General features: G+C 42.8%; 1 protein-coding gene across 2 annotated transcripts; it reads left to right on the top strand.

Annotated features, from left to right (window-relative positions):
• The first annotated feature begins 339,379 nt into the window (after window positions 1-339,379).
• LOC126281695 (acetylcholine receptor subunit alpha-L1) lies at window positions 339,380-941,038 on the top strand. Of its 2 annotated transcripts, none has more exons than XM_049980867.1 (8): window positions 339,380-339,806; window positions 668,547-668,591; window positions 738,211-738,320; window positions 810,902-811,082; window positions 840,824-840,980; window positions 875,378-875,721; window positions 892,986-893,432; window positions 940,071-941,038. In XM_049980867.1, the coding sequence occupies exons 1-8, from the start codon at window positions 339,615-339,617 to the stop codon at window positions 940,260-940,262; spliced, it is 1,668 nt and encodes a 555-aa protein (XP_049836824.1). In that variant the 5' UTR covers window positions 339,380-339,614; the 3' UTR covers window positions 940,263-941,038. The 2 variants fall into 2 exon arrangements, with proteins under 2 accessions (XP_049836824.1, XP_049836825.1); XM_049980868.1 differs by having other exon boundaries at window positions 339,424-340,068.
• Window positions 941,039-1,153,433: the final 212,395 nt, after the last annotated feature.

Genomic DNA, 1,153,433 nt, shown 5'->3' with positions numbered 1-1,153,433 from the left:
AAAAACGAATGCTATGATTGGTCAGAAGCCGTAGCACACGTCTACTGGTGTTGTTATGCTCTTGGAAGTAGGTCCTAATTGTGTGTTAGAAATCTTATTACGAAGTTACGTAAGATGAAACTTCAGTGTATTCCAACGTGTTATCAGCTTTCAAAGTTCATCTTAATTACTCTTTAGCTATGTACTTTTTATTTCAAGTAATGTGTACAGTCACAGTCTCTGAACTATTGCACTCCGATTGTTACGCGTTTAATACGCAATATGAAACTAGCTGAGGCTGCGTCCTGCTCTGTAGTGTAATGAGGATGTGGAAAACGGTTGGAAAGTGCGAAGAAATAGGTTATTCTCAATGTCTATCACAATTTTAAAGAAAATCGGATTTTAAGTTTTTCGAGGGACTGTATTTCATACAGTCGATAGATAAATGTAAATTGGATGTAGCGGCATCGTTAGCGTAGTGGATTGATAGAATGGTGCTGTTCATGGATCGCTGGTTCGAGTTTCGCCTTCGTCATCCTTTCGTTTCGTTCACTTTGAAAATCGTAGATCTCTTAATTGTAAAATCCATCATCTTTTTTTCATTAATAATGCACGTCTTCTAGTTTTTAACTGCATATTCCACGCGAAATTCCTGTTTTCATTTTATATATAAATTCTTAATCACGGAATTTTTTGGAAAAATTGTTAAGAAAAGTTGCTTAAATTAAGAAAAAAAACTATATAATTTTTAGGACAAAAATAAAAGACTAAATACTCTTTATTGGACTATGTCCGTTGTTGTATACCTCCTGTGTAGTCTCACACGAACCAGTAATAAGAGTAGTAGTAACATGAAAACCAATCATTTTCACAACATAGTAAACACCACACAAATGCAGCATTTTTACATTTTCCACTGTACCATTACAATACGAAACCAACATCTGGAGCCAAGTTAAGGGATTTGTCGCTAGAAATAACAGAACTGATAGTCTGCTAGACGCACTACAACTAACGCAAGCAGCTTTTTCACATGTGACTGCCAAACGCTGCTGGCATACACAGAGGCACGTCATAAAAGAAGAGGAGAAAATGCGGCGCCTGGTTGGCTTCGTGGGTTCTGCTGTTGATCGACTAGTTATCAACGTAGCAGGTTCCACAAATGGAATGTATGTTTCGGAGTCTTAAAAGGAAGGACCTAAGAGATTACCAGATGACTGACTATAGTTAATACATAGAGTGGCTTCAGTATTCAACAACAAGGTGAAATCTCTGAAATTACGCTTTTGCGTCACACATAGCTCGCACAGAAAAATATAGCCAGTGTTTCACTTAGAAATTTTCATCACTCTTGTTTGTAATTAGAATACTATGTCTGGTGAGAGCAAGAGCATTTTATGCTTTTCTTCTGGTCACCTATGAGCTGTGCGATAGAGTTACAGTTTTGCCAATATTATTTCATTGTCATTTAAAATTATTTGACGTTCGAAGCTATGTTGTTTCTTCTTTCATGTCTTTTTGCGTCTGAGCTCCAACTGGTCACATCATTGCAGGTTAGTTGTATCAGCTAGCTGGCCAGTGCCGTCCAAGTTAAATGCGCCGGTAAGGCTGTTGACCAGCATTATCACTCAGTCATGTACGCAATGTAACACAGCATAAACGTATCCTTTTGATCGTACTTGACTGTGCTGGACACAATTTGGCTTCCGCTGCACATGAAACAAAATCCAATGAGATTCAAGCTAGCGCGGGAGACTACATACTGAAATGTTTATATGACGTTTATTCTTATGATGAACGCAGTAAAGTATGCTCCATTTCACAATACACGCTACTCACGAAACAATGTAATAATAACGCAAGGAGAAAGAACAACTCATCCATTGTTAGTAAGTTGGCAAACCATTTCTGTCAAACACTTCGAACGCATTAAGTAAACAAAATTTCGCCAGATTAGACTAGATTAATACTAGTTCCATGGATCATGAATATGATATTTCGTAATGATGTGGAACGAGTCAAATTTTCCAATACATGACATAATTAAGTTAATTTAACAACATAATTAAGTTAATATAACAACCTTTTTATTTTTTTATTATAATTTTTTTGTTTGGTTTTTTTCTTAATTTATATCTAAAAATTCCTCTAAGGAGTAGAAGGAGTTGTCATTCAGAAATTCTTTTAATTTATCCTTGATGGTTATCTGTCAGACTTGATACTGTTTGGTAAGTGACCAAAGACTTTAGTGACAGTATAATTCACCCTTTTCTGTGCCAAAGTTAGATTTAATCACGTCGAATTCAGAGGTGTGTTGACCACAAATTGTACTAACAGTTACGTACGCAAGACGGTAGCTTTAATGGATCTGCAGATGGGATTAATTAAGAGCCAGGTCTCAGAAAAAATGAAATAACATTACTAAATGGAATGATGAGTTTGACGGCTGGCGAGGAAAACATAAAGTTTGTTGAGATACTATGACATAACCTGCGCAATATTTGGCAGTGAAAAAAATTGTGTGTCGGACAGACTTTAGGTAAGTTATTTACAATATTTGAAGCACACCAGTAGATTAAAGTTATTAGTAGCTGTATGAACGGAAAAGTCATAAAGTGACGTCCTATCAGCAACCCACTTTCTTCTCATATAATCCGACAGGATTCAAATATACAGACACATCTCGTAAAGCAGCAAACGTGACATTTTGTATAAATCAAGGAGAAATTACGCTTATTTTAAAAACATTGTCTAAATTCAATAAACGTGCGTACGTAAAAGTATAAATGCTTGCCAAATGCTTGGCACTCTTTTCTCGTCTGTGAGGGAAAGATCGCTTCCGTAAATACATCAAAGTAACTGGAATTTTGGAAAATATCTAAAAAGACTGTATTTTGCAACTCTCCTCCTACACCTCGAGTATGAAATATGACCTATCGTGCGTAGGGTAGATGCCTTTTGAATGTACTTTGGGATTGATCCGTTTGATTATAAAGAAAAATCATGCTGCCGGCTTACAGCTGAACTACGAAGCTGTTATTACAGTTTCAAGTCAGGGGAAACAGTGAAGAAGTCGGAATAACAACTATTACAAACTCAGGTGGTAACTGATATAAACGTAAAAACTAAATGAAATGTTTCGTAGATACAGGGTGTTTCAAAAATGACCAGTATATTTGAAACGGCAATACAAACTAAACGAGCAGCGATAGAAATACACCGTTTGTTGCAATATGCTTGGGACAACAGTACATTTTCAGGCAGACAAACTTTCGAAATTACAGTAGTTACAATTGTCAACAACAGATGGCGCTGCGGTCTGGGAAACTCTGTAGTACGATATTTTCCACATATCCACCATACGTAGCAATAATATGGCGTAGTCTCTGAATGAAATTACCCGAAACCTTTGACAACGTGTCTGGCGGAATGGCTTTCTTCCAAAGGAATCATTGGCCACATTTTCAGATCCGAAAATTCTTCGTGAATTTGTGGCGGTACAAACTGCCTTAGACGACACTGCGAACACCTCGTGGTTTATGCAAGATGGTGCCCGGCCACATCGCACGACCGACGTCTTTAATTTCCTGAATGAATATTTTGATGATCGTGTGATTGCTTTGGGCTATCCGAAATATACAGGAGGCGGCGTGAATTGGCCTCCCTATTCGCCAGACATGAACCCCTGTGACTTCTTTCTGTGGGGACACTTGAAAGACCAGGTGTACCGCCAGAATCCAGAAACAATTGAACAGCTGAAGCAGTACATCTCATCTTCATGTGTTAGCTGTCTTCAAACAGTAGAGAAGAAGACGCAGTTTGTCTTTCCTGCGTAAAAATAATCCATCATTAACCTATCTATCGCTTGCATCAAACCGTTTTTCGTTAATTCCCTTGCACACCCATTATGTGTGCATCATGTTCGTGAGATTTCAGACACTTAGCTCTTCCAGTCGTTGATGAAATTCCCTCCTAAAACTTGTGAATATGCTCACAAGCTCTTCAGAATTTGCAGCACATTCTCCTCTACGACTGCTAACTCGCTACTAACAGAATGGTGCTACCAGGTACCAGCAAGTATGAAAACGAAAAGTGCGTCTTCTCCCCAACCACGTCAAGTCTACTAGCTTCACCATATGTCACTGGAGAATTCATCATGGGTTTCATGGTTCGGTAACACTGGTAAATTCATTTTGCCCCTACAGAGCAGAAATGGGCACTAGTGGTAATTAAAAATGCAACACCATGAAGATGGCGTGCTATAAATATCACATTAACGTCAGGTGTACTACGTGACTGAATATGGAAATGATAACCATTGTCGCGCAACAGCACCAAGTACGAAGCGGTGACACCGTCTACATTCTGTGCTTAAGGGAAGAGTGCACGGTCGACCACATTTGGAATTCGCATTTAAATGTTGTTTACTAATTTCTGAGAAAACAGTTTTATGCCTAGTATAAGAATGGGAAATGAACTACTACGTTTCGTATTCTGACAGCGGTAGTGTTGATTGCCTATCGCGACTGTAATTTTTCCGTTGCTCAGGATCCAACGACTGTCCTGCCAACATGGAATCGATGTTTTTCTTTAGGAAGAGGGATGGATCGTGGAATATAGGCATCTTGTTAGTCGGGAAGGAAACTTCATTTGTCATTCTGGAAGATATAAAAGAATATGGAGCCATTTTCACCCTTGTTGTTGTTGTTGTGGTCTTCAGTCCTGAGACTGGTTTGACGCAGCTCTCCATGCTACTCTATCCGATGCAAGCTTCTTCATCTCCCAGTACCTACTGCAACCTACATCCTTCTGAATCTGCTTCGTGTATTCATCTCTTGGTCTCCCTCTACGATTTTTACCCTTCACGCTACCCTTAAATACTAAATTGGGATCCCTTGATGCATCTGAACATGTCCTATCAACAGCCCCTTCTTCTGGTCAAGTTGTGCCACAAACTTCTGTTCTCCCCAATCCTATTCAATACTTCCTCATTAGTTATGTGATCTACCCATCTAATCTTCAGCATTCTTCTCTACCACCACATTTCGATAGCTCCTATTGTCTTCTTGTCGAAACTATTTACCGTCCATGTTTCACTTCCACACATGGCTACAATCCATACAAATACTTTCAGAAACGACTTCCTGACACTTAAACCTATACTCGATGTTAACAAATTTCACTTCTTCAGAAACGCTTTCCTTGCCATTGCCAGTCTACATTCTATATCCTCCCTACTTCGACTATCATCAGTTATTTTGCTCCCCAAATAGCAGAACTTGTTTACTACTTTAAGTGTCTCATTTCCTAATGTAATTCCCTCAGCATCACCCGACTTCATTCTACTACATTCCATTATCCTCGTTTTGCTTTTGCTGATGTTCATCCTATATCCTCCTTTCAAGACACTATCCATTCCGTTGAACTGCTCTTCCAAGTCCTTTACTGTCTCTGACAGAATTACAATGTCATCAGCGAACCCTAAAGTTTTTATTTCTTATCCATGGATTTTAATACCTACTCCGAATTTTTCTTTTATTTGCTTTACTGCTTGCTCAGTATACAGAATGAACAACATCGGGGAGAGGCTACAACCCTATCTCTCTCCCTTCCCAACCACTGCTTCCCTTTGATGTCCCTGGACTCTTATAACTGCCATATGGTTTCTGTACAAATTGGAAATAGCTTTTCGCTCCCTGTATTTTACCCCTGCCACCTTCAGAATTTGAAAGAGAGTATTCCAGACAACATTGTCAAAAGCTTTTTTTAAGTCTACAAATGCTAGGAACGTAGGTTTGCCTTTCCTTAATGTAGCTTCTAAGATAAGTCGTAAGGTCAGTATTACCTCACGTGTTCCAATATTTCTACAGAATCCAAACTGATCTTCCCTGGTGCGCTAGGTTTCGTGGTTGAGTATCTGTTGTGCGAACAGCCCGATCATTGTGGTCCAACAGATTCTCGATTGGGTTTAAATCCGGGGAGTCTAGTGGCCAGGAGAGTGCACTGAACTCATCCTGGCGCTATGTGAACCATGCACGTACACTGCAAACTATGGACACACTGAATTTACCTGATGCTAGATGCCACTGTGTCAAAGAAAAAATAGACTGCATTTAGGTGTAGACATGGTCTCCAGAGATAGTTGCATGGTTGCGTTCATTCACTGTTTGTTCCAGAATGACAAGATAACCCTGGGAATGTCACGAAAACATCCGATAGACCATAATACTCCACCCTCCAACCTGGACCTTTCCGACGACTGTTACAGGGCCATAAACGCTAATGGTCTCCTGTCTGATGGAGCATAAAACGTGATTCATCTGAAAAGGCCAACTGTTGCCACTTAGTTGACGTCCAGTTGAGGTAATGGCATGGAAATTCCAGCCTTCATCTCTGATGAAGAGAAGTCAACATGGGTGCGTGAAGCAGCCCCCTGCTGTGGAGCCTCATACATTCACTGAACTTTCATTGAGGAGACACTGCTGGTGGCCTCTTGATTCATCTGGGCAGTGAATCACTCAACAGCTACGTAGCTGTTTTTCTACACACATCTTAATACCCATTGTTCACCCCCATGGTCTGTGGTGCACTATAGATGCTCAGCGCTGATTTTGAATAGCATCATTTTGCCTCGAAAGGTATACTTTAGCCATAGTGGCATTTTAACAGTTTACAAACATGCCGTTTCGGAAGTGCTTCCACACTTGGCCCAGAAGCCAATGAGCATACCCTTTTGGGGTCAGATAAAATTCTCCTTTTTCCGCATTACGACAGCGACTGCACTGTTTCCGCATCCTTACTGACAAGTCATAAATGCCCTCCACTGCTACTGCTGACAAATGCCAGCTATGTCTCGTTACTGTACATTTACTTCGAACATAGGTGGTGGTCACATTAATGTGACTGGACAACGTATTCACGCAAAAAAACTCTTTACTGGTGTTGTCCTGACCTGCCTTCATACAGAGGTTGGGTGGCCAGCACATTCTCTAGATCGACAAGCAATGACGACATAGGGAAGCAGTAACTGGGCAGGTTGGGTGCACTCAGGGATAATTTAGTGAGCAAAACCTACCCACCCAGAGAAATTATATAAGTTATAAAAGATTAAATCAATAAGAAATAATTCAGACAGTGAACTCTAGTTCATGAAAAATGTAATAATTATTTTTAGCTCTCTTCAATCTGTTATACTTCAGTTTAAATACACCAATTTCAAAACATTCAAAGTCTGATTGATTTTTTTCTGTATTCAACCTGTCCAGCAAAATAATTTTACATTTACTAATCAAGCTCCATACAAATTTCCCTTCCATAACTAGTATTTAAATGTTCACATCGCATTATGTAACACAATTCACTTTTCGCTAGCTCACTGATCACTATAAACCAAACAGAATTCCTTGCATTATTTATCCTCTTTAGTAAATAATCTATTTATACAGAATAAAAAAATAACAATATTAAACATTTTCACTCAAAATTCGATGCTGAGCATCAAATGTTACATGTTTCTTACCATACATGACTATGTAGGCTCTGTATCTCTCGGAATTCTATCGTTAAAAGTGCAAATAATTTCACTGAAGTTTTCTGTATGACGAACACATTCATTCTCCTAGATATATTTATAACAAAAATTGGATAATTCTCTATAAAGCTGGAGGGATTCATACTGAAATCCTCATTCAATTGAGTGACTCCTTAAAATCGAGTCAAGCATCACATAGTTTCAGGTAATGATTTTGTGCATCAAGATTCCAAATTTCTTGAAGAAATAATTAATTTCTTCCATTTTTACACAGATATTTTGTAATTTAACATAGTCGAATAAAGAAGAATGAATTAGTTGATTATTTTTTCGACTGGTTTGGAAAACAACGCAAATAAAGTAAGTCATGTTAAATTCTGAGACCTAAAATAATTCTACTACAATTTTACCTTCTTTAGGAAGTGTATCTTTTATTTCAATCCCAGTATCGTTTTTTATCAGCCCATCTAAGAGTAGCATCACCATCAGTTGAACTCCAATTAAAAATTACTGTTAAATCTCCTTCCCACATCACTTCTTTATAATCATTGAGAAATCCACCAAACAAATCTAGTGGAGAAAGCACTTCATTTTTCTTTTTTTATCTTAACATTATTAAGGATATGACCTTCCATAGTTAACTCTTGCCCAATAGTTTTTTCCATGACATGATGGGTAATCTGTACTGTCAGCTCGAATAATACTGTCAGCTCGAATAATACCTAAACTCATATATAATGGAGCATGATTTTGATGAACTCCTCCATCCTCAATGTTTATATTAATCCTTGTGTTCTTATTGGGGGCATTGAGATTATTTTTAGTCTTCCCCTTTCATAGGGAATGGGTGAAACCCATAACTCTCGAACTTGTTCTTGATTAAATAAGAATAAAATTTAATAATACATTTCTAAAACTAGAGTTACAGTAGCTCTACGGAAGGCAGTTAGATTATCATTTTCATCAGTTATAAATACATATAAATTTAGAATTGGATCAAAAATAGGAATATTTATGGGACTGTGGTAAGGGCAATTATTGGACCACCAAATTCAACATTAGGCATGCATGAGGCAACAATATTGTAGTTTTTGTTGTGGTCTTCAGTCCTGAGACTGGTTTGATGCAACTCTCCATGCTACTCTGTCCTGTGCAAACTTCTTCATCCCCAGTACCTACTGCAACCTACATCCTTCTGAATCTGCTTAGTGTAGTCATCTCTTGGTCTCACTCTACGATTTCTACTCTCCACGCTACCCTGCCCTGCCTCAGAACATGTCCTACCAACCAATCGCTTCTTCTAGGCAAGTTGTGCCACAAACTTCTGTTCTCCCCAATGCTATTCAATACTTCCTCATTAGTTATGTGATCTACCCATCTAACCTTCAGCATTCTTCTGTAGCACCACATTTCGAAAGCTTCTATTCTATTCTTGTCCAAAGTAGCTATCACCCATGTTTCACTTCCATAAATGGCTACACTCCATACAAATACTTTCAGAGACGACTTCCTCACACTTAAATCTATACTCGATGTTAACAAATTTCTCTTCTTCAGAAACGCTTTCCTTGCCATTGCCAGTCTACATTTTGTATCATCTCTACTTCTAGCATCATCAGTTATTTTGCTTCCCAAATAGCAGAACTCGTTTACTACTTTAAGTGTCTCATTTCCTAATCTAATTCTCTCAGCATCTCCAGACTTAATTCGACTATATTCCATTATCCTCGTTTTAATTTTGTTGTGTTCATCTTATATCCTCCTTTCAAGACACTGTCCATTCCGTTCAACTGCTCTTGCAAGTCCTTCAGATAGTGAAGGGAGACGAAAGTTTGATAGTCATGTGTGACTAGAATTTGGTAGTAGGAAAAGGGAGAGAAGGAAACGTTGTAGGTGAATATTAATTGGGGGTAAGAAATGAAAGAGGAAGCCGCCTGGTGGAATTTTGCAAAGAGCACAACTTAATCATAGCTAAAACTTGGTTCAAGGATCATAAAAGAAAGTTGTATATATAGAAGAACCCTGCAGATACTGACAGGTTTCAGATAAATTGTATAATGGTAAGACAGAGATTTAGGAACCAGGTTTGAAATTGTAAGACATTTCCAGGGGCAGTTTTGGACTCTGACCACAATCTGTTGGTTATGAACTGCAGATTAAAACTGAAGAAACTGCAAAAAAGGGCCAATTTAAGGAGATGGGGCCTGGACAAACTGAGAGAACCAGAGGTTGTACAGAGTTTGAGAGATGGCATAAACGAACAATTGACAAGAATGGAGGAAAGATTTACAGTAGAAGAAAATGGGTAGCTTTGAGGGATAAAGTAGTGAAGGCAGCAGAGGATCAAGTAGGTAAAAAGACGAGGGCTAGTAGAAATCCTTGGGTAACAGAAGAAATATTGAATTTAATTGATGAAAGAAGAAAACATAAAAATGCAGTAAATGAAGCAGGCAAAAAGGAATACAAACGTCTCAAAAATGAAATCCACAGGAAGTGCAAAATTTCTAAGCCAGAATGGCTAGAGGACAAATATAAGGATGTAGAAGCTTATCTCACTAGAGGTAAGATAGATACTCCCTACAGGAAAATTAAAGAGACCTTTAGAGGAAAGAGAACGACTTGTATGAATATCAAGAGGTCAGATGGAAACCCAGTTCCGAGAAAAGAAGGGAAAGCAGAAAGGTGGAAGGAGTATACAGAGGGTCTATACAAGGGCGATGTACTTGAGGACAATATTATGGAAATGGAAGAGGATGTAGATGAAGATGAAATGGGAGATACCAAACTGCGTGAGGAATTTGACAGAGCATTGAAATACCTGAGTCGAAACAAGGCCTCGGGAGTAGAGAATATTCCATTAGAACTACTGATGGCCTATGGAGAGCCAGTCCTGACAAAACTCTGCCATCTGGTGAGCAAGATGTATGAGACAGGCGAAATACCCTCAGACTTCAAGAATAATGTAATAATTCCAATCCCAAAGACAGCAGGTGTTGACAGATGTGAAAATTACTGAACTATCAGTTTAATAAGTCACAGCTGAAAAATACTAACGTGAATTCTTTACAGACGAATGGAAAAAATGGTTGAAGCCGACCTTTGGGGAAGATCAGTTTCGATTCCGTAGAAATGCTGGAACACGTGAGGCAATACTGACCTTACGACTTATCTTAGAAGAAAGATTAAGGCAAGCATCTCAAGTTCTGCTGCTCGGCCGGCCCCAATGCAACTGCCACACTCACCACATGCTGACGTGACTTCTACGATCTTCCGGCATCGCTCCGCCCAGCACACTAATCTCTCTCCCAAAACTCACTTTCAGCTTCCACGCAGAATCCCAGAGGGCGCACCTTCCCTCATACCCCAAAGTGAGTTGCAAGAGATTGAATACACGACACCAAAACATTCATATCGCAGGAGCACATGACATAGAGACTAATAATCCTCCCAGACTTGCCACTAAAAATGGAAGTCAAAGAACTAAAGGTCTTTTTATACCCCTAATATTCGTGAAAAACTCATTAATGAATTACATAAACCGATGAGAAGACATTTTATACAAAGAAATGTAATATCTCTCTGTATTGATGATGAATGAGAAGCCTATCTACTCGAAATTGATTCTGGTATATTGAAAGGAATATTTTTTGACTTTTATCGACATCTTTTCTAAATTTGATTGGACTATCCCAGTTAAAGGTAAAATAGGTAAGAATGTAGTTGATGCTTTGGAAAAATATCCATTGCTAGAAAACCAAAAAATGAAATGAAATGATTGAATGGCATTTATTGGCTGGCATATCCCCTTTTGGGGCTGGGCCACCTAGTGGAAGACTTTTTAGTTGAGGCCACTTTGTCGACTTGCGTGTCAATGCTTATGAAGGACAAACACCCAGTCCTCTGCCAACAATCGAACGTAGGCCCCTTTGTGTGGTAGGTGGTAAGCTACCCTTATTCCTAAGGAGGTGGATGCTAGAAAGCAAAAAAAAAGTATAAATAAATAATGGCAAAGAACTCTACAAAAAGAATTTAAAGAAGTGATGAAGAAATATAACATTAATCATTATTCAACTTTTAGTGAATTCAAAGCATCATTTGTTGAAAGGAATACCAGAACACTTAAATAAAAGGTGTGGAAAAGATTTGCTTTTCAAGATAAGTGGGTTGACATGATTAAAAATTTAGTTCATGTACACAATAACAAAAAACATTCAACTATAAAAATGAGACTTATAGAAATTAATGAGAAAAACTTTACCTCAGTCTGGGAGGTGGGTATTGCATCGCCAAAATGGAGATAAAGTAAGGATCAGCAAACTTTTGAAAGAATATACTGCCAATTGGTGAACAAAACTTTCGAAATTGAAGATGTTATTCGTTCTGAGCCAGTCACATACAAAATGAAAGATATTAATGGAAACTTTTATGAACAAGAACTAATGAAAACAGATAAAGTTTATGTTAAATAGTTGGGATTTGATAAGTCACACAACAGTTGGATTGTTAAAAGTTAAGTAATTATTTAATGCTCAATTTTAATATAAATTATTCTCTTATAAGAATATCTTTTTTTAAACTTGTATCAAAATTATATCCTTGAGAAATTAATGGTAAACTTTCTTTCTTTAAATTATATAAATTAATTGAGATTGCATTCCTGATTCTCAAAGTTGTTTAACATTCTGAATGATCTGCTCATCCTTCATTCAATCTAGAATTTACAGAACAATTGTCAGTTCTTATAACATAATATGTATGCATATTCCCCCATATGATTTTTTATCAAAATAAAATTACTGTCTTTATTTCAGTTGACAGTTGGAGTAGTTGCATGATCATCAGTAACTTCATTTTTCTCTTGAATTATATCTCTGGCAACATTTAACATATTTCTCTTTATATTTCCTAAACATTTAATTTTATTTTGTGGTTCATATTGGCCATATTTTCTAATTGATGGTACAACTTCATGAGTAACTCAGTGTTTAAATTTTTATGCTTCTTCTTTCCTAGAAGAGAAAATTAGAGAGTAAAGATCTGATCCACTAACAAATAATGTATTTGGTTGCATATATAAATGTGTGCTAATGAATCCCACTGCTCGTTTTAAATATTTTCTAATAAAATACGATCACCTTCATCAACATTTATTCTGATGGTTTGTTGTGGTTTGCCATATTCTAAAATTTCAGCAACATGTCTTGCTTTAAACCATGGATTATTATTTTCAACAATAATCACTGTTGTAAGCAAACATGTTCTTAATCAGGTCTACATTCGACTCCATTTATACAGAGTAAAAATATGGTGGATAAATTATAACTTTATAGCAGGAAAATTCAAAATTTCATTATAAATATGTTTTCTCTTCTCATTTATTTCATCAACAGCATCACTGGACTGGCCGCATGATTTCCCAACAAAATGAGACAGACTTTTGAAGTGCATATTACATATTTTTGTCTTTTATCTATTCTGTGTACACCAAAGTAAATGTTAAACATATGCTCTACTAATTTGTAATTGTACATTTGTATTTTTTGACATAAAATATTTTATTGTCCTTAGGTCTTCCTCTATTATAACTGGATAATCTTCATCCTGAAAGATGATTTTCGGATAATATGCAAGTGACTTTGAAATAGTTTTTTGACATATTGCTTGGATGTGACAATATAAATAATTTGTTCTTTCTTCATCTCTGCTACATTAGATATTACATCTTTTATGTGAATTCATTCTTTCTTCATACTTTAGACTGTTGTTCCATAATTTTTTTAACATTGAATGGCTAACTGCTTAGCTCAAAATATTTTCTATTCTCATTTATGTTTTCAAATAATATAAAAATATTTTTTCTAGAGCTAATTAATATTTTATTACTTGTTTTTACTGTTTTATATTGAATGTGATCACATATTGTTTAAAACTTTCAACTGTTACTAAATACCATTTCTTTTGTACAGCATTACTATGTCTTAAGATTATAGTTTTATTTTGAATATATTCATATTGTAAAGCAATTGGATCATTATGCTTGATTTCTGTATATGGAAGTTCATTAACTTTCAAAATTTTTTTCATATTGTTTTTTCTTTTGCCCTAAATTAGTCACAGTGAAATAACTGACTATGGGAATATCATATAAAAATAACAAAAGTGTTTTCAGTAATTAATACACTTTTTTCTTGAAACAAAGGAAACCAAATATCTATAATCCAAGTTGCTACACTTAAAGCATACTTTTTCTCTTGAATGAATTCAAAAATATTCAACATGGCTAATGTTGATGTAGATAGCATTGTCTCAATTCATATAGAATAAATATTTAATATTCTTTTAAATTTTTAACCTTTTAAAAATAACTAATGCGAGGTATGAATTTAAATTTGATATTTTTGTCGATAGAAATAATAAGCTGTGAACGAGGGATTTTGTATGTAATATTTGTAATGAATATTTTAAACCATCTTCATCTATAGAACATTTGGGAAGGTGGAACCATGATGTGAAAATAAGTGATATAGAAATAAGGGAGGAAATGGATAGCTCATGTTCTTTCTTTTTTATCATTGTAAAAGTAATAGCAAACAATAATTTATCTATTAATCATTTACCAAAATTTACTAAAGTTACAAAATTACATTAAAACCTACTTATTATTTTTAAATGTTCTGCACTCTAAAACCAAAAAGTTAGAGAAAAGAGAATACAGCAGAAGGCATTAAATAATTTATGCTATTTGTATAAGTATGTGGTATGAATTTTATTGTCCATAAGGCACAGTATCATAAATTTTCTAGAACTACTCTTATCACATTGAAATGAGAATTCTTCCTTGACCTGTTTGTTGACTAAATTTTTACTATCAACATCTCTAGTTATCTGACTGTATTCTAACTGTATTTCTTTCACTCTCTATTAGCCTTATCATAGATTTGCCATTCAACTTTTGAAATTCTGGTAATTTTATATGAATCCTTTTACTTTCAACACAGGACTTTCATAGTTTTTCTATTAATAATAGCTCTTTGGTTCAGTCAAAGCCGAATTCGTAATCTATTTATTATCTCTTAACCCATCTGACCACTTGCCCAATGTACAGCCTTCCTCTAAATTGTACTATCATCAACAGACACTACAGAATCAGTGTCAAAATATATAACATTTCTTCCTAGTTTATTTAACATATCATACAATTTAAGTCTTGCATCTGATGTAGTGAGTGCAGCTATGAAGATGTTTGTAGCTGTTTTGTTTTCCATATAATAATCCTTGAAATTGTAGCTAATCTGTACCATCTGCTCAGTAATAAAATTTACATCTAAATTATCTAGTCGATCATTCAGTAGTATCTCATAAAATTGCTGTAAATTTGATACATACTCAGTTTTTCTCATATTTTGTATTTGCCCAAATTTTCCCTATAACAAGTTAAGACATATCTTAGCAACAGCTCGTTTTCCAGGGTTTTCCTATATTCTGTCAGGATCCAAGTAAATATCCCATTTCTCTTTAATTATTTCGATATACTCTTCATCACTGTCAACATCATGTAGACTGGTTTCGAGTTTTACTTTCAGAATGCCTTTCACACAATTTTTAAACAACATGTTACTTTTATCTCTGAAATCCCATACTTCACATACATCTAAAACCTTATACCACATTTACATGGGCAACTTTACTTCATATGTTAGCCAAGTTCCAATAGAACGTCTTCCTTCATCACTGTGATTGCAGTTTCTTATTTTTCTTCAGCACATTTAACACACAAAGGAAATAAATATTTCTCATTTTTATCAATTTGAATACCTACAGGCAAAGCATGATGATACAGTCCTCTAGGGGCTAATACTTTACATTTTATAAATCCATACCATTTTATTTATATATTTTATTTATATATTTTATTTCTTTCATGTGACTCAAAATAATAGTCATAACATTGCACATTGGATGAAGACTGCAGATACATCATGTCTTGTTTTTGTGCTAACACTATCAACTTTTGCTCTTCATTTTGTTGCATTTGGGTTTGACAAGCATAGAAGCATCTTGTGGATTCAATGGTTCAACAACTTCTGGTAACTCTTTAAATTTTTTAAGATTTAAGCCAATCACATTCACACATCTCCACTAAATTGTGTCCAGCATTTCATATTTCTGCACTTCTAGTTAAGATCTTTGGATAAAGCTCATCGATTGTTTACTTACTTTTATTGTTAATTATCTCACTTTTGAAACATTTTTTACAACCATGCCAGAAGCAACCATGATACTGATAAACAGTATTAGCTTCTTTATCAAATCCATCTACTTCTGCATAGCTATTCTTACGTCTGTGCAGTTAAGAGCATGCTGAATGCTATTATAGTATAAGCTGTTTAACCAAGCTATAGATTCTTTACTGTAATTATCTTTCTGTACTTATCTAGAATTGCAACTGTATTTTCAGGTAAATATTTAGATCTGCAAAAAGCCATGCAAACTCCAGGGATTGTTAAAGAACAGAATGGGTCGATATTAGTTATCTCTAGAAATTATTTTCTTAGCTCCAAACAGCCTCTACTGAAAATACGTACATGAGAATTGCAGTACTCGATAATTTCTTTCTTCATATTGAACATGTAGTCTTAACACTTGAGATCTACATCTACTACATCTACATTTATACTTTGCAAGCCACCTAACGGTGTGTGGCGGATGGCACTTTACATGCCACTGTCATTATCTCTCTTTCCTGTTCCAGTCTCGTATGGTTCGCAGGAAGAAAGACTGTCTGAAAGCCTCCGTGCGCGCTCTAATCTCTCTAATTTTACATTCGTGATCTCCGCGGGAGGTATAAGTAGGGGGGAGCAATATATTCTATACCTCATCCAGAAACACACCCTCTGGAAACCTGGCGGGCAAGCTACACCGCGATGCAGAGCGTCTCTCTTGCAGAGTTTGCCACTTGAGTTTGTTAAACATCTCCGTAACGCTATCATGGTTACCAAATAACCCTGTGACGAAACGCGCCGCTCTTCTTTGGATCTTCTCTGTCAACCTGATCTGCTACGGATCCCACACTGATGAGCAATACTCAAGTATAGATCGAATGAGTGTTTTGTAAGCCACCTCCTTTGTTGATGGACTACATTTTCTAAGCACTCTTCCAATGAACCTCAACCTGGTACCCGCCTTACCAACAATTAATTTTATATGATCATTCCACTTCAAATCGTTCCGCACGCATACTCCCAGATATTTTACAGCAGTAACTGCTACAAGTGTTTGTTCCGCTATCATATAATCATACAATAAAGGATCCTTCTTTCTATGTATTCGCAATACATTACATTTGTCTATGTTAAGGGTCAGTTGCCACTCCCTGCACCAAGTGCCTATCTTCCTGCATTTCGCTACAATGTTCTAATGCTTCAACTTTTCTGTATACTACAGCATCATCCGCAAAAAGCCGCATGCAACTTCCGACACTATCTACTAGGTCATTTTTATATATTGGTAAAAGCAATGATCCCATAACACTCCTCTGTGGCACACCAGAGGTTACTTTAACGTCTGTAGACGTCTCTCCATTGATAACAACATGCTGTGTTCCATTTGAGGAATACTATCTTTTGGCTTCATAGTGTCAACACAATGATATTGAGTATCTCGAATAGGTCCTATGTAATTCTCAATTTCTAGTGTATTCAATAAATGTGGGAAGTATCCCTTCTTCAATTGTTTGAAATAAAATGTTTTTAGAAAACTTCTAAGAGGGCTTTGGACAATGTTACTGCAACCTACAATTTTAAGGCCTAACTGTTTGATCTCCTGTGACATCAGTTTGTGTCCTATGTAGATGGTATATGACCTTATTGTATTTTCAACACAGTACTTCAAAATTAAATGGGAATTGTAACCTTTTGCATTGTGAGCTATGAATGTGTGAAAACTGTTATTCTTCCAGATATCATCTAACGACAGAAGTCATCGTATGTCTTAAATTTGTAAACAGTTTCTCGGTTAAAATTATGAACAATTATGTGATGTGGAATATGTGCTCCATTTTCTTCAGATGCTTCATAGTCATGTATCTCTCAGTATAGGTACAGTTCACTCTCCTAGCAAAGCCGTCATCATGGCATTTAAACTGTTTGCCAGTGTCTATTTTATTGCATTCAAAGCACTGGTAAACATAAAAATCTTTGAATCCTTTATTTAGCAATCTTCTTTATTACAATTTGGACGACCTTCACTATAACATCCTCACCAAATTTTCTTTCACAGATACCTCCTTCTTGCAATTTATGATTTGCAATTTTAACTGATTGTTTACAGTTTCTGCAAAATTCAAAGCCACATTAATGTTCTTTAGATCTCCAACTTATCTTTTTGCATCCTTCACATTTGTAAGCTGTATAAAAATCTTCTTGGTGATTTTTTAAGCATTCTTCATTATAACAGTATCTGTTTCACGTTTCAAATTGAATAATTTTCTTCACTTTTTTGTTCTTCCCTTTTGCATAATATCCAAACCTTTCTCTCTGTTTTACATCTGTATTAGTCCTTGTTGTTATACGGCTTATTAAATTTACCATAGAAATGTGATGATCCTAAGAAAGCATTCATACTGTTAATTACATCAAAATGGTTGTGATCTTTATACAGATAAATCTTCATTTCTTTCTTGACACCACTATAGATAATTGAATGGAAATTCTCTGCACATACAACATTTATTTGGATATCAAACAATTCTTCAATTATTTTCATTGTATTCGCCCTACTTATTGTATAATATGTCAGTTAAACCATTTTGTATTTACCTCCTACTCTAATTTTCTTTATTTCATTTGTAGTTAGTTCTCTGCCCAAAATGTTATTTGTATATTATGTTAATGCCATAATTAACTGCTCTAGGACAACACAAATTTCCACTTTCATTAATTCTTTTGATACATCTTTTAGTCTTTTTGTCTTCTGCTGGATTTATTAAAGATAAATAACTGAGACTTTCAATCTTTTAAAGACGATAATATTAAACTAAAGTATAAAGGAATGAAGAGAACTAAAGATAATGATGAATTTCATTATCTGGAGTTCATTGCTTGACTAAATTTTTTTAAATTTAATTTTTACGTCTTCTTTTATTTTTGTAGGTGGGTACGGTTTGTTCAGTAAATTATCCTCGAGTGCACCCAACCTGTTCAGTTACTACTTATGGACAGTGGTTGCTGAAAGACTGGCATGGTACCACTGTGCACCTACTGCAGTTGATGGACTTTGGCTTAGATATGAAGCACCACAATACTACACATTAACGTGACCACCGCCCATGTTCGACGTCAACGTGCAGTAACCACTGACAGATGGCAACTGGTGGTACTAAGAGAGGAGGGTACATAAAGAGTATCGGGGGAGATGGACAGCACTCAAGTCATTGTCGTAATGCAAAAATATAGCAATTTAACTGTAGAGATGTATACAGGAGAATAAACTTGCAAGTGTTGAGCAGTAGACCATGCAGATGAACCAAGGTGCTACCGACAATGTATCTTCAACGACCGTTCAGCGAATGTTGCTGGGTATAGGCCTCCTCAGTAGGGACCTGGTTCATGCAGCTATGCTAACTGCTATTCATCGGTGACGAAGTTTGCAATTTCCATACCAACAGTGCAACTGGATGTCCACTGACTGGCGTGGTCTTTCCAGATGAATTACATTCTGTGCTCTATCCGGAAGACGGCCGTTGGCGCGTGTGGCTAGAAATGTCTGAAAGGAAATACCGTGCAAAAACTGTCAGAAGGGAGCGATCCAGAGAAGGGAGCGTTATGGTCTGGGCTACATTTTCGTCATTGTGGAAGGTACAGTGGATCAACAAGCATTTATCTGTCTCTTGGGACCATCTCGAACCATAGATGCAGTTTTTTTTTCATCGGCACGATGGCGTCTGCCAGCAGGACAATAAAAGATGCCACACAGCTTGCAATGCACGTGCGCAGTTCGAAGAGTACCAGGATTGGTTCACCATATTTCTCTGGCCACAAAACACAGTGGATTTAATCCCCACCTCCAGCAGGCTGTTCGCACCCTATGTCTTGAACTGAGAAACATAACGCAGCTGGTCACGGTACTCTTGCCGGTAGCGCTCCACATCCCTATTGGTACCTTCCACAGCCTCATCAACTATCTTACTGAGTCTCTTGCAACTGTTTGCATTGCAAAAGGTAGATTCGTACGAGCAGCTGTTCTTCCTGGGAACAAACTTTCTGTGGCGAGCAGTCTGCACGGATCGCCATGATGTTGTCAGTGAATTAATAAGCTGCTATCGATGGCGCGAGAGCGGAAGGTAATGTCACCTGTCTACATGGATGGGTCTGGTTACCAGTTTGTTGCCAGTATACCTCATTCAGGATGGTGAGGTGGCTGAAAGTTGAGGCTAGTTTTCAGTGCGACATTAAGTTGCGAAACACGTTTCATGAAACAAGTTTCGTCAAAATGGCTTCATATATGACTGCAAGCTCAGCGACACTAATTCATTCTTTTGTGTGTGGCAGAGTCGTATCTCAGATAAATGTTTCCGCAGTTCCACGACTAGTGAGTTACTGTAATGGCTCTTTGCATCGAATCCATGCATAGTAAAGGAAACCATTCTTGTTTGATAAATAAAACATCAGCTCCATTGCTAGGTGACCTCGATGAAAGGAATTCTTATGGAAGACTGGAGAAGTTATTTCAACCACAACAGACCTAATACGTTTCTGTTAATACAGTTGATAGCTCCATAAAGAAGAAAGCTACTGTAAAGTGTGATTCGAAATAAATTTTCTGAATGTGAGTAACTTGCCGTGAACTGTGTCAGATACTGATGTACCGCCTGTTGGTGACATATGAAAATATGTGTAGTACTAGGACCTGAGTCCGGACTTCCCACTTGTAGTGAGCGGTCGCCTTAACAATTAGGCCTTCCGTATATCACACTGTCTACATCCCTACACCATAGTCTCCTATATTCGTCACTAAATTCTCGCACCTTTACGCTGGATTCTCGCATCAGTGAGAATGCGACATGCAACGAAATATTTAGTGCCGAGACGGCACAGGACTATAACATTATAGACCTAGGCTCCTCACACTCTCTCATACACTGGATTCCTCACAGTATCTTATAGACTGCTCTTCCTGTTCCTTCGACTTAAATTTCTTCAAGCCATTCTGCCATGTGCTGGAGTGACGTGTCGCAACACCTCTACATTCACCAACGACCATCCCATCAGCTGTCAACAACACTGCTACAGGAATACATCTCGTTGCCAGAAGAACTCCTTTATAAGACCCGTGGCCTGTATGAGCGCACGTTGCAGAGCACGCATTGGTGACCTCGTGTTCACAGACCCGTTTAAGGACAATGTCCCGCCTTTGGTAATGTCCAGCGGGTCATCATGAATCAGTTTAATTATTGTGTTGGAATACAAGTGCCATTTCTGTTCAAAGTATTACGTATTTCTTTCAGTTATCTTCTCTACTACACTGTAACAATTCCTTCTACATTTGGGACATCATGGGATACTTACTTTCGTGCCTAAGTTTTGGTCACCAAAGTACAGTCAAACCTCGGTATATAGAACCCTGATATGTCGAAGGCCTGTCTATATCGAATTTTTTCTTTTCCTTCCCTTTCTAAGGAAAGCCGCCGTTATGTCGAAGTTCTTGGAAGGCTCGAGAAGGGCGGATCTTTCCTCTAGATATCAGACTTCAGTGAACAAAAACTCTTCATATCGAAATCCCCTCTTTATATCGATGTCTTTCATATGATACCACTGTATGTCAAAGTGCGTACAAATAGGGAAATACCAGGACCTCAGCCGGTCGCTGTGACAGAGCGGTTCTAGGCGCTTCAGTACGGAACCGCGCGACTGCTACGGTCGTAGGTTCGATTCCTGCCTCGGGCATGGATGTGTTTGATGTCCTTAGGTTAGTTAGGTTTAAGTAGTTTTAAGTCTAGGGGCCTGATGACCTCAGATAGTAAGTCTCATAGTGCTCAGAGATATTTGAACCATTTGAACGCAGGCCCTCCCCGCCATGCGTCGATGTGTTCGTGAGATCTGTGGCGCAGTTCCCCGCCCTCCGTGCAGGTGCAATTTTAGGCTGTGTTTGTTTTGATTGAGTGTGAACTGTAGGTGTCAACCGTGGACTCTAAGCAGAAATGTATGACAACCGCTAAAAAGCAAAAGTTATTTGACGAAGTGAAAGCAGGAGTGAAGAAGAAGAAAGACATAGCTGGAGAGTTGGTAATGCCGGCAAACACACTGCTGGCAATAACCAAGGATGAAGACGCCGTGATTACCGCACATGAAGGGACAGATCGGAACCGACAACGAAAGGCTGAGTTTTAGGATTTAGAAGAGTGTCTAGTGCAGTTGTTCCGAAGACAGAGGAACATTAATGTGAACTCTGGTACCGGGCGCCGGGGAATTTGAATCCTCGCCAGACGTTATGGACGTCGAAGTCCCATAGAGGTCGCTGTACCGTAAGCTGTGGCGGCGCGCGAGTCCTGGCTCGCTTTTAATGTGGGGGCGCCACGCTGGAACCGGCCAATAGCGGCGCCCCCGAGAGCGTACATAAGCGCCGGCCACTCGCTCAGCCCGTCCACCCTGTTTATTACTTGATTGTCTTCATTTGTATCTTTCGTATTCTCTGTGGGCTAAGTGCGGCGTACTGTGCCGCTGATGGCCTATCTGTACCAGGTATCAAAATAACAATAAAGAAAAAAAAATGCTCAGCCTGGCAGTCTAATATCGCTTACGTCGGTTGACACATCGCTTGCGCTAGACTGCTTTCTTCCTGGTTTGTGTACGAGTTTGATTCCCTGTGGCTCTGTTGTTCGGTCTTGTATTCGTTCTGTCCTACGTTGGTCGTGTCCGTGCTTTTCTGTTGTGTTGTCGTTGGCGGGGCTCTCCACGGGTCCCGCCGCGACTTCCGTCAGTGCTACCCCGCGACCGTCCTGGTCACAGTTACAACAAGGGTAGCGCTGGTGGATTTATTTTGAAAGAAAATGCAAAATATTTTGCAGCAGCGTTTGGATACGGTCCGTGATGTGCGAGTAACGGGTGGTTAAAAAATTTCAGAAAATAACACGGTGCTATTTTCCATAAAGTGGGTCGGGGAAGGGCCAGTGTAGATAACAAAATGTGTGATGACTTGGAGTTAGAACTGTAGATGACCCTTCATGATTACAAAACGGATGGCGGTTTAATGCAGACAAAGTTTTGGCATGGATGACTTTAGCTGGTTAAAGGATTTTGACAGGAAAATGAGTTACGAAAATCGGAAATTTGTGATGCTTGTGGACAACTGCAGTGCGCAAAATGCTCTCCTTAAATTAAAATCGGTGGCAGTACAATTTTTACCATCTAACACTACGTAGTAACTGCAGCCCTTAGATCAAGAAAAAATCAGGATCGCCTGACGATGACCAACCTTCAACTATCAACATTTTAGATGCTATGAGAATGCTGGATAAAGCGTGGAGAAACGTGAAGGATCAAACATTTCTCAGTTGTTTGAGAACATACGGATTTTCGATGACAAATGAAATTGAGAAACTGGTGGGTTTAATACTGAGGCTTGTAAAATCTTACTTTGATTCTGACAGTGGTTTATGGGAAATTTAATTGAAGTTTTCATTTTATACAGTACATACAGGGGTCACCCTCTGCCAATTCCCTCTACATCTACATCTACATCCATACTCCGCAAGCCACCTGACGGTGTGTGGCGGAGGGTCATTGAGTACCTCTATCGGTTCTCCCTTCTATTCCAGTCTCGTATTGTACGTGGAAAGAAGGATTGTCGGTATGCTTCTGTGTGGGCTCTAATCTCTCTGATTTTATCCTCATGGTCTCTTCGCGAGATATACGTAGGAGGGAGCAATATACTGCTTGACTCTTCGGTGAAGGTATGTTCTCGAAACTTTACCAAAAGCCCGTACCGAGCTACTGAGCGTCTCTCCTGCAGAGTCTTCCACTGGAGTTTATCTATCATCTCCGTAACGCTTTCGCGAGTACTAAATGATCCTGTAAGGAAGCGCGCTGCTCTCCGTTGGATCTTCTCTATCTCTTCTATCAACCCTATCTGGTGCGGATCCCACACTGCTGAGCAGTATTCAAGCAGTGGGCGAACAAGCGTACTGTAACCTACTTCCTTTGTTGTCGGATTCCATTTCCTTAGGATTCTTCGAATGAATCTCAGTCTGGCATCTGCTTTACCGACGATCAACTTTATATGATCATTCCATTTTAAATCACTCCTAATGCGTACTCCCAAATAATTTATGGAATTAACTGCTTCCAGTTGCTGACTTGCTATTTTGTAGCTAAATGATAAGGGACCTATCTTTCTATGTATTCGCATCACATTACACTTGTCTACATTGAGATTCAATTGCCATTCCGTGCACCATGCGTCAATTCGCTTTAGATCCTCCTGCATTTCAGTACAATTTTGCATTGTTGCAACCTCTCGATACACCAGAGCATCATCTGCAAAAAGCCTCAGTGAACTTCCGATGTCATCCACCAGGTCATTTATGTATATTGTGAATAGCAACGGTCCTATGACACTCCCCTGCGGCACACCTGAAATCACTCTTATTTCGGAAGACTTCTCTCCATTGAGAATGACATGCTGCGTTCTGTTATCTAGGAACTCCTCAATCCAATCACACAATTGATCTGATAGTCCGTATGCTCTTACTTTGTTCCCTCAAGTCCAAATGGAAGAAAGTGGTGGCTCACTTTAACATCGCTCACGTTCCTTTTGAAGATCTCGTGGATACGGACTACGATGTAGCAAGTTGACTAACGGAAGCCGAGATTGGTGACTGCTAGAAGACAGCGAACGGAGAACAAGGCGTCAACAATGACGAAGAGGAAGGGGAAGATGGGGAGGGGTAGTGATGGACAGTTAGGCCGAAGCGGCTATCAACAAAATCAGAGCGTACATGGAGAAGTGTGAGGAGGTAAGGGATAATGAGTTCTCAGCCACCCTAATCATAGACAACGAAATAGTCTCACACGTGATCAAAAGTTTAAGGAAACAAAAATTAAGGTTTTTATTTGCAGCCAATAACTTCTGGAAATATTTCTGTATGTAATGTGTATTCTCTTCCTAAATATTTTTTTTACGATGAAAGTATTTTATATATATATTACCAAATCTAAGCATAGGCCTATATCACACACAAAAGCGAGAAAATCAAAGTACAGTAATAAAAAATTGTCAGATGTAAAATACACTACTGCCCATTAAAATTGCTACACCAAGAAGAAATGAAGATGATAAACGCGTATTCATTGGACCAATATATTATACTAGAACTGACATGTGATTACATTTTCACGCAATTTGGGTGCATAGATCCTGAGAAAACAGTACCCAGACCAACCACCTCTGGCCGTAATAACGGTCTTGATACGCCTGGGCATGGAGTCAAACACAGCTTGGATGGCGTATACCGGTACAGCTGCCCATGTAGCTTCAACACGGTATCACATTTCGTCAAGAGTAGTGACTGGCATATTGTGACGATCCAGTTACTCGGCCAACGTTGACCAGACGTTTTCAATTGGTGAGAGATCTGGAGAATGTACTGGCCACGGCAGCAGTCGAACATTTTCTTCATACAGAAAGGCCCGTACGGGACCTGCAACATGAGGTCATGCATTATCATGCTGAAATGTAGGGTTTCGCAGGGATCGAATGAAGGGTAGAGCCACGGGTCGTAACTCATCTGAAATGTAACGCCCACTGTTCAAAATGCCGTCAAGCGAACAAGAGGTGGCACAGACGTGTAACCAGTGGCACCACATACCATCACGCCGGGTGATTTGCAAGTATGGCGATGACGAGTACACGCTTCCAGTGTGCGTTCATCGCGATGTCGCCAAACACGCATGCGATCATCATGATGCTGTAAACAGAATATGGATTCATTCGAAAAAATGATGTTTTGCCATTCGTGCACCCATGTCGACGCTGAGTACACCATCGCAGGCGCTCCTGTCTGTGATGCAGCGTCATGGGTAACCGTAGACATGCTCTCCGAGCTGATAGTCCATGCTGCTGCAAACGTCGTCGAACTGTTCGTGCACATGGTTGTTGTCTTGCAAACGTTCCCATCTGTTGACTCAGGGATCGAGACGTGGCTGCACGATCCGTTACTACCATGTGGATAACATGCCTATCATCTCGACTGCTGGTGATACGAGGCCGTTGGGGTCCAGCACGGCGTTCCGTTTTAGCCTCCTGAACCCAGCGATTCCATATTCTGCCAAGAGTCATTGTGTCTCGACCAACGCATTAGCAATGTCGCGATACGATGAAAAGCAATTGCGATAGGCTACAATCCGACCTTTATTGAAGTCGGAAAGGTGATGGTACGCATTACTCCTCCTTATACGAGGCATCACAACAACGTTTCACCAGGCAACGCCGGTGAACTGCTGTTTGTGTATGAGAAATCGGTTGGAAACTTTCCTCATGTCAGCACGTAGTAGGTGTGGCCACCGGAGCCAACCTTGTGTGAATGCTCTGAAAAGCTAATCACTTGCATATCGCAGCATCGTCTTCCTGTCGCTTAAATTTCGCGTCTGTAGCACATCTTCGTGGTGTAGCAATTTTGATGGCCAGTAGTGTATTTGTTTTCGGAAACCTGTAATGTCGAACTCTTGATACACAGGATATTGCGGTTCTACCTGCTTTATTCTCATCGTTTATTGTCCGCGGTGTCGACGTACTACGTTGCTACCTTGGCTGAAAAATGGGTTGTGGATTCCGAGACTGACTGCTGTAAATATTGTAGCCGACAGGTGCACAGTTCCGTTTCAGAGTAAATTTCACTTTTCACAATCCCGCAATAATACACAGTTATATGGTCAGTGCACTATTGTTTAACTTTCGGTAAGCCTCATTATTAGTTTTCAGTTTCCTGTTGAACATCTGCGAGCAGTAAAACCTAACAACAAAGTTCACAGTTCTCGAAGAATAATCAAGTACATATGGAGCAGGCACTGTCATTCTTTTTACACAAGGTCTAATTGTTTAACACGTATTCCACGGTTAAGTTGAAGCATTGATGTAGTTCTAATCAACACAGGTTTCTCATCTGAAACTCGGCAGAACACAGGTTTCTCGCCTGAAACTCGGCCGTGGACTGACTGTCTCGTTCCCAAAAATCGGGACCTTATATATCATCACAATAATAGGTGCTGAAATTACATGTTGTTCGAAGTTAAATTTACAGAAATTACTATTACTATTTAACTCATTAAATTAACTGAATACATCGAAAAATTGCGTCTTTATAACAGTTTCTTCTACTGCCAGAGCAAGGCCAATTATTTGTTCAAACCATGAAATTAACAAATATCAATACACAAACAATACTTTTGACAAAAATGTTAATTACTTTGGAATTAATTGAGGACTGGTTTTGCTAACATGTTTTCGAATAGAGCCAAACAGATCCTTTAAGAATATGGTAAATTGTTAAAAGTGAATCATCCCAGCTTGCTTCGTCACAAGGGTGATTACAATTGAAGTTAAACTTTCAAAACGCTGTAGAAATACTATTGATTCATCTCTCAAATGTTTATAATTAGTACAGAATTTATATTTCTTTATAAGCCAACAATAGAATTTAAGTTACGAAACAATCACTGATTTCGCCCTATAACAAAAGATACTAGCAAGGAATAGTCAAAATGAATTAGAAAATCAATTACATACCTAAAACTAAGCACAAAATTAGATCTGATATTATACTCTTTAAAACTGAGGGCCAGCCTTTCTCTTTTATGGAGATGCAGATAATATTCACGTATTTTAATGGTAATTTGTTAAAAGGGAAAAAAACGAATTTAAGGAGACAGATGAGAAAACAAGAGGGGAATTAAAATTAACCCAGCTTGCTTCGTCACAAGTGTGACTACAATTCAAGTTAAACTTTCAAAACGCTGTAGAAATAACACCATTGGTCAGAGTGAAGTCAAATTGCAACGGAATATTATCGGTGAAGCGGGAAATCGCATGGAAGAAGAAAAAATAGTGTGAAAATTAATCAATAGATGGCACTGTATGTGTCAGAATACGTAAGTGAAAACAGCTGCCTTGCGCGCGACCCATTGAAGTTGGCATAAACAGGCCGGTTAGATGGCTTTTCCACCTTTCGCGTTTGCGACGTACGCCATGGCTGTCTCAATGCTGGGTCGCGCTCTGCTTCTAAAGCTTTTTTAAAAAGATTGATGACTGCGCACACATCGCTCTGCAGAAGTTCCGGACACTGAAAGGTTTGAAAAAAGGCGTTGGTCCTATGACTGCCGTGGGTCTGGAGAAAATGATTCCGAAATTCGTAAAGACTGGTTCATTTGGTGTGCAACCTGGTAGAGGGAGGAAATGGAAGCAGTGGCCACAGCAACACAGGAGGAGACGGTGGTGTGCAAACGTGTAGTGTACGAGAATCGCCCGAACGTTGGACATAACTGTAAGCACGGCGCGTAAAATCCTACGAAACATCCTTCTTTGCTATCCATTCAGAATTGTCCATGTGCACGAGTTGCTTCCTGTTCACCTGCTAGCAGACCTGTCATGGAAGTGGACAATGATGGGCCGTGGAATATTTTGTGAACAGACGAAGCCCACCATCATCTGACAGGATACGTCACTACACAGAACTGTCGAATATGGGCAACGAAAGTCAACACGTAAATTAACCAGTACCACTTCATCATGAAAATGTCACCATCATTTATCATAGGGTCATATTTTTTCGAAGATAGGTGCTTCCGGTCCTGTTTCCTGTACCGTCGTTTGTCAGCGCTATAAATATGTTTTGCACAACCACGTGACTCCATCTCTCCAACAGCGCGGATGTGTGGATGGGATAATTTTTACGCAAGATGGCGCATCTCCACACATTGCAAATTCAGCTAGGTAGCTGCTGAAGCGCTGTTTAGTAAATGCTATAATTATCAGCCGTCACTTCCCTATAGCTCGACCATCCCTGTCACCTAATATTAATCCGTGTGACTTCTGACTGTGGGACTATATGAAAAATGTTGTGTTTAGACATACGATTGCAAACTTAGCTGCACTGAAGGCACGCATTGCGCAACACATTCTGAAAGTGACCCCAGGAGCACTTCGATCAGTTGTGGAACGCGCTGTTTCTCGATTTCAACTTATTGTGGAGAGCGGTGGACATGTTTTGCGCCAGTCACACGGAAATTAATAAACCGATTTGATTTTGATTGATGATTTTTATGCGGTTTTTCACCTCAGTACAATCAAACATCGATGTGAGTGATGCTTTGTATGCGATTTTTGGCCTCAGTACAATTACAATCCCATTTCTCCCATCCGATGTGACATGACGTTTGCTTGGTGAATGGGCTTACACAACTGACAGTATCACACCTGTACACCGATGCAAACTGAGTTGTGCAGTTTGTTTAGCGTCAAACGTACACGTTAGGTATTGTCGTATTATGCATTTGGCATTTGTAGTCGACCAATGTTAAATTATGATGCTTACAACGACATCTATTGGTACACTTTGTAACTATTTATTTTTCTTCTGCCATTCAATTCGTTTTTGTCCTTCTCCGATGATATTCCGTTGCAATTTGACGTCATTCTGACCAGTGGTGGTATTTCTACAGCGGTTTGAAAGTTTAACTTTAATTTTGATCACCCTGTATCTAATGAATTTTGCCTTCCCTAGAGATTAGATACATCGAGGTTTGACTGTATTTTGTAATTAAGCCACAAAAATTGAAACGTCCCCTTAGAAAAATTATACATGACTGTGCTTAAACTGACACAATATTTTTAGCGCAACGCAATCTGACTTTCAATAATCCCTACAAAAGAATGGCCCTGACTGACATTAACCTACAACAATGCCAACCAGCCACTGACTGCACACGGCACAGCCAGTGATTTTCATACAGAGCGCTACGTGGCGGCGGCGTTACCAATAAAAAAACCTAAACAGCCTACTTACAAAATGTACTGTTTTTATCATTTTGTAACATAATTGTTTCTGCTGAAATTGGCTGTGTTCGAAACCAATAAAACAAGAGAAAGAGCAACAGTCTTGGGCGAGTCACAATCAGGAAACAGCGGGATGTGTTGTTATGCGTGAATATCGGCCCAAACGGGCGGGAAAAATCTGTTTGTGTGGCCGCAGCCGCAACGGAGGTGCAGTTCAATATTGAATCCGTTGACACGTTTCCTGCCGGCCGAAGTGGCCGAGCGGTTCTAGGATCTACAGTCTGGAACCGCGAGACCGCTACGATCGCAGGTACGAATCCTGCCTCGGGCATAGATGTGTGTGATGTCCTTAGGTTTGTTAGGTTTAAGTAGTTCTAAGTTCTAGGGGACTGATGACCTCAGAAGTTATGTCCCATAGTGCTCAGAGCGATTTGAACCAATTTTTATCACGCGCTTTGTACTCACATTCAGATAGGCCTTCCAACACTTAAATTGCCGATCATGAATGAAGACTCAAATATCGCGGATATCTTGATGAAGTCAGTTCATGTACTCTTTCAGTGCTGACAACGCCTCGTACCGATAAGCAGCCATGATAGAAATAGGCCTAAAACCACGACGAGTTTTAAAAAATATAAGGAATATAAATTACTGAAAGTCGCATAAGGCCTCGTACTGCAGTATCGGGATACTACGTTTACGAAACGTTCACTTGCACAATTGGCTTGCTGCACACACAACCGTGTAGCCGATGGGGCGGTGGCGCGGCACATTCGACCGTCAACTGTCAGCGGCTGCTCATGTATCTCAACACAGAAGTACAGGTAATGTGCGTATACGAAATGTATAAATGTGTTCGCCCCTCGTTTTTTCACACAAAACGAAGGAAGCTACATTAGCACCAGTCCTCATTTAATGACTTTTAACTAAGATTTATTAAAATCTATTTACCTCCAATCAATCGAAATTATCCTGACACAAAAAGGTCCGGCTTTACCCCAGGCAGCTTTATAACATCGGACGTCGTCCCGTCCATATTATGTACGGACGCCCTTAGAACCAGGACAAATCCAGGGACTGACGTAGGGTAGCTCCATTTTGAGGTAAAGAGATCGGTACATGGGATGTAGTCGTAGCCGTTTCCATCAAACCAATAATAAGAGATGGGTGCCGCATGTAGATGTCGACATACGATTTGCAGGATCGTTATCGTCTTCCCAACTTTCTGCTAACCTACACTGATCAGACATACTGCTGCGTAAAATTTAAAAAAATAAATAAATAAAATAAACCAATGCAGAATAACATAGCACAATACGGAAAGAAATTACACCAGTCGCTTCATTGGTGACAAGTGCTGCCTTACGCTGTCTGTGTTAGACGCGGCGTGAGGTACAGAGCGATATCACAAACACCAACAGAAGGTGGTATCAAGCCCATTGTCGTTATCGCTATGGTAATTACCACGTGAACGTCTAGCAATCACTTCGTCATTAAGATACACTATGTGAACAAAAGTGCCGGCCGCGGTGGCCGTGCGGTTCTGGCGCTGCAGTCCGGAACCGCGGGACTGCTACGGTCGCAGGTTCGAATCCTGCTTCGGGCATGGGTGTGTGTGATGTCTTTAGGTTAGTTAGGTTTAAGTAGTTCTAAGTTCTAGGGGACTTATGACACAAGATGTTGAGTCCCATAGTGCTCAGAGCCATTTGAACCATTTTTTGTGAACAAAAGTATCCGAACACCACCATAAACATACGTTTCCATATTAGGTGCATTGTGCTGCCACCTTCTGCGAGGTACTCGATTTCAACGACCTCAGTAGTCATTAGAGTTAAGGAGAGAACAGAATGGGGCGTTCCGTGAAATTCAAAGACTCTGAACGTGGTCAATGTCATACGTCTGTACGCGAGATTTTCACACTCCTAAACATCCCTAGGTCCACTGTTTCCGATGTGATACTGAAGTGGAAACGTGAAGGGACACGTGCAGCACAAAATCGTAGAGGCCGACCTCGTCTGTTGAGTGACAGAGACGGCCGACATTTGACGAGGGTCGTAACGTGTAATAGGCAGACATCTATCCAGACCACCACAGTGCAATTCCAAACTGCATCAGCATCCACTGCAACTACTATGATAGTTTGGAAGGAGGTGAGAAAATTAGGATTTCATGGTCGAGCTGCTGCTCATAAGCCACACATTACGCCGATAAATGCCAAACGATGCTCCGCTTGGTGCAAAGAGCGTAAACACTGGACGATTGAACAGTGGAAAAACGTTTTGTGGAGAGACGAATCACAGTACACTATGTGGCGATCCGATGGCAGGGTGTGGACATGGCGAATGCCCGGTGAACGTCATCTCCCAGAGTGTGTAGTGCCAACAGTAAAATTCAGAGGCTGTCATGAAGGCTAAGGGCGGACCAACACCATGTTGAATTTCAGCATTATCGATGGAGGGCGGCACGAATTTGCAAGCAATTTTCAGCCAGGTATTCGGATACATTTGATCACATAGTGTATGTGTGCGGTTCTGTTGATGGGATCATTGTTGCTCTCCTTAAAGAACATTCAATAACGACGATCTCTCAAAGTTAATTGTTAAGCGAACCAACTACTTCTTATTTAAAGAAAGCCGTGTTAGAATACCGAAACTGTTGATATGAGTATTTTACGCTTCTACTATTTTCTCTAATAACCGATGATCTTCAGGCAAAGAAACCACCGATTCCCTAAGCTTAAACTGTGATGTCGTCTGAAATCTTCATTCGTTGTCCGCTTTATTTTGTGGTGAAGTGCCTACAACTCATGGTGTAGCACTTAACGTCACCGCCTGTAGATCGCTAGGCCCCGAATTTGATTCCCGGCCGGGTCGGATATTTTCTTTGCTTGGTGACTCGACTTTTTACCGTCTTAACCATTTCACCCCATCTTCATTACGAAAACGTGTAAATCGCCGAAGTGACAACGTATAGAAAGGCTTGAACCAACTGGCCGAGAAAACACAGCCGCTGATTATACCACTGAAACAACAACATAAAACCACACAGCAACTGGGCAGTACCGGATCAAGAGTAACGCAATCCTTAAAAAAAGATGGTTCAAATGGCTCTGAGCACTATGGGACTCAACTGCTGTGGTCATCAGTCCCCTAGAACTTAGAACTACTTAAACCTAACTAACCTAAGGACATCACACACACCCATGCCCGAGGCAGGATTCGAACCTGCGACCGTAGCAGTCGCGCGGTTCCTGACTGCGCGCCTAGAACCGCTGGACCACCGCGGCCGGCACGCAATCCTTAAAACATTAGAAAAATTTGAATGTACGCTTTCCTGGCGTATACAGCTGGCGAAGAGTTGTCGGGCTTCCATCCGGCTTCGCCATTAGAAAAATTGCAAAACATGAATATAATTAGTGTTTGCAGCCAAATTAAACCTCCTGCAATGATTTTCTACAACCGATCACACTCCCTTTGCACAAGAGATACTGGCAAGGAGTATATACCTAAGTGCGTGTCTGTGCCCACCGAAATAAGCACAGGTTTGATTTTATGGCACTCTTTCTGTCTTCTGCTATTAAGTGTAATCCACCTATAGTGGCATTCTTTTGTAAAATCAAGAAATTTAAGACATTTTTTAATCTTGTATGTAATTAATATTCAGCACCGGGTATCTATTCTGGTATCTATACATTCTGCAGTATTTTCATGGTGAATTTCCTGTGCAAAGGTTGTGTGAACTGTAGTTGTAGAAAATCATTGCAGGAGATTTAATTTGGCTGCAATGACCAATTGTATTCATGTTTTGCAATTTTTCTAACGTTTTAAGGACTGCGTTACTCTTGATCCGGTACTGCCCAGTTGTTGTGTTTTTTATGTTGTTGCTTCAGCGGTGAGCGTCGTCCGTTGTAGTTGTCGTTTAACTTGGGGACGACGCCTTGACGGCGGCCCGTTTGAACTGTAATCGACAGCGCGGCCGCTGTGTGCATCAGTACACTCCTGTTCTTCGGCAGATTTAAGTTGAGTATTGTGTTATTTGTTCCTGGTGACACCGAGGTGTCCATCTTTCCTTCTTCGCCGTTCCTTTCAGCTTTGATTCAGGCTCGAACTGGGTTGCCATTACTTCTCACTGAAATTCTGTTGTACCTGAAAGATCCCATTCATTGTACTGGGTTTTTAATATCTTATTCAGAAAGAGAAATTGTAAATTGTTTCTATTGTTGTATACTAAAAGGTGTCCTGCTTTTGTGGGTATTGTTCTCAGGAAACCATTTATTGTGTATATGGTTCTTAAGGAGGTTTTCAAAATTATTTATTGTTTGGGGTGGGCTTTGACGCCCAAAGACAATTTCTCTGTTTAGTTAAGTTTCATATTATAGGGCAGTTATGTATATAATTCTGGGTTAACAGCAGTTTGGTATTGTCATGTAATTGTTAAATAAAATCTGTTGGAAATTGCAAGCTAGAGTTTGTGTTTGATTGGTAATTATTGCCCTGTCTTTATTGAGTTGAAGTATCCTTAAGCGTGTGTCCCAAGTCTCAAGAACATGTCAGAGAAAATTTGCAAAAGAAATACGTAAAACATTTATTGCTATTTAAACGATTTTTTCATGTAACGTGACGACAGTAGGCAATGAAAATCACGTAACTCCACCTTTCTGTGAAGACCTAGTAATCCCAGTAACCAGCAACTCCATTATCAATGAGAGATCCGAAAGCGTATGGATATCTCGAGTCTGTCAATAAGTAGGCTTCTACTACATAGTTACACAGGTAGGAACAATATCTGATCACTTCAAAGAAATCGTTTCTGATTTTCCCGTAAAATTTAACAAAATGATGTTACGACGTTTCCATTTGCTTACCATCTGTATAAATGTTTAATACCTGGAGGTGGATATGATTAATATTAGGATGTTTTAATACCCATGTCTTATAAAAAAGAAAATTTAATAAACTTAAGACTTGTTTACAAACATCGCATTACTCCAATAAATTTTATAGACGTCAAACTGTAATAATACTCCCAATATTTGACATTACTGGTAATATGTGCGCGCGCGCGCACGCGCGCTCGCGCGCGTGTGTGTGTGTGTGTGTGTGTGTGTGTGTGTGTTTGTTTGTTTTACTAAGAAATTCATCAGTGAAGCAGAAGCGTTTTCCCACCAATAGATTTCATTGGCTCGTCTTCAACTTATCTCTGTTATGAATTAATCTGTTCATGGCTGCTTGCAGGTTTTTAAAATACGTGTTCCTCACTAATGGACACCTTTCTGGCCCAAAGTACGAGTAAGTGGACGAAAATAATTGTGAATATTGTTCATATTTCTACTATTGAGTACATGAAGTTGGACATGGGTTCGAAAAAGAGTTATAATTGTTATAGTAGATTTCATTTGGGAATAAATACGGGGATGGGGGCATAAGTTATTTGTCACGAGCAATGCTTGGAATTTGCTTTGCCTAGCTTAGTGGTAGTTGTGAACCTGATTAGTGTACAGTGCCCATAGGAGAGTTGACACTACAATCTTATGGTAACGTTGTTTCTTGTCATGTGAGAAACAATGAACAGTGTGTATTTGTGTTGTAAATATGGTGGAAACGTATCTATAATTGCAGTAATGTCTGTGATTTGTCTGTGGAACTCTTCCCAAGCACAGAACATATATCTCCACAAGGTACTAGCAAATGACATTTAAGGTTTGAAACGATTGGGTCCGCAGCATAGCTTCCTCGTGCACGTAGGTCAAACTATGTTTACTACAGACGAGAGTCTTAACGTTGTCACACAGTCACCGACTAAATTCAAACAGAAGCATCCTAGAAGTATGGAATAGCAGGAAGAAGCCTATGAAGGAGCGAGAAAAACTGAGCTTATACAATCCTGCGTTACTTCAAAGCGCATATGAAAATGATTCCAACAGGCGTATGAGGTTCTGCTACCTGTACACGGTACAACAAGAATGTGATGCCAAAGTTTGCAAAAGCATTCTTTGGAGCGACAATGCAGCTTTTAAGGTGAATCACAGAGTAAATAGATGCAACTGAATCTACTGCGATGCTACAAATTCCTCTGAGGCAATGGAGACACAGTGGAGCTCACCTGACATGAGTGAATTGGCAGGGATTCGCACTGGTGGGCTAATCGTCCATTGCTTTCTTAACGCTTCAATCAGTTCCGTAAATTACCTAGATATGTTAAGAGGTGTCGTTAGAAATAAAAAATAACCCACTTTTTGTAACTCTGCAGCCGGTTAAAGGAAAGTTGGTGTGGCAGCAAGATGGAGAGTCCCTGCATCTAAATGAAAACTTTAAGATGAATAGACTGGCAGACAGGATATCACTGAATGGCGCTCACGATCTCCAGATACCTCCGCCCATATCTGTGGGCTACACTAATAAGTGTTTACAACGTCAAGATTGGTGATGTTGAGCATCTGGAAGAACGAAGCCATTCAGAATTTGAACACCTCAACCTGGAAGATTTGCGAAAATAGTTCTTAATCTCTGTTTAAAACAATCAACAGCTTGGAATTCGCGTTGAGCATCTTTTTTTTGTTTAATTACTGTGAAGATTATAGATTTGTATTGCAATTTTTTTAGCACTACGGCCTCAAACACATTTTTTACAATTGACTTATGGCTCACGTCGGATGTCGTAAGCGGAAGATCGTTTCCTTAGTTACCTACAAAGGTCACAGCAGGATGTCCTTCAATTCAAATCACAAATAATTCTTGCTGCACTGGAAAAATAGCAACTGGAAATATCACTCGTGAGAAAATACACTAGTTACGTTGATTTATTCACTGCATGCTGTCACACCGGTTTTAGTTACTGAATTATAAAGTACGTTTGAAGCATCCCATAAATGTTTAATTAACCGCATCGACAGAGGACAAATTCTACTGTGAGTATAATCTATTATGATGCACTCTGTAGTTAAAAAGGATTCCAAAAAATAAGACTAGAACGACATGAAACTTTGTAATGAGAGTTCAACTGGAAATGACAGTGTTAGGATATGTAAGTGGTTTTAAGTCAAAATTTATCATTTTCGACGACTTCAAACTCTTTGTCGAACTAGGAAACGGTACGGAGACACGTATTCCCCGAGAGCGGCGAGGTTCCGGTGCAGTGATACTAGACTGAGGAGTCACAGGCAGTTGCAAGTATGACATTTAACTTGTGGCTCAAATGGTCGAAATGCATGTAAGTCGACGTGAATCAAAAATACGGTTTACGCTTTTCATACAAAGCCAGCGGAAATTAACGTGGCCAACAATAGATGCTAACACAATGTCGAGAAAAATAAAGGACTCCGAATTTTAAACACTCTTCTTTTCTCAAAGCACCCTCTTTACAGCAAATGCTAGGAATTCCTGGCTCCAGCAAAGCTATAATGTTGCGACTAAATGCTGGTGAAGTTAATGCTGACAGTAAGACTACTATTGTCTCTTCTGCTAGCAGTATAATAACGGTAGTAGTAATAATAGTAGCCGGCCGTTGTGGCCGTGCGGTTGTATGCGCGTCAGTTTGGCACCGCGTCACCGCTACTGTCGCAGGTTCGAATCCTGCGTCGGGCATGGATGTGTGTGGTGTCCTTAGGTTAGTTACGTTTAAGTAGTTCTAAGTTCTAGGGGACTGATGACCAAAGATGTTGAGTCCCATAGTGCTCAGAGCCATTTGCAGCATTAATAATAGTGATTGCGATGTGGGCAGTTAGAAATGTATTTGCAGATGTAAAAATATGATATATTTTGACGTGGTGAGCTGTGAGGGACAGAAATTTAGGTAGACTGCTCCAGCTAATAGCACTGGAAACTGAGGAAGGCCTTGTGCAGATAAAATTCTAATGGAATAACAAGTGCGTACAGGATCAAATGTAGACATTAATAATGCTTTCCTAGATATATCATTAACTATATTTGGGAGTTGTAGATATTATTCATTTCTCCGATATAGTGAGGAATGTCGTAATGTGGCAGAAAGGATTGCCGGCTGATGTGGCCGAGCGGTTGTAGATGCTTCAGTCCGGAACCACGAGGCTGCTACTGTCGCAGGATCCGCTCCTGCCTCGGGTATGGATATGTGTGATGTCTTTAGTTTAGTTAGGTTTAAATAGTTCTAAGTTTAGGGGACTGATGACCTCAGATGTTAAGACCCATAGTGCTTAGAGCCATTTGAGCAGAAAGGATTTTGCTCTGACGGCAGGGAGTGTTTCTGCCACGTTGTTGAAACAAGAGCGTTAAGGTCGACGAGAAATGTGAGGGGCAGTGATACTAGAAAAGACAGAGTGTATGGAAATTTCTGCACTTGTGTGCACGTAGCCAGAATAGCTGTGCACGCGAAGGTGAAATGTGATCAAACAGTCCAAGAAGACGAAGTAAATATTCCAAAATTCGAATCGAGAACAGCTGCCAACATGAGTAACGTAGAAGTAAATATCCTCGGAGAAGTTCAAAAAAATGGTTCAAATGGCTCTGAGCACTATGGGACTTAACATCTATGATCATCAGTCCCCTAGAACTTAGAACTACCTAAACCTAACTAACCTATGGACATCACACAACACTTAGCCTTCACTAGGCAGAGAAAATTCCTGACCCCGCCGGGAATCGAACCCGGGAACCCGTGCGTGAGAAGCGAGAACGCTACCGCACGACCACGAGATGCGTGCCCTCGGAGTACTGAAGCAACTTAAATCACTTAATAAAAGCAAGTCTTCTGGTTCAGACTGTATAACAACTAGGTTCCTTTCGGAGTATGCTGATGCATAGTTTAGGTAGTTCTAAGTTCTAGGGGACTGATGATCATAGATGTTAAGTCCCATAGTGCTCAGAGCCATTTGCACCATTTTTTGAACTTCTCCGAGGATATTTACTTCTACGTTACTCATGTTGGCAGCTGTTCTCGATTCGAATTTTGGAATATTTACTTCGTCTTCTTATACTGTTTGATCACATTTCACCTTCGCGTGCACAGCTATTCTGGCTACGTGCACACATGCTGATGCTGATGCATTAACAATCATATCCAACCGCTCGCTCGGCAAAAGATCCATACCCAAAGACTGAAAAGTTGCACAGGTCACACCAATATTCAAGAAAGGTAGTAGGAGTAATCCACTAAATTACAGGCCCATACCGTTAACGTCGATATGCAGCAGGATTTTAGAACATATATTTGTCTTCGAACATTATGAATTACCTCGACGAAAACGGTCGATTGACACACAGTCTACATGGGTTTAGAAACCATCGTTCCAGTGAAAAACAAATATCTCTTTATTCACACGAAGTGTTGAGTGGTATTCACAAGGGATTTCAGATCAATTCCGTATTTATGGATTTCCGGAAAGCTTTTGACACTGTACCACACAAGCGGCTTGTAGTGAAATTGCGTGCTTATGGAATATCGTCTCTGTTATGTGACTGGATTCATGATTTCCTGTCAGAGAGGTCACAGTTCGTAGTAATTGACGGAAAATCATCGAGTAAAACAGAAGTGATTTAATGGCGTTCCCCAAGGTAGTGTTATAGGCCCTTTTCTGCTCCTTATCTATATAAACATTTGGAGACAATCTGTTCAGCCGTCCTCGGTTGTTAGCAGATAACGCTGTCGTTTATCGACTAACAAGGTCATCAGAACACCAAAGAAACTCCAAAACGATTTAGAAAAGATATCTGAATGGTGCGAAAGGTGGCAGTTGGCCCTAAATAACAAAAAGTGTGAGGTCATCAACAAGAGTGCTAAAAGAAATCCGTTAAACTTCGGTTACACGATAAATCAGTCTAATCTAAAAGCCGTAAATTGAACTAAATATCTAGGTATTACAATAACGAACAACTTATCTTGGAAGGAACACACAGAAAATATTGTGGGGAAGGCTAACCAAAGACTGCGTTTTACTGACAGGACACTTAGAAAATGTAACAGACCTATTAAGGAGACTGTTTACAGTACGCTTCTCCGTTCTCTTTTAGAATACTGCTGCGTGGTGTGGGATCCTTACCAGACAAGACTGACAGAGTACATCGAAACAGTTGAATGGAAAGCAGCACGTTTTGTATTATCGCGAAATATGTGAAAGAGGGTCACAGAAATGATACAGGATTTGGGCTGGACATCATTAAAAGAAAGGCGTTTTTCGTTGCGACGGAATCTTCTCACGAAATTCCAGTCACCAACTTTCTCCTCCGAATGCGAAAATATTTTGTTGACGACGACCTACATAGGGAACGGTCACCACGATAAAGTAAGGGAAATCAGAGACTCGCACGGAAAGATACAGTTGTTCATTCTTTCCGCGCGCTATACGATATTGGAATAATAGAGAATTGTGAAGATGGTTCGATGAACCCCCTGCCAGGTACTTAAATGTGATTTGCAGAGTATCCATGTAGATGTAGATGAACATCACAGCTACAACGAACACAGGCTTTCATAACTAGTCCCGGCACCGTGAACATGGTAGGATAACATTGCTGTAGCCAGCAACTGGAGGTAAAAGCGTCTGTATGAGTTTTTTCTTTTTCCTTTTTCTCCAGGCCGAAAGTGAGGCATGTAGAGGTAATAATGGTTTCTTGCACTTGCAGCACTGTAATCAGTGCAGTTCAGATTTACATCTGTCAGAATTTCTAGACCCTTTGCTGAGGGAAGTGTAAGATTAAAGATGATAGTGATTCCCTGTCTTTTCGGTTAAGGAGGCTACAATGACCCACCAGAACCGCTCTGGTTTCAGAAGGGTTTAGCTTTCCCCCTTATATTCTACGGCCATTTTGTCAGTGCACAAGGTAGAAATGAAATTGTTAATAGCTGTGTCCAAGTTTATTGATTATGCACTTAGATACAACTCTAGGTCTTCAAAGTACATAGGGTATTTAATCGGTGCTGAAGCGGAAGTTGATGGATTTATCACGCTGCTCTTATAGACTCGTACTTCGTGCTGTACATGAGAGACAGCATCAGTGGAGTGATGAAGAACCGACGCAGCGTTGGTATTGACACAGCGAAGACGGAGGAAACGCATTTCGCGAGCGGCAGAGGTGGGGTCTGTGGGCAAAGGGCCCGCGTCTTCTCGGCTGGAGCCCTGCTTCCTGGCAGCCAGATGAAAAATGACGTCAGAGGCCTTTTTCTGCCAGTATAAGGTCCCCGCCGATCGTGGAAGTTCCGCGCGGAGCCAGCTGCTGTCGGATCGCGTATGCCAGATGGTCCTTTCGGCGCAGGCCGAAGTGGGAACGGAAGGGTGGAGTGTAAGGCAGCAGCTGGTGCAGCAAGCGCTGCCGATCAATGCGCCGCCGGGCGGAGTGTGAAGGGCAGTCACAGGTGGCTGGCGTCCCGCGGGGACCACTTTGTGCCGACTCCGCTCTCTGCACACAGTTTAGTACTCCCTGCCAGGCGGGGATCTACGAGGGGTGGAGGGAGGGGGGGGGAGAGGGGGAAAACCGGGGTATCTGCCCAGGGCGGATATTTCACGGGGCACCAAATTCATGTTCTTGAAGAAAAGAATCCCTTGTTTGACAAAGTGGCTGGCATACAGACGATTATTCATATGACTTTGAAACGCATCCCTGTTGGCTTTTAAACATTTTGGAACGCATTCAAGTTGATTTCTAAACGAACCATAAGTTGATTTTTGAATGCCTGCATTAAGGCAACGAATCCCCGCTGCACCTAGAAACAAAAATGTGCTGGCATACACTAACGCCAGCACATCTTGCGGCATAGAAGTTACGAAAGTATCGACGCAGGCCAACGACAAGACTCGCTGGAAACACGCCAAATGTTCAAATGTGTGTGAAATCTTATGGGACTTAACTGCTAAGGTCATCAGTCCCTAAGCTTACACACTACTTAACCAAAATTATCCTAAGGACAAACACAAACACGCCACTAACGCCCTCTCAGTAGCCAGTATTTAGGATTGCCGCAGTGCACTGGAGGGCCAAAATAAATAAATAAATAAAAATAGTTCAAGTGGCTCTGAGCACTATGGGACTTAACATCTGAGGTCATCAGTCCCCTAGAATTTAGAACTACTAAAACCTAGCTAACCTAAGGACGACACACACATCCATGCCCGAGGCAGGATTCGAACCTGCGACCATAGAAATCGCGCGGTTCCAGACTGAAGTGTGTAGAACCGCTTGGCCACTTCGGCATGGCCAATTTAGCCATTTAGTTCGAGCCTGTTACATCAGTTCGTTCAGTTAGTTCGAGTGTGTATGCCATGTAAGTTAGAGCGTGTCTCCGAGACAGAGTCGCAGACTTAGCCTCAAGAACAGAGACAGGCAGCGCAGGGCATAGCGTACTTCTACTCCCACAGCATCGAGGCTACGTGGACTACACAGAAGAGAGGTTGTAACACAACACATGGAAATTGAAAGTTTACCCTGCTGACCACGCCACCAGGCTCCAACGTCTTGCCCACACCATATGCCTGAGAGACCCATACGATGTATTTTATAACAATTAAAAACAGTTAAATAATTTCAATTTCATGACAGAGGTTAGGGTATAATAAGTTAAATAACCTTGAATAAAAAAACCAATATATATTTCCACAAAAAAACAGTAAAACAAAAAACTAAACTCTCAAAAACTAAACAACAGTAGTGAAAACTTCATATAACTAACAAAAATTCACCATTTTAGAAAATCATGTACAATTAATAATGTTTCTTTAGAACTGAAACCAGTATCACAAAAATCAGTTGAAGTTTCTCATTTTGTACCGGTACAATTTTCACAAAATGTTTTGTTGTGCTCACGAAATACTGCCAACTTACATAAATCAGACTTCATTTTGTACTTGCTTTTTTTTGTAGTCACAAAATTTACAGTAAGTTCTTTTGCGAATAGCTCCTTGCTCAATTTATTCACGAGTTGCCTCTGCACGTGGAATCATGTTCAGGCATATACAAATACTACCCCGTAGGTCGGGGCTGGAATCTGTGGTGCCTTATCGTCGATCAGATAAGCGAGCCAGCTCTAGTTCAAATTGCTCCACTGCTCAAAGGCGGTTCTGCGTAAATTGTGCAGAGTATGTGGTCATTGTCGACTTCGAAAAACAGCTCGTTTCAATAGATCCCTCACATCTTCAATTGGGTTCATGTCCGGCCACTCTATTCTAGTGATCCTAGCAAGGTGAAGGAGAACAGCATAACTGATAAAGGTACAATTATCACCTAAATGTTGGAGATACGGTCGCACTGTCGGCTGCAGAATCACGTCCCTGTATCATAGAGGAATGAGACTGCCCACAACAACCACGAGAAGTGTATTATGGTCCCATGTAGTGTCACTCCAGAACAATACTCCGTCACTGCCGTGTTGAACATATATGTTATTGTGTTGCGGGCGTTCTATATTACCGGTTTGTCTCCAAACACGTTGTCTGCGATTATCAGGGAACAAATAGATCCGATTTCCATCCTTAAATAATACAAGATGGCAATCTTGGGCCGTGCATTCTGCATGATTTCTTGCCAACCTGAAAATGGTGTTATTGTGTTCGACATATTGCTTCCGCTTTCGTCGGGAATGGAGATTCGCATCATGCAGTCGTTTACTAAGAGTCTGATGATGTGATACATGACAAGCAGTACCCTTTTCGATCTTGTAAATCAGTTGTGGAGCACTCAGCCTGTAGTTCCTTTGACTCAGACGTTACAGATATCGATCACCCTGTGCACCTGTCGAACGTGGATAGCCTGCGCTGTGTGAGTCTTCAGAACTACCTGTCAGCTGCAACCAATTCCATATCCGCACCACATCACATTGACTCCGGCGCAAGCTCCGTGTAGCTTTCCTGATTTACAAGCTTTCTACGTGTAACAGGATACGTGACCCCGATTACTGGTTCGATTGTCTGTGTTCCACATAGGTCTAATGCGTTCCAACTGTTACGCTGCAATCCATTCACATACGGCGTTCTAACCGTAGGTAGCGCTCATAGCAGCCGTGTGTGTATTTACAAATGACAGTGGTAGCCTTGCGCTCGCTAGGAGAACAGACACAATACCAACACACCTGCACGACACATCGGGGTGACGCAACAATTTTGTTGATATGTGTTTATGAACCTATTTCCAGTATTCATAGCTTCCAGTTACCTGTATGATTTATTACCCCCACCGACCAAATCACGCTTATCTCCATTACCAAACTGACTGTGCCCAATCAATCGATCCCTTCCGCGAGTCAGGCAAAGGTATTTCATTTTTACCTATTTAGGTTCTGTACGTCCTCATTAGCGCCACATTTCGACCGTTTCTATTTTCTACCTATCCGAAACATTTGTAGTCCACGTCTCCTGGACTCCTTATAAATACCCTCAGGAAACACTTCCAACATTTAATTAACATTTGATCTTTAAAAAGAGTTCTTTTTCTCGTGTAAATTTACTGTAACTCCTGCTCTGCATTTTATATCCTCTCTTCCTTGACCAACATCAGTCATCAACTACTTGTATTACGTCATTTGTCAGCTTAATTCCCTCAGAATCAACGGATTTAATTCGAATTCATTAGTTACACTTATTTTACTTTTGTACACGATTCAGGGCGCTATTCACTCCGTTCAACTGCTCATCCAAATCCTTTGCCATCTCTAACTGAATTACCGTCATTAACAAGCCTTAAAGTTTTTATATCCTGATACTGACATGTAATACCCTATATAAATTCACTGCTTGCACGTAACGTTACGAATAGGCTACGAAACGTTCTCACTACCTTCCCAGCCACTGCTTCTTTTCAACTGATTCGCCTCTAACACCAGCAGTGTCGTTTCTGCACAAGTTGTAGAAAGCCTTTCGCACTCTGTAATCCATGTTACCTATTGAATTTCGAATACTGTATTCCAGGAAACATTGTCAAAATCGTCCTCTAAATCTATAATTTCTATAGACGTAGACTTGTCTGGCTTTAATACGCCCCTTCTCTTTAAACCTCAACTGTAGTCCTCGGAGCGGCACAGGCTGCCTGAACTCGCTACCACTACCTTACTGCTGAACGTTTCACGGAACCAAAGGCAGGACTATTTCACGAAAGCTGTCGATAGCAGCCGAAGCGCTCAGTAACCCGTGTGCTTCCAAGAAGTAACAGTGATTGTAGGCGTGCGGTACGCAGCTCCACGGGCGTGCCGAGACAATCGTTTCGAGAAATAAGAAGTAGCCTCGCGCAAAGAACAGACGATTGTTTGAACTGAACGACTGAGCTGATGCTGTGTATTTTTGACGTCAGGAGTGTAGAATACAGCAACTGTGCTGTTAATCGAAATATGACCAGTAAGATGATGAGTGTGATACTCGTCGAAAGGTCAAGGTATTTCTAAATCTGCAATCTCGCTGAAGACTTGAGAGTTTTTCACCAATTACAGTTGTGCCTCTAACTATGTGCTAAAAGCAAAATGTCTGTCACAGTTAAGGACATGGAGGAATTCTAAGTTCCATGCCTATAGAAAATCTTGAAATTTTACCTAACACTGATCGAAAAGTTTCTAGTTCCACGGAAACAAACAATCATAGAAATGTTCTGTCACGAAGTCTAGACCACGTGACCGTATCGGCACTAAAAGCTAAGACACATTTCATCACATGCTTCGATTTTTTAAAACCTGTGATAACATTTACAATCAAAAATATTGTTTAAAAATTGACTGTTCTGATATTCAGTTTTAAAACATAGTTTCTTATAATCAAAACAATAGAACCACAAGATTTAGTATAAACAATATGTACTACCGCCAGACCCAGAAGTAGTATCACTTTGCCCCCTAGCTCTGCTGAAGTTACTGGCAGCCGTAAGCATCTACATCTACATCTACATCTACATGACTACTCTGCAATTCACATTTAAGTGCTTGGCAGAGGGTTCATCGAACCACAATCATATAATCTCTCTACTATTCCACTCCCGAACAGCGACCGCGAAAAACGAAAACCTAAACCTTTCTGTTCGAGCTCTGATTTCTCTTATTTTATTTTGATGATTCCTACCTATGTAGGTTGGGCTCAACAAAATATTTTCGCATTCCGAAGAGAACGTTGGTGACTGAAATTTCGTAAAAAGGTCTCGCCGCGACGAAAAACGTCTAAGCTGTAATGACTTCCATCCCAACTCGTGTATCATATCTGCCACACTCTCTCCCCTATTACGTGATAATACAAAACGAGCTGCCCTTTTTTGCACCCTTTCGATGTCCTCCGTCAATCCCACCTGGTAAGGATCCCACACCGCGCAGCAATATTCTAACAGAGGACGAACGAGTGTAGTGTAAGCTGTCTCTTTAGTGGACTTGTTGCATCTTCTAAGTGTCCTGCCAATGAAACGCAACCTCTGGCTCGCCTTCCCGACAATATTATCTATGTGGTCCTTCCAACTGAAGTTGTTCGTAATTTTAACACCCAGGTACTTAGTTGAATTGACACCCTTGAGAATTGTACTATTTATCGAGTAATCGAATTCCAACGGATTTCTTTTGGAACTCATGTGGATCATCTCACACTTTTCGTTATTTAGCGTCAACTGCCACCTGACACACCATACAGCAATCTTTTCTAAATCGCTTTGCAACTGATACTAGTCTTCGGATGACCTTACTAGACGGTAAATTACAGCATCATCTGCGAACAATCTAAGAGAACTGCTCAGATTGTCACCCAGGTCATTTATATATATATGTCACCCAGGTCATTTTTCCATCAGGAACAGCAGAGGTCCCAGGACGCTTCCCTGGGGAACACCTGATATCACTTCAGTTTTACTCGATGATTTGCCGTCTATTACTACGAACTGCGACCTTCCTGACAGGAAATCACGAATCCAGTCGCACAACTGAGACGATACCCCATAGCTCCGCAGCTTGATTAGAAGTCGCTTGTGAGGAACGGTGTCAAAAGCTTTCCGGAAATCTAGAAATACGGAATCAACTTGATATCCCTTGTCGATAGCGGCCATTACTTCGTGCGAATAAAGAGCTAGCTGCGTTGCACAAGAGCGATAATTTCTGAAGCCATCCTGATTACGTGTCAATAGATCGTTCCCTTCGAGGTGATTCATAATGTTTGAGTACAGTATATGCTCCAAAACCCTACTGCAAACCGACGTCAATGATATAGGTCTGTAGTTAAATGGATTACTCCTACTACCCTTCTTGAACACTGGTGCGACCTGCGCAATTTTCCAATCTGTAGGTACAGATCTATCGGTGAGTGAGCTGTTGTATATGAGTGCTAAGTAGGGAGCTATAGTATCAGCGTAATCTGAAAGGAACCTAATCGGTATACAATCTGGACCTGAAGACTTGCCCGTATCAAGCGATTTGAGTTGCTTCACAACCCCTAAGGTATCTACTTCTAAGAAACTCATGCTAGCAGATGTTCGTGTTTCAAATTCTGGAATATTCCATTCGTCTTCCCTGGTGAAGGAATTTCGGAAAACTACGTTCAATAACTCCGCTTTAGCGGCACAGTCGTCGGCAACAGTACCATCGGCACTGCGCAGCGAAGGTATTGACTGCGTCTTGCCGCTTGTGTACTTTACATACGACCAGAATTTCTTCGGATTTTCTACCAAATTTCGAGACAATGTTTCGTTGTGGAACCTATTAAAGGCATCTCGCATCGAAGTACCTGCCAAATTTCGCGCGTCTGTAAATTGTAGCCCATCTTCGGGATTTCGCGTTCTTCTGAACTTCGCATGCTTTTTCCGTTGCCTCTGCAACAGCGTTCGGACCTTTTTTGTGTACCACGGGGGATCCGTTCCATCTCTTACCAATTTATGAGGTATGAATATCTCAATTGCTGTTGCTACTATATCTTTGAATTTGAGCCACATCTCGTCTACATTCGCATAGTCAGTTCGGAAGGAATGGAAATTGTCTTTTAGGAAATCTTCTAGTGACACTTTATCCGCTTTTTTAAATAAAATTATTTTGCGTTTGTTTCTGATGGATTTGGAAGAAATGGTATTGAGCCTAGCTACAACGACGTTGTGATCACTAATCTCTGTATCAGTCATGATGCTCTCCATCAGCTCTGGATTGTTTGTGGCTAAGAGGTCAAGTGGGTTTTCGCAAACATTTACAATTCGCGTGGGTTTGTGGACTAACTGCTCGAAATAATTTTCGGAGAAAGCATTTAGGACAATCTCGGAAGACGTTTTCTGCCTACCACCGGTTTTGAACAAGTATTTTTGCCAACATACCGAGGGTAGGTTGAAGTCCCCACCAACTATAACCGTATGAGTGGGGTATTTATTTGTTACGAGACTCAAACTTTCTCTGAACTGTTCCGCAACTGTATCACCGGAGTCTGGGGTCGGTAGAAGGAGCCAATTATTAACTTAATTCGGCTGTTAGTATAACCTCCACCCATACCAATTCGCACAGAGTATCTACTTCGACTTCACTACAAGATAAACCACTACTGACTGACACAAACATCCACCACCAATTGTGCCTAATCTATCTTTCCTGAACACCGTCTGAGACTTCGTAAAAATTTCTGCAGAACTTATTTCTGGCTTTAGCCAGCTTTCTGTACCTATAACGATATCAGCTTCTGTGCTTTCTATTAGCGCTTGAAGCTCAGGGACTTTTCCAGCGCAACTACAACAATTTACAACTATAATTCCGACTGTTCCTTGATCCAAGCACGTCCTGTAATTGCCATGCACCCTTTGACATTGCAGCCCACCCCGTACTTTCCCGAGGCCTTGTAACCTAAAAAACCGCCCAGTCCACGCCACACAGCCTCCGCTACCCGTGTAGCCGCCAGCTGAGTGTAGTGAAGCATAAAGAAAGTCGGCACGGAGGTATCGACATGCATCTATCGCAACATCGGAACAAAGCTCAGTAGATCTGGTCTATACTGCGCATACACACACACGCACACACACACACACACACACACACACACACACACACACACATTGTCTCACCCGACGACTCTGTCTATTGCACCACGGTGACTACCCATCATCGGCATACCAAAAAAAATTTCCATGAATGATGGGAGATGACAAGAGTCTAAAACTGCCAGTTATTGTTATAGGTAGATTACCTTGATACTTTAATAGTATGGTTTCATGATTACCTTCAAAGTAAACATTACTGTATTATTAAAATGATTACGGATGTGATCAATGATCTAAAACTATTGCCTTTCACGATTAAATTTGACATATTACATACAACAATATGATAAATAAGTTAGGAAGTAAAGCAGTAAAATATTTAGAAAAAATATATTTATAAATATACCACTGTACTACCACATTCCCATGGTAGAGGTATACTTCCTTCTTTCCCTAAGTGCGAATTATTTAGTAATGGAGTCAGCTGACGACTTGTGAAAAACTGTTCCCTATTTAGAAAATCAGTTACTGATTCCCACCAGGCCATGCCAGCGCTGTAAAATTCGAATGAGCGTTGTTTCGAGCTTTTGCCTAGTGAAGTCACTGCATTCGTCTTATTTCGGTTATGAATGGCTGCACCTGGCAGAAGCGTTCCCTTGTTGTTAAATGGACATGACACACTGAACTAGTTCACCAAGCTTCCTTCTTCAGTTTTGAAGGTCCCCACGGGTGAAGGCCACGAAGTTCATTTTTAATAGATCTTTCAGCCTCAGCACAGGGCACACGGTACCGTTCTTGGCATTCTGTGAAACGAAACAATGCTCCAGAAAGTGCTGTGTTCAGTCATTGTTGATTGCCTTGACAAGAGTGCGATGGGGAATTCCGCACCGTGTACGCTCCGCAGCTGACTTACAAAAGTTTTTTGGAGTAGCCAATGAAGAATGTCGGTATGGCTCAAAACAGCGGCTCTTCTTCCCCTTCATTTTCTTCGTTGTTCACCAACAGCGTGGTCATTGCTATGGAATGGAGGACGACTCACGAACGAATGAAGCCCGCGCTCCGCTAACGGGTGTATGGCGTTCATTTTGCAAAGAAAAGATAGTAATTGCAATTGTATTGTTTCACTGCAGTCAGCCACGTAATGTTATAGATGGGTAAACGCAGAACCATGGGAAAATTTTGAAATTTGTGGTAGTTACTATGGGATGCTGAGGTCATCGGTCCTTAAGCTTACACACTACTTAATCTAACTTAAAGTAACTTACGCTAAGGACAACACACACACCCATGCCGGAGAGGGGACTTGAACCTCCGACGGGGGAGGGGGGCGAACCGTGACAAGCCACCCCCACCCTATAGACTTTGCGGCGAAATTAAGCCCGGCCTCCTTTCTCTGTCTGCTCTCCAACCTTTGAGAAAACATCGCAACCGATTTTATTACTGTTGAGAGACAATTCATAAAATTAATGGTGTCTCTGTTAATGTTACATGGAAACAAGCATATTTTGTGCATTTTGTAATTCTGTGTCCACTGATAGCTCAAGGTATCTTGTAGTGTTTATATTCTTCAGTTAAACATAATTACAAAATTGCCAAATTACGCAAATTGCGTATACCAAAGAGGTTGTCCTCAAAATATTATTCCATCACAGTGTGCACCATACTACACTACATTGCAATGGTCATATTCCAGACGGTTTCAAAATGAAGCAATCTTTTCTGACGTTCAAATTACTGCATTAAATGCGTTCGTTAACACCACAACGCTCTGTAACTATTAGTTGTAGGTAATACAATAGTACAGTTTCAAAAGACAAAAGAGCTTCAGACTGACACATGCTGTTGCAAAACCGTACGTTTAGTTAATTATTCACAAACTGAGTAATTAGTGCAACTTATAGTCTTATACTCGTGGTGTCCTCTTCGTTCCTTCCTCTCTGCTTCATCGTCTTGTCTGTGGAGATGCGTCAACAAAATCACTTGCTATCATAATAACGGTTTTTACTACATTTCACCATTAGTCATCGTCAGTATCTCATGCTGTCAAAATTACACGAAATAGATCAAACGAACTACGTGACTCCTCACGGTACCCAAAAAAATATGTTGAGATTGGTCGTCGCTAAGACTGCTGATATTTTTACAGTAATCCGATATATCGATATCTAAAACAGTATCATTTTAGGCTCTCGATATGTCTGAACAAGTACCGATATACAAAAGGAAGAAAATGGCGACGTGCCTGCCTACAGAAATATTGTAAATATACTGCCGGATTCAGAGATTTATATTTAAGTATTGACTTATTATCATATATTCTGTAATCGACAAGCTAGCATTTCGCCTATCCCTTTAGAGAAAGAGTTTATAGGAAAACGATGCAAGTTAACGCTAGGCGACAATCTCTTTGCTAACAATGGCAACTGGATGTAAGAGGCACAATAAAAGGCGTCCGATGGGTTCATCGTTCGGTTTCATCATACATCAGATTTATCCTTAACACTCCATGTTGACTCCTCTCTTTTTTTTTTATAATTGTTATATCTGCCAATGCCAGCGAGTTAGCAGATATAGTGACAACATTGCGTGGTGAAGCTAAACGTTACAGTTTCTGTTGGTAACGCCGAACGCCGATTACGTCAGCATTTCCCCTCCACACGTCTCCGCCCACCGTAAAGACCAATCTTTTCATTTAGATTTTTACTGATCATTTTCGGCAATTTTTTCTTTTTAAGAATTACGATGTGAAGAATGGTAAAATTATTAAAATTCTAATTGAGAGAAATAGTGCAATAACACCTCCCAATAAATTGGGAATTTACCATAGAATTTCATAAGCAAATAGGAAATGTCATTCTGGTTGAATATGAACTGGCGTTGCGTTAACAATCGCTTTTCAACGCACCTAGGGTGCTGTTTCTTCACATCGAGAATATTGTTATTCCAGTCTCACCGCCAGCCCCTAATGCAATCGGTCTTCTACTTTTGTGAAACATATCACTGCTTCACCCAGATAAAGAGAGAGATTTTACGTGATGAAAGCTCAAAAAATATTAACACTCCTTCACACAGTGGAAGTAAAATTAGATTCTCCTAGAGTTCCCAAAGAACAACTTCAAATATTTACCGAAGTTTTTGATAAAAGTAATATAAAATTTTAAAAAATCGGCACCGATGTTGTCATTTCGATACTGATATATCTAGGGAAAAGATATTACCAATACATATCGATATTTATTGGAACAATATCGATATATCGATATTTTAGCAACGGCTTTACTTGAAAGCCAGCTTCTGTTGTGATAGGCTTAGTCGTGTTCCGTCAAAGTGTAATCCTAGGCCAGAACCGAACGTTCGCCCTGTACTAGACACCTCGTAGCGCCGCCGATTCCGGAAATATGTGCCGACACAATTTCGCCTTAGACTGCGACTTGCCTGCCAGCCCCCCATGCACAGCCGGCTACAGTGCTCCGTCAGACACTGTTGCTGACGCGTCGCAGCTGAATCTTAGCCAAGGCTGGGTGTCCTTTCCCGAACTATTAATTTAACAGCCTGCAAATTCGACTGCCCACACATAGGTTTATGCTGCTTAGCAATGCGTTCCTGCAGAGAACTGCAAATGACACTGCGGTTAAGTGCACTGTTCGTGCGATAACGTCAACTTAACTATCAACGAAATCGTAGTGAATACAGGCATATCACACGTAAGGCGTGAAGTGTCAGATACAAACACACACACACACACACACACACACACACACACACACACACACACACACACACACATACGCACGCACAAGAGCGTCCGCGCTCGCGATAGCTTTTAGACTTTCCTAAGGAAACGCAAAGACTACGAAAGTTACATGTGAAGAACCTTTAATTTTCTTGCAGGAGAACTGTAACACCAAATTCTTAGATTGCCATTCTTCTGTTACCATTTCACTGGCGTCGCTAACTTCACTGCTTTTCACATCGCCTGAGGAAGAAAATAATATATTTGGTATTGAGTCTTGTTATGCCTCTCCTCTGTTTAATTTTATTTCATGTCGGCCGGAGTGGTCGAGCGGTTCTAAGCGCTACAGTCTGGAACAGCGCGACCGCTACGGTCGCAGGTTCGAATCCTGCTTCGGGCATGGATGTGTGTGATGTCCTTAGGTTATTTGGGTTTAAGTAGCTCTACGTTCTAGGGGGCTGATGACCTCATACCCATTTTTGACTAAATAGATACAGTGTGTCGCATGAAGCATGTTGTAAGCTGTGATAGTATGGTCCCACCCCAGCAAAGCGTTGCAAAAACGAACCTGCTCGTACCCCAGTAAAGACCAGAGAAAATATTCCTACATATACCCTGTGTATGAGTTCAAATGATAAGACTCGGAACGTCGTAACAACTAAACTTGTTTAAGTTTGCGTGTGCCGTTTTGGGAAATGTCGTGAGCCCTCTAGGTGCATCTTGCGATAGAAGCAAAAGTCGTTACCTCCCCCTGAAGTATTCAAAGTTGACCCTCAGCAGGCCAGGTGACACTCACCATCTTTTTCGATGTCTGATGGCCGATATTCGTCGGGTTCCTCACTACGGAAAAATCCTTGTCTTGGGCTGCTCACGGACAGATAACGCGCGGCCACATATTTCCAAGATGACTCATAGTGAAACGACGAAGTCCAATTGGGCAGCCACCCTACAACCTGAACTTGTCATCCGACGATTTCCACGTGTTTGGTACATTAAACATCTTGGTGGACTGGCTCAGGGGTGACACCCATAGACTTTCCGAAGACAGGGACTCCTCCTGCTCGTAAAAGGTTAGGGTAGTTTTACTCAGACCGCTGATAATTACTTCTGAATAAAGACTTCATTTATAGCCACTCTATCGTTTCGGACTTCTTTCTTTTGAACACCCCTAGTACATTACAGCAGGAAAGATAACCTACCCTACACGTAAATCAGCGTCAGTATCTTCTGTCATCATAATTATACGAAATTAATCAAACGAACTACGGCAAAGACTCTTCAGGACCAGTGGAAAATTGTGTTTAAATGGGTTTTAGCATTACGGGGCAGACAACCTCTTTTATGATATGCATGTTTTGTCACAGCCTAATTCAACACTGCCGGAAAGCGGTTTGTTTACAGGCAGTGCGACAATCTCAACCATTGTTTTAAGAAAACTTGGCAGCAAGTGGAAAAGTTTCTCGGGCTAAAAAGTATTAAAGGAACGCGGAGACACTGTGGCGTGGAGATGTCTTTTCTTCCGGGATGTGCTTGCCAGAATCCAGAGAATATATAATGCAGAATGCTGAAATGTGGGTCAACGAGCGTTAAGCAAAATCAGCCACGTGAATAAACGATACATGTCACGGAACAATGAGATGGGCGGGCGACATAGTCTGTCTCATGATAGCTCTATTAACTGTTTTGTGCCTGGTGCAATGCTTTTCTTTTTTTTTGTGAAAACAAATGCCGGCCTGGTTTGACCGAGCGGTTCTAGGCGCTTTATTCTGGAACCACGCGACCTCTACGGTCGCAGTTTCGAATCCTGCCTCGGGCATGGATGTATGTGATGTCCTTAGGTTAGTTAAGTTTACGTAGTTCTAAGTTATAGGGAACTGATGACCTCAGCTGTTAAGTCCCATAGTGCTCAGAGCCATTTGAGCCAAAACAAATGCAGAACCAGCCTGTGGACTACTACGAAGAAATTAGCGCTGAAACTTTTCAAGACTGATTAGTACCCGCTTGCTACCAATTGTCAGTTCCCGTAGACAATGCGCATTGCCATTCTTCTAAGTTAAATTAGCCACCAGTTTCGATCACAAGGCAGGATAAAAACTGGTCTCATTGAATAGAGATCGTTAACCAGGTATGGAATGAAAAATGGTTCAAATGGGTCTGAGCACTATGGAACATAACTTCTGAGGTCATCAGTCCCCTAGAACTTAGAACTACTTAAACCTAACTTAGCTAAGGACATCAGAAACATCCACGCCCGAGGCAGGATACGAACCTGCGACTGTAGCGGTCGCGCGGTTTCAGACTGTAGCGCCTAGAACGGCCCGACCTCCCCGGCCGGCTGTCTATTTTGTCGATTTGTTTTCCATTACAAAACAAAATATTTTTATAGGGGAATTTTACGTGCCAATTCGATAAAGCGGGCCCACATTAGTCTAGTGCGATATTCGTTTTACCTATATGGTTTAACTAGGACACTGCAAAAAGAAGAATGAGTGGTACTCCACTGGTGACAGCAACATCGTGGTCCGTGCTGACTGCTACAACTATGCAACAGCGCTATTCAGTCGCTGGTGGCGTTCTGGTTACTCTTCGTGTTTTAATGTCGCTGTTAATGCATATCGATAAACGAATATTACTCTAGACTAAACTGGGATCGTTTTATTGAATTGGCACGTAAAATTCCAATTTAACAATCGTTTTGTTGGTGGTGGGGAACAAACCGATGCTTTCTGCGATAATGGTTATCGCATGGAAAATTTGATGGGTTAACTCTAGCTACACATTACAAAACACAAATTGCTGATCTCTTCCGAAACGCCAGACAAAATACGAGAGTTGGCCAGAAAGTAATGTACCGCATCTTTTTCGACAATTCTTTATTGAACATAATAAGAATACACACTCGAAAGAATGGTGTTTTATTTACACAAGTAGTTTTTCCACGTAATCTCCAGGGCGTGTATGCCCTGTCGGTACCAATCCTTGTCCTGATGGCGGAGCCAATGCTTCGCTGTGTGACTGACCTCCTCATCATCCTCAAAATGTCTTCCACGAATGGCATCCTTTAATGGGTGATAGATCACGGCCGTAGGTTGGATGGGGTAACACGGTCCAATCCTGTTTTGCGACGTATTGAGCTGTTCAATTGGTTCAAATGGCTCTGAGCACTATCGGACTTAACTGCTGAGGTCATCAGTCCCCTAGAACTTTGAACTACTTAAACGTAACTAACCTAAGGACATCACACACATCCATGCCCGAGGCAGCATTCTAACCTGCGATCGTAGCAATCGCGCGGTTCCAGGCTATAGCGCAGAGAACCGCTCGGCCACTCCAGCCGGCTATTTAGCAGTCCTCAGACTTGTGTGGGGCTGAGCGTTATCGTGTTGCAGCAAAACATCTACTGGGTTGCTGTGGCCCGAAGTCACTAGAAGCGCATCTTGAGTTTTGGTAATGTGTTAACATTTGCTAGTGAGTTAACGGTACCGCCTCTTGGCATCACGTCAATGACAATCACACATTCACAGTCCCAGGACACGATCGCCATGACCTTTACAGCGGAAGCAGTTGAGTTGGATTTTTTTCTTCTGCGGGGAGTGCGAATGGCGCCATTCCATCGGCTGTCATTTTGTTTCGGGCTCAAAATGGTGAATCGAGGTTTCATCATCCGTCACAATCTGGGACAAGAAGGCCTCCGCCTCAGCTTCCAAATGTTGCAAACGAATCAAATGTTTTTTCAGTGCTATTTGTGACCCAACGCTAGACACCATGGGACCGGTTTTGCACACACATTTGAATATCCAAGATTGCAAATAATTGCAGCCTCACTTCCTTTGCTGATTGACAGATGCAGCGCCAACTTTCGAGACCTAATGTGTCTGGTCTCGCGAATGAAAACATTAGTTCGTTGCAACATGTCAGGTGCGAGAGCCTGTCCCAGCGACTGACTGTACTTCTGTCGACAGCAGATCCTCCACAGATTTTGCTCAAACGTTTGTGAATATTCCCCACTGTTTCTTTCTCTGCAGTGAGAAATTCAATGACGGCACGTTGCTTGTAACGTACATCACCTACAGACGCCGTTTTGGAACTGTCCTGCAGCTATGCTATCTGTAGGAAGTGACGGAAACTTGGCGCGCTCACTCAGGAGACTTCAAATAATACATACGTAACGTTACGCATTCGTAGCGCTATTTTCGGCTGAGAAAAAAAAATGCTTTGCTTTCTGGGCAACACTCGTGCATCTGGCGACTCTTAGGAGGGACACTCTGTACATGCCGACTGTTGCCTTTCCTTAAAAGTCGCCAACATTTCTCACTTGCTACATCATTCCCCCTTGTCTTTCTTAAGGCCACAAGAACAGAGTTCCCAGCTGAGTTCCAACTCTTCTTCACCATTGTCAGTGTCATCCCTGAAAAAGTAAATATTCTGAAAGTTTTTACCACTCTGTCCATTACGTCATAGGCCGGTATCAAAGTATCACCACTGCCTCTTCCCTCTTCAAAGTAACCACATAGTCGGAACACAAGACCACGTGCTTGACCCTTCACAGATCATCTTCCCCAGACTTTTTCTTTCCTGTGAAACAAAAAGCCATTACCTTAATAATCAAGAAACTCACTGACAGAGTCCGTGGAAAACGCCGGTGCAAACTCGAACTTTATGCGCAGAAACCACCTAATGAGAACTCCGGAAACACTGAGGCTTTGCCTTAGATACTTTGAGTAAGTCGTGTTACGTGATTAGTTGAGGCACGTGCGCAAAGCTGCTGCATTCAGCCATCTGCAGTTGTCTGGGAGCTTCTTACGCTGAGGCGGCTGTAGTACCATTTGGTTTACAGCATCGCTTATCCTCTGTCACAACGCCTAAGCAAAAGCCACGCCATCATTTTAGAAACAATATAATTAAGGTGCAGTCACTAATACGTAATCAATTCTTTTCGCCACAAGTATCGAATGTACTGAAATAAGACTGATATAAATTAGGATACGTAGGCGATCACCCACGACAATTTGAAATCATACTGAATTTTGTTTTATATTGTGTCCTCCGTCAGGTATATAGTTTGAAGAAATTATGTTAATAAAATGTGTATAGCATAATAAAGTATTTATTTACAGATTATCATTATTGTAATGCTTTTGTATCTTAATAATAATAATTTATTATTTTCAAGTAAAGAAATTCATGTATGTGGAAATGTAAGCTAGAAAACAAGAAAAGTAGAAAAAAGAATGTAAAACGTAAAATAACTTAAAACAATGAACAAATATAAGTAAAATAAATAACTAGACTAACAATGAATGTTTAGGTATCTTAATTACTTATACCGAAAATACTCTGATAGCACATTGCGTACAGATTATTTTCAGAAGTGGTATTTCAGAAATCAGCTTTATGATGCATGGATGTATGTGTCCTGAAGGCGTTGTAATTTATGTTGTAACAACTATTTCTTTTCTTCATCATTAATGAACTGGGGTGGGTTATTCTGCAAAATTTCAGATTAATTCATTTATGTTTGCAAGAAAGGTAATTACATACCGACTTTAATAGAAGAAACCTTTTTTTACATATCATTTCCGTGCGGGAGTAGCCGAGCTGTCTTAGGTGCTGCAGTCATGGAGTGTGCGGCTGGTCCCGGCGGAGGTTCGAGTCCTCCCTCTTGCATGAATGTGTGTGTTTGTCCTTAGGATAATTTAGGCTAAGTAGTGTGTAAGCTTAGGGACTGACGACCTTGGTAGTTATGTCCCATAAGATTTCACACACTTTCTTTTTACTTATCATGGTGTTTTACCCCCTCCAAGTGGAATTGGGTGCAATGAAATAAAATACCTATTACATCATTTTGCCTTCTCTACACACACTGGTCATCAAGTTAGTTTGTTGACACTTCGGAGTGTTTCGTTGTGAGAATACTATTCTTCCACTCCATGACAGCACTACCTTTGTCGCCTGCACCACTTTTTCGTTCTCTATCTCAAATTTGTTTCAGGGTCCTCTTCTCCTCTCGCCAGCCCTTCCATTCCACATCTTTTCTGAAACACCCTCCCTCCAGCAATCCTTCCCCTTCCCTCCTCCCCCCGACCCCCTCGCCACACATACTGCTCATTTACAGTTCCCCAGTCCTACAAAGTTACATACTCCATTTAAAGCGACAACAATATTTTAATTTAAATCTCCAAGATACAAACTACCTCCAGTTTTAATAACTGTTAAATTACCTGCTGTGTACATTTTATATTTCAATATGTGTTTGTAATATCTGGTTTGTATGTAGGCTGCGTATAAAATGATTCCCTGATTAAGACAATTTATTTATGATGAACTACTCTTCATACAGCTATGCGGTTTGTTGCAGTGCTAACACATAACTTTTTTATAGATACATTTTTACATGTCTGTCCGCTATTTGCAAATGGTAGCTTTTCACTGAACATTTGACATGGTAACAGAGGCAACGCGTTGTTGCATGGAAGCGATGAGGCCTTGATAGGTCGCTGGAAGGAGTTGGCACTACATCTGCACACACAAGTCACTTAATTCCCCTAAATTTCGGGTAGGAGGCCGATGATCTCTGACGCCACGTTCAATCTCATCCCAGATGTATTCGATAGGGTTCAGATCTCGAGAGTTGGCGGGCCAGCATGTCAACTGGAACTCGTTACTACGTTCCTCGAACCACCCCATCACACTCCTGGCCTGGCAACACGGCGCATTATCTTGCTGAAAAATTCTCCTGCTATAGACAAACACGATCGTCATGAAAAGGTGTACGTGGTCTGCAACCAGTGTACGATACCCCTTGGCCGTTATGGTCCCCGGCTCCACTGGACCCATGGACAGCCACGTCAATGTTTAGCAGCCCGGTAGGTTGTCTCTGTCCCGCAGTACAGGTGTCATGGAGCTGCTCCCCTTGAAGACCTCGGATTCGCGTCCGCCCATTAGCATGATGAAGAAGGTATCGGAGTTTATCAAACCATGTGACACTCTGCCACTACGCCAACGTCCAGTTTCGATGGTCACGTGTCAGTTTCGTTCGTAGTTGCCAGTGTGGTGGTGTTAACATCGGCACATGCTTGGGTCGTCGGCCGCGGAGGCCCATCGTTAGGAGTGTTCGGTGCACTGTGGGTTCAGACACACTTGTACTCTGTCCAACAGGTTAGTTCTGTCACAGTTCGCCGCCTGTCCTGCCCAGCTTACGACGTTCAACGTCTGTAATGAGGGGTGGCAGCCCAACCCCACGACGCTGGACATGGTTTCACCGTGGTTTTGCACGTCTTGAAGACACCGTCCACAGCATTCCTCTAACACCCGACAAGTCTTCCGGTTCCCGAAATGCCTGTGCTTATCCTCCGGACCATCAATATCTGCCCTCAGTTGAACTCAGATCGCCCGCCTTCCCCCTTGTACACACGGGCAACACGTTCCCTGATACTAAATTCACCTCGAGTATTTCTGATTAGCAGGAGTTATTCGCCATGTACCGCTGCTATTGCGTGGACGGGCTTAATATCGATAGTATGTAGGTGGTCATTATGTTCTGGCTCATTAGGGTTCATTCATATTCAACAATTTTTCTGGCCTCATTCGATTCTTTCCTCTCTGTTGTTACAGGCAGCGTAACGTAATAACGTTGCTAGCCAAGTGGGGTCTGTGTAGGAAAAAAAAAGCGCAGAGAGTTTTGTGGATTCATGGAACACAGTCGCATATCACAGTTCAAATACCGGCCTGTGTTCAGTGTCAGGCAGATGCTAAGAACACCAAATGATGGTACCAAGAGCATAAAGAGACTGGCAGTATTGATGACAAGGCAAAGGGCGGCACACCTGGAGTGAGTGACGATGTTGTTCATACTGTGCGTACAGCATTTCAGTGCAGTCCACGAAAATCAACGGGACGTGTTTCAAGAGATACAGGCGTACCTCTGAGCAGGACGATATTTTCTAAAATATCTGGAATCCAACATACCGATATTTAAAAAAAATATTATCGGCGCACAATATAACGAAGAAAAGTGTCGATATATCAATATATCAACGAAAGAAATATTGACGTACCGGCTTACAAAAACAACGACTGCAAATTGTAAATATATTGCCGGTTTTAGAGGTGTATTTTTTAAGGGGACCACACCCTGCCTATCTAACCCATGTTAATTTAGACAAGTATTTGACCCATTTCTGAAACAACTATTTGATGCAGGAACCTAATATTTTTACTGTATGTTGCATGATGCTAGTAGAGTAAACTGCACTAAAATCTGCTTTATCCATTTTATAGTTTTTAAGAAATAATTTTTTTAATTTATTGACAAAAAATATCAAGTTTTTCTGCAGAAAATATTTTTTTTGTGAACTTCCTAATCGGGGAATATTAATGAATGTAGTACCAGAGGTGGCTTTTAATGTTTGCAGAGTCTCTGAAAATTTCATTCATTTATGTATGATAGTCTCTGATATAATGGGGCATATGTACTGAAAATTTTAGTTTGCCGGAAATTAACTTCTTTTGAAATTTGTTACTTACAGTTAATTAAAACTGTCCTGCTGCATATGATGGCCCTTCTTTGGCCTCTAGCAGGTCTTCCAGCTTCTTTTTCGGCTTCCTGGATGTTTGTCTTGCTTTCTTGGCCATATTAGATGCAGACCTGTCTGCATCGGCTATCCTCCTTTTATCGCAATGTTGCAGCGCAGTGATCATATTTTCACTAGCATTAAATCCCAGCTTTTTCAGTATCCAACACTTTCCAGTATTACCACAAATGAATGTAATAACAGCATCATGAGCGCCTAGTTTCATTGTATGCATGCCTACAAATACAGTTTTAGGAAGGCGGTTCCAAATTATGCTGTTAAAACATTCTGTGTCTGCCCATGCAGACATATCCTTAGAAGGTCAGGATAAGCTAAGTCTCTGAAAATAGGTTTAATTGCTGTAATAACAGTAGCAGGAAGAGAATGCTGATGAGAATACGATTCTCCAGTTGCCTGAGCCCTATTGTATTTGCGCCACGAATTTTCTTCCATGACATGGCTTATCATCAGTAGAGGTCTTAAGGAAGAATATGGCCAAACATCTCTCTTCATTGCATCTAGATTTTCTTTATTTCTTCTAATTGTCTGCCCGTAGTATACCTGCAAGTTTTGTATAACAACTAGTCCCAATCACACTTGAGAAAAACTAACCGCATGTTTGAAAGCGTGTTGTTTACAAACAGCAGAAACAAAAGAATGCTGACAATTGCATTCCAAGGATAGCCATCACACTCTGGAGTAAAAGAAAAATCCAACGTGCAAGATCTAAAGTATAAGCAGAAAAATGGGTGACAGAAAAGTGGACGTGGCACATAAACAGACGTGGTAGGAAAATACTCTTTAAATGCTCGAAAAAAGTTTTTTTAGCAAAATCTTTAAATAAAACCTTAATCTATCGAAATATGATGAAAACCGAAAATTGATTTTTTCGACCTGAACCACGGTGTGGTCCCCTTACGTATTGATTTATACACTCCTGGAAATGGAAAAAAGAACACATTGACACCGGTGTGTCAGACCCACCATACTTGCTCCGGACACTGCGAGAGGGCTGTACAAGCAATGATCACACGCACGGCACAGCGGACACACCAGGAAACGCGGTGTTGGCCGTCGAATGGCGCTAGCTGCGCAGCATTTGTGCACCGCTGCCATCAGTGTCAGCCAGTTTGCCGTGGCATACGGAGCTCCATCGCAGTCTTTAACACTGGTAGCATGCCGCGACAGCGTGGACGTGAACCGTATGTGCTGTGACGGACTTTGAGCGAGGGCGTATAGTGGGCATGCGGGAGGCCGGGTGGACGTACCGCCGAATTGCTCAACACGTAGGGCGTGAGGTCTCCACAGTACATCGATGTTGTCGCCAGTGGTAGGCGGAAGGCGCACGTGCCCGTCGACCTGGGACCGGACCGCAGCGACGCACGGATGCACGCCAAGACCGTAGCATCCTACGCAGTGCCGGAGGGGACCGCACCGCCACTTCCCAGCAAATTAGGGACACTGTTGCTCCTGGGGTATCGGCGAGGACCATTCGCAACCGTCTCCATGAAGCTGGGCTACGGTCCCTCACACCGTTAGGCCGTCTTCCGCTCACGCCCCAACATCGTGCAGCCCACTTCCAGTGGTGTCGCGACAGGCGTGAATGGAGGGACGAATGGAGACGTGTCGTCTTCAGCGATGAGAATCGCTTCTGCCTTGGTGCCAATGATGGTCGTATGCGTGTTTGGCGCCTTGCAGGTGAGCGCCACAATTAGGACTGCATACGACCAAGGCACACAGGGCCAACACCCGGCATCATGGTGTGGGGTGCGATCTCCTACACTGGCCGTACACCTCTGGTGATCGTCGAGAGGACACAGAATAGTGCACGGTACATCCAATCCGTCATCGAACCCATCGTTCTACCATTCCTATACCGGCAAGGGAACTTGCTGTTCCAACAGGACAATGCACGTCCGCATGTATCCCGTGCCACCCAACGTGCTCTACAAGGTGTAAGTCAACTACCCTGGCCAGCAAGATCTCCGGATCTGTCCCCCAGCATCTCTACGATCGTCTCCATGGGAGAATAGCAGCCTGCATTGCTGCGAAAGATGGATATACACTGTACTAGTGCTGACATTGTGCATGCTCTGTTGCCTGTGTCTATGTGCCTGTGGTTCTGTCAGTGTGATCATGTGATGTACCTGACCCCAGAAATGTGTCAATAAAGTTTCTTCTTCCTGGGACAATGAATTCACGGTGTTCTTATTTCAATTTCCAGGAGTGTAGTAACATATTCTGTGCATCAACAAGCTAACAGGCTACCGATCCCCCTTAGAGCAAGAACTGAAAAGAAAACGATACACGTTCACGCTTGGTGATAACCACTATGCTAACGATGGTAAATGCATGTAAGTGACACAACAAAAGGTGTCCAATGAGACCGTCGTTCTGTTTCGTCTTACATCATGTTTGTTGTAAAGCTTCATGCCGACTTCTCTCTTTTCTCATTTCCGCCAACGCCAGCGACTCACCAGCTGTAGTGTCAAAATTGCATGGTAAAGCTAAAGGTTGCAGTTTCTGTTGGTAGCGCCGATTAGGTCAGCATTCCACATCACACGTCTCCGTCCACCTTAAAGGGCAATCTTGTTCTTTATATTTTCGTTCATCGTTTTCAGCAACAGTTTCTGAAGGTGAAGAAGTATCACACTAGCTGCGTTAAAAAATTCTATTTCTTCACATGGGCAGTCAAAGATAAAGAATGGACTTGATGGAAGCTTAAAAAAATAGTAAGACTCGTTCAGAAAGTGAAAGTGAAATTATGTTCTACTACAGTTAAAAAAAAATCAAATGTTTACCGAAAATTATGAGGAAAATATAATGCAAAATAAAAATAGCGGCACTCGATACTGCAGTTTTTATACAGATATGTCGATAAATCTAGGGAGAAAATATCACCGATACATATCGTTCGTTTGAGAAATAGGCGATAAATCGGTGACTGATATTTTATGAACAGCACTACCTCAGAGCACTGTGGTGAAGATTTTGCACAAATGGCTGCAGTTCCATGCATATAAAATAAAACTGCTGCAAGCTTTCAAAACGGGTAACAGATCAAAACGTGCTCGGCCACTCCGGCCATCTAAAACTCCTCCCGATCAGGCCATGAAGGTCCAGTGGTACTGACCGACCGCCGTGTCATCCTCAGCCCACAGGCGTCACGGGATGCGGATATGGAGGGGCATGTGGCCAGCACACCGCTCTACCGTCCGCATGTCAGTTTGTGAGACCGATCAAAACGTGCTATGTTGGAAAAACGCTTTAACGACCTGATACAGACAATGGCTGTCTTCTAATTTTTCAGATTATGCGATTTTTCGCATCTCTGAGCAAGTAAACAGGCATAACTTGCGGATCTGTGGGTTGGAGAACCTAAATACCGTGTTACAGCAGGCAAAAAGACAGCCTGAAAGTGAATGTGTGGTGACGAACAGCACTATTCTTGGACTGGTCTTTTTCACTGAACCTGATGTTATGTTAACTACTGTTTATTTACACATAATAGAACATTACGTTACACTGCAGTAGTAATGTAGTAGTAGTTGAGTACCGCCAAGCTTGGGGTTAATCGTTCAGCAGTTCTTGGATGAAGCCATTCCCGACAGATGGATCGGTAGTAAATCGTGCTGGTGCTCTTCGAATCGCGCACATACACTGCGAGCTGACGCGTTGCATTGTCATGCTGGCAGAAGCGATCGTGCCGAGGGAAAATTTGTTGCAAGACCTTATGGGACAAAACTGTTGAGTTGATCGGTCTCTAAGCTTGCACACTACTTGAGAGGGGCGTTTGAAAAGTCCGTGCAAAGTCCGAGCTAGTATCGAGGTAATGTTTGTTAGTAGCATCTTTGGAAAGAACACACACCAAGTTTCCGCCATATTGCTCTGTTTCTTTGTGTTTGGCATTCATGTGAATCAAGGAAGTCGAATGATTGTCAAAAAATGGACGAAGAACAATTTCGTGTGGTGATAAAACTTTGCTGTATGAAAGATGAAACGCCTCAGGAGACTAAAGAGAAGCTTGATAAACAATACGGTGACGCTGCACCTTTTTATTAGAACAGTTTATAAGCGGTTTCAGAATTTTCGGAGTGGCCATATGGGCACAAGTGATGCTGAACTTTCTGGACGCACTGTGGAGGTTACGACTCCAGAAATAATTGATGAAATCCATGATATGGCGATGGACGACAGAGGAGTTAAGGTGCGTGAGATTGCTAGTGCATCTCGAAAGAACGGGTTCATAATATTTTGCATAAACTATCCGCAAATGGATTCAGCGATTGATCATGCTTGACCAAAAACGGAATCGTGCGAAGTGTTGCAAAGATGGTCTGCAGCTATTTAGGAAAAATCCGCACGACTTTAGGTGTCGTTTCGTCACTGTGAACGAAACATGGATACATTACTATACTCCTGAGACTAAACAAGAATCTAAGCAATGGGTTGCCAAGGGAGAATTCGGAACATAATAAAGGGGAAGACCAGTACTTCGGCCGGAAAGGTTATGGCGAATGTCTTTTGGGATTCGCAAGGGATAATCCTCATCGACTATTTGGAAAAGGATAAATTTATTAGAGGTGCATATTATTCATCGTTATTGGACAGTTTGGACGCCGAGTTGCAAGAAAAACGCCGGCGATTGGACCGCAAAAAAATCCTTTTCCATCATGACAATGCACCAGCACACACCTCAGCAGTTATTGTCGCAAAATTAATGGAAATAGGAATCCAACTCGTTTCAAATCCTTCCTATTCTGCAGACTTGGCTCCCTCGGACTACTATTTGTTCCGCAGTTGGAAGAAATGGCTGACGGGACAAAGATTTTATTCAAACGAGGAGGTGATTGCAGCAACTAATAGATATTTTGCAGACTTGGACAGTTCCTGTTATTCGGAAGGGATCAACAACTTAGAACAGAAGTGTGTAGGTCTAAATCGAGATTATGTCGCAAATATAAAAAAAGGTTTATCACAAACACGTAAGTAGTTTTTATTTTTGGACGGACTTCTCAAATGGCCCTCGTAATGTAACTTAAATTCGCCGCGCGGACCGTGAGAAGGCGCCATAAACTCTATGTAGGGGTGGACATGGTCTCCCAAGGGTGGCTGCATACTTTTGATGCTTCGTTGTGCCTTTCTGAACGACAAGATCACAGAGCGAATCCCACGACAACATTCCCCAGGCCATAAAATGCAGGACATTTGCGTTCAGACGTTACACGCCGTACACGCCAACAGCCAGCTGTCCGGTGGGTCATTAAACGTGAAAGGGCCACCTCTCATCTGTCAATGGAAGTCCAGATCCGCATCTGGCTTGAGAATTCCAGCCTTTGTCGCCGATGAACTGCAGTCAGCACGGGTTCTTCAACCAGGCGCCTGCTGTCTGCCACCTGCTACATCTACGCAGCCCTCGTTCGCCCTCGTCCTCGGTGGATCAGATGGCTCTGAGTGCTATGGGATTTAACTTCTCAGGTCATCAGTCCCCTAGAACTCAGAACTACTTAAACCTAACTAACCTAAGGACATCACACACATCCACACCGAGACAGGATTCGAACCGGCGACCGTAGCGGTCACGCGGGTCCAGATTGCAGCGTCTACAACTGCTTGGCCACTCCGGCCGGCGTCCTCGGTGGTTCGTTGTGCACCACCGTTGGTTTCGCGCCGGTTTTTGGATAGCTCTGTTTTCAGAATAAGATTCTCACTCTGCAGCGGAGTGTGCGCTGATATGAAATTTCGTGACAGATTAAAACTGTGTGCCGGACCGAGACTCGAAGTCGGAACCTTTGCCTTTTGCGGGCAAGTGCTCTACCACTTGCCCGCGAAAGGCAAAGGCAAGTTTGAGTCTCGGTCCGGTATATTGTTTTGATCTGCCAGAAAGTTTCAGCTGCGTTTTGCTATGCGCTGTTTACTTCAAGGACTTCGGCACGCGAACAGTTTACGAACTTCCCCGCTTCGTAATTGCTTACAACCTCGGCCCGAAAGCCAATAATCATCCCCTTTTGGACATCAGATACTCGTAAATCGCTACGTTTCCGCATTACGACACCTACCGCACTGTTTTCCGCGACTTCCGACGCCCTTTGTTTTCCCTCTACTACCAATACTGCCGCCTGCGAGTGATTATTGCACATTGATGTCGTAGGCGGTGATTAGATTAATGTGACTGCTCCGTGTAATGTAGGTTATGCTTACACGATCAACAAGCGGAGATGGAGAGGCACACAGCAGTCAGTTCCAACCCTATTAGTTTTTATTATGCTTGCAAATTTAGATTTCGGCTGTGGACAGTGGACAGTGTATTTTCGTTACGATTCAATAGTCTCGCAGCATTTCATGTCACTACATGTTCTTGCAGGTGTACAGGCATACGGAACTCAACTTCTAAGGCAAGCGAACGCACGCTGACACACTTGTGCCCCTCCACACACACACAGGCACACAACCGAGCGAAGTGGCGAAGTGGTTAGCACACAGGACTCGCTTTCGGGAGGACCACGCTTCTAGCTCGCATCTGGCCATCCCGATCTAGATTTTCCGCGAGTTCCCTAAATCGCTTCAGGCAAATGCTGGGATGTTTCCTTTGAAAGGGCACGGTCAACTTCCTTCCCCAACCTTCCCTAATCCGATGGGGCCCATTACATCGCTTTTTGGTCCTCTTCCCCCACATCAAACACCCATCCAACAACTGCTACACCCTCCCCCCCCCCCTCCACCCACACCCACACACACACACACAAAGTAGCGCATAGCACTGCGTAACACCAGCTTACTTTTTCATGTTCATTCATGTTCGTGTTGAACTATAAAGAAAATGCACAGAAGATGGCTATTTACAGCCGAAATCAAGATTTGCAAGCATATAAAATTGAGATATTCTGCTGTATACCTCTGTTCCCTTACAATCGGCGGTCGCTGTGTACCACAGTTCCTGATGGAATCAAAATTAGTCAACAAACGGAGTACAAGAGTGGAAAGCGTGTTCTTACAGGACAACTATCCAAGGATTTCCAGCCAATAATATCCAAACAGCAGACTCTCTACCCAATTTATTAAATTGCCAATACTAAACTCTTTTAAGTAACAACAAATTCATATAACCTTCAGGACTTAACGAATGGTAAAAGAATGTACTTTAAAAACAATAACGGTGGCTTGCCACCGTAAAATCAAAGAACCTTTTACAATAGCGCTTTTAGAGTTTACCCAAGAGACGAAACCCGATAATAAGTTGACTTGGCAATACAACTTAAGATCATTTACAAAAACCTTTAAGAATGATAATGACACTTGGCAGCATAAAATCGGAAAACATTAAGAGCAGTAATAAACTAAAAATAATAATGGCAACTTGGCACCATAAAATAAGAGACATTTCTTCTGCAAGAACAAATTACAATGCTGCTTTAAAAGATTTTACTCCACAGACCAAGATCCATTAATAAGTTAACTTGGCATTAGAATTTAAAATCATTTATATAAAAAACCTTGAGAAAGATAATGGCACTTGGCACCATAAAATCAATGGAGCCCAACACGCAACCAATAAATATAACAACAAAATAATAATTTGGTACAACCAAAGGGCAAGGGCAACACCCAACGCAATCCCCAACGAGCGATCTCTCAACACTTCGGAGCCTTCCCACTAGAAACAATCCCCCAAATAAACCGCTGAGAGCTCCCCGACATGCCTCCCTCAATTGCCCATCACTTACACAATCTTGGTTATTTTCTGTAATACACGACGTATAATATCAACACAAGATAAAGTTCAAAAATCAAATAACAATGTAACATCTCGACAACACATGATAACCACGGTGCCATTAACTCGGGCGCTCTTAACAAGTGCCGGAAGCCAACACAAACAAATCTTAATAAACAATTCGCGCTTCTTAAACAAAGCAATAAAAGGCAAGCGCACATGAATAGTCAAACCAGAGTCTTAGAAGTGCCTTAACGGCACCAAACGCGACTGTTCCATCGAGTTAATAATAACACAGTGAGATAAAAATACAGAATATACCACTAAATGCTGTTACACAAAGCAAATTGACGAGATCGTGTTGTTCAGGTTCCAGAAGACCACATATACCAAGCAGCAGTAGTAATTCACTATGCATATACTGTCCAAAACCGCCGTTCTTAGGCAGACTTTACCTTACACATCAAATGCCAAATATACCGTACATGGACGCAACTCCGGGCAGGTAACAGGAACCACCTACGCGAATTCATTCATAAAGGAACAAACAGGCTCCACCACAGGTAAGGCTGAGCAGACCGGGTGGGCAACGACCCACTTAGCGGGATAACCAAAAGATGCTCCAGTTGAGCAAATAAATTAGTACCAACAAATATCGTAACGTTCCACACACACACACACACACAGCAAAAACTTCCAACAACGCCGTCCTACATCACAATGGAAACCGCTGCTGTAGCTTCCAGCTGAAACTCTGGCGAGCCAACTGGGCCCACACCCTAACCTGGAAGCAACTAGTTGTCTCCGGGCCAGAGTATCACAGGACCCCACCGGGCCTCCACATCAGACAGGAAGGCAGAACAAGTGCGCTGACTGCAATTAAGTACCACCGCATGGCCAGCACAGCGGCGAGTCGCCTCCGCCACAGACCACTCTGTTCACACTGCGCTGCGCAACAACCTTAGAGCTAGTCACCAGCAGGTCAGGCGGAGCGAACTTAACGTTCCGTGCAATACCCGGAAACCGACTACCCTGCCACTTTCCGCCGGCCACCGCAAACACACGCCAGCGACGTCGTAGGAAATCGCCACCGGAGCGCCACACGCACCAGGACAGCGAACTGTAATCGATTATAGGGCGCGCTCTAAACAAGATCACAGGATAGCGGCGCGCGCCATATCAAAGAGGACGTGTGCCATTTGCAGAAAAAAGCATAGTTGCATCTGGCAAAATACTTTAGAAATAAATTTTGTAGTCAAGGAAAGACTTTCATCCACAACTTGTATTTTATTAATAGCGTTTGAATAGCTTCAAGGTACCAGTCTGAGCTCATCCTTGGCCTGCAGCGCGGTGCAATGAAACTACAATAAAGGGAAACAAAAGGTGGGACATCCACTGCCAACTCGCAGCAAAACATCGGCAATTTCACACCCTGCTGTTCTTGTGTATCAGCATTTTGTTGTATGAGTATAAATACACTACTTGGCATTAAAATTGCTTCACCACGAAGATGACGTGCTACAGACGCGAAATTTAACTGACAGGAAGAAGATGCTGTGATATGCAAAAGATTAGCTTTTCAGAGCATTCACACAAGTTTGGCGCTGATGGTGACACCTACAACGTGCTGACATGAGGAAAGTTTCCAACCGATATACAAACAGCAGTTGACCGAAGTTGCCTGGTGAAGCGCTGTTGTGATGCCTCGTTTAAGGAGGAGAAATGCGTACCATCACGTTTCTGACTTTGATAAAGGTCAATCGCGATTGCGGCTTATCGCATCGCGACATTGCTGCTCGCGTATTCGAGGTCCAATGACAGTTAGCGGAATATGGAATCGGTGGGTTCAGGAGGGTAATACGTAACGCTGTGCTGGATCCCTACGGCCTCGTATCACTAGCAGTCGAGATGACAGGCATCTTATCCGCATGGCCGTAACACATTGTGCAGCCACGCCTCGATCCCTGAGTCAGATGGGGACGTTTGCAAGAGAACAACCATCTGCACGAACAGTTGGACGACGTTTGCAGTAGCATGAACTATCAGCTCGGAGACCATGGCTGCGGTTACACTTGACGCTGCATCAGAGACAGGAGCGCCTGCGATGGTGTACTCAACGACGAACATGAGTGCACCAGTGGCAAAATTGTCATTTTTTCGGATGAATCCAAGTTCTGTTAACAGCATCATGATGGTCGCATCCGTGTTTGGCGACATCGCGGTGAACGCACATTGGAAGCGTGTATTCGTCATCGCCATACTGGTGTATCACCCGGCGTGATGGTATGGGGTGCCACTGTTTTGTGTACATAGTTCCGCGTAGTCAGCGCGCACACAACTTTCCCACTAGAGCGCGCCCCGCTAAGCACAACAGCGCAGGCGCAGCGCTTGTCCGTCTCCGCACTGCGAGATGGCGCTGTCTTAGAGACGGACCAAATACTGCTTCCGCCGATCTGCGTATTAATATGTAACGCAGCCAATGAGACTGCTCCTAACGTAGAAACTTTTCTCCTCGCGGATCACACTCGCGCAGTGATACCTGAACGCGCGAGGTATTATAACGAGTGTACGGACCTCCGATTAGTCAGTCTGCATTAGTCTATAGTCAAGTTTCAGTCTGCGCCGAATAACATTACCATATTCCTGTACATAGTCATAAAGATAAATGAATAGACCTTTGTCAAGTATCAGAGATATGTGAGAATAAGATTAACGTACCAAGACCAAATGAAACTTCAGATTGTCAATTGCAAGCAGCATCCAGAATCGACTTACGTAAGGTCTATGCCTTTTTATTATTTTAATAAATGTGTGTGAAAATTAATCAAGTTCTGTTTAAAGTTGGTCACCGTCAATCTGCTACTCTAAGCGTGCAAGTGGCATTTCTGACGTCTGACCAAACGGCAGAAGATAAACACGCCACGATAAGACCACGAGACATATTGCCTACTTCGTTAGAGCGACAAGTCAAATTATCTGATGGTGTGTGTACTCAGGGTCTTACAGTACGTACACCACACACTGGTTACACGTCTCGGTCACTTCTTGTTCGCATTGACGGCTCTTTGAACAGTGGACGTTACATTTCAGATGTTTTACGACCTGTGGCTGTACCCTTCATTCGATCCCTGCGAAACTACATTTCAGCAGGATAATACACGACCGCATGTTGTAGGTCCTGTACGGGCCTTTCTGGATACAGAAACTGTGCGACAACTGTCCTGTCCAACACATTCTCCAGATCTCTCACAAATTGAAAACGTCTGGTCAATGGTGACCGAGCAACTGGCTCCTCACAATACGCCAGTCACCACTCTTGGTGAACTGTGGTATCGTGTTGAAGCTGCATGGGCAGCTGTACCTGTACACGCCATCTAAGCTCTGTTTGATTCAATGACCAGGCGTATCAAGGCCGTAATTAGGTCAGAGGTGGTTGTTCTGGGTACTGATTTATCAGGATCTATGCACCCAAATTGGTTGGAAATGCAATCACATGTCAGTTCTAATATAAGATATTTGTCCAACGCATAGACCCGTTTGTCATCTGCGTTTCTTCTTGGCGTAGCAGTTTTTATGGCCAGTAGTGTACAACTGATTATTGCGCGCGCTCTAAACAAAATCACAGGATTGCGGCGCGTGCTATATCAAAGAGGAAGCGTGCCATTTTCAACAAACCGCATAACTGCCTCTGGCAAAATACTTTAGATAAAAGTTTTGTAGTCAGGGAAAGCCTTTCATCCACACCTTGTATTTATTAATAGCTTTTGAATAGCTTGAAGTTACCAGTCCTAGCCCATCCTCTGCCTGTAGCACGGCGCATTCAAACTACAATAAAGGGGAACAAAAGGTGATACATCGACTGCCAACTCGCAGCAAAACATCGCCAATTTGACTCCCTGCTGTTCTTGTGTAACAGCATTTTGTTGTATGGGTATAAATAATATGTATGGGCGATGTGGAATTTACTAAGTTAGGAAACGTTCATTGCGGACTCCATTTGCTGAACAAATGAAAGTTAGGAGGCGGTCGCCGATAACCCTAGCGAGGTAAACGGCTGGCCGGGCAGCAGTTGTACTGTGCTACAGGCGCAGTAAAAGCTAATGGCCAGGTCGCCGGCATCTCACAGCGGCCCCTGGCCGGACCGGCCCGGCTCTGTGGGGCAAATAGCGAATTAATTAAACAAGGAACCGGGCCCTCATCAAATTAAGCCTGCGCGCGCCCTACAGAGGCGGAGGGAGAAAGCGGGCGGTGACTGCAGTCGAGGGAAGCGACGCCGCCTCACCCTATTGAAGCAGAGCCTCCGGCGAAAACCGGACAGGGGCGCGGCACAAAGTCGCGCGGGCTGCCCCCGCCCGCCTGTCTAAACCTCGTAATATGTATGCATGAGTTCTCGGGGTCACACCGGCCTGTGACCGCTGCACGCGCCGCGTGCCGGCGCGGAGGTAAAGAGAACCGCTGCGCTGTCGGCAAAAGAAAAAGGGACGGGGGGATTTATTTAAAAATTAATACCTGTGCTGCGTCCATTACGCGTTCTCATTAAATTTTCTCGTTCCGCTGTTCTGTACTTCTTCATCCCCTTGCGCTCTCCGCTGTTGTACTTTGCTCAACACTTTGGTTTGTCGTTGGAAAATCCACTGCGCCACGATTTTCACTGTACGATTATTTCGTAGAGCGCGGTATTTGCTTTTTTTTCCTTTTTACCGTTAACCCGAAGCTCTCCGTGCTTACTTTCTTTACAGTTCCGCCCGGAACTGCACTTTGGTGCGCGGCCCCCACTGGGTTTTCTGCAGTAAAGACAGCAGAGAACAACAATGAAATTAACGAACTAATAAAAGTACTATACAGCGTACCATTTACTGTACTTGTAACGTCTGGCAGCGAGAGCACAGCACGTTCTACTTCATTAACTTAACTTTCTTGGCAAGCAAGCGAGCTGTCTCTCTCTCTCACACACACGCACACAGACAAACACATACACACACACACACACACACACACACACGAATGGTTCAAATGGCTCTAACACTATGTGACTTGACATCTGGGGTCGTCAGTCCCGTAGAACTTAGAACTCCTGGAACCTAAATAACTTACGGACATCACACACATCTATGTCCGAGGCAGGATTCCAACCTGTGACCGTACCGGTCGCGCGGTTTCAGACTGAAGCGCCTAGAACCGCACGGCCACTCCGGCAGGCTGTCTATTACTCAACCATGCTGCACTGCTGGCCAGCCGTGACTTACTCTTAGTAAGGAAGACAAGTACACGAGTTCCAGTTCTAAAGGAGCACAGACAGGGCGAAATGACCGATTATGGGGATCGCACGCCGTTAACAAAACTCTGTTTTGCGGAACTGTCAAAACAACGTACTGGAATGAAAACTCGTCGGAGTTATGGTGAGTCATTTGTAATTCAGCACCTTGTTTGACCATTGGCTCACGGCCTCGATATATTTTTCAGAGCAAAACATCGACCATTGGGCACTGTACAATTTTCAATTTATCTGCTGTTGGCCAATTGCGATTTTTTATTTACTACCAAACAACTTTCCTCTATCCATCACTTCATAAGAATTGTAACATTCGCCACACCACATGTGGAAGCACGTGTAAGCTGATTTCCGGCCGTGGTGGCCGAGCGGTTCTAGGTGCTACAGTCTGGAACCGCATGATCGCTACGATCGCAGGTTCGAATCCTGCCTCAGGCATGGATGTGTGTGATGTCCTTCGGTTAGTTAGGTTTAAGTAGTTATAAGTTCTAGGGGACTGATGACCTCAGAAGTTAAATACCATGGCGCTCAGAGAACCATTTTTGTAAGCTGATTGGCTGGTTGATTTTTGTGGATCGAGGGGGAGGGATGGCGGGGGGAGGGGATGGACCACACATTGAGGTCATTGGTCCCATCGGATTTGGTAAGGATAGGGAAGCAAGTCGGCCGTGCCATCACAGCATTTGCCCGAAACGATGACCAGATGTCGATTTGAACCACTGTTCTCTCTAGTGCGAGTCCAGTGTGCTAAACACTGGGCCACACATGACTTGTACGGAATAGGAACAGAAGTTTACAAGAAATTTGGAAGAACCACATACAACATAACTTAAATACGTGTTTATCATTCAACCACTGGGAATACGCGTCATTTCACGCTTTAACATCAACTTATTGTCTCGATAAAAGAAAACTGCATATGGACATATCGACACAATAATGTGATTTTAGAGCACGAAATGATGAATATTCTCAGTGGTTCGATGTTAAGCACATAGTATTCTGTGTGGTTATCTCACATCTCTCATAAACATTTTTTTGCTATTTGATACAGGTCATGTTACTGCTTTTAAGTTGACCCACATGAGATCTGATGGATTTGTATGTTACATACGCTGCGAGTAGAGGTTTTGTTGATGCTGGTAACATCCAAACAGTTGAATTTGGGCAACAGCAAATAAACTGAAAGTTGCACAGTACATAATGTACAGAATTTTCGTTTGGAAACATTGTAACTCAGTTGGGGTGATGTATGACAAGCCAGTTTGGAGTGTCACTTTAAGACTCAGTTTTCTAACTTTATTTCCATCCTTGTTTTGCTAGCATTCTCTAGAAAATAATGACGAATTCTAAAATGGAAAATCGTGAAGTACGAGTATTATTTTCCCACTAAAGTACGCCCTTGCAGAAACAAATGAGTAGGGATGAAAGTGAATGAAATAGAATGCTATGTAAAAGGAATGTACTATATAAAAATTCTAATCCAGTGCTGAATTGAAGTAAAATTTGTAATAGTACCTGCTGACTCATTAGAAAAACAACTTATAATCTATTTCAAAATGGTTCAAATGGCTCTGAGCACTATGGAACTTAACATCTTAGGTCATCACTCCCCTAGAACGTAGAACTACTTAAACCTATCGACATCACATAACACCCAGCGATCACGAGGCAGAGAAAATCCCTGACCCCGCCGGGAATCGTACCCGGGGACCCCGGCGCGGGAAGCGAGAACGCTACCTCACGACAACAAGATGTTGGCTATAATCTATTTAACCCTTGCAGTGTACCAGCTCTGGGAAAACATATTATTTATCTGGGATCTTTTTTACCCCAAGTGATTCTAGAAACTTCAAGGCGGTAAAATGTAAGATTTCTTCATAAAAATAATAGTGATTAATTGTGAGACACACACATACACAATGTTCTATTTCCAACTCCACAATTGTTAACTACAATTAAACTGAGTTGTAATAATGTAGTAGCTAACTTAAAATTTGAAAATATATAGATTGTTTAGTTTGTCTGGTTCCAGTAATTATTTTAACACAAAATATTCATATCCCACACAATATGTAACAATACTGTAATTAATTAAAATAATGTGCAACGCCACTCGCAAGGAATTGTGTTAGAAATAAACTTCTGCTCACTCTCCACATCAGATGAGTAACTCTCATTATACAACACTCTTACTCTGACATGTTCTTTACAGATAAACTAGTGAGTCTAGTTATATTACCTTAGGTAGCAAGCACAACATTTTCGTTTCAGATCAGGAACATATGCACCCTTGTTATCATATTCCTTGTCCTGCAGCAGATCCTTGAAACCTGAAAAAATTATTGCTGAACAGTTGCTTTCTGTTTTCCACGGGTGGTGGAGGGGGGGACCGGCGGGGGGATGGTTCAAATGGCTCGGAGCACTACGGGACTCAACATCTTAGGTCATAAGTCCCCTAGAACTTAGAACTACTTAAACCTAACTAACCTCTGGACATCACACACACCCATGCCCGAGGCAGGATTCGAACCTGCGACCGTAGCAGTCCCGCGGTTCCGGACTGCAGCGCCAGAACCGTACGGCCACCGCGGCCGGCAGGCGGCGGGGGGAAGGGGGGGGGGGGGGGGCGGGATTAGTCTTACAGTGTGGGATGACTAATCTCTTCCAGTTCCCAGTGCTGCCAGGAACTTTCTTCTTGCATTTTTCTTTCCATGTCATAGAAAAATTTATGGACACCTTCTCGTTTCAAGATTCACTGAACAACATCTAGCCATCTTACCATCCGTACCAGCTCCTGACTTCATTGAGTGATAGAACATTATTCTTCCAGGATTTTTATGTTCATGCTCACTTACATCAAATGTTTGGTGAACAGTGGACAGCAAAATAACTGAACTGTTTTGTGTAGCAACGTAAGAGCTAAAACAGTATTCTATGTATACCCAAAAGTGGCCAATAATGGGGGCCTTTGTTTTGATGGAAACATTTCTTTCGGTATTTCTTTTCAGTACGCCGAAGAGTTCCCACATGTGTCAGTTTGTTAGAAAGAAGTTTCTGTCCCAAATAAAAAAATGATAAAAAAGTTGTCAGTGCTGATGTTCCTACCACTTCCCCTCAGGTGAGCAACTAAATCATGTACCACTCGTTACCCTTGATTTATTTTCCTTCCTTCAGCAGATTTAACCTGTACAAACTTGTGCATTTATGAAATAAGTGGTTCAAAAAAGTTCAAATGTGTGTGAAATCTTATGGGACTTATGACTGCTAAGATCATCAGTCCCTAAACTTACACGCTACTTAACCTAAATTATCCTAAGGACAAACCCACACACCCATGACCGAGAGAGGACTCGAACCTCCGCCGGGACCAGCCGCACAGTCCATGACTGCAGCGGCTGAGACCGCTCGACTAATCCCGCGCGGCAAATAGGTGGTCCCACAATCTAAAGCAATCCATACTTTTAACCCCTACTTTCAAGATTTCGATGGAATGTACACCTGAAGGTATACAGATGATCAACTTCAATAAAGGCCCAGAGACATACGACAAAACGCTTGCAACAATAATGAGCATTTCAGAACGCCCTTATAGGTTCGACTTTTGATCCCGAGACAGCTTTTCTGTCCTCTCCTGTAATTTTATTATCGAACAGGAGGCACATCACAATATCGCTAAATCTTGGAAAGCTCACGTGGTTCGAAAAACAGGTACGCCATACTGACCACAGTTCACTGAAAGGTTTCCCACATGACCTGCGTAAGGTAGCTTTCATTAGTAGACCAAATAATGCCTGCTGTTCTGTAGAGTCAAGTTTAATCCAGCGTTCAAGAGAAGGGTGTAGAATTTTACTGCATTATTACTGAATTATGCGTATGACTGATGATAAAAAGTCTTAGAAAATCTTTATTTGTCTGTAATTGTGATCCAAGGTGATTTAGAATACGTGCAGTTTCACATATTACATTTCTTGAAACCTGCTTGCAAACATCATTTGTTTATCAGTTCACTTATAGCTACAAGAGTAGGCACACTAGTTTTCTGAATAGTGTTATCGTTTTCTTCACATTCACTCACATCCATTTCACCTCCGAAGTGTAGGCCTATATCTTCATTTATCATACATATATATTAGCGTTGCTCTCACTCTCATTTCTCAAGAATGATTCGTTATCACTATCACTGTACCGTAAATCTGCTAAAGGCTACTCGAGACGATAGAAAGTGTATCATCACCCACGACCAATTACATACAGCAACACACTTTATTTCAACAAATCGCTATTCCAAACTGTGAATTTATCATAACAGTACATGTGAAGGTATTTTCTACTATTTGTTTACAGCGATGGACATACACACGTCAATATAGAAGCTAAATTGCTGCTAAGTTTTTATTTTTGTAATGAAGTTGGAATTTAACATTTAAAATCACATACTGTATACCTGACATATTTTATGACTTCACTCCAAAAATTTAAAATTATTCTACTACGAACCAAGATATGAACATAAGTATTTTATCCACTTACAATAGAAACCCCATGAACAGCATATCTGGATGATGAGACGTCCACAAAGAAATTAAAACTGTTTCCTTGTAGTTAGAAAATCTTTGGAGTCTGAAGAGGCCACAGACGCTTTGTGAGGGTTATATGAGTATAGCAAACGAATCTAATCCTGAAACTAAGTTATCATTTGATGTGCTTAACTCTTCTACTGCGGTGGATATAGGTACACGTCCTGTTACGCCATGGCTAGCTCCTGTGGACGTGTGTATACCCGTCACTTTGGTCTTCCTACGGCGCTATCAAGATCTGTGTGCACCCTGAGTCGCCGACTCTGACTGCAGCAGAAGAGTTACTTTCGTATCTCATTGAATAAAAAGTTTTCGAGTATTTATCACACAACTTATATGCCTCATTGCGTCCTACATTTTTTTTAAAAAAAGCCTTGTTTCCATATTTTGAATCATTTATGGGTATAGACTGGGATGTCTATGGATTCATTGTTGGCGGTACAGACAGACAGTCATGCGCAATACTTCTGAACACATTTTCTGAAACTTGTCTTGAGCAGCTAGCTCGGCAGCCCATACGCAATGTAAATATTTGTGGTGGTGGTAAGTTTCTGTGGGATCAAACTGCTGAGGCCATCGGTCTCTAGACTTACACACTACTTAATATAACTTAAACTAACTTGCACCAAGGACAACACGACAACACATACACCCATGCTCGAGGGAGGACTCGAACCTCCGATTGGGAAAGCCGCGTGAACCGTGGCAAGGCGCCTAAGACCACGCGGCTACACCACGAGGCCAATGGAAATATCTTACCCCTCGTAGCTACAAATAGGCCGGACCTTATCAGCAATGTCAGTGTAGAAACGGGGATTAACGAACATGATGACATTATAGCACCTATGATCACGAAAGTTAATAAATCAGTCAAGAAGGCTAGGAGAGTGTTTCTGCCACATAGAGCAGATAAGCAGTTATTAACATCTCTCTTAGGCGCAGTGAACTGACATCACTTAGTTCCAGTGAGATAGATGCAGAGGAATGATGGGTAAAATTTAAGCAATTGTAAATCGTGGTTTGGAGAGTTACATGCCTAGTAAATGGATAAAGGATGGAAAAGACCCACCATGCTTTAATTGCGAAATTCGGCTGATGCTGAGGAAGCAGATTCTGTTCTACTCTAGGTTCCAAAGAGGACGCACAAATGACGACAAGCGAAGGTTAGTAGAGATTCGTGCGTCTGTTAAAAGATCTATGGGCGAAGCATACAACGATTACCACCATCATGCTTTAGCAGAAGATCTGGCAAAGAACCAGAGAAAATTCTGGACGTATGTAAAATCGCTATGCAGGTCTAAGGCTTTCATTCATTCTCTTGTTGACCAGTCTAGAGTAAGAGTTGAAGATAGCAAAACGAAAGTCGAAGTTTTAAATTTCACGTTCAAGAAATCGTTCAGACAGTGAAACAGTGCAAACATACCGTCAATTGACCAACAGACAGACTCCCACATGAATGACGTAGAAATAAACATACTTGGCGTAGAGAAACAACTGAAAGATTTGGAAGCAAATAAATCACCAGGACCGGATGGAATAACACTTCAAATTATACAAAGAGTACTCTGCAGCATTGGCCCCTTACCTAACTTCCATTTGTCGTGAATCTCTCACCAGCACAAAGTCCCAAACGACTGGGAAAAAGCACTTGTAACTCCAATATGTGAGAAGGGTAAAAGAACGGACCCGCAAAATTACAGACCAAAATCCCTAAGTTGTGTTTGCTGCAGAATCGTTGAACATATCTTCCGTTCGAATATACTAAACTCTCTTGAGGCTAAGAAGCTTATGTCCACGAATCAGCATGGTTTTAGAAAGCATCGCTTGTGCGAAACTCAGCTTGCCCTTTTCTCACATGATATACTGAGAACTATGGATTAAGGGCAACAGGGTGATTCCATATTTCTAGATTTCCGGAAAGTATTCGACAATGTGTCGCATTGCAGACTGTTAACGAAGGTACGAGCATCTGGAATAAGTTCACAGATATGTGAGTGGCTCGAAGACTTCTAATAGAACCGAGCATGTTGTCCTCGACGGCGAGTGTTCGCCAGAAACAAGGGTATCGTCAGGAGTGTCGCAGGGAAGTGTGACAGGACTGCTGTTGTCCTATATATACATAAATGATTTGGCGGACAGCGTGGACAGGAAACGTCGGTTATCTACTGATGATGCCGTGGTGTACGGTAAGGTGTAGAACTTGAGTGACTGTAGAAAGGTACAAGACAACTTTGACAAAATTTCCAGTTGGTGTGATGAATGGCAGTTAGCCCTAAATATGGAAAAATGTAAATTAATGCGGATAAATAGGAAGAACAAACCTGTAACTCTTGGGTACATACTAGTGTCCTGTTTGACACAGTCAATTCGTTTAAATATCTGGACGTGACGTTGCAAAGCGATATGAGGTGGAAGGAGCATTTGAGAACTGTGGTAGGGAGGGCAAAGTGTCGACTTTGGTTGGGAGAATTTTAGGAAAGAGTGGTTTACCTGTAAAAAAGACAAGATTTGGGAAGCTGGTGCGACTTATTCTTGAGTACTGCTTGAGTATTTGGGGTCCGTTCCAGGTCGGACTGAAGGAAGACATCAGAGGTGGGCTGCTGGATTTGTTACCGGTGGGTTCGAACAACACGTAAGTGTTAGAGGGATGCTTCGGGAACTCAAATGAGACTCCCTGGAGGGAAGACGACGTTCTGTTCGATAAACGCTACTGAGAAAATTTAGAGAACAGGCTTCTGGGGCTGACTGTCGAACGATTCTGCGAATATAAGATACGAGAAATTAGGGTTCATAGGGAGGCGCACAGTGAGGCGTTTTTCCCCCGCGCTATCTGCTAGTGGAACAGGAGGGAAAATGACAAAAATGGCTCTGAGCACTATGGGACTTAACTTCTGAGGTCATCAGTCCCCTTGAACTTAGAACTACTCAAACCTAACTAACCTAAGGACATCACACACATCCGTGCCCGAGGCAGGATTCGAACCTGCGGCCGTAGCGGTCGCGCGGTTCCAGACTGCGGCGCCTAGAAATGACAAGCGGTGGTACAGGGTAGCCTCCGGTATGCATGGTCGGTGGCTTGCGCAATATCTATGTAGATGTCATGACCACATAATTTACTGTGCACAAGGACGTGAATGGCCGCATTGTGCTCGACCGTCTGTCGGGTATAAAACCCAAAAACTCAATAACGAAATGGGTTATAATTGTGCTCTCAAATTTAAATAAAATTTTGGTATGTTATCTACATTTCATTCACTGCAATGTGCGAGCTAAACCCAACTTTACCCAAAGTTCTTACCTCATCAAAATCCTTAAAACTTCGTGCAATGTTTTACTTATTTTGATGCAGGGAAGTAAGTATGATGGATAATGGAAAGAATTTCAGTTCCTTATCGATGAAGATAACAGACTATAAGATGTGCAAAAACAAATTTTTTCGCCTAATGGTTTACGGAAAATCGAGTGATATGTATCTGATATCGGCCGGAACGTCATCTCACAGCACAGACTCCGGCACGTAACGAGCAGTACAGTCATGACAAAAGACATCCTCAGTGCGGAATGCAGAGAGCACGTCTGCAGCAACGAAAGGGTGTCGCATGGTTTTCTGTATGTTGCTTGACAAAATTTAAAAAGCCGAAATTGGCCAATAACAAATAAATTGAAAATTTTGCAGTGAATAACCCAGACATCTAATTTCATTCCCGTACTTGTTTTTACGAATACCGCAGAAAATAATAACACATTGTAATTTCGCAAATTGTTAAGTACGAGAATCAGAAACATAATTACATCCGACAAAGTAGTAAGAGCTATGGAGCCATAAGCATAGAAAAATGGTGCTAAAGTGTGTTACACAATTTTGAAATAACCGACATAAGCCAGCGAATATGTGATGGTTCAGGATGCGGGACGTACATTAATTGGAGTTTAATCACATAGGATTAATATTGGATGTACTGTAACAATAATAGGGTTTGAAATGTTAACTGTGATAACAATAAAACACTTGTCATCAGATTCATCTTTTTCATTGTTATCTCCATGTAACGAATGTCAGATGGCTCAACACTACTGCATGTTTTGTGAAGGTATCTTGCAATTCAATGTGATGGGCGCTAATTAATTTGCAAAATCCTAACAACACTCATTTTATTTCTTCGACGTAAAAAATTGAACATCTCTGCTGTCGTTGACATTCGATGATCCAGAATGAGATTTCCACTCTGCAGCGGAGTGTGCGCTGATATGAAACTTCCTGGAAGATTAAAACTGTGTGGCGGACGAAGACTCGAACTCGGGACCTTGGTTCGGCACACAGTTTTAATCTGCCAGGAAGTTTCACATTCGATGATGTTAACAAACACGGGAGCAGTGCTAGAAAGCTGACTGTCAGAAAGGTTACAGTTCGTAGTAATAGACGAAAAGTCATCGAGTAAAACCAAAGTAGTATCCGGCGTTCCTCAAGGAAGTGTTATAGGCTCTTATTGTTCCTGATCTATATTAACGAAATAGGAGACAATCTCAGTAGCCGTCTTAGATTTTGCAGAAGATGCTGTCATTTACCCTCTTGTAAAGTCATCAGATGACGAAAACAAATTGCAAAATGACTTGGACAAGATATCTGTGTGGTGCGCAAAGTCGCAATTGACCCTGAATAAAGTAAAGTGTGAAGTTATTCACATGAGTACCAAAAGAAATCAGCTAAATTTAGATTACGCGATAAGTCACACAAATCTTAAGGCTGTAAATTCAACTAAATACTTAGGGATTAAAATTACAAATAACCTAAGTTGCATAGATAATGTTGTGGGGCCTTGATTGTGAATAGCAAAGTAAACACGTAGGTGTAGATGTAACGCTCTTCATGGCTGGCTGTATGAAAGTGTCTATAAGCCACAGGTGGACCAGTGCCTATTCTTGCTGTTTGCACCCGACACGATCTGCAGTGCTGGGACAAACAATGTGACCATTTGCTCAATAGCGTGTTGTCCACCATAGCAACGCAATACGTCACAGAGGTTCTTTAAATTTTCTGATGGTATGTGGCGACATGTTGACGACGGGATTAAATGTGTAATTACATGGGAGTGTGAACTAAATGCAACCGGATTAGAAAGTATTTCACACACCTAGAGAAATACAACCGAACTGATTTTGTGCACATCCAGGTTCTGTGTGTCAAAGTAAATGAGATTTTTTTTCTCTGGGACAGATTCATTTTGCTCACTCCATATAACAACGCGCTAGAACTGACCTAACAGAAACAGTGCTGCCAGAGAGAAATGTTTGTAGCTTAGAGCTCGGAACAGGCCATATCTAGAGTGCCCGCGCCCGGTGACGATGTGCTTCAGCAGCTTACACAATGGCTTACACAACCCACTGAGCGCCCTGAAGGGACATCATAGGACTTTATATGTGTTGAGCACCCACGTTGCCTACAAAACAATAAATCGCGTCTCGGTTTTTGACAAAACCAGTACCTTTTAATTCTTAAACAGATGTATACTTAAGTGTTGTATACACGAGGTGCGACAATAAAGGAATGAGATTGGTGTGAAAAAAAATTTGCCTACCGTTTTAGTCAAGTTTAGTATAGTCTCCTTCAAACTAGTTCCCTTCTGATCGCACACACATTTTCCACCGCTTCTCCCATTAATGGTAACATTTCTGGAACTCATCTTCTGTAATATCCTCCAAGACCCTCATCACAGCTTTTTGGACATCTTGTGTTTTTTGACAATGGTGTCCCTTGACCGACGTTCTCACTCTTGGAAATAGAAAAAAGTCCCCCTGAGCGATATCTGACGAATAAGGTGGCTGTGATAGCACTGAAATTTGTAAATTTGTTTTGTGGTTAAAGTTGCTGTGCTGACAGAGCAGTGTGGGATGGCGCATTATCGTGATGCAGAATCCAATTATCAGCAATGTTGGCATGGGCACGAAGAGCTCTTTTATGAAGTCTTCCTAAAATTACTTTGTAGTAATATTGGTTAAGTGTTCGTCCAGGAGGCACCTACTGTTTATGAACAATTCCCTTGGAGTCAATTTCCCTTTTGACTGTGACATGCGAGCTGTTTTTGGTCTGGGTGATCCCTTTGAGCACCATTGCGAACTTTGGCATTTTGTCTCTGGATCGTACCGAAAAAAACAACTTTCATCACCAGTGATAACACGGCTCAACAATTCTGGATTGATTTTCGTTTGCTCTAACAGATCGGCTACCACATGTTTCCGTGACTAGAGACACAAACACGTGTTAACTTATTACAGCATAACTCACGACTGAGCAGTTTCATTGATGTGCCGCTTGGACTAGAAGAAGCTTATAGACCAAGGTCAAAGATATTCTACCTATACAAGCCTGCAGAGTTGCCACATTCTAGTTGTAAAATATACTTATACATCATACATCAAATTACGAGGATGTATAAAGAATAAACTTAAAGTGTGTCATCAGAACAAAGTAATTACCGTAATACTTTGTGAATTTCTGTTCTGCTTTATTTGTAAAATACTTTATGTTATCAAAATGAAAAAAAAACTTCGAGGCCAAAGACTGTTGCAACCAGGACAAGCTTCTAGATCTGAAAAAACCTCCGAGAAGCTTCCTGTTGGAAACATATGAAACATTGTACTTCAGTTTTTCTCGCCATACATAGGCCCCTTTTCTCCTTCAGCTGTTGTATCGAAAGCATCTACACTGGTCACCCACAACGTTATCATCACTGCCCACCTCGAAATTTTATGTCACCTGGTGGGGTTGCGGGCACCTGACGCGGTAACAGCGGAGCAGACACGGACGGGGATCACCCTACTGAAAATATGGGCTGCAAATGAGAAAATCCATTGAGATAAGCGACTTTAACAAAGGGCAGACTATTATTACGCGGTGCCTGATAACGAGTGTCTCAAAAACAGCGAAGCTGGTCGAATGTCCACGTGCTACTCTCGTGAGCATCTACGGAAAGAGGCAGAAGGTCAGCGAAATTTCCGCTAGGCGCTAAATGGTTAACGTCCAAGTGTCTTCACAGATTGAGGGGCTCAGACGTTTATCTGCTATGTAAATTAGTATAGACGGTGAGATGTGGCATCTCTGCCGAAAGAGCACAATGCTGGTGCAGTCACAACCGTTTAGAAGCATACCGTTCATCGTACGTTCTTGAACACGGAGCTGTGCCGCAAACCACCCCTATCGTTCACATGTTAACCCAACTACTTTGTCAGTGATAGCAGTAGGCACGACACCATCGTGATTCGACCGTCGATCAACGGAAACGTGTCGGCTTTTCGGGTGAGTCACACTTTCAGTACACATGTCGCTCGCTGGTCGTCTCCACAAGTGCCGTTATCGAGGAGAACGGCAGCTTGAACCGTCAGCACGTTGCGAAACCAGGCTGGTGGGAGCAGTAATATGCTATGGGACACATTCTGCTGCGTTTGCGTGGGACGAAGGCGCCCTGTCAGCTACGGACCACCTGCACCCCTTCTTGCTTGATTTATTCCCCGACAGCGATGCCATCTTTAAGGGGAGCCAGAACCATGCTACAATGGTTTGAGGAACATTACAGTGAGGTGAAATCACGTGGATGTGGCACCGATCAAATTCGCCTAATGTAAATCCTATCGAAGCCGTTTTGGTCGCTATTGGAAGCCATCACCCGTACGCACACCAGCGCTCCGTTTCAGAGCAAATTACATCAGCAGTGAGTAATCATATAACGCCACTTATCTCCACAAACCTACCCACACACTGTGGCTTTCCTGTATATATTTCATTTGAAAGAAGAACAAACAAGCTGTTAAGCAGTGTATGTTCCTGTTTGGCCTTGTTTTGGCTTAAAAAGGGCATATTCTAATAACTGTCTATATAAAATTCATTTCGTAGTACTTGCCCTAATGTTGGTAAAGAGAATTTTCTGTCCATGTGTATTTTCAGAGGCCGTAAAGAAATTGTTGGTAACGTACTGTCTGGTGCTGTATCAAGCAAAAACCTTAAGTGTTCTTTCGTTACCTGTGCATTACCGCTTAGCAAAACCTCCCTGAAAGCGATCTGCCTATAATCTCTTTCGGTTCCTCCATATATTTTTTTACGTAAAGACTTCGTTAGTGTGATCGATCAGCTACCATCAAACGATGACGTCGATGACTTCACTGGCTCCATTTCTCCAGCCTCACAAAAAGAAACAGACGGCGAACTAAAATATTACACTAGTGCAAAATTACCTGATATTGTTAGTAATTATTATCTTTTTGTCTAAAATTTTGGATCAGTTCTGCATCGTTGGAAGTTTCTCTCCCTTGTCGCGATATTTTATTGTAAAAACAGTGTTGATAATCATATCTTATTATTGACGTGACTTACTGAGAAAACAGCTATTTAAAATATCTCAGATTTTATACAGAGACAAACAGAGAGAGAGAGAGATATTAATCGTCTCAATTGGCACACAAACTTAATCCTAATAGTTGAAAAATTTCGTAGTATATGTCTACAAAACGTATTTTTCTGTCTCATGTAACATCAGTAATGTACGAGCATGTAATCAGAACAGATTAATTTGAATTCACATTTTGACAAAAATCAGAAAATGCAGAAACTCTTCGCGACAAATTTTTTTGTCATAAATTAGTTATCTTCATTACTGAATAAAATGTGAAGACGCAACGTATCATGATCTGGTAAGTGGACGAGTGTAATACGCTTGCTTTTTAATTTGCTGCGAGTTTCAAACAGTACCATAGCAGCTTCTGGTTCACTTCTGCACCTCTAAATATTTCACATTTATTCTCAGTTAAAAATAATTCACTATTTGTAAAATCTATTATTGTAAATTGGGAATCCATATGCAACACTGCTGCTACTAAGCTGCATGCTGACAAGAAGGATGGAAGTTGTCCGCCTTATGTTTAAATCAGAGGTGTCCTGCTTGGCTGTTACAGATGTTCTGTGTTGAGAATCGAGTTCTGGCCGTTATGAAATACTTATCGTCCGATTTTTCGAAAAATGTTACGCGAAAAAACTGATTTTCGCATGTATTACTGTCCGGTATCTTCACTCGATAAAGAACTGAATTTCTTTTCGTTATCCATGAGACTCACAGCGCTGCATCAAATTAAATAAAACAGTGACGAAGTATTAGAGTTCCCAGAGATAAAAGCACATTACGTAAACTCTGTGTATGGTTGATTTTAGTTCATACATTGACATAAAGGAAATGTGGATACGATACCGAAATTTTATTTAAAACTGACAGCAGAAGGATATCTGACTTCGTTCTCGAGTTTTGTATTCGAAGGACGGTCGTGTGCGCGAAGCACCCATTCACGTCTTAGCGCATCGGGGATTATGTGGCCATACCAGTCGTCATATCTCGTAAACGATGCAAGGTATGGAAAGAGGTTTTCTGCAAATGATAGTACGCTATTAGTCAAGTATGTTGTATGATAGACACTCGAATCTCTGTTTTTTTTTTTTTATTCACCGAGGTATGGAACTAGTCCGCAGCAGTCAGAGATCGGCGTCTCAGGACACATTCAGAATTCCGTATAACTGTAGCGAATGGCGTAGTGGAACGTGAGTGCCTGCCTTCAGTAGCGAAAGTTTTTAATTAGCTTTGCTGCACGTCATTACTTTAACTAATTTGTATATTTCTATATTCTTTGTGACAACATATTTTAGAACGTTTTAATTTATTTTACTTTATTTTATTTTATTTTTGACATGTAAGAGCTTGAATCCGTTATACATATCAGCCAAACACTTGCAAACTATGGGTTTGTTAGACCTTGACCACGGTTCCGTTGATTTTAAAACTGTCTTCTTCAGAACATGTAGGACGAAAATCGCATTATCTGTAGTGAAAGTGGAAGTCGTTGATGCTAAATACCATATAAATATGTTCTTTAAAATTGGTAGCCATCTGCTGTAGGGCTTTGCCCCAAAACTTTTAAATTTTTTAAAGTATCCCTTATTTGACGCAGGATACAACAATATATATCATACCACTTGGAAGATTTGTATAAAACTGACGTTTCAATATAAAATGTGGCACCAGATGGAGTCGGCGGATGTCACTAGCTCTAACCGTTGTATATTTACGCTCTGTAGGATCTGATGCCACGTTTTATATCTAAAGGTCACTTTTATAAGATCTTCCAAGTGGCATTGTATGTATTGTTGTGTCTTGCGTCAAAAATGTGATATTTCAAAAAAAATTTAAATGCTAATACATTGAAGCTATTTTAGAAGTGTTAATTATTCTACAAAATGACAAAAACAAGAAAAATGTTAAACATGGTCACAGAAAATAATGAAAGTCGTTCAAATGTCAGTAACGACGATGTGGTCGATCTGATAATGCATGGTGTAGTTTAAGATAAGGGAGATACTGAAATAAATATGCAACTTGAATTAACTGATGAAATTCCTGACCAATGTTGCTCATTATCCATTCAGCGCATTATGTAATAAATTAGCTAATAAGATGAGCAAAAGTTTGCAACATTTGGTACGAAAACAATCAAAGCAATTGGAAACGGACATTCAACAACTCTCTCAGCAGCATGCAGTACAGTTTAACGCAACACTTGAACGGGTCTCTAGTGAGCAGTCATTTAGCTAAGAACTGGCTTTGACCAGATTGTACAAAAATGTTTGAAAGCATACTCTGAATAGCTTTCCCAACACAAGCCTTACAAATAAGTACGAGGCTTGGTCGAATTTCTAAAGAACAAGCATCAACGATTTATGTTCTTTTTTGGAACACAACCTACGACCAGCTTAAAGACAGAAGTGATGACACTTTCTGCAGCATCTAACCATCATTTTGCAGGACAATGCTCAAGCTCGCGCAGTGCAAGCAGTCAGTGATTTGTTTGACTGATGGCGCCACTAATTGCTATACCACCTACTGCACTCCCCTGTCTTAAGCCCTCGTGAGTTCAACTCGATTTCTAAATTGAAAGAAACACTTCACGGCATTCGCTTCAGAACTGCTACAAATTCGTCGGGCAATAGACCGCGCCGCTCAAATTGTCAACACAACTGGCACTGCTAAAAGTATCCCTCGACTTCCACATCTCTGGCAATGGGTTATATAGAATGCTGGTGACTACTTTGAAGTACAGTAAAACTTTGAAACATATATCTATTTTGTGCGAGCTGTAAATAAATAGTTGCCACTATTAAAGTTCCAACCCTAGTGTTAAACACTAATGGGCTGTACACTGATGGTGAATAGTACTATGCACACAATGCATCAGAATTTCAATATATATAAGATGTTTTCATGATCTTTGTACACATCAGATGAAAACGGGTGAATCAGAATGTTTATCAGATAAACAATTACTGCACTAGCTCCCTTGTAATCAAAATATGTAAATGTCTTCTCAAATAAGCCTGATATTATTAATGGGTTCCAATATGAGAGTGAGGTAGTCTCAAATCAAACATATTGCCATTAACTTATTCCATTCCTTTGATCCAAAGGGAGGCAGTAAGGAATGAACTATCAAAGATTTGACCGGGAAATAATATATGAAGGAAGGAATTTGTTTTATAGCGAGGCGTAAAATGCGATCTGCAGCTGGAAGTAAAAAACGAACTACCAAAGAAACAGTAAGAAAATATGAAATATGTGAAGTGCTCTAGTATTGTATGAAGTTTCACAATCCATGGGAAATGAATGATTAAATACCCTATATTCTCATTTGTGGAGGTACATAGAAACATACAAAAAATAGACTAAATGATTCTATGTAAATCAGAGCGCAAATGAAGTGCAGAAGTGAGAGCACTTACTGAAATCACACTGAATGATTAAGCAAAGTAAAACAGGTGAGTCATTTGAAAATGCGCCGTATTCAACTCTGCTACAAAGGGATTTGGAAGTAATCATATGTTAGATACATGAACACATTCAGTCCTGTGTATCTTTGATAACTGACGTTGGACAAAAAACACGATTAAAACGGGAGATGATCGTAGTTCTGCTACGAAAATCTGTTTTGGGAAGTAATAGTAGCTTCTAACAGTGATTAAAACCACCACTACAGTCGCTGCATACGGCTGTGCTGTGTAATGTGCAAAAATTTTAAGGAATATACAATCTACAGATCACTTGAACAGTGTTTGTCGTCGTCACACCTATAAACATCGTTAAAAAAGAGCTGAAATATGCACACCATGCTGGTAGAAACTATTTAGTTGAAGCTATCTTTAGAATACAGCAGCAACAATATTATCAATGCTAAGTTAGTGAGAAACATAAGTTCCTGCTACTTATGGATCAGTTGTGGTGGTTATTGTTTAACGTCCCGTCGACAACGAGGTCATTAGAGACGGAGCGAAAGCTCGGGTTAGGGAAGGATTGGGAAGGAAATCGGCCGTGCCCTTTTCAAAGGAACCATCCCGGGATTTGTCCAAAACGATTTAGGGAAATCACGGAAAAAATTAAATCAGGATGGCTGGAGACAGGATTTAACCGTCGTTCTCCCGAATGTGAGTCCAGTGTACTAACCACTGCGCCACCTCGCTCGGTGCTTATGGATTAGATGAATGATAATGACACACAAATTCTATGAAATTTCTATCAAGACTAATGTATTAAACAAAATTCCTATTACGACCACATAGCACATAACAAATATTCTTTTGTATCTACACACATCAAAAAAGTTTTGCATCACCTCGGTTTCGAGAGTTCCCGAACCTGTACAGAAAATTGGAATAGAGATCAACATAAACATAATTTCCACCCTTTTTGTTGCTCATGTTGTACCACCAGTTCAGAGGGGATAGTTCAGATTGCTGTACATATCGTTACCTCTTTCCCAGTAGCTCGTCCTCTTGCAGTGATGAATGCCTGTATTCTTTGTGACATACTATCCACAAGTTCATCAAGGCACTGTTGGTCCAGTTTGACCCACTCTTCAACGGCGATTCGCCGTAGACCCATCAAAGTAGTTGGTCGGTCATGTCTTCCATAAACAGCCCTTTGCAATCTACCTCATAGCGTTCGAATCTGAGAACAAACTGACAAGTCGAAGGGTCACTCACAAGATTGTGGGCGCAAATTGTCGTCCGTGAGGACGAATATCACACCAATATGCTTCCGATATAGTTGCACTGTCGGTCAGAGGATGGCATTCACGTACCGTATAGCCGTTATGGAACCTTCCATGACCACTAGCGGCCTGGGTCGGTCCCACATAACACCACCGCAAAACAGCAGGGAACCTCCATCTTGCTGCACTCGCTGGACTGTGTGTCCAAGGCCTTCAGCCTGACCAGGTTGCCTCCAAACACGTCTCCGACGGTTGTCTGGTTGAAGGCGTATGAGACATTCATCGGTGAAGAGAACGTGATGCCAATCCTGAGCGGTACATTCAGCAAGTTGTTGGGCCCACCTCTACCGCACTGCATGGTGTCGTGGTTGCAAAGATGGACCTCGCCATGGACTTCGGTAGTGAAGTTGCGCATAATGCAACCCATTGCGGACAATTTGAGGCGTAAGATGACGTCCTGTGGCTGCACGAAAAGCATTACTCAGAGTGGTGGCGTTGCTGTCAGGATTCTTCCTAGCCATTATCCGTAGGTAGCGGTCATCCACATCAGAAATCTATGTAAAATCAACGTCTATCGTCAGGAGTTCTGGGAACCAGGGTGATGCAAAACTTTTTTTGATGTGTGTATGATGCTGCCCTCTAACTTGATACATAGAAAACAGTGATGAGCTACAAGGAGACGTACGACTGAGAATCACCATGACAATTCTGCTATGGTGGCAGAAATCTGTCTTTATTTAAACAAACACCAGGAGAGGGGAAGGGCTGCCCACACGGCCTTGTGCTGCCTCTGAAAGCATTCTCTGTGAACTGGCAGCCTCAGGAGGGTTCGGTCTGGTAGCAAACAGCCACCACATCACACTGCACTGCAGCGTCTGGAAAGAGACGTCTGCCCTGTAGGAACAATGCACAGATATGGTGCGTGCAGAATGCCTTGGCCGCTAGATGTGGAGACATTGGGGCACATGTAGGGAGAGCGGTTGTGGTGAAGCTACAGACAGGCTCTGCAGGGGAAGTGCCGAACGCTGAAGGGGAAGTCCCATTCTAAGCTGAAGCCTTCGCTCACATTTTCTGTAAATATCAAGTGAGGCCCTCCACGCCCACACTTGCAGGTTGGCCCTTTAAAAAGATCTACTGTCACCTCTGCTGTGGTTATTATCTAAAAAGAATTTCGCCAAAAATTCAGCAATTTGTTTTCGCCTGGTATCTTAACCATTAGTAACTTCCAGAGAAGCATCATGGGTAGCGAAATTTGAGTAAAACCTACACATTTCTCTGGTTGCCATGTTAAAATTTGCTTCTTTTGGAAAACCACAGCTGTGTTTACATAGTCTCACGTCACTAACATGTTGTGCAGATGCAGTTGCAAAGGAACTCTTAAAATTTTTTTAAAAAAGACAGGTTTATTAAAGTCAGTAACTCAGGAAAAGCGAGGTCAGTAGCTTCTGAAAAATAAACTTGTATTGTGTTCACTTATGTTGTTCCGAAACCAACAGCATTTCTTGTTTCACCAGCTATAGGTGGCCCTTAAAAATTGCATTCTTTCGTCTAAAAAGTCTTTCATTAATGGAATAACACAGTAGATAATGAAGTTTTGCGTAATAATCATACTGCATAATATTATTTGCCGAAATCTCATTTTGATGTCTCAAAACAGTTTATGAAATTTGAGGAATTATGTCAGTATTTCACTCAGGCTTTATTGCTGGTGCGGCGCGATCGCAAATTAGTGTGCTACATCAGATCAATGTTCTCGAGGCTGGTGTCAGTCTAAGGAAAAATTCAGTAACTTATCGAAATTTCATATGCTGCAACATATTATGTAATATGCATCAAACGCAAAATCATACCGACGTCTATGTTTCATTACAAACTTTCTCGAATTCTGCGCAGTGTCTTCCTTCCACGTATATATCACAGTAACAATGAGCATTAACGAAATGATACGTGCGCCTTAATGAACCTAACATATAAAGCTATAAGTAAAACAAAAATAAATTTTTTTGCCAAATAGTTTCAGTAAAATCGTTTAAGAAAAATTGCAGGGCGTGCGCCTCGATTGTCTCATCGGCGACCGGCCGAAAGGTTTCAGACATTGTCGGTCTCCACTTCTGAATAAAAGAATGAACTCGCCGAGCGGTTTGGACGACAACTGGTCACTGCGCGTAGGCCGCCGTACCCTGCATGGGCCATGAACAATGCTGAGTCATGACCCCACACGCCAGCATGTTGTCTACTGCAAGCTACAGCTGCAAGACATGAAGTGCGCACTTGAAGAGGAGTTCAGAAATTCCTATTCCAAACGCCAGCATGCTGTTGTGACAGCAGTGCAGCCATAGCCCACATGACCTGAGTTAAAATAGCATGGAACTAGAAATAAGCAGGAAACACACTTGTACTTTAAACCAGGTGACAGGGAGTCAAAAATCTCATAATCTGAATATGTCTATGACCTACACAAATGTTCTGCATTGACAATGAAAAATCAAAGTTTATATTCTCTGCTACGGCTTCTAACAGTTGTGTACAAGCTGTCAGGAAGGTCTATGGTGAGGTTTGTAGTTGATATGAACATAACTAAATCTATGTTGGCGGCAGTAGAATCCTCATATTGTCAGCTTCAAATGTCATTTACCTAAATTTTCTCAACAGTATTCCTTGAAATGAACACTGCATTCCCACCAGGGTTCCCATCTGAGTTCTTGAATCACACGTCCTTTGATTTGGTTGGTACCATTAGGACTTCTACAGGACTGTATTCCGAGGGAAACACATATATAGTAGGCTCATATACGTTTGGGATGGGGTGGTCGGAAGACTGGTATTTTGCTGTTATTCACTGGTTCAGCACTTCCAGCATATCTAGGAAACACGACTCAGAAGATTTTGGTTTGCAGATGGGAGGAGCAGAAGAACATTGTTCAGCATTCTAGTATGTACCACAGCAAGATTTACGCGCTCAGTCCCTCTGAGAAGGATAGGACAGCTTTCGTGAGTGGAATCATTAACAGCTGTCTCGCTCGACGAGTGGCCCTTACCCAGGGAGCGATGGCCATTGTAATAAAATCAAGACCATTATCTAATTTATAAAGTGATAGGTAGTATTAGCCTCATATTTACAACTGTGTTGCTATACTTCATAGGTGACGAGGCAGTTGAGTACCTTAAGAGAGAAAGTGAGGAAGCATGCTCTGACAGAGGAAGAGCATGCTGATAGCATTCGTTCTTGATCCCAAAATGAGTTTATATTTTGGTTCTGTGATGCACGATGTTACAGATATTAAACTAATAAGGGCAGACTTTTTCACCTGATGAGAGAACTCAGAGGAAATGTAGCCTGTTGTCTGGGTTTTTCACAGTTAGAATCAACAATGCTTTAGCAATGGGAAAATGTGTGCATGCTCAAATTACATCTGTTTTCGAAAATAAAGTGCATAAAAGGGATGAATCTACATTTTGGGTGAGAAATTTGAGATCTATAGACAACAACATACTCATCTCAGATTGGCCTAAGTCAATTATTTAACTGGGGATTCTATGCTGAGGATGGAACTGTAGTTACAACTTTACATCGAAGCCGTGCAGGCATGTCTTGCAGTGTGCTAGAAGGTACTGAAGCTGTTCCACGTCCAGTGGCAGGCATGGTCATCAGAGCTTGATAAACTAGCAGTCACAGCTTAGCCTATAGCGACTGGGCAGGGACAAAGAAAGACTCCACTGCGTTGGCTATTCTGTTACACAATACACTCCCTAGCGTTGGACTAGACTGTAGGTGACTGGCCAGTATTTTCGTCTTCAGATGCAGTGTTCAATTAATATAATGAGCACACTTGCAAAAAATATGTTATGATGTATTCCAAACCTTTCTGTGGGCTGGAATGTGACTTGTAACTCAGAAATAGGTATAATTGTGCTCGAACAGTCCATGCTTGTACTGCTGGTCCATAGTGTCCAACGGGCACAGTATTTCGGCGGTCAGACATGTAGCCATCATGAGGTGTGCTGACGAACTGAGCTCCTGAGGGCGGGCGGCCGTATTAAATCCCCTCCCCTCGCGAAGAGTTCTCACCGCGGTCCGCGCCCGCGCGTCAACGATCGCTGAGACGCTGGCGTCAGCGTGGTGGCGTCGGAGTAAGTGCCTAGTCCGCCCTAATCGGCCGTTCGTTTCCTTTGCTAAGCGTCTTTTTAATTAGACTTAGTGCTGGTTCCCATGCCCTGCTGAGGTTGTAGACGCAGTATCGGTTGATGAGTCCGTCCCTGGTACAAATATCGATAGCCTCTCTAACGACGCCGTCCTAGTATTTAGACGTCTGTGCCAAGACCCTGGTATGTTCGTAGTCCATTTCGTGATTTTTGGACAAACAGTGTTCTGCGACCGCCGACTTGTTGGGGTACCCAACTCGAGTGTGTCTCTGATGTTCTCAGCAACGATCGATGCAGCGCACTGTCTGTCCAATATAAGTCTTCCCACATTGACACGGAATCTGGTGTATGCCGACCATCCGCAATCCGAGATCGTCTTTGACACTTTCCAATAATGCTCGTGTTTTATTTGGTGCGCAATAGACAGTTCCTACTTGGTGTTTCCTCAATATTCGTCCTATTTTCCCCAATAGTGCGCCAGTATACGATATATAGGCGGTGGGTATCTCTTCCTCCGTGACTTCTTCCGTCTTCACACCCTGTGCTGTAGAGGTGGGGCGGAGAGCGCGTCTGATCTGCCATTCCGAATACCCGTGTTTCCGGAATACAGTTTTGAGGTGTTTCAGCTCTTGGTAGAGACCTTCTTCGTCAGAGATAGTGCGCACCCTGTGCACCAGTGTTCTTAGCACCCCATTCCTCTGCGCAGGATGGTGGCAGCTATCCGCATGAAAATACAGATCGGTGTGCGTTTTCTTCCTGTATACTCCGTGGGCCAGTGTGCCATCTGCTCTTCTTCTGACCATGATGTCCAGGAATGGTAATCTTCCTTCTGCTTCGGTCTCCATAGTGATTTGACCTTCGGATGTATTGATTTCAGGTATGTAAGGAAGTCTAGGAACTTTTTCATGGGACCAGATCACGAACATGTCATCCACATAAAGTAGAAAAGAAGTAGGTTTCCATTCGGATAACGCCAAAGATTCCTCCTCGATATACTCCACATAGAAATTCGCGACCACAAGTGAGAGAGGGCTCCCAAATGCGACTGTTTTTTCATAGTAATCTTCATGAAAGAGAAAATTCGTGGATATCAGAACGTGCTTGAAAAGGTCGGTCGTCTTCTCGTCAAATTTCTGTGCAATAGAGGCTATCGAAATTAGTACCAGAACGGGCTCATCAACCGAGATTGAAGCTACAACCTCTGCAGGGCATGGGAACCAGCACCGAGTCTAATTAAAAAGGCGCTCAGCAAAGGAAACGAACGAGCGAGTAGGGCGGACGAGGCAATTACACCGACGCCACCACAGACGCCGATGCCAGCGTCTCAGCGAGCGCTGACACGCGGGCGTGGACCGTGGAGAGAACGAATCGCGAGGGGAGGGGATTTAATACGGCTGCCCACCCTCAGGAGCTCAGTTCGTCAGCGCACCTGACGATGGTGACATGTCTGATCTTCGAAATATTGTGCCCGTTGGACACTATGGATCAGCAGTACACCTGTTGACTGTTCGAGCAATAAATACGCAAGGAGAAACTGAAGAATCACAGCGTAAGTGTGTTTCATACCCCAATACTGTTGCTACATGACTCCCATGTATAGGGACAGTGGGTTTGTAGCAGTACTCATCCACCTTCATCGATTCGCTTGCCAGAAGAGCCCTCTGAAGCAATCAACGAGTCTTCAAGTGTCTTTGTTGCTAGTCTTCGTCGCTGCTGTCTGTTGCTGCAACCGTCATGTCTGCCGCCGCCCGTCGCTGCCCAGTGCTGCCAGCGTAAGCTGCCTGCTACCCACCCTCGCCGCTGCCGTTTCTTCCCTGCTGCCTCTTCGCCATCACCACCACCAGCTGCCTGCTGCTGCAGCCGCCGCTGCCGTCGCCATTGCTGGGGGTTCTTGCTGCCGCGGTCGCCATCGCTGTCTTCGCCATTGTCGTCCCAGTCTCTGTCCTCGTTCTTGCGTCTGTGTTCGTCATCCTTATCTACCTTTCCTGCATCACCATTCATCGCCCCCTCCCTACGCAGGGATACCCATCGCCAGTATGCTCCCTCTCCTCTTCCCTAGTCCTGACGCCACAATGGATACTCCCACCGCCACCATTATTTACACCTCCATTTCCCAAGTCCCCACCATTATAATCTGGAGCTTTTCTTTAGCTCCCCACACTTTCTCCAACCCCTCTCTTTACAGTCCCTCCCCTTTCTTCTCCTCCTTCTCCTTCTCCACTGTTCATCCTCATCATTCCCAGACCACCTTCGCCAGTCACTCTCACTGCCCCAAACTCACGTTTCATCTGCCTGGGTCATCACCTGCTGGGCCACCATCGCCATTCCCAATGATTCACCGCCACCATCACCTTCCGGCGCTGTCACTACCCAAAAACGATCTGCCCCATGTCACCTCCCACTCAACTCCAGTTCTCAACCTCCTTCCCAGTCCCACTCACCACAAAGCTCCCCAAACATCCAAGTGCAGACCCCGCTGCCCCCTCCAACAAGAAGCTGCAGACCAGACCCAATCCATTTGACTCCATGAACACTTCTTCTGCTCCAGGCAAATTTGTACGAAAATCAGCAACTGGGGGAAAAATGTATAAAGTTTGGGAAGATACTCATATGGCGCGTAGTAATAAGAAACAGAAAAGTTCACCTTTGTACAGGGGGGTTCCCTCTTTTTATCCCTCTCCAAAAGTCAATTTGTACCATATTTTAAATTTATACGCAATACGGCTCATATTTCGAACAGAGCTCTTATTAGTAAATGTATTCCTCGCAAAATTGTACACGAAAAAGACCTTGCGCTACTTTTCATTAGTATGAATGGTATTTGAAGTAAAAATATGGGAATAGTTTGCAATTTTTCTTATTTAGCAAAGTATTTAAATGAAAAGCGTAATGAAGTGTACAGAAAAATATCGTAGCCTATATATTCTACTGGATGATATTTCTTTTCTGACCAGTATTATTGAAAGCCGCATGGGATTAGCCGAGTGGTCTGAGCAGCTGCAGTCATGGACTGTGCGGCTGGTCCCGGCGGAGGTTCGAGTCCTCCCTCGAACATGGATGTGTGTGTTGGTCCTTAGGATAATTTAGGTTAAGGAGTATGTAAGCTTAGTGACTGATGACCCTAGCAGTGAAGTCCCATAAGAAAAAATGGTTCCCCTAGAACTTAGAACTACTTAAACCTAACTAACCTAAGGACATCATACACACATCCATGCCCGAGGCAGGATTCGAACCTGCGACCGTAGCGGCCTTGCGATTCCAGACTGAAGCGCCTAGAACCGCACAGGCTCACACATTTGAACAGAATTGTTGAAATCAGGAGTACGTGCCCAACAATGAAAATGTTAAGTTCCCCTTCCCACACACTCAGCGCTCCTTTACCGCTGTTGTTGCTCCCGTTTCTTCCCACACAGTGTCCTGTTCAGTTGAGTTAATGGTGTGAACTATCAAAGTAGTGCCAGAGAGTTCTGTGTTTGTGACAGTATTTATCAGTTTGTGGTGTTATGAAGTGCTTCTTGTTAGTCTTATTTCTTTCGTCTGGAATGGGAAAACAATAATAGTCGTCGCTACTACCTGCTTAATTTGTGGTAAATTTATTTCGTAAGGAGAGACATCAGTACTGACGAAGGGCTTGGAACTTCTGATATGCGACAGCTTTTACAGAATCTGCACTGATTGAAGTGCATAAGGAATGTCGACGTGAATGTATTAAGGAAGGTAAAATAAGGAAATTAATTTATCCGAATGTAGCAGAAGCTGATGATAAAAGTTTGAGGTCATCTTCCTGTTATCCATTCAATTTCAGAAAAGACTGTTTCATATGTGCTGAGAAGTGTGACACAGAGGCGGAAACAAAAAGAAACAAGAAACCACTTCAAAAATGCCATGGAGTGTTTGAAGTTCGTTCTTGGACTGTGAAACGCAGGCTGCTTGAGAAAGCAGAGAAACGCGATGATGATTTTGGGTGAAAAGATTGCCGACCGCATCGACAGTGTTTTCTGTTTAGTAGCTGCAGACGCCCGCTGTGATCAAGATTGCTATGCTAAATTAGTGTCGAACCCTCCTCTATTCGAAAAAGAGGCTGCACTCAAGATACAAACTTTGATGCTGCTTTTCAAGGATCATGCAAATTTGCAGACAGTTCAGAGGAATGTCAATTTTCACTGCTCGATTTATTGCAGAAAGTTAATGAATGTCTCCCAGCAGGAGATACAATGACTATAAAACCTCTGAAAAAGAAAGTGACTGAACACTTCAGTGATAGGGTCTTGTTTGCCTCAATGTCAAGAAATTCCCCAGTGGTATGTTTTCGTGGCAGTGGCCACAATCTTTTGAATCAATGGTGCAATGAACGAACTGTTAATGAAAAAGATGAGAGAAAGAAAATAGTAGAAGCAGCAGCAGCTATCATCCGTGAAGATATAAGAATGTGTCCTTACAGTATTGCCGATTATCCTGATATCAATGACTTGGCTGAGAGTGCTGACGTTACGGCTCCTGACACTTTACAAGAATTTTTGAATGGTGTAGTTTCGTCAAAAAACATAGGTAGTGAACAGTTCCCTTCAAAAAATGTACATCAATGTGCCATACGACTGCGTCAGCTGCCAAGTCTCGTTCATTTATCTTCCCACTGCAACTTGGTCTTACAGTGTGCTTGTTTTATGAAGTGGGATCAAAAAACGTTGTTGAAATTGTTTCGATTATGGTTTTCTGCTCTTCATATAGCATTGTGGATTTATTTGAGGCTTCTGCCGGCCGCTCAGCTCTGGGAACCAAATGTTTCAAAAGATTCATTCTCGCAGTTCGTTTTAGATAATGCTGTCTTCAATATTGCAACAATGATGGGCAAAGGTAAAATCCATGCAATGGGTGGAATCATGTGTGCGACTCCTGCATGAGCGACAGAACATCAGAGAGTCACGAAGCTCTGTGTCATGCAGACCTCTACTGAAACACCAAGTGGCCCAAAAATTTGTCTGTTAACATTCCGAAGGCAGAATAGAGCTGGAATTGAAGAAATTGTTCTGCAAAATGTCTATTCGGAAAAGTCATTCAGTAAAGCAACAATGCCTAGCAATCACGATTTTACTTGAATGATGGGAAAGCTTTTACAGCTTTCTATTCCTGCATGCCAACGTTTTATGGAGAAAATCACAACTAGGGAAACTTATACGCGATCAGATGTATTAGCGCCTCAAATGATCAACAACTCACCCACAGATTATAGTACTATTATAACTGCTTCAACTTATGCCATCACGGAGAGTAAGAAGACCATACACCATACATGTATCGTGACGTTTGATCAGCCACTCTACATCAAACCTAAAGATATACTTGCAGTGGAGGGAATGAGCTATTTACTGAGGTAGTTTTTCGATTATGTGGCTTTCACTTGACAGTGTCCAGTATGGCGATGACGAATACACGCTTCCAATGTGCGTTCACCGCGATGTCGCCAAACATGGATACGACCATCACGATGCTATAAACCTTACGTGGATTCATCCGAAAAAACGACGTTTTGCCATTCGTGCATCCAAGTTCGTCGTTGAGTACACCATCGCAGGCGCTCCTGTCTGTGATGCAGCATCAAGGGTAACCACAGCCATGGTCTCCGAGCTGATAGTCCATGCTCCGGCAAACGTCGCCGAACTGTCGTGCAGATGGTTGCTGTCTAGCAAACGTCCCCATCTGTTCACTCAGGGATCGAGACGTGGCTGCACGATCCATTACATCTCGACTGCTAGTGATACGAGGCCGTTGCCATCCAGCACGGCGTTCCGTATTAGCCTCGTGAACCCACCGATTCCATATTCTCCTAACAGTCATTGGATCTCGACAAACGCGAGCAGCAATGTCGCGATACGATAAACCGCAATCGCGATAGGCTACAATCCGACCTTTATCAAAGTCGTAAACGTGATGGTACGCATTTCTCCTCTTAGACGAGGTATCACAACAACGTTTCACAAGGCAACGCCGGTCAACTGCTGTTTGTGTATGAGAAATCGGTTGGAAACTTTCCTCGTGTCAGCACGTTGAATGTGTCGCCACCGGCGCCAACCTTGTGTGAATGCTCTGAAAATCTAATCATTTGCATATCACAGCATCTTCTTCCTGTCCGTTAAATTTCGCGCCTGTGTACATCATCTTCGTGGTGTAGCAATTTTAATGGCCAGTATTGTACTATCCGATCGTGCATACATGATGGCAATTCAGGCTCACTTTGCAGTCATGTGTGCTTTTTCCATCATAATAAAGACTGCATTTAAGATATGAGTGGAAATGGTGCATATTTTGGCGATCTGGAAAAAAGATCAAGTGATTGGAAAGCTGAAAAATAAATTTGCCAACACAGTGGAAGATTTTAAGCAAAGAAGCTTTTTGTTATAGATGAGGGGTTTCTTATCCACCATGTCTTGTGGTCCGAGAATGGAACTGTCGGTAACATTTATAAAATCTTAGTAGCCTATATTCAGAGACATCACAGAGATGAAGTTGCTGTTGTATTTGACGGATGTTCGAAAAGTTCTCTGAACATAAAAACTATTGAACGCAAAGGAGAACGATGAAGCGGACCTCACGAGAAATTTTCTTTAATTACGAAATGTTATGTGTTCAATCACAGTCCGCCTTTCTTGGTAATCTCAGCAATAAGAAAGTGTTTATTACACAGCTTGTGCAAAAACTAGACAGTTATGGTAATGAAATCAGGATTGCGGATGATGATGCAGATGTTGAAATTGTTGCAAAAGCAAAACTTTACCAACAAGTGATTATAGTAGGTCAAGAACGTCCTTGCTCCAGACGACACAGACATAATCCTGATGAAGGAAAGTAAAGGTAGCATCTGAACAAGGCGTTACAGTTCTAAAGATATACGTAACTCCTCACTCATTCATGAATGCAAGAATTCAATGCTGTTTCTTCACGCAGTAAGCCGTTGTGACAGCACTTCAGCTAGTATCCCCAGCTTCGTAATATTCCAAGGATATTCACTTCCACTCCTGATACCATTGCAAAGGCAGGAGAGAAATTTATTCTCTCTCTCTCCCTACACTAAAACAACAGAGAGTCCTGATGATGATAACTTAAATTCCATTCGACTTAAATGTTTTAATGTAATCGTGTTATACTCTCTCGTTTGCCACCAACTACTGAAACAGGATGCCTCCTCTCTTGCCGAGTTTACCTACAAGTCCAGCTATGACTGGGGAACAACTTGGATCCCAGAAACGGTGGCTGGAGGGTCTCAAAGTCATCCCTCTCCCCGATTCACATGAAACGACCACCTGCTCGAGAGTAAATACTGCTACTAATTTCATGCGGCTACACTCAAGGCTGCAGAAGAAAGTGCGGATGTGTGAACAACAATGTCCAAAAACTGTCGTGGACAAAGATGCACTAATGTACCTCGCAGTGATTTGACAGAAGGTTTGGATGATGGTTTCATGTAAAGAAGATATTTACAAGAATTTATTTGTTTGATAGATATTGTGGTATATTCACTATCTACATGCTGTGCATATGAGTGTAAATACATCAGTTTTACAGTAATCCTTACTTTTCATGAAAAATGATTTTCATTACAATGATTTAAGTTACATAAATCGAAAGTAAAAGACTGTAAAGCAATATTGGTCTGTATAAATAAGAGTCTGTTTTAAAAGAAATTTCCCTTCTCTTAACATCAAATTTTAGCACTCATAAACTAAATACCTTGCTTGAACATGCATTTGTTGTACTCTGAGTAGAATTTCACCGGAAGTATTTTCTGTCACTTATATAACTTAGTTAATTGAACCGTTTTTCACAAAGTTTGAGAAAAGGAAAGTAAACTACATTAATTCTATCTTAACACTTACGACACCTATTCCTACAAACAAGCGAACTTCGTCTTTATCCACCTCAGAAACCTCATCTAAGCCTCTCTCCCGCTTTTTCCCATCCGTCGTCCTCCTTCATGGCGTCGCAGCAGTATACCACCTTTCATGCTCACCCTGTCCCACCGCAACATAGACAATCCTCAAGGAAACTTTCCTTCAACCTTACCACACTGTCTGCACCTATCACTATGTCCTCTGCTGTACCAACAATGACTTAGGGCTAAGTGGGGTTTCTTTTGGCCACATCGCACATATCCCTGTCCCACTACAATCCTTACTTAATGACAGTACCGAACTGCTTGTCCTCGTTGACTTCCTCCCAACCATGACCATCACCTGTGCTACAATCTGTGTTCATCCTGCTACCACCATTCCATATGACTTCCAGGCTCTTACTGATCACACCTTATCTGCCTGTACAGTTGCTGCAGACCTCGACGTCCATAGCCATGATCCCACAGACCTCCAGTGGTGGCATCAGTTTATTGTCTCCATCCAAGGCGATATTGTCCACTTTCCCCAGCACTCTTGTCGCTAAAGTAGTACCACCCCCAGTGTCATCTTCATCTTGCTCAATCTCTTTGTATACAATGCGATGGAAGTCCTCAGCTGCATTGGCCGTGATCACATCCCAGTCCTCCTCAACGTCCTCTGCGCCCATCGCCCTTCTATCGCTCTCTGTTCAGATATCCTTCCCAAACTCGTTCCTGATTACCTCCTGGCCGACTGGAATGCTTAAAGGGGATCCATCGACATCCAGGTCGGAAGTCACCCACTCACTTTCCAGTACCCTCATAACATCACCTAAGCTTTGTCCTTCATCCAGAAGATCCTGCCTGTCGCTGTAGCAGTCCACTTTGCTACCAAAGCTATCTGTCAAAATTGCCTTACCCTTCCTCCACAGGTGATACTTCCGCTCCATGAATCTTGCCAGCTCTACAATTCCTTCCTCCACACTCGTGACTGGGCGCATTCATTCATCACTGGCAAGTGCACACACGTCCATAAACTTTTGACAGCAGAGAAACGCCGAGACTGACCTCAGACATTTACATGGCTCAAAGCCACCGACCTTATCAGCTCCTCCAAGTACTGGTCCACCTTCCATCACTTTACTGGCAGCAATACTGCCTGCATTGCTACTCCTCCACAGCAATCGTCACTTCCCTCGTAACCTCAGAAGGGCCAATCATTTTATATTCTATCTCTTTGACGTCTTCTCTATCCCCAACGATACTCACATTCACTACTCCGTCTTCCCCACCGTCCATGAATGTGCTGATACCACCGTCCTGCCACTTACTACTAGCTTCCAGCAGTTGGACCATATTCTTCAGACAGAATTAAACACTCCCCTTACGGCACACAACATTCAACTCATCCTCTGCACCAAATGCAACATCACCACTGGTCACAATTGCAGCACCTACCACTACCTAAAGGAATGTCCTCCCTCCATTCTCTCCGCCTTTGCCACTCTGTACAACACTATCCTCTCCAGCGGCTTTTACCCCGATCAGTGGAAGACCTCCCACATCCTGCAGTTCCCTAAACCAGAGAAACCCCCTTCTGATACCTCCTTTGGATGTCTCATCTTAGTGCTCAGAAAGGTTTTAGAATCCATCCTCTCCTGCTGTATCCATCACCACTAGATCAACACCACCTCCCCTGTTTACCTAGAGTGGCTTCTGGCTCTCCTTCTCTGCCAATGACCAGCTCTTTAAACTCACCTATCTCCTCTCCCTCCGATTTAATCCCCATCGCTCTGCCAATTTTGTTTCCCTAGAACATCAGAGCTTCTACGATCGTGTATGGCATTCCGGTGTCTTTCTCAAACTTCAGACATATGCCCTTCCTATCAACTACATGCATCACATCACATCATTCCTTTCGCACCTCTTTCCTATGTCGCCATCCATAACACCAAGTCCCGTACCTTCTACCCCAGTGCATGTGTGCCCCAAGTCTCCACCCTTTCTTCTCTCATTAATCTCTTGTACACTGCCAATATGCCCATTCAATATGCCAGTGACACTGCCTGTCTTGCCCTCTGCCTTACCCGTCGAGAGTCCCATCATTCTCTTCACACTAACGTTAACCAGTTCACCACTTGGTGTAGCCAGTGGCTCCTTATGATAAACGCTTCAAAAACCCAGGCACCCGTCATAAGCCACACCACCCTTTCCTTCCAGCTGCTTGATTTCTTCCTTACCATTTATGACACTCCTATCAACCTTACTCCCGCCTTAAAATACCTTGGCCTCACAGATAACTGTCTCTCAGCTGGACTCCCCGTCTCCTTACCATCCAATACAAAGCTCTGTCTTCTGAAACACCTATCCAGCCGGACTTCGGGGTTGCATCCTACCACCATCATGCATACCTGCAAATCCTTGATCTATCCAGTCCTCTGTTATGCCACAGACCTGGATCTCTGCCCCTCCTTAGTTCTATAAATCTCTCCAAATCCTTCAACGCTATGCTGTCTACCTCACCCTCTGTGTCCATCTTCTGCCCCCATGAGGGTCCCCTATGACCTGATAACCATCCACCACCGACTTACTTACCTGAACACATGTGCATCACCTATACCATCCACAAATTCGATCCCTCTCAACTCCTGGTGTGTCCTCTCCTCTGAAACCCTCTTACATTGCGGCACCCAAACCACTGCATCCCATACACTGTGCACCTCCACATCCTTCATATTGTAGCCCAAAGGCACTTCACTATCTTCCTATCCCAAATGACGAGCTTCGTTCCAACGTGTATCAATCCTTACAAATCTGATCCCAAGCCTCCTCTCCCGTCCCTCCTTAGGGCTCCCTCTCCTTGCCTTCCCTTTGCTGCATCATACCTTCTACCTTCTCCTACCCCCTGTTCTTCTCTTGCTCCTACCCCTACTTTCCCTCTCTTTACCCTTCTTACCAGATTGCATCCTCTCCCATCCCCATCTCTCTCTTGGTGTGCTCCCAGATCCCGCCGCCCCTTCCTGCCTCCCCTTCCTCAAACACTCCTCCCTCCTTATCTCCTCTTTTCCCTTCCCCTGTCCTCCGCTCTTTTGGCATGTTCTTCCTGTTTTAACTTGTAAAGTCCTTGTGTTGTGCGGCAAGTACAGTGTTTCAAAATGTTTTTGTGCCATATGAATAAATGCTATGTCTCACATTTTTATTATGTTATAAATGCCATCAGTGTTCCATCAATGTCTTCATTCAGTGTGGTTTCTGCTTATGTTCTCTGTGGCTTTAACTTGTGACAATGTCTCCCATTTATGTTCTCCTTGTTCTGTGTACCTCATTCATGTTATATCTCCTTAAAATTTTCATAATATCTCTGTTTTACATTTGTGTGTTTCGCTCAGCTGACGAGTGGCATCAATGTGCGTTTGCCAGCCCAACCCTGACCACGTGGGGCAGGGGGACGAAATTACCATGAAGGAAAAAAGACAGCAGTACTGGGGCAGTGGGTCACTGTCCTAAGAACACTAATACCCATCCTTATATACCTCCCCGCAGCTACTCGCTTGTAAATCGGCAGGAGGGTACTTCCTGCACTTCAGTGGTAGGTTGCTACCCTATTATTATTACACGTCCTTCCGAGATAGGGTTGTTGGCTGAACTGGATGGAACACCTCTTATGTGCTAGACTAATAGTGCTAAATTCCAGCAGCTATCGACAAGACTGACTAAAGCTACTTTCTAGCACTTGAACAATAGCATCTACGTAACTCCCATGCTTCATAGCCACAGGAAACAAATATAATTTTTCCCATTAATTTTTTAATTTCCCATGAATAAGAGGAGTTAGACTACGCCAGTATTCTTTGTTGGCTATCATGGATAGGTACATTATAGTTAGACTGCTCCATATTGGAAAGAGTACACTACATCCTTCCACACCAGCAATACGACAACTGAATTTTTATCAGTAAGGAATATTTTGTACCTGCCTACTCGTGCAATGTAGGGTGCCTAGCAAGCTGTTTTCTCGGATCGCTAGACAACAGTTCAAGCAGATCATATTAATGGAGTTTATTGCGTATTCACAAAGATGTGTTGCAAGCAAATGGGGACATGCAAATAATCAGTGTCCTTCAATATATACAATATCAACACAAGCAAAGCGATGCAGTTCATAAGTCACTGCTGTAGCGTTTGTATGACGGCTCTTTTTCAATTCGCCGTGGCTATGGGGCGCGGCGCGTTAAGTTCTCTTCACGTAGATGCCGCTCCTGTCTTAGTGTCGTCCTAGAGTACGGTTCGACAGGAGTACTATTGGCTGACGTCGTCTCACAGACCTCTGCTTTCTTCTGTTCTTGATAACCTTGCTGGAGCTTCTCGTTACGCCGGAACAGAATATATTATTATTATTATTATTATTATTATTATTATTATTATTATGTCCTCTGCAATGCAATATAAGTATCATTTCAATTAACGCAATTTAAATTTACTACGAAAATATGAATTTCTCGCCATTTTTACCAATGGGAAGGGAATGGATAGGGGTGGTTAATTAATTAATTACTTAATTAATTACATGATTTGATATCAGAATTGCTTTTGTTGATGTTCATCTTAAAAGAAAGTCGGGTGATGCTAAGGGAATTAGATTAGGAAATGAGACACTTAAAGTAGTAAAGGAGTTATGCAATTTCGGGATGCGAAATTACTGATGATGGTCGAAGTTGAGAGAATATAAAATGTAGACTGGCAATGGCAAGTCCAGCTTTTCTGAAGAATAGAAATTTGTTAACATGGAGTACAGATTTAAGTGTTAGGAAGTCGCTTCTGAAAGTATTTGTATGAAGTGTAGCCATGTATGGAAGTGAAACATGGACGATAAATAGTTTGGACAAGAATAGAATAGAAGCTTTCGAAATGTGGTGCTACAGAAGAATGATGAAGATTAGGTGAGTAATGAGGAGGTACTGAATAGAATTGGGGAGAAGAGGAGTTTGTGGCACAACTTGGCTAGAAAAAGGAATCGGTTGGTAGGACATGTTCTGAGGCATCAAAGGATCAGCAATTTAGTACTGGAGGGCAGCGTGGAGGGTAAAAATCGTATAGGGAGACAAAGAGATGAATACACTAAGCAGATTCAGAGGGATGTATGTTGCAGTAGGTACTGGGAGATGAAGAAGCTTGCACAGGATAGAGTAGCATGCAGAGCTGCATCAAACCAGTCTCAGGACTGAAGACCACAACAATAACAACATCAGAATTGCATCATAACCTCTTCTTTTACTTCCAAAATTTGAAATGCAACGGTCGCAGGTTCGAGTCCTGGTCCGTCATACAGATTTGATCTGCCAGAAGAGAGGTCTCATGTTCCCCAAAGAGGGAAAAGGTGAGGAGGGACCCCTCGGGGATTTTCCAGTGAGAAAGGAGTAATTAATTGATCATCTTAATTAATTACTACATTAATTTGATATGAGTTTCATATTTAAGGTGCACTCATTGCCACATCTATACCAGGGGGTAGGGTCAAAGTTGGAGGGAGGTTACGCCATTTTGAATAAATTATCTCCTTCACTGTTACCCACTACTGATATATCTCCCGACCTGTGTCATACAATGACATAATTTTGCCAGAATATTCAGCTTTATGTGAAATATATTGGAAATAGTTTAAGTAATAAAGGAGTAATAAACTAAAACTGAGGTTTTGCTGCATGAACAGCAGTCATGTACAAATTTTCCTTTTATTTCGTTGCAGGTGCAATGACAAAAAGTTTCCAGACGTTTGAAATAATGTATAATTATTAATGGAAGTCGTTAAGTGTTCTCATTCTAAAATACTGTGTGAATGCAATCTGGATAACTGTGGACACTGATTATGGTACCCCGTGACATGCACGCAATCATTGTCACCAGTACTTGTCTTATATCGTTAATCAACGTAAGACAGTAAGTACTAATGACTATACAGGGTGAGTCACCTAACATTACCGCTGAATATATTTCGTAACTCACATCAAATATTGACGAATCGATTCCACAGACCGAACGTGAGGAGAGGGGCTAGTGTAATTGGTAAATACAAACCATAAAAAAAATGCACGGAAGTATGTTTTTAACACAAACCTTCGTTTTTTAATGGAATCCCGTTAATTTTGTTAGCACATCTGACCATGTAAACAAATACGTAATCAGTGCCGTTTGTTGCATTGTAAAATGTTAATTACATCCGGATATATTGTAGCCTAAAGTTGACGCTTGAGTACCACTCCTCCGCTGTTCGATCGTGTGTATCGGAGAGCACCGAATTACGTAGGGATCCAAAGGGGACGGTGATGGACCTTAGGTACAGAAGAGACTGGAACAGCACATTACGTCCACATGGTAACACCTTTTTATTGGTCTTTTTCACTGACGCACATGTACATTACCATGAGGGGTGAGGTACACGTACACACGTGGTTTCCGTTTTCAATTACAGAGGGGAATAGAGTGTGTCCCGACATGTCAGGCCAATATACGTTCAATGTGGTGGCCATCATTTGCTGCACACAATTGAAATCTCCTGGCGTAGTGAATGTCATACACGCCGCAGAGCATATAGTGTAATGACGCCGCAGGCTGCCACAATACGTTGTTTCATATCCGCTGGGGCTGTAGGCACATCACGGTACCCCACAGAAAGAAGTCCAGAAGTGTAAGATCAGGAGAACGGGCTGGCCAATTTATGCGGTCGCTGTCGCTCTACCTGTCTGAGCCAGCGAGGATTGCCCACGGACCAGTAATGCATGAGAACTGCCACGCATTCTCTGTTAATGCCCATTGACAGAATTGCACTCGATGATTAAAGTCATCACCATGTAATTGCTGATGTAGCGACACATGAAACGGGTGAAAGCGGTGAAAATGCAGTATGTGCATGACACTACTTTGACTCAGTTCACCCGCTCTCGCAATGTCCCATGTACTCATGTGTGGGTTCATGGCAACAGCAACTAACACACCAACTGCACCCGCTTCTCCTGTGACGGGCCTGTTACGGACCCGTTTGCGTGCAACGGCCATATTGTTGCATACAGTTGGCGGTAGATGTTTTGCAATGTGCGGCACGTTGGATGCTCTCTGTCAGGGTACCTTTCTGCATACACCCTGCAGGCTTCAGCTGCATTTCGTCGACACTCGCCATAGATGAGTATCATCTCCGCCTTTTCAGAGTTCGAATACACCATGGTCACAGTTCCTACAACACTACACTATCACAGACGTGTGGTAACACGGTGTACTACAGTTGGTCTGCGTGCGGAGACGAATACAGAATACCAATAGCAGCAAGAGCTACATGCGGACACTGCGACAGCTAGACCAAACCACAACAGTGCACTACGGCCACACTCGTAAACACGGTCGTCATCGTAAACATGTCCCTGCAGATGCTGCTCGCCGACCGTGGCCCGTGTTTGTTACAACACGCAACTGAACGTCGGAGGTTTCAAGCGTCAACTTTAGGTTACAATATCTCCGGATGTAATTAACATTTTACAACGCAACAAATGTCAATGATTACGTATTTGTGTATATGTTCAGATGTGCTAAGAAAACTAACGTGGTTCCATTTAAAAAAAGTAGGTTTTTGTTAAAAAACATACTTCCTTGCATTTTTGTATGGTTTGTATTAAACAATTACAGCCCCTTTCGTCACGTTCGATCTGTGAAATCGGTTCGTCAGTATTAGATGTGGTTTACGAAATATACCCAGCGGTAACGTTAGGTGACTCACCCCGTATTACGATAACATTTGAAATTTTAAAATTTGTTCAGTTATTATATGACACACTGAGACCAAGTTTTGATGTTGCTGGTAGTTGTTACACAGTCAATCTGCCACTGCGACTGGGCCACTTTAGCCATTTAAGTCTATAGATTAGATTACATTAGATTAATACTTGTTCCATAGATCATGAATACGACACTTCGTAATGTTGTGGAACGTGTCAGGTTAATAAAAGATGTCTGTACAAGATATTACATTACACAAAATATTGCATGACACTAATGTTTAAGGTTTTTGTTTTTTGTTTTCCCCTCAATCTATATCTAAAAATTCAGCCAATTAGAAGGAGTTGTCATCTAGAAATTGTTTTAATTTATTTTTAAATGTTAGCTGGCTATCTTTCTGGCTTTCATGCTGTTTGGTAGGTGACCAAAGACTTTTGTGGAAGCATAATTTACCCCTTTCTGTGCCAAAGTCAGATTTAACCCTGCATAGTGAAGATCATCCTTTCTCCTGGTGTTATAGCTATGCTCACTGCTATTACTTCTGAACTGGGTTGGATTATTAACAACAAAGTTCATAAGTGAATATATATACTGTGAGGTTACTGTGAGGATCCCTAGATCCTTAAATAGATGCCTGCAGGATGACCGTAGGTGGGCTCCAGCAATTATTCTGATTATACGTGTTTGAGCAATGAATACTTTTCTACTCAACTATGAATTACTCCAGAATATGATACCATACGAAAGCAGTGAATGAAAGTAGGCATAGTAAGCTAATTTACTGAGATTCTTATCACCAAAATTTGCAATAACCCTAATAGCATACGTAGCTGAACTCAGACGTTTCAGCAGGCCATCAATGTGTTGCTTCCAGTTTAACCTCTCATCAATGGACACACCTAAAAATGTTGGAAATTCTACCTTAGCTACAGACTTCTATTCAAAGGCTATATTTATTACCGGAGTTGTGCCATTTACTATACAGAACTGTAGATATTGTGTTTTATCAAAATTTAAAGAGAGTCCGTTTGCTGAGACCCACTTAATAATTTTGTGAAAAACATCATTTACAACTACATCACTTAGTTCTTGGTTTTTAGATGTTATTACTATACTCGTATCATCAGCAAAAAGAACTACCTTTGCATCTTCATTAATGTGGAATGGTAAGTCATTATTGTATATCAAGAACAGTAAAGGACCTAAGACCGAACCCTGTGGGACCCCGTACTTGACAGCCCCCCCCCCCCCCCCCAGTTTGAGGAATCAGCTGTTGTTTTAACATTACATGAACCACTTATTTCAACTTTCTTCATTCTTCCAGTTAAGTATGAATTAAACCATTTGTGCACTGTCCCACTCAAACCACAATGATTTAGCTTATCTAAAAGAATTCCATGATTTACACAATCAAAGGCCTTTGAGAGATCACGAAAAATACCAAGGGTGATTTCCAGTTATTCAGAGCATTTATAGATAATTTAAGATGTATATTAGATGGGAAAATAGAAGAAAAGTTAGGTTAAACACAGAGTAAATCTGTCAGTCTGTCATGATTAATGAGGTGACAAATTTTACTCCCCTCGAAACCATGAATAAAACATTAACAGCTGTAAAGTAATTCTTAGTAACAAACGCTACAGGCCGTGCGATTTTTACTTTTCCTAGTTCTCTTCTCTAAATTGACACTTTTGAGCAGAATTCATGGTGAGATGAACGTAATAACATCCGTCAGGTCACTGTATCGCAGCGTATTGTGATTTACATTTCAAATATTTCTTGTCCGAATAGGAATCTATTTCAGCAATCACTTCTTAATACCTAAAGGAGCTGACATTTTGATCCAAATCGATTAACTGCGCAACGTTGCTTCTGATACAATAATTAGCATTGCTTCTGTTGCAGGCTTGGTGTAATTTAGCGGAAACACGAAATGCCCTAGAATATCTGGCGAAGGTGGGCTTCCGCTCCGGAGCACAGTGTAGTCTTCAGTGGTAGTTGAACAGGACTGCTGACGTAATGAAAGGCTTCGCCCTAGGGTGGAACTAATTTGCCGCCGCTGATTGGGCGGTTGGCTCCCCGGTCACGAGCCTCTAATGCTTCCCGTTTCTCCCTTTCTGCCTCCACCGGCAGAGTAAACACAGTTACAGATGCAGGCAACCACCCGACCTCCGGGACCCAGTTAAAACCAGTCGAGTCTCGTTGTCTGTGGTCTTACGTGCTTTTATTGTTCTACCTCTGTCGAGGTCAGTTAAACAATTCTCTGATTTATGTTCTCTCTCCACCTCTCTCTTTGTCCTCAGCACCGCAACCCCCCCTCCCCAAATCCGTGGTTCAGTTAGTCTCCGTGTTTCTCTCGCACGTGTTCCCTCTTTTGCCACCTCCACCTCTGCCTTCCTTGAACCGCCATCCCCCATTACGTTGCGTCATCACTCCGTGTCGTTCTTATAGTTACGGGCATGAGAAATGGAGGTACCTAGATAAAATATACGTATGGCTGTTTAACTATATGTTTAAATGCCGAATAGTCGCTTTTACTATTTCCAACTTTTAAATACTGCACGCTTTTATCCGCTTAATCTAACTTCCTTGAAATGGCCCACAGTCGCAATTAATAAAATATTCTGTCTGTTAGTCCTAGCTAATATTCAGTCAGTATACGAAAGCAAAGCTGTCAAACACAGTTTATTGCATGTTAAATGTTAGTTTATCGTTATTCTGTAGATGAATAACGGAAAAGTAGAAAACCGAATATAATCAGTGTTTTTTGTTCTCAACCATCAAGATTTTACATGCTCAATGTCAAATATAAGGGACTGTCAAATGAAAAGGAGACGGATGGAAAAAATAAGTAAGCTGTTTATGATTTAAAAGGTGATCGCCATAGTTGTTAATAGATTCATCCCCCTGTGAGAGAAGACAGTCACTGCCTTCTTGTAAAACTGTTTGCGCTTGCCTATGGAACCACGACTGTACCCAGACGTGCAACTGCTATTCCGAGGAAAATCGACAACCTCCAACTTATTCCTTCAAAGCTCCAAATATATGGACATATGGTGGGGGGGGGGGGGGTGTATCGAGAATGTATAGGGAACGTGTAAGACCTTCTCAGCGACAGTTTTGGGCAGTCACAACAACATTGGCAACATTTGGGCCATCATTAAACTGCAACTGAATGACACCGTCGGTGAACATTAGTGGCCGTTCCATAGCGCGCTTCAATTTTTGCAAAGTGTCCGTACTGCTGTGGATCAATTGTGACGCCGTGTTCTAGAAAGTTAATGAGGAGTCGGCAGTCACAGAAGAAATTATTCACGACTTTTCTGTAGCTGACACGCCTGTTTTTTCAACTACGCTGCACGATTTTCGCTGAGAATCCTTTATACTTCCTTCACACAGTCCCGGTTTCTTCGCATGCGATTCCCATATTTTTGTAGCCCTGAAGACAGGCATTCGTTACCATTGACTCGCTTCGGACGAAGGGGTGCACACTTGGGCGGAATCCTGTTTCCGTAGGCGATCGCAAACCTTTCTCCATAAAGGCACTAGCCGTCTTGTCTCACAGTCAGTTAAATACAGGGTGTATCAAAAATAATCATCCGATTTGGCTCGTCAGTATTTCTGAAACTAATAAACACATACAGCGAATTTAGTTTTTTGATGAACGGGAAAATGAAAAAGCTCTTTTTAATATATTTTCATAGGTGTTCAATATTTCCCCTAAAGATGCACGGCATATGTCAATTCGGTATTCAAATTATTCCCACACTGCAACGAGCATGTCTTGAGTTACAGCTTCCACAGCTGCTGTTATGCGATGTCTCAGTTCATTCATTGTTGTTGGTAACGGAGGCACGTAAACAATTTTTTATATACCCCCACAGGAAATAATCACATACAGTCAGGTCCGGTGACCTTGGAGGCCAGTACTGTAAGGCTGAATCACTTGGTCCAGTGCGACTGATCCATCGTTCAGTAATCCTTCGATTTAATAATTCCACCACTTCCAGACGCCAGTGTGGCGGTGCCAAATCCTGTTGGTAAATGAACGAAGCAGACGTCACGGGCATGTCAACCTGTGGAGCTGCACGGCGAACGAGTTATGAAACTGTGGAGGATGCGTTTTAGACGTCTGTGTCAGACACCTGGGGACAGGTCGGCGATTTGCCTTTACACAACCAACTGTTTCTCGGAATTGTTCATGTCATCGTCTAATGTTGTGTGATGTAGGAAGGCCATGTCTAGTATGAGAGTCACACTGAACAGTTATTACTTACCCGCACTGCGCAAAAGGTAGAACAGAAAACGCGTTTTGTAGTCCCGACACCATATTTGCTAGAACTGAAGTGGCCGCACACTGATGCTACCTAGCGGGAACCATGAAAAACTCGAGAGTTTGCTCTTTCCAACAGTATATCTCAAATTACCTAACAGTTATGATTTATTTTTACATTGGATGATTCTTTTTGATACACCCTGTATATTAAGAGTTACGCCGATTACTTTTGAAATAATAAACAGTCTGCTTTTTTCCCCTTGCGTCTTATTTTTTTTTTTTTTTGACTGCCCCTTTTACAGGCGATTCAGCTGGCCTTACCGATGTCTTTGTATGCTAACTACAATGTCAAACTATCTGTCTTTTAAAATCCATTGGCGAGATTTTTATATTCCCTCGCTCGGTATAGAAAAATTGTTGATCCTACATAAAAATTGAGCAGGACCTTTTCCGTAGGAAAAGTAATGTTATTAAATTTCGTAGTGGCATACATTTCCGATAGAGACCGTAGCTTTCGAGTTGTTCGAGTAAAATATGCAAAAGTATCCGTCAAACGCACCCCCACTCCCATACTCAGCTCCCATCAAGCTGGATTCCTAGTAGGTTGCTCAAGGCACTCTCTCCTACCAATGCACAAATATTTTGCTACTGCACAAATTATTTCCTTCATTCGACTTTTCTTGGTCCTCACTGACTGCCATTATTAGCCCGCCGTCTTAGTCGAGGGCTTACAGCTTGTAAAACTTGAGTTTGTGTAAATTTTACCTAAAATGATTGTGAATTTTACGGGGATAAAGTAAAAAATTACGTTGTTGTATTGGTCAGGCATTCTGACTAGGAACTGTCTTGTAAGGGTTAAGTTTGGAGCGAACTGTCGACGTCATTAGTTCAAGCCTAACCTTTAAGTAACATTTCTTTCATTATCCTCACGGGCACATGTAAATTAATAATGATAAGGAAATAGCGAGTGTGCTGGTGGCGTAATATTCCAATCACGCTGTTGTTGTTGTGGTCTTCAGTCCTGAGACTGGTTTGATGAAGCTGTCCATGCTACTCTATCCTGTGCAAACTTCTTCATCTCTGAGTGACTATTGCAACCTACATCCTTCTGAATCTGCTTAATGTATTCATCTCTTGGTCTCCCTATACGATTTTTACCCTTCACGCTACCCTCCAATACTAAATTGGTGATCCCTTGATGCCTCAGAACTTGTCCTACCAATCGATCCCTCTTCTTGTCAAGTTGTGCCACGAACTCCTCTTCTCCCCAATTTTACTCAATACTTCCTTATTAGTTATGTGGTCTGCCCATCTAATCTTCAGAATTCTTTTGTAGCACCACATTTCGAAAGCTTCTATTCTCTTTCGGTCTAAACTATTTATCGTCCATGTTTCACTACCATACATGGCTACACTCCACACAAATACTTTCAGAAACGACTCCCTGACCTTTAAATCTATACTCGATGTTAACAAATTTCTCTTCTTCAGAAACGCTGCCTTGCCATTGCCAGTCTACATTTTATATCCTCTCTACTTCGATCATCATCGGTAATTTTGCTCCCCGAATAGCAAAACTCATTTACTACTTTAAGCGTCTCATTTCCTAGTCTAATTCCCTCTGCATCACCTGATTAAATTCGACTACATTCACTTATCCTCTTTTTGCTTTTGTTGATGTTCCTCTTATATCCTCGTTTCAAGACACTGTCGATTCCGTTCAACTGCTCTTCCAGGTCCTTTGCTGTCTCTGACAGAATTACAATGGAGGTATGTTTGATGGACAGTTTCCTACGCGTTTCTTGTCAGTTCGAAAACCGTAGGCACCAGCAAAGACGTATCGCAGAAGAAAATGTTACTACTTTAAGTTTCCGACAAAAACGTCGTGTTCATTTTTCTGTAGGGTTGATAGCGAACGCTTATCGAACAAGAGAATATGGAAACTCGGCGCGTAGTATTTGAAGGCCAGATAATCACTGCGGGTTGCATAAAACGACATCGGTAGGGGCAGCTGAAGCACTCTATGTTTAACACCTGAAGTAATTTGTAAAGTAATGAGATGTTAACTGTTTTATATATGAAAGTTCAATTATTTACAGTATCGGTGTGGGGTTTACTCGTAGTTCATGAAGAAACAAGTGGAATGTAACAGACGCAGCTTTTTGTGTGGACAATATGCACAAGTGTCTACCGTATAGCATCTAGTGAACAAAGCAAGACGATATGTCCCTGTATCTGCAGGCTCGCCGCTGTTGAAAGTAAAATACCAGCTTTTGTCAGCGGAGCTCTTAATCTCTTTACGGGCGACCGCGTCCCGGGCCAGTGCAGTCTGTTGCATCCACAGCTTACCACTAGAGCCGCACGCGGCGATACACTGCGACCGCGCAGACCTGCCACTGGTCGGTTACAGAGTTTGTGTGGAGTTCTTTGTACGCTGCACGCGGAAAGCCGCGGCGATCTCTGCGGCAATAACCGCATTATATAGCCATTGTACCTCAAGCTCTTTACGCTGCGGGATTTCGTTTCATGTTTGTGGATTTGAAATTCGCTCTGCAAGCCGCAAAGTTTCCATAGCTAAACCGATATGCGCCAGTCGCGTATTGCTCCATCGTTTCAGGCTCTATTCAAAAGAAAAAATCTTTACCGCGCATGCAATACACTTTCGTAACTGCATTCCGGCTGATGAGCTCTGCTAACTTCGAAAGTCTTCTTCTGTCCATCAGTTATAGCACTTCAACAATGTGATTCATGTACCGAGAAAGGTAGTTTAGGAAACTGAATACAAATCCCCTTATGCTCACCAGATTTACACTTTTCGTGGTTTCTTAAATCGCTTAGCTCTTATACCATATTGGATCTTTCCATGAAAAATATGTGAGCCTGTGAGTGCTATTCTGTCATTCTACGCAACAGGTTAATCTGAGATGTACCCTTTACCCTTTGGCTCCTGCAAGATGCAATTTTCCCCCTACACTACTACAGAAGTCAGACCGACGCCCCTAACGTTCTAAAGAGAAATGCCTGAAAAACTTTCAGCAATAAATATCTTCTGGAGTCGTCCGCTGTAAGGAAATGACACAAAATTTCACAAAATTTCTTACGTAACCAGTGGGATACTTGGGTATTGGAGTAGTGCTAGTTAGTGTAAGAAAAACATGAAACTACGGAAAATTATTATTAATTTTGCAAAAATTCTGAGAAATCACAATGAAACCTTTAGTTAAAAACTGAACAAGTTATTTCCCGGTTCTTTTCGGAATGTGACCTCTCAAGGATAGGATTCGCTAATGAAATTTCTGTACAAAGTTTAAGATTGTTATTGACTTGGCAGAATGGCTGAGAGCTGCACATACTGAACTTCAGTTGTGGAGGAAATATGGGGATCGCAAGAGCTGTAGCGCACAATATCGTGAGCTGCGATGACTGATATCTGCGCTGCTCGATGCTGACACATAAGATAACTCTCACTCTATCTGGATTGACCTTCGCCAATCAAACTCTCCCTACGCTTTGATGAAGTCAAGGACTCCTGTTCTCCCCTAGTCTAACTACTGGCGTGGTAAACCAGTCAGATAACCAGTCCACCGCGATGCCACTCAAAAATTCGCTTGTAGGCGCTTAACTATAACTCTGTCTGTTCACACAGCACAATAAGAGTGTCGGCCAACACAGTGAACAAAACTTAATCGAAAGGACTCAATACAGATTCGCACTCCGATTCGCTCTCGACAGAGGTGCTCTCCCAGTGAAATACTGAGGAGAGACTTGTTCCTCACTCTTTGAGTACACGTACGAGCGTGCACGCTCCCGTTACGTGTTCTCGCTCCAAGACCGACAGCGGAACGGCCCCTCTCCATGCCAGACGTGAAGGGGTATATCTTTCGGTCTCTTCCAGTACTCCTTCAGCTCAAGGCATCAGAAATAACGTCTGCCAATCAGCATTGCTCCTCTAAAATGGGAGAATGACGTTTCGTTTAAGGCGACCAATTACGAAATCTGTAGCACCGGCATTTGGCGTTTGCTGTCTCCCTGTGAAAATCTCTGAAACGGCATGCTATGTTGTAAAGAATGTGTAGGCTGGGCGCTCCCATACAATGTAGCGGAATTTGCTTTTAAGCCGAACACGGGATAGTTCGCCGGCCGTGGTGACCGAGCGGTTCTACGCGCTTCAGTCCGGAACCGCGCGACTGCTACGGTCGCATGTTCGAATCCTGCCTCAGACATGGATGTGTGTGAAGTCTTTAGGTTAGTAGGGTTTCAGTAGTTCAGTAGTTCAGTAGTTCAAATACCGGCCTTAATTTGAGGAAGAAATTTCTGAGGATGTACGTCTGGAGTACATCACTGTATGGTAGTGAAACATGTACTGCGGGAAAACCTGAACAGAAGAGAATCGAAGCATTTGAGATGTGGTGCTATAGACGAATGTTGAAAATTAGGTGGACTGATAAGGTAAGGAATGACGAAGTTCTATGAAGAATCGGAGAGGAAAAGAATATGTGGAAAACACTGATAAGGAGAAGGGACAGGATGATAGGACATCTGCTAAGACATGAGGGAATGACTTACATGGTACTAGAGGGAGCTGTAGAGGGCAAAAACTGTAGAGGAAGACAGAGATTGGAATACGTGAAGCAAATAATTGAGGACGTAGGTTGCAAGTGCTACTTTGAGATGAAGAGGTTAGCACAGGAAAGGAATTCGTGGCGGGCCGCATCAAACCAGGCAGTAGACTGATGATAAAAAAAAAAGTTCTAGAGGACTGACGACCTCAGCTGTGAAGTCTCATAGTGCTCAGAGCCAGAGCCACGGGGGGAGGGGGGGGGGGGGGTCGTGCTTCCCTTCATTCGGGCAAACGCTGTCTGCTCCATGGGCAGTCACCGGCCGATATAAATAGGCTGAGTTCTCCTCTTAAGGGACCGGCCCCCCGGCGTGCGGTTTGCGTCTCCCGAACTAAAAACCCCTGAGACTGTCGTGTCTTGAATGACTGTGTGTTTGCCAGCCTCGAGTATTTCAGTCTCGGAGCGCATTTCGATTTATTAGTTATTTTCACATCGTTTACATGAATTCATACAACATACACTTTATCTTATCGAGTTTGGGTTCGAATGAAGCGTCTTGATGTTCGGAATATGATTGTGAGGGCGGAATACGTAAGCAATGAAGGTCAGGAGACCACGACATCTTACAAATAAAAGAAACGGGTGATTCCTTCGCCTATCCTCATCTGTCCCTAACGACCGCGCCGTCGACAGGATGTTTATTTCCAACTTTCGATGTGTGTTCCACGAAACCAAGTTGCAGTGTACACGAAAATACTCTAGTCCAAAGGGCAAAATATCTAAACACTTTGCCTCTGCAAAAAGATGTTTATTTCCTCTGATGTTATGTGTTGTTCTGGTCATATGTTTCACCTGACACTAGTTACAGCCAACGATGATGACTCCTTACTAGTAAAGGTGTCGTAAATGAAAGGTTCAATTTAGCCAATAATTCACTTTAGTCCGCTTGTGGTGGTGCAGTGGGTAGCACAATGGTCTCGCATTCGGGAGGACGATAGTTCAAACCCGCGTGGGGCCATCCTGATTTAGATTTTCCATGATTTCCTTTAGCTAGTTCAGTCAAATCATGGGATGGTTCCTTTGAAAGGGCACTAGCGATTTCCGTCCTCATCCTTCCTTAATACGATGGGACCGACGGCCCCGCCGTTTGGTCTCTTCTAGAGATGGCAAAGTCGTTCATCCTTGGGAACTAGTTCATGGGTGATCCCTCTTTCTTGGGAACGGTTCATTTTTACACGTTCACCGTTTATTGTGGTACATGGTTCTTATGAAATGTTGAAAATTAGTAGCATAGGTGACTGAAGATGGAAGGCGCCAACAGGGGGACTTGCCTCCACCTTGGAGTACAAAGTTATTATTCATAACAGAATTCCTATACACTTGTAATTTTCGTGATTCTGCAGACATCTCGTTTAGCCAACTGTAGCGTTATGTGGCTGATCGCAGTGAAATAATATAAGGTGGCGCGTGAAAAACCGGCCCCGAGAACAGACTGCTCGCCAATGACGCACGACTTGTTGACCGCTACGACCGGAATAGATAAACATGTAATAATTAGGCAGTGAAGATGTTCAAATGTGTGTGAAATCTTATGGGATTCAACTGCTAAGGTCATCAGTCCCTAAGCTTTCATATTGCTTAACCTAAGTTTCCTAAGGACATACACACACACTCATGCCCGAGGGAGGACTCGAACCTCCGCCGGAGCAGTGAAGAAATAAGAAATAAGCTAATGCAAGTAACTTCGAAACAATTGTTGACGATTTGTAAGTGACAATGAGGAGTCTAGTACTTGGGATCGATTTTTCGTGCGACGCCCTATGCCACTGAAATAGTATTATAGGATTTCTCATATTATCTTTACAAAATGTGACACCGAACACTTGATTACGAAGCACAGGTTTCATTCGGTTGTAAGTCGGTCTGCCTTCCATAACAATGAATATGCTCTTTTCCTTGTATAAAAAAAAAGACCGAATATGGCCACTCGTGTGTGCCGTGCCGACATCCCTTACATGTGTAATAACAAAAAATCTTTCCTTTTTACAACTACACTCCTGGAAATTGAAATAAGAACACCGTGAATTAATTGTGCCAGGAATGGGAAACTTTATTGACACATTCCTGGGGTCAGATACATCACATGATCACACTGACAGAACCACAGGCACATAGACATAGGCAACAGAGCATGCACAACGTCGGCACTAGTACAGTGTATATCCACCTTTCGCACCAATGCAGGCTGCTATTCTCCCATGGAGACGATCGTAGAGACGCTCGATGTAGTCCTGTGGAACGGCTTGCCATGCCAATTCCACCTGGCGCCTCAGCTGGACCAGCGTTCGTGCTGGACGAGCAGACCGCGTGAGACGACGCTTCATCCAGTCCCAAACATGCTCAATGGGGGACAGATCCGGAGATCTTGCTGGCCAGGGTAGTTGACTTACACCTTGTAGAGCACGTTGGGTGGCACGGGATACATGCGGACGTGCATTGTCCTGTTGGAATAGCAAGTTCCCTTGCCGGTCTAGGAATGGTAGAACGATGGGTTCGATGACAGTTTGGATGTACCGTGCACTAATCAGTGTCCCCTCGACGATCACCAGAGGTGTACGGCCAGTGTAGGAGATCGCTCCCCACACCATGATGCCGGGTGTTGGCCCTGTGTGCCTCGGTCGTATGCAGTCCTGAATGTGGCGCTCACCTGCACGGCGCCAAATACGCATACGACCATCATTGGCACCAAGGCAGAAGCGACTCTCATCGCTGAAGACGACACGTCTCCATTCGTCCCTCCATTCACGCCTGTCGCGACACCACTGGAGGCAGGCTGCGCGATGTTGGGGCGTGAGCGGAAGACGGCCTAACGGCGTGCGGGACCGTAGCCCAGCTTCATGGAGACGGTTGCGAATGGTCCTCGCCGATACCCCAGGAGCAACAGTGTCCCTAATTTGCTGGGAAGTGGCGGTGCGGTCCCCTACGGCACTGCGTAGGATCCTACGGTGTTGGCGTGCATCCGTGCGTCGCTGCGGTCCGGTCCCAGGTCGACGGGCACGTGCACCTTCCGCCGACCACTGGCGACAACATCGATGTACTGTGGAGACCTCACGCCCCACGTGTTGAGCAATTCGGCGGTACGTCCACCCGGCCTCCCGCATGCCCACTATACGCCCTCGCTCAAAGTCCGTCAACTGCACATACGGTTCACGTCCACGCTGTCGCGGCATGCTACCAGTGTTAAAGACTGCGATGGAGCTCCGTATGGCACGGCAAACTGGCTGACACTGACGGCGGCGGTGCAGAAATGCTGCGCAGCTAGCGCCATTCGACGGCCAACACCGCGGTTCCTGGTGTGTCCGCTGTGCCGTGCGTGTGATCATTGCTTGTACAGCCCTCTCGCAGTGTCCGGAGCAAGTATGGTGGGTATGACACACCGGTGTCAATGTGTTCTTTTTTCCATTTCCAGGAGTGTATTTCTTCAGCTTTTTATCGAAAGAGTGAAGTAAGCTAATACGCCGTTTTGTTCCCTGAAAAGATGTATGTATTATGTACCACGTAATTTTCATGTAGTTCACGTAATTATAAAATACATTTTAATTACCGTTCGTGGATGCAGAATAGAATAAGAAAAGAACCAGAAGTTCAGAGTTCAGCAAAGGTTTCAAACAGATCTAGAATAGGCTAGCGAAGCGAACGAAACGAACAACAACAACGCGAAACTGAACCAACTATGAGCAGTCGGCAGTGGAACTGCCACCAGTGGCCACTCGAAGAAGGACGAGTCCGGCCGACCGAGACCGAGACCGAGACAGACGGGAACGAGACCGACCTTTTCCCGTTCCCGGGAACTGTAAGTAGAAAGCCGCGACCGTTCCTTAGAATTCGTTCCTCGCTCGTTCCGTTCATCTTGGTGAAGCGTTCCTTTTGACCCGTTAGTTCGAGAACGACCCATCTCTAGTCCCTTCCCCCAAACAAACCAACCAATGATTTCATCCTAGCTAAGTACTCGGCGTTGCTGCGATATGTATTTATTCCACTCTTCTGTTAGTGAATCTCATATTAGCCCCTCTATCCATCTCCTCGTCGTCCCACTCACTCTCTGTACATCTGCGGTTGGTTTCTGTTGACCGATGATATCTCATTCGATGCACGTCATATTCGTTTGCATTTTCTCTTTATCTTGTGTACGTGCTGAACACGTTTGTGATAATCGATCCAGTTAAATTTCATTTCGCTCTTTGCGTTGCACTGCAGTTGGGTTGAATCGGAAATTCGTTAGGTTTCTAGCACAGTGACTTCTGCGACCTAAATTGCTGCGTCTTATTGGAGTCATTGCCATAAGATTAAACTGTGTGATTTCACTTTATTTGTGTCGATTTTGACCCAAGAGCTATCTGAAATTCACAGTTCAACTCAAAATGGACAATTGATTCGATTCTTGCTACTGTTCGTTACTTCAAAACTCACAGTATTTTTAAATAGATCCGTAAATTTGTTTGGAAGAATACAACGAAACTTAATTCATTTCATAAAATGAATGCGATAAAAGTACAACAAACAGAATTCAACCAAACGTAACACCCCAGGCAGTTTTTCGTCACAGTGTAAACGATTAACTTCATTCACATTTTGACAGTCAGCTATGAAACGACATTTGCGCACATATAAGCGAAATAAATTAAAATAGAAAAAAATAGCTGTATTTATTGGAGGGATTGCGAAACAATACCAAAGTAACAACAAATGTAATTTTACTTAAATTTAGGTCAGAGTGCGTTTTTCCAGATTTTTCTTCATATCTGGACTCGATTCATTTCATTCCACTGACTTACATCCATTCCGGGGGCACGACGAAAAAACAAAAAAGAGTTATGCAAATATATCATTCTAACCGTGTGTTATACTCTTAAGTTCATCCAGAAATCCCGTAGGTAATAGCACTTTTACGTTTTCGCTTTTGGTCATTTCCTTTATATCTCCATTTCACGTATCTTCTAGGAATACTTTCATCTCCCACTCTGTTTAAGTGGCGATGCCACCTAAACCTTGATGTTCGTATTCTGTCCTGGAAGCGTTCCTCTTTAGCTGTTTCCCTTACCTAGTCATTACTCATCCTATCTCTCCTTGCTACCCTCACCCTAATTCTGAGGAACTTCATTTCACTTGCCTCTGATCTGCTTACATCTCTTTTCTTCATTACGTACATTTCAGATATATTTCAGTGTATCAAGATGCAGTATCTTCTATATATTACTTCCTTGCTTCTTTGAAGGATGTCTTTATTCTTAAAACTTCGCAGGAATGCTTCTTCCTGTCTGCTACGTTCATTGATGTCATTCTGATTGCTTCCATTTTCCTGTATCACACTTTCCAAGTACTTGACACTTTCCACCTTCTTCAATTTTTCATCTTCAACCCTTTTTCCGCAAGTTTGTTCCATCTTTCTTTCTAGTTGTAGTCAGGATCTACGAAATTGTGGTCAAAAATATCAGATATTTATTTAATTCATACAGGATGGTTTACAGCGCCAGAGAAGATGTTTGGTCCGAAGTCCTTGACGTCATTCGAGAAATTGAAGCAGAATTGTATGGCGCACACACCCTCTTATGTGACTGTATGTGGTCATAAGGCGTATGTTGTGTATGACATCCGATTCCGTACATGCTTTACACGCAATTCAACTGAATAACTGAATGATGACTATAGCCACAGACGCTCTGCACAATTGACTATTGAAAAAGTCATCCAACACTAACGACATACGCAACTGTTCTGTTAGGGCGGACTGACCTTACTATGTATACACCACAGCCTGGGAGTGGGAGAAATCTGAATGAAGTGTTTGCAGAAAGTATCGGCCAAGAGAAGGGGAACGAAATGGAGTGAACGAAACTTCCAATATTCCATCTATCATTGAGGATACTACCAGCATCACTAATAACAACCGAGCGAGATGGCGCAGTGGTTAGGACACTGGACTCACATTCGGAAGGTCGGCGGTTCAAATCCGCGTCTGCCCATCCTGATTTAGGTTTCCCGTGACTTCCCGAAATCGCTTCAGGCAAATACCTGGATGGTTCCTTTGAAAGGTCATGGCCAACTTCCTTCTCCAGCCTTTCCTAATCCCTTGTGACTGATGACCTTGCTGTTTGGTCCTCCCTCCCTCGCCCCTCCTCCCAGATCAACTAACCAATCAACAAGCCTATCAGTGCTAACACACCTGATAAGGAACCTAATAAAGCGCCAATTAAAGTGGAAGAGTAAAATGAGGTTGAAGAATGTGTCAATGAAACTACCGCCGAGGTACAAGGGAAAGGAATGCGGAGTGGCCTTGCATATAATGAAAGCAAATCAATCAGCTAGGACGCCATCAGCGTCATTGTGAACGTACCAGACGAGGAACTTCAGAATGCGGCTGTTCAAGAAGAGGAGGATGTGGGCATGGCAGCAAGAGGTGCGTATGCAGTGGATGCAAGGTGAGCATTGCTTATTCTGTATAAACTGGAAACAAGGGCGTAATTAATGGAAACATTAAACTTTCCTAGTATCTTTCACATGAGTCGACAAAAGTGATATTACACAAATTTTCAGATTGGCCCTGCTGATTTTTCTTGATTCTCAGATAAATTCCTAAGTTCGTGCTCAACTGGCCCCACAATTTGGTGGCTGCGTGCCTTGATGTGTGGTTGGGTAGTTTACTTTCTGGCAGTACTGAAAACACCGTCGTGGTAAAGATAAATGAGTAATTCCATCTGAAGCGCGTATTTTACGTTAACTCAGCACCACAAATAGCGCTAACAGTTTACCTTTCAAAGACTGAAGAAAAACGACGCACCAAAAGGAATTATCCGAATGGCATAGAATTCTGTAGAAGTGATGTACATTTACAGGCCAAAAAATAATTTTAAATTTTTTTTAAAAAAAATTGGATGATGTACTCAAGAGAAAGAGCTTGAAAAATTGAGCAGGTTGGACCATCTCTGACCCCATGTGAAAGCATTTATTCGACTTAACATTGATTGATACACTGTAGGATGCCCTCCTGAGAGATTGGTTGTTCACTGAACCCTCTGCCAAGCACTTTACTGTGAATAGAGAGTAGTCACGTAGATGTACATCGTACCAAACTTTTTCCCAGTTGTCACATCAGATTGTCTAAAATTCCGTGCTGCTTGGAGGGCTCTGCCCATAATGCTACAAGTGCTTCCAGTTAGCAGAGATACGGCGACCTTGCTGGCCAAGGTAGGGGTCGGCAAACAAGAAAACAAGCAGTGTAAATCCTCGCTGTGTACAGGGAGACATTATGTTGCTGAAATATAAGGTCAGGATGACTTGCAACGCTGGGCAACAAATGGGGCGTAGAATACCATCGTCTACATACCGCTGTGCTCGAAGGGTGCCGCGGATGACAACAGAATGGATCCTGCGATGCAAAGAAATTGGCAAAACAGACTGCCACTCCTGGGTGTGGAGCCGTATGGCGGCCAACAGCGAGGTCGGCATCCCACTACTGTCTGGGGCGTCTCTACACACGTCATCGCAAGTCATCGGGGCTCATTTCGAAGCGGGTTTCATCACTGCAGACAGTTCTGTTCTAGCTAATGAGCTTCCACGTCAAAGAAGCAATTTTTTTCGTGCTTTCCATTGCATACACTGGCCAGTAATGTCGCCAGATCTCTTCCTGCTCAGAACGTTTGGGGTGTTGTGGGCAGGGCCTGCAACCAACTCGAGCCCACCAGTTGGACAGAATTTGGCACGATGTCTCTCTGTGGGAAATCTAACAACCTTATCAATCAACACGAAGTCTTGTTTAATTCAAGCCCTTTCTCGAGAACAAATCATCCAATTTTTCGAAATTATAATCATTTGTCTGTCTGTACACGCATTTCACGTCTACCGATTTCCTTTCCATTCGGATAATTCCTTCGTAGTGCGTCGCTTTTTCTGTTTTAGATTGTAATAACCATCGCATAGGCACGCAGCTGTTTTTGTGAAGATAACCAACTGCAATCATTGCCTATTGTATCGCTGAGCGGCGAAATCCTGGAAATGGAAACAGGACAGCGCCTTCGTGAGTGTGGGGCACAGTGGAATAACTTTACTGCCTGCCGTTTCGAAGAGGAGAAGAAAACACAAAAAACTGTAGACCTATAACTGAATCACTCATCGGAACTAGAAATGGTTCACATGGCTCTCAGCACTATGGGACTTAACTCCTAAGGTCATCAGCCAAACTTAGAACTACTTAAACCTAACTAACCTAAGGACATCACAGACACATCCACGCCCGAGGCAGGTTTCGGACCTGCGACCGTAGCGGTCGCGCAGTTCCAAACTGTAGCGCCTAGAACCGCTCGGCCTCCCCGGCTGGCCGTAACTAGGAATCTTGCTTATAACGTTTTGATACGCTTCTGTACAATAGCAATGTCTTGGCTGTCAGTATACAATAATAAACAAATCTCCTCGGTGAATGTTACAAGAAACTGCAACGTGTGATCTGAAGTTTCCCCGACCTATTTCCAATTTCAACAGCTCTCGGGTATCCGACCGTGTAGCGTCGTAATTTCTTTACAATATTTCGGCAGATGTACACGTTGCCATCTTCAGATGGTTCCTGACAAATGCCGTGCTGCTCCTCTCGGCGCCTTATATATACTAGCCGTTACCCCCCTCCACCGTTCCTCTTCTGGTGTCTTCGTTGCTACTGGAGGCGGTGGGGGAAGCAGCGCCTGGGTCTGAACTGGGGTCTGCAGTCTCCCTGCTGCCGCCGTCGGGGCGGTCCTCAATCTCTGGGACCGCATCTTTCTCTCCAGGCTGAGTGCAGGGTTCCAAGCCTGACTAAGTTGAAGGCCGCTGTCTTTATTAATTAGATCGTCCTGTAGTCGGATTTCGATGGCCTCTTTAGTAATACAGTCCCAGAAGTAGGAGGATTTACAGACTATTTTTGTTTTTTCATAGTCCATTGTACGGTCAGTCTTTATGCAATGGTGAGCCACGGCTGGTTTAGTGGCCTGGCGTAATTCGGTGTGGCGCTTGTGTTCGCGGCACCTCTCTTCTACAGTGCGGACTGTCTCCCCAGTGTATGATTTTACGCACTGACAGGGAATTTGATAAACGTTTGGTTTTCGAAAGCCTAGGTCATCTTTCACTGAACCCAGTAGAGTCAAAAGAAAGCGGCCTACAACTTAGTCAGGCTTGGAACCATGCAGTCAGCCTGGAGAGAAAGATGCGGCCCCAGAGAACGAGGACCGCCCCCGACGGCGGCAGCAGGGAGACTGCAGACCCCAGTTAGGACCCAGGCGCTGCTTCCCCCACCACCTCCAGTAGCAACGAGGACACCAGGAGAGGAACGGTGGAGGGGGGTAACGGCTAGTATATATAGGGCGCCGAGAGGAACAGCACAGCATTCGTCAGAAACCACCAGGAGATGGCAGCGAGTACGTCTGCCGAAACATTGTGGAGAAATTACGACGCTACCCGGTGGGATACCCGAGAGCTGTTCAAACTGAAACGTGATTTCGAATATTCTTCTCTGTTTACTGGAGAGTAAAAGCTAATGCACAATAAACTGACTTCTTCTGTTTCGAGCACTTTAATTAAGAGATAACTGAGCCGAATTTTGTATCATTCATTCTGGATGAAGTTACTGATGTACTAGGTGATTATAATTAAACTTTGTCCACATGGAAAACAAGTGAGCGTGGAAAATTCTGTAAGGGCATGCGGCAGAGAAATAAAGGAGAAACTATTGAAAGAAATGTGCTTTAATTTCCACATGAGAGGTTAACATCTGTTAATTGCTTATCGTGTTTACCTTCCAGGTTACAAATGTTGCTCAATGTGGCAACCATCTATGCTGTCGAGCTCAGAAGCGCGGTAGAGATTGATCTATTACTGCCCGAAACATCTCGCGTGGGACGTTGGCTACCTCCGGCGCTACGTTCACCTTAAGTCTCCAGCCTGTGTTAGTGTCCCCTTGATAAAGCCTATGCATCAGGTAAACCACAACGAGAAATCGCACTGGTTCAAATCTAGTGATATTGATTGCTACGCCGTTTCGAACAACGGTCCAGTGATTCGGTTAACTGCATATGTGTTACGGAAGAACCGTGTGACTTGACCAGCAATGTGACGTCGTGCTCCGTCGTGTATTGAACATTTGAGTCCAAAGAACGTCTCTCCCTTAGTCCAGGGATCACATTTCGGGAAAACAGATCACACTTTTCGAACGGTTGACCATGGAATTTTCGATTCATGTTCTTCAACCCCATTGCGGAAACAGGACTGTTCCGTATTCGTTTAATGCGCAGATACTCGAGAAAAGCAACAGCAGTACTGCTGTTGTTTGGATAAAACAGCTTAACGGGTAAAGCGCTGCTCAATTTTTCGGGCCCATGTTGACTGTCTGCAACTGTTATGCAAACTGGTGCATGTGTTTCAAATCTACGTCGCCGGCGCGTAACGGCAGTTCATGACATTATCACTACGAGCAAAGGTAATCCTGCAGCGTACTGTCTGAACATCAGTCCTACATACGGTAAATAGTTTTCCGTCTTCACTGGCTCACCTAGTGAATCTTTTATTATAACCAACGTGATTGTACTTTCTCGGAGGTTTCCACAGTGGTTCGCAATGGCACACCTATTGGTCAACTCGATGGATGATTTTTACAGTATATGAACATGCCATGAGTTACGACAGAGCTGCAGTTATGGTTGCTCATTTGAACTGATTGCAATCAAGAGCGATAAACACGTTTTGTACTGCAATGTCAGTTCACCGTTTACTTGTCGACTGAAATCAGTGCTACCAAAAGTAATGTCAAAAGATCAAAGAATGTAATAATTTCTGTCACAGTCAATACTCTTACTACTTTTTTCCGAAGCCACCCGAAAGAATTGTGGCTGTAGATGAGGAAGTAAAGAAATGACTGCCTAAAGGTGCCATGTGGTGTTCTTCATATGCTCTGGTGATAATGTATCATAGCCAACTTCTTTCATCGTTCATCTACTGCTGCATGCTAATTTTGAAATAATGATGCTACTCTAATCCATTCCCATTAAACTGACGCTAGAGCTCACGACATTGTCTCTTGTGTAGCAAGTACTCCAAGGAACGTTGAAAATCACGCTTGACGTATTCCAAACAGCATGGGAAAGAATACCTAATGACTGACACATGGATTACATAATAACTGAATGTGCTAGCTATTATGCTGCTGTCAATTTGGAAATAAACGTTGTAAGAATCTTCTGTAAAAATTAGGACACAATGATCGGGTGTTTATAGTATAAATTCAGTAACTTGGACGCCGTTATTTTTTAAATTTAAATGTGCATAATGTAAATCAATATTAGCAGTGTTTTCCAGAAGTTGTACACAATTAGTAATAGACTTCTGCGAATGATTTATTGTCCTTTTTTTCGGAGAAATGCGTCACAAAATTGTTGGTGGTTTATCGAATTTTATTGTTATTGTTATTGTTAAATAGAAGCCAGACTGTGTACAGTGAAACTGTAGTACACTTTCAACTCCTTTTAACTATCCGTTCATCCAATGCCTCAGTTGTAAAATGCTTTTCAGCCATAAAAAGGATAACAAACTATGTATGTGGTTCACAAACTCCAGAATGGCTTACATATGTTGCTGAAGAATCAATTGAAAAGATTATCCTGTGGTGGGTACGGTGTGAGTTCTGGTAATGAACAAATTCACCAAGAAAATTGTTCAAATGGCTCTGAGCACTATGGTCATCAGTCCCCTAGAACTTAGAACTACTTAAATCTAACTAACCTAAGGACATCACACAACACCCAGCCATCACGAGGCAGAGAAAATCCCTGACCCCGCCGGGAATCGAACCCGGGAACCCGATCATGGGAAGCGAGAACGCTACCGCACGACCACGAGATGCGTGCAAAAATTCACCAAGAAGTTAATTTCATATATAAAAACCGAACAACTATGAGTAGCACTCTCGTTCTGAGAGTGTGCTACCAACTTAATTATGTATGTAGTCAATAATATTGTAAGGCTCATAGGTCTGTTGCAACACTTCCTATTGGAGGCTCCTTTGGCGACTTTGGGGGCCCTAACTTACCCCAGTTATTCAACCATGCAAAGCGAACCAACCGTTTGACGTGGTATCCTAACTACGTGTTGTTTCTGGTGATAACTCACACCGGTGAAAGGTGAGGCTATGTTAAAAAGAAGATCTCAGAATCGGTTGTGTGACAGAGACGCTATCCCGTTTACGGCTAAACGACCAGGCCCGATGTGTCCGTTGACGTCTCATCTATAGGTTCTGAAGGATGCGTTTAAAAGTATCAAAATATGTGAGCTATTTAGCCGCATATTTTAATTACACTGACTTACTTAGACAGGCAGACAGAAAGACAAACAAAAAAGTGACCTCACTAGGGATCCGTTTTTTCTTCTGAGGCACGAAACCCTAAGGACGGCATTATGCACTCTTGTAGCCGTCTGCTTGAATGAAAAGTTCTGTCCACTCCACTCCAGCAAATCTTAGTGAAAGCAAAAGAGCAAGTGAGAAATGGTGAACCGCGTTGTTCTGAAACTGCACAAAACAAATACGACGGTGGATCTTGGAGCGGCGATAGCACGATGCTGACAAAATCCGTGGAATACGGGTGCGATAATACATCCAGACGTCTGTGCTGGTTATCGTCGTCAGTTGGAAGCGGTAGTCATTTTTTTTCCACTCAGATCGAAAACGTGTCTGGAGAGGTTCCGTACGGCGATGGAACACCAACATGGATGTTGCCAGCCATACGGCGCTACATCCAGGAGTGATGGTCTGGGACACTAATTTCATGTCAAAGCAAAATCCCATTGGTTGTCATATGCGGCACCTTTACAGTACAGCGGTAAATTGCCAAGCCACACAGGACCATTCAACCAGCTCGGTCCGGCTGAGGTGGTCGAGCGGTTCTAGGCGCTACAGTCTGGAACCGCGCAACCGCTACGGTCGCAGGTTCGAATCGTGCCTCAGGCAAGGGTGTGTGTGATGTCCGTAGCTTAGTTAGGTTTAAGTAGTTCAAAGTTCTAGGGGACTGCTGACCTCAGATGTTAAGTCCCATAGTGCTCAGACCGATTTTTGAACCAGCTCGCGACACAGTCCAACGGGTGCATGCCGTCACAAAATATTAGACAAAGAACACAATCGCATGAAGGGAGACTCTCATCCGTCATTTTGGATGTATGAAGGACAACGCCAGAGAAATATTAGTGCCGTGATATACAGTATCATCTCGAGTCTTTGAAAGAAATGAGACAGAAAATACAAGCACAGATTAAGAAGACATGCAGTACGAACAGAAATTAATAAGACACAAGAACAAATAGAGAATGTAGGAGATGGGTAGGAAGAACAACAGAGGAACTCGAAAACCAGGTGTTGGTGTTCTGACCAGGATTCAAATGAGATGAATCAAACGCAAAAAAGTAAAAGATACGAGAAGCATCTTGCGAAGGGCAAAGCGTATCGCTCAAGAAACTCGATAGGGAATCAGCACTACAGCGAAAGCAGACAAACTTGTTCTTAGTAAGATTGGCAACACGATAAAGAAAATCGATCTTCACACTTACTAATGGCTGAAGATCATGACGCAGAGTACTGACAGACTGAGAAAGCTTTAGGCTACTCCAACGTCTTGGAAAGAAGGTATCCTCTGTCGGTTCAGGATTCACGCACACGCAGGTGCGATGATGCAAATACTGAGACGACGAGCATCGCCCTGCTAACAAGCAATAGCGTCACAGCAGCGGTGAGACAGCAGCCCGAGACAGAATATGCGAAGCACAGCTCCACCTGTAATCTATAGACAAGAAACAAAACCGGTGTGTGAGCACACCAATAGTCAGGAATTACAACAAATACCAGATTGCATTCAGCTGAGGAGATGTGACACACATGTGAGCGCGTCACAACAAGCAGTAGAAAGGGCACGAACGGAAAACAACCGTCCCTGTGACAGAAATATAATAGCATATCGGAATAGAAGAGAACAGGAACAGGTATTCGACCACGAAAAATATTTGACCATACAGAAATTTCAACATCATAAAGAGAACGGCAACACACTTCAAATCAAAAAGTTTACTGAAAAATTTGACGAGGCGACACCGCCGTACTGGCAGTAATAAAAGAATTATTTTCCTTTGTGCTCAATTCGAAGGCGTCGTGTCAGTGACAATGACAAAGACAACACACTCTTGCGGAACGCATGAAGAATCCAAAAATGCTTTTCTTAGTCATTATTCTACATCTACATCTACATCCATACTCCTCAAGGCATATGACGGTGTGTGGCGGAGGGTACCCTGAGTACCTCTATCGGTTCTCCCTTCTATTCCAGTCTCGTATTGTTCGTGGAAAGAAAGATTTTGTCGGTATGCTTCTGTGTGGGCTCTAATCTCTCTGATTTTATCCTCATGGTCTCTTCGCGAGATATACGTAGGAGGGAGCAATATACTGCTTGACTCTTCGGCGAAGGTATGTTCTCGATACTTTAACAAAAGCCCAAACCAAGCAACTGAGCGTCTCTCGTGCAGAGTCTTCCACTGGAGTTTATCTATCATCTCCGTAACGCTTTCGCGATTACTAAATGATCCTGTAACGAAGCGCGCTGCTCTGCGTTGGATCTTCTCTATCTCTTCTATCAACCCTATCTGGTACGGATCCCACACTGCTCAGCAGTATTCAAGCAGTGGGCGAACAAGCATACTGTAACCTACTTCCTTTGCTTTCGGATTGCATTTCCTTAGGATTCTTCCAATGAATCTCAGTCTGGCATCTGCTTTACCGACGATCAACTGTATATGATTATTCCGTTTTAAATCACTCCTAATGCGTACTCCCAGATAATTTATGGAATTAACTGCTTCCATTTGCTGACCTGCTATTTTGTAGGTAAATGATAAGGGATATATCTTTCTATGTATTCGCGGCACATTACACTTGTCTACATTGAGATTCAGTTGCCATTACCTGCACCATGCGTCAATTCGGGGCAGATCCTCCTGCATTTCAGTACAATTTTCCATTGTTACAACCTCTCGATACACCACAGCATCATCTGCAAAAAGCCTCAGTGAACTTCCGATGTGATCCACTAGGTCATTATTGGCGAGGAAAGGCGCAAGAGAGAATCAAACACGAGTTGATGATGTATCGAGACACTGAGTCATCTCCTTTCAAACGTGCTATAAAATTCTTTGATCAAATTGCCAAGAAAAGCCGGTTTCTAAACACACCGTGTTCTGATAGCGAAAATATATGGCTGTGATTCACGAAACTGCCGCTTTCATACTAGCAAAATCTGTTAGGAGAGGGTGGCGTAAGGATGGAAACGTTACAAAAACTTTACGAGAGGTCGAGTTCGTCATTACTGAAGAACAAACCAAAAATAAATCAAGACAAGGCGAGGATTCTCCCAATCAGCCAGGCAACAATAATAACATTCATAGATAACACGAAGGAAACATAAAAAAAAAACAAGCATACGGGAAGCGATGTTGGGGAAAAGCACCAAAGCAGGTTTAAATTTATATCTCAAGAAGACAAACTTATCGGAGATCGGTTCGTGATGCCTAGCTTGGCGATCGGCAACATTCTTGGAATGGATTTTCTGAACGAACAAAAGGGTACAACGAACACAGGACGAGGCATAGTGATTTTAGTTGAAAACGGAACAACTGATATCAGGTTTGATGAAGAAGCTACGGAGAGGCGGATAGCTTCTAGTTGCCTAATGCGGGTGATGATTCAGCAGAACATCATCCACCGTTGAATGGAGAGAGCGGCAATGGCAGAAATCAATGTGCCTACTGGCGTGAAATTAGCGGAATTAACAGACTGATGATGTAGGTAAAGCAAAACTACAAGAGGTACATGGATCAGTAAAAGAATTCCAGTATCAGTTCAAAATCAAAGCACGTAAACCATTCCGTGTTTCACCCAATGACATCCCTCTGGCTTATCGTAAGAAATTCACTCTTGAGTTGCAAAAGACGATGGACGGTGGGGTGACTGAACAAGCATCCTCCACTTACAACAGTCCGTTACAAGTCGAAGACAAATGGGACGGGAGTATATGCCTGCCCCTCGAGTCTAGGTAGATCAACATGATCATTGTAGAAGAGAGGAACAAATAAGAAACTGTAAACATAGTGTTTTTCTTTTTTTTTTTTCATCGGTCTACTGACTGGTTTGATGCGGCCCGCCACGAATTCCTTTCCTGTGCTAACCTCTTCATCTCAGAGTAGCACTTGCAACCTACGTCCTCAATTATTTGCTTGACTTATTCCAATCTCTGTCTTCCTCTACAGTTTTTGCCCACTACAGCTCCCTCTAGTACCATGGAAGTCATTCCCTCATGTCTTAGCACGTGTCCTATCATCCTGTCCCTTCTCCTTATCAGTGTTTTCCACATATTCCTTTCCTCTCCGATTCTGCGTAGAACCTCCTCATTCCTTACCTTATCAGTCCACCTAATTTTCAACATTCGTCTATAGCACCACATCTCAAATGCTTGGACTCTCTTCTGTTCCGGTTTTCCCACAGTCCATGTTTCACTACCGTACATGCTGTACTCCAGACGTACATCCTCAGAAATTTCTTCCTCAAATTAAGGCCGGTATTTGATATAAGTAGACTTCTCTTGGCCAGAAATGCCCTCTTTGCCATAGCAAGTCTGCTTTTGATGTCCTCCTTGCTCCGTCCGTCATTGGTTATTTTACTGCCTAGCAGAATTCCTTAACTTCATTGACTTCGTGACCATCAATCTATTACTTTTCATTACCTTCGTCTTTCTCCGATTTACTCTCAAACCATACTGTGTACTCATTAGACTGTTCATTCCGTTCAACAGATCATTTTATTCTTCTTCACTTTCACTCAGGATAGCAATGTCATCAGCGAATCGTATCATTAATATCCTTTCACCTTGTATTTTAACTCCACTCCTGAACCTTTCTTTTATTTCCATCATTACTTCCTCGATGTACAGATTGGAGAGTAGGGGCGAAAGGTTACAGCCTTGTCTTACTCCCTTCTTAATACGAGCACTTCGTTCTTGATCGACCACTCTTATTATTCCCTCTTGGTTGTTGTACATATTGTATATGACCCGTCTCTCCCTATAGCTTACTCCTACTTTTATCAGAATCTTGAACAGCTTGCACCATTTTATATTGTCGAACGCTTTTTCCAGGTCGACAAATCCTATGAACGTGTCTTGATTTTCTTTAGCCTTGCTTCCATTATTAGTAGTAACATCAGAATTGCCTCTCTCGTGCCTTTACTTTTCCTAAAGCCAAACTGATCGTCACTTAGCGCATTCTCAATTTTCTTTTCCATTCTTCTGTATATTATTCTTGTAAGCAGCTTCGATGCATGAGCTGTTAAGCTGATTGTGCGATAATTCTCGCACTTGTCACCTCTTGCCGTCTTCAGAATTGTGTGGATGATGCTTTTCCGAAAGTCAGATGGTATGTCACCAGACTCATATATTCGACACACCAACGTGAATAGCCGTTTGTTTTTTTTGCCACTTCCCCTAATGATTTTAGAAATTCTGATGGAATGTTATCTATCCCTTCTGTCTTATTTGACCGTAAGTCCTCTAAAGTTCTTTTAAATTCCGATTCTAATACTGTATCCCCTATCTCTTCTAAATCGACTCCTGTTTCTTCTTCTATCACATCAGACAATTCTTCACCCTCATAGAGGCTTTGAATGTATTCTTTCCACCTATCTGCTCTCTCCTCTGCATTCAACAGTGGAATTCCCGTTGCACTCTTAATGTTACCACCGTTGCTTTTAATGTCACCAAAGGTTGTTTTGACTTTCCTGTATGCTGAGTCTGTCCTTCAGACAATCATATCTTTTTCGATGTCTTCACATTTTTCCTGCAGCCATTTCGTCTTAGCTTCCCTCCACCTCCTATTTATTTCATTCCTCAGCGACTTGTATTTCTGCATTCCTGATTTTCCCGGAACATGTTTGTACTTCCTCCTTTCATCAATCAACTGAAGTATTTCTTCTGTTACCCATGGTTTCTTCGCAGCTACCTTCTTTGTACCTATGTTTTCCTTCCCAACTTCTGTGATGGCCCTTTATAGAGACGTCCATTTCTCTTCAACTGTGCTGCCTACTGCGCTATTTCTTACTGCTGTATCTATAGCGTTAGAGAACTTCAAACGTATCTCGTCATTCCTTAGAACTTCCGTATCCCACTTCTTAGCGTATTGATTCTTCCTGACTAATGTCTTGAACTTCAACCTACTCTTCATCACTACTATATTGTGATCTGAGTCTACATCTGCTCCTGGGTACGCCTTACAATCCAGTATCTGATTTCGGAATCTCTGTCTGACCATGATGTAATCTAATTGAAGTCTTCCCGTATCTCCCTGCCTTTTTCAAGTGTACCTCCTCCTCTTGTGATTCTTGAACAGGGTATTCGCTATTACTAGCTGAAACTTGTTACAGAACTCAATTAGTCTTTCTTCTCTTTCATTCCTTGTTCCAAGCCCATATTCTCCTGTAACCTTTTCCTCTACTCCTTCGCCTACAACTGCATTCCAGTCGCCCATGACTATTAGATTTTCGTCCCCCTTTACATATTGCATTACTCTTTCAATATCCTCATACACTTTCTCTATCTGTTCATCTTCAGCTTGCGACGTCGGCATGTATACCTGAACTATCGTTGTCGGTGTTGGTCTGCTGTCGATTCTGATTAGAACAACCCGGTCACTGAACTGTTCACAGTAACAGAATCTCCGCCCTACCTTCCTATTCATAAAGCATACCACTTTCTGCTGCTGTTGATATTACCCGATACTCATCTGAGCAGAAATCCTTGTCTTCCTTCCACTTCACGTCACTAACCTCTACTATATCTAGATTGAGCCTTTGCATTTCCGTTTTCAGATTTTCTAGTTTCCCTACCACATTCAAGCTTCTGACATTCCACGCCCCGACTCGTAGAACATTATCCTTTCGTTGATTACAATCTTTTTCTCATGGTAACCTCCCCCTTGTCAGTCCCCTCCTGGACATCCGAATGGGGGACTATTCCGGAATCTTTTGCCAATGGAGAGATGATGATGACACTTCTTCAACTACAGGCCACATGTCCTGTGGATACACGTTACGTGTCCTTAATGCAGTGGTTTCCATTGTCTTCTGCATCCTCATGTCGTTGATAATTGCTGATTCTTCCGCCTTTAGGGGCAATTTCCCACCCCTAGGACAAGAGAGTGCCCTGAACCTCTATCCGCCCCTCCGCCCTCTTTCACAAGGCCGTTGGCAGAATGAGGCTGACTTCTTACGCCGGAAGTCTTCGGCCGCCAATGCTGATTATTTATCAAATTGTAGACAGTGGCAGGGATAGAACCCGGGACCGAAAACGTTTTGATTAAGAATCAAAGACGCTACCTCTACACCACGGGTTCATACTGTAGAGATTTGTAAATATTGGAATAGAGTGGTATAATTTACACCATCACGAAGAGAGAACAAACGGAAAGGTTAGTGTCACACTAATTGTTCAAATGGTTCAAATGGCTGTGAGCACTATGGGACTTAACTGCGGAGGTCATCAGTCCCGTAGAACGTAGAACTACTTAAACCTAACTACCGCCGGCCGGTGTGGCCGTGTGGTTCTAGGCGCTTCAGTCCGGAACCGTGCGACCGTTACTGTCGCAGGTTAGAATCCTGCCTCTGGCATGGATGTGTGTGATGTCCTTAGGTTAGTTAGGTTTAAGTAGTTCTAAGTTCTAGGGGACTGATGACCACAGATGTTAAGTCCCATAGAGCTCAGGGCCACTTGAATCATTTGAACCTAACTACCCTAAGGGCATCACAAAGAAATTGTTCAACCAATCTTTTTCAAGCTGTAATGAGCGATTTGTTTATTTTTTGGGTTCCTTCTGCCTGTCAGACCGACATAGAAAACCAATTTGTATAGGACTCATCGCAACTGTGAGATCGATATTCTGTACTGTCTATAGAGGGACTCGACTAATCTTGCGAGCGGAGGTTATTCAAGGAAACCAGGACGATCGCCAGATGAGGCTGGGGAATGTTGGTCGAAGCTGCAATGTGGAAAGGTGTACTGAACAGAGAAGTTGCAGTAGGGTTTCTTTGCAGCTGGTTTATGATTAAAAAAACCAGCCAGACACTATGAGATATACAAAACTAAAATACAAAATGTCACAGAGGACGAAGAACTGAAAATGGAAGTGAGATGATGGCGGCAGCCGATTGGGGACTTCTTCGAAACTGGTGGGGGATATTAACAAAAGAGAGTTAAATAATGTGTGATAGTAGTTTCAACTAACTATAATGTATGGATAGTAGAATGCATACACTACGAAACTAGTAAAATCCATACTACCTGTACACTTGCGTGCTCACGAACCGAGCTCTGTAAACACTAAACCACGCTGACATTAACGCGTGTTAAAATAATGGTGCAAAAAAAAACTAGTTGAAGATTTTCGAGAACTATGACTGAAACATTTTAAGAATATTAACGTTTTTTTTTTTCCTTTTATTGCAAAACACTTTTTTCAAATTGGTAAACCCAAAATAATATCTAATGATAAAATTTAGGTCGTTATTCCTAATTCAAGGAATTTTACTTCTCATTCAAAATTAGAACTCATTTTTCTATTGTAAAAGACAGGTAAATGTAGAGAAGGTGTATCAATAGTCATAAGCAGCGTACTATGACTCGATGTACAGTTTGTGCAGATACCTGTCGTGCGAAAGCTAAGTGCCGGCGACACAGGAGAGCTGAAATGGATTCGCGACAGCGTGGACTTACGGAGAGGCAATGGCGAGAACCGATGGCATGCCGTCGTTGACAGGAAACCGGGCTAGCATCTGGCCCAAACTCAAACGCAAGTGAAGATGGGGGGCGGGCGGGGGGGGGGGGGGTGTGGCCTAGAAGCAGCCTTCGATGGGTAGTGTGGGACCGGCTAACAGTAATGGTAGGGCACCGCATGCCATAAGCAGAGGCTGAGGTCGTCAAACCGGCTGGACAAGATGCCTCGCCAGGCGGGCGATCGAACCTGGCGACAGTAGAGGGAGAGACGTGTCATCCTGGGTGCCTCAAGAAGAGCTAATCTGCAAGTAAAGTGGCACGGCAGAGATCTTATTTGTCCTCCAAACAAATTAGCCTGGGCAGCAACCCACTTGTCGTCCGGAGCAGCCAGAACCGCACCAGCTGCAACGAATGTGCGGTGTACTTGCATCGCACAGTGCAATAGCTCCGCATGAGTTCGAGAAACTGCCACACCGGCACCTGTTACAATTGCAGGGCAGAGCTTCGAACGTTTGGTGTACTTGCGTCGTGCACTACATCAGCCCTGCCTGCGGTTCATCAACCAACGTACCTGGACCATCGCAAAGCAGCACGTACTCTTTCGGTAGTTCATAAGCTCCTTGCAGAATCCGGCGAATCCACGGAGTTATGCTACAGAGCAGAGCAGCATGGAGAAACAAGCAGCATGGAAAAAGGAAGAGGCGTCAGACATGGGTGTTGTCTACCGCCGAATCTCTTCAAACTGTATGGTTATCGAAAGAAACTTTGACAGGATGTGGAAACTTCACGATAGGAGGACACCTCATCAGTACCATCAAGTATGCAGATGACCTGCTTTCTAAAAATCAAGTGCAACACATGATGAACCAGTTGGTGGAAACTGGAAGGAAATAAGGCATGGAAGCCAATATCGAAAAATAAAAAGTGATGGAGATATCAGAAAGGAATAAATCTTTGACGATAACCATCGACAGTCGAGAAATGGAGGATGTGAAACAGTTAAAGTACTTGGGAAATTTGGTAACAAGGGATGCCCAGAGCACCAGTGAAATTTGAGAAAGAATCGCTATGGCCAAAATTGCATTCAATAAAAAGAGGAATCTGCTGACCGGCAAGTTAAGCTAGGAGTCAAGGAAGAAACTGGTGAAGTGCTACATTTGGAGCATTGCACTGTACGGAGCAGATACTTGGATCATGAGAAAAAAGGAAAATAAATGCCTTGAAAGTTTTGAAATATGAGGCTGCAGGAGAATTGAGAAGATGAAATGGACCGATCGGGTGACGAATAACGATGCACTGAGAAGAGAAGAAGAGGAGAGAGGGATCCTGAATATAATTCATCAGAGGAAGGCCATCTGGATAGGACATAGACACGAAGGGCACATACACGAAGTCACGGAAGGGAAAATTACAGGAACGGCAGAACGAGGAAGAAGAATTCAACTTTTGGATGACATGAAAGATGAAAACGGATATAGCAAACTGAAGGAACAAGCTGAAGACTGGGAACATTGACATCAGAAATTCTCCGTACTAAGACACAGACCTGCCACTAGGAAAAATACTTCGTAGTAGTAACAAGAGCAGTACAATGCTGCGAGTGAAAGCCCTTCTTAAAAGACAGTGAAATAAATAGTAATACTGTAGAAAACAAAAGGCAGTTAATCGGTTTAAATAGTCTTGAACTTAGAAACTATACTTCTCGTTACAGAAAAGTTTTAATTTTATACCAGGTTCCAGTACACATCTATGCTATGCCAGGGGTTCTCAGTAGCAAAGAAATTACTGTTGTTCACGACTCACAAATTTTGGCACAGAATATGTTATTTGAAATGAAAAAAACAATTGTCTTACGACATTTCTGTTACATGGTAAAGCTACACTGTTAGTAATCGAATAAAGAATGAGAAGGTAAAAATCGTAACATTTTATATCTATGCATGGAGCTTTATTAACATAATTTGTCACCAGTTGTAGCTAGTACTCATTATAAAAGTCACGAAACTGTTGGTATGTATGGCTCCGATTTCTTTACGTCACTGCATAAGCAGGAGCACATGGCAACAATCGACACTCGGTTTTAGAAAGCAACAGTTTAAACTTACGAACAGCCAGTGCATGACTGAACGTCTTTCATCTGATGCGATCCTCTTCATATTAAAAATTACCTTACATGGAATGTTACTATTTCATCTTTTTGCTCTCTTCTTCCCGTTGACTTCACTGAGAGTACTTATTTTCTGAAGTATTTCGGCAACCAATCACGAAAATAAAAAATATCAACTATCTGTACCATTTTAACAGTAAATCGGTGGTTCCAATTCATAGCTGATATTAATTCTACATATTCACTCAGTGAATAGATTTCGGCTGATCTGATAATCTTCCTCTTTATAACACCAAAATCATCATCATATGGCATAAGAGAATGTCCACATACGGGGAAATAATGGAGCTCACGTTGTTATCTTCCAGTAATAACAAGGATTTAGAGAAATATAACAACACTGCTATATTTTTTATGACCGGCAGACCCGTCAGAAGACACGTATAGGCACTACGTAGAACTTAGTAACTTACTACTAATGTCATCTATGATCAGAGAGTAAACTTCATCCAGACCTTTATTAGCCTCCCTCGCATGTTATATGTAAACTTTTGCGTTACTGCCCCTCATGTTGTGAATAATAACTGCATTTTTGGTTAGTTACCTGTAGTAGAACGCTTCCTGTATTGATATGAAACATTTAGAGCAGAAACAGGATTTCTCCAAGAGAGGTGTCGTTTCTGCACTAAACTGAAATTTTACATCTTGTCTGTAGACCAGTTATTTCTACATAAAAGTGTAGGTACTGCCTCTATAATCACGAAAATGTGGATAACTTAGATGGTGTCACAAAGTGGAGAACAGGCGTTTCCGCAATAAACGATTCAATTGTAATGCCTACAAACAAAAAATAATTTCTGGGCAACTTTAAACATATCGAATTTTTAACATATTCTATGTTCATAGTTTTATACTCATGTAGTATTTACACACACACACACACACACACACACACACACACACACACACACACACACACACAACACACACACGCACACTCACTATGTACATTTTTTGTTACGCTTTAATTGTGATCCTGGCTGACTTAGTATTGAATTAACATAAAAATAAATGTTGATTACTGTTAATTTATATTTATTCACGTTGGTGATTCTGCTTGATCCTTATCTTCTTAAATCCAAAGTAACATCAAAAACATTAATGCAGATAAAACTTCCTGGACAATTAAAACTGTGTGCCGGGAAGTTTCATATCAGCGCACATTCCGCTGCAGAGTGAAAATATCATTCTGGAAACATCCTATAGGCTGTGGCTAAGCCATGCCATGCCTCCGCGATATCCTTTTCTTTCAGGAATGCTAGTTCTTCAAGGTTCGCAGGAGAGCGTCTGTCAAGTTTGGAAGGTAGGAGACGAGGTGCTGGCAGAAGTAAAGTTGCGAGGACGGGACGTGATTCTTGCTTGGGTAGCTCATTTGGGTGTATGTCAAGCTTAAAAACACGGAATTGTGTGACAAAATCTAGTGGCGGAACATTTAAGTTCGAACATCACGATGGCAATATCAGTGAAGTTCTTGTTACGCATGCTGGCTTTGGGTTAAGCACTGTCCGTATCTTTGAGCTACCATTTGAAATCACCGCTGAGCAGATCGATTCGGTGATAGCTCCTTATGGGAGAATAATTAGCAATTTTGCAGAAACGTGGCCTCCTGCTCACAGGTTCCCCGCCTTGAATGGTATCAGGCAACTGCGAGTTGATTTACACAAGCACATACCCTCGTATATAAATGTTTGTGGTTATCGGGCTATAGTAATATATGATGGGCAGCCAAGAACCTGCGCGTCTTGCGGGGGTACAGGCCATGTCCGCTCGCAGTGTATACAACGCCGAGTGGCCCAGCTACCTGCGGGCGAAGCAGTGAGACCCCCAGCCATGTCAGCATTGCCTTTAACTTACGTAGCGGCAGCCGCTGGACAACTCCATACGCGTGACACTCCTGCCGCTACTCGGAACGCGACTCAGGATGATGCAGCTCGCGACAATGACGTCATAATGGATGTTATTGGCTCGACGGTGATAAAACAAACAAAGAATCAAGAAAAGGAACCAAATATCTCTGTTAAAATAGAACAAACCCCTGAACCGATTATAGACCTCCAGAACGAGCAGTCTCCAGAAAACCACAAGGAAACCAACCCATCACTTGTCAGCGAACTGGAACAAGTGCAAGAAACCCAAGAGGCAATGGAAAACGTTGAAACCTTCTCAAGAGTCAGTCCTCAAAGGAAACATAAAAAGAGATGACTAGCTCACAGGGCGCTGAACAACTGGCACCGCCTTTGCGAGAAAAAGCAAAGCAGATTAGCAACAAATTGCATGAAGAACAACATAGAAATTCGGTTCTGAGTATGCAGGCACCTGACCCCTTGCAAGCGAAAACAAATACACCATGCCCCATGTCAACGGACCATTCGTCACACGAGAGATTGAAGCTGCTAGCAAATTACGAAGCAGACAATGTGTAAGCAGGCTGTTTAGGTTTTTTTATTGGTAACGCCGCCGCCACATAGCGCTCTGTATGAAAATCACTGGCTGTGCCGTGTGCAGTCTGTGGCTGGTTTTGCATTGTCTGCCATTGTAGTGTTGGGCAGCGGCACCTGGATGCTAACAGCGCGTAGCGTTGCGCAGTTGGAGGTGAGCCGCCAGCTGTGGTGGACGTGGGGAGAGAGATGGCGGAGTTTTGAAATTTGTAAGAATTGGTGTCATGAACTGATATATATATTATGACTATTAATGTAAATACATTGTTTGTTCTCTATTAAAATCTTTCATTTGCTAACTGTGCCTATCAGTAGTTAGTGACTTCCGTAGTTTGAATCTTTTAGTTAGCTGGCAGTAGTGGCGCTCGCTGTATTGCAGTAGTTCGAGTAACGAAGATTTTTGTGAGGTAAGTGATTTGTGAAACATATAGGTTAATGTTAGTCAGGGCCATTCTTTCGTAGGGATTTTTGGAAGTCAGATTGCGTTGCGCTAAAGATATTGTGTGTCAGTTTCAGCACAGTCGTGTATAATTGTTCAAAGAGGACGTTTCACATAGACCAGTCTTATATAATTGTTCTAAGGGGACGTTTCAAATGTTTTCCCTGATACTAGAAATGCAGAAAAAGAGACATCGAAAGCTAACCAACAGGAAACCTGGGCTGATGAATCGGACGAATTGAATCAAGATGGAGAATTGAATGAAACTGGAGGAACGGAACAGACTCCTGCCCCAAGAGATCAACTGAACACGATGGATACATCATTGCCGGAACATACATGCGAAAAAGGATTTTCCTCCGACAGCACTTCGTATGACGAGTATTGACTTCGGTAATGAATAGGACAATATGAACGCAGCACAAGCCTACAAAATCGCCACGTTGAAAATTAATAAGGTACGCTCCTCTTGCACTTACAACATCTGCAATACTTTCTATACGCAGCTGACGTTCATGTACTACTGTTACAGGAAGTAACAGATATTAAATTAGAAAAGATACGTTTATACAACGCCATAATAAATCCTGGTATCGGTGCAGAGCTGGGAACCACAGTTCTCATGGAAGAAAGCATCCGGGCCACACAAATAGCAAAAATTGAAAACAGTAGAGGAGATGCAGTGACTGTAGATAACGCCCGCATCATCAACGTTTATGCACCGTCAGGCAACAATAACAGACGGATGTTTTTAAAAGTGAAATCGTTCATCTCTTCGGTACACGTCAAGATTATATAATCTTAGCCGCCGATTTTAATTCTATACTTAGCCCGAAAGACCAGACAGTTAACCGATACCTGGGAACATACCCATGGCGCACAGCCCGGTTTCACATATTTTACCAGTCACTCAGCAAGCAAACAAGACAGAATTTACGTCTCGTCCAATCTTAAGAACCATGTACTCCAGTCTGAGATCTGGCCCACTATGTTTTCCGACCACGCCGCGTACGTCACCACAGTAAATTTGGAAAAACAAGAGACTTACCGACCGAGAGGCATATGGAACCTCGACATTATACGTCTACAAGATCAGGAATGTCGCGTAGCATTTACTAATGTGCCATCGCTTGGTGGTTACAATGTGCTAAGCCTAAAATAAGAAGAATGCTGATCGATTACTCACGACAGAAAAGTTTCTGTATTAAAAAGACGATTGAATTTTATTTTAGCTGCCTTAGAGACCTGTACAGCCTGGAAACACGATGAATGGAGAACTTTGGCAGGATTCAGAAAGTTAAAGCAAAACTTTTACCACTGAAGCGGCGACAGTCAGGTTTTAAAGTCAAAGCGAGAATACAAAACATTGTAGGAGGGGAAGAAAGATCTATGTACCATGTAATGTGTGAGAATAAGAGAGTAAACAGAAAAATACTGACAGAAGTTAAGTTACCGGATGGGACCAGTCACACAAAACAGAATGAAATTCATATGCTGTTCATAAATATATCTCGGATATGGTGTCCACCAAACCTACCGTCACCGAGGCGCGGCGAGATCTTGTTAGAAACGTAACAGGACGATTTAGTACAGAGCAAGTAGAAAATCTCACGACTGAAAGAGAAGAGGACGAATTGAAAGACACAATAGCACAGAGTCCTAAAAATAAGTCTCCAGGACCTGATGGTATCCCCGTGGAATTCTACCAAGTGTTACGGCCACAAATGAAAAGCAAGTTGCTATGCATGTACAACGAACTCATGAATGGAAATGTTGACACTCCTAAAGAATTTCCTGAAAGGATCATAGTTCTAATTCCTAAAAACTCACTTAGCAAAGCAATTGAAAGCTTTCCCCCAGTAACATTACTCAACAGTGATTACAAAATTAGCAAGAAGAATTAAAATGGTTATTAACTCTGTAACTGGCTCGCACCAAATATGTGTAGGCAAAGACAGAAACATCTATCAGAATTTATGCGATTATAGGAATATAATATCGATCTCAAATGTATGCCGAATAAAATGTGCTTTAGTGTCATTAGACTTCGGGAAGGCGTTTGGTAGAGTAGATCATAAGTATCTCCTAGGAATCATGGAAGTAATGGGATTCCCACCACGATTCGTGAGGATTATTCAACAAATTTTGAAAAACAGTGGAGCACGAATAATGATAAACGGACAACTAAGGAGAGAGATAGAATTGACTGGATCCGTACGTCAAGGTTGCCCAATGTCAATGGCCCTTTTCGCAATAGCAATAGAACCTCTCCTCGTGACACTCACGCATCACCTGCAAGGGTTGTGTATAAACGGCAAGAAAATACTGTGCAACGCCTATGCAGATGATGTGTGCGTCCTGGTCATAAATGAAGATTAAGTGGCGAAACTCTTCAGATTGTACACACATATGAACTTACTTCTGGTGCCAAACTAAATAAAAGGAACCTAGGCAGAGGAATATGCCTGCAAAATCGGGGACAAAGTTGACGGAAGTATCCACATTGAAATGTTTGGGTATTCAATTTAGGAGCAACATCCAGCACACTATTGCCATCAATTATAAAAAACTACTTGCAAGCAAGTATCTGTACGAGGAAACAGTATGAGGCAACTGGACGAGATGCAGTAAACCACACTAGTAAATGTGTATATAACATCCAAACTTAATTATGTTGTCCACGCTTTCTCAATGCCATTAGAAACAGCCAGAAGAATTTTGTACGTGATAGGAAGCTTTGTAAGTCAAGGCAACATTTTCAAAGTAAAGTTCAATACACAAACACTCACAACAAGGAAAGGATGTTTAAACCTCGTTGATGTCAGTTACAGGTCACGAGCGTTATATGTGTGTCGAATGTGCAAGCAATAGAAACCGAAGCCCGACATCTTAGGGGCCCACTTGCTGAATGAAATTGCTCCAGCAAGCATGCAGCCGCCAATAGATGTGCAGCATATACCAGCAGGTCTTTGTCACCTAAAAACTTTTCTCGTTGACCACAGTTATATCTCATCGAGACTCTCAGAACAGCAGTTGACGAAAGTAAATGACATCTATACATATTTGATGGAAGCTAAGGAAGGAAATATTATTGAAAGAAAATACCCAAACAAGGACTGGTCTGCAATTTGTAAAAACATCCACGATCGGAACTTACCCTCTAAGGTGAAAGCAACGTGGTATAATGCAGTCGACAGTTAAATATCAACTAATTCCAAATTGCATGCTATCCATCTTACAAATTCGCATTTGTGCGCGTCATGTCACCATCTTGACACTGAAGAACAACGATTCACGTGTGAAAGAGTAAGAGACATATGGCACATAGTTAAGCAGAAATTAGCGACCGTTAACAGAACATCTCCAACCGTTTTCACCACCGCAGATTTTCTGACTCCAGACGCAGTGCCATATCCTAATGCGAAAAGAAATGCTGTTAACTGGCTAAAAGGGCACACAGTGCACTATATATTGAAGGCAAAAAATTAAAGCAAAGAAGATTACTGGGTGTATCTAACGACTCAGCACCATCATCTCATGCGGACAAAAGACTACAAAAGAAATTACGCATGCTTCCTCAATAGAATCATGGAATAAAATTATACAGAGAACAATAATAGATTAAGATTGGTGCGAAATTCAGATATGTCAGCCTTACACGATTACAGATAACTGGAACCGGAATGTCTTCGATCCTTTCACGAGACACTACAGAAAAGAAATCAAGTCCGTGGCAAGACGCACCGGACTACATCCTCATGAAGAAATTAGACATCAAATTTTATGTATTTTATTTTCTTTTAATCATCTTGCGCCATACGCAGAGAAGCTTTAAGTTCTAAAAAACGTTTTTCAAGAGGATACAAGATTTTATGTTTTCCTTATGAAGATGAGAGACTTCACGTTTCAGTTTATTTTAATATACTTGTCTTTCCATTAGCAAGAGGAAGATTCATTTCCTTTAATTAATATTAAGAAGAAATATTTATTCTCGTTTATGTTGGAAAAGGTAATTTAGGCATCCAACTTACAAAAAAGAATAGGAAGTCGACAAAAAAAGTGGCGGAGCACTCGCAAAAAAGTAAGAAAAATAAGAATTTGGCATCAACCACATAAAAAAGTATATAAAATAAAAAAAAATAAAAAACTTGGTGAAAGGATGGACTCTTAATAATAATGATAATAATAAAAATGACAAAAGCATAGAAAAAAGAAAGTTGGTAGAGCACTTGCACGCGAAAGGCAAATGTCCCGAGTTCTAGACTCCGTCCGACACACAGTTTTAAAAATGGTTCAAATGGCTCTGAGCACTATGGGACTCAACTGCTGTGGTCATCAGTCCCCTATAACTTAGAACTACTTAAACCTAACTAACCTAAGGACATCACACACATCCATTCCCGAGGCAGGCTTCGAACCTGCGACCGTAGCAGTCGCACTGTTCCGGACTGCGCGCCTAGAATCGCGAGACCACCGCGGCCGGATACAGTTTTAATCTGCCAGGAAGTTTCATATCAGCGCACACTCCGCTGCAGAGTGAAAATCTCATTCTGGATAAATGTAGATCACAATAATGCTAGATGTATTACCAGATTTAGGAGATGGTCATGAGAGTTTTTGCAGTTAAAAAAATTATTCTGATAGAGTGTCTTGTATTTCAGTTGCAGCTTGACAATCAAAAGAATTATGAGGATGGACAGCCACAGACATTAAGATTTGATTTTTTTCAACAGATTTAGAGTGTATTTATATTTTAACGAGATATAATCTGTGGTTGTTGGCACCGCGATGAATGTTCTAGTAAACGTAATGCTACAAAATTCTGTTGACCTGCAAAGTGTTTCTTGTAAACATTGGTCAGTAGGATAAGGTGTCAAGCCCCTTGAAATTAAACAAGTTATTATCTGAATTAATTATTTACTCAGCTAATGAAATTACACTAGTGAATGAAATCAGATACTTACATGCTTGGCTCAAGGGAAGAGAACAAAAGTCGGTAGTCGCTTTCTATCGTCCATCAAAGATATTAAAGAGTTATACCAGATAAGTCACATCCTTCCTTTGATTTTAATAGCATTACAGTTCGTGTTTGGAAAAAATGATAAAACTAATAATTAACATTGTCCAATGCAGCACTGAAAAACCATGATTTTGTAGAGAAATTTATATCTGGGGGCGTTATGCGGTCTCCATGTTTATACTCTCCATCTTCAGTTATGTTGCTGTCCTGATATCAAAACTCAGATATCTCTTAGGTGTCTCTTAACCTAATTCCCTCAGCATTGCCTGATTTCATCGAGTACACTCCATTACCCTTGTTTTACTTTTATGGATGTTCATCTTATAACCACTTTTGAAGGTACTTTCCATTCCGATACATTGCCATTTCAAGTGCTTTTCTGGGTCTGACGAAATTGCAAAATCATCGGCAAACCTCAAAGATTTATATCTTCTGCTTTTATATCTTACTAAACGGTGTAATCACCTCAACCATGTAGCAGGCACCCTCCACTTTAATTGCCAACTTCTTCTTAGTCATTGCACATCTTGTACAGACTGAATAACAACTAGCATATGCTACAGCACTGTCTCACCCCGTTCGTAGCTGCTGCTCCCCTGTACTGTCCTACTCTTTTATCCAGAGTCTGCATTCTGTACAAGTTGTAGATAAAATAAAGGGAGCGAAAAATTATCAATGCTTCCATCAGAATTGCAAACAGTGTAGACTTCTACATCTACATACATACTCTGCAATCCACCATACGGTGCGTGGCGGAGGGTACCTCAATACTATCATCTTCTCTCCCTGTTCCACTCCCAAACAGAACGAGGGATAAATGAGTGCCCATAAGCCTCTTTACGAGCCCTAAGCTCTCTTATCTTATCTTTGTGGTCTTTCCGCGAAATGTCAGTGGGCGGCAGTAAAACTGTAGTGCAGTCAGCCTCAAATACCGGTTCTCTAAATTTCTTAAGTAGCGATTCAAGAAAAGAACGCCTCCTTTCCTCTAGAAACTCCCACCCGATTTCCTGAAGCATTTCCGTAACACTCGCTTGATGACCAAACCTACCAGTAACAAATCTAGCAGCCAGCCTCTCAATTGCTTCTATGTCCTTCCTCAATCCGACCTGATAGGGATCCCCAAGGCTCGAGCGTCGTATTAGTGTTTTATAAGCGGTCTCCTTTACAGATGAACCACATCTTCCCAAAATTCTACCAATGAACCGAAAACGACTATCCGTCTTCTTCATATCGCTCTGCAATGTTACGCCCAAATATTTAATCTTCGTGACTGTGTCAAGCGCTACACTGCTAATGGAGTGTTCAAACATTACAGGATTATTTTTCATATTCATCTGCATTAATTTACATTTATCTATATTAAGAACTAGCTGCCATTATTTACACCAATCACAAATCCTGTCCAAGTAATCTTGTATCCTCCTACAGTCACTCAACGTCGACACCTTCCCATGCACTACAACATCATCAGCAAACAGCCGCACATTGCTATCCACCCTATCTAAAAGATCATTTATGTAGATAGAAAACAACAGCAGACCTACCACACTTCCCTGGGGCACCCCAGATGATATCCTCACATCTGATGAACACTAACCATCGAGGACAACGTACTGGGTTCTATTACTTAAGAAGTCTTCGAGCCACTCACATACTTGGGAACCAATCCCATATACTCGTACCTTAGGAGTCTACAGTCGGGCACCGAGTCAAACGCTTTCAGGAAGTCAAGGAATATGGCACCCGTCTGATACCCTTCATCCATTGTGCGCAAGATATCATGAAAAAAATGGGCGAGTTGCGTTTCGCAGGAGCGATGCTTTCTAAAGCCGTGCTGATGCATGGGCAGCAATTTCTCTGTCTCAAGGAAATTCATTATATTTGAGAATGCTGCAACAAACCGATGTTAAGGATATTGGTATTTAATTTTGAGGATCCGTTCTTCTACCCTTCTTATATACAGGCGTCACCTGCGCCTTTTCCAGTCACTCGGGACTTTACGCTGGGCAAGAGAGTCGCGATAAAGGCAAGCTAAGTAAGGAGCCAATGCAGTAGAGTACTCTCTGTAAAACCGAATTGGAATTTCATTAGGACCTGATTTATTTATTTTCAACCCATTCAGCTGCTTCACAACCCCAGGGATGTCTATTACTATGTCCTCCATACGGGAATCTGTACGAGACTCAAACGGCGGTATATTAGTACGATCCTCCTGCGTGAAAGATTTCTCAAATGCTAAATTTAAATTTTCAGCTTTCGTTTTGCTGTGGTTGCCAGACTAATCAGTGAATGACCGGATGGAAGCCTTCGACCCACTTACCGATTTTACTTTTACTAACTTTTGCTTGTCCTCATTCTCCCGATCTTTCTTGTACCGCGAGTGCAACTGCCTTTGCTTCCTGAGCATTCTCTGAACTGCGCTGTTAAACCACGGTGGATCTTTTCCGTCTGTAACCCACTTTTTCGGCATATACTTGTCCAATGCATGATTTACAATGTGATTAAAATTTGCCCATAATTCTTCCACGTCCATCGTACCGGAAGTAAATGAAGTCGACTCATTTACTAAGTGGGATGCTAACATCTGACTATCTTCTCTTTCTAGTAAGAATACTCCCCTAGCCTTCTTGACCGACTTTTTAACTTCCGTAGCCATAGTCGTAATGGCAACATCATGCATGATCACTAATCCCTTTCTCAACACTGACACCGTCGATGAGGTCTGGTCTGGTCGTAGCCGCCAGATCCAAAATATTTCCATTACGCGTTGGTTGTCGATTTTGCTGCTCAAGACAGTTTTCGTTTAATGTGTTAAAAAGTAATTCACACGACGGCTTGTCTGTACCACCTGTAATGAATTCATAGACATCCCAGTCCATACTAGGTAGGTTGAAGTCGCCTAGGACTAATATAGTATGATCCGGGTACTTCTGCGATACAGAATGTAGACTCCCTTTGAATGATTCTAGAACTGTCACGGTGGAACCTTGTGGCCGGTAATACCACCCCACAATTTACTTTATTTCCCCTAGCCCTGTTAAACCTGTCCAGATAACTTCACAATCACACTCTACTTCGACCTCAGTAGACACAATATTTTTGTCAACTGCAGTGAAGTCACCACCTCCTACTGTGTCTAATCTGCCTTTTCGATACACGTTCCAACCCTCTCTAAATATTTCAGAACTTCCTATCTCAGGGTTCAGCCAAGTCTCAGTCACGAGAACAATTTGCGCGCCACACGCTTCCTGGAGGGCAGTAAATACAGGAACTTTATTCCGGACACACTGAAAATTTACTGCTAATATATTGATAGCTGAAGTGCCTTTGCGCTGAGCGCGTCCTGATTTCCCTGCCTGCACGTCGACTGGTGAGTGTTCATCAGGACACCTCGCACTACCGCCTAGCCTAAAAAAAAAACCATGTGCACGCCACAAGTACTCTGCTACCCGAGTAGCTGCTTCCTTTGTGTAGTGCAACATCGTCAAAAGCTTTCTGAAAATCTTAGCCTTTCTTCAACGTATCCTCTGAGGTAAGTCGTACAATCAGTTTTGCCTCGAATTTTCCTCTGAAATTATCTTTCACGATATCACCCTCTGCGTTTTTCTCCTGTGAGACTATCGAATCAGGATGAAATTTTGATTAACCTATCCCACGGGCGTGGAAATTCTGTAGTATAGAGAGTGAGAATTAAAAAAAAAAGACTAACTGCAAGGATGGATCCCTGACTGGAAATGGAGGGAAAAGGTACTATTTACATGTTTTCAGAAATGCTCTGTTCCGATGGTAGACGGCGCTGAAGACTGCAACTTTCTCTGACAACGTGTCATACGTTCCTTGTTCGTTGCAGAGTACTGCAAGCAGCAGACTGGTCCGATGTTCATGTCGGAACAAGCCGAGATGACGTCTGTGTACGTCCAAGAAAATGGAAACGATCGAGAGGTAGCACAGCTATACCAAAACAAGTCCCCTCATAGACACCAATCACAACACACAACCTTCCAAACACCTTTTTGGGCAGTTGTGTGATCATGGGTCCCTACAGACTGACGAACGTGCACCAGACTGTGCGTATACCAGGTTTGGAGGACTGGGTTCTATAGGATATTGAGATGAACACTACTACGGTCTCCAGGCAAATGACCCGCCAATAAGGAGTAAGCTAAAGTGCGTTTATGAGTATGCTGCAACAGAACTGCTTCTAACCCTGTCACCTGCAACGAATACAAGAGTTTTCAATGACAGATTTCCCTCTACGGGAAGGAAATTGTCGATAGGTTTTCCAGCAGATCGTCACAATTATAGTATTTCTGTCATCAGTCCTCTTTACCGACGAAGCAGCCTTTACCAGAACTGGCATCATCAATCCGCAAAATCGTCATCTGTGGGCAATAGACACGCCGGCGCCATCCATCGTGGCAACGATGCATTTCCGTACACATGTCAAATGAAACTTTTTTTCTCTATTTCCAGTCAGGAATCAGTCCCCGCAGTTTCTCGGTTTTATTAATGGTCACCCTGTACATTTACTAGGATACTGCGGAGTTGATGATGGAGTAACACCGAGCCGTGGCGGGGTTGCTGGCGTAGCCTTTCGATTCCTGACACTACTAGTTCTATCTGTCGTGTGCTACCCCGTGGTTTGAGGCCACAAATATCTTTGCTCAAGGCGTGTTGTGGCGTGGTGGTTTGGGGAGTGGTAACGAAGCGACGTCGACGATGTGGCTGGTCCGGCCGGCGACTGAGGCGAGCACTTGTGCAAGAGACTTGGGCACGGTGTCAGGCGAGTGGTCGCTGGGCATATCTGGGGGCAGATTTGAATCCGTGGCTGACTTCCGTGCTGTCTTCGTGCGTGGCCTGGCCAGCCAGCTCTGTGTAACGTCATCTTGGATCTTCGGTCTTGGCTAACACTCAGCGGTAGAGCAATGACATTGTTATTTCTTTTGTGTAGGTATCGACGTTACAAAAAGAACATTGATGAACTGAACTCGCGACTTGTGCGAGATATTTACTTCACCAAATGTCGTTATTAAATCGTTTATAAGCGATGGTTTATCAGTTGCTATTTAAATATTATTGATAAGTTCAAAATAATTCCAGTGACACAAAATTCTGTATAGACTAGTTGTAATCTCAAATCTATAATCAGTCGTAACAGTGTTATTAATTCCTAACGTGAAAGAGTTTCTTTATAAACGCCGAGCCCTTCAGTCAAATCATATTGGAGCACGTAATCTCTATAAACAATATTGTAAAACTTGAATGCTAAGCGAGCGAGTTGACACGAGATGCTGGTTTATCACACAATATTAGTCACTTCCTAACAGAGCCGTGAGGAAAAACCTTTGCCAGGTGTTGGGGGGAAATATAAATTGTATACCTCGTAACTATCGCCAATTTCCATAGTCCATTAGTTATTACGAATGAAATTGTCTATCTGTGTTCACGTGCTAAATAGTGTTAACTTCAAATTATCTAATTAAAAGTCACTTCTGTCTAATATATGCAAGTCCTCTGTCTGAATTCTAAATAACGTAATATTTGAAGTCAAAGTATCGTTTCATTGCGTCATAGTAGATCGCTATAATAAATTCTGAAAAAAACAATCTAATTGCGCTTACACATACGAGCATTCAAAAGTATTACCTGCTGCGGCTAACTCTCGTAACGTAGTGACAATGGATTGAATTATCCTTAGCCGTTACTCACAAATCTCAAAGAGTACTCACACGGAGTATTGTTTGGGAACGTTGGTCCTACTTTGCGAATTTTAATTATAATGATTTTGCGATTTACTATAATTCTGAATTTTGAGTTTGAAAGCTCTGTTAACTGTATTAGTTTAGGAAGTGGTTGTGTCTCAAAATTTGCAATTGCTGGCGATGTATAACTGAGTGTGGCAGCACAGATTTCTTTCGGGCGTTTAGCCATCGTTGTACAGACGGTGTCTTGCAGTGAGGCGGTTAAACCGTTCGGCAAGTTATTGTTGTTTCGGATAGTTAACCTCACCGTGTTAATATTTCTTTTCCCGGTTTGTACCCAACCGAAAGGGCCTTGGTAGGCCGGTCTTACCGTCTTAATCTTTCTTGGCCTTCCTATTTGGTGTAGTCTTGTGTTCCTAGCGTATAAGCCTTCTGGTGCACCCCTTGTGAAAAGGCAATTTAAACTCTTGGTTCCTTAGCGGAAAGTATGGTGTCACCGCCAGACACAACACTTGCTAGGTGGGTGGTAGCCTTTAAATCGGCCGCGGGCCGGTAGTATATGTCGGACCCGCGTGTCGCCACTATCAGTAATTGCAGACCGAGCGCCGCCACACGGCAGGTCTAGAGAGACTTCCTAGCACTCGCCCCAGTTGTACAGCCGACTTTGCTAGCGATGGTTCACAGACTTCTACGCTCTGATTTGCTGAGACGATAGTTAGCATAGCCTTCAGCTACGTTATTTGCTACGACCTAGCAAGGCGCCGTTATCTGTTAACATTGATATTGTGAATCGTGTACTGTCAAGAACGACGTTCTTCATTAATGGATTAAAGTTAAGTATTCCACCAGATACGTCCGTTTTTCTCAAATCTAATTCCCTTGTCATGTTCCAGACCTCACTAGTTATACGGGTTGGCTCTCCTGCCAACCACAACATTGGCGACGAGAGTAAAAGTGTTCTTATCTAAATTGCCCTGATTTACTTGTGTAATGGCTTCGCCACCATCTCCAGATGTACTGTCCGAAATTTATCACTTACAGAATCAGCAGACGCAGGCCTTACTGGATGCCCTTGGACAGCTCGTCCAGGGTCAACGTGCGATGCGAAACGATGCGGCAGCAGAAGCTTCACCGCTAACGCAGCCACAAGACGCTGTTGCACCAACTTTTCGACCTTTTGATGCTGCACTGGAAAGCTGGACGGAGTGGTCACGCCAATTTGGATTCCATCTCGCCGCCTACAGAATTCAAGGTAACGAGCGGCAGCCTTTTTTGTTGTCCTCATTAGGCGTGACCACGTACCGTGTGATAGTCAAATTATTTCCCCGACGCGACGTAGCAACTCTGTCCTACGAAGAAATTTTGTCTGCATTAGATGCATATTTCAAAGACTCAGTCAATGTCGTTGTCAAACGGTATACCTTCTTTCGTACAAAACGTACGGCAGGTCAGACTAATCGGGAGTGGGTTGCAAACTTGCAAGGCCTTACTAGGGATCGTACTTTTGAGTGTCAATGTGGACTCCCTTATTCAGATACTATGGTACGTGATGCAATTGCACAGAACGTTTCTGATGTTCATATACTAGTAAATCCCTCCCTTCAAAAAGTGATGGACATATTGGATCGGCAAGACACACTTGATTTTGCTCAGGAATCATTTGAAACTTCGCCAGCAGTGTGTCAGGTTAACTGGCCCGCCGGGCGAGCTGCACGGAGCAGTAACCAGGCATCGCGCCCGGCCGCGCCGCTGCCGCCAGGCTCTGAGCCACGTGTGCCGCGTCGGCAAGCAAATAGTGATCAAATCATGCCCGCGATGTGCTACTAAACATTCGCGTGAGAACTGCCCGTCACGCCAGGCTATTTGCTTTTATTGTAATTACAAAGTGCATGTTCAGAGTGTTTGCCAGAAAAAGCTCAGATCGGAAGCTCAAAACCGTTCCAGGCCCTTTGTTTCGAGCCGGACTCGGAATCGAACCAAGGCTACTCAGGCTCACGAAACTTCGGCCATGGAAATTCATGTAGTTCATTCCTCTCCGCCCAGTGCCACTCTCTCTAACAGTGACTGTGTTCGTCCCAAAAATTGAGTGCGTCGACATCGCCGGAACTCCCGTCAAGATGCAAGTGATTATGTCCCACTGTCAGTTCACGTTGCACGAGACAGTCGCTCTTGTCGTCAGCAGGACAATAAACTTTTTGTCGATTTGGACATTAACGGCAAAGTGATACCATGCCAGCTCGATACCGGAGCTGCAGTTTCACTGATCAATCAAGACACTTACAAACTGCTGGGCACACCTCCGTTCGTGCCGCCAATGTTAAGTAGTTATTCAGGTCAAGGTATCCCTGTGTTAGGACAGTGCAGCTTTCTTGCAACATACAGAGGACAAACAAAACTTGTCATTTTACGTCCTTCGTTCTTCTTCTGCAGTGAACTTGTTTGGTTTCGGTTTATTTCAGTTGTTTAACTTGTCTATAGTAAATCAGGTCCTATCAGTGAACCAGACGGTGCCTTCAGACAGTTTTTCTCGTCTATGTGAAGAAGTTGCAGACATTTTTGCACCGGGCCTCGGTTTCGCTAAGAACTATAAAGCACATTTGGAACTGAATGTAAACGCGCAACCGAAATGTTTCAGAGCGCGCAATGTTCCCCACGGATTGCGTGATGAGGTCGCAAAAACATTACACGATTTGGAATCACAAGGTGTGATTGAACGTGTGCAGGCTTCTCTATGGACATCACCCTTAGTAATCTTGCCAAAACCTTCCGGAAAGTTGAGACTTTGTGTGGGCTTCAAGGCAACAGTGAATCCACAACTAGTGATAGCAGCTTTTCCGTTACCCCGCCCGGAAGTTCTTTTTGACAAACTGTACCCGGGTAAATATTTTTCGAAGTTGTACCTAGCAGATGCGTACTAGCAAATACCGGTGGAAGAAGAATCCCAGCGCATTTGGTGGTTAACACGCATATTGGTTTGTATCAATTCTAACGACTGCCGTTCGGGTGTGCAGCCCCCCCTGCATTGTTTCAGCAATATCTACAAACAGTTTGCGTGTCGGTCCCTACTGCAGCAAATTATCTGGACGATATTGTAATCTCTGGAAAGACGGAAGAAGAACATTTGGCCAGTCTCCGAACATTATTTCAGGTCTTGCGACAAAATGATCTTCGCTTACGGAAGGACAAATGTGTGTTTTTTTGCTCGGGACTTGCCATACTTGGGACATGTACTCAATGCCCAAAGCATACATCCCAGTCCCACGCACCTTCGTGCCAAACAAGACTTGCCGTCGCCGCAGAATTTGAAGCAGCTACAGAGTGTGCTTGGGAAAATCAACTATTATCATAAATGTGTTCCACAGGCCCCTTCCATTTCAGCTCCGCTTCATCGCTTACGCCGTAAGGGTATTCCATTCGTCTGGATGACGGAATGCGAACACGTCTTTCACCAGTAGAACTCGCCGTTGCTTTCCAATACTTGCCTTACGCCATTCGATCCCCAGAAGCCCATTTTGTTGATGGTGGATGCATCGGATTTCGTGATCGGTGCTGTGCTTGCGCACAAAGATGGATCGCACGATCGCCCTATTGCCTTTGCTTCCAAATTGCTCTCGTCTGCGCAAATAAATTATTCACAGATCGAGAAAGAAGCATTGGCTCTCGTATTTGGTGTTACAAAGTTTCATGATTTCTTGTATGGTCGTCACTTTCCCATAATCACAGACCACAAACCTTTGACATCGCTTTTTCATCCGACCAAGCCTGTACCTCCACGTACAGCGCAGAAATTCGTTCGCTAGTCTATTTTCCTCTCGCAGTACCGCTACGATATCTTGTATCGGTCCACTGCTAAGCACGGAAACGCCGATGCGTTGTCCCCCTTGCCTGTTGCTGAGGATAGGGCATTCGATTCCTCCGAACTTGCTTGCATGTTCATTGATGCGGAAACCGATGACGTGGTCCACATCGTTTCCGATTGATTTACGTCGTGTAGCTACAGCCACAGGGTCTGTCCTTGCCCCCGTTCTGCATTTTGTTGCTACGCAATGGTCCTTTTCAAAGTCTCGGATCGGGGACCCGTTGGTTCGCCGATTTTTGCTCTCAAGGAGAGACTTTTTCTACGACGTGGTGATTTGCTATTGCGTTCTGATAATGATCAGTCCAGGGTCGTGGTACCACGTTCCTTACAGTCATCTGTCTTTCAGATTCTCCGCCAAGGACATTGAGGTATAGTGAGAACGAAACAACTAGCTCGTCAGCACTGTACCTCGTTCGGAATGTGTGCCGCGATTACGAATATGTGCTATTCTTGCATGGTGTGTGCCGAACAACAATCTTGCATGGCCAAAAGCCACTTCCCCTTGGCAACGCTTACACATCGATTTTCCATTCCATTCTGGAATGCTCGATGGTTGGTTGTGGTAGATTCATACAGTAATTTTCCTTATGTTGTCCGGATGTCTTCACGACATCTGCCACCATCCAAGCGTTATCTGCTATCTTTTGCATTGAAGGTTTTCCACAGACTATTGTTTCCGACAATGGCCCACAATTCATGTCCGCAGAATTTGTCATTCTGCCGGGCCAATGGTATTCAACATCTGACGTCCGCGCGGTTTTCGCCTCAGTCAAACGGCGCCACTGAACGATTGCTCACTACTTTCAAGTCACAGATGTTGAAGTTGAAAGAGTCGTATTCTCGGGAGGACGCGTTATTGCTCTTTTTGTCCTCGTATCGCTCTGTCCCGAGATGGTCGCTCGCCGGCTGAGTTGCTCCAAGGTCATCATGGAACCTTGATGTCTTTGCTACATCCGCCGCATCAGGTTCCTGTGCATCGGCAGACACCTGCTTTTGCTAGAGGCGACGTTGTCTACTATCGCCACTATCGAGGTTCACGGCGGTGGCTCGAAGGGCGCATGCTTCCCTGCCTCGGCAGCGCTATGTATCTGGTTTTGGGGGCCTCTGGAGAGGTGCGTCGGCATCTCAATCAGCTGCGCCTCTGTCGTCGCACGGGATCTGCCGCTCGCCGTCTGCTTCCAGCAACTGTGCTGTCCGGTCAGCGCCCCGGGGACCAATCTACTGGCTCGCCTCAGCCCCAGGTGTTACCGACGCTGCCTTCCATTTTGCCCCATGGCGGCGCGCCGCCCCCACCTCCTGTTCTCCCGCCGGCGACGCCCGCAGTGGACGCGTCGCTGCAACCGCCGGGCGCCTCCCTGGGTCACGCGCCGCCGATCGCTTCCTGTGACCAGTTGTCCTCCGACATGAAACTCTTGCCCGCTCCGGACTATATATGTCGTCTTCGCCCGTCGGGTGCCCTGGCCCGATGGAGGTCGATCCTTCGGCCCCTCCTGTCTCTCTACGGGCGCATACACCGCATTTTGGCGTGCACCCTGGAGCAGGTTTTCAGGCGTTTCCTCGCTCCCCGCGGTCCGAATGGCAGGCTGCGGGTGGCACAGATTCGCCTGTTGTTAGGCTCCCCACCTCGTCGCATACGTCAACATGCGGTCCTCCCCACGGCGGGCGGAAGCCTTATGCCACAACCGGACGCCGATTTGCGGGGGAGGAATGTGGTGTCACCGCCAGACACCACGCTTGCTAGGTGGTAGCCTTTAAATCGGCCGCGGTCCGGTAGTATATGTCGGACCCGCGTGTCGCCATTATCAGTTATTGCAGACCGAGCGCCGCCACACGGCAGGTCTATAGACTTCCTAGTAGTCGCCCAGTGGTACAGCCGACTTTGCTAGCGATGGTTCACTGACTTCTACGATCTCATTTGCCGAGACGATAGTTAGCATTCCCTTCAGCTACGTCATTTGCTACGACGTAGCAAGGCGTCAGTATCGGTACTGTTCATATTGTGATTCATGTACCATAAAGAGCGACCTTCTTCATTAATGGATTAAAGTTAAGTATTCCACCAGTTCTTCTCAGTTCTAATTACCTTGTCATGTTCCAGACCTCACGTCAGCCTGCGTGAGCTAAAACACGTGTATTTCGGCCTCCTTTAGTTATATGGGTTGGGTCTCCTGCCAACTACAACAGAAAGAGTTTTTCATGAAAGCCTAATCGTTTTTTATTTGGTATTCACTTAACTGAAGTTATCATTGTTGAAGGCCTGCTTGTTTCCTATTTCGTAATATTACTTAAATGCTGTTATTATTGAAGGTTTGACTGACTTCTGTTTGGCAATTCTACTTCGTTGAATCTGTTATCATTGTAGGAGTGCCTGTTTTCTGTTTTGAAATTTTACTTAACTGAAGCTTTCATTATTGATGACCTGCCTGTTCTCCTCCAATTAAATTAAGAGCTATTTCATAATTTTGATTAGCTGAAACTCATATCAAGACCTAGATGTTTATATTGTCATATTATTGAAATCTGTTATATTACGCAATCTGTGTCGTAATCAACTGAAATTGTGATTGCCAAAGGCCTACCTGTTTCTGACGTATTTGTGTTAATAAGGTACTAACAGGAAAAGACACATGATAGTACCTTTCGCCTTACATCCGTCTATCCATAATTGTAGGTTTCAACCGGCACTCTTCGCTCGGTTACCACTACCCAACACACCACACCGCATTACGCCCCGTCCCCTATTAACAACGTCGAGGAAAGAGCTTAGGGGCCACAAAGAGAGGGACATTACAAGACAGATCGAATTCGTGGCAGCAGGAATTCTAAAGGCGATGCCAGCAACTCCGCCATGGCTCAACATTTACATTTTCGTCAGAGTATTGTGTTGTATCCACGGACCCAACCAACGAACCAACTCGCGCGCGCCCTGACCGTGACATGGCTGGCTACAGTTCCTGTCGCGGCCGTCGGCGTCTCAGGGCGTCACCGCCGACGGAAGAGGTCGCGCCAAAGCTGAGCTCGGGTCCGCAGCGCCCTCTGCCTTTAGCATAAGAGGAGGAGCGCTGGCCCCGAGACAGACGGTCTATTGCCGGTTGTCTATTGCTAGCCTTTCGTGGAGTTTATAGCGGAGCCATTGCAGTGTGATATTTGCTATTGTATTCGACTAGGCTCAGCACACGGATTACTCTTGGATATTACTTGGACTTGTATTGCTGGTGCAAGTTTCGTGAGATATAAAGATAAGTTATCTCTTCATTCCAGCTGGCGCAATTCTTGTCATTATTTTTCGGCCAACAGACAAAGCTACATCCTGGTCACTGCCCGTGCTTTATACAATTTGTGGTGGCTGCCCCAAAAGTTCCGCCGAGAACCTTGAGTTTGGGAGCCGTCACAAAATATTGTTCAGTTTCCTGGAACGTACACTTTGTTTTTGCTTCGCGTCGTTTGTGGTATCCCGGAAATCTTCAGTGTAGCCGGACGGAAAAGTGGGAAGTATTCCCCTGCCGGGGTCAGACTTCTTCAGAGCAGTGCTCGCTTGCTTTAGGGCTCCGCTTCTCATCGTCTGTTGGCTTAAAATGACAGGCTCTTGCTCGCGGGTAGGAAACTGCGCTGGTCTTTTCCCGGCTGGTCGACCGGCGTTGCCAGCGGCCGGGTCGCGGGCGGGATGCGCACCGGAAACCCGTGGCCGACGCCGGCAGATGTTAATAGGGCCGGTCGCGGCACGGCCGGCTGACGCTAATTGCATTTACAAGTCTAATGGGGCCCCGCGGCCAGGTGGGCCGCCCCACGCGCCGTCCCCTCGCCCTGGGGGTGGCACGAACTGCCGCCCCCGGGGGCGGCCGATCTGTTTCCACTGTCCGAGGCGCGGTGCCCACCCGCACTCGTCATTCTGCTCACATCCATTTTAGCAGATATTAGTTTACCTATTTCCAGATTAATCAGCTAATTTCCGGAGTATAACCAAACAGGAATATTACGAATATCGGTAACGACAAATAAATAAACAGACATAGGCACCCATACCGAGGAACGCTGTGGCAGGAGTTCCGCAGGCGGTTGAGTTCTTGGCCCCATATTATACTCGCTACACACAAACGACGTACCCATGTCGGCAGCAGGTGAGATAGCGTTGTATGCCGATGACACGGCGGTTTACAGGATTAGCAGGAGCACTTGGACGAAATCGTAAAATGGTGCAATATTTGAAAAATCCAGATAAATCCTGAAAAGTCCGTAGCAGTCATGTTTACGAGGAAACTGACCCCCCCCCCCCCCCCCCAAACAGACGTATTTTTGTAACTGAAAAGGAAATACAATGGAGTGGCTCAGCTACATACATAGCCCTTGAACTGGACAAACGCTTAGCCTTCGCATAGCAGATAAACAAATCCAGAGGTAGAGGCTACACTGCTTTCATCCAGCTGTACCCACTCTTAAAACGTGGATGACTCACCATAGAAATGAAACTTAGCTTATACAGGGCAGTTATCCTGCGAAGTATTCTACGTGGATCGGAAGTTTGGTCCCTGGCAGCAGACGGACATTTGCAAAAAATTCAGAGACTCCATAACAGAATCCTCCGCGTCATCGCCGACGCAGACCGCATACACACCAAAACGCACACATTAAGGACCTCTTAGAGGATCCATCCATCTATACCTATATTAAAAGAAAATCAAAAAAGCTCTATGAAAAGGCACCTACCTCGACCAACCAACTAATAAATCAGTTAGGATCCCATTATCCTGATGCTACACACAAGCGTCCAATGTCAACATTAACCAGAGAATTCCGGGCATAACAGTTACAGACAAAAGACAGACATGGAAACATGATTTAGATAAACTACAAAAGCTATTCCTATAAATACCATACAGCCATATTGGAAGTCAGACGGGCAAAGCCCTGTGGTGCTTCGGTGGAACATTAATAGATAAGCTATTCACCGAGGTAGGGATCATACAGCTATCGCGAAAAGGAAAAAACTATTGCGTAGTCAGGTGCTTTTGTTTTAAGAAAATGATTTAAAAGTGGGTGTCACGCAGTTTTGTAAGTTGCCGCTCGTATTTCAAAATATTAAAATACTCCATACCCCAGGGTTTAAGTCCCAACACCCTGTAAACTGTCATGTGAGAGCTCTTGTCTACAAACTAGACATGCTATTCCTCACCTATTGATATACTATTCTGGTTTTTATGCTGTTCCTCAGATTTGATGTACCCGTACGGCTTATCCCTCTAATTGGATTACATTTGACCCTACTTTCATTTTGTAACGTCTTTCCTTAACAGATCTTAGCAAGTTGAACAAGGATTGATTGCAATTTTTTTTAGCAGCTGAAACTACTTATTAAAGTTACTTAAAATCTTTTCGCACTGAAAGACAATACGGTTTTTTCAAACTTTACATTTCATTAATTTCGACCATTCTATCAAATCGCAATTATATGTTATATTGTGCACATGAGGGAATGGAGGTAAGCGCACTTTTTTTTACGTGGTATCTTAATATGTGCACTCACCGGTGTGCTTGTTGTTTTTCCTCTTTGTCGAACAGTGACCCACAGACATGTCACAAACTTTACATGATGTATTCTGCACCTCTAAGACTCGTCCTCAGTTCAACACCCCTGACCTGCTACGCAGGGGAAAATAAGCATTAATGTCTTGCTCTTGCAGCAGGTAGTTGGAGGTACTGCGCAACGTAAAAAGAAACAAGTCTGTTTGCGTGACCATCCACCGCAGCATGCATAAATATTTGTTCTGTAAATAAAAACGCGTTTACTCGATGCAGCTTCATTTTTCCAGACGGGTTTCGCGTTTTTCTTACTCTAAGGTATCTTCAGTTTGATCTAGAACGGCATAGTTTTGTTATTTTTAGATTAGCAAAATTCACATCGAGTTGTTACGAATTTATAGACATAACGCGATATGAACTGTTTGATAATATGAAAATGACAAATCTGTATCGTTCTGAATCTCACTGGAGATGCCTTAGAGCAAGAAAAAGGCGGGAAAAATAAATTACGTCGCAGAAAGAAAAGGCGATTTTATTTACAAAACATGTATAAAAACGTACAACTTGCAGTAGCTGTAATTATTACTCTGCAAATGACGTAAATATTGATGTAATGTTGTTCAGTTTACATTCCTCAGTCACCAGCAGAAGTACCTGTCCTTGTACCTATTACGCCCTGTGTAATTACTTCACAATCATTTTGTGTTAACATGCACTTACCATCTATCTGTTAAATGACGATAGAACACTGTGTATGTAATGGCATTTCATTATCTTTTATTGTACATAATCGTAACAAGTCTAACAGATCTCGCTTTTAATTTCCTTAACAGCATACGGCTGGAATGCGTTTCTTGTAATCACTTTCAACCATAAGTCGCGATTATTTGCATGATTTTTTCTGACATATTGAATATAAATAGCTTATAATTCTCTTGTTTAATCAGTTACTTACTACTGTATTATCAATGTAACGCCGATTCAGCTTTGTGTAGGCTTTGACACTTGTTTCTTTCATTGTGCTTATTTTTAATTTTTTATTTGATAGCTGCTCCGTCGACTGTGTTGTACATTATACGCTTGAATATTTTTTCGGCAATTGAGGTTGCTATCTTTATTTGAAACGACTGTAACACCTCACAGTCGATAAATCGCACCCTGTAGAGGCCACCCAGTATGTTGTACTCAGTCACCCGGAGTTCCCGGTGCTTGTGACAGGCAGTCGACGGAGGGTCTACACAATCGCCATTATTTTCTAGAATTAGCCGTCAACATCACATAATACGATTAGGCTTCTCAAGTCACAATTATGGCATAATTTTGTTTGCATATCATATGAAGAACGTTGGCAATGCGAGTTGCATATTACTTATCCACTTAAGATACTACAGCTTCTGTCCTAATTTTTGTTATTTTCGTTGTCAGGTAACATGATGATATTCTTTTGAACGAAATTGGTGCTTACCAATTAAATGTGTGTCAACACAGCTTGGGTAGTTTTTTATTCATATACAGGGTATCTGCTTGAACCTAGGACAAATAAATATCTGGAAAGCGATGCATCGCACGAAAACAGTGTACTCGGTGAAAAAAGTTAATATTACACTTCTGGCCATTAAAATGGCTACACCACGAAGATGGCGTGCTACAGACGCGAAATTTAACCGACAGGAAGATGATGCTGTGATATGCAAATGATAAGCTTTTACAGTATTCACACAAAGATGGCGCCAGTGGCGACACCTACAACTTGCTGACATCAGGAACGTTTCCAAACGATTTCTCATAAACAAACAGCAGTTGACCGGCATTTCCTGGTGAAACGTTGTTGTGATGCCTCGTGTAAGGAGGAGAAATGCGTACCATCAATACAAAAGACAAAAGAATTTAATCTGGAAACTCACCTATATTTTCGGGCTATGAAAACGCACTTCACAGATATTACAAATAAGGGGCAATTATGGCTAAAAACAGAAATCCCTGCAAGCCTGTATACGAACACCAAAATTAGAACTCACACGGGAAAACAGATAACACTTTAAATACAGACAAATCAAAGAGTAAAATAAGGGTGCAGTTTGTCACCCACATTATTCCGTATCTGTATAGATGACATAATCAGAGAATGGAAAAGAGATAGAACACCATGAGTCACAAATATTGCGAGCAATCAGCTTATCAACATGATGTTATTCCCGGATGACTAAGTTACTATACAAAACAGCGAAGATACATTAAAAATAACATTGTCGTTGTCTTCAGCTGGAAGATAGTTTGTTGCAACTCTCTTCGCTATTCAGTCCTGTGTAAGCCTCTTCGTCTCTGAATATGTACTACGACCTACGTCCTTACGTATTTACCTACTGTGTTCATCTCTTGGCCACCCTCTACGATTTTTACCCACTCCTAATTTCACTTGATGGTTCCTTGATGTCTCAGAATATGTTCTATCAACCGATAGCTTCTTCCAGTCAGGTTGTGTCACAAATTTTTTTCCTCGTTAATTCTATTCAGTACCTCCTCATTAGTAACGTGATCTACCCATCAATTATTCAACATCCTTCATTAGTGCAACATTTCGAAAGCTTCCATTCTTTTCTTGTTTAGACCGTCAATTGTCCATATTTCACTTAATTACATGGCTACACCCCATACAAACGTTTTCGGAAAAGACGTCTTAACAATTAAATCCATATTCGATGTTAGCAGATTTCTGTTCTTCAGAAAGGCTTTTATTGCCATTGCCAGTCTACATCTTATATCTTGTCCACTTCGGCCATCATCCGCTATTTTACTGCCAGAATAGCAAAACTCATCTGCTACTTCAAGTGTCTCGTACCCTAATCTAATTCCCTCAGATTCACATTACTTAACTCGACTACATTTCATTACCCTTGTTCTGTTTTTGTTGATGTTCATCATCTATCCACCTTTCAAGACACAAATGGTAGTACAAAACCTAAATAAACGTAAGCTACATTACGACTACCTGTGTATCTATAAATGAAACAAAAACCATGCCCATTTGAGGTAATTACAATCTATGAACAAAAAAGTCCTCATTAATAAACCATTAGAACTGTAACACATTTCCAGCACTTAGCATGTGACATATGAACAAGGTACAATTACATAGAACAAAACGAATAGTCAGCAACGTATATGTGGAAAAATAAGGAGAACACTGAAGTGTTAGCCGGCCCGTGTGACCGAGCGGTTCTAGGCGCTACAGTCGGGAACCGCGCAACCACTACGGTCGCAGGTTCGAATTCTGCCTCGGGCATGGATGTGTGTGATGTCCTTAGGTTAGTTAGGTTTCAGTAGTTCTAAGTTCTAGGGGACTGATGACCTCAGAAGTTAGGTCCCATAGTACTCAGAGCCATTTTTGAACTGTAGTGTTATACAATGGAAGAAATACAACTGAAATTCTCTAATGTCATGACAGTCCCCACTTTATTATACGGGACAGAAAGTTGCACGCTGAGAAACAAAGATTTACAATAATTAGATTAATCACAAATGAAATTTGTAAGATCTGTGAAAGGCTGTTTTAGGACAGACAAAAGTATAAATAAGGAAAGAATTAGGAATGCAAGCAATTAATCCGAAAATCAGTCAAATAGAAAGAGAAGAGGATAACATGTATTTATTATGTCACCACAACGACTTCCAAAACTAGTGATGGAGTACAAACTATGGTTCGAGAGCCGTTCGCAAAGACCGAGGAAGCGACTGAGAGACCGGTGCTATCGCTGGAGCGGCAACAGAACAGGAAGAACGCTTGCATGACTTGAGGCTGAAATAATACGATTTTTTCGTGGATGACACGACAAAAATTTCATACTTAGGCAAATCGACTTTAGACTGCCCGTTATTACGCGCTGGAAATGAATTTTTTTCCTGGATACATTGTGAATCTCTTTTATGAACCGACACTTGCAACTCCGTCACTGTATCGGTAACTATTTTATATTTCAAGTTAAATGATTTTTCGGTTGCTTTATCATTTTATCATGTAGCTACATGTCAAACCTTGATCGATTTACTGGTGATTTTTTCGTCATCCATCGTGAATTACTATGTTTGAATTGTATTACGTATCAGACATTTCGTATTTTTTAAAATTAGAATCAAAGAGACATTTCCGTCGACGCTGAGCACCAGATGTAGCTCTTTCTCTGTTTCGGCTTATTACACACACACACACACACACACACACACACACACACACACACACACACACACACACACACACACACACACACACACACACACGCGCACGCACACACAATTACCGGCTGAAAGCCACTTTAATTTAAAAATTGCTGAAGGTCACTAACTTAAAACACAAGCATAATCAGAAATTTAATAGGGAAGCCTTATCTTAAAACAGTTCTTTAGTTAGGCTGAAGTAAACAATTTAAATTCAGATCGGCTGAATGCCTAACACTTAAAGGCCTTACGTGAAACAGTTCTTTATTTAGGTTGAAGGCCTTAAGAGCAAACAACTCTGATTTAAAACAAAAATCGGCTAGAAGCCATACAAGTACAAACAACAAGAAAAATTTTAAAAAAAATAGGGCAGTACACCCAAGGGCGCTCAGATGTTTGAGGGTCGGCCTGGAATTCAAACACTAAAGCTCGCTTAGGTGATGCAGGCAGTCGGCCTAACCATTTTTCGTCCGTTGGGAACCCAACCAACAGACAGTCAACAGATCAATGACCAAGATCATTTCCACGCTACACTTGCTCCAAAACTCAGACGATGCTAACAGCGGAGACTGGAACAACAACCAGAACGGGTCACAGACAACCCATAAGCGGTGGACGACCCAAATACACGACATCTAATCAGACATCCGACCAAACGGCCAAGCAAGGTCGTTTGCCACTCAGACGTGTGTGTCGGCAATCGTCGGACCAGTGATGTCTATTCTGCCCTTTCTCGCTACTCCACCCCAACCGACCAATTCAGAGCCAGTACGCCGACAACCTTTAAATAACTTGTCAGTGAAACCACATAAACTACACACAGTTTCACGAACACTTGCACGAATAACTAGACAATTCTAACGGTAGTGACTGAGCAAAACAAGGACGAATCACGAGTTGGCACACACTGCCAACCCATAAGCGATCGCCGGCCAAATATACGTCTTCCGACAAGACGGCCGACCGACGATCAACCAAAGCCGTCCCCCACTCAAATCATGTGCTTCGGCAATCATAGGGGAGTGATGGACATCCGTGCCTCCCTGGCCCTGCATGACCCACTGGTGCTACGACGCGACTGCGAAAACCGACCAGCTCATACACATCAGTACGGAGTCAGCACTAAAATAACTTGGCAGTCGACATCACAGGCTACCCACAATTTCACAAACAGTTGGACGAAGAACGCGACCAATGCCAAAGCAGTGACTGTGCAATCAGAAGGACGAACCGCAAGTTGAGACACACACCGCCAACCCATAAGCGATGCGCGAGCAAATACACGTCGTCCGGTAAGACGACCAACCGCCGATCAACCAAGACCGTCCCCATCCATGTGTGCTGGCAGCGGCCCGGTGAGTCATGGCTATCCGAAGCTCACTGGCACTCCAACCCGACCGAACTTCTGCCGCGTCCCAACTGTCCGACTGTGAGGTCCCAACTTCATTGCTGGCGCATTTCAACTCTCTGGACGACACACGACGGCCAGGAAGTAATAGCAGTCCAGCAAAGATAATACGGCGGGGCCTATATCGACAAGCGCTGCTGCTGCCGCACACGGGCAGGCAAGACAGCAACTCAGTGACACGAGTAATTGAAAATTAACATAACGAGGCGGCAGTTCGTTAAAAATAGGGTGTTAAATAAGATATGGCACGAACATGGGCCACGCACGGCTCAACGTTGGTAATACAATACTGGCCATTAAAATTGCTAGACCACGGAGAAATGCAGATGATAAACTGCTATTCATGGAGAAATATATCATACTAGAACTGACATGTGATTACATTTTCACGCAATTTGGGCACATAGGTGCTGATAAATCAGTACCCTGAACAACCACCTCTGGCCGTAATTACGGCCTTGATACGGCTGGACATTGAGTCAAACAGAGCTTGGATGGTGTGTACAGGTACAGCTGCCCATGCAGCTTCAACACGATACTACAGTTCATCAAGAGTAGTGACTGGCGTATTGTCATGAGCCAGTTGCTCTGCCACCATTGACCAGCTTGGATGGTGTGTACAGGTACAGCTGCCCATGCAGCTTCAACACGATACTACAGTTCATCAAGAGTAGTGACTGGCGTATTGTCATGAGCCAGTTGCTCGGCCACCATTGAACAGACGTTTTCAATTGGTGAGAGAATTGAAGAATGTGCTGGCCAGATCGGCAGTCGAACATTTTCTGTATTCAGAAAGGCCCGTACAGGAACTGCAACAACCGGTTATGCATTATCCTGCTGAAATGTAGCGTTTCGCAGGGAGCGAATGAAAGGTAGAACCACGGGTCGTAACACATCTGAAATGTAACGTCCACTATTCAAAGTGCCGCCAATGCGAACAAGAGGTGACCGAGACGTGTAACCAATGACACCCCATACCATCACGCCAAGGTGATACGCAAGTATTGCTTCCAATGTGCGTTTAACCTGATGTCGCCAAACACGGATGCTACCATCATGATGCTGTAAACAGAACCTGGATTCATCCGAAAAAATGACGTTTTGCCATTCGTGCACCCAGGTTCGTCGTTGAGTACACTGTCGCAGGCGCTCCTGTCTGTGATGCAGCGTCAAGGGTAACCGCAGGCATGGTCTCCGAGCTGATAGTCCATGCAGCTGCAAACGTCGTCGAACTATTCGAGAAAATGGTTGTTGTCTTGCACACGTCCATGTGTTGACTCAGGGATCGAGACGTGGCTGCACGATCCGTTACAGCCGTGCGGATAAGATGCCTGTCATCTTAACTGCTAGTGATACGAGGCTGTTGGGATACAGCACAGTGTTCCGTATTACCCTCCTGAACCCACCGATTCCATATTCTGCTAACAGTCATTGGATCTCGACCAATGCGAGCAGCAATGTCGCGATACGATAAACCACAATCGCGATAGCCTAGAATCCGACCTTAATCAAAATCGGAAACGTGATGCTACGCATTTCTCCTCGTTACACTAGGCATCACAACAACGTTTCACCAGGCAGCGCCGGTCAATTGCTGTTTGTGTATGAGAAATCGGTTGGAAACTCACGTTGTAGGTGTCACCACCGGCACCAACCTTGTGTGAATGCTCTGAAGAGCTGTAGCACGTCATGTTCGAAGTGAAGCAATTTTAATGGGCAGTAGCGTATATTCGGAAATGACAGAACAAGAGGGAGTGACTATGGCAGAAGACGATAGGAACGAAAAGAAAGGTGAAACAGACCAGATTTTCTTCTGAATGTCACATTGTAAGTTTTGTTAATGCCAAATTGTGGCTCACTACGTTTCTGTTAAATACAGACGAGTTCATAGAATGGAACAATTTTCCTCGGTAACTTAAGTAATGACGTAGAGAAGAGTGGATGTCGCAAAATAAAATTTTGCAGCAGCAAAAAGAAGAAAAAAAGAGTTGTTCACCGTAATCCATTAATGGCAGGCACGGGGTTTCCAAATGAGTAGTATTACGGTGATGAAAAAACTGAAATTCAGTGGCCGCTATAGCAGAAATGGGACGCGAACATGTACCAACTGCTACCGGCTAACACAGAGCGCCAGTAAAAACGACCCGCAGGGTTAAAAGCTTTTTAATTTAGAAATAATGCCGTATGTGCAGCGCACAGTACACAGTCGCTTCATTAGTAAGTACGCTTCATTATTTTAAAAGGAGGGCACGCGTGTATTTTTTCCATCATAGGATCCAGATGTTAAGCAAAGGAATACTTTCATGAAATTAGTACCGGGTTGTAATTGAATAAAGTGCTACCATATGTTCTTTGCACAGGTCCCGTCTGCAGTATCTGCCCCGATACGCCGTCGGCAGACGTACAGACACACACAGACACATTTTGCGAAGCGAGTAATGTATCAAGTTACACAAAAAAGACGACGCGGTGGAAGCGGGGCGCCACGGCGTACAGGGACAGCGTGCTCGGTGCCTCGCACAGCACGCCATCCCACCTTTAATTAACTCGGATTTGCAGCGCCGCAGAACTCGCCGCGCTGCTAGCTGGCGACAGCAGCCGCTGGCGCCGAGCCGCTGGCGCGGACCGCTGGCGCCGTTCCTCCGGTAATAAATGAACGATCAAATATGCGTTACGGTCCGCAGCGGCGCAACATTTCCGGCCCGCTAAATCGCTGCTGTCCCTGGCGATAGCAGCTTATCCCAGTCCGCTGGCTACTCGGCCAGGAGCGAGCTAATACACGATATTGGTCAGGGGAAGGGAGAGGGGGGGGGGGGGGAGGAGGGGTGCTGGTGGTGTGGGAATGCAGAGGGCGATTTTTTGGGGGGAAGGGGGCGATGTCTGGCAGAATTATCGCGTCGTGCAGTTTGTTTTACAGAGCGCCAGCGCTCCGATACGTTAAAGTGGATCGAAGAGCTACCGCGCAACCCGACTGTAGCGTTTTTCTGCCGTAGCGCTAGTGATGCGTCGTTGTCAGGGGAAGTTTATACGAACAGGAGACATAGACTCACATCGCATCCAGTAATCATTTGTGGCTGCTGTGAATACAGACACTTAGTTTGACGAAAGGCAAGACCGTACCACGCTAGGTATACAACTAACAGCCTCTCGATACAACTCCTGATGCGTAGTAGCCTCCATGTTACAGCATGGACAGTAACTCTGTCCTAATTTCCCGCACAGTAAGACATTTTCTTATGGCAGTAGTGGGATAGCAGTCTACCTACTATCCTGTAATTCAGCAGTGACCGCAGTATTGAGCGCTCCATGCCGCAGCAACAAAAAAATTACAACATTTTCCTCAAGGCAAACGTACGTTTCTAGCATTTGTAGATTTAGAGAAAGCTTTTGAGAACACTCTCTTTCAAATTCTGAAGGTAGCATGGGTAAAACACAGGGAGCGAAAAGCTATTTACAATTTGTACAGAAACCAGATGGCAGTTATAAGGGTCGAGGGGCATGAAAGGGAAGCAGTGGTTGGGAATTGAGTGAGACAGGGTTGTGACCTGTCCCCGATGTTATTCAATCTGTATATTGAGCATGCAGGAAAGGAAACAAAAGAAAAATTTGGAGTAGGAATTGAAATCCATGGAGAAGAAATAAAAACTTTGAGGTTCGGTGATGATATTGTAATTATGTCAGAGACAGAAAATGACCTGGAAGAGCAGTTGAACGGAATGGGCAGTGTCTTGAAAGGAGGATATAAGACGAACATCAACAAAAGCAAAACGAGGATAATGGATTGTAGTCGAATTAAGTCGGGCAGTGCTGAGGGAATTAGATTAGGAATTGACACCCTTAAAGTAGTAAAGGAGTTTTGCTATCTAGGGAGCAAAATAACTGATGACGGTCGAAGTAGAGAGGATATAAAATGTAGACTGGCAATGCCAAGGAAAGCGTTTCTGAAGAAGAGAAATTAGTTTACATCGAGTATAGATTGAAGTGTCAGGAAGTCGTTTCTGAGAGTATCTGTATGGAGTGTAGCCATGTGTGGAAGTGAAATCCAGACGATAAATAGTTTAGACAAAAAGAGAATAGAAGCTTTCGAAATTTGGTGCTACAGAAGAATGCTGAGGATTAGGTGGGTAAATCACATAACTAATGAGGAGGTACTGAATAGAATTGGGGAGGAGTTTGTGGCACAACTTGACTAGAAGAAGAGCTGAATCAAACCAGTCTCAGGACTGAAGACCACAACAACAACTACATTTTCCTCCTCCATAGGGTACTAACGTATCACATGTTGTCAAAAGATACTCTGCAGTTCACAACAAGTGCATGACAGAAGGTTCATTGAATAGTCTTGAAGCTATTTTTTTTATTTTTTTTTTATTGTTTCGCTCTAACATCACGCAGAAAAAACGAACCCTTAAATCCTTCCGTGAATGTTCGGATTTCTCTTTTCTTTTTACTACAGTGACCATTTCTCCCTCTGTACGTCGGCGTCAACAAAATATTTTCGCATGCGGGGAATAAAGTTGGAGATCTCACCGCAATGAAAACGCCATTGTTTTAATGACTGCCACCCAACTCACAGCTTCATATCCGTGAAATTTTCCCCTGTTTTGTTGTGATAATACAAATTCTGCTGTCCTTCTTTGAACTTTTTCGACGTCTTCCGTTAATCCGGGTTCTTGTGGGACCCACACTGCGCAGCAGTACTCCAGCAGAGCGCGGACGAGAGTATTGTAAGCAGTCTCTTTAGTAGACTTGTTGCCTTCTCTAAGAGTTCTGCAAATACATGGCGTGTTTTTTAAGTAAGCACCGTTTTGAAATTTAAAAAAGACGTGCTAAGATATGTCAATAGTTTTATTTCTACATGAAAACCTGTACAATCATCTACTTTTCTACATAATTTCCATCAATATTGAGGCACGTGTCATAACGTTGACCAGGTTTTAATTACCCTCCTCATAGAAGTCTACTTTTTCATTTTTTTAAAAATGTTCAAATGTGTGTGAAATCTTGTGGGACTTAACTGCTAAGGTCATCAGTCCCTAAGCTTACACACTACTTAACCTAAATTATCCTAAGGACAAACACACACACCCATGCCCGAGGGAGGACTCGAACCTCCGCTGGGACCAGCCGCACAGTCCATGACTGCTCGGCTGTAGAAGTCTGCCGCCTGACTTGTTAACCACTGCATCACCATTGTTTTGACTTCGTCATCGTCTTGCAGACCCTGACCGACCAGGTGTTTCTTCGAGTGCATGAACAGATGGTAGTCACTGGGCGCAAGATCAGGGCTGTACGGAGGTTGATTTCGAGTTTCCCATCGAAAAGATGTGATGAGATCTTTGGTCACATGCGAACGGACATTGTCTTGGAGCAAAACGATGCCCTTGCTCAACTTGCCACGTCTTTTGTGCCGAATTGACCGGAACAGGTTGTCCATTAGCTTACAGTAAGCTGCTGCATTGATTGTCTCATTATGAAGCAGATATTCCACAAGCAACACTCCTTTTCTGTCCCAAAAAACTATGCACATGTTTTCCGTTCAGAAATTATTTGCTTAAACTTCACTTTTTTGGGTGAATCTGAATGCCGCCATTCCATGGTCTGTTGCTTTGATTCTGGTGTGATGTAGGCCACCAATGTTTCATCACCCATAACAGTTTGGCTTAAGAAATCATCACCGTCATTGTGGTACCGCTCAAGGGAACATAATGCACTATCTAAACGTTTGGTTTTGTGCACATCCGTCAACATTTTCGGTGCCCAATGTGCGCACATTTATCGGTAATTCAAGTGCTGGGTCACAATGCCATACAAAACACTACTAGGAACGTCATCCCACAAGGAGGAATGTCAAACGCCTGTTTTCTCTCACTTTATTGTCCACTTCCTGCACCAAACTTTCATTAACGACCGAAGGACGTCCACTCTGTTGTTCATCATGCACATTTGGGCGGCCATCTTTAACTGCTCTCACCAATTGTCTTACCATTCCTTCACTCACAATGTGGGTTGGGGGGGGCCTTGTTTGGGGGAAGAGACCAAACTGCGAGGTCATCGGTCTCATTGGATTAGGGAACGAAGTCGGCCGTGCCCTTTCAAAGGAACCATCCCGGCATTTGCCTGGAGCGATTTAGGGAAATCACGGAAAACCTAAATCTGGATGGCCGGACGCGGGATTGAACAGTCGTCCTCCACTCATAATGTTTTCTGCGTAAGAAGCACAGATCTCACAATGAATACCGATCGCTTTTAGGCCTTTAACACTAAGAAATCTTATAACAGCCTGTACTTCAGAGTTGGCGGGACTCACGATTATTGGAGGCATCTTACACACTCACTACACAACGTAAGCAAGGAAGAATCAGACTGTAATGGCGTCAGTGCGTAGACAACAGATGTAGGTACCCAGTGCGCATGCGCAGAATACCGACTGCAGCGCTGCGGCCGCAGTGTGGCAATACGGTACTTATTTAAAAAACACGCCTAGTAAATCGCAGTCTTTGGTTTGCTTTCCTCACAACGTTATCTATGTCATCGTTCCAATTTAACTTATTTGTAATTGTAATCCGTAAACATTTAGTTGAATTTACAGCTTTTTAAAGTTGTGATCTATCGTGTAACCGAAATTTAGCGGACTCTTTTTAGTACTCATTTGGGCAGCTTCACACTTTCCACTATTTAGAGCCAGTTGCCATTTTTCACATCACACAGATTCTTTTCTAAATCATTTTGCTGTTGGTTTTGATCATCTGATGACTTTACAAGACTGTATATGGCAACATTATCTGGAAATTAAATGAGACAGCTGCTAAGTTGAAGAGCGCCAGATGTGACTTCTGTTTGACTCGAATTTCCATTGATTACAGTGACCTTCACTGTCAGGAGGTAACAAATCCACAACTGAGACCATACTCCGTAGGCGCGCAGATTGATTTGAAATCGCTTGTGACGATAGATGTCAAAAGCTTTCCGTATATTTAGAGATATGGAATCAGTTTGAGATCCTCTGTCCACATCACTCATGACATCATATGAATAGAGAGCGATAGTTCCTGAACGAGTGCTGTCTATTTCTCAATAAATCGTTACCTTCGAGGTGAATTCATAAAGTTCGAACACAGCAAGTGTTCCAAAATCCTACAGCAAATCGACGTGAGTGACATGGGTGAGTAATTCTACGGATTACTCCAATATCTTTTCTTGAGAATTGTTATGATCTGTGCAACTTTACAGTCTTTAGGCAGGGATCTTTCATCCAGTGAGCGGTTGTATACGAATGCTGACTACTGTGTGAGCATGCATGTATGTCCTAAGGAAGATTGCATCCCATTTCCTAACAACACAGACACTGCATTATCATATTTATCCGCTGATACTAGGCAGTGACTTTCAGTGAAGATGTCCTCCCCTGGGCGGGAATTATGTAATGTGTGCAACAGGTTTTGAGGCAGAATCGTCGAGATATGGATACTGCGGTCTTGCTGTCAGTTATGCACGGATGGCCAAAGCGATTAAGGCGACCGCACGCCTAAAGCGGAAAATGCAGGTTGGGATCTGTTCCAGCACAAATTTTCATTGTCCTCACTCCACTACACTGATGATAGTTGTTCGTTTTCGCAACTTCAAATGCATCTCCTGTTGTTATTGTTATTGTGGTCTTCAGCTGGAAGACTGGTTTGATGCGGCTTCCCATGCCACTCTATCCAATGCCAGCCTCTTCGTCTCCGAATGCCTACTGCAAACGACATACTTCTGAATCTGCTTATTGTATTCATCTCTTGGTCTCACTCTGTGATTTTCACCCACCACACTTCCCCCTCCACAATAGTAATTTGGTGATCCCTTGATGTCTCAGATTGTGTCCTTTCAACCGATCCCTTCTTTTGATCAAGTTATCCGCTCAAATTCCTTTCTCTCAATTGTATTCAGTAGCTTCTCATTAGTAACTTAATCTACCCAGCAAATCTTAGGCATTCTTATGTACTACATCATTTCAAAAGCTTCTATTTTTTGTCTAAACTATTTATCACCCATATTTCGCTTCCATATATGGCACTCTAGGCAAATACTTTGAGAAAAAATCTTCATAACACTTAAATCTATGTTCGATGCTGACATCTTTATCCGTCTTCAGATATACTTTCTTGCCATTTATAGTCTGCATGTTATATCCTCCCTACTTTAGCCATCAGTCATTTTGCTGCCCAGCTATGGAAACTTATTTACTGCTTGAAGTGTCTCGCTGCTTTTATTTGTTCTTCGTACTGTAACCTCCATCTCACTTATCAACCTTAATGACAGTGAAAAATTAAACCGCGTGTACCTAATGGGAATTTGGGAAAACCAAACGTCACCGAAGTTAATCTGTCGGTAAAAAGGGAGGAAAGGTTTACATCTAAATGAAAGGAAAAATGCAAATGAAGCTGGTGGAAACTAATTTTGAAAAGGGCTAAAGTTAATAAAGAAAGTAAATGTGCGGCTGTTACGTTAACAGTTAACTAGCGGTAATTAGATATTTGAGATTTGGGGAAAATTACGGTAGCCAGTCCTATGGACAATTACTATAGTAACTGAAAAAGAAACGTAATTGCACATATAATTAGCATTAGAAGTGTGGCAACTGAAGGTTGACACGTGTAGTGTGAAAACTGAAAGTTTGTCAGAAGTAATAAATTTCGCTACACTCTGATTTAATTTAGCAAAAGAATTAATAAAACCGGAAAACTGAAAGTTAATTTAGTGACTGAAATTAATAGTGAGCTTTGTTTCTGAAGCGCATCGAAATTCAGTAAAATACGGTCAGTCTTGAGCTACCTCAACAATTATTTCAAAAGCTTCTTGAATCTACGCAATTTAGATATAAGAGATTTAACTTTGAACTTGAATTAAATGATTCTGAACAATTAACAATAGTAAAATTTAGGACGTACCAAGCTGAGCTGCAGTCACAGGTAAGCTAAAATATGGTAACAAAACTCGCACTCTTAATTTGTGCTTATGGAATCTAAATATTGTAGCCAGCTATGAATACTTTAACTGAACTTTGAAATTAAAGCAGTGAAATGGAATGATATTACTTTAATGCTGGCGTATGAATTTCAACGACACTCGGGTTCATTCCGGAAAAGGAAGAACCCTGCTCGGTAATGCAATTGAGACAATGAGCAACAAAGGTTCATGCTACGTTGCTGTAATTTTGTGATTTGAACAGTTTGAAAAGCTGAGGTCTGCCGTACAGTTCTAAAACTTTACGTGCTTCCAGTCTTCCCTTGTTGGTTGATGGAAGGTTTGAAGTCGTAGGTCGAGGAGGTGGCAACAGTCACTCATTGTCGGCCGTCGCTGATGCAGAAGCTGGATGTTAGCGCGCTTTCTTCTCGACACGGTCACCAGGCGAAACGGGCCCTTGATGTGCGCCAGCTAATGCTTGCCGTCCGCGACACCGTGTCAGAAACTATCATAGCAAGTCGAGCGCAATTACATGCAGCCAAACACCGAAAGCGCGGCAACTCACGGGAGCGTCACACAACACACCTGCTTCATTGCCCTACTCCCGCCAGACTCTGCTTTGCCCGCGCTCCACGCGGCAGAGTTAACACTACCAAAGATCCTACACACTTTGGTTCTCCACACGACCTATCAATGTATTCGTTCGATAGCATAGTTTTCCCTAGCGTAAAAATACAAATAGTATTTACAAAACAAACCAATTATACATCGACATAAATGCATATATATATATATATATATATATATATATATATATATATATATATATATATATATATATATATATATATATATATATTAAAACAATTACAGTATATAAAGACACAGAAATGTCACATATTCAGGTAACAAAAAAAGGAAAAATAATTATAGTACAATAGACGGAAATAGGAGGATATGCATTTCCGGCGTTACAGTACTCCAATTTCTTTTTGTTTCATTTACTGCGTCTTCAGTGTACAGGTTGAATAACATCGGAGATAGGCTACAATCCTGTCTCACTCCCTTCTCTACCACTGCTTCCCTATCATACCTCTCAACATTTATAACTCACGTCTGGTTTCTGTCCAAGTTGCAAATAGCTCTTTTTCTCAATGTATTTTACTCCTGCCACCTTCAGGATTTCAAAGAGAGTACTCCAGCCAACATCGTCATTCATCTAAGTCCACAGATGTTGTAAACATAGGTTTGCCTTTCATTAACTTATCTCCTAACACAAAACGGAACACAGATTAAGCATTAAGTGTACTGAAATATGCAAAAAAAAAAAGAGAAATAGAAACTGAATGGTCCAACCTTAAAAAGCGTAACACCGCGTAGCGTGTTACATCCATGGGAGTCGTGATTAAGAGATCACGATGTCGGACTGTGAAGTGGACGAGAGAAGTTCTGTACCATCTAGTGCCATTTATTTTCATCATTCTGCCCAACTTTATGAACTGTCCGTCTGACCTGTGAAATGTATTGACAGTTGTCATACTATACAATGATTGTAAAAGATATGTCCATGTGGTAAGAATATATTACAGTCACAAATAAATGTCATGAATAGTGAGAGCAGGCGAGATACCATGTACACGTCTCACAGAAAAGAAAATAATAGATAAACCGATGTGAACTATGTTATAACAGAGTAATTCAAGAGTCAAATCTTCCTGAACAGATCGCAGCTTCAAAAACGCTAAAACATGTGTGTTCACAGAGCCCAGAAAAAACTGTGTGACTCTGAAACAGTTGCGTTCATTTGGTACAGATTATGTGACAAACTATTATGTTTAAATAATTTCCTTCGGACTGATCACATTCACATTTATACGGACACCTAAATAAGTCAAGGAGGCATATCTCACTCACTCACCAGACGAACAGATAAATTGGATCCCATAATATGACACATGTACTGTTACTGATGCTACTGTGTGACACACCAGACGTGCTTTCTGGTGAGAATTCGTCTTTTCATCAAAGATTTGCAGTTCGAATTCGAGCCGGCCGCTGTGGACGATCGGTTCTAGGCGCTTCAGTCCGGAACCGCGCTGCTGCTGCGGTCGCAGGTTCGAATCCTGCCTCGGGCATGGATGTGTGTGATGTCTTTAGATTAGTTAGGTTTAAGTAGTTCTAAGTCTAGGTGACTGATGACGCCCATAGTTCTTATAGCCGTTTGAACCATTTTTGTTTCCATTTGAAAGCCACTTTCTTTTGGCAGTTAAGGGGGGGTAGGACGTCAAACGGGCCGACTTGGAGCAGGAGAGGCATCACAGGACACTTTAATTTCCAGTGTCTATACTTTTACAAATAAATTCATAAAACTTTGTCAGCACCACCAGGAAGGATTCAGGATTCACACCCATTGCAGTGAAAGTTCGAAAACATAACAAAATAAATTTTCTCATGTCCGAAATTTCATCATTTTTTCACTTACTAATGGCTGCATTTGTTGCTATAGGTACACTTTTCTTCATAAGTTAAAGAGATTCTTCGATGAATTTTGCAGAGCATACATACCATACACACAGGTGTATGAAACTCTAGAATTTATTTAATTTGTGAGAAAACGAATAAACTGTTATATTTTAAACCTCATGTATAGAAAAAAACACAAAATTTGTAGTCAATTACCTCTATTTTTACCACAATTTTTAATACATTTGGAAAATTCTAGTGTTTCATACAACTTTAAGTATGGTTTGTATGCTGCGCAAAATTCAACGAAGAAACACTCTTACTTATGAAGAAAAGTGTACATACAGCAACAAATGCTGCCATTAGTCAGTGAAAAAAATGAAGAAATTTCACATGTAAGAAAAAAAATTATTTCGTATGTTTTCGAACTATTTACAGGAAAACGCGCAACAGAAAAGGGCTAGAAACTTAAAAATTTATATTTGAATTCCTTTTGCATGAAAATTTAGTAGAAACAGTATTCTGGATCTCATAATTTAAAATTTTAGCTAAAATTCATGATTTTCAGGTTTTTGTCTTAAAAATTAAGGAAGCAAAATAGATTAAGTAGGTGAATAAATAAAGCTAGGATGTTTAAATTTAAGTAGAAGGGAGAAACGCTACAATCATAAAGATGTGAAAAGGATCAACAGTACAACTATAAAACTATAGCGGTAGCGTATCTCCAAAGGGCAAGTTCAGAGCTCGTCTACTGTGTGTAGTGTAATTAAATTAATTCTCTCGCCCAAAATATTGGACTTAGCCACGTCAGACTTTTATTATGATTACTTACCTGTGTGCTGATTGCACATTTAAATTGAGAGCTTCATTGACCATCACCAAAGGAAGTAATGATTTATTTAATAACTTAAAGTGGTGCATTACTAGCCCAGCGGCTAGTCGGGACAGCGAATTTAATCAAGCGTTCCCTTAGCCGTCCGCACCCCGGCTTTATATATAAGAACGCTGCGCGAGGAAAATAAGGCCCCAGTTCTCTCCAGACGCTGATCAGCGCACCATCTGTGCCGGGATGGCGTCGCGTCGGTATCATTGCTTAAACAGCCTGGGATGCCGTAATAAGTTACTCGGGATACGCGTAACCATTAAATCGTTTTCGAGTTAAGTGTTAATTCTGGGATGACTTTGATCTATCTTCAGTTCGCGTATGTTGTATTTTCACGTGCCGCCGCGGGACAGACATTCTACCATTATTTAGCGTGGCGTTTGATGAACATTATCATCAAATTATGGCGAGCATTCAGTTAAGCATTTAATTTGAACAGTTAAAGTTGCATCAGCGCATTAGACTCTCAACTGCTCTTGTAGTTGGATTGTGTGGATTCTTTTGGTCTGTGAATTTCAGAATATAGTGAACATTTTAGAAAGAACCGTTTTTAATTATGAATCCCAAACAATTTCCTAATTCCTCAGAGCTATAAGCTGTAACTATATTTGCGTTACAATAGGGAATTCTATCATATCTGCAATCACATTGTACGGTTCTTGACCAAACATCAATTCGCAAGGCAGAAAACCAGTTGCATCATGCCTTAAGTTGTTAATTACATTCTCAAAATGCTTCGTGTGCTCTGCCCAACTTGAGTGTTTCCAAGCACAATAAGTCCTGCAAAGCCTATTCAATTCTCTCATAATACGTTCATTCATATTTCCTTGGGAGAAATACGCAGATATTTTCACATGTTTCACTCCGGCCTTATCCAGACATTCTTTAAATCTATCAGAAGTAAATTGAGGCCCATTGTCGGGCAGCAAATTCTTCGGAACGCCAACGTTCGCGAAGAAATCTTTTTCTAACTTTTCTACCAACGTTTATGCATTTGCTCTTTTAATTTGGTATAACTTAACATATTTACTAAATCCATCCACAAAAACAAAAACATGGGTGCACCCACCTCTCGAGGCAGGAAGAGGGCCAAACAAATCACAAGCCAGTAATTCTAGCGTTTCAGTTGGCTCTACTGAGTGCATATCCCCTTGTATTCTGGTGTTAGCAGCACGGACTTTCTAGCACACTACACAAGATGCTAGACGCTTGGCAACATGACGGTACATTTTGTCAAACACAACTTTCTCTTTTAATTTTGCTATGCACTTATTGGCACCGTAGTGCCCATACCTCAGGTGAACATAGGTATTTCTGAGTGGAAGCTATGTAGACTTACTAATCGACTATCTTTTTCCTCCTAAACAGAATACCTTTACGCAGACAGTAGTATTCCGAAACCTTATGACAGTTCGAATCTCCGAAATAGCTCTTTACTAATTTCAGCTGGTCATCTGCATTCTACTCACGTCTCAAGTTCTTAATCACCCTCTTTAATGCATTTTCTTCCTTTACTTCGTGCAACGAAAACATTCGTACTTCACTTAGGTCTGTAGCTAAAATTCCCGCGTCATCACAGAGTTCCGCACTTGTAGATAAACCATCAGCTGCCAAATTATCTTCCCCTTGAATATATCTAACCTCAAGGTCAAACTGCTGGAGATACAATGACCATCTTACCAATTGAGCATTCCTCAACTTACAGGTCTTTAAAAAGGTCAACGCCTTATGGTCACCGTATACAATTATCTTGTGACCTAATAGATACTGCTCAAATTTCTGTACCCCAAAAACAATTGCCAATGCTTCCAGTTCTAAGACGCCATAATTTCTCTCTGCTGCCTGTAAAGATCGACTTGCGAAAGCTATAGTCTTGTGCACTTCTTGTTCGTTCTCTATTTCTACTTGGAATACCTCCACAGCTATACCATAGCCACTAGCATCAACAGACATACAGAATGGTTTTTCAAAATCAGTATGATGCAAAATAGGACTATTAATTAAAGATTGTTAAGCACCTCAAACGCCTGTTGGAATTCTGCTGTCCAAACCCAAGGGGTATTCTTTTTCGGCAGGAGGTGAAGACAGGGCACATTAAAAGCCTGATCACTAACAAAACGCCTATAGAAGCCGAAAAGACCGAACATCGATCTCAACCACTTCTTATTTCTGGGAGCCTCAAAATGACTGCTAACTTGCCTGGGTCAGGCAAAATTCCTTTTCCACTTATCATATATCCCAAGAAACCTATTTGCTCTTTAACGCACTCTGTCCTTTCAATTTTTAGTTTCATGCCACCTCTCTCAGTAGCCTCTAACACTTCCTCTAATAAAACTATGTGTTCTCCCCAGGTAGGAGTTGCTATTAACAGATCATCTACGTAGACTGTGATTTTATTAGTTAAGGCTGGTCCTAAAACATGGCACATCACACGTACGAAGGCACAAACAGAAATATTAAGTCCGAAAGGTACCACACGGTATTGGTAACAAACTCCTTCGTACAAGAAAAGTGTGTACTTCCTTGAACTTTCCGCCATTGGCAAAATCCAATATCCACACGTAATGTCCATAGAGGTTAAGAATTTTACTCCCCGGAACTTTTGCAATAACTCGTCTATGTTCTGCGGTCTATCACTTTCCCTGACCATTATTTCATTCAACCAACGAGCGTCCAAGACCAATCTGACACTCCAGTCTCTTTTTGGTACAACAACAAGAGGATTATTGTACTTACTGACCGCTTTTTCAATCACACCCCACTCTAGCATTCTTTGTATCTTCTTTCGAACCGCCTCCTTCCTAGCTACATGTATTTGGTATGGCTTCCTGAAAAAAGCTTGGCCAGGTTTCACCTTTAATTGACATTCATAACCATTGACCACGCCAGGTCGATTTGAAAATACCTTATAATGCCTTTTTAAAACCTGTCTCAGGTCTTCCTTCTGAGTAGCTGAATTTTATCGATTTCCTGCAATTTAGCTTATATTTTGTCCAAAATAATTGCTTCTTCTTCTGTGTTTAGCTTACTTTTACCGAGATTAACATCTTCGTCCCAATATCTCCTATTTTTCAGAACTCGTATAGGCAGCTCCCAAGTCTCATCATTAGTTACTACATGTTTATCAACAAAAGGTACCGTAATTATTCCGGTTATCGGTAAGACCATTGTTAACTGGCTTATTTCAAAGTCAACAACACTCTGATATTTCGACAAGAAATCTATGCCAATTGAAACCTCAATACTGAGATTGTTTACTATTAAGCATGGATGATCAATTAAATTACCAGTAATGTTAAAGGGCAGTAAAGCTTCTTGCTTTACCGTTTTTGACACCTTGCCAGTAGCACCAATTATTCTTAGTCCTGATACCCTCATTACTGTAAGCTTGTCTTTACCAGTTAATGCATCAAAGGAGGACTGAGATATCGCACTCACCTCACTTCCACTGTCTAAGAGACAAAAAAATGGCTCTGAGCACTATGGGACTCAACTGCTGTGGTCATTAGTCCCCTAGAACTTAGAACTACTTAAACCTAACTAACCTAATGACATCACACACATACATGCCTGAGGCAGGATTCGAACCCGCGACCGTAGCAGTCGCACGGTTCCGGACTGCGCACCTAGAACCGCGAGGCCACCGCGGCCGGCGTCTAAGAGACAACGTACATTGATACTCAACCTATTCACTATTATTATAGGGTGGCTTATTCTAGTTTGTACAGGTGGGTTCCTCAAACTCATCCAATAGTTGCTTTTGTATTTGTCTCCAACTAAAGTGATCGACATCTGTCTTCATTACATTTAGGTCAAAGTGTGTAGGGCTTTCCTGAATTACTTTTTCTGCTGCCTTTTCCAGTCGGTCTATTAATTTCAAATCGAAACACCGCACGACTTCATTACATTTAGTTTGCTGAAGATGGCCCAAATTACTGTAGTTTGAGCGATTCTGCGTCTCCAGACCGGGCATAACACTAGTTACGGCTAAACCACTTCACCATTATCGTCTGGTTCCTTCTCAAGTGCCAACTGGTCACAGCTACTGGGCTCATCGACCCCCAACAGGCTATCCTCTACATTCTCACTTACCTCCTGTCCTAAATCTATTAGTATAGTATCAACATCCTGCACAGACACTTTAGATAAGAGTACATCATCCTCATCGTAAATATAAGCATGAATTTCTTCTGCTTCTTCACCTGACAATGCAGTATTTTGTAGCTCTTCCCTACCATTACACTGCTGCGCCTTCTCTTTCTCTTCCCACTTAGAAAGCGTCTCTAACACTGTATCTATCAAATACTGTGAGTGACCTAATATTTCTGCTGTATCCTTACATGCTACCGACCCCTCAGCCACAAGTTCAGTCTGAGTATTCTGATCTGTTTTACCAATTACTGTAATTACTGGCTCAGGAAAAGTAACCGCCTGGTGAGCGCCAGTGTCCTCATAGACGGGAACTAGTTTTCCTGCCTCGGCCTACTATAGTTTCCTTCATTCCCGTCATAGTTAACTGGCATAGCATTGCTTTCCGCACTGTTGTTTACATGCATAATTTTGTTCGGAACAAAATTACTATCATTTGGATGCCATTGTTGGTTCTGATAATTATTTTTCCCATTCCTACCTCTCTTAGAATGGCGAACACCTACTGTTCTGATGTTTACATTGCCATTCTGCTCGTTCTTAAAATTACTACTAGTGTTACTACCATTTCTGTTATTACGTGCTTGCTCCTCATTGGCAGCCACACGCTCTACACGTTCCAAATATTCGACGAAACGATCCAGATTGTCTCTAGGGGCAGATATAATTCTAGTTTGCCAATACCATGGCAGTTTGGCTTCAAGACCTAGTATTATCATTTCAGGTTTTAGCTTTTCGGCCAAATGTGACAAACGTGAGATCCATGAAGTGGCAAATTCTTTAGATTCCTTGCCTACATTGAAGCGTTTTCCACTCCAAAATTCTCTCAATACTTCATTTTGCTTATTACTGGACCAATACTCATTAATGAAAGCTGTTTTAAATTCCGCTAATGTTTTACACTTCAATATAACATCAGCGACCAACGCATGGCGTCACCTGCTAATGGCTTCTAATAAATGAGATTTTCTCTCGTTCAGACCAAGTTGGTGGAATCACATCTTCAAAATCATTCCAGAAATCTAGCGGGTGGATATTTTTATGTGGATCGAACCGCAAGAACTGCCGACACCCGATAAAAGCGGCGTTCGCAGCTACAACTTGTTGCATACCACCATTACCAGAAATTACTGAAGCTACTTTACTCTCAATGTTAGCAATGTTAGTATTTATATTTTCTACTCTCATTTCAACATTATCTACTCTTTGCACAATATGAGTAGTATCAGTTTTGATTGCGTCTACTTCTGCTTGACATATGTTTACCTTTATATTAACTTCTTTAAACCTATCTGAGATTCCGCCTCGATCTTTCCTGTTAACTTGTGCTCCAGCTTCGCATCTTCCATTTGGAATTCTTTGCGAACCTCAGCAACTTCGGATTTTACTGTTTTGTACATTTCAGAAAATTGTTGCGCAACCTTTTTCTTAATGTCCTCATGGTTGTAATCAATTTTATAATTCAAACTGTCCAGATCTTCTTTCAACTTACTGCAACCAACCTGGAAGGTATTGTCCATTATCTCAAATCGTTTATTAAAGTTAGTTTGGCTGGCCACAATTTCAGACTTTAGTTCAGCTGTCATTCTAGCATTACTGGCTGACATTTTTGCATTACTGGCAGCTATTGCTTGTAATATTACATTTAAATCAATAGCCCCAGTGTCTTTGGGTTGCTCACTAGCTGGCTTTTTATCAACTAGCTCCAACACTAGAATAATCAAAACTAAATGAAACTTCTGTTTGATCAGTCATATCTAACTTCTCTTGTTTAAACTCTACCACCTCTGATGACTGTTTCATTTTTAATTCATCAGAGAAACTATCATCCAATAAATTAACAATTTCTGATTTCTGCTTTACTACAGGGGTCTCTATTATTGAATCGTTGCCACTTTTCACACTACTGTCAGGATACAATACTTAATATTTAACCTTAACATTACTATTTTCATACATATTTACACCTGAACCGTTGTCTGGATTTACAGTTCCCTCAACAGACATAGGTTCTGATTTAATTTGAACGTCGGTTTCCTTTGGCGGTTCCATCGCCGACAGTCTTTTAGTGCAGGTTAGTAAAATTTTTAACAGCTTTTCACGTAACTTAGTTCCTTCTCCACGACGTATGGCGTTGCCGGCGCGGCGTACCAGGATTACTGATGCGACGTGGCGCGTTGAACTGCAGGCGGCACTTAGACGGCTGCTGTGTGTCTGCGTGGCCCGCAACTGCAGGCGCGGCTCCTGTTGCTGCGGTGACGACTGCGGTGAGGCGAAACTGGCTTCTCGCGATGCCGGCTGCGCCGCTGGACTCAGTGCCAGCTCCGTCAATCTAGATGCGTTGTTAATCCAGTTACGTCGTCCACATGCACTCCCGAATCCGAACATTTAAAAATCACTTTCACTTTTACTCAGTTTGCTTCTTTTTTTCTATTTCCCGGCCGATGCACCATATGTGGGGCGGCGAGTGGAAATATTTTGTGATTATTGAAATGGATTGATCTATATGTCTTTCCCAACGATGCACCATATGTGGGGCTGCAGGTGCAATTTTGTTGTTATTAAAATGTTCCTATGATTCATTTAATGCTGTTGTTTGCCGTACTCAACACTGGCTCTCTAACTACTAAATTGGCAACCAGAAACTTGAAGCCTGTAATTAGAATTTCTAGTGCCCACATCATCTGAGAAATACACTTATAGTTACAGCTTATAGCTCTGAGGAATTAGGAGATTGTTTGGGATTCATAATTAAAAACGGTTCTTTCTAAAATGTTCACTATATTCTGAAATTCACAGACCAAAAGAATCCACACAATCCAACTACAAGAGCAGTTAAGAGTCTAATGCGCTGATGCAACTATAACTGTTCAAATTAAATGCTTAAGTGAATGCTCGCCATAATTTGATGATAATGTTCATCAAACGCCACGCTAAATAATGGTAGAATGTCTGTCCCGCGGTGGCACGTGAAAATACGACGTACGCGAACTGAAGATAGATCATCAAAGTCATCCCAGAATTAACACTTAACTCGAAAACGATTTCATGGTTACGCGTATCCCGAGTAACTAATTACGGCATCCCAGGCAGTTTACAGCAATGATACCGACGCGACGCGACTCCCGGCACAGATGGTGCGCTGATCAGCGTCTGGAGAGAACTGGGGCCTTATTTTCCTCGCGCAGCGTTCTTATATATAAAGCCGCGGTGCGGACGGCTAAGAGAACGCTTGATTAAATTCTCTGTCCGAACTAGCCGCTGGGCTAGTAATGCACCACTTTAAGTTATTAAATAAGTTATTACTTCCTTTGGTGATGGCCAATGAAGCTCTCAATTTAAATGTGCAATCAGCACACAGGTAAGTAATCATAATAAAAGTCTGACGTGGCTAAGCTCAATATTTTGGCCGAGAGAATTAATTTAATTACACTACACACCCTTTGGAGATACGCTATCGCTATAGTTTTATAGTTGTTCTGTTGAAACTTTTCACATCTTTGATTGTAGCGTATCTCCCTTGTACTTAAATTTAAACATCCTAGCTATATTTATTCACCTACTTAATCTATCTTGCTTCCTTAATTTTTAAGACAAAAACCAGAAAATCATGAATTTTAACTAAAATTTTAATTTATGAGATCCAGAATACTGTTTCTACTAAATTGTTATGCAAAGGAATCCAAATATAAATTTTTAAGTTTCTACCTCTTTTCTGTTGCGCCAATGTTTTTACAGAAAATTTCAAAATCTCGATAATGGTTAAAGCTATTGAACTGACATTGAACACATACTGATTTAGTATTACTCCTGACATACTAGTAACGTTTCAGGTTATTTACTTCATTTTTAAAATATTGCGCAACATTTATGACGTCAGAGCTAGTTACGGCGGACTGGCTGGCACACAATGGAAAGACTGATGTGAATTTTATACGGCGTGAGTAGGCTGCTTCCCTACACACTGCTAAGAGTGTGAACTCTGAATCGTTCCTGGTCATCCTGACAAAGTTTTATGAATTTATCTGTAAAAGTATAGACAGAGGAAATTAAAATGTTCAGTGTGCCTCTCCTGCTCCAAGTCGGCCCGTTTGACGTCCTACCCCCCCCCCCCCCCCCCCCCCTTTAACAGTTGTGCTGAATCAACTTCCATTTGGGTCCCTTCCTTACAGTTCGCTGTTGCAAACGGACTTTGCACCACGACACAGACAAAAATTTGAAAATAGAGAACAGCGAAAGAAAAATGAAATAAAAAAGGACAGGAGGGGGCTTTAAACATGGCCCGCCCACTTAGCTGTCCAATACCGTGACCACTTTTTTTTCTTTTCTTTGTGCGAGGGATCAAGTCATGTTTTGGCGGAGGCAGGGTGGGCAAGGATCGCAACCTGAGGCCAGGCCACAATGTCTCCTGCATCCCTTTCCTGGGATGTGGTCCAAGGGATGAAATATATTTTTTTTTATAATAGTTTTATTTTATGGAGTTTTTGTTATTGCTTTTTTTGCATTTTGTAGGTACAGAAACTAAGGGTGCCATTTAACACAGCCAAACAAGAAACAGCTCCCAAAGCCATCTACATTTAAAGAATTCGCTAATAAAGGAAAGAGGAACCCTTCAACGGTCCAATTGGCGGGTATCCACGTGAAATTCCCGCTATTTTAAAAATGATATATAGTCCCCTGAGTACATCACTCATGACCGTAAGGTCCTGAACGTTGAGCTATCTTATTTCATTTGTCAGTGCCAGATCATTCAAGCTAGCCGGAGGGAATAACAAACCAAAGTAACTGGAGAAACATTTTATGTATTTCACGTGTCGCCGAAAGATATCTTGTTGCTCTTGTAGTACGTACTAGAACACTATGACGTATCGCTCCGATACAGATAATTTGTCGCCGTCTCCTTTACCCGGTTTACGACGTTTGCCCTGGCGGTGTGAAAGTATATTTTGTCAGGGAACAGTATGTCGTCAACTTTGATCGCCGTGTGCGCCGTGTGCAAGAAAAGGGCCTCCATTTTCCTCATTAGAAGCCAATTGTCGATTGCCTTGTATCGGAGTCGATGTCTGCGCAGTGGGCGCATATTGGCGTGTCGATCAGGTGAATAGAGTGCAGTCGTTAACGGTTTGAGAATTTGCCGTTCAACACTACATACCTCAATGCACGTACCTCTGTAGGAAAAGAGGGAAGATGAACCGCTCTCCTTATTCTCTGCCACTGCATCGATGGTACTTCTGTTCGAACAAATTGTGTGATTGTTGCTGAACGAAGCTTCGACATACGTCTTCCTTTGTGGGCAGTCTGTCTCCAGAGAACTGTCCTGAATGTAAATATAAACGACCAAGAAGTCCCGAAGGTACGCGAACTGTGCCGTGATGGACGGAGTGAATGGAAAGCCACTTCGCTGATGTGCTCGGTTCGCCAATAACTTTGAAACGTTCAAAGGAATAACGAACAAGTCCTGTTCCTCACGGTTACAAGTTGGAAATCGCCTCCTCTCTGTAGCAGTGTCAAGTTATCGTAGCGAATTTTAAAAAGGAAGTCAGCACTCACGAAATGTCTGAAGGCTGACTGTAGTTGTGACGCGATCGTGGCGGGCAACGGCAATGTTTATGCCGGATAACTTATTTTTGGTACCAAGTAGACACTGACATAATGCGCTCGCTGGAACATGTCTGTGGAGCGCAGCGCATATTGTCGTACTAATGCGTGAATCTGTCACCGTAGCCGTCGATAATTATCCGCCGCTGTACGTCGTATGTTTCCATGAAACACCAGTCCCAAGCACTTGAGAATGGAGACCTTGGTGGCATCCCTCTGCCCACTTTCATACATCGGGTCCTTCCTAGGTTAATTAATGATACTATCCGCTGCCGCTCCATACTGCTGCTGCCATCCAAGCGCCGCCTGGATTTTTTCTCCTCACTTCACCATCGGAAAGAGGCGGTCCGTGGTTGGACGCCGTCAAGTTACGGTCGGAGGCCGTATAGTGCAGGTTCAAGAACGATTGCAAATAAGGTGGCCGAAAGGGGGCAAACTTGACGCACTGACCACTGCATCGTATAGGTTCTAAGCTATCACCGTCACCAAGACTCTAGAGTGCGCGCTATGAATCAACCTCAAGGTCGTGTCCCCGAACGTAAGGGGGATTCCCATCCGCTCCATGACCGCACATAGGAATGCACTGACACTATGGCTCCTCTTAACCTGAAGACGGGTACGAAGGAAACGTGTAAAGATTTTGTAGCCTCCGTTTAATAATGTGAAAGGCTGGTAGTTTCGTAGTCTACGACCGTCACTTGGTTTTGGAACTGCTGTCATGATTTGTTTAGCGCCCCACACTTTAGGGCAGGGTCCAGATCATCTATGGTGATTTTACCCAGAAGGCCGTCCATTTCAGTGGGAGGCTCGGCCGCTGGCATTTGGCAAAGCACATCTGCTCTGTCCAGCTGGTATTCCGCATAAAATCTGCGATAGTGGTGAGCGAAAGCACAAGCAATATCCTTCTGTTATCGTGGTACGCGATCCGTCGGCCATTTAGACATCCTGTATAAGTGTACGTAGCCGCTGCCTCCTTTCTCTCACTATATACGCACATACGAGAGTTCCGGAACCCGTACAGAAAATTGGAATAGAGATCAACCAACATAAACATAATTTCCGCTATTTTTATTGCTCACACAGAGCGAGACTTTCACAAAGTGGTCATGATTGCTGTACACCCCGGCACCTCTAATACCCAGTAGCACGTCCACTTGCATAGATGCATGCCTGCATTAGTCGCGGCATACTATCCACATCAAGGCACTGTTGGTCCAGATTGTCCTATTCCTCAACGGCGAATCGCCGTATATCCCTTAGAGTGGTTGGCGCGTCACGTCGTACATAAACAGCATGTTTCAATCTATTCCAGGCATGTTCGATACGGTTCATGTCTGGAGAACATGCTGACGACTCTAGTCGAGCGATGTCGTTACCCTGAAGGAAGTTATTCAGAAGATATGCACAATGGGGACGCGAATTCTCGTCCATGAAGACGAATGACTCGCCAATATGATGCCGATACGGTTGCACTGTCGGTCAGTGGATGGCATTCATGTATGGTACAGCCGTTACCGCGCCTCCCATGACCACCAGTGGCGTACGTTAGCCCTACATAATGCCACCCCAAAACAGCAGCGAACCTCCACTTTGCTGCACTCGCTGCACATTGTGTCTAAGCCGTTCATCCTGAAGGGGTTGCCTCCAAACACGTCTCCGTCGATTGTCTGGTTGAAGGCATATGCGGCACTCATCAGTGAAGACAACCTGATGCCACTCCTCAGCGGACAATTCGGCTTGTTGTTGGGCCCATCTGTACCGCGCTGCAAGGTGTCGTAATTGCAAAGATGGACCTCGAAATGAAGTTGGGCATCATGCAGCCTATTGCACACAGTTTGAGTCGTAACACGACGTCCTGTGGCTGCACGAAAGCATTATACAACATGGTGGCGTTGCTCTCAGGGTTCCTCCGAGCCATAATCCGTAGGTAGCGGGTATCCACTGCAGTAGTAGCCCTTGCGCGGCCTGAGCAAGGCATGCCATCGACTGTTCATGTCTCTCTGTATCTCCTCCATGTCCGAACATCTCTTTGGTTCACTTCGAGCTGCCTGGACACATCCCTTGTTGAGAACTCTTCCTGGCAGGAAGTAACAATGCGGACATGATCGAACCGCAATATTGACAGTCTCGGCATTGTTGAACTACAGACAACACGAGCCGTGTACCTCCTTCCTGGTCGAGTGACTGGAACTGATCGGTTGTCGGACCCCCCTCCGGCTGATAGGCGCTGCTCACGCTTGGTTGCTTACATCTTTGGGCGGGTTTAGTGACATTTCTGAGGAGTCAAAGGACTCTGTGATATAATATCCACAGTCAACGTCCATCATCAGGATTTCTGGAAACCGGGTTGATGCCAAACTTATCTTTGATGTGTATAGTTAATGACGGCCATTCCTTGTTTCATTCATCGATCATCCTCGCGCGTACTAACTCCGTGCATCTTCACTGCCGAAGACGCAGCAGTTGTGCTCTGATACATTGGACAGGCTGCTGACGGTCGAGAAACATTGGCTACGTCGCCAGTTCGGGTAGGCCTTTGACACAAAATTCGGAAGTCGCCCGTTGCCAGTGTGACTTGTCTTGGCCTTGTCGTGTGAACTTTCTGCGTAAAATCGGTTTGTCTCAGCGGAGTCATCATTTAAGCGTTGAATCATATGAACGTTGATGCCGTGGACACTGACGCCACGTGTCTTCAATCTCCCGTTCCGCATCTAAATCTACATGGATACTCTGCAAATCACATTTAAGTGCCTGGCGGAGGATTCATCGAACCACCTTCACAATTGTCTATTATTCCAATATTGTATAGCACGTGGAAAGTGTGGTGTCACCGCCAGACACCACACTTGATAGGTGGTAGCCTTTAAATCGGCCGCGGTCCAGTAGTATATGTCGGACCCGCGTGTCGCCACTATCAGTGATGGCAGACCGAGCGCCGCCACACGGCAGGTCTAGAGAGACTTCCTAGCACTCGCCCAGTTGTACAGCCGACTTTGCTAGCGATGGTTCACTGACTTCTACGCTCCCATTTGCCAAGACGATAGTTAGCATAGCCTTCAGCTACGTTATTTGCTACGACCTAGCAAGGCGCCATTAGCAGTTACTATTGATACTGTGAATCATGTAATGTCAAGAGCGACGTTCGTCATTAATGGATTAAAGTTAAGTATTCCACCAGCTATGTCCGTTGTTTCTAAATTCTAATTTCCTTGTCCTGTTCCAGACCTCACGCCAGCCTGCGTGACCTAAATCGCGTGCATTTCGGCATCCTCTAGTAACACGGTGTTGGCTCTCCTGCCAACCACAACATTGGCGACGAGAGTAAAAGTGTTCTTATCTAAATTGCCCTGATTTACTTGTGTAATGGCTTCGCCACAATCTCCAGATGTACTGTCCGAATTTTATCGCTTACAGAATCAGCAGACGCAGGCTTTACTGGATGCCCTTGGACAGCCCGTCCAGGGTCAACGTGCGATGCAAAACGATGCGGCAGCAGCCGTTTCACCGCTAACGCAGCCACAACACGCTGTTCACCAACTTTTCGACCTTTTGATGCTGCACTGGAAAGTTGGACGGAGTGGTCACGCCAGTTTGGATTCTATCTCGCCGCGTACAGAATTCAAGGTAACGACCGACAGCCTTTTTTGTTGTCCTCATTAGGCGTGATCACGTACCGTCTGACAGTCAAATTATTTCCCCGACGCGACGTAGCAACTCTGTCCTACGAAGAAATTTTGTCCGCATTAGGTGCATATTTCAAGGAATCAGTCAATGTAGTTGCCAAACGATATACCTTCTTTCGTACAAAACGTACGACAGGTCAGACTAATCGGGAGTGGGTTGCAACCTTGCGAGGCCTTACTAGGGACTGTGCTTTTGAGTGTCAATGTAGCCTCCATTATTCAGATACTATGGTAAGTGATGCAATTGCACAGAACGTTTCTGATGTTCGTATAAGGGAACAGATTTTGAAACTTGAAAAACCCTCCCTTCAACAAGTGATGGACATATTGGATCGGCAAGACACACTTGACTTTGCTCAGGAATCATTTGAAACTTCGCCAGCAGTGTGTCAGGTGGACCGGCCCGTCGGGCCAGCTGCACGGAGCAGTAAACAGCCCTCGCGCCCGGCCGCGCCGCTGCCGCCAGGCTCTGAGCCACGTGTGCCGCACCGGCAAGCAAATGGAGTGATAAAATCATGCACGAATTGTGCTACTAAACACTCGCGTGGGAATTGCCCGTCACGCCAAACTATTTGCTTTTATTGTAATAAAAGACATGTTCAGAGTGTTTGCCAGAAAAAGCTCAGCTCGGAAGCTCAAAACCGTTTCAGGCTCTTTGCTTCGCTCCGGAATCGGAATCAGACCAAGGATAAGGAGGCTCGCGGAACTTCGCCCATGGAAATTCATGTAGTTCATTCCGCTCCGCGCAGCGCCACTCTAACAGTGACTGTGTTCGTCCCACAAATAGTGAGCGTCGACATCGCCGGAACTCCCGTCAAGTCGCAAGTCATTATGTGCCAGTGTCAGTTCACGTTGCACGAGACAGTCGCTCTTGTCGTCAGCAGGACAATAAACTTTTTGTAGACTCGGACGTTAACGGCAAAGTGATACTATTCCAGCTCGATGCCGGAGCTGCAGTTTCACTGATCAATCAAGATACTTACAAACTGCTGGGCACACCCCCGTTGCGTGGCGCAAATGTTAAGTTCAGTAGGTATTCTGGTCAAGGTATCCCTGTGCTAGGACAGTGGAGCCTTCTTGCAACGTACAGAGGACAAACAAAACTTGTGTCATTTTACGTCCTTCGTTCTTATTCTGCAGTGAACTTGTTTGGTTTCGATTTATTTCAGTTCTTTAACTTGTCTATAGTAAATGAGGTCCTATCAGTGAAACAGACGGTGCCTTCAGACAGTGTTGCGCGTCTATGTGAAGAAATTGCAGACATTTTTACACCGGGCCGCGGTTGCGCTAAAAACTATAAGGCACATTTGGAACTCAAAGTAAACGCCAACGAAATCTTTCAGAGCGCGCAATGTTCCCCACGCATTGCGTGATGAGGTCGCAAAAACATTACACGATTTGGAATCACAAGGTGTGATAGAACGTGTGCAGGCTTCTCTCTGGGCATCGCTCTTAGTAATTTTGCCAAAACCTTCCGGCAAATTGAAATTTGTGTGGACTTCAAGACAATAGTGAATCCACAACTAGTGATTGCAACTTTTCCTTTGCCCCTTCCGGAAGATCGTTTTGAGAATCAATGCCTGGGTAAATATTTTTCGAAGTTGGACCTAGCAGATGCGTACTTGCAAATACCGGTGGAAGAAGAATCCCAGCGCGTTTTGGTGGTTAACACGCATCTTGGGTTGTATCAATTCTAACGACTGCCGTTCGGGTGTGCATCCGCCCCTGCATTGTTTCAGCAATATCTACAAACTGTTTGTGCGTCGGTCCCTACTGCAGCAAATTATCTGGACGATATTGTGATCTCCGGAAAGACCGAAGAAGAACACTTGGCCAATCTCAGAGCAGTATTTCAGGTCTTGCGACAAAGTGGTCTTCGCTTGCGAAAGGACAAAAGTGTGTTTTTTGCTCCGGACTTGCCATACTTGGGACATATACTCAATGCCCAAGGCATACATCCCAGTCCCAAGCACCTTCGTGCCACACAAGACATGCAGTCGCCGCAGACTTTGAAGCAGCTACAGAGTGTGCTGGGAAAAATTACGTATTATAACAGATACATTCCGCATGCCTCTTCCATTTCAGCTCCGCTTCATCGCTTACGCCGTAAGGGTGTTCCGTTCGTCTGGACGACGGAATGCGAACGCGCCTTTCGCCAGTAGAAATCGGCGTTGCTTTCCAATGCTTGCCTTATGCCATTCGATCCCCAGAAGCCCCTTTTGTTGATGGTGGATGCATCGGATTTAGGGATCGGTGCTGTGCTTGCGCACAAAGATGGATCGCAGGATCGCCCAATTGCATTTGCGTGCAAATTGCTCCGTCTGCTCAAAGAAATTATTCACAGATCGAGAAAGAAGCATTGTCTCTCGTATTTGGTGTTACAAAGTTTCATGATTTCTTATATGGTCGTCACTTTACCATAATCACAGACCACAAACCTTTGACATCGCTTTTTCATCCGAGCAAGCCTGTACCTCCACGTACAGAGCAGAAATTCATTCGCTGGTCTATTTTCCTCTCGCAGTACCGCTACGATATCTTGTATCGGTCCACTGCTAAGCACGGAAACGCCGATGCGTTGTCCCGCTTGCCTGTTGCTGAGGATAGGGCATTCGATTCCTTCGAACTTGCTTGCATGTTCATTGATGCGGAAACCGATGACGTGGTCGAATCGTTTCCGATTGATTTTCGTCGTATGGCTACAGCCACAGCTGCCGACCCTATCCTTGCTCCGTTCTGCTTTTTGTTGCAACGCAATGGCCCTTGTCAAAGTCATGGATCGGGGACCCGTTGGTTCGCCGATTTTTTTGCTTACAAGGAGAGACTTTTTGTACGACTTGGTGCTTTGCTGTTGCGTTCTGATAATGATCAGTCCAGGGTCGTGGTACCACGTTCGTTACAGTCCTCTGTCTTACAGCTTCTCCACCAAGGACATTGGGGTATAGTGAGAACGAAACAACTTGCTCGTCAGCACTGTACTTGGTTCGGAATCGATGCCGCGATTACGAATATGTGCTCTACTTGCATGGTGTGTGCCGAACAACAATCAGCACCACCGCGGAAATCCTTTGCATGGCCAAAAGCCACTTCCCCTTGGCAAGGCTTACACAACGATTTTGCTGGTCCATTCTGGAATGCTCGATGGTTGGTTGTGATAGATTCATACAGTAATTTTCCTTTTGTAGTCCGGATGTCTTCCACGACGTCATCTGCCACCATCCAAGCATTATCCACTATCTTTTGCATTGAAGGTCTTACACAGACTATTCTTTCCGACAATGGCCCACAATTCATGTCCGCAGAATTTCAGTCATTCTGCAAGGCCAATGGTATTCAACATCTGACGTCCGCGCCGTTTTCGCCACAGTCAAACGGTGCCGCTGAACGATTGGTCAGCACTTTCAAGCCACAGATGTCGACGTTGAAAGAGTCGCATTCGCGGGAGGACGCGTTATTGCCCTTTTCGTCCTCGTATCGCTCTCAGCCCCGAGATGGTCGCTCGACGGCTGAGTTGCTCCACGGCCGTCATCATCGAACCTTGATGATTTTGATACATCCGCCGCATCAGGTTCCTGTGCAGCGGCAGACACCTGATTTTGCTCCACGCGACGTTGTCTACTATCGCCACTATCGAGGTTCACGGCGTTGGCTCGAAGGGCGCATTCTTCGCTGCCTCGGCAGCGCTATGTATCTGGGTTTGGGGGCCTCTGGTGAGGTGCGTTGGCATCTCAATCAGCTCCGCTTCTGTCGTCGCACGGGATCTGCCGCTCGCCGTCTGCTTTCAGCGACGGTGCTGTCCGGTCAGCGCCCCGGGGACCCATCTACTGGCTCGCCTCAGCCCCAGGTGTTACCGACGCTGCCTTCCACTTTGCCCCGTGGCGACGCGCCACCGCCACCGCCGCCGCCGCCGCCGCCTGTTCTTCCGCCGGCGACGCCCGCAGTGGACGCGTCGCTGCAACCGCAGGGCGCCTCCCTGGGTCACGCGCCGCCGATCGCTTCCCGTGACCAGTTGTCCTCCGACATGGAACTCTTGCCCGCTCCGGACCATATGACATCTTCGCCCGTCGGGTGCCCGGCCCTATGGAGGTCGACCCTTCGGCCCCTCCTGTCTCTCTACGGGGGCATACACCGCACGTTGGCGTGCACCCTGGAGCAGGTTTTCAGGCGTTTCCTCGCTCCCCGCGGTCCGAATGGCAGGGTGCGGGTTGCACAGCCTCGCCTGTTGTTAGGCTCCCCACCTCGTCGCATACGTCAAATGGGGTCCTCCCACGGCGGGCGGAAGCCTTATGCCACAACCGTATGCCGATTTGCGAGGGAGGAATGTGGTGTCACTTGCTAGGTTGTAGCCTTTAAATCGGCCGCGGTCCTGTAGTATACGTCGGACCCGCGTGTCGCCACTATCAGTGATTGCAGACCGAGCGCCGCCACACGGTAGGTCTAGAGAGACTCCCTAGCACTCGCCCAGTTGTACAGCCGACTTTGCTAGCGATGGTTCACTAACTTCTACGCTCTCATTTGCCGAGACGATGATTAGCATAGCCTTCAGCTACGTTATTTGCTACGACCTAGCAAGGCGCCGTTATCAGTTACTATTGATACTGTGAATCATGTAATGTCAAGAGCGACGTTCGTCATTCATGGATTAAATTTAAGTACTCCACCAGCTAGGTCCGTTGTTTCTAAATTCTAATTTCCTTGCCCTGTTCCCAGACCTCACGCCAGCCTGCGTGAGCTAAATCGCGTGAATTTCGGCCTCCTCTAGTAACACGGTGTTGGGTCTCCTGCCAACCACAACAGAAAGAACACCTATATCTTTCCGAACGAGCTCTGGTTTCACTTATTTTATCTTGGCGATCGTTTCTCCCTATGTAGGTCGGTGTCAACAAAATACTTTTGCATTCGAAGAAAGCTGGTGATTGAAATTTCGTGAGAAGATTCCGTCTCAACGAAAAACGCCTTTCTTTTAATGATGTCGAGCACAAATCCTGTATCATCTCTGTGTTAGTGCCTTCCATATCTCGCTACCCTTCTTTGAACTTTTTCGATGTACTCCGTCAGTCCTATCTGGCAAGGATTCACACCGTGCAGCAGTATTCTAAAAGATGGACAAGCGTAGTGTAGATAGTCTCGTTAGTAGGTCTGTTACATTTTCTAAGTGTCCTGCCAATGAAACGCAGTCTTTGGTTATCCTTCCCCACAACATTTTCTATGTTTTCCTTCCGATTTAAGTTCTTCGTAATTGTAATACCTACGTATTTAGTTGAATTTACGGCCCTTAGATTAGACTGATTTATCTTGTAGCCAAAGTTTAACGGATTCCTTTTAGCACTCATGTGGATGACCTCACACTTTTAGTTATTTAGGGTTAACTGTCAATTTTCGCACCACTCAGATACTCTTTTTTCTAAATCGTTTTGTAATTTGTTTTGATCTTCTGGTGACTTTATTAGTCGATAAACGATGGCATTATCTGCAGACAACCTAACACGGCTATTGTTTCCCAAATCGTTTATATAGATAAGGAAAAACAAAGGGCCTATAACACTACCTTAGGGGAACGCCAGAAATCACGTCTGTTTTACTCGATGACTGTCCGTCAGTTACTACGAACTGTGACCTCTTTGACCGGAAATCACAAATCCAATGACATAACTGAGACGATATTCCATAAGCACGCAATTTCACTACAAGCCTCTTGTGTGGTACAGTGTCAAAAGCCTTCCGAAAATCCAGAAATATGGAATCTATCTGAAATCCGTAATCAATAGAACTCAACACTTCATGTGAATAAAGACCTTGTTGTGTTTCACAAGAACGAGGTTTTCTAAACCGATGTTGACTGTGTCAATAGACAGTTTTCTTCGAGGTTAAGTTCTCATCCCTCAAATGGGTAACGTTGAGCTTCCATGGCACCCATCTTCGTAATGTCTTTTGACCGGGCCGAGCGACCGTGCAGATGTACGCCTGGTGGTCAGTAAAGGCTGTAGGCCACACCTTGACAGTCGGCGTCAAACCTCGCCGTGCGTAGCACACGTGACACGTACACCATGTGTAGTCGACTGGATAAATGGCTTGGAAAGTACGTATATCCTCCGCTGTCGCCTTACGTCGTTTCCGGAGTGTCATGCAGTGCGTCTATAGCCCCGGGCAAGGGAGGAAGTGTGGACGTTGCTCCTCCGGCCACAGTCTTCGCCGAGAATGTAATTCTCCTGACATCGTTGAGAGAGCGGTGACACTTCCTCTGTGTGGAAGGTTATGCGTTCGTGTCTTCATCGAGCCAGACGGCGCGTAAACATTCTCCAAGCGGGGATCCAGTACAGTCAGGGCAATACCACAAGTCGATGGTTAGTGTTCCACCTCTTCCGCCACTATTCCTTTTCGTAACAGTACAGTTGTGCCACCGCTAGCGTCGTAAGCTGTTAAACGAACTGAGATGTCAGGTCAGAGGGGTGTTCTGAACAGAATCTCGACACAAAGCAGCTCAATAGGCTGTAAAGTGGAAGGGGTAGGCTAGCAATAGAACAGCGCATCATCACTGACTAGACACTCATTTATTGAACACATAAGTCAGGTATTACCCAAAAGGAACAATCAGTACAAATTACAAAATAATATTCTTTTCCTTTAAGTCACTCAAACATTTAAACAGGCAAATAGCAATCATTTAAATGAAAGCCTTTTAAGAAAGCAAGACTAGAAAATTTGAATGAGTTCAAATCATATTTAAATTGGCTCTGACCGAGCACATATTTTAAAACGAAATACTTCCTTTAAGGAACCAGCGATCAGAATTAATTACATAATCTACAACAACCATATTATATCGAAGACATTTAAGATTGAACAGTAAAATATAACATCAGAGAGCTACAGTCACAAGTTTTAAGCAGCACGTTTCAGATGGACTCCACTGCAACAGTACAATACAAGTCCCTCAGAGGATCTCCCCACACAGGAAGTTATTGCTGCAATCGACAATATATCAACATCATTCCATGTACAGACCTAAAACAAACTAAAAGCTCTCTTAAGTTTGCTACAGTTAATTCCCTTTCAACATAACATACATCACAAATCGAGCCCTCGACGGCTGCGACACCCCGCAATTTAGCACGCGAAAAACTACAGCGATGCACTCATCACGTATCATTACAAAATCCAAGAACAGAGAGCCGGCTCACCAATAGCGGAACATTTAACCACGCGCAGCGTGCGGGTTTGGTTCAAATGGTTCAAATGGCTCTGAGCACTATGGGACTTAACATCTGAGATCATCAGTCCCCTAGAACTTAGAACTACTTAAATGTAACTAACCTAAAGACATCACACACATCCATACCCGAGGCAGGATTCGAACCTGCGACCGTAGCGGTCACGCGGTACCAAGCTGAAGCGCCTAGAACCGCACGGTCACACAGGCCGGCCGTGCGAGTTTGTGGGATGCTGATCTCGCCCTTGACCTCAACACCAGTTCAAATACTAGTCAGCCTACAATTCTGAACCACTATACACATTCCTTCAGTTACTGCATAGAAAGCCAATGTGATAGGCAAACAGACCAGCATATGATAAAAGCTTAAGCAATTTCCTTACTAGACAACCCTTATCAATAGTAGCCGTAATTTTTTTTAAACGTGAGAACACCCACAATCGAAAGACAAACAACGCCCATCATAGTGACAGTAGCAAATAAGAAAGTAGCAATGGTAACTTCTGCTTACATTGGCTACAAATCGGCTTGTGATTTAACACACCAGAGAACAGTCTTTACAACATAACCATCATATAATAGCAAATTACTCACGCGTGTACTCCCGTACGATATCGATTCGCAAAGCCATAGACAAAACGTATCACTTAGACCAACACAATGGTGCTCCTTCAGTTAGCCCAAATAACTGACTCCCTTAGTTGCACAGCAAAGAACCAGAACTAATGAAACCACCACTGTTTTCGCCTCTAAATTATCACAGTACAAGTGAGACTCAATCACAAATGTAATTTTACATCACAAGTTCCCATATAGTCAATACAAGCTCCTGATTTTCACCCGTTTATAACGGCAGGCAGCAACATCGCACGGAAGAGAAGGTAGACACAAGCTCTTAACAAATCTCTTCTCCGACAGCAGCCACCGCAGCTCTCGGGAACCACTGGGACATCCAATGCAAAAATCGTTAGCTGCTTGCTACGGCGCCTTCCGTCCAGAGCCAACTTGTATATCTCCATGCGATAGGTCCGGTCCCACACTCGCTCCGTCAACCCTACAACCGTCTTCCACCACACCCCGGAGCCCCTCCCCCCCCCCCCCCCTCAGGACCACGCCTCGTTATTCCTCGCGCAGGCCCCAGAGGGCGCTGCGTACCGCCCTGAGCGTGACAGGAAAGGTAAACCACCAGAGTGGCACTATCTATATGAGCCGCCACGGCTCACGAACCTGTTAAAACTCAATTGGGGCATCGTTTCGTACCTCCTGCATAAAAACTATGATCACGTCTGCTCGCGGCGTATCTTGCAGCGTTTCCATCTTTACTGGGGCACCAATACCATTAATGTTAACAGTAGCAATACGGTAGACGTGTGGCATCGTATCAGTTGTGCACTGCTAGAACGTCACTCACGAGCGAGTCGGTTGTCTACGGAGCATTCTGCGGCCACACGACGCTGCCGTAGACAACGTTCTCTCCCGACTCGTTGTCGGTGGGAGCCAATGACGGAGCGTGGACCTCCTTCATCTCACCAGTTTGGCCCATTTATTGTGCCGAGTCTCCTAGTGGGCCGAGCGGTTCTACGCGCTTCAGTCCGGAACCGCGCTGCTGCTACCGTCGCAGGTTCGAATCCTGCCTCGGGCATGGATGTGTGTGATATCCCTAGGTTACTTGGGTATAAGTAGTTCTAAGTCTACAGGACTGATGACCTCAGATGTTAAGTCCCATAATGCTTTGAGCCATTTCAAGCATTTGACCTCCTAATGACTTGACGAGGACTGTCCATGCTGACGGACGTTCATGTCCAGGTGGGCCTGTTGCATAGCTGTATCAACTGCATCTGTTTGGTATTATGGCTCCTCCACGGTAGACGTTATGGGTGTGACGTCGTCCTGGCCAGTCGTTGGAAACGAATCATGAACAGTCCCACTGTCTTGTTCGTCTTCTCGTTGGTGCTGTTGGTCTTCTGCGGACAGCCGCTGCTTCTTTCGCTTCTTCGGCGACCGCTGTTTTCGTGGTCGTGCCTCAACGATGCTGAGGTATGCTGTTCTTTGCGATTCTCTGGCGAATCCGCTGGATGTGAGTTCGACTGGAGCGTGGAAGGACTGTGGCACCGCAGCTGTAGTGGGGCGTCTCGCTGACGGCGTGGCATCATCTGCGCCGTCAGTGAAGTGGGATCGTGGGAGGTACTCTTAAATTCGATGGGCGCGTCGCCCTCGTGCCCACGTCGTTCCGTAGCGCTTCCTCGTACGTAAGAGCCACCAATGTCATCTGCTGTGGTGGGTGCTGGGTGTTCCGAGGTCAGTGCGGCTTGGCCCTCTTGAACGAAGCCAGAGCAGGTTTTCGATAGACCATCGCTTGTAACGATGTCTCGACGTCCACTTATTGAAAAGTAAGGTAGTACGTGCTTCCGTAGTTCAGTTCTTATTTGGCGCATTCCGTTGAGTACGAGATACGGATTACGTCTCGAAGCTGGTCCACTTCTCTGCAGTATGATTAAGGACCGTGCCATATGGGCGAAGTGTTGTGATAACCGTGTCCGCATAAACTTCGAACTGTAGCCGTCGGTGGACCGAAGAATGAGACTGTCGTACGCTGCGGCGGCCGCTGTGGCCGAGCTGTTTTAGGCACTTCCGTCCGGAACCGCGCTGCTGCTACGGTCGCAGGTTCGAATCCTGCCTTGGGCATGGATGTGTGTGATGTCCTTAGGTTAGTTAGGTTTCCACTAATTCTGACGGGGTACTGGGGGGAGGGTTTCCATTATATCATAAATCGTAGGGTATTGCCTGATCTTTCTCAGGTAAGCTTCTAACAGTCTTTTCACTATTCTGTAAAGAATTCCTGTTAGTATTTTGCAACTATGATATGTTAAATTGTTAGTTAGGCCGTTTTCACCCCTGGTAGCAACTGCTTTCTTCGGAACTGGAATTACTACATTCTTCTTTAAGTCTGAGGCTATTTTGCCTGTCTCATGGAGCTTGCACACCAGATGGAAGAGTTTCCCCATGGCTGGCTTTCCAGAGGCTATCAGTACTTCTGAGAAAATCGTCCACTCCCGGCGCCTTTTTTCGAGTTAGACCTTTCGAAATTCTGTCAAATTCTTCTCACATATCACATATCACATCTTCCATCTCATCTTCATCTACGTCCACTTCCTTTTCTATAGTATTGCTTCGAGTTCGTCTTGTAAAGACCCTCTAGATACCTCTTCTGCCTTTCAGTTTTCCCTTTCTTGCTTACGAGTAGTTTTCCATCTGAGCTCTTGATACTCATACAGCTGCTTCTCTTTTCCCCAAAGGCCTCTTTAATTTTCCTATCGGCAGTATCTATCTTTCGCCTGGTAAAATATGATTCTATATACTTACATTTGTCCTCTAGTCATCCTTGCTTAGCCATTTTGTACTTCCTATGAAACAGATTTTTTAAACGTTTGCATTCTCTTTCGCCTGCTTCATCTGATACATTTTTATATTTTCGTCTTTCATCAGTTGAATTCAATATCTCTTGTTACCCAAGGTTTCTACTAGACCTTGTCTTTTTAAGTATTTCATCTTCTGCAGTCTTTACTATTTCATCACTTATAGCTACCCATTCATCTTTTACTGTATTAGTTTTCTCTGTTCTAGACAAGCGTTGCCTAATGCTCCTCTTAAACTCTCAACCATTTCTAGTTCTGTCAGTTTATCCAGGTCCCATCTTCTTTACTTTCTTTCAGTTTCTTCACTTTTAATCAAGTCTGGTGCTTAAATCTCTGTCTAACAATTATATAATAAATCTGAAACTATCTGGTGTCTTCATGCAGCTTCCAGACATACAACTTTCTTTTACAGTTCTTAAACCAAGTTGTTAGCGATGATTAAATTATGATCTTTGTAAAATTCTGCCAGGCGGCTTCCTGTATCATTCTTTTCCTCAAGTCCATATTTATCTACTATTTTTCATTCTCTTGCCTTTCTACTATTGAATACCAGTCCCCCATCACGAATCTTCTTCTTCTTTAACTATCTGAATAATTTCCTTTATCTCATCATTAATTTCTTCAATCTGGTCGTCAGCAGTGGAGCTAGCTGGGATAAAAATTTGTAGAAATAATTCAGAAGCCAAGATCATTTAAATACTGTTTCATCACACTAAAGGTGTCGTCATCGGATCTGATGTGGTGATGCCGACCGTTATTAGTCGAGCAGCGGTCATGTACGAAATAATTTTATCTTGTAACTTCGGTTTTACATATCTTATGGAAAAGATTTTATTTCTAGGACAATTACTTTATATCAGCTGGTCTGCCTCATGTATCGTTATATCCAAATGGTTTATAAATTCAGATCCCATGGTGGCACCTTTAGAGTGTTGAAACCGATTATCTAGTAAACACTATTTAAGCGATTTGGCTTTTGAATTATTTCTACAACAGAGTGATCGCCCCCCTACGCACTGTGTGTTCACTGCAAAATATAAATTTGTACTACTGTGGTATACATGAGCTCCGTGTCTGTCTTGGTCACGATAATGCATCCACTACTAGTAGTAGCTTACATTCATTCCTGTTTTGTGATTCAGTATTAAACCCACTCTCGCATTAGGCATATTTGACATGTATTTAATAACTTGTGTTCACACGACCAGAAGTCCTGTTCCTCCTGCCATTGAAGTTCACTTAGTTCCACTGCATATAATTCGCTTTTCAAATTTTCTAAACCGCCTGCCCGATTAATGGATCTAACATTTCACGTTCCGATCCGTAGAACAGCAGTTATATTTCTCCTGATGACGACGTCCTCATGAGTAGTCCTCGCCAGGAGACTGAAATGGGGATCAAATTTACTACCGGAATATTTTATCCAAGAAGACGCCCTCACCATTTAACCACAAAATAGAGCCGTATACACTCGGGAAAAAATTAAGGTTGCAGTTTCCCTCTGATTTTAGCCTTTCGCAGTGCCAACACAGCAAGACCGTTTTGGTAGATCTTCCAAGGCCATATCAGTCAAATATCCAGACTGTTACCCCTGCAGCTACTGAAAAGGCTGCTGCCCCTCTTCATGAACCACACGTTTGTCTGGCCGCTCAACAGATACCCCTCCGTCGTTGTTGCATCTAAGGTACGGCTATCTGTATCTATGAGGCACGCAAGTCGCTCCACCGACGGCAATGTACTGGGTCATGTAATCAAACATTAACTGCAGCCTGACCAAGACAGACTGTTGTTGTTGTTGTCTTCAGTCCTGAGACTGGTTTGATGCAGCTCTCCCTGCTACTCTATCCTGTGCAAGCTGCTTCATCTCCCAGTACCTACTACAACCTACATCCTTCTGAATCTGCTTCGTGTAATCATCTCTCGGTCTCCCTCTACGACTTTTACCCTCCACACTACCCTCCAATGCTAAATTTGTGATCCCTTGATGCCTCAAAACATGTTCTACCAACCGATCCCTTCTTCTAGTCAAGTTGTGCCACAAGCTTCTCTTCTCCCCAATCCTATTCAATACCTCCTCATTAGTTACGTGATCTATCCACCTTATCTTCAGTATTCTTCTGTAGCACCACATTTCGAAAGCTTCTATTCTCTTCTTGTCCAAACTAGTTATCGTCCATGTTTCATTTCCATACATCGCTACACTCCAAACAAATATTTTCAGAAATGATTTCCTGACACTTAAATCTATATTCGATGTTAACAAATTTCTCTTCTTCAGAAACGCTTTCCTTGCCATTGCCAGTCTACATTTTATATCCTCTCTACTTCGACCATCATCAGTTATTTTGCTTCCTAAATAGCAAAACTCCTTTACTACTTTAAGTGTCTCATTTCCTAATCTAATTCCCTCAGCATCGCCCGATTTAATTTGACTACATTCCATTATCCTCGTTTTGCTTTTGTTGATGTTCATCTTATATCCTCCTTTCAAGACACTGTCCATTCCGTTCAACTGCTCTTCCAAGTCCTTTGCCGTCTCTGACAGAATTACAATGTCATCGGCGAACCTCAAAGTTTTTACATCGTCTCCATGAATTTTAATACCTACTCCAAATTTTTCTTTTGTTTCCTTTACTGCTTGCTCAATATACAGATTGAATAACATCGGGGAGAGGCTACAATCCTGTCTCACTCCTTTCCCAACCACTGCTTCCCTTTCATGCCCCTCGACTCTTATGACTGCCATCTGGTTTCTGTACAAATTGTAAATAGCCTTTCGCTCCCTGTATTTTACCCCTGCCACCTTTAGAATTTGAAAAAGAGTATTCCAGTCAACATTGTCAAAAGCTTTCTCTAAGTCTACAAATGCTAGAAACGTAGGTTTGCCTTTTCTTAATCTTTCTTCTAAGATAAGTCGTAAGGTCAGTATTGCCTCACGTGTTCCAACATTTCGACGGAATCCAAACTGATCATCCCCGAGGTCCGCATCTGCCAGTTTTTCCATTCGTCTGTAAAGAATTCGCGTTAGTATTTTACAGTTGTGACTTATTAAACTGATAGTTCGGTGATTTTCACATCCGTCAGCACCTGCTTTCTTTGGGATTGGAATTATTATATTCTTCTTGAAGTCTGAGGGTATTTCGCCTGTCTCATACATCTTGCTCACCAGCTGGTAGAGTTTTGTCATGACTGGCTCTCCCAAGGCCGTCAGTAGTTCTAATGGAATGTTGTCTACTCCGGGGGCCTTGTTTCGACTCAGGTCTTTCAGTGCTCTGTCAAACTCTTTACGCAGTATCGTATCTCCCATTTCGTCTTCATCTACATCCTCTTCCATTTCCATAATATTGTCCTCAAGTACATCACCCTTGTATAAACCTTCTATATACTCCTTCCACCTTTCTGCCTTCCCTTCTTTGCTTAGAACTGGGTTGCCATCTGAGCTCTTGATATTCATACACGTGGTTCTCTTCTCTCCAAAGGTCTCTTTAATTTTCCTGTAGGCAGTATCTATCTTACCCCTAGTGAGATAAGCTTCTACATCCTTACATTTGTCCTCTACCCATCCCTGTTTAGCCATTTTGCACTTCCTGTCGATCTCATTTTTGAGACGTTTGTATTCCTTTTTGCCTGCATCATTTACTGCATTTTTAAATTTTCTCCTTTCATCAATTAAATTAAATATTTCTTCTGTTACCCAAGGATTTCTAGCAGCCCTCGTCTTTTTACCTACTTTATCCTCTGCTGCCTTCACTACTTCATCCCTCAGAGCTACACATTCTTCTTCTACTGTATTTCTTTCCCCTATTCCTGTCAATTGTTCCCCTATGCTCTCCCTGAAACTCGGTACAACCTCTGGTTTTTTCAGTTTATTCAGGTCCCATCTCCTTAATTTCCCACATTTTTGCAGTTTCTTCAGTTTTAATCTACAGGTCATAACCAATAGATTGTGGTCCGAGTCCACATCTGCCCCTGGAAATGTCTTACAACTTAAAACCTGGTTCCTAAATCTCTGTCTTACCATTATATAATCTGATACCTTTTAGTATCTCCAGGGTTCTTCCACGTATACAACCTTCTTTCATGATTCTTAAACCAAGTGTTACCTATGATTAAGTTGTGCTCTGTGCAAAATTCTACTAGGCGGCTTCCTCTTTCATTTCTTAGCCCCAATCCATATTCACCTACTATGTTTCCTTCTCTCCCTTTTTCTACACTCGAATTCCAGTCACCCATTACTATTAAATTTTCGTCTCCCTTCACTATCTGAATAATTTCTTTTATTTCATCGTACATTTCTTCAATTTCTTCGTCATCTGCAGAGCTAGTTGGCATATAAACTTGTACCACTGTAGTAGGTGTGGGCTTCGTATCTATCTTGGCCACAATAATGCGTTCACTATGCTGTTTGTAGTAGCTTACCCGCATTCCTATTTTCCTATTCATTATTAAACATACTCCTGCATTACCCCTATTTGATTTTGTGTTTATAACCCTGTAGTCACCTGACCAGAAGTCTTGTTCCTCCTGCCACCGAACTTCACTAATTCCCACTATATCTAACTTTAACCTATCCATTTCCCTTTTTAAATTTTCTAACCTACCTGCCCGATTAAGGGATCTGACATTCCACGCTCTGATCCGTAGAACGCCAGTTTTCTTTCTCCTGATAACGACATCCTCCTCAGTAGTCCCCGCCCGGAGATCCGAATGGGGGACTATTTTACCTCCGGAATATTTTACCCAAGAGGATGCCATCATCATTTAATCATACAGTAAAGCTGCATGTCCTCGGAAAAAATTACGGCTGTAGTTTCCCCTTGCTTTCAGCCGTTCGCAGTACCAGCACAGCAAGGCCGTTTCGGTTAAAGTTGCAAGGCTAAATCAGTCAATCATCCAGACTGTTGCCCCTGCAACTACTGAAAAGGCTGCTGCCCCTCTTCAGGAACCACACGTTTGTCTGGCCTCTCAACAGATACCCATCCGTTGTGGTTGCACCTACGGTACGGCCATCTGTATCGCTGAGGCACTCAAGCCTCCCCACCAACGGCAAGGTCCATGGTTCATGGGGGGTAAGACAGACTAGCTTTCAGTATCTCAAAAGGTCACTCGCAACGGGTGGCAAACGGACTTCATTCTTCACCGACAGCATACCCATCCCTGTGCTTAAATGCACCTTCTTGCAACATTAAATTTCCAGTAACTCTTCCAATTAGTATTACATCTACTTCTTGATTGTTTTTCCTACAATAGACAAAGTTTTAAAGACAATAGTAGTTATATTTTGTGTATCTCCCAGTAATTTTTTTCTTACATATCCCTTTGAGCAATTCATTTTCCTTTCAACTGCAGCTTTCGTAGTGGCTGTACAATTCTAAAACACCTTAATTCCCTTGAAATTTGGTACACCATAATCAATTTACGTTCATTTGGGCACCGACCTCTGAAACATTTTTAGAGCTTCATCAGACTCCCTACCTCCATTGTGACCATCATAATTCCTAAAACACGGATGTTCAATTGTTCAATATGTCCTTCAGTGTTACCATGGCACATGCGTCAGTACTTTTAGATATGCACTCAACATCAACAACTTTTCCATTCTCGAGAGAAGCAGCACTTACAACACCATTCAAGGAACGATGTCCTCGACGTTGCCATGTCGGATCAAGTGCAACAGCAATGTCGCTCGTTCCACTAATATTTACAGTTGATTCTACTGCACGTTCAGAGATGCTTTAGACACAACCGCCAAGGCACCTAAAAGTATTTTCATGTACTTGCTGAACCTAATGGGAGGAGGAGGATGGTCCATCAAACTACAAAACGTTTGAACATCCTTTTTTCCTTTTCCTATTGCACGGATTGCATACACTTAACTTCAAATTCACATCATATGAACTATACACAGTGCTCGAAGACATTTTAAAGGTAGATTTATTGCACGATCTACACAGAACAACTAATTTTGACGCTAAACTCTTCCTGCTACGTTGTTGTTCAGATATATCCAGACAGCCTACACTATCACACTGTTTACATTTCGCCACTTTCTTTATTAAAGAAGATAAGATGCCCACAATCAACAACAACAAATCCACTACAAACAGCGTCATTGTAAACACAAAAATTTGAATCACCAGGAAGCGTGCCATATGTGAGTTTCCTCCCTGATGAACTGATATATAGCGTACTTTCAACAGTGTGGCTTGCTTTCTTTGTGAACTGGTTACCACGGAATATCCTTTTACTGAATTTCTTAATGCGTGACATAGTTGGTAGTTAATGCATTCTAAAGAATATGTACTTCCACAAATATACCTGGTGATCAAAAAGCCAGTATAAATTTGAAAACTGAGTAAATCACGGAATAATGTAGATAGAGAGGTACAAATTAACACACATGCTTGGAATGACATGGGGTTTTATTAGAACCAAAAAATACAATGGTTCAAAAAATGTCGGACAGATGGTGCTTCATCTGATCAGAATAGCAATAATTAGCATAACAAAGTAAGACAAAGCAACGATTATGTTCTTTACAGGAAATATTCAATATATCCACCATCATTCCTCAGCAAAAGCTGTAGTCGAGGAATAATGTTGTGAACAGCACTGTAGAGCATGTCCGGAGTTATGGTAAGGCGTTGGCGTCGGATGTTGTCTTTCAGTATCCTCAGAGATGTCAGTCGATCACGATACACTTGTGATTTCAGGTAACCCCAAAGCCAATAATCGCACGGACTGATGCCTGGGGACCTGGGAGGCCAAGCATGACGAAATTGGCGGCTGAGCACGCTATCATCACCAAACGACGCGCGCAAAAGGTATTTCACGCGTCTAGCAATAGGGGATGGAGCGCCATCCTTCATAAACATCGTATGTTCCAGCAGATGTTTATGAGCCAGGCTGGGGATGATGCGATTCTGTAACATATAGGTGTACATCTTACCCGTCATGGTAGCAATTACAAAACCAGAATCACACATTTCCTCCAAGGAAAAAGGCCCGATAACGGTAGGTGTGGTAAATCGAACCCATACCGTGACTTTCTCGTCGGGCAATGGAGTTTCCATGACAGTTCTGGGATTTTCGGTAGCCCAAATTCTTCAGTTGTGGGCGTTGACAGCCTCTCAGAGCGTGAAATGAGCTTCGTCCACAACACGTTACTCAACCAATCATTTTCCGCCATCTTTTGAAACGCCCACACCGCAAATGCACTCTGCTTCACTAAATCACCAGTTAACAAACAGTTCATGATGCCGATGAATTTTGTACGGATAGAATCGGAGAGTACGCCTCAGTGCCAACCAAACAGCAGTGTATGGAATGCCGGTGTGACGTGCGACTGCACGAGCGCTGACTTCTCCGTGCATAGACGAACCCGCTACAGTCTCCATTTCTTCCCGAACTGTCTCAGCAGCATTACGCCTTGTGCTCGGTCGGCCACTACGGGGTCTATCGTGTAAACAACCCGTGGCTTCGAACTTCGAAATCATTCTCGCCGCAGCTGCATTTGACAGCGGACCTTTAGCCGTTCGAATCCCATTCCTATGGCGATAGGATCGTAACTCTGAACTAGCACATTCCCCATTCTGATAACACAGCTTCACTAAAAGCGCCTTTTCAGGTAGCGTCAGCATGCTGCGACTGCTGGCGCATCTGATTCTCTGTCATTACAGCTCCTTTTATACACGATTGTCATGCGCAGTCACTGACGTTTTGCAGTCCAGCGCCATCTGTCGGGCATTTTGTGAATTTCTTTTTGTTCCAATAAAACCCCATGTCATTGCAAGCATGTGTGTCAATTTTTACCTCTCTATCTACATTATTTCGTGGTTTGTTAAGTTTTCAAATTTATACTGACTTTTTGACACCCAGTATGTAGCACTTGGGCAACAAACATTCACTAACACGTGAACAAACTGCTTCAACGGAACAAAAGTAAATACTAGCAAAGGTAATTATTTACAGACACTAGAAACGAGCACTGTTACCAACATATACAATGTGTCATACGTATAATCGCTGGAAACAGAAAGTTTACAGCTCTTTTCGAAATAATACTGGTTTCTGTAACAGAAACAAAGGTAGCGTGGTGGCATACATCACCGTAACTATAAAATTTGGTTTATATAGGTCATTTTTCATTTGAAGCCCTATAATGTATGCATCAATGTAATCAGGAAAGACTACAGAATTTAATAAATTCATAAAAAATTTAGATTTTTCCACCATTTATAAGTACCCTATGCGTATCGCATGGCTGCAGCACCACCAGGTATAGTTCATTCACCTGGTTGGCAGAGTCCCTAAAGCTTGAGATTGTCGGTCTGTCAACTTGTGCTGGGTTTGCTTTTACTGTCTAGGCTGCAATTTAGAAATTCACCTACCTGCCTGATGTCCCTTCACTCTGCAACATAGATACTTACAAGATGATGTAAAAGCTGCCTTACTGAAAACACCATCTAATATCTACAATTACTGAGACTACCCAACTCTAGTAATGAAATAAATTTCTGTAGAAAACATTTCAATAAAAAAAATTTTCGAACCGTAAGATAATAGATTGGCTTCTGGAAAATAATGTCCGAAATTTCCCCACAACATTTTTTATTTATTCTTATAACCAAAGAAACGGTACTATTCAGTCCACATTTAAACTATTGGTTATTTTCGTAAAGTTCGTAATTCATACACTCATTTCGCACGCTCAGCATCCAGAAATATGTCCAACTATAACCCAAGTTAAACAACGTTTCCAGTCATTAATTCTACCACTAACATGAGTTAATACATTAGGTCCTTATGGTGGGTTTCAAAAAGAGAAACTGCTCGCCAAAAATGCTCAGTGGTTGAATACTTAAACATCCCACACGGATACAACGAAGGCCAAATTTTCAGACACAAATACCATTCCAACAATATTTCCAAACTTTACAAAAGTGTCTGTAACTACATTAGCGTTAGTCACGACATGTATAAAATGTGATGAACTCAATATTCCTTCATTTTATACATTATTATGACTCGCACTAGTAACATGACCGTCCGCATTCAAAGCTAACGAGAGACTCCTTCTTGTGGCCTTAGTCCCAGTATAACTATCAGATAACGAGTGGGAACCGTCTCAATTCTGATTGGCTAACCATACTAGCTGCCAATCAGAGTGCTCGCTCATGATCATACTCGCGCCAAAACTGGCCTGCACCAATCCTTACATGCAGACGTATCTAAGTCATTCTAATATACAAATATTAAAGTAATGTTTAACAAACGAAAACGAAAAGGCAATAAATCTGGTAATATCCTTTACATACAGTTTTTACTCCAGCTGACTTTCTGGCTGCTCTGTTACAATAGCAATCACACCTAGACATATGTCATCAACAAAGTGGGTAAATTCCCTATGAAGATTTTCCCACGACAGGCTTGGGTAACTCTTGCAGGTTACTTAAGACAGTATATAATGCAACATTAAAATTTGACGAATGTCCTATGTAAACACTCTCATTCACTTACATATATTCAGACAACGATCTTAGACACCAATAATAATTTTATCTGATTTTTACATTTCGAAAACGAAAAATAATTAAACTTTTAACTTGGAAATCTCAGATAATTAATACTACACTCTGCGCGATCTGTTTGTGTTTTTAGATCATACCAAATTATAAACTATAATATTTCCTAACTTAATTTAGTTCCCTATTTGTCGACTTTTTACTTTTTTTAGCAATTTTTGTCTCTGAAACTATGATAGGTATAAAGTTGCAATTTGGATACAATCTTCTTCTGAATGTGAAAAGGTAGTGTACCGATTTTGAAAATGATTGAATAATATTTAATATCATTTATTTAGGTTCTAATAGGCGGTGAATGTACGCTTCCAGTGAGAGACATTGCATAGCTTTCCCACGGCAGGTAGTGGCAGTCGCGCGTGTGTCTCCCGGTTAGAAAGGCAGATGTCAGCCTCCGAAATTACGGGCATCTAGCTACCCTAAAACAAACGTTCGCTCGGAACAAACTTGTGACGCTACATACTCAATACAGATTTCGTTCTCCTGCACCTCTGCAATGCCGCTGAATATTACGCCATAGCTTAAGTAATAAAAAGAAAATCTATATTCACGAGGGGCGTTTTATATGTAGTCCAACATATTTTTTTAAAAACCGTTTTGTGTCATTGAGAATTGCAATACACCATATTATTCCCCACCCTTATGTCTACAAAACCATATTTTTCAATATAATCTCCGTTCAGTGGGACGGCCTTAAGCCAACGTACTGGCAGGGCCTGTATGCCCACGTGGTATGTACCACTCTACTGGTCAACGTTGCAGCCAACGTCTTACTGCAGTCATAATCTCTTCACCATCCATGTTCTGCTTCCCGTGGAGTGCATCCTTAATTCAGACAGACAGATGGAATCCGGGATGTGGGAGATCCGGGGAGTAGGATCGATAATGTAGAACAGTCCTGTGAAGTTCTGCGAGCTCCTCTCGGGTGCGCTGAGTTGTGTGAGGACTTGCTTGGTCATGGAGAAGGAGAAGTTCGTTTGCATTTCTGAGGTGGAGAACACGCTGAAGTCGTTTCTTTTATTTCTTGGTGTAGCACAATGCACTTCAGAGATGATCGCTGCACTATGAGAGAGGACATCAAACAAAATAACCCTTTCAGAATGCCAGAACACCGTGGCCGAGACATTACTGGCTGAGAGTGCAGTTTGAACTTCTTTTTCGGAAGATAGGCAGCGTGGTGCCATTCCATAAAATTCTCTTTCGTTCGAAGTGGTGAACCCGTATTTATTACCTGCAACGATAATCTACAAAAAATGTCACGAGCACCCTCTAACGCGCAAGCAATTTCTCACAGATGGTCCATCGTTGCTTTCTGTGAGGTTCCGTTAGGCGGTGAGGAAGCCAGAGAGCACACACCTGGTGGAAGACTGTATCAGCACTACCAACAGTGACGTCCAGCTGTGCAGCGACGTTTGTAACCGCGATCTGTCGATCACCTGGAATGAGAGTGTCCGTTCGTTCTAATATAACAGCAGTCACAGCTGTGTCCGGCCGGCACGCGTGCGATCGTGCAAGTTCGCGCTACTTGTTGTGATGTTGCCAGCCACCTCGCTCAACGACTCACCGTGCTTTTGTTCACTGCCAGCTCTCCGTAGCCTTTCTGCAAGCGCCTATGAATATATGGGATGCTATAGTTTTCCACCAAAAGGAACTCAATGAAAGCTCTTTGCTTCGGTCTTGCTTCCATTACAGATTCCGTTTTGAGAGCTACCTATAGCGCTGCGACCAAACTACCGGATATTCATGAAACTCTAGAGGCTGAAGAGAGAATGTCCCACGCTGTCCCACAACAAATTTTTTCAACCGACATTGACCGAGAAAAAGAATGTGTTGCATTACTTATTGAAGCGCCTTGTATATCACTATTTTAGTGGGTATCAAAAGTTAAGAGAATGAACCATACAACAAGCTACTCTTTTCTTCTCGTACTACTATTGTGGACAGTCATCTTCTGGCATCCAAAACTGTTGGCGGGCCGCAAGATGAGACGCAGGCTCGTGAGGTGACGCAGGGGGGCTCACGCCATATTCCTCACGGCAGCGTGAGTCACGGCGACAATGATCGCAAAAGTTGGATCGCAGTTTCAATACGCAGTTTGCCGCGGAACTTTGGCTCTGGCTGCGATGGCGACTACTTCTGCTATGTTTATATATATGTACTCGGACAAGAGTTTCGATTCTATTTTGATATCAAAGACGTCGGTAAATCCATCTATTCCGTTTTCACTGGTAGATGCAGAGGGCTACGCGCTAGTAAGGAATGATATTGTAAGGAACCTAGGCATCTTTTTTGATAAACATTTAACCAGGACAGAGCACATCACGAAAATTTGCTACAGAGTTTTAACATTGTCAATGTAGAATGTTAACAACGAATTACAATGCGACTTACCATTTCGTATGTCCGTTTCCTTGGCCACTTCCTCCCACTTCTCAGCTTTCAGCTTCGTTTTCAAGTAATCACCATGGCTTGTATTACACAGAACTTTGCAAACACGTACGGATTCAATTAGCTTTTCCTCCATTTCGAACTACCCACAGCCAAAACCACCGTATGCCTCGCAGTATACTGTGAACAGGAGACTGCGGTCCGCAGAGTCACCAAGCGCAGGAACTGCGTCACGTCACGCTGAGCTCTAACGTGCGCAGGACCATTCAGTTGTGTGGTTCGCAAAAATTCACCTTGAGCCACCCTGCGTCATCTCACGGACTTGTGTCTCATCTTGCGGCCAGCCTTAAGGGATTAAAATTTTTCATCGCTAAGAGACATCACGCTAATACCGTATGATGCTTAGTAAAGGCAGTTCGGCGGGAATAGAGGCAACATGTTTCTTCAGGTGTGCCATTTCTGTCAGAAGCCACTCATTAAGGATTAGATCCCGTAGAGCCCTTAAACTGCGGGGATGTTGATTGTTACGTCCCACCAGCTGTTTCAAATAGTCTCAGACGTATTATTACTGTCATTATGACAGTAAACACAGCTGATTAGCGCACTTTGCTGGATTTAGTGTTTTATCACTAGTCGGACACTTCCTAAGTGTGTGAGGTTTCACCCGTTCTTTTTTCTGAACCCTACATTTTATTCGGACTGTGCAGATAGCAGACGTAATTCGCTGCCTTACGCAGCTCTGCAGAATGCGTACACATCGAAGCAGAATCTGTTTCCCACGGCAGCATTGGTAACAGGTGGGCCATATGGCGTGGTAGTGAGTCATTGGACTGGGGAGCGGTACCGCTTGAGGAAGAATCTTGCTTGCCAATCGATACGTTGGTAAAGCACAAGTGTTCCGTCGCGAAAATCAGAAATTTATTAATTACATAAAAGTTACTAAAGTCGTCTTCCGGCATAGCAATTACCAGCAGGAGCCTACAACTCATCAGAGCTTTATTACCGTAACAACGCTTTGCAATAAACCAGTTATCTCAGTAGACAAAAGACTATAGTTAAATTACCGAAAATGTACGAACGGCTGCGAGATTTTAATATATAAGCAAGAGATTTCGGCTGTACTCCAGTCTCGCCAGTCTTCGATGAGATGTACTCGGAGCCTTTTCTTATGGGTTAAACAATTTTACCATGTTCTCGATTTTTGTTAAAATTTTGAGAGGAATCATTTCAACCTATTAAATTGTTATTGTTTTATGATGTTTGTTAGTAAATGCATCGTAGTGGCATCTTGGGACTTATTTCAAGTAAATTAGCCATCCGCGCTCCCACTTATATTCACAGGTAACCTGCTTGTAGTTTCTGAAGAGTCCAGTGCACTACAAGAACTGTTTCGAGGGCAAAATCCACGAGAGACACAATATACAGCGAAAGGGTTAGCTTGCGTAGCGCAGCCTCGAGTGAGAAGGTATGACCAGTACGTCACATACACCATTTGCTATGGAATCACGGCTAAACTAATAACCTTTTACGAACGTTTAGCACCTGGAGGAAACCTTTAAGGTGCCAAGTCCCATGTGATGTATCGGCAGACACTTCATGCAAATGCCTGTGTTTAGCACTGCTCCCCGTGTGCCGAGAACTCCTGGGGCTACATTCACAGGTTAACGCCAAATCGAGTCCTCGTATCTGGCAAGTATGTCAAATTGTTTCTTCTCGATTCTACTACCATCTGGAATGGCAATGTCACTGATCCAACTTATATTCTTCCCGAGAAATGCCATGTGTGGTGCACTGTGCTTCAGCATTCGACGTGCCTGAAGTCGGATGTCTCACGGTAAATCGGCATTTTCGTTGTCAACAGCTTTTCCTCTGTCGTGGTCCCACAAGTCCTAGTTACTGGCGTGTGGTACTTTCACCATTGCGCCCTAGAGGATCACTCGTTCCACATCATTGTGCCTCGGCTTGTAATCATTCTGAGAGATCGCTCTGCGACACCTCTCGATGTATACGTTCTTTCAACAGTTCCTTTGCAGTGATTGCTTTTTGGGACTCTTGCTGACTTCGGAATTATGGCTTTAATGGAATTGGTTTTCATGACTTTCTCCCTTGCAGAAAAATCAGTTTTTCAGTCTCCATCTTCAGGTTTCCCCTGATAAGGTTCAAATGGCTCTGAGCAGTATGAGACTAAACTTCTGAGGTCATCAGTCCCCTAGAACGTAGAACTACTTAAACCTAACTAACCTAAGGACATCAGACACATCCATGCCCGAGGCAGGATTCGAACCTGCGACCGTAGCGGTCTTGCAGTTCCAGACTGTAGCGCTTAGAACCCTCGGCCACCCCGGCCGGCCTCCCCTAATAATACCAGGTCTTTTTTTTTGTCTGTTGTGCTGCCAGTCTTCCCATTTCCTTCAATGTGCAGGCTGTCAGACCTTCACTATAGTACAGCTTTTCGGTACTGATTCTTTGCTCGCTCTACCTTCAGAAGTTTTCTGTTTTGACTTGAATCACAACTGATTCTCTGCTGTGTTCCACACAATGTGCTAATGCATGCCTCATTTCTTCTACTGTCTGCATACGTGATAACCAGTATGGCTCAGCTAATGAACCCGTGGTCTAGGGGTAGCGTGTCCGATTCATAATCAAAACGTCTTCGGTACCGCGTTCGATCCCAGCCACTGCCTAAATTTTGATAAATAATCAGCATTGGTGACCGAAGACTTCCGGCATAAGAAGTCAGCCTCATTCTGCCAACGGCCTTGTCAAAAAGGGCGGAGGAGCGGATAGAGGTTCAGGGCACTCTCTTGTCCTAGGGGTGGGAAATTGCCCCTAAAGGCGGAAGAATCAGCAATGATCAACGACATGGGGATGCAGAAGGCAATGGAAACCACTGCATTAAAGACACGTAACGTGTATCCACAGAACATGTGGCCTGTAGTTGAAGAAGTGTCATGATGATCTCTCCATTGGCAAAAGATTCCGGAATAGTCCCCCATTCGGATCTCCGGGAGGGGACTGCCAAGGGGGAGGTTACCATGAGAAAAAGATTGAATAATCAACGAAAGGATAATGTTCTACGAGTCGGGGCGTGTAATGTCAGAAGCTTGCACGTCGTAGGGAAACTAGAAAAACTGAAAAGGGAAATGCAAAGGCTCAATCTGGATAGAGTAGGGGTCAGTGAAGTGAAGTGGAAGGAAGACAAGGATTTCTGATCAGATGAGTATCAGGTAATATCAACAGCAGCAGAAAATGGTATAACAGGTGTAGGATTCGTTATGAATAGGAAGGTAGGGCAGAGGGTGTGTTACTGTGAACAGTTCAGTGACCGGGCTGTTCTAATCAGAGTCGACAGCAGACCAACACCGACAACGATAGTTCAGGTATACATGCCGACGTCGCAAGCTGAAGATGAACAGATAGTGAAAGTGTATGAGGATATTGAAAGGGTAATGCAATATGTAAAGGGGGACGAAAATCTGATAGTCATGGGCGACTGGAATGCAGTTGTAGGGGAAGGAGTAGAAGAAAAGGTTACGGAAGAATATGGGCTTGGGACAAGGAATGAAAGAGGAGAAAGACAAATTGAGTTCTGTAACAAGTTTCAGCTAGTAATAGCTAATACTCTGTTCAAGAAACACAAGAAGAGGAGGTATACTTGGAAAAGGCAGGGAGATACGGGAAGATTTCAATTAGATTACATCATGGTCAGACAGAGATTCCGAAATCAGATACTGGATTGTAAGGCGTACCCAGGAGCAGATATAGACTCAGATCACAATATAGTAGTAATGAAGAGTAGGTCAATACGCTAAGAAGTGGGATACGGAAGTTCTAAGGAATGACGAGATACGTTTGAAGTTCTCTAACGCTATAGATACAGCAATAAGGAATAGCGCAGTAGGCAACACAGTTAAAGAGGAATCGACGTCTCTAAAAAGAGCCATCACAGAAGTTGGGAAGGAAAACATAGGTAAAAAGAAGGTAGCTGCGAAGAAACCATGGGTAACAGAAGAAATACTTCAGTTGATTGATGAAAGGAGGAAGTACAAACATGTTCCGGGAAAATTAGGAATACAGAAATACAAGTCGCTGAGGAATGAAATAAATAGGAAGTGCAGGGAAGCTAAGACGAAATGGCTGCAAGAAAAATGTGAAGACATCGAAAAAGATATGATCGTCGGAAGGACAGACTCAGCATACAGGAAAGTCAAAACAACCTTTGGTGACATTAAAAGCAACGGTGGTAACATTAAGAGTGCAACGGGAATTCCACTGTTAAATGCAGAGGAGAGAGCAGATAGGTCGAAAGAATACATTGAAAGCCTCTATGAGGGCGAAGATTTGTCTGATGTGATAGAAGAAGAAACAGGAGTCGATTTAGAAGAGATAGGGGACCCAGTATTAGAATCGGAATTTAAGAGCTTTGGAGGACTTACGGTCAAATAAGGCAGAAGGGATAGGCAACATTCCATCAGAATTTCTAAAATCATTAAGGCAAGTGGCAACAAAACGGCTATTCACGTTGGTGTGTAGAATATATGAGTCTGGCGACATACCATCTGACTTTCGGAAAAGCATCATCCACACAATTCCGAAGCCTGCAAGAGCTGACAAGTGCGAGAATTATCGCACAATCAGCTTAACAGCTCATGCATCGAAGCTGCTTACAAGAATAATATACAGAACAATGGAAAAGAAAATTGAGAATGCGCTAGGTGACGATCAGTTTGGCTTTAGGAAAAGTAAAGGCACGAGAGAGGCAATTCTGACGTTACGGCTAATAATGGAAGCAAGGCTAAAGAAAAATCAAGACACGTTCATAGGATTTGTCGACCTGGAAAAAGCGTTCGACAATATAACATGGTGCAAGCTGTTCAATATTCTGAAAAAAGTAGGGGTAAGCTATAGGGAGAGACGAGTCATATACAATATGTACAACAACCAAGAGGGAATAATAAGAGTGGACGATCAAGAACGAAGTGCTCGTATTAAGAAGGGAGTAAGACAAGGCTGTAGCCTTTCGCCCCTACTATTCAATCTGTATATCGAGGAAGCATTGATGGAAATAAAAGGAAGGTTCAGGAGTGGGATTAAAATACAAGGTGAAAGGATATCAATGATACGATTCGCTGATTACATTGCTATCCTGAGTGAAAGTGAAGAAGAATTAAATGATCTGCTGAACGGAATGAACAGTCTAATGAGTACACAGTTTGGTTTGAGAGGAAATCGGAGAAAGGCGAAGGTAATGAGAAGTAGTAGAAATAAGAACAGCGAGAAACTTAACATCAGGATTGATGGTCACGAAGTCAATGAAGTTAAGGAATTCTGCTACCTAGGCAGTAAAATAACCAATGACGGATGGAGCAAAGAGGACATCAAAAGCAGACTCGCTATGGCAAAAAAAGGCATTTCTGGCCAAGAAAAGTCTACTAATATCAAATACCGGCCTTAATTTGAGGAAGAAATTTCTGAGGATGTACGTGTCGAGTACAGCATTGTATGGTAGTGAAACAAGGACTGTGGGAATACCGGAACAGAAGAGAATCGAAGCATTTGAGATGTGGTGCTATAGACGAATGTTGAAAATTAAGTGGGCTGATAAGGTAAGGAATGAGGAGATTCTACGCAGAATCGGAGAGGAAAGGAATATGTGGAAAACACTGATACAGAGAAGGGACAGGATGACAGGACATGAGAGAGTGCCTTCAATGGTATTCTAGGAAGCTGTAGAGGGCAAAACCTGTAGAGGAAGACAGAGATTGGAATACGTCAAGCAAATAATTGAGGACGTAGGTTGCAAGTGCTACTCTGAGATGAAGAGGTTAGCACAGGAAAGAATTCGTGGCGGGCCGCATCAAACCAGTCAGCAGACTGATGAAAAAAAAAAAAATTCTGAATCTTAATGCTATTGCCGCCGCTCAGTTTGATTTTCAAAATTATTCTGACACGAAGCCCATGCCTATCACAGTAGTACAAGTTTATATGCCAACTAGCTTCTCAGATAACGAAGAGATTGATGAAATATATGATGAGATAAAAGAAATTATTCAGATAGTGAAGGGAGACGAAAATTTAATAATATGGTTGACTGGAATTCGATAGTAGGAAAAGGAAGAGAAGGAAACGTAGTAGATGAATATGGAAGGGGGTTAAGGAATGAAAGAGGAAGCCGCCTGGTAGCATTTTGCACAGAGCATAACTTAATCATAGCTAACACTTGATTCAAGAATCATAAAAGAAGATTGTATACGTGGAAGAAGCCTGGATATACCGGAAGGTTTCAGATACATTATATAATGGTAAGACAGAGATTTAGGAATTAGGTTTTACATTTTAAGACATTTCCAGGGGCAGATGTGGACTCTGACCACAATCTATTGGTTATGAACTGTAGGTTAAAACTGAAGAAACTGCGAAAAGGTGGAATTCAAGGAGATGGACCTGAATAAATTGAAAGAACCAGAGGTTGTAGCGGGTTTCAGGGAGAGCATTAGGGAACGATTGACAAGAATAGGGGAAAGAAATACAGTAGTAAGAGGATCAAGATGCTAAAAAGACGAGGGCTATTAGAAATCCTTGGGTAACAGAAGAGATATTGAATTTAATTGATTAAAGGAGAAAATACAAAAATGCAGCAAATGAAATAGGCAAAAAGGAATACAAACGTCTCAAAAATGAGATCGAAGTGCAAATGGTTAAGTAGGGTTGGCTGGAGAACTATGTAGGAGCATATATCACCAGGAGTACGATAGATACTGCCTACAGGAAAATTAAATAGACCTTTGGAGGAAAAAGAACCACTTGCATGAATATCAAGAGCTCAGAATATAATAATTTTAATCCCAAAGAAAGCAGGTGCTGACAGATGTGAAAATTACCGAACTACCAGTTTAATAAGCCACCGCTGCATAATACTAACACGAATTCTCTACAGACGAATGGAAAAACTGGTAGAAACCGATCTCGGGGAAGATCAGTTTGGATTCCGTAGAAATGTTGGAACACGTGAGGCACTACTGACCCTATGATTTATCTTAGACGAAAGATTAAGGAAAGGCAAACCTACGGTTCTAGTATTTGTAGCCTTAGAGAAAGCTTTTCACAATGTTGATTGGAATACTGTCGTTCAGATTCTGAAGGTGGCAGTGGTAAAATACAGAGAGCGAAAGGCTATTTACAATTTATGCAGAAACCAGATTGCAGTTATAAAAGGTGAGAGGCATGAAAGGGAGCAGTTGTTGGGGAGGGAATTAGGCAGGGTTGTAGATTATCCACGATATTATTCAGTCTGTATATTGAGCAAGTAGTAAAGAAAACAAATGTAAAATTCGGATTAAGAATAATAATCCATGGAGAAGAAATAAAAACTTTTAGGTTTGCCGATGACGTAATTCTGTCAGACAGCAAAGGACTTGGAAGTGCTGTTGAACGGCATGGCCAGTGTTTTGAAAGGAGGATATAAGATGAACATCAACAAAAGCAAAACGAGGATAATGGAATGTAGTCGAATAAAATCGCGTGATGCTGCGGGAATTAGATTAGGAAATGAGACGCTTAAAGTAGTAAGTGAGTTTTGCTATTTGGGGAGCAAAATAACTCACGATGGTCGAAGTAGAGAGGATATAAAACGTAGTCTGGGAATGGCAAGGAAAGCATTTCTGAAGAAGAAAAATTGGTTAATATCGAGTATAGATTTAAGTGCTAGGAAATCGTTTCTGAAAGTATTTGTACGGAGTGTAGCCATGTATAGAAGTAAAACGTGGACGATAAATAGTTTAGACAAGAAGAGAATAGAAGCTTTCGTAATGTGATGCTACAGAAGAATGCTGAAGATTAAATGGGCAGATCACACGACCAATGAGGAGGTATTGAACAGAATTGGCGAGAAGAGAAATTTGTGGCACAACTTGTCTAGAAGAAGGAATCGGTTGGTAGGACATATTCTGAGGCATCAAGGGATAACCAATTTAGTATTGGAGGGCAGCGTGCAGGGTAAAAATCGTAGCGGGAGACCAAGAGATGAATACACTAAACAGATTCAGAAGGATGTAGGTTGCAGTAGGTTCTGGGAGATGAAGCTTGCACAGGACAGAGTAGCATGGAGAGCTGCATCAAACTACTCTCTGGACTGAAGACCACAACAGCAACAGCAACAACAACAGCAACATTCCAAGTGTGCTCCATTTATTTAATCCGAGTTCCATGCTGATGTCACTGATGAAGATTCGGACTGTTGTCATCAGAGACTGGATTTTGGTTTCAGATTTTCCATTGAACTTCAGGTCATCCATGAATATTAGGTGTAATATATTTAGAAAATTTATTCCTTTTTAGTAGCCCTGATTTGTCCTCTGTAAGAAAGTCTACTGTCTTGTATTCGATGTAAATGTAGAAAAATACGACTCTTCTCCTTCTCATGGTTTCTGATATGATTTCTATGTTTAGATAAATTGCATCATTTCGTCATTTCCTACCTTCTATATTTTCCGTACGCCTAATATTTTCCTAAGATTTTTCTTTCTAGTATTTCTAATTTATTGAAATATAAAAATAAATATACTCGCTTGCATGTATATATTCCCCTTTCGCTTGAGTTATTAATGCCTTATGTTTGTCTTATCTCCCTAAGGTATTTAAATTTTGCAACCATTTCAATTTGTATAGGCTTTTCTCAGGCAATTTTTAGCTGTAGATATATGTTTCAAAAATCTTATGGCACCGAACTGCATTAACTGAATTTTATTAGTTCTACCGGTTTTGGCCGCAAGCCATCATCTGGTAGGAAATTTGTCGTGAATACTGGAGCACAAAGCACTGAATATTTTAATCCACATGAAACACGTAATAAGAAAATCATTCATAGCTGCACTTTGATTTTTCTCATTACGTGTTTGATGTGGATCAAAATATTCGATGCTTTGTGTTTCAATATGCATGACAAATGAAATGTTTTAACTGATTTTCGTAACACAAGATAGCTTACAGCCGAAACCGGCGGAACTAATGGAATCCAATTAATGCAGTTCAGTGTCAAGAGTTTTTTGAAAAATTTTAATTAGGGTATAGCTGTTTCTAAGAAACTGAGGTGCTTTTCTAATGTTCATAACAATTGTTTCGTTTTCAGGTGACGTTTATTCCAATACTTTTATTTCCTCTTCCCCACTCCATCTGTGAAGTCTTATACTCATACATCTTTTTATTCATAATGGTCACTGCTTTTCCTAGAAGAAGGGTAAGAAGAACTTTTCGTACACATGTCTGTTTCGACTGGCTGAGATATTTCTCCTGTGAATTTCTCCTTAGATTCTGTCTTTGTATTTCATACATTAGATTTGCTAATAAGGATTCTACAACCAATTCTCACATTATTTTATCTATAATTTGTCTGTCAACGAAAAATAAGGCCTTTATGAAACCAACAAACGTTATTACAATATTTTTTGAATTCAGTAATATGAGATGAATGATGGACTTCATACTAAATATTTTTAGTATATGATCTTCCCTTCCTAAAACCACCTTAATATTCATCTAAATGATTGTACAGTGTAGTTGCTGCACCGTTCACTTAAATCATGGATAATACTTTATATACAACTGATAGCAAAAAAGTTTCTCTGTAGTTATTAAAGCCCCTTTAATTGCCTTTTTTATGTAGTGGACATACGAAGTTTGCCTCCCAGTATCGTGCGATTTTTCCGTGTTTCAGATTTCCCCAAATATTAATTGAAGCAAATTTTTTTTCCTCAACTTCGGTAGAGACAGTTTAAAAAGCCCCGCTGTAATATATAGCCTTCTCCACTAGCTTCATTGTTGTTTACGATTTTAATTACTTCTTCAATTTCTTACATAGTCGGAGGTAAATCGTCTAGGTTTTCCTGAGAGTATGGAAATTCCAGATTGGAGGTTGGACTATTAACAAGCTGATCAAAATATTTTGCAAATGTTTTGCAATATTCAGTGTAGCTTATGCCAAGCCCTCCATTTTCATGAAGCACACACTTGGGGTTTGTTATTCATTCAGTCTGACTTTAAATCTCTGCTTTCAATAATAGGTATTATTGTTGGAGAAGTTGTCCTCAGTTTGTGCAGGATTATTCTTTTCAAAACCTATTTTAGTTCATTTAATTGGCCTTGCTTTGCCAATTCTTTGCTGTTTAAGTTGAACATGGTGTTTAATTTTTCGTGATTAGTTCCAATTTTTTCTATTTCTTGACTTTTTCACACACACACACACACACACACACACACACACACACACACACACACACACACACACACATATATATATATATATATATATATATATATTCCGCCATGCACTGTAATCTGGTTTACAGACTACACACACACACACACACATATATATATATATATATATATATATATATATATATATATATATATATATATGTGTGTGTGTGTGAAAAAGTCAAGAAATAGAAAAAATTGGAACTAATCACGAAAAATTAAACACCATGTTCAACTTAAACAGCAAAGAATTGGCAAAGCAAGGCCAATTAAATGAACTAAAATAGGTTTTGAAAAGAATAATCCTGCACAAACTGAGGACAACTTCTCCAACAATAATACCTACTATTGAAAGCAGAGATTTAAAGTCAGACTGAATGAATAACAAACCCCAAGTGTGTGCTTCATGAAAATGGAGGGCTTGGCATAAGCTACACTGAATATTGCAAAACATTTGCAAAATATTTTGATCAGCTTGTTAATAGTCCAACCTCCAATCTGGAATTTCCATACTCTCAGGGAAGCCTAGACGATTTACCTCCGACTATGTAAGAAATTGAAGAAGTAATTAAAATCGTAAACAAATATGTGTGTGTGTGTGTGTGTGTGTGTGTGTGTGTGTGTAGTCTGTAAACCAGAGTACAGTGCATGGCGGAGGGTAAATCTTACCAACATTAGGGAATCCATTTTCTATTTTATTCGCAAATCCATGGTGACAGGAGTGGAGAGGAAAGTGAGTGTCTCCATGCCTCATGACGCATCTTGAGCTATCGTATCTTGTGCTCATGCTCCCTACATGAGATGCGCACAATTGTCAATTTAATGATTGAACAATTTTCTTCACGTACAGCTTATCCAAATTCACGCAGCTGGTTTCGCGAGAACTGCGCCGTCTTTCCTCCAGCAGCTGTCATTAAAGTTCCACGCTAATTTCTGATAGACATTCGCGGAGGACGTACCTGGGTCTCTTTCCAATGGTCTTGAGGGCATATGTAACATAGTATCCTCGATCTACTGCCTCCATTTCATTGATACAGTTCTCAGCCAGTGTGATAAAGATCGGGAATACATTATCCCCGTCCTGTGTTCACGTCTGCATCAAGTTCCCGTAGTGAAAAATATCTGGCGACCTAGCGGACTTCACCAGTAAGCCCACATTCCGCTCACAAACGACACCCTTCCCAAACGAATCAGTACATGCTGACTGGCCCGAGAGTGTGCAACGTTATACTGCCCACTTCTTTGCAAATTTGACTCAATATTTTTGGTTCCATTATGTTTCCACCTCCCCTTCTGTGTGGTTCCTGCTTCTCTTGTTAGGCAGTGCATGAGGCCCTTAGAATTCATTACTAATATAACTGCACCTTAAAGTACCACGGGTCGAATGTCTTCTGTAATGCAGTGTCTCCAGCACACCTTCTGATATTTACAAATTAATGGCATTACAGTGCTTAAGCATGGTTTGCGCAAGAGTAAAGTTTTACCCAGAATATATCACAGAAAACTCCTGTCTCGTGATACCAGCCGCAGACAGGAATTTAAAGTTACCTAGCTTTGACTATTCAGCTGAAACCATTGCCTGCAGCTAATTTGGTCGGTGAAAGCGCTTTTTATTTAATGAGCTACGTAGTGCCGTTACCATATTACGAGAAGGTAAGTGAGAATATGTGAACAGCATCGCGAAAGCCGCTGGCAGCTGGTTGGTGCAGGGTGTTGTCATTTCGGTGATAGCAACTGAGCTGTCGAATTATTGCGAGATGGGCCATTGTCGCTGTGTTGTCTAGGAAGCCTGCATACTCGGTTCGCTACACAAATATTCGAAAGAGTCGTATTCATGTGTTTCATTACAATACGAAAAGGTACAGTACTTAACTTTTGCAATTTCACAGATGTGTCACAAGCAAAGGGTGACATACAAAATAAGCAGTCTTCTTCAGTATAGACAATCCTAAGTCTCTGCTACATAGGCAGTACAAGGGAAGTCACTAGTGTTGACACTGCTGTCCAAATGGGTCGTCACCAATCGGTCGCGCCGCATATGCCCTCTCCACATAGGGGCCACTGCTGTAGCGTTGTCGTCCTGGAGGGAGGCCCAGTCAGCGACTGACTGCTTCTCACAGGCTTCTCTTCTCTGCCGTCCCCGACTGGCATGCCGAGGCTTGAGTTTACGCCGTAACAGTCGCTGTGTGAGCCGGCCGCGGTGGTCTAGCGGTTCAGGCGCTCAGTCCGGAACCGCAGGTTCGAATCCTGCCTCGGGCATGGATGTGTGTGATGTCCTTAGGTTAGTTAGGTTTAATTATTTCTAAGTTCTAGGAGACTGATGACCACAGATGTTAAGTCCCATAGTGCTCAGAGCCATTTGAACCTTTTTTTTTTATTCGTTTGTGTTTTCTGCTTAAAATTGCAAATAGCTTGTCAGCTGCAGAAAATTTTCAAATATGGACGAAGTATTAACCGCTGCAGGAAGATTTTCAGCTACCGACGAGAGTATTCATCATTTGTTTTGATCTCGACTGTGTAATTAATACCGCTCAAACAGGCTGCCAGAACCAGTCGGTCGCTTGAGGAAGAAGAAGCTGAATAAGATTACTCAAACCTTGACACTGTACAGTATACCATAACAGCATCAGGAAAGATACTCCGTTACGTATTCTCAACTATGAAAGGACCATACGTTATATACATCCATCTTGTTCAAACAAGAGTTGACAAAATGATTCATAAATTAAAAAATCTAATTGTGACTTGCAGAATATCGCGAAGTTCACGAAAGTGCAGCACGAAGAATTTTCAAATCTGTCGTTCTTCCGTGCATGAGACAAGAAAAGTGACTTTACATTATTGATTCGTGGGGAAGGTAGACTGATAAGACAGTTAAAATCCTTGTATATAAAGAGAAGCATGAACCTGCACCATGAAAATTAACACACTCTGCCAACTGTAGGACGTTTATTTTTACAGGCCGGTAAAAACTGTCATAAAAAACAGCAACTGCTCACTGGCTTGCTAAAGGCTAATATAAAAATCGCTTCAAGCGAAGATTCCATAAAAATACATTTTTTCTAAATCTTATGGGACTTAACTGCTACGGTCATTAGTCCCTAAGCTTACACACTACTTAACCTAAATTATCCTAAGGACAAACACACACATACACACCCATGCCCGATGGAGGACTGGAACCTCCGCCTTACATGACTTTTTTTTAGTCTCATTTTGTTCGATATTGTTCGTTGCATTTGTTCGGTGCGGATTTACCATGACACGTGTTGGAGTTCAATGTTCAGCGGTTGACAGTTTTTTTATTACAGAGGGCAGCTAACCCTATGACCGAACTGACCGTTCGGCTAATCCCGCGCGGCGACAATACATTCTTCAACCCAGCATCAGTTTAGTGTACCTTTCTTCATAGGAACGATCAAATACGCGTGGTTCTCATCGAAATTGATCAAAGACAGAATGTCCGTTTAGAATTTAAGAGAACTGTCTTTCCCAGGTTTGCTTCTGCAAAATCCGTGGGTCTGCGAGGCAGTAGCTTCCGTGAAATGAGAGTGGTGTATTAGGAATATGTGTTTCGGTTGCTTCTGCGACAAATACTGGTTTGGCACAGAAAGCGATGCAAGTGATAGCGAGTAAGACTATTCAGTAACCTACACTGAAGACCCTAAGAAACTGATACTCGTGAGAGATACCGTGCAGGGCCCTCATGAGCACGCAGAAGTGGCGCAACACGACGTGGCATGGACTCGACTAATGTTCGAAGTAATGCTGGAGGCAACTGACACCATTAATCCTGCAGGGCTGTCCACAAATCCGTAAGAGTACAAGGGGGGGGGGGGGTGGAGATCTCTTCTGAGCAGCATGTTGCAAGGCACCCCAGATATGCTCACTAATGTTCATCTCTGGGGAGATTGGTGGCCAGCGGATGTGTTTAAAATCAGAAAAGTGTTCCTGGAGCCACTCTGTAGCAATTCTGGACGTGTGGGAAGTCGCATTGTCCAGCTGGAATTGCCTAAGTCCGTCACAATGCACAATGGACATGAATGGATGCAGGTGATCAGACAGGGTGCTTGCGTACATGTCGCTTGTTAGAGTCGTACCTAGACGTACCAGGGGTTCCATGTCACTTCAACTGCACACGCCCCACACCATTACAGAGCCTCCAGCAGTTTCAAGAGTCTCCTACTGCCACGCAGGGTCCATGGATCCATGAGGTTGTCTCCGTACCCGTACACGTCCATTCGCTGGATGCAATTTGACCAGGCAACATGTTTCCAGTCATCAGCAGCCCAATTTCAGTGTCGACGGACCCGGCCGAGGTGTGAAGCTTTGTGTCGTGGCGTCCTCAAGGGTGGGCCTTTAACTCCGAAAGCCCATATCGATTATATTTCGCTGAATTGTTCGCGCGCTAACACTTACTGATGCCCCAGCATTGGAATCTGCAGCAATTTGGGTAAGGGTTGCAGTAATGTCGCTTTGAACGCCTCTCCCCAGTAGTCGTTGGTACCGTTCTTGCAGGATTTGTTTTCCGCTCGCAGCGATGTCGGATATTTGATGTTTTACCGGCTTCCTGATGCTCACGGTATACTCGTGAAGTGGTTGCACGGGAAAATCCCCACTCCATCGCTACCTCAGAGATGCTATTTGCCAGCGCTCGTGCGCCAGACCATTACATCAAACTTGCTTATATTTTGATAACCTGCCCTTGTAGCAGAAGTAACGGATCTAACAACTGCACCAGACACTTGTTGTCTTATGTAGGCGTTGCCGACCGCAGAGCCGTATTCTGCCTGTTTATATATCTCTGTATTTGAATACGCACGCCTATACCAGTTTCCTTGTCTCTTCAGTGAATTTTGTAACAAACGAAGTACACATTTGAATAAAGTGTGCTGTAATGGTTGAATAGTAAACGAGATTACAACAACTACTAGCAGGTGTACCGGTATGAAATGAACGTTAAGATACAAATGTGTCAATAGGGAACTACCAAAAGACTTCGAAGACGCCGAATTGCAAGGAATATTGGATGAAGATTATACTTTGTGCAGAAGCAAATGGTTAAGTGTTGCACAACAAACAATTTCTGACCGTTTGAAAGCTATGGGAAAGATCCAAAAGCGTGGAAAATGGGTGCCACATGAATTGAATGAACGACAGATGAAAAACCTAAAAACCATTTGTCAAATTTTGCTTCAAAGACATGAAAGAAAATCCACTTTGCATCGAATTGTTACTGACGATGGAAAATGGATTTATTTTAATAATCCTAAACGGGAAAAATCATGTCTTAATCCGGGACAACCATCAACATCGACTGCAAAAGCAGATCGATTCGGCAAGAAGACAATGTGTTTGGTGGGATCAGAGAGGTGTGGTGTATCATGAGCTTCTAAAACTGTGAAACTGTGTATACTAATCGCTACAGACAACAAATGATCAATTTGAACTATGCATTAATCGAAAGAAAGACCACAATGGACCAGAAGACATAGCAAAGTAATTTTTTTACACGACAATGCACCTGCACACAAAGCAAAACTGGTTCAGGATACAATCAAAACACTTGGCTTGGAGCTGCTGCCCCACCCGCCCTATTCACCAGACTTGGCCCCTTCCGACTACCATTTGTTTTCATCAATGGGACACGCATTGGCTGAGAAACACTTCGATTACTACGAAGAAGTCGAAAATTGAGTGTCTGATTGGATTGCTTCAAAAGACGAACATCTGTGTTGGCGTGGTGTCCACAAATTGCCAGAAAGGTGGTCAAAATGTATAGAAAGCAACGGTTAGTACTTTGAATAAAATGTTTTTACTTTTCAATTCAAAATTTGTTTCATTTTCACAAAAAAACGCTCATTTCATACCGGTACACCTGGTATTTTTCAATAATTTTGCAAGATATGTTTTGTTTAATGTTATTCTGTACAATCAAACTGAAAAAATTGAAGAAGTAATAGTCAGAGCTAGCGTTTAAAACCAGACTGCTAGTTTGGTAGTTTTAAACCTTAGCCCCCAGCACAACCTTAGCCCCGGCACAACCTTAGCCCCCCCCCCCCCCCCCACATTTGATGGTGGCGATACAGTAGGTACACATTCAAATTCAACATCCATTTCCTCAGAAACTTGAGGCTGTCGCATGAATACCAACACGGCAGTGCCCTCCTGGACACGGTCGTCCATCGTTGAATTGGATATCGCAGCAAGATGCCTGTCTGCCTTCACCTGTCACCGATGTCTAGCGTTTGCTGCACTACTCACTTGTTAGAGTGGGACGCTAGGAGTAGGCGGTGCTGGATGCCCACGTGTCACAGCCGGTTGGTGGGAACGCTGAGTGACCTCTTGCCGTGGAGTGGGGGTGTTGTCGCTTCCCTGTACCGACCCAGCGCTGATGTACGAGTGGAAAAAAAAAATAGCCTCTTCTCCCTGGTGCTTCACTGGCCTGTTACACAGCCTGAATCTGCTGACACTTGCCATCCTGACGACGTAGCAACCACTGCACCCCTAGGGTCGGCTGCACCTCGTTATATTAAATGCAACACTTCTGTGGCTCGCCGCTGATTGGTTGTCACCTTATGGCAGTAGCTTCAGAACGGTGTATTTCCGTCCTATCATTATCTGGAATTTCTTCTCCGTCCACTTCACTATCAGGCTGCTTATCTCCCTCCTCTTTACATGTAACTGAGGCCGCTGGTGCAGATGACACCGTCATAAGAAGAGAATGGAACAAGGTAGGCTGGATGGCCTCATGAAACCAGTCACTGTTCTGGCGAATGGAGAACATTCGCTCAAAAAGAAAATCTGTCGGGAATCATTCAAGATTCAACGGCGAAAATGGCATTTCGTACCAACCTCTGCCTGGTAAGTATCACACTCCAAAAGCGAAACTCTACTGTTGGAGGGGACGACAGGTTCGTTTGTTTCTCTAGCACTGATCCTGGAGAGAAAGGTGGTTTTATAGCCCAACGTGGCACCGTGAATCATTTTTAACGCTAGTGTCACCGGCTGCTATAAAGTGCCAAGTCTGTTCCCCAATGCCTGTGAAATGTAGTAAGGCACCGTTATTTGTCTGTTCATAAATTTACAGCATCTTCTTTTTCGTACCCACTAAATATGTATTAGCTGTTTACGGTGAAGTGGAGGAGCCAAAATTACATTTCCGGACGAGTCGTAAGAGGGGCTTTATTGCTGCGTGGCAGAATATTCTACGAAACTACCTGGCCGATGTCCTGCTGCAGTACTACAGAAAATTGCTCGGCATCCGAATAAGACCACAGGCCTACTAAGAATGAATGAATAAACCTGTAAAACCAATAACTTCAGTGATTGTTCTGCCCAGTACGACCCTGATGGTAGCTGTAGGGCGTAATGTGCAAGGAAGAGGATCACAGGTCAATTTTGAACGCAGACAAAATATGATATCGCAGACAAACAGCGAACTTCGTAAATGGTACCCCTGACATTGCTCTGACGCTTCTCCTTTGTTTACTAACCCGGTTCAGTTTCCGCCCCAGCAGAAATGTCTCTCAGCAAGTGAAGTACAGATGTCAAGTGCGAAGTTAATACCTGACAGTTCTTTCCTATAGCGTTAAGAGCATGGAGTAGAGAAGCACAGCCTTCGCATGCCAATATAGGAGCCACAGGCGTGAATCTTCTTGACGTAACGTCTTTCGAATTTTTCGTTTTCAATATTCCACTTTAGTAAGATCACAATGCTAGAATGGATATCTACTTTTACATATAAACTTGACAAGCTACGTTATGGTGTCTGGTGGAGACTACTTCGTGTACCATTGTAACTTCTGCGTTTCCTGTTCCAGTCGTGAATGGTCTGTGGCAAGAACGGTTGCTGACATCGAATCATTCCGATGTTACCTTCATGGTCTCTTCGGGAGACAACATAAGAGGAAGCATCAATACATCGGCTGACTCTGCTAGGACTGTACGGTCTCGGGATTTTAACAGTAAACCACACCACAGAACGCATCTCTAGTGGAGTCTGCGACTGGAATGGATGAGCATTTCCGTGACGATACATGAACCTGTGACAAAACGCGTTACTCTTCTTTGGATCTTGTCTACTTTCTCCATCAGTCCTACCTTATAAGGATGCCAGAGTAACGAGCAGGATTCAACTGTTGGTTTTCTAAGCTACCTTCTACGTGTGTGGACTACACATCCTGAGGAACATTCCAGTGAATCTCTCTAGCATCTTCCTGACTTCTTGCAATTACTTTCATAACGTCGTTTCACTGTAAAGATCTCCTCACCCATACTGCAGGTATTTAGTGGATCTGAATCCTTCCTGTAGCTCTTTTTAGAATCGTGTAGTAGGGTTTTGTGCTATTAATGCGCAATACTTAAATTTGCTTATCTTGAGGTTCAAGAGCTAATCCATGTACCAAGCGTCGATATTTTGCAGCTTTTCCTTCACTTCGCTACAATTTTCTAGAGTCGCGCCATTCCTCTATACTTGTAGAATAAAAATCCGCTTGAGTTGCCAGCAATTTCTTAATTTATTCAAAAACCAGTTTTGAAGAGTCGCTTTCGACAACGCTGTAAGCTGGCTTCTGAGTCGTCTTCCGTGTCGTGGCTGCTGGTCCTACGCTCCCATTAATATTTTGGACGTGTATGATCCCCCATGACTGTGTCGCCAAACCGTCACACATTTATTTTCCCAAAATTATTTGGTGGCACCTGAAGTTTAAGCTTTATGTTTCGAAACCGGTCGTTAATAAATTAAGAAGCTACTGGCAACTGACTCAGATTTTATTCTATAAATACGTTCCTCAGTTGCGGACAGTGGCGGATCGTAATTATACAGTCTGGGTGTTCACAAGTTTTTAGATCGTAATAAAATTGAGAGTGTGAAATTAATAACACCTACTCTACATCAGTTTAGCTTATCAACAAGTTTGTACGTCTACAGCCACTGCCAATAATAATAATAATAATAATAAGCAACCGTCTGAGGTTGTTGGGTCCTTCATCGGGCGCCTACCCTGGTGGTGGATAGGGGAAAGCCTCACAGATATCGGTGGTACCGAGGAAATCAAATACTCGAGGCAGGCCAGATACCAACGCAATTCAAAATCCAGACACCTCTGAGTGAAAATCGCCGGTACTCTGGTCTGCATCTGTTAGCTCAGTGAGCTCGGCTCAAAGCGTTATATTCAAAGGGCCTCAACAACCTTTGATCCTACACGGTCCTTGTATTGACCAGGTCAGACCAGTAAAACACAGCAGTCATGAAGTTTACCGCAGGTAGTACACAATCTACTCGTAGACAGACGGCAACTGGATCTTCGGAGTCTGGGGAGTCCAGGCAAGGACAGCAGATAAAATATGGTAAACTTCCATACAAGCAGAAAACATTTATTCGGGCACTAAACATCAATACACTGATTCTGACAGGAAAATTACATAAAATCACTCAATAAACCAACCGATAAAAAATTCTCATACTTGATCTTCGAGAAACATGAATGACTGACAATGAAACCATGTGCTACGGAAACTACCGCACCTTCAAGAGCAAAGCACAACAGAAGATCGCGAAAGTCAAATCAGTATTCGGAATGGCCTTTCTTGTACTCAAATCCATCATCAACTCTGTTACAGAAATCACACCTATCAACAATCGACTCATGATCATGCGCATTCAGAGTGCCAATACAATATACACGATCCTCAATGCGCATGCGCCCACCAATATCGAAAACACGAATAATCCAGAATCCGACGAAAAATTTTGCAACAAGCTCGAAAAATCTATGAGCAAGATTCAACAACATGACGTGAAAATCCTAGTGGGAGACTTCAACGCACAACTTGTGAAAGAAAAAACTTATCTCAAAATAATCGGCAAAAATTCTGTACACCAAAATACTAACAATAATGGCACACGCCTGATTGACATATGCAAACAATTCAACCTCAAAGTTATATCCACCCACTTCAAAAAATTCCGTATAAAAACAGAAAACATGGCGATCCCCGCTCTAACATCTTGGTGAGTATCAGATCGACCATGTTGCCATATCCTACGCCCACTACAGGATCATCCACGACATTCAAGTCCGAAGAGGTGTTCGGACATTCACTCGGACCACTACCTCACCCGAATTAAAGTAAAATTCTCTCCGAAGATATTACAATACAAAAAACCGCATAACCATAGGTTCGACACATCTAGAATTCAGGAAACAAAGATCACAGAAGAATGAAAAAAAAACTGGATTGACTTTTGTAGTAAAATAGAATTAATCCAACTTCAGAAAAAGGCAAAACATCCATGCTGGGATTCCAGCTGTGACCAAGCCGTCATTAGTCGCCGAATCGCCTTTCAAAAATACAACAGCAACAAATCGTCGGAAACCCTACAATACTTCCTCGATATCCGCAAACAGACAAACAGAACCAGTAGGAAAACCAAACGCAGATACATCCCCCAATGGAGGAAAACTTCAGAAATTACATCTGAAGTTTCTATAGAAGCTTTCGCTGAAAGAATTAAAGGTTACTCACCACTAAATGTGACCTTGAAGAAAAAAGATGGGAAACTTGCACTCACCAACCAAGAAGACTGCAAAGAACTGGCACACTACTTTTCCGACCTTCTTAATTGCCCTGAACCACCCGACCGATTCCTACACACATCCCCAAGTCACACGAAATCCGACGCCGATCCACTGACACAAGACGAAATCCGGCACCACATCACAAAACTGAAGAACGGAATGACACCAGGAGAAGATGGAATCACCGCAGAATTACTGAAAAATCTTGTAACACGATTATTACAGGAAATCACGCACGTCATTCAGGATATAATGCGAAGCGAAGAACTCTCAGACGACTGGAAATGCGCACTGATCCAAATCTGATTTGAATAACTACAAAGGATTCTCCATCCTTTCAGTTCCTTACAAAGTCCTCTCCGCTTACCTTTTACAACGCGCACAAGAATAACTCGAATCCCTAATAGGTGAATATCAAGCAAAGTTCAGACCACACGTATCAGGCACCGAACAAATTTTCAACCTGAAGTCTACACTAAAAATTCGAGGTACACGAAATCTCCTACCGTCTGCACATTTGTCGACTTCAAGAAAGCTTACGACTCCATCGATCGACAATCCCTCTTTAATATACTCAAAGAAAACAGTCTGGATCCAAACACACAACGCATCATCCAACACACGCTTACAGACACAACTTCCAAGGTCAAATTCACCGGAAAAGTCCCCCAACCTTTTCCAATAAGACTGGCGTCAAGCAACATCTCGAGTCCCATCATGCTAGGAAAGAAAAGGATAACATCGACGTCACTAGCGTCGCCTTTGCTGATGACCTCGTGATCCTTTCTGGTGATGAACAAACAGCAATTCGTCAGACTTAAGTCCTCAAATGATGTACCGGTAAAGTTGGACCCGCAAATTTCTTTTTCTAAAACAGAATTCATGGCTGCAAAATACGTCAAAACACAAAATTTAATCACAAAATATGACACAGCTAACAAGGTTAACCAAGTACCTAGGAGAAACTATTGAGGCTACTGGTGCAGCAAGATTAGCACAAAAAACACGGGAACTCAAAATGCAGAAAGCATACTGGAAAGTTGAAAGCATATACAATAAAAAATGCATAAACATCAACACGAAAGTTCGAAACTACACGACTGTTATCAAACCTGAAATACTCTGCGCCAGTGAGAGACGCTATATTTTAATTACAAAGGCGACCTCTAAAATATCAAAAAGGCTGAAAGCAAAATCATTAGAAAAATCCTTGGCTCAAAATTTACAGAAGAAGTGTACCGTCTACAGTCACACACAGAAAAATGGCTTATTTCAATAGTGGTACAAGTCCATTACTTCCACTTTACTGTCTATAGTGCTTTCGAAATTAATGAGCCAAACTAACAGAAAGAAACGTTCATCTCTAGCAAGGATCCATATGCTTGAATATTTCTGGTATATCCTGATTTTTCAGCCCTCATTTAACTTTAGAACTATGAACAAAAATGGACATGTACCACTATCGAAATAAGCCCTTCAAATATTCCAGCATCGAGCGGTTCTAGGAACTACAGTCTGGAACAGCGCGACCGCTACGGTCGCAGGTTCGAATCCTGCCTCGGGCATAGATGTCTGTGATGTCCTTAGGTTAGTTAGGTTTAAGTAGTTCTGAGTTCTAGAGGACTGATGACCTCCGAAGTTAAGTTCCATAGTGCTCAGAGCCATTTGAAATATTTTTTATTCCAGCATCGAAACCGATTTCCGCAGACGACGACTGAAATTCTACGGATATGAGACTAGATAACAACCGACTAACACAGAAAATTTTGACGTACTTATATAAACTGGAAACGACAACTGTCTGGATAAAACAGGTCAAATTGATCTAAAAACGCCAACATCACACCGACAGGCATCGAAAATCGAAACGTCTTCGGACATAAGGTCTACATCTGGCTAATTTTCTCAGAAGGCAAACCCAAGGTACCTAGAAGAAACTAGTCAGTTGAACGTCGAGCAAAGCATAGCGGGATGATGAAACAATTCTGGAAGAACAAGAAAAATAACAGCCACTGGTCATAATTTGCTTTATGTGATCCTCTATGAATATAATAACTAAATAATGAAATAATAATAATAGTATGCATAACTTGTCTGAAAAAGGAAGAACTATTATGTGGAATTTTGTAGTTTTGTACATAAATAAATACATTTTAAGAAAACAAAGAAACAATGTGTAAAGTTTCACTACTCCCCGTTCCAAATTTATGTAGAAGAGGAGTCTTCGTGCTTTTCTTAGTTTTTCGGACAAATCCACAAGATCCGTAACATATGGATTAGTCCGCGAATTAACTTCCGGGACATTCTGACTTTGCACCTACATAACATATTACGCTTATTAAACACTTCTTCGTTAAATGTTCGCTTGTACACTCGCTTATGTGATTTCATCGCTGTCTGAGTCACTGGATCTTATCTGGGGGGATTTACATCCTTTGAGACTAACTTATCCTGGTAATTTTCTTCTCTGTTAGCACAAACATATTCAACAGAGTTCATGTTCACACTGCACACGAAAGCCGATTCCTGCACAGTTTACAAGCAACTCCGAATTGACGTTTGTGGAAATGGTTAAATTCAGGCAGTAATGTCTAACAGCACTGTCACTTGACTTGAATGCAAATGTGGGGCTGAGAAGCATAAGGACAAAAAGCACACCGTCGTCAAACTCACATTTAAGTGAATGTCAGGCAAACAAGTGAGACAGCTTTTCGTGAATGTTTATACGTACAGGGGGCCTGCAGGACAGATGAACTTCACCCACAATAAGTTCATCAGATGTCAGAATCATGAACAAACGCCACAATTTCAGAACCGACTACGATGTGCTTTATGAATCTCGGCGCCTCAAATGGCTTACAGTACAATAAAATTCGAAACTCAATATACTGTATCTCATTTGGAAACTGACAAAATATTTTTTCTGTCAGTGTAACTATAACATATACTGACATGCGATCTAATTTTACTATATAGTGAGTGGATTGGTGTATCTGAAGAGTGTGCTACCGTCTAGCGAACCAGAATAAAAGTCTGCTGCAATGTGGTACCACCTCGTGGCATTGATGTAAAACTGTAGCTAAATGGTGAAGGCTAGCTGTGCACGCCATGAATTGTGCACGATGTTTATCAGATTCGTATGTATTTGATCGACAAGGCGACTACGTCACGACAGTTGCGCATGCGCAAAAGCTCATTGAAACTTGCACAACTGGTGTGGTCACGACCCTGGTGCCAAGATTTACAAAATCTAGAGTAACAATGTAGCATAGCGCAAAACATTTATTGCCTTGTATTTCAGATTACTGCATCTGCGTTACGTTTAACATCATTCAAAGAAAAATAACCAAAAAATCATCAAGATGTCAAACATTATGGTGTTCACCTGCTTTTGCGGTCTCACAGAACAGCCGCCACTGGTTAAGTATGTTCACGTGATCAAATATTTTGTTTATTTTTTTTCATTCAGGAGCATCATCCACAAAAACCCACAAGCAGCTTCTTCCCATGCCATCCGCTACATCACTTATACACTGAATTGCCAAAAAAACTGGTATAGGGATGCGTATTCAAATGAAGAGATAAGTTAGCAAGCAGAATACGACGATGTGGTCGGCAACGCCTGTATGAGACAACAACTGTCTGGCGCATATGTTAGATCGGTTACTGCTGGTACAGTGGCACGTTATCAAGATTTATGTGAGTTTGAATGTCGTGTTATAGTCGGCGAACGAGCAGTGGGAACAGCATCTCCACGGTAGCGATGAAACGGCGATTTTCCCGTAGGAACATTTCACGAGTGTACCGTGAGTGCCAGGAATCCGATAAAACATCGCTGCAACCAGAAAAGTATCATGTAAGAACGAGACCAACTACGACGGAAGAGAATAATTCAACGTGACACAAGTGCAACCCTTCCGTAAATTGTTGCTTATTTCAGTGCTGGGCCATCAACAAGTCTCAGCGTGCGAGTCATTCAACGAGACATCGTCGATATGGGCTTTAGGAGCCGAAGGCCCACTCGTGTACTCTTTATGATTGCATGACACAAAGCTTTACGACTCGCCTGGACTCGTGAACACCGACGTTGGACGGTTTGGAAAATTTCGGATGAATCTTTCTTCAAATGGTATTGAGCGGATCGGCATGTATGGGTATGGAGACAACCTAATAAATCCATGGACCTTGCATGTAATCAGGAGACTGTTCAAGTAGGTGGAGGCTCTATAATGGTGTGGGCCGGCCGCGGTGATCTCGCGGTTCTAGGCGCGCAGTGTGGAACCATGCGACTGCTACGGTCGCAGGTTCGAATCCTGCCTCGGGCATGGATGTGTGTGATGTCCTTAGGTTAGTTAGGTTTAAGTAGTTCTAAGTTCTAGGGGACTGATGACCACAGCAGTTGAGTCCCATAGTGCTCAGAGCCATTTATAATGGTGTGGGGCGCGTGCAGTTGGAGTTATATGGGACCCCTGATACGTCTAGATACGACTCTCACAGGGGACACGTACGTAAGCATCCTGTCTGATCACCTGCACCCATTCATATCCATTGTGCATTCCGACGGACTCGAGCAATTCCAGCAGGACAATGCGACATCCCACACGTCTAGAATTGCTACAGAGTAGCTCCAGGAACACTCTTCTGAGTTGTACCACATAGGTACCCACCAAACACCCCAGACATTAACATTATTGAGCATATCTTGGATGCCTTGCAAATTGCTGTTTAGAAGAGATCACCACCCCCTCGTACTCTTACGGATTTGTGGAGGCGCTGTACGATTGATGGTGTCCACTCCCCCCAGCAGACATTGGTCGCGTCCATGGCATGTCGTGTTGCGACACTTCTGCGTGCTCGCGGGGACCCTATACGATATTAAGCAGGTATACCAGTTTCTTTGTCGCTTCCGTGTGTATAATGTGAATAGTATTGGTCCTATAACAATCCCGCGTGGTACTCCCGAAGGTACTTTTCAGAAGACTTTTACAAGAGCGACATAATGCGTTATGCTTGCTAGAAACACAGGTACGCTCATATTGTGTTCATTAGGTGTCAGTGCGCAACTGTATCCAATGCCTTCTGGAAGCCGAGGAATACAGAATGAACGTGGAGGCTTTACCTGCTGCTTTCTGTGTATCGTGGCCAAACGGACCTATCTGGGTTCCACAAGATCCTCCTCTGCAAACAACATGTTGATTTCCGCGGAGGAGGTTTTGCAGTGATATAACAGGCGAGCATAAACCATGTTCCAAATTCTACAACACACTAATGTCACAGATGATGGCTGTTAGTTTTGTGGATCTGTTCGACATTCCTTCTTGAGAAAGGGAACCATCTACACATTATTCTGGTCACTGAGAACGCATCGCTACTGTAGTGACCTCTGGTACACGCCTGCTGGAGGAGAAGTGGCCCACCCTAGTCCCCAGCATGTTGACTGCTATGCGAGGGATCCGAGTTGATTATCATTACGGTCATCGATTTTTCCTTAGTGGGAGGACTGGAACGGTGTACACTCCAGCCATCTGATGCCAACTGAAGAGCTTCCTGACAGCGATGGAGCGGCTCGACGTCTGCTAAACTGCCAATGGCCCGAAGAGTAGTGTACTGACCACACGCCATTCCACTGGCAGAGGACTACTCTGGAAGGCTGTAGACGTAGCTTTAACTAGAAGAGCAACTTCTCTCCACTTCTACAGTGACGAAGCTTCGACAGAAACTGACAGACCGACGTATGTACCCAAATAAATGTATAGCACACACAAAACCCCATCGCCAGACTCACGCCTTCTGAAAGGAATAGACATGGGGTGCAGTGATCGGCAGGGCTTTGCTGCCCAGAGCTTTCCACGCGCAGCCTAGAGAAATGAATACCCTGAGCGTACCTTTTCCAACACGTCAATAGCCATATTTTTTCGTAGAAGAGTCTAAAAATCAGCATGTCGTAGGAAATACGGAATCTAGATGCATCAGCATGTGAATCTTTCTCATTCGTGAGGATATCCAAAACAGCCTCAGATGAGGTACATTTTCTTAGAACTCACAGGTGAGTTCTCTAAGATGTTTTCTTATGCTTTCAGCAAGCACGGATTTCCTCTGCTTATCCATTTTTTCACAGTGACCCTCGTTAACAATGAAATGTACAATCTGTACATATTACAAATTGAAGTCACCCGCGGCCTGTATGTGAAGACTAATCTTAGGCACTACTGTAAGATTTTTACACTGCTTTCACTAATAGAAAACCGATTCATAAGGAAAGTTAGTGTGTATGTATAAATAATGGAGACTGAAGTGCCTGGTCTCGTTTTCCTGGCTGTATGTGAAGGCTAATCTCAGAAACTGCTGTAGAAGATTCACCCGTTTTTCACTAATACGTAGAGTAATTCACAGAGACGTTCTTGTATGTCAGTATGTATTATAAGCACGTTTTGCGGGCCTATATACTTAGTACTACCAGTGCGGGGACGGGATGGCTCGCTAGTTTAGTATAAATATCATTGGAAAGAGTTCAATTTGGAAACCAGTGAGACATTCTTTACCTGAAATACAAAGTAAACCCACCGGACATAAAATTCGTCCACTACCACCGCCCCCCACCCTTCCAGCAGACATCACGCTAAAACAGCGAAACACCGCTCGTATCTTTCACAGTCGCCTCATTTCGCCCAGGAATGGAGTCTGGAAGCTACTTCAACTATTAAATGTGTGACTCAAGCTACGCAATGAGGCTACATAATCGCGGCGATCTTGATTTTTATGCCTTACTCGGGGTTCCAAACGGTGCCAGACGTTTTCGAAGAAGACAAGAACAATTTATTTGGAAAGCTAACCGTGTTCTACAGTATGTCAGACCAGAAATGTATGTAAGAGGCGTAAGAATGTGGCTGTTATGATCTTGGAAGACGGGAATGCCTACGGCACACTCATGAAAATTTAGGAGAATAGGCAACCCTTGGTTAACCAGGTTGGCTACCAAGTATTAATTTTCGAAGTCAAGTTTTTTTTAGGTTTTCCAGGTTAAAATAATCATTTTCCAGGTTGCCACGTCACTTATTTTTACCGAAATGAGGTTAGAAAAAATACGGTGCTGGAAACAATCAGTAACATATTTTTTAAATGCAAGGTGAACATTAAGTCCAGGAACACTTTCAGTTATTTATTGCACAAGAACCAGACTTTGTACAGATATTATACCTATGTCCTTTTGAAGAGAAACACTGGAATTTTTTTTTTCATGCGTACCGTCACAGCGTAGTTTGGTAATTTGCCGATAGTCAGCGCTGCTCGCAAACAAGGCGAGTTCACGTGCGGAGCGAGCTTTCTGTGTGTGAAATGGCCTTCCCAATCACCAGATCTCAAACCATGTGACTTTATTCTGTGGGGAAACATTAAGGATATGGTTTATGTACCGCTCCTACCAGGTGATGTAGCAGAGCTCCGGGAGAGAGTACGGGAAGCGACTGCTACAGTCAAAGATGCCATGCTGGGATGGGTATTGCAAGAATTCGATTACTGTATTAACGTCTGCCGGGTCACTCATGGTTCGCATATCGAATGTTTGTAAAGAAAACTTTCAATGTTTCTCTGCACAATGTTTAGATTTTGTGCAATAAATAATTCAAAATGTTCCTGAACTTTATGTACACCCTGTATATGTTTCACAAGATGAAGCATGTCATAGTATGACGTACAACACGTTGCCTACAGTGTAATCGACTAAGCGATTTTGAGCAGTTACAGAATACTGCACAATATAGTGTGACACGGTAGTATTCGAACTGCATTCATCACTGTCTGTTCGTTTAAGATAAACTTGTTATGATTATCGGAAGATCTTATAATTAAATGTGTCCTTTGATCATTATCGTGAGATTATCGGAAGGTTTAAACAGGCAGTGCATGACAGAAACAATAAAGGGCAGACACTAAAATACGGAATCATTTCTCATGAGCTACTAGCTGTAGAAAGTTGCATTTCATCCTGAAAGAATACTTGTTGAAGTTTCATCTAGAACTGTCTCATTGACGGTTTTCGAGGCAACAATATCCTAAAATTGGTTTCTTTACCAAAATAATGTCATTGTGTGATTCGGCAACCAGTACGTCGCAAGAAATCGTATATTACACATACTGCTTTTCTCAGTTGGTCTACTCGCCTACACTATGCAACATGAAGTGACAGTTCAGTGCAAGGAAACTTTGTGGTGAGCCACCAACTATTACGTGAGATACAGCAGTCTGAATACTCATCAAGAAAGCAGGATTCTCACCCCTTAAAGTGTGACAAGATATGCGTTCAAGTGGTGTTCGGTGCAGTCAACACACTCAGCTTATTCCCGGTTCTCTGCGTAGCTAACCTGCTCGTTTGACTTTGAATAGCCATACTATAAAATACATATTAAGGTAACACACACACAGAGAGAGAGAGAGCGGGAGAGAGAGAGAGAAGACTGACAATTTATTTTCCAAATAATATTTGAAAACCTACTGCATTTCGTATGATATACTGTACTTTCAGGAGATAAACAGCTAATATTTCTGTTTCAGATTTTCATTTATATTTTTCCCAATGATGTTTTTAAAAAAATCCATGTAGTCAAACAAGTTTTGTCCTGCAAACTTCTAGCACCACACCAACGAATTTTAATGCCTAGTGTGCGTAATAACACGTAGGCCTGATGGGGAATGCGAAAAGTTTAGATTTGTGGAATTAAGAGGAGATGAAATGGGAAGTGCAAAATAATATTTCAGGAACCACGTGCGTGTAGGAGTCGGCCTCATAGAGTGCCCGGCAGTAACATATGCGTTCCCGGTACAATGGCGCATTTTAAATGGAAACATTATTTTGTTCTAATTAAGATGCTAATTTTTTTATTTTTGCGGTTCTGAAAAGCTCAGAAATGTACACAGATCGTCTGAAAACTATAGAATTGCGAGTTTGTTATATTTGTGTAATTTTATTTATGTTGTTTTAACAATTAATCACTTAATATCTTTACCCATCTACGTATATTTCACAAAGGTAAACAAATACTTGTGTAATTATATTTATATTGTTATATTTTTAAGAGTATTTTATAAAATCACTTCACATCTTTACCCATCTACATACACTCCTGGAAATTGAAATAAGAACACCGTGAATTCATTGTCCCAGGAAGGGGAAACTTTATTGACACATTCCTGGGGTCAGATACATCACATGATCACACTGACAGAACCACAGGCACATACACACAGACAACAGAGCATGCACAATGTCGGCACTAGTACAGTGTATATCCACCTTTCGCAGCAATGCAGGCTGCTATTCTCCCATGGAGACGATCGTAGAGATGCTGGATGTAGTCCTGTGGAACGGCTTGCCATGCCATTTCCACCTGGTGCCTCAGTTGGACCAGCGTTCGTGCTGGACGTGCAGACCGCGTGAGACGACGCTTCATTCAGTCGCAAACATGCTCAATGGGGGACAGATCCGGAGATCTTGCTGGCCAGGGTAGTTGACTTACACCTTCTAAAGCACGTTGGTTGGCACGGGATACATGCTGTCGTGCATTGTCCTGTTGGAACAGCAAGTTCCCTTGCCGGTCTAGGAATGGTAGAACGATGGGTTCGATGACGGTTTGGATGTACCATGCACTATTCAGTGTCCTCTCGACGATCACCAGAGGTGTACGGCCAGTGTAGGAGATAGCTCCCCACACCATGATGCCGGGTGTTGGCCCTGTGTGCCTCGGTCGTATGCAGTCCTGATTGTGACGCTCACATGCACGGCGCCAAACACGCATACGACCATCATTGGCACCATGGCAGAAGCGACTCCCATCGCTGAAGACGACACGTCTCCATTCGTCCCTCCATTCACGCCTTTCGCGACACCACTGGAGGCGGGCTGCACGATGTTGGGGCGTGAGTGGAAGACGGCCTAACGGTGTTCGGGACGTAGCCCAGCTTCATTGAGACGGTTGCGAATGGTGCTCGCCGATACCCCAGGAGCAACAGTGTCCCTAATTTGCTGGAAAGTGGCGGTGCGGTCCCCTACGGCACTGCGTAGGATCCTACGGTCTTGGCGTGTATCCGTGCGTCGCTGCGGTCTGGTCCCAGGTCGACGGGCACGTGCACCTTCCGCCGACCACTGGCGACAACATAGATGTACTGTGGAGAACTCACGGCCCACGTGTTGAGCAATTCGACGGTACGTCCACCCGGCCTCTCGCATGCCCACTATACGCCCTCGCTCAAAGTCCGTCAACTGCACATACGGTTCACGTCCACGCTGTCGCGGCATGCTACCAGTGTTAAAGACTGCGATGGAGCTCCGTTTGCCACGGCAAACTGGCTGACACTGACGGCGTCGGTGCACAAATGCTGCGCAGCTAGCGCCATTCGACGGCCAACACCGCGGTTCCTGGTGTGTCCGCTGTGGCGTGCGTGTGATCATTGCTTGTACAGCCCTATATTTCACGAAGGTAAACAAATTCTGACTTCGATTCTACACTCCTGGAAATGGAAAAAAGGACACATTGACACCGGTGTGTCAGACCCACCATACTTGCTCCGGACACTGCGAGAGGGCTGGGGTATCGGCGAGGACAGTCTCCATGAAGCTGGGCTACGGTCCCGCACACCGTTAGGCCGTCTTCCGCTCACGCCCCAACATCGTGCAGCCTGCCTCCAGTGGTGTCGCGACAGGCGTGAATGGAGGGACGAATGGAGACGTGTCGTCTTCAGCGATGAGAGTCGCTTCTGCCTTGGTGCCAATGATAGTGGTATGCGTGTTTGGCGCCGCGCAGGTGAGCGCCACAATCAGGACTGCATACGACCGAGGCACACAGGGCCAACACCCGGCATTGCTGCGAAAGGTGGATATACACTGTACTAGTGCCGACATTGTGCATGCTCTGTTGCCTGTGTCTATGTGCCTGTGGTTCTGTCAGTGTGATCATGTGATGTATCTGACCCCAGGAATGTGTCAATAAAGTTTCCCCTTTCCTGGGACAATGAATTCACGGTGTTCTTATTTCAATTTCCAGGAGTGTATATATGACAAGTTCGCCAAACAAGTAACTTGGAACATTTATAAACTATTATAATTTATACTGCATTACTAAAAATATGATCAAATACCAACCAAAAAATCTATATGAAACCTAGTTTCTCAAATATTTTATTTTTTTAGCAATTTTGGCTGCTTTACCCAACATTTTTGTTTTCTTAAATTCTAACATTTTAATTTCAGACTGCATTCTTTCTCTGGCAAATTCTTGTTCTTGTTGGTTTTCAATTTTATTTAGTTCTTTTTTTCCTTTTTATAATATAAACTTGCTTACTCATAGCAGAATCAAACTTCTGTCGATTTTAAAATTGTGAACACCGTCAACAATATGGATCGCAGCATAAATGTGTCTTTGAACGACGAAACTTTTCTCTTTCACATTCAGAATTTATTGGAAAGCCTCGTTCCACAACAACATTTCCATGCGAAAGTATAAAAATGATTTTGAGAAATTCTGCAAAGTTATAAGATTCTTTTTGTGACAATTTAACCACGTTCATCCAAAATTCATGCAAACGAGTTTCACTTCTTTTGGACAATCTGATTTCATTTTTAATATGAGCATTGCTACAAATATTGACAAATTCTTGTTTAACACGAACTGTTTTACGCCAGGTAACCTTTCACCAAAGACAAGAATTTCAAGGCACAGTGTCAACATTTTTACAGCCATTTCTTGATTTATCGCTAATGAAGGGTCCAAACATGCAATGGCACTTGTAAGTTTATTTTTTTGTGGTGATAGCACAAGTAGCTTTCATATCATAGCAATGACACAAAAACTTATTTCTTCTTTAAGCCTAAAGATATCAGTCGGGTCGTTAACTTCCTTTAGGGCGTCTTATATACTAAAATCCAATACAAAGCATTTTGCAGAGAATAGTCTTCTTATACTTCATGTCGACCTTCATGAGGGGTTTTTCGTTTACCAAATTGTCCGATCTGAAACCCGAGGTGGTAAAAGTGAACAATTCGTCGTACAAAAAAGGAAGCAATAGGTACATCACTTTGGCAATCATGTAAACAATCGTCGAAGGCACGTGTAGTCGCAATAAAAAAAGCCAATTTTGGATCAAAGAATTTGTCTTTAACTGCTTCAGATAGAGTTGTAAACTCACTGAAATACAGAGGCTGTATATTCTGTATATTGACCCCTTCGTGCAGGCGAATCGTGAAACAAATAATATAAGTATCTTAAAAATTGTACCAGTTCGGGATCTGTTTGTGACATGCTAGTTTTGATAGCACCATGAACTACATGCAAGATGCAATTATCTTACTATAAACAGTTCTGTATTATCAGAAATTTCTTAAAAATTATGCAAATCCGCAATCTGTGTGTGACATGCCAGTTTTGAAAGCACCATGAACTACATGCAAACTGCAGCTATCTAATTGTAAACAGTTCTGTATTTTCAGAAATTTCTTTTAGCTCATTATTCAGATCCTTCCAAACTTTAAAATTCATGTTTCGTCCATACATCGGAAATTGTAAAATTTTTGGATGATTCAGTAAGCCACAAGATACTTTGAAAGCATCACTGGCCCTTGTGCGTTGAATAAAAGCAGAGTGAAAATATCGGGTTGAATCCTGAGGCTACTTCGCTCCCAAATGTTGATTTGTGATTTTCGAGACACAGTGTTTAAACTCTCGTCAAAGTTAATAACAACATTGTCACGCTGTTTAATCGTGTCAGTGGTTGTCATGAGCGTACGGAGCAATACCATAAACAATACTGTATTCTATTTTTGTTATTTAGAGTTGCATCTTTGCCGCAATTTGATTAGCTGGAAACATTTCTGAAAACGATGGTACGCAAGCAGCAAAACTTCAGATTAACAATTGATTGTAAATTGTATGTAAACACCACAAAATTTTAGCTTTTGTTACCTTTTCTGATAATAAGACTGACTGCAGTGAAGACTGTTCAGACAGCCAGTGTTTTGAAGCTGAAGTTGTCACACCTGCCTTGAAAGAACTGCTAGATGCTGAAATTCTTGTAAAATTTAAGTAGTGTTTAACTTATCCTACTCCATAAGACCAGTTACGTGCTTGAATGTATAAGTAAAATTAGATTTTTTCGTCAGTTAATAAGAAAATATTGGAGTGTTACCACTCACGACGTCCACACACGACAATAATAATTCAATCAGTGATTTCTTTCTTAGACCGTATTCTTTTGGGTCGATGTAAATCGCTGTAGGGATGGAAAATATCAAAAAGAATTCTTCTATTAAAAATGGTATTCTGAAACTCGTAACTGCACATCATAATAAGTCAAATGCTAAGGCCATCTGACATGCACCTGTAAAAACTGTGAAACACAGCAGAAATGCAACGATTTCGTAAATCAACAAAAAAAGATCAAAGATAATATAAAGAACAGATTAATTTAATTTAAAAGAAGACTCCAAGTACAATTTGGACGATTGAAAGAAGATAAAAAAGTTATGATCGAAATAGATCACTGAACTCTAAGGAAAAACTGTTGTTTTGTAATGGATCACGTTAACAAAGGTTGACGCACTCGCGCATAAATTTTTCAGAGTATCATTCTTAACCCAAGGATTGATGTAATGAACATCTTCCTCCCCTACATCGGCTTAGAGTCTCAAGGAATACAGTTCAGGAAAGACCCCTACATATCAATTGTTCATCTATTTATAGTAGGGCCACATTGAGGAGAAATCGTCAAGGTCATGGAACGTGTCAGTACATGAAATTTCAACGTAAAAGTAGTAACAGATAAAAAAAATGTTAAGGAACCCAAAAAAATCATAAGCTTAAGTAAACGCAATAAATAATACAACAAGAATCAGCATAATTTTTCAACAAACTCCTCGACAGAACAGAGAGACTGACCCATGAGGAAACTCTTGTGCTAATTTTAAAGCGCGTCCATTGCTGCTAAGATTTTTCAATTCCTGTGGCAGCTTACTGAAAATGGTTGCAGCAGTATACTGCACAACTGTCTGCACTACAGTTAAGGAAGTCCGATCCAAATGCAGGTTTGATTTCTGCCGAGTATTAACAGTGTGAAAGCTGCTTATTCTAGGGAATAAGTTGATGTTGTTAACAAGAAATTGCCGTAAAGAATGTATATATTGAGAGACGAACGTCAAAATGCCCAGACTTGGGAACAAGGATCGTCAAGAGGATCGCGAACTTACATCACTTATTGCCCGAACCGTCCGTTTCTGAATCAAAAATATCCTTTTAGAATGGGAAGAGTTACCCAGAAATAAAATACCATACGACATAAGCGAAAGAAAATAAGCAAAGTAGACTACTTTTCATGTCGAAAGATGATTTACTTCAGATACCATTCGAACAGTAAAAATGGCAGCATTAACTCTTTGAACAAGATCCCGAACATGGGCTTTCCACGAGAGTCTACTGTCTATCTGAACACCTAGAAATTTGAACTGTTCAGTTTCCTTAATGAAATGCCGATTGTGTGAAATTAAAACGTCGGGTTTTGTTAAATTGTGTTAGAAACTGTCAAAACTGAATCTTACTGTGATTTAGAATTAGTTAATTTTCTACAAGCCATAAAGCAATGCCATGAACTGCACGATTTGAAACCGAGCCAATGTTTCACACAATATCCTTTACCATTAACCTAATGTCATCAGCAAACAGAAATATTTTAGAGTTACCCATTTATATAAATAAGCAACAGGAATTGCCCCAACATTGGTCCCTGGGGCATTCCCATATTTGACTGTACCCCACTCAGACCCCACATCACAGCCGTTCTCAAATAATGTGAATAATGATCCTTTGCTGTCTGTTGGTAAAGTGAGAGGTGAAACAGTTGTGAGCTATTCCCCTCCCCCCCCCCCCTCCCCACCGTATTCCGTAATGGTCCAACGTCTGGAGCAATATTTTGTCATCAACACAATCGATCGCCTTAGAGTTAAATCTAAAAATATACCTAGCGTTCGAAACCTTTTGTTTAAACCATCCAGTACCTCACAGAGAAAATAGAATATAGAATTTTCAATTTGTAACGATTTCTAAGGCTGAAGTGCGCATTTGACGGCAAGTTGTGTGGTATAAAATGATCAGTTATCGTTACACACAAAACCTTTTCAGTAACTTTAGCAAACACTGATAGCATAGAAATAGTCTACATTATCCCTTTCTCCCCTTTACTACTGAGTACTTAAGTCGTTCAGGAAACGTACCATTCCTAAAGGAAAAAAATACGAATATGGCTAAATACAGTGCTAACATATTCAGCACAGCAGTTTAATATTCCGCTACGCACTCCATCATATCCATGAGAGTCCTTAGTCTTCAGTGATTAAATTGTTGACTCAATCTCCCCTTGTCTGTCTCACAGAGGAGTATCTCAGCAAGTCTTGGAAAGGCATTCGCCAAGAGAGTTATATGGTTCCCTGAAGAGACTAAATTTTTATTTAATTCACCAGCAATGCTCAGAAAAAGATTGTTAAATACTGTACATATATCTGATTTATCAGTAACAGAAATATTTATATTACGATCTGACTTTATCGTCAACCTTGTGCTCCGTCACAACTGACCATATGGTTTTAATTTTATCCTGTGAATTATCTATTCTATTTGCGTATCACACACTCTTTGCCTTCCTAATAACATTTTAAGCAGCTTACAGTACTGTTTGCAATGGGCTACTGTAGCTTGGATTTGAACACTTCTTACATTTTAATATAATTCCCGCTTTGTTCTACATGTTAAAATTTGCGCGTGATGGTCTGAATGTCTAACACAATGCCCATATAGTAAGGACAAATGAATAAATATATTGTCTATGTCTGTGTTACTGTTCCCCCCAGTTGGAACTAAAGACAGTTTGTATCAGATCACATGAATTGAGGAGATCTACCAACATCCTTTATCCTGCACCATCACATGCAAAATTAATATTGAAGTCACCCCACATAACTAATTTCTGGTACTTCCTGCAAAGTGAATCACGAACGCTCTCTAGCTTGAGCAGAAATGCTCTGAAGTCAAGTTCTGGGACCTATAAACAACAACAATTAGACGTTTAGTTTCATTAAAGACGATGATATCGTTGCAACAACCAAATCTGATAAAAAAAATAGCTTCCTTGTTCGCTGCGTAGGGGCTGAATTTCCATTGTATCAGGTTCTTGGCGTTGCATACATACATGCATTTATCAGAAAACACTTCCATTTGTTTGTGTGAAGTTTATGTTTTTTGCTGTCAGCGTGACTGTCCATAGCACTTTTCTCCATTGTCGAAATATTTGTAGTCGCGCTGGACCAAGAGCATAATGCATTCGTTCGTAATTTGGTGTTACGCGTAACCCATGGATAAACTGACTCGTGCGTACTCTGGTATGTTATACTCTGTTTAGGCGTGACTGAAAAACAATGTACTTTGAAAATGTCACGAACTTGTTCAAATACGCGTTCGATGCCCACTATCCGTCTCCGTTGTTAAAGGTTTCCGTTGCATTCTTCCATCTCAGAAAGATGTAGATGGCGCTAGTCTAGCAAGAGGTGTAACCATGGGTTCGTTTAAGCAGCTGCCAGACAGCTACTTTGAAGCACTAAAGTTTTAGTTGTCATGCGCAGATGCGATGACGTAGAAACGCTTGGTCTTTGCACTGCTTAAACCCTTCTCGTCCCATTTCTGGTTTAGATTCCCGCGCCTAGTGATGGATAAACATCTGATATGCTTATCGTACTATTAACAATGAAGTGTAAAAGTGAAATAGCATAACTCGGGAACTGCAACAGCATCGAAACGGCTGAGAACGCGGCATAAACAAAACGCGAGTCACGTGAAGTGTGCACCCAGTGTATCCGAGACAGCAATGCGTTTAGGTGAATCTGGCAACTTGGCAGCACCAGAAAAATTTTTCCGGGTACATTCCGGCTGCTAGCTCTCACTGCTTGTACACCATCAGGCATACTACAAGTAGCCAGAAGCGTGAGAAGGTGCTGCATATATAAGATTACAGCTCTGTTTATGCGCGACATGCTGTATAGCAGCACGTACTGTTAAAAAACTTGCTGTTGAAGGAATAAATCAGATCTGAAGAAAACCTGCCTTCCCGCTGAATTCGTGTGTTTCCATGGTCATGCTCACATCTGTTTTGGCAGATAATCAACATGTTAAAAACGTGCTACCAAGACAACACGAAATTGAGTTTACATTTAACACTGCCAATGTAAAGTCATCCACGGGAACTATCTATCATTATTACTAACAAAAGATCAATGTCAACCTCTACGATGTTTTAATTTCGAATTATCAGAATGCTTGCAAGTGTGTGTTTCCTGGAAGATATTTCAGAACAGAATCAAGAAAAAGAAAACTTACCTGTGAAGAACAGATCTCACACTGGGGCGGTGTCTAATGGAGCTGAAATGTGAGAATTTAGTGTAGTTCCTTTCTTTCAGGCTTCGATTTCGCACAAACAGACGCTCCGATAACAATGCGTCTCCTGAACAGAGAGCCACGTCGGGAGAAAAATTACGTTGAGTCGCATTGATCAAGACACCATCACCATAATCATCAGTGTTCTGCCTAAAGGCAGATTTTCACATGGTAGTTCTCCAGGCTGTCCGGTCTTTTGCCATCCTCTTCAGGTCTGCATAATTCCATCTTCCCTTTATGTCGTTATCACCTTGTATTTCCTTCTTCCTCTCAGTCATCTCCCACAAACCAATCCTTCCAAAGCATCTACTAGCAAGCACTCCCTTCTCAATGAATGTCCCAACCAGTTCTTTTTCCTTTCTCTTACAACCTTCAGAATACATCTTCTCTCACCAACCCTTACCAATACTCTTTCATTACTCACTCTTTTCATCCAGCTTATTCTCTCCATTCTCCTCCACAACCACATCTGAAATGCTTCTAACCTTTTTCGTCCTCTCGTCTCAGAGTCCATGTTTTTGCCCCATAAAGTGCCACACTCCACAGAAAACATTCGGCATGACTTTTCCTCAGTCCTTTATCTAATTTTCCACATAAGAGTCTCCTCTTTCTGTTGAATGCCTCCTTCGCTATGGCAATTGGAGTTTTCACTTCTTGGTGACATCTCCTCAGTTATTGTGCTTCCGAGATATTTAAATTCACTTAATTGGCTAACGGTAGAGTGTCCTATTTTAATATTGGAATGTCTGCGTCTTGTACTGATGATCATTTTGTTTTTTCTTTGTTTATTTGGATCCCATATTCCACGCAAGCTTCATTCAGATCTTTGAGCATGTTATTCACTGTCCGCTCACTTTCTGCCACTAATACCATGTCATCAACAAATCTTATACATTGTATTCACTTTCCACCAATACATATTCCTCTTTTCCCATTTAAACTTTTCGTAGTAATCTCTTCAAGGTATACGTTAAACAAGAGTGGAGAAAAGCAACAACCTTGTCTAACACCTCGTCCAATGCTGCTTCCTTCTGACATTTCGTTTCCAATCCTTATCCTTACTTTCTGGTTAAATATCGATTCTGTATCAGTCGTCTCTCTTTCCAATCTACTGCTTTCCTCTTCAAGATATCCATCAGCTTGTTCCACTGAACTATGTCAAAAGCCTTTTCCAAATCTACAAAAACAGGAAAGATTTTTCTACTCTTTTCCATATATCTTTCCTCTATAGTTCTTAGCAGTCCAATAGCATCTCTTGTTCCTTGTCCTCTTCTAAATCCGAACTGCTCCTCTGCAATCCCTCTATCCAGCTTGCCATATAACCTTCTATTCAACACTCTCAGCAAGACTTTAGCTGCATGAGAAATTAGACTGATGGCCCGGTGCTCTTCCCATTTTTTAGTATTTCTCTTTTTCTCTATTGGTATCATAACTGTTGCAGCGAAGTCCTCAAGCCATTCTCCTTTGTCATATATCTCGTTACAGAGGTAGACTATTTCTTTTCTTGCCCTGTTTCCCAGACTCTTCAACAGTTCTGCTGGCAAATCATCTATTCCACATGGCTTCCTGTTCTTCATCTCCTTCAGCGCCTTTTCTACTTCTGCTTCCAAGATGGTAAATCCATTTCCATCTTCCGGCACATATTGCTCCTCTTTAACCTTAATTTCGCTTTGCATTTCATCGCCCTTATACAGACATTCAATATATTCTTGCCATCTGTTCAAAACCTCCTGTGGTTTTTCTGCTAGAGTACCATCAGCTCTTTCTATGTTATTCCTCTTTCTTTTACGTTCGAAAACTATCTCACTAGCCAGTCTGTACATCATTTCATACTTTCCCTCTCTCTCCATTTTCTCTATTTCGTCGTATTTCTGTTTCATCCATTTTTCTCTTGCTTCTTCAGTTTCTCTTCTTAATTCATTGTTCAGTTTCCTGTACCTCTTTTTGCCTTCTTCAGTTTCTACACTTTTCCCCTTTCTGCGCTCTTCCATCTTTTTCAACGTGTTTTCTGTTATTCATTCTTTCCTGGTGCTTTGGGATGCTCTAATTTCTAGTACTTCTTTGGTCCTTCCCTGATTTTTATCCACTTGTCATTAACACTTTCATCAACACTACCTCTTTGACATTTTTCCATAAATCTGTTCTCGAAATCTGTTGCCTTTCCTACCTCTTTGAGTCTTTCTATGTTTAGTCTTTCCTTTGCTTTACCTCTCCAGACTTTTTTTCAACTTCACTTGCATTTCTCCCATCACTAGGTTGTGGTCTAAATTTATATCCGCTTCTGGGTAAGCTTTAGCATTCTTCAAACAGTTCCTAAACCTTTTTTTGTATCACGATGTAGTCCAACTGATATCGTTCCCTATTCAAATTTGATATCCATGTGTAACGTCTCCATTTGTGGTGTGTTACCCACTGCTAATGAATTTTCTTTACAGAAACTAATTAGTCGTTCACCTCTCTCATTTCTTATTCCTAATCCAAATTTTCCTACTATATGTTCATCTATTCCTTCACCCACCACTGCATTCCAGTCCCCCATTTCTATTTTCTTTCTCAATGAGTTCTTGTATTTTCTCATAATATTCTTCCACTTCCTGATCTCTGTGCTGGCTGGGTGGCATATATACCTGTATTAATGCCAAATATTTTGAACTACTCTTAAGTCATATCATAATCAGTATTTCATCAATATATTGTACCTCCATTATCTTATTTTTCAACTTTTTTCCTATCAATATTCCTACTCCGTTTTCACCGATCTTGATTTCCCCTGAGTAAAAGAGTTTATAATCTCCACTTTCTATCTCCCCATTCTCTCCCCATCTCATTTCACACAAACCGAGGGCACCTAATCTGTTCCTTTTCATCTCCTGCTTTGCATTCTCTAGCTTTCCTGCTTGCAGAAGGGTCTTCGCATTCCATGTTCCAGTCCATATCTTTCCTCCCTTCACTGTCCCTTTCTTCCTTTCTAATATGTCTACTCTCAATGTGTTCCCCTCCCGGAGATCCGAATGACGGGAAGTTTTAACTCCAGAATCTTTCACATGGAGAGACATGCCATGTACTGCTTGGGAATGTAGTGTGGTAGTTTCCCATTACTTTCCACATAGGCCGTAGGATGCCCAGCCTAAAGTCACCCGCTCACCATGAGTCAGACGCTGTCTGTAACCGCCCATCTGGGGTGCAGTCGCTACTTGTACTTTTTTTTATACCGAAAGAGAAGAGGTGTCTCTTCCGCCCGCTCCGCCGTACCAAAGCCCATCTTCTCCGCCTTCGCTTCCGTTGAGGTCTTCACCGTATCCTTGGCAAGTGGCCCTCACGAGGTACTATTACCCGGGACAGATGAACCAAGGTTTTTTTAAAGAGGTGTTACTCCTCCCCCTCCTCCTTTCACAACCGGGCTTGGGACCGGCTATGGCGGAGTTGATCAAGACACTGAGATGGAAATACTCAGATAATGTCGAAATACGTAGTGTATTATTCCAGTGCTTCTTAAAACGACCATAAATTGATATCAATTTTTTTTGTATACAAAAATGGAGAGATTAACATTTTTTTTAAAAATCCACATTTTTCAAATCAAGGAATTTTCGCGGTTTTCAATCTGTCAAGGATTGGTGGCCACCCTGTTACCGAAAATGTTGAAATGAACATCCAAGGTTTATGTTCGAGGTTGCATCATCTAGTAGGCTCAAGTATTGGCACAAACACCCCCAAAAGATCACAGCACTCCCACCTGCCGGGACTGCAGTATCTACGCACTTCACCTTCTAGAAACGGTAAATAAGTAAATAAAATCGTTCTTTTTAATAATTTGGTATAAAAGTTGCAATTAGTTTATTGTGTCATATTGTTTCCTTCTTTAATTCTACTGTAATATATGTTTCTCTGCAGTGATTGAATCATGGGCCTTTGGAATTGGAAGTATAGTGTGGGTCCTATCGTATGAAGAAGTCACAAAATTTTTCAGTGATCCTCTGCAGACACCTCCTCAATACTTTTTGAAGCTTGTAGTACTGTTATTCCGGCTTCAATTACATCGCATGAAACACTCATACGTTCTCGATCTATCAAATAGCATTGTGTACCTTGTGGTACACTATCGTCAGTGAAAGTCGATAAAACCATGCAGTTATTTGAGTTAATCGACATGAAACACTTTTTGCAGAGAATGGATTCCGAAAGTTTGATAATTAGTGAATGCACAAATTTGAATATTAATTTTACGTAAGATTCTTGTGTGGCCATGATACAGGTGCATGCAGACATTTTCCTTTATGTCTTGAGTCTATACTACGATGGATGAAGACGGTACTAAGTACCGTCAAAAGGGCGGTTTTCTGTTAAAGTCAATGCTCTGGCGGGAACTTGAACGCTTCCACACGCTTTGACACTCGGGTGAAGATAGCCGTTAGAAGGCTACACTGCTTTGATTGGGGAAGGTACCAAACAACGAGATTGTCAGTTCCACCGGTTTTGTGAAGGATGTGGAAGGAAGTCCTTCTTCAAAGGAACCATCCCAGAGTTCGCATGAAGCAATTTAGGGAAATCACGGGAAACATAAATCGGATGGCCGGACTCGGGTTTGAACCGTCGTCTTTCCGAATGATAGTCCAGTATTCTATCTACTGCGCCACCATGCTTCGTCCTGCACTGCGTGGCAACTTAACTTCCCGGATTGAATTCACCGGTAATGCAGCATAAAACAAGTTTTGGTGGCCACTGAAAGTAATGCCACTTTAGTCCGTCGCCTGCTTTATTCAGAGGCAGAAGTATTTAATAGCAACCAAGGCGTGAAATGTCTCTTAGTTTTTGGACCGCCGTAAAGAAATGAATATCGACTTCCGCGAGAAAAATTTTAGACGAAGGTCACTTGGAGCAGCGGCTTAGCTCCAACCTGTGATAGTGTTCGTGAATACTGGATCCTCAGATGACTTTTTACTAGCCACCCGTTTAAGCACCTCATTTCTCGCTAATATCGTGAGAGCTGAATTAATGGATATTGAGAAGATAGTTCTAAATTACGACCGTAGAAGGACTAGGAAACATCGGTGCTGCCGCTACGGCAATACTTTGTGTGCGTGTCTTCATTTTACCGTGTAACTGAACGATACCCGTGTTGGAATCTCTTTTTTTCCCCGAATGGTGAGGGCCGCTCTAGTAACCAGTGAGGCTGGAGAATTTTCAGAATACTTTGCGCTGATGGCACTGCTATTATTTTTACTAAGTGATTTCATAGCAAGCTTAGCCACCACTGTTCGCACGTATACACTGTATGGTCTGCAGAGAAATTTTTGATTTATTTAATGGAATTTTTATGTTGTTCACAAAATGCAAAACGTTCAAAGCATTTCACGCTAATTGAGGCCATGTACGCATGATCTTTCCCCACTGCAGTTCTGACCAAAAAGCGGAGTCCAAAGATTTTGTTAATCACGTCTTTTGCGTTCTTGTGAAAATATTTCCGTTGCAGCATTCATCCCCTAGCAAATATTTCTTTTTACATAACGGAGAAGTGAAACACCAATTTTAATAAATGTAGCTTTAAAATTTTTTAATGTAACGAAATATTTTCTTACAAACTCCTGTAGGGCTTGAATTCCGAGAAACTACTAAATCACGATTTTTTTAAATTTCTAACCAAAAAGTCAAGTATTAGTTATTACAGATATAGGCACAAAAACCCTTTAGTAGTTTTCTAGTAACTACTTATTTTTAAAAAAATTCATCCACTTTCTTACCCCCTTAGTGGGTGATTTCCCAAAATGCTGAAACACGTATTATTTATGTTCTGGCTGAGAAACCAAATACGAGATTTCGTAGTCCATACTTCAAAATTCCCGTAATAACGAAATTTTTCAAAAAAGCCTTTCATCCCCTATTTTAAAATTGTTATATAATTTAAACTCTAATGAAACTTTCATTATATCTTCACACTTCCTCTGGAATGTGTTTCTAAATAGATTTCTAAATAATCATAATTAATTATGTATATTATGTCATTTTCCCCATGTCATTTGCCTGACAGTCCCACTGTCCCCAAAATAATTGACTAGATGGATTTGATATTGGCCTTCTTCATATCTTAAACATCATGAGCTGTCCTAAGTACCTCCTCTGTTATATACATTGCCGGTCATTAAAATCTCTACTCTGGCAAGACCTCTCGCCTGTTTTAGGACACTAAGCAACAGCTTATTTTAAACAGTAAATCAAATTATTTTTTCATCTGCCTCTCACATGAATCATAATGCAACGTTTACGAACATTGACGAAGTTAGTGGCTTGCAATCAGCCGGCGATATATGTTGTCTGTTGTACACGCTCCCATGCAGTCTCCTGACGTAAAAATATTTTTTAATGATCCACATATGCACATACGTTTATTGTACTTAGCTATGTTTTACTTTCATTTTACTGGTAAAATATCTAATTCCTTTTTTTATTCTGATTGACAGTACCAATTGTGTTTGGCTCCTTTTTGTTAGTTGGAAATAATATATTAAGAAAGTGAATTGTCGTAAGAGATTGCTTTATTAACAGCTTGGTGTAGGGATATTAGCTAACTTTGGAATCGCAGCAGCTAGCTTTTGGGGTGATGTATCGTATAAGAATAGTGAAGCCTGTTACGGAAACAAAACGATGTGAAGTATTTCTGTAGCAATGTAACGCAGAAATATAGTGTAATCATGATGATTAGTCTTATATTCATAATATTTACCCAATTCTGGCCAACGCTAAACTGGCAGTAAAGACAATTTAAAACATTTATTGATGTAAGAATTATGAAACACACAGAATAGGTATTACCTTTACGTAACAAAGCTAGATTTAAAAAATGACATATCCAGTGTACCAATAACAATCGCACAACTAGCTTTTGTATATTACTTAATTGTAAGGCAGTTGGGACTTTCAGACGCAAATACTTGCTTCGTGTTTGTGACAGATGACAACACTGTCTCAGAAATAAACTATGAATAATTCTAATCCCATTGTTCTCATCCAGATTTTCACTAGGTTCCCGTGACTGTAAGGCAAACACCGGAACTGGAAATCGCTACTAAATATTCCGAATTGGTACTCCCTCGTGTTCCACTGCTAGTTCTATTGCTATCTGAGAGACAGAGAGAGAGAGAAGAGAAAACACTCTGTGCCTACAGTGCGACGCACATCACACAGCTCGCTCCAACCCATGGAATAGACAACAAAGAGAACTACGCTGGTTGACGAATTATGTCTGACGAATTGTTCTGAGATTGAGAACTGGGTCGTCTCACTATCAGGTAGGGATCAGCACGATCGTGTCGGCATGCTCCATATGGAAAGCAGTAGTGTCTGGAACCAGCAGAGTTGAGTGTTTGTGCCACCTGTGTCATGCCTGGACAACACCAGGCCTCCACCAGTACTCACTGATAACAGATCTCTTACGGTGGCCGCTTGGCCTATTCGTACACTTCTCGTCGAGTGGACGCCGGGGGGCAGCCAACATGGCTCATTTTGTCAACTGCAGACGCGTCTGTGCTGTGTACTGCGCAGGTGCTCACTTCTCAGCTGCAATATTTAGGACTTTGTAGTGAACAGTGCCTGCTGGTGGTGCTTTAGCGCAATATTCTGTAAAATGGTTTTTGACTCTGTTGATGAGTTTTCCTTTTTAGCCAAGGTTAAATATTTTTGTCCCGATGGAAGCTTTGTTTCATATCGGTGTTTCATAAGTCATCCCTGGATGTAGGATATGGATCACGTCACTTTCCCAATTCTTGAAAATTGCAGTGAGGGTCTGAAATTATATTGGGTTCCATGTTATTCTGTTTTTGATAATATGTGGCACTGTATTACCACGTGCTACCTTGGAGGAAGCAGGTACTCGTGTTGCTTAGTTCTTATAATAACCAAGAATTCTTCTAGACTCTATTTGCCCATTTTTCATTCATATTCAGTTCATTGAATATTTCTTGCCTTCAACAGAACAGCTGTTCTCACAAACTGCCTACGGCGGACAAATTACTTGCTTCTTTGCATGCGTGCTACATTCAACATAAGGTAGGTCTAAGAGACATGCTGCCACCCTGAATATGTTGAGAATGCATTTTGTACGCGGTGTCTCTGTAAGAGAGCATAGTGTTGCATTCCTTAAACACCCATTAAAACCGCCCTTATAATTACCGTTGTACTTTGAAAGTTGTTGTTCAGTTATGAGTCAAAATCTTGTTCAGAGTTAATAAAGACAACTTGCCACGATAGATAATGCTTTACATTATGATTTCGATCCACCTATCCATTGTGTCACGTATCTGCGAATGCGAATCTCCCTCATTCCTTGCCCTGGGTACATCGCTGTGACATAATGTTTGAGTGAGGGAGAGGAACAGACGTGTTCAGTGATCAACTAAATGCAGCATAGAATGGTCCTCACGAGAAAACAGGGCGTGTTTGTTATCGAGTCTTATGCAAAGCACACTTCGTGGATAATGTATACGGAATTGTTTCCGTCAGAAATTAAGAATGGAAGTTTTTTTGAAAAATCTACGCAAAATTCTCCAATTTAAAGCTCAGTGGAAAAATTGTGCGAAAAGGGCTATGAAGCGAATAAAATCCTTAACTACTCGAAAAGCGTTCGAACACCCGAAAACATATTTACTCGGTTGAAGGAAAGCCTGGAACCAAGTCCGACGAAATATGAACGCCGTTTATCTGTGCAAATGGGAAATAAGAGATCGTCGCGTAGAAACATCATGAAAAAGGATCTGCACCTGTATGCAACACGTCTACTTAGGAGACTGCTTCCACTACGCTTGTCCGCCCTCTTTTAGAGTGTCACTGTGCGGTGTGGGATAGGCATCAGATCTGACAGACGGAGGACATTGAAATGTTCGGTGAAGAGGAGCTCGTTTTGTATTATAGTGAAATAGGGGAGAGATTGCCATATAGACATGCTACATGAATTGGGGCGGCGTTCATTAAAACAATGGCGTGTTTCGTTGTGGCAGGATTTTCTCGTGAACTATCGATCACCAAATATCTTCTCCGATTGCGAAATCCTTGCGTTGGCGCCCATCTATATAGGGAGAAATGGTCATCATGATAAAATAAATCACAGTTCGGACAGTAAGGTTTAAGTTCTTGTTTTCCCCGAGCGGTGTTCGGAAGCAGAACGGTACAGAAATGGCTTGAAGGTGGTTCGATAAAAACTCTGCCAGACAATTAACTGTGAACTGCAGAGTAATCATTTAGATGTAGATGTGGATGTATCCTTACCAGGTTACTGTCTTATATGATTTAATTATTCCAGACACACTTCATCATATTTGGTCTTGCCAGTGGCATACGAGTGGAATAGTTCAAATGGCTCTGAGCACTATGGGACTTACCTTCTAAGGTCATCAGTCCCCTAGAAGTTTGAACTACTTCAACCTAACTAACCTAAGGACGTCACACACATCCATGCCCGAGGCAGGATTCGAACCTGCGACCGTAGCGTATGTGAAGTCACAGAACGATCGACATTATGCATCAGTAAATCCACATTGATATTTTGAAGAGAAGTTGTACAATCCCAAAATTAGTGATTGGTGCCCAGTGTCCGCTATGAGCGTCATAACAAGTGGCTTTCACCAGTCTCTTAATCATAACCGGTACGTAGAAGAACTGTTTAATTCATATATGGATCAACCACTGTGTAGATATTTTCAGCAGGAAGGGGCAACAGCACACACCAACTTGACAATCTTGTGTGTTCTATGAGGAGAACCAGCAGAGGTAGCGCAGCCTCCTGATCACCCCTATCACCCGACTTGTCTCCCTGTAGGTTTCACCTGTGAGGCAAATCCAAAGCTCAGGTGTACTCAAATAATTCTCACACGCTGAAAGAGCGACGTCAGAACATTTTAAAACGCTTTTGCTGCTGTCCCTCAGTCAGAACTACGTCTTTCCCATAGTCTGATAAATTGAATGCAGCCCTGCATCTTCTATGATGTTCCTTAAGAAGGGTTAATCTCGAGTCAGTTTATATTTTAAATATTTTCTAGGCTACTATTATTTTGCTGACCATGTATTATGTAAGAGAAGAGTTATTGTGAATATCGCTTCTCCAAGGAAACTAACGGCTCCTCCCTGGATTTGGAGGTTATTCATTACCACCAAAATGACCACCATCGTAGGGAGTTGAAGATTCAGTTGCATACTCCTTATAACGATTCGCAGTTCGTCGATGTAGGTGACGGGAAACAAATCTCACGAGCAAATTTTGTTTCTCATACATCGTGTTTTTTTATTTGCACACATAGTAATTTATATCTCCTTTTTCCACCGTTACCCTCTTACTTCACTTATTAAGTTATACAGACATTTGGGATGTCTGTTTAATTTATATAGAGTAGTCTACGTAGGCGATATGTATATATCATTGTGATAAAACAAGTGACGTCCAATGAATGATTATCATTTGCTTTCTGTAGATCCCAGTGAGACGACCTGTACTTTCCATTTGTAATTCAGTCTTATCTATACAGATATTTAATTGCTTCATGTTGTGTAGACAATCATTCGTCTCGAAGTCCATATATGCTATATATAAACTTTTTTTGTTTCTCAATTCATTAGAACCTACATGTCACGTCCAGTTAATGAAGCATGAATACCCGCTGTTTCTCTCACGTCTTATTCTATGTTTTAATGTTTTATAAGGCGTATCATTAACGTAATTGCTTATTTCCGTTTTGTTTCCTCTCTTCACCTCTTCTTGAAAGACATTGTACGGCCTAGGAAGTTGAATGAATTTCACTTTTTCCTGTTAGTTTATATTTTCACGCACTGTTGTACATCATAGTGCGTATCAGCCACAATGTTTTTTCAAACTGAATGGGTTTCAATATGACGTAACAAGTAACTCAAGAAAAGATGTCTTCTCCTTGGGTAGCATACCCTGATCTCGCTTTTTTTCCCCATTCACCCTCGGGATGAAGTATTAATCCGGGATGTGCTCAAGCATGCCCTACGGGTTTTAATTTGAGAACGAGTAGTGGCTGCGGGAATGAAGAGCCCCTGAACGCATGGCGTCGTGCGAGCGCTGAATGAATTTGCCGAGGAGGCGAAACTCTTTTTCGTATCCGCTGGCTTGTGGTCCTCCTTCTATAAGACTTAATTAAGAATCTAATTTGTGTTTTTAATCAGGCCTTGACGGAAGGATCAACGTCTGTGTAGTATGAAAGAATCTCAGCACAGCTGCCGTCATATACAGTTTGTCCGCCCTTTATTCGGGAAATTACTTGGTATTCATATTTCCAAAAATGTATATTATTCTGATTCTTGTGAAAGTGGGTGTTTTCAGATGGAAGTGATACGTGTTACAAACCGGACACAGTGTGAAGGACTAGGCCCCTTTGCTTTTTTTCTTTTATCATTCGTTTATTACACCAGAGAAATACACATTTTAAGCCAAAATTTAACTACATGAAATATTGCTCCCAGTAAAGGTTAACATAAGCAGTGACAAAACTTAGTTATCTTAAGGCTTTCTGCTGGCAACAAATTTTAAGGAGGCAGTGTAAGGTTTATATCAATTTAGCTCAAACACGTAGCTAGTGATTGAATCACGACACAGACACTTCAACAATTTCGGTAACAGATAAATAACGCGAATTTGTACTTACAGTAACCAACTAATCAACAGCCTTGCAATTGAATAAGTAGTAGGCCATTTGAAACGAATTAGCAACACCCCGCAACTAGGGGAGTTAATACCAACAGTCTTTAAATGTCTTGCTCCCCATTAAAGAAACAAACTTACAATAGTTAAATGAATAACAAATCAAACACACTACGCTCCCCTCAAACTCTTCAGTGGAAGCCAAGCCAAAATGAAGATTCCATTAACTGACTAGCACTGAAGTCACACTAAAGCTCATCTCTGTGTTCCCAGATACACATGGGGCAAACTTACAGAAGACAAGATTTTGAATGGAACACATCAGTAAAACCAATAGTGGAGCTGACTCGTGCCACTGAAAATTAAGGTACTAGACGGGGGCACAAGGTGGTATACAATGAGGTTGCCTTAGTGCTATACTGCGGTCCAAAATATTAATTCAAATGGCCAATTCAAAATTAAGTACACATAATCCAGCGTTAATTAACGAGGAGTGACACCAGGTCGCTCGAAGGGATGACAATACTTAATTGAAAAGACAAATGCAGGAAGCGGCAGTAACATCAAACACCATGTCCGAGCTTTAACCAAGAGTCCCTTCCAGCTATAGAAGTAAACATTTAACCACGCACAATGAAGGAACCCCAACTATTTAAATGTAAAAGAATTAGCTCTCCCCAAAGGCACTGTAAACGCAAAGGCCACACTTAAGAGGCCACCAAAATTGGTTACAAAAGGTCTTATCCATTTGCTCCTTTTCTTTAAAGAAACACAAGGCTGCTTAACTTCTGCTGGCTTCTGCTGGACGTTCGGTATGACACGTGTAGGATACACCAGGCAACAACCCAAGCTAGGCGGTCGCAAGGCACGGCGAGCAAAATCAGGAAAGAAGACAGGCAGGCAGCCAACACATATCCTCCATGCTGAACCGACAGACCGCGTACAACCAACTCCACATATACGTGGTTGCTTCCCACTTCGTACCTCGCGGCCTCTCAGCAGGCAGCCCGAGCAAACGTCAACTGCCCTTCGCCCCGCGAATGAGGAAAACAACGAGGCAAGGAAAGATAAGAAACATCGAAGGATCGATAATGGACATCCAAGAGACTGGCGCGCCAGTAACGAGCGCCACGGCTCAGGAAGCTTGTTATTCCACAACGCATGAGATTCCGTAGTTATCCGCGTTCTCAAGGCTCCGTGCATTCCACACGAAACGTGAAGATATCGTATACTATATTACCTAAGAACTTCCTCCAGACGACAAACTACTTAATGAATATGGAATTAACCCGATTTACTGCTTCGCGTAAGGAAATCAGTTATGTATCTTGTCCGATATTTCAGGCGAGTACATTTACATAGGGATGTAACGTTTCGATATTCACAACACTTACCAGGGTGGCTAGTTGAGAAGTGTGTTTCAAGCCAATTGTATGAGCACTATGATGTAAAATTTATGTTGTTCATAACTGTCAACTACAAAATTTTTGATATTCTTCTTGGCTCTAAAGTCAAATTGGCTTAATATTTAGTGGATCTGGTCTGCCTATATCTACAAATGCATTCGTGCTGATTCTGGCTTGATAATTCTGGTGTAGTAGATGAAATAGATTTTGAAATTCAGTAGTGAATCTGAGAAGAATAGTACAATTTATTATGCTGAAAAACTCTGCTTCTCCTCATTTGGAAAGGGTGGGTGCAGTTCCCTTTCACATCCATGTGCATTTGTGTCTTAAATCTATTTGTGATGACCTAATAGTACGCGGGATGTTCCTCCGTCTTCTTTTCCCTTTTCTTTGAGACAGTCACTTTATACTGCTACCAATAAACCACCCACTCCTTATTCTTTAATGAATCGAACGCCGATGTACGAAGCAGTTTTAAACGTCAAGTTACTTTATATTTGAGTTACTATGTTAAATGTTTGACGTTAAGCATGTAAATGAAAGAACTTAGGATGAAGTGCCACCCTTGCTTGTATAGATGTATGTATGTACGTATTGTATGTGACATTTAATAGTTGAGTGAAGTAATTAAACTTTGTAAATATAATAATGTCTAATTATAATGTCTTGTGGCTTCATTCATATAAATTAATCTCTAAACTAAGTAAAATTATTCTCGTTAATTATCCAAAGCCCAAAATAACAAAGCAAGCCCTAATAGCCTCGCAGAACACAAACATTAATCGTTATATTTTCGACGAAACTGAGTGATATAAAGTACTGAAGTAAAACTGTGATCTGCCAATAAAAGTAAAACTGCAGTTATGGAAGCTCGTCACCTTCGTAGTACAGAAGTAGACACCGATGGTCTCCGATCGCTTGTGAATTTACTTTCCATAAGTAGGAACATACGTAGAATCTACGGATATTGATTTGCTGCTGTTCAGTTCGTATTTGGTTATATGATGCGAAAGCCGTGAAGCAGATTTCTCTTACCTGCAGGAAAACACTTCCAGAATTTCCTTGACTGTGATTGCTGATTCACCAGGAAACATCACTAACGAAATTTCCGACGTTTGGCACGAATTCATTTTCTACAAATTAAACATCAGGAAATAATTCCAGCTGCTACAATTTCCTTTTAATATAACAGTATATTCTTTCTGAAAGTTACACCAACGGCTTGTTTATCTCTTTCTCTACTCGTCAAATAACACAGTTCCAAACTATTTTACAAATGGCATCTAACAATAGATCCTCATTAGCCGCAGAATCACGTACATATTCACGCTAGCGTCTCTCGTAACAGATTCCCCGTGGCAAACGAATTGGGAAACTCCCAGAGGTTCTCTGCAACTTCGCTACTGCAGCGCTACCAAGCGACTGGCCTTTATAAACACAATATACTGTGAAACGATTTTGTAACAGTGACGTACATATGGAAGGGGGAAGCACCTTCAAATGCAGTCGTATTTCGGTGCTTATTGAGGCGCTATAAAATGTAACACCAATCATAAATATAATCGGGAGTATCTATATTTCGTTTTCAGTAAGATAATAATATTACAAATAAAAAATTCTCATTTTAGAGACTTGTAGTTAGAGTTTTTGGCACACGAGGCAATCTTTATTTCCACTCACTCGTAGTGTCTTCAGAACTTCGCCTCTTAATGTGAATCGCAAAATCTTAACCACCAATCCAGAATGTTACTACGTACTGTATAAAAACGTATGGACGTTTCCCAGTTACAGATAAACAGTTGCCTACTTTTTCAATGGAGCCTACTTAGTTTTACTCCGAAAGTCCACAAAAATACAGTTACCAGTATATTTTTGGAGTTATCTTATGTCTACACTCTGGGGTGAATAGCATATTAACGTTGTTTTGTTCACGGAGTTTTAAATATTGAAGACCCTGTCGTGAGTGATCACAGCTTCGCACAACAACAATTTATGACGTCAGCCACGAGCTGCCCCATCCCACGATAGTGGATAGAGAGTAATCTCTCCATGTAGAAAGTGCAGATCATAAAATACGCTTTTATGTGGGTAACGAGTGCAACACTGTTTCGAATAAAACGAAAGGAGAAATATGCTTATCCATGAATGACCAATGCGGTAATGTAACCTGGGTATCACTTTATTTTCTACTGTTGCATATATATGTAGCGGCTTAGGTAACTATCAAAGGTTTTCGAGATTTCCATTATGTATAAATATAACGCAGGGTGATCAAAATGGAACTCGCGTCGATGATATTTCATTCACCTTAAGACTGGCAATCGAGCCTTGCATCATCTGCTGTGGGACATTGTAATGTAGGTGAGCGGCCTAGTTTAAAGGGTATGAAGTACTTTCCGGGGCAGTTTTGTTTCAATAGCTATGATAATAAAAGTTTTTATATGTGAACTGAGAGCCTGTGCTTATCTGACTGGATTCTCGAAACGGAAAGTAGTCGTCAGATAACAATAGTTATAGCAGAGATGGGAGCTACCTACCACACATAATTCTGTAACAAAATGAGAAAGCCTTGAAAGGAAAAAAAAGACAGATTGTATTAGAGGTGGCTCTTGTGAGAGAGTTATACGTATTGTGGAGATACCGGATAGAATGTAAACTGTCGAGTAAAGCTTACGGACGAAACTAAATTCCGCATGACGTGTCGTTCCAAAGTTACATAACTTCGTGAAACTCGGACCATACATACAAATAGCTGCTCCGGTATAGCTTTTTTTTTATTTACATCAGTCTGCTGACTGGTTCGATGCGGCTAACCACGAATTCCCCTCCTGTGCCAACCTCTTCATCTCAGAGTAGCACTTGCAACATACGTCCCCAATTATTTGCTGAATCAATTCCAAACCCCGTCTTCCTCTACAGTTTTTGCCCTCTACAGCTCCCTCTAGTACCACGGAAGTCATTCCCTAATTTCTTAACCGATGTCCTATCATCCTGTCCCTTCTCCTTATCAGTGTTTTCCATATATTACATTCCTTTCCTCATTCCTTATCTTATCAGTCCACCTAATTTTCAACATTCGTCTGTAGCAGCTCATCTCAAAAGCTTCGATTCTGTTATGGTCCGGTTTTCCCACAGTCCATGTTTCACTACCATACAACGCTGAACTCCAGACGTACATTCTCAGAAATTTCTTCCTCAAATTAAGGCCGATATTTGATATTAGCAGAATCTTATTGGCTTGGAATGCCCGTTTTTGCAATAGCTAGTCTGCATTTGATGTTCTCCTAGCTCCGTCCGTCACTGGTTATTTAACTGCCTATGTAGCAGAATTCCTTAACTTCATCTACTTCGTGACCATCAAACCTTATATTAAGTTTCTCGCTGTTCTCATTTCTACTACTTCTCATTAGCTTCGTCTTTCTTCGATTTACTCTCAATCTATTGTGTACTCATTAGACTGTTCATTGATTTCAGCAGATCGTGTAATTCTTCTTCACTTCCACTCAGGATAGCAATGTCATCAGCGAATCGTATCATTGATATCCTTTCACCTTAAATTTTAATCCCACTCCTGAGCCTTTTTTTATTGCCATCATTGCTTCCTCGATGTACAGATCGAACAGTAGGGGCGAAAGGATACATCCTTGTCTTATACACCCTTTTTAGCACGAGCACTTCATTCTTGGTCGTCCACTCTTATTATTCCATCTTGGTTGTTGTACAGATTGTATATGACCCGTCTCTCCCCATAGCTTTCCCCTACTTTTTTCAGAATTTAGAAGGTTTTGCAGCATTTTATATTGTCGAACGCTTTCTCCAGGTCGACAAATCCCATGAACATGTCTTGATTTTTCTTGCTTCCATTGTTAACCTCAATGCCAAAATTGCCTCTCCCGTGCCCTTATTTTTCCTAAAGCGATACTGATCGTCATCCAGCGCATCCTCAATTTTCTTTTCCATTCTTCTGTGTATTATTCTTGTAAGCAACTTGGACACATGAGCTGTTATCAGATTGTGCGATCATTCTCGCACTCGTCAGCTCTTGCCGTCTGCGGAATTGTGTGGATGATGGTTTTCCGAAAGTCAGATGATATGTCGGCAGACTACACTTCCCCCAATGATTTTAGAAACTCTGAAAGAATTTTATATATATATATATATATCTTCTGCCTTATTTGACCTTAAGTCCGCCAAAGCTCTTTTAAAGCCCGATTCTAATTCTAGATCCCCTGTCTCTTCTAAACTGATACTTCTTCTATTACATCAGACAAATCGTCCCCCTCAGAGAGGCTTTCAATGTATTCTATCCACCTATCTGCTCTCTACTCTGCATTTAGAAATAGAATTCCCGTTGCACTCTTAATGTTACCACCCTTACTTTTACTGTCACCGAAGTTTGTTATAACTTTCTTGTATGCTGAGACTGTCCTTTCGACAATCATTTCTTTTTCGATGTCTTCACATTTTTCCTGCAGCCATTTCTTCTTAGCTTTCCTGCACTTCCTATTGATTTCGTTGTTCGGTGACTTGTATTTCTGTATTCCTGTGTTTTCCGGAACAATTTTCTACTTCCTCCTTTCATCAATCAAATGAACTATTTTTTCTGTTACCCATGGTTTCTTCGCAGTTACCTTCCTTGTACCTAAGTTTTCCTTCCTAATTTCTATGATGGACCTTTTTAGAGCTGTTCATTCCTCTCCAACTGTAGTGCCTACTGAGCTAATCCTTATTGGTGTATCTATAAAACTGGCGTTCTACGGATCGGAGCGTGGAATGCCAGCTCCCTTAATCGGGCAGGTAGGTTAGAAAATTTAAAAAGGGAAATGGATAGGTTAAAGTTAGATATAGTGGGAATTAGTGAAGTTCGGTGGCAGGAGGAACAAGACTTCTGGTCAGGTGACTACAGGGTTGTAAACACAAAATCAAATAGGGGTAATGCAGGAGTAGGTTTAATAACGAATAGGAAAATAGGAATGCGGGTAAGCTACTACAAACAGCATAGTGAACGCATTATTGTGGCCAAGATAGATACGAAGCCCACACCTACTACAGTAGTAGAAATTTATATGCCAACTAGCTCTGCAGATGACGAAAAAATGTACGAAGAAATAAACGAAATTATTCAGATAGTGAAGGGAGACGAAAATTTAATAGTAATGGGTGACTGAAATTCGGGTGTAGGAAAAGGGAGAGAAGGAAACATAGTAGGTGAATATAGATTGGGGCAAAGAAATGAAAGAGAAAGACGCCTAGTAGAATTTTGCGCAGAGCACAACTTAATCATAGCTAACACTTGGTTTAAGAATCATGAAAGAAGGTTGTATACATGGAAGAACCCTGCAGATACTAAAAGGTATCAGATAGATTATATAATGGTAAGACAGAGATATAGGAACCAGGTTTTAAGATGTAAGACATTTCCAGGGGCAGATGTGGACTCTGACCACAATCAATTGGTTATGACCTGTAGATTAAAACTGAAGAAACTGCAAAAAGGTGGGAATTTAAGGATATGGGACTTGGATAAACTAAAAGAACCAGAGGTTGTACGGAGTTTCAAGGAGAGCATAAGGCAGCAATTGACAGGAATGGGGGAAAGAAATACAATAGAAGAAGAATGGGTAGCTTTGAGGGATGAAGTAGTGAAGGCAGCAGAGTATCAAGTAGGTAAAAAGACGAGGGCTAGTACAAATCCTTGGGTAACAGAACAAATATTGAATTTAATTGATGAAAGGAGAAAATATCAAAATGCAGTAAATGAAGCAGGCTAAAAGGAATACAAACGTCTCAAAAATGAGATCGACAGGAAGTGCAAAATGGCTAAGCAGGGATGGCTAGAGGACAAATGTAAGGATGTAGAGGCTTATGTCACTAGGGGTAAGATAGATACTGCCTACAGGAAAATTAAAGAGACCTTTGGAGAGAAGAGAACCACGTGTATGAATATCAAAAGCTCAGATGGCAACCCAGTTCTAAGCAAAGAAGGGAAGGCAGAAAGGTGGAAGGAGTATATAGAAGGTTTATACAAGGGCGATGTACAATATTATGGAAATGGAAGAGGATGTGGATGAAGACGAAATGGGAGATACGATACTGCGTGAAGAGTTTGACAGAGCACTGAAAGACCTGAGTCGAAACAAGGCCCCCGGAGTAGACAACATTCCATTAGAACTACTGACGGCCTTGGGAGAGCCAGTCATGACAAAACTCTACCAGCTGGTGAGCAAGATGTATGAGACAGGAGAAATACCCTCAGACTTACAGAAGAATATAATAATTCCCATCCCAAAGAAAGCAGGTGCTGACAGATGTGAAAATTACCGAACTATCAGTTTAATAAGTCACAGCTGCAAAATACTAACGGGAATTCCTTACAGACGAATGGAAAAACTGGTAGATGCGGAGCTCAGGGAAGATCAGTTTGGATTCCGTAGAAATGTTGGAACACGTGAGGCAATACTGACCTTACGACTTACCTTAGAAGAAAGATTAAGAAAAGGCAAACCTACATTTCTAGCATTTATAGGCTTAGAGAAAGCTTTTGACAATGTTGACTGGAATACCCTCTTTCAAGTTCTAAAGGTGGCAGGGGTAAAATACAGGGAGCGAAAGGCTATTTACAATTTGTACAGAAACCAAATTGCGGTCATAAGAGTCGAGGGGCATGAAAGGGAAGCAGTGGTTAGGAAAGGAGTGAGACAGGGTTGTAGCCTGTCCCCGATGTTATTCAATCTGTATATTGAGCAAGCAGGAAAGGAAACAAAAGAAAAATTTGGAGTAGGTACTAAAATTCATGGTGAAGAAGTAAAAACGTTGAGGTTCGCCGATGACATTGTAATTCTGTCAGACACGGCAAAGAACTTGGAAGAGCAGTTGAACGGAATGGACAGTGTCTTGAAAGGAGGATATCAGGTGAACATCAACAAAAGCAAAACGAGGATAATGGAATGTAGTCTAATTAAATCGGGTGATGCTGAGGGAATTAGATTAGGAAATGAGACACTTAAAGTAGTAAAGGAGTTTTGCTATTTAGGAAGTAAAATAACTGATGATGGTCGAAGTAGAGCGGATATAAAATGTAGACTGGCAATGGCAAGGAAAGCGTTTCTGAAGAAGAAAAATTTGTTAACATCGAATATAGATTTATGTATCTGGAAGTCGTTTCTGAAAGTATTTGTTTGGAGTGTAGCCATGCATGGAAGTGAAACATTGAGAATAACTAGTTTGGACAAGAAGAGAATAGAAGCTTTCGAAATGTGGTGCTACAGAAGAATACTCAAGATAAGGTGGATAGATCACATAACTAATGAGGAGGTATTGAATAGGATTGGGGAGAAGAGAAGTTTGAGGCACAACTTGACTAGAAGAAGGCATCGGTTGGTAGAACATGTTTTGAGGCATCAAGGGATCACAAATTTAGCATTGGAGGGCAGCGTGGAGGGTAAAAATCGTAGAGGGAGACCGAGAGATGAGTACACTAAGCAGATTCAGAAGGATGTAGGTTGCAGTAGGTACTAGGAGATGAAGAAGGTTGCACAGGATAGAGTAGCATGGAGAGCTGCATCAAACCAGTTTCAGGACTGAAGACAACAACAACAACATAAACTTGGAGAACTTCAAGCATACCTCGTCGTTCTTTAGTACTTCCGTAACCCAGTTATTTGCGTATTTATCCTTTCTGACTAATGTTGTTGCAGAACTCAATTAGTCTTTCTCCCCTCTCAGTCCTTGTCCCAAGCCCATATTCTCCTGTAACATTTTCTTCAACTCCTTCCCCTGCAACTGCAGTCCAGTCTCCCATGACCATTAGATTTTCATCCCCCCTTTATTTTCGTCCCCCCTTACATACTATATTACCCCTCCAACATCCCCATACACTTTCTCTATCTCTTATTCTTCAGCTTCTGACGTTGGCATGTATACTTCAAATATCGTTGACCGGTGAGTGTACTGTATTCAAATACTTGGAGGTCACTGACTGAGCCCCCTGCAACAGTATGCCTCTCCACATCATAACACCAGGACCGCCAGATTATGTTCGAGAATGTTTCTGGGAGCATTATGTGTTCCCCTAATTCATCTTATTGGGATACGTAATACACCAAGAAACTTTGCTATGACAATTAATGATGTAAAAGGGAATTTCTAATAGTTTCCCAAATTTATAAAAGAAAAAATCAATATTAATATGGTTTAGGACACAAGGAAAGTAAAACTATATGTGAGTAGAAGATTAGGTTCACTAATTGAGATATGGTATCCTGAGAACACTGGTGTAATAAAAAGAAGTTTATTTCACTTATAGACAAAATAGCCAATGTTTCTGCAAGATTGTTCGTCTTTGTAACCACACCCAATTTGAAAAATTCTGTACCGGTCTCATATCTTATGCATTAAGGATTTTTGTAAATGCTTACATGCGTACAGTAGCCTTTCTGTGCTGTTCCACTCTCAATGGGAGCAATAGCGTTTTGTGTACACACAAACATTTCATTCATATTGTGTGTGTGTGTGTGTGTGTGTGTGTGTGTGTGTGTGTGTGTGGGTGGGTGGGTGGGTCACAATGACAAGATTTACAAATGCAAAGAGAAGACAAATCTGCTGAAGAAATTGAATCGCAGAAATGAGTGACATAACAGAAAACACACAAAGGTAAGGTACGACACCTAAAAGTAGAGCCGGTGGTAGACAGACAACGTTTCTGTAGCCCATTTTCCGTGATAACGGTATTGACAAATGTCCTGGTGAAATTGATCTCCATGTTTGTCACTAACGGCCTCAAAGTTTTCCGCAAAGAAGTGAAATGAAAGAAATGTACTTACGTGGCTCGTTAGATATACAGTACAAGGCAGTATGGTGTCAGTAGTTCTCTAGCCCATGGCTGCACAAACATTTCTCTCAGGTACTTGTTGTGAGAGACAGCTATACCATTTTGCGTGATTTCCCCAGTTTACGGTCCTGCAAATACCGTATTCCTTCCTTCATTTTACGTCTCTTATCCTTGGAAAATTCTCTCGCAAGGATATGAATTACGGTGAAGATATGCAGACGGTTTTTACAAACTTTTTGAGAAGACTTAGTTTTTCTCACTATAGATGTTTCTTTCTGTACCTACGGTTACTCTAGAAATGACATCAGTGTTTTTTTATACCCATTAATATACAAAATTCAATTGAAATTACCTTGAGATTTCCACAGGTGTCAAAATTGTGTTTTTCGTTCTGGATAAGGTGAACAGCAGTAGAAAGTTGTCGTATGTCTCGTTCAGATTAACCACAAATGCATTCACACCAGAAGGAAATTGTTGTCCTATTATGGAGAAAAGCGGCTTTCAGACTAAGTTTGGTGGCACTCATTTATATTCCAATTTTTGGTAGGTCTCCATAATGTACTCGATGTCATTGCAAAAATCATGTCAGCTTCCTTACAAAAAACACACAAAGAAACAACAGGCCGTTACGACAAACACGCACTTTTCGCATCGTGAAGAACGAGATTCCATCCTTTTTAATCGCAGAAGTTCTGCCCGTTCGTAAGTAAAATTGTAACTGCGAAAACGATCGTTGAGATACCTTTGAGACAAAAATTGTTTCTTATTTAATTCATAGTGGCCTTGAAACGTTGGATCGGCGCGCACATTTGTTTCAACGTCTTACGCATTTTTGTGACTTTACTTGTCGTGCCTGTCTCACTTTCTAAGGAGGCATTGGTAAGGGCGATTCTCCTCTGTAAACTGATGAAGCAGGATACAGAACATTTTTGCTTATTTTCGATGTGTTTGTAACTATTTTTGTTGTGGTGTCACCGCCAGACACCACACTTGCTAGGTGGTAGCCTTTAAATCGGCCGCGGTCCGTTTGTATACGTCGGACCCGCGAGTCGACACTATCAGTGATTGCAGACCGAGCGCCGCCACACGGCAGGTCTAGAGAGACTTCCTAGCACTCGCCCCAGTTGTACAGCCGACTTTGCTAGCGATGGTTCACTGACTTCTACGCTCTCAAGTGCCGAGATGATAGTTAGCATAGCCTTCAGCTACGTTATTTGCTACGACCTAGCAAGGCGCCAGTATCCGTACTATTGATATTGTGAATCATGTACCATAAAGAGCGACGTTCTCCATTAATGGATTAAAGTTAAGTATTCCACCAGCGACGTCCGTTTTTCCCAATTCTAATTCCCTTGTCATGTTCCAGACCTCACGCCAGCCTGCGTAAGCTGAGACGCGTGCATTTCGGTCTCCTTTAGAAAAACACGGTTGGTTCTCCTGCCAACCACAACATTTGTCTCACAAATCTAATCTGTAAGGAGTGTAGAAGTTGACGAACAGCATATACGTGGGTGGCCCAATTTGTGTCCTAGCCGGCACCATTACAACCGATGTAGAACTAGTAACACTTATTCACTAGAGGACTAAGTTTCCGTTCTACGATTTCGGAGTAAGTTCCACACACATGTAATAAAAAGAATTTACTCTATTCACACTAGTACGAAAAATTTTTGTCTTCTGAATTAACGCAATACGCAAACTATAAAACTTCATGAACATAGGACAACAATCAGTCACTTCCAAAAACTGTCAGAACTCTCAACGCTGAGATGCAAGTGGCAATAAACGTAACGCAATTCTACGTATTCAAGTGTGTTGTCAAACCACCCTCATTTCCTGGAAGTGATTCCTGACGTGAGGATTACTTGTGGTGATTCATTGTACGTATTTACATTATTTGTCAACGGTTAAATCTGCAGACGCTTTATCTTAAACCACAGAGACTCAAAAATCAAGCAGCGTTTCCAAACATTTGGATACATAGAACACAGTATGTTATAGTAAATGTTATACAGCACGAACGAGTGCTGAAAAGTTTGTGGCTTTGTTGCGTTATAGTTGAAATAAAAAAAATAAAAAAGCGGTTGGGGGGCTCATTAGAAAGTTCAAAATTTTAATATGTAACTGGATAAACATCGTGTGTTCACTATTCGCTTAATCTGTTGTGTTGCAGGTAATGGCCGGTAAGGCAGAACCAGAAGCAAGTTCCTTGTCATTGGAGTGGCAGGCCGTCATGAAACTTTTATTTCCCCAGGGATGGTCCGTAAAGGATATTCACACTGAGGTATTAGTAACACTGGGAGAGAACTGTGTATCCTGCAGTACTGTGGAATCTTAAATATACCGTTTCAAAACGGGCCATTTCATTATTAACGACGAGTCTCGCAGTGTTCAACCTCAAATCGCAACAGACATTGCAGCATTCGATGCTATCCATGTGCTGATTGCTCAGTACCGACGAATATCTGGTGAAAAGATGGCTGAACATCTTCTGGAGGAGAGTGTTGTTTTCATTATCACAACCCAAGACGTGTACAAGCTTTCAGCAAAATGGGTACCGAAATGTTTGAACAGTGATCACGGAAAAACACGCGTTTAAACATCGAAAGCCATTGGACTATTTTGAATTTCCAGAGACCTTTTTATCTAGGTTCGTAAAGAAAGAGGAAAACTGACTTCACATTTTTGAACCAGAGACTAAGGAAACTCAAAGAAATGGCGCCATAGCGTGTCCCCATGACCGAACAAGTTCCGCGCCCAGAAAACGGCCGAAACAAGGATGGCGTCAGTTTTGTGCAACAAAGACGGCATTGTTTCTATAGACTATTTACACCAGGGATCTACTACAAATGGACAATAGTATGCTAACTCGCTAGACCAGTTGAAGGAATCAGCTAAGAATTAACGCCGAGCAAAGTTGAGGAAACCGATTCTTTTGCCCAAGCGAGGTGGCGCAGTGATTAGCACACTGGACTCGCATTCGGGTGGACTATGGTTCAAATCCTCGTCCGGCCATCCTGATTCAGGTTTTCCGTGATTTCCTAAGGCGCTTCAGGCAAACGCTGGGAAGGTTCCTTTGACAGGGCACGGCAGATTTCCTTCCCCATACTTTCCTAATCCGATTGGACCGATGACCTCGCTGTTTCCCCCTCCTCGAAATCGACCAAGCAACCAACGGGTTCTTTTGCTGTATGACAAAGCTCCTGTGCACACGTCCAACGTTGTGGCTGCCAACTACTCAGTTATCCTCTATTCTCACTATACCTATCTCCCTCGGGCTATTACCTGTTTCCGAACGTGAAGAAACACCTGCTGGGTAACCGTTTTCAGGATAACGAAGTGACAGAGAGGCTTCGAAGAGCTGGTTTCAGATGGTTCAAATGGCTCTGAGCACTATGGGACTTAACATCTGAGGTCATCAGTCCCCTATACTTAGAATTACTGAAACCTAACTAAGCTAAGGACATCACACACATCCATGCCCGAGGCAGGATTCGAACCTGAGACCGTAGCAGCAGCGCAGTTCTGGACTGAAGCGCCTAGAACCGCTCAGCCACAGCGCCAGGCCCAGAGCTGGTGTCACCACCGATCACGTGACTATTACCTGCATGAGCTAGAAAAGCTACAACAATTGTATCAGTCTCACTGGAGAGTATATTGAAGATATAGCTACTTTAAGAACACTACCTTCAGTGTTAATTAGGTGCAGCTGCTACAAACTTTCCACCACCCCACCATCTTAACAAGATTTTCCTGAAACAATGAGGTTGTATTCTTCCTTATAGGCTTAAAGTTTCACCCGAACATCAGTGAAATGTTTCACATCAATTGCGTTTGTGTTCTTTGTTATGGTCTTCAGACCGAACACTGGTTTGATGCAGCTTTCCACGATATTCTGTTCAAGCCTCTCCATCTCCGCACAAGTACTACAACCTATATCTACTTGGACTCGCGTTCTGTAGACGAGCCTTGTGGCTTCAGCATTCTCTTGTAGAACGAAATTGCGGAAGGTTGTCCTGTCTTTTAGTCTGAACTGTTTATCACATACGTTTCACTTCTGTGTAGGGTTGCGAATTTCGCAGACAGTCCGCGATTTTAAACTCGTATACGGGTGTCCTGGACAAAGAAGAAAATCCGCGAAAAAAGTGGCTAGTAAGTAAAACAAAAAAATTTATCTGTTTTGCCACTGGCCACCGATTAAGTGTTGCATAACTCGTGCAAACTTGACGATAGCTGTTGAAACCTGTGCTGATATTCCATATCACTTCAGAACCGCTCGGCTTTTTTCAGAACAGACTGTGGAATCAGTGCAATAATCGATTCTTTGCGATTGTTTCAGTTTCCTGTTGTCGGTTTACAACATCTCTGCAGTCGGTATCTGATATTGTTTGGTCGTGTAAAGTTAACATTCAGCTGTGCGAAGTGTTCTTCTGGTGTTGTTATTGCACAGAATTTGAAATGTCGAAACGAAAAGTACATTTTCGAGAAGAATATATTGACGCGCTTCCAAGTATTAAACATGGATGGAACGAACTTGAGGCTTTTTACAAAGTGTGTGGGTAAGTACAATGCGTTGTAGTTACGTAACAGTAAACAGTGCCTATCATTTGTAGAAAGCATACACATGAGTATTATAATTGATCAAATTACTCAACTGTACGTGTTTAAAACCAAGTCTCCCGAAATTTTATTTTCTGGCGATAGTTTTCAGTTATTGAAAAAATATTTTCATCGTGGCATCAAATTTATTTTCAGGGTGACAATAGAATGTAAGAGCTGTCATAAATGTGTATTTTGAGGCGTAAAAATTTAGTAGTTGTGACATTTCGATACATAACGCAAAAGATTGTGCACGTTTACGCGATACCGTACATAAAGTAAAATGTTAATACGCGTGCTTTTGGTTAAATGGCACCTAATCCTAAATTATTTCACTACAGTTGCTACATTTCAGTCACCAGTGGAGGAAAACGAGCTCTCAATGACCATATAACGAGCAAGAAACACTCAAAAGCTGTAAATTCTGCTTCAACTTCCAAACAGTTGAACAGTTTTTTTGGTGCAAATCAGACAGAATCTAAAGAGGTTGCTGCAGCAGAAGCAACATTCGCGTTTCATGCTGCAAAACACAACCATCCATACAATTCTTCGACTTGTACATCAAAACTCATTTGTGAAATTTTTTGTGATTCAAAGGTAGCAATTCAGTTTTCAAGTGCAAAACTAAAACTGAAGCAATTGTTAATAATGTTATAGCACCTTTCATAAAAGACCATGTTAAAAATAATCTATCGAAAGTTAACTACACTCCAGGAAATTGAAATAAGAACACCGTGAATTCATTGTCCCAGGAAGGGGAAACTTTATTGACACATTCCTGGGGTCAGATACATCACATGATCACACTGACAGAACCACAGGCACATAGACACAGGCAACAGAGCATGCACAATGTCGGCACTAGTACAGTGTATATCCACCTTTCGCAGCAATGCAGGCTGCTATTCTCCCATGGAGACGATCGTAGAGATGCTGGATGTAGTCCTGTGGAACAGCTTGCCATGCCATTTCCACCTGGCGCCTCAGTTGGACCAGTGTTCGTGCTGGACGTGCAGACCGCGTGAGACGACGCTTCATCCAGTCCCAAACATGCTCAATGGGGGACAGATCCGGAGATCTTGCTGGCCAGGGTAGTTGACTTACACCGTCTAGAGCACGTTGGGTGGCACGGGATACATGCGGACGTGCATTAACCTGTTGGAACAGCAAGTTCCCTTGCCGGTCTAGGAATGGTAGAACGATGGGTTCGATGACGGTTTGGATGTACCGTGCACTATTCAGTGTCCCCTCGACGATCACCAGAGGTGTACGGCCAGTGTAGGAGATCGCTCCCCACACCATGATGCCGGGTGTTGGCCCTGTGTGCCTCGGTCGTATGCAGTCCTGATTGTGGCGCTCACCTGCACAGCGCCAAACACGCATACGACCATCATTGGCACCAAGGCAGAAGCGACTCTCATCGCTGAAGACGACACGTCTCCATTCGTGCCTCCATTCACGCCTGTCGCGACACCACTGGAGGCGGGCTGCACGATGTTGTGGCGTGAGCGGAAGATGGCCTAACAGTGTGCGGGACCGTAGCCCAGCTTCATGGAGACGGTTGCGAATGGTCCTCGCCGATACCCCAGGAGCAACAGTGTCCCTAATTTGCTGGGAAGTGGCGGTGCCATCCACTACCGCACTGCGTAGGATCCTACGGTCTTGGCGTGCATCCGTGCGTCGCTGCGGTCCGGTCCCAGGTCGACGGGCACGTGCACCTTCCGCCGACCACTGGCGACAACATGGATGTACTGTGGAGACCTCACGCCCCACGTGTTGAGCAATTCGGCGGTACGTCCAGCCGGCCTCCCGCATGCCCACTATACGCCCTCGCTCAAAGTCCGTCAACTGCACATACGGTTCACGTCCACGCTGTCGCGGCATGCTACCAGTGTTAAAGACTGCGATTGAGCTCCGTATGCCACGGCAAACTGGCTGACACTGACGGCGGCGGTGCACAAATGCTGCGCAGCTAGCGCCATTCGACGGCCAACACCGCGGTTCCTGGTGTGTCCGCTGTGCCGTGCATGTGATCATTGCTTGTACAGCCCTCTAGCAGTGTCCGGAGCAAGTATAGTGGGTCTGACACAGCGGTGTCAATGTGTTCTTTTTTCCATTTCCAAGAGTGTATGTTGGGATCAGTACAGATGTGTTACGACAGATGGCCGTTTGTTACGACTTATGCAGTACTTGTTAGCTGCAGACACAGTGGCTGCGCCAAAGACTGTGACGGTGTGGAGTTTTACAGTTATTTATTGCACTTTCTCTACAATTTCTCCCTCGTCGTCGCTGCCCAGCCCTGCGGATCCTTCCGCCTGGCTGCTGCTGTGTAGATTCTCCAACAGTGCGCTCAACGTGCGCCAACAGTGATCCGTTGATGTCAAGATGCCCTGTGGTTGAGATGAACTCGTCGCCGATCTGCAGCCAAGTATGGCACCCCCACGGAGCCGCGTCGCCGTGAGGTCAGCTGCCTCCGCCTGCGATGTCTGCAAGGTCCCGTCATGGACGGACCAAGGGCCGTGGGACTGGGTTGCCGTGGAGTCCGGGCGTCAGTCCCCGGCGGCGCCTGTGACCGAGACCGCGCTGCGGCCGGTCCTTCTGGAAGTTCTCGATGTAGTTAGTCAGCCATGGTGCCGACCAAACTCGGGCCGACCTCCAGAGTTGAAGTTGACATCTGGCGGCGAACGGTCGACTCCTGCGTGCTGGAACCGACTTCCGAAATCGTCACCTACGAATATTGAACATCCAGACACGGACCACGTCCGTCCTCAGATCCGAACTGCCTCCTAATGGCTTCCGTCCGTTGCTGCCTGCGCTTCGCTATTTATATCCGGCAGGAGGACGTTTTTTACACTCGGTGGCAGCTTCTTGTCATTGCTCCCACAGTAATTTGCAGCGTAACTTGGAGTGTTGGCCTCGCTTCCCTTACTCAGAACTCTCCAGGCTTCGCTCGGCGCTCGGTCTGTTTGCGTCCTTGTGTCAGCTTGTTAGTAGACTGCTGTTGCCAGCAAGGCTATCTGTGCTGCGCCTACTTCGTAATGCTTATTACTTGTGGCCACAACACTGCCCCCTCCTAAAATTTAAATTCGTCCCCGAATTTAGCCTATGCGTTAACTCCAGTTCTATCATACACTCCTGGAAATGGAAAAAAGAACACATTGACACCAGTGTGTCAGACCCACCATACTTGCTCCGGACGCTGCGAGAGGGCTGTACAAGCAATGATCACACGCACGGCACAGCGGACACACCAGGAACCGCGGTGTTGGCCGTCGAATGGCGCTAGCTGCGCAGCATTTGTGCGCCGCTGCCGTCAGTGTCAGCCAGTTTGCCGTGGCATACGGAGCTCCATCGCAGTCTTTAACACTGGTAGCATGCCGCGACAGCGTGGACGTGAACCGTATGTGCAGTTGACGGACTTTGAGCGAGGGCGTATACTGGGCGTGCGGGAGGCCGGGTGGACGTACCGCTGAATTGCTCAACACGTGGGGCGTGAGGTCTCCACAGTACATCGATGTTGTCGCCAGTGGTCGGCGGAAGGTGCACGTGCCCGTCGACCTGGGACCGGACCGCAGCGACGCACGGATGCACGCCAAGACCGTAGGATCCTACGCAGTGCCGTAGGGGACCGCACTGCCACTTCCCAGCAAATTAGGGACACTGCTGCGCCTGGGGTATCGGCGAGGACCATTCGCAACCGTCTCCATGAAGCTGGGCTACGGTCCCGCACACCATTAGGCCGTCTTCCTCTCACGCCCCAACATCGTGCAGCCCGCCTCCAGTGGTGTCGCGACAGGAGTGAATGGAGGGACGAATGGAGACGTGTCGTCTTCAGCGATGAGAGTCGCTTCTGCCTTGGTGCCAATGATGGTCGTATGCGTGTTTGGCGCCGTGCAGGTGAGCGCCACAATCAGGACTGCATACGACCAAGGCACACAGGGCCAACACCCGGCATCATGGTGTGGGGAGCGATCTCCTACACTGGCCGTACACCTTTGGTGATCGTCGAGGGGACACTGAATAGTGCACGGTACATCCAAACCGTCATCGAACCCATCGTTCTACCATTCCTAGACCGGCAAGGGAACTTGCTGTTCCAACAGGTTAATGCACGTCCGCATGTATCCCGTGCCACCCAACGTGCTCTAGACGGTGTAAGTCAACTACCCTGGCCAGCAAGATCTCCGGATCTGTCCCCCATTGAGCATGTTTGGGACTGGATGAAGCGTCGTCTCACGCGGTCTGCACGTCCAGCACGAACGCTGGTCCAACTGAGGCGCCAGGTGGAAATGGCATGGCAAGCCGTTCCACAGGACTACATCCAGCGTCTCTACGATCGTCTCCATGGGGGAATAGCAGCCTGCATTGCTGCGAAAGGTGGATATACACTGTACTAGTGCCGACATTGTGCATGCTCTGTTGCCTGTGTCTATGTGCCTGTGGTTCTGTCAGTGTGATCATGTGATGTATCTGACCCCAGGAATGCGTCAATAAAGTTTCCCCTTCCTGGGACAATGAATTCACAGTGTTCTTATTTCAATTTCCAGGAGTGTATTTTCTACTTCTTCCCTCTATACATCCAGGTTGCCCTGACTCATGCCCTAGTGGTAAGCGATTCTACAGGAATCTCATGGAGCGGTCTTGCATTAACATGCTGAATCCTCCGTTTTAATAAGACGCATACCACACCGATAAATACAATCAACATGGTAATAGTACTGGCTGACATACCAAGGGTCGCTATGCTACGTTTCCTCCTGGTATCGTACTCCTCCACATGCATTAATAATTGCTGCAATGAAATTTGACCTTTCTCCAAATCTACTAGTTTATCTATCGTTTGCAATAGTGTAGCATCCAAGGTGAGGCTAACATAAGTCAAATTTTCTCCTGGAGCGATGCTGGATAACACATCTGGCCAGTACAACGTCAGAAGAGTACCTGTAACCTGGGTGACTCCCGTGACTGCCGCTGGTAAGCTGAAACGATCCCCTACTATTTCACAATTCGTCCTGTTGATTAGCAAACCACTGTCTCGTAATTCCATCTCTGTGGTTGCTGTCCAATTCCCATTGTCATAACACTTGGCTGATATCATCTCCGTAGCGAATGCAGAATACAACCAATGCCTCCCAACTTGCTGAAAATGTTCCGTAGGCTTCACTATTATTCTCCGACACTCTGAAGCTTCTGCTTCTGCCCCAAATTACTTTATCTCACACGAACCCTTGTCCGTGAAAACAACCCGTGATGGACAAATGGAAACTGACTCCGTTAGACATCTACTCAACACTAAACTCGACATAATAGCATGAGTATCTCTGCTCCTTGGAAATAAATAAGACCTCCTGTGTCCTGAACCCTACGCCCTTCCACATGTGCTCACATCTGACCGGATAAGGATGCCTTGTGTGACAGTGATATTGTCTCCTCACACAGGTTACTGGAAATCTAATCCCTATATATATGTCGACTATATCCGTTGTTACCTTAATCCTAGACATATGATAAAAAAAGTGACATACTCGCCTTAATTATCGGCACTACGTGCTCTACCCCCTCTGGAAACTATCCCTCTGTCTGCTTCAGACTCCATCTGATTTTTTCTGGTGACATCAAGGTCACACTCACTTGCCTGTGCACAAATATAAAACACACATGATAATTACTGCTAACTACACATCCTTCGAACGCAAATTAATACCCAGTTTACTGTCTGCTTCTGGCGCTTCTTTTCGGTTTCTGGCAGAAGGAGTAGTACATATACAAGGATCTACTACCCTCTGGAACGGCTTAACTCTATTAACGTGAACAACCGTTGTCTTGGTAGTAGGCAATTGTAATTTTACATTGACAAGTGATGTCATTTCCACTACCTGGTACGGTCCCTGAAACTTGTTTGTGAACTTCTTGGATCTCCCATTTGGAACATACGGATTAGGTAGTAGCACCCATTGGCCTACTCTGTTCTGTGGCAACTTCCTCGTTGTACCTCCCATCCGTTCTTGTCGTTCCAGCGCTTTCATGTTAGCTCTCTGCCATACTTCCTTAATGGTTTTCGCAAGTTGCCTTACATGCTCGCCCTCTGCTCCCAGCCTTGGACGAAGCATGACAAAAGGCGATGGCATCTTCCGCCGATACACCACTTCGTACGGTTACAATCCTGTCGACGTATGTACCTTACTATTATATGTACTCGTTACAAAATGCAAGTACACATCCCAGTCGGTGTGTTGACTATTTACATAGTGACTCAACATCTTAGCGATCGTGCGATACACTCTCTCCGTTCGTCCGTTTCCTTGTGGATGGAATGGACTAGTCCGTAATTTCTTTACCTTCAGTAACTTACACAGTTACTTCATCAGATCAGACGAGAAATTAGTACCTTGATCCGAGATTAAGGACTGAGGTATCCCACACCTGAGTAACCAATTATTAACTAAAGCTTGTGCCACACTACTTGATTTCTGATCTGATAATGCGACCATGACTAAATACCTAGAAAAGTGGTCAATCACTGTCAACACATACTTATTCCCTGCAGCACTCCTATTTAATGGACCTAATATATCAATTCCGATTTGCTGGAAAGGCCAGTCTGCCTCTGGTAATCTTTGAAGCTGAATCTTTTGATGGCTCAAGTCCACACACTGTATGCATGACACACAATTCCTGACGTACTCGTCCACATCTTGACCTCTTGTCCTCCACCAAAACTTCTCCGCTATCCGCCTTTCCGTGGCTCTTCTCCCGCCATGTCCTGGAAGAAAATGGCAATGCGCCTCAGATCTTAACGCTCCTGGTATGACAATGCGCGGGCCACATTTCGTCGACCTGCAAAGTAACCTGTCCTGTACTAGGAACTACGGTTGCTTTCGGAACAATTGGCAATCAGTATCCACGGCTTGTGCCCTTTTCCACTCACCTTCAGTCACCCCTGTTGCTTGTAATACTGCCACTTTCCTGCTCAATACGTCAGCATTGGCATGTTTAACACCTGGCTTGTGTACCACCTCATAATCGAACGCACTGAGTTTCATCGCCCATCTCACCAGCCTACTCGCTGGGTCTTTTAGACCTAATAACCATTTCAGAGCTGAATGATCCGTCACAACCTAAAACATTTAAAGTACGAAATCCCGTACATTACCGCTAACAATTCCTTCTCCGTCGTATACTAATTTTGTTCCGCCTTGTTAAGTTGATGAGACACGAACGCAATCGGATGTTCTTTGTCATCAATTTCTTGCCCAAGTACAATCCCAAGAGCGTGATTAGACACGTCACATTGTAGTATAAACTCCTTCGAAAAGTCTGGAAACTTCAAAACTGGATCTGATGTCATTATCCGTTTCAACTCTTGAAATGCTTTCTTGGACTCTGACTTCCACTGGAAGGCAACACCTTTTTTTAGCAACTTAGTAAGTGGCCTCGCTATTTCTACGAACCCCTGTACGAATTTTAGATAATAGCTCACAAAACCAATATACGATTGCAGTTGTTTAACCATTTGCAGAACCGGAAAAACTCCTACTGCAAAAGTGAGATGAGGATCTTTCCGTACCCCATCCTGACTGATAACATGCCCGAAATAATTTAATTGTGCTTTCGCAAAATGGTCTAAACATTCATGGTGGTGTCTGTTTGTTCTATATCATGTCTCCCTATCACTTTCGCGCAACAACGCTCTGAGAGTATGTTTTAGGGAATTGACTAGTTTGAACCTGGGACCTGTTGCTGGTAAGGAGACGCCAGACCACACATGACATGTAGAATTCAGAAGAGTTCAGTGAGACTAGCGATGATATAACCAAGTACTTAATGATTTCAGCGTCAGCTCCCCTGCACTCCCTGTAAAAGATTCTTAATACTAACTAAATTTAGTGGAAGGGGTTCCAGGCTTACCTATTTTTAGTTAGCTGGTAAAATAACGTCGAAAAAGCAGTTAGGTTTACCATCGGAAATTTTATTCTACTCACAAAACATTGTTTATAAATTGCACTATTGATAAAATGAAATGTTTTAATACACAATGGTAAAAACCGACTGTGTTCAAAAAAAAAAATGTGAACCAATATTCCCTGAATGGGTTTCCAAGTTCTACAATGGATCGAAGGATAACCTATGCCATATCACATCTATAATAAGGTTTAAATTAAGTTTCACAAAAGAGAAAACTATCAAAATGGTCTACAGTGACCCTCAATTATCTTTAATTACTTATCTAACTTGTAGTAAATTACAGTGGCTAATGTGGCTTCTCAATAACTATATAACAGAAACATCATCACGTTTCAGATTTTTACTTCATGTGGCAAATGTGAACACCATGAGCTTCAATTGACGATCGACACTAGTATTAAGCAAAAAGCAGGTGTAACAGATGAGACTTCTGCAGTTCTGAGTGAAGCCTTATACCCTGTTATGCGGCATCGCGTGCGTTGCAACGTAACAGAGACGCGAAAAAGTCTCACGGTAAAACTTGCAGGTGGTTGTGGCCCTTTTTGTCTTATCGTAAGATCTATACTGTTTTTCTGGAGGGCTCTAGCTTTTAACATGGGCTAGTGGGTGGTCCTTGACGTAACAGAGACGCGAAAAAGTCTCATGCTAAAACTTGCGGGTTGTGTGGCCCTAGTGGTTAGCTAGTGACGTGGGTGTCCAGTACGTCCCTTATCGTAGGGCCTTATAGCTTAACACGGTTCTGCTCTCGGCATCTGTTCTCGTTTCTCCCCTTGGAACTGCGTCTGTTTCATGATGGGAAGGTATGACATGCATTTAGACATTCTTGTGTTAGTCTGTGGTATTCCATTTGCTCACCCGTTACTCGTATTACTCTGGTTAATTTAATGTCACGATTTATTTGGAGCTATGTGACATACTACTGGATTTGCTTATCATGTCAGGGTTTTCATGGAAGGTGTTGGATTTGCCTGGCACCTCACATATCAAAACCCTTCGAACTTAATTTTTACACTGAATTTAGACAATGATTGAATCGTTGTTTAAGTCAGTCAAATATTTTCTAATTTATCTAAATTTTGTTGCGTACTGTTCAGCCACATTATTCTATTCTATGCTAGTTTGTATTACTAATTTATATTTTTATATTCTTCCACATTATAATTAAAAATTACAAGAGAAAAATATTTTTATGCTATTATTAATTTTTTATTATTTTCTTTCTTTATTTAAGTGTGACTATTGTGTTTTTAGAAGTGTGCTATCGAAAGTGAGGAGTCTTTCACATCGATTTTCTTAGAAATAATGTTTTTATAAATGTAGTAATTAAGTATCTATTCCAAACACATTTTCTAAATATCATGTACAAGTAAAATGTTTTTGTTTCTAGACATTCATTTTAACATTTTTACACTAACAAATAAGAATTATTTCCAAGAATTGCTTAGACAAAATAATATACATACACAAGTATTGAGATCTTATCCTAACAAATGGTACAAATGTTAAACAAAAGGGAAAACCAGAATGAGATTTTCACTCTGCAGCGGAGTGTGCGCTGATATGAAACTTTCCTGGCAGATTAAAATTGTGTGCCCGACCGAGACTCGAACTCAGGACCTTTGCCTTTCGCGGGCAAGTGCTCTACCAACTGAGCTACCGAAGCACGACTCACGTCCGGTACTCACAGCTTTACTTCTGCCAGTATCCGTCTCCTACCTTCCCAACTTTACAGAAGCTCTTCTGCGAAACTTGCAGAACTAGCACTCCTGAAAGAAAGGATACTGCGGAGACATGGCTTAGCCACAGCCTGGGGGATGTTTCCAGAATGAGATATTCACTCTGCAGCGGAGTGTGCGCTGATATGAAACTTTCCTGGCAGATTAAAACTGTGTGCCCGACCGAGACTCGAACTCGAGACCTTTGCCTTTCGCGGGCAAGTGCTCTACCAACTGAGCTACCGAAGCACGACTCACGTCCGGTACTCACAGCTTTACTTCTGCCAGTATCCGTCTCCTACCTTCCCAACTTTACAGAAGCACTTCTGCAAAACTTGCAGAACTAGCACTCCTGAAAGAAAGGATACTGCGGAGACATGGCTTAGCCACAGCCTGGGGGATGTTTCCAGAATGAGATTTTCACTCTGCAGCGGAGTGTGCGCTGATATGAAACTTTCCTGGCAGATTAAAACTGTGTGCCCGACCGAGACTCGAACTCGGGACCTTTGCCTTTCGCGGGCAAGTGCTCTACCAACTGAGCTACCGAAGCACGACTCACGTCCGGTACTCACAGCTTTACTTCTGCCAGTATCCGTCTCCTACCTTCCCAACTTTACAGAAGCTCTTCTGCGAAACTTGCAGAACTAGCACTCCTGAAAGAAAGGATACTGCGGAGACATGGCTTAGCCACAGCCTGGGGGATGTTTCCAGAATGAGATTTTCACTCTGCAGCGGAGTGTGCGCTGATATGAAACTTTCCTGGCAGATTAAAACTGTGTGCCCGACCGAGACTCGAACTCGGGACCTTTGCCTTTCGCGGGCAAGTGCTCTACCAACTGGTAGGAGACGGAGACGGATACTGGCAGAAGTAAAGCTGTGAGTACCGGACGTGAGTCGTGCTTCGGTAGCTCAGTTGGTAGAGCACTTGCCCGCGAAAGGCAAAGGTCCCGAGTTCGAGTCTCGGTCGGGCACACAGTTTTAATCTGCCAGGAAAGTTTCAAAAGGGAAAACATCCAACAAGAACTATTGTTCTTTATATACTGTCCATTTCAGAACTAATGACTTATTTTTATCGACAGTATATTTTTTACTTAAGTCCATATTCAATGACTGTTAGTTTTTAGTTTATTAGATGTCTGGTGTGCTTAACTTATTTTGTTTTTCACACGTTTCTTTTGCACAATTCCTACATCACATAATTTGATTTCACACGTTCACACAATCTTATGAATTTTGAAGCATGAGGTTGGCGAATGTTTTTGCACGAAGGTGATGGACTTACGCGAGATGGATGTGGGCAAGTATTTGATGTACAGCTTCGTTCGTTGTTTCTTGTTGGCTTTGCAAGTGTGTGTTGCTGTTGTGGAGGTCCCATAATGGAATGGAGCTGTGAGTGCAGAATCTCTTGGTTTACTGGCTTTTTATACATGAAAGTCATCGTTATGTGTCACTGAAATCGGTCGTTTTTTTGTTGTAATACTTCACAGACGACTAGTTTCCAATAGACAGAGATTTGGGAAGGTATGTTCTTTCTTAGTCTCATTCTTGCGAATCTTCAACTTCTGTTCTTCCTGCTTTTTCTCTGCTTCTTACTTGCTTCTTGGTTCTTCTCTGGGCAGGATGTGGAAATATTTATTGATAATTAGTCGCTTTGAAGTTCTCCTCCTAGTAACAGTTTGATAAATTGTTTGGGTGCATCATTTTTTACTTTGTGGAAGTTTTCTTCAGTTTCGTGCATCAGCGTGCTGTTTAATAGCAGTAGTGTGACTTTTACGCATTTTTTTTTTTTTTTTTTTTTTTTTTTTTTTTTTTTTTTTTTTGACAGTGGTGGCTTGCCCAAGCGGTCTTCTCGTCGGGCGGTTTTTTGCTCGCTCCGCTGAGTGGGGGGCGCCCCGGGATTACGATGGGCGAAAGTCGAGGGGCGAAAGTCGGGTGTCTGCTTGTCTGTCCGTACACCTGTCCCTTCAGTAATAGATTTATAAGCGCCCTTTGTTGGTCTCACTGTCCTTGTGGCTTGTTAATTGCGTCATTTTCTTTCTTGATACTTCTCGCGTTGCAACTTGTGGGTCTTTGCATCTGGTCTTTGTCGGAGTTTTTACAATGGTCCTTACAAAAAGTTTTACTTATAATCATCTAACATATGTCTAGTACCTACATTGTTTTGCGCCTTTTTTAAAAAAGCTTTACAAATTTCGGCGCCCTTTCCATGTTACAATTCTAAGATATTTGGAGTCTTAACGTCTACTCAAGAATCCTCAAATTCGTTTTTTATTTCTGAGTAGTGTCATGGTGTATAGCATTTTAGTATTTCATGCTGTTGGACTATCTACACTTTATCCCTTCACCTTAACCTATGGTACTATTGGTGTTATTATTGAAACTACTTTCTTTTTCCCACCTTCCTCTCTTTTCATTTTTCTTTCTCCTCACGATCTTATCTGCAACATAATCTTGAAATATTGTGCTGATTATTTATGAGTAATAAAATTAATCTTCAAACTTGTACTGAAAGTTTTTAATACTGCCAGCATTAGGTAAAAATACCTCTGCTTTATCTCATAAAGTAACCTCTAATTCTCTTTTACTGTGTTTCGAAATACCTTGAACTTCTTGCAATTTTTCGTCGATTTCTTTATGGACTTCTAACATGAGTTGAGGCGATTCCCCCTTTTTGTGCATACCATTCTAATTCTTCATCCTCTTTATCCCGCGTCATTCATAATTGTTTGTTTATAACTGGAATTTCTTCTAATTTTAGCTTTTGCTCAAAGAGAAGTGTGACATTCCCGATATGTTACGCTACCTTTCCCCAAATCTATTATCGCTTGTCTCTCATTTAAAAAATCTGCACCTATAATCAAATCTACAGTTAGGTATAATCACCAAGTTGGCTTCGATCTTTTGACCTTGGCACCAAAGAGTTAACCTTGTTTGTCTCAGTTTTCAGAACTGGCAATTCCTCATTGGCATTACACTGCATGAATAAATTTCCTGAGATAGCAGTCAGTTCACTTCCGCTATCAATTACAATATTGACTGGGATATGCTTTACCATGGCCATCACAATTGGTTGAATGTGTAAGGGTTGGTTCTGTTCTTATTCCTCTTGCATCAACGAATCCTCCACTGAATCATACATGAGTCTTTTTAGGAATTTCCCTTGTGAATTCGAATTTTCTCTAGGGTAAGCTTCGACTGGTACTTCTCTCTCTTTTATTTCCTCTTCTCTATTTCTTCCTTCATTTACACTTTCTTATACATCCTCTACTTTTTCCTCATCCTCGTCTATCTTCTCCTTCTTCATCGTTACTTCCACATAATCGCATCTAAATGCTCTAATTATCACTTCATAACTTCCCTTATTATATACATTGGGTTGTGTGCCCACTCGTAACTTATTTTCAACTTCTGTCGACTGTGTATTATCCTCACTGAATTCGCTTTCCCTGGTTTCCATCTCAAACAGCTCTGCAATACTCATAACTTCGTCCTTTCCTCCTACATTCGTTGTGCATGCCTCTGGTAATTCATCTTCCTCATCAGTATTCTCCCAATTAATTTCGTCCCAACACGATATTGTTATTTTCTTGTCTTCGTTTTCATCTGGTCCCTGCGGATTTGTTTCTTCCTTCTTCTCTTTTCGTGATAAGATTTTTACTTCTCTGTTCAAGGTGCTGCAATTGTCCTGGGTCGGTGCGTCATTCTCTTTGGCATGGGCACTTAGCTGTCAATTCGAACGTTTATCGGGGTTTGGTGGACTTACTTCCACCTCTTCTATATGTATTCTCTTTTCTTGTTCAGCTTCTTGATAGTGGTTTCTTTGTTGATAATTTGTCGGTCTATTGGTTCTCCAGTACCCGTTCTGGTTGTTATTATTCCCTCTGTACTAGTTGTTGCTGTTCGTGGGTGAATTATAGTTATTCCCATATTCTCTTTTAAATCCATAACCGGTTCTTTGTTGAAATGTATTGTGGTTCGTAATTATTGTTTCTTCGTACTGTGTCTTGTGGATTCCACTGCTTTTTGCTTTCGTTTTCATGTGCGCTTCGTCTTTTTCTTCCGTCATCTTCCGAAAATATGAACTCTAGTTCCCTTAGAATACCTTTAAATGCTTCATCATCATTGCCTCCGCAACCTACTAATAATAGCTGGTATTTCAATGGTAGCTTCATCGCGCATAATTTAATCAACTCTCCGCCACTGTATGGTACATCTAAGCATTGATTTTTCTTTGCCATTAATTCGAAAAATTTCACGGGACTCTTCTCTCCTGAATTTTCTAAATATGGGTTCTGTAATAATTCGTACTTCACTCTGTTCTGTGCTTCGCTGGACCAATGTCGTGTGAGAAACTTCTCTCTGAAATCTTCGTACGATCGGCATGTCGCTGCAACATTCTGCATGGTTTCTGCGACTGTTCCTGACATGCGTGCACATATAAAGTCTAATTTGCGTGCTAGCGTCCAGTGTTCTGGTAATCCTACTCGGAATTGCTCAATAAAAGTTCGTGGATGTAATGAGTTTCCTTCTCGAAAGTGTTGAAATTTTCTGACTGTGAGGAAATGATCGTTGTCGTACTTCGTCATAGTTCATATGAAATTCGAGATTCTTCGCCACTTTTGTTTCTGATCATTTCTTCCGTCGTTCTTTCCGGTTGTGGTAGATCCATTGGATACTGTCCACTGTAACTTTCGCCTACCCTTGCGTAGTATCGTTGAAGTGGTAGGCAATAATTTTCTTCCATCGGTTGTGAACGTGTAGCTGAATGCATTGCACTGTACTCTTCGCGACCTGGCTTTCCATTGTCACGTACTGGTTGGGTATCTTGTCTGGCTAACCTTGCTGCTTCATTGCACGATCCAAACTGTCTTGAAACATACATTTGTGGTTCCGCATGTGTTTGTGATGACGTTTGTTCATCAAGAATTTCGAAACGTGTTTGTTGCTGTGCAGGCTGTCTGATTTCACGTATGTTACTTTCCGCTTGTGATTGGAAATGCAAATGCGTAATATCTCCGTTAATTGCTTGCTTTTCCGGTGCTGTTACAGATACGGATGTGGTTGTAGACTCTGTGCTTGTTCGATCCTGTTCACTAAGCTCTTCAATGGTTTGCAACAACTCTGTTCGCAAATTAATGAAATTGTCGCTGCGTCTGCGTTTCTATTTTGACTATGCGGTTATCATATCTTTTCAGCGCTGCTTTTGTGATACGTTTGTGACACACACTGTTTTCAACAATTTCACGCGCTGTACCTGGTGCTTGTCTAGTAATTTCGTTTATCTGTTTCTCTAGTTTCTTGTCTTCTCCCTGGGTGTTGTTACATAATGTTTTGATCTCGTCCTGAGTGTCATTACGCAATGTTTGTACGTCCGCTTGTACCTTGTCAATGTCTGTTCTCAATTGATTGTGACCTGTTATTTAGTTTCCTATCACTTCACGAGATTCTTTTGCCTCGTCTTCAATATGACTTAGTTGTAACTGAATTTTTTTGGTTTGTTCTTTAATCTCACGCATTTGTCTCGTGGTTTCTGCTATTTGTTTCGTCGTTTCTGCATTTTGAATTTTAATTTGGGTTGCAATTTCTTTACTTTGCCTTGTGATGGTTTCCGTAATTAATTGTAATAATTCTCCCAGATTGGTGAGTGCTATTGCGTTTTTTTTCCGACGTCCTACGTTCTGTGTTTTCGCCCTAGTGTTAATTCCCAACCGATGACATTGAACTATGCTGTGACACGTTTCTGCTCGCATTCCTTGTACCCTGTGGTGAGGGAGCTCTGATTACTTGTACTATGGGTTCTACGTATTCAAGACGCAAGTTATAATCCTCATCGACTGTCTCACTACTTTCCTGCTCCTCTGTCGTATGCTGACCTAGGTTTTCTGTGCCTTGGCGTACATTATCCTCGTTATGGTGCGTTATCTGTCCTATTTCTCGCGATACTGCATCGACGGCTGTACTGTCCTCTGTTCTCTGTCCATTTTCATGCTGGGTCTCTACCTCAGTTCGGTCAAGGTCTCGATCTGCCATTGCTGTTGTTGTTGTTGTGGTCTTCAGTCCTGAGACTTGTTTGATGCAGCTCTCCATGCTACCCTATCCTGTGCAAGCTTCTTCATCTCCCAGTACCTACTGCAACCTACATCCTTCTGAATCGGCTTAGTGTATTCATCTCTTGGTCTCCCTCTACGATTTTTACCCTCCACACTGCCCTCCAATACTAAATCGGTGATACCTTGATGCCTCAGAACATGTCCTACCAACCAATCTCTTCTTCTGGTCAAGTTGTGCCACAAACTTCTCTTCTCCCCCATCCTATTCAATACTTATTCATTGTTATATGATCTACCCATCTAATCTTCAGCATTTTTCTGTAGCACCACATTTCGAAAGCTTCTATTCTCTTCTTGTCCAAACTATTTATCGTCCATGTTTCACTTCCATACATGGCTACATTCCATACAAATACTTTCAGAAATGACTTCCTGACACTTAAATCTATACTCGATGTTAACAAATTTCTCTTCTTCAGAAACGCTTTCCTTCCCATTGCCAGTCTACATTTTATATCCTCTCTACTTCGACCATCATCAGTTATTTTGCCCCCCAAATAGTAAAACTCCTTTACTGCTTTAAGTGTCTCATTTCCTAATCTAATTCCCTCAGCAGCAGCCGACTTAATTCGACTCCATTATATTATCCTCGTTTTGCTTTTGTTGATGTTCATCTAATATACTCCTTTCAAGACACTATCCATTCCATTCAACTGCTCTTCCAAGTCCTTTGCTGTCTCTGACAGAAGTAGGATGTCATCGACGAACCTCAAAGTTTTTATTTCTTCTCCATGGATTTTAATACCTACCCCGAATTTTTCTTTTCCTTCCTTTACTGCTTGCTCAATATACAGATTGAATAACATCGTGGAGAGGCTACAACACTGTCTTACTCTATTCCCAATAACTGCTTCCCTTTCATGTCCCTCGACTCTTATAACTGCCATCTGGTTTCTGTACAAATTGCAAATAGCCTTTCGCTCTCTGTATTTTACCCCTGCCACCTTTAGAATTTGAAAGAGAGTATTCCAGTCAACATTGTCAAAAGCTTTCTCTAAGTCTACAAATGCTAGAAACGTAGGTTTGCCTTTACTTAATCTTTCTTCTAAGATAAGTCGTAAGGTCAGTATTGCCTCACGTGTTCCAGTTTTTCTACGGAATCCAAACTGATCTTCCCCGAGGTCGACTTCTACTAGTTTTTCCATTCGTCTGTTAAGAATTCGTGTTAGTATTTTGCAGCTGTGGCTTATTAAACTGATTGTTCGGTAATTTTCACATCTGTCAACACCTGCTTTCTTTGGGATTGGAATTATTATATTCTTCTTGAAGTCTGCGGGTATTTCGCCTGTTTCATACATCTTGTTCACCAGATGGTAGAGTTTTCTCAGGACTGGCTCTCCCAAGGCCGTCAGTAGTTCCAATGGAATGTTGTCTACTCCGGGGGCCTTGTTTTGACTCAGGTCTTTCAGTGCTCTGTCAAACTCTTCACGCAATATCGTATCTCCCATTTCATTTTCATCCACATCCTCTTCCATTTCCATAATATTGTCCTGAAGTACATCGCCCTTGTATAAACCCTCTATATACTCCTTCCACCTTTCTGCTTTTCCTTCTTTGCTTAGAACTGGGTTTGTATCTGAGCTCTTGATGTTCATACAATTGGTTCTCTTATCTCCAAAGGTCTCTTTAATTTTCCTGTAGGCAGTATCTATCTTACTATCTTACTAGCCTAGTGAGATAAGCCTCTACATCCTTACATTTGTCCTCTAGCCATCCCTGCTTAGCCATTTTCCACTTCCCGTCGATCTCATTTTTGAGACGTTTGTATTCCTTTTTGCCTGCTTCATTTACTGCATTTATATATTTTCTCCTTTCATCAATTAAATTCACCATTTCTTCTGTTACCCAAGGATTCCTACTAGCCCTCGTCTTTTTACCTACTTTATCCTCTGCTGCCTTCACTACTTCATCCCTCAAAGCTATCCATTCTTCTTCTACTGTATTTCTCTCCCCCATTCCTGTCAATGTTTCCCTTATGCTCTCCCTGAAACTCTGTACAACTTCTGGTTCTTTCAGTTTATCCAGGTGCCATCTCCTTAAATTTCCACCTTTTTGCAGTTTCTTCAGTTTTAATCTACAGGTCATAACCAATAGATTATGATCAGAGTCCACATCTGCCCCTGGGAATGTCTTACAATTTAAAACCTGGTTCCTAAATCTCTGTCTTACCATTATGTAATCTATCTGATACCTTTTAGTATCTCCAGGGTTCTTCCATGTATACAAGCTTTCCGAATCCCTTATTTTCTGTTTTGAAAGCAATTAACGCGCCCTACTCGCGTCAACATGCGCTCATACGATCTCACGCGTGTCACAAACTTTTTGTTCACACGACTTGACAATCAATTCACTTACTTGTTGGGTCAGAAGCAACGTGTCAACGATGTATCCGCCACCTGTGTGCTTGCATTGGAGAGAAAACTTAATTCTAACAACATTAAAATTCATAACTTAATTATGCTATTGTCTCTGCTACAATGTCTCTATTTAATACTTTCTTACTATCTATCGCTGCAGCTACTATTTCCGACTACGTATAACTTTAAAAAAATTTTTTTACTACGAAAATTTTTCAGCAGGTATTTTTCTGACCTAGTTAGGCATGTGGTCGACCTTCAATCATGGTATCTTACCATCCAGGCAGGGTCGCCATTTTCTAAACATTCATGGTGGTGTCTGTTTGTTCTATATCGTGTCTCCCTACCACTTTCGCGCAACGACGCTCTGAGCGTGTTGTTTAGGGAACTGACTAGTTTGAACCTGGGACCTGTTGCTGGTAAGGAGACGCCAGACCACACATGACATATAGAATTCAGAAGAGTTCAGTGAGGCTAGCGATGATATAACCAAGTACTTAATGTTTTCAGCGTCACCTCCACTGCACTCTCTATAAAAGAATCTTAATAGTAACTAAATTTAGTGGAAGGTTCAAATTGGTTCAAATGGCACTGAGCACTATGGGACTTAACAACTGTGGTCACCAGTCCCCTACAACATAGATCTACTTAAACCTAACTAACCAAAGGACATCACACGCACCCATGCCCGAGGCAGGATTCGAACCTGCGACCGTAGCAGTCGCCCGGTTCCCGACTGAGTGCCTAGAACCGCTAGACCACCGCGGCGGGCAATTTAGTGGAAGAGGTTCAAAGCTTTCCTATTTTTCGTTAGAGGGTAAAATAACATCAAAAAAGCAGTTAAGTTTACCATTGGAAATTTTATTCTACTCACAAAACATTGTTTATAAATTGAACCATTGGTAAAAGGAAATGTTTTAATACACAATGGTAAAAACCGACTGCGTTCAACAAAAATGTGAACGAATATTCCCTGAATGGGTTTCCAAGTTCTACAGTGTATCGAAGGATGGCCTATGCCATATCACATCGATAATAAGGTTTAAATTAAGTTTCACAAAAGAGAAAACTATCAAAATAGTCTACAGTGACCCTCAATTATCTTTAATTACTTATCTAACTTGTCGTAAATTACAGTGGCTAATGTGGCTTCTCAATAACTATATAACAGAAACATCATCACGTTTCAGATTTTTACTTCAAGTGGCAAATGTGAAAACCATGAGCTTTAATTGACGATCGACACTAGTATTACGCAAAAAGCAGGTGTAACAGATGAGACTTCTGCAGTTCTGACTGAAGCTTTATGCGCTGTTTTGCGGCATCGCGTGCGTTCATTACCTTGTCGGTGTTCGTTAGGGGGCTGCGGGCAGCACAGCTCCGCTCACCTCGCCATCTCGGAAGCAACTCCTCTCCTAACTTCTCCTTACTACCATTTACCGAAGTCGGTTAAAAAAAAAATCTGGCTGTGTTTTCATCTGACCAATCAGGGTCTCAATGTTAACCGTAAGCTCCGCCTACAAAAATTCTGTCCACCCAATGAGAAACGTTATACTTTTCATGGTGGGGCAATGTTTTTAAAGTTTGCAACGTAACAGAGACGCGAAGATGTCTCACACTAAAACTTGCAGCTGGTGTGGTCCTTTTAGCGTTGTCGTACGATCTATACTGTTCTTCTGGAGGGCTCTATCTTTTAACAAGGGCTGGGGGTGGTCCTAACGTAACAGAGACGCGAAAAAGTCTCACGCTAAAACTTGCATGTGGTCGTGTCCCATTTTGTCTTATCGTAAGATCTATATTGTTTTTCTGGAGGGCTCTAGCTTTTAACATGGGCTAGTGGGTGGTCCTTGACGTAACAGAGACGCGAAAAAGTCTCACGCTAAAACTTGCGGGTTGTGTGGCCCTAGTGGTTAGCTGGCGACGTGGGTGTCCAGTCCGTCTCTTATCGTAGGGCCTTCTAGCTTAACACGGTTCTGCTCTCGGCTTCTGTTCTCGTTTCTCCCCTCGGAACTGAGTCTGTTTCATGGTGGGAAGGTATGACATACCTTTAGGCATTCTTGTGTTAGTCTGTGGTATTCCATTTGCTCACTCGTTACTCGTTTTACTTTGGTTAATTTAGTGTCACAATTTATTCGGAACTATGTGACATACTACTGGATTTCCTTATCATGTCAGGGTTTCCATGGAAGGTGTTGGATTTGCCTGACACCTTACAATGGCATTTGTCCAAACTTAATGTTAGCCGTGCTGCCTCTAATCTTTTAAACACCTCCTCTAACCGGTCCACATGCTGCCCTATATCTCTTGAAAAATCTGTATTGTGATCCAGATACATCATGCATTTTTTCGGTTTCAACCAGCGAAGGACTCCATCCAACAACCTCTGAAATGTTTCTGGAGCGTTTTTTAGTCCATACGGCATTCTTTTATACTCGAAGTGACCATAATACTTCACTCTGGTGATAACCGTTTCGCAAATCCATTGTGGAGAAAAATTTACCCTGCCCTAGGTTGTCTAATGTTACTGTGATATTCGGAATCGGATATACGTCTGCCACTGCCCGTTCATTCAAATGTCTGTAATCTCAACAAAAGCGAAATTTTTTCAACCCGTCTGGTGTCTTCTTCGGAGCTAGGACCACGCTACTAGACCAAGGACTATTACTGTGCTGGATTATCCCATCTTCCAGTTGTTGCTCTACTAATTTATCTACTACTGGTTGTAATTGTTTCGGTAGTCTGTATGGCTTGCGATACAGCGGAGCGTGATTCCCTGACGGAATACGATGCTGTGTTATCGATGTAGCGGGTAACGGACCCTGTTCATCAAGCAATGCTTTATACTTTAATAATAATGCTTCCATACCCGAACGATCATTTCCTTTCAAATGATTTACCTTGTCACGAAGTGCGAACGTGCTGACAGTTTGCTTTACGTCATAGTCTAGAATCGAACTATCGATGTCCTCTTCATCCATTAAGTCTACTTTGGCTATTACTAATCCCTTCCGCAGATCGACATCATCCCGCCCGAAGTTATCTAAACTCACCGGAACAATAAACTGCCCGTTTATATCCGCTATCCGGGATACAGTCCTACGAATAAAGCAATGCCTTTCGTCTCAAACCTCATTACTCGGTAGTGGTTCTACCAAGAATAACCCCTGCTGTGGCACATCGACATGCACCGGTACCAAGATCAACTTCCCTGTATCTGTTCGTACTTTGTCACACGAAATCACCTTTAATCCAGTTGTATGCAGTTCAGTTGGTATCAACTTAGCTATCGGTGCACCTTGCGACTCTGAAGCATTTGCAACGGCTGTACCCATTGAGAACAAGTTCCCATGGAGTTCCAGCGTATGTTGCGAAAGGTCAATTTTGGTGTGATGTTTAATAAAAATGTCCAACCCAAGTATCGCTTAAAATCCCTGTCCCACATTCGACAACACCTCCATTTGCTCCCGGAACCACACGTTCCCTATATTAAACTTGAGCTTTGCTGTCCATAGTGTATCCATTGTGTATCTCGGAGATTCCAATTCTGTCTTGCCCAGGAGGTCCACACTGACAGCTGATACATGCGCTCCAGTATCCACTAAAACTCTTCGCCACTTATCTTTTATCCAAACCATCAAACTACAATCAACCTTTTCGTGCACTCTCTGAGTATTTCGTTTTACTGGGAATGTCTCCCGACGGCAGGAACACTCCCTTTTTCGTTTAAAACTTTTTTACCTGCTGTATCATTAAACCGTTTCTTGGTTTTACACCGCCGTACCTTATTCGCTATTTTCTGACAATTGAAACACTGCGGCTCCCGACATTGCCCCTTAAAATGACCTTGCTTCCCACAAAGGTAACACTCTTTGGAAAGCGAAAAAATTTTATTGTCATTGTGACTTCTAGTGGCACCATCCACTTCCTGCAAATTTATAGCTACGCGCAATGCTTGGATTTTCCATCCGTATCCGGTGTGAAAATTCCGGCGAGACCCCTCGCAAAATGCGTCTAAAGCTCTATTGTCTGCTTCTTTCAATAGGACTTCGTTTGCACTCGGATCTTGTGTTAACTCATACGTGAGCGCATTCGTTCTCCTAATTCTATCTGAAAATTCTTCTACCGTTTCACCCGTTTTTTGCATCATCCTCCCCAATTTTCCCGTAAAAAATCTGGCACTGTTTTGTTTCCTAAACCTTTGCAACAATCCCTCAGCCAACTCTGTGAACGTAGTAGCGTCCTTCAACACTGTTGTGATTGGCAGGAGAGCCAACCGTGTTGGTAAAGGAGGCCGAAATGCACGCGTTTTAGCTCACGCCGGCTGGCGTGAGGTCTGGAACATGACAAGGGAATTAGAATTGAGAAAAACGGACGTAGCTGTTGGAATACTTAACTTTAATTCATTCATGGAGAACGTCGATCTTTATGGTACATGATTCACAATATCAATAGTACGGATACTGGCGCCTTGCTAGGTCGTAGCAAATAACGTAGCTGAAGGGTATGCTAACTATCGTCTCGGCAAATGAGAGCGTAGAAGTCAGTGAACCAAGGCTACCAAAGTCGGCTGTACAACTGGGGCGAGTGCTAGGAAGTCTCTGTAGACCTGCCGTGTGGCGGCGCTCGGTCTGAAATCACTGATAGTGTCGACACGCGGGGCCGACGTATACTACCGGACCGCGGCCGATTTAAAGGATACCACCTAGCAAGTGTGGTGCCTGGCGGTGACACCACAAACACTTCGTGGTATGCCACATTAATCTTTGCGTCACCTACTAACCGTAACCTCGCTACTTGCAAACACATTTCATCCGAATAGCCACACAGTCTAGCCGTACTACGTACGTCACCAATGAAAACATTCACATCCTCTGATGTTTTACCCAAGAAAGAAGGTATCAAATTAGCCGCTGAACAATCTGCCATACCGGGAGAGACAGTACCCTTGCATTCTAGACCATCGCTTCCAGAGCCTTATTGAGTATTTTGCAACAATTGTTGCTCAAACATCTGCATGAGCTGCCTTTGCAGCTTATTTTCTTCAATCAGTTTCTTAACTTGCTCTGTCAATGTGACTACGGCGTCACTTGTCCCGGTTGCACGTGTGACTGGCATTTTCCGTGTGGTATACCTCACCTCACAAAAATAAAACTGTATTACCCAGAAACAAGTTAATTCCTAGCACGTCTATTGGCAAGCCATCTAGACTTACCACACTGCCCTGTTACATCACCATAAAAGCCATACACATCACAAGTGCTTGGTACAAATTTATCGCAAGGAGCTACGTGACTTAATCCACACACTACACATTTAGATGGCACAAAGGTGACGTGACTATCATTCCCACGAAACTGCGACAAGTCTACCGGGGTGCTAGGTCTTTCAAATGACACTCTCACATCCCTTAACGTTACCCTCGACATGTCTAGCTACACAGAAAACATAGAGAGGAGGCAGTTGCTGGACTCACCCTATTCGGTGTTTCTCGGTTGCTCCGCACGGTGCTACTCAAAGACGTGGCCTGAGTGCGCCTCACACCACTTGTTACGTCAGATGGCCGTTTGTGTCATCCTGTTAGTAGACTGCTGCAGTCAGCAAGGCTATCTGTGCCGCGCCTACTTCGCAATGCCGGGATCGCCGGCTGCCTCTGTTTTGCCATTTTCCACTGCGTGAAGCAACGCTTACTACATGTGGCCGCAACAGATGCTAGTAGTCACAAGCATGTAAAAATGTTTCCTGTTCTGGTCCAATAATTTGACATTACACAAGGTGTTCATAGTAATTTATTACATTTGAATGAGTGTGACAATGAAACCTCCAGTCCAGTGTCTGAGTGTGTGTATAAAACAATTTTAGAATTCAACCTTAGTGACAAAGTTTGTGCTTTTGGTACGGATAGAACAAACAATAACTTTGGAGGTGTTGACAGAAAAGGGGAAAACAAAGTATTCTAGAAACTTGAAAACAAACTAAACAGGTCCGTAGTAGGGGTAGGTTGCCCATTTCATGCACTGCATAATGCTATTCAAAGTGGAACCCACATACTTTCACAAGATCTGCAAAGTATAAGTATTGAGGTCTATAACCACTTTTCAATTTATACTGTTCGTATACCAGCATTGAGGGTTTTTTGTGATTTCCTCCATATGACTCACTAAGATTTACTTAGGCATGTGTAAACTAGGTGGATGAGCTTGATTCCTGCTTTTGAAATATTCATACACATGTTTCAGCTCTTATATCATATTTCCTGTCTTTCGGTAAGTGTCCAAGTCTTCTGAAGACTTTTTTTTCTGATGCTTGTGGAGAGATGTATTTACACTTTGTGCTTGCTCAGATGAGTCCATTGCAAAAGGCTATCGCCAACATTGAGAAAGAGCAGTATTCAGACTGCTTGCTATTGCGAAGTATTATTTTTCCATTTCAGGGCATAATGCCAATGTGGAGAGAGTGTTTTCCCTAGTGAAGGCACAATGGACAGAAGAAAGAAACAGGCTAGCTTTAACATCAGTCAATGCAATGCTCCAAATCCAATACAACATGAAAAATACAAATTGCACAGATTTTCATAGACTCAGAATCGGAGCGAGTTTCTTCTTCTGTCGAGGGCTCAGAGAATTATAACTGGTTTAATGCATAAAGTAAAAGATAGACATCAATTGTACCAGCATGAATGTGCACATATTAGTAATTTGTGCTCAGTGCTTTAATTAAAGTTACTTAATGTCTATTGCAATTAATTTCTGTCTCATTGACCACTCCTTTACAGACACCGTTAATGCTTGGATTTATTTTCCTTGTTAATTACAACTTCTTTGCTGACAGAATTACTGTTTAATTTATGGTAATTATGAAGATTAGGCTGACGTGCAGAAAGGTGAAAGGACATTGTATGATTCCAGGTTTCAACCCCATATCCATAATTACCACTGTAATGTAATGAAGATTCAACTGAAATGCAAAGCAATGGTCACTTGCACAACATATCGGTCACAGTTTCAGCCACATCTTTATAATTTTGTCCTTGATTTTCGTCCTTGGATTATGGCAACCCTACCCCTGTAAGAGGTAACACTCCATCCGAATACCTCCAAAAAAGACTATATAACATTTGATATTCCATCTTAACAAGCCTTTTGTTCAGAAACGCCTTTCTTGCTGCTGCCAGCAACCATGTCATACGTTCTCTCCTTCGCCGATAGTACAAAACATTCATTTACTATTTTAATGCCTTTTTTCCTAATCTAATCAGTCGAATAGCACCCGAACTAAGAACCATTTACGAAGCAAAAAAGATGTTTGGAAACCACGGAAATAAAAGAGGTAGCTGTGAATATGTGCCAATTCGTTTGTATGTATCGTGGAAGTGAACCCTGTAATACGAGGCCAGGTGACGTAATCGAACAAAATGTTTTAGGACAGGAAGCTATTAAACTTACGTAGGTTCTAGGTACTGGACCGAGCATATCACCTGATGAAGAATAACAAGAAGCCGCTGAGCGTAAGAGCCAGGTTAAGACTCTACACCACGAATGCTAAACCAGAAGGCATACACACGTGGGCCACTGTCAATAATGGGGGACTACTCGATATGCACCGACGAAAAAAAAATCGCAGCACCAAGAAGCAGTTGTGCGACATAAATGAATGTTGGTAGACGTGTTTCTACATTTGAAAGATGGTGTCTATTAAAATTTTGCGCCAGATGCATAAGAGTGGCGTTGGCAGCGTTCCTATGAGGATGCAAATGAAGTTTGCTTTAAGTACACGCTGTAATGGTCGTCGGCGTTAGTTACCTTTGAGACTGGAGGGAGTGATCTGATGTTATTCAAGAATGCGTTAAATGCGGCAAAGACGCCATTATCAACATCTCACTGAGTTTGAACGAGGTCGTGTAATAGAACTGCGAGAAACTGGAAGTTCCTTCTCCGATACTACAGAAAGGCTTGACAGAAATGTAGCCACTGTACATGGTTTCTGGTAGCAGTGGCAACGAGAATGTACGGCCGCAAAAGACCGGGCTCGGGCCAGCCGCACTTTGGCGCATCGTACTGTATCTGCAGCAGCAGTTGGCACCTCAGTGACGCAACGAACTACTCGAATCGGTTGCTGCAAGCCAAGCCTCTACCACCGCCTTAGCGGGGAAGAGAGGCAACTGTTCCCCAATTGAAGCAGCTGATCGCCGCCATTTGCAGGGATGAATCCTAGTACTGGGGTTGTGATTTGACGTATATGAGACGCAACAAGAGCAAATTGAAGCACAAATTAAACACATGTTCGTTTAAAAAATTACTGAGTATTCGAGTATATTTTAAAAGTACACTTAAATGAATGAAGTTTCCTAATTTCCGAAATACGTCTGCATAGAGACTCGAAATTTAAGAATGTAAGGCTCTTTCCGGACAAGGTGGAGCGAATTTACATCGAGTTATTTGCATTAGATAATTACATGAAACTTTTAAAGTAGCAGACAGAACGATTATTATTTAATTCACATAATTTTCCTGACAGGTACTGTTTGCTTTTTGCCGACACCTGTGTACATTTTGCACGCTTACTTTTGTTTAGCACAGTTTTGTCTACACTCAAATTTTGGTATGATTATTTGTAATAACCTATATCACTTTAAATACGGTAGGAATTTCATTAGCATATTAGTTTTTAACACTGATAGTACCTCTAAAAGTGGTTGAGTTTGCAACATTTGATCAAATATTTGACCATTTAGGAAGTATAATCACCACCTCACAACACATGTTAAGTATCTAAACGCAATTATTCTGCCCACCTCTGATTCATACTTAGGAAATATTGGATTGCCTTGGTAACCTGGAAAAGGAACGTTAAAAATTATACACACAGTATTTCCACACCATTTAACCTAGGCCTATATTGCACGATGTCCAGGACACTATAACGTTTTCAAATGAGTTGGAAATCCAAATACTGTCGGTACAGCATCGTCCTTCAGTTGACGTCTATTTACACAATTTTCCATGTAATAATTCTCTTCAAAATGAAGAGAGCACAGCAAATGATTTGCTGTCGGTTGGAAGTTCTCTCTCCGAGTAGCAACTATGCATTTCCGATTTACAAAATCGTTTGTAAGGGGAAACCTAAACAAAAACAAACGCTCATGATGTATTATTTCTCCATGAAAATACTATATACAAGTAATATAAAGTAACAAACAACCAGAAAAGATGACCTGTGAAATGTAACATTGTTTCCGTCTTCGTCTTTGCTTCCATTATACAGCGCAGTGGTTCGACACTGGACTCGCATTCGGGAGGACGACGGTTCAATCCCGCGTCCGGCCATCCTGATTTAGGTTTCCGTGATTTCCCTAAATCACTCCAGGCAAATGCCGGGATGGTTTCTCTGAAAGGGCAAGGCTGACTTTATTCCCCATCCTTCCCTAATTCGATGAGACCGACGACCACGCTGTCTGGTCTCCTTCTCCAAACCAACCAACCAAGCAGCCATTATACTGTTACAATTAAAAGCAGCACACGAACGAACCCTGTTTACGCATTGTTCCCCTGCAAATGGCGGCTTCTGTCACGTTCACTATGGGGACGCGACACTATCGCCGATGCGCGGTCTCGTTTGTACACTCCTGGAAATGGAAAAAAGAACACATTGACACCGGTGCGTCAGACCCACCATACTTGCTCCGGACACTGCGAGAGGGCTGTACAAGCAATGATCACACGCACGGCACAGCGGACACACCAGGAACCGCGGTGTTGGCCGTCGAATGGCGCTAGCTGCGCAGCGTTTGTGCACCGCCGCCGTCAGTGTCAGCCAGTTTGCCATGGCATACGCAGCTCCATAGCAGTCTTTAACACTGGTAGCATGCCGCGACAGCGTGGACGTGAACCGTATGTGCAGTTGACGGACTTTGAGCGAGGGCGTATAGTGGGCATGCGGGAGGCCGGGTGGACGTACCGCCGAATTGCTCAACACGTGGGGCGTGAGGTCTCCACAGTACATCGATGTTGTCGCCAGTGGTCGGCGGAAGGTGCACGTGCCCGTCGACCTGGGACCGTACCGCAGCGACGCACGGATGCACGCCAAGACCGTAGGATCCTACGCAGTGCCGAAGGGGACCGCACCGCCACTTCCCAGCAAATTAGGGACACTGTTGCTCCTGGGATATCGGCGAGGACCATTCGCAACCGTCTCCATGAAGCTGGGCTACGGTCCCGCACACCGTTAGGCCGTCTTCATCTCACGCCCCAACATCGTGCAACCCGCCTCCAGTGGTGTCGCGACAGGCGTGAATGGAGGGACGAATGGAGACGTGTCGTCTTCAGCGAGGAGAGTCGCTTCTGCCTTGGTGCCAATGATGGTCATATGCGTGTTTGGCTCAGTGCAGGTGAGCGCCACAATCAGGACTGCATACGACCGAGGCACACAGGGCCAACACCTGGCATCATGGTGTGGGGAGCGATCTCCTACACTGGCTGTACACCACTGGTGATCGTCGAGGGGACACTGAATAGTGCACGGTACATCCAAACCGTCATCTAACCCATCGTTCTACCACTCCTAGACCGGCAAGGGAACTTGCTGTTCCAACAGGACAATGCACGTCCGCATGTATCCCGTGCCACCCAACGTGCTCTAGAAGGTGTAAGCCAACTACCCTGGCCAGCAAGATCTCCGGATCTGTCCCCCATTGAGCATGTTTTGCTCTGGATGAAGCGTTGTCTCACGCGGTCTGCACGTCCAGCACGAACGCTGGTCCAACTGAGGCGCCAGGTGGAAATGGCATGGAAAGCCGTTCCACAGGACTACATCCAGTATCTCTACGATCGTCTCCATGGGAGAATAGCAGCCTGCATTGCTGCGAAAGGTGGATATACACTGTACTAGTGCCGACATTGTGCATTCTCTGTTGCCTTTGTCTCTGTGCATGTGGTTCTGTCAGTGTGATCATGTGATGTATCTGACCCCAGGAATGTGTCAATAAAGTTTCTCCTTCCTGGGACGATGAATTCACAGTGTTCTTATTTCAATTTCCAGGAGTGTATATAGTAAGTCTATGCTTCAAGCACAGCCCAGTGGCGCGCTTTCCACTGACCTCAAAACATGCCATTTTTGACGTCGGTGGTTACCACAGATGTCTTATTGAAGGGCAGAGTGGAGATCTGTTGTGTTTTCCGATGAAACCTGGACCTATCTCGGTGTCAGTGATAGCCATTTGTGGGCCTGTAACAAACCTGTCTGCGTGCTAGACACACTGCACCAAAACCTGGAGTTATGGTGCGTGGTTGGCCTGCGTACCATGACTACAAATTCCTACGTCGGTCTGGTGATCCTACCTGATATGCTGCCAATAATAAACAGCATTCCACGCAGTGTTTTTCAACAGGATAACGCTTTCGCACATACCGCTGTTGTAGCCAGTCATGCTCTCCAGAGTGACGATATGTTGCCTTGCCCTTCTCGATCACTAGATATGTCTCCAGTCGAGCACATATGGGACATCAACTCCAGCGTCCATGATTGCCCGAACAAGTGCAACATGTGTGGAACTCCATACCATAAATGACATCCGGCTCTTGTACCACACAATGCATACACGTTTACCTGCTTGTATACAACTTGCACCAGTTATTAATTGACCACCATTTCACAAGCAGTGGTTTATCTCGAGCTTGCATCAACTTATGATTTTGCAATGTTAATCACTTCAGTATGTTACCTAGACAGATGTATTCAAGTAATTTTATTACGCTACATTTATTATTTTTTGGTTCAAATGGCTCTGAGCACTATGGGACTCAACTGCTGTGGTCATTAGTCCCCTAGAACTTAGAACTACTTAAACCTAACTAACCTAAGGACATCACACACATCCATGCCCGAGGCAGGATTCGAACCTGCGACCGTAGCAGTAGCACGGTTCCTGACTGCGCGCCTAGAACCGCAAGACCACCGCGGCCGGCATTATTTTTTTTGTGTTGCGATTTTGTTCCGCCAGTTTATTAGTCCCTCAGTGTATTAGTGAAAAGGAATGCGGAAAAAGGTTTTAGGCAGCAGTGGAGTAATGGGACCACATGTTTAAGATCAAATGAGGAACTTTACAGAAAGTAGAACTAGTACCGTTATGAACTACAAATAAAAGGCTGCTGTCCTATGGCCACATCTTGAGAATGCTCGATTTTGTATACCATGAATACCTGGAATTTCATAAGGGCAAATGCAAAAATGTTGGCATAGTTCCAAGAATGTGACAAAGACCTGTTAGAAATCGGTAGCCCATAGCACAGAATCACGGATACAATGAGTTCATACAAACTGTGGTAAAAATACAGATATTTTAAGCCGGGAGAGAGACTCAAAAGACAGAACGGTTCTTCGTCAGCTGACTAGCACTGAGTGATGGACTCAAGAGGCAGTTGTAGGGCATCAAAGCTGGCAGGCGTACAAGAGATAAAAAAGGAAAAGGATACCGATTGTTATGCAGTAATCCATATCGGCTCAATTTGAATGCAAAAAGGATGGAAGACATTCAGCAAAAGTGTTACGGTGAGATGTAAAGACTGATGATGGCGACTTGGCGGGCCTCATGAAATGAATCGTAAGAAGAAAAATTCCCCCCCCCCCCCCCCCTTCTCGAAGAAAAAGAACAATAGCGTACTTCAGTGTTTCTTGCCCATGCTCTTCCGTGATGCCAAAGCTCATTCTATTAAAGAGAGTCCATTTTCAGGTTACCTTCCTTGTCGTTTAGTTGTAAGCGTTCGACTGTGGTTCCTCCAAAGTGAGAGCGCACAGCTATTTCTCATTGCACAGAGATGTGTTCTTACTCAATGCCAGTTTAAGGCCCAAGTGACACATGCGGTCGCTTGGTGCGCCAAACGAGAACTAATAGGAAATTTTTACAAAAGGCGAAAATTAATCAGTAGCGGAAACTGAGACGGATAAGTTACCAAAAATTCTCGTTAAAGTAGAAAAGTGTCACTAAAAACTGTGCGTAAACTTGCCGTTGTCGAGGCTCTTGTGAATGTGTGGTTGCGATCCGGCAATGACTTCAATATGAAATATTGTCCTGGTTGGTTCTAACATATTTGAAATGCAAATTTTTCCATTAAGATTCCATCTAACTGGGCTGAAATTGCACTTAAAGCCTTTCTTAAAACGAAATACGATACCACAGTCCCTCATAACGGGACATATTAGAAACAATTTACACACTCGTATTTCGTAATATTCGTTTTCCAAGTATCGTCTTCACATCTGAAGAAAGCTTCACTCTCGTATCTACAGTGAAATGTGAATTATTTCATGCACTCCTGAGTCCTCTGGTAAATCTTAACAAGACTGTACATATGCTGCCGCTGTTTTTTAATCGTATGAAAGAGAGTGCTGTACAATTCACTTATGAGGTGACGGCAGATAGAAGAATCCAAAGATCGAGGTGAAGTTACCCTCTAGACTATGCTCGACGTATACATCACGGTCCAATCAGGCGGGTTACGTGTCGTCTTGCTTTCAGGAGCTAGCAAATTTTGCGCCCCATTATGCAGGTACAACGTTCCTCGACGTTGCGCAAGGTAATTTAGACAATGATGGAGATGTGGACCCAGTTAGACGGAAACAAATCCGAAAAGGTCGCATTTCATATTCATTTGTACTCACATTCGAATCGTCACATACTCGAAACTCTGTCGCAGACAGCTCGTTTGCTAACACATGTTTACTGTAGCGTTCTTGTTTATGTTATAACATACTTCCACGCTATCTCTTTCCGCTATTGTCATCAATCCATCACATACAGTGTGAACCAGAACCCTCTCTGGCTCTGAGAACTATGGCACTTAACATCTGTGGTCATCAGTCCCCTAGAACTTAGAACAACTGAAACCTAACTAACGTAAGGACATCGCACACATCCATGCCCGAGGCAGGGTTCGAACCATCGGCCGCAGCAGCAGTGCGGTTCTAGACTGAAGCGCCTAGAACCGCTCGGCCACCACGGCCGGCTCGAGAACCCTGTCGACAAATTTTCGGAGGTTACAGCACAGACGAATGTCAGAAAAAAATTCTAACAAACATGACCTTGTAAGTAGGCTGTTTAGGTTTTTATGTTGGTAACGTCATGTAGCGCTCTATATGAAAATCACTGACTGTGCTTCGTGAAGTCTGGGGCTGGTTAGCATTGTTGGAATTTGCTGTTGTAGTGTTGGGCAGTTGGCTGTTAACAGCGCGTAGCGTTGCGCAGTTGGAGGTGAGCCGCCAGCAGTGGGAGAGAGATGGCGGAGTTTTGAGAGCGGATGATCTGGACGTGTGTCCATCAGAGACAGTAAATTTTTAAGACTGGATGTCGTGAATTGACATATATATTATGACTTTTGAACACTATTAAGGTAAATACATTGTTTGTTCTCTACCAAAATCTCTCGTTTGCTTACTATGCCTATCAGTAGTTAGTGCCTTCAAGTAGTTAGAATCCTTTATTTAGCTGGAAGTATTGGCGCTCGCTGTACTGCAGTAGTTCGAGTAACGAAGATTTTTGTAAGTGATTCATGAAAGGTATAGGTTATTGTTAGCGAGGGCCATTCTTTTGTAGGGATTATTGAAAGTCAGATCGTGTTGCGCTAAAAATATGAATCAGTTTAGTGATGATGAGAATAAGTAAAGAGAGAAATGTCTGAGTACATTCAGTTTTGCTCAGCTGTTTGAAAATCAAATAACGTAAGGGATTTACCAGCACAGTAATTCACTGATTTTTCTAAGGGGACGTTTCAACCTCTAAAACACATACTTTAAGAAGTACGAGAATTTGTGCATCTTCGATACTGGAAACACATCTATTATACGAGAATTTGTGCCTCTTCGATACTGGAAACACATCTATTATACTGCAAGCTCTTTGCTTTCCATATTCTGCGAGGCTGTAGGTTTGACCGAAACAAGAAACGTAATGTAGACATTGGCTCTAAAATTCATACCTTAAGATATGTGATGACGTGGTCAGTAGAAGGGATGTGTGTCAGAGCAGGGAAGATGAACAAATGGTCATAGCTCTTTAAGTACGTACTTCAGAGCCCTTGTTTGCAGGATATTTCTTGTTTTGTTCCAAACGACCGTCTATCCAAACAAGGAAAACAAAGGCGTACAGTAGGAGAGATATGTCTGAGAGCAGTGAAGACGAACCAGCGGCCATAGCTCTTAAGGTATGCATTTTGGGGCCCACGTATACTGCCCGTTTTTTCCTTGTTTTCGTACGTACTGTCTGATAGTTTGTGTAGTTCTGGTTCTCACTGTATAACATTTCCTTTAAATGAATAGGTCTCACGAAAACCGTAAGGTGCAAATGAATTCCTCCTTGTCTTAAAACTTCTCACTGGAATAAGATTTAGAAACTAAATTTCAGTTATGATACGCAGTACTTGTTTCAAAGGAAAGTAAATTTACTTCCATCTGTCGCGGAGTTCGGACGCTTTAGCCGGTGGGCTCCAGGCGGTCGCGAGTTGTTTACATTTAGTAGATAAGTATGGTGCTTCGAATACTCTCTCTTGTCTTTAGTCGTATTATAAAAACATAGTGCAAAGGACCGGTGGCAGATTACTTCTCTTGCCATGAGTAATCCCCTGGACACTGGGCATATCGTCAGTATTACCCTTCACGAGTGGTATTCAGATTCGACGAAGACGGACAAAGTGCTTCAACACCAGCTGCAAAATACATCACTAGCGGAGGCTGCACGTGTGGCAGAAGGAACTAACCAGGACGGTTGTCGTGCAAGAGACCCAGTCGCCAATTCAAAAATGGTACAAATGGCTCTGAGAACTATGGGACTTAACATCTATGGTCAGCAGTCCCCTAGAACTTAGAACTACTTAAACCTAATTAGCCTAAGGACATCACACAACATCCAGTCATCACGAGGCAGAGAAAATCCCTGACCCCGCCGGGAATCGAACCCGGGATCCCGGGCGTGAGAAGAGTCGTCAATTCCACCGCGTACTGCCGTGCTGTAGTTTCCCTCATGTATCGCTGGTAGCAACTAACCAGAACTTTGGAATGAGATTTGCTACTGAAAATTATTCCTGTTGCCACTACTCCCAACATTACGTGTATACCTGAGGGAGTTACCTACACTTCACATAATCGTGTAGCTCCAAAGGCAGAAGCATCCTAGTCACGCGAAATCATTGATCAGAAAAGTGGACCAAGATTTACTTTTTCTATTAAGAATAATATAGTGAATAGCACAGATAACGGACCGTTCATAATTATCGTGGTAAGTACCGAAAGATGAATTGTGTGGCGTTCGCTGTGTTATTCGGTGGTTTGGTATTTCACTATTGTAAATGAAAATGATAATCTTATTTCATTACATTGACTAATTACTAAATAATGTTTTCTTTTCTCCCGGTTAATTTGGTCAAGTTGCTAAAGAAATCCAAGTTAACGTTGTGTTAAAGTGTTGTCTGTAAGCTGTGTAAGTGTCACTAAATCACAGTTCATACAATAGATTCTATACAACTATTGATTATGATGGAAACAGTTATCCTCAGTAAAATGATGATTAAAACCACCGAATATCAGCCGCGTACTACACTGACGTATGTTACTTGAAACAATATTCTTCGCAGCTCGTGCGTAATTAATTTCGGCTCCAAACATCATCAATAAAAGTTTGTTCTATGGATCGTGCTATGAGCACTGTTTTTAATGAATCAATCTGATTCGAATTATTTTCATTAAAATGAGTTCCGGACCACTGGTGCACATTTATTTTTGCACAGTTTTATTACCTTCGGCATCTTTGTCTGCAGAGTTGCGTAATTTGAATTTGCCGCTGAGATAATGGTTAAGATGGTGGCAGACAATTCATAGAGGCTTTCTATTGTTAGAGTAAATTTTATTTTTAATAGGATAAGTATTTGAATTGCTTATGAAAATTTGTTTTCATATTATGCACTATTAAGACTAATTTTCATCAAGCAAACCTTTCATTTTTCCCTAAAGAAAACACAGATAAAAACGCGATAGAAATCGCTATCATCAATGGCTGCGCTTCTTGCAGAAAGAAATAATTAACACAGATAATGCTTATTGAGAGAGGAATTAAATTTACTAATAATTATTCACTCTAGAGGACTGCTGACGTCAGATTTTAAGACCCATGGTTCTCAGAGCCATTTCCAGTTCTGCAGCCGGACGGGGTGGCCGAGCGGTTCTAGGCGCTACAGTCTGGAACCGCGCGACCACTACGGTCGCATGTCCGATTCCTGCCTCGGGCATGGATGTGTGTGATGTCCTTAGGTTAGTTAAGTTTCAGTAGTTCTAAGTTCTAGGGGACTGTTGACCTTAGAAGTTAAATCCCATGGTGCTCAGAGCCACTTGAACCATTATTTTTTTTTTCAGTTCTGCAGCGCTGTCGGTGTTTAAACTACAACCATACAGGTGGTCAACGCCGTGGAACACAACGTTGTCTAAAATATGGCGGTGTAAATAAAGTGTTAATCGGCGAGAGTATTATTTAAAGATGCGTTCATTGTCCTCAGAACCACGGTTAAACCGACAGGACTTGCCCTAAATTTAGGAAATGCGCAGACATTAAATAGGTACATAATGACATTGAATGATATTGCAGTGCATGCGGCCATCAGTCAGTACCAGAACAGCGGCTGCTACCAGGCCGTGCGTCTCCTGGTCGTAATAAGAGAAACCAGCAACATTTCCCAGCCATTGCGACAACAACTGCCACGTGTTCAAAATGCAGGCAATGCTATTGCCGTTTCCGCCTGAGGAAGCGACGTGCGTGACAGCTGCCCCATCAGACACCTGCAGAACACCAGCTGCAACTGCGTCACCGCCGCGCTACGCCACGCAGCTACCACTACAGCCAGCATCGCGGGAGCAACTCTCTCCATAGTATAGAAACCGCTGCATGCCAAACCATCAGTGGCGGTTGATCAGAGGAGGTAAGCGCGTCCGGGCTCCCTCACTTTTCTGTGCTCGAAGTGATAGTACTAGTAGCAATAATTACTTACGAAATAAACCTTTACGCACATTTGTCAGCGAGCGCGAAACACGTTAGCTTGTCTTTATTGCTTCTAAACAGCCAGAACTAGATTACAGGAGGAAGCGCAAAGGCATAAACGTAAGCTAACGCAAACAGAGGCGTAACGCATATGGCAAGAAGGCCTGGCACATGCCAGGCCGCCTGTAACCGCTCGGTTGCCGTGGTAACCGTTACATCATTACTACGAACAGTAAAGGGGTACAGGCTGTCGTAGTGTCAATCCAAACATGGCGTATTCTCCACGTCGTATACATGAGAATAATATGCATCACTATTTACAAACCAACACGTAGCGTATCTTTTGTTATTGTTGTGGTCTTCAGTCCTGAGACTGGTTTGTTGCAGCTCTCCATGACAACCTATCCTGTGCAAGCTCCTTCATCTCCCAGTACCTACTGCAACCTACATCCTTCTGAATCTGCTTAGTGTATTCATCTCTTGGTCTCCCTCTACGATTTTTACCCTCCACGCTGCCCTCCAACGCTAAATTTGTGGTACCTTGATGCCTCAGGACATGTCCTACCAACCGATCCCTTCTTCTAGTCAAGTTGTGCCACAAACTTCTCATCTCCCCAACCCTATACAACACTTACTCATTAGTTATGTGATCTACCCATCTAATCTTCAGCATTCTTCTGTAGCACCACATTTCGAAAGCTTCTATTCTCTTCTTGTCCAAACTATTTATCGTCCATGTTTCACATCCATACATGGCTACACACTCCATACAAATACTTTCAGAAACGACTTCCTGACACTTAAATCTATACTCGATGTTAACAAATTTATTTTCTTCAGAAACGCTTTCCTTGCCATTGTCAGTCTACATTTTATATCCTCTCTACTTCGACCATCATGAGTTATTTTGCTCCCCAAATAGCAAAACTCTTTTACTACTCTAAGTGTCTCATTTCCTAATCTATAGCGTATCTTATCAAAGTTTTATTTCTACTACTCTTTTCTTCCAGAGCTAGATCGTTCAGTTCATATATGGTGTTGTGGAAATAAGTCACGTCCCACGAAATAACTACGTCCGCTGCGCTGGTGCAGCAGAAGCTTGCGGTTGGTTTCATGAAATTAAGTCTCCGAGGTTTTGGGGTCGTCTATTTCACTATGATCGCAAAAGGGAAGAAAACTTAAAAAAATTGATAGAAGAAATACGAAAGTATGACATTTTTCGTACTTTCGTGTGTGATTACAATCCTTGACGTCATACTCGAGAGATTGCGCCCTCACATCTCAAAGAAGCACACACACTGGAGGAACGATATAACTGATGAAGACAGGCTAAAAGTGACACTAAGTGATTGCGAAATTTTAAAAAAATAAAATATTTAATCTGTGAAACAGAAATATAAATTAACAAGGATAAGTAACAAGTCGACAGATATCATCGACATTGCTTTCATAGTAAACGATGAAAACATTTTCCAACGAAAAATAGGTTTGTACTTACTCGTATCTACCTAAACTTTTTGTAAATAATAGAAGAATATTCCATTCTTATTTTAAGCATACATTTGTAGGTACACTTATAAAAGTATACATTTGTAGATATAGCACTGCACTGAAGTTACATCAATGTACTCATACTTATCCCTACACATACTGAAATTTGAAAATTCCAAAATATGTACTATCAGTTATAATACTTTGCAGTACAGAAATTCAAATCAGAACATGCCAATATAGATACGTACTACCGGGTATCTACTTTTAAACAGATAAATAATTTTCGGAACAAATCAATATAACCCCCCTCCCCTCCCCCCCCCCCCCCCCCCATGAACCATGGACCTTGCCATTGGTGGGGAGGCTTGCGTGCCTCAGCGATAAAGATAAACCGTACAGTAGGTGCAACCACAACGGAGGGGTATCTATTGAGAGCCCAGACAAACGTGTGGTTCCTGAAGAGGGGCAGCAGCCTTTTCATTAGTTGCAGGGGCAACAGTCTGGACGATTGACTGATCTGGCGTTGTAACACTAACCCAAACGACCTTGCTGTGCTGGTACTGCAAACGGCTGAAAGCAAGGGGAAACTACAGCCATAATTTTTCCCGAGGGCATGCAGCTTTACTCTATGGTTAAATGATGATGGCGTCCTCTTGGGTAATATACTCCGGATCTCCGGGCCAGGACTACTCAAGAGGACGTCGGCATCAGGGGAAAGAAAAATTGCTTTCTACGGATCGGAGCGTGGAATGTCAGATCCCTTAATCGGGCAAGTAGGTTAGAAAACTGAAAAAGGGAAATGGAAATGTTAAAGTTAGAGTTAGTGGAAATTAGCGAAGTTCGATGGCAGGAGGCACAATACTTTTGGTCAGGTGAATACAGGGTTATAAATACACAATCAAATAGCGGTAATGCAGGTGTAGGTTTAATAATGAATCAATAAATAGGAGTGCGGGTAAGCTACTACAAACAGCATAGTGAACCCATTATTGTGGCCAAGATAGACACGAGGCCCACGCCTCCTACAGTAGTACAATTTTATTTGCCAACTAGCTCAGCAGATGACGAAGAAATTGAAGAAATGTATGATGAGATAAAAGAAATTATTTACATAGTGAAGGGACACGAACATTTAATAGTCATGTGTGACTGGTATTCGATAGTAGGAAAAGGAAGAGAAGGAAACGTAGTAGGTGAAATATGGATTGGGGGTAAGAAATGAAAGAGGAAGCCACTTGGTAGAATTTTGCACAGTGCATAATTTAATCATAGCTAACACTTGGTTCAGGAATCATAAAAGAAGGTTATATACATGGAAGAAGCCTGGAGATACTAGAAGGTATCAGATAGATCATATGACGGTAAGGCAGAGTTTTAGGAACCAGGATTAAAATTGTAAGACATTTCCAGGGGCAGATGGGGACCCTGACCACAATCTATTGGTTATTAACTGTAGATTAAAACTGAAGAAACTGCAAAAAGGTGGGAATTTAAGGAGACGGGACCTGGATAAACTGAAGGAACCAGAGGTTGTAGAGAGTTTCAGGGAGAGCTTAAGGGAACAATTGACAAGAATGGGGGAAATAAATACAGTAGAAGAAGAATGGGTAGCTCTGAGGGATGATGTAGGGAAGGCAGCAGAGGATCAAGTAGGTAAAAAGACGAGGGCTAGTAGAAATGCTTGGATAACAGAAGAAATATTGAAATTAATTGATGAAAGGACAAAATATAAAAATGGAATAAATGAAGCAGGCAAACAGGAATACAAACCTCTCAATAATGAGATCGACTGGAAGTGCAAAATGGCTAAGCAGGATGGCTAGAGGATATAGAGACTTATCTCACTAGGGGTAAGATAGATACTTCCTAAAGGAAAATTAAAGAGACATTTGGAGAAAAGAGAACCACTTGTATGAATATCAAGAACTCAGATGGAAACCCAGTTCTGAGCAAAGAAGGTAAAGCAGAAAAGTGGAAGGAGTATATAGAGGATCTATACAAGGGCGATGTACTTGAGTATAATATTATGGAAATGGAGGAGGATGTAGATGAAGATGAAATGGGAGATATGATACTGCACGAAGAGTTTGACAGGGCACAATGAAGATGAAATGGGAGATATGATTCTGCACGAAGAGTTTGACAGGGCACAAAGACCTAAGTCCAATCAAGGCCCAGGTTTAGACAACATTCCATTAGAACTACTGACAGCCTTCGGAGAGCCAGTCCTGAGAAAACTTTACCATCTCGTGAGCAAAATGTATGAGACAGACGAAATACCCTCACACTTCAAGAAGAATATAATAATTCCAATCCCAAAGGAAGTAGGTGTTGACAGATGTGAAAATTACCAAACTATCAGTTTAATAAGTCACAGTTGCAAAATACTAACGCGAATTCTTTACAGACGAATGGAAAATCTTGTAAAAGCCGACCTCGGGGAAGATCAGTTTGGATTCCGTAGAAATATTGGAACACGTGAGGCAATACTGACCTTACGACTTATCTTAAAGGCTAGATTAAGAAAAGGCAAACCTACGTTTCTAGCATTTGTAGACTTAGAGTAAGCATTCGACAATGTTGACTGTAATACTCTTTTTCAAATTCTGAAGGTGGCAGCGGTAAAATACAGGGAGCGAAAGGCTATTTACAGTTTGTACAGAAACCGGATGGCAGTTATAAGAGTCTTGGGACATGAAAGGGAAGCACAGGAATGTAGTCTCTACCTGATGTTATTCAATCTGTATATTGAGCAAGCAGTAAAGGAAACAAAATAAATAAAAACTTTAAGGTTCGCCGATGACATTATAATTCTATCAGAGACACCAAAGGATTTGGTAGAGCACTTGAACGGAATGGACAGTGTCTTGAAAAGGGGATATAAGATGAACATCAACAATAGCAAAATGAGGATATTGGAATGTAGTCGAGTTAAATCGGGTGACGGTGAGAGAATTAGATTACGCAATGAGACACTTAAAGTAGTAAAGGAGTTTTGCAATTTGGGGAGCAAAGTAACTGTTGATGGTCGAAGTAGAGAGGATATAAAATGTAGACTGGCAATGGCAAGGAAAGCGTTTCTGAAGAAGAGAAATTTGTTAACATCGAGTATAGAGTTAAGTGTCAGGAAGTCGTTTCTGAAAGTATTTGTATGGAGTGTAGCCATGTATGGAAGTGAAACATGGACAATAAATAGTTTGGACAAGAAGAGAATAGAAGCTTTCGAAATGTGGTGCTACAGAAGAATGTTGAAGATTATGTGGGTAGATCATTTAACTAATGAGGAGGTATAGAATGGGATTGGGGAGAAGAGACGTTTGTGGCATAATTTGACTAGAAGAAGGGATCGGTTGGTAGGACATGTCGTGAGGCATCAAGGGATCACAAATTTAGCATTGGAGGGTAGCGTGGAGGGTAAAAATCGTTGAGGGAGACCAAGACCTGAATACACTAAGCAGATTCTGTAGGATGGAGGTTGAAGTATGTACAGGGAGATGAAGAAGGATAGTGTAGCATGGAAACATGCATCAAACCAGTCTCAGGACTGAAAACCACAACAACAACAGCATCAAAATATAGCGTGATTTTTTTCCACCTTGTACAGACTCTAGGAATTGATCAATGGGAGGATACGAATCAAAAAAGTCTGATGAACTTATGTCCGGAAATGGATGGTTTCCATGCTAGAGGCAGTTTATTCAGCCATACTATATTACGGAGACTGCGGCCTAATACGCACTGTAGTATGCAGCCATAGTTATAGTGTGCACAGTTTCTCGTAGAGAGTGGTACTGTTCTTATCGTCACGTCCTAGCGCCCTTTCCTGCCATAGTAATTGGTAATGTTGTGTCCGATGCACTTCTCTTGCTGAGTCATCTTGTAGTGGATGCGATACAGCTTTGCACACAATGGTTCCGAATGGTTCGACAATCGATAGTTTGCCGATATGATGTTTACTTACAGAAAGGAAAATGGCAATGAGCGGCGGACAGCAAGTTTGTTTCAGGAGACCTATCACCTCTGACAAAATCACAGAATGCAGTGTTTGCAACAGTGTTTCACCCTTTATCTGGGGCAGAGTAATTTCAGGAAATCGTGAAGGTCGTACTCGAAATTTTCGGACGCCAGACTTGGAGGAAAATGTGATTAACGCTGTGGAAAGCTACCGCCATCTCAGTACCAGGTAGTTGGCCCGCCAATAGAAGGTATACCAGACGACGGTGTGGAACATTCTCCATAACAGTAGTTGCTGCCCTTATGACTTATAGCGTGTGCAGGACTTACTAGCAACAGACTTTCGACATCGGGAGCCATTTTGTCAGTGGTTTCTGCACTACGCAACGACGTTTCCGGGATTTATGTCATCCATCCTTCTCACAGATGAGACCACCTTTAAACGGAGTGGTATCTTCAGCTTTCATAGCAGCCTCCTGTGGAATAGTATGAAGAGCCACCATGGTACGGTGACAGCGAATCGTCAGCATCGGTGTAGCCGGAATGTTTGGGGCAGGATAATAGGTGACCGTATTTTGGTTCAAATGGTTCAAATAGCTCTGAGCACTATGGACATAACATCTGAGGTCATCACTCGCCTAGAACTTAGAACTACTTAAACCTAATTAACCTAAGGACATCACAAACATCCATGGCACAGGCAGGATTCGAACCTGCGACCGTAGCGCCGTATTTTGGGACCAGTCTTCCTCCCACGTCACCTAAAAGGACGGAACTATTGGCTTTTTTTGCGGATGATTTTGCTTCCTGCCTGGAAGAAGTGCCATTGATGATTCGAAGGGTTATGTGGCTGCTACGTGATGGTGCTCCAGCCTGCTTCGCTGTTAACGTCCAGACGCATCTCAATCGTATCTTCCCTGGTCAATGGATCAGCTGAGGGAGTCCAGTTGCTTTGTCTGCAAGTTCACCGGATCTCAACCCGTGCGATTTCTGGTTATTAGGCCATCTCAAATGTATCTTGTACGCAGAACCCATCCCAGATGTGGAGACACTGAAGCTGCACGCTGCCTTTGACACTGGTCGCATTCAGCCTGGACGATGTGAACGTGTGAGGCGCTATCGCTATGGTGCATACACACATGCGCAAGGCACATTTTCAACACACACTATAACTGTGGCTGCATGGTGCAGCGCATATTAGGCTGCAGCCTCTGTAACATCTACATCTACATCTACATGACTACTCTGCAATTCACATTTAAGTGCTTGGCAGAGGGTTCATCGAACCACAATCATACTATCTCTCTACTATCCCACTCCCGAACAGCGAGCGGGAAAATCGAACACCCAAACCTTTCTGTTCGAGCTCTGATTTCTCTTATTTTATTTTGATGATCATTCCTACCTATGTAGGTTGGGCTCAACAAAATATTTTCGCATTCGGAAGAGAAAGTTGGTGACTGAAATTTCGTAAAAAGGTCTCGCCGCGACGAAAAACGTCTATGCTGTAATGACTTCCATCCCAACTCGTGTATCATATCTGCCACACTCTCTCCCCTATAACGTGATAATACAAAACGAGCTGCCCTTTTTATGCACCCTTTCGATGTCCTCCGTCAATCCCACCTGGTAAGGATCCCACACCGCGCAGCAATATTCTAACAGAGGACGAACGAGTGTAGTGTAAGCTGTCTCTTTAGTGGATTAGTTGCATCTTCTAAGTGTCCTCTCAATGAAACGCAACCTTTGGCTCGCCTTCCCGACAATATTATCTATGTGGTCCTTCCAACTGAAGTTGTTCGTAATTTTAACACCCAGGTACTTAGTTGAATTGACAGTCTTGAGAATTGTACTATTTATCGAGTAATCGAATTCCAACGGATTTCTTTTGGTACTCATGTGGATCATCTCACATTTTCGTTATTTAGCGTCAACTGGCACCTGACACACTATACAGCAATCTTTTCTAAATCGCTTTGCAACTGATACTGGTCTTTGGATGACCTTACTAGACGGTAAATTACAGCATCATCTGCGAACAGTCTAAGAGAACTGCTCAGATTGTCACCCAGGTCATTTATATAGATCAGGAACAGTAGAGGTCCCAGAACGCTTCCCTGGGGAACACCTGATATCACTTCAGTTTTACTCGATGATTTGCCGTCTATTACTACGAACTGCGACCTTCCTGACAGGAAATCACGAATCCAGTCGCACAACTGAGACGATACCCCATAGCTACGCAGCTTGATTACAAGTCGCTTGTGAGGAACGGTGTCAAAAGCTTTCCGGAAATCTAGAAATACGGAACCAACTTGAGATCCCCTGTCGATAGCGGTCATTACTTCGTGCGAATAAAGAGCTAGCTGCGTTGCACAAGAGCGATGTTTTCTGAAGCCATGCTGATTACGTGTCAATAGATCGTTCCCTTCGAGGTGATTCATAATGTTTGAATACAGTATATGCTCCAAAACCCTACTGCAAACCGACGTCAATGATATAGGTCTGTAGTTAAATGGATTACTCCTACTACCCTTCTTGAACATCGGTGCGACCTGCGCAATTTTCCAATCTGTAGGTACGTATCTATCGGTGAGCGAGCGGTTGTATATGAGTGCTAAGTAGGGAGCTATAGTATCAGCGTAATCTGAAAGGAACCTAATCGGTATACAATCTGGACCTGAAGACTTGCCCGTATCAAGCGATTTGAGTTGCTTCGCAACCCCTAAGGTATCTACTTCTAAGAAACTCATGCTAGCAGTTGTTCGTGTTTCAAATTCTGGAATATTCCATTCGTCTTCCCTGGTGAAGGAATTTCGGAAAACGATGTATGATTGGATAAATGGCCTAGCATTCATTTTCGAACGTAAGTTTATTAGACCTGTTCTGTTCTGTATCCTCTCATCGATCAATCCGTGGAGCTTGTACATGCCCGCATATAGATAAATTACTGTGACATTTGTATGAGTGGTTGGAAGGCCAAACCATGTGAGAAAATTATCCCGTAGAGGATAAACTGCATCTGGTAAGCTGCAGAAGAGTACAGGCCCATAATCAGCATTCGGATCATCAGTTGCGGCAGCGTATAGTTTCATAAGTCCTCGTACATCCATATTTAAACTGGATGAAGGTGGGACACAGCTGGTCTAATTTGTATTAAAAATGAAATTCCTCCAGATTTATTTAAGATTTTTTATTTACTTCGCTACTAGTTTCGACGTTGCGTCAGTGCCATTTTCAGGTCCTCACACTTTGATGAAATCAGTTGTGTGTGGCTCAGTCTAGAAATCCGCAGTGAGACAAGCACGTGCTCCACATGGATGGCGGGCAGTTTCGTAAGTAGTTGGAGCTGTTGGGTTTCATAATTACTTGGAAGTTTTGGGTTGGAGGTGTAGAGTTTCATAATTAGTTGTAGCTCGCGGTTTTGGGGGAAATGGTGGCGTGAGAGGAGGTGGTTTGTACTGGCTTCGGTAAAGAGCAAAGAAAGGCAGAGAACCTGATAAATGGAGTTGTGACTAATCACCAGGGTTTTGAGGAGGAGTGTCAGATGGTGGATCCTGCACGCCTCGTTTTGTAAGCTTGCTCCGTTTGAAGAAGTTGAGGACATACTTGTTGAAAGTCTAATTTTTCTTCGATGTCCAGTTTTTTCGTATGTGGAAGGAGTGACGTCAAAATGGAACGATTGTCATCTTTTTTATGTTGTGAACTCTCATCGAGGTGATCCAGGAACACTTTCTGAAATGTTGTGATATTTCCTGTTGCTGTAATCCTGCCAGAACTTCATGGGAGACTGGCGGGTTATGATGATACGCTTCTTGTTGATCCACTTCGAGAAGATAAAGCTGAGATGTGAGGGGGCTGCGCGGGATTAGCCGAGCGGTCATGGGCGCTGCAGTCATGAACTGTGCGGATGATCACGGCGGAGGTTCGAGTCCTCCCTCCGGCACGGGTGTGTGTGTTTGTCCTTAGGATAATTTAGGTTAAGTAGTGTGTAAGCTTAGGGACTGATGACCTTAGCAGTTAAGTCCCATAAGATTTCACGCACATTTGAACATCTGAGATGCGAGGGACTTCATCGCTGTTGATGACGTTGTCCCCACTACCCTCTGTTACAGCTGGTGATTGTGAGGTCCTATCCTCACTCTCTCCCTCGTCTTCGTCGTCAATTAAGCCCGATGTGCTCTCAAACGGAATCAACATTAATCGTATCTTGATTTTTCTTTAGTCTTGGTTCCATTATTAACGGCAACGTCAGAATTGTCTCTCTCGTGCCTTTAATTTACCTAAAGCTAAACTGATCGTCATTTAGCGTACCCTCAATTTTCTTTCCCATTCTTCTGTGTATTATTCTTGTACGCAACTTGGATGCATGAGCTGTTAAGCTGATTCTGCGATAATTCTCGCACTTCTCCAAAGCACACTCATGGTGACCCCATATGCGAGAGACCTCTGGGCAACTCACGTGTCTTACCATTACTGATGGTGATACCTGGGGAAACTGAAGTCACCAAATAGCACAGGGTGCAATGTTCCTAGAGCGACATGCGAGATACATCTATCTGTGCTTAATTGCCCTGAGTGACTGATGCAACACAGCAAAGTGTTCACACGTACCTACAGACCATTGAAAGACCATCTAACAGGGTTATACTGATGTCACATGGGCATGTAGAATAAGAATCGGACCGACCTCTCGGAAATTGTATAGTGCCCCAGGAAGAGTTAACGCTGACTTTCTTGTATCTCAGCTTGTATGCTCGTAAATTCTTGCCCAAAAATAACCTCTCGCAGAATAACATCGAATGTAGTGGTCCTAACATTCCCACACTATGCAGAGACTCCTATATCTCAGCACAAAAGAATGCCTTGTAAATGCATCGAGCATTATGATTGGCTCTTATCGAATTAACCCACAGAATTGCTCATGCAGCTGGTATCAAAGCACTGTCCACCTTTTCTTTCTTTCTGCAGACGATCCTTTATGTGTGAAAAAAACTATTTTAAACAGATCGCCGTATTGCACCAACAATTAAACCCACCAAAGTGCCCCTATTCATGGTCAAATAAGGGAAGACTCTTTCTCAATTACACTACTTTACAATTCCCATCATGCGCCATACAAAATCATCCCTTTTGCATCATTTGTACATATACCGCGAAGATAGTTAGCATCCTATATACTCCTCGCAGCACTAGATATTTCCCTGCGAGGTCGGCAGTCATCCATGCCCGACGGGTGAGCAGAGCCCCCTCAGTGGACCGAAGTCACTCTCATAACTGTTCTGAAAATTCGGGCTTGCTTCCCCATGTCACAGACGCGTTACTGTTTGTGCTGCGGACCTGCTTCCTTGCTTGCTTTTCCACACTCATCTCTAGACTCTGGGATTAGAAGTATTTTCGCATGGTTTGCCACAATATTATACCATTTTCGCGGTACATCTCGATATCAAGCACATTTCAGTAGCCTAACGATAACTCGAGCAACCTAATTATTTCTCTACAACAAACCCGAAACTTTAGCGCTTATCCTGCCTGCGATGACCTATACATGAGAACTGCAAACATATAGAGGAAGCTGATATTTCGAGTCACGAACACCGACGTCCATGATGTAACAGATTACCAATCATCCCTATAATTTACTAAGTCAACTAATGTGTTTCTCATGTCAAGAGAACCAGAAAATGCTTTCACCTGCCATATGCACATACCACAATACATGTTCCCTCAACTAAATAAAGGCGCAAAATTTCAGGAACTAAAGAATTTACATGGGGAGGAGTAATGGTCCAACACTAACACACCTCGATTTTCAATCTTCTCAATTTTCCATGCTATCATGAAAGTTATCCAACATATCTAAGTATTAGTTCGCCATTCGGTCGTCTAGAGGACGATACGGTTGAGTAATCTACATTCCCACACTCCAACAGTCCTCCCCATTCAGGCAGACCCTACCGTTAGCTGGAAACGTGAATCATTCCCGCCAAAGGCCACGCATAGACGGAGTCATCCTACGAAATCAGTCACATATATATTTGATTACTGTACTTAAAATTTCAGTTGAATGACATATGACTTCATACCATACGCTAATCTGTCCACATATGAACAATGGTTGTCTTTGCTGTGGTTCGGCCATTGATTCTGCCCTACAGACACTTGATAGATGCCAGTATAAAGTGATCAGATACTGCTTGGATGCACTGCGGTCATTTACCACGAATACTCTTCTTGTCGAAGCTAACGAGCCCCCTCTCTAATTCATAAGACAGTATATTGGATCTAAATATAAACTCAAACGCGCATAATTTGTGCAAGATCCTTTCTTTTCTGTAATTCTGATTTTGGCAAAGAAGTGCTTTACTAGTAAATACTGATTTATAAAGAAACTTCCGCCACTAGCATATATCTTTTACGGTATTGGACCACTGTGTCACCCAATCGCAACAGTTTCACAATATCAATGTTTCATAATAGATTAAAAGAATCCGATAAGCACATATGAGACCTAACATGAGCCAGCAACCGTTAAAGTACTTTTTATGTTGTTGGGAACATTCGACGATCTCTCCAAGGATGGATCACGTAATGCAGATTACGGTGGAAGCGCATATCATGATGAGCAGACACATTAAAGCGTCCAATTCCAGCTCACTCCGGAAGCTTCGGTACTTACACCGAACCTCACCGCAATTCTAGATGGTCTTAAATATGCTGAGGGCTTCGATACAGATACAGTCAGTACTCTGTCGGCTCGCAATCAGCATTACTGCTCATTCGTCAATAATACAGATAATTACTTGGTGTACTATATTTTAGACAGTATTGCAGCAATGGCTTCGTCACCAAAACTGCAGCCGGCCGGAGTGGCCAAGCGATTCTAGGCGCTACAGTCTGGAACCGAGCGACCACTACGGTCGCAGGTTCGAATCCTGCCTCGGGCATGGAAGTGTGTGATGTCCTTAGGTTAGTTAGGTTTAAGTAGTTCCAAGTTCTGGGGGACTGATGACCCCAGAAGTTTGTCCCATAGTGCTCAGTGCCATTTGAACCATTTGAACAAGAAATTCAACAAGCTGTGAATAAAGGAGCGCCATAGTATCAGGGGCAATGAAATTGTCCACGCTTTCGTAAGAATTCTATCCACCAAGATCCAAGGGGGTACAGACATGCTCTCAACACAGACCTACTCCAAGACTTGCGGCAGCGTATCAGAACCTTGTAAAACAATAAGTGATGCCTATCGTAGCAACAAAGAGGAAGGTATTATGCAGCTGTATTGCCATATATCCCGTACTACCGTGGTTCTCCCGTGGTGTCTACCATAGGATGTTACCAGCTACCATGTCCTCCTCCCTCTGCTTCAACCATGGACAGCTGCACCCTTATCGGCTACAAATGACTGATTCTCGTCTACATGACTGTGGCGTGGAGGAGGGCACATCATTTTCGGCTGACCACAGCTATACCATGTGACAACCGAACTGCTGCAGTGCTTGGTACTTCGTGGACGACAACGTCCTACCAGTGTGATGTCACAAATCGCAACGCATGGTGTATCATTGCATAGACATTTATATTACTTTTTAGCAGCTGAACACACGACGATTATAATTATTCTCAACAAATCAATGTCAATATTCTACATTAGTCTTGGCTATATTGGTGTGAAAAATGTGATTGGTTGTGCCTTTGAAATTATAACTTATCATGCAATGGAGGCTGGTTGGGTGGATAATGTCCGAAGGTCTCTTTAAAAACAAAATAAAAATTACATGAAAGGACAAACAATTTCCACATTCTACAGATTCATCTTCAGTAATAAAGGTATAATTAATATCCTTAGACAGGCAGGTAGATAAGGTATTTGTTGGTTTCTGGTGCATTTGACTCACTATCACATTTACGCTTATTATCAAAAGTACGATGGTATGAGGTATCAAGAGAAATTTGTGACTCTATTGAGGATTTCTTGGTAGGGAGAGTGCAACATGTTATCTTGGATAGAGAGCTACTGAAAGGTGTAGAAGCCAATTCCTGTGTGCCACAGAGAAGTTTGTTTGTTCCCTCGTGATTTAAGTTGTGTCTTACTGATATTGTGGACAATATTAGTGGTAACCTCAAACTGTCTGCAGGTGATGCGATTATCAGTAACAAAGTATTGTCTGAAAGGAGCTGCATAAATGTTCAGTGATATTTCGGTGTGATCTCAAAGTGCTGCAAAGATTTGCAAATTACTTTAAACTTCCAGGAATGCAAAATTGTGGACTTGGAAAACGTAATATCCTATTATTATAATACCAGTGGATGACACGTGGAAGCAGGCAACTGGTATAAATACCTGGATGTAACCGTTTGTAGCAATATGAAATAGAACGATCACATAGGCTCAATAGTAGGTGTTTTGAAGCAGGTGGTAGACTTTGGTTTATAAGTACAGTACTGGGGAAATGCAATCAGTCTACAATGAAGATCACTTAAAGAATCACTCATGAGAACCATACTAGAATATTGCTCATATCTGTAGGACCCGTACAACATACGACTACCAGGAGTTATTGAACCTATTCCGGGACTCACACAGGCATTTAAACAATCGTTCTTCCCGCGGTCCATATAAGGATGGAACGGAAGAAACCATAAGAGCTGGTGCAGTCGGACATATCGTCTCCTAGACATTCCATAGTTGATTGAAGAGTATAGAAGCAGGGTGTAGATGTAGAGGGGCACATTATACCGGCTGATGCCAAGTAATATGTTATTTAAGTGGAAAGATACGAGGGGTCTAATAAATAATGCACAGGTTGGTATTACAGTGGATTGTTTGACGCAACAACAATGAAAATTACGCTCAATGTAGTGGAGAGTTTGAGGAAGAAGCATGTGTTCTTTTTTTTCTCTGTGTACTCTAAAGTAAAATTAACGAGATGTCGAAATGGACCCTGCAGGGGACTCTGGTACTGTGGCTATTGAAGATCAGAGGTCGAACTTCAAGATGAAAAAAATCGGAAGAAATCGACAGTGTGTTAAGGTTTTGGTGAGTTTACAGTGGATCTTAGTACACTTTCACTTTGGGTTAATCATTTTCGTGACGGTCGTATGAGCAAAGACGATGCTGCAAGACCCGGAAGATCAAAACCAATAGATGAACGAAGTGTGAAATTTGTGGCGGATGCTCATGACGAAGATCGCAGTACGGCTTGTGAGAGCCAATGGAATTCCCCACCTTCAGTATTCCGTTTTTTGATAAGTGATTTGAAGACGAGAATCCCTCACAGTTTGACTGTTGAAGAGAAATAGAAACACCTGGACATAGCATCCTTGCTCAAACAACGATTCGACCATGAGGGTCAAGGATTTTTGCGTCAAATCGTCGCTATTGATAAAACGTGGAGTAAAAATTTTGAACGGGAGTTGAAATCATAGTCCGGTGATAGGAGGGACTTCAGATTCTCCACGCCCATAAAAGTACGATGAGCCCAATTATAACTCAAGCAAATCATGACTTTTGCTTGGGATCACCAAGGCATTATTATGGCAGAGTCGCGTGTGGAACAAGTGCCACTGTAATGTATTGTCGTAACTTCATGCAAAACCTGCGCAGAAAAATGCACAAACCACGATCTCAGTTGATGGATGCTGGGCCACTCACTCTTCAAAACAATGCTAGCCCGCACATCGGCAGTGTTGTAGCCCGAAAACTACGCGAATACGGATGGGACGTATTGCCGCGTCCTCCCTACAACCTGGACATCTGTCCACCAGACATATTCCAGAAGCTGCAAAAACCTATACGTCGACGTCGTTATCTACACTGCTGACCATTAAAATTGCTACACCACGAAGATGACGTGTTATAGACGCGATATTTAACCGACAGGAAGAAGATGCTGTGATATGCAAGTGATTAGCTTTTCAGAGCATTCCCACAAGGTTGGCGCCGGTGGCGACACCTACAACGTGGTGACATGAGGAACGTTTCCAACCGATTTCTCATACACAAACAGCAGTTGACCGGCGTTGCCTGTTGAAACGTTGTTATGATGCCTCGTGTAAGGAGGAGAAATGCGTACCATCATGTTTCCGACTTTGATAAAGGTCGGATTGTATCCTATTGCGATTGCGGTTTATCGTGCCGCGACATTTCTGCTCGCATTAGTCGAGATCCAATGACTGTTGGCAGAATATGGAATCGGTGGGTGCAGGAGGATAATACGGAACGCCGTGCTGGATCCCAACGGCCTCGTATCAGTAGCAGTCGAGATGACGGGCATCTTATCCGCATGGCTGAAACGGATCGTGCAACCACGTCTCGATCCCTGATTCAACAGATGGGGACATTTGCAAGACAACAACCATCTGCACGAACAGTTCGACGACGTTTGCAGCAGCATGGACTATCAGCTCGGAGACCATGGCTGCGGTTACCCTTGACGCTGCATCCCAGTAGGGAGCGCCTGCGATGGTGTACTCAACGACGAACCTGGGTGCACGAATGGCAAAACGTCATTTTTTCGGGTGAATCCAGGTTCTGTTTGCAGCATTATGATGGTCGCATCCGTGTTTGGCGACATCGCGGTGAACGTACATTGCAAGCTTGTATTCGTCATCGCCATACTGGCGTATTAGCCGGTGTGGTGGTATGGGGTGCCATTTGTTACAAGTCTCGGTCATCTCTTGTTCGCATTGACGGCACTTTGAACAGTGGACGTTACATTTCAGATGTGTTACGACCCGGGGCTCCTACCCTTCATTCGATCCCTGCGAAACCCTACATTTGAGCAGGATAGTGCACGAGCGCATGTTGCAGGTCCTGTACGGGCCTTTCTGGATACAGAAAATGTTCGACTGCTGCCCTGGCCAACAAATTCTCCAGATCTCTCACCAACTGAAAACCTCTGGTCAGTGGTCGCAGAGCAATAGGCTCGTCACAGTACGCCAGTCACTACTCTTGATGAACTGTGGTATCGTGTTGAAGCTGTATGGGCAGCTGTACCTATACACGCCATCCAAGCTCTGACTCAATGCCCAGGCGTATCAAGGCTGTTATTACGGCCAGAGGTGGTGGTTCTGGGTAGTGATTTCTGAGGATCTACGAACCCAAATTGGGTGAAAATGTAATCACGTGTCAGTTCTAGTATATTTCTCCAATGAATACCCGTTTCCTATCTGCATTTATTCTTGGTGTAACAACTTTAATGACCAGTAGTGTATGTCTGGAAGCGTTTTCAGAGACCATTCGAGAGATGAAGAGCAGTGTTCTCCTGAATGAGTAATACAGATTTAGAGACGGGATTCTGTTCTAAAGAAGTTGGGAAACTGTATTAAACGAATGTAAAGAGATATTGCAGAGGAAAAGCGTAAGTAGAAAGGAAAATATATTAAAACACTAAAAACCCGCCTCGATTGCAAAAAAAGCACCTAGTGTTAACCCAGGTTTCAGAGTAGATAACTACACCTTACTTCAGAGCAATAAAACCCACAAGTGCCTAAGAAGACCTTTGTCAATGATTAAAAGAACTCCATAGCTATACATTTGTAAACGAAAAGGAAAACACAAACAGTAGATAAGTACAAAGTCAAAACCACTACTTAACTTATAACATTTAGCTGCAGTTTATGGCGGGTCATGGCCCATCGAACATAGGCCAGCGTGAGGTGGAGCGTACACTATTAAGTTAAGTACATCTACATCCATACTCCGCAAGCCACCTGACGGTGTGTGGCGCAAGGTACCCTGAGTACCTCTATCGTTTCTCCCTTCTATTCCTGTCTCGTATTGTACGTGGAAAGAAGGATTGTCCGTATGCTTCTGTGTGGGCTCTAATCTCTCTGATTTTATCCTCATGGTCTCTTCGCGAGATATACGTAGGAGGGAGCAATATACTGCTTGACTCTTCGGTGAAGGTATGTTCTCGAAACTTCAACAAAAGCCCGTACAGAGCTACTGAGCGTCTCTCCTGTAGAGTCTTCCACAGGAGTTAATCTATCATCTACGTAACGCTTTCGCGATTATTAAATGATCCTGTAACGAAGCGCGCTGCTCTCCGTTGGATCTTCTCTATCTCTTCTATCAACCCTATCTGGTACGGATCCCACACTGCTGAGCAGTATTCAAGCAGTGGGTGAACTAGCGTACTGTAACCTACTTCCTTTGTTTTCGGATTGCATTTCCTTAGGATTCTTCCAATGAATCTCAGTCTGGCATCTGCTTTACCGACGATCAACTTTATATGATTATTCCATTTTAAATCACTCCTAATGGCTACTCCCAGATAATTTATGGAATTAACTGCTTCCAGTTGCTGACCTGCTATTTTGTAGCTAAATGATAAGGGGTCTATCTTTTTATGTATTCGCAACACATTACACTTGTCTACATTGAGATTGAATTGCCAATCCCTGCACCATGCGTTAATTCGCTGCAGATACTCCTGCATTTCAGTACAATTTTCCATTGTTACAACCTCTCGATACACTACACCATCATGTGCAAAAAGCCTCAGTGAACTTCCGATGTCACCCACCAGGTCATTTATGTATATTGTGAATAGCAACGGTCCTATGACACTCCCCTGCGGCAAACCTGAAATCACTCTTACTTCGGATGACTTCTCTCCATTGAGAATGACATGCTGCGTTCTGTTATCTAGTGGTTTTGACTTTGTACATATGTACTGTTTGTGTTTTACTTTTGTTTTTCGTTTATAATTGTATAGCTATGGTGTTCTTTTAATCATTGACAAAGGTTTTCTTAGACACTTGTAGGTTTCATTGTTCTGAAGAAGGTGTAGTTATATACGCCGAAACCTGGGTTAACAATAGGTGCCTTTTTCGCAATCGAGGGGGGTTTTTAGATTTTTAATATATTAACGAACGATTGCTCACTCGCTGCGATGTTGAAGGTTCTTAAAAAGGAAGATGGTGCGAGTTTTATATGCAGTGTTCATCGTATTCTCGAACCGGCCGTGTGTGGACCAGAGGAATCTTTTTCTGAACGGCGCGGGCACCCGCTACGCGCCCCCTCGGACATGCGTGCGCATGCGCAGAGCGACGCCATCCGCGGCCCCGCCACACCAGCTGGGCCGCAGTGCTGCCGCCGGGCGGCGGTGGCGGCCCGGGGAACCATCGCAGGCCGCCGGGTCCGGTCGGCCGCCCGAGCTGCACGCGTCGGTGCGCCCCGCCGTAGCCGCAGCGCCTTGCGAGCACGCACCGAGCCGCCGCCGCCGCCACCGCCGACGCCTCAGCGACGCCGGGGGCGCTGGTCGCAGCGCGACGAGACGGGGGCATGGGCGAGCGCCGCCCCCAGTAGCGAGAGCCGAGCCGGCATGGCGGCCGCGCTGCCGCCGATGCTGCTGCTGCTGCTGCTGCTGCACCATCCGGCCGCGGCGAACCCGGACGCCAAGCGTCTGTACGACGACCTGCTGTCCAACTACAACCGGCTCATCCGGCCCGTCAGCAACAACACGGACACGGTGCTCGTCAAGCTGGGCCTGCGCCTGTCGCAGCTCATCGACCTGGTAGGTACCCGGCGCCCGCCAGCCTGCCCGCCGCGGCGTCGCATCTGCCCGCCACACGAGCTGCTGCGTCAGCCCAGTCTCCAGCGGGGGCGGGGTGAGGCCGCAGGGCCGCCGCCAGCCCTTCAGCGCGGCCCTTTGTCGGCCCTGCATGCCAAATTAGCCGCCCAAACCCGCGGGCGGGAACACCTGTTAAACTCCGCTATTGTCGGTCAACTCCCCCGTGCAAATCCGTACACACACAGCGGCGGCGCCTAAGATGAAGGTAGTGTTGCCACTCTGTTCATAATGCACGCAGCTATACGGCGTCTTGCCAGTCTCACGCTTCATCTTCACCATCGGTCATTCCATTTCCTTATATTCCCATATTGTGTAGGCACTGTCTGTACAGCTCTTTCTCCAAATCAGTGACGTGTCTTCTGTTGTTAGATCGAAATAAACCTTCTATCACGACACGTAAAAACAGATTAAATGTAATTTTTCCCGTTTAGCCCAAACTGAAATTTTGTGTACAAATTTAGATACGTATAGTTCCGCGGTCTAAATTAGTTTCAGTATAATCGTTGTTGCAAGACATCTGGCCGCATTTAAAAAATATTAATTGCCAAGCCACTATTTGGGCATATAGCCCATCACCAGTGGCATCTGATAAAGAGGACATTCAAATTTATGTACACATATCAGATCTAGAACATAATTTTGCTTACATTGTCGAAGAAATACAAAAGACGACTTACATAAGGCGTACGTGTGCGTCAGATGTCGTGTGCGCTAATGCTTATGATGCTAACATTTATGTATGTCAGGAAATATGAGACAAATGCAGTGCACGTTCTACAGCAACATGCACTTTAACAAATGCTTTCAAGCTGCAGAGCACCCACCGTACAACACTTGCACAAATATAATTATTACACAGTTGTTACTGAGTTATATTGCATACACCGTCATTCTGATAAAAACTACATGAAACTCTTAGCACCGTCACGGTATCACACAGAACACTTCAAAGAAAGACGTATGTCTCAGAATTTTCAGAATATCCTCCAATGCCACTCCGTATTCTTGTCGGAGTGGCCAATACCTCATTACGTTTATAGAGGCACTAAAATGTTTATCCATTACAAAGAGCATTTTCCGCGGGATGTACAATACCGCTATACATCGGAATCTCACCCGTCAGTGTACCTGATCTGCTCTTGACGGACCTGAACAGACACGGACATTCCACGGCGATTTATGACAACATAATTGTTCAGAACAAAACTTATGCTAGGACATGTAGTAAATACCGATAAAGGCCGTGACTTAATAAGCCTCCGAAGTCTTCTTTTTATGTTCACATTTTTCTTTAATGAAACTAAACTACAAGAGTTTGTCTACCTCTGCAGAATAGTACTTTCCAGTTCTTGGAAGTTTACTGTACTCAGCAGATGCTGCCCTGCAGTAGCAACATATTTACCCATCTATATGTCACCGTTATTTCTTCAACATCGTTTGTGTTTTGTACTGCATTGTTGCCAACTTTTGAACTTCATGTCTCTCGTTTTCTGTCACCAAGTTTACTGAAATTATTTCAGACTACTTACGATGTGCTTGTACAACCATAAGATACTTAAAATGTATAAAAGTAAAGAAGAAACTGTTAACCAATTTCTCGTATCTCAGTAGCAGGTTTAAGTATGTTTCCTTACGTTGGGAACACAAGGAACCAATTACAAAATGTTTTTCTCTCAAGCCAGAAGTTCGTCTTCCATACACTGTTTTTTTCTGTCATTTCCTGAGTCTCCGCTAACATGCCATACTGTAAACAAAGACTGAGCACATTTTTCTGTAAAAAGACGCTCTGTCGAATTATTTTAAAAACGAAAAACACATCTGCGTAACACTCATAAAAAGCCAAATTCTAAGTTCTAAAATGTTTTTCGTTGGCTGTGTTCCACAGCTTTCATAAATTGTAGAAATTACATTATGTGATATGTAAAATACTGACTGACGAATCATCGTTAAGATTCATACTAATACACACTACCACAAATATATCTCGTTAACAAATGTGAGATGTTTGTCTTCATTCTCCATACACAAACAACAATGCATTTAGTAAAAATTTTAAACAAGTAAAAACAGACGAACTGAAAAAGAGATGAAATATAATATTAAAATAATGCAGCGTACTGGACGTGGGATAGTAGAAATAACACACTTTTGAAAGTGCTCATTATCATGGTAAAATGCAAGTTTCTGCTCACAATATTTATGCTGGAAAGAAACATTTAATTATGCACTGTCGAAAAGGACATGAGAGGACAACCGCAACAGAACAGAAACATGGATCCGTATAAAAACTTTTGAAATGACCTCAAAAAATGACTAAAAAGTTTCTTTATAAAATAAAAAACGGTCAAATTTTTTGTGAAATGAAATTAAGAAATGAAATATATTAGTGAAACCTTTGTCGCGCCTATGAATGATGCTCTAAATCATGTACAGCAAACTATGCATCGATCGAAAATTTCATGTTCAATGTTTCTCTTAGAATCTCAGAATTCAGATGAGTGCTAGACCATATTGTCTGGTAAATTATGTCTACTGGGCGGTAAGCTGCAGTGTGGAGGACTTGACATATTTATATCATTTATACCAAAAGCTTTGTCAAATTTATAATATTTTTTCAGTCTCAAAAATTTTCGAATAGAAAATCCTTGAGATATAGGGAAAGAAAATGTGCGGTCTGAATCGGAAACTAATTAGCTGGAGAGCATCATTCACGCACGAGCCAGGTATTATCCCAATATATTTTATTTCTTAGGTTTAAACAAATCATTTCCCAAAAACTTGACCGTTCCTTTTTTATTTATTTTTTGTATTTCATGTCGTGTACACGAAACTGTTCTCGAAATTTTTCTATGTACATCCTTGCGACTGACGAGCTGCGAGACTTCGGTTGTTCGCTTGCGTAATAAAATGAAACACCTGCAGCCCTCGTTTTGATGTTTTTTTTTTATTATATTATCATATTCGAGGCTGTTACAGTAGCTCTGTACACCATCTTCAGGCCTGCACTGACGTTAAAGGGTTGAATTCCAATCGTATATATGATCCCATCAGTGGTCAACATCTATGAACTGGCTTCCGTAGAATACTGTAAAAGCGATGTTCCGTCTGCAACCATCAACTACCTACTGAGTTCAACCAATCAGCGTCAGTTAAGGCCCGAAGCCGGTATGTAGAGTCGCTGAATGTGGTTACAGTGTAAAAAAATAACATCCAAACGACGGTGGCATATGTCGCATTTGTATTATGTGTTTTCTAAATGCGCTAAATGTAGTACTTGATACGAACGAAGCCATTTTAGAAATCAAACAACACGCAACGCAACACCTTATACGTAAAGTAACTGCACCTGTAAGACACGAACTTTCTGACTCCTCAATTGCTTTCTTGGCGTCTTCAGTTCTCTAAATGTTGTCAGCTTATTTCTTCGTTCAAAGGATGTCATTTTGGGGAACAAATATCACAGCAATGCAACTTTTTATGCGCAGAACCGGTAGACCTTAAAGGGAAAAAATTTTTGACACATCATTTAAATGGGCTAATGTGTTTCAGTTTTCCTTAGTTGGATTACTGTCAAACATTTAAACCCTTTTATGCAAAACTAGATCTCCCGACCGTCAATTTTGTAAACCATTTATCAGTTTTCCAGCCTTCGTTTGGCTATGAAAATTTGGACAGTTACTCATAGTGTAATTTTGCCTGAAATCACTAAGTTTTTCTTAATACACCGGATAATTTTCAAATAAGTAAATAGACCTCACATGGTTCAATTAGATTCCCCATTTGTCCACTCCACTCTTAGTTTGTCAATGAAAATTCGGATAGATGTCCTTTGTGTAATTTATAGGGAGTCATGTTTTCGGGTTAGTCAAACATTTGACCAACAGCTCTTAAAAATTGGAAAGCTTTGCGTTTAGATGTGTTTTTTTTATGTTGTAAGTGTGGCAGCCTTGCTCCAGTCTTCCCGCTTCGAGATATGGCAGAAAAATGTGTGAAGAAGTTTTTATGTTGTTTCATATTTCATATATCTAATTATGATGTCTGATCTATCCTGCACGTCAGTGAATTTTGACTTAAAAGCATCAAATAACATGCATCATAATTGCGAACTGATATAGAATTCTTTTGATAAGTGTCCGTAATAGAAAAGAAAGTAATTCAAAAATACTAACGTCAAAAAAGTAAAAGAACGTTTAAATTCATCGGTAAAAAGCCTATAATTTGATAGTTTCCTATACTAACTTTCTGAAGTCATTTTGTTTCAGTTCTGACCTACTGAAATAAAACTGTTTGTCTGCTACAGGATAGGCTCGACTTTTTCTATTGTTACCTCAGAGTCATTTCGTAAGCTGTATGTGGGAGAAAGTAGTATGCTTTCTAATACTCTGTAGAAGATACCTCTCACAATATTGACAGTAATACTTGCCGTGATGGATAACGCCTTTCTTGTGGCAGCGTGAGACATTCTCACACTGAGAACAGTTCATATTTCAGTTTTTTTTTTCTGTCTCGTCTTTTAATCATGCTTACTAAAAGGCCAATATTGACGTTTTTGTCACTTTTATTGTTGCAATTAGCCTGCGCTTGGCATCATAGTCTCCTACAACCATTTTACTGTTGTCTTTCCAGTTTAAATCGCTCCACATGTATATTCCGTCGTTGTTGCTGTTTCTTGTGATGATGGCAAAGGGATAATCAAGTAAGTAACGTCCCCCCCCCCCCACAATCCCCCAAAATCCCCAACCCAATCGTCCATTTCTGCGCAATACGTTTCACTTGTTTGAGTTCAGTGTGACTGCCTATTCGTGCATCAGGGGTCGATCCTCGTTACACTTTTAGGCATTTAGACTTCCTTATATACGAGACCATTTGCTCTAACGACGCCGTGGGCATTCCAAAATTATGTGCCTCAATGTGTTTAGAGTATGATCCAAAGGTTGAGCAAAAACTGAAGGAGCTGATAGACGAGTCGAAATACAGCGTCTTTGGAATATGAACTAATGGTCGAAGTAGTATTGAGCTACAGTAAAATTTTTAGAATATAAGGAACAACCAGGCGCACGCACCTTAATTTCAAACAAGACAATGTGCTCTTTACTTAACAATGATGTTCTTTGCTGAAGGTGCTCAAAATGGCGAACACCACGTGTAATACAATCATAATATATTCGTAGAAAGCGTTGGGGCTCTCTACCAAGTAGACGAGACATCAGGCGCTTCGTTCCCGATCCAACGCTTGCGATATGTGGCACTGAGTACATGACGTACTTGCACACCAGCCTGAGCAGTTCCTCCGTCAGGCTACATCCAGTTATAATGACGCATATCGGGTAGTGCTTCCTTCAACAGTTGCTGAACTTAAATCGCGAGTGCATTGTTTCGTTATTGTTTCTGCCGTTCTTAGACTTTCATTGACTCAGGATGACTTGCAGCACCATACGTTCCTGTTCCCATGTTGTCGCATTATGGTTCGTCTATCAGCTCTTGCAATTTTTCTGCAGTATTTGGAATCTCGTTGTATATATACGTGACAGTGACAGTGGTTAAGAGTTCCTTAAAGACGTGTACGAAGCTGCTGCACCATCAGAAGATTTCTCACTATTCGAAACATCACGTACTTCTCTATTTGCTAGGATGTTTGCTGTTTACCCAGAGAGCAATTCCAGTTTTCTGCTTGATTGTGTTTTGTTCACTAGCCGACAGTGGACAGAAGACTCAAATAAATACCGGATACCTACGAATACGGCATCAAGGATGGCGCTCGTGAATAAAAACTACAAATTCATGTTACCTTCCATTCAGAAGGCTGTTGCATGCAGCGACTGTTATATTGACTTGCAAACAATAGATTTCATTTATCAGTTGTTCTTTTATAAATTTTATTGGCAGGTCTAGATTTCAGCTAGAAACCAGCCATTCTCAATGCACTATCATTTTTGATCAATGCATGTAATGCCTTTTGGTCTGGCTTCATCCACAATTCATTGAACACTCAATGAATATACTCAATGACTACTTCATTGAATACTCAATGAACTGTGGATGGAACCCAACCAACATCCATTACATGCATTGATCAAAAATGATAGTGCATTGAGAATGGCTAGTTTCTAGCTAAATGCCAATAAAATTTTAAAGAAAGGACGACTTATAGCTGAAATCTATTATTTACAAGACGAAATTACAAATTACTGCTAGACAGGTGCAACTTGGTTTCGTTTTATGTTCGGACTCAAACAGTTATAACATCAGGTTCAAATATTATTTCTCTATTGGGCGGAGATTTTTATTTCAAATCCTGGAAAAATTCTCGGTTATGTCTAAACTACTCAGCTGACTACCTGCATATCTGCCAGAGTGTGTGTGTGCTTAGCTTTCGAGGGTAGCAGTTAATGAAATGCCATATCTATATCTATAATCCAAGCACAGCTGAGGAAAACTTACGGAAGAAAGTAACTTCCACTTGATGTTTCACTACCAACATAAGACTATACAACTTGGACCACACTTAAAATAACTGTTACTTTATGGCGCAGAAGGTAACTGAAAGAAGTAAACGCTAAGACGAACAGAAATGACACTTTTGCAAAGACAATAATCACGCTGAAGTCGCCGCCATTTCTGATGATCCCCTGGCCATTAGGGAAGATGCGACATGATTCTTCATAGATCGTGTAATCACCACGCACGGCATTACATGCTCTCCAATGTGTTCCCACGCCGCCCACAACGTTGCTAAGGAGTTCCTGTTGTACGTCGCTCTGGTACTCCATCAGCGTTGCTGACAAAAAGAACCCTCAATTGTTGAAACTAAATTAGTGATTTTTCAATTCAATAAACTTTACCAACAGCCGTACACTTTAAGATGTTTTATTTTATTTTAAAGGCTACCAGTTTCGGCAGTTCAACTGTTCACAACGACTGGGGTTCACGATATCGAGTTTTATGGCGCTGTACGATAAGTTCGTTGATTCGAAAAAGTGTACAGCTGCTGGTAAAGTTTATTGAATTGAAAAGTACGTACCAGCCGATTTCCCCTGGTCGTAATGGACCAACAGAGAAATAAGTCATTGCTTTACACTTTCGAGGAGAAACAAAAAACTGAATACTGTCATTTGTATTACTGCTACATTGCTGGAATTTTTCAGTAATGAAAGTGACTTCATTCCGCTTTTATTGAGAGAGAAATAATTGGAATATAATATTTCAATATTTAATGATTTCAACGTTTTTTGACTAATTTGGTTTGAACAGTTTACAAACATATTTTTTGCTTTTTTAGGATTTAATTGTATGAAAACTTCATAATACATTAGCAAGGTCTCACAAAATAGTACAAACTGTATTATTTTAATAGCGATAATGATGAACTGTTCTTCAGCTATAACTTCTGTCGATTACTGGCCAAGAAAGCACGTCTTCATACAATGATCTCTTTGTAGCAGGCACATATCCAATGACTTTATTCACATCTTGCATCCTCATCCTGGAAATAGGTATTTGGTATGTTGGGTAGGCCGTTGGAATGCCGTCCATTGATCCTGGAATTATGGGCTCATGTCTTTTTCTTAAATGGAAAGTGTGTCTTACTAATCCATCTATATACAGATTCGAAACACGCGCCCATTCGTCCCTGCATGTGTATTCAGGAAAACGTTCTTGCAAACCAGTTTCCTTTCACTTATAAGCATAATATGGTAAATAAACTTTGCATCCCTACAGTTTTCTCAACATTCTGGATCAGACTTCCGAGGACGCCTCTGCTTTACTTCCTTTGCTTCAATAAGGCACTGCAGATTTAAGTCCTGGGCAGGAAGATCAAGAAATCTTGCCAAAATTTTATTACGTTGCATTACGACAATGGAGTCATAACATTTCATTCAGCAGCTGAAAGGGAGTTAATAACATGAGACTGTCATTGCTGGTGATATTAGGATTACTTACGTCTATACAGTTTCCTACAGTTGTTCCAAGAAAGGCTGATATTCACCTGCAAGATTCTCTTACTGCTTTCCCTGGAACATAATCTCCTCTGTAATTTCGATAAGGCAGTCCTTTGGTACGAGCTATCTTTACCTTATTCCTTTCATAAATCTGCTCTACTGTTCTTCCTTTTTGGAGCCATAAAAATACAATCAACTGCCGCTCAGTCAACATAAAAAGTGACTGTTAGTGCCACAACAAAGGAGATGGATAATTTCATCAACAATGTGTAGTACTGGACGAAAACAGATTCTACGCGGGAACGAGCAGCATCTGTTAAAAATAAATAAGTCAGTAACTTATTATTTGGTTTCAACAACAAACAGCGCAGAGTGAACCATCTTTTCCCCCATTTGTTGGACCGTGACGTGTTTTATTTCAACACCAAACGATAGGCTGTACTCTAAAATGTACTATTCAGTGAAAAAACTAAAAATGAAAATTTTGACTTATTTGGTTTCAAGAATTTGCGATTCGCTGGATGTCCATTGTGCATATGGACATGCTGCAGTACGTCTCTCCAACAAACTCCATAAGTTCGTGACGGGATTTAAGTCAGGGGAAAGGACAGCTCCTCCACCCACGCTGTTCGAGGCTGTCGTGCTTTGGCACCCAAAAAACTGAGGGCAAGACCGAACGCACCACCAAAAAGAAAGCACAAGGGTACAGTGTACAGTATCACAGTGACGTAGATGGGTGAGTGTCCCGTGTTCGAAGATTTGGAAGTCAGTACTCCCATGCAGCTCTACGCCTACCCCAATCGTAGTATCTTGACCACCAAAACTGTCATCTTCGACAATGTTCCTGTTTCCGTTACATAACCCCATACGGCGAGATGTGGGAAAGCTTGTCAGTTCCGAAGCACTTTGCAATGCATACACTGTAGTCCGCGGTGATCAGACACCCTGTTAAAAGCCACATCCCATCTTTTGTAATGTGCAGGGGACCATATTGAATCTCAGTGACGTCAATTTAATTATTGTGTTGAATAAAAGTGTCATTTCTGTTCTTCTCACTGCGTATTTGTTTCAGGTACGGTGTACACTCAACAGTAGCTTTTCTTTCTACGTATGGTGGTGGTGGTTGTTGGGATGTTTAAGGGGGACTAAACAGCTAAGGTCATCAGTCCCCCTTTCTACGTATGGTCCGATAATCGCCGAACCCTGTTACTTGACATATGCGAAATTTACTTTCGTCTATACGGATATGTGCATGAATTACAGAACCCACCGCGTTTTTCCTGTCTATACGTTACGCCTAGTCTCGGGAACTACAGTAGTAACTGTAGGTATTTTGATAAGGTTTTCACTAATAGAGCTGTTTGTCAATAAAGTTTGTGTACGTAATTCATTGATAAGTTGTAAGATTGCGTTTATTTTGCCACAGAACTGTGTAAATTATTGATAGTAAAGTAAAAACAATATAAAGAATACAGATCGTAAACGACTGCAACGTGCGTAACGGCAGACAAAAATATTGTTTGAAACTTCCTGGCAGATGAAAGCTGTGTGCCGGACCGAGGCTCGAACTCGGAATCTTTGCCTTTCGTGGGCAAGTACTCTACCAACTGAGCTACCCAAGCACGACTCACGCCTCCTACCTTCCAAACTTTACAGAAGCTCTCCTGCGAACCTTGTAGAACTGGCAGAAGTAAAGCTGTGAGGAGGAGGCGTAAGTCGTGCTTGGGTAGCTCAGTTGGTAGAACACTTGCCCGCGAAAGGCAAAGGTCCCGAGTTCGAGTCTCGGTCCGGCACACAGTTTTAATCTGCCAGGAAGTTTCATATCAGAGCACACTCCTCCGCACAGTGAAAATCTCATTCTAAAAATATTGTTTGTTTTTTCCCAGCTTAGTGTATTGCCACACACATTCCGACAACTGATTAATGTGCTCAGTATTGGGTGTGACCACCTCTGGTAGCAATACAGGTCTCACGATGACGCGACATGCTGTGAATGTGTCATCAATCTCATGCTGAGGCAATAGCGCCCATTCTCCCGGCAGAACTGTTCGCAAGTCTTGAAGAGTGGCTGGTGGATGCTGGCATGACGCAATTTGTCTCCCTAGCGTCCTAAACGTGCTCCATGGGGTTCAAATCGGGAGAGCGGGCAGGCGACTCTATGCGTGTAATATCTTACAAGGAAACACCCGTTCTCTATGAGGTCGAGCATTATCGACCATCAACACGAATTCTGGGCACACAGCACCGCGCAACAACCGCAAAAGATGTCCCAAGAAGCTCCTCCCACACCGCTAGAGATCGTCGTCAGTATCGGTGTCTGTCCTCGAGAATCACTCTCCAGACCAAACTGAGGCTCATCTGTGAAAATAACATTGGTCCACTACTCGACTGTCCAGGTCACCTGTTGATGACTCCACTTCCGGCGTTCCCTTCTGCGAAGCCCCGCCAGAGGTACATATACATCAGGCCTCCGACAATAAAGGCCATTCTGTGGAAGCCTTCTGTACACTTTGCCGCGATACAGCACATCCAGTACTCCACTTGATGCTGTGAGTTCAGACGCCAGTTTCCTTGCAGTACAAAGGCGGTACCGTCGTGCCCTTGCAGCTAAATAACCGTCCTCTGTTTCTGATGCCACACGTAGTCCGTCCTGCCCTGGTCTTTGGGACACAGATTCGGTCTCTATAATATGTTGCCTCATCCAAGAAAGAAAAGAGCGGTTCACATTATGCCACCGAGCCACATTAGTTTGCGACTGCCCTGCTTCCTTTCTTTCTATGACACTGAACCGCAGAGGGTTCGGCAGGTATCTTCTCTGTGCCATACTGCACCTCCTGTGACAGCGATTGTGGTTGTGAAATTACCTGGCGAGCACTACCCGTTTGTTAGGTGCCTGACATCATTGTTGGCGTGGTTGTGCGTTGACCGGAACACCGTCTTCCGTTCAGATCACAATCGTACGAACATCCGTTGACAGTTTGTATGACTATATCGTGAATTAGACACAGGGCGGGGAAATAGTGACATATTGCTTTAATTTTGAACACCAGGGTGTTTTTCTCTGTTCGATATTTAATTGGCGTTTCTGGTGTAAATTCAAGAATATCAAGTGGAAACATGTTCAAGGAAATATGTGTTTTCATGGTGGTTCACAGTGTATTTAGCCCTTGATGAAATTTGTTGCAAGTAATATGTCTGTGCTTCCAACCAATAGCTCAATACGTAGTACAAATTCTACGAATAAGAACTTACTTAGGTCTAAAAAGGGATCTAGTATTCAGGGACACACATTTTAAATAAATTTCCAGCAAGCATCATGAATTTGGCTTCAGATGAAGCACTGTTCATACAAATTTGAAAGACTTTTTAGTAACTTCTTCTACTTTGTAGATGAATATACCAAGTTCAGTAAAAATGTCTGTTAAATTTGAGTTTTGACAGCACTTGCCCACAGCAGTCAAGATTACGTAGTTTAAATTTATTATAAGTGCGTAGCTATAGTTCACTCTGATAGTCTATTAATTCTGTAGAATTCAGTTTCAGTTTACTGAGCACGTTGTTGTTATGTATTCACGTATCTCGACAATCTTCTGCCAAATGGTTAGGGAAACGAGTATTATATTCAGACGTTCCAGGTTTTTTGTGTTACACTCTCTGATACGTTCCACGCGCAAGAATATCATCTCATTTCTGGGTTTATAGAAAAAAACTGAATGTACCAGGTGATAAAAAAGGCAGTATAAATTTCAAAACTGAATAAATCACGGAATAATGCAGATGGAGAGGTACACATGGCCACACATGCTTGAAATGACATGGGGTTTTATTAGAACAAAAAAAAAAAAAAAAAATACAAAACTTCAAAAAATGTCCGACAGATGGCGCTTCATCTGATCAGAATAGAAATAATTAGCATAACAAAGTAAGACAAAGCAAAAATGATGTTCTTTATTGGAAACGTCCACCATCATTCCTCAACAATAGCTGTAGTCGAGGAATAACGTTGTGAACAGCACTATAAAGCCTGTCGGGAGTTATGGTGAGGCATTAGCGTCTGATGTTGTCTATCAACACTCCTAGAGACGTCGGTCGATCACGATACACTTGTGACTTCAGGTAACCCTAAAGCCAATAAAATGGTTCAAATGGCTCTGACCACTATGGGACAACAGCTGTGGTCATCAGTCCCCTAGAACTTAGAACTACTTAAACCTAACTAACCTAAGGACATCACGCACATCCATGACCGAGGCAGGATTCGAACCTGCGGCCGTAGCAGTCGCGCGGTTCCGGACTGCGCGCCTAGAACCGCGAGGCCACTGCGGCCGGCCCCAAAGCTAATAATCGCACGTACTGAGGTCTGGGGACCTGGGAGGCCAAGGATGACGAAAGTGACGGCTGAGCACACGATCATCACCAAACGATAAACATCTGTCTAACATTTTGAGAACTTTGATTTTTTTTTTTGTTCTAATAAAACCCCCGTGTCACTCCCAGCATGTGTGTCAGTTTTTACGTCTCTATCGACATTATTCCGTGATTTTTTCAGTTTTCAAATTTACACTGAGTTTTTGATCACCCGGTAATCCTTGGAGTGGGATTTCGAGCAATAATGGGAATTATGTGGTGGTCAGCTGCGGATGAGAAAGTAAGTGGCGGAAAAAGGAGTAAACAATTGCCGAAAACCAGTGAGCAGTTGAGAATGACCCTAGTGTATGTTGGTGCTGCTAGGCTAGTGGTAAAACGGCGACATGGAAATTCGAAATGTCGATGGATCGAATCCCAGTCGGATGACCGAATTTTTAGTCTGCCTTACAACGTATCATTCACCTCTAAGTGATACGGTGATCCACCAGAAAGGTGTGGATCGAATTCCACGTCAAACTCTTGGTCTCCTTTGTCCTGTTGGATAACTGCATTAGGCATACGTAAGGTGCCGAGGAGGCGTCCTGTTGAATAACTTGCACGAGGCTATTTACCCATACCAAATTATTGTTACAGAAGTCTATACATATCATCCACTTATATCACAAACAAAATTCTTCCGCCGCGTTTTCCTGGCTGTACTTGAAGACTGACCTCAAAAACTGTGGTGCAGATTTTGATCCAACTTTTACGTATAGATGTACAGATACACGAGGAAGGTATGTGTACACTTTGTGATCAAAAGTATCGGGACACCCGTAAAAACATAAGTTATTCATGTTCGGTGCATTGTGCTGCCACCTACTGCCAGGTACTCCATATCAGCGACCTCAGTAGTCATTAGACATAGTGAGAAAGCAGAACGGGGCGCACCGCGGAACTCACGGACTTCGAATGTAGTCAGTTGGTAGGGTGTCACTTGTGTCATACATCTGTACTCGAGATTTCCACAGTCCTAAACGTCCGTAGGTCCAATGTTTCCGTTGTGATAGTGAAGTGGAAACGTGAAGGGACACGTACAGTACAAAAGCGTACAGGCCGACCACTTCTGCTTATTGACAGAGACCGCCGACAGCTGATGAGGGTCGTAATGTGTAATAGGCAGACATCTATCCACACCATCACATAGGAATTCCAAACTGCGTCAGGATCCACTGCAAGTACTAAGACAGTTAGGCAGGTGGTGAGAAAACTTGGATTTCATGGTCGAGCGGCTGCTCATAAGCCACACATCACCCCGTTACTTGCCAAACGATGCCTTGTTTGGTGTAAGGAGCGTAAACATTGGACGATTGAACCATGGAAAAATGTTGTGTGGAGTGACGAATCACGGTACACAATGTGGCGATCTGATGGCGAATTCCCGGCGAACGTCATCTGTCAGCGTGTGCAGTGCCAACATCAAATTTCGGAGGCGGTCGTGTGATGGTATGGTCGTATTTTTCATGGAGGGGGCTTCCAGCCGTTGTTGCGTGGCACTATCACAGCGCAGGCCTACATTGATGTTTTAAACACCTTGGTTCCCAATGTTGAAGAGGAATTTGGGGATGGTGGTTGCATCTTCCAACACGATCGACCACCTGTTCATAATGCATGGCATGTGGCGTCTTGGTTACACGACAATAACATCCCTGTAATTGACTGGCCTGCAGAGAGTCATGACCTGAATCCCATACGACACCTTTGGGATATTTTGGAACGCCAGGCCTCACCTCTCCTCAGTGCAGCACTCTGTGAAGAATGGGCTGCCATTCCCCAAGAAACGTTCCAGTACCTGACTGAACGTATACCTGCGAGAGTGGAAGCTGCCATCAAAGATAAGGGTGGGCCAACACCATATTGAATCCCAGCATTACGAACTCGTAAGTTATTTTCAGCCAGGTGTCCGGATACTTCTGATCACATAGTGTATATATTTTACCACCGCTACGTCAGAATTGTTGTCCAAACAAGCTGAGGCGAGTCGCCAGTGAACAATAAAAATATCTTTATTGCGAAATGAAAACAAAACATGATAATGCTTCTGGGTAATTTTATACACCGGACTGCTGTCTGGCTCTGCTTTCTACCTTGCTTGACCTATCCTTGACAAACTGCCTAGAAGGCAGCGGAGATGTTTACTGCGCAACCACCCGCCATTCTTCTACAGGGATCCTCCAGGACTGGTCCAGATCAGGTCTAATCTGTTTCGTGTGAGCATGTACTGTGTGACATTGTATTAGTCTGATTCCCGCGTCCTGGAGGGAAGTGGTCACTAGCTAGACGCGGTGTGCTCGTGCATTATCGTTTTGGAAAATGAAACAACAGCAAAATCTTTTACTACATGGCACGACAATCGTTTGGAGGGTCCTCTCCCAAATACTGCGGAGCCCGCAAACTACCGTCGACTGTGACATGTGGCGCCCGACCAAATAGCACCGTGCCGGCCCGAGACATGACTGATCCCCTCCCTGTTGCGTGGGAACAACAGCAATATTGTGGACTACACTCCACTGCGAATACCGCCACACAAATGGTGCGCTTGGCGGTAAAGAGAATGCGACGCCACGGTTTGCCCCGCAAACTTACCGAGTGCAGTTCGCTGTCCATGGTCTGTGACGACACAGCCTTACCAGGTACTTCCAAAAAGTCAGCGCGCAGTTCATTTAAACTCTTCTCTGGGCACATACCTACAGTTTTTAGGTAGAGGTCATTAGCTGGTTGTGTTAACCGTCAGCAATCAGTAAAGCCAAGTGTGACCTTTTTAAACGTAACTAGTCAAACAAACAAAAATATACAAGTTACAACAATTGAAGGGCTTATTTCAATAGTGGTGCAAGTCTATTTTTGTTGATTTTGAGGTATTGAGTCCTAAAGTTAAATGACGGCTGAAAAAATAAAAGTTCAAATGTGTGTCAAATCTTATTGGTCTTAAGCGTACACACTACTTAACCTAAATTATCCTAAGGACAAACACACACGCCCATGCCCGAGGCAGGACTCGGACCTCCGCCGGGACCAGCCTCATAGTCCACGACTGCAGCGTCTTAGGCCGCTCAGCTGAGTGCTGAAAAATCTGCAGTTGGGATACCAGATATATTCAAGCATATGGCTTCTTGCTAGAGATGAACCTTTCTTTCTGTTTGTTTGTACCATTAACGTCAGAAACATTATAGGCAGAAAAGTAGAGGTAATGGACTTGCACCACTACAGAAATAAGCCCTTCAATTAATCTTCGCAAGCATAACAAAAAACGAGCTCAAGTGTCTCAGACAGAAATAATTAGACAATACAGCAAGGGGAATAAGAGGAACTAATGTGGGAACAAAAAATATGCAGTTATTACTGTAATGGAATTCGCCTCATATACGTTCTTACATGCAATGCACATGTTTATGCAGTTTGCATAATCTAAAATAATCCTGAACGTTATTTCAACGGAAAAATCTGACCTCTGAACACAGACATAGAATATAGCATTTGTTCGAATATTTAATGAGAGTTCGTTAACATGCAGTGCGTTCTGCATTTGTCATCAGTCAGCTGTACGAGCACTTACCGAGAAATGCTAAAATATCACATTACGTATGTAAATATATGTAATATTAGTGGTGTAGTGAAAAGTTTCAGATATTTGCCAGTGATGGTGCAGTTAAACGGGGTATGTAATAATTTTGTGGTCTGTAGAAGAGTGTGAGTTTAAATAACCACTAAGTACACAAGGGATACAACACTGAATTCGCATTCGGGGGAAGGACGGTTCAATTCCGTGCCCGAACATCCTGATTTAAGTTTACCGTGATTTCCCTAAATCGTTTCAGGTAAATACCGGGATGGTTCCTGTGAAAGGGCACAACCGACTTCCTTCCTCATTCTTGCCTAATCCGTATAGGCCCGATTACCTCGCTATTTGGTGGCCTTTCCCGGATCAACGTAAGGGACAACGAAGAATTAAAAATATTGAAACCAGAGTTATTAATAATATGTCCTATTAGAAAAGAACTCCGTTTACAGAATATTCAGACTTATACTGAACCTCTACAATCAACATTGAAATTGAAACGGAGTGTGAAAGATCAAATTACGTTACTGTATCTACAAATATTGACATCAACGAGTCCAACTAACTTCTGCAGAATGTGAGGCGCTTTAGTAACTAGAATTATTATATTCAGCTGCATAGATGTTTCGATCCAACCAGGACACCCTAGTTGCACCGGTCCACAAAGAAACTAAGCTCCGCTTTCGACTACAATGCCAAATAATGGTACACGACTTACCGTGCCTGTGTGAAATTTGGAAACAACCTCGTCCTGCATAAATGCACCCAGTAGCATGTAACGACTGCAGTAGCAGATTTGTAGTAGCGTGATGTAGAACAGCAACCTACGACACTATGACGAAGCGTACTCAGAACCAGAACGAGCACCAGAAGTAAACGGAGCTCACGAGCAAATAGGGCATGCTCTATGCAGAGATCAGTACAAAAATCTCATTGCAAACCACCTGACTGGTCGCTGTAAACAAAGAAACCCCTTGAGACGCATTATGCATCCATCCAGGGATGCGTGCCTCTTTGGATAAGAGAGGACATCGTCAAGTTAACGCGCCAGTGAACGAGTTGTGGTGAAATAGGTCTCTGTTGAAGGTCATGGTGTGTTCTGTCAGGACAGCAGCTTTAAAGTGTAATGGGGTGTGTATGGGGTATGCAATTCGACAGGTCACATTTGGGTCCAACGCTTCGAGGTGTGTCAACAGACATAAGTATACAGAAGTCAGCCCTAAAGATTGACAAACATGTGCAATGCCCTACAGTATGAGTTACGTGAAGTGATCTACCAGTTGGAACAAACCTCTACATACACAAGAACACATAGATACGTGTAAAGTACATAAAAAGAAAACCACTGGAGATGTTTAGTATGGATATCCGAAATATGAGTGGCACACATAAATAAAACAATGAGGGTACATTCATATCTATATGACAGGCCTAAGGCATAAGATAATTAAAAAATAGGGTAAATGTATAGCTAATTTACTTACAGTAAAAATGGGTCCTATGTATTACCTAAAACTGGCATTAGCGAATAATACAGAGTTCATACAGTAATCGCAGTACTTGTTACTTTTGTCGTAACAATAATGAATGTGCGTCATTCAATTTTTGTGTGGATCACCAACAACAAAATTTCACAATGAGAACAAATGGGTCAAATGGCTCTGAGCACAATCGGACTTAACATCTGAGGTCATTAGTCCCCTAGGCTTAGAACTACCTAAACCTACGTAACCTAAGGACATCACACACATCCATGCCCGAGGCAGGATTCGAACCTGCAACCTTAGCAGCAGCGCGGTTCCAGACTGAGTATAACGAGTACATAGATCACTTAGTTAACATGTCGTTTTCAATTTAGCTTACCCTTGGTTTTATTTCTGTTTCTAATGTTCTCATTTTAAATTTGTTTGTTACTGCGGAGTGGCATGTCGCTGCAAACACAGAGCACCTGATTAATAGATCGTCCTGTAAAAATATGTATGCCCCCTAGGATTGACAACCAAACTTACGTTATCCGTGAGTACTAATCAGATCTCCGTCCGGTCAAATTGCTTTACAATTTCCGTGACTGCCAAAAATCACTTAAGATTGCCAGGACGGTTCCTTTATCTTCCCTGTCTCCATTAATCCGAGCTTCTGCTCCGTCTCTAATAACTACATTGACGATAGGGCGTTAAATAGTAATCTTTCTTTCTCTGGTGTAAGCTTACATGATGTAAGTTGGGTTGTCTCTCTATAAGGTGTGTGAAATATTTTCAGAGCCAGTTTTCTTTTGCCTACTGGTACTTTCCGAAAACCGTAGCCACCATGTAAAATGCTTCACGTACCTCTGCGAGACGATTCCTCATGTATAAGACGCGGAATTGAATGAAGGTATGTTTCTACATCTACATCTACATTGTTACTCTGAAATTCACACTTAAGTGCCTGTCATATGCTTCATCGAACCATTTTCATACTACTTCTCTACCATTCCGCTGTCGAATGGCGTGTGCGAAAACTGAACAGCTAAAGCTTTCTGTTCGAGCTCTGATTTCTCATATTTTATTATGATGATCATTTCTCCCTACGTAAGTGGGTGTCAACAAAATATTCGGAAGAGAAAGTTGGTGATTGAAATTTCGTAAATAGATCTCGCCGCAAAGAAAACCGTCTTTGTTTCAGTGACTGCCACCCCCACTTGCGTATCATGACAGCGACACTCTCACCCCTATTGCGCGATGACACGAAACGAGCTGTCCTTCTTTGCACTTTTTCGATGTCCTCCGTCAATCCTACCTGATAGTGATCCCACACTGCGCAGCAATATTCCATCGAGGACGGACAAGTGAAATGTAGGCTGCCTCTTGAGTGGGTTTGTTGCATCTTCTAAGTGTTCTGCCAACGAAGCGCGGTCTTTTCGCTTTCAAAATGGTTCAAATGGTTCTGAGAACCAGTCCGTAGAACTTAGAACTACTTAAACCTTGCTAACCTAAGGACATCACACTCATCCATGCCCGAGGCAAGATTCGAACCTGCGACCGTAGCGGTCGCGTGGTTCCAGACTGAAGTTTCGCCTTCCCCACAATATTATCTATGTGGTATTTTCAATTTAAGTCGCTCGTAATTGTAATTCCTAGGTATTTAGTCGAAATTACAGCCATCAGATGTGTGCGATTTATCGTACACCCAAAATTTATCGGATTTCTTTTACTACCTATGTGGATGACCTCGTACTTTGTATGTTTAGTGGCAATTGCCACTTTTCGCACCATACAGAAATTATCTCAACATCATTTTATAGTTGGAATTGATCGTCTGATAATTTTACTAGACGGCAAATTACAGCGTCATCTGCAAACAATCTAAGGGGACTGCTCATAATATCACCTAGATCATTTATGTAAATCAGGAACAGCAGAAGGCGTATGACACTACCTTGTGAAAAGCCAGCTATCACTTCTGTTCTACTCCATGATTTACCGTCCATCATTACGAACTGTGACCTCTCTGAGAGGGAATCACGAATCCAGTCACACAAATGAGACAATACTCTATATGCACGCAATTTGATGAATAGTCGCACGTTTTTGGACCTGTTATTCTAAATAGGATATTCAGTTCTAATTTTCAATCAAAATGAATACAAGGGACGCTCGAATATCAACTTGGGAATTGATTAATATAAGCGGTTCTCAAATGAAAACTAGACAGACGGAAAAAAGTAAATAAATTCTTTGTTATTTGAAATGTTATACCCGTAAGTGTGAATGCAATTATACCACTGTGAGACAAGACGGTCAATGCCTTTATGGGAAAATGTTTGCGGTTTTCTGTTGTATCTAGGTGACTGGGAAGTCCTTACATACCTTCCATCAGTCCCGACCTGTCCCCATGCTATTTCCATATTTTTGAAGCTGTGAAGGAGGACTTTCATCGCCGTCGATTTGCTTCGGACAAGGAGATGCACAGCTGGGTACCGTCATGGTTCCGTGGGAATCAGCAAACGTTTTTCCATGAAGGCATTGCCTCACAGTGGAATAAATACAAAAAACTGTTATGACGATGACTTTTGAAATAATATATGGGTTACTCGCTTCTTTGCCAACTGTCTCGCTTTTATATGACTGTCGCTATATGTACATTAAGAAAATCGTTGTTTGTACTGAAAAAAATTATTTTCTCTGCAGTTACATGATTTTCAGAGTTCCGTACCTCAACCTGTGAAAACGGAACTCTTACAGGATCTCTTTGTTGTCCGTCTGTCCGACTGTTGAAAACACTTTTTCTCAGGAATACGTAGACATATCAAGTTGAAATTTAGACCACGTGCTAAGGGCCACGGGTCCTTGGCAGTGCAAGATACTGAAGCTTCTAGGCCAATCTCATGAAACGATACGGTCGTTTACGTCACAAATTTTCTTACTCTCAAAATAACTGATCAAAACCTTTAGGGTACTTTCTGTTGGTTTGGAATCATTAAATTATGTAAGAAGCAGCCTCTCATTGATCAACTACAACAAAAAATCCTAAAATAGTTAATTTGTAAATAGTATATAACACGAATCTGACGTCAGTCTTATGTGTTTTAAGCCCCCCTTTCTCTTAGGAATAGATAAACGCATTAAATTGAAATTTATGTCAGAGTCTAAGGTCTATAGTACCTTGGCGGTGTAATAAATGGAAGTTTGTGGGTCAAAAGTACGGTCTTTTATGTTACATGTTTTGATGCTCGATAACTCCCTGATCAGAATCTATAGGGTACTTCTCGTTGAAGTAGAATCATCAGATTAGGTAATGAGCGCGGTTTGGGAAAACAAGTAAAGGAAACAAAATCAGAAAAGTGTTAATTTGTAAGTATATCCCACGAAAAAATATTTCTGTTGACATTTGTTTTGTAACGTTAACCTTGAAATTAAAACGTTCTCGAAAGTTTGGGAACTCCTGGGGCCGATATATTGTCAATATCAATTCCGATAACAGGCAAAAATGGTCTAGATTCTCGATTCCCAGAATGGATGAACTGTCTCCATACGTTATCAAGTGTGTAGGGAAACCTCAGGACTCGAGTCCTACCCACACCTTACCAATTCTACATCTACATCTACATGGATACTCTGCAAATCACATTCAAGTGCCTGGCAGGGGCTTCATCGAATCAACTTCACAATTCCCTGTTATTCCAATCTCGTATAGCGCGCGGAAAGAATGAACACCTATATCTTTCCGTACGAGCTCTGATTTCCCTTATTTTATAGTGGTGATCGTTCCCCACTATGTAGGTCGGTGTCCACAAAATATTTTCGCATTCGAAGAAGTAAGTTGGTGACTGGAATTTCGTGAGAAGATTCCGCCTCAACGAAAAACGCCTGTCTTTTAATGATGTCCAGCCAGAATCCTGTATCATTTCTGTGACACTCTCTCCCATATTTCGCCATAATACAAAACGTGCTGGCTTTCTTTGAACTTTTTCGATATACTCCATCAGTCCTATCTGGTAAGTATCTCACACCGCGCAGCAGTATTCTAAAAGAAGACGCACAAGCGTAGTGTAGGCAGTGTCCTTAGTAGGTCTGTTACATTTTCTAAGCGTCCTGCCAATTAAACGCTGTCTTTTTGCTTGTGTTTCTGGTTTGTAACAGGACCATAACGTGTTAAAACAGTACACGACAAAAAGTGTAGTCTGATGTGAACAACGTTCCCAAAAAGCCATGAAACAATAGTGTCCAAAATTTAAGCAACAAACCCCCATTTCCGCGTTCTATGTCTAATTCGCGATATAATCGTACAAACTGTTAACGGATGTCCGTACGATCGTGTTCTGCACGTAAGGTGGCATTATGGTCAACGGACAACCACGCTAACGAGGACGTCAGGGCAACGATCAAACGAAGATTTTTTTGCCAGGTAGCTACACATCCACAATCACGGAGCACATAGTCACAGGCGGTGCAGTACGGCTCAGAGAAGACGCCTACCAGGTCTGTTGCGGTGGATGACCATGGAAAGAATGGAAGCAGGAGAGTTGCAAACTGATGTGGCCCGATGGCTTATTGACAATCGTTCTGTTGTTTTCCGGATGTGGCGACACTTTATACAGATCAGAACTGTAGACCGAAGACTAAGGGTGGGACCGACAAGCAGGACACCAGAAAGAGAGAACCGTTATCTGGCTGTAAGGGCAGGACGCTTCCGCCTTAGTATTGCACGGCAACTGTCATCTCACCTCACAGCATACACCAGACGTGCTGTAGCGAGGCAAACGGTGTACTGAAAGCTTCGGCAAAGAGGCCTTGGTAGTCGGAGACCTTCTGTATGCGTACCTCTGACGCGTCTTCACAGAGGGAAATGTCTGGAGTGGAGCCGTCAACATGCCACCTGGAAGATCAAACATTGGGCCAGTGTTCTTTTCACAGATGAGTAACAATCTGGTCTTGACAGACGGTTTTGCATCTGGAGGGAACGTGGAACACGATTTTGGGACGCAACCATTGCAGAGAGAGACTGATATATAGGAAGATCCCCAGTGGTGTGGGCAGGTATTATATTGACCACTCGAAAATCTCTTCACGAAATTGTACCGTTAAATCGGCAAGGTTTAACTGTTATCAGATATCGTGACGAGATCTTGGGACCTCATGAGCAGTTGTTGCAAGGTGGTGTGGTACAAGAGTTGATACTGCTGGACGATAATGCTCGACCTCGTAGAGCACGAGTGATTGATGTTTTATTGGAAACAGAAGATATTACACGCATGGCGCGGCCTGCTCGCTCTCCCTATTTGAATCCCTTAGAGCACGTGTGGGGTGCACTAGGGACACGGGTTTCATCACGTCAGCATCCTGTAACCACTCTCAAAGACTTCTGAACAGCGCCGCAGGAAACATGGGTTCTATTGCCTCGACATGAGATTGATGATATCATCCACAGTGTGCCCGTCGTTTTACAGGCCTGCATTCCTGCAGAAGTTGTACGTAGGCTGTTTAGGTTTGGCTTGGTTCAAAGGTCTCTGAGCATTATGGTCATCAGTCCCCTAGCACTTAGAACTAATTAAACCTAACTAACCTAAGGACATCACACAACACCCAGTGATCACGAGGCAGAGAAACTCCCTGACCCCGCCGGGAATTGAACCCTGGAACCCGGGCGTGGGAAGCGAGAACGCCACCGCACGACCACGAGCAGCGGACAGTTCGGGTTTCTTTATTGGTAACGCCGCCGCCACGTAGAGCTCTGTATGAAAATCACTGGCTGTCCTGTGTGCAGTCTGTGGCTGGTTTGCATTGTTGTTGGCTATTGTAGTGTTGGGCAGCTGGATGTTAACAGCGCGTAGCGTTGCGCAGTTGGAGGTGAGCCGCCAGCAGTGGTGGATGTGAGGAGTTTTGAGAGCAGATGATCTGGACAGAGACAGTAAATTTGTAAGATTGGATGTCATGAACTGATATATATATATATATATATATATATATATATATATATATATATATATATATATATATTATGGCTGTTGAGCACTATTAAGATAAATACATTGTTTGTTCTCTATCAAAATCTTTCATTTTGCTAACTACGCCTGTCAGTAGTTAGTGCCTTCAGTAGTTTGAATATTTTATTTAGCTGGCAGTAGTGGCGCTCGCTGTATTGCAGTAGTTCGAGTAACGAAGATCTCTGTGAGGTAAGTGATTCATGAAAGGTATAGGTTATTGTTAGTAAGGGCCATTCTTTTGTAGGGATTACTGAAAGTCAGATTGCGTTGCGCTAAAAATATTGTGTGTCAGTTAAAGCACAGTCATGTATAATTTTTCTAAGGGGACGTTTCAAGGTGTTAACATCCCATACTGAGCGCATTAACCAAGTGTTGGAATGTGTATGTAAATCCGTTGAGTTGGAGAAGAACATTTTTGTCTACCGTTATGCGTGGTGCATTTGTTTACCTTCTGTAATCTTTATACTGTTTCTGGTTTACTATCACTTCATTATACTGTTTTGTGGTAAAATAAACGCAACCTTGCAAAATTTCGGTTTGTTGCTCTAATTTTTGACAGCAGAGTACGTGATAAAACACCTTAAAATATTGTTGTTCTCGGTATATGTAATTATTGCATCCCTTTCATGTACAATCTATACATATGTTGCACGTTCAAATCAAAGAATATTTTACAGATCTCTGCTGAGGCTACATTTACCAGAAATGGTATTTCCAGTCACCATCCTCACCACATCCGAGCTGACGCAAATACTTGGGCAGTAGTCAAGGTTCGGTCTCAGTATCAGTTCCACTTCATCACTCGGGCAGGAATCATTGACGTTTGCGTACTGGGACCATATAAACTGCAAGTAGCGCTACGGAGTGGCAACTACTTGCAGTATCTCCCAACTTTCCTTGATAAATTGCTGTTGGATGTACAGCTACCAATGCGACACAACATGCGGTCTCTTCGTAATGCCGGCCCTGCACGTTATGACCTTGCGGTATCTCGCTGAACATAATCCATAGTCATTGCATCGGACGTAACGAACCTACTGTATGGTGAGTGCAATCTCCTGCTCTCACTCTATTCGACGTCTGGTTGTGGGGCAACATGAAAGGGATTCCGGACTGCCGACGACATGGCACCACAGACTATCAGTGCATTGCAGTAGTGGCTGCTGCAAATGCGATTAGAGACTTACCACTGATTTTCCGAGGGTGAAATAGTGTTGCTGTGAAATGGCTTATCAGTTAGTGAATGAAAGTGCAGGAACTTTGAATACTTACTTTAAATGCTAAGTGCTTATTCGGCATGTTAAGTAAGAATCTCTACAGTGTAATGGTATTTATTGCCTGACTTTTTTATGTGATTAAAACCACTTTTTTACGTAATTAAAAAGCTGGCACAGAAAATTGCTCCAGTGTGACTCTTACATTCTTACGGAGTGCACATCCCAGTGTACGTCTTTGAAGTCATCAATTTTGCCTCGTCTGTAAATGTTTCAGCGGTGGATAAATTCCGCCTCGCTACAGTAATCTGTTATTCCGTTGCTTTCTAACTAGCAATGAATGTAATGATAATAAACATTCTTCAGTGAGAAGCAAGATCTGACAGGGAATGTATTTTGTGTTAGTCACTGCCTTAGTATGAAAACGCCATAAACAGTTTATTACAAGTAACTACGCAACGTTTGGATTACTAGAAGTTTTACTCATTGGTCACTTCCTTCGAGCTAGCACTTTGTTGTGAGTCACCACCATTAAGACAACAGAATTTGTCATTTGTTGGCGTTCTGGCTTCCGTCTTTAATCTATCAATGGTGAATTGGGAATTATCCGGGACCGAATACCTTGTAGCCCGAGAGAAAATATCTTTAAAAAGGCGTGATTGAAACAGATGCATGTGGAAAAAAAGTTCTAGTTGATGCGGCAGTTGAACAGGGGCGTGGATCTGCCGGTGCTTGTTTCACTTTCTTCTTCGGACAGAGAAATTTTTCAGAGGTGGGTTTATGCTCAGTGGCAGATGTGGACGCCGCCTGGTTGTAACATTCGATGGCAGCTGTTAACGAAAGCAGTGTGCAGAACAGCAACTTCACTCGCTGCGAGAACATTTGGGCCTGGGACCGTATCGACATCGATCTGATAAAGCAATTTGTCCAGAAAGTGAGATCGAGTCTCCTCGATTTTAATGAAATAGTTGCTTTTGATGGAGTAGAGTGCTGAAATCTTGTGACTAAGCAGAACATCGGCAAGAACTGTGCAGCATTATTGCAGATGAATGGAAAGAATCCGTCTTCCTGCATATTAGACCTTAAAGGCAAAGTAGCTTCGCTGATCGAAGTATTTACTAGTGACGATGCCAACTATTTCATACCTCGAGTGTCCTGTTATAATTGTATCATCCACTAAGTCGGACCGTAACCGCCTAAGAACGATAGCCGAGGGCACTTTAAAAGTTACCGCAGAAGCTTCTACTTCCAGATAGCTGCGTGACTGGTGCCTGTTAAATTATCCGCTGTGAATGTCCAGAGACGTTGAGCTACATAATGTATTACACTAGTTTGCTAACTACGGAATTTTCATATCAAGAATGTCAAATCAAATACCTTTCAGAAGTCTCAATTGTTTTTGTATTTGGCTAGGAGTCTCGTTTATGTATTACTCGATCTTCGGGCCCCCTGACCGGCATGTAGGAGGATTCCCACCTTTGGCGGCTGGAGTGGCCGAGCGGTTCTAGGCGCTACAGTCTGGAACCGCGTGATCGCTACGGTCCCAGGTTCGAATGCTGCCTCGGGCATGGATGTGTGTGATGTCCTTAGGTTAGTTAGGTTTAAGTAGTTTTAAGTTCTAGGGGACTGAGTTCCATAGCGCTCAGAGCAGCAACCACGCATTTATTTGTCAACACCGGAGAAGCGTCTTTCAATTAAAATGTGTCCCTTATACGGGAATACAGGGTGGTCCATTGATCGTGACAGGGCCAAATTTCTCACCAAACAAGCGTCAAACAAAAAAACTACAAAGAACGAAACTTGTCTAGCTTGAAGGGGGAAACCAGATGGCGCTATGGTTGGCCCGCTAGATGGCGCTCCCATAGGTCAACTGCGTTTTTAAAAATAAGAATCCCAATTTTATTACATAGTCGTGAAGTACGTAAAGAAATAGTTGGATATTTTTTTCGCTTTGTGATAGATAGCGCTGTAATAGTCACAAACATATGGCTCACAATTTTAGACGAACAGTTGGTAACAGGTAGGTTCTTTAAATTAAAATACAGAACTTGGGTACGTTTGAATATTTTATTTCGGTTGTTCCAATGTGATACATGCTTCGACGACCAATCCACCTGCCATGAAATACGCTATTCAATACCGCTTCAACCGCACGCGAGCTATGTGCCGGAAACCCATCATGTTAGAAGTACATCGCCATTCTGTCATGCAGTGAAACACCTTCTACTAACATCGGTAGAACATTACATAGGAAATCAGCATACAATACACCATTTAGACGGCCATCGATAAAATGGGGGCCAATTATCCTTCCTCCCATAATTTACCCACCAAGGTCGCTGATGTTCCACTTGTCGCAGCCATCCTGGCTATTCCGCTGCCCAATAGTGCATATTATGCCGGTTTACGTTACCGCTGATGGTGAAAGACGCTTCGTCACTAAATGGAATGCGAGCAAAAAAACTGTCATCGTCCCGTAATTTCTCTTGTACCCAGTGGCAGAATTGTAAACGACGTTGAATGTCGTCACCATGCAATTCCTGGTGCACAGAAATATGGTACGGGTGCAATCGATGTTGTAGCATTCTCAACATCGACGTTTTTGAGATTCCAGATTCTCGCGCAATTTGTCAGCTACTGATATGCGGATTAGCCGCGGCAGCAGCTAAAACACCTACTTGGGCATCATCATTTGTTGCAGGTCGTGGGTGAACGTTTCACGCGTGGCTGAACACTTCCTGTTTCCTTAAATAACGTAACTATCCGGCGAACGGTCCGGACACGCCTGTTGGGCATTTTGTTCACAATAGCCATACATCAACACGATATCGATCTTGTACGCAATTGGTAAACGGTCCATTTTAACACGGGTAATGTATCAAGAATCAAATACCGTCCGCACTGGCGGAATGTTACGTGATACCACGTACTTATCCGTTTGTGACTATTACAGCGCCATCTATCACAAAGCGAAGAAAGTGGTCCAACTAAAACATTCATATTCCTTTACGTATTACACTATATGTAATAAAAATGAGGATTGCTATTAAAAAAACCGCAGTTGATATCCGTTTGACTTATGGCAGCGCCATCTAGCGGGCCAACCATTGCCCCATCGGGTTTCCCCCTTCAGGGTAGTTTCGTTCTTTGTAGTTTTTTCGTTTGATGCTTATTTGGTGAGATATTTGGCCCGGTCACTATCAATGGACCACCCTGTATACATAACGGATGTGGTAGAAGCGTTGTTGATGGCATGTGGAAGTTTGGATCTAGCCGTGAGGCGTCCTCGGATTGCGTCATAGTAAGGCGACCAATCGCGATAAGCGGGGATTTCGGGTTCGAGCGCCAGTTCGGTACAAATTGTCACTATCGTCATTGCATTTGTTAGCTGATGGTTGTTCATATCTCGTATATTTCATGACGGCTGTAGTCGCCAAATGTAAAGATGGCGCACACTGCCGTGCACGCAATTTAATGCCAATGACGTCCGTCTCCGTAGCGCAGCGGTACCGTTACCGCCTACCATGCAAGGGGACACCGATTCGATTCCCGGCACGAGGCTGTGTGTTGTGTGACCTTCATCATTTCTATCATCATTGACAAGTAAGTCGCCGAAGTGGCGTCAACTAAAAAGTCTTGCAAATATGGCGACCGAACCCCGAAGGGGATATCCCGGCCAATACATGCCATACGATCATTCCATTTCAATGCGAAAGGCAGCGCAGTAGCGGCTGGCTACTCTATAAAGGTCACCACCCTTTCCGCCTTCAGTTCTTGAATGAAAGCTCCCTTCTGTGCAACTTTCTGTGTCATTACTGTTCCGTAACAGAGAATGAAAACATCACTTTCCAGTACCTTTACAAGAGGTGTTCTCTTTTAGGACGCACTGTAACTTGTTTTTTTTTTCGCCAGAGCAGGAATTCGCCGGCCAATAATGACAAAGTTTGAGACATCTGTCCAGTCAAAACCAAGAAAAGATTTCAAACAATCTCCAAACTTGCAGATTCTTTTTCTATTTTCAACCAATAGTGCTCTGAGGTGGGGAGGAAGGCAGGAAACCTCTCCCACTATATGATACAATTTTAGAAGGGAGTTACCAAAAGCCCGACTCATACGCACAGCCCAGAAATCGTGTGCACTACGAAAATATACAGTAACAACCATCTAGAATGCTAAATTCTGAGAGTTTAAACTGAACGTTGTTTTGAAGCATTGTAACCAAAATTTACGCGGTCCTCTGGGAAGCGACAATTGGCAAGAGATCTATTATCTTGCTAAAAGGCTTCCACGAAGAATTTTATGTTCGCTTAGCACAGGGTACCGTCCCAAATTACGCTGGGCGAGCTTGGATTGAGGGGACAGAATACTTGTTCGTCTGCCTGCCCCTGCCACTTCGCCTCAGTTTTGGAACATTTTTATAATAGCATACGCCTCTTAAAAGGGTCCTTATTTATCGCTAGCCTGTCCGTATGCTCCGAATTGAACAGTCTCTAGGCCGGGTGGTGTGGCCGTGTGGTTCTAGACGCTTCAGTCTGGAATCGCGTGACCGCTACGGTCGCAGGTTCGAATGCTGCCTCGGGCATGTGTGTGAAGTCCTTAGGTTAGTTAGGTTTAAGTAGTTCTGAGTTCTAGGGGACTGATGACCTCAAGTTCCATAACGCTCAGAGCCATTTGAACTATTTGATCAGTCTCTACACTGTCCTAAAATTGAGGAGTGAAAAGAAGGTAATAAAAGGAACAGTCACTAGAAGCTGGAGAACACATTCAGAGAAGACTGACGACGTAACATTATCCAACATGTCAGGTAAAGTTCTTAACTATAGTTCAAGTGATTTTGACAATGTGCTAAGACGATATCGAATACAGTAAACAAATAGTATTCTTTTTACGAGAATGATTAATTCCACGTGTTCGTAACACCATTACACACTGCTTAATATGAGCATTACAGCTCTTATAATGTATTCCATGGACCCACGAACTAACACACCGGTCCCGTCAACATCAAGGTCATTAGAGATATAGTAAACGCTCAGATTTGGTAAGTAACCGGCTGTGCCCTTTCGGGGAAAGAAATCCCGCTATCGGTCTGAAAAGCTTTATGAAAATCACGGAGAACCTAAATCTGTATGGCTGGGCGGGGATTTGAACCGTCGGTCTCCCATATGCGAATACAGGGGGCCGGCCACTGAGCCACGTCGCGCTTCGCACACGTGTTTCCGTAGTTAACATGAATGGCCGGTTCACTCAACAATCAATTTAACTCCGTTTTCCAAAATTCATGAAATTGCACGTACATCCTCGATAACGCAATTAACTGAATAAATCTGTCCCGTCTGTTTTGGTCTAGGAGTCACGTAGTCACGCAATTGTAACTGTGATAACGCAATACATTTACACACATTTTCGTACAAAAATTCAGTTTTCCTTATTGCGTACTGTGACACGTGATTCTAACAAACAACGTTTTATCATCCACCATTTACGTGTTTCGTAGTAATTAGGCTACTGTCTATCCTCTTGAGTGCAAACGCGAAATTTACTAATATTATAGTTCCTGCTGCGATACATTAGTTCATTAGTATCTTTTCGTCGGCTGGAAAAATATTTGCAAAGACAATTATTGAAATATTTATCGACCAGAATAAATACTAAACGGTATCAGATAGATTGTATAATGGTAAGACAGAGATTTAGGAACCAGGTTTTAAATTGTAAGACATTTCCAGGGGCAGATGTGGATTCTGACCACAATCTATTGGTTATGACCTGGAGATTAAAACTGAAGAAACTGCAAAAAGGTAGGAATTTAAGGAGATGGGACCTGGACAAACTGACTAAACCACAGGTTGTACAGAGTTTCAGGGAGAGCATAAGGGAACAATTGACAGGAATGGGGGAAAGAAATACAGTAAAAGAAGAATGGGTAGCTTTAAGGGATGAAGTAGTGAAGGCAGCAGAGGATCAAGTAGGTAAAAAGACGAGGGCTAGTAGAAATCCTTGCGTGACAGAAGAAATACTGAATTTAATTGATGAAAGGAGAATATATTAAAATGCAATAAATGAAGCAAGCAAAAAGGAATATAAAACGTCTCAATAATGAGATCGACAGCAAGTGCAAAATGGGTAAGCAGGGACGGCTAGAGGACAAATGTAAGGATGTAGAGGCTTATCTCACTAGGGGTAAGATAGATACAGCCTATAGGAAAATTAAGGAGACCTTTGGAGATCAGAGAACCACTTGTATGAATATCAAGACCTCAGATGGACACCCAGTTCTAAGCAAAGAAGGGATAGCAGAAAGGTGGAAGGAGTATATAGAGGGTCTATACAAGTGCGATGTACTTGAGGACAATATTATGGAAATGGAAGAGGATGTAGATGAAGATGAAATGGGAGATACGATACTGCGTGAACAGTTTGACAGAGCACTGAAAGACCTGAGTCGAAACAAGGCCCCCGGAGTAGACATTCCATTGGAACTACTGACGGCTTTGGGAGAGCCAGTCCTGAAAGAACTCTACCATCTGGTGACCAAGATGTATGAGACAGGTGAAATACCCTCAGACTTCAAGAAGAATATAATAATTCCAATCCCAAAGAAAGCAGGTGTTGACAGATGTGAAAATTACCGAACAATCAGTTTAATAAGCCAAAGCAGCAAAATACTAACACGAATTATTTACTGACGAATGGAAAAACTAGTAGAAGCTGACCTCGGGGAAGACCAGTTTGGAGTTCGTAAAAGTTGCTGGAACACGTGAGGCAATACTGACCTTACGACTTATCTTACAAGGAAGATTAAGGAAAGGCAAACCTACGTTCCTAGATTTGTAGACTTAGAGAAAGCTATTGACAATGGTGACTGGAAAACTCTCTTTCCAATTCTAAATGTGGCAGGGGTAAAATATAGGGAGCGAAAGGCTATTTACAATATGTACAGAAACCAGATTGCAGTTATAAGAGTCGAGGAACTTGAAAGGGAAGCAGTGGTTGGGAAGGGAGTAAGAAATGGTTGTAGCCTCTCCCCGATGTTATTCAATGTGTATATTGAATAAGCAGTACAGGAAACAAAAGAAAGAGTCTGAGTAGGTATTAAAATCCATGGAGAAAAAATAAAAACTTTGAGGTTTGCCGATGACATTGTCATTCTGTCAGAGACAGCAAAGGACTTGGAAGAGCAGTTGAATGGAATAGACAGTGTCTTGAGAGGAGTATATAAGATGAACATCAACGAAAGTAAAACGAGGATAATGGAATATAGTCGAATTAAGTCGTGTGGTGCTGAGGGAATTTGATTAGGAAATGAGACACTTAAAGTAGTAAAGGAGTTTTGCTATTTGGGGAGCAAAAAACTGATGATGGTCGAAGTAGAGAGGATATAAAATGTAGACTGGCAATGGCAAGGAAAGTGTTTCTGAAGAAGAGAAATTTGTTAACATCGAGTATAGATTTAAGTGTCAGGAAGTCTTTTCTGAAAGTATTTGTATGGAGTGTAGCCATGTATGGAAGTGAAACATGGACGATAAATAGTTTGGACAAGAGGAGAATAGAAGCTTTCGAAATGTGGTGCTACAGATGAATGCTGAGGATTAGATGGGTAGATCACATAACTAATGAGGAAGTATTGAATAGGATGGGGGAGAAGAGACGTTTGTGGCACAACTTGACGAGAAGAAGGGATCTGTTGGTAGGACATGTTCTGAGGCATCAAGGAATCACCAATTTAGTATTGGAGGGCAGTGTGGAGGGTAAAAATCGTAGAGGGAGACCAAGAAATGAATGCACTAAGCAGATTCAGAATGATGTAGGTTGCAGTAGGTACTGGGAGATGAAGAAGCTTGCACAGGATAGAGTAGCATGGAGAGCTGCATCAAACCAGTTTCAGGACTGAAGACCACAACAACAACAACAGAATAAATAATTAATCTGGTAACGGCAACCATTTAAATGAATCAAGAGGCGTACGACGTCTTCTTGCAGAGATGAATCAGGTCTCATAGGCCGACACTAACACTACACTCGTACTTCGGCATTTAAATAGAAGAGAGAATAACTTAATCGTCGCACTATATTGCTGATCCACAGCTACACACAATGCATCAAACACAGTCTGGATATAGATTTTAATCTTTTCTCGCTAACACTTTCTTTTCACATCCTTTCTTTCTCAGTTACATTATTGATAACGACTTTTATTTTTTCCATGGCTATAACAATAGGAATTCTTAAGAGGGTAACTTACATAACCTGTCTGTTACTTTGCACTCTATTTGTAACTGGTTACGATAAAGGTCTCCCACATCCTACGATATCATACTGATAATTTATAATGAAATACAAAGAAAGAAATTTACGGATTCCTACCTTCCCAACAACGTTGTGTACGTTTCACTAGTGCCTTCATAATAAAGGCTGATTTCTCAGTGCAAGACATGTGAAAGGATTGGTATACTCTGTAGTCTTCTCCAGTAATAACGGTATTTTACGCTTGAGTGTACATTAAGAGAATTTTTATCTACTTTTTAAAAGAGGCAGTTTTGTGTTTACTTTGGGGGATTTCAGGGTGGCGGTATTCAGTCTCTCAACAACGACCTGTGACCACTAATTACTGTATACCTCGAGACGCTGCATATTTGCTTAGGACTGTTTGTATTCCTACTACTTTCAGAATAATTTATTACGCACATAAATTATTTACAGAAGAATGGAGAGATTGATAGAACAAGACCTCTGTGAGATGAAGTTCTACACCGGAGAAATGTACGACCTCGAGAGGCAAAGATCCTACGACTTATCGTGGTAGATAGACGAAAGAAGGCAAAGTTATGTACATAGCATTTATATAAGTAGGGGTCGAAAAGTTTCCATCTGAGTGTGTTGCTGCAGCGTACATATAGTGTAGCGCAACTCCCACGCGGGATCATAATCACCGACATGTAGACTAGGTGTTAGTGTGCCACATTTGAGTTTCCGACGCGCGTGCCGCAAATGTGGAAACGTAAACTACGGCGAAGTTATTACCAAATTGGCCCAAATGGGGCTAACGTGTTTCTAGGCTCTGAGAAGCTCATCTGCAGAAAGCAGAACGGTTTTAGGAAAAGCGGTCATGCGAGACACAGCTGGCCTTCTTTGTTCATGATGTACAATAGGCTCTAGATTTCGGCTCCCAGGTTCAAGCCATATTTCTCGACTTTCGAAAGGCGTTCGATTCAGTTCCGCACTGTCGCTTGCTACAAAAAATGGGCGCTTGCTGTCTGTCCGATGACATATAGCGCTAGGACAGAAAGTTTTCTTACAGATAGGGAACAGTATGTCGTCCTAAACGGGGAGACTTCAACAGAAACAAGCGTAACTTCAGGTTCCCCCAGGGCAGCGTAATAGTCCTCTACTTTTTGCGATTTAGATAAACGATCTGGTTGATAGGACTGACAGCGGTCTGAGGCTGTTTACCGATGATGCTGTAGTCTACAGAAAAGTAGTATCACACGAAAGTTGGGAACAAGTCAGTACAGATTTGCAGAAAACAAATATGTGGTGTAATGACTAGCAATTATGTCTCAATATTAGTAAGTGTAACCCCCTGCGTGTTGTTGTTGTTGTTGTGGTCTTCAGTCCTGAGACTGGTTTGATGCAGCTCTCCATGCTAATCTATCCTGTGCAAGCTCCTTCATCTCCAAGGAACTACTGCAACCTACATCCTTCTGAATCTGCTTAGTGTATTTATCTCTTGGTCTCCCTTTACGATATTTACCCTCCACGCTACCCTCCAGAGCTAAATTTGTGATCCCTTGATGTCTCACGACATGTCCTACCAACCGATCCCTTCTTCTAGTCAAGTTATGCCACAAACGTCTTTTCTCCCCAATCCCATTCTATACCTCCTCATTAGTTACGTGATCTACACACCTAATCTTCAACATTATTCTGTAGCACCACATTTCGAAAGCTTCTATTCTCTTCTTGACCAAACAATTTATTGTCCATGTTTCACTTCCATACATGGCTACACTCCATACAAATACTTTCAGAAACGACTTCCTGACACTTAACTCTATACTCGATGTTAACAAATTTCTTTTCTTCAGAAACGCTTTCCTTGCCATTGCCAGTCTACATTTTATATCCTCTCTACTTCGAACATCATCAGTTATTTTACTTCCTAAATAGCAAAACTCCTTTACTACTTTAAGTGTCTCATTTCCTAATCTAATTCCCTCAGCATCACAAGACTTAACTCGACTACATTCCATTACCCTCGTTTTGCTTTTGTTGATGTTCATCTTATATCCTCCTTTCAAGACATTGTCCATTCCATTCAACTGCTCTTCCAAGTCCTTTGCTGCCTCTGACAGAATTTCAATGTCTACGGCAAACCTCAAAGTTTTTATTTCTTCTCCCTGGATTTTAATACGTACTCCAAATTTTTCTTTGGTTTCCTTTACTGTTTGCTCAATATACAGATTGAATAACATCGGGGAGAGGCTACAACCCTGTCTCACTCCCTACACGACCACTGCTTCCCCTCGACTCTTGTAACTGCAATCTGATTTCTGTACAAATTGTAAATAGCCTTTCGCTCCTTTTATTTTACCCCAGCCACCTCTGGAATTTGAAAAAGTCAACATTGTCAAAAGCTTTCTCTAAGTCTACAAATGCCAGAAACGTAGGTGTGCCTTTCCTCAATCTAACTTCTAAAATAAGTCGTAAGGTCAGTATTGCCTCACGTGTTCCAACATTTCTACGGAATCCAAAGTGATCTTCCCCGATGCTGGGATAGTCGAATTAAGTCGTGTGGTGCAGAGGGAATTTGATTAGGAAATGAGACACTTAAAGTAGTAAAGGAGTTTTGCTATTTGGGGAGCTTCTACTAGTTTTTCCATTCGTCTGTAAATAATTCGTGTTAGTACTTTGCAGCTGTGAATTATTAAACTGATAGTTCGGTAATTTTCACATCTGTCAACACCGGTTTTCTTTGGGATTGGAATTATTATATTCTTCTTAAAGTCAGAGGCTATTTCGCCTGTCTCGTACATCGTGCTCACCAGATGGTAGAGTTTTGTCAGGACTGGCTCTCCCAAGGCGGTCAGTAGTTCTAATGGAATGTTGTCTACTCCCGGGGCCTTATTTCGACTCAGGTCTTTCAGTGCTCTGTCAAACTCCCTACCTAGTATCGTATCTCCCATTTCATCTTCATCTACATCCTATCTAATTTCCATTATATTGGCCTCAAGTACATCGCCCTTGTATAGACCCTCTATCTACTCCTTCCACCTTTCTTCTTTCCTCCCTTTGCTTAGAACTGGGTTTCCATCTGAGGTCATGATATTCATACAGGTCTCTTTAATTTTCCTGTAGCCTGTATCTATCTTACCCCTAGTGAGATAAGCCTCCACATCCTTACATTTGTCCTCTAGCCATGCCTGCTTAGCCATTTTGCACTTCCTGTCGATCTCATTTTTGAGACGTTTGTATTCCTTTTTGCCTGCTTCATTTATTGCATTTTTATATTTTCTCCTTTCATCAATTAAATTCAATATTACTTCTGTTACCCAAGGATTTCTACTAGCTCTCGTCTTTTTACCTACTCGATCCTCCGCTGCTTTCACTACTTCATCCCTTAAAGCTACCCATTCTTCTTTTACTGTATTTCTTTCCCCCATTCCTGTCAATTGTTCCTTTATGCTCTCCCTGAAACCCTGTACAACCTCTGGTTTAGTCAGTTTATCCAGGTCCCATCTCCTTAAATTCCCACCTTTTTGCAATTTATTCAGTTTTAATCTACAGTTAATAACCTATAGATTGTGGTCCACATCTGCCTCTGGAAAAGTCCTAGAATATAAAACCTGTTTCCTAAATCTCTGTCTTACCATTATATAATCTATCTAATCCTTTTTTGTATCTCCAGGATTCTTCCATGTATACAACCTGCTTTTATGATTCTTGAACCAAGTGTTAGCTATGATTAAGTTATGCTGTGTGCAAAATTCTAACAGACGGCTTCCTCTTTCATTTCTTAGCCCCAATCCATATTCAACTACTATGTTTCCTTCCTTTTCCTACTGTCGAATTCCAGTCACCCATGACATTTAAATTTTCGTCTCCCTTCACTACCTGAATAATTTCTTTTTTCTCATCATACATTTGTTCAATTTATTCGTCATCTGCAGAGCTAGTTGGCATATAAGCTTGTACTACTGTGGTAGGCATGGGCTTCGTGTCTATCTTGGCCACTATAATACGTGCACTATGCTGTTTGTAGTAGCTTACCCGCACTCCTATTTTTTTATTCATTATTAAACCTACTCCTGCATTACCCCTATTTCATTTTGTATTTATAATCCTGTATTCTCCTGACCAGAAGTCTTGTTCCTCCGGCCACCGAACTTCACTAATTCCCACTATATCTAACTTTAACCTATCCATTTTCCTTTTTAAATTTTCTAACCTACCTGCCCGATTAAGGGATCTGACATTCCACGCTCCGATCCGTAGAATGCCAGTTTTCTTTCCCCTGATAATGACATCCTCTTGAGTAGTCCCCGCCCGGAGATCCAAATGGGGGACTATTTTACCTCCGGAATATTTTACCCAAGAGGACGCCATCATCATTTAACCATACAGTAAAGCTGCATGCCCTCGGGAAAAATTACTGTTGTAGTTTCCCCTTACTTTCAGCCGTTTGCAGTACCAGCACAGCAAGGCCGTTTTGGATAGTGTTACAAGGCCAGGTCAGTCAATCATCCAGACTGTTGCCCCTGCAACTACTGAAAAGGCTGCTGCCCCTCTTCAGGAACCACACGTTTGTCTGGCCTCTCAACAGATACTCCTCCGTTGTGGTTGCACCTACGGTATGGCAATCTGTATCGTTGAGGCACGCAAGCCTCCCCACCAACGGCAAGGTCCATGGTTCACGGGGGGAGGCTCCTGCGTATAACAAGGCAATTTTAGTGAGCTGCCCGTTTTGGGATTTACTTTGTACTCGTGTATTAATGGGGATTTTCGCCCTCCTGCGTGTAACAAGGCGAAAATCCCCATTAATGTACGAGTACAAAGCAAATGCCAAATCTTTGGACGCGGTAACGTCCGTCAAGAATATGGGTGTGACTATTCGAAATGATCTAAAATGGAATGATCAGATTACACAAGTAACGGGTAAGGCGAACTCTAGATTGCGGTTTTTTGGTAGATTCCTGAAGCGATGCAGTCCTTCAACAAAGGATACGTTAGTTCGTTCAATCTTGGAGTATTGTTCGTCTGTATGGGACCTTTACCAGTTGGGTCTGATTCAAGAGATTCAGAAGGTCCAAAGGAGAGCGGCAAGATTTGTGACTCGTACACGGTACAAATCACATAGAAAGTTGGAAGTGGGACGGAATTGCAGATAGACAGCGCGCTAAACAGGACGGGCTGCTCACTAAATTCCGAAATCCTATCTTCACCGAGAATGTAGAGCATATATTATTACCATCAACTTTGAAATCGCGCAATAATCGGCATTCAAAAATAAGGGAAGTCAGGGCTTGTACTGAGGCGTTCAGACAGTCGTTTTTCCCTCACGCGGTGCGAAGGGGGGGGGGGGGATGACTTTGGCGCGAATTGTGCCCTCTGCTAGCGGAGTATATATATATATATAGATGTAGAAGTAGATACTCTTTTCGTGGCTACCAAACACCGTGGACATTCATCAGAGAATCAAGAATGTGTATGGGCCACCATGTCTGGCGAAAACCGGAAAAACTACGACAAGGAAGCTGCTGGTTCATGAAAACGCACGTCTACATATCGCAAATTCCGTAACACAGGTGTTACGCTAACTCGGTTGGGAGGCTATCGAGCATCCGCCCTATAGTTTTGATCTCTCCTCAAGCGACTATCGCGCCTTCGGTCCAGTAAGAATGGCTTCGAAGGGTGGAAGATCCAAATCGGACGAGGATGTACAGCGGGCAGTTGTAGACTTCTTCACGCAGCAGGACACAATGTTTTACCAGACGATAATCTCCAACTTCATCCAATGAATTCACAATTGCGACTAAGAACAACAATCAGCTGTAGAATGGAATGACGACAATGAAAATTTCTGCCTGACCCGAACATCCATATGTCGTCAACCATGCGTCTACGACCTGTACTCGTATTTTCATTGTTGTCATTCCACGGTGTCGCTGATGGTAGTCCTTAAACGCAACTGCGAATTTATTTGATGTGTTTCGAAACGGCTGCGGTCGCCGCAGTGCCTGTTATTTCGGCCATGCGTGCGTGTCCAAACGAACTTTGCATCGTAACCAGAATAACACGTCCAATATCGAATCTTCAACTGGTGCATCCATGCGTTGGTTACCTCATTGCTCAAGGTGATTTTCCCCGACTGGCATACCGATTCTCGACTGTGTGGTCTTCGAACGGAAAGGTTTTGATCGCCCCTTATGAATTTAGATTAAGCATTTGACTGTTTTAAATAGAGTACACTCCTTGAATTTCTGAACGTAGCCGAACTATAATACAGGGAGTTATTTAGAACTTGCACAGAGGGTAGACGGGAGTTCTAATAGCCGAAGGAGATGCAAGAGAATCAGTGGTGGAGAAGGAGTGAGAAAGTGTTGTAGCTTATCCCCGATGTTATACAATCCGTAGAGAGAGCAAATTTTATGGGGAGACAGGGAGCAGTTTGGAAAGGACATTAAAATTCATGAAGGAGACACAAACATTTTGATCTTCGTCGATCCATTATGGACCATGGAACAACGGCTGGCAAGTATTTCTTGATGCAATAATTTACCAACAGCCGTATGTATTGTAGAAATTTATTTTATCAACTACTTATGTGCTACCAGTTTCGGCATTACATTGATGCCATCCTCAGGCCCCCGATTTGATTCACGGATCCAGTTATACGGCTCGTTCCGTGTATAGCGACTATGACGAGTGGGGCCTGAAGATGGCATCAATGTAATGCCGAAACTGGTAGTATATAAGAAATTCATAAAATAAATTTCTACAATACATACAGCTGTTGGTAAATTATTGTATAACCAAACATTTTGAGGTTTTCCGACGCAATTGTAGTTCTGTCAGAGATATGAAAGCACTTTGAAGCTGTTGGACGGAATGGATAATGACTTCAATATCAACAGCAGTAAAACAAGGTTAATCTAATCTAATAAAATTAAATGAGTTGTTGTAGACGTAATGAAGAGATCAGACGCTGAAAGTAGTGGATGCGTTTTGTTATTTGGGCAACAAAATAACTGATGAAGCCTGAAATACAAAGGAAGAAGAAGATTTATTGGTATCCAATATGAAATGAATTTGATGAATTGTTTTCTGACGATATTTTTATGAAATGTATCCTTGAACGTAACTGAAACTTCGATGATAAACATCTAGGACAAGTAGAGAATAGAAGTTCTTTTATGAAATTTCGGACTTGCAGGCGGTCGTCGTTAATATACTTCATGGTATTTGGAGTGCGCCGCTGCCCCTCATCCTCAGGTGAGCCATCGAAGTCTGACGAAGACGTTCTCCGTCCCGCAGTATATGGCGTGCTGCTGAGTATTGCGCTCATGCGCCAAAGCCATGTTGGCAGACGGACGACACTTCCCGACTGCAGCGCCCTGTTTTCGCGCCTTGTTTATAACACTGGTACCTTTAACAATGCGGTGCGAAAATGATATGACTGCAGCCAGAAATTTTGTTTTGACATACACCATTCAATGTACTGTGGAGATGCAGTGTCCAGCAAAAGTAGACTTTCTTTGTTGCTAAAGGCGCGTGTAGGGTTCACGTTCGTTGCAGCGATCTTGCACTCTGACCATGGTGTGGCTTATACAAGTGACATCACACTGGAAAGGTATTTTGTAAATTACAGCCTCCCTGCGATAGCGACTGTCCTTAACTAACCCCAGCAGGTCTGTGGTCTTCGATTGTGGGCGAAAAACCACTTTCCACCTACAAATTCCGGAGGATTCTTGCTATTTCGTGCGAAATATATCGAACGAAGCGAAGAAAAGCTAGAGATTTGGCCGGCATACTCTCCTCTTTGCCCTCTTACTTGTTCCTTGGTTTTAGCTGACAGTACCCTTTTAGTCTGGCGAGTAGAATGTCCAATTTTCCTGTCCACTGTCTTTAGGGGGGCAAGCAATTTATGCGAACTATCTACATCTCAGAACGTGTGAATTCTGTGTACGAAAGTTTTAAACGCGCTCATATAATTAAGTCGGCTGTAGACAACTTGTTGACCGTAAATATCAGTGCTCCAGAGACCCATCATTTTTTCTTCTAACCAAACATAGAACAAAGGCAGACAATGATCTTTCTCTCATTCCATTGAACCGAACGTTCTTATGAACGGAGCTGAAGTGATGGAAGAGCTCCATTAATTTGTCTTCCCCAGGAGGGCTACTTTGAATGTATCATTCTCATACCTTCAAAATACGTTGGTTTAGGGACCACTGATCCAACTGCTCTCTCCTCTAAATTTTCCTTAAGAAGATTGGCCGCCAGAGGAAGAAAAGGTCTACCCATGACGCTGCCGTCAGTCTGCACAAATTAATCATTGTTGAACACAAAATAGGCGGAGAAATAGCGAGCCAAAATAAAGCAGTGATGTTCACCTGAAACGTATTACCAATCAGTGTCAAAGAATCTTCGAGAGGAATTACAGCAGAGCTGACTAAATGGCCCGGACTACTTGGAAGGAGGGCTCTCAGTGCACTTATAATAAACACGTTGTGTATAAACGCACAGTCCGGGATACAAATGATTTCTAGTGACTACCCATAAGCGTCATTTCGATGCCACGCTCTCCTTGCGACGCGTTAAAGAAAACGAGTGAGTTTGTTGAAGGTTACAATGGTCTCTTGTATGGAAATGGTGCTGTCGTTCCGCTTTTGCTTAAGCTACATCTCATATGTGTTCAGTTTCATTTTGTATAGAGTTACGTTTAAAACGCCAAGCGACGTAATCGGAGCCACAATATTGCGTTTCACAAGCAGGCATGCTATTTGTGTGTTCGGTCAAATACCACTTTAGTAAAGAGTACGAGAATGATGAGATCCTGTTCCTGTTGATAGTACTGCAAAAGGGACTTCAACACAGTGAGAAGTAGATAGGGACATTATTATAACTATTAGATGAAAACATGTTAATGTTACTATTTTTTTGAGACCAGCAATGTTGCTGAAGAAGAAGAATAAATTTGTGTGTTGCACGCTGGTAAATGGGATGTTCATCAGCCAAACTCAGTTTCTTGAAAAAAAAAAAAAAAAAACAAACACCGATGGTTTGGTAATAAGGTGACGAATAGGTTTTTTCACGAAATTGTTAAGTTGATCTCTCATAACATTTTTCACACTGTGAACGGTTACCATTGACTTCAAACTTCCCAGTCACATAACGTTATATAAGTTCACACCTGTGTTTCTCCACTGGAATCTACACCGCGTACGACATTTGGCCTTAAGAAAATCACAACTCTCTCTTGTAAGTGAAATTCACCAATTTAAGGTACTTTGAAATGATTCGCAGCTACTTTGTTATAGCTATGGTAGACGTTTCCGAAGTAAGCCGAAGTCGAAGAAAGATAATACTGAGTGTGCAAAATCCACTGAAATGCCAAAGAAACTGGTAGATACATGCGTATTCAAATTCAGAGATATGTAAACGGGCAGAATACAGCACTGCGGTCGCCAACACCTGTATAAGAGAAGTTGTGGCGCAGTTGTTAGATCGGTTAGTGCTGCTAAAATGGCAGGTTATCAGTAGTTCATTGAGTTTGAACGATATGGGCCTTCGGTGCCGAAGGCTCACTAGTGTACCGTTGATGACTGCACGACACAAAATTTTACACCTCTACTGGGTCCATCAACACCGAGATTGGACTGTTGATGACTGAAAACTGTTGCCTGGTCGGACGGGTCTCGTTTCAAATTGTATCGAGCGGATGGACGCACACACGTATGGAGACAGCCTTATGAATCCATGGACCCTGCATATCAGGGGACTGTTTAAGCTGCTGGAGGCTCTGTAATGGTTCAGGGCGTATGGAATTGGAGTGATACGGGACCCCTGATACCCTGACACGGCTCTGACAGGTGACACGCACGGAAGCATCCTGCCTGATCACCTGCTCCCATTCAAGATCATTGTGCATTCCGACGGACTTGGTAAGTTCCAGCAGGACAATGCGACATCCCACATGTCCAGAATTGCTACAGAGTGGCTCCGGGAACACTCTTGTGACTTTAAACACTTCCCCTGGCCACCAGTCTCCCCAGACATGAAAATTATTGAGCATATCTGGGATGCCTTGCATGGAACGTTCAGAAGAGATCTGCAACCCGTCGTACTCTTACGGATTTATGGAGAACCCCTGCAGGATTCATGGTGTCAGTTCTCTTCAGAACTAAGTCAGTCATTAGACTAGTCCATGCCGCATCGTGTGGCAGCACTTCTGCGTGCTCCCGGGGGCCCCACATTATTTTAGGCAGGTGTACCAGTTTCTTAAGCTCTTCAGTGTAAAAAAGGACCGGAACTTTCTTACAAGACTGACGTCGAAGTGACCATAGATAATGAACAGGGGAAAGGCTCATCGCAGAAATACTTGAATCTATGATCCAGGTACAAAAATCGTTTACTGTCACGTGTCTGTGCATATGTATCTCTTCCATGCTCCGTCTTGAGTACTTTATTCTGTCATTACTTCCGAGTTGCTTGTTTAGTGACGAACTGAATGAAACGTAAAATGGCGCTCACGTTAAAATAGCGAGTATTCGTTGTAAGGTGTTATGCAAAGCACAATACGCGGAAAACATGGCCAGGAACTTACTCTTGGAAATGTTGTGGCATAACCTCCGCGAAGGTCTGTAATGCAAAGCGTAGCAACAGAATGGCGTGAAACGGACCACGTAGCGAGTGGATTCCGTAGTGCTCCGAACAGAGATCGAACATCAGATTACCTTGCTGGAGTGAGTGGCTGAGGACAGTTTTATGTTTATCATCTTTCATACTGACGTAATGCCTTCTCCCTGGATTAAATATCAATATTCTCCACAGTATCTCATGGAGGATGGGGATGTGGCTCCCTTGATATCCATTCCGCGGGGCGGAGACGGCCAACACGGTGTGCCATTTGGCGCTGTTTACCGGAAGCGTCCACGTCGCGGCCTGTGCTGAGTCTGCTGCCACCAAGCCATCACAAGAAAGAACAAAATGCATGACGACTCTCATAATCGGTCCTTCTTAAGACCACGTTTGGCTATCATCTCAATTAATGTGGAGGGACTATCACCTGCCAAACACGATATACTGGCTGATTTGTGCAGATCGAACGAATGTCACGTCCCATGCCTACAGGAAACGCACCGAGGCCCAAACAGCAATAGACCTAAAACTGAGGGCATGAAACTGGCAATCGAACGGCCTGACGATCAATACGGAACCGCAATTTTCATACGAGAAGGAGTAGCCTACGACGGGTTTCAACTTTCAGACAAAAACAACATTGAACTTCTCAGAGTTGAGACTAATCATACGACAATAACATCAATATATAAGCCTCCAAATACGCCATTCGAATATGCCCTGCCGCGCAATAATCCCCTTCCCAAGGGCAGTGTTGTAATGGGTGACTTCAATAGTCACCATACACGCTGGGGATACAATGAATCTAATGAAGACGGACTCAAGGTGGAGACATGGGCAGATGCTGAATCACTGTCTCATACACGACGCCAAACTCCCCCCATCTTTTAACAGCGGCAGGTGGCAAAGGGGATACGACCCTGACCTCGTCTTCGTCAGCCAGAACTTGGTAACTGAGTGCGTGAACGATGTCCTGGGTCCTATTCCAGACTCCCAACATAGACCCATCAAACTCACAGTTACTTCAGCAGTGGTGCCAATGCGGATACCATTTCGACGAAGATTTAATTTCAAGAGGGCAAACTGGGAAGGTTTCGCAATTGGAATCGACGAAAAGCTGCAAACTCTAGAACCAACACCAGCAACTACGATAAGTTCATAGAAGTCGTCCAGAAGTATCCAGAAAGTCTATCCCTAGGGGCTGCAGAACGGAGCTTGTACCAAGCCTAAAGAAAGACAGCCGGCAACTATACGATGCATATAAGGAAAAGTATGAGGAGAACCCATTCTCTGAAGAAACTCTTGAACTTGCAAATGCACTTAGCAACCAGCTAATCGAGAAGCGCCGAGAAGAACGGAAACATCTAATTGAAAGTGTAGACATGAAACATTCTACCCGGATTGCCTGGAAGACAATTAAGAAGCTAAATAATGACCCTAAGCAACAAACGGAAGCACCAAGAGTAACAGCCAACCAAATAGCGCACCAACTCGTTCTTAATGGGAGAACGAAGACTCCAGCAAAAACCATTCCAATAAGAAGTGTCGAAAGTGACACGAACTACTACGGCCGTCCATTTACCATCGAAGAGCTAAAGTCCGCACTTAAATATCTGAAACCTGGCAAAGCAGCAGGGCTAGACGACCTTAAGAATGAACAGATTCTTAAATTTGGTTACTCCTACTTTTCAATACCTGTATCCGGCTAAACAACATCGCGAAAATCTGGAGAAAGGGCAAGGTCATAGCCATTCCAAAACCCGGCAAACCATCGGACGAGCCAAAAAAGTTCAGACCGGTAACATTACTTTGCTGCTTGTACAAGGTGTTCGAGCGCATGCTGCTGAATCGACTTGTGCCTAATATTGATCATCAGATAATTCCGGAACAGGCAGGGTTTCGCCCTAAGAAAACTTGCACTGCACAGGTCTCGAACCTTACCCAGTTCATAGAGCATGGGTACGAGAACCGTCTGATTACTGGAGCCTTACTTGTCGACCTCTCATCCGCATTCGACACTGTAAATCACAAACTGCTGCTCACTAAAATATACGCTATGACTAATGATTTCGGGCTGATGCAAATTATATCAACTCTTCTCAGCAACAGACGGTTCATCGTAAACCTAGGAGGGAAGCGAAGCCGATGGCGTATCCATAAAAATGGACTGCCCCAAGGCAGTGTCCTCTCACCCACTCTTTTCAACATATATGTGAATTATCAACCAGTAGCAGCAGGGACTAGGAGCTTTGCTTACGCGGACGGTGTTGCAATAGCAGTGCAGAGTCGGAACTTTAACGACATAGAAATTAGCCTTACGAATGCCCTCAACGGTCTAACGTGATACTACGAAACCAACTGCCTACGCCTGATCGCAGCAAAAACATTATCCTGCCTATTCCATCTCCGAAACCGAGACGCCAAACATACCCTAAACATCACGTGAAACAACCAACGGATCGCGTTCTGCAGCACACCTCGTTATTCAGGCGTCACCCTTGATCGCACACTTACTCACAGACATCATGTAGGCAAGGTCAGGGGCAAACTATCAACAAGAAACAACCTCCTGAGTAAGCTCACTTCCACAAAATGTTGTGCCGACCCACATACTTCACGTACGTCGGCACTTGCACTCTGCTACTCGGTTGCTGAATACGCTGCCCTAGTTTGGGAAAGATCAGCGCATGCGAAACGAGTGGATCCTCTGCTGAACGATGCCTGTCGCTTAATCACGGGATGCCTAAGACCCACCCCGGTTAGCCAATTTTATTTACTTAGTGGCATAGCTCCACCCAACATCAGACGAGCTATATATACCAAGCGAAGCAGAGCGCCTCAAGCAGCTGCACGACTGGCGCCATTCCCTCTTCAGACACCCCCCCCCCCCTCCACCCCCCCCCCCCCCCCACACACACGTCTAAAATCGAGACGGAGTTTCCTCACCTCAGTTCAACCGCTAGAAACCTCAAAACAAAAGGCCAGATTGTCAAAATGGCACGCAACGCTGCCTACGGGGGACCAGGCACCTCTAATCTCACCCAACGAACAATTGGCCTCTGGAATTGAACTAAAATGGCCATTATGTAGAACCCTCAACCGCCCACGAACTGGGGTGGGCAGATGCAATGTAAACACGTGTACATGGGGACACCGAGACGGGACGGACACGTGCCAGTGCGGACAGACCCAAACAATGGATCACCTCCTGGAGTGCAGCAACATGGAGGAAGTGTGCAGGAAAGAAGGTCTGGCAAACGCTTCGGCAGTGGTAGTTAAATGCGCTGAATTTTGGCGGGACGTGATATGAGATATATACTACGTTTGTCTTTATATTGTAATGTGACTCCCCATTTGGGGTTTCTTTTATTTATGTGTATTGTATTTGTATTTGTGTGTATATGTAATATGTGGGTTGCCTACGGCTTGGACACGATTAAATAAATAAAATAAACCGGATGTCGTGTATATGGCGTCACTGGTTGTCGACGCAGCGCTACTTGGCGTTTTGCACTCCCTTGCAACTGTAAAACCACAGCACTATACACTAATATCGCTCATCGCAGTCATAGACACTACACATATGCTATTGCCCCACAACAGCAGCCTGATGATCCTCGGAGGGAGAGGGGAGGGGGAGGGAGAAGGGGGGGGGAGTGACAGTAATAGCCCCTACCGAAACATTAGTAATTTAGTGGTCCCATAGTTCTTCAGCGCCATCAAAGGTGTGCAGGGAAATGGCGAATTTTTAGAAAGAGCTTTATTGTTTGGCAGCAGTGATTCAGAGTCTCGTACAAACATTAGCTTCATAACACAACACATCAAATAGAGTCACCAAAAGAACGCACGGTAAATAGTAGGTACTGTAGTAAAGGCTGACAATTATTGAACTATATAAAATAAGATCGTCATAACTACTGAACGGATTGTGTTAGGATGTTAAAACTGCGCTGTTGACCGCGGGGAATGATGGGAATTAGTATGCGCATGTCTGGTTTGGTTTAACGACGAAGTCCGCTTTCAATTGGATAGGTTCGTCAATAAGCAAAATTGGCGTATTTGGTGGACTGAGAATCAGTACTTCGCGATAGAGAGAGGTCTCTTTACCCTCAACTGGTGATTATTTGGTGTCCAACGTCCAGTCACGGAAAATCAGTTGATAACACTTGATGGCACAGTGATTACCAAACGGTACGTGAAGGTTTTGGGATCTCATTTCATCGCCATTATCCAAAGTGACCCTTATTTCGACAGGATGTCGTTCATGCAACATGGATCTCAACCCAATAGAAGCAGGAGAGTGTTGGATGTCCTCGAGGAGCACTTTGTCGACCGCATTCTGCTCTTGGGTACGCAGAGGGCACTGGTATGGGCCTCGATTCTCCGGATCTGAACACATGCGATTCCTTTTTGTGGGGCTGTATTAAAGACAAGGTGTACATCAATAACCCCATAACTGAAAACAGCCATTCATGCGGTCATCTACAGCATCATGCGGTTTCTTGCTATTCGTCTGTGACACATAACCGAATATCTGTAGTGACGTTTTCATGTTGAATAAAGTACGAGCATGCTGTATTTTGTAACTATTTTATGTTCTATTTTTCATATACACTCATGCTCATAAATTATGGATAATGCTGATACGTGGTGAAACAACGCTCTGGTGGGCAGTGTGTGGGTTTAAATCACCTCGGGGTATGACCAAACGGTGCATTTGACCTGCGGTTGTCGCATGGAGGCGCTGGCAGCAGTCGACATATGCAGAGGTGTGTTGGTGCATGTTAGAGTTCGGTACTTCTAGTTAAGTGTGCAGACGTTTTACAGACGTGCTAATGGTGACTTTGTGTCCAGATATAGTTTGAACAATGATTCTTCCCGGGTTTTCATCTGGCGTGAACCAGGAAACAGATGTCCTTGAAAGGGATCTGTATGGAGGTCGTCGTTTGATGGTGTGGGGTGGGATTATGATTGGTGCACGTCTTTGACCGAGGAACTGTAACAGGTCAGGTGTATCGGGGCGCCATTTTGCAGCAGTATGTCCGCCTTTTCAGGGGTGCAGTAGGTCCCACCTGATGTATGGTAACGCATGGCCCCTCCGGGCTGCCATCGTTGAAACAGAAGATATCAGGCGAATAGAGTAGCCTGCCTGTTCTCCAGATCTAAGTCCCATCGAGCACGTATGGGATGCTCTAGGTCAACGTGTCGCTGCACGTCTTCATATCGCTACAACACTTCAGGAGCTGCGACAGGCACTGGTGCAAGAATGGGAGGCCATACCCCAGCAGCTGTTCGACCACCTGACCCAGAGTACGCCAACCCGTCGTGCGTCCTGTGTACGTGTATATGGTGATGATATGCCATATTGATGTCGGGGTACATGCGCAGGAAACAGTGGCTTTTTGTAGCACATGTGTTTCAGGACGGTTTTCTCAATTTATCACAAATACCGTGGACTTACAGATCTTTGTTGTGTGTGTTCCCTATTGTGTCTATGATATTAGCGCCAGTTTTGTGTAGTGACACGTTGTGTGCCGCCACATTCTGCAATTATCCTTAATTTATGAGCATGAGTGTAGTTGAATAATTGTCACTTTTTATCTGCTCTCCGGAAAGAAGAGTCTTCTTTCACAGCACAATTTTACTTTCTTATGACAACAACTAGTTTGTCTCCTGAGATTTGGTACAAAAAGAGCCTCCCTTACTGGATAGTGTATGGACTGGCGTTCCTGTACACTTAAATGGCACTGCAACGTAGGTAACAAGGGCTGTCGGTGCAGTAAGTTTCTTAGCACAGCTGACATTGGCTGAAAAATAACGTTTCACAAAGCATGGTTCTAAATTACTACCATAAATATTAATACATCTTATAACCAAACAATATACTCCTCATTCTTCCACAGAACCAATAGTTAGTGTGAATAATGGCGTCCGTTGCAACTCGTGTGGCAAATTACACTTGCCTTTAAAGAATATCAGCTTCGTATACATTTTCACCACATTGCAAAATGCGTGAGATATAAATTTTCAGCGGCAAATCATGAAGTGGAAATCATCTGGAAATTAGAGAGGCACTTCAGAAATAATAGCCATGGATAAAGTGACCACCTACTTGGGCACTTGCCCGCGAAAGGCAAGGGCCTCGAGTTCGAATCTCGGTCCGACATACAGTTTTAATCTGTCCGGAAGTTTCACCTATTTGATATTTTTCTTTAATGCAGTTATTACCAACTTCGGAAAAATTCTTCGTCATGAGATAAGAAAGGAAATACAAGGATTCAAAACAAGTAGGACACATTTTTTCTTTGCACATGTTCTACACGTTTATGAACCAGTTTCAGACTCGCTTTTATCCTATACTTTCATTACCTTTTCGAATAGTTATTAGTTTGAAATATTTTCATTATAGGGCACCATGGTATTCATAACATTCAGCAGCTGACGACTTTGGTCCGCCAAATGCAGTATAATCATCTGATGATAAACAAGATATTCGAAAGCTGTAATGGCAAGAAACGAAAAACGAAATATGACACCAAGTTAGTGGTTTATGGTCATTCTATAACACATATTATAAAATAACTACGAAACTATCGTACTGTCATCTACTGACAAAATAGCCTTAAATTACTTTGTGTACAACTGCATAGTAAAAAATATGTGAAGGCAATAATTACTATAAGAGATAGCAGCAAAGGGTGGCTATGCTTTTGCGGCCCTACTGTTTTGCACCCTCCTGTGGTTTGATCACAGTGAGTGCAAGGGGGGGGGGGGGGGGGGGGTAGGGGGTGCGGAGAGATAGGCATGTGTGAAAATAAAATGGCTGAGGGTCCCTCTACGCTCCCTCGCCGGCATAACAGGCATATCTTACAATTAGATACTGCGTATGGCCAGCAGGCACCAAACCAGGGACGTAGCGCCACTTAGCTCATGGGTGTCCAAATTGTTGCCTTTCACAATGGAACCTAGGAATCAGTGACTGGCTGTCTCCGTACAGCAGCCTTTTTAAATGAGGCAGCAATCATGTACGAATGGCACCGATGGTGTTACCGGCCTAGGGGGCCTTAGAGGTACCCATTGCCGCGTAATTGACACTTGCGTCACTGTCACACCCGCCGTCGTCGCGTCACAGTAGGGCGTGAGCCTCGAGGGCTGGAAAAGCATAAGCACTGTTGGTGGCTTCGAATCACGTTCAAATTCCGTCGAAAGGCATTCCACGGGGCCTAATGGTTCCAACCTGTACAAAAGAGCAAATATTGCGGTCGCACCACATTCGAAAGCGGTTCGGTCACGTTCAGTGTTGCTGCTGTGGCATGATATCGTTGGAGGAGTTTTGAATCGTCCAGCGTCAAAAGATGTCAAGAACGTCTTGCTGTTCCTCATCGCACAGCAAACGGTCGCTATCGACAGTGAAATGTGTAGGAACCGACGCCCCAAGGTAAAGGATGGGAAGTGAAGGGAAGGTAAGGGAAGGGGTAATCTCATTGACGCACTTTGTGCCACACCCTGCCGCCTATCCCTGTTGATATTGGGCGGTCGTGTGTCTGGAATGTTTTCCTCGGCCGCTCATAGAAAACTGTGTGATTTCAACGCTGTGATTTCAAACCTGTGTCGCAGAGGGTTCAAAGGACGGCGTGAAATGTGGGTGAGAAGTGATGTGAGGGACTTCCCATCGTCTGACACAACGACAGTGACGTTAGAAATAATTGGAGTGTAATTTTATGCCAATGTGACGTCCATAATCCACCTTAAACGTCAGTCGAAACACTTGCTTCTTTTCGCATTTGTCAATATCTTGCTGATTAAAGCATTCACGAGCCCGAGGGGGAAATCACAGGACACCACGGGCGTCAACCTTTACAGGGGAAGGTTGTAGGCACCATTCAGCCAAATTTCATGCTCCTGCGTTGCGACGGGACACAATTATGGGGTTTCAAAAAGGTGACTATGTACGGTTACCGTCTGCGAGGTAGAATGGAAATATGGTACATGAATTGCTATTACTCTCTTATTCCGTCCTGTTTTGCTCCATTTTCATAACTCTACAACTTGGGCTTATACCTTCAAATACTGTCTGGTAATTTCTATGCGATTCTCAACGTAATACTGTATGCTTCGTTTCTTGGTACAGTGATTTTAACGTACAGTAACGGACCGACGTTAACTGTTTATTGGTTCTACATAGTGCCTGAAATCTAGCCGGTTAACAAAACAACGGATAACGGTAACCATACCTCGAAACGACACATTCAGCAGAGATGGCGTTTGCTTTTTAAGGATCATAGGTACGCTACTAGTGATTTCTGTTCCATTACAGTTTTAATGGTTCCTCCTGCAATGTTTTACTTTATCCTTCAAGTTATCCTTTGCGAGGGGTCACACACAATCTTTATTTAATGAGGAAAGATAGCACGGTTATTTGGTTATATCGCCAGCAGAATGTCATTCTTTACACTTATCCATTTTTATTAGTCTAATATATGGTTATATAACACTGATTCTCGGTACGGGAACTACATATCAAATAATGACAACTGTTAAGAATTTTCCCTTATCTGGTCTCCGAAGGTACAAAAGTAGTTTCAGTCACACTGTAGGGTATAGGAATGGATTAACTTCAGTGTCATTCGATGAAGCAACATACAATGTAACATTCACACATGAACATGCAAAAACAATAGAACAGCGGGTGTGCGTTTGTTCGATATTTCGTCTAATGGCGCCAGCTTATACTGTCGGAAAGCGTAGCAAAACGGTTATTCCTGAAGCGTTTGGAGCAATTGCACGTTGACGAATACATAAATTATGCTTTACTCTATCATGAATGCCGCAGTAACCGATATCGTTCTCGTCAAGAAAAATAGGATGTATTGGGTCCTCAAATAAAATCTAAAGCAAAGTTTAAAATTTGAGATATGTTAATGCATTTGGATTTGATGGGCTACTATTCGATACTAAATGATTGAAACAAATTGTTTCGACGATCTTGGGTTAATGAATACCCAATGGCAGGAACATATTGAGTCAGTTAGCGTTCACAAAGTCAAACTCAAGGAAAGTTACCGAATTAATCCGTAAGACGTGGCTGAGGGCCGTCAAATTCATTATATCATGCTGCAAGAAATTAAACATGACATGGATCAGGTGCTCACATTGTCAGACGTCACTAACAAAGAATTAGTTTCAATGCTAACTAAAAGGGGTATCAAATTTCTCAGAAACACTCTTAGAATACATTAAGACACTCTAACCATCTTATAACACTTTCCTGACCACATACTTCAAATATTATACATGAAGATATAACTCGTTTCTATAGATTTTATCCACCATACTAGCAAGAGCTTTATAGGAGAGTCCGCACATCAGGTCATCTCGTCTACCAGTCATCTATACGAACGGCTTTCGTTCACAGTGCACCTATAACGATCGTCAGGCGCTGTCTCCAAAGGTTTCCCAATACCATCGGCCGGCAGCTTGGTCACAGTACATCCGATCTCTTTTTTTGGGAGGTCGAGAAGGTTAATGTAGGTAAGAATCTATTTTCTGTATGAAGCAGGTTATATTTCAACCTTAAAGGACGGAATGAATCTCACGATGCCTCCGAGCTTGTAGACGGGTGCTGCAGTACAGATTTGATATTAAAAAGCATGTAAATGAACTGTATCTGTCTCGAAAAGAACATGGCGAATGCTGTACATTCTGTTCTCAGTTACTGGAATTGCGATACAAGCCTTAAGAATATACCAGACGAAGGGAAAAGCACCATGCCACAAAAGATAAAAACTCTTTAACTTTGTAACGCCACTTTCCTTCTCTCACCGGCGATTGGTGTCCTAAGAGACCACAACCTTAGAAAGTAACAGGTTGTAGATGATAGTTCTCATATTTATACGCGTATATTGCGAAAATAATTAGTTTCAGTGGTACACTGCACTAATGATCTCTCCAGAACGCCATGTTCAGAGTGTGGTTCACTATGCTACGATGGTAGTATGTGCGACTTCGGTGTGAAAGTCTTTGCCAATGAGGCTATGAGCACATAATGGTTAATTTACATGGTGGAAGTACATGTTTCTGTTATATGATGCATGGATAAAAAACGTGTGTAAGTAAGCAAATATTATCCAATTAACGAAAACTAGATTTGTTCTTTCACAGCTGCTCGTTTTATTCTAAAAATGGTAAAATTTATGCAGTACTGGCTGGATAATCAGATAACCAGATTCTGGTACACTTCACTGCTCTCTAAACATTTACCAAGTGGGCTTGAGAAAGGAAGTAACAATATTCTTGGAGGCAGTATTATTTGAGATTGAGCGTTGCGTTTGAAAAGAAAATCAACCATATCACAGTGCGCAACTCCAGAATTCGGTATAGAATAAATTAAAGTTTTCGTAGTACCTTTATTTGTCGTGCAAGAGTGAAAATGTTAGATTTTAAATCAGTGTTTATAGCATCGTAGATAACGTCCAACCTATCACACAAAAACATTGAAACTGTACTTTTCAGAACGTGGTGTGGGCCTAATTACCAGAAAAATGTACTTGACAGATGACAAAGTGTCACTTTTGGTTTTACTTGGACCAGAAGTGCATCTTTAATGTGACTTTTTATCCGGCATCGAATGACACTTCTACAAGTAGAAGCCTACTCGAAATCTGTTTTGCTCAATTTATTTATCGTTGTGCAGGCATACGTCAATTAAATGTCAGTGAGTGTCATACAGCATACGTGTCAAAGACAAACATAAGGTTCAGTGCGAGACACCCTGAGCACCTAAAGCACTGACTGCCTCGTGATGAATGGGTGTTTTGTGATGTCCTTAGGTTAGTTAGGTTTACGTAGTTCTAAGTTCTAGGGGACTGATGACCATAGATGTTAAGTCCCATAGTGCTCCGAGCGTTTGAACCATTTTGAACCTAAAGCACTGAATGTCGATGCACATACGTACACCATATTTGCAAACCACTTAGTATAACAGAGTCACCAGCATACTGCCATAAAAACAACGACAGTATAATACTAATAGTTGTAGACAGCTGATGTGCACCAACCACAACCCAAAACGAAACAGTATAGTAACTGTAAGCAAAAGATAAGCCATCCTCGTCACTTGAACAAATTATTTTTCCAGGTTATAATCCACACCTAAAATTTCCGTTAAAGACTTAGTCAACTTGTGGTTTCCAATAAACCTGCCACTTTCGAACTGTATCCCGGTTATGATATTTTTTGTTCTCTCTTTGACTACACTTACCAGTATGTCACAGTTCATGTTTCGTCTCGTGTCGGCCGTTATGATCGAAAGAAAAACAGATTTTAATTTCACCGGTTGTCGTCCGAAATATGTAGGTTAGGACGATGAGGTCGCTCCATTGTGACAGCACAGGTAGTGTCGTACTGATACGAAACGATCGGCCTTTTCCGGCCGACGTCGGTCGTCGGCGGAATCCAGCGATATCTGTGCCACAGTGACCACAGCCTTACACAGGCGCGGTATAAGGCGCTGCATCTCAACGTCTTTATCAGTTTCAGTCCACGTGTCCGTACAAACTGCCGCTTCAGCCAATCCTTTTCTGTCTTCGGACTTCAGGTTTTTCCTCCATATTCATACCTTTAAAACTTCTCACTCGAGTAGACCTCCATCCTCTTCCGGGTAACATCTTCCTCACGCATATCGGACATACCACAGGAGGACAATTTTCCTCTGCGAATTTTAAACCCTCAGGAGAGAATAAGATTTTAAAAAAGTCGTGTGACTCCCAGCCTGTGAGACGTGGTGTTGCTTTCAGGCTGGTACAACTCATTCGCTGTGACGCCACATCTGCGACTTGCTTGCCAGTTGCATTGCAAATCCTGTACAGGTAAGTTTTGTATCACTTACTCTGTGGATTCCTTTTCTTTGTACCTTTATCACTGTTGATGCTACCACAATGAGCAGAAGTTCTCTTCCCAATGACAAGAGGAAGATATAAAACCGTAATTTCGGATACCGCTCTTTATTATGATATGTATAATACTGCCAATCGGTTGCAATGAGATTTAAATTGACCTGGTTTCAGCACCGACTATGGGTGCCCACATCAGAAAACCCAAAACTGTTGCATATATTGACAGATGAAACGATTTACGAGCAAAGTTTTCTCATCGCACGTCTTCATCTTCACCTACATCTACATATGCATAGATATTCCGCAACTCACCATCTGGTGCGTGGCAGAATGTATCCCGTACCACTACTAATCATTTTCTTTCCTGTTCCAGTCGCAAATATGGCGAGGAAAAAACGACTGTCTATATGCTTCTGAAAGTCCCAATTTCTCGATCCTTATCTTCATGGCCCGCGCGCACAATTTATGTTGGCAGCAGTAGAAGTAAAATAACTTATTAACTTCTTAACTATAATAATTTCTTAAAATAATATATAAAACTTTATAAAAATTACAGGAATTGGAGCTGACACAACAGTGGTACCTGCCAGTAAAAATTATCACTACATGACGTAGACCACTGTACGCCCCTTAGGGCTGTAAGAGGATTTGCTCGTAAATATGTTCATCTGTCACTAAATGTAATTGTCTTGGATTTTATGATAAAGGCACCCATCTCCGGTGTCGAAACCACGTCAAGTTAAATCTTGATGCAACCAGATGGGCTACATTACACAAATTATATTCTTGTGCAAGTGAAGCCCCAGAGTTTTTTTTAAAAAAAAAAAAAAAAAAACTCTGGCCAGGAACATTAAACTGTCGGTCCCCTTTCCCGGTTAATACTACTGGCTAAGTTATGGACGCGCAAATCACAGAGGTGGCGGCCAGTTGAAAGACCTGCAATAGGCTGTGGAGTCACACGCAGTTATTGTCCTCCTGGAAGTTTTCAGTCTTTACTGTAGACCTGCTTCCTTCAATGTTGTCACAGTAGCTGGCAAATCTGTGTTACTATTTTAAGGTGCTTACCTTAGAGAATGATGCACACCTAATGTCGCTACATATTCCGAACAACAACCTATGAATAACAGTCATTCGAGGAATAATAATTTTTCATTAAATGATCATGGCACTTTAAAAAATGAGTCATCTTTCGTTACCTATATTGATAAAGCACAACTTCAAGCCAAATATACACTTAATGCTTAGTTAATCTAAAAATCTCCTCACTTTGTTCTGTTGAAGATGTCATTTCCAAGCAAAGAGTTTCCAATCAGACTACAACCATTCAAATTTAGATTTTCCGTTATATCCCTGGACCACCTTACGAAAGAAATATCTTCGGAAAAATCTGTAACCGATTTTTGTCCAATCTTGTCCATTCCAAATTTCTGTTTAGTGGCCAGTATGCTAGCCGCCAGCGGGACATTACAGCATAGTCTCCTCGCTGACGTGACACCCATTATATACCTGATTCTGTCCTGTAGTACGGCACAGTTGTGTGTTTTGCTTCAACGTTTGCACGTATTGTCACATTTTCAAAGCGAGACATCAGGTTATTTGTGTTAGTATTGCTTGGCTGGGCTTTCGACCCCCCCCCCCCCCCCCCCCCCCCGCCCCCTATCGACAAAAGGCCTCGTGAGAAAAACAGCTGCTTATATCGTTTGTGGGTTTTTCACTTTTCTCCTTCTTGATCCTTATAACTCTTGACAGTCTTCAACGTTATTCACTCAGATTGGAAATGTCTTTATAGGAGGGCTATCCACAAAGTACATTACGTTTTGGAATTAAAAATAAATAAAGTATTGGAATTTTTTTTATTATATACAGATGAAATCCACACTTAAATACAACTTTTCTACATAGTTGCCATTTAAATTAAGGCACTTATCGTAGCGATGGACGAGCTTGGAAATTCCTTCATCGTAAAATTCGGCCGCCTGCGCCTTCAGCCACGTGGTTACCTCTTTTGGGACAGAAAAGGTGTGATTTTTGTGGATTTCCTGGAAAGAGGCACTACAATAAACTCTCAAAGGTATTGCCAAACTCTGCACAACCTCAAAAGAGCAATACAAAACAAGCGCAGGGGAAAGTTGGGCTCAAAGATCTTGCTGATTCACGACAACGCCCGGGCCCACATGGCAAATGCCACTCGTGAAGTTCTCGGATCTTCTAAGTGGGAGTTGTTTCTTCATCCGCCGTACAGTCCCGACCTGGCACCGAGCGACTTCCACTTATTCCCAGCAATGAAGAAGTGGTTGGCTATGCAGCGTTTTGATGACCACGCACTGCTTCAAGACGAAGGAATTTCCAAGCTCGCCCATCGCTACGATAAGTGCCTTAATTTAAATGGCAACTATGTAGAAAAGTAGTATTTAAGTGTGGCTTTCATCTGTATATAATTAAAAAATTACAATACTTTATTTATTTTTAATTCCAAAACGTAATGTACTTTGTGGATAGCCGTCGTATTCCTCGCACACAAAATAAGCGGACAGGACTCTCCACTTCACCTTCAGTTTTGCGGGGCTTTCGAGTGTAAGATGCCACAGAACGTGTGACGAATCCACTTAAAATCCTCTTTTATGTTTACAAATAGGCATTTCAATTAATCGTCTGTAATTACTTTTGTAATGACATTTTGAACACACCTATTCCATTATTGCCAACTAACCACCCCTTATTGACGTTGTAATCGAAAACTAAATTGTTGGGTTTGATTTAAGCCAAACAATCATCAGTTATTAATTTTGAAATCACCTGTTAAATATTATATTCCCTTACGGCTGAAAAATCACGAAATTAGACTGGATGTCGCCGCCGCTTGTCACGTTGGCGCTAATCGATATTGTCTGCACCTAATGCTCGTCGCAGCGGCGGTCAGCTGGTGGCAGACAACAGTTAGCCAATGGTTCAGACTTCCAACTTCAGTTAATTTCTTTCTCATTTCCTAACTTGGGTAGTGGCACTAGTAGATGTGGTTTATCGAAGGATATTTGATATGCGGTGGGATCACCAATAATTTCTTTTGATCTAGAAATGGTACCATTCATCATAGCACATACAGTTCATGGTTAGTTCGCTCTCTTACGGAATAAAAAGTACGTCTAGTCCTACTGCACCACTCTCATAAGAAGCAAAAATATTGTAATATACAACTTAGTCTTTGTCCTGTAACAAGAGATGCAAGTTTCAGATTTCCACATACATATAAACTGAGTATGCTGTAACCTAGTTAATGTAGCAAAAGTTATGCGCTGTCTAAAGTTCCTTTCATTTGACTGCATGAAGCTGGCAAACATCGAAGCTCATTTCCTACATCTGTGTCTACATCAATGCTCCACAAACTACCTTACGTTGTGTGTGGCTCAGGGTGTTTCTAACGTACTAGCTGTACCTTTCCATCCTCTCCCTGTTCCATCCACGAATGACCTTCTCTAAAGCTTGTATAAAATCTAATTTCTCTAATTTTCTCGTTGCGTTCATTTAACAAGAGATATGCAGGAGGAATTAATATGTTGCCCGTTTCTTCCCAGAAAGTGAGTTCTCGGAATTGCAACAGCAGATCTCTCCCTGATGTGCAATGTCTCTCTAGTACTGTCTGCCGTCTGAGCTTGCTGAGTATTTTCGGTAGCGCGCTCCTGCCGACTAAACGATACAGCGACACATTGCGCGACTCCAAGTTACGGAGTGACGTGGCGCGGTGGTTAGCACTCTGGGCTCGCATTCGGTTGGACGACGGTTTAAACTCGGGTCCGGCCATCCTGATTTAGGTTTTATTTGATTTCCCTGAAATCGTTTCAGGCAAATGCCGGGACGGCTCCTTTGGAAGGGAATGGCCAACTTCCTTCCCAATCCTACCGATGGGACCAATGATCTCGATGTTCGGTCCCCTTCCCCAAATCAACCAATCAACCACTCCTCATTGGATCTTCTCTTATAGCTTCTAGTAATCTAACTTGGTAAAGTTTCCCATACTGAAGAATCTGTGTAGCGTGTGTGTTGTCTGCCGCTGCTTTTGTTGACGAGTGTTTTCCTAAGATTCTCCAAATGAATATCAGTATAGGATCTGCGTTTCCTACTGTTTGCTTGATGTAGAAATTCAGAAATTTTAGTTCACTTCGTGTTCGATGATAGCTTATTTCAATATCTGCCATATCAAAATGCATACGACGACTGGAAAGAGGAATGCTATTATGATCTCTCGTTTGTAGCAGTTTCGAATTACCGAATTCTGGATGACGGTCTTCTCTCTGTCATCTCTTGTTGCGGCCTCACTACGATCAGTGAGTGACGTAATACATGATTTCATTTCGCTTACTTTTACAAAGGGCCATAACTTTTATGGATTTTTGGTCAGACTGACTGAATTCATCTGGGATTGCTTTCCTAATATTCGTTTTGGCTTCATTAAAAACCTGTTTGACTAACAAGCTTTGGCCGGCCGGGGTGGCCGAGCGGTTCTAGGCGCTACAGTCTGGAACCGCGCGACCGCTACGGTCGCAGGGTCGAATCCTGCCTCGGGCATGGATGTCTGTGATGTCCTTAGGTTAGTTAGGTTTAAGTAGTTCTAAGTTCTAGGGGACTGATGACCTTAGATGTTAAGTCCCATAGTGCTCCGAGCCATTTGAACCATTTGAACTAACAGGCTTTCACTTCACTTACATCGGAGCTGATACTTTATTTCTGCAGCTGCATCTGACACGGCCATCGAAGCACCGTGGTTCCGTCCCTCACGACCTTGTTCTATGCCACATTCTACAATGCTTTGAGGTTTACTCCTTTGTGATCCACATCTTCTTCCTCAGAGTTGAATATTTGATATTGCCTATTTAGATACTCTAGAGTTAGTTTCCTGTCGCTCTTGCTGATCACAAATTATTTTTCTACCTCTTTTTAATATTCCTTAGTCGTTGATGCTGTCGTAGACTTGTCGTCACTGATTCCCTCCTCGACGTTAACTTGTTGGAAACGTTCGGGTCTTTTACTTACCAAGACACCTGTCACATTGCCCTCCTGTGTAGGTTCCTTAACTATCTTTGAAAAAAAAAATTTGACAAAACATTTGTCGAGACCTTCTTGTTCTGCGACAACACTTTCTCGAACAGATACTTAGGAGAAGTATCCTTAAAAGCTGCGGTTCCCACATTAACATCTTTGTGGTCTTGAAGACCTCAACCGCTTTCTGTGTAGCCGCGCGGTCAGAGGCAGATTGCCACGGTTCACGCGACTTACCCCGTCGGAGGTTCAAGTCCTTCCTCGGACATGGGTGTGTGTGTTGTCCTTAGTTACATTAAGTAATATATAAGCCTAGGGACCGATGACCTCAGCAGTTTGGTCTCATAGGAACTCACCACAAATGAAAAAAAAGTCGCTTTCCTGACCAGCAGTTTCGCCTCCTTCTACAGACATATCTTGGGCACCCACCCACCCTCCTGAAATTGAGGCCTACACTTGCATCCGCCCCAATCTCCTTAAAGAGAGCCTTATGAACGAGCTCCACCTGCCACGACGTTTGTTGACCAATTGATGTCTTTGTTGGACAAGCGCCAGCCTGAAAACCGACACTATAGCCCTGTAGTTCTGATTCCCTATTTCTTGCGTCGGCTTTTCTGGATATATTTACCTTCAGGAGAGGTAGTATTAGACTCCTCCCTTGTTCTCTTGTTCTCTTATAGAAGAAGTCTGGCTACCCCCTTCACATGACAGTCTTTTTTTGAAGCTCGTAAGTTCAATGCGTTTCATCTACATCTACATCTACATGACTACTCTGCAATTCACATTTAAGTGCTTGGCAGAGGGTTCATCGAACCACAATCATACTATCTCTCTACTATTCCACTCCCGAACAGCGAGCGGGAAAAACGAACACCTAAACCTTTCTGTTCGAGCTCTGATTTCTCTAGGGATCCCTCCATTCTTTACCTTCCTTCTCTTTATGTTCTTTTCATCTCAGTCCCAGACAACTATCAGTCTTGAGCAAATCCAACTTGGACCGGTTTGTCAATCTATCCAACTGCAGAACCACTTTCCATCCTTTCCAACACCGGTGCTTGGGCCTTTGAGATCTCACCAAGCCCCTCAGTGTTGTCCGTGTTCCCCATTTTGGTCACACGAGGAATACGGATCTGCTCGGTGGACGCCATGCAACCCCAAGCGGTGCAAAGCTAATTACTCAGGGTGGTCGCCCAGTATTCATGATGCGTCGTTAATGACGCATATTACCATGCGCTACGCACCCATCGCATGGCATCGCGTAGTATCTGGGGAATCAGAGAAGCAAATTGGCGAGGGTAAGGGAATTTCTTATTCATAGGCTGAGGCCTGTTGAACATGCGAGACTGCCAGTAACAGCTGTGCTACAGCTGGTATAGAGCTCAGCTTCTCGCGAACACGCAAACCTCTCCGCCTGCACAGTAAGTACCTCTTCAAAAACTGTGTTCCCCAAAGAGATTCTTGTTAATGCTGCTGTTGTAGTTGTTGTCTTCTGTCCCAAGACTGGTCTGATGCAGCTCTTCATGCTATTCCCTCCTGTCCGAGCCTCTTCATCTCCAAACGACTGCTGCGACCTACATCCTTCTGAATTTGCTTACTGCATTCATCTCTTGATCTCCCTGTACGATTTTTACCGCCCAAAATTCCCTCCAATACTAAACTGGTGAACCCTTGATGTCTCAGACTGTGTCCTATGTACCGACCCCTTCTTTTGGTCAAGTTTTGGGACATATTTCTCGACCCCAATGTTATATTCAGTACCTCCTCATTAGAAATGCGATCTGCCACTCTAATCTTCAACATCGTTTTGTAGCACCACAATTCGAAAGCTTCTATTCTCTTTGTGTTTAAACGTTTTATCGTCCATGTTTCAGTTAAATACAATGCCTCGCTCCTATCATATACTTTCAGAGACGACTTCCTAACACTTAAATCTGTTGTGGTTGGCAGGAGAGCCAACACCGTGATAATAGAGGAGGCCGAAAGGCACGCGTTTACCTCACGCAGGCTGGCGTGAGGTCTGGAACAGGACAAGGAAATTAGAATTTAGAAAAACGGACGTAGCTGGTGGAATACTTAACTTTAATCCATTAATGACGAACGTCGGTCTTGACGGCACATGATTCAATATCAATAATAACTGATAATGGAGCCTTGGTAGGTAGTAGAAAATGGCGTAGCTGAAGGCTATGCTAAACTATGCTCTCGGCAAATGAGAGCGTATTTTGTCAGTGAACCATCGCTAGCAAAGTCGGTTGTACAACTGGGGCGAGTTCTAGGAAGTCTCTCTCGACCTGCCGTGTGGCGGCGCTCTGTCTGCAATCACTGATAGTGGCGACACGCGGGTCCGACGTATACTACTGGACAGCGGCCGATTTTAAGGCTACCAACTAGCAAGTGTGTTGTCATATGGTGACACCACAAAATCTATCCTCGATTTTTAAAAAAATGCAGTGGAAATGCTTTTCATGTCATTGTCAGTCTACATTTTATATCATCTCTACTTCAGCCGTCATCATTTATTTTGTTTTCAAAATAGCAAAACTCATCTACTACTATATGTTTCTCGTTTCCTAATCTAATTCGCTTAGCATCGCCTGACTTAGCTCCACGACATTTCAGTACATTTAGTTTGCTTTAGTTGATGTAGCCTACAGGAAAATTAAAGAGACCTTTGCAGATAAGAAAACCACTTGTATGAACATCAATAGCTCAGATGGAAACCCAGTTCTAAGCAAAGAAGGGAAAGCAGAAAGGTGGAAGGAGTATATAGAGAGTCTATACAAGGGCGATGCACTTGAGGACAATATTATAGAAATGAATGAGGATGTAGATGAAGATGAAATGGGAGATACGATACTGCGTGAAGAGTTTGACAGATCACTGAAATACCTGAGTCGAAACAAGGCCCCCGGAGTAGACAACATTCCATTGGAACTGCTGAAGGCCTTGGGAGAGCCAGTCCTGACAAAACTCTACCATCTGGTGAGCAAGATGTATGAGACAGACGAAATACCCTCAGACTTCAAGAAGAATATAATAATTCCAACCCCAAAGAAAGCAGGTGTTGACAGATGTGAAAATTACCGAACAATCAGTTTCATAAGCCACAGCTGCAAAATACTAACACGAATTATTTACAGACGAATGGAAAAACTGGTAGAACCCAACCTCGGGGAAGATCAGTTTGGATTCCGCAGAAATGTTGGAACACGTGAGGCAATACTGGCCTTACGACTTATATTAGAAGAAAGATTAAGGAAAGGCAAACCTACGTTTCTAGCATTTGTAGACTTAGAGAAAGCTTTTGACAATGTTCACTGGAATACTCTTTTTCAAATTCTAAAGGTGGCTGGGGTAAAATAAAGGCAGCGAAAGGCTATTTACAATTTGTACAGAAACCAGATAGCAGTTATAAGAGTCGAGGGGCATGAAAGGGAAGCAGTGATTGAGAAGGGAGTAAGACAGGGTTGTAGCCTCTCCCCAATGTTATACAATCTGTATATTGAGCAAGCAGCATAAGAAGCAAAAGGAAAATTCGGAGTACGTATTAAAATCCAGGGAGAAGAAATAAAAACTTTGAGGTTCGCCGATGACATTGACATTCTGTCAGAGACAGCAAAGGACTTGGAAGAGCAGTTGAACGGAATGGACACTGTCTTGAAAGGAGGATATAAGATGAACATTAACAAAAGCAAAACGAGGATCATGGAATGTAATCGAATTAAGTCGGGTGATGTGAGGGAATTAGATTAGGAAATGAGACACTTGAAGTAGTAAAGGAGTTTTGCTATTTGGGGAGCAAAATAACTGAAGAAGTAGAGAGGATATAAAATGTAGACTGGCAATGGCAAAGAAAGCGTTTCTGAAGAAGAGAAATTTGTTAACATCGAGTATAGATTTAAGGGTCAGGAAGTCATTTGTGAAAGTATTTGTATGGAGTGTAGCCATGTATGGATGTGAAACATGGACGATGAATAGTTTGGACAAGAAGAGAATAGAAGCTTTCGAAATGTGGTGCTACAGAAGAATGTTGAAGATTAGATGGGTAGATCACATAACTATTGAATAGGATTGGGGAGAAGAGAAGTTTGTGGCACAACTTGACCAGAAGAAGGGATCGTTGGTAGGACATGTTCTGAGGCATCAAGGGATCAGCAATTTAGTATTGGAGGGCAGCGTGGAGGGTAAAAATCGTAGAGGGAGACCAAGAATGAATGCACTAAGCAGATTCAGAAGGATGTAGGTTGCAGTAGGTACTGGGAGATGAAGAAGCTTGCACAGGATAGAGTAGCATGGAGAGCTGCATCAAACCAGTCTCAGGACTGAAGACCACAACAACAACAACGATGTTAATCTTGTATCCTTCTTTCAAGACACTATCCATTTCGTTCAACTGCCTTTCCAAGTCCTTTGCTATCTCTGACAGAACTACAATGTCATCGGCAAACCTTTAATTTTATTTCTTTTACGTGAACTTTAATTCCTACTCCAAATTTTTCTTTGCCTCCCTTTACTGCTTGTTTAGTGTTGAATAACATTAGGGATAGACTATAATCGTGACTTGCCCCTAGACTCATAACTGCCGTCTGGCTTCTGTACAATTAGAAATTGCCTCTCGTTCCCTGTATTTCACCACTGCTACCTTTAGAATTTCGTAGAAAGTATTCCAGTCAACATTGTCATAAGTTTTTTCTCCGACTCGGGGTGGATCAATATAGATTCCGGAAAAATATAGAAACAGCGAGGCAATACTGACTTATGTACTAAGATAAGTCGTAGTGTCAGTGTTGCTTCACGTGTTTCTATATTTTTCCGGAATCCAAACTTATCTTCCCCGAAACTGGTTCCTGTCAGGTTTTCCATTCTTCTGTAAAGAATTTGTGTTAGTTTCTTGCAACCATGAAGTATTAAACTGATAGTGAAGTAATTTTCACACCTGTCAGCAACTGCTGTCTTTATAACTGGAAGTACTACATTCTTCTTGAAGTCTGAGAGTATTTCCCCTCTCACATACCTCTTGCACACCAGATGGAAGGGTTTTGTCACGGCTAGCTTTCCCGAGGCTATTAGTAGTTCGGTCGGAACACTCCCGAGGCCTTGTTTCGACTTGATCCTTGCTCCGTGAAACTGTTCTCGAAGTATTATACCTCCCGCCTCATTTTCATCTAAGTCCACTGCCCTTTCAAGAATATTGCCTTCAATTTTATCACCCTTGTATAGATCCTTTACGTGCTCCTTCCACCTTTCAGCTGTCCTTTCTTGGCATAGGACCAGTTTCCCACCTGAGCGCTTGATATTCATACAGGTGCTTTTCTTTTCCCAAAGGCCTCTTTAATTTTTCTGAAGAAGGTATCTATCTTTCCCCTAGCGAAATTTAGATGATTACATTTATAGCCATTCCTGCTAAGCCATTTTGTACTTCCTGTCAATCTGATTTTTTTACGTTTGTATCACCTTTCGCCTATTTCATTTGCTGCGTTTTTATAATGTACTTTCTCCTATCCTCAATTAAATTCATATCTCGTATGTCACCAAAGCATTTATACTTGGACATGTCATCCTCTGCTGCCTACACTATTTCATCTTTTAAAGCTAACCATTCATCTTCTACTGTATTCCTTTCCCCGGTTCTAGTCAGCCGTTACTTAACACTTCCTCTGGTTCTTTCAACTTATATAGGTCCCATCTCCTTAATTTCCTACCAGTTGCAAGTTTCTTCAGTTTTAATCTACAGATCATAATCAATAAATTATGTTCAGAGTTCACATCTGCCCCTATAAGTGTCTTACAGTTTAAAATCTGGTTCCAAAATCTCAGTCTTACCATTGCATAATCAGTCTGAAACACCAGGAGCCTCCAGATATCTTCCATTACAGAATCTTATTTTACGATTCTTAAACTAAATGATAGCAATGATTAAATCATGCTCTGGGCAAAAGTCCATCAGACGGCTTTCCCCCCAGTCTGTATTCACCTACTATTTTTCCTTCTCTTCCTTTTTCTACTATCGGATTCCAGTCCTCCATCACGATCATTTTCGTCTCCCTTAACTATCTGCATAATTTGTTTTATCTCGCCATACATTTCTCCAATCTCTTCACCATCTGTGGATCCAGTTGGAATATAAACTTGCACTACTGTGGTGGGTGCGGGCTTCGTGTCTGTTTTGCCTACCATAACGCTATGCTGTTCGTTGTAGCTTACTCGCGCTCCTATCTTCTTGTTCATTGTTAAACCTACTCCTGCATTAGACCTGTTTGCTTTTGTATTTTTAACCCAGTATTCACCTGAGCGGAAGTCCTTTTCCTCACTTCACTAATTAGCACTATATCTAACACAAATCTATTTCCCTTTCTAGATTTTCTAACCTACTTGTCCGATTAAGGAATGTAACACTGAACGCTCCGATTCGTAAAATGGCTGTTTTGTTTCTCCTGAAGACGCCACCCTCCTGAGTAGCCCCTACCCGGAGATCCGAATGGAGGACTATTTTACCTCCAGAATATTTTAGCTAAAAGGAAAGCATCATCATTTAACCACACAGCAGGGCTGGATGTCCTTAGGAAAAACTGCGCCTGTAGTTTCCCCATACTTTCAGCCGTTCAGAGATGGAGCACAGCAATACCGTTTCAGTTGATGTTAGAAGGCCAGATGAGTCAGTCATCCAGACTGTCGTGCTTTCCGGTACTGAAAAGGCTGCTGCGCCTTTTCAGGAACCACACGTTTGTCTGGCAACTCAACAGATACCCCTCCATTGTGGTTGCTCCTATGGTACGGCAATGTTTATCGCTGAGGGGCACAAGCCAGCCCACTGATGGCAAGGCCCATGTTTCATGGAGAAGAGAGGGTTATTACCTGCAATAATAGAGAATAGTTCCAAGACCTTACCCTGTATGCTTCTGCTCCTATATGTAGAACACACGTTATACTAGTCGTTGACGAGCGCTTTTTTCTGCACTGTGGATGTGTCCATAATACCTCATTAGTCAATTCATATGAATACAAAAAGCCATGTTCCAATGTGAGAAAAAGAATGGCAACTATTGCTTTTCACAATAATATCCTTTTGTAGAAAATTCCACTTTTGAATCCATGAAGCAAGTAGTTATGCACTCTTTTTTGATAAATTTTGGTTACAAACAAGAGATCACTAATTTCTTGTTTTTTTTTTTTTTCACCCTTTGTGACTTCCCTAGTCCACCGTGGTGATCAAGATGGAAAATTGTTGCTGTCTCAGGTACAGGCAAGTTGTCACTGGTAGGCTCGAAGCTGGTGGCAAATTCGGGTAAGCAGAAGGGTGTTTAGTTGTAGATGTGTGGTCAGAAGCCTTCATTAAACAAAAATAGTAGTCGGAAATGTGGTTCTGTGGTTCCTTCCTAATCACTGATAGAACAAGGGGCATAGTAGTTCTAGAATGATTCCACAGACTTATGAAGTCAACAGCATATGCCGAGCAGAAGATATGTGGTGCCTATGATTTGTCTTGGTCTCCTGCTGGGCAACCCAAGTAAAGATTAAAGCTCCTCTGACTATTGTAGCTTTGAGAATTGAGTATAAAATTCCCCAAAATATAAAGAAATACACTGCTCGAATTTGTACACTTGCAAGTAAAGGATAAGTTGAAAGTAATAAATTATTTTGTAGTTTATTCGTTATGATTCTTCAGTTAATCTCATCAATAGATTTCACTACACGCCTGAAGAAGAAAAAAGTTGAAATGGCTCTGAGAACTATGGGACTCAACTTCTGAGGTCGTTAGTCCCCTAAAACGTAGAACTAGTTAAACCTAACTAACCTAAGGATATGACACACATCCATGCTCGAAGCAGGATTCGAACCTGCGATCGTAGCGGTCTCGCGGTTCCAGACTGCAGCGGCTAGAACCGCACGGCCACTTCGGCCGGCAAGAAAAAAGTCCCAGTTGTTTTATTCACAGGTGGAATTACGATATTTTAAAAGAATTGTAATTCCCAAATATTGTAAAATCAGCAATGAATGCTACATGACACATGTCACATATAATCTGCCAAAGGTAACCAAAAAGTGGGAACATACGAACAGAAAAAAAGTTGCATTAGCCACGGCGCTGCTGTAGGTGATATATGGACTATATTTAAAATCCTTGAACGGTGCATCTCCAAAACTGTGGATAATTGACATGAATGAATTGATTACTAAATAAATGGATTATCAGCTGTATACTGTAAACTTCAGTAACAAATTCTCAGAAACAAAACTCGTGTGTCTTCAGTGTGTGACCCAAATTTGGATGTTCACCACGTAATTGGTATTAAAATATTAAACTGTGGCTGCATTCGGAAAAACGTCGATCACCAACATCAGCGTGGGTTACCACCCCACGTGCACGAATACACTCGTCCATTCATTGTGACGTGCAGGTGAGAAGGCCTCTGAATGGCATGCTGAGGAATTCTGCCCATACCTGGAGTACATCACGTGTCACGTTATGTGGATTACTGGTATTAGACTGTTTGTTGTAACTTAGAATCAGTTGTTCTTGGTGTAGCGACACTGCTTAAATAGCTTAATAAAGACGAGGTCTTCGGTCCAGACTGTATACCACTCATGTTCGTTTCAGAGTATGCTGATAAAATCGTTCCATACTTAGCAACGAAATACATCTGCTCCCTCGTCGAATGATATGCACGTCAAGAATGTAGCGTCGCACAAGTCACACGAATACCAAAGAAAGTAAATAGGAGTGGTCCGCTGAATTACGACCCATGTCACTTATGTTCATTTGCAGAAGGATTCTGGAACGTAAACTGTGTCCGAACATTAAGAATTACCTCGAAGGAAACGATTTATTGACAAACAAACAACTCGGATTCAGAAATTATCATTCTTGTGAAACACTACTAGCTCTTTATTCTCACGGAGTAGGCAGGGGACGTGAAACTGATTCAGTATTTTTATATTTCCAATAGACACCGTTCCTCACAATTCTTATCGTATTGCGTACCTATGGAGTGTAGTCTCAGTTATGCTAAATATGGTGATTCCTATCAGAAAGGTCACATTCGTAGCAATGGAAAAACATCTGGTGCTCCTAAAGGAAGTGTCATAGGCCCTCTGTTGGTCCTGGTCTACACGCATAAAAAACGTTTTGCACCACCCCGTTTCCCAGAACTCCTGAAGACAGACTTCGGATATTGTATCACAGACACTGTCCCTTTGACTGTTCAGAGATGTCTCTAAACCCACCCATAGATGTAAACAATAGCACATGAGCAGTGCCAACGGATCCGACAGCTGATCAGTTCAAGTCATTCGACCAGGAAGGAGGTAGACGGCTCGTGATGTCTCTATTTAAACCATGCGTAGACGGTCAATACCGCTGTTCGACCGCGCCCGCATTGTTACTTTGTGCCAGAAAAGGCCCTCAACAAGGGAAGTGTCCAGGAGTCTCGGAGTGAGCCATGCGATCTTGTTCGGACGTGGAGGAGATACAGAGAGACAGAACTGTAGATGACTGCCCCGCTCAGGCCGCGCAAGGGCTACTACTGCAGTGGATCACCGCTGCCTACGGATTATGGCTCGGAGGAACCCTGACAACAACGCCACCAAGTTGAATAACGCTTTTCGTGCAGCCACAGGAAGTCGTGTTACGTCTAAGACTGAGCGCAGTAGGCTGCATGATGCGCAAATTCACTGCCAACATCCATGGCATGTCTATTTTCGCAACGACGACACCATGCAGCGCGGTACAGATGGGTCCAATAACATTCCGAATGGACCGCTCAGGATTGGCATCACGTTCTCTTCACCAATGAGTGTCACATATGCCTTCAATCAGAAAATCGTCGGAGACGTCTTTGGAGGCAACCTCGTCAGGCTGAACGCCTTAGGTGCATTGTCCAGCTAGTGCAGCGAGGTGGAGGTTTCCTGCTGTTTTGAGGTGGCATTATGTGGGGCCGACGTACGCCGCTGGTGGTCATGGAAGGCCCCATAACAGCTGTGCTTTTTGCGCAGCCATGGAAATGGAAATGTCGTGTGGCTAGGGCCTCCCGTCGGGTAGACCGGTCGCCCGGTGCAAGTCTTTCGAGTTGACGCCACTTCGGCGACTTGCGTGTCGATGAGGATGAAATGATGATGCTAAGGACAACCCAGTCCCTGGGCGGAGAAAATCTGCGACCCAGCCGGGAATCGAACCCGCGCCGTTAGGAATGACATTCCGTCGCGCTTCATGGACGACAGTCGCGCCTCCATCGTGCACATCTTGTGAATGGCTTCCTTCGGGATAACGACATCAGTCGACTAAAGTGGCCAGTCTGTTCTCCAGATATGAACCCTATCGAACATGCCTGGGATGGACTGAAAAGGGCTGTTTATGGACGACGTGACCTACCAACCTTTCCCAGGAATCCGTGCCGAATCGCCATTGAAGAGTGGGACAATTTGGACCAACAGTACCTTGATGTAGATAGTATGCCACGACCAATACAGGCATGCATCATTACAAGAGGACGTGCTACTGGGTGCCAGAGGTACCGGTGTGTACAGCAGTCTGGACCACCACCTCTGAAGGTCTCGCTGTATGGTGGTACAACATGATATGTGTGATTTTCATGCGCAAAAAAGGGCGTAAATGATGTTTATGTTGATGTCTATTCCAATTTTCTGTGCAAGTTCCGGAACTCTCGGAACCGAGTTGATGCGAAACGTTTTTTGGTATATGTACGTGAACGACGTAGAAGACAATCTGAGTAGCCATCTTAGATAGTTTGCAGGTGATGCCGACATTTGCCGCTTTGTAAAGTTATCAAATTGTCAAAACCAATTGCCGAATGATTTAGACAAGCTATCTGTATGTCCGAAAGAACAGATACCATCTTCATATAGTTAAGGCTAACAGGCCATTGACCTTTTTCTTCTGTGCGGATGCACACACATTGCCCGAACTCTTAGGGGACTCGGCAAGATTGTCAGCCGCAAGTAATGAGTGTATTAGGAGCGGCACTTCGAATGTGGACATGCAGTTGGGAATGTGGGGCCCACGGGGAGCGTGCAACGGATAAATCCCTGGAGTCGCACTCTACTCTGTGCCCTCGGCGGCCCAGATGGATAGAGCGTGTGCCATGTAAACAGGAGATCTAGGGTTCGAGCCCCGATCGGGGCACACATGTTTGTTGTCCCTGTTGATGTATATCAACTCATGTCTTGAGTTATTTATCATTTCATTCTAGAGCGCTGCATGGTCACCGATGGTATTTGTTCTTTCGGAAATAACAGGTACCATCTGATATATTTCATCAGATACTGTATATGGTGGATTAAAATATGACTGACAGCTGGCAAAACTCGGTTTTGACTGGCCACACTATAGGATTCACGGCTTATAGCTTCATATTCAGCAGCAACCTGCATATTTAAGAACTGAAATATAAACTGTATTGTAAATTTGTGCTATTACACAGGGTTTTCGGAAATTCCCGTTGCATACGGGAGTGAGTACATAACAATCTGAATGGGAAGCCATGTCCGGAATCGTAGCATTTCCCTTCCACGGAGGTTTCGATTCACATGTCTATCGTGTACATGTGAGCTAAAAGAAAGAGTAACGTCTCAGAGTTGCTTGTCCTGGTATGCAGTAGGGTAGACAGTATGAGGTGTAGTACGTCACTCAACGTCTGCCTTTCCTCTCTACTGTTCTGTGAATGCTCTCAGCTTTTTGGCTAAAGAATGGTAAATGGCTCTGAGCACTATGGGACTTAACATCTGAGGTCATCAGTCCCCTAGACATAGAAATACTTAAATCTGACTAACCAAAGGACATCACACACATCCATGCCCGAGGCAGGATTCGAACCTGCGATCGTAGCAGTCGCGAGGTTCCGAACTGAAGCGCCTAAAACATCTCGTCCACAGCGGCCGGCCAGCTTCCTGGTTTTGGAATAATGTGAAGACGTAATTGTTATGTATTAATACAAACAAATGTACTTTGCTTTAGAACCGTTACCTAATAACAATACTGAATCACGCCTTCTTCAGTTCCTCAAGCACAAGTGCATGAGTTAAAAATCTGAACTGAAACCGTCGTAGACCAGAAACGGTTCTTTTCCGGACATGGGTTCCTGTTCAGAATATTATGCACTCACTCTTCTGTATGAGTCGTACAAGTCTGTAACGGGAATTTCCGACCATTCTGTTTAAAGTCATTTGGAAACTTATATTAACAAAAATTACTACATTACTACATCAGAGATGAATCCAACGTTCTTAGTCAGGGTACTATCATTCAGAGAATATTGTCAACGTAGTTAGCGGTGGAAATAGTGCCGGATCGTAGGCACCAAGTAGAATAAACTAGGCAGGCTGCTTTCTTAGCTTCTCAAACTTGAAGGCGCAGCTTGCGAGACTGGGCACCGTGTTCACCGGCCATCAGGAATCATAGACTAACTAGGTAAGTAGTAACTATCAAATTGTGTCGCTATGTACAGGCAACTAAGAGCGCTGGGTCGCTCCTCTAAAATAGCTGAGAAAGCAATCAAATTTTTCCAAAATATTGTGATGCTTTAAGTCAAGGCAAAGATTTGACATGTGTATACTATCTTTTTCATAGCTAAAACATTCCACTACCTCCAATAGATTTAAAACCTGATTGCTCTATGAAATGCAATGATTGCCCCATGAAAACTATCGGGCTTACTCGTACGACCTTCAGTAAAAGGTCCCAGCAACATTTGAATTTTAAAAAATTACAAATCTTGATGAACCTAGCTCGTACGCGATGAACAGCATTGTACTACAGGAATTCCTGAAATCCTTGCAATCCTCCAAAAGAAAATAAAAAGGCCAGGTTTTGAATCTGTTAGGGGAAGTGGAAATTTTTAGACCCAAGGAAGGCAGTATACAGAACACTTGTATTTGAAGCACTGGGAGACCTTGCTGCTTGTAGGGATCGACCCAGCGCTCTTGCTCACTTGTTCATCGCGACACAGAGTCCACGTGAGGGTTCCTTTTTACCTGGGCAGTCAGCGTTTCCTAGTGGCCGGTGAAAGTCGGGCGTGCTCGCGCAAGCTGAGCCTTCCGGGGCTGGTCTGAGATGGGAAGAAAGCGTCCTGCCTATTTTATTCTACTTGGTACCGACGGCTGTCCACTGTTAACTACGTTTGAGCTCTATCCTCGATATCGGCTTTAGCCTTCAGCACAGTTTCATTTCCTTATACACTGAAGCGCTAAAGAATCTGGTATAGGGGGGAGTAACAGACATATGTAAACAGGCAGAATACGGCACAACTGAGAGATCGGTTACTGCTGCTACAATGTCAGGTTATCAAGATTTAAGTGAGTTTGAACGTAGTTTTATAGTCGGCGCACGAGCGATGGGACATTCCCGAGGAAACGAAGAAGCGGGGATTTTCCAGTACGACCATTTAAAAGTGTACCGTGAAGATGAGGAATCCGGTAAGACATCAAATCTCTGACATCGCTGCGGTCGGAAAAAGATCCTGCAAGAATGGGACCAACGACGACTGAAGAGAGTCGTTCAACGTGTAGTGCAACCCTTCCGCAAATTCCCCAAAATTTCAGTGCTGGGCCATCAACAAGTGTCAGCGTGCGAACCATTCAACGAAACATCATCGCTATCAGTTTTCGGAGCCGAAGGACCACTCGTGTACACTTGATCACTGCACGACACAAGGCTTTACGCCTCACCTAGGCCAAGACCGACGTTGGACTGTTGATGATTGGAAACATGTTACCTAGTCGGACGAGTCTCGTTTCAAATTGTATCGAACAGTTGGACGTGTATAGGTATGCAGACAACCTAATGAAAACATGGGCCCTGAATGTCAGCACGGGACTGTTGATGCTGGTGGCGGCTCTGTAATGGTCTGGGACACGTGAAGTTGGAGTGATATGGGACACCAGATACGTCTAGATACGACTCTCACAGGTGACGAGTAAGTGAGCATCCTTTCTGATCACAAGCATTAAGTCATGTGCATTGTGCATTCAGACGGACTTGGGCAATTCCAGCAGGACAATGCGACATCCCACACGTCCACAGTTGCTACATATTGTACCAGGAATAATCTTGCGTGTTTAAACACTTACGCTGACCAATAAACTCCCCGGACCTGAACATTATTGAGCATATCTGGGATGTCCTTCAATGTGCTGTTCAGAAGAGATCTCGACACCCTCGTACTTTTACGGATTTACAGAGAGCCCTGCAGGATTCATGGCGTCGGTTCCCTCCAGAGAAGTCCATGCGACGTCGTGTTGTGCCACTTCTCCGTGGTCGCTGAGGTCTACACAATATTAAGCAGGTATACTAGTTTCTTTGGCTCTTCAGTGAGGATACCTTTACAAGCAGTTGATGGTCAATGTGTCGGTTATATCTAGTCGGAAACATTAGCAGAGCATATCACGCGGACCACCTTCCCAAGTAGCCGTAGTTTATATAGTTTTCCTTAAAACATTGACAAGAGTTTCTGAATTGCAATATCTTGATTAAAAACGCTCGGTTGTCTTATGATGGATTAATGTTATTTTTTGTGAGTTACTGTGTAAGTCTTCAAATAACTTTATATAAAAGCACAAATTTGCAATACAGTTTATAATTATATTTCAGTCCTTGGACAGTAAATGACACGTGAAGATTGCATGTAAGCCGTCAAAGTCGTACCGTAGTTAACTGAAAACAAGTTTCAGCAGGTGGCACCTACACTACTGGCCATTAAAATTGCTACACCACGAATATGACGTGCTACAAACGCGAAATCTAACCGACAGGAAGAAGATGCTGTGATATTCAAATGATTAGCTTTACAGAGCATTCACACATGGTTAGCGCCGGTGGCGACACCTACAACATGCTGACATGAGAAACGTTTCCAACCGATTTCCCATACACGAACAGCAGTTGACAGGCGTTGCGTGGTGAAACGTTGTTGTGATGCATCTTGTAAGGAGGAGAAATGCGCACTTTCATAAAAGACGGATTGTAGCCTATTGCGATTGCGGTTTATCGTATCGCGACATTGCTGCTCGCATTGTTCTAGATCCAATGACTGTTAGCAGAATATGGAATCGTGGGTTCAGGAGGGTAATACGGAACGCCGAAGTGGATCCCAACGGCCTCGTATCACTAGCAGTCGAGATGACAGGCATCTTATCCCTATAGCTGTAACGGATCGTGCAGCCACGTCTCGATCCCTGAGTCAACAACTGGGGACGTTTGCAAGATAACAACCATCTGCACGAACAGTTCGACGACGTTTGCAACAGCATGGACTATCAGCTCGGAGACCATGGCTGCGGTTACCCTGGACGCAGCATCACAGACAGGAGCGCCTGTGATGGTGTACTCAACGACGAACCTGCGAGCACGACTGGCGAAACGTCATTTTTTCGGATGAATCCAGGTTCTGATTACAGCATCATGATGGTCGCATCCGTGTTTGGTGACGTCGCGGTGAACGCACATTGGAAGCGTGTATTCGTCACCGCCATACTGACGTATCACCCGCCGTGATGGTATGGAGTGCCATTGTTTACACGTCTCGGTCACCTCTTGTTCCCATTTATGAACAGTGGAGATTACCCGTTCCTCGTGGCTCAACCCTGCATTCGATCCCTGCGAAACCCTACATTTCAGCAGGATAATGCACGACCACATGTTGCAGGTCCTGTACAGGTCTTTCTGGATACAGAAAATGTTCGAGTGTTGCCCTCGCCAGCATATTCTCCAGATCTCTCACCAGTTGAAAACGTCTGGTCAATGGTGGCCGAGCAACAGGCTCGTCACAATATGCCAGTCACTACTCTTGATGAATTGTGGTGTCGTGTTGGAGCTGCATGGGCAGCTGTACCTGCACACGCCATCCAAGCTGTGTTTGACTCAATGCCGAGGCGTATAAAGGCCGTTATTACAACCGGAGGTCGTTTTTCTGGGTACTGATTTCTCAGGATCTATGCACCCAAGTTGCGTGAAAAGTAATCACATGTAAGTTCTAGTATAATATATTTGTCCAGTGAATACCCGTTTATCATCTGCATTTCTTCTGGGTGTAGCAATTCTAATGGCCACTAGTGTTGTTAACTCGTGAAGATCGGGTGTAACCGTAAAAGTGGTACCGTAGTTAATTGAAACCAAGTTTCACCAGGTATATTTTCATTCATTATGACCTTCAGCAGCTGCACATGCCGTGCATATGAAACTATTTGAGATAGTGCGTAGCCTTCGGTCGTTAGTGAAACACTTCCGATTGCTATCAGCGTACGTCTGATTGCAGTACGCTGATGGTGTTAACGCAATGAATTGAATCGCTTGTATTGTGCAGAATATACAAACCTTCAGTAGTTGCTCAGACGGATCCCGAGTACTTGAAGTACTCGCAATTCTACGGCCGCTACGGGCAGCACGGCGGACGACTGGAGAGGTCGCGACTGCCTCCCGGCTGGCGGCGGTGGCAGCGCGCTTGCTGCCTGGCGGAATGCCGCCCCCGCCCGCCTCCCCCGCACCGCGACGCCGCCGGCCCCCTGCACCCTGCTCCCCCCCCCCCCCTCCCGCCCCCCGTGCCGTGCCGGATGATATCGACCTGGCGCCTGCCTTTGAGCCAGACGGCTTCCGCCGAGCCGCCGACGGCACACCCGTACCGTCGCTTCGCGGGACGGACGTTTTTGCCGACTGCGGCGCGTGCTGCTGACGTGGACGTAGACGGAGCGGCCCGTAATCTACCTGCTGGCCACCTGTCAGGTGGCCGGGCCTTATCACCGACGGCGCCCTTGCGTGCAGGGGTATATCCGGGAATGGCTTCGGCTGACACCTGTCACGGCGCGGCGAAGGAACGGCCCCAGTACAACAGAGGGGGCACGCCAGCCAGGGCGCTCTCGAAAAGCGGCACGAACGGCTGGCAAACGTCAACCACTCGCTACCTGCACCGAAAAGGAATTTTTTGCCGAACGTGTTGCTCCTAGTGAACGGTGCTGAATATAGGGTTCGAGTAAGGCTGGCCGCAAGATGAGACACAGGTCCGTGAGGTGACGCAGGGTGACCACACAACTGAATGGTCCTGTGCGCGTTAGAGCGCAGCGCGACGCGAAGCATTTCCTGCGCTTGGTGACCCTGCGGCCCGCAGATTCCTGTACGCAGTTTACTGCAAGCCTCACGGTGGTTCTGGTTGTTGGTAGACCGTAATGGAGGAAAAGCTAATTGAAGCCGTACGTGTTCGCAAAGTTCTGTACGATACAAGCCATGAAGATTACTTGAAAACGAAGCTGAAAGCTGAGAAGTGTGGCAGGAAGTGGCCAACGAAACAGATTGCATTGTAATTCGTTGTTAACATTCTACGGTGACATTGTTAAAACTCTGTAGCAAATTTTCGTGATTTGCTCTACCCTGGTTAAATGTTTACCATTCCTTACTAGCGTGTAGCCCTCCATATCTGCCAGTGAAAACGGAATAGACGGATTTAACCACGTCTTTGATGTCAATGTAGAATCGAAACTGTCGTCCGGGTACGTAAGAGAATGACACAAAGTTCTATGAGCGCTGTTTAAATCGATTTGTTGTTGGATAGTCCTGATGACTGATAGGATTCTGTTTCTCCTAATGTCTGTATGCGAAAATACGGTTCCTGTTAATTGATAATAATGAAATTTGCCCACTTCTCGCTATATATAGAGGTATATGTTAATCATAATAGCTTACTTTAAAAACACAGCTAGTTTCTCATTGGTTACAATCGGCCTTGTAGCGCTGCATCCCTGTCCGTCAATTTCATTCTTTATGAGACCATTCACTTCTTGGAATAGATCACGCTTTAATCTAATTTCGTGAATTTTTCATCATTAAAGCGAATTCCCCATGACTTAGTCTTCTTTACATGTACGCACTTTTTTCTGCTTTTTGTTTCATCAAAGCGATGTAACACACCGTTTCGAACTCAAACTCCGTCCCTAGTACTATGTGGGCGTTGTGACCATTTATTGATGAGAGCACTTCTGGGACCTTTCTGTAGATGCTCCTGCAGTTTACTATTACTACATTAATTTTGTCATTCCCTGTTGCGTTTTGCCTACTGCTACCTTGTCGCGTCTCAGGAGGCGTCTTGTCGGGTCTAGGAAGGGAATTCTCTAACTTAAATAGCTTCATGTACACTCCACACGTACTCCGCTACCCTTGTAGCCGCTTCCTGCGTGTAGTGCACGCCTGACCTATTCAGGGGGACCCTACATTTCTCCACCCGATAGCGGAGGTCGAGAAATTTGCACTCCAGATCGCCGCAGAATCGTCTGAGCTTCTAGTTTAAGCCTTCCACTCGGCTCCAAACCAGAGGACGGGGATCGGTTATGGGAACGACACTACAAATAGTTATCTCAGATTCCACCCCGCGAGCGAGGCTTTCCGCCTTCACCAACTCAGCCAACCGCCTGTATGAACTGAGGATGACGTCTGAGCCAAGACGGCAGGAGTCATTGGTGCCGACATGAGCGACAATTTGCAGTCAGGAGCAACCAGTGCTCTCTTTCGCCAACGGCGGGGCCTCTTCCACGTCACGGATGAGACCTCCCGTCAGGCACACAGAGGGAACATTAGCCTTCTTCCGTTACCTTTCCGCTATTTCCCTAAGGGGCTCCATCATCCGCCAAACATTGGAGCTCCCAATCACTAATAAACCCCTCCCCCTTTGTGCCTGCTCGGACCTTGCTGAAGGAGTAGCCGCATGTCCACTCACAGGCAGACCGGGCAATGCCACACGGCCAGCCTCCACATTGACTCTCCGCCTCGTGCGCCGCGAACGCTGCTGAACTCGCCACTCCCATTAGGGAGAGGTTGGCCCAAAAGCGCCCGGTACCCGCGAAGATGTCCCAACAGCAGGGACGTGGGTGAAGCGTGTAACACCTAGGGTGTACCAAGCGACGCACCTGACTCCCCACTGCCGCTACACTCTGATGCAGCAGCCTGAAGATGGCTGACCGCTGCCATCATCACGTTGGCGAACAGTGGGCAGCGCCTCCTGCGTCCGTACACAACAGTCACACATCCTATCCATCCTAAGAAGTCAACAAATTACTGTAGAGAGTTAAATTAACAACTTTTAACTAGACTGCTAATTCACTAAAGGCGGCTGATAGCTGACTAAACTGTGGTTACTAGACACTTCTTGTCGGAAACAATGAAAATAAAGACTAAGTGTCTCTGGGCTGCATTCAGAACAAACAAAAAATCTATGGAACACTATTACTAGAACTCGAAAATTAAAGCTTCCTAAAAGCAAAAACATGGGGAAAAATAAGTCACAAGTCAGACAACAAAGTTAATACTTAAATTTACTCAGCGTGCTGCACCTCTGGCCGTAATAACGGTCTTGATACGCCTGGTCATTGAGTCAAACAGACCTTGGATGGCGTGTACTGGTACAGCTGCCCATGCAGCTTCAACACGATACCACAATTCATCCCGAGTAGTGACTGGAGTATTGTGACGAGCCGGTTGCTCGGCCACCATTGACCAGACGTTTTCAACTGGCGAGAGACCTGGAGAACGTGCTGGCCAGGGCAGCAGTTGAACATTTTCTGTATCCAGAAAGGCCAGTACAGGACCTGCAACATGCGGTCGTGCATTATCCTGTCGACAAACACGGATGCGACCATCATGATGCTGTAAACAGAACCTGGATTCATCTGAAAAATTGACGATTTGCCATTCTTGCTCCCAGGCTCGTCATTGAGTACACCATCGCAGGCGCTCCTGTCTGTGATGCAGCGTCAAGGGCAACCGCAGCCATGGTCTCCGAGCTGATAGTCCATGCTGCTGCAAACGTCGTCGAACTGTTCGTGCAAAAGGTTGTTGTCTTGTAAACGTCCCCATCTGTTGACGCAGGGATCGAGACGTGGCTGCACGATCCGTTAAAGCCATGTGGATAAGATGCCAGTGATCTCGACTGCTAGTGATACTAGACCGTTGGGATCCAGCACGGCGTACCGTATTACCCTCCTGAACCCACCGATTCCAAATTCTGCTAACAATCATTGGATCTCGACCAACGCGAGCAGCAATATCGCGATACGATGAACCGGAATAGTGGTTGCCTACAATCAAACCTTTATCAAAGTCGGAAACGCGATGGTACGCATTTCTCCTCCTCCGTAGACACACGTTAACATTTATCCGTGAAGACACTGACTGTCTTGTGTCTCAGTGGGATAAACGTGTTGTGGCGATTACTTTTGAACTAATGAAAAGTTTACTTTTTCCCATTTGTCCCGTTTTTATTTGACAGGCCCTTACAAACTCATACACACTCAGGTAGGCAACCCGACTTACTTTATATGCATCTGGAGCAGATGAGGTGAGTTGTGTTGCCTACCTTGATGTGCACGAAATACTCGTATTTTGTGGCTCAGTTACATTCCGCATACCCAGCAGGGAAGAGGCAGATAGTAGAGAAGGGTTAATGGAGTCGAGACGTAGCAAAGGAAATCTTTCTTCCCATGTCTGGAAGCAGACAGTTATAAAAGGATTTTCACGATTGAGACCTGTGTTCCTAGTCGGCAGTACTTCGGTATGTCTCAGGCATTTTTGTGGGAGCTGTTATGTCGAAAAATTTGTATCTTGCGGCAGCTTTGAAGCGCTGACAGCTACGTACTCGGATTGCTTTGTGTCCGACTGGCTGGGCGCCGCATGACGCGCGCCAGTTGGCTTGTCGGACGCGGTCCACAGCACGCCGCTCTGGTCGCCTTCGGCTGTCCGGACAGCAGTGCGTAGTCAAAGGGCTGCCGCCGCAAAGGGACGCAGGGCCGGCGCCCGCATGCGTGCACCTATTGGGAGCGGGCATTCAGCCCGGCAGCGACCCGCCACTAAATTCCCTGTAATTTGAGCTCGCGGTGCGCCGTGCACGCTAGCGAGTTGAATGGAAACAATGGAACACAGTTCTGCAATATTCATAAAGACGCATTCATGCCGCGGTCTGTTGGAGGTGCGCCGCTGTTACCGCACGCGTGTCCGTCAATACAGAGAGTAATTGTGACGTTCTCGGATTTGTCATATGTGTAAGCGTCGCAAGAGTTATTAACATTCAGAATGTTGCACTAATTGCCATCTCACCTACAAGTCCAGATGGAAAAAACTGTTGCAAACAGTCTAAACACGTTAACTTTTTTTTTTACATATATAGTTAACTGGTAGAAAACGAAAACTGGACACGGTGAAACAATTGTTCCACATGGCTGAATCAAGCTATACAACGTGTGCAAACACGGCTCACGCCCCGTCCTCACAGCTTCATTTCTGCCAGTACCTCGCCTAATACCTTCCAAACTTTACAGAAGCTCTCCTGCGAACCCTGCAGAACCCTGCAGAACTAGCACACAGTTTTAATCTGCCAGGAAGTTTCATATCAGCGCACAGTCCGCTGCAGAGTGAAAATCTCATTCTGGAAACAACCCACAGGCTGTGGCTAAGCCATGTCTCCGCAATATCCTTTCTTTCAGGAGTGCTAGTTCTGCAGGGTTCGCAGGAGAGCTTCTGTAAAGTTTGGAAGGTAGGAGGCGAGGTACTGACAGAAGTGAAGCTTTGAGGACGGTGCATGAGTCGTGCTTGGGTAGCTCAGTTAGTAGAGCACTTGCCCGCGAAAGGCAAAGGTCCCGAATTCGAGTCTAGGTCCGGCACACAGTTTTTAGCTGCCAGGACGTTTCATATCAGCGCACACTCCGCTGCAGAGTGAAAATCTCATTCTGGAAACGTCCCCCAGGCTGTGGCTAAGCCATGTCTCCGCATTATCCTTTCTTTCAGGTGTGCTAGTTCTGCAGGGTTCGCAGGAGAGCTTCTGTAAAGTTAGGATGGTAGGAGGCGAGGTACTGGCAGAAGTGAAGCTGTGAGGACGGGGCGTGAGTCGTGCTTGGGCAGCTCAGTTGGTAGAGCACTTGCCCGTGAAAGGCAAAGGTCCCGAGTTCGAGTCTACGTTCGGCACACAGTTTTAATCTGTCAGGAAGTTTCATATCAGCGCACACTGCGCTGCAGAGTGAAAATCTCATTCTGTATACAAGGTGTGCATTGTATGTCATAATAGTCGTGGATTCCACTTATATGTACAAGTTGTTTTTAACAGTAACCTCCATGCAGTGTATAGCCACTTCTAATTATATGGAATATTATACTTCAGTGAGTCAGACAACTGTCTGATATTGTCTTGGCGGATAGAATTCCAGCTTAACTGCCGTCAGTAGCCAACGAATGATATCCGACATGTAAATAGAAACACAACTCATTCCACCACGTCTCACATGACTCGAAATACACTGAGACGGAAAAATATCACAAGTCCGAGAAGGAGTTGTGCGAGATTAACGAAGGTTGGTAGGCGTGCTTCTCCATCTGAGTGACGACGTTTGTTCCAATTTCGTAAGACTGCCACTATGTGTAAAACAATGAGGATGCAAGTCAGGTTTGCTTTAAACACGTGCCGTGACGGTCGTGGGCGTTAGGCGTTTTCAGACCGGACGTAGTGGGTTGTTGTTAGTCAAGAACGTCTTTAGGACGACGAAGACATCACTATCAACCGCTCACTCAGTCTGAACCAAGTCGTGTAATACTGCTACGAGGCGCTGGACGTTCCTTCTGCGATACTGCATAGAAACTTGACAGGAATACGGTACGTAACAGCTGGTAGCGTTGGTGAACAGAACCTACTTTTGTCTTATGGTTCTGGCGTGTAGCACTGCAGCTGCAGCAAAAATTGGAGAAGCCGTTGGCAGAACAACGATCTGTTACAAACTGGTTACTTCAAGAACACTTCCGATCTAGACGTCCAGTGGCGTGCATTGCACTGCTCCCAAAATGCCGCCGTTTGTAACTTCAGCGGTGCCAAACGAGAGCTCATCGAAAGGCGGAGTAGAAGTGTGTTGCGTTTCCTGATGAATGCCGATTCTGCCGCTGTGTCAATGATGACCGTGTGTTGGTTGGACGGAGGCCTGCAACGAGCCTGTCTGCTTGCTTGACACACAGGACACACACCTGGAGTTATGGTCTGGGATGCGATTGCGTATAACAGCACGAGTACTCTCTTAGTTATTCTACGCACATCCACTGCAAATTTTGATTCGGCCTCTTGTGCCGCTATTCGTGAACAGAATTCCAAACGGTGTCTTTCAACAAGGTAACGCTCGCCGAAATGTCGCTATTGTATGTTGCTACAGATTGTCAACATGCTGCGCTGACCTGAGCGGTCACCAGAGCTGTCTCCAATCGAACTCACATGGAACATCATCGGAAGACAACTCCAGTACCGTTTTCCACATCCAGCGTTAACCGCCCCTGTATTGGCCGACCAAATCCAACAGGCATGGAACGCCATTCACCTGTACGACACGATTCATGCACGTTAGCAACCTTGCGCTCAAATTTCTGGCGGAGTCTCCCGCTCTTTATGTACCAACACTGACTGTAGCTTTTTTTCTCCTTACGCTAACCAGTGATCTTAGAACGATAATCACTCAAATATGTTACCCAGTCACATGTATTCCCGAAATCACATTACTCTGCATCAATTATTTCTTGGTGTTTGGATTTTTTCCGACTGTGTATTATGAGCATCTGTTTCAAACCGTGGTGTTACACTTTTGGAACATAATATAACAGCACTCATGCTGTCCAGATATTTGATGTGTGTGCAGTGGTATGTTATACCAGCTGCCTACGCACAGTCCACGCAGTTCTCTTAAACTACTCGCCGCTGGATTCTGGGCGCAGAGCTGGCTCACGGTTCCAGACTGTAGCGCCTAGAACCGCTCGGCTACCCTAGCCGGCTCACATCAGAGGCAAGCTTACGACTCTCACACTCTGTGAAAATAACAAATTCCAGAGGGTTACAATTTTTATTAACAAATGAATTTCTACTAGTTTCCGTTACATTGAAAGCGTACAGTACCCCTGACATTGAAAATAGGTACAACATTCTTCGTTATTGTTGTCAGAACAACATTTTTTTGTAATAATAACTGAATTTCACTTAATACACCGAAGCCGGATACCAGTGTAGGAAAGAAGGACAATTTACTTATTTAATTGATCACATGTGCACTCCCACAAAATAAATCCCTACATCCAATTTCGTGAGATCTGCGAAATGAATGAATGTATGGTCGCTACTAACTGTAGATAGTGAATGTGCAATATACTATCATCTTTGAGACTGGCCTTTGGTCATCTTTGGTGGAGCCAAAGATATGAAATTTACCTGAGCTTTGAGCACCTGAAATGTGGCTGACCAATGGGTAGCATTGTCTTCCCCCATCTCGACAGAGGTGCGAGATGACCTGAAGACTGGCCATGTTTCAGCACTCTGCCGCTGGATCTTGTGTTGGTAAGACCTGTCTTAGGTGTGCTCCGTAAAGACAAAAGAGTGGAGAGAAAGGTATGCATGTGGAATACTTAAGAGTAGTTTAGAATAATAATTTCCTTATTTCAGGAACTTTTGTGGGGAGAATTTAATGTCAGACAGGTAATATTAAGGCGTTCGTAGTAGTCTTCGGAAGTGACCAACGGTCACAATGAAAGCACGTGTAGAAATAAGTTGAAATACTTCCGAGTGCTAAAGTTAAGCTGAATTACTGGCGTGTGTACTGTAAGTTGGAAGTATTTAAGAAATGGTGTGTGCAGGACTTGAAATTAGAGACGAGTACTTCCACGTGGTGAGTACTGTGTGAGTCTCAATCTGTGTATGAGCCAAAGGATAAGGAGAAATACTCGTCCATGGTATCAGTTGAGGACTCGCGTGTGTGATGAATATATTCTTGATATTACTTTGCGTGTTATGTTTCCGTGTGACGCTTGATTCAAACTCTAATACTCTGAGAGTGAAGCAAGGTGAGTCAGTCGTCTATCCAGCAACGCAACTTGGCTTGCATTGCACAGGAAGATGTGCATATATCCTCCAGAGTTCGTAGTAGGCAATAATAGTTACGTAGTGGGGCAGTGTCGTGTGATACTGGGATGAATACTAATTGAAGTGGGAAAGCTCAAAGTGAAGTGAATCTATCGTCGTGACTAACATTGTGATGTATTCTGTGTTGTCAGTGTGATGTATTTCATGTAATTTAAGTATGTGTGGTTTTGCATGGGAGAGTAGCAAGATGGGTTCAGAGACATTGGGTTACGCATGTTCCTTTTTGTACCGCTCAGTCTAGAGGAAATTTTCGTTCTCTTGGGTGAGAGTCGAAGTGTGAGATATAGCAAAAGATCCACCATCCTTTCCAGAAAATGCACTGTAGCGTTAGATAATTACGAGACCACAAGAATCATCAATGTATAGCCATACCCACTGGGCGAAGTTTCTCATGTGTAATTGTTGTATAAAATGTAATTGTGTGTTTAGGTTATCTTTGAAACATGAAAAATATATCGGAATAAAAAACATAGTGAAAAGAAAATGATAGGTGGCCTTGTTCTTCGAATAGTGTGTAGTCATGATACCCAGAATTTATAATGTGTGCGCCATTCACATTCAGTGCGACGGCCACGTGTTGGTCAAAGCCGTTGGGTAAGAAAGAAAATGTGGTATTGCCAGAGCGTAGTGAACAATCAGGGTTGTGTAAATTACTAATAGTAGATGTGCGTTATCCCGTTTCCGTTGCGTAATATTCAAACAGGAGAACAATTTGTAGCTTAATTGTTAGTACTAGAGCTCATGTTACTCGATAGATAAGAATGAGTCGACTCGCTTGGCAGACCACTCACCTTGCAGGCCTGACTGCTTGATGCCACAGTATGAGCAAGGCATGTGGGTGCCTCTCAGCATTATCAATTTCGATTATTATTTCGTAAATGAGTCCAGAAATAAACATAGTAAACAGTACATGATTGCGTAATTAATAATAGAAATTTTAAGTTTGCCAATAATTTATAATTTCAAATCTTTCTAAAAAAAATAATTCTAACCTTACATTCAGAACTAGTGTTCATCGATTATAACATCGAGACTAAAATATTTTATAAAATAATCACTTTTCATTTTTTTAGCTAGAAATATAACACACATATATATATATATATATAACATACTTATATGAAAGTTTTCCGAAAAGCAACTGAGATGAAACTGACCTGTCCAAAATTCGAAAAATAATACTGATATCAACAACTACTGTTGAGCAAAAGTAATGGTAGAGGAGGATGTCCCGTGTGAGTGTTGACGTTGGACACACGTCTAAAGCCGCCCTTCTCTCTTCTGACATGTGAAGAGAAGCTGCAACAATAGTCGCCGTTCTGAACGTACGCGCTTCTACAGAAGTCTTCGCATTGTCAACGTGGTTACTTTTCTTCCCGGAAACAAAATCATTTATTTACTCAAGTCGGCCACTGTGGCCGATCGGTTCTAGGGGCTTCAGTCCGGAACCGTGCTGCTGCTACGGTCGCAATTTCGAATCCTGCCTCAACATGGATGTGTGTGATGTCCTTAGGTTAGTTAGGCTTAAGTAGTTCTGTGTCGAGGGGACTGATGACATCAGATGTTAAGTCCCATAGTGCTCAGAGCCATTTGAACCATCTTTACTCAAGGTACGTGACGTCGATGTACATTAGAGCGGGGCCGAGCGTACTTTATGACTGTCCTCTCGGGCACTAGTCGCATGGGGTCATTGACATCCTGCATGGCGTCTAGTACAATGCTCCTGAATCGATCGATTCCGTACTGAAATGGACTCGCGAAAAACGCGGAATGTTAAACAACAGCTTCCATAGTCCAGTATCGTGTTCCTGTCGAATTACGACCCGTGCTGGGAGAGGTTTTTGTTTCCAACGCGGGGCGTGATACGGTCTCCTAAAAACCAACCAACGTGCGCAAACGCGACTTCTCATTGAGAAATCAGCAGCGAAATCTTTCCTTATATGCAGAACATAGATGGCATTTTGCGACCTACGTTGTGCTGTTGCACTGTAATGTTACCCATTTGCAAATATAAACATTTAGTATGGTTTATACCAACTTTTACGTTTTTGCGTGCCCCCGGTCATGGTTTCGCAATTTTACTAGCCATCTCTGTACGTCATATAGAGGCGAAAACTTGGAAGAACTCTAGGCCATTCACAATACAGCACTAATTGCGTGCCCAGAAGTGCAGGTATGCGGCTGTTCCTGCCCCGTCAGATGTAGCCTCTGTAAGTCATGTACTATTAGGTCTGAAACTCTACTTCCGCTGTTTTGCAGTAGCAGTAGCGGCACGTGGTTGGGGTGTGGAGGTGGTAGGTTGAAGTGTCACACAATAATCTTAGGCATTTGTAAACATAATGACATCAAAATATTGGTCGAATTGTGATTGCATCATAAAGTTACTCTACATCTACAGTAATACACTGCAAATCACATTTAAGTGCCAGGCAGAGGGTTCATCGAACCACCTTCACATTTCTCTATTATTCCAATCTCGCCGTCCGGAGTGGCCGAGCGGTTCTAGGCGTTACAATCGGGAACCGCGCGACCGCTACAGTCGCAGGTTCGAATCCTGCCTCGGGCATGGATGTGTGTGATGTCCTTAGGTTAGTTAGATTTAAGTAGTTGTAAGTTATAGGGGACTGATGACCTCAAATGTTAAGTCCCATAGTGCTCAGAGCTATTTGAACAATTGTTTATTCCAGTCCGGTATAGCGCGCGGGAAGAATGAACCCCTATATCTTTCCGTGAATGAATATGTCAACACACGATTCCAGTTCTACTCATTTCCATGAAGTTTTAATTTTCTGGTTTAACATGCAGAAATATGCGCTGTGGCTCATAAAATGTCAGGTATCACCTGTGGTGAAGCACCTGTTAGTGACAGAATGTGCTAAGAACGGTTTAAGCGCTTCGAGAACGGTGATTTTGACGTCGAAGGCCAGCATGGCGATGGAAGAGGTTTTAGGAGCTATTGGAACAGACAGAAACAATCGCAGGAGATCGTTATCGAAAGCAATTTGTGCGTTTTAGCCGAGCACTGGAAGATACAACGACAGACATGGAAAGATGGTTTTGCAGCATGACACTGCTCGATCCCACGCCACAAAACGAGTCGAAACATAAATGGAAGCGTTGAAATGAGAACTCCTACTCCACCCGCCGCAATATCCAGACATTGCTCCCTCTGACTAACACCTTCCTATATCAATTGTAAATGGCTTGCGTGAGCGGTACTGCTGGTCATATGAACAAGTGCAAAATTGATTCGATTCATGGATCTATTCAAAAGACGTCCAGTTCTTCCGCAGCGGAATTCATTTGCTGCTCGAAAGGCGGGAGAATGTAGTGGGGCCAGAGGTGGCCAGTTCTTTGAATCGTAAATATTTTGTAAATTTTTCACAGTAAAGCCTCGAACTTAGAGATAAAACGGTGAAGGTAAGGTTGTACATCTAATAATTTCTTGAAAGTTCACGCACTCGTGTCGTTCTCGGGTACTCATATTAGATGTTTTCATCCCAATGGCATGGTAGGCTTTCCACCTATCTCGAGTTCCGCTTCAGGACTGTTTCCGACCACATTTCATCATTCGCTTTGCAAGAGCCACTGCTTATTTCCTTCTCAGAGCATAACCCACTATATTTGCCTACTTTGGGCGCTACCAGAAAAAAAGTCAGCCCTTATTCTACCTTTTCCTGTTAATATAAGCTTGGTTCTGTCCAATTCTCCCTATGCAGCTCTCAATTTATCTTTAGCATTTTCATTTAATGTCCATATTCCACAGCCCTAAGTTAAAAGGGGAAGGATACAGTAGTCGAAAACTCTTCAAGTCCACTGATATTTTTAACTTGAAGACAACACAGCTTATTTCATCCTAGTCTTATGCGGCAAACGATGTCGGGTTTAATTTCGTTTCTGTCCCCCAATAGCTGACAAAGGCAGATACGTGTACTCTTCATCTGCCTCTAGAACTTGTTGACCAGAATGTTTCAATTAGTCGCCGACTTACTATAAATAGTTTTCGAGAGCTTTACCAGTACTAGGTTTTTCAACAACTTTCTATTAATTCTGGTCTCTCTTTCCTTTCAGCTGACCTTCGATATTGCTGCTTCCATTACAGCTCTCTGAGCAACTGTTTTTCCTGTTCAAGACTCTTTGTATCTTATGAAATGCGTTTGTAAGGTAAAGCAACTTGCATCACCACGTGAAAACTGTTCTCTTGTGCCAATCATTTTTTTCATTGTCGGCTATCAGAAAGTCTCTTTGACCAAGTGTACTGCTGATTTTTTTTCTTCTGACATTCTATTTCTTAATATCTCTGTTACTCGATAGATTAAAGACAAAACATTTCATCATTGAACAAATATATCATAAGACTGTAATAAACAGAAACTTCTAAAACCTGTTCTTTGCCGGGACGTGAGCATTACTTTGGAAGCACAATCTGTTGTTGAAGATTGGTTGATTAGCCAGTCCAGAAATTATGTAGAATCACCCTTTAATATCACACACACTACACAAAGACACATAAAACAGATTAACAAAAACTTCAGACTAAAATTTTTTTAATATACATTTTGATACTGATTTCAGTTAAAGTACATGGTGTTTCAAAAATGACCGGTATATTTGAAACGGCAAAAAAAAAACTAAACGAGCGGCGATAGAAATACACCGTTTGTTGCAATATGCTTGGGACAACAGTACATTTTCAGGCGGACAAACTTTCGAAATTACAGTAGTTACAATTTTCAACAACAGATGGCGCTGCAAGTGATGTGAAAGATATAGAAGACAACGCAGTCTGTGGGTGCGCCATTGTGTACGTCGTCTTTCTGCTGTAAGCGTGTGCTGTTCACAACGTGCAAGTGTGCTGTGGACAACATGGTTTATTCCTTAGAAAAGAGGATTTTTCTGGTGTTGGAATTCCACCGCCTACAACACAGTGTTGTTGCAACAAGACGAAGTTTTCAACGGAGGTTTAATGTAACCAAAGGGCCGAAAAGCGATACAATAAAGGATCTGTTTGAAAAATTTCAACGGACTGGGAACGTGACGGATGAACGTGCTGGAAAGGTAGGGCGACCGCGTACGGCAACCACAGAGGGCAAAGCGCAGCTAGTGCAGCAGGTGATCCAACAGCGGCCTCGGGTTTCCGTTCGCCGTGTTGCAGCTGCGGTCCAAATGACGCCAACGTCCACTTATCGTCTCATGCGCCAGAGTTTACACCTCTATCCATACAAAATTCAAACGCGGCAACCCCTCAGCGCCGCTACCATTGCTGCACGAGAGACATTCGCTAACGATATAGTGCACAGGATTGATGACGGCGATATGCATGTGGGCAGCATTTGGTTTACTGACGAAGCTTATTTTTACCTGGACGGCTTCGTCAATAAACAGAAGTGGCGCATATGGGGAACCGAAAAGCCCCATGCTGCAGTCCCATCGTCCCTGCATCCTCAAAAAGTACTGGTCGGGGCTGCCATTTCTTCCAAAGGAATCATTGGCCCATTTTTCAGATCCGAAACGATTACTGCATCACGCTGTCTGGACATTCTTCGTGAATTTGTGGCGGTACAAACTGCCTTAGACGACACTGCGAACACCTCGTGGTTTATGCAAGGTGGTGCCCGGCCACATCGCACGGCCGACGTCTTTAATTTCCTGAATGAATATTTCGATGATCGTGTGATTGCTTTGGGCTATCCGAAACATACAGGAGGCGGCGTGGTTTGGCCTCCCTATTCGCCAGACATGAACCCCTGTGACTTCCTTCTGTGGGGACACTTGAAAGACCAGGTGTACCGCCAGAATCCAGAAACAATTGAACAGCTGAAGCAGTACATCTCATCTGCATGTGAAGCCATTCCGCCAGACACGTTGTCAAAGGTTTCGGTTAATTTCATTCAGAGACTACGCCATATTATTGCTACGCATGGTGGATATGTGGAAAATATCGTACTATAGAGTTTCCCAGACCGCAGCGCCATCTGTTGCTGACAATTGTAACTACTGTAATTTCGAAAGTTTGTCTGCCTGAAAATGTACTGTTGTCCCAAGCATATTGCAACAAACGGTGTATTTCTATCACTGCTCGTTTAGTTTGTATTGCCGTTTCAAATATATCGGTCATTTTTGAAACACCCTGTACGTATCCACGTGCGGGTTTGACATAAATCTTTAAGGTATGCAAGATGTAGCTATACAATCATCGTAACAATGCCGGTATTGTTTCCCGACGTTTTGCAGTGATACCTGCTACAAAAGAATTGTTTTAGTTCATACTTTGTAATACAGCTTACTTGGTATTGCGGCAGTCGTTCGAGAGACGAGCACTGCACCCATAAAATGTGGCCGAGTGGAGCTCCTAAAGTAGGAAAGGAGAACGTGATATGCGAATCTTTGACGCAGCTCACCAAACCTGCTCCCCCTCCCGCCTCCCCGAGCACCCCCTCCCCCCGCCACCACTCCCCCACGAATTAAGATCTCCTGCCACAGCTCTACATAACATCTGAAGTTATGAATGAGCTAGTTCAAGTCCTATCAAAAAACGACGAAGTTTCCCAGAATGTATCGATTAGGCATCCGAAGCTGTAAGAAGACAATGGAGTTTCCGTCTGCCCTGTCATTCGGAGACTAATGAAACATAATAAAATAAAAATCAGCTTGGATATCATCTAAATAAATTATCAACAAGTTTCCCGGCAGCAAACTTGCTGTATAACTTCACACTATTAGGTACCTTCATGAACTCGATGTTGCGTATCCTCGACTCCCACGTCAGCTATTCTTCAGAAAATGAAGGTGCTCTGAGAGTGTAACAGGGAGGAAGACTCCATCAGGAGATTAAAGAAGTGGGACAAAGGTATCAGGGACGATGGGATATCAGCATGATTGCTGAGTTTTGATGGATACTACACAGGGATTGCCCTGAGGAAGAACATGAAACAAATTTTTGAAACAGAGTTTTCAGGGATAAAAGAAGACATGTTATAATATACTTCTGAAGAAAAAAATATCTCAGGAATGACGTATTTCACCATGATTTTTGGACAAAATGTTTTCGAATATGTGGATTACTATGAATTTCCTTATTCTACATAACTACATTGTGAAAAAAACTTACGTGGTAGAGAAAGAGTGAGTCTTGGCATTTCTCGAAGTAGCAAATCAAAAAAACAATCGGATCATGTAAAATTATTTTTAAGAATTTGCTGAGCGTACATTTACAGGCCTATGTAATTACTAATTCAGTTTTTGAAGTGCCAACAAATTTTGAATATTTGGCGATTACATTTAGTACATTCCACATAATTATTTTTATTTTTATTTTCACCCGAATGACAAGCCAGTAACAACTATTCCTTGATTATTACAGATTTTATTCTCCGTGGTACTTTAGCCATTTCTCAGAAATAATGGGGGCCGTTGGTATTCGTTCCTCTGCTAACTTCACGACTGTCACTCCCTGTGGAGTCAACAAACGACAAACTAAACGAATTTTGTAGCTAACTTTGTCTGAAATGACATTTAATAACTACCGCCTTCGCCGTTACTGAATTAACTAATTCGTCGCAGTTCCGTTGTGTGCTTGTTCTTATTCGAGGAAGTAAAGACGCACGTGACCCACTTACGTCAGATTAACCTGGAGCATGATAAGTAAAAGGTTCTGAAACAATTTTACGCTAATGAGGCGACCTGAGTAGTTTAGCATTTAACAGTCCGTCCACGCGGAAGGTACGTGAACTGAATATGTATGAAGCTTGCTTTAAAGCATTTGGATTCTGCTACGTTATAATATTACCGTAACAAACTACCGAGATGAATATTTTTTTATCCAGAAAGGAATGGCAACTAAAAGTTTCCTTCCTGCGTTTGTCATTGCTTCATGAATATCAGCAAGGCCCTTGCTGCTCCTGTTTCTTGCGCGCAGAAACTTTCACTGGCGCTTGAAGGGAATCTTTTGCTATTGGTGAAACACGTGACGTGCCTTGCTATACACATTTGTCGTACTATAAAGAGGAACAGCTCCACATAAAACGTAGGATCAATGTGAGTCTCACCTAGAAAGCATGGTAGTTCGCTTCCAAACATGGGGTGCCTGGAATCATTATCCTGTTCTTTCTTCTCAACCTCTGTCGTTGGTTTTCGTCTGATATCCGTGGGTGCTATGCCTGTAAGTTGGCAACTGGTAGTAGGCAAAAGAAGAAGAAACAGAAAAATGATTGCATGCATCCATGCATCATGTCCTAGGCTGAAATCAAGAAAGAGCTTTCTCCGAACAACTGAAGCCATTACATCATCACCTACCACTAGCCTAATAGAACTGTGTCGAAACAGGGCACTGGAAGTAACAAACAAAACCTAAAGGAAGAAACCGCTGCTGGTTTCCAACTACGCTACCAGACGTGAAAGACTTTGAACAGACTGTGAAGTGGAGTGACGCGGTACAAACAACACTTGAAGCTGTGGGGCTACATTACTGGTGATGCAACCGGCAAATGTAGAGAACTTCAAGACAGTGAACACCTCTTGGTCTGACCGAAGTTGCCTGAAGCCTGCACTCTGGAGGACCTTGTTTCAGCAATCAAAATGGCTGAATTTTACGCCACAAAATCAGTTTGATATATGCAACGTCTAATGTCGGTGTTGTAAATATTGTATTGTATTATTTTGAATTTATAAACAACCGTATTGTATTCTCGTGGACAGCAAGATAACAATAAGTTGTTCTGTTGCCATTGAACTTGCCGTGCTGAAAAATTTCTGACCACACTTCCTCCCTGTTACCACACATTACCTCATATAAACTATTTCTCTGATCTTTTCAGACGGCACTTCGAACGATAAATTACAGACCCTCACAGATCGAAAGCCAAGACCTGCAAAATAACTGATACTGTGCAAACAGATCTATCATTTCCTTAAATCTTACGCTGCCATTGGTGCCCTGACTGTTCATTCACAAACATCGTTATATTTTACTTTTTGTATATACACTATCTATAGTATTGTCAGTTTGAATAGCTGACTTTTCTACGTAAAGCAACTTTACACTTCATCCACTTCCGAGTAGCGAGAGAGGTAAACTTCTCGGTGTTCCATCCAAAACGAAATGCTTCTCTCCTCGAGGAGACGTGACACCGGTTGGTTATTATTAAAATAACGGTGTTCCAAGTGCTGCACGACACTTGAACGTCATGGGAATCTTCATTAGTCGGTTCGCTCGCGAAGTACGCTGAAAAAATAATAGTTCAATTTCTACCATCAGATGAAGTTATGGCGCTATAAGCAGTCAGAATGTGATATGAGTGCAGGAAAATAATTATCAAACATATAATAACGTTGGTTCTGGCACGTTTATTAGGATGTGGTCAGAAGTTGGGTAATGCGTTCATTATGGTCTGCCGACTCAGCAACATGTTGCAGCATCCGTAATACGGCATGGTCGTCAGTTGCTCGCGTAATCAGAGCGATACGCCGTCGTATGCTTTCCTCCAGATCAGGAAGAGTCAGGATAAACCACTGATAGACAAGATCTTTCAGATATCCCCACAACAAAGTGGTCGGGAATAGACCAGACGTCATGAATCTGCCTTGAGATATTCTGGTCAAGTTTCCCGAAGCAGACCTTTCACCTAGCAAGCAGCATGTGGTGTTGCCTCACCTTGCACGAAATTAGTTGCTTGGACACAGCTCCGTTCTTAAAAAGCAGGAATTATTTGTTGCACAAGGCAGTCTTTACATCCTGCAGATGTCATTTCACACCTACTAGGCTTACGAGGTATCACCTCCGACAAGAGGAACGGACCGAGAACGATGGAGCTTGTGAAACCACATGTGCAGTGGATGTTCCTGCACTGTGTGTGGCGGAATAGAACCTCATATGCACGTTATTTGCATTCATGGGTCACCATGCAGAGTAAAATGCGCCCCCTTCTGCCGATGAATATTCTCCGAACGCATGTCATCCATTTCCACGCGTGAAAAAAATAATAATAATAGGAGCATATTGCTGACTAGGAGAGACACAATTCCTGTGACACAGCTCGAGCCCTGGTTACAGAATTTGAGGCAACTTCATCAGCAACTGCCATGGGAATGGGTTGCCTCTCTCTCTCTCTCTCTCTCTCTCTCTCTCTCTCTCTCTCTCTCTCTCTCTGCCGCACCGTCTAATTCACCTGTTTCTTCAAATTTCTTGATCTTAGCACATTTTTTGACATGGTGCCTCTTTGCAGCTGTTTCTGTCGGTGATATTTCTGCAATGCAGCGCTCCTATTGCTACTTCTCATAAAACAACTTTACCAGCAGTGCACCGTCTTTCTTCTCAATATCCATTTGTACGTAATACTTCCTTCTACGTAATACACAAAAATAAAAAATTGTTCAAATGGCTCTGAGCACTATGGGACTTAATATCTATGAGCATCAGTCCCCTAGAACTTAGCACTACTTAAACCTAACTAACCTAAGGACATCACACATCACACAACACAAATAATCTTCCGTCAATTTCTCTTAGATCGGCTGCCTTTAGTATTTACTTTTCTTGTCTTAACGCCAGATATTTTCCGAATGAACTCAGTACAAAGGTACGGAAACCCTTGCATGAAATTAACGGAAAAGTCTCACACAACTTCAAGCATGAAGCGGCAACAAGTAACTAAATTGTTCACCCCGTTGTCCAAATCGGCACATTTCGCAAGTAGTCGGCACCCCTCAGGCTTTTGTCGGATACTACCAATATTTACGTCGACTTCTGATAGCTGAGTGGTCAGCGCGAAGGAATGTCATACCTAACGGCCCAGGTTCGATTTCCGGATGGGTGGGAGATTTTCTGCGCTCAGGGACTGGTTGTTGTGTTGTCCTTATCATCATCATTTCATCCCCATCGACACGCAAGTCCCTGAAGTGGGGTCAACTCGAAATCCTTGCACAGAGCTAACGGTCTACCCGATGGGAGGCCCTAGCAACATGGCATTTTAAAAATATTTACGATGTATCATTGTGTATCAGAGACGTAGACAATAAGCAGTAAATAATTTGTGTTTAGTTTCTGCACTCACCCACAGACGAATTTACGTCTCTCCGCACCCTTTCAAGGCTGTGAGCAGTTTTCCCCACTCTTCTTGTGCTCATGAACACATGGGCCTTAACTTCTCTCTCTTAGTGGAAAATATCTCTCTTTGTATGTAAATCCAGCAGCTGTGAGATGGCCCTACACCACTACAGAAGCGCTGAGTAAAAAAGCGAGACTCTTATTTTCTTAAGCATACTCCATGAACGCACCAGTGACTGAACATGTCCACGATGATTCAGCGTTCTGCGATGTATACAGCTGGCACTGTAGTACTCGTAACACCGTGAGTTTAATTACACCGAAACGCCAAAGAAACTGGTTCAGGAGTGGGTATTCAGATACAGAGATATGTAAACAGCCAGAATACAGCGCTCCGGTGGCAACGCCTATATGAGACAACATGTCTGGCACAGTTGTTAGATCGGCTACTGCTGCTACAATGACAGGCTGTCTAGATTTAAGTCAATTTGAACTCGGCGCTATAGTCGGCACACGAGCGATGGGACACACCATCTCCGAGACAGGGATGAAGTGGGAATTTTCCCGTACGACATTTCACGAGTTTACCGCGAATATCAGTAATCCGATAAAATATCAAATCTCCGATGTCGCTGCTGCCGAAAAAAGAATAGGACCAACGACGACTGAAGAGAATCGTTCAACGTGACAGAAGTGCAGCCCTTCCGCAAATTGCTGCAGATTTCCCTGCTGGGCCGTCAACAAATGTCAGCGTGCGAAACATTCAACGAAACATTATCGATGTGGACCTTCGGAGCTGAATGCCCACTGGTGTACCCTTCATGACTGCATGACACAATGCTTTACGCCTCGCCTGGGCTCGTCAACACTGACATTGGACTGTGGATGATTTAAAACATATAACCTGGTCGACCTAGTTTCTTTTCAAATTGTATCGAGTGGATGGACGTGTACGGGTATGGAGACAACCTCCTGAATCTATGGACGCTGCATGTCAGCAGCGGACAGTTCAAGGCGGTTGAAGCTCTGTAATGGCGTGGGGTGTGTGCAGCTGGAGTGATATGGGACTCTTGATTCGTCTAGATACGACTCTGACAGGTGAGATGTACGTAAGCATCCTGTCCTACCACCTGCATTATGCATTCCGACGGACTTGGGAAATTCCAGCAGGACAATGTGACACCGTACACGCCCAGAAGTACTGCAGAGTGGCTCCAGAGTGGCCACTCTGAGTGGCTTCTGAACTTCTTCCGCCGGCTACCAAACTCCCGAGACATGGAAATTATTGAGCATCTGTGGGATGCCTTGCAGCGTGGTGTTCTGAAGAGATCTCCAACCTATTGTACTCTCACGGATTTCTGGAAAGTCCTGCAGGATTCATGGTGTCAGTTCCCTCGAGCACCACTTCAGACATTAGTCGAGTTCATGCCATGTTGTGTTGAGGCACTTCTGCGTGCTCTTGGGTGTCCTACAATATATTAGGCAGGTGTACCAGTTTCTTTGGCTCTTCAGTGTATAACCACTTGCAGTTCGATTGAGACTTCCCTACAGCAAAAATGAAACTCTGCATCAAACAAACGCTCTGCTGCGCACAGCAGTAGCAGACATCTGCACGCCAAGACTGCCAAACACTGTCTACCATTAAGCCAGCAAAACCACAGCTATGTACCGTTCTGAGATACAACAAATGGTGAGCATCAGACAGTGATTATATTAATCAATAATATTGTCTTTAGCCAAAACTCAGAGAGAGTTCCCTGGGTTCCAACCAAGTACTCAGCGTCATATATTAAAAAATTAATTAATCCAAATGAAGTTGTACAGACTGTTTTTTTCACATTCCTCATGTCCAATAATTTTATCGGCCATTTCTTCACATTACAAATTATGAACAAATAGTCGATAAACTTGTTGGTCCTCGGACTCTGTCATACAGTTGTTGCATGGCTAATATCTGAACTGAGAACATGCAAAAAAACGTCAATCCACTCGTACCCACACAGACGTGAAGCGTGTAGTATCAGTCGGGTTTCCTGACCCCAGTACAAAACGTCAGAGAAGTACATTTGATAATTAGGAAAAATTGTGGCATACATAGAGAACTTCAAGCATTATTAAGTCACTAGACAACGCTAGGATTCACCGTTATTGCCGGGAAATCAAAGCGGCGCAAAACACTTGATAGGCGAAGGATCATAATGGCTGATCTACGAGATTTTCATATGGTATTATGTATTATGCGGTGAACTTAATTAATAGTCTGTTGACAAGAAAATAATCTTTACTGTGAGTTTTACCTAAAGTTGCAAGTTGTCGTCGCCATGATAAATTCCTCCCTCTTGACAATACGTGGTTGAGTAGAGGCCCTTTTATTATAATACAGCCCCGCATCTTATACACTTTGAAATAAAATTTACTCTACTGCACTAGCATCTGGTAAATTCGATGAAATAATGGCCTGCACTGGCAATTTTTCTGAGAGCGGCAGTTTTATGTTATGCATCGAACAGTGGGTAAGTATACTAGATACTGTGACGAATAATAGAAAATCAACGTATTACTTTGCTGCTCGACCTTCTCTGTGGAAGTAACTAGCTTCGGTAGGACCTTAAATTAAAGGGCTAGTAGATAGGTACCGTCGTATATGAAAGTGGACATATCAGAACTAAACGGATCGTTTAACACAATCGGCATCGTAATTTGTCGTGATACTCTGAAACGTATTATTGCAGGTGTGTAGCAGGACATTACTTGCTTCGGAGTTTTTCGCTGTGTGCGCCAACAGGGCTACTTGTCGAACGAGAGACTGTGAGTGGTCAAAAGACCACCATACAGTCATGGAGTCGCACGCGTTTACGTTGCGTAGTTATTCATTCAGACAGTCCATAAAGCTGTACCGTAGTGCTTGTTGCTGGGAATGAGATTTGTGTCATCCACATAATGGTACGCTGGCCCAAGATGGTGCAAACAGATACACCTTTACATAGTATCGTCATCCCTAAAAGTCAGACATTGTCTGTTACATCGCTCAGCAAATTGTAGCGGCCACTGGTATGCTTTCCTCAGGCGATTCCCACGACTTGCTACGAAGACTGCCGAGGACCAATGAACGCCTATCGTAATACGGTTGCCATGCGGCTGAGCGATGCACCGCGTGCCGTGTCATTCCATCAGTTCTGTGTTGGTATCGCACAGGCCATGTTTCGCTGACGACGAGTGTTTTTACTTGTTTGACGACGTAAATATACTCTCCCGCGGCCAGGTTGAGACACTGTCGTGCTGTGACGCTCTCCTCGGTCGTAGCAGGGTGTAACACGGCGAGATCAGTGCTAGCTTCGATGATATCGTCTACACTTCTGCTTATAAACCTTAACTGGCAATCTGACAATAACGAACAATGCGTGGCTGTGAGCAGTTTTCTCTTGACTACCTCAGATTCCGGTTTAGTTAAGTGCCACCACAATAACACAAGTATTTTGAGCGATCAAATCTTCTTCCTGTAATCACAGAGCTATTTGGAACTTGCTTATTAACTCTTTTTTATGTTCCGTGTGCTGTAGGTGTTTCCAGAAAAAGTATTTGGCTGTGAGCTGTAGATCGGACGTAATACACAACCAATACCAGTTCTCCCATTTTAATACAGTAAGGTACATAAAATAAAATAAAACAGCGTGTGCGACTGGATAGTTCAGTGTCCACGTCTAACGTTCCACAAAATACGCCTTTTAAAGTAACAACTGTTGAATTCAGGCTGAATTTTAAAGTTGAGAAATATCTTTACTACCAGAAGGTGAACGCTCTGCAGCTAAAGGCAGTGTAAATGAACCCTGTTTTCTAAAACTATTTTTTTCTCTTGACCCTTTCGTGACCAGTGGGACTTATGTGCCACATAGGAATTTATTTCCTTGAATTCCCAGGTATATGAAAGTCCCACATCCGTGTGGTGCTGCGATCTAGCGTTGTATGTATGAACTGTTTGGAGGCAACAAGCCCATTGTTTGTCAGCTAACGGGGGACGTGAGGGGTGGGGGAGATAGCGATTAATTGTTTCAGTTGTGCATTGTGTGCCTAGTCTTTTGACGGTTTCAAGTAGTTAATTTGACTTTTCTGCAATTGCCTTTTTTTACACAGTTTGGTAGAAATATACAGATCTGTGCACACATTTATTTGCAAAACACACCTAAATTCATATACCTTGGTTTTTCCTTATGGCCAGTGGGCATAGGGAACGTCTGCCTGTGCATTTCTTCACATTTGTGTCTAAGTTTCTACATTTCTACGAGGGTCACTCCAAAAGAAATCTACACGATTTTTTTAAAATTCGTCTTTTATTCTACATGTTTGAAAGTTTTACATTGTGTAGATACGCCCTTAAGGAACAATAGTTTCATTTCTTCACATAATTTCCATCGTTCGCAACTGCCTTACGCCATCTTGGAACCAAAGCCTGTATATCCGCACGGTAAAATTCTGGCCCGACCTGTTGGAGCCACTGTTAGACAGCGTGCAGAAGGGAGTCATCATCTTCAAACCTTGTTCCACGAGGAGAGTCTTTCGTTTCCAAAAGAGGTAATAGTCACATAGAGCCAGATTTTTTGACTGACGTTTGGCCGTGCATTGTCGTGCAACAGCAAAACATCCTGCTTTTGCCGATGTGGTCGAACACGACTCAGTCGAGCTTGAAGATTCTTCAGTGCCGTCACATGTGCATCAGAATTTATGGTGGGTCCACTAGCCATGATGTCCACAAGCAAGAGTCCTTCGGAATCGAAAACCACAGTAGCCAGAACTTTTCCAGCAGAAGGTGTGGTTTTCAATTTTTTTTCTTGGGTGAATTTGCATGATGCCACTCCGTTGATTACCTCTTCGCCTCTGGTGAAAGATGATTGAGCCATGTTTCATCACCTGTCACAATTCTTCCAAGAAATTCATCTCCCCCATTCACGTACTGTTCCAAAAGTTCGCTGCATACCGCTCTTCTTGTTTCTTTGTAGGACACTGTCAACATCCTGGAAACCCACCTGGCACAAACCTTTTCTAAGGCCAACGCTTTCATTATTCTTCCTTCCCCTATCCCAACGTAGCGTGGCAATTGGTTCACTGTGATGCGTTTGTCAGCAGTCACCAATTCTTTAGCTCTCTGCACACTGTCTAGAGTGCGTGCAGTACGAGGCCTGCCGCTGCGAGGACAATCCTCAATATTGCCGTACCCGTTTTCATCACGTAACCTGCTTGCCTACCGACTAACTGTACTGCGATCGACAGCCGCATCTACATACACCTTTTTCATCCTCTTGTGGATGTTTCCCAGTGCCTCGTTTTCACATCACAAGAATTCTATGACAGCACGTTGCTTCTGACGAACGTCAAGTGTAGAAGCCACCTTGAAGACATGCTGTAACGGCACCACTCACGGGAACCGGTTGAACTAAGTTTGAAAACAAGCGGGAAAGATGTATCTACGCACTGTAAAACTTTCACACATGCAGAATGAAAACTGTATTTTTACAAAAATAGTGTGCAATTCTTTTGAAGTGATCCTTGTACATTTTATTTGACAATGTAATCTTATATTATTGCCCGTGATTTCAAATGTTCAAATATGTGTGAATTTCTAGTAGCCAAGCTGCTGAGGCCAACGGTCCCTAGACTTACACACCAATTAAACTAACTTATACTAAGAACAACGCACACACACAGCTGGTATATACGTTTTTCATGATGGCTGACCGCAGGTGATTCAGTTCATCTTGTAAGTAAGCCGGCTCGCTGATTTTGTTGGCTGTGTCCACCAAGGTTTTTCAAGGCGAGGAGAATGTTTCATCGGCATGGAACAAGCTTTTCTACGGGAACGAATTCTCCAGACGCGTCGAGAACTCGCGGAAACTAGCATTAAGCTGTTATATCTCCATTATATATCAGTAACTTAATGCAGTGTTGTGACTGGAATAAGGTGGACTGTCTAACGTTCAGGACCATGGAGCTCGGTGCAGAAATGGCAACTAATAGGCAGAAGAGGAAATTCGATGGCCTACAGAAAGGTAGAGGTGAAACATCAGTCGCTGGCAAGTCTCGAACTGTGATTAACATGTCTGGGAGAGAATTAACAAAATAGGAACATTCAGCTCTATCGAAAGCAGGCAACTTTGCAGTCACGCCACTAAAGGTACCTACAGATAATACTATAGCGAATTTGGAGGCAAGAATCTCTTTGTTATCATCGCATTCCGCGGATCAAATCAGGACTGAAACAGCCAGAATATTACGCCAAGCGCAACCACCTACCAGCAATTTATCTCGAGCGGGAAGGAGGGCACTGAGGGATATAAATGCGGTTAAGAGCATTATTCTACTTTCTGATGATAAAGGAAATGCTACGGTTTTGCTAAACACCGAAGATTATCACAAGAAGATTAGTGCCCTTTTTGATACCACCACGTACAAAAAGCTTCAGAAAGACCCTACAACCAAAATTTTGGGAAATACCAACCAACTGGTGAAACAATCTTCTCTTTCTTCGGATGATAAAAAACAACTCTGCAAAACGGAAGATTATCCACCCAGACTTTATGGACTCCCAAAGCTACATAAACCACAGGTCCCGTTGAGACCGATCTTGAGTGCAATAGGATCTCCAACACAAGAGGTGGCCAGATATCTCGCCTGCTTACTGCAACTACACATCGCAGAACGGACAGTTACATTAAAAACTCTGCGCATTTTATTCAAAAACTAAGGGGGATTAACGTCAGCCCAAGTGATATTCTTGTGAGCCTCGATGTAGTGTCATTGTTTACCATAGTGCCTGTAAACGTAGCTTTTTCATATATAGCAGATATTTTTACGACTGACATAGTGGCTTTATTTAAACACTGCCTGACGAAAACTTATTTCCAGTATAACAACGAATTTTACGAACAGATCGACGGGGCGGCGATGGGAAAACCTCTCAGCCCAGCTGTTGCCAATTTATTTATGGAGATCTTCGGACAGCGAGCGCTGCAGACTGCCAGTAAAAAGCCTGCTAAATGGTACCGCTATGTTGATGACACATTTGTAGTGTGGACTCATGGTGAAGAAGAGTTGGATGTGTTCTTGGAGCATCTGAACAGTATTAACCCGAAGACACAGTTTACGATGGAGAAAGAGAGCAACGGTCAACTCAGTTTCCTGGATGTGTTGGTAATTAAACGGGTGAAGGGGACGCTGGGCCACAAGGTATATAGAAAGAACACTCACACGGATCGATACCTCCACAAGGAATCAAACCATCACCCTAGGCAAAAAAGAGGTGTCATGAAAACCTTGGTGGACAGAGCCAACAAAATCTTCAAGCCGGCTTACTCACAAGATGAACTAAATCACCTAGGGTCAGCCTTCATGAAAAACGGATGTACCACCAAGGAAATTGATCGAGCCCTCGATCAAAGAAGAAAAGAAGCTAGAAGTCCAGACCAACAACGGTCATCTACTGGAAAAGTTTTCCTACTGTTCATTAACGAGGTCACGAACCGTATCGGTAAGATTCTGGCCAAGTATGGGATCGAAACAATCTTCAGACCCACCAAGAAGATTAAGGGATACTTAAGAACTGCAAAAGACGCCCGACATTCCCTAGCAGCACCTGTGGTATACTAAATTCCATGGAGTTGTGGACAAGTATACATCGGAACAACGAAAAGAAGTGTAAACACCCGCTTAGCCGAACATAAAAGAAACTGTCGCTTAGGACACATCGAAAAATCGGCCGTTGCTGAGCATGTTTTTCGAGATGGGAATCACGAAATTAAATTTAATGAGACAAGCGATCTAGTACGAACATCCCACTATCATGCGCGCACTTATAGAGAAGCAATAGATATTCACAAACACCATGACAATTTTAATAGAAAAGAGGAAGTTTTAAAGTCGGACAAAATATGCATGTCGACGTTGCGCCAGCAGAATGGCAATCGACCACTCTTAATCGAGAATGATGACGCCTTCCAAAGATAGGCATACCGTCGGCATCACGTGACGAATGACGGTGCCCTCTATGCGCTCTATAAATGCGAGAGTACCTGGGGCCTCAGTGGCAGTAGCCGGACGACCTCAGAAGATGTCTCCCTCAGATGGAGACGAAACGTTAGGCAGAAATTTTGTACATCGACCACGGCCTCTCAGCACGGGTGTTTGAACTGATGACCTATCGTTGATGTTATTCTACTCGTAATTTAATCCGACTCTTCCATGTCTCTTTTATTTCCCTCACTATTTCTTCGACGGATAGATTGACCAGCTAGTGTGCAAGACTGCATCCCTGTCTTACACCCTTTTTAATACGAGCGCATCGTTCTTGGTCTTCCACTCTTATTGCTCTGTCTTGGTTCTGGTTCATATTACGTTTTTCCCTATAACTTACTCCTTTTTTTCTCTACATATTGCGTATTACCCTCTTTCCCTAAAGTTACTCCTTTTTTTTCTCATAATTTCGTACATCTTACCATATTTTATAACGTCGAACGCTTATTCCATGTCGACGGATAGTATGAAAGGGGAATTTTTCGAACAGCCAAAAAATCATGTAAGTTCAACAGCGTCTTTGTATGGCGATTGCGTTATTTCCTCCATCTGACTTACACCGTGTTAGATACATTATGCGTTGAATTAAGAAAGATGGTGCAATGCGCTTGCGGTTCGTCTCCGCATCCGTCCATCCAGATAACAGCTTTCGTGGTCTCCCTGAACTGTTTCAGGCTAATAGTAGGGTGGCACTTTTGAAAAAGAGACTGTCTGGTTCTGTTCCCGTGCACCTATTCGAGCCTTACTGCGTCTCTTATCACCTCGTCGCTGATGGGAACTCGAACTATAATCTTTCTTCCCTGTTTTCTCTGCTCACAGTGAGCAGTCTTTCACTTTAGCTAGGCCAGTTTTCAGTTATATAAATAATGCTGTCTTAGTAAGACATTGTTCAGTTAAAGTCGTTCATTCTTTTATTTCGAGTGTGCTACAGCCAAAGCGCCCGTTTTTCGTGATCTCTTTTGCAAGCATCCAGTTTCCTTGGATGCGTCTTCCTTCCATTACAAAGGTCTCTTCTTTCGACAGGCCTAATCTTGATCGTGGTCTCTCTCATGGCTGCGACCCACATTCTATTCTTGTTCCGTTTCCTTCACGAAGCCATACCGTTTCACATAGGCTCCTCGAATACTTCAGCGCATCTTTTCTAAAGTCAGTACAGATTTTTACTTCTTCATTTGTCATAATTGTATGAGGGTCATTCAAAAGTCCTGCACATCGTGCGTGGTCGACCGTCGCGGTAGCTTAACAAGTTCATGTCAGTTGTGAGCGGGACTTTCGGCGTGACGGCAGTGTATGTGTTTGCTCGCTCGCGTGGCTATGTCGTGAGTAAATGAGTTTCAAAATGGAAACTAAAACCGAGTCAGGTTCGATTACACAAAGTGACCAGCCTTCCTACGATAAAATTAAATCTATACGCGGAAAGAAACTAACGGAAATTTACAACAGTTTGAGAAAGGTCTGTCGAAAAAGTGTGGTGGATCGTAGCACAGTATCACGGAGGCCTGCTTATTTCCGAGAAGGTCGCGTAAGCCCTGAGCATAATCCAAGGACTGGAACGGACTGAACCTCTCGGATTACATTTTGAGAGGGAGAGCCCGCATCTCGTGGTCGTGCGGTAGCGTTCTCGCTTCCGGCGCCCGGGTTCCCGGGTTCGGTTCCCGGCGGGGTCACGGATTTTCTGTGCCTCGTGATGGCTGGGTATTGTGTGTTGTCCTTAGGTTAGTTACGTTTAAGTAGTTCTAAGTTATAGCGGACTGATGACCATAGATGTTAAGTCCTATAGTGCCCAGAGCCTTTTTTTTTTTTTTTTTTTTTTTTTTGAGAAGGAGAAACAAAAACATTGAAGAATTAGCAAATGGGGCCGGAATGACTGTCACATCAGTTTATAAAATCATAACCGAGAAGTTACAGGTGAGAAGTTGCTGCCAGATGGGTTCTGCATAATCTGAGTGACGAGCAGAAAGCAGGTTGCAAAAAAATCGAAAAAGAATTTCTTCGACGCTAGCGAACAGAAGAAAAAGAACTGTTGCCATAACTTAAGTCTCAGTCGTCACATTAGGAAACTTCTGACTCTCCACGCCAGAAAAAATTTCTCCGCTAACCATCAAAGATGAAACTGACGATAATTTTTACGTATGATGTGAATGGAGTCATAGCAACAGCTAGTCCCCCAGCGGACGTCTGCAACAGGCGCCTACTACAAGCTGTTTCTGCAAAACGTTGTGGACCATAAATTCGTCAAGGATGGCCTAGCATGCATGTAGCTGATGTCCTCACTTTTCACGATAATGCATGACCCCATAATGCCCTACCACTGAGGGAAAGGCTCGACAAATAAGGATCGGAAATAAGTCTGAGCCCATCAGACTTTAATTTATTTCCCGAATAGAAGGGACACCCTCATGGTAGCGTTGTGATACAGTTGACAAAGATTCCAGTGAGATGATCAGCGTAATCACACAGCCTAACAACGAAGGTGTTCTATCCGGATTACAGAAGTTGCCGAGACGTTGGATGGCTGTCAAAAGTAAGAATGGAAATCATGCAAAGTTATTTTGTAAAATAAATTTTTTTAACTCTACCTTTCTGTGCGCAGGACTGTTGAATTGACCCTTGTAATGTCGATATTCTGCGACTACTAATAAAACAATTTTACTTGGCATCTACTCTTGTCAAACTCCGTGTCACTGTCTGTGTTTCTGTCCCGTGGAGTAATGTATCTTTAATAATTCACAATAATTCACAATTATTTCTTCGTCGCCTCCATAAGTTACCCGAAATATTAAGGACGAGAATCCATCTTTAGAGATTAACACATGTAAACAGCTCGTAACCACTTTTTTTTTTTTACTTCAGTATCTTTCTTCCGCTTCCATACTGCTTTTGTACAATAATCATCATCTGTGTTCCAGTCCCATTTTCCAATGCTTCTTGTTCCATTTCAGATTTTCTATTTACTTTTGTTTCTTCAGTTGTGCTCTGTCTTTTGATTTCTGTGTAAGCGTATATGTTACATAATTGCCCCTTCGTCGATATTCATATAACAACCATTTTCCAAGACTCTGAAGTTTCTACCTAGTTGTACCTGGGGTAACCACCTAATGACCCCATTTGTTTCCAGCTCTCTAGATACGGACATATTTTATAAAACGAGAAACAGTGCAATAGACACTCATGTAATGATTTTCTCTTCATGTTTCACATCCTCTTTGTGGTACTGAAATTCCGTCGGTGGTGTCAGTCCAATGCAGAGAGAAAAAGTAGGGAGAAGAGTCAACAGAGTATAGTTCATAACCACATGACAAAGTGCCAGAGTCCTGAAGTAAATTTCAAACCAGACAGAGTGTCCACAGGGCAAGGTATGCTTTATCAAGGCGTGCAGCCCATACAGTTAAAAATGTTATGTATCCACGTAGTGCCACGCAGTTATGGTCATTATATTAACCGTTGCTGGCTTCGTGCGTTACTGTACTTCGTTGCAGGATATTGAAGCAGCTGCGTAATTTAGCTCTTTGAGTACCGGTAGTTTCAGTCCGAAACCATCGTTTTATTGAACATCTTCCTTAGACGATGGTCAACAGCATGAATAAATTTTAAAAATGCATAAGACTGCATTTTAATTTCATTTAATGACTGTGTAGTCATTCGGACGAAATATTTCCTCATACAAAATGGTTGGTTAGTTTTTCTGAGCCGCGATAGGCACAATAAAAAGATTCAGACAATCATAGCTTTCGGCCACTTGCACACACATATGCAGTTTCAGAGAGCTGAAACTACACTGCAAGTTGCGCTTGCGTGAGTGTGTGTGTGCGCGTGTGTATGTGTGTCTACTGCTGACAAAGGCCTTAATGGCCGAAAGCTATGATATTGTGAATCTTTTTATTGTGCTTATCGCTGCTCAGCATCTCCGCTACATGGTGAGTAGGAGCTTTCCTTCTCTCGTATTGTTACATTCCACTCTGGATTTTTCATTGTTTGGTTAGTTTTGTCATATGTATGAAATGTTAGATGTTTTGCATCTACATACTCTACATTCTTTTTATATTTTCCTTCACTTTCAAAAATGGCACTTTCTTCTTATTACTTTAATTTAATGTGTATTTTCATCTGATAAGGCTTGAACGACTTTAATTTCACGGATTGATCTGCAGCTCGTTTTTCCCATGCTTACGTTTCTTGGATGAATTGTAAAGTATTTTCTATTTTTACATTAATCAATCTTGCGTATCTGTTACTTAATATTCTATTTTTGTGGAATTTTCATGTTATCTTATCAAAGCGGAGAACTGTTAATGCTTTAGTTTTGTAATCTGATCATCACATAATTATTTAATGGCAGTTCTATGGAATCGGTCAAGCGTGTCATCTTTGACCTTGATGTTCTTTGATTTGTTTTGCTGCATATCACTTGTTGTCCTCTTGTCAATATGCCAGCATGTCCATATCTTGTCATAATTTTCGATTTTATATTATCTTGGCAGTTATGATTTTCTATGATAATTTATTTTAAAGCACGTATAAGATGTGACACAGATGTGATAATTTTCTTCAGTATTTTGATCGATTTTACACTTCTATTTTTATTATTTCGTGTGGCACATTGTCCAATTTTGTATGTTTAACATTTGCCGTTGATGATGGTTCTGAACCGGAACAGGTAGCAAAATAAAATCACATTATTAGAGACAGCACAGTGTTACGCATTTTTTTAAAATCGACGCTTTATTAATATTTTTTGAAGTTCCAGTGCCGTCAGCATGAAACCACCGATGCTGTCACAAGACAGAGACCTGTAGTGGTACACTGAGCTACTTCTAGAAATGTAATGCATTCTACAGTCACTTACAGCGTGCAAAGCAATGGACGACACGGAAATTGTGCCACGTGATTGTAGGCGATTGCGATATATCGCTTTTTATAGTCGACATATTGCGGAAAACTTTGACAGTGTATGTAGGTATATAATTTAAATTTGAGTTTGTACTATTGCTTTTATGAGTCACGTCGAGATGAAACATTGGTGGCAGTATGCAGTTTTGATAAAAAATTTATTAAATTTTACGCCGTTTTTGCTCGTTGTTTAGGACTATAATTTGTTTCAGACATTATGAGTTCATGCACGTTTCGAGATGTGTGACTGTGTCTAGGAAAAATGCTAATTTGCTTTCTGATATATCAAATGAAATGATGGGTGGTTGAAAACTATATATCATAGAGGTTCTGAAGTGTACCCACCTCCTAAAGGGAATTGATTGTTTACTTTTCGCCAGTTTGTCGTGTATTTGTTACTCACTGTGATAGGTTACTTTTGTGAGAAATATAAAGTTATATTCGTTTTCATATTATTGAGACTCAAAGGTTTTTATATACATTCTATCCATGTTTTAAATTTTATATATTTTCTGTTGACATATATACGAAGAATATAATACACTGAATACTAGACACCAAAGTTTAAAACATTCAGCAAGATTAATTACATTTTTCTAAACTGTTGATACTGTTGCAAGCAACTAAGACAATAGTTCAAAAACTTCTCTAGGTTTTATCCTGTAGTTACGAGAGATGTCAGTCCGGTTAGTAAGAGTTAACTTTTGATAGACATTTATTGCGTCGGATCCCACGTTTCCCGTCTCCATAACCATAAACGACGAGACTTAATGGCATAATAAACCTTTCTACAGCTGCCGTTTGTCCGAACTGCTTCTAGAGAGCCAGGGATACTACCTGAGGAATGTACGCTGCAGGATCCCAAATGTGCATTCTTGGCATTGCTTTAGACAACGCTAAGTAGATACATTGTGGATGTACTGGAGGAATTGGATGTTTCATCAGTATGCAAATAGCACGATACCTGTTTGTGTGGAAATATCACCAAACGTCTACACTGATTTCTCACAATGTTTTCGTCCAGTTTACTCTTTTCCCGGTTATTCGTAACTTCGTGGCATTAGAGCACCTGTAAAATAATCTTTGTAAAAATAAAATTTCAACAGCCGTTATTTTTATAGCTTTTTATTAAGACTACCAATTTCGATTCCTCAATAGAGCGTTCTTCGTGCACTGTGCCATGAACAGAAAAATACTCGTACATCCAGCTGTACATGTATGTAAAAGGGAAACAATAATTGGGTCACGAGCTGTGTGTGCTCTTCACAACTGTTGTAATTGGAAGCTGGAGTTATATTTTCTGAAATAATCGAATAGTGTGATAGTTTTGTTTTTGACAAAATGTGTATGTTGCTTAGAGTCGGTTCGGTGTAGTGCTGTCATCGAGAAATTTTATGGTGAAGGACAAATCTTCAAAAGTTACATTATTTGGGAAGACAAAGCCTGATAGTTTAAGGTAATTAAAATTCTTGTGGTTGTTAAACCGTGTCATTGTATTAATTATTTCAAATATGGGCTATACGCTTTTTATATTTTAAAGAATATATAAAATGACGCGTTACAACACTACGAATAATTTTGATTAGGTTTGACATCAGCCGCAGAGGCCTACTTAGTTATGCCTGATATTTCACTTCTTCAAGAAAATAACTACACTTCTGTGTCACTAAGAGAGGTATACATTTTACGAATGTGTAAAGGACGAAGATAACACAAATTAATTAAAGAAAATTTGTGTAAATGGTGGTTCAGTTACAATAATGAAGATCTCGGAATCCACAAACGTTATTTAAAGGTAAGTGGCGAAAAATGTTAATCACTTAGTTATTGGCCCTGTACTGAAATGAAAGGTGGACGATCAACAGTTCACGTGAAGAAAACAGAAGCATTTGAAATGTGTTTCTCCGGGAAGTCATGGAAATTATGTTAGAAGAACTAATGAACAGGTACTGAATCGAACTTCAGAGAAAAGAAATTCACCTCACAATTGACAGGATGGATTGACTGAACACATCATACACAGAGAAGAACAGGCTAATGTAGCGTAAATCTACGTGGACAGATGCGTACAATCAGGCTTCGCACTAAAGAGCAAAAGACAAGTTCTTGGAACCACTACTCAGGTTCACAAGCTGCGACATGTTCGCGAATCGAACAGTGATCCAGGAAGGGTAGAATAAATTTCTCTATTTCTGTCTACGATCACAAATTTGTGAGGGCCTCAGACTACCAGTTCCGGTCAGTAATAACCATTCCTTAGATCTGCAGCAAAACGTTGGAAAAAGCTAATAAAACTGGTGGATTGTCTACAACTGAAGACAATGAAACAGGTTATGAAGAAAAGTACTACTGACATTATGTGAAAGTTATGCGCTTTAAATATGATATAGAGTAGCTAACTAAAAAAACATGTCATAATATAATGGAGCCATGGTGACATCGTGAAAACATAAATACCAAATCACCTCAGCATCGTCACACATAAATGAAATATCATATACACTAAGAGTCATTTTGTCAACAGCGATACTGCTCAAAACAAATTGCGGTACAGTAGTCAAAAAATGTTTGTGCCGCAGGGAATCCGGTACTACAGGCGTACACATTGAGACTCCTTGCTGAAGCCGCAGGACGGGACAGGTAGTTTAAATTGTGGAAAGGGACCAAAATAAGCGGATGTCAGTTACACTCGAACATACAACTTTATTTATTCGACCAAACATTACAAAATGGCTCTGAGCACTATGGGACTTAACATCTGAGGTCATTAGTCCCCTAGAACTTAGAACTACTTAAACCCAATTAACCTAAGGATATCACACACATCTATGCCCGAGACAGGATTCGAAACTTCGACTGTAGCGGTCGCGCGGTTCCAGACTGAAGCGCCTAGAACCGCTAGACCACACCGGCCAGCCAAACATTACAAGAGCCAAGAAAATTTAAAATGATAAGTGACGAAAAATGTTAGTCATGTAGTTCCTGTCCTTGTACTGAAGTGAAAGGTGGACGATAAACAGTTCACAAGTAAATAAAACAGAAGCATTTGAAATGTGTTGCTACAGCAAAATTTTAAAAAATTAAAAAACTCACAACATTAATTTTTGGAACTTAATAACCGGCTGAATACGCCATAGAATGTCATGCCTAAAGGGCAAGACCATTTTAATTTAAAATCAGCTCAAAGCCCATTTCTTAAAACTCAAATAAAAATAAGAAATTTTCAAGCCAGAAGGCCCTACATTAAAACAGTTCTTCAATTAGGCTTAAGGCCCAAACAAAATTCAATTTTTAAAAAGGCCAATAGCCTTACGTGAAACAATTCTTTAAATTTGGATAAACACCCGAACAATCTGACGCCTTAAGGGCAAAACAACCTTAGTTAAAAAATCGGATAGAAGACAAACAAATACAGACAACAAGAAAAAATAAGAAAAGGCAGTACACCCAACAGCGCTCAGAAGTTTCCGAGGGTCGGCTTGGAACATTAAAACACTAACGCTTGCTTAGGTGAGACAGGCAGTCGGCCCAACCATTCTCGATTCGACGACAACACAACTGACAGACAGTCAACGGACTCACCGACAAGATAACCTCTGCTTCACCCTACCAGCGTACAACAGGGAGTTCAATGGAACAACGCATAAAGTATTGCCGCCCATAACCAATTATACATTAAGCTGTCCAAGTACACATCGTGCTGGTCAGCGACAACACGATGAGGAAAATACACTGCTTGAATTTACGTCAACGGCCAGGGCAGGTAACCGGAACGTTAACTGTCACAAGGCAGAAGATTCTGCTGGTGCACTTCAATTCAAAATGACCAAGTACAGCTAAACTCCACCGAAAGGTGGCTAAGATTTTCCAACTTGAAAACACACGTTGTTGCTCGTGGGAATGTCCCAACAGCCAACAACGAAATCCAAACGACACAGTGTGAACAGCCGTGACTTGTTGGTAGATAAGTCAAAACTCAACTTTCGTGTCCAGGATCGGTGAGCCAGGGACCTCGTAGCAATGCGAACAGCACCACACACTTCGTCCACGCGTAGACGCCGCCAGAAGCTCCAGGCAAAGAACGCGCCGCGGAGGTTTCCTCACTGTTACACGCCAACCGACCAACTGCAGGTCCGGAAATGGTGAAAGAACCTAATATACGTCGGCCGATGTGATGACAACCGAACGACCAACCAACGGTGGTCCCGCTCCAGTCTCCCTCTGTCGGACAGTTCATGTATGTCGCCAGCGGTCGGCGAGCACTGGCTGTGGACGCCTCACCGGCTACACTGCTGGTCCGTCTCCAACCGACTAGTCAGACACACAACGACCCGGAAATACTATCGATCGCTCCAGAGATGGTACGACAGTGCGCATATCGATGTGCACTGCTGCTGCCGGCCACGGGCGAGTAAGGCAGGAAGTTAGTGACAACAGTAAATCGAATAACAAAACAAGGCGGCAGTGCAGTAATAGAAGAAGAAAAACAATAAAATTCATGAACATGAGCCGTGCAGGCTCACACATGTTCTTCATTCATATAGTTGTGCGATATGCAGTAAAATGAAAAATACAGTCTGTAAAGCCTGTAGTAGGCTTACCACGTTGCAAGATACCTCGTGTGTGTGTGGGGGGGGGGGGGAGGGGGGGGAGGAAGAGATGTGATATTTATTTAGATTCTATAAATGAAATGCAAGGACGCTGTTCAACATATAAGTGATTTATTCAGTGAAACTGCATTAAATTGGATATCCAATAATTACTGAAATTTTATCAAATTCATTAAACATTCAGTCACAAATTATTCAAATAATGATCAACAAAAATTTAAAAAATTGGGTCGCCATATACTGTGGAAAGTATCAAAGAAGCCAACAAATAGAATTGAATTGGCACTAAGGGCTCACAAGTGAATTATATAAAGTGCCTGCCCTGGTATTTGTCTTTTAACATGAGCATTGTATGACTTCCTTCTAATTTAACATATAAATAAATTATACGAGACGGGTTGACCTTGTGTGATAAATGAGGAAGGAGTAAAAAGAAAAAACAGCTGAACATATGACTCTCTTAGCAGACAAACGGTGAATACTGTGCCTTGCGCCTTTTTTGAGCACCTAACACATTGCACGTAATTGAAGAAAGCGAAAGAAGAATGCGCAGCTAGAAATGCGGGCGTTTTCTGTGTTACCATATTCGTAGGGTGGACGGCGTGGCGGGTGGAGTCGGCTGATTGCGTGCGGATGCATCAAGAATCTGCCGGCGACGCAGTTGATAGCGTCCAACAGGCCCTACGCTGAAAATAGTGACCAAAACCTGCTACTGGAAGTTATAATTACTGGACGACGGTATGCGTGCATTTGCACGTCCAAACCTACGTGAAACGGCATTAAAGAAATCTCAAAACTGTTCTAACAGCACTACCGTCATCGGACATGTAGTAAATCAAAATGTGATCCTGAGTTAAGCTCTTGATAACGCGCACAGTGTGAGTGAAGGTCGCCTACTTGGATCTAACAAACTTTGCTCTCTATGCTCTTTGCGACGAATACAAAGTGCATTGTCTCATAACAAGCGATAAGAGAATCCTTGAGACTTATCGGAAGCAGTCAGGAGTGAAGTCCTGCCTCCTCAGAAGCAATATTCGGAATGCCCAATACTAGTGCGCTCCTCGCATCTGGAGAGAGAGAGCCGCTCCCCTCCAGCGTCTTGTCTCCGCCCTTCAGCAAATTACGTATATCGTACTATTTTTCAAAGCGAAGACTAGATTCTTGGCAATGAAGATGTCCCTTTCAAAATTTCCTTCCTCCTTGCCGTCGCATTCCGCGAGGAAAAGAGAGATACTGCGTTTGAGACAGAGTATTCAAATAAACCAAGACTTCTCCCTTTGAGTATTGCCGCTACGTTCCCAGGTGTTCTGCTCGCGGGAAACGGCCAAAATTCACCGGGCCACTTGAGATTCTTGGACGCTCAAGTCGTGCTGTTGCTATTCAACTCGTCGCTCTGTCCGCGTTCCCTAGAATCGTGACATAACGATTTTTCGCTCTAAGTTTGTAGTTTCCGCTGCCTCGGGCAGACGTGCGAATGTCCACGGCCTCCCTTGGCAGCGTGTTGATGTATGCACCGTCTTCGCCTGTCGCTAATCCTCTGGGGGCCTGCCCTCTGTGAAGCGTGCCGACACAGGCGCGCGACCGCCGATCGCCCGTGGGCGCACTACCTGTGTCCAGCTGGTCGCCGGGCTTCCCAGCTCGGAACACGTAAGAAGAATTCCTTTCATGCTCAAAGTGCACCAAGTTTGCAAAGAGAAGAATCATAGCCCTATACCGATGCTTAATGACACAATAATTCGTCTCCATCACACTTCATATATTGCAATAGACTAATGACTGATTTTAAAAGCAATTATCTCCTTTAATGATAAACATGAAAATCTCTGACTTTTTCATGGTATAGTAATAAAATGCAATAAATTAAAGCATGACGGAAGTCAGATTGTTAAAGAGAAACCGCAGTGAGCACCCATCTTCAAGCAAGTATTTATAAATAGCTTAACGCGATGTACATGTAATTTGTGAATACACCTGGGACTTCAGAAAAGGACTGCGTGGAATCTACAAGACATACAGAAGAATGACACACATTAGTGGATAGAGCATTTTTCCATTGGTTGGCTGACCTGTGGCGTAATTCCAAGTAGGAGACAGGGGCGTTACAATATGTAAACAAATCACATTTCCTCATTCGCATCGGGTTAGTTGACACCCGTAAGCCGACAGTGAAATGAAAAGATCTTCAAAGGAGGCTCTTTGATACCTTCTCGGGCTGACATTCACCCGACCTTCCATAGGATCTGTGATGTAATCGAATGCACTTTGACAGCTGTGGACTGTGTCAACATTAATGAGGACCACCTGCACTTCTTCATGCTTCATGTCTTCTACGACGGCGATGATACCTCTCAGCAGTGAACCTGTCTGTGTCACAAGGTGAGAATCGTTTTACAGTGCTTTTAGGGGCATAATGGTGAACTCAGTATGTCTGTGTTCCAAATTCACCCGATCTGAACCCGCTGGTACCCAGCTGGGACACTATCGGGCAGTAACTGCGGGGCAAAATGCGTAGGTTCCTAATTTACGTGAGCTGTGTGTAGACATCTGGAACTACATACTTGCGGAAACCTACCAACGACTTGCAGGATCGACGCCACGAGAAACCGCTGCAGTAATGCATTGCAAAGATGGACCAACACACTGCTAAGCAGGCAGTTAAATTGATTTGACTCACTGGAGAAAGTCTTAGGAACTTTTCTCTGGCAGTGTTCTTGTATTCTCGTCGGCTGATACTCGAATCTAAGTTTTCATTTCTCTCCTGAGATTTTTTTTTGTCACGGTTCAGGCGTAGAAGTGTCGTTGATGGCTTAGCAGTCCAATCCTAGCGTCGAACAAGCGGCCACAGGCATTACAGTTGATGGAAGATGAAGGACGTGGCTGAGCCTGGAGAAGTTTTAGTCTCCGGTGTTTGTCATTCGCCGTTCTTCGACGTTCCAGCTAAAAGTTTTGAAGAGCATTTGAAGTAACTGAGTGCCAGCGACTTCGATCTTCTGCTGTAGTGGACTACTTACTTGGATCGATGTTCAAGTTTTTTAAGGTTTTTCTTGTACTGATCCTTATAACGCTTGAGAGGGGCACCTCGTGGCCTTTTAGCTGTGCTCACTTCGCTGTACAGAATTTGGCGTGTAAGTTTGTCATTTTTCATCCGCTGGGCATGTCCGACCCATCTGAGTTGATGCTCAATGATAAGAGTTTCCATGCTACACATTTTTGCTTTCTCAAGAACAACCGTGCTGGATATGAAGTCATCCCATTTCAGGTTCATGATATATCTTAGCGCTGTTGGTTGAAGCGTTCTAGTTTCTTCAAATCACAGCAATATAACGTCCAAGTTTCGCAACCATATAGCAGGGTGGAAATGACTACAGCTTTGTACACCATCAGTTTGGTGCAGAGTGTTAGGTCTTTATTCAGGAAGACACGCTTTGTGAGACGTCCATATGCTGCATGGGCAGCACGTAATCTATTTTCCACATCTTTTCCAGATGAGCAGTTAGATGACAGTATGCTTCCTAGGTAGAGGAAATGGTCCACTTGTTCCAATGGTGTATCATAAATGGATATGCTGATATCGGCAACGGAGGAGCTAGGAGTTGGCTGCGCCATCACCTTTGTCTTTGGAATATTGACGGAGAGACCAAATCGTTCGTACGCCCGGCTGAAGGTATTAACTGAATCTTTTTGAATGGAGTCTGCACTGGTTGAATAATCCTCCCTCGAACTTGTACTTTAGTTCTATTCCTGCATTGTTTACGGATGTCTCGTAAAACATAGCTGCCAGATACAATGCAAATAATGTTGGTGCAAGAATGCATCCCTGTTTAAGCCCACTTATTATTGGGAATTAACCAGTTCTTTCATTCTGACAGAGGACCTGTCCAGTCATATCATCGTGGAGAGCTTCGATCAAGTCAACAAAATGCTCAGGGCAGCCGAAGCGTTTTAAGACCATCCACATAGCTCCTCTGGGAAATGTATCAAAAGCCTTTTCTAGATCTTAGAAAACAAGTAGTAAAGGCTTTTGCTGTTCTCTGGACTTCTCCTGTAGTTGTCGTGCACAGAAATCATATCAGTTGTCCCTCTTGAATTTCGAAACCCTTATTGAGACTCAGGTAGTATAGTCTCTGAAAGTGTCTGGAGGCGATTAAAAAGGATTCCTGCAAAAATTTTGCCAGTGACAGAGAGTAGAGATATTCCCCGGTAGTTACCACAGACGCTTCTGTCGCCCTTCTTGAAGATGGTGACAATTGTGGAGTTCTTCAAGTCAGATGGTACCTTTGCGGGTTTCCCACATTAATAGAATGAGTGACAAGAGTAGGTTTTAGAGGCAAGCAGCCACCCTCAATAAGCTCCATCGGGATGCTGTCAGGTTCAGGAGCTTTCCCAGGTTTCACACTCTTGAGTGCCTTACAAAATTCTTGAAAAGTTGGAGGATCATCCATCTACGGTTGTGGAAGGTGCTGTGGGACATTTTTGAGACAATCTCCAGTGGCAGCTTGTATAGCGTAGCCCTGTACGGTAGTGGAACATGGACGATTAATGGTTCAGATATGCTGAGAATAGCATCTTTTGAAATAGGGTGCTACAGAGGAACAGCGTAAAAGATAAAGTGCTATTTTCTAGTCACGAAGCTTCGCACAGTGGAACTACCCTGACAATCTCATCAATATGAGCACCTGTCAAAAGCCTGTATAGTCTCCTTTTGCATTGCGAGACGTGCCGCAAGAGAGTCAATAAGACTCTGGAAGGTCGATGAGGAGGCATACCAACTCCAGTGGCGTGACCACCTGCGCCACGTTTCTCGGTGTGGTGCAAAGAGCTCGATGGAGGTGGTCCCACGAGTTTGGTGGCCAGGGGAGAACTGTAAACGCGTATTAGTGTTCTGCGAACGAAACATTTGCAGTGCGCGCTGTGTGACACGTTGTATTCTCCTATTATAGACGACATGGTGCTGACGGAAAGCGAACTTCCTGTTTGGGTGGATATGCTTCTCAAGGATGGAGGCATACTTATGGTGATCCATTGTGCCATAAAATGGCGAAATAACGTAGTAAAGCCAAGAAAAAATTTCCCAGACTATAAATCTCCAACCTGGTTGCAAGGTGTTTCCTTTTACACGCCTCGCGCCGTACAGTCCATCGGTCATATGTCCGATGGAATATAAAATGTGAGTTACCTGAAAAGGCTAGCCGGCCGCGGTGGCCTAGCGGTTCTAGGTACTATAGTCTGGAACCGCGAGACCGCTACGGTCGAAGGTTCGAATCCTGCTTCGGGCATGGATGTGTGTGATAGGTTAGTGAGGTTTAAGTGGTTCTAAGTTCTAGGAGAGTGATGACATTAGACGTTAAGTCCCATAGCGCTCAGAGCCAGTTTTTGAAAAGGCTAGCTGTCGCCACACAGTGCAAGTCTAGTTGCATTACAGACGTGCGAATTCCAGCGTTCGTCGCCGATTAACAACAGTCAGTACGGGTGCATGAACCTGGCACACGTTTCGGAGGTCCATATATGGCAATGTGGACTGAGCAGTCATTGAGGGGTGCTACTGGTAACCTCTCGGTTCACCAGTTGCCCAACAATTACAAGTCTCCATGACCGTCCTTCACACCTGTCATCTATGGCACGTGTTGTACCACTAGGCGCGGGTTGTGGATAGTGACACTATGCCAGGCAAAGTAGAATCATGGGGACATGCGAACAGTTTACGAACTTTGCCGTTTCGGACATCTTCCACCCTCGATCCGAAAGACAACGACGTTGTCCAGTCCGACTTTAGATAAATCGCTGCATTTCCGCTTTACAATAAGGAGTGTACTGTTTCCAGTATCTATCCGACGCAATTTATACGCCGTACACTGCTAGTGCTGCCACCAGCCTTCTGTGAGTGTTTATGGAATGTTGACGTCCAACATAGTCGGTGGTCACCATAGATATCGGATTGGATTGAAGGGCAGAAATTCATGGCGCTATGCGACAAAGAGAAGTAATGACTTGGCACATCCTTAGGCATTCACGAGTAGCCCGGTCGGTAATGGAGAGAAGTGTGTGTGTGTGTGGACGGGGGGGGGGGGGGGGGGGGGGAGAAATTGTGGAGGGACTACAGCGCTGCACTGCTGTAAGCAGGTTCAAATGGTTCTAAGTTGCAGAGATATTCCGAGATGAACAGATTTCCACAGAGTAGGCTAGCATGGGGAACTAAACATTCTTTGGTCAGAAGAGCACTGCAACAACAAGTGTAGTCATGAGTACTGAATCGATTTTTTTAATCCAGAAATATAGTTGTGTACATAGTTCCGCGTAGTCAGCGCGTACACAACTTTCCCACTAGAGCGCGGCCTGCTAAGCACAACAGTGCAGGCGGAGCGCTCATCCATCTCTGCACCACTAGATGGCGCTGCCATAGAGACGGACCAAATTCTGCTTCGCCCGATCCGCGTATTAATATGTAACATGCAGTGATACATGAATGCGCGAGGTATTATAACAAGTGTACAGACCTCCGATTAGGCAGGCTGCATTTGTCTGCACCAGTCTGTACGAGTTCTACATTTGTCTGTACCAGTCAATAGTCAAGTTTCAGTCTGTGCCTAATACGATTACCATATTCCTGCACATAGCCATGAAGAAATCTATAGACACTTTTGTCAAGTATGAGATACATCTACATGTCTACATGACTACTCTGCAATTCACATTTAGGTGCTTGGCAGAGGGTTCATCGAACCACACTCATACTATCTCTCTACTATTCCACTCCCGAACAGCGAGCGGGAAAAACGAACACCTAAACCTTTCTGTTCGAGCTCTGATTTCTCTTATTTTATTTTGATGATCATTCCTACCTATGTAGGTTGGGCTCAACAAAATATTTTCTAATTCGGAAGAGATAGTTGGTGACTGAAATTTCGTAAAAAGGTCTCGCCGCGACGAAAAACGTCTATGCTGTAATGACTTCCATTACAACTCGTGTATCATATCTGCCACACTCTCTCCCCTATAACGTGATAATACAAAACGAGCTGCCCTTTTTTGCACCCTTTCGATGTCCTCCGTCAATCCCACCTGGTAAGGATCCCACACCGCGCAGCAATATTCTAACAGAGGACGAACGAGTGTAGTGTAAGCTGTCTCTTTAGTGGACTTGTTGCATCTTCTAAGTGTCCTGCCAATGAAACGCAACCTTTGGCTCGCCTTCCCCACAATATTATCTATGTGGTCCTTCCAACTGAAGTTGTTCGTAATTTTAACACCCAGGTACTTAGTTGAATTGACAGCCTTGAGAATTGTACTATTTATCGAGTAATCGAATTCCAACGGATTTCTTTTCTAACTCATGTGGATCACCTCACACTTTTCGTTATTTAGCATCAACTGCCACCTGCCACACCATACAACAATCTTTTCTAAATCGCTTTGCAACTGATACTGGTCTTCGGATGACCTTACTAGACGGTAAATTACAGCATCATCTGCGAACAGTCTAAGAGAACTGCTCAGATTGTCACCCAGGTCATTTATATAGATCAGGAACAGCAGAGATCCCAGGACGCTTCCCTGGGGAACACCTGATATCACTTCAGTTTTACTCGACGATTTGCCGTCTACTACTACGAACTGCGACCTTCCTGACAGGAAATCACGAATCCAGTCGCACAACTGAGACGATACCCCATAGCTCCGCAGCTTGATTAGAAGTCGCTTGTGAGGAACGGTGAATATATGTGAGAATAAGATTAACGTACCAATACCAAAGGAACTCCAGACTGTCGACTGTAAATAGCATCCAGAACCAAGTTAAGTAATTTTTATGCTTGTTATTATTTTAATAATTGTGTGTGAAAATTAATCAAGTTCTGTTTAAAGTTGGTCACCGTCAATCTGCTACTCTAAGCGTGCAAGTGGCATTTCTATCGTCTGACCTAACGGCAAAAGATAAACACGCCACGATAAGACCACGAGACATATTGCTGACACTCGCTTCTTCGTTAGAGCGACAAGTCAAATAATCTGATAGTGTGTGTAGTGAAGGTCTTACAGTACACAAACCACACGGGGTTAAAAAAATTACTTTTATGAAATAATTTTGTGGTGACAAGGAATTAAATCGGATAACACGTGCGAAGGTGCCGGACACATGCTACGCAGTGAATCCCGGGCCCCGCGGTAAACGCGTGGCGGGCTAGCAGCACGGCAGGGGCTGGCTAACGAGGCGCTGCAAATGCGGGCTGACGGCATCTCCCCAGGGGCCAAACTTGGCCGGATTACGTGACGCGGCGCCATCTTCCCCGCCGCCAGTCAGCTGCTGCCGCGCCTCCTCTGCCGGGGCCGTTCTCTTTGCTTGCCTGCGACGGCCAAGTTGAGCGGAAACTTTGCAGCTGCTGTGAGGTGCTGCCTTCAACTGGCGCGACTAACGACTCGCCTTCTCCGAACAGCAAAGCCGTCACAACTAGCCACATCTGGGATCTTAAGTTCATTCAGGGTCGGTGAAACGAAACTGGCCCGGAAAGTATTCCACGCGTCTTAGGCAACCCAAATTACGTCGTCACCTCCCGAGACACGTGATGTAAGACGGGTAGCCTATCTTAGGGTGTATGAAGTATTTCCCAGGACAGTCTTATTTTGTCAATCTAGTGTAAGGAAGTTCAGGTGGAACGAAATAAAGACTTAGTGACAGTATTTCAGGAACAGACAGGCCATCTGACGATGAAGGCCGGGGTGTTAACGAGATATCAATACGGCATGGCGCATTGGAACCGTTTACGTACGTAAAATGTCAGGAAACGTTGGACGTATGTCTTTGGATTACGTTTTGACATACGATTTTGTCATTCATAATGTGTAAGAAGCTTAAAATTTTCAACTCTGATGGGACAGGAAGTCATCGAAACCCTGTTTCATGAAGCCATCCAACCTCACTTTTACCTGTACTCGCTGTGGGAAAGAGGGAAAAATCTTTTACTGAGTTTAACGAAGGCTATTTTGGCCTGATATATTCGACGACGCCTTTTGGATACACTAACTAAAGGCTTCTTCTAAGAAATACCAAATTAAGACAACCTGAAGATGCCTAAATAAGGCGAAACGCTTAGTTGAAAAATAAAAAACTAAACTTGCAACCAAGACTGTTTTTAACTAATATGGAAATCTAAATTAGGGATCAGAATTCCTGTCTTGCAGAAACTGCACCAACTTTTTCATCAGGAAACTTACCGCAGTTGCATTAGTTTATATCTTCAACCCAAGGTTTTTTCTGCACTTCATCGTCACTTACTGTGGCGAACAAAATAAGGTTTTTCAGTTACAAAAGTTACATACATTGCTTCTGGCGGACAATTTACCCCTAAATGCAGATCTAATTTCGTAATTCTATACTGGCCTTAGTTGACATGCAGTTATGATTTGTGAAAATGCTTACAGCAGATTGTGAAATTAACGTGTGTTTCAAAACGACACACCAAAGATTTACAAATGCAAAAAGGAAAAATTGCCAGAACACAAATGAATCAGGCAGTAGGTAACGTAAGAGTGAAGAAAAGTAGATGATTTTACCTAAAAATATTTCCTTTCTCGGTTTCCTGCGGCACATTGCTCTTGGATGTAGCTTCGTAAGAACCAACAATAGCTGGACCACGGGCGATGCTATATTTGACTTGATCACACTTTTCCGTTTGATAAATTCCCTGGAAGAACTCGGGTCCCCGCCGAATGAGAACTGTTTCTTTGGTTCTGCTGTTGAGGAAATGACATCAGCAAATGCTTTGATATCAGCTGCTTTTACTAGGCGTCCTTTATGGAACCAACGAAACACTTATCATCACAAATGATTCATTTTAACAAGTTATCTGGTGAGGTGGGAGCAGTTTTAAAAACAACAAATCCAGAATACATATCCTTAATATCTTATTTCTCTTATTGTCTTAAAACGATACTTGATACTGAATTTGAAATAGCATAACTGATATATCTATGAAAATCTTGTTTTATTATATGAAAAATGTTTTCAAAACTGTCTCATTTGAACAATGTTTCGTCCGGTCTGATCGACGCCTTGTGTAGAACACTCGATTTTTATGTTGTTCTTTGACGCTCAGGAATGCTTATATGTCAACTTGTACAGTTCACAATACTCTGACTTGTAAGTGGTTCATAAGAACCAAAATTTGGTGGATAACACCAACAAGAAGATAATTATTGACAACTTTGGATCGCTTCAAAACGAATGTTGTTAAATGCAAGAGACCGTACGATATTGTTGGTCGCGAGGCGTCATCTGGGGTTGATCGGCTGCTCCATGCAAATCTTTGTACTTGACACCACGTGGGCAACTCGCTGATCTTTGTGAAGAAGACAATATGAGGTAATCAGTACAACATAAACAGCCAGTCCTCGAGTGAACAAACTCTCAGAATCGGCTGGAAATCGAAATCGGGAGCAAGCATTCTAGACGCAGCGTCGGCAAGCACTACACCACAAGCAATCAATGAACAAAGGAGGCATGTCCGATAGACCTCGACGTGAACGTGGTGAAATCTAATCGGTATAACATTTACTTGCGTGTGTGAAGTAAATGGCTATGAAAATGCCTTGGACGGCACACACCGACTCTTTAACTCAACCACAGATGGATTAAAAAATATCTGTAACATAATACCGGATTATAAGAACATTTGTAAAAAAATATTGTAATTCAATACAGAGACGAAAGAATTTTGTGAGTAATAAATTGAGCTAGGAATTTAGTATGAAAGTAGCACTGTAAATAAACGAGTAAGTGAGTAAGCCAGCACTCCACGGAGGTGTTCGGTCTTGGCTTCGGTCTTGGTAGTTCCTCGTTTCCCGAACTTGATGCGAGACAATAGTGCTACTCTTCTGCCAACGTGCGCTCTGAACCACCTAATGCGACTGTTCTGAGAGCGACATTCGAACACTGTGCGTTACATAGAACAGGGATACCGGCTACACAGCCTAGATCGCGAGAATGGTACCAATCCCTCTCAAACAGAATAAATGTCTTACTGTTAGCATCAATAGAAATCCCGTATAGATTATGGTAAAATCTTTTGTGGTAAGACGGTTGTTAGAGTTCTGGGGCACAGTGACTGTGAGTGTTTCTGTTTCCATTATTACACACAAAATCAGACTGAATTCTTTTACAGTTTCGCTGGGTACGTTTCACCTCTGAGGAACTGAAATTTCAGATGACGCCAACATGAATGGGTCTTCCTGCAATGAACTTTCATCGACACAGAGAACTACAAAAGGTAACGGTTCAATCGCTACGTTGTCTCTGAAAGCGTTTAGAGGATGACTTCTACGCCTTCACCGCTGAGTCCGTGGATAAAATGTTGTCAATTAACGTGTTACCTCAAATAAGGGATTAAATCATATGCTTCCGATGATTGCCTTCATCATCGTCGCCGGGTGCTCATTAAGACGAGAGGTTGGTAGACCTGACAGTCGTGGAGGCGGTGTGACTATCAGTTTTATGCTCAGAGCGCGGCATCTGATTGATGCAGTCCAACGAGAAAGAGAGGCCGCTGTGCGTACGTCATGAGGGTTGGCCTGAGCTCGCTTGCTCGTTCGTTCCAGAAGTGGACTGCATTTCTAAGCCTGTTAACTCGTAAATGGGTATTTATGTACAAACGACAATTGCATCTTCTACCCGAATCCACTACTATGTAGTCTTACTCCGACTAATACTGCAATGACCGGATGTCCATAGGCCTACTACCAATTTAGTACAACATAACTAAGATCATGCCAGAATGATTATCGATCGTATGAGACTCTACGTCTTCAATGAAATGAGGACTAGTAAGCAGAAGCTCTTGCAGCATTTATGTCGAGCATATTTATTAAATTAAGGCATACTGCAAAGTTCTGTGTTTGTAGTACTTATACTCAGTAAGACTCCGTAATGACGGATTGCAGTATCTGGTGTAATTTTCGTTTGTTCATTGATACCCATTTACGAGTTACCAGATCTAGAAGCGGGTTTCGTCCTCTGAGCTGAGAGAGCGACCGCTGGGAGAGCGACCTCATGTCAACTCTCGTTACGTGCGCGCAGCGGCCTGGATTTCTCGTGGACCTCGCTAAGTGGCAATATTACGTCATAATGACATCACAGAAGTGGTGATGCTAAGATGGCGCAATTTCCAGGGAGAGTTGTATTTGTGATTGCTCATTGGTGTAGGAGTAGGCTAAAAGGGAGGTTGTCATCCCTAATTTAGACTTGGTTCATAGTGTAGCAGTGCGCGGCATTAATCCAGGCCTGCTAGTTAATGTTTCCGAGTAAATCGCCCAATATTTTGCATAATTTGTCTCGCGCTCTGCACATCACCAAGGAGGAGAACACAGCAAGAAGCATAACCCAATTTCCCGGACACATCTCCCAGTGGAAGAGGGGTCACAATAAGAGAAAACGTATGCTGGTGTATCCGTAGATATTCGGTCTTTTTTGAATAAGCGACGGTCAAAGTTTTAGATGTTATTCAAATGCCTTTTATCTCATTATCATTTCGGCCGAATGGTTGTACTGTGCAAAGTTGACGCTGTTTTGCCCTGTGTTCGCAATCTCATTATCGATTATATTTTTTATATTTTTTATTTATATACCCATGTCAGTGGAAGGTTAGTACACGAATGTTTCTTATCAAGTTAGGAGATAGAAGGGCCTTGTATAATTCGTGAAATTTCAACATTGTCTCAGGTAAGTGTCAGAGACGGATGTGACAAAAAGTAGCCGGGTAGCGACATGTACATATATAGTTGTCAGTGGTATGGCGTACACAAGACATAAAACGGCAGTGTACAGGCGGAGCTGTCATCTGTACTCAGGTGATTCATGTGAAAAAGCGTCCGACGTGATTATGGCCGCACGACGTAAGTAAACAGAATTTCAACGTGGAATCATAATTGAGGACAGACGCGTGACAGTTTCCATTTCGGAACTCGTTAGCGAATTCAGTATTCTGAGATACACAGTGTCAAGAGTGAGCCGAGAACCCCAAATTTCAGGCATTACATGGAGGACGCCGTGGCCGACGGACTTCACTTAACGATCGTGAGCAGCGGCGTTTGGGTAGAGTTGTCAGTGCTAACAGATAAGCAACCCTGCCTGAAATAATCACAGAAATCAACGAGGCACGTAGGACGAAGGTATCCCTTAGGACGCCGTGGCGAAACGTGGCGTTAATTTGCAATGGCATCAGACAACAGACGCCAGTGCCTTTGTTAACAGCAAGACATCGCCTGCAGCGTCTCTCCTGGGCATACCGGCTGGAACCAAAGACGACTGCTAAACTGTGTTCTCGTCAGACGAGTCCCGATTTCGGTTCGTAGAACCTAATTATAGAGCTCGAGTGTGGCGCAGATCCCACGAAGCTATGGAGGCTAGTTGTCAAAAATACAGTGTGCAACTGGTTAGTGGCTGCATAACGACTGTATTTACATGGAGCAGACTGCGCCCTCTTGTCCAATTGATCCAATCATTTACTGGCCATATTCGTCTACTTGGAGACCATTTGCTGCCAAAAGGACGGAATTTTTATGGATGGAAACGCGCCATGTCACCGACCCACTGTTGTGTGGACTATTTCGTGACGAATTGCTTCTGCCGATAGAATACAAAGCAGTCGAAAGACAAAGAAAGTAGTGACAAGTGATTGCAAAGAAATCTTCACATCAACTGAAACATTACTTTCATATTTTCCAAAATGCCTTCGTGGAGATGTGCAAAGTCTCAGAATCCACTCACTCTTAAGAGGAGAACACGACAAGTGCCATAACCTGAATTCCCAAGACGTGGCTGAACGATGGAGAGGGACAGAAAGAATTTTGCGCCAATAGGAGCGGGTGTTTCTGCCATGTTGTTCAGACAAGAGCGTTAAGGTCTAGGAGAGATATGAGGGACACTGTTGATTGATAAGACAGTAGAGAAGACAGAGTGTATGGAAATATCTGTGCTTGTCCTCAGTCGGCCAGAATAACTGTGCATATCATAGTGAAATGTGATTAAAGATTCGAACAACACAAATATAACAAGCACAGGCATTCATAACTACTTTTAAGTGCCGTGCGCGTTCATGAGAAAAATCTTGCAGGATAACATTGCTGCAACCAATGATTGGAAATATAAGTGCTGTACAAGTTTCTTTTTCAGGTTAAGAGGAACAGCATTGTATATTTTTGTGGGGCATGGTGAGATTCTGATGCCTTCTTGCACAATGAAGTTCTGTTCTCTATCCAATTTAGAATTTCATCTAGTATTACTCCTAGACTCTTTGCTAAAAGAGAGAAATTGATATTTGTCCCATTTAGGAGTAGAGGTGGAAGGGATTCACGATATTTCGGACTAATGATCCAAGAATGATAAACCAATACCGCTTGGGATTTCGGTGGGTATAACTTTAACCTAATACCTGAGTGGATTTTCGTTCGGTTGTTAGAACTACAACAAACTGCGTGATTTTTGACCAGGTGCGTTTCGCTTTATTGAAGTAAAGCATCATCAGTGGAGGTAATTTCTGCTTGGTTTCTCGCCTACATTAGGAAATGACGTCTGCTAGCGTGTCTTTGGTTTGTTTCTTCATTAGGCGGACATATCGTACTCTGTATCGGAAGTTGGACGCAAAAGTTACAGTACAATTAAGAAGCTATGACGAGCGTTGTAAAATGAGGGAATATTTAAATAATAATCAAACAGGATACATTAATGAGAAGAGTCGCCTACCAAAATTGTTAGTACTACAGATCTTGCCCTTGTAGATACAGAGACTAACCTGGTTCGAGATGACAGCATAGCAGCCTCCACTGAAGAAGATCCCACGGCCGACCAGCTTTCTTCTGTCCTGGGGACAAAACTTTAGAAGACGATAAGTTGGTCGAAAGAACTGTTAGAGACTTTTATTCAATCTCTCCAGATCTCTCCAGTTTCAAGATCTGGCTGCGAAACCACATATAACTAGTACCTGTTACAGACTATTTGGGCCATATTGCCTCAGGAGAGGCTGAAACAGCTTTCGGGTGCGCTTCCCAGTCATATCGGTGCATTCATCCAGGTCAGAGATGAGTCAGTGTCATATTGATAAGTGGGTGCATGTTGTCAGATTCTTCATAAGTTTCACTCCAGTTAGTAAACACTGAAATACACTCTAAGACAAAAAAAAAAAAAAAAAAACGATGCACAAAGAAGGAGTAATGCAAAATGGTCACAAATTTATATTCTTTCAGGTACCGACGGAAAAAGCAAAATTGTAAACTTTGGTTCAAACGGTTCAAATGGCTCTGAGCACTATGGGGCTTAACATCTGAGGTCATCAGTCCCCTAGAATGTAGAATTACTTAAACATAACTACCCTATGGACATCACACACATCCATGCCCGAGTCAGGATTGGAACCTGCATCCGTAGCGGTCGCACGGTTCCAGACTGAAGCGCCTTGAACCGCTCGGCACCACCGGCCGGCTGTAAACTTTGGCTGCTGATGGATGGCGAGGATAGTAAATAGAGACATGTCGATACCTGCGCATAAAGTCTTTGCGAGTTTCATTCCATGAACCCAGTTGGACAACAATAAGAGACGCTTGGAAAATGTACGCAGATATCTGATCAGCATTTGAGAGAAAATGTGTAGTTGGTTTCAAAGAAATCGGTTGGAATAATCGACGAATCACTCGACATTTGAATAGGAGCGATGCCACTATTCGACAATGTTGCTAGGAATGGGTGAATCATGTTCCAACAAAGTGTCAGAAAGGAAGTGGTCGACCTAGAAAGACGACAGAACGTGAAGACCGAACAGTCGTCATTCATCCGACGTGCAGCTCGTGCTTCAGTGGCGGCGCACAGGACGGTGGCTGAGCTCACGGCTACTATTGACCTCAGTACACCGTCAAGTCCGTTTGCAATGGGGTCGGGCACATTCCGCCTGGAATCTCATTGCTGGTATTGTCTTCGGTAATGAGTCGCGCTTCGAATTGAGACCCGAGGAACAGCGACGGTGTCTGGAGACGGAATGACGGACGCCATGCAGCCCGAAAATCAAGAGTGAGTGTCTGGGATGCCATTTCATTTCATTGTAAAGACACCTTTACTGTCATCTGCATCACCCTTACAGCTCAGCGGTTCGCGGAAGATTTTCGCCCACTCCTCCCCACCCCCTTCGCTGACGATATTCTTCCCGTTTTCTTTCTTTTTCTTTTCTCGCCAGTAATGGCAAGGCACTGCGGGCTTACATTTTGGCAAGACAGTGTCCGCTCCCACACGGTGAAAGTATCTACTGCTTGTCTTCGTTCTTTCCAAAAACTCCCTTGATCAAAAATGATCGACGGGTCTCTCCCCCACCAAGAACGTTTGGAACATGGTGGACAAACCCTCCAACTAGCTCTGGATTTTGGCAGTCTATGATATTGATCCGACAGAATGTGGCATGATATGGCCCAGGACATCCAACAATTCTCTCGATTAGTACCACGAAGAATAACTGCTTGCATAAGGACCAGAGGCTGGATCAACGCATTGTTACCTGCTCAGTTTCTGAGGCTCTTTCTGTTGAATAAACTTCCAGTTTTTTCTGGAATTGTCATAATTTGTTTGTCTGTACACGCGTACCACACCTTTAAATTTCCTTCCAGTTGGGATAATCCATTCGTGTAGCGTCGGTTTTCTTTTGTCTTGCAGTGTAATGTCATGTACCCTCTCAAGCCGTAAAGTTTCATTATGTATCGTGTTACCCGCCTTGGTGCTTAACTTCTTATACCAAGAGGTGTATTTAGAGCTCTACTGGTTGGCGATATTGACTAAATGGATCATTCGTATTAGTTGTCTGTATTACTAATGATATAAAAAAAGTCTGGCGATTCGCTGCAACCAGTACAGCCGCCAATGTTCCACTTCGTTGCTCTGACACTGTGTACACTGGTGGTTTTAGGCCGAGAATGAAATTGACAGATTAGGAGCGGATCTGGAAAGAAATTAGAGAAAATCGCAGTTTCATTCTGCTTCTCAGACTGATTAGCAGCATCTGCTGACAGGTTAGTGCAAAAACTTAAGCTGATAAGTAAAGCTGGCCGAAATGGCGGTTCTAGGGCAACGGTCGGGAATAGCGTGACTCGGGCATGGATGTGTGTCACGTCCTTAGCTTAGTTAGGTTTAAGTAGCTCTAAGTTCTAGGGGACTGATGACCTCAGACGTTAAGTTCCCTAGTGCTCAGAGCCATTTCAACCTTTTTTTTTTTAATAGAAGTAACGCAGCCGCATAAAATCTCCAGTTTAGAAACATTTTCGCGACTATAGTAAATGACCTGGCTGTTGCCGTCTTTGTATGATGGAGAATCTGACATGAAACACTCCATATTTTCGAAGAAGCATGGCTGCTTTTATCGCGGTACGTGAATACGAAGAACAATCGATGTCCCCGTAATGAAGTGCACACTACGGTGGTTATCGACCATTCACTTATGCTAGAAAACGCCGGAATTCGGTTCGCGCTGCGAGCATTCAGCTGTGAGAACTTTTCTCTCCGCATCTACTAACGAGCGCCGGAGGCAGTGAAATGCCGCACCGCTGCTCCAGACCGGCCATATTGCAACCCGCCTCCCACTAAACGCATTGAGACGGTCCAGCGGTTTCCTACACCAGCCCAGGCGAGATATTTAACGCACCCTTCCCTCAAATTCTGTTGCTTCACCGACCGCCGTTTCAAATATTTTACTTTTTGTCGACCGTGAAAGACAGAGGGAATATGGCAAGGTCCCGTCAACTGTTCCTAGTGACTTTTTCATTTCCATTGTTTCTTTAAGTTATTTTCTGGAGGGAGGGGGAATACAATGCTTACGATTAAAGGGAAAGATCCTATTACAGAAAGTTTACAGATGCCTTGAATTTTTTTAAAGTGAAAATCTTTTCTGTCAATTACTTTCATTAGTTGTCTTGTTTATCAAGATCTGTCCATTGCGATAAAGCTTTAACACTTCGTGCAATATTATCAGCGGCCACGGTGCCACCGAAAGATCTTATCCGAACATCACAGCTTGATTGCACACCTATACAAAACATGTCACGTCTCGTAGCTAAACAAGAAACCACGTCAACAGTGTCTCTAAAATGCGTGTCACACTTTTTCACTACTACACTTGAGAAAATCAACCAGCGTATTCGATATAAAATAATCACTCATGCAGTGTTCGTATGATGTGACTGTAGGCACTTCGCAACAGCATACATTATATCCTAGTAAATGACCAAAACGGTCACCTGGTCACAGAAACCTAGTTGCTGTTCGCTATCTAATACCTTCCACGAGGAACAAAAAATTCTTTTGCAATATTTCGTATTGACCTGGCCAAATATCTCACGAAATAAGCGTCAAACGGAAAAACTACAAAGAACGAAACTTGTCTAGCTTGAAGGGGGAAACCAGATGGCGCTACGGTTGGTCCTCTAGATGGCCCTGCGAAAGGTCAAACGGATATCAAATGCGGATTTTTAAATAGGAACCCCCATTTTTTATTACATATTCGTGTACATGTAAAGAAATATGAATGTTTCAGTTGGACCATGTTTTTCTCTTTGTGATAGATGGTGCTGTAATAGTCACAAACATATGGCTCTCAATTTTAGACGAACACATGGTAACAGGTAGGTTTTTTAAATTAAAATACAGAACGCAGGTACGTTTGAACATTTTATTTCGGTTGTTTCAATGTGATACATGTACCTTTGTGAACTTAGCATTTCTGAGAACGCATGCTGTTACAGCGTGATTACCTGTAAATACCACATTAACGCAATAAATACTGAAGATGATGTCCGCCAACCTCAATGCATTTGGCAATACGTGTAACGACATTCCTCTGAACAGCGAGTAGTACGCCTTCCGTAATGTTCGCACATGCATTGACATTGCGCTGACGGATGTTGTTAGGCGTTGTCGGTGGATCACGATAGCAAATATCCTTCAACTTTCCCCACAGAAAGAAATCGAGGGACGTCAGATCCGGTGAACATGCGGGCCGGTACTTCGACGATCAATCCACCTGTCATGAAATATGCTATTCAATACCACTTCAACAGCACGCGAGCTATGTGCCGGACATCTATCATAATGGAAGTACATTGCCATCCCGTCATGCAGCGAAACGTCTTGTAGTAACATCGGTAGAATATTACGTAGGAAATCAGCGTACCTTGCACCACTTAGATTGCCATCGATAAAATGGGGGCCAATTTTCCTTCCACCTGTAATGCCGCACCATACATTAACCCGTCAAGGACGCTGATGTTCCACTTGTTTTAGCCATCGTGGATTTTCCGTTGCTCAATAGTGCATATTAAGTCGGTTTACGTTACCGCTGTTGGTGAATGGCGCTTCGTCGTTAAATAGAACGCGTGCAAAAAATCTGTCATCGTCCCGTAATTTCTCTTGTGCCCAGTGGCACAACTGTACACGACGTTCCAAGTCGTTGCCATGCAATTCGTGGTGCATAGAACTATGGTACGGGTGCATCCGATGTTGATGTAGCATGTTGATGTAGCAACACCGACGTTTTTCAGATTCCCGATTCTCGCGCAGTTTGTCTGCTGCTGATGTGAGGATTAACAACGACAGCAGCTAAAACACCTACTTGGGCATCATCATTTGTTGCAGGTACTGGTTAACGTTTCACATGTGGCTGAACACTTCCTGTTTCCTTAAATAACGTAACTATCCGGCGAACGGGGCGGACACTTGGATGATGTCGTCCAGGATACCGAGCAGCATACATTGCACACTTCCCACAAAATGAGAAAATTTTTTGTTATTATCTACCACCATTAAAGTGATATAAAATTTGTTACGAATTCGACCAACGAGTGCAGAAAAAATTAATTAGTTAATGAAAGATTCTGAAAAGAAGTCACGAAGAAACACCAGTACTGTCGTATAAGGGCGTGGTGAGCGCGGTTAAGTAGCTGTGTTAATTGGATCACCAAAATGAGATGAAAGATACATGACTTCGAAATCGCTCCGGCTGAGAATATGCAACGATAGCCCATGCTTACCACCCGACTGATGCATATTAGCAGCTGATAGCTGCAGTAGTGTCTCACGATTTTGGATTTAGCCCCGGCATCTTAATCCTGCGTGACGTTGGACACATTTTGCTCTGCACCTCTGTGCGATGACCTTCGGGAAAGTGTCTTCTATGGTTCTATGGCATACTGAGAACAAGTGTGTCACTCTCTTCTACAAAACTTAGCTGGTTATGCCAGCGTTGGTAACATTACGTGAGTTTTGACCAACGATAATTTAATAATTAGGCTAACAGTTTCCATGCTCTTACGGATTTTGCCGTGGTTGATCACTGAAATATATCTCTCTATAGGCATTGGAAAGAAGGCAGTAACTCTGCCACACTATGTAACAAATTTCTCTTTGTGACCAATGAGAAGACGTCCATGTACACAAGCCTGGGAAGTTTCCCCCACTTCGAAAACAATTAGTGTGAGCCAATCACAGATATCCTCAGTGCATGCTGAACACACATTCCAGCTGGCGTTCTCCGCGCGTAGGAGCTGATCCCACGCTCCTGGCCTCATGTTCTCTCCTGTTCTTCAGATCTCTACCTTTGCTACAAGAGATTCTTTTCACTCCGCGCAGAATGAAGCTTTATGGCGGTCTGGCGGCCCTCGTTCACCGCTCCTGCTTTGCTCGGTTAGTAGAGGCCTCTCTTCAGTGTTACTTTTGCAAGACTCAATATTTCAGCAGAAACACCTCTACGACCAGTGCACCGCCAAGTGACTCTTCCTGTTCACCAGAACACTAAAACCATCAAAGCTGCCGTAATTATAAGATTCTTTCACCGCAACAAAAGAAAAGATTTATGATATACTTAGAATTGCAATCATTGACATTTGTTATTATTGCTAGCTGATTTAATGTACAGCTAGTAATATGAACAGATTTACTAGACGGATATGCATAAGGGGTTATTAATACGATTACGTGACAGCTTTTGGGAAAAGCTGCCATTTGATATAATTCCATTCACAAAACATTTTCCAGGCAGTATACACATGTATTACTAAAGGTACCTGAAAATTATATCATTGTACGATACGTAGTAGAGCAGATATAATGTCATAAATAGTGACATGCGTGAAAGTAGCTAAGCCGTTTGAGTCTGTTATATAGAACGGAGTTCGATTCCTGAAAGAATCGCGAGTGGAGCGGCTATTGATTACACGTATAAGTAAATAACTAAAACAGCTCAGGGCAACAGCCGCAGTAAATTAAAAAAAAATGTAATACTTTTTGTCTACTTTCCTCTACTCTAGTAATTGCAAAGGTGCAATGAGGTCAGTACCGTTAAATAGTTAAATGTCGAGCTAACTGTCGCATGTCCGATCTCAAATGTACAATGTGGTGGATACAATTGGAACACATTACAGACAGCCAAGCACGCAGTCTCAATTACTAGCTATCGTTTGGCATACAGATATTTCATTTATCAGATTTCGAATTTAATTGCTTTTTTACGTCACATTAATTTTCTTCCTTGTTCTTTGTTTGGCCGGCAGGTGTGGCCGAGCGGTTCTAGGTGCTTCAGTCTGGAACCGCGCGACCGCTGCGGTCGCTGGTTCGAATCCTGCCTCGGGCATGGATGTGTGTGATGTCCTTAGATTAGTTAGGTTGAAGAAGTTCAAACTTCTAGGGGATTGATGACCTCAGATGTTAAGTCCCATAGTGCTCAGAGCCATGTTTCCCTCTTCGTTTCACTAGCGTTTATACGTTTCTAATTGGGCCGGTTTTTACATGTTTTTTGTTTTTTAACTGTGTAGCGGGATGCCCTTCGTTGGGCTGTAGCAGTAAAGGTAACCTGACAGAAAGAAGTCGTCTGTGACACCTGTCTGTGAACTGTGTAACCTTTTTTTCTGTGTGTTAACGTATTTTATCTGTTTGTCTCTGAGGTTGAATTTTGGGCCGTCCCAGCTATCGTCTAAACGAGAGTGGGAAACCGGCTAAAAAAGACTCTGAGTCGCCTGTGTACCAGCCCACGATTGTTAATCTTTCTCTCAGATTCAGTCCGGGGGCTGGCTCACGTTTACGTGTTACAAGCTAGAGGGCTCCGCAACAGGTAGGGCAATGTGTTATTTGGCTCATGAAAACTGAGTCAATTACAACAGTGCAATGTAATTTTAGACGTCGGTATGGTGGTGAACCACATACAGCAAAAACTATCTGTCACTGGCTAGTGTCTTTCAAGGAAGCCGGTTGTGTTTTAACAGCAAAGTCACCAGGTAGAGCGAGAACTTCTGAAGATGTTGTTGAACAGATACGTGTTTCGTATGTTCGGAGCCCGAAGAAGTCATTGGCCAAACGCAGTCTACAACAAGGAGTGCCTAAAGGTACTGTGTATGATATGTGTAAAAGACGTTACTTAGCCAGGACTGGTCCATTACCTAGCCCACCACGAAGCCCAGATTTAATCCCACTCGACTTTTTCTTTTGGGGCCACATAAAAAATATTGTGTCCAGTGAAAAGATCAGAGACACCAGTCATATACGGGAAAGAATCTTGGTGGTGTTTGGGACAGTTACACCTGAAATGTTTGTGAATACGTGGCGGGAAGTGGAATATCGTCTCGACGTGTGCAGGGCAACAAATGGATCCCACGCTGAAGTCTGCTAACATTAAACCAAACTTGAATTCTCATTCATGATATGTACACTTTGATGTAATTTTTCATTAATTTCCACATTAAACTTAAAACTATGGAGTTCTTTTCCAAACACACTGTGTGTAACACACAGAAGTTAGCCACTAAATACGGCAACATAAACAGAGTTGCAGATTTCAGATACGAGAATTTAGGTGAAATTCTCGAGCTTACTGGAGGAGAAAACATCTCACAGGTGACTCGACTACAAAATATGAAGAGAGCTTATGGCAGGATACAAGCCACATAAAGTAAGAAACGTATATACATTCAACAAAAAAAAAGTTCAGACACAAGCCTGCGTTGTGGTCGTGAGGTTCTAGGCGCTTCAGTCCGGAACCGCGCTGCTGCGACGGTCGCAGGTTCGAATCGTGCCTCGGGCATAGATCTGTGTGATGTTCTTAGGTTAGTTAGGTTTAAGTAGTTCTGAGTTCTAGGGGGCTGATGACCTAAGATGTTAAGTCCCATAGTGCTCAGGGCCATTTAGACACAAGCCTGAAATCCTGTATGCTAGTGAGATACTAACACTCTATACGAAAAGCGAAATCGAAAGCATAGTGAACGAAGAACGCAAAATCATGGAAAATATTCGCCGCCAAAAGCTGACGGTAGACGAATAGAAATGTCAGTCTAGAAAAACCACAGAGAAGATGGCAAAACTATCAGTAGATATCAGAAAAAGAAGGTTAATGTCCTATGGCCACATCAACAGGTTACCACCAACGGGACCCACCAACAGAATTCTGACATACAAGCAAGGGGCCATGTCAACATTACCATGGATCATAGAAGTCACACATGACCTAGAAAAAGTACAAGTCGAGCCAATAGCAATTCAAGACAGAAATATGCACAGTAAAAAGAAATACAAGTGAAATGTAAGGTCAGAGAATGGAGCGCCAAAGAAATCAGGGACATAATGCGCTGAGGAAACAAAGAGGCTCCACGGAGAAAAAATCAGAGTTTTGTGGAAGATCAGAAAAAATGTTTGAAGGAAGCAGAATGCTTTGAGTGATCCTAGGAGATCACGAGTATGTCAGTCTCAACTACATTTCACGTTTAAAACTATTTCAAGTTATCTCTTACATAAACTTTGTTCATATAAGTTATTATTTTGCGCGTTCTATACGTATATATCCATCAGACGTTTCTCAGACAGATTTTAAAACAGAAGTCAGTTAAATTATTGTATCAGTAATAGCCTAATTATTAAGAACAACACAACAGGTGCTCATAATTACGGTATTTACGGATACGGTGGTTGGTAAAATATTGCATTATAATTGGGAGCTAAATTTTTTTATCATTTCCGCGCTAAAAGTCGTAGTGTGTCAGTGACACAGAGGTGCTGCTGTCCGTAGATATAGTAGTAGTTACTGTCCGCCCATAAGTTTGCTTACAATGTTAGCATATCATGCTTCCTTTTACTCATAGTAATCAGTTCGTTTTCTTAAACCTTTTGCAATTGTTGTTCCAAACAAGTTCACTTTTATAATGTTTCAGTACTTAAAATTAGTAAATTATTTCCAAAATGCATTCGAAGGTTACTTCTGTAAACATAGGAAATTACTGTAGCACCTCAGAACAAAATGGTCCTGAAAAGGTGTGATATTTTGTGTTTTGGGGCGCAACCCTTGCATGAATGCAAGTAGGATGGTGAAAAACTATGTAGGTTGTGATAAGTTGTTTATTCGTGAAATACGAGTACTCTTTTCCACAAGATAGGCAGGAGACCGTCTGTGATGCCTGGAACGCAGAAAAGAGCTACCGGCGATAGTTATGCTGTGAAGGCGGGTCGCCAGTCGTATCTGGACACAGACGATATCATCACTGACCACAAAGCCAAGGTTTCATGTTTGAGCCCCGGAGCGGTAAACAGTCGTGATCTTCTCGGAACTCGAAAAACACAGACTTTCTTCTGCAGACTGAGAGGTTTGTTTTGGATGTTTAAAGTTACTCCGAACAAGCGTTGATATTCTTATTGTAACAAAAGCTTTAAAAGTAAAATTAAGATTAATGTATGATAAAAGAATATTTGTTAACACACGAAATTAAGAGGTTTTTCTGTATAAAGCCGATTCCTTTGAAACTGTATTCACTACGCGCGTGTTGTTATATACTACGAGAGCGCCATATGGTATATAAATACATTGACGGAAAAAATTAGTAGACCCTCTTAGAGGTTTCCAATTCACCCAATATTTATTGTCACAGTGCTTATGGAGTACAAGAAAAAAGTTCATTTGTAGATCAATAGCAACAAGAGGTTTTGAGGTACGAGGTATCGACCCATGCTGAAACACCAATATTAGCACGTGGTCTACCCTTCACAGGTGACAATATAGACGCTGACTCTGGCATCCAGTTCATCGAACAGATAGTGAATACTCTTCTCGGATTCGTTACGCCGCGCATGCTCTACCTTTTCACGTAGTTCTGCTAAGAGTTGTTGCTTGATGAGTTGCACGAGTAGCTACTCGTCGCGTCATATCTCAGACGTGCTAGATTGGATGCAAAGATTCTGCTACTTAGGGGTGTTTCTGCACATTCTACAGAAAAGTTTGACTTTCATGGTTGGTGCATGCGCCATTATTATTTTGTTGGAGCAACACCTCATCATCCTCTTGCAAGAATGACAAAAATACATAAAGCCAACATTCTGCATGTACCAAGCGCTGGCTAGCGTCCCCTACAGAAACCGCTAAAATAAACTACACTCATGCTCATAAATTAAGGATAATTGCAGAATGTGGTGCCATACAACGTGACACTACACAAACCTGGCGCTGATAGCATAGGCACATAGGGAACACACACGACACAGATCTGTATGGGCACGGAAATTGCGATAAGTGGTGAGAACCGTCCCGAAACAGATGTGCTACCAAACGCCACTGTTTCCTGCACATGTAAACCGACATCAGTATGGGATGTGATCAGCGTGCACACGTACACAGGCCGCACAACGGGTTGGCATACTCTGGATCAGATGGTCGAGCAGCTGCTGGGGTATAGCCTCCGATTCATGCGCCAGTGCTTGTCGGAGCTCCTGAAGTATCGTAAGAGTTTGAAAATGTGCAGCGATACTTCCACCGAGAGCGTCCCCGACGTGCTCGATGTCTTTTAGGACTGGAGAACAGGCAGGCCACTGCATTCGCCTGCTATCTTCTGTTTCAAGGTACTCCTCCAAGATGGCCGCTCGGTGGGGCCGTGCGTTATCATCCATCAGGAGGAAGGTGGGACCCACTGCACTCCTGAACAGGTGGACATACTAGTGCAAAATGACGTCCCGATACACCTCACCTGTTACAGTTTCTCTGTCAAAGACTTGCATGGGTGTACGAGCATAAATCATAATCCTACCCCCACACCATCAAACAACACCCTCCATACCGGTACCTTTCAAGGACATTAAGGGGTTGGTTCCTGGTTAAAACCAGATGAAAACCTGGCGATAATCACTGTTCAGACAATACATGGACTCGTCTGTGAACATAACCTGGGACCACTGTTCCGATGACCATGTACTGGGTTCTTGACACCAGGCTTTACGGGCTCTCCTGTTTTCAGGGGTTAGTGGAATGTACCTTGCAAGTCTCGGCTGAATAATTCATGTCTGTTCAGTCGTCTGTAGACTGTATGTCTGGAGACAACTGTTCCAGTGGCTGCGGTAATGTCCCGAGCAAGGCTACGTGCAGTACTCCGTCGCCGTGTGCGGGCGCTGATGGTGAGATATCGGTCTTCTTGTGGTGTTGTACACTGTGGACGTCCCGTACTGTAGCGCCTGGACACGTTTCCTACCTGCTGGAATCGTTGCCATAATCTTAAGATCACGCTTTGTGGCACACGGAGGGTCCGTGCTACGACCTGCTGTGTTTCACCAGCCTCTAGTCGCCCTAGTATTCTACCCCTCATAACGTCATCAGTATGTGTTCTCTGAGCCATTTTCAACACACAGTCTACATTATCACGTCTGAAAACGTCTGCACACTTACTCGCTGCACCGTACTCTGACGTCCATCAACACACCTCTGCGTATGTGGAGTGCTGCCAGTGCCTCCTCGCGGTGACCGCAGCTTAAATGCACCGCATGGTTATACCCCGAGGTGATTAAACCCCGCAAATCGCCCACCAGAGCGTTGTTTCACCATGAATCAGCATTATTCTTCATTTGAGCATGAGTGTGTAGGGTAAGTTATCGACCCATCTTCTGCTATGCAATGGTGGCATGTATCTCCTCCCCATAAATATTCTCTAAGTCCCTCCAAATCTTGGAACGCCTTGCACTCCATCTCGCTCTCAGCATCCGTTTACCTTTCCCCATCCGGATCTTCTGCCATGTCATCAACTTCCCACCCCGTGTCACCCTCATCGAATACCTCTGCACCTCCTATACTGTTCGCAAATTAGATTTCGTTGTCTTCCTTCTGATCACCAACCCTGGCATGCTGCACCTACACACACTCCATATCGAATCCCAACGCAACCTCAACGAACTCCCTCTCCAACACAATAAGATCCACCCCGATATTTAATTCTCCTCCCAACTTCATCTCTTCCCCGCTATCCCAGTCGACATCAAGTCTCCTCTCTTCTTTCCCTCTCCACCTATTCCTTTTCTCTCGCAACCACTGCCCTACCCAAACAACACATTATTCCACGTCCTCCGTCTTTCCCACCGACTGTAATTGCACTATCCACCTCAGCTGCTATCACCAGTCTCCATAGTTTTTCCTGTCTAACAGACCCCTGTGTTTCTACCCACACCCGTCAACCCTATGGAACATACTCTCTCCTCCGGCAATACCTCTCACCCCGTGCATGTTTTTCTGATACGGAGTGAAGGAGCAGTGCTTTCATGTTTTTATCAGAAGAATTTCACCTTCCTGCGATGTATTTTTAAAATGTATATAGTCCCGCTTTTAATTTTCCGACTTTGATTTTTGATTCAAAATAGAAAAAGCTCCAAATGTTTTGTTTCTCATTGGATTTTTTTAATTCATTTGGCTGACTCTAGCAGCTCTCTTACTCTCTCTCATATATATATATATATATATATATATATATATATATATATATATATATATATATATGGCGCTCCAGTGCGTATATGAAAACATTCTTGTATTCAAATGCAACTTTGTGACAGAATTTCAAAACATCAGTGAAGACTTCTGGAGATATACGAGTTTGAACGAGCTAAGATTAACATTTTTATTTATATAGTTGGAATTAAGCATGATGTGTTAACGAACACATAAAGTCGTTAGCATGACTAGACGATTGCAGAGATAGCGTAGATACTTATAGCATGGAATTATTAGTATTTCCCAGGTGGCTCTGCAAAGGATGGGAGGTAACGTTTTCCAGGCATTAGCCAACCCAGAGCCTTCCGTTGGATTGCCGCAGGGTACAGCGTGATTCATCACCCCAAATCAGTCGTTTCCAATTATCGACTTAAAGTCAGTCACTGCTTAGTTTAAAAAAAGTGATGCATAAGTGCAATACAACGCCCGTGTCTTATCGTGTTATTAGTAAATGCTCAGTCTCTGTGGTGGACAATACTACGGTCATGGCTATCAGACTAAATCAGAAAAAATTAAGTGCAGGTTCTAACTATGTCGCTTATTACTAGTAACACTATAGTTAATTACGTGAATTCACATTTATCAAGACAGTATACAGTCTACTTTAATGTTTATCCACCACACATACAGTAGTGAAGAGTCCTATTTGGCATAAGTAATTCATTAATTATCGAGCCAAGAAAGGTTGACGGTCTACTCAAACGAAATCAGAAATCACGTAGTAATCGATTTAACACAGAGGTGACATTGCATTATACCTTTCTAACCGATCATCATAAGCAAAGTACTGCTACGGTCGCAGGTTCGAATCCTGCCTCTGGCATGGATGTGTGTGATGTTCTTAGGTTAGTTAGGTTTAAGTAGTTCTAAGTTCTAGGGGACTAATGACCACAGCAGTTGAGTCCCATAGTGCTCAGAGCCATAAGCAAAGTAAGTATTTTATAATGCATATAAGTACGTTATATCTCAGTAGTTTCAACCAAAATCTTTTTCATTACAGGGAGTTAATGGAGGGTCACCGATGCAGTATATCTTCCATGGCTCGTGTACGGCGAAGATTACAGTTGCTGCACCGAATGCCTCATTATAGGAAAGAGATGCAATTTTCTTACCGTTTTCTTACAGTATGACAAGAGTCACTACAGACTGCTCAGACGCATCATCCTTGATAACATCTCAAGCATCGCTTAGTTTTAACTACAGAACTCTGTGGCTTATGAGCAGATGTTCAAACTTTGCACCCCATTCTTTTTATCACTGATACGGGGTGGTCAGAAAATGCCTAAAACGCTTGTAGCAATGATGCATTGCAGGTTATACTGACACATAAAAGTTAAGAAAAAAATTCGATACGTTGAGCCGTTTCTGAGTTATTTTGCATTATAATTAGCCAATCGGGACGTTTCGCTCTCACATTCAAGCGGCCTGCCAGGGACGGTGTTGCACAGCGAGTGCTTTCTTTGGTCAGCTGAAACTCGAATTTGCGGGCACGACGACGTGATAGGATAAATCCAATGCTGAATAACGGCGCAACGTATCGAATTTCGTTCTTAATTTTCACAACAACCTGCCCTGTAACGTCGCTACAAGCGTTTTAGGCATTTTCTGAAGACCCTGTATAACAGCCAATGTGCTAGCTGAACTTCTTGTAGTACTTTGGGACTCAAAAACAATATCTTTGCCCTGACGTAATGCGATTTTGGTTACAGTCGCCCTCAGCAATGCTTGCTGGTCTGTTTCCATCTATCCCTCGTCTTTTGGGTGGTTGCTCCTTTGTGCTCCACTCCACAACCAAATCACGATTCGAATGGATGACTTCAGAATTGCAGTTACTCACGGACGTCCAATGCGGGCTGTAATCATAGTGTGGTCGATATGCTAAAGCGTCAATCCGGAACCGATTTACGCTGGATAAAATTGGTTTCAGTATTGGCCGCCAGGTATACATTTGGCGCTGTACACTATTTGTATGAAGGTATGACGTTCACATTGTCATCTGTCAAGACATAACAAGAGTGAACGGTGTAACTATCGAGAAGAGGGTTCGTGCATTGTCGGTGAAACTGTTTTCTGTGAATGACAGCAATTCTAGTGCTTCATTGAGACAGTATCCTCGGCTCAAGAGAAGCCGGATGTAATAAAATGATTTAAAGAAGTTGTTTTGTGGTCGTCAGTCCTGAGACTGGTTTGATGCAGCTCTCCATGCTGGTTTAAAGAAGATGATAATAAAATCCGAAAACCTGGGTGAGGTTAGTGTGACACCTGGAACAGAAAGGCGTTCTATGCCAGTGGAAGTTACTGTCGACGTTGCTCTTGTTGTAGGCGACCATGCAGCACCTGACCCAGGTAGTGCTGTGCCACTAGGGTTGTCCATCCCATGGCCAATAGTACGAAAAGTTTGGCGGTCTGTTTTAAACTGGTGCTCGTACAAGTTTTCTAAACAGTAGACCAACTGAAACCCCATGAACCGCAGCAACGTCCTGCAATTAATCTTCGGATTCTTGCTCTTATCGAAATTGATAACATGCAACTCAGCAATATTATACAGAGCGACGAAGCACATTGTACACTGCAAGATGCAGTGAAGCGACAGAACTGCCGAAACAGATATTCTGTTAAGCTCTGTGTTGTGCACGAGCAGCCGTTGCTTCCGCCGTATATGACTGTGTGGTGTGGATGAACGAGCACCTTTACTCCGCCGGCCGGTGTGCGGTGTGGCCGAGCGGTTCTAGGCGCTTCACTTTGTAACCGCTACGGTCTGTGGATCTAATCCTGCCTCGGGCACAAATGTGTGTGATGTCCTTAGGTTAGTTAGGTTTAAGTAGTCCTAAGTTCTAGGGGACTGATGACCTGAGATGTTAAATCCCATAGAGCTCAGAGCTACATGAACCATTTTTGAACCTTTATCCTAGGTCCATTCTTCGTTGAAGAGTACACACACAGAGGGCGTGTCAGGATTATCATGACGTCTGCACGTTTTGGGCACATTCTTGTCCAGCATGACATTCCTACTTTGGAAGAGCGCAACTATGTGGAAACCACAGTTTTCATGTAAGTTGGGCAACACGCAATGCCCTCGCCCAGTGAAAGACACTACCTTCCACGAACGTACTATCTCCAGAGATTTTCCAGATGCACTGCCGGCAAGATCACCTGATCTGAATAGGTTGAGTTTTGGCTCTCGGAATATCTAACTTATTTACCAGAGCGATATTCGGTCTGTGTCTGATCAGAAGTCCGATATACAAAAACACGTTGCTCAGATTCCACCGGAAATGCTGCGAGGAGCTGTTGATCATGTCGTTTTACGGATGGAGCATCTCGTCGAAATCTTTGGTGCTCATATTGAAGAAACTATGTAAGGGACGGTTTATAATAATTTATATATTACACATCTTCTGCCCACGTTCCCAGTCCAATACATATGGAAAGATTTCTATATGTCTTTCTTGGCCGGCCGGTGTGGCCGAGCAGTTCTAAGCGCTTCAGTCTGGAGCCGCGCGACCTCTCTGGACGCAGGTTCGAATCCTGCCTCGGGCCTGGATGTGTGTGATGTCCTTAACTTAGTTTGGTTTAAGTAATTCTAAGTCTAGGGTACTGATGACCTCAAATGTTAAGTCCCATAGTTCAAATGGCTCTGAGCACTATGGGACTCACAGTCTGGAACTACGCCACCGCTACGGTCGCAGGTTCGAATCCTGCCTCGGGCATGGGTGTGTATGACGTCCTTAGGTTACTTACGTTTAAGTAGTTCTAAGTTCTAGGGGACTGATGACGTCAGATGTTAAGTCCCATAGTGGAACTATGGGACTTAACAACTGAGGTCGTCAGTCCCCTCAAGTCCCAAGTGGAACTATGGGACTTAACAACTGAGGTCGTCAGTACCCTAGAACTTAGAACTACTTAAACGTAACTAACCTAAGGACATCACAAACATCCATGCCCAAGGCAGGATTCGAACCTGCGATCATAGCGGTCGTGTGGTTCTAGACTGAAGCACCTAGAACTGCTCGGCCACACTGGCCGGCTAAGCCCCATAGTGTTCAGAGCCATTTGAACCAATCTTTCTTGAATTAAAAGCGCCGGATTAGTACCTGGTGGCCAAAACTGGATCTAAATTTTTTCAAGTGTAAACCGGTTTCGCATACTGCATTAGAATGTCTGTAGAGTTTCCCTGCCGTTCGATAGTTATCGGTCAAATTGGGCCACTGGGTAGCTGCACCTTAATTACTTAATTATCTTAATTATAACGAGCTGGTAACAGTCGTACCGAAACGTCTACGTTCGAAGACAGTCTAGCCTGTTACGGGGGGGGGGGGGGGGCAGGTGGCAAATAATTTCTCCACTGAGGTTAGTTCCAGGTAAACCGCTACACGTAAATCTTGTCTCTTAATCAGGAATCAACTGTGGTGAGGTACAGTTCATTTGCATTAATTCTGCCACTTGCTTCCAAGTTTCATCCCCAAATACACTGTCAGACTTCGTGCTCTCCGACTTTTGCCCGCTCCCTCCCCCCGCCAAGCAACTCAGTACTTCCGTCCACGAGCCAGCACAAACTCGGAAACAATTAGACTGGAGTCCGAACCCAGGGAGCAGGAGGCGTTTAGTTCCGTAACAAGCAGCGCTCCAGCAGCGGTAACTAGACCATTAAGGAAGCGGCCCGCCTGCCGCATTCTGGCGGGGCAGGTCCGGTGTCGACGGCGCGCTGCGGCTTCTCCCACCTGCGGTATCCGCGCGGCACACCGACCGTAATCTCGTTAGCGTGCGCCGCAGACGAAATTAGCGCCGAATTAATCGCTTTGAGGCCGCAAGACGGCGGGCATTGACGTGCGCTATGAATCGTTAATTAGCAGCGGCTCCTCGCGTAACGACTTAATGTTTAAGCAACGCGGCTGCAGGGCGCGGTGCGCTACGCAGCCGCGGCGTCGTCCGCCATTAAAGTTGGAGGCGTCGCCGGCGCTGGTGAAAGGCGGCAGGCGGCCCGTGTTGACGCAGCAACAGCGCGTGGCCCCCGGCGGCGGGCCTGCCGGCGGCGGAGGCGCTAAATGCCGTAATCCGCTGTGAATACGCCATGAGCGGCGGCGGAGGCCAATGGCGGCCAAGCGCGGCTGTAGCGGCACACCGGCAGACTTTGCAGCCGCCCTACGTAATACAGCGAAGTTTTTGTGCAGTGGCTGGTAGTCACGTGGCTGACAAAGCGGTAGAAGGAGGGACTCATGTACCAGAGTCGCAGTTTCTACAGAGCTTTGGATGACTTGCGGTGAAATATGACGAAGGCACAGATATTGTCGTATTCACAAAATTTTTATGCCGTCAGACACATATGCGTAGCAGGAAGAGAACTACCTGCCATCGAAAGTGCTTGCTCTCATGTGTTGATTTCCTCGCACACAGCAGGTATGAGCGCAAAACATGGTTTGGCAAAAGCTGTGGCAATTAAACGAGGGTATTTTGGTATTTCGGAAAGTAAAGATACACCGTACGCGAGAGGAGCAGAAGAGTTTTGGCGAGCAAGTTGGCAACACTGGTGGTAATCTTGAACCGTTAGCTTTTTCCTCGCGGTCGTTCGGCAGTTGAACGTTGTGAAACGTCCCCTTAGAAAAATTATTGAATTACTGTGCTGATAAATCTCTCACATTATTTAATTTTCAAACAGCTGAGCAAAACTGAACGTACTCAGACATTTCGCTCTTTACCTATTCTGATCAACACTACACTGACACACAATATTTTTTAGCGCAACGCAATCGGACTTTCAATAATCCCTACAAAAGAATGGCCGTCACTAACATTAACCTATGCCTTTCACAAATCACTGACCTCACAAAAATCTTCGTTACTCAAGCTACTGCAATACAGCGAGCGCCACTACTGCCACCTAAATAAAAGACTCAAACTACTGAAGGCACTAACTACTGATAGGCATAGTTAGCAAATGAAAGATTTTGATAGAGAAAAAACAATGTATTCACCTTAATAGTGTTCAAAAATCATCATATATAACATTTCATGATATCCAGTCTTACAAATTTACTGTCTCTGTCCAGATCATCTGCTCTCTCCTCACATCCATCACTGCTGGCGGCTCACCTCCAACTGCGCAACGCTACGCGCTGTTAACAGCCAACTGCCCAACACTACAATAGCGAACAACAATGCAAAACAGCCACAGACTGCACACAGCACAGCCAGTGATTTTCATACAGAGCGCTACGTGGTGTTACCAATAAAAAGATCTAAACAGCCTACTTACAGTTGCTTCTGGTTGGAGTAGGTCGTGTTTAAAATGGCTGCGCCGATTCCGAATCCCGCCAAATGCGAAGTGTGCTCTACTTTTTCTTCATGCAAAAGGTCAGCGACCAGCGGATATTCACAAAGAAATTGTTTATGTTTATGGGAACATTATGAATCGACAAAATGTAAACGAAATGGTGTCGTCGTTTCTCTGGTCGAAGTAGAGAGGATATAAACTGTAGACTGGCAATGGCAAGGAAAGCGTTTCTGAAGAAGAGAAATTTGTTAATATCGAATATAGATTTATGTATCAGGAAGTCGTTTCTGAAAGTATTTGTTTGGAGTGTAGCCATGTATGGAAGTGAAACATGGACGATAACTAGTTTGGACAAGAAGAGAATAGAAGCTTTCGAAATGTGGTGCTACAGAAGAATGCTGAAGATTAGATGGGTAGATCACATAACTAATGAGGAGGTATTGAATAGTATTGGGGAGAAGAGAAGTTTGTGGCACAACTTGACTAGAAGAAGGGATTGGTTGGTAGGACATGTTTTGAGTCATCAAGGGATCACAAATTTAGCATTGGAGGGCAGCGTGGAGGGTAAAAATCGTAGAGGAAGACCAAGAGATGAATACACTAAGCAGGTTCAGAAGGATGTAGGTTGCAGTAGGTACTGGGAGATGAAGTGGCTTGCACAGGATAGAGTAGCATGGAGAGCTGCATCAAATCAGTCTCAGGAGTGAAGACAACAACAACAACAATTGGATAAATGCAGTTGGTGCATAAATACAGACGCTTTCGCTATTTATAGTAAAATTCCTATTAGCTCTGTAACAGAATACAATTAGAACTTTGTTCCAGTACATGGTGGGATGATACAGCAACAAGTAATAAAGGTTTTGAAGGGAAACAGTCTTCGCTGCAAAACAGGTACAAGTACCCAATATTATCTGCGCGCCAGGACATATAGAACGACATTTCTTACATGTTTATATTTTGTGATGTATTTCTGTAGGTCTGAACACGTTTCTCGCGTCTCTTGGACTGCGCTAACACTCTACAAGGGGCAGACCCAATTTTCTTAAAATACTGACAACGGTGGTTGCTTGCTAAGGACATTTGCGTCAGATTATACCGTATGTGTCAATGACAACTCTTTATAACGTTGTGACTGTCAAGTTAGGCTACAGGAAATTGTACGGGTGCTGGGTTCCAAAACTGATAACGGAAGAACACAGAAAGAAAAGGATGGGCTTTGCACTCGACTTCCTCACACGCTGTGCTGAAGCAGGTGATGAGTTCCTCGATCACATTGTGACAGGTGAAGAGACGTGGGTTTATCTCCATACACCTGAATCCAAGCAACAATCGATATAGTGGCGCCATTCGAATTCACCAAAAGCCAAGAAATGCAAAACGTCGATTTCAGCTAAGACAATTGTGGCTTCTGTTTTTTGGGACAGACAAGGCATTCTTCTGTTGGAATTTATGCCTCCTGGAACGACAATTAATTCTGCTGCATATTGCCAGCATATTGCCAGACTTTGAAACGTCTTCGAAGGGCAGTTCAAAACAAACGCAGGGGATTGCTGACAAGCGGAGTCCGCTTGCTTCGTGACAACGCTCGGCCTCAAACAGCGCTCGTAACCACAGCACTACTCAAACAATTCATATGGGACGTACTGGACCAGCCGCCATACAGCCCGGACGTTGTGCCCACCGACTCCCATGTCTTCCGTTACCTGAAGTCACATCTTGGTGGAAAATCGTTCAACAACGATGAAGCGATCAAAGGTGAAGTTGACATGTGGTTCCGACAACAGATGGCTAACTTCTGTGACTGGGATACAAAAGCTTGTGTGCCGACTTAACAAATGTTTGGATAATGGGTGTGATTATGTCGAAAAATAACAAATGATCCTGTTAATAAGATGTAACTGACGTTTTCTAAATAAATGTTCTATATAAGGACAGCGATTCATTGTATGTTCACTTTTCGAAATGCAGGCGTACCACGTGTGGCGGATATAAGTACATATACTTCTGCATCTTTACTGTTGTGTGCTACTTTGTACACAAGGAGAGGTAAGCTTCAGACTCGTGCAGCAGCTGTCTTTGTAGGTGAAGCATATTGTACGAAGGAAGCTAGGGAGAGGGAATAGTTATGGGTGACCAGTATCCTCTTCCTACGACACAGATGCACACGTGGATTATTATGCTTCTTTATTTACATAAACCTCCCCCCCATGAACCATGGACCTTGCCGTTGGTGGGGAGGCTTGCGTGCCTCAGCGATACAGATGGCCGTACCGTAGGTGCAACCACAACGTAGGGGTATCTGTTGAGAGGCCAGACAAACGTGTGGTTCCTGAAGAGGGGCAGCAGCCTTTTCAGTAGTTGCAGGGGCAACAGTCTGGATGATTGACTGATCTGGCCTTGCAACATTAACCAAAACGGCCTTGCTGTGCTGGTACTGCGAACGGCTGAAAGCAAGGGGAAACTACAGCTGTAATTTTTCCCGAGGACATGCAGCTTTACTGTATGATTAAATGATGATGGCATCCTCTTGGGTAAAATATTTCGGAGGTAAAATAGTCCCCCATTCGGATCTCCGGGCGGGGACTACTCAGGAGGATGTCGCTATCAGGAGAAAGAAAACGGGCGTTCTACGGATCGGAGCGTGGAATGTCAGATCCCTTAATCGGGCAGGTAGGTTAGAAAATTTAAAAAGGGAAATGAATAGGTTAAAGTTAGATATAGTGGGAATTAGTAAAGTTCGGTGGCAGGAGGAACAAGACTTCTGGTCAGGTGACTACAGGGTTATAAACACAAAATCAAATAGGGGTAATGCACAAGTAGGTTTAATAATGAATAGGAAAATAGGAATGCGGGTAAGCTACTACAAACAGCATAGTGAACGCATTATTGTGGCCAAGATAGATACGAAGCCCACACCTACTACAGTAGTACAAGTTTATATGCCAACTAGCTCTGCAGATGATGAAGAAATTGAAGAAATATACGATGAAATAAAAGAAATTGTTCAGATAGTGAAGGGAGACGAAAATTTAATAGTAATGGGTGACTGGAATTCGAGTGTAGGAAAAGGGAGAGAAGGAAACATAGTAGGTGAATATGGATTGGGGCTAAGAAATGAAAGAGGAAGCCGCCTAGTAGAATTTTGCACAGAGCACAACTTAATCATAGCTAACACTTGGTTTAAGAATCATGAAAGAAGGTTGTATACGTGGAAGAACCCTGGAGATACTAAAAGGTATCAAATAGATTATATAATGGTAAGACAGAGATTTAGGAACCAGGTTTTAAGTTCCAGGACATTTCCAGGGGCAGATGTGGACTCGGACCACAATCTATTGGTTATGACCTGTAGATTAAAACTGAAGAAACTGCAAAAATGTGGGAAATTAAGGAGATGGGACCTGGATAAACTGAAAGAACCAGAGGTTGTACAGAGTTTCAGGGAGAGCATAAGGGGACAATTGACAGGAATAGGGGAAAGAAATACAGTAGAAGAAGAATGGGTAGCTCTGAGGGATGAAGTAGTGAAGGCAGCAGAAGATAAAGTAGGTAAAAAGACCAGGGCTGCTAGAAATCCTTGGGTTACAGAAGAAATATTGAATTTAATTTATGAAAGGAGAAAATATAAAAATGCAGTAAATGAAGCAGGCAAAAAGAAATACAGACGTCTCAAAAATGAGATCGACAGGAAGTGCAAAATGGCTAAACAGGGATGGCTAGAGGACAAATGTAAGGATGTAGCAGCTTATCTCACTAGGGGTAAGATAGATACTGCCTACAGGAAAATTAAAGAGACCTTTGGAGAGAAGAGAACCACGTGTATGAATATCAAGAGCTCAGATGGCAACCCAGTTCTAAGCAAAGAAGGGAAGGCAGAAAGGTGGAGGGAGTATATAGAAGGTTTATACAAGGGTGATTTACTTGAGGACAATATTATGGAAATGGAAGAGGATGTAGATGAAGACGAAATGGGACATACGATACTGCGTGAAGAGTTTGACAGAGCACTGAAAGACCTGAGTCGAAACAAGGTCCCCGGAGTAGACAACATTCCATTAGAACTACTGACAGCCTTGGGAGAGCCAGTCATGACAAAACTCTACCAGCTGGTGAGCAAGATGTATGAGACAGGCGAAATACCCTCAGACTTCAAGAAGAATATAATAATTCTAATCCCAAAGAAAGCAGGTGCTGACAGGTGTGAAAATTACCGAACTATCAGTTTAATAAGTCTCAGCTGCAAAATACTAACGCGAATTCTTTACAGACGAATGGAAAAACTGGTAGATGCAGACCTCGGGGAGGATCAGTTTGGATTCCGTCGAAATGTTGGAACACGTGAGGCAATACTGACCTTACGACTTATCTTAGAAGAAAGATTAAGAAAAGGCAAACCTACGTTTCTAGCATTTGTAGACTTAGAGAAAGCTTTTGACAATGTTGACTGGAATACTCTGTTTGAAATTCTAAAGGTGGCAGGGGTAAAATACAGGGAGCGAAAGGCTATTTACAATTTGTACAGAAACCAGATGGCAGTCATAAAAGTCGAGGGGCATGAAAGGGAAGCAGTGGTTGGGAAAGGAGTGAGACAGGGTTGTAGCCTCTCCCCGATGGTATTCAATCTGTATATTGAGCAAGCAGTAAAGGAAACAAAAGAAAAATTTGGAGTAGGTATTAAAATTCATGGAGACGAAGTAAAAACTTTGAGGTTCGCCGATGACATTGTAATTCTGTCAGAGACGGCAAAGGACTTGGAAGAGCAGTTGAACGGAATGGACAGTGTCTTGAAAGGAGGATATAAGATGAACATCAACAAAAGCAATACCAGGATAATGGAATGTAGTCAAATTAAATCGGGTGATGCTGAGGGAATTAGATTAGGAAATGAGACACTTAAAGTAGAAAAGGAGTTTTGCTATTTAGGAAGTAAAATAATGGTCGAAGTAGAGAGGATATAAAATGTTGACTGGCAATGGCAAGGAAAGCGTTTCTGAAGAAGAGAAATTTGTTAACATCGAATATAGATTTATGTATCAGGAAGTCGTTTCTGAAAGTATTTGTTTGGAGTGTAGCCATGTATGGAAGTGAAACATGGACGATAACTAGTTTGGACAAGAAGAGAATAGAAGCTTTCGAAATGTGGTGCTACAGAAGAATACTGAAGATAAGGTGGATAGATCACGTAACTAATGAGGAGGTATTGAATAGGATTGGGGAGAAGAGAAGTTTGTGGCACAATTTGACTAGAAGAAGGGATCTGTTGGTAGGACATGTTTTGAGGCATCAAGGGATCACAAATTTAGCGTTGGAGGGCAGCGTGGAGGGTAAAAATCGTAGAGGGAGACCGAGAGATGAGTACACTAAGCAGATTCAGAAGGATGTAGGTTGCAGTAGGTACTGGGAGATGAAGCAGCTTGCACAGGATAGAGTAGCATGGAGAGTTGCATCAAACCAGTCTCAGGACTGAAGACAACAACAACAACAACATTTACATGAAGTATTTACTTATCTCGAATAGAGTCGATGTGTTGTGCTACAAGCTCGTCTGTAAGAGTCGTTTGCATACGACGTCGGTAGTCTTGTTACTGCAAACCTTCGTCTCGCTGCTAGTCACTACAGTTACTATGTACCGTCGTAGCTGGTGACGAGAACTCAGCGCGCTGTGCGAATGAATTACAGTCGCCAAATTACACTACTGGCATTAAAATTGCTACAGCACGAAGATGACGTGCTACAGACGCGAAATTTACTCGACCGGAATAAGATAATGTGATATGCAAATGATTAGCTTTTCAGAGCATTCACAGGAGGTTGGCGCCGGTGGTGACACCTACACCGTGCTGACATAAGGAAAGTTTCCAACCGATTTCTCATACACAGACAGCAGTTGACCGGCGTTGCCTGGTGAATCTTTGTTGTGATTCCTCGTGTAAGGAGGAGAAATGCGTACCATAATGTTTCCGAGTTTTATGAAGGTCGCACTGTAGTCTATAGCGATTGCGGTTTATCGTATCCCGACATCGCTGCTCGCTTTGGTCGAGATCCAATGACTGTTAGAAGAATATGAAATCGGTGGGTTCAGGAGGGTACTACGGAACGCCGTGCTGGATCCCAACGGCCTCGTATCACTAGCAGTCGAGATGACAGGCACCTTAGCCGCATGGCTGTAACAGATCGTGTAGCCACGTCTCGATCCCTGAGTCAACAGATGGGGACGTTTGCAAGAGAACAACCATCTGCACATACAGTTCGAAGACGTTTGCAGCAGCATGGACTATCAGCTCGGAGGCCATGGCTGCGGTTACCCTGCATCACAGACAGGAGCGTCTGCGATGGTGTACTCAACGACGAACCTGGGTGCTCGAATGGCAAAACGACATTTTTCCGGGTGAATCCAGGTTCTGTTTACAGCATCATGATGGTCGCTTCCGTGTTTAGCGACATCGCGGTGACTGCACATTGGAAGCGTGTATTCGTCATCGCAATACTGGCATATCAACCGATGTGATGGTATGAGGTGTCATTGGTTCCACGTCTCGGTCACCTCTTGTTCACATTGACGGCACATTGAACAGTTGACGTTACATTTCAGATGTGTTACGACCCGTAGCTCTACCCTCAATTAGATCCCTGCAAAACCCTACATTTCAGCAGGATAATGCACGACCGCATGTTGCAGGTCGTGTACAGGCCTTTCTGGATACAGAAAGTGTTCGACTCTTGCCCTGTCCAGTACATTCTCCAGATCTCTCACCAATTGAAAACGTCTGGTTAACTGTGTCTGAGCAACTTTCTCGTCACAATACGCCAGTCACTTCCCTTGATGAACTCTGGTATCGTGTTGAAGCCGCATGGCAGCTGTACCTGTAGACGCCATCCAAGCTCTGTTCGACTCGATGCCCAGGCGTATCAAGGCCGTTATTACGGCCAGAGGTGGTTGTTCTGGGTAATGTTTTCTCAGGATATATGCACCCAAATTGCGTGAAAATGTAATCACATGTCAGTTCTAGTATAAATATTTGTCCAATGAATGCCAATTTATCATCTGCATTTCTTCTTGGTGTAGCAATTTTAGTGGCAAGTAGTGTGCAATTTATAACGGGTACATATACTTTCGTATCTGTTACTTTTGGGTGCTATTTCATACACAGGGAGAGGTGAGCTTCAGACTGGTGCAGCAGCTGTCTTTGTAGGTGTAGTATCTTGTATCAAGGAAGCTAAGGAGAGGAAATTCTTATGGGTGACCAGGATACTCTTCCTACAACACAGATACACTCATGGATTACAGAGGGGTCCAAAAAATGTATCCACTGTTTAAACTGACGGAGTTGTCTCATCTTTGGTAGTGTAATACTTTGTAGTTCCGGCAATCGCCACAAAAGCGTTGTATTGCGTTGTTGTGTTTTGTCAGATGACAGTCGCCAAATAGTTAGTGTTTTGTTCTTAGTTGCACCTAGTTACTCGACTAAACATGGCTGGCGCAAGGGTTACATTCGATGAAAGGAAGTCAGTTTTCAAGTGGTATTTTGTGTACGTAAACATTAATGAGGTTCAAAGGCAATGGCGAAATGAGTATCAAACTGAGCCACCAACACGTTTAACGATATGCCGCATTCGAGACAAATTTGTAGCCGAAGGCTGTGTTAAAGATGTTCACAAAGAACGATCTGGACGACCTGTAACCGTAACAAGTCCAGCTAACTCCCGTCGTGTGTTACAACAATTCACTCGCTCACCACAGAAGTCTGTGAGACAGGATGCCCGTGAAAGTGGAGTGAGTCATTCAAGTATTTGGCGAATTTTGAAGACAGCGAAGTGGAAGTGCTACATCCCCCAATGAACGAGGACGATCCAGGTCGTAGGACGAAGTACTGCGAGTGGTTTACTAACATGGTGCGCAACCATGAAGAGTTTGCAGAGATGATTGTGTGGTCTGAGGAGGCACGGTTCAAACTCAATAGTACAGTGCATCTACTGGGCCGTCGAAAATCCAAACCTCCGTGAATTTACCAGGAGTCAATGTGAGGTGTGGGTTGTCTTCCCGGTTCTTGATCGGGCCATTCTTCTTTGACTGCAAAGTTACCGGTGAGGTGTACCTTCAGAAGCTTCAAACATCCATTTTACCTGCCATACGAGACTTTTATGGAGACGGAAGAGTTTACTTTCAAGAAGACGGGGCTCCAGCCCACTAACAGAATCGTGTTAGGGCGTATCTCGACGAAATCTACCAGGGAGTTGGATAGGCCATAGAGGTGTTGTGGAGTATCCACCCCGTTCCCCAGACCTAACTCATCTAGACTTTTACCTGTGGGGAACACTAAAGGCCGCCGTTTATCGACAAAAGCCACGCACATTGGATGAACTTCGAGAATCCATCGTACATTCATGTGCAAATATCCAACTGAACACGTTACAGTCAGTAGTTCGTGCTGCACTTCGGCGGCATCGTTTGTGTGTGGATGTAAATAGCGACCATTTCGAACACCTACAGTGATATCTTTAAGTTGGACTTTAGGCTAAACTTTGGCCAAAAATGAGACAACTCTGTCACTTAGTTTGCAAGTTAGGAACTTTTAAACAGGGGATACATTTTCTTTGAACCCCTCTGTATTATGGTTCTTTATTTACATGAAGTATTTACTTATCTTGAGTCGATGTGTTGTGATACAAGCTCATCAATGAGAGTCGTTTGCAGGAGATGTCGGTAATCTTGCTATTACAAACCATAGTCTTGCTACTATCTGCTATGATTACTTTGTACTGTTGTAGCTAATGATGTGAACTGTGCCCGCTGTACGAATGAATAACAGAAGCCAAACTATAATGAGTCAGTGGGGCCCTCTGGTCAGCGGTTGCGGCCTAAATGCATGTGTCGAGAGGGCGTTGGCGGATTGTTGCTTGCCAGTGTGTCTCTGGCCTCTCTCGTGGTAGGCACACTTGATCCAGCGCCTACTATCGATTTTCGCGCTACGTCTTGGCCGACTGGTGTGCTGGCAACAGCTGCGTCAGCACAGTAACGAAGCTGGATATCATCAGGAATGACTAGTGAACAAAAATACACTAAACTGTTTACTTAACTAGTAGATTTCTTCGAACAATGCAAAGGAACTTAACAGAAGAACAAATAGCAATAAAAAGTTCAGCAACTAAAGAGCGTCTTGCAGTGTCAGCCTCCCACTACTAAAGCATGAGCAAACTGTCGATGGTTGACTAAGACTGAAGACTGCCAAAGATTGTGACTAAGACTAGGCTGTGTAGCTGCTGCTGGCTATCCTATATCACAGCTTATAATCGGAGCTGCTGAAGATGTAGTTCAGCAGGCATGCATCATTGGATCTTCTTGGTCCCCATGTATTTGCTGTCAGCTTCTGTCAGAAACTTGTGTTTACGTTGTGTGCTATGAGATGCCAATGATTGTGACATTGATGTATGATACCACAGGTACCTTAAATGCACACACACGGCTGTGTTGGTTGCTTTATTTACTTGGTCTCAAATAGTCTTCCCATAAACACATCAAAAACTATAAGGCTGGGCGCTTTCTGCATAGCTATAATGCCTCTCAATACAGACTAACCATCTTGCCTCCAAGTGTCCAGACTTAAGCACTTGACCTGCTGCCTAGGGCATAATAAGCTTTAATAGATTGCTCTTGCCATTTGTGCATGGAGGTAGCACCAAACCTACAAACATATCACTCGTAAAAGCTGTAATTATAAAATCTCCAAATGATGTAGATAGTGGCGTAGTTTTGTTCAGTACAATGCACTCGGTCATCAGTAGTAGTATCTGCACTGCAGAAATATCACCAATGGCTTACAGGATCTGTTAACAGATACTTGTCAATACTTAAACGAGGTACAAAGATTGTATGTGGCAATACATAGAGTCATGTTCAATTGCACTTGCCTGCCTTTAAACGTGATACACCTCAAGACCCAAAAATGTTTTCAGGCTGGATTAACAAAAATACACAAGTTAAGATGGTGAAGTTGTTTCTTTTGGTGTTATACATCGTCTTCCCCCAATTGATTACAACGCTCATATCATGCATGTAACCAAGTGAAATTGCCAGAAAAGTACTTTTGGATGGGGATCAGCTCACAAGTAATTCTAGAAGGTTGGCTAAAGGCTGCTTTCCCAACACCATTGGAAGATAATACACCAGCTGCATTTTTGAGGCTCTTGGATGGAGTACTTCAGAGACTGACACCTATTTTCAAGGGATGTGGTAAAACACATGAAATGACTAGAAGGCATTGTTAAATAACTACAGGCAGCATGTTTAACATGTAGTGCTAATAAGTGCGATTTTACTGAAACTGAAGTTAACTATTTTGGCACATGATTAGCCAGAAAGGAGTACAAACTGATTCATGACTTATATTAGCAGTTCATGGTTTTGTACCACGACAGATTGCAAAGAAGTTACCGTTATTTTTCTGCTTCTGTAATTGTTCTGGGAAGGTCATGGGCGATTTTTCACAAATAGCCAAGCCCTTGAATAGCCTGTTAAGAAAATGGGTGAAATGTGATGCATCTGTACAGTGTCAAGCTGCATTTGAGAATTTAAAACCATGGTTTGGCATCGAGTCCTGTGTTTGTATTTCCTAACTTCAGCCACGAGTTCATCCTATCATGCAAGCAATATAACGGTTGTATTTTGAGCAAGTCGTGGGTAACAGGGAATATGCACTGAGACAACTGAACAAGGCAGATCATAACTAGTGAATGACTTATATGGAGAACAACTTAAGTTAGTTAGTGATCATGCTTCACTTAAGTGGTTACTGGAATTGAAAGATGCTTCCAGTATATTAAAATGGTGAGCATTGATGCTAAGTGAGTTTGATTGTGAAGTGCTGCATAAACTTGGGAAACTAACACTAATGCAAACAAGCTCAGCAGGAAAATTGTAGCACTAGGCAAAAATTTGTCAGTGTCAAAATGTGGAATGCAGACAGACTTTTGGGCTTTTCAGTGAGAACCACAGTCTGTGACACATGACAGCATGCTATGAAGAAGTACAGAGTGCAGGCACTATGCATGGTAGATCCCACATCATTCAGAAATGAAATAATCCAACAGACACATGAACGCCGATTAACTGGGCATGGAGAATGTATAGGAGCATAAATAGAAATCTTCTGTGGGGAAACAAAATGCATTACGTTGACTAGTCTGTGAGAGACTGTGTGTGCCATGTGCACAAAGATCAGATCTTAATCTTTAGTATATACCATTGAAAATACTGCCAGAAGTGACAAAACCATTCGAAATGTTTGGTTTACATATTCTCGAACCATTTTATACGACGACAGTTGGAAATATCTACATTCTTAAAATAATAAATCACTTTTCCCAGTTTGTGGCAGTCATAGCGATTCCAGATCAGAAGGCAAGCTTGGTCACAAATGCGATGATTAATAATTGGAAACCAATATTTTGCTTTCCTGATGCTATAATTATCAATCGGTGTACAAATTTTATGTCAAGTCTCTTAAAATAGTTGTGGCAGCTGTATTTCACCTGAAAACATTGCACTAGTCCATTCACATGGAATGGAAGTATCAAAATGGTTCATCAAACAATTTCAAAAATGTTAATCATTAGGTGAATAGTCGGGATAATAATTGAGGCACATGTCTTCAATACACTGTCACAGCATATAATTCAAAAGTCTACAGAAGTGCACGTCTTTCACCATGGGAGGTGGTGTATGGAGGAAAGATGCCATATCTTTCAGGTTTCTGAAATCTAAGTTAGGTGCTAATGCGGAATCAGTGAAACAGTTCACATAGCGATTAAGAGGAGTCTGGTAGAACGTCAAACAAATGAATACAAAGGTACTCAAATGTCTGGAAATGATGGGGCGAGCCATAGGGAAACAGATGCAATATCAAGTGGTTCAGTGGGTTTTGGTAACAAACCCATGTCCACCAAAATGACGAATAAAACAGTTTCCAACTAAGTACCAGAGTCCATACCAAGTGATAGAGAGCACATCACTTGTAAATGTGAAGTTGCAGATTCGAACAAAATAACTGGTTATTCATATAACGAGAGTCAAACCCTTTTGTTGGGCTGTAGAACCTTTGTCCCAAATTCTGACACTGCAGTTGATATGCAATAGTGCAACTAAGAAGGTGCAAAAAATCTGTAGTTACAAATTATCGTACCATCACCATATGATCACATGTTTAGTTGTCTTTTGCTTGTTGTGTATATTTTGACTTGCTATTCCTGATGGGGCGTTTTTTTTTTTTTTTTTTTTTTTTTTTGGCTACAGCAGGAAGGTTAACACGTTCGTTTTAAACTTCCTGGCTGATTAAAACTGACTGCCAGACCGAGACTCGAACTCAGTACCTTTGCCTTTCGCGGGCAAGAGCTCTACCATCTGAGCTACCCAAGCACAAGTCACGCCCTGTCCTCACAGCTTCACTTCTGCCAGTACCTCGTCTTCTACCTCCCAAACATTACAGAAGCTCTCCTGCGAGACTACATGTGTCAGTGCATTTACCAGTTGTAGATTTGGATTCCTGATATAAATGTTTTATTGTACACCCTTACCTGGTGAAAGTGGGTACAGTTGGGTGATTGGCACATGTATGCATGCTGAAGTACTAATATAAGGGGCCTTCAAAAAGGAACTAGCCAGAGGCATAACTACAGAAACCAGTACCTATATGTTAGAATTGCTGATTCTGGCCATACACACTAGTGCAGGAAAGGTTATGCTGAGGTTCTTCTTTGACCAAGATGGCCCCTTCTGATTCACTTCCTGCAGCACGGGACAACAGTGAATTCCCACCGTTGTTCGCAAATTTTGACAACCCTTTGCCAAGCGATCAAATCAAAACGACCAGGCAGTCTCCGCCGAGGGGTCATTCTGCTCCACGAAAATGGGAAGACTCGTTCGACCAACACAGTCGCGGCACCCCTGCAGAAATTCAAATGAAAGGTTCTCTGCCACCCTCCATACAATCCGGACCTCTCTCCCTGTGATTATGCCATTTTTGGTCCTCTTAAAGAGACTCTGAGGGGCAAACGATTTACCACGGGCGACGACGTCCAGCGGTACGTGCGGAACTGGTTAATATCGCAGCCCTGGGAATTTTATGAGGCAGCCATTGACCGCCTTGTCTCACAATGAGACAAGTGTCTCAAGAGCCATGGTCAATACTTCTAACATATAGGTATTGGTTTCTGTAATAATGCCTCCGGCTCTTTTCTTTTTGAACGCCCCTTATAATTTCACAAAATAGGGAGACTTTTGAGCAGATGTTCTACGAAGAGTTGTGGAATTGCCAACAGGAGGTTACCTCACTCTGTCCAGAGTGGTCCAGAGTTACAAACGACCATGTGAGGTATCGTCGTTCCTGTGGAAATTTAAAGCAACAGAGGAAGGGAGTATAAACCCTTTGAACATTTTCAAAGAATAGGTGCGCACTAGATATTTTCAATATACACTCCAAATATTATAGTTTTGAATTGTTAGAAACAAGGAAAACCATATCACCGAGATGGTGCTAGAAGGCTGTGAATCCTAATAAATAGCACAATGTTTGATATATCCAGGACAATATGTCACCTGCCATTCATAATTAAGAGTACATCACTGATTGATATGACAGACCACTTGCTCTTCAGGTCAGTGAGGAATTCAGAGATACTGCCAGGCGAAAACCTAACACTTCTAAACAGTGATTTGACATCGTATATCCCTCACTCGTTTGATGAACTAATAGTATCACAGAAGGGGCGGATTTTCGCGGAAGAGATGTTGAAACACGTCCAACAGTACTGTGAGAAGCAGCGTGATCAAGTAATGGATATAAGCACTTCTGCTACCATTACTGTACCGATTGTTGTCGTAATTTGCATTATTTTCTTTTATTATAGTCGAAGAACTACCTTACGTTAACTTCTAATGAAGTCACCCTTAGAGGTGACAAAACCTGGTCAAGGTATATAGAAAATCTATGCAACCGGTTGGCAGATTTTTACATATTTTTCAAATTTGTGTATACGGTTGGTGCAAACGGCAGCCATGTTCAAAGTTGTGTATCAGTTATATGTAGCTTGGCTTGTACAACAGGAAATGCTAGGGAGTAATTAAAGCTGAAAAGTAGCGGTAAGCTCTAAGAGACAAAATTGGTGTAATTGTTAAGGGATAAGGATTAGTGAAATTAACTTCGATTTAAAAACGGGGATATCCCGTGAATGGTTAATTAATAAAACATGTATACTAGCTAGTACAGTGAAAAAATTCGGGATGAATTTTATAAAGGACAGAGGCAAAGCTGCACACAGGGTGGTAGTTAACTGCATAAATAAAATTTTGTTGTAACCAACTGGGACGATGCTAAGTGGAGCACGCCTGTCGTGTAAACATTAATGGAGTAACCAATTTCAACACTCGGAATAAGTGAAGTGCAAATAAGTAGTGAAATTATTACCTCAGAGTGTGAGACAAAGAACGTCAGGAACAGCTGTTTCAACACTTACGTTAGATGGCAGTCCAGAGCAGACGGAACTCTGTTCTGTAACGTGTAATGTGTAGTAGCTTCACCTACGGGTAAGACAACAACGCCTTTCAGGCTGCAAACTTTGGATAAGTGACGCTCTGAATCCCCCGAAGCTAAACAGCGCTGACAGGCTTAGTAAACAAGAGCATGTTCTGCAAGCGGTTATCGACGCTTCCGTCCGGAACCGCGCTGTTTCTAATGTCGCAGGTTCGAATCCTGCCTCGGGCATGGATGTGTTTGATGTCCTTAGGTTCGTTAGGTTTAACTAGCCCTAAGTCTAGGGGACTGATGACCTCAGATGTTAAATCCCATAGTGCTCAGAGCCACTTGAACCATTTTTGGTTTGGAGCATGTTCTGTTCCCCATTTGGCGAATCACGCTATCGATTGCTATAAAATCCTCGCCTTCTTTTAGATCACTCTCCGAGTCTGGTCTCTCCATCTGCATCATTGATGGCTAGCTGCAGAATAACCTGGAGAAATACTATGAAGTGTTACCGACTGCTGCCAGCTTGGCGTCTGCAGCTGCCAGATTTGACGAGAAATCTGTAAGGTACATTTCTGCCTGTCACAGCTGTGACTACCAGAAGATGAGTGCGAGGCCGATCTCCTGTAGATGAAGAGCCGGTTTGTCCTTATACGATTCCGCAGCGCGTGGCCCTGCGGTAGCGTTGTCTCTTTCCGCGCCCGGGTTCCCGGGTTCGATTCTACATGTACATCTACATCCATACTCCGCAAGCCATCTGATCGGAATGTCGTTAATTGTCAAGGGCTTCCTACGAAGACTTAACTATAGTCAAGTCTTCGCAGGAAGCACTTCAGAATTCAAGACATTGAGAACAGATGACTCCAGTATGTCAATATCGATAGTTTTTCTGAGATATATATGGGGCCTGAAGATAGCATACTGAATTATCAAAACTCATATGTTGTTGGTGTGGTCTTCAGTCCCGAGACTGGTTTTATGCAGCTCTCCACGCTACTCTATCCCGTGCAAGCGTCGTCGTCTCCTAGTACTTACTGCAACCTACATCCTTTTGAATCTGCTTAGTGTATTCACCTCTCGGTCTCCCTCTACGACTTATACCCTTCACTCTGCCCTCCAATGCTAAATTTGTGATCCCTTGATGCCTCACAACTTGTCCTACCAACCGGTCCCTTCTTCTAGTCAAGTTGTGCCACAAACTCCCCTTCTCCCAAATTCTGTTCAATACCTCCTCATTAGTTATGTGATCTACCCATCTAATCTTCAGCATTCTTCTGTAGCACCACATTTCGAAAGCTTCTATTCTCTTCTTGTCCAAACTATTAATCTCCCATGTTTCACTTCCATACATGGCTACACTCCATACAAATACTTTCAGAAACGACTTCCTGAAGCTTAAATCTATGCTCGATGTTAACAAATTTCTCTTCTTCAGAAACGCTTTCCTTGCCGTTGCCAGTCTATATTTTATAACCTCTCTACTTCGAGCATCATCAGTTATTTTGCTCGCCAAATAGCAAAACTCCTTTACTGATTTAAGTGTCTCATTTCCTAATCTGATTCCCGCAGCATCACCCGATTTAATTCGACTACATTTCATTATCCTCGTCTTGCTTTGTTGATAATGATCTTCTATCCTTCTCTCAAGACACTGTCTATTCCGTTCAACTGCTCTTCCAAGTCCTTTGCTGTCTCTGACAGAATTAAAATGTCATCAGCGAACCTCAAAGATTTTATTTCTTCTCCATGGATTTTAATACCTACTCCGAAATTTTCTTTTGGGTCCATTACTGCTTGCTGAATATACAGATTGAATAACATCGGGGAGAGGCTACAACCCTATCTCACTCCATTCCCAACCACTGCTTCCCTTTCATGCCCCTCCACTCTTATAACTGTCATCTGGTTTCTGTACAAATTGTAAATAGTCTTTCGCTCCCTGTATTTTACCCCTGCCACCTTTAGAATTTGAAAGAGAGTATTCCAGTCAATGTTGTCAATAGCTTTCTCTAAGTCCTCAAGTGCTAGGAACGTAGTTTTGAGTTTCCTTAATCTTTTTTCTAAGATAAGTCATAAGGTCAGTATTGCCTCATGTGTTCCAACATTTCTACGGAATCCAAACTGATCTTCTCCGAGGTCGGCTTCTACCAGTTTATCTATTCATCTGTAAAGAATTTGCGTTAGTATTTTACAGATGTCACTTATTAAACTGATAGTTCGGTAATTTATACATCTGTCAACACCTGCTTCCTTTGGGATTGAAATTATTATATTCTTCTTGAAGTCCGATGGTATTTCGCCTGTCTCATGCATCTTACTCACTAGATGGTAGAGTTTTGTCAGGACTGGCTCTCCCAATGCCGTCAGTAGTTCCAATGGAATGTTGTCTACTCCAGGGGCTTTGTTTCGACTCAGGTCTTTCAGTGCTCTGTCGAACTCTTCACGCAGCATCGTATCTCCCATTTCGTCTTCATCTATATCCTCTTCCATTTCCATAATATTGTCCTCAAGTACATCGCCCTTGTATAGACCCTCTATATACTCCTTCCACCTTTCTGCTTTCCCTTCTTTGCTCAGAACTGGGTTTCCATCTGTACTCTTGATATTCATACAAGTGGCTCTCTTTTCTCCAGAGGTCTCTTTAATTTTCCTGTAGGCAGTATCTATCTTACCCCTAGTGAGATAAGCCTCTACATCCTTACATTTGTCCTCTAGCCATCCCTGCGTAGCCATTTTGCACTTCCTGTCGATCTCATTTTTGAAACGTTTGTATTCCTTTTTGCCTGTTTCATTTACTGCGTTTTTATATTTTCTCCTGTCATCAAATAAATTCAATATTTCTTCTGTTACCCAAGGATTTCTACTATCTCCCGTCTTTTTACCTACTTGAGCCTTTGCTGCCTTCACTATTTCATCTCTCAAAGCTACCCATTCTTCTTCTACTGTATTTCTTTTCCCCATTCCTGTTAATTGTTCCAATATGCTCTCCTTGAAACTCTGTACAACCTCTGATTTAGTCAGTTTATCCAGGTCCCGTCTCCTTAAATTCCCAGCTTTTTGCAGTTTCTTCAGTTTTAATGTACAGTTCATAACCAATAGATTGTGGTCCGAGTCCACATCTGCGCGTGGAACTGTCTTACAATTTAAAACCTGATTCCTAAATCTCTGTCTTACCATTATATAATCTAATATCTCCAGGATTCTTCCATGTATACAACCTTCTTTCATGATTCTTGAACCAAGTGTTAGCTATGATTAAGATGTGCTCTGTGCAAAATTCTACCAGACGTCTTCCTCTTTCATTTCTTACCCCAAGTCCATATTCACCTATTATGTTTCCGTCTCTCCCTTTTCCTACTCTCGAATTCCAGTCACCCATGGCTATTTAAATTTTCATCTCCCTTGACTACCTGAATAATTTCTTTTATCTCATCATACATTTCATCAGTGTCTTCATCATCTGCAGAACTAGTTGGTATATAAACTTGTACAACTTTAGTAGGCAAAAGCGAAAATGAAACAAAATAACTTCTCGGTATGGACGGCTATTTAACCAATTTCTTGGTTAAATATTTGATCAGCTGCTTTCCTACGTGTACAATAGATTAGCAGAGAGCCAGAAGGCATAATATGTAGTATAATTCGACCCATCCTCTGTCAAGTACCAAATAGGGGGTTTGCAGAGTAATATACACATACAGACTCAAACCACCAAACTTGTCAACATTCCCTCCGGATCCACCGCAAGAGATTCACTCGCCAATGTTACCGGTGATAGCTCAAAATCAGTCTTCGCACATCCCAGGCCATAATCTCACCATGTTCCTCTGTCTCCATGACTTCGGCTATGCCATCAGTTTCCATCTCGTCCATCTCAGAAATACCATACAATTCCTGAGACTAATGTTCGACCGCTAACGTATCTGGTGAAACATCTAACAACCATCCTTACTGAAACTACTAACAATCGTACTTCGGGATTACCTCCACCAGTCTGTACACCTACAAATGTCATTCCGCCCCATCCTCACAGGGCAGTTTCCTTGGATCGATCTTTTACAACTGTGTAGTGTTGTGCTGCTGTTACCTACTACACTCTCGGCAGAACTGTCATTAATTCACCTTTCAGAGTGTTAACAATTTCTCAGATTCGTTCTAAACAAGAGGTAATTGTTTTGCGTGGTAATTCTCCAACCGTAGATGAAACAGCAGCAATGCCTTGTTGGCATGACGGATTTTGTTCACTGACCAGTCATCATTTGTCTATTGAACGGTGCATTAAGGAGTAAACCGAATGTAATCAGCGTCCTTGCAGAACTGCAGCCTCTGAATTTTATTACAACGTTCAAACGTACTACCAGCGGATTCAGCACCTGCGTTAAACGCCACAAGGCCTTACGAATGAATGCGAAAAGATATGCCAGGATCGTGTGATTGGTCTGATCAATCAGAGTTTATTCTCAAACAGTTCTAGTCACTCAGTGCCTATAACTTTATGAACTCGGCTGTGGATATTAACGTTATGGAATTAATGACTTTCGCACATTCAGTAACACCAATTTTCTCAGAATATTTAAGCTGCTGCATCAGCTGCCTCGTCACAGAGGATTCCGTCGTACCGTGATACAGCAGAGAGGTACCGCTAGCTTTTGGATGAAGGTATTTGTGACGGGGACAGGCTTTTTGCTAGTGTCCACTTGTTGGGTAGTCCTTAAATTGTTGGTGCTTACATCACGTTCAATTTTCCCTATCTCTCTTTCGTACGTTTTCGTCTGTTACAAATGAGTCTGCTACTGTCATAATAAGAAGGGAAACTTTTCAAGGGTCTTCTATGCTGAGTACAGTGGCAAATTTATTAATTTATGGTGATAAATTCTTTATAACGAGTAGAGCCTTATTAGGCAAATATTGTTCCTTATTCGTGTTCCTTGGATATATTCAAGGTCTCTAAGAGAAAGGAAATGCCACTATACCCAAAGATTCTGGTGCTGGTTGGTGACGTGATTTGTGTCCAAAATACTCTTTCAACCCTGGTAAGTAGTTAGTGTCACAGAAGGCGCACATGATGGGCGACATTTCTTTTGAAATTCTACGTTACGTCGGAAAATTATAACGACAGTTTCGTTGTCCACGGTCGGGTACATTTCATTTATAAAACAACAACTTCAGACTAAACGGTGTTAATTTTTATCTAAAGACCATCATCACGTCTCCTGAGGCAATACAAAGGTAATAGGAGATACGGGTGGCACATAAACACGCATCACATGTGCAAAGACGTAACACCTGTCAGCTTTTCTTCTCTCTGTTATACCCGAATCGTGGCATCAGATAGAGTACATTGATTCGCCTACGAATTGCAAGTAATTGTTTGACCTCACTACAGTTGAGAAGGATACAAGTGTTGTTGACAGAAATGTTCTCTTATGTGATGGGCAGTAATAGCCACCAAAGAGCAGCGACTTACCCATCTGCTAGAGACCCTTCGACTTCGTATGTATTTAGAGGCAGTATAGCGGCCTCATTGTTCTGTGGATTTAACCGTGTTGATGTAGTTCCATATCCCAAGATGATTTTTAACTGAAAATTAATACTACGGTCGCAGGTTCGAATCCTGACTCGGGCATGGATGTGTGTGATGTCCTTAGGTTAGTTACGTTTAGTAGTTATAAGTTCTAGGGGACTGATGACCTCAGAAGTTAAGTCCCATAGTGCTCAGAAACATTTGGACCATTTTTGAAAATTAATAAACATGGTTGAGAGATTCAATCATCACTTTATCTGTAACCTTGAAATCAAATCTTCCGCAGAATAACACAGCCTAGTGTCTTCTCTCCAAGCCACCCAAGCCCTCATGACATCCGCTACGTGCCCCACTGGACTGTATTTCTGCCACCAGACAATGACCAGTGGTCATTGCAGAGCGTGATTGGCCTTAGTCCTCTATCTTGTCACGTAACTAATGCACCTGCCGTGATATCTTCTCAGTGCCTGTTTTTAGCCAAAGGCAACTATACTGACCATTACACTCACTTGCATTTGTGTGAGGCTAACACAGGGAATTGTCCTTACCAACAAAGTGTTCATGGATTTAATTTAAAGTTGTATGGTGAAATACTGACTGAGTGTGTTGGTGGACGTAATATGAATCACTTATCCGAAGTAATTTTGAGAGGGCTTCTGTAAAGTTTGGAAGGTATTAGACGGATACTGGCAGAAGTAAAGCTGTGGGTACCGGGCGTAAGTCGTGCTTCGGTAGCTCAGATGGTAGAGCACTTGCCCGCGAAAGGCAAAGGTCCCGAGTTCGAGTCGCGGTCGGGCACACAGTTTTAATCTGCCAGGAAGTTTCATATCAGCGCACACTCCGTTGCAGAGTGAAAATCTCATTCAAGACTGATTGAGTTCTCTAATAAATTGCACTTAGTAATAGCGAATATTCGGTTCAAGAATAACAAGAGGAGGAGGTATACCAAGAAAAGACCGGGTGATACGGGAAGAAACCAGTTAGATTACATCGTGGCCACACAGAGCTTCTGAAAACAGTTACTGGATTGTAAGGCACATGCAGGAGCAGATACAGATTCCGATCACAATGTAGTAGTGATGAAGATTAGGCTGAAGAGATTAATCAGAAGAAATGCATACGCAAGCACTAAGGAATGATGAGACACACTTAAAGTTATCTAATGCTATAGATACAGCGTTAAGGAATGGCTCAGTAGGCATTATAGTGGAAGAGAAATGGAGATCTCTAAACGGGGCAGTAACAGAAGCAGGAAAGAAAACCATAGGTACAAAAATGGTAACTGCGAAGAAACCATGGTTAACAGAAGAAATACTTCAGTTGATTGATGAAAGGAGGAAGTGCAAACATGTTCCGGGAAAATCAGGAATACAGAAATACAAGTCACTGAGGAATGAAATAAATAGGAAGTGCAGGGAAGCTAGGACGAAATGGCTGCATGAAAAATGTGAAGAAGTCGAAAAAGAACAGATTGTCGGAAGAACTGACTTAGCATAAAGGACAGTCAAAACAACATTCGGTGAAATTGAAAGGATGGTCGTAACACTTAAGGGGAAAAGGGAATTCCACTGTTAAATAAAGAGAAGAGAGCGGATAGGTGGAAAAAGTACACTGAAGGCCTCTATGAAGGGGAAGATCTGTCTGATGTAATAGAAGAAAAAACAGAACTCGATTTAAAAGAGATAGGGAATCCAGTGTTATAATCAGAATTTAAAAGAGCTTTGGACGACTTAAGATCCAATAAGGCAGAAGGAGTAGATAATATTCAATTAGATTTCTAAAATCATTTGGGGAAGTGGCAACAAAACCAATATAAGGCAGAAGGAATGGATAACATTCTATTAGATTTCTAAAATTATTTGGGAAAGTGGCAACAAAACTACTACACATGTTAGTGTGTAGAATGAATTAGTCCAGTGACATACCAACCGACTTTCGAAAAGATATCATCGACACAATTCCTAAACTGTAAGAGCTGACGAGTGCCAGAATTATCGCAGTTTAACAGACTATGCATCCAAGTTGCTGACAAGAATAATATACAGTATAATGAAAAAGAAAGTTGAGGATGTGTTGGATGGCGATCAGTTTGGGTTTAGGAAAGGTAAAATCAGCAGAGAGGCACTTCTGACGTTGCGGTTGATAATGGAAGAAAGACAGAAGAAAAATTAAGACAGGTTTATAGGATTTGTCGACCTGGGTAAAGCGTTCGACAATGTCAAGTGGTGCAGTTCTGAGAAAAATAGGGGTAAGCTATAGGAGAGACGGGTAATATATAATATGTACTAGATCCAAGACGGAATAATACGAGTGGACGACCGAGAACGAAGTGCTCGGATGTAAAAGTGTGTAAGACAGGGAGGTAGTCCTTAGCGCCTACTGTTCAATCTGATCATCGAAGAAGCAGTGAGGCAAATAACAGAAAGATTAAGGAGTGGGATTTAAATTCCAGGGGAAGAATATAAATGATGCGATTCGCCGATGCCATTGCTTTCTGAGTGAAAGTGGAGAAGAGTTACTTGATCTGCTGAACTGAATGATCAGTCTAATAAGTACAGAATATGGATTGAATGTATATAGAAGAAAGACGAAAGTAATGAGGCGTAGCAGAAATGAGAACAGTGCGAAATTTAAAATCAGGATTGATAGTCACGAAGTAGACGAAGTTAAGGAATCATGTTACCAAGGCAGCAGAACAGATAATGACGGACCGAGCAAGGAGGACACCAACAGCAGACTAACACCTGGCAAAAGAGCGTTTCTGGGCAAGAGAAGATTCCTGTTATCAAACATAGGCCTAATATCGTGTAGGATCCCCAGAGCACGCACAAGTGCCGCAACACGACTTGAGATGGACTCGACTAATGTCAGAAGTAGTGCTACAGCGAACTGGCACCATGAGTCCTGCACGGCTCTCCAGTACGAGGGGTTTGAGATCTCTTCTGAACAGCTCGTTGCAAGGCATCCCAGATATGCTCAATAGTGTTCATGTCTGGGGCGTTCAGTGGCCAGCGGAAGTGTTTAAACTCAGAAGAGTGTTCCTGGAGCCACTCTGTAAAAATTCTGGTCATGTGCGGTGTCGCATTGTCCTGCTGGAATTGTCCGTCGGAATGCACAATCGACATCAATGGATGCAGGTGATCAGACAGGATGCTTCCGTACGTATCACCTGTGACAGTCGTATCTAGACACATCAGTCCAAATATCCACTCCACACACCATTACAAGTCCTGTAATCCCCTGCTGGCATGCGGAATCCATTGACTGTCTCCGTACCCGTACACGTCCATCCGCTCGATACAATTTGAAACGAGACTCGTCGGACCAGGCAACTTGTTTTCATTCATCAACAGTCCAGTATCGGTGTTGAGGGGCCCAAGCGAGCCGTAAAGGTTTGTATCGTTCAGTTATCAAAAGTACACGAGTGGGCCTTCGGCTCCGAAAGACTGTATCGATTATGTTTGGTAGAATGGTTCGCACGCTGACACTTGTTGGCCCAGCATTGAAATCTGCAGCTGTTTGCGGAACGGTTGCACTTCTCTCACGTTGAACGATTCTTTCAGTCATCGTTGGCTCCGTTCTTGCTGGATTTTTTTCCGGCCGCAGCCGTGTCATAAATTTGCTGTTTTGCGAGATTCCTAATATTCACGGTACAGTCCAGTCATGAAATGGTCGTACACGAAAACCGCACTTCATCGCTACCTCGGAGATGCTGTGTCCCATCGCTTATGCGCCAACTGTAACACCACGTTCAAATTCACTTAAATCTTGATAACCTGCAATAGTAACAGCTGGAACCGATCTGACAACTCCGCCATACACTTGTTGTCACATATAGGCGTTGTCGACCGCAGCACCGTATTCTGCCTGTTTACGTATCTCTGTATTTGAATACTTATGCCTATACCAGTTTCTTTGGCGCTCCAGTGTACAACAATACAACACCCCACACATAGCAGACAACGCAAGCTTTGCTTCATCGTTTTAGATAGAAGGTCAGGAAGCATCCACCATTCAGTCCAGATCCTGCACCATACAATTTCCATGTTTCGAGCATCTTTAAGAAAAAATCGTGAGAAGGGAACGGATTTCTGTCGTTTACGAACTGAAGTATTGGTAGAACTTGTCGACCGTCGTTTTCATTGACTTGAGGACTGAAATACAGCGTCATGTACCTATAATACGTTGAAGTGTAGCGCAGCATTCAATGAAATTTATGTGTCCCGCCACAATAATGTGTAACTTAATTTCTGAAATCTGCTCGTACCAGTTACCTTGGTTAATATGAGACGCTCAAATATTTCAGACCCACAAAATTTTCTTTTCAAAAGAAAATGAGTCTAAAGTAGTTAGTTTGGCTATTTATATAATATCTTAGCAATGCACTACAATGTTAACACAGTGGGTATTTATGAGTTAAAGTAAAGTGAATTCCGTCGTTGCTCTGCCGGTTTCCCAGGACGTACCACCTAAATTTTTTGTTTACTACCCTGTACGCTGAAGGCACTGGAGAAACAGATGGCTAATCAAAGGTGGGAAGATCGTGGTCTGGCACCTCATCGACGGCGAAGTACATACGGGCGAAGTTCCAGTTCCGGTTGTAGAACGCTGGAGAAGGAACTCCGCTGTTTCCTTTACAACTGAACCACCCTGGTACAAGTACATTTCCTCCTACTAAATACGCCCTCTGAGCGAAAGAACAAGTGTCTCCATCAGAGAAATACTCAATTGTCCTGGGAGTTCAGCTGTGTACCAGTGTCAGCTGTTATCCATAATAACAAGGAAGCTGACGTTTACATCTACATCTAAATGACTGCACTGCAGTTCTGTTAGTTTTTTGGCAGAGTATTCATATGGCCACTTTAAGATTATTTCTGTGCCATTACACCATCGAACAGAACATGGGAAAACGCACACCTAAATCGTTTAGTGCAAATTATAATTCCTCTTGTTTTGTTTAGATTTCGCCCTATGTGGCGTAAGTGGGTGGCAGCCAGTAAAGTGTTTTCGCATTGGGACGAGAAAGTTCTTTTTTGAAATTCAGTGAAAAGATCAAGCCGCAATTAAAGACGTGCATGTTTTAATGATTGGCATCTATGCTCGCATATCATATTCGAGACGCTCTTTCCCCTGTTTCCCGATAACACAAAACAAGCTGCCCTCCTTCGAACTTTTTCAATGCCCTCCAGCAATACTATCTGGTATAGGTCCCACACAGTCTACCAGCAGCCGGCAAGAGGAAGGGAAAGCGTCATGTTGGAAGCCTCTTTGTAGATTTGTCACATGTTCTCCGACGGCCTGCGTGGCCGAACGGTTCTAGGCGCATCAGTCAGGAACCGCGCGACCGCTACGGTCGCAGGTTCCAATCCTGCCTCATGGAAGTGAGTGATGTCTTTAGGTCAGTTAGGTTTAAGTAGTCCTACGTTCTAGGGGACTGATGACCTCAGATGTTAAGTCTCATAATTACCAGAGCCATTTTCACATGTTCTCCATGTTACGCCAGTAAAAAGTAATGTTTGGCTCACTTTCATCACAATATTCTCTATATTGAACGATAGCAAGCCGTTTGGCTAGACTCTTTCAATTGAGCATCATTATTACCTTCAGTGAAAGGATAATGACGATACGTGATCGAACAACAATAGCTTTAGTGACTATTATGAGTGAATAATTTTTTGTTTTAATTAGCTTTTCCCAATTGGACATGCTGTGTGTTGGTTCTTTGCTCTCCTGGTACAGTTAGACATTTGTACCGCTTACGGACTCTGGTCAGTCACTGTGGAAACCGGCAGAAAAACAGGTGTTGGTACGCAGCGGGTACTCCAATATTCGTGCGAACAGTGCGAGGACCTGGCCACAGGTAGATAAGAAGTGTTATCCGCGTGAAAGTTGCGTGTCCGAACGGGACCCAGCCGATGCAAGCTTTTGTGCATATTTACACTTCGAGTCACCATTCTTGTGTGGGAAGCATAGCAGGGGGATGTGAGAATAACCTGTATCAGCAGATCGGCGGCGTTCTGCAAGGTTCAGAATACTGCTTTCAGAAGATGAACATCTGTAACTTTCTTAAAAGACGAAGAGACTGCAGAGTTAACATACCCTTTTTCGGTTTTGATGATTCGCGAGAAGGTATAGTAATTAAATTATTTTGCAATTTTTGTAACAGGGTAATCAGCCTTTCCTCCAATTTTAGGAACCCAAGTGGCTGCTCTCTGGATCACATCCAAAGGTGTCAAACCGTTTCCTGTTTTACGATTGTAATGACACATTTTGTTTATCTGAGAGCAAAAACTTAGACTGAGTGGACGTAAAATACAACAAAAAGGAAAATAAGAGCATTACATTATCCAACAGGCATAAAAAGTCTACCTGAGGAAGAGCGTGGTACACTGCAACACTGCGTTGCAACATACCCACTTCGCACTTCCGTGAACTTCGCGACAATCATTTTAAACTAAATCAGTTATTACATTGTTAAACTACAAAATGGAGCTGATTATCAGTTCCGAAAATTAGTTTATGACATTGAATGTATTAATGTATCTACAAAGTTTTCAAAACTATAACGAGTTACGAACCAATGACGATTTCGATCACAGAAAGAGAACATAAAGAAAAAAGGCTTCTAGCGGCAACTCCGACCGTCACAGTGAAGATACCGCGCAGTTTAAAGCGCCTCCACACGATGGCAGCACCTGAAAAAATACTTCATGAAAAAAATCAGAGGTCAGAATGTACCCATGTTGCAACGTGCAGATATCTCGCCTACGCCATTGGCGGACAGAGATAGCTTAGGGATTGATTGTTGTCATGGCGCGAAGAAACGAGCTTGGACTTACAGCATCTCTGCTCCCTCTGGTCCCACAGCAACAGCCGAGAGGAAGTCCAGTGTACGCGTTGACAGTATCGTGTTCCTAGTGTCCACTCAAGAGCGCCAGAGACGGACTCAACACGCTGTTCGTTTTCCACAGTTAATTTTTGGTGAGCATGAGAGGAGCACGAGCACGTTAGGACAGTTCCTGATCGTAATTCAGTGTGAACATTGCAAACATCTCTTCTACGTCCATTGGTGCACGAATGCGTCTACTTCAGTTTAACATTCATCCAAGCAGTCTCTGTAACCGATCAGTATGAAATCGTGAGACTTTTCAATAACGCCAGTTATACTTCTCACTGCCCTCACAACGTTTGAAGTGATTCCGCCAACTGGAGGGATTTATTCTATTTGTAGTTGTTACTACATTCCATGTTGTTTTACTACATTTATTGTCAGATTAGTCAGATGCGTAAACTTATTTGTGCTTTGCTTGAGTAAATTAATGTTGATAGAAGTTTTGTTTTTGTCTTCACCTTACGTACACTCCTGGAAATGGAAAAAGAACACATTGACACCGGTGTGTCAGACCCACCATACCTGCTCCGCACACTGCGAGAGGGCTCTACAAACGATGATCACACGCACGGCACAGGGGACACACCAAGAACCGCGGTGTTGGCCGTCGAATGGCGCTAGCTGCGCAGCATTTGTGCACCGCCGCCGTCAGTGTCAGCCAGTTTGCCGTGGCATACGGAGCTCCATCGCAGTCTTTAACACTGGTAGCATGCCGCGACAGCGTGGACGTGAACCGTATGTGAAGTTGACGGACTTTGAGCGAGGGCGTATAGTGGGCATGCGGGAGGCCGGGTGGACGTACCGCCGAATTGCTCAACACGTGGGGCGTGAGGTCTCCACAGTACATCGATGTTGTCGCCAGTGGTCGGCGGAAGGTGCACGTGCCCGTCGACCTGGGACCGGATCGCAGCGACGCACGGATGCACGCCAAGACCGTAGGATCCTACGCAGTGCCGTAGGGGACCGCACCGCCACTTCCCAGCAAATTAGGGACACTGTTGCTCCTGGGGTATCGGCGAGGACCATTCGCAGCCGTCTCCATGAAGCTGGGCTACGGTCCCGCACACCGTTAGGCCGTCTTCCGCTCACGCCCCAACATCGCGCAGCCCGTCTCCAGTGGTGTCGCGACTGGCGTGAATGGAGGGATGAATGGAGATGTGTCGTGTTCAGCGATGAGAGTCGCTTCTGCCTTGGTGCCAATGATGGTCGTATGCGTGTTTGGCGCCGTGCAGGTGAGCGCCACAATCAGGACTGCATACGACCGAGGCACACAGGGCCAACACCCGGCATCATGGTGTGGGGAGCGATCTCCTACACTGGTCGTACACCTCTGGTGATCGTCGAGGGGACACTGAATAGTGCACGGTACATCCAAACCATCATCGAACCCATCGTTCTACCATTCCTAGACCGGCAAGGGAACTTGCTGTTCCAACAGGACAATGCACACCCACATGTATCCCGTGCCACCCAACGTGCTCTAGAAGGTGTAAGTCAACTACCCTGGCCAGCAAGATCTCCGGATCTGTCCGCCATTGAGCATGTTTGGGACTGGATGAAGCATCGTCTCACGCGGTCTGCACGTCCAGCACGAACGCTGGTCCAACTGAGGCGCCAGGTGGAAATGGCATGGCAAGCCGTTCCACAGGACTACATCCAGCATCTCTACGATCGTCTCCATGGGAGAATAGCAGCCTGCATTGCTGCGAAAGGTGGATACACACTGTACTAGTGCCGACATTGTGCATGCTCTGTTGCCTGTGTCTATGTGCCTGTGGTTCTGTCAGTGTGATCATGTGATGTATCTGACCTCAGGAATGTGTCAATAAAGTTTCCCCTTCCTGGGACAATGAATTCACGGTGTTCTTATTTCAATTTCCAGGAGTGTATTTTCATTGCGATATTGGGAAATCCCCTGCTTTAGGGTCCATAGCTAGGACCTTTAATTCTATTTTCTTTTGAATTCGTCCACATACAGTAATTAGCGTGGTTCTTAAGGGTTTGTGTCTGTTGTAACTACGACCGAGACGGTCGCGGGGTTGAAATGACGGAAAGCGCGGCGGGACCCGCGGAGAGGCCCGTGGACAACAACACAACAGGCGAGGACGGAGACGACCAACAAAGGACAGAACGAACAACAACAAGATCGAACAACGGAGTCACAAGGAAACCTACCAAACACGTTAACTCGTACACAGAACAAGTACGTAAGCTGTCTAAAGGGAGGCGATGTGTCAACAGACATACGCGAGATTAGCCTGGCTGGCTGAACTTTTCCTTTTTCCTTTATTGATTTTCAATTTCCCCGAAGGGGGCCGGCTGGCAGCAGCTTAGTACGCTGCTCTACAGCCTACAGACTTTTATTTAAAAGAAAACGGAAGAAGACAATAAACAAGAAAAACAGGCGATAAAATGGTGACGTCAAGTGTAAAATGGCGGAAAAATGCGGAAAGTTAAAACAGAAAGCAAAAGGGGGTTGACAACGTTAATAAAAGACGCAGGAATCAGACAAGTAACATAGTACACAATTAAAAAACACGGCGACAGTCTGGTTTCTGTTCGCAAGAGATAAAAAGCACGCCCAGCGACAGTATGATAGCCATTCGCAACACTTAAAAAAAAAAACACACAACACGGAACACTCACTGTAATACACTCACTGTAGAACACTGCACGAAAGTTGCGGCACAAATATGACACTTCCGAGCCAGAGGCAGATGGGGGAAGGGGGGGACCTGGAGGAGGGGGAAGAACAAGGAGGGAGGGAGGGAAAGAAAAGAAAAAGGGGGGAAACCAAGGAGGGAGAGGACTAATAAAGGAGGAGAAGGGCAGACGCGAGAGGGATGAGAGGGGGCAGAGGAGGGAAATGCAAAAGGACTCGGGGGAGAGAAGGGGGCAAAGAGAGGGGAGGTGGGGAAGAAAGAGGATGGAAGGGGGGAAAGGGAGCCTGGGAAAAGGACAGAGGAAAGGGGGGGAGTGAGGATCAGAGTTGATAGGAGGGATAAATGGAGCGAGAGAGGGCATCATTCGGGAGAGGGAGTTGATGGAAGCCACCTTGAGAAAGGAGATTTAGGGTGTAGAGATGGAGGGTAGGGGGCACACAACAGTGAAGACGTGGCAGGGGGCGGGGATGGGAGAGGAGAGGAGCAACCACAGGGTGAGGGGGTTCAAGGCAGCGGGAGGTGTAGAGGATGCGGATATGTTCGAGGAATAGGAGCAGATCTGGGAAAGGAATGAGATCATAGAGAATCTGTGTGGGGGAGGGGAGGCATATACTGAAGGCGAGGTGGAGTGCATGACGCTCAAGGATCTGGAGGGACTTATAGAATTTGGGGGGGGGGGCAGATATCCAGGCGGGACTGGCATAACAGAGGATGGTACGGATTTGTAGGTGTGGAGTATGTTAGAGGGTTGCAACCCCATGTCCGGCCAGAGAGGAGTTTGAAAAGTTGGATGCAGTTGTGGGCTTCGGATTAGATGGAGCGGAGATGAGGGATCCAGGTGAGGTGGCGGTCAATGGTGAGGCCAAGGTAAGTGAGGGTGGGGGAGAGGCGGACAGGACGGGTGCAGACAGTAAGGGAGAAATCCAGGAGCCGGAAGGAGCAAGTGGTACGACCTATTATGATTGCCTGGGTCTTGGAAGGATTGATTTTCAGGAGCCACTGGTTACACCATGCAGCAAAAAGGTCAAGGTGATTCTGGAGAAGGCGTTGTGACCGTTGGATGGTAGGAGCGAGGGCGAGTAATGCGGTGTCATCAGCATATTGCAAGAGGTGTACTGGAGGAGGGGTTGGGGCATATCTGCTGTGCACAGGAGGTAGAAGAGAGGGGAGAGGACAGAGCCCTGGGGCACACCTGCCGAGGGGTAGAAGGTGTGGGAATTGGCATTATGGATGGTAACATAGGAGGGGCGGTGGGAGAGGAAGGAGGCCATAAGACGGATATGGTTGATAGGAAGGACATAGGTTTGGAGTTTAAACAGGAGGCCGGGATGCCAGACACGGTCGTAGGCCTTTTCGAGGTCAAGGGAGACGAAAGTGGCGGAATGACAGGACTTAAGCTGGAGGAAGAGGAGATGAGTGAGGTGGAGAAGTTGGTCATCAGCAGAGAAGGAAGGTCGAAAGCCACATTGGTTGTTGGGGAGGAGGTGGATTTGGCGGAGGTGGTGATGGATGCGCCGGGAAAGGATGGATTCTAAAAGCTTGCTGAACACCGATGTGAGACAGATAGGACGATAGGAAGAGGCATCAGATGGAGGCTTGTTAAGTTTGGAGAACATCAGGATATGGGAGATTTTCCACAGGTCTGGGTAGAAGCCAGTGGCACTGGCTGAAAGAGAGACAGGCGCTTAAATACACTATCGGGGGCGCCGCTATTGCCTCCACTGTGGAGCCCTCACACTAAAATCGGGCCAGGAGGCGCGCGCAGCCACAGCTAACGGCGCGATGGTGCAGAGAACTCTATAGGTCTTCGATGTCCATGACGTCTGGCGCGGATTGAAATTCCGCAGAACGCTGTACCAGAGTGTCCGTTTAATGCCTAAACTTTTGATTCAGTTTTTACCATGAACACACATGAGGTTCTCCATATATGATTGTTCTAATTTAAGTTGTTCATTATTGTAATCCCTATGTGTTTAGCTGAATGTGCACCGTTTAAGTTTGGGTGATTTGTTATGTAATCGAAGTTTAACTGATTTATTTGGTACTCATGAGGTGACAGCACATTTTTTAAGGTTTTGAATCAGTTGACATTTTATGTAACATACGGTTATTTTGTCTAAGTCTTAATAAAATCTTCTGATGACTTTACTCTTCGCTAAACGATAACATTGTTTGCAATAAATTTGAAAGGGATGCTGGGATGATATCCTAAATCTATTGCAAATATTGAGAACAGCAGATAGCCTACACAGTTCCTTGAAGAACTCTATACATCACGTTTCACTTTATGATTTCCGTGAGGTACCACTAAGTGTTATTTTCCCAACTGGAAATCCCGAAACTAGTCGTGGAACCGCATCGATACTCGTTTGCCTCTTAATGTAATCAAAATCTGCTTGTAGGGAATGGTGACCAAAGCCCTCTGCAAATGTAGAAATATAAAATTATCAGGCGTGTTTTTTAAGTAAGTACCGTCTTGAAATTTAAAAGAGAGGTGCTAAGATATCTCAATAATTTAATTTTTACATGAAAGCCTGTACCTTAATCTACTTTTCTGCATAATTTCCGTCGATATAGAGGCACTTGTCATAACGTTGTACCAGTTTTTGAATACCCTCCCCACAGAAGTCTGCGCCAGACAAGTAGAGATGGGCAAAACTGTTCTTTTCAGAGATTGGATCAGAACTGTTCACTCCCTGAAATGAACTGGCTCTTTTTTATGACTCACCACTCATTCACAATAGAAAATAAATGGAAGGCTCATTGCCCTTTGAACTTGGTTTATTCCAGTACTATACTTGTATTTTGATCTTATTTCATCCTATTTTGAAGTAACACAGATAATGAGTAAGAATGTATTGTTTATTGAAATTTCCTCGATATGACAAAGTTTTTAATTATTGATTTACTTTGCACTATCGTGATTTTTTGGATGACTGGAAAATGTTGTAACTTCAGATTAACATTAACAATATATTTGTCTATAATGTACTAAAATTTCATTAACCTCGTACAAATACATCGGAAGTCATATATTTTTAAAGTGAACGTTTCCTTCCGAAGACGCCTAAAATCGCAAAATCCGTTTCAGAATAAGAAAAAAAATATAAATTTGAATGTAAGACTAAAGTGCTGCTTATAGCCTTACGCAGAATAAAACAAGGAAAATATTGGTGTATCACATTTTGCGATACGTTTATCGGTTTGCTCCTAATTAAATCGTAAATTCGAGTGTCCATAATAAATATCCTATAGTAAGAGGAGTCGTCAGGAACCTAATCTGATCAGTTTAAACAAATAAAAATAAAATAAAAACAAATGATGTATACATAACATAATAATGCAATATACATAGCGGTATTACTACGAAGAACAATATCCAGTTGAGACGAACTCCGATGCAGAGGCGCTGACTCAAAGCAGGTCGAGCCGCGAGCTGTATTACTGCATGAGCTGAGACCATTGAGAGCAGAGTGACACCTGAGTTGCTTTGCTCAACGCTCTGGCTAGAGTCGAGAACGGTGGGATGAGCGTTGAGCGGGCGAGTTCCGAGGGTGGGGAGAGCGGTGTACGGCCACCAGACACCTGCTCCAAGACAAATCGTCCGTTCTCTTGCGAGCAGGTTGTTGCAAGTAGTTCTTATCTTCTCTGCTAGGAGGCTCTCTGTCCTGCTGCTCGCATCAACTGCCCAGAGGGCAGGACGTGCGACTGAAACGATCGCCGACAGAGTGCGATGCTAAGTTAAGGTGCGCGAGACACTGCACGTGTCAGAGGAAGCACAGAGACGGCACGGCATATGTGAAACACAAAATCCAATGTGGCACTGCACAATGCAGGCAGCCAAGATAGAAGCAGGGCAGAGGCCGGCACGGCATATGTGAAACACAAAATCCAATGGAGCACTGCACAATGCAGGCAGCCAAGATAGAAGCAGGGCAGAGGCCGGCACTGGCTGTGTTGTGTGGCATGTAGTGTGCTCTGACCAGCAGAGGCCCCGCTGATATGCTCCATCTCTCTCTCTCTCTCTCTCTCTCTCTCTCTCTCTCTCTTTCTCTTCTCTCTCTGCTGGGGGAAACGTTTGGAACTACTGTTCTTTTTTTCTGAATCACTGATTGTTCACTCCTTTGAAAGATTTAACTCTATGAATCAGTTCAGGAGTGGATCCCCCATCTCTACTGACAAGTCAACCACTGCATCACCACTGTTTTGACTTCGTCATCGTCTTCTATGGTAGTCACTGGGCGCCAGATCGGGGCTGTATGGAGGATGATCTAGAGTTTCCCATCGAAAATATGTGATGAGATCTTTGGTCTGATTCGCCAAATGCGGACGGGCATTGTCTTGCAGCAAACCGATGCCCTTGCTCAACTTCCATGGACTTTTGCTTTGATTCTGGTGTGATGTAGGCCACCCATGTTTCATGGCGTGTAACAATTTGGCTTAAGAAATCATCACCGCCGTTATGGTACCGCTCAAGGGAAGTCGGTGCACTGTCTAAACGTTTGGTTTGTGCACAGTCGTCAACATTTTCGGTACCCAACGTGAACACAGTTTTCGTAATTCAAGTGCTCGGTCGCGATGCTATACAAATCACTACGAGAAACATTAGGAAAGTCATCCTGCAAGGAGGAAATCGTAAAGCGTCTGTTTTCTCTCAGCTCATTGTCCACTTTCTGCACCAAACTTTCATTAATGTACTGAAGGACGCCCACTCCATTGTTCATCACCCACATTTGTGCGGCCCTCTTTAAATGATCTCACCCACTTTCATTCCGTCACTCATAATGTATTATCCATAAACTGCACAGATCTCACGGTGAGTCTTATAACAGCCTGCACTTAACTGTCGGCGGGACTCACGATTATCGGAGGCATCTTAAACACTCTGTACACAACGTTAACAAGGAAGAATCAGACTGTAATGGCGTCAGTGCGTAGATTAAGGTAGAAGCTTTCATGTAAAAATAAAATTATTGAGATATCTTAGCACGTATTTTTTAAATTTCAGAATGGTGCTTACTTAGGAAACACGCCTCGTAACTTCATATCCTGTGTCGGTAATTTTCATTACTTCGAGTGAATAAAGAACCCGCTCCGTTTCACAACCATGTTGACCATGTGTCGTCAGGTTGTTTTTTTCGAAGTATTTAAAATGTTTGAGCAGAATATCTGCTCCAAACGCGTAGTGTACATTGATGTCACTAATGTGGGCCAATAATTGAGCAAATTATATCTGTATTCTTACTTCTGTATTGGAGAGACAGGCACAACTCTCCATTCCTTAGGTATGGATTTTCTGTCGAGCGATCTGTTGTATGTGATTTAAAATATGGATATTTTACATCTGCATACCCCGAAAAGTACTTAATAGGTATACAGTCCGGACTGGAAGACTTGCCCTGTAGCCTAGGATGTTTTTTTGGTTCATTCTAAGTTGGGGTATTCGCTTGCCAGACGTTGCATCATTATGGATCCAACAGTCATGTCTCGATGGGAGAATGAATACTGGCAATGACGGGCAGAAATGTGCAGTTGGTGATATAATCAACTTGTGGTGCTGGTTCTCCTACCAGTTACAAAAACTGTCTGTGTGGAACATTATTTCTGGTTCCATCGCGAAAGTAGCTGGTTAGGATTGATACACGTCCACTGATAAACTCATTAAATTTAGAATTGACATCTGCCACATTGTACGCATGCCTCTCGTAGGCATAACTGACTCTAACGGTCCTCTATGATTTCGCTATTCTCTGCCTCATAATTACCTACTGCACGGGGACGCCCTAGTATACACATCTCAGGAAGCAGCACTTACAGCAGTACATTTTATATTCTGACGAGACAACAATATTTAAATTCTTAAGCGAACCTACCCTCTATATACTGTGCGCAGATAATCCAACATCAGAATGTGATATTATAGTCTCCTCACATTTGGTATTTGTTGTTACTGTATCCAACTCCATCCAAATTCTAACAAACCCTGTAGACCCTGGTTTACAGTTTACTTAATGTGTGTTGAGGGGCATGCGAATTTTTGACCACGCTCATCACCTCAAGCTCTTTCAGTTCGTTGGCAGAAGACCAATATGTAGAGAACCCAAGTACATCATCATGAGTACCATCATAGCTACAGTACATCTCCAGCAGAAAAAATCATTCAATTAAGTTATTCGTAAGGATGCCTTGTGGCAATACACGAATATTTTCAACTGTTTCCATGGACCTGCAGTACGTGATAACACTATTCGAATGAATAATGTCGACTTATCCAAGAAAGACTGATGATTCACCTATGCACTAACATCGACTCGGGCATCAATCGTAACACTGAATCCTGCTGAATTGGTCACAGATGTTCACCAGCAGCTTCAAACGTGTAAACATTTGTGTAAGGCAGAGTTTGCCGCTCACTGTCACTTTTGTCGAAGAAGCAAGAAAATATAGGAACAGTTTCGCAATTGTCATAAAGGAACGAATCTATCACATATAAATCCTAAAATTCGTAAACTATATGACCCTCCTGGCTGAAAGAAACGGAGGTATCGAAGAAAGGTAGTGTGTACTTAAAGTCCTGCTACCATTTCAAAGAATAAAGCAACAAAACTATTAGAACTAGGGAATCGTTGATCATTGTAAAACGTTACCACCTCCCTATGTCTCTTCTTTGGTCCTTTGTTGAAAGCGGCAACCGAGCAGGGAATGCCCTGTTTGTCCTCAGGTATGCACAATTGAAGATAGGTCGCGTCAAAGACCTTCCCCGAAGTAGAGTCGACTGACAAGTGCAAGCTACATTTCGACCGAACCCCCGTAAGACAATTTGTTGTGTATGATGTGAATTGCAAGAAGCAAGTTAAACTGTAGTAGTGGAAATCAGTATAAATGTATAGACAGTTCTAGGAAAATTAACATTAGAATAGATGTGCACAGTGAATTTGCAGTAGATCCAGTATACTGACAAATGTGCAGTCAAAAGGTATCGGTTGTGATGTCTGTAGTAAATATATAACATGACATCAACGATTCAAGTGTAGAGGGGAAACTCAAAATAAATGCAGTCGGCTCTGTGTGGTGTAGATGTGTGCGTATGTGCCTTTTCTGCAGATAGGAAACAGACACCAATGGTGACAGTGTGTGTAGTGTACATGCATCACGACTGTTAAAATACCACGCGGAAAACAGTTGTCCCGAAATGAAACAGCAAAAGTTGGTACGTACAAGGAAATGGGACTCTGTAATCGTCAAATCGCCAAAAAATTGAACCGTTCAAGTACATTGATTGATATTTTCGATAGTGTGGACGCACGATATTGACAGAACGTGTACTATGGGATGACTAGAAAATTATTTGAGACATACGAACGGTTCCTTTTGCGTAAATCAAGAGCTACAAACCGCTATTTTTCTTAATTCGTTGTTGATTTACAGTTTCAAGTAACTGCCGGACGTGTACGAATGGTTTTGTCAAATGACAAACATCTTGCATTCACGAAACGACTGCAGAAACATGCTCTAACATTCAACCAAAAATAGACAAGATTGGAGCTTGCTGAAAAACGTTTGTTATGTACTTCATAATGGAATAAAGTGATTGTCAGCGATGAGAACAAGTTTAATGTAGACAGGCCGGATGGATTTAAGTATTATTGGTATGATCCGAGAACAGAGCAGCAGGTAAGAATGAGCAGAAATTTTGGTGGTGGAAGTGTTATGATTTGGTGAACCTTCTGCGCTGAAGGTAAATCACACATTGCTTAGCTGAAGAATACAAAGTAAAACTCTAATGCATTTGTGCAGGTTTTTGATGCAACCAAAAGTGGTTTTAAGATAAAGATATCAATGTTTAGGCCTGGATTGCAGGTTACCCAGATACGGAATCGTGAAAAATCGTTGGCGAATGCTTCCAAGGCGTATCGCACGAAATGGAAGGCAATTTGCGACCGTATGTGAGGTGAAGAGTGCGACAGAAGAAGAGTAGGCGACAATTTCACTGCAAGAAGTACAAACCAAAACAAAACCAATGCCGAAGAGAATTACTGAGGTAATTAGGAAGAACGGAGGTTGGACAACATACTAACAATGCAACAACGCAACAGGACAGCAAGGGACGTTCTACCAATTTTCACACAGGAAAAGTAAAGGCTTTGTTTTGTTACTCGTGTTATGAAAGAAACTGTGTAATTCCGTCGTGATTGTGTATGTCTTGTATGTATCCACTGCTTTCATAGTATATTTCATACAGTATGCTCCAGACGTTATACTACTACTGTCGTAGAAACATTGCGTTTATACTGATGTCCTCTACTGTATGCATAAAGTTGTACGGAAGAGTTCACGTCTTTCCGCGTACAAAGTGCAAATGGTCCGAGTACTGCAGCCAAACAACCGCCCTCTGTGGCATACTCACGTGTGTTGCACGCTGGCCCACATTTATGCTGAGTGCTTGTTGAAAAAGCGTTCCACATTATTGAACGTGTGATTCCTCGCAACATTTTGGGCTCCGAAAACCCAAAGAGAGCACATCACACAAGCGTTTCGACGTGCTGCGTGTGCTCATTGACACCATTTTTGATAGGTTTATGGGTCATGACACCCAACATATCCGGGACTTGGCGATGTCACGCCATCAGACTTCCATTTTTGGTTTTAGGTCGAGGATCGCGTGTACACAGCATCAGTCGATGACATTGCGAACAGTCGTGCATTAATTAATGAAGCAATAGTAATTGTTAATGCTCCGTTTTGACCCGTGCATAAGCAGAATACGAATATCGTATTGATGTTCTACTAGCGAGGAGTGAAGCACACTGTGCAATTCTGGCGTAACAGAAAACTCATGGAGAACTGTTAAACGTTTTACAACAAAACAACAATGTTCTGTTTCTAATAATTTCCAAGTTATGCTTCATGAACTCATATCAGGACTTAACATCCTGTATTTATTGGAATGAGAGACTATTGAGCACGGAACTTTTCACAGAGATGAATGATGTCAAGGAGCAAGTGATGAAAAACAGCTGAAAGAATCGTAGGACTTCCTATGCATGATGACTAGTTACTACACAGTAACAGAATTGGGAGAATTCTTGTTTGTAGGAAACAATTTTACACTGGTTAGTCAACGTAAGAAAGTGATCAGAAATAGGGATATACCCGTATATGCTTTACTGGTCAAGAAAGATCGAAGTTAGTCCAAGGCTGACAACCAAACAGAAGCGTCCAACGGCTTCTCGGGTTGAGCACAGGACTGCATGGACAAGTATACAGACACGTTCGAAATTAGGTGGACAGTGCGGGTTCACTGAACTATTATTTAGAACGAGCAAGTCAAACACATGTTCACTAAGCAACACGCACTAATTGGGTAAGCTCGTAACAATAACTATAGCTAGACTATATCTAAGAGTCATCTGTATGCTGCTGCCTTTGTCCCAATAACATTTAGACATTGATGTGGCTTAACATAGTAAATACTAAAATATTAATATGATTAGTCATAGGTTTATCAAAACACATTCGAAATCAGATTGCTAACTGAAAAATGAAAAGTGGTATTGGACCACGAAGGATAATAATGTAGCCTAATGCTCAGTTTTGTATTCATCTTGGAACTTTATTAGAAGTAAAAGAATAGAACACAGTTAAGATATACAATTATAAATGGATTTTCTGCAATTATATAAATAAATTCATCGGCAGCACGCAGAGCGACATACGAAAGTCCAGAACGCTACACCATCTCACAGTTCGTAGAACATAACCGACAGTCCTCATAAACTGCATTTCTAGCATGTGGTACATACAAAAATCATTAAAGGTTTAAGATAATTTGTTCACTGCAGTCAGTTCTGTTCCTCACTTGCGTAATTCTGTACTGTTTCATGCAGGCAGATAGAAATCCGTAACAGAGCTACGATGATTGACTTTAAAACGGGCGGCTCGACAACTACTCAATCTTACTAAGATTAATGACCAAGAACACCCGACGAAAGACAGCTCGCTTATTCCAGAAATCGGTGGCGTGACTAACCACAGCAGTCAAGACTACTTCATTCCCTCCGCATCTTACCGAAATAATGCATTTTTGCTTTGATCTGTACACATCACATGGGTGTTGTTTTATCCTTTTTTTTTAACACCGTCGGTCGCACAGTCGGTCGCAACATTAAAATCAGATGAATCTTTGCGTACATGTATGGCACAGTGTCTCTAGTCCGCCGTAGAGCGCGTGAGGTCGCATTTGTTAGTTCTGAAGATGCTGTGAGCACGTAAAGACGCCTGGAGCAATAGACTGTCTCGTCTAGTATGAAGTGTGTGGGGTGCTGCCATTCTGTTTCTTCGTGCTGAGGGGTGCAATGCAGCCGAAATTCTTCGAAGAATTAGTAATTTGTTGTTGTTGTTGTCTTCAGTCCTGAGACTGGTTTGATGCAGCTCTCCATGCTACTCTATCCTGTGCAAGCTGCTTCATCTCCCAGTACCTACTGCAACCTACATCCTTTTGAATCTGCTTAGTGTACTCATCTCTCGGTCTCCCTCTACGATTTTTACCCTCCACGCTGCCCTCCAACGCTAAATTTGTGATCCCTTGATGCCTCAAAACATGTCCTACCAACCGATCCCTTCTTCTAGTCAAGTTGTGCCACAAACTTCTCTTCTCCCTAATCCTATTCAATACCTCCTCATTAGTTACGTGATGTATCCACCTTATCTTCAGTATTCTTCTGTAGCACCACATTTCGAAAGCTTCTATTCTCTTCTCGTCCAAACTAGTAATCGTCCATGTTTCACTTCCATACATGGCTACACTCCAAACAAATACTTTCAGAAACGACTTCCTGATACATAAATCCATGTTAACAAATTTCTCTTCTTCAGAAACGCTTTCCTTGCCATTGCCAGTCCACAGTTTATATCCTCTCTACTTCGACCATCATCAGTTATTTTACTTCCTAAATAGCAAAACTCCTTTACTACTTTAAGTGTCTCATTTCCTAATCTAATTCCCTCAGCATCACCCGAGTTAATTTTACTACATTCCATTATCCTCGTTTTGCTTTTGTTGATGTTCATCTTATATCCTCCTTTCAAGACACTGTCCATTCCGTTCAACTGCTCTTCCAAGTCCTTTGCCGTCTCTGACAGAATTACAATGTCATCTTCGAACCTCAAAGTTTTCACTTCTTCTCCATGAATTTTAATACCTACTCCAAATTTTTCTTTTGTTTCCTTTACTGCTTGCTCAATATACAGACGGAATAACATCGGGGAGAGGCTACAACCCTGTCTCACTCCCTTCCCAACCACTGCTTCCCTTTCATGCCCCTCGACTTTTATGACTGCCATCTGGTTTCTGTACAAATTGTAAATAGCCTTTCGCTCCCTGTATTTTACCCCTGCCACCTTTAGAATTTGAAAAAGAGTATTCCAGTCAACATTGTCAAAAGCTTTCTCTAAGTCTACAAATGCTAGAAACGTAGGTTTGCCTTTTCTTAATCTTTCTTCTAAGATAAGTCGTAAGGTCAGTATTGCCTCACGTGTTCCAACATTTCGACGGAATCCAAACTGATCATCCCCGAGGTCCGCATCTACCAGTTTTTCCATTCGTCTGTAAAGAATTCGCGTTAGTATTTTGCAGCTGTGACTTATTAAACTGATAGTTCGGTAATTTTCACATCTGTCAGCACCTGCTTTCTTTGGGATTGGAATTATTATATTCTTCTTGAAGTCTGAGGGTATTTCGCCTGTCTCATACATCTTGCTCACCAGCTGGTAGAGTTTTGTCATGACTGGCTCTCCCAAGGCAGTCAGTAGTTCTAATGGAATGTTGTCTACTCCGGAGGCCTTGTTTCGACTCAGGTCTTTCAGTGCTCTGTCAAACTCTTCACGCAGTATCGTATCTCCCATTTCGTCTTCATCTACATCCTCTTCCATTTCCATAATATTGTCCTCAAGTACATCACCCTTGTATAAACCTTCTATATACTCCTTCCACCTTTCTGCCTTCCCTTCTTTGCTTAGAACTGGGTTGCCATCTGAGCTTTTGATATTCATACACGTGGTTCTCTTCTCTCCAAAGGTCTCTTTAATTTTCCTGTAGGCAGTATCTATCTTACCCCTAGTGAGATAAGCTTCTACATCCTTACATTTGTCCTCTAGCCATCCCTGTTTAGCCATTTTGCACTTCCTGTCGATCTCATTTTTGAGACGTCTGTATTCCTTTTTGCCTGCTTCATTTACTGCATTTTTATATTTTCTCCTTTCATCAATTAAATTCAATATTTCTTCTGTTACCCAAGGATTTCTAGCAGCCCTCGTCATTTTACCTACTTTATCCTCTGCTGCCTTCACTACTTCATCCCTCAGAGCTACCCATTCTTCTTCTACTGTATTTCTTTCCCCTATTCCTGTCAATTGTCCCCTTATGCTCTCCCTCAAACTCTGTACAACCTCTGGTTCTTTCAGTTTATCCAGGTCCCATCTCCTTAATTTCCCACATTTTTTCAGTTTCTTCAGTTTTAATCTACTGGTCATAACCAATAGATTGTGGTCCGAGTCCACATCTGCCCCTGGAAATGTCTTACAACTTAAAACCTGGTTCCTCAATCTCTGTCTTACCATTATATAATCTATTTGATACCTTTTAGTATCTCCAGGGTTCTTCCACGTATACAACCTTCTTTCATGATTCTTAAACCAAGTGTTAGCTATGATTAAGTTGTGCTCCGTGCAAAATTCTACTAGGCGGCTTCCTCTTTCATTTCTTAGCCCGAATCCATATTCAACTACTATGTTTCCTTCTCTCCCTTTTTCTACACTCGAATTCCAGTCACCCATTACTATTAAATTTTCGTCTCCCTTCACTATCTGAACAATTTCATTTATTTCATCGTACTTTTCTTCAATTTCTTCATCATCTGCAGAGCTAGTTGGCATATAAACTTGTACTACTGTAGTAGGTGTGGGCTTCGTATCTATCTTGGCCACAATAATGCGTTCACTATGCTGTTTGTAGTAGCTTACCCGCATTCCTATTTTCCTATTCATTATTAAACCTACTCCTGCATTACCCCTATTTGATTTTGTGTTTATAACCCTGTAGTCACCTGACCAGAAGTCTTGATCCTCCTGCCACCGAACTTCACTAATTCCCACTATATCTAACTTTAACCTATCCATTTCCCTTTTTAAATTTTCTAACCTACCTGCCCGATTAAGGGATCTGACATTCCACGCTCCGATCCGTAGAACGCCAGTTTTCTTTCTCCTGATAACGACATCCTCCTGAGTAGTCCCCGCCCGGAGATCCGAATGGGGGACTACTTTACCTCCGGAATATTTTACCCAAGAGGATGCCATCATCATTTAATCATACAGTAAAGCTGCATGTCCTTGGGAAAAATTACGGCTGTAGTTTCCCCTTGCTTTCAGCCGTTCGCAGTACCAGCACAGCAAGGCCGTTTTGGTTAATGTTGCAAGGCCAGATCAGTCAATCATCCAGACTGTTGCCCCTGCAACTACTGAAAAGGCTGCTGCCCCTCTTCAGGAACCACACGTTTGTCTGGCCTCTCAACAGATACCCCTCCGTTGTGGTTGCACCTACGGTACGGCCATCTGTATCGCTGAGGCACGCAAGCCTCCCCACCAACGGCAAGGTCCATGGTTCATGGGGGGGGGGGGGGGGGGAATTAGTAATTTACCTTGTGAAACAACTTTCTTGTGACTCATGAGATTTTCACAAGGTCATTAGTAATTTACCTTTCTTAAATCTTTAACCATTTTAAAATTTCAAATTTATATAAATTACTAGCTGACAAACGTGGCATAGCACGAACATTCAGTTTGCCAATAAATGAAATAAAAAAATGAACTGTGTTTGTAGTGCAATATCGAAAAAAAATTCACTGATATATATTCATGAAAACATCTTTGAAAGTGTAGTGTAGTCATACAAAGAAACATGCACAATGCATAAATGTATAAGTACAATATACCGTAACTTTATGTATGGAGGGCGTATCAGATTCGCATGTACACAAGGCAGTCTTGTATACACGTCTGTGTGGCAACGCCTCTTCGCAGCTCCACAGACAGCTAATGTTTTCGCCTACAGCCGTTTGCGCTTCGCTGTTGAAAGCTGTCAAAAGCGCTGCCAGGTGTCAGGGATTTCTGTAAGTTGACTCGAAAGTCGGAGTGTCTTGGAAATACAAAATAAATGTATCATAACTCACGGCATGATGTGCCATTTTTTTCACGCACTTCAATGTTTATGGATCATATCTTTTGAACTGCGTGTCTTTTTCACTCGTCTCACTGTTTATGAAGCCCTACCTCCAGAATGGTTAGGTATGTGGTTCTTACTGCCACAGCGATTGTTGCCTGACAGAAAATGATATGTGTACCAAGTTTGATTGAAATAGGTCCAGTGGTTTAGGACGAGACGTGGGATCACAAATATACACACATATATTTTGATGACTGAATTTCATCACAGTCGCTACTGCAGCGTCAGTATGGTGAAGCTAACTAACAGAGAGCATGTGGGAACTTTTTGTTTGCGCAGGTGAATTAGATATTACAAATAACTTGTTTCACAATTTAACCCCAGCAGTACGAACGCAATTTCCTTAACGCTCATTACGAAGGACGCGAGCGGATGCACGTTTGGCCCACTCAAAGAAATAAACTTAATAAAAACAAAATTCGTTAATTGCTGTAGACCTACATTAACAACACGCTTTTTGAAAAGGCAATGATGCATAAGCATGGTCCACAGCCAGAAAATATCTTATAGTATACTCTTAGCTATATCAACAAGTGCTACCAAGTCGGCAGTACTTTATGACCACAGTCAAACAATTTAAAAACGCAAATTTATGTAATTATTGTTTTTAACAGTATACTTTTCAAAGCGACATTGGTGTGTAAGTAAGGTTCTGAACCTGTAAATATTCAGTATGAAATTCAACGGGGAATGCGACATCTACTACTAAGACATAAATTTTTGAGTTAAGTTTAACTGAAAAATCGAAAACATATATGGAATCAAGTAGAAGAAATCACTAGAAACAATATTTTTTCTCAGAATTTGAAAAATACAATATTTTTAAAACATGGGCATGAAGGTCCTCGTGTCAATTTCGCGCATATGACAACACCGGGCTTGCTCGTAGCGTAGCTGGGTCCGTGACCCATCCGCTAACGTGTTATGTGTATTAATAATATGTCTGCAATTGGTTATTTCCTTCTTACAAATAAATAAACATTTAAACTATACGAATTTCTAAACACGACCTCGAATCAATATGGTAATTTTTTATTTTTTTTTTTTTGTTCAAACATGTCCGTATATTGTCTGTAGCTCAGCCGTAGGTGGCTTTGACTGAGTGAGTGTTCGATGATTGCAGCACAGCACTATATGCAAGCAGGTCATCTTGTCGTCAGTGCACCCATAGCGCGGGTGCTCTCCCGCCACACGTGTTAGCCTTTGGGTTTCCCCACCGCCGCACTCCATCCGCTCTACTACCGGGCTTCTGCCCTCCCGTTCACTCAGAGACGCCGTCCATCCCTCATGAATCATCTTTCCCTGCTCTCCGCTCCGCGCCTCGATTCGATACGGTGCTAAGCTAACCGGCCAGGCCATTCGCTTTATCACAACAGGTATGAAGACATACTGCAAGGATTAAAAAAAAAAAGCCGGGAAAAGCTATGTGAGAAGTACAAAAGTAGCGGACAAAACTTTCACAGAATAAAGAAAAACGCAGCGAGACAAGAACGCAGACTGGCATTACAAATTTAGACAGAAAAAGGTTGAGGCGCTCAATGTAAATATAACTACACATAGAGGCAGAAGAAGATTAAATACGCCGATTACCTCTCGGAATTACTGTAGGTATGTAGAGATGAAAAGATTAACGTAATAGATGATGAAAAGCGGTGAAGCATCAAATGACTCGAAAATCTCGCTACTTACAAATAGAGAACCACAGTAAGTACGACAATATAAATCACGAACATGAATAATTGTCATTTTTGTGTAATACTAGACATTCAGAACAATAGCTAAGATATCCTTAGAGCTTTAAAATTAGCTACAGTACCTAAATACATAGTCTGTATTTGGAAAAATGGAGGTATACCAATATTCCTTCCACAGATTGTATATGCATTGGTCCTCAAAGGTGTGGAATAAGCAAAAAATGTGAAATACATTATGGCCTCACCAAGCATATCAGAAATCTGAAAATAATGCTGGAGTCCTTAACATAATTTGTAAGTCATTGTAGCCAAGAATCATCAAAGTGAAAACACGTTACTGCATGTACTGATACAGATCATTTTATTATTGTTCTAAAGATGAGCAGAAGTCAAATTTTACGTAATACAGCTACCTACAGGTAATTTCAATTGTGTTTCTGAATAACGGAGAGAAATAAGTCACTTTTAGTGTTTATCTAGATAATTAATATTCCGTGAATTGAGTGGCTGGTCTGCAAAAGCGATATATTATTTATCACAAAATTAGGTAACGACTGAATACACAGAGCAAAAAAAGTTTTGCATCACCCCAGTTCGCAGAACACCTGAAGACAGACGTTGTCTGCGGATATTGTATCAGAGAAACAGTCCTTTCGACTGTTCCAAGATGACACTAAACCCGCCCAAAGACGTAAACGACGATCAACGAGCAGCGCCTATTAGACGGAGGGGTCCGACAGCCGCTCAGTTCCAGTCATTCCAACAGGAGGGACGTACACCGCTCGTATTGTCTGCAGTTCGCACTGTTACTTTGTGCCAGGAAGGGCTCTCAACAAGGGAAGTGTACAGGCATTTGGAAGCGAACCAAAGCCATGTTGTTCGGACAGGGAGAAGATACAGAGAGACAGGAACTGTCGATTAAATGCGTCGTTCAGGCCGCCCAAGGGCTACTACTGCAGTGGATGACCGCTACCTATGGATTATGGCTCGGAGGATCCCTCACAGCAACGCCACCATGTTGAATAATGCTTTTCGTGCAGCCACAGGACGTCATGCTACGACTCAAGCTGTGCGCAATAGGCTGCAGAATGCGCAACTTCACTCCCAACGTCCATGGCGAGATCCATCTTTGCAACCACGACAGCATGTAGCGCGATACAACTGTGCCCAATAACATGCCGAATGGACCGCTCAGCATTGGCATCACGTTCTCTTCACTGATGAGTGTCGCATATGCCTTCATCCAGACCCGGTCAGTCTGAACGCCTTAGACCAACGCCGACTCAAAGGAAGGCCTCGGCGCTTGTTGGGGACGTCACGTCAGCTAGGCACGGCGAACGCCAGGTCTGCTGCAGGCAGAAACGCCTGGGCGTGCTTATCACTATAAATCTCTTATTTTTGGACAAAATCTTTGGTATTGTTTTGGATTCTGCAGTTTTATTTAGAAGAAAGATTTTCTTACTATCGTAAAACTACAAATCAAGATAATAGTTGTGTATTACTGAATCTTGTCGGAACAAACGTAGATCAATATGAGAAGATACTTTGCCCCATTGCAAGCTTCGAAAATTTTACATTCAAGTAACTATATTTACTTGATTCGTTTTGTTATAGAAACTTACCCCAACCACCATACAATGAACTCATTCCTTTTATTTATTTATTTATTTTCGTTTGACATCGTTACTGGAAATGTGAACTAATTTACATGTGTAAATGTCCAACTGTTCCCATTCGTTAGATTACAGTCGCTTTCAACGAAAGGAATTCTAAACAGGAAACAAAATAGCTTCATACATCGAAAATACTGCTGAGCTTAAACTTTTTAAACATGCACAATAGAAAAGGTAAACATTCCCCTCTTGCAACTGAAAGGAGGAACTTTCTTTTGTTATAGAAACTTACCCCAACCACCATACAATGAACTCATTCCTTTTATTTATTTATTTATTTTCGTTTGACATCGTTACTGGAAATGTCAACTAATTTACATGTGTAAATGTCCAACTGTTCCCATTCGTTAGATTACAGTCGCTTTCAACGAAAGGAATTCTAAACAGGAAAAAAAATAGCTTCATACATCGAAAATACTGCTGAGCTTAAACTTTTTAAACATGCACAATAGAAAAGGTAAACATTCCCCTCTTGCAACTGAAAGGAGGAACTTTCTTTTGTTATAGAAACTTACCCCAACCACCATACAATGAACTCATTCCTTTTATTTATTTATTTATTTTCGTTTGACATCGTTACTGGAAATGTGAACTAATTTACATGTGTAAATGTCCAACTGTTCCCATTCGTTAGATTACAGTCGCTTTCAACGAAAGGAATTCTAAACAGGAAACAAAATAGCTTCATACATCGAAAATACTGCTGAGCTTAAACTTTTTAAACATGCACAATAGAAAAGGTAAACATTCCCCTCTTGCAACTGAAAGGAGGAACTTTCTTTTGTTATAGAAACTTACCCCAACCACCATACAATGAACTCATTCCTTTTATTTATTTATTTATTTTCGTTTGACATCGTTACTGGAAATGTGAACTAATTTACATGTGTAAATGTCCAACTGTTGCTATTCGTTAGATTACAGTCGCTTTCAACGAAAGGAATTCTAAACAGGAAACAAAATAGCTTCATACATCGAAAATACTGCTGAGCTTAAACTTTTTTAAACATGCACAATAGAAAAGGTAAACATTCCCCTCTTGCAACTGAAAGGAGGAACTTTATAAGATAAAAAAAAAGTTATTTGGTAAAACAAGTATCACTCATTTGCTTCTTCTTCTGTTCCCAACCCCCTCCCCCAACGTGTACTATCGCAAGATATTTCATTAACATTCAGTGCTCCTCACCCCATAGTCAACCAAGATACCTAAAGAAGAGCACCAATATGTTCACAGTTTGTTGTAAAAGCAAACCAGTACAAACGTAAATTCCTCAGATTTACAAATAAGGTAAAGAAGCACGAATTCTGTCGCTGCTGGACCATGAAGTTGTTTTTGTATGTCAATCCTTAAAACAGGTGGAAATTTAAGTTTAGAAATACACTATTGGTTAAGAAGTGCAATGAATTGCACAATTAATTGATTGCAGAAATCTCTCAGAACAATGTGTGTTGGTCAACTACCGCCAATAGTTTCACATTTTCCTCTGTCAGGGAGGGAGACACCACGATTTTGAGTATGCCTACAACAGACCTGGCGTTCGCCGTGCCTATCTGACGCGACGTCACGAACAAGCGCAGAGACCTTCCTTTGAGTAGGTGTTGCTTAGACGCAGTGTTCAGCTAGTGCAGCGAGGTGGAGGCTGTCTGCTGTTTTGGGGTGGCATTATGTAGGGGTTGATGTACGCAGCTGGTGGTCATGGCAGGCGCCTTAACGGCTATACGATACGTGAATGTCATCCTCCGACCGATAGCGCAACCATACCGACAGCATATTGGCGAGACATTCTTCATGAGCGACAATTCGCGCCCCCATCGTGCACATCTTGTGAATGACTTCACTCAGGATAAGAAAACGCTCGACTAGAGTGGCCAGTATATTCTCCAGATATGAACCCTATCGAACATGCCTCGTATAGATTGAAAAGAACTGTTAATGGGTGACGTGACACACCAACCACACTGAGGGATCCCCACCGAATCGTCGTTGAGGAGTGGGACAATCTTGAGCAACAGTGCTTTGATGAACTTGTGGATAGTATAACACGACAGGCAGGCATCAATGCAAGAGGACGTGCTACTGGGTATTGGAGGTACCGGCGTGTACATCAAACTGGACCACCACATCTGAAAGACTCGCTGTATGGTGGTACAACATGCAATGTGTGAAACTTCCTGGCAGATTAAAACTGTGTGCCCGACCGAGACTCGAACTCGGGACCTGTGCCTTTCGCGGGCAAGTGCTCTACTATCTGAGCTACCGAAGCACGACTCACGCCCGGTCCTCACAGCTTTGCTTCTGCCAGTATCTCGTCTGCTACGTTCGAAACTTTACAGAAGCTCTACTGCGAACCTTGCAGAACTAGCACTCCTGAAAGAAAGGATACTGCGGAGACATGGCTTACCCACAGCCTGGGGAATGTTTCCAGAATGAGATTTTCACTCCGCTGCAGAGTGAAAATCTCATTCATGAAATGTGTGGTTTTGATGAGCAATGAAAATGGCGAAAATGTTTTATGTGTTGGTCTCTGTTCCAAAGCTTTTTTTAATGTGTATATGTTGTGTTCACAAAGGTAGCCTTTCCAGTTCCTTGAAGAGATCTCTGTAGATGTTCTTGAATCCTCATCACTAATAACTTATATTACGTGAATTCCCCCCCCCCCTCCTTCCCCGAACAATGGACCATGCTTTTAGTGGGGTGGATTGCGTACTTCGGCGATACAGATGGCCGTACCGTAGGTGCAGCCACAACAGAAGGGTATCTGTTGAGAGGCCAGACAAACGTGTGGTTCCTGAATAGGGGCAGCAGCCTTTTCAGTAGCTGCAGGGCAACAGTCTGGATGATTGACTTATCTGGCATTGTATCATTAACCAAAACGGCCTTGCTGTGCTGGTACTGCCAACGGCTGAAAGCAAGGGGACACTACAGCTATAATTTTCTCCGAGGACATCCAGCTTTATTGTAAGATTAAATAATGATAGCGTCCTCTTGGGTAAAATATTCCGGAGGTAAAATAATCCCCCATTCGGATCTCCAGGTAGGGGGTGGCTACTCAGGAGGATGGCTTCTTCAGGAGAAACAAAATTGACTGTCACGATTTGTCTTTATTTACTTTTCTCACTTTCGTTGTGAGAAAAGTAAATAAAGAAAAATCGTGACTGCTAGCAGAGGATTTATTTATAAACAGACCCATTGTTTTCACAGTCGCTGGCTTTCCAAAACCATTTATAATAGATCAAATCAGATCCAAAACGAGTTTCTCTCATCTTTTTTTACATATCAACACGCACTGGAAAAGAATTGTAATTTTAGTGCGATTTCGGGCTTACAATCGAGGAGAAATGACGTAAGTTTGCTGCGGCTTCCGGCTTGTATTCTTAAATAAATGATATAATTCTCTTATAATACTTACAGCGTGCTGTAGCACAGTCGCACATGATTACCAGCCGCCAGTGGCTATAGCCTCATGTTGCAGCAGCGCATTCAGAGGAGAAGTGACTCCCGTAACAAACGATTAACAACAGAGAAACACTATGCCGCGCTTTTGACTAGTTGCTTACCGTCTCCAGTACGTCACCTATATTCTCACTGTTAAACCCCACAGTACGTGGATGCAACGTTATCGAAAAGCAAATTCTCATTTCCCAAAAAATTGGCCACACTATTTACTAATGTTAAAAAGCACAGTAAATACATTCCGTATTTAAATTAACATACATGAAATTGGTTTTGTATTTAGACAGATTAATTCGCTCTACCTTACTGGCTCTGTTGCCATTTGTAAGCTAAATTAATAAACTGTTCGCAAAAATTAAGAGACATACCGTATCGTTGTCGACCACGTTCTGACTTCAACAGTTACTTATACATCCAGTAAACAACGAGAGTGTCAGAAGTGGAAGGAAATATATATGGGCTCTAAAATGACTACAGTAACACAAATAAAATGTTATAGAAGAGACGAGGGAGCATCTCATTCATTTGTAAATTTACTCAACCAAACACCAACAAACAATTTCGTTCGTTTCACCAAAAATTGTTTCAGGAACCACAAAAAAGAAAAAGAACCTTTTGGGGCTTAGTTTCGTAATCAGAAGCGAAAGAAGATAGGTAAAAAGAAAAACTGGCAGGTTCTATTGCGAAACTTTTGATCAAATCTGTAAACGACGGTCACGAAACTCTTGCCTATGCCACGTGCTCGACGTCTGGATCTGAAACTATGGAAGCAAGTGAAACAAGACACGTTGAGCTCCTACTACCTCTGGTGATCTCAACGAAAGCATTGACACAAGTGATGTTGCTGCTGAAGGATCTTCAAGCATTACAGCGGTAGTTTGTGAGAGTTTGACAATTAGCGATGACCCAAGCCTGTGGCCTCTGAAAATGAATAGTGATCTTGTTAATATTTTAATTAAACTTAATCCTGTTCAATCATACCTATCTCATTAATGACGAGGGAAGGCAGTTGGCTGGCACTTACAATTACAGAAATATTTCTAACGGCGGAAACGTTAAAAGAGGCTGGCTTCTTTACTCTTTATCAAAGGATTCAGTGTACTGTTTATATTGGAAAACGCTTGGCAAAAATGTAGGTAGTCTCTCTGATATGAATGGAGTTTCAAATTGACGGAACTTATCATTAACGTCGAAAAGACATGAAACAAATGATTCCCACAATGAAAATTGGAAGTCATTGGTAAAACTGAATAATATGTTACTAATAAAGAACATTGTAAATCAGATGCAACTGAAACTAATAAAGAAGGAGAAAAAGCACTGGTGCGATGTGCTAGAAAGGATTATTGCTTTTGAAGTGACAGTGTCTGGCTTTTTGTGATTCTTCCGAAAAAAAACACGAAGAAATCAGATTTAAAAAGAAATTATTGATTTACTGGGCACAATGATAAAAAGTAAGAGAATCTAGATATTTTTCCATCATACTAGAGTGCAACCCGAAGAAGCCACACAGAATACATATATTTATGGATGTTTACCTAAATAACACAGACAAGAAAGTACCTATTATCAGTTCAACTGGCGAGGGCTCGTTAAATTTTGTTTTCAATTTATTTTCTGAACTGAACCTGGACATTCAAAATTTCGTAATGGCTCTAACACACGTGGAAAAAACAACCGACTGCAGAAAAGAATTTTGGATATCAACAAGCCTGTATTTTAGGTTCCACGTTCAGCTCAAAGCTTAAATTTAATGGCAAGTGATGCTGCAAATATTTCTCACGAGGCCATCAATTTCTTCAGCGTAATTCAAGAAAGTTATGTCTTTTTTCCATCATCAACAATTAGGTGGCCAATAATTTGCCATATTTACTAGAATAAAAGCTAAAGTGCTACGAGATGGTCTAGCAGAATTGAACCAATCAAGCCCTTACGGTCCTAGACAGGAAACGTATCTGACGCTCTGTTGGAAACTTTAGGAGCCTCTTCTAGTGGGGGAATGTAGCACCACTCTCAAAGCGAAGTCTCTTGCATTAAAAATTCAAAATTATAAATTCATTTGTTCTGTTGCAATCTGGTACGATGTTTTGAGCGAAATTAATTCTTTAAGTACAATGATGCAAAATCTGACACTTAATACTCAGATAAGAAGCAATTTGTTAAGGAGCTTGATTGACAAATTTACAAAATATCGCATAGATGAAAGCTTTGAAATAATTTCAAAGGAAGCTACCAATGTGGCAAACTAACTAAATGCTGAAGCAAGTTTCCCCTCCAGTAAATATACATCGTAGAAGAAGAAAACCGACTCAGTTTCAGTATGAACATCGTGACGAAGTTTTGTTAGACCCCAAAATGAATTTCAAAGTAGATTTATTTCCGATTTCTAGATCAGACATAAATTTCCTTAACAAGCAGATTTGAAGAGTTAAAAAGTTAAAAGTGTTTTTCGTTTTTTTCATTAGTACATTATTTAGTTACTCTAACGTTGTAAATGTTTGCAAATGAAACTTAAAGGCCATTCAAGGAATGAAACCGAAACTGACGGTACTGATTTGTACAGTAAAATTAACGCTTTAAGGTTGCATTTTCTAGAAAATCAGTCTTGTGATCCATGTACGATCCTTCAATATCTTTTCAAAAATGATTTAATACCAACTTTTCCAAATACAGCAATAGCGCTAAGAATATTTCTTACTCTGCTATTCACAGTTGCATCTGGTGAAAGATCATTTCCGAAATTAAAAAGTATAAAAAGTTATTTAAGAGCAATAGAGACTTACAAATTTGGCTATTATTTCAATAGAACACAAGATCTTAGACATTTTCTATACTAGATAATAGAAGATTTCGTAGTTATGAAAGCAATAAAATTTCAGCTCGTGTGAGTATATGTAAGTGTCGCAGAAACTTTCACTCAAGTCAGCAAACAAGCTAGAACTGGATTCTTGGATTTGCCAACAGGGGTTCTCATTTATACGTAATAGGCAGTGAATTAATATGTAAATGGATTTTATTTTTGTGAAACTTATTATTAAAGAAATTCTGTATCATGAAAATACTGACAACAGCTCTTTAATATGGGTGTGAGCAGTAAGTTGTGGGGGGGGGGGGGCAAAATCTTGTTTGCAAGCGGGCGCCATGGGCGTAAGTATCGAGGTACGAAAGGGAAGCAGTAGTTGAAAAGGTAGCCTATCCCCGATGTTTGAATAAGCAGTAAAGAAAATTTGGAGTGCGAATCAAAGTGTAGGAAGAAGAAACAAACATTGAGGTTTCCCTATTACATTGTAATTTTTTCAGATACAGCAAAGGACTTGGAAGAGCAGTTGGACGGAATGTACAGTAACTTGAAGAATCGTATACGATGAACATCAACTAAAGCAAAATAACCATGATGGAATATAGTTGAATTAAATCAGGTGATGCTAAGGGAATTAGGTTAGGAAACGAGACACTTAAAGCAGTAGATGAGCTTTGCTAGTTGGGCAGCAAAACAGCTGAAGATGGACGAAGTAGAGAGGATATAAGATGTAGACTGGCCATAGTGTCAAAAGCATTCTGAAGAAGAGCAACTTTTTAACATCCAATATATAAATTTAAATGTTAGGAAATCTTTTTTGAATGTATTTGTCTGGAGTGTAGCCTTGTATGGAAGTGAAACATGGGCGATAATCAGTTTAGATAAAATAGAATAGAAGCTTTTGAAATGTGCTGCTTCAGAAGAAAGCTGAAGGTTAGATGGATCATTAAGGTAACTAATGTGGGGGTACCGAAAAGAATTTGGGGCACAAGGAATTTGTGGCACAATCTTACCAAAACAAGGGTTCGTTGGATAGGACACACTCTGAGACAACAAGGGATCGCCAGGTTAGTACTGGAGGGAAGTGTTGATGGCAAAAATTGAGATGAATGCAGTAAGCAGATTGAGATGTTGCACAGGATAGAGTAGCACGGAGAGCTGCATCAAACCAGTCTTGAAACTGACTGCCACAACAACAACAATGTGATTGTGGACACCGTAATACTTACTATGTTGTCATGGTTACGTCAAAAATTTATCATTTATCACATTATGAATTGAAAGCTTTGTAAATTTTTATATCACTTATGACTTATGACAGCGTTTCAGCATTTCTATGGTGTGCACCTCATAAATGAATTTCATTTTAAGATTTAATTACAAGAAATCAATCTGTTCTATCTGATTGTTATCATCTTTTGCTGTCCTGGTAAGGTGCTCCTTTCAACAACTGTTACAGTTGGAATTAACAGAAAATGATAAGAAATATGTCATATTCATGGTTCAATTTGTTGTAAGTCGCATATTACAACGACTTACAGGTTTTACAACGCATATAGAAAGGCATATTAAGTGCCTTTTGGAAGCAGAGACACAGAAAAACCACTAGAAATCCTGTACTAAGATGAAAGTTTCATTAATTGCTCCTCGTTAAATCTCGCTTGATTTTCAACTTGTTGCAGCGTATCTATCTTTTGAAAACAAAACATCAGTTAGCAGCTCTGGTTCAGCTTTCGCAGCTAAGTGGTTTTATCGAGTTACTACGAAAAGCCACTGCGTGCAGAAACTCGGGGCTTCGGCAGGTGTTGGGAGGTGAGACCCAGGAGTGGGACGAGCATTGGTTTCCCACAAATCCTAATGCATGCGGACGCCGGCAGAATCCAATTACGTGGAGTGTCAGCGCGCTGCAGATCGACACTAATCGCGTTAGCTGCGATGGTGTCAAGGGCTGGCGGCGACGCCCTGGCGTCCCGACGCCCGGTGCGCTATCTCCATAGTATACCGTGCAGCGCTAACTGACGTGTCCTGCAGTCGACAGGCAGGGCCAATCTGGGTTTCGCTTCATAGTACGGCAGAAGAAATTTTCAACTCTGGCATTTAATATTTCCCTGATTATCCACTACACAAAGTGCTTCAGCATTATATAGATGTTCCACAATTTTATTCACGCAATTCTGAAAGGAGCAACAATGATTCAACACAAATAATTTTTAACAGAATGTTCGAAAAGGCCCATTTTTTTGTTGTTAGTAGATTACTTTAGCCTACCATCCATCTACTCAGGCTATCGGATTTGTTTGTTTTATAACAATTACTACAAATCATCTATGAAATTTTATTTGCTTGATAACAATCACTGTGAAAGTGAATATCGAATTATTTGTGATGTGATAATACGTGTTCTTGGAGATATGAGCCTTAACGGATTATTTTCAGAAATGAATACAGAATTTTCTTATCTTGAGAGAGCTTATGTACAGAACTAGTTTTCATGAAATTATTTAAATTACTAATGTTAACGAGGGGAATATTCTTATGTTTGGTGTCAATATGTAAGCTGCAAATCTTTGGTAAAAATTTCATTATATATTCATCAACTTTATTTTTTCAGTAGCACAAAATACATAGTTGGAGGGAAATGTTTGTGGTGATAGAAACAATCAAATTACTTTCTTAGATATTAAAATTCATAATTTTTGGACTCAGTGGTAAAATTTTAGTCATAAACAAAATTAGTGGTGATTACTTGAAAGTAATATTACAATAGTAAGTAATATTATAATAATATAATAAGTATTATTACATTAAGATGTAAGTGAAATTTTAACTATTAAAGTTTACATATTCCTTCTTTATAGCAACATACTGTAAACGATTTAGGAGACACTTTAGTGCAGTCAATGTGTAGTACTTGTGGCTGTAATCCAGTTCACAGTAACATGAGAAGTGTCTACTATGGTGAATAAAATAATAGCATAATAGTGTATTCAAACCGCTTATTCATTTTATTTGGACAGAAAACGACGGTATAGTCAAAAACATTGGTTGATAATCAAAGACCATGAGAAACAGGATCTACAGAGTGAACTTCAATATGAAATGTTATTGTAAAATCAACAACCATAAAAATACAATTTTATTTGTTCTTCTCAAATTCACACGATCTATTGATGACTACAATACGCTCGAACATCCATCGAAAACAAGACGTGTGCTGAATGATGTAGCATTTAGTGAGGCGAAATGCTACTATCGACATTTGTATCTACGAGTTATATCACGAATTGGCAACTAATCCTTTCCCCTTTTAGAATATTTGTTAATTTCTCAGAACAGAAATTCTGTTTTGCTCTTTTCTAGAACACGTAGGCGATACGAAATATGAACACAAGCTCTGATAAGAGAAAACGGGGAGGGGGGGGGGGGGGAGTGAGGGCGCAGAAGTAGAGAGGAGGGTAGTAAATCAACTGTGCTCTTTTCAAAAGAAGCGTCTCAGTGTTTGATTTATGCGATTTAGGGAATTCACGAGCAACTTAAATTTCTACACAGCTATAGTCATCAATTAAATTTATAACTTTTTAATAGAATTTATAATCAATATCTCTGAACATCTCTTACCCTCCGGGCTGCAGTGATAAAAAGTTAGTTGAAACTTAATTACATGAACTAAAACCATGTTTGGAGCGCCTGAATATGTCGTAAACGATGATGACAGTAAACGAGGCTTATTTGATCAATCAGAAGTCAGTGTTCGTGAAATGTCGATATTATTTTCGCGAACTCAGAGAGAAACTCTGTGAAGAATAATGAGAAAATGAGCATTAAGCTTATGACGAATTCGCCATTGAATTTCAAACAGAAATTGGTGAAATGGTGCGTAGAATAGCGTGAGATGTAACGCATTTGAACGGATAAATTTTATAAGCAATGACATACAAGTATATAAGGAATCCACCAACTCTTATTTTCGAAAAAAACTTTTGTGGCCCGCTAATGGGAAAGGATTTAAGAAGCCCAGTTCTAAATAATCGTCAAGACCAGCGACCAGGATATAAACACCCGCTGTATTACTTCAAATGTATAGGAATTTTATATACTGAAGAGATTTTTTTTTATTTGCGTGTCGCGCTTTGCATGCGACACTTCTGTGTTACTGTCAAAGTTAAGTATTGTCAATGATTCATTTCGTAATAAAACTGTTTAATACGATTTGTTTGAATTGCTGTCTAGCAATCAGAGAAAGCGGGTTTCCTAGGCACGCCATATTTGACGAGTAGGCGGGATAAAACAGAGAAAGTAATTGATTTTGGTACGTTTGCAAATACTAACGGGCAGTACGAGAAACATGCTTATTAAAATGCAGATTAGAGTAACCAACATAGTCAGGAAAGCATTAATGTGGGACAAAAGATGGATAGGGAAGACAGTGATGTATACATTATGTGGAATGTAGTAGAAATTGATGGGTTTGAACCAGATGAAAAATACTAGAAAATGGCTGCAGGAGGCAGAAGACAGCACTCACGTTTAACTGAAGGATATGAATACTGTCTTAGATAACATGTCATTGAGCCTTTAGGATAAATCTGTATCCAGTCGCACAAGTGAAAAGGAAACAATGGTAAGCATAATTAGTATTACATTGGATTCAGAAAAAAGTGAACAACTGCGCAATAATTATTTAAGCAAATTTGTAGCACCGCAGAAACATCTCCCCGAGAAATTTTAACCAGGAAGAGTCCCAACGTTACTTTAAATACCACCCATACCATAAAGGACCAATACGTTAGTACAATACATGAGAGATTTGGCACTGGAATGAATGCAAGAGAAGGCAGACCATTAGAGGGACAAACGTAATAGAAAAATCATGCTGAGGGTAACATGTGTTACGAGTATCGGCCAAAATCAGGAACTGCACATCCAAAAACAATAGCAGTTCATACCGTTCAAATGAATATCAGCAAAGACAAGATGCATTTCCAACCTTGAGGGCCCATCTATAGGTTCTCTGTCACCAATTTACATTAGTCTTTGAGAAAATGCTAGCATTCGACGTGCTGAGAACGTATATGCAATATCAATGCGATATACTGTGTTATAATGGATCTGCAAGTTTTAAGAAAGCAAGATTCAAGAAGGTAAAGCTACTCCTTCCGGAAAAAAGCAAAATGGTTGCAACATACACAGGTGCATCTGAGCGATCTACGAGATTTAGCTTTTTCTAGCTGTCTGTTAGGGCTGCAAGGAATCGAAAGTAACCTCAAAGCACGATTTCTGTCTTGGTGGGAGATACTATATTCTGGGCTTCGTTTGATGTGTTCTGTGTGCACTCAGAACTGAAACAAACGACTTAACGCTAAAAACTGGCTTACTAGAGACACCGTGCATCGCATTGGTCCAAAGTTTCACCGGATTTTCACTGTGGTTTCCATGTCACGACCAATCGGCGGCTGAAATAAAATACAGCCCAGTGGTCTTTAGCGCACAACATTTGTGTGCTCATACATCGGATTCTTAGTGACCATGTTAGGCAGACACTCAACCCAACAAGTCAGCTGTAGTAAACACACTTTTGTAATGTATACCTCAAATCTCCAATAAGTATGTGGTTACAGGTAGTGTACAGAAACGGCTGAATGGGTATATGACATTGATTAATTGTAATCTGTCTCATATTACAATTAAACTGAAATCATCAAATATATTTTCAGGTTTTTGTAAGCAAGGGAATGTGTACTAATGATAGTGAAAGAAGGAGAAGTGACGAAGCACATGCAGTGATTACTAAAATATATTGTAGCCCAGCGGAAAAATAATGGTGACATCGTAGCAGGTGAAAGTCAAAGGACGTCCAACAGACCGAATACATTTTAATGGATTCAAGGACGACAAAAGCTGTAGTAATGTATTACTTATCATTTTTATATGGCCACTGATCAATAAAAAAATCAAAAGCGAGTAAAGTGCCAAAGCTTTAGATGTTTCTTGTGAATATATTTCTATGAAAATCACGGTACACTGAAGATGAAGAACGTACTTTTATCATGTCCTGTTACTGTATACGTCATATCTGTCTTTGTATTAAAAGAAAGTTTATATTGTTTGTTTCAGAAGTAATTGTTGATGTTAGTTAGCGATTTTGAGATTTATGACAAAACAAAGAGACATAGGCGTAGGTTATCGAGAAGAGGGGTTGTTCCATGCAACAAGCAGCATTTTTTCAGAATTTATTCCACTTTCGAAATGCAAAACTTTCTTTGGAGAACATGTCCGAAACGATCTTCTATGCTGGACGAACCACTTAAAGATATTTTGGAAATTTTGTAAACAGAGTAAAGTCAATTTCAGAAGTGCTGAAAAAAAGATGGCAGGGAGAGGTGACTTATAACTTCAGCTGGTGATGAGTGAGGTAGAAGTGCAGCAGTAGAGGAGAACCACAATCCATCGGTGGGAAACAGGCTGCAAATACACAACAGGAGATGAGACAATGTTTATAACTGCAGACTTTGGACTGTAAACAGTGGTAAGGGACAGTAGATAAGAAACAGAGTTATTGCTTGTAAAACACGGTATCCGATGTGCTTTATGCATATCATTTTATATTTCCACGATTAAACAAGAATTGCCAGATCTATGTGTCATTTCACATTCTGACTAATCGCAACTTCGACAGAATGTCTGCATCTAAATAGTGGTAATTCCCAGAAATACAACTGCCACTGGCAGTACAGTGTTCAGTTTTAGTTCCAGATACATGCTTTTATGGGCGACTTGGGGAAATCCGTTGATGATTTCGATTACTACGGCTCAGATAATGATCCTGAATACGTTCCAGCCGCAGATGTTTAAAATTATTGCTAATAACGTAAATGTAAATGATTAATTATGCACATGTATGTTGTGTACGTCATCACTGTTCATGTGAATTTACATGACAGTGCGATGGCAGAAGTGTTAAGAGCCATCCTTGACAGTTTTTATGCGCCGTAGTGAGAAAAAAAAATGTGTGTGGATTCCTAATTGACCAAATTGCTGAGGTCATCGGTCCGTAGACTTACACATTACTTAAACTAACTTATGCTAAGAGCAACACAAACACCCATGCCCAAGGTACGACTCGAAGCTCCGGCAGAAGGGGCCGAGCAACCCATGACGTGGCGCCTCACGGCGGAGTGAGGCAAAAAAAAAAAATTACTTTTATGCCCAGCTGAATCACAGATTAATTTTTAAGACTGTTATGGTTTATTACTGCAAAAACTGATAATGCAAGTCTTCGTATCATAAGCTGAAACAGTTTGGACTGTTTTAAAATTCCATTTTTGTAAAGTTTCACAATAGTAATTTGTTAACTTGACCAGCAAGTAAACGGTGGACATGTCAATGCTCATCCATTTTAAGTGCAGTCCGTTTGCAAGTAGACGATATAGTTTTTAGAATAAAATTTTAGATAAAATTTACAATTTTAAAAATCGTAGTTTCTCTAGAAGTATATGAAAATAATGACTTATCGCAACAACAGAGTCACAATGAATTTACTTGAAATATCTTAGTTTAAAGATTTTACTGAAACATTGCCGCTCGAATTCTGGAAACAACCACTTTGTCCCTTAGCACTGTTTAAATATGAGGCCTTTAATTTTAAATTAAAAACGTGTTGCCGCCGCCTCTTAAAATAGACGAAAGAATTCTTTTAGTAGAATTTTCTAGATTACAAATTGTAAGGGTCATTTGTAGTTAATTTCATGAGACAAAGAATCAATAAAATGGTGAAAACTTGTTACGATCAAATAGGAATTAGCGCGATGGTTGAGCCTGCTGCTAACACCAACTGGAAGAAGTGTCAAGGTGGAACGCTTGAAGGTTTAGTTGTGCCTTTGCACACAGAAAAATAATACAAAATGATAATGTTTCGCTATTACCCTAGAGTGTAAGAAATATCTTTAGGACTTTGGAAGTACACCTAATCTGTTCTGTGAAAAAACACTGAAAGTTATGAAAAGAGTTGCAACCAGAAGTTCAAGACGGATTGGGATCGTTGTAGTCGGGCAGGTACACGGTACCCTACGAACAAAACAATTACACTTTCGACGTTAAAGGACCGACAATTTATTGCGCTACGTGGCCCCAAAACATACCTGTTAGTACGGCGTCGGACCTCAATAGTTATGAATACAATCGTCGAGACGTTGCAGCATGGTGTACCATAACTTTTGGATGAAGCAATACGACACTCCGGTCCACGCCGCTTGCACTTGAGTGCGCAGTTTCCATAAGTTGGCGGGTGGAGGCGACGTCCTTGTGGCACGCCAAATAGCTCTCCAAACAACGTCCGTTCCGGGGTAGATAGGGAGTGAGCCTGGCCATGGCACGCTATCCTCAGCTGCAAAGCGCGCCCGGGCAACGGCAGCGGTACGAGGACGAGCGTTGTCCTGTTGAAATAGGGCACTTGTGCGGGCGCACACGAAAGGTAGGGCCATCGGTTGCACGAGCCTTTTCGGAACACTAACGGTGAGTGGACACCATAGGACGTCGCTCTCCAGATCGTAAGTGACGACAAACCAGTCTCTGTGCCTCCCTCAGTTGTTCCTCTAGACACGAACACAGTGGTCTTTGGTCGTTGTCTCCTAGGCAGAAGCGGGACTCGTCACTAAAGATGAGTCGCTGCCAGTCTGTAAGGGCCCCACGGCCGTCTTTGCCGACAAGAGGCGACTCGAGTGGGACACTCCCTGGTTGGATGACAGGCGCCATAGAGGTTGGCGTGCAACGAGGTTTGCGTCATGCAACAGCTGACCGATGGTAGTAGCAATTACGCTGCATGGAAGACAGTATAGCCCACTGAACGGACCCCATTGTTGCCGTCAGATCTGTTCGCGCCTGGAAGCAATCTGTAGCTTCTCGCTTCTTGTTGTGCCTCTTCTATGTCCATAATCTACACGTCGTACATGCGTGCCTTCTTGTAGCCATTGCCGCAAACAACTGGCAACACTGGTGTCGTTAGGAAGTTGGTAGCGCGCAGTTCGTAGATAGGACCAACCCAGCCTCCCGGATCTCGACAGTGTGGCCCCTTTCGAATTCGTGTAGTTGGGCAACGCGTTGCCGAACGTATCGCCAGGACTCGGTGCGCGTTCAGGTGATGCTCAGGTGACGCAGCCCGCTGTCGCACTGCACGTCACTGTTCTTTGGTATCCTCTGACAGGGTGCCCATTATTGAACTATATGAAGTAAAATCGTCATAATTCTGAACGGTTTGCGTCAGGTCGTTCAAACTGTACGGTTGACCGCGAAGCATGATGGGAATTAGAATGCGTTGTATGGTTTGGTTTAACGACGAAGCCCACTTTCATTTGGATGGTTTCATCAGTAAGCAAAATTGGCGCATTGGGTGGACTGAGAATCCGCATTTCGGGATCGATAAGTCTCTTCACGCTCAACAGGTGACTCTGTGGTGTGCAATGTCCAGTCACGGAATAATCGGTGCGGTATTCATTGATGGCAGCTTGACTAAAGAATGGTACGTGAAAGTTTTGGAAGACGATTTCATCCCCGTTATCCAAAGTGACCATGATTTCAACAGGATGTGGTTCACGCAAGACGGAGCTCGACCCCGTCGAAGCAGGAGAGAGTTTGATGTCCTGAAAGGGCACTTTCGGAACCGTATTCTGGTTTGGGTCCCCAGAGGCCACTGGCATGGGCCTCGATGGGCCGCCATATTTTTGCGGATCTGAACACGTGCGGCTCCTTTTTGTGGGGCCATATCATAGACCACGTGTACAGCAATAACCCCAAAACCACTGCTGAGCTGTAAACAACCTTTCAGGATGTCATTGACAGCATCCATCTTCCGACATGTCAGCGGGTCATGCAGAATTCGTCTGCGCCACATCACCGCCAACTATGGCAGGTATATCGAACATGTCAAACCTAAATCGGAATATGTGTATTGACGACTACGTGTTGAATAAGGTGTGTGCACGCCGTAGTTTGGAACTACTTTACGTTTTCTTTTTTTTTTTAATATAGTTGAATAATTGTCACACTGTATGACACCAAATGAGCGTGACCCCTCCGACCTACCCACGTTTCGCGTGTGCTAAAGTAATCATTGGCATCGCTGATGGTGTGCAACGTGCACAGCCGTTCTTAAACCCTGGTCTTCCTTCCATTTCGGAAATGGCAACTGCCACCTGTGCAACTAGCCAGCGCGTTGCCGCTCCCATCTGTCATCTCACAGCTGTGCCTTAATTCCGACTACACGCCAGCTGCCCACGTAGCCACGAATAAGACATCCAACAGGTGTCGGAAAGTCAGCACTGCACTTTTAGTGCGTTATAAATTAGTTGCCACATCGACAGTTCAGTACGGAGTGAGTGGAGGGAAACAAAGTTGCCAGCATGAGCTGAGTGCGTTGACAAGGGACCACAAAGCCACGCCAATCGACTCCATGAGCAGCAAGGAGCGCTAGCTGGCCGATCTGCTATCGTCCTCAAATGATTCCAAAGAAACTATTAACTAAAAACACTTGATTCTCACACATCATGTAGGTTAATTCGTCAGATTCATTTCTTTAATACTGATAGTAATTGTGATATTTCGATATTAAGTCAACTACTGCTAGAAATTCTTAAAGTCTGCAGTGAAAAATGAGGGTCGCTATGAATTGCTGATTGGTGCATGATAAGTCATATGTTGCTTCATATGAAACGTACATAACGTATAGAACTATTCTCTAAACTTGGAGAGATATCGCTCTGTTCACTCTCGAGGAAATGGAATTTATGTAAACCGTTCTTTCACGATCGCGCACGCCAGCGAAAAGGTCGCAGAGAAGTACTAATATATCGATCATATCTCATAAATCGTTCAAAGTATCGAAACAAGATTTTGGCAAATGAGAGCACACAAAGGGCAGAGTATTTTTCCATGTCTTTAATGTGCGATCCTTCTGTATCTCTCATGATGTTAAAACAACTATAGACTTTTTTCTATGAAATAGTGTAATTTTTAAGAACCATCAAAAGCTGGTGAAATGCAAATTGCTGTGAGATTTTTAACAATGTAAGTGAAGAAGTTAAACTTTTATTATTATTCTGAGAATGGGCTTTTTCAAAAACTATTGACCTGGCTTGTCTCCAGTTACAAGTTTAATGCCACACTATTTCACGTTTTTGTCGCAGTTTCAACTGTACTGGAATGTAAGTGTGAAGAATATTTGTAAAGTCTGCTGTATTTTGGCAAAAGAAGCATATTTCAACATGGCAACAAGAAAAATTACCTATTATTCCAAACTCGTCATAGTCGTTCACCATTCCATCTCTCTTCAACTACCTTCTTGGTACGATTGGCAACTCGAGAACTGTCCTATGGTGTGCTCACATCTGGAATGGTTTCTTTTTTCAGCACTTAAAACCCAGTCGAATTTAAATGAGCATGATATGTCCTTTAACGTCTGCCAGGCTGTCGAGCTGGCACTGTGGGGGTTTTCCCTCGTACAGCACTGCAAGTTCCATTAACCTCACCATATACATTCTACGTTTAACTTTATCCACTGGCGCATTTCTTTGCATCTAGGATAAAACATCCGCTTTCATCCACTACGTTGAGTAGCTTTATCCACCAGAACAGTGTACCTGTCTCATTATCCATTATTACTGTCATATTCGAGGGAATATTTTGCAGAGGAACATTATCTTCAAAACCACTGAATGTGTTCCTGAACGTCCACTTTTGTTTTCAGTCTACAGCGTTCAGACGTGGAGCACCGTTGTTATTAATGCAACGCCAGCACGAAATACGTTTTCACAGTACCTGGTGACGACACAACATTTTAACGCCAGAAAATACCACTCTACAACGAGAGATGACGATCGTAGATGCAACTATTGTGTGACGTGGTAACGTTCATCCAGGGGGTGGTAACGGGGACGCTTTACCAGCCGAAATGCTGGTGTCATGATAGGGATAGCCAGCTCGCCATTGGTGTTACCAGGGAAACGCCGTCACGTGAGCCAAACGTCAAAAGTCGCAATTAACTTTAAACGAACCATAGACCTTCTATATCTTGCAGCTCTTTGCCTCGATACCCAGTGAAACTTGAATTTTATAGCAGCACTCTTAGTGGAACAGGGACGTGTCGCTGGCCCATTACCGCTATTAACGTCCCTTTGACGTTGAGGTGAGTAGAGGCGGAGCACAGGCTCGTATTGTTTCAATGTAGGGGAAGGAAATCTTCCGTACCCTTTCAGATTAACTGTCCCTGCATTAGCTTAGAAGACGGGTTCCCAACAAAACTTTCTCGAGGATCCCCTCATCGGACATGATTGCTACCTTGTCATATCACAGTGTCACGTACCTAAAAAAGCGAAATTAAGAATCTTTTTATACGTTTTCTATTATTGGTATTTAGAAAAAACATTGACATATTCAATATTGAAAAAATATTGAGCTTAAAACTTTTTCAATTTGGCCATCATTGTTATTGTTAAATTTTTATATCTGGTTCAAATGGTTCAAATGGCTCTGAGCACGATGGGACTTCACTTCTAAGGTCATTAGTCCCCAACAACTTATAACTACTTAAACCTAACTAACCTAAGGACAGCACACACATCCATGCCCGAGGCAGGATTCGAACCTGCGACCCTAGCGGTCGCGTGGGTTCAGACTGTAGCGCCTAGAACCGCTCGGCCACCCCGGCCGGCTTTTATATCTGGGTGTTTAGTACAACAAACTCCTGTTATCATACGAAGTATAATATATTTTTTAAATTCTAATAGCATCTTGCGGACTTTTCTAGCATAGCTCGCGGGCCCCTGGGTGTCCGCGGACCACCTTTTGGGAACGTCTGGCCTAGAACGACTGAAGGCCTGGCCAGACAGAATGAGGCCCACCGACGCAGCTCGCGCAGCAGCGGCTGCTAGGTGCTTACAGTGGCAAGTGTAGCCGCTCTTTAGAGAGTGGGCATTCAGAAACGAATGTTAGATTAAATTCTGTGATAGAAAATGTCCCAAGAGCCAAAAACCGGTAGTTGTCTTTCGAAGGAATAGTTAGTCAACATTTTACAAAGAGTAGATATTTGAAATACAATAACGCAAATAGTACAAAGGGAGTCCAAGGATACTTAACAGAGCTGCGTTTTGTTTTCAATATAATATATAAACCAACGCGCAGCATTGTTAACTCTCTTGAGTCTTTGTTTTCGATGGTGCATGTTCGCAGTCTTCCGTGGTAGTCAGAAGTTAGGGATTATAAGACTAATGAAATATCGTTCCGGTAACTGGATTAGACATTGGAGTGGTGGATAATAGATTATTTTGAGATATTGGAACAGAAAATAGTTAGACCTTAACATACTAATATCTTTGGCGATCGCTTTCAAGGCGATTCTGCTAATAAAAGAGACGTGAGATTTAGTGCCCATGAAAAGACTAAATCTCTGCTAAACAGACATTGAAAGAACTCGAACTTATAATTCGTATCGTGTCGCGAGAATTAAGAAGCCTAGACACTGTAAAGCCAGCGACATATTTATGATTTATCAGATATTAAAGGTAAAAGACACTTTGTGGCAAATCATATCCATAGTGGTGGGAACGCGAAGGAATGTGGTGCAAACTGACTGTTATTATACCGAAACGATTCATATTAGGATACACTTCTTCTTCATTAATTCCCCACAGCCATCTCCCATTAATTTCAGAATTGAATAGTGTCAATAAACCAGAATATATACGAGACATTCTCCGTCTTTTCTAAATCCCAAAAATCAGCTAGTGCGTAGAATACGACGTCTGTGAACATTCAAGGGTTATTGAGAAAAGCTGATCAACCTGTTACAAACAGATAATAGGATTCAGCGAAGGAATATTGACTACGAAGGTAACTAAATCAAATTATTTGGGGAACAAAAATTAGAAAAAGTAGACTGAAACCCGATTGCTACGTTATTCCCGAGTAATAAATAACATCACTGTCTTTGGATACGGCGTGGTTGAAAGTGTATGGAATATCTCTGGAAATAGAAAACGAGATCAATTTTAAACTGCTCGTTCACACAATCAGATTCACAACGTGGTTCAAAGATGTTTTATGCCCTACCCACACGGCAGGGAATGGTTCTCTACTAGCGGGGAGAATATATATATACTTGTGAGATCAACTCCGTTGCCGAAGGGCAGGCTACTGTGGCTACGTCAACCGTCATACTGTTGAAGGAGTAGAAATCTCGTTACCAACTTACACGTGGTACTCGTTATGACACGTGCCTTCCGTCGCTGACGCCACACAGCAGTAAAATGCCCCAGCAAGTGCGCGCAGCCGCTTCCGCTAGCTGCGCTGCTGTATTCTGAGTCAACACAGCGGTCTCCTCCGCCGCGCCCTGTATGACCTGCACGATGCAGTAACGAGGATTTCAACGACACCGCCTGGTCCTCTGCGGCTGACCGTCGCATGTCTAAGGGCGGGGGCACACGGGAGACTTTTTGTCGCGCAAATATCTCGTCTTTTCCATAGAGTACGTACAATCATATGTGGCAGCGCATACGCGCGACAGCGACACAGCTTTTCAATTGCTCTGGCCGCCGACAGAAGGGCGACGCAGCTATCTCCGCGCTGTCTCCCCTCCTACAAGCTATATGTGCGCGCGTATACGGGCGTCAATGTGATTGTCGTGTCTGCTGTCTGCAGTTGGTAACTTTGAAGTTGATAAAATGGTTGATGTGAGGGATGAAGACACCGACAGAGAATTGCTCATAAATGAAGTAGAAGAAAGGCTAGCATTGTTCGATAAAACTTTAAAAGATTACTCTGACGCTAACTTGAAAAGCTAACTATGGGAAGAAGTGTGTGTGTAAACGTGTGGAGTACGATCTGGGGACAACTCTATACATAACAACAACAAAAAGAAAAACAAGCAGGTAAGTTTTTATTTTACAAAGTTTCTTTTATTGACATATTTTTAACGTTGTTATTATATTACACTTCTTAATCATGTTTTGTGGATAGAACAACAAAGTTTTTCAATGTTGTTGAGTTACAGTGAAATCAGTCCGTCGCACTGCCACGGAACAGAGTCTCACGGGGACGTAAATTAGGCAGCAAAATAGTTGCGTGTATTGACGGCAGATACAGCTCTTGCCTGGTGTTCAATGTGTATACTCTGCAGTGAATATTCATAAGCGATATCTCTAAAGTTGATTTCATCTCTTCTGCGCACAAAATTGTGGAGCACACAACATGCTTTGACTACTGTATCGCAGAAATCGATGGTAACAAATAGAGGTCTATGGAAAATAAGCCATTTGTTCGTCTGTATGCCAAATGTGCATTTAACTATACGACGAGTAGTTGTATGCCTAAGGTTGAAAATTCTCGTTAATGGGGTTAGCGTTTTTTGGCAAATGGGCGCAAAATTTGCCTTCATAAACCTAAAGCTACATCAGCAACCAGACAAACTGCATTCGTTTGCTTTATGTATCTTTAGGCAATGTTCGGTCGTTCAGTATGTTCAGAAGGGTACGTTGCAGCTTTTGCCGGTACTCACATTATTAAAAACTGTGAAATAACCTGCTGTTCCATTTGCACTGACATCTACGAAGACAAATTAGTAATCAGCATTGACCCAAGCCATCAACAACACAGAAAAGAATTTTTTTGTAATTAAAAAATTCTGAGCCAGAGCTTCGAGGTTGTATTATTCGAATATGTTTTCCGTCCATAGAACCTATGATGTTGGGGAAATGGGTATTTTTATAGTACTGTTCAGCAGTGTGCAACTACTCTTCTTGACATTTCTGTGGCATCGTAGGTTGCAAAACATTCCAAATTTCAGTGTATGTTGCTTTCACTATTTTGAGGATTGTGCTAGCACCAATCATGTAGTTGTACGAAAGATCGATGAAATTTGATCCAGTAGCTAGATACCTGAAAAGAGGTTATAATAAGTTATGAAGTTTTCAAATGATTTAAAGTGATTCAGTTATAATAGTTTTCATTTTTATTTCATGTAAATAAATTAAAATCTGCAACAACGTCAAGCGTTTCAATTTATTGTCCTTGTTTCCTAGGAACGCTGGTACAAAGAAGATGGAAAAATCTAAGCACATGCCTTGCAAAAGTCGACCACGTCAGGACAACCAGCCGGAAAGCGCCTAAAGTACAAAGTTTACGATCAATTTTTATTTCTTCTACCAACCGTAGAAGTACATGAGACAAGGGGAAATGCTGAATCAGTACTAACGATTACTGTTATTAACTGGTTTTCTCAAATAATGAATAATATGAAACTAAGTAAAAAATGTTTAATTTCATGCAACATACCTTAAGGTAGCACGGAGCCACTCTCCTGGTGGAATCGCCAGTGGTATATTTGTATTTTGGCAGTTGATGGCTGGTCCCAATTGTGACTATCTCATCAAATGACGTCACACTCATAAGCGCTTGAGTCTGGAATGGCGCGACCGCTACGGTCGCAGGTTCGAACCCTGCCACGGGCATGGATGTGTGTGATGTCCATAGGTTAGTTAGGTTTAATTAGTTCTAGGGGACTGATGACCTTTGATGTTAAGTCCCATAGTGCTCAGAGCAATTTGAACCATTTTTCTTCCGTTTCCGTTGTTCTGTCCTTTGTCGAATGACAAAAACACGTACCACTGCAGTCTCAAAACAGTCCCTCTCTGTCCACTGTGTCGACTGTACTAGAAAAACAATTGAAAATCGGTCCGCTGTCAGGAAATAGTTGCTCATCATGTGAGCGCTCTCAAATACCGAAGCAACAGGAAAGCAACAAAGACGAAATGGTTGCGCGGCAGTAAGTTTCCCATGGGCGCCCGCTATAACGGCAGGTTGTGTTCTGTCCGGCCAGGCCTTAACCCGGCATTGGTGTGGCCTGAAATTCTAACGCTACTGGTGTGTGGGATGTAGTAAACCACATTTTGAATAATTTAACATTAGTGGTTTAAACAAGTGTAAATTATTGCTATGGATTAATATTATTGTATCATAAAACTTCGAGCGTGCAGCCGCATAAATTTCACATCTTCTTCTAACATTTCGGCTGTATACCGCCCAGCCATTTTCAGAGTGAGCCGAGGTGACTGATGCGCACCGGCCGTTGTGGCCGAGCGGTTCTAGGCGCTTAAGTCTGGAATCGCGCGACCGCTACGGTCGCAGGTTCGAATACTGCCTCGTCATGGATGTGCGTTATGTTCTCAGGTTAGTTAGGTTTAAGTAGCTCTAAGTTCTAGGGGACTGATGGGCTCAGATGTTAAGTCCCATAGTGCTCAGAGCCATTTGAACCATTTTGACTGATGCGCAATCATTTCCTCCGTTCGTTTAAACCCGCGGACACGGGTTCAAACACTTCATATGAACCATTCATACTTCAGGTTTCGCTCCCTTTGCTGACAATGGTAAAGTAGCTATCAGCAACCTGTTGCAATATTCGCGCTGTTGGATTTATGGAATGAAGTCTGCTTCCTGTCACCTTGGAAATATCTGCATAAATAGGAAGTTGAATGTCACTTATTACTCTGGAATAGAGTTTCAACAGGCCATATTTATAGTGAAGCATTTCTTATGAGACCACAGGAAACTCTTATGATTATATTGAGCCGAGAGTCTTAGCTGTTCGAGCACGCCAGAGTACAGCATTCAGCCGTATAAACCACTATCCTTAGCGCAGAACTTCTTAGTGTATCTGCTGATACTCCTCAGTCACTACTATGGTGTTTCCACATAAGGCAGCTTCGTGTACTTATTTACCAAGAAGTTTCTTCAACTTGTTTCATGAAAAACATAGCCTCATGCAGACTCATTCCAAGACAATTTAGGTGAGTCTGGAAGGGAAGCAATGTGTTGTTTACACTGTTGTTTAAATGAGAACTGCAGACTTCGGTTATAGAAAGGGTGAGTATGACCCCCACATGCTGAAATACTGTACCTATACAATAGGTTGGCAGTATTAGTTATACTGTTTTCAGCACTTTGAACTCCTTTTGACTGCTTTCGCTGAGCTGCAAGAGCTAGATCATTAACAAAAAATGGTTCAAATGGCTCTGAGCACTATGGGACTCAACTGCTGTGGTCATTAGTCCCCTAGAACTTAGAACTACTTAAACCTAACTAACCTAAGGACATCAAACACATCCATGCCCGAGGCAGGATTCGAACCTGCGACCGTAGCAGTCGCACGGTTCCGGACTGCGCGCCTAGAACCGCGAGACCACCGCGGCCGGCGATCATTAACACATCCCAACAGGTGACACCTGGTTTGTGCTAAACAGTTATCTGGCGACAAGGCCTTTACATCAAGATCTATTGGCTAGAAGACAAATGGAATCATAGCCGCTAGATAAATATTTTTATTAGTGGACAATACCTAGTCAGATTTAGGGAAATTTATTCATATTACGAACATATTCCTGCCTGCAATTAAGTTAATTAATTGGAAATTAACGTAACAGAAGCATGACAAAGCAATGTGACAGGTATATAGGCGTCCCCTACACATCTAAAGGCCGAAAAAACTTAAGAATTGGTCATACAGACTATTAAGCTCTTGTACATGAATATTGTATAAACAGAGCAGATCACCCTACAGTTACCACATGCGAGTACCAAACCTGTCACCTACCATAAGGCATTCGGACCGAAAGTAACTGTCACAAAAAGCCACGGTCCCGCATCGACTCTGTCCCGCCAGTGCTACAACGGCGACACAGCCCAATAATTAAGCACAAAGACATCATGGGATGTAACATTGACCCGATAAATTTTTTTAAGATGTCGCACATAATTACAAGAAGATCGAGATAGATTACGGTCACGGAAGTGCTTCTGTCGCGTCTACCATAGGCATCTAACTTACTGCCTTCAGCGTCCATCGTTGTCGATTTCATGGTTGGTGATGGGATGAGGACTTCAGAAAAAAAGTCCAGGCGCGAGGACTGTTGCTACATCATAAATTAATTGCGTACTATGTAACAACGTAAGCACCAGTGTCAGTCAGCATAGAGCTTAACAAGTGAACGAAAGTGGTTCCTTTAAGTGGACGCTCGTTAAATTAGCCAACTGAAATCGAGTAGCCAGTCGATTCACCAACAACGTGCCAAGCACGTCAACTACCATGACCTTATGAAACAAAATCCAATACACGCATGACCATATCACATCAGTCCTTAGCTTATTATAGGTCACTAACTGAGTACCCAGCGATGCTGCCACGCGGGGTAGCCGCGCGGTAATGGGCGTTTTGCCACGGTTCGCGTGGCTCCCCCCGTAGGAGGTTCGAGTCCCCCTTCTGGGATGGGTGTGTGTGTTGTCCTTCTCCTACGTTAGATTAAGTTGTGTGTAAGCCTAGTGACCGATGACCTCTACAGTTTGCTCCCATAGGAACTGACACCACCACCACCAGTGCTCGGGTATGCACTGATTCCAATATTCTATTGGTCCATCTCCTAGTTCCACCCTCTTCCCCTACCTCTCCATCTCCTCCTTCACCCCTCTCAGTCCATCTCTTCCACCCCGTCACTCTGTCTATCTCCTCCTCCTAGTGTGCTCTTTTCATCCCCTTGTGGCCATGTCATTGTCTATATCCGTCTTGCCCCTCTAATTCCATCTTCTGCTCCCTCCTCTCTCTCTCCACCTGTTCGTCTCCCTCTTACTCTCCTCCTTCCTCACTCTGCCCCCATTTTCTCTTGCCCACTTCTCTCTCAATGTTATCACGCGCATCCCAGGAGGCGGCTGATGTTTCATACTCCCTCAGCATTTCTTTCCAGACTGTAAACAATATTTTACCAAATTTGGATGAAATCGTTTCAGGGTCTTAGTAGGGGCCTGTGTACCTATGGCTTTGCTGCTATATGCACACATCTGTATATATTCCATATATATTTAATATATTTGATACGTATTAGTAGACATATTTCAACTGTATCCCTAGCAAATTTCTCTCTGCGGTTTCTTTTTCACGCACTTCAACGTTTATGACGTCATATCTCCTGAACAATGTGCTGTACAGCGATATAATTTAGCACGCACATCCACTGGAAAATGGGGCAACTTTATACGAAATGTGTTGTGAATAGAGCTACTAGTTTAAGAAGTAATAAAATTAAACATCATGCAAGTTGCGGCAATTTTCCTCCGATCTACTGTTTAGAACGTCACATCGTCTGAACTATGGGTTGGATATTCAGCGGTAATGAGGATACTCTTTGCGATATGTGTTGTGAATAGAGTTGGTATCAAAATCGCAATAAATTAAAATGTACTGCATGATGCTGCAGTTTTTCATCTCAGTGTTTATGAGGTCATATCAACTGTTACATTCAGTGATATGTTTGAATACTGTCTGCAAAATCTAGCCGCAGATTGTGGCCGAGCGGTTCTAGGCGCTACAGTTCGGAAACGCGCTGCTACTACGGTCGCAGGTTCGAATCCTGCCTCGGGCATGTGAATGATGTCCTTGGGTTAGTTACGTTTAAGTAGTTCTAAATCTAGGGGACTGATGACCTCAGATGTTAGTGCTTACAGCCATTTGATTTTTTTTTTTTTTTGCAAAATCTATATTGAATAGAGTTTTTAGTATGGACATAATGTGAAAATATTGTGACTCATGTGAAGTTTTACTACACGAAATGCGAAAATGACGTAAGCGATAATCGTTTTTCTTTGTGCGGGTCGTCAACTAGAAAGAATTCGGCAAGGGATTGACATTCTGTGTCAAGTTCGTTGCAACTGTCAAAGTGCACTCATTCTCAAATACCGGGTGACTAAATTATGGCATTCGCATTTAACAGGCTACATTGCTTTCGGCCATCCACATCCCTTCGAGAGGTAGGTCGTTCTTGGCCCCTTGGCGACAATTTACAGACAGTGACACGTGTGCCACGCTTGATTGAGATGGGTTGAGTAGTTTAGGAGGAGATGTGGAACGAACACACAGATATAATTATAGGAACAACCATTTTTTGCACATGTATGAATTTTGGAAGGTCTTCCTCAGCTGGTTAGTCCTTCTACGCGGGACGCTGTAGTCTCTTGATGGAACTGATGTCCATTTCCATCGGGAGATGTTAGTGAATGCCAGTATCCGCAGCGATAAGTTGCTGAGCAACAGACACGGCCTCGGATACGACGTTCAGCGGGACTGCGTAGCAACAACGAAGCGACTGGAGCGGCGCCTGAGGAAAACCCAATTAGGTGCGCGGAAGAGCCTCTGTCGGCCGTAACGACGTCAAAGGCGGCGGCCGTATCAAAGACAAAAGCGGCCTCCTCCTAATGCAATAACTCGCAGCGGTGGCAGCTCTCTCGCTGACATCCGGTGGACGAGCGTCAGCTGCCTCCGCCACTTCCAGCTAGCTTCCAAAGTCCGAATGGAGCCCTAGCGCTGGATATGCGCCATCAGATAATGGACATTATAAAAAGGTAAACAACACTAGCGACAGAATTACAGGAACACCTTTACGTAACCCTGTAATCGTCTGCATTTGCGACGCATAGGTCTGAAAAGAAGGCAGCTTGCATCGGAGGTGTGTCGTATGGTTGCCTGCCTGCAAGGCGCCTAGGGCTGTTTGGAGGTTTTCTATATCTATATCTATATCTATCTACATGACTACTCTGCAATTCACATTTAAGTGCTTGGCAGAAGGTTCATCGAACCACAATCATACTATCTCTCTACTATTCCACTCCCGAACAGCGAGCGGGAAAAACGAACACCTAAACCTTTCTGTTCGAGCTCTGATTTCTCTTATTTTATTTTGATGATCATTCTTACCTATGTAGGTTGGGCTCAACAAAATATTTTCGCATTCGGAAGAGAAAGTTGGTGACTGAAATTTCGTAAAAAGGTCTCGCCGCGACGAAAAACGTCTATGCTGTAATGACTTCCATCCCAACTCGTGTATCATATCTGCCACACTCTCTCCCCTATAACGCGATAATACAAAACGAGCTGCCCTTTTTTGCACCCTTTCGATGTCCTCCGTCAATCCCACCTGGTAAGGATCCCACACCGCGCAGCAATATTCTAACAGAGGACGAACGAGTGTAGTGTAAGCTGTCTCTTTAGTGGACTTGTTGCATCTTCTAAGTGTCCTGCCAATGAAACGCAACCTTTGGCTCACCTTCCCGACAATATTATCTATGTGGTCCTTCCAACTGAAGTTGTTCGTAATTTTAACACCCAGGTACTTAGTTGACTTGACAGCTCTGAGAATTGTACTATTTATCGAGTAATCGAATTCCAACGGATTTCTTTTGTAACTCATGTGGATCATCTCACACTTTTCGTTATTTAGCGTCAACTGCCACCTGACACACCATACAGCAATCTTTTCTAAATCGCTTTGCAGCTGATACTGGTCTTCGGATGACCTTACTAGACGGTAAATTACAGCATCATCTGCGAACAGTCTAAGAGAACTGCTCAGGTCATTTATATAGATCAGGAACAGTACAGGTCCCCTGACGCTTCCCTGGGGAACACCTGATATCAATTCAGTTTTACTCGATGATTTGCCGTCTATTACTACGAACTGCGACCTTCCTGACAGGAAATCACGAATCCAGTCGCACAACTGAGACGATACCCCATAGCTCCGCAGCTTGATTAGAAGTCGCTTGTGAGGAACGGTGTCAAAAGCTTTCCGGAAATCTAGAAATACGGAATCAACTTGAGATCCCCTGTCGATAGCGGCCATTACTTCGTGCGAATAAAGAGCTAGCTGCGTTGCACAAGAGCGATGTTTTCTGAAGCCATGCTGATTACGTGTCAATAGATCGTTCCCTTCGAGGTGATTCATAATGTTTGAATACAGTATATGCTCCAAAACCCTACTGCAAACCGACGTCAATGATATAGGTCTGTAGTTAAATGGATTACTCCTACTACCCTTCTTGAACACTGGTGCGACCTGCGCAATTTTCCAATCTGTAGGTACAGATCTATCGGTGAGCGAGCGGTTGTATATGAGTGCTAAGTTTTGCAAATTCTGAATAAAAGTTAGCGCGTGCCACCAAGGATTTTGCAGAACTAGAGGGCCTTAGAAGGACCCTTTGCCAGTTCATTGACACATATATCAATGTCGCCCCGCCCCCTCCATTGTTCATACCATAAGAAGGTCTGAATCTGGAGCACTGAAAAACCACAAGCACCCTTCGCTGCTTTAGATCACGTGCAAATTTCGTCGAACTGTTCTGAGCGGTCGTTTTCGATCTCGAAATGAGTGGGAGTCAACGTTCCAAGTAAAGTCGCGATTTCACTAACGCCCTTTATGCCACCCCCTCAGGCGTTTTCGTGTCGATTCTGAGCAGCGGTGTGCCCGAAATCTATTCCTCAGGCACTAATTAGAAGACCGCCTGCTTTCAACGGTGAGCGTCGCTGTCCTGACCTCAGCGCAAAAGAGGCAAAAGAAGGGGTGAAACGTGGATGACGAACTTTCTATCGTGGGGCGCACCCACAGCGGCGTTGGGTAGAATTGTGGTGAAATATGGAGCAAATGTAACATCTCAACCTAATTTACACGTCACTCGGACATCAGAGCTCCTGCCGGTTTCGACACCTTGCTGTGTGAAGCGGAGCTCAAGGGTGACGTCTCAGTTCTCCACACTTTTGCACCATTACAGAGAAGGGAGGTAGGCAGATTTGAGCCAAATTTCAAACTTATGCGTCGCAATGGAAGGCAGTTAAGGGGTTTAGAAAAAGTGATCCTTTCATTGTGTTGCGCAGTGTACAATGATCTGAAGAAATAAACAGCTCCAAAAAGAAGAGTTGGTGGCACATGTAGACCTACCACGGCGAGTGCTGAGTTCTGAGGGGTTAGCTTAGCCGGTAACGATATTGACTATGAATTGTAAGAGTCCAGGCACGAGCCTCCATTTTACACACAGGTTTAGTTTGAAGTTTCAGCTCCACTAAGTTTCTGCACCAATTCAGTACTAGCGAAAGTGCTTGAGCTCAGATTCAAGAGAAGTAGAGATTGAAACATGACTTTGTTATTGGGATACTGAACAGTCGACGTTTGAGATCTGAAAATCCCCTTCAGTTATGTTAGGAATGTCCATATATGGAGGAACAGTATTGCAGTGTGCAATTAGTGCTTCAAGATCTACCTTAGGTACTTTTACAATACACCGCAACTTCTGACATGTCAACATATAAGTGCAATTGTTTTTCGAAGCACTGTCGGAAAAACGAAGATACTGTCATGTCACGCAGGAGAATGCTGGAGCACACACCACCAAAACGTCTGTGACAACACTGTTACGTAATGTACCAGACTGAGATTAACCCCTTATAGTATGCAATACAGGTGACTACTGAACACTTCGGTACATTGTAATTATGCCATATGCTTATACATTTATTGTCCTGTCATGATTTTCATTCCCTAATTTTGGTTTTTGGCTTTTGAGACAATGTAGAAAATACTTCAACATAATTTTTATCCAAGCCTCAAAAAATATCATAAACTATTATTCATTAAGTAAAGATATGTGACAACTTGTTTTAAATACAATATGGATCGTGTATATTTAATAAAATAATTAGAACTGATAAATGGGACATCCTCTATAACAGGCAAGTGAAATATCGAATGAATTCTAATTAAAATATACATATTCTAATATTAATTGTAAAAAAACACATCATGACACCCTTAAAACTGAAATCCTCTACATTTTTCAAAACTAATTAGAAAAACATTGTTATGTTCATTGCTGAGTGTAATGTCAGAAATAATTTGTATAAGGATTTACTTATTGTAAATTGTACAAAGTACTAACTGTAAGAATAGTGTAAGAACCAATCTTTGTCGAGATGTTTCGTACGTGATGGCGGCTGCGACGCAATTCGATAGTTGTTAATGTTATGCATTGGAGTTGGCAGAGTTGTTATTGGATTTCAGGGTAGTGTTAAGGATTTGTTAAGCTGCACTTCAGAGTTGGATTGAATAAACAAACTAGTTGTCTGTTACATTGTGCCAGATTTATTATTCCAAAAGGTTACTCACTGTAAACTATAAGTTTGATACCCAGACTGCAAATAGATATGAACGCAAGATTACCAGCAGCGAAGAGATATGGAACCATAATGTATTTCAGCAGCTAATTCTACCTGCTGTGTGAACACCTACAACGAAGCAATTCCGGTTCTAAGAATTATGTCGCTTACAATATGCCTCAGCGAGTAACTGAGGCACACACAATATATATATATATATATATATATATATATATATATATATATATATATATATATAATTTCTAAAGTCTCATTTAATTCATTTAGTATATTCTCTCAGCTAAAAGTAGATCGCATATATATATATATATATATATATATATATATATATATATATATATCATCTAATTCATTTCTAAAGTCTCATTTAATTCATTTAGTATATTCTCTCAGCTAAAAGTAGATCGCAGTTTGTCACACAATCCGAGCAAAAAACTAGAGGGTCATCCAGCTCCCAGGACTGGCCCACAAGAGAACCCTGGGAAAAGTGCACTATACATAACACACCCTGTATTAACCAGCTGCTTCATCGCAGATACAAAATACTGCAAAGGCCTTCTGAAGATAGTAACCAAAACATTAATCACAAGAAGCACACTTTTAGAATGTGTTGTGTGCGTACTGTAAGACCTTCGGTACACACACCATCAGATTATTTGACTTGTCGCTCTAGCGAAGTAGGCGAGTGTCAGCAGTATGTCTCGTGGTCTTATCGTGGTGTGTTTATCTTCTGCCGTTAGGTCAGACGATAGAAATGCCACTTGCACGCTTAGAGTAGCAGATTGACGTGACCAACTTTAAACAGAACTTGATTCATTTTCACACACATTTATTAAAATAATAACAATCATAAACCTTACTTAACTTGATTCTGGATGCTATTTACAACTGACAGTCTGAACTTCCTTTGGTCTTGGTTCGTTAATCTTATTCTCACATATCTCTGATACTTGACAAAGTGTCTATTCATTTATGTTCATGGCTATGTACAGGAATATTACAATCTTATTAGGCGCAGACTGAAACTTGACTATAGACTGGTACAGACAAATGTAGACTGGTACAGACTGGTGCAGACAAATGCAGACTTGTACAGACTAATGCAGACTAATTAATCAGAGGTCTGTACACTCGTTATAATACCTCGCGCGTTCATGTACGTATCACTGCGCGAGTGTGATCAGCGAGGAGAAAAGTTTCTACGTTAGCAGCAATCTCATTGGCTGCGTTACATATTAATACGCGGATCGGCGGAAAGCAGAATTTGGTCCGTCGCGAAGACAGCGCCATCTCGTAGTGCGGAGATGGACGAGCGCTGTGCATGCGCTGTTGTGCTTAGTGGGGCGCGCTCTAGGGGGAAAGTTGTGTACGCGCTGACTACGTGCAACTATGTACACAACAGAGTGATACCACTAAGTAGGTGTTTGCAGGAGTCTTAGAGATTCTCCCTGGAATGCTGCATGAATAAACAATGGTCATGTAGTGGAAGTATATGTTGTACAAATATATATTACGATTACAGCAATTTATTAAGGTTAGAGCACATCCTCCATCGTAAATGTGTTTGCACTTTCTGGTAAGTAATATTAATGACATATACGTTCATGTGTACTGTCACATAATGCTGGATGTTTGGTTTGTCTTTGTCTAGCGCATCTATGAGTGGAAGCAGGCCCAATGACGACTAGATTTCTGACGTGGATGCTGCATGCTTAAGGCTGTACTTCTTTGCCATACTACCAACAGACACGACTCTGCGAAAGAACCCGCCGTCATTGCGTATGTTTCCTACGTAGAGGGAATAATTTTGTTCAAATGGAAATAAGAATAACTAGTTTTATAATCAAAGTGAGTCTCTGTTTGCCATCCGCCGTGATATCTTCTCCCCATGTAAAACTGCTTATTGGAAATACGTGTCTTAAAGTAATACATTATCACTGAAGTGAAACAAACCAGTGTGAAGGACATTATAATTTATAAGGAATATATTAATGTTGTGATATTCTATTTAAAATAGGTACCTGTTAGAAGGAAACTGACTTCATTAAAAAGTCAGCAATAATATTGTGCTTCGATAATTTCATCAAGACGATGAATAACATATTATTATGTCTTTGAACTTTTCCAGATAAGACAACTGAAGTTTAATGTAAGGAACATACTTACGTTGAAGGGAAAATAGATTGAAGTGTAATAATAATTTAAGAACAGTGATTAATACTCATTAATATTCAAGAGGAGATCGTTATTTGAAGAATCTAATTTTGAACGTAGTCATAGATAGTGCTGCGTGATCTTCGGTCTTCAACAAGCCTGTGTATTGAGCATCATCTGTGGAAACAAGAACAGTGGATACTAACTGAATTTCCGTCAATGCTAACTGAAGATTTTTGTACCTAGTTGGTATCGAAGACAATAATAGCCTGGGATGTGCGAAGATTGACTTTGAACTGTCACCAGTCACACTGGCGAGAGAATCTCTTGCGGTGGATCTGGAAGGACGTTGACAAGCTTGGGGGTTTGAGTCCGTATCTGTATATTACTCTGCAAACCACTATAGGTACTTGATAGAGGATGGGTCTCATTATACAACATATTATGCCTTCTGGCTCTCTGCTAATCCACTGTAGACGTACGAGAGCGACTGATTAAATATTTAACAGAGAAATTGGCAGAACAGCCGCCCAAACTGAGAAGTTATTTTATTTTCGCTACGAGTTATGGCAATTGAGTATGCCTTCTGCAGGCCCTATATGCACCTCTCAAGGGTTTGCTGGAGAGCTTCTGTAAAGTTTGGAAGGTAGGAGACGGATACTGGCAGAAGTAAAGCTGTGGGTACCGGGCGTGAGTCGTGCTTCGGTAGCTCAGATGGTAGAGCACTTGCCCGCGAAAGGCAAAGGTCCCGAGTTCGAGTCGCAGTCGGGCACACAGTTTTAATCTGCCAGGAAGTTTCAATCAGTCTTTCTCCTCTCCCATTTCTTGTCCCAAACCCATATTCTCCTGTACTCCTTCCCCTACAACTGCATCCCAGTCCCCCATGACTATTAGATTTCCATTTCCTTCTACGTAGTGTGCTACCCTCTGAGTAGCCTCATATATTTTGTGTATCTCTTCGTGTTCATCTTGAAACGTCAGCATGTATACCTTAACCATCGTTGTGGGTGTTAGTTCGCTGTCGATTCTGTTATGAACAACACTGTGAGTTAACTGTTCACAGTAACACTCTCTCTGCTGTACCTTCCTGTTCATAACGAATCCTACACCCGTCACACCATTTTCTGCTGCTGTTGATGTTTTCCTACACTCATCTGACCAGAAATCCTTGTCTTCTTTCCACCTCGCTTCACTGACCCCTACTGTATCCATACTGAACCTCTGAATCTCCCTTTTCAGATTTTCTAGCTTCCGTACCATGCTCAAGCTTCGGACACTCCACTACATGACTCGTAGAACGTTATCATTTCGTTGATGATTCAATCTTTTTCTCATTGTCACCTCCTCCTTGGCAGTCCCCTCCCGGAGATGAGAATGCGGGGCTATTCCGGAATCATTTGCCAATGGAGAGATCGCACGACAGTTTTTGAATTACAGGTCACATGTCCTGTGGATACACGTTTTATGTCTTTAATAGAGTGTTTTCTATTGCCTCCTGCATCCTCATGCCGTTGATGATTGCTGATTCTTCTGCCTTTAGGGGCAGGTTCCCACCCTATGCCGGAAGCTTTCGGCCGCCAATACTGTTTATTAATGGAAATTAATGAAAATTTGAGCGGTGGCGAGGTTTGAGCGTGGGACCGACACGTTTTCATTATTAATCTAAGACACTACCACTAGAGCACGGGTCCATACACCGCCAAATTTTTAAGCCGAATTTGTGTGTAATTTAGCCCTTTCGTCCGGAAGAACCGTACCGTTTGGCATATTTCAACTTTGGAGTACGTTTCAGGTTGCCGCGTCATTGTCATTATACACATTTCCGACAGTGCACCACTCTTTAACTTACTGACGTCCCTATCACTCATCAGTGTGTCCCAAATATATCTGTTACTGGTAGCTTTTTGCACGAATCACCACCGGCCTTGTTTCTAGCAAATAATATTTAGAATGTCCGTCGTTGCGAGAGCAAAAAGCAATTACGCGCGCCATGCTGAGTACTGTAAAGTTCAGAGATCTACCACAACGTTAGAGGTCGCTGTTTGGGTGACGGAGGGTGGGGTCGGGGTTGGAAAGGACTGGTCCTAAAAGCCGCTGCGGGATGTCTGGCTTCCCTCACCCTCTGCTGAACTGGAGCGACCCTTTAGCTACGGTGGCCTACCAGCCACATACTTAATGTAATCACAAGCAAGAAAGGGGGTCGCAAAAACGCTCTGTCAAACTGGAGGGAATGAGACGGGTCTCCTCACCATGTGTTGTGGTAAAAGCGCTTTAAAGATCGACTACTTTAAGGGACAGGGCATTCAGATGCCTCAGATGTTGCAACTAAGTATGTGGCACGGAAACCAAAAAATTATTTAGAGATTATAATTGCATCCTGTCATTATCATTACCAGAATGTTAAAAATATTACGTTAGGGCCTGAAGCCAACAAACAGAGATAAATAGAAATTTTAAAACCTATTTTATCCTCCAATTCCCAAGTCCTCGGCTATTTTCTTGTGTTTGTTGAGAGATCAGAGGAATATTTGAAATTTGCAATCCCCTAGAAGAGATTCTTAGCAAGAACCATTAAGATGTATTTAAAATATTGTTATACCCCAAATTCGAACACAGGGACGGTTCTTTCATATAAAACGAGGTGATAGGGCGTCACAGACTCGAAACTGCAACCAAATAGTTTCATAGGCCTGCTCAAGGTCACAAATATGTTTATTAAGTCATTTCTCTGGAGCAATTCCACTGGTGTAATCAGCGCCGACAGGATAACACTATCAACTGAGAAATGATATCTTTTCAACCCATACTGAAAGTGTGACTTCATTCTGTACCTCATTGTTTTGCCCATGCAGTGGTTGAGGGCACACCGCAATCGTTTCTTGGTATACATACAATAGTGTCTCTCCAACAGTCAGGAAATGGTCATTTATGAAATTAAAAAGATCGAGCTGGATATTATTAAATAGTGTCTCTCCAACAGTCAGGAAATGGTCATTTATGAAATTAAAAAGATCGAGAAGGATATTATTAACGTCTCCACTGAGATTTTCAACTTTCTGTAATAAAAGGAGAAGTCGTAATGGATTGTAGATTGAGAGACACCGTGGGATAGTTTCAGCGTAACTGGAAAGGATTTATTCTTACGTATACATTCGCCCTGATCCACGTGATGGATGAGAGACGTATCTTAAGGGTGTCTGTTGTGGGGTTTTTCATTTCCTTTTTTTTCCGACCGCAATCAGTATTCCGAGTCGTTGCATGCGGCCTGCGACGAATTCTGTTTGTAATTGGAGTGAGATGTGATCACGAAACAAGAATTACCCGTACTGTTCTCGTAGTCGTCCTATAAGTGAAAACAAATACGTAATTCTCTGCGTGATTTAGTTTCCAAAGGTAGTGGGAAATACTTATACGTATTACCATGACTGCACTTGTATATCGACAACCAAAATTACAGCAGTAGCTCCTGACCTTCGATTCCATTAAGAAAACATCTCATGTATAAAAAAGACTTCGACTATATGAGTACTTTACAAATAAATTAATGCGTGAAATATTGGATGTTAAGCATACAACACCTTTATGGAGTGTTAAAACAAGCTCCTTTTGTACACACCTCAGTTTTTATACCATCATGTCTCCTCAGATTACTGTTACACAATAATGAACATTTTTAGGGTCAATGAGTGCTATCTATCTATCTATCTGTGTGTGTGTGTGTGTGTGTGTGTGTGTGTGTGTGAATACTGTCTGCAAAATCTGTTGTGATTAAAGTTAGTGGTACACAAATAATAAAGTAAGACAAGATGCCTGATATTGAAGTTTTACTAAATGCAAAGCGAGAGTACATTAAGTGATAGACTTTTTTTCCCTTTAATTGTTTTGTGGGGGGTGTAACTCAAAAAAGTTTCGAAAGGTTGGAAATTATGTGCAAAGTTTATTAGAAGTCGCGAAGAACTGTCATTCTCAAATAATCTGTAGTACTTCGTAATGTATATACGATGATTAATACTGGCTCAAAACATATACACAGTTTCTACATTTAAGATTTGACTTTGCGTTTAACTTTCAACACAAAATTATACGTGTTAATGAATAATTCATGATGGCACTCTAAATTTTTAATTTCCGTCAGTATTTATATGGAAAACACCAAAAATGAAATTTCCGTCAGTATTTACATGTAAAACACCAAAAACGAAATTTTTCCATCCTCTGGTGGTCGTTAGGCAACGTGAAACTGTCACTGGATGAAAGGTGGATGTTTAATCGCGGAGAGTGTTATACCCAGGTATACTTTTCAGATTTTCCCCTCTAGCCCGCTCTGTACTAGAAATTTTATGTACTACATTATTTCACTTTGAAATGATACCATTAAGTTTACGTATATGGCAGTCTTTTTGTAAAAAGTAAGGTTTTTCCACGTGAGAGAATCTTCAGGTTTTATGGCATCATGTCTCCTAAAATAACTATTGGATACTGTATGCAAAATCTGTTGTAATTGAAGTTAATGGTGAACAAATAACAAATTAAGACATAATGTCTAATGTTGAAGTTTTACTGAAAGGAAACCGAGAATTCATTAAGTGATAAACTTTTTTTCCCTTCAGTTGTTTTGTGGGGGCTGTGACTCAAAAAAAGTTTCGAAAAGTTTGAAAGTATGTGCAAAGTTTACTCGAAGTCGCGAAGAACTCTCATTCTCAAATAATCTATAATACTTCGTAATGTGTGCACCATAATTTATACCAGCTCAAAACATATACACAATAGACTACAGCCATATATGTAGAAAAAATATTAAATTCAAGTTTAAAAATGTTGCAGTCGAGTACATTCTTTCAATACTGCACTTAATAGTTAATCTGTTACATTTTTACTCTACTACGCACATACAACCGGTAAGTAAAATTAAATTAAGTATCATCGAAATGCAGTTACATGTTTGAAAACCTTTTGAACTATAAGCATCTAGAATTAAAAACGAATACCCATTTACAAGACACGGTCCTTTGTTAAGATGGTACCGGATCCCCTTCACTTCTATCCTTCGTTCCATGCGAAATGACCATCTTCTGTTCTAGGTGCAGTAGTGTGTATTACCGACGATGTACATATTACTCAAACTCAAACAAGTTACGGAACTAGTTTTAAAAATTTACTGTGTTTTAATCATGTTAAAACTCTGTAACCGAGGAACAAACGATATCCTGCAAACAGTTTTAACATACTGTACTGCATTTAAATAAATAGAGCTTGTAATATTCACAAACGGTGCACACAACAGAAGCTAATGTCAAACAACAATAAGAGCAGTAGAAAATGGCAGAAACTGCTAATGCCGAAGTGTAATGTGCATTCCAAATTCAGTCACTAGATTGAAACAAACAGTGGGAAACATGTGTACCTACGTAGACGATCCTCCACGTTCGACTCTTTCCCCTAATACAGATTGTCGTATGTTGATAATGGTACTTCAGTAAAACCGTGGTGAATCTATTCCAGAGCCAGGAAGAGGCCACACACACAGGGGAAGGAATTCCCGCGATGTAATGAAATCCGGCGCTGAGGGAGGGCTGCGACGAGCAGACACGGGTCAGTTCGTCGACCCTCGAAGCAGAGCGGCGTCCAGCCGAGATTCCGATGCCGACTGCTGCGCTGGAGGCGGGGGCGGTGAGGGGGAGGGAGGGGGAGGGGGAGGGGAGGCAATCGATAGCAGCCGGAGGCGGCGCCGGGAGCGGCGTCGTCGCCGCATCCCAGGCCGTGAACCCCGCGCCGCTCCGGCCCGGCCAGCATCCGCCAACGCTACACGAGCCGGCAGCGCGCCGCGCGGCGCTCAAACGTCGTGCGGCGGATCGGTGTCCACCGCAGCACACGGCCAGGACGGTCAGAAACTGTCAGCAGCCCACGACAAGCAGAGCCGCTTGTATCCCGGAAGTAGTGATGTCCATAAATTACTATAGAATCCGGTAATTCTTCGCAATTACAAAATATGTATGGTTCTGCATTTACATCCTAAACTTCTCCCCCCTCCCCCTCTCTCATCCTTCCTCTGTTCCGGCTCTGAGCACTATGGGACGTAACATCTCAGGTCATCAGTCCCCTAGATTTAGAACTACTTAAACCTAACTAATCTAAGGACATCACAGATCCATGCCCGACACAGGATTCGAATCTGCGACCTAACAGCGGAGCGAATTCGGACTGAAGTGCCTAGAACCTCTCTACCCTCCTGCCCCCTCCATTTGTCCAACTTCTCCTCCCCCTCTCTGTGGCCATTTTCTTCGTCCACCTCCTGCCCTGTTACCTCTTCTCTCACCTTGAGCCTTAATTATTCATACTGAAAACGAGATATTCATTGTTAACTGAAGTCGCTTAACCCTCTAACGGTGAGGCTGGCCTTGGATCCGACCCCAAGCGAATCTGTTTTGTTTATAACTGCCCACTCCCTTTTCTGAGAGCGCCGTGGTTCCAGCTACCCTATCAGCCAGTCGTCCCGAGAACGCCGAGGAGGCCACGTCAGTCTGGTGAGTGACGTGCAGCCACCCTCTCTATCCGGAACCTATGTAAGTAAGATGTTTATGTTTTTTTTTATTGGTAACGCCACGTGCGCTCTGTATGAAGATCACTGACTCTGCCGCGTGCAGTCTGTGGCTGGTTGGCATTGTTGTAATACTCGCCATTGTAGCGTTGGGCAGCTGGATGTGAATAGCGCGTAGCGTTGCGCAGTTGGAGGTGAGCCGCCAGCAGTGGTGGATGTGGGGACAGAGATGGCGGAGTTTTGAAATTTGTAAGACTGGATGTCATGAACTGATATATATATATTATGACTATTAAGGTAAATACATTGTTTGTTCTCTATCAAAATCTTCCATTTGCTAACTGTGCCTATCAGTAGTTAGTGCCTTCAGTAGTTTGTATCTTTTATTTAGCTGGCCGTAGTGGCGCTCACTGTATTGCAGTAGTTCGAGTAACCAAGATTTTTGTGAGGAAAGTGATATGTGAAACGTATAGGTTAATGTTAGCCAGGGGTATTCTTTTGTAGGGATTTTTGAAAGTCAGATTCCGTTGCGCTAAAAATATTGTGTGTCAGTTTAAGCACAGTCTTGTATAATTGTTCAAAGAGGACGTTTCACCTACATTTACCCCGCTCGGCTTGGATCCGACCCCACCTTACTTTTTACGTCACACTTATTAGTTTCTTTTGTGGGGGTGATTCAACCCCGTATAGATGTTTATATTACATCTAAGTTTTGTTTTCTCTTCTAGTATCTTACTAAATGCCGCATCAACTTCTTAGAACTCCTGAGGAGATATACAACGAGTATCTCCGATAGGAGGCTGAGTCAGAGGATGGCGACAATATCGATGCAGAAAACTGTTCAGAAACCAAGGATGATGTATTATCTGAAACTTATGGCGAGGATGATTTATTTCATTGTGCGGCAGGAGCAGTCGAGTTTGATAATTCTCAGTCAGATGTAGATGATGAGAGAAATTTTGAGGTAGGTAAAGACTTAAGAGACAATATGGACCAACAAACCCATCCATTCAATATTTTCTGTGACACCAGCGTCAAACATTATTACTCACCTCCCTGGTCCACGTGGGCAAGCAAGGGGGGTCACTAGTGAATTGGAAATATTTTTATTATTTGTAGATTCGAAAATTATACAAAAAATTGTTTTGTACATAAATCTTGAAACCGAGAAATCTAGACAAAAGTGCAATACGGTCCAGTTGTTTCCGTCACCAACAGACAGCGTTGAAATAAGAGGATTGATGGGCCTTCTCTTCATGAGTGGTGTCCTAAAAAATTCTATGCTCAGTGTAGATGAGAGGTTCTCAGCAACCTATTGACTTCCGGTATTCCGTTGCTCTATGTGCAAGAAAAGGTTTGCATTTCTTCTAGAAAACGTTCGCTTCGATGATAAAGCCACCAGAGAGCCCAGAAAAATCAACGACAAATTTTCTGCTTTCAGCGAAGTGTGGGGCATGTTTGAATCTAACAGTGAAAACAATTGTAGTCCATCTGAATATGTCACAGTATATGAGCCACTTCTGAGTTTTGGGGGTGCCTGTCCATTCAAAACGTATATCCCATCGAAACCCGACAAATATGGGTTGAAAATAATGTCTCTATGCGACGCAAGGACATTCTATTTTTTGCGTGGCATTCCATACACTGGCAAGGACAACAGAATAAAGAGGAGTCCTGGAGATTTGCCTTTACCTGCCCAGTTTTGCGCCTGACGGAATCTATCAGGGGTTCTAATACAAACATCACAGCGGACAATTTGTTCTCCTCACTGGAGATGCCTGACGCCCTCCTCCAAAAGAAACTTACATTTGTAGATACATTGAGGAGGAACCATGTAGCAGTACGTCTACAACCAACAGTCATGATGAAAACAATGCGGATGTAAGGTCACCTACCGCTTCTGGAAAATCTAATCCGCCTAGTAGAGTCCGTTATGCAGGATCGTCGGTACCTCTTGAACAAAAGGTTACTGTAAATGATCAGGAAAAATCAAACAAAAAAAAGTATAAAAAGAAAACGTGGGGTAAACAGGAAAAAATTAAAAAAGTAAGAAATTTAGGTAAAAGCTATTTGTCTTATCGAGGAAAAGATATCCACAAGCACCTCGAGAAGCAGGCCCAGATTGCCTTTGTAAGAAAAAATGTTTTTCAAAGATTGATGCTGACGAACGACACTCGGTGTTTGAAGAGTTCAACAGAATGGGAAATTACAACATCCAAAACGCTTATCTATTTGGTCTGATAGATGTTAAAAATCTGCGAGAAGTACGGAAAACAGTGGAAGTCCCTCTCGAAGAAAATTTACCATTACTTACAATATCTAGGTTGAGGGGCAAAAAGTAGAATAGTAAAACTGCTTTCGTCCACATCCAAGGACTGCAAAAAAGTAAGGGGAAAGTCGAAATTTTGGTTTAAAAAAAACCAATGGCGCTCATACTCCACCATCAGATAAAAGAGGTGCACATGGACACCAGAAGAAAAAGTATTCAGAAGACGATATAAAAAATGTGCAAACTTGTATATCAAAACTTCGCAAATACGAAAGTCACTACACCAGGTGCAAAAATCCTTATAAGATGTTTATGTCTATGGAATACACAGTTAAACGTTGTTTTGAAGAATATACTCAGTTCTGTTCAGAAGGTGGTAGCAGACCTGTATCTTCAGACAAGTTCAGAAGAATATTTACTGAAGAATTTAAAATAGGATTCAAGTCTCCTAAGACAGACACATGTCAGGACTGCGACTCAGTGATAATTGAACTGCAACAAGCAGTGACGCTAAAGTCCAAGAAACTAGACACAAAATCGAGAGACACCACCTACATGCTGCTGCCGGCCAAAACGTTTTGCAAGTTGCCCCAGAGGACAAAGAAGCCCCTGTTCTAGCATTTGATTTCCAACAGGCGTTGCCCATTCCAAAATTATCCACTGGACCTGCATTTTACAAAAGAAAATTGTTTTGCTACAGCCTCAGCATTCATGATTGCTCCAATAACGTAGGGTGCTTGTATTACTGGGACGTGGCTACTAATATGAGAGGAAGGGATGAAATTGCACGTTGCATATTGAAACACTTAACCGTGAATGACATACAGTGCAAGAAACTGATAGTAATATCAGATAACTGCTGTGGTCAAAACAACAACTGGACAATAGTCGCACTCTGGCTTAAATTATTGACAAGTCGCCTTGTAAAACGTGTTGAACATGTTTTCCACTAGTTGCACATACTATGTTGCCATCAGATAGAGATTTCGGCAGTATGTGAGGGATCACATTCGGTATGTGTACTGCCCGGAGGAATGAGGACAGATCTTGAAACTCGCCCAACGCTCACTTCTTTTTAATGTGTAAAGAATGCAGCAGGGTGCTTTCTTTCAAGTTTCTTCACTGAAGGCATTGTTTAGAGCACCCAAGAATGTAATTGCTGCGTCTGTCAAACTTCTGTTGGTTATCGAAGAACCGGATTCTCTGACTGTTTATAAGTATTATTTCGGATCTGGTGAAGAAATATCATTGAAGCTGAAAGGTCATCCTCTTACAGATGATTTTCTGGGGAAATTTAACGTACCTCTTCCACTGCTGTATAATACACCAATACCAGTCAATAAGGAAAAAATTGAGGGATGTCCTCAGCCTGTTCAAGTATAGTCCAAAGGCATAGCACGGATATTACACGAGCTTAGTTCCTGAGCAATAAATGTAACACTATTGTACCTAAAAACTACTAATAAAACAATTGGTAATACAACTTTTGGCTACTATATTTTATTTCCAATGTGACTATCATGTTACACCACTGCACTTTAAACATCCTGTTAAGGTTCCATCTATGTAGTAACTGCCACGTAACAGAAGCCACATTTAACGTCAGTTGTTGTGAAACATGGTATCTGGCAGATAACAAGGTAGCAATGTCTCATACGTGAATGAAAAATATGGTATCTACGGGCATCTTTCCTCTGATTTCAGTTCTTATATTCGCAAACAAAATGTTATGAGGAGCATCTAAGACGAATTTTACTTTTCAGTACCCATAGAATATCTGTGCAATATAATTATGTGAGTTTTGTTAGAGCAAACTATTTGATATTTTCCTCAGAACTTAACAGCCGATTTCACGCAAGTTTTCATTTTGTTGGTTACCATGTTTTACGACCGAACGCCTCAATTAGTAAGAAATGTTTCTCATTTGGTTCCTGTCTTTAGAATTTCTAAAGCACTCAAGTTTCTAGTTGTTGACTGAATCAATTGATTTTTACTATTTTTTCAATAATTTTATAGAGAATATTTCTATTAAGGTATTTTTTTGTAATCGAGTTCCTATTTCTTTCCAAAGTACTGTATATAATTACTTATTGACTATAAAAATAAACTTGTCATAACAAGCATTATGTGTGTTTAATTGATAATAAAACTTTTTCCCATTATTCATTTTTTTATTTTACGCCGAAAAATCGATATTTGGAGGGTGGGGTCTGATCCAACCCCGCCTTACCGTTTATGTCTAGAAACTTCACTTTACCGTTAGAGGGTTAAAATGAAGGGGTAAACCTGTTTGAGATCATTGGTATACACGGTGTAAGAAGACCTCCCCATTTGGTAGGTGTGTGAGGATTGTAGCTGCAATGACTATATTTCGCATAGATTCAATTTTCAAATGGATAGTATTACAAAGTTTCGGACGATTCAGATTCCGTAATAGTATTCTAATGATAAACCGATAACGCCATATATACATACTTCCTGTCTCCTGCAGTCCGCAGCTCGTGGTCTGGCGGTCGCGTTCTCGCTTCCCGATCACGGGGTCGCGGGTTCAATTCCCGGCGGGGTCAGGGATTTTCACGTGCCTCGAGATGACTGGACGTTTGTGCTGCCCTCATCATTTCATCATCATTCCTAAGTGGCGAGATTGGACTGAGCAAAGGTTCGGAATTTGTACGTGCGCTGATAACCGCGCAGTTGAGCGCCCCATAAACCAAACATCATCATCATCATCATCCTGTCTCCTGCAACACCGATAGTAAGGAACAAATAACTACACATTGTTGTGTATACAATAATTGAAACTGTTAATAAGGAGGAACAATATACAGGGTGGTCACTAAAACGTTTCAGAGCAAATTTTTCTGGAACAAAAGTAGATACCGAAAAACGACTTTCATTGGTATGAATGAAAGACATAGATTCATGATTCATGAAAATAAATACTATGAGACATTCTAAAACGTAAGTAAATATTACTTTCAACACAAATGGCCATCTCGTATTATTTATTACGTAATCATTAACATGAGAAACAGAAAAAAGTTGCGTTGGCTGCATCGCAATACGTCACTTACATGCCGAGAAATTGCGAAGGAACTTGACGATTGATACAAACGAAACGCGAAGCTACTGCACAGCTCGGGATGCAAGCGTGAATCCCACTATGTTCATAAAACGGATGTGATTAACATATGCAATCTTACTTTCATTGTTGTCAATAGGTCCGAAAATAAAAATGGGGTTTCCTGCCAAAAAGAATGATACGTGGGGATCACGCTTGCATCGTGGGATATGAAATAGCAGCGCGTTTCGTTTGTTTTAAACGTCAACTCCCCTTTGCTATTTCTCGGGAAGTACAGTCATTTCCAGAAGAAAGTGTACGCTGTTATCTGTATGAAATAGAAGACACTGTTATAATATATGTTTACATGTTATTGGCTTCTAATGGCTCTGAGCACCACGGGACTTAACTGCTGAGGTCAGCAGTCCCCTAGAACGCAGAACTACTTAAACCCAACTAACCTAAGGACAACACACACATCCATGCCCGAGGCAGGATTTGAACCTGCGACCGTAGCGGTCGCGCGGTTCCAGACTGTAGCGCCTAGAACCGCTCAGCCTAATGTTGTTACTAATAGCACAGTTACCAAATCCTTAATCCAACAGCCGCCATTATCGATTATAGCTTGGCTCCTTAGCCCTCGCTCCACTAAATCATCCACGTTTCATACCTCTAAAAATAGTTTGACTCACTTCGTAAGGAATGTCTTTGACACTCTAAGAAATTTAGCAGCAGCTCCATAAGAAAGTTTTCGTCCCTTTTTATGGTTTACAAGAAACACTGCTTCGCGACGCTTCACATATTTTGCACTCATTTAAAACTGCAACGGGTAAAACGAAACATTGAACTCTTACACGGAGTATCTCTACACTGTGCAAAAGTTCACTGATTACAGATTCGAGACCACTGCCAGAGATATCGCTGCGGATGTTACATTTAAAATTATGGCGTACACTTTTTTTCTGGAACTGAATGTAATTGACGTACTGCAACCCAACTAACGCCAGTATTTTTGTGATTTTACATGTTATTGATTTCTGAAGTAATATGAAATGTATATTTGCTTACGTTTCCCGGCCGGTGTGGCCGAGCGGTTCTTGGCGCTTCAGTCCGGAACCGCGCGACCGCTGCGGCCTCAGGTTCGAATCCTGCCTCGGGCATGGATTTGTGCGATGTCCTTAGGTTAGTTAGGTTGAAGTAGCTCTACGTTCTAGGGGACTGCTGACGTCAGATGTTAAGTCCCATAGTGCTCAGAGCAATTTCAACCTTTTCTTTTTCTTTTGCTTTCGTGTCAGAAGTTCTCGCAGTATCTTTGAGCAGTGCGTAGCTCACGTTCGCGCCATCTATTATTTAACATCTTGTTTTTACCGTACGGCCGCCTTGTCATTTTAATTTTAATTACTGGTGTCGCTGAATTGCTGTATTGCCTGCCCGTGAGTGCCAGCAGCAGCGTGTATCGATATCAGCTCTGCCGTATTATCTTTGCTGGACGGCTATGACTTCCCGTTCGTGGTGTGGCGTGGAGAGAGATCGGACATGGAGCGGTTGGTGTTTGAACGCGGCAGAAGTGCAGTCGGGACGGAGCGCTAGCGAGGCGCGGACAGCCAGTACTCGCCGACCGCTCGCGACACAGGATGAACTGTCCGACGGACGGAGATGGCAGCGGGATCGACCGTTGGTCGGTCGTGCAGTTTGTCGCCTCTTTGGGCGACGTGTGTTTCGTCTTTTGGCCATTTATGGGTCTCGTCACTGAGTCATCTTGCTGGACGTCGCTCTGTTCCTTCTTGTGCGGAGACGTCGTGGCCAACGGGCAAGAGTTACCTCTGCATGATTGGGTCCGAGCCAGTGTTCCCGGATCGCCATGTCTCCCAATTCTCGACGGACAGCGGACACACATGCTTTGAGGACCAACGATCTTGGTTGGTTGTTTGTCGGTCGCCTGGTCAGACTACGTGTCTTTCGTCACCGACCGTTCTTCGGTTGGTGTGTGTGTCCGCCGGTGTTTGTTCTAGTTGTTCATCAGTGAATTGTTTTACGAGTGTCCGAGTTTCTTGTGGCAGTCTTTCCAGCAACACTGTGTACTCTTTGTCAGTTCGACTGAGCAATGCTTTAAATGCTGGAATGCTGTCTGCGTACTGCAGTAGCCAGTTGGTCGGTTGCGACAGAGCAGCGACTGAGTGTTTTCTTACCGTGTTGATGCTGTCCGCGACGGCTTGTAGTTCCACAGCAGTTGCGATGTTCATGTAGGTTAGTAGTTATTGTGCCTTGGCTTATTAACAGACCAATATTTGAAGACGAGTGTTACTGGTCTTTTCGCCTCTCTGGTGTTTTGGTTGTAGTGTTTTTGGTCTGGTCACCGAAATCAGGTAGCTGGTTGGTTCGTCGGCTTTCTGTCGGTTGGGTTGCCTTCCGATTTAGAAGTTGATGATCAGGCTGCCTGTCTCGCCTAAACGGGCGTTAGTGTTACAATTCCAAGTCGACCAAGGGAAACTTTTGAGCGCCGTTCCGTGGTACGACATTCTGCCTTTAAAACTGAAACTTTTTTGTTAAGGCTGAAGCCGTTAATTATTTGCTGACGTGCGGCATTCAGCCGAGTGTTGATATCTCTTAAATTAATATTCTTGTCTAGCCCTTAAGGCACACGATTGTGATGTTTCGTATGGGGCCTTCAGCCGAATTTGCTTCAATTGTTTTAAGATAAGACGTTTGATTGAAATACTTCTTATTGCTTGATATGCGGCCTCCAGCCGAGTTCCATTAAAATTAAAGTACTAATTCCTTCAGCCGGTTAGAGTGAAGATTTACAAAATTTTCGTGGGTGAAACCACCTGAAGAACCTTTTTGCTTAGTCCTTCTATCTTCCATTTTAAATGTGGCCTTCAGCCGATCTAAGGTTAGTCAAGGAGGGCGATTTAAGTTTCGAGTGTTTTGCATTCTTGTTGTAATGTTGTGTGTGGATAATAACGTTTGTATTTTGAGTGCAACTGACAGGAACTAATTTTAGCCCCTTTCCACAACCTGACCCTTTCTGGCCTGCTATCCCAGGCATTCCAATTTAATTTAATGACCCTCTGCATTACACTCATACCGTCAAAGTCGTTTTCCAATATCTATTATAATAGGCGCACTAGAGATATTTGCGCTGAAACGTTTAGGGGGGGGGGGGGAGGGGGGGAGCACACTGTGTGTGTGTGTGTGACAAACAATTTATCTAATCCTTTACATGGCTTGCTATCGTACTTGAAACTGTTTGCAAGAAAGAATACCAAACCGCACATATTCACAGCACACGGCAGCATTTTCTTTCACATTCGGTTCTAACACAAAATCTATCTGATAAAAAAATATGTATCCAGTGTCAGACTGAATGTTTATTATTCTGTCATATATGATTTGAAGGAAATTGGTCAAGAACATCTTGAGATTTTTGTCAACAACGTCTCCCTTTTATATATTACATATATGTTCTTGTAATATATATACTAAAATATATACTCTTTGTCCACCCGAATGTTCATTAGAGCATCCTGTAAAAACTTGACATAAATCGAAAAAGCACTTACACAGACTTTTGATACCAGTGTTAAACTACGATTTGTCTTCTTACAGTATTATAGGCAAAAGAAGCAGCAAGATAATCATGTGTTCTGTTAAGTCTGTGTCTGTGTGAAAGTAACTGCACAGACGATCACCTACAATGTCTCAGAAAGCTGCAGAATACCCTCATCTCGGCGGACGAATCAGGCTGTGAAATTCTTCCGCTTTTGCAAAGGGTGGTCATTCAGTTCCCATGTCCGCCTGCTTAACTGGGTGCTAACGTGCTCGCCTTCCATGCTGCGGGCCCAGGTTCGATTCCCCGCCGGGTTGGGGATTTTTCTCCGCTCGTTGCGTTGTCCTCATTATCATTTTATTTTCATCACCGGCACGCAAGTCGCCCAGTGCGACGTCGACTGGAATAAGACTTGCACTCGGAGGCCGAACTTCCACGAATTCATTTCATACAGTTCCCATTATCCCCTCGAAAAGGTGATAAGAGCGAAAACAAACCAGTCGAGCACATCGATGAATTCTTTTAATGGCGACTTACAGTACAGTACCCCCAGTTTTGCAGTGTGTACAAGAATTGTCGACCAGTACCTGGAAACAAATGACACATTACACTAAAGCGCCAAAGAAACTGGTGTAGGTATGCGTCTTCACATACAGAAATATGTAAATAGGCAGAATACGACGCTGGGGTCCGCAACGCCTATAATAAGACAGCAAGCGTCTGGCGCAGTTGTTAGATCGGTTACTGCTCCTACAATGACAGTTTATCAAGATGTGAGTTTCAACGTGGTGTTACAGTCGTCGCACGAGCGACGGGGCACAGGAAGTTCGAGGTAGCAAGGAAATGAGTATTTTCCCGTACGACCATTTCACGAATGTACCGTGAATATCAGGAATCTGGTAAAACATCAAATCTCCAACATCGCAACTGCCGGAAAAAGACCCCGCATGAACGGGGCCAACAGCAAATGAAGAGAATCGATCTACGTGACAGAAGTGCAACGCTTCCGCAAACTGCTGCAGATTTCAGTGCTGTGTCAGCGTGCTAACCATTCAACGAAACATCATTGATTTGGGCTTTCGGAGCCGGAGGCCCACTCGTTAACCGTTGATGACTGCGCGACACAAAGTTGTACGCCTCGCCTGGGCCCGCTAACACCGACATTGGACTGGTAATGACTGGAAACATGTTGCCTGGTTGGACGAGTCTCGTTTCAAATTGTATCGAACGGATGGATGTGTATGGGTATGGAGACAACCTCATGAATACATGGAGCTTACCTGTCACCGGGACTGTTTACTGTAATGAAGGCTCTGTAATGTTGTGGAACGTGCGCAATTGGTGTGATATCGGATCCCTGATACGTCTACAACGACTCTGACAGGTGAGGCGTACGTAAGCATCCTGTCTGATCACCTGCATCCATTCATATCCGTTGCCCATTCCGACTGACTTGGGAAATTCCCGCCGGACAATGCGAAACCCTACACAACTAGAATTGCAACAGAGAGGCTTCAGAAACACTCTTATGCGTTTACACACTTCCGCTGGCCAACGAACTCCCCAGATATGTACATTATTGACCATATCTGGGTTACCTTGTCACGTGCTGTTCAGAAGAGATCTCCAGACCCTCGTACGCTTTACGGATTTATACGCAGCTCTGCAGGATTCATGGTGTCAGATCCCTCCAGCACTACTTCAGACATTAGTCGAGTCCATGCCACAACGTGTTGCGGCATTCCTGGGCGCTCGCCGGGGACGTACACGACATGAGGCTGGTGTACCAGTTGTTTCGATTCTTCACTGTAACTCTGTGCCACCATTATTTGTTCGAGGCAATAATTGAAACGTTATGAATGCTGTACCATGCTAGCGCACCATATTCTCGGAGACCTTAGATGTCACCTCGCTTTTTTAGTAACGCTCGTATGGCTTCAATTCTTCTATCCCAATTCGCCCCTAAACTCAGTGAACGTCTGATATGGCTGTTTCATGATACAAATACAGTAAATAAAAAGATTTTCGAGAAGAGTAATGGAAAGCGCAGGTTTTCTTATTTTGAACCCCTGCGTGATCTTACGATGCGAAGCAAGATGACGCACCCGGGGGAAGGGGCGCTAAGCAGTGTCAGTGGGAAAGGATCAATGGGGGGAGCGACAACGAATGACGTCATAATTGGGTCACAGTACCGAATCTCAAAGAAACACTAGTGTTTTAAGTGTAAAACAATTACGTAAGTACAGATATAACGTCACGGTGCGATGAAACGTCTAACATAATTAATCAAGGTTGTTCAATCTGTAGTAGTTTTGTATATCAGCAGTTCGCGCCGAAAAAGCAAAGTGAAGAATGACAATTTACAACACAAATGTATAAGGGGGAGTTAAGTGAAAAGAGACAACAGAAAATGTAAGTAAGCTGTTCATTAATTCGAATGTAGTCACCGTAACTGTTAATACATTTATCCTGCTGTGAGACAAGACGATCAATGTCGCTATGGGAAAATATTTGCGCTTATCTACGGAACAACTGATTGTACCGTCCACGCACGTCTTCCTTAGATGTAAGCTGACAGCCAACAGTTTTCTTCTGGGCTCCAGGGCTTACGGAAATCGCATATCCACCTTGACGCTTTGTAAATACACATGCGCATCATTAAGTTCGATGCCCAGGACTCTTGACGGAGGGAATCATTGTGTTGCCAGCCCACATATTGCTAAGGTTGTTTCGGATGCGCTGCAGAAGTTTCGCTGGGAAGCCCTTACGCATCTCCATACAGTACCGATCTCTCCCCACGCGGTTTCCATATTTTAGAGACCTGAAAATAGACATTCGTGGTCGTCGATCTGCTCAGGACGAAGAGATGCTCGCCTAGGTGCTATCAGGGTTACGTAGGCAGACGCAGAAAGGTTTGCATGAAGGCACTGACCACCTTTTCTCACAGTGGGATAAATGTGTTAACAGCTATAACGATTACTTTAGAAATGATGAACAGTTTATTTACTTTTTTTCAATTGTATTGCCTCGCCGCCATGTTGCAGATAAGAGCACATTATTGGCATGCCGCGGAAAACAGCTCATCAGGAGAAGAAAGCGGATCACGACACAGTTTTGGACAGCTGGAGCGTGAGATTCAGCGCTCGAGATTAAATATTGGATATCGTAAATTCTATAACATTCCTCTTTGACGTCAGATTGCATCATACATCGTTCCGCAAATTAAAAATTATCGACAATTGCAGGGCATACACTTCAATGCAAACTTCTTATAACACAAACTAAACATTCATAATTGACGCAGTTAAATAGCCATACACGAACTGCAGCAAAATTTCACATGGTGGCAATCTTATATCTGTATAGTAGGATGTCGTAGAATATGGGATAGTAAAATTCATAATAGATCATTTTTTTCATGTTTTATTGACTGTTGTTTGTAGATATTAAATAGGATCGTGAGGTATCACTTTCCACTGTAGCTTCTTCATAGTTGGCACTAGAGTAAAAGGTTTTGCGTATACAGTGTTATGTGGAGTCACGTAGTGACCTTTTGGAACATACCTCCTGCAAGCGCAGCTCTGAAAGGCAGTGTGTGAAATGCTTAGCGAAGAATCCCATTGACCAATTACACTCCAAGTCACATGAATGCACCTTACAGTGTGCCTTTCGGGATTCCGAACTCTGTATCCACCGTTTAGTACATTTGCCGAGCTCATTAGAAAATCGGGAAAGTTAATTAATTTCAACAGCTAGTGAAATTTGCCTCCGCAACAAAAAGTTATTTGCGTGCTTATGATTGGAAATACCGAGGGGGCAATTCGTGGTTCTTCATAAACGGTGTCACTTGAAAAGTACTGCCAAATAATAATTCATAAAACGGATTCATGAATTGTAAAACTCTTAATACGCTGTCGCTAACGGTGAGGCGTCTTCCCTACATAATTTCTGACTAAAAGCAACATACCGGCTGTGAAAATTACGTGATATACCTAAACGTAGATATTTCTAAACGTAAACTTTTATGGTTTATTCGCTGTTAAATGTGTCAGTATTAACGCTCAGTCACTTGGGTGCACAGGCCGTGGAACAGATTATTTCGAATCCAGTGAATCACAGAATTCCTCTTAAATTTCTGGGAACTGTTAGCTCCGTCTTCAGTAATATGTGGACTGGTTTTTAAATTTAAACTAGTGGCTAATACTCCCAGAAGTAAAGTCGTCCTGACCAGATTCTGTTTGCGTTCGGTATCTCTCTTTTATCTTCTCTGGTTTATCTCCTGTGAGGCACGTTACCTGCCAGAGTACTTCGAGGAGGTTTTAGACAATCGCTGTTGAGAGTTCCTAGTGGTACTATTCGTAGCCTTTAAGAGCGGCATAGCGTGTTTTGCTTTTTCATGCGAAGTGGCGCGCCCACGGCGATAAATAACTGACCCTCCGCGCTCGGGGACCTGGACTTGCGCTTTTACTCCGAGTTCATTTAGACTCAACCACTTATCGTAAATCGCTTCGTGGAGCACGAGAAGGAGAGTAACGTCAAGGAGATTCTGTTCTGGAAGAGTTCCGTCGATATTGCAGTGGAAACATTGCAAAAGTCAGGCTGCCTAGTGGAATACAAGGTCCGGCGGCCACGGTAAAGGCAACTGACGATTACTAGCTATTAGGTCACGTCACCTGCGAATTGCTAGAGGCCATTATGGTAGAGGTCATTGTGCATGTCCTGAGAGAAGCGTAGGTCATATTAAAAATCTGGCTGTACACAGCATTCGCAGGAATGTCGAAAAAGGATCAAATGGCTGATAATGTATTTAAGTTAACATCTTACACTCCACATTCTTCGAAATGGATTGTGTTGTGCTAAATCAGATTTACCAGGTTAACATGAAAACCAAGAATGACATTAGTACCCAACATGTGCGTACTGTAGAGTTCTTTGAATGCCTTAATGGGATCTCGGTCTGAGTTGGGTAGCACATTGCGATCTGAGCCAAGCTAGCAGCTCTCGATTCCAGATTCAATTCTGACTCCTCCACTATTTTTTCTATCCTTCCCAAGCACTCGTGTTGAAAGTACAGAATGACAATGGTTTCCAGCAGATATGGAAGTGGCTTACAAAAATTTAGCTGATGTGACATCCAGCTTAACGATGCGCAATTTATATGTTATTGAAATTAGTACGTGTTGTTTTAGATGTAACTTTTAAAAATGGTTGATATACTTTTAAGATAGTGCTATACTTCCACTGGTGACCAATGGACAGCTGCAGCAGCCAAGGACGAGGGGTAAGTTGGACCTCATGCGGCAAGTGCCGGAGACGCATTGTGGTGGATTGTGGGGGTGGGGGTGGGGGGCGAGTTGGAATGATTGGCTGCCAGATGTCTTTGGCTCGCTTAAAGAACAGACGCGCTTTGCAAAGGGCCTTGAGGACAATGTGAAATGTACAGACAATTTGTGGACCCTTGCAGGGACTAAGATGGAGCGTAGATACCAAGCGTCAAGAATGCACATATGGAGGCTTGTGAAACTCGTGGCTGGCTGCAGTAGTTTATGACTGCAGTAAAGAAAAAAAGCGACAGACGTGCCGTGGACCCATGCAGGCACTGTGAAGGAGCGTAGACACAAGGCACCAAGAATTCGCACACTGAGGCGTGTGAAACTATGGAACACCGGAAGAGGGCTGGCTGTTTCTTTAAAAAGAACGGTTACCGGACAGGAAGGTTGCTCATAAATCACGAACGCCAGCTTATTCCAGCAGTCAATAGTGAATATTTAACTGGCATGAAATAAATGGTTGTTAACCATGTAGATCACGCTGATAAAGAAAACGAAAATGAAAACGTTGAATTAGCTCTCGTTTTCGTTATTTTATTACCATTCGTTATCAATCCTTTCCCGTATCATCATTATCATAATCATCATCAGCCAATTCAATTATTAGATGATGTGGCCTCTTCGAGTCGTGGAATCAGGTACGTTTTCAGCAGTCTTCTCCAAGTGGGACGGTCTTGGGCAGTTCTCAGCCAGGTGTTACCAGCATCTTCTTGATGTATTTGCCCCATCTGTCTGGTGGTCTTTCTCTAGGCCTCCGGTGCTCTCACGGACTCCACTCTAGTACCACCTTCGTCTATCTGTTGTCTTTTCTTCTTGCGACGTTGCCAGCCCACTGCCATTTCAAGGAACCTACTCTCTCTAAGATGTCATTAACCTTCGTCACACACCGGATGTCATCTTCACTTTTCCTGTCCTTTCTTTTATAGCCCAGCATTGATCTCTCGATGGCTCTCTGTGCTGTCCTAAGTTTCCCTTTTGTAAATGAGTTCAGTGTCCATGTGTTGTAGCCATACGTCATCATAGGAAGAATGCATTGATCAAATACTGCTTTCTTCAGATTTACTAGCAGTTTTGATCTGAATACTTTTGAATTCTTTGCAAATGCTGCCAGCCAAGCTTGATGCGTCGATAGATTTCTGGCCTTATGTCTCCCTTCATATTTATAATCTGGCCAAGGTAGACATATTCACTGACCTCTTCTAGTAGACTGTCCTTGACTCTCACATCTCCAGCTGTGACCCATTTGTTGGATATTACTTTTGTTTTGGAAAGGTTCATGTTCAAGCCAACCAGCTGACATTCCGATGCAAACCTGTAACTAAGTTTTGGAGCTCTGCGAAGTCTTTGGCCAGTAAGCCAATATCATCAGCAAATCTCAAGTTGGTAAGCCTTCTTCCATTAATTCTAATTCCCTTACCTTCCCAGCTCAGCTTTGACATAGCCATTTGCAGTACAGCAGAGAACAGTTTTGGGGATATGGGATCGCCTTCCTTGACACCCCTCATGATGCGGAATTCTTTATGTCTATCCCATATAGGCATAAAAATCTTTAGAATGGAAGATAGAGTGGTGAAGTTTCATGCAACAACAGCTGTGTGTATTTTTGTCGCTGTTTTTGACCCGGACTTGTAGCAACAAGCGAAAGAGGAAGAGGAAGGCAGGAGCGGAGCATGTTTCATTTCAGCTTAGTCTCAGTCTGCTACAGGCTTTGTTCTGTTCGGTGGGCTGGAAGGACGTGTTACTGAATTGTAGTTAGTGCGTGTGGTCGTTATAACTCCTGGGATTCAATATGCTCCGCAGTGCGAAAAATTTTTGCTACATTTGCGGACAGGCTACACTGAAATCGCAAAGAAGGCCAATAACGCCACGTTTTAGGAAGGCGTACAGACTATGCTTTGGCTGTAAAATCGGGTACCAGGACAACCCCTGGGCTCCTCAAGTATGGTGCATATCTTGTTTCTAGAGTCTTCACTGGTGGTGGAATCGTAGACCTTCCATAGGCTTCGCTATACCCACGATCTGGCGACGAACATCGAACAATGTGAATGATTGCTGCTTTCGTCTGGGGACTTCAATAACATATTGTATTTCCAAGAAGGAAAAGTCTTCCTTGACATATACTGACATACCGACGACCCTGTGACCAGTGCCTAACAGAAACTGACTGCCTATTCCTGTACCACGTGACTGTGACAGTGTCGAGGACGGTAGTGGAACTAGCTCCTCAAAGTACCCTGACTTTTGTGTAATAATCACTGTACAGATATTCAAAAATAACACAATGTCAACTTATTGACCTAGTAAGGCATATGCAATTGACGAAAGGTCAAGCTCAAGTGTTGGCGCCAAGACTACAACAGTGGAATTGTCTTCATAAGACAGTAAATGAAAATTCTTTCGGTAATCGCAATATTTCATTCCTTCCATTTTATGAAAGTGAAAAGAACTTGAATTTTCTAGTGATGTACAGGGGATAATATCAGCTATGGGCTATTCTATGTTTCTATCGCTTGATCCTTGTCCCGCAGTTACGCAGGGTCAGCCATCGTTAATCGGATTTTGCATGTTAATGGTAAGGGGTTGGCCGGATGCCCGTCCTGCCGCCACCCCGTACCCCCGGGAAGGAATTTTTTTTTCTTTGGTCATCAGTCTACAGACTGGTTTCATGCGGCCCTAAACGAATTCCTTTCCAGTGCTAACCTCTTCATCTCAGAATAGCACTTGCAACCTATGTCCTCAATTATTTGCTTGACGTATTCCAATCTCTGTCCTCCTCTACAGTTTTTGCCCTCTACAGCTCCCTCTAGTACCATGGAAGTCATTCCCTCATGTCTTAGCAGATGTCCTATCATCCTGTCCCTTCTCCTTATCAGTGTTTTCCACATATTCCTTTCCTCGCCGATTCTGCGTAGAACCTCCTCATTCCTTACCTTATCAGTCCAGCCAATTTCCAACATTCGTCTGTAGCACTACATCTCAAATGCTTCGATTCTCTTCTGTTCCGGTTTTCCCACAGCCCATGTTTCACTACCATACAATGCTGTACTCCAGACATACATCCTCAGAAATCTCTTCCTCAAATTAAGGCCGGTATTTGATATTAGTAGACTTCTTTTGGCCAGAAATGCCCTTTTCGCCATAGCGAGTCTGCTTTTGATATCCTCCTTGCTCCGTCGTCATTGGTTGTTTTATTGGCTAGGAGCAGAATTCCTTAACTTCATTGACTTCGTGGCCATCAATCCTGATGTTAACTTTCTCGCTGTTCTCATTTCTACTACTTCTCATTACCTTTGTCTTTCTCCGATTTACTCTCAAACCATACTGTGTACTCATCAGACTGTTCATTCCGTTCGGCAGATCATTTAATTCTTCTTCACTTTCACTCAGGATAGCAATGCCATCAGCGAATCGTATCATTTATATCCTTTCACCTTGTATTTTAATTCCACTCCTGAACTTTTCTTTTATTTCCATCATTGCTTCCTCGATGTACAGATTGAATAGTAGGGGCGAAAGGCTACAGCCTTGTCTTACTCCCTTCTTAATACGAGCACTTCCTTCTTCATCGTCCACTCTTATTATTCCCTCTTGGTTGTTGTACATATTGTATATGACCCGTCTCTCCCTATAGCTTACCCCAACTTTTTTCAGAATCTTGAAGAGTTTGCACCTTTTTATATTGTCGAACGCTTTTTCCAGCTCGACAAATCCTATGAACGTGTCTTGATTCTTCTTTAGCCTTGCTTCCATTGTTAGCCGTAACGTCAGAATTGCCTCTCTCGTGCCTTTACTTTTCCTAAAGCCAAACTGATCGTCACCTAGCGCATTCTCAATTTTCTTTTCCATTCTTCTGTATATTATACTTGTAAGCAGCTTCGATGCATGAGCTGTTAAGCAGATTGTGCGATAATTATCGCACTTGTCAGCTCTTGCCGTCTTCGGAATTGTGTGGATGATGCTTTTCCGAAAGTCAGATGGTATGTCGCCAGACTCATATATTCTACACACCAACGTGAATAGTCGTTTTGTTGCAACTTCCCCTAATGATTTTTAGAAATTCTGATGGAATGTTATCTATCCCTTCTGCCTTATTTGACTGTAAGCCGTCCAAAGCTCTTTTAAATTCCGATTCTAATATTGGATCCCCTATCTCCAATAAATCGACCCCTGTTTCTTCTTCTATCACATCAGACAAATCTTCATCCTCATAGAGGCTTTCAATGTATTCTTTCCACCTATATGTTCTCTCTTCTGCATTTAACAGTGGAATTCCTGTTGCACTCTTAATGTTACCACCGTTGCTTTTAATGTCACCAAAGGTTGTTTTGACTTTCCTGTATGCTGAGTCTGTCCTTTCTACAATCATATCTTTTTCGATGTCTTCCCATTTTTCCTGCAGCCATTTCGTCTTAGCTTCCCTGCACTTCCTATTTATTTCATTTCTCAGCGACTTGTATTTCTGTATTCCTGATTGTCCCGGAACATGTTTGTACTTCCTCCTTTCATCAATCAACTGAAGTATTTCTTCTGTTACCCATGGTTTCTTCGCAGCTACCTTCTTTGTACCTATGTTTTACTTCCCAACTTCTGTGATAGCCCTTTTTAGAGACGTCCATCCTCTTCAACTGTGTTGCTTACTACGCTATTCCTTACTGCTGTATCTATAGCGTTAGAGAACTTCAAACGTATCTCGTCATTCCTTAGAACTTCCGTATCCCACTTCTTAGAGTATTGATTCTTCCTGACTAATGTCTTGAACTTCAGCCTACTCTTCATCACTACTATATTGTGATCTGAGTCTATATCTGCTCCTGGGTACGCCTTACAATCCAGTATCTGATTTCGGAATCTCTGTCTGACCATGATGTAATCTAATTGAAATCTTCCCGTATCTCCCGGCCTTTTCCAAATTTACCTCCTCCTCTTGTGATTCTTGAACAGGGTATTCGCTGTTACTAGCTGAAACTTGATGCAGAACTCAATTAGTCTTTCTCCTCTTTCATTCCTTGTTCCAGGCCCATATTCTCCTGTAGCCTTTTCTTCTACTCCTTCCCCTAAAACTGCATTCCAGTCGCCCATGACTATTAGATTTTCGTCCCCCTTTAAATACTGCATTACCCTTTCAATATCCTCATACACTTTCTCTATCTGTTCATCTTCAGCTTGCGACGTCGGCATGTATATCTTAACTATCGTTGTCGGTGTTGGTCTGCTGTCGATTCTGATTAGAACAACCCGGCCACTGAACTGTTCACAGTAACAGACCCTCTGCCCTACCTTCCTATTCATAACGAATGCTACACCTGTTATACCGTTTTCTGCTGCTGTTGATATTACCCGATACTCATCTGACCAGAAATCCTTGTCTTCCTTCCACTTCACTTCACTGACCCCCACTATATCTAGATTGAGCCTTCGCATGTCCCTTTTTAGATTTTCTAGTTTCCCTACTACGTTCAAGTTTCTGACATTCCACGCCCCGACTCGGAGAACATTATCCTTTCTTTGATTATTCAATCTTTTTCTCATGGTAACCTCCCCCTTGGCAGTACCCTCCCGGAGATCCGAATGGGGGAGTATTCCGGAATCTTTTGCCAATGGAGAGATCATCATGACACTTCTTCAATGTATACACGTTACGTGTCTTTAATGCAGTGGTTTCCATTGCCTTCTGCATCGTCATGTCGTTGATCATTGCTGACTGTTCCGCCTTTAGGGGCAATTTCCCACCCCTAGGACAAGAGAGTGCCCTGAACTCTATCCGCCCCTCCGCCCTCTTTGACAAAGCCGTTGGCAGAATGAGGCTGACTTCTTATGCCTGAAGTCTTCTGCTGATTATTAATCAAAATTTAGGCAGTGGCGGGGATCGAACCCGGGACCGAAGACGTTTTGATTATGAATCAAAGACGCTACCCCTAGACCACGGATATCGGAAGGAATTTGTGTACCCCAACTCTCTGTGTCGAGTGTTACCCATGCAATAGTGCGAATGTGTTCAGATGTCTGCAAGCCGTGTGACTGAGGCGGAACATGGGGACAGCCCGGTATTCACCAAGCAGGATGTGTAAAACCGCCTAAAAACCACATCCAGGATGTCCGACATATCGGACCTCGTCATTACTTCGCTGGGCGGATTCGATCCGTGGCTGGCGCGCCTACCCGAGTCCACGAAGCAGTGGGTTAGCGCTCTCGGCTACCCTGGCGGATGCATTGGCCATGAAAGTGATCAGAGTAGGTTGTTCATTAAGTGTGTGCTACTGCATAATTGCAACGCGTTGCCGTAGATTCCGATTGAGCATGCACCTTACATCGAAGAAATACACGATGACATGAAACAATTGTTATTGCGGTTGAACTATGACAAGTTTAAATGGCAAATTTCCGAAGATACGAATTTGATAGGCATATTACTTGGACTACAGCAGGATTACGCCAAATTCTGTTGCTTCCTGTGCCTCTGGGGTAGTCGCGACCAAGCACTTCATTGTAAACAAGAAAATTGGCCTAAACGTCGATCAGTTAAAGCACAATCTTAAAATGATATGCTCGAAGTACTCTTCGAATCCAAGGACATATTTTGCCCTCCTCTTCATGTAAAATTGGGTCTAATAAAAAACTTCATTATGGCCATGGACAAAACTGGGGAAACATTTCTCTATGTACGTAAGAACTTTCCACGTCTTCGTGAGGCGAAAATAAAAGAGGCGATTTCTGTGGGTGTCATATAAGCAGATTCTACAAAGATGAGCTTCTCGACACCATCCTGGCATGTGATCGAAAGTTAGCTTGGTGTGCATTTGTTGACGCGTTAACAAATTTTCTAGGAAATAACAGGGCAGAGAACTATACGGTTCCTGCTACAGTAGATTGAGATGCAACATGTCCTTGAAGTTACGTTGCCTAGATTTCGACTTCGTCTTCTTTCGCGACAACTGTCGTGGTTCAACCGACGAGCACGGGGAAGGCTTCCATCAGTGAATTTCGGACCTGGAATCGAGATAGGAGGGAAAGTGGAGTGGGTCAATGTTGACCGATTACTGCTGCACAATAATCAGGGAATCACAACAGTAAACTTAAAACACCATGGAACGTGGTTGTGTCTTTAGTGACCTTCCTCCAAGGGATGATACCAAGCTAAATATGCTAATCAATCAGAACGATACGACCACCAAACCAATGTATATACAGCCCGTCCACGCGATAGAAACGTCACCTGGCGAGGAATGACTGTTAGTCAGGCATAATCACGGCGCAAGTAGTATCAGAGAGCGTTCTGTCTGTGTGTAAAATGAAGGAGGTGTGCACAGTTGGAGGAGGCAATGAAGGAACTGATAAGGATCAAGGGATATAGATGGGAGGAGGTTGGCTGGGAACTGGCAGGTGGTAGGAGGATAGGAAGGTAGAGAATGCGATCTGACAGTTTTATCATAAACACCGAAAACAGGTATCTACCGCTGCCAGAGTTAAGTGGAGAAGAGCCTCAAGTAGAGCGAGAAGCAGGAAATGTGCAGCACACTCCAACTGAGGCCATTAAGCCTAGGAATGTACAAAGAAGAAAGAGCTGATGCTAGGTAGCAGCCATGGGCGAGGTGTAGGCCCACACTTACAGGAAATTGTAGAAGCAGCGTACCACCCCACCAGTATCTTCAAGCAAAATGCAGGGCTAAGTCATGTGATACAAGACTTAGAGCCTTTATGTAAGAACTTTACAATACAGTGGGTGGGGCAGGAAACAGTTTGGACAGCGATGGGGCATATGACACTGGTTTTGACCTGGACATGGTACATACATATTGTTGAGCTGTTCCGAAGTCATAATGGACCACAAGTTAATGGAGCTGTGAGGCGAATCAATGTGGAATTAGGGATGGCTCTGAGGGCAGCCAATTTCGATCTGATGCCCGTCGGGACTATAAACACAAGGGGTTTCACTAAGCATGCCCTACATCTAAACAGGACTGGAAAGGGAAGATTCCTACAGCTGATTCATCAAGGTATAGGGGGTGGATCTCGGGCCACATATGATCAAATACCTGTTGTCATGCTTGGAAAAAGCAGTCTTTTTTAGGACAAATCCAGACAACAGGTTCCCCTGCCTAAAGAGTATCTCCTGCAGATTAAAAAATACTGAAACAATCACTCAGAAGACAGATTTTAACACTCCAAATGTCACACATACGAGATGTCACAAAGAAAAACAAACCATTGGAGAGAGTAACATAGAGCATTTCACACACTTATCGATCCTCCATCAAAACATGCAATCAATAAAAAATAAAATACATATATTAGAAGTTGAGCTCCAATCTTTGAACTGCACAGTAGTTTGTGTTACCGAGCACTGGTGTAGAGACACAGAAATCCAACATGTAGTATTATCACTGTATGAAAGGGCAAACGCTTACTGCAGAACTGCTTCAAGGGGCGGAGGATATGCATTTATATCAGAAAAGAAACTCCATTCAAATTGAGACATGACCTCAGTACACTTTGGAATGTCAATTTTTGAATTAACAGGGGTTGATATTACCAAGAAATACATCATTTTGCGTGTGTATAGTGTAGTGTTGACACTTTTTTCAATAAATTAACAGAATTTATAGATAAAGTCTCAAGTACAAAGATCAACAGAATTATGTGTGGGGACATCAACATCAACACTAATATCATATACGAATCCAGCAGCACCCTCATAAATACCTTCAAAGTTTTGGCATGTCGCTATTGGTCAATTGTGCAACAGTGGCTACTACAACGACTGCATCAGTAATTGATCATGTGGCCACAAATATGGAGAGGGTAAAGTGTGATGCAACTATAAAAGATCTCGGCCTATCAGATCATCTCTGTCAAATAATATCAGTAAAATCAGGCCTCGAATCATTCCCTAAAGTACAGGCCTACAAACGGCATATATCAGAAATCAAAATAAAAGATTTTTCAAAAGAATTAGCAAAACAGAGCTGGAATGAAGTGTATAAGTAAACCAATGTGAATATGGAATTCTCTAAATTCTCCACTTTAGTTAAATTGAACTTCGAAAAGGATTTTCAAAAGATGCATGTCTGTATCAACGTCTCACAAAAACAGGTGAAAAACAGCAGGTATTAAGAAGTCCTCCAAAACACTAAAATACCTCATATCCATGAAAAAGAGTAGCAGTGATCGAAAATTCTTAAATTTTTATCACGGATACAAAAAGACCTATCGGTCGGTGCTGATCGCTGCAGAAAAGTCGTTTAATGACAATATAATATATAATGCAGAGAATAAAAGCAAAGCAGTCTGGGATGTTATCAGAAAAATGAAATGGGAAGAGGCAAACAAACGCAGAATAACGTACTTCTAAGGGAGGGGGATAAGAAAATAAATGGCCCACAACACTAAGCAAACTATGTAAACGAGAATTTTTCAAGTATTGTGGAGACATTACAGCAAAAATTCCCTAAAACAAATATAACGCCTGTAAATAATGTTGCACTAAATAGAATGATGTTACTTCCAACCACAGAGAATGAAGGCAGTAAAACTGTTAAAAAAAAAATGTCAGTAGGCTTATATGAAATACCGATGTGTGTACTGAAACAATGCATAGAGATAATGCACAGCCCCTTAACAAATATAATAAATGAATCTTCACATCAGGGACATTTTCAGAGCAGTTAAAACAGGTAAGAGTTGTACCTTTGCTTAAGAAAGATAATGCAGAAGACATGGAAAATTACTGGCACATTTCCATGCTGTTACCACTCTCAAAAATAATAGAAGCAATTATGAAAGACAGATTAATGAATTGCATGAATAAATACAACCATTTAAGCTAATCACAGTTTGTTTTCCGAAGTGGAAAAATACTGTGTCAGCCATTGTAGAATTCACAAAAGTTGTACTTGATGCTCTTGACAAAGATGAGTGTGTCACAGGCATATTTTGGGATTTTTCTAATGCCTTTGATATAGTCGATCACAAGATTCTGTTAAATAAATTAGTAGTATTAAGTGTAAAAGGGGTAGCTAATGACTGGTTTCGATCATACCTATCAGACACTGTACGAAGCGTAGAGTTAACACATACTCCAAATACGTCCAAACATGTAATAAAACACTTATCAGAAGCAAAATACATTAATATATGGGTTCAATTAGGTAACATATTAGGACCAATACTATTCGTGATATACATTAGTGACTTTCCCAGTAATGTTACTCATTGTGAAAAAATTCTCTTCGCTGATGACAGCAATATTGTAGTCACTGAGAAAACAAGAGAATTCCTCGCATAGAAATCAAATGAAAGGCTCAAGGAAGTTTACGATTGGTCAGTAAGCAATAAAGTGACGTTGAACGTAAAGAAAACTAATTCCATGAATTTCGGTATAGAGGGAGAATGACAATGTTAAATTAAATGTAGATGGCACCTCTATAGACTGTGTAACAAATGCAAAATGTCGAGGCATTAATATTAACTCTCAGTTGAAGTCGTGTGAACACACGAAGGTACTTGGAAACAGACATGTTACATCAGTATAACATGCAGTGACATTTAGTTACATACTATTCATATGTGCACTCAATTCTTAGCAGTGGAATTCTGTTTTGGGAAACAAATGCGCAGAATATATACATGATTTTGAAACTCCAGAAAAGAGCCAAAAGAATAATAACCAAACTTAGTAGTCGAGCTCATTGTAAAGATCTGTTCAAAAGACTGGTGATTTTAACTGCTCTGTGTGAATACATTTACCAGTCGTTGTAAACATCAAAAATAGCATTGGTAATTACTAGCACAAAGAGCTCAGTCCATGACCTTGGAACAAGACCTAGACTCAACTTATATTTACCAAGAAAAAATAAACTTAAAACTCAAAACAGCGTTTTCTACTGAGGAATAAAACTTTAAAATAAATTACCAAACAACATTAAAGAAATTGCAAAAATGCTCTTATTTAAAAAGGCAACTAAAAAGTATCTGTTATGCAATACATTTTATACATTGAAGGATTACTTAGATAAAACGGAGTACAGATTTGGTAAAAAAATGTCATACAAATAAATTACACTCCTGGAAATGGAAAAAAGAACACATTGACACCGGTGTGTTAGACCCACCATGCTTGCTCCGGACACTGCGAGAGGGCTGTACAAGCAATGATCACACGCACGGCACAGCGGACACACCAGGAACCGCGGTGTTGGCCGTCGAATGGCGCTAGCTGCGCAGCATTTGTGCACCGCCGCCGTCAGTGTCAGCCAGTTTGTCGTGGGATACGGAGCTCCATCGCAGTCTTTAACACTGGTAGCATGCCGCGACAGCGTGGACGTGAACCGTATGTGCAGTTGACGGACTTTGAGCGAGGGCGTATAGTGGCCATGCGGAAGACCGGGTGGACGTACCGCCGAATTGCTCAACACGTGGGGCGTGAGGTCTCCACAGTACATCGATGTTGTCGCCAGTGGTCGGCGGAAGGTGCACGTGCCCGTCGACCTGGGACTGCATTGCTGCGAAAGGTGGATATACACTGTACTAGTGCCGACATTGTGCATGCTCTGTTGGCTGTGTCTATGTGCCTGTGGTTCTGTCAGTGTGATCATGTGATGTATCTGACCCCAGGAATGTGTCAATAAAGTTTCCCCTTCCTGGGATAATGAATTCACGGTGTTCTTATTTAAATTTCCAGGAGTGTATTTAGCTGTCGAGATTCCTACGAACGACATAATACAGAAAGACAGAGCGTATTTCACAATTCCCACTACAGGATTTACAGGTTAGACATGGAAATTTTGATAAGGAACCCATGTACACTTCTTAAGATCGAAAAACTTTCAGATCTTCCGCATCACTATACACGTACAAAGTGAGAAGATAGCGCCGTCACAGTCACAGTTTTAATTACGACGTTACGTACTGTTTCGGCCCTACTTCAACAGGGCCGGCGAGAAAGCGATACGTTCGCAGCTGGGAGGTTTTACTGTGATGATCCACGGACCCCCCCCCCCCCCCCCCCCCCCACACACACACACTCTCGTCTTTGAGGAAAACGTCCTCCGCCCCGTAGAAGAATATCTGACGACGAGTATTCGGAAAACATCCCGTGCTGCTCATCTAGAGCACACAGGACAAAGCTGATTATGCGAAACGCGAAGTGGGGGATTTTAAAGTGATCCCTTCTTCAAACTTATTTTCCATCCAAACGTTATATTTCTGGACATGATTCTTTATCAAAATTTTATCAACTACGTTCTCTCTACCATCACTACACTTTCGTGATACGGATTTTGAAACACCCTGTATAGTCTTCACTGGGTCCAGGATAAACTTCAAAAAAACATTATTTTTTGTCTGGGATCATGGGAAGCGATGTCCCAGAAAGAAGAGCACGCAAAATTCATCAGCTTCGACCTAGAAATTGAGGAGGTTTTTACTCGTCATCAGGCGAATACCGGAATCGCCCAGTTCCCACCAAGGTTTTCAAGACTTTTTCCTTGGTTGTTGAATCAGTGGCATAACTGGAGATACCTTCCAGTAAATATTCTGCATCAATGTATTCATAATTTGTAGCTTCTTTGCTACGAGTTCTACAACTATTTCTGTTCGTAACTATGCAGAATTGTGTCACTGAATGACGTATGCTTCACCATAGCTGGTCGGAAGACTTATCACAAATTACACAGACTATACTAACCAGTGTTTGATAACACTGGTGGTGGGACTGCTGATGAAGTTCTACTCAAACCCAACCATTCTCTCTCGTGAAGTGAATTAATATTGTAGAAAAAGGCCATCAGACGACGATCACACATTGTGAGACAATATGGAACATTTTCCCCGACGTAAACTAAAAATAGTTGTAATCTACCGATTCTAAGTTCTTAGAAGGTTACAAATGACGGAACTGGAAATCCTTCTCATTCTCTCTCAATTGGAAACGTTCTGCACAACTATCTCCTCGCTTGGCGTTTGTCTGGCAGTAATCAAGGGTCAAGAATGCGCCAAATCTCCAACTAACTGCTATGCCCATTAGAGTAGAGAAGATGAATAAAATTACACGTACACAGGGTAGGCAAAACAGAACTGACTCATAAAATATTTGATGCTCCTTAAGATAGGCAACCGAGCTTACATCATCAGCTCCGGTTGCAGGTGATATAAGTAGGGCTGCCTATCTTAGGGAGCATCAAATAATCTATGGTTCAGTTTTATTTTGTCCATCCTGCACTAGCCTCCATTTGATGTACGCGGCACACAGCTTCAAAATTAAATTAAAAAAAAGGATTTTTCACTCCTCACTTCTGATAAAAATTTTCTGGAGTTATCCTTTGGTTGGCAGGCAAATTCCAGAACTGGAAGTCGCTCCCAGAACGTACCTAGTTCAGATACCCTCTGCCACATTACCACATTGCCTGGAATTTGGCAGCCAAGACATTGACTCTTCATTTGATCAGAACTCAGATTTCCTCTTTACCATTATGTGTAAGCAATGTAAAAGAAAGGGAAACCGCATGCATGCTGTCCAGATAAATGTCGAGCAAGTTACACTACGACTCCAGTTATGTGATGTGAGATTATTACTGCAGTTTATATACAAATAATCAATAGCGCCAATAGCATCGCACTTGAATGTCTTTACTTTGTGTCATAAGAGTTGTTTACTACTGATTAGGCCCAGACTAATTTGTTTAATATTGTTTAATTTTTACTGCAGTATTATTTTTGTGTAATGTAATGTGCTTACAAAAGGAAACGGTAGTCAGACAGTGAAATGCCAATGAGTCACCTATGCCTGAACAGTTGATTTAAAGAGCATACCAATAATGTGCTCTGTTTCACCTCCAACACGACAGCGGACCTAATGTGGGTGGGGAGTCCTTTCCATGATGACGTTTTATAGAAAATAACTAAATTTAAGGGGAAAGCAACAATTAGTCCTTTGAGTTGTAAAATATCATTGTTCACTTTCGGTTCTCGGGACCAACTGGTGACATACAAAAATGTGTCCTCGGAGTCTTTCGCGACGGCATACATGAATAAAACGTTCTCGGTTTTGAATTGACGCGGCTGGAAAACCGAGGACGTTTCATTCACATACAAAAATACTATTTGTTTTACAATCTTGACTCATCATGTTAGACATTTTATTGTACCTGGACATAACATATGTACTTATTTCACTGTTTTCCGTGTAACATTCACGTGTTTCACCCTCAAAACTCCATCTCACCTCTCACACACTCTTACCTCATTTGTCGTCCCCCCTCCACCCCACACCGATTTAGCGACCCTCCACCAGTTCCGTGTACATGCATTGCACGCTGAAGTCCAGTGAACAGAACACAGGGGCTGGCCACAACAAGTTATGCGCTTGTCACGTGATCCTCAAAGGCGTGTAATGTTCTTCTGGACAATTCCTTTTCCCTGTGGTACCTTTAAAGCAAACAGTTTCATCAAAGGGGCACTGAGTTCATTGGCGCAGTTATGTATTCCTTTGCACATAAACAATTTTTATCATCTTTGCATTAGTGAAAATGTGAAGTGAAATATTAGTTCTGCGAGAAGGTGATCACTTTATTAAGTTATCGACCACATCGTGTTACACAAACATACATAGAGTCTCATCAGGATCCTTATATTTCTCCCTGTGCTTTGTTGTACCAGAAATAAATTAACAATACGCCAAGTCCCTTTTTCCGACCAAGGCTTTTACGAGGTTTCCCTTGGTTGTAAGGTAAATTTGGAAACTGTAGACCCTGCCTCGAAATATTCTTATCTGTAGCCACTTCTACCTCAGTAACAGTGCGGCTGCTATTTCATGCAACGCAGCTGGGCCCTTAAACGTGATTGTTCACTATACCTTTCAGACTTAGAGAATGATAGGTATTAGCTTTTTTTTAAAAAAAATCTTACTGAAAATCGTTTGTGCCAAAGTTACGTGAAGGCGACACAATTATAGCACAACTTTATGATGAATCAAATATCCATATTGTAACAAATCACGAAACGTGCGAACAACAATTAAAATATTAGCAAGTATAATAAAATTGGAAAACGAGTGACGAGGTAGTTTCGCTGGACAGACTGCAATACATCAGAAACAGCGAGTAAACTGGAATCTAATTGTACATTTTGGCGACGATTGTACATAAAGATTTCGCAAAGATCATTTGGAAATATGACCTAACATGGAAATTAAAAAGATTGCTGTGATGAAACAATGAGGAAAGGATGTAAAACCAACCGAGTGGAACAATCAGACTCAGATTCGTTAGTTGTTGTTGTTGTGGTCTTCAGTCCTGAGACTGGTTTGATGCAGCTCTCCATGCTACTCTATCCTGTGCAAGCTTCTTCATCTCCCAGAACCCACTGCAACCCACATCCTTGTGAATCTGCTTAGTGTAGTCATCTCTTGGTCTCCCTCTACGAATTTTACCCTCCACGCTGCCCTCCAATACTAAATTGGTGATCCTTTGATGCCTCAACCGATCCCTTCTTCTGGTCAAGTTGTGCCACAAACTTCTCTTCTCCCCAATCCTATTCAATACTTCCTCATTAGTTATGTTATCTACCCATCTAATCTTCAGCATTCTTCTGTAGCACCACATTTCGAAAGCTTCTATTCTCTTCTTGTCCAAACTATTTATCGTCCATGTTTCACTTCCATACATGGCTACACTCCATACAAATACTTTCAGAAATGACTTCCTCACACTTAAATCTATACTCGATGTTAACAAATTTCTCTTCTTCAGATACGCTTTCCTTGCCATTGCCAGTCTACGTTTTATACCCTCCCTACTTCGACCATCATCAGTTATTTTGCTTCCAAAATAGCAAAACTCCTTTACTACTTTAAGTGTCTCATTTCCTAATCTAATTCCCTCAGCATCTCCAGACTTAATTTGACTACATTGCATTATCCTCGTTTTGCTTTTGTTGATGTTAATCTTATATCCCCATTTCAAGACACTATCCATTCCGTTCAACTGCTCTTCCAAGTCCTTTGCTGTCTCTGACAGAGTTACGATGTCATCAGCGAATCTCAAAGTTTTAATTTCTTCTCCATGGATTTTAATACCTACTCCTCAACTAGTATTTGTATGTAAAAATAAAATGTGTTAATGCTCACACATGAAAAAGGCAAAAACCAACAATCAGACAAAAAACTATCACATCAGTGTTTGTAGCTACCGATAACAGCGGACACATCTAAACAGCAATCACTTGACGACAATCGAATCAGTATCGTGCTAACCAGTCATGTTGTTTAAGGACACGGACGGTTCATGTGACGATCTTTATCTGTGCTATGATGCGGTCACTAAGGACAAAATGGTTTGATTGCGTTTTTCGAGCCTGAGGGCACACAAAAGGTTTCATAATCAGCTCCAACTTCCTTAAAACGTCATGACATAATGATCAGATTATAAGGAAAGAGATAGGTAACAGTAAATTTAATACGAAACCGAAGTATGAACAAAAATAAATTTCTACGTATAGTTATTTTTACTTGAATATGGTGCAAAGCACCCCGCCAAGGTACAGGTGAGCAGGGCATGAGATATGCCCCTAGTGTAAGTTCATCTGCTGTGGTTGGCGGAACAGAAGGATACAGGTAACAGGATAGTAGTATAAAGCCTGTAATTACGAAATCGCTAATAAAGGATTAATTGTGAAAATATGTAGAGTTATATTTCTGATTTCAGATCTGGAATATTCATACTGTTGTGCTGTTTACCGCATACATCAGAACCCCAAATCAGTACACAGCTACATTTACATGAGCCACACCTCTCTGCCCTACTCAGTTGTATCGTGACGAGCTAGTATGTATCAAATTCAAGTCTGTACAGTAGTACATAAAAGCTTGTTTCATTTAGTAATGTAGCTCGAAATATATTAGTATCCCATTTTCTTGTTCTCTTTTATATGATCTTATGATGACTTACAGACAAATCAAAATGAGTTATGTTACCATTTATGTGACCTGAGAGTAGAAAAATTATATAAAAGAATTTTACTTACAAAAGAGTCACTACATTTTTTAGATTGTGTTGCCCAGAATATGTCAACGTTTACGTCATTCTCTGATTGATACCAAATAATTTAATTCGCTCATCGAATAACACGTTTTCCTTGTCCAGTAGTATTACTGATGTTTTTAACCTCTTCACAAATATACCTTCACGTGGATATTTAAAGGAACAATAATATTTAACAATAAAATGCGCAGCACCTAAATCGTGCTGTTCATGTCATACATTCGTGTTTCTCTGTGTTTACCTTCCGGTCACCGATGGCAATTTCTGGCTGTGCTGTACGACGGCAATTGCTTTCCAGAAACATAATTAAAATGAAATTTACAATGGAATTCATCCTTTGATCCAAGTTTATGGCTTTTACTTGTTTTGTTACCAAAACATCCTGTTGACGCGCTCAAACAGCGAATATATTTCACCATTTTTCGTTAGAGGCTTTAAGCGATCTTTTCAGGCGGGTCACCATCCACCACACCGCTTCCGTCCGCTAATATAAAATCTGTTGCAACAGGTGATGCATGTGCCTGACAATTTATGAAAACAACTACTTGTTGGTTTCCAATTGCATCCATCTTTGCCTCCGTTGCTCGTTAACATTTTATAACTAGCGAACAAATTTCATATTGTTTGTAATGACGTTCGGTGTACGGTGATGAGAACTGCACAGTTTCATTACTTACTTTCATGTGAGACGAAATTTACTATTATTAGATCTGTTAACTGTTTGCCTTCCTTGTAACGGACTTATCACTTCTACTTTGTTGTCTTCAGTTCCATCGTTTTTGTTTACTCTCTGGGATCTATATCACTTAACGACTAAATCTATTCGTTGTTTATGATCCCTGTTGGATGTTGCCTTTTTAACGGCTTCGAGGGGCAACAAAAACTTAATTGTTTGTTTAAAGTGTGATAATAGACCTTGCAGATCACGTGCCAACCTCAGAGACTGCCTCCACCAGATCCAGTCCTCTGCAGCCTTAATTTCCTGTGAGTCCCAGTTATCGCAAGTCTTTTCGTAGTCAATATGTGAAAAATCTGCCTCAGTTGCGAAATGTTACTGGTCTTTACCCAGGTTTCAGCTAGAGTAATCTAGCCTTCTTCAGAAGTATAAAATAAACTAATACATGCAAGAACAAGGCTCGGTCAAACATAAAATACCAAAGTACCGCGGTACCATGTCAAGCTACGTTACTTAACTGAGCAACAGCCCCGGACTGTGGAAAGCGGTCGGTTAGCTGCTGACGCTACAAGATTTACATGTAACTTGAAACATGAAAGAAACTTTTTCTCGCTGACATCCCCAGCAAAATCATAAAAAGAAAAATGCTTAGTGCTAATTAGACTTTCGCTGTTCATGCACTAATACCTCTGTATCATGCCTGACGGTTCAATTTATACTTCTTTACTGCCAACACTGTTCGGAACAGAGTTTTCATACCTCTTGAAGTACCCGCATAATAATATTATTTATGACTCGTAATTCTGGAGATATGATGCAATAAATACTCATGTTCGCAACAACTAACTTTTCTTAAAATGGGGCTCAAATTTTCTAGAGTATACTCTTCCAGATTTTGATAATGAGAGCAAATAGAAACCATCAACGAACTTCAGAAATAATTTATAACCTTTTCTAAATTTTTTCTTACTTAAAAAGTTTTATATGCTTAACGTTAACTATTTAATAAATTAACTCATTTTTAAAGTAATCAAACGTTTGAAACTGTTTTATACATGGGAGTACCATTCTTATGCAGTCAGGAGTGTTCGAAGTTACTGGCTCTGTTCAGTTCTCTCTCACAAGAGTCTTATAACAGTTTCTACATTCCTGGACCCTAATTACGCTTACTCCTCAGATATTCTTATTTTGAATCCTGAGCACTTTAATAACGAAAGAAGAAGAAAAGTTAACGAGCTGAAACTAGCTAAGCATAAACATTAACAAGATATTGGTATGAAGGTGAATAGCTGTCTCAGGAATAAGAGAGCGAATAAAGCTTGGAAAGCCAACAAAAAATGATTCGCAAGTTGTCTATTAAAATATATATATATATTTGTCTAGAAATTCTTTGCTGCGACGTATTGCTTCGTTTAATTTTTCGACTGCGAGTAAAATATCCTTGTTGGAACGGAGCAATCTGAGTAAAACGCTGTGCGCGGGGCGTTGTCCACGTTTTGCAATAACCTCGCGCGGGAGATTGATTGCAGGACACGGCCAGGCCATTAAGGAAATGAACACAAGCGATGCACTCCTCAATATGTCGCAATGCCACGAGTGACACCGAATATTGAGGTTCTCTGGCCTGCTTGATGGACGTTTGTGGGAAATCACATTCCATTTGTATGGACACGGGAAGCTATAACAACACACGCCTAGATAACAGCCTTCTCTCTTCGTGTAACAGATCTACTCAAATCTCTGTCACGAACGAAAATACAATTTTCATGCATTTCCTGTAAAAAAATGTACTCTTTTCAAGTACAGATACTGAAGTCAGTATCGGAATATTCTGTATATTCTAAATAACTAGAACTGTACTAATGCATAATAATCTTCGATAATTTTTTCCACCAAACCCTTAGCACAGTAATTCCGTATAGCAGCAAAAGTTCAAACGTTACATGAGTTTGCTGTAATGTAATCAAAGCCACAAAAACACGTCATATGGGGGTGTATCTGATTAATACAGTTGTTGTTGTGGTCTTCAGTCCTGGGACTGGTTTGATGCAGCTCTCCACGCTACTCTATCCTGTGCAAGCTTCTTCATCTCCCAGTACCTACTGCAACCTACATCCTTCTGAATCTGCTTAGTGTATTCATCTCTCGGTCTCCCTCTAAGATTTTTACCCTCCACGCTTTCATCCAATACTAAATTTGTGATCCCTTGATGCCTCAGAACATGTCCTACCAACCGATCCCTTCTTCTAGTGAAGTTGTGCCACAAACTCCTCTTCTCCCCAATCATATTCAGTACCTCCTCATTAGTTATGCGATCCACCCGTTTAATCTTCAGTATTCTTCTGTAGCACAACATTTCGAAAGCTTCTATTCTCTTCTTGTCCAAACTATTTATCGTCCATGTTCCATTTCCATACATGACTACACTTTCAGAGACGACTTCCTGACACTCAAATCTATACCCGATGTTAACAGATTTCTCTTCTTCAGAAAAGCTTTCCTTGCCATTGCCAGTCAACATTTTATGTCCTCTCTACTTCGACCATCATCAGTTTTTTTCCTCCCCAAATACCAAAACTCCTTTACTGCTTTAAGTGTCTCATTTACTAACCTAATTCCCTCAGAATCACCCGACTTAATTCGACTACATTCCATTATCCTCGTTTTGCTTTTGTTGATGTTAATCATATATCCTCCTTGTAAGACACTGTCCATTCCGTTCAACTGCTCTTCCAAGTCCTTTGCTGTCTGTGACAGAATTATAATGTCATCGCGCGAACCTTAAAGTTTTTATTTCTTCTCCATGGATTTTAATACCTACTCCGAATTTTTCTTTTGTTTCCTTTACTGCTTGCTCAATATACAGATTGAATAACATCGGGGAGAGGCTACCACCCTGTCTCACTGCCTTTTTCCCAACCACTGCTTCCCTTTCATACCCCTCGACTCTTATAAATGCCATCTGGTTTCTGTACAAATTGTAAATAGCCTTTCGCTCCCTGTATTTTACTCCTGCCACCTTCAGAATTTGAAAGAGAGTATTCCATCAACATTGTGAAAAGCTTTCTCTAAGTCTACAAATGCTAGAAACGTAGGTTTGCCTTTTCTTAATCTAGCTTCTAAAATAAGTCGTAGGGTCAGTATTGCCTCACGTATCCCCATGTTTCTACTGATCCAAACTGATCTTCCCCAAGATCGGCTTCTACCAGTTTTTCCATTCGTCTGTAAAGAATTCGCGTTAGTATTTTGCATCCGTGACATATTAAACTGATAGTTTGGTAATTTTCACATCTGGTAACGCCTGCTTTCTTTGCGATTGAAATTATTATATTGAGATGACAAAAGTCGTGGGAATCCTCCCAATATTCTGTCGGAACTTCTTTTTGCCTAGCGTAGTGCAGAAACTCAACATGGCATGGACTCAACAACTCGTTGAATGTCCGCAGCAGAGATATTGAGCCACGCTGACTCTATAGCCGTCCATAATTGCAAAAGTGTTGCCGGTGCAGGATGTCATGGACGAACTGACCCCTCGATTGTGTCTTATAAATGTTCTCTGGCATTCATGTCGGGCGATCTGGGTGAACAAATCATTCGCTCGAAATGTCCAGAATCTACTTTTTGTAAGCAATGGCGAACAGCAGTGGCTGGCTGATGGAATATCGTTATTTGGGAACAAGAAGCCCATGAATGGCTGCAGGTGGTCTCCGAGTAGCCGAACATAACTATTTCCAGTCACTGATCAGTTCAGTTGGAACAGAGAATCCAGAAAATTCCGCGCAAATACATGCACAATTACGGAGCCACCACCAGCCTGCACAGTGCCTTGTTCGCAACTTGGATCCATGGCTTAATGAGATCAGCGCCTAGTCGAACCCTACCATCAGCTCTTACCAAATGAAATCAGGAATCATCTCATCAGACCATGGTATTCTAGTGTTCAACCGATATGGTCACGAGCCCAGAAGAGGGGCTGCAGACGATGTCATGCTGTTCGCACGGGCACTCCTCGTCGGTCGTTTGCTGACATAGTCCATTAACGTCAGGTCTCGCCGCACTGTTCTTACGGGTACGTTCGTCTCGTTTCTGCGGTTATTTCACGCAGTGTTGCTTGTCTGTTAGCACTGACAACTCTGAGCAGACGCCTCTGCTCTTGATCGTTAAGTGAAGGCCTTCGGCCACTGTGATGTCCGTGGTGAGATGTAATGTCTGAAATTTGGTGTTCTCGGCATACTCTTGCCAGTGTGGAGATGGAATGTTGAATTCCGTAACCATTTCCGAAATGGAAAGTCCCATGCGTATAGCTCAAACTTCATTCGAAGACTTGGTAGTCGAGTTGGTGAGTCTTCGAGTGAAGCTCTCGTGAAGCGGTTTGAATTCAGGAAATCTGGGGATATATGGCACTGTATGGGATTATCGTTTATTTTGAGAGATGCATATGGGGCCTGAAGATGCCATAGTGGAATGCCGAAACTGGTTGATGTCAAAATAAAATAAAATAACATCTTAGTTACACGGCTGCTGAAGAATTTCATTGGTATTGACAACAAAGTGATAGTGGTACGAGGAAGGGGAGGGTGAGGGGGAGGGGTAGGGGGAGAGGGAGAGGGGGGGAGGAGGGCTGATCCTGTCGTCACGCCCGGTTTCTGCCTCTTGGAACGCTACCTGGTACTCATTTTGGTAGCGGACTGAGTGGACCTTGAGCGGAGTGGAACGAAAAAAAATCACCGTCCCTATCTGGGATTGAACTTGCGATATCCAGTGCTGGACTCTAGTGCTCGACCCGCTTTCTTTTATTTTCGTTTTTGGTTGACGCGCATGCACTTAAACATTTCTTTTCTTGTTACAAGAATGTTTTCCATTGATCTCATAACAAAGTAGGAAACATGAAGGTATAAAATATATATGTGTATACAACTTTCAATTATTTATTTGCATAAGAACTAAACATTGTGCAGATGTCATACATATTGCATTTTGAAAAGAAACTCTGAAAGTTTTTTTTTTCTTTTATACGCGAACTGTGAGTGAGCCAGCAGACGCCAATACGGTAGTCGAGTTCTTGCCATGCGCGTCCCAGCACGGCATCGTCGACTGTGGCAGTCGCTTCCCGTATTCTCTCCCAGGACTCCGCTATATCACGTAGTAGAGGCGGTACATACACCAGATCTTTAATGTGTCTCCACAGAATAAAGTCACACGGAGTGAGATCTGGTGATCGGAGAGGCCGTGTTATGAAACAGCTGTCCCCTTCTGCAGCACGGCCGAACCATTGATGCGGTACCTCCGTGTTCAGATACCCACGAACTTCACGACGGAAATGGGGTGGAGCCCCATCCAGCTGAAAGATGAACGGAGAGTCTGACTGCATTTGAGGTATCAGCCATTGCTGCAACATGTCCAAGTAGAACATCCAGTGTTCTTGGCGAAGAAGAATTGCCCGTACAGTTTTCAACGTGACAAGGCACAAAAAACATTTACCTTTAAGGAACGACGCTCAAATTCAGTGCATTCGTGTGGGTGCTTTGTACCCCAGATTCGACGGTTATGCCAGTTCAATTTCCCATTAGTGTGAAAAGTGGCTTCGTCGGTAAAAATTAAGGGATCAACAATGCGATCCCCATCCTCATTCAGTTGTTGCAACTGCGAACAAAACTCAAAACTCTTGTCTTTGTCGTCATCATTCATCTTCTGCACCAGCTCCAGTTTGAATGGTTTCATAGACAGCTTCTGTAGCAGGACTTTCCACACTGTCATTGGAGCCATTTCGAGTTCACGGGATGCACGACACAACGATTTCTTTGGACTCCTTATGAATGTTTCTAGTACGCCCTCCACACTCACTTCACTCGCAACAGGACATCCGCTTCTCTTTGCCGGGCACAAGCAACCCGTGGCGGCGGTGGTGGCCGAGCGGTTCTAGGCGCTACAGTCTGGAACAGCGCGACCGCCACAGTCGCAGGTTCGAATACTGCCTCGGGTATGGATGTGTGTGATGTCCTTAGGTTAGTTAGGTTTAAGTAGTTCTAAGTTCTAGGGGACTGATGACCTCAGATGTTAAGTCCCATAGTGCTCAAAGCCATTTAAGCCATTTTTGAACAAGCAACTCGTCGTAACGAATGTGTTGTGCCAGTGGTAAATGGGCTTCCTTGTTGGTGGCCTCTTGCCGTACTTTGTTCTAAACATCCATCGAACAACTGTAGCACATTTGTTTTTGTCGAACTTCAACACACAGAAAGCTCGCTCCGCACCCGAACTCGCCATGTTTCCGACTAGCGCTGACTACCGGCAAATTACAAAACTGCGCTGTAGCGGTACACATGAAAAAAAAACTTTCTGGGTTTCTCTTCAAAATGACGTATGTATGATATCTGTACAATGTTAGTGTCTTGCGCAATAAATAACTGAAAGTGTCCCCAGACCTTGTGTACACCATGTATTTAACACAGCAAAGCTTCAATGTAACACCTTTGCTAACTACGGTGCATTGAAAGTTTACATTTGTATAAAATGCGTCTATACGGTTACGATTCCGCTACCCACCAGCCATTACTGCAATTCTAGTCCTCTCTCACATGAGTGCTGTTACGCATTTCTGCTCATATCAAGTGTCCGGTAACCCTATCCGACCTCGGTCAATACCCTGCCTTTAAAACACAGAAGAATGTGGGGCAGTTCCCCACTGCACCAGTATGCAGAATGCGTATACTGGCGAAAAGCCAAGTGATCGTCTGATCTACCATGTGCAACCAGAAAGTGTACAGAATGATCTAGCAGCAACGTTATTGTATTAGTCGTGCTCTCGACAAAATACGAATTTGCATGCCACAGAACAGTATCAGTGATGTACACGAAGATAACAGATCTTGTAAGGAAAGCCAGTTGTTTCCGGAGACAATACCACTTCGGCAAATGCCCACAGCAGACTAAGTCGATGTTGGATTGTATCAACAACAGCACACGTACTACTTTTTGCAGTGTCTCTAAACCCAGTCCGATGCAAATGGTCATCAGCGGGGATCAAATTATTACAAGAAAAGGCCAATGACATCGTATTAACCTGGAGCGTAACACCATCCACCCTGTCTTCCAGGGAATCCAGCGGTGACAATAGTTCTATGGGACTGGGACACATCACACCTTCCAAGCAAGCTGGCTGTTGCAGTGTGTCGGCATCCAAACAGCTCACGGCAAGGTAAAATTCTCTGATGTGCCGTAGCTCAAAATGAAGGTGACCAGCATTAACAAGTGAAGCAAGACTCAGCGAACGCCCAAGTGTGAGCGCCCGAGCTCTAGAAGTATGTGAGGCCTTCGTAATAATAAAAATCGTGCTCCAAATGTATAAAGCAGAAGCTTTGGTCTTGACATAACATAGGCCAAAACCTTAAATTTACGTGATTTGGTCGCATTGTGTCCAGAAAAGCCGCCCAGGCAATTACTGCAGTTCTTTTGTCATCATAGCAGGTACTGAGAGCCATTAAGGAAAGTGAAATGTCTTTCGGAACACGTACGTATGAAAAATGCGAGCTTTCTAGAAAGCTGTAAGTTAGCACCGTTCGTTTTCCCGTATGGCCTCCCTAGATTTTGTCAGTTACAGTTTTCCAGTTAAGTGTCGTCTTTTTCAGGAGGCAACTATCGACGATATCCTCCAATGACGTATGACGGTCTACAGCAGTAGCCCACGGAAGTTTATCATCGAAGTTCCGCAGTGTAATTAATTTACTTTTGACCTCGTTCATCCTTGCACCAGCCACTCGACAATGATCATGTAACTCCACCATTAACAAGGGAAAATTCTCATGCGCCCGAACCTTTGAAGGTCGCACTGGAAAGGGTCATTCCTCGTAACGGAAGTAAGAGACGGAGAAGCAGTGGTTCCAGAGAGAGGACAACGAACGACAAGGAAAGCGGACTACCCTGGGATAATGGTTCAAATGGCTCTGAGCACTATGGGACTTAAAAGCCATAGTCATCAGTCCCCTAGAACTTAGAACTACTTAAACCTAACTAACCTAAGGACATCACACAACACCCAGCAGTCACGAAGCAGAGAAAATCCCTGACCCCGCCGGGAATCGAACCCGGGAACCCGGGCGTGGGTACCCTGGGATACACACACACTAAATCGCGATCGGCGGCGCTAGCCGACCCTTGACAAGTATCTTCGTTGCGATGTCCTGAAACGAACTAAATGAGCCTAACGGGTAAAACCGGTCACCTCCAACACATGGGCCAAATAAATATGAGAAACATGGTCCAATACCTTGTTAAAATCCAAAATATCAGGTGCACGATGGACAGAAACGACTGCAGCAGTTGATATCAAATCCTAGTACTACCCTACTGAAGTCAAATTCGAGCAACTGTGACGCCCTCTGATCACGTTCGTCAACAGAGAAGATAGCCTCCTATTGACTGCCTACACAACAGATTTATAATCAAAATTAAACAAGACGAGAGGACGAAGAAAATCCACATTAAAGTTGGCCGATGTGTTTCGGTATTAATACAGCTATAAAACTTCCTGGTACATTAAAACTGTATGCCGGAGTGAGAGTCGAACTCTGGACCTTTGCCTTTCGCGGGGAAGTGCTCTACCATCTAAGATACCCAAGCACGACTCAAGACCCCTCCTCACAGCTTCAGTTCTGCCAGTACCTCGTCTCCTACCTTCCAAACTTCGCAGAAGCTCATTCTGGAAACATCCCCCAGGCTGTGGCTAAGCCATGTCTCCGCGATATCCTTTCTTCCAGGAGTGCTAGTTCAGCAAAGGTTCGCAGAAGATGTTCTGCGAAGTTTGGAAGTTAGGAGACGATTTACTGGCAGAATTGAAGCCGTGAGGACGGGTCGTGTGTCGTGCTTGGGTAGGTCAGTTGGTAGAGCACTTGCCCGTGAAAGGCTAAGGTCCCGAGTTCAAGTCTCGGTCAAGAAAACAGTTTTAATCGGCCAGGAAGTTTCGTATCAGCGCAGGCTCCGTTGCAGAGTGAAAATCTCATTATGGAATACCGTTGCAATCTCCTTGAAGGCTGCAGGCATGGTTTTCCCCTGCATAAAATCATTTAATATTGCTGAAAACGTCGCACCCAAGAAGGGTCCGAAAGCGGTGATAAAACTCCATAGGGAGACAATCAGGCTCTATTTCTGATTTTCGTAAATTAATGTTCTCTTGCTAATACTTAATACATGTATGGTTTGTTCTGGATTTTTTTTACTTATTCTCTCCAACATCTGGGATTAATTGAAGGTAATGGTGAAACGTTGGTCCTGCATCACGCAGATGAAATGCGACCTCCAATGTTCCTCGTAGTGACGCGACCACTGGAGTGTTAAGCAGTAACTTTACGACTTATAACTGATTGACACAATTTAGCGAAGAAAACAGAAGATTCCGTGTCAAAATACGCTGTGTATACCTGACCCAAAATCAGACCAAAAGTATCAACCGGTCAATGTTGGATTTCGAAAGAACTGGCCTGCACATGACGGGTTGTTTTATTGGAAGAAAAATTCACTGCACCCTTTCGTGGAACAGACCTGCAAGCCATGGAAACAAAAGATGCTGACAACTCCGCTGTAAAGAGCACACTTAAATGTACACAGAGATGGATTCGGGGTAGGGTATACGCTTACAACGCACAAGACCTCACGTAAATATTAAACTTGCAACACTCGTAGCGTACGGCGTCGTAAGCGGGACAGCCTGCTAGACCACACGGATTCTATGCTGTAACTGTGTCGGTAATTGATTTTACTTCCTTGCTAAAGTTCTGTACTACTTACCTCTCCTTCCCTGGAAAGGCAGCGTTCTCAATGCACATACAAAGTTCGTGCATCAATATAAGGTTATATACAACTACATATATACCTATATTCAAGCTGTGCAAATCACTGTGAAGTGAATGGCAGAGGCTAAGAGTTATTAACAACTTCTCATGCTATTGATACTCGAGCTTCCTGCCATTCCATTCACGGATGGAGAAGAAGAATGATTGTTCAAAACCTTTCCCGTGAGCTGCAATTAGTTTAATCTACCTTTCGTGATTTCTTTCGGGAGCGTTATGTAATGGGCAAAATTGAATTCCTCTGGAAAATATTTTTAAGATTGACACGGAATTAACACTAGGTGAAGTACATGAAGACTGCCCATCACAGAAAATGCAAGAAACCGTAATGTCTACGCACCGGTCACTTGATGTCACATGTCTGCACAAGTGCATCTCCTGAATTGTACGACACGAGAATTTTACTGCGTCTATATACACTGAAGCGCCAAAGAAGCTGGTATAGGCATGCCCATTCAAATACAGATATGTAAACAAGCATAATACGGCGCTGCGGCCGGCAACGCATATATAAGACAGCAAGTGTGTGGCGCAGTTGATAGATCGGTTACTGCATCTACATCTACATTGATACACCGCAAGCCACCCAATGGTGTGTGGCGGAGGCACTTTACGTGCAACTGTCATTACCTCCCTTTCCTGTTCCAGTCTAGTATGGTTCACGGGAAGAACGACTCTCTGAAAGCCTCCGGGCGCGCTCTAATCTCTGTAATTTTAAATTCGTGATCTCCTCAGGAGGTTTAAGTAGGGGGAAGCAATATATTCGATACCTCATCCAGAAACGCACCCTCTCGAAACCTGGCGAGCAAGCTACACCGCGATGCAGAGCGCCTCTCATGCAGAGTCTGTCTCTTGAGTTTGTTAAACATCTCCGTGACGCTATCACGGTTACCAAATAACCCTGTGACTAAACGTGCCGCTCCTCTTTGGATCTTCTCTATCTCCTCCGTCAACCCGATCTGGTACGGATACCACACTGATGAGCAATACTCAAGTATAGGTCGAACGAGTGTTTTGTAAGCCACCTCCTTTGTTGATGGAATACATTTTCTAAGGACTCTCCCAATGAATCTCAACCTGGTACCAGCCTTACCAACAATTAATTTTATGTAATCATGCCACTTCAAATCGTTCCGCACGCATACTCCCAGATATTTTACAGAAGTAACTCCTACCAGTGTTTGTTCTGCTATCATATAATCATACAATAAAGGATCCTTCTTTCTATGTATTTGAAATACATTACATTTGTCTATGTTAAGGCTCAGTTGCCACTCCCTGCATCAAGTGCCTATCCGCTGCAGATCTTCCTGCATATTGCTACAATTTTCTAATGCTGCAACTTCTCTGTATACTACATCATCATCCGCGAAAAGCCGCATGGAACTTCCGACACTATCTACTAGGTCATTTATATATATTGTGAAAAACAATGGTCCCATAACACTCCCCTGAGGCACGCCAGAGGTTACTTTAACGTCTGTAGACGTCTCTCCATTGATAACAACATGCTGTGTTCTGTTTGCTAAAAACTCTTCAATCCAGCCACACAGGTGGTCTGATATTCCTTAGGCTCTTACTTTGTTTATCAGGCGACAGTGCGGAACTGTATCGAACGCCTTCCGGAAGTCAAAAAAAAATAGCATCTACCTGGGAGCCTGTAGCTAATATTTTCTGGGTCTCATGAACAATTAAAGCGACTTGGGTCTCACACGATCGCTGTTTGCGGAATCCATGTTGATTCCTACAGAGTAGATTCTGGGTTTCCAAACACGACATGATACTCGAGCAAAAAACGTGTTCTAAAATTCTACAACAGATCGACGTCAGATATATAGGTCTATACTTTTGCGCATCTGCTCGACGACCCTTCTTGAAGACTGGGACTATCTGTGCTCTTTTCCAATCATTTGGAACCTTCCGTTCCTCTAGAGACTTGCGGTACACGGCTGTTAGAAGGGGGGGGGGGGGGGGGCAAGTTCTTTCGCGTACTCTGTGTAGAATCGAATTGGTATGCCGTCAGGTCCTGTGGACTTTCTTCTGTTGAGTGATTCCAGTTGCTTTTCTATTCCTTGGACACTTATTTCGTTTGTGTGAGTATTTACAGAAGGAACTGCAGTGCGGTCTTCCTCTGTGAAACAGCTTTGGAAAAAGGTGTTTAGCATTTCAGCTTTACGCGTGTCATCCTCTGTTTCAATGCCATCATCATCCCGGAGTGTCTAGAAATGCTGTTTCGAGCCACTTACTGATTTAACGTAAGACCAGAACTTCCTAGGATTTTCTGTCAAGTCGGTACATAGAATTTTACTTTCGAATTCACCGAACGCTCCACAATAGCCCTCCTTACGCTAACTCTGACATCGTTTAGCTTCTGTTTGTCTGAGAGGTTTTCGCTGCGTTGAAACTTGGAGTAAAGCTCTCTTTGCTTTCTTAGTAGTTTCATAACTTTGTTGTTGTACCACGGTGGGTTTTTCCCGTCCCTTTACTCGGCACGTACCTGTCTAAAACGCATTTTACGATTGCTTTGAACTGTTTCCATAAATACTCAACATTGTCAGTGTCGGAACAGAAATTTTCGTTTTTATCTGTTAGGTAGTCTGAAATCTGCCTTCTATTACTCTTGATAAACAGATAAACCTTCCTCCCTTTTTTATATTCCTATTAACCTCCATATTCAGGGATGCTGCAACGGCCTTATGATCACTGATTCCCTGTTCTGCACATACAGAGTCGAAAAGTTCGGGTCTGTTTGTTATCAGTAGGTCCAAGATGTTATCTCCACGAGTCGGTTCTCTGTTTAATTGCTCGAAGTAATTTTCGGATAGTGCACTCAATATAACGTCACTCGATGCTCTGTCCCTACCACCCGTCCTAAGCATCTGAGTGTCCCAGTCTGTATCTGGTAAATTGAAATCTCCACCTAAGACTATAATATGCTGAGAAAATTGATGTGAAACGTATTCCAAATTTTCTCTCAGTTTTTCTGCCACTAATGCTGCTGAGTAGGGAGGTCGGTAAAAGGAGCCAACTATTAACCTAGCTCGGTTGTTGAGTGTAACCTCCACCCATAATATTTCACAAGAACTATCCACTTACACTTCACTACAGGATAAACTACTACTAACAGCGACAAACACTCCACCACCGGTTGCATGCAATCTATCCTTTCTAAACACCGTCTGTGCCTTTGTAAAAATTTCGGCAGAATTTATCACTGGCTTCAGCTAGCTTTCTGTACCTATAACGATTTTAGCTTCGGTGCTTTCTCATCAGCGCTTGAAGTTCCGGTATTTTACCAACGCAGCTTAGACAGTTTACAATTACAATACTGATTGCTGCTTGGTCTCCGCATGTCCTGACTGCTGCTGCTATGACAGGTTACCAAGATTTCAATGAGTTTGACAGTGGTGTTATAGTCGGCGCACGAGAGAGGGGACACAGTATCTCCGAGGTAGCGATGAAGTGGGGATTACCCGTGCGACCATTTCACGAGTGTACCGTAAATATCAGCAATCTGGTAAAACATAAAATCTCAAACATATCTGCGGCCGGAAAAAGATCCTGCGAGAGCGGGACCAACGACGACTGAAGCGAATCGTTCAGCGTGACAGAAGTGCAACCTTTCCGCAAATTGCTGCAGATTTCAGTGCTGGACCGTCAACAAGTGTCATCGTGCGAACCATTCAACGGAACATCAAGGATATGGCCTTCGGAGCCGAAGGCTCATCGTGTACCCTTGATGACTGCGCTACACATCGCCTAGGCCCTTCGACACCGACATTGGACTGTTGATGACTGGAAACATAGGCGTGCTCGGATGACTCTCGTTTGATGTTGTATCGAGTGGATGGATGTTCACGGGTCTGGAGACAACCTAATAAATCAATGGACCCCGCATGTCTGTAGGGGACTCTTCAAGTTAGTGGAGGATCTGTAATATTGTGGGACATGTGCAATTGAAGTGATATGGGACCCCTGATACGTCTAGACACGACACTGACAGGAGACACATATATAAGTATCCTGTCTGATCACCTTGTCCTTCCATGTCCATTGTTCATTCCAACGGGAGTTGGGCAACTCCAGCACGACAATGCAACACCCCACAGATCAAGATTGCTACACAGTGGCTCCAGAAATACTGTTCTGAGTTCAAACACTTCCGCTGTCCACCATACTCCTCAGACATGTACATTATTGAGCATATCTGGACGCCTTTTAATGTGCCGTTCAGAAGAGATTTCCACCCCCTCGTACTCTTACGGATTTATCGACAGGCCAGCTTTATTCATGATGTCAGCTCCCTCCAGCACTGCTTCAGACATACTCGACCCCACGTCGTGCTGCGGCATTCCTGCGTGCTCCGGGACCCCTACACGATATTAGGCAGGTGAACAGGTTTCTTTGGCTCTTCATTGTATGTGGTGATTGTTGTTACGGACATGTCAGAAAGAACAGATGCCATTTTGATTCTGCAGCCACTATGAATCAAGACACGAAGGAATTAATGACACTGATTGCAAGGGGTCATTGATTTATATGAGTATTCTGCTTACAAGACAGAAAACGCTGACCACTGCGCCATCTGACACAGTTGTCACCACAACCACACGAACTATAGTAGCACGCCTCACGTCAGACTCAAATGCTCAAATTATACCATACAATATTGGTTCACTGCCGATGCTCATCACCCTTATTACTCGTGGCGTCACGTCGATTCCCAAAAAGAGTTCGAGCGTTGTGTGTTTTGGCACTGAAGGGATCAGTGATCCCCATCGCCTTACTTGTAAACGTGTGGTGTCTGTTCTTTCTACTTACCTTGTTAAATAGAGACTAAAAGTTAAAATTTAACTTACATTCAGGGGCAGATCATTTTGGATTTAGGGGAAAAAGTCAGTGATGTAATCATGGCACTCCGAATAACCTAAGAAAGAACAATGGATGTAAACAGGCAAATTAATGCCGCAGTCATTGACCTAAAGAGGGCTTTTGGTAGCGTGGAAGATACTGTTTGAAAAACTGAATAACACAGAATAACTGAATGCACAGAAAAACATTTGTACAGGCATAGGCACCAAGGTACCAAGAAAACTGTTACGATGAAAAGAGACGTCCGACAAGGCTGTATTCCGTTGTCAAATTTCTGTAATACACTTACCACATGGACCGGTCGTTGTGGCCGAGCGGTTCTAGGCGCTTCAGTCTGGAACCGCGGGACGGCTACGTTCGCAGGTTCGAGTCCTGCTTCGGGCATGGATGTGTGTGATGTCCTTAGGTTAGTGAGGTTTAAGTAGTTCTACATTCTAAGGGACTGGTGACCTCAGATGTTAAACCCCATAGTGCTCAGAACCATTTGATCCATTTGAACTTATCAAATGTGCAATACAAACAACGAAAAACGGCTCAAAAAGGATGGAATTATTTGGTAGAGAGATGCATTGTATTCGATGCACTGATTATACAGTTGTCTTAGCAGATCCTGGAAATGGCACGAGAAAGATGGCAATCAACAAGTCGTTGCTTTCAAGTGCCTTATTGTGATAATTATGATGATTTTTCTTCGCTTTACTTTGATAAGCAGCTTGTATAAGTTAGCTGTGAAACTTCTTCTACGATATTCGGCAAACGTGTTTGGAAGGCTGATATCGTCTTTGAATGATATTGTTTTTCAGCATGTTATAGAACAAGAATTTGTAAACAGACTAGACAGAAAATATTCGTCACTGGGTTAATTAATTATTGAAATTTTAACCGTTGTCATGTAATTGTTCATGATAAATGTTTTATTTTACCCACTATCAAAATTCTTCATCTGAATTTTTTGAAAGAGCATTTTTCACTTTGGCACTAAAATCTCAGATATACTAATTCTTGTAAAAGGTAAAGATATATAATGAGGTGTGTGATCTCCTTTTGGCTATCGCTATGCAGCAACTCCACAGGGCACTGACTCAACGAGTCGTTGAGAGTGCCCTGCAGAACTACTCAGCTTTGCTGCCTCTATAGCCGTCCATAATTGCTAAAGTGTTTTCGGTGCACGATTTTGTGCACAAAATGACCTCTCGATTATGTCCGATAAACGTTCTGTGAGATACAGATAAGTCAATCTGAGTGTGCAAACCATTCGCTCAAATTGTCCAGAATGTTGTTCAAATCAATCGCGGACAATTGTAGCCCGGTGACATGGCGGAATGTCATCAATAAAAATTCGATCGTTTTTCGGGAACACGTAGTTCATGAATGGCTGCAAATGGTCTCCAAGCAGCCGAACATAACAAGAGGGCCCAGTCCGCTCTATGCGAACACAGTCCACACCATTATGGGGCGACCACCATCTTGGACAGTGTGTTCTTGACGACTTGGGTCCATGGCTTCATGGGGTCGGCGTCACAGAAGAACCCTACCGTCAGCTCCTATCAACTGAAATCGGGACTCATCTGAACAGGCCACGGTTTTGCAGACATCTACTGTCCAACCCATATGGTCACTAGCCCAGGAGAGGTCCGCAGGCTATTACGTAATGTTATCAGAGGCGCTCGCTGCCATAGCCCACTAACACCAAATTTAACCGCACTGACCTAACGGATACGTTCGTCGTGTGTCGCACATTGATTTGTACTGTTATTAAATGCGCCGGTCGCGGTGGTCTCGCGGTTCTAGGCGCTCAGTCCGGAACCGCGTGACTGCTACGTTCGCAGGTTCGAATCTTGCCTCGGGCATGGATGTATGTGATGTCCTTAGGTTAGTTACGTTTAAATAGTTCTAAGTTCTAGGGGACTGATGACCATAGATGTTAAGTCCCATAGTGCTCAGAGCCATTTGAACCATTTTGTTATTACATGCAGTGTTGCTTGACGGTTAGCACTGGCAATCCTACCCAAGCGCTGGTCAGTAAGTGAAGGCTGTCGGCCACTGCGTTGTCCGAGGTGAGCGGTAATGCCTGAAACGTGGTATTCTCGGCACATTCCTGACATGTGGATCGCGGAATACTGAATTCCCTAATGATTTTCGAAATGGGATGTCCCATAATCACGCAGCAGCGCTTTCACATGAATCACTCGAGTAAAAATAGCAGCTCCGCAAATGCACTGCCCTTTTATACCTTTGTAAGCGATAAAACCACCGTCTGTACATGTTCATATCGCTATCAGATTTTTTTGTCACCTCAGTGAATATTTGACAAAAAACTACGGTTCCATTCGAAATAAGGAAAATGAAGGTACAAATGTTTCGCAAGAGCTTCTTATTTGTCTGCCATTTCTGTGAAATAATAAAATGAGAAAGAAGTTATGGAAAGACCAATAAATTAAAAACTTGACATTCATTCATATTTTGTAATAAAAATAGAAATTAAGCGATCTGCTGCCTGTGTCTAGATAATATCCCTAATCTGTTTGCAATCCTTGGAAACATCTTTAGACGAAAATAGAGTTGTCAAACTTCAGTTTTCATCCTCAGTTTTCAGCTCTAACAGTTTATAATCCACCATCATGATACGATCCTAGGTTACAACGCGATTTTCTAACAAAGGTATAAAAGATTAGAATTAGTAGGTGAATTAGAACGAAGTTTTTACCGTCGTCAAACTGTCGTAACTTTTTGAGAAAAGGAGTGAATGATGAACGCATTAAGTTTTCTTTTATTTATCTATTTTATTTTATATGTTGACGCCATGTATCTTGAAACATATAATGCAGAAGTCTCAGGTAGTCGTAAAATTTTTCTGTTTGTGCGACGTCTACTTTCATTGTCGGAAATAACAGCAATAAAAAATTGAAAATCAGTTGCTACAAAAACTGGTTATTTCGAGGGGTCTTAACAGTGGCAGTAACAAAAACCGGTTTAACTGAAAACCGCTTGTTCCAGCGACACGCGCTGTGCCCCTAATACACAGTACTTGGTTACTTGGTGCAAGTACAGTTACGATGGTAATCCCAAAAGTAAGTTGTTCTATTTTTTTTATAAGTACATAGACCTGTTTATTTCTGCAATGGTTTACATAAGTTTAAAGCTTGAACATTTAGCTATTTTTCGACAAAATCACCATTTCTGTCGATGCACTTTTCTAGACGCTTTGGCAGTTTCTGTATCCAATGTCATACCTGCTCGCCGCCATGCTGTTCAGAAAGTTACGAACCTCTTCTTTCACCTCGTCGTCGGAGCTGAATCGCTTTCTGGCCAAATGTTGGTTTAACCTAGGGAACAGGTGATAGTTACAGGGCGCCAAGCCTATGGGGGGGGGGGGGGGGGGTGATTGATTATGTTCCACTGAAACTGTTGCAGGAGACCAACGGTTTGCCGAGCGATGTGTGGGCGAGTGTTGCCATGGAGAATGTGTACGCCCTGGCCCAACATTCCTCTTCTCCAGTTCTGAATTGCCCGTTCGACTTTTTTCAGAGTCTCACAGTACCTGTCAGCGTTAATTGTGGTCCCAGTGGGCATAAAGTCACTCAACAATACCCCTTTCTGATCCCAAAAAGGGGTTGTCATGACTTTACCGGCAGACTGTGTATGTTTGAATTTCCGCGGCTTTGGCGAGGAAGGATGCCACCACTGGCGTGATTGTTGCTTGGTCTCAGGTGTAAAGTGGTATGCCCAAGTTTCGTCGCCCGTGACAAGTGAGTCCAGAGAGTTGTACTGTTCGGCTGCAAGGCGGTTGAGAAACACGCGGGAAGCATCAACACGTTGCCACATGTAGTTCTCAGTCAGCATTCGTGCCACCCATCTTACGCACACCTTCCGGTAGTTCAATGTTTCCGTTAAAATTCTGTGAGCTGAGCTTCGGGAAACCGCAGGAACCAACGTGCAGAGATCATACAGGATGATCCACCAATCTTCAAGTACGCTTTGCTCAACCTTCAACACTGCCTCCTCAGAAACTGACGGTCTCCCGCTCCTTTGTTCGTCGTGAATTTCGGTCCGAACAGCTGCAAACTCTCTACAGCACTTACGAACGTTTTTGACATCCATGCACGACTCACCATACACTTCCGTCACTTAGCGGTGGATTTGAATCGGCGCAGTGCCCTTTGCGTTCAAAAACCGAATAACTGCGAGCAATTCCCACTTGGCGGTAACATCCGACGGGAGCTACATTCTCAACGGCTGCCAAGCCAAGACTGAGCGCTTCAGCGAGGCGTGCGCATGTGTACACACAGCGCGTGGAGCACTCTTCGTAACGGTGTGACCAACTGCCACACTGAGAGGTGCGTGCTGTAAGACCTTCGGTACACACACCATCAGATTATTTGACTTGTCGCTCTAACGAAGTAGTCAAGTGTCAGCAATATGTCTCGTCACCTTATCGTGGCGTGTTTATCTTCTGCCCTTAGGTCAGACGATAGAAATGCGACTTGCACGCTTAGAGTAGCAGATTGACGGTGACCAACTGTAAACAGAACTTTATTAATTTTCACACACATTTATTAAAATAATAAAAATCATAGAAATTACTTAACTTGATTCTGGATGCTGTTTACAATTGACAATTTGAAGTTCCTTTGGTCTTGGTACGTTAATCTTAGTCTCACATATCTGTGATACTTGACAAAGTGTCTATACGTTTCTCTTCATGGCTATGTACAGGAATATGATAATCATATTGGGCGCAGACTGAAACTTGACTATAGAGTGGTACAGACCAATGCAGACTAATGCAGACTAATGCAGTCTCATGCAGACTGGTGCAGACAAATGCAGACTGGTACAGACTGGTGCAGACTGACTAATCGGAGGTCTGTACACTCGTTATAATACCTCGAGCGTTCAGGTATCACTGTGCGAGTGTGATCTGCGAGGAGAAAATGTTCTACGTTAGCAGCAATCTCATTGGCTGCGTTACATTTTAATACGCGGATCGGCGGAGGAAGAATTTGGTCCGTCTCTAAGGCAGCGCCATCTCGTAGTGCGGAGACAGACGAGCGCTGCGCCTGCACTGTTGTGCTTAGCGGGGCGCGCTCTATTGGGAAAGTTGCGTACGCGCTGAATACGCGGAACTATGTACACAACACACACAAACAGAGTTCTGTACGTATAAAAAAAATGAGACCTTAGTTTTGGGATTACCCTCGTATTTTGTTCCTCGGTCGTGGAGGGAGTCTGGGCCAGCGGAAGTCAGTGGGGTAGCGGGGGCCGAGTCTGATCGTCCCAGATGGAGCGTAATCAGTTTGGCCGGTCTGCGGTCTGCCTGGACCGGGCCGCCCTGGTAGAGGGGCGGGGAGGCGGCGGCCGCTGCGTGAAATATTCAGCCCGCCGCACTGCGGGGGCGGCGCGGGCGGAGGTGGACGGCTGCAGCCACAGCAACGGCGGCGGCACCGGCATCGCGCCCCCGCTCTGGAGGCAATCGGCCAAGAGCGTGGCCGGCCAGCCGCGGGGGCCCCCGCCAAGAAAGGAGGAACGCGAGAGTGTACTGACAAGGGAACCTCCTCATCGCAACCCCCTAAGATTTAATTACAAGTTGGCACAGGGGATAGCCCTTGAAAAACTGAACACAGGTCAATCGAGAAAACAGGAAGAAGTTGTGTGGAACTATGAAAAAATAAGCAAAATATACAAAGTGAGTAGTCCATGGGCAAGATAAGCAACATCAAGGAGAGCATAAGCTCAGGAGGGCGGTGGTCCCGTGGTTAGCGTGAGCAGTTGCAGAACGAGAGGTCCTTGGAAGTCTTCCCTCGAATAAAATGTTTATTTTCGCAGTTATGATCTGTCCGCTTGCTGACATCTTGGGTTGTCGGGTGTTCTGCCGGATATCAGCGTCGTACTTGCACGATATTTCGGTCCCGTAGCTCGTAACCTTCATCAGGTGCGACCGCTTGCTCATTGACGTCTCTGTTAACTGTAATAACTTTAGTGTCTGTGTTTTGCGACCGCACTGTAAAACTGTGCGATTAGTAAAGGACGTGTCTCTTCAATGGGAACCGAAAACATTTGATCGCAAGGTCATAGGCCAACCGATTCCTCCACAGGAAAACACGTCTGATATATTATATACGACACTGGCGACGACATGTGCGTCACATGACAGGAATATGTTGTCCACCCACCTAACTTGTACACTTGGCAAATGGGTAAAAAGATTCTTCTACCTTGCCCGATTTAGGTTTTCTTGTGGATGTGATAATCACTCCCAAAAAAGTGATGGAAACATAAGGGTTTGTCACATAAGCTGCAACAAATGAATGCAACAGTTACACAGTCGCACAGTTTTCCTTGTGCTCTGTCAAAACATAAGTTTTTGACGTTTTCAAATTTTTCAGTGTGTAGACCGTCAAATCCTGCAAATGTCCAAGCAAATTTGAACATGTCCTGAAATTTTGGAGAGTGAAGTTGATTATGTGTGAGTGCCTGAACTTTGATAATTGCCTGAAAATAAAAAAGTAAACTTTTGACAAGAGGGAACACTTGAACCAAAGCCTTCTCGTTCCGCAGCTGCTCACGCTAACCACGGCGCTCTTCCACTCACACCATCCTTATTTTGCGGATGGACTACTCAATTTGTATATTTTTCTTATTTTTTCATCGTTCCACACAACTTCTTCCTGTTTTCTCGATTGATCTGTGTTCAGTTTTTCAAGGCCTATCAGCTGTGCCAACTTATAACTAAATCTGATGGGGTTGCGATGGGGAGGTTCCCTAGTGAGTGCGCCGTGTTCCGACTACACTGGCCGAGGAGCCACATAACCTCATAAACTCGACTCTGCGGAAACCAACGCGTGTACGGAAGCGAGCTCTTCGACCAGTTATACGACTACTACGGGGCTGGCATTTTGCGTTGTGGTTCAGGTGGAGGATGTTAGAAATTCTGAAAAAAATGGAGTAAGCCACAGGGAAGGAAGGGAAATAGCATGTGCAAGAAACAACAAGATTGGAGGGCCAAGAACGAAGTCCACAGATTAAAATGGATGTTGTTGTTGTTGTGGTCTACAGTCCAGAGGCTGGATTGATGCAGCTCTCCGTGCTACTCTATCCTGTGCAAGCTTCTTCATCTCCCAGTACTTACTGCAACCTACATCCTCCTGAATGTGTTTAGCATATTCATCTCTTGGTCTCCCTCTACGATTTTTACCCTCCACGCTACACTCAAATACTAAATTGGTGATCCCTTGATGCCTCAGAATATGCCCTACCAACCAATCCCTTCTTCTAGTCAAGATGCGCCACAAATGTCTCTTCTCTCCATTTCTATTCAATATCTCATTAGTTATGTGCTCCATGCATCTAATCTCCAGCATTCTTCTGTAACACTACATTTCGAAAACATCTATTCTCTTCTTGTCTGAACTATTTATTGTCCACGTCTCACTTCCATACGTGGCTACACTCCATACAAATACTTTCAGAAAAAACTTCCTGACACTTAAATCGATACTCGATCTTAACAAATTTCTCTTCTTCAGAAACGCTTTCCTTGCCATTGCCAGTCTACATTTTATATCCTCTCTACTTCGACCATCATCAGTTCTTTTGCTCCCCAGATAGCAAAACTCATTTACTACTTTACTAATCTAATTCGCTCAGAATCACCCGATTTAATTAAACTGCAGTCCATTATTCTCGTTTTGTATTTGTTCATGTTCATCTTATATCCTCCTATAAAGACACTGTTTATTCCGTTCATCTGCTCTTCCAGGTCCATTTCTGTCTATGACAGAATTACAATGTCATCGGCGAACCTCAAAGTTTTTATTTCTTCTCCATGGGCTTTAATTCCTACTCCGAATTTTTCTTTTGTTTCATGTAATGTATGCATGTCATAAAGGCATGCAGTCTTTAGCCTGTACTATTTAATCTAAAACTAAACTTAACTTTGTCTGAATAGGCGTCAATGGATGCAGATATGGGAGAGCATGTGGTCAGCACACCGCTCTCCCAGTCGTATGTCAGCTTACGAGACAGTGGCCGCTACTTCGCAGTCAAGTAGCTTCTCAGTTTGCCTCACAAGGACTGAATGCACCCTGCTTGCCAACAGCGGTCCACAGACCGGATGGTCACCCACTAGCCGAAGCCGACAACGCTTAACTACGGTGATCTGACGACAGCCGGTGTTACCTCTGAGACACGGCCGTTGGTGGTATTTATACACCGAAAAAGCCATCACCGAAATAAAACACAGGTTCAGAAGTAAGGTTAAAATTCAGGGTTACAGCATATCAAAGATAGATTTGCTGATTATGTTATTATCGTCAGTGGAAGCGAAGAAGAATTACAGGACCTGCTAAACAGAATGTCATTTACTGAAAATAGAATACTGATTGAGAATGGATCGAAGAAACACCGGATAGTTGTGGAGTAGCATAAATGAGGTTAGCGATGAACTTAACATCAAAACTTGGAATCACAAAGCGAAGGGATTCTGCCACTTTGGGGGCAAAGTGACATATGATGGACGGAGCAAGGAAAACATGAGAAACATTCAAAACAGTTCTTCTTAATTCTTCAGTCTCAGCTGCACATTTTTCGTTACAGAACATTATGCAGTCACTCTGGATTGTCTTCAGATTTAAGACGTAGCGTCAGCAGTCTGTCTTGTGTGTTCAGAACTTCATATCAACGTAGCGTGTTTTGAAGGTGTCACTTACGCAGGATCAGCTTGAAAGTTTGTCCAGAACTTCATACATCAAAGTACTGTGCTCTACAAGGCAGTTAAAAACCACAGTAATTTGATATTTGAGCTTATGAACAAACAAGACGTGTTGCTGACTCAACTGCTTAGATCTTAAGATGATCCACATAATGAAATTAAAAATGTGCAACTGAGATTGAAGAAGAAATGAGAGATTTTTGAAATATCAATGCAGATGATGGTTATCTCAGGAGGAATATGTGGACTGCAGTGACATAAGAAGCAGTCTACAACAGGCAAAGAAGACACTTCTAGCTATAACACATCTGCAGATGTCAAAAATTCCCGTTAATTTGAGGAAGAAGTTTTTAAAATGCACGTCTGAAGCACACCATTGTATGGTTCTAAATCAAAGACTGCGTGAAAACCAGAAGGGAAGATAACCGAAGAATTTTCGAAGAGGTTCTGTAGCAGGCTGTTGAAAAATAAAAGGACTATAAGAAATAAGGGGTACACCGCAGAAATGGTAAAGAAAGGAACGTATGGGAAACATTTACAGGAAGAAGGGACACGATAACAGATAACTTCTATGGTTATAGTGGAAACCGTAGAGGGTAAAAATATCAGAGGAAGACAGAAAATGCAATGCGTACAACAGATAATTGAGAACGTAGTGTGCTAACGACAGCTCTTTGTGGCATTTCAGAGCATCAGCTGGCCACTTGCAGCATTAATGGATGATTTTGAAGGGTATCAGTATCACAGCATTTTCGAGTGTTATCAGTGTATGTGGACACTTCTTATCCGCTTCTACCAACAGACGACACCGTACCTCACAGCTATTAGAAGACCGTTATGTGTCTAAAGCAACGTCAGTGCAAGGTATGGAAAAGCTCTTCAGGGCGTCACAATGTAGGCCTGCGACTACCGTTAATCATAGTCTAATGATCCAGATCATTATCACCGACTGGTATATAGCGCCTCAGTCCACTTTTGTAATTCAGTACAGCAATGCGGTATTTCTGCGTGGCAGGCATTCGACAAGTCCTCGTAATGTTTCCATAGGTATGTGGCACCATAGTCTACGCGCAGGCCACGCTATACCCATAAATTATGGACATGTGGTTTGTGGTTGCATGGATGACGCCTCATAGCTTCCCAAATGTATTCAATGAGTTTCGATCACGTGAAATTGGTGGTCGAGTCAACAGCCTGTGTTCGCTATATTAATCCTCGAACGACTGTAGCACGACGCTGGTCGTGTGACTAGGAAAACTGTCCTATGAAAAGGTTTTTTAAGACACCGCTACCATTCGCACCTCTTTTACTTTACCTAAATAATTTAATAAGCAGCATACTTCGAGGCATAAACCTCACGTCCAGGGTACAATACCAATATAAAAACAATTAGCAGAAAGATATTAAACTCGCTGTTTACAGCCTTGGATTCAGCTATAGGTGTCTTTTTGAATGTGAAATGGCTGTCTTCTTGTGGTATTTCGGTTATATTCATTGCTATGGATCTCGTTGACCACGGCTTATAAACTTACAAAGGACACTTGAAACTAGATCCATGGAGTCGTAGCAATGTAACTGAACACACGACAAGCAGACAATCATTTCATATGAACAAGGATGTCCACAGCACAAGTCGAGTCTATAAAGAAAAACTTTATTACGTAGGTTGTTTTTAAAAAAATTACAGCTACCATTCACAAACTTTGTGAACTATTGTATTACTTATTTATTTAGCGACATGTTTCGAGGGCTATATCTCATCTTCAGGCTAAATGACATTACAAAAACAACTTTACAATAAGATAATCCCGTTTAGCCTGAAGATGAGGTATAACCTTCGAAACATGTCGCTTAATAAATAAGTAATACAACAGTTGACAAAGTTTGCGATTGGTAGCGGTATTTTCAAAAGCCCTTTACATATTTCGTGAGGCAGTCACGGTCGAAACATAGTCAAAATAACTTCAAAAACTTTATTATCTGGCCATGACTACTTCCGTTCTATATTTTTGAATTACCATTTCAGCCTGAATATGAGGTCTCTGCCTCGAAACATATTGCTTCATCAAATAATTTTAATACATTAGAAATTTTTTTTACTGGTAGCAATTCCTGAACAACCATTTTCATATTTCAAAACAGCTACTGTGGGATTAACAGTTAATAGCGCTTTTGACAGTTATCCTCCTGAAATATATTGTCACCATTGTTGAAGACATCAGGCATGATAGAATGCAAGTGGTACTCCATAATGCCACACAGTCCACAACTGCCATGGTGCCTCCGATTACTATATAACAGGCACCATGCAGGACCGGGTGAATGTCACCCATAGCATTAGACACCTCCACCAACCTGCGTCAATGCGGTAGCGCATGTTTCGAACAGCTGTTCGCTGTCATGATGTCGTATCCTAACATTGCGACTATCGACTGTGTGTAAAATGAAACGTGATTCAGCCAACCAGGCTGCGTCAGGCACCAGCAGCCGACTGACACATACGCAGCGACAGGAAAGTAACCGATTTTGTGACTTTTAAGAGCTCCTAACCAGGAAAGAATCTTATAATATCATCTGTGTGCTTTAATAGTTTAGTTTATTGAGTTTCTGCGTGTTAACAAGGGTGAGTCAAATGAAAACCTTAAATTTGTAATAACAAATCGAAATTTCGTTCCGTTATCCTGTAAGTTGGTAAGCGTGCTACAAACAGCGTGAAGAATGGCCTGGAGGTGGCAGCATAGTGTAGATGCAAACATACAGTCGCAGTATCAGCATAAAGTTGACCGCCCCACTTGCGACTTGCACCAGGGAAGAACAGCGTTCTGTTATTCGGTTTTTGCGAAAGTTCGAACGTGTGTGAAATCTTATGGGACTTAACTGCTAAGGTCATCAGTCCCTAAGCTTACACACTATTTAACCTAAATCATCCTAAGGACACACACACCCATGCCCGAGGGAGGACTCGAACCGGACACACACACCCATGCCCGAGGGAGGACTCGAACCTCCGCCGGAACCAGCCGCTCAGTCCATGACTGCACCGCCTTGGACCGCTCGGCGAATCCAACGCGGCTCGATTTTTGCGTGGTGAAGGTGTGAAACCTATTGAAATTCATCGACGAATGAAGGTTCAGTAGGGTGATGAATGTTTCTCACAGCAGCAAGTCTACGAATGGAGTAGGAAGTTCGCAAATCGTGTGACTTCAGTGGAAGATGCTCCTCGTCCAGGCCAGGCTCAACGAATTGTGGCTCCACTGAACATTGCAGCAGTTGACGTCATAGTAAAGGAAAACCGCCGAGTGACACTGAATGATATTGCAGCATGTTTACAGATTAGTCGTGGGTCACCACACCACATTGTGCATGATGTGCTCCAGCTTCACAAAGTGTCTGCAAGATGGGTGCCACGGCAGCTGACTTCTGAAATGAGAGAACGACGTGTTGATGCTAGTGAAGAACTTCTTCGGCGCTTTGAACGAGAAGGTGATGGCTTCCTTGCAAGAACCGTTACTGGGTACGAAACCTGGTTTCACCTTCACTAACCGGAAACGAAGAGAGCGAGCAAGGGATGGTACCATTTTTCATCACCAAGTGATTTCCATATGTTTGGACACTCAAAGACGCAATGGGAGGAAAGAAGTTCCGTTCTGATGAAAAGATACGCCACGCGGTTCATAAGTCGTTGCGCAGGCTACCAAAATATATTTTTTCTAAAGAAATTTATGCACTTTGTATGCGCTGGAGGACTTGCATTGAGCGTGGGGGAGATTATGTTGAAAAGTGATACAGCTTTGTACCACTTCTGCACAGTAAATAATACTTTTTTTTTTAAATTTAATGTTTTCGTTTGAACTCACCCTCGTAATAACTACAGTTCTCGCGTTTTCGTTTGCGTCGGAACGTATATCGATTTTGTGACACATTACAAGTTCCTAATCAGGGGCGAATTATTTAGTTTCACCTGAGTGCTTCGGTAGTTAGGTTTTCGAATCTAATTTATTAGTCGCAGTTACTGCGTTACCGTCAGTGTCTACAGCAGAGTTCTGCAGCATGTACCGATAGTAAGTTTATCTGGGTAGTTTAGTTTTCCACCGTCTTTAGTATGGATAGGGACTGTGATTGTTGTGTGAGGATGCGAGCCGAGTTGGTGACACTTCGGTCTCAGCTTCAGGCTGTGATGGCTTCGGTTACACAGTTTGAGGATGCAGTGAACGGGCACCACAGTTGTTGGCCGGCCGTGGGGATCCAACGGACGTCCAGCACGTCCGAGTCATCCGACTTGTCCCCACCAGCGGCCAGCCCAGTCATTGCTTCCACTGACGTTAACCCCTCACCTTTGGTCAACTGGGAGGTCACCCCGTGGCCCAGCAGGTGGCAAAAGACTTCCCAGAAGGCCGCATGTAAGGTCTCCCTAGTTAGTCCGGCAAACAGGTTCCAGATGCAGTCTGTGGCTGATACTCTCGCTCAGCCAGTACTGTCCTATTTCAGAGGAAATCTCTCAGCCTGCAAGATCTGGGCAATCACAGAACGTGGAATTATTGGTAGTTCGGAGCTCCAACGTTAGGCGCGTTATGGGGCCGCTAGGGAGATGGCTGCCAAGAAGGGGACGAAAGCCATTGCGCATTCCGTGTGCATACCATCTGCAGCGTAGTCGACAGGACCGACTGCGGACCTCTGGCACACAGCCGAATGCAGGGTCTGAATCAGAGGCTCCGACGGTTCTGCGACCGTGTAGGCTGCAGATTACTTGCCTTGCGCCAAAGAGTGGTTGGGTTTCGGATTCCACGGAATAGGTCAAGAGTCCACTGTACGCAGGAGGCAGGGGCTGGGTGGCGTGGATCGGGCGGTTTTTTAGGATAGAGCGTCTCAGGAAAACACAAAAAGGGCTTGAGTCACAAAGGGTGCAGGCCGAACATGGGAAGAACGTAGATACAGGAAACATTGGTATAACAGTTGTAATTTGGCGTAGCTGTGTTGAGAAAGTACCTGAGCTCCAAGCGCTAATAGAAAGCACTGCTGCACAAATTGTTATAAGCACTGAAAGATGGCGAACGCCAGGGATAAGCTCAGCTGAAATTTTTGCGAAGAACCTGACGGTGTTCCGAAGGGATAGGCTAAACACAGTTGGCTGTGGCGAATTTGTTGCTAATAAAAGTAGTTTATCCCGTCGCGAAACTGAAGCTAATAGTTCCTGTGTGTTAGTACAGGTGGAGGTCAATGTTGGGAACCGGAATAAAATAATAATTGGATCCTTATATCGACCTCCCAATTCAAATGATACAATTGCTGAAAAGTTCAAAGAAAACTTGAGTTTGATTTCAAACACGTAGCTGACTCATACGATAATAGTTGGTGGTGACTTTAATTTACCATCGATATGCTGGCTAATATACATGTTTAATTCGGGAGGAAATTGTGCTAAATGCATTCTCTGAAAATTATTTCGAGCAGTTATTTCATGAGCCCAAGTGAGTAGCAAAAGGTTGTGAAAACACACTTGACCTCTTAGGAACAAATAATCCTGAGTTAACAACGAGCATCAAAACAGAGACAGAGATTAGTGAACACAGGGTTGTCGTAGCGAGACTGAATATTGTAACACACGAATCATCCAAAAATAAAGGAAAAATACACCTACTCAAAAAAGCAGATAAAAATTCACTTCACGTGTTCCTGAGAGACAATCTCCACTCTTTCCAAATTAACAATATAAGTATAGACCAGATGTGGCTTGAACTGAAAGAAATAGTATCGGTAGCGATTAAGAGCTCTTCACCAAATAAATTAACAAACGACGGAAGTAATCCTCCTTGTTACACAAAACGTGACAGAACACTAATGCACAAAAAACGGAAAAACATACCAAATTTAAACAGACCCAAAATCCTCAAGATTTGGTATATTTTATAGAAGCTCGAAATTTAGCGCGGACTTTAATGCGAGATGCTTATAATAGTTTCCACAACGAAACATTGTCTCGAAACCTGACAGAAAATCCAAAGAGATTCTGGTCATATGTGAAGTGTGCTAGCGGCATGACACACGCGATAGCAATGCAAATAGCTCTTTACTCGCATGAAGTTTTGAGTGCTATTGACAGGGGATTTCAGATTTATTAAGTAATTTGGATTTCCGGAAGTCTTTTGACACTGTACCACCCAAGCGGCTTGTAGAAAATTGCGTGTTTGTGGAATATCGTCTGAGTTATGAGACTGGATTCGTGATTTCCTGTCAGAGACGTCACAGTTCGTAGTAACTGACGGAAAGTCATCGAGCAAAAGAGAAGTGATTTCAGGCGTTCCCCAAGGCAGTGTTATAGGCCCTTTGATATCTCTTATCTATATAAAGGATTTGGGAGACAATCTGAGGAGCCGTCTTAGGTTGTTTGCAGATGACGCTGTCGTTTATCGACTAGTAAAGTCATCAGAAGATCGAAACAAATTGCAAAACTGTTTATAAAAGATACCTGCATGTTGCGAAAATTGGCAATTGACCCTAAATAACGAAAAGTGTGAGGTCATCCACATGAGTGCTAAAAGGAATCCGTTAAATCTCGGTTACACGATAAATCAGTCAAATCTAAAGCGCGTAAATTCAACTAAAAACACAGGAATTACTATCACGAGCAACTTAAATTGGAAGAAACTCGTAGAAAATTTTGTCCGCAAGGCTAACCAAAGACTGCGTTTTATTGGCAAGACACTTCGAAAATGTAACAGATATACTAAGGAGACTGCCTACACTACGCTTGTCCGTCCTCTTTTAGAATACTGCTGCGCGGTGTGGGATCTTTACCAGACATAATTTACGGAGTACATGGAAAAAGTTCAAAGAAGGGCAGCACATTATGTGTTATCGCGAAGTAGGGGAGAGAGTGTTACTGAAATGATACAGTGTTGGACGTAATTAAAACAAAGGCGTTTTTCGTTGCGGCGGAATCTCCTCCGCATGCGAAAATATTTTGTTGAGAGAAACGATCATGATGATAAAATAAAGGAAATGAGATCTCGTACGGAAGATATAGGCGTTCGTTCTTTCCGCGCGCTATACGAGATTGGAATAGTAGATAATTGTGAAGGTGGTTCCACGAACCCTCTGCCAGGCACTTAAATTTGATTTGAAGAGTCCATGTAGATGTAGGTGTAGATGTAGGCTACAGGTTTCCATAGATCCATGGTCCATTCTGGACGATCCTGTGCCCAATGAATTCGCAATTTAAAATGCCCTTAGGCCAGCACGGGAAGAGGTAGAGGTGGTCTTCAAGAATGTGCACTGAACGGTCTTCTCCGAAACATTCGTTCCTGCTTCGGTTTCGCACTCTGCAGTAAGACCTACCACAGATCGCCGCATACCCTTCTTTTCAGAGCGGAAAAGCCTCCAACCTCCAGTTTCTGTTATGGGGCGAACCTCTTGTCGCCAGGTCGCGGTTCTGTCGCCACCTAGCCACTTTCACAGATGATCACGTCGAAGCTGCATCACCCCTCAACAGCTTCCCAATGATGCTCGCAACACCAGCACGCCAAAAGCCGACCGCCTTCGCCGTTTCCGAGGGACTGTGATTGTTGTATGCGGATGTGAGCCGAGTTGGTCTCACTTCGCTTTAAGCTCCACGCTTCGTTAACACAGTTTGAGGTGCCCCCCAGCCACTTCTACAGATGATCACGTCGAAGCTGCATCAACCCTCAACGGCTTCCCAATGATGCTCGCGACACCAGCGCGCCAAAAGCCGAGCGCCTTCGCCGTTTTCGAGATGCTGGTTCCCAAGCTCCGAGCCATTATAGCCTGCTCTACGTCAAAGTCGCCCATATTAGTGGATATCGCCATTTACTGCCCGCATAGCTGCTAGAAGATCCACTTTTCGTCTCCACTCCACTCAGCGTCATGTACTCGCATTGCCACCATGCTGGATTCACTCTCACGCTGGTCACAACTTCTTTCTCATCTGTGTATATGGTGTTTAATAAATTTCTCCCTCTATAGGTCGTTGTCGTATTTTGTATCACCTTCAGTATATATATATATATATATATATATATATATATATATATATATATATATATATATATATATATAAACCAGTGTCCTGACTGACCGACCGACACATCGCTGACCAGAACAGACCAATAAGGATAGAAATCGGAATTTGGAAATGGTGTTGACGTTATGCTGTAGGAATCATTCAAGATCGAATTTTTCGAAATTCCAACCTTAAGAGGGTGAAATACCTTTCGAAAATTGTAGGTATTAAGGGTATTTTGAAGCTAGAACTCTGAAAAATGGTTTCAGTATTTTTGGTAATTCAAAATCATTAAGGAAGTAGGCCTAAATTACTGAGTGAAATTTGTTTGAAAATAAATCGTTATCACTATAGCACTAAAAAGCATTTTTAAAGTTATGTCTAAGAAAGTAAGTATTTGACTTCTCAGCCGGAGTAAAATAAACGTTTGTCGCTGCTTTTCGAAACTGAACTTGTAAGGGTGTCAAATATTGGATGAAAATAGTTATTAAAATATGTCATTGTAAAAGCATATTTAATGCTAAACCTAAGAAAATTTGTATTTAGTTCTCGGTGTTTTAATATTTTTGGAAAATTCAACCCGTATGGGTGTGAAACAAGGGATGAAAATTTTTACAGCAATATTTCATTGTGAAAACAGTTTTGAAGCTAAATGTATGAAAACTGGTTTCTTAGTCAGAAATATTTCAGCATGTTTGGGAATTCAACTACTAGGAAGGTAAAATAGTGGGTGAAAGTTCTTTTTGAAAATAAATCATTATTCGAGGACTACTGAAACATATTAAAAGCTTCATCTTTGAAAACTGCTGTTTCACTTCTCAGTTATAAATAAAAAATACAAGTTGCAGTGTTTGTGGAAACTGAACCCCCTAATGGAGTGAAATAGGAGACGAAAAGTTTTATGCAATTATGCATTATGAAAACGTTTTGAAAGGTAAGTTTAAAAAAATAAATTTGGCTGCTCAGTTAGAAATAAAAAATTGATGTTTCTTTCTTTTTGGAAATTCAGCCCGTAAGGGGGTGAAGTAGGGGATCAAAATTATTAGGAAAATATTTCGTTGCGTTAATAAATTTATAGCGCTAAATCTATTAATAGTTGCAGTTTGACTTCTTCGTTGGATATAAAGAAATATGTGTTAGGGGATGAAAGTTTCTACGGAAATATCACCACAAGAACCCAAAGGGATGGTTAACAGGAACTTGGTAGTCCAACTATAAGAATAGCTTTCTGGTCAGAAGTACATTCGGAAAAGACCATGCGTCAATGGCCTTAACTAGAGTGAAAGGTTTAGGAGGTTTTGCAGTTTGCGAGTCACAAAAAAATTCGAATACAAAATACCTCTGCAGAACATACAGTCACGCGAACGAAGCAGAGGGCACTAAGCTAGTTACAGATACAGCAGAGATTTTCTCCACTCATATAGAATTCTGAGGTATCACCAGGACATATCTAATAGCAGTACTATCAGTTTAAAAGGTGTAGTAGCGTATTTCTGAAGTTCTCCTTTTATGCCGTCCAAACTACAAGCTTTTCTTAAGTTTTTGTGACCTCAAGCGCAGTTTCTCCGCGGACAGAACCGGAATTCGACACTCCATGGTGGCCATGCTTAACAAGTTGTCTGGTTAACCTCGTGGACGCTGCCGGAGGGAAACTTAGTGCGGCGTCAAGTAGCGTCGTTAGCGGAAAGGCGCGCGCCTCGGCACACGGAACCAGCAGGTGTGTGGCGCCGCGTCCCGACGGCCATTACCGGCCTCCGTAACGACGCCTGTAGCCGCTGAATTAATGCGGAAACGGATACCCGCTCGTCCATTACGCGGGTTTTATTCCGCCTCGTTAATGAGGTCCATTTATTCGGGAACCTGCCGCCGCCGAATCAGTTCTCCGCACTCCGCCAATTATATTATGTAAAGCGCAGCGGCGCAGTTCCTCAGAGCGGGTGGGCCAGCGGCCGGCAAGAGGCGATCATTAGAAAGAAAGGAAGAAAGGCGGCCGCTGTTAATTGTCAGCGGCGTGGCGAAGTGAGAGTTCATTTACCTAATGAGGCTTTCGCAATAGAATATCGTCATTATGACGGCGCTGCCCACCAGAGAGGAGTCATTATTTCATGCCTTTCACGAATCGCTTTTTATCCGCCTGTTTCTGTACTCCATAACCGTCTCAAGTCGTCGGCAGAGAATGAAGCATCGTCCTGCACTGGATAGTGCTGGCAAATTTGCTACTACACATTTAAATAATTAACTTCTTCTTTCCACTGTACACCTACTAGTTCCTACAGAACACACGTGAAGGCAGTTACCTGAAAAGGAAAGAACAAATTATTTCAGTAATGTGCTGCAACAGTTTCTTACCTGTTAACAAATGTTCAAATGTGTGTGAAATCTTATGGGACTTAACTGCTAAGGTCATCAGTCCCTAAGCTTACAAGCTACTTAACCTAAATTATCCTAAGGACAAACACACACGCCCATGCCCGAGGGAGGACTCGAACCTCCGCCGGGACCAGCCGCTCAATCCATGACTGCAGTGCCTGAGGCCGCTGGGCTAATCCCGCGCGGCTTAATAGACCACCTGTCGTCTTACTGGGCAAAGATCAGACTGTTGACTGCGGCAACTGAAGTGCAGGTAAGAGCAGGTCTAATAGGGAGATTATAAAAGTAAATATCTGCGAATTTGAGCGGGCTGAAATACAGGGTAAAGAAATAAGGTGTCAGATATGGATACCTAAAAAGAGTGGGCGTTGAGATCTCCAACAAAAAATGTAAAATAATTCAGCTTAGGAAGGACTGGAATGAAGGCCTCGAACAGCAACACATGGATAACACGATATGCGGCAGCCAATTAATTAAAATAAATGAAATAGGCAAATAAAAGCAAGCTAAGTCCGTCCACCATTCGCTAGTTGAAAAAAAAATCGCCAGCATTCGCCTACTGATTCTAATTTCTTGAAACTGATCAAATATCACGTGGTAACCGAGGATCGTACCACTATTTGAGCATTACCAATAGTCAGTGCTAAAGAGAGAAAACTGAGATTTGACAACTCTGCTTTTCATATATGACCGTTTGCAAGGGCCACAAGCACACAAATGAATACTGTGTAGACACAGTCAACAGATCAGCTATTTTCTATTTTTTGTAAACTATAAATGAATTGTTAGGTTTTAAATTTTCCCCTTATACCTGGATTCGACGATGTGTAGTGCCAATATATTATAATTCATACCATACTTTATCAACAGACGTTCACTGCAATGCGTTCTCTCAGTATAACAATCCCGCATTCGATGACCTTCTTCCTGTCACTTTGTAAGTCGTCGCACACAGACAGCGCGTCCACTTGTGTTGATGTCCCGTAAGGACTGTCCTGTGCCATGGATGACGTCTTCTCTTGTGTTGTAGCTTATGCCAAGAGAAGGCTCCTCCATTTTGGCGTACATTTCGTAATCGCATGGAATCATATCGGGTGAATACGGTGATGTTGCAGTATCTCCCAACCCAACGTACTAAACAGCTCCAGCACGGGTTCATCATGTGGAATCCCTTTTTCTTTCTTTCATTTTTGTTTTGTTTTGTTGTTTTTTGATTTTTATGCGGACTGCCATAAATTCTCCTATACCAACCACTTCATCTCATAGTAGCACTTACATCCTACGTCCTCAATTATTTGCTGGATGCATTCCAATCTTTATTCTTCCTCTACAGATTTTGCTCACTACAGCTCCCTTTAGTAGCATGAAAGTCATTCCTTGATGTCTTCACCTTGTCGGTGTTTCCCACATATTCCTTTCCTCTCAGATTCTGCGCAAAACGTCATTCCTTACCTTATCAGCTCACCTAATTTTCAACATTCGTCTGTAACCGCACATATCAAATGATTCGTTTCTCTTCTGTTCCTGTTTTCCCACAGTCCATGTTTCGCTGCTATACAGTGCTGTGCACCAAACGTACATTCTCAGAAATTTCTTCCTCAAATTAAGGCCTATGTTTGATACTTTTTGCCACTGCTAATCTACTTCTGACGTCCTCCTTGTTCCGTCCATCATTGCTTATTTTGCTGCCTAGGTAACTTCATCTACTTCGTGGCCCTCAATCCTGTTGTTAAGTTCCTCGCTGTTGTAATTTCTGCTGCTTCTCATTACTTTCGTCTTTATTCGATTTACTCTCAATCCATATTCTACACTCATTAACTGCTTATTCCACTCAGCATATCCTGTAATTCTTCTTCACTTCACTGAGGATAGCAATGTCATTAGCGAATCGTACCACTGATATTCTTTCACCTTTAATTTTAACCCTACTTATGAACATTTATTTCCATCATTGCTTCTTCGATATAGAGATGGACTTTCACTCCTATTGGAATCTTACACTGTAAGATGAGCAGATGCAGTACCGTAAGTTACCGTCGCAGTGTGAGACGAATGTGAAGTCAAAAAAACTGCAGTAGTAGACTCCAGGCTGCAGTGACCGTCTGTCCGTGCGGTACAAGGTGATGCAGGGCTGACCCATGATATCGTAAGCCACAATAGTCGTCACTTTCGTACCAGCTGGCTCACGGCGCACGTTTGGTAGGTTCGGAGGACCATAGCGTTTCCATTAATTGTCCTGAATTACATCCCTGCCAACCCAAAATACTGTTACCCATCTCGCTACCGTACGATATGGCAATGTTGCATCGCCACACTCAGACTAATTTCCATTTCAGTCTTGATCCACGCACGGTTTTCGTGTTTCCTAAACATACTGAAAGTGCCACCCGCACTTTCAGACGGTAGAGACTGCAACGGGCACAAATGCAGCCGTCACCGCTCGCTGCACAATTTCAGCTGACCTATTGCTATCAGCTAGACGTGGCGTGTATGACAGTGTTGCCGCTAACTTTCATCCGACCCTAGCATTAAGTCTCAAGTTTGTTGTGACTCCATTCGATCTCTGTCTTTTAAAGCAAGTGGCGCATTGTTCTTCGTTAATTCCGCACTTCGCAAAATACTTGCCGACTAGGGTAGTGCCCTTCTGTAATACAACTGATGCCAGAATATGGCGTCGTAAATCTAACATATAGACCTGATGGGACAAGTCTCGCACACTGCATGTACACGCATACCATCCAACAGGCCATGTCATATGGTAACAGGAACATTATTGACTCTAGAATGCTGCACCAATTCTTAAGCCGTGTGTTTGCTGCTCCTTTCCGTCGGCTTTGTTATTAAAGTAATAGTGGTCACGTTACCCCTTTCTGTAATAATGCAATATTTCAAAACAATGGAAATTTTGCGAATAAGAATTATCGTTTTGTAAATAAAAACAGCTTCTTTTTGAGGTTTTTTTGTTCTGTCGTAGCATCTAAAAATATGTGTGATTTTTCACCAGACGCGTTTCGCTTTATTGAGGCAAAGCATCATATGTGGTCTGTAATTAAGTTATTCACATTTTGATTTGCTTCAAGATCGAAACTGTTTTCCGATCTTAAAGCAAATCAGTATGTAAATGACGTAATGACATACTACTGATGATGATCTACCTCAATAAAGCGAAACGTATCTGGTGGAAAAAACCACGCATTTTTGCACTTGCAACAACAGAACAAAAATACTCCCGAGAATTGTGAAGCAACTACGGACAATATAGGCACACAAATGAAGAAAATAAGCCTTTTCTTGCTGCAATGTATTTAATTTCTCCCAGAAGCGTTTAGACTTTTTCACTTTAAGGCATCATCAGTTGGATAGAGAATGATGCAATTTGTTATCTGTTGACTGTAAAAAATTTAAAGTCTCAGTTTTTTTGTAAATAAGTGCTTACTTACGAGTCTTCGCGTTTTTGGTTGGCATCTGCGTATCCTCTCGTCTGGTCACATTATGGAGATCGCGAGAGGAAACGCAGATGCCAACCAAACCCACCAAGAACTGGAAGAAATCACTTATTTACGTAAAAAACCAAAAGTGAACTGTTTTATAATCTGCAAATAACATATATAAAAACTTAACTGTTTCGATCTAGATTCCACATCTGATACCTTAAAGTGGAAAAGGAGAAACGCGTCTGTGGGAAATAAAATACAATGCAGCAAGAAAAGGCGGTTTTTATTTACAAAACAAATATATCTGTGCTGGCTGGGAGTAATGGCCACACAAACAAACTCGTTAAAAATTTTAATTTAAAAAACGTTTATTTAAACCCATAAACTTTAGCACTAATGCCATGGCTAACTGATATTATGCTTTTTACCCGGTTATTGCTAAAAAAAATACCGAAAAAACCGGTTATTCAGAACTAAAATACAGGTATTAGTTTCTTAACTGGTCAGTTTTTCCCGCCACTATTTCAGATTCTCAGACACATCCTGCTCTCGTGGGTTAAGGGAATCCACTATCCGTGATACAGGTTCATTTCGCCTATTTCCCACCTGCTTCGCATCGCACAGTTCAAATGAAAAAAAAAAGCCTCGAAACGAAATTAGGTTGGAGAGAGTGGCTTTGCGTGTTTGGTGCACAGCTCCCCAGTTGCACGGACCTGCGTACGTATTGCGATCTCCTCGGGGCTTACCATGAGCCATGATTGGTATGTAGCGGCGATCAACTGGTGGTACTGACCACGAGGGATGAAATCTCATCGTCATCTTGAAACATCCACTTCCAAGTTTATTTAAAATTCTGAAACACTTTTTTTAATGATTTTTAGCCAAATTTGATAACGCAATATGACTGAGATAGTTCTTAAGCTTCCGCAAGTGTAACTTAACTTCGGTTCATATGTTTCACAAGGAAACTAATTACATAATTCTAGCGACCCTCCTCAGCTTCGCAATTATAGTATGGATGCACGGTACACAAAACGTGCTCGTGAATTAGTCTACGTCATTATCATTATCATCATCATTTAAGACTGATTATGCCTTTCAGCGTTTAGTCTGGAGCATAGCCTCCTTATAAAATTCCTTCATGTTCCCCTATTCAGTGCTAACATTGGTGCCTCTTCTGATGTTAAAACTATTACTTCAAAATCATTCTTAACCGAATCCAGGTACTTTCTCCCTGGTCTACCCCGACTCCTCCTACCCTCTACTGCAGAACCCATGAGTCTCTTGGGTAACCTAGCTTCTCCCATGCGTGTAACATGACCCCACCATCTAAGCCTGTTCACCCTGCCTGCTACATCTATAGAGTTCGTTCCCAGTTTTTCTTTGATTTCCTCATTGTGGACACCCTCCTGCCATTGTTCCCATCTACTAGCACCTGCAATCATCCTGGGTACTTTTGTATCCGTAACCTCAACCTTGTTGATAAGGTTACCTGAATCCACCCAGATTTCGCTCCCATACAACAAAGTTGGTCGAAAGATTGAGCGTTGGACAGATAACTTAGTCTTGGTACTGACTTCCTTCTTGCAGAAGAGGGTAGATCGTAGCTGAGCACTCACTGCATTAGCTTTGCTACACCTCGCTTCCAGTTCTTTTACTATGTTGCCATCCTGTGAGAATATGCATTCTAAGTACTTGAAACCGTCCACCTGTTCTAACTTTGTTCCTCCTATTTGGCACTCAATCCGTTCATATTTCTTTCCCACTGACATTACTTTCGTTTTGAAGATGCTAATCTTCATACAATAGTCCTTACATTTCTGATCTAGCTCTGAAATATTACTTTGCAAACTTTCAATCGAATCTGCCATCACAACTAAGTCATCCGCATATGCAAGACTGCTTATTTTGTGTTCACATATCTTAATCTCACCCGGCCAGTCTATTGTTTTCAACATATGATCCAAAAATAATATGAACAATAGTGGAGACAGGTTGCAGCCTTGTCTTACCCCTGAAACTACTCTGAACCATGAACTCAATTTACCGTCAACTCTAACTGCTGCCTCACTATCCATGTAGAGACCTTTAATTGCTTGCAAAAGTTTGCCTCCTATTCCATAATCTCGTAGAACAGACAATAACTTCCTCCTAGGAACCCGGTCATATGCCTTTTCTAGATCTATAAAGCATAGATACAATTCCCTGTTCCACTCATAACACTTCTCCATTATTTGCAGTAAGCTAAAGATCTGGTCCTGACAACCTCTAAGACGCCTAAACCCACACTGATTTTCATCCAATTGGTCCTCAACTAATACTCGCACTTTCCTTTCAACAATACCTGAGAAGATTTTACCCACCACGCTAATTAAAGAGATACCTCTGTAGTTGTTACAATCTTTTCTGTTTCCATGTTTAAAGTTTGGTGTGATTACTGCTTTTGTCCAGTACGATGGAACCTGTCCCGACTCCCAGGCCATTTCAATTATCCTGTGTAGCCATTTAAGACCTGCCAATCCACTGTATTTGATGAGTTCTGACTTAATTTCATCCACCCCAGCTGCTTTATTGCACTGCAATCTATTGATCATTTTCTCCACTTCCTCAAATGTGATCCTATTTCCATCATCATTCCTATCCCATTCTACCTCGAAATCTGGAACATTACTGATCGTATTTTCACCTACAATGAGCAACTCTTCAAAATATTCCCTCCATCTGCCCAAGGCATCCACAGGATTCACCAGCACTTTTCCTGAGCTGTCCAAAATACTTGTCATTTCCTTCTTACCTCCCTTTCTAAGACTGCTAATTACACTCCAGAATGGTTTTCCAGCAGCTTGACCCATAGTCTCCAACCTGTTTCCAAAGTCTTCCCAAGATTTTTTCTTGGATGCTGCAATTACCTGTTTGGCTTTGTTTCTTTCTTCAACATTATTCAACATTACTTTCCCTGTCTACCTGAGCTCTAGTATGTAGCCATTTTTGATACGCCTTCTTTTTCCTTTTACAGGCTTCCTTGACTGTGTCATTCCACGAAGCTGTTTGCTTCATCCTACTTTTACACACTACTGTTCCAAGACATTCATTAGCCACTTCTAGTACTGTGTCCCTGTACGTTGTCCATTCCTTTTCCAATGACTGTAATTGACTACATTCAACTAACTGGTACCTTTCTGAGATCGCTGTCACGTACTTGTGCCTAATTTCCTTATCCTGAAGTTTCTCCACTCTTACCCTCCTACATATGGACCTGACCTCCTGCACTTTCGGTCTCACAATCCCAATTTTACTGCAGATTAAATAATGATCAGTGTCATCAAAGAATCCCCTGAATATACGTGTGTCCCTCACAGCCTTCCTGAATTCCTGATCTATTATTATATAGTCAATGACAGATCTGGTTCCCCTGCCTTCCCAAGTATACCGATGAATGTTCTTATGTTTAAAAAAGGAGTTTGTGATTACTAAGCCCATACTGGCACAGAAATCCAGGAGTTGTTTCCCGTTCCTGTTGGCCTCCATATCCTCTCCAAATTTACCCATAACCTTTTCATACCCTTCTGTTCGATTTCCAATCCTGGCATTAAAATCCCCCATGAGCAGAACACTGTCCTTGTCCTTTACTCTAACAACTTCATCACTGAGTGCCTCATAAAAACTATCCATCTTATCTTGATCTGTCCCTTCACAATGGGAATATACTGACACAATCCAAATTTTCTTGCTAGACACTGTCAAATCAATCCACATCAGTCGTTTGTTTACATACCTTATTGCAACTACACTGGGTTCTAATTCTTTCCTGATGTAAAGCCCTACACCCCATTGTGCTATTCCTGTTTTGACTCCCGACAGGTAGACCTTGTATTCTCCCGCTTCCTCTTCTTTCTCACCCCTTAACCGAATGTCACTAACAGCTAAAACGTCCAGCCCCATCTTACTTGCAGCCTCTGCCAGCTCTACCTTCTTCCCTGAGTAGCCCCCATTGATATTAATAGCTCCCCATCTCATTACCATTTGTTTGCCAAGTCGTATCTTAGGAGTCCCTGGTTTGTCAGTTAGAGGTGGGACTCCGTCACCTTCAAGGGTCCGAGGCGTTTTGCTCTCATTGTTGAGAGCATCATATTTAAAGTACCAGGGTAGCAGGTTGCTAGCCTTACTTGCCCTGAGTCCCATTGGGTTTTACCCCTAACGGTTGAGGGACTAACCGGTGGATTTGGTAGTCTGTGCCGTATGAGCACAAAGGTGACCACGACTCAGAATATGTCCGAGATGCCCAGCCTTCTTCCAAAGTAACTGGTATCCCGACAGTCAGGACCACTTACTTGGCCACTCATACGTTGCCCGTGGTTCATGAACTAGGACATGACAACAGGAACCCACACCATGAACCACGTATTAGTGAATAACCTATCAGAGCCCCTGCCGTACGTTCCAAGTTTAGCCTGAATGTATAGATGAAAATGTGGATTTTAATTTATGATATGCTTAGCATGTCGTTCCAAGAGCGAAAAAAAGAAGCAGCTTCAAAACAGTAAGTAGGCGCATGTAGATTCCGCTGCAAATACAATCTAATGTTGACTATTTGAGTTACATAACAAGCAACTTCACATAAAAGACTCAAGCAGTTCCAAGTACTGCATAATGTAGCATAATATACGAAATTTTTCTAATGTGCAGTATGTAGCCACCTTCCCTGAATTAATTGCAGCACCCGAATGTGGACGTAAATTCTGAAATGTGATAAATATGTCCCTTTCGCTAGCTGGACGTTAGGTGTCTGTCATAAGCAAACAGTTTGAAAAAAATTCCAGTTACCGATTTTGTAAAGTGATACATTCAGTGTTTCATTCTGGTACTTGAGCGTATGACTGCCGTACTCGCTAATAGTAACATATAGTAGACAGAATCTATAAACATAAGGCACTAGTTAGTGTAGGTACCGATGAATCAAGATCTCGGGATCGTCTCTGGTTCGTCTTGTAAACAGTTATCAGCTGTTCAGTTGGCAGTATGGCAGTATATAGAGTGTAAGCGAGTATTAATACAAGATGAGGGTACATTTCTGCTATTGATAATGTAACTTACATAGCACTATATGACAACAGGCAGCTCGGAATAAATGCTAAGTATCTAGTTATTTCGTAATATGTGTAGAAGCAGTGTGTCGCGCCACCATTTCCTGTGACGAATCATGGCTCAAAACGGTTAAAATGGCTCTAAGCACTACGGGACTTAACATCTGAGGTCATCAATCCACTTAACTTAGAACTAATTACACCTAACTAACCTAAGGACACCACACACATCCATGCCCGAGGCAGGATTCGAACCTGCGACCGTAGCATCAGCGCGGTTCCGCACTGAAGCACCTAGAACCGCTCGGTCACAACGTCTGACACGAATCATGGATTTTTTGTTATTTGACGCCATTCATTGCACATGGCCCTGTATGATGTTAAAAATGCTTTATGTGAGCATGGGAGATATCACTGTATGATGTGTGTTTTCGTAAACATGAACACGATAAGCAGTATACAGATGGTTGTGTCTGTTATGCTTTCCCTGTTTTCATTCCGCTGGTGAACAGGATACATAGTGTGTCCGTGGACCGAAACTGGTCGTATAGATAAGAAATTTTAATCAGTAGCTCTCAATGGTGACTCATGACGTTTACCAAAATTGAGCGTTGTGATGGTGAAATCTGTGTTTAAGCAACTACTAAAATATTTTAGTAATCTGCTTATTTGAAGAGAACATCTTTGGAAGTCAGTCGTGTGCATCTTTGAAGGTCAGTCGTGTGTGGGCTGCCGAAAATGTCCCCAGCAGTGACGCCGCGCGAGGTAACTCCCGGTATAGTCAACCAGACTCGCCGCGCTGCAAAACCTGCGGGTCGCCAGAAATGTGCTGACAGACTGATTAACTCGCGAGTTCGCTAAACCGTATTGGGTCCAATTATGCGATCACACGCCGAAATATCATTTCATGAATTACGCGGCATTCTACTAATCAGCATTAATAATTTTTCACGCATGTATGTACGTATGTGTGTGTGTGTGTGTGTGTGTGTGTGTGTGTGTGTGTGTGTGTGTGTGAGTGTAATGCAGTTGTCAGCCGTATCCGCCCAATCGTGACTAACGTACTCGAAATCGGATTACCGCGGGCCGTGTGCGATGTGTCACAATGACTTTAGACGGAAGTGGAGTCGAGCATGCAGCCGCTCTTAACGCAATGAATATAGTATTGCGTCAGTCGTTCGGAAGCTATTCATGGTGTATATGAATCGCCGTCGTGTATCAGCAACGAAATTTAGTGATTGCACGATCTAACTGATACTATCTTTAATAGACTACATAGGCCTATTTCTAAATATCTCATCGAATTAATGAAGTTTGTTTGCAGGTGCATTTCTTTGTTTTGTATCCCGCCTGGAAGGCGGCGCGTAGGTCTGCTCCTGTAAACTGAAGGGTAGGCCGAATGTAGGAAGCGAGTGGGAGCAGCAAAAGGTGAAATGCTTCGGTACTGCGTATAGGTTATAGCTCTTTTACTGGTGTATGAACATACACAACTGATAATACTTAACTTTGGCTGAGATGAGCACGTAGGTGCGAAGCTTTACATCAGTCAAATCTAACAGCTACTAGTAGTTGGACAAACTATCATTGAATTAACTGAGCCGGCCGCAGTGACCGAGCGGTTCTAGGCGCTTCAGTCTGGAACCGCGCGACCGCTACGGTCGCAGGTTCGACTCCTGCCTCGGGCATGGATGTGTGTGCTGTCCTTAGGTTAGTTAGGTTTAAGTACTTCTAAGTTCTAGGGGACTTATGACCTCAGATGTTGAGTCCCATAGTGCTCAGAGCCATTTGAACCACAAGTCTGTAATGGCTAGCCAGCTATGAAGTATAAGCTAAGTTGCTTGGTCGTCGGCTCGGAATCAAATGGGCTTAATCTGGAGCGGCACTCGTAGAAATACACAGCGCCCGCTAGAGGGCGCTGTCGTCGGTGTGTGTCGTAGTGCCAATCTAAGAACTATCGACACCACACTTTAGTCATCGAACACACTCAAATCCGCACGCCACAGTAGTATACTGTGTCGGGGGGGGGGGGGGGGGGGGGGAAATATGAGTATTTTCGATGACTGCAGGCATGTACCAAAAAAAAACATAACTTTGTGTTTTCCGGTTATGATAAAAACTTTATGAATAGCTCTTGTACCGAATGCTGCCTTTTTACCTTCGTTGTTGTTGCGGTTTTCAGTTGGAAGACTCGTTTCATGCATCTCTGCACACTAGTATGGGACTAGGTTTTACCTAGGAGATAGTGCGCCGAGAAGCGTATGACATTTTCTGGTGGGTACTTCAGACAAGTGACTGATATTAAAAGTACTCCGTCTTCAGGCCACGAGTGGCCCATCGGGACCATCCGATGTCATCCTCAAATGAGGATGCGGATAGGAGGGTCGTGTGGTCAGCGCAAGCCTCTCCCGGTCGTTACGATGGTTTTCTTTGACCGGAACTGCTGCCAATCGGTCGAGTATAGTCTGCCGGTAAACTGAAGAGCGAGAGAGCGAGTCCCCACTCTGGTAACCGAGCTCCGTCCCAAGGCGCTTCTACAGGCTGTTTCACAACGTATTACTGGCCCTGCCACGACGCGCGCTTCTAACTTGTGGCGACGCCGTGTACAGATACGTCTCGGCTGCGTTAACTTTTAGACAATTGCATTAGGACCACAAGGAATACAAAAAACTATAGCTTCTTCCGAAACACAACATTATAAAGTCAATAATATTGAGATAAGATAAGAACGGAAGTCGGGATTATATTACAAACATAGAACCGAATGCCTGTTCGTGTGAATGTATTGGATGTTCCTCTATTGCTATTCTTAAAACGAACCCCATATAATGCAATAAATCTGTCGAATTTAAGGCTTGTTCTTAAATTGTGTTTCTACTAAAAGGTAGAGTGTTTGACAGGTAAGCAGAAATTTATAATTTTGTGTGTTGTATTAGTCCGATTTGCATCACTTTTTTGTCACTGTCTTCATGAACATGTCTCAAAAGTATGTGTACAATTTTGTGCATATTAGGTATTTACTCCGATGTCAGCCGTTAAAAATAATAAAGTCTATGAAATTTTTAGAAATGTTAAATATTCCTATTGGTGAGCCTGTTATGAGTGAACCAAGGACATACAAGTGGTATAAACAATTCAAAGCAGGTCTTAATGGACAGAAATTTTACAAACATGGATGAGATTAAAAATGCACTGTTAAGAGATCTTTAAACTGTCCCGTTGAAACAGTTCCTAAAGAATTTCGGGAATTGGAAAAGTCGCCGGCACAAGTGTATAGTACGTAATAGGGAATATTTTGAAGAGGATAACACTGCTGTAGATTAACAAATAAAGTTCTAACCAAAAAATAAAAAGGAATATGTGGACGCACCTTGTATGTCAAGCTTTTTCTTAGAAGTCCAGAATCGACGTCAGAAAATTTCAGCAGTGTTTGGGATAGCTATTGCCCACATATTTCAACAATATATCTCAGAATCAGGTGAATAGTGGCCGAGATAGAGATTTAGTGTTCCATAAGCATAAAAGGTTTTACGCGATTTTGAAACTGTCTATAACGATCGGTTTCCTCCGAAGATTATTACTTTTCCTTCGTGGCGATTCCACCAAACCACGCGGCTTATTTTCACGTTCGTTCCTTATGCGTCCTATTGGGCGAGGCTGACGTTTGCATAAATTATAGTCCTTTGACTGGGACTGGTAATATTAGCCAACATTTCTCTTTGGGTTGCCTCTTTAACACACGCTGTAATAACATTAGAGACGATCGAACGCTCGTTACTCCTCAAATACCTCGTCTTTCTCGTATTCTGCACATTTTCTTAGAATGCTAGACGATTATCCATCACTTACCGATATCGAAATATATTAGTAAGTATTGAAAGTTAACTGATACTGACAAACAAAGATCCCACTAATAGAAACAACGTATATCACTGCACGTCAATCTACACCGCTAGACAGGTAACGGGCAATGCATTTTGGGTGCGCGTGTAGGCCGGTGGCAGTGTTCTTCAGGGAAAGGCCGCTTCCCCCATCAAAAGAGCTGCTCGCTATTGAGTTTACAGACAGACTATAGCTCTTCAATTGTCAACGCGAGGCTGAGTGCACCCCCGACAGCGCTTAACTTCGGTGGTCTGACGGGAACCGGTGTATCCAGTGCGGCAAGGCCGTTGCAGTGACTAATATTAGACTCACAGGAAAAAGTGTGCACTGCAGAACACCATTAACAGTTTCTTCCATTTTCTATAATTTTTGTTGTTGGTAGGCGTGATATCGAGTTCTGTGCAGTATTTGTAAATATTTCGCATTCTACACATTCAAGAGTTGTATAATATATTAAAGTTATTTGCAAATTATAGACTTGCCACTGTGGTAACACCGGTTCCCGTCAGATCACCGTAGTTTAGAGCTGTCGGGCGGGCTAGAACTTGGATAGGTGACCATCTGGTCTGCCGAAAACTGTTTGCAAGCCGGGTGCACTCAGCCCTTGTGAGGCAAAGTGAGGAGCTACTTGACTGAGAAGTAGCGGCTCCGGTGTCGGAAACTGACATACGGCCGGGAGAGCGGTGTGCTCACCACATGCCCCTCCATATCCGCAGCCAGTGACGCCTATGAGCTGAGGATGACACGGCGGCCGGTCGGTACCGTTGGGCCTTCATGGCCTGTTCGGGAGGACTTTAGTTTAGTTTTTATTTGCAAATCAATATTAATCCTACAGACAAAGTAGTTTTGTGACAACTGATATTCTATATACTTTTAAAACTAGTTATATAACGTGTGCACAGTTGGAGCATATTTCGTCGGTTGTGCGCCAGCTTGCACCTTGAAACAGAAGATAATTTTTACGATGGAGCCTATGATACTCGCAAATCAAATGGCTCAAATGGCTATGAGCACTATGGGACTTAACATCTGAGGTCATCTGTCCCCTACAACTTAGAACTGATTAAACCTAACTAACCTAAGGACATCACAGACATCCATGCCCGAGGCAAGATCCGAACCTGTTTAGCGTATTTTCGAGACTTGGTCTCCCTGTACAGTTTCTGTCCCCTTCCCCTCTCCGACACGCAGACACATAAAACATCACTACATAGCACAGCGCTTTGCATTTAATAAACATTAAAATATAAATTTTTGTTACTACCCATGTTACAAGTAAAATACGAATTTAGTTAACTAACTGCATGATTTTTGCTTTACTATGCATGATAACATGTCGTGTTCTGACATAGGTGGGAGAGGGAAAAAAGGATTGCTGGTCAGTCTGCTCTCCCGAGCGGTACAAAGCAGAAGGCAGAAGGACAATGCACAGTGAAGACATTTGATTCTTTTCTTCTATCTGAGCCAACATTGGTACAGGCATTTACTAGAAATGCAGGTGGTGAGTCTCGGTAGGAACTCGTTGTGGAGACCCTTGGACAAACAGGGTTTTGAAATAGTTGTTTATTCCAGACATAACTAATTAATACACTGGAGGCTAGTTCTAGGGTAGAAACACCATGAATAACACCGTTACAACAGAAACCAGTGCAGAAGTCCCAGGAGTGGATGCTAACCACAGTATCAAACACTAGCAGTATCTTAAGGCAACAACTTTGTTGCAAAACAAAACATACTGAATGTGACACTGTTCACTGAGGCACTCCAAGTGAGAGATCAGACTTACGCGGAGCTGGACCGAGGCTGGAGTCGACGGACGCGGATTCGGCGCCCACATCGTCTGACTCAGAACTCCGCCAAAATGCGGAATTTAGCGGTTTTAAAGAGTCGCATGGGGACACTGTTTTTCCCACATAAAGTCACCCAGCCAGTCCCGTAGGTCTCTTGCAGGTGCCTGCCAATCACTGTTTAGTTAGGTCCCTTTACTGCTCCTAAGGCGGGGATGTTAATGGAGTTGCTCAAACTGAGTCCATATTTTGTATCAACAGTGTTCAGCTGAAGGCTAAACGTAACTGCTCTGCTAGATAAGGCTTTCCAAATTATTTTTATACGTCATTTAGCCTGAAACGTCCGCTTAGAAAAATTAATGAATTACTGTGCTGATAAACCTCTTACATTACTTGATTTTCAAACAGCTGAGCAGAACTGAACATACACAGACATTTCGCTCTTTACCTATTCTGATAAACACTAAACTGACACACAATATTTTTTAGCGCAACGCAATCTGACTTTCAATAATCCGTACAAAAGAATGGCCCTTAATAACATTAACCTATACCTTTCATGTATCACTTACAGAAATATTCGTTACTCGAACTACTGCAATACAGTGTGCGCCACTACTGCCAGCAAAATAAAAGATTCTAACTACTGAAGGCACTAACTATTGTTAGGCATAGTTAGCAAATGATAGACTTTGATAAAGAACAAACAATGTATTTACCTTACTAGTGTTCAAATGTCAAAATATCTATAGTAGTTCATGGAATTCAGTCTTATAAATTTACTGTCTCTGATGGACACACGTCCAGATTATTCGCTCTCAAAACTCCGCCATTTCTCTCCCCACATCTACCACTGCTGGCGGCTCATCTCCAACTACGCAGCGCTACGAGCTATTAACAGCCACTCTCTTTCTTACCCTAGTGAGGCTACTGACGTTGCTATTCTCAGGGCTGATATCAAGCTGGCTGTATACGCTAATATGTGCCTGTTGGTTACGAAGTTCTACGGTGGCAACCTACCACAGCGTCTAGACGACATATGAAGTTACATGTTCATTCCTTGAAGGCTAACTAACGCCCTGGGACCGCGTCTGGGGGCGTCTGCATTTTTGCAAGGCTCTCCCATTACGGTTTACTTCATGTAACAATATGTCTACTTGTTTCGTCTTCCCTCAGAATCGCCTTGGAGCGCCTGTTCTCCCTTCTCACAGCTTCAAGATAACACTACAATAGCAAGGAGTAATCAGTATATTACAAAAATATTGATAAATACCAATAAACGCCTAACTCTTTAAGGAATATATATTACAAACAGTCTTTTTGATAAATACCAATAAAAGCCTAACTCTTTAAGGAATATATATTACAAACAGTCTTTTTGATAAATACCAATAAACCCCTAACTCTTCAAGGAATCTAACTCGCTATTTATAAAACAGTTTCATACTTCCTAATACTATACAAATGTAGGTCTTCAGGCTGTCTGGTCGAGGCGTTGCTGTCTTGAAAAATCGGGTTTTCTGCCGGTAATCTGCGTCATACTTGCGCGATATCTCGATTTCGTATCTCCCAATCTTCATCAGGTGCTCCTTTAAGCTCAAGTTGCTGTCATGTCTTCGAAATAAATACTTCACAAAAAATTCATGGGATCCAGATGCTGATGGCTCAAGTTATGCATACATTGATGCATCTGGTTGTCTATACATGGTGCGCATAGGGGCCTGAAGATGGCCTTGCTGAGATGCCGAAACCGTTCGTCTAAACAGAATAACTTCTGAAAACATACAGCTGTTCGGTGGTTTTTCTTTGGTAAACAGCTGACCAGCCCTTGTGCCGTATCCACGATGGAAAACAGAAATAAGAGCGTAATGTTGACAGCAGAAAGAATTAGTAATTTTATTGTGTGACGTAAATCGCTCTTGACTGTTTTCATTTCCGTCCGGTAACCTGGCCGCTATTGACCAAACTGTTTGTGATAAACGATTCGAAAACGTGGTGTTCTTGATATTTTCTCAGAAAACCACCTTCTGCTTCAGCTGATTCCCTTATAGTCAAGATATTAAAATAAAACAGAGAAACAATAGTTTTGCATGATGTTTGCTTTAACATTAGAACGTACTAACTGTTCTTTTGTAGGTAGGCGAAAGAGTCATTTCACTGTACTCGAGTGGAATATTCAGGAGAGGTAACTCTGAATTGCAAATGAACGTGCTGCTGTGTCTCGATATAAATATTGATGAATATGAAAATTTAAAAGTTCCCGTGGCTCGAGGGACATTTATTTTCTGTCCATATCATGTGGCATAAGCGTTTATCAGAGCCCACTGACAACATGAGAAATGACGTCCCGTTGGCGTGCGTGACTTTAATCGAGTGACTGCATGAACCCACTTGACGTGTTTATCATAGTCATTCTTAGTTCACGCGTAAATAAAAGAACTTCTCAGACATTACAGATTTTATAATTGTGGAGATACAATAATTAGTGCATAGTTATGCCATAACACTGGGATATTATCTCAATGGAGTAATAGTAAATTCACAAGCCGTCCATCAACATAAGCTTGCTGATCAACCAGCTATCGCCAGTTTTCAAAGTGTACCTGACGTGTCCTTCATTATTATTATTTTTTTGTCTGCATCCTGCTATAAACAATGAATTTATCGGTAAGTTACATCGTACCTTACAGTGACACTGACCGCATGTTGAGCACTAGTTTTCGAAAGCCTACAGTTGATAAATGCTTCGCGTCTGATGCAGATAGACGCTATTCCGATCCCAGACAACTGGCCCAATTCATCAACAAATACTAGCCTTTTCTATGCTGCTTCGCACGCGTAAGCGTTCGACTCATACATTGCACACATTTCCTCCTCTACTCCTTTCTCTGTGCACACCGTCCGTCTGCCGGCTCTCTGTGCAACAGATATGAAAAATTTATTTATTTCAATCTGAAATTGTATATGAAATAATGTGATTTGTCATTGCAGTTTCATTGGAGAAAATGGTGCTGTGCTGACGGCTATCATTTTGATTTTGTAATCAACAGCACTTTGCAGTTGAAAGGTGTGCGAAATGTCCCCAACTGTGATTACTTCCTTACCTCTTCTTACACTGTACCATCTATTGGGGTGTAGTGTCGACGCGTTCCGTGTTTCCATGGTGAACCGCACGTCTAGCCAAATCCTCCTCCTCCTCCTTGCCCCCTCCACTGTTCTCTTCCCCACAGCTCCGTGGCTCGTGTCTCTGTCCATCTCGTCCTTTCACCCTTTATGACCACCTAACCCTCATCCCTCTCTGTTCATTTCACCTCCCTTCCTTCGTCCGACCATCTACTTCCCCTCTACCGCCTCTATCATTGATCGTCGTTTCCTTTATCTCTTCATCTCCACCTCCCCGGTGTGTCTGTCTCTCCATCTTCTCCTCAACTTCGCTCTTTGTCCCGCTCCCATAGATCTGTACAACTCCTCCCCCTCATACCTTTTTTTTAAATCAATAATGGGGAATAACTCATGACAGAGATGAGGTACAGTGAAATGTAAAAAGATGTAAGAGACAATAGCTGTAACCTTGCACGTGATTTTCAAGGTGATTTGGAAAACATATAATGATTTTTTTTTTTTTTTTTTTTTTTTTTTTTGTAAATGGGAGCCTTAATACTTTAAGATATGAAAAGAGCGACAAATTTACAGCTAAATTATACATTATACAAGGAGATGGAAATGTTGAATGAAGGTCAAATGAGCAGATATGTTTTTAGTTCTAGTAGGGATACAACTGGAACAGTGAAGTAATACAGCAAAATTCAGTGTTAGATACATGTTGGAATGGGAATAAGGGGTTACTTATGATCACCAATAACCATGATCTTAATGATAATTATTAAAGATCATTCGAAGGTTGAATTTTGGTCCATGCGAACCTCTATTTGTGACGCCAGGTATGGAAAGAGCGAAGAGAGATTTGAATTTAAAGTTTTAAATAACGTGTTAATGTACAAAAATAAATACATCAGAACGCATTAATGTTCTCTCGGCATCTAAAAGACAGAACAGTCACTAATCACACGCAGATCATTGCTTTCCAGATCAATGAGAGGTTCCCGTCCATCTTCATACCTTGGGGTGCTTGATTCAAAGCATACCTATGCCTTCCAATTTGTACCTGGAAATGAACCATTAAGCATTAGCTCAAAATGACCACTGTTTGCTTTATCCTTCATCTGTTTCGAGTTAATCTCTAATATAATTAAAACATATTTACTTATTTAACCTTCACTGAATCTTGGCAAGACCTTGAATAATGTCTCACTTACACGTAAATTAGCTGCTGTTTTCAAATATTAAATTAAACATCATGGTTCCCATTTAAGAAAATAACTTTAATCTCCAAATCACTTCGAAAAGCAAATTCAAGGTCACGGACATTAGAAGCAATGCGTGGCTCTCTTCCCATTTACAGATTTTTTTTCTAAAACACTTTGATGTATCTAATATCTTTCCTGAATTAATTCCCATTACGGTTTAAAATGATCCACACCGTTTACATTTATACAATGATCATGCAGAACATAATGAGCACTGACCCGCTATCGATATAAATCCGTCCAGGCGATGGCAGCGCCACCTGGGAAGGAATGGTCGGTAGTCAGACACAAGCACAGTGCCTATAGCATCAGAGCGTGCTGCCCGTGTGTAGAATGGCGAAGGCACATGATCTATCTGAGTTTGACTAACAGCAGATTATGATGGCTCGGAGGTTCGCCATGAGCATTTGGGAAACTGCACGACTTGTCTAGTGTTCGATGAGAGCTGTGGTGAGTGTCTTCAATACATGGAGGAACCAAGGTGAAACCACATCCAGACGTTGTGGGATTGGGCGACCACCAGATGTCGCGCGTTGTAGGCTGGGCAGATTGGTAAAACGGGAAAGGCTGTGGTGGAAGTAACGTCAGACTTTCATGCTGGGCAGAATACAGGTATGTCTGAACGCACAGTGCAGCAAACACCCCTAATGATGGGCTTCCAAAGCTGATGACACATGCTTGTGCCAATGTTGACACCACGACATCGGCAAGTACAGCTGAAATTGTCATGTGACCATCAGAATTTGACGTAGTCGCTGTGGCAGAGCGTTGCATGGTCTGATCAATCCCGATACCTTCTTCACCATGCTGATGGTAGTGGGCGAATCCGTCGCCTTCCAGGAGAACAGCTCCCTGACACCTGTACTCTGGGACAGAGACAAGCTTGCAGCGGCTCTATTGTGCTCTGGGCAGGATTCATGTGGGTACCCATTGGGCCCAGTGGAGCTCATGCAAGACAATGTGATGGCCAAGAAGTATCAAGCAGTATCATGCACTGTTACAGACCACGTATGCCCCTTCATGACAATCATGTTCCCCGATGGCAGTGGCATTTTTCAGCGAGATATTGCGCCATGTCACAAGGAGAGGAGTGTGATGGAGTGGTTAGTTCAACACAGTGGTGAGTTTCAGTTAATGTGCTGGCCCCCCAAATCGTCCAATCTCAATCTCAACATAAAACTTGTTTTAAAATTGTAATACATCCTAAGAATACTTTATCTTCGATAGGCTCTTAAGGTGAGAGTACCCAAGGGTCATAGCCATAAATAATCTTGATACAAACACGCGTTTCCAGTTTCAGAAATATCTGTTATCTGTAAGTTGATACAAATAGCATTATATGCACTATAATCCGTACCATTGATGCAGCCACAATAGAAAGTTATCTGTGGAGGAGGCAAACTATTCCATGATTCCAGAAAAGAATAAGCAGCCTTTTCGAGTTTTGCTGGGCAGCAGTCTCCATGATGGACTTGTCTGGCTCTGTAACAGTTTCCAAATTGACCTTGTTGTGCCGGTACTGCGAATGGTTGAATGCAAGTGGAAAAGTTTTCCGTAATTCGTTTTATTGAGGGCGTGCAGCTCTACTGTTTGGCTGAATGATGATTGCATCTTTTCTGGAGGTTAAAAAGTCCTCACTTCGGATCTCCAGGCAGAGAATACTCAGGAGGATATTATCATCTAGAAAAGTACAACTAGCGCTCTGCGGGATGGTGTGTGAGATTGTTGACCCCTAATCGGGTGGGCAGGCTAGTGAATTTAAAAACGAAAATGGATAGGCTGAAGTTAAATGTAGTGGGAACTACTGATGTGCATTAGCAGGGAGAGCAGGACTCTTCGTGACAGCAGTACAGCTTTATCAAAACAAAATCAAATAGGACTTATGCATGAGTAGGCCCTCGTTTCAGGCAAATGCCGGGATGGTTCCTTTGAAAGGGCACGGCCGATTTCCTTCCACATCCTTCCGTAAACCGAGCTTGCGCTCCGTCTCTAATGACCTCGTTGTCGACAGGACGTTAAACACTAATCTTCTCCTCCTCCTCCTCCATGAGTAGGCCCACTAATGGGTAAGAGAATGGGAACACCAGTAAGCTACTACGAGCAGCTTAGTGAACGTCTTACTGTAGCCAAGGTCGTCACGTAGCCGACATCCATAGCAGTAGTACAAGTACATGCAAACTAGTTCCGCAGATGAAGAGGTCGAATGTATGCATGATAACATAAAGGAAGTTACTGAAATAGTTAAGGGAGATAAATGTCTAATTGCGATGAATGACTGAAATTAGCTAGTAAGCAAAGTAAGAGAAGGAAATTAGCTAGTAAGCAAAGTAAGAGAAGGAATAGTAGTAGCCGAATTTGATCTGGGGAAAATAATGAAAGAGGAAGCCACCTGGTAGAATTCAGCACATATTACAATTTAACCATCGCTAACATATGGTTTAAGAATCGTGAGGGAAAGTTATGTACGTGATAGAGACCAAGAGACATTGGAAGGGGTCAGAGTGATTCGATAAATCTGATACATAAATTTCGAAAACAAGATTTTAAGCCACTCATTACCAAGGGAAAGAAGTAGACTGTGATGATAATGTACTCGCTGTGAAGTGCAGATTGAAACGTGAGAGATTTCAAGAGGTGTGAAATTAATTAGGCGTCTTTGATAAAGTGGAGAAACCAGAGAAAGTTGAGAGCACCAGAGGGGGAATTAGGCAGCAGTTGGTTGGGGGTTGGGTTGTTTGGGGAAGGAGAGCAGACAGCGAGTTCATCGCGATTAGGGAAGGATGGGAAAGGAAGTAGGCCGTGCCCTTTCAAAGAAACCATCCGGGCATTTGCCTGGAGCGATTTAGGAAAATCACAGAAAACCCAAATCAGGATGGCCGGACGCGGGATTGAACCGTCGTCCTCCCGAATGAGAGTCCAGTGTCTAACCACTGCGCCACGTCACTCGATAAGGCAGCGGTGGTCCGAAATGAATGGAAGAAATACAAGACAAGATGAATGGGTAACTTTGGAAGGGCAGTAGGGGATCACATAGACCAAAATGTAAGGCCAACTAGAAATCCATGGATGAAACAGGAGGTATTTGATTTACCTGATGAAAAGAGGACATACGAAAATACAGCGGAGCAAAGGGAATACAGGCGTCTGAAAATGAGATTGACAGAAGGAACAAAATTTCTAAGCTGGAATGTCTAGAATACTAATGGAAGTATCTAGAAGCACGCATAACTAGGGGAAAGGTAAGCGATGTTTGTAGAAGAATTAAAGAGATCTGAAGCCAGTACTAAGCAAAGAAAGGAGAACTGAAGGATGGAAAATATGTACAGTGGTTCTGTATGAGGGATCCATACTTGTGCACAATATTATGGAAAAAGAAGTGGAGGTAGATGAAGATGAGATGGAGATAAATTGCTAGAAGAATTTTACAAAACGCTGAATGATCGAAGTGGGAACAAAGCCCATGGGGTAGATGACATACAAAGCCCATGGAGTAGATGACATTCCCTCACAATATTTGAGATCGTTGACAAAGCAATCCATGGTAAAATTATGCCATCTGGTATGTCAGACATATGATGAAACTTTTGACATGAGGAAGAATGTATTAACTCTAGTTCCAAAGATGGTAGGTCCTGTCAAGTGTGAATACTACAAAAACAAAGTTTAATAAGACATGGTAGCAAAATGATAAGCATACATATTAATATGACTTATTTACAGAATAATGGGTAAACTGGTAGAAGCTGACATCGGAGGGATTTAGGGTCACTTAAGGATATACTGTCTTTATGTTTTTCTTAGAGGGTAGGACGAAGGAAGGCAATTTACAATTATGTAATTTCTGGATCTATAGAAATTTTTTGACAATGTTATCTGGACAAAATTTTTTGAAGTTTTGAAGGTGGAAGGAGGGATAAAACATAGAAAGCGAGGGACGTGAAGGCAATCCGTAGATGACAAGGACGTGAGATGGAGTTGTAGCCTATCCAGAATGTTATTCTGTCTGTAGCAGAGCAAGCTTTGAAGGAAACAAAGGAGGAAATTGAAAAGGGAATTAAGAAGAAATGCAAACTTTAATGTTTGCCGATGACATTGTAATCGTTCCAGAGACAGAAAAAGCAACTGGAAGACCAGTTTAATGAAACTTACAATATTTAGAATTTTTGATAAACACAACCCGTTTCCTGCTTTTGATTTTGAAGACAATGTTGGAGCACTTGAAAGTTATAAATATATAACGCCACCACACCAAGAAGTGTTTGTAATATGATTATACATTCTTCATATTATCTCTGCAAACAGAATTTTCCATCATCTATCGGTCCTGCAATTTTCTTTAAGGCAAGTGGGTGACTGACTTAAACCACCTGGCACAATGATATACGTTATATCTACGTCTATATACGTAACCTACAAGCCACCATACGGTACATGACGGATGGTGTTTTGTACCACTCCTAGACATTTCCCTTACTGTTCTACTCGCATGTGGGGCGAGAGGAAAATGGCTGCCTATATGCGTCCATACGAACCGTAATTTTCTTATCTTGTTTTCGTTGTCCTTATGTGCGATGCACTTTGGCTGCAGTAGAATCGTTTTTCAGTCAGTCGCAAACACTGGTACACGAAATTTGCTCAATAGTGTTACGCGAAGCTAACCTCAATTTTTTTTTTTTCAGTGATTCCCATCTGACTTTACGAACCATCTCCGTAATACTCACGTGTTGATCTAACTCAAAGTTTCCATACTGTGCTGCACGAGTTATTCTTCCTCGATATTTCACGATACTAACTACAGCTAAAAAGTTTTATTGTTATATCTGTGTTATTAGTTATGATTTAAAATTGAAGTAATCACTGAACAAAACAATTTTTCTCATTGTTAAAAAATTCATGAACATGAACAGTACCAAGACTCTCAAAGTGGTTTGTTGCAGGAAAAGTTAGAGAACCCGTGACCTGATCCACCGGTAAATAAATTTGACTGCACGCTTCTGAATTTATTCGGTGTCCTGGACACCCAAACACTCGAGCTGTACTCAAGAATGCGTCAATCTATTATTCTTCGGTATATTGGGAGAAGGCTAAGAATGTGTAGTTTTTCGATAAAGAACATCATATGTAGAATAGATATCCCTTATAGAAAAACTACACTTTCCTAGACTTATCTCAAAGTACCGAAGTCGACCATTCGGCTTCCTTACCACCGTCCTTGCGTGTCATTTCATTCCAAATCACTTTGCACGTTTTACCCAAGTATTTAATCAACGTGAATGTGTTAAGCAGTACAGCACTAATACTGTGTTCGAACATTACATCCTTCTCTACCGTATTAATTATATTTTCCTGAATTTAGAGCTAGCTATACTTCAACACACCTTATAGAAATTCTGTCAAAGTCCTTCTGTACGCTATTACTGTCAGTCAACAGCGTCACTTTCCCGTATGCTACAGCGTTATTAAAAAAAAAAAGTCGAAGGTTTCAGTTCACACCATCCGTCAGTTTATTTATGTATACAGAGCACAACAGAGGTCCTATTGCACTTCCCTGGGGTCCCCCAACAATACATCTTCCTCTCATGAGCTCTGCCGTACTGAAAGGCGTACTTGGTTCTTTTAATTGAGAACTGTTCGTGTCACCAAAATATGTGGGAACCAGTTTCGTATGCTTGGAACTTTGTTAACAGTGTGCAAAAGGAAAAAAGATAAGGCAGTCAGCACAACGGCGCCAGTCACAGATAAATCTTATCCGTCTAAGAATAAAATACAGCAAGCACTAAGTCAGGATATGCACAGTGTTTATGAATAAAATGGCTGGAATGTGTAAGAATGTCAGACAGCGAACAGTCAGACATTAACTCACCCGAAAGCGCTAACGTGAAACGAGTCGCATCTTTCAACTGACGATTTGGAAATCCTTCCTTGTCTCGGTTGAGCAGATCGTCTCCAACGAATTTATAGACTACTGAATCATCATCAGATGACGCTGGGACCGGTATCATGACTTCCGTATTCAGTAGAACGTCCAGTGGAACTACAATTCAGTCTCTACAGACTTGTTGGTCTGTTGAAGGCGGGTGTGTTGTTGGTTTCCGATGCACCATTTGTGTACAGTGCATGTTGCTTGTTCTATAAAATTCGTTCTCAACAGCGAAATCTGTTACTTGATGTATGTTTTTATTTCACAGTAACGACGGCTGCCACATTTAATTAAGGTACTGTGCATACTATTACATTAAAAATAACTGCGTTACATACACTGATCATCCAGAACATTATGACCATCTAGCATACAACCGCTAGATCTGCATTTGGCACGGATAGCAGCAGCGACGCTTCATGGCATGGAAGCAGTGAGGCCTTGGAAGGTCGCTGGAGAGAGTTGCCACCATACCTGCACACACAAGTCACCTCACTCCCGTAAATTCCGGAGAGGGGATGAACTCTGATGCCATGTTCAGTCACGTCCCAGATATGATCAATCGGGTTCAGATATGGCGAGTTGGGGGCCAGCACATCAACTGGAACTCGCCACTGCGTTCGTCGAATCACTCCATCACACTCCTGGCCTTTTGGCATCGCGCCTTATCTTGCTGAAAAATGTCGTTGCCGTCGGGAAATATGATCGTCATGAAGGGGTGTAAGTAGTCTGCAAACAGTGTACGATGCTCCGTGGCCGTCATGGTGCCTTGCACATGCTTCACTCGTCGCAAGGATTCCTGCGACAATATTCCCCAAAGTATAATGGAGCTGCCGCCAGTTTGTTTCAGTCCCACTGTCTTGGAGCTGTCACCCTGGAAGACGGTGGATTCGGACCCTCCCATCGCCATTATCATGAAGGTATCAGGATTCATCAGACTATACAGCGCTGTGCCACAGCGTGAACGTCCATTGCCGCCTGTCCAGCTTTACCAGTCTGCTCAGCCAACGACATCAGTCATCCGTAGTGAAGGGTGGCCGTCCAACCCCAAGAAGTCTGCACGTGCTTTCATCTTGGTTTCGCCAACTGTTGAAGACACTCTCCACAGCACTCCTCGAACACCCGACAAGTCATGCAGTGTCCCAAATGCTCTTGCCTAGGCTCCGAGACATCACAATCTGCCTTCGGCGAAATTCAGATAGATCGTGCGCCTCCCCATTCTACACACGAACAGCACACTCACTTATACTGCACTCGCCGTGCGTGTGTCTGACTAGTAGGCATTCCTCGCTCAGGTGACTCTGCTACCACCTGGAAGGGGTTTATATCGACAGTAGGTCGGTGGTCATAATGTTCTGGCTGATTAGCGATCAGTGACAGTGATCAGTTCATTTGGATGCGATTTTAAGTTCAGCAGAACTGTTCTCGCCGTGTGATCACATTTGCCTGACCATTAGGAGTGACACGCACTGGAATTGACTATTCGTTAGCAGTTTGAGTCTTTTGTTACAAAAAATTTTTTTTACATATGCTACTGGCCATTAAAATTGCTACACCATGAAGATGACTTGCTACAGACGCGAAATTTAACCGACAGGAAGAAGATGCCGTGATATGCAAATGATTAGCTTTTCAGAGCATTCACACAAGGTTGGCGCCGGTGGCGACACCTACAACGTGCTGAAATGAGCAAAGTTTTTAACCGATTTTTCATACACAAACAGCAGTTGACCGGCGTTGCTTGGTGAAACGTTGTTGTGATGCCTCGTATAAGGAGGAGAAATGCGTATCATCACGTTTCCGACTTTGATAAAGGTCGGATTGTAGCCTATCGCGATTGCGGTTTATCGTATCGAGACACTGCTGCTCGCGTTGGTCGAGATCCAATGAGTGTTAGCAGAATATGGAATCGGTGGGTTCAGGAGGGTAATACGGAACGCCGTGCTAGATCCGAACGGCCTCGTATCACTAGCAGTCGAGATGACAGGCATCTTATCCACATGGCTGTAACGAATCGTGCAGCCGCGTCTCGATCCCTGGGTCAACAAATGGGGACGTTTGCAAAACAACAACCATGTGCACGAACAGTTAGACGACGTTTGCAGCAGCATGGACTATCAGCTCGGAGACCATGGCTGGGGTTACCCTTGTCGCTGCATCGCAGACAGGGGCGCGTCCGATGGTGTACTCAACGACGAATCTGGGTGCACGAATGGCAAAACATTTTTTCGGATGAATCCAGGTTTTGATTACAGCATCATGATGGTCGCATCCGTGTTTGGCGACATCGCGGTGAACGCACATTAGAAGCATGTATTCGTCAACGCCATACTGGCGTATCACCCGGCGTGGTGGTATGGGGTGCCATTGGTTACACGTCTCGGTCAACTCTTGTTCGCATTGCCGGTAGTTTGAATAGTGGAAGTTACATTTGAGATGTGTCACTACCCGTCGCTCTACCCTTCATTCTATCCCTGCGAAACCCTACATTTCAGCAGGATAACGCACGACCGCATGTTACAGGTCCTGTACGGGCCTTTCTGGATACAGAAAATCTTCGACTGCTGCCCTGGCCAGCACATTCTCCAGATCTCTCACCACTTGAGAACGTCTGGTCAATGATGGCCGAGCAACTGGCTCGTCACAATACGGCAGTGACTATTCTTGATTAACTGTGGTATCTTGTTGAAGCTGCATGGGCAGCTGTGCCTGTACACGCCATTCAAGCTCTGTTTGACTCAATGCCCTGGCGTATCAGGGCCGTTATTACGGCCAGAGGTCGTTGTTCTGGGCATCGATTTCTCACGATCTATGCACCCAAATTGCGTGAAAATGTAATCACATGTCAGTTAATATATTTGTCCCGTTTATCGTCTGCATCTTTTCTTGGTGTAGCAATTTTAATGGCCAGTAGTATATATCCTAACGCAGAATAATAGTGATATGTGAAGGAGAATATGGGCTGCTGCTGATGAACTCAAGGAGAGAGGGATGAACAATGAATAATCGTGCAACCTTTCTGCGTTGATGGTACATGTGATTCTGAAACAAAATTATTAACTCATACTCTGAAGTTGTCCATTAATGAAAAATTATATCTGTAGGAAAATTAAATCGAGGGTGTTTTTATTTACTGTACGTGGTTATAGACGGTAATTCCATGAAATCTTTTACGTGCAATAGCAAAAGACGTATCCGCCTTTTTCTGTCTGTTGTTTTGCTGTTCGCTGCGGATGCACTGATTTATGTGTAGAACTTGAAGAGTGTAATTGATTGATGAGAATTTAATGGGATTTTTCTTTTCCTTTCAGAACCTGAAGGATCAGATCCTTACCACCAACGTCTGGTTGGAGCACGTAAGTAAAAACTGTTCTCTTCTATTTCGTAACTAGTGTCCATATAAATTATTTTGGATAGATACTGAATTCTGGTGGTGGTAAGTTCCTATGGGACCAATCTGCTGAGGTCATCATCGCCAGGCTTATACACTCCTGAATCTAACTTCTAACTTACACGCTACGGAGAACACACACAGCCATGTCCGAGGGAAGACTCGAACTCGAACCTCCGACAGTGGGAGACGCGCTATCAGTGGCAAGGCGCTTTAGACCGCGCAGCTACCTCACGCAGCACTGAATTCTGAATATGACGATTTCTCTGAGGCTGTGAGAATAGGGTTCTACGTTTTCACAAATTGGTACGTTCAGTGTTTTTAGTTTATTCTTGGTGTTTGTACATCAAGACTCCCAAAGACAGTAGTCTTACTGAACTAATATTTTATGTTCTGTCATCGTGGTTGAGATTGCCTGCATATTGGAAAGTTCCTTGCCTACGGAATACTCAGTTACATTTCACGGTTGCACCCTGCCGTTATTTTCTTTCAAGCACGGTAATTTAACTGTGGGCCTTCCAGTCAGCTATAAATGAGTGGGCCATGACTGACGTAGGCTTCTCGTGTTGCAAAATTTCTTAGTGGACTGAATATCTGCCCACACTAGCACATGACACAGACTGCGCCATAGAATGTGGAAATGCAGAGTTCCGGTATTAGATGGACTGCAGCGCGCAGGGACCTATGGTGCTTTCTTTCGCCTACGCTGGGAAATAAAATTTGTAAATGACGGGATTCCATGATCCAGATGATTGCCGCCGTAACAGTTAATAACGTTGATCGCACTGCGTATCAGGTGAGGCAATTGTGTCCGCTACAAAGCGTTCTCTGGCACATGGATGAAGTAACGGTAGAGACAGGCAAACTCTGATATAGCGCCTGAGCAAAAGGAATGATTGCGAGATGTGTGTTATGAATGAACAGACAACAGACATTCATATAATTGATTTGCCTCGATGGGCAACGAATCCACCTTCCTCACTGCGGATGCACAAGTACTTCCGACCTCCTGCGCGAATCTCTGAGAAGCGAGCATGGACAGGGTTTGCAGATAGGTGGCGCTAGATGGGGATGTGGTATGGCCGACAGGCGTGCCCAGATAGTAGCGGTAAACACTGTGTCCTAATGGTGCAGTGGTTAACTCAGCAGGCTAGTAAACATTCCCTACTAGCGCGCCGGGTGAGAAGGTTCCACCTGTCCCCGCCTCTATCGTCACGCTGCGAGAGCTTACGTGTTTGTCCCCAGTGTCGTGAGAGTCGTTGTGTGCGTAACATTGTTCTTTGTCTCTTGGCGTCTCGTGTTTGTGATTTGGTTCTAACGCGGCGTTCTCTTGCGCCGTGATGTTCTCCATGGCTCCGAGGAACATTCCAATTACAGGCACCGTCAGTTTTAGATTTGACAGATCCACGAGGAAAGTGCAACTAAGTTCTTTAGTAATTCATGATTAGCTAGTAGATACGATCAAGACCACTTCAGAAGAGGCCGGCTGCTGTGGTCGAGCGGTTTGAGGCGCTTCAGTCTGGAACCAAGCGGCTGCTACTGTCGCAGGTTCGAATCCTGCCTCGGGCAGGGATGTTCAAAAAGGTTCTAATGGATCTGAGCACTATGGGACTCAACTGCTGTGGTCATCAGTCCCCTAGAACTTAGAACTACTTAAACCTAACTAACCTAAGGACATCACACACATCCATGCCCGAGGCAGGATTCGAACCTGCGACCGTAGCAGTCGCACGGTTCCGGACTGCGCGCCTAGAACTGCGCCTAGATGTATGTGATGTCCTTGGGTCAGTTAGATTTAAGCAGTTTTAAGTCCAGGGGACTGATGACCTCAGATGTTAAGTCCCGTAGTGCTTAGAGCCACTTCAGAACAGGTTTGCATGGCTTACTTCGATTCTGAATCGTATGTGTTTGATGTGAAGTTTTTCGATCACCTTCAGGCACACACGCTCCTTTCTCGTCACTACAACAAGACCATTTCGCTCACGGTGATGGTTCTAATAGTATGGTTATTCTGTGAAACGCGGAGATGAAATATATACGAGTGTTTGGGTGTTCAACCTTCTGACGGAAGCTGATGACGGTTCCCTCAAGACCGTCCTGCTTCCGTTTGGGGATATACGGAATATACGGCGGGGACGCTGGTCCGCTCTAGACAGTTTACAAGTTTATAATGAATTTCGATCCGTGGACATGGTGGCCAAACGGAATACCCCGTCTTATTTTCAGGTGTGTGGATACAGGGTGCACACACATCCATGCCCGAGGCAGGATTCGAACCTGCGACCGTAGCAGTCGCACGGTTCCGGACAGGGTGCATATAACGTACACAGGACAAGAAGAGGCGTGTTTCTTACGTAATGAGTGGACACCTCCGTACAAATTGTCCGCGTCGTGTCACAGTTTTAAAATCCACTTACGAACAACGCAAAAGGCTAACTTTAGCGGATCTCGTTCCCCATATTACAGCCGTTATCTCAAATCAAGTGTCTGAGGGGCAACGCGAACCATTTCCACGGTTAATCTCGCGCCAGGTCGTTGCCACTGTAGCTTCCGCGCCGCCACCACCTCCACTTCAAAGCAAGTGCAGACGGACGCAAGATGTCGAAGAGTCAGGCGATTCCTCTTCCATTCTCCGTTCTACTGATCAAATCCCATCAAAGGAGGCCTCTCCCTTCACCGAGACCAGACCGCGTGGTAACATGTCGGTTGCTGTTCAAGATTCTATAACGTCCAGCTCCCCGTCCGATGTGACTCCCGAGAGTGAGACCGCCTTGTCGGACTCAAATGGGGGATAGACATGTTCCGGAGCTCCGTACTATATCGACGGACTTGCCAGTTATCCCAGAGTCTTCTCACCATACTTCTGCGCCCTCGGATGGGTAAAGTACGCCACCTACCACTGCTGATCAGAACCAGATCGGCACATGTATGCCAGTGGAACATGCGCCGTCAGTTTTCGTTTCCGTTGATTCCCAGCAGTCGCTCCGGCCACCTGTGGAAGAGTGGGGTGTGTCGTCTGTACCTGATACTGAGTTCCCATTGGACCAATCCAAGTTGTCCCCCACATCAGTCGCCTTCCCTCACAGCCGTAAAAACTGCGTTTTCAACATGAGCGCACGGCATCGCGAGAAAAAACAGAAAGAGGGTAGAAGAGAGGGATCCACGTCTTTACATTGGGATTCATCCGTTGACTTTGCCATGCACTGTGATACACGACTTTAAAGTTCATTTGCATGCAGAATGGTAATAAATAGATGCAGGCCTATATCTTTCTCACCTTGAATGTGAACAGAATTAGTTCCGAGCATAGACCTGCGGCGCTGCGACGATTTATTTACGATTCCAGTGCAGACGTGATACGAGCTACCTACTGGTACTGTGATATTTTACGGAAAAGGGAATGGCACTGACTGATATCGAAGTTCTTCATAACGACCAAGGAATAGGTTGTACCTTTTGTGACCTTATTTTATTTCTTTATGCCCCTTCAGGATCTGTCCGCTCCACAGATCGTGTGAGTTTTAATAAAAAGAATACACTTCACTTATTTCATAAAACTCCGCAGAAACTTCTGTTAGGGGAGGTTTTAATTGTGTTTTGCCTCCTTTGGATCAACCCCTTATTTTAATTATAGTAAGGAACTAGATATGGTGCGCTCTTCGTAAATGCGTGTTGTGTGAATCTGGCACTATCCCACTACCGTCACATATACGCATTTTAGCCGGCCGCTGTGGCCGAGCGGTTCTAGGCGCTTTAGTCAAGAAGCGCACGACTGCTACGGTCGCAGGTTCGAATCCTACCTCGGGCATGGATGTGTGTGATGTCCTTAGGTTTAAGTACTTCTAATTTCTAGGGGACTGATGACCTCAGATGTTAAGTCCCATAGTGCTTAGAGCCATCTGAACCATTTTTTTAATGGCAGGCAGTGTAAAATAATTTGAACCATATTTGCATTTTATAGCTATTTCCTGCAGTTGACTCAATCGCTTTCATCTTCCTGATTCTTTGTGTGGATAGCTGTTAGCGATAGACGTGATACGCACTTTTTTTTACTGATCACTGTGCCGTTGCTGTAACTTTAAACCACGTGGCGCAACCAGTAAAGCTGTATCGCCTCCCCTGAACGTTGAACACGTCCTTCGTAAAGGATACTTCCCTCGAGATTATCGTTGGAGAGGTTTGGGCCCGTAGCTTGCGTTTGTAGGCCCGTTATCCTTTTCATATGAAATGGCGGTCAGGGCATGCCAAACCTACGCTCCGGAAAGCTTTAATGAATTACGGTGCTGATAAAACTTTATGGCGGAGACAGACACGCTCTCTTAACTCAAGAACCTTCAGCTTACATGGTGCACATCCATAAAGGGGCAACCATTGGATTCAGGGTGCTATCAAAATTCCGGTCTTCCTACAGGATGAACTGACTTCCACACCTATGGTCAACTACTGACCTTCCAACGTGACATTTCGAGTGCGTTGTATAATTACGTTAACGACCGTTAAGATGTCCCTGCAACTGAGACGTTTGCCCCTGATCAATTTACTACTCTCCTGGATACCATGGTTACTTCCGCATTAAATGATGAATTTGTAAGTGACTTTGCTCGCGATGATATTATATGTCGTCTTATTGTTGGTTCACCTTCTCAAAATTCGGTGGAACTAGACGGTATTCCAAAGGAATTTTATATACATTGTTGGCCTTTTATAGGCGATACCACTACATCACAGGTAAATGAGGACATCCTCAAGGATTTGATTCCTGACCCATCGAATGTTGATCAAATCATTTTAATTCCGAAGACAACAGGTCGACGAGACATTGATAAATTCCGCCCGATCGCACTGCTTAATTTCGATTACAAACCTGTCTCCTAGGCAGTTAAGAGCGGTTTATCGATACTACTAGAAAAAATTCTTGCTGTCCAACAAAGCTGTGTGCCTGGGCGCACGATTCTGACTTCTGTAGTCGAATGTCAGGACTCCACTCTCTGGAGCCTTGCTTTTTATTGATTTTATTAAGGCATTCGGCCGGGTGAATCATTTCTCCTCGACGCAGGTTCTCAAGGCGGCCGGTCGGAGTCATACTGTGTGTCAGGTATGATCCAATATTTTTACTGGTATTAACGGATATGTCCTCGTAAATGGAAAACTTACTCTCCAGATCACCATCTGATGAGGCTTACGGCAGGACAGCCCCCTCTCTATGTCGCTTGTTATCTTGTGCTTGGAACCTCTACGTTGCCGTACTGCTTATCAGTTAATGTGGCTGGAAGATAGGAGATAACTTCTCAGTACGATCGTACGCGGATGAGGTTACGGTTTTCCTACGTCATATGTATGACATATCCTCGCTCAAGAACAAATTGGATTCCTTTTGGTCTCTGTTGGGGCCCGCATTAATGAAGGAAATATGCCCTATAACCTTTACGGAGTTTTCAACACGTTGTCATTCCAAGGGGAAATGTGGTTGCTCGCCACAAACTGTTAGGGACTACCGTGTGTCACTGTCCGATGGAAATGTCTGCGAATTCAAAGGGTAGTTCGTGAACACGAACGCCGTTCACTTAGTCTTCTTCACAGAGTGCTGATGTTAGATTCCTACATTTTCAACAATGTGTGCTATGTTTCACAAGTAATCCCGCCCCCAGCGATGGGGGCAAAGTGATGCGACTGTCCATCGTTTCCTTTGGGAAAGTCATATTTTTCGACTTATGTATGAAGTAGGTTCGAGGCCCTGCTCCCTCGGAGGGCTGAGACTTCCTAATATCAAAGTGAAGGATTCAGTGTTGTTTATACGTTCTAACATGTACTCGTGCTACTCACTCTATTACATCTCGCTTCTTTTGCTCGTTTTCGTCCGGCCAATCAGATTCCTCCTACCGATGTAGGCCGGGTCAACTCTAAATTGCGGCGCGTACGTGCATTTTATCTACTAATAAGTTTTCTAGAACATTTTATCGATGGCACACCTTATCACCAGATCTTTTCTTTCTCGTTGGGGAGAGAAATCATCACGCCGTTGATATCCTCGAAAACATTGTGGTTTCACGTTAGTCTTCCTGTCCTTCCAACTGAAGTCGCCTCTTCGTGGTATAGGATCGTTCACAGTCTGATCCCGACCAATGAACGCCTCCATCGAACTGCTCGTAGTCCGGCTGGTCTTTGCGACACATGTCGTCAACTTGATAGATCAGCACACAGGCTTATCCCTTGCGGACAAGAGCGCTGGCACACAGATTCACCGCACACTAGCTGTCCTTACCCAATCAGCTGAAGCTGCTACCTCTGTTGAACATGTTCTGTGTCCGGGCTCTTCCGTCTTCCCTCGGATTAAGACTAACTCGAGGATATGGCTCCTCGGACACTACGTCCAGTATGTAGTAGGGCGTCACCACGATCCAGAGCTCCGTGTGTTTGGCCAATATATGATGAAGGCTCATTGGAAGTGGCAGAGGCTTCCATGTTATCGTGCTTTATTTGTGTTCTTACTAGAGAAAAATTTTGTTTTCCTTTGAATCTCAGAATTGTCGAAGGAGTGAAGGGGTAGCTTCTTTGAAAATTACATCAGAAAATTTAGCAGGAGATCCGGGGTTCGAATCCCGGTGTGGCCAACATTTTCACCTGCCGCCGCAGATGCAGCTGACATCAATAATCCCTCCCCTTTCCTTTCTTTTATCCTCTATCTACGTTTAATTTACATATAATGTATCACAGCGGTGGATTCAGCGTGCTATCTGTTCTTTCGGGCATGTCTGAAAGAAGATACACCACGAATTTATACGGTCTTCCACTATTTTCTTCAAAATTTCAATACTCTTTCAGCATTTGACATTGTCAGACGCTTTTTCCACGTCGACAAATCCTATGAACGTGTCTTGATTTTTTTAGTGTTCCGTCTGTCATCAATCGCAACGTAAGAACTGCCTCTCTAGTAGCTTTACCTTTCCTAAAGTCAAACTAATCGTCATCTAACACAGTTTTCTTTTTCACTCTTCTGTATATTATCCTAGTCAGAAACTTGTAGCTGTTGAGCTGATTGTGCGATAAATCTCGCACATGTCAGCTCTTGTAGTCTCTGAAATTGTGTGGATGTTATTTTTCGAAAGTCAGATGGTGTGTCTGCCAGTCTCAGACATTATGCACAATATTGAGAGTAGCCGTCTTGTTGCCACTCCCATTAATGATTTTAGAAATTCTGATGGAATGTTATCTATCCCCTCCCCCTCATTTGATTTAAGTCTTCCAAACTCTTCTAAACTCTGATTCCATTACCGGGTCCCCTATCTCTTCTAAATCGAGTCCTGCTCCTTCTTGTATCACAAAAAGATGAACTAATCTCCCCACTCACAGACGCCTTCCGTCTGCTATTTCCGTCTGTCGTCTCCACTACATTAACAGTGGTATTCCCATTTCACTCGTTCATGCTAACGCCCTTGCTTTGAATTTCACCGAAGGTTGTTTCTGATTTTCTATTGCTGAGTCTGTCCTACCGACAATTATTTCTTTCTTGATTTCTTCACATTTTTCATGAAGTATTTTGCCTTAGCTTCCCTGCACTCCCTATTTATTTTATTCCTCAGCGACTTGTTTTTCTGTATTCAAGAATTTCCCGAGACGTTTTTGTACTTACTTTTGCATCGATCAACTGAAGTATTTTTTCTGTTACCTATGGTTTCTTCGCAGTTACTTTCTCTGCACCTATGTTTTCTTTCCAACTTTTATGGTTGCCCTTTCTAGAGATGGTGAATCCCCTTCAATTGAACTGCCTACTGCGCTATTCTTTATCGCAGTTTCTATAGCCTCAGAGAACTTTAAGCGTTTATCTTCATTCGTTAGTATTTTCGTATCTTACTTCTTTGTGCAAATGATTCTACTTGACTAGGGTCTTAAACTTCAGCCTACCCTTCATCATTACTAAATTGTGACCCGCGTATAGTTGCTCCTGAGTACGCCTTACAAGCCATTATCTGATTTCGGAGTTCTTGCCTGACCATGATGTAATCTAACTGAAATGTTCCCTTATCTCCTGGCCTTTTCCAATTATATTCCCTCCTCTTGTAACTCTTGAACAGAGTACTCGTTATTATTAGCTGAAATTTACCGCATTACTCAATTAAACTTCTTTCTCTCTCACTCCTAGTACCAAGCCGATATTCTACCGTAACCCCTTCTTCTACTCCTCCCCTAAAACCGAATTCCAATAACCCATGACTGTTAGATTTTCATCTCTCTTTACGTACCGAATGACCCGATCAATATTCTCAAATACCTTCTCTATCTCTTCACCTTCAGATTGCTTCGTCGGCATGTACGTATGAAATATCGTTGTCGGCGCTGGTTTACTGTCGATTCTGATGAGAACAACACTATCACTGAACTGTTCACAGTAACATACTCTCTGTCCTATCTTCCTTCTCATAACTAACCCTGCTCCCATTATATAATTTCCTACTGCTGTTGATATTACCCTATACTCATCTGACGAAAAATTCTTGTCTTCTTTCCATTTCACTACACTGCCCCCCACTATGTCTAGACTGAGCCTTTGTGTTTCTTTTTTCATATTTTATAGTTTCCCTACCACGTTCATACTTTCCATATTCCACGTCACGACTCGATAGAGCGTTATACTTTCTTCTGTTAAGCAACCTTTTTCTCACGGTGTTAGCAGTCCCCTCCCAGAAATCCGAATGGGTGGCTATTCGGGAAACTTTTGCAATGGCGACATCATCATGACACTTTTATAAACTGCTGTCCACACGTCTTGTGGATACACTTCATGGGTCTTTAATGCAGTGGTTTCCATTGCCTTTTGCATCCTCGTGCCTTTGATCATTGATAATTCTTACGACTTTATTCGCAATTTCGGATCGCAAGAGCAAGAGAGGGCCTGAACCTCTGTCCGTTCCTCCGCCATCTTTAACAATGATGTTGGCAGAATGATGGCTACTTCTTTTGCTGATGATTTTTACGCAAAGTTTAAGCAGTGGTGTTACCCTAAGACCACGGCCGCTCCTTATAAACAGACCGAGGTGCTAATTTCAGAAGTAAAGTTGTAATTTTTGACTTACATAGCCTTCGAATTAAAAATACTAACGTGGTCTTTAGTATTCATTTTATTATAACAGAACTAAAATATTGAAATATTTTTTGATGCAATATTCAGCTGCGTAACATGTGTGGAACTTGATCAGAGAACAGCAAGTTTGCGACGCCACAACTCACTATTCTATGCCACCGTTGGGAAGTGAGCTCTCACAAACTCCAGTGTTTCTCTCAAATCCAAACAAAGCCGTAACTAGGGTACGATTCGTCAGTTCGTTATTGCGACAGTCTTGTCAAGTGTTTAATATATCAGTCTCCAGCCTTGGTGCTTGCTATAATACAAACGTCAAAAAAAGTTTTGCATCACCTCGGTTCTGAGAGTTCGGGAACCTGTACAGAAAATTGGAACACAGGTCAAGATAAACATCATTTCCGCCCTTTTTATTGCTCATGAAAAGCACACACTGCATGTTGTACCACCATACAGTGAGACCTTCAGAGGTAGTGGTCCAGATTGCTGTACACACCGTTACGTCTGATACCCAGTAGCACGTTCTCTTGCATTGATGAATGCCTGTATTCGTCGTGGCATACTATCCACAAGTTAATCAAGACACTGTTGGTCCAGATTGTCCCACTCCTCAACGTCGATTCGGCGTGGGTCCGTCACAGTGGTTTGTGGGTCACGGCGTCCATAAACAGCCCATTTCAATCTACCCTAGGCATGTTCGATAGTGTGCATGTCTGGAGAACATGCTGGCCACTCAAGTCGAGCGATGTCGTTACTCTGAAGGCAGTCATTCACAAGATGTGCACGATGGGGCAGCGAATCGTCGTCCATGAATACGAATGCCTGGTCAGTATGCTGCCGATATGGTTGCACTATCGGCAAAAAGAATGGCATTCACGCATCGTACATCCGTTACGGCGCCTTCCATGACTACCAGCGGCGTACGTCGGCCCCACATAATGCCACCCCAAAACAATAGGGAACCTCCACCTTGCTTCACTCGCTGGACAGTGTGTCTAAGGCGTTCAGCCATACCGGATTGCCCCCAAACACGTCTCAGACGATTGTCTGGTTGGAGGCATATGCGACAATCACCGGTGAAGAGAAAGAGGCCCATCCTGGGCGGTCTATTCGACATGTTGTTTGGCCCATCTGTACCGCGCTGCATGGTGTTGTAGTTGCAAAGATGGACCTCTCCATGGGCGTCGGGAGTGAAGTTGCGCATCATGTAGTCTATTGCGCACAGTTAGAATCGTAACCGACGTCCTGTGGCTGCACGAAAAGCATTATTCCACATGGTGGCTTTGCTGTCAGGGTTCCTCCGAGCCATAATCCGTAGGCAGCGGTCATCCACTGCAGTAGTAGCACCTGGGCGGCCTGAGCGAGGCATGTCATCGACTGTTTCTGTCTCTCTGTATCTACTCCATGTCGTTTTGGTTCACTCCTGGCACAAAGTAACAATGCGGACGCAATCGAACCACGGTATTGACCGTCTAGACATAGTTGAACTACAGACAACACGAGCCGTGTACTTCCTTCCTGGTGGAATGACTGTGACTGATCGGCTGTCGGACCCCCTGCATCTAACCGGCACTGCTCATGAATGGTTGTTTGCATGTTTGGCCAGGTTTAGTGACAGCTCTAAACAGTGAAAGGGACTGTGTCCGTGATTCAATATCCACAGACAAAGTCTGTTTTCAGGCGTTTTGGGAACCAGGGCGATGGAAAACTTTTTTTGATGTGTATATGATTCCATATGGACAATAAGACTAAACGAATTTCAGTAATTTCGAGAGTCGTCGATGCCTCTTTGCAAAACTTGTAACTAAACAGTTTCGTCTCTAATATTATGACAAATGTCAGTGTTCACGTAAAATTTTCGTACAGAAATAATAATGCCTTTTCAAATTAAAGCAGACTCTGGCAAAAATGTTAAAGATGTAGTAGTTACCTACAACTCACGCATATATACATATATATCTCTGAAAATTATTTAACGACAAATTTCGTTTGAGGTTAGTCTTTTGAATTACAGAAAGCGATTGAGAAATCAGGGAAAATGTTTACGTAGGACAGGTGGAAACAATAACACCTCGCACACGTCAGTTCAGCAGAGGAATCTTACATTTTTAATAACACCTTTATTGACACACATTAAGAGAGGAGAGAATGTCCGATGAAGAAAGACTTAGCAGTCTGAAAATGGCGTGTCATCATTCCACTTTGGCAGCCAGTAAACTTCGTGCAGTAGTTTCCGACTGACATGCTGCCCCACACACATTCTTCAGTCTCTAATGGTTGTCTACCAGTGTTTTCTTCGGCAGACGATGCATTCGGTAATAACTTCGCCACAGTTGACATCAGGAAGATATGAATGACACACAAATTCCATGACTGTATAGCCGCGTCGAAATCGCGGTGAGCTGCATATACGCTGCGGCAACGCCCCCAAAGGGAAACTTTTTGATTGACCCTTTTACAAGGTGTTTCATAATTCGTTGAAGAGTATTCTATGGGCTGTAGAGGGGACTTACTGGGGAAGGATAAGGAATCCTTGTACACACGTGCTGTCTGGATGTAAAATGAGTTCGAGGATAGGATCACTTTCAAATTTCCCGCTTCATGGTACGGTACTTGATGACACAGATGCACAACGCGTGCATCGAAAACGTTTCCCTGGGGGCCTCATCCAACGCAGGTCATTTTCATCGCATTAAAACAACGTCTGCGAGAAACTGGTACGTCCGGTACTAGGAGAGATGCCTGATGTGCTTTACGGACGCGAGCCAGGTTCGTGGACCGTGTCTATGGAAGCGTGCGTCACAGATACGCCTTGTGCAACGAGCAGCAGGGTCGCTACATGGAGCAACTCCAGTAGACTGTAAAAGTTATGGCCCACTGTCACGTCCGTGTGTGCACCGTGAAGTTAGAGATTTGGAAGTGATCCGGTCTTCAAACTTACTTCATATCCAGAAGGTACATCACCAGACACGAGTTGCTTATCAAAACGTTATCTACTAGGTCCTCTATAAAACCCCTAACAGGAACTGTAAAACGACCGGTGTGAAGGTTTCAGAAAAAGCAGAAAAAATATTGTGAACAAATATTAATATAAAACAACGAACGAAATTGTAGGTTTATTGTTTTATCTTAGCAGCCTCTTGTTTTAATATTCTCAATAGACAAAAGTCCTGATATGTTATTTATGCCAAACTAGCAAGCCATTTTGTGTTTTCTGAACAACTGATTCAATGCTCTTTAAATTTTTCTGTTAAAGTCTGTAATTATCTCTGGGACACCCGCCATATTAGTACCATATAGACCGCCTTATGTCTAGTGGGATGGCTTCCGATAACTACGGCAGCGTATATTTACAGGACTGTACATATCAAATCCACTAATAATGCGGGAAAAATGGGAAAAATGAAGAGCCCATGCCACACATTGGGAGACCAATGCTATTGTTTATACACATCCCTCACATAGAGTGTAAACTCAACCGACCACTAAATCATACTGCGAAATCTTAGATTACTCGCTGGTTTTAATAACACAGTACATGTGTGTAGTAGCAGTGACTACGTACTGATTGAAGATGATTATTTAAGCAATCGAAACTTCTCATTAATGTGTAAATGGGCCATCAGGACAAATAAATTTTGTATTGCTAAAAATTTACATTGCATGCATCTGAAAGTGAGCCGTATTTTACGCTATAACTTATCGGAGGCTGCAGCTCAGTAGATTTACTCATTCGAAAACCGTTTGGGAGACCCTCACTTAACTACCTCAACCTGTATAAGACCTACAACACTGGCAAGACATTTTGTCGAGCAGCTCGCCAGTGAGAATTTTGAAGCTTGCCAATCCTCGTCTACTTGAACGATGATGACTCGCGGGTGATCAGTGGAATGGTGCTGCGAAGTCAGTGACGACTGGCTGCAAACTCTGACCACCGTCAAGCGACATTTTCGAATATTACAGTCATTACTTGAGTTTCAGCTACGAGGAATTATCTTCCTATTTCACTTCATTGTAAACTGCCCCTTTGGGCACTATTATCACATTGTATTTGATAGAAATACGTAAACCAAGGTAGAACTTCTATAACCAAATTATTTGTTGGCTTAAAATCTTTCTTAGAGATACTCTTTTTAAGATTCATTTGTATTGAGTGTGCCACAAATTTTAAAATATTCACTGCATGGTAGTCTGGCGCATCGGAGCACTCGAATGCAACCGATGTTAACACTGTAATAGTTACCGATGGAACAGGGATACTGTTACTTTCGCATATTATCAAATATGACATTAGTATCAGTTACAGTACTGCTCTCAAAAAGATTTATCTTCGTAACATGGTTCGTTAATAGTAAACAGTCTGTTAGCACTTGCTTGTGCCACGTCTGCATAACTTGTAATTACGCTTGCTTCTTTATTATGTTTTTAATACGAAGTAAAACGTGAGTGCTTGAAAATGACAAACATATTCATACGTATAGAAAAGGCACGAAAAGTAATCCCAATTGTGCAAATACGGTTCGGTTGTTGGTATGCGAAGGCCAGTTAATCAATGTATTTTTCGTCGAAACGAGAGTGTTTCGGCAACGGTGGAAAGAAAGGCCATCTGTAAGGGGCTGGTACTGTCGATTAAATGTTTGTTCAGTTTCAGTGCTAAAATACAATATGAAACTTTAAGCGCTCTTTTTTATCAAAATGACTTTTTTCAGAACGGTGGGAGCAATAACTCATGAAATATATATGGAATTACAACTACCTCTTTGCAGCTTGTGAGCTGACGTTTTTCCCTCTGTATTATATAGGATTTTTGGGATATATTTTAAGTTCGATTTTTGGGTGCACGTTTTATAATGAATTTTTATGTCGAAAAAATGTACGTTTATTTCAGAGGGCCGCCAATATTTAAAATCACTTTGTAAATATTCCTACGTACTGCTTTAGACAATATCGTCAGTTTCCAAGCAGATTATGAAATTTTGTTGTAGGTTGAAGATCGTGGCGTACAGAGCTTCCTCTATTCGCCCTCGCCTACCGTGAAGGTCTTTCGTCGATGTTGTCGAGTGTTCTCTAGGTATAACTTTGTACTAAATACACAATACAGTCTTAAAGATGTACGATAAAAGTCTAAAGCCAGTTTTGTAATTCGTTATTTTACTGAAAAAAAAAATCGGTTCCAGAATCGAACATCACCCTGGTCTACTGCCTGTTGTCCACAAATCGCTTCCTTCGCATTTTTCTTCATTTACTTCATTTCGTCATTTTGCCACAAACTAACACGTACAAATAGGATAAGCGTAGAAACTCGCCAATACACATGCGGTGGGCACTGATTTCAGATGGCTTCCCAAAGCCAATTAAGAATTTGTTAGTTGTCAGATACATAACAGAGAATTCCAGTGCTCTGGAATTCCTTTATGGACCATTTAATGCTAGTGTCAAGTCAAACATGATCGAAAGCAAGACATGTAATATTGCAAGTATTGAGCAAATTGTTTATAGTGGATGTTGTCACATTTTCGCCAACTGCTACGTAGTTCGATGCGGCAGTCTCGTGTTCCACTCTTGTTGCTTCTCTTTCATCCCAGAGTAGAACTTCCACCCTACAGGCTCAATTATTTGTTGAATGTAATACAGTATGTACTTTCCACTACAGTTTTTACCCTCTACAGCTCCCTCTGGTACCATGAAGATCATTCCCTGATGTCTTAAAACACGTCTCATCATCCTGTCCCTTTTGCTTTAGGTATGTACCTTTCCTGACCAATTCCGCGGAGAACCTCCACATTCCTTATCTTCTATCTAATTTTCAACATACTTTGTAGCACCACATCTGAAACGTTTCTATACTGTTCTTGCCCGGTTTTCCCTCAGTGCAATATTTGCTACCATAGAATGGTGTATCAAAGTTAGAAGCTGTGTATATGTCGTACGGCAGCGTAGCCCACCACGCGAATAGTAGCCATACTGTATTCATCCGGTATAATGAATGAGAGCACTTAACTACTTCCATCAAACTTTACTCACAATTCGTTAATTTTTCGACACGTTCTCTCACTGACATCATACACAAAATAACTAAAGGAAATGAGTTTATCGCTTACTACATTTTCGCTGTTATGCAGCAAAATTTTCAGCATCTCCCATGACATCTTAATTTATTTCTTCTTTACTGTTAACTTTAATCGCGGCACATTTTGGAGATATTATCACTGAATGTAGGTGCAAAGTTATGTCACTGTGAGACACATAGTTGAAGAGTTATAACGTCATAAACAATGAGATTGAAGAATTAACTTATTTTAAAACGAAGAGCAACTATGCCCGGATTATAAGCATCTGGTGATTGATAATTTGAATTATTAGCGGCAAGCTTTTATTTGATGTTTTCATTAGTCTGTAGGTGAATAATTAGAAACTAAGGAAACCAACATATTTAGGAATTAGCACCTTGGACCATAAAGGGGGTTTTATGCTAAACATCAAATATTTAGAACTTTAAATCATTTGTAAATGTATCAGTCGTCTGATATTGTTATATACCTGGGAGTTCGGTTTTATAAAGAGACGGGTATGTGGGGATTATAGATCGCATCTAAGCATGAATATCTCAGTCTGTATCCGCCCTGCTTTAGAGTAAATAGTATAATCGTGCATGGCTGGTGTCACACTAATCCCTCGAAAGATGCTACAGTCCCGTCTCCAGCCCTTCTGAAAAGGAAACTCGGTTACAGTCCTCTTCCATCCATCATCCTGGATTATACATTTCAAAATTTTCTCTACCTCCAGTCCGGAAGTCTGCAAGGATTTCAGTCACTCTTGAAGCCTACAGTCATCATTCTACCCTGCGTGAATAATCCAATCGTCTGCAAAGATGAGTATTATTTTCTTTTCTACAGCGAAAGACCAGATTTTTGTCGTATGTTTCCGTTGTTGATAGATACAGACCATATCAAATCGTTAAGGAAGACCCCTGTAAATCAGCTGAACTTTGGTTAGACTGCAAGGGATAAAGTGCAGGATTTTATACCCTGTCGCTGCTAAAGTCACTGAAGATGAAGGTGATGCTCGAACAGGACAAGATGAGAAAGAAAACTGGATGCGACATCTATAGGGGAAATATCATAGCATCTCCCTTAATCTATTGAGGAAAACCGCAGAAACCTAACCTAGCGTGGCGGCACGTGAATCTGAACCCCGATAATCCCAGATGCATGTTCGATTAAATCAATTTTGATACTTTGCCAATATTCTATTTACAGTTTCGCCTCCTCATCCCTCATCAAAGACATCTAACTCGTTCTCATTTCCCATGAGTTCATTGCATGCTGCTGATTCGATTCGCGCGCATCTGCAACATCGTTTTCCTCCAGCCTGAACTGGCCGGTGTTCTTTTAAATCAGTCCAGCCAACTTAATTTTATGCGTAAAATACCTCCGCATATAATCCTTTGAATCTGCCTGAATGGCTCTTTCACACATTTTTCAACGTTAAATTCGACATTTTAAATTAACTTTATGGCAGCTTGTTCATCTTATTTTTGTGCATTGTTGCCACAGTATGGACTCCTCGGAAACTCCTTGGCTACAATTAACTGAAAACTGAATGTCACACAAATAATACTTGTTCAAATTTGCTAATCAAAACGAGTATTTATCTATCCATTTTGTACCCAAGCAGTGAACTTTCTTGTATTAGTATCAGGCGCTGTTCGTCTTCTTTAACGACATCCTTAGAATAAATGTACCTACCTCTCTTGAATTCTAGTGTACGAAATTTTGCTCTTCAACACTATGACTCGGAGGTGTCGTTTGAGACCCTAAATATGTATCCGAATCACTCCGTAATTTCTGATCTGTGCCGCCTTTCATCTTTCTTTTATTTTCTCCCCACAAAGACTTCTCTTTTACAGAGGGTTTTTCTTTTTTTTAAAGACTTTTCTTGAGCCTCGTAATAGGGTCCATTCTCATCTTTTCACTACTAGATGCCTAGGCTACACGTACCTTGCCTTCCAGTATATCAACTAACTCCTTTGACCTTTCTATAATCCCTGTACCTGCTTTAAGAGTTACGTCTTCACCTGTTTCGGCAGTAAAAGCCATTCTTCGCCAGTTTTTGATCTAACGAGCATTACGTGAGGTACTCTTATGGGAAGAACAATAACAGTCACTCTCTCTCATAAAGATTTTCATAAGGTCAGGAGTGTGAAAATTGGAATTTCGACAGCATTCTCGCACAAGAAATGTATTTTATTCTGAAGGACTCCAATAATGACTTTAAATGCAGCTATATTGACCTACTAGCAACAGAGTAAATTTTGCTCAGACAGTTTATAAATGCAACTAGCTGCGGAGAATCCTAGACGTTGTCGAAAAATCAGATTCATTTTTCTTTTCTCGGTAAGGTGGCTACAACGTGCTTGATGTTGGAAATCCTAAGTCATCGATACATTAATATAAAGAACAACTGCAAAGCGCCAGAAATAATATTTTCATTCTTCTTCTACTTGTAAATGTCCACCATTTATTTTTTCAAAACTACCAGCCATTTTTAAATTCACATTAATCAGATATTGGGGAAATACCTTCAGTCATGTTGCAAGTTAAATACAATTGCATATTTAAGCTTTACATTGAAAATATCATCCAGCAGAAAACGGTTAACAATAGCGCAGTTCGTACTCATCTTAAAAGGCTTTATTCTATTGACGCGCAAAACTTCTGTGGAATTTAGATATGAAAATATTTAGGGTAATATATTCAGTCACCCTTTTAATTCTCAATTATCAAATATAGTTTGGAAATTTATAACGTGAGCGATTTTCTTTAATTTCTTAGGTGAAACAGCACTACGTCTTCCAAAAATGCATCGTCAGAAAAAATTATAATATCACTGTCTAATGTTTTTAGTGCTACATTGATAAATTTGGCAATATTCGCTAATTACTTTAATAGAGTTCAAAAATATGTTGTGATAGCCCAATCAGTAGCATTTAAACGCTAGCTCAGACGCCATTTAATTGCTTCTTTCGTATTTCGTAACATTCTGTTGTTTCTTGAAAGCATTGGTGATAACCTCAAGGAAATCAGCCTTCGACCCTGGAACATTAGTTTCTTACATATGTACGCTCCCTTGCGACACGATTTTCCCAGCAATCGATGACTTGTTCGAGAGCTTGGTGGTTCAACCATCTCGTCCTCCTTCGGAAAATGCCCGACAAATAGTGGTTCCTGTCTTCATTAAAGGTAAGAGGCAGACGTGACTGGGTGTCATATGAAGGGAATGCGTCTTTGTGTGAGGTGTGGTGGTGGGGGCTGAGGAGGGGTGGGAGGGGGAGACAGAGAGAGTCAGGTAAAACACTTTTAGCTCACAGAAGCAGCACGAGTGACTGTTTCACGTGCAGAATGAACTGGGTCGTGGAAGTTAGTAGGCAGCAACTTTTGTCGTGTTAGCAAACCGATGCATTAGTGACCATTTCTTCCAAAATTTCCTGCATTGGAATACGTCGGGATTGGGGCACCTGGCCATCGATTTTTCTTGCGAATCTCGGTTCCTCACAAACAAATGGTTTGTCACTACGTTGTTCGTCATTTATACTTGTTTTTTCACATCTGGCAGTGTCTTCGCTAGCTAGCCACTACGTGATATGGCGTACACTTCCACTAATTGAGCATTAATTGTTTCAGGGTTTTTTTTTACCTTCACCAGTTGTTGTCATTGTTTTCTTCAGTCCAGAGACTTGTTTGACGCAGCTCTCCATGCTACTCTATCCTGTGCAAGCCTCTGCATCTCCGAATGACTGCTACTTACGTCCTTCTGAATCAGCTTACTGTATTCATCTCTTGGTCTCCCTCTACGAGTTTTACTCTCTACACTTCTCTCCAATTCTGAACTGATGATCCATTGCTGTCTCAGAATATGTTCTCAACCGATTCCTTCTTCTAATCGGGTTTTGCCACAAATTTCTTTTTGTCCCCAATTCTATTCATTGCCTCCTAATTAGTTACGTGACCTACCCGTCTTCACCATTCTCCTGTAGAACCACATTTTGTCTTCTATTCTTCCTTTTTCAGAAGAAAACCAAGTTCCATGTGATAGTACACACTATCAATGGAATACGTCATTTGATTTCTGGTTCTCAAGTGGCTTTCTACGGTACTGTAATACTGGCATTTGTGTGTGTACTAGAACTGCAGACAACCTTGGCGACAATCTGTGTTATTAGTACAAGCAGATAATTTTATAGTTTTGTAGAGACAAAACTATATGACTGCCGACCGAAAGACATTCGGATGTGGCTTTTAGGTTTCGCGCATCAGCTTCTAATCAAACATCTTTCAACCACAGAACACGTTCCGCTATGTGTACGTTTATGTTAAACATGGCAAGTGCGTAATCAAGCATACTCCTGCTCTACGAGCCTCTTCCGTTTCTTTATGTCGAGTATTTGTACAGCTCCGGTACTTTTTCACTTTTTTATTATCCAGCATTCCACATTATTTTCATCAATTACAAGTCCAAAAATATTCCCAAGTATTTTCCTTTCGAAAATTAACAGTTTTTCTGAATCTATCTTATTAAATATTAAGGTCTCATGTCTGTGTATTATCACTGATGCCGTAGTTAACGTATTTTGAAGTTAATGCTAAGTGAGATTTGCGTCAGATACTGACACCGTATTTTTGGCTGCTGCTAGAGGGGCATGTATTTCTGTATTTCTTCTCTTGTCTTTACTAAGACGATTTACTAACTATAATTAAGGTGCAGCTACTCATGGCGATCCAGTGTGGGCTGTAATTATCGCACGGCAGGGAAACATGTTCTTTATTCTAACGTTTAATGCGGAACCGAAACATGCTGGAAAAAGTTAGTTCCAATTTTGGCCACTATGTGCAAATCACGCGCTGTACAACATCTCTTCGACGTCTTCGCTGTTCACACTGAAAAAAATTGTGTAAGTGGTGGTTAATTATAAACCCGACGTTATACTTTTCTCAAATGTTAACAATGTCCTGCGCCTAAACTATGGCATATGTAAATATTTCTACACATACTTCTTGCATTCACAGCGCCAGATTTACGCCTGGTGGCCAAAACTCAGCTAATTTTTTTGCAGTGTAAATCGGTTTCAGTTTGTTGGTGTTGTGGTCTTCAGTCCAAAGACTGGTTTGATGCAGCTCTCCATGCTACTCTACCCTGAATAACTACTGCAACATACATCCTTCTGAATCTATTTAGTGTATTCATGCCTTGGTCTCAGTCTGCAATTTTTACCCTCCACAGTTCCCTCCAGTACTGAATTGATGATCCCTTGATCCCTTCTAGACCAGTTGTGCCACAAATTCCTGTTCTCCCCAATTCTGTTCAGTACCGCCTCATTAGTTACGTGATCTTCACATCTAATTCAGCATTCTTCTGTAGTACCACATTTCTAAAGCTCCTACTCACTTATTGTCTAAACTATTTATTATCTATGTTTCACACTCCATACAAATACTTTCAGAAAAGACTTACTGACCGTTAAACCTACACTCGATATTAACAAATGTGTCTTCTTCAGAAACGTTTTCCTTGCCATAACTAGTCCACATTTTACATCCTCTCTATTTCGATCATCATCAGTTATTTTGCTCCTCAAATAACAAAACTCATTTACTACTTTAAGTGTCTCATTTACTAATCCAATTCCCTCAGCATCACCTGATTCAATTCGACTACATTCCATTATCGTCGTGGCTTAGCATTGCGTCATTTCATTCGGTGAGCTTTTTGGAGATTTTCTATTTTTTTCCCCCAAAGCTGAACTGCCCTGATCGCGTTCCGCCGAGTCGTCTTTCACACAAACGCCCTTCTCTCGTGAGCAGGGCGCTCATCTATTCTCCGTGAGTCCAGGAGCACTAGAGGGCTATCGGATGGCAGCCTTGGCGCGGTGTTAACGGCTGATCGATGCGGCCGCCGAGACCCGGAAATTCCCTGTTACCGGCCGGGACCCGCGGCGCCGGCAGCAGCCGCTGCGTTCTCGGAATCACCGTCCACACTACCTCCCCCTCCCACTGCCCTCTCCCAGCGATCCCCAGCACGCAGAACTTACTGGACGCGGAACACGACTAGGCGAATGTCTGCGCCGCACTGCCAACTGTTACTTCACTTCAACAGTTTGCACTGACAATCTGATTTAGGTTCCCATAGTGTTTCTGAGGAGATAAGGATAAATCCCGAGCGGGCTTCTCGATCTTTTCCGTTCCTCACCTTGAGCTCAGCATTTAATGGACTCTGTTGTGTCGCACTCCGCGAAACAGGAAAACGGTATCAAGGGGTTTATTCGACAATAACGTCTGCTTCGATGGTAGTAAACAAAGGTCAAGCATAAATAACAGGAGCAGCATAATAGTGCAAAGCTATTGGCACAGATATAGAAAAAAATTTTCGGAACACAATTAGGCCAGAGGGGCAGTAAGTTCAAAAATGGCTCTGAGCACTATGGGACCTAACTGCTGTGGTCATCAGTCCCCTAGAACTTAGAACTAAGTAAACCTAACTAACCTAAAAACATCACACACATCCATGCCCGAGGCAGGATTCGAACCTGCGACCGTAGCGATCACGCGCCTCCAGAATGTAGCGCCTAGAACCGCACGGCTACTCCTGCCGGCGGGCAGTAAGTTCCAGGGTCACTTGAAGGTGACGAATTTCACGGAGAAAACACTCGTTGAATGCTCTGTTTGGAAATAAACATTGGCTGGTACTTATTTGGGGGTGAGCACTTGCTGAATACTAACTTTATGGTCTGTAAGTCTGAGTCTAACGACTGTTATGTTATGTTTAATAACATAACAATTAGAGTTTAGGCCGAAAAGGTGAAACGTCCAGTTCAGAATAACGTCACTAATGATTTTTTTGTCTTGTTTACGTTTTGAAAACAACTAGCGTCATACACAGCCATGTTAAAACTGTAAAACACGAATACAAACAGATGAGTAAAAACGACTACAAGTCAATCCCAACTGACGGAAGAGAAGACTTTTCGAAAAATTAAGGCCACGTCCCTGTTCGTCCGCTATTACGTCACCCAGTCCAAGCACTGGCTAATTTCTGTTACCTTTTACTGTCCTGATAACAAAGTTTTAGCGCAGATGAACTTTTTCCTTTCGGACCAAAATATATAACGGGTGTAACTGATATATCGGGTATCTTAATATGTACACACTTCAGCATGTTGGCTGTTTCTTCTCTACGTAAAACATTCTTCCCACATACACGTCACAAACATTGTGATCTGATGTTTTCTGCATGATCGTAACTGCACTCCACGCATCGTAACTTCAACACATTACATTCTGCCACAGCAAAATAGCCATTTATGACTTGCTGTTGTTACATGTGCTTGAAGCTACTATTCAACCTACGGACATATGATTTACAACAACTGTAATTGTTGGCCTGCAAATAACGTAAATAATGATGTAATGTTGTTCAGTACACTGCACTCGGTCAACAACAGATATATCTGCACTTGTACCCGTTACACCATGTATACTTTAACAAAAATTAGGTGAAGTTAAATTTACAACATATTCGACCGGTATATACGTTTAATGCATAGTGGAATATCAAACAAATAAATTGGAATGAAAAATAAATTCGATAACTATTAAACTTTTATCCAAAATTGCGTTTCTTTACTTTGTGATAAAAAAATATGGCCGTTACACACTGCTTACAGCGACATTGAATGCCACCTGGTAGTGTTGTAGACACGTGGTGTGGTAAGGAAAGCAGCGTTGCAGAGGCGGATGAGGAAACGCAACGTTACGGGTGACAAAAGGAGAAATACAGTGGCATCAGTGATTTTGCCAAACGTCAGACGCTCATGGCCTCGCAGTTTGGAATGAGCATCTCGGAAGTAACGAAAATGGCAACCCGTTCACGTGCTGTTGTGTTGAGCATCTATGGAAATTGGTTGCAGGACGCTGAAACTACAAGTTGTGCGCTCTGTGGAACAGGACCGGCGGCGGTGTGAGACAGCTCTGACGTCGCAGCACAGTGCTCGTGTTCAATAGCGCACAGTCCAGCACACATTCTTGCCAACGGTGCTCAATAAATGGTTCAAACGGCTCTGAGCACTATAGGACTTAACTTCTAAGGTCATCAGGCCCCTAGAACTTAGAACTTCTTACACCTAACTAACCTAAGGACATTACACACATCCATGCCCGAAGCAGGATTCGCAGCGGTTGCGCGGTTCCAGACTGTAGCGCCTAGAACCGCTCGGCCATCCCGGCCGGCAAAAGCTCTGCAGCAGGCGAGCACTCGTTCCCATCTTGCCGCAACGAAGTAGTCAGTGGCGACTGCAGAGAGATTGGATCAAAGATCCAGACAACTTTGAATGGAAAGAGCCGTTGTGAATAAAAATGAAGAAACAAGCAACACTCAATAACCATATAAATCTTTGCACAAATTCATAACAACCGAAAAAGTTAGGGATCATGAGGTGTTTCCGAAAGCTGCATAGCGGTGTGAAGGTGCTTTATTTCCAGCTGCCAGTTCCGCGTCCTTGTAGACACGTATTCAAGGATACAAAACACTGTGGCAAATGTGATGAAGTGACAGGAAATACAGAACCATAGATAGTATTAGCGTTCAGCAAGAAAACAGTAACAAGTATTCACAGTGGCTATATTTTCATGATGCACAGTTACAGAGTCCCAGAGTTAGAGAAGTTATCCACGTTAAAAGACAAATCACATTGTTGGGCTGTCATAAAACAAATGAGTACAAACGTAAGATATTTGTCAAAAAAGTATAAAGCATGACTGCTAAATGAGGCAGGGCTTTGAAAAACTTGAGAAAAAATAATGAATGAGATACTAATGCGTAAAAATTAACTAACGTCTAGGTAAACTACTACATGTAGACGGGAAGAGAGCGTCAAAGATTAATACTATAGAATGGAACGGCAACGTCGAGAATTGAAGAAATGTGAAAAATAGCTTGCTGCTTAACACCCTGTAGGATATATTACAGGAGTCGGTAGACAGTAGCTGTATGTAACCGATGTTATGTAAAGTTAGTTCTTTTTGCTGATGATACAAGTATAGTAATAACGTCCAAAAACCAAGAACTAAGTGATGTAATTGTAAATGATGTTTTTCACAAAATTATTAAGTGGTTCTCAGCAAACGGACTCTCTTTAAATTTTGATAAAACACAGTATATACAGTTCCGTACAGTAAATGGCACAACTCCAGTAATAAATATAGAATTTGAACAGAAGTCTGTAGCTAAGGTAGAATTTTCAAAATTTTTAGGTGTGTCCATTGATGAGAGGTTAAACTGGAAGCAACACATTGATGGTCTGCTGAAACGTCTGAGTTCAGCTACGTATGCTATTAGGGTTATTGCAAATTTTGGTGATAAGAATCTCAGTAAATTAGCTTACTATGCCTACTTTCATTCACTGCTTTCGTATGGCATCATATTCTGGGGTAATTCATCGTTGAGTAGAAAAGTATTCATTGCACAAAAACGTGTAATCAGAATAATTGCTGGAGCCCACCCACGGTCATCCTGCAGACATCTATTTAAGGATCTAGGGATCCTCACAGTAACCTCACAGTATATATATTCCCTTATGAAATTTGTTGATAATAATCCAACCCAATTCAAAAGTAATAGCAGTGTGCATAACTATAACACCAGGAGAAAGGATGATCTTCACTATGCAGGGTTAAATCTGACTTTGGCACAGAAAGGGGTAAATTATGCTGCCACAAAAGTCTTTGGGCACCTACCAAACAGCATCAAAAGCCTGACAGATAGCCAACTAACATTTAAAAATAAATTAAAAGAATTTCTAGATGACAACTTCTTCTACTCATTGGCTGAATTTTTAGATATAAAGTAAGTAAAAAAAAAAATAAAACTTAATCATTAGTGTCATGCAATATTTTGTGTAATGTAATTTCTTGTACAGACATCTTTTATTAAGCTGACACGTTCCACATCATTACGAAGTGTCGTATTCATGATCTATGGAACAAGTATTAATCTAATCTAATCTAATCTAATCTAATCTGTAAGTAAAACATTAGATTTCATAGATATAGGTACATCCGCCGTCTTGCTTATAGGCCAATGTGGTGAAGGCAGTATCTGGAAGACAGCAATACACTGGAAGTGCAAGGCCACAGTGCCAAAGAGAAGAAACAAGTAAACATATGAACACCTGAAAGGAAGAAGTCATAACAAGGAATATCATCAAAGGCTCGGAAGTGCATTACGTAACTTAAAAAAAAAATTAACCTACTGTAACTGTAAAAGAAAAGATAAAACATAAATTGGATTACATTAGCACTTCAATGTTATGAAATTACCGAAGGAGTAATATTTGAGTACTGTACAGATGCTAGATTGACGTAAAACCACCCTAGTAACTATCAGCGAGAATTCAGACAATCAAAATTCGCTACGATATTGCAATGACTGAATTCAGTCTGATTATTCAGAGTTTAATGTCTACATGGCAAGTGTTTCCTTCAAAACATTTTAAACACTATCTTTTGTTTTCTTGAATATGTTGTTGTTGTTGTTGTCTTCAGTCCTGAGACTGGTTTGACGCAGCTCTCCATGCTACTCTATCCTGTGCAAGCTTCTTCATCTCCCAGTACCTACTGCAACCTACATCCTTCTGAATCTGCTTAGTGTATTCATCTACTGGTCTCCCTCTACGAATTTTACCCTCCACGCTGCCTTCCAATGCTAATTTTGTGATCCCTTGATGCCTCAAAACATGTCCTACCAACCGATCCCTTCCTCTAGTCAAGTTGTGCCACAAACTTCTCTTCTCCCCAATCCTATTCAATACCTCCTCATTAGTTACGTGGTTTATCCACCTTATCTTCAGCATTCTTCTGTAGCACCACATTTCGAAAGCTTCTATTCTCTTCTTTTCCAAACTACTTATCGTCCATGTTTCACTTCCATACATGGCTACACTCCAAAGAAATACTTTCAGAAACGACTTCCTGATACATAAATCTATATTCGATGTTAACAAATTTCTCTTCTTCAGAAACGCTTTCCTTGCCATTGCCAGTCTACATTTTATATCCTCTCTACTTCGACCATCATCAGTTATTTTACTTACTAAATAGCAAAACTCTTTTACTATATTAAGTGTCTCATTTCCTAATCTAGTTCCCTCAGCATCACCCAATTTAATTTGACTACATTCCATTATCCTCGTTTTGCTTTTGTTGATGTTGATCTTATATCCTCCTTTCAAGACACTGACCATTCCGTTCATCTGCTCTTCCAAGTCCTTTGCCGTCTCTGACAGAATTACAAATCATCGGCGAACCTCAAAGTTTTTACTTCTTCTCCATAAATTTTAATACCTACTGAAAATTTTTCTTATGTTTCCTTTACTGCTTGCTCAATATACAGATTGAATAACATCGGGGAGAGGCTACAACCCTGTCTCACTCCTTTTCCAACCACTGCTTCCCTTTCATGCCCATCGACTCTAATAACTGCCATCTGGTTTCTGTACAAGTTGTAAATAGCCTTTCGCTCCCTGTATTTTACCCCTGCCACCTTCAGAATTTGAAAGACAGTATTCCAGTCAACATTGTCAAAAGCTTTCTCTAAGTCTACAAATGATAGAAACGTAGGTTTGCCTTTTCTTAATCTTTCTTCTAAGATAAGTCGTAAGGTCAGTATTGCCTCACGTGTTCCAACATTTCTACGGAATCCAAACTGAACCTCCCCGAGGTCCGCATCTACCACTTTTTCCATTCGTCTGTAAAGAATTCGCGTGAGTATTTTGCAGCTGTGACTTACTAAACTGATAATTCGGTAATTTTCACATCTGTCAGCACCTGCTTTCTTTGGGATTGGAATTATTATATTCTTCTTGAAGTCTGAGGGTATTTCGCCTGTCTCATACATCTTGCTCACCAGCTGGTAGAGTTTTGTCATGACTGGCTCTCCCAAGGCCGTCAGTAGTTCTAATGGAATGTTGTCTACTCCGGGGGCCTTGTTTTGACTCAGGTCTTTCAGTGCTCTGTCAAACTCTTCACGCAGTATCGTATCTCCCATTTCGTCTTCATCTACGTCCTCTTCCATTTCCATAATATTGTCCTCAAGTACATCACCCTTGTATAAACCTTCTATATACTCCTTCCACCTTTCTGCCTTCCCTTCTTTGCTTAGAACTGGGTTGCCATCTGAGCTCTTGATATTCATACACGTGGTTCTCTTCTCTCCAAAGGTCTCTTTAATTTTCATGTAGGCAGTATCTATCTTACCCCTAGTGAGATAAGCTTCTACATCCTTACATTCGTCATCTAGCCATCCCTGTTTAGCCATTTTACACTTCCTGTCGATATCATTTTTGAGACGTTTGTATTCCTTTTTGCCTGCTTCATTTACCGCTTTTTTATATTTTCTCCTTTCATCAATTAAATTCAATATTTCCTCTGTTACCCAAGGATTTCTACTAGCCCTCATCTTTTTACCTACTTGATCGTCTGCTGCCTTCACTATTTCATCCCTCAAAGCTACCCATTTTTCTTCTACTGATTTCTGTCCCCCATTCCTGTCAATTATTCCCTTATGCTGTTCCTGAAACTCTGTACAACCTATGGTTCTTTCAGTTTATCCAGGTCCCATCTCCTTAAATTCCCACCTTTTTGCAGTTTCTTCAGTTTTAACCTACAGGTCATAACCAGTAGATTGTGGTCAGAGTCCACATCTGCCCCTGGAAATGTCCTACAATTTAAAACCTGATTCCTAAATTTCTGTCTTACCATTATATAATCTATCTGATACCTTTTAGTATCTCCACGGTTCTTCCATGTATACAACCTTCTTTTATGAAGATAGTCCGCAGATTCTTTTCAAGACTTAAAACAGATTGGTCCGATCCTTTAACATGAACTGAAATACCTGATTTGGGGCTTGTGAGATTTACTTGTTCTTTAGATAGTATATTAAAATTGCGTCCAGTCTGACATACAAATTTCTGGAGGCAGTCATTGCATTCGGTCTTTTCATTATATCTGTATCTATTACTAACGTTTCTTCAAACAAAGACTACTGAATGAATATTTCTCTTTTTTGAAGGTACGACAATGTACTCCGACACACTACCGAAATACGGAACTCTGTAATAACTTAGCTTGACACTATTTTGATAGCACGGTAGCATCGCTATGGCTATGGGTGGAACGAGGGTGCCTTCTCTTACTGAGAACTGATGTTCTCCACAAAAATACCATCGTAATCATGTGATGCAGCTATAAACTGAATAGCTTTGAAAGACATCTTTTTTAGGCGGTAGCTTATGAAACACATCAAATGAGGAACTAGCTCCTACCATAGTTACACGTAGGTCCGAAAATGTTAAGGAGTTATCCACACAGTGTTCGCCTGAAACAACAGATCAATGGGAATTTGTCGCCTGCTAAGATGAATCTCGTTCCGGATGACTTCTCGTATGCATACCGATGTGGAGAGTATTGTGCTGTGGAGGACTCGCACCTGTGCTTCCGTGCGATCTATGGTAGTAACTGAAGGAAAGGTGACACCTGTACACTACGTCAACAGTACTGCAGGCCATCTGCATTCCTTAATGTTTACTGCCCTTTCAGACAGCCACCGTGTTCTCCAGCAGATGCATTGCCCAGAACCGCGCTTACAGGGGTTTTGCGAGCAAAATAGTAAACTCCCTTTTATTTCTTGGTCACCAAATACCTTTGGATATTAGCAGCATATGCGCATCACAACTCAATTTAATTATTTAGTCACAATTACCTGGTACCACTTAAAAGACCAAGGATGCAAGACATGTTGCTAAACTGTTAGCTAATGTGAAAGAATTAATCTCACAATGAGGCATATACCTAACAAACAATTACAATATGTACTGTTCTGATAGCTATCAGTTTCAGATCCTAATATAGACCATGAAGTAAAACTCGTCACAGTATTTAACTAAGTACAGGTCAGTGGGAAGTGTTTACCTACCCACAGTACTGGGGACGATGCAGGCGGGAGCAATCTGCTGAAAAACAGAACTTCTGTGCTCAGAGAGCGGAGATAAGCATCGAGTTCATATGGAGATCAAACTTTTCGTCTGTAATTCACCGCCCGTTAATGGAGGCGACTGATTACGGGATCCGTTCAATAGCTAATGGAATACATTCATTTCTCGGCCAATTTATGGTGAAAAATTACGGAATTTGTTGTAGGACATCGTGGAATACTACCGCTTAAGCCCCTACAGTTTCGTGACGTTCCGATATGTGGCGGCGCTAAACGCAGCGTTTAAAATGACATCTGTGATAGAGATTCGTTCCAAGTGGAGAGCTGGCGTTGAGTTTCTTTTGGACGAAAACCAGAGCATAGCAGATATTAATAGGCGCCTGCAGAATGTCTACGGGGGACCTGGCAGTGAACAAAAGCACGGTGAGCAGTCAGACGAGGCGTCTGTCAACATCGCAACATGGTGGAGCAAACCTTTCCCAACTCCCGCGTGCCGTAAGGGCGCACACAGCAATGACTCGTGCAGTTCAAAAAATGGCTCTGAGCACTATGGGACTTAACATCTGTGGTCATCTGTCCCATAGAACTTAGAACTAGTTAAACCTAACTAACCTAAGGACATCACACACATCCATGCCCGAGGCTGGATTCGAACCTGCGACCGTAGCGGTCGCGTGGTTCTAGAGTGTAGCGCCTAGAACCGCTCGGGCACTCCGACCGGAACTCATGCAGTATTTGATCGTGCGGTCACTGGACGTCTCTAGTGGTAGTGCTGGGGTATACAAAGGTGTGTCCCTGCTGGGTTCATCGCCACACAACAGAAGACCGTGAAAAGCGACGAAGGAACATCCGTGCTGAATCGCTTGCGCTTACGTTGTTGATCGTGACATTTTATTGTCGAACGTCGATATAGGCGGTGAAACATGCGTTCATCACTTTGAACCGAAAACAAAACGGCAATGCATGGTTTTGCACCACACTGCCCCTCCTCAGAAGTAAAAGGTCAAAACCGAACCATCAGCCGGTAATGTCTCGGTGACGGTCTCCTGGGACTCTGATGGGGTTATTCAGTTTCATGTCCTCCCGCATGACGCAGCGATCAATTCAAATACATTAAACTACCCACAGACAATTGGAGAAACGACTTCATCGTGTTCGGCCTCACAAAAATGGAAACGACCTTCTCCTACTACATGACAACGCATGCCTCACAACGAGTCTGCGCACTGAAGAGCAGCTCTGCTGTTCCTCGTCCACCCTGCACCTGCCGACTCCCCCTGCTTTGACACAGTGAAGGATGCGCTCCGTTGCAAGCTGTGCGTGGCTGATGGGGAGGTTATTGATGCAGCAACACGTTGGCTCCGACGTCAAACAGTAGAGTGGTACCATGCTGGCACATAGGACCTCAAAATCGGGCAGCGTAAGGTCGTCGCACTGAGAGGACATTATGTTGGAAAATAAGGTTTTGTAGCCAAACTAGTGGGGGATAATACACTATTGGCCATTAAAATTGCTACACCACGAAGATGACGTGCTACAGACGCAAAATATAACAGACAGGAAGAAGATGCTGTGATAAACAAATGATTAGCTTTTCAGAGCATTCACACAAGGTTGGTGCCGGTGGCGACACCTACAACGCGCTGATATGAGGAAATTTTCCAACCGATTCCTCATACACAAACAGCAGTTGACCGGCATTGCCCGGTGAAACGTTGTTGTGATGCCTTGTGTAAGGAGGAGAAATGCGTGCCATCACCTTTCCGACTTTGATAAAGGTCGGATTGTAGCCTATCGCGATTGCAGATTATCGTATCGCGACATTGCTGCTCGCGTTGGTCGAGATCCAATGACTGTTTGAAAAATATGGAGTCGGTGGGTAATACGGAACGCCGTGTTGGATCCCAACGGCCTCCTATAATTAGCAGTCGAGATGACAGGCTTCTTATCCGCATGGCTGTAACGGATCGTGCAGCCACGTATCGATCCCTGAGTCAACAGACGTTTGCAAGACAACAACCATCTGCACGAACAGTTCGACGACGTTTGCAGCAGCATGGACTACCGCTACCCTCGACGATGCAGCACAGACAGGAGCGCCTGCGATGATGTACCCAACAACGAACCTGGGTGCACGAACGGCAAAACCTCAACCTCATTTTTTCGGATGAATCCAGGTTCTATTTACAGCATCACGGTGGTCGCATCCGTGGCAGGCTACATCGCGGTGAACGCACATTGGAAACGTGTATTCGTCATCGCCATACTGGCGAATTACTCGGCGTGATGGTATGGAGTGCCATTGGTTACACGTCTCGGTCACCTCTTGTTCGCAGTGACGGCACTTTGAATAGTGGACGTTGCATTTCGGATGCGTTACGACCCGTGGCTCTACTCTTCATTCTATCCCTGCGAAGCCCTACATTTCAGCAGGATAATGCACGACCGACCGCATGTTGCAGGTCCTGTACGGGCATTTCTGGATACAGAAAATGTACGACTGTTGTCCTGGCCAGTGCATTCTCCAGATCTCTCACCAATTGAAAACGTATGGTCAATGGTGGCTAAGTAACTGGCTCGTCACAATACCCCATTCACTACTCTTGATGAACTGTGGTATCGTGTTGACGCTACATGGGCTGCTGTACCTGTACACACCATCCAAGCTCTGTTTGACTCAATGCCCTGGCGTATCAAAAAATGGTTCAAATGGCTGTGAGCAATATGGGACTCAACTGCTGTGGTCATCAGTCCCCTAGAACTTAGAACTACTTAAACCTAACTAACCTAAGGACATCACTCATCCATGCCCGAGGCAGGATTCGAACCTGCGACCATAGAAGTCGCACGGTTCCGGACTGCGCTCCTAGAACCGCGAGACCACTGCGGCCGGCTCCTGGCGTATCAAGGCCGTTATTATGGCCACAAGTGGTTGTTCGTGGTACTGATTTCTCATGATGTATGCACACAGATTGCGGAAAATGTAATCACATTTCAGTCCCAGTATAATATATTTATCCAATGAATAGCCGTTCGTCATATGTATTTCTTCTTGGTGTAGCAATTTTAATGGCCAGTAGTGTATGATGTATTGGAATGATAAATAAAACCACCATGCTTTCAGAAAGATAACGTTTCATTAATTATTGAACTTCCCTTGTAGAGACAAAAAAGTTATTGGTACACTGCTTCCATCACTCAATGAAGCAGCCTACCAGTAAATTTTTGTATGTAATCCATGATGAGCCCTAGCAACAGTTACAAATTTACTAATATATCAAGTGAGGTTATTGAAGGAGGTTGGGAAACAGAATAACTTGAAGCTGAAACTATTTAAGAGTACTGTGAGCTTTAATTGCAAGAAATAATGCACTAAAACCTAACTGTGGCAATGTGTCATACCTAGAGGATGGTGTACCAAGTAACACACGATGGTTCTTGGTCGGTACTACAGTCTAGCGAATAATTTAGGAATCACGAGAAGGAGTAATCACTAGAAACAGCCACAGGCAATTTTCGACATTTACTGCAGTTTTGGGGGGCTGTTAGACGTAAGGTTGCGTTTTGCGCAGCGTTTGTAAATACTTCGCGTTCTAAACATTTCAGTGCTGCAGAATATATTAAAACTTTTTGGAATATACTGTTAATTTTTGATGTCCGCAGCTCGTGGTCGTGCGGTAGCGTTCTCGCTTCCCATGCTAGGGTTCCCGGGTTCTAATCCCGGCGGGGTCAGGTATTTTCTCTGCCTCGTCATGACTGGGTGTTGTGTGATGTCTTTAGGTTAGTTAGTTTTTAGTAGTTCTAAGTTCTAGAGGACTGATGACCATAAATGTTAAGTCCGATAGTGCTCAGAGCCATTTTTGTTAATTCTTGATGTAAAGAATTTCCGGTGAAGGAGGTACTATGTACTTTAAGAACTATTTAAACAACATGAGTTAAGCCGTAGTTCATCCGTCGTTCCCCATCTCGTACTTCGAAACAGAAGATCTTTTATTGTGGAACACATGATACTTGCAGATGAACTGATATTTTTCACTGCCTTAACAAAAATGGTTCAAATGGCTCTGAGCACTATGGGACTTAACTTCTAAGGTCATCAGTCCCTTGAACTTAGAACTATTTAGCCTAAGTAACCTAAGGACATCACACACATCCACGCCCGAGGCAGGATGCGAACGTGCGAACTTAGCGGTCGCTCGGTTTCAGATTGTAGCGCCAAGAAGTGTATTGGTAAAATCGATCACTCATGTTAAATGTTATCCTGTATTGAAAGAATGAAAGTTATTTTCTCAAATTATTTTGAAAAAGGAATTACAAATCATGTAATCAGCTTTAGCTGAGAGACTACATAGTTTTCAGCACGTCTCTGTACTCGAAAGCGGAAGCAGGCGCGACACGCTCAGTGAATGGTCAGAGAAATTTTATATGTCATTGAATTTAAAATGGTTTAAATTAATGAGACGTTTAGTGAGGATACTCTACAGTCAATATTGAAAGCTACGATTGCAGCAGCCAGAAAAACCTTTATATTAGTCCCAAGTGATATACAGCCTTTCATCTTGTATCGAAGAAGCTACTCCTGCCTGCCACTGCTCCGAGGGTGGCTTCAGACTGCACAAATAATACTTGTTTCGTCTGATCGGTGGTATTCGGAGGCGAAGAGGTCATCTTAAGATGGTACCCACTGGTACCAATTATTTATCACAGAAATGGAACACAGCATATATTCGACTTCAGCTAGCACATGAAACTGCGTTCGGTGCGTCGATGTACTTGCCATGGATATAAAACGCAGCATTATAAAATGACGGGTCATAGTCATTTTCTGCACAACGTGATTTGATAGCCGAAACTGTCAGAGAGGAGAATCAATGTACTAGCAGCTCGAATTCCCACGGTTTCTCTGGGTTCAGTACTATGGAGACGAGAATCCAAGACAAACTGTGAGAAAAGACGAAAGTTGCTGCATGTCATTGCATTATACGTTAACAGAAACAGTAATTTGAGACCTCTTTCAAATAACTTCCAGGAATTCATGCAGGTAACACTTTCAGCGACCGCCGATATTTCGGCGGGAGAACACCCTTCCTGTTTCTTTAGATATGTTGACGATACCTTTGTTGATTGGCCTCATGGTAGGGAGAATTTGAGTGCCTTTCTAGAACATCTGAACTCGATCAACTCCAACATTCGTTTTACGATGGAGGTGGAAGGGGATGGTTGCCTTCCCTTTCTTGACGTGTTGACTGGGAGAAAGGATGCAGGATCATTGGGACATGCAGTCTACAGGAAACGTACTTGCACCGACTTGTACTTACAGGCTAACTGTAGTCACCATTCGGCTCAGCGTGAAGGGGTACTTCGTATCTTGGTACACGGGGCACATGTCGTTTCCGACCCTGAGACATTGCCAGCTGCGCTGTCCCATCTTGAAACCATGTTTCGTCAAAATGGTTATAGTGATAGATTGAACGTGCGTTGCGCTATCAACCAACTGTACATCGGGTGACTGATAATAATTCTGAGTCGACACTTAAGTCTACCACCTTTTTGCCTTTCGTAGGAAACACTTCCAACAAGATCGGACGTATGTTACGGAAATACGATGTGAAATGAATTTTCCGACTTCCATCTAAAATTAGAGTTCTTTTGAGTTCTGTGAAGGATGATCTTGGTCTGCGTAAGGCGGTTGTATATCGCATGCCTTGTAATTGCAGCATGGTATATATTGGTCAAACTATCAGGACCGTGGAGGACCGATGTACTGATCATAAACGGCACACACCATTACAGCAGCCAAGCATATCTGCTATTGCCGAACATTGCTTGGATATTGGTCACCCCATGTTACATAACAACACCGAGATAATGGCATGCACATCCAGCTAATGGGACAGTGTTATTAACGAGGCAGTTGAGCTTAATTTAGAGAGCAACTTCGTTAAGAGGGATGAAGGTTTTTGTTTAAACTCTGTTTGGAATCCGGCTCTCTCCCTTGTCAGAAAACAGAGGGACAGAGTCATTGCTACCTCACCAGCGAGTTGGTAGTCTCACTATCCATAGTTCCGACTTTGGCGCTTAGTGTGTGTGTTATCTTTCCTGCATCAGTCCGAGAACCAAGGTTTTAAATTTGCATGTACCTCGCCTGTCGGTTGCAGTTTGCCTTGAAAATGGCGGGGTGGTTCTCTCACCGAAATATCGGCGGTCGCTGAAAGTGTTACCTGGCTAAATTCCCGAAGTTATTTGAGAGAAACAGTATTTTAAAATCACAATTCGTTCCGTTGATAAGACAATTTTGACATAATAGGCAAGTTATAATTGTACTCCTTCATGATTGAATTTAGTCTCCAATCGTCAATAATTCTCATAAAACGTACTTTTTCTTACGATATGTCGTTGGAAAGAAATGTTTTAAGACACCGCGGTTACGGACTCCACTTTTCGAACATTAAGTATATGAGCGAATGCAAAAGTGAAATAGTCAAGGAAGGTTCGGAGAAGAAGGAATTATTTGTAGTTTTCCGACTTTCCTGTTATTACAAAATTTATAAATTCCAGGCCTCTCTTCCACAAACCGCTTAAGATAAGCTGTAATAAACAGTATGAATGGAAAAAAAATAATTGGAAATTTGTGGTAAGATCTTATGGGACCAAACTGCAGAAGTCATCGATTCCTAAGCTTGTGCACAACTTAATCTAGCTGAAACTAACTTAACGCCAAGGACAACACATACACCCATGTTCGAGGGAGGACTCGAAGCTCTGACGGGGGAAGTCGCGCGGGCCGTGACAAGGCTCCCTGGACCTCGCGGCGATCCCGCGCGGCCAGTATAAATGACTAGTGCACAAAATCAGATTAGCCTTAACATAACTATGCTGTATTACACCATATTTATTACATTTAAATGTGTTTGAGTACTTACGTTGCGAGTGCGCAGGAAGTGCTGCTCACAGGACGCCTGTGTTTAGGGTGCTACAGATTGCCGGATCTCAGACTTTCATTGATGGCATACCTTCTGACGACTGCCGTTGGTCCGTGTTCTCACCCCATTATGCGGTTTCCCTGATATTTCGCTCGCTTCGGTCGATGATGTTCTTGTTCCTCGTTTGCCGCCTCGTCACAGACTGCTGCTGAGCAACGATGTGGCTGCTGCACGGACCCTTTGCATTGTTGACGACTGCGCCCCGTCGCAATATGCTGTTAACTCCATGACAGGGGTGTCCGTCCTTTCAGCTTACATGTGCCACATTCGAAGAACAGTAGTGTTCTTCGGCGCATGAGATACTTACAACTAACAGTACCTACTGCTACCAATGAACGAATAGCATCGCCTGCCGGAAGTTTCAGACTGACAATATTCTGTTTCGGGAAATGCGGAAAATAATCACTGCACAATTAGGGAAACTATCTGTGGATAGTAGGAGAGCCGTTACTACGCTGGAAGGACCCACGCAATGATCCATAAGGTAAGGTGGCTCTCCAGTTTATATAAATAAATAAAAACATAAAAGTACATGCGAGAAGGAATCACACACACAGGGTTCCGTACAGACTCACTAACGTATATGAGTAATTCATCCATCCCTGTAATCGAGAATCTCAACAATTTTGGCCATTATATACACTGGTACTGACAAGACATCGGTCCCGTGAAATCCGACATTTTCGAGATTGTTTTAATTTTTACTTTGAAGTCGGATAACAAATAAAGTATTTTTTGCACCTGATATGATAACAGATTAACAATTTTCGATTTTTTTCCTTTGTATGTACTGTGAAACCTTGATTCGTGCCAAATTACATGATTCTTGGTCAACGAGACGTTCCCTAAGAGTTTTTATAGGTGAGTTTGTGACTATCAAAATATGTGACAAATATCTGTATATTCTGATTGTATTGACTTTTTTTTACATCGTTAAGGAAATATAGACCTTTGTTTGTGATATACATTTCAACTTGTTATATCTACATGTTCCTGAGATAAAAACGTCTTAACAAATCGTCTGACAGACGGACAGTCGAACAGCATGTGAAAATAAAAGACTTTCGACAATGTTTTAATCTTTAGCTTGAAGCAGGATAGCAAATGACGAAAGAAATATTTATACGCATGATATAATTACAAATTAACAAGTTTTGGATTTATTTATTATCTCTACTGTGAAGCCTTTGCTCCTTTGAAAATTTCATGTGTCTAGGCCGACGTGAAGAACCATTTAGGTTTTGAGGATTGATTGAGAAAATATCAAATTATGGAACCTATGTGGTCGTATCTTTTAATTCATTGACTTAAAGGCTTCCATTTATTACACTGTTTTGATAATTGTACTAATTATTGATTAAAACCAAGACTGGTTTAGAGATTGTAAAATTCCATCCTCAGGTTTATGAAATTATTGTATTTCGTAATACATAATGTGCGGTCGAGCCAGTCAGTGCAAGAGGTCCAGTCACTGCATGTTCCCGGAAATAGAAAAAAAGGGGAGGGCCGATTAATCAAATTGACCTAAAAGTTTAACGTCCGGGAGGGTGGGACGAAGGAAACTGAAACAGAGGTCTAATACTGCCAGGTGACCTTAGATCTTAGTATGTGACACAAATATCAATTTGATACATCTTCCCACCACTGAAAAATCTCTGGCGGTACCGTCAATCAAAACCGGGTCTCACGCATGTCAGTCAGCAGCGATGACCGCAGACCTACGGAGAAAGACAAAGTGTGACCTGGTCACAGAAACCTAGTTGCAGGTCGCTATCTAATACCTTCCAGGAGGAACAAAAACTTCTTTTGCAATACTTCGTATAGTCATTGACCTGGCCAAATATCTCACGAAATAAGCGTCAAACGGTTAAACTACAAAGAACGAAACTTGTCTAGCTTGAAGGGGGAAACGAGATGGGGCTATGGTTGGTCCTCCAGATGGCTCTACGAAAGTTCAAACAGATATCAGGTGCGGTTTTTAAATAGGAACCCCCATTTTTATTACTTATTCGTGTACATGTAAAGAAATATGAATGTTTCAGTTGGACCACGGTTTTCGCTTTGTGATAGATGGTGCTGTAATAGTCACAAACATATGGCTCTCAATTTTAGACGAACTGTTGGTAACAGGTAGGTTTTTTAAATTAAAATACAGAACGTAGGTACGTTTGAACATTTTATTTCGGTTTTTTCAATGTGATACATGTACCTTTGTAAACTTAGCATTTATGAGAACGCATGCTGTTACAGCGTGATTACCTGTGAATACCACATTAATGCAATAAATGCTCAAAGTGATGTCCGTCAACCTCAATGCATTTGACAATATGTGTAACGAAATATCTCCCAACAGCGAGTAGTTCGCCTTCCGTAATGGTCGCACATTCATTGACAATGGGCTCAGGCATGTTGGCTGGCGTTGTCGGTGGATCACGATAGCAAATATCCTTCAACTTTCCACACAGAAAGGAATCCGGGGACGTCAGATCCGGTGAACGTTTGGGCCATGGTATGGTACTTCGACGACTAATCCACCTGTCATGAAATATGCTATTGAATATCGCTTCAACCGCACGCGAGCTATGTGCCGAACATCCATCATGTTGGAACTACATCGCCATTGTGTCATGCAGTGAAACATCTTGTAGTAACATCGGTAGAACATTACCTAGGAAATCAGCATACATTGCACCATTTAGATTGCCATCGATAAAATGAGGGCCAATTATCCTTCGTCCCATACGGCCGCACCATACATTAACCCGCCAAGGTCGCTGATGTTCCACTTGTCGCAACCATCGTGGATTTTCCGTTGCCCCATAGTGCATATTATGTCGGTTTACGTTACCGCTGTTGGTGAATGACGCTTCGTCTCTGAATAGAACGCGTGCAAAAAATCTGTCATCGTCCCGTTGTTGTTGGTTGGGTTGTTTTTGGGGAAGGAGACCAGACAGTGAGGTCATCGGTCTCATCAGATGAGGGAAGGACGGGGTAGGAAGTCGGCCGTGCCCTTTCAAAGGAACCATCCCGGCATTTACCTGGAGCGATTTAGTGAAATCACTGGAAACCTAAATGAGGATGGCCGGACGCGGGATTGAACCGTCGTCCTCCCGAATGCCAGTCGAGAGTCCAACCACTGCGCCACATCGCTCGGTCATCGTCCCATAATTTCTCTTGTGCCCAGTGACACAAATGTACACTAATTTCAAAGTCGTCGCCATGCAATTCCTCGTGCATAGAAATATGGTACGGGTGCAATCGATGCTGATGTAGCATTCTCAACATCAACGTTTTTGAGATTCCCGATTCTCGCGCAGTTTGTCTCCTACTGATCAGTGGATTAGCCTCGACAGCAGCTAAAACACCTACTTGGACATCATCATTTGTTGCAGGTCGTGGTTGACGTTTCACATGTGGCTGAACACTTCCTGTTTCCTTAAATGACGTAACTATCCGCTGAACGGTCCGGACATTTGGATGATGTCGTCCAGGATACCGAGCAGCATACATAGCACACGCCCGTTGGGCATTTTGATCACAATAGCCGCACATCAACACGATATCGACCTTTTCCGCAATTGGTAAACGGTCCAATTTGACACGGGTAATGTATCACGAAGCAAATACCGTCAGAACTGGTGGAATGTTACGTGATACCACGTACTTATACGTTTGCGACTATTACAGCGCCATTTATCAGAAAACGAAAAAAGTGGCCCAGCTAAAACTTTTATATTTCTTTACGTACTACACGAATATGTAATAGAAATGGAGATTCCTATTTCAAAGTCCGCAGCTCGTGGTCTTGCGGTAGCGGTCTCGCTTCCCACGAACGGGTTCCCGGGTTTGATTCCCGGCGGGGTCAGGGATTTTCTGTGCCTCGTGATGACTGGGTGTTGTGCGATGTCCATAGGTTAGTTAGATTTAAGTAGTTCTAAGTTCTAGGTGACTGATGACTATCGATGTTAAGTCCCATAGTGCGCAGAGCCATTTGAACCATTTTTGAACCTATTTAAAAAAACTGCAGTTGATGTCCGTTTGACCTATGACAGAGCCATCTAGCGGGCCAACAATAGCGCCATCTGGTTTCCCCCCTCAAGCTAGACGAGTTTTGTTCTTAGTAGTTATTTCGTTTGATGCTTATTTCGTGAGATATTTGGCTGGGTCACTATCAATGGACCACCCTGTATAAGACATGAATTCAGTAATTTATGTGACACATTTCATTTCTCGGCCAAAATACGAGGGTCGGTCAAAAAGTAATGCCTCCCATTTTTTTTCTACTTAAAAAAATTAAGTTAAGTGAAAAATTTGAATTTGGCGCCATTCCTCAAACCTTCTTCTGCAATCCACTGCAGTAGTAACTTTCTGTGTCAACAGGTGGCAGCACAGCAGAAGTTTGTAAGATGGCCGACATCGATGTTCGTTTGAGACAGCGTTGTGTGATTGAATTCTTGAATGGAGAAGGTGAAACGCCCATACGCATTCATGAAAGACTGAAGAAGGTGTATGGTGTTGTGACAGTGGATGTCAGCATTGTTAGACGATGGGTTCGTCGTTGTAAGGAAGCTGAAGGGCAAACACCGTTGACTGACGAAAAGCGGAGCGGCAGGCCGGTGAGTGCAGTGACTCCACACAACATTCAGCAAGTTGATGACATCATTCGTGGTGACCGTCGGGTGACTGCAGATGAAGTGTGTCGCATTATTTCTCTTAGTAAAGGCAGTGTGATCACGATTATTAAACAATTGGGGTACTCAAAAGTTTGTGCACGGTGGGTTCCAAGAATGTTAACCGATCAGAATAAAGAGGCAAGGAAAACAATAGCCTCCCAACACTTGCAGCGCTTCCGTTTGGAGGGAGATGAGTTTCTGAAAAAAATTGTGACCGGGGACGAAACATGGGTGCATTTTTTTGAACCCGAATCAAAGAGGCAGTCAATGGAGTGGCGTCACACAAGCTCGCCGAGGAAGAAAAAATTCAAAACTGTGCGATCGGCAGGGAAAGTTATGGCAACAGTTTTCTGGGATACAGAGGGTGTGATTCTGGTTGATTTTTTGGAGCAGGGATGCACAATAAATTCTGTTCAATACGTCACAACCCTCAAAAAACTTAAAGCACGTCTTCAGCGAGTTCGCCCAACAAAATCAATGGCAGATGTTCTTCTTTTGCATGACAATGCAAGACCACACACCAGTCGTCACACCTCTGACGAGATTGTCAAAATTGGATGGGAAGTTTTGCCTCATCCCCCATACAGCCCTGACCTGGCACCATCAGACTTCCATCTGTTCGGGCCACTAAAAGAAGCTCATCGTGGGATTCATTTTGAAGATGAGGAGGATTTTTACCTTGCTGGGATACATGCCCTTGTTCAAAGATGGACCAAAACTGTAGAGATGGGCGGAGATTACATTGAAAAATGACAAAATGATCCTCAATGTTGTGGTTTTCAACCTATGTAATTGCATTTAAATTTCCTGACAATTAAACGTAGAAAAAAAAAATAGGAGGCATTACTTTTTGACTGACCCTCGTATGTTGAACAACTGCGGAATTTGTTGTGGAAATCGTGAATACTACCTTTTCAGTAGCTACAGTTTCGTGATGTGCAGATGTGTGTGGCGCCATATATCGCCTTCAAAATGACGTCTGTAAAGGAGATGCTATTCAGGCACAGAGCTGTCATTGAGTTTCTTTTGGCGGAAAGCCACAGCCTCGCAAATATTCCTAACTAAATGTTGAATGCCTGCGGAGCCCTGGCAGTGACCAAAATCACGGTGAGTCGCTGGGCGAAGCGTCTGTCATCTTCGTAACAAGGTGGCGCACATCTGACCGATCCGCCGCGTGCTGCTGGACGGCCGCGCACAGCAGTGACACCTTCAGTGTGGGAACGTGTGGACACACTCACTGGAGGAAATAGAAAGATCACAGTCAAACATCTCGCTGCACAAGTGGACGACTCTGTTGGTATCGCTTACACACTCGTCCACCAGTTGAGTACCCAAAGTTTCGTGCCCACAGTGTTTATTGTCGCCTAAGCGAACACCATAAACTGCAACGAAGGGCCATATGTGCCGAGTTCCTTGCGCGTTACGAAGTAGATCGTGATAGTATTTTGTTGAACATCGTCACTTCGAACCGCAAACAAAATGACAGTCCTTGGAGTAGAACCCCTCCTCCTAAACTACTGGCCATTAAAATTGCTACACCAAGAAGAAATGCAGATGATAAACGGGTATTCAACGGACAAATATATTGCACTAGAACTGACATGTGATTACATTTTCACGCCGTTTGGGCGCATAGATTCTGAAAAATCAGTACCCAAAACCACCACCTCTGGCCGTAATAACGGCCTTGATACGCCTGGGCATTGAGTCAAACGGTGCATACAGGTACAGCTGCCCATGCAGCTTCAACACGATACCACAGTTCATCACGAGTAGTGACTGGCGTATTGTGACGAGCCAGTTGCTCGGCCACCAGTGACCAGACCTTTTCAGTTGGTGAGAGATCTAGAGAATGTGCTGGCCATGGCAGCAGTCGAACATTTACTGTATCCACGAAGCCCGTACAGGACCTGCAACATGCGGTCGTGCATTATCTTGCTGAAATGTAGGGTTTCGCAGGGATCGAGTGACGGCTAGAGCCACAGGTCGTAACACATCTAAAATGTAACGTACACTGTACAAAGTGCCGTCAATTCGAGCAAGTGGTGAGCTAGATGTGTAACCAATGGCAACCCATACCATCACGCCGGGTGATACGCCAGTATAGTGACGACGAATACACGCTTCCAATTTGCCTTCACCGCGATGTCGCCAAACACGGATTCGTACACCATGATGCTGTAAACAGAAACTGGATTCATCCCAAAAAATGACGTTTTGCCATACGTGCACCCAGGTTCGTCGGTGAGTGCACCATCGCTGGCGCTTCTGTCTGTGATGCAGCGTCAAGGGTTACCGCAGCCATGGTCTCCGAGCTGATAGTCCATGCTGCTGCAAACGTCGTCGAACTGTTAGTGCACATGGTTGTTATCTTGCAAACATCTGTCGACTTGGGGATCGAGACGTGGCTGCACGATTCGTTACAGCCATGCGGATAAGATGAAACATCTGGACTGCTAGTGATACCAAGCCGTTGGGATCCAGCAAGGCGTTCCGTATTACCCTCCTAAACCCACCGATTCAATATTCTGCTAACAGTCACTGGATCTCGACCAACGCGAGCAGCAATGGCGCGATACGATAAACCGCAATCGCAATGGGCTACAATCCGACCTTTATCAAAGCCGGAAACGTGATGGTACGCATTTCTCCTCCTTACACGAGGCATCACAACAACGTTTCACCGGTCATCGCCGGTCAACTGTTGTTTGTGTATGAGAAATCGGTTGGAAACTTTGGTCATCTCAGCACGTTGTAGGTGTCGCCACCGGCGCCAACCTTGTGTGAACGCTCTGAAAAGCTAATCATTTGCATATCACAGTCGGTTAAATTTCGCGTCTGTAGCACGTCATCTTCGTGGTGTAGCAATTTTAATGGCCAGTAGTGTATAATCCACTGTAACAGTTCAAAGCCGGAGTTTCAGCCGGTGATGTCATGGTGACTGCCTTCTGGGGCACTGAAGGAATTATTTTACTTGATGTCCTTCCTCATAGTGCAACGATCAACTCTAAAGTCGGTTGCGCTACCCTCAGGACATTGAAGAAACGTGGTGTTCGTCCCCACAAAAATGCAAATGAATTTCTCCTGATCCATGACAACGCAAGACATCGTACGAGAGGAGCTTGCAGAAATTCGTTAGACTGTTCTGCCTCGTTCATCCCACAGGTGGGATCTCGCATCTTCCGACTTTCATCTGTTTTGCCCAATGACTTATGCATTCCGCAGGAAGCAGTATGTGGAAGACGTTGGCTCCGACCTCGCCCAGTAGCGCGTGGTAGCATGCGGGCATACAGGCTGCCCCATTAAGGTGGCATAAAGTCGTCGCACCAAGGGGAAGTGATTTGGAAAACTGGGTTTTCTAGCCAAAAGAAGGGTTCATTACTAATTGAACTCCCCTCGTAGAATGAAATGAGCTAGGTGTGAGCACGTGTTTTGGCCAAATCATCAGTCATCCGTGGCGTAACAATGATCGGAAGCATGGGTCAAGTCAAGATTTCAATTTATTCTTTAAAGCCGCTGTAGAGGCTAAGACGCTGATCAAGAAACAGGCTGCCACCGCTTGCACTTAGCACACCTGACCCATTCCCCTTTCTTCACAGTTCTAGGGAACCATTAGGGATGTTACATTCTTCCAACTCAGCTTCAAGTAAGATGAATATGAATTCTATTTTGTATTTGGTCTGGAACATTCAGCGCATTTCTTCAAACCTTGACCTTCTCTCTTTGGAAGTTTTGAAGTGCGATATTCTCTTTCCTCTTGTAAGACAGAGATGAACTAGTGAAGTCAGACGGTAAACCTAATTGTTTTCTCTCTCTTCGCACGTGGCGTACGTGTTGATTCTGCAGGTGTTGGCAAAACAGCAGGAAATGAGAGGCTGCCTGAATAAAGGTGTAGCGGCATGACCTGGTCTCATCTACTGGCAATAACTTTAGGAGGGATCGGTGACGTGTAGACCCAGGTCCCACGATCATAGATCGCTCCTCGTACTGAAATGTTATAAGAGACTATTTCCAAGTACAAAGAGGCGCTCAGTTCCAAGAACATATTTTATTTTCAGAATCTGTCGTGTCACTGAATTATTCTGATGTACCGGGTGATCAAAAAGTCAGTATAAATTTGAAAACTGAATAAATCACGCAATAATGTAGATAGAGAGGTACAAATTGACACACATGCTTGGAATGACACGGGGTTTTATTAGAACCGAAAAACTACAAAAGTTCAAGAAATGTCCGATAGATGGCGCTTCATCTGATCAGAATAACAATAATTAGCATAACAAAGTAAGACAAAGCAAAGATGATGTTCTTTACAGGCAATGTTCAATATGTCCACCAACATTCCTCAACAATAGCTGTAGTCGAGGAATAATGTTGTGAAAAGCACTGTAAAGCATGTCTGGTGCTATGGTGAGGCATTGGCTTCGGATGTTGTCTCTCAGCATCCCTAGAGATGTCGGTCGATCACGATATACTTGCGACTTCAGGTAACCCCAAAGCCAATAATCACACGGACTGAGCTCTGGGGACCTGGGAGGCCAAGCATGACGAAAGTGACGGCTGAGCACACGATCACCACCAAACGACGCAGGCAAGAGATCTTTCACACGTCTAGCAATATGGGGTGGAGCGCCATCCTGCATATCTACATCTACATCTACATGATTACTCTGCAATTCACATTTAAGTGCTTGGGAGAGGGTTCATCGAACCACAATCATACTATCTCTCTACCATTCCACTCCCTAACAGCGCGCGGGAAAACGAACACCTAAACCTTTCTCTTCGAGCTCTGATGTCTCATATTTTATTTTGATGATCATTCCTACCTATGTAGGTTGGGCTCAACAAAATATTTTCGCATTCGGAAGAGTAAGTTGGTGACTGAAATTTCGTAAAAAGGTCTCGCCGCGACGAAAAGCGTCTTTGCTGTAATGACTTCCATCCCAAAACGCGTATCATATCTGCCACACTCTCTCCCCTATTACGTGATAATACAAAACGAGCTGCCATTTTTTGCATGCTTTCGATGTCCTCCGTCAATCCCACCTGGTAAGGATCCCACACCGCGCAGCAATATTCTAACAGAGGACGAACGAGTGTAGTGTAAGCTGTCTCTTTAGTGGACTTGTTGCATCTTCTAAGTGTCCTGCCAATGAAACGCAACCTTTACCCATCGTACGTTCCAGCAGGTGTTTATCAATCAGGCTGGGGATGATGCGATTCTATAACATATCGGCATAGCTGTCATCCCTCACGGTAGCAGTTACAAAACCAGAATCACACATTTACTCGAAGAAAAAAGGCCCGCTAACGGTAGATGTGGAAAATCCAACCCATACCGTGACTGTCTCGTCGAGAAATGGAGTTTCCACGACGGTTCTAGGTTTTTTGGTAGCCCAAATTCTGCAGCTGTGGGCGTTGACAGACCCTCGGAGCGTGGAATGAGCTTCGTCGGTCCACAACAAATTACTCAATCAATCGTCATCTTCCGCCATTTTTTGAAATGCCCACACCGCAAATGCCCTCCGCTTCACTAAATCGCCAGGTAACAGTTCATGATGCCGATGGATATTGTACGGATAGCATTTGAGGGTGCGCCTCAGTGCCAACCAAACAGTAGTGTATGGAATGCCGGTGCGACGTGCGACTGCACGAGCGCTGACTTCCCCGTGTATAGACGAACCCGCTACAGTCTCCATTTCTTCCTGAACTGTGTCAGCAGCAGTACGCCTTGTGCTCGGTCGGCCACTACGGGGCTATCGTCTAAACAAACCGTGGCTTCGAACTTCGAAATCATTCCCGCCACAACTGCATTTGTCAACGGACCTTTACCCGTTCGAATCCCCTTCCTACGGCGATAGGATCGTAACGCTGAACTAGCACATTCTCCATTCTGATAATACAGCTTTACTAAAAGTCCCTTTTCAGGTAACGTCAACATGCTGCGACTGCTAGCGCATCTGATCCTCTCTCTCATTACAGCTCCTTTTATACATTATTGTCATACGCAATCACTGACGTTTTGCTGTCCAGCGCCATCTGTCGGACATTTTGTGAACTTTTTTTTGGTTCTAATAAAACCCCATGTCATTCCAAGCATGTGTGTCAATTTGTACCTCTCTATCTACATTATTCCATTGTTTATTAAGTTTTCAAATTTATACTAACTTTTTGATCACCCGGTATATTAACTGCCGTGAATGCGCTGTTCAAGCTTTTTCGTAGTCTTCACAAACTGATATCAGTCTGCAGCCTTACTGCGGGTGCGTTTTACAATGAAATTGCACTGGTGCCAGATTCTCCGTATATTAAGCTCATTTTAGTTTGTTGTTAATCTATTAGCATCGACACACCCGCTCCATTTTTGCCTTTAGAATTAGTCCGGACGGAATGTTCAAATGCTTCCAAACGATGCTCTCAGGATGCAATTCTATGCATTTTCAAATTACCTCCCTGATACCTGAGTTCAATAAAAAAAAAATTCAGTTAACAGCACGGGAATAGTTTTTAGTTTGGAAACTCTGACCACTTTGTCACTGGGACAGTGTAATGACAAGACGACGTAACTCTCACGAACACTGATTAAAAGCACTATTAAGGAAGCTTATCTTCTCTACTGGCCATATTGTAGCCGTAGTTCAATAAAAATGCCGCAACAAAAATGTAAAGTTTTTCACCAATATTGCAAGCACCACTCTCCAAATGATGAATTTAACCAAGGCTTTAAATAAATTTGCAGCATAACTCTTGAAATTACTACAAGTCTAACTCAGCCAGCATATGCGGAATCCGGCTAATTTAGGCAGCTGGCTAATAATAAGCAGTGTCTAGCAGTCATCAGTTGGAAAACTTGTCAGTTCAGTTTCTGAACGACACGAAAACGTAACTGAATCGGAGCTAAGTTAATAATCTTACTGCCTCATGCCACGGCTGTGTAGCGCCAAAACCGGCCTCTCCTCTATTTGCCGTGTTGCCTGCCTTCTGGGCGATCGACGTCGCTCGCCTCATAACCGCCACTTCAGATAACATATAACAGTTGCAAAATTTAAATTATTGAAGTTTTCAATAATGCGAAGGCGGTGTTGCGCACCGACCTCCTTAATTAATGTTGTAATGTAAAAGATGAAGTTGATAAACAATTGTGGCAGATCACTTTACAATCTCACTGTATTCCCTTTAATGTGATGACACGCGCCATTTGTGTGTAATTACTTTAGATAAACTAATCAAAACTAAAGTGAGGTTTTAGTACTTTTCTTTTTAAAACAAACAACGTCTGAAGCATAATCACGTCGAAATCCGAAGGTAGGGTTATTAATCAGGATCACCACAATACACATCAAAGCACATTTATTATTGACACCAACGAACAGACAGAACAGAATTGACAACTCGGACGATGAGTCCAGCTATTTAAACAAACTTTAAATAATTGCTGTAGGCCAGATACGAACAGAGGACTCACAGTGCCACAACTAGCGACGCTAAACACGGCTCCACAGTGTGTCCACCAAAGTTCGCGAAAATAATACGTAGATGCCTACATGTATAGGTTTTAATGATGTTTGTGTTTGTAATTGGCGATTTTTTAAAGTTATTCTTCCTTTCGAGGCAGATTATTGTTGGTAGAGACTGCGCTCTTGTATCAAAAACTGTAACTCAGTACTCAGCTACCAAGCGACTGCTCAGCTGCCAAGCGATTACTCAGCAACCAAGCGATGCATCATATGTAATGTTAAGACTGACATTGAAAAGATATGTTACTTTCAGTTGATGCTGATGATATTTGGTTTGTGGGGCTCTGAACTGCGAGGTCATCAGCACCCGTACAAACTCCTGATTTTTACACAGTCCTATGTTTTTCACAGTACCAACTAGACAATGTCGCGAATGATACGAACGATGATGAAATGATAAGGACAACACAAACACCCAGTCCCCGGGCAGAGAAAAATCCCCAACCCGGTCGGGATTGTAGCCCGGGACCTCGTTTTCCAGAGGCAGCGACGCTAGCCACTTTATTTTCTTTTTTTAGGGATTCGAACTCGGAATCTGCTGCTTAGCAAGAAGTTGCCTTAACCATTGCGCTTTTTTATTTACGAAAGCAGCTTGCACCTTGTAGGCAACCACGTTACCTTGGAGCAGCTTTTTTTTTCACTCAAATGGCAGTATATTCCTTCAAGAAAAGCGAAAAAATATTCACTCTTTTCTCCAATTAAAATTAAACAAAAGAAGTCGTTTCGACAAAAACAAAAGGGTGAAACCAGAAAAACGTATATGAAAGGATGGGGTGTTAATTTTAACGAGCCCACACAGTCGTTCCTCCGTCTCTTCTCCATCGTGGACCATCAAAATCCATACAAGACTTTTTACAAAAAGAGGGGGAATGTCAAATCATTAACGCCATGTCGATGAAAAATAAGATACAACATATTAGAAAAAAAATTCGCTATAACGGGGCATCCTGAGCCACGTGCAACGGGCGGTGGTGATATAGTGGGTATTGGGAAAATGCACGAGGATCTGCGTCATATGCACTCACCATCACGTAGTGGACATAATGTCCAACAAACCACATGATGGTATTGTTCTCGATCAGGGAAAGAAAGTTTAATCGGGACACACGGGAATCGCCCCCGAGATAGCCGCCTCCGACGTTCTGAGGAGAAAAGACAGGTGTCGGCGAAGCAATCTCCAATGGTCATGACCGCAGGAGATCAAACGATGACATAATGTATCAGTTTCATGGCAACGACTGCAGCGATCCGGTACACTGAGGCCAATACGGGAATGTCGCACTTTGGTAGGTACAGTATCATGAACAACTTGGTACCACGATGACGCCACTTCCATCGGGAAAATCGGGAGGCTGATGTTAGACTAAACAATCTTCCAATTCGTCTCTGGCGACAGGGCTTCTACAGAGGGAATACTATAAGGAATTGGTCCAGCGGCTTAACAGCATTTTTAGGGAAAGATTCGCTCGGGAATGGATATTTACTTCTAAATAACTGACCTCAAAAAAAAAAGTTCCTTAACGTACCTAGTTTGTAACGAATCCTACCAATATCTACTGGAGGTGTGAAACTCGCCGGTCGGATACAGTCATAAAGGCGAACTGTAAGTGAGTGGGGGAGGGGGGTCGTTGACAAGTTAAAACGGTGCGACGGATGAATAAGACAGAAGCCTTAACTCGAATGTCATGGCGGCCCAAACCTTCCACCAGACGGGGGCGCGCCATGATCCCATAGCACAAGCGAAATACAGAGTGGCGCCAGATAAATATGCCAGTTAAACTTTGCTACTTGCGGGACATCATCGCAGGAAGTGGAAAGATCTGAGCAATAAAATAAGCCTTACATAACCTTATGAAGAAGTGAGAGGGAGCGACGCTCGTGTTCAATGATTGCTCCCTGAATCTTATCTGTGACAGACTTCCAGTTTATCGTAGCCATCTTTAGCGGACAGCTGTCAATTATAACACCCAAAGATCGATATCGGATGATCTTCGAAGCTCATGGAATTTCAACAGCGTCACATCGTCGCAATCTGAGTATGCGACATTTCTGGTCATTACCCCGCGCTCCCGTAAGACAACAATAGGCATCCAAAAATTCCTTCAGCAGTGGTATATCATCATGGGTACGGAGAAGAACCATAACGTCATCAGCATATGCACGAACGGTAAACCTTTCTCAAAGCAGCGACCAGCAATAAAAAAGAGCAGGTATAGTTCGCAATAAGGGTTCCAGAAACAGCACGTAGAGCGACATAAATAATGGAATCACTTGAAGGAAGCCCCGACGTACCACGATGGGGGAAGTAAGACGGCCACTTACGTCAATGGACGCCCGAATTCCAGTGATTAGAGAGCTAAACAGCCGTCATGCAGCATCGTTAAAACCAACAGTCGTCAATACTCACATAAGGAACTAAGGAATCCATGATTAACGCGGTCGAATGCTTGGTAAAAATCAACGAAAAGCAAAGCGCTTGGCACAGGAATGGTGGAAGCAATCGTAATCAAATTACGATATTCACCAAGGGGAGTCAGGAGAGTACCACCCGGAAGACAACTCTGATGGCTCGCGATGATGGTAGTCAACAATACCGATAGTCCACTATTGACGACTCACACCACTATTTTATACTTATAGTTGAAGATGTTTATCGGGCGGACCTCATCCCCACGCAAACATCCCGGGTTTTTGGGTACCAGAACAAAAAATGGTTCAAATGACCCTGAGCACTGTGAGACAACTTCTGAGGTCATCAGTCCCCTAGAACTTAGAACTACTTAAACCTAACTAATCTAATGACATCACACACACCCATGCCCGAGGCAGGATTCGAACCTGCGACGGTAGCAGTCGCGCGTTTCCTGATTGAAGTGCCTAGAACCGCTCAGCCACACCGGCTGGCTGCCAGTATGGCACCATATCATTAAGTTCACGGCAAAATTTGTAATTGGGGGTCTCGTCTAGATGGCGTAAGACGCAGTTAAAATCGCCCCCTAAGAAAAACTTGCGCGGGTTCCGCCGGAGCCGGCCGCTGTGGCCGAGCGGCTCTAGGTGCTTTAGTCCGGAACCGGGCGGCTGCTACGGTCGCATGTTCGAATCCTGTCTCGGGCATGGATGTGTGTGATGTCCATAGGTTAGTTAGGTTTAAGCAGTTCTAAGTTCTAGGGGACTGATGACCTCAGAAGTTGTCCCACAGTGCTTAGAGCCAATTGAACATTTTTGAACTAACGGAACCATCGCTATGTGTAAACAACACTTTAGAACCAGCCCGGGAGAGAAGTCGTTCTACTTGAACGGGATCATAAAACGTCACAAAAAATGCATACAAATCAGAGTCAAAGTAAGCAGTATCTACATGATCAGGTGTAACACGGATAACATCAGTCAACCAATCGTGAATTTCTAAGGAGCCAGGTTAAACACGACGCGTACTCTTGTCAAAACTGTAACGAACAGTAGCTCGACGAGCTACAGACTTAGAAAACTCGACAGACACCATGGCGTGGGCAGAAAACACCGCCTCCAATAGGGAAACGACAACAAACTCCGCTACGCAACTACGATGTGACTCCGGTCGATACACCAACAGGACTGAGTAGCTTCGACACAAGCGGTGCTGCGGCACAAGCGGAAGTTAACTACGACGTGCTAGCTCGACGCGCAAGGTAACATTGGCGCCACTAGACCACGAGCTGCGGACGTTACGTCCAGTGTTCTGATTCCTTAGTCGATATATGTTAATAATTGTGGTATATTTAAGTTTCATTCAGCAACTAAGTCATAGTGTGAAATTCTTTGCACTAACTTACTCACCTGTTTTGTATCTCGTCTTCAACAACTCGCATTGTTAAGATCAGCTGAATTCATTCCTACATCTACATCTGCATCTACATGATTACTCTGCAATTCACATTTAAGTGCTTGGCAGAGGGTTCATCGAACCACAATCATACTATCTCTCTACCGTTCCACTCCCGAACAGCGTGCGGGAAAAACGAACACCTAAACCTTTCTGTTCGAGCTCTGATTTCTCTTATTTTATTTTGATGATCATTCCTACCTATGTAGGATGGGCTCAACAAAATATTTTCGCATTCGGAAGAGAAAGATGGTGACTAAAATTTCGTAAATAGATCTCACCGCGACGAAAAACATCTTTGCTTTAATGACTTCCATCCCAACTCGCGTATCATATCTACCACACTCTCTCCCCTATTACGCGATAATACAAAACGAGCTGCCTTTTTTGCATCCTTTCGATGTCCTCCGTCAATCCCACCTGGTAAGGATCCCACACCGCGCAGCAATATTCTAACAGAAGACGAACGAGTGTAGTGTAAGCTGTCTCTTTAGTGGACTTGTTGCATCTTCTAAGTGTCCTGCCAATGAAACGCAACCTTTGGCTCGCCTTCCCGACAATATTATCTATGTGGTCCTTCCAACTGAAGTTGTTCGTAATTTTAACACCCAGGTACTTAGTTGAATTGACAGCCTTGAGAATTATACTATTTATCGAGTAATCGAATTCCAACGGATTTCTTTTGGAACTCATGTGGATCACCTCACACTTTTCGTTATTTACCGTCAACTGTCACCTTCCACACCATACGGCAATCCTTTCTAAATCGCTTTGCAACTGATACTGGTCTTCGGATGACCTTACTAGACGGTAACAACCTAAGAGAACTGCTCAGATTGTCACCCAGGTCACTAATATAGGAACAGCAGAGGTCTCAGGAAGCTTCCCTGGGGAACACCTGATATCACTTCAATTTTACTCAATATCTGAAAGGAACCTAATCGGTATACAATCTGGACCTGAAGACTTGACCGTATCAAGCGATTTGATTTCCATCGCAACCCCTAAGGTATCTACTTCTAAGAAACTCATGGTAGCAGCTGTTCGTGTTTCAAATTCTGGAATATTCCATTCGTGTTCCCTGGTGAAGGAATTTCGGAAAACTGCCTTCAATAACTCCGCTTTAGCGGCACAGTCGTCGGTAACAGTGCCATCGGCACTGCGCAGCGAATGTATTGACTGCGTCTTGCCGCTTGTGTACTTTACATACGACCAGAATTTCTTCGGATTTTCTACCAAGTTTCGAGACAATGTTTCGTTGTGGAACCTATTAAAGGCATCTCGCATTGAAGTCCGTGCCAAATTTCGCGCATCTTTAAATTGTAGCCAATCTTCGGGATTTCATATTCTTCTGAACTTCGCATGCTTCTCCCGTTGCCTCTCCAACAGCGTTCGTACATGTTTTGTGTACCATGGGGGATCAGTTCCATCTCTTACCAATTAATGAGGTATGAATCTCTCAATTTCTGTTGCTACTATATATTTGAATTTGAGCCACATCTCGTCTACATGTGCATAGGCAATTCGGAAGGAATGGAGATTCTCTTTTAGAAAGGCTTCTAATGACACTTTATCCGCTTTTTTAAATAAAATTATTTTGCGTTTGTTTCTGGTGGGTTTGCAAGAAACGGTATTGAGCCTAGCTACAACGATCTTGTGATCACTAATCCCTGTATCAGTCATGATGCTCTCTATTAGCTCTGGATTGCTTGTGGCTAAGAGATCAAGTGTGTTTTCGGAACCATTTACAATTCGCGTGGGTTCGTGGACTAACTGCTCGAAATAATTTTCGTAAAAAGCATTTAGGACAATTTCGGAAGATGTTTTATGCCTACTACCTACAGTCCGAACAGGTGGCAACACGGTCAACAGTCGGTACTACATCATTACAATCAATTCTTCGCAACCCACTACCGTGACCCGTGACGCGCGACTCTCTTGCAGCAACTGCCACTGGTGTTTAGCAATTGATCAGCTCTTCGCTGGATCTGAAGGTACCAGAATGATGAACAGTACTCAAGCGTTTAAGAATCAACTACTTTCGTTGATGGGTTAAGTTTTCTTTTATGTTTTCTGAGGTTTTCACCCTGGCATTTTGCTACTGTATGTCTTATGACGTCATTTCACTTCAGGTCGCTCTGGACGGTTACTCAGAGATATTTTACGGTACTTATTGTTTCTTGTGCAATAGATAGTGATAGAACACAATGTTTTGCCACTTCATTAGTCAGTGACCACATGATATCCTGTATCGATACTACCCCAAGGGTGTCACAGCAATGGAATTGCAAGTTCCCGTTGTAATGGCACGTTAATTACGTAAACATGGTGGCGCAGTGGTTAGCACACTGGACTCGCATTCGGGAGGACGGCGGTTCAATCCCGTCTCCAACCATCCTGATTTAGGTTTTCCGTAATTTCCCTAAATCGTTTCAGGCAAATGCCGGGATGGTTCCTTTGAAAGGGCACGGCCGATTTCCTTTCCAATCCTTCCCTCACCCGAGCTAGCGCTCCGTCTCTAATGACCTCGTTGTCCACGGGACATTAAACACTAACCACCTACCTACCTACGGCACCTCAACCTCTCGACACCAGCAATATTCTAATGTGTTTCTGTAAAGTAGTTGACACATTTCTGAGACAACTTTCAGATTTGATTTCATTAATGTAGAAGTACTTTGATTCATCGATATGTTTGTATTGCAATGATATTATTCTTGTGTGTACTCTTTTTTTGTCACTATGATCTTTGACGTACTTGTAACTCTGATTTTTGGGCGCGTAAGCGGTTATTAGTTAGTTGTTAGAGAGTCGGACCTTTAGAAAGTCAAGTCTTGGACGTCATGTTGGAAAGACGCATATTGTAGTCAGCTTATAAAATGTGAACTTCAAGTGAGGAAGATGTTTTCAAGTATGTTTTGTATTGTGAAGTGATGTTTTGTGTGCTACGTGATATTGCAACAGAAGCAATAAAAAGGAAGTGTAACTTAAATTCAGAGTGCTGTTTTTTTTTTTTCATCACCATTGTGCTAACTTTGAAAGGTTTAATCTTCAAGAATGGTTTGCGAAGCGCATCTACAAAACTTTTGAATAAAGCCAAATGAAACCTAGGCGTCTTTGCATCCGAGCTTGTAATCATCACCACCTAGATTTTCGACAATTGAGTCATGATTTTACAACGAGACCATCGTGGGAAACACGAAAAGATGAGTGCCTACTTTATTCATTATTACACGAAATGAGTTTATGAACTGTGCTCTAATGACACCTGCCACATAATAACTATGTTGTTACCCGAAAATGCAGTATTAAGCAGCGTGAGCAACACCGCAATCATTATTAAATTTTGACATTTGTTGCGGTAGGGTATTTAGACCGTGGACGCCAATAGTGGTCGTGCTGGATCCGGCGGACCCAGTGGGGCACTCCTGCTGGGTCACACTCTCAAGACTTGGTACCAGGAGCGTTCTCTGCCGTCTACATATAGGATGGCCAGTGGCTGCAGCTTGGCCACACATGCGCTTGGAGCTACTGCGCTACGACACCTTCGTTCGTGCTTCAACCTTGTTATTAATGACACGGCTGGACTCAGTTTCTTGGTGTAATGTTTGTAATGCGTCTTCATTCACTATGACTCATTTATTTAAGAGTATGGCTAGGGACCCCCGTCGGGCAGACCATTCGCCGGGTGCCAGTCTTTCAGTTTGACGCCACTTCGGCGATCCGCATTCGATGAGGATGATAGGGTGATGATGAGGACAGAACAACAATCTGGCAGGAGAAAATTCCCCACCCAGCCGGGAATCGAAGCGGGGCCCAGAGGATTGACAATCCGTCAAGCTAACCATTCAGCTACCGGGAGGGGGAGGGGGGGATGATTCAAATGGCTCTCAGCAGTTTGGGACTTAACATCTTAGGTCAGCAGTCCCCTAGAACTTAGAACTACTTAAACCTAACTAACCTAAGGACATCACACACATCCATGCCCGAGGCAGGATTCGAACCTGCGACGGTAGCAGTCCCACGGTTCCGGACTGCAGCGCCTAGAACCGCACGGCCACCGCGGCCGGCGGAGGGAGCGGGGGGTGGGGGAGGGGGGGGGGGGTCATGCACTAGGACAAATCTAATGAAGTAAATCTGTTTGTTGTGTTAATTACCTGCAAAACATTTGTGCTCCTATCCAGCTTTCCTACGACGGCAGTAGCCGCACCACTCTGTAGCCCACCTCTCCTTACCGTTGTGACCGAAGTCATACACGACAGGTCGTACGTTCATAACTGCAAAAGACTCCTGAAGACGTTCTATTGTGTCATACCTACGGCAATGCTGCTGAGAGCTTAAAAGCGGTGGCTCGTTTTTATTTTACAGGTTACTGTTCCTTGCTGTAGTGGCTGTGATTCTTGATATTTTGTCTAAACCAGCAAGGTAAAACAGAGGCCACTACTTCCACCACATCAAGTGGATTTAGTACTCACGCACTCACACCGAGCCGTGAACACTTCCCCGTTCATCAATGGCTAATAACTGAAAACGGCCATTACTGGCATCGGTACTATGCGTGCAATGGTCGTGCCAGGCGCGTGATATTGAATCCTTATACTATCGTCAATGACGCGAGACCTGCACGACCTTATAGCAACCGTTATAGTTCTGCATTATTCTGTTACACTAGGGGTGATTTCACGTAATGAAAGACAGCATGGAAGATTAACGGACTCATTTATTAAACAGTTGAGAATAGAACAATAGTACAACTAAATGGGGGTGGGGGAAGAAAGATTTGAGTTCAGCAGCCTGCCCAACGTACGTCCATAACAAGCCACGATAGCCGGAGAAAAGGAATTTTTGGAACGATCGCCGTATTATCAAATAGGGCCAATTTACTAAAGGGAGGGGTTGCAGGCTTGCAACGACCACAACCATGAATCAGCCAAAGACTAAGAAAGATGCTGCTTGCGTGAATCGCTAGGTAGCCTCCCATACTAAAGCAATAAAAGCCGCAAGACACGAAACTAGTCACAATGACGTATCAGGTTCCCTCTGGGCCGCAGGGCTCATGCTTACCGAACTTCATCTCCTGGAAGCGGCACCTCCGGTCTCCGGCACGGTCACTCTAGAACTGCCCTACTGCCCCTTTGTCCGCTATACACCCGCGGAGGGCGGTGGACGCCTAGCAGCGATAAACGGGCGTGCACCTGAACTGGCCAATCATAGGGCCGGAATTTCACGGGGAGGCGACCTCGCGACGTTAAAATCGAGCAGAAATTTGCAGTTAAAATGCTGGTAAGGCAAATTGGGGATCTGAGAACAGGAGAAACTTTGGCCACTACAGAACTTCCAAACCACACCATGTGCTACCCTGGCGATCGGAAAAAAGGATGGGAAACGGGAAGCCATCATGGCTGCTAGGAAGACTGGTGCCCTCGCCCATAAACAAAGAAAATCCCTGGCGCCACGCTCCTCTCACAGATCAGTGTGAGACAAACTGTAAAAATCGTCAAATAAATCAGGAAACCTATAGAAATTATTAATATTACCTGAATTATTATTTTACCGAATACCAGAATGCTGGGATTAGAAATATGAAATGCGAGCATTCAATGGTGAATGAAGTGCACTTATTGCAAGCTCTTCTGTTACTATTCCGACCTGGTGCAACAAGTTGGTCGTTACTATTTTGTAGCCTTTCTATTGTAATCAGCCAACAAATGTGACAGTCAGTGCAGAAAATCTAGTTTAAGGTGACAGGTCATTCCAAGTGATCTGTTACCCAGACCAGGAATTGATGAACGATGCTGGACGCAATGTTCATTGTTAAATTAATTAACATATCGTTAAGACCTGATGTCGGGTTATTTACTGAGACCATAAACAAACTACATGCCACTACTGAAGTTAGTATTGTCATTACATTTTGGGCGTAACACTAACCTCTGGAACAGCAATCGAAAGACTAAGTTCATCTTTTGTAAATAATGAGTGACGCCGGACATTTGGTCTAAGCTCGTATAGCACACATACATACACACACACACAATGTCGATGTGCTGCTTGTAACTATAAGTAAATGAATGTCTAAGGTATTAAAATGTGTGCTTCAGTTACGTGACTATGCCGATATGGTAACTACGCTAGCGTCATACAACTTTTTCAGTAATAGCAGTCTTCTTGCCCCCAGCGATGGAGGGCTTGCGGAGACAACGGACGAATTACACTCCATGTGCTGGATCTTTAATTCATTGACTAATCTCGTGGGTTCGATTCTTCAGTTTTGGTAGGCCAACGACATTCGCGCTGTGGCTTGGCACAGCAGTAAACACAGAGTCCAACCCAGCTATACACCGACGCCTCCCCCAAAAATTATTTAGTCTTTCATGAATATCAACTACGGTCAATCCAATGCTCATGAATTACATCACGGCCTGTTGCCTAATACGCCTGTCCACATAAGCAATATATTTAAGCACATCACGGCGACCACCTGTTGCTGGAACGTGTTGCTCTACAATACTAAACGGCTAAAACAGTTCTCCAGCCACTCTGCACCATTACAGATTCTATATTTACCTTCTTTCCAGAAGCAACAAAAAAGTGAGTTGTGGTACTTTATGCAGTTATTGATCGAAATTAGCGATTTATAATGTTATTATAACCTTCTCAATAAAAGGTATAAACTTACGTTAAAGTTTAAGCACAGTAATTCAAGTACATTAGTGGCCATTAAAATTGCTACACCACGAAAATGACGTGCTACAGACGCGAAATTTAACCGACAGGAAGAAGGTGCTGTGATATGAAAATGATTAGTTTTTCAGAGCCTTAACACAAGGTTGGCGCCGGTGGCGACACCTACAACGTGCTGACATGAGCAGAGTTTCCAACCGATTTCTCATCCACAAACAGCAGTTGACCGGCGTTGCCTGGAGAAAATTTGTTGTGATGCCTCGTGTAAGGAGGAGAAATGCGTACCATCATATTTCCGACTTTGATAAAGGCCTATCACGATTGCGGTTTATCGTATCGCGGCATTGCTACTCGCGTTGGTCGAGATCCAATGACTGTTATCAGAATATGGAATCGGTGGGTTCAGGAGGGTAATACGGAACGCCGTGCTGGATCCCCACGGCCTCGTATCACTTGCAGTCGAGATGACAGGCATCTCATCCGCATGGCTGTAACGGATCGTACAGACACATTTCGATCCCTGAGTCAACAGATGGGAACGTTTGCAAGACAACAACCATCTGTACGAACAGTTCAACGATGTTTGCAGCAGCATGGACTATCAGCTCGGAGACCATGGCTGCGGTTACCCCTGACGCTGTATTACAGACAGGAGCGCCTGCGATGGTGTACTCAACGACGAACCTGGGTGCACAAATGGTAAATCGTCATTTTTTCGGAAGAATCCAGATTCTGTTTACAGCATCATGATTGTCGCATCCGTGTTTGCTGACATCGCGGTGAACGCACATTGGAAGCTTGTATTCGCCATCGTCATTCTGGCGTATCACCAGGCCTGATGCTATGGGATGCCATTGGCTACACGTTTCGGTCACCTCTATTTCGCATTGGCGGCATTTTCAACTGTGGACGTTACATTTCAGATGTGTTACGACCCGTGGCTCTATCTTTTATTCTATCCGTGCGAAACCCTACATTTCAGCAGGATAATGCACGACCGCATATTACAGGTCCTCTACGGGCCTTTCTGGATACGGCAAACGTTCAACTGCTGCCCTGGCCAGCACATTCTCCAGATCTCACACCAATTGAAAACAGTGGTCGAGCAACTGGCTCGTCATAATACACCAGTCACTAGTCTTGATGAACTGTGGTATTGTGTTGAAGCTGCATGGGCAGCTGTACCTATACACGGCATTCACGCTCTGTTTGACTCAATGCCCAGACGTATCAAGGCCGTTATTACGGCCAGAGGTGTTTTTTTCTGGGTACTGATTTCCCAGGATCTATGCACACAAATTGCGTGAAAATGTAATCGCATGTAACTTCTAGTGTAATATATTTGTCTAATACCCGTTTATCATCTGCATTTCTTCCTGGTGTAGCAATTTTAATGACCATAGTGTATTAGAGACCGTCTATATGTTGTAACACGACTATAGCACACCGTTTTGGGATTTTGTTTCAGCTTTGTTCAGATTATGTGATAATTTAATGTTTGAGTTTGGCAAATTTTGTGGGCGTGGAAGGTATTCATTTTCCTCTAGCTGGGAGAGCCTCTGGAGGTCTCGGCAGTCCCATAGGGTCGGGCAGAAGACGTTCCACGGCGTCTCGAAAGCAAACAACGACCACCTCCAGTGTGGCAGTCACTCTTCACAGAATTGTCCGCCCCCGTTAGCTGAGTAGTCAGGGCGGCGGAATGCCACCCCAAGGGGCCCAGGTTCGATTATCGACTGGGGCAGGAGATTTTCTCCGCTCAGATTCTGGGTTCTGTGTTCTCCTCATCATCATTTCATTCTCATCTCCGACGCGCAAGTCACCCAACGTGGCGTCGAATGCAATAAGTACTTTCCCTCGGCGACCGAACTTCCCCGAATGGGGAACTCCCGGCCCACAATGCCGTACGCTCATTTCCATTGACGAAAATAGTCCTTTTTCCGGAAATGCTTGTGGACGGCTTCTGGCGCTAATCTGTTCGCCACAGCATAGATGCTGCTGGTCGACACATATTTTCCCTGCGAATTCTCGAGGCTGAAATTTGAGTTCGTGTTCACACATGGAATATGAGCCAAATACTGCTCTCTTTGTGGCATGGGAAAGTTCATTGCTTCTGTCCATAATTACAGACTGTCCAATCCAAAGTAACGGCCGCTGCCACCAGACGAGATGCTGATCAATGCAGAGAGATTGTTAGAAACCAGTACCAACTTCATGAATCTTGAAGATGTTAATTGCGAGTGCTGAATGGAAAGTTCTCCTCCTTTTACGTAGAAAAGGAGATGTATTCTTCCTCTACATTGGCACCAACATCCGATGTTCCCTCCCTAGAGAATTCAGGAGAGGACTTACACTGCAGAGGATTCGCTTACTGACACTCTTATGGCACCAACTGTAAATTTCGCTTAGGCGGTAGTGCAGCCCATCTTCTGAGTGGCTGACACTTAATTCACCTGGTTACGCATTTTAATGCTCAAAACATGTATTAGATAGTGGTATCATTTATCTTGCTTTTGTGAACAGCCCAGATATCGAGGTCTCAGTCACGCCTGCGTCCTCCAGTCTTCCGGATAAATGCTTGTCCACGGAGCTTAGTGAAATGTTATTTCAGTTTTCTACAATTATCAGAACATTGTAAATAAAAGTATCGTATTCTTGAATTCGCTTTTTAGTTGCCTAATGTCCTACAGTTTCCTTTTGGTTGTTGTTGTTGTGGTCTTCAGTCCTGAGACTGGTTTGATGCAGCTCTCCACGCTAATCTATCCTGTGCAAGCTCCTTCATCTCCCAGTACCTACTGCAATCTACATTCTTCTGAATCTGCTTAGTGTATTCATCTCTTGGTCTCCCTCTACAATTTTTACCCTCCACACTGCCCTCCAATGCTAAATTTGTGATCCCTTGATGCCTCAGGACATGTCCTACCAACCGATCCCTTCTTCTAGTCAAGTTGTGCCACAGACTTCTCTTCTCCACAAACCTGTTCAATACCTCCTCATTAGTTACGTGATCCACCCAGCTAATCTTCAACAATCTTCTGTAGCACCACATTTCAAAAGCTTCTATTCTCTTCTTGTCCAAACTATTTTGGTTAGGCGACCCTTAAGCATCAAATACTAGGCTTATACAGAAAGTAAAGTCCGATCGGCCGCAAAATGGAAACCACCGTGAAAATCAAAAACATTTTATTTGCAACAGTTAGCTACACCTTCCAGCTACTTCTCTGCGTAGTCGCCGCTTCGATTTAGACATTTGTCGCAGCGCTGTAACAATTTTCCATTGACCTCGACATAGAAGCAAGCCGCCTGTGCTTCCTGCCAATTCTCTACTGAGGTCAGAGATCAAACTCAGGGAGAGTGTATTACGGGTTATATTCCACATGATCAAATACTTCCCACCGAAAACGCAGTTGGAGCATCTTCATTCCCCTTGCAAAGTGCAGAAGGAAACATTTATGTAATGTCGGCTACATGACGTCAGGTGCGAACTCTCACCAGGCCCTCATACACTACTGGCCATTAAAATTGCTACACCACGAAGATGACGTGCTACAGACGCGAAATTTAACCGGCAGGAAGAGGATGCCGTGATACGCAAATGATTAGCTTTTCAGAGCATTCACACAAGGTGGGCGACGGTGGTGACACCTACAACGTGCTGACATGAGGAAAGTTTCAAACCGATTTCTCATACACAAACAGCAGTTGACCGGAATAGCCTGGTGAAACGTTGTTGTGATGCCTAGTGTAAGGAAGAGAAATGCGTACATCACGTTTCCGACAATGATAAAGGTCGGATTGTAGCCTATCACGATTGCCGTTTATCGTATCGCGACATTGCTGCTCTCGTTGGTCGAGATTCAACGACTGTTAGCAGAATATGGAATCGGTGGGCTCAGGAGGGAAATCGGAACGCCGTGCTGGATCACAACGGCCTCGTATCACTAGCAGTCGATATGACAGGCATGTTATCTGCATGTCTATAATTGATCGAACAGCCACGTCTCGATCTCTGTGTCATCAGACAACAACCATCTGCACGAACAGTTCGACGGCGTTCGTAGCGGCATGGGCTATCAGATCAGAGACTGTGGCTGCGGTTACCCTTGACGCTGCATCACAGAGAGTAGCGCCTTCGATGGTGCATTCAACGACCAACCTGGGTGCAACAATGGCAAAACGTCATTTCTTCGCATAAATCCAGGTTTTGTTTACAGCATCATGTTGGTCGCATTCGTGTTTGTCGACATCGCGGTGAATGCACCTTGGAAGCGTGCATTCGTCTTCGCCATACTGGCGTATCACCCGGCGTGTTGTTATGGGGTGCCATTGGTTACATGTCTCGGTCACCTCTTGTTCGTATTGACGGCACTTTGAACAGTGGACGTTACATTTCAGATATGTTACGACCCGTGGCCCTACCCTTGATTCGATCCTTGCGAAACCCTACATTTCAGCAGGATAATGAACGATCGCATGTTGCAGCTCTTGTAGGGGCCTTTGTGGATACAGAAAATTTTCGACTGCTGACCAACACATTCTCAAGATCTCTTACTAATTGAAAACGTCTTGTCAATTGTGGTCGAGCAACTGGCTCCTCAAAATACGCCAGTCACTACTCTTCATGAACTGTGGTATCGTGTTGAAGCTGCATGGGCAGCTGTACCTGTACACGCCATCCAAGCTCTGTTTGACTCAATGCCCAGGCGTATGAAGGCCGTTGTTACGGCCAGAGTTGGTTGTTCTGGGTACTGATTTCTCAGGATCTATGCACCCAAATTGTGTGAAAATGTAATCACATGGCAGTTCTAGTATAATATATTTGTCAAATGAATACCCGTTTTTCATCTGCATTTATTCTTGTTGTAGCAAATATATTAGCCAGTAGTGTACTTGGAGGGAGACACTATTGTTCTAAACATCTTTACGCGCTCACTTTGCGCTCAGAACTGAAAAGAGCGACGTGACGATATCGACGGTCATACTAAAGACACTGCCCAGCATATCTGTGCAAAGCTTCACCGGATTTTCACTGTGGTTTCCACGTCGCACCCCATCGGATCTTACTATCCGAAGAACTCTCGCACAACCAGCTGCATTTCTAGGTTATTCCTTCACTGTGACAAGTTATCGTTGTGTGCAGTGACCAAGCACTATGTCTGAAGATACAAGAAAACGCTCACATGCCTTATAGCCATAGTATTAGTGCAAAAGTTACTGAGCCTTATTTTAACGTCTTCCACTTTTGGTAATAGTGTATGTTTCATTCTGCTAAAGGACGTGATCTAATTTCCCTGTTGTCGTCTCCATTTTCCATTAAGAAGGAGACACAAGAAAACAAAGTGAATAATACAAACCTTAGTCCTGCTGCATGTCAGGTGATGGCATCTACTCGAGATTACATATCAATATGAATCTTGTTTCGTCGGAGGCACAAAATAAAGCTGAGATATTACAGTTCGCTTCGTAGCTGTTGACAGTGTCCTCTATGCGCAGCAATTTGTAAGTGCCAAGCAGCACTGTGGCTGCTTTATAACGGAATTTGTCAATTATTAGATGTTAATTTGAGATGTGTTTGAGAAGATATCGGCGGGATTTATTGGCCACCAAGGAATTTATGAGCAGAAGATCTTTCGCAATGTCTGTGTTAACGATACATCTCAGAAATACTCTTCACGCAACCTTCTGAAGTACCTGGTTCAGACGTTCGAAACGTGAGGTTCGTCCAGATAACTGTTAACTGACTGGCGAAGATAGAACCATCGATATCGTAGCCCCCACTTTGCACACATATGGAAAATGAGAATATGTGTTAAGAGGTCACACGTAATTCAAAGACCGTTGCACGGACTCCAAATTCGTGCACTGTCACATTTCAGCAGTTACGGGCCAAAGTAAAAACTTTCATGGATCCCGTGTGTCTGCAGTTGCCAGCTAATCAGGGATAAACGAACTGTTTGAGATGTGAATCAATGTCTGGTCCTTATAAATCACAGCGAGTCAACGTTGTTATGCTAGCAAGTGCCGAGTGAAAACTGCTACAATACGTAGAAGATACAGCGACGTAGTGTACGAGTCGCTACTAATAGACCATACTCGTAGTACAAGGAAAGCAGAACCATTCCTTGCTTGAGAGACCAATGATGTCATGAGGAAGTGAGTCTTGTGTTGACAGAGATCTTTTGATACTCAGCAAGGTATTTCCACAGTATCAGATCTTGACCAGCATTTGAAGCAGTCAGTTGTACAACAAATGTATTTGTCTAAACAAAAACTGATCAAGGATAGGTATTGAATCCGGAGGGTCTCGAGAGAGATAATCGATATCGAGGTGGTGAGCGGAAAATCTGGAAGGTGACAGATACTGGTACTTGGGGATGAAAGCAGAATTGACTCAATAATCTGTTTGAATAGCGCAGAATGGCAACTGCCAGGGCAGTCGAAAGCGCTAACACGCTGCTTCCTGGACTCGGGTAGGCGCGCCGGCCCTGGATCACATCTGCCCGGCTCTTGTGCCGGCCAGCCAGGATGTGGTTTTTAGGCAGTTTTCCACATCCCACTAGGTGAATACTGGGCTGGTCCCCACGTTCCGCCTCAGCTACACTAGCCGGCCGGTGTGGCCGAGCGGTTCTAGACGCGACTGATACGATCGCAGGTTCGAATCCCGCCTCGGGCATGGATGTGTGTGATGTCTTTAGGTTAGTTAGGTTTAAGTAGTGCTAAATTCTAGGAAACTGATGACCTCAGCAGTTAAGTCCCATAGTGCTCAGAGCCATTTGAACCATTTTTTTGAACCTCAGTTACACGACTCGCAGACATCTGAAACACGTTTGCACTATACCATGGATTACACGAGATGCAGACGGTAGGGGTTACACACATTCTGTCCCAGGGGGTACGGGGTGACGACAGGAAGGGCATGTGCCACCCCTTAAAAATTATCACGCCAAATCCGGTTAACCATAACAGCAGACCCCACAAGTCAGCATAAATGCTTGGAAAGACAGAGTAGCAGATGGCAGCAGGAGGCCTCGTAACTCAGAAAGGAAGACACTGACGCAGCAACGGACACAGAGGAGTGTCGAGTACAAGAAAGCATTGTGACTCTGCATGAATCAGAATTTAGAGGTATGTATCTAAGAATCCTGTTTCAGTACAAAATTCGTATCTTTGTAAGACCCGAAACTTGACCTTCTGTGCTTGTGATTAGGCTCAAGTCAAAGGTAGATTCAACTTCACATTCAATTAAAGCCACCTTGCTTGCGTAGTATGCTAGACCACAGAAAAGCATACATAACTGCCAACCCTTAAATGAGTTGAGTGGTGACTTTGGAAGCCTGCAGCTAGTGTAGGACTGATACCAGGATGTCATCTCACCTCCCGCGTATGACATAAGTCATAGAAGTGAATGGTTTACCGTAGGCCATTCGATTGTATAGAATCAGTGCATTAAGAGGGGTCGACCTAGATATGTAACAGTTTGGCATATTCAGGCTGTCGTGTTTGGATGTGCCAGTGGATACAAAGTGAACCATATTGACCGATTTGTTTTCCTACACACAGCTAAATTCTGTGCCCGTGGTTCGTGAGGGCGGACTTGGTGCCCGATTACGTCCCAGATGTCTTCCATTGTATACAGACAAGGAGAATTTGGGGCAAGGGTATCAGCATCAACACTATCATGCTGCCCTTCTGACAAAGACCATTCCCTGCTCGATGATCCCATCATTGTCGGGGAAGACGTCAACCACCAAGAGACATGGGTGGTCCTTAATAATGTTCGTCTAGCCCAAATCTGTCACGGTGCCTTTAACTACTAACACACCTTTTTGGAAGTACAAAGGAATGTCCCTAAGGTGTAATGCTGCCTCCACTGGATCTGCGACCAGCAACAACAGGACCATAGAATGGTTACATTCAAAAGCAATTACTCCCACTGGGAGACGAAACGATCAATTCGTGTTTGGTACATCGCGGTCGTCTGGTGACGGATCCACAACTGCACGCACTGTTGCATTTCCTCGTCCGACTGAGACCAACTGTCTTTCTTCACGTCCACAGAGATGTGTAAATCACACGGTGAAAGATGCGGGCTGTACGTGCTTCAGGCAAATACCAGGACGGTTCCTTTGAAAGGGGACAGCTGACTTCCTTCTCCGTCCTTCCAGAATTAGATGGGACCGACGACCTCGTAGTTTGGTCCCCTCCCCCAAATCAACAAACCAACTAACCAACGGATGACGATGCAGTGTTTAACAAGATGAAGCGTAGCCTTCGTCCGATTTGCAATGCAAGGGCGGGCGTTATCGTGCGACTGGATGATTCTGTGTGATAGCACTCCGGCAGTCCGAGGGCTAACGCAATGCCAATAGTGGCACATCTGCTCCGCTAAAGAAATCCAAAGTTGTTCACACACATTACAGTGACGTCATGATGACCTTTTTCGACTGTAGGGGTCCTTTGCTTGTTCATTTCCTCGATAGTGGAAAGATAATCAATGCACAGTTAAGAAGACAGTGCAGAAACTACGACACGCCTTAAACTCAAGACAGGCATGAATGCGGGTGTGATGACTGCCCATCATACTACCAGTCTTCTCTGTCGTCTGTTACGTCTCATCTGCTATTGATCGCTGGCAGTCCAACTTTACGGAGCAGGGATGAGCAGTGGACATCCAACACCTTTCAAATTCCCGTCGTTCTACCGTCCTCCAAACACTTTCCATCGATGATCTTGACATTAGCTGGCGAACAAACGACCAGCTTCGCCGTTTCCGATATGCAGGACCCGTACAATAAAAATTTACCCATTGTGTCTATGGATTTCCCTATTTCCGCCACGTACAATCATTGGAATGATTCCAAACTCCTCTCTGCTTGTCAGGTCGTACTTGGTCCAGAAATATGTAGCCGTTTTTCTTTACATCTTTCTCTTTTCAGCTTATCATTAAGGCTCGCACCGCAAACATAAAGGCCGTCCATTCGTCTCTGCTGAGTTTATGTACTGTTGTACAACAGTGTACTCTTTACTTACTCCGGGAGGACACCGAGTGAATAATACAGCACACAAAGTATTAATTCACTTTATTACAACATAGATAAGAAGAATTATTTACTTTTGTACAATCCAATTCCACAAGAATGTCATGGGTATTTACAACTGTGTCCCAACAACAGCGTATCACTCTATACAGACCAGAATACAAATTTCACATTCAGAGTACATTTAACAACTTTCACTTACAGTTCTGCCAAATATATTGATCACATAGCTGGCCTACTAGAGGACGATGCTGTCATCTTAGTCAACGATCTCAGGCTGGGCAGAGCTGTCCTGTGCTTGCCCGTAATTAGAACATCGGTTGCAACCGAATAGCGAAACGTCTCGGATGGTAGTTACGCCGGCGTCACTCATTCGTCGATGAGGTTTGCAGCCACTATCTTTTTTTGTGGTTGCGTTGGGACATACCGACTTTGCTGTGACACCTCGCTCTTCGTACGAGACCACATATACTTTCTTCATCAAGTCACTTGGCCAGAAAGTCAGCAGATGGCACCCAGTGTCATGGGGATCGTGGTCATAACGTTTTGGCTCCTTAGTCTATGTGTAGTTGTTGTTGTTGTGATCTTCAGTCCTGAGACTGGTTTGATGCACCTCTCCATGCTACTCTACCCTGTGCAAGCCTCTTCATCTCCCAGTACCTACTGCAGTCTACATCCTTGTGAATATGCTTGGTGTATTCATCTCTTGGTCTCCCTCTACGATTTTTACCCTCCAGTATTAAATTGGTGATCCCTTGAAGCCTCAGAACATGTCCTACCAACCGATCCCTTCCTCTAGATTCTTCTGTAGCATGCTGTCTATGTTACCTTGTAAAATGTACCGTGCTCATCCCGCTGATGATACAACTTTCTACACTTTTAATCGCAAATTTTGTATAATCAGTTATGTGTTTTCTCTACGGTTTCGTTTGTCGGTGCGGTGTTCGATAACCTTTCATCTGATTCATCTGAAAGAGACTCACCGCACATTGTAATTCAACCTCCCATTGGTAAACTGCTAAATCTGAGGGCACACTTGCCAATCTGCTTCAGATCTTCCTGCATTTCGCTGCAATTTTCCAATGCTGCAGCTTCTCTGTATAGTACAACATCATCCGCGAAAAGGCGCATAGAATTTCCGAAACTATCAACTATATCATTTATATATATTGTGTCCCATAACACTACCATGTGGCACGCCAGAGGTTACTTTAACGTCTGTACGTCTCTCCATTGAGAACAACATGCTGTGTTCTGTTTGATAAAAAATCTTCAATCCAGTCACACAGCTGGTCTGATATATCGTAGGCTCTTACTTTGTTTATCAGGCGACAGTGCGGAACTGTATCGAACTCCTTCCGGAAGTCAAGGAAAATGGCATCTGCCTGGGAGCCTCTATCTAATATTTTCTGGGTTTCATGAACAAATAAAGCGAGTTGAGTCTCACACGATCGCTGTTTCCGGAATCCATGTTGATTCCTACAGAGTAGATTCTGGGTTTCCAGAAATGACATGATACGCGCTGGTACATATTACTAGATTTTTAACTCTATTTTCTGTCATTCGCGACAACATGACACATTCGTATTGTCCTTCAGAATGTAGCCTTGCTGTCCTTCACCACACCTCGAAGGTAAAAGCATTTGCTCAGTGATGGTTGCTGTGAAGACCGCCTGCTCGCTGTGATGTACTTGTTTCTTCTTTGCAGGAATGGCAGGACCACAAGTTCCGATGGGACCCGGCGGAGTACGGAGGCGTGACGGAGCTGTACGTCCCTTCGGAGCACATCTGGCTGCCCGACATCGTCCTGTACAACAAGTAGGTGCTCAGCGATCTGCTCGCGCCTGCCTCCCTGCCAGCGATCCGCCCTGCTCACCGAGTTAACAGCTTAGCACTGTTTCCTTCTACAGTGTGTCCATAACTAAAGTTCCAGTTTCAGAACACTATTGAAAGAGAGTCACTGCTCAAAATTACGTCAAGTCTGAACTGCCTGTTACTGCCGCAGGGAGAAACGTCATGTAACAAAAATCTGACAAATGTATGACGGATGTAAACGTCAGAAAACGCACACCAACAGACGCGCGGCACACTGCTGTTCGCCAGTTTACAACCGAGACGTGCAGCATGGCTGTCTCCATGAAGGAACGCGCGCTGTTGGTGGAGATGTTTTGCGGGAATGGTGACTGCGCAAACAGCCTTGCAAAATTTCCTGACAGGGATAAGAAGTAAGGTTTTGGTCCAACGTCTGCTGAAGGTCTGGAGAAAATTATTAAAAAATTCGAAAAGATATGTTGCTTCGAAGTGTAGTGTGGCAGCGGAGGGAATGTACACTGAAGCGCCAAAGAAACTGGTGTAGGCATGCGTATTCAATTATAGAGATATGTAAACAAGTAGAATACGGCGCTGCTGTCGGAAACCCCTAAGTAAGACCAGAAGTGTCTGGCGCAGCTATTAGATCGGTTACTGTTGCTGTGCTATCGATAGCTACCATGCCACGACGTAGGTGCAAGTTCTTAGGTTGGCACTACGACAGACACCGACGACAGCGCCTCTAGCCAGCGCTGTGCAGCTCTACGAGCGCCGCTGCAGAGTCAGCCCATTTGTTTCCGAGTAGACGATCAAGCAACATTGTTTCTATTTCATAGTGGGCGAGCCACTGCAGGTTTTGCCTTTGTAACTTCTAGCCGCAGTTAGAGTTGATTGATGAACGGCCACGCACCTAAGTGCTCATATCTACCCAAAGTTAAATAAAGAGCTATAACCCATACGCAGTGCCGAAGCATTTCACCTTTTCCTGCTCCTACTCACTTCCTACATTCGGCCTACCCTTCAGTTTACAGGAGCAGACGCACGCGCCGCCTTCCAGGCGGGATAAAACAGTTGCTACACTGCGACATTGTCAATAGTTAAAAGTGTTTGAACCCGTTATGGGCGGCACGCGGGCGATGGGACATAGACTCTCCGAATCAGCGATGAAGTGGGTATTTCCCGTACGACCATTTCGCGAGTCTACTGTGAATATCAGGAATCTGGTCAAACATCAAATCGCCGACATAGCTGCGGCCGGAAAAAGATCCTACAAGAACGGGACCAACGACAACTGAAGAGAATCTTTCAAAGTGACAGAAGTGCAACCCTTCCACAAATTGCTGCAGATTTCAACGCTAGTCCATTAGCAGGCGTCAGCATGCGAACCATTCAACGAAACCCCATCGATATGGTCTTTCAGAGCCGAAGGCCCACTCGTGTACCCTTGATGACTGCACGACACAATGTTTTACCCGTAGCCTAGGCCCATCAACGCTGTCATAGGACTTCTGAGTAGGAATATGTGGCCGGGTCAGACGGGTCTCGTTTCAAATCGTATCTAGCGGATTGATGCGTCAAGATATGGAGATAAAATTTCATGAACTGAAGTACCCTGCATGTCAGCAGAGGACTGTTCAAGGTGGTGGAGGCTCTAATGGTGTTGTGAGTGTACAATTGGAGAGATATGAGGCCCCTGATACGTCTAGATGTGACTTTGACAGGTGACACGTACGTAAGAACGTCACCTGCATCTATTTATGCCCTTGTGCATTCCGACGGACTTGGACAATTCCAACAGGACAACGCGACATCCCACACGTCCAGCATTGCTACAGAGTGGCTGCAGGAACACTCTTCTGCTTTTAAACATCAGCCGGCCGGGGTGGCCGTGCGGTTCTATGCGCTACAATATGGAACCACGTGACCGCTACGGTCGCAGGTTCGAATCCTGCCTCGGCCATGGATGTGTTTGATGTCCTTAGGATAGTTAGGTTTAAGTAGTTCTAAGTTCTACGGGACTGATGACCTCAGATATTGTCCCATAGTGCTCAGAGCAATTTGAACCATCTTTTAAACACCTCCGCTGGCCTCCAAACTCCCCAGACATGAACACTATTGAGCATGTCTGGGTTACCTCGCAATGTGCTGTTCAGAAGAGATCTCCACCTTGTAGTATTCTTTCGGATCTGTGGACTGCCCAGCAGCATTCACGGTGTCAGTTCCCTCCAACACTACTTCAGACAATAGTTGAACCCACTACACGTCATGCTGCGGCACTTCTGCGTGCTCACCGTGGCCCTACATGATGTTAGGCCAGTTTCTTTGGCTCTTCGGTGTAGCTGACCCAACGTCTACCGAGGACGTGGCCACTCAACTGCAGTAGGGGTCGAGCGGTGGTGTGCGGACATGCTGCGCACGCGGAATAACCCGAACTATGGACTTGCCTGGGAGCACGGTGCATAAATTCTCCGGAACATGCAGCGTTGTTATACGTACATAATCACTTATGTTCAGGAGATGCTTCCCACTGACCGGCCAGAGGGGGCACCTGTTGCCTCTACTGCGACCGCTATGAGAGTCTTTTGTGAACCAACGTCATTCCAGCAGTTCAGTAATGTGGATGTGTGGCAGATGGCGCTTCTCCGAACATTGCACAACAATTGAAACTGCTGCTGCATAGGCATTTCGGAAATGCTAGAATTATCGTCCATCATGGCCCTACAGTCTTGCCGTCCACATCGCCTGATCTTAAACCGTGTGGTTTCTGGCTGTGCGTTATCTGAAAGATGTTGTGTTCAGTACTCCAGTTACGAACATAGCTGTATTGAAGACTCGCATTACGCGACCCATACTGAACGTGACACATGAGAACGATCTATTGTGGAATATGCTGATTCTCAATTTCTGCTGGTACCTGAAACCAATGGTAAGAGTACTGAACAGGTCTTGCGTCATTTTTACGACTATTAGAAGCCTATTTCACTTTGCTTATCAGGCAGTAGGCCACAGGACAATTAAAAACGGATGTCATGTTGCTTTCTATACGATTTTTGGCCTCAGGACAATTGAAAAAGTATTCTTCCCATCCGATGTGGTACGATGTTGCCATGGTAGATGGGCTTACCAAACTCGCAGCGTCACTAGTGTTGACTGCCGAACATGTGAACTCATTTACATTGAACAGTCCAATGGTGTAATGTGCAACTAAAAACCACAGCCGTCGTATTGAGATTCATCTGTCATTTGTAGCTGATTCCATTTACGTTAAGACTCTTACAGGTACAATCAACAGCTAAAATTTCCGTTTTTTCCTTCCATGGCATTTCCCCCCGCGTAAAAAATATGCTGTTCAAATTTGGTGTCATTCTGAGCAGTAGTTCTGTTTCTGTAGCGTTTTGAAACTTGATTTTTAAGTATGGACACCTTGTGAGTCTGTCACGGGGGTTTACTCCACTAGCAAAGAAAATGGTTCAGATGGCTCTGAGCACTATGGGACGTTGCTTCTGAGGTCATCAGTCCCCTAGAACTTAGAACTACTTAAACCTAACTAACCTAAGGATATCACACACATCCATGCCCGTGGCAGGATTCCAACCTGCGACCGTAGCGGTCGCGCTGTTCCAGACTGTAGCGCCTAGAACCGCTCGGTCACTCGGCCGGCGCCTTTTGTTTCAGTCAGCTGGTTCCAGTGTCCCGAGACAGTGGTGTACCTTTCGATAACACTTGTGTTATCATAGAATACAGCAACCACTACCTCTTTTTTACTGCGTGAGAAAAATGTTTCATGCAACTTAAGCATAGGTTAGACCAACACTGAGACAACACAGTGTGTTCCTATTACAGATAATGGTGACTACACCGTTCGGTAACGAAATATATTCACGAGCTTCAAACAGGTCATTTATTTTAAGTTATCTGTGTGAATGCTAGTTTAGTTCTTTAATTCCTTGCGTGTCTGTGTGATTACTAGTCACAGTCTTCCATTCTCACAACTGTGTAGTGCACTGTTCTCCTTACTTTGGTATGGGTAAAGTGCGTGAGCGCTGTATTCAGATGCGAGCTTAGTTGGTGACCCTTAGCACACAGGTCCAGGCAGTGTAGGCCTTGGTTACGCAATTTGAGGCTGTTACCAATTGGAGTCATGTGGGGGACCGGATGTGACCATCCCAGGTACTGCCCACATTGAAGTTGATCCCTCAAGAGTGGTCGCGTGGAGGCCTCTCCAAGGCAGCGAAAGACTTTCTGCGAGACCGATCGGAGGCCCTCCCTGCCACGCCACTCCCTCCCCCCGGCCACCCAGAGTTCGTCTGACGAACAAGTTTGGGGCAAAGTTTGTGGCTCTCAGGCCTCATGAGCCAGATGCAGTCACTCGCCCTGTTCCAGAGCAGTCCTCTCGGCCCATTAGGCATTACAGGTTGTTTGGAGCTCCAGCACTACGAATGTAATCATTCCCTTTCGTGATGTGGCTGCCAAGGAGAGTAAGGAAACCAGTGTGCACTCTGTCTGCAGACCGGGAGGAGTTACCAGACGCTATGAAGAGCACTCAGTGCAGCCATCTGCAGGTGGGGGCTCGTGGTGGGATTGACGATGTGTGTCTTTGGATCAGAAGATATTCTCTCTGGTTTTGGGCAACTGGAATAATTAGTGAAGACAGCCAGTCTTGCTTGCGAGATGAAGACTGAACTCACCATATACAGCATTCTTGATAGAACCGCTAGTGGTCCTTTGGTGCACACCTGAGTGGAGGGTCTGAATCAGAAGCTCAGACATTTCTGGACCACGTCAGCTGCAGATTCCTGTATTTGCTCCATACAGTGATAGGTTACCAGGTGCTGCTTGATAGATAGGGATCTACAGGAAGCAGCTACATATGTGGCAGTGGCTGTGTCGAGGGAACTGGGCGGTTATTAGAAGGTCTCGAGACACTATATACAGGGCATGAGTCTAAGAGGGTGCCGGAGAAACACAGGGAGCTAAACCTAGAAACAACTGGTAATGTAGTCGTAGATTGTCACAGATGTGTTGGAAAAGTACCAGAGCTCCAAGCACTGATAGAAAGCACTGAAGCGCAAATCATTATAGATACGGAAAACAGGCTAAATTTGGAAATAAGTTCCGCCGAATTTTTTACACAGGACCAAACCGTATTCGGAAAGGAAAGATTAAATACAGTTGGTGGTGGAGTGTTTATTGCTGTCAGAAGCAGTTCACCTTGTAGTGAAATTGATGTAGATAATTCCTGTGGTTATAGGTTGACAACCGATGTAAATTAATTATTGGTTCCTCTTAGCGACCCTCGGCTCAGCTGATACAATTGTTGAGCAGTTCGAAGAACACTTGACTCTCGTTTCAAACAGTTACCCCAATCATACAAAGTTGGCGGTGACTTCAATCTACCCTCAGTATGTAGGCTAAAATATATGTTTAATGCCAGTGGTGAGAATAAAACGTAGTCCGAAACTGTTTTTAATGTTTTCTTAGAAAATTATTTTGAACAATTAGTTTAGGAGTTCATTCTAAGAGTAAATGGTTGTGAAAACGTACTTCATTTCTTTGCAACAAATAATCTGAAAAATAGGGGACATCATGATACAGGGATTAGCACCCCCGAGGTGGTTGTAAAGCGAATAGATACTGTGACATCAGAACCCTCCAAAAATAAACGCAAAATACATCTATTTAAATAAGCACATATAAAATCTCTTAACGTCTTCCTAAGAGACAGTCTCCATTCCCTCCAACCAGATTATGTGAGTGTAGGCCAGATGGTTTAAATTCAGAGAAACGGTATCGAAACCAGTTACGAGATACCTACCAAATAAACTAAAAAGAGATGGTGCTGATCCCCCATGGTATACAAAAGAACTCAGAACACTGTTGCAGAAGCAACGAAATAACATGCCACACTTTAAAGAACGGAAAACCCCCAAGATCGGCGAAGTTTTGCAGAAGCTCGAAATTTATCGCGAACTTCAGTGCGAGATGCTTTTAATAGTTTTCATAACGAAAGTCTGTGTCGTAGACCGGCACAACAATAGAGAGATAAAGTCTTGTCATACATAAAGTACAATAGCTCGGAGACACCCTGACTGTTCGATAAGAATGGTGATGTCTCAGATGACAGTGCCACTAAAGCAGAATTATTAAACATAGTTTACCGAAATTCCTCCATCAAAGAAGATCGAGCAAATATTCTTGAACTCGAATCTGCCAACACGAGTAACTTAGAACTAGGTGTCCTCTGTGCAGCGAAACAATTTAAATCACTTAACAAAGGCAAGGCTTCCGGTCCAGATTTTATACTAGTCAGGTTCCTTTCCTGATACAATAGCCCCATAATTGCTCGTAGAATGATTCGAACCTAAAGATGGGGAAGTTGCACAGGTCACCCAATACCGAAGGTAGGAAATAAGAGTAATCCAATGGATTAGAGATCCATGTAACTAACGTCGGTCTGCAGTAGTATTTTGAAACATTTACTGCAATCGAGTGTTATTCGTTACCTCGAAGTGAACGATTTATTGACAAACAGCCCACATAGATTCAGAAAATATTGTTACTGTGAAACTCAACTAGTTCTTTATTTTCACGAAGTAATGAGTGCCACAGACAGAAGATATCAAATTGATTCCATATTTTTATGTCCAAAAGGCTGTTGATACCGTTCTTCACAAGCGAGTTCTAATCATATTGCGTGCCTACGGAGTATCGTCTCGGCTGTGCGACTGATGTTGTGTTTTCCTGTCAGGTAGGTCACAGTTCGTAGTAACTGACAGAAAGTCATCGGGTAAAACAGAAATAATATCTGGCGTTTCCTAATGAAGTATTGTAGGCTCTCTGCTGTTCCTGATCTACATAAACGTTGTAGGAGACAATGTGAGCAGCCATCATAGACTGTTTGCTAATGATGCTGTCGTTTACCGTCTTACAAAATCATCAGATGATCAAAGCAAATAGCAAAGGACAGGGAGGGCAGTCAGCGAGTCGTGTGGTCCCGCCACCTAACCTAGGTGCCACAACACCTTCATTATCAGAAGCCAGGTGCATCACAGTAATATCGTTCACCGACTGGAGTCTGTACACATCATTCTCGAGGCGCACGGTTGGTTCCTGGCTGCTGCTACTGCTCTGGACCTTGGACTGTTGTAAAAATAAAATGTAATTGCTGTACGATCAGGACTTGGCAAAGACTCGCGGATTTTCTATCATTCATCCACTGTCAAGTTTCCTCACGCAGCCCGACCAAGTTCCTTCAGGTTTCCTATGAACTGTGAATTGTGCTGTGGCTATCACAGTGTGTATTGATAAACGCTGTGCACTTTGGTCGCAGGAAACCAAACACTCATATACAAAAGTGGTGACTATGATACTCGCCACAGTTGAGAAGCTTATGTCACTGAATCAATTCACATTCAATGAAGTGACACACGCACCAACAGTTTGTAAAAGTTCGACAGCAGGAGTCGACTTCTGTAATAGCAAGTATTGCTGCGAAATGCCACAGCAGTAAGCAGGGTCTCTGTCAAACACAGTGCAGCTCTTGTCATTCGTTATACATACGGCATACATATATGAATATTAAAGCAACATATTCAGAACACTTCAGAGCTGTAAAATAGAACAGCTCCCCTAACACATGTTCAGGCCACTTAATAGCTCACAACCGTCTCATAAATAAAATAGAAACAGATTTTGAAATACTAAACTCCAGCCACAGTCTATGACATAAGATTACTATGGAAGAAGATAACCACATACAGAAGGTATTAGCTGAAGACAAACAGATTATAAACGGCTACACTACACTGTGCAGTGACACAATATGTGACACATTAACGGAGCTGTATAGAAAAGACGACATGAACAACTGAACCGCACACACAGGCAGAGTGGGATGGATAAAGTAAACAAAATAAATATTTCCGCCCAACTGATACGAGGACAAGTGAGCATCAACAGGAACCAGACAAACAGCAACAACATTAACACTGTCGTCTGTAAAGAGGAAAAGTGTTATTTTACGAGTGAAGTTCCACAAAATAGATGTATTTGTGTGTGCGTCTCAACAAGATGGAAATGAATTTTGGAAACCGAACTGTTAGTAATCGCAAAATACAGTCACGCCATATTTTTGCACAACAAAATTCCGTTTAGAGATAAAGTCATTTGTTAATGCGCCAACGAAACTCACAGTAACATTATATAGTTGCTGATGACAGAGAAAAATCGTTTTTAGGCATAACAAGAGTAAGAATCGTTATCACTTTAAACATGTTTACATGTTACAGAACTGAATAAAGAGCACTCACTGACAATGGCACAAAGCTGCTATACGCTGACATTTTATTCATCAATTTTCCCTGCTAACATGGCTATTACAATAGCTGCATAAACAAATGAATTACTTGCACGTACTGTGTAAAAAGCATTCTTACATATAGTGTACAGCTATTTTTGTCACAAATTTTGAACCTCTTGCACCGTTTTAGACTCACCAGCTCCTTCTCTAGACCGACAAATTCAATGAAGTGATTTTTCTTAAATCTTGCTTCGATTATAGGTCATAATGTCAGAAATGCCTCACTGATGCCCTTCCCTTTCCGAAAGCCAAATTCGTCATTTTCTATTCAACTCCCCCTTCTTACAAGTTTTTTTTTTTTTTTTTTTTTTTTTTTTTTTTTTTTTTTTTTTTTTTTTTTTTTTAGCTATGATCGATCGCGAAACTAAGCCCGCAGTGAGAATATGACGAAGCTCGAAGTTTTGCACAGATGTGTTCCACAGTGCCTGTAGTATGCTCGTCAATCGCATCACGTCACAGTATTCGTTTCTGAGCCCACAGTGACGACGTAAGTGTCCCCTGCAAAGTGTGCCTGCTGAGGGGTTCCGCCTGATGGCATGCAGCCCTCACACATTCCTAAAACGCTCCGAATAAACCGAAGACCACATTCGTCTTCCTCCCACCGTCCTAGCATGCTTGTTCCATTTCGTATCGCTCTGAAACGTTACTCCTCGGTATTTAATGGACGGGACTTTGTCAATCAGCAAACCACTAATAACTGTTTCGTAATATTACGAGATTGTTTCTCCTACTGTTCATAAACCTAAGGTAATTCTCTGCCCCCCCCCCTCCTCCTCTCACACACCCCCACTCAGTCCATAACTTACAGTTTCCGCATTTAGAACATCACGCCAAATAGAAATTCTATCTAAGTCATATTTTTCCACGGTCACTGGACGACGTACGTTACCGTATACTACAGCAAACACCTGCAGACTGCTGCTCACCCAGTCCATCAGATCATTTATGTATATTAGTCACATCACACTATCTTGGAACACTGCTCTTGGTACAGTTGCCTCTGATGAACACTTGTCGTTGAAGGCAATGTACTGCGTTTTATTACTTAGCTCGTCTTCATGTCACTCACATCTCTGGAAATCTATTCTCGTCACTCGGACATACATTAAGGCGTCCTGTCAAAAGCTTTCCGAAAATCTAGGGTATGGAATCTGCCTGTCACCCATCATCCATGGTTCGCAGGATATCGCGAAGGAAAGGGTAAGCAGCGTTTCATTGATTTCCAAATCCGTGCTGATTTGTCAACAGAAGCTTTTCCGTCTCAGGGAAATTTATTAAATTCAAAAATTGAAGAATTCTGAAGGATACGATTGTTAAGGATAGGCGTCTGGTCCATTATTGTGTCCTACTTAATGTAGGACTCATCTGCGCTTTCTTCCCATCGCTGGGCGAGACATTCGCCATAAATGTAAAGTAGGTAAGGGACAAATGCCGTTGAGTACACATTGTAAATCCGAAGAGGGATTCCGTCTGGACCTGGCGACTTCTTCGTTTTCAAATATTTCAGATGTTATGAAAACAAGTGATGTTCCTTTCTATGTCCTCCACACAGGAGTCTGTGCAACGGTCAAACGATAGTACAGGGATTGGAAATGGGCCTCGCTATTGTGTCTGACCAAGAACGGCACTTACGAAATGCCTTCAGGGCACTGCAAAAAAACAGTGGCGATCGGGACAATGTTCTGTATGATCCTAAGTGCGTTGTGTCGCACCTAAGTGAATTCGAACTTTGTCAGACTGTTAGAGCTCGTATTTTGTACGCCGGAAAGTCTTGTGTTTTAAGAGGCATCATATGGAAGATCTACACTACAGAGTAGGAAAGAGATAAAACAACATCCGCTAAGTCACAATGCGGGTGAAAGTGTGTGTTGAGTGATCGAGACAGACGATAAGTCGCCTATTAACACGAAACATAAGGGTACTTAAATGGACATTCATAAGGAGGGAATTCCAGGGCGTAATCGAGAACGCTGTGGCGAAGCCAAAGAAACCTGACTATGGAGCAATGGAGGAAACTCAGATGGACGGTCGAGTTTGCATTCAAAGAGTGAAACATATCGCGGGGGTTAGATGATGATTTGGGCAGAGATATGGTGGTATTCCTTGTGACCCCTGGCAACTTGAAGGTGGTAGTACAACCAATGAATCTGTGGCCATTTTGCCTGATCAGGCACGTTTCATTGTGCAATGTTTCTTCCCCAACAGCTTATGCTGTGTCCCAGTATGACATGGTACCTGTTCACACGTCTCGCATTGACAGGACTAGTTTTGTGAGCACTAGGATGTATTCTCGCATCTCGCATGACATTTAACGTCGTTCCTTCAGACCGCTTTTCAATTCTTTTGGTTTTGACACATTTCATGTATATTGCCTCCACGCTGATTTTCTTCTTCTCTTTCTTTTTTATCCGTGAACATTCCCCTTTTCAACAATTCTCTGTCAGTTATTACGGATTAACGCTCGCGCTTTCTGTCACCTACCGGCCATTTTGCCAGGTCCTCCGTGACTCTCATCTATCCATCTGGTTCTTAGTCGACCCCTTCCGCTTGACACCCTGTATTTCCCTCTAATATACAGCAATATCACGTGCCCCGCCTTTCTCAGTCTGGCTGATTTCACTGACCTTCTAATAGGTGGAACACTGTACACAGTATATATTTCATGACTGTACCTCCTCCTTCACCGTCCTCTTTCATTCACGTGGTCAACAATTCTTCGAATTTCTTTCCCCTCGAAGACATCTAGCATTCCAATATCTTCTGATGTTAAAGACCAAGTTCCCGCGGTGTATGTAGTCACAAGTCCTGTAAGTGTTTTAAAAGCGTCAATTTGATTATACGATTTTGAGAGTTTTGAAGTAAATAATTTTCTCTAATGAAAATAGGCTCTGTTAGGTGCTATTAATCTCGCAATTTTATAAGAGGTGTCAGTTGATTTGATGACTGTCGATTTCAGTTCTTTAAATTGCTCAGCTCTGTCGGAAGCACCAATGTTACTGAGGTGGGAAGTTCTCTGAAAGAGCTTCCCCAGCCGTCATATAATTTCTTTCCTGTTGGTTAATCTTTAGTACCATGTTCCTACTGGCCTGCTCAAATGTCAGGAATGTCACTACGAATTCCTTCCGGACTCTTGCAACTTCATCTGTGGTATTGGCATAGTCGAGTATTGGCACTGATTTATAAAAGGTTATTCCCTAGCTCAGCTGGTCTGTGTCACTGAAGACGCTGGCCAAGGAAACGTTAGAAAGGGGGCACACCAGTACCCCTCGTTGAGTCACACCATCTCGCATATCTGGTGGGTTAGAAAACATGCCTCCTGTTCTTCTAATAATCTGTACCTGGTTCGTTGGCATTTTCACGAGCCTTAAAAGGATTGAAGTAATTCCTAGTACGGTCACAGCAAGGCAAACGTTCTCCTATGCCATCATATGCTGATCTGTAGTAGAGAAAGTGGCGAGGCGTGTGTCCCATTTTAAACTGTCTTTTCTCAAATTTGCTTTACGGTGAAGATTTGATCTATTGTTGAGTCCCCTGGAGAAATCCACGTTTGTGTGGCCCAGTCTCTCTGTCTGAACAACTGTCAGGAGACGTTCAAACCCTATGTTGGGAAATATGCTTGGGACAACAGTACATTTTCAGGCAGACAAACTTTCGAAATTACAGTAGTTACAATTGTCAACAACAGATGGCGCTGCGTCTGGGAAACTCTATAGTACGATATTTTCCACATATCCACCATGCGTAGCTATAATATGGCGTAGTCTCTGAATGAAATTACCCGAAACCTTTGACAACATGTCTGGCGGAATGGCTTCACATGCAGATGAGATGTACTGCTTCAGCTGTTCAATTGTTTCTGGATTCTGTCGGTGCACCTGGTCTTTCAAGTGTCCCCACAGAAAGAAGTCACAGGGGTTCATGTCTGGCGAATAGGAAGGCCAATCCACGCCGCCTCCTGTATGTTTCGGATAGCCCAAAGCAATCACACGATCATCGAAATATTCATTCAGGAAATTAAAGACGTCGGCTGTGCGATGTGGCCGGGCACCATCTTGCATAAACTACGAGGTGTTCGCAGTGTCGTCTAAGGCAGTTTGTACCGCCACAAATTCACGAAGAATGTCCAGATAGCGTGATGCAGTAATCGTTTCGGATCTGAAAAATGGGCCAATGATTCCTTTAGAAGACATGGCGGCCTAGACCAGTACTTTTTGAGGATGCGGGGACGATGGGACTGCAACATGGGGCTTTTCGGTTCCCCATATGCGCCAGTTCTGTTTATTGACGAAGCCGTCCAGGTAAAAATAAGCTTCGTCAGTAAACCAAATGCTGCCCACATGCATATCGCCGTCATCAATCCTGTGCATTATATCATTAGCGAATGTCTCTCGTGCAGCAATGGTAGCGGGGCTGCCGCGTTTGAATTTTGTATGGATAGAGGTGTAAACTCTGGCGCATGAGATGATACATGGACGTTGGCGTCATTTGGACCGCAGCTGCAACACGGCGAACGGAAACCCGAGGCCGCTGTTGGATCACCTGCTGCACTAGCTGCGCGTTGCCCTTTGTGGCTGCCGTACGCGGTCGCCCTACCTTTCCAGCACGTTCATCCGTCACGTTCCCAGTCCGTTGAAATTTTTCAAACAGATCCTTTATTGTATCGCTTTTCGGTCCTTTGGTTACATTAAACCTCCGTTGAACACTTCGTCTTGTTGCAACAACACTGTGTTCTAGGCGGTGGAATTCCAACACCAGAAAAATCCTCTGTTCTAAGGAATAAACCATGTTGTCCACAGCACACTTGCACGTTGTGAACAGCACACGCTTACAGCAGAAAGACGACGTACAGAATGGCGCACCCATAGACTGTGTTGTCTTCTATATCTTTCACATCACTTGCAGCGCCATCTGTTGTTGAAAATTGTAACTACTGTAATTTTTGTCCGTCTGAAAATGTACTGTTGTCCCAAGCATATTGCAACAAACGGTGTATTTCTATCGCTGCTGGTTTAGTTTTTATTGCCGTTTCAAATATACTGGTCATTTTTGAAACACTCTCTCTCTCTCTCTCTCTCTCTCTATATATATATATATATATATATATATATATATATATATATATATATATATATATACGAATGACGTTTCAGTAAATACGATTTCAACTGTGGTTTCTACGATAACATTGGAGGCTGAAGAAGTGAATAAATATTTGTGCTGTGGCCAGGACTCGAGCCCGGGTCTTCTTGCTTACTAGGCAGATACGCGTGGGGTTCGAGTTCCGGCAGCAGTACAGATTTTAATTCACTTCTTCAGCTTCCAGCGTTATCGAGATAAATTAGAGAGTTAAGTGTCCCAGGGGAAATTTAATTTAAGACCCTGTGGTTTTATTCGACGATCCGGTATGTGTGAAGTGTTATTATCTCTCTTCAATACCGGTCATAATTACGTCACTAATTGTGTGGTGCACCCTGAAATGGATCTAACGACCCTCGACCGTCCTTTCCCTCCACCCTAATAGCTGTTGCACTTCACGAAATGTTCAGCGCCGAAAAGGACCGCCTGCCGGCTCGAAGCGTTGGGCATATTGACTCCAGTCACTAAAAGTCTGTTGGCTGATTCGCAGGTGTTTCTCCGAAAGCCTGAAGGGAGAATTCGCGTTTGAGCAGATTTTAAACCAACTGTACATAATCATCGTGGAGACTTATTCCTCTCGTCCGGAGGAACCTGTGCATAAAGTAGTAGGAAGAAAATACTTTTCTAACATTTATTTAGCAGAGGCATGTCTACCTTTAGTAGTTCATGGTGTCAATTTGCCCTTCAGCCTGTATCGCTACATTCGCCTCCTTTTCAGCATGGCTGCTGTCCCTGCAATCGATCAGCGTTATCCAGAACATTCTACCCGTCACATTCCCAGCTGCACTAACCTGGATGACATTCTCGATACTCGTGAATCGAGGGGAACACTTCTCAATAACCTTCCCCTTCTTTTCAAACTTTGCAGTAAAATGGATTTCGCTCCATATTGCATAAATGTGATTTCTTCAAGCCAGAGATTGACTATCTTTCTCATATCCTTAGTATTCATGGCATGCGCCCAATAAATACCAGCATCAGAGCCATTATTAAATTCCCTTCTTCAACCAATCTTAAATAACTATAATTCTTTTTAACCAAAGTTAAACATTAATGGAAATTTATCCCCCAGACATCAGATATACCCAAACCTCTCCACTTTCAGAGGCAAAAAGCTGATAAATTTCAGACGACCACTGTTTGCTGTTGATGGCTTAAATCACGATCTTCGGAATTCCGCTTGCCTTGGCCCTAGTAAGTAACTGGTCCTTGCCTTAGATGCCTTACACACAATAAAGGTGTAGTTACATAAAAAAATGTGGGTGGAACAGAAAATCCTATTGTCCATGCCTCTAAAACAGTAAACACCATTCAACGATAGCCAGATAGATAAGTTTTGTCTATGAAGCAAAATTTCACTTGATTATTGACAACAAACTTCTAATAGCCCTCTTCGTCCCTCACAGCCATACACAAGAGGAAACACATCAGCAGCTACAAAGGTGGCCTCTATTCCTAAGGAAATACTACTAGCAGAGCCACTGTATATCACATATTGGTCCTTTTGGTCTAGTGGTAAACAGCGTGTCTGGAATCTGGAAGGTCACAGGATCGAACCCCAGTTGTATTTGTGCCGTCTCATGTAGCGTCTGTTACAGAGCGTGTTATGGGGAATAGGAACGTATTTCATACACTTTCAAAATTTTGAAATGTGTGTGAAATCTTATGGGACTTAACAGCTAAGGAGCTAAGGTGATCAGTCCCTAAGTTTACACACTACTTAATCTAAATTATCCTAAGGACAAACACACACCCTTGCCCGAGGGAGGACTCGAACCTCCGCCGGTTACACATTTTCTTAAAGTGTAAAAAAGTATAAACAACAGTGCAAACGTTACACTGAAAGTATAAGGAGAAACTGTAATTCGCCAAGGACAAACCTGCGTTTGATCAATGATGCCATAGAAGTTCCAAGCGAAGCAATAAAATTCCGACTGCAGAATTGAGAAAATGTTCACGCAGTTTTGAACGAGGTCTGGGCGGATTTCTATTTCCTCACCGCAAATGGAACAAAGCCTAAAAAATTGAAAATTAAGAAACAAGTCCAGGCAGCAGTGAGTATTGGGGACTCTCAAGCTTCTTGGGCCATTATCATCATGTTTAATGTGTAATGAAAGAGATCATATCAAAAACTAGTTAGTCTTATGAAACCTTTTTGAACGCATAAACCTTTACTTTCTGACCTCGTAGCATTGAAAAGTAGTAAACCAGTAGAAAATGGAGCTACTTCAGTTGATAGTAATTCAGCTATACTTAGTGATGCACCGACTGTAAACATTAAGTTTTTCAGAGTAGTGTTATTCGAAATGTTTTACGCGTACGAGCATCTCCACCCTTGGGCACAGTCGGGAAAGCCATGACACTTCAGAAACTTGGAAAACTGATCTATTACCTGAGTGAGGACTCAGCGCAACAGAGTGAAAGAAGATACGTTTAGCAGATCTAGATTTAAATTGGAGTTCGGGAAAGTATTCTTAGAGATCCTTTCTGGATTTATATATTAGAGGAGGATGCAGAGATGTGAGCGTTAATAAACTTTTGCATAGAGATGAACAGTGTGGACCGGGTAAGCTCCACCCTCTAATGCAGAGCACCCATAGGAAAAGTTAGCCTTAAAATTCGGACTTCCTAATTCACATAGCTAAGGCGAAAGAGAATAATGAATGCTTCAGTATCGCATAAAAACAGCTGTCAGTCAATAAATATACGTAGTCCTCAATACAGTTTCACCAAAAACAGTTTATTTTCCAGTGGCTGCAGTACATTTATGAACGTGAGATGACATCACTGAACCGCTTCGTACGTTTCTTAGTGCCATTCTTCTGCTGAAATTGGCTAGTGTTTCAAAGATGTGAATAACCATGCAGCACAATACATTACCTATCACCTTCAATAACGTTCCGCACTTCAGCTACACAGTCGCAAACGTTTTAAAATAAATGCTAAGAGGAGCAACAGATACTTATAAATATAAAAATTATCATTCTACAATGTGGACGTTCAAACAGATAGCACAAAGATACGAGGGCTGTTCTCAAAGTTAGAAACGATAGGTCGCGAAATGGAAACCACAGTGAAAATTAAAACTGTTTTATTTGCAACGGTTAGCTACACCTTCCAGCTACTTCTCTACACAATCGCATCTCAGACATCTGTCGTAGCGTTGTACCAGCTTTTCAGTTCTCTAGTTGTAGAAGACAGCCACCAGTACTTTTCGATAATTTTCTGCTCTGCACTGCAGCTCGATGTCTCTGTCAAAATATTGTCCACATATCCAGCGGTTCATTTGAGCAGAGATGAACCTAGGGGTAGCCAATCACGGGCTGTATTGTGGTTGATCAAACACTTCCCATGGAAAACGCTGCAGGCGCATCTTCAGTGCCCCTGCAGAGTGCGGCCGAGAATTGTCGTGTAGAACAAACCGCATGATAGTTATGTGGATTGCATAGCTTCAGGCGAAATTTTTCGCCAGGCCCTGTTACTTGGCAGGAAACGCTAATTTCTAGCCACCTTTACCTTCTCACTGTGAGCTCAGAACTGAAAAGAGCGACATGATGCGATCGAAGGGCGTACTAGACGCAGTGCCCAACGCATCTGTGCAAAGCTTCACCAGATTTTCACTGTATTTTTCATTCCTTACTCTCCAAATAATCCTCGTACATGTGCTTGAATATTTTATCTATCCATGGGTCCTTGCCACTGAGCTGTAGACGTGTTGTATCTGTTCAAATCTTGTCAGAAGTATATTATTCTTATATGACATTAAGACTCTTACTTTCAATTGAATATTTGTGTAATGCACACATTGAATAGGTGGCAGAGTTTCATCATCAGACTATACCGATAGGGTTGAAGGTAACCGCTAAAGAAATAGTACGGAAGTACATTTTTATAGCATTAGTGCTATGTGAATATCTCACTACGTTTCGGTTTTCCTTAGTTGTTGCCATCGTCATCACAATTTTACGGCGATATTTGCTGATGCCAGGTTCCGTGAAAATGAAGATGACGGCATTTGTAGAAGCAACAATAGTGAACAAAAGTTTAGAACTCACTGCATTCTTTTCCCAGCCACTTTAAAATATCTAACACTGTATTCCGGGACGCTTTCTCTAGAGCAACGAAACGGTTGTACGCACTGAAGCTCATTTTTCATCTCCATCTACATGTTTACTCGTCACGAATGGCACTCGGAAACAATAGCTCTCGTTAAACTTCAGTAAGAATTCTAATTTCTCTGGAGATACTCTTGTTGCCGTCGTTTGGACAAGCGTAATTTGAGGAAGATTTATGTTGCTCCATTCACCTTAGAACTCTCTGACTTTTAGTCGTTTACCACTAAACTTCTCCATCAAGCTCAAAGCCTCTGTTGCAGCGTCCGCCACTGGAGTTTATGAAAGCATTTCCATAACGATTTTTGGCATAGTTGACGACGCCGTCATGAAACGCGCCGCTTTTCACTGGATCTTGTCTGTCGTTTCCATTACTATAACCTGACAACGGTCCTAATGTCATGAGCAGCATAGAAGAATCGGTCTTACAAGTTATTTTGCGATCAACTTCTCTTATGTATGAATTAAATTTCCTTAAGATTCATCCTATGTATCTCTACCTGGCGTTTGCTTTTCATATTTTGGGACCACTCCACCTGATACAGCACCGAACGATTAGTAGTAGGTGTTTTACTGTTGGTACTGTTTTCAATGATTTATCGTTGAAATTAAAATGAACCATTCTGGACTTCTTCTCCTACCCCGTTCGTGCTCAGCTGACAGTCATCTCCGAGTAATCAAAATGTTCTAGATCTTCCTACGTTTCACTATACTCTCCTGTCGCTGTTACCTTTCTACAGCAAAATCACCGTCTATAAACAGCCCCACGCCGCTTGTAATCTTACCCATTACGTCAATATACATCGCAGACTAGAGTTGAGAAATACCTACCCGTTAAAAACGATACCGTTACTTTAGTTATGAATAACGGGTATTTTTCGCTATTTGTTTGATCTTGATTATAACAGGTGTCTTTTATTTTTTACTAGCGAGTACAAAAAACGAAATATCTACTAGCAATCGCAACAGTGCTGAAATTTTTCTACATCTACATAGATACTCCTCAAGCCACCGTACGGTGCGTGGCGGAGGGTAACCTGTACGACTACTTGTCATTTCCTTTCCTGTTCCACTTGCAAACAGTTGTTGTTGTTGTTGTCTTCAGTCCTGAGACTGGTTTGATGCAGCTCTCCATGCTACTCTATCCTGTGCAAGCTGCTTCATCTCCCAGTACCTACTGCAACCTACATCCTTCTGAATCTGCTTAGTGTACTCATCTCTCGGTCTCCCTCTACGATTTTTACCCTCCACGCTGCCCTCCAATGCTTAATTTGTGATCCCTTGATGCCTCAAAACATGTCCTACCAACCGATCCCTTCTTCTAGTCAAGTTGTGCCACAAACTTCTCTTCTCCCCAATCCTATTCAATACCTTCTCATTACTTACGTGATCTATCCACCTTATCTTCAGTATTCTTCTGTAGCACCACATTTCAAAAGCTTCTATTCTCTTATTGTCCAAACTAGTTATCGTCCATGTTTCACTTCCATACATGGCTACACTCCAAACAAATACTTTCAGAAACGACTTCCTGATACATAAATCTATTGCAAACAGAGCGAGGGGAAAACTTATGAGTCCTAATTTGTTTTCCTTGCGCGTGGTATATGTTGGTTGCAGTACAGTTCTTTGGCAGTCAGCTTCATATGCTGGTTCTCTATATTTTCTCAATTAAGTTTCTCGAAAAGAATGTCGCCTTCCCTCCAGGGATTCTCATTTGAGTTTCATAAAGCATCTTCATAACACTTAAGTGTACCACGCAAACATTGGGGTTACACTCGTCTGGTGTGAGACGTTCCCGGCAGGCTCAACTCGGGGACCGAACCGCACAGTAACCCTGGGTTCGGTGTGGGGCGGCGGTGGGGTGAGTGGACTGCTGTAGCCTGTTTTGGGGTTGTGAACCAGTGAGGGCTATGGCGGGGATGAAGCCTCTTCGTCGTTTCTAGGCCCCCGGTTCCATACACTACAATACAATACAAGGGTCTTCATCAAATAGTCTCAAGATAATAGAGCCGCAAATTACTCACCCACTGTTCGGAGAAGAGGTTCCACAAAAGGCTGTCTTATTTACCAAATACTAGCAAACTCATAACTCAGGTAAGGTTCTTGTATTCACCTTTGCGCCTGGAGCCCATTAGTCTGTGTTCTGCTGTTGTAACAATTACACAACCTGCTGCTAAAGCTATTGAGACGCTCAAATGTATACCACAGTCGAAAACGTGAATATCGTTTATGGCGAATGTCGCCAAAATACTAGACCAGCAGTGCTGTTGTATGCTAAACAGTATTCAAATCGTGCCAAGCACTCATGATCTCTCTTTGCAGACATCACAAAAAAATATTCTAAAGTCTGGAAGTGTATAGATTAAAATAAGAAGAACAACCGATGAAGCAAATGAAACAAACATTTAGCAACTGTAACAAACAATGGAAATGCCACTAAGAGACATCTCGGAAGTACGAGAGAAACCAAGCAAACGAGTATTTTGCGAGCACTAAATTCCATCGTAATCCATGCCTTTCACATTTTGCTGCATCTATAAACTTCCGGAAAAATTTACTGTTTTCAAACTTTATCTAATAAAAGTGCAAAGTAATGCTGTATATCTACTCAAAATTTTGTTGGGGAAAGAAACCTCGTTTACAAACCATGAATAAGTCAGTCTTCGCACTGTTCACTAATCGTCAGTTGAAAATCCACACCGTCTCAAAGAAATGGATATAGGCAATCCTCTTGGTCAATTAAGGTTTGGTGCATTTTTTTCAAGATCCATATCATCGGTCCCTGTTTAATTGATGGGAATCAAAGTACACTCAGATATCACGAGCTCCTAAAAAATGCTGCTGCCGCAGTTGTTGAAAGATATCCAACTGGACTTAAGCCAATCAGTGACGTACCAACGTGACGGATGATTCTCCCCCCCATTCCGGATTCCAGTGACAGACCCTCTTAAGAAAACATTACACCATTCGAACCGTCTTTCAGGAAGAGCCAAATGGTCAGCACGCTCACCAAACTTTTATGCTTTTATGGGTGGCGAAATTTAAAACAAGAGGTCCATTAGCAAACATCGACGACGGCGGAAGGCATGAAGTGACTTACAACGCTAGCGTGTACTGATGTTAGTTACAGGTCAAACTCAGAGTGGAGTACTATTTCTCTTGAATCATTTTGTGGCATGTAGCAATGCCGAAGGTAAAGAACTTGAGCATTTGGTATGACAGCCATAATAATAAACAGTAAAAGTGTACCCGAGCTACTGGTTTGCTTACACTTGGTATAATAGGGCAGACGTTTGCTTAATCTCATCTCCTGACGGCGTAACAGTGATTTGTTTTCTTGATACTATTTGATCAATTCCCATACATTTTAATAACATGATTATTACGAATATCATTCACCTTTTCGAAAGAGACGGTCGTGTGAAACCCAGCTCGCGCTATTCGTCCACGAGACTCAGAGGGCCATAGACACGGGTTCACAGTTAGATGCCGTGTTTCTTGACTTCCGCAAGGCGTTTGACACAGTTCCCCACAGTCGTTTAATGAACAAAGTAAGAGCATACGGACTATCAGACCAATTGTGTGATTCGATTGAGGAGTTCCTAGATAACAGAACGCAGAATGTCATTCTCACTAGAGAGAAGTCTTCCGAAGTAAGAGTGATTTCAGGTGTGCCGCAGGGGAGTGTCATAGGACCGTTGCTATTCACAATATACATAAATGACCTGGTGGATGACATCGGAAGTTCACTGAGGCTTTTTGCAGATGATGCTGTGGTGTATAGAGAGGTTGCAACAATGAAAAATTGTACTGAAATGCAGGAGGATCTGCAACGAATTGATGCATGGTGCACGGAATGGCAATTGAATCTCAATGTAGACAAGTGTAATGTGCTACGAATACATAGAAAGATAGATCCCTTATCATTTAGCTACAAAATAGCAGGTCAGCAACTGGAAGCAGTTAATTCCATAAATTATCTGGGAGTACGCATTCGGAGTGATTTAAAATGGAATGATCATATAAAGTTGATCGTCGGTAAAGCAGATGCCAGATTGAGATTTATTGGAAGAATCCTAAGGAAATGCAATCCGAAAACAAAGGAAGTAGGTTACAGTACGCTTGTTCGCCCACTGCTTGAATACTGCTCAACAGTGTGGGATCCGTACAAGATAGGGTTGATAGAAGAGATAGAGAAGATCCAACGGAGAGCAGCGCGCTTCGTTACAGGGTCATTTAGTAATCGCGAAAGCGTTACGGAGATGATAGATAAACTCCAGTGGAAGACTCTGCAGGAGAGACGCTCAGTAGCTCGGTACGGGCTTTTGTTAAAGTTTCGAGAACATACCTTCACCGAAGAGTCAAGCAGTATATTGCTCCCTCCTACGTATATCTGGCGAAGAGTCCACGAGGATAAAATCAGAGAGATTAGAGCCCACACACAAGCATACCGACAATCGTTCTTTCCACGAACAATACGAGACTGGAATAGAAGGGTGAACCGATAGAGGTACTCAGGGTACCCTCCGCCACACACCGTCAGGTGGCTTGCGGAGTATGGATGTAGATGTAGATGTACACTGCTATTTAAATGGTTTTTATTTGACGAATTATTCACGATGAGCCCATTTCGGCAACTGCAATCATCAGATGATTTGTAAATACGTAAGTAAACGATGGTCTTAATGTAATAGCCTGTAAAAAAATCGGAAAAATTATAATATATCGTTAGGTGTTTTTAACTTACATGTGGTATCGTTGCCGCCATGTCCTGTCTTTTTGAGAAGCTTCTTTCAAATATCACAGAAATAAATTATATATTATCGTTAGAAAAAACAAAATTGGTGCCGTAATTTGGCGAGTATAAACGATAAAATTTACTTGCGAACTTCAGAAAATTCGCCTTATTGTGTGCTATAACAAGCCGGCCGGTGTGGCCCAGCAGTTCTAGGCGCTTCAGTCTGGAACCACGGGACCGCAAAGGTCGCATGTTCGAATCCTGCCTCGGGCGTGGATGCGTGTGATGTCCTTAGGTTAGTTAGGTTTAAGTAGTTCTAAGTTGTAGGGGACTGATGACCTCAAATGTTGAGTCCCATAGTGCTCAGAGCCATCTGAACTATTTTTTTGCGCTTTTTCTTGGTGATAACCGTGCCTTGATATATTTATTCGCACTGTGTATATGTGAGATGGTGAGGGGGGGGGGGGAGGGGGGGGGGGTAAGGGAGGCAGTCTTAGCTCGCACATACTGTTTAATACACAATGTATTTACAGGTTAATATTTACATTTGACAACCAGATCAGAGCTGTCAGTGTCACTTAATACAAATCTTCGACGCGGCCTTTGAAAGCATAGAGCAGGTATTTAGCCAGAAATTGTCTTATTGTCTATTCACCCACACCACGGTCGCATGCAGCACTCTGAGGAGGACCACACCTCCACAAGACGTTGTCACATCTGTCGTGTCCCCTCTGAATGTGGATGAATCTCAGCCATTCACGACGGTGAAGAGTCGACTGTCCATCATTCGTCTCCGAGTGTTAAAATAGATGGTTATTCTGGGGTAGATGTTCATTCCAGCATACTTTGCACTTCTCTGTGACATCTAAAACGTCTCTGAACCAAATATCGACCAGTGTTGCCTTCCTTGCCTAAGGACACATTTCTGGTGAAACCTGAAAAGGGCTACTTAGAAGCTATTTCTTATGAGACTGTTACTTTTTTAAGAATTTGTGCCTGGGCAGGTTTTCTTCTCACATTCGAGAAATAGTAGTGCATGGAGGAGGCAACGACTGAACGAGAGTGCATCTGACAGTGCCACAAATGGGTCCCTCATTCACATTCAGACAAACATCTACCATACTTATATGTGTGCTGATTTACCATCCAAGGGTACAATATTCAGTAGCTAAGACCTCAAGTGAATCCAGCGTTGAGTAGCTTGCCTTTTTTTTTTGTTTTTTTTTTTCGTGAAGGTACATTCGTCATACGCGTAGATGCCTTGATTTTGCAAGACGTACGGTGCTATTCGGTTCCAAATACAAAACTCTGATCTCAGAAATTGTTTTGCGCTTCAGCATTTCAAATATTATACCACAGTTTACCCTGAATTACAGTAAGTTAGTAAGATAAGGAAATTAATATCTAATTCATTACGAAAGTAGAGTGATCTGTGGCCCCTACGTTTCACCTTTGTGGCTCTCTGGTATGTACAAACGACCGCCACCCTGTCGACGCTTTTGTTTCTGTGCTGTCCATATCCCTGCTGCGCTGTAAGTACTCCCACACACACACATTTTCTCTCTCTCTCTCTCTCTCTCTCTCTCTCTCTCACCCACACACACACACACACACACACACACACACACACACACACACACACACACACACACAGCAACTCCGTCGCCATTTCCGGCTGATGAGGGCGACGCTATTAAAATGCATGTTGCGATTTACATTCTGCATTTATCTAATCCCGCAGGCAGGTTCCGTCGAAATCCGGCTGACGCAGCCGCATATTAAATCGCTCCTTTGTTTACAGGCTCTCGAAATTCGCCCTCCGTGTACCGGAACAGAGTCCTCCGGAGCCACGTTGTGGTAATTTTGCAATTATTCAAATTCGGACCGCACATAGGTTAATAATAATGGATAGATTTAAGAGCAGTGCGCCCGCTGAAAAGGTAGAGAGAAAAGAGGCGAAAAGGGACTAAAAAGGGCGCTAGTTTTTCAGGAGACGGGCGCGCTGCGCTGCATAAAGAGGGGCCCCTGGCACCATAATAGGCCATGTTAAACATCCCGGCACGCTGTGCACACTCCACAGCTAATTGGATTTTGCGCTCACGAGCGCATCGTCCGGCAGGACAGCGAACTATGGCGCGCTGCAGAGCTTACAGATGGCTGCGGCCCTTAATACCCCGTGCGCTATACCACTTTACAATGTGCCCGAAAAAAAGGCACCTGTATAGCGAGAGGAGGATACATCTCACAACACGTGTCGTCCCATCCATTCTGAAAGGACACCTCCGCGTTCGGCAAATATTCGTCTCCTTTGTCTGAACTGCACCGCGAATAAACTTCTATTTCCTGTTAATATTTTCTTTGGTGATGATGGAAGCATTGTTATAAAGCACAGAGAAATAAGTAAATGATGCTTTTTGTGAAAGTTAGTGACTGGTTTTGCATAAATTACCTAGCTTTAAACTCTGAAAAAGCACACAAAACAGCTAATACCTTTTTGAACTGGCAAAATGTCTCACATACTACTAATAAAGTATACCAACAAGAGAGATTAAACAGCACATAACCTTCTATGTTCTTAGGTGTGCATTTTAATGAAAGTCGCGCGGGGTAGCCGCTCGGTCTAGGGCGTCTTATCATGGCCCGCGCGGTTCCTCCCCCCCCCCCCCCCCTCCTCCTGTCGGAGCATGGGTGCCTGTGACGTCCTTAGCGTGAGTCAGTTTAAATGAGATTAAGTATTGTGTAAGCTCAGGGACCGATGACTTCAGCAGTTTGGTCCCACAAGACCTTGCCACAAATTTTCGAATGATTAATGAAAACTTAACCTGGAGAGCTATAAAATAGAATCGCTAAAGCGCTTCGCTTGGACTATTTTTTCCATAAGAATAATTTCAAGCGTTTTGTTTACAGAAGTAATGTAGAAAAATAGTTTTAGCATTTGTTCATTTACTGATGTCTTACAGGATACCATTCTTGGGCAACAACTACTCATTGTACAAAGCAAAATGCTTAATAAATTCGCCGTTAAGAATCAAGCTGATATAATTCTCTGCATTATCCTTTAGTGAATCCATGGATATAGACAATGGAACCATAGTCAAATGAAATACACATTTTAATTAATTATATCGAAATAGGGCTCTTAAAATGCAAGGCACTTCTACGAAACAATTTTCAAACACGTGTGCGCGTAAAACCCGAACGATGAGAGATAAAGTTTGTTATAACTATCGTAAGAATACCATTTTTTTTACTATCACCCGTGTTAGTATAAACCGTCGCAGCACGTGTGATTCTCGTAAAACCGGATTTTACGAACGTTTTATGAGCAGCTTTAGATAGCAGCATTCCGTCAGTAGATAAAACTTCCACAAACAGCTGGACGACAATTAATTACACATATTTTCCTACACTCTTGCAAAATTTGATACGATTCGCACGTGTCTGAAACGTGAATTGGCAAAAAAAAGAAAAAAAATGAACATCCTCACAAAACGTGTTTTTGCAAGTAAAATCCGAATTAAGATAGATTTCTGAGAGCGAGTTTTCAATTTTATCGAAAGAATGCGTTTGCTATTGATATGATTCAGTTCAGGAAAGAAAGAATTTTACGTGGTGTGTTTAGCACGAATTTAAACCATCTTATCTCAACAACGGATTTAGTTTACTGGGTCAAAAGAAATCTCGTTTTTAATTCATCCATTTACCTACCATCACGCAAGATGCGAATCTATTCGTACAGATTTAAAGTACTGAAGTGGTGCATTTAAAAAACCAGCCAGAGAAACGAGCTTCTTGCTCGTAAAATCCAAACGCACCAATATTTCTTTTTAACGGTTAAAACTTTTCTTAGACGAAGGTCCGATAAGGCGGTGGACCAAATTTGAACAATCTGTCTCTCTCCACTGCGGAGCTATTTATGGGTGACTGTTTATGCATGTAAAATCCGAACAACAGTGACTGTTTTTGTACGTAAAATACGAGCTGTGCACATACAAAACGTGCCACTAGCTGAGCATTTATTTCGGCCCAATTAACATCTTCTACAAAGGAATTAATCGATGTGCATAATTTGTCCGAGTGTCACCTCCGGTTCGTCGATCAAAGCTTCCCTAACATATTGTGACTTAGCTACGGTGAGACAGATGTTCGAATAGCTGTACACGTAGCCTCCAGTCAAGGCTAAACCAAAAGCTTTACACCGCGTGTTCCTCGCTCAAAACGAAGCTCAGCACCAAAACCCGAAAACCGCGATTCTGCACTCAAACTATTCATATAAATTTGTTTCAGCGGTTCCATTTTGTAACAATTAAAAGAGACTTCCGTTGATTTTGGCAAAGCCCTCAAGGAACAAGTGAGAGAGGAGTGAGCGACATCACAACAGGACATTATCGAAAAAGCGCAGTGGCAGATAAGCATGAACCGATTGCCCCGATCTTGCCAGAAAGATGCATGAAATGCACTTGCAAATGACAAAGCTAGTTCGACCGTAGATGGACTCTGAATATCTGACCAGAAGCTACATCACGTGAACTAACCAAGTTTAAATGCAACGCACCGAAAAATGCCTTCCTCCTTCCAAAGGAAGCCTGTTCTGCCACCTGCTGATCGTCACCCTCTGTGCGGTGGGCTGTACATCAGATATGCAAGTCTACTATCTATAGCGTCTCTGAAGTCTGTCCTCTTCCTTGTCTCTGACCCAGAGCATCTGGTTTTCCACATCTGTGTCAACTTCCGTGCCTTTATCCAGTATCATCTTCCACGTCTCTATCCAGAACGTCTGAGAAATTCCGTTTTACCTCTTTGCTCTGCACAAAACCCTCACAAAAGATTCCTCATCTTGAGAAGACTCCCCCTAACACTGGCCAACGATGTTACTTTTCTTTTAAAACACCAATCCAACGCCGCACTAATCAAACATTTTATTAGTTATCTAGTAAACTGCCTTCCCACATATACAGCTCTCATAACTCTATAATTATAATTTTGTCAAATCTTTGTTTATTCATTTTTCAGTAAGTATTTATGGCTGCTAATCAATACTCAGTAAGAGGGCTTAGCGGTCCACCTCCACGTTGGTGGATACGAGAAACGACACTTGGAGTATGGTCGTATCGCTCTGTGTGTCAGCTAGGAGACCAGCTCATAGGCTAGAAAGGACTCGTCTTACGTTTAAAGATAGCGGTTTATTACAAAGACTAACAGCAGTGAAATATGGCATATATATACAGGATGTTACACGAAGGTATGTCCAAACTTTCAGGAAACATTCCTCACACACAAAGAAAGAAAGTATGTTACGTGGACAAGTGTCCGGAAATGCTTACTTTCCATGTTAGAGTTCATTTTATTACTTCTCTTCAAATCGCATTAATCATGAAATGGAAACACACAGCAGCAGAACTTACCAGCGTGACTTCAAACACTTTGTTATAGGAAAAGTTCAAAATGTCCTCCGTTAGCGAGGATACATGCATCCACCCTCCGTCGCATGGAATCCCTGATACGCTGATGCAGCCCTGGAGAATGGCGTATTGTATCACAGCTGTCCACAATACGAGCACGAAGAGTCTCTACATTTGGTACCGGGGTTGCGTAAACAAGAGCTTTCAAATGCCCCCATAAATAAAAGTCAAGAGGGTTGAGGTCAGGAGAGCGTGGAGGCCATGGAATTGGTCCGCCTCTACCAATCCATCGGTCACCGAATCTGTTGTTGAGAAGCGTACGAACACTTCGCCTGAAATGTGCAGGAGCTCCATCGTGCATGAACCACATGTTGTGTCGTACTTGTAAAGGCACATGTGCTAGCAGCACATCTAGAGTATCCCGTATGAAATCATGGCGGTGAATCGAGGAAGTACAGTACATACTGACGAAACTAAAATGAGCTCTAACATGGAAATTGAGTTTTTCCGGACACTTGTCCATATAACATCTTTTCTTTATTTGTGTGTGATGAATGTTTCGTGAAAGTTTGGCAGTCCCTTTTTGTAACACCCTGTATATAGCTGTCAGAAGACCAGTGCCTACATGTCTTTTTACGTCACACAGAGGGCTGTTCTTCACGTATGAATTTTCTAGAAAATGAAATCCTGAATTTCCTCTTACAGATATTTTTTTAGATGACCGAGTTAGTTTCCTTGCTACCTTGCAAGAAAGAGAAACTCTCTCTCCATGCGGAGAAGAGAAAAGTGCTTCGAATTTGCAGCGAAACAGTAGAGATGAATATATCTCGAACAGCCAGGCAACCTCGACTTTTGTAGAAAAAGCTTTACTGTCGAAAACAACATCTCACCTTGCTGTTCTGTGGGTAGAGAGACCGACTTGTAAAAAGTAATTTGTTCTTCACTGGTCGAACGTGTGACACTGCTCATCATAATCGGCTTAGTTACCAGAGTACCCGATGGGATAGAAAGTGCCGCAGTTTGTAGAATCTTGGCCGTATGTCTCTCACTGGCACAGAAGCTGAGAATACAGGACCTGTACACACATACTTGTTGGCCAGTGCCCTGGTCGCTGTTCCCTGTTCTAAGCGGCCTACTCCCTAGAAGGGAAACTCTTCATCGCAGCCCCCTCAGATTTAGGGGTAAATGTAAACGTCGTGTGACTAGGGACTCCTGTCGGGTAGACCATTCGCCGGGTGCAAGTCTTTCGATTTGACAACACTTCGGCGAGTTGCGCGTCGATGGGGATGAAATGATGCTGATTATGACAACAGAATACCCAGACCCTGAATGGAGTAAATCTCCGACCCAGCCGGGAATCGAACTCGGGCGCTTAGGATTGACATTCTGTCCTGCTGACCGCTCACCGCTACCCGGGCGGACAGATTTAGAGGTAAGATGGCCCAGTGGATAGCCCATCAAAAATTGGATATAGATCGAGCATGAAAATAGGAAGAGGGTGTGCTGGACTCTGAAAAAAGAAGCAAAATTAAAGCAGTGAACTGTCCAAACTCAAGATGTGTAATTTCGAGAATATTTGGCTAGCCGCTGTGTCGTGGTTGTGTGGTAACGGCGCTGGATTCCGCAGGGGGAAATGCAGGTTCAAGTCTCACTCGTGTCACTTTTTTTTTTATTTTTTCGCAAAATTATGAAATGTCCGTCCGGTCATGGACGTCTCTGTTCGTAGTATTCAAATTTGTGTCTGTGGCTTGGTGGAATGTACGTTTGCAACAACGAGGTGTTCGGAAGGGACCTCCAGACGTACGTACCTCCTACTTGTTCTACATATGTACCACTTTTTATGACTCGCGTACTGTTTTGAAACTTTTGATTCTTGAATTTCTTTGTTGTAACATAGTTCACACCCGTTTATTCGTTGTTTTCATTTCTGTGAGACGTCTATGCGGGATCTTGCCTGCTTTCACTATCCGTCACAGTTTCTTGCAACGGTAATATATTCTTACCACATGACTCATATTCTACAACCAGAGAGTAGTATGATACTTGCCAAGACTATAGAAGGAGAACAGACACGGCAATGACGGGACGGAAAGTTCATAATTTTATGAAAAAAGAAATTGGGTTTGAGGAAGATTTGAACACGGATCTCCCGCTTTATACTCCAATCATACGACGGCACAACAACGACGATGGGGTTCTTGCGGTTCGCTCCATGTCGTTTATTTAAGCTTGGAGCGTTCTATTTTCTTTCTTTTTCAGTACACCTTCTTCCTGTTTTCATGCTTGATCTGTGTTCAGCTTTTTACAGTCCATCCATTGGGCCATTTTTATCACTAAATCAGGGCTGTCACGATGGCGTGTTTCCCTCGTTAGAACTCGACTGTTATCAAAATGGACAGACGGGGGGTATGACCGCCAAAGACACCGTGCTCTCTCCTACTGTGCAGGTTCGTACAACACAACAAATACGAGACACGCAACGAGCTGCACAGATGGAGAGAAATTAAGATACATGTTAGCGCGCTGATCTTTGCTATCTCCGATAGCACCAATATTTTCACCATCAGATATTCATCAATTAATCGCAACATGATTCACATGATGGTTAACTTAATTAATTGCGATCATATGAATTCATGGTCCGCAGCTCGTGGTCTCGTTGTAGCGTTCTCGCTTCCCTAGCACGGGCCCCGGATTCGATTGCCGGCGGGGTCAGGGATTTTCACCTGCCTCGAGATGACTGGGTGTTGTTGTATCGTCTTCATCATCATTCATCCCCATTACGGTCGGAGGAAGGCAATGGCAAACCACCTGCACTAGGACCTTGTCTAGTACGGCGGTGCGGGTCTCCCGCATCGCTCCCCTACGCTCTGTCAAAGAGTATGGGACTCATCGTGAGTTCATAAATGAGACATCAAGACACGGCGTGACTGACGCATTTAAAAGTGTGACAGAAATGCTCCTAGAACTTAAGTGGGGATCCTTGGAAGAATGACGAAGCGTATTGCGTGGGTATATTTGAGAAGCTGTTTTCGAAGATAACCATACGACTATCACGAAGGTGCCAACACACGACGACGAGCTGAAAAGTACTGTCCCCGGCCTTATTATGTGAAAACTCTTAAAACTTTCAACGTTTTCGACATTCTACATCTTTTTCCTTCATGCCTTCATACACTCCTGGAAATTGAAATAAGAACACCGTGAATTCATTGTCCCAGGAAGGGGAAACTCTATTGACACATTCCTGGGGTCAGATACATCACATGATCACACTGACAGAACCACAGGCACATAGACACAGGCAACAGAGCATGCACAATGTCGGCACTAGTACAGTGTATATCCACCTTTCGCAGCAATGCAGGCTGCTATTCTCCCATGGAGACGATTGTAGATATGCTGGATGTAGTCCTGTGGAACGGCTTGCCATGCCATTTCCACCTGGCGCCTCAGTTGGACCAGCGTTCGTGCTGCACGTGCAGACCGCGTGAGACGACGCTTCATCAAGTCCCAAACATGCTCAATGGGGGACAGATCCGGAGATTTTGTTGGCCAGGGTAGTTGACTTACACCTTCTAGAGCACGTTGGGTGGCACGGGATACATGCGGACGTGCATTGTCCTGTTGGAACAGCAAGTTCCCTTGCCGGTCTAGGAATGGTAGAACGATGGGTTCGATGACGGTTTGGATGTACCGTGCACTATTCAGTGTCCCCTCGACGATCACCAGAGGTGTACGGCCAGTGTAGGAGATCGCTCCCTACACCATGATGCCGGGTGTTGGCCCTGTGTGCCTCGGTCATATGCAGTCCTGATTGTGGCGCTCACCTGCACGGCGCCAAACACGCATACGACCATCATTGGCACCAAGGCAGAAGCGACTCTCATCGCTGAAGACGACACGTCTCCATTCGTCCCTCCATTCACGCCTGTCGCGACACCACTGGAGGCGGGCTGCACGATGTTGGGCCGTGAGCGGAAGACGGCCTAACGGTGTGCGGGACTGTAGCCCAGCTTCATGGAGACGGTTGCGAAAGGTCATCGCCGATACCCCAGGAGCAACAGCGTCCCTAATTTGCTGGGAAGTGGCGGTGCGGTCCCCTACGGCACTGCGTAGGATCCTACGGTCTTGGCGTGCATCCGTCCGTCGCTGCGGTCCGGTCCCAGGTCGACGGGCACGTGCACCTTCCGCCGACCACTGGCGACAACATCGATGTACTGTGGAGACCTCACGCCCCACGTGTTGAGCAATTCGGCGGTACGTCCACCGGGTCTCCCGCATGCCCACTATACGCCCTCACTCAAAGTCCGTCAACTGCACATATGGTTCACGTCCACGCTGTCGCGGCATGCTACCAGTGTTAAAGACTGCGATGGAGCTCCGTATGCCACAGCAAACTGGCTGACACTGACGGCGGCGGTGCACAAATGCTGCGCAGCTAGCGCCATTCGACGGCCAACACCGCGGTTCCTGGTGTGTCCGCTGTGCCGTGCGTGTGATCATTGCTTGTACAGCCCTCTCGCAGTGTCCGGAGCAAGTATGGTGGGTCCGACACACCGGTGTCAATGTGTTCTTTTTTCCATTTCCAGGAGTGTATTTGCAACCCTTCGCCGCTAGAGAGATGATCATTGTATCGTGCAACATGGCGACGTGTAACCGTGTCGTTGCGTGACAAACAGCACGTTGTAATCGAGTTTCGAATTCAAAGAGTTGGTCCGCACGTGGAGCACCGTCTGACTACACACGAGCGCTGATATAATTGCGACAAGCCGAGGCGTTGGGTTCATTGCCATCGATTATCCTCCAAACAGTCCTGACTTGGCCACATATTTCCATAGACTTAATGAACACATCCGAGGACTTCATTCTGTAGTGGTGAAACGGTGCTTGCAGAACTGAGGTTGCGACTCATTCAACAGAGACAAACATTCTACAGTATCACTAAACTGATGGCTCGTTGGGAGAAATATGTCCATCTCCTCGGTGACTATACTGAGACATAAATATATAGTCTTGAACAATAAAGTCTGTTTTATTTAAAAAGCTTTAAGAGTTTTCACAAAGAAGTTAGGAGGAATTACTTTTCAGGACACCCTTGTGTATCTCGCGTGGGGATCATGAGATTAATGCACATCCAGAAGCATATAGGCAGTAATTTTTCTATCGTTTAATGAGGGAGTGGATTAGAAGTTGGCAGTAAAACGATGACACTGGTACGATATACCCTACGTCATGCACATTAACGACTCTGCGTCAGGAGTTAAAAGTCCTGTATTTTTTAAAATTACTGTGTTTCACTAACGAGACCAAATACGTTTTAAATGGTATCCCATGTCCGATCTACATCTACATCTATACTCCTTAAGCTACCTGACGGTGTGTGGAGGACGGAACCTTGAGTACCTCTATCGGTTCTCCCTTTTATCCCAGTCTCGTATTGTTCGTGGACAGAAAGATTGTCGTTATGCCTCTGTGTGGGCTCTAATCTCTCTGATTTTATCCTCGCGGTCTCTTCGCGATATATACGTAGGAGGGAGAAATATACTGCTTGACTCCTCGGTGAAGGTATGTTCTCTAAACTTAAACAAAAACCCGTATCGAGCTACTGAGCGTCTCTTTTGCAGAGTCTTCCACTGGAGTTTATCTGTCATCTTCGTAACACTTTCGCGATTACTAAATGATCAAGTAACGAAGCCCGCTGCTGTCCGTTCGATCTTCTCTATCTCTTCTATCAAACCTATATGGTACGGATCCCACACCGGTGAACAATATTCAAGCAGTGTTGTGTAACCTACTTCCTTTGTTTTCGGACTGCATTTCCTTAGAATTCTTCCAGTGAATCTCAGTCCGGCATCTGCTTCACCAACGATTAATTTTATATGGTCATTCCATTTTAAATCACTCCTAATGCCTACTCCCACATAATTTATGGAATTAACTGCTTCCAGTTGCTGACCTGCTATATTGTAGCTAAATGGTAAAGGATCTTTCTTTCTATGTATTCGCAGCCCATTACACTTGTCTACACTGAGATTCAATTCCCTGCACCATGCGTCAATTCGTTGCAGATCCTCCGGCATTTCAGTACAATTTTCCATTATTACAACCTCGCGACAGACTGCAGCATCATCCGAAAAAAGCCTCAGTGAACTTCCGATGTCACCCACCAGGTCATTTATACATATTGTGAATAGCATCGGTCCTACGACACTCCCCTGCAGCACACCTGAAATCACTCTTACCTCGGAAGACTTTTCTCCATTCAGAATGACATGCTCCGTTCTGTTATCTAGGAACTCTTCAATCCAATCACATAAGTGGTCTGATAGTCCATATGCTCTCACTTTGTTCATTAATCGACTGTGGCAAACTGTATCAAACGCCATGAGGAAGTAAAGGTACACGGCATCTACCCTCTGAGTCTCGTGGACGAATTGCTCGAGCTGGGTTTCACACGATCGTCTTTTTCGAAACCCTTGCTGATTCCTACAGAGTAGATTTCTAGTCTCCAGAAAAGTCGCTATACTCGAACATAATACGTGTTCTACAACTGATCGACGTTAGATATATAGGTCTATATTTGTGCACATCTGTTCGACGTCCCTTCTTGAAAACGAGGATGACATGTGCCCTTTCCCAATCCTTTGGAACGCTACGCTCTTCTAGAGACCTACGGTACACCGCTCCAAGAAGGGGAGCAAGTTCCTTCATGTACTCTATGTAAAATCGAACTGGTATCGCATCAGGTCCAGCGGTCTTTCCTCTTTTGAGCGATTTTAATTGTTTTTCTATCCCTCTGTCATCTATTTCGATATCTACCATTTTCTCATCTGCGCGACAATCTAGAGAAGGAACTACAGTGCAGTCTTCCTCTGTGAAACAGCTTTGGAAAAAGACATTTAGTATTTCGGCCTTTAGTCTGTCATCCTCTGTTTCAGTACCAGTTTGGTAACAGAGTGTCTGGACATTTTGTTTTGATCCACCTACCGCTTTGACACGAGACCAAAATTTCTTAGGACCTTCTGCCAAGTCAGTACAAAGAACTTTACTTTCGAATTCATTGAACGCCTTTCGCATAGCCCTCCTCACACAACATTTAGCTTCGTGTAATTTTTGTTTGTCTGCAAGGCTTTGGCTGTGTTTCTGTTACCTGTGAAGTTCCCTTTGCTTCCGCAGCAGTTGTCTAACTCGGTTGATGTACCACGGTGGCTCTTTTCCATCTCTTACGATCTTGCTTGGCACATACTCATTTAATGCATATCGTACGACGGTTTTGAACTTTGTCCACTGATCCTCAACAGTATCTGTACTTGAGACAAAACTTTTGTCTTGAGCAGTCAGGTACTCTGTAATCTGCTTTTTGTCACTTTTGCTAAACAGAAAAATCTTCCTACCTTTTTTAATATTTCTATTTACGGCTGAAATCATCGATGCAGTAACCGCTTTATGATCGCTGATTCCCTGTTCGGCGTTAACTGTTTCAAATAGTTCGGGTCTGTTTCTCACCAGAAGGTCTAATATTTTATCGCCACAAGTCGGTTCTCTGTTTAACTGCTCAAGGTAGTTTTTAGATAATGCACTTAAAAAAATTTCACTGGATTCTTTGTCTCTGCCACCCGTTATGGACGTTTGAGTCTCCCAGTCTATATTTGGTAAATTATAATCTCCACCGAGAACTATAACACGGTCGGAAAATCTACTCGAAATATTTTCCAAATTTTCCTTCAGGTACTCTGTCACAACAGCTGCTGAGCCAGGAGGCCTTCATCCAATTACCATGTTTGAACCTGCTTTAACCGTGACCTTCACCCAAAATTATTTCACTTTTCGGATCTCCGTCAATTGCCTTCGACACTATTGCACTTTTTCTCGCTATAAGCACGCCTCTCCCTTCATTGCCCAGCCTGTCTCTGCGGTATACATTCTAATCTGAGTTTAGACTTTTGCGTGTGTACCACGTCCAGACTTGAAACACGGGAAAGAAAAGAACTAAGCGCAACCAGGAGGCTTGTTTCCTCTCCGTTGTTACGTTTGCCGCTGCGAGTCGCAGTAGCATATTTTTGATGATTCAGATGTAGATGTAGAAATGGTTTCAAATGTTTCAAATGGCTCTGAGCACTATGGGACTTAACTTCTGAGGTCATCAGTCCCCTATAACTTAGAACTACTTAAACCCAACTTACTTAAGGACATCACACACATCCATGGCCGAGGCAGGATTCGAACCTGCGACCGTAGCGGTCGCGCGGTTCCCGACTGAAGCGCATAGAACCGCTCGGCTACTCCGGCCAGCTATAAATGGTTTAAACAGAACTAACTCGTAATGTGACTGAGTAGGGAACCGAAGTGTCAATACTCGTGTTCCTTAAATGAGCTCTGCAAAGTGCCGGATGCAGCTAGGAGGCCACCATCCGAATCTGTTACCACTCTACATCAGAGAAATTTCCTGCTTCCGAAAGATAATCTACGCACACTGCGGTACTCAGCACTCTAACCAGTAGGTTCATCAACTTCCTATCCAACATCATAAGACGAAACTTCGATTGACTGTGTGTGGAACATGACAATTGGTGTCTGATACTACCTCCATCACAAGAGACATACTTAGAACAGTTGCAATAGCAAGTGAAAGCAATGTGTTAATCTGTTTTCCGAGCCGACGTCCGAAAACTCTCGGAGTACCTTTTCAGGGAATGTCTCACTCCTAAGGAGTTGAGGTAATATAGACACAATTTTGTAGAACTGAAGATACTTCTCTTCTGCAGTGCGTCAACGACGAACTGCGTACAGCACTATAAATAACTTCCTTGTCTTCATTGTGTCGCTCGCATTACTTGATGTAGCGTCAGCCAAAATTTTAAAGGTATGTAACGTGTTAAAATCACGTGGAACACAGTTTCAAGCGAACGGAATTCGTCCCGTGGAAAAGCAAAGACCTTAGTTCTATCCGTCTAGATTTTATATTTTACATCTCTTGAAGTTTCGTGTAGCATGTAAATGGATTCCTCTCTTGGTGATTCTGAAATGTTCATCGGCAAAAGAACGAGACAGGGCCGTGTCTCTTATTCTTTTGGCGAATAAAGTGGTTGGACGTATCACTTGGCTAGGGTGCCATCGATACTTGTATGGAGCGCAGGATCTGCTAAGCGCGCTGTATCGACGGATTTGATCGCAACTGTAACGTGGCTGCCAGGCGCTGTTGTATCACATCAAATGTGCACGTTACATATTCTAAATAATAATGATATGCAGAAGGGCAAAAAAGCGATAGAGTGCCTCAAGTACCTCGTAGTGATACACGGATTCGAACTTTCACATACAATTTAGTTTCATAGCATGTTGGTCATTAGTCCAACAACCTTTACACCGAACACTGCACTGTGCGTTTGTTACAACACGTGGTATTTTGTAAACTGAGTTCCATTTATATTAATGTGATGTAACTGTGTGAAACGTAGTTGGTCCAGATGGCTCTGAGCACTATGGGACTTAACTTCTGAGGTCATCATTCGCCTACAGACTGTAGCGCCTAGAACCGCTCGGCCACCCCGGCCGGCTATGAAACGTAGTCTTTCATACAAAATTTAAAAGGAAAAAAGAGAGAGAGAGAGAATGCACGTGACGTGACATATCGTCTCTGAATACGTGCTATCACCGAAGCTTCCACATACGACTCTGGGGTGTATCGTGGTTACATATATTTGGGTTACATTCATGTCGAATGCAAGAAGCATCAGCGTGTTAATGAGAAGAGACATTCGTCCGCTATTGTGGATTTTACCAGCGGCCACATGGACCACATTGTAGTAAATCAATCATCAGTTCAAGGCTGCACCACAGTAATATCATTCAGAACCACCTCGGTTCTGTGACGTTTCACAACGGCGGCCGAAGAGTGTACTTCTGTTCTTCACTCGTCGCAGGACGCTGAAATTAACGTGGGAGCCGGAATATGGACTTTGGGCTCTCCAAGCATCGAAGAACCACCGGAACTGACAAATCTCAGTTTAAGTTGGTATATGCAGACGGCGGATAGTAATACATCGTAATCCGCATGGGGCAATATATCCCGCTTGCTAGTAGGAGGGTTGGGTTGTTTGGGGGAGGAGACCAGGCAGTGAGGTCATCGGTCTCGTCGGATTAGGGAAGGATGGGAAAGGAAGTCAGCCGTGCCCTTTCAAAGGAACCATCCCGGCATTTGCCTGGAGCGATTTTAGGGAAACCACGGAAAACCTAAATCAGGATGGCCGAACGCAGGATTGAACCGTCGTCCTCCCGAATGCGAGTCCAGTGTTTTAACCACTGCGCCACCTCGCTCGGTTGCTAGTAGGACAAAGCTGTTTTGACAATTGGACGTATGCTACTGTTGGTGATGTTTACATTGGCGTGAAACAGAGTGCCACATACGTCGTGTTACAGTACAGGAACTTAGTGTCCGACTATCTGTAGAAACCAATAACAAATCTCCATCACCAGGAAATCAACACAACATTCCATCGCTAACGAATTGTGTCAGAAACAGTCATAAGACAAAACGCTATGACTGTCAGCATGGTGGGCTAAGCAAGCGCAAAACAGAAGAGATTCTTCATGGAAGTTTCTGAAGGTTTGAGACCGTAATACGCGTAAACTACTAGCTAGTGGTTTGTGTGAACAACTGGCTCCCTATGCCGTCCTAGATGTGTACAACTGGAGCCAGATGGAGCGAATTTGGTGACCAAGAAATCATCGTGAATTCGCTCTCATGCTTCTCAAACCACTGTAGAACTACTCTGTCTTTGTGACACGGGCAGTTGTTCTGCTGGGTGATGCCATCACCGATGAGAAACATTTAGCATGGAGCGATGTAGGTGGTCCACAAAAATCTTCACCAAGTCCACATATGTCATGGTGCCTTCCATCACCATTACAGATTCCATGGAACGCTAGGTGGCTATCCCACCATAGCATAATACTGTCCCAACCGACTTGTTTCCGTATAGGGTGCATGTTTCAGACAGCCATTAGCATCCGTGACGGCCTATCCGTGCGCGACCATCAACCTGGTATATTACCGACCGCAGTTCATCCTATCATTAGACGCGTTTCCGTCGGTCAACGGTGCAAACTTGGTGATCCTCTCCCGATAGCAGTTCTTTCTGTAGACGTTGTTGGCTGTACATGAGATTATCTGCTTGTCGTCTACTGTGGAGCCCCTCTGAACGATGTGCTCCTAAACACTTGCACTTACTCCAGCATTGTAGTCTGTCGATAGATCTAACACAGATCGCAGCCTATCCTACTTTTTACAGCCTACAAACCTCCGAGCTCCATGTGAGTCACCGACATCTGACACATTGTCACCTACTCGTGGTTTCACCTTCGTTCTACATCTACATCTGCATCATTCTCCACAATCAACCTTACGGTGTGTGCCGGAAGGTACTTCTGGTACCATTAACTGATTCCCCCTGCCCTGTTCCACTCGCGAATAACGCGTGGGAAGAACAATTGTCGGTATACCTCTGTATTAGCTCTAATTTCTCGAATTTTCTTCTCGTGGACAATTCATGAGATGCATGTGGGAGGAAGTAATTAGCTGTCAGACTCTCCATGCGAAGTACTCTCTCTCTGGCTAGAGCAGATTTTATCAGATACACATAAGAGTGACAGTGATTACGAATCAGTTTTTTTTTAATGGAGATGAGAGTTATCTCACTTCTTGCCGTACAGGAAAAATAACTTTATCTTGTGATCTGCCTTCCGTAGGACATGAGCGAAATAAGAACTGTAAAAGTAAATATTATTCTTAATATTATCTCTGAAAAGTTACTTAAAATCACTTGTACTATGTTTGGTGACGAACATGGTTTAGATTATTTTAATTTCTGTCAGTAGTACAGGCCATAGCAACAGTTCGTAACTTGGATATGAAAAATTAAGGAGACTGAGGAAACCAGAAAGAAATGTTGATGACCTGGTAAACACCCTTAAGTGAAATAATTTTAGGCACTTTCCTGCTGTTACTGAAAAAGACGAATAGCAAACATTTGAGTAAATTTGAATTTGCTGCGTAATGGGGACGTATTGTCCTCCACATGCGATGCTGTGTTCACTGACAGCGCTGCAGTTCGAAAATGCTAGAAATGCTGAAACAATTAAAATCGTGACATAGAGATCCAACTTTTCTATAAATGATAACAGAATTAACGTATGATACACATATTAAGCTTTAAGCTTAGAATCTCACATCTTAATCGCACTTCTTCAAATACGGCCACTGCAGTCGATACGAAACAAAACATAAGATAGAGAATGCGGCTACTGATCGCGCTTCCTTATGGCAAAAAAAGATAATATTACACAGTACGCTTTCCAGGGATAATACTTCATACACATAGTTATAATATCTTGTGCGTAAATCTGTTACTGAAATTAGGTTGTTATTCGGTTTTCTATTCAGATTTTACGTGGCTACGAGACGTTCCTCACAAGAACACAAAATCGTGAAAAATTATTATTAAGTTATCCCTCTGGGATTCATACTCACATACCTTTGGTTTGAGAACGTTATAGAGTGATGCTGATGTACATATGATAGGACGGTATACAGGTCGGAGATAACGTGGATGTTGATGAATGTGAAGAAGCTGATAATAGTATAATTGCACCTGTCAAGCGCAGACAGGCTTCCAGGAGAATAATACGTGAAACTACGCATATTCCATGTCATCTTAGACCACAAATACAGATAAGGGCAGATTGTCTCAGACTTTTTGTCACCAATAACATGCAAAGTGTAGCACTAATGCGTAACAATAACCTTACAGAAGACAGTAATGTTCTACATCTGTATCGAGAACGCTGGATTGAACTTGACTCTACAAAACTACAGTCTACCCGTTCTAGGTGCTCAGTTCGGAACCGCGCCACTGCTACGGTCGCAGGTTCGAATCCTGCCTCGGGCATGGATGCGTGTGATGTCCTTAGGTTAGTTAGGTTTAAGTAGTTCTAAGTTCTAGGGGATTGATGACCACAGACGTCAAGTCCCATAGTGCTCAGAGCCATTTGAACCATTTTTACAAAACTACAGGCATTATTAGGTCTACTAATAATAACTAGTTTACACAACGCACGTGGGAAACCTTGCGTGAATTTCGATCAGATGAATATGGCGTAATAATTTTTCGAGTCACAGTGAGTTTTCCAAAATTTAGTGATATTCTGATACGCCTTCGGTTCGGTGATAAACGCCCAAGAGAAGAAAGAAAGCAGTTTCTTGATCAAAAGCTGAACCTTTACGGGCTATGTTTGAAATGTTCATTTATACAGGCACTTCGTCTTATATCTCTGAGCCTAATATTACATTTGATGAGCACCTGTGTACTTACGGGGAACGGTGTCCGTTCAGGGTGTACATACCCTCAAAACCTGGACATTAAAGGATATAAAAGTGCGCTTCTGTAGATTTGAGACCATTTATCTCGTAAATACACAACTGTGAACAGGGAAGTCTGCTCAATGAGGGCAAGTAAATCAAGGATATATGATTTAGTAGATCTTCTGAGGGGAAACGGTAGGAAAAATTCCATGCAACTTAATTTACAGTATGTCAACAATGGAGCTGTAATTTCAACAATGTGCTTGGGTCTCGCAATATGTCTTTGTTGTTAATGTGGAAACGTTCTAAATTTTATCGCCGTATAGACGCTATAATCACTTTGGGGTCGTGAAGACCCTACACATATAATATGTTTCCCAGAAGTAATACCATGCAAGATTCAAACGTCTATGTAGTGCTCTCGTGCCGTTTAAATGATTCCGTGACGAAACGCGCCACCCTTCTTGAGAACTGCCTGCCGCGGTGGTCTCGCGGTTCTAGGCGCGCAGTCCGGAACCGTGCGACTGCTACGGTCGCAGGTTCGAATCCTGCCTCGGGCAAGGATGTTTGTGATGTCCTTAGGTTAGTTAGGTTTAAGTAGTTCTAAGTTCTAGGGGATTGATTACCTAAGAAGTTAAGTCTCATAGTGCTCAGAGCCAGTCTTCTTGAGAACTAACATCCACAAAGATGTGCGGGCTCACATGCGGTTCCTCTTCATGGAAATGTCTTGACTCAAACTCGTCAAGGGGGTGAACCGCACTTGTCGCCTTACACGCCCTACATTAGATACATGTGACCCTTTGGTTAAATTGTCTGGCTGATGGCAAGTTTTCGAAATATAAAGTTAATATAAAATATAGTAACGGTAATAATAGTATCGGGAAGTAAATTAACGACCCATAAATGATGTAGGCCACACAGTTGCTATTTTGTTAGAATAATGTTTGTTCAGAAAGCAAACTAATAGCGGAAGTGGACGTATGTAGAATTTCTGTTACACTGGAGCGCATATCCATTTGACACAGTTGCAACATTCACAATCTCATGGCGACATACAAGTCCGATGTTCCACCTCGTTATTTTCACGAAAAGTTAGAGTTCACACCAGGTGCGCGGCTGCTCAACGCTCAGAGATTAAGTCCCGTTATACAACACAAAGAGGAATTTTCAAAGTCCTTTCACTTCCTAGCTGTCTAAAGATCGACTGTCCACTTTCGCGTCTCAATCCGAACTGTGCCCTTTGGTGTGTCCAGCTGAACTGTACTCTTTGGTGTCTAGACCAAAACTGTCCCTCTCTGCCCGTCTCCGGCCACGCTTTCCCGCGCGCCGAACATCGTCACTCAACTGACTAGGGCAGTTCCCTTTCCTGAAGCCGTCCATCTGATTGGCTACAGCTTGTTCTACATTATTTTACATTTTAACATATTTAAATAATCCAAGCTTGACCACTTTCACATTCTAGATAAAGCAACAATAATATCCCTTGTTAAGTTATTTTACATAAAACCAATACAATTTCCTTCTTAACTTAAAATGTCACGGCCAAGTAACCTTGGAGCAATGTGCTTTCTGATAAATAAATGAAGAATAAAAGTAATTATTTTGCACTAAACTTTAAAACAAATATTCTATTACTTAATGATTCAATAGGGTGTTATGCTGTCATTGTTCAATGGGTTTTCTTTGGAGGAAATGATGATCTGATAGTTAAATGCAAATACTGGTAATTTAAATTTACTATAGCTTTTAAGCAAATGAAGTTACAGAGGTAATATTTACAAAAATATGTAATTTTATTGATGCGCTTCTATATGAAATGCCGATCGTTAAGATCGAACAAAGCGTTCAGATTTTGGTATTCAGGTACTTGTTATAAAACTTGTTGATTTCACTTTAATAGTAAATCTTAAATTATTACAGATATGATCAATATTCATGTTTTATTGGGATCACCATGAAAATTTATGGAGGTTGGTAGATTAAAATTACTGTGGGTTGATTCCCTGCATTACTACAAAGTTGAATAGTTTTCATAAATATTTCCTTATGGCGGATCTTAGGTCCGTCATATTTAACACTGCTACGTCTCCTCGGGCACAAACAGTTTCTGTTGGGGTTCCCATTGACGTAGGTTCTCGTCTGTCTCACACGCACACTGCAGCGCTTAGGCCTGAATACACAATAGACGCGTGTGCATTTCCCCATCTCGTGGTGAATCTGCGCCCTTTATGGCACACGGCCCTCGACGACAGGGTTCGTTTCACAATTCCTGCAGGCTGACTCTTTCGGTCAAATATTTAATGAGAGAGCAATGCTCGTTAACTCACACACCTCGACTTCATAACATGTTGGCGTGCATTATGTGTTATGAAGTAGCGCCCATGTTTACAAGACACAAATTCATAATACAATAACATAAATATCCCAAGAGCCAGATAAATAGAGTAATTAATTTTAGTGGTGTTGCTGCAACATCCTTTAATTTTAAAGAAACTTATATCTAACATAAATCGAGAATTGCGGTATATTAATTAAATGCCAAATAAAACTATAAATTTATCAAAATCGACTGTCTATTGAAATACCGCAGAAATATCATCGCAACTGAGCTCACTTTCATAGAATTTTTTCGTCACAACGAAGACCCCAGGGGCGCTCCACAGATTCGGAGCCGAGTACCCCGCTGAATTTATGTATGGCTCTGCAGTCCATCACAAACTTTTTTCGGTAACAAATCTGTTAAAATTCGAATCTGTTGTAGATACCAGAAAACAAACACTTTCCGAAACCACCCAGGATCTGCACCGAACGCTTCCCTGAGTGGAATCGATACAGACAGATCTAAACTACACAGTATACAATTGATTTACAGCGTCTGCAAGATGTTCGTAAATTCTTCAATGATTCTGACACTTTATTCACGTCCCACTAGAGACATGCGTCTCGTGACAGATTCCCAATCGACTTCATCGGCAAATTAATATTTTCTTTTAACTTAAATAACTCCCATTAGACTCAAAACTAACAATAAATATGAAAAATCTCACCCCTCGTTCAATTCCATATAATGAAGCTGCCTACAATGAAACGTCCCCTCAGAAAAATTATACAAGACTGGTCTATGTCAAACGTCCTCTTTAAACAATTATACACGACTGTGCTTAAACTGACACACAATAGTTTTTAGCGCAACGCAATCTGACTTCCAAAAATCCCTACGAAAGAATGGCCCTGACTAACATTAACCTATACGTATCACAAATCACTTACCTCACAAAAATCTTCGTTACTTAAGCTACTGCAATACAGCGAGCGCCACTACTGCCAGCTAAATAAAAGATTCAAACTACACAAGTCACTAACTACTGAGGCACAGTTAGCAAATGAAAGATTTTAATAGAGAACAAACAATGTATTTACCTTAATAGTCATAATATAGATATATCTGTTCATGACACCCATTCTTACAAATTTCAAAACTCCGCCATCTCTCTCCCCACGTCCACCACTGCTGGCGGCTCACCTCCAACTGCGCAACGCTACGCGCTCTTAGCATCCAGCTGCAGCTGCCCAACACTACAATGGCAGACAACAATGCAAACCAGCCACAGACTGCACACGGCACAGCCAGTGATTTTCATACAGAGCGCTACGTGGCGGCGGCGTTACCAATAAAAAAAACTAAACAGCCTACTTACATAACCCCCATGCTCCCCAAAAAAAAATTATAAGTTGCTTTGGGCAGTGGCCAATACAGATTTGAAATTTTTTTTCATAATTACAATAACAAAGAAATGAAATGCACACACTTATTGATACAATGTTGGTCAAAAGCTAAAATTTTCTCACAGTCCATAAAGACAGTCATGATCATTCATCAAAGTAAAATTGTAGTGTTTATCTCAAAGTCTGAGTAGTAAAAGAAAATGCACACGGAAGTAGTGGATTTCCATGCAGTCTTGAAGAAGTAGTGTTGTCCTTCCAACAGAAAGACAGTGCTGACTCTTGACATGCAGACAGGTAATGGGCCACAACAGAGCAAACCCACAGCAGAGTCAGTCGAAGTTTTGAAGAATATTGGTAGGTAGGTCGTCACAGAGTAGACCCATTGTAGTCCTGGTAGAGATGACGGTATTGGTGGGCCACCAGAGGTGCAGATCCACTGCAGTCCTTGTAGAAATAATGGTATTGGTGAGTCATCAAAGGTGTAGACCCACTTCAGTCCTTGTAGAAATAACGGTATTGGTGGGTCATCAAAGGTGCACACCCACTGTATTCCTGGTAGAGACGGCCAGTAGCCATCTGTTACAACCGTGCAGGTGCACAATCATCATCGAAGAGTCTTGCAGAGAATATAGCAAGTCCATAACCACCACTTGTGCACTCACAAAAATTGTTTTTGAAATGTCCTTAGAACCAGCAATGCTGTTAACCAGTCCCTTGCTGAATTATTAACACACGTGCAAACACTATCGGTCCCTACTTCTCACATATTGTCCATATACTATGACCAACAGAAATGTGTGCAGTGAAATGTAATTTACAAGTTACTTAATTTGATGAACTGGTGTCAATTACAATTTTATAACATAAGAATACAATAACAAAGTTACAAAATACATCTTTAAAGAACATAACAATACAGATAACATTTGCAGTAGTACAGGCTTTACAAAAGAATCTAAATAGCAAATACATCTGTGTTACAAAAATTATAAGTACATACATAAAAGATCAGAATAACTTTTGAAACATCAACTTCACACATGAGCATTAGAACAATACAGAATAAATAATGTGTAAACATCTTTACAAAGTAAATAACATGTTATTAATGCAAATTATATTTGAGGATAACAGTATTTCTCATCATAGTGAATGTAGCTGAATATTAGAAAATTCTACAACATAAGTCTTATCAGATGAACATATAAAGACAGGAAGAACATAAATACACAAGGTCACACAAACACATGTGGGATAATACAAGGAAAGGGCAGGGTTTGTTTTACTGCAGTATTTTGCAAACAAAACTTTCTTTACTTCTCGGAGATCTCCCTTCGTTCTTCATTATTTCCAAAAACTCCTATCTATACCTGCTTTCTGTACTTTTCTCATATAACCTCTCAGTGCATTTCTTCAAATTCATCGCAACTCATTCTCTTATATAGGCTACCCCCTCTTAAGCTAACTTAAATCTACTGAGCTCAGATGCTTAACTAAGGGATGAGGCAATGCAGCAGCACAAAACAATTTACACAAACAGCAATGTTAAAAAATGGAAATTGGCAAGAAAGGGCAGCAATATTACAACTAATATAAGGCAATGCGCAGCAAACAAGAAAAATAAATCAGTAATAAAATTGGCTTAACCTAGTAATACAAAGTGACATTCAGTAGCACTATGAATGGCAAACACCTGCAGCAAATGCTATAACTTATACCAAAACATGACAAAGCTCAAGCAGAAAAAATATTACGCTAAAGACAACAATGCAGATAAGGACAATGTCTATTCACATCTTAATGTCTATGTAATTAAAATGGTGCACCACAAAAACTTATTGTAAAAAATATTACCATGTACTTGAAAAGAAAATTATGTATTCAGTTACTGTTATTAATCCCTTCTTATTGTTCTTTCCATTCAAAGTGCTCCTTTTTCGAAGAATTTGGATCATAAAATTATTATTTAATAGATCTGTTGGCAGAAAGTGTTCACATTAGCAAATGCATTTAATTTTATAAAACCAATGCTGCAACACAGCTGGAAAACAGATATCAAATGAAATAAGCAACTATGGACAAAGCATAAAAATATCATTCAATAGTCATGTGACATTTCATAAGTTAGTAGAATTCTCTCAACTCTCGTAGAAAGACGTTTATTATAATCAGGTGTCAGATGTAAGTATCATTCTCAGTAATGAGCGTGTCGTATTTGCGGTGATTTCTACAAAGGAATGTCAATAGCGAGGATAATGGCCTCCCTTTTTTTTTACCTGTGTCTCTGAAAGGCATACACTAATGGCTTGTTTCCTGCTGGCTGTCGCCCAGCTGGGTGCCCACGACGCATTACTTGCAGGTGGTTACTTAACTGTCTTACCGAAATATTTACGACACCAGTTTCCGCTACAGTGGCAGTCTCATATAAAAAAAATTCACAGGTCAAGAATTTGCGTTACAAATCTGTAGAAATAAAATCATTTAAATATAATTGTGTCCAAAAAATTTTCGCCAGCATAGTGATACATTCAGCATATACACTCATTTCATAACTCTTAAAGTACGATTCTCGGTTTCCAACATCCTTTTTCACAAATCAGAGTCCCTAACCACTACTCATTATTTCTTACCTTATTACACATATATATATTCGTCGACACTTCTTCAATATTTCATCATAACAGATACGTAGCATAACCAAATAACTCATATAGCATCAGCTTAAACATACCTCAGCAGCATAATTCACATCGTCGTCGTAATAATATCATAACACCTCAGTCAGATTCTCAAAATCTCTGTAGCTTTCTCCAATAATTTCAAAACTTAAAAAAAAATTCTCTGCTCATGTCAAAAGTGTCATCTGCTTCAAACGTACTTTAAAAATCGTGATCCCATACCAAATATGTCATTCAAAGCTCTCATAGTATCACAATGGTTCCGAAAAAATATGAACAGTTCACAAAGTACAGACAAAATACAACTTCGTAAGTGTGAAGTTATCCAATGGTGTAATTACGTAAACATCTGTCACTGATGTAGTAAAGTAAATGTTTGTCTCTCTCAGTTAAATGATCAGATAGCTGTGTAATTTATGTGTTAGACAAATATGGTACCGATGTGTAAAGTTGTATAAACAAATACCATATTAGCTAGGGCTCCTTGTGCTTGCCAAAGACATGGTACACAAAGTAAGCGTGTACCCCCCTGAGGAATAATGTAATTATATCCTCAGGTGTTACAAATTACAGCAATGGAATGAAATTATCACGGAAAACTTTCTTTTAATTCAATTATGTTGAAAAATAAATAGTTTAATGCGTGTCCTGTAGCGCTAAATGTGCGTCTTGCTGTAAGACAATCTCTGTGGAAGTGTCGTAGTTATTGTCCTCCGAAAGCTAAGTTCTCCAGAAGTCAATGTACTTACCTCATGATAAACGAAATTGAAATGCTTTGCGTATAGATATCTTAGTTATTACGCTTATTGCAGTGATGAAGTAAGTACTGTACTGTACGTATTGTTGTGCTACAGAAAAGGCTGTCTCATTGTAGCTATACCACAAACGTTACTACTAAAACATGTTTTACTTTCCAGAAAAATTTAGAAAAACTGTGCAGATATAAAACAGATAAACTGCAAAAGCAACATTGTAAATTGTCACTCTTTAGCAGCGTCGTGATAAAATCGTGTAGCTGTCACATAAACTAACCACTGTATCATCTGGTATCTCACAGAAAGTACTTTAAATCCAGAATGTATTTTCAAGTAAACCAAAATGTTGTATTAAAATCTCATTAGCAATACTGGTAAATGTTCTAAGTATGTGAGCCTTATAGTCGTTACGTAATCGTGCAACTAACAAGCAAGAATGTACAAATAACAACACTGTGTCTTCTGTTCACTATGCATTCGTAATTTCTGTTTAAAAATGTTCCCTAGGTTCTAGACTGGATAGTGAACTTCAAAACATTATTGCATGTTAACAGTTTCTAAGTCTGACAAAGCATACTAGAAATGTGAAGTGAAATGTTTTATGGCAAAGACAAGGTTAAAAAGCAGATTATATTTCAATAAACGGTTTTACATGTGAAATGTAGTACAATCCTTTACTCTTCCTAGTACGCAGACTGTCAACTTCAACGCAATTATCATGTTTTATACGTCGGTAAGGAATGCTAAATCTTTTCTCAAGATTAGTGTCTCTTGTTATTTTTCTCTGAGCCAGCCGGCGCAGGTGGCTGCCTGCGGTGCGAGTCATTGTCTGTTTCTTTGTTGGCGCGCGCCGTTATTGGGATTAGGAGATCTAACTTCTACAAATTCACCTTGCCGAGAGGGCCCAGCTCTGTTTGAATCCCGCCAGTTCTGATGAAATTCCGGTCTGTCGTTACGATCATATCGTCTGTCATCATGTCGGTAGTTCCTGTAGTTTCTTCCTTGTCGGTTAAGTGGTGGAGAATTTCTCCCTGAATTATCACTGCAGGGTGGACCGTTGCGTCTGAAGTTATTCTGTCTACCGTGATAATAATTATTTTGGTTGCCATATTGTCTGTTTCTCTGATTGTCTCTGTGATAGTCACTACCGCAGAGAGGTGATCTTTCCCTATAATTATTACTACTCTGCCACCGGTTTCCATACGGGTGGTGTCTGTTATGGTCACGATTTGTATTATGAGAATAGCCTTGTCGTGTCCAGTTATTATTTCTTTCATCGCGGAATTGCGACGGATGTGACCTGTAATTGTTGTGTTCCTGTTTTCGCGTTCCGCGATTGTCAGTGTCAATTTCTAATTCTTGTAAGAGTCCCTGAAAAGCTTCAATGTTGTCTTTGCAACGTCCTGCCAAAATAATATGTCGTAAATGTTCAGGCAATTTCATTAAGCAAATGTGGATGAGTTCTGTGGGGCTGTATGGGTTTGAAAGATATTTATTCTTATGTAACATGTCTTCAAAATATTTCACAAGACTTGAAAATTCAGATTGTTCGAAATTTTTCATCATTATGATGCCATGTTTTACTCGGTCTTGTGTGGCTTGAGACCAGTATGCTGAGAGGAAGGCATGGTAAAATTCTCCTTCACTGTGGCAATCGTGAATGACCGATCGCATTCTTACAGCTGGTTCATTCTCTAAATAGCCACACATAAAGTCTAATCTGTGCTCTAATGACCAGTTGGGAGGAAAACAATGAGAGAATTGATGAAGCCACGCTCGTGGATGAATGTCGTTGCCAGAATTCTTAAATGTTTTGAATTTACGTGCAGTAATGAACAGCTTATAGTCAAAATCATCGTGTCGGCGGGTAGCATATCGGTCATTGTTACGTCGCGTCGGCGGTTCCATCTCAAAAGTCCGTGCACCTTGCCAATTTCTTTCATAATTTCCGAAATGCCCTGTGTTATTATTTTGTGGCTTTTCCGTATTTCTATGTCCCTCTTCCCGTATTGGTGTGCGAGAGTCCTCTGAAATACGTAATTCTTGTATTACCTGTGTCAGCTGATCTTGTACTTCCCGGATTTCTCTTTGGTGTTGCGTATTAATTTGATTTTGACTTTGTTTGAATTTCCTAATTTGTTCGAACTCTTCTGTGTCATTAAAGACTACCGGTTTTGTGTCCTTCAGATTATCATCTACCTTCGTAGATAAATTAGTGAACTGATCCGAAAGTTCGGCTGCTTTCTCCGATAGTGAACACATTTCCTCAGTGTGTTTTTCTGAACCAAGTTTCAGAGTGTCCATTTGTGTTGAAATCGAATCTACTGTGTCCTTTAAGTTTTCTTGAGTTCTTGCAAGTTGCGTAACCGAATCGGTGAATGCAACTGAGTCCATTTTAGCTTGCAAGGTGTCGTGATTTTCACGAACAACAGTTTGCAATTCTTTTATGGCTGCTTCGTGATTCTGTAATGAGTTTTCATGCCGCGAAAAAATAGGTTGAAAATGCTCACAAATTTGTGTTTTTACGTCATTACAGATTTTTTGACATTTCGATTCAATGTTATGTAACTCAGTAGTTAAATGACGTGTTTGTTCAAGTGTGGTGTCTAACTTCCGAAGATTATGTTCCATTGTGTCCAACTGTTGCTGTGTTTGTCTCTGATTTTGTTCCATTGTGTCTAACTTTTGAAGATTATGTTCCATTGTGTCCAACTGTTGCTATGTTTGTCTCTGATTTTGTTCCATTGTGTCTAACTTTTGAAGATTTTGTCCCATTTGTTTCTGATTTTGTTCCATTTGTTGCATTAATTGCAATAATAATGTATTAGTGTCTGGAATCTGTTTTTCTATGCTTTTTGGCAGTGCATTTTCACCGGCAACATTTACATTTTGACAGGCAGAAAATGTGTCTTGACTCATTTGAGAAAACGGTGGGGACCCATAACCTAAGTCTACAGTATTTGCAATATTGTGTTCTGTCATTTCGGATTCCTGAGGCGAGCTGTTGCCGACTGATCGAACGATAATTGTTCCCTGTTCACTACTTGTTTCATTGTCTACACCATTATTTGCCGCCCGCTCCATTTCCCTATGCACAATTACCAAATTACTACTTCGAATGTCTGTTAATTCACTACACAGTGGTGCTGATAAGCGACGCTCGTCGTCACTATTATTTCTCAGTTTACTTTGGAGCCTAGTGTTACGTTTTTCACACTCCATTATTGTCACAATATTTCACACGATAACACATAAAAGCACAATTTGAAGAGCAATAATAAGAGAACACATTAACATAGCACTGAAAATAATATCTAGTTAATTGCAAGCGCAGCTGCGAAATACTTGGTGCAAATCTACATGCATGCCACAACTGTTTTACTGTAGAATAATGAAAAACTACAACTACAAAGGAGATTCTCTCTACAATTAAGCGCTAGCAAGAAACAAAATCTACACTAATTACTTAAACCACAAGAAAAAAATCAGAAGATTCCAGTGAGGTATCCTTGGCTAAGGGTCGACATATGAAACGTACCCTTAGAAAAATTATACAAGACTGGTCTATGTGAAACGTCCTCTTTGAACAATTATACACGACTGTGCTTAAACTGACACACAATAGTTTTTAGCGCAACGCAATCTGACTTCCAAAAATCCCTACGAAAGAATGGCCCTGACTAACATTAACCTATACGTTTCACAAATCACTTACCTCACAAAAATCTTCGTTACTTAAGCTACTGCAATACAGCGAGCGCCACTACTGCCAGCTAAATAAAAGATTCAAACTACACAAGTCACTAACTACTGAGGTACAGTTAGCAAATGAAAGATTTTAATAGAGAACAAACAATGTATTTACCTTAATAGTCATAATATATATATCAGTTCATGACACCCATTCTTACAAATTTCAAAACTCCGCCATCTCTCTCCCCACGTCCACCACTGCTGGCGGCTCACCTCCAACTGCGCAACGCTACGCGCTGTTAGCATCCAGCTGCCGCTGCCCAACACTACAATGGCAGACAACAATGCAAACCAGCCACAGACTGCACACGGCACAGCCAGTGATTTTCATACAGAGAGCTACGTGGCGGCGGCGTTACCAATAAAAAAAAAACCTAAACAGCCTACTTACAACATAAAACGTTACTCCATACGAAAATAAATTATGACCTAAAATATTCTCAGATAGGTAGATAAACATACATCTGTCGTCCCAGGCAAGCATTATTAATTTTCATTTTTCCAAATTTCTCTGACCTCCATGCACCCAAATTGGTGTGACCATAACTTATAATTTGAAAATTACAACAAACATAAAACCATCCAATAACTTAAGCCTAACACATACATACACATAAATAAATCCCTCATATACACCCAAAAACCTAATTTATGTGCACACTGTGCACTGATTTTCGACTTGGTACTGTTCACCAAATAATTGAGTTCGCCGAGCTCCTCTCACCCAAATGTGCTTCTAAACTGTCTCTTTATAACTGCACAGACCTCATGCCCAAAAAAATATCCTACAATAAATCCTAAAATAATCACTACAAATTACACCACCAAATAACCTTATAACCTAAAGGCAGATACACTTATTTATTAATCTACTTTCGCCTTCTCTTCCATCGCCAGAGTATACAGATCCTGTTCGATCCTCTCCTCAATTTCGCATTCATCCCAAAATAATTTATTAAGTGCTTCTTTCGCCCTAATTCAGTTTTTGTCCTTTTTACACCTCTCGCTACCTTAAATTTCTCTCGAGTCCACAAATGATGCAGTAACAATCCTAATGTTGTACCGTTTCATCGCCAATCAGTTACAGTCCAATCACATTCCTTCTTAAATTACCATTCTATCCAAACATCACTTTCTACATTAGTATCAAACTCACTGTATTCTCCCTTAAAATTATCGACATTAGCACCTACAACATGATTATCATGAAATAAAGCATTCCTTTTTGTTTCCACGTCATTACAAGCACGATCACAAATAGCACTTTCAACAGCTGCTGGCATATCATACAACTCGCAAAAAAAAAAAAAAAACTCATTTACCTCCTTCGATAAATCACCAATATAAGACCCGTTTATAGTTTCGCCATCCTGTGCCGTTAGATCACATTAATTGTAGCTACAGCGTCGTGCAGTTTCAAAAGCAACTGTATCGTTAAAAACCTCTGCGTTTTGATTTGAACCTGAGAATAATACCTTTTCCTCTACTACAAGCTCCTGCGGCACATTAATGTCAGATCGCGCATCAAATTCAGATCCACATTCTTTCTCAAACAAACACTCAAGATCCACAGTCCATCCAGACTTTAAGGTTCACCTCAATTAGTAGAAAGATACGGACAGATTCCTTCCTATGAAGTATCAATAGCAGCACCTTCAACTTTCATAACTTCAGCACATAAACCTTAATTACTACCTTCAAAAACAGTTCGCCAATATCAGAAAATACACACTCAAATTCATCAACAGCTGACGAGACTAATCCTACGCCGCCCTTATTAACCTCCTTAACAACTTTCACCGTCACAATATCACCTGAAACATCATCACTATAATCATTACCGCTGGTTAGTACCTCTTTAGAATTATCTACACCATCTAACGCCCCCCTAGCCCCCCATGAACCATGGACCTTGACGATGGTGGGGAGGCTTGCGTGCCTCAGCGAAACAGATTGCCATACCGAAGGTGCAACCACAACGGAGGGGTATCTGTTGAGAGGCCAGACAAACGTGTGTTGTTCCTGAAGAGGGGCAGCAGCCTTTTTCAGCAGTTGCAGGGCAACAGTCTGGGTGATAGACTGATGTGGCCTTGTAACACTAACCTAAACGGCCTTGCTCTGCTGGTACTGCGAACGTCTGAAAGCAAGGAAAAAGTACAGCAGTAATTTTTCCCGAAGGCATGCAGATTTAGTGTAAGGTTAAATGATGATGGCGTCCTCTTGGGTAAAATATTCCTGAGATAAAATAGACCACCATTCGAATCTCCAGGCGGGGACTACTCAGGAGGACGTCATTATCAGGAGAAAGAAAACTGGCGTTCTACCGGCGCGGAACGTGGAATGTCAGATCCCTTAATCGGGCAGGTAGGGTTTTTTTTTTTTTTGTGTTCATCAGTCTACTGACTGGTTTGATGCGGCCCGCCACGAATTCCTTTCCTGTGCTAACCTTTTCATCTCAGAGTAGCACTTGCAACCTACGTCCTCAATTATTTGTTTGACGTATTCCAATCTCTGTCTTTCTCTACAGTTTTTGCCCTCTACAGCTCCCTCTAGTACCATGGAAGTAATTCCCTCATGCCTTAGCAAATGTCCTATCATCCTGTCCCTTCTCCATATCAGTGTTTTCCACATATTCCTTTCCTCGCCGATTCTGCGTAGAACTTCCTCATTCCTTTTCTTATCAGTCCACCTAATTTTCAACATTCGTCTATAGCACCACATCTCAAATAACCACAGTCCATGTTTCACTACCATACAATGCTGTACTCCAGACGTACATCGTCAGAAATTTCTTCCTCAAATTAAGGCCGGTATTTGATATTAGTAGACTTCTCTTGGCTAGAAATGCCTTTTTTGCCATAGCGAGTCAGCTTTTGATGTCCTCCTTACTCCGTCCGTCACTGGTTATTTTACTGCCTAGGTAGCAGAATTTCTTAACATCATTGACTTCGTGACCATCAATCCTGATGTTAAGTTTCTCGCTGTTCTCATTTCTACTACTTCTCATTACCTTCGTCTTTCTCCGATTTACTCTCAAACCATACTGTGTACTCATTAGACTGTTCATTCGGTTCAGCAGATCATTTAATTCTTCTTCACTTTCCCTCAGGACAGCAATGTCATCAGGGAATCGTATCATTGATATCCTTTCACCTTGTATTTTAATTCCACTCCTGAACCTTTCTTTTATTTCCATCATTGCTTCCTCGATGTACAGATTGAAAAGTAGGGGCGAAAGCCTACAGCTTTGTCTTACACCCTTCTTAATACGAGCACTTCGTTCTTGATCGTCCACTCTTATTATTCCCTCTTGGTTGTTGTACATATTGTATATGACCCGTCTCTCCCTATAGCTTACCCCTACTTTTTTCAGAATCTCGAACAGCTTCCACCAATTTATATTGTCGAACGCTTTTTCCAGGTCGACAAACCCTATGAACGTGTCTTGATTTTTCTTGAGCATTGCTTCCATTATTAGCCGTAACGTCAGAATTGCCTGTGTCGTCACCTAGCGCATTCTCAATTTTCTTCTCCATTCTTCTGTATGTTATTCTTGTAAGCAGCTTCGATGCATGAGCTGTTAAGGTGATTGTGCGATAATTCTCGCACTTGTCAGCTCTTGCCGTCTTCGGAATTGTGTGGATGATGCTTTTCCGAAAGTCAGATGGTATGTCGCCAGACTCATATATTCTACACACCAACGTGAATAGTCGTTTTGTTGCCACTTCCCCCAATGATTGAAGAAATTCTGATGGAATATTATCTATCCCTTCTGCCTTATTTGACCGAAAGGCCTCCAAAGCTCTTTTAAATTCCTATCTCTTCTAAATCGACTCCTGTTTCTTCTTCTATCACATCAGACAAATCTTCACCCTCATAGAGGCTTTCAATGTATTCTTTCCACCTATCTGCTCTCTCCTCTGCATTTAACAGTGGAATCCCCGTTGCACTCTTATTGTTACCACGGTTGCTTTCAATGTCACCAAATGTTGTTTTGACTTTCCTGTATGCTGAGTCTGTCCTTCCGACAATCATATCTTTTTCGATGTCTTCACATTTTTCCTGCAGCCATTTCGTCTTAGCTTCCCTGCACTTCCTATTTATTTCATTCCTCAGCGACTTGTATTTCTGTATTCCTGAATTTCCCGGAACATGTTTGTACTTCCTCCTTTTATCAATCAACTGAAGTATTTCTTCTGTTACCCATGGTTTCTTCGCAGCTACCTTCTTTGTACCTATGTTTTCCTTCCCAACTTCTGTGATGGCCCTTTTTAGACATGTCCATTCCTCTTCAACTGTGCTGCCTACTGCGCTATTCCTTATTGCTGTATCTACAGCGTTAGAGAACTTCAAACGTATCTCGTCATTCCTTAGAACATCCGTATCCCACTTCTTAGCGTATTGATTCTTCCTGACTAATGTCTTGAACTTCAGCCTACTCTTCATCACTACTATATTGTTATCTGAGTCTATATCTGCTCCTGAGTACGCCTTACAATCCAGTATCTGATTTCGGAATCTCTGTCTAACCATGATGTAATCTAATTGAAATCTTCGCCTATCTCCCGGCCTTTTCCAAGTGTACCTCCTCCTCTTGTGATTCCTGAACAGGGTATTCGCTATTACTAGCTGAAACTTCTTACAGAACTCAATTAGTGTTTCTCCTCTTTCATTCCTTGTCCCAAGCCCATATTCTCCTGTAACCTTATCTTCTACTCCTTCCCCTACAACTGCATTCCAGTCGCCCATGACTATTAGATTTTCGTCCCCCTTTACATACTGCATTACCCTTTCAGTATCCTCATACACTTTCTCTAGCTGTTCATCTTCAGCTTGCAGGTACGTTAGAAAATTTAAAAAGGAAATGGACAGGTTAAAGTTAGATATAGTGGGAATTAGTGAAGTTCGGTGGCAGGAGGAGCAAGACTTCTGGTCAGGTGAGTACAGAGTTATAAATACAAAATCAAATAGGGTAATGCAGGAGTAGGTATAATAATGAATAAAAAAGTAGGATTTGACAGATATTTAGGAACCAGGTTTTAAATTGTAAGAAATTTCCAGGGGCAGATGTGGACTCTGACCACAATCTATTGGTTATCAACTGCAGATTAAAGCTGAAGAAACTGCAAAAAAGTGGGAATTAAATGAGATGGGATCTGGATAAACTGACAGAACCAGAGGCATCTAGAGATTGTCAGGGAGAACATTAGGGAACGATTGACAGGAATGGGGGAAAGAAATATAGCAGAAGAAGAATGGGTAGCTTCGAGGGATGAAATATTAAAGGCAGCAGAGGATCAAGTAGGTAAAAAGACGAATGCTAGTAGAAATCCTTGGGTAACAGAAGATAAATTGAAATTAACTGATGAAAGGAGAAAATATAGAAATGTAGTAAATGAAGAAAGCAAAAAGGAATAAAAACGTCTCAAAAATGAGATCAACAGGAAGTGCAAAGTGGCGGAGCACAGATAGCTAGAGGACAAATGTAAAGATATTGAGACATATCTCATTAGGAGTAAGATAGATACTGCCTACAGGAAAATTAAAGAGACTTTAGGAGAAAAGAGAACCACTTGTATGAATATCAGGAGGTCAGACAGAAACCCAGTTCTAAGCAAAGAAGAGAAAGCAGAAAGGTGGAAGGAGTATATAGAGGGTCTGTACAAGGGTGATGTACTTGAGGACAATATTATGGAAATAGAAGAGGATGTAGATGAAGATGAAATAGGAAGTGTAATATCGCGTGAAGAGTTTGACAGTGCACTGAAGGACCTAAGCCGAAACAAGGCCGCGGAAGTAGACAACATTCCATTAGAACTACTGATAGCCTTGGGAGAGCCATCCCTGACAAAACTCTACTATCTGGTGAGCAAGATGTATGCGACAGACGAAATACCCTCAGATTTCAAGAAGAATATAATAATTCCAATCCCAAAGAAAGCAGGTGCTGACAGATGCGAAAATTACCAAACTATCAGTTTATTAAGTCACGGCTGCAAAATACTAACACGAATTCTTTACAGACGAATGGAAAAACTGGAAGAATCCGACCTCGGGGAAGGCTAGTTTAGATTCCGTGGAAATTTTGGAACACGTGTGGCAGTACTGACCCTATGACGTATCTTAGAAAATAGATTAAGGAAAGGAAAACCTACGTTTCTAGCATTTATAGACTTAGAGAAAGCTTTTGACAATGTTGACTGCAGCACTCCCTTTCAAATTCTGAAGGTGGCAGGGGTAAAATACGGGGAGCGAAAGGCTAATTACAATTTGTACTGAAACCAGACGGTAGTTATAAGAGTCGAGGGGCATGAAAGGGAAGCAGTGGTTTGGAAGGGAGCGAGACAGGGTTGTAGCCTATCCCCGATGTTATTCAATCTGTATATTGAGTAAGCACTAAAGGAAACAAAAGAAAATTTCGGAGTACGAATTAAAATCCACGGAGATGAAATAAAAACTTTGAGATTCGCCGATGACATTGTAATTCTGTCAGAGACAGCAAAGTACCTGGTAGAGCAGCTGAACGGAATGGACAGTGTCTTTAAAGGAGGATATAAGATGATCACCAACAAAAGCAAAACGAGGATAATGGGATGTACTCGATTTAAATCGGGTGACGATGAGGATATTACATTAGGAAATGAGTTTTGCTATTTGAAGAGCAAAATAACTGATGATGGTCGAAGTAGAGAGGATATAAAATGTACACTGGCAATGGCAAGGAAAGCGTTTCTGAAGAAGAGAAATTTGTTCACATCGAGTATACATTTAAGTGTCAGGAAGTCGTTTCTGAAAGTATTTGTATGGAATGTGGCCATGTATGGAAGTGAAACGTGGACGATAAATAGTTTGGACAAGAAGAGAATAGAAGCTTTCTGAATAAGGTGCTACAGAAGAATGCTGAAGATTAGATGTGTAGATTACATAACTAATGACGGTGTTGATGTTGTTGTGGTCTTCAGTCCTGAGACTGGTTTGTTGCAGCTCTCCATGCTACTCTATCCTGTACAAGCTTCTTCATCTCCCAGTACCTACTGCAACCTACGTCCTTCTGAATCTGTTCGATGTATTCATCTCTTTGTGTCCCTCTACGATTTTTGGCCTCCAGGCATCCCTCCAACACTAAATTGGTGATCCCTTGATGGCTCAGAACATGTCCTACAAAACGATCCCTTCTTCCAGTCAAGTTGTGCCACAAACTTCTCTTCTCCCCAATCCTATTCAGTACCTCCTCATTAGTTATATGATCTACCCATCTAATCTTCAGCATTCTTCTGTAACACCACATTTCGAAATTTCTATTCTCTTCTTGTCCAAACTATTTATCGTCCATGTTTCACTTCCATACATGTCTACACTCCATGCAAATACTTTCAGAAACGACTTCCTCACACTTAAATCTATACTCGATGTTAAAAAATTTCTCTTCTTCAGAAACGCTTTCCTTGCCATTGCCAGTCTACATTTTATATCCTCTCTACATCGACCATCATCAGTTATTTTGCTCCCCAAATAGCAAAACTCCTTTACTACTTAAAGTGTCTCTTTTCCTTATCTAATTCCCTCAGCATCACCAGACATAATTCGACTACATTCCATTATCCTCGTTTTGCTTTTGTTGATGTTCACCTTATATCCAATGAGGAGGTATTGAATAGAATTAGGGAGAGGAGAAATTTGTGGCACACCTTGACTAGAAGAAGGGATCGGTTGGTAGGACATGTTCTGAGGCTTCAATTGATCACCCATTTAGTATTGGAGGGCAGCGTGGAGGGTAAAAATCGTAGAGGGAGACCAAGAGATGTATACACTAATCAGATTTAGAAGGATGTAGGCTGCAGTAGGTACTGGGAGATGAAGAAGCTTGCACAGGATAGAGTAGCATGGAGAGCTGCATCAAACCAGTCTCTAGACTGAAGACCACAGCAACAACTAACTCCACGAAATTTAGCTCCACCTCAGCCGCCTTTTGGCACACAGATTCTTTCCTTGTGTTAAAATCCGCACTCTCTTTCATTTCACGTTCATAAAACAAATCATTTAGCTCTAAATCGTCGTCATTGCCTATGTCGTTATCTTTTATTATCTGAGGATTACATCTTTTACTTTCGATCTGATTTGAAAATTCACCTATTCGATTCTCATCTCTTACTAATTTCATTTCAGTAGTCTGGCACCTTTCTGCTGATTTATTGACACCTATCACGTTTCCGTTTACTCGCCTCCTATTAATCGTCGGTTTATTTGGCCATTTCTGGACCTGAGATGAGGAGAAACATAGTTTCCCGATCTCCCATTACGCTGGTTCATTTCGCTAGGTGCCGGTCCCTCAAATCTACGTTATTGGTGTCGGTCCCTGTCACTAAAGCATCCGTTCCTATTACCTCTTGAATTTTATCTTTTGATGTGTTGCTGTTACCTTTTCCCTTATCAAAATTGCTGTTTCCGTTCCGTTTGATAACTTTCCGGATGTCTTTCATAGTAATTACTCTGACTTAAGTTATGATATCCACTCTGAAAACTGTCTGCTTACTTTGCTGTTTAAATTTCAACGCCCGTTCTAATTTTTCTACAAAGTCCAAAAATTCTTTTATTGAGTTGCTGGGACTGTGCACTAGATGAAACTGCAAATTTCCCTGTAACCACCTTTACAACGTCGTAATTTCAGTAAGCACTGCCAATGGCCGTTTCACATGCGTTAATCCCGGAAGTTCACGCTTACAAAATTCTCGCATCGACCCGTTCCTGTATTTAAATGTTGGCCCGTTCAGAAACTCCTTTTGAAGTCGTGTTTGCTTCGCTTCACTCCAGAACTTGTTCAGGAAGCTGCTTTCAAATATTTCGTAGGTAGTGATCGTATCACTGTGTACATTTGCCCACTATTGCGGCTTACCTTCCAAATGTCTTTTCACGAATTTTATCTTCGCCTCGTCGAACATTCCCCTTATAAAAACACTCCTGCAAGCTGCTAGAAAATTTACCGGGTGATATTTCCTGTCGTCTGCAAAACGTTTGACTGCTCCCGAGTTCATCCACGGAACACTGATCACTGTAGAGGTTTGACGTGCAGCTAAAGAATTCAGTTCGCTTTTTATTTCACTGATTTGCTTTTTAACTTCGCCAGTTTCAACTTAAATGCCACATTCTACTTGTTCCTTTATTTTATCTATTTCTTTTTCCCCTTTAACTGTTCGAACGGATAAGTTGCTAATAGCCTCTGTGTGAGGCATCAGAGCAGGGCCGGCCAGAAATTCTGCACGCGTGCGGTGCTGCTGCACATGTGCAGCTTCCGGGTCACAGCCTGCACGCCGCAGTCGTCAGCGTTCATGTAGTGCATGTTTCTACGCACAGATGTTGCTTTATCCACTGGCTGGGATACTCTATACCGGCGCATTCTAGTGCTCTTTCCACAGCTTGCAAGCCAACCATGGGAAGGTATTTCGCGTATTAAACGTTTAAAAACATTAAAATACTCTCACAGTCTACTCATTGAGACGTCTACTTTTATGTTGTCAGTTTAACCCAGTAAGACAAGTAATACAGATAACAACCGTGGTTTTTTTTATTAAGGCAGCTTGACTGACGGCACGTTAATACGCGTAATGTTTTTGACCTAGAGAGCAGTGAGCGACTTCCAACGAACCTTATTCCTGATTTCAAATAACATTAAACTAATGCGAGGTTTCCTATAACTAATTCTCGGTGCCCTCAGTTGCACCCACATAATTTCTGTCTCACTGGCCTCTGAACAGAATGATGACAGCAGACCTCTCGATAATCACATGTTATTTCAATACCATCATTGCTTTATCTTTCATCAGTTACGTCCGAAATCTGCAAAATAACCGACAATTAGAAGAATGTTATGTTTTATCGACTTCAGCTGAGCGTAGCCCTTCACACATTAAAAAAAGAACCCTAGATGTATGTATACATTGGAACAATTGGTTTAATGACCAACTTTTCTGATAATAATGTAACATGGAGCAGAATGAGGCAGTAATGCACAGTTAGTAAACAATAATTTTTAATTATGAAAGGAATAAATCCAAACACGTTTGTCACTGGTCATGAGAAATGATAATCGAGTTGATGTGTCTCATCCATTTTCTTAAGGACATTTAATTTTGCTTGCCGTTCTTCACTGTTGAGTTCACTACACTCGTCTTTGTGATATGTACTGTAGCGTCTTTCAGTTGAAAACTTACGCTGGCCGCCTATTATTTGGCGGCACAGCAAACATTGTGCGTTTTCACCAACGGCTACAAAAAGAGTTGCAGTCCCCAGTCATTTTTAAACGACTGAGAACATACAACTCCCGTTCTTTGCTTTTTCACAGTACCTGCCATTTCTCCGTACTTCTGTGTTAAGATTACGGTTACCAGGGGTAAACGAGACTGGGTATGTTGCGCTCTTGCTTGTACCACATAAACAGCGAAGTGGAGCCGCCGCCGTTCATTTAGGACACATGTCTAATAACAGATGTCGCTGTCGCGCACATGTGCGGCACTTCCGCACGTCTACACACTGTGCAACGTTAGGCCAGCCCTGCATTACAGCATCTTGCCTACTCACACAATTTCTTATGTAGCCTCCCAGATCTGCCTGCAACTTTTCCACCGTATCACTGAAATTTTGCTCCCCTTGATCTACCTTAGAGTCAAGTATCCCAACTTCATGAGAAATTTTGCCCATTTCATCCCGAATGGTTTTTAATTTTCCATCTATCAGTTCCTCGATTCCTTCGTCTTTCACAACCGAAGCTATTTCAGAATGAACCGAGTCAATTTTTAAATTTACGTCACCCATATCGGATTTAACAGAATCAAATTTGGATCCTAATCCTCTTACCATTTGTATTAATTGCGACATCATGTCTTCCCCAAATTCATATGCCTTGATTGATTTCGGACTATTTGCCCTACTAAATTCACCGCCGATCACACTCTCCCGCTCCGGCTTTACGCTAAGCGGCTCTGTAGTATTTTCGGACCCACAAAAACTAGCCGACTCCTTAATATTAGCGATGCCTATATTATCTCGCTATCAGCGCAGGTACTTAGCTTTATCGTGCTGGATCCTTCTGCCATGGTATTGCTGCCGATGTTGCAGTTGAAGCCGACGTTGTGGTAATGCAACCGCCGCTGCGCGAAGAATTGCCGTTGAAGATGCCGCTGCTGGCTGGAACCACGTGCTTTCGATGTCGCCTCTTCTTTCGCGTTACTGCTAAAACTCGGTGCACACAACTGTTGCAAATTTCGTAGCTCAGAGCTCCCACGCAAACTTCCTAAACTACCACAGACGTGGGACCTAGATGACAGAATGTCGTTAACTGTGAGAATTACAATTGTAATTTGGTGGTGGTTAGTGTTTAACGTCCCGTCGACAACGAGGTCATTAGAGACGGAGCGCAAGCTCGGGATAGGGAAGGATTGGGAAGGAAATCGGGCGTGCCCTTTCAAAGGAACCATTCCGGCATTTGCCTGAAACGATTTAGGGAAATCACGGAAAACCTAAATCAGGATGGACGGAGACGGGATTGAACCGTCGTCCTCCCGAATGCGAGTCCAGTGTGCTAACCACTGAGCCACCTCGCTCGGTAATTGTAATTTCACAACTATTAAAGAAACCTAATATTCAGTCCTGAACCGATCTCACATTTAACTTTTGCGAGAGGTCCTGCCTATCGAAGTTCATATAATACTTTTGGAAACACTTTTCAGAATGTAAATTCAATTCTAAACTTTCCAGAGTTCATATTCCGCAACTAACACTTTCCAAATTCCAGTCCTGTTCCAACACTTTGCAAGATTCTAATCTCTCATCTAACACTTTCCAAGTTCCTATCCCAGACAAGCTCGCAATTACGAGCTACCGTCCCCAATTACGTTCGGGCTCGCATGCGGTTCCTTTCACGAAAAGTTAGAGTTCACACCAGGCTTGCGGCTGCTCACCGCTCAGAGACTAAGTCCCGCGATACCACACAACAAGACATTTTCTACGTCGTTTAACTTTCTAGCTAAGGACCGACTGTCCGCTTTCGCGTCTCAATCCGAACTGAATCGTTTGTTGTCTCTAGCCGAAGTGTACTCTTTAGTGGTTAGACCGGAACTGTTCCTCGCTGCCCGTTTCCGGCCGCGTTTTCCCGCCCACCGAACATCATCACTCAACTGACTAGGGCAGTTCCCTTTCCTGAAGCCGTCTATCTGATTGGCTACAGCTTATTCTACATTATTTTACATTTCAACATATTTAAATCACAAAAGCTTGACCAATTTCACGTTCTAAATAAAGTAACAATAATATCCATTACATAATGAATATTATTGGTTCGAAACCTTTGAGAACTATGGGACTTAACTTCTAAGGTCATCAGTCCCCTAGAACTTAGAACTAATTAAACCTAACTAACCTAAGGACATCACACACATCCATGCCCGAGGCAGGATTAGAATCTGCGACCGTAGCAGTCGCGCGGTTCCAGACTGTAGCGCCTAGAAGCGCTCGGCAACTCTGGCCGACAATGGATATTATTGATAATAATGATTCAATAAGGTTTCATGCTGTCATCGTTCAATGTGTTTTGTATAGAGGAAATGATGACCTGGTGATTAACTGAAAATACTGATAATTTAAGTTTACTATATGTTTTAAATACATAAAGTTACAGAGTTGATACTTACAACATTTGTCATTGTAATGATGCGCTTCCATATGAAATGTCGATCTTTATGATCTACTAAAGCGTTCAGATATTAGCACTCAAGCGTTTTTTTACAAAACTTGTCAATTTCACGTTAACAGTAAATCCAAACTATTACAGATATGATCAGTATTCAAGTTTTTTTGGATCAACATGAAAATTTATGGAGGATTGCAAATAAAATTACTGTGGCTTGATTACCTGCTTTACTAATATTTTCATAATGTTTCCCTTTATGGCCGATCTTAGGTCCCCCATACTTAGCACTGCAGCGTCTCCTCGGCCATAAACTAATTGTGTTGGGTTTCCCTATGTTCTCGTCTGTCTCACTCGCACACCACAGCTCTTAGGCCTGAATAGGCAATAGACGCCTGTGAATTTCCCCGTCTCGTGGTGAATCTGCGCCCTTTGTGGCTCACAGTCCTGAACGGCAGGATTCGTTTCACAATTCCTCTAGGCTGACTCTTTCGGCCATATATTTAAATGAGAGAAAAATGCTCGTTAACTCACATTCCTTGGATCTTCCTATATCTTCTATTAGTCTTACCTGAAAAAGGACGCCAAACTAATGAAAAATACTGAAAAATCAGCCGAACAAGAGCCTTCTTATCAACTTCCTTCGCGTATGAGCTAATTTGTTTAATATTCTTTCTGTGAATCGAAGTCTAGCATCTGCTTCTCCTACTGTTTGTTTTATGTGACCATTAGAGTTCCGGATTCTCTGGCTATTTACACATAGAAATTTTATGGTGGACGCTGTTTCCAGCAATTTGTCATCTATAGTGTAGCGGTACAGAAGTGGACTTCATTTTCCTATATATGCGGAATATTTATCTAGGTTCTGAGTGAAATGCTGGAGCCTGCAAGTTCATCAACCTTTTGCAGGTCATTATGCAAATCGACATGTCTTCTGGAGTTCTTATTTTCTTATAGGCAATCGTATAATCGGCGAAAAGTCTTCAACACATTTTGGAAAGAATAAATATACTTTTTATTACTGCATTTATCTTCTCTACTATCTACATTTCGGCTTTTATGCCGTTATCGAGTAAAATTCTAAAAGTCCTTAGAGCATTAATAAGTCATATCTGTTAAGGCAGTACAAAGCAGGTCTGGGAAAAGTTTTATATATGGACCCCGTTTCTCAGCCCGAACTGTAGTAATCTAATAAAATTTTCCTACATAGAGGACTAATCATACCAACGTATATTTAAGAAAATTGTGATGCCGTGTCATGGCTAGTAGAGTGGTTATGACGAAGTACACGGTCCAGTCACAATAACCTGACCAGCGCCTATGTTCGACATCAGCATGAAAGAACCTCTCACAGACGGAAAGTGGCAGCACTACCAACGGAAGGTATACAGGGAGCAGTCGGACTTTGGAGTGCTATTCCTCACGTCCTGGCAATACAAAAATGTATGTCACAAAATTTCGTTCTGAGCATATTTTGGACGGTAAATGGACATTGAAGATTGGCAGTCTGGCAACACTATAATCCAGGGTTCGATTATGGTCGACGCTTATTTGTTTTTGTTTTCTACATGTAGCCTGTGTGGTACGATATCTGCCATATTAATCGTCATACCGCGATTACAGTTCGTCTTCTACAAATCATTTGCAGTTACGTACTATAAGCACAGGAACGAAAGTACAGTCGTTTTTATTCGTAAGTCTTTAAACAAACCTTTTGTATGTCGTGGACGCGAGCTGTTTCGCACCACAGCATCTACTAAATTCCAAACTTGTTTTGTGTATAGCCTCCCCTAACGGTCCCATCGGTTAATACCAACCATTATTCTTGCCACGTTCAGATCCATTCCATTCCATTAAGGACTTGAGTCACCGGCAGGGCTAGCAACGTGCTTTGCAAATAAGTTCGATTTACATAACTGGAGATGTTTTCTAGAATATCAACTGTAATCGCCACACGACGATTCAGACGCCCGATACCGTACCACGTAGACTACATTTAGGAAATAAAAACAATTAAGCCTTAACCAGAATCGAACCCTTGACCTCCTGACCCAAATGGCTATCCACTGCCCCAACTGCACAGCCCTGCTGTATATTATGAAAGAGGCAGTTACATTTGATTACAGTGGTGTCAGATACCAATCATTAACGTCCATTTATTGACCGAAATATGGGCAGTACGAAATCATGTCAGAGATATCTTTGTTTTACTAGTCTGTTAGGAATAGTGCTGCGAAGTCCGAGTGCGCGAATTTTGCTTCACCCTGTATAAAACAGTGCATTCGTAGTCGCAATGCGGAAACGGGGCGATTATATGACATCCAAACGTGCATGATCATTTACTTACGTCAGAAGTGGCTATGTTTGTAAACATTTCACGTGTCGTCGTGGTTCATGTATGCCATGCCTGGAAAAATGGCGCTGTCCAGGAACGGTGGCGAGGCAACTGTGGTACACCACGGGCCATATATGACAGTGGCGAAAGACTGCTGCAGAGACATCTATGAACCAATAGACGTGAAAATGTTGGAGCAACTGACCGCTCAGTTGAACCAAGGGGCTACCAATAAGATACGTTGCTGTGTATGGGCCTCTCTGCCGCAACACCTGTTTCATGCACTCATGCTGTCTGCTGTTCATCGGCGACGAAGGCTGGAATTTTCATGTCAGTACCACAACTAGACGTCCAGTGAACAGTGACAGGTGGCTTTTTCAGATGAATTACGGTTTATGCTACACCAGAGAGATGGCGGTAAGGGTGACGTCTGAAAGTAGGTATCCTGCGACGATCGTCGGAGCGTTACGGTCTGGGGAATGTTTTCGTGGCATACGTTGGGTGATGTCGTCATTCTGGAGGACGCAATGGATCATGTCCTCTGATACCATGTCCACACTCACACGAACCTTGTTTTTTCTCGATACTATGACTCCTACCAAAAGGACAATGCAATGTATCATCTCTCGCAGTGTGAGTGGGCGGTTCTAAGAGCACCGGGATTAGTTTACCATGCTCTCATGGCCATTAGACTTCCTGTATTTAAACTGAATCGAGACTCCGTGGGAGCACATCGATCGGGCCCCCTCGCCAATGATCTTCAACAGAGAAACCTGGAACAGTCTTCTGTGGCACTGTTGTCGACATGACTCCACATCCTTCTCAGTAGCTTCGAGAACCTCACAGTCTCACTGCACACCTCGCATCGGTCTTGTCTTTCAGGCTTCTGACAGGTGTTTACAGCCAGCCAGGGTGGTCGAGCGGTTCTAGGCGCTACAGTCAGCAACCGCGTGACCGCTCCGGTCGCAGGTTCGAATCCTGCCTCGGGCATGGATGTTTGTGATGTCCAAAAATGGTTCAAATGGCTCTGAGCACTATGGGAGATAACTTCCGAGGTCATCAGTCCCCTAGAACTTAGAACTGCTGAAACCTAACTAACCTAAGGACATCCTGCCCGAGGCAGGATTCGAACCTACCACCGTAGGGGTAGCGCGGTTCCAGACTGTAGCGTCTAGAACCGCACGGCCACCCTGGTCGGAAACTTTGTGATGTCCTTAGGTTAGTTAGGTTTAAGTAGTTCTAAGTTATAGGGGACTAATGACCTCAGAAGTTAAGTCGCATAGTGCTGAGAGCCATTTGAACCATTTTTTGAACAGGTGTTTACATTAATGTGACTAGACATTGTGTAAGTGGATTATATACACGACAGTACAACAGTCCATACAGACTACTGGCTCTCGATCTTCCACCATAATCGAGTCCATCAACATGAGGTGGCAAATATCAGGAAGCCAAGGAGGTGGAAAAATGGGTTCTCCTATGCCAACACTGCTTGGCAGCCACAACAGGAAAACACAATTAATTAGCAGGAGTACAAAATAAGAATGTACTTATTACTTTGCTGTAGTCCATGATCAGTTGATTGTTACAGAAGACGCGACTAGACTAAACGTCTGTAGAATGACATATTTTACAAGTCACAAATCTTCCAGTGACGAATTAATCTCTCGTAATCTTAAATGTCGAATCCGATGAAGTTGAAGACTAACTTGGAACGGAACTACAAAGACTTGATGGCAGCAATGACTGAGCTGCAGACGATGACTGATTAACATCGGCGCTGGCTGACCACTGAGCGCGGCTACGAACTGTAGACTAACTACGCTACTCTCCTGCTGCACATAAAGTGGCCTAGCGGCTCCTCGAGGCGAGCCTAGCCTCTTTTACACGATGGACTTTCTTGTCTTAGTCGGCTACTTGAGACAAGCGTGTCTACTGCAGCGCCCCTGGCGTTGTATTCCCGTGCTCCCGTACTCACTCTGCAATGAGTGGTCATTTTCGTTTACACGTTAGAACCAAAATTGCCGGTGTCGTGATAGCTGTCTGTTGTGCAGTTTGACATTTGATTGGCGAAAGTGGGCTTATGAGGGGCTATTCCTTTTACATAAAATCGAAATATAGTAACAAACTGTAGGAACAATTAATGACAACAGAGTTACATCAGGTTACCTTCGGCATTCGGAAAATGGGTGCACGCAGCGACTGTTATGTGATTTATAAATTATCGAGTGCAGCAATCAGTCGTCCTTCTTTTGGATTTTATTACGCAAATCCAGGTTTAGACTAGTAGCTAGCCATTCTCAATGCACTATTTTCTATTCTCAACTTACTGTGACTGACGCCTGAACAACAGGGACTTAACTTGGATTGAAAATAGAAAATAGTGCATTGAGAATGGCTCGGTACTAGCCTAAATCTGGATTTGCGTAATAAAATTAAAAAAGGACGACTGATTGCTGCACTCTATAATTTATAAAACAATAGAATTTATTAATGACCAAAGCAGAATTCATAGTGGAAGTTCTTGGCAAAAGTCGTGTGGTCAATTCTCTACACTCCTGAGAAGTTAAAGAATAGAAAAAGTGTCATCCAAACATTTCAGAATATATACATGAGAAAATAAATACTTACTAACACATCAGACAATATGTAGAAAGCAGTAAATAGCGCCCTTTTGCTTTGTATTTTGTTTACTTGCTAAGTGCCAAATAACAACGAAAATTATTTTTCTCATCCAATAACTCTGACTTTTTACAGTTGAAATAATTTTCGTTAAAACACATATCTACTTACATTCTTATTCATACATAGTTGAGCTTTTTCTCTGTAAAATGTAAATGCTTTTTAAGGACTTGATTATTAGAGTAGATGCACCAAATAGCTGCTTATAATAACTAATCTTTATTTGTGACAGACTGTTTCGGTTTTATCGCCATTTTGAAGTACCTGCATTTCTAATTTTGGTGAGAACAGGTATGGATGCAAATGTCATTTATATTAAAGTAGCTGTATTGTATTCACATCTAGATTGATGTGATGTCCATATTACGTGGTTATTGGACTGATTTACAACTGTCATTGCTTCAGTAAGATGGTTAATGATGTCAAGATCATGAAAGTAAAATGCTTCCAGGTATTTCGTCTCTCTTGTAGAAGAACACTAGCAGTTAGGAAATGCTATTAGGATCTTGTGTAACATTTTAGTGTGCCACAAAAAACAAAACAATAAACAACAAATACTAGGTAGACACGAAAGTACATAATCCTTTTCTATATTAGGAGTGAGCTCGACGAGAACAGATCATAACTTCGGATGTTAGTAGGTGCCGCCATAGTCCTTTGTCTCTGCGCATGCGCAGCGTGCAGCATACTCGGAAATTTAGAACTCCGCAGATCATTGACGCCATAGACGTACTCGCGTCGCGTTTGGCTGCTGATTTACACATAGGCACGGAAGGCGCACGCACTTCGAGTAGTCGATTTCGACCAGAAAGTCGTTCGTGTAAGACGAGCTTAAGTACTGCGACTGGCTGTGTACTCTTTGGCTGGCACAGCCGTTCTTCGGTTCCGTTTATCGGGAGAATCGCATTCGCCGGATCGACCTCTCAGGCAGCGGTGTGCTCGTATGACTGACGACGTCACACAGACGAAGCGTGGACGAGACTTTATCACAATTAGTTTGGAAACATTACGCGGCTCTATATCCTGCAAGTTTTGATGTCCAGTATCCAATATAATTGCTCCGTTGCTACGCAAGTTGGATGATGATGCGGAAGACTGAAACCGTTTGCAAATAAATGTTTCTTTATCAGTATGTGGTGCATAGTACTTTTTAAAGATGTTGACAAGTTGTGGGGCACCACATGGATAAATTATATCGAATAGGATGCAGACGAACAGGTAATCCAAGTGGTACCTGAGCGTTCCAAGTTCGGATCATGGCTGTGTGTGTGTGTGTGTGTGTGTGTGTGTGTGTGTGTGTGTGTGTGTGTGTGTGTTGTGTATGCGTGCGTGCGTGTGTAAAGCGAATAAAACTTGATAGACTACAATCCAAAGTGACCGTAATTACACTCCTGGAAATTGAAATAAGAACACCGTGAATTCATTGTCCCAGGAAGGGGAAACTTTATTGACACATTCCTGGGGTCAGATACATCACATGATCACACTGACAGAACCACAGGCACATACACACAGGCAACAGAGCATGCACAATGTCGGCACTAGTACAGTGTATATCCACCCTTCGCAGATATGGAGGCTGCTATTCTCCCATGGAGACGATCGTAGAGATGCTGGATGTAGTCCTGTGGAACGGCTTGCCATGCCATTTCCACCTGGCGCCTCAGTTGGACCAGCGTTCGTGCTGGACGTGAAGACCACGTGAGACGACGCTTCATCCAGTCCCAAACATGCTCAATGGGGGACAGATCAGGAGATCTTGCTAGCCAGGGTAGTTGACTTACACCTTCTCGAGCTCTTTGGGTGGCAAGGGATACATGCGGACGTGCATAGTCCTGTTGGAACAGCAAGTTCCCTTGCCGGTCTAGGAATGGTAGAACGATAGTTTCGATGACGGTTTGTATGTACCGTGCACTATTCAGTGTCCCCTCGACGATCACCAGAGGTGTACGGCCAGTGTAGGAGATCGCTCCCCACACCATGATGCCGGGTGTTGGCCCTGTGTGCCTCGGTCGTATGCAGTCCTGATTATGGCGCTCACCTGCACGGCGCCAAACACGCATACGACCATCATTGGCACCAAGGCAGAAGCGACTCAAAATCGCTGAAGACGACACGTCCCCATTCGTCCCTCCATTCACGCCTGTCGCGACACCACTGGAGGCGGGCTGCACGATGTTGGGGCGTGAGTGGAAGTCGGCCTAACGGTGTGCGGGACCGTAGCCCAGCTTCATGGAGACGGTTGCGAATGGTCCTCGCCAATACCCCAGGAGCAACAGTGTCCCTAATTTGCTGGGAAGTGGCGGTGCGGTCCCCTACGGCACTGCGTAGGATCCTACGGTCTTGGCGTGCATCCGTGCGTCGCTGCGGTCCGGTCCCAGGTCGACGCGCACGTGCACCTTCCGCCGACCACTGGCGACAACATCGATGTACTGTGGAGACCTCACGCCCCACGTGTTGTGCAATTCGGCGGTACGTCCACCCGGCCTCCCGCATGCCCACTATACGCCTTCGCTCAAAGTCCGTCAACTGCACATACGGTTCACGTCCACGCTGTCGCGGCATGCTACCAGTGTTAAAGACTGCGATGGAGCTCCGTATGCCACGGAAAACTGGCTGACACTGACGGCGCCGGTGCACAAATGCTGCGCAGCTAGCGCCATTCGACGGCCAACACCGCGGTTCCTGGTGTGTCCGCTGTGCCGTGCGTGTGATCATTGCTTGTACAGCCCTCTCGCAGTGTCCGGAGCAAGTATGGTGGGTCTGACACACCGGTGTCAATGTGTTCTTTTTTCCATTTCCAGGAGTGTATTTCGTAAACGTTAAACGCGGGCGCAGACGCCCCACTGACACACTTGTGTGTCCGCAGCGCTGACGGCGAGTACGTGGTCACGACCATGACTAAAGCGGTGCTGCACCACACGGGCAAGGTCGTCTGGACGCCGCCCGCCATCTTCAAGTCGTCCTGCGAGATCGACGTCCGCTACTTCCCGTTCGACCAGCAGACGTGCTTCATGAAGTTCGGCTCCTGGACCTACGACGGAGACCAGGTGAGTCAGGTCATCACATGTTGAAACTCCGCTGCACAGTGAAAACCTCATTCTGGAAACATCCCCCAGGCTGTGGCTAAGCCGTGTCTCCGCAGTATCCTTTCTTTCAGGAGAGCTAGTTCTGCGAGGTTTGCGGGAAAGCTTCTGTAAAGTTTGGAAGGTGGGAGAAAAGGTACTGGCAGAAGTAAAGCTGTGAGGAAGGGGCGTGAGTCGTGCTTGGGTAGCTCAGATGGTACAACACATGCCTGCGAAAGTCAAAGGTCCCAAGTTCGAGCCTCGGTCCGGCATACAGTTTTAATCTGCCAAGTAGTTTCATATTAGGGCACACTCCGCTACAGAGTGAAAATTTCATTCTGGAAACATCACATGTTTATAGTAACTTCAAACTTTTTCACATATTATGCACTTAGCAATAAAAAATAAGCTGCTCAAGTATTCAGTCAGACCTCGATAAGATTTGAAAGTACTGCAAACATTGGCAACTTGGTTTGAATGTTCAAAAACGTAAAAAACTTTTAAAAGACTAAAACGCTAGTATTCTGTGATTATTATTCCAAGGAATAACAACTGGAACCTGTCAACTAACACCCTGATGTAAAACTTTATACGTTTATGATGTGGAACGGTCACATTGCCTCATTCGTTGATAAAGCAGATGGCGGACTTCGGATTAGTAGGCGGTATATCAGGAAAATGCAGTGAATCTACAAAGCACAGTGCTTACGAAACACTCGTGCGACCCATCCTAGAATTCTGTTTATGTGTGTGTTGCCAGTACCAAACGTGACTAATCGACATTCACACCATACTCCGCAAACCACCTAATAGTGCGTGGCGGAGGGTACTTTTTGTACCACTAACTGAGCCCTCCAACACTGTTCCACTGGTCAATATCGCGCGGGAAGAATGATTGTCAACAAGCCTCTGTATTGGCTCTTATTTCTTGAATTTTCTTCTCTTTGTCATTACGCGATGCTTACGAAGGGCGAAGTAACATGTTGTCCCACTCTTCCTGGAAAGTGCCCTCTCGAAATTTCAGTCGTAAATCCGTAATGCACAACGCCTCTCTTGTAACATCTGCCAATGGAGTTTGTTGAGCAACGCCCTCGTGCCAAATAAACGATCCCGTGACGCAACGTGCCGCTCTTCGTTGGATATTCTCTATCTCTTATATCAGTGCTATCTGCTAGTGATTCCAGATAGATGAACAGTACTCAAAAATGGGACGAACAAGTGCCTTATAAGTCACATGCGGCGGGACGGGTTAAGAAAAAATCGTCGTACTGTACAAAATAAACGTCCACCTACCTCAGTACGGTTTCTGCTCGACGCCCCTTCACTCTGCAAGCGTACATACTTACTAGACGGCGAAACAGCAGCGTTGAAGAAAACGCCGCCTAATATCTGTCCTGCAAAGTCCACGTAAACTCTAGTAGCATTTCAGTTCCTGCAATCTCACATATATTAATATTTCGGATAGTGATATGGTGCATTTTGTCTCACAGCAAATTTTCAAAACATTTGTAGATAAGCCTTTTTATTGCTTCTAGCAAACATGAAAACGGGCTGTCAAGTCCGCATTTACCTAACTAACGTATCTATAGTTCTCTATTCACAGTTCATACAACCAATTTCACACGCAAAGCAGCCAGAAATTAACACAAATCCGACCCGATTGATGACACGATGTCACAGTCACAGATCCGCTACTATAAATGTATTTGACATTCGGTCCTTTTCAGTGGGTTTCTTTAAAAGAAACTGCTCGCCAAATACTCCATGACTGAATACATAATAAGCCACACGGAATTTTCATAAATGCCGAAAGTTCACACGCGACTAACTTTCCAACAACACACCCGCGAAACTCCAAACTTCCGACAAATTGCTCGTAAATACATCAGCGTTAGTCACGACTCGTACTAAACGCGAGGAACTCAAAATTCTTTCATTTTACACGTAATGAGAATCATCAAGTTTAACATGTCCTTCCGCGTCCGAAGCTGGGGATCCTTAGAGATCATTCTCGCGGCAAAACTCGCCTAAGCCGATCACTATTCAGAAAGTAATTTACGTCATCCGAAAATGCAAAAACTAACACAATGTTTAATAAAACAAAACTAAATAAAATTAATCTTGAAAATAAGTTAGAAATCGATTGCACTTTAAAGTGATATTCTGGCTGCCTTCCTACAAAATCAATCACCCCTAGACATACGTCATCTGCAATGTGGGTAAATTACATCTTTCCCACGTTCCAATTACATAATGTTTTCCATAACATAATAGGGAATTTTTTCGTATGCCCCACATACACCCTCTCACTCATTCTCATTTGATCACACAACAACATAATGACAAATGCCATTTTTTCTGAATTTTGTACTACTAAATGAAGAATAATTAATGTTTTGAAAATAAAAATCCAAACTAATTGATTTGATATACTGAGAACTCTGTGAATGATTTCAAATCGTAACAAAAGTCAAACTGTAATCGTTCCTGACTGACTTTTTCGCACTGAGTGTAGGTTTGGTGTGTCTTACGTAATTTTCTGAATCTCTGAAACTATTATATGTGCAGCTTTGAAATTTGGAGGAGATTGTCTTCTGAATAACAAGAAACAGTAGACCAAGCCTGAAAGTCATCGGTTAATATTTAATATGTTTTATTTCGATTCGTAGAAGGTATAAATGTACGGTCGTTTTAAGTGACACAGAAGCCCGTTCTCACGCTGGCTAAATAGTAGCGACAGGTGTGCTATGAGTCATGGCTGAGACACAACTTTGCAGCCTCCTGTACGTTCCCCGGACTCCACGTCTAGATATCTTACTGCAATAAATGTTATCCCGTAATACCTTGCGACGTCACACACTTCTTTGCTGGATGAGCAACATTTCCTTAAGATTCTTCCCATGAATCTGGGTCTGGTATCTGCATTTCCCACTAACGGTTTTATGTCGCCATTCCACTGAAGGTCGCTCTGGATAGTTGCGCCTAGATATTTTACGGCAATCGCTGTCTCCAACTGTTTGTCATCAATAGTGTAATTTTACAGCAGTGGAATTCTTTTGTTATGGATGCGCAGTATGTTACATTTATTTACGTTCAGGGTCAACTGCCACAGCCTCCACCATTCTTCAATTCTCTGGAGGTCAATCTGCAAATCGTTCCTATCTTTTGCCGTTGATAATTTGTTAAACAGAACTACATCATCTGCGAACAGCCGAAGAGAGCATTTGACGTTCTTTACAAGCTCATATATATATATATATATATATATATATATATATATATATATATATATATATATATATTGTAAACAGTAACGGTCCCATAACACTTCCTTGATATACACCAGAAGTAACCTTTACATCTGTCGATTTCGTTCCGTTAAGAGCGACGTGTTGAGATCTGACTACAAGGAATCCAGTCGCAAATTTGCTCTGATACTCAAAGCTCGTATTGTTTTTCCGTTAAACGGAAGTGCGGGACGGTCTCAAATGCCTTCTTAAAGTCAAGCAACAAGGCATCAAGCTGAGCGCCATTGTCAGCGGCACTTTAGATCTCATGGAGGAACAGAGCGAGTTGAGTTTCGCAGGATCTCTATTCGCGAAACCCATTTTGATTTTTATAAAGGATATTTTCCTTCTCTAAGAACGTCATAATTCTTGAGCACGAAACATGTTCCACAATTATACAACAGATTGACGTCAACGACATATTTGTGTAAGCGTCTTACAGTTTTTCTTAAAATCGGTTATAATATGCGCTTTCCTCCAGGCGCTGGTATCCTTCGTTGATCAAGCGATCTGCAATAAATTACTGCTAGAAATGGAACAAGTTCTTTCGCATAATCTTTGTAGAATCTCATAGGTATCTCATATAGTCCTGACGCATTTCGACTACTAAGCCGAGGTAGTTGTTTTTCTGTTCCGCGATCGGTTATCTGAATACCTCCCATTTTGACATTCGTAGGTCGATTGAAAGGAGGGACCGTGTTACAATCTTCCGCGGTGAAACAATTTTGGAAGACCGAATGCAGTATTTCAGCCTTCTCTCTGTCAGAGACAGCAAAGGACTTGGAAGAGCAGTTGAATGGAACGGACAGTGTCTTGAAAAGAGGATATAAGATGAACATCAACAAAAGCAAAACGAGGATAATGGAATGTAGTCGAATAAAGTCGGGTGATGCTGAGAGAATTAGATTAGGAAATGAGACACTTTAAGTACTAAAGGAGTTATGCTACTTGGGGAGGAAAATAACTGATGATGGTCGAAGTAGAGACGATATAAACTGTAGTCTGGCAATGGCAAGGAAAGCGTTTCTGAAGAAGAGAAATTTGTTAACATCGAGTATAGATTTAAGTGTCAGGAAGTCATTTCTGAAAGTATTTGTATGGAGTGTAGCCATGTATGGAAGTGAAACATGGACGATAAATAGTTTGGACAAGAAGAGAATAGAATCTTTCGAAATGTAGTGCTACAGAAGAATGCTGAAGATTAGATGGGTAGATCATATAACTACTGAGGAAGTATTTAATAGGATTGGGGAGAAGAGAAGTTTGTGGCACAACTTGACCAGAAGAAGGGATCGGATGGTAAGACATGTTCTGAGGCATCAAGGGATCACCAATTTGGTATTGGAGGGCAGCGTGGAGGGTAAAAATCTAAGAGGGAGACCAAGAGATGACTACACTAAGCAGATTCAGAAAGATGTAGGTTGCAGTAGGTACTGGGAGATGAAGAAGCTTGCACATGATAGTGTAGCATGGAGACCTGCATGAAACCAGTCTCAGGACTGAAGACAGCAACAACAACAACTCTGTCATCTTCCGTTTCGGTGCCAATATTGTCACTGAGTGGATGAACAGATTGTTTTGACCCACTTACTGATTTTACATACGATCAAAGCTTCTTACGGCAGATCGGATGACAAAGTTTTACTTTCAAAGTCATTGATTCCTTTGGACTTTTTCTATTTATTTTCCACATGTTTTTCCTCGTCACTAACGGTGGATACTCATAAGGGCAGTACGAAAGGTGACTGGTTTGTTTGACCTGTTGGACAGTGTCACAGAGATTCTTAAGAAACTGAAGTGGGACACACTGGAAGATATTCGCAAATTATCCCGAGAAAGCCTATTTACATACTTTAAAGAACCAGATTTAAATCGTGTATACTGCAACCTAGTAAGTATTTTTCCCACCATCGATCGTTGGCACTAGCTAACTTCCATCGCGTGCAGCGCCCTGTCAACGTCATTACCGCACTCCGTGTATGAATATAATGGGAAGAAGCCCTAATAACTGGTACCATGAAAAGCAGCCTTTGCCAAACGTTTCATATAGTATGGATGTAAATGTAGCTGCATATAAGTTAACGTTATATTAACTGTGCTTGCACTTCATGCCATTTCTTTCTCGCCGTCGTAGACTTTGTGCGGAATTGTAATGAGTTTCGTTTACAAACATCGATTATATAAAGTGATAATTAATCCCTCTTCTTGGCGTTTCCTTTTTGCTGTTATAGGAATAAAATCATTCTATTGGCAGTACACATGACGGTCCCAGCCTTCATGAACGCAGACAGCCGTTGACAGGAGACAAGGAAAGCGACTACTTGCGCATTTTATTCTTCGGCTATAGCCATTTCTGTAGGTTGATCAATCATAGTTCAAGGGTAATTAGAGGCACTAAGTGCGTGTGAAGAGAATTCGCAATTACTTCTCCTCTAGGAAGCAACAGCGGTGACTTCCGGAAGACGTATCGTACAGAAGGAGAAACGTAATCTCTTTAGCTGGTGCAGAGACGGAACCGTATCTCCCTCCCTCCTCTTTCTCCCTCCCCCCTCTCTCTCTCTCTCTCTCTCTCTCTCTCTCTCTCTCTCTCTGTGTGTGTGTGTGTGTGTGTGTGTGTGTGTGTGTGTTTGTCTTGCCATAGGCGGCGCAAAACAGCGTGCAAAGAAAGGAAAGAGGCTATAAAATCGAAGAAGAACAAGGAAAGTGTTAGTACTTATACTCGTTAACGGTAGCTGGATTTTTATTATCGTCTGCAATACTGGGTATAGTATACGGTTACTGTGATCGGCATTTTTGTACTCCGTGTAACATTCCAATGCATAAAGCAAGCTTTGTGCTTTGCTTGAGTGGGAGAACAAATAATGGATACAGTTTTATTAATTGCGATTTTCTTTTAATACCAAGGAACTCCAGTTACAGTTGTTGTAAGAACTTCATTTTCTATTGAAGGAAACGGTGGAACGAGAAAAGTTATTTTTACTTGATTTGAGGTGTGTATGTTCCGTTTTGCTATATGGTAATCTGGATACAATTACAGAAAGTACGTCTAACATAAGTTAACACCAAAAGAAACTCAGAAATAGAAACTAGGAATGGAAGATATACGTTTGCAATAAACGCTATACCTGTAAGTTGAACAAAATGGCAACAGAAAACCGAATTCAGTTCATCATTAAGCGTTCATAGGCACTGAAATAGTTGTTTATGTCTAGTAGCTCTGACACTCAGAATTTTGCATTTTAGTTCGCCGTTCTGTATCGTTCTGTTATTATTCTTCGTGCTGTTCTAAAATGGACAACGAATTTAGTCCTTCTTTCACGCAAAGTGAACAGATTGTGGGAACTGTATTCATAGGTATTGTAAGAATGATGTTCCGCATATGCTCCTAGACCGATTTTAGCCAAAATTGGTACACATGTCACTTACTGAGTGTAAATCGTTGTTGTGGGGTAAGAACCACCTATCTATCATAGGGGTGGGGGTGCGTGTGATAAAGTAGTGCAGCCCACGACGTGCGAGTACGCTTACATTAGTCATTCAGTATTTAAGAATGACAGCACATGTAGACTTGCAACGAACTTCACATATAACTACAAAAATATTAGGAAACTTTTTCTCTATGACAACCACCACAAAATTCTGAAAGGAAAAAGTTTATCGCTTACTATATCTTTGCTGTTGATACAGTAAAATGTATGAAGCATGACGTTTTAATTTTTTAGCTCTCTATTACGAACTTTATCAGCGACAAATTTTGCAGACAGTATTCACATATACCAGTGAATGTATAAGAAAAAAGTATCACTGTACGAAACATAGTACAGGATATATGACGTCAAATACTGGCGTGAAAAACTGCAGCATCACGCATGACATTTTAATTTGTTACTTCTCTACGCCAAATACTATTCTCAACGCATTTCGCAGACAGTAGCCACATATACCACTGGATATATCTGCAAAATAATATCACTCTACAGCACATAATTCAGGAAATACAACGTCATAAACATCGAGCTGCGTAAAAATGAAATTACAGGGCAGAATTCACTAGAGGTACAGGTGGAATACGTGAACAAATACAGGTGAAATATTTAAATATACTGTATGTGAAATACACTGATGAGCCAAAATATTATGACCGCCTGCTTAACAGCTTGTTTGTTCGTTTTTTATACGAAATGCATCACTGATTCTGGGTATCAGGGATCCGACAGTTTGTTGGCAGGTTTGTGGAGGTATGTGACATTAGGTGTCTGTGTACGGGTCATGTAATTCGCGTAAATAACGGGCCGCTGAATTGTGTATGCGATGATGGCGCCCGATAGTGACCGAGATGAGTTCCATAGGATTTACTTCAGGCGAAATTTGAGGCCGAGACATCAACCAGAGTTCACTATAATGCTCCTCAAACCACTGTAGCATGATTCTGGATTCGAGACAATGACAATTGTACTGCTGAAAGATGACATCACTGACGGGGAAGACGTCGAGCATGAAAGTTCAAATGTGTGAAATCTTATGGGACTTAACTGCTAAGGTCATCAGTCCCTAAGCTTACACATTACTCAACCTAAATCATCTTAAGGACAAACACACACACCCATGCCCGAGGGAGGACTCGAATCTCCGCCGGGACCAGCCGCACCGTCCATGCCTGCAGCGCCTAAGACCTCTCGGCTAATCCCGCGCGGCGAGCATGAAAGGATGCAGGTGTTTCGCAGCTGTCAGCTTGTCTTCGGTTACTACCACAGATTCTATTCAAGCGCAGGAGAATGTCTCCCATAGCATGATACTGCTCCCAACAGCCTGCGTACGTGGAGCGCTGTACTTTTCAAGCCGCAGTTCGCATCGATGGCGGCGTTTGTGGAGACGACCATCGACATAATGCAGCAAAAAGGTGATTCCCCGAAGAGCCGACACGTCTCCATTTATTGACCATCGAATCTCGATGTTCTCGTGCACACTGCAATTTTTGGCGACGATGTCGTTTTGTCAGTTTGTGAACACGTAGGGGTGGTCTACTGCGGAGCTCCATTTTAACAATGTAAGATGAGCGGTGTGCCCAGAAACACTTGTCCATGCACCAGCATTGTGCTTTTTCGGCATAGATGTCACGGAGCACCGTCTGCCCTACTTTACAGAGCAGGCAAGGCTCCGAACTCCAAGTTCTGTGAAGAATCGTGGACGTCCAAACACTTCGCGCCTAGTGGTAGTTTGACTGTCCTTCCAAATATTTCCGCTGACGCTCACAAAAGTAGCATGTGGACAGTCGACCAGCTTCGTCGTTTCCGAGATACTTGTACACAGAGTGTGCCCTTTGTCACTGTCGCTTATCCCGATGGATTTCCACATTTTCAGTCAATACTCCGCTGGGGTGTTCCCCCGTCAGTGTCTGCTCCGCTCGCATGGTTTTGTTACCGTGTCAAGTGTCCACAACGCCACCATGTGGCATGCATCGTCCGGTGTCAGGGGTTATAATGTTATGGGTCACCAGTGTATATTTAGCATATGCAAAGCCATTGGTAAAAACCTCTAGAACGATTTCAGTCAAATTTGGTACACATATTACTTACCGACAGTTACGAAATTCTTTGGGTATAAAACCACCACCCTCCTATTGGGGTGAGCGTGACAAGCAAGGGAACAAGAGGCAGAGGAGGTGGACGGAGAGCGAGTGGGAAAGGGGGAATGGGGACAAGGAGGAGATGGACAGAAAGAGGGAGAGAGAGAAATGGGCTTAGAGAGGCAAAGTTGCAGATGGAAAGCGGCGGGGGAGGAAGGGCAGCTGGTAATGAACAGACGGGTGGAAGGGAGGCAATGGACAGAGAAAGGGGAGGAGATGGACAGAAAGGTGCAGAGGAGAAGATGGACAGAGGGAGACAGAAAAAGAGATGAAGATGGGCAGAGAGAGGAGGACGATATGAATAAAGACATGGGGTGGAAGAGAACGGGGGGGGGGGGGGAGGCAAAGGGTGAAGGTAGAAGGAGTAGGCGGACAGAGAGGGTAGGAGCAGTTTGAGAGAGAAATGGGGAGTAGGATAGAGGGGCAGCAGGAGATGGGCACAGAGTGGTGGTGCATGAGGTGGACATAGAGAGGATAGAAGAGATGAACGGAGAGGGGATGTAGAAAGAAAAGGACAGAGGTGGAAAGGGATAGAGGGACTAAGGAAACACTGGACTAAATACACAACAGGCCATTAAAATTCCTACACCACGAAGATGACGTGATACAGACGCGAAATTTAACCGAAAGGAAGAAGATGCTGTGATATGGAAATGATTAGCTTTTCAGAGCATTTACACAAGGTTGGCACCGGTGGCGACACCTACAACGTGCTGACATGAGGAAAGTTTACAACCGATTTCTCATACACAAACAGCAGTTGACCGGAATAGCCTGGTGAAACGTTGTTGTGATGCCTAGTGTAAGGACGAGAAATGCGTACCATCACGTTTCCCACTTTGATAAAGGACGGATTGTAGCCTATCGCGATTACGGTTTATCGTATCGCGACATTGCTGCTCGAGTTGGTCGAGATCCAATGACTGTTAGCAGAATATGGAGTCGGTGGGTTCAGGAGAATGATACGGAACGCCGTGCTGGATCCCAACGGCCTCGTATCACTAGCAGTCGAGATGACAGGCATCTTATCCGCATGGCTGTAACGGATCGTGCAGCCACGTCTCGATCCCCGAGTTAACAGATGGGGACGTCTGCAAGACAACAACCATCTGCACGAACAGTTCGACGACGTTTGTAGCAGCATGGACTATCAGCTCGAAGACCGTGGTTTCGGTTACCCTTGACGCTGCATCACAGGCAGGAGCGCCTGCGATGGTGTACTTAATGACGAACATTAGTGCACGAATGGCAAAACATCATTTTTTCTGTTTTCTGTTTACAGCATCATAATGGTCGCATCCATGTTTGGCGACGTCGCGGTGAACGCACATTGGAAGCGTGTATTCGTCAAAGCCATACTGGCGTATCTCCCGGCGTGATGGTATTGGGTGCCATTGGTTACATGTCCCGGTCACCTCTTGTTCGCATTGACGGCACTTTGAACAGTGGCCGTTACATTTGAGATGTGTTACGACCGGTGGCTCCACCGTTGATTCGATCCCTGCGAAACCCTACATTTCAGCAGGATAATGGACGACCGCATGTTCCAGGTCCTGTACGGGCCTTTCTGGATACAGAAAATGTTCGACTGCTGCCCTGGCTTGCACATTCTCCAGATTTCTTACCAACTGAAAATGTCTGGTCAATGGTGGCCGAGCAACTGGCTCGTCACAATACGCCAGTCACCACTCTTGATGAACTATGGTACCTCGTTGAAGCAGCATGGGTAGCTGTACCTGTATACGCCATCCAAGCTCTGTTTGACTCAATCCATAGGCGTGTGAAGGCCATTATTACGGCCAGAGGTTGTTGTTCTGGGTACTGATTTCATAGGATGTATGCACCCAAACTGCGTGAAAATGTAATCACAGGTCAGTTCTAGTATAATATATTTGTCCACTGAATACCCGTTTATCATCTGCATTTTTCTTGGTGTAGCCATTTTAATGGCCTGTAGTGTACATACACTAGTATTTCCGGGTACTAGATTTGTTATAAAATAAAATCTTATGGATAGTTGTGAGACGTTTGAGGCCTAGCAAATGGTTGGGAAACAGTATCATAGATTCTGATTCTAGACATATCCTGTTGCAATTGCAACTCCACATGGTTTCACAAAGATGTATGCGTGAGAGTTACAGGATGGAATTTTCCACGTCGAAGTAGTAAAATAAAAATGACGACAGCTATGTGTGCCAGCTTGCACGTCCACAATGGTCCTCGACCCTGGTACTCCTCTGGGTTCCGATAATGACTGCGTAACCAGCCTAACTTTCCCTTTAGAGGTTACAGAAGAAGCAACATCCACAGAAAACCGAACTATTACGTAGCACTTTTGCCCCAAAGAGTTTTATGCTCCAATAACATATTTGCCAGAAGTTTATAGAGGAAGAAATTGAGCAAGCTGAAATTCGAGTTTGATGAAAAGATGTGAGGGATCATCAAAGGAGAAAAGATGAAATAACCTCCTTCCCGAACAAAGTTAATTTTGTTATTAATGAAAAAATTCAAGCTAAATAACTTTCACAAGGACATGTTTTTTACATTTGCACAGTAAAAATGTGTATTGACAATGATCTGAAAAACGTACGTGATAGTTAGAAGCCGCTGACAGCCTAGACTTTTACGAACAAGAAAATCAAGCCTTAATTAGCCGTCTCAGTGTGAACTTCCTAAAAGCGCTTTTCTTTCTGGTTTAAGTGTTGTACTTGATGAGCAAGTTTTTACTTCGATCACACGAGATCCATCGACAGCTATGGGGAAAGAGAGGGCAGGTTTGATGGAGGAGTCTCGCTCTGTTCTCGCCTCTGCAATTAACGAAGCTCGATGCTTTTAAAAGGGCTCCATCAGCGATTCGCGAGCAATTTAGCACTCCAGCCACGCATAATTCAGCTCGCCCAGCGTCCCGGTCTGATGACTCACCAAGTACCGCCATCTATCGACTGGCAGCCACGACCGCAGCTTGCGACGCAATGCCACTGCACCGCTGATCCGGTCACGTGAGACCGTCCCATCTTTCATCTGACGGACATATTTGGGCTGTGGGATCTAAAACCTTGAATGCCGGTTGTGGAAAGAGCGTACGACATCACTTGGTGCTTGGTGGGGCAAGATTTCATTGCTAATATAGGGTGGTGTACGAAATGTGTTACCATTTTGTTTTTGAATATAAACTACAAGGGCTATCCAAAAAGTACATTACGTTTTGGAACTAAAAATAAATAAAGTATTGGAATTTTTTTTATTATACACCAATGAAAGCCACACTTAAATACCACTTTTATACATAGTTGCCATTTAAATTAAGGCACTTACCGTAGCGATGGGCGAGCTTGGAAATTCCTTCGTCGTAAAATTCGGCCGCCTGCGCCTTCAACCACGTGGTTACCTCTTCTTGAAGCTGTACGTCGTCATCAAAAAGCTGCATAGCCAACCACTTCTTCATTGCTGGGAATAAGTGGAAGTCGCTCGGTGCCAGATCGGGACTGTACTGCGGATGAGGAAACAACTCCCACTTAGAAGATCCGAGAACTTCACGAGTGGCATTTGCCATGTGGGCCCGGGCGTTGTCGTGAATCACCAAGATCTTTGAGCCCAACTTTCCCCTGCGCTTGTTTTGTATTGCTCTTCTGAGGTTCTGCAGAGTTTGGCAATACCTTTGAGAGTTTATTGTAGTGCCTCTTTCCAGGAAATCCACAAAAATCACACCTTTTCTGTCGCAAAAGACAGTCGCCATCACCTTACTTGCCAACATTGTCTGCATGCATTTCTTGGGTTTTTGGGGGGAATTTGTGTGCCCCCACTGCATTGACTGCAATTTTGTCTCGCAGTTCACATGCTTAACCCATGTTTCATCACCAGTAACGATGCGATCGAATAATGAGTCGCCATCTTTCTCGTAAGCGTCCTAAAACGTTAACGCTGCAGCCATTCGCTGATTTTTGTGAATCTCTGTCAAGATTTTTGGTATTCATCTTGCACAAAACTTGTGGTAACCAAGCTTTTCGGTAATGATTTCGTGCAACAAACTCATAGAGAGTTCCGTTATTGTGTTTTGATGACGGCGCACAGCTTCAAGAAGAGGTAACCACGTGGTTGAAGGCGCAGGCGGCCGAATTTTACGATGAAGGAATTTCAAAGCTCGTCCATCGCTACGATAAGCGCCTTAATTTAAATGGCAACTATGCATAAAAGTAGTACTTAAGTGTGGCTTTCATCTGTATATAATAAAAAAATTTCCCGTACTTTATTTATTTTTAATTCCAAAACGTAATGTACTTTGTGGATAGCCCTCGTATATTGTCATTACAATCTGAAAGGAACATGTACTAAAATGAAGAGCCGTCCATGTAGTTTTGTTCTGACTCATCACATGCTCAATATGTCCACCATTTCCTTTCTTAACTTCCTTCAAACGGACACTGAAGTTAGTGATTACTCTATGGCACATGCCTTCCGTAATTTCACTGCAAGGTTGAAGAACAAGTCTTCTGAGCTCCATTAAATCACGCGCACGTTTCGGGGAAATTTTTTCCTTTAGGTTCCTCCAAAGAAAAAAGTCACGTGGATTGAGGTCTGGGCTACTGAGGGGCCAATTTTGTCCGTCATTGAAGCGCCCTGGAAACCTGAGTGAAATGATTCGCATGTCGAAATGCTCGTGTAAAAACTCCAACACAGTGTTTACAGTATGTTGCCTTGCTCCATCTTGTATGAGGCACTGCGTGTTGAAGGGCAAGGCAGTAGCAAGAAGCTGTGGAATTTAATGGAGCTCAGAAGACTTATTCTTCAAGCTTGCAGTGAAATTACGGAAGACGTGTGCCGTAGGGTAATCGCTAACTACAGTGTTCGATTGAAGGAAGTTATGAAACGAAATGGTGGACATATTGAGCGTGTACTGAGTTAGAACAAATCTATATGGACGGCTCTTCACTGTAGTATATGTTCCTTTCAGATTGTATTGACAATGAAGTTTATATTCAAAAACAAAATGGTTACACATTTCGTACGCCACCCTGTATACTGGTGAACGTTGAGCGTTAGTATCCTTCACTTACTACACCATCCAAGACTGCGCTGCCATTTCAGTGAGTGTGCCTCTGAATTTACGTATAGTAGCAATGAGAGAATTTATGTACCTGATATTATTATACCGATAACTTCATTATAACCCTATTTTCATTCACTATAACTATGTGCATGAGCCTCTCTAGACTGCTTACCACCTCATGTTTGTTGATCATAAAATTCCCGACGCAGTAATTCGACCAACGGCGTATCTCTTTCGAAGCATGTGGAGTGGAACCAATTAATTTTATAGCCTTTCAACGCATGATTAAGATTGTGTGAAAAATGAATGTAAAACCTAACAAGAACACTTAAGAACTCAATGAGAAAGAGGAACTTGTCTGGATAAGAACTTACAGTTTCAACAATAAAGAAAGCAATCATATTCCCAGAGAAGTCAAATAAACCGAGTAAATTAGAAAGAAATTTCGCAGTTGCTCATAATAACAGAAACTTTCAAACGAAACTTGAGCGACCTCAGACAAAACGGAGTGGCAGTAAGTGATTCGACAGGAAGCAGATGTAGTGCATCGATGAGAGAAAAAGTCAAGAATCAGTCACAAAAGCTCAATCACATTTAATCCGCTTACTTACGGTAACCTTATCTATACTGATAAAGCAACATACAAAGACAGCATTGCTTCGCATCGTTTAGCACCGTTACACATCTTAGTTTGTGCCATGGAAAAACTGTGTAAGTAAGTGGACAAATTCTTATAACACATAGTTCTGAGGTAAGTGAGAATGTAATATCGACTGTATGGAGTGCACTCATCGAGTATTCTATAAAACTAAATATATAAATACACTTATGCTCATAAATTAAGGATAATGCTGATACATGGTGAATCAACACTGTGGCGGGCGGTTTCCGGGTTTAAGTCACCTAGGGGTATGCCATGCAGAGCATTTGACCTGCGGTCGTCGCACGGTGGCGTTGGGAGCAGTCCAAATACACAGAAGTGTTTTGGTGCATGTCAGAGTAAGGTGCAGCGAGTAAGTGTTCAGATATTTTGAGACGTGCTAATGGTGACTGTGTGTTGAAAATTGCCCAAAGAACACATATTGATGACTTTATCACGGGTAGAATACTGGAGGGTGGTCAAACACAGCAGGTCACAGCATGGGCCGTCCGTGTGTCACAAAGTGTGATCCCAAGATTATGGCAACGATTCCAGCAGACAGGAAGAATGTCCAGGAGCTACAGAACGGGACGTATACAGTGTACAACACCACAAGAAGGCCGATATCTCACCATCAGTACCTGCAGACGGCCACGGAGTACTCAGGGAGCCTTGCTCGGAACCTTACTGCAGACACTGGAACAGTTGTCTCTAGACACACAGTCTGCAGACGACTGAACAGACATGGTTTATTCTCCCGGAGACCTGCAAGGTGCATTCTACTGACCCCTGGTCGCAGGAGAGCCCGTAAAAGCTGGTGTCAAGAACACAGTACATGGTCATTGGAACAATGCTCCTACATTATGTTCACGGACGAGTCCACGTATAGTCTGAACAGTGATTCTCGCCGGCTTTTCATCTGGCGTGAACCATGAACCAACCCCTTAATGTCCTTGAAAGGGACCTGTATGGAGGTCAGGGTTTGATGGTATGGGGTGGGATTATGATTAGTGCACGTACACCGCTGCATGTCTTTGACAGAGGAACTGTAACAGGTCAGGTGTATCGGGACGTCATTTTGCACCAGTATGTCCGCCTTTTATAGCTAGCTAATATAAATTGAGTAACTGAAGCTTTGGTACAGAATTGACAGTTTCATACAAACAGGGGACATATATTTTAGTAGCTAATAACTGGAAATGTAACGTATTTCATATTCCCATCTTACATCCATCAACAGAAATAAATAGATATACACCAGTTTATGTGTTGTTAAAAGAGTTTCTAGTGGAAAAATTGTAGAAAAGTGGGTAATGTTTTTAAGACGCGGCAGCGTAGATGGCGTTAAAGACTGTAGAGTGACGGAAAGGATGTCGGTCTTGGTGTAATCGCCTAAAGTGATTTACGGAAAGTGCAGAAAATCGAAATATGAATCAATGGTCGAGTGTTGCCCCTGTTTACCCCAATAAAACTCCAATGCCTTAAACACACCGCATCAATAGGTACTTTGATTGCTAGTTTGTTTATGTTCTAAAGTATTACTTTTATTGTGTTAACCGGTTTTCGGCTTGCAAGGCCATCTTTAGACATTTACTGAGTACTGTCACCAAAGACATTACAATGTTTGTGAGCAACATTGGAAGAGAAGTTACACATCTAAATGAAGCAGAAACGTACACTTAATACCATTTTTGACAATGCGGTGGTAATGCAATGTAAAGAGTAAAAAGATGAACAGTCAATAAATAAAAACATAGTTAAATTAAAAGGAAGGTCAGCGTTAGCCGTAATATTGATGGTTTATTGATAGCAAAATCGATTTACAATCACATAGTGATCATCTTCAGTGCTGGAAGTTAAAAATTTCACATAGCGATCAGTGAATAAAAAACAAAACCCACAAATACAACTGAGTATAAATCATCTGTTGGAAAGAACATACCTGTGGTGTACAAATTAAACTCACAGGCGCTGGTATCAAGTTATTTTTAACTTCCAGCACTGAAGGTGATCACTATGTGATTGAAAATCGATTTTGCTATCAATAAACCATCAGTAATACGACCAACGCTGACCTTCCTTTTAATTTAACACATATGGTCGTTGTGCACACAGCACTCCATGGAGTCGCCAATCAATAAAAAGAGGGTAAACAGGAAGAAACTTTAACACAAAACAGGATCAGCAAGACTATATAACAGTTTAAATTAATGAACAAAACGAATAAAATAAAATTAGTACTTGACATGAGTACTTCAGGAGGTATAAAACATGGAAAGTTATAAACTAACCGTATTTAACTTCTCTTCCAACGTTGCTTACGAGCATTGTAACTTCTTTGGTAACAATACTCAGTAAATGTCTACAGATGGCCTTGTAAGCCGAAAACCGGTTCACACAAGAAAAGTAATACTGTAGAACAAAAGTAAACTAGCGCTTTTCATTTATTATAATTCTGTTCTACCAAGATTCAGTTAACAAGATACTTTGTGCTGCGAGCGTAATTCGAGGATGAACCGAAGATTGAACATATTTAGATAGTATATCGAAAACAATGAATAAAATAAACAAATATCGAAAAAATACATTGCTAATAATTCCTTCAAAAACCTTAAATATAATAAGACGTAAACGCATGGAGTCATGAACTGTCTGCTAAAGGGAAAGAAAGCCTATATATATAAGATTCAAAAGAGGTATATGACATGTACCAAAACTGTCGAAGAACAGTTATGTTTCAAAATGGTTCCAAGTGGAAAATAAAAACTGAGCAAGTAACTTAACGCCAGCTCCTGTCGTGATAGAACTGCTTCCTGTGTCAGCATAAAATCGGCCATACATTATATTCTGGGGTTCAGTATTTTCCAACTTTCACGCTACAGTACAGAAATATATTGCAAAATTTTTTGTATTATACAGTTACTGCCTCTACCATTTTGTCATGAGCAGCTACAATCGGCTTTTTATTTTTCTACTATTGACGACGGTGTCAATAGTAAAGTATCTTTTCCATGAATAAATCAAGAACAGTCCTAAAGACAATATCGCGTCGTATTTCTCTGCACACGGTTCTGGTGGCCATGTTAGTAACCACTGTTGTACAAAAAGTACTTCCTGGAGAGACTATTCATGCAGACGCTGCATTTATAATGATTCTCTTACTTGTTAACGTCCAGGTGTTGTGTAAATGTGTTCTCTACAAACATGTATTTCAGCAGTTTCCTTCTGATTTCATATTTTATTAAACTTGAATACATGGCTTCCCTAATCTAAAGTATGCCACTCGTCTTTAATACACTGAATACTCCGCAGAATAACTGTTTACCTGACTGATCGTGGTCATCTCACCAAATGAAGAAGTTAAGACACTGTAGAAACTGGTAACTGGGAATGTGGCAATGACAGATCGATGAAATCAGCGGCACTCACTCCGAGAAAATGGTATTCGCAAGCGCCTTATTTCATATTTTTCTGCGTTGATTTCGGGAATATACGCGTCACGTCATACTCATCTTTTAGAGGATGATTCACACTCTACCTTTCATATTAGATTGGTGCACGATTTCGTAGAGTTTTTGTTTTGTAAGTTGGTATTCCGCTTGCTATGGGATTATTTATCCTTTATTTCTGGTTCTCTCTTGATACTCTAGAAAACAGAGTGCCGAGTGGAGAAATCGGAACATTTCCGACATATTTTTCTGTTTGAGTTCAATAGGGAGAGGAGAGCAGCGCAGGCAGTCAGAAACATTCTCGCCGTGAATAGGGTAATGAAATTGGCCAGAGCACGGCAATAAAATGGTATTTTCGTTTTAAGGAGGACCGTTTTGAAGTTAGTGACGTTCAGGAAGAACTTCGGGATTTAATGAAGATCGTTTAAACGCATTAATCTATAACGATCCACGTCGGTGTACGCGAGTACTGGCAAATGTGATGCACTGTGATCATTCCACCGTCGTCCGATATTTGGTTATAGTGAGGAAGGTTTCAAAAATTTGGTGTATGTGTGCCACATGCTTTAAGCCAAAATTACAAAAATTATGAAATGGATATATGCGCATCTCTGCTTGCTCGTCGTTATCTTGTGAACAATAACGACCATTCGTATCCTGTGTCGTTACTGGTGACGAGAAATGGTGTCTTTATACAAACACAAGCAAAAGAAAGGAATGGTTGAGCCCAAACAAAGCGGTAACCCCCCCTCCCTTCCTAGAGAGACCTGTGTGCATTCACGAAAGATAATCTTATGCCTATGGTGGAACAGTGACGGTATGATATACTACTACTAATTGCTTCAACGAGGTGTAACCATCACTGTTAAAATTTATTGTCATCAACAGAGACTTCGTGCAGCATTCATTCCAAGAACAGTAACCAGAAAGATTGCGTGAAGTGATGCCATTCTAAGATAACAGCCACTTACATTATGCTAGACTGACCAAAAAGCACTATACGGTAGTGATTTTGTGCCCTCAGATTTTCACCTTTTTTTCTCTCTGTCGGATAACCTTTCCGGATGAAACCCCTGCCTAGCTGGGCAGTGGCCACACCATTCATCAAGCGCAAAATCATCACCAACCAGGAACTGAAAGCTCTTTTTTATTAATAATGCAAAATCATAAAATAACAATTCCCCTTTCTATATTATGGCCTGTACAACACCGACCAAGAAGTATCTAATCTAACTTGTTTGCGTGACATGCAAACGGGCCCGGGTTCGATTCCGGGCCGGGTTGGAGATTTTGTCCGCTCGTGGGCTGGGTGTTGTGTTGTCCTCATCATCATTTCATCCTCATCACCGGCACGCAAGTCGCCCACAGTGGCGTCGGCTGAAATACGACTCGCACTTGGCGGCCGAACTTCCTCGGATGGTGCCTCCCGGCCGAGAAACCCATACGTTCATTTCCATTTTTTTTTCCTGATGAAAATGCTCTCTTAACATGGCTAAGCAAGTTCTCCGGCTCAAAATTACCTGATTTCTGTGGTCGCAGAACCTAAAACGTGCCCTCGCGTCAGCAGACTTTCGTGAACAGCAAAGTAGAATATACTATTGATGACTGAAAGCTCTGTTATGTGCTTGTGTTGTGTTCGTTAAACTTATGAACAAACGATACGAACTTTTACTCCAACCCAATATATTGTTTCACGGTATTCTGCTGTGTTCATTGTCTTTTAACTACCGCAGTACGGTACAACTGTAAACGTTTCTTTGTTCACAACGCACACAGCTGCGATGTTAACAGTACGTGTGACGCTGGGTGCCTAGTGTGTCAGCGCTACGCATTAGGTAACCGGTGGCGATCGCCGCTATCTGCATTTATCGGAAGCGACAATTACACCTGGGTCCGTGGAGGATGTGAAGCGACCCGACGGCAGACGGGCAGCCATGGCAACAGACACGTACTGTGCGGTATCCGGAGATGATATGTCGCCGGTATTACACCCCCTAACGCCGGCTGCAGTTAGCATAGATTTCCTCGACGGCCACTTCGATTAGCACGGCTGGTCGTGATGGCGTGTAGCGTGCGGCTCCCCCGTGCATTGATTCTAATCGGCGCCGCCCGCGCGACCTAGCGTCTAAATCAGCAGCGCTCAACGCCGGATCCCATAAGACGGCTGTACCTGACGGATGGAAAATACCGCACACTGTGTCAGTTAGGACGACGTGGATTTCATGTGTGGGTTCGGGGGGAACTGAGAACTGGGGAAAAAGGAATAAATCTGGACATTATACCGAAGTACATTGTTCAGATGCTGTTGTAATAATGGTCCAACGGTGATTTCAGGAGATAGTCATTTCAGGTGAATGTGGATGTATACAGATACTGTAATGTTGCGCAAATTGGGATAAACCTACTTAGGCAACACATACTTCGCCAGAGACATCGATAACGTGAAACGGTTGAAAAATACGTTTCCCATATCCCATTCGTTGTCCAGAGCCAATCCTTATTAGGATTCCTGGCCTGCGATTGCCGAGGATACCAGGGTAGAGATTCTAGGACGGTCTGATACCAAAGAGCGGCGCCATTCTGAGGATGAACGTGCATGGAGAGAAACTTGCACAGCGTGAGAATGTGTTTGTATTTTGTTGTGTTGGCTGAAGAGCCAACATCGTGCTACGACACGAGGCCGAAATGCATGCGTTTTAGCTCATGGAGGCTGGCGTGAGGTCTGGAACATGACAAGGAATTCAGAAAGCTGACGTAATTAGTTTGGTTCTTAACCTTAATCCATTAATGATTAACGTCGCTCTTGATAGTATATGAGTCACAATATTATCTGTTCACATAGTACTTATTGTAACTGAATATGGCGTCTTGCTAGGTCGTAGGAAATGACGTAGCTGAAGGCTATGTTAAACTGACGTCTCGACAAATGAGAACGTATGCAAACAGTGAACCATCGCTAGCAAAGTCGCTTGTACAACTGGGGCGAGTGCTAGGGAGTCTCTCTAGACTAGACCTGCCGTGTGGCGGCGCTCGGTCTGCAATCATGATAGTGGCGACACGCGGGTCCGACGTATACTAACGGACCGCGGCCGATTTAAAGGCTTCCACCTAACAAGTGTGGTGTCTGGCGGTGACACCACATATTTCAGTTGCATCTCATTGTTTTGCTCACTGCTTCTGATACAATGTGTTACACAGGCACAAATACAGCTCTGCTGTTTACTAAAAATATTACGGAACGTCTGAATAACATGATAAGAGCATCAGATAAAGAATAAAAGAATACAATGGGTGGCCCATGTAGCCCGTATGCCAGATGGAAGACACGCGAAGATGGCACTAGCAGGGAAACCAAACACCAAAAGCCCAACTGGACGGTGGATTCGCATTCGGGAGGACGACGGTTCAATCCCGTCTCCAGCCATCCTGGTTTAGGTTTCCCTGATTTCCCTAATTCGTTTCAGGCAAATGCCGGCATGGCTCCTTTGAAAGGGCACAGCCGATTTCCTCCCCAATCCTCCCCTAACGAGAGCCTCAGCTCCGTCTCTAATGACCTCATTGTCGACGGGACATTAACCACCACCACACCCTACTGGGCGGCCAAGGCAGAGCTGGATGGACGACCTCGCGAAGGACCTAGCAGCCATGGTAACTGAAGACACCTGGGGGAACCGGGCACAAAACAAAAAGGAATGGAGGCAGTTTGTGAATGCAGAGCGTGGTCTGCAGGGCCTGTGATCGCTGAATATCTATCTGTCAATCTACTTATCTGAATCAAATGAATTGTTATTTAAATTAGCCCAGCAGTAAAATCATAGTTACCCTAATTGAAGTCAAGGTGAGTAGTTTATGAATGCCAATTCCGGAACATTACATTCTTATCACATCTAGTGACAGATTATACATCTGGCATCAGGTTACACACTTGATCGTTTTACATCCAAGGTCACCTCCGACTCCCTTCACCAGACCAACCACCAGGAACTGATCAAGGTCACCCAATGGAACCTCATCACTCTTATCTCCCTCCCCTCATCCCCTGTTGCCCACACTTCTACGAATGAGGATCAGGGAACCTCTCCCCGTATCACCATCTTTTATAACTGGGAGGGGTCCACTCTGGCGGTAGACAGCGTAGGAAGAGGATCAGGCGGTGTCTATTTCATAACAATAATTTTTTTTTCATCTGTCTACTGACTGGTTTGATACGGCCCGCCACGAATTTCTTTCCTGTGCTAACCTTTTCATCTCAGAGTAGCACTTGCAACCTACGTCCTCAATTATTTGCTTGACGTATTCCAATCTATGTCTTCCTCTACAGTTTTTGCCCTCTACAGCTCCCTCTAGTACCATGGAAGTCATTCCCTCATGTCTTAGCAGATGTCCTATCATCCTGTCCCTTCTCCTTATCAGTGTTTCACACATATTCCTTTCCTCTCCGATTCTGCGTAGAACCTCCTCATTCCTTACCTTATCAGTACACCCAATTTTCAACATTCGTCTATAGCACCACATCTCAAATGCTTCGATTCTCTTGTGTTCCGGTATCCCCACAGTCCATGTTTCACTACCATACAGTGTTGTACTCCAGACGTACATCATCAGAAATTTCTTCTTCGAATTAAGGCCGGTATTTGATATTAGTAGACTTCTCTTGGCCAGAAATGCCTTTTTTGCCACAGCGAGTCTGCTTTTGATGTCCTCCTTGCTCCGTCCGTCATTGGTTATTTTACTGCCTAGGTAGCAGAATTTCTTAACTTCATTGACTTCGTGAACATCAATCCTGATGTTAAGTTTCTCGCTGTTCTCATTTCTACTACTCCTCATTACATTCGTCTTTCTCCGATTTACTCTCAAACCATATGGTGTACTCATTAGACTGTTCATTCCGTTCAGCAGATCATTTAATTCTTCTTCACTTTCCCTCAGGATAGCAATGTCATCAGCGAATCGTATCATTGATATCCTTTCACCTTGTATTTTAATTCCACTCCTGAACCTTTCTTTTATTTCCATCATTGCTTCCTCGATGTACAGATTGAAGAGTAGGGGCGAAAGGCTACAGCCTTGTGTTACTCCCTTCTTAATACGAGTACTTCGTTCTTGATCGTCCACTCATATTATTCCCTCTTGGTTGTTGTACATATTGTATATGACCCGTCTCTCCCTATAGCTTACCCCTACTTTTTTCAGAATCTTCAACAGCTTGCACCATTTTATATTGTCGAACGCTTATTCCAGGTCGACAAACCCTATGAACGTGTTTGATTTTTCTTTAGCCTTGCTTCCAATATTAGCCGTAACGCCAGAATAGCCTCTCTCGTGCCTTTACTTTTTCTAAAGCCAAACTGATCGTCACATAGCGCATTCGCAATTTTCTTTTCCAGTCTTCTGTATATCATTCTTGTAAGCAGCTTCGATGCATGAGCTGTTAAGCTGATTGTGGGATAATTCTCGCACTTGTCAGCTCTTGCCGTCTTCGGAATTGTGTGCATGATGCTTTTCCGAAAGTGAGATGGTATGTCGCCAGACTCATATATTCTACACACCAACGTGAATAATCGTTTTGTTGCCACTTCTCCTAATGATTTTAGAAATTCTGATCTAATGTTATCTATCCCTTCTGTCTTATTTGACAGTAAGTCCTCCAAAGCTCTTTTAAATTCCGATTCTAATACTGGATCCCCTATCTCTTCTAAATCGAATTCTGTTTCTTTTTCTATCACATCAGATAAATCTTCACCCTCATAGAGGCTCTCAATGTATTCTTTTCACCTATCTGCCCTCTCCTCTACATTTAACACTGGAATTCCCGTTGCACTCTTAATGTTACCACCGTTGCTGTTTTGACTTTCCTGTATGCTGAGTCTGTCCTTCCGACAATCATATCTTTTCTATGTCTTCACATTTTTCCTGCAACCATTTCGTCTTAGCTTTCCTACACTTCCTATTTATTTCATTTATCAGCGACTTGTATTTCTGTATTCCTGATTTTCCCGGAACATGTTTTTTACTTCCTCCTTTCATCCATCAGCTGAAGTGTTTCCTCTGTTACCCATGGTTTCTTCGAAGCTACCTTCTTTGTACCTATGTTTTCCTTCCCAACTTCTGTGATGGCCGTTTTTAGAGATGTCCATTCCTCTTCAACTGTGCTGCCTACTGCGCTATTCCTTACTGCTGTATCTATAGTGTTAGAGAACTTCAAACGTATCTCGTCATTCCTTAGAACTTCCGTATCCCACTTCTTAGCGTATTGATTCTTCCTGACTAATGTCTTGAACTTCAGCCTACTCTTCATCACTACTATATTGTGATCTGAGTCTATATCTGCTCCTGGGTACGCCTTACAGTCCAGTATTTGATTTCAGAATCTCTGTCTGACCATGATGTAATCTAATTGAAATCTTCCCGTACCTCCCGGCCTTTTCCAAGTATACCTCCTCCTCTTGTGATTCTTGAACAGGGTATTCGCTATTACTAGCTGAAACTTGTTACGGAACTCAATTAGTCTTTCTCCTCTTTCATTCCTTGTCCCAAGCCCATATTCTCCTGTAACCTTTTCTTCTACTCCTTCCCCTACAACTGCATTCCAGTCGCCCATGACTATTAGATTTTCGTCCCCCTTTACATATTGCATTACCCTTTCAATATCCTCATATACTTTCTTTATCTGTTCATCTTCAGCTTGCGACGTCGGCATGTATACCTGAACTATCGTTGTCGTTGTTGGTCTGCTGTCGATTCTGATTAGAACAACCCGGTCACTGAACTGTTCACAGTAACAGACCCTCTGCCCACCCTTCCTATTCATAACGAATCCTACACCTTTTATACCATTTTCTGCTGCTGTTGATATTACCCGATACTCATCTGATAAGAAATCGTTGTCTTCCTTCCACTTCACTTCACTTCACTGACCCCTACTATATCTAGATTGAGCCTTTGCAAGTCCCTTTTCAGATTTTCTAGTTTCCCTACCACATTCTAGCTTCTGACATTCCACGCCCCGACTCGTAGAATATTATCCTTTCGTTGATTATTCAATCTTTTTCTCATGGTAACCTCCCCCTTGGTAGTCCCCTCCCGGAGATCCGAATGGGGGACTTTTCGTGAATCTTTTGCCAATGGAGAGATCATCATGACACTTCTTCAACTACAGGTCACATGTCCTGTGGATACACGTTACGTGTCTTTAATGCAGTGGTTTCCATTGCCTTCTGCATCCTCATGTCGTTGATCATTGTGATACTTCTGGCTTTAGGGGCAATTTCCCACCCTCAGGACAAGAGAGTGCCCTGAACCTCTATCCACTCCTCCGCGCTCTTTGACAAGGCCGTTGGCAGAATGAGGCTGACTTCTTATGCCGGAAGTCTTCGGCCGCCAATGCTGATTATTTATCAAAATTTAGGCAGTGGCGGGGATCGAACCGGGGAGCGAAGACGTTCTGATTTTGAATCAAAGACGCTACCCCCCTTTTTTTTCGTTATAGGTCGTTACAATTGTTCTTGGCGGACGTCCTCAGACGCCCTTCGAAGTTAGTTACTGATCCATTCACTCAGTTTTTTTATTACAGAGAGCAGCTAACCCTCTGACCGAACACGCTGAGCTACCGTGCCGGCTCCGCTAGACCACGGGTCTTAATAACAGTTTACTACTTCGTCATTCGTCGCACCAGCAGGTATCACACCCAGAACGATAAGGAAGCACTCTCATCCCTCCCATATAGTATTTAAATATTAAATTAAATATTTTGTCCACATTTTTCCAAAATTTTGTACAGTTGCTTGAATTTCACTCCACTGCTCCCGATGTGTCGACACTCTGAAGCTATCAACAAATCACAGTGTAGCATTACCCTGACTTCTTTTCATTTACTAGTGTATGTCATGTTAGAGTATGTGTTTTAGAAGCGAACTTATTGGCACAAATAATGACCTCATGTCATAAAATGACTGCACAGTAAATTATTGTACCCATGTTCAGCCAAAGATATTGTGCACGTAACAAATACCACACAGCTAAAGGTATCAGCCTACTAAACCACGGATATATTACTAGATCGTGAGACATCATACCAAAATTCTGATGTTTTCAACCAAAGGTACTGTGTTTGTCACAGAACACTACAAAATATGCAGCTGAGAGTTGACCAGTAGCTGAAACAACACCCTCAAAAAGCATGTCATTTGCAAGAAAGCCAACACATCGAACTCTGACTTGTGGGGTACAGCCGTGAGCACCACACTAGCAATGGCCCAGAGAAGATGCACGACCATAGGTGCAATCATCTCCAGTATGGTGACTGATGCAAAAGGCACTGCTGTGCAGATATAGTATTCTGGGAGGGAGCTTTCCATCAGAGTAAAGCCGTTGTAACTTGCAGACAAGTGTTGCTAACAGTTTAAGTCCCAATCAATCCCCTCCCCTTCAACGCTCTTCAACACAACAAACTCCCTCTCCTCCTACAAGCATCATTGTTCTAACACTAGCACTTACAAAGTAAAATTAAAGCAATAACTGCCCTCGGTCGCAAAAAAGAAGTATTTTGACCTAGGTTTAGGCACTACTATGAGTGCCTTCACCAGAAGTAAAACACCCAAACTGGCCTATAACATAAACACAAAATTATAGAGCAAAAAACTTTTCAAGTGTAAGTACTTACTTAATTTTTACGACCGAGGGCTGTTATTGCTTTAAATTTACTTTATAAATGGTCGCTGACCACGCAGCCATGTTCAAACCTTTAAAAAACTAGCCCTTACGTTTCGGAGACCCCATTTTCAGCCATACAGCACTGCCATTTGGAATGAAGACACGTAACTATTATTTCGATTACCAAACAAAATAAAGCCTGCAATATTATTAGCATACCCAACACCACTACAGGTATCATATACTGAGTACAGTAAACTTTATGTCCATCGCTATTAACGTAATTTCGACAGATACGTAGAATCCCAGCACACCACTGTATTTAAAATAATTATATATGTGAATTGATAATGAGTAACATTTCATATATGCACATGGTTTTAATAGAAGAAAGCCAGTGCATTACCACTTACATGCCACCAAATATTTTTGTGATGGTACCCATCTCTCTGTATTCATATTACCGAAAATGCATTGTTATTGCCTAGATTGTTCTAAAGGATGTTTTCTAGATTCTGTTTGTATATCAATGCCTAACTGAAAAGGTGTTATTAGTAAAAAATAACGAAATCTGTTTACTTTTTGATTTTTTTTTTTTTTGTAGTGGACACAATGAACCCCTTTCCTCCCCATTGGTAGTACGCGTTCTGGAAAATACGTTGGTATTACTAGAGTTAAATGCTTACATATAAAAAGATTAAAAAAATGATACATATATATTTGCAGGTTGAACTTAATTGGAACTGTTTGAATAAATAGCTCTGCTTTGAAATTGTAAATTACGAGAATGCTTTATTTACTTTGTCAAAGCTATTGAAAAATTGGCTTTAACCTGTTTTATTATTGTCGCTGAGTAGATTTTCTATCAGTTTCTATCTGCGGATATACATTTCTAGGCCTTCATGCAGAAGCACGCAGTAAACAATTAACTATGTTTCCAATGGAAAGACGTGGAATGACGTCTAGTGGGTGAAAAATTAACTATGGATTGGGCTCGATAATACCCTGAGGAGTAACATTTTTATGATACAATGGTACGTTGCATTACAAAATGTAGAAAGTGACTTGATCCTTGCCAAAATCAAAGTTTCCTATCTTGACGCTCCGTATTTCCGACTCACACTCTTATGATGCAATTTTCACACTTTTATTCGCAGTGTTTGGCTTTAATATCCATCCTGACCATTGATAATTGAATTAATTGAGCCACTTAAGCATAAACTAAGCTGTCCTATCCATTCTACACTCAATGTTGTTGCTGCTGTTATTTTTGTCGTGGACCCCAGTCCGAAGACTGGTTTGATGTAGCTCTCCATGCTAATTTATACTGTGCAAGCCTCTGCATCTCAGAATAACTACTGCAATCTACATCCTTCTGAATCTGATTACTATATACACCTCTTGGTCTCCTCCTTCGATTTGTAACCCCCCCCCCCCTCGAGTTTGCTCCAATGCTAAACAGGTGACCCCTTGATGTATCAGAATGTGCTCAATCAACCGATCCCTTCTTGTAATCAGATTGTGCCACAAATTTCTTTTCTCCTCAATCCTAGTCAGTTCCTCCTCATTACTTATGTGATCGACCTATCTAATCTTCAGCATTTCTCTGTAGAGCCACACTTCAAAAGTTTCTATTCTCTTTTTATCTAAACTGTTTATCGTCTATGTTTCACTTCCATACATGGCTATACTCCAAACAAATACCTTCAGAAAACACTTCCTATCACTTAAATTGATAACAGATTTCTGTTCTTCAGCAATTATTTTCTTGCCACTGCCAGTCTACATTTTGTATCTCCTCTACTTCGAACATCATCACTTATTTTGCTACACAAACAGAAAAATTCACCTACTACTTTAAGTGTCTCGTTACCTAATCTAATTCCGTTAGCATCACCTGTTTTAATTAGACTGCATTCCATTATCCTCGTTTTACTTTCATTGATTTTCATCTTATATCCTCTTTCCAAGATACTGCTCTTCCAAGTCCTTTGCTGTCTGTGACGGAATTACAGTGTCATCGGCAAACCTCAAAGATTGTTTCTCTTCAGTTCCTACTCCCAATTTTTCTTTGGTTTCCTTTATTACTTGCTCAGTGTATAGATTGAATAGCATCGGCGAAACACTACAACCGTGTCTCGCTCCAGTCTCAACCACTGCTTCCTTTTCATGCCTCTCGACTCTTATAACTGCCGTCTGGTTTCCACACAAGTTGTAAATAGCTTTTCGCTCAATGTATTTTACCCCTGCTATCTTAAGAATTTCGAAGCGAGTGTTCCAGTCAACACTGTGAAAAGCTTTCTCTGCTATAAACGTAGGTATGCCTTCCTTAACCTACCTTCTAAAAGGAGTCGTAGGTTTCAATATTGCCTCGCGTGTTCCTACATATCTCCGGAATCCAAACTGGTCTTCTAGATCGTCTTTTACCAGTTTTTCCATTATTCTGTAGAGAATTCGTGTTAGTATTTTGTAAACATGACTTGTTAAAGAGACAGTTCTGTAATATTCACACTTCTACGCATCTCCTTTCGTTGGAATTGAAGTAATTACAATCTTTTCTTTTAAGTCTGGGGTATTTCGGCAGTCTCCTACATCTTGCTCATCGGAAGGAAGAGTTTTGTCGTGGCTAGCTCTCCCAACGTTGTCAGTAGCTCTGACGGAATGTTGTCTACTCCTGGGGCCTTGTGTAAACTTTGGTCTATCAGTGCTCTGTCAGATTCTTCTTGCAGTTTCGTATGTCGTGTCTCATCTTCATCTACGTCCTGTCAAATTTCTAAAATATTCCCTAAATTACATCTCCCTTGTACAGGTCCTCTATACACTCTTTCCGCTGTTCAGCCTTCCTCCTTTGCTTAGGACTGTGCTCTTGATAAGCATATACAATTAATCGTCTTTCCTCCGAAGACAGCTTCAATTTTCCTGTAGGTGATATCTATCTTTCCCCTCAGTGTATTATTCATTAGAACAGGGTATGTTGGTCTGTTAAGAGTACACTTACATGTTAATGCTCTCTGTCCTTCCGCAGATCGACCTGAAGCACATAAACCAGAAGTACGACGACAACAAGGTGAAGGTGGGCATCGACCTGCGCGAGTACTACCCCAGCGTCGAATGGGACATCCTGGGCGTGCCTGCAGAGCGCCACGAAAAGTACTATCCCTGCTGCGCAGAACCCTACCCAGGTGAGTAAAAAGCAATACTGTGCAAAAGCCAGTGTTGTTCTGGGATGAGGAACTTCTGAAGGAAAGAACTGAAGTACGTTTCCTGATCTTTAGTGCACTAAGACAGCATGCGTTGATTAGCTGCCGGGTTAAACTGACGACTGTGATAAACAAACATTCACTGTAGAATAACTCTGTTACAGCCTCCACCCTTCTCGTAATTCAAGGATCGTTTGTGACCAGCCGATCTATTCCTGATGGGTTACTTCACAAAAGAGACTCTTTGTTCGTCATATCTAGAATTTTCACGTAATAACTTTTGGCCCTGATGTAACACTACCGGAATATTCGGCTACTATATACAATTGTTTGAAATTATTCTCTTTCCATATCGAACTTTTTGCTTGTTTTACTTTGGCAGCTTTGTTGGTCTGATTCATGATTTTAGAAATCAGCCCCAGAATACTAATTTATAATGGTAGCTAGAACTACGTCTTACTGCCAGTGACCTAACAGATCTTGTGGGTGACAGCCTCCACAAACTATTGCTGCGAAGCCTGATGTGGGAGCTCTCGGCAACTTCCTTTTCAACACATTCTCTGAAATGTACTCTGAAGTAAATCAAGTATGTAAAAGGTCAAAACACCTCGACAAAGTTAATTTGTTGCTTCAAAACGAAGATTAATTACTTTAAGCATTATGTGACTGGGTAGATAAAAAATCTACTCACGACGAGTGGTTCTCACATCACTCTTCTCTAGACATAATTACCCCACTAGCCTAGTTCAGAAGCAGATTACACAGACAATTACATCCAATGCTGGTACTGCTGATCCCTACAAAAGCAACTTACGAATACACTATAGTCACTCAGTATTATTCTGGTCTTTAATGAACAAGTATTAATCAGATACTTCGACGATGCTATGACTTGCTAGATTCATGCCCTGATATCAGTTATGTTCGACATTTTGCCCACCATACCTAGAACAGCTTTCCGTCGCCCTCGCTATCTCCGCAATATCCTTGTCAGACCCTGTGTCGCCGGCCGGAGTGGCCGAGCGGTTCTAGGCGCTACAGTCTGGAACCGCGCGACCGCTACGGGCGCAGGTTCGAATGCTGCCTCTGGCATGGATGTGTGTGATGTCCTTAGGTTAGTTAGGATTAAGTAGTTCTGTTCTAGGGGACTGATGACCTCAGAAGTTAAGTCCCTTAGTGCTCAGAGCCGTTTGAAGACCCTGTGTCCCTTTTGCACCCGTTTCCGACCCTGTCGCTCATACCCTTGTGGTGACCGCCTCTCTCCCCCTGTGCCACTTGCCCTAAGCACCTTCCTACCACGTCCTATACCAGCCCTGTAACTGGCAAGAAATACACTATCAATGGCAGAGACATCACTGAAACGATACACCTCGTGTACCAGTTGTTCGGCCTTCTGCATCGGTACCACCCGGTTCTCAGGACGAATCGGCACAGCCAGAGGGCGTATACTGACAAGTACCCCATCGCACAAAGATCTCTATAACGTGTCAGTCGTGACCTCAGTGGCTGCTTAACCACACGTGCCACCTGGATTCTGTCCCAAGACACCAGTTTCCAGAACTCAACAGATGGGAACTTGCGTTACAATTATTCCTTGGTTCACGCTATCCATCTGGCCTTCATTTACAATAATTTCTTTGGTCTCAGCATTTTACCACAGTAACTATTCCATTTTCGTTGCCATTTTTGTTTTCTGTGCCCATTATTTTCAATCTTGCTATTTTTTCTCCACCTTTCTCACCCCCCCCCCCCCCCCCCCAATCACATGCAGTGCGCATACCTCACCGCTCTTATTAACTGTTGCATTATGTTTTGACAGAAATCTTTGTTTTCCTTCATACCGTATCTTCCACTTTAAAGCACTCAGGTTTTCAAATCCCGTCCACTGCAGTCTCCAACGATCATTGATTCGTTGTCATATTCTCCGGAAAATCTGCCCTAACACGGGTTTTTGGGCGAATTTTCCGAAATCTCACCATTTCCCAAACCTTGCCAGTCCTCTTCCTTCGTCCCTCTTTGCTGCCCTTCAACGCTGCTGTCACAGGAAGGAGCCCCAGAACTCCAGTCGACGAGTTACCAGAAATTGTTCAGGGAAACCTTCTGAGTATTTCGATATGAGGGGCTCACAGTCTTCGGCTACTCGTTACAGAGTAGCTATTTTTTGTGTAGGTCGCCCCAGTTAGCTTTCTGTCTGCACTGCACTTAAAATAATGCAGAAAGTGCAGATGTCGACGGTGTGTGCTGTGCATCGTTTTTAGAAAAAAGAACTTCTTAGATACGGTCACGGTAACTCCTGTTGCCAACGAAGGCGACCACTTTACTATTTCCCCTTAAGCTTGCGTTCTGTCCCACTCGGTTTTCTCTTGGGCTATTTTTCCAGCAGTACCAGTGGTTCAAAGAAGTTCAATGGATAGGTTTACTGAGGAAGATTTGGCCGATATGCACGTCGTCTCCAGGTTCGCTGGATGCACGGTAACTGTGGCGCAATAACGCTACGCTGCACTGTGCCTTCGGCGATGAGAACAACATCGCACCACGTTTTTATCTGACGACTGTTACTTCACTCTGTCTTTAGTGTTGTACGTTTTTATTGTTGCATATTATATGTTTTTCCACTGTTGTGAAGGTATTTTTACAGAAGCAGACATAATCGTGGTAACAAATGGAATAATTTCTGTCTTAATGCTCTGTAACTAGCCGCCGGAGGCCACAGGACACTTGTACGAATGTACACAGAACACATGTGTGAAGAGCCTCTGAAAGTTTGTCGCTGGAGTTCTGGGTCACTCTATGTATATTGGTCCTTCCTTTTGATTAGGACGAGGCCTGGTCAGAAAGTAAGGTCCGATCGGTCGCAAGTTGGAAACCACTGTGAAAATAAAAAAAAAAATGTTTCATTTGGAACACCTAGGTACACCGTCTAGCTACCTTTCTACAAAGTCGCCTCTTCGATTTAGACATTTGTCGTAGCGTTGTACCAACTTTCCAATACCTTCGTCATAGAAGAAAGCCGCCTGTGCTTTCTGCCAATTTCCTACGCTGGTCTACAGCTCGTTGTCTGTGCAGACCGTTGTCCTCATAGCTAGCTGTTCGTGTGAGCAGAGACGAAACTCAGGGGGAGAATTGCAGGCTCTATTGCGGGTGATCAAACACTTCCCATGGACAATGATGCAGGGGCATCTTCATTGCCCCTTCAGAGTGCGACCGATAATTATCATGCAGAAAGAAACGGATGACAGTTATGTCACGTGGGCTGCATGACGTCAGGAAAAATCTCTCACTGGGCCTTCGTACTTGGCGGGAGACACGATTGTTCGTAGCATCTTGACATGTTCACTGTGCGCTCAGAATTGAAAAGAGCGACGTGAAGCGATCGACGGGCATACTAGAGACACAGCCCAACATATCTTTGAGAAAAACTTCATCGGATTTTCACTGTGGTTTTTATTTCGCATTCCAACTATCTTACTTTCCCAACAGCTCTCGTAAAAACAGTCGTGCCGCTTGCAGTAGATTTTGCTTTCTCTTGTAGTTAAAGCAGTGGTACATAGCAGAGTTATACATAACATTGAAGTAATGCGTTACGCAAGTTATACAGTTCGGGTTCTCGGTCTAATGGCGAACGTAGGCAGGTACAGACGGACAGATTTTTGCTACTTAATTAACCACTTCCAGACCCTTCACAGTTATCTTTTCCCCTAACTGATAACCATTTATAATTGAAACTTTCTTCCATACCCAACACCTCTTGAAGGATCTGAAATGTTGTTGTTGTGGTATTCACTCCTGAGACTGGTTTTATGCAGCTCTCCATGCTACTCTAGCCTGTGCAAGCTTCTTCATCTCCCAGTACCTACTGCAACCTACATCCTTCTGAATCTGCTTAGTGTATTCATCTCTTGGTGTCCCTCTTAGATTTTTACCCTCCACTCTGCCCTCCAATACTAAATTGGAGATCCCTTCATGCCTCAGAACATGTCCTACCAACCGATCCCTTCGTCTAGTCAAGTTGTGCCACAAACTTCTCTACTCCCCAAACCTATTCAATACTTCCTCATTAGTTATGTGATCTACCCATCTAATCTTCAGCATTCTTCTGTAGCACCACATTTCAAAAGCTTCAATTCTCTTCTTGTCCAAACTATTTATCGTCCATGTTTCACTTCCATACATGTATACACTCCATACAAATACTTTCACAAATGACTTCCTGGCACTTAAATCTATACTCGATGTCAACAAATTTATCTTCTTCAGAAATGCTTTCCTTGCCATTGCCAGTCAACATTTTATATCCTCTCTACTTCGACCATCATCAGTTATTTTTCTCCCCAAATAGCAAAACTCCTTTACTACTTTAAGTGTCTCAGTTCCTAATGTAATTCCCTCAGCATCACCGTACTTAATTCGACTACATTCCATTATCCTCGTTATGCTTTAGTTGATGTTCATCTTATGTACTCCTCTCAAGACACTGTCCATTCCATTCAGCTGCTCTTCCAAGTCCTTTGCTGTCTCTGACAGAATTACAATGTCATCGGCGAACCTCAAAGTTTTTATTTCTTCTCCATGGATTTTAATTCCTACTACGAATTTTTCTTTTGTTTCCTTTACTGCTTGCTCAATATACAGATTGAATAGGTTTAAGAATCATGAAAGAACCACACGATCTAGTAATATATCAGTGGTTTAGTAGGCTGATACCTTTAGCTGTGTGGTATTTGTTACATGCACAATACCTTTGGCTGAACATGGGTACAATAATTTACTGTGAAGTCATTTTATGACATGAGGTCATTATTTGTGCCAATGAGTTCGCTCCTAAAACACATACTCTAACATGACATACACTAGTAAATGAAAAGAAGTCAGGGTAATGCTACACTGTGATTTGTTGATAGGTTCAGAGTGTCGACACAACATCGGGAGCAGTGGAGTGAAATTCAAGCAATTGTACAAAATTTTGGAAAAATGTGGACAAAATATTTAACTTATATTTAAATACTAAATGGGAGGTATGAGAGTGCTTCATTATCGTTCTGGGTGTGATACCTGCTGGTGCGACGAATGACGAAGTAGACCCGTGGTCTAGGATAGCCGGCACGGTAGCTCAGCGTGTTCGGTCAGAGGGTTAGCTGCTCTCTGAAATAAAAAACTGACTGAGTGAATGGATCAGTAACGAACTTCAATGGGCGTCAGGTGACGCCCGCCTCGAACAATTAAAACGAACAATAACGAACAAAATGATATAACAAAAAAAAGGGGGGGGGGGGTAGCGATTCATAATCAGAACGTCTTCGCTCCCGGGTTCGATCCCCGCCACTACCTAAATTTTGATAAATAATCAGCATTGGCGGCCGAAGACTTCCGGCATGAGAAGTCAGCCTCATTCTGCCAACGGACTCGTCAAAGACGGCGGAGGAGCCGATAGAGGTTCAGGGCACTCGCTTGTCCTGAGGGTGGGAAATTGCCCCTAAAGGCGGAAGAATCAGCAATGATCAACGACATGAGGATGCAGAAGGCAATGGAAACCACTGCATTAAAGACACGTAACGTGTATCCACAGGACATGTGGCCTGTAATTGAAGAAGTGTCATGATGATCTCTCCATTGGCAAAAGATTCCGGAATAGTCCCACATTCGGATCTCCGGGAGGGGACTGCCAATGGGGAGGTTACCATGAGAAAAAGATTGAATAATCAACGAAAGGATAACGTTCTACGAGTCGGGGCGTGCAATGTCAGAAGCTTGAACGTGGTAGGGAAACTAGAAAATCTGAAAAGGGACATACAAAGGCTCAATCTAGATATAGAAAGGGTCAGTGAAGTGAAGTGAAGTGGAAGGAAGACAACGATTTCTGGTCAGATGAGTATCGGGTAACATCAACAGCAGCAGAAAATGGTATAACGGGTGTAGGATTCGTTATGAATAGGAAGGTAGGGCAGATGGTGTGTTACTGTGAAGAGTTCAGTGACCGGGTTGTTCTAATCAGAATCGACAGCAGACGAACACCGACAACGATAGTTCGGGTATACATGCCGACGTCGCAAGCTGAAGATGAACAGATAGAAAAAGTGTATGAGGATATTGAAAGGGTAATGCAATATGTAAAGGGGAACGACAATCTAATAGTCATGGGCGACTGAAATGCAGTTGTAGGGGAAGGAGTAGAAGATAAGGTTACAGGAGAATATGGGCTTGGGACAAGGAATGAAAGAGGAGAAAGACTAATTGAGTTCTGTAACAAGTTTCAGCTAGTAATAGCGAATACCCTGTTCAAGAATCACAAGAGGAGGAGGTATACTTGGAAAAGGCCGGGAGATACGGGAAGATTTCAATTAGATTATATCATGGTCAGACAGAGATTCCGAAATCAGATACTGGATTGTAAGGTGTACCCAGGAGCAGATATAGACTCAGATCACAATATAGTAGTGATGAAGAGTAGGCTGAAGTTCAAGACATTAGTCAGGAAGAATCAATACGCTAAGAAGTGGGATACGGAAGTTCTAAGGAATGATGAGGTACGTTTGAAATTCTCTAACACTATAGATACAGCAGTAAGGAATAGCGCAGTAGGCAGCACAGTTGAAGAGGAATGGACATCTCTAAAAACGGCCATCACAGAAGTTGGGAAGGAAAACATAGGTACAAAGAAGGTAGCTGCGAAGAAACCATGGGTAACAGAAGAAATACTTCAGCTGATTGATGAAAGGAGGAAGTACAAATATGTTCCGGGAAAATCAGGAATACAGAAATACAAGTCGCTGAGGAATGAAATAAATAGGAAGTGCAGCAAAGCTAAGACGAAATGGCTGCAGGAAAAATGTGAGGACATCGAAAAAGATATGACTGTCGGAAGGACAGACTCAGCATACAGGAAAGTCAAAACACCCTTTAGTGACGTTAAAAGCAACGGTGGTAACATTAAGAGTGCAACGGGGATTCCAGTGTTAAATGCAGAGGAGAGAGCAGATAGATGGAAAGAATTCATTGAAAGCCTCTATGAGGGTGAAGATTTGTCTGATGTGATACAAGAAGAAACAGGAGTCGATTTAGAAGAGATAGGGGATCCAGTATTAGAATCGGAATTTAAAAGAGCTTTGGAGGACTTACGGTCAAATAAAGCAGAAGCGATAGATAACATTCCATCAGAATTTCTAAAATCATTTGGGGAAGTGGCAACAAAAAGACTATTCACTTTGGTGTGTAGAATATATGAGTCTAGCGACCTTCGGAAAAGCATCATCCATACAATGCCGAAGACGGCAAGAGCTGACAAGTGCGAGAATTATCGCACAATCAGCTTAACAGGTCATGCATCGAAGCTGCTTACAAGAATAATATACAGAAGAATGGAAAAGAAAATTGAGAATGCGCTAGGTGACGATCAGTTTGGCTTTAGGAAAAGTAAAGGAACGGGAGAGGCAATTCTGACGTTACGGGTAATAATGGAAGCAAGGCTAAAGAAAGATCAAGACACGTTCATACGATTTGTCGACCTGGAAAAAGCGTTCGACAATATAAATTGGTGCAAGCTGATCAAGATTCTGAAAAAAGTAGGGGTAAGCTATAGGGAGAGACGGGTTATATACAATATGTACAACAACCAAGAGGGAATAATAAGAGTGGACGATCAAGAACGAAATGCTCGTATTAAGAAGGGTGTAAGACAAGGCTGTAGCCTTTCGCCCCTACTCTTTAATCTGTACATCGAGGAAGCAATGATGGAAATAAAAGAAAGGCTAAGGAGTGGAATTAAAATACAAGGTGAAAGGATATCAATGATATGATTCGCTGATGACATTGCTATCCTGAGGGAAAGTGAAGAAGAATTAAATGATCTGCTGCACGGAATGAACAGTCTAATGAGTACACAGTATGGTTTGAGAGTAAATCGGAGAAAGACGAAGGTAATGAGCAGTAGTAGAAATGAGAACAGCGAGAAATTTAACATCAGGATTGATGGTCACGAAGTCAATGAAGTTAAGGAATTCTGCTACCTAGGCAGTAAAATAACCAATGACGGATGGAGCAAGGAGGACATCAAAAGCAGACTCGCTATGGCAAAAAAGGCATTCCTGGCCAAGAGAAGTCTCCTAATATCAAATACCGGCTTTATTTTGAGGAAGAAATTTCTGAGGATGTACGTCTGGAGTACAACATTGTATGGTAATGAAACATGGACTTTGGGGATACCGGAACAGAAGAGAATCGAAGCATTTGAGATGTGGTGCTATAGACGACTGTTGAAAATTAGGTGGACTGATAAGGTAAGGCATGAGGAGGTTCTACGCAGAATCGGAGAGGAAAGGAATATGTGGGAAACACTGATAAGGAGAAGGGACAGGATGATAGGACATCTGCTAAGACATGAGGGAATGACTTCCATGGTACTAGAGGGAGCTGTAGAGGGCAAAAACTGATGGTGATACGGGGAGAGGTTCCCTGATCCTCATTCGTAGAAGTGTGGGCAACAGGGGATGAGGGGAGGGAGATAAGAGTGATGAGGTTCCATTGGGTGACGTTGATTAGTTCCTGGTGGTTGGCCTGCAGAAGGGAGTCGGAGGTGACCTAGGATGTTGGACGATCAAGTGTGTAACCTGATGCCAGATGTATAATCTGTCAATAGATGTGATAAGGATGTAATGTTCCGGAATTGGCATTCATAAACTACTCACCTGGACTTCAATTAGGGTATGATTTTACTTCTGGGCTAATTTCAATAACAATTCATTTTATTCAGATAAATAGATTGACAGATAGATATTCAGCGATCACAGGCCCTGCAGACCACGCTCTGCTTTCACAAACTGCCTCCATTCCTTTTTGTTTTGTGCCCGGTTTCCCCAGGTGTCTTCAGTTTCCAGGGCTGCTAGGTCCTTCGCCAGGTCGTCCATCCATCTCTGCCTTGGCCGCCCAGTAGGGTGTGGTGGTGGTTAGTGTTTAATGTCCCTTCGACAACGAGGTCATTAGAGACGTAGCTGAAGCTCGGTTTAGGGAAAGATTGGGAAGGAAATCGGCCGTGCCCTTTCAAAGGAACCATCCGGGCATTTGCCTAAAACGAATTAGGGAAATCACGGATAACCTAAATCAGGATGGCTGGAGACGGGATTGACCCGTCGTCCTCCCGAATGCGAGTCCACCGTCCAGTTGGGCTTTTGGTGTTTGGTTTCCCTGCTAGTGCCATCTTCGCGTGTCTTCCATCTGGCATACGGGCTACATGGCCCACCCATTGTATTCTTTTGTTCTTTATCTGATGCTCTTATCATGTTATTCAGACGTTCCGTAATATTTTTATTAAACAGCAGACCTGTATTTGTGCCTGTGTAACACATTGTATCAGAAGCCGTGAGCAAAACAATGAGATGCAACTGAAACATGTGGTGTCACCGCCAGACACCACATTTGCTAGGTGGTAGCCTTTAAATCGGCCGCGGTCCGTTAGTATACGTCGGACCAGCGTGTCGCCACTATCAGTGATTGCAGACCGAGCTCCGCCACACGGCAGGTCTAGTCTAGAGAGACTCCCTAGCACTCGCCCCAGTTGTACAAGCGACTTTGCTAGCGATGGTTCACTGTCTGCATACGCTCTCATTTGTCAAGACGTCAGTTTAGCATAGCCTTCAGCTACGTCATTTTCTACGACCTAGCAAGGCGCCATATTCAGTTACAATAAGTACTATGTGAACGGATAATATTGTGACTCATGTACCATCAAGAGCGGCGTTCATCATCAAACTAATTACGTCCGCTTTCTGAATTCCATGTCATGTTCCAGACCTCACGTAAGTATAGTCCTTCCCTCCTCACGCCAGCCTGCGTGAGCTAAAACGCGTGCATTTCGGCCTCGTCTCGTAGCACGGTGTTGGCTCTTCAGCCAACACAACAAAATACAAGCACATTCTCACGCTGTGCAAATTTCTCTCCATGCACGTTCATCCTCAGAATGGCGCCGCTCTTTGGTATCAGACCGTCCTAGAATCTCTGCCCTGGAATCCTAGGTAATCGCAGGCCAGGGATCCTAATTAGGATTGGCTCTGGACAGCAAATGGGATATGGGAAACGTATTTTTCAACCGTTTCACGTTATCGATGTCTCTGGCGAAGTATGTGTTGCCTAAGTGGGTTTATCCCAATTTGCGCAACATTACAGTATCTGTATACATCCACATTCACCTGAAATTACTATCTCCTGAAATCACCGTTGGACCATTATTACAACAGCATCTGAACAATATACTTCGGTATAATGTCCAGATTCATTCCTTTTTCCCCAGTTCTCAGTTCCCCCCATACCCATACATGAAATCCACGTCGTCATAACTGACACAGTGTGCGGTATTTTCCATCCGTCAGGTACAGGCGTCTTATGGGATCCGACGTTGGGCGCTGCTGATTTAGACGCTAGGTCGCGCGGGCGGCGCCGATTAGAATCAATGCACGGGGGAGCCGCACGCTACACGGCATCACGACCAGCGGTGCTAATCGAAGTGGCCGTCGAGGAAATCTATGCTAACTGCAGCCGGCGTTAGGGGCTGTAATACCGGCGACACATCATCTCCGGATACCGCACAGTACGTGTCTGTTGCCATGGCTGCCCGTCTGCCGTCGGGTCGCTTCGCATCCTCCACGGACCCAGGTGTAATTGTCGCTTCCGATAAATGCAGATAGCGGCGATCGCCACCGGTTACCTAATGCGTAGCGCTGACACACGGGGTACCAGCGTCACACGTACTGTTAACATCGCAGCTGTGTGCGTTGTGAGCAAAGAAACGTTTACAGTTGTGCCGTACTGCGGTAGTTAAAAGACAATGAACACAGCAGAATACCGTGAAACAATATATTGGGTTGGTCTAAAAGTTCGTAGCGTTTTTTCATAAGTTTGACGAACGCAACACAAGCACATAACAGAGCTTTCAGTCATCAATAGTATATTCTCCTTTGCTGTTCACGAAAGTCTGCTGAGCACAACTAAAGAACGAGCAGAAATTTTCAGCGAACTGTCGTTGAAATATACCTCCAAGAAGGTGGTGACATCTGTTTGAGTGGGTTGATTTTTCTTGGCATTGGCTCATCGGTAAGAGAGTAAATAAAATAAATGACATAAAACAATCCCTATTGAGAAATTATTTATTATTTCCAAATCGTTTCCAGCATTAACTTTTGTCATAGAACGTTACCGTTGGTAGCGCTACATTACTTCAGTCTATGGATTGCTTTGATAAAATGACACCTGTTCGAGAATTCTCAGTCAATAGTCACGACAATCTTATGCCCCCAGTATTGAGTTTAAATTGTTAAATATCCCAGTACCTCTACAGCACTCCCATATCTTTCTCCTTCGTTTACTGACATGTCCACCACTATCGACAGACTAAGATTCTCGCCAATGTGCTGTGGCGCTTATTTGGCGTCCCATCCAGGAGTTTAGAGTTCCTGCGTTGCTACTATGATTTTCACCGTTTACAGCTCATGGCTGCGCATATGATTTCGGTATTCTTATAAACGATTTTCCTTTCTTACGTGTGTTTATTTCTCGACAAGTATAGGTAAAATTGCGGTTCAGTTCAAGGTGAATTTTAGTACTCATTTACCTATTCCAAAATTTGAATATATTTTCAGTGAATAAAATGTGAGATGACATCGAAGATTGGTCACTTTAGTGCGGATGTTGGTGAGCTACTGTTGACGTGCTGCATGTACGTGATTACATTTGATATGCAGAAGGTGAAATAACTTACCTGCTCTGCAACCTATAAGATATGACATTACTTGCTGAAACAGCAAACATATCATTGCTCATCCTATTGAAGAAGCCACCATCCTGGACCGCTTGAGGATATTCGTGAATAATGAAGAGGGTCATCCATACCAGTATTGCAATTGTGACGTTTCAAGGATTCCTCCGTCCTTTTTTCGAGAGATGATCAGTTACACCTACCCGCTACTGTATAGGCAGGGATGTGCTTGAGGAGCTGAGCATTAAAATAAGCGGCATGTCTACGTGGCAGAGAGATCTGTATCATATAAAATTTTAAGTGTTTTCCAGCACTTACCTGTAGACGAAATTTGAGACGTCGCCAGAATTGTTCACGAGTCAATTCCTGAAAGCGCGCCGTCCCGTACAGTACATACTGTACAGCAGAATGAAACGATAAGTTAATCGAAACCTCATAATTGCCTCCCATTGCAACGCGCAACTTCTAAATTTGGCTCCAAGGTGCCTAAAACCTCCCTCTGCAACGGTGCAAAAACGTGGCCCACTGCGACGTCACCCTCCGGTTCGGCGACAATTCGAACAGCATGGTGCCGACACAAGCTTAAAAAGGCGGGAGCTTGAAAGTTAATGTGAGGTTAATAACGTCTAGTAGACATAAAAGTTTTCTCGGTTTGGTACCGCGTCATAATGTAAAAACTACTGCTGCTGGAGAAAAACGGCCACGGTTGCAGCGGCCTTCTTCTGGGTCTAATGGTGCGTTCTAGCTATGCAGTGTTCTTTTTATTTTGTTGTTAGTGTTCACGGCCATTGCCATTACGTCACCATTTTTTTTTTAAATGTAGTTAGTTTCATTGGTCACTTAAGGAAGAAGGAGAGGGAACTTTATTTTAATAGGTTATTGCGGTGGAGGGAGAACGTGACCTATGTTGTCTATTGGCTTTTGTGTTATGTGCCATGACTGGTGGCCACCGTCGAATGAGAAGTCTGCTGCTGTTTACCAACTGCTGGACGTCGGCCGTTACTCGCCGGTGGTGCTGGTGCCCAGTGTTGACAGTGTGGTCTGTCGGGCTCTGACTGCTGGCAGCCGAGATGGGGCAAGCCTGAGTCCATCCTCCCTGTACATGTTATTAGGGTGGTTAAGTATTTCGATGGCCTCTCTGATTTTGCGTTCCGTCATAATTGGCTGCTTGACCAACACACAGGCTTCGCTGAATTTTATTTCTTTTCCGCAGTTTTGGTGATGTTCTGCCACTGCGGATTTGTTGTGTTGTCCTAGACGAATATAACGCTCGTGTTCCCGAATGAACGTTGCTATTGGCCTACCAGTCTCGCCGATGTATACCTCAACACATTCGCATTCCACCTTGTAAACGCCTGCAGTGTGTAATGCATCCACCTTGTCCTTAGTGGAGGCTAGCACGTCCTGGGTCCTACGACCACTATGAAAGGCAGGCTGCACCCCAACGCGGCGAAGGTGTTTGCCTATTCGGTTAGTAACGTTTTTCAAATAAGGTAAGCGCACTGTTGGCTGCAGTTTGTCTATTTCTTGCTTATCTTCCTTGCTTGTGTTCGTCGACAAGGCTGTGTTTATCGACTTTCGGCTCTAGCCATTGGCTAGGAACGTTGTGCGTAACCTTTTAAGCTCAGGTGTGATGTTTTTGAGCATCACTTAGGCGCTGCGCACGGATTGCCAGAGAGCGGATGACAGAGTTCTTCTGCGCTGGGTGGTGGTAGGATTGGGCGTGCAGATACCAGTCTGTATGTGTGGGCTTACGATACACTCTTTTACCTCGACTGACTCTGGCCCCGGAAGCCTACGCAATTATAATGACGTCTAATTGGCATCAAAATACACCAGAGTTCTGCCAGCCGTCATCATGGACGTGTCACGCGATGGGCACGTCGTCGCTCACCCCCGCCCCCCTCCCCCTCTATTACTCACCTTTCACCCTCTTTTGACTCGTCTGATGGTTAGATCAGAGCCACATCACCCAACGTTCAAGTCACCTGGTTTCCTCATGGGTGCCTTAGGAAGACATTTCAGACACACCTCCGTTCAGGATAGACACGAAAAGGCCTCAGGGGGTAACGTAAGGAACGTCAAAGAACCATCCCTTCCCCTAGGGCGTTGAATCGCACAAATTTCGCGGCTGAAACGAAGGTGCACATAGCTATGAGAAACACATAGACGTTATTCACGACTGTCGACACTGCTGATACCGTCAGACATTTAAAGCATTGTGGGTCTGCATCCTCACTGAACGCGATCGCATCTCTTTGTAGTGCAGCGCGACCGCAATTTTTGCTGACATGTACAGGTTGGAACCACTAGGGACCTTGAAACCATTCGACATAACTGGGCACGATCCTCCAATGACGTGATAAGGCGAGAGTACAATATTAACACCTGCGTGAATAAGACGACAAATGGCCAATCGAAGATCTTCCCCCGCCCCCCCTCCCCCTCCACCCCTCCCTCAGCTCACCTACACCCTCAGTGCCACTCAAGCACGTTTGTTAAGTACGTTAGAAATGTACCTTCAGAAACTCCGACACAAATCAGCGGCTCTTCTAGCGCCTGGGGCTTACCCAGATCCTTCGACATCGCTTTTCTGTGGTTTGCCTACTTTCGGAGGATAGAGCAGCCGCCAGTATGAATTAGTGTCGAATCTTCTGACATATACGTTTGTAACGTGACAGACAAAATTGTATGGACAGCACATTGCCGAGCTGGGGAAAAGGGGGGGGGTCTTAGAGAGGCATTTTTCCTGTCACACAGATATTAATGTTGCACTCCAGCGTGATCACGCCACACGAAGGCAGAAAACACGAGGGCTAAAAAAGAATAGCTATACTCTGCTGTTTCGGATGATGATCATCCTCGTTAAATGATGTTGACCTGTCACTTTTGGTTGCAACCTGTACACGAGAGCAAAAATTGCGATCACCCTACTCTCGAAAGGGATGCGATAACGTTCAGTGGGGATGCAGCCTAATAATGTCTGTGGAGTATGGCTGAAACGTCCGAGGCTGTTATCAGTGTCAAAGGCTGTCAAGAACATCTTCTTGTTGCTCATAGCACAGCGAACAATCGTTTCCAGCCGCGCATTGTGTGCAAATTGGCGTCCCAGGGGAAGTAATGGTTTCATTGCTGCCCTTTATACCCCTCACTGAGACCTTTCCGTGTAGATTCTGAGCATCGGTGTGATTGAAATGTTTCCCCAGATCTCCTGTAACAAATCCGAGCGATTGCAACGCTGGGTGTCTCGGGTTTGACATCCATCGCATAGACATCAAAAGATGATGTGAAATGTGGCTAAGAAACAGTGACGACATTCCCACAGTGTGACACATTTACAGTGCCGTTAGGCAGAATTTTGGTGAAATTTGGTGCTAATGTGACATCACTAACTCACCTTGCAGTCCACTTGAACCTCGCTGTTTGAAGCATCGCCGAACAGGTTTGCACCATTACAGAGAAACGTTGTGGGCATCTTTGAGACAAATTCCAAACTGATGCGCCGCAATGGAAGACAGTTATGAGAATATGGGAAAGTGATTCTTCAACTTTGTTCTGCAGTGCAGTTCCTCCCTTTAGCACCTTAGAAAGCCTCCACGAGCAAACGCCTAAGCAATGTCTTGCTACAAAGATAAGGTAAGTTATTGTAAATGTATCGGTACTGTTTCCAGAATGATACTTTCTTTTTTCAGGGGAGTGATAGATGCAACGACATTTCCACACATTTCAACCCCTTCACTACCAACTGGACATTTTATCCCCATCATGCGTTATCGGGGAACCAGTGAAAACTCGCTGCATGACATTGATATTATGTGTCGGTGTTCCGAGGGTAAAGAGAAGCCTAATAATGGTTGGCACTTATAATTACAGCTTTCGCCTGTAGGTTGAGCAGCCTCAAGTTTCATGTTTAGCCGCCACACTGTATTGTCGCATCGAATTACGTCGTGATTGCAGATAGGCAACCAACTGCACTATTTACAACGCGTACTGCATCGCGCCTTATAGGACAATCTTGCTAATGATTACAAGTAGTTACTGACGTTTCCCGTGACTCAAAAGTACCCATACTGTACATGTATAATGTGAGTTAAAGTTTGAAGAAATGATCTATCCACTGATGAGCGTTCCTTTATTGAATGTATTGTAGTCATTAAGCAGCCGTCTTCTGAATCCCCAGGAATACGTATTGATAGCTTTGTTATGTCTCAAATTTCGTCGCTTTTGAAAACGGTGCGTGAAATATTATCTGGGCCAGTTTTACACAATTTGACAATTGCTAAGGAACAACTGAAACTTCATATGTAACAACTGAAAATGGGCATGGAACAACCGACGATGGTTACAGAACACCGGGCCACTAATAGTAAAAGCAAGTGTCGAGGGCAGGAAGTATTACTTGCAACTCTGTGTGCATTCGATAATTCATGCAGTATGGTGTTTGACGAAGGTTACTGCCGAACCGATTAGTGCGAAATTCTGTGTTGTACCGCAACATATAAGCAAGACATCATTACTGTGTTTACGATAGTGCACAAGCATTTGGACGGTTCGAAGCCGGTCGAAGGGTCACTACTCTGCCCATAATGATGGGTGTGTCCAAAAGTGTCATCTCGCTGTTATAAAAGTCCACTGGAAATGGAAATGCTATCCTAAAGCTGGTTGCAGACGGACCACCGCGTCGATATGTACCCGTAGTGGCGAAAAGGAACACATGTGTCACTCCTAGGCAGATCTCTGCAGACCTTGTAACCGCTGCCGGTACACGACTCTCTTACAGAACCATTTCGTGGCGATTAAGTCAGGCTATTTGTATGCACTAAAGCCTATTACAAACTTATTAAGTGTCTCGCACTTCACAGCATCGTCAAGAAAGAGTACATTGGTGTAGGGAGCATGTTGTTTTGAGTAACCAACAGTAGTCCAGAGTGATGTTCATCGACGAATCCCCTTTTACTGTGCAAGTGGTTCTGGCCACCAGAGGGGAAGACGCTACACACTGAAACGTCCCCTTAGAAAAATTTATACATAACTGTGCTTAAACTGGCACACAATATTTTTAGCGCAACGCAATCTTTCAATAATCCCTACAAAAGAATGGCCCTGACTAAATTAACCTATACCTTTCACAAATCACTTACCTCACCAAAAATCTTCGTTACTCGAACTACTGCAATACAGCGGGCACCACTACTGCCAGCTAAATAAAAGATTCAAACTACGGAAGGCACTAACTACTGATAGGCACAGTTAGCAAATGAAAGATTTTAATAGAGAACGAACAATGTATTTACCTTAATAGTCATAATATATATATCAGTTCATGACATCAATTCTTACAAATTTCAAAACTCCGCCATCTCTCTTCCCACGTCCACCACTGCTGGCGGCTCACCTCCAACTGCGCAACGCTATGCGCTGTTAACATCCAGCTGCCCAACACTACAATGGCGAGTATTACAACAATGCCAACCAGCCACTGACTGCACACAGCACAGCCAGTGATTTTCATACAGAGCGCTACGTGGCGTTACAAATAATAAAACCTAAACAGCCTACTTACAACACCACAGAATGTTCATGAACATCACCGGTATGGTTTAGGTGTTATGGTGTGGGCAAGCATTAAGCACCATGTCTGAACATCGCTGCACATCTTCGTGTGCGTTGCCGTTGCGACACAGCGGTATTGCAGGGAGGTTATTCTTGATCATGTTTTTCTGTTTAGGGGTGCGATACAACCACTTTCTGTTAATGGACGATAATGCTCACGCACACAAGATCACTGTGGTTCAAGATACACTGGGAAGTGAAGATATTGATAGTATGAAATGGCCTACGGACTCCCCGAAACTAAAACAGATTTAAAATTATAATCAGAAAGCAGCCTCTAAATATCAAGTTACAATTTCTTGAGAGGCAGAAAGAACAAATTTTTGACAGTACGAACTTTCGGGCTCAGAAGCTTGCCGCTCCCTTTTGACACGTCCGTAGTCACCACCGCTCACAACAACCTCTGAAAAACTACACTGGTGCAAATCTGCAACACACTAGATTACTTTAAACTAAAAATTCTAACAACTCACACAAGCACATAATGTATGCACCCCGTAAGAGGGATGGAAATGGTACAAAACACTAACATTAAAAGATTAACTTGCCTCCGAAGGTGCAACTTAAAAAAAAAATAAATGCTCTTATGGTGTAAGGGTTGCTACTTCAAATACTAAAATAACTATTTAAATAAAAACCCATGAAATGCAGTCTTACATAAAACATACAAAGTTAGCGAAACATGCTCTACATTACAAATATACCGCCTCTCAAGATGACAGGCAAGATAAAAACATATTTCAGGAATTCTGCCGTTACACTTCAAGCAACATGTTCGTTAACACCGAATCCGACAAATATGGCAGAAACAGCTACCAACGTATGGCAGATTGACAGGGAGATTACTGAACAACCCGAACCGCAGGTAGCTCTAACCCGCCTCTACTCCACAAGGGAAAAACGGACCACTCATAACTAACCACCTTCCCGCGCGTGGGCGAACGGAGAAGAATGGTGGGTCGACCACAAAACAAAGCGGCTGGTGACCTCACCAAGAAAACAAGCAGAATTTAATAGATAATGAAACAACATATCTGCAATCACTTGACTTCGAATAAACTGCGATTTCTGGCGAAGACGTGGCGCAGCACCACCAAATTGCTCTCCCGAACCGTCCGCTGCCAGCCGCTTCAACGGACGCAGGAAGGCGCGCCGATCTCCCGTCTCACAGCGTCGCAGTTCCCACCGGCCAGACCGATGTCGTAGGTTAACTCCTGTTGCTCTCGTGTCGACCGCGAAATCACTACCCCTCGCTATACGGCGCGGCACACTGGACTCACGTGGCGACCTAACACGCGCCGACGCTGAAGGCGGACAAGTCATCTCGTGTCTCAGTGCACGACCGACCAACCGATCTATCCAACCGCCAATGACCGTTGCCCGAGCAACTCGAGCAGACTGGCGGCCTAACGCGCAGACTCAGATGCAGGAACTCAGTCCCGACCGGGCGACCACTGACTGTCTTCTGTTGCTGGCGGAGTGGCAAGACTCTGATTTTTCCGGCTTTAAAGTTTGATCCAAACGACAGACATACGAGGGTCGGTCAAAAAGTAATGCCTCCCATTTTTTTTTCTACTTAAAAAAAATTTAGTTAAGTGAAAAATTTGAATTTGGCGCCATTCCTCAAACCTTCTGCAATCCACTGCAGTAGTAACTTCCTGTGTCAACAGGTGGCAGCACAGCAGAAGTTTGTAAGATGGCCGACATCGATGTTCGTTTGAGACAGCGTTGTGTGATTGAATTCTTGAATGCAGAAGGTGAAACGCCCATACGCATTCATGAAAGACTGAAGAAGGTGTATGGTGTTATGACAGTGGATTTCAGCACTGTTAGACGATGGGTTCGTCGTTGTAAGGAAGCTGAAGGGCAAACACCGTTGACTGACGAATAGCGGAGCGGCAGGCCGGTGAGTGCAGTGACTCCACACAACATTCAGCAAGTTGATGACATCATTCGTGGTGACCGTCGGGTGACTGCAGATGAAGTGTGTCGCATTATTTCTCTTAGTAAAGGCAGTGTGATTACGATTATTAAACAATTGGGGTACTCAAAAGTTTGTGCACGGTGGGTTCCAAGAATGTTAACCGATCAGAATAAAGAGGCAAGGAAAACAATAGCCTCCCAACACTTGCAGCGCTTCCGTTTTGGAGGGAGATGAGTTTCTGAAAAAAATTGTGACCGGGGACGAAACATGGGTGCATTGTTTTGAACCCGAATCAAAGAGGCAGTCAATGGAGTGGCGTCACACAAGCTCGCCGAGGAAGAAAAAATTCAAAACTGTGCGATCGGCAGGGAAAGTTATGGCAACAGTTTTCTGGGATACAGAGGGTGTGATTCTGGTTGATTTTTTGGAGCAGGGATGCACAATAAATTCTGTTCAATACGTCACAACCCTCAAAAAACTTAAAGCACGTCTTCAGCGAGTTCGCCCAACAAAATCAATGGCAGATGTTCTTCTTTTGCATGACAATGCAAGACCACACACCAGTCGTCACACCTCTGACGAGATTGTCAAAATTGGATGGCAAGTTTTGCCTCATCCCCCATACAGCCCTGACCTGGCACCATCAGACTTCCATCTGTTCGGGCCACTAAAAGAAGCTCATCGTGGGATTCATTTTGAAGATGAGGAGGCCGTCAATACATCTGTGCGTCAATGGCTTAGGAAGCAGAGGTGTGATTTTTACCGTGCTGGGATACATGCCCTTGTTCAAAGATGGACCAAAACTGTAGAGATGGGCGGAGATTACATTGAAAAATTACAAAATGATCCTCAATGTTGTGGTTTTCAACCTATGTAATTGCATTTAAATTTCCTGACAATTAAACGTAGAAAAAAAAATAGGAGGCATTACTTTTTGACTGACCCTCGTACTAGCACTCCGAACGACAGACAGACACTAACTGCCTCACAAATGCGAACGAGAGACCGACCGGCAAATGGTGACGAGTGACTGACCCAGACTTCTCCGACTGACCAACTGGCGAGCTCGTACCGCCCCTTAAATGCATGTGAACAGGCAACCTTTCCCCTTTCCCACCTGACAGAGACACCAAAGCTGCGATTGCCGCAGCGGCGCCACCGCCAGAAACGGAGGGCGACTTCTTCATACAACGCGCTGCGGCGTGCTCTTCAAAACAGCAATTTTTTACACGGCTCACGTTGCATATCTCTGGTATCCTACTTCCTCTTAATTTCCAGTCAGTACCACTGTTCGTTACAAATATACAGCTCCACCTGTATTAGGTACGCTCCGTGTTTCATATTGTCCATAACTACCTGTGATTATTCCTGGCACTTCTCCTTACCAGTTGTCGAGCGGTGTATTTTGACCACCCTGTGCATGGGAAGCAGAGTTTCGTGATTTGGTCGCCGCCGTACGTAGAGACAGAGGGAGGCTTGGCAGCAGCCGTGCGCCGCGCGCGGCGCTGGAGCAGACACCTGCGGCCCGCCCCGGATCCGGCCCCCACACGGCGCCGCTTGTTATCGACTGCGGCGCTGCTGCCGACAGGTGTCTCGCCCCGTTAACAAGCCCGCCCCTTCCCCCACCGCGTCCCGCAGCGACCACACTCCTCCCTTCTAGTTCCCACACGTGCACACCACCCGCAGCTGCGCCACTGCCGCCTCTTTCAAACTAACTCAAAACTAACACTGCGCGCTGCAGCATTTAGTTTCTCTCTGGAGCGACGCTAACTGAACGAGAATGTCTCGTTCCGTGCTGTGCCTGACACAATAGCCTGGCCCGTGGGAAACGCAATAGAAGCAAAAAGATTTTTTTTTTTTTTTGCAGTCTCTTTCCGTATACTTCTACAAATATTTCCTCGTTTATTTTTATTTCCACATTCGTCCCGCATTGCGACGTTCTGAATATCACACATTTTGTGCGGATTCAAACACTATTTAAACTCATTCACAAGTTTCTGAAAACGTATTTCGCCACGAGGAGCAACGTAGAGTGACTTTTCTTTTCGTACTTTACGTATAGCCAGCAAATCTGTTCATGCATATATAGCTTCAGATGTGTCTCCCACAAGCATCATTCTCGCTGTCTGGCTTACTCAAAACATATTCTTCCAGATGAAACATATGTATGCGACATATGGCATGTTTCACACCTACCGGGTGATCAAAAAGTCGGTATAAATTTGAAAACTGAATAAATCACGGAATAATGTAGATAGAGAGATACAAATTGACACACACGCTTGGAATGACATGGGGTTTTATTAGAACCGAAAAAATACAAAATTTCAAAAAGTGCCCGACAGATGGCGCTTCATTTGATCAGAAAAGCAGTAATTAGCATAACAAAGTAAGACAAAGCAAAGATGATGTTCTTTACAGGAAATGCTCAATGTGTCCACCAACATTCCTCAGCAATAGCTGTAGTCGAGGAATAATATTGTGAACAGCACTGTAGAACATGTCCGGAGTTATGGTAAGGCGTTGCCGTCGGATGTTGTCTTTCAGCATCCCTAGAGATGTCGGTCGACCACGATACACTTGCGACTTCATGTAACCCCAAAGCCAATAATCGCACAGACTGGGGTCTGGGGACCTGGGAGGCCAAGCGTGACGAAAGTGGCGGCTGAGCACACGATCATCACCAATCGACGCGCGCAAGAGATCTTTCACGCGTCTAGCAATATGGGGTGGAGCGCCATCATTCATTTTGGTTCTAATAAAACCCAATGTCATTTCAAGCATGTGTGTCAGTTTTTACCTCTCTATCTACATTATTCGGTGATTTATTAAGTTTTCAAATTTGCACGGACTTTTTGATCACCCCGAACTTCACAGCTGTCTATGCAGCATTCGTGTATGTAATTCTGAAACCCAGATCACGCAATCGTTATCAGAGTCACAAAGAGGAAAAAACGGAACACGAATGTGAGCTATCAGGTGGCTAAATGTCAACCCTCGTTGAATTAACCTGTATCTCTGGATATGAGAAACATCTGTGACTGTTTTTCAATCTGGTAACGTGTTAGATAACCAAGGCTATAATAGATGGTGTAATTATGCATTAATTATTGTGTAAATGACGCTTACAGTAAGGAAAAACACAGTACTACTACATGACTTGAGCTCTGTGAAGATGTGTCATTTCTGCAGGTGTGTCTCCTAAATCAGTTTCTTTTGGTCAGTCTTGGGCAAAAATGGCCTTCTTTAAAGGGGGGGATACTGGAAAGCAAAAACTGCGTAGCAATAAATCGTTGAAATATTTCATCATATTCGTGAACAACTTAACAACTACGGAACAGAGGAGAAGAATAGTCCCCTACTGATTTATGCTGATTTTCAATGAAACAATGAGTATCTAGAAACTTGTGAAACAGCCTAAACTTAGAACTTGTTGAGGGCTTTGGCTGCGACAGTAATATAAAATAGGTGAATTATGCTGGATAAATCTTAGTAACAACTTCCGTGACCGATACCTAATCCTCCCAACAACTCGCAGTCAATCCAACACCAGTTTTTGAATGTCAAGCCAAAAAACGTGCCACCTTTCTGTGCGTCGAGGAACCATCTCTTAGACAGACTTTAAAAAAAAAAACTTCCGTATTTAAGTGAGATAACATTCTACCCATAGAATTTAATATGTAGAGATAGTGACAGAATTTTTTTCACGCCAACAAATAAGACATCTCAGCATGCTTCTCTTACCGGAAGGTAATTGGGAAGTAAATAAATGCTGCCTGGTAACAAAGGTAAAGAAATCGACGAAATCTGACTGCGAGTTTAGTCGTGAGAGCCTTGAGATCGTCATGTAGGTATATACGAGTGACTTAACATGAAATGGGTGCGTCACGTAATATCCGTGTTAGGGAAGCCAAATTTGCTGAAAGTTCCGCGAAAAAGCAATGCGTCCGTAAAGGCTGCTTTTTTATAATACCAGTATCTTGGTTCATCTGCAACGTATGCGGTGTATGCTGGCTAACTAACAACAAGAACATAGGAAGGAACGTTGAAACACTATACCTGGCCAGAACATCCGCACTTGCACTAAAATATACTAATAAGCATGAGGATAATATCGTAGTGATGCAGTAGCACACACAGTTTACAATAAAATAGTACATGTATTCTCCTATAACACGTAGCATATCTAAGTCGGAACAACCCATCATAAAAATCTATCAGAATCATAACAGTCTCTCACCTGAAAAATAAAAATCTAGCGAAAGTTCAAGAAAGTGTTTACTTGCCCTAAAATACCAACGCTCACAAATGTCTGAAACGCAGTTGTGCTGCCATACGGTTTTCATAGCAAGGACGGAATGTTCAGAGATCCACACCTGAGGAAAATCAGTAACATTTATTCAGAGTCATAACATGATTTAATCGCGCAAAATGAAAGTGCATAAAACACGTGAAAGTCAAAGTTCGCCTGCGTATTTCGCACCACACATTTACACTGTCTCCATTTGTTGCAACTCTCGAGATGCAAAGTCAGAAAACTGCCATAAAATTTTCATAGGAGTTTTCAACAGATAGATGCCGGACCGAAATCATTCTATGTGCCTAACATTGTAACTTTCGGTGGATCGGTGAAGCAAGACTCTGCACAGCTGACTGTTGAATAAACCCATTGCTCAAAACTCACGTTTTATACAAAGTGCCCCAGAAATGTTGCGACAGGGTTCGAATTGACTGTGGATTGTGTCTTGAGGAACAAGTTGACGGTAAAAAACAGTGTCCGGGAACATCATCCAACAATACGACAGAGCGTCGAAGATATGGGCTCGAACGGTCTGCGGTCTGGCAAGGGTAAAATACAGGGAGCGAAAGGCTATCTACAATTTGTACAGAAACCAGATGGCGGTCATAAGAGTCGAGGGGCATGAAAGGGAAGTAGTGGTTGGGAAAGGAGTGAGACAGGGTTGTAGCTTCTCCCCGATGTTATTCAATCTGTATATTGAGTAAGCAGTAAAGGAAACAAAAGAAAAATTCGGAGTACGAATTAAAATCCACGGAAATGAAATAAAAACTTTGAGATTCGCCGATGACATTGTAATTCTGTCAGAGACAGCAAAGTACCTGGAAGAGCAGTTGAACGGAATGGACAGTGTCTTGAAAGGAGGATATAAGATGAACATCAACAAAAGCAAAACGAGGATAATGGAATGTAGTCAAGTTAAATCGGGTGATGCTGAGGGAATTAGATTAGGAAATGAGACACTTAAAGTAGTAAAGGAGTTTTGCTATTTAGGAAGTAAAACAACTGATGATGGTCGAAGTAGAGAGGATATAAACCGTAGACTGGCAATGGCAAGGAAAGCATTTCTGAAGAAGAGAAATTTGTTAACATCGAATATAGATTTATGTATCAAGAAGTCGTTTCTGAAAGTATTTGTTTGGAGTGTAGCCATGTATGGAAGTGAAACATGGACGATAACTAGTTTGGACAAGAAGAGAATAGAAGCTTTCGAAATGTGGTGCTACAGAAGAATACTGAAGATAAGGTGGATACATCACGTAACTAATGCGGAGGTATTGAATAGGATTGGGGAGAAGAGAATTTTGTGGCACAACTTGACCAGAAGAAGTGATCGGTTGGTAGGACATGTTTTGAGGCATCAAGGGATCACAAATTTAGTATTGGAGGGCAGCGTGGAGGGTAAAAATCGTAGAGGGAGACCGAGAGATGAGTACACTAAGCAGATTCAGAAGGATGTAGGTTGCAGTAGGTACTGGGTGATGAAGAAGCTTGCACAGGATAGAGTAGCATGGAGAGCTGCATCAAACCAGTCTCAGGACTGAAGACAACAACAACAACGGTCTGCGACTAGGCCAACCTTTCAGCACCAAACGTGACGTTGTACGCTGACGGACCATAGGCGGAATGTCGGACAACATTTTTCGTTATTCAGTGATCGCGACCGATTGCCATGGTCGCCAGTGAATAAGCTTGAATTAGGTGCGGTATAGACAGGCTTTGCCTCCTATCAATGCGGTGCTTTGTTGCCTTGGTGGATGACGGTTTCACATACGGGTTTCCTTCTCCAGTTTATTTTTCTCCTGTATACCGAAAAATGTCGAAGGTTTTAACGGGTTCCAGGGGAAAAATAAACTGTGGGTTGAAACCCGCGTCCGAAACTGTCAGCCACTGGGACAACAAGTAATCGAATTCATAGGTGACAAGGCCTTTCAACGCGGCAGCTAGTCCACCTTCTCGACGCGCGATCTTGGCACTCACTCGTGATCATTGAACAACAAACATCATTGTGTAAATTCGCACCTATTGTTTGTCAGGGTCCAAAGTCACCTATGCTGCCGAAGTGGTGGCCTAGTGGCAAGGAGTTGGTGCCTGTAACTTGGACGCTCTGTAGCGTCGAAGGATGACGTTTCCAGACGCGGTTACCTATACTAGATTTGTTCCTCAAACGTTCCTACAATCTCTCGAAGTTTGTCGCAACATTTCTTGAACAGCCGATACATCTGATGGGAACAGACTGCATGCAAACAGATTGTAGATTTTAACACTTCTGAAGATATCATTATAGTCAGGCGTCCATCTGATGAACCATTCAATCGCTTCCCACTGCCCATACCAGAAATATTCCACCTTCCTGGAATTATCCCTTAAATGAATATCACGTACTTTCTTCTCAGTCCATAGTGTGTTTTTAAAAATATACATGCAGGATTTTTTATAACTTCCTTTACGAACTTTACTAAACCTTACGCCAGGTGTACCCAGTGTGGAAGATTTCATTCTTGGCATAGGTACCGCATGTCATTGTCTTACAAAAAGTTACTAATAACTTTGATCCCCTACCGCAACTCATGATAGATAATCTGCAATGAAATGGAAACGGAAAGTGAAAAACTACTGCTTCGTCCAGAAAACGGTGCCGACCCAGTGAATACGACGTCTAAACTTGACCCTCGTATCAAATTTTGTTTGCGGCTTGAAACTAGTGGATCGCACTTTCGGTCAAATTTCAATAAAACACTAATAACTACAAAAATATTGCTCACAGAACATCAAACTCCTGATTGTCACACGAATAGTGGCTTGTGGTGTATATGGGTACGCAAATGCAGATATTTGCGCAATAAAAACGCTGCAGTTCACTTACTTACAATGGAAATAGTGTATGAAACAACTACAATTGAAATAGGAGCAACACTTCCTTTGTTCCTTTACTCCATTAATTGCCTGAGTTGGAAAAAAGTGCTAGTAATCATCTCATTTATAACTCCCGTAAGAAAACACCTATTGTTTGTCAGGAAAAAACACGAGGAGCCTGTGAGGCGCTGCCAAGACACAGTAAAACAGGATTAAGTATTGTCTCAATTATTTCTCTGAATACACTACGTGATAAAAAAAATATACGCACTCCCCCAAAAACATACGTTTTTCATATTAGGTACATTGTGCTGCTACCTACTACCAGGTACTCCGTATAAGCGACCTCAGTAGTGATTTAAGATCGTGAGAGAGCAGACTGGGGCGCTCCGCAAAACTTACGGACTTCTAACGTGGTCAGAAGATTGGGTGTCACTTGTGGCATACGTCTGTACGCGAGAGTTCCACACTCCTAACCATCCGTAGGTCAACTGTTTCCGATGTGATAGTGAAGTGGAAACGTGAAGGGACACATACAGCAGAAAAGCGTACAGGGCGACCTCGACTGTTGATTGACAGAGACCGTCGGCAGTTGAAGAGGGTCCTAATGTGTAAAAGGCAGACATCTGTCCAGACCATCACACAGGAATTCCAAACCGCATCAGTATCAACTGCAAGTACTATGACAGTTGGGCGGGAGATTAGAAAACTTGGATTTCATGGTCGAGTGACTGCTCATAAGACACGCGTCAAGCCGGTAAATGTCAAACGAGGGCTCGCTTGGTGTAAGGGAGCGTAAATATTGGACGATTGAACAGTGGGAAAACGTTGTGAGGAGTGACGAATCGCGGTACACAATGTGGCGATCAAATGGCAGGGTGGGTATGGCGAATGCCCGGTAAAGTTCATTTTCCAGTGTTTGTAGTGCCAACAGTAAATTTCGGAAGCGGCGGTATTACGTTGTGATCGTGTTTTCCATGTGGGGGATGCACCCGTTGGTTTGCGTGGCACTATCACAGCACATCGATGTTTTAAGCACCTTCTTGCTTCCCAGCGTTGAAGAGCAATTCAGGGATGGCGATTGCATCTTTCAACACGATCATGCACCTGTTCATAACGGACGGTCTGCGGCGGAGTGGTTGCACGACAATAACATCGCTGAAATGGACTGACTTGCACAGAGTCCTGACCTGAATCCTACTGAACACCTTTGGCATGTTTTGGAACGCAGATTTCGAGCTAGGCCTCACCGACCGACATCGGTAGCTCTCCTCAGTGCAGCACTCGGTGAAGATTCGGCTGCAATTCCCCAAGAAACCTTCGAGGACCTGATTGAACGTATGCCTGCGAAATGGAAACTAACAGAGATCAAGGGTTGGCCAACACCGTATTGAATTCCAGCATTACCGATGGCGGGCGCCACGAACTTGAAAATCATTTTCAGCCTGGTGTCCGAATACTTTTGATCACATAGCGTACATCTCTGGTGGCTCAGGAAGCAGTCGAGGCATTTGCTGATTCCAGTGGCCGACTCATGCTGCCATATGTCGTTGCATCAACCCTGTGTCGAGGTGACGTCTAATCAGCAGGGTTCGCCCCTTGTGAGGAAGGCGCACCTCGTCGGATGCTCTGCTCAGGAAAGGAGTGACCACGCCACGTGTGTGCCGTCTCTCAAACATCATTCTGGGCGTATACTATCCCTCCAAGGTCACTGCCCATGTTTTCCCATCATATGGATGGCGACGTCTGATGGCGTGAGGTCATGCTGAATGTCGATGCTGGCCTGCCGATATGGTAGGCCGACTGACGCAAGCGATGCTGCAGTTTAGAGCAGTTTGTGCCCCAGGCTGACACAGTGTTTGTGGGCTTCTGGGTTATCCGTCAGTGGCGGCTAGTACTGGAGGCTGTCTTCTGTCATCCGTGGCTACGGATCGGTGGTCATCTCCTAAGGCGACAGGAGTATGACCGGTATTGGAACAATCTGATACACAAGTTGTGCAATGAAATAATCAGAGATATAAATGTGAACTTCTTGAACGCTATTGATCCTACTGATCGACTGTCTCTAGCCTAGCGAGGCTGAGCGCTTTTGGCATCAATGAGTGCGCTTTTTGACGTCATTTTTCGAGAGTGAATCGCTTCTGCTCTTTATCCTCTTTACAAGATTTCTTTTTGGGGTGGGGGGTGAGGGTAGGGACGGATTCTCTTCCTGCAGAATTTCAAAAGCGCTGTTGAGTTGGACCAAAAATTCGTCTCTTTTTTAGCAATTTTGAACACATTGGCGTGATAGCATGCCACTTTCTTAAGATTGTTTCTAGCTCCGGCTGTGGGTTGTACTTGTAGCCAGCTTTTTACTAGAAACTGGTCGCTCCCACACTCTACACCCCGTGCTATCTTTACATCCGTCAGCCAGTTCTTTGATTTGATGTGAACTGCAGTGCGATTTATCTGATTAACTGTTTTACCCTCTGGCAGCACCCAAGCTGCTGTCGATGAACATCCCTTTCGATGTTGCAAAGGTTAGGAACCCGATGCAGTTGTCATTGCTGATTTCATCTTAACTGTGTCTTTTAGTTGTTGAATGAAATACATCTTCTCTTCTCACTTAAACATTCCTGTCGGCCAGTAAGACATTACAATTGCTGTTGCAAATGGCATCCACGACAACCTGAGATCTCGCATAGAATTCATCCTTCAGTCGACATGTGCTTTCTTCTATGAGTACATGGAAATTCACAAATGACACTTTACATATCGTGGTGCTTATTTTAATACTGTTATTCTAGACGTCAGTGGCGAAATCCCACATGAGTTAGCAAGTATAACCTTACTCACAGAAAATCCTAAATCTAATTTGTGTCCTGCCTCGCAGCTTTCATAAAAGGTGGTATACTTTTCCACACCGAGGGTACCAGTAACCTCTCAGGAAATCTCTTGTAAAGCTGTTACATCCATGTTATATCATTCGATCTCCTTGACGAGGCTGCAATGAGGCAACTGTTTTGTAAAAACTGCGAATTTTCTACGTTCCACATCGTATACGTCTTTCACACATTTTCTTCATTTTGTGTTATCAAATTCGAGGTTTTCTTCTAGGAAGCTTACCGTTAACAAGTTTTCTGTCTTTGAGTGGTAACCCATCGCCAACTCCCAATCTAGATGCCCTGAAAGGATAAGTTTTCACTATTGACAACAGTGGCGACGGCATGTCGGAACTCAAGCGTCTAACACTTCAACGACCCGTAACGAGGAAACGCTGGCCTGAGACGTTTGTGATATGTACTGAGGAGACAAAGTCATGGGATGCCTCCCAATATCGCGTCTAACCTCCTTTTGCCCGGCGTTGTTCAGCAGCTCAACGTGTCATGGACTCAAGTGAATTCCGAATATAGATACCGATGTTGCACTATTCTAGGAAAAGTATCTGTGAGGTCTGGTAGAAAGCAAAGTTGAAATGAACATATAACTTGGTGTAGGTAAGTCTGTTTCGCTGATTACAGTACTTTTCCAGTGAGAAATACGTAAAAAGATCTGAGAGAAGGAATGAAAACCTTTGACGACGTTATGTCATTCATATTTCGCCAAAGACGTAAAAGGACTCAGAAAAGCACTTCAGTGGAATGGATAGCAGCTAGAAGAAAATGAGAATATGGGATAAAGATTAAGAAAAGTGATGAATTGTAGTCGAATTAATTTAGGAGGTAGTGACGTAATTAGATTAGGAAATGGGACACTAAAAGGAGTAGCTGTCTTTTGTTATTTTGGCAGCAAAATAACTCATGATTGTCGAAGAAGGGAGTGTACGTCGAGGTGACAAAAGTTATACGATATCTCCTAATTTCGTATTGGACATCCTTTTGCCGGGCTTGATGCAGCAATTTGACATTCAATGGACTCAACAAGTAGTTGGCAGTCGCCTGCAGAAATATTGAGCCATTCTGCCTCTATAGACGTCCATAACTGAGAAAGTGCTGCCGGTAAAGAATTTTGTGGACGAGGTGACCCCTCGATTATGTCCCATAAAAGTTTCGATGGCACTAATGTTGGGCAATCTGGGTCGCCAAATCATTCGCTCGAACTATCCAGAATGTCCTTCAAGTCCTGTGGCATGGTACCTTGTTATCCACAAGAATTATACCGTTATTTGGGAACATGAAGTTCAATAACGCCTGAAAATGGTGTCCAGGTAGTCGAGCATAGCCATTTCCATTCAATTATCGGTTCAGTTGGACCACAGAACCCAGCCTGTTCCATGTTAAAGCTACCCACACCGTTATGGAGCCAGCATCAGCTTGCACAGCACTTGTTGACAAATTGGTTCCATGGTTTTTGTGAGGTTTGCACCACACTCTAACCTTATCATTAGCACTTGCAAACGGAAATCGGCACACATCTGTCCAGACCAAGCTTTCACAGTGGTCTCGGGTCCAACCGACATCGTCACGAGCCCAAGACAGGCGCTGCAGGCGTTGTCGTGCTGTTAGCAAAGGCACTAGCTTCGGTCACCTCCTGCCGAAGACCTTTAATACCAAATTTCGCTGCACTGTGCTAACAGATACATTCGTCATACATCCCACATTGATTTCTGTGGTTTTTCTGGCATTGTTCCTTGTCTGTTAGCACTGACAACTCAACGCAGATGCCACTGTTCTCGATCGCTGAGTGAAGGCCGCCGGTCGCTGGGTTGTCCATGGTGAGAGGTAATGCCTGAAAGTTGGTATTCTCGACACAATCTTGACACTGTTGATCTCGGGACTTTGAATTCCGTAACGAGTTCCGAAATGGAATGACCAATGCGCCTAGATCGAACTACCATTTTGCGTTCAAAGTCTGTAGATTCCCGTGCGGCCATAAACACGTCGGCAACGTTTTCACATGAATCACCTGAGTACAAATGACAGCTCCGCCTATGCATTGCCACTTTATACCTTCTGTACGTGGTGCTACCGTCATCTGTATATGTATACGTATATTTATATATTAAAGAAAAGTATTAGTTTTTATCTGCTTTAATAACTCTACAAATCTGTACACGGAATTTAATTTGTATACGAACATTAGTTTCAGAGAAAGTTCTCCCTAGTGTAGGTGGCTAAGGTTGGGTCAGTACCACGGCGTCCTCCAAATCTTTGGATTTCTTCTTGTGATGGGAGATGAGGTGGTTGGTGTACGAGACGTATTCGTGAGATACTTGGCTATTTTGAGCTCAGTACTCCGACGCCAGTTGTATATTAATGTAAATGGGGGACATTTTCAGCAACATCTCTAAAACAATATTCATTACAGAACAGTGTGACCAAAATCTATGAATGTCACTAGTGTCAAAACTGTCATGGGCCAGGAGCAGTGAAGCGGTACGCCCATAAAATTTTTGTCACGTAAAACAGCGTTTCTTTATCACTTCTCAACGCTCTAAAATTTTATCCACTTAATGTTTGTACAAATTGTGCGTTCTTTAGTATTGATCACAGAAGCCACAAACATAGGAGACTTCACTAAGCCAATAATCGTTAGTCTTCGCAGTTATTTCGATGGTAGCAGTTACCAAGTTTTAGAACGCATGAGTTGGCTATTTTGGAAATCCCGTAAGTAATGGAAACTTGTGTGAACACAGAGAGATATGAACTATACACTATTTGTAAACTGTTTGCCTCTGAGGATTAATACTTACGGAAAGAATCCTGGAAGGATTATATGAACTTTAATTACTTATTACACTTCCCAGTGGATAAGTATAGAACTCCATGGCATTTGTGGTTTTAAAAGGAAATGAACAACATGTTTTACTATCGACTTCAAGAAGAAACAAATCTGAAGCTCATACGACCTACTGATGTGTGTATCTACTTTATTTCAGTACAAAATATAATGTGCACATCACCAATAAACTGCGGGCAAGTTTCACAAGAAAGTAATTTGAATACTTGATAATAGATGGAACTTGCTTCTTAAATGAAAATTAAAATAAAAACTCCGAGTTCACTTGCTGTCAGTGGTACTCCAGTTATATTTAGTATTCCAAAAACTTTTTAATTTCCTATTCATTAGACAGGTATCCATCCGCCTTTCTAGAACACTCCGTTTTCTTTATATCAGTTGGAATACTACAAGGCTGTACGCTTTCTACCGGCATTGTAATGGTGCTGCGACCGCAGTTTAGAAATGTGGATGCGTGACGTACATGGCGATTAATCCGCTGACTACCTCTGACTACACCAAAATGATCCGTCGAGTAAGACAAATGGTTATATTGTGATTATTCCCCACCGCGAGGCACCGCTCTGCAGTGGGATTCAACAGATAGGGCAGTTTTCTTGAACAAGGGAAGCCATTAGGTTTTATAAGCAGCAGTACCACTGTTGTGTTGGCAGAAGATCCAACACCGTGTTACTATTGGAAGCCGAAATGCACGGGTTTTAACTCACGCAGGCTGGCGTGAGGAGGGAAGGACTATACTGACGTGAGGTCTGGAACATGACAAGGAATTAGAATTCAGAAAGCGGACGTAATTAGTTAGATACTTAACTTTAATCCATTAATGATGAACGTCGCTCTTGAATGTACACAATGTTATCTGTTCAGAACACATTCATAGTAACTGAATATGGCGCCTTGCTAGGTCGTAGCAAATGACGTAGCTGAAGGCTATGCTAAACTATCGTCTCTGCAAATGAGAGCGTAAGTCGTCAGTGAACCATCGCTAGCAAAGTCGGCTGTCTAACTGGGGCGAGTGCTAGGGAGTCTCTCTAGACTAGACCTGCCGTCTGGCGGCGCTCGGTCTGCAATCACTGATAGTGGCGACACGCGGGTCCGACGCATACTAACCGACCGCGGCCGATTTAAAGGCTACCACCTAGCAAGTGTGGTATCTGGCGGTGACATCACAACGATTACGTTGTTAAACACTGAATGTGAATCTATTCCTGAATGCATTAGTAACCAGTGACACATACTGCATCAATATGTAGACATTATCACATTTTCTGTCACCTAGTATTAAGAACAAATTATTACATCATGGGTTTTCCTAAATATGCAATGACTTATATTTCGCCAATCCCAACATTAGAAACCAAAAGGCTCGAATAAGTTAATAGTTATTTACAATTAACATCATGTATCATTAGTAAGTAAGTACTAGGCTAATGAGAAAACTTACTTGGAACGCAGATTCCAAATTTGTCGATATACTACTTAGTTTTATTGTGGCCTACATAAGGAGTCTGTTTCATTCCCGCTGTTTTTATTTAATTACACGCATGTACATGTGTATTTTGTAATTTCTTTTTTTTTCATTTTTGACACTCATCGCTGTCGTCTGAAGAAGTCGTGATTGCACAGCTCGAACAATCGGAGAAGCATCTATAACGAAAGCGAAGGAAGCTTCCCGCGATTAATAAACTTCGGATGACCAACAGCTCATCCCAACGACATTCTATAGCGGTAAAATGGTCTATGATTCACGGAATTTCAAAACCAAAGAAAACATATACGAGCTATGGCTCAAATGGCTCTGAGCACTAAGGGACTTAACTTCCGAGGTCATCAGTCCCCTAGAACTTAGAACTCTTTAAAGCTAACCATCCTAAGGACATCACACACATCCATGCCCGAGGCAGCATTCGAACCTACGACCGTAGCGGTCGCGCTGTTCCAGACTGTAGCGCCTAGAACCGCTCGGCCACCTCGGTCATCACATACGATCTCTTCACGGCCATTTTACAAAGCATATGTAAGCGACTTCTACAGTTAATGACGTACCTCCCCTTTCATTTTGGGCGGAAATAGGTCAAAAAGAGTGACTTGGGAGGCTTTTAAAGCTAACAGATTTCAGTTCGCTACCTGTGCGAGCGATGGTACAACGCAGCATGAGGCGGAATGTTGGTGCTGTTAGCGGAGACCTACTTCCAGCTGCTACAGAGGGGACCCGTGCGCGGCCACTGTTGCAGACATCTTCTTCAACATCACGCTGCGCCGCAAGACGCTGTTCTACACGGTCAACCTGATCGTGCCGTGCGTCGGCATCTCGTACCTCTCGGTGCTGGTGTTCTACCTGCCGGCCGACTCGGGCGAGAAGATCGCGCTCTGCATCTCGATCCTGCTGTCGCAGACCATGTTCTTCCTGCTCATCTCCGAGATCATCCCGTCCACGTCGCTGGCGCTGCCGCTGCTCGGCAAGTACCTGCTCTTCACCATGGTGCTCGTCGGGCTGTCCGTCGTCATCACCATCATGGTGCTGAACGTGCACTACCGCAAGCCCAGCACGCACAAGATGGCGCCCTGGGTCAGAAAGGTGAGCCCCTGCCTGCTCTCCGTTTCACACGGTAGCGACGTACTCACTGTTTCGGACATTTGGTTTGAACCTGTCACACCTTCAGAATTAGGAACATTCTCTTTAAGTTGAGAAATTAATTTATAGCAACACTAAGTAATAGTTATGACACTTTAAATGAATTAGATATACAATCAAAATACCTGTGGTTATTGGTTGCTTAACTGAATTTTCTGTTTGGCAGAATTTCGCATACAAACCCCTTATTTTGTAGGTCGGTAAGTTTTTCAATTTTCGTAACTGTTTCACACTATGCTCCCCCTGATTGATCATTGGTTAGAACGCTTGCATACTGAGCGTAAAGTTACGCACATTTACCCAGGGATAAGAAAGATGCCCCGTATTTTCTGTACATGGGTACGAATCATCCTTGACAGATAAAAACGTAATGCTCGTAACTTTCTGAAGCAATATAACTTTAGATTGGAAAGCAATATATAAAAAGTATTGTTACTATGGGCTGTCAATATCTCTAACTATCCTCAAAATGCTTCCACCATGAAGCCCACCCCAACTGCTAATATTCTATTCAAATTCGTGTAGATCCTCTGTATAAAGAATAAATGTGGCGCTTACTTACTCCCAGACCCCCGAATGTTTCGAAAATAATGACAGCATTTTTTTTTCAAGCAGAAGGAAACCGAGTACAATTAAGGGGCGAATGGAACGAACGCTGCTATGTTCAAAAGTAAATCAGTGTCTCCATTCCTGTGTTGCTAATCGTAGATAAATTACTTGACTAATTTTGCATCATTCTTCATTTTATTTCCCTTTGAAGTATTTCCTGGGTATGAAAGTTAACAACATTTTACTCTTACATGACATAGGACTTTTTTTATTATAGTAAGATAATATTATATCCAGTTATAAGGCATTAGGGATAAAATTGTTCGTTTTATTTTAATTAACCGAAAATAATGTAGACTGACAGTAAGTTAGCACTACTTCTTTGCCGCATTATTGGTATATTACGAATAACGGTACGATTGTAAGAGTGATGAGTCATCAGAACGTGGGCCTACTGTGATGTGCAACAAAACAAAATCACTAATTCAATGCTCATATTACAGCGTGGTGCGTTTAATTTTGCCATACACGCCAACTGTTTCCATAGTGATGCACGCTGTACAGCTTTTCAACAATGCTACATCCATTCCCGTTTAGCCACGTCCCACTCTTTGTGAGTAGTAATCTTTTTTTTTTTATTATCTCCTTTCAAGTGTTATATTCAGTATTCCGTATTTCTACGGAACTTCGTTCTTTCGCCTATTTGATCCTCTGCTACCTTCATTATTTCTCAGGTAACTGCTATTGTACCAGAGACTCTCCGCCCACATCTGTATAAAACAGCATGTTTAATAGAAGTCTATAAATTCTCTCGTCATGAAACAGTGTATGAGTATATTCTTACGAATTAGCACTCCATTATAGGAAATGCTAGTTTTTTGCATATTTCATTTGGAATTTGAAGATACGGCCTCTTAATTTGGCCAGGAGGAAAACGAGGAAAGGCTAGACCAATGGGGTTTTGACAGTGTTCATTCATTTGTAGAACGTACAAATTTATTTTACACGGGCTGAATTACGTTAAATCCATCTAACGATTTAATTAAACAACTATTAATATGAATACTGAACAGTAATCAGTTAAGGTAGAAAATGCCAATTATAACTGGCACGCAATAACAGTTTGCCAGACCATAAGAATTAAGACTAATGATACAAACTTCGAACCAAATTTAAAGAGCCGTAAAAATTACTAAAACTTCATAAGGCGAAGACACCGATAAAAAACATCTAATAAAACTGAACAGGCCATGTAATAGACCACAGCCAAACATTTCTTAAACTATATTACAAAGTGACCAACGAAGGAGACCAAAAGATTTAAAACCTCATAAAACAGGCATGGTAGCAAGGCTTATAGCAGAGCAGAATAATATTCAAGTAATTACAATTAACATTAAATAAGAGTGACGTTACAGATCTCAGCCGCTAGTAAAATGTTTAATTAACTTACGCAATAAGATTATAAAAAGGAATCCCCTTAAATTAACAAACAGAATGCCTAAGAACTGCTCTAAAATTTCAATTTAACTTTAAACGTCAGCGTTAAAAATCACAGTTCCCCTTGGAAGAAATAACACTGCAGCAGACATACAGCGCTAGCTCTAGTTGCCCAAGGCTTGCGCATAGAATTGCAAGCCTGTTGGACTGAAAATTAGTGGGCCTGGCAAGGTTCTGTAAACAGCACCGACGCCAGAGCAGAAGCACTCTCAACAAAAGTCTCTACAGCTGAGATAAATTCCAATAAGTGAAAGCTCAAGTCACAGCCAATATTATAGTAAATAATGATCACGCTCTCAATAGTTAATGCAATTTGTTACGGACCGATACTCGAAATTTAACAATCTTCTAATACGTTAGTAGAAAATTTAAGACTCCACTTGCAGTTGACGTAAGGAATTTTCAGATTTAAATGGTTGTAACAAATCCTGCTGAAACAATGACTAAGCCAACTCTGAACCAGTGGCCTCAGATTCTACGGCTCCTGGACACGTAGACAGTCCAGGCCAAGCTGAGACAATGTGTCCTAAAACAAACTAAAATTTCCATATAAACCACATAAATAAAATAAACACACGATATAAATAACCTGAAGCAGAATACGCAACACGTTAACCTCAATGAATAATACATAGTGGAGGCAAATCCAGAAAGACGAATTGAGCACAGTGTTTATCCAAAATGTTTAAATTAATCATAAGTCACAAGATTCTTAATAATAATCCTGATAACATTCGCGTAACATGAATGTCCACTTTGACACCAGGAATAGACAGTCTGTGATAATATTAATCATCCACCAGTGCCGTGAGGCAGAAGTAATATCAACTGACAGTTATTAATAACAATCAGAAAGAAGCACTTAACTTACACTGCTAACGAACTTCAACAGACTTCTTTGTAGAGGCGGACACTAACATTAACTCACATTAAAGGCGCCAAGTATACTTACGTATCACAGAACAAACTTCCAGTATAATGAAATATACAAACATCTAAATAAAATATTAAACAGATTTTTTTAACACACAAGTCCTCGCTTATATAATTCAGCCTGTAAATTCCATGCGGGCGAGGACTTCAGTACCAATAAGCAGAAGCGGAGTATTCAGCAATTTCGGTAAAAACCTTCTGACAGCCCGGCGGGGTTTCAGTAACCCACTCCTGAGGTTCCCCGGCATGGCACGTCAGAAGAGGCGAACACGACCCTATTCAATCTTCCCAGGTTACGCCAACCTAGAGACAGGTGGGGTAGCGACAAGAGGCCTCATTTCCGCTTGGTTGCTCTACAGATACTCCTCTCATCATACTGGATGTCATAATGCCAGAGGGAGTTGCGATCACTGTGCAACATCTCAGAGCCAAAGATACGAGCATATCGATATTGATACAATGCCACAATTCGCCACGGCTCGTCAATATATACAACGTAATTTCTCCTGAAGTATGGGCCATACAGTGATATAATTTTGCAAAAAAATTCAGTTATTTATTTCGATCCCGTCTGCAAAACTTGTTTCTAGTAGATTTACTAGCAGAGATGTAATAGATTAAAAAAGAGTACCTGATACTGAGGTTTTAAAGCGTTAACAACGAAAATGTAGTAAGCTATATCTTTTCTTCCTATTTCGTTATTTTGTGGGGGTGACATAGAGAAGAGGTTTGAAATTACGTGTACAGTTTACTGGAAGTCGCTAAGTGCTCTCACTCTCCAATTCTGGATGAATATAGTCAAGGAAACTTTGGCCCTGTGAGCTCCGCTGCCTCAACACATGTACACAGTTTCTAACTTCAATATTTGAGTAACGGTGTTAAACATTTAACCTTATGTAAGGGGTGGTCAAACAAATAGACAGGTGGGAATATAGTAAACAAACCGTTCATAATTTCAAAAGTAATGCCCATAACTGTTATCACGGAGACAAGACGCTCACTGCCTTAATGGATAAATGTTTGCGGTTGCGTACGGAACCGTTATAGTGTCCAGTTGTAAACTTCGTCGTCGAAGTAAATCGACGGCCGTGAATGTTCTGTTTCTTTTCTTCCTTTTTTTCCGGGCTCCAACAATATGTAAATCTCATAGCGAGGTATCTGAATTGCGTAGAGGATGTGTAAGGTCCTCCAAGTGTGCATAAAATACCCTTGAAAACATGTGGATGGACCCAAGTGGTAAATGTGTTATTTTGAAATAATAAACATTTTACTTACTTTTCCCCCTGTGTCTCGTTTTCATTTGACTGCCCCTTGTACGTGCCAATGAGCAGACTATGGCAGATTTTTAAATTTTTAACAATTATGAGAAGTAGGGGTGACTATTGTACGTAGCAGATAGTGTACCTACGAACAAATGATATTTCTGTGTCTATACTTCATTCTAGTGACTGATTTTAGAATCTAATGAAAGAATGCGCACTAGAGACCGGCATAAGCAGTTCCCATATTTTCTACAATTTTTGTTGCTGCTAGACATGTGGTTATTTTTAGCCAGCATTTGTAAGTATTTGGATTTCTACGTATTTAAGAGCTGTATGATATATTAAAAGTATTTGGAATATATTATTAATTCGCTAGTTATAGAACTTTATGTGACGTAAGATTCTTTATATTTTTAAAACTGGTTATGCAGGGCACGATCATTCGAAGAAAGTAAGTACAGTAAACATGGGCTACAAAATACATATCTTAAGAGCTATGTGCTGTTGTTCAGTGGAAGAGACGTGTTTCACAGTGGTGAAGATAAACAAGTGCTCCACCTCTCCAGGTATACATTTTATTTAGAACCTGTGTTTACTAGACTTATTTGCTTTGAACGATTATTCCTTTCCCTGAATATTGCCGAAACCTTATTGGACACCTTGTATAACATTAAGTCATATTTCATCAATCATGCGCAATCTTGCACCTTGAAACAGAAGAAGGACTTTTTTTTCTAAACCACGAAACGTTTGATATTAGAAAATTACCTGAGTCTCGTTAATGTCTTAACCATTTTATCAACATGAAAATCGGAATTTCAGTCAGTTTTACATAGCTTCAGCTTGAAAATGTATTTAACTTGTAACTGATTTTTAATAATATCCCTCCACTGCATGAATTTATTTTTAGTTATTATTTCAGTAATTTTTAGCAGAAAAATGAATTATAACTTTCAAGATTCCTTAAATTTTTATTTATTATTGCATTATGGATGCAGAACGAAAAATGTGAGGAAACGCTACATCGTACAGTGAGACTAATATTTGATATTGTGCAAAAATGCTACATCTGTAGAGTGATATAAAATAGGTTAGATTAGCACCATTTAACAAACTGTACAATCAATATTTCATAGCTACTAAGATTTGTTTCAGCACAATATAGAAAAATAGTCATTTTTTGCAAAACTGTCAGTCACAATGAAATATTTAGAAACAAACACTGTAAAAAATTACCGTTATGCAATGAAGCAATCAATGTTCTTCTTTACACACAGAGGTACTCCACACTTTTCACACTGGACTACCGTAAATGCCTTGCAGCTGGCACGCTTACAACGTTGACGCTTTTCCATCACTTTTGGCCAATGACCAACACCATCTCTCCGTACGTCAATTGTTGGCTGAGCTGCAACAGGAGACCTTTTCACTTCATGCTGAGGACTGGATGTTGTTCTACCTCGCTTTCCTTGTGTTCCTCCTACTTTATAGAAAGTTCTCCGAACTTCCATCAGAAATTCAGACAATTTCAGTATTTTTAAACCTGTGTTTTGCTTTGCAACACGCTTGTAGACAATTCAGGCATTGATGGTTGCAACACCTATTTGATGATAAAATTGTCTAAAGTACCATTTTTGGCTCCTCATTACAATTTTGCAGCGTCCAAGCAGACTTTCATGAAGATCCACACCCTCCATATGTTTGTTATACTTCTGTATCACATAAGGAACACTTACCACTTCCCTCTGTTTCTTCTTGCGATTGTACCTTTCGGCTGCACACCTCGGTAGTTCCCCTGCATATTTTGACAGTAATGTTACACATTTATTGTCTTCCATATTTCAGAGGATAAATCTGTTCCACTTATATTTGTCACATACTCCACAGATGTTCCCGTTGACTCTTTTCGCAAATCATCAAAAAAAAATGGTTCAAATGGCTCTGAGCACTATGGAACTCAACTGCTGTGGTCATCAGTCCCCTAGAACTTAGAACTACTTAAACCTAACTAACCTAAGGACATCACACACATCCATGCCCGAGGCAGGATTCGAACCTGCGACCGTAGCAGTCGCACGGTTCCGGACTGCACGCCCAGAACCGCGAGACCACCGCTGCCGGCCGCAAATCATCGTCCCTTGGAAGTTTACAGTCTGGAATTCTGTTTCTCCTAACAGCTCCTAGAGACAAAACTCTTTGAGAAGCCAAGTATGTCATTAACGGTAAGGATGTATAATAGTTGCCAAAGTACAACTTATAACCCACATGATTAGGAATAGATAGTGCTAATCTGACAACCACATTGTTACTGGCACCCAAGTCCGGTTCATCTTGCAAGCGGTGTGCTGGAAGATTTTCTTGTCGAGCATAAATTTCAAAATCATAAATGAAGCCAGATATACCATACAACATGAAAATTTTGTAACCCATTTGTATGGCTTATCAGGCATGTATTGCTTTAGATGATGCCTTCATTTTGTTGCACACATCTGCTCATCTACTGCAAGATTCTCTTCAAGTGGTATTGTGGAAACCTGCTTCTTTAGTGACTCTGTGACCTGACGAATTTTACGCAGCTTATCACAATTTGGCTGATCCTGAGGAATTTCCTTGTTGTTGTCATTAAACTGCAAAAACTGCTTCAATTTCTCAAATTTATTCACGGACATTGTTTCACGTTTCACAGATAACCCCATGGCTGAATTCCAATACATTCTGGTGTTTCTTGGAGACATGACTGATGATAATTTACAGATTCCTATAAATTTTGAAAAACCTTCAGAGTTCGTATTATAAGGCTTTGTTGGATCTTTTTGAACACTGCATAATATTGTTTATTCTTCAATGTGATTCAGTAACCCATCTGTAAACATATATTTGAAGAACTTAAATGGTGTTTCCAAAGCACAAACTTCATTTGGTAGATGAAGGTTCCCCTTGCATATTTTTTTTATCAACTGGAAAATCAAAACTACACAGCTTCCATGTTACAGGATCTCTTCTCAGTTTTTTCTTGATGACTCAGACTTATCATTCATATTAGGCATATGAGACAATTAATTTGGTGCTGGAACTATGGATATATGTGAAGTTTCATTTTTACAGTTGTCAGATTCAGAGTCTGGTGGACAATACTCCTCAATATTGTCGACTATTGTGTCTATGTTTACAGTTGGGTCAGCAATTGAGTCATCAGCTGAGAAACCATCTCCACTTTCCGAAGGAATCTCAAGGATTGCAAGAATATCATCGTCCTCTAACTTTCTTTTCCGACCTTTGTCGTCAATAAATTGTACGTCCTTACCTCTAAAATATAAGTAATTTACATCCATTACTACTTCCATTAGCAACGAAAACTTTTATTTATTTCAAATAGCGACTTTCTACGTAAGAAACAACTACAAATAAATGAATCTGACAATTACAGAACACTGTTAAACATACCTTAATTGCATATTGTAGCAAACTCGCTACACTTATATTTTGCCATATTTTCCCCACTAGAACCAAAAGAAAATACAGATTCATCATTGATATCTATAATTCCATACCTTTCTATAGAAAAATTATTTTTCAAGACATTAAAATTCCGTATTAGCTTCGTAAATGCAGACACTAATTCAATATCAGTAGACAGGCGCCATTACAGATCACTCAACACGTTTGTCAAAGATGCAACAAACAATACAACAAAGATTTAAGAGATTTAAGAAACAACAATGTTACACATAAGCTCACAGAAGTCAAAGAGACACTCAGACACAAGCGCTTCTGCCATGTGCTAGAACTCTACACATTTACAAGCAAAAAACTTACATGTAGCAAAAATGCTACATGATGCAGTGTAGGGATATGTCTGCATAATTTGATTTTACGTAGAGAGTATTGGTGTTTGGTAGAGTAATAATGTAACAGATACTTATTAAATACATTAGTGACAAGATTTTCTGCATTGCAACGCTTTTAAAATAAATGAAATAGTGTTTTCACAATTGAAAAAAATCTTAATTTTCCAGAGGAGTTTATTTAATTTCAGAAATGGACTGCGGCACATAAATATACTACATTTCAACTATTATTGGTTTCTCTACCTAAAGCTTCACTTTTATTACAAAGCATCTTCTATGGTCATTCTGGAAATATGGGTACATTTGTTTCTACATTTTTGTTTTGACAGATTGGAAAGAGTGTTTCTTTGTGTAGTCGGTGTGGAATTTACTTATGGTGTACCTCCCACTTGCATACTCTGCAAGCTACTGCTTTTTCCTTCTTTTATTAGCCTGGGTTGAGGTCACATTTCAACACGTACAGTACGTACTGAGATGTGATAACACGACAAGAGGATCTGGGAGTGGTGGCGACTGAGCCAAAGCAATCAAAAAACAGCAAAAAAATTTTTATTTTCGGAGCAACGAGTGTGTGCATGCAGATAATAAGTACATTTGACAAACAAATACTTTAAATCATTGAGCAAGAACAATTATTTTATATCCGAACTTCCAGCATGCTGGAGTACCTTGGATCAGCAACTTCTGTTAATCAATAGAAAGCTAAACCAGTCCAAGTTGTAAATTCTTACTTTTTATTCATTCGACGGCAGGGTCGAGACCCATTTTGAATCATGATAACAAAGTCGAAAATGGCATTTTCGCAGATGTCAGAAATGTGGAGTGAACGTTTACATTTCATACATATAATTATTTTATAAATAAAGATTTAGCAATTTCTGAAAAATCTTTTTAATTTTAAAACAAGGCTTGGAATCAAAGTTTACTCAAGTGAGACACATAAGAAAAGGCCAAATATACCTAAGACAATACAGTTTTAGAAAAAAATATAATTCTTCAAAAACTTAGAAATCTTAAGTGATAAACAAGAAATACTCTGTAGCCCGTAATCAGAGATGTGAAGTATTTTACGAAACACATGGAATCACATGACTTTTGTATTTTCGTTTGAAGTCCTACAATAAATAACCAAATCGATATAATCTCAAACAGTTTATAGCCAGTGAACAAGACTACTAAAGAGTGACTATCTGAAAAAACGCCAAAGACTTTTTCTTAAAAAAACACAGTACCTTGCATGTACTGGTCTTCAAGCGGACACATACACGTGGGCTCAGGTGACCCTAGGCGTTCACTACATGTACAGCCAAACGCATCCCGGCAAAGGACGCGTAAAAGAGCAAATACACTTCGTAAGACAAAGAAAGAATCATTAGCCTTGAACTCGTGGAGTTATTAATGGGTACAAGATCACATCCTAAACTCTTTACTGAATATTTCTTAATAAAACAAGACCCGGAGTGGTCGGGTTGGTGGTGTTGCTCAATAAATTTTATGAACGTCCGCAAGCACAAATAAACGTACATCACAACTGTAGAAAGCTAAGAGACTGGAAGAAAAATCAGTTGTTGTGCTCATTTAACCCTTGGCGAAAACAAAAGTTAATTGTAGCATGGACCAAATAAGATAGGGCCCATGTATTGAGAAATCGCTGTCAGCGCTACTATACAACGTGATGATGTAATGCCAAAGAGACCTCATAGACAAGATGGCACAACGGGACTCACCATTTTCAACCGATATCTACACTCCTGGAAATGGAAAAAAGAACACATTGACACCGGTGTGTCAGACCCACCATACTTGCTCCGGACACTGCGAGAGGGCTGTACAAGCAATGATCACACGCACGGCACAGCAGACACACCAGGAACCGCGGTGTTGGCCGTCGAATGGCGCTAGCTGCGCAGCATTTGTGCATCGCCGCCGTCAGTGTCAGCCAGTTTACCGTGGCATACGGAGCTCCATCGCAGTCTTTAACACTGGTAGCATGCCGCGACAGCGTGGACGTGAACCGTATGTGCAGTTGACGGACTTTGAGCGAGGGCGTATAGTGGGCATGCGGGAGGCCGGGTGGACGTACCGCCGAATTGCTCAACACGTGGGGCGTGAGGTCTCCACAGTACATCGATGTTGTCGCCAGTGGTCGGCGGAAGGTGCACGTGCCCGTCGACCTGGGACCGGACCGCAGCGACGCACGGATGCACGCCAAGACCGTAGGATCCTACGCAGTGCCGTAGGGGACCGCAACGCCACTTTACAGCAAATTAGGGACACTGTTGCTCCTGGGGTATCGGCGAGGACCATTTGCAACCGTCTCCATGAAGCTGGGTTACGGTCCCGCACACCGTTAGGCCGTCTTCCGCTCACGCCCCAACATCGTGCAGCCCGCCTCCAGTGGTGTCGCGACAGGCGTGAATGGAGGGTCGAATGGAGACGTGTCGTCTTCAGCGATGAGAGTCGCTTCTGCCTTGGTGCCAATGATGGTCGTATGCGTGTTTGGCGCCGTGCAGGTGAGCGCCACAATCAGGACTGCATACGACCGAGGCACACAGGGCCAACACCCGGTATCATTGTGTGAGGAGCGATCTCCTACACTGGCCGTACACCTCTGGTGATCGTTGAGGGGACACTGAATAGTGCACGGTACATCCAAACCGTCATCGAACCCATCGTTCTACCATTTCTAGACCGGCAAGGGAACTTGCTGTTCCAACAGGACAATGCACGTCCGCATGTATCCCGTGCCACCCAACGTGCTCTAGAAGGTGTAAGTCAACTATCCTGGCCAGCAAGATCTCCGGATCTGTCCCCCATTGAGCATGTTTGGGACTGGATGAAGCGTCGTATCACGCGGTCTGCACGTCCAGCACGAACGCTGGTCCAACTGAGGCGCCAGGTGGAAATGGCATGGCAAGCCGTTCCACAGGACTACATCCAGCATCTCTACGATCGTCTCTATGGTAGAATAGTAGCCTGCATTGCTGCGAAAGGTGGATATACACTGTACTAGTGCCGACATTGTGCATGCTCTGTTGCCTGCGTCTATGTGCCTGTGGTTCTGTCAGTGTGATCATGTGATGTATCTGACCCCAGGAATGTGTCAATAAAGTTTCCCCTTCCTGGGACAATGAATTCACGGTGTTCTTATTTCAATTTCCAGGAGTGTATATGAAAGTAGTCAGAAAGTCGACGAGCAGCAACAGGTGAGCCTGCCGACAAGGAAGCACGAGCACCGTATGTGGCGCCCTCGTGTGAACCTCTGCCACACGTTGCCCGTTTCACATGTGCGTCTGACATCCGCCAGTGCTCCCGTAACCGACTGTCCATCCGATTCCTCGTGCATCCCACCACTACCCCACGGTGCTCCTAAGCTGGCACTTAACGTCTCTCGAGCACCAGAGAGCCTTCTCGTCCTGATAGTAGGAACTCACACGCCCGTAAGGCATATCCTGGACCTGAGTCTTTTTTGCCTTTTTGCACTTTCTCTTAAGCAGCATTGGGGTCATTTGCATTTCACCTCACTTCAGAAATAGAAGAGCAGTTACATCTGTTCGCACTCAGCACGGTATTTCTGTATTTATGGTTGTTCATTTGATTTTCGTGTAGGCTGAGATCGTTGCCTGCCCTTTTAATCTTTTAGAAAAGTTTATATTTAATGTGTGTGTGTGTGTGTGTGTGTGTGTGTGTGTGTCTGTGTGTGTGCGTGTGTGTTTGTGTGTGTGTAGGGAAGAAAGAGGGTCATGAATGTCATTTAATGACAAGCTGGCTCTGTGTGTCACCGCAGAGCCCTGCTGAAAGGCCGCGAAGCACGTTCTCTCTCAGTTAATTGGTCAACAAAAGGCATCAAAATATTATCTACATATACCGCCCCGTTAAATGTTTAAGGAAAAAGAATAGGGCCTATTATTTTCTCACCATTAACATCATAACATCACACTCCTACTTTCTGAACATTTAGAGAACTGCAACCTTTTTGAAGGGTCATCCTTTTTAAGTTGTGGCACTTAACCTGGATGCAGATATTTTATAGGCTTCTAACTTGGTAGCCAACCACCCGGCTCGTGGGATCGTATGGTTCATACAAAATTCCCATTTGCTGCAAAATATACCGAACGGATTTCCAGGAGGCCTTTCACCAAAGTGTCCAGCGTCATGTGAAGATGCTTCTGTAAGCACTGTGTGTGGCTGAAACTTCCTGGCAGATTAAAACTGTGTGCCAGACGAGACTCGAACTCGGGACCGGCATATAGTTATAATCCGCCAGGAAGTTTCATATCAACGCACACTCCGCTGCAGACTGAAAATTTCGTACTGTATGTGGCTGTCTACCTTTCTTGTTAGTAACACCGTTTCACGAAATTTATTGAAAAATCGATGAATCTTGTTTGGATTAGGAATTTTAGTATTAGGAAATATCTCTTTATTGCACGTATTGATGCTGTTCGCAAGCGTAAATCACACATGAATACTCTTCGGTTAATAGAATACTTGTATTACCTACCCCGTGTCACTTGAAACTTTTTCACTTAGTACAGTATATTGCGTCGCCCAACAAACACGTAATTTCTACACACACAGAGGCCTCGCCAGCAGAGACCAAAGAGACGCGCACGTTTGTGTCAGCAAGGTGGGACTATCAACGATGTTTTCTTTCAGTGCGGATGCACACTATTCCCTCTCTCTTACGGTGATCAGGAACTATGAATAAGGGGTTTAAGTGTGTCACGATGGCAGTAGTGCGTAACAGGCTGGGAACTTGAGTTGGAACGGGAGCAAGTTCAGATGGCTGAGGTAATAAGGCGATGGCCCGCGTCAAGTGGGAAAGGCAAGTTAAAGCCCTGATCCGACATAAATTTTCATCTGTTACCACTGACATATTTCAGTGCCCACTTACAGCTAGCGTCATTAAAAACTTTGAATGGTGGGGAGTAAAAGTATTGGTTTGCCGAATCTGCGAACAAAAGATAGTAAGTAAATGGCACATCAACTTTACAAACAAATACAATTTCTAATCCATAACCGCCAAAATGTGTAAAAATATGTATGCCTGCTTCCAGAATGTCCAAAGAAGATGCACAAAGCTTAAGAAAGGGAGCCAATAATAATTGGCTCTACCATCTGATGTGAAAGATGGCCATGCAAATAAATTCAGAAAAAATAGAACACCTTGAATGACTAGAGACAGGCCATTCATTTTCACGCAGCATATTCTACAGAAAGATTAGTATTTAAGACACTCTGCTAAGCATGTGTCCAGTTGCCTAGTAGCTACACGATCCGCCATGGGCTCTGATAACTTGTGCGATGCGTGATGGAATCAACGTGCATAAGGCGCGACTGGCGTCCTGTGGCAGATCCATCAATGCTGCGTTCACCTGGTTCCGAAGTTCGTCTGTGGTAGTTGGCATTGGGTCAGAGTGCTGCAACCGCCTTTCCACCGTATCCCACACATTTTCGATTGGTGGCAAGTCTGGTTAACTGGCGGGCCAGGGCAAAAGCTGACATCCTGTGACACCAAGAAGGCACGTGTCCTTGGAGCAACATGTGGTGGTGCACGACTTGGTAAAGGCGTCTGGGATGTTGTGCGGACCGGGGATTGCTACGGGTCACAGGATGTCATTCACGTAGGTCACACTGGACACAGTACCCTGGACACACACCAGCTGTGATGATGATGTTTGGTTTGTGGGGCGCTCAACTGGGCGGTCATCACCGCCCGTACAAAGTCACAATTTTTTCACACTTCAATGTTTTACGCAGTCGAATCTAGCCACAATCACGAATGATGATGGTGATGATGGAAGGATGAGGACAACACAAGCAGCCAGCGCCCATACAGGGAAAAATCCCCAACCTGGCCGGGAATCAAATCCGGGTCCCCGTGATACAGAGGCAGCAACACTCACGAGCGCACGAGCTGCGGACCACAGCAGCTGTGGTTTTTGCTTGTACCAAATAGCATCCCACACCATAAAGCTATGAGCTAGTCCTGTGCAAATTTAGTCAGAGAGATACCACTCCCCCTGTCTGCGGCCAACTGAAGTGCGGCCATAATTTTAAACAAACAGAACGTGGATTTGTCGGAAAACACTATCTGTCTCCAGTGTCGTCGTTCTATACGCCATTTCCATATAGCGTGTATCTGCACATTCGTTAGCAGTAGGCGGAGAAGTGGACGACACGCACGTAACCCGTGCCGTAATAAACGCGAACGGACCGACGCCCCCTGATACTGTGTGATGTGTTACACTTTCCCACTATCGCGCGAGAGCCGAGGAGGACGTAGATTCTCCTGCAATACCATTTGCATGAGATGTCGGTCTTCTCACAGGGTGGTGTGGGTAGTGCGACCCGACCCATTTTGTAGTGTTCTGTGGCCTTTCGTGAACCATTCGGCACACACCCAACACAGTGCTGAACGATTTTGTCCTACAAGAGCAGCATTTTGCCGGGTGGATGAGCGAGATGGTGCAGTGGTTAGCAAACTGGACACGCAATTGGGAGGACGACGGTTCAAACCTGCGTCTCGCCATCCTTATTTAGGTTTTCCGTGATTTCCCTAAACCGCTTCAGGCAACTTGCAGGGTAGTTCCTGTGAAAGGCCACTGTCGACTTCCTTCACCATCCTTCCCCAAACCGATAGGACCAATGGCCTCGCTGTTTGGTCCCATTCCCCAAATCAATCAGCCAACCAACTGAATGGATGCATAACATTATCTCATTACAATAATCTGCCCTCTGATTTGACGGTACGATTCGCACATACGTGTGCGAGGTATCTTGCACGTTTGTTCAAATAACACTGGTCGATTACCTAAGGTTCATAACGACAACGAGAGCTGCAGGCACTTTTAATCGGTAGGAATTGTTGCACCGCGATATACATGTTGACCTTGAAAGTGCAGACCAAAATGGTTCAAATGCTAATAATTTCTCAAGAACATACTAATGTGCTTGTTATTTGAATTATTTCCACTACGGTGCTCGCTAGAGTCTGAAAAGCATCCCATGTACAATATAGAACACATTTGTTTTCCCTGGAATCCGTTGTGTAGGCAACCTGCAAACGGGAATGGGAGTCAGGGTGACCAATTTTCTTTTCTTGTTTTTCCCTTTATTGTACTTTCAGTTCCCCATCTGGTGCGGGCTGGTAGCAGCATAGGCGCTGCTCCTCAGCCTGGAGACGTTACAGTTCTACAGGAGGAGATTTAAAACAATGAAAGGGAGAAACATGGTTGAACATAGGTATAAACAAGGGGGAACATAATGGTTCAAATGGCTCTAAGCACTATGGGGCTTAACATCTGAGGTTATCAGTCCTCTAGACTTAGATCTACTTAAACCTAACTAACCTAAGAACATCACACACATCCATGACCGAGGCAAGATTCGAACCCGCGACCGGAGGAGCAGCGCAGTTCTGGACTGCAGCGCCTAGTACAGCTCGGCCACAGCGGCCGGCGGGAACATAATCGAAGAAAGTATACAAAAAAGGGGTGACTGTAGAACGGAGATAAATAACAAAAATGTATTTCCCAAAAAAATCGACACATTGTGAGAATTCAAGGACATAAGTCCAAGTATGTCAGGAGCATAAAAAGTCACTGAACGATTGAAACAGCAATGTGATGGGGGGAGGGGGGCGGGGGGTAGCTTAGAAAAACCACAGACAGCAAAACTATACACAAGTCGAGCACACACAACACACTCGATAATGAATAAAAGTCTGGATGGATCTGCCAGGGGTGGGGATAGGAGGGAGGAGGGAGGGGGGACTGGAGGGGGGAAGGGATGGTATTAGAAGGGCGGAGGGAAGAGGGATTGGGGATGGAGTTGGAGATGCACTGTAGGGGCTGAGGAGGAAAAGAATGGGAGAGGAAAGCAGCCGAGGAGGGAATGCAAATACTCGAGGGGGGGGGGGGGGGGAGGAAAACCAGCTTACGGGGAAGGAGGGGGTAGGAAATAAGATCTGTGGACCATGGGCTGGGGGGGGGGGGACAAGGCCGGGCTACAGTTGGTAAAAAGGGTAGACGTCACAGCAAGCTTCATCATCCAGAAGGGGGAGGTAGCGTGACCAGTTTTTTGCTTTACTGCATTTCGATTCCCCTCAAGGGGGCGGGCTGGCAGCAGCTTAGTATGCCGCTCTTCAGCCTACAGACTTTTAAAAAGGTGAAGATAATATACAATAAAAACAGGCTATAAAATCGTAGACTTAAATGGTAACATGTCGGAAAAAATCGTGGAACTTAAAACATAGAACAAAGGGATGACGATGCTAATAAAATACATATGAAGGAGACAGGTAAAGTAATAGACAGACAATTAAAAAACATGGCGACAGTCTGGTTTCTGTTTGCAAAAGACATAAAATTCACACCCAGCGACAGCATGGTTTCTGTTCGCAACACTTGGAAAGACGAAACAACACTGAACATTCACTGGAACACTGCACTGAAAGGTTGGCAAATATGACATACCACAACCGATAGCAGGTGCGGGGAAACTGGACAGATGATGGGAAAATAAAAAAGGGGGGAAGGAGAGAAAAAGCGAAGGGGGCAGGGGGAAAGGAGCCAATGGGGGATGAGGACCCATAAGAGGGGTGGGTTGTGTTGGGCAGAGGTGATAGGTAATAGGGGAGGCAGAGGAGGGGAATACAAAAGGACTCGGGGGGGGGGGGGGGTGTAGGAAGAGGTAAGCTAGAGTGAAACACAGCATGGAAGGGCGGAAGAGGGAACTCAGGGAAAGAAAGGAGGAAAGGAGTGGGGTGAGGATCAGAGTTGATAGGAGGGATAAATGGAGGGAGAGAGGGCATCATCCGGGAGGGGGAGCTGATGGAAACCACCTTGGGAAAGGAGATGAAGGATGTAGAGATGGAGGGTAGAGGGGACACAACAGTGAAGGCGTGGCAGGGGGCGGGGACAGGAGATGAGAGGAGCAACAGTGGGGTGAGGGGGATGAAGGCGGCGGGAGGTGTACAGTATGCGGAGATGTTCGAGGAACAGAAGCAGAGTAATAAAGATACGTTTCCCCCGTTTCCTCACGAGCGCAGTGTTTGACGTGACTGTCGAGTGAGTGCGGGCTCTGACCGCTTGCGCGTGTCCGGCCGCAGGTGTTCATCCGGCGGCTGCCGAAGCTGCTGCTGATGCGCGTGCCCGAGCAGCTGCTGGCCGACCTGGCGAGCAAGCGGCTGCTGCGGCACGCGCACAACTCCAAGCTGAGCGCGGCGGCGGCGGCGGCGGTGGCGGCGGCGGCCGCCTCCTCGTCGGCCGCCTCGTCGCCCGACTCGCTGCGCCACCACCTGCACCAGCACCAGCACCAGCACCACCTGCAACTGCACCACCTGCAGCGGCCCGGCGGCTGCAACGGCCTGCACAGCGCCACCAACCGCTTCGGCGGCAGCGCCGGCGCCTTCGGCGGCCTGCCCTCCGTCGTCGGGCTCGACGGCTCCCTCAGCGACGTCGCCACGCGCAAGAAGTACCCCTTCGAGCTGGAGAAGGCCATCCACAACGTGCTCTTCATCCAGAACCACATGCAGCGCCAGGACGAGTTCGACGCCGTGAGTCACTGTGCGGCCGCGTGCTCGCTGAGTTTCCTAACAGAGCAAAGTGACCCCCTTGCACTGTCGAAGCATAAAACGACATTGGATACAATAAACCACATAGAGAACCCCTCACTTGTTTTCTCAAACTCCAACTTCTCGACAGCTTTTGCGATTTAAAGGTAATTGTTTCTGAAGAAATAGCCACGACAACAAAAAAATCATTTATTTAAAATGACCGGTTTCGGCACACACAGTAGGCAGTTTTCGGTTTGACTGCTCCATTTGCTGGAGCTGACGGCGTGCTGAGCAGCTGCATGTTCTCAAGATAATAGCTTACCGTCTTGACAACGCGCAGCAGCTCAGCACGTCCGCAGCTCCAGCAAATCGGGCAGTCTATCTGCGGATGGCATACTGTGTGTGCCGAAACCGGTCATTTTAAATAAATGATTTTTTTGTTATCGTGGCTATTTCTTCATAAGTAATTATCATACTTAAGTTCACAGAGACTCCAAGCAATGTTGGTTACAATCGGGATTAAGAGATACTACACAGCATTTGTTTTAAATTATACGTCTACTAGCTGTCTAGTTTCCAACTTTTCTGTGCATGGCAACGCGTTTCAGTGGTTTACTATGACATCTTCAGCCCCCTGACCGATGTGTAGGGAGATTCTATCTCGATTGTGATCAAATCAGGGGTCAGTCGATTTTTGCTGTAGTGATCACTTTAACATCATCTGTCGCGATGCTACAAAACTAGACGGCTGGAACCTCTTTAATTTGACATCCTGTGTCGAACAGCGTCTCTAGAAAGAGGGAAATACGAAGACTTCCTATTTGAGTCGGTTTCTTCGCCAGTCACAACAAATAACTTAATGGCACTGTACTGGTTCAAATGGTTTAAGTGTTTCAAATGGCTTTGAGCACTATGAGACAACATCTGAGGTCATCAGACCCCTAGAGCTTAGAAGTACTTAAATCTAACTAACCTACGGACATCACACACAACGATGCCCGAGGCAGGATTCGAACCTGTGACCGTAGCGGTCGCGCGGTTCCAGACTGAAGCGTCTAGAATCGCTCGGCCACACTGGCCGGCCGACACTGTATTCCAGAGTTAGGTTGTTTAATCTTTGCCCTTTCTCAAGTCGTTACAGCTCTTCTAATTTAACAGTTAAAGTCTCAAGTTTCCATTCCGTTGTTACAGCACTCAGTTTTAGTTGTATAACCAAAATCATTCAACAAATAAAACGCAATACAGCAATGGACTGCACCGACCGACAACAACAAACCTTAAACACCACTTTGCACATAATCTTTGCTTCTGTAAACATATTAAAAACCGGGAGAAGCCTATGTGTGGCTCACTGGCTCTGTCATAACAAAGCAGAGTGAGTGCTTTGATTGGAGCTATGCTATGAGCCAGATCAAGGAACGATACAATATACACTATTTAATTTTTGTTTTGTATGAGGCTCGGATTTAAGGGAAACGTGTAAGTCCCCACTCGAAATATCGAGTCCCTATCGTAGCAGCGAATCTAGAAATGATTAGTAGTTGCTAAATATAGGGTCCAACACGTACAACTGCAGATATTTATTTTGTAAACAGAATGGGTTACTGAGCACCATTACATCAAAATTTACGTCATTAGCGGAGTAATAGTTACTGCTGTTATTAGTAATATGTTTTTAGGTTGGTTAGTATGTACAAGCACAAATAGCAAGAGTAAGCCTATAATGCCTATTTTCCAATGGGCAGCGGGTCAGGTGTTGGACACAAGGAAGCAAAACGATTAGATGGAGAGAAGGAAAGATTAAACATACTAATGTGTCCACATATTAAGGTACCATATTTAAAATCTCTGTATTTATACCCGTTACACTCTGTATGTGTGAAATTTGATTTACATCCTAAACTCCTTCCCCCTTCTGTCTGACCATCTTCTTTTCCCCATCTCTCTGTCCATCGCCTCCTCCTCCAATGTTTCTCTACGCATCACCACCTCCCCCTGTATCTGTCCATCTCCTCATCCCCTATGCCTCTCAATATCTACCTCCTTCCTCGCTGTTCATCTCCTCCGTCCTCTTCTCCATGTCCATTGGCCTCTCCATCTGTCTATCTCCTTCACCCCCTCCATCCCCCTCTCTGACCTTGAGCCTTGTTTATTGAAATGAAAAAGCCAAACTTAGAATGGCAATTGAAGTCACATGAAACCAGTGGGTATAACGGTTATTATCGTTAGTTTAGAGTGCATGACTGAGACGTCCTGAGATGCTGGACCTGTAACGTTAATAGCTTCAATGCCGATATATTGCACAGTTTTAAAGTTTCATTTTCCGAATCAGTAGGACTACATAGCTTTGGACAATTGAGATTACATAGCTACAGCTTTATTGTTTTCTGCAAAAGCGATGGCGAGTGAGAAAACAGAAGAGCAAATTATTGTGCATACAATTTTTTAAAATAATGTAGAAAGAGAAAGAATATACAGAGTAAAGAAAAATTCACTCACTCGGACTTCGCAGCGCGATTCGTCACATACTGGCAACAGAAAAATGTCTTTCACAAAATTTAATCCTGCCCATATTTGCGGTAATGAATGGATGTTCGTGATAGGCAATCTCGCAATACTTTAATCACGTGTACGGTACGTGCCTCTGTCAGCATGCAGGACTACTGATGTGCAGTTGATGCAATGGCTACAGTTTTGGGTTTACATGCATCAGGTCGAAGGTACGATTCTGAGAGGAGACTTGTTTACTTTATTTGCCCATTTAATTCTGCGATATAATACTGTAGCATAAACCGTTTCTTAAGCCACACGTGTCCGAAATTACGTACATAGTATAGCGTTTTGCAACGTTTAACGTAACAAAAACGTGGTCAGGGAAGTCATTAATAGGCAGTTGAAACAAATGACTTGTAGGACAGAATAATTACAAAACGGATATTAATTTCGAGACGCTGAAGGTGATTGCACAGTTAAATAACTGAACATCTATTAGTCGTCTGTATTACATGCAGTAACCCTGCTCAGATGTAACACGTTAGCAAACAGTGACAGTAACACTTTCCCTGTTAATGATTGCTCGACTTGCTGGATGATACTGCTCTGGACTCTTCGCAACGTGGCTGCATCACAGATACAAGAGCAGCATGAACACGTGCTATCATTTCTTCCATATGTGTCGGCGGTGTAGTGTCCCCACAGCAAAACATCCACGGAATTTAGGTCACGTGAAAGTGGAGGCCATACAACTGGACCACCCCGTCCGAGCTATTTCCCTGGAAATGTTCTGTCTAAATAGCGTCGCAAATTAATTCCAGTGTATGGAGGTACACCATCATGTGAGAGCCATAACGTCTGTCGAGCATGAAGTGGAACGTCTTCCACTGCGTCAGACAAATAGCTGGAGAGGAATGCATGATGCCTCAGCGCAGTCAACCGGTAAAAAAACAACTAAGCACCCAACTCCTGTCTCCCAACATTCCGGCCCAGACACTGATGCGAAAGCGAACCTGATATCCGCGGGGGACGTGCGGGTTAACGTGACACCTGTAGTGGGCATTGCGCGTATTGAAGACACCCTCAAAAGTGAATGCTGCTTCATGCAATCATATTACAGTGTTTATGAAGTTAGCTTCATGTTGTTGCTGGAACCGTTTACAAGCTGCATCCGCAGACGGAGGTCTTCGGGAGGTAAGTGTTACGTTAAAGACTAATGATAGGGGTGCTTCCGAAGCCCATGCGGCACGTCAACGACGGTGCGTTGCGAAACACGCAGGCGGTTTGCTGCGTTACGAGTACGTTGCTCGGGTTCTTGGTGTGTGAGCCCCAGAATAATAGCTCTCTCAGTTGCTGGAGTCTACGGACGACCTCTGTCACGCGATGGTGGAAGAAGAAAACCTGTGTCCCGAAGGTGAAGCTCCAGACGGTGAAACACATTTTTATCTGTACGATGTCGACCATGATAATCACGAGCAGCAAGTCCATTTATCAGATGCAAAAAGTATTAGAAGCATATCCACAAATTCGTCGTTTGTGTGTGCCATGCAATGCCACCCTGTTTTAGAATAACACAAGAAGAAAATATGATATGATGTGTTTACGAATGTACATAAGTCTGTCACGGGGGTTTACACCACTAGCAAAAAAAAAAAAAAAAAAAAAAAAAAAAAAAAAAAAAAAAAAAAAAAAAAAAAAAAAAAATGGTTCAAATGGCTCTGAGCACTATGGGCCTCAACATCTGTGGGCATAAGTCCTCTAGAAGTTAGAACTACTTAAACCTAACCAACCTAAGGACATCACACACATCCATGCTCGAGGCAGGATTCGAACCTGCGACCGTAGCAGTCATGCGGTTCCTGACTGAGCGCCTAGAACCGCTAGATCACTGCGGCCGGCTACTCCACTAGCAACTAGTCCCTGTTTGATAAGCAGCGCATACAGTACAAACACCTCATCAATAGCAGCGTCCTGTTTCATTTAACGCGCCTCACCTCTCGCTTTTTTTTTCTGCTTGACTCATCCCAACACAGCTAATTATGGAACGTTCGTTTTCGAATTACAGTCTTTCCCTAACGGTAATGGACGTCATGGTTTCACATCTCCATTGATGATAATAATAATACACTGATTGCGCCAAAATGGCATAGATATACGTATTCAAATACAGAGTTACGTAAACAGGCAGAATATGGTGCTGCGTTCGGCAACGCTTATGTAATACTGCAAGTGCCTGGTGCAGTTGTTAAGTCGGTTACTGCTGCTACAATGGCAAGTTATCAAGATTTAAGTGTGTTTGAACGTGGTGTTTTATTCGGCGCACGAGCGATGGGACACAGTATTTCCGAGGTAGCGACGAAGCGGGGTTTTCCCGTACGACCATGTCACAAGTGTACCGTGAATATAGAGGAATCCGGTAAAACATCAAATCTCTCACACCGCTGCGGCCGAAAAAAGATCCTGGAAGAACTGGACCAACGACGATTGAAGAGAATCGTTCAACGTGACAGAAGTGCAACCCTTCCGCAAATTGTTGCAAATTTCAACGCTACGACATCAACAAGCGTCAGCGTGCGAACTATTCAACGAAACATCATCGATATGGACTTTCGGAGCCTAAGGCCTATTCGCGTACCCTTGATGACTGAGCGACATAAAACTTTACGCCTCGCCTGGGCTCGTCAACACCGACTAAGGACTGTTGATGACTGTAAATATGTTCCCTGGTCGGACAAGTCTCGTTTCAAATTGTTTTTTGGATTTGTGGGGCGTTTCAAATTCTATCGAGCGGATGGACGTGTATGGAACTACTTCAGACATTACTCGAGTCTATGGTACTTCGTGTTGCGGCACCTCTGCTTACTCGCAGGGGCGCTACAAGATATTAGGCAAGTGTACCATTTTCTTTGGCTCTTCAGTGTAATAATAATGCGCGGACATAATTAGTAAACAGCATGCACTTATCAGACTCGGTGTTAAAAGGCATCCTTAGTGATTCCATGGTGATAATACATGCAAATGGTGACCGGGTTTGGAAATTATTTGCAAAGCACGTTGCTAGCCCACGGGTGACGTAAGGCCCTTACAAAATATAATGGACCTGAAAGTTGGAGGATTCATAGTTGGCACTAATCGATGGGACCACTGGGGGACGGTATACAGAAAACAAATTTGGAATCTAGTGGATGCAAAAGGCTTCTTTAAAAGATGACGATGAAAACCGTTGTATTTCCATTTCTGTGGTATGGAAGATGTATGAGATAACAGTGTTGCCAGACTGCCAATCTTTAATGTCCATTTACTGCCTGAAATATGTGCAGTATGAAATTCTGTGACGGACATTTTTCTGTTGTTAGTATGTGAGGAATAGCGATGTGAAGTTGGAATAGCGCATGTTTTTCTTCACCCCGATTGTGGGAGAAACAATTTGTTCATAAATGGTTCAAATGGTTCTGAGCACTATGGGACTTAACATCTGAGGTCATCAGTCGCCTAGAACTTTTAACTACTTAAACCTAACTAACCTAAGGACTTCACACACATCCATGCCCTAGGCAGGATTCGAACCTGCGACCGTAGCAGTCGCGCGGTTCCGGACGGTGCGCTTAGAACCGCTAGACCACCGCGGCCGGCAAACAATTTGTCTTAAGGATTTACGTGACCTGCTACCGTAGTTAAAACTGATTGCAAGAAACAAATAATACCGCATACTTTCACAGCACAGTATTTGCTTTCTTGCATTCGTTTTTAAGAGAAAATCTTCACATTGTAGAGGATCTAGTAAAAATTTCGCTCAAGAGCTTTTCGAGATTTTTGCTAATTACGTTTCCCACACACACACACACACACACACACACACACACACACACACACACACACACACACAAAACGTAGTGTGTATTAAGAAATCAGAAAAATAAAAACTAGAGCCTCTGCTAATCCGGATGTTTATTGGAGTATTCTGAAAAAATCTGAAGTAAACAGATGAATTACTTTTGAGAGAATGTTTGAGAAAGTTTCGTCTTTATATTTTAGTATAGACAGAAACATATATTCTTGCATATGTAAAAAAGAAATATACAGCCTATATGTGCATAAATGTTTATGAGAACAACGTGTAAAAATCTGAATTAAGTGGATCAACAACTTTTCGAGTTTATTGAAACAACGTAACAAAATAGAGTCTATTGCATTCAGAATGTTTATTACCGGACCTTTTAGACATATGAGGTAAATCTGTGAAGTACTAACTGAGAATTTTGGAAACAACATTAAACAACAGAGCGTCTTTATCGCCGATTGTTAGCAGGATAGTAATTGTATAACTCATCGACACCTAAATCGCTTGAAAATAGCCTGTCAGACCGAGATTGGCCAGTCTTGTAAGGTATAATGAATTGAACTGTTCGGAAAAAATAGTCGAGGTGGAATGCTTCAAAACGTCCTATAACAAATACAATATACGGCTGTGGTGCCCAGCATGAAGAAAATGATCGACACAGGGTGAACATTAATAAAACCGACGAACTGCAGAGGCAAATTCCTGACTGGAAATGGAGGAAAAAGTTCTTATGAACAGTGTCTGGAAATGGACGGTGTTCATACAACGACAACAAATCGTCTCGGAACACAAAACACATAATAGTAATTGGGCGTACACTAAGATGGCGGACCACTTGCCTGGGGATTATCCTAGTGCACGTTTCAATATCCCGTAGAACCTTGCCCTGCGAGTCTGGTGCACGCCCAGTTCGCTGCCTCCATGCACGTTCGTCTCTCCGAAAGGATCCATTATCACACAAACGCCCAGATAAGGCTTGAAATATTGTGGTGTCTGTGAGGGTACTGGTTTTGTCCTTGTTGTTTTTCGACCGTTTCCATGTGATTGGCGTGCACAAACACCATCTCGGCTCGTTGCCGACTTGAAAACCGGACCAGTCTAATGATTACAGTACTCTGCGTCCATTACATAGCCTGAAACACACGAGAGACACGTGGTCAGAGGAAGTGTCATTCGTCAGCGCCATGTGCCATGACAACGATGCATTTCTGGACAAATGTTCGTAGGAGCGTTTTCCCTCCATTCCCAGCCAGGAATGCGTCCCTATAGTTTCTCGGTTTTATTAATGTTTGTCCTGTGTAGTATAATTCGACGTCTCAGCAAGACTCTTGAGCACATATAAGAAATATAATTTTAAACATCTGGGCCCTTCAATAAATAATTCCACAATTTTTATACAGCCATTAATATACATAACGGACAAAATAAAGCGACCAGGAAAAATGTTTCATGGACGTTAAGATAAGCAACTCACCTTACATCGTCTGCCACGGTCACTGATGATATAATTTGGTTTGGTCGGTCTTGCTTGTAATATTTTTCTGTCCAGTTTTATTTCGGCAACACTCATAATAGCAAAACACCAGTTTAGGTGCTTCAAATTTGATGTTTGTTCTGCCCGTGTGCGAAGTTTAGAACAAATCCAACATACGGCAGAGCCGTAGTGAACCCTCATAATGGCGTCTACGTAAGAGGTGCGACAATAAAGTAATGGGACGAATGTGAAAAAAAAATGTTGCTTACCGTTTTACTCAAGTTTAGTGTTGTCTCCTTCAACGTAGTTCCCTTCCGATTGCACACACTTTTCCAACGCTTCTGCCACTGATGGTAACATTTGTCGAACTCATCTTCTGTAATATCCTCCAAGTCCTTCGTCACAGGTTTTTGGACATCTTGTGTTATTTGAAAATGGTGTTCCTGGACCGCCGTTTTGACTCTTGGAAATAGAAAAAAAGTCACAGAGATATATCTGGTGTATAAGTTATCTGTGGTAGTACTGAAATTTGTTTTGAGGTTAAAAATTGCTGTACTGACAGAGCAGTATGGGGTGGCGCATTATTGTGATGCAGAATACCTTTGTCAGCAATGTTGTCACGGACACGAAGAATTCTTTTACGAAGTCTTTCTAAAATTTCTTTATAGTAATATTGTTTAACTGTTTGTCCAGGAGGCACCCACTCTTTATGAACAATTCCCTTGGAATCAAAGAAGCACACAAGCATGCATTTCACTTTTGACTTTGACATGCGACCTTTTTTTGGTCTGGGTGATCCCTTTGAACACCATTGCGGACATTGGCGTTTTGTCTCTAGATCGTACTGAAAAAACCAACTTTCATCACCAGTGATAAAACAACTCAACAATTCTGGATTGATTTCCGTTTGTTCTAACAGATCGGCTCCCACATTTTTCCGTGTTTCTCGCTGTTGTGGAGTGAGATTTTTGGGGACCGTTTTTGCACAAATCTTTCTCATACCACGATCTTCAGTTATTATGAGACGAACCGTTTCTCGATTGATGTTCAGTTCTTCTGCAATAATTTTCGTGGATAATCTTCGATAGGATCGTACGAATTCACGCACGCTGACCAAGTTGACATCCGTCCGTGAGGTTGATGGTCTTCATCTTCAATATTCGTTCTGCCGTCACTAAACATTTTATGTCAACGAAAACCCGTCTAAAGCTTACCGTAAGTTGTCGTCGCGTTTTCACCCAATTTCACGCAATAAGAAATGGCATACTGTTGCGCAATATTATGCGGTTCCATTTCCATGACAAGATACATAAGCACTTGTTAATTTATTACAGCACAACTCACGACTGAGTAGTTGCATCGAAAAGCGACTTGTAGTAAAAGCAGCTTATAGACCAAGGTCAAAGATATTGTGCCTACACAAGCCTGCAGGGTTGCCACATCTTACTAAGAAAATCAGTCCCATTACTTTATTGTCGCACCTCGTAAGACACCCATTACAAGCAAGGTGTTGTAACTCAGTTCTCTGCTATGGAAGTGGGAACCATGGTGAACATCTATAAACTTTGTCTGCTATGTATGCCGTTGAGCAGCTGATAGGGGTGCTGTTGTCCCGTCCTTGCAAATCACACAGATTTCATTATACTTGCAACTTAATACATTATAATTAGGAAGTTGGCTAGACACCTCTACAGTTACAGGTGAACACTGGATGTGCAATGACTGAGATATCCATATGCGGGCTAAAGGTGGGTCCCATGAATGCTGACTTCAGACAAAGAAATTACATTTCATTTGCACTGTCTGAGCGGTTTGAGATCAATAGAGAAACGTTTTTGCTATGAATCGTATGAACAGATGCAGCTGACGAAGTCGGAGCTGGAAACGAAAAGGTAGTCGCTGGAGTGACACCACCTGCAGTCTGCAAAGCAGAAGAAATTCCAGCTCCGTCTGCTGACGAAGTCGTGATGCCAGTCTTTTGGTTGTGTTGCTCGAGTCGTCAGGCATTATGTCATGACTCTAAGGAAAATCAGGAGCAGTTTCTTAGAAGTCAGTCTCACAAGAATCCAATACAGACTTCACACTATGCGGCAAAATACGCCGGAACAAAAGTCTCAAGACTCGAAAACACATCACCAAACTGGTTTGTACATCGTTTGCTCATCCGATATATAGGCCATATGACCCACTTACGGGTCTCTGCGTGTATTATACTTTAAAGCGGATGAGAGCGTAATTAATGCAATGAAAACGTGGCTACAAACGCAGGACACCTGTTTTTACTAACAGTGATTACTTGCACTTAGATAACGTTGATGCAGGTCATAGAACGAAATGGAGACTATGTTAGGAAATAGTCGCTCGTATAAGTAGGGTCCAGTGCATTGTAAATCAATATCAATATAATATTACAGTTTTCTCATAGTAAAATTTGACGCGTTATTCTAAGAGAATTATATATAAAAGCTATATATTATCCAAGCTTTACACGATAGCGTTACGGTTACACATGTCAGCAAACAGAAACAGATGGATGACCAGACGTATGAGCGGCTGACTTACGTCGTTGCACCAAAAAAGTTGTAAAGGCTTTCGTGCCCACTTGTTGACAAACTGTTGGCTTCGGTCTTGGGTTCTTCAGCCGATGTTTGTTGATGATTTCTCTGACGTTTTGCCAGCACGAGCGACTGGCATTGTCAAAGCCTCAGCCACCTCCAGCAATGGACAGTGAAGTTTTGTAAGTATGCCAGCCACTCGTGCTGGCAAGCTGACAGAAAAATTATCAAACAAAGCTCGACCGAGGAACCCGAGACAAATGCCAACATGGTGCGTGTCATCGGTGCATCTGTTTGGGCAGACGAAAAATATTTTCATGTACAACCACTCCTTTACAGCCGTCGCAGAGCGGGGATGCGTGCAAATGAATATTCTGTAGATGATTCCCGTAACAGCAGCGGTTGAAGCTGAAACGCTTGATAGTATTCTTGACTCATCTGGAGCATTTATGTTTCTCGTAGCACAAGTTAGAAATCAGCACCAGGTACACTATGACATAATCCTTGACTTTCTCTCTGGAGAACTCTTGTCATTCTGTGTTCCGCTTTTGTCTGATTGTTAATTTGATAACTATTAAAACGTCTGTAGCTGGTAATTACACATTCTCGCCGTCCCCGTCATAGAAGACTGCCTTGGCTAGCTTGTCTACCGTTCTGTTGCAAGCAGTGTCACAGTGTGGTTTTACCGGGCACATTGTAACCTCCCGATTACCAGTTGTAATCTGTAACATCAGATTCTTTCTGTCGTTTCTCATTTGTAGTTTGCCAGCATTTTTTCATCTCTTCAGGCCGCCTTACTGGAGTTGTGCAGCTGTAGTCGGATAATCGGGCTGCCGCTTTATGGCCTTCTAACCTCGTTGACTTTCTTGTATGAGTGGTCTTAGATAAGGAAACTTGTTTCGATACGCATGTCGAAACCCACTGCTCTATGTGGGCAATGAAAGTGAAAGTACATAATCACACATACGAGTTTAATCAACAAGATAACGATGCTATTTGGTGACAATCAAGTTTTAATCTCGAAAAGTGAAGATACACTGCAGAGATGCCTATGAACTACACAGAATATGTGACATATTTATCTCGTCACTGTCAACAAGAAACAAAAACCATGACTTTCTTCGGGAAACAGCTAGCTGGACAGAAACAGTAACAGAAAATAATATCATTAAAAAAAATTGAAAGTTCGTTTACCAAAAGTATACCATCAGAATATTACTTCAAAATAAAACAGGAAGAAAAATGTATTTAAATTTTATGAAGTTATGTCGGCCCCAACATTTTAGAACGGGAGTGAATCTTGGATAATAGAAAAAAGATAAAATAAGAATACAGGTCAATAAAACACAATTCCTCAGGAACATAGCACGATAAAACTCAGTTATAAAAGAAATGTAGATATTGGGAAGGAATGAAATATATTTCGTTTACTTGAAAAGGCTGAAGAAAGTAGGTAAAATGGATATCACCTGTGTTGCGAATGGAGTAGTCAAGGTAAGTAAGACATTGTTGGCCATATATCTTGCAAGGAAAAAGACACATTGGAGGACTAATAAGAAGACGGAAGAAACAAATCTACTTGCAGCATGCCGAACAAGGCCTAACCTAAACAGAAGACGGAAGAAGAAGAAGATGATGATGTCATTTGCTATAATTACTGCAGAATATAGATGATCGTCTTGGAAGAGACCATGCACCAATAGATACTGACTTCTAACCTCCGAACCATCCATCAATTTAATAAATTTAAATATTCTGTAATGATAAGTATACCATTGTATACATAGTTGAATGGTAAAACAGGTCGACGCTTGCCTCAGATAAGATCAGTCCAGATTCCGGAAAAATATAGCAACACATGAGGTAATACCCACAGCACAACGTATGTTAGAGACTAGGTTTGAATTGATAAAAGGTACATTTATGATAGTTGTAGAAGTGGGGAAAACTTTCGACGAAGCTGAATCGACAACACTCTTTGAAATTCTGAAGAGACAAGTAATGAAATACAGGGAGCGAAAGACTTTATATAATTTGCAGATAAACAACACTGAAGATACAACAATCGAAGGACAAGAAAGGGAAGAGGTAGTTGAAAAGGGAGTGAAACAACATTGTAGTTTATTCCAAATGTTACTACGTTTATACACTGAGAATACTGTGGAGAAAACCAAGAATAAATTTGTAAAGGGAATTAAAGTTCTGGAAGAAAAAATAAAAACCTTTTAGTTACCTGATGACATTGTTGTTGTGTCAGTGACTGCAAATGACCTGGTAGACAGTTTAATGCAGTGCATAGCTTTTTTAAAAGAGATTGTACAATGAACATTGACAAAAGTAAAAGAAGGCAATGAAATACAGTTGAATTAAATCAGATGACGGTAATGGAACTAGATTACGAAATTTTGTAAATTTGTGGTAAGTTCTTATGGGACCAAACTACTGACGTCATCGGTCCCTAAGCTTACACACTACTTAATCTAACTTACATTAACGACAACACACACACCCATGCCCGAGGGAGCACTAGAACCTCCGACGGGGGAGGGTGAGCGAACCGTGACAAGACGCCCCTAGACCACGCGGCTACTCCGCCCAGCCTAGATTACGAACTGAGACGAACCAAATGAGTTTTACAATATGGATAGCAATAAACTGGTTGTGACCGAAGTACAGAGGATACAGTATACAGACTGGCTATAGCAAGGAATGTACCCTGAAAAATGGAAATTTGTTAACATCTAATAATGTTAAGAACTCTTTTCTGAAGGTATTTGCCTGCAGTGTAATCTTCTACAGAAATCCAACGTGAAGACAATTATTCCAGGAATAGAAAAGAAGCTGTCTGAATGTGGTTGTGTAGAACAGTACTGAAGATTAACTTGGCAGTCCGAATCACTAGCGAGGAGATACTGAACGGAAAAATGAAATTTGCGACACGACTTAACTGAAAGGAGAGATTGGTTCATAGTACATTTCTTGTCTCAACAAGAGATATCAACTTGGTCATGCAGGAAAGTGTATAATGTGTGTGTGTGTCGGGGGGGGGGGGGGGGGAGGGGTGGGGAGGGGGGGTAAAATATTTGACGGAGGCCAAGGCTCGAGTAAAGTAAGCAAGTTGGGTTGCATGTAGGTTGGAGTAGCTACGTAGAGATAATTGTACAGGATAGATAAGCGTCAAGAGTAGCATCAGGCCAGTTACAGGACTGATGCCTAGAACAACGACATACATGGTTCGTAAATATAACATTTTTATAACCTCAGAACACATAACCATGCGGATCAAGCCGTCCCTTAATCCTCTGGTGCGTTTTCATCTATTTTAACCCTCCGGTCCGACTGCACTTATATCTTTAGCATGTAATATTTCGTCAGACGTTAATCCGTAATGTTAAAATGTAGAAAGTAACTGGATTGCGTTTAATGATATCCTCACGGCCGACATTCCTTGCATGTGTTTTATGCCGACGACGTATTCACAAAACCTGTACCGGTGCTTAAGTTTGAGGACTTCGTAAGCACTCGCTATCTTCAAACGACGCACAGTGATGATGATATTCGAAAGACACATCACCACCGTGTGAAGATCGTGTCTTCTATGAACTAAACTAGCTATTAGCTCTACGCCCATAACAAGGACGATATTCATCGTACCATGTCCATGTGCAAGTGTCAATGAGTTATGGCGTAACAACGTTGTGTATTTTGAGTTCTGGTTTTTTTTTTTTTTTTTTTTTTTTTTTGTACTTCATGTCGGTGCTGTGCGATCATTCTTAGGAAGCCGACAAGACTTCAGTTTGTCCCGAAATATGGTGCATCATTTTGCAGATGGTAGCTGAAGATGAGAACAAAATTCAGATAAAGAAAATGTTTCGAGGAAATGGGGAGTAATTAAAAACGCTGTTTTTCATCAGCCATTCTTAAGACTTGTTCATTCTTAATTCGTTCTGTTTAGCTTCTCTTCTCCGTCCTTCTACATACTAGCATTTCGAATTTCTTCACCTATTACTCATCTTCTTTCCTTAACATCCGTGTTTCTACACCATGCAAAACCACACTCAACAGAAAACATTTAAACAGTTCCTCAGTAGCTCCTGCTTCCCTTCGAATGCTTGCTGAGGCATTGGAATTCTGGTATTAATTTCTTGAGCTCATATCATTTCCTCCTACATTAAGGTTCGCAGTATCTGCAGTTGTTTACTTGTTCATCTGTGTGCTGATGTCATCTTACTACTAAGTTCTTGTCCACTGTTTCAATGAACAAAATCCTGATTACTTTACCAATCAAGAGGAAAGCACTAATAACAGCCTAGTATAACGCTGACAAGAGAGTGAATATATCGAGCGTGAGGAATGATGTGTTTAGGACTCTCACACTGAGATATGCATAGAGACATTAGAAGAGGAGTGGTGGAATACCAGCATTGTATAGCCCGTTACCCAGAAACAGCTCTTACATCCATGAAATGTGTTAGTCTTTGCAAATATGTACAATCATCAGCTGTATAATGGAATGACGACAACCCAAAATATATGCCTGACCCGTTGATGACATACGGAAGTTTGGGTGTGGCGGTGGAGTGTGTTCGAGTAGCCTATGGGAAGGTGACCTTTCCCCATAAGCGGGAAACCGGCGTCGAGTCACGGTGCAGCACAAATATTCATTGCCGTCATTCCAGTATACAGCTGATGGTTGTCTATATTCGCAACAGTGAATTCATTTCATGTATTTCATAACAGCTGTAATCGACACATTCCCTGTTCCATCGGACATGCATGCGTGCATCGTAGTTTTAAACAACACGGGCACTACAAAATCGTATAACTCTTAAATCGTTGATAGTATCCTTGTTTAGGAGATAAAGTATGTAATGACTCGGCAAAAGATTGTGTAAGTGGGTTGTGTCTTCTAGAATGAGTAATGGATGATGGATGGGGGCACAGAGCTACCGAAGTAATTCTATATATTTTGGTTAGAACTGAAATCTCATATTGGAGCGCATCTTTGTAGAGTATCTCTGAGGCGGACCATCCATCACCTCGCTGTCGGTAAACGATAATGCGTAAGCTAAACTTGAAACTTGATGATCTGTGTCGTTACGTATATGATGAGTCGAAATCTTACGAAGACGTGCAAGGTAATGTCTCGACAGAATTTTCCGCAGAGATGTATTCAGATGGGTAATATATGAGGGTATCTTTTGTAGAAGACACCTGCGTTCTTCTCTAGTGGTGATGGAATACTGAGAGATAAACAGAGTCACTCTCCTGGCCTGTTCAGTTGACTACATAACAAATTCAGATCATCTAATAATGACTTACTATGACGTGGAAACTCCTCATGGTACTGTGTGAGAATCCCGAGGCTCATGAACACAGTGGGAGAATTTAGTTAACTGGCGATCTCTTGGATTTACCTCAAGCATTATGGCCACTCCGTGTATTTGTAATTCATTTCTGGTATAGTCCATCCCAGACAAGTAACGGGTATTTTTTAAAATCATTAATATATTGCACATGTTCCAATTACTGTAACGGAAAACAACTTTCGTAAAGCTATCTCTCAAATATTTACTAGCTTTCGAATTAAAATTCGGTAAATTCCTTTATTTTCCGACACCAACAATTTCTTTGCCTTGTAATTCAAGAATCTTATATCGGACGTCAATGAACTACGATTCATTGTGAAGTTGACTGTCTATTATTGATGAACATGTGTAATAATAACTTTTTTCGGGCATTAAGCGTAGACAGAGTATTCACAAAGAATGTAATGACATAGATTTGAATATCTTTTTATTACAAATTGATTTCAATTTTCAGTTTTATGTAACACCTTGTCTGGAACTTGGAAGAAAATTATTGAATAATAAACATTTTAGTACACGCTGTTCTGAGTTTGTGATGGGCCACCGTGAAACATAAATATCAAGCTATCACCAACGGCCTCGTCAAGATTCGTGGGTTCTGCCGCTGCTTCTGTTCGTACTTGCTCTTGATTTTTCTACAGCTCTGCACTGATAATAAACATAGAAAGGGTTACAAATTTTGGTTTTAATTCCAATGCTAAATACTATGGAATAATTTTTATTCCGTTTAAAATTGTGTATCTCGTAAAAAATATGAAACATGATTAAAATTACATTAAATTTACCATCTAAAAACATCACAAAGATACCACTTCAAGCTACACAGTATTACCTTCATTCCGAATTTTATTTGACAATTCTACGTTGAACAGTTTCTGAGTTATGAGTTTCAGAATCGTGTCTTTTCGTTAAACTAAGGTAATTTTAACCTTTAGCACTGGCTTATCACCATTGCGAGTTTGCAGATGGTATTATCTGAACGCCTACTTTACATGACAGAAAACTTAATCTCCATAAAAAAGTGTTTGGTTGATTTGGAGGAGGGGACGAAACAGCGAGGTCATCGGTCCCATCCGAATAGGGAAGGATGGGAAAGGAAGTCGGCCGTGCCGTTTCAAAGAAACCATCACAGCATCCGTCTGAAGCGATTTACGGAAATCGCGGTAAACCTAAATCATGGTAGCCAAACGCGTGTTTTGAAACGTCGTCCTCCCGAATGCTACCCCAGTGTGGTAACCACTGCCTCACCTCTCTCGGATCCTAGGTTTCCTGCTGTACGAAGTCAAATGGACTATCCCGAATATGAAGAATGTGTGTTATCTGCATAATAGTCTGTAGCCGATGGCGACCTCGAAATATACAGCGCACCGAACCGCTGCTGACAGTTTTCCTAAAATTTCTAAATGTACGAAACCTCCTTATGGACATCCTTATGTAATGTGCATTTGTTCAGCAGATGTCACTAGAGGCAGACCTGTCAGTACAAAAGGAGGCGAGGAGAATTGTGTTATCGACGGCCATTGTGGCCGAGTGGTTCTAGGCGCTTCAGTCTGGAGCCGCGCGACCGCTACGGTCGCAGGTTAGAATCCTGCCTCGGGCATGGATGTGTGTGATGTCCTTAGGTTAGTTACGTTTAAGTAGTTCTAGGGGACTGATGACCTCAGATAATAAGTCCCATAGCACTCAGAGCCATTTGAACCCATTGTGTTATCAGTAAGGAATCAGTAACAGCACGACGAGTCTTTAAGCAGAGCACAGGCTCGTCTGTGGGTACCATCTCAATAAAAAATCCATCGGCGACATGTTAACCCTTCTAATTCTGCCGAAGTCGACTGCTGGTGAGGTGACTGTCAGGAGGTAACACGAAGGAAGAATGACAGCTAAACCAAGGCAGACGAAACTATGTTCTGCCAGAGACCGTTTACCAACATAATTTTTCAGTAGGCACAAAGACTGCGGGTAGTGGAGTGAAAAAGAACGTGTTACAATGTTCGAGCAGCCCCTCATAAGTCGTTTATTTCTGCAGCCAATGCAAAACTACGGTGGTGGCAGTTTAAAGAACTACGTAACTGGAAAATGGATAATACGAAACGTCAGTTCGATGAAAAATTTGAGTTTCATGAGTGCCTGGAGAACGTTGCTTCCCACCACGTGTAGTGCCAACAGTGAAGCAAGGAAGAGGTGATGTTACGGTATGCAGATGTCTTCCTTGATAAAAGGGTGATCCCCTCATTGTACTTACGAAACCGCTAAACTCGGAAGGATCTGAACAAATTTTACAGCACTCAGTACAGCATACAGTTCGAAGACGATGACTGTATCAGCACAGCAATTCACGCTGATATATACCTGAAGGTATTAGTCGGAAACTGCGGATATTAGCGTCCACTGTTCTTTATCAAATACCCTGAGCTGGGTCGCCACGTGAACGCTTGATCTTACGTGGATGGTAATACTATCGGAATATGATTTTAAGCGGCGTCGCTACGTGAAGGGTATGAGCTGTATTTTAAGATGACTGTTATTAGCAATAAAAGCTTTTGAACGTAGCTACAAGATAAATGGATTAATTTATAGGCAAGTACAGGTGAGTACGCACGTCTCTGATTATGTCACGTGCGCTGCCTAGCAAGCTTCCATTACACACTGAATGATAGCGCGACGGACATGCACAACGGACAACAGAAAATTAAGCAAGCAAGTAAGGAAAGGTAAAGTACTGAGCTACATCGCACCCACACCTCTCATTCCGCTTATTTGTTTCTTTACAACTGTTCTCTTATTTCTTTCACATTAAACATTGGGAAACAAGTGCACGTGAAAGGATGGAAAGCGGAATGGATGGTGACAAGTTACTGATGGACTCAGTGAGATTATTTCATCATGAAACGGTGATGATTTATTTAGATTCAAATTGGAGCTATCACCAGTAACAGTCTGATGTACATTAATTAACTAAAATCATTGTTTGAAATAAAATAACATGCCCTTAAATGATAACTAGGTATGTAACGCCAAGTTGTGATCCTACACCAGCAAGGGTCATAAAGGTCTCATTCAGATTCGCATCAGAAATACCACAGTTCAAAAATTTGACGCACATTCTTACAATGACAACATGGGCAACGATTTATTCTATGCGCAACTCCACTTACTACTACTATTACTACTAACCGAAGCAAAGACTGAATGAAGAAATCCGTAACTGCCGTTATACGAAGTAGGAAATATGTAAAGCATTCTATTAAATATAAAAAAAATTGTTAACGGTAATACTTCTCCCTGGATGTAAGGATTTATGCAGGAGAGAATCTCACGAACTACAAAGTGCATAGTAGCATTATACAAAAGCTGCGAGATCGTAAAATGTGCAGAAATGGTCAAACGCCGTGATGTTAAACACAAACAATGACCGATTAAAAATGGTATTAACTTCACACACGATGGATCATTAAGCAAATACATTTAATCAAAGATTGAGCCCATGGTGCTTAAGAACCAAATTGACTACGCGATGTGATAATTGATGTGTGAACAAAGCAACGACCATCAAATTACTCTCACCCATAAAATTAAACGACAGGACCATCCATGATGTGGGATATCGAAACGTTACCCTAACATAAATGATGTTGAAACAAAACACATTAAACACTATTGCAACTTAATTAGTACATTCAAACACATGGTCCGCAATTGAACGAGCTAGATTAGAAGAGCACAATCGCTCCATAACCCTGGTGCTGCCAGAGTGGCGGGAGAATGAAGTCTAACTGTGAAACGGCACCACTTTCAAATCGGGTAGAGGGGAGATAGGTGCATTACAGCCAAAGTTTGAACCTAATGTTTATCTTTGCCTCTGCTTTTAATTTTCCTTCTATGCTAAAGTAACCCAAAAGGGCAACTTGGAATAACTTCACGACGTGCACTGCAACTGCGGTTGGTGTCGAAATAACTGGGATTGGAGACATACGTATATTCACTCATTCACGATCACCTGTGGGACATGTAGGGACACGTAACTATTTTTATCGAAAGTAATAACTGAACATATTGTTTCATCCTTCCTCCAGATCCTGCTGTCAAACTGAATCAATTCATGTGCATCGTGAAAACCAGCACTGTAAGTACCGGAGATGTGTCATGTGTCAGGAATGCGACTCCTATGAAACGGATATGACTGAGCTGTAGCAAAGCAGCATCCCATGGGGCAATTGTCTGTGGACAGTAACATTCCTTTCCCGACCCGATCCCGGTGGAACACCTTTGGGATGACTTAGAACGACGACTTCAGTCCACATCCCTTCGAGCAACATCATTATCGTATCTGGTTTCGGTTCTTGAGGGAGAATGGGCTACCATTCTTCCATAGTCACTCGAGGACTCAATTACAAGTGTTCCCAGCAGAGCTCACGCCTACACAAAGGTGAAAGGTGGAGACATCCTATATTAATATCCACTAATAGGAGTCCAGACAGTTTTGATCAGATAAATATTTATTTTAATTCCTCTACTCATGAAAGCTGGTCGAGCTGTTGTAGAACTTTGTTCTTTTCAGGCGAACATACAGTCGTGAACACCCAGTCGGTCGAGAGTAAGGCTGAGAGATCCCCTCCGGGAATATTTTGATATGGTAATTCCAATTCAGGCATTCGACTGAAAACCTAGGACACTGTCTCGGAAAACTCATCCGGTGTTGGGGATTGGAACAACATTAATTTATGTTGCAGGCCTTGCAAGATTGTGTTTTTAGTTCTCATTCTCTGTCCCAGAGGATACAGTGAGCCGTTGGTCTGCGATTGCCAATTCCAACGGTTCTGTTAGAACTGCGAGAACCCTCTTGAAAAAACCTGAGTCAAAACCTTAGGGTGGGGGGTGGGGCCAGGATTAGCTCTGAGTCAGTATGTACCACACAAAAAATTGAACGCCTAGTGTGTTGAAGTGTATTTCGTTATGAGCCAATACAGTGTAAAGTCATTATGTGCCAGTGTCGCTACCAACCGGTAAGAAATCCGTGGTGATGGTGGTGGTTTTGTGTGTGTGTGTGTGTGTGTGTGTGTGTGTAATTTTTATTTTTTATGACCTACTATCCTAGATTTTTTTTTCACTTTTCATTCTCTATCCGTTAGGTTAGAGTGCGATATCTGTGTTTTGACTGACTGGACGCTGGGAGCTTGGAACCAAATACCAGTTTATAGTGGGGCAGAGTGTGTTCACGTTTTGAATCTCCAGTTCAGGCATTTACCTTAAGCCGAGAGAAGCCTCCCGATAATTCTTGATCATAGAGATTCGGGGGGAGGACGTGGGGAGGGGGGGGGTAAGGGAGACAAAATGTTCTATTAGTAAATAAGTGAATACCTACTGCAAGTATAGGTATATATCTTTCGATACATACGAGTCAATGACTTGTTTGACATGTTAAGCTTAGTTATTGTGATGTGACCACTTTTCTCTGAAACTGTCTACTAGCGTGTTTCAGAGGATGATATGTAAATTCCCTTGATGAAGTAGTCTTTCAGTTACCCTGGATTAGCTCATCAGTGACTGTTTTCGTTTCGCTTTTTGTTTTCCTGCGCTTCTTACCTAGCTGGTGAAAGTTTCGAAGACTTGAAACGTTGCAAGTAAGATGCGCGAAATAAGAGTCCTTTAAAGAGGGATTTCCCTCCGTAAAACTGACCGCAGGTAGCCAGACTACCGTACATTCTCGTTTCCACACTAGCTCTCCAGGATGTTTTCGGGAAGCCCTTTCTTTGTCAAAAGAACGGGAAATTCTTCACAGAAGTCTTTTGGCTGGAAAGAGACCCCTATGCAGGTGTGCCTTCCGTCAGGACGTGTGAAAGTTCGTTACAGCGCCACGGTATAACGTTCAGTTTAAACTTTCAGAACCCAGCCTCCTGATTGGGTCATACTGTCTTTTTCGGGAGCTCCCACTCGTTTTTGGTGTGTCTACGCGAAAAGCATCGGATAGACGCTGTCGGAGTTGTACTGTGGAATGGGACACATTATTTTTTTTTTTTTTCCTCCACGGCTAAGAACCCTACTGCTCAAAATACAGAAAATTTACGAGAGTAGGAGAACGTTTAACATCTCCACGTCAGTTTTACTGGTCAGCATTCAGGATTTTTACCATCAATAGCTAGTGAGCTTCTGCTGTGACGAAGGTCAGTAAATTCCCTGAGCAGAAAGAAGGAGAACACTTCGTAAAGTACGCACTTCTCGTTGTTTAGTAAACACTTGGGTTTTGAGCTCTTGAAGACTAGAGGACTTCATCTCAGCACAGGAGAGATGACTGAAAAGTTGAGAGTTGCTGCCACTGGATGTATTTCTGTACTGAAGCCCTAACGACGAAGAGAGGGCAAAAGTCACATTCTCCAGCAGGTGCTGCAGCCTGGTTTCTTATTCACGCTTCGCGTGGTTTTGAAAGATGGGCCATAATTAATTCAAGTTGCTGCTCTCAATAGGAATTTAGTAGGTGTTATGGTGTCTGCTGCTACCTTACCGTGTACGTACTACTCTTACTACTTTTAACTAAGAACTTAACCACGCTTTTGCAATGTCTGCGGTTTATTAACGTTACTGAATTGCATCCTCGCCATCCGCCTGTACCAATGTTACATCCTTAGTCCGTTGCTCAATGGTTATTTATGAAAATCTGGGAGTTAACGTTTACATATAATAAATCTAATTGTTATAGTGACGATTTGTTTTCATCCGTAGCCAGAAGCTCTCTCCTGCCACTGATATGTCTACACGAGTGGTGCGGTACCCATTAATTTCATGGTTAACTGAGTCGCCCTTATTAATATTCATTTAAATAATTTTTTCGATTGTGTGACAGTATCTTTGTTTGAAATTAATTTTCGTGATTATTTCGGTTGGATTCTCGCTGTTAGTCACCACAGTTTGATACTGTGCGATGTAGGGGTATGGTCCAACAATAGTCGGCACCCTACACTATGCCCAATGCATAGATCATCGCTGGTGCCTCTTTCTAGAAAATCCACACCTAATATAAGCCTCAGACTGCGTAACTGGAATGCAGAAACTGTTACTGTTCTGCTGGCTCGAACAAAATATGGACTTCATTTTGTTAAATTTTTTTATTTATCCACAATGCACAGTGAAATGTAAGTTAAAATTGATGTTTCCCCCTGAATATTTCATTTCAGTTACTCTTATTTCATTTATTTATTTATTTAATTTCATTCCCTACTCATCAGGACTGGATGACCTTTTTCTGCGTCTTTCATTTTTACTCATCAGAACTGAATGTCCTGTTACGGAAGGTCGGCTGAGGGATTCACAGCTGAGAGTATTTAGGAAGTAACTTCCCGTTTCGGCATTCATTTGATAATCCAGGGAAACCTCCCCAAAACCTTGGTTATAACTGCGGATTTGAACTATTTTAATTTATTTGTGAGGCAATATTGTCAAATGATAAAAACAAAAATGAAAAGTTAATTTGTGTGTGCGTGTGTGTGTGTGTGTGCGTGTGTGTGTGTGTGTGTGTGTGTGTGTGTGTGTGTGTGTGTGTGTGCACGCGGGCGCGCGCGCATATATATTAGTGGGAGTATTTCGTTAAGTTCAAAATATGTGTGAAATCTTATGGGACTTAACTGCTAAGGTCATCAGTCCCTAAGCTTACACACTACTTAACCTAAATTATCCTAAGGACAAACACACACACACACGCCCGAGGGAGGACTCGAACCTCCGCCGGGACCAGCGGCACAGTCCAGGACTTCAGCGCCTAGACCGCTCGGCTAATCCCGCGCGGCTTTCATTAAGTATTGCCACACATAAGTATAAATACTTTCACTGCTTGAGTATGGAAGGGAGCAACTGACGACAGAAACTGCACTCAAAGCTACCATTTACATGATAGAATTATTGTTAAAATATAATTAGTTTATTGGTACGCGCAATTTCGGTCGAATTAAAATCTAATTACGGTGCGAAAGTGTCTGTTTTCTTCAATAAGGTCGTAATATAATTACAGCCACATTGTCAAAACAAAGAGTAGTTCATATTTAGCTTAATCATGTGATACCCGTTTGTTTGAATTTAATCCCATTTAGAGGATTTATCGTTTTCAAGTTATTGTGAACGAGGAAGTTGGAATGATTCTGGAAAAGAGCAACATCGATTACTGCTCACCTGTATTCTGCAGAAAACAAACCTGCTCACGTAATTGACGCAAATTCGTCTGCGTTCACTGTGGAACGTAGCGCTGCAAAAACATTAAACACCAACGTGAGTGTATTGCTTTCGTGCCAAGTACACGGTTCGGAAATACGGCGGTATGGCATCTGGGTTTGTGGAACAACATAATTAGCTGAACGCCGTATGGAGCCGGTAATTAACGAAAATATTTCGATAATAACTCTCGATAATTAACGTCCCTGAGGCTAAATATGACATCGAAGCCAGACACTACGCTGATATAAATTGGTAATTTAGGTGACGGTTGCCAATATTTCCCGTTTAACTGCTGCCGATTGCGGCTGTACATGAATACCGATGTAGCGCTGCTACTAGGAAGAGCAGCTGCGAGATCTGGTGGAATGCAAAGTGGAAATGAAGGATTTCGTGTAGGTAATTCTGTTTCGCTTACTATACTACTTGGCCAGGGTGAAATAAGGAAAAGGAATTAAAGCTCCGGAGAAGAAATAAAAACCTTTAAGTTTGATGATGGCATTCAGATTCCGCCAGATACGTAAAAGGTCTCAGAAAAGCTCTTGTACGGAAGGAGTAGTGGCTAGAAAAAAGGAGAGTATGAGATAGAGATCAACAAAGATAAAGGAGATTAATGGATTTTAGTCGAAGTAATTGAGTCGGTGCTGACAGAATTACATTAGGAAATGGGACACTACGTGGGGGAGTTACAAAATAAGTTTCCCCTGTCGACTGTGCTCAGTGTTGTATGCGAAAGGAAAAAAAAGAGAATGAGACATTAAAGATAAGACATATCTTTATTTTTCTACATAATTTCCAAGTACATTGAGACATTTGTCATACCGCTTTATAAGCTTCAAAAAGTCTTCCGAAAAAAAAAATCAGGGCGTTTCATACGGAAGAAGCGTTGAACGGCTTGTTTGATGTCAGCACTGCTGCCAAAGCGCCTTCCGCCGAGAGTCTTCCTCAAAGCAGGAAACAGATGGAAGGGCGTTGCCGTCGCCCTGTGTGGTCTCGCACTGTCATCCAACAGCAGAACGCCAGATCTGAGGAGGCCAGACCGCTTTTTCCGAATCACCTCTTTGAATTTCGATAATGTGGCACAGTACCGCTCAACACTGATGGTTGCACCCTCCAGAAAGTCCAGCTTCAAAACTCCTCTGGCGTCTCAGAAAACGGTGAGTAGCCCTTTACCTGCAGACGGAGTGCTTTTGAATTTCTTTCAGGCAGGTGATGACGGATGTTTCCACTCCATGTATGGGCCTTCGAATCGGGCGTGTAATGGTGGATCCACGTTTCATCCTCCGTCACAATCCGAAACAGGAGGTCATTGCCAGATTCATGGTAACGCACGAGCTGTTCCAGGCTGAACGCCATGCGTTGTTCCATGTGTGTCCGGGTCAGTTGGCGGTTCACCCATCGTACTGACACCTTCCTGTATCGAAGAACGTCATGGATGATTTTGTGAGTTCACTCATGTCCGATTCCAAGTTCTACCGCTACTCTATCGATGGTGATAGGCCGGTTCGCTTTAATCATTCAATCCACCTTCCTTACATTTGCATCTGTTGTGGCCGTGCGCGTCCGTCCAGGTCTCGGTATGTCCTGCACTTGCTGACGTCCATCACTGAATTGCTGGCACCATCTCCGCACCATTTGCCTCGACATCATACCTGACCCATACACCTCAACAAGGCGGTTATGAATTTCTATGAATGATACTCCACGTGCCCACTCATAGCGTATAACATCTCTCACTTGAGCACGACTCCAAAATGCACATTCTCTCCATAGCTGCGGAAAAAGACTGAGCGGCTGGCCTCCGCCTTGCGCAGGCACTGCGACAGAGCCCTGTGCCTGATCGCGGTCGACCTCTACCCAATGGTGTATCGGTGTCTTGCATGTGCGCGTTCACCTCCCGTGTCGTCATTCGCCCATATCCCGAAACTCTGCCCACTGTCGGTAGGGGAAACGTATTTTCCAACTCCCCTCGTAAAAGGAGTAGATAAGTTCTGTTATTTTGGCAGCAATATAACTTTGATTTTCGAAGTGGGAAGGATATACATCGAGGTGACAAAAGCCATGACTTACCTCCTAATATCGTGTCGGACCTCCATTTGCCCGGCTTAGTGCAGCAACTCGACGTGGCATGGACTCAACGAGTCGTTGTAACTCTCCTGCAGAAATATCGAGCCGTCCATAATTGAGAAAGTGCTGCCGGTGGAGGATTTTTGTGCACGAGATCATCTCTCAGTTACGTCCTATATATTTTCGATGGAATTCATACCTAGCGATGTGGGTAGCCAAACTATTCTCTCGAATTGTCCACAACGTTCTCCAAACCAGTCACAAACAATTGCGGCCAGGTGACAAATTGGAGAACATGAAGTACATGAATGCTTGAAAAAGATCTCCAAACAGTCAGGAAACACCATTTTCAGACAATGATCGGTTCAGTTTGATGACAGGACCCTGTCAGTTCCATGTGAACACAGCCGACGCGTTTATCGAGCCACCACCAACTTGCACAATGCCTTCTTGACAGCCTGAGTCCACTGTTTCGTGGGCTCTGTGCCACTCTCGATTCCCACCAACAGCTCTAACCAACTGAAGTCGAGACTCACCTGTCGAGGCCACGGTTTTCCAGTCGTCTAGACTCCAACCTACTTGGTCACGAGCCCAGGAGACGCGCTGCATGCGATCTCGTGCTGTTAGCAAAAAGTCACTCGCTTCTGACGTCTGCTGCCACAGCCCATTAACACCAAATTTCGCCGTACTGTCGTAACGAATACGTTCGTCGTGCATCCCACATTGATTTCTGACGTTATTTCAGGCAATGTTCCTCGTGTGATAGCACTGACAACTCAGCGTAAACTCCACTGCTCTCGGTCGTTAAGTGAAGGCTGTGGGCCATTGCGTTGTCCGTGGTGAAAGGTAATGCCTGAAATTTGACATTTTTGGCACACTCTTGACACTGTGGATCTCGAAATACTGAATTTCCTAACGATTTCCGAAATGAAATGTTCCACGCATCTAGCTCCAATTACCATTCGGCGTTCGAAGTCTGTTCAGTCCCGCCGTGCGGCCACAATCATGTCCGAAACCCTTCCAGATGAATCACCTTAGTGCAAACGATGGCTCCGCCAATGCACTGCCATTTATATCCTGTGGACGCTATGCTAACGCCATCTGCACATGTGCACATCGCTATACCGTGACTTTTGTCACCTTAGTGAAAAATGCAGACCGGTAATAGTAAGCAATACATTTCTGAGAAAAAGGAGGTAGTTAACGTTTAATACACATTTGAGCGTTGGAAAGTCTTTTCTAAAGAGATATATCCAGGGCTGAGCCCTAGACGAAAATGAAACGTGTGCGATAAGCAGTTCAGGCAAGAAGACAATAGAAGCTTCTGTAGTGTCGTGCTTTAGACGAATGTTGAATATTATATAGATAAATTGAATAACTAATGAGTAGGTATGAAATTGCAGGGGGAAACAGACATTTATTGCATAAATTGTCAAACAAAGCGATCGAATGCTAGGACACATGCTGAGCAATAAAGAAATCGTCAGTTTAGCAATTTAGGGAAGTCTGTGGGATAAAAACTAAAGAGTGAATCCTAGGCACGAATACTGTAAGAAGCTTCAAAGGGATGTTGGTTACTGTAGAGAAAGAGATGAAGAGGCCTGTACAGCACAGAGTAGCCTACAGTGCTATATTAAATATCTCTTTTAGCGTGGACAATGAGACCATAATAAGTCGAATGCGGAAAAGATTAGTGATGTGGGAATTTTTTGTATAGTGGTGGGAGGGAGTGCCATGAGCAGCAGACTTTATGTGCTGACAGGTGGAATCAGACCCTGTGGGGTAGGAGGGGGGGGGGGGGAGGGAGATAAAGCACACTTTTTGCTTTTGTCTTGAATAACAAGGAAAACGATACTTCCAGACTAAATGTTTCCCAGAAAAAAATTAAACTACATTAAATTTCCTACAACAATTTTTCTATTAATTTTTTCTCTTGATCTAAGAGTTCTTGTGTTCCACAGGATGGAACAATCACTAATTATTAAAAGTATTTGACATAAAAGTCTTCTGAGTATCGTACTACGTCATAGTGTAACGAATACTGTGCTGGAGAAAGCAACGTTTTGTCACGATATTCTTCTGGATCTAGTGAGGACCAAGAAAAAGGTTGTTACAACCGTGGTGGAATGTTGCTTTCTCCAGTAAAGTAATTTTTACATTATGACGTGGTGCGATACTCAGAAAACTCTTATGACCACTGATTCTCTCCGCGAAAACTATGCAATTATATTAAAAACAGTTTTGAAACTATATAAAATTAACGTATATTGTTAAATGAATTGGATTAAGGTGGAATATAAGGGGCAGATTGTGTTGCGATGGTTTACTGGTATTGGGAGAGCGTGATGTGCGCATTGGACGCACGAGGGAAGACAAATCGCCAGATTCCGTGCCTGAATTTCGTTCCTCCATAAGTAAGTAAACTGGATAGCGAATAGGCTAATTCCAGAACACTCTACTGTATCACGTCACACGGAGTAAGTATTGGATGATTCACAAAGCTAAAGCCACAGTTTCGCAAATACCCGGAGGGTATTTATTTACCAACAAGTACCTTAACACCTCTTGGAATACGGTATACTAACACATACAAACAGAATCTGTGTAAATCTTTGCACTGTGTTCAACACTGATAGAGCGCAAATTAATTCTCAGTCACCCTGTAAGGCAGCTGCTGCGTTCTTCCCGGAAAGTCGTTTCACCACCACGAGCGCTGTTCGGTTCTCAGTACACAGACAGACTATACCTTCCTAGCAGTTCCTATCCAGTTCTTAGGCAAGTGTGCAAAATAACCTTACTGATAGGGTGTTGTCATAGCGAAATTATTGTCACTCTATTGGATATTTATGTGGAGTTGTTAAGTGATAGTGAGATAATACAAGTGAAATATGTAGTTTTGGCGGGACACGGATTGCATTGGTAAATTTTTCACTTCCTGTGCTGTTTGAGGCGTCTTGCCACAGTTCGTGGGCTTCCCTCCCCCTCCCCCCCTTCTCTCCACGGTGGTTCGAGTCTCCCGCGGACATATGTGTGTGTGTTGTCCTTAGTTAGTTTAAGTCAGATTAAGTAGTGTGTGAGCCTAGGGATCGATGACGTCAGCAGTCAGGCCCCGTAGGAACTTAACACTCCAGCCAGAGTGGCCGTGCGGTTCTAGGCGCTACAATCTAGAACCGCGAGACCGCTACGGTCGCAGGTTAGAATCCTGCCTCTGGCATGGATGTGTGTGTTGTCCTTAGGTTAGTTAGGTTTAAGTAGTTCTAAGTTCTAGGGGACTGATGACCTCAGAAGTTGAGTCCCATAGCCATTTGAACCATTTTTGAACATACCACCACCACCACCACGTTTCACTTCCTGCTGTCTTTCGTCGGCAGCGTAGCCATATTACAAAGTCGTTCAACAATATGGCATTCAGTTGGGGCTTAAGTACTGAAGATGCTTACTTCACTTCTCTCACCAGCTTTTGTACATAATAGGGCACGTAACGACTTTAGGTAAGTACTCACTAAAGCGGAAATGACTCAACCATATAAACACGGGCTCAGTGAATTTATTTTGTCTGCTCACATGAGAAGACTGGGATGGAAATATTGGGGTGTTTGTTCTGTCTGTAAACAGACTAACGAGCAGCGTTCATGGTTGGGGAAATCACCCTTCCTGAATGAACACCATGGCTGCTGTAAAGGATGACTAAGAATCAATTTGTTCTCCAGCAGTGTAGAACATTGAGCAGAGCGTTCATACATTCTGTCCATATTCGTTTCCTGCGTTAGTTCTATTAGGAACTCAAATATACATTACATCTGGTATTCATGCACTCTGTTTGATTTCAGAGGCAAAAGACATAGATGGAAAAACCGTAAAACTTGCCTCCCACTAGTATGTGTCCTAGCTTCCAATCTCTTCGACATCTACACCAACGACCGATCTTGACGAGCAGGAACCAAATGTTTCATCTGTGTTGACGACCGCGCAGTATCCGCACCAGAGACAAGCTTCGAAGATGTTGAAAGGAAGCTGTTACACTCTCCAAAAGACCTCAGTAATTACTACGAAGACAAGTAGTTAAAACTCACTCCATCAAAAACACACGTAAATACCTTCCACCAAAGGATGAGAACCGCTACTTCAACACCAAAAGAAAGGTACCAGGAAGAAATAATGTGCTCTGCAAACTAGCTCGTACAACTCGGGGGATATAGCAGCGTGTTCTGAGAACATCAGATTTAGTCCCCTTTTGCTTTGAAGTAGAAGTTGCCTGTTAGTTTCTGTAATGCCAGGCAGATTGACGTGTCCCTATACAAGACATGCAGAAACTTCACAGGCTGCCTGAGAAGAACTACACTCCAAAGGGTCTGTCGTCTAGCATGTTTTCCACCCCTGCAGATCCGGCGTTAATCAACAACTCGACTAGAAAAAAATAAAGTAGTAAATCTAGATACCCATTTTCTGGCGAGTTAAATCAAGAGGATGTTTCCTAAAAAGTACAGAAAGCCTCACTGAACAACATGTAGCATCCGGACTAAATTCCTGGCGCAAGCGAGACAGCAACATCACGGATTAGATGGTACCACATGAGAACTTACCTTCTGGACATGAAGAAAGCTGACGAACAGGGAAAACGCTGAACAGGCCACAATCTCGAGATGGCAGGTTTAAGACCAAAGTTATGATGTCTGGATTTTCTTGTGACTCCACCCTTTGCGAATGCGGAGGAGAGTAAACCGTGTATCATTCCCATATCTGAGAATTGTGGTCATAACGTAGCTATTTATTCAGGTCCAGCCTGGACTGTAACTATCGTACGGCAGCGAAACTTTGTAGATATTTCAATGCCTTACTGCAAAACTAATTTAGGCTGGAAAAAAATTAATTCAAATTTTGGACACCAGATGCAAATCTGGCTTTGTGAATTCAGGAAAGACGTATAGAAATATACCTATACGTAGTGGATTAGGAACGAGACGTGGGACGAAAAGGTCACACAAGTGAGGGAGCATAACGTTGGTTTCGTTATTACCAGGTGCTCATACAATTTGTTCTGCATGAGCCCTCGACGCGTCGACGAGAAAAGACGTGATCAACAGCTGCTCTCAGCGGTTCCCGTAGAGTCTGAGCAAAGTATTCCTGTGTACTGGCTTTCAGATCAGATAGAGCCCGAATGTGTCCATGCTAAAAGCGAACCTTTACTTATCACCAGACCCAAAAGTCAAATGGATTCAGATAAGGTGGTCTTCCGGGCCATGCATCGGAAAAACCTCTAGAGATATCACACTCGTCTTTCAATGGACGAGCGATATTTGTTTCGTCATCGTGCATGAAAACAGTGGTTTCCAGAACAGGAGTCACGTGCCTTACGAGGTGGTCTCGATAACGTGCAGACACTACAGTACACTGGACAGACCCTGTAGGTTTATCTTCTTGAAGGAACACAGTCCAATGGCTCATCATGCACAACTTGTGGTTGAATAGTTCTGTATATGAAAAGCACCCTGTAGTTTAAAATGTGCCTCGTCTCTCTATAGAACTTGCTCGGCCATATGTCATCAAAATTGACTCGTGCCAGAAAGGAAAGAGCAAACTCAGAACGTTGCTGCTTATTGTGAAGTTTAGATTGGCGCACCATCTGGCTCTTGTAACGGGTACCACTGTAAAGTAGACCGCAAAACTCTCGGTACTGTTTGCAGTGGGATGGACAATTCTCGGGACACTGCACGGGCACTACCCGCCTGTTCCGATTGTCACACCAAGCTCACTTGTGTCTTTCGAATTTCATCGTGATCTTCTTTCAATCATTTCATTGGGCCTCTTCTCAGACCTTTCATTCGGTGACACTCGTAGCGCAGTACAGTAACTGCTGCTGTTCACGGAAAACAATTTGGCAAACAGCGCACGGCCTCTTTTCTCGATAACCATACCGTTCACTCACGTTATGGGTTACCAAATGACAGTGTTATGTCGTACGGTCATACAAAAAGTCTACAAGGCCAGACTAGAAACTGATGTCCAAAGTAGGAACCAATTTTTTCCACCGTAAATAACTGTGCATCAACGCACTGTCATATCTACGAAGTTTTGCTGCCATACTATAATTACAACCCGCTCTAAGCCTTCGTGATCATCTCCATTTTAAAAACAGCCATGCGGAACATGCTCGCTAAAATAAATAGTGTCATCTAACCATGAAGCTGTGAGGTGGCTAAATGTTGGTTACAGGGCATGTAAAATGCATGTTGTTATGTAACATCTGTTTTAGAAAACTGGTAACGCTTATAGTACAACACTGAAATTATTGTTGTGAGTGTATTATGAATATTTTGGACGCAACTTATTAAATACAAGTACTCCCATGCATGATTACACACTGGGTCGCATGTAATTCAGAAGGCGCATTACGAAAAGATCGGTTTAACTTTGTTGTGACGCCGAGGGGCGGAGCAATTAGGGACTCGCCCTGCTCACTCTTCAGTAGGCAGACCTTCGACAGAGGAAAGTGTAGACGATAATCTCCAACGGTTTACCTTCCCTCACGCACCCACTTTTCACCAGTTGTCCCCCCCCCCCTCCCCCCCCCCCCTTCATCGTCGAACCCTTCTACAGCGCCAGAACGCTGTTTATCCCTCATGTTATACTGCACAAATTTAACATTTGTTCTTGACTCTCATCATTTAACAATAAACCTTAATTTTATATCATTAAAATACTATTTTAATCTCCAGCTCAGACAGGATATTTAGCTACTGCTGTACAAAAATGTGCTACTACACGAATTTCTCACTCTGACTTTATTTATTTTTTATTGGACTATTTAGACTGATGACCGAAGCAATATCATTACTTGATAGGATTAAAACGATATTTGACTAGCCTAAATTTTCTGATATTAAAGCCGTGTGGCAGTCCGTGACTGGTGCCATTACCCGTGTATATTGTGGGCGACACTATTACTTGCTGAGTTATCCAGTCACGACCCACGACCACCCTCGTAGCTTCTGTCTGTCCTGCTTCACAAACTTCACGAGAGCTGTCGCACTTATCTTACTCGGCTAGCAATAATGGATGATAGCTTTTTGGATGTTAAAGGCTGGACGTTAACGGTAGAGGCAGGTACTGGCAAACTAATAGTTTGAGTTTTGTCGGAAGTTGCAACTGGATGGCTCAGCAGGAAACAGCTTTGCCAGCGAACGGGATGGGTCGAGAGTTGAGCAGAAGTTCAGTATACAGGCTTATGGCCTCACGATTGTTCGTTACAACAAGCAACCCAAACTGGAATATCTGCTATGTGATTGTGTATTTTTCCCCTTAATCTCTGAGGGCTGTAGGAGAGTATAGTCCTTTTCAGCGAATGTAGTCAAACCTTGATATATTGAATATCTAGGCAAGGCAAGACGCATTGGATACATCGAAGATCCGATGTAACGAGGTTTCCGAAATAAAATAGTTCACAACCCACCATTTTTACATTACAGTACTGTGATTGTTTGTAGCGTTTGTGTGCGATATAGGCCTATGATTAGTTCTGCTAATATAAAATACTCTGAAGATTGACAAAAAGTGGTACACTTGCCAAATATCGTGCAGGGTACCCGTGAGGACGCCGAAGTGCCGCAATACGACGTGGCATGGACTCGACTTATGTCTGAAGTAGTACTGAAGGGAACTGACACCACGAATCCTGTAAGGCTGTCCGTAAATCCGTAAGAGTACGAGGTGGTGGAGATCTCTTCTGAACAGCACGTTGCAAGGCACCCCAGATACGCTCAATAACGTTCACGTCTGGAGGATTTGGTGAACAGCGGAAGTGTTTAAACTCAAACGAGTTTACCTGGAGCCACTCTGTAGCAATTCCGGACGTGTGGGATGTCGCATTGTCCTGCTGGAATCACCCAAATCCGTCTGCTTCACGTCTGCTGTGCAGCGAGCTACCTTAATTTAAGTATTAACTGTATTTTTCTTACTTGACACTTCTTCTTCCGTGTCTTTTTGCTTTTAGGAAGCTTTAATGGTTCAAATGGTTCAAATGGCTCTGAGGACTATGGGACTTAACATCTATGGTCATCAGTCCCCTAGAACTTAGAACTACTTAAACCTAACTAACCTAAGGACATCACACACATCCATGCCCCAGGCAGGATTCGAACCTGCGACCGTAGCAGTCACGCGGTTCCGGACTGAGCGCCTTAGCCGCGAGACCACCGCGGCCGGCTGAAGCTTTAATTGTCGAGTGCTATTAATAGTGTTCCATAGATTTCGTGTTTGTTTTGAATACAGTCAGAGAGTGTCCCTTTAGTCAGCCATAGAGCCAGTAGTGTAGGTGTCGCCCTAACCGCCGTCTGCTTCACGTCTGCTGTGCAGCGATCTACCTTAATTTAAGTATTAACTGTATTTTTCTTACTTGACACTTCTTCTTCCGTGTGTTTTTGCTTTTAGGAAGCTTTAATTGTCGAGTGCTATGAATAGTGTTCCATAGATTTCGTGTTTGTTTTGAATACAGTCCAGAGACAGGTGGTGCTATTTTCATTGTTTTCTACAAGAAGAGGTTGGCAATCACAGTTTAGTCAATAATCAGCCGCCTTTAGTGAATTAAAAGTTGATTAAGTCTCTTCAGTAAATTGATTCCTTAGGATGGATAGGATATGTGACTGCTGTGTACGGACGCAGGAGGAGCTGGCCTTTCTTCGCGAACAGCTGAGCGTGTTGATGGCCGCGGTCAGCCGTCTTCAGGCTGCTGCCTCGGAGTGTAGCGGCAGTGGGGAGTCTGGTGCGTCGCAAGGTACACCCCAGGTGTTACATGCTTCACCCACTGTCCCTGCTGTCGAGACATTTTCGCGGGTACCGGGCGCTGTTGGGCCACCCTCTCCACAAGGGGAGTGGCGGGTTCAGCGGCGTTCGCGGCGCACGAGGCGGAGGGTCAATGTGGAGGCTGGCCGTGTGGCATCGCCCGCTCTGCCTGTGAGTGGACATGTGGCCGCTCCTTCAGCAAGGTCCGAGCAGGCACACGGGGGGAGGGGTTTATTAGTTATTGGGAGCTCCAACGTTAGGCGGATGATGGGGCACCTTAGGGAAATAGCGCAAAGGTCGGGGAAGAAGGCCAGTGTTCACTCTGTGTTTTTAGGTTAGAGAATTCCCTCCCTAGGCCCGACAAGACGCCTCCTGAGACGCGGCAAGGTAGGAGCAGACAAAATGCAACAGGGAATAACAATATTAATGAGCTAATAGTAAACTGCAGGAGCGTCTATAGAAAGGTCCCAGAACTGCTCTAATTAATAAACGGTCACAACGCCCATATAGTACTAGGGACAGAAAGTTGGCTGAAACCAGACGTAAACAGTAATGAAATCCTAAACTCAGATTGGAATGTATACCGCAGAGATAGGCTGGACAGTGAAGGGGGAGGCGTGTTTATAGCGATAAGAAGTGCAATAGTATCGAAGGAAATTGACGGAGATTCGAATTGTGAAATGATTTGGGTGAAGGTCACGGTTAAAGCAGGCTCAGACATGGTAATTGGATGTCTCTATAGGCCCCCGGGCCCAGAAGCTGTTGTGACTGAGCACGTGCAGACTAATTTGGAAAATATTTCGAGTAGATTTCACCACCATGTTATAGTTCTGGGTGGAGATTAACTTGCCGAATATATACTGGGAGACCCAAACGTTCTTAACAGGTGGCAGGGAAAAAGAATCCAGTGAAATTTTTTTAAGTGCTTTATCTGAAAACTACCTTGAGAAGTTAAACAGAGAACCGACTCGTGGCGATAACATATTAGACCTTCTGGTGACAAACAGACCCGAACTATTTGAATCAGTTAATGCAGAACAGGGAATCAGTGATCATAAAGCGGTTACTGCATCGATGATTTCAGCCGTAAATTTTTCTGTTTAGCAAAAGTGACAAAAAGCAGATTTCAGAGTACTTGATAGCTCAACACAAAAGTTTTGTCTCAAGTACAGATAGGGTTGAGGATCAGTGGACGAAGTTCAAAGCCATCGTACAATATGCGTTAGATGAGTATGTGCCAAGCAAGATCGTAAGAGATGGAAAAGAGCCACCGTGGTACAACAACCGAGTTAGAAAACTACTGCGGAAGCAAAGGGTACTTCACAGCAAACATAAACATAGCCAAAGCCTTGCAGACAAACAAAAATTACGCGAAGCGAAATGTAGTGTGAGGAGGGCTATGCGAGAGGCGTTCAATGAATTCGAAAGTAAACTTCTATGTACTGACTAGGCAGAAAATCCTAAGAAATTTTGGTCCTATGTGAAAGCGGTAGGTGGATCAAAACAAAATGTCCAGACACTCTGTGACCAAAATGGTACTGAAACAGAGGATGACAGACAAAAGGCCGAAATACAAAATGTCTTCTTCCAAAGCTGTTTCACAGAGGAAGACTGCACTGTAGTTCCTTCTCTAGATTGTCGCACAAATGACAAAATGGTAGATATCGAAATTGATGACAGAGGGATAGAAAAACAATTAAAATCGCTCAAAAGAGGAAAGGCCGCTGGAACTGATGGGATACCAGTTCGATTTTACACAGAGTACGCGAAGGAATTTGCCCCCCTTCTTGCAGCGGTGTACCGTAGGTCTCTAGAAGAGCGAAGCGTTCCAAAGGATTGGAAAAGGGCACAGGTCATCCACGTTTTCAAGAAGGGACGTCGAACAGATGTGCAGAACTATAGACCTATATCTCTAACGTCGATCAGTTGTAGAATTTTGGAACACGTATTATGTTCGAGTATAATGACTTTTCTGGAGACTGGAAATCTACTCTGTAGGAATCAGCATGGGTTTCGAAAAAGACGGTCGTGTGAAACCCAGCTCGCGCTATTTGTCCACGAGACTCAGAGGGCCATAGACACGGGTTCACAGTTAGATGCCGTGTTTCTTGACTTCCGCAAGGCGTTTGACACAGTTCCCCACAGTCGTTTAATGAACAAAGTAAGAGCATACGGACTATCACACCAATTGTGTGATTGGATTGAGGAGTTCCTAGATAACAGAACGCAGCATGTCATTCTCAATGGAGAGAAGTCTTCCGAAGTAAGAGTGATTTCAGGTGTGCCGCAGGGGAGTGTCATAGGACCGTTGCTATTCACAATATACATAAATGACCTGGTGGATGACATCGGAAGTTCACTGAGGCTTTTTGCAGATGATGCTGTGGTGTATCGAGAGGTTGCAACAATGAAAAATTGTACGGAAATGTAGGAGGATCTGCAGCGAATTGACGCATGGTGCAGGGAATGGCAATTTAATCTCAATGTAGACAAGTGTAATGTGCTGAGAATACATAGAAAGATAGATCCCTTATATTGAGCTACAAAATAGCAGGTCAGCAACTGGAAGCAGTTAATTCCATAAATTATCTGAGAGTACGCATTCGGAGTGATTTAAAATGGAATGATCATATTAAGTTGATCGTCGGTAAAGTAGATGCCAGACTGAGATTCATTGAAAGAATCCTAAGGAAATGCAATCCGAAAACAAAGGAAGTAGGCTACAGTACTCTTGTTCGCCCAGTGCTTGAAAACTGCTCAACAGTGTGGGATCCGTACTACATAGGGTTGATAGAAGAGATGGAGAAGATCCAACGGAGAGCAGCGCGCTTCGTTACAGGATCATTTAGTAATCGCGAAAGCCTTACGGAGATGATAGATAAACTCCAGTGGAAGACTCTGCAGGAGAGACGCTCAGTAGCTCGGTACGGGCTTTTGTTAATGTTTCGAGAACATACATTCACCGAAGAGTCAAGCAGTATATTTCTCCCTCCTACGTATATCTCGCGAAGAGACCATGAGGATAAAATCAGAGAGATTAGAGCCCACAGAGGAGCATACCGACAATCCTTCTTTCCACGAACAATACGAGACTGGAATAGAAGGGAGAACCGATAGAGGTACTCAGGGTATCCACCGCCACACACCGTCAGGTGGCTTGCGGAGTATGGATGTAGATGTAGATGTAGATGTAGATGAACATGAGTGGACGCAGATGATCAGACAGGATGCTTACATACGTGTCGCCTGTCAGAGTCGTATCCAGACGTATCAGAGATCCCATACCACTCCAACTGCACACACTCCATACCATTATAGAGCCTCCACCAGCGTGAACAGTCCCCTGCCGACATACAGTGTCCTTTGATTCATGAGGTTCACGTCATACCTGTACCTTTCGAGCAGCTCGATACAATTTGAAACGAACTCGTGCGAGCAGGTAACACGTTTCCAGTCATCAACAGCCCAATGTCAGTGTTGAAGGGCTCAGGCGAGACGAAAGCTTTGTATCGTGCACGCAATGAGGGTACACCCATGGGCCTTCGGCTCCGAAAGTCCACATTGATGATGTTTCGTTCACACTCTGACACTTGTTGAGAGTCTAGCACTGAAATCATCAGCAATTTAGGGAAAGTTTGCACTTCTGCCACGTTGAACGGTTCTCATCAGTCGTCGTTGGTCCGTTGCAGGATCTTTTTCCGGTCGCAGCGATGTCGGAGATTTGATATTTTGACGGATTCCTGATATTCTCGGTACACTAGTGAAATGTACGCGAAAATCCCCACTCTATTGCTACCTCGAAGATGCTGCCTCCCATCGCTCATGCCACGACTATAACACCACGTTCAAACTCACTTAAATCTTAAAAACCTACCACTGTAGCAGCAGTAATCTATCTAACAACTGCGTTAGACACTTGTTGTTGTTGTGTTCTTCAGTCCTGAGACTGGTTTGATGCAGCTCTACATGCTACTCTATGCTGTGCAAGCTTATTCATCTCCCAGTACCTACTGCAACCTACATCATTCTGAATTTGCTTAGTATATTCATCTCTTGGTCTCCCTCAACGAGTTTTACCCTCCACGCTGCCCCCCCCCCCCCCCCCCAACACTAAACTGATGATTCCTTGTTGCCTCAGAACATGTCCTACCAACCGATCCCTTCTTCTAGTCAAGTTGTGCCACAAACTCCTATTCTCCCCAATTCTATTCAATACCTCCTCATTAGTTAAGTGATCTGTCCATCTAATCTTCAGCATTCTTCTGTAACACCACATTTCGAAAGCTTCTATTCTCTTCTTGTCCAAACTACTTATCGTCCATGTTTCACTACCATATATGGCTACACTCCATACAAATACTTTCAGAAACGACTTCCTTACCCTTAAAGCTATACTCGATGTTAACAAATTTCTCTTCTTCAGAAACGATTTCCTTGCCATTGCCATTCTTCTTTTTATATCCTCTCTACTTCGACCATCATCAGTTATTTTGCTCCCCAAATATCATCACCAGACTACATTCCATTATCCACGTTTTTCTTTTGTTGATGTTCATCTTATATCCTCCTTTCTAGGCACTGTCCATTCCGTTCAACCGCTCTTCCAGGTCCTTTGCTGTCTGTGACAGAATTACCTTATCATCGACATACCTCAAATATTTCATTTCTTTTCCATGGATTTTAATACCTACTCTGAATTTTTGGTTTGTTTCCTTTACTCCTTGCTCAATACATAGATTGAATAACATCGGTGAGAGGCTACAAACCTGTCTCACTCCCTTCCCAACCGCTGCTTCCCTTTCATGCCCCTCGACTCTTATAACTGCCTTTTCCTTCTGTACAAATTGTCAATAGCTTTTCGATAATTTTCACATCTGTCAACACGTGCTTTCTTTGGGGTTAGAGTTATTATATTCTTCTTGAAGTCTGAGGGTATTTCGCCTGTCTCGTACCTCTTGCTCACTAGTTGGTAGAGTTTTGTCAGGACTGGCTCTCTCAAGGCTGTCAGAAGAAGTAATGGAATGTTGTCTACTCCCGGGGCCTTATTTCAGCTTAGGTCTTTCAGTGCTCTGTCAAACTCTTCACGCAGTATCATATCTCCCATTTCATCTTCATCTACATCCTCTTCCATTTCCATAATATTGTCCTCAAGTACATCGTCTTTGTATAGACCCTTCTTTTTTTAGAACTGGGTTTCCATCTGAGCTCTTGATATTCATGCAAGTGGTACCTTTTCTCCAAAGTTCTCTTTAATTTTGCTGTAGGCAGTATCTATCTTACCCCTGGTGATATATGTCTCTACATCCTTACATTTGTCCTCTAGCCATCCCTGCTTAGCCATTTTGCACTTCCTGTCGATCTCATTTTTGAGACGTTTGTATTCCTTTCTACCTGCTCCATTTACTGCATTTTTATATTTTCTCCTTTCATCGATTAACTTCAATATTTCTTCTGTACCCAAGGATTTCTACTAGCCCTCGTCTTTATACCTACTTGCTCCTCTGCTGCCTTCACTATTTCATCCCTCAAAGCTACCCATTCTTCTTCTGCTGTATTTCTTTCTCCCATTCCTGTCAATTGTTCCCTTATGCTCTCCCTGAAACTGTACAACCTCTGGTATAGTCAGTTTATCCAGGTGCCATGTCCTTAAATTCCCACTTTTCTGCAGTTTCTTCAGTTTTAATCTACAGTTCATAACCAATCGTTTGTGGTGAGAGTCCACATCTGCCCCTGGAAATCTCTTACAATTTAAAACCTGGTTCCTAAGTCTGTGTCGTACCATTATATAATCTATCTGATACCTTCTAGTATCAATTCTTGCCTTATATAGGCGTTGCCGACTGCAGCGCCATATTCTGCCTGTTTAAATATATTTGTATTTGAATATTTTGGCGCTTCAGTGTTGAAATCATGAGAGATTGTTATGCTGTTGCAGAGGCAACGGAAAAAGCATGCGAAAGTTCAGAAGAACGCGAAATCCCGAAGATTGGCTAAAATTTACAGACGCGCGAAATTTGGCACGGATTTCAATGCGACATGCCTTTAATAGGTTCCACAACGATACATTGTCTCGAAATTCGGTAGAAAATCCGAAGAAATTCTGGTCGTATGTAAAGTACACAAGCGGCAAGACGCAGTCAATACCTTCGCTGCTCAGTGCCGATGGTACTGTTATCGACGACTGTGCCGCTGAAGCTGAGTTATTGAACGCAGTTTTCCGAAATTCCTTCACCAGGGAAGACGAATGGAATATTCCAGAATTTGAAACACGAACATCTGCTAGCATGAGTTTCTTAGAAGTAGATACCTTAGGGGTTGAGAAGCAACTCAAATCGCTTGATACGGGCAAGTCTTCAGGTCCAGATTGTATACCGATTATGTTCCTTTCAGATTACGCTGATACTATAGCTCCCTACTTAGCACTCATATACAACCGCTCGCTCACCGATAGATCTGTACCTGCAAATTGGAAAATTGCGCAGGTCGCACCAGTGTTTACGAAGGCTAGTTGGAGTAATCCATCGAACTACAGACCTATATCATTGACGTCGGTTTGCAGTAGGGTTTTGGGGCATATACTGTATTCAAACATTATGAATCACCTCGAAGAGAACGATCTATTGATACGTAATCAGCATGGTTTCAGAAAACATCGTTCTTGTGCAACGCAGCTAGCTCTTTATTCGCACGAAATAATGGCCGCTATTGACAGGGTATCTCAAGCTGATTCCGTATTTCTAGATTTCCGGAAAGCTTTTGACACCGTTCCTCACGAGCGACTTCTAATCAAGCTGCGGAGCTATGGGTTATCGTCTCAGTTGTGCGACTGCATTCGTGATTTCCTGTCAGGAAGGTCGCAGTTCGTAGTAATAGAGGGCAAGTCATCGAGTAAAACTGAAGTCATATCAGGTGTTCCCCAGGGAACCGTCCTGGGACCTCTGATGTTCCTGATCTATATAAATGACCTGAGTAACAATCTCAGCAGTTCTCTTAGGTTGTTCGCAGATGATGCTGTAATTTACCGTCTAGTAAAGTCATCCGAAGACAAGTATCAGTTGCAAAGCGATTTAGAAAAAATTGCTGTATGGTGTGGCAGGTGGCAGTTGACGCTAAATAACGAGAAGTGTGAGGTGATCCAGATGAGTTCCAATAGAAATCCGTTGGAATTCGATTACTCTGTAAATAGTACAGTTCCCAAGGCTGTCAATTTAACTAAGTACCTGAGTGTAAAAATTACGAATAACTTCAGTTGGAAAGACGACATAGTCAATATTGTGGGGAAGGCGAGCCAAAGGTTGCGTTTCGTTGACAGGACACTTAGAACATGCAACAAGTCCAGTAATGGGACAGCTTACACTACACTCGTACGTTCTCTGTTAGAATATTGCTGCGCGGTGTGGGATACTTACCAGGTGGGCTTGACGGAGGACATCGAAAGGGGGCAAAAAGGGCAGCTCTTTTTGTATTATCACGTAATACGGGAGAGAGTGTGGCAGATATGATACGCGAGTTGGGATGGAAGTCATTAAAGCAAAGACATATTTCGTCGCGGCGAGATCTATCTACGAAATTTCAGTCACCAACTTTCTCTTCCGAATGCGAAAATATTTTGTTGAGCCCAACCTACATAGGTACGAATGATCATCAAAATAAAATAAGAGAAATCAGAGCTCGAACAGAAAGGTTTAGGTGTTCGTTTTTCCCGCGCGCTGTTCGGGAGTGGAATGGTAGGGAGATAGCATGATTGTGGTTCGAAGAACCCTCTGTCAAGCACTTAAATGTGAACTGCAGAGTAATCATGCAGACGTAGATGTAGATTCGCATATACCACTGAATGCATCAGAAAAATTCTATCCTTGCAGGAGGTAAAGTTGAGGAGAAATGACGTCAGAAACACTTAAATGCGTGAAAAACTGCAGCAGCATACCCGTCATTTTAATTTATTGCTTCGTAGTACTAACAACATTCGCTACAAATCGCAGCCACATGTACAGCTGAATGTACGTGAAAGATTATATCACTGCACAGCCCAAAGTTCAGGAGATATGACATAACAAACACTGAGCTGCGTGAAAATGAAACTGCAGTTCGAATTTGGCTAGAGATACAGGTGTAATATGTGAACAAATACACTCCTGGAAATTGAAATAAGAACACCGTGAATTCATTGTCCCAGGAAGGGGAAACTTTATTGACACATTCCTGGGGTCAGATACATCACATGATCACACTGACAGAACCACAGGCACATACACACAGGCAACAGAGCATGCACAATGTCGGCACTAGTACAGTGTATATCCACATTTCGCAGCAATGCAGGCTGCTATTCTCCCATGAAGACGATCGTAGAGATGCTGGATGTAGTCCTGTGGAACGGCTTGCCATGCCATTTCCACCTGGCGCCTCAGTTGGACCAGCGTTCGTGCTGGACGTGCAGACCGCGTGAGACGACGCTTCATCTAGTCCCAAACATGCTCAATGGGAGACAGATCCGGAGATCTTGCTGGCCAGGGTAGTTGACTTACACCTTCTAGAGCACGTTGGGTGGCACGGGATACATGCGGACGTGCATTGTCCTGTTGGAACAGCAAGTTCCCTTGCCGGTCTAGGAATGGTAGAACGATGGGTTCGATAACGGTTTGGATGTACCGAGCACTATTCAGTGTCCCCTCGACGATCACCAGAGGTGTATGGCCAGTGTAGGAGATCGCTCCCCACACCATGATGCCGGGTGTTGGCCCTGTGCGCCTCGGTCGTATGCAGTCCTGATTGTGGCGCTCACCTGCACGGCGCCAAACACGCATACGACCATCATTGGCACCAAGGCAGAAGCGACTCTCATCGCTGAAGACGACACGTCTCCATTCGTCCCTCCATTCATGCCTGTCGCGACACCACTGGAGGCGGGCTGCACGATGTTGGGGCGTGAGCGGAAGACGGCCTAACGGTGTGCGGGACCGTAGCCCAGCTTCATGGAGACGGTTGCAAATGGTCCTCGCCGATACCCCAGGAGCAACAGTGTCCCTAATTTGCTGGGAAGTGGCGGTGCGCTCCCCGTCGGCACTGCGTAGGATCCTACGGTCTTGGCGTGCATCCGTGCGTCGCTGCGGTCCGGTCCCAGGTCGACGGGCACGTGCACCTTCCGCCGACCACTGGCGACAACATCGATGTACTGTGGAGACCTCACGCCCCACGTGTTGAGCAATTCGGCGGTACGTCCACCCGGCCTCCCGCATGCCCATTATACGCCCTCGCTCAAAGTCCGTCAACTGCACATACGGTTCAAGTCCACGCTGTCGCGGCATGCTACCAGTGTTAAAGACTGCGATGGAGCTCCGTATGCCACGGCAAACTGGCTGACACTGACGACGGCGGTGCACAAATGCTGCGCAGCTAGCGCCATTCGACGGTCAACACCGCGGTTCCTGGTGTGTCCGCTGTGCCGTGCGTGTGATCATTGCTTGTACAGCCCTCTCGCAGTGTCCAGAGCAAGTATGGTGGGTCTGACACACTGGTGTCAATGTGTTCTTTCTTCCATTTCCAGGAGTGTACATTTGAAATGTGTTGAATGTGTGTGAAATATATTTGTAATGTGCTTACGTGGGCGAAGCCATGGGTAAAACGCTCATCCTAAACCCCTGGCATGACTTCAACCAAATTTGTCATCTTGATTACCATATGGAGTGAAGTACTTTGTGGGTGAGAATCAGCGCATCCTATTGTGGTGAGCGTGATAACGTGGAGAGCTAAGGGGGAATGAGGAGAAGGACAGGCAGTGGGAGAAGGAGGTGCTACACGCAGACAGAGGAGGAGGATATTTACAGAGAGAGGGGAAGGGAGAAGGGGAAATGGACAGAGAGAGAGAGAGGAGAGGAGGTGGTAGACAGAGAAAGGGAAGAGAAGGAGATGAACAGAGAAATGAAGGGAGAGGAAATGGGAAAGGGGGAAGGAGGAGATGAACAAAGATAAGAGGAGCTGAAGCTGGAGCGGGGACACGGAGATGGACAAAAGTGGAAGTAGCAGATGGAGAGGGATTTGGGAGAAAATGGATTGAGACAGGGGGAGCGGGAGATGAACAGAGAGGAGATAAAGCAGGAGATGGTGTAATGGCTGGATAGAATATGGACCCTGGCGACACTCGGTATTCCGCTAGTTCCGACTAAATGAAATATATATCCAGGTGACTCAGCTAGTTCCGTTAACATATGTAAAATGTCGTCTTCTACATCTACATCCATCTACATCCATACTCCACAAGCCACCTGACGGTGTGTGGCGGAGGATACCCTATCGGTTCTCCTTTCTAGTTCAGTCTCGTATTGTTCGTGGAAAGAAGGATTGTCGGTATGCCTCTGTGTCGGCTCTAATCTCTCTGACTTTATCCTCATGGTCTCTTCGCGAGATACACGTAGGAGGGAGCAATATACTACTTGACTCCTCGGTGAAGGTATGTTCTCGAAACTTCAACAAGAGCACGTATCGAGTTACTGAGCGTCTCTCCTGCAGAGTCTTCCACTGGAGTTTATCCATCATCTCCGTAAAGCTTTCGCGATTACTAAATGATGCTGTAACGAAGCGCGCTGCTCTCCGTTGGATCTTCTCTATCTCTTGTATCAACATTATATGGTACTTCCTTTGTTTTCGGATTGCATTTCCTTAGGATTCTTCCAATAAATCTCAGTCTGGCATCTGCTTTACCGACGATCAACTTTATATGATCATTCCATTTTAAATCACACCTAATGTGTACTCCCAGATAATTTACGGAATTAACTGCTTCCAGTTGCTGACCTGCTATTTTGCAGCTAAATGATGAGGTATCTTTCTTTCTATGTATTCGCTGCACATTACACTTGTATACATTGAGATTCAGTGCCATTCCCTGCATTATGCGTCAATTCGCTGCAGATCCTCCTGCATTTCAGTACCACAGCATCATTCGCAAAAAGCCTCAGTGAACTTCCGATGTCATCCACAAGGTCATTTATGTATATTGTGAGTAGCAACGGTCCTACGACACTCCCCTGCTGCACACCTGAAATCACTCTTACTTCGGAAGACTTCTCTCCATTGAGAATGACATACTGCGTTCTGTTATCTAGGAACTCTTCAATCCAATCATACAATTGGTCTGATAGTCCATATGCTCTTACTTTGTTCATTAAACGACTGTGGGGAACTGTATCGAACACCTTGCGGAAGTCGAGAAACACGCCATCTACCTGGGAAACCTTGTCTATGGCCCTCTGAGTCTCGTGGACGAACAGCGCGAGCTAGGTTTCACACGATCGTCTTTTTCCAAAACCATGCTGATTCCTACAGAGTAGATTTCGTCTCCAGAAAAGTCATTATACTGGAACATAATACGTGTTCCAAAATTCTACAACTGATGGACTTTAGAGATATAGGTCTATAGTAGTGCACATCCGTTCGATGTCCCTTCTTGAAAATGGGGACGATCTGTGTCTTTTCCAATCCTTTGGAACGCTACGCTCTTCTACGGTACACCGCTGCAAGAAGGGGGGCAAGTTCCTTCGAGTACTGTGTGTAAAATCGAACTGATATCCCATCAGGTCCAACGGTCTTTCCTCTTTTGAGCGATTTTAATTGTTTCTCTATCCCTCTGTCGTCTATTTCGATATGAACCATCTGTGCGACAATCTAGAGAAGGAACTACAGTGCAGTTCGTTGAGCAAGGACTCACTATTTGGAACGATTATTTATTCTGACTAATGTGATTTGGTCTCAGCTTGTTTTGTAGTTTTTAGCGTCCCCTCTGTCGGATCTTGCCACCCTATCGGAATGGCACCAGTAGAGAGCACGACGAAAGACGATACCTCAACTGAAGCGTTGTCGTTGCAGGAGGACCAGGATTGGGGCTTCGTGGCGATGGTGCTGGACCGGCTGTTCCTGTGGATCTTCACCATCGCCTCCATCGTGGGCACCTTCGCCATCCTGTGCGAGGCTCCAGCTCTGTACGACGACACGAAGCCCATCGACATGGAGCTGTCGTCGGTGGCCCAGCAGCAGTTCCTGCCGGACATCGATTTCTAGTCGACCACCGTCGACTCCCGACCCTCTTAAGGCGCGGGCTCCACGAGACGTGTGTTTGCGACGAGCTGACACCCCCGAGATCTGGGATCACGACGAGGGCGAACGGCACCAAGATCGAAAAATAAAAGCAGTCTGCTTTTGTGCTGAATCTGTCTACACCAGCGAATCGTAGTAATGCTAGTGGACTCCGCTGCCAGTTTACGCTGTCGTGTTGACCCATATTTCAGTCAGCGTGGAGCTGACTATCTGACAGTCTGAAACTTAATCCAGTTACCTCCACCTGAAGCCAAAGATATTTCATTATTGCGAGATGGTGTGTCCCATGCCACTCCGTAATTCACAATATACGAAGAATCACACCACTGCTGTGTTGCAAGTAACTTCAAAAATTGATTACTGGTTGAATATGAAAACCATGCGGGTAAAAGGTCCTTAGTCTTTTGACATCAGTGAAGTTTCCTTCCACTGGGAATATGTTAGATCTCTGCTGTATCTTATAACAGCTCAACAGAATATTTTACAATAGATACAGTGATGGACACCGTAAATAGGTACCAGTTTTTAAACTGTAACCCCCTATTCAGAACTTGTTTCTGAATTTCCATATCAGAATTACATTGAGACAAGAGTTTTGTATTTCAGGTATGGAGTGAATGAGCTTTATACTTGGGGCTTCTGACTTAATGGACCCGTATGTGACACAGGTATTCGAATGGTACATAAATAATTTAAGCATTTTTCATACATCATCGTCATCGTTCATGAAACAGCTGTTTATGAACTGAGACGGATAAAAGGTATTATGCACATTCAGATCTTGCCTACGCGGATATGTACATGAAAATCCAGTGCGATCTTACGCACTGATCAGGAGGAAATATTCTAAAAAAACTGTATTTTACATTTATGAACAAGTACTTCAATTTTTTTAAAGTAGTTAGTAATCTTGACGTTAAGAGTGTATTCTTCAGATACTCGCAGATATGAAGTATAAACGCACACACGACTACGCCACAAAACATCGAAAGATCCGGAAGCAGCTGCAGGGCGATAACTGTAACACATTATGATAATGCTAGTGTTCGTTAATGTATCTACATACACGTAGGCTGCGCTGTAACAAATGCATTTATTGATGGTATTACGAAGAGATATGTATTGATACTGAAGGCAAGTCGACTGCAATATTTATCATTCGTCCAAATTTCGCAAAGCTGATGCCTTACTTGGCAAATGTAATGTGAGATGAGCACGTAAGTTACTGAATGAATCTAATAACAACATTCCGCTATAGATCTACATTTTGCCCTTGTAAGGGCAGCTCATCGCACACTTCCTGCCAAAACCACCGCAAAATTGCCTGAAAGCTGTGTAACATAAAATTTTAGTCAAGTATAAAACATATATCACGCGGCTCTTTTGTTTTTCGATTGAAACGGATTTTCTTTTGTTTGCATTTTACGTGAAACTGAGGAAAGCCTCATTCCCTTTCTTCACACTGTTCCACGAGTAACGGAACTGGAACTTGTAGATTCAAAGTTCGTCACTGAAATACGACGTATTAGTACTACCGAACCGCACGTGTTGCAGGATATAACATTAGGTTGATGAATGTGGCCCACGAATCACGAGGTATTGAATCATAATTCCAAAGTATTTAATCATATTTAATATTTGTCAACATTTGTGAACAATTCACGTGGTAGAAAATTAAATCAGGAGTGTTGAAGATAATAGCTCAGTTAAACAATTTCACTAAATGAAGTAACTAAAGTTTGTAAGAAAAATCATTGTCCGGCGCGGTCATTAGATAAACTGACATTTTAAAATTCTTATGCCGTTCTAATGATGGGGTGTCGATTATATCAGCTTTTACAATGTCTGTGGTGTTTGGTTCTGTAGTGTGATAACATGAAAGAAATGGTTGTTCCTCTTCTCCTCACAGCTACATTTCATATTTAGGCGTTATCGATTTCAGTTAGACATAACAGTTAATCAGCTTGATGTCAAATCGATATCCCATCTCCCGAGGCGTAATTTAACAATAAACGCGTTACTAAAAAAAGGTCAAATAAATAGATATACTGTTCATTATAGCGCTAGCGAAACAATTGGAGATGGGTGTATGCGTGTAGGGGAACGTAATTACCAAGTTTAAGTAGTACAATTCCTAGACATCTGGACAAGAATTAATTCACTACTTAATGATTTTTTATTATTCTTTATCTAACGAAAAGTCAGTTGTGAATTAAATTTCAGGTATCTGAATTTTTTATTGTTGTCACACTTCACGAAAATAGTATGATTTATAACTCATCCTCTTTGCCTCAGAGAGTACGACTGAGTTCTACACACATTCATTTTTCAGGGCAAAAGAAAAAAAAGAAAGATTTTTCGTAGCGCCACAGATATAAAATGCTTTGGTAGTCCAAATTAAACAATTTCATTTGAAATACGATTATTTGTTGTTACATGAAAGTCTCTTTACAATTGTGGAGCTGTCATATATAAAAGAGTTGAAAGATGTAAAGTTTATTACTCACGCTTTATGGAAAGTTGTATTTTCTTCTTTAGTTCCTGTTTGGTCTTTCTTGCCAGTAAACAATACTCCATATATGGTCTAAGTTGTACTCGTGTATAAAATAAGAGTTTTTTCAAGACTGATTCAGCTCTGGTTTCCTCTACGAAACGTTTGTAGTCGGGGCTAGAATGTCTTACATGTTCCATTTTATCAATTATTAACGAAAAATATAATTTTTAACAATATTTATGCATAATTATTCTGTGTGATGTTCTCAGCATTCTGATTACTGTACAACTGGTTTCTTCAGTAGGTGTTCATGATTAACAAACTAAAATATTGTCAACATGTTAGTAAATTTTTGCATTTTCCCATGGTGTCGTGCCAAAGAGACCGGTATGAAATGTCGATTTTTTCGACGTCATTTACATATAGGTGTGTGTGTGTGCACTATACTACATATTTTTGTAATGTACTGTGTAATATTCTTGGTGGATAAACTATTACATAAGAGGAAACTTTTAGTGTTTTTCTCTGCTTTCTGCTGGCTGTACGCACCATGATTTTCCATAAATTTACTACATATCTGTAGATGCAAACATAATGTACTTTGTTACTATAATGTTCCGTTCACTAATTTAGAAATCAACTTATTACAAAATTTTCAGTAAGAAGGGGAAGTTGTGATAGTTCACAAAACTAGGAAAGAAATTACTAGCAAGTGTTTTAACCCACTAAATGTAACTGCGATGACGTATACAATTGAAAGTTGCTCAGTTACTGCAACAAGAAATTTTCAGGCACATAATTACAAGTCACATTCGCTATACACAGGGGAGACAACTTACACGCACGTTTACTCTGGAGGATAAAACAGAAACTGTAAACTACATTGAGGAGAGTGCACTAAACGATTGGGCTGCCCCAGAGCAATGGAAAGCGCTCTGTAAAAAATACCATAGGACTGCCGACGAAATGGCCGTGCAGGACTTCAGTGCGTGAACTGACTCACATTCAGACCAGAGGGGGACAGCCTATAGAAACGAAGGGAGGAAAGTACTGTTAGGGAAACATTCTTGTGTATTGGTTCAAGAGCATCCGTTCCCTAGGCGCAGTATAGTAAAACCTAGGCGCAGTATAGTAAAACGATAGTGAAAATTAAAAAAAAGGTCGTATGTGAGTAAGGAGTAATCTGAATGTGACTTACAGGTGTATAACATAGCAATAGACACTACATCCACTATTGCATCCAGCGCATCTTAACATAGGTCTGAACAGTATGTTCAGGGATATTTTCTGGGTATTTTGGTGTAAGGGACCCCACAACCTCAGGTGGCTCGTTACATTTTTCGTCTGGTTTCTTGCTCCAATTAGCTCTTTATCTGTATTACACTGAAAATAGTGCACAGCATGGCTAATATCGACGGCATGCGCTGGGTATCTCTTACACAGGCTCTGACGACACCTGCCTTTGACAACAGAAGTAGACGTTATAACATGGCTTCACAGTAAACGTGTCCCGTGAGCAGAATCTGAGCTCTTGCCTGCGAGCAGCGAGTACTTTATCTACGCCGTATCACAGAGAATATGGTGGGGTGCCGTGTGGAAACTTGTGTAAACGAGGTTATCGATCCTTATAAAACACTTAAATAACTTTGGACTGTTTTTATATTGGCTGTCGCACTGTAGATCAGTTATTTGAAGTTGCAGACCAGCTTCTTTTCGTTTTCCCATTCAGCTGTGCTACGACTCCCGACTTATTTCCCAACGTGACTGGCGCTGATCCGTTTAGACACATAAACTAACATATCTCATGACATGACAAAATTTTCGATGTATTTCTGCAGCGCTGCTATGGATGTCACGTGCATGAAACCTATACTTCCATAAAGCCCTAAAGAATATGTAAAAAGTCTTTACAAAGGCAAGCTGGCTCAGGACGTTGTCTGACATAACTGGGTGGGATGCATAATTGTCGTGTTTGATGACACCACACACAAAACTGTTTTACCTGAAGTGAACATAAATGTTCAACAGCAAACCACCATGTTTTCATTTATTACCTTACCGTCCAAGAAAGAGCGCAAAGACTTTACTGAAAGCAGTGCAATTTACTAGCTCATTCGTTCGAATTTTCTTTTCTTTTCAGCAGAGAGATTCTTTTACGTCTTACGAGGGACGTTTGAAAAGTCCGTGCAGAGTCCGAGAGATGGCACCACTGGCATGTATCGATATCATGCTTAGTTAGTAGTATATTTGGAAAGAACACACGCCAAGTTTCAGCCATATTGGTCTATTTCTTTGTTGTTGGCATTCGTGTGAACCAAGGAAGTCGAGTGATTGTCAAAAAAAGGAAGAAAAAGAGATTCGTGTGGTGATTGAACATTACTTTATGAAAAGCAAAAACCGTCAGGAGACTGAAGAGAAGCCTGATAAACGTTACGGTGACTCTGCACAGGTTATAAGTGGCTTCAAAATTTTTGGATGGGCTATATGGGCACAAGTGACGCTGAACTTTCTGGACGCCCTGTGGAGGTTACGAGTCCAGAAACCATTAACAAATTCCATGATATGGTGATGGATGACAGAAGAGTTAAAGTGCTTGAGATTGCTAGTGCTGTGGGCATCTCGAATGAACGGGTTCATAAACATTTGGACATGAGAAAGCTGTCCTCAAGATGGGTTCCGCGATTGCTCACGCTTGACCAAAAGCGGAATCGTGTGAAGTGTTGCAAGGATTGCACCTGTTCAGGAAGAATCTGCAGGACTTAAAGCGTCGTTTCGTCACTATGGATGAAACCTCTTACTCCTGAGACCAAAGAAAAATCTAAGCAATGGGTTACCAAGGGAGAATCTGCACCCAAAAAAAAGCGAAGACCATTCCTTCGGCCGGAAAGGTTGGGGCTATTGTCTTTTGGTATTCGCAATGGATAATGCTCATCGACTATCTGGAAAATCGGAAAGCTATTACAGGTGCATATTATTCATAGTTATTGGACCGTTTGGAAACCGAGCTGCAAGAAAAATGCCGGCGATTGGAGCGCAGAAAAAGTTCTTTTCCATCACGACGATGCACCAGCACACACATCAGCATTTGTGGTCGCAAAATTAATGGAAATAGGATTCCAACACGTTTCACATCCCCCATATTCTCCAGACTTATCTCCCTCGGACTACTATTTGTTCCCCAATTTGAAGAAATGACTTGTGGGACAAAGATTTTATTCAAACGAGGAGGTGATTGCAGCAACTAATAGCTATTTTGCAGACTTGGACAATTCCTAATATTCGGAAGGGATCAACAAATCAGCGTTGGACGAAGTGTATAAGTCTAAAAGGAGACTATGTAGAAAAATAAAAAAGATTTACCCCGAACACGTAAGTAGTTTTTATTTTTGTACGGACTTTTCAAACGCCTCTTAAAATCTCTTTTACACGCTCAGATCCTTCAGATACTTCGCATCCGTATTCTTTGATGTGGCGAGAGATGTGGCGCTTTCGTAAACTGAACTTCTTGAAGGTATTTTGTGTGATAAGATACACTAGATACAGTCTTTTTGTGTAAAATTACTCCTCGCACGGCGGATTGTAGGAAGACATTGTCGGTGTTGCATAATGCCGACTGGACATTGCTGCTATTAGAGGCCACTGCTGTGAAAACTGAGCATCCCCTACTTCACAGTAATTGGCGCTCAGTCTGTATTACGGCGACCACATGGTGAGCTCGAATTTCCCTCTGTCCCTAACACGCCGTAATTGCTCTGCTCGCGAGCAAGAGCGTGAGCAGACGCCAGTGCACCCCCTGTAGGGACTCACTGACTGCAACGGAACAGTGACGCAACGACGCTATGCTCTGTTGCTCTCGCAGCGACGCATCCACATCACTGCACAGTGTTTTGCCTGACGGTGTTTGCATTACTCTGGATTGTCCCTTACAGCAAAATATTCGAAAGGTGTCCCAGAAAAGCGTCTGAATGTTTGTCGGTGGAGTGACGATCGCCAAGTAGGTTTCTTAGACTCCCTGACAAAGGGGGAGGAAGTGAGATGTGTTACTGACCGGTAACAGATTTTACAATTGGGGAACAATGTATCACTTTGGATGAACTACTCAGTACTGGCGAGAACTGTAGACTACAGACACGATAAGTTACAGAGATTTGTGTATGTGACTCACCGCTGCTCTGTGGAATTTGCATCGCCTAATCTTCTGAGATGCCTAAATTCATATTTGGCAAGCGACGGTCCTTCACAACGCTATGACATACTGGAAGTCTAATGGCCCACTGTCCACTAACTTATGATAATCAGGACGAAACTTCTTTAATGTGCCATTGGGTCGATTCCCTGTTCATCGTGGTAATTTCATTTTCAACAGTGTCGACACCTTGCTCATCTGCCCACTACCTCTTCAAGATGCATCACGCGACTGCATTCATTAGCCCATGCGGGATAGTTGACGTACAATTTACAATCCACTGAGGCAAATCAACTCCCAGAATTACTTTTCAGTTGTTTAATTTCCTCGTTATTTGGGCAGCACAATAAATAATTAGTGTGTTTTCCACCATGTCGTTCCCTATTGGCTTCTTTTCCTTCTTATATCTATTGCAACTTCTCTTAACCTCATCATTGTTGGATTCACTTGAGCAGTCTGGTGCCTGACAACAATTTAAATAGCTGACGAGACAGGTTAGTGGAAAATAACTAGGAGCTAAATGTGAGTCCAGCGTAGTAATCATTATAGTATGAAGGAATATTTTAGCGGTAAGAGCGAAATCAAGCAAGGTAAGAAGCTGCCTCTTATTACACGGTACTACTTCTGGCAGACACACTCGCGTGCGTGTGCTCGCTAACACACGACCGTAAGGTGGAAAGCGGAAGTAACCGTTAAGAATAGTGGTGGTGGAAGACCTGGTCATCGACAGTATTTCGGCGGTAAACTGAGGATAGTTTGTAGAGCAGAGTAACTGAGCACCGGATAGTATGCTAATGTGCATTAATTTTGAAACCTCTCTTCAGAGTCTCACAGTGAGGGCAAATAATAGTCCTGAAGGTGTTGCCGGGACGGTATCCTTCGCAGCCCTCTTTGTGCTGTTCCAGGGGAGCATGCTATTCATCGGCGCGGGCTAATCTGTCACTAACATGTTACCTCACGATAGTCACACCCATCCATATACAGACACCTAAAGTTAACACAAACATTCAATAAACAGCCCTTACTCATCGCTAAGATAGAGGCTACCATAGGCACTTTCTCATCAAGTGGCCGAACGTTCTTTTCGTGGTCTCCCAGCGCACAGTGCCACACGTCTGTATATTTTCTTTTAATTCGCTAAGAAAACTTCAATGTAACGTTACGCGAACTGCTGTCAATGATTCGCACCTAAAATTTTGGTAAGAACGCTTAGCTAAAGATATCTGTACCATAGATTTTATTTTCGACATACTTGTAACACGAAGAGGTACTGTTTGCGCCGGCCAGTGTGGCCGAGCGGTTCCAGGCGCTTCAGTCTGGAACCGCGTGACCGCTACGGTCGGAAGTTCGAATCCTGCCTCGGGCATGGATGTGTGTGATGTCCTTATGTTAGTTAGGTTTCAGTAGTTCTAAGTTCTAGGGGACTGATGACCACACATGTTAAGTCCCATACTGCTCCCTGTATTTGACCCCTGCCACCTTCAGAATTTGAAGCAGAGTATTGCAGTCAACAATGTCAAAAGCTTTCTTTAAGTCTACAAATGCTAGAAAAGTAGGTTTGCCTTTCCTGAATCTATCTTTTAAGATATGTCGTAGGGTCAGTAGTGCCTCGCGTGTTCCAGTACTTCGATGGAATCCAAACTGATTTTCCCCGAGGTCAGCTTCTACCAGTTTTTCCATTCCTCTATACAGAATTCGCGTGAGTATTTTGCAGCTGTGACTTATTAAACTAACAGTTCCATAATTTTCACACCTGCCAGCACCTGCTTTCTTTGGGATTTGAATTATTATATTCTTCTTGAACTCTGAGGGTATTTCGCCTGCCTCGTCCATCGTGCTCACCAGATGGTAGAGTTTTGTCATGGATGGCTCTCCAAAGGCTATCAGTAGTTCTAATGGAATGTTGTCTACTCCCAGAGTCTGGTTTCGACTCAGGTCTTTCAGTCCTCTGTCGAACTCTTCACGCGTATCGTATCTCCCATTTCATCTTCATCTACGTGCTCTTCCATTTCCATAATATTACCCTCAAGTTCATCGCCCTTGTAAAGGCCCTCTATATATTCCTTCCACCTTTCTGCTTTCGCTTGTTTGCTTAGAACCGGTTTTCCACCTGAGCTCTTTATATAGATGTAGTTCTCCTTTCCCTGTAGGCTGTATATCTCTTACCCCTAGTGATATATGCCTCTATATCCTTACATGTATCCTCCAGCCATCCTTGCTTAGCCATATTGCGGTTACTGTGGATCTCATTTTGGAGACGTTTTGCATTTCTTTGCGCCTCCTTCATTTATTGTATTTTTACATTTTCTCCTTTCAGCAATTAAATCCAATACCTCTTCTGTTACCCAAGGATTTCTACTAGCCCTCATCTTTTCACCTATTTGATCCTCTGCTGTCTTCACCATTTCATCTCTCATAGCTACCCATTCTTCTTCCACTGTATTTCTTTCCTCCTTTCTTGTCAATCGTTCCCTAACGCTGTCTCTGAAATTCTCTACAACCTCTGGTTCTTTCAGTTTATCCATGTCCCATCTTGTTAAAATGCCACCTTTTTGCAGTTTCCTAAGTTTTAATCTACAGTTCATAAGCAATAAATTGTGGTCAGAGTCCACATCTGTCCCTGGATAAGTCTTGCAATTTAAAACCTGGTTCCTAAATCTCTCTCTGACCATTATATAATCTGTCTGATATCTTCCAGTGTCTCCAGGCCTCTTCCACATATACAACCTTCTGTCATGATTCTTAAACCAATTGTTAGCTGTGATTAATCTATTCTTTGCGCAGAATTCTACCACACGGCTTCCCCTTCCATTCCTTACCTCCATTCCATAGGCACCTACTACTATTTCTTTTCTTCCTTTTCTTACTATCGATTTCCAGTTCCCTTCACTATGTTTTCTTCAGTCTCTTTATCATCTACGGAGCTATTTGGCATATAAACTTGTACTACTGTCGTAGGCGTGGGCTTCGTATCTATCTTGGCTACAGTAATGCGTTCACTATGCACAGCGGTGCGGGTGTCTCGCATCGTCCCCTACGCTCCTCGGAGTATCGGACCTCATCATCATCATGCTGTTCGTAGTAGCTTACCAACGCTCCTATCTTTTTATTCATTATCAAACCTACTCCTGCATTATCCCTATTCTATTTTGTATATATAACCCTGTATTTACCCTCATTATAACATACGTCCGCTGCTTAACTGGGTGGTAACGTGCTCGGCAAGAGGGCCGAGGTTCGATTACCCGCCGGGTTGGAGGTTTTCTCAACTCGTGGACTTTGTGTTGTGTTGTTCCCATCATCATTTCATCCTCATCACCAGCACACCAGCCGCCCAATGTGGCGTCGACTGAAACAAGACTTGCACTCGGCGGCTGGACTTCTCCGCATGGGGCCTCGCGGCCAACAATGCCGTATGCCCATTTCATTTCATTACGTACGTAATATTTATTGTAAAAAAAAAACAATGTAAAGCCCTGTTGAGCGGATGTAGGGAATTACATTTAAGTTTAGACGTGCATACTTCACTTGCAGAGAATTGCTATAAACTTTAACGGCGATACGAGAGTAACGGAAACGGCAGCTGTTGACAGTCTAATCATACACGTTGAAACTGAAATATAGCTGTAAGAAAACTTCAGCATACTAACAATAATTATCTCACTTCCGCCGATGGATCTCGCCATGGTGGGATGACCTGTGTGCCCCACTGGTACAGATGGCCGTACGACGGATGCAATCACAATGGAGGGTTATCTATGAAGAGAGCAGACTAAGGTATGGTTCCAGAAGAGGTAGGTTTTTCAGTTCTGAATGGGAAACAGTTTGAATGGTTGACTGGTCTGGCCTTGTTACAGCAGGTAACATGACAAAGGTATGCTGGTCGTGCAAATAGGTATGACTGGAAGCAAAGGAACGTTACAGCCATTATATTTTCCGAAGACATTCAGATCTGCTTTATGGTTTATTGATGTAAACCTCTTCAGTATAATATTCCGGATTCAAATGGTCCCCTATTCTAATCTCGGGAGGATTCTGTCTTCAGGAAGGTAAAGTAGGAGACACCTCAGACAGGTAGCTTTAAGAGCTTGCAGTTTGACTGTGTAAGTACTTAAGTAAGATTTATTGGGACATTAATGGAGTAAGATGCCAGGAAGAACTGTATGATTGTTCAAATGAGTACAAGGCATTCAACACAAAATCAGATAGCGGTAATGCAAGAGGAAGTTTCATTGAGAATAAGGAAATATCAATTCATATCAAATACCATCTTTATTGCAGAAAATATAGACACAACGGATACACTCAGAACCGAAAAATGCTGGATTCTGGAAGAAAATGGATTGGGTGGCGGGGGGAGAGGGGAGGGGGTAGGGAAGAAAAGAGTTGGCAAGTCGCCTGGTAAAATTTTGGACATTGCTTACTTTAATCATTTAAAACATTTGCTTCAAGAGAAGCATACCTCACTGTGGGTGAGAAAGCAGTTTGACCAATATAGAATCTACTTCGTAGATATTAATGACTCAGTTGGCAAGCGCATACAAGCCAAAAAAGGGAAGTTGAAAGATGGAACGAATGTTTGCAAGGGCCATGTAAAGGAAATAAGTATGAAGGCGATGTTTTGAAAGGTGGCGACTTGGATACTGAATGCTACTAATACTGAAGAAAAATGGATCACGGTGGTGGAGAGGAAGAAAGGGAATGAATTTCCATGGGTTGAGGGAGTAGGTGATGATATTTCAGTGACTACAGTAACAAGCCAAATTTACAGAGAACTTCGCAGTATTAGGTCATTGATCAGTACGGCGTTACATTCCATATTGGTGTGGATGCAAGCACTGATTCGGCTGTAAGAATGACATAAAGCCGTTTTATTCTCTTCTGACGCAGGTTGACTCTCAACAGTTGTAACTGATCCTCGATATCTGGCGCTGGGACTGAGCTGACTCCTAACCTGGTCCCACATTTGTTTTATTGTGAACAAGCATGATGATCTTGGTGGCCACGGTAGTGTCTCAGCATCAAGCAAACCGTATACAGTATACCGGTTACACTCTGTATAAATAATAAATGGCCTGTCATGTTTTCTTAAAAGATGAAAGTACGTGACCCTGCTTTCAACAAGATGTGGTTCATGCAAGACGGAGCTCGACCGCATCGAAGCAGGAGAGTGTTTGATGTCCTGAAGGAGCAGTTTGGGGACCGTATTCTGGCTCTCTTGCTTGTGGACATCATGCCAAGTGAAACCACCATAAGTTATAAAGCATATGTAACGATACTGAAGAAACTTCAAGCTCGACTGAGTCGTGTTCGACCACATCGGCAAAAGCAGGATGTTTTGCTGTTTCACGACAATGCACGGCCACATGTCAGTCAAAAAACCATGGAATGCTCACAAAACTCGGATAGATAACACTAAAACACCCGCCTTACAGTCCTGATCTGGCTCCATGTGACTATCATCTCTCTGGGAAACTGAAAGACTCTCTTCATGGAACAAGGTTTGAAGATGATGACTCCCTTGTGCACACTGCCAAACTGTGGCTCTAACAGGTTGGTCCAGAATTTTACTGTGCGGGTATACAGGCGCTGGTTCCAAGATGGCGTAAGGCAGTTGAGAGGGATGGGAATTATGTGGAGAAATGAAAATATTGTTTCTAGAGGATGTATCTACACACTGTAAAACTTTCAAACATGTAGAATAAAATATGGATTTTTTTAAAAATAAAATAGTGTGCATTTCTTTTGGTGTGGCCATGGCAGGTAGAAGTAGGAAGTATGGTATTTTCCCCCGATATACTATAGAATGTATGTTAATTTCCGTATGGTTCGGTGTACCAAGCGCAGCCAGTGACGATAAATAGTTTCTTTCCACGCCACACGGGTTAGAATACCGTTGCTCTTTATGGTTTTCTCTTAGGTGGCGAGGAATCTGGTGCACACGCACCTTCGGGTACACTAGTTGGTGAAAGAGTGCCTCAACACTACCAACAGAGACATGCAGTTGAGCCGCGAGGACGGTGATTGCGATCCGTCGATCATCAGGAATGAGAGTGTCCGCACGTTCCAACATTATATGGGTCACAGCTGTGTGCGGTCGCCCGTCACGCGATTGACAGGACTGGTTTGAGCGACCATGTTGCGATGTCGACAGACGCCTCCTCAACGACTCATCGTGCTTCTGTTCTCTGCCAGATGTCTGTAGTCATACTGCAAACACCCATGGATATTGTCGAAGCTGTGATTTTTCGCCAAAAGAAACTCGATGAGAGCTCCCAGGTTGAAACGCACCTCCGTAAAGGACGCCATTTTGAAGGGTACATATAGCACCGCCACCTATCTCGATGAGAGCTCCCAGGTTGAAACGCACCTCCGTTAAGGACGCCATTTTGAAGGGTACATATAGCACCGCCACCTATCTGAACTTCGTAAAGCTATAGGGACTGGAACGGGAATATTCCACTATATTCCACAAGAAATTCCGCATTTTTTCAATCGAAACTGTCAGAGAAAGAAACATCTAGCATTACTTAATGAGCGCCCCTCGTAACGCGCAAGTACACCATTTCGCATAGCAAGAACGGAACGGAGGCGCCAAATCCAATAGGATCATGACTAGGATATACTTTTATCTTCACTCCATCCTGTCTATTCAGGCAAACAGTACCTCAAATGGCCCAAATGGCTCTGAGCACTATGGGACTTAACATCTGATGTCGTCAGTCCCCTACACTTAAACCTGACTAACCTAAGGACATCACACACATCCATGCCCGAGGCAGGATTCGAACCTGCGATCACAGCGGTCACGCGGTTCCCGACTGAAGCGCCTAGAACCGCTTGGCCACACTGGCCGGCGCAAACAGTACCTCTTCGTTTTACAAGTATGTCAAAAATAAAATCTATGGTACAGATATCTTTAGCTAAGCGTTCTTACCAAAATGTTAGGTGCAAATCATTGACAGCAGTTCGCGTAACGTTACATTTAAGTTTTCTTAGCGAGTTAAAAGAAAATATACAGACGTGTGGCACTGTTATTTAGCTCCTCCCAGGCCACCCATCAAGATTAGCGTCTGCACATACACCAATTTTTCCGGAATTCTGACTCCCAGGAGAGTACTTCAACCCATCGGAGGCCGACGTATTTCATTCTGTTGCTCTTCACCTGATTTACTTCAGACTCTGCGGACCGTGAATTCAGGTGAAGTTGCTATAGTCACGAACACGCATATTCTGACCTCTGCTGACTGCTCCACTGTAGCTTTGTGCGGCTATCTCGCATGTTTCCCTGAAAACGGGACGACGGACATTTATCAACAGGCGTACAAGTTCTCCGTCTGCTTCCTGGTACACCAGCATGGGTTCGGGGTCAACCACCCACTCACTGTCACTCATCTTAAGGCAGCTGGAGGCCGCGCCCCGCTACCGCTTTCTCAGAGCTTGAGCCGCCCTAAGCTGCCTATTGTCGCTTCACTTCGCCGCTCCCCAGCCAGCCACGGTCATCTCTGAATACTTCCCTGGGATAAACTAGCCTCCAGTAAATCGACGCATTTCCACAAAGTTTTCATGTCGTGTGAATTACTTTAAAACCATCACCCTACAATGATTATTCCAATATGTCCATACTATACCATCTACAAGACGCATTGTGCCTTGTCAGTCATTTTGTTCAGCCCTACTGTTCACTCAACGTGAGGTAGGTGACCTTCAATGGAAGGGGCATGGTTCTTGCCATCTTACAATACCTTGAGAAAATGTACTACCTGTATATTTGTTCCAAAATCCGTCAACTGTGCTTTAAGGGGCTAGGGCAAATGACAATGGTGGTGGTCATCCTTCGCTCGAATGGGACAACGGTGCCTGAAGCCGCCCTTCGGGTGTCTCAGATAACAATGCCATAGAACTCACCGTCAGTTTCGGTTCCAATAATAATTGAAAGCAAAATAGAAGAACGTCATCGTTCCAATTCTAAAGAAGGCAAGAGTCGGTTGTGTAAATACTACCGAGGAAATTAGTTTAAGAAGCAATGGTTTTCGAAATTCGGTCACGAATTATTTACAGATGAATTGAAAGACCGGTAGAAATTGACCTCTATGAAGGTCAGTTTGGATTCTGAAGAGACGAAGCAACAAGAGACAGAATGTCTTAGGAGACAGGTTGAAAAAGTTTAAACCTATGTTTATAATTTGTATAGGTCAAGGGAAAGTTCTGGTAATTTTTAAGGAAATACATTCACTGAATTTCTGAAGGCAGTAATGATAAAGTACAGGAACGAAGGGTCATTTACAACTTGTACAAACCAGACTGTCTTTATATGTGTTATAGGATACGAAAGGAAGCAGAGTTTCAATAGAAAGCGAAACAGAGTTATAGCCTATCACCGATGATCTGCAGTCTGTACATTGAATAAGCAGCAAAGAAAATCAGGGAGAAATTGGGAAAAGGTCCATTTATTCAGTCATACATTGTTCTGGGAGAATAAAAAAACTTGTGCCTCCGATACTGAAATTATGTGACAAGCAGCAAACGATTTGGAGTAGCATTTGTACGGGTGGAGAGTGTCACCAGAAAAGTTTATAAGATTAACATCAACAAAAGTATAACAAGAGTAAAGTACTACAGAAAAATTAAACTAGGCCACGCTGAGGGAAACAGACTAGTAAATGAGACACTTAAAGTAGAAGATTAGTTTTGCGATTTGGAAGGTGAAATAACTGATAATAGGCGAAGAGGAGAGGATATAGAGTACTTAATGGCTGTAACTAGAAAAGAATTTCAGGAAGAAATGAGTTAGTTAAAGTCTAATATGGAATTGAGTGTTAGAAAGTCTATTCTGAAAGTATTTGTCTGAAATGTAGCCCTGTGCTGAAGTGAAACGTGGACATAAGCATTTCAGACTATAAAGGAATAGGAGCTTGTGGTATATGGCGCTGTAGAAGAATGCTGAAGATATTTATAGCACAACTTGACTAAAAGAAGAGTTTTGTTGATAGATCATATCATAAAGCATCAAGAAGTCTTAAATTTGACAATGGTTTAAAACTGTGTGTGGTAAAAATTGGAGAAAGGGCGATAAGAGTAATCAGGTTGAAATAAAAGTAGTTTGCAGCACTTACTCTGACATAAAGAGGCTTCCTCTGGGTAGACTAATTTGGGGAGTTGGTTCAGACCAGTCTTCGGACAGAAGACGCAACGACAGCGCCGTGTCACCTCCTTAGTGACCCCATTACTAGGGTGGTAATGCCAGATTATCTTAGCCCATGTGGCAGTGACATATTTATTAGACACATCCATTATCATCAGTCTTCGAAAATTGCACCAATGGCCAACATCTCTTATTTGACACTAACTTTAAATTTCAGTTCCTGTTAAGGGATGCTTCTATACAGGGTGATTTTTTCCTCCGTGTACAAACTCTAGAGACTGATCGATGAGAGGAGATGGAACAGGAAGGGTCTGATGAACTTATGTCCCGAAATGCATGGTTTCCATGCTAGAGTCCTTTTATTCAGTCATACATTGTTACAAAGACTGATTTCATACGCGCTGTACCATGCAGCCACAGTAACAGTATGTATTGGAAATGGCTTCCATGTGCCACGGCTCATCGGTGTACGCGCCGTAGTTCTGTCTCACACATTCACACCGGCCAGGCTGCATCCGAACAGTGTCGAAGACAGCTTGACTACCCTGCTCCAGTGTCTCCACATTTGGAATGTGCTCTGCATACGCGATGCTTTTGAGATGGCCCCCTAGTCAAAATCTCACGAGTTGAGACCCGGAGAATGAGCAGGCCATGCACCTGGACCATTCCTCCGACTCATCGACCAGGGAAGACACAACTGAGACGCGTCTGGAGCGCCATCGCGTAGCAGCCACACAGCCCTTCGAATCATGAATGGCACTTCTTCCAGCAGGGGAGGCAAAGTCAACCGCAAGAAAGGCCGATAGTTCCGGCCTGTTAGGCGACGTGTAAAGTCCCAAAATACTGTCGCCAGTTATGCCGGCCCACACATTCCAGCTGCACCGACGATGATGATTCGCTGTCATCATACCATGGGGATTCTGCATATTATCTTACAGATAACTGTTATGGAAGTTGATGGCGGCTCTGTGAATGGGATGGATGACACCAATCTCGGAATCTTTTTAGCCTTGTGAACAATCCGGCAACTAAACTGCTCTCGATCTGGGAGTGTGTCGCTAGTAAGCTCTGCACACACTGTAAGTGACAAGGATAGCAACAATTGTCATGGAGAATGTTCCACATGGTCGTTTGGCTTACCGTGTACTGTAGAGTGAAGGCTTTCACGACCGGGTGACATGGCTGTTGATATACTTTCCGGGATGTGAGGTCGTGGTCCAAGAACTTTTTCTGCTCCTTACGCTTCGTCCAGGACTGCGCTGGACTTCCTCAGAGGCGCTGCTCCGCTGAGTCTTGCCGACTGAGTCCTCTGTCGACATGTGGTGTGTATAAAATTCCATGTACCTGTGGGAAAGTTTATATTGGTACTACCAAAAGAAGCGTAAATACGCGACTGAAAGAGCATAAAAGTCTTTGTCGACTTGGAAAAATAGAAAAATCAGCTGTAGCGGAACATGCTCTTCAACCAGGAAACCACCAAGTGAAGTTTTCGGATACCGAAGTTTTATCTACAACGTTAAATTACTATCCACTCCTATATAGAGAAGCTATTGAAATTTATAAACATCACGATAATTTTAATAGGAAAGAGGAGGCTATGAGACTCAGCGATATATGGACAGTGGCTCTACAAAATTGCTAACAATTTTTATCTTGACAAGGTGGTAATCGATAGTCAACCTTATCTTTGCTATGGATTATCACTGCTCATCACGTGTCACCTGAACCACGCCCCCCTTTCTCACAATATATAAGTCGCCATCCGTTGCTATTTGTCATTCCTTAAATAAACACCATGTCGGCGAGCTCTGGATTCCAATACGGAACCACTGTGTACAACGCTTTAACATATCCATTTCAAGGTGAGTCAGCAAGTGAAGCGAATCAGACACAGCATTATTAATACGGCAGCAGAGGGCGCTAGGGCATGACTTATGTGAAACAATGCCACCCTCTAGGAGGAAACCATGCATAAGGTAGCTGTGGCCGCATGGTACAGCTCATATTATACCGCAGTCTCTGTAACAAAATGTGTCTGAGTAACGGTCTCTAGCGTGGAAACCATGTATTTCCGGACGTAATTTCATTAGACCTTTTCTGTTCAGTATCCTCTCATTGATCAAACACAAGAGTTTGTGCACGGTGGAAAAAAATCACGTTGTAGAGTCCTGTGGTGATGCTTTTGAAACGTTCGGTCTCAATATACAGGGTAAGGGAATAATTACGTCGCGAAATTTTAACACTGGAAAGCTGATGCCAGTAGGAATCAAAATTACTGATCTTGTGTAGGTCGCCAAAGCACAATTTTTAAACTCCGATTGGTCTTGGGATTGGCCTGTAGCCGTTCATCGGTTGGCGGGCAGCGCTATGGTTGTCGGTTCACACAGTCAAACGCCCCTCGCCCCTTCACTCTACCAACTTGATACGCACACGAGTCGAATAGGTTTTGCTGTTTGTTTCCACCCAACGTCAGATGAATACATACGTAAGCTTCGCTCGGAAGCACACAAAAGTCACGTGCGATTTTGTCATACAGTAAGAATGGCGTTGAAGAACAACGAGATATGGGTTTCCTTGAGGGGTTAGCCGAAGGTAATGCGCATGTAGTTCGACGGTCGTATGAGGAACGGTACCGAGCAAGACGCCACCCACACCAGCAAACATTTACGGCAATTCACCGGCAACTTGGCGAAACAGGCTCGTTAGCGGGGTATCACGGTGATGCTGGAATACATCGAACACGACGGGATGCTGCGTTGAGGAGACTGTTCTCGAGCGCTTCGAGGAAGCTCCTGTGACAAGTACTAGTGCATGGGGGGGTCACTCATCCGTTAGTCTGGGAGGTTTTGAGGGATGACGGCCAGAATCCATTTAGTTTGCACCCAGTCCAAGACCTACATCGCAGATGATCGCCAGTTCGAGCACCTGCTTTAAGTGAACAATGTCCTAGCTATAAGAAAAGGCCCATTTCAGGGCCGACACAATCTGTAAAAGACGTTCTGTGCACCAAGTAACAAGTGTTGACGGGTTTGTTCCCGGTACGTCTCATCTTGAAACTACAATGGATGAGTCAGGACCCAGGCGGATTCGCCGCCAGGTCGCGCGTGGTCAATCGGATGGCGTGGCTCCACGTTTCCGTGGTTTAAGAACTGTGCGCTGTCGACCTACACAACATTAGTAATTTTGGTTCCTATTGGCATCAGCTATCCAGGATTAAAATTTCGTGACACAATTTTTCTCCAGTCCGTATATTACAGGTGTATGCTAGTGTAAGTTTCTCTTCCAATAATAGTTCGCCGTAATCAATTTTGAGTAACAGAAAACATGGCCGGCCTGTGCTGGGATTGCACTGTATTACGTGATGTCATTTTATTTTGGTCAACAGTCTGTTGTTCATTTGTACGATATACATTTCAGTATTAATCACGTCTTAAAACGGTGTTGTTTGTTTTACCTTTGTCACTGAGAGAGAGACCTGATAAGATTCTGTACATTTTTAAAAGATGCGATACATCTAGTCTTCCCGTTAATCAGCAAAAGTTTGTAATGATTAATCAGTCATATGCTCTAACTCAAACCAGAAGTGGTAACCCGTTTTAAATTCATCCGATTGTGTACGACGAATAACAGTGTAAGGGAAGCTCGATCTTCGCGTGTCTGTGACCACCACTGCCGTCCGAAGAATTGATTTTCTGTTCAAACATTAATGCACTCCGAGAGAGTCACTGATTGCTGGCAACAACAATCTATTGATCTCCCGCAACTCGGCTCACAAGCAGTGGAGAATTTCAGTCGACAGATGGATATCTAAACAGTGAAAATACTCTCACCAAGTCACCTAAAGTCTCTGAAATCTAGATTCTGTTCGCCCAGAGACACAAACCGTGTAAGTAATGGCTTGCGGAACCTAATATAATCAAATCTAATCTTTAAGGCAGACTGGTGCTCATATAAATGTAAATGAGTTACTAGACACAGCTGTCTTCATTGTGAAAGACAATGTCCTTAAATTTTTGGACACAGACATTCAAAACTGGAAGTACCCACAGTCTGAAAAGACCGAAAGGTACGTAAGATGTTCTGTGGTATTCTGTCTGATTTACAGCTGTGGTAAATAGTACGTGTTCAGAATAGGTAAGACATGAAACTGATACGATGTGTCAGAGACGACGGTATATGATATATTCATCGGATTATAAACTGTCAAACGAACCACTGGTGTTCACTACGGTTCAAATCAGGTAACTGATATTGGTATGGATGGAAAACTTCTTGGTGCTTTGGAGAATCCGTTTTCTCAAGCAGCTGCCTAAGACAAAAATGCACCCTCATGGATCATGAGCACAAGTACACAGCACTTCCCAGCTTAGGGTAGAGCTTTGTTCGTCTCTGAGGCTGTCAACTGTTAAACGTCGAAACGACAAGCTTCGTGCTTCATTCTTTTTTCACAAGCGAAAACTTGTAAATGTGAACTACTCATTACACAGTATCTTATCTTCCATTAATTATTAGTATTATATTTGGCAATGATGTACTGATTAATAATGAAAGAGAGATGCTGACTGGAAAGGTATGGAAGTTCCTTTCTCCCAAAATAATGAACTACGTTTTATACAGTAGATCATCATCAGAAATCGGGTATCGTGAGATGATGGCGTACACAGGATAAATTACCCTTTAGAAAAGTTGTACCAGTCCAAGTTCTCGAAAAATATGTGTCTAGTGTCTTTCGGTCACCAAGCAATTTTAGGAAATCTTTAACGACGATTGAAATGTGTGCATTGCATTCCTTGGAATATTTAACAAAATGACGAAAAAGAAATTTAAAAAGGGAGACTGTAGTTTTGGGGCATGGCTTGTCCTCATGTAATGATTCGTTATCACGCCACACTCTCAACGTCATCAATGTAATGAGTCGTTATCACACTACACTGTCACCGTGTGCAGCAGTTCGGCGGCCTCGGTACAAAAGAGCTGAAGTGCCTGAAATAATGTAAGTATAAACATTCTTTTAAGACAAACATTTCTGTCCCTTTGAATCTGCTTGTTACGGTACACTTTAAAAAAAATCTGGAAAATTATAGTAGAGTACCATCTTCTTACTTCTAATAACGAAATGATTACCAATATTGAATGACAGTTATTTTAGTTATGGAAGACTCAATTTCCATCAGGCAATATTGTTGTAAGCACCATCGTAAACTTGCATATGTCCAACAGTAGCATAATACATGCAGATTTATGACGCAGTATCTTGCAGCAGTTAGAATCCTGTCGTGTGTATTTTATTCTATTTACCGCTCGATTACCGACGTAACAATATTTGGATTTACAAAATCACACATTTAGTAGCAGCGTTACATATATTTTCACCCTGCATCATTTGTTGTTAAAATACTACGCCTTTCTGAAAGACAAATTTATAGGCAGCTGTACAGTACACTTCAAGAAACAGGAAAACGATAACTGGGTACTCTCTTCCTATTTCTTCTAACGAAGTGGATACCACTATTGTCTCTTATTTAAGTTATGAGACATTCAGTTTCCACCAAAAAATATTGTTATAAGCACCATAGTAGCACAGCATTTATCCAGTGTGTACAGATTTATGACGAAATGTCTTGTATTAGTCATAATCTCGTCACTCAGTGTATTTCGTTTTGTTTACTGTTCATTTAATGACTTCTAGTGATTTACATAATCATCCGTTTACTAACAGCGTTACACCTAAGTTCACCCTACATCACTTGTTAAAATTCGACGCCTTCTTGAAGGACAAATTTATAGGGAGCGGTAATCCAACATATCTAGTAATTTAGTGAAATCCAGATTTAGGCCTACAGAAATGGTGAAATCTTATATGATTCAGTGTTAAAAATTGTAAACTCTGCTGACGTGCAATTATAGAAATGTAAAACTGTGATGTTAAATGAACACGTGAAAGTGATTATAGCTTGGCATCCAGTTCCCCTAAGGGTTTTGGGTGTGGTGCACTCAGGATAAGTATACTGTACACACCCCGTGAAAACATTATGTAGTGAGATAATGGTGTAACTACAATGAAATACCGTAAACGTGAAGTAGAAACCAAATATTACCAGAAATGCGTTACAGAAATAAGTAAGAGTAGCGTTTAACGTAACGTAAATGTGTTGATGACTTGTTGAGGGAAGGTGTTTTCAGATGTCAATACGGTGCGTTTTCTTGCTGGTATATGGAATGAATGGCACAGGATAAACCCAATGCCGAAAAATGTCACTTGGAATTCCAGATCTCGAGGCCAAATCGAAGTAAATGTTTCGGCTCCTTGGTAAAAGGATAAATTCATCCCCGTCTGTTCGTATAGAGATTCCTATTGTCTTTGCCATCACATTTTTGAAAATTCACGGGAAAATGTGGGGTTTCGTTTTTGACACTTTACGTACTGGGATGTGAAGAATGAGTAAAAGAGCAGTCTGAAGTAGAAATTCAGCAGTGGGCTGAAAGTTGTGAAATAAAATAGGTAATCTGAGACAGAATTTGGACAGAATTTGCAAGACAGAACACAAGGTCAACAAGAGATGTAACTGCGAGGGAGTACTTCGAGAATGTTCTGCTCTCCATTGCAGAAAAATAAGTCCAAGCAGTAACAGTGGAAAAGGTGAGTAATTATTTTTAATAAATATCGGAGCTGAATGTTCCCTTCTCAGCAATGAGCTTCGCAGCATCCACCAGGGTAATCTATTTTGCGACGCTCACTTTTCAATTGGAGACCACCTTCTGTTCCATAAACGTGTTTACTGAGAGCTATGCAGATGAAGCATCGCAATGTATAAAGACTATTTAATTTAATAATAATAATAAAAAATCGGGCCCACACATTCTTATGTTGGTAATAATTTCTCGTTGATCTGGTTTGATGATTTCATGGTACCTGTGTTTACCAGAATACTCAAAATTTAAAGATCAGTCAAAGTTGTTTTATTACATAGATTAATTAACATACAGAAACAAGCGAAATTATGTTTAAAAGTAACCGTGTGGCTCTCAGAAGATTACTTATTATTTATTTTGTTGTATTGGCTGTTGTTGAGTAGACCTTCAGGAATTTAAGTGTTGTTCCTTAAGTCAATACAAGTGAAAACAACAAAATAAATTTGTGGGTGGAAACGCCTCATGTATGCCTGTTTATTTGGCTTTAGAATGTGTATAGTTATAAAGATGAAACGTGGTGAATTATTATTTCATCGTAATTTTACCAAATATTAAAGGTAATAAACTTACCTACTGCTAGCAAACACAGTGCCATAAGCAGTCTGTCCTTAACAGTAATGGACTTTAGCATAACAAGGCCTTGCTTGGCAGTTAAGGGTTCAGTTGTAAGGTGTGTTTCTTCTATTTCCATCGCTGTGCTTTTCGAAAAATTTCAAAGTTGGTGTGGATCTTCCATCACAATGATCTACATTGAGATTCCTGTATGTTCCAAAATCATGACGCCACCTAATTCACTCTGTCATGCAAAACGAACACGGTGGTCTACGTTTTTTTATTTGCTACTAAAAGTTCAGCTGCAGACCGACAGCCTTTCATCGCAACTCTCCCATCATGCATACAATTACGACAGAAAAATGTTCACGGTAAATGGTATCAGCCAAACAGTTGCAGGATAAAGACTTATTGAAATCCTTGACCACGGTTTAAGAAAAATCGAAATATACCTTAATCAGAAGCAAAAATACACCTGGACAGGGAGATACCTTCATTAACAAAAAACTTTGCAACATAACTGAAATGGAAGGGAAAAAAAGAAGAATCAAACACTTATATCTTTAAGTACCATAAAAATTATCAAAGCACAAAAACTTTTAGTCACTTGCTAACATCACATCCAGCAGTGGAGGCGCGTGAAACAGTCTTTCCACATGCGTCGTCAGTAATTAAAATTAAAATGTCACCTCCATCTGTACAGCATATTCATGAAGAGATGGTCGATGCGAACACGGCATACTATTAGTACTTAACCTGTGAACTTGCGTGAAGAGGGCGTGGAAACACTAAGGCAGACTGTTTCACCGAGAGAGGGCACTTGTGGTATGCGAGAGACACTCGCGCACATTAAAACCCGGAATGCATACTCATGCGTATCAAAATTCGAAAGTTTATGTTACTTCAAACCCTTTGTCTTAGCAAATAAAACATATCAGAATCATTTAAAACACCTGCATACAGTGTAAAATATGAACACCAATTTGCTAGTGTCATAGTGTCAAGCAGGTGAAGCTTGCGCAAAGGAACATATCCAACGAGAGAGGGCAATAGCGTTATGTGTGAAAATATCGAGCAACTAAAGGCTAGGATACATATTAGCGAAAGCGAACAAAATGTTGTAAATCAAAACCATCTGTCGTCACGAATAGAGAAACATAACAGAATCATTTAAACCAAACATATACATCAAAAACCGTGAACAACAATCAACAAAAATACCTAAAATCCCAACAACACCGGAAAGGAGCATCTTACCAGCATCAGCAAACAAGAAAACTAGCTTCTAGTCAGCCGGACTATATTACGTTAGAACAAGAAGGGGATTGAAACTATCCAAAAAAAATTTGTTTCTAAGCTGCACCTGTTCGTTTAAAATAAATCCATCTTTTCGATGGAGGTACAGTTTGTAACCCTTACTCACTTCGTGTAGCAATTCTACGTCATCCAGTTTACTTGGCGTATGTTGTAAGAGCAATAGATGTTCAGCAAACGTGGAATTGTAAACGTTTTCCCCATTTTTATCTGGCATCGTCTTCATATCTTACTTTAATGGGTCTACCTGTCTGCTTCTAATGAAGGTATATTTAGAATACCGAAACAGTGGTCAAAGATTTCAGTAAATCATTATCGTGCAACTGTTTGGCTGTTATCATTTACCGTAAAGATCTTTCAATAAAAAATTGTTCAAATGGCTCTGAGCACTATAGAACTTAATAGTGGAGGTCATCAGTCGCCTAGCGCTTAGAACTACTTAAACCTAACTAACCTAAGGACATCACACACATTCATGCCCGAGGCAGGATTCGAATCTGCAGCCGTAGCAGTCGCGCGGTTCCAGACTGAAGCGTCTAGAACCGCTTTTTCCCCACAAAAACAGTAACAAAAATGGCTACAATGAAATGACATAAATAAGGTGACGGATAATTGCAGTCATAAATTACAGCATTCACAGAATGATTCTTTAGCAGTAGCACAATTTAGCACCTTCACTATCACCTTCAACTGGTCGCAGTTCAGCAGCACATTTTCTTCTTCTGCAGCTGAGGTTCCTCATCATCATTCCCCAGACCCAAATTAATCATTCAGTAACTCCTTGATGTGTGTTCCTTCCAAGGTAAATTACGTGGACGGAAGAGCAGTCCCGAACAGCGACATCGGAAAGTCTTTCACTGCCTCGTTATTTTTGTCAGTTCCAGCCTTCTAAACGCAACCTTAGGGAGTTCAAGATCTTTCTTTATATCAGACACCAGATTTTTGCCGTCATATTCTTGTATCTGCTGTACTACTGATATATTTGCCATGTGTGACTTGCAGGTGAGGTTAGGGTCGGGAACGTGACCAAACCCATTCCCTCTCTACTAGGAATCCAGTTCCTAACCTATACCCATTCTATTGAAGACAATTCGGAGCATGTTATCATATTTCGTACTGTGATTCTGATATTTAGGTATTTTCTCTAATTCATTTTCCATATACATCTTGTATTCAATATGTTCATTGCTCCCAATATTGTTAAAAACATAACTTGTATATTTGCCCATTAACTAAATCACAGCTTTTTTTTCTTTTTTTTTTGCTTGAGGGTAGCACTGAAGAAAATGTTAGTCGGTACATTGTTTGCTGTAGTTCTTGTTATTTGAGCATTTTTCTCCCTGGTCAACCTCCAATTGATAATCCGATCTCCACATGTGTAAGATAAGGCACACTATCACCGAGGTTGCATTTGCCACAGAGGTTAGTGTCACTTAAACCTATGGCAAAGACGCTCATTAGTGCTTATGATGTTATTGACTGCCTTGTGCCACGCTGTTCTCACGTCAGACGAAAGAACATCACTACTGATGTTTTTCCAGACCACATTCCGTGCTATTCCAGCATATTTAGGTTCTATGTTATTTTTCCTCTGCCAGTCCGGCCGCCGATGTTTCAACAGATGCTGCTTCAACCATGTTTAAAATTTTGTGACAGAAAAATGTTGCAGAGAGCGATCGTTCAGCTCTCACACCCTCTCTCACACTGCTGTATGTAAATGCTTCCGACATCTGCTCTGACAAGACTCTCAGACACTTGTAGAACATACCCACAAGTAACTATCAGGCAGTAGCTATCAGCGTCTAGTCAAACGACTATGCTAGTACTATCTGAGAGTACCAAAGGACTGAAGACCATAACATTACACAAATAAACGGTAAGCCAAACTAATATCTATATCACAAAAAAAGTAGAAGAATAAAAGGCAAACTTAAGAATGATATCACAGTATTAACTTGATGTACTTGGCTTGTCCTCGATTGCTCTCTGTGAACACGGACTGAAACAGTTATGCTATCAGTAGAGTTTAGAAATATTCATGCTACAGTCGTTACATAATGCATCATCAGACATTGAGCTCAACGTCCGATCTTCTATTTCAGAGCACTTTTATAACGTCGTTTCTTAAATGAGGCAATGGCAGGTCTCAGACTTCTGTAAGAGAACGCTAGTTTTACCAATGAAGAATTTAGTGAGGTATCTTTCAGCTGTAGCTATAGCAAGGAAAGCTGTGGTTTGGTTACTCAGATGTTTTTCACAAAAGACTTAGGAAACGAAACTGTTCATTGGGAGTTTGGGAAATGCAAGACATCGTAAATCGCCAGTTCTTGCTTCTTTTTTACATAATTCATTTCAGTTTCAATTCTATTTTGTGTGAACATTTACTTTTCTTTATCAGACACGTGTTTTTTTGAAAAATACGTATAGCTTACGTTGCGTGCCACCTCATTGACGTGGAGGAGGCACCGATCAGAATCGAATGTGCGCGCCGTATTACCGACATTTTGTCTATTACACGGAGCACTACACACAACCAGTTAAACATGATGACACCAAGGACACAGGTCACACGATTCACAGATGCATCATACGATTTTGCCAACTGTTAACTAACGATTGTTGCTCTAGGAAAGCCATTCAGCTACAATGTAACAAAAATAAATAATTACCACATCATGAAATAAAATAGATCTCGTGACCACTGGAAACGGTAGGAACAATTAAACGAAAAATGCCTTTCATTGAGTAACGTTTCCATATTTCACTAATGTATTATTAATTCGGCTATGAAGAGAAAGGAAACAAACACATTCACACAACGCCGTTAAACAGTAGCGCTTGTGTCCTTGATTTCAGTTGTGATAAGAGAAAACACAGCTCGAACAGAAAGGTTTAGGTGTTCGTTTTTCCCGCGCGCTGCTCGGGTGTGGAATAGTAGAGAGATAGTATGATTGTGGTTCGATGAACCCTCTGCCAAGCACTTAAATGTGAATTGCAGAGTAGTCATGTAGATGTAGATGTAGGAGACATGTCCCTGATGCCTGAATGACATGTGCGGCATAGACCGTAACTGCTTATGGTGTGCTCCTTCGTCGTATGTATTGAAGTTTCAATACTTGTCTTATTACCCCTATGTATACATTTATACGTTAGTACAACGAAAGTAATTCTGAGTAGCTGAAATTAAATTAGCAGTAAACTTAACACCACAACAGAGCCCCTCGAAGTAGATGAAGTTAAGAAATTCTGCTACCATGGAAAGAAATACCAACTCACGCACATACAAGATGGGTCAGCTGCCCCTACCGATTCTTTTTAGGTAACCCGCACCATGTTTCGAGAACTGTATCCAGAGAGGCGACAGCCACGATATAAAGTCCTTCTCAGAACTTTGGCCATAGGTTACATGGTAATTTTGGAACAAGTTGTACTTTACTTCTGCCTTACTTATCCATGTGTCTCCAATTAGCGGTGTAGTTATACAAATTTTCGATGTCTCTGTAAGTCCACTCCGTTTATGTTACTTTATCTTTCGTAAATGGTTCAGAAACGTTACCTAATAAAGTATGTTTCGCCATCGGAACGAAATTAACAACAGTACATAGCTTCTGAACAATTTACGAATGATTAAGTACTATAAACGGAATAAACTTACAGAGACATCATAACTCCGTGTGACTATGACGCTTATTATCCAAAGATTACAGAAACTTGGATAAATGTGGCAGAAATAAAGTATGTCTCAGTCCAAAAATACCGTGTATCCCATTTTTTACGGTGTCATTCCGTTTGCTACAGCCGCCTGTCTGGGTACCGTTCGTGGTAAAGACATAATGCGGATTGCATAAAATGAATCGGTAGGGGCAGCTGAATCACCCCACCCACTCATACACACATACACACACATGGGGCGTCTCAACTAAAAGTAATCAAGGGCACTTTTCTGGTGTTTCAGCAGATACTTCACAATTTCAGTTTGGCACTGTGTAGCTGGCGTCAGTCCAAAAAAGTACTGGTCGTCACATCTTTCATGCGACACCGAGCGTCAACTGAAAGCGTTGATTTGTTTCTCGTTACAAAGAAAATATTTATAAATCGGAATTTTACATGTTCATTAGATAGAGCACTCCGAATTACTATAGTCCCAAGTTTATTATTTTATCGAAATAAGTTAACAGCGACAGTAAAACACGAAGAATCAACAGCATTCCAGGAGCTACTCAGTTTATTGGTGCGTGCTGGGCGGTAGCAGTCAGCTCTGGCCAGAACCTTACTGTCTTTGCTGGACTGTTGTTTTCTTTTCGAGTTTTAATCTCCCTGTTCATACATATCGATAAAACAGCGAAGTGGTTCTTCGACATGAGCTCAACTAGAGTGGCCACCATGTTTTCCAGACTTGAACACTCTCGAACATGCCTGGGATAGATTGAAAAGGGATGTTTATGGACGATGTGACCCATCAATCACTATGAGAGATCTACGCCAAATCGCCGTTGACGAGTGGGACAAACTGGACGAACCGTGCCTTGAAGAACCTGTGGATACTACGCCACGACGAATACAGGCATGCATCAATGCAAGAGGACGTGCTACTGGGTATTAGAGGTACCGGTGTGTACAGCAGTCTGGATCACCACATCTGAAGGTCTGACTGCATGGCGGTACAACATGCAATGTGTGCTTTTCGTGAGCAATAAAAAGGGCGGGAATGATGTTTATGTTGGGTGATCTCTATTCCAATTTTCTGTACAAATTCAGGATCTTTCGGAACCGAGGTGGTGTGAAGTTTACTTCGTTCCAAGTTTTTATTTTTTTTTATTTTAAATGTCTTTACGACACAACTGTCGCTGGGACGTCACAAGCCCCCCCACCCGAATTGTTCGTGGCACACCATTTTTTTTTTCAATTGTTTGTCACTATCATTTCCTTGCGTGCGTGCACAGCACTCGCACACTTTGTAAATTTCTTGCTGTTCACTCTCAAATAACAGTTTCAACATGTTGTGGAGTTTACAAGTTCTTTTCATTTTCGTTTTCATCCGTAGTCATTTAGACAAAACATGAAGTTACACAGTATTTAAATAAGATAAACATTAAGTACACTGGTAGTGATATTACAGTGAATAAATCTTCTGTGGCTTGGTTTTGTAATACGATGTAACTCTATTGCTATACAGAGGGCTTATATTAGTTTGGTTGCTTTGACTTCGGCTGTTACAGCTCAGATTGTGCTCACAGACAATCATACGAGGTGCGACAATAAAGTAATGAGACTGATTTTCTTTGCAAGATGTGGCAACCCTGCATGCTTGCGTACGCACAATATTTTTAACTTTGCTCTATAAGCGGCTTCTAGTCCTAGCAGCACATCGAAGGAAATGCTCAGTCGTGAGTTGTGCTGTATTAAGTTAACATGTGTTTTTGTCTCTCGTCACTGAAATGGAACCGCAGAATATTGCGCAACGGTATGCCACTCCTTTTTGCGTTAAACTGTGTGAAAACGTGACATCTTATGGTAAGCTTCAAAAGGCTTTTGGAGAGGAGGCTATGTCAAGAGCTAAATTTTTTCCTTGTCGACCCTAGACTTAGAACTACTTAAACCTAACTAACATAAGGACATCACACACATCCATGCCCGAGGCAGGATTCGAACCTGCGACCGCAGCCGCAGCGCGGTTCTGGACTGAAGCGCCTAGTTACCGCTCGGTCACAGCGGCCGTCGGTTGACAGTTGTCGGTCACCTCCACTATCCTCACGTTATGTTTTTGATTATTATTATAATTGTTGGGTCGGCTGTTTTGCCTCCCCTGTGGTGTAGTTTGATAAGCCATATTATTTTGATATTGTTGTTGGTGGCTGTAACCAGCTGTCGTATTCTGAGGTTGGTTGGAATTCTGTGCTCATTGTGGCGCCGTATTTGGTTGCCATTGCGCTGGTTGTTCAATGTACTTGCGCCCTTGGTTACGTTACTCCGCCACTGCGGGCTACCGTTTCAATTGTATCCGTTGTTCAAGCGCCCGTCGTGGCGTCTTTTCCTACAGTGATTCGTATTCCATTCCATCATTCTGACCCAGATTCTGTTGTCTTCATTCGTTACGGTTACCATTACCGTTAGGTGTTTGGATAAAACTGTTGCAGTTGCTTTCAAATTTTGCTAGCTACAACCTGCGTGATTAAGTTTACCATCACTTTTCTTGTCTTCGATAAGCAAATGTACGGAGTCAACAATCTCCATAAACTGTTCACTGTCATATTCCGGTACATTAATAACGTAATTTTCTATGTCAGTAGGTAATTTCATTTTAATTAGCCTTATTATGTCTCGGTCAGACATTGGTTCATTCCAGTATCTACTCTTATTAATATACTTTTCAAAATACTTGCGGAGGGTTCCCAGTCTTGGATTGAACATCTCAGATCTGTACAACTCCCTTCTTAGTCTTCCCTGTATACAACTGGACCAGAACATTTGTAAAAATGCGTACTCAAACTGCTACGTGGTATGGCATCTCTCAGACGCATCCGTTGTTCAGAGTACCGCGTCATTAGACAATGAACTGAATTCCTTGCTTTTCCGTCCATCATCGCGGAAAAACATTACGGAAACCTTTAATGAATACCACGGAGTGTACGGTACGCTTTTCATTGTTGAACGATTGAAACTTCCTACGTTTAATAACATTATCATCTTTATGGTGCAGTGAATTACCACTGTCCATTTCCATCCTTAGATCCAGCGGTGAACAATAAGTCATTCCGAACTCTGAATTGCTGTTGTCAACTTGTGGTGGATGCGCGTAATCGCTCTGCCCATTGTTTATGTTATTGCTCATTTCCAACCCAGGAACCTGACTGGCTACCGGTCTTCGATTGTCAGCTTGCTTTTCCAGTTCGGTTAGTCTCGCAGCGACATCTCTATGCCAAACGGGCAAATCCGCTGGCATACGTGACTCTATCTGAACTACTGTTGTTGCTGTGGTCTTCAGTCCTGATACTGGTTTGATGCAGCTCTCCATGCTACTCTATCCTGTGCAAGCTTCTTCATCTGAACTAATGCTGCTTGAATTCCATCAGCGCTGGTGTCGGTCTACTCGCTCAGATCTGCTGTCACTTGGTCAACAGCTGATTTTACGCTTACTTACGTTCATTGATGAGATTTCGTGATCGTTTACAGATAGCGGTTCTGGGCTTACATTTCAGCAATATAATGAGCACCCGCACTTGGTAAGTGTTTCTTGCGCTTTTCTTCGTGCTTGCCAAACCCCATCTTGTACAAAAAAGTCTTCAGATCTTTCTCGAGAACGTTTAGAATATTAAGGGATAGTCTTTCCAACCAACTCGGGTTTTCGATGATCTGAGACGGCAGTCGTACAGAATTTGGCACCGTATCCCTCAGGAGGAGATTATTACCAACCAGCGCCAAGCCGAGTAACTGCTTGCATAACGGCCAGAGAAAGTGCAACACGGTATGGACTTGCTGAATTTGTGAAGTTCTTTCTCTTGAATCAATTATCCAATTTTTCTAAAATTGTAACCATTTTTTGCCTGACCGTACGTCACATTTGTCGATTTCCTTCCCATTCTTATAACTGCTTCGTGGTGCGATGGTGGCTTTTTTGTTCTGGATTGTATATTACTGGATGTATCTGCAAAATTATATTAATATATGGTATATTTTCCAGGTGATATCATGACATAAAGATTGCTATATGTGTAAATCTGGCTACCTCAAAAACGAGTGTTTTGATCCATTAAGGCTTTACACGCTTACCGTCAAATACTTAAGACACTTATTCCTTTGTAAATTAATCACCCGAATAAATCGGTTTTATACATGGGAGGTCTATGCTTTAACGAGTCAGGCGTGGAGTGTTAGCGGTTTGTATGTTTTTACATATTTCCCTCTTGAAGTCAATATCAAGAAAACTGTGTTGCATACATCAGGAACAAAATGCTGTAAGAAAATTTCAACCAGTGCCGGAAGGTGCCTCATATACACATAATCTGGTAGCAATGATACAGAGTGATTTCAAACAACGTTTACAAACTGACACGGTACATCTGGCGTACAACAAGGATCAGTAATCACATAAGAACTGGCAGTCACAAAGACCATCCGGGTGTACCAAATGGCGTTGCAGCTATTTCGTCACATGCTACAAATGGACGATCAGTACAGCAGATGCTCAAAGTTTTGTCCAGACGTATCGAGGTACACCATAAATCGACGCGGCATTGAACGGCGCATCATCTCAAAGATATCCGGTGTATCTCAAAAATACACTCCTGAATATTGAAATAAGAACACTGTGAATTCATTGTCCCAGGAAGGGGAAACTCCATTGACACATTCCTGGGGTCAGATACATCACATGATCACACTGACAGAACCACAGGCACATAGACACAGGCAACAGAGCATGCACAATGTCGGCACTAGTACAGTGTATATCCACCTTTCGTAGGAATGCAGGCTGCTATTCTCCCATGGAGACGATCGTAGAGATGCTGGATGTAGTCCTGTGGAACGGCTTGCCATGCCATTTCCACCTGGCGCCTCAGTTGGACCAGCGTTCGTGCTGGACGTGCAGACCGCGTGAGACGACGCTTCATCCAGTCCCAAACATGCTCAATGGGGGACAGATCCGGAGATCTTGCTGGCCAGGGTGGTTGACTTACACCTTCTAGAGCACGTTGGGTGGCACGGGATACATGCGGACGTGCATTGTCCTGTTGGAACAGCAAGTTCCCTTGTCGGTCTAGGAATGGTAGAACGATGGGTTCGATGACGGTTTGGATGTACCGTGCACTGTTCAGTGTCCCCTCGACGATCACCAGAGGTGTACGGCCAGTGTAGGAGATCGCTCCCCACACCATGATGCCGGGTGTTGGCCCTGTGTGCCTCGGTCGTATGCAGTCCTGGTTGTGGCGCTCACCTGCACGGCGCCAAACACGCATACGACCATCATTGGCACCAAGGCAGAAGCGACTATCATCGCTGAAGACCACACGTCTCCATTCGTCCCTCCATTCACGCCTGTCGCGACACCACTGGAGGCGGGCTGCACGATGTTGGGGCGTGAGCGGAAGACGGCCTAACGGTGTGCGGGACCGTAGCCCAGCTTCATGGAGACGGTTGCGAATGGTCCTCGCCGATACCCCAGGAGCAACAGTGTCCCTAATTTGCTGGGAAGTGGCGGTGCGGTCCCCTACGGCACTGCGTAGGATCCTACGGTCTTGGCGTGCATCCGTGCGTCGCTGCGGTCCGGTCCCAGGTCGACGGGCACGTGCACCTTCCGCCGACCACTGACGACAACATCGATGTACTGTGGAGACCTCACGCCCCACGTGTTGAGCAATTCGGCGGTACGTCCACCCGGCCTCCCGCATGCCCACTATACGCCCTCGCTCAAAGTCCGTCAACTGCGCATACGGTTCACGTCCACGCTGTCGGGGCATGGTACCAGTGTTAAAGACTGCGATGGAGCTCCGTATGCCACGGCAAACTGGCTGACACTGACGGCGGCGGTGCACAAATGCTGCGCAGCTAGCGCCATTCGACGGCCAACACCGCGGTTCCTGGTGTGTCCGCTGTGCCGTGCGTGTGATCATTGCTTGTACAGCTCTCTCGCAGTGTCCGGAGCAAGTATGGTGGGTCTGACACACCGGTGTCAATGTGTTCTTTCTTCCATTTCCAGGAGTGTATCTTCATGCTGCAGCATCGCTGACCACTAGGTCCTCCGCAGATGTAACAAGGGTTTTATACATAAGGCACTTCAGATACAGCACTGGAAAAAAATCGACTGGGCACAAATCAGGCAATCGTGGTACGCATGCGACTGGCCCACCGCGACCAATCCAGCGTCCGGAAAAGATTGTCTGCAGATGTGCCACGACTTGTCTGCTAAAATGCCTGGGGCGTCCGACGTGCTGAAATCGAATGCCGCGACGGACAGGCATGGGAACATCATCCAACATGTCCGGCAGGACCTCTCACAGGACTGTGAGATACGTACTAAGATCAACTCGGCCCTGGAAAATGTACGGCTCAATGAAGCGCAACGCCCTGTTGTAACCCTAGCGCCCTCTCGTGGTGTTTGCGACCTCGGTTCCTATGTGATTACTGAACCTTCTTGTAGACCCAATGTGCCTCGTCAGCTTGCGAACGATTTTTGAAATCACCAGCTGATTGCGTAGCTACAGAATTGAGAGGAACAGCGCCTTGCAAAAATATCCGAATTTCAAACCTCCTTCATCCCTACTCTTATGGAGTATTGTTCACAATGTCAAGACCTATCCGTACGTAAGCGTTACCATAAAAGAATGGAAGCGGTGCTGTGTGAGAGAGTAGGAGAAGTGACGGCCTGCTGGTTGCTGGGAGGGACGCTGCAGCATCGGTCACGGTCCTGTTGAACCGCCGAGACGTGGAACCCGGAGCCGCAGCCGTCCCCCATGGCTCAGCAGCGCCTCCCGGCGGCAAATACCGAACACCAAACACCCAACACAGCAGCGGCTGGCCTCCGCCCCACCGCACCTGGTGCAGGGCTGCGTCCGCCAATAAATCCGCTGTCCCCGTCCGTTACTGTCCTCATGCGTTACTGTACCTCCGCTGGTACCCCGGAATATCCTCAGCCAGTCCTCTTGCGATCTCCCAGTATAATTTCACGCTGAAGGTACACACCAGGACCGCAGCGGGAAGCTGTATGTTGGTATTTACTTCTTCTTTAACAACGCTGGCCGTTAAAATTACAACAAGCCAAATGGCACAAATTGCCTTACACGGTTGGATACGTGACTCAATAGCACATAACGTAAACAGCTCACAGTAAGAAGAAGTAACACCTTGTTGATGGGTTATACTGGTGGGGAAAAGAAAATGGAAACAGGGAATGAAGAAACGACGCACCAAAAAGAAATTATATTCGAAGCATATCGGTATATGTGGTGTTACGGAAAGAAAAAGGAATAAAGTCAGATAGTGTTAATACTTTCATCCTTCTTTACCTCCTCTGCATTACTGCAGATGACGTGTCATTGAGTACATTTGTACTGTGCATGCAGTACACGTTAGGTGCCTAGTTGTTTCCACTGCCCTGTGTCGAATACATAAGTTCTTGTTCACTTCACTAACCTGCTGTCATAATGATGATGTTCCCAGCGCAGAAAAACAGCAATGAGGTCGTGGATTCTTTTTCTTGAGGCTGAAATTAACTTCGCGAGGAACTAATGCTACAAATAACCTATAACTCATTTGGGATACCACTCGCGTTTTTATTGATATAGACAACAGAAACTATTCTTGATCACCACCTATTGAACATATCTTTCCACAGTCATTATATCTGGCTAAAATAACATGAAATACATCCTGCCACAGACAACATGTCTGCCTACTGGGACCGTCAGAACTGGAGAACAAAATTACATGAATCAAATACTACTATTACAGACAACATGTCTGTACCTTGCAACGGTCGGAACTGCAGTAAAGAAAATTGCATGAAACAAATGCTGCTATAACAGACAACATGTCTGTCTACTGGAACGGCCAGAACTGGAGAGCCGGACTTCCCGAGACACTTCGCGCGCCAAACTAGCAAGGCGTGACCCGAACGTTACGGAAGTGCATCGGCAGTAGTATCGTCAGTCTTTTGTTTTAGTAATATTTTGATTTTAATAATTTTGAAATGACTGATTGATAGCTGGCTGTTAAGAGATGTTTATTTAAAAAAATGAAGTAATTTGGATGACAGGTTTAATTAATAATAGCAACTAAAGTTTAACGTTTTGGCGCCTTACCGCCGAACACAGCAGCCAATCACAGAGCAGCAGCATCATGCAGGCGGTCTTTCTCACGGGAATGGTACCGAATCTAACATCTGTCACCGGTACCTGATCCCACACTGCGTCATCTCTATGCTTCTTGCATCTCCACTGCCCTGGGAATAGCTTCCTGGAGCTAATATGATGGCTGAATAAGCCAGAAATATTACAGTGTACATGTACAGACACACAAAATTCAGATCGATAATTTATTCAAGAGAAAGAACTTCACAAACTGAGTAAATCAATAACGCGTCGTCCCAAAAAAATGGTTCAAATGGCTCTAAGCACTCTGAGACTTAACATTTGATCTTATCAATTCCCTAAATTTAGAACTACTTAAACCTTACTAACCTAAGGACATCTCACACATCCATGCCCGAGGCAGGATTTGAACGTGCGAACGTTTCAGCAGCGCGGTTCCGGGCTTAAGCACCTAGAACCGCTCGGCCACAGACGCCGGTCGCGTCGTTCCACCTCTGGCTCTTACGCAAGCAGTTCTTCGACTTGGCGTTCATTGACAGAGTTGTTGGTCGTCCTCGTGACCAATATCGTGCAAAATTCTATCCAATTGGCACTTTGGATCGTGAAAATTTCGAGATGGTTGGAGGGCGCAGCCCATAATGTTCCAGACGTTCTAAACTACGAAGAGATCTGGCGACCTTGCTAGCCAAGTTGGGATTTCACAAGCACGAAGATAAGCAGTAGAAGATTTTGCGCTGCGAGATTGGCAATATCTTCCGCATATGTAAGCCCAGGATGGCTTCCCATGAAGGGCAACAAAGCAGGGCGTAAAATATCGTAGACGCACCGTTGTGCTTTAAGACTGTCGTAGATGACAACCAAAGGAATCGCACTCCCGAACATCACTGCTACTTGTCGAGCCGTATGGTGGGCATTGAAAAGATTAGTATCCCACCGGTGTCTGGGGCGGCTCCAGACACGTCTTCGTCGCGGAATCTCATTGACTGGAGCAGAATTGTCTTCAGTCATGAGTCCCTTTTCGAACGAGCCCCCATGACCAGCGAGGAAGCGGTGACGCCCTGGACAGCAGTGGAAAACCGACTTGACCGTCGCCCGCATTAGGAATTCTTTATATTCTTCTGGTTGTTATCCTTGCAGCAGGATCCTTAAGCACAGAGATATGTCGACGATATTCCACGCCAAGTTGTCCTTCATGATAAGCCATCCTGGGCTTACATTTAAGCAAGGTAAAACCGGCCTTCAAAAGGCGAGAATTTCTACTGATCGTCTTCCTGTTTGCCAAATCCTACCGTGGGCTGCAAGGTTGCCGAATCTCTGCATAGGTGAGAGCAGAAATCTTCAACCAGATCTGGATTTTGACGGTATAACGTACCAATTGGACAGAATTTGGCATGATATCCCAGAATAGGCATCCAACCACTCAATCAGTCTATGTCAATCCGAATAGCTCCTTGCATAAGGGCCAGGGGTGGTCTAGGGCGCTATTGGCTTGGCGAATTTGTGAAGTTCTTCTCGAATAAACGTTTGTTTCTCTGTACATGTACAACAAGTCTACCGATTTCCGTCCCATCGGATAATTCTTTCGTGGTGTGTCTTTTTTTTTTTTTTTTGTCTCTGAGAACAGCTGAAACGTTTGACAGCAAGTATGGCAAACCGACAATGGCAGAATAGTGACTTGTGGAGACAGCTCTCTATCGTTACATTATATTGTTGCTTATGTAGATCTGACTCCCACGACTGTCATGCGAATATCCAGTCTATGGATTTAAGAGAAGGATCATGCAAGGCTCCATGTGCGACTTCTATCGCCCCATCAGACCAGCATCCGTGGGTAAGGAAATAATATTTTTCCTTTGGCTATATAGAGCCTCCATAATTGCCTAGATTCACGAATTTTTCAGAAAGGCTAGTACACACACAGAGGCCTGCAATCAGTTGTCACGGCGATATTGTTGCGACTGCCATTTGAGTTGCTCTATCCAAAACAGAAGAGGGTATTTATTAGGATGAAAAGAAAAATGCGGTACTATGCAAACAATTTAACAAAGGACTGAAAGACGTAAAGCGAAACAGTTGTAATTGACCTTCTCTTAGCTTTTCTGAAATCCTTGGGAGATCCAAACTTCACAATGCTATTCCTTCTGGCGTTCAACCTATATCAGACAGGCATTGTACACTCAAGACGCCTAAAAGAATGTGGTACACATTATAACAGGGAAACTAATTATTGCACGAGGGCCAAACTTGGAAGTATTATTTCAAAGACACGGAGAACAGAAATAATGCAGAATCAAATCAATTGAAACGCTTTTAATGTCCTGTTACGGTACCTCATACCATGACATACCGGTACTATTATTGCTAGAAAAGGCGTCAATATGGCGTCTATCAGTGTCCGGAAGAGTCTGAAAGTGCAGAACTGCATTCTGCACGATACAACGAAACATACCCTTACGCATGCTGGATACCTTTCTTGATATACTGCGCTGCAGATCAGCAAATGTGTGAATGTTCGCCTGGTAACCCTGTCTTCAGGCAGCCCCAAAAACCAGAAAAAACAGGCGGTGAGATTAGGTGATGGTGCCGACCAAGGATTTGGAAACGATCGGCTGATAATTCGATCGTTTCCAAATTTATTTCGGAGAAGCAGGTGAACTTCACGAGCGATGTGCTGTGGAGCCCCTCTTGCATGAAAACTGTTGGGTTCAGTGCGTCTCTCTCCTGTAGGGCGCGTGTGACATGTAGACGAAACACATCGCAGTAACGCTGGCCAGTCACACCTGTTCAGAAAAGAATGGGCCAATGATGAACGTAGCCGTGAAGCCACAGCATACGGTTATACGTTCACCATATAGAGGAAATTCAAGCAAAATGACTGGAGGTGAAGATTCCCACACTCGGTAATTATTTGTGTTCACCTCACCCGTGAGAGAAAAATGAGCTTCCTCAGTCCACAGGATGGCCCAGGGCTAGTCCTCGTCAACTTCAGTCCTTGCGAGAAAGTGGACAGCGAAATCAACACGTCATTGTGAGTCCTGTGGTCCAAGCTGGTGTACGATATCGATCTTGTAAGATACCATTGTAGACCGGTTCGAAGCACCTTCCCTACAGTGAAGCACGGGATGTTCAGCTGTCGTGACACAGCACGCGCACTGCCTGACGATAGGTAATTGCTCTCGGCGCTGTCTGCCATAGCAAAAGCGATTTCAACGACCAGCTGTGGTGTTACCGGTCCTCGGCCTCTTCCCGGAGCGACGCCCAGTTCTCCAGTCGATTCGAACTTCTTCATCATGCTCCGCACAGCCGATGGAGAAAGAGAAACCTTCCGTAATCCTTTCAGCAGGCGATATTCTCCAAGTGTGGGTGCAGCATTACTGTCGTTTTGATAATAGAACTTCACCAATAATGCCCTGCACCTATTGTCCAAGCTGATGTTGACACACCAACAAGTGCACTGCAACTCGTCAGTTGTGAGGTACTATGAGTCACGATGACTGGTCACGGCACCTGGTGGTCATAGTTGCAACTGACGATGACGGTGTGACGCATGCACCTCATACCCTGGACATGAATGGTACCAAGTTTGGTGCTCCACGGTAGTTAGTTTCCGTGTCATGACGTGTTAAATAGAGAAATTTTAGTATAACCACCTGGTACACTTGCTAACTGTATTTGTTTAATTGGATTAAACCTTAAGCATACATTAATGAGGTAATTGAGACAGGATTGTATAGATTTAAAATCTGTCACTAATATACACTCCTGGAAATTGAAATAAGAACACTGTGAATTCATTGTCCCAGGAAGGGGAAACTTTATTGACACATTCCTGGGGTCAGATACATCACATGATCACACTGACAGAACCACAGGCACATAGACACAGGCAACAGAGCATGCACAATGTCGGCACTAGTACAGTGTATATCCACCTTTCGCAGCAATGCAGGCTGCTATTCTCCCATGGAGACGATCGTAGAGATGCTGGATGTAGTCCTGTGGAACGGCTTGCCATGCCATTTCCACCTGGCGCCTCAGTTGGACCAGCGTTCGTGCTGGACGTGCAGACCGCGTGAGACGACGCTTCATCCAGTCCCAAACATGCTCAATGGGGGACAGATCCGGAGATCTTGCTGGCCAGGGTAGTTGACTTACACCTTCTAGAGCACGTTGGGTGGCACGGGATACATGCGGACGTGCATTGTCCTGTTGGAACAGCAAGTTCCCTTGCCGGTCTAGGAATGGTAGAACGATGGGTTCGATGACGGTTTGGATGTACCGTGCACTATTCAGTGTCCCCTCGACGATCACCAGAGGTGTACGGCCAGTGTAGGAGATCGCTCCCCACACCATGATGCCGGGTGTTGGCCCTGTGTGCCTCGGTCGTATGCAGTCCTGGTTGTGGCGCTCACCTGCACGGCGCCAAACACGCATACGACCATCATTGGCACCAAGGCAGAAGCGACTCTCATCGCTGAAGACGACACGTCTCCATTCGTCCCTCCATTCACGCCTGTTGCGACACCACTGGAGGCGGGCTGCACGATGTTGGGGCGTGAGCGGAAGACGGCCTAACGGTGTGCGGGACCGTAGCCCAGCTTCATGGAGACGGTTGCGAATGGTCCTCGCCGATACCCCAGGAGCAACAGTGTCCCTAATTTGCTGGGAAGTGGCGGTGCGGTCCCCTACGGCACTGCGTAGGATCCTATGGTCTTGGCGTGCATCCGTGCGTCGCTGCGGTCCGGTCCCAGATCGACGGGCACGTGCACCTTCCGCCAACCACTGACGACAACATCGATGTACTGTGGAGACCTCACGCCCCACGTGTTGAGCAATTCGGCGGTATGTCCACCGGGCCTCCCGCATGCCCACTATACGCCCTCGCTCAAAGTCCGTCAACTGCACATACGGTTCACGTCCACGCTGTCGCGGCATGCTACCAGTGTTAAAGACTGCGATGGAGCTCCGTATGCCACGGCAAACTGGGTGACACTGACAGCGGCGGTGCACAAATGCTGCGCAGCTAGCGCCATTCGACGGCCAACATCGCGGTTCCTGGTGTGTCCGCTGTGCCGTGCGTGTGATCATTGCTTGTACAACCCTCTCGCAGTGTCCGGAGCAAGTATGGTGGGTCTGACACACCGGTGTCAATGTGTTCTTTTTTCCATTTCCAGGAGTGTATATATAACGGCCAAACTTCTCATCTACTCACCAAATTCAGTTGCAGGTTGCCTATCTAACGGCTTTCGGTACTAACAAATATTTCGTTTTCCTTATATATATATTTAGACTGGTTGACAGACTTACTATGATCGCCTGTCTGTGGCATGACTGAAGACCACATTTGGTAAGACCTTTAAATGTCAGGGTTTGTGTAAAACCTCAATAGTGAGTCTTAGTAAGATTTTACTGTTCTATACACTGTTCTATTAAGATTTTACTGTTCTGTGTATATATAGAGCTTACACAACGTTTATGTCCCTGTGGCCGTTTGTGATTGCCTGATACCTACGTGGTATGCTCAGTATAAGTCTACGGAGGTCCTCGTATGGCATCCGCTCCCATTCTTCAATGACAGACCATTAGCTCTCTTGCAGAGTCTGTGGTGGTACACGAGGACCAGGTCACGTCTATCAAGCGTGTCCTACATATTCACAATGGGGTTCACCTCGAGACGCAGGCTTCGCGAGACATGCTTGCCGACGCCAGTCACATAAGCCCTGGAATTAGAAGGAATTTAGGGCCTCCACCGTATGTAGCAGCCACCACCGGTTTCAACAGGACCTGCTTCGTGTACTGTCTGTCGCTGAGGTGACGATGCGGGCGATGGGAAATATGTGATCCAAGTTCAATATGGCTGTCAAGACTGAATCCTCCGCACAACATCATAGAACTTTGTAAATCCATCATTTCCTGACCACGGGTTTCCGCACACGAACACGGCTATCACCATTCGTCAGAGGATATCTGGACTCGTCTCTGTGTAACACGTTTCGCCAGTTGAGATGGGAATTGCAGAGCTGAAGGCGACCTACAAAACGTTGTCGTGTCCACTGGGATACTGTAACAGGGCTTCCGAGTCTCTGCAACCTGGTTATTACTGTGTGAGCGAACACAACGGCTCTGATGACACTTCTGAGATTGTCTTGACGTGCTCTGCCGGTATTTGTACAAGGCCACAGGGCAGAAATGATCAGATAACGATCATTGCATCGGGACCTCCATTGATGGTCCCTTGTTTTCTCGGTCAAAATGGTGAACCCACCTTTCAACATCTGTCACAGTGTTGTTAAGAGTATCATCACCCTCTCGCTCGAAACACAAACGAAACTACTGACTAATGTCCACTCTCCTTTGTTTCACGACGGGACTAAGGACTGTAGACATACGCCGTGCTGACAGTTTTCTAAACTGCAGTTCTGCCGTGATGGCCTCTGCATACTCTCTGTGATAAGCCTCACTTACCTGAGAGCTGACTCTGTGTTGTGCGACCAGATTCTGATGAACGCGTAGGCCACTCCTAGTTCTGTCACACGTGTTGATGTTAGTACCACCGTTTCCTTAATTACGAGTATGATCGACCCAACGGTGCACATTACTAATGTTGACACAATCGTGACCGTACACAGCTTTTATTCTTCCGCAGATTTCAATTGTTCTTTGAAAATTGATTACGGCACGCTGTTTCTCACACACGGACACAGTTCCATTATACACCGCCATGTTACACGTTGCTACAAATCGGAGCCCCCTAGCGGCAGGGGGTTGCAACTTCTATCAACAAAGCAGCAATGTCTGCCAACTAACACACAAATAATATAATTCCTCAAACGATATTGTGAACAAAACTAAAGGTCGAAGGCATTACTTTGCAGTACACCTTCGTAACTACGAGGATGAGTCAAATGAAAACCTTAAATATTTTTTAAAATATTATGTATTGTGCATAAGTAGTACAAAGCTGTATCACTTTTCAACATAATCTCCCTCACGCTTAATGCAAGTCCTCCAGCGCTTACAAAGTGCATAAATTCCTTCAGAAAAAAATTCTTTTGGTAGTCCGCGCAACCACTCCTGCACCGCGTGGTGCTCCTCTTCATCAGAACGGAACTTATTTCCTCCCGTTGCGTCTTTGAGTGGTCCAATCATACAGAAATCACTTGGGGCAAGGTCTGGTGAGGATGGTGGATGAGGAAGACACTCAAAATGCAAGTATGTGATTGTTGCAACTGTGGCAGTGTGGGGCCTTGCAATGTCATGCTGCAAAAGGACACCTGCTGACAGCAATACACGTCGCTTTGATTTGATTGCAGGCCGCAGATGATTTTTTAGGAGATCTGCGTATGATGCACTGGTGACAGTGGTCCCTCTAGGCATCAAATGGTCCAAAAGGACGCCTTCTTCGTCCCGAAAGAGAGTAAGCATAACCTTCCCTGCTGATGGTTGTGCTCGAAACTTCTGTGGTTTTAGTGATGAGGAATAGCGCCATTCCTTGCCCGCTTTCTTCGTTTCCGGTTGGTGGAAGTGAACCCAGGTTTCGTCCCCCGTAGCGGTTCTTGCAAGGAAGCCATCACCTTCTTGTCCAAAGTGCTGAAGAAGTTCTTCACAAGCATCAACACGTCGTTGTCTCATTTCAGGAGTCAGCTACAGTGGCACCCATCTTGCAGACACTTTGTGAAACTGGAGCACATCATGCACAATGTGGTGTGCTGACCCACGACTGATCTGAAAACATGCTGCAATGTCATTCAGTGTCACTCGGCGGTTTTCCTTCACTATGGCTTCAACTGTTGCAATATTCTGTGGAGTCACAACTTGTTGTGCCTGATCTGGGCGAGGAGCATCTTCCACTGACGTCACACCATTTGCGAACTTCCTACTCCATTCGTAGACTTGCTGCTGTGACAAACGTGTTTCACCGTATTGAACCTTTATTCGTCAATGAATTTCAATAGGTTTCACACCTTCACTACGCAAAAACCGAATAACATAACGCTGTTCTTCCCTGGTGCGGCCATATTTATGCTGATACGGCGACGGTATGTGTGCATCTGTACTATGCTGCAACCTACAGGCCATTCTGCAAGCTGTTTGTAGCACGCTTATTAACTTACAGGACAACGGCCCGAAGTTTCGATTTGTTATTACAAATTTAACGTTTTCATTTGACTCACCCTCGTATGAGGAGACTAGTGAGGGTCGTATTTTTCTTACATAAATCACCGAAAGCTGAAAAAACTGGCTTTGTCCACAGGTACGATCCAGCTCATTACTAACGTTAAATGTAGCTCAAAAATATGTTGCACTATCTGTTTTATTGTCACAGTTAGCTTTCTGCAATATTTCTGTTTTAAACAAGGAGATTTATTAATTATTGTTAGGACTGGCTAATACCTTCTCAAAGAACGCACAGATATAATTTAAAATGGCACAGATGCTGGATAAACACAATACATATGAGTTGCATCTATCATTCTGTGTGGTGCGAGAAAAACAACAGATTTTTACACCAAGTTTGTCAGGAAACACCGGGGGTGCTTAAAATACCTTCGCCTTTTCTTCTCCCTCAGTGAACTGAGTGAGGACCCAAGCCGGTTCATTAATGTTGCAAAGCCCATTTACGGAATGACTTAAAAGAGATGCAAACAGAAACAGTCTGCCTTTTGCATAATGTTTCTTGTGGAAGACGAACGCTAATGCAGTTTAGCTCTCAAGAGCTGACAGAAACTAATTTCCACTTTAGAAAGTTAAGTTTAACTTTACTTCTTCACAATTTAAACGCGGAATAGCTGGTGTACATAGATTACCTCACATGAACAACATTAATTTTGTAGAAATAGAAATACAGGGAAGGATGTGGCAGACTTCCATGGATCATTACCTGTAACTTCCGTTTCCCGAGAAATACTCCTTTTCAAATACGAAAAAAAATTATACAGATAAATTCACTGTTACAACGATTTTTCGTGCTTCCACATTTTGAACACATTAGGAAAGGACGTACTATGGTTAACAGTAAAATATTATTGCAATATTACTACAATTAGTGTCAGTGGTCAAAGTCACACATTCGTCCAGACAGAGAAGATATATGTCAACGTCATGCGCGGCTCGCTGTTCCCACACTAGGGAAGACTGCGACATTTACGGATCGGAACTAGCATAGAGCAGCGGGCTACGCTGCAGATCCGGAGGATTGGGGTGGTGTGAGAGGGTGTGGGGTGGGGAGTTGGAGCAATATTGTAATCTAACCAAACGTTTACGCACCGTATCCTCTTCCCGTTTCATAATCAACTATTAAATAACATCAAAAGCTCACTGCAAGCTAAAGTGTATAGGTAGCTTATTTATCACGCAAAGTCAAGTTTCCCGACGGTTTACCGTAATAAATCGCACTAAAAGACAAGTTTCGGAGTGATCTGGAACGCGGTGTATGTTACCTTCGACGAAAGCTTAATGTTTTTGGTATTTTCATTCCTAAAATTGAAACGTTTAGTGTATTGCGTGTTCAACAGCAGCGTTTATGATTTCGCGTGACGAAACAGTGATGTTTTCATGATGTCACGGATTTTATGCTGTGACTAGATGACATTAGCAAGCCAAATAACAGCTATGGTAATTTACACATAGTATTTGTTGTATCTATAGTCATGTCATACAAAAAATGCATTTTTAGTGATAAAGCGCTCACAACCAGTCATCAGGATTGTTCATTGTTCTGTTAAAATTGTGTGTATACCCTCGCTTGGATTTACACAGCGTTTGTTCTTCATTCATATCTACATCTAGACACACCAAGTTCCTTTACTTTCATCCTAGGGCATGTTCAACACTTTTACCCGATAAATTACGCACTGAACTCATATTATGCTGTTTCCGACCTTGTGGAATGTGGTTCTTATTCACCAAAACGTGAAACTCACTAAGCCGATGCATAATACACCCACAAAAAGTAATTATTTAATAGCACACATTATCCACTGTCAGCAACCAAGGAAACTAATGTAACGAAACATATTTCGCTCACGGGACACATACCGCCACCCTTTTCGTCTAATCATTCGTGAAACTCTCGGTAAGTGGTGATATGTAATGTTACCGTGCACTCTGGGAACGTATTTACAGACTTAGTCCAGCGGTGGATGGGAAAAAGGAAAAAAACACCATATAAACAATAATACTAAAGATCGATGACCGAATTAAGCGCAGTAGAGATATACAGAGACAGGGAATCGATAACGACGTTTCAGAAACTTTGCTTATTCCCTTCTGATGTATGCAGTGGAACGTGAATATTGTGTGCAGGTTGGTAGAACACCCTTAGGCTGGAACACCATAGCCGTTGCGACGCTCATAAGAATTCTACTCTGAGGAAGCCATGCCTCCAAACCTTTGCTACATAGAGCTAAGCTGCTGAAATGCCGCACACAGACTGAAGACTAGCTACGACCTATTTGAGAAACATCGCATTGGGATCACATAGCAATAGTTTCAAAAACGTTGACCGCCATTAATTGCATCCACGTGAGAAATAGGCGAAATGCGTTCCGATAATTTAAATCCTGTAATACGTCATTGTGATATACACTCTTGGAAATGGAAAAAAGAACACATTGACACCGGTGTGTCAGAACCACCATACTTGCTCCGGACACTGCGAGAGGGCTGTACAAGCAATGATCACACGCACAGCACAGCGGACACACCAGGAACCGCGGTGTTGGCCGTCGAATGGCGCTAGCTGTGCAGCATTTGTGCACCGCCGCCGTCAGTGTCAGCCAGTTTGCCGTGGCATACGGAGCTCCATCGCAATCTTTAACACTGGTAGCATGCCGCGACAGCGTGGACGAGAACCGTATGTGCAGTTGACGGACTTTGAGCGAGGACGTATAGTGGGCATGCGGGAGGCCGGGTGGACGTACCGCCGAATTGCTCAACACGTGGGGCGTGAGGTCTCCACAGTACATCGATGTTGTCGCCAGTGGTCGGCGGAAGGTGCACGTGCCTGTCTACCTGGGACCGGACCGCAGCGACGCACAGATGCACGCCAAGACCGTAGAATCCTACGCAGTGCCGGAGGGGACCGCACCGCCACTTCCCAGCAAATTAGAGACACTGTTGCTCCTGGGGTATCGGCGAGGACCATTCGCAACCGTCTCCATGAAGCTGGGATACGGTCCCACACACCGTTAGGCCGTCTTCCGCTCATGCCCCAACATCGTGCAGCCCGCCTCTAGTGGTGTCGCGACAGGCGTGAATGGAGGGACGAATGAGGACGTGTCGTCTTCAGCGACGAGAGTCGCTTCTGCCTTGGTGCCAATGATGGCCGTATGCATGTTTGGCGCCGTGCAGGTGAGCGCCACAATCAGAACTGCATACGACTGAGGCACACAGGGCCAACACCCGGCATCGTGGTGTGGGGAGCGATCTCCTACACTGGCCGTACACCTCTGGTGATCGTTGAGGGGACACTGAATAGTGCACGGTACATCCAAACCGTCATCGAACCCATCGTTCTACCATTCCTAGACCGGCAGGGGAACTTGCTGTTCCAACAGGACAATGCACGTCCGTATGTATCCTGTGCCACCCATCGTGCTCTAGAAGGTGTAAGTCAACTACCCTGGCCAACAAGATCTCCGGATCTGTCCCCCATTGAGCATGTTTGGGACTGGATGAAGCGTCGTCTCACGCGGTCTGCACGTCCAGCACGAACGCTGGTCCAACTGAGGCGCCAGGTGGAAATGGCATGGCAAGCCGTTCCACAGGACTACATCCAGCATCTCTACGATCGTCTCCATGGGAGAATAGCAGCCTGCATTGCTGCGAAAGGTGGATATACACTGTACTAGTGCCGACATTGTGCATGCTCTGTTGCCTGTGTCTATGTGCCTGTGGTTCTGTCAGTGTGATCATGTGATGTATCTGACCCCAGGAATGTGTCAATAAAGTTTCCCCTTCCTGGGACAATGAATTCACGGTGTTCTTATTTCAATTTCCAGGAGTGTATTTTTAATGTATGTTTTGTGGCACCTCCAACTCAGAGCATTTAACTGCGAGCTCCACCTGAACAACATTGATGGAATTATTGCTTAGTGCTCAACAGCTAATGAAATACTCTCAATAAAATGTTTCTCAATGTTTTGTTGAAGTGTTGAGTTTACATAACAAAAGATTTTTGACCTCTTACATCACCATAAAGTTGCATCTCATACTGCAGACAGAACCAAACTGGACAGTTAGAGGTGGTAGATGTTACGAAAGTTAGGGCATTTAGTACTGTAGAGTCAGTGTTAAATATAGATTTGGTACTGAAAGTCGGTATTTTAGGAATCATATTCCACTTGAAGAGGCTCATGAAAAACTGAAAACCAGTAGTAAGTGGGTAGGTTACTAAGCAAACCCAAAGCACACACAAAAATAAGATATAAGAAAATAAGATATGATATAAAAATTAAATTAATAAGAAAGTAATCTAAAATGAACTCTAGATTGTGAAATATCTAATCATCATTTTTAGCTCTCTTCAATCCATTATACTTAACTTTAATATCACCATATTTTAAACATTCAAAATCCAACTCACTTATTTCTTTATTAATCCTGTCCAGCAAAATAATTTAAAATTTACTATAAAACCCAAAATTTTTTTCCATATCTACATCTACATCTACATCCATACTCCGCAAGCCACCTGACGGTGTGTGGTGGAGGGTACCCTGAGTACCTCTATCGGTTCTCCCTTCTATTCCAGTCTCGTATTGTACGTGGAAAGAAGGATTGTCGGTATGCTTCTGTGTGGGCTCTAATCTCTCTGATTTTATCCTCATGGTCTCTTCACGAGGTATACGTAGGAGGGAGCAATATACTGCTGGTATTTAAATATTCACATCCTGTAGTGTAATACAATTCATTTTCCACTAGCTCACCAATCTTCGTATACAAATTGTAATTGTTTGCATTACTTAACCTCTTCAGTAGAGTGTCCATTTGTATATAATAAAAAACAACAGTATTACATATTTATCTCAAAATTCTCTGCTTAGCATCACATAATAAATTTTCTTACCACACATGACTATGTAGGCAACTGTACCTTTCGGAATTGTATCATTAAAAGTGTCAACTAATTTCATTGCAGTTTTCTGTGACCAACACATTCATTCTCCTACACATATTTATAGTAAAAACAGGACAATTCTCAATAAAACTGAAGGGATTTGCACTGACATTGTCATTCAAATGTGTGACTCTCTTAAAATCGAGGAAAGCATCATATGCTTTCAGATAATTATTTGGTGGATCAAGATTCCAAAATTCCAGAGGAGAAACTTCATTTCCTCCATTTTTCACATAGATATTCTGTAATTTAACATGATCGACTAAAGAAGAATCAATTAGTTGATAATTTTTTCTATTAGTTTGGAAAACAACGGAAATAAAGCATGGGAAGTCAAATTCTGAAGAACTATAATAATTAGTAACATCTTTTTTCTTTCTAATCTGGAAATTTCAACTGTTTGAGGTTCAAAAGTGGAATTTTTGGATGTTTTAATTTTTATTTCTCTAGCTCTAGTGAATATTCTGGTTCCTACTTTATGACAGGAGCACTAATTTCCAACGATTCTACTACAATTTTACCTTCATTTCGATGTGTATCTCTTGTTTTAATTTTGGCATCTTTTTATTAGCCCATCTAAGTGTAGTATCCCCAGTTCTTGAACTCCAAGCAAAAATTACTTTTAAATCTCCTTTTCACATCATTATTTTATAATCTTTGAAAAATCCACCAAACAAATCTAGTGGAAAAAGTACTTCATTGTTGTTACTTTTTATCTGGCCATTATTAAGGATATGACCTTCCATAGTTATCTCAGGGGCTTTAGTCGAGTTTAATCTCATAAGGACTGATGAAGAAATGACTGGATGTTCCATTCTAAACAAAATAATGATGATCTCAAACAATTTTGCCACATAGTTTATCAATTAACTATTTACTGGATTTTCCATCATATGACGGAAAATATATTCCAAGGGCTACAATAATACTAAAACTCATATGTAATTTTGCATCATTTGGATAAACACATCCATCTCCAATATTTATATTAATATTTATATTAATATTTATATTAATCTCTGTGTTCTTACTGCAGACATTTAGATTATTTTTAGGCTTCTCATTCAGAGCGAATGAGTAAACTTGATAACTCTCGATTCTTTCATGATTTAATAAAATTTACTAAGACATTTCTAAGACAACTGTTTTATAAATACCTTTAAAGTCAATCGAATTGTCATTTTCATCAGTTATAGTTATGAGGGGCATTTGAAAAGTCCAAGGAAAAATAAAAACTCCTTATGTGTTTACCATTAACCTTTTTTATTTTTCTTCAAGCTCATTTTCGACTTATACACATCGTCCAACACAGTTCTAATTTGTTGATCCCTTTCGAGTAACAGGAATTGTCCTAGACTGCAAAATCGCTGTTGCTGCAAACACCTCCTTGTTTGAATAAAATGTTTCTCCTGCCAGCCATTTTTTCAAATTAGGGAACAAATGATAGTCCAAAGGAGCCAAGTGTGGAGAATAGGGAGGATGTGAAACGTGTTGGAATCCTATTTCCATTAATTTTGCGACTATAACTACGGAGGTGTATGCTGGTGCATTGTCGTGATCGAAAAGGACATTTTTTGGTCCAATCGCCAGCGTATCTCTTGCAGCTCGGTTTTCAAACTGTCCAATAACGATGACTAACAGGCACCTGTAATAGTTTTAATCTTTTCCAGATAGTCGATGAGGATTACTCCTTGGGAATCCCAATAGATAGTCACAATAACCTTTCAGGCTGAAGTATTGCTCTTCGCCTTTTTTGGTGCAGATTTTCCCTCTTACTACATTGAGAGACAAAATTAACAGATATGTAAGATACTGACTCACCTTCTGTGATTTACAACAGGCAGTAATGAGATCATTTACGAAGCAAAACTTTATAAGCCTCAGTCTTGCGAACTCTTAATTTGAAGTTGGCAACAATACATTAATAAGAAGTTTTATTAGGAAAATTACTTTCATTAACTTTAACTTTCTTTTTTTATGTTCTAGAGGCATTAATTTGCAAAAACACTGGTCTTTAATGTTCTTTCAGTAGGGACACTAGGAAATCACTTTAGTTCAAATGGAGAGGAACATGTGAGGTGTTATGATAAGGAGAAAAATCAAGGTCGGTACATAAACTCAGTTCTAAATTACCTTATATTTGAGCACACTAACACATCCATTAAGCTAATCATTCATTGTACATTGCTATAGTGCTCCATTACAGTGATTGCGCAATGTGGTGGCTATTGCATGTCGGTAGGTGGAATTACAGGTAGAATTGCTGGACTCAGTCATTTCTTGATGGTGATGATAGATACAAATTCCAGAATAGTTCCAGCTATTTATCCATCCATCCGAGGCATTGGAAAGTGGCAGAAAAAAACCTCTCTCGGAACCAGCACAATATGCAACTATTACATGGCAGTGCGCAATTAGGTAGCTCGTCCCCGACTGGTGGCTCGCCCCCGACTGACTCTTGTTCCATCTTTTCTACCTAGGCCAACCACAATTTGTGCGTGCTACACAGTTCCGTCCCTGAGGGGAACCACAACACCTTTTACATACGAACTAACTAAGAACCCTAAGTGAGGATCAGCAGTTTACATAACAGCAACCAAATTCATTCAACAAAACAGAATATTTGCACATATTGACAGTTCTACAAAAAAATTATTCACACAAAATCACAATTATATACAGTAAGTTTTGTTACCTCCAAATTTGACAAAGAATTTAAATGACAGATACACTACTTTGCATAGAACTAAACGATGACATCAAAGTTTGTACAACGAAAGGAGTATACAATTTTGTGTCACTCAAACACATTTACAGAAGCTTAACGATGTAATATTAAATGAAACAAAAGCCAAAATAAATCATTGGAGTATTAGAGCTATGGTGTTACACATGCCCCATGTTTCGTTGAAGTTTCCTCTCAGGGATACTTCAAGGAAACATCTATAACACTTAAGTGGTGTTGGGTACAGAAAAAAAAAATTATACCATCCAACTTAAGTTTGGACCAAAAATAAATACATATTACAGACATACAGTATATACATTAAGAAATTGCATAATTTTCTCCCAAAACATTTTCAAAATTAAGACATTTACAGTAATGACATGACCACACTGGTTCAAGGAGACTAATTTTCATCATTGCACAAGATATCTTTAAATTTTCTGGTTCTTCCACACAGATACTACATCACTGACAGGCAAGTAGTATACAAAATAATCTGCTCATTAGTAGAACATTTAGAGTATTCGAGAAAAAAGTAAAAAAAACACATATACAATACCATAGAACATTTTAACTTAAGAAAGCAGAAATTAGTCTTTCAATATTTTCAAAGAAAGTAAATATTCACAGACACCCAAACATACTCATGATCACAGTACATTTTACAAGATTCAGCAATTAATGAAATATTGAAAATTTCAATGTGCATTCAGATATGCAGAAATATTTAAATGAACAGCTATGAGAAATTTTTTCAGCTGATTATTTAATTACAAAGCAAATTTTCAAGGTTTTTTTGTACAAAATTTTTAATTTTGAAGCTGCTCTTCATTAATGGCACTCCAAAATTCTTGTTGCACATAAACACAGTAACGTATTCAAAACCTATCTTTAATCATCACTGCTGCATTTTAAAACAAGGCAGTTCAAAACTTTAACTAATTGCAAAAAAACCTAGCATCTAAAACATCTACAGCCATTTGAATAAGAATGCATATATACCTTATATTATAACTTTTCACTGACTTAAAAAAGAATTGACAGGTCATAACGCATTGATCAAAAAACCTTACTTACTTCACTGCTTGCCACAGCATTAGCAGTCTATGTTACTCATACTGCCCATTATTGGTTTGGCAGTCTTTGTATGTAAACATTTAGACACAAAAAGACAATTTAGATTAAGAACACTAAAAGAGACATTTTTAAATTACCACCTGCCCCATCCTATAGGTTAGGCAGTTCGTGACCACTTATCAATTACTTGCCCCACATTGGCAAGTCCTTTGGGTACTACTCACATAGCATTTTAGGTAGTCCTCATCCTCGGGACCACAACATTTTTATTGTTTTGTCTTGTTTTTCTGCCCAACAACATATTTTGAGCAGTTTATTGTCATTATCTTTAAGTTTCTCATCATATGTCACATACTTGTTACCAATTGCATTAACGGTATAAAACCTAAAACCTGCAACTTTGAAACAGTAATTAGACACAGGTAATATTAAATTTTTCTTTACACCATGACTAAAATCAGAAAACATACACATCTTTATCGAGTAAATTTTAAATGACATTTTTGGTGTAATGACAATGTTCAGAAGTTAGTCAGTGTTCAGTTTACTTAATTTTCCACACATTTAGGTCATCATCAGATATGTCAAGATCAGAACAATAATTTTATATACTAGTGCAAGTGACTTCTGCCAACTTTTGTGGCACAAGACATATACTTTTCACATCTATCTTACACACATCAGTCAGGTTCGTCTCCACAGTTTTTAACACATGAAGTTTTTCACCATCATAATTATCCCTATTTTCAAAAAAAACATTTATATTCAGTCATATTATAGTATTCATTTACCGTGTTTTCAGTATTCTTACCTTTTCTCATCCGTATTTCTCTTTGCAATTACTTTTCCATTACATTTTCTCTTCACAATATCCACTATACTTTCATTATTCCTGGTCATTTTCTAGTGTACCCAATTTAATTATTCACTTACTTCTCCACAAACAAAACACAGTATCTTACATTATTTCTACACTTTTCAGTTTATTCTGATAGAGAAGAAGGAAAGAAGATAGTAAAAGTTCTGAATGATGAAGAGGAAGGTTGGCAACACGAAATGAAATGGAAGTAGTGCTGGCAACGACTCGGGTCCCTGGTGCTCGTCAGGCACCTGACAATGCAATGAGTGCATGTCCCCTGAGGGTTGAACAACCCTCATCTGAGGACATATATATTTAAGTAAACCACATACTGCGAACATAAGCCCTTTCTGATTTTTAACTACATTATAAATAAAGTATCTTGTGGAGTTCTTGACACTTTCATAAAGTTACCATAAGCATCATAATTCATAAAGTTTCCAGGTTTCTCACACTACATTGCCCTCTCTTCATAATTAGACTGGCAACAATAAGTTTTCAATTGAAATTTAAACAGTTCCTAAGCAAAGTAAAACAGTACACTACAGTAAATAACCAACAACAAGCCACAGGCCTCAAGATCAACAAAACAATAATTCACTTTCAGGTAACACTCAGCTCCAACAATAATAAAGACATCCATTATATTAACAATGTATATACATACAGCAGCCTGCCCCCAGTCTCTTTATTAACAAGGCCGTCTTTAATGGTTCAAAAAACATTTACTAAGTCTAATGGCTTTTTAGGCCTTTTATTTTCTACGTCTTTCACTAAGCTATTCAGATCTTGCCAACGTTTTGTTTCATCAGGTGGCTTTTTAAGTCTTGGAATTTCAAAGTCTTTAGCAAGGCACAGTATTTCCTGTTTTCCTATTTTATCAGATGTTTCGTTTTGTTCCTTTAGTTCACACTCCTTCAAAACATTTATTAAGGCTTGCCCCAGTATAGTATCATCTGGTGGTTCCTGCAAATTATGCCCCTGTGCTATATTACTCAGTGATTCCTTCGGTTTTGGCCCAGTTCTGCTTTCTGTATCTTGCTTTGGAAAAAGGTCACTAATTTTCTCATACGATCTTTCAGTAAATGTATATTCACTTTCATTTACACCTGAAAATTCATCTTCGCTGGAGTCGTCACTACTCTCTTTTGAACAATAAGGTAAGTTAGCATGTTCTTTCTTATCTGTATTCATAGACCCTTCATCGTCTGAACTATCACTGATTTCATTTTCGTCATCAGATTCGAGCAGGAAAGCAACTTTTAAACAGTGAGGCATATTATCACTAGATGTTTCAGCTACTTCGTTTTTCGACCCATTTTCTACACACTGCACACCGTTTGGACAGTCAGGCACTTCTGTTGTATCAGTTTGAACGATTTCAGCCTTAACTTCATACTTAGTATAATCGTCATATACTTCGATAAACTTCATTTCCTTTTCCCCTTTGTTATCATTCTCAGGTAATCGTGCAAAATTCCTACTAGGCCCTTCTGCATTAAAATCATTAAACACATTTCCATTAACAATAATGTCATCTGCACTGCTTATAATGTCTTGTTTAATAACGTCCTCCTTTACATCACTTTCACCTTTTGTTAACTGTGCACACGTCTTTTGTGTGGCATATTCTACCTCCCTTTCCTCTTTATTCATCGTAACCTCCTCCACATCTACGTCTTTTATCTCACATTCATCAGTAACAGTACAAATATTTTCCTTTTCACTCGCCTTTTCTGGCTCCCTTTCTTTCTTTAATAATGCCTTTTCGCACGATTTAGATACCGAGTTATCTTTATCATATGACATATTAGCTTTATTTTCAGTTTTACATTCGTCTGTTACTGAAACCGGCCAACAGAAGTGTCCGATCCCGCCTCTTCTGTTTCTCTCTATGGCAGCCGTCTTGTTCTGACGCCTGGCATTTGTGTGTGCTGCCAAGTGCAATGTACGGTTCTCCAGCAAGCGTTGACCCGAGCACGAACGGTCACGTAATTTCGCACTAGGAACGCCACTATGTATCACTCAGTGGGTACTCCCAACATATCGTTTAGAATCCTCAGGCAGTTTCTGCCAAAGAACCCAAACTATCTCGGCTTCAGTCCTTCTTGCTTTTAGGTGCATCAGTTTTCTATACCACGATTCGCAAAACTCTTTCATGGTTAGTCTACCACTGCTATCATACAGCCTGGCCATTAGGAACTCACGCCACAACTGGTCTTGCTTTTGTTCCGACCAGTATTCGTCAATAAATTCTTGCTTAAAGTTTTCAAAAGACATCTGGTTTGTATCCAAATTCAACCCCCACCTTTTTGCTTCTCCCGTTAATGCACTGATTACAACATTAATTTTTTCCTGGTCAGTCAAATATTCAGGAAAACTTCTTTCGCAATTCTTTACAAAATCAAGGGGTGCCATCCGTTATGCCTCTTCGCAGGGTCGAATTTTTCCTCGCTCTCTAAGATTTTACTGAAAGGCATTTTTTCAGTAAACTGTGTAGGTCCTGATTGTATTTTTCTTTGCAAGTCATACATTTTGCCTTGGATTTGTGAAGTGTTATGTTCACACTTCTTTTCGCAAGTAAGAATCTGTTTGGTTAATTCTCTACTTGTTTCTGTTACAGATTGTTTAATCTGTGCAAATTCGGCATTACATTCTGTTTGTATTTCGGATTTGATACCGAATACCTTTTCATCCACTTTAGTACAGACTAAGGGTTCTATTTGATCTTGAATTTTAATTACGTCAGTGTCAAATCTTTCGTTAATGTCATCAATTTGTCCTTGTACATTGGCAATATTGTCATTGATGACAGTAATTTCGCTTTTAATACTTTTGATTTCATTGCTCACTATTCCTACCCTTGAGTTAACTTCTTCAATTTGTTCACTAAGTCTGGTACCCTGAATTTCTATTTGAGCATTAATATTGTCATTTTGCGCAGCATTTTGATGCCCTGTGCTGCGATTTGTGTCTTAATATTGTCGTTGAGTGCTGCAGTTTGTGTTGCAAATTGCGTAGACAACATTCTGAGCAAATCAGCCACATCAGGTGTCTTTTCAATTTTGGTTTCTACTACATTTTCGTGTTCTAGTCCTACTTCCCTTTCAGGTTTTGCTGATTCAAACATCGCTCATATTGTCTTTCTTAGTACGAGCGACATCCATAGCTCCTATCTGTTTATTGACATCGGCGTGGTATCGTACGTAATTTAACTCGCGCATAGAGCAATCTGTTGGCGTGCTTCCGGAACTACTCTCGATTACATTCTGCTCTCGTGTATCTAGATTCATTTCTAGTTTCCTGTCCATTTTAGTAGCTATTAAGTGTTGATATCTTTTATTTTCAATTTAAGCTGAACTATCACTACCAGTTCTGTCAAATAAGTTACAGGTTCGTGCCACTGGACGTTTTATGTTCACTCTATGTTTGTAAACTGCTAAATACTTATAATTTTTCCGGCTGTAGGTGCAAAGTGAACAACGTCCTGTCACGCGGCTCCATGTATAACACTTCTGTCTGCTGCAATTTGCTACTGCTGTTGTACCATAACCTTAAAGCAGGTTGTGAAATAAAACAATCTTATTAAAGCAATTATGGTATAATGCAACAGAGCAGTGTTACCCTCTGAGAGGAATTTTTTTGTGTTGACCATGTTGTACCTAACGGAGGTGGCTTATCGGAAGTGAAAGTCAGAATTACGGAAATATTTGAACAGTAACAAACAAAATTTTGCCTATCTGTACTGTTTAACAGGTAAAGAAAACGGTCACCAGCCTAACTAGGCAAGAGAATGATTAACATTCTCGTTCAAGAAAATAGTTATTAGTAACTTTAATGGATAAACACAACCTATACTTTGTCACACGCGAGTGCAGTGAACTCTTGACACAAACGTATTTTTTAAGATTGAAGCTAACAACTGGAGCAGCACAAATGATTTGCAAATTTATAACAGATACCGGAACACACTATTACCTTAAGGGCTCACACAAACTGGATGGTCTTTATGATGTTATTATCACTATTCACTGAAGAATCATTAATTGGATATAGGTTAAGTCACTATCAGTTAACTAATCTACTATTTAAAATGAAAGTTAATTGGAATCCAATAACAGGTTGCTTCTCACTATCATTTCAATAAAGAAATTATGGTTTTCATAATTAATGGTCTTTCTGTTACTTGTTACCAAGCATTAACACAATAGACAGACTGTGGATCCTGGTATACTATTCATATGCACTTCTAATACACAAGAGAGACAAACACTTAGCAAACATGAGTATATATCGTTTCATACTGCAGTTTTCCACTCTTACTATATTGAGAGACAAAATTAACATATATGTAAGTTACTGACTCATCTTCTGTGATTTACAACAGGCAGTAATGAGATCATTTACGAAGCAATACTTTATAAGCCTCAGTCTTACGAACTCTTAATTTGAAGTTGGCAACAATACATTAATAAGAAGTTTTATTAGGAAAATTTAACTTTCTTTTTTTATGTTCTAGAGTCATTAATTAGCAAAAACACTGGTCTTTAATGTTCTTTCAGTAGGGACACTAGGAAATCACTTTAGTTCAAACGGAGAGGAACCTGAGAGGTGTTATGATAAGGAGAAAAATCAAGGTCGGTACATAAACTCAGTTATAAATTACCTTATATTTGAGCACACTAACACATCCATTAAGCTGATCCTTCATTGTACATTGCTATAGTGCTCCATTACAGTGATTGCGCAATGTGGTGGCTATCGCATGTCGGTAGGTGGAATTGCAGGTAGAATTGCTGGACTCAGTCATTTCTTGGTGGCGATGATAGATACAAATTCCAGAATAGTTCCAGCTATTTATCCATCCATCCGAGGCATTGGAAAGTGGCAGAAAAAAACCTCTCTCGAAACCAGCACAATATGCAACTATTACATGGCAGTGCGCAATTTGGTACCTCATCCCCGACTGGTGGCTCACCCCCGACTGACTCTTGTTCCACCTTTTCTACCTAGGCCAATCACAATTTGTGCGCACTACACAGTTCTGTCCCTGAGGGGAACCACAACATCTTTTACATACAAACTAACTATGAACCCTAAGTGAGGATCAACAGTTTACATAACAGCAACCAAATTCATTCAATAAAACAGAATATTTGCACATATTAACATTTCTACAAAAAAATTATTCACACAAAATCACAATTATATACAGTAAATGACAGATACACTACTTTGCATAGAACCAAACCATGACTTCAAAGTTTGTACAAAGAAACGAGTATACAATTTTGTGTCATCTATTCACTCAAACACATTTACAGAAGCTTAACGATGTAATATTAAATGAAACAAAAGCCAAAAAATAAATCATTGGAGTATTAGAGCTATGGTGTTACAAAGTCTACCAAGAATCTTGAACAAGCTATTACAAGGAGAAAACAAAATGTCGCTAAAAAACCAGTGTTGTGGATTAATATGCAGTGGATTCGTTTACTGAAGAGTGAACCTTTTATGCTCTATTACAAGGAGACTCTTAATGAGGATTGTCCATTCTCCGCTCTATGTCCAAAGCCAGTCAAACCAGGAAGGCCAGTTTCACTTGGACGTATTGCTATCCGAGAACCTATACCATTGACCAAGACCTGTAACCAAGGAAAAGAAAAGGGACATGCTAGATCTTCTACCATACATTCCACTCATCAACCATGCTTACTTCCAGGGACTTACAACAGCTGAAGCAACAGTAGATGATGCAGGCCCGCTAGATGTTTTTGATACTGAACGTGAATGAACATTGTCATAGCTAAGAAAGGATATTTTGTTGTACTGCTCTTAGTTATTTCTGAAATATATCATTTGTCATTAAAAATGCCTTTTGATTTTATTGAAGTATACTGTAAATACAAGACTGGTTAAAGACAAAATGGTGTAAGTCATTTGTGCCCTTCAAAAGACAAATAATTTTCTATTTCACCATTTTCAATTATGAACACATTGAAACAATGACACCTCCCTGTGATGTAAAACACAAAAAAGTGGTATTGATTTCTTGTGGAATTTATTATAATGCTTCTCACAAAACCTTCTGTTTCTCAAAATTCATGAAACTCGACTTACACCATTTTGACATTAACCCCCTCAAATGGAACTGCGTGAAAGTGTAAAAAATGCAAAGTGTTGAAGTCAATTGATAACTCATATCTGCATAAATATACAGAGGATAAACATTCACATATATGCAAAGAATGTTATAAATGCTTAGAATAAATACATATAATAATAAAAATGATCATTTTAAAGTGTTTGTATGTAATTATAAGAATCCTTTGGAAAAATTTAAGGACATGAAAGATTCTCTTTGTTTTTACGATCAACAGTATTTAATTAGAGAACATTAAAGTGAAGCACATTGTAAAAAATGTATTGGTTGTCAAGAAATTAAAGATTTTAGTTGTTTTTCTTGTCATACATATAGGGACAAGCACTCAAGTACATGTGCAAAAAAGAAAATATTGTATACATGTTGGAAAGAAATAGTAATAAGTGCTCTTACTAAAAAATTAAGGACAAATCGACACATTAAAATAAAAGAAAGTGAAATCACTAAGTTTTAGCAACGTGAATATTTTCTCTCCTTAATAAATGGAAGCCACTCTTCGAGAGTTTGCAGTCACTCATTACTGTGATTATTAAATAAGGAAAATTTACAAGTTTATAGCAGATTTAAAAAAGATGACTCAATTAATTTAATTGTTTCAAATAATTTACATCTGTCTGTTTTTCAAAAGTCTAATGAAAAAAATTCCTAATGAAATATATTAGAATGAAACTCTCACTAAGATAGTTTACAGTCACTCAACTTTGTAATCATTGCAGAAGGAATAATTTACAAGTTTATAGCAGATTTAAAAATTTAATTAATAGAATCATTTCAAATAATTTACCTCCTCCTACAAGAGCTCCAAAAATTTGAAAGTAATTGATTTCAAAGCTAGAGCCAAAAATCTTGATATAACAGGGTACATAAATTGAAGAAATCAGAGTTAGTTCATGCTATTGGGTTACAGAAGATCCTATTCCATCCAGAATTATTGAAAAAACTAGATCAAGGCCATTATGAGTACCAAAAATAAATTATTTTTACAGATTTTATGATGATGTTAATGAAAAACCTCTACGACTGAGACAAGAAAAAATAGACGAGATCAAATTTATCCATCCAGCAGTAAACGTTTGAGTAAGAAAAAGAGACTGAGAAATCTAAAAAGCATTTATTTGAGATTAAAGAACTTAGATTGAAATTTAATGAAATATTTAAAGCTTCAACTGTTTATTACCAAATCGTTTTTAATCATGTTTATATTTCCAAACTCAGTACTGTCAGTGATAAAACTGATTATATGACAAAAGCACTCAATTCTATGGTAGATGTAGAAAACAAGAGAACTAATTTCAGGAAAGAGATAAGGTAAATATAACAACCAACAATCCAAGAATATTTTATCCAATTTCCACAGAATATAGAGCATCAATAATCTGTTCAAGTCTTGTGCAATAAAACCAGAGATATATTAACATCTGATGAGACTATTGATAAGCAGATACCTCATTTAATATTCAGATTATAGAATTTCCCAGATGTCAAGGTGGTCAAGGTAATATAATACTAAATCTATCACAGGAATAAATAAAAATGATAACTTGTATTGTCCTAGAGCACTTATTGTGGCTTTAACATATCATACAAATAACATTTTGGGCAGAGAAGTAACTACAAACGAGATTAAGAAAATCACAGCAGGAGGTAAATACAAATTACAAAAAGAGCTAATTGACATACTATGTAATCGATTGAGGGAATATGATGAGAAGGGTTTACTCTAGATAACATTAAATATGTTGAACAACTGTTAGATATCCTAATAAATGTTGTATGTGCAGAGAATTTCAATTCAGTTTTCTATAGTGGTCCTCAGAAAGAAATAGAGATATATCTGTAAAAAAACATTACTATTTTGTTGTAATTAACAGTATGACTGCTTTCTTGGGATCAATGTATTTCTGTATTAAATGTAATAAGCTGTATAACAATAAAGATATATCTGTGAAAAGATCACAACCATTTTCAAGTAATCAACATGATGACTGCTTTCTTGGGATTGGTTGAAATGGCTTTGAACACTATGGGACTTAACACCTGAGGTCAACAGTCCCCTAGAACTTAGAACTACTTAAAAACTAACTAGCCTAAGGACATGACACACATCCATGCCCAAGGCAGGATTCGAAACTGCGACTGTAGTGGTCACGTGGTTCCAGACTGAAGCGCCTAGAACTGCTCGGCCACACTGGCCAGCTTTTCTTGGGATTGGTACATTTCTGTATTAGATGTAATAAGTTCTATAACAACAAAGATAAACATAATTGAGAAATAGAAAGAAAAATCTGTATACTGTGCAAAGGTTCAGAACATGAAACTATGGAAAGCGAGATATACTGTGAAAAGTGAAAAAGATACTGTTTTAATGAAGAATGATTAAAAAATCACGAAGAAATCTAACAACTGTAAAACCTTTTTTTTGATATCTAAAGAACATAAATGTGGCTTTGAACTTTGCAGGAAATGTAAAGAAGCAGTGAAAATCGGAAATCATAATTGTTAAATACAATACAATTTGCAACAATGGGTATTTGTGAATGAAAATTTTGTGAAGATTTTCTAGTGCACTGTTTCTCAAATTGTAATAATCGAGGTTGCTACGTTAATGGAGAATTCAAAGATTATTATATTTACCAGTGCTTCATATGCTGTAAAGTAGTAAGTGGTAAACAGTTTAAATGGTGTGTAGATGAATTCCCTAAGAGAGAATATTGTACCTATATAGAAGGATACATGTGGTTTGATTATGAAGCTCAACAAGAAACTGGTATATATATTCTGAATCTCATAATTGTTCACAATTTTAAGTGAGACATTGTTTATAAATTTCAGAATAATGAATTACGTAGGTGGCTGATATCTGAAAAAAACAGTTATCACACATTCGTAGCGCACTATACATATGGTTTAAGATTCCCAATTCATTTTCAAGTACTGTGTTGAAAATACAATAAATCCATTTTCCATCTACAAAGGAACGAAACTGATGTTATTGGACATCAAAAAGTTAGGTATAATAATTATAGATAGTACTAATTTTGTACAAGGTCCCCTTAGCAATATTCCAAAAGCTTTTCATTTTAGAGAACTGAAGAAAAGCTACTTCCCTCATTTGTTCAATACACAAGAAAATGAAGGTTTTATGGGGCCTATTGCAAATAATCAGTATTATAGTGTTGACACCATGAAGCCAAAAGGTAGAGGAGAATGTCTCAAATTGCATATCATCAGAGTCAAAGAAAATTATGTATTCAATATGAAGAAATAAATTGTTGAATACTGTAAATCTTATGTAGATATTTTGAGAAGAGGTTAATTAGAACAGAAAACAATTTGTAGAACTAGCTAATATTGATCCATTCTGTTATTTAAGAAAAGCTAGAGTTTGCATGGCTATTACAGATCAAAATATTTACCTGAAATTATAATTGCTATATTGAATAAAGAACAGAATGAGAATTATATTAAACAATCCATAGCTTTGTCAAAGGGTTTAAACATTGCCAATATCTCATATAAGGTGGTGAAGTAAGAATAGCTTCTGCGAAAGTAGATGGATTTGATAACGAAAATAATACTGTTTAACAATACCATGGTTGTTATTGGCACAGTTCTAAAACTGTTTTAAAAGTGAGACGATTAACAATAAAAATAAAGAAACAATGGATGAAGTATATCAAAAGACCTTACTTAGAAGTGCAGAAATACGAAATATTGGATACAATTTAGTGGAAATGTGGGAATGTGATTGGCTTAACTCAGTAGAGTATAAAAAGCTTAACAAATTAAAACAGTTACCTGAAATTGTTGAACAATCGAATTCAAGAGAAAATTATTTAAGTGGTAGAACAAATTGAATAAAATTAAGAGCTAAAGCTGGTGGTGTTAGCAGAAAAATAAAATATATTGATGTATGTAGTGTTTATCTTACTGTGCAATACTGTGAAGTCTATCCTGAATAATATCTGATAAAAATATATTGACCGAGATATTATTCTAAATATTGGTATGTTAAAAAAACGTAAAGTATTGGCGCCTATAGAATTGTATCCCACTGTTTTGCCTGTACGTGTACAAATCTGTAAACATGAGAAACTGTTGTTTCCTTTATGTGTCAAATATGTCAAGAAAAAATAGATAAATGCAATCAAAGTGATGATGAAAGGCGTTTTATTGGAACTTGGATGACTGATGATGTGAAGAAAGCTATAGAAAAAGTATTCGAAATTTTAAGTAAGTTCAAAGCTTGGGATTTAAAAAATAAAAGCAAAATGCTGTTTCAAAATTGTGTGAAAGACCTTCTGAAAATAAAATTAGAGACCAGTCTACATGGTTTTCAAACTGGTGAAGAGTATTAAAAAAGAGTTAAAGAGAAATTAGATATTGACATAGATCCTGATAGCATAAAGAAATATCCAGGAATACGAGCTGTTGCTAAGATATATATTTATTCATAATGACGGAAATTTGGGGAAAAGGCAAAATACGTGTCAAACAAAATATCTAACAAGTTTAAAGTGTATTTATGAGATACTGCTGGATGATCGATTAAAGAATACAGATATAACTTTTTTTTAACGACAATATGGTTTGGATGAAGTTTAGTTTCAATTATTATTATATGGATAATAATACAGCCACAAATACTTTTATAGATGCATTCACCACAGAAAATATAAGGCTTAGGTTATATGATATGTTAGATGATCTAAGAGAATCCTTTATATATTTTGAAACCGATTCTGTAGTGTATTTCGATGATGGTGAAAATACTGTGGAAACAGGTTGTATGCAAGGTGAATGGACTGATGAATAAGGAAATAGCTGGATGTCAGATTGGGACTCAGCTGGTCCAAAAAGTTACTGTTATGAGAAAAATGAGAAGAAACCGAGTTGAAAGTAAAGGGATTCACTTTAAACTATAAGAATATCCAAAAACTGAATGGCGAATCTATGATGAGATTAATCGACAGCAAAGTCAAGGAAAAGATACAGCTAAAATGCAGCCAGATTACTAGAGATGATGATACTAAACTCTGGTCGACAATCAGACTAAGAAAGAATTCTCATTTCAGTGTGATAAAAGAGTGGTTCAAAATATCATGATATAATGCCTTATGGATATTAAATCATTTATATATATCTTCTGAAGTGCAGCAAAGTTCATATCACATTCCTTAGACAAATGGGATAAATTAATTAGTTGCCTTTTGTTGTATTCTCTGATTTCTAACTTCTTTGTTATAGAGTAAAAAACTTTTAAAAACAATGAGTAGGCTTTAATATAACTTTGTAATTTTTTTGGTTAAATTATTTACATGTAAATCATGATTTGTTTTTACTTTTACACTCATAAAAAATAGATAATCTGAGTTGTCTATATCCTTCCGTATTTCTACATCAGCTATTTCCACATCACAGTTCCATCTCAAAAAATGTCTTATATTTAAAGATGGTTTGAAACATTCGTTACAGATATTACATTCAACTTGTCTCTTTTGCAGTTTATTATTTCGATTGACAAAAATGTCAAATTTAAATTCATATCATACATTAGTCTTATTTATAAGATTAAAAAATTAAGGAGAGCATTAAAATTTTATTCTACATAAATGGATACAGAAGAATCTAAATAACACAATGTGTTTAGAAAGATTAGTGAGCTAGATGTAAATAAATGGTATTACATTACAGGTTGTGAACATTTAAAAACTATATATGAGGAGAAAATTTGGTTACAACTTGACAATAAGTTTCAAATTTTTTGCCTGAAAGATTTAATAAAATAACAACTAACTGGGATTTTCAATATTTTAAAGATGGTGATATTAAACTAAGGTATAAACGTAAGATGAGACCTAAAAATAACGATAACCAATTTCCCGATCTAGAGTTCATTGTGTGATTAATTTTTTACTGACAGTATTTTATATCTTATTGTTTATATCCTATTTTTGTGGGTGGGTTGGGTTTGCTCAGTAAATTACCCCTAAATGCTCCCAACCTATCCACTTGCTACTGAAACCATGTTTATGATTCACCATGTAACATTTTCAGAGATATAGAGCCAGAAATATTAAAAAAACTGAAGCATACAACAGAAACAGCAGCCTTAAATGAAACAGTGAACCCATGCGTTCAGAATGTAAGAATAAATTTTTGTGTAAGATCTGTAATTAGAATCAATGTCATAATGCTATACTTTATTTAATTTTTATATTCCTGGAAGTCTAGAATTTACCAGCAGTTAAACCTGATTTATTCAAATAATTTGATTTAAACCAAATTCAAGCATATGTGTTTACAACTACAAGACACATGGAAATATATTCTGATCCAAGATATTTCTGTTTGTCTTTCTTGTTTACTTTCTAATAACCATAACTTAAACTAATTACCAAACTTCTAATGTTCTCAGCCTGTCCCAGCTCATTGTGAGACGAAATTCTCGTCGTTACCATCCCTCATCAAGTATCGCTTTCATGCTTTCCCAAGAGGGTGTCAGATCGCAAACTGTCACTATTTTCTTGTCACATGCATGTACACACATTTAAATTTTCAATTGGTAACAGGTGGAAATGCATTGCTTAGCTTTAAATGCGATTTGCATGTGATAATAAGCAGTTCGTATGGCATGACGCAGACAGGGGACAGGCGATGGAGTTTGATGGAGAGGATCATGCGCTCAATTGAGCGGATTGGCAGGACATTTGGACGGCTGTCGGGAAATGAGCTGTGGAGTGGCCCGACATGTGTGACGCGGCGTCCACATTTATTGCTCTCGCGCATAATTCTGGTCCGCAATGGCAGCAGCGGGCAGCAGTGGGAGCAGTAGGCTGCTGAAGTGGTGAGCACAGACACACACTGGATGTCTGTCGTATCAACGACAGTACACTGGGGAGTGTCATAAAAAGTACGAAGATGGAATAAAAGACATGTAGGTATGTGGAAGTATGATAGTGTTACGGGACAGTTATTTCATGTGTCTACATCGACATCATACTCCACAAAGCCAACTGGTGGTGTGTGTCGTAGGGTACTGCACCTGCCACTACGTGATTCCCCCTACCCTGTTCAACTTGCGAATGGCTCGTGGGAGGAATTATTCTCAGTAAGCTCTAATTTTTATGAATTCTCTCATCGTGCTCATTACATGAGATGTATCTGGGAGGAAGTGGTATACTATCCAACTCTTCCCAGAAACTGTTCTTTCTAAATTTCAGTAGTAACCCTCTAAGTGATGCCCAGCGCCTCTCCTGTAGCGTTTGCCACTGGAGTTTGTTGAGCATCTCTGCAACGTTGTTGCGCCGATCAAACGATCCCACGACGAAACGCAGCGCCCTTCGTTGGATCATCAATACCTTTTCTATCAGTCCTACCTTGTAGGGAGCTCATATTCATGAACAATGCTCATGAATCTGTCAAATTAGCGTCTTGTAAGCCATTTCCTTGGTGGCTGAGTTATGCTTCTTAAAGATCTTCCTGTGAATCTCAGTCTGACATCTGCTTTTCCCTATTGTTCGTTTCGTGTGGTCATTCCACTCAATGTCGCTCAGCTAGCTACTGCTTGACATTTTACGGTAGATGCTGTTTCCAGCAGTTTGTCATCAAAAGTGTAGTTGTACAGTAGTGGATTTATTTCCCTCTGTATGCGTCATGTGTCACATCTAATTACGTTCAGCGTTAACTGCCAGGGCCTGCACTATACACCAAACCTTTGACGGTGGTTCTGCAAATCGATACTGTCTTCTGGCTTTGCTGCTTTCTTGTAGAGAATCGCACAGTCTTAACGAGTTTTCGACTCTATCTAGTAGATCTTTTATGTGTGTTGTAAACAGTAACTGTTCTATCACACTTCTTGGAGTACTCCCGAAATTACCTTTACATATCACGATTTTGTTTCTTTAAGCTGGACGTGTAGACTTCTAAATGTAAGGACATACTGAATCCAACTACAAATCTGGTCGGATGCTCGGTACGGTTGTATTTAAAGGAACGTGCGGGACGATGTCAAATGTCTTCCTGAAATCAAGGAACTCGTCATTAATCTGAGCGCTGTTGTAGTAGAGAAGTAGTACCTGAAAATGTTTGGATAATAAGCAGTTAACCTGAGTAAATGTGGTGCAATGCGCATATGTAGGTGAAATGACCTGATATTGTTTAAGGTCGCCAGTGGGTATGTCAGCGAAATAAATCACAACTTTCGAAAACCTCTGGTATCTGCTACTTTCTCCTCTGTTGTGGCATTATTTAGCAGTCTCTTAACAATATTTGGATTTTAAACTGAGGAATCAAGTACAAATGTGTTTTAAAGCGCTGAAACGTAGCGTAACTGGTCTTGCAAGTGGTTACCATTTACATTTGGGAATATCGTACGTGTCTTATATTTCGCAACGATGGTTCTATGCATACTCGTGTATTACTAACGCAACTGTCTTTGATGTATTCTTATGTACTGTATACACGGTGTACACAGCAGCTTTACGTCTCATCCGCAAGTCGTTTGCAAGGGCTGTTCTTTTGAGATTGTGAGCATTCGTTTGAGTACCTCACTTATATGATAATTATGTACAGCGTTCTGTGTCCACAGCCAGAATTTGATCTTTTCTAAACTCAGAGTCAAAACTAGTAGAAATTTGATTTAAATTTATTTGTATATATTTACTTTAACTACGTCGGCTACATGATACAAAACAATAATGTTACATTCAAAAAGTTGTAAAATGTTGCTGTAAGTCTGCGGAAAATATTTATATAGACTATATTCATGACTGCACGGGAAGAGAAATGTTTCTTATGTTTATCTATCTAGCTTCATATTGCTTTCTTTTATATTTTTAAGTTTTGTAAGTTAGACAGGGAGTGGGATGGAGGAGGGGGGGGAGAACAAGAATGGTCCTACGATCCTGTCATAATACATCCTGACGGTACTCCACTGTCTAGTAAACACTCGCTTTCGAATATGTACTGGGAATATAGTAGTCTCATTTCTATGTTATTATTAATTAAAAACACAGGTAATTTCTGTATTACGAGTAAGAAGCTAAATACTGCATGTTGAAATCACAAATTACGAAATTAAAAATGAAATTGCATCGCTACCCAGAATCTAACTCATGAACTCTACCCACTTCACTAACTGGGCAGCCGAGATAAACGATACTGAATCAAAATACACGTCGCACACGTGATCACAACGTTAACAAATTGTCTTTATTTGACGTCGATTTTTTGCCAAAAATATGCACATGATGAAATTTTGTTAGGGGTATTTGCTTATTGTTAGCACATGCTGTGGTGCAAGGGGATGGAATGTTCGTTAATCCTCTATACTTAATCCTAGATCCATATCAAACGGAAAATAGTACTCTCTTGACACTAGCACTTGCTTATTAGAATGAAACGTTATGTTACTGGACCGTCATGTCTGGTGTGTGCTTGAATGTATTGCCATTGAAGGTGGTTTTGTGGCTGTTCAACAGATAGTCAGACAACAATTAAGACGTTTTGTGCTTTTTCTGTACAAAGTGATAGGTGATGTAAACAGTTTTGCTACAGAAGACCCATCTGCCAACAAGGAAAATAATGCTTTTGGATCTTGACTATAGAGCACTGTTGAGTAAAATCTCTAGCAGTTATGAGATATGGCACTTATGAAACCAAGAAAAAGTGTGGATGGGGCCTTACTGAGTTACCGTTGGTTGCACAGTAAACACATACACTTTATTTAAGGTAATAATTTTCAACAACCATTTTAAAGGAATTGACTGTAACACAAACTACACTGATGGCTGAAGGCCTTATTATTATCGTTAATTCCCCATTAAGGAGAGAGTTAAAACACAATCAATATTCACAATGACAATATGGTACATAAATGGGTACATTTCAAATTCATGGCACTTTTTTCTGTCTCTTTCTTTTCTCTTCCCAAAAACCTCTCTTCTGTCCACTTCTTTCCTGATTTCTTCTCTTTTGGTGTTTCTTTGAATTTCTGTTTCTTGATTTTTTTCTCTGTAGTTTCCTCTGTTTGATATCTATTCTGTGGAGATGTTTAGATTTTTGAGGTCTTCCATGGTTTCCTTTACCCAGTTAGTTTTCACCTTATTCGTCACCACTATGTTAAAAATCTTCTTGGTCAGCCTGTTTTCATTCATCCTATGAATGTGCCCAAAGAATTTTGCCCTTCTTTTTCTGATATTGTCTGTAATTGTCTCTTCCTGTTTGTAAAATTTGCTTTGTTGGTCTCTGTATCCAGATCCCCTGTCTCCGAACAGGCCCATAGATCTTTCCCAGAATTTTCCTCTCTTGCTTTTCCATTTCCTTTATTTTAGTTCTTCCTCTGATTGCTGTTGTTTCTGAGGCATACAAGGCCTCAGGTAAGACTACTGTTTTGTAATGTCTTAATTTGGCATTGATGGAAATATTTCTTTTATTGTAATGGTCCCATTAAGTCGGTATGCTTTTTGAAGTTTTGTAACCCTTTCTTCATTGGCTGTTGAATTCAGTCCAGTTTTCTGTATAATCTCTCCCAGGTATTTGAAACTTTCTACTTGTGTTATCTGTCTGTACTTTGTTATCAATGGGCTTATGTCTGTAAATTTTGTGTCCACGTACTGGGTTTTTCCATATGAGATTGTAGTCCTGTTCTGGCTGCGATTTCATGCAATATCTCTAGGGCTTCTCTGGCTTCTTGTCTGTCAGTTGTAACGATGGCTATATAGACGGCAAAGGCCAGACATTTTATGTTGACGGTTCTATTTTTCTGTCTCCTCATCTTTACCCCATTGACTCCATTGTCCCACGTCCTGATTATTTTCTCTAAAACAGCGTTAAATAAAATGGGTGACAGGCTATCTCCCTGTTTCACTCCTGTCTTGATTTCGAAAGATTCTGAGATCTCGCCCATGAACTTCCCTTTTGACTTTGTGTTTGTTAATGTTTCCTGAATTAGTTTTCTGGTCTTATTGTCTACCTTCATTTCTTCTAGTGTATTAAAAAGTGTTTCTCTGTCTATGGAACTTAAGACTTCTTGAAATCAACAAATGTTACTGTTGTGTTTCTGGACTTTCTCGTTGTTAATAAACTCCCCAAACACCAGATCTGCTCACTGCATGATCTTCCCTTCCTGAACCCTTCTTGGTATTCTCCGATCTGTGGATCTATCTGAAGTTCTAGGCGATTTGACAAAGCTTTTGATAGAATTTTGTATGCCACCGGCAGTAACGAAATTCCTCTATAGTTATTAGGATCTGTTTTGTCTCCTTTCTTGTGGAGGGGGTGTATTAGGGCTGACTTCCATTCTTCTGGTATCTTTTCTGTTTCCCAGATGTTTTTGATTATACTATGAATTTGGAGTGTAATGTTTTCATGGTCTAATTTCCAGATTTCTGCAATGAGTCCATCTTCACCTGGTGCTCTGTTATTTTCCAATGATTTTATTACTTTCACGATTTCTTCATATGTTGGGGGTTTGGAATCCCAGTTGGGTTCCGGGTTTGTAAACTGTAATCTCTGTTTTGGTTTATCACAATTAAGTAACGTGTCAAAGTATCTGGCCAATATTTCACAGTTTTTCTTCGGATTTGTCTCCAGTGTTCCATCTTGTGTTTTGAAGCATAAGCTTGCTGGCTGATATCCTGTCATATTTTCTCGGAATACTCTATAAAAATTTCGTGTGTTGTTTCTGGTGAAGTCTTCTTCTATCTCCTTCAACCTGCTGTTTTCGTAACCTCTTTTTTCTCTTCGGATTATTTTTGAAGTGTTTTTCTGTACCCTGTTGAAGTCGTTCCGTTTTTCTTGTGTTTTATGGCTGTTAAATTTTTTCAAGGCTTATATTCTGTCTTCTATGGCCCTGTCGCATGTCATGTTCCACCGCTGGTGTTTCCTTTTTCTCGGTGGCAGCCCCAATTTTATCAGTTCTTTTTTTCTGACAGTTCTGTCCAGTTGTTGCTATTCATTTTCGTAATTTCTTCTATTATTTCTTTCTTGTTTATTTGTAGGTACTGTGGATCTGTTCTGAAAGGTCTGTTAGTTCTCTTGATTTGTCTATTGGGTACAAATTTTACTTTAATTTGGAGAAGGTGATGATCAGATTCGAAACCTCCTTTCCTTGTTCTTACTTTCATTATTTCTCTGTTTTTTTTGTGGATATTGCTACGTGGTCTATCTGAAATTCTCCTAGAGCATGGTTGGAGGATTTTCAAGTTACAAGTTTTCTGTGTAGTTTTTGGAATTGCGTTGACATGATTTTCAGATCAAAATTTCTGCAGAAGTTTATCAAGTTCTAGCCATTTTTTTTTGTTCTCATGTGGGCCGTGTGTTTCCCTGTCGTGTATCGGAATTTTCTTTACTTGTCTAACTAGGCATTGAAGTCTCCTAGTAACACTTTTATGTGATTATTGGAGATTTTGCTGGTAGTTACTTCCAGATCTTCCCAGACTTCCTTTATCATCTCTGGGTTATTCTTGTTAGAATTATTTGTGGGGGCATGTCCATTGATTAATGTATAGGCTTTGTTCCCAGATCTTATCGTGAGTGTCGTCAATTTTTCTGATTTTGAGGTGAAATCTATTATGGTGTCCAGTATCGATTTATGTAATACAAAACCAGCTCCGAAGAGTTTCAGATTGATTCCTGGAATGGTTATGGCTGGTTTCCCCTTATATATTCTGTAATTTTCAGAATCAAAGTGGTTCTCATCTGCAAATCGTGTTTCCTGTATTTCCATAACATTGATGTTGTATTTATCCATGGCGTTTGTTAATTGTTTCAGTTTACCTGGCCTCAGTAGTGTGTTGGTGTTGAGTATTCCCATGTAAAATATTTTCTTCATCTTGAGGGATTTTGAGAGGCTCTGATTCTTCTCTTCATGACATGCCTGATCCCCTGGAATCCGATGATCAGGTCTATTACCCAGTCTTAGTGAGTGGAGCCCAGGGTAGTGGATTCTTTCCCATTGTTCTGTCATGATTATTGGTTTGTGCTGAGGTATTGGTGGTGAAATCACGAAGGATCTCACATAATTTCGACTGCAGTTTTGAGTTCCAGAAGATTAACTTACAGCCGAGCTCACAGAGCCAACAGACACTGACCAGAGTACCGGTGACTGCCACGCAGACGTGTCTGGATTTTGGGGCTTCGCATGTAACCCTATGCATGTAACCCTCACAGAGTGCTACCATCCGGAGCCAGAAGGAACCAGTTGTTTTTTTCTTTTTTTTTTACGAGGCGTTACTTCTCCCCATCCTCTTTCCTCATCACTTGCGAGATGAGGCCCCGTGCTTGGGACTGGCAGTGGCAGAGTTGAAGGCCTTATTAAGAAATAATTCAAATATTTTGTCAGCTGAAGGCCGCAAGCGACACAACAGAACGATTAACGGCTACAGGCCTGAATTACAAATCAGGAAGACAATTACACGTTGAAAATATTAAAATAAATTTTAAAACAATCAGAAAATTATTGACTGTAACAGAAGCTACAATGACAGTTGAAGGCCTTATTAAAAAGAGGTTCAAATCACTTGTCGGCTGAAGGCCGCAATAGGAATAATTAAATAAAATATTATTTTTTCAAACAATTAACACAACCTGACGAAATAAGAAGGGAGTGACCCACAGACAGTGCTCCAAGGGTCGACCTGGGAAAGTCCCTGAAACGTAAGTAAGGTGAGAAAGGCAGCCCAGTGTTATTGTCACTTAACAGGATGGCAACTGAAACCAGTCATAGTTTAAACGTAAGACCAACACTCTTCCAAAATCTACCCAACGCCTGATGCCCAATACAAAGATGGAATAACCCATACCAATCTTGACATCGTAAAATGACAAACATTATACAAGAGAACATGTCAAACGCAAGAGAAATTCGAGGTAATCACAAGTTGCCTCCACGAATCGAGTGCGCAGACAGCGTAAAATGACTGCTCATTCAAAACCGCACTAAAACCAGTCACTGTGCAGCAACGAGGCCGAATTACAAGTCGACACAAACACAGAGAATCCAGAAGCGGTCGGAAAACCAAATACACGTTGTCCGTTTAGACGACCGACCGAACGACTAAACAACGGCCGTTCTCAATCAAGTCAAGCAAGGCAAACGTCCCAGTATGAATCGCCAACTAACAGCTGGTTACCATAAGGCCACTTCGGCCGACGGACACACACACAATGATGACGGTTTCACAACTCGGATTTAACGATCCATTCAACTTAAAGTTGCTGAATCCGGTCCCTGACGAAGTCGTGCACTCTCGCGACCACGCCTTTCCATCGGGTAGTGCATGTATTGCCAGCTGTCCCGGCGAGTCCTGGGGCTGTGCGGACCTCTGTCCCAACCGAACTTCCCTGACACACTACGACAAGGAAAACTAGAGGTCGCTCCAAAGACAGTACCACATTACTCGCTATCGATAAACGCCGCTGCGGCCACTCACGCTCAGAGAAAGCGAGCAAACTTAGTGGCGCCAGTGAACAGACTAAGAAAACGAGAAGTGACAATCTCAATTCACGATGCGAAACTGTCAATGGCAAGACGGCGAACTGGGGCACGGTTCAAGTTATCTGTCGGATAAGGATTTTTACTAGGTATGGAAGCTGATAAGGTGGTTATATCAGAAGTGCTAAGATCGACATGTTTCGTACATGATGTGTGGTTTCGAACATACTAATCCACACCACGTTTATTCAGACTGCCCCAAACATTTTTGGCTGCCCTTCTGTCCTCCACGCTCTGATCACTGTGATGCAACAACACATGGTGATGTGTTTTTTGCAACACTTCGTTCCTCTGAAACATTGCGACCATTTTGTGTTGCCTGAATTTTGTTGAGTTGTATGGTACAGCCACATGCATTATGAACTGCAGCTGCGTCCTAAATTCTTGGGAGCCTTTGTCACTTTCCTGCGCTTTATGCTAGTCACTCATGCTCTTTTCAAGGGCTTGTGACTCTGTGACCTTGCGTCTCAAAGTATCCATATCTGTGTGGTTTCTTCACAGGTTTGTGATTGTATTCGAAGTCTTAAGAGTCCACATTATGAAGATGCTAGAGGGATCCTTAACACCTGAATAGCGTTTCAGTTGAGGACAGTCTGACACAACTTCGAATTGGGAGTTTATGTTCCCACTTACATCATCCCCTTCTCTGTAGTAGAGCAATAGCTTTCACAACGCATTTGCTACGGATGCTCCTGATGATATGCATCCAGAGTGAGAATGCAAACAAGAGCACTATTCTAAGATCATAGGAAAGAATGAATTCTTTGTCAAAACCAGGAAACACCACTACCAGGTCTCCCATTGATGCTAGTCCCAATGCATGAAAGGCACGCTCAGATTCTGGCAACCATACAAATTTAACACCTTTTTTCAGCAAAATAATTCATGGTTGAGCAATATGTACAGAGTTTTTACAAATTTGAGGTAAGCGTACAGAGGCCCAGAAAAGAGTACAACTGTTTTCTTGTTTGAGGGGTTGAAAATTTAGAGGCTGTGGACACTAAACGGATATCAGTTCATACAACTTCAACCTAATAACATAGCCCATATAATTGACCTCAGTTTGCGAAAATTACATTTTTCACTTTGTTGTTCTAGGATTGTTGACAATAGTCTACTGAATAGTTCCTCCAACCATTTTACATGTCCATCCATAGCTTCTGAAAAAACCGTAGTATCATCAAGACATACTATGCATTTTATGTGTTTTAATCCACACAAAACTCTGTCTAGAAAGCTCTGAAGTGTGGCTGGTGCATTTTTAAGCCTGAGTGAATACTGCAATATTGAAAATGCCCTCATGGAGTCGTGAAAGCTGTTTACAGTCCTTCCTCTGACACCAGCTTCATGTGGAGGTACTCAGTCCGCAAAGCCATTGTCGAGAAGTATTTGAATCGTCCTAAGTTATGAAGCATCTTCTTGACATTGGGTATCAGAAAGACATTGGTGCTTGTTCGAGCATTCAGGTTTCCGTACCTGCTACAAAAGCGATATTTTTTGGTGCTATCTATCGTTAAAGAACGAGGGCCATCGGCGTCCCACATGGAATATCTCTGGTTTCTATGATCCCTTCTACCAGCTGTAAATCAAAGAAATTTTGTATGATTGGTTATAATTTGATTTGGTATATAATGCGGCTTCCTGTAAAGATGAGCATTAATTTCTATCAGTATGCAGTGTTACGTGACCATGAACATGGATAATTAACCCCATGCATTAAACAGATTCTTGAATTTCAATTGAAGTTCTTCCATATCTCTCTGGTCACTGCCCTGCAGATGACTCACTTGGTAAAGCAATGCAGAATCATTGATAGAATGCTTTCGGCTGAGGACATATGTGACCTACCAATATTCTCCTCATTCAAAATATCGAATGTGGCTATTATTAAGCCCTTTCGTAGACACATATCATCCATTGTCCAGGCTAATTGGAATTATACTTTCACCATTCATATTAGTAATGCATGTTACACTTCTGCATACAAAACAGTGTACAATATCCCAATTTTTGTTATTTTAAAGTGGCTGTACCACATATAACATCTCCTGTGGTATATACGTACTCACAGAGACCCAAACTACTTTCATGGAATCTTACAGTAAATTATCATGAGGAGATATCCAAGTGTGCTTGCATGCCGTGCCCCTTATGAGATTTTCTGACTTGTGATGGTATCACCCTGTTGAAAACAAGCTGCTCCTCGCTCACCTGTACCCTGTGAAGTATCGAATTTAGCACGATGTTTAGTTAGGAAATCAAGCCAGAGAATTGCAGAATACCCTTCACCAATCCTTGACAACAAAAACAGCGTGCGTCCCAATGTTAAACTTGGCCAATGTTGTCCCCAGTGACCCTACAATATACAGTTATCTCCAGTATCATACAACTTATAACAGAGGGGCCCTTATCTTTTTCTATCCAAGAGATGTAGCGCGACGAAAGATACATGTGACCCTGTATCTAGTGAAAACAAACCTCCACGAACGGCATTTCGTATCTGCATGAAATTGTGCAATACTGCTGTTGTTTCTAGGAATCCTGCCTATTCTGTTCACTAGACAAACAATCAAACAACTCGTATTAATGAGTTTTATTACAATTTACAGATACTTAACTCTGGCAATTACACAGATGTGTCGCAAGCAAAGGGCGACATACGAAATAAACAGTCTTTGCAGTTACTGCTGATCTCTAACTGACAAAAGTCTTTCCTGAACTGATATCCAAGTGCCTAACGTTGGCGCTGCTATCCAAGTTGCTATGGTGGACGATGCTATAGAATTGGGCTGCCACCAGTCGGTCGTGGCGCTTATCCTCTTCACATAGGGGCCATTGTTGTAGCGTTGTAGTTCTGGAGGGAGGTCCGATCGGCATGTGATTGACTGACCCCTTCTCACCGCCTTCTCTTCCCTGTTGTTCCCAACTGGCGTGCTGGAGCTTGACTTTACGCCGTAACAACTACACTTTATGGGGAACATTTTTCGGCAGCTGATATGTTTCCATTCGTGTTTAACAAATGCTTTTGCTAATACTGACTTTCCTGTTTCTTACTCCTGTGTTCCCGTGCTTTGTGATTCACTTCTGCACAGTCATAGCTTTCTGATTGATTGACAATGTTGGTGAACATGGCGCTCACATCGACACCTATGATGTCTTGTAGCTAAAGAATAATTATGGCATTCACGACTTCCCCTAGTCAATACATCTATCGCTTCAAACTGTTTGGCGATTCTGTAGCTGCAGGCAAATCAGGCAGATTCTCCTGACTAACTCTACGTGACATTTCAGTAGGGGTAACACGCAAAAATACGTTGAGAACCCCATTATGAGTCTATCACAGTATTAACTCTGTCAGTTTGCTCGAGCGTTTGGACGTTGATTTTCGGACCTGGGAATCATTCAACAGATTCATTATGCTTCTGCTTTAACGTAACCAGTTGCTCCCTAAAGAAGCGAATGTTGTTCTGCACATGATACCACTGTAATAAACATTCAATTAACTGTGACTATGAAGGCTTTCCCGGCGTAATAATTAATAGTATTCTTCTCAGGAAAGCAGCCAGATCATAACGTCTTCATGACACAATATTTCCTCGGTCCAACTGGCCGCCATCTTCTGGTGACAGTGCTGGTACACGATCTCGCCGGAACTGACCTCTTAGCGCAAGCGGCGGCCCCTATATAGGCCGCAGAAGGCCCACAACGCGTGCGCGAGAAGGTGCCGTAACTGCCCTCTAGCGCAAGTAAACATACCGCGCCGCCAGCGAAATCGAGACATCGCTATCAAAAATTAAAAATTTAAAAATTTTATACCGACGATCGAAACACAGACCGTTATTTTAATGTCTGATAACATCGGGTTCCAAGTCTTATATAAAAGATGACCCTTGTCTCTATTAATAAGATTATCGGATAAACGAATCTCTATGGATTCTTTTAAAACCCAGTCCCAATAGAGAGATGCAGGGGTAACCATTTGTGTCTCGTCATACAGCATTCTGTGTCCCTCGGTGAGACAGTGTTCCGCCACTGCAGACTTCTCAGGTTGAAGCAGCCTTGTGTGCCGCTGGTGCTCAACACATCGGTGCTGAATGGTCCAGATTGTCTGACCAATATAAGCCTTCCCACAGTGCCAAGGGATCTTGTACACACCTCAAACCCAGCAGAGCGAAGAAGAGCTCTAATTTTGGCTGCCGGACGAAAAATACTTTTGATACGATAACTTTTTAGAATTCTTCCTACCTTAGAGGAAATACTCCCAGCAAAAGGCAAAAAAGCCACCGATTTGCAGGTATCTTCTGGTGGTTCAGGCAAAGGACCAAACCGGAAAACACGACAGATCTGTTTATCTGCATAGACATTCTGTCTGAACACAACCTTAAGATGGTCCAATTATTGTGTCAAGCTTTCGCCATCTGAAATGGCACAAGCTCTTCTTGCCAATGTCGGCAGGACCACCGGACCTGGAACGATGGATGACAGCTAGAAGCATGCAGGTAACGATCCGTGTGCGTAGGCTTAGGATACACACTGTGTCCCAGTGTCTCATCATCCTTTCTGTACGCCAGAACATCCAGAAACGGAGTAACGGAAGCTTTCCATCACTTTCCACCTCCATGGTAAACTTGATGCTAGGATGCAGGGAATTAAAATGATTTAGGAGGCGGTTAAGAGCTTCTCTCCCATGAGGCCACACCATAACGTATCTTCAACGTACATCCAGAAACAGGTTGGTTTTAAGGACGCCGTCTTCAGCGCCATGTCCTCAAAGTCTTCCATAAAAAAATTGGCGACTGTTGGGGACAATGAGCTCCCCAGAGCCACTCCGCCAGTCTTTGTCGCCATGTGCTGACGTTGACGTACTTTTTATTCAATAACAAATAGTTTGAACAGACTGCCTAACTCCTTGCCCTTTCATAGCAGAAACAGAATCACGTGTATTAGTGCTTTGTGTTTCTGTCAGCATATTGCATATTTTGCAGCTATTCAAAAATAGAAAGGTACATGTTGTAAGTGGGCTGTTTAGGTTTTCTTATTTTTAACGCCACGTAGCGCTCTGTATGGAAAATCACTGGCTGTGCTGTGTGCAGTCTTTGGCTAGTTTGCATTGTTGTCTGCCATTGTAGTGTTGGGCAGCTGGATGTGAACAGCGCGTAGCGTTGTGCAGTTGGAGGTGAGCCGCCAGCAGTGGTGGATGTGGGGAGAGAGATGACGGAGTTTTGAAATTTGTAAGACGGGATGTCATGAACTGCTATATACATTATGACTTTTGAACACTATTGAGGTAAATACATTGTTTGTTCTCTATCAAAATCTTTCATTTGCTAACAATGCCTATCAGTAGTTAGTGCCTTCAGTAGTTTGAATCCTTTATTTAGCTGGCAGTAGTGGCGCTCGCTGTATTGCAGTAGTTCGAGTAAAGAAGATTTTTGTGAGGTAAGTGATTTGTGAAAGGTATAGGTTAATGTTAGTCAGGGCCATTCTTTTGTAGGGATTTTTGAAAGTCAGATTGCGTTGCGCAAAAAATATAGTGTGTCAGTTTAAGCACAGTCATGTATAGTTTTTGTAAGAGGACGTTTCAATGTAAACTGAAGAGCCAAAAAAATTGGTACACCTGCCTAATATCATGTAGGACCCCCGCGAGCACGCAGAAGTGCCGCAATACGACGTGGCATGGACTCGACTAACGTCTGAAGTAGTGCTGGAGGGAATTGACACCAGGAATCCTGCAGGGCTGTCCATACATCCGTAAAAGTAGGAAGAGGTGGAGACCTCTTCTTGACAGCATGTTTGCAAGGCATCCTAGATATGCTCAGTTATGTTAATGTCTGTGAAGTTCGGTGGCCAGCGAAAGAGTTTAAACTCAAAAGAGTGTTTCTGGAGCCACTGTGTAACAATTCTGGACGTGTGAGATGTCGCATTGTTCTGCTGTGATTGCTCAAGTCCGTCAGAATGCACAATCAACATGAATGGATGCAGGTGTTCAGACAGGATGCATACGTACACTGTGAGGTGTCAAACAAATAATATATCTTACACTGAATTCCTGAAACAACTCCAGTTAAATCGATGTGCCACACAGCACAGTTACGTGAAAATGTACGAATTACTGATAGACAAAGCGAATAAACAAGCCAGCATTTGGTGAATAAGAACCGTTAACATTCGCACAAGTAATTGCATGCAAGTATTTTTTCCCGGAGCCAAACTACGAGACCCAGTTGTGAGGGAAGGAGAATTTTACCACAGCAACGCCCATACCAGTGTTAGGCTGAAACTCTCTTACCTGGACATCTAACGGACACAATGAGATGTCGGAGAAAGCGGCAAAAGCTGCCTTTGTCCCTGCTTTTAACGACAACCCTTCACAAAGCCGTTCTACAGGCACACGGCTGGAGAGGGCAGATAAACGACCGGAGAAATCCAAGTCACTGTAGCCACCTGTGTTAAAACTCGCAAAAAACCGTAAGCTGTTTATCTCAGTATTACGTAGCAGAAGTTAAACTCTGCACTATGAAAGAAACGACGCCTGCGATATGCTACAAAAACTTTAGTGGGTGGACTTATAACAAGTACGAACGCTATGATTGGCCAGAAAAAAAAACGTGTGGCCACCAGCTTTGATATAGGCAAATGTGGACAGAGAAATTCGCTCTTGCTCTCGCAGCAAATCGTTGTGTGTCACACCAACGCAACTCGCGTCATGCTGAGACGATTGCGAGGGTCATTATGTGAACATTTGTTCACAGGGTCGCCATAAGTCGCAAGGAGCTAAACGGCAAAGTTTCCTAGTATGGAGACTCACACCGAGCACTGACAGTTAATTCTTGCGAGCAATTTGAGGGCAATGAGATAAGCGGTATTCCAGCCAAATACAGTGCCAATTAACTCAGCTAGGGAACAACTAGGAGTCACGGCTTCACTGAAGGAAATGTATCAGAACGGTACTTAATAGGCGTGAGAGATTTAGAATAGATTCTACGGTTCACAGCTTGCACCAAATGCAGCCACAGTCGCCGCCGACGAAAGATAAACAAGCGCGCTCGTCTTACGCCAGCAAGTGTTATTTAGTTGACACTGAGAAGTGCAGCCGTCTTTGTCTCTCCTATTTTTTCATACAGTCAACCATGACCTGTAATAATACACATTCACAATTTTTGGGCTTAACTGAAGCAGAAACGTAAGATATCTGATCCAAAAAAAGAATTGATCAACCGCTGCAGAGTGCTTTACACTCTGAAGTTACTGAATTGTTTCAATTACTTATTTCTTTTTGATTGCTCTTTACTAACTACTGTCCATTAATTGAGTTTTTCAATTATGCGTTTTTAGCCTAATTGATATCTGTGGCCCCAGATATGTAAACATGCAGAATTGATGATGTTTTATTGAATACTTCGGATGCTGATACTTGTTGATGTCCCAGCATTGAAATCTGCTGCAATTTACGGAAGGGTTGTACTTCAGCCGTCTTCAGCCGTCATTGGTCTCGTTCTTGCAGGATCTTTTTCAGGCCGCAGCGATGTCGCAGATTTGATGTTTTACTGGATTCCTGGTATTCACCGTACACTCGTGAAATGGCCCATTTCATCGCTACTTCGGAGTTGCTGTGTCCCATCGCTGTTGCACCGACTATAGCACCAAGTTCAAACTCACTTAAATTTTGATAATCTGCCATTGCAGAAACAGTAACCGATCTATGAACTGCGACAGACGCTTGTCTTACATAGGCGTTGCCGACCGCAGCGCCGTGTTCTGCAGGTTTCCATATCTTTGTATTTGAATACATACACTCCTGGAAATTGAAATAAGGACACCGTGAATTCATTGTCCCAGGAAGGGGAAACTTTATTGACACATTCCTGGGGTCAGATACATCACATGATCACACTGACAGAACCACAGGCACATAGACACAGGCAACAGAGCATGCACAATGTCGGCACTAGTACAGTGTATATCCACCTTTCGCAGCAATGCAGGTTGTTATTCTCCCATGGAGACGATCGTAGAGATGCTGGATGTAGTCCCGAGGAACGGCTTGCCATGCCATTTCCACCTGGCGCCTCAGTTGGACCAGCGTTCCTGCTGGACGTGCAGACCGCGTGAGACGACGCTTCATCTAGTCCCAAACATGCTCAATGGGGGACAGATCCGGAGATCTTGCTGGCCAGGGTAGTTGACTTACACCTTCTAGAGCACGTTGGGTGGCACGGGATACATGCGGACGTGCATTGTCCTGTTGGAACAGCAAGTTCCCTTGCCGGTCTATGAATGGTAGAACGATGGGTTCGATGACTGTTTGGATGTACCGTGCACTATTCAGTGTCCCCTCGACGATCACCAGAGGTGTACGGCCAGTGTAGGAGATCGCTCCCCACACCATGATGCCGGGTGTTGGTCCTGTGTGCCTCGGTCGTATGCAGTCCTGATTGTGGCGCTCACCTGCATGGCGCCAAACACGCATACAACCATCATTGGCACCAAGGCAGAAGCGACTCTCATCGCTGAAGACGACAAGTCTCCATTCGTCCCTCTATTCACTACTGTCGCGACACTACTGGAGGCGGGCTGCACGATGTTGGGGCGTGAGCAGAAGACGGCCTAACGGTGTGCGGGACCGTAGCCCAGCTTCATGGAGACGGTTGCAAATGGTCCTCGCCGATACCCCAGGAGCAACAGTGTCCCTAATTTGCTGGGAAGTGGCGGTGCGGTCCCCTACGGCACTGCGTAGGATCCTACGGTCTTGGCGTGCATCCGTGCGTCGCTGCGGTCCGGTCCCAGGTCGACGGGCACGTGCACATTCCGCCGACCACTGGCAACAACATCGATGTACTGTGGAGACCTCACGCCCCACGTGTTGAGCAATTCGGCGGTACGTCCACCGGGCCTCCCGCATGCCCACTATACGCCCTCGCTCAAAGTCCGTCAACTACACATACGGTTCACGTCCACGCTGTCGCGGTATGCTACCAGTGTTAAAGACTGCGATGGAGCTCCGTACGCCACGGCAAACTGGCTGACACTGACGGCGTCGGTGCACAAATGCTGCGCAGCTAGCGCCATTCGACGGCCAACACCGCGGTTCCTGGTGTGTCCGCTGAGCCGTGCGTGTAATCATTGCTTGTACAGCCCTCTCGCAGTGTCCGGAGCAAGTATGGTGGGTCTGACACACCGGTGTCAATGTGTTCTTTTTTCAATTTCCAGGAGTGTATGTTTATGCCAGTTCTTTTGGCGCTTCAGTATATAACACAAAAGGGAAAGAACCAGCTTCAGAGTACATCATACACAACAAGTTATTCTAGTTCTTACAGCGTATCATGGCCCACCTACACACGCTACAGTCTCATACCAAATGACGCCAACGTCGATATGGTTGACACAGCCTTCGTTTATGGCAAGTCTTGTCCAGTAAGGTTTCAAAATGTACAGATGCTGGGTGTTGAATATGACACACTACAGCTAGCCTTGAAAGTACACAAGTCATGATGTTCACTTCATTAAGTATTAAAATGAATGTCCCAACGATTGAACGTCGTCAATGACACATTAAAAATTGACAATTATCAGCTAAACAAAATACTGTTCATCAGAGTCCTGCTTTGTATGAAACGTTGATTCTCAGGTTCACAGCTTGCCACAGCAAAGCTGCTGTGGTGTTGACGGTGACGTCAGAGGCTGGCGCTGATCACAGGTGTGTCAGTTGTAGCAGCGTCAGGGTGAGGCCCTCTTCTGGTCGCCAGTTACTGAGGTGTCAGCATGAGGACCACCTCTGATCTCTAGTTGTAGTGGACCCCTATCGAGTCAGGATATTTAGCACACATGGAGGCTGAGCGGGTGACGAGGTAACGCTGTAGGCACAGGAAGCAGAGCGTTGGGGTCATAAAGTATAAGTGAAACAGCTTTGTCTGAAAAGATATTTATTACCTGTGCTTTTACTGTGCATGTTGTCTTCTCTGGAGCGGCAGAAGGTGTGTTGATTCGCACACTCCAATGTGACAAGTGATGCGGACAACCTGTTTCGTACGCTGCAGCCGTGGTATCTGTCAGGATCCAACAGCGATATCGTGCAGGTAGCTGTAAAAGGAGTCTGTAGGCGAAAGCCTGCCGTAACTCATGTGTGCTTAAGCGGGCATCAGCAGCATAGCACAGACGGCGGCTGTCACGAATGTAGGAGCCAAGGAGCCAAATCAGCAACGCAGCATACAGCCAGGGAGGCGGTACTTAGGAGACGAACGCAAGAGGTTGTTGGGGGTAGTTTTCAGTCAATTGGTAAGGTCCATCACCTGTGGGAGGACCAGAGTCGTCCAATTCTTCTTCAGTGGCGAAGGTGACTCGACAGCACTGGGAGTTCCAGCAGCTAAGTTCCCTTACAGCCAGGTGACTGCAGTCTCAGAGGCTAAATCTTGTCTCGGCAGCAGGCAGCTCATCACGCCTCGCCAGGCAAATTATTCTGTAACTAGTGAGAGTGTCATTCAGTCGGAATGGGATATGCATAGAAGCAGGCACTGAGTCTGATGCTTCTAGAAACGGTCGTCTTTAAGCTGGATACAACGTCATCGCAGCCTGCGATGCTGTCATTCGCCCTAATTATTTGGAGGTGACAGTGGACTTTTCCCTATCGTGGTGTTTTAATTAATTATTGCCGTTTCCCCTTGCATTCACAATTTCCGTCAGTGCTAGAACCCCGTGGAGAGGCTGACCTCAGAGGTTACATGTTGTATCGCTGTGCTGCAGGGCTTGCTGAATGGCGAGTTGGGTGCTATCACACTGTGCCGTTTCTATTCCTTTCTCACCGCTCGGCTCGGTTTGGAAATCTATTACGGGCGGCGCCTTTCATTCTACACCAGTGGTACTCTTTACATGACCCATATAACGGCTGTGATTATGATACCCGTATGAGCTGAATCTGATTCTCTTCCTGCTGCACCAAGTAACGATTACAAAAAATTATACGGACGCTCGGTAGGTGGATCTGCTGTGCAACTTTATGTCTACTGCTCACGACAAGACCGAATGCCATCTGATGGCGTTGTGAACAAGCGACATGCTGAGCAAAGCACATAAGCGGAGCAGAGATGAGGGAGGAATCATTCCAGCGACGATGTGGGTCGCGAATGGCTAAAGCCACTGACGTAAGTGACTCTGACAAAGGGAGGATTGCTGCTTATGGCTCAGCGCCTTCCGTCTAACAATTCGGAAACAGCTAGGCTGCTCGACTCTCTTCGTGCGACTGTTGTGAGCATCCATGGAAAGTGCTTGAGAAATGGTGAAATCATGAAAGGTCGAAAGTGATGGATGTCAACACCTCTTGACAGAGCATGGAGATCTGTCCGTAAAGAAGGGTAGTTTGGGATCTGTGGCATAAATGGTGATAAGCACATTGTTCAAGGATGCCGTTGAACACGGAGTGCTGCAGCAGCGGACCCTACATGTTCCTACATTGATCCTACGACATGATAATTTTAAGTTGGAGGGCGTACGGGAGATTCAAATTTTGAGATTGGTTCGGTGAGAAACGTCGTAAATAGCCTGAATATTTATAAACCAAAAGAGGGAAGACATTCTCGCAAGCAGAGATTATACGGAAGCAGCTTAGTAACTGAAGCAAATAAAAACACAGGGAATCACTGTGTCCCTTTCAGGCTAAACCGACGACATATGGGGCTAACAACATACACATGCTATCTCGTGCACAAGAAGAGATCAAAAACATTAACTACTGTGTCGCTATCGAAATAGAGTAAAACATTAACAGCACATCAATATTTACTTTCGTAATACTGAGTGATAAGTGAAGTCCTGGAAATGATCAGGATATTTATTTTACAGCAATGTACCCTCCCCCCCCCCCTCCCACTACATCCTTGCAGGAACGCCCACATTACCACCCGCGCCTCTTGTATATGCGTATAATCAGTTTAAATAAAACTTTCTTAAAGTTTGCATGTTACTTGATCATTTTTCATTACGGTAAAAGTAAAGGTTGTTCAAGATATCTTTAGCGCCCCTCCCCTCCCTCCCCCCCCCCCCCACTCCTTCCGTTGAGGTTTTTCTGTATCCGCCAGTGATGCACTTCCTAATTGTTGCATCAAACAAGAAGAGAAATTCAGACACAAGACACATATCTATTGAGGAGTACCTTACATTAGTTAATTACTGGCCACACAAAATATAACAGTAGTAATAACAAATACACTCTCTAGGGCTCTCCAGGCGTGCAAGGAATCTGAAGAGGTTCTTAATCACCTGGTGGTAATCAGTGGAACCACTTGATATAGTAATACATGAATATGAAAGTGTACCAATATTTCTCAAGCAATAGCTGCTCTGATTCTGCGTAAGCTTAGCCAGTCAGTGAATTACAATATAAAATTATTTCAGACCATGGCATCATCCCTGGACGCGTACGTTATACAATCCATGTGGATTTTCAGACAAAGTGAGGACGCTGAAATTAATCAGTTAGATCCATAATTTGTACTAGAGTGGCAAGCAGACTCCCATATGTAGTGTTAGGCGAGGATAGACGGAAAAATTCATTCAGACTGAGTGCCTCCTAGATGCCTCTACATCCACGAGGTTCAGCATAAAAAGATTGTTTCCTATAGCCGAGCAATTACATTAACAGTATACTAGGATGAGTCAACAAAGAAGTCGCAAACTAAAACAGAGACATCAGAGCAGCGTGTACCAGCGCGAGATTTATTTTCCTAAACACTTATCCCATCACAGAAAGGAAAATCCAGGACTGAATGTAACTATACTATGAAAAGAAAGTTGCTAATCACCATACAGTGGAGATGCTGAGTCGCAGATACGCGCAATAAAAAGACTGTCACAAATAAGCTATCGGACAGAATGGCCTTCGTCAAAAAGTGGTTTCAGTTAACAGAGACTGCAGTCATGTATGTGTGAGGCGTTTGCGCTCGCACGCACGCGAGCTAGCGAGGGCGCGTGTGCGTGCGTGTGTGTGTGTGTGTGTGTGTGTGTGTGTGTGTGTGTGTCTGTTGTTTATTTTTGACGAAGGCCTTTCTGACAAAAGGCTTATCTGTGACAGACTTCTTGTTGTACCTATACGCGGCTCAGCATCTCCGCTGTATGGTGCGTATCAACTTCCCTTTTCATAACACTTATCCCATCGTTCGACAAGGGGTTAAAAGACTGCTGCATAGAATTCTTGTGCCAGCGTTCGCATCTAACGAGTGACCTCCAGAGATATAACTAGTTTATTTGGTTCCTTAACTTGCTGCAACCCAAACGACCGACATGTCGCTGGGGCGGCGATTACCCCTATACGGGGAACAACGTGAAGTCACTAAAAAAACAGGGCGGCTGGACGCTTCTTGTTTGCGACGTTTTTTGTCATTTGCCGAATTCCTGTATCAAACTGAACACAAATCTCCACGAAATACAGTTCTAAACACATACGGGACGAATTTCGCTTCGAACGTGTTCTGGTGACAATCACGTGGCACTTAAGAAACGCGTTGTCCTAGTCAGGCACACACTCATAGGCACCTGCCATTCTCGTCTGACGACAGAATACTGTGTATCGGCTACTTTCCACGTGGCTTGTGCTGCCACCTTCTAGATACGTAAAAGTGTTAAATTTAAAACGATATGCAGCATTCTTGAATTTGTGACTTATTTAACGATTCACCCTGTTACATAAAAATGCCAAGGAAACCATACTTGCAGCGTATTAAATTGAGAATGGTGACATTATGGAAATACTTATTCCGTCTGTGGAACATCTAATGCACCACTGTCCATATCGTTCGTCACACAATGTAAGTATCTCGAAACTGAACAATCAACTAACCAATTTACATTGATACATGTACCAAAACCCTTTTGTAGAATTTATAGAGAAAAGGGAGACGCCATGAACACAGTCATTCAGCGTGAACCACATTTGACTCACAACCCATGTGGTTCATTACGCAAAGAAAGTATAAGAAAACTGAAAAATTAATTTTACTTCTAATGCAATCTCGGACAGTATACACGAACACAACTGTCGTGGCTGGGTGTGGGCTTTTTTTCTCTCCATTCCCTACCCGCACCATTATAGCCCCGATGTAGTCCACAGATACTGTTATTACCAACTTTGACTGCATGACGCTCCGCGACGTTTCTGCGTAGAAACAAAGACACAGTACTTAGTTACTTTGAAACTCCTACTGGTTTTGATAATACAGCGGTTTTTACAGTATCAGTTATCGCAGCAACGGTATATGGCAGGTGTCCGCCTGAAGTTATTCACTTTATATATAGTAGAACACAGACAACCAGACAACATTTATTTAAACTATGTTAATTTCTCTTTTGGAGCCCACAGATACGTGTGTTTGTTGTTTCCTGTTTGACGAGCCGCGCAGCTTCAAAGCGGCAGTGGAAGGAATCTTCTGACCTCAAATGTTAGGTCCCATAGTTCTGAGACCCATCTGAACCATTTGAAGGAATCTTCCGCCAGGGCCAGGATGTTGAAGTGGCCGGACGCAGATGGTAGAGATCCGAAGGCCGTGCGCACAAGGAATAGATGCTGTGGCCATTTTAGTGCAACAAAATGTTTTTTACGCGTGAATAAATATTATTTTTGTAACAACTTACATAGTTTAATCCAGGTCACTATTAGGAAGTGTATAGTTTGCAAAAGGGCGATAGAATTTAACGAGTACAGTGAAATACGACTACATCTAATTATTCCTAAAGGAATCTGGGACTTACGTACTATGGAATTCTAGCGGATAATCTCGACGGAAGACGTTGTGTACAGTATATATTTGTCACATTGGAATGTTGGTCTAAATTAGAGAGCTGCGACAGCTCATCAGCTCATAACGTTATACGATGTTTAAAGACATTTTATTAAAAAATAATGTCCCGCACTGCATACTATCTTATAACTGTAGATAGCTCATAGGAAAGATATTTCCTCAATTCTTGAAAGATTAGGTAATTAAACACCTAAAGATATCGAAATTTCATTCTTGGGGAAACCTGGCTGAATGGGTAATGAAACCGATAGGCAGATTATGTAGAACGGATTGTGCGCGCATGCGGAGCAGGTGGTTTGAGTACGTGAAACACTTTCAGAATATGATAAGCAAATTACCCCGTATAAGAACAAGGTCTGCTCCACTAGAGCAGTTAAGTAGTCACGTGAAAGGAGAGCCACTGTGAGATAGGCTAAGGTGGCCTCCTCAAACGAAGAGAAATACAATTGTTACAACACAAGTAGTGGAGCAAGTTAGGCAGTATACAGAACGAAGAATAAAGAAACACAAGAAATTAGCGTACTTGCTGAAATTTAATGTTGGGGACTTGGTCTTTGTTGAAGCCCACTAACATAGCTCAAAGTATAAGAGAAAGATTAAGAAACTTTGCATTAGGAACCAAGGACCTGCGGTCTAGTTGAAACCAAAAAACCCCAAAGCTGAAGTACTTAAAGATGCTATTACTGGAGAAAACAGCGGCTTAAATAATGTAGAAGATATATGTAAATGTCGATTACTGCAAAAGACGCAAGTAATGAGTGAGGTACATATAAAAAAATAGGAAAGTTAGAGACAATTAATTTTCTAATGATACTTCCAACATACATTGAATTAATAGGCTCTATTTCTGCAAATTTCGATAAACATTGTAAAAGACATAAAAAACAAGGAATTTATGTCATTTGATAATAATAAATTGTTATAACAAACGCAGTGGACCACGCAAGTGCAAACTAAGGAAAAGTCATCGTGCACATTTAGATTTACAAATTAAAAGAATAGAATAGGTAAAACGGTTCCTGTTTTTCAAAAAACATAGGAAGAGATTGGCAGTACCAGTTACTGAAATAAAGTAAGTGGAAGCGTAATCCCCATTGTGACGATTGTTGGCTAAGATAACCTCTACTCAAGCAGGGGCTTGAAACGGGTACATAATAATGCAGATTGCGGAGACAGTTATAAATTCTCTATTAGTACGTCCTCCAACCTAGGGGTGGACGTGCAGTAATATAGTACGGTTTAAGTATGGCAAATGGTTTTTCTATAGTCTAGCTGCAAATAATACGGCCAAAACAGGTCATCCTAAGTTACGCATTTTCCGAGAATTGATTCAGATCCTGGTACTTCGGTTCTGACTGTATCCGTAAGAGGGAAGGTGGCTAGCAAATGATCTAGCTTCTCGCAGTTGAATGTTGAACTTTGAATGCACATAGACTTAAGCGCCATCATCATAATTTGTAAGGTATTTCATTGTAACGTGAGCGTAAGTGTTCCGAAAATAGCACATGTGTTTATTCTGAACAAACGATTGAGTGATGAACGTAAACCACTTAACTTCGAGACAATGAAACAATGGAAATGTGTGTTTCGAGTCTTTGGCCGCGAGGCTCCTTGCTGGGCAGGCCCAGCCGCCTTGGTGCAGGTCCTCATACATTCGACGCCACATTGGGGGAGCTGCGTTCCGTATGGGGAAGAAATGAAGAAGACAACATAACATCCAGTTCGTGAGAAGATAAAATCTCCGAGCCATCTGCGAATCGAAGCCGGGCCCGTAGGACGGCAATCTGTCACGCTAAACACTATTTTTTTCTTTGATATAGTTCGTTGCGTTTGGTCTGGGCGGACGTCACAAGACTTCCGTTCTAGTTGATCGTTGATTCCTTGACTCAGTTTTTTTATTTTTATTTTTTTTATTACAGAGAGCATGCAGCCTTCTGAATCAACACGCTGAGCTACCGTGCCGGCGCCACTCAGCTATCGGGGCGGACAACGAAATTATATACTATAGGGTTATTTTAACTTAATTTAAAAGCAAAAGAGCGTCAAATTTCGTATGCCTGTGTATAGATGAACATATGACTTTATTTGCATATAAAGTCCCATATATTCTAAGAGAATGTGACTGAGACGGTTCGCAATAACTCGGATAAAAGGAAATGATTAAAAGCTGTTGGCATGTCAGCTGAAATAATAGTTTTCCTGCGACGGAACTGTAAAAGAAAAATAAACAGAGATGTACACTGTTACATATACAGGGTGTTACAAAAAGGTACGGCCAAACTTTCAGGAAACATTCCTCACACAAAAATAAAGAAAACATGTTATGTGGACATGCGTCCGGAAACGCTTAGTTGCCATGTTAGAGCTCATTTCAGTATGTACTGTACAGCCTTGATTCACCGCCAGTTGGCCCAATTGAAGAAAGGTAATGTTGGCTTCGGTGCTTGTGTTGACATGCGACTCATTGCTCTACAGTACTAGCATCAAGCACATCAGTACGTAGCATCAACAGGTTAGTGTTCAATACGAACGTGGTTTTGCATTCACTGCAATGTTTACAAATGCGGAGTTGGCAGATACCCATTTGATGTATGGATTAGCACAGGGCGCCCGCATCTCGTGGTCGTGCGGTAGCGTTTTCGCTTCCTACGTCCGGGTTACCGGGTTCGGTTCCCGGCGGGGTCAGGGATTTTCTCTGCCTCGTGATGGCTAGGTGTTGTGCGATGTCCTTAGTTAGGTTTAAGGTTTAAGTAGTTCTAAGTTCTAGGGGACTGATGACCATAGATGTTGGTTCCAGCCTATGACTCGCGACTGGGGAAGACCTAGAACGACGAGGACACCTGCAATGGACGAGGGAATTCTTCGTGCAGTTGACGATAACCCTAATGTCAGCGTCAGAGAAGTTGCTGCTGTACAAGGTAACGTTGACCACGTCACTGTATGGAGAGTGCTACGGGAGAACCAGTTGTTTCCGTACCATGTACAGCGTGAGCAGACACTATCAGCAGCTGATTGGCCTTCACGAGTACACTTCTGCGAAGGGTTCATCCAACAATGTGTCAATCTTCATTTCAGTGCAAATCTTTACGGATGAGGCTTCATTCCAACGTGATCAAATTGTAACTTTTCACAATCAACATGTGTGGGCTGGCGAGAATCCGCACGCAGTTGTGCAATCACGTCATCAACACAGATTTTCTGTGAACGTTTGGGCAGGCATGTTTGGTGATGTCTTGATTGGGCCCCATGTTTTTCCACCGACGGTCAGTGGAGCATGTTATCATGATTTCATACGGAATATTCTACCTGTGCTGCTGGAACATGTGCCTTTACAAGTACGACACAACATGTGGTTCATGCACGATGGAGCTCCTGCACATTTCAGTCTAAGTGTTCGTACGCTTCTCAACAACAAATTCGGTGATCGATGGATTGGTAGAGGCGGACCAATTCCATGGCCTCCACGCTCTCCTGACTTCAACCCTCTTGACTTTCATTTTTGGGGGCATTTGAAAGCTCTTGTCTACGCAACCCCGGTACCAAATATATAGACTCTTTGTGCTCGTATTGTGGACGGCTGTGATATAATATGCCATTCTCCAGAGCTGCATCAGCGTATCAGGGATTCCATGCGACGGAGGGTGGATGCATGTATCCTCGCTAACGGAGGACATTTTGAACATGTCCTGTAAAAAAGTGTTTGAAGTCACGCTGGTACGTTCTGTTGCTGTGTGTTTCCATTCCATGATTGATGTGATTTGAAGAAAAGTAATAAAATGAGCTCTAACATGGAAAGTAAGCGTTTCCGGACACATGTCCACATAACATATTTTCTTTCTTTGTGTGTGAGGAATGTTTCCTGAAAGTTTGGCCGTACCTTTTTGTAACATCCTGTATGTATAGACCATACTGTCTTAAAAATTATCTGACATACAGAGATTATTGCCCAAGAGGGAATGAAAACTATTATCCAGTTAGTAATATTAGAATTAGTAACGAATTAAATTAGCTACCGCCAAATGTCGTTGTGCTGAGGGTGGCCTACGTGATGATACTGGGCTGTTTACAGTATCAGCTACGGCAGCAACCACATATCCGCCTAAGCTTTTTCGTGTTAGCTATGGTATAACACAGAAATGTTAATTCTTCTTTTGAAATTTGCAGATATGCGTGTTTCTTGTTTCTTATGTTTCATGAGCGGCGCAGCAGCTAAGCGGCAGCGGAAGAAATCTTCCATCTGTGTCGGAATGTTGAAGTCGCCGGTCGCAGACGTCAAAGAGGCGATGGCTGTGCGTAGGAAACAGATGCAGGAAACTTACCTTAGATGCTGTGGCCTATGTTTAAAGCAATGAAATTATGTGTCATAAACAACAATGTAATGTTTTAATTTTAGTTATATGTCAGACTTCGATGTTGGCTGAACCGAAAGAGCAACGCTTGATGGCAGATGTACACTGAAATGTTTACCTAGCAGTATTATGTGTGTGGTGTTACGCGATAAAACGTTTTGTGTCTTCTAAGAAGAAACATGTTACGTAAGTAATTATTTTGTGAATTTACGATTCCGATTTATTTATACTGAGATGTTTGTGAACATCAGGAAGAGCATCGATTTTTAGTGAACGAAGATTTACGTGCCTGACGACGATAAAAGAAAATGGTATTTAATATTTGAATTATCGAGCTTACCAAAAAAGAAATGAACTAAAAATCTAGAAATGATTTCTAAAGCATAGCGATCTGATAGAGTATATCAGTGAAACTTTATCAGTTTTATTTTTCAAGAGGCGTCTACATTTAACACAAATTACAAAATTAATAATTTACTGCCAGAATGAGATTTTCACTCTGCAACGGAGTGTGCGCTGATATGAAACTTCCTGACAGATTAAAACTGTGTGCCGGACCGAGACTCGAACCCCCGACCTTTCTTCCTGGAGTGCTAGTTCTGCAAGGTTCGCAGAAGAGCTTTCGTGAGGTTTGGAAGGAAGGAGACGAGGTACTGGCGGAAGTAAAGCTGTGAGGACGGGTCGTGAGTCGAGCTTAGGTAGCTTAGTAAAGGGCTTGCCCGCGGAAGGCTAAGATCCCAAGTTCGAGTATCGGCCAGGCACACAATTTTAATCTTCCACGAAGTTTAAATAATTTACTGCTTTTGAAAATTTTAATATGCTTACGAGAGGTAATTGTGCTTACGGATATTAGTATCAGTCATTCTTGCTTTGCATGCTAATGGATAAACGAAAAGAAGAAGATCGTTGGTTTCAACACACGTGGTTGCATCACAGGATGATTTTTTGAAGCATTTGTACTATTCTACGTCCACAATTCGACCACTAGAGCGGTGTGGACCTAGAGAGGAGTGGACCTGTCCAAATAATAATTTTAATAATTTTCGGATTTACAGAGGTGTGGTTCTGTGTGAAGAAGGTACCGGAACTTTCTTTGCCTACGAGCTTCGTAAGGTAGGCTGTTCACTAATATACCAATACACAGATTGCTACGTGACTCTCCCTCAGACAATAACATCTCATGGTACTTAAAGAGATGTAATTGCGATTACCAAGCTTATAAAGGAAGAGGAATGGCAGAAACACGAAAGGTATTAATATCACCTATTTTGTAGAGCTCTTTCGTCTTTATCGCATGTGGGAGATTGCCTAGATCAAGTTTTGACTCTTGTCAGCACTCAAGTAACCGATATGTTTCAGCGTGTCGCTGGCTCGGATGAATGCCTCCTGAAAACATACACCATGATAACAACGAAGGATAATGTGGATAGTATTGTGGAATGGGACTTTCACCTGTGTTTCTGTGGCATTTGTGATAGCAAAGAGAGCACAGCAGCTGTGAACTACGTGAAAGCTATTTCTGGCCACTTGCATTCCTTCAAACGTGGATGTCTTCCCCGAAGTCTTGCTACAGGATAGCTGTCAGTGTCGCAAGACCAGAATCTGGCTGCGGTGGTTTGAGGAGCAAGGTAGTGAAATCAAGTTGATCTCTTGCTACCAAATTCCCCTGATCTAAAATCGCTAGAACACGTTTGTGACTCTATCGTGCATCACTTCCGCACTGAAAAACCACTGATCCAGTATTCCACGGAAACTGTGTGGTCTGTGCTTCAACATCTGGATACACATAGCTCCAGACCGTACGAAGGACTTGCCGAATCCATGCCATCCAGAACTGCTGCATCCCAACACTCACTTAGGCAGGTTGCTTTAATTAAGGAGAGTATGGAAGATGAACATCGAAAAACCGACAAACTGCAAGGACGAATTCTTGACTTGAAATGGAAGAAAAAGCGGCCTATGAACATATGCCCGAAAATGCATCGTTGCCACCGTAGATGGCACTGACGAATGGAAGTTCCTTTGACCACATACCGCGTGTTCTTTGTGTGTCGCAGGCTGTGTGATTGACACAGCGTACTGTAAAGCACCAAAATAGTCGGGTATTCAGTTTGGGAATAAACCGAGACAATGTTTTCATAAGGCCAAGTACATGGAAACGATCGAGACGCGGCACGGATATACCAGAACAAGTACCCTCACAGACACTAACCACAGCGCACAATATTTCAAGACCTTTTTTGGCGTTTGCGTGATCATGAGTCCTTTGAGACAACGAACGTGCATGGAAGCGGTGGATTGCGCGTGCACCAGATTTGGAGGACAGGGTTCTACGCGATATTGAGATCAGCCCTATGACAACCTTCAGGCAAGTGGCCAGCCAACGTGATATAAACCAAAGTACGATTATGTGTGTCTTGCATGACAACCGCTAGTATCACCGTCATCTGGAACGAGTGCAAGGATTATCAGCAGCGGATTTCCCTCTGCGGCAAGAATTCTGCAGATGGTTTTTGCATCACACCACCACAGTCACGGGCTTTCTGTAATTAGTCCTCTTTACCAGAACTGGCATCAGTCTCATAATCGTCACCTGTGCGCTGCAGACAATCCACAGTGTATGGGTGAGGGGTCTCATCAGCATCGGTTCAGCATTAGTTTGGGGGTAGGGATTATTGGTGGCCACATAACTTGCACCGATTGTGCACAAAGCCTCCACGGAGGAACGTACCAGGGCTTCCTGCGGAATTCTCTGCCTAGGCTGCTTTAGAATGTGCCTTTGGCAATACAACAGGATGTCTGCTTTCTGCATGAAGGAGAACCACTCACTTCCGCGTAACACTTCACAGACACCTCAACGACATTTTCCCCTGACGTTGGATAGGATGTGGAGGCCCAATAGGATGGCCTGATAGATCGCCAACTTAAACCCTCTGGATTCTTGCCTCTGAAATGCGTTGTGTAAACTGATCCAGTTCCTGATGTGCAGACCCTTCCATATCGTGCTTACGACACCAGTGACACTATTCAGAGAGAGGATGGAACGTGTGAACGAGTGCAGCAGTCTATGATGCCACGTGCCAACGTGTACTGCATCCCATGGAGCCCACTACGACCATCTGTTGTGACGTGGATGCAATGCAGCTCTCTACTGTGTTCCGAGACGATTTGTTATCGTTGCACGCACACCATCCATTTCCCGACACGTGTTCATACGACCATTTTCCCTCCATTACCAGTTACGAATCCGTTCCTATACCTTGTCGGATTTTATGTTCACCCCGTATTTTGTTTGCGAATACATCCAATCGAATTTAACGTCGGCATTAAACATTTTGTCTCAATTTCATATAAATAAGAAATAAATAAATGTCGCAATGTACGTTGCGGAAGCTACCACTGAGTGCAAACATTGTTTTGGTTTCCACACCTGCAATGAAATTGATCTGAAGGGAGGCGCAATAAAAATACAAGGACAGCTACCTGCAAAGTCAGAACAATGTTACAAGCAGAAAAACAATAAAACCTTAAAAGAGAGATAGAAAAGAATGATATGAACCTGATCGCAGTTGCTGAGGTAAGATGAGATAGATGTGGCGAATCACAGACGAATGCGTAAAATACTGCTCAGGGCAATGAAGGAAAGGAGTAGACTTGGGGTGATTAGGACAAACGAACTGGCTAAGACTGTGTGCAAGTGGCAGGGTTAAATGCGTAGGAGTGGATAAGTGAGATATGAGAATGAGATGACATTGCAAAACAGTAATGAAAAAATGGAACGCCATTGTGGGAGAAGGGAACCTTAGTAAGAAGTCATGGCCTTGGAAGGAAGACTTCTGCTGGGGAAGACGGCTGGTAGTGACAAATGTATGGTTTAAAGTCACAGGAAGAGGCAGTACACATGGAAATCGCCAGGGCATAAATATAGGAACCAAACTGATTCTATATTGTTGGAATAAAGGTACAGATATGGAATCAAGAACATGAGCACATTACCAGATGCAGACAGGAATCGCTAAAATAAATTATTTATGGCAGTATAAAAATAAAAATGAAAAATCTGAAGAAAGTGGCCGTGGTGGAGAAGTGGGAAATAAAAAGATAAGATCTGAGAGAGAAAGAACTACGGAGATGCTATCAATTCAACTTACTAACACATTAAGAAGCAAACAACCGCCTGACTGTATCAGCTATTACTGCAATATGTAGAAAGAACAAATCATAAAAGCAGAACAGAGAAGTATAGCATATATAAACGGCAAAACGGAAAAGAAAGAGGTGGATTACACAGGAAAATATTTAGAAAATGGAGGAGACAAGAAACTTCAAAAATAAATACAACGAGGATGCAAAGAAATTTACCAAGGCTGAATACAAACAGCGTAGAGAAGTAAAACAGGCTAGGAAAAACGGCTAAAAGACGACTGCCAATAAAAGTCTTCTGAGTTTGAGGCCGCATTGGCATCCATAAGATTCCGACGTTTCGGCGACTGTTGCAAGGAGCCTTCCTCAGGGTGTATTGCTAACCCTGAGGAAGGTGCCTTGCAACAGTCGCCGAAACGTCGGATGAGAATGCGGCCTCAAACCCAGGAGAATTTTATTGGCTGTGACAACGGGCCGTGGAAGCCTACGTTTACGGCTAAAAGAGGAGTTTGAGTCAATTGAAGATCTGAAGAGGAGGAGAATTCCTGATTTATGACAACAAAGACTACAACATGTGATCAAAACGGACTCAGAAGTGCTGCTATGTAAATTCTCAGTAAAGACGAAAATCTTACAGAGATGGAAAGTCTATTTCAAAATGCTATATAAGTCAGATCACAAACCGAAAATTGCGGAACTTGAACCAGAGAATAGCGTAAAATATGACGAGAAAGGACTCACAATAATAATGAAAGAAGTAAAGAGTGCAATAGCTGCAATATTGAATGGGAAAGTAGTAGGTACAGATACAATACCGAGAGATATACTAAAATGTTTGAACCAAGAAGGTATAAGAGAAATATTGAGGTTATGTAGCAAAATGTACGACGGTATGGAAAGGCCAGAGGACCTCCTAACAACAATAATGATTCCAGAACCAAAGAAAGAAGGAACCAAGATATGCAGCGAGCACAGGTCAAATAGCTTCATACCATATTCATCGAAAATCGTAACATGAATTATTAATAAAAGACTGGAAAAGGTGAGAAACTGGCTGATATAGACACAATACGAGTCTTGCGAATTTTGGGAGAGAGGTTTATTGAGAGGAGGTATTCCAGACTTCGAAAAGGCTGTTAATAATGTGGCTTGGGATAAGCTTGAACCTTAGTGGGTAAAAGAGAGTACACTCGAAAATCAGCCGAGTTTTACTTACATCAAGAAGCTTCAGTGAAAGTGAGAGCAGAAAGTGCCTACTGAATAGAACTAGGAGAAGGAGTAGGTCGAACTTCTTTTCAGCCTATAATTAGAAATAAAACCGTCCACTACATTACAAGGGGTTAAAACAGGAGCAAAAGAAAGGGATCAAAAGAATTCAGATCATGGATGATGTGATGGACGCAAGACACACACTAGCATAAGTTAGAGACGCAAAGGAACTGTTAATTTAGCAGAAAACTGATGATGATAATGATGGATGAAACTGTGCGAGTTTTGTTAAAAGGTAACCTTGTTGTAGACCCTTGCTGAAAGTAAACGGCAGGTCTATAAAGAAAGTATCCCTCACCAGATATCTGGGCCTCTTCTTGGAAGAGAGACTAAATTATGATGCACTTATTAAAAAAAGAGTAAAAGAGCCAGGAATATATTGAACACAATTATTACTCTAGTCAGTTAAGATCATGAACTACAATTGCAGACAGTAGGAAGATTGCATAATGACAGCCTAATTATAATTACCTTGGAGCTACAGCTGAGTGGTCAGCGTGACGAATTGCCACCCTACGGGCCCGGGTTCGATTCCCGGCTGGGGCGCGGATTTTCTCCGCTCAGGGACTGGGTGTTGTGTTGTTTTCTTCATCATTTAATCTCCATCTGGCGCGCAGGTCGCCCAGTGTGGCGTCGAATGTAATAAGACCTGCACCAAGGCGGCCGGACCTGCCCCGTAAGGGGCCTCCCGGCCAACGACGCCAAACGCTCATTTCCATTTCCATTATTATCATTAGATACTGTGAGAGTGCACTGACGCACAGATCTCTTCTCATAACAACAGCAAGATTCTGAGAACAGCAACAGAGTTTGGGAGCAGCCGTGGTCCGTGTATCGCTACCCAAGGGGCTGGAAATGGGGTGACCCGAGCCAACAAGTGGCTGCACTCCTCACCGACAGCGGCAGAGCTCCCTCGGAAAAGGGGAGTTGTACCCTGCAGCCAGGAGTCGACAGGCAATAGAAGAAGCGGATGCTGTACGTCTCAAGGAACCGGTAGGGTGTGCCCACAGTCTGGGGAATGATGGAATGCGTTGTGGAACATGATAGATAAGATCTGATGTTCTTACTGTCCGCTCGGGTTCCCGGGTTCGATTCCCGGCGGGGTCAGGGATTTTCTCTGCCTCGTGATGACTGGGTGTTGTGTGCTGTCCTTAGGTTAGTTAGGTTTAAGTAGTTTTAAGTTCTAGGGGACTGATGACCATAGATGTTAAGTCCCATGGTGCTCAGAGCCATTGTTTGTTACTGTTTATAATCTGTTTCAGTTGGTTGCATTCTGGTATCAGGCAGCAGGGAAACACTTTCTAAGCCAGTAACAGTGACAGACACAGTTAGATATGGTAGTAGTTGTAGCCTTTATTCATATTAGAATAGTTACGGTGGTGGATAATGCTGTGGTGCCCCAGACATCAGGCTCCGATCGCACTACACACGACTTACTCACCGTGTGGGTTGGAGTGACCTCAGCCCCTACAGCGCAGGTGACGTGGTACTTCGTAACTCCCAGATCAGCAGACACTTCAACAGCAAACTGTCCTGGTTATCAGGCAGCGTACATGGCAACAGCAAAGGTCGCTGGCATCCGCCATGTCACGTGCCAAGAATATACCCACATATGACCATCCATGAGGCAGCAATTGGGGCCAGTGCAGGAGCTCCGGTCAGCAGTTCTGCCACAACCAGTGACCTGGAGATCTCTATCACGCTATGCCAACGAATGGGTGGTTTTTTGGAGAGCACACCGCCTCCTCAGCTGGGACTCTAAGTGATTATTGACATGCTCGTTGATACTTGTTATGATGGAACTACTGTTCTTCTAGCCGGCAATGAAGTGTCAGATTGAAAATTTCTATTTTTGTTGGATTTAGACATTTCTTTACTCTCGAACTCTCGATGCTCCTTCAACGAAGTACAACCAGAAGAATTGTTCAGTGTTTATTCTTGTTCACTGATCTTGGATCTGTAATTTGGTATCAAATTTGAAATAAGAAACTTATTTTTCTGTTTTAACCTGAATTTATTAGTACTTTAAGACTATGCTCATTAAAAAGTACGTGACTACAGAATCTTAGTTCACTATTTTCAACGTAAAGCTCTTAAAACTATAAGACAATGTTCACTGAAGTCTAACAAAACTTAGTTTCTACTTTGTGATTCTGGAAGTCTAAATGGGCCAGTCATTTATTTTGTCTCACCTACTGAAGGACTAGTATCTATTTTATTTCACTTATTGCAGAACCTTCCTTACTTTTGTTTCACTGTGGAGAATATTTTTGTGAAAATTTTCTTTAATGAACTTTTGCTTATTCTCCATGCCTGGATCTTTAGTTTTCTCGGGGCATTTTGTTGGATGACACATTGCACATTACATCAGTGGCTGCAAACATAGAGGGTGTCTTATACTTTTTGGGTCAAACTGAAACAGGTCATTGTGGGTCCACAACAGATTATATTGAAATAGGAAACGATCTGTCGGAAATGCCTTTTTATTGTGTCATGGGCATAAACGGCGTACACCTCGTAATAATGGCTTATACACTACTTGCCATTAAAATTGTTACACCACGAAGATGACGTGCTACAGACGCGAAATTTAACCGACAAGAAGAGGATGCTGGGGTATGCAAATTATTAGCTTTGCAGAGCATTCACACAAGGTTGCCGCCGGTGGCGACACCTACAAACTGCTGACATGAGGAAAATTTCGAACCGATTTCTCATACACAAACAGCAGTTGACCGACGTTGCTTGATGACACGTTGTTGTGATGCTTCGTGTAAGGAGGAGAAATGCGAACCATCACGTTTTCCGATGGTCGGATTGTAGCCTATCGCGATTGTGGTTTATCGTATCGCGACATTGCTGCTCGCATTGGCAATAACTGTTAGCAGAATATGGAACAGGTGGGTTCAGGAGGGTAATACGGAACGCCGTACTGCATCACAAAGGCCTCGTATCACTAGCAGTCGAGATGACAGATAGTGACGTTTGCAAGACAACAACCATCTGCACGAACAGTTCGACGACGTTTACAGCAGCATGGACTATCAGCTCAGAGACCATGGCTGTGGTTACCCTTGACGCTGCATCACAGACAGGAGCGTCTGCGATGGTGTACGCAACGACCAATCTGGGTGCACGAATGGCAAAACGTCATTTTTTCGGATCAATCCAGGGTCTGTTTACAACATCATTATGGTCGCATCCGTTTTTGGCGACATCGGGGTGAACGCACATTGGAATTCGTCATCGCCATACTGGCATATCACCCGGCGTGATGGTATGGGGTGCCATTCGTTACACGTCTCGGTCACCTCTTGTTCGCAATGACGGCACTTTGAACAGTGGACGTTCCATTTCAGATGTGTTACTCCCCGTAGTCCTACCCTTCATTCGATTCCTGTGAAACCCTACATTTCAGCAGGATAACGCACGATCGCATGTGGCAGGTCCTGTACGGACCTTTCTGGATACAGAAAATGTTCGACTGCTGCCCTGACCAGCACATTCTCCAGATCTCTCACAATAGAAAACGTATAGTCAATGGTGGCCGAACGACTAGCTCATCACATTACGTCAGTCACTACTCTTGATGAACTGTGGTATCGTGTTGAAGCTGCATGGACAGCTGTACCTGTACACGCCATCCAATCTCTGTTTACTCAGTGCCCAGGCGTATCAAGGCCGTTATTAAGGCCAGATGTGGTTCTTCTGGGTACTAATTTCTCAGGATCTATCCACCCAAATTGCGTGAAAATGTAATCACATCTCAGTTCTAGTATATTTGTCCAATGAGTACCCGTTCATCATCTGCATTTCTTCTTGGTGTAGCAATTTTAATGGCCAGTAGTGTAGTAGTTGTTGATAGCGAAGACCACCAGTGTCAATGTATTCATAGCAACGGTGCATGAAGACCTCTCGCACTTTCTCAAAGACACGTGGCGTCTCTTTTACCAGGAGACAGGCAGGTTAGGATCCTACAAGCAGGTCTTCATCCGTTTCTACAGTGTTTCATATACCAACGCCTTCACATAAACACAGAAGAAACAGTGCAACGGAGTCAAATCCGGCGATAGCGCAGGCCATGGTCCAGGCTCTACTTCCAGTATAGTGATGAGGGTACGTGTTGCTCAGGAACTCGCCTATATGAGGATCAAAGTATGCTTGTGCACCGTTTTGTTGAAATCACATCCTTTAGTTGACCACAAGTGGCAGCACCTGCAGGAACATCGGATAACGTGGACCAGCTAAAAGGAGAGACATCAAATAAGGTCCTGTTTTGTAGTCTTGGACAATGCCGTTTCATAAGTTGACAGAATAGTTGTTGGTGTCCATCGATGTGGTGTGCGGATTGCCCTCACTCCAGAAATGGTTGTTTCAGGCCTTGGAAACTCCAGAATGGTGAATGAGACCTCATCAGTGTGCAGTAAGAACTGTACGGAGTTCAGCACGAAAGCGCGGAGCCCAAAATCCGTTGGTTCCAGTGCTTGCAAACATACCTTGTGGGAGATGTGTAATACCTGTTCCACTAGTACTCTCCACACTGTATCCTTCAAGGCGTCCGTTTCACTGGCAGTCTGACAGGTGCTTATTGCTGGGTGGTCAACCACACGATCAAACACCATCTCAGAGTCTGGTTCTCGGTCATGTCCCTCGCTACAACCTTGGCCGGCTCTCTGTGGCGTTAACGACCCCGTCTCTCGTAAGTTGGTATCGACGGAGATGAACTTCGTCCAAGTAGTATGACACCTGTTGGGAAAAGCGTTCTCTGTACATTTGTGTTGCTCTACGCGCACTACATCCCGCCGCATCCTACCTTAAAAGCATGTCTGCCACCTCTCTCGACGAGTCACATTCCATTTTTGACCACGGTCGTACGCTGTACACAGTAACACACATCACCATGGACACATGACTAGCTGTGTGATGCAGTGGTTAACTGGCACGAGAGATATTGGTGTGCGCGCGGCACAAGTTAATGCGCCGGTGCGATGCATGCGGTCGTCACATGACAGACGCGCTATGAGGTAAGTTGAGGATAGCATGACTGTTGTATTGTCAGAGACTACCTGTTCCAGTCTACAACAGACACCTGGGATCTCTGCGTGAGCGCGGCGGAGCTGCAAGCGCCCTTGCAATACAGGCATTGAACTGTTGTTGATATGTGGTGTACGTCGAGTATGTTGTACCACAATAAATATGCGTTTCGGACCATTGGTTCCCTATCTTAGTGTAAACGCTTGTAGACCCACTAACACCTGTTGCAGTTTGACTCAAAAGGTTTGAGACGACCCACACAGCAAACGAAATACTGTTGATAGTAATAATTAGTGTGACATGGTTACGACAGTTGTTTAACTTATTACTAACATACTTGTGGTGTGTACTATAAGACCTTCGGTACACACACCATCAGATTATTTGACTTGTCGCCCTAACGTAGTAGGCGAATGTTAGCAATATGTCTCGTTGTCTAATCGTGGTGTGTTTATCTTCTGCCACGTGCACGCTTAGAGTAGCAGATTGACGGTGACCAACATTAAACAGAACTTGATTAATTTTCACACACATTTATTAAAATAATAAAAAGCATAGACATTACGTAACTTGATTCTGGATGGTGTTTACAATTGACAATCTGAAGTTCCTTTCGTCTTGGTACGTTAATCTTATTCTCACATATCTCTGAAACTTGACAAAGTGCCTATACATTTATCTTCATGGCTATGTTCAGGAATATGATAATCTTCTTAGGTGCAGGCTGAAACTTGACTATAGACTGGTACAGACTAATGCAGACTGGTACAGACTGGTGCAGACACATGCAGACTGATTCATTGGTGGTCTGTACACTCATTCTAAAACCTCGTGCGTTCATGTATCACTGCGCAAGTGTGATCAGAGAGGAGAAAAGGTTCTACGTTATCAGCCATCTCATTGGCTGCGTTACATATTAATACGCGGATCGGCGGAAGCAGAATTTGGTCCGTTTCTAAGGCAGCGCCATCTCGTAGTGCGGAGACAGACGAGCGCCGCGCATGCGCTGTTGTGCTTAGGGGGGCGCGCTCTAGTGGGAAAGTTGTGTACGCGCTGACTACGCAGAACTATGTACACAACAATACTACAATGTAACAACCGAATAAAATAAAACTACAAATTCTGTTCCATACTTGTTAACCAACATGTTGCAGAATGTTGGCAGAATGTGCCACTGACTTACGACTGTCACACTGAAGAAATATGGTGCCTCCTCGAGCCTGTTCCTTTTTGGAAGTGGCTGATGAATTATTGAGCGCAGCGGTAATTGCTACGGGGAACGTGATGCGCGATTTCCCCCAGGTCTGACTCGCCTCTCGCCGGTGGAGTCGCGCGCGCGTTGCCGAAACCCCGGCCGGGCCTCCTTGCGTGAACAAAGACCGTCATTACGAGTCCGCGAGCTGCTAATTAAGAGAGTGACGTCACGGGGCCTGGCGGCGCCGCCCCCGGCGGCACTGGCTGGCGCAAACAGGGCGGCCGAGGGCCCTCGTAGCCGGGCTGCCTCCGTCGTGCGCGCGGAAGAGCAGGTGGCGTGGCCGGAACAAAGGGGCTGCCTCCGCCTCCAGCAACATGCGCCGTCGTCGCTGCAAAATCGCTGCGACCGTGGCCAGCTTAGTGCGTACACAGACGTGCTGCCTTTGAGAAACACAGCCGTACAGTAACAACAAACAAAATAACCGTGAGCACATACCGCAGCCTCTTCGGTTCACGAGCTACTGTGTACTATTTTCAGACTATCAGTTGATGATATATGAAGGTGGTATCTGTTCTTTCGGACATCTTCATATATATATTGTTGTTGTGGTCTTCAGTCCTGAGACTGGTTTGATGCAGCTCTCCATGCTACTCTATCCTGCGCAAGCTTCTTCATCTCCCCGTACCTACTGCAACGTACATCCTTCTGAATCTGCTTAGTGTATTCATCTCTTGGTCTCCCTCTACGATTTTTACCCTCCATGCTGCCCTACCAACCGATCCCTTCTTCTGGTCAAGTTGTGCCACAAACTTCTCTTCTCCCCAATTCTATTCATTACTTCCTCATTAGTTATGTGATCTACCCATCTGATCTTCAGCATTCTTCTGTAGCACCACATTTCGAAAGCTTCTATTCTCTTCTTGTCCAAACTATTTGTCGTCCGTGTTTCACTTCCATACATGGCTACACTCCATACAAATACTTTCAGAAATGACTTCCTCACACTTAAATCAATACTCGATGTTAACAAATTTCTCTTCTTCAGAAACGCTTTCCTTGCCATTGCCAGTCAACATTTTATATCCTCTCTACTTCGACCATCATCAGTTATTTTGCTCCCTAAATAGCAAAGCTCCTTTACTACTTTAAGTATCTCATTTCCTAATCTAATACCCTCAGCATCTCCCAACTTAATTCAACTACGTTCCATTATCCTCGTTTTGCTTTTGTTGATGTTCGTCTTATATCCCCCTTTCAAGACGCTATCCAATTCCGTCCAACTGCTCTTAAAAGTCCTTTACTGTCCCTGACAAAATTACAATGTCATCGTCGAACCTCAAAGTTTTTATTTCTTCTCCATGGATTTTAATACCTACTCCGAATTTTTCTTTTGTTTCTTTCACTGCTTGCTCAATACACAGATTGAATAACATCGGGGAGAGGCTACAACCCCGTATCACTCCCTTCCCAACCACTGCTTCCCTATCATGCCCCTCAACTCTTATGCCATTTGGTTTCTGTACACATTGTAAATAGCCTTTCGCTCCCTGTATTTTACCCCTGCCACTTTTCGAATTTGAAAGAGAGTATTCCAGTCAACATTGTCAAAAGCTTTCTCAAAGTCTACAAATGCTAGAAACGTAGGTTTGCCTTTCCTTAATCTTTCTTCTAAGATAAGTCATAAGGTCAGTATTGCCTCACGTGTTCCAACATTTCTACGGAATCCAAACTGATCTTCCCCGAAGTAGGCTTCTACCAGTTTTTCCATTCGTCTATAAAGAATTCGTGTTAGTATCTTGCAGCTGTGGCTTATTAAAATGATTGTTCGGTAATTTTCGCATCTGTCAACACCTGCTTTCTTTGGGATTGGAATTATTATATTCTTCTTGAAGTCTGAGGGTATTTCGCCTGTCTCATACATCTTGCTCACCAGATGGTAGAGTTCTGTCAGGGCTGTCTCTCCCAAGGCTGTCAGTTGTTTTAGTGGAATGTTATCTACTCCCGGGACCTTGTTTCGACTCAGGTCTTTCAGTGCTATGTCAAACTCTTCACGCAGTGCCATATCTCCCATTTCACCTTCATCTACATCCTCTTCCATTTCCATAATATTGTCCTCAAATACATCGCCCTTGTATAGACCCTCTATATACTCCTTCCACCTTTCTCCTTTCCCTTCTTTGCTCAGAACTGGGTTTCCATTTGAGCTCTTGATATTCATACAAGTGGTTCTCTTTTCTCCAAAGGTCTCTTTAATTTTCCTGTAGGCTGTATCTGTCTTACCCCTAGTGAGATAAGCTTCTACATCCTTACATTTATCCTCTAGCCACGCCTGCTTAGCCATTTTGCACTTCCTGTCTATCTCATTTTTGAGACGTTTGCAATCCATTTTGCCTGCTTCAATTATTGCATTTTTATATTTTCTCCTTTCATCATATATAGGGTGATCAAAAAGTCAGTATAAATTTGAAAACTTCAAAAATCACGGAATAAGAGGTACAAATTGACACACATGCTTGGAATGACATGGGGTTTTATTAGAACCAAAAATATACAGACGTTCAAAAATTATCCGACAGAATAGCAATAATTAGCGTAACAAAGTAAGACAAACCAAAGATGATGTTGCCGGCCGGGGTGGCCAAGCGTTCTAGGTGCTACAGTCTGGAACAGCGCGACCGGTACGGTCGCAGATTCGTGAGGTGTGCGTACTGTAAGACCTGCGTTACACACACCATCAGATTATTTGACTTGTCGCTCTAACGAAGTAGGCAAGTGTCCGCAATATGCCTCGTGGTCTTATCGTGGCGTGTTTATCTACTGCCGTTAGGTCAGACGTTAGAAATGCCACTTGCACGCTTAGAGTAGCCGATTGACGGTGACCAACTTTAAACTTGATTAATTTTCACACACATTCATTACAAAAATAAAAGGATAGACATTACGTTAGTTGATTCTGGATGCTGTTTACAATTGACAATCGGAAGTTCCTTTGGTCTTGGTATGTTAATCTATTTCTCACATATATCTCTGATACTTGAGAAAAATGTCTATACATTTATCTTCGTGGCTATGTACAGGAATATGGTAATCTTATTAGGTGTAGACTGAAACTTGAAAATAGACTGGTACAGACAAATGTAGAACTCGTACAGACTGGTACAGACTAATTACAGACTTGTGCAGACAAAGGCAGACAAATGCAGACTGACTAATCGGAGGTCTATACACTCGTTATAATACCTCGCTCGTTCATGTACCACTGCACAAGTGTGATCACGAGGAGAAAAGGTTCTACGTTAGCAGCAATCTCATTGGCTGCGTTACATATTAATACACGGATCGACGGAAGCAGAATTTGGTCCGTCTTTAAGACAGCGCCATCTCGTAGTGCGGGGACGGACGAGCGCTGCGCCTGCGCTGTTGTGCTTAGCGGGGCGCGCTCTAGTGGGAAAGTTGTGTACGCGCTGAATACGCGGAACTATGTACACAACAGTTCGAATCCTGCCTCGGGAATGGATGTGTGTGATGTCCTTAGGTTAGATAGGTTTAAGTAGTTCTAAGTTCTAGGAGACTGATGACCTCAGAAGTTAAGTCCCATAATGATCAAAGCCATTTGAACCGTTTGAACCAAAGATGATGTTCTTTACAGGAAATGCTCAATATGTCCACCATCATTCCTCAACAGTACCTGTAGTCGTGGTATAATGTTGTGAACAGCACTGTAAAGCATGTCCGGAGTTATGGTGAGGCATTGGCGTCGGATGTTGTCTTTCAGCATCCCTAGAGACGTCGGTCGACCACGATACACTTGCGACTTCAGGTAACCGCAGGGACTGAGGTCTGGGGACCTGGGAGGCCAAGCATGACGAAAGTGGTGGCTGAGCACACGATCATCACCAAACGACGAGCGCAAGAGATCTTTCACGCGTCTAGCAATATGTTTTTTTTTTTTTTTTTTTTTGTTCTAATAAAACCCTATTTCATTCCAAGCATGTATGTCAATTCTGACCTCTCTATTTAAATTATTCCGTTGTTTACTAAGTTTTCAAATTTATACTGACTTTTTGATTACCCGGTAGTTAAGGACTACCGGCCATTGACATGTGCTGGATGCACAGGCATTCCCTGAACTCTTACGGGACTCGGTAAGATGGTCAGCCGCGAGTAAGGAGTGCAAGCGGCAGGAGCACTACGAATGTAGTGTATGGACATTAATTTGGGAATGTTGGTCTCCCGGGGAGCCTGCAAGGGATAAATACCTGCACCATCTTCTGTGGCCTCGGCGGCTCAGATGGATAGAGCGTCAGCCATGTAATGAGGAGACCCCGGTTTCGAGTCCCGGTCGGGGCACACATTTCCAACTGTCCCCATTGATGTATGTCAACGCCTGTCGACAGCCTACGCCCTCGATTTAATTATCATTTCATATCAGTTGATGAGTTGTTAACCACAGCAGTTCCAGCAATACCAATGTATTTTTCATAACGCGTATCATCAGAGGCTGGCGACGGGCGGTGGGTGGGACCAACACCTTATGTCCACCCTAAAACAAGGAAAATATTAATTGTTGTTGACTTAGAATAACAACATAATTTTAAGGAGGTGCTAATGTATTACAATACCTTTGGGCACACTCTTACCGATATCAACACGTTTTCAATAACGTATACTATCTGAGGGTACTTAATGGCAATTACAAAAAAATGACAAATTTCGTTAATTGTAGTTGACTTTTACTCACAACATACCTTATAAAGAGGTACTGATGTGTGAGTGAGGTCCTGAACCTGAAAATATCCAAATGTCTCTGTAAAGTGACGTCTACTGCAAAGACTTAAATTTATGGGTTAAGTTTAACAGAAAAATCTATAGAATTAATGGGATATAGTAGTAGAATTACGAAGAGCGTTTGAAAAGACCGTGCAAAAATAAAAACTACTTACGTTTTTGGGGTTAACCTTTTGTATTTTTCCACATAGTCTCCTTTTACACTTAAACACTTCGTTCAACGCTGTTCTAATTTGTTGATCCATTACGAATAATAGGAATTGTCCAAGTCTGCAAAACAGCTATTAGTCACTGCAATCACCTCCGCGTTTGAATAAAATCTTTGTCCTGCCAGCCATTTCTTCAAATTGGGCAACAAATAGTTGTCCGAGGGAGCCAAATCTGGAGAATAGGGGGGATGTGAAACGAGTTGGAATCCTATTTCCAGTAATTTTGCCACCACAACTGCTGAGATGGGTGCTGGTGCCTTGTCGTGATGGAAAAATAACTTTCTTGCGGTCCAATCACCGGCGCTTTTCTTGCAGCTTGGTTTTCAATCGGTCCAATAACGACGAATAATATGCACCTGTAATAGTTTTACCCTTTTCCAGACAGTTGATGATGATTCTCCCTTGAGAATGCCAAACGACAGTCGCTATAACCATTCCTGCCGAAGGAATGGTCTTCGCCTTTTTTTGGTGCAGCTTCTCCATTGGTAACCCATTGTTTAGGTTGTTGTTTGGCCTCAGGTATAGTAATGTATCCATGTTTCATCCACAGTGACGAAACCACGCTTAAAGTTCTACGGATTCTTCCTGAACATCTGCAAACCATCCTTGCAACACTTCACAGTAATCCGTTTTTGGCAAATGTGAGCAATCGCGGAACCCATCTTGCGGATAGCTTTCTCATACCCAAATGTGTATGCAAAATATAATGTACCCGTTCATTCGATATGAACACAGCACTAGCAATCTCAGGCACCTTAACTCTTCATTCATCCATCACCATATCATGGATTTTATCAATGATTTCTAGAGTCGTAACCTCCTCAGCGCGTCCAGAACGTTCAGCATCACTTGTGCCCATATGGCCACTCCGAAAATTTTGAAACCACTTATAAACAGCTCTAATCGAAGGTGGAAAGTCACTTTAATGTTTATGAAGCTTCTCTAGTCTCCTGGGGCGTTTGGCCTTTCATAAAGAAATGTAAAGTACTAACTAAACATGACCTCGATACGCGCCGGTGGTGCCATCTTTCTGACTTTGGACAGACGTTTCAAACGACGCTTGTAATTAAAAAATAAATATGTTTAAAAATTTTAAAATGTTAATTAACTGGCTGGATTTCAATCTTTTGAAAAGGTGGGCATAATTTGCCCCCTTACATCCTGCTTTACCTTTCGTATTGTGTGGGTTAACGTGTTTTACTGTTATTGTTAGTATATATTGAGAAAACAAATAACACATTACACTAATTTCGGACCAATCTATCGAATAGGTAAGTAAAATGTGAGCGTGATGAGGAGGATTTTCTTAGGCTGTCTCCAGCTACATGTGCAAAAACAACTTGCAAGTATCTGTAGGAACACCAGAGAAAATGCGACTGAACCAGCCGGTGTATTAATAAAACAAGTGTCTCACATTGGAGAAATTTCTCCAAACATTCTTTTTATACACAATAATAAAACCAGCATTTCACATTGGAAAAATTGACAATGTAAATGCCTCCAGAAATTTCGGCAATGATGTATAGTCATTGATACTTGGTACTTATTGGAATTAAGAAAAACTTGGAAGGGAGGACACACCAACATAACTTTCTTTTCACACAACATCTTTATTTAACAATACATAAACTATGTTTCACAGATAATCGAAGCGTTTAACCATAACATTTTCTTTAACCAAATGCACAAATTTGCAAAATTCTTTTGGCCTTAAACCTTAAGTTGAATAAGCTTTTGTAAAAGAAATCTGACGCGCTGCATTGAAAAACAGTAAACAATATGAGAATGATTACAAGACGGCCGAACCTGCAGCCTGCCTGTTATCGGGTGAAATAGCGATGCTTACAACCGCGCTGGACACAGTCTGTCTTATTAAATGCCCTTCTGCAACACATGGAAACTATATAAGCACCATTGATGACAAGAGGGAATCAATTACTCAAAATAGATGACTTTTAATGTGAAAGCTGTATGTAGAAAGGTTCGGGGTTAAGATGCGCACCTGTGCTTAAAGGTTAAACAGATTAGGATACAACATGACAATGATAAGGCTTACATCAAAGCAACCAAACTCTTAATTTCAATCAGCAACCAACTTGCGACTGGATCCCAACCTGTACCTTCTGACAATTTTATTTTGACTAAAGCCCAGTTGACAGTTGGTTGTTAGTATTTTCAAAGTTAAACTGATTGTCAGTTATTACGACCGCTCTGAAGTAACGTCTTAAAACATTACTTGTGAACACTTATTACAAGAGAACTCACTCGGCGGAACCACAAGACCCAGCTGAAATACACCAATAATGACACGGTCTTTCAAACACAGAAACGAACAGCTTAGTACGACAGGTTGCAATGCAATTACCATCAGAAAATTGTACCGGTTAACAGCTAAATCTTATCACAAGGTCCCTCTTTTGTACAATGGCAACCTGTGACTTAGTACAATTGTTCCGGATGTATTTATGACCAAGAGCTGATTAATTAGAACATTAATTATAGGGTAGAAACCATAAAGGAAAGGCAATATCATTGTAGGACAAATTTTCAAACGACAAGTAGTGTCTTAGTACAATACTATGCCCTGTATTTACGACCAGAGAGCCGACCGAGTAAAACTCTGAGGCTCGGGCACAAGCCAGAAAATAATAATGAGGGCACTGAAACAAATGACCACGAGGATTTCAGAATTTTATTCCCTTTAATCGGCAAGCAGTTCCGTGGATCAGAAGATAATGGACCGAGAACAGTCTGGCGCTTACTAAAATTTCGTCGTAAGCGACGTAAAACTTTAACTGTGTGAGTAATCTGAAACTAATAACAGAACAACTGTTCTCTACGAGTGCAATAAGCCCGCACGAGGGCGCAGCAACGACGGGACTTTCCCGGGTTCCCGGGTTCGATTCCCGGCGGTGTCAGGGATTATCTCTGCCTCGTGATGACTGGGTGTTGTGTGATGTCCTTAGGTTAGTTAGGTTTAAGTAGTTCTAAGTTCTAGGGGACTGATGACCTCAGATGTTAAGTCGCATAGTGCTCAGAGCCATCTGAACCATTTGAACGGGACATTGGATGCAGGTAAGAACCCGCCCTTCCACACACTGGAATGACCGGACGTTGGCCGCATCAGGGTGGGGAGGCCTGCGGAGAGGAGGTACCTCTCTCGCTGCCTCACAATGAAGTGCTGCATATAAATTCCACTTTTACCAACCGTCTTTCATTTGCGACGGGTGTGTTCACACGACTTGACTCGGGAAGCAGGAAATCAGCGCAGAATTACCGTGCATTTTGCGGCTGCTAAAATTTTGGCCCTCTGGGAGCCAATAGAAATGTTCGAACACGTTCCAGCGCAAACATCGTGCCCTTTGAGGCGTACGTACCGCGAACAATGAGTATACGGCTGCCGAGTCTTTGTGTCTGACTCTCTGAGATTAGCGTGCGTTGCGAGTTTCTGCCGCTCAACGACAGTGAGGCACTCGTGCAGTCCCTTCGTGGTACAAATTCAGCGAGAACTGTGCGTGTGAAGCCGTCAGACTTCGTAATTCAGAATTTGAGTTCCGGCAACAATACCACGCCATTGCGCAGGGACAGTAGTCACCAACTCTTCCAACTGCTGCGGACCAGTCAACTTGACACGGGTTCCGTCGTGCTCCTCTGTAGCAATATTGCTCTATTTCCTTGATCTATTTTCTTACGTACTAATGTCCTTAATCATGAATCCTGTATCACAACGAATTACGAAAAGAGCAGTGATCAAACCACCAGCGACTGGAGTCGCAACATTTGTTAACAACTTGCAGGAAAGGTCAAATCTCAACGGCATTAGAGTACGGCTATCACAGCTAAATAGAAGTAAAGATGAGTACAATGATATTAAATCTCACTCAGAGATTAACGCTGTGGAAGACTCTCCCGATGCAGATAGTGAGTCTTTTGAAGGCTTGTGCTTAGAAACAGACTCAAGCATAACGACACAAATCTAGTCAAAGTTGTGCTACCTCCTCAATCTGCAATTTCATGTAGTTCCCGGCAATTTAATTGACAAAAGTCAATGGTAGCGCAGCAAAATTCACTCATTTTTTGATACATTTAGGCTCTAGTTGAAATGAAATGTTGAAATGTGTGTGAAATCTTATGGGACTTAACCGCTGAAGTCATCAGTCCCTAAGATTACACACTACTTTATCCTAAGGACAAACACACAAGCCCATGCCCGAGGGAGGACTCTAACCTCCGCCGGGACCAGCCGCACAGCCCATGCGAGCAACCCCAGACCGCTCGGCCAAGGCCAAGGCTCTAGTTACTAGCCTTAACTAACGTTCAGCTTTATTATTATTTGTTGTTACATATCTCTGGTGTAGGTCGTGAGCTGACTGAAAACTTACCGGCCACTGAACGGACGTTACGATTGCATGGAATCTGATTATTCAAATGTAAAATAGACCCAAGATAATTACTGACTTGCATGCAGATGAAATGCTGTAACTGCCCAGCGTCAAAACTAAATCTCCTGAGGACCTAGCTGGCGAGAAATCTGAACGCAATTTAGATCATGCAGTCCGGCATTTCATTGTATGAGTTGTGTGTCTCACGCTATGATGGACTACGTTAGTGTGAATCTGATAAAACAGCTGACACCATATATCCTTGTCTGAATGATGCGGTGAAATGTCTAGAAATCAGCTGTCAAGCGCCAGAGGTTATTTATTCAGACAAAATCCTACACCAGTCCCAGAAGACCGCCGCGAAGCATTCTAGCGCGATAGGATACAATTCTGGACGCATTTCTCGCCGCTGCTTCCGACTGTGAATTCTGTAGTTCAAGACACAAACTAAACCGGTGTCTTGAGTTCAAAGAGAGCGCTACTGCAAACACAATAGACTTTGTGCACAGACAAAAGCTATGTTTCGTCTTATAACATTTCAGCTCCTCAACACCAAATTAAAACGTTCCACTTCAATTTGTTTGCACTTATAGCGATCCCAGCTTCCTCAACCAAATTAAAACGTTGCATTAGGAGGTGTCTGCTTCGTGCAAAAGGTCTTGAGTTTATATTGACGACAACAAGGAATTCTTCATTACAGACGTTTAGGTTTTTTTTATTGGTAACGCCACCGCCACGTAGCGCTCTGTATAAAAATCACTGGCTGTGCCGTGCGCAGTCTGTGTTTAGTTTGCATTGTTGTCTGCCATTGTAGTGTTGGGCAGCGGCAGCTGGATGCTAACAGCGCGTAGCGTTGCGCAGTTGGAGGTGAGCCGCCAGCAGTTGTGGACGTGGGGAGAGAGATGGCGGAGTTTTGAAATTTGTAAGAATTGGTGTTATGAACTGCTATATATATTATGACTAGTGAGGTAAATACATTGTTTGTTCTCTATTAAAATCTTTCATTTGCTAACTATGCCTATCAGTAGTTAGCGCCTTCAGTAGTTTGAATCTTTTATTGAGCTGGCAGTAGTGGCGCTCGCTGTATTGCAGTAGTTCGAGTAACGAAGATTTTTGTGAGGTAAGTGATTTGTGAAACATATAGGTTAATGTTAGGCAGGGCCATACTTTCGTAGGGATTTTTGAAAGTCAGTTTGCGTTGCGCTACAAAATATTGAATGTCAGTTTAAGCACAGTCTTGTATATAATTGTTCAAAGGGGACGTTTCAACCGCACTGCATATCCGAACTGGCAACTGACAACTCCTAGGTGTATTAATATCTTTCCAAACAATGAGAGTCTTGGACAATTTTTTGTTTACAATACGATAGCAATTCACGACTTAAAACTAAATTAGACATTACAGAATTTTAGTACAGATTAAAGTAAGTAAAAGGATCAGTACATATAAATTCTTACAAGCATAATTTCCAAATAGATTTTATAACATTTTTCTACCAGCTTCTGGATAACCTTCACCAGATTTGTACCGATGTTTCCAGAAATATCTTGACATTTGATTCTGGATATTTCTTGAGTGATTTAGAACAACTATTTATATGTAAAATGATTTAAATCGTGTTTCAAAACGTAAATAAATCTTTTTAGCAATATTTCTTGATACAAATCGTCTTTCGAAATTAGGTTATGAAACAGTTTTCACAAGTTTTCGTATTTTTGCGATCATAATATAGAATTTCTCCATAGCAAGTTCCAGAAGTGTGCATTAAACGTTCATTTACAGACTTTCTCTTTAGCTGGTGAGTTTTTAAAAGTATCTTGTCCATATTATACGAAATAATTTAGCTCAAAACTGATAATTTATACAATTAATCAGAGCTACAGCAAACAGTGAGTCTTTCTTTTACAAAATGAAATATAATTACAAAATTGAATGAAAATAGGTTACTAACACTAATATACACTACTGGAAATTGAAATAAGAACACCGTGAATTCATTGTCCCAGGAAGGGGAAACTTTATTGACACACTCCTGGGGTCAGATACATCACATGATCACACTGACAGAACCACAGGCACATAGACACAGGCAACAGAGCATGCACAATGTCGGCACTAGTACAGGGTATATCCACCTTTCGCAGCAATGCAGGCTGCTATTCTCCCATGGAGACCATCGTAGAGATGCTGGATGTAGTCCTGTGGAACGGCTTGCCATGCCATTTCCACCTGGCGCCTCAGTTGGACCAGCGTTCGTGCTGGACGTGCAGACCGCGTGAGACGACGCTTCATCCACTCCCAAACATGATCAATGGGGGACAGATCCGAAGATCTTGCTGGCCAGGTTAGTTGACTTACACCTTCTAGAGCACGTTGGGTGGCACGGGATACATGCGGACGTGCACTGTCCTGTTGGAACAGCAAGTTCCCTTGCCGGTCTAGGAATGGTATAACAATGGGTTCGATGACGGTTTGGATGTACCGTGCACTATTCAGTGTCCCCTCGACGATCACCAGAGGTGTACGGCCAGTGTAGGAGATCGCTCCCCACACAATAATGCCAGGTGTTGGCCCTGTGTGCCTCGGTCGTATGCAGTCCTGATTGTGGCGCTCACCTGCACGGCGCAAAACACGCATACGACCATCATTGGCACCAAGGCAGAAGCGACTCTCATCGCTGAAGACGACACGTCTCCATTCGTCCCTCCATTCACGCCTGTCGCGACACCACTGGAAGCGGGCTGCACGATGTTGGGGCGTGAGCGGAAGACGGCCTAACGGTGTGCGGGACCGTAGCCCAGCTTCATGGAGACGGTTGCGAATGGTCCTCGCCGATACCCCAGGAGCAACAGTGTCCCTAATTTGCTGGGAAGTGGCGGTGCGGTCCCCTACGGCACTGCGTAGGATCCTACGGTCTTGGCGTGCATCCGTGCGTCGCTGCGGTCCGGTCCCAGGTTGACGGGCACGTGCACCTTCCGCCGACCACTGGCGACAACATCGATGTACTGTGGAGACCTCACGCCCCACGTGTTGAGCAATTCGGCGATACGTCCACCCGGCCTCCCGCATGCCCACTATACGCCCTCGCTCAAAGTCCGTCAACTGTACATACGGTTCACGTCCACGCTGTCCCGGCATGCTAGCAGTGTTAAAGACTGCGATGGAGCTCCGTATACCACGGCAAACTGGCTGACACTGACGGCGGCGGTGCACAAATGCTGCGCAGCTAGCGCCATTCGACGGCCAACACCGCGGTTCCTGGTGTGTCCGCTGTGCCGTGCGTATGATCATTGCTTGTACAGCCCTCTCGCAGTGTCCGGAGCAAGTATGGTGGGTCTGACACACCGGTGTCAATGTGTTCTTTTTTCCATTTCCAGGAGTGTATATTTACATTAATTCTATTTTTGTTCTTTCTGTGCAACATGTCCTAATATTGACACAGTACAATATTTAAACATCACCAAAGTTTCCCTTTACATTTTGCATATCTGTATCGACATCCCCTAAAAGTCTACAGTGTCGAATACTTCAATATGTCCCAATATGTCCTGTAATATTACAGTCTGGACAAGAATCACAGGCACGACGAATGTCGTGACAGCATCTGCCGCATTTTAACAAACACGACGAAACGCTAATGCACAAGAAACAGGCCAGTAACAGGCCTAATGCCGGTAGAAACCAAGAACAGGGAATATCACAACAGGAACCTTACTCTGTAGTGAAAGGAAACCAGAAGCGTGCTTAAGCCCTGTAACCAACCGCCCTTATAAACATCACCGATAAGCATTTGAAGGTGGTGTCCTGATGCAGAGCCCGTCTTGACAACACCTCACTAACCTACGAGTACATTCCCTCAAGGGTTCTGACAACCGCACATATGCGGTCCGCGCATTACTACCACGTGTAGCCTCGTCACCCCCTGCAGCACCCCTTTACATCCTCACCTGGCGGCTTCCACTGCACATAACAATTGCAGACCCATCATTCAATAAAGCTAGTGAGATTGATCTTCCGCTAGCAACGTCGATATTTTTTGACGTATTGTAACCTGGCCAGCTAAGGTGAGACAAACACCTAACCTTACAGTACCCATCGTTCGGAAGGATTGAGTCAGAAAATATACCTCCTCGTTCCATAAAGTCCGATATGTGAGGTGTACCAACTGTCCCGACTCGCACACTACAACAACCTTAACGTCGTCGCGCGGGGTAGCGCGTCTTGTCACGGTCCGCAAGGCTATCCCGTCGGAGGGCCGGGTCGTCCCTCGGGCATGGCCGTGTGTGTCGCCCTTAGCGTAAGTTAGATTAAATAGTGTGTAAGCTTAGGGACCGATGACCTCAGCAGTTCGTCCCATAAGACCTTACCACAAATTTCCAAAATTTTTTCCTTAACATTCTGGTCGAATGGTTCCGACAACAAGAAGAAATGATTCTGCTCCTGTGCGTACGACAGGAGGGTGATTAGGTGAGAAGCATTTTCCGAAAATGGAATGTAGATGGTAGATTCGTGGTCAAACTACGAGTGAAAATTGATCATGCAGGAGATACCATAAATAATGCTACATGCTGCTTACAACGCTCAGAGAGAAGGCTACAACGACAGACAAAATTAATCGCACAGTATGTTCGTTTTATGAGAGAATATGAAAATTTGGATCATATTGAACTGGTAACCATAGAGACGGGAGCTGCACGTATTACATGCCACATCAGACAGTTCTTAGAGAACAAGCAGAATAAGTAAATTTCGCGTAGTGTTTAATGCCTCAGCGAAGCGGTCATAGAACACTTCTCTCAATAACAGCTGAATGGCAGGACCAACAGTACAAGATGACTTATATTCTACTGTGCTGCTATTCTGGACACAGAGATACGCATTTACTGCTGTCATTGCAACAAAGTCTAGAGAGACTGTGATCAGGAAAGCAGATCAAGATATACAAAGAATTCATATTGTGTGAGTCTCCCAAACGAACCAATCAAGGCTTGTTGTTTAACAACAATCACCTATGGTACAGCAGCTGCGCCCTCTTTATCGACAAGATGTCTATTACAACTAGCAGAAGATGAAAGAACAACACCTCCGAGGGCTGTAAAAATATTGCTAACAGATTTTTATGTAGACGATGTTTTGAGCGGAAGAGACACCGCAGAGGAGGTACTCAATCAGCAGGGAGAGGTAATTAGATTACTCCAGAGTGGAGAGTTTCCCTTTCGTGTAAGGTGCGCCAGAGATAAGATTGCTTTGAAATATCCCACCTGACAAGGTGGATAGCAAATACAAAGGATTATGTGAAACGAAAAGCAAGAAAGAGTCAAGACTTTGGGTCTGTTGCGGTATTCTCATAATGATACCTTCCAATTCTTGGCCACTGATACAGAGAACAGAGATACATACTGGACTAAACGACGTTTGCTTTCTTGAATTGCTTCCAGGTTCGACCCGTTACGGGTTCTAGGACCAGTGGTAGCGCCTTGCTAAATGTTCCTGCAACACCTGTGGCTAAAGCAAATGTAGCGGGGTAAGCTGTTACTAGCTGATCCGTAAACGCAGTGCGAGGAGGTGAATAATTGTCTGTCGTCACGGATAGTATTAGCATCGAATGAAGGGAGACCAGCAACAGAGTAAACTGGCTGTAGCTACAGGGATTATGAATAGCTTCCCAGGGAGCGTATGGAGCCTACATTTATCTTGGAAGTGTAACGCTTTTAAATTCAAAATCCAGAGTCGTAACAGTCAAGCAAATATCACTGCAAAGACGTGCAATATGTGCAACCCTACTACTGGCTAGATTGGTAGAGAAGATTAAAAGTGGGCCATTCTTAGATATCGACAAAACTTAACTTTGAATACTCTGTTGTCTTAGGTTTGTTGGTGAAAGAAACAACGTCGTGGAAAACGTTTGTTGGAAATCGTGACTCAAAAACCCACCAATACTGCAGTCAAGAATTGTCTAGAAATAGGTTTTCTGATATTATTTTGTGAGGAATCGTAGCCAAGTGTGTTGGAAAAGTCCTTGCTGGCAATACTAGCTATCGTGCGCATGTCTTCTTAGCACCATGAATTATGCAGATGAATCAGCTGACATAGCAGGGAAACGTGATATACAAATTTCCCTACTGGCTGGTACTTGCACTGTGAACAAAATAATCCAACATTACTCGTCAGGTTAAAAATTGCGAAGAGCTGTGGCGTATGTGTTGAGGTATATGAGCAAACCACCGAGAGGCACAGTGCAAACTTAATACAGCAGTTCACACATAACTCCACACAGCATCAAAGGCAGTCATTCATATGATGCAACAGAAAGAGATTGAAGAACGACAACATGGCAGACCATTTCCCACGAAAAGCAAACTGGACTACTTCCTCCCTTTCCGGACGAGTAACTTTAATACTTCTAACCCAAATTAATGCGTGTTTGAGTTCCCGAGACATTACGCGAATTCGAGATCTTAAACCAGGACATGTTTTTATCGGACCCCTAGACAGTAGTCACAAAGGCACGATTGCTTCCAGAGCCCAACATAATTAGGGTTAGCTTTTCCTTTACCACAAATTACAGGATTACGTTCAAATATGTAACATATTAGAAAAATAATATCATGTTATTTTGTACAAAAAATATATTAGATTTGCAGAAATTTCAAAATTTGTACTGTGACTGAAACAAAATATGATTTTCGCATTCGATATAAATTTTGTTTAGCGGTTTCTGTAATGTCATGTAAATTACTAGCGCACTGGATCATGTCATGTAGGGAAATGTTAGGGAAGTTTATGCGTGGATATGTTTGTCAGTTAGGGTAACAGCGCCTCTGCAAGTTGATATGTTGCATCAATTTTGCCCTCGTTCAGCACTTGTAATGCTATTGTAAATATAATACTGTCAATAATATGTATATTTTAAAAATTCTTTTTGTTCTATAATAATTTTGAAAAATTACTAAGAAAGTACTATAACGAGAGTAAGCTTTTGTTAAGTGTAGTTTATCTATTTAAGATAACCTCTTTGACGTGGGTGGAATAAATGTATTAAAACATATTTTGAAATTAATTATGTAATATTTCGAGTACAACTGTAATTAATTACGTACATTTTGTATGTATATGCTGTCATGCAATTGTAGATGGTTCATACATAGGGTTTTTGTAAGCAGAAGTGTAAATTGAAAAGGTGTAGGGATCATAGGTAGAACGGAACTCCAGAATGGAAAAGGTGGTGGGGCGCGCGAGTGAGATTTGGCGCGCAAGTGGCTCAGGCAGTCGGTAGCTGCCCTGCAAGTGGTGAACACGCATTACGTTGGTCAAGCACTAGAGGACCCGATTTTACCTGCAAGACTGGGTTTTGGCCTCGGACGTGTTCTACATGAGTGGCGCAGAACGGCAATAAATTAATAGCTCAGAAATTTGTAATTTTATCGTCGCCACCAAGAGGAAGACAGAGATACGTACTTCAAGAGCCGTACCTGCGCAATGCTACTACGCAGCACCGCCTCACGCCACATTCGACATCAGTAACAGGCAAAGTACTTTACTTAGAAGTGTATCACAGTATGAACCAACCATCTTCAATCAGTGGAATATAAGTGTTAAATGTAACTTTGTGTTTAACCGTGATTTTCCTATGTCATTTACCTCAGTAGGGTCCTCACCTAAACGGATTTATTCCGAGTATCCTGATGTTTATTGAAGCTCGAATAATAGTAAATTACTGGCAAGAGTACTGTTTTGGTAGTAAATTCTGAAAATAATTATTAAATACTAAAGTTTGCACTTATCAGTTTAAGCGCCACCGCTTTTCGTGACCATGAGGATAAGTTTTCAATAGTATTTCTGAAAGGAAAGTAGCTTAATTGCTTAACAGCAACAATGTTAACAGTAATTGTTCGTGTTGCTTCTACATGTCAAAGAAAGCCAGACAAATATTGGTGTTAGTAAAACGTTAACAAATAACAGTCCTAAAGAAATGTAATTTAGTCGTGTTAAATAATAATTTTGGTCATATGAATGATAGCTATAAGTTTAATATTTTTTTGTATCCTTGTTGAAACAAATATGTATCTTCTTTAAATAATTAGTGCAGTACAGTGATGGATTCCATAAGTAACAGAAAGTGGGATTAGTAGTACTTACTGCCGTGTGACCGTAGTTATGAAAGTAGTTAGTTATTCAGTGTCGAAAATTGACTTCATTTTTTTGTATAGACACTGTGCCCGATTTGGGCTGGCGGCCGCTTTATTAAGCGAAACAGTTTATTTTTATAACAGACTTTGGCTGATAAAAGGTTTCCAAAAGTAATTATTCTCACTGCTTTTCCCCCAAGCTGTGTGATTCCGAGAAAAATAGTTCGATAAAATATTATTGATGAAATAATACTGGCACACTAAAACTGTATTTTGTCATTTTATTTTATTTTCATGACTGGCATTTTGAAAGTTTTCTCTTTTGTTTGCTTGGGGTGTCTATTTCGGTGTTGCCAATGTGTTAAATTTTGATTATTGTTGTTTCATGCAAATATTTCCGACTTGTTAAAACAGAGCAACTCTATAATCATTATTTGTGCAGATGATGGGTTTTAGCGGTACACGTAAAAGCTATTGTCAGGTAACGCAGTTTTGATTGTTACAGTGAACTCAGGCTGTTTAACTATTTCAGTAACGATTATTTGCCACTTTTTTGAAATTATTTCAGTGGCTTTCTTTTGAAGAGCATACTTGATATAATACGATGGCGGCTGCAGTGTAACACGTGTTAAGTTCAGCTCGCGAAATTTGGTTGAATTTGAAGGTGTTCTCGCAGGTGTTGTTGTCTACTACCAGTGGAAATTGTCTAAACAACAGTGTTCTGTGCAGTTGTGCTATTTTTTTCTGTGCTCCGCCAGTATCTTCGAGAAAATGGTAAACAGAAGAGTCAACAGCAGCGCGTCCAGCAGCGGGGAAGCAGCAGGTGCGGCGGGCCAGCTCCTGGCGGAAGGTGTGGCCGCGGCTCCCGGTATAGCGGACCTGGTCCGCTCTGAGTTAAACGCTGCGCTTCGCGACAAAAACAATCTCGATCTGATAGCAGGCACTATATCATATACTGTAATGGCAGCAGTATTGGCCAAAATGCGTGAAACTGTTGAGGCCAATACTGCCGAAATTACAGCAATAAAAAATTCTGTTTCTGAATACGAGAAAAAGGCACGAGAGTTGGAAGCGAAACTATCTGCCGCAACAGACGAGCTAGAACAGTACCAAAGGCGAAATAGTCTACGACTGTTTGGAGTAGCAGAAAATAATGAAGAAGACACGGACAACCTGCTTATAAAGGTTGCGCGGGAAAAATTAGAGGTCGAAGTGACCAAGGCAGACACTGACAGGGGCCATCGGGTGGGACGAAAACTACCACGTGCTTCCAAACCTCGCCCAATAATAATTAAATTTGTCTCATACCGAAAAAGGGCAGAGATCTTTACACAGAAGAAGAAGTTATCAAGGACAGGGATTACAATAAGGGAAGATCTGACACACGAAGGGCTAAAGATTTTAAACAGTGCCATATCCAATTTCTGTCATCAGAATGTGTGGACTCAGGATGGCAGGGTAATCATTAAGACAGCAGCTGGAAAGAAGACAGTCGCAAACAGGACAGAACTGAATAGTATTAAGTGAAGCTACTGAAGCCAAAAGTGCAAACTTAACACCATTTGCAAATTGTAACAGCCCTATACTCAGATATAGTCTTGTAGTTGTATTAACTTTTTAATTATACCCATATTTGTACATTCAACTAATTGTTTTTGTAACTGTATTAACTTTTTACTATTTTTTTTGTATCTGTAGCTCTAAACATTACTTAATTTTAGTTACTGCTAATACGTTTTCTCAATTTATTCTCTTCCATTCTGTAATAGTTCTATTGCTATTATTAGTCTCTCCCTTAGTTCATTAATCACCCATCTTTTCGGTTTAAATTGTTCATAACAAATATCGCTATCAGTATAACTTTAGAAAATTTCAATCTAATTGTAGCTTCCTACGATAATCACTACCAGTATCACTTTAATAAATTTCAATTTAATTCTAGCTTCCTACGATAATCTATTAATTATTAAGCTTACTTCTCTTTGCTGACAGCATCGGCCTCTTAAATCACTCCCCTTTCCCTTATTTCCACCCTAAGTTGTTTCAAATACACTAATTACATTTCTCCTCTTACGACATAGGATACTCAGTGACACACAGCCATCACCATTTTGGTCATATTCTCCTTACACCGAATACCACTAATCCATTTTCTATACTCCCGCAACCTCAGGAAATCTCTTGCAGTCGCCTTTCTTTCGGCACTCGCGGAGTCACAAACAGGGCGCGCAAAATCTCGGACACCCCTGTGTTATGTCACTTGGCGGAAACACCGGCCAGTGCCCCTCGCGGCAGGTAGTGCCTAACAAAGGGACAAACCAGTCTGCCACCCTACTCCAGGCTGCTCAGAGGAACGCGTCCGAGCTTTTACCAGCTCACTGCAACATTCAGTCTTCACCTGCGCATTACGAAGAACTTAGCCTCCTCTTCAACCAACTAAACTACCACGTAATCCTCTTATCCGAAACGTGGTTGAAACCACACATGTCCTCTGCATCTATTCATCTCCCAGGGTACACATTTCTTAGGGCAGACAGATAAAAAAAGCGAGGTGGCGGGGTCGGCGCATATATACGAACAGATCTCAAAGCGAAAGTCTTATGTACGTCAAATCCTGCTGAAGAAAAAGAGGCTGAATTCATGTTCATTGAAATAAATATACAAAGTCGTAAGTTCTTGACTGGCGTCGTGTACAAGCCGCCAAAAATGAGCTCAATGAGTTCCTTCCAGTCGGAATTACATTCACTTCAGTGTCAATACGAACATGTCATCGTAATGGGTGACTTGAACATAGACCTGCTAAGAGACACTCCCTCGGCAATAAACCTAAAAAGACTGTTTAGTTACAATAGCATCACGATTCTTTCATTACAACCTACACACTGTACGGCGCACAGTCATACTCTTATAGACGTAATCGCAATGAAACAGACTGACAAGTAAGAGATGTTGGTCAAATATCGGCCCCTGGGCTATCAGCACATGATGTAATATTCCTGGCCTACTCTGTGCAGCCCCCAAGGATCAAATCGCGTTACATAACTTGTAGGAAAATGAAACGTATTGACCTTGACGCTCTAACAGCCGATTACTCAGAAATCTCATGGCATTAAATAACCTACAATCGACGGCAAAATTAATGAAATTGGCGATAAACTCATTGCCCTCTATGACAAACATGCACCTGTGCGCACAATCCATGTAAGAAAATCTCCTGCTCCATGGCTGACAGCTGAATTACGTCAAATGATGACTAATGGGGATGCTGCCCACCGGCGTTTCAAGGCTGATCCGAAACCCGAGAGTTGCGAAGAATATAGAAAGCTACGGAACAGAGTGAAACAATGCATTCGTAATGCTAAAATCAGGCACGCTCGCTCCCTTGTATGCAGCGATCTGACGCCCACGACTCCACGGAAGTATCTCCGTAGCTTGGGGGTCGGAAAGGCAAAATCGGAAACTACATTTCATGTGTCGAATTAAATGAATTCTTCTCTGCACCTCTGAAGACCCGCACGGCTGATAATTGCCGTCCACAAGAATCCCCAAACAGGATAACTAACAACGATACCTTCCATCTAAAACATGTAACAATAAATACGGCAAGAAAAGCAATAATGAGAATCTCTTTTGATGCAATAGGCAACGACAGTATCGGTATAACCATGATTAAGAATGTTGCCGATATCTTAGTACCTGTCTTAACTGACATATTTAATTTTTCCCTCATGAACGGAATATACCCCACTGCATGGAAAAGAAGCATAATTCGACCCATTCCTAACATCGAAAACCCGCAACTGCCTAGTGATTACCGACCAATTAGCATACTGCCTGCTGTTTCCAAAGCACTTGAATATATTGTTCATGACCAAATCACTGAACACATGCATTAATTTAGACCATATGACAAATTTCAATCCAGTTTCCGTAAACATCACAACACAAACACTGCTATAATTAAAGTAACTGATAACCTGAAATATGCCATCTACAATCGAAAGGCAACAACATTGACGCTACTGGACTTCAGCAAAGCTTTTGGCACTGTTAACTTTGACATATTACTCAGAAAAAAACAGCTTAATTTCTCTGATAGTGCAATGAGATGGTTTGAAAGCTACTTAAAAACAGACAGCAATGTGATGTCTGCGTAAATGAAAAATCTTCCTGGAAACATGTTTCCTCGGGAGTCCCACAAGGATCAGTCTTAGGACCACTTTTGTTTTCTTTATATGTCAACGATATTTCGTCGGTTCTGCCCTCCTGTAAATGTCATTTCTATGCCGACGACCTCCAGCTCTAACTAAGCGTCAGACCTGAAGATGTAAACACTGCAATCGCTCAGATGAATGATGATCTGTCTTCAGTAGTGACATGGGCGAAAAACCTGGGGCTTAAACTAAATGCAAAAAAGGCGCAAGTACTCTTAATAGCCCATCAGAAATTAATAAGTTTATATTTTCGCGAACGGCTACCTCCTATTCTGCTCGACGGTACTCCAATACCATATCAGAAAACAGTGAAGAACTTGGGCGTAACTTTGGACTAGCATCTCAACTGGGCGGAGAATACAGTCGCAGTGTGCCGAAAGACGTCTGCAAGTCTCTATGCTCTCAAAAAGTTTAGGAACATATTTCCACAGGACTTGAAACGCCAGCCCTTGCAAGCACTCGTTCTACTGAACCTCCACCATTGTGATGTGATTCAATAAGGTATGAGTAGTGAAAACAAAAGACGCCTAGAGCTAACCATGAATGCCTGTGTACGTTACACCTGCAACATTCGCAGATATGATCATATTAGTGCTTCATACTCCGAGCTAGGGTGGCTGCGGCCGGACAAATTGGGTGACTACCACACTCTATGTCTACTTCACCGACTCCTCGTCGCGCAAGCACCTTGCTTCAGACATTAAAAACCTGTCATGCCATCATAATCGAAACACGAGGTCACTCTTATTTGGTATCCTAACTGCGCCCACTTAGAAAACAAAAACTTTTGCAAACCCTTTCTCAGTTGCTGCTGTCCGCCTCTGCAACAAACTGCCCCTTACCTTGCGCAAAATTCAACCTCCTGCTGCTTTTAAGAAGAAGTTGAAGCATTTCCTACTATCATCCTCATAACGTTCTCCACAAAATTAATGTACAAGGCCAATCCTCTCGTCTGTCAAATAGCAAAGCTAGCGTCTCCTATCTTGCTCCTGAGATGCCTTCCTCTTCATCTATCGCTATTAGCCACGCAATCTTTTCCTTTATATTTACTTAATTATGTTTCATCATGTCTCTCTATTCTTCTCCTCCCTTCACCATGAGTCTCCCACATACTCCCTGCTGCTAGCACTCCTGCCTAAAATCTGTCTCTTCAATAACGTCTAATTATAACATTACTTATGATCTACGAATATAAACTCTATATGTATGCATTTTTCCAGGTCTGCCTTTCTAATTGTTTATTTCACTTTTTGTAATAGATGTAGTTTAACATGCCTACTAAAACATGTGAATGTAAAATAAGTAGAATGCCTGGTTAGGTGTAAGAGAGGGCCTGATGGCCCTAATCTTGCCAGGTTAAGTAAATAAACAAATAAATAATATTTCTCTTTGTTACTTACATTAGTAATGTTATTCTGTATTTTCTGTAAGTGAACTATTTCTTTATTACATGTTTCGTCAGATAAATTACTGCTCCATGTTGGTTAGTCACTCGTTCCATACATCATAATCTTTTATCGAAAATATCAGGAACGAATCGCTTTACAAGGTATGTATTCATGATTCAGGTTGACTTTATTGAAGATAATCTTTTGAGTCCTACTCACACAGCTACACAAAAAAACTGCTTTTGTGCACAGGCTACCTGTTTTTAAATAAAAAGTCGTCCATGGTATATAACGACTTGTCCAGGCGAAATGATTTTTTGTTACATTTATAAGTTTCTTCATCAGCTATCAGACGTTTTATGTTTCTGGGTAAACGAATAAAATTGTTGGCGCTCTATATTGAGTTCGTTTCTGTTTCGTTCCTCACATCCAATTGGTTAATGAACAGAATTTGCCTAGTTGAACTGGCGCATGAATTTAAAATTAGCTTCATTCATTTGCTGTGGGCTCTTCAAAATTTTGTAGTATTATTCGTTGTGTTTGGTATGTGTGATTTGCACCGCTATTTACTGCTCTTTCAAAATGTATGTAGAAAGAAAAAAGGAGTAAATTAGTGGTAAAATAGCTTGTTTTACACTTTCCCCATTAGTCACTAGTAATTTTGGAAACTATTGCCGCAATTTCTAATTATACTCATATGATGCAAGTCATTTCCTTAGTCGATTAATGAGAGGAGGGTTGCAATATGAGGTTGAAATACGTAATCACAATTGATATCTATTGTTTTTGTACACTATTATCTGCTCAGTCATTCTCTATAAATTGATGATATCAGGTCAATGTACACGATGTTGGAAGGACAACGTACGCTGCTCGTTGCAGTTACAGCTCAACTGTGCGAGGATAGTCATAAAATTTCAGCTACCATTTACTTGGATTGGAAGTAATTGATACAGTTGTTGAGTGTCATTCTGGGGAGTATCGGGCCAAATTACAAATTATATCCAATTGGCTCGTCAAAGCGACAAAATTGCGAGCTGCCTGGTGGGCCGTGCCCAAACTCCTCGGAACCGTCTCAATTGGGGAGAGATCTGGTGACCTTATTAGCCAAGGTGCGGTTTGGCAAGCACGAAGACAAGCCGTACACAATCTTACGGTGTGCGGGCGGGCACTATCTTGCTGAAATGTAAGCCCGAGATAGCTTGCCACCAAGGACAATAAAACGGGTCACAGAATATCGTCGACGAACCCGCACTGCTGCAACGGTGTCTCAGGAGCCCTGCTATGAAATGTAGTGGCACCCTGGACCATCACTCCAGGTTGTCGGGCAGTATGGCGGGAAATAGTCAGGTTGGCTTCCCACTGGTGTCCAGAGCATCTCCAGATACGTCCTCGCCGGTCATCGAGGCTCAGTTTGAAGTGGGACTCGTTACTGAATACAGTTCTACCTCGATCAATGAGATCTCTGGCCGAATGTGCCCAACATCACTGCATATCGGCATGTGTCGATGGTAGCCGCCCCAAGTTCTGCCGTGAGCTCAGCCCCCTTTCTCTGAGCCGCCTATTAATGGTCCTTGTGGCCCAGTTGGGGCTCTGAGTACCTCTTGGTCGTTGCTCGGTCCTCACGTCTGTTGTCTCTCTAGGGCGGCCGCTTCCCTCCCTCCTTCCAATGAGAACATGGAATGAAATTCCCAAAGACTTCATGCACTCTTATCGACATGCACCGTATTCCCCATTTACTATCCTTGCTAGGTGTGCGACGAAATTGCCCTGTAGCGTGATACACTAATCCATTGGCTGCCAGAGTTTACAATTTTGCATTTTCCGTCGGCATCTGCATGAATAACACTTAATGACAAAGTTACATAACTCTTTCCCGCTGTGTCGTTTCTTCTTTTTTTTTCCTGTTTTGTAGACAATAAATTTATGTAATTAATAACGCAAATTTAAGGTTCTCAATTAAACTAATTGCCTAAGCAATGGTATCGCGACCGACTTAAATTAGAAACATCACATAGATATTTTGTGGAAAGTCGCACAAAAGACTTGACTTTATTGGCAGAAATCTTGGAAGATTAAACAGTTCTATTGTACTAAAACGACTCATGTAGAGGGTATAAAGAGGGCAGGTGTAAGTAGACGACCTGTTTGGGTTACGGTGGCTTGGGTAGTTGATAGCAGGGCAGCAGATTCACTGACGCAGGTGGATGTCCACTGATAAATCACCGACGCAGTACAGTTTAGGGCATTCAACACTAGTTAAGATGCAGCGTCTAGGTCGTTGTCTTGATGCGCTCAGTGTGTAGGCACAGGTGCTGGCCCAAGTGTGTGGAGAGGATGCTGACCTCTGCATACAGGCTTCGGAGGCACAGCCGGTCGCAGTGTCACCTGCCAGACAGAAGGCAGCGGAGTGTAAGCAGGACGTCTGCAATATGTCGAACGGGAAGGTGCAGCATCGAGCCCCATGCAGGTGGCCAACACGTAGTTACAATGATCTCTGCGTAAGTCAGTCACGTTGGCTGGTGCATATGTGTGACAATGTGCAGGGAGTAGCCGAGCAGGCAGAAGTGAACTGAAGTCTATTGTAGGATGCAACGACAGTGGCCTGAAGACATAAACAAGCCAAGAGTGCCTATTCAAGTATTTAGTGGCTTAATGGGTGTTTAGGACGAGGTGTTAACCTGGGACCCTCTCTAGTTGGCACTCTGAAGTTTGCAGAGGTCGGTTGGCCGATAGTCCTCTGGCTGAAGGAAACGAGTCCAGCTCCTGGCATCATTAGACGTAGGTGCAGCCCACAATAGCGCCAGTGTTGGCGGCATTCAGAAACAGCAGATAAATGACATTTTCAAGTTGATGACTGTCATTGAGCAACTCGGTTCACTGCACCTTGGCAGTGGTATCGACGAGGAATATGCAATAACATGCTCTACTGTAAGGCATATGCAGAGAATCGTGCTGTATCCACACAACCCACATGCAAATTCTTGCGAAAAATCATCTTAATGGCTTCCGTCTGCGTCGCCTCTGTAAGACTACTTGTGATACGCTGGGGTGACGTTTTCTATTAACTCGGCCATGGGTTTCAACTGCCAAGTAAAGAGGCAGTGTGGAACACGTCTCCCTTCTCTGGAATATTTAGTCTACTGGACGGCAGACTGGTAACATTTCTGAAAAGGCATAGATAACACATATCACATTTTTGTATGTATCTACATTCCTTTTCACTAATAATAACTAAGCTTGAACCACATCATTTGCAGGATGTAATGCTGCTCACTAACTATTTGCTAAGATGATCCAGAGCCACTCAGTTGGTATTTCATGGAGCGGGAGTTCACCTACGGGCAGTTCTGCACCCTAAAAAGATTTAAGCTACACAGACAAGTGTCGAAAGCGAGACTGCACTTCAGGATGGAATGCTTGTTGCCACGTCCTTTAATGATTATTACAGTGATACTGCTGCAAGCGCTGAAGCATTTGTTCTCTACGAATACAGCTTTTCTTTGCATTGCTATTGCTTCACTGACATTTCCTCATTTGCTACACATACCCATCACAACAATGAATCATCACAAACCAATAAAACAATATAGCATAATTCTTCCTCCACACTGATTTGGTTATGCGTTACATTTACCTATGAAATCGATCCCTATACCTACGCTCATACATAATCCAGATATGATCCTAGAAGTGCTCCCTAAGATAATATGACTCACTTCCCTCGCTTATACATCTACATAGATAGCCCGCAAGCCACCGTATGGTGCATGACGTAGGGTACCCTGCACCATACAAGTCATTTCCTTTCCTGTTCCTCTCACAAATAGAACTGGGGATAAACGACTATCTACATGCCTCCGTGTGAGTCCTAATTTCTTGTGCCTTACCTTCCCGGTCCTTATCCACAGTGTACGTTGGCGGCAGGAGAACTACTCGGCAGTCCGCTTCAAATGCCAGTTTTCTACATTTTATCAATAGCGTCCCTCAAAAACAACTTCGCCTTCCCTTCAGCGAATTCCAAAGCATCTCCGTAACATTTACATGTTGTTCGAATCTACTGGCAGACTTCCTGTGAACTGCTTCAATGTCTTCCTTCAATCTGAGATGGTACGGATACGAAATACACGAGCCCTCTTCAAGAGTAGGTCGAACCAGCGGGCTGTATACGGTCTCCTTTACAGGTGAACCACACTTTCCTAAAATTGTCCCAATAAACTGAAGTCGGCCGTTTGCCTTTCCTAGCACAGTTCTCACGTGCTCGTTCCACTTCATATCACTTTGCATCGTTACGCCCAGATATTTAAACGACTTGACTTTGAGAAGCAAGGCACTAGTAATATAGCATCTAAACATTTCAGAATCGATCCTCCTACTTATCCACATTAACTTACATTTTTCCGCCCGCATCTCGGGGTCATGCTGTAGCGTTCTGGCTTCTCATGCCCGGGTTCCCTGGTTCGATTCCCGGCGGGGTCAGGGATTTTCTCTGCCTCGAGATGGCTGGGTGTTGTGTTATGTCCTTAGGTTAGTTAGGTTTAAGTAGTTCTAAGTTCTAGGGGACTGATGACCATAGATGTTAAGTCCCATAGTGCTCATAGCCATTTGTTTTACATTTTTCCACATTTAGAGCTAGTTGCCATTCATCAGACCAACTGAAAACTCTGTCTAACTCGCTTTGCATTTTTCAGGAATGTTTCCTGAAAGTTTGGCCTTACCTTTTTGTAACACCCTGAATACTTATATGGATATGGTGTCAGTTCATTCGAACATGTCCGAAAGATTAGACAGCATAGATTATTACAATTATAAATTAATACCTTCAGCTGCTGACGGGCGTTTATATATATCAACGGGGACAGGTGAAAATGTATTCCCCAACCGGGACCCGAAAATGGGATCTCCTGCTTACATGGCAGACGCTCTATCCATCTAAGACACCGAGGACACACAAGGAAGCGCGACTGCAAGGGCTATCTTGTGCATGCTTCCCGCTAGACCCACATTCTCACCTTATATGTCTACGCACTACATTCGTAATGTCCCTACCCAATACACTCATTAGTGGTGGAAGACATTCTTACCAAGTCTAATAAGAATTCGGGTAATATGTGTTCATCCGCACAGAAGAGGAAGGTAATGGCCAGTATTGCCAGAACTACATACTGGTGTCTCTTTTTTCTGACATGTCCGAAAGAACAGACACCATAAATGACCTGCAGCCGTCTCGAACTAAATTAGGATTATATATTAACATCTTCAGCTGCTGACGGCTGCAGGTCACAATGGTGTCTGTACTTTCGGACATGACCGAAAGGACAGACACCATATCCATATTAGTATAGAGTTCTGGCAATACCGGCCATGACCTTCCTCTTCTGTGCGGATGCACACATATTACAACAAATCTTACGGGACTTGGTAAGAAAGTCTTCCACGACTAATAAGTATGTTGAGTACGGACACTACGAATGTAGTGTGTGGACAGATAAGGTGAGAATGTGGCTTTCGCGGGAAGCGTGCGCGAGATAGTCCCTGCAGTCGCGCTATCCTCTGTGCCCTCGGTGGCTCCGATGGATTGAGAGTCTGCCATGTAAGCCGGAGATCCCGGGATCGAGTCCCAGTCGAGTCACACATTTTCATCTGTTCCCATTGATATTACTTCCTATATATATATATATATATATATATATATATATATATATATATATATATATATATATATAATTCTGGCATTACCGGCCATGACCTACCTCTTCCGTACGGCCAATATATGTAATTCTAATTAGCTCTTACTATTTCGTCCGTACGGTAGTCTATCCGATGGTCAAATGAATTTATGTTTGTACGGTTCTCCAGTGTGAACGATTTCTTGAACGTGAAACTAAAACTCTAGCTTTAGTTTTTCTGTCTTCAACAGCCATACCAAACTGGTCAGGGGACTGAATGGAAGACTTAGACCTGCTTTGCGAATTTACGTTAAGGCTAGATTTTTGTCAGGTTATTTGCCAGATCTTCCCCTAATGCGTGACGGTGGTAGCTGTTGCATGCTTCGAGTACAGATTTTTTACAGTTGCGTGTATCTGTAGTAACTTCCGCTTGTCGTCATTTGTGTGTTATCTTTCTAACCAAGAACGCAACAGCTCGGCTTCCTCTGCATCCTCCCAGTTTCGTTATTAAAGTGTGGCGAGTCTTTTGCACCCTCTGTCTACTGACTAGGCACAGACCTCTCCAGGCTACGAGTTACAGTCTGCTTAAACTTTGCCCGTATTTCATCTTTATCCGTCTTACTGGAACTAAGTGACATCATTTCACTCTCTAAGTGGGATGCTAACAACTGCTTATCGGTTCTGTCTAGTAGAAACATTCTCATAGACTTCTTGGATCATTTATTAACTTTCGCAATCATAGTTGTTATAATGACCTCATGATCGCTTGTCGTTAAGTTTCAGCATGTTTGTAGTTACAAGGTCTTAGATATTTCCATTGCGTGTAGGCTGCCGAGCTAGCTGCTCAAGAAAGAGTCCAGAAAATGAGTTCAAAAGTAATTCGCATGACTGTCTGTCTGCACCTTCGCAGTAAATCTATAGACATGCCAGTTTACACTCGATAGGTTAAAGTCGCCTCCACCTAGTACTCCATGATCTGGATATTTACGCACTACTAACCACACGATGTCTTTGAATGGCTCTAGAAATGTCACAGCAGAATGAGCTTTCAGGTAAAAACATCCAGCACTTAACTTGGTTTCACCTATACCTGTTATACACGACCAGAAAACTTCATTGCTATACTCAACTTCAACCTCAACAGAGACTATTTTACGTCATCTGCAATGAACATGCTCCCGCCCATGGCCCCTAATTTATCTTTTCGATATATGTTCCAAGACTCGCTAAATATCCCCGAGTTTTCCAATCCAGGTTTGTGTACACCAGCTGTCTTCATCTCATGTTATACGTGTTAAAATGTGCCAAATTTTTCTAAATGTTTGCGAATCATAGCTCAGATGGGATTTCGGTAACAGTACATTATTTACCTAGCTGGATGCTCTAAGCGCCTAAAAACCAAACCCAGGTTGGCTGGCTCACCATCCCACGTCGTTAATTCGTCAGGTTGATTCGATGTAGAGCCAGCGGACCTGCACAGATGTGGCAGCTATCTGAAATATAGTTAATATCACCAGTCACCTCCACAGCATCCTTCACAGTACCCACAACAAAACTGTCACCTGGAGCAACCCTTTGCATAAACAAAAATCATTGGCATATGCACTTCCCTGTACATGCCCGTCAGGAATATGTCTATCAAAGACTCCGGCACTGCAGCTGAATCAGTATCACCTGTGTTGCTATCTGTACTCTCTCAGTGCAGCACACGTATACTATGTCTGGAACTACAACAGATATCGACTTTGAATTCACAGCAGATGTGAGAACTGCTACTCTAGCATTATTTTCTTCAATTTTCATGGTCTTGCCATCTTCTAAATCCACTTAATTCCCAATATTCACTGTTTTCTCAAGACTCTCTGCTTTTGCACAAGTATTGCCCTTCTTTGATTTCTCCTATCATTATGCTTGAAACAACTCCCTCCCCCCATACATTGACAGTTTTCCTGCATTCTTTAGCTATCCTTGTATAAAAGATAAACTACGGTACCGGCAGTTGAACCTAAGGAGGCAGCAGCTAAACTGGACGGGGCTCTGTCTCCTTTGACAGCATTTCTGCTTATGCAATTCAGTATTGTCTCTTCACAACTGTGATAGCCGTTCTAATAAGGACTGTGCAGCTGGTTGTGTGGTAATCCCTGGGACCTCGACTCAGTAATTACGAAGCCTCGACCCAACACACAAGAAACAATAACAGGAGAAATAAATAATAGGGAAAATAAATATATTGCTACCTATAAAACTGAAACATTGCTCTTAGTCTTTGCAGCTCACCATAATCCATTTGGATTTATGGCAATGTTTAGCAATTGCCCATACTTAACGGTATTTTAAAAATTCTCTGGGGCTAATTTCAAACAGGGTACAGTGTGACCTAACAGATTAAATTTTGTGCACCTCAGACGCACCCAGTTTTCTTTTATGTGCCCCCAAAGTTAGTGTAAATCTAATCGTCATACGGCCTATTGAATTTAACCCTAAAATCAGTACGCCAGTCCAGGTGTTCGTCCATCACACTTGCGCGGAAAACTAACAGGAAAGAGAATAATTACAGTCACTGCCACTGGACTCACAGTACTGGGACAATGCTGACGACGATGGGCCGAATGCAATTGTTGCTTCTGACGCCACTTGTCAGAGGTCACTTCAGTCACTTGTTTTAACACATCCACTGGCCACTTCTGACACGTCGTAGATCCCCTCGGCCACTTCTGACGACAGTTGTAGCAGGTTTCAGGGCAGCGGGTGTAATTAGATTCTCCATTACAGGTTGTGGTGACTCGGGGAGTTGATTAGCAGGGCAGTAGGTTCATATAGCCAGGTGGATGTTCGTCGATAGATCATGGAGCAAATACAGTTTAGCGCATTTATTCAGTGTGTGTGTGCTACAGTGGTTACATTATTGTCTTGATATGGTCAGTGGCCAAGAGCAGATGTTGGCTGAGGTATGTGAAGAGAGCGCTGCAATCAGCACACAGCCTTCAAAGACGTGGCCGACGCGTGTATCGGTCTGACAACTGTTCGCTGCTGAGTGGGAAGGCCGTCAGTACTGTGATGATCGGGGAAGTGCAGCGTCAAGCCATGGGCAGCGATCGGCCCGAAGCTGCGATACTCTCTGCAGAAGTCGGTCACGTTGGCTGCTGCACATGTGTGGTACAGTGCAGGAAGCAGCCGAGTACATAGAGATGAACCAAAGACCCCAGCGTGAGACAGAGCGTCAGTAATTTGCAGTGGAAAGCTTGCAAAGATGGAGTGTGCCCACTCTGGGCAGGCAGCAGTTCAGTTGTTTTTCAGGCTGGCAAGGAGAGGTCCAAGGCATGACATCTACTTTTTGAAAAAACTCTGTACAATGATGTACTTTAAGGTCAATCATCCCAGTAAGCATTCACCCTAGTGTGCCCTCATTTCTGGGTAATCGACGAAAGATTTAGGAACATCGTGTAGTGCTATATATATTTCGATATGGCAACCATTTACAGGGTAGATGCGTATCGGAACGGTTAAGTTGCCGATAGCACATACGAAAGGTTGTCAGTTCGAATGTCGTCGGATGCGCTCAATTTCTTTTGCTTTTAAATGTTTGTTGAAACGACTTTGATCATTATTTTTATTCAATTAATTTGTTTACATACAGTTTGTTTTATTTATATTCCCTTATCACAGCATTTTAATCAACATTTTAATTTCTGCAATTGCTCTTATATTTTTCTTCCTATCATTGTTTCTGCACTTGGAATCTCTGTGTATGTGAATCTATTTCTATTTATATATCAAAACATTTAAAAATTTGAAAAATGCCGATCTGCCTGTTAAATCTCTTCGAACAGCTGCTCTCCTGCCTGAGGGACACCATTTTAGCCCCGGAGGTATCAGCTGTAGGCGTCACCCATATTTCCACAACTGGCTCAAATGGCGTCTCATGACAACAGCTAGATGCCCATTTCTAGTCGAAGCTGGCTGCAGGCGATGGCAGACATTCCATAGATGAAATGGCTGGTATTTCCTTTAGTCCGACCAACCACCCTTCGTCACATATGAGGGTTATTCGGAAAGTGATCGGTCGCGAAATGGAAAATACAGTGAAAATCTGATGAAGCAGTGCACAGATGCGTTGGACACTGTGTCTAGTGTGCCCGCCGATCGCATCGTGTCGCTCTTTTCACTTCTGAGCTCACTGTGAGAACGTAAAGATGGCTAGAAATTAGCATCTCCTGCCAAGTATGAGGACGTGGTGAAAGATTTCGCCTGAAGCTATGCAATCCACATAACATAACTGTCATGCGGTTCATTCTACGCGACAATTCTCGGCCGCACTCTGCAAGGGCAATGAAGGTGCTCCTGCAGCGTTTTCGATGGTAAGTATATGATAATCCACAATACGGCCCGTAAATGGCTACCCCTGACGTTCATCTCTGCTCAAATGAGCCACTGGCTATGAAGGCACTATTTTGACACAGACAGCGAGCTGCAATCTAGAGTAGAAAATTGTCGAAATGCACTGGCGGATGTCTTCTACAATGAGGGAAATGAAAAGTTTGGACAATTCTAAGTTTGAGTGGCGACTGTGTAGAGAAGTAGCTGGAAGCTGTAGCTAACCGTTGCAAATAAAGCAGTTCTGATTTTACTCTCATTTCCATTTCAAGATCTATTGTTCTTTTCTTTCCGAATAGCCCTCGTAGATAAAAGAAGTGCTCTGGTTCTGGGCCCAGATGTGTGGTAATCCATATCAACATTGCTATAGTCTGGGTTCTGTACTTTTGCTATGTTGACGGTGTTGTAGTCCTCTCTGTGGCGTCGAGGCTGGATATGTGGTACCTTATTGTACTATAAGGTATGGGCAATGGTTGTGTCAGCATTTGTGTCTGTCATTTTCAGTGACACCAGAGCCGCGCGGGATTAGCCGAGCGGTCTAGGGCGCTGCTGTCATGGACTGTACGGCTGATCCTGGAGGAGGTTCGAGTCCTCCCTCGGGCATGGGTGTGTGTGTTTTTCCTTGGGATAATTTAGGTTAAGTAGTGTGTAAGCTTAGGGACTGATGACCTTAGCAGTTAAGTCCCACGTTTCACATTCGTTCCGCTACTAGCCCTCGCTGCTGAAACTTTCACTACACATGTCTGTCATTTTCTAGAGTACTGCTCTGGTTTATGCGGTTCTTACCACATAGGCTTGACAGAGGACATCGAAAAATTTGACAGAAGTGTACTGTCGCAAAATAGAGAACAGGATGTCACAGACATGATAAGCGGCATAGTGAGGCAATCATTAAAAGAAAGACGTGTTTCGTTGAATGGAAAAGAACCTCGTAATGAAAGAAGAGAAATCAGGAATCGTGTCATAAAATTTATGTGAAATTAGAGCTCACACCAAAAGGTTTATGTGTTCAGTTATCCCACCTGTTATAGGAGAGTAGAACAGTCGATACATTTTTGGATGTCCATCGTAGTGATATATTGTTACAAGGACATTGGCTATTCAATATGAAATGAAAATTCAAAACACCTGCAGCCGTCTCTGTTGCGCTTGATTTACTAAGGCAACCAGTGTCGCTGTTACATTTCGCACTCTTCAGGCCCCTCGACAAAGGGAATTTAGGAGGGACCCAGCTTCGTTAATGGTCGTTAACAGGAGGCATTATTAAATAAGCAGTGTCCTTAGATCTCTGGTTTACTTCAAGCTACCCCTTCATTGTCCTGAGTCATCGGTTGATGAACGAATGGATTGTGACATGTAAACCAAAGATTTAATACTGGCTCTTGTTATAACTGCACACGAGACTGCACCCCTCCCAGTTTTGTTGGTGAAGTGGTCTGAAGATGGTGTAATGGAACACCAAAGCTTGTTCGGTGACTACATTACATGTAAACGAGAAGGCTGCACGTATTTTAATTTTCATTTCAGTGGAGAAATTGTCTCAGAGTAGTTCTGTGAGTTCCCTGCGAAACAGGTAACTATGAGTTAAAGGGCAGTCATGTATATCTACACGCTGCAATACGTGCAACCGCTGCCACTTTCTCCAACGCCCCACGAGCGGCAGAGCAGGACACCCGGGGCGAGTCATTGTGCAAGGACACAGCGGGAGGCTGGGGCGGTTGCCCTCACCTCTCTGAAGGAGGTAGACATTGCGAAAGGCCCGTCTGATAACGAGAAGCGTGCCGAGAGCAGATGCACACCTGAAGCCACTAGGACGGAACGCCAAGAATGTACACCTGAAAGCATGTGCGTTCTTCTGTCCTGGCGGCAGTCACTTTACCTGCATTAGAAAGCAGGGATGCGCCGACAATTTCAGCACCCCACGGGCACAGGGAGCAGCGTGCAAAAAGAGCGGGGAATTGGCGCAGGGAGGCTTGTGAAAGAAGCCGACATTCTTAAGAAGATGTTTTCCTGGACAGTGAGGACAGTCCTTGTAAATGAAGGACGCCAGTAGATTTTGAAATGGAGCCCAAAGATGAGTCTGTCCAGGCTTCACGGAGAGACAGGGGTTACAAATAAGTGTTGTGTAGCTCCTCTTCCAACAGCCTCGGAATGCAGGGAAACAACTTAAGAAAGTGAAATCGTGTGAAAGATGCCAATTCACGATCCACACGCCAGCCCACGCCAGACAGAAAATTTTCACCGTGCACGGAGAGGCGTGGCGATATAATGGCAGTCTGCCATTGGGCTATATTGAAAATTTCGTCCCCCAATGACAACGCCGAAAGGAAAAATATTTCTAAGTTGAATTTAGCCGAGAGATGGGAGGGGTAGCAAGAAGTGGGGGAGTCTGGAGACACCGGGGGAGCGAGAGGACATCGCCAACATCCACCTTCGGACACCGTGATAGCACAGCTTCGGCCACGGAACCTACGACGGGCAGACAACGCAGAGATCGTACCTGGGCCCCGCCGCAAACCCGCGATTGCTAGTGAGGGCAGCCAACCGCGCAGCACAGCTCCGATGCGACTCGACACACCGACGCAGCGCCTGCCGCCGACAGCAGTATACGACGAACGATAACGAAAAATGGTGAGACGATTCGTCGCCTCCTCCTTCCCCTTAATAACTGAGTCGTGTCCACGTCCAGCCAAATCGACCTTGATATTTATAATTTTGTTTTGTTTTGTTTAAACAGCACTAAAATGAAAACATTTCTTCCATGTTTTGATCATATAAGAAATCTTTTATATTCATAAATGAACTGCTTAATTTTGTACCCGTTTGATTTCATTTAATTATTGATATTAATTAATTGTTGGCTCCTAACGTGAGGCAGTCTCATTAGTCATCTGCTAGTATGAGCCGTGGTAACAATTGCTGTTTTGAAGAGCGCGCCGCAGCGCCTAGTGTGAAGCTGTCGCCCTCCGTTTCTGGCGGTGGCGCCGCTGTAGCAGTCGCAGCGTAGGTGTCTCCCTTTGGTGGGAAAGGGGAAAGGTTGCCTGTTCACGTGCATTTAAGGGGCGCTATGAGCTCGCCAGTTGTTTAGTCTGGGTTAGTCTGGAATCAGTCTGGGGTCAGTCTCTTGTCCCCAGCGTGCTAGTCTGTCTCTCGTCCGAATTTGTGAGGCAGTTAGTGTCTGTCTCTCGTCCGGAGTGCTAGTATGTCTTTCGTTCGGATCAACCTTTAAAGCCGCCAAAATGAGAGTCTTTCCACTTCGCGAGTAAGAGAACTCAGCGAGTGGTCTCCCGGTCGGGGCTTAGTTCTTGCATCTGAGTTTGCGCGTTAGGCCGCCAGACTGCTCGAGATTGCTCCGGCAATGGTCATTGGCGGTTGGATCGATCGGTTGGTCCGCTCTACGACACAATATAACTTGTCCGTCCTGAGCGTCGGAGCATGTGAGTTCGCCACGTGAGTCCAGTGGGCCGCGGCGTATAGCGAGGGGTAGTGACGTCGCGGTCGACACGAGAGCAACAGGAGTCAACCCCCGACATCAGTCTGGCAGGTGCGAGCTACGACGCCGTGGTGTAACTGGTTGTCCGAACGCTTCTGGGCCCCTTCAGTTACCATATTGTGGGGCTTGGCTCTGTGCTTTCCTGGTGCAGGGATGTCGTTTTTCCAGTGGGCGTGTTTCCTCTTAAGGGTTGGGTCCGAGCCAGTGTTTCCTCCGTCGTGTGTCTGGAAGTGAGTGGGAGACGCACCAGCAGTGCAGTCGTGACGGAGCAGCAGTCGCGGACGGAGCAGCGGGCAGTCGGTCGGTTGGTGCGGACCAGGAAAGACGGGAGATCGGCGCGCCTTCGTGCGTCCGTTGAAGCGGCTGACAGCGGACGGTACGTGAGAGCGGTTTGGGGGTGCTGCGCCAGGTCTTCTCGAGAAATCGCAGTCTATTAGAAGTTAAGTGACTGGTGATATGTTCAGTGATTTACTCTTGTTAAATTCTACTTGTTTGCATGGTCAGTCTCCCGTCACCTGCTTGCTCGTCTGTCTCTCGTCCTCAATTGTTAGGTAGTTAGTGTCGGTCTGTCGTTAAGAGCTGCCTCTGTCATGTTTGTCGGATTCGGTGTGTTAACGAATTTATTTCTTGGAGTGTAACGGCCTCATTCATGAAATATTTTTGATCTTGCCTATCATTTTGAGAGGAGGTATCTGTGTACTGTAGAGCATGTTAACTTGTTTGGCGAGCCTTGTATAGTTTTATATAAGATTGCATTTCATGGACTTTTATTTAAAAGGTCATTTTAGTATATAAAGTTGCCACCTTTTCACCGTAAGACTTCTTAGAAGTTAAAATCAAGTCACACCTTCGGTGGCAAGGTTTATTTTTTAATTTTAGTGTTTTGTACTATTTCCATTTGTATGCTTGCGTGAATTGTTAAAACTTTTAGTTTAAAGTAATCTGGTGTGTTGCAGATTTGCACCAGTGTAGTCTTTCCGAGGTTGTTGTGAGCGGTCGTAACTACGACCGTGTCAAAAGGGAGCGGCAAGGTTATCAGCCGGAAAGCTCATACGGTAAAAAATTTGTTTCTTTCTGCCTCTGAGTTAATTGTAACTTGATACTTAGTGGGTACTTTCTGATTATAATTTTAAATCTGTTTCTTTTTTAAAAAAAGCTTTTAGTAATAAAATTCACGTTTGTTAAAAACAACTTGGTTATGATTTCATGTTGATTCCTTGAGACGCTTACGTAGTGTGATTAAACGTGTTAATGTTCTTGATGAATCGCTAGTCAATAAAAATAAATTCTTAAGAATATTTTTTTGAAAATAAATCCACGGTTCATCGTCATTTCATGTTCGGCAGCAGAGAGACAGAGTAATTTCTCGAGTTCACTACATTTTTTGTACCCAACGTGTGGCCACGTGTATCTCACGTCACGAAATAATTTCACGAGTTACTGCATTTTTGGCGGCAAACGTGGGGCTTTGATTTGACTTCATTCTTACTTTGTTGTTAGTGTAAGAACTTCTAAGTTTCGAGACACGACTCACGAAGAATGCCCATGTTAATCAAATTGTGTGAGATGTCAGGCGCACGGATGGTGTGTTTGTGTGCCCATAGCCTCCTCGTATTTTTTGGTGTAGTTTTAGAATGTGTAGTTTGTTGTTATAAATATTCTGTTCCACAATTTCCATAGTTGTGTTCGCTGGTGCCAGCGTTGTACTGTCTCTGTTCCTTTGAAACGTCCCCTTAGAAAAATTTATGAATGATTGTGCTGATAAACCCCTTACGTTATTTGATGTTCAAACAGCTGAGCAAACCTGAACGTACTCAGACATTTCTCTCTTTACTTACTCTGATCATCACTAAACTGACACACAATATTTTTCAGCACAACGCAATGTGACTTTCAATAATACCTACAAAGGAATGGCCCTGATTAGCAATAACCTATACCTTTCATGAATCATTTACCTCACATAAATCTTCGTTACTCGAACTACTGCAATACAGCGACCGCGAATACTGCCAGCCAAATAAAAGATTCAAACTACTGAAGGCACTAACTACTGATGCGCATAGTTAGCAAATGAAAGATTTCGTTAGAGAACGAAAAATGTATTTACCTTAATAATATTCAAAAGTCATTATATATATAATCAGTTCATGATACCCAGTGTTAAAAATTTACTCTTTCTGATGGACACACGTCCAGATCGTCCCCTCTCAAAATTCCGCCATCTCTCTCCCCACATCCACCAGTGCTGCCGGCTCACCTCCAACTGCGCAACGCTATGCGCTATTCACATCCAAAGGCCCAACACTACAATAGCGCAATAGCGAATATTACAACAATGCCAACCAGCCACGGACGGCACACAGCACAGCCAGTGATTTTCATTCAGAGCGCTACGTGGCGTTATCAACATGAAAACCTAAACAGCCTACTTACACCTTCTGTGGAGTGCTTTTGGTTTTTAGTTTAGTTTTTCTGTGTTAACTGAGGTCTGGAATATTGATAAACATGGAAAGAGTCAAGCTTATTTGCATGTCAGCAGGGTACTGTTGATGGAGACTCCGTAATGGTGGGGTTGCGTGCCCTTGAGGCAACCCAGTTTACATCTGCTCTCAGGGAGGACGAAGTAAACTGGGTTGCCTACCTTAAGAGTCACGAAATATTTTGTGGGCAAATTTCATATTGCCCACTCCGTACAGTATACTGAACCATAGTCTGCAGTTATGTCAACAGCAACGCTGGTTAAAAAAGGCAGAAGATATTCAGACTTGACTGGTCTACACTGCTCGACTGCAGGGCACTTGGTGCTCAACTGCTTCTTGGCCGCCCTGTCCGCCTTCCACTGACCGCAGAGCAACAGCCGAGAGGGAAGTAGCGAATGGTCGCGGGCGCAGGCGCCTGCGCTGGCAGTGGGCACATTTCCAAGTGGCGGGCCCCGCCAATTACAACTTGGCCCCTTAACGGAAAGGCAAGCGGCGCGCGGCGCCGGACGATCTACCCTCCCCCACCTCCCTTGCCACCCCCTCCTCGAACCACGATCCTCCCACCGTTAGCCGCAACCCGATTGCTCGTCTATTATTCATGTGCCGCTGGTGCGACAGCGGGCCTGCAAATTAACCCCTGCCCAAGGAGTTCCGACAGTCGTCTTTTCTGCCGGTCAGCTCTGTCGCTTGAGGCATTGAGACACCCTTCCCGCAATCTGTGCGCAGTCTTGTTACAGTGAAATGGATGACATTTTTGGAGGGTGCCTCTGTGGACTTGTAATATGCACTTACTGCGACTACAGAATTTTACACTGGTCACCGCGAAAATTGCAACATCGAAATCTTAGCAAATAAATAACTTTTACTTGCCGCATCTGTACACTATACTAGGGAGAATACATAACTATATTAATAGGCTTTTTGGGAGTGTAAAATGTGTTAATTCAGTACATGGAGCTGCCGCCTCTACCAGCAACTTTGGTTATCACCAGTCTCTGTAAGTCCACTTTTATACAGATGGCTCAGAACGTCGGCCCTTCAGTACGAAATGTTAACTGAAAATACTTTCGGCCGTCTAAAGCTTCAGTTGTTATTTTATTCGAGCAGTAAGATTTCAGCACTACGTCAGGATCCTTTATTGTATAATTATATGACAGTGTAACAAACACTGGTAGCAGTTACTTCTGGAAAATATCTAGGAACGATTTGAAGTGGGATGATCATATAAAATTAATTGTTGGTAAGGCGAGTGCCAGGTTGAGATTCATTGGGAGAGTCCTTAGAAAATGTAGTCCACCAATAAAGCAAGTGGCTTACATAACACTCGTTCGACATATACTTGAGTATTGCTCATCAGTTTGGGATCCCTACCAGATCAGCTTGACAGAGGAGATGGAAAAGATCCAAAGAAGAGCGGCGTGTTTCGTCACAGGGTTATTTGGTAAGCGTGATAGCGTTACGGAGATGTTTAGCAAACTCAAGTGGCAGACTCTGCAAGATAGACGCTCTGCATCGCGGTGTAGCTTGCTGTCCAGGTTTCTAGAGGGTGCGTTTCTGGATGAGGTATCGAATGTATTGCTTCTCCCTACTTATACCTCCAGAGGAGATCACAAATGTAAAATTAGAGAGATTCGAGAGCGGACGGTGGCTTTCCGGCAGTCGTCGTTCCCGCGAACCATACGTGACGGGAACAGGAAAGGGAGGTAATGACAGTGACACGTGAAGTGCCCTCCACCACACACCGTTGGGTGGGGTGCCGAGTATAAATGTAGATGTAGATGAAGATGTACGCCATCTCCAACCTCGCGCCACCGCCGGCCCCATCTCTGGTCCAGTCAAAATAGGAGACACCATTCAGCAACTGGTATCCACAGATTTCTTCTAGACACAGCTATCCGTTCGATCATTACTTGTGGTCGGCAAGTGATGATCGAAGGGATTACTGGGTCAAGAAGAAGTCTATGGATACCAGTTACCGAATGCTGGTCCGCTTCAGATGTATACCAGATAGCACCAATGGTAGTGATTGCCCAGTGTCGCCGTGCCAGGCTTTCGGTAACTCTTCCAACATCTTGCGGCATTTTACGTAGTCGAACGTTTTTTCCAGCTCTACAAATGCTATGAACGTGTTCTGACTTTTTTTTCGTCTTGCTTCCATTATCAACCGCAATGTCACAATTGCCTCTCTGGTACCCTTACCTTTCCTAAAGCCAAACTGAGCGTCAACTAAGATATCCTCAATTTTCTTTTCCATTCTCCTGTATATTATTCTTGTCAGCAACTTGAATGCATGAGCTATTCAGCTGATTCTGGGATAATTCTGGGACTTGTCAACTCTTGCAGTCTTCGGAGAGTGTGGATGATGTTTTTCCGAATGGCAGAGGCAACATCGCCATACTCATGCATTCTACACACCAACGTGAACAGTCGTTTTGTTGCCACTTCTGCCCTGATTTGAAAGATTCTGGTGTTATCTACCCCTTCTACCTTATTTGATCTTAAGTCCTCCAAGGGTTCTTAAATTCTATGATAACCATACTAAATATGAACGACCCTAATGCATCTGTTGGCCGTTCTACTTGTCACAAAGATCTGCAACTCTAATGATTTACATACCCGCCGATAGTTTGTTCATACATGAAGTTTCATTGAAGGTGCTAATGTGTATATATGGTGTCAAGAAACTACATACAGTCATATTAATGTTTATAGGCGGTAATAACGAAATATGCAGAGAGAAGCGACGAATGAAAATGTGTTCCAGTACCAGGATTCAAACCCAGATCTCCTCCTCGGTAGCCAGATGCGCCGTCCGCTACGCCACTATGGCACACTTGCTTTACACAACTGCAGGAACCACCCTAACACACTTCTCTCCTCTCTTGAAATTGCTATTCACTCCTCAGCACGCCTGGTAATCCCCTAAACATGAAGAGCACTGTAGAGACTCTCCAGCTGTATTTGAACAGCACCTCAACATCGAATGAAATACATCTAAATCTACATTTATACTCCGCAAGCCACCCAACGGTGTGTGGCGAGGGCACTTTACGTACTTCTGTCATTACCTCCCTTTCCTGTTCCAGTCGCGTATGGTTCCAGGGAAGAACGACTGCCGGAAAGTCCCCGTGGGCCGTCGAATCTCTCTAATTTTGCATTCGTGATTTCCTCTGGAGGTATAAGTAGGGGGAAGCAATATATTCGATACCTCATCCAGAAATGCACCCTCTCGAAACCTGGCGAGCAAGCTACACCGCGATGCTGAGCGCCTCTCTTGCAGAGTCTGCCACTTGAGTTTCCTAAACATCTCCGAAACGCTATCACGCTTACCATATAACCCTGTGACGAAACGCGCTGCTCTTCTTTGGATCTTCTCTATCTCCTCTGTCAACAGGTCGAACGTGTGTTTTGTAAGCCACCTCCTTTGATGATGGACTACATTTTCTAAGGAGTCTCCCAATGAATCTCAACCTGGCACCCGCCTTACCAACAATTATTTTTTTATGATCATTCCACTTCATCCATCCTGAAAACCAGGGAAAGATGCTTTAATGAGGTGAAACTGTATGGCTCCAGAGAGCAATTGGGCCAGGATTGCATGGCGCTTGACTCGTCTGCTGAGTAGCAGGAGACACAGGTTCGAACCCCAGACTTCGTACGAATTTCCATTCGCCACTTCAGTCTGCGTATATACTTCACAGTCATTTGATACTTAAGAAGCTCTCTGGAATCGTACAGGTCCACTTTATCTCAACAATAGTGATGTTTAGAGATGGTGTTCAAACTGCCCATGGTTTGTTGATTTGGAAACTTTTGGTTATAGCACGTAGGATCTAGCAGGTGTCAATGTTACTGCGACCATCAGTCGCGCTGGTACTGCACTGTGGGCATTTTGAGTGCACTGACAAACTGCCGTTAGTAAAGCAGCCTCATTGGTTTCATCGTACATTTTGCTTTTAGATTCAATTCTGTCTTAAGTGTCAAATACATTACTGGCCACTAAAATTGCTACACGAAAAAGAAATGTAGATGATAAACGGGTATTCATTGGACACATATATTATACTAGAACTGACATGTGATTACATTTCCACGCAATTTTGGTGCATAGATCCTGAGAAATCAGTACCCAGAACAACCACCTCTGCCCGTAATAACGGCCTTGATACTCATAGGCATTGAGTCGAACAGAGCTTGGATGGCGTGTACAGGTACAGCTGCCCATGCAGCTTCAACACGATACCACAGTTCATCAAGAGCAGTGACTGGCGTATTGTGACGAGCCAGTTGCTCGGCCACCATTGACTAGACGTTTTCAATTGGTGAGAGATCTGGAGAATGTGATGGCCAGGGCAGCAATCGAACATTTTCTGTATCCAGAAAGGCCCGTACAGGACCTGGAACATGCGGTCGTGCATTATTCTGTTGAAGTGTAGGGTTTCGCAGGGATCGAATGAAGGGTAGAGCCATGTGTCGTAACACATCTCAAATGTAACGCCCACTATTCAAAGTTCCGTCAATGCGAACAAGAGGTGACCGAGACGTGTAACCAATGGCACCCCATACCATCACGCCGGGTGATACGCCAGTATGGCGATAACGAATACACGCTTCCAATGTACGTTCACCGCGATGTCGCCCAACACGGATGCGACCATAATGTTGCTGTAAACAGAAAAAATGATGTTTTGCCATTCGTGCACCCAGGTTCGTCGTTGAGTACAACATCGCAGGCGCTCCTGTCTGTGATGCAGAGTCAAGGGTAACCGCAGCCGTGGTCTCCGAGCTGATAGTCCATGCTGCTGCAAACGTCGTCAAACTGATCGTGCAGATGTTTGTTGTCTTGCAAACGTCCCCATCTGTTGACTCAGGGATCGAGATGTGGCTGCACGATCCGTTGCAGCCATGCGGATAAGATGCCTGTCATCTCGACTACTAGTGATACGAGGCTGTTGGGATCCAGCACGGCGTTCCGTATTACCCTCCTGAACCCACCGATTCCATATTGTGCTAACAGTCGTTGGATCTCGAGCAACGCGAGCAGCAATCTCGCGATACGATAAACCCTTATCGCGATAGGTTACAATCTGACCATTATCAAAGTCGGAAACGTGATGGTACGCATTTCTCCTCCTTATTCGAGGCACCACAACAAAGTCTCACCAGGCAACACCGATCAGCTACTGTCTGTGTATGAGAAATCGGTTGGAAACTTTCGCGTCTGTAACACGTCATCTCCGTGGTGTAGCAATTTTAATGGCCTGAAGTGTATTTTTTCATTTCGAATATTAATTTGCTATGTCTTGAGCGCTAAGTAATATGACTTTGCGTATTGATGACCTTTACTTTTAGTACGACTGCGACGGTTGTTCCACAACCGAAACAGGTTATCTAACAGCTTCTTCATATTGCATTTGTGCGTATTATAGACGTATGCGTACTGAGGATCCACCAAAACCGCACAGTTCTGGCCTTAGCTCGTTATAATGCTTAGTTAATAACGTGTCTACTTTTAAATATTTTAAGAGACGTCAAGGCGCAAAGTATGGTCGCATCTGATTCCTGGACGTTATAGCGTAAGGACTAAACATGCAGAATAGTAGTATAACAGGTGATGCGTTCCTGGTGCGCGTCTCGTTTTCTTTAGTGAACTTTAGTAACAGGTTTCTCTAGAGGTCCGTTTTAGAGGTTCTGTATCAATGTAAATTTTACTTCAGTAAGCTTTTAAGGCAGATGATATGAGTGTTACGTTCATTAATTAATCATTGCTCTCGCGCTCTTTCTACGAATACTAACGTTTACGTCTTCACCTGTCTCTTCGTTCGCGGATGCATCCATTATGCCGATTGAATTTTCCATTAGGTGTAGAGTGCTTCAGTACGGACGTCGTCGATCGTGAGGAGAACTTACGCACGGGCAAGTTGTTGCTAAGCTCAATGCTTTCGCGTCAGCTGACTGCGTATGCGGTCCATCATCTAAGCAAATACGGGCTTGCGAGACGGAGGGTGTAGTGTTGGAGAGACCAGTGACAAAAGAACAGTGGAAGAAAAGCAGCCGGCGCCCGCAGACCGGGGTGTTGACACGACCAGAGGTTAATTAGAGGCGGTGGGAGCGATGGCTGCGTGGGGGCGGAGGTGGGCGGGAGCGAACCGGAACAGGAAGCAAGTGGCGGCGGCGGCTTCCAATTACCGTGGGGCCAGCGGGGGCGGCGGGGGCGGAGGTGCGGCGGCTGACGTTTAATCAGATCAGAGTGGTAGCCGCGCGTGGCCTGTATTTGCACGGCGAGCTGGACTGCTGCTCGGCCAAACACTCTCACATTGCCGGTCTTCGCCCGATGCGCGGTGCCCAACGCACAATGCCCGCCTGACGAATGTCCAATGCCTTCCCGTGTAGCGTAGGAAGTTGCGTGGGGGAGGGCAATCAGCATCTGGTTTTGTCAACACAAAAGACTTCATCGTTGGCCACTGGAGAAAAAGTGTCATTTTTTTCTCTGCCACACACACATACAGTATACAATTACACAAGCAGTATTTCGGTGTGTAAATGTGGGAGACAACTGTTTGGAACGGGTAGCTTTTATGTGTATCATGATTACTATACGGTGGAGATAAGTCACTTGTATCATCAGAGACATTCACTCACGCTTTCACACCTTCTGTAACGAGATATTTTAGCCAAATGGAGAAAGCGCAGTTTCGTCATACCCTGAGCTAAAGCAGTCGGCACACAGACTGTACATACGAACTTTGAGCGTTGATCGGGGCGAGTTTCTGACGTGATCGTGGAAAAAAGCACGTTGGGAAGTTTTTCCGAATCGTGGAAAAAAAGCACATTGGGTAGTTTTTCCGAACGTGCACAGAAATATGTAGCATGTCAGACATTCTGAAAGTGCGTTTGAGCGTGCAAGAACGACACGTACGTCGCATGACGCCATCTCTCTTCAGTAAAGAGCATTGAGACGCCATATTGGCTTCCAGTTGTAGTCCATATCTATATATGCCTCCTAAGCACCAGTGCATTGAGGATCTCTAGTAAACCCTTCGTCAATTACACGATTTTGTTTGCTAATAAAAAGACGAGAAACGTCATATTAGTCCCTAAAGAATTATAGTAACGTTTGAATTATACACCTATGCGCACTGAGGATCCAACAAAAACGCATTGTTCTTGGTACAATGTGTTCCACTGAAGCACCAAAGAAACTGGTATAGTCATGCATATTCAAATACAGAGATATGTAAACAGGTAGAATACGGCAGTGCGGTCGGCAACGCTTATATAAGACAACGAGTGTCTAGCGCAGTCGTCAGATCGACTACTGATGCTGCAATGGCAGGTTATGAAGATTTAAGTCAGTTTGAACATAGTGTTATATTCGATGCTCGAGCGATGGGACACAGCATCACAGCGGTAGCGATGAAAGGGATTTTCCTGTACGATAATTTCACGAGTGTACCGTGAGTATCAGGAATCCAGTAAAACATCAGATCTCCGACATCGCTGGCGCCGGAAAACATCCTGCAAGAACGTGACCAACGGCAACTGAAGAGAATCGTTCAGGGTGACAGAAGTGCAACCCTTGGGCAACTTAGTGCAGATTTCAGTGCTGGGCCATTAACAGGTGTCAGTGTTCTTACCATTCAACGAAACATCATCAGTATGGGTTTCGGAGGTGGAGGTAAAATCGTATACCCCTGACGACCGCACGATATAAAGCTTTGGGCCTTGTCTGGGCCCGTCAACAGCGACATTGGACTGTTAATGACTGGAAACATGTTGCCTGGTTGGACGAGTGTCGTTTAAAATTGTATCTTGCGGATGGACGTGTACGGGTACGGAGACAACCTGACGAGACCATGGACCCTGCATGTGAGCAGCAGACTGTTCAAGCTGGTGGAGACTCTGTAATGGTGTGGGGCGTGTGCAGTTGGAGTGATATGGGACCCCTGATGGTCTAGATACGACTCGGACGGGTGACATACACGTAAGAATCCTGTCTGACCACCTGCATCCATTCATTTCCATTGTGCTTTCCGACGGAGTTAGGCAATTCCAGCTGGACAAAGCGACAGCCGACACGTCCAGAACTGCTACAGAGTGGCTCCAGGAACACTCTTCTGCGTTTAAACACTTCCGCTGGCCACCAAACTTTCCAGACACTGTAGATTATTGAGCATATCTCGGATGCCTTGCAACGTGCTGTTCAGAAGAGATCTTCACTGCCTCGTAGTCTTACGAATTTTTAGACAGCCCTGAAGGTTCATGGTGTCAATTACGTGCAAAACTACTTCAGGTATTAGTCGAGAGCATGCCACGTCGTACTGCGGCACTTCTACGTGCTTGGGGGAGCCCTACGCGATATCAGACAGCTGTAACAGTTTCTTTGGCTCTTCATTGTATAATTCTCAGCTAATAACGTATCTACTTTCAAACTTTTCAGCAGACACTACGTCGTCAAATATGTTCGCATTCCATTCCTGGGCGGTATACCGTAAGGCGTAAACACATAGAAATGTTGTATAAAAGGTTATGCGTTCCTGATGCGTGTCTCGTTTTTCTTTGTAGTATTCGCGTTCTTTATCTTCTTCGCTTAGTAGACGTATATTATATAATATTCGATGTTTTTTATATATAAATTTGCTCTTTCTGAGAAGTACGTTTGTGCGATGGTGCTTTCTGCAAGACAGCTTGCATTACTTTGCAGGCGGCCGGTGTGACCTAGCGGTTCTAGGCGTTTTAGTCTGGAACCGCGCGATCGCTACGGTCGCAGGTTCGAACCCTGCTTCGGGCATGGCTGTGTGTGATGTCCCCTGGTTGGTTAGTAGTTCTAAGCTCTAGGGGAGTGATAACCTCAGATGTTAAGTCCCATAGTGCTCAGAGCCATTTGAACCATTTGAACTACTTGGCAGTAAGATATTTTGCACTTTCTTGTTTCAAGTTTTGTACAGGTATTTCACATGTCGTAAAGATTCTGCTAGTGATAGGAACAGTGGTGACCTTAGGGTTTTACTGAAACGTGAGGATGATAAAATAATTTTTATCTATTGCGGAGAACTATTGTAACTTGATAGTGCAATGTTTGTGATGGAACTTTTGTAAGCCGATGTCCTTATTAAGTGGGCATGGTACTTTCCTTGTCGCCTTATAAAATATTCAAGGATATTTAAGTTTTATTTATGTATACTGCAGACAGAAAATGACCAGCGTCTGGACAAGGGAGGAAATGTGCATTTTAACATAGCTAACGTATTTTATTCGCACCCGTTCCGTAAACAGTGTGACTTGCGAGCCTTATACAGCCGACAACCGCCGCTGCAGCGCGCTGCGATCTTATATGCGACGTTGAGGCACAGCCATCTTACGCACAAGTTGCATCGTTTATCAGCGTCGTTCAGCAGCACGTTGGATTCATTAAGTAGAACGTTGACGTGCGAAAGCTCGTCAACGTTCCGACGACTTAAGGGCATTGACAGGGATTCGGCCAATGGACACACCAGGTGGCAGAATTCCGACACATTTTGCGAGACAGAGCTACTTCCCTCTTGGTCGTATTCTGGGGCAGTATGGTGTAGCAGGCAGTGTTGGCGATGTTTTGTGTAGTGTTGCGTTGTTACCAGGAAACATCGGTACTAAAGCAAGATTACGGCGTACTTAAGCATGTCATCACTTTCACATAACTGAGAACGACACTAGAAGTCATTCTGAAATTTGGCTCTTAAATTTCCGGTTACAAGGTTCAATTCTATTACTATCCATTTCAGTCATTTTCGCATACAAGTTATCGCGGGGTTAGTGCAAAGATGAGAATCAGTACCTGGTGTCGACTACAAACTATTTTACTATCTTTTGAGGTTAGTCTCTGAGGACTGCGGGAAGTACGTTTTGCGCTTTCAGGTGCAGTGGCCAATGAGAACTCTGTCCTCTGCTGTTTGAATAGGCACTCCTGTTATCCGCCGTGGAGTGAAAATACGTGTTTGGGCTGAATGGTGCTACTGAGTTTGCTTATCATGAGACATCGTGTAATTCGGTTGCGCGTTGCAGATGGACATCTGCAATGCATTTTTGTGAGTTATTCACGGCGTTCTTGTATTCTATGGTTATTTTTTCCCTGATTCACGTAGCGAAATTTCTATCACTTCAGCATGTCGGCCTCTTATTCTACATGTGCTTACTGGTTCTTTGTGTCTTTGTGAGGGCAACGTGTTGCGATACTTGGGACGGAATCTGCCTGACATCAATTCATCTGACTGGGAATACACTCAGTTTTATCACTCTTCCGGCCAATCAAATTTTCTAAATGCTTTCCGACTTGTACTGAATTTTGTTTATATCGTTTTGTTAACTATTAGAACTTTACTGTCTCGAGTTTGGTAGCGCACTAACAGTACTCGTATTATCACCTTTAAAACCTTTTTTAAAGTCAGTTCTGAGCGTTTAACTTTGGGGATTCTTGTTATTCGGATTCCATGACCACTTATTTTCGATTGGTAGGCATTAGCGTGACAATTACTATGCAGACAGTAAACTAACGCACGATCTAAAACGTAATCTTCCCATTCAGCAGTTGGTAGCATTCTACATGTCTGTTACTGTTACATTTCACATGCAAGCTAGCATCCACTACTGTGAATATTATGCATCTCGATTTTAGCACTATTTTCCGCAGGTAAGCCAAGGCAAGTCTTGACAGCGCTGCAGATTGCAGGGACGTTATGCTTTGTTCTACAGAAAAATATGTGTTCGTTGGAAAAAAAAGAATGCACTACGAACGAGTTATGCAAATTGGACACACATTGATATTCATACAGGTATCCGCGGAAAATAGCAAAATTTTGAACTTTGGCTGTCGACGGATGAATTTATGACGCTGCACCGGAATTTCACCGCGCAGCTGACAAGGATAGTAAACAGGATCTACGTCGGTAGCGGGGAATGAAGTCTTTGAGAATTTCCGTGTACTGCGTCCGACATAACTGCTCTCGCAGATAGGCGCATAAGCAATGTATGGAAATGTCAGCATTTGAGACACCACTTATAGTTGGGCTAAAAGAAGCGGGTTGAAGTACTCGGCAATTGCTCTACGTCTGACTAGGAACGATATTTCTATTCAACGATGTTAGCAGCAATTGATGAACCATGACCTAAAACAGCATCATAAAGGAAGCGGTCGACTTAGGGAGAAGACAGAATGTCAGAGGCCCGGATTCATCGTTATCAACGATCCGACCTGCAACTGGGCGAGTCGCAGAAAGGGAGCTCAGTTCACGGTACCACCTCAACCGACTATTATTGACCTCTGTACACGCCTCGAATCTCATTGAGTGAAGAAGAATTGTCTTCATTAACGACTCCCACTTCGAAAGAAGACACGATGACCACCGAAGATGTGTCTCGAGACGTCCCAAACAGTTGTGGGATACCAACCCGACTGTCGGTCGCCATACGGCCGAACAGCTATGAGTGGTATGCTTATATGGATATGGTGTCCGTTCTTTCGGACGTGTCCGAAAGAACACACACCGTTGCTGACCTGCAGCCGTGTAGAACGAAATTAGACTTATGAATTAATGCTTGCAGCTGATGACGGGCGTTGATATATATCAACGGGGGCAGGTGAAAATGAGTGCCCCGACCGGGACTCGAATCCGGCATCTCCTGCTAACATTGCAGACGCTCTATGCATCTGAGCCACCGAGGACACAGAGGATTGTGAGACTGCAAGCACTATCTCACGCACTCTCCAGCGATACCCACATTCTTACCTTACATGTCCACACACTACATTCGTAGTGTCCCTACCCAACGAACTCATTACTTGTGGAAGACTTTACCCGACATTACCCGACACTACACGACAATACCCGAACTCGTACGGGCCTTGGTATGAATGTCTTCCATGAGTAGCGAGCGTGTTGCTTAGGAACACTACGAATGTAGTGTGTGGATGTATAAGGTGAGAATGTGGGTGTCGCGGGAGGCGTGCGCGGGATAGTCCCTGCAGTCGCATTATCCTCTGTGCCCTCGATAGCTCAGGTGGATAGAGCGTCTACCATGTAAACAGGAGATCCCGAGTGCGAGTCCCATTCGGGGCACACAATTTCACCTGTCACCGTTGATATATATCAACGCCCGTCACCAGCTGAGGGTATTAATTTATAATTGTAATTTCGTCCTAGACGGCTGTAGGTCATCAATGGTGACTGTTCATTCGGACATGTCCGAAAGAGCTGACATAATTTCCATATAAGTATATAGTTCTGGCAATACCGACCATGACTTTCTTCTGTGCGAAAGAACACATAATTCCCGAATTCTTTCGGGGCTTGGTAAGAATGTGTTCCACGAGTAGAGAGTGTGTTGCTTAGGGACACTACGAATGTAGTGTATGGACATATAAGATGAGAATGGGGGTGTCGCGGGAGGCGTGCACGAGATAGTCCCTGCAGTGGCGCCATCCTCTGTGCCCTCAGTGGCTCAGATGGATAGAGCGTCTGCCATGTAAGCAGGAGATCCCGGGTTCGAGTCCCAATCGGGACACACATTTTCAGCTGTACCCGTCAGCAGCTGAAGATATTAATATATAATTCTAATTTCATACTATCAGTGATGGTGTGTGATGCCATTTCATTTCATATTAGGATCCCCCCTTTGGTTATCCTCCAAAGCACTCTTACGTTGTAGGGGTAATCGACGGTATTCTACGCCCTGTTTTGCTGCTCTTCATGATTAGCCCTCTAGGGCTTACATTTCTGCACTTAAATGCCCGCCAACTACGCGGAAATAATATCTCTCACTTGTCTTCGCGCTTGAAAAGCGTCAAAGCTTTTCATGTTTATCATTAAAGGAGATCATTGATTTAAAAATCAGTCATTAGTTTATCGTACTATATAAAGTGTGATGGATGTGAATTATTGTGTCGTTAATCATCGGTAAAGGGCTATGATTCTTCCCTTTTATAAACTTCTTACACTCTGTGCACGAAAGGAATTCTTCTTACGTGTTCCTAGCTGGGAAGCCCGGCGACCAGGTGGACACAGGTAGTGCACCCACGGGCGACCGGCGGTCGCGCGCCTGTGTCGGCACGCTTCACAGAGGGCAGGCCCCCAGAGGATTAGCGACAGGCGAAGACGGTGCATACATCAACACGCTGCCAAGGGAGGCCGTGGACATTCGCACGTCTGCCCGAGGCAGCGGAAACTGCAAACTTAGAGCGAAAAACAGTTTCGTCACGATTCTAGGTAACGCGGACGGAGCGGCGAGTTGAATAGCAACAGCACGACTTGAGCGTCCAAGAATCTCAAGTGGCCAAGTGAATTTTGGCAGTTTCCCGCGAGCAGAACACCTGGGAACGTAGCGGCAATACTCAAAGGGAGAAGTCTTCGTTTATTTCTACACTCTGTCTCACGCAGAGTATGGCTGTCTTTTCCTCGCGGAATACGATGGAAAAGAAGGAAGAAATTTTGAAAGGAACTTCTTCATTGGCAAGAATCTAACGTTGGCTTTGAAAAATAGTACTAGCTATGTAATTTTCGGAAGGACGGAGACAAGAGGCTGGAGGGGAGCGGCTCTCTCTCTCCAGGTGCGAGGAGCGCACTAGTATTGGGCATTCCGAGTATTGCTTTTGAGGAGGCAGGAGTCCACTCTTGATTGCTTTCTATAAGTCGCAAGGATTCTTTTATCGCTTCTCATGAGACAATGCACTTTGCATTCGTCGCAAACAGTGTAGAGAGCAACTTTTGTTGGATCCAAGTAGGCGAGCTTCACTCACTGTGCGAGTTATCAAGGGCTTAACTCAGGATCACACTTGGATTTACTACATGTCCGATGACAGTTGTACTGTTAGAACAGTTTTGAGCTTCGTTAATGCAGTTTCATGTAGGTCTGCACTTGCAGATGGACCCATACCGTCGTCCAGTAATGATAGCTTCCAGTAGAAGGTTTCGGTCACTATTTTCAGCGTAGGGCATGTTATACGCTATCAACTACGTTGCCGCCACAGTCTTGGCGCAATGAGCCGTCTCCACCGCCACGCCGACCCCGTTATGAACATGGTAATACAGAAAACGCCCGCTTTCCTAGTTGCGCATTCTTCTCTCGCTTTCTTCAGTTTCTTTGCAATGTGTTAGATGCTCATAAAGACGCAGGGCGTAGTATTCACCGTTTGCCCGCTAAGAGAGTCATATGTTCCGCTGTTTTTTTATTTGTATTCCTTCCTCATTTATTGCACCAGTTCGACCCGTCTCGTGTAATTTATTTATATGTTAAATTAGAATGAAGTCATACAATGCTCATGTTAAAAGGCAAATACCAGGGCAGGCACCTTATATAATTCTCTTGTTGTCAGCTCTTGCTGTCAATTCAATTCAATTTTTTTTATTCTTTCTACGGTATCTGGCGACCCAATTTTTTTAAAATTTTTGCTTATCATTATTTGAATAGTTTGTGGGTGAATGCTTAATGAATTTGATAAAATTTCAATAACTATTGCATATGCAGTTTAATGCAGTTTCACTGAATAAACCACTTATATGTTGAACAGCACTCCTTCCATTTCATTTATAGAATCTAAATAAAATTCACACCTCTTTCTCCCTCCCACACGATGTATCTTGCCCGCTTGTCTTGCATGGCTAGCAAGATCGCCAGATCTCTAGCTAACTGAGGACATTTGGATCATTGTAGTTACTGCCCTGTAATCAGATCGGTATTTTCTGACGTGGCAACTGCACAGAATTTACACGATATCCCTCAGACAGACATATAAGAACTCTGCCAATCAGTGTCAGGCCGAATAACTGCTTGTGTAGAGGCCACAAGTGGACCAACGCGGTACTGACTTGATCAGTTTGTGAAGCTTTTCTCTTCAATAAATCACCCATTTTTTCTGAAATATAATTTGTAAGTCCTCCCCCCCATGAACCATGGACCTTGCCGTTGGTGGGGAGGCTTGCATGCCTCAGCGATACAGATGGCCGTACCGTAGGTGCAACCACAACGGAGGGGTATCTGTTGAGAGGCCAGGCAAACGTGTGGTTCCTGAAGAGGGGCAGCAGCCTTTTCAGTAGTTGCAGGGGCAACCTTCTGGATGATTGACTGATCTGGCCTTGCAACATTAACCAAAACGGCCTTGCTGTGCTGGTACTGCGAACGGCTGAAAGCAAGGGGAAACTACAGCCGTAATTTTTCCCGAGGACATGCAGCTTTACTGTATGATTAAATGATGATGGCATCCTCTTGGGTAAAATATTCCGGAGGTAAAATAGTCCCCCATTCGGATCTCCGGGCGGGGACTACACAGGAGGATGTCGTTATCAGGAGGAAGAAAACTGGCGTTCTACGGATCGGCGCGTGGAATGTCAGATCCCTTAATCGGGCAGGTAGGTTAGAAAATTTAAAAAGGGAAATGGATAGGTTAAAGTTAGATATAGTGGGGATCAGTGAAGTTCGGTGGCAGGAGGAACAAGACTTCTGGTCAGGTGACTACAGGGTTATAAACACAAAATCAAATAGGGGTAATGCAGGAGTAGGTTTAATAATGAATAGGAAAATAGGAATGCGGGTAAGCTACTACAAACAGCATAGTGAACGCATTATTGTGGTCACGATAGATACGAAGCCCACACCTACTACAGTAGTACAAGTTTATATGCCAACTAGCTCTGCAGATGATGAAGAAATTGAAGAAATGTACGATGAAATAAAAGAAATTGTTCAGATAGTGAAGGGAGACGAAAATTTAATAGTAATGGGTGACTGGAATTCGAGTGTAGGAAAAGGGAGAGAAGGACACATAGTAGGTGAATATGGATTGGGGCTAAGAAATGAAAGAGGAAGCCGCCTAGTAGAATTTTGCACAGAGCACAACTTAATCATAGCTAACACTTGGTTTAAGAATCATGAAAGAAGGTTGTATACGTGGAACAACCCTGGAGATAGTAAAGGTATCAAATAGATTATATAATGGTAAGACAGAGATTTAGGAACCAGGTTTTAAGTTGTAAGACATTTCCAGGGGCAGATGTGGACTCGGACCACAATCTAATGGTTATGACCTGTAGATTAAAGCTGAAGATACTGCAAAAATGTGGGAAATTAAGGAGATGGGACCTGGATAAACTGAAAGAACCAGAGGTTGTACAGAGTTGCAGGGAGAGCATAAGGGGGCAATTGACAGGAATAGGGGAAAGAAATACAGTAGAAGAAGAATGGGTAGCTCTGAGGAATGAAGTAGTGAAGGCAGCAGAGGATAAAGTAGGTAAAAAGACGAGGGCTGCTAGAAATGCTTGGGTAACAGAAGAAATATTGAATTTAATTGATGAAAGGAGAAAATATAAAAATGCAGTAAATGAAGCAGGCAAAAAGGAATACAGACGTCTCAGAAATGAGATCGACAGGAAGTGCAAAATGGCTAAACAGGGATGGCTAGAGGACAAATGTAAGGATGTAGAAGCTTATCTCACTAGGGATAAGACAGATAGTGCCTACAGGAAAATTAAAGAGACCTTTGGAGAGAAGAGAACCACGTCTATGGATATCAAGAGCTCAGATGGCAACCCAGTTCTAAGCAAAGAAGGGAAGGCAGAAAGGTGGAAGGAGTATATAGAAGGTTTATACAAGGGTGATGTACTTGAGGACAATATTATGGAAATGGAAGAGGATGTAGATGAAGACGAAATGGGAGATACGATACTGCGTGAAGAGTTTGACAGAGCACTGAAAGACCTGTGTCGAAACAAGGCCCCCGGAGTAGACAACATTCCATTAGAACTACTGACGGCCTTGGGAGAGCCAGTCATGACAAAACTCTACAAGCTGGCGAGCAAGATGTATGAGACAGGCGAAATACCCTCAGACTTCAGGAAGAATATAATAATTCCAATCCCAAAGAAAGCAGGTGCTGACAGATGTGAAAATTACCGAACTATCAGTTTAATAAGTCACAGCTGCAAAATACTAACGCGAACTCTTTACAGACGAATGGAAAAACTGGTAGATGCGGACCTCGGGGAGGATCCGTCGAAATGTTGGAACACGTGAGGCAATACTGACCTTACGACTTATCTTAGAAGAAAGATTAAGAAAAGGCAAACCTACGTTTCTAGCATTTGTAGACGTAGAGAAAGCTTTTGACAATGTTGACTGGAATACTCTTTTTCAAATTCTAAAGGTGGCAGGGGTAAAATACAGGGAGCGAAAGGCTATTTACAATTTGTACAGAAACCAGATGGCAGTCATAAAAGTCGAGGGGCATGAAAGGGAAGCAGTGGTTGGGAAAGGAGTGAGACAGGGTTGTAGCCTATCCCCAATGTTATTCAATCTGTATATTGAGCAAGCAGTAAAGGAAACAAAAGAAAAATTTGGAGTAGGTATTAAAATTCATGGAGAAGAAGTAAAAAGTTTGAGGTTCGCCGATGACATTGTAATTCTGTCAGAGACGGCAAAGGACTTGGAAGAGCAGTTGAACGGAATGGACAGTGTCTTGAAAGGAGGATATAAGATGAACATCAACAAAAGCAAAACGAGGATAGTGGAATGTAGTCAAATTAAATCGGGTGATGCTGAGGGAATTAGATTAGGAAATGAGACACTTCAAGTAGTAAAGGAGGTATTGAATAGGATTGGGGAGAAGAGAAGTTTGTGGCACAACTTGACTAGAAGAAGGGATCGGTTGGTAGGACATGTTTTGAGGCATCAAGGGATCACAAATTTAGCGTTGGAGGGCAGCGAGGAGGGTAAAAATCGTAGAGGGAGACCGAGAGATGAGTACACTAAGCAGATTCAGAAGGATGTAGGTTGCAGTAGGTACTGGGAGATGAAGCAGCTTGCACAGGATAGAGTAGCATGGAGAGCTGCATCAAACCAGTCTCAGGACTGAAGACAACAACAACAACAACAACAATTTGTAAGTAGGCTGTTTAGGTTTTCTTATTGGTAACGCCACGTAGCGCTCTGTATGAAAATCGCTGGCTGTGCTGTGTGCAGTCTGTGGCTGGTTTGCATTGTTGTCTACCGTTGTAGTGTTGGGCAGCGGCAGCTGGATGTGAACAGTGCGTAGCGTTGCACAGTTGGAGGTGAGCCGCCAGCAGTGGCCGATGTTTGGAGAGAGATGGTGGAGTTTTGAAATTTGTAAGAATGGATGTCATGAACTGATATATATATATATATATATATATATATATATATATATATATATATATATTGGCTGTTAAGGTAAATACATAGTTTGTTCTCTATTAAAATCTTTCATTTTGTCGACGAATATGTATATGTGTAATAAGGTAAGGGGTAATGAATAGTGGTTAGGGACTCTGATATGTGAGAAAGGATGTTGGAAACCAAGAATCGTACTTTAAGAGTTATGAAATGTGTGTACATGCGTGAATGTATCACAATGCCACCGAAATTTCTTTGGACACTGTTATATCAACAGGATTTTGTTACTACAGATTTGTAACGCAAATTCTTGACCTGTAAAATTTTTTATATCAGACTGCCACTGTAGCGGAAACTAGTGTTGTAAATATTTCGGTAAGAAAGTTAAGTGACCACCTGCACGTAATACGTCGTGGGCACCCAGCTGCGGGACAGCCACCTGGAAACAAGCCATTAGTGTGTGCCTTTCAGAGGCACAGGAAAAAAAGGCCATTATCCTCGCTATTGACATTTCTTTGTAGAAAGCATCGCAAATACGACACACTCAAACTTGAAAACATATTATTATACTGTTGGGCTCTTAATTTATGATATTTACTAAATTGCCTAATGAAATGATGAGAAAGATTTTTACATCTATGGTCTTTCTAGTTGAGAGATTTGCTCGTTTTATTTAATATCTAGTTTCTAGCTGCACTGCAGCGTTGGTTAAAATAAAATTTAATAGATGTACTAATATAGTTATTTTATACCTACAGATCGAGTGAAAAAAAATTATGATCTACTTCCAAGAAAACGAGGGAACATAAATAGACATTTCCCTTCACAGGAACGGCATAAATACTTTTTTTTTTTTACAATTTGGTAACTTGTCTGCTACAGTAAGTTCTTGTGATGTAAGTTTTAAACATGGTCATTTTTACCGTAATATTTTTTTCTGCTTGAGCTTTGTCATGTTTAGGTAAAAGTTATTATTGCATTTGCTGCTGCTGTTTGCCAGGCATAATGTTACTGAATTTGACTTTGAATTACTCTGTTAAGCCAGTTTTACTACGGATTTATTTTTCTTGTTTGCTGTGCATTGCCTTATATTAGTTGTAATATTGCTGCTTGCTTTGACAACTTCCATTTTTTTATTGCTTTATAATGGTTTTAATATTGCTGCTTGCTTTGACAACTTCCATTTTTTTTCATTGCTGTTTGTATTAATTGTTTTGTGCTGCTGCATTGCCTCATCCCTTAGTTTAGCATCTGAGCTCAGTAGATTTAAGTTAGTTTAAGATGGGGTAGGCTATAAAAGAGAATGAGTTGTGATGAATTGGAAGAAATGCATTGAGAAGCTATAAGAAAACGATTTGGCCAAAAAAGTAGCGTACAGTGGAGGACACCTATTTTTGAAAGAGGATGTGAACAAAATGCAGAAAGCATGCTTGGATAGGATATTTTTGGTGGAACAAATGTTGAGATAAGACGAAAGATCTACAGAATGACGTTTGGCTTGGACTGCAGTACCAAATGTCACACTGAAAACAAACCCTGTCCTGTATTTTGTGTTATCACGCTATGTGAATCTGTGTTTGTCCTGTCTTTATCTGTTTAGGTCATAAGGTTTCCATTGTAGAATTTTTCTGATAATATGTTATTTTCTTTGTAAACATGTTTAGACATTATTTATTCTGTTCTGTTTTAATGCTCATGTGTGAAGTTGATGTTTCAATAATTATTCTGATCTTTTATGTATTTACTTATGTCATAATTCCTGTAACACTGATGTATATGTTTATTTCTATTCTTTTGTAAAGCCCGTTTTACTACAAATGTTATCTGTATTGTTATGCTCTTTAATGATGTATTTTGTGCCTTTGTAATTGTATTTTTATGTTTTAAATTTACATTTGTATAGACACCAGTTCTTCAAATTAAGTATCATTTCACTGCACACGTTTCTGTTGGTCATAGTATATGGATAATATGTGAGAAGCAGGGACTGCTAGTGTTTGCACATGTGTTGATAATTCTGCAAGGGACTGGTTAACAGCATTGCTGGTTCTAAGGACTATTCCAAAAACTTTGTGCATGCACAAGTGGTGGTTGATGGAATTGCTATATTCTCCAGAAGACTCTTCAATGGTGATTGTGCACCTGCACAGTCGCAACAGATGGCTGCTGGCTATCTCTACAAGGACTGAAGTGGGTCTACACCTTTGATGACTCACCAATACCATTATTTCTATAAGAACTGCAGTGGGTCTGCATCTCTGGTGGCCCACCAATACCGTAATCTCTACCAGGACTACACTGGTTCTACTCTGTGTTGACCTACCTACCAATATTCTTCAAAACTTCGACTGACTCTGCGGTGGGTTTGCTCTGTTGTGGCCCATTACCTGTCTGCATGTTAAGAGTCAGCACTGTCTTTCCATTGGAAGGACAACACTACTTCTTCAAGACTGCATGGAAATCCACTACTTCCGTGTGCATTTTCTTTTACTACTCAGACTTTGAGAAAAACACTGCAATTTTACTTTGATGAATGATCAGGACTGTCTTTATGGACTGTGAGAAAATTTTTAGCTTTTGACCAACATTGTATCGATAAGTGTGTGCATTCCATTTCATTGTTATTGTAATTATGAAAAAATTTATCAAATCTGTAAAGCAATTTGTAAATTTTTTTGTGGGGAGCATGGGGGCCACGTAAGTAGGCTGTTTAGGTTTGGTAACGCCACGTAGCGCTCTGTATGAAAATCGCTGGTAGGCTGTTTAGGTTTTCTTATTGGTAACACCACGTAGTGCTCTGTATGAAAATCTCTGGCTGTGCTGTGTGAGGTCTGTGGCTGGTTTGCATTGTTGTCTGCCATTGTAGTGTTGGGCAGCGGCAGCTGGATGTGAACAGCGTGTAGCGTTGCGCAGTTTGAGGTGAGCCGCCAGCAGTGGTCGATGTGGGGAGAGAGATGGCGGAGTTTTGAAATTTGTAAGAATGGATGTCATGAACTGCTATATATATATTATGACTATTAAGGTAAATACATTGTTTGTTCTCTATTAAAGTCATTCATTTGCTAACTATACCTATCAGTAGTTAGTGCCTTCCTTAGTTTGAATCTTTTATTTAGCTGGCAGTAGTGGTGCTCGCTGTATTGCAGTAGTTCGAGTAACCAAGATTTTTGTGAGAGAAGTGATTTGGGAAACGTATAGGTTAATGTTAGTCAGGGCCATTCTTTTGTAGGGAATTTTGAAAGTCAGATTGCGTTGCGCTAAAAATATTGTGTGTCAGTTTAAGCACAGTCTTGTATAATTTTTCTAAGAGGACGTTTCAAATTATTTGTTTGATTATACACATACATTACATGTGATTTCCCTCCAGTTCTGATACTTGCTTTCTGGGGCGTTGACTTTCCAGTCATAGAGTTTGTATTTTATTATTATTTTCGTATTTTTTAAATTTGACTTTAGTTTATTTTTATTTTATTTTTCCATATTTATTTATTATCATTTTCATATTTTCCGTGATACTAGATATGATCTCTGTTATTCACTTAAATTGATATGCCTACTATCAATTCTGCGCTCTTGAAGTATGTGTTGACTGGTCACGTACTTTATTTAACCCTTTTCTAGTAAGATCGCGTTCCTAACATAGATGCACGGGTCAAAACTTTCTATACGAAAGGGCATAGATTTTCCGAATCAGAGTATGCAAAGACTTACTTACACTGGTAATTCAAAATTAGACCAAGCGTTAAAGTCGCAACATAGGCCAAATTGTACTGCTTTCGCGTGATGTTAAATGCAGATTTCACATATAATAGGCCTATATTGCGTGTTTTTCATATCTTACTTGTTTCAGAACACGTGTTAATCTGAATCTGTCTCCGGATTAAAATCTGCAACTCAATTGACCAACACCTTTCGAACTCACTTTTGGGGGGGTCTGTAGTATTATTTCCTCTGTGAATCTTATAAGGTGATCGGAAGGAGTGGTAGCTATTTTCAGTCTAAGTTGAGCCGTGACAATCACTAAAAAATTGTAAAGTTGATGTTATAGATTATATGAGTTCTCTATTGCATTTCCATAGTTTCACCAATGTTATACACGTGTACTCACATCCATGCTAGATTTGTCACACACCTTTATGCGATATCGTCTTGCATTCATTCTTATATTGCCATGGTTTGGGCGGCTCCCCCTGTCGGAGGCTCGAGTCCTCCTTCCGGCATGAGTGTGTGTGTTGTCTATAGTGTAGTTTAGTTTAAGTTAGATTAAGTAGTGTGTAAGCCTAGGAACCGATGGCCTCAGCCGGTTGGTCCTGTAGGAACTTGTAACGTGCGCGTGGGGCACACAGTACTCCTTAAAGCCTGTACTGTGGTAAGTGAACGGGCTTCACCTTATGAGAAAGGGTTTCCGTATAGCAATCCCTGTACAAGTTGCTGTATATTCATGCAAAACAACACGTAGTAACACTGCATAATATAGTAGAATTTTAGAACCAGAAAATCTATTGAACTGATAGATTCACGTTCTGTACTGATATGGAAAAACCATGAATACATAACACTACACTATAATGTATACTACAAAACTTTATACTGTCTATTAATCTGATTAAAATCGGGCATAGGATACCCTAGCAATAGCACTTTCGTGACACACACAAAATGTCAATTTTGATACAGATAAATTTTGACTTGTATAGTGACTCAACTTTTGCTGGTGAAACCACTTCAGAATTCAAATGAAAAAAAGGGGGGGGGAGACCCTGAAACTGTTATGATCACTATATTAAAAAAATTGATTACTGAAATTATCATGCGTTCAACATTTCCAGTATATGAGTTACTACTCTTTTTATCTTATTTACTTCTCATTTAAATACCTTTATATCTGTCTCGAAATAATTAAACTTCATTACTATATCAATATTAAAGTTATCTTTCAACTTCTACATCTACATCTACATCCATACTCCGCAAGCCACCTGACGGTGTGTGGCGGACGTTCGTTATTCATTTACTAGTTCATTAACAAAACAGTTCTTTGAACACCATTCTAACATAACTAGGTCTGCAAGTAATTATTATTAACACAAAATTTAATTTTTCATTTCGGGACACTCGGATTGCACAACATGTAGAAAGGACCCTGTCTAGGTTAGTTGTGATGATAATTAAATGAGGGGAAAGTTCTGGTAAAATTTAGGTTATTATTGAACAGTTCACTCTGTGGTCCATACAAATACAGTACTAAAAGTTTCAACCTGCTTGTATCGGTGCGGCGGCTGGCGAGCGGCGAGATGGCGAGGCACAGAGCACACATACAACCACAGCTATGGCTCTTGACGTATCGACACTTTAATTCTTCTTAGCGTCGCAATACTTTTCCATTTAGTGCCTATGGACTTTTGCCATGCTGTGTGGGCGTTGGAACGGCACACCCGAGGCTCAGTGAAGCTACGTCTTCCAGGAGAGCCTCCTCGCTCCAGAAGGTGTTCCTCAGACCAGTGCCAAACTCCAACTACTACTGCTGAGCCCGTTGTGCCGTGCAGTGATCGCGTGCATTTTCCCGCGCTCGCCTGCCACCCACCTTTTACCGCTCCCTTACAGACCGGGTATTAACCCGAGGTTTTGCATTCTACATATCCTAACACATTGTCTACGTATGGACCAGACGCACAGTTACAATTTTAAACATCTTACAACAGTTTCAACATTTGTTACAATTCAATTCTATTACAATAGTGCTTGACATTTGACACAAACATTAATCTTCACATTGAAGCTTGTTTACAGTTTTCTTAACACAATGGCATGAAACAAAAAAACAAATGAAATCAGAACATCAATTACACTAGTTTATCGAAATATCATATGGAAAAAATTACTTATATGTACAATAGTACAGCGTCGTTGTTGTTACAAACTAACCACCATTCTGTTCCTTCCTAATGTTTCCGCTTTACAAACAGTTGTCAGCAGTTACTCCGAAAATGTTGGCTCCTGAGACTATGTGATTAAGGAGAATTGCATTCATCACTGAAACGCATAGTTTATAGGTTATTCGGCAAAATAGGTAAATCGGACCTGTCAATTCTGTTAACTCCGAGTATGCCTTTTTCTCTCTTGTTGCGCTTTGCGTCAGCTTACATTCTCCTGTCGTTAGTAAAAAGGTCAGATCGCGTTGTCTTTCGGCCAAATTGATTGCCTGGGGTCAGATTTCAGGGCATAAAATGTCGTCATCACCTTGCATGAACACTTCTGTACTGGGTGGACAACTGAAAACGAACCAGACTGAAACAAAGAAAGTAAACTGTTTATTACTTCAAAAGTAAACGCCATAACTGTTAATACTTGTATACGATATTGTAGTGTTTCTGTTCTCCCGAATTAAGATGCAATTTTCCTTTGTAAGTGCACGGTTGACGACGTATGAAAGATTGCGTCTGGTGGTGGGTCGTGTTTGGGGACCATAATGGTAACCGAGCGAGGTGGCGCAGTGGTTAAACACTGGACTCGCATTCGGGAGGATGACAGTTCAATCCCACGTCCGGCCATCCTGATTTAGGTTTTCCGTGATTTCCCTAAATCGCTCCAGGCCAATACCGCGATGGTTCTTTTGAAAGGGCACGGCTGACTTCCTTCCCCGTCCTTCCCTAACACGATGAGACCGATGACTACGCTGTCTGGTCTCCTTCCCCAAAAACAACTCAAACCAACCGTAATGGTAAGGCGACCCCTGGCGATAAGCTTCGAGTCCTGATCTGGCACCAGATTTTGTGGTCGTCATTCCATTACAAGGTTGATCGTTGTCCATGTTCGCAACTGCAAATACATTTAATGTAGTTAATACACTCCTGGAAATGGAAAAAAGAACACATTGACACCGGTGTGTCAGACCCACCATACAAGCTCCGGACACTGCGAGAGGGCAGAACAAGCAATGATCACACGCACGGCACAGCAGACACACCAGGAACCGCGGTGTTGGCCGTCGAATGGCGCTAGTTGCGCAGCATTTGTGCACCGCCGCCGTCACTGTCAGCCAGTTTGCCGTGGCATACGGACCTCCATCGCAGTCTTTAACACTGTAGCATGCCGCGACAGCGTGGACGTGAACCGTATGTGCAGTTGACGGACTTTGAGCGAGGGCGTATAGTGGGCATGCGGGAGGCCGGGTGGACGTACCGCCGAATTGCTCAACACGTGGGGCGTGAGGTCTCCACAGTACATCGGTGTTGTCGCCAGTGGTCGGCGGAAGGTGCACGTGCCCATCGACCTGGGACCGGACCGCAGCGACGCACGGATGCACGCCAAGACCGTAGGATCCTACGCAGTGCCGTAGGGGACCGCACCGCCACTTCCCAGCAAATTAGGGACACTGTTGCTCCTGGGGTATCGGCGAGGACCATTCGCAACCGTCTGCATGAAGCTGGGCTACGGTCCCGCACACAGTTAGGCCGTCTTCCGCTCACGCCCCAACATCGTGCAGCCCGCCTCCAGTGGTGTCGCGACAGTCGTGAATGGAGGGACGAATGGAGACGTGTCGTCTTCAGCGATGAGAGTCGCTTCTGCCTTGGTGCCAATGATGGTCATATGCGTGTTTGGCGCCGTGCAGGTGAGCGCCACAATCAGGACTGCATACGACCGAGACACACAGGGCCAACACCCGGCATCATGGTGTGGGGAGCGATCTCCTACACTGACCGTACACCTCTGGTGATCGTTGAGGGGACACTGAATAGTGCACGGTACATCCAAACCGTCATCGAACCCATCGTTCTACCATTCCTAGACCGGCAAGGGAACTTGCTGTTCCAACAGGACAATGCACGTCCGCATGTATCCCGTGCCACCCAACGTGCTCTAGAAGGTGTAAGTCAACTACCCTGGCCAGCAAGATCTCCGGATCTGTCCCCCATTGAGCATGTTTGGGACTGGATGAAGCGTCGTCTCACGCGGTCTGCACGTCCAGCACGAACGCTGGTCCAACTGAGGCGCCAGGTGGAAATGGCATGGCAAGCCGTTCCACAGGACTACATCCAGCATCTCTACGATCGTGTCCATGGGAGAATAGCGGCCTGCATTGCTGCGAAAGGTGGATATACACTGTACTAGTGCCGACATTGTGCATTCTCTGTTGCCTGTGTCTATGTGCCTGTGGTTCTGTCAGTGTGATCATGTGATGTATCTGACCCCAGGAATGTCTCAATAAAGTTTCCCCTTCCTGGGACAATGAATTCACGGTGTTCTTATTTCAATTTCCAAGAGGGTATTATGCAGTCAAATAAGCGATGAGTAACGCAAGTTTGTAACGAAACGATATTATAATACCACACTGAGAGAGGTTAAAAATTTAGTTGACGAAATTACAACTGTCGACAGGCGGAATTCATTGTTCAGTGTATAAAGAAGTTCTTTCTGCTAAAGTTGCCAGCATGCGACACGTGAAGAAATTTATGGTGCGAATACTAGAATTTCTGAAGTCGAGCTCATTATTCCACTGTCAGTTGCAACAGTTTCCTATGGAACTCAATGAAGAGAATCGAGACTTCATTTATGAGTATAAAGTAGGTTGGTGAAGTCAAGGGGAGATTCCTGGAACGGTGTTTCGATTTAAAACTCGCTATTGTCGAACACATGAAGAAAAAGAGAGTACAGGAACGAAAGTTAGAACGTCCAAAATGGATTGCAGATCTCACATTTTAAGGGAACTTCACTGCGCATTGCACACAGTAAAGGCAATGCAAGGTGGGAAAGACATCTTTCGGTTTTGATGGGATGCATTAAGAAAGACAATTGCGTTATAGAGGGACACATGCTGACAAACATGGTCCATGTCAAACAGAACGCGAGGTTTGCGGATTTCTAGAGCCCTTCAAAGAATTACAAGGATAGTTTCCTAAAAGTTTTGATGACACTCTCAATCTTACATCAGTTTTTGAGACAGTTTGCAGTTCCAGTTGACAGCATCCCTATGCAAGTGCAGATGTAACTGATTGAGCTGCCAGCTAATTTTCGTTTTAATGACAAATCCTGTTACGATGAAACTGGTCAAGAAGTCTCAAATTTCTTTCCTCAGATATAGATTTCAAGTATCTACAATGATGTTGCAAAACTGTTACAGTATTTCGATCGACAAACTTTTTTCCCCCTTTTCTCGGTTACTGAACTATATAAGTCACGATTACATGACAACTTGAGTGCAAAAGATCTCTGAAATTGTTAGCTTATGTCGACAGTTTGTACCAGTTAAAACGTTTATTATGTTTTCAGTGCTTGAAAATGATTAAATAATCCTGAGAACTGGTTTTGTTTCTAATGTATATTGTTAAGATATGGATATATATATATTATAAAAGTGAGTGTAAAACAAATTCAGTAACGAGTCCCGGTACGATCAAGGGACCTATATGATGTGGTAGCCCTCTCCCCCATCCATGGAGAACATTCCCGTCTTTACCTGAAGGGCGTGCTTATCTAAATATTAGGGGTGAGAAGTTTCCCTTCTAGAAATTACATTTCAGAACATTGGAGAGAGTTCAAGATCATTTCAGAACATTCCATAATGTTCCGTAATGTTCCACAGTGATCCGGGATGTTCTGGAATGTTCGAAAATAGTCTGGAACACTAGGAAAATTTCCAGAATGTTCGCGAACATCCCGGAACATCACAGATCATTGTGGAACATTTCAGAACGCTCTCTAATGTTGTGGGATGCTCTGGAACTTTATACACAATCCGAAGCCTTTTTTGGTATGTTCTTGAATTCACCAGTTGTGGGGCTACCACTTGGTAAGGACATATAAAGAATGACTCTTCGTGGGTTCGAGTGTCAGTTTCTTATCAGTGATTAAATAAAAACAGACAGCGATGTGTGAGTTGTCAAAGCGATACAGTGACAATATATGTCTAAAATAAAGTGAGATAACGTCCCTACCTATAATACGTGGAACACAACAGGAAAAAACTTTCAACGACGAAAACAAAGAATTACCAGTAGGAGGTCATCCAGGAATCATGAAAACTGGTGCACTAGGCCGAGTATACACAATGCCGAATATTTGTATCTCCGGGTGTTGCTACACGAAATACGGGAACAAAATTTATCTGAAGACTGTTGACTATTACCTACACCAGAGATACAGAGAAGCTTGCCAACGTTTAGGACTACTGGAAAACGACAACCACTGGGAATTAGACTACAAGAAGCCTCATGCACAGCCTCAGCTGGATAAACGAGAGACTTATTAGCCAAAATTGTAACAAAATGTAACCCATCCAATCCAAAACAGCTGTGGGACTCCTTCAAAGAGAGTATGACTGATGACATGCTGTACCAGGTCCGACAACATCATCCTGAACTGACCATCGAATTCAACGATGACATCTTAATGAAACATTTATTCGCCTAGATGATAAATGTTTAGTAATAAACAACGAGACCTTAGAACAACTTAGGAAGGAAGCACCACGAAAAGATGCTATCAGTGTAATAAATTTCGAAATTACAATGGAAAAAGGCTACAGCATCAACGAACTACTTCAATAAACTACTCACAAAGAACCACATCTCAATGACAATCAAAAGGAAATTTACAGCGTTATCATGGCCCGAATCGCCTATAACATTGGCGGAATTGTTTAGCTGCACGTACGAGTTGGGGCCGGCCGCGGTGGCCGTGCGGTTCTAGGAGCTCCAGTCCGGAGCCGCGCTGCTGCTACGGTCACAGGTTCGAATTCTGCCTCGGGCATGGGTGTGTGTGATGTCCTTAGGTTAGTTAGGTTTAAGTAGTTCTAAGTTCTAGGGGACTGATGACCACAGCAGTTGAGTCCCATAGTGCTCAGAGCCATTTGAACCATTTGAACGTACGAGTTGGCATTGGGAAAATGTTTCTACACTCCTGGAAATTGAAATAAGAACGCCGTGAATTCATTGTCTCAGGAAGGCGAAACTTTATTGACACATTCCTGGGGTCAGATACATCACATGATCACACTGACAGAACCACAGGCACATAGACACAGGCAAAAGAGCATGCACAATGTCGGCACTAGTACAGTGTATATCCACCTTTCGCAGCAATGCACGCTGTTATTCTCCCATGGAGACGATCGTAGAGATGCTGGATGTAGTCCTATGGAACGGCTTGCAATGCCATTTCCACCTGGCGCCTCAGTTGGACCAGCGTTCGTGCTGGACGTGCAGACCGCGTGAGACAACGCTTCATCCAGTCCCAAACATGCTCAATGGGGGGCAGATCCGGAGATCTTGCTGGCCAGGGTAGTTGACTTACACCTTCTAGAGCACGTTGGGTGGCACGGGATACATGCGGACGTGCATTGTCCTGTTGGAACAGCAAGTTCCCTTGTCGGTCTAGGAATGGTAGAACGATGGGTTCGATGACGGTTTGGATGTACCGTGCACTATTCAGTGTCCCCTCGACGATCACCAGAGGTGTACGGCCAGTGTAGGAGATCGCTCCCCACACCATGATGCCGGGTGTTGGCCCTGTGTGCCTCGGTCGTATGCAGTCCTGATTGTGGCGCTCACCTGCACGGCCCCAAACACGCATACGACCATCATTGGCACCAAGCCAGAAGCGACTCTCATCGCTGAAGACGACACGTCTCCATTCGTCCCTCCATTCACGCCTGTCGCGACACCACTGGAGGCGGGCTGCACGATGTTGGGGCGTGGGCGGAAGACGGCCTAACGGTGTGCCGGACCGTAGCCCAGCTTCATGGAGACGGTTGCGAATGGTCCTCGCCGATACCCCAGGAGCAACAGTGTCTCTAATTTGCTGGGAAGTGGCGGTGCGGTCCCCTACGGCACTGTGTAGGATCCTACGGTCTTGGCGTGCATCCGTGTGTCGCTGCGGTCCGGTCCCAGGTCGACGGGCACGTGTACCTTCCGCCGACCACTGGCGACAACATCGATGTACTGTGGAGACCTCACGCCCCACGTGTTGAGCAATTCGGCGGTACGTCCACCCGGCCTCCCGCATGCCCACTATACGCCCTCGCTCAAAGTCCGTCAACTGCACATACGGGTCACGTCCACGCTGTCGCGGCATGCTACCAGTGTTAAAGACTGCGATGGAGCTCCGTATGCCACGGCAAACTGGCTGACACTGACGGCGGCGGTGCACAAATGCTGCGCAGCTAGCGCCATTCGACGGCCAACACCGCGGTTCCTGGTGTGTCCGCTGTGCCGTACGTGTGATCATTGCTTGTACAGCCCTCTCGCAGTGTCCGGAGCAAGTATGGTGGGTCTGACACACCGGTGTCAATGTGTTCTTTTTTCCATTTCCAGGAGTGTAATAAACCTACTGCTGGCAGAAATACGTGATGAACAAGTCATCACACTTGCACTGACGTCATCTGGTACTGTAGCCACACTTTTGGAAGGAGGGCGAACTGCCCATTCCGCCCTACAACTACCGTTGAATGTATCCGAAGAACAATTGTGGGTGTGTAAAATCTTAAGAGTATCTGGACAGGGCGAACTTCTAAGTGAAGCTAAAATTATGTTTCGAGACGAATGCACAATGACATATTAAAAAACCACTCAAAGCCATTGACACAACATTAGAAAACTTGCGAGGAAACTTCAAAGTGATGGGAGTATCTCTACTCATACTCTCAGGAGGTTTACGACAAACACTTCCAGATATTCCCATATCAGCACCAGTAGACGAAATCAATGCATGCTTAAAAATATCTCATTTCTGTCCACACATACAAATATTGCAATTAACAAAAAATATGAGAGTTGAACTATCGAAAGATGAAAAACCACATTTTGCTCAACAACCTTTACAAATAGGCGAAGGCAAATATCCCTCTAACCAGACGACCAATCTCATTAAACTCAACAGTGATTTCTGCGACATAACCACTGCTGAAAACGAGCTCATAGACCAAATTTATCCAAACACTGTTCACAGCTATTGAGGAGATTGCAGGGCACTATCACTTCTGATATTGTGTCATGCCGCTTAATGTTCTAAGGAAAGATGATCTTTATTACTCGGTTGCTGTACTGATACCATCAGACCTCATTCATATGACGAAATGGTTGACAGTAGTTAACGCTCTTGCTTGTGTCCTCAAGTGAAGGAATAGCGGTAAGCTTTACCTGCATTCAAAGGAAGAGGGTGCCGATTTAAACGACTGCAGTAAAAGCGTATAGCGGCTGAGGGCCGAGGGGAGCGTTTTTTCTGTGGAACCTGGATGACAGCATTTGCGGACTGCCCACTCCCTCGGTGTCATTGTCCAGACACGTTGGATGGCGCCGGTCTGTCGGCGGCCGTGTCCAGGTAGGCTGAAGACTGCCGAGGAGTCACTGCTGCTGTGGGCAGAGCATTGATGTCCGGCAACAAAGCAGAGGATGGGCCCTTCTCAGGCAGGAGGCCCATGAGACGACTGTCTGTTGCTGCGAATTTCCGCTGGACAGGTCAGCGGCGCCCACACGTTCAGACTCTGCTATATTTGAGAAGGCATGAGGCTTTTAGCAAGTTTATGGGCGTCCTTTGGAAAGTTAGAAATGGACGCAACAGGGGAGATAACGATCTTTTTATGGAGGGCTGTGGTTCCATCTAGGTCATGACTTTAACAAAGAACACTGCATAAATGCGTGAGAAAGAGGCTGCGAAGCTGAATCTTTTTTCTTTTCTCCCAATTAATATTTAAAGTCGCAGATTGGTCAAAGCTGTGAATGCAGAGCAAGGAGCGGTCTCCCAGCTTCGAATGCCGCACTCCAGCTTTTGATTGGCTTGGGCTAGAGTGGGTGAAGTGTAAGCACGTGAATGTGGTGTGCTACCGAGCTGGCGAGGAAATCTGAGAGAAAGAGAAGAGGGCACGCTTGTACTGGCACTTCGCTAGTAGAAAATTGCAGGTCTTTACCTAAACGGTGAGACTCGTGTCCTTTGCTAGTGTGCCACTTAGAGTCTGCGCCTGTCACCATCTGAACCATCAGAGGTACTGCTTCTAGCATCACGCACACAAGTGATGCTTGGGTGTACTTATTTGTTTTGAGTCAACTGTCTAAGCAATCGACAGATTCTGTCACAAATAGTTGTGGCAGGGAGTCAAATCGGTTTGGCAGACCAGCAAACGGCTCCACCTGCACACTGGAATCCACTGGGGTTTCAGAGGCTCATAGGGAAGTACCTGCATTCCGAATTAGCCAAACGCGAGACCGTGTACTTGCATTTTTTCGGGCGTGCGCCATTAATAACAGAATGCTGCCGTTGATGACTCCAGTCGCTGAGCGCATCGTGGTGTGCTGCCCTGACCTGCAGAAGGGTAACGTATTCGCTGCTATGGCGTAGGGCTCCAATTTATGCTTCTCAGCACCCAGTTCTTCGGAACCATCTCTTTCTTTATGGAACAGTAAAGTATAGATGCTTGACAGCGGCGTAGTGTTTGGGCCGTACCACCAATTCACATGTATGAAGTCAGGTAAAGCGATTAGTTCTGGTTAGTGTCCTGTATTGATCCCCAGCTATTCGCTTTGTTCACCATAGACCGGATATCATTGAAAGAGTTTGTCCAATAAAAAAAGTTTGTGAGAATGTGTGCCGTTTCTTTAGCCATTTTTGTCTTGTTATGTTAAGAATGAATAAATATATTGTTATTTAGACCACAGCTCCTTCCAGTGTTCTGATTAACATTACCTTGCCGCTTTTATTAAAGTCATGATTGCAATTGAAAGTTGAAAGATTGCAGTATACAAACCTGGACTGGCCATTTGAAAGGGCAATTTCGGCAACTAAAAATAATATTGTCAGCGATTTGAACTTCAATTTTCAAAAGCAGAATATACAAATCGATCGAGACAATGGTAAGCGTTGAAGAATGTGTAAGCTTACCTGCAAAAGTTCTAAACACTTTGCAGGAACAGGAAAGCAATTACACTGCCTTCGACTTAAAATTATATCTCTGATCATATTACTCAAAAATCTCAAGTCACCAAAACTATTTAATGGAACAAATATGATCGTCAAACAGCTACGAATAACATCATCGAAGCCGAACTTACAACTGCAAAGTACAAACGATAAACACTATTTAACCCGAGAATACCACTGATCTCTACTGAACTGCCATTACATTTCAAAAGACTGCAATTTCCAAATAAATTACCCTACAGATTTACAGTTCACAAAGCTCGAGGATAAACATTAAGATACTACGCCAGCAACCTCAAAGACTCCTGCTTATCACACAGTCAACAATACTGAGTAGCACATTCGAAAAATTTGTACTTATAGACTCCAGATAACAAAATGAAAAATGTGATTTTTTAAATGAGTATAGTAAATAGAATATCTTTTCAATAACTTTTTTTTATGTCTTACACGTTAACAAGCATTTCAAATAGTTAGAATATGTTTTCAATGAAATTTTGTAGGCTCTTATACTTCAAAGTTTATCCTTTTATTCCAACTACCACACAATCTCATCAACTCCCTGGGCGAAGCAGGGTACTCCAGCTAATGTGAAATATGAATCAAGTTTTAAACATTGTGACTGCATTGCCATTTAACTGCGATGCACTCCTCGCCCCCCCCCCTCCCACTCGCACTGTCCTCAAAGCGCTAAGACAGTATGGTCAGCATGGTGTCGGTATGTGGGAAGTTCCCAGCAGTGGGGGTGAGCGCTAAGCCACTCGTGACGGAACCTGGCCCTAAAGCCGAAATCCTGGTGCCCCGATACATTGTAGAGCAGAGGGTGATAAAATTTACAGAAATGAGTAATCAACAACTACTGTAAAACGGGGTCAGATCTTGGAGGATAGCCATGTGAGCTGTGCTCACAATACACGTCTTTCAGCAATTCGAGGCTGTAAAGAGTCACTGAACTCATTATCAGGCCAGAAAAAGTTCCTAGCAATCGATGTTTTCCAGGTAGCTTCCCGCATTACCAGAAAAACATACAGAAATGCACTTGAAAGGAAAATGAAAGAAAACGTCTAATCACAGCAAAAAAAGCTCTATGGCTCGTGCACAAATGTGTTGAGCTCCTTTCACCATTATCACACTGTCTGAAATAGATATATGTGGATTACGAACATGAGGCCCCACACGAAGCGAACTGCAGGCTGCGTTCTGGTGACCAACTCATCGAGGTACTCATGAACAAGTGCTGGCTACCTTGTTCTCATCTATATTCTCTCTCTCTGCTCCGAGGCTAGAAGTTACTTTTACCCACCTCCACAGATTCTATAAGACTTGCAGTGAAATTGATATTCCAAATCAGTGAGAACTCGAAATAAAGGTAGGCGGATTGTTTCGAAGTCTTTTCATCTAACGTCTAAGGGTTATAGATCGCCAGCAGAGGTGGCCGAGCGGTTCTAGGTGCTTCAGTCCGGAACCGCGCGACTGCTACGGTCGCATGTTCGAATCCTACGTCGGGCATGGATGTGTGTGATGTCCGTAGGTTAGTTAAGTTTACGTAGTTCCAAGTTTTAGGGGAGTGATGAACTCAGATGTGAAGTCCCATAGCGCTCAGAGCAATTTGAACCTTTTTCGTTATAGATCAAGTTATAGGGAAAAATCTTTTATTCATGGGACCAACTGCCCATCATATCTTCAAAATGGTTCAAATGGCTCTGAGCACTATGGGACTTAACATCTATGGTCATCAGTCCCCTAGAACTTAGAACTACTTAAACCTAACTAACCTAAGGACATCACATACATCCATGCCAGAGGCAGGATTCGAACCTGCGACCGTAGCAGTCACGCGGTTCCGGACTGAGCGCCTAGAACCGCGTGACCACCGCGGCCGGCATCATATCTGTGGCATTCGACAACCACATGTGCGCCCCCCTACCCCTCCACACTCTTCCGGTCATTTTAAATGGCGAGCGCCTCAGAGACCTCAGCGTTCGCTTGCTGGGTACAGGCTTGGCCACCCTGGTTCTGCTGAACGAAGGACTGGTAAGCGACACAAGTGCTCAGTCGGCACACTCTCTGGGCATGCTTCACCGTCAGGTGTGGCGATGGAACACTGTGTGCACACAGGATGGGGAGTTTGGCTTCACAGTGTCGTTCGTGAGGAGAGTGCAAACCTCAATAAGATAAACCTCAATCTTAATGTGTGTTACGTGACAATAAAATGCTTGGCTATTGAGGCGACTTCTGGGGAACCTGGCGCACCTCAGTTGTAAAAGGCTTACCTAGGAAGTGGAGCTCTGTCTGGGCAGACAAATCAATCCCTACCGAGCTCATGGAACCAGGATGGCTCACAATAACAGTAATCTTTAACTCCAAGTGGAAGGGATAGGCAACGTGAGGGTCTACGTCCAGTACCAGTAGCAGAACATTACCATTTCATAATAACTTATTCGTAGTTTTGAAGCCAGATGCTGACCGATTCCAGAGATTATCAGAATTCTATGTACAGAAGGAAGTGGAGTGAATTGCTGAAGATCCGAAGTCTATTAAGTCGTTATGGAATGGTGCACTGCTGATAGAGACAAAAACGTCCTATTAGGCATCTAAGTTTACTCACAGTACAAAACTTTGGAAATAACCTATAGTGTTGGAATGCATCAATTACAGCATCCTCAATTACAGCAGAGATGTGTGAAGTACTAACCGGACGTGTATGTAGCACAATGAACTTCTTGCACAATGGTAAAGCTAAGATGTAATTGAGGTGTGAAATGTTTTGAAACATGTTAATGGTGAATTAGAGAAGATTTGTAACTTAAATTTTTCTAAATTCCATCCATACATCCCAAATTCTATTTGTTTCTCAAGTACCAGAGATAGGAACACACAGTTGCAGCATACAAAGGGAAAATTATGAGTGGGAGATGTGGTCTAGACTTTCTTAATCCAGGCACCCCAGGCACCTGATCCCATTCTTGTGTTAACTGCTCCAATGCAGATCCCATCTGGTCCAAGGGATGTCTTCTAAACGTGGAGGCACAGATGATTCAGGACCTTCGGGTCACCTAGTGTTTACTATACTTGGCTGCAAAAAAGGCATCGATGCCTCATCAAAAACAGTCAGTGCAGATGATAGCACGTCGGCCATCGTCCAGCAACCAGTAGCCAAGTGTGATGCCGCGATACAGACAGTGCAGATGCTGGCAAGTCCAACTGCGCCTGTAGCTGCATCTGCAGACGCACTGCTGCAGATATTAGCCTGACAGATCCACCTGTGTTGATGTGTAGGTAAAAGCACGAGATTTCCACTCCAAAAACGAATTCTGGTCCCAAGACATCTACATCTACTTGTTTGGCACACCCCCTTTCCCGCTACCCCCTTTACAGTAAGGGAAACTATAGGGTGCAAACGGAAAGCCTAAAAGGCAGGATGTAAAGCTTCCATAATTTCTGAAGTGGAAGACTGTCTGATGGATCTAGAACTGTAAATGAACAATCCACTGAGCCCATCTACCCCTTCTCTCCTCTCATAGGGCACAGAAGTTGGCGAGGGTTAAGGCAAATGGTTAATGCAGCTCGCAATTTTCAATGAAATTTGAATGGTTTTTGTATTCATTTGGAGGAATTAAAACTGCTCATACTAAAAGAGCTTATGAACATATACCTTCGGGAGCCGCACTTAAAGACCATGGATAATCCATTTTCACAAGGGTTTAACCTCCACAGAAATGATGACATCAGTGAAGACAGCAAAAATATTGGTGTAGCTGTGTGTAACAAAGAAGCACAGCACTAGTCGCCCATGACCCTAGCTTATAAGTTACAAGTGGTAGCAGTGGCAGTATATGAATCATCTCGCCTTATAGTATGCTCTGTGTGCTTTTCACAACATTAACGCTTTGATGCCACAGCGCTTACTGATCTCATGCTCATTCCTGTTACTTGGTGACATCAGTGCACGCCATGCATTCTGAGGTTCTTCCACCGTCTGCCCCTGGAGTCAGACAATGAAGAGACTTTGGAGGACATCTGCTTAGCTACTGTTGGACATCTTGTTGTGTCCCACTGACGAGTCCTGAGAGGGAGTAGAAAGACTGCAAGAATGCGCGTCAAAGAACGTGCTTGCCAGGAGGTCTCGTGGTCGTGGGCTGCCTGCCGTGCACCTGCTCCACTAAAAAGAGGGCTGTAGGGTGGGTTAGGATACGGAACTCGGCTGGGATCTCAGGGTACACTGGATGCAACCATAAATCCGTGCATGCGGATATAAACACTGGAACGACCCCTGGCACATACAAAATTCTATATACAAAGTCTACTAACTGCCTTTTTAGTAGTGTAGCTTCTCATAGTTCCCTGAGTTTAAGTCCCAATCCAGCAGAGGCGGGCGCGCCGAACTAAGTGTTGACTACATGGAAATGAGTCTAAGTCTCCTCGTAGTTACGCAGAACTGCACTGCTATCCCACAGCATCAGAACTACAGCCAAACCACATCTGACCGACCGACCTGCTGCTCCATCACGGCCATCACTCTCGCCACTCTCATCACCGTCTCAACAATGTGGCGGCTAGCCTTTTTACAGCGCTAATGCTCTCGGCACCACTTTCCAGTACTCATGAGCACTGCGTGTCACGCGATAGCACGTGAGGCCTACGTGACGATCAGGCCATACGCCGCTGCCCAAGGCTTGCGTCTTGCGACGGCTCCCAGGCCTCGTGACGCGGCATAGTCCGCTCTTGTCAATATTACACATAAGCCACGACCGGTCACGTCCTCCTCGCTGGTAACAAGAATTTAAAAGCCTACATCTCACTTGAGTTTTAACTCTATTTTTTATCATTCGCGACAATCTGCTTACTTAATACTGGGGAAACGACGAACTGCTGCACAGCTACCAGATCGTTCTCCGCTGTAGATCTCTCCCTGCGCTCTCTTGCCCTTGAAGATACCATTAAGTGGGATGTTTCCAACGATTTAAAGTCCAGTGACCACTGTTCCATCCGGATTCACATCTCTGCAAGTACAAGGTCTGAACAGAGGCTACCTAATTGGTTATTTGACAGGGCGTATTAGTCGCTATACAGCTGGCTGGCCGTATTTTACAGTGTGATAGTTCTCTAGAGTTGGTGGCTTCACCATGCTGCTGATTCCTGCATTCATCTTCTGGCCAGTGTAGATCAACAGCCGTCCCTTGGTGGAATGCGGAGCGTCGTTTAGCAATTAGGCACAAGCCTGCTGTGTAACGTCAGTTTAGCAACAGACCAATTCTCAAATCAATCTCGCAGCCCTTCAGAGTACAAGGGCTACAGCTAGGTAAATTATTAAGAAGAGGCCACGGAGAGACTGCAGAGAGCATTTAACGTCCATCAACCGTTCCACATTAGCAATGAAGGTGTAGCAGATGTTAAAGATACGGTCCCCGTTTCTGGCATATTAAAGAATGATGTCCTCCAAACAGCACCTAGGGCACAGCGTAGACATTGCCGAAATACTTTGTGATGTGCCTTCCACCTAATATCAAATCTCGAGTCTGCCAGTAGGGAACATATGCAGAAAGAGGAACTATCATTTGCATGTGACAGTTCAGGGGTGTACAACTGCTCTTTCTCATTATGGGAACAAAGTCACCATTGACTCTTTCGCATTACATTTCTCCAGGACCCTACAGGATTCAATAATGCTTGTTACGACACATAAGCAAGGTGGCAAAGAGCACCTCATACGCTTCTTAAATCAAGGCTATTTTCTGGATTGTGTTTGGAGGCGGTTCTGATACCACTTCTAAATCCAGGTTACTAGCTGCGTAGGAAAGACCCTCGAGCAGACGATAAACAGACTCCTAATGTGGACCCTTGAAAAAAAGGGTACTACTCAGCCGTTTCCGGTCTTGGGATACGTAAATACCTCTCTACGCTTTACAATCCCCTCCAATTGCAGGGTGCGATAAAGGAATGATTCCTACGCAAACAGTATTTTATTGGTATCTTTTTCGACCTGGAGAAGGCTTATTATTCCTGCTGGCAACACATCTTCCGTCAATTTCATGATTGGTTTTTTTTATGTCTCCTCATCTTTTTGCGGTCCTTCCTCGGTGAACGATATACCCAGTATCGAGTCTGTGCTGCATATTTCGATCCATTCCCTAACGGAATGGTGTTCCTCAGGAGAGAGCCAATTACTCCTTATTTCTGGATATCTCTTCGGTGTTCTGATCTTCCTCCAGCCAACTCTTGACTAGCACACGTCACCTGCAGCTGCTCCTCAAGAGTCTGAATGAATTCTCAATGGAAAATCTGGTAGGTGTGTATTTTAATCGTTAACATCAATGCTTTGACTGAGGAGAACCACATTGCCTTTTAAGACTTCAGTGAGGTTCTTGGGCCTTATATTTAATCAAATGTTATCATGGTTGCCATATCTCCATGATCTGAAACGTAGACGTCTAAAGGCTCTAAACATTTTATAATGTTGGGCAGTAGGTCAATCCAGCTTGTTCACATTCTACACAAGCTTCGTCCACACACGGTTTGACTGCAGCATAGCCTATGGGTCAGTTAGACCTTCTTATTTAAAGGCGTCGAATGCTGCCCACCATGCAGATGTTACGCTGGCTTTAAATACCTACCGAACCTGTCCCATTCCTAGCATATGTGCGGGGACTTGTGAGCCAGCTCTGTATAACTCATGTACAATAATACGGACATTGCTGGCCTTTAAATCTGCGACATCATGGAAGACAACAAATAACGAAATTTTGGTTAGCATATGTATAATGTATAACATGAAGAATTAGTGATGGAATCTGTAGGGGATATTGTGTGAGAAAACTAGTACACAGAGCCATCACCCCTGGCACCAACAGCGTCTCCAGAGCCTGGATGGCAGGTAGTGGTACATAATTAATTCTTGCTGCTCTATATCTATGCCAGTCTTCAGCGACTGGTCGAGTGCCACATTCCCCCGAACCCATGAACAGACGGTTTCATTGGGTGAGAGTTCTGGAGGATGTGCTGACACGGCAATAGTCAACACTATCTCAATGAGGACACTGTTGGCAAAATGCCATTTTACGTCATCTCTCTGAAAAATAGCGTCACGGGCACCTTGAATACAGGACACAGCCTGTGGTCCAGTTTGTTGGCTATTCAAACCAGAGATGAGCGTGTTGCCTAGCCCACGGCACCTAATAACATTAAGCTACATGCTGGCCTTGTACTGATACGGCGATGGGACCTTTCACTGTACCAGCCTCTGCACAGATCACCCACTGCGATGCTGTAGACCAAACCGGAGCTTGTCTGGAAAGACGACGTGGTGCAGTTCTTGTATGCAGTGCTGGACGCCCCAGTGTCGTCGTGCCTCTCTCTGCTGCTGCGTCAAGAAAAGACGCAATAGCAATCGTCCTATCAGTAGTCTGAGGTGCTCCGGACGTCGCCGGACAGTCTCTGTCGGCACTTGTTGTAAAGAAGCCCATTTCGTAATTCAAGGTACGTTGGCCGATTTTGCAAGGCCTTCAGCACAAATGCATGTCCTCTTGGGTAATTGTGGCATCAGAGCCAGAACCTATGGATTCGTATTCTCACGGCAGTCGAGGAATTCCGCCCATCGCCAGCAGCTATAGTGAGGACCGACAAACCTCAGTCCCGACGTGACAGAGTCCTGTAGTTGTCGAATTCCGACACGTCAGTGTGGACGTTTCTATTCCTTGCGCAATGAGAAACCCACTTCGTTATTAACTTCGCAACAATCTTCTAGGAATTTCTGACTGCGTCTTGTTAAACCAGTTGGGGTAGCATCCTGTGTCAGGAATGTCACCCAACGGCGCTACATAGCAGCGAAGTTACAGGCGCTGACGCCTACGACCAGGTCACTCCTTCGACAGCAAACATGACTTTGCACGCAGTCGGACTGCAGACGGAACGACTGACAATGTTTTTTTTTATTATTATTCAGAGAGAACTCCGCTGTTTTACTCAGAGAATGCGACTGATTGCCGCGACTGCAAGCGTAGAACATGCAGTTAGCTGCTGCGCAGGCAGGTCTTGTCTCCCACGAAAAAAATACTCTGCTGCTTTGTGACTGTTGGAAGCAGATATGGGTTTACATCCGCAGATTATTTTTACACTCTATACCGAAATCATTGGAGATTCCAGTGAGTTCCAACTGAAAAATAATTTGCAGATAAAACTGGTTATGGTGAGATAAATAAGATAACCGATCTTGGATTATATTGTAAGATGGTAAGAACTATGCCCCTTACATGAAGTCATTAAAGATCACCAAACTTACGTTGAGCGAACAGTAGGGCTCAACAAAAGTGACTGACAAGGCACAATGCATCTTGTAGAGGGTATAGTATGGACGTATTGGAATAGTTAATGTTGGGTGATGGTTTGAAAGTAGTTAACGTGACATGAAAACTTAGTGGAAACGCGTCGATTTACTGGAGGCTAGCCTATCCCAGGGAAGTATTCAGAGTTGACCACGATCGGGTGGCGGCGCGTGGCTGGGGAGCTGCGAAGGGAAGCGTCAATAGGCAGCTTAGGGCGGCTCAAACTCTGAGAAAGCGATAAAGGGACGCGGCCTACAGCTGCCTTAAGATGAGTGACAGTGAGGGGGTGGTTGACCCCATGCTGGTGTACCGGGAAGCAGACACAGAGCTTGTACACCTGTTGATAAATGTCTGTTGTCTCGTTTTCAGTGAAACATGTGGGAAAGCCGCACAAAACTACGGTGAAGCGGTCAACAGAGGCCGCAATAAGAGTATTTGTGACTATAGCAACTTCACTCTGAATTCACGGTACACAGACTCTGAAGTAAATCAGGTGAAGAGTGACAGAATGAAACAAACCAGGTTCCAAAGGAAACGTAGGTACTCTCCTGGGAGTCAGAATTTCGGACAACCTTGATGGGTGGCCTAGGAGAAGCTAAATAGCAGAAGTTGAGAGGAAGGGAAATTTTGTGGGAATTTGTTCACTTCCCAGAGCAGGCATTGTTCAGCGCTGAGAAGCGACACATAATTAACGCGACTTGAGTTACAATAGGAGTAAGTGATTTTGCTGGAGGGGAAACAGAGGTGAAGAGCAGACTGGGAGATGTCTCCATAGTTGTCTTCTGTTCCCAGCTTACCTAGAGTGTGGACGTGGTGTTCTTTACTCAGCTTGCCTAAGAGAGAGTGAGTATCTCTGCAGTTTAGGACTTAGTAAACGGAACGATTGAGCTTCGAGATAGAAAGTTTTCGTTCAGCTATGTACTGAGCAAGACAGCTAGGAGTGAATAGACGAGCGCAGCCTTGCAGCACCACGAAGCTAGTCGACGTCTGCACAATGATGCCACCATGCCACATTGAATTCGGTGATATTGAGCCTGCTCTATCTTGAGTTAGGCCACTCTTTGATTTGTTGGATCACGTCGGCAAAGTTTCGATGAAGGTTTAATGGGCTGTTTATTGTAGAATTCTTCTCACACTTCGTATAATGCCTGGGTCAGTTGATAGGAATTAATTTTGATTTATCGCGCTTTACTCCACGTAAACGCAATTTACTACCACTGCCTGTTAGGAGAGTCATGTGATGATTGATGGTCGTGAGTTAAAATAAATTTGTGCTAGTCGACTGGATCTGTTTTCAGTCAAGTAGTTGAAGTCCCAAGTCACATTTTTAATTAATTTTATGTTCAACATTTGCGTCTGGTGTTCAGTAGCTGAATATAACATCAATATACACCCATTTTTAATTAAAAGGGATCAATTCCGAATGAATTAATGGAGTCTTTCTTTGCGTTATCCGATATTGTGGCAGTTTTGAACTCTCTGTTGATCTGTTAGTCAATTACCTGGGGTGAACACACTCCAAAACCCAGTAAGTGGCGGGTGGGGTGTTACAGTATGAAATGACCGAGTTGAAGACTCGAACCCCAGAAACCCACTACTATGTAGCTACACAAAAATGTATAGCGTCACCATATATAAAAACGTTATGTAATTATAGAGCAGCTGAGCGGACGACGCCTCTGCACGATATCAGGAATCGTCTAGAAGACCTCATGGCGCTCATTCAGGTAATCGTTTATTGTGACAACTGTTGGCCATATTTGCCTCCTCCCCTGGTCAGGGAAAGATTCTCGGTGTCGGACGCTGCGCCAGTCCTTGCGCCTGCGTCCTAGCGAGGCGACGTTCCTCTTGCTTCGATACGGATGCTTAGTCCAGCCTGGTACAGCATGCATAGCTGCTACCGGCTCCTTGAATCTTCTTCCCAGCACCACCCCATCCGTGGTGTGGTGCAGGCAGGCGCTGAACACAGTAGTACTGACTTGGTAGGCCTCGCTCCCGGATGCGCTTAGGCGCACCGGATGGTGATCCGCCAGGAATCCTGGTCGTCGTGTTCCGGCCCACTGTCAGAAATCCACTACTATGTAGCTACACAAAAATGTATAGCGTCACCATATATAAAAACTTTATATTGCCTTAATTCCCTCTGAGCAGATAGCTGAACTGGTCTGTGAGTGTTTTCCCTAGCCGTGTTAATTGCTTCTTGCGGCATCCCCCCGCGCGAACGACCGAGTGTGTTATTTTGCTCAGTCGCTGTCCTTCTCTGTTTTCCAGCTGCATATCTCTCGTACTCAGGTACTGCAGTGTCGTAGACAGTGCTCCCCGTCTGTCTTTGATCATCGTTCTTCTTTAGTGAATCGTAGCGTTTCCACCCGATCTCTCGTCGAGATGGCTGAACTCCGTTAAAAATTTTATATCCTGGAACCAGTATTGCTATGTGCCGTAACATAATTGTAAGGATGATTATAGACTTCTTAGAAAAAGGCAGTGACAAACAATTATTGGTACTTGATTTTTGTAATGTATGTTTCAGAGACGATTTTGCACGAAGAGATCGATGTATGATAGTATTTTCTTTGCTATATTCTGTTATAGGCATAACTTTGTTCTTGTTCAGTACGAGTTGACAGTACTAGCTTCGAGTACAAGTTATGTGTTTTTTGTATTAATATGTAGTTCATGTTAATTTGTATTGTGAAGTGAAATGACTAAACAAGTATCTATCCAACAACAGAAACTCCACCAGTGTTCATATTATTTAACAAAACAAAGCCGAGCATCCTCTAGACCAGTATATAAAGTTGCATTTCTGAATGCGAGCTCAAAACTTTCAACAACGAAGAACAATAAAAGTTGAGTATTAGGAAACTCTTTATTCAAATTCTACGGTTGATATCTCACTGTGCAGTCTATCACCAACTCACGATGCCAACTGATGTGAAACTGTGACCAGGCGCTCAGATTTAAACTTACTTCGAAATTAATGAATCGACTTTGTTTCACAAGATGGTGGTGACGGTCAGAAGATGTAAACTCGTGTTCGAAACTGTGATCCATGAAGACAACAGAGCATCATATTCTCTGGAGACAAGGCCTGTCTACGCAGCAGCTAGCTGCATCCTCTGCGCTGGCGATCGTAGCAATCAGTTGCCATCACTGAATAACAAACAACACTGCGAGACGTTCCACGTACGGTCCGCCGGCGTACAAAGTCATGTCTACTTTCAAACTGTGTGGCATAATGGCAAGACGTGGAGCCTACATCTATCTACATATACATCATACTCCGCAAGCCACTTAATAGTGTGTTGCGGAGGGAACATTCTGTACCACTATCAGATCCCTCCAAACGTGTTCCACTCGCGAATAGTGGGTGGGAACAATGATTGGCAGTAAACCTCTTCATTAACTGTAATTTCTCTAAGTTTTTCCTCGTGGTCAATCCGTGAAATGTATGTGGCGGGAAAGTAATACGCTGTGCGTCTCCTCCTGATACGAGAGTGGTCTCACGAAATTTCAATAGTAAATTTCTCCGTGATGCACCACGCCTGTCTTGTGGGGTTTGCTTAGCAGCCGGCCGCGGTGGTCTAGCGGAGTCCGGAGCCGCGCGACTGCTACGGTCGCAGGTTCGAATCCTGCCTCGGGCATGGATGTGTGTGATAACCTTAGGTTATCTAAGTTTAAGTAGTTCTAAGTTCTAGGGGACTGATGACCTCAGCAGTTGAGTTCCATAGTGCTCAGAGGCATTTGAACCATTTTTTTTCTTAGCATCTCCGTAATGCACTCTCGCTAGCTAAAAAATCCCGAACGAAACGCACCGCTCTTCATTGGATCTTGCCTGTCTCCTCTTCCATTCCTACGTCATATTGTTCAGATGAATGTGAGTCTGATATCTGTTTTTCCCTCTATATGTTTTATGTGGTCATTCCACTTAAGGCCGCTCTGGATAGTTACGTCAATATACACTCCTGGAAATGGAAAAAAGAACACATTGACACCGGTGTGTCAGACCCACCATACTTGCTCCGGACACTGCGAGAGGGCTGTACAAGCAATGATCACACGCACGGCACAGCGGACACACCAGGAACCGCGGTGTTGGCCGTCGAATGGCGCTACCTGCGCAGCATTTGTGCACCGCCGCCGTCAGTGTCAGCCAGCTTGCCGTGGCATACGGAGCTCCATCGCAGTCTTTAACACTGGTAGCATGCCGCGACAGCGTGGACCTGAACCGTATGTGCAGTTGACGGACTTTGAGCGAGGTCGTATAGTGGGCATGCGGGAGGCCGGGTTGACGTACCGCCGAATTGCTCAACACGTGGGGCGTGAGGTCTCCACAGTACATCGATGTTGTCGCCAGTGGTCGGCGGAAGGTGCACGTGCCCGTCGACCTGGGACCGGACCGCAGCGACGCACGGATGCACGCCAAGACCGTAGGATCCTACGCAGTGCCGTAGGGGACCGCACCGCCACTTCCCAGCAAATTAGGGACACTGTTGCTCCTGGGGTATGGGCGAGGACCATTCGCAACCGTCTCCATGAAGCTGGGCTACGGTCCCGCACACCGTTAGGCCGTCTTCCGCTCACGGCCCAACATCGTGCAGCCCGCCTCCAGTGGTGTCGCGACAGGCGTGAATGGAGGGACGAATGGAGACGTGTCGTCTTCAGCGATGAGAGTCGCTTCTGCCTTGGTGCACAATGATGGTCGTATGCGTATTTGGCGCCGTGCAGGTGAGCGCCACAACCAGGACTGCATACGACCGATGCACACAGGGCCAACACCCGGCATCATGGTGTGGGGAACGATCTCCTACACTGGCTGTACACCTCTGGTGATCGTCGAGACGACACTGAATAGTGCACGGTACATCCAAACCGTCATCGAACCCATCGTTCTACCATTCATAGACCGGCAAGGGAACTTGCTGTTCCAACAGGACAATGCACGTCCGCATGTATCCCGTGCTACCCAACGTGCTCTAGAAGGTGTAAGTCAACTACCCTGGCCAGCAAGATCTCCGGATCTGTCCCCCATTGAGCATGTTTGGGACTGGATGAAGCGTCGTCTCACGCGGTCTGCACGTCCAGCACGAACGCTGGTCCAACTGAGGCGCCAGGTGGAAATGGCATGGCAAGCCATTCCACAGGACTACATCCAGCATCTCTACGATCGTCTCCATGGGAGAATAGCAGCCTGCATTGCTGCGAAAGGTGGATATACACTGTACTAGTGCCGACATTGTGCATTCTCTGTTGCCTGTGTCTATGTGCCTGTGGTTCTGTCAGTGTGATCATGTGATGTATCTGACCCTAGGAATGTGTCAATAAAGTTTCCCCTTCCTGGGACAATGAATTCACGGTGTTCTATTTCAATTTCCAGGAGTGTATTTTACGGCTGACGCTGTCTCCAGCTGTTTGTCATCGATAGTGTAGCTATAAAGTAGTGAATGTCTCTCCCTATGCCAGCGCAGAGTGTTACATTTATTTACATTCAGGATCAACAACCAGAGCCTCCACCTTTCATCAGTTCTCTGCAGGTAGTTCTGCAAATTCTTCCTATTTTCTGGCGTTGCTGCTTTGATACAGACAACTGCTTCATCTGCCTATAACTTCGACACTCAGTAAGGTAGTTTTATGATGATTTCAGGAACAGGATTCTATGCTCGATTTGTTCCCCAAAAAAACTCTCTACATCCCCTCTAAGTTTACTGCAACATTTCCAGTCCACTTTGTGTATAGAATGTAATCGTTGTGTAGGTATCAGTCAAAACATCAACATGAAAATATCTGCACAAACACACACACACACACACACACACACACACACACACACACAAAAAGGTTCAAGTGCTCTAAGCACTATGGGACCTAACTTCTGAGGTCATCAGTCGCCTAGAACTTAGAACTACTTAAAGCTAACTAACCTAAGGACATCACACACACCCATGCCCGAGGCAGGATTCGAACCATCCACAAATTACACACACACATGCATAGAAGTTGACCTTTTCGTTGCTATTGACGTGCTTTTAGTATTCCTCGCTAAGGGAAGCTTCTGTTACGGCAGTACTGCTCGGCAAATGTTGGCGCCTGTGCTGAGAGACGCCAATCTGGCCAATACGAAATATCTGGAAACTTTCTTGCTCGCGAGACATGGAAGTAACTCGTCCGCAGCAGTGAGGGATCAGCTGCTCGGGATGCATACAGCCATCTATAACACTGTAGTAAAACCAAATGGGCGCGCCACTGGGGAAATGGCGTATGAGGACCTGTACACGCACCTACAGCTGCGAAAGGGGTAAGGACATCTACATCTACATCTACATCTACATCTACATGGATACTCTGCAAATCACATTCAAATGCCTGGCAGAGTATTCGTCGAACCAGCTTCACAATCCTTTATTATTCCAATCTCGTATAGTGCTCGGGAAGAATGAGCACCTATATCTTTCCGTACGAGATCTGATTTCCCTTATTTTATCGTGGTGATCGTTCCTCCCTATGTAGGCCGCTGTCAACAAAATATTTTCGCATTCGGAAGAGACAGCTGATGATTGGAATTTAGTGAGAAGACTCCGCAGCAAGGAAAAACGCCTTTCTTCTAATGATTTCCAGCCCAAATCCTGTATCATTTCTGCGACAGTCTCTCCCATATTTCGCGATAGTACAAATATGCTGCCTTTCTTTGAACTTTTTCGTTGTACTCCGTCAGTCCTATCTGGTAAGGATCCCACGCCGCGCCGCAGTATTCTGAAAGAGGACGGACAAGCATAGTGTAGGCAGTCTCCTTAGTATGTCTGTTATATTTTCTAAGTGTGCTGCCAATAAAACGAGTCTTTGGTTAGCCTTCCCCACAACATTTTCTGTGTGTTCCTTCCAATTTAATTTGTTCATAGAACAAGCGAGCAATAGCATCTGAATCCCTGAGCGAGCCGCCGTATTTTATTTCTTCAGATGTACTAGTATGCAGCAATGGCAACTTCTCACTGTTGGTTTCCGTAATACAAAAAGAAAGGCACTTGTACATTTTTAGAAATTTTCACAGATCGTCTCTTCTGGTCTTTAACGTTACTGACTCAGCTGGAAGAAGACTGTAAACTCCTTGAGCAAGACACCAGCTAACTGTCAGCTCCCATTGTCACTTCCATGACTGCAGTCTAACATCGTCACTGATCTTCAAGAGAGCTTCCATGCTCCCAACTTTCTTCAGCTTCAAAATGTAAGGCGTTGCGGATATAACTAGAAATTGTCTAGCACGATCTTTCATAGTTTCTGAGACTGTTCTTATTCTGCAAGACAGAAATTTAAGAAAGAGAAAAGAGTCTTGTTATTTTGCAAGAAGAATACACGATGAAACTGGCTGACTGAGCTCAAGAATGCATTAATACTAAATAATTCTGAAGTCTCCTCCTAGCAGGATTGGGAAGCTATCAGCGACGAAGTCGAACTACTGTTTCTAACCATATCGTTGATACGTTTCTAACTGCAAATAGTGAATCAAGCATCAGCAAAGCCAACTAAAATCATTAATGATAAACCAAGATAGGTTTGCATCCTAAATTTCAAAAAGAGAGTACACGATTTCCGTCTACCATTAACAAAAAAAGAGAATCAAAAAAGGTATCGGTTCCACATAAATTGCTATTGCCCAAGTTTGATGAAATTTCATGAACGTATATCAATAGCAAGAGCGTGATTATCATTTTACGTTAAGGTGGTGAACCTTACTCAGTGTTACGAACATACTTAAGGAAATAAATGATGGTGCATACACATCTTCCTTTTGCAGATGCATTAAATTTTCCTACCATTTCTGAACTGAAACAAGCACACATATTTATGGAAAACAATGAAACAGCATCTGTTAATTTGAATGGTATTCTGAGAATTGATTGACATTCAGTAATTAGTTGAAAGATGTGCTCTTATACATCACAAAACATCGTAAGTGTGATGAAAGTTTGTTCCTGATACGATGTGCAGTTGGGCGCGCCTAGATTACTTTGGAATCACTTGAGAGGTAATCTCGTCAGAGGTTAAACGTTGTCAATTTGGACGTTGGTCCACAGAATTAGGAATAGTAAACGTCCTCTCTAGCTGGATGCCGGCGCAAGAGGGAGCTCCCTGTTCTGGCCGATGTCCTTTAATGGTGCGCACCAATGAACATGTGATTCCCCCGCCCCTCTCTTTAGTGGCACTCGATAACTCACAAAACCAGAAGGATAGCGACATTACTACTCTCAATGTCGTGGGAGGAAACTTCAGCAAACAAGATTTACAACTGAAGACTCGCCTACCAACGAAAAAGGTTTCATCTCCATTTCCACTCAAACATCCTATAGAGGGGCTGAAAATCCATTCCGCTGGAATATATTGGCAACGGAAGGCAAATATAGTCTCCAAGTAGACGGAATGGAAACGAAGAGGTAAGTAAATATGGACTGGAGTGCTTTCGGTAAGCCAAAAATGTTTTTCAAACACAATCTTTCAATGTGTCTGAAAAGAAAATCTTCATCGACCATGTTTTATCAGTTATGACCTATGGCGATGAACCTTTTAATGTGAAATTTATTTAAAATATCACGAATGCCAGAAAAAAGATAAAGTTGTTCGCGTTGCGAATTACTGAGAAGCGACAGAAAAAGATGAAGATGAATCTGGAAGAAGACTGGAGTGGGTATCACAGTTTTAATACTAATGAAAGGATAATGGAAGGAAGAATGATAGACGGACCAATAAAGTTATTCGGTGGATATCTAGATTTCAGGGAATATTGAGGTAACGGTCTCCTGGAGGTTGGATAGACGCAATCAAATATAATCTACAACCAGCAACTATCCGTATAGCTTAGGACCACTATGTTCGCTACCATTAGGAAATTGTTTTTCTGTTTTATTAATTCTTGTATGTTGTTATTTAATCATCAAATTGCAAATTTTCACAGGTTATAATACATCCTGAACAGTTCCAATAAATTTTCAAGAAGACCATTATCTTCAATAGAGTTTGTATTCTCATGAGGTCAACTTACTTTACTTGTAGTAGGCCATGTCTGGTATTATTTACTGGGGCAACATAATCATGATACCAGTTTCCTTTTCCTCTCTCATAACCACATTCATCACAGACTGCACTTTTCACTACAAAGAGAGGTGGGCTACGGAGTGGCGTGGCAACTGTCGTCGAGGGTAAGGCTGGGCAGGAACAGAAAAGATTTACGAACGAAGATTTAGTTACCTTATATTTCTACAAGTGTGTAAAGACTCATTACAAATACTGCAGCCAGCCGCGCGGGATTAGCCAACCGGTCTCAGGCGCAGCAGACGTGGATTGTGAAGCTGGTACCGGCGGAGGTTCGAGTCCTCCCTCGGGCATGGGTGTGTGTGTTTGTCCTTAGGATAATTTAGGTTAAGTAGTGTGTAAGCGTAGGGACTGATGACCTTAGCAGTTAAGTCCCATAAGATTTCACACACATCTGAACACACTGAAAGGTCTCTGTTCGATTCCTTTCATGTAAATTTTTTTAAACTGTTGTCATTTATGGCATACATTCCACTTCTAAATTTACTGTGTTTCTGACTATCTGGGAGGAGACTGAGCAGTGGAACGTGTTACTTTTACACATAATCAAGAACGATGTGTCACACTACTACACTTTAAAACGCAATTTACATGTAATTCATGTCACACAGTCTCATACGGAACCTACATCCGCTTTCTTTTATATACTGTGTATGATAAAATACTGTCATCCCCCTTCCCTTCTGTGTGAAAGGATGAATGAGCAAATGTATTTCTAGTAAGATGCTTGATCGTAGCAGACAAGCCTGTCTACTAGAGAACAGTAGGACCAACGTCGGAACAGTTAGCTATGCTTTCTAAAAGCAAAAAGGTTTCTATTCTTACTATGGTCCTATCCGTCCCTTGTCATGTTGGTATAGGAAGCTGCCTCTCTGGTCACTTCCGTTTTGTATATGGAAGCACCTTTGGTAGGGGCTCAGGCAGTCTGTCCGCGGCGAGCGTCTGAAGTGGTAAGATCTCCAGCTAAGCACGTCTCTGCTATGTCCGTAAGACACTATATTTCTTAAGTTCAGCCTAACTGAAAATTTTATCACCTTTATTTCAGGTTTAGATCTAAAATATCTAATGTTATCTTAAATTGCAACGCAGTGTAATTCGAGTGTGAAGTTCAGAATATCATCCAGTAGCTGCTTTGTCACTACTTTGTGAGTAAAGTGGAACCATATGTGAATGATCCGTAACTCTAAGATCATTAATCTTAAATGCGAATGTGCGTGATATTATAACGTTTCGTCTTGACAATATTTTTCAATATAGCAACTTTTCTTTATGTTCAACCCACGTGGGGTGTACTTTGTGAGACCAGTACCAAGTGCTTATACAATTGTTTGACCCATCAGGTTAATAGTAAGACGATAGTAACCAGTTCGAGGTTTTTCTTTTGTAATTTGTGTTTCAATGTAATTTATTTTAATTATCAAAGTTATTGTGGAGTTACACTCTTTGTGTAAACCAAGTTGACCACGTGAAGCATGTAGTGTAATCATCAAAGTAGCCCTCAGTTATTTTTTTCAGAAAGATTTCATAGACAGTTAGTATGAATTTAGTATACCAGTGTGTGGTAATTTCATGACGGACAGGATTGCGCTACGAACGTAACTTCTTTGGGTGAAAATTGAATCGCTTGGTTGTGGTTATGTTGTGTACATTGTTCCGCGTAGTCAGCGCGTACACAACTTTCCCAAAAGAGCGCGCCCCGCTAGCACGACTCAAGTTTCACACCGAATTTGCAGTCTCCCCTCCACAACGGCCACAGGCCGGTCTCGTGATTCCACCTCCACACGGACAGGAGGTGGGGCTTGACCGCCATCGCTTAGTCTTAGACCTACTACAAACGTTATTTGCCTTCATCATTAATGTAGCTGGTCTTTAATAACTGAAATTAAAATTGTCAAAGTCTACAATTTTTGAACCTGTTGCATACAAGGCATTTTCAATGTCTTTAGATAAATATAAGTGTGTACTAGAAACATACCTTCTCTGCAATGTTATTCAAAAGAACAAGTTTCCGAAAGTAATAACACACACATATTTTGGATATGCAGTAGATACATCAGGTAATTCATAATAATGGCAACAGATTTTGTCATGGCAGCAAATATATGTGGTTATTGTACAAAGCTTTAAAACCATTCAGCAGTTTGCCGGGGACGACTGTATGGAAAATATTGACAGTTCAATAATTATTGTATCCTATTTGAGCAGCAAATGGACAAAATGTTGGAAAACTCATTCTTCAGCCGATTGTAAAACTCTCAAAAGTCATATCCCATGTATTGCCAAACTATGCATTAAATGTTATATCAACCTGAGACACGGATATATTATGAACATAATGCTTGAAGTATGCAGAATAAAATCTCACAAGAACACTAACAGACAGCAACTTAAATAAAGAAACGAAACGAACAATGAACTGTTTCCATCTACTAAATGTTTATGTACAAAGAAACAGCCAACTCGTTACAGCATATTAAAGTGGAAATTTCACGAACCTAAAGCCGACTCCTTCGGCAATTTTGTCACCGACATTTTATTTTGAGCAATAAAAACGTCACAGTAGAAACTCATGTTCGCTACACACAAATGTTAATGAGAAAAATATTTATTTTGTGAAACAAAACGGAAAAGAGTACAAACTTTTGTTAAGTCACTTAATCTTCGAGGCCCTTTTTGGGCAGTGTGTTTTTAAGCAACTCGTAGTAAAAACCTAAAAAGAATCTGTGCAATCTGGCTGTTTTTGCTTACACCGACGTAAAGCAGGCGAAATTGTGTTTTCTGGCGGGAAAGGCAACATAGTACACTCACGTAAAACCAGGAGCGCTGGCAGCCACGGCCCGCCTTCTGTCCGTGTGGAGGTGGAATCACGTGAGCGACCTTTGGCCGTTGTGGAGGGGAGACTGCAAATTCCGTGTGAAACTTGAGTCTTGCCGCCCCGCTAAGCACAACAGCGCAGGCGCAGCGCTCGTCCGTCTCAGCACTACGAGATGGCGCTGCCTTAGAGACGGACCAAATTCTGCTTCCGCCGATCCGCGTATTAATATGTAACGCAGCCAATGAGATTGTGACTAACATAGAACCTTTTCTCCTCGCGGATCACACTCGCGCAGTGATACCTAAACGCGCGAGGTATTATAACGAGTGTACGGACCTCCGATTAGTCAGTCTGCATTAGCCTGTAGTCAAGTTTCAGTCAGATTATCATATTCCTGTACATAGCCATGAAGAGAAATGTATAGACACTTTTGTCAAGTATCAGAGATATGTGAGAATAAGATAAACGTACCAAGACCAGATTGTCAATTGTAAATAGCATCCAGAACCAAGTTAAGTTATTTTTATGCTTGTTATTATATTAATAAATGCGTGTGAAAATTAATCAAGTACTGTTTGAAGTTGGTCACCATCAATATGCTACTCTAAGTGTGCAAGTGGCATTTCTATCGTCTGACCTAATGGCACAAGATAAACACGCCATGCTAAGACCACGAGACATATTGCTGACACTCCCCTACTTCGTTACAGCGACAAGTCAAATAACCTGATGGTGTGTGTACCGAAGGTCTTACAGTACGCACACCACAGGTTAATTTCCTCTTGCATATATTTCAACATTCTTCGTGTGTTATTTTATGACTGCAGTGTTGTATGCAGTCTCCCAATCTTGACTCCATATTTGACGTGTTCCGTAAGATTACAAAGTCACATTTTCGCAATCCTAAATAAGGCACCAGTTTAGTTATGAATCAAGTTTAATATGCTGAAATTTTAACGCAACAATGATCAATGTTAAAATAAATGTCTAAATATAAACTGATTTATTTCTTTGTATTTAAATTGTCTTTTTATACATATATATCACTGGTTATCGTAAGGTGACTACTAAAATTAATGTTAGTCTGGTTGGGAATTTGGTAAGCTAGACTGAATACCTGGTGAAACAGTTGTTCTGTAATGCAAGGTTAACTTCCCCAGATAGCTCACAGCTTTTAACCCGCTTTTATTGTCTGGAATATCAACAGAGTATTCAGAACAAATTAATGCATCAACATTACAACATATCTGAACATTTTTTGAAATACTGCAGCAAAAAATAAGTCCAGCTATTATAACAGCAACGACGGTTAGGGTCTCTGAACTAAGCACGAAAGATATATCACACCAAAGAGGCCCCAAGAGCGAGTGGGGAGTCTGGCTCTCGCCATCCTATATTGTGGCGGCAGAGGGCGCTTATATAACAGAGCATCTGGAGACGTGGCTCAGTGAGTGAGCACCACTGGGTCCGGTGGATCCCGCATGACCACTAGCGGCATCTGACGGAAACTTGCAATCCCGTTGTCAACATAAAGACTCCAGTGCGGTGATGTCGATACGTCACACAACACACAGCTTTCAAATAGCCATATAACCCACTATCTAGTTGTGTAAGGGATGGAGTTCTAGCTGGCCAGGTGAAGTTTCTACCAACACACCAACTAAGGAATTTACCATTGAGATCTTACACATTACAGAACTTGAAAAACCTGTATTACAAGTAATTCCGTCCCTTTCGTCAATAAAACATCCTATAGCTCTTAAAAATCTTGTTCCCAAGAGACTGTTACTGTCCTTTTCCTCCTTTGTCCACAATACTGGTACGAACGACTGATCATGCTGTGTTACAAGTCATTTCCTACCCTCCCAGGTGCGCCAACCCTGTTCCGATGTAGTAGTCGCCTTAGCCAAATTCCGGCGGTCGGAAGAGGGGTCTTTGTTCTATCTGAAGAAGTTTGGCTGGGTTTCCCTTAATCCTTGTAAGTGGGTGCTGATCAGAGCTGAGTATGCCGTTCCGCAAGAGTTCTTAATGTAGTGCCATGGCGCATTTGAGCTACAAGCAGGTGCAGGAGAATGGCCAGTAACAATGCCGACATTCTGTTCCAGATTCTGTCTCAAAATCTTATGTGTTTAATACTTTCAAGGAGCGGTTTAGAGCTCGACAAAGTGAGGAGTCGATTGGGGCAGCCCTCATGGAGTCGCAGAGGCAAACCGTGAACCACCAGGGCTGAGTTCGTAACATTTCACAAGTCTGCACTGAACGAGCCTTCAAGATCAACGGAGCTACCTATCCGGTACGGAATACCTACCAAGTACTTGAAACTGAGTTTTCATACACGGGTATCGATATCCACGCAGGAATTTTCCTGGTATTCTCTGTGAGTATTGCGGAGGAATCAGCATAAATGTAATCGGCAGGATAAGACCTCAAAGGAATCGTGGATATATTAGCCAGTTGGATGTGATGCTTAGATAAAAAGTTGCAAACCTGTCTATGGTTGTCTTACACCAGCAAACTTCATTTGTTTCCGTACAGATTCGAAAGTAGGCTAATATTTTTAAAGTGACCTTTTCCGTATTGACTTTGAACCGCATTCCCATTTATTTTTGCGGTAATTATGAACGGCAATTGCAGACAACAAGCTGAAGTTATTTACTGAACTATTAGTGTTAAGTTCTTCCAGACCACAGGCCGCAAAAGGAATCTTACCTGAAAATATTCAGGTAGCGGCAGGATTTTTAACTGTTGATTCATGAATCGTAAAGTTGGACCCTGTCTCACAGGTCGAAGCGAGCCTGGCGATCCTTATTTTAGATATTTCACAGGTTCAGATGGCTAACATCTGAGGTCATCAGTCCCCTAGACTTAGAACTACTTAAACGTAACTAACGTAAGGACATCGCACACATCCTTGGTCACGTACATTTTGTCTTGCTGCATATTATAACATCATTTCCTACATATTCTTCTTGTGGCGTTTGTACGCCAACACACACGTCTTTACCATTAGTAGATGCTCCACAACTGCTCTTCCCTCACTTCTACGACTGCACTCGCTTACACCAACGATGTTATTGTTACATGAAAGATGTTATTTGTGTTTCGTAAAAAAAGTAGCAGAAATGAGAAGAGCAAGAAACTTAGTATCAGGATTAACAGTCTCACGAAGTAGTTGAACATAAGGAATTCTGCCACCTAGGCAGCCAAATAACCAAACACGGACGGAGCAAGGAGAACATCAGAAGCAGACTAGCACAGGTAGAGAGGGCATTCCTGGTCACAAGAAGTCTACTAGTATGACCCGCCAGGGTAGCCGAGAGCGCTAATGCGTTGCTTCCCGGACTCGGGTGGTCGCGCCGGCCCCGGATCGAATCCGCCCGGCGGATTAACGACGAGGGCTGGTATGCCGGCTAGCCTAGGTGTGGGACAAAGGCCCAACAAAGAAAAAAAGAAGTCTACTAGTGTCAAATATAAGCCTTAAGGAACAAATTTATGAGAATGTACGTTTGGAGCACAGCATTGTATGGTAGTGAAACATGGACCGCGGGAAAACCGAAACAGGAGAGCATTTGAGTTGTGGTGCTACAGACGAATGTTAAAAATTAGCAGAACTCATTAGCTGAGGAAAGAAGAGATTCTGTACAGAATCGGAAAGGAATATGTATGTGGCTGGTCCTGGTGGAGGTTCGAGTCTTCCCTCGAGAATGGGTGTGTGCGTTTGTCCTTAGGATAATTTAAGTTAAGTAGTGTGTAAGCTTAGGGACTTACGACCTTAGCAGTTAAGTCGCATAAGATGTGACACACAATTGAACATACTTTTTTTTTAATATGTAGAAAACACTGACAAGGAAAAGGTACAGGCTGACAGGACATCTTTAAGACGTTAGGAAATGACTTCCATGGTACTAGAGGGAGGAGTAGAGGGCAGAAACTGTAGAGGAAGACGGAGATTGGAATAAGACCAGCGAATAATTCAGGACATAGTTTGCAAGTGATACTCTAAGATGAGGGACTTGAAACAGAAGGGAATTCGTGGCGGGCCGCATCAAACCAGTTAGAAGATGTTGTTGTTGTTGTTGTTGTTGTGGTCTTCAGTCCTGAGACTGGTTTGAAGCAGCTCTCCATGCTACTCTATCCTGTGCAAGCTTCTTCATCTCCCAGTACCTACTGCAACCTACATCCTTCTGAATCTGCTTGGCGTAGTCACCTCTTGGTCTCCCTCTACGATTTTTACCATCCACACTGTCCTCCAATGCTAAATTTGTTATCCCTTGATGCCTCAGAACATGTCCTAGCAATCGATCCCTTCTTCTAGTCAAGATATGCCACAAACTTCTCTTCTCCCCAATCCTATTCAGTACCTCCTCATTAGTTACGTGATCTACTCATCTAATCTTCAGCATTATTCTGTAGCACCACATTTCGAAAGCTTCTATTCTCTTCTTGTCCAAACTACTCATCGTCCATGTTTCACTTCCATACACGGCTACACTCCATACAAATACTTTCAGAAATGACTTCCTGACACTTAAATCTATACTCAATGTTAACAAATTTCTCTTCCTCAGAAACGCTTTCCCTGCCATTGCCAGTCTACATTTTATATCCTCTCTACTTCGACCATGATCAGTTATTTTGCTCCCTAAATAGCAAAACTCTTTTACTACTTTAAGTGTCTCATTTCCTAATCTAATACCCTCAGCATTTCCCGACTTAATTCGACTACTTTCCATTATCCTCGTTTTGCTTTTGTTGATGTTCATCTTATATCCCCGTTTCAAGACATTATCCAATTCCGCTCAACTGCTCTTAAAAATCCTTTACTGTCTCTGACAGAATTACAATATCATCGGCGAACCTCAAGATTTTCATTTCTTCTCCATGGATTTTAATGCCTACTCCGAATTTTTCTTTTGGTTCCTTCACTGCTTGCTCAATACACAGATTGAATAACATCGGGGAGAGGCTACAACTCTGTCTCACTCCCTTCCCAACCACTGCTTCCCTATCATGCCCCTCAACTCTTATAACTGCCATTTGGTTTCTGTACAAATTGTAAATAGCCTTTTGTTCCCTGTATTTTACCTTCTGCCACCTTCAGAATCTAAAAGAGAGTATTCCAGTCAACAAGGTCTAAAGCTTTCTCGAAGTCTACAAATGCTAGAAACGTAGATTTGCCTTTCCTTTATCCAAGATAAGTCGTAGGGTCAGTATTGCCTCAAATGTTCCAATATTTCTACGGAATCCAAACTGATCTTCCCTGAGGTCTGCTGCTACTACTTTTTCCAATCGTCTGTAAAGAATTCGCGTTAGTATTTTGCAGCCGTGACTTATTAAACTGATAGTTCGGTAATTTTCACATCTGTCAACACCTGCTTTCCTTGGTATTGGAATTATTATATTCTTCTTGAAGTCTGAGGGTATTTCGCCTGCCTCATACATCTTGCTCACCAGATGGTAGAGTTTTGTCAGGACTGGCTCTCCCAAGGCTGTCAGTTGTTCTAGTGGAATGTTATCTACTCCCAGGGCCTTGTTTCTATTCAGGTCCTTCTGTGCTCTGTCAAACTCTTCACGCAGTGTCATATCTCCCATTTCACCTTCATCTACATCCTCTTCCATTTCCATAATATTGTCCTCAAATACATCGCCCTTGTATAGACCCTCTACATACTCCTTCCACCTTTCTCCTTTCCCTTCTTTGCTTAGAGCTGGGTTTCCATCTGAGCTCTTGATATTCATACAAGTGGTTCTCTTTTCTCCAAAGCTCTCTTTAATTTTCCTGTAGGCAGTATCTATCTTACCCCTAATAAGATAAGCCTCTACATCGTTACATTTGTCCTCTAGCCATCCCTGCTTAGCCATTTTGCACTTCCTGTCAATCTCATTTTTAAGACGTTTGTATTCCTTTTTGCCTGCTTCATTTACTGCATTTTTATATTTTCTCCTTTTGTCAATTAAATTAAATATTTCTTCTGTTACCCAAGGATTTCTACTAGGCCTTGTCTTTTTACCTACTTGATCCTCTGCTGCCTTCACTACTTCATCCCTCAGAGCTACCCATTCTTCTTCTACTTTATTTCTTTCCCCCATTCCTGTCAATTGTTCCCTTATGCTCTCCCTGAAACTCTGTACAACCTCTGGTTCTTTCAGTTAATCCAGGTCCCATCTCCTTAAATTCCCACCTTTTTGCAGTTTCTTCAGTTTTAATCTACAGTTCATAACCAATAGATTGTGGTCAGAGTCCACATCTGCCCCTGGAAATGTCTTAAAATTTAAAACCTGGTTCCTAAATCTCTATCTTACCATTATATAATCTATCTGAAACCTGTCAGTCTCTTGCGGCTTCTTCCATGTATACAACCTTCTTTTATGATTCTTGAACCAAGTGTTAGCTATGATTAAGTTGTGCTCCGTGCAAAATTCTACCAGGCGGCTTCCTCTTTCATTTCTTAGCCCCAATCCATATTCACCTTCTACGTTTCCTTCTCTCCCTTTTCCTACTCTCGAATTCCAGTCACCCATGACTATTAAATTTTCGTCTCCCTTCACTATCTGAATAATTTCTTTTATTTCATCATACATTTCTTCAATTTCTTCGTCATCTGCAGAGCTAGTTGGCATATAGACTTGTACTACTGTAGAAGGCATGGGCTTCGTGTCTATCTTGGCCATAATAATGGGTTCACTATGCTGTTTGTAGTAGCTTACCCGCATTTTTTTATTCATTATTAAACCTACTCCTGCATTACTTCTATATGACTTTGTATTTACAACCCTGTATTCACCTGACCAAAAGTCTTGTTCCTCCTGCCACCGAACTTCACTAATTCCCACTATATCTAACTTTAACCTATCCTTTTTGCTTTTTAAATTTTCTAACCTACCTGCCCGATTAAGGGATGTGACATTCCACGCTCCGATCCGTAGAACGCCAGTTTTCTTTCTCATGATAACGATGTATACTCGAGTAGTCCCGACCAGAGATCCGAATGGGGGGCTATTTTACTTCTGGAATGTTTTACCCAAGAGGACGCCATCATCATTAACCATACAGTAGAGCTGCATGCCATCGGGAAAAATATCGGCTGTACTTTCCCCTTGCTTTCAACCGTTCGCAGTACCAGCACAGCAAGGCCGTTTTGGTTAGCTTTACAAGCCCAGATTAGTCAATCATCCAGACTGTTGCCCCTGCAACTACTGAAAAGGCTGTTGCCCCTCTTCAGGAACCACAAGTTTGTCTGGTCTCTCAACAGATACCCCTCTGTTGTGGTTAGACTTACGGTACGGCTATCTGTATCGATGAGGCACGCAAGCCTTCCCACCAACGACAAGGTACACGGTTCATGAGGGGGTTAGAAGATGTATGATTTAAAAAGAAAGCACTGACATTGCTGGCGTGTGTGGTACAACGATTTCACGTAATTAGTTCCTATTTATTCTTCCTGCATACATTTCATTTTCATAAACACTAATTACTGACAAAGTTTTGAATACTAATAGCTACAAAGAATGGTTTCTATGTCATGAAGAGAAGTACCTAAAATATATGCGAGTAACTGCATTGTAGTGTTACAAGGTAACAAATCTTTGCAGTTAATTTTCTGCATAGCTGCAGCAATAACTGATTAGCGAAATGTTTATTCTACCTCTGGATCACAGGGCCCAGGGTTCGACTCTATGTCGGGTTTGGTTTTTCTCTGTTCGTTGACTGGGTGTTCGTATCGTCATCATCATTTCATCATGATCCTCATCATTCGAGACAGTGGCTAGACTGGTCAGTGAAAAAAATTGGACTGTGACAAAATTGGGACTTTGTACGGGCGCTGATAACCTTGTCCCACAAACCAAACATCATCGTAATTGTGAAATTTTTACAGTGGCTTTCTTACAGTCAACGCTCAAGGTTTTCCTATGTGCCGAAAAACTCTCTTTTAGAAGTTCCTATTACTTTTAAACATCGCGTAAAAAGGCTGTCACGACTTGGACCACTTTATCTAGTTGGCAACTTCCTCTCGGGAGACGGTGCCAAGAGCCAAACAGGAACCGTGGCCTCTTTGACCCCGTTCCCGAACCAGAAACAATAGCGGGCGCTGCGGTTTGACGGTCCGCATTTTGCAAGGACGCGGCAACAAGAGCGATGTAGAGGAGGGCGGGGAGCATGTGGGGAAGTGTTGGAAGGGCAAGAGGGGTTGGGGGGGGGGGGGGGGGGGTTTCGCCCTGCCGGCCTGGGGGTTTCGCCAGCAATCGCCAGCGGCCGCATAAAAGCTGTTTACAACCGCCGCGCCGCCACTTTATTGTCGGGCTCGGTAATTCTGTTTTACGACTGCGCGATCCGATGGCCGCCGGTGCATGAGCAGCAGCCAGCTAGCGCTTCCACCGACCCACTGTGTGTCAGCTCGCGCTGCGTGCGTCTGTGTTTGCGTACCGCTCGCGCGTGCCAGCGACGACGCAGTCGCCATTAGCCGGCCGCAGTCCGCTGTTTGTCGTAGATGGTGGCACAGTTTTGCGACTCTAAGCGATGTCGCCCGAACGATGTTTCTTGTCGCACTTTATGTCAGCACTGTAACACGCTGCAGACCATTGGCTCTCCAGGAACATAATTCGTTCGCGAAGAAAATGAATGTGTTCGACGCGACTGCCATGAACGGTTCTAACATCATGTATACCGGGTGATCAAAAAGTCAGTAATCATTTGAAAATTTAATAAACCACGGAATAATGTAGATACAGAGGTAAAAATAGACACACAAGCATGGAAGGACATGGGGTTTTATTTGAACAAAAAAAAAAATAAATTGCTATGCGCTTGAAAGATCTCTTGCGCGCGTCGTTTGGTGATGATCGTTTGCTCAGCCATCACTTTCGTCATGCTTGGCCTCCTACGTCCCCAGACCTCAGTCCGTGCGATTATTGGCTTCGGGGTTACCTGAAGTCGCAAGTGTATCGTGATCGACCGACATCTATAGAAATGCTGAAAGAAAACATCCTACGCCAATGCCTCACCATGACTCTGGACATGCTTTACAGTGCTGTTCACAACATTATTCCTCGACTACAGCTATTGCTGAGGAATGATGGTGGATATATTGAGCATTTCCTGTAAAGAACATCATCTTTGCTTTGTCTTACTTTGTTATGCTAATTATTGCTATTGTGATCAGATGAAGGGCCATCTGTCGGACATTACTTGAACTTTTGTATTTTTTTGGTTCTAATAAAACCACATGTCATTCCAAGCACGTGTGTCAATTTGTACCTCTCTATCTACATTATTCCATGATTTATTCAATTTTCAAATTTATATTGACTTTTTGATTACCCAGTATATTAATCTCGGATCGACAGATATTTTGCTGCACGGATGTTGGCATCAACCAACAATGGTCTCTTTTCCACTGAATACTCTATATGATATTCAAATCGGTACGCATTCGACAGCATACGCTGCCTAATATTTTCCCAAACAGTGCACTTAAAAACGGGATTCTTTCGGATCTCATACGCCAGAACAGGCGATAAAAAGGTAGGGTCAGGTGTTTTGGGCTAGGCACCATTTGTGTAGATAACAGAAGTATTGTCTCACTGTCACATCCCTACAGTTCGCGGTCGAAGTATAAACATTACACACGTCTCCCCGCTTAGGCAAATGGAGCAAATCGACTGATTCGTCTTTCCATCTGACTTAATCTACAGTGGGCCTCTAGTGGCTTACTGAAGCACCTTCATGGAAGGTTCTTTAGGAAACCTCAAAAAGGTTTCTTTCTACCATTTTTTGTAGCAAAATCGAGCCGCTGATTCCAAGCCCACAGCAAATGGCTAAAGTTTTTACCATGTATTCCTAAAATCCCGATACAGAACAACAGTGACAATTTTCTTCACATTTTTGTCCGTTTACGAGGTATACAGGTTCACAGTTACTCTAGTTCTACACGTAAAATACGCACTTAAAACAGGTGTGAGGCGAAAAAGTAGTTTGGAAAGTGACATAGGACTAAGAAATTACTGTAAAGAGTCTTCGTCATTACCAAAAGGCAACCCCATGTTGTGATATTGAAGCAGACGCAGCATTTTTTTGCACGGAAAATACCATCTGCCGTATAAAATTACTCGTAGTTTTGAATTATTTCTGTTGCATGTGAGTAAACTGCCAGATGCTACTGACCCATAGGTTTCTTCCATATGAGTAACGTGCCCTGCTCTGGCAGACGAAAAAACTGAACCAGTGGAAAGATGCTCCAATCAGATTACAAAAAAATTCAAAATAAGAAAATAAAAGAATAAAAAAATTAAGAAATGCTCATATTTAAAATACTCTTGCTGAAAAGTGGTGTTCCTGCTGCCTCATTCTACCTTCCTGGCCATCTTTAAACATATTCCTAAAAATGTGAACATAGTCATACTCTTGTACTCTGAGGGAGAAGAAGACTGAGGCAGTAGGAAAGACATGGAAAAGTAACAAATTCTGGACTATAGTGGACAGTGATTGTGGAAGAGAAAGAGCGAAGGAGACTGTGACAGCGTGAGTGGAAGAGAGTGGCACGATGGCAGTGGAACATAATTCTCAGTAACAGAACAGTATTAGGAAAAGAGTGAAGGAGACAGCGCCAGTGGGAGAGGAATAATGGGCAGAAAATGGAAATGGGTGAGAGCCAAATTCAATAGGTTTTTCTAAAGAATTTCGCAAGTGAGCCTAAATTAAATGCTAAGAAACTAAAAACTTAAACATAAGATTCATTTCAAAAATTTTTCAAAAAAAGTGTGAACATAACTAAAAATCGTAAAATGTAAAAACATGTGATATTTCACAGATTACCCAAATGCAACCTGAACAACACTTTATAAACTGAATTACAGTTCAGAATGTAAAAATACTTTACTTTTCCAAAATCTTGAGAAAAGAAATCCTGGATGAACCTGAAGGGAAATATAGATTATGAAAGTTGCGAATTTATCAAACAGACAAATCATGAGCAAATTATTTACATGAGAGAATATGTAAAATTCATTTGTAAATAATGCAAATTGCTTGCTTTGATTTTACATATTTTCCTTCTTATAAACATCTGTGTGTTATCTATACCTCTTCATCTTATTGATCTCCCTGAAAGAACCTTTATTAAAAATTCCATGCTACCTGTTATGTAAAGAAACCTTGTACCAATAATTCAAAATGCAACTAACTTCTTATCATAATTTACTTCAAAGTTAATATCTTTATGAAGTTTTCTAACCTCAAGTTAATTAAGTTTCACAAAGATGTATGACTTTTAGTTCTGTGACTAATTGCATTTCTGGTTCACTTGTTATTTATACAGGGTGTATCAAAAAGGATGGCGCAAATTTACATGGCTGAAAGCACATGATAATAGAAGCACAAATGTCAAGTAAACATGGGCTCTAAAACACAGACCTTAAGAGCTATCAGATATTCTTGATTTTCAATATTGTGAAACAAATCTCTTCTGCTGCAAGCTGTTTGTTTTCCATATTTTGGGAAGTGTTAGTATAGAACGAAAATGCAGACACTGAAGCGTTACACTTTCTGTAGCATACCCCGCAAAAAAACGAAGTTGCTACGTGAGCAGTTTCCGGATCGCATCATTGGTGTACCAAGGTGACGAACAGTACTCATCAAGGTCACTCTTGTCTTTACAGTTAGCTTATATCATTAATGTATGCCAATAATCCCCGAAGCATCCGCAAGTCAGAGGAGGAAATTCAAAGAATTGTTAACGAAATGCAAGTGTAGTCTTGTCAGGTGGTAATACACATTACACGGACAGCGGAGTAAAGGATGTCACATGCCAGACATCACTTTCCGTAATTGAAATAGAAAGCTGTTGGGAACATGTTTACACATTCCGTTAACGTATTATGAAAAGAAAAAAGGTTAAAACTTTAATATATGAAAACAGAAAGAGCCTATCGTTCCGTGAAATGAAAATTAGAACACCTGCAGCTCTCTCTTTTGTGTTTAATTCACTTGTGCAACCAGTTTCGCTGTTTCATTATACCATCTTCATGCCCTTTCACCAACATAAAATAAGAGGAATTCAATCTTGTGTACCTTGTGTACCTGTGCCTGTAGATCTCTGGTATACGCGATGTTATTACTTCCTCCATCAATGTAAGAATGTCAGGACAACATTCAAACCCATGTTGTCCTGAGAGGCGTCGGTTGATGAACGGTAAGATAGTGTCATGTAATCCAGAGATGTGAAGACACGACTTATATTATATTGCCTTCTGTTACGACTGCATAGAATATTCAGTTCATCCCAATTTCGGCTGGTGGATGTGACTAAATATGGAATACTGGAACAGAGTAACTGGTTGAATAAACATGTTAAACGCACAAGGGGCGGCTGTATGTATTTCAATTTTCGTTTCGTACAGAATAACCGAGGCCTTGTAACCATTTACTAAACGGATGGTCATACACAGATCATTGATTCATTGCTAGCGTGAAACAGACATATTTTGTTGTGTCCGCGCCAAAGCACGCAACCGGAGCAGGCACGCTCTGACAGTTACAAACTGGCGCTTTGAAGTTTACCGCTAACCAATAGCGTGGGCCAATCAGCAACCTCCGTGCGGCCGCCAATGAGATGAACTTCCGCGTTGAAATAAGCGGCGGCCACAGGCAGCAATGGACGATTCATGTTCGGCGTTGGCGTGCGACAGTTCTACTCCGATGTTCAAGGACCACTGTTCGTAGCTACTGTTGGTAGGAGAGCTGAGGCTGTGAGACTTAATCTGCAAGTGGAGTCGCCTATAGCCTTTTCATAGGGACAAGTGTTTACTGCAGTGATTGACAGTATGGCACCCAGTATGGACAGTCTTGTTGACACTGTATTCAGTAACGCACCACCTGACAAGTCATTGTGAGAGGTCGCAAGTCTTTAAGATGCACACAGTGACTTGTCCCCTCTCATATTTATATCTTACTCTGAGTAATTCGATTTGGGGAAGTACGACCGAGTATTGTCATTACATGGCTGGTATTTAGAACTCTAATTGCATGTGGTGAAAAGCTGCTATTGCTCCACGTGCGGACTTCCCACGCAGCGTCTCTCGTCACCCGGGTGGTCTTGTGACAGCCGGGTTCTGCTGATCTTGAAAGGGTTATGCTGACAGGAGTTGAGTGGATGCTGTTGAGACGCCGACATTGTCATAAGAGCTCAGGCGCCATGCCCACAGGGGCCTGAAGGAGCGGCTGTAGCTAGAGATCCTGTTACTTCGCATAAACTTAGTAGAAACACTTTCTGAGGGGCTACCAGCGAGGCGTGGGAATGTCTTGTATTCCCAGGCAGTCTTGGTGGGCAAATGTCCACGTTTCCTGCAAAAGCATAACTGTGATTAGCTTGCTCAGGGGATAGCTCCGTGACATAATAAAATCGGCGCAGAAATTGGCGCCAAGCATGTCCATTGGTGGAATAGTAGTGCTTCGGCAATAGAGTGGAATTTTCTGCCGGTTTTCGAGTTGCTGATTGGTACGTTTAACTCCAGCCAAGGTCGTGGGGGCGGGAATTTTCTGTGATTGGCTTGTACGGGTGCTCTTGAGGGAGTTGGCTCTCCCCTTTCGGTCGGAGTAGGTTACAAGACTGAGCTCCCGCTGCTCTGGACAGCTTGCCTTCCGTTGGCTGTCTAATATACTTTCATTTAATTGTAACTGTTTGACGAAGTTGCTGAAGTTTCGACTTCAATGCAACTTTCCGAGTACAGTTGGCAATTGAGCGTTCTGCGTACAAGCGGCCTTTGTTGTCCGCCTTGAGCAGTTTTGGCTAAAGGTGACTGTATCGAAGTTACTGTGTGACTTAGCTTGTTAAAATTAATCACTGTACCGTTAGTGATTGTGTAGCAAGCCTTCTTCGTCTCCCTCAGAGGCGTATTTGTGTTGCTAGGAAGTCTTTAGTCTGGAACAACAATATCCGGATGACTTGTTTCGGGCTATACTCGCGACATTATCATCACCACGACGGGACGTCGAAGCAACCAGCCATCGCCTCCGGTATGCCAGATCGTGTCCTTGCAGTTATGAAGACAGCCTGGTAATGTATGCCCGCAGCACCGGCAGATTATGGAATTTTGCTCTGTGACAATCAGAGCTTAGCAGAGCGCGCCTGTTCCCGTCATTTCTAACGTGGTTCTGTCTTGAGTGTTCATTGTCTGAGTTATCACCACTGTAGCAGCAATTAATGTTGGGTTGGGTGGTTGTTTCTCTTAAGATTTGAGTTGCAAGGAATTTGCTCCACATTCCACTGGTCATAACTGTCACAATCTAGTTTATGGACAAGTTCACCTTCACAGCATTTATTTGAGTATCCAATTTGACGTATTGTAGATGTTTCATGTGTTTTCTTTATTATTTTGAGTTAGTCATAAGAAATGAAATTGTTATTTTGGACAGAACTTTCATTTTGTTGATCGGTAGAGCAACCTCTTGATTTATCACTACGTTAATGAAACTTTCCTTTATCAAATTAATTTCTATCAAATTAAATTATTGCAGGTGCCGAACTCTTATTCTATTCCACTTGCAGGGTCGATTACAGTCAGTTCGCGTTTCTTCTTAATTCATGTGCAACAGCAAAAGTCGGAGTTAGAAAAGGGGGGTGGGGCTTAAAGCATCATTTCCATATGAAGCTTCTAGAAGAATTTAGTGTTAATTACACTGCGAGCCACGGCACCTCGCAACTACTTAGTGTATCTGTCCGCAAGCGTATCCAACGCGTTGCTGTTGCAGCGCAATAAAGTGTATATTTTTGTGCCACTAATTTGCTTGCCCTATCTGAGTTCCTCCGGCAACCTCGGACCACTTAAATCTAATACGACGTCCGGAAGCCATTGTAACAAGACGACCCGTACACTTTAGACTGCTTATGAGAAACCAAACGGATGTTCGGAGACGTATATTGCGAATGAAAGTGCAGCACAATTTCCGTACAGTGGTGAAGGAGACAGGCGCGCCGTTGAGTCGGGGCTGTGGAACGGTGGCCGCTATGAAACTGCGGACGCGCGGGCACAAAGTGGCAGGGGAGGTAAGACCGGCAGCGTGGCTGCGCAATACCTTGCCTCAGCAGATTTTATCGCGCGTGTGTGCCGTGCAACGGCCGTAAAGTGACCCGGCCGGTCCACGGGGCTTCGCGAGGCAACTGCCGCGAAATACGGCCGCACCAGTCGCCCCACCACCGGTCCCACAGATCCTAATAACGCCGCCAGAGCCCGGCCCAGCAGAACTGGGCCGGCAGACGTCCTCGCCTCGCAACCCCTGCTTTCCCATCTCGTCTTCACCAGCCCCCACTCCCCCCTCC

The sequence above is a fragment of the Schistocerca gregaria genome, chromosome 7 (genome assembly GCF_023897955.1).
Source record: "Schistocerca gregaria isolate iqSchGreg1 chromosome 7, iqSchGreg1.2, whole genome shotgun sequence".
Lineage (NCBI taxonomy): Eukaryota > Metazoa > Arthropoda > Insecta > Orthoptera > Acrididae > Schistocerca > Schistocerca gregaria.
This window is presented reverse-complemented; position numbering and strand designations above follow the sequence as displayed.

Coding starts and splice junctions, on each gene's coding strand:
- LOC126281695 (XM_049980867.1), top strand. CDS start 339,615: ATGGCGGCCGCGCTGCCGCCGATGCTGCTGCTGCTGCTGCTGCTGCAC. Junction 738,321..810,901: donor GACATCGTCCTGTACAACAA/GTAGGTGCTCAG, acceptor GTGTGTCCGCAG/CGCTGACGGCGAGTACGTGG. Junction 840,981..875,377: donor CTGCGCAGAACCCTACCCAG/GTGAGTAAAAAG, acceptor CCACTGTTGCAG/ACATCTTCTTCAACATCACG.